This window comes from Mirounga angustirostris, unplaced genomic scaffold (assembly GCF_029215605.1).
Source record: "Mirounga angustirostris isolate CCGP_5_RB_7025 unplaced genomic scaffold, mMirAng1.0.hap1 SCAF_9, whole genome shotgun sequence".
Lineage (NCBI taxonomy): Eukaryota > Metazoa > Chordata > Mammalia > Carnivora > Phocidae > Mirounga > Mirounga angustirostris.
The window spans coordinates 107,741,034-108,894,466 of NW_026991717.1; the positions used below are offsets into that span (position 1 = coordinate 107,741,034).

Genomic DNA, 1,153,433 nt, shown 5'->3' on the forward strand with positions numbered 1-1,153,433 from the left:
CTTGCATTTTGCTGTGTTTGAAAAGGAAGTAGCATATTATAGCCAGAGCTGGAAGATTGTTTTGTGGCATTTTAACTTTGATGTGGATCAGAAGTCTTCACTGTCTGGTTGAACCAGTCCATAATTTTCATATGCAACTTTTCATATCAAAAAATGTATCATTTTTACCTCTACCCACAAACAGATGCTGTTTTAAACACACACACGCACACGTACACACACACACACACAATTAAATTTAAAACCAATATGAACCACAACATTTCTAACAGGGAAAATAAACTTTTGCTGCCCTCTCCTGCTAAAACAATGAAATACTAAAATACAAAGAGATTTATGAAGCTAAAGCGAAATTCTCAAACCAAAAGCAATGGATGTGTCATTCTCGTTATACCTCGATCAAAAATCAGACAACAACCAGAAAATGTATTGGTAATATTTATATTTGAAAGTTCCCCACTGATACATGAGGTCTGGATTACAACTTATTTACAGTAAGTGATTCCAAAAAAAAAAGCCAAGTCAGGGAAGGGAAGGAAGGAGGGGGTAGGGTGGGAGGGAGGGGAGAAGAAGGGAGGGGAAAAAAGGAGGGTGGGAAGGAGGCAGGGAAGAAAAGGAAACCTATATTCATAGACATCATCAAATGGGATGTTTATTTCCAAGAGCTACTACCGCTGCTGTCGTGCACAAGAAGCAGCACAAATTAACATTCCACTAGATCAAAATTTGCTCAACTTTCTCTCAAGATGCACAATCCTTTTAGATTTTCAAAATTAAATACCGAGAAATATAAAACGCATCGCCAATATGCCTACTACAAAAATCCTTTGTGGGTCATTCCTTAACTTCACTCAGAGAAGCAGCCGAGCCAGAATATAAAAATAAAAATATCGATGTGCAAATAAAACACCACTGATCATGTCTGGTGCCACCTTTTGCTACAGGTGACAACACTTTGTGATAAGGTTGGTTATAGCATCAAAAGAAGAGAATCTCTTCATTTCCTGGGCCAGCTCAGTGCACCTAATTAAAGGGGAAGAACAAAACGAGAGGAAAAAAAACAACAACACAAAAAACTCTTAACACTTAAAAATGCCAGTAACATCCATACATCTTCCCTTTCCCACCCCACCCCGATCCCCACAAAAAAATAAAAAAGCTTTTAAAGCTCTAAATATACTTTTTTTTTTCTTTCCATAGTGTGATTGAGCCTAGGGCTATACATTTAAGTATAGCAGGTGCAATTACAAGCAATTCCTGGCTCTGCACCCTGGACTGCCCCACGCATAGAAGGAGGTACAAAATAAATTAAACCCTTCCATTTAGGCAAGCAAGCCCAAGATGAAGGAGCAATAACCCTGCTTGTGAGTATCCAGCGGCATCGAGGGTATTATTTATTTCTTACTTTTTTTATTTTTCATTTTATTTTATAAAAAACAGATGTCAGGGAGAGCAAAATATAATAAAATTTAAAGAACAAAAACGAGACACTGATGGGAAACAACTGGGGACACTTGCACAATGAGAAAAGGAATGCATGCTTGATTCAAAGTATGAGATGGGTCAATTCACTCACATGGTTGTTCTGGGCCCACAACCCAGGCCCCAGCATCATTCTAAACCACAGGGTTTGGTTTAGTTTGGTTTGGTTCTTCCAAAGACACTCTTTATCCTACCCCTGAAACCAATATGGTAGGGATGAGGTTGGAGTGATCATCACTCACTAACTACAATATTTGCTATTTAAAAAATATATTTATATATAGTTCTGGAAATTAGGAAGCGAACAAAATATAACACGAAGATGCATTTGTCACAATGAACTCAAGTTGCAGCAACAGCAGAAATGGGGGAGAGGACAGAGAGAGAGAGAGAGAGAGGGCTGCTGTAAACGCAGCAAGTACAGCCTTAACTATGTCACATAGTGCAACAGTCAGATTACCTCAGTTACTCTGCGTCACCGGACACAACATGACAGATGTCACATTGTCACTTTCGGTTAAAAAAGGAAAGACAGTGTTTCTTCTCAGAAGTTGCCCTATACATTTTAGACATATATTTGCAATTGCTTCTGTAAATATGTCTAAAGTTTGGCTTTGTTCTTCTCAGTTTGGAATGATCAACATACAGAATTAACATCAAGGGTATCTGTGCAGTCCTCACCGTAACTCGGAGCGCAGGGAAAGGCGCAAAACGGGGTCCTCGTCTTTCTCATTTCAAATGACTGCATTTCATTTTAATGGGCAGAGATCGTTCATAAACCTGCGATTTTAATGTCTTCTATCTAAAAAGATGAATTGATGGCAAACGTAAGTTTATACTGTCCAAAACAAATGCAGTGCAGAGTCAAAGCTAACAGGCTCAAAGCAAAAGGGCTAAAGGAGATGATTTGTTACAAATTTATTTTTTGTCTTTAGTGTTTGAACTTGCACCTTTGCTCCAGCACTTTTAAAGTAAGTGGTTTCATTTTGGCAGCCTCCGCTGGCTTTACATTGAATCCCCATTAATGTTCTTGAAAAAAAAAAATCTCTTCATTCCATTAAACCATGTTGTGTTGGGTGTTGCATATGACTCTTTTACTGCTGTTTCTTTTTCAGAATTAACATAGCCAAGTTTTGTTTCTGTTTTACAAAGTTACTGAGATGACAATATCCAACTGTGACCTGATAATCCTGAAACACTTAGTAGGGGAGAAAGGTCAGCGGCTTTTTTTTTTCCTTTTTCTTGGAAACAATAAAACTGCATATTCTACTTTATATTTAAGTGGAAGGAAGAGAATATACAAGTCCATATTGATACTATATTTCTATTAAAAGCAACGACAGTTCATATGTTCATGTTTGCTACCATCACAATTCAGTACATGAACACAGAATCAGCTCTGTGCCATGAATATTGCTGGAGGGGATGGTTTAGGATTATCAACTCACTGCTGCCACATCCATAACAAGCAAAAGCATCCTGAAAATAAGTTCCAAAACACGTATCTTGCAGTACATAATAATGCAACCGCATCAAGTAAGTACATACTGGACACAAATTTCATCGGCATTTTATCTCCCGAAGATGTAAGATTCCTCTTTTAAATACAAAGCAGAGAGCCAATAAGATATACCTATAATACAGCCCTAAATTTTGTTTTGTTTTTCATTTTTTTCTTAAACAATTTGGTCACAATGCACCTTTGATATAAAAGCATTTTTAAACTTTATTATTAATACTCAGGACATTAGGGATTTCCAGATTCTTTTCAGTAGCATTTGTAGAACCACTTTTGGTAACAAATACAGTAGTTAGGAATATGCATCCAATTCAGAATGCATAGTAATGTTTATCCTGAATCCTTTCTGGCTAAAAACAGGGCTGGCGCTGTGATGAGATACAGAACGAGAATCTACAAAAAACACTGTAATATGTTTGTTTTTTCCCAGAGGTTACATCCTCTTTTGCTGGAATACTTTATAAATACATATTAAAAAGTAAGGCAACAACTCCAAACAGTCCAAGCTGTTTGCTCAACTCTCTTCCCAATTAGATTCGCAATCCTGGCGATCAATTTCATGGTTGTACTGTTTAGTGTTTGTCTTTCTTATTACAAAATGGTCCAAAAGGATGTTTTCTGACATTTCTCCAACATCTCTGGTATGTGTGTTCAATGATGTATGCAACTAATACTGGTCAGCTACTGAAGCCTCTGATGTCCCAGTGCCTGTTTTCAAAGGATTCAAGACATTGATTTGGATTCGCCATAAACTGATGGAGGAATCCAAAATTCCCTTCCCTACTATGTTTATCACCGCTTCTCTTTTACTCCTAATTTTAAAACTAAAGGAGTACCAGGGCTACCTGGTTACTGGAAAGATGTTCACTCCAGTCAGCAAAACTTTTATCAGGGGCCTGTACAATTCCTGGCCCCATTCCACATGGACATTCAACTCATGAAGATGTGCAAAAGGAAAAGATGTTAAGTTACAGTCAAGTTATCCAGAGGAGGATGTTATACAAACTTATAAGGAAATGACAGTCTTTTTTTTTTTTTCTTCCGTTACTATAAATACATTTAACAGCTTAGCAGAAAGACAAGCTAAATTTAAGATTGTTCACATTTGAAAATTGTTTCATACTCTCTGCTAAGGATAAATAAGGAACTCCTGATAACAGAATTTCAACACGGCCATTTCATCAACAGATCTTTGAAGACTGCTTTTTGCTTTTTAAAGAGGGTTAGAACAATGATTATGTTTGCAAAGTTCTGAGAAGTCCATCTACTGTCCAAACTTTGGATTGAAGTCCTTATTTTTTTTTTCCTTTACTTAGAGACAGGTATATACAGTGCTGTTGTAATAATGAAACAGATGTGGAATCTACTGCAAAGTTGCACAATACAGAAAACTGCTGCTCCATCTTCTACTACATAAATGTGTGACCCCACAGGTTAGTGACGCTGCTGTAATTATTTCTGTTAAGTTGGAATTATGCCGTCACGTCTAAGCCCCCTCTTTAATTCCAGATCCTCCAGTTTTTTCCACAGTTCTTCACGCTCTTTTTCTTTCTTTTTCTCACTGCGGGTAGAAAACGGAATATAAGGTAAACAACTAGGAAAGTCTGAAAAGACTATCTAACAATAACTGCCCCTTTGACATACTTCTCCCCCCATGCAGGTTTTACAAGTAGTCTTTGGAAAGTTTGGCATTAAGCTTGTGGGTGTTTTCTCTTTTCAGTTCTTCTCTTGTTTTTTTTTTCCCCCTTGATATGTACATGCACGGAAAAGTAGCATTAATGTACTAAGCAAGAGATGACAAGCCTATTTTAATATTTCACATTAATATTCCTTTATACTTAGCTTAATAATGAAAGTTAACTTCAAAACAAAAATGGGGATCATTTCCATGTATCGATTATCCTAAAGACCCAAAGATACATTAAGTGATTTTTACGTGGGCTCTAGTTAAAATTTAATTTTCCCTTTGCCTCCACAAATAGTTTCTCAAAAGGAAATGCTAGAGATTATACTAATGCAGACAAAGTAGTAGGTCAAGAAAATGTACTTCCCCTTTAGTATTATCTATTTCCCCTACACTAAGTATATTAAACTCTTTAGCAGAATCTTGTTCTTACTAGTATTAATAACCCACAAAATCTAAGTTATTAACTTATTTTATATCTATATATACAACCAAATTAAATGTGTTTTTTTGTGTGATTTCAGTTTTAATGATCTGGAAAGAACTTTGTTGACATGATTATGAATCAAATTTTTAATGTTCCAAGCCTTCAAAATTCGGCTCAGTATCAGGCTGACTAGTAATTTCCAGATTTTCAGATTTCGCTGTTTGGTAAATTTGACTATAAAACTGGGTGTCCAAAATGGGGTTAACAAATTTTATTTGTCAAGGACATTTTAGATCACCATATTTTTATAAGGATGTTAATTTTTTTTTTAATTAATTGGTTTTTTTTTTTTTTAAGATTTTATTTATTTATTTATTTGAGAGAGAATGAGAGGCAGAGAGCATGAGAGGGAGGAGCGTCAGAGGGAGAAGCAGACTCCCTGCCGAGCAGAGAGCCTGATGCGGGACTCGATCCCGGGACTTCAGGATCATGACCTGAGCCGAAGGCAGTCGCTTAACCAACTGAGCCACCCAGGTGCCCCAAGGATGTTAATTTTAACATCAACCAGGTATAGAAAGTATAAAATAGAGGAATATATGACTATACTGTAAATTAAGTCAATTCCCATTTATTAAAAATAATCCACTGCTGCCCCTAGCTTTCTCATACTGCGATGAACCAGTAAACAACAGACTCAGATAATATTTGTGAATCCATAAATTCAGGTAATTCCTGAAAATGGGGGTTCTGCCATCTCAGGCATGGGGAATATGGTCTTTATGCTACTTCACCCAGCAAGGATTTAACTTCAGTTACAATACAATGTTTACTCAGGGAAATGCACATAGGTTAAGTGAAACTTGTATTTAATTCCAATGCCTCATATTTTTTAATATCACCAATTTTTTAAAAAAATTATTCGATACCTATACCAACACAAATTAATTCATCCCTCCTCCCGAAAAATATCTCTAGAAATACCTAATTTTATATTCTCATTCCACTAGTCTTGAGAAAATATTTAATTATGCAATATATTAATTAATATTATCATGTCATAATTAATATTTTGGCAATTTAGGCCTTGTATACTGGAACTAGTTTCAGCTATCTCGAATACAATTGGCACAATACGAATTTTAAAGGGCATAACAATTTTTGAAATGGTTATCTACTGGGTAATTCTGACCCTGAAAAATTGTATTTACAGAGCAATAGGGACAAAATTAGATGATCCTCCAGTCATTATGAATTCCAGATTCTTAACTGTAAGCTGTCTGGTAAATTAATCATTTTTGGTTTCTCAGTAAAAGTATAGGAATAATATTAGGTCTAAATAAACGTTATCATAGAACACTGATAACCTTTTCATTTGGACGAAAAAGAAGGTGGTAAGCAAAGGCTTAGAAACTTTCTTCAACTAAAACACAGGTTAAACACATGTTAGGTTCATACTGCCCCAATCTGAAGTTTAAATTAAGTGCTGACATCATTAAAACACTCCTCATCTTGCTACTGAAGCATTTCGTTCACATCTCTGATCAAGAATTTTATGGCATTCAATACAATTTATTGAATTGTGGGGCTTTTCTTCCACATGAACTTTATGCTGAGTTATTATACATCTTTTATACTGACAACTTTGTCTTCAAAAATTCTAAATATTTCTGAAATAGTTACTACTGTCCCATTCTTTCCTCCTTTTCTCTCTCCCTATAGGTGGGAATTTTAAAGCTTTAACCACACTGTCATGGCTGTCATGCTAGGGATAGGGATACTGTCAATTCTCTTCCAATTTCAATTTCACATAGCACGAATGTTGGCATATGTATCTAACAGTGCTAGCTATTTATTCCACTCACCATTTTCAGATTTGTATAAAAATTTGATCTGCACTGAAACACTTCAATTTGGTGCCATCCAGAAGTGAACTCCTCCAGGTAGCTCTTCTCTAACAGCACCAAATAGATCTCTCTTTTCTCTTTTCCTAGTCCCACATCCAGGGAGAAGCCAATGTTTCCATCTATTCAGCACAATCTTCCATTACTCATTTGACAAAATACTACCCTTACTTTAAAAAAATCCTTCTCTCATTAAGAAAGTCCGCTCACGATAAGTCACTCTAATACACCAGATCTTTGGAATCAACTTTGCTGTGTCTATTCTTGGACCCCTTGGTCAATAGGTATCTTTTCCAAGAATTTGGTCTATTTAGCTTAAATGATAAATGATCAGAAAACAGTTTTACTACCTAAATTCAATAAATATTAATTAATTTAATTCAATTTGACTATTTTAGAAATAAGGTCTTCATTTCTCTTAATGGGATTCTACAGATTTTTATTTAATCCTGATTCACGTAGGATAACAATCATGGGTTTTCAGTTGCTATAAAAAGAAAGGACAACACACTCTATAATGGTATGCCACAGTATGAGAATGTGCCCTTTATTTCCTCTACTTAAATAACATTTTTAAAGACTTGAAGTTTAACACAAGGAGGGTTACAAATGTAATGATTTACAACAACTGTAAATACTTAAATTAAAAGTTCTTTAAATTACAAGTATGGCACAACATATCCCATAACTGATATTTACTCCAATATTATATAAAATATCCCAGCCTCTTCTGTCTATAGTTGCCATATTCCATAATTAAATTGCTCTTCAATATAACCACATCCTGGTAATTTCTATAAAAAATCACTGTGATAGTCCTTTACCCCACCACCAAATCTTCCCCTCATTGTTCTTTTTATCAGTAAAATTCAAGTAACCCATGCAAAATCAAGCAAAGCAAAGAAGCAAGGGAACCACAGATAGCTTTGTTCAGGAGGTTCAGCAAGGTCTTGGGTATGAACACTCGTACACATCCCCGGGATCTTCTAAAATGCATGGTTTTATAATACTGAAAGCTGACATTTGCTTCTGGATCCAAGCCAAACCAGAAGCCCAACTACTGACAAGCTCTCTAGACCTTCCTTAAGTTCACCAAGTATCTCAATCCCATGGTCTGAATATTTGTGTCCCGTCCCGCCCAAAAATCTTACGTTGAGATCCTCACCCTCATGGGTGAAGGGCTCAGTAGCTGCACCTTTGGGAGATGATTAGGTCATAAGGCTGGGGCCCTCAAGAATGGCATTAGTGACCGTAAGAGATCCTACAGAGATTCCCTGTCCTTTTCTATTGTGTGAGGACACAGTGAGAAGGTGACGGCTAGGAATCAGAAATAGGTTCCTTATCCAACCATGCTGGCGCCACGACCTTAGCTTTCCTGCCTCCAGAACTCAAGAGATATAAATTTCTGTCGGTTATAAGCTACCCATAGCTTGGTGGTATTTTGTTTTTAGCAGCCCAAATGGACCAAGACAACATCTTTTGGAAAGTTGGACATGTTGAACGAGAAATAACAAAGTTCAAAAATCATGTAAATGAAATCAAGAAAGACTTTACTAAGCCATAAGCGTTTATGTAAAAAGAGCTCAACTGGTTTTAACTACTTTTTGGTCTCAAACATTTTAAGATTTGTATAATACCAGACTTTTCACGTCCATGTTCTTTTCACTGTCCTTTAAATCCCAATGAACTTGTGTTCTAGAACAGTTAAGTAAGTTCGGGGCCAAAGAGCTCAACAAAAATGGTGCCTCATCTCTCCTGCTGCTGGAGTGAAGTACACAAGATCTGCCCAATTTCAGTTCAAATAAGTTCAGAATGGGAGTGAACCCAGATGGCAAACTACCCAACAGACCCCTTCAAGGGGTCTGAAATATGAGTTACATGCCAGGCCCTTAACCCTGAGGCAAAAGAGAAACATTATTGAAGGGAAGGAGGAAAGCAGCCTTTCTTAAAATGATACTTTGTTACCTAGTGGCATGCTATTAAAGACACAGCTAACGAGCATGCAAAAATGAACATATAAATAAATAAAACTGTGCTGCTTATGATTTCGGGTGCAATTAGGCAACTGCAGTAAAGAGCAAGGAAAGAACTCAACAGTTTTTATGCACAGCTGACAAAAAAGCTTTAAAAAGTTACCGCTGACGATCTGACTTGTATGTGGCTGTCAGCTCATCAAACATGGTGCTGTTCATTTCCATAAACGCCTTCAACACGTTGTACACCAGCGCCACGATAGCCCTGGAAGCGCAGAGACAAGAGAACGTGTTGGTTAGTCTTACGTGATGGGAGCTGCGTGGAGAGAGCGAGAGCACAACCTGTGTCTGGATGAGTTCTTTGTATTGCTGAATCTCCAGCCCTTCTTAGTTAAAACTAGAAAGGACCTACAGTTCATTTCCACATCAAGAGAGTTCCATTCTTTACTCTTCTGGGCAAGATATCTTTCTGAGGGGTTGGGAGGATTAGAAAAAGAAAAATCTAATTTTGCCCTTCTAATTATTGGTAACCAGCATAGACTTGCTGTGGGCACTCGTTAACTTCATTTAATAAAAAGACAAGTCTAGGGGCGCCTGGGTGGCTCAGATGGTTAAGCATCTGACTTCGGCTCAGGTCATGATCCCAGGGTCCTGGGATCGAGCCCCACATGGGGCTCCTGGCTCAGCGAGGAGCCTGCTTCTCCCTCTCCCTGCTCATGCTTTTTTTCTCTCTCTCTAGCTCTGTGTCTCAAATGAATAAATAAAATCTTTAAAAAAAAAAAAAAAAAAAGACAAGTATAAAAATAAAGCCACTTCACCCTAAAAAGGAGCACCTGTGCTAGGACTAACCTTAGAGACTTGAATTTGCACAGAATGTTTTATTTATTTATTTATTTATTTATTTATTGGGGGGGGGAGAGAGGTGGGGGGGGGGGGGCAAAGGGAGAGAATCTTAAGCAGGCTCTACGCCCAGCACGAAAACTGATGCTGGGCTCGATCTCACAACTCTGAGATCATGACCCGAGCCAAAGTCAAGAGTTGGATGCTTACCGGACTAAGCCACCCAGGCGCCCCCAGAATTTTATTTTTAAAGTGATAATATACATAATTCATCAAAATCAAAAGCTGTTCTCATGGAAACAAATAATATGTATATTATTTATATTCAAAGATATGATACCACACCCCTGTAAGTTGGGTAGTTTAATATGAGTTAAGTTTCTAGTTGTGATTTGTTTCAGTCCATTCACTCCTGCTAAGTCTCCTTGCTGACCCAACACATACTCTGGTAAGGTGACTGGCAAGCTACTGACGGCTGCTATTAGCTGTGGAACAGCTAAATGGCCAAAATGGCAGCACATCTTTATCAAGAGGAAGAATAAGCTCTTGACAATATGAGGACTGTGCCCATGACAGGCTTGGTATCTTCAGACTAGACTCTAAATAGCATTGCCCTTTGCAAAAATGTACATTACCACTGTTTTGCAACAGATCTGCTACCAATACTGCTGAAGAAGGCATTGGTAAGTTAGGCCACAGGTTAAACAAACCATGGGTTTAATGTTTCCAAAACATAAGTGTACTTGCTGTGTCGCTTCTGCCCTGTGCCCATTAAAAGGAAAACTTCAGCTCTCTTCTGCTGAAGTGAATGACCTTCTCATGTACAATGGGCAGGGATGGAGAAGGGCCACTTACAGCACATTGAGGCGTGACAGACACTCGCCAGAACCACTCTCTAGGTCCTCAAGAGACTACCGGCATGATGAGACTTCACTATTCCTCAGTTCTTTATTTTTACAAGTTTTAGTAACAAAATTTGGCAATTTGAAAAATGAGAAATGTGGTATTTTACAGCTGTATGCAAACTTCAAAATACATACTATGAATAGACTTAATTACATCTACTAATATCTAATACCACACTAAATTTTCTTTCTATTCCACAGAGAAACATGTTAAAGCCATTCAAATGCAGAATGCTTTAACTTTCATAGGACTAGATGTTAAACATCTCCTTTCAAGATTTTAAACTTGTTTTTTCCTAGAGAACATGAACAATGACTGAGTTGGTTTTTAAGAAATGGATCATGCTAAAATGCAAATCAATTCAAACACTTTCTGCTTTATGACTTCTTGGTGTTTCCTTATCTTTCACTGGTGAAGGTTCATGTGGGCTGTACTCTCCTTTTAAACCCCATCTTCCAGCATCCTCCCCAAAAGACCGGGTACTTTAGCCCTCCCAAAATCACAGGTTTCAGAATCTGACAGGTGATTTTTACATTTGGGGGCCTTTTAATGTGAAGAAGAGACCCACACTACCAAAGGGCCTCCCTCATCCCAACCACCTGCTGAATTCCTGTAGACTCAGTTTGAGCATCACCACCTCGTCAATATCCGTAAACCCCTCCTCTCGCTCCAGAGCATCCCCAAAATAGTTCTGCTACATTCACAGACAAATCAGGAACCCCTCAAGTAAGCGATATTTTAATATAACAGCATTTTAAAAAACACTGTTTTGTAAAATATCTGTTTATTTGTGAGTCTCCGTAATCCGGTCAGTAAATTTCTAAAAGACGGGCATTGTCATGTACCTGTCTTCACCAACAGGCACAGCATCCGACACATAGCAAGCATTCAAGACATTTTATTAAGCAAAAGAGAAGAAGGGAGGGAGGGAGGGAAGGAGAAGTGAGGGAGAGAAGAGGGGAGAGGGGAGAAACTGAAAACCTACGGATTCCAATGTTCTTTTGAAATCCTATAAAGACTGGAAAACATGATGGGAAGGATGACATTAGAGTTTTCTTCTATCAAACTCATGATGTATTCATTATTCCAATAATACAGTGCCCTTTCTGCCACCTTTGGAAAAAAAAAAATAAAATATTAAGAGAGAGAAAAAGATAAAACAAATTAAAATCTCTCCAAACAAAAATACTTTAAGACTATTTTTATATCATTCAATCAAATGTGAAATTAAATATTAATCACACTTTACATTTTTATGGATTTAAATTTCAGAAAGTTCCAAAGTGGTTCATCAATTTGGGGAAGGAAAAAAGTTTTCCTGCCTATTTCTTTATGTTTTCCTTTAATGCTGCCCATTTCATCAGATTCCACATTTTCCCCACCCAGCCCCCAAACTCCAAACACCTCTCTCAGATGCACACTGCTGTCCCTGTATCTTTAACCCTCTTCTGGCTCACTTCTTTCATCCCAAACACTTCAACCTAACCGGAGGGCCCAGCACACAGCTGGTATTCGGGCAACAGCTGCTGAGAAAAACCCAGCTGCTCATCTCTGCAGAACACTCCCATTTGCTGAGCACGTCCTCTGGCCAGCCGCTGGGCCTACTGCAGAGAGAATGTGCCGTCCTTACCGCCATCCGGGACTAGGTACCATTGGGTTCACTGGACAGATGAAGACACTGAGGCTCAGAGAGACTAATACCCTCACAAGGTCACATTGCTAGTAAATGGTGAAAGCTGGGACTCAAGTCTAGTGACCAGACTCTTTCCAAAGTTTATTTCCGGTCCCTCCCTTGTTGAACTGGGTAAGCTGGGAGGGAGTCACTCAGTTTCTGGACTTAGAGACACCGACTGTACACACACTTGCTTGCTATCTCTGATCCCTTTTTCTCTGACCACCGTGCTATCCAACTGACTCTATGAATTCAAAGGAAGGCCTCAAAAAAATAACCTAAACAATCTAAAAAGTAATCAAACCAAAAATCTCAAAAAAGCTAAAATATCTTAAAAGGGTAGTGTTTAGAAGGGAAAAAGAAAAAAGAGTGGCTTCTTTCATCCATCCAGATTAAGAAATTACATTCTAATTTAATAAATTAAACTTAAATTTAATAATTTAATTTAATGACATGGTACAAGATGTACCCACCAACAGACTCTGAGAAATTAAGCCTTTCCATATTACATTATTCAACTTGCTTCAAAAAAAAAAAAAAAATCCTGGGACTCATGAGGCACTAGACCCTGAGAGTACAAAGCAAACAATCATTATTGAATGTTTACTCTATTCAGGCACTGTGCTAAGTGTTTCACATATATATTACCTCATGTAATCCTCACAACCAACACACAGCATCTGTACCATTATTTCCATTTTGCAAATGAGGAAAATGAGGCCAGAGTAGGTAAGTCATTGCCTCGAGGCCCCATGATTAGAAAGTGGCAGACTCCAAAGTCACTGCTTTTAACTTCTCTACTCTGTTATCCCTTTGGAGCTTGTGTGCCTGTGGGGAAAGGGACATCTATGAGCCTATCTGAGGTAAACCGTGACAGATGGAGAAACAAAGCGCCGGAGGAAAGAGCGGCATGGACGATCTGGATGACCTGGGGGAGAGGAGGAGCTGCGGGAAGGTAACACATGAGGGCAGCACCGAAGCCGGCTTTGAAGGATGAAGCAAAGGAGGAAAAGGCACCCAGGCGGAGGGAATGACAGGAAAGGGGGACAGAGGTGCCCCCATGGGCCGGAAACCATGCAGCACGTGGTACGGCCGAGGCAGGTAGAGCCCAAAGAAAAAGAGGGACAAGCGGAGGAATGGGGGTGACGTTCTGAAACTTACAACGGAAAGGAGGAAGTTTTAAAGAGACCCCAGGAGGATGCTGGTAAAGGAGGAGAAATCTAGGATTTTCCTACATGCAATTAGGAGTCTAATGTTTACTTGCTACTTAACGCCAACAAGTATTTTAATCAATGTATCTGTTGCTATGCAAAATCACTTACAGAGAGTAAGTCAGTATCCAGCAAAGCCCCTTAAAGAGGAAAGGCGCTGCTTATGCAAAGTAAAAATGAGCATGTCTAACACTAGGAGAGAATCATTACTTTCCTGGGACCCACCATCCCCTTGCACATTGGCATGGTCTGTTTGGCGCCCTCTGAACCCGATGCCACACCGGGGGGGGCGGGGGGGCAAAGAGTGAAAGGTGTGTGGCTACACAGAGTGGCACTTGAAAAATGTTTGCTGGATGCACCAATGAACACTTAATAAATGAATAACGAAGAACCTCTTTACTGTCCTTTCTTTTGTTCTAAATTTTACTTCTGTCAAGTAATTTTAAATTCTCTTTTCTTTCTGCTATGGACTAAATTGTCCCCGCAAATTCCTATGTTGAAGTCCTAACCGACAGTGTGAGTGTATTTGGAGATAGGACTTTAAGGAGGTAAAATTAAGGTTAAATGAAGTCATAAGGGCGGGGTCCTAATCCAATAGGCCTGGTGGTCTCAAAAGGAGGAAGAGAGAGATCTCCTTTTCTTTCCTCACCCATACACCAAGGAAGGCCATGTGAGGACACAGGGAGAAGGCAGCCAGCCATCTGCAAGCCAGAGGGGGAGCTCTCACCAGAAGATGACCAGGCTGGCACTCTGGTCTCAGACTTCCAGCCTCCAGGATTGTGAGAAATAAATTTCTGTGGTTTAAGCCACATGGCCTGTGGTGTTTTGTTATAGAAGCCTGCTGTGATCTGAATGCTTGTGTCCCCACAAAATTCCTATGTTGAGATCCTAATCTCCAAAGATGATGGCATTAGGAGGGGGGCCTTTGGAAGGTACTGAAGTCATAAGCATGGAGCCCTCATGAATGGGATTAGTGCTTATAAAATAGGTTCCAAGGAGATCATTAGCCCTTCTGCCAAGTGAGGATACAAGAAACCCACAGCTCAGAAGAGAGGCCTCACTCAACTGTGCTGGCACCCTTATCTCAAACTTCCAGCCTCCAGAAACAAGAGAAATAAATTTCTGCTGTTTATAAGCCACCCAGTCTGTGGTATCTTGTTATAGCGGCCTGAATGGACAGCCGTAACTGACCAGACACTTTGTCTCCTTTCTGAGCTTCTGAGCATCATTTAAGCCTCCCTGGTGATCTTAAAAGAGATTTCTGAAAGAAGACAGAGAGAGAGAGATCCCTGCTCCCTGCTTTCCACAATGTCAAACCTCCTGATGAAAAGTGAAAAATAAGGTAGGCAATCCAGATGCTTGAGCACTCATGCCATGTATAATATGCAAAACACCTACATAGTATCCTGCAATTGTTCTGTGTTTATCTAGACATGTGCTGTATCATCTGCATGCAACGTAATGGTTCATAAAATGGTTTCCACTTTTTGTGGGGTGGGGGGGAGCTTTGTGGTACAATCTCTAGATTGTCAGAGGATCACTACCTTGACATAACTAACATGTCTTTAAGTCAAAAATTAAAACAACAGCAGCCAATGTCTCTAACTATTCAGGATAATGAGAGCTCAGGGAAAAAGTCCACTGCTGAGTCTACCACATTAGCGGTGGGATTCTGCACTACCAACTAGAATCTGAACAATCTCTCTGAGTCAACAGTCAGTATATGAAGAGTTAATCTTCAAGGTCTGTGATACGGACCTTTGGTGAGACAGCGAAAGGATATAAAACCTGACATGTTTTCGCTCCAGATCACCCCCTTCCCTCCTGTGTGGGTTCTGCAGCATGGCAGCAACAGCCCCAGTTGAGAAAAAGGTTGCCGGGTTCGCTTCCCTGTGATGCCCCGCAGTGGCCACAAGGAGGCAGAGTGGTGCCATGGGAAGGTGACCGGCTTTCACAAGAAGCGACACCTAATTGACTTCACTCCGTATGAACTTGGGGCCTGAAGCAAATCATTCTGAGTCTCAAGGTTTTCATCCAGAAAACAGCGGGGGCAGGGGTGAGCGGGGAGGGTAGAGCCTCATAGGATAACGTGAAGTTTACGAATAATGTACGTAAAGCATCTAGCACAGTATATATGTGTGTTCTTTTTGCCTCCTAAGCTTTATTTCGCATTCTCTTACACGCTGTAGGAACCCTACCAGTCCACCTCTTACTCGGCCATTTTATTTGAGACAAGTTATTTTACCATTTTGAACTTTAGTGTCCACATCTGTAAAAATCATAACACCCTCCTTGTAGAGTGATCACAAGAACTGAAGTTACGAGGCAGAAAGCACAATCAAAGCAGCTGTCATATTGCACGTGTTCAAGATAAAGGGGGTTATTATAAAAATTATTACTGAATGAAGAAATAGCAAATAAAAAACAACAGGTAGCTAGTGCCCATTACGTGTCTTTCAATAAAAATAAAATTTAACCAAATAACATATGTGGTACAGCCCACTCCAGCTCATCCTCTCTTTACTACCAACCTGAAAATGGGGGCTAGATACACACTTGGCAATTTGTTTAAACAAAGGTTCTTGAATTTTAACAAATTGTGAGGGTTCAATCACATCCAATATTTCTTCCAGCTCCCCAAGGAACATGACCTGTTAGTACATACAAAACACAAAATGTCAGGTACTTCATTTAAAAATCCAAATGAATGATGAGGATTAATGAGAGTTTATAATGTTTTAAGAAAACTTTACACATAAAACCAAACAGGAACAAATTAGGCATTGTCTTATGTTAGATGTTCATGTCACAGAGTTCAGCAGAGGGCACTTGTTAAGAGCAAATTCCCTATAGCTTTGAAAGTATGATTCTACTTACTTTGGAAAAAATCCTCTATGTGCTAAATCTATAACCCAGAACAAGGGGCACTTACACATTGCAGCAAGGCCCCTGGGAAACAGCAATGCCTCCGTGGGGCCTTCCTCTCGATTGCTATCAGCCTGGCATCTGCCCCCCTACTCTTATTTTTCAAACAGTGGAAGAGTACCCTCCTGCACGGATGGATAAAGGCTCACAGTGGCACACGCCGCTCTCTGCTAAATGTTTACAGCCCCTGCTGTGTTAGGTGCTCCTCTAGGATACACTAGTTAACAGAACACAGAGAGCCAGAGAGACACAAATGAGCAGGTTCACCCACACACAGGTACCACTTTAAACCCATGAGCACACACTGACCCAATCTGCACGTGCACACACGTGTGTATGTGTGCACAACTGCTCCCTATAAAGCACAACGAATCCCAGCCTCAGCACCATGTGTCTCAAGAACAGAGCTTTAATTTCTCTTTTTTTTTTTTTAAGATAGATTTATTTATTTTAGAGAGAGGGAGAGCGAGTGCTAGCGGGGGCGAGGGGGGGGGACGGACAGAGGGAGAGGGAGACAAGTAGACTCCCCACTGAGCAGAGAGCCCGACACAGCTGAGCCCAGGACCCTGCGATCACAACCTGAGCAGAAATCAAGAGTCGGACGCCTAACCGACTGAGCCATCCAGGTGCCCCAAAACTGAGCTTTTAGATCACTGCGTGGAGCCAAAGTAATAGCACAGTCAATTGTTTAAAATGCAATGGAAAGGGGCGCCTGGGTGGCTCAGTCGGTTACGCAGCTGCCTTTGGCTCAGGTCATGATCCCAGGGTCCTGGGATTGAGCCACACATCAGGCTCCTTGCTCAGCGGGGAGCCTACTTCTCCTCTGCCTGCCATTCCCCCTGCTTAGGCTTGCTCTCTGTCTCTCTCTCTCTCTGTTTCTCTCTCTCTCGTGTCAAATAAAATCTTTTTAAAAAATAAATAAATAAAAATAAAATACAATGGAAAACTGACAGAGAAATAAAAATCAGTTATGTATTTAGGCATAAAAAATAATTACCTTATAAAAAAAATTAACTATGCAATTAATATATGAAAAGTTACCATGTTTTCATATCTTGAGGTGCATCTGGGTAGCAATGTATAGCTTAATTTCATCAAACAGGTATTAAAAAAAATTAGATGACTTTCTGAAATTGTGTAAAGTAGGGTTTTGGAGAATTGAAAATGACATATTTCTGTTAAAAGTAATATATAATAGGCAGCAAACCCTTGCCATTTGTCAAGATACATCAAGAAGTTCTCCCAAAATTCTCCCCAAATGTCAAACTAACAGCGGACCTTTCTTGCTGGGCCATTTTCCACATGGTTTCTATAGAAGAGTGAGTGCAGATGTGGCCCCAGCCAGGTTCACCTCTAAGCTAAGAGACTTACTCCCTCACAACCTCACATGGCACATGCCTGCTTAGGTCTTGGCAAAAGTACAAATGATCATAGGTCAGAAATTTCCAGGGCCACTTGTGAACAGCTGAAACTAAAGGTCTGTAATATAGTTTAAAATCGTACATTGTAAGATCCCATCTCTATTATATTTTAAAGTGGAGTATTTGGGCAGGTTGCTCTAGCATCTATCTACAGCAACACCAAAGCCTCCATCCTGTGAAGGTGGTCTCTGATAAGGCTAAAAAGGTGATTCTGATAAAGCTAGACAGTGAGACACATGACCAGAGCCTGACTAGGGTTTCCCTGGGACTGAGCAGAGCGTGATGAAAAGTTCAGGGTTCAGAACCAGGGTGGAGGATTCTGGCCTAATCACTTATACTAGCATACTCAGGCTCTCGGTGCTTCAATTTGAAAACTAGTAAAATGTGAATATTTACAGTCCTGCTTTACAGATAAAATGAAAATTGGATGAAATAATGTATTTTTACACATACTAATTGGCTCAGAGCCTGACACTCTGCAGAGTATCTAGTAAGTTCTTAACACACCAACATTAAGCACTTACCTCTTTCTGACTACATGTTTTAGGCCAAAATTTCATTAACCCCCTAATAACCTAAAATGAAAAGGAGAAAAACAACGGCACTGAATTTTCCATATATACTCCATGAAAAGTAGTCTTTTTGAGGTTTTTTGAAATTACAGAAAAAAAAACTTACTGGTTCTGTGAGTGAAGGATCTTTCTCCAGAAACTGTACTATGCAATACGCCAGCTGGAGAAACAGAAAAATGAGCGACAAAATTGGAAATGCTATATACTCAAAAGGACTCAAAAGATGTATTAAAACTTCCTAAAAAGTTTCTGGACTCTGGTTTTAGTAACTTCATGTTCAATTCATTTTAAAAATAAAATATATATAAAGTGAAATAAAAAGCTACTTTTTCAAGCCAAAGATTGACACTAATAACACCCCAGGGGAATTTTTTTTAAAAGAATACTGAGACATGAAGTATCTGGCTAATGAAAAGCAGAAACATCACATTCAGTAGATTCTGAAAGTATCTGATCTACAGACAGTCTAAGCTACATCTCATGGGCTTCCTTTCTCTCTTTGCCAACCTCGACAGTACTGGGTTTTACTGCAGTTCCAGAAGAGTCCTAGACGAAACATAGGCAGCACTTAGTAAACACCCTGCTGATTGCCTAAAGTGGCCCACGCGAATGGAAGCAGTTTCATGAAGAGATAAAAGGTTGTACCTGCCCCAGCTGGAAGAGTGAGGAGTTTTACATCTGAGGCTAGTTCATCTAGGTAAGAATTCTTTTACATGCTCATGAAATGTGATAGCCTATTTCGAAAACCAGAGGCAAGATTTGTAAAAGGGCTCGTAAAGATTTTTGGGCAAGAAATCCACCCTTGCGGAACAACATTTTGATGGGTGTTCTAAATTAGAAACATATGGACTAATTTTTCCTCAAAACACAGAATTTCACATTTAAAGAGGAACATTGCTCAGAAAAATGTGTGACATTTTTATGCAAACTCAAAACATTCCCATTGGTTTGGAATACTAAAATTAAAATGCCACTACATCATTTATCTGTCCCCTAGTGACATGCTCACCACACAAGGCAGTGTTAGCACGGAAATCAGACCTGGGACAAGACACAGTATGCTTTTTAAAGTAGTGGAGGCTAAAAATAAAAAGATGTGAAAATACTGATTGTTGACTTGCGAGTATGTGCATTTGTGCATAGAAAGTGAGAAGGAAGATGAATGGATAAAGAAGATGTGGTACGTACACACACACACACACACACACACAATATGGAATATTATGCAACCATCAAAAAAAAAAAAAAAAAACAAACCAAAAACGAAATCTTGCCATTTGCAATGACATGGATGGAACTAGAGGGTACTACCCTAAGCGAAATAAGTCAATCAGAGAAAGACAAGTATCATATGATCTCACTGATATGAGGAATTTGAGAAACAAGACAGAGGATCATAGGGGAAGGGAGGAAAAAATGAAACAAGATGAAACCAGAGAGGGGGACAAACCATAAGAGACTCTTAATCTCAGGAAACAAACTGAGGGTTGCTGGAGTGGTGGGGGCGGGAGGGATAGGGTGGCTGGGTGATAGACACTGGGGAGGGTATGTGCTATGGTGAGAGCTGTGAATTGTGTAACACTGGTGAATCAGAGACCTATGGTTCTGAAACAAATAATACATTATATGTTAAAAAAAAAGAAGAAGAAGAAGAGAGTAGGAAGGGAAAGGAAAAATGAAGGGGGGGAATCGGAGGGGGAGATGAACCATGAGAGACTATTGACTCTGAGAAACAAACTAAGGGTTTTATTTATTTATTTTTTTAAAGATTTTATTTATTTATTTGAGAGAGAGAGCACATGAGAGGGGGGAGGGTTGGGAGGGTCAGAGGGAGAAGCAGACTCCCTGCCGAGCAGGGAGCCTGATGCGGGACTCGATCCAGGGACTCCAGGATCATGACCTGAGCCGAAGGCAGTCGCTTAACCAACTGAGCCACCCAGGCGCCCCAAACTAAGGGTTTTAGAGGGGAGGGAGGTGGGGGGATGGGTTAGCCCGGTGATGGGTATTAAGGTGGGCACGTATTGCATGGAGCATTGGGTGTTATACGCAAACAATGAATCATGGAACACTACATCAAAAACTAATGATGTAATGTATGGTGACTAACATAACATAATAAAATAAAATTAAAAAAAGAAAGTGAGAATGAAATAGTGAATTAACTAGAAGAGGGGGCAAAGAGCAACTGATAGACAAACACAAATGTGGATGAGATAAAATATTCCAGAATACTCCAAAATGATTACACATGTCCAAAGCTCTAAAACTGGAAAACCCACTACATTTGATTGTACACAACATGTTCAATATGTAATTTTGTGAACCAGGCAAGTCCTCAAAGTTCTCTGTAAAATGACTGAACAAATGCTCCTCCCACTTGAAAAATATTCCCATGATTCTCCTATGCACAGAAGAACAGAGCACACATTTAAATTCTCCTCGGGGAGCATTTTAAATGAGTTTTTTTAAATTAAGGAAATATCAATATCAAAGAAACACTGAGTTTGTAAACTTTTAATTTTGCTTCTAAAAGTAGTTACATAAAATTCTACCTGGGCATGGAAGAGTGATAAGCTCCTGACAGTGTGTAAAGGGATCAACACTTTCACCAGAAACTGTTTGTGTTCTGCCTTAAGAGGTAAAGCAAAGCCATTGATAATACTAGGAAAAAGAAAAAGAAACATGAATTAGCAGCATGATCACAACCAGCTAACCTGAGACAACCTGCTCCTGGAAAACCAAGTTAAATCTGAATCAGTTTACATTTGGTCCAAAACAACCCAAACCCCACCCAGTGACATTCAGGATTTCGGAGTTACTTCAAAGAGTATGTTTAAGTGGAAGGAAATTTCAGAAAATTTGCTTATGATATAACCTAGCACAGGCTCTTATGCTCTTTTCACCTAGCTGGATGATTCCCAAAAGCTTTTGTAATCAATAACTCTTTATTTTTCCTTCCCCCCAAAATCGCTTGCCCTCCTCACTTAGGACCCTTTCCATTTGCAGACACCATTCCTGAAATTTCTTCTCCAACCAAGAATACCACAGACATAGAGCCCCCACCTGGGAAAATCACAGAAAAAACCATGTGACTCCACTTTTTCTCCTTACATTAGGAGGAGACACTAAGTAATCACACTGTCCAGTCACATTAACCTCCCTTGTGTAAAAAAACCTACACAACAGCTGTCTCGTTCCAATTCATTCCACTTCTCCCGGCAGCAGCTGTTGAGGGACTACACCTGGGTACATGGTTCCTTTGAAAATGGCAATCTTTCCAATTCATTTTAACTTGTTTTCAAAAGATATGGCAAAGGACAGGTAGCCCAGAAACGAACAGAGAATAAGATGTGGAGTAATGGGCTTGACTGCAATTAGATGTATTGTCTTTGTAGCAATGAACAAACTGTTAGCTCTTTCAGTCATTCCAGTAGAATTAGCAATGCATAATTGTGGAACAAGGAAGAACAAGAAATCATGTCTTGTAAGTCAGTTGGGAAACATGCGAAAGCACAAATTAGAGTACCCAATGTACATACAGCAAGAGATCTAGGTCAGCATTTCCCTGTGCCATTTGAATCTAATTTTCAAAATGCTATTCACCTGAGATTAGCAATTAGCTAAAAATGTGCTTACCTTCCTAGTATTTCCAGCAGTTCAGCTACACCATTGAAGTGTTCTGTTTCATAAACAAACCTTTTTTAAAAAGAAAAGAAGTAAAGTCAGTACACGATATTCAAATATTTGAAGTTTATTTAACACTTCTATAAAACCACCACTTTTGCTTCTCCTTCTCCCCCCATCCTCCACTTACCTTAGAAAAATATTGTTAATCTGTTTTCTGATAAATGCTCTAAGACCAAGAAATTTGCCATAAATTCTGTGTAAGACTGTTTTTAAGTAGTCCCGTTCCCGAGGGTCTTCGCTGTCAAATAGCTCCAAAAGCTGTTGTAAATGAAAGACAGTGTAGCTGTCAAAAGTGGGTCCAGGAAACGATTTAGGAATTCTGCCACTCATCATTTAAAATCCCTCCCTCCTTTACTTCTTCAAAAATTTACTGAGTATCTGTTATGTGCCAGGCACAGTACTAGTCTTTGGAAACACAGTGATACATTAAGTCAGATAAGGGGCTTATATTCTAATGAAGAGATAGACACAGTAACAATAATCATAACAACAGAACACATATACAGCACTTAGTATGATCATCACTCAATTTTCTAAGCCATCTACTTGTACTAATCCTCCCTATGAGGTAGTTTTCGGTATTAAGTAGGCTCCACTCCAATTGAGGGGCTTGAACTCACAACCCTGAGACCAAGACCTGAGCCACCCAGGAGCCTCCCCACAATGAGGTAGTCTCATCCCCATTTTACAGATGAGGAAATCGGAGCACAGAGATGTTAGGCAATTTGCCAATGGTTTCACACTAATATATGGCAGAGCTGGGATTTGAACCCAAGCGATCGAAGGGCCCTAGAGTCTGTCATCTCAGCTGCCGCACTATTATAACATAAACTACCTACTGAGCTTATGTTCCAAATATACAGTTTTAAGAGGAAGGCTTCAGCTCTACTTGAGCATATAGGTAAATGAAACAACCTAAACCAAAACCAACATCTAAAAGTCCCCAGAGATACCGAAAATGTTCTCTTTGTAGAACTTGGTTCTTGTTACACAGGTGTGCTCACTTTGTAAATACTCATTGAGATGAACATTTACAATTTCTGTATGTATGCTATACATGAATAACATCTGTTAAGTTTCTACTCATTTGTAATCTAAAGTTAAAAACTGAATCCTGGTATCAACACATCAACGCAAAAACTTGCACATGAATGTTCACAGCAGCATGATTCATAATAGCCAAAAGTGGAAACAACCCTAATGCCCATCAAATAATGCATGGATGAGCAAAATGGGCTACAATGGACTATTATTTGGCTATAAAAGGAAGGAAGAATACTGATATATGCTACCACATGGATGAACCTCTCAAACATCATGCTAAGTGAAAGAAGCCAGACACAAAAGGCCAATTATTGTATGATTCCATTTATATGAAATATCTGGAATACACAAATCCATACAGACAGCAGAATGAAGAATGTCTGCTAAGGAATATGGAGTTTCTTTGGGGGATAATAAAAAGTATTCTGCGATTATATAGTAGTGATGGGTGCACAAGTTGGTGACTTGTACACTAAAAACCCTGAATTATAAACTTTAAAAGGGTGAATTTTATAGTATGTGAATTATATCTCAATAAGGTTTTATTTTTTTTTAAAGATTTTATTTATTTGAGAGAGAGAGAGCACAAGAGGGGGCAGGGTCAGAGGGAGAAGCAGACTCCCTGCTGAGCAGGGAGCCCAATGCAGGAACTCAATCCTGGGACTCCAGGATCATGACCTGAGTCGAAGGCAATCGCTTAACCAACCGAGCCACCCAGGCGCCCAAGGCTTTATTTTTTTTAAATGACAGTGGGCAGGTTCTTCTCTAGCTGAGGAACAAACTTGGGAGACTGGTTTGAATTTTACTGTGTTCCTCATACATTCATTATCATCACAATAAAGCAAGACTCATTGTTTATACTAAAGTTGACTTTATAGTAAAACATTTCAAGAACATACAGACAGTATACAAATGAACGCAGACTACCCTAATTACCAAAATAGCTATCAAGACATACATAAGCATGAATCAGGTGATTAAGACATGCAGTTGACAGCAGAAGAATAACTCAGTGGGCAGTAATCAAATAAATTATCTACTTTTGCTTGCTGCTTTTCTTTGAACAGAAGACAAAATTATAGACAAAGAACGGCCCTTCAAATAATGGCAGGAAGTACAAACTGAAGGAGAATCTTCAAAATTGGGCAGTGAGACAGATGTAATTTTTGGCTACACAATGTCATCCAACCATCCAAAAAATGAATACCTCAAATAAATATGTATGCCTATTAAGAGCCAGCCACTGGGCAAGGTGTCAGGGATACAATGATGAGCAAGACAGACACAATCAGCTTTCACAAAGCCTAGTCTAAATGAGGGATATAGGTAAATAAACAGCGTAAGTGGTTTAGGATGCTAAAGACATAGCAGACAAATCTACTCTATTTGGGAGAAGTAGAGTAATAAGAAAGGCATCTGGAGGAAGTGACATCCAGGCTGACCTATGAAGAAATCAGGAGGTTGAAGTGAAGGTCAACAGCACATACTTTCACCAGGAGCCTATCAGAATAGAAGATGATGTTAAAACACCTGCCATCTCTCTGCCCATTTAGCCACGCAATCAATCAACCAATCAATCAATCTCTGCATATGCCAGGAATTGTCCTTGTTGCTGTGCACACACATTCACTACTCAACAAAGCTTGGAGCCCAAAGGGAAAGCAATGAGCAAGTCAACTATACATTTCCACAGGAAACAATCTAAGAAAGAAAGGTATGTGGCCCTTATAAGTAAAAAAGGCCCCGAGGGCTCAGTATCTCTTATCTATCACACACACAAAATGACGTAAGATCTCTAACCTACTCATCCTATTCCTTGTTAATGGAAATAACTAACCTTTTAAGTTCTCTTTTTTAATTTGGGTCCTATTTTTAAGTGTTGTAAAAGGATTTAACGAGTAATTTGCAACCAACATAAGTAAGAGAAAGTTTGAGGGAGTATACTGTTAGCAAAACCTGAATCAACTACACTTAGGTATGTACTATTAATCTTAAGAGTTTAATGAAAATATAATAATTAAGCAAAAATTATTTAACTAATGTTTTCATTAGGCCCTCGAAAGACATGCATTACCAGGCATCTAACTTAAGTCATTTACAAAGCCACAAATATAAATATATTATGTCCTATGAGAAAGAAAAATTACAGTATATAAATTACTTTTCTGCTGCTCTACAGAACACATTTTTGATGATTTTATGGTGTAAAAGACAAAAGAAAAAGTATAATAATGCACAGGCCCCAAAAAGGGGGAGTAGGATGAGTTCTGATTTCCAAAACAAAATGTTTGTGCTTAGTCAAATTCACACTCCCCACAAAAAAGCAATGAGAAATATAATCCAGCATTTGTAAATGCCTAGAGGACTCTATTCCCTAGAATATAGCAGCAACTTGTCAGAGAAAAGAAGCTGGAGAGTTTCCAAGGTGATTACAGAGCAAAGACAGACCTGCCAACATGCTGACTCCTAACAGTTTACAAAACCAGCCTTCCTAAAGCTAACAAACAGGGATGACCCATGGAGTGATTTAGCCAAAGAACCCTCCTTTGAACCTCATAAAAAATCTACAGTGAAATGAGAAGGGCAAAATGAAAAAGGCAGTTAGGGTCTCCCAATCAGAGATGGGAGACTGAAATTTTTTCCTCCTGAGCCCTCTCTGAGATGAGAATAAAGAAATAAAAAAGGAAGAAACACACGGGGCAGAGAGGAGTAGAGAGCAAATGAGACAAATCTGCACATTTTTCAAAGATGGAAAGTGGATGGCAAGGGGTAACTATCTTAGGTTTCCTCTTTCTCCATTCTGCTAAGTGTTTTTCCATTCTGCCAGCAGGGATGGAAGCCAAACAAGAAGCAAGCCAGTTCACACCAGAGAACCCTTAAAAGGCTTAAGAATTGAAGACGCCAGATATATTTGATGGCAAGGGTGTGGGGAGCTAAAAACAGGAGGGCTGGTTGAAAGTTTGTCGAAAAAGTAACAAGACCTCCCAGATCCATGTCCCACACAGTGGACTGAAGATTTACAATCAAAGTCTGGAGAGCATAAACATGCAAGTCTCTAGTCTTCAAGACATGTACACAGTAAAGTGAAAAATTTATTGAAAATAAAAGGATTAAATAAAACTGCATGCTGAAGAATGAGACATTTGCTGGCACCCTTCCCGACTAAGCCCCCAAAATTCTGGATGAGGTAGGGAACAGGAAGGTCCTTTTTGAGGGACCTCAGCCTCAGCCTCTTGACAGCCTCAAGAGGAAACACCTATTGATACACTATTATTTGAGGGTTTCTCAATGAAAGAGCAAGGTCTTTGCTCAATGTACTAAGTGCCTCCCATTTGTGTGCATGCACATGTGAGCGCATGCGTACACACACACACATGCTCTAAGAAGGCTCTTAGATGGCCCTAAGAAGCCTCTCTGATGACTAACATGTAACTATGAAGCCAAGGATCACCAGACAACCTAACATAAAAGACAGAGACCAAAACAAACAATTACAAAGAACTCAGAGGAAATAGTCACAATGCAAGTAAAAAACAAACAAACAAAAAAACTGCAGAAAAGAACTTATCCTCAGAAATAAACAAATCGACTGGATCCCGGAAACAAAAGCAGAGCTGTTACAGATGAATATTCAGAAAATAAAAAAGAACTTTTGGAAACTCAAGATGTAACAGAAATAAAAATTTCAGAAGAACGGTAACATTAAAATGAAAAAATGTATACTGAAAGTATAACCAAAAGAAGATAGTGTATAGAAGAGGTTAACTAGAGGATCAATCCAGAAGGTCCAACACATTCCAAAAAGGCACAGAGAATAGGTACAGACACACAAAAACAAAGAAAATGAAATTATCTGAGAAAGAATTCAATGCAATTAAAAAAAAAAAAGACATGAATTTCAATATATATATAAGGGCCATTATGTTCTCTGCACAATGAATAAACAAAGACCTGAACCAAAGCACATCACTTTAGATTATCTGGACACTGGAGACAAAGAGTAGATCTCAAAAGCTTAGAGAGAAAATAGGTCACTATAAAGAATAAGGAGTTCAGCTGGTGTAGGCCTCCTCAATACTAACACTGGAAATAGAAAACAATCTAGAATTCCCTAAAACTTCTAAGGAGATATGGGTTCTTTTTTTTTTTTTTAATGTTTTATTGATTTATTTGACAGAGAAAGAGTGAGCACAAGCTGGGGGAGCAGAAGGCAGAGGGAGGGGGAGAAGCAGACTTCTCGAGGAGCAGGGAGCCCAATGTGGGGCTCGATCCCAGGACTCTGGGATCATGACCTGAGTCAAAGGCAGACACTTAATGACTGAGCCACCCAGGCGCCCCAGGAATATGGGTTCTAACCTGTAAATCTATACCTGGCCAAAATGTCAATCAAGTATGTGGGTAGAATAAAGACAAGTTCAGAGAACCAGGTCTTGAAAAATTTATATCCCATTCATACTTTCTTAGGAAGCATCCAGAGGACGTATTCTGCCAAAATGAAAGAAAGGGAGATAAGCCAGCAAATACATAGTGCAGAAGAGTGGCAAAGGGACGTCCCAGGACGACCACTGTGGATACAGCCTAAGGGAAGCCGCCAGTGCTGACTAGAGCAGGATGATGGGGCTCCAGCTCCATGAAGGAGGCCTCCAAGGAAAACAATGGAACTGAGATTGGCTGATGTGTGGGCCAGACTGAGAAGAGGTGTACAGTGCTCTCAGAGAAGAACTGAGGGGTGAGCTAGTAACCCATACATAGGAAAGCAAGCATGTGGAAAATAAGGCAATTATTCATTCCAGGGGTTTTTAAAAAAGCTCTACAAGAGAAGAAATGCAATTATGTGCTTCGGCTATGAACAACATGTACACGGTCCTACTAATGCAACACTACAATTTCATTTCATTAGATTTTGTGACAGAACTAAGTACATGGTTAAGATATAGAGGTAGGAGATAGAAAGGGAAGCATATAATGATTTACAGTAGGAAAAGATTTTAAAAATCAAGAAACAACAGAATAAGAATGTTCTTTGGCGATACGGAGACACATACAAGCAAACAGCTAAAAGACTTGAATGTGGTACCTCTAGGGAGTGAGACTCGGCTGGGGAAGGACTGAGGCAGGAGATTGCTATTTGTCTTTATAAACCGTATAAATATATTTGTATTTTTTAAAATAGACATTACTTTATCAATTAAAAACTTTTTTTTAAAAAGATTTATGTATTTATTTGAGAGAGAGAGAGAGAAAGCATGAACAGAAGGAGCAGAGAGACAGGGAGACAGAATCTCAAGCAGAGCCACACTGAGCATAGAGCCTGATGCAGGGATCAATCTTAACGACCCTGAGATCATGACCTGAATTGAAACCAAGAGTCGGGGGGCGCCTGGGTGGCTCAGTTGGTTAAGCAACTGCCTTCGGCTCATGATCCTGGGGTCCCTGGATCGAGTCCCGCATCGGGCTCCCTGCTCAGCAGGGAGTCTGCTTCTCCCTCTGACCCTCCCCCCTCTCATGCTCTCTCTCTCTCTCAAATAAATAAATAAAATAAAATAAAAAAAAGAAGCCAAGAGTCGGACGCTTAACTGACTGCACCACCCAGGCGCCCGAATTTAAACTATTTTTAAAAATTAAGAGCAAAAGGCTTGAAACAAAAAGCCCAACTGCCCTCTACTATGATAAAGAAGCAACTACCATGCCCCATTCCATGTAAAGAAAGATTTTAAAGAACATCAGAAACGCTTAAATAAACAATGAAATTGGTATTCTACGTGTTTTCATGTAAATGTTGTTTTCATTCAGACTAAAATCAGGTCTCCACATTTCTGGCTTTATTTTTAACTTTAGCTCTACTATCAGCTGAAAAATGATACCTTTCAAACACCTTTGCACACGGAGAAAACAGCCCAGAACCAAGTAGCAAGAGCCAACAGCAGCCTGACTCCAATATATCAGACCAACTCAAGAGGACCAACACATCAAACAAGCTGATCTAAGGGCAACACTGAGAAAGCACAGTGGGGACAAAAGATCAAAAGGTTACACATTATAAGCTTCTAGCAATTCTGACTTCAAGACTCTGGAAACTCAGTATAAAAATTTCAAAGGTGAAAGTCCTCCAAATATAAACAAATCTGCCAAGTCGCATGTTTTTATTTTCTTCCTAATTTCAGGCATTCTTCCCACAAACTAGAGAAGTCCATTCTTTCCTCCCTCAAGCTTTCATTTTGACTGATTCAACAAAAGCTGGCGATTTAAAATTTTAAGACAATCAATTTGGTCAGCATTTCAAGAAAGAGCGGTTATTCTACATAATGATGCACTTAGTGGGATGCAGGCAGGGACTAGCTACATAATTTGTGGGGCCCCATGCAAAATGAAAATGCAGTGCTCCTTGTTCAAACACTCTGAAGAATTTCAAGACAGCAACAGCAGAGCATGAAACCAAGAGCAGGGCCCTACTTGGCACAAGGCCCGTGTCACCGCCCAAGCTGCACACCCACAGAGCTGGCTCTGGATGCAGGAGCCACAGCGCTAAAGCCCTTTCCCAAGGTTGGTAAGTTACAGGTTGGACTGGATGGGATGAGGTGAAGAGGTGCTTTCTTAATTGGCAATGGCTAGCTGATAAAATTCCTGAACAATTAAGTTCTCTCAAGTTTTATTTGCTATAGACTCTGAGAGAGAAATGTAAACATTTTGACATATTCAAGGAACTCGTCTGGAAAAAAAGCTTTTGTATTAGAGCTGAGATTCAAGGTCTCATGAAATTTATTTCAGTTTAGAACTTAAAATTTTTTAACCAGTTGGTTTGTGTCATGTCCAGTTTGTCTTGAGTTTTTAAAACACAGTAATAAAAGGTCACTTTTAAGGACAGGGTAAACGATTTGCATAATTTGCATGATAATTATGGCACCTTTCAGCTAAATATAACTGCAAATGCGAAATACAAATTGCTAAATCGCAATCTCCAGCAGTACATATGTTTATGGGGACACTTGAATAGTATGTCTCTTAGCAACCACTGACTGCTTTTCAGATTTGCAGAGTGGTTGAAAGCAGTCTTTAGAAATATGCTACTAAACTCTTGCCACAATAATACACCCAATGAAATAATTCAAGGTTCGGCAACCCATCTTTGGGGGTGGGGGAGGTGGGGGCGGAGATCATAAAGAAATCATTTCCCAACTGTCCTAACACGGATGAAAATTATTTTTATTGGGAAGAGACACGTTCCATAAGCCTAAGCCAGCCTGCATACTCACGGCTATAGAAGACAGTTACTATGTCTAAAATCAACAACATTACCATAGACATGAGTGCACTATGTAATCAACTGACTATCCTTGATATATCTCTGATAGCTTTCTTGTGTAAAGACTTAGATTAAGTACATACGAAATGCTAAAGGTTATGTAAATCTAGATTTAACAAAAATTACAATGAAATCTAAGGAAGTCAGTCAGTTATATCATTCTTAAATGAAAAAATTGCGACTCTTCAAAGGTACAAGTCACAGAGAGTTTGTCTGCCCTGGTTCAAGTCAAAGAGAGTTTTGTCTGGCCCATACAAAAATCTGATTTCCAGGTTCTCTTGATCTCTCTAGGTTACCACTGTTTCCCATCACTCCCTGTCACACCGAGACTACTTCATTGCCTACCACTTGTCTGGCCTCTGTAAAGATTTGAACGTGCTGGGGCACCTGGGTGGCTCAGTCATTAAGCGTCTGCCTTTGGCTCAGGTCATGGTCCCGGGGTCCTGGGATCAAGCCCCGCATCAGGCTCCCTGCTCCACAGGAAGCCTGCTTCTCCCTCTCCCACTCCCCCTGCTTTGTGTTCCCTCTCTCGCTGTGTCTGTCAAATAAATAAATAAAATCTTAAAAAAAAAAAAAAAAAGATTTGAACGTGCTATCCCTGCTTGTCACCTATTAAAAGTATATGCTCCTGGCACTAATAAACATTCACTTGAAGAAATCAATGGTGAAATGAATCCAAGGACAGGAGAGACCACATTTAACATCTAAAAAGATCTCAATAGCCAGAGAGGAGCCATATAAGTAGAGTCCAAAGGGTTTCTTTGATTTTTAGAATATTAAAGTCAGATTTCAAAAAATTCCTAACATGCTGATTAAGATGCTGACAGACCAACACCATATGACTTCGTGGACTGAGGCAATTCCTAGAAAATATGACAAAAGAAGATTCTCAAAACAAGAACTGATCCTAATCAAAACAGCAGTGACAGCAGCAACATAACATTTACTGACCACTGACTCGTCAGGAATTGTTTTAAGTGCTTATGTATGTATTCACTTATTAAATCTCCACAACACCTTTCAACAAAAAAACGACTATACTGTGGATATTTTTTATCTACTTTCCAGATGAGGAAACTGAGGCAACGCAGTCCTATAACCTGCCCAAGGCCATGCACTAAAGAAATGCCAGAGTCTGAATTCAAACCAGTGTATATACACTTAACCACCAATCTGTACTGCTTCCTGATGAGGATGAAAATGAGTAGCATTGAAAAGGGCTCTTGAGGAAACATTGGCAGCTTCCCAATGAACTTCAGATTTTTTAAAAGAACTTCAGATTTTTTAAAAGGACATATGCAAGTGACGAAAGGAAGGAAACACAACCAATGTGAAGTATAAGTGAATGGTGCAGTCTTACAAAAACAGTCTCAGGAAGGCTAATGCACACAATCAGCTGAGGTTTATGAAAAATGCCAGGCAACAAAATGAGAACGTACTTGTAATCTAAATATTCTCACCATTCTTACCGATTATGACATATATGTTCATTATTTTTTAAATGTAAAAAATAGAGAAATATAAAAATTAGAAAATGATGATCATCACACGTAATCACATTCTACCAATTAACCACTTGGTGTATTGCCTTCCAAAATTTTTAGTGCATATACAAACACTCCTTTTCCCTAAAATAAGACTCAGATTCAAAAAAATCTTACTGTTCCAGAATGTGCATGTTTCACTTAAAAATAGATCATGTGTAGCTCTATCTCATTCTCTACAATCTGAATATTCCATTATACAAATGTCCATGGTTTATTCAACTAACCCCCTACTGAGGAACTTTTCAATTGTTTCCAATTTTCTAATAATTATTAACAATGATGCATTCAATATCCTTGTACATGTATCTTTGTGTAGTACCTGACTACTTCTCAAGGAATTGCTCAGTGGATAAAATACAAGTTGACAGAATTTAAGTTGATAGAACACTATCAGTTTTCCTCCTCAGAGGATTATACCAATCTAATATATACGTATGCACAATACACATCTCTATTTATCTATGTATAGGTACATTTTTTGTGGGGTTTTGGCTTACTAAGAACAGTGTTTTCCACCCAAGCCTCTGCTATGTTCCAGTCTCCCTCCTGTACCCCTGCCACACTGGTTTTTTTTAAGATTTTATTTATTTATTTAGAGAGCATGAGTAAGGGAAGGAGCAGAGGGAGACAGAGAGGCAGAGAGAGAATCTCAAGGGCTCAATCTCATGACCCTGAGATCATGACCTGAGCCAAAATCAAGAGTCGGATGCTTAACTGACTGAGCCACCCAGGCATTCCTATGCCACACTGTTTTCATTCATGTACCTTTATAGTTATATAAATTAAAACATTTGTTTTAATATCTAATAGGCAAAGGATATTACTTTTTCAAAAATATCTTTTATTTCATGAACTTTTGAAATTTTCAAATAAAAAAACTACTGAAATTTTTTTTAAGATTTTATTTATTTATTTGAGAGAGAGAAAGAGAGAGCATGAATGGGGGGAGGGAAAAGCAGACTCTCCTGTTAAGCAGGGAGCCCAACATGGGGTTCAATTCCAGGACCCTGGGATCGTGACCTGAGCTGAAGGCAGACACTTAACTGAGCCACTCAGGTGCGCCTAAACTACTGAAATTTTAATGAGAACTGCACCAAATGTATAAATTAACTTGAGATTCTATGACTATCCTTATGATGGCAAATTTCCCATCTACAAATATGTTATTTATTCAAGGCTTCTTTGCAAAATTTTCTTATAAGTTTCACAAAAACTTTTACATTTCATTTCAAAAGGTGGAGATTTTAAAATTAATAAGAATCAAGAAAAATAAGATATCCCACTAATGTGGGGAGATAATATAGTATGAGGAGTGTATAAAAAAAGGAATTAGTATTTAATGAGCAACTATTATAATCCATCCATGATACCAGCAGACATTTTTACAAGTCATGTCATTTTATCATCATAACAAGCCTACTTTGTTGTAACTTCTAAGAGAGGTCACCATTATGGCCATTGTACAGAAGAAAACACTGAGGCTCAGAATAGTAAAATATGTGCCCAAGTTTTCAAGTACTTATTTACAAGTGAAGGGAGGGAGCCTGTCTTTGTATCCATAGTGCCAACTCAATTAAGCAGATTTAACAACGGTCAGTTTGGTGGTACATCCTATTTTCCTGTTCCTCATGTTGCAAATGAGGAGACTCAAGCTTGGACAGCGAGTATATTAATTGGCTGAAAGCCACATTGCCAAGTAGGTGGAAAAGCCAGGGTTTTAATGCAGTTCCTTCTTACTCCACAGCACATATTCTTAGCTCCTATAATACATACTACTTAGAGTACACAGAGGAGTCAGGATGCAAATCCACAGCTTGTTAACTTTCTTTCCACTACATCATGTTGAAATAACTCAATTCTTATTTTGCTTTTGTCTTTACTGACAGGAGAAATGAGAGTCAGAATAGACTGTAACGAATACAGCTAGCTGCTATAGAAAATAAGGTTTAAATCTCATGGCTAGAATAAATTGTATCTAACTAAGTAAAAAAGTTTTAAGTTTGAGATCACCAAAATTCCTTTTGAGAATGCACAGAGAATAAAAAATCTGCTCAAAGAAAAAGAATGCAGTCAGTGTCATCCCGATTTGCAAGAGGGGAAGGAATGAGGATTCCCACGTCATAAGAAAACCAGGCTTAAATACAAAGCACACCAGGACTAGATGGCATCACGGGAGGCTGTGGGGAGAGAGACAAGCAGGGGGAAAGTGGGGGTGTAAATAATGAACGAGCTGACTACAGGGTACACAGATGAAGGGGCTGCCAGCTCAGGGACAGGTAAGGTGCAGCGGCAGGAGGAAAAGGAGGGTGGGGAGGGGCAGGACAGAATCTCAGCAACAATGCCTTAAGCTCCAAAAGGCCAAGCAGGTCCCAAGTTGGAAACAAATGTCCCAGGAAGGAAGCTCAGGAAAATTACCTAGGGGATTGAGACCCCACTCCTAGAAGGGGCTGGGATCTCAGGTAAGTCATCAGTAGACTAAAGGGTAGGAAAAGGGGCAGGAGACCAACTTTACAGGTTACCAACATGAATGAACAGGGTATTCTGGAAAATGGCAGCTAATCGGCACCCAGGGTTTATCCCCAACATGACAGGTAATGCTCTGGTTAGTCAAATGATTACATTCAAGTACCACCCAGTGGTGTTATTGGTTTTGCCAATACCCTGCCTATCCCTTTCCTGACTGATTCAGGAACTGCCGGGATCCCTGGTGTGAAGGTTAAGTTCATCAACAGACCCAGCAGAGGGAAGGTAAAAGATGCAAAGGTTGTAAAAATGAGGCAAGGGCTGAAAACATAAAGTATAAGTAGACGGACTCACTATGTAAACTTGGTTTCTTGTCTGGCGAAACTCGGAGACAGACGATCAATCACATGGATTGCAAGTACTTGGGGAAACATTACCAATAAATAACAGTAGCCCCCAGAAGTTCACTAATGTCCCAAGGCAGATGAACAGCATTTCTTTTTATGATAAAGTCCCAAGGCCCATAGATGAGGGGATGCTGTAAAGACAAAGTCCTGGCTTCTACCATAGCATCTGACAGAGTCTACACTCTCCTTATGAACAACAACAGCAAAATTTTTAACCATTTTTTTAAAAGACTTATTTATTTATTAGGGGCGGGGAGCAGAGGGAGAGGAAGAGAGAGTCCAAGCAGACTCTGCGCTGAGCACGGAGCCCAACGCAGGGCTCGATCTCACAACCCTGAGATCGCAACCTGAGCAGAAACCAAAGAGTCAGACGCTCAACTGACTGCGCCACCCAGGCACCCTGAACAAAATTTTAAAATGTAAGAAGGATGATGTTACTCTAGAGTAAATTTATAACAGGTTCAAGGATGGAATCCAAAGACTGCTGATTAATGAACCTGTTCTAAACGGAGGAAAGTTGCTAAAGACATGCCAAAGGCCTCGGTCACCAGTGCTGGCTATTCTAACAATTTTAACCAATGATCTGAGACGAAGCCAAGAGCTACTGGCACAGTTAAGAAAGTCACAGATGTGATAAAGACGGAAGGCACAGTGAATACAGTGGATGACCGCCTCAAGATCCAGAAAGACTTCAAAAGGCTGGAAAGAAATTATATTCTGCAGGAATATATGTCAAACCCTACACTCAGATTAAAAGGCAAACTGTACAATGAACAAAAACAAAAGAAAACACGGCTTTACAACGCCATGCACAAAGCTAAGTTAGAAATCAGTTAAAGACCACAGACTTAACACAAGTTAATAGTGCCACGGAGCAGCAAGAATAGTTAATGAGACTTCCCTTTTAAGAGATCCACACACACAAGGGAATGGGGAACCCAATTCTAGGCTGTGCTGGACCGACCAGGCTCAGGGCACTATGTTCAGACATAGACATCATTTTTAAAGACAAATGGACACATGTTGAAGACTTTCAAAACAGACAAATGAGACAGGATTGACAGAAGTAAGAACGCAGTCTAGAGCAGAGAATGCACACTGACAGCTGCTAAGCTAGATCCGGAAGGCAAATCGGGTTGGTTCATCAGAACATTTCACATAAAAATCTGGATTTGTTTCTCTTGAGGGGGAAAAAAGTCTAACAATAACTGAAAGAAGAGGGGCAGCCAAAGCACCATTTAATAGAAACCTGTCCACCTCCTAGTGTCTGACACCTGGTCACCAACTTGTCATAAATGAGCCTACAAGCATTTGAGCTGCTACTCCTGTTCCTAGGGAAAAAAGCCAAGAGGTAAACACAAGTGCTGTGTTCTAAGACCTAAAACGTTATGTCCGAGCTAGTTAATACTAAAGGACTTAGTCTGGGGAAATAAGGCCAAAGGCTACAAGGTATAAGGAGGTTCAACATAAAGAACTTTCTAACAAAATCAGAACAATCTGCCCAGGTATATGGTCCTTCTTCACTAAAAAAGAGTAAATGGGAGTCACTCCTTCTTGGGTCTCAAAGGAGACTAACTCACAGAACTAGAACAGACAACCCAAAACATCCCTTTCAAGTCTGGGTTTCTCTGATGTTTTAATCTTATGAGCTTTATTATCATCAGTACCCATCTACCACGAAGAACACAGTGAGTTGGGCCCTGCATGCTTTTCATGTAAAGAAAACGCTTCATCATAAGATCCCTGTTCTTATTGTTTCCATGTAAACTAAACATAGGCTTCACTATCTGATCCTCTTGGGTATTTTGATATACCATAAATATAAGGGAACCTTAGTATTTCATTAGTGTTGAGAAGTGAGGGCTATTCCTGCCTTGAAGTCATTCCAAGTTTATAGTGAGGGGAATCACAAAGAGGCATCATGACATAATGGACAGAAAATCAGAATAGGAAATGTGCTTGGGAAAACTTGACAAAGTTTCTAGACCTCAGTTTATTCACTTATAAAGTGGGCCTGAAATTTAGCCACATCTGTTTTAGATTATGGTACAAAGTAAATAATGCATGTAAAGATGCTCTGACAATTATACAGTGCTATATAAATGCAAGGACTTTCCAATACAAAACACAGACCTGTCACATGTTGCCTCTCTGTCTGAAATGCATTTTGCCTCCTTGGTATAAGAATCTGGATCAGTCGACCTATTTACCCAATGCTCCATGTATCCACCTATTTACCTACGTCTCTTTTTCCAAAGCCTCTTTTCTAAAACCTCACTTTTCCAAAGCCTCTCTACCTAATATATCCAAAATTCTAAATTTATTAATTGAATTAAGGAGGGGAAATGAGTCATCACAAAGGCTATCAACCTTTATCCAGGTAAGGTATAGGAGGATCAACTTCCCGCCAAAATAATGTTTTAAATTTGAAGTTCTGCTTACTGGCTCACTAGGAGATAGATATTTATTCTTTTTGACATGAGGTGTTCATTAATCACTTAGAAAGGAGCTACAATAGTCCACACACCAGTTGGCTCAAGTACCCACTTTTATAGATGAATGTCAACAATAAGAGCACGAAGATGTTACCTAAAAATTCAATGTCATGAACATTCCCAAGTCCCAGGTAAAAAGGAAGATGTGGTCTACAGTTACAAAATGTAAAATGGCAAATCAAGAAGAATACACACCCTGAGAAGTTCCAAACAGATAGGTGAGAGTTAATCACTTTAAAGGAATTTTAAGGTGTTAAGTAAGCAGTGCTGTTTCCTAGCTGTGAAAGCTCACCAGTATCTGATTTTGATTATTTGTTGAAGGTTATTCATGCTCTAGACCATGCTTTTTCAGTTTTAACAGATCTGTGCAATAGTTACTTAAGAATCCTTATGCAGATAGGAGTTTCCAAGCTACACAAAGATTCACACCAACTAGAGGTCCTATAAATGAAATTCCTTTATAATTAAATTTTAAGAAAGAAAACTGCAGGGATTTAGGCATTAGCATTCCTTGTTGTTTGAAATGAAATTAATTTCCAGTGATAAACTAAACAATAAAGAAATACCTATTACTTTTAATGGGCAATAATGGAAACTAACTTATATATGCAGTATTTGCTTAAAAGGTGATAAAACTGCCACTGAAAGATTTTTAAACAATCAAGAGAAAATAAGGTAAAGTGTTATCAACTGAATAACGAATGCATGCAACCATAAAACTTTGCTTACCTGTAATACAAATTTCTGATCTATGTATTTTTTGGCAATGCTGGGTTGGAATTCTTGGCTTTCCAAAAATCGTATGAAAAATTCATATACAAGCTGCAACAAACAGATTATAGTTAATTTCAAATTATAATTCACTTACCAAAACCATAAAAAGCCTATAACACTAAAACTGACAGGGCTTAGATAATTGAGTTTTAATATCAATTACAAGCTATGCTAGCCCTTCTTGTGGCTCATGGTTGCTATTACATTTTTTAACTTTTTAAATTAAAAATCTGAAAATAACAGCCAAACAAAGCAAATAAAAATCTCCCACAGCCTCACCATTTAGAGATAACCACTGCCAACAATTTAATGTATAAACCTCCTGATTTTTCTCTATATTTCTACAACATATCAATGAACTATAAATATATTTTTATATAGTTTTCAAACTGCTTTTACCATCTAAACAATATATTGTATACAATTTATATCAATAATATCTAAGCCATCATTCTTAGTAGCTACAAGTAAGTAGTCCATTATACATAATTTATAATGACTAATTCAATTAGTCATAATCAATTTAACCAATCTCCTATGCTTGGACATCTAAATAGTTTCTGAATTACTTCTCTATCAAATTATGCCACAATGTATATCATGTAATATACATCAGGGTGCATTTCCTCGATTATTTCATGAGGAAATATTTCTACAAGTGGAATTGTTAGAGCAAAACACATCCAAACATTTCAGGATTTTCAACACTCACTGCTAAATTTCCTTCCAGAAAACTTATGGCAATTTACACTCCTCTAAGCAATATATTATAGTTTAGCAGAATACTCTCATCTGCAAGGAATAAAAATATCCTCATCTGTAGTGTCAATCTCAAATAACTGTTCTGATAAACAGTAGAAGATCATTGTTTATGCTCTTTGCAAAATAAATCTATGTTAAAGTATACATTAGATCCTGGTAGAGTATACAACAGTATATAAAAAACAGAACTTTTAACAAGAGACAGACAGGCACCAGGTTGGAAGTCCAGCTCTGTCCCTTACTAACTGTGTAACCCTAGGCAAGTTCATTTCTCTAAAAGTCTGTTTCTGCAACTAAATAATGGGGATGATAATCCCTAAGATTAAATGTGATAATATATATAAAGCACTACGCATAGCAGACTAACACATATCACCATTATCACTATTGCCTAAAATAGCATTCTCAAACTTTTCAGTCTTGCGCCTTTACATTTAAAAATGGTTGAAGAGGGCGCCTGGGTGGCTCAGTTGGTTAAGCCACTGCCTTCGGCTCAGGTCATGATCCTGGAGTCCCAGGATCGAGTCCCGCATCGGGCTCCCTGTTCAGCAGGGAGTCTGCTTCTCCCTCTGACCCTCCCCCCTCTCATGCTCTCTCTATCCATTCTCTCTCTCAAATAAATAAATAAAATCTTTAAAAAAAAAAAAATAATAATAAAAAAAAATAAATAAAAATGGTTGAAGAGTCCAAAGCTTTTGCTTATATGATATATATATATATAAATACATATATATGTAAAGTCAGAAATACAAACAGAAAATTTAAAATACATATTTGTTATTTCATTTTAAAGCAATAGAATATATTACACATTAACAGAAGTTAATGTGGGAAATAACTTTATTTTCCAAAAAGAATTACTGAGAAGCATTATTTTTTTCTTTGTGAAAAATCTCTTTAATTGAATATTAGAAAACTGCTTCCGTATTCAACCAGTTGCGATACACTGTTTTGGTTGAAGTATATAAAGAATCAAGCCTCATGCAGATCTAATAGTATGAAAAAGGATGAGCATTTTCATAGCCTTTTCACATAATTGTGGAAATTCTTCTTTGATACTACACCAAAACTTGAGTTTCTTAAATTGGAGTTGCAACGCAGAATCTGAAGCCAAAATCAATGAATTTTTCATACTCTGTTATACTAAATTCCAGTTGTCTGTCTTGCACTTTGAATGGATTTTTACCTATGCACGGTTTCCTAACATCATTCACTGACCAATTGGAAAATACTGGTTCACCGAGTTATGCAGGTTTTTCAAATGCTCACAAGTTTTATTATACAGTATCAAAAGTCCTATTCCTTAATATCTCCAATTTTATCAAAAAGTCTAAGTTTTGATAAGCGATAAAGTTCAAGGTGACAGCAGAAAGATAAAAGTTTCCCAAAATTCTAATTCTAAATTTTGCTTGAATGCTCTAATTTTATCAGTGGCAACAACTGTTTTGTCTATTTTTAAGAAAACATCCACCAAATACCCAAGATGGAAGTACAGTTTGCCAGACATTCCTTCCAGTAAAAAGGGGATTTCTTGAAAAACCAGCTAGTTCAGCTTGTAGCTCAAACAATCACATAAATGGCTTTAGCACAAGACAAATCAGTATACTTCAGGATGCAGTCACTGGGCTTTGTGCATACTTCCGTTTCCCTCTTTGCCACGAAGAATATTTTTTTAAATGTGTACTCAAAGGTCAAGATTTAATAATATTTAATTTCATAATTTTTGCTGGTTTTCCAAGAACATTTTTATTTGAAATTGGCGCGCTTTTTTTTTTGTCAGCGCTTGGCAGTAAAACATATGCTCACAAAGCCAATTTGCCACAACCGCCTTGATCCGTGCTAAAGCAGCAGCAATTTCAACCACCAATGCTTTTACAACCATCCGTTCCAATGTCAACACAGTGAAACCAGCCAATAGCATAGTATTCTTATAAAACTGTTCTGATTTTGCAGGCCTGAAAATCAGGTCTCAGGGTCCCCCAAGGGTGTGTGTTACCACTAACCTAAATGCATCAAACAGTAACCTTACGACTTCAGACTGTAACTTAACACTTAGGTATTCACATTAGGAGTTTACTTCAAAGTAAAAAACCATTTTTCTCTTTGAAACTCGGAATTCAGAAAAACTTCTTGCCCAAGGATCTGAACATTGTCAAGCTGTAATTCTAGGCATGAAACATGACTGAGCCCCCAACACCCTCTAGAAGAATTGTTTTTTCAATACACTAATTTTTCAACTCTTTCTTTTACAAACAGAATGTCAGCCTTATTCAAACAACCCATAAAAGGGGGTTTAATTCCCACAAAGTGGAGAGATTCTCATCTTGCAGGCCTGACTTGTGAGCTGGCAGGGCTTTCTAGCAGGACTGGCAAAGTGCTCTCTTCCCTCTGGTCCCTTGAAAGCAGTTACAGTTTAAAACAGTTTGGTGGAAACACTTTAGACACATTTACTAATAAGTATAAATGTTCTCTACACTTACGAGACAGATTTTTTACCTCAGAATCAAAAATCTCCCTTGAATTTCTAAAGGGAAAGAAAGACTGAGGACTGAGAGAATAATTTACTTTTCAAGATCACATAAGTGAACTCTCCAAGGAACAGGAGTTAAAAAGACTTTAGCATTTCTGTTTTTCAGTCTCAAGTGTAAAGCACTAAAAACAATCCCGATTGTAAATGAAGTCCTGCAAAATCACATTCTACTGGAACTACAGACCCAAATACAGAAAATACACAAAGAATAACCATGGTAACTATGGAATACAGTTTGAAAGATACCAATACAGATAACAGAAAATATCAAGTAACACACATACAGTAGAACCTCTGATATATTTAAACTAAAAATTTGTGGATTTAATCTTTTTTCTATTTTTCTTAAAGATTTATGTATTTATTTGAGAGAGAGAATAAGGGGAGGGGCAGAGGGAGAGATAGAATCTCCAGCAGATTTCCTGCTGAGCAGGGAGCCCGAGACTCGGGGCTCAGGGCTCGATCTCATGACCCCAAGATGATGACCTGAGCAGAAATCAAGAGTCAGACTTAACCAACTGAGCCACCGAGGCACCCCAAACCTTTTTCTATTTTTAAATACCTCCAAAGATCCATGATTTGTTAGGAGTAGTTTTGTATGGCCACAAACTTAAATCAGACAAGAGGTGTGTAGAAACAGTCAATTGGCTAGGTTCATTGCCTAACCCATCACCCAATAACCATGTCTCAATGCAATTTTGTTGTTCTGTACTATTATCAGATATTGGTAATAAACACTGTGCTTCCTTATAAAAATGTGATCCAGAAAAAGAAGCACACTGTTAATGCTGGAGTTAATAAAAAGTGAAAAGGTGCTAGGTTTTGGTCAGAAAAATATTGTTGGCTCAATTAAAAAGTAAAATGTTAAATTTAGTAATAACTCACTACAACATGAATGACCTGTCATGAACAGCTAAGATTTCCTGAATGCTCAGTGAGTGCTCTTGTCAGTACTAAAACCACCTATCAGTGAAAATGGAAAGGTGACCAATTTGTAGAGTTAGAATACATAAGAGAAACACAGGAATCTTGAGTACAAAGACCTCCAGAAAGGAATAGTTGAAGGCAACAATGTGCCTACTGACTTGACCTTTATTACAAATGACGGTTAATTTATGAATTTTAAAAGTAGGTTTCCTTTACCTGATCCAGTCTAAGTCATATTTCCCCCTAAGCTAAAGCAGGGATCAGAGGATTATAGGCTTGAACAGGGTGTCAACACAGATAAAGCCAGACCGTTTTGGAATACAGTTTGCGGGACTTTACATCATAAGGGTAGAGGTCTCATCATCGCTCCTCATTGTCACTTTGGTTTTAGAGTTTCAGGTGAACTAACAGTTAATGCTCCTGTAGGAATGACACAGTGTAAGCTAGAGATTTTTGGTGACAGCATTTAGCTTCATAGCTTTAGAAATTAATTTGGTCTGTATTTTATAGAGTCATTAAGCTTAGGAAGGATTAACTGAAATACTCAATTCAACTTTACTATGCTTTAGAGGAAATTTCTATCTCTGGTGATCATGATTTAGAGCATTCAAAAAGTTCTTGCAAATGGCAAGAGTAGTCTACTGTCTCTGGGATGTAGAGAAGACAAGTTGAAGCTTTGAAGACAGCTTTCTTCCTGTCTTTTCCACCATAAGATGTGGGACCTTCCTGAGATTATCTTGTTTGTTTTGTTTTTTAAATTTCTTCCAGACTAGGGGCGCCTGGGTGGCTCAGTCGTTAAGTGTCTGCCTTCGGCTCGGGTCATGATCCCAGGTCCTGGGATCGAGCCCCGCATCGGGCTCCCCGCTCCGCAGGAAGCCTGCCTCTCCCTCTCCCACTCCCCCTGCTTGTGTTCCCTCTCTCACTGTGTCTCTCTCTGTCAAAAAAAATAAATCTTTAAAAAAAAAAAAATTTTTTTTTTCCTCCAGACTACACTGCACTTTATGAATTGGTGCCAAACATTAGGAATAAGGCATGACAAGAAGTCCACCTATTCAAAAGAATGATTTTTTTTATTTTAATTTTTGTCACAATCTGGGATACACCATGAAAAGCACAAATAATTTTCCAAATTTCTTAGACTGCAGATAGTATGTCTGACACCTTAAAAAAAAAAAAAAAAAATCAAGCAGCTAAAATAGGAAATCAGCCACAGCATTTTAACTAATTTACTCAATCTTGGCATTGGCAGCAGGAATACATATGTATAACACGCCTGGGTAAGAGCTGAGGAAACAGAGGCCCAGAAAGCTCTCTCTATAACTAGGGAAACAGCATACATGTGTATCCGTAGCAACCTTGAGTTGCCAAAGCAGGACAGGGAAAGTTGCAAATTGATGTCAGAAATTCTGAAGTGGGGAAAAAAGAAACTTGTAGACACCTTCTAGGCTTCGTCTCACTGAGGTACAGTTTTCTGCTCTTTCAAAAGTCAACAAGTAGTCGTGATGCAATGGCTTCTGCCTCTGCCTGAAAGTGTACAAGGTTTTAGTCCCTCTCTACCACCCCTTCCCTCCTGGCTGGTTGTCATCCAGCCTCTGAGGACATTCTAACTCAATGGAAAGATAGCTTGGGGGCGCATGCCATTCACATTTCCTTGTTCTGTTCCTTGGAGAAATGTTGGCCTGCAGCGCGAGCGGCCAGGAAGGGAAGATTGAAAATGACCAGTATGGGTAAGTAAAAAGAGTACAGATGGGCCTGGTGCTGGCAAAGGAGATACAGGGATGGCCCTGATCTGTCCCGGCATATGCGCATGACTGGAAAACATGGCCTTCCCAGTGCAAGAGAACAAAACTGGCTTTCATACAAACTTCCTATCGGCTGTTGCTCTTCCTTACAACACTATGAAATAACTCTTGCAATTTGTTTTTGCCCTTCCAGGCTGCAGAAACACATTTGTGGCTATCATGAAGACAGGCATTCAATCCCCAGGGTACCTGCTGATGAAAATGAGATATAAACTCTATGACCTAATCACATCCAACTAATATTAATATGAAAATAGTTCAGTTCCTGTTGGAGGCTCCAGCAGGCAGGATCACATAGAAGCTCTTATCAAAAAGCAAGAACTGCTGGCTGGACCCACAACCTGGGAGGAACCACACTAAAGCATTACACCACAACTTATTATTTTATTCTTTTGGCATCCTAATTACCAAGAGAAGAAACACAGAGAGCATTCTCTAGCTTTCCATTAATATACTCTAATTTGATTTCTGGGTGAATAAAGGCCTTCAAGGAATTCCCATGCTAATCGGCTAATGAGTTAATGGAGCTTTCTTTTATAACAAATGGTAGTTCAAAGTACCTGTAAGTGTGGCCAGGATGCCTCAAGGGTAGGTTCATCTTCTTCTGGATCAAATTCATTGCTGTCACTAGGAGGGAGAGTTCTGAATATATTGCAAGATACCTAAAAATAAACAAGCAGCAGAGTTAGCTGGAAGCACCTCCTGGGCAACCTTACACAAGGTTTGCAGCCAGCCAAAGGGAACCCAGATGACAGATGACAGGAATACCACCAAACTGGGACGGGGAGCTCTTTCTACATGCTTCAAGGCCAGGACCACCTCTAGGCAAAGTTGGAAAGTGGCAGAGCTGCACCTCCTGCCTCTTGAACAGTACTCCTTGTCCTTAGATGGCCATCCCCATGCCAGGTCCCTTTGATTTTAGACCTCCCATCAAAGCCTGCTCTACTTACCGGTCAAGCATGCGTCTAATTAACCAATTTACACTAAGATATAAATAACTGCTAATGGGCTTTATGTATTTCCCTTCTCAGGCTTATTCACAATTTGCAAATTTACAGTCAAACTAATGGTAAAATTTCAGACATTTACAAAAAGCAAATCAGAAAAGATATTGCTGAACCTAACACCCTTGAAATCATACCTAATCTGTTCTCAGTTGGTTTACAAACTACCAGGGTGCCTGGCTGGCTCAGTCAGAAGAGCATGCAACTCTTGATCTTGGGGTCATGAGTTCAAGCCACACATTGGGTATAGAGAGTACTTAAAAATAAATAAACTTTAAAAAAATAGTAATGATGCCCAGGATAAGATGTATCTGTGATACAAATCTCTATAAACTAATTAGGTATTTTTTTACCATATGCAATTTCCAGATTAAATGCTGGTTGCTCAAAGGATGGCCAGGAGTTGATTTAACCGTTGAAATTGGGCAATGAAGAGATGAGGATTAATTATTCTATTCTAATATTTTTGAATATATTCAAAGATTTCTGCAGAAAATGCTTATTTTTAAAATGTGGTTGCTATTATTCTCAGGGTTCCTTCTCAATTTCTATTCTGTTTCTCGTCCTATGTAGTCATCTATCCTCTCCCAGTGACCCAAATATGTCCTCAGATATGAAGAATAAAACGGGGGTCGGGGGGGGAGCAGGGGGTAAATTATAGAAGGCAAGAAGGGAAAAGAAAGGAGACTGAACCAGAAGCGTTTGCTGGACTTTCTACATAATGCAGAAAATACAAAGTATAATATGCTATTCTGAAAGAGGAAAGAAGAAAGGCTTTTGGGGTACCATATAATCTGTAGCAACCTTGAGTTGTTTATTCATTTAACACGTATTTATTAAATGCTCATTACATTCACACACTATTCCAGGCACTGGGAAAATAACAATGAACAAAGCAGAAAAAAAGTCCGTGCCCTCCAGGAGCTTATATTTTAGTTAAATTCACAAGTACCCTAATTTTCTCACTAAGGAAACTGAGCCCAGTTGTGTAAGCTATGAAAAGGAGAGATTCGATTTTATCTTATGTGTCACAGGAAGCCATTAGTTGATCTTAAACAGAAATGTGACAGGATTTTATTTTTGCTTTAAAAAAAAAATCATTCTGGTGGCTCTCTGTATTGAACAGACAGGGAGGGGACAAGTTAGAAGCCTATGGAGGTGGCAAGCAATGATGATGACTTGGACCGGGATAGTGGCAGAGGAGACAGAAGTAGATTGATTCAAAATCTACTCTGGAAGTATTATCTGCTGCTGGCCTGGATACACATGGGGTAAAGAAAAGGAAAGAATCAAGGATGAGTCACAGATGTAAGGCCATTTACCCTCGGAGATGGCTGGGATAGGGAAAGCTTTCTTTGTTTACTTGTTTGGGGGGGGGGGGATCCAGAGGTTGGAATGTGTTAAAGAAGCAATATCCAGGAGGTAATCAGACATATGAATCTGGACCTGAGAGCTGGACAGGTCAGGACTAGAGACATTTAAGGGCTCCTTGGCGTATAGATGATTTTAAAGCCATGAGATTAATGGATCACCTTGGAAAGGAGTAAAAAGGAAGAAAGGAAAGGACCCACAGGCATCTGACATTTAGAAATCAGACAGAAAAAGAACAAACAACACAAATGAAAAGAAGTAGAAGGTAGGAGAAGAAAAGAACTAGAGTTTGGGGTCTCAGGAGCTAAGAGGAACAGTATATTAAGAGGGACAAAGAGGTCAACAGCAGTAAATGCTACTCTGAGATTGACTAAGATGCATACAGAGCAGTATCTATTGGATTCTACAGCCCTATGAAGTGGATACTATCATGATCTCCAATTTACCACTGAGGAACTGGAAGCACGGGTGTTGTTAAGATCTGAGGTGACACTTAGTAACCAGCAGTTACAACTGAACCCATGCTGTCAGGCTCTACCACAGTGTTCCAGAAAAGTAGGTAGACTACTGCTTTTGCTCTACTTTAGCTCAGGTGACTGGAAAAAAAAAAAATCATTATATTAGAATACTTTTGCCATGACTAATGACAGCATGCACAGGTCTATTATGTTATTTTTGTCCCTTCCAATGATTATCAGAAATTCCGTTTACAAAGAAACTAGTGACTTTTCAGAAAACCATCAACCCATGACTTCTCTTCAACCAGCCAGCCACACTGTAATCAAAAGGGAAAAAGTCCTTTAGTTACTTGCTTTTGAAACTATACATATATTTCAAAACTGAGTTTTCATTCCAACTAAATCATTTGTATTTACCGTACTCTCTAACAATGTTCTTTCCTCTCCCAGGATGTAAAAGTAAACCATGAAAGTTAAAAAAGTGGGGCGGGGGTCCTGTATAGTAAGAAATCTGGATAAAAGGACATGGAAAGTTCTGCTCCCGGACACTCCTGGTCGTGTAAACCCTCTTACAGAGCTCACGGTATGCTGTAGCAAGTATTTGTTTACATATGTGCCTGTCTCTCCCTACTAATTAAGAATATGCAATGTCACATTCACATCTGTTTTCCTAGCACGTACAAGGCAACCAATAAATGCTCACAAAATAAAAATTTGGACACATTTACAAAACTGTGTATTTTGGTTTTGCTTTTTAAAAATTTCAAGTTGAAGTTTTCTGAGTGATTTAAATTAATCGAAGTTATTTAATTTAAGATGTTTAAGTCTGTACAGTGATCTAAACCTCTGATTTGGTCAAAGCTTCATCTCTCAATTATCACATCAAAAGAATGTCAAGTTGTGTAAATTATCCACACAGCAAGTAGTTCTAAAGGCATGCTCTTCTCACTCAGCCACACACTGCCATTTCTTCAGATGTGCCTTCCTTATAATGCTTTATTTAGCTTACTTCTAAATATTCATCCAGATGAGTAATGAGGAAGCACAGATCTATTGGGCTAGACAGACAATGAAGAGCTGACTCAATTGGTTAAATAGTTCTCTAGCAAATTTGGAAAGACTGTCAAAGCATATCAAGTGTCATGGAAATGGCCAAGCTTTTGAACCAGTCGGGAACATACTAGGTGCTTAATAAAAATGTCACGAATGAATGAATCATTGCTCCCATCCTTAAGAATCTATTCTAAAAAAAACTAATCCAAGACAAGTCTGAAAAAACTACTTAAAGCAGTCATTTGTAACATTGTCCAAAAAGTGTAAAATTGGAAATAACCTTTATGTCCAACATTTAAGAGGTACATCAACTTACTAGAATACTGTGCAGCATTAAAGATGATGGCTAGGGCACCTGGGTGGCTCAGTCGGTTAAGCGTCTGCCTTCAGCTCAGGTCATGATCCCAGGGTCCTGGGATCGAGCCCCACATCAGGCTCCCTGCTCAGCCAGGAGTCTGCTCCTCCCTCTACCCTCCCCTCCTGCTAGTGATCTCTCTCTCTCGCTCTCTCGTGCTGTCTCTCAAGTAAATAAATAAAATCTTAAAAAAAAAAAAAAGATGATGGCTATATGGAAGCACAAAGAAATGTTTACGAATAAAGATTTAGGAGGAAAGACAACAGAAGATGATACGACTATACCTATAAGGGATAGAAATGGATAGCTAAAGGGAAATTTTTAAAAGCTGTAGTGAAGCAAGAGGAATATGGATGATAAACTAGGTAGTTGCTGTTATCTCTTGGGGTGCAGAAAGTAAGTCCTAAACCTATAAAAAGCCTAAGTTAGAGACATACAGTATATAAGTTATGCCTTTTATTTCAATATGAAAATGGGCTCTTGAATTTGTTTAAGATTATTACTGTCAGGAGAGAGTTAAAAATCAGAGCTTCCTACAATGCCTAGAGCCTAGCTCATGAATGAATGGCTGAAAGATTCAATGAATGGACCAGTTTAACTAACCAGTTAAATCATGAATTTAAAATTGAGCTACCCATGGATGGGGGGGCAGGGGGGGCAGGGGGAGGCAGTCCTGCAAATCCCCTGACTTTTCTGCAACAATTTTGTCTGGTGAGTCCAATTTGGAAAAGATCCAGTTGCTTTGGTCAGATTTTCAAAAGATTTCCAAGATTTAAAAATGGCCTAAAAACCACATCCAAAATGGTAGATTTACTTCCATTAAATCTTTATCACTGGTAGCCACTTCTGATTTATAGTCCGGGTTTTATTTTTTTTAAGTCTTTATTTATTTATCTGTGAGAGAAAGAGAGAGAGGGAGCACAAGCAGGGGGGAGGGCAGAGGGAACAGGAGAGGCAGGCTCCCCACTGAGCAGGGAGCCCAACACAGGGTTCAATCCCAGGACCCTGGGATCACAACATGAGCTGAAGGCAGAAATTAACCGACTGAGCCACCCAGGCACCCCTACCGTCCAAGTTTTAAAGGGATTATTAAATAGGTAACTTTATTAAATTGGTAATAGCAGTTGTATGCTTACTTATGCAAATATACCGTGACTCCAAGGAGCCACCAGCATCAATCCCCACCACAGAGCAGTTCTGCAGAGTCTATGTGGCTAGATTTAAATGCACTGAGGTATTTCTAAAGTCACAAAAACTGCCTCTATAATATATTTAAATATATGAGGCTCTCGTCCTAAACCGTCTATTTTATTCATTCAGGAACAGATTATCCAAAATGAACAAAAGAAATTTTTTAAGTAAATTACAAGGGTTTATTTTTCAACTGTTTTATTTTAATCTACACTGGAATCAATGCAAAGAAAAAGAAGTTTAAGAAATAAGTGTCTTTGAGGTAGTCTGATTCATTTCATTCCAAAGGCATTATAATAAACACTGAATGTTGGAATCAAACTAAAGGTTTGAAGGCACTGGGGGGCTGGCCTCCAGAAAGTGGCTATAAGGACAGAAAGCAAGGCTGAGGGGATAGCAGGAACTGGTGTTAAAATCTAAATAACCCCTCCTCAAAGGTAGAAAACTTAGGATTAGGGATTCCACTGGGTTGCTTCTAGAATCAGATCATGTTAGAGACTCTCTCATCCAATTCCCTCCTCTTACAAATAAGAAAAGTCCAAAAAGCTTGTGAGTTTTTCAAGGTAACACAGCACCACGATATGCATGGAGGGTCCTCAGGGTCCTTTCTCTGACACACCACCTCGATGCCATCCATGAATACCATGCATGGACCTGACTATTTTCTCTCTCTTTCCTTCTCCTCTGATTCCCCTACATTTCTTTTCATCAGTTTTTTAACCCTCTCATTTTCTCATCTCTCCTTTCCCATCACCACCCTCCTACGTTACTGGCCTGCCAGTGGCCCTCAATGGCACCTGCGGACACTGTTTTCCTACCTCCGAGCATTCAGAGCTACGATGACCTTGCTCAGCATTAACAGAAAAATATAACCATCTCTTCATCCTCACTGTCTCGTCCAGACCTCCATCTTCAAACATCTTGATTACTGCCAAGTTTCCTCTCTGGTATTCCTATTCCCCACATCCCTTCTGTTCCACATCCCCCAAAAGACTTTGAGCCCCTCAAGAACTCCTTACTAATTTCTGAATGCCTAGCACCTTCATATACAAAAAGCAGAAATAACAAGGGTCGCCAGATAAAATACAGGACATCAATTAAATCTGAATTTCACATAAACAAATAATTTTTAGTTCAAGTATGTCCCACATCTTGCACGGGATATAGTTGAGACTAAAAAAAATAATTCGTTATTTATCAGAAATTCAAATTTAACTAGGTGCCCTGTATTTTTATTTGCTAAAACTGACAATTCTAACACTAATACTAAGAACCCCTTCTGGTTACAACTCAGTTGTGACGCGAACCGTAGCGCTGTCGCAGGCAAGGCCTGGAACCCAACAGCTACTTGAGTTGAGGGACTGGCTGCTCTTTTATTTTTCAGCTCTTTGGTTTACCTCTGATTACGGTGAACTATGGTGCAAAAAATAAATAAATAAATAAAAATCAAAGTCTTGGCCAAATGTGAAAGAGATGACTCTGCAGGATCCCAAGTACATGGCCCCATAAGTAAAGAGGAAGAAGTGTTTAGGCATACTTTAATCAGGTTTTGATTAAACAACTTACTATTTCCTGACTTATAATAATCAAAGTACAACTATTAATATATTTTTAAAAGATTTTGTTTATTTACTTGAGAGAGAGCGTGCAGGCGAGTGCACAAGCAGGGGGCAGGGCTGAGGGAGAGGGAGGAGAGAGAGGGACAAGCAAACTCCCCACTGAGTGGGAAGCCCGACCTGGGGTTCAATCCCAGGACCCTGAGATCATGACCTGAACCAAAGTCAGAAGCTTAACTGACTGAGTCACCCAGGCACTCCACAGCTATTAATATTTCTAAATAGTATATTTAAGTTACTGCAAGGAGAAAACCCCTCCCTTTCCCCAATCTCTTTATCTCCATAGAAACTACTAATTTTACACTATGATTTTTGTTGATATTTTACTGTTGCTTAAGGAAAATGACTAGCGCATTATAAAAGAACAGAATGTAGCTAGTGCTTTGTAACTACTCACTAAATATTTGCCAAGATTAACAATGAACGAAATAGAAGGTAAGAACAATATAATGAGTTACTAAAAATAACAACAACAACTAATGAATACTTTCAGTTCCTTTTAGTTATATATTTGTTAGCACTATTAATATGTAAGGCTTGGGTAAAAGCGGGCATATTATCTTCTCAGGAAACCACTTTTAATTACAGTATAAGAGCCTTAAATCATCTTCTCTGTGTCTTAAAATACTACTTTCTAGATGAGCAGGTATCATCTTTTCTTGGATAAAAGCATGAACTAGTTGACCTCATGAACATTTCTCCTTCTGTTATCTGTGACACTATAATTTCATAGTTATGCAAAACTGCAAATATACTAACTATAAATATAAAAATAACATCATAGCCATAAAATGAATTTTGAGATTACATCCACAAAGTAAATTTTCTAACAAAAAGGGACAATATGAATGATGTTAAATAGAGAACATCCAAGCAAATTTATAAGTGCCATTATTCCTCTAGCAATATTTGTACTAAGATCTCAAACAAGTAACAATTTCGATGATATCCCTCAGTTTTTTCATTGAGTTCATTCATTCATTTGTTCAACCTATAATCCATCATGTACTGAAAAGAAATAAAATTATTTAATCAAGCATTTAGAACCAGAGGGAGGACCCAGTAAATGCAATGTTGAAGCTACATCATCACACATTATTCTCACAGTATTTTGTGTCAGCCCCAAACAATGCATTTAAATAAATATGATAAAACGTATTAAGTAAGTCACTTTAAATCTCTAAATCAGACATTTGAGGAGACTATTTCTAAACATATCAGAATTTGTATTAAATGTTCAAATTCTAAGAATAAGAACTAAAATTCAAACAGAATTTGCCTAGATACCCTGCTATACTATTTATGTTTAGAACATAAAATTAATAAATAATAAATGTACATATAATGTCAAGTTACCTCTGGTAACACCAAGAATTCTTTTTTTTAAAGATTTTACTTATTTATTTGAGAGAGAGAATGAGAGAGAGAGAGCACATGAGAGGGGGGAGGGTCAGAGGGAGAAGCAGACCCCCTGCTGAGCAAGGAGCCCGATATGGGACTCGATCCCGGGACTCCAGGATCATGACCTGAGCCGAAGGCAGTTGCTTAACCAACTGAGCCACCCAGGCGCCCACACCAAGAATTCTTAATAGTCCCAGTGATAAAGAACTTTCAAACCTGACTCTTGGCCCCTTTTAAAGTAGTTATTAATAATTATTGATATATAAAATCAAGGAGAAAAATCCCAAAGCATTTGTAATTATGCTCAAGAAACTTAGAGCAGATATATCTCTTTTAAGCTGGGACTTTGATTAGGAAACAAATGGCAAATTTTTAAAACTTTCAATTAGCACTTAATTTACTTCACTGGCAATTTGTTCAATCAGTAATTTGTTTCTAAAGCCAAACCATGTCTTTTAATTACTATAATAAGTTTACTGTAGTTTTAACTTCAGACTAGATATAAAGTCTCTTTTTAAACCTCACCACCGATGTGAGTGAACAGAGCTGTTTAAAATTATCTGATCTTGTGAAACCATTAAAATCCCTTATTCTAATATAAAGACATGTTCTTAGCACTAAATCTAAAGAGGAGAATTTTAATTAAATCAGTATGACACCATCCTATATTATGAGCCACCCACTGCAGTCTATCTTTATTCTGTAACGTATTAAATATGTAACTGTCACTACTATGTAATGTTATCAATATCATTAAAAATTTCAGGCAAGAATTTCCAGAAGTTATTATTACAAACATGTTCACTTGAGTTAAACATAATGCCCGGAGCCAAAATAATATCAATGCTCTTGTTTGCCACAAGTAGAGGTCTCAGCAACACAAGGGGGACTAAGCCCCTGTGATACATAGGTGTGGTCAAACCACTCCACCAAGGGTATCCACATTCTTATCATAAAGCCACCTTTGTGGACAAAGCTCTACACTTCTGAGGAAACAGTCCGTGATCCAGAACCAAAGACAGTGTACGCTGTTTACATGTGACTAAGAAACATGCACTTGTGACAGATGTTAGGTTTGTTTTACAACATCCGGAAATCTAGAAGAGGATTTGAAAGATTTCTGAAGTCAATAATTTCAGCATTACTGTTACACATTCATGATCATACTTTTAATCTGTATTACCAGGGCTTTCTAGGACATAGCAACTATTCTGTGAAACCTGATTTCTGAAATGAGGCAGAGGGAACATCTTAAAATGATCAAAGCAGCTAAATAGTCAGTTGGAGAAAGAGAAAATCAAACAAAAAAGGAAGTTAAAAAACTCACAGTGCCCAACTAGAATTTTCAAATATGAAGCCGAATTCAAAAGACAAGATTAAAGTAATAGAAATCTTGGGCATGTACGAATTCACAAAGATGTCATTTTTATTTGTATTTCCTTTAGCAAGTATTTCTTTCAAAATCTACTAGGTATATATACCGTTCAGATTCATTTAGACTAACAAAATCTGTGTTCACTGTTATTGCTGCTGCTGCTATTGGTTTAGCTGATAATTGTTATCATCAACCATCTAATTGTATTTAACATGCACAGATTGTTTCTGAAAATAATTTGATTCCTTTAGATGTTCAGTTTCTAGAAGGATTAGAGCGCTGACAACTGTCTGGAGAAAGGAATCTGTCCATGAGAACTCAAGAACAGAGAAGCAATAGAATTTGAATACAGATCAAAGTAAATACAAGGGAGTTTTGAGGAATACACCAACATTTAGTTATAAGGAGAACAAAGGGAGAAAAATGTGTGAAAAGAAAGTACTCTGTCTTTTGTTCTACTCTCTTTGACCTGCCATGCCCATCAGATGAGAGAGAGATGCCACAAGGGCAGGAAAAGAGATGGGGGGTGGGGTGAAGATGCAAGGGAAAGAGGGAGACATCTGAGTTGAGTCGCCTCCATGTACATTTTATATAAAGTTCAAAATCATACAAAACTAATTAAAAGTATTAATGTCCGGATAGTGTCAGGAGAGAGAATTCAAACCAAGAAAATCTGTGCCCTTATCACAGTCGCATATGCAGGCATATTTAAAATGGGCGCTCTGGATGAGACAGGGGCACAGAGTCACTCAGTAGCGGGCTTGTCTGGGGTGAGACTGGCTGGCCTATTTCCTTCCCACCAACCCCCTAAGAATGCTCCTGTAATTGGTGCCTTTTGGTCTTTCTTTTGGGCTTGTCTGATTCTCCAAAGAATCATCCATCTCATGATTAGAGGCACAAGGGATCGGAGGGCTGAGTGGCAAGAGGGCTGAGGATCTTCCCAGTCAATGTGCTCCGCTACTTTCAGAAAGGTACCCACTGTTCTCGGCAGCGCCTAATGTCCATGTCCCGGAACCAGATTCCCTCCAGTGTAGCCTCTGCAGAGAGTCAACCTTCAGTCTTTAGCCGCCTGGTTTTGGGGGAGTGACGTGGGATCAGGAATTCTAGCGACTTCTTATAAAGACTTTCCACCAAGTCTCCTCCTTTTGTCTCCATGTGCCCTTACTTGTTTGAAAGGCACCTTTCTGAACCTTCCCGCAGTTAATGTGGTGTGAGTCGGTTACTCCAGACTTTCCCTGCGGCTGCTTATGGCTCAGCTTTTTCTCGTCTGCCAACATAGTGACCACCAGTTCATTTGCTTTCTAGTTTCCAAAATGCTGATTCTGAGATCTCCTCTCCATTTTGCTTTGTTCTTCTGGGTTTTATTTCTTTTCAGTAATTTCTGTCTGATTTCAGGAGGTAAAGGAAGTAAATATATGCATGGATTCAATTCCCCCTATTTACTCAAAAGTTAGCAATTATTTCCTATTAAATTACATCTTCCATTCTCCAGTAACTTCTACTAATTCAGGTAATTTAATTTTCTTATACGAACATGTCAATCCCTTTTAGTGGGAAAAAATCCAGTAGAACCGCAAGAAAACCAAATGGCAGCTCTCTAGCCTTAGCCAAGGTAAAGTGATACCATCACCAGTTTTCTTTCTCAGAATTAACACCAACCACATTAATAGGTCTTAGTGTGAAGCAAAAGAGAAAGGAAAGCACATTCTGGATCTTGAGATCATGAATACAGAAGTCAGGCGAATGCCTGAAAGTCGTCATTTCACCCAACGAACAACACAAATCGGTACCCCCAAAAAAAGTCAGCATTAGAACTCAAGGTAGCGCAAAACTGAATCCGTGGCACGAGGCTCTTCTCTCAATAATCACTGCTCTGTCCCCTCTCCTACTAGGACTTCGGTTTCCAGGGCACTAGGATGTCCTTAATTCCACTTTTTCCAGTTATATACAGAGCAGTTCTGACATCTCCCTCGATCTCAAATTCAATCTAGTCAAAACCAATCTCATCCTCATTGACCTCCACTTCCCTCTAGAATTCTCTTCTTACCTTCTTCATTCTAAGCCTTTAGAATTTTCTTTAACTCTTCCTCTCCTGTATCTGCTTTAAATCATTTTATTTATGCCTTCACAATGGCTATTCAGTGCTACTGTGGTGTTATTTTTTTGGAAGCAGCTTAAATGTCCCAAAACAGTTAAGTAGACAATCATATATCTCCATAATGGAATATTAGGTAGCCATTAGAATGTTTTTTAGATTTACTTAATTACATGAAACATGTTTACATCACAATGCCAAAGAAAAAAATTTTTAATTAAAATCATATAATCATATATGCTAAGTAATAAAAATAATATATATTATTTTTACATATATATGTGTGTGTGTGTGTATATATATACATAATAAGCTCAGTATGATACAATTTACATATATAGTAAGATTGGGGAAAAAAATGTTTAACAAGAAGAAAAAGGAAAGGAGCACAAGGAGATTTTCCTGAGTGATGGCAATCTTCTAAATCTGCAGTTATGGCTATATGAGTACAGAGAATTATTAAATTCAATGAACATTCACTGCCTAAGACCTGTTCTTAAAATCTGTGTTGCGTGTTAAGTATATCTGAATTTTTTTTTTTAATTTAAGGGAAGGCCTCATTTAAAAAACAGGCTAGACGGAAACGGGCTAAAATGTGAACAATGACTGCATTTAAATAATGAAACTATAGATAATTTTTTGTCCTCTGGTTTTAAATTTTCTTTGATGAGCACAGGAGAAAAATATAAGAGATGAGGAGTTCCTTTATATATTCTTCTCCATTTCCTCTTTCTTTGCCACCATCTGATTAGATTAGGACAACAGCCCTCTGCCATCAGCCATCCTGGGGTAAATCTGCCAGCCTTAAACCTCCTTAAGGGAGCTGACAGAAGGGTATGGACTTTCTAGGTGGGGCTGGAGAAAGAAAAGTAAGAATATCGTTTACATTTCATCTCCTGTTCAAAAACCTTAGCAGCTCCCTGTTGCTGTCTATAAGATTAAGTCTAACCTCCTCTACTTAGCTTGCCAAGACCTCTGTAATCTAGACTCATGCCCGCCTCTCCCCCTTATTACTCACAAATCCTAACCATGAATGCTCCACTCCCATTAGGCTTCTATTACAAGACTAAACTTTGCTCAAAATAAGAAGCAACTTTTTACCTGTTGAAGTGGTGACCATAACGTTAAATTAATTCTCTCTAGAGTCTGTTAGCCCCAAACAAAATCATCACAGAGAAATGGTATTTCACACACAGAGACAACTATATTACACTGTCTCCAAAATTGGAAATGTAGCAGTGAATCCAAAAGTGAAGATTGTTGTTATTAAATCTTAGAATCCAAAAATAGAGGTGTAAACACTGCAATAGTCATAGTGCTTACTGTGTATAAATACAGAGCAGGCCCTCGTACTGGCTGGTGTTTGCAGTCAAAGCACGCACACCCCACACGGAGGCTAGCCATGCAATACCAGGTTTTTGCCACATCTCAATGTATAGGGACTTTGGGTCTTCAATCCTAGAAAGGTACTAACTGCTAAATTAAGTGATTTCTGTAAGAACCAAAGTGCACAAGTTGATAAAACAGTAACAACATGGGGATTCTTTGAGGACACATATATTCTAACATCTGCTTTGAACACTTTATGGTTCAAAATTAGCTAACACTAAAGGAAAAATTAAACCTCTTAAATATTGAATTTAAAAAAGCACACAAAGCACTTGAGGCTTCTGATGCTCATTTCCGGCAATTGAGTATGTGTCCTTATTTGAAATCACTAAAAATAAACAGGAAACTGCCCAAACTGTCACTGTCCCTTATTCTGTATGTGTCTCTGTGACCCAGCATTAGGAAAACAAACCTTGGGCTAGCTGGTGAGTTATGAAAACAAAAATGCAACTGAACTAAAAATATGATCACAGATTAACATCTTCACCCATATAGCTTCATAACAAGTTGAGTCACACAGGCCACTCCAAGGGAGAGCAAGACAGACAACCCTCCCTCAAGGACCTCACGGAGGCATGCTGGCCTCATCTTAGAAGGGAGGCTGGTGATGGGTATTAAAGAGGGCACGTATTGAATGGAACACTGGGTGTTATACGCAAACAATGAATCATGGAACACTACATCAAAAACTAATGTAATGTATGGTGATTAACATAACATAATAATAAAAAAAAGAAGAAGAAGAAGGGAGGCTGGAATGCGGGTGTTAAGTGCCTCAGAAAGAAACCAAGAAAGGGCTTTAGGGATAGGAACTGCCCACTATCCCTGTTAGCTTCCATTTTAAATGTGGATTTAAAGAGCATTGCCAGGGCGCCTGGGTGGCTCAGTCGTTAAGCATCTGCCCTCGGCTCAGGTCATGATCCCAGGGTCCTGGGATGGAGCCCCACATCGGGCTCCCTACTCTGCGGGAAGCCTGCTTCTCCCTCTCTCACTCCCCCTGCTTGTGTTCCCTCTATCGCTATGTCTCTGTCAAATAAATAAATAAAATCTTTAAAAAAATAAAAATAAAGATCATTGCCTTCTGATTATTTACCCCTCAAGTAACTACTCTTACCTTCCTGAACAGGGCAAAACAGATTCCCCACTTTGTACCTGATGGCAGCAGAAATACAGACTCAATTTTCCAGCACCTTCTCTATTGTCTAAACTCAACACATTTTTCTAACTTTTCTAGAGAAGGCCAGAAGTCCCACAAAAGGAAGAGGCCTGCATTATTCCAGAAGTGTTCTACCCTATTCTCATAAAGCCCTTAACTTCTTCAGGAAGGGAAATTCCACAGTATTTCAAAGCAGCTCACTTAGCAGCTAACACTATCTGCCCAGCCCCCACTCCCTGTTTGTTACCTACATTTCTAAAGAGTCAAAGAAACATTATATTCTCCAATATAGCTTGCTTATCCATTTTATTGAAAGATAAACTTGCTCTCCAACTTACCAAATAGTTACAACCAGTCCTAGTTTTATTCCAGAACAACCTCTCCGCTATGTGTCACCCCTTGCCCTCCTGGCACTGCTTCTCCTTGCCCAGGACCTGCAGCTGCCTTGGGCTCTGGTCTTTCTAGTTTTCCCTTCATTGCTCAGCCAAGCCCCACCTTTCTCTATTCATCACTGTAACTGCATTTTAACTCTAGAAGTCCCTTATCTTATCCTCACTTTCCAGAGGCAACTTCCTCCGCAGAAGTCACTGGATAGCATATTTCTTCTTGTTTTCATCTACAAATCAAGTTTGGCTTTTCACATTGGTCAGAAGCCAACTACCTCCTGGAAATGACCTGCTCATTGTTTTCTTGCCAAATTCTTGCCTCAGGCATTACCGTCTCTGAGAATTCCACATCGAAAACACTCATTTCTCCGGCTTTTCCTGCTCATATGCATCACAGAGGTAAAACCAGCTTTCTCCTTAGAGAATCAAGTAATAAATCCCTCCCTCTCTCATTTCTGTCCTCGGTAGAGAGACCGCTGAATGAACTACATAAACTAACAGCAAGTGCTAGAATTAGCCAAGACCCACTTATATATATAAACCACAGGCAATATTACCCAATCATTTTATCATACATTTTTCTTAGAGTTTTTTCCAGAAGTATTCCTTACACCGCTAACCATATTCTCAGTTTTGAGGTTAAATTAAAAGGTAGGAGAAAAGAGAAACCAAAACTTGAATGCAGTACTGTAACTCATCCTGCAAAATTTTGCTGCCAGCTTCAGGGAAGAGGGAAAGAAAGAGGGGGAGCACTCTCCTTAGAGTGAGATGATAGTATTGGACACATCCGCGCTAGACAAGTCACAGCTGTCAAACAATTTTAAGTCTATTGAAAACTCTGAACAATCTGTAAAGCAGTTAAGCCAGAAGGACTACAGCTTGTAAATGAAGCAAATAGCAATCATGAGTAGTTCAGTTGCTTCCTGAGTAAAAACCCACTCCTTAGCACATTTAAATTAAAACTGAACACATTAAAATCCCTGTCAGATTCCTTGAGAGAGAGTGTGTCAGGAGAGAAATGGTAAATTATTAATATAGACCTGAATAGGCAGGTATATCAGGAAAATTTGTATTTTGGCGAATTAAGGGTGATATATATACCCATGTATATATAATTATACACATACAGGCACATGCAGATTTACAGGGTCCTCCAAAAAAATAAAAAAAAAGACTTGAAAATGAAATTTCCCACAGAGAATTAAAAGTTTAAGTCTACAGTCAGAGAAAAAATACGGGAAGTTACCTTAAAGAGACCAAAAAAAACCACAAAACAACCCACACCCAAAAAGCCTTTTAGGCTATCGAGCCTTCATTGTAACCAGAAAATGTGATACACCCATCTAAAGAAAAAGGTTAAGTCTAACAGGGGCGCTAAAGGTAGTGTCATGACTAACGACAGTGGTAATGACATCACAACAACCTTCTAAAGTCACAGTGGGGTAACAAGCTTAAAAAGGTAAAGACTCATCTAAGACCCCAGCTAAGTAAGTGGTAGGACTGGGCCCAGGTCTGTCCGTCTACACCACTCACCCAGGAAAGACAACAAAAAGGAGGCTGTACACATGTAAGTGCTTCCAAGGATTAGGGGCCATTATGGAGATGGAGGGATGTTCAAATCATCTAACTCCCTTGCTCCAAATTGAAGCTAAGCAAGCAACATAAGGATGCCTTGGCTGCTAGTAAAGCTTGCCTGCTTCTAATGGTGGGACAGAGAGAAGAGATATTGGGGTGGAGGGGCCCACACATGAACTAAGAAGATAGGATCATCTCAAGAACTATAGTTTGGGTGGAACAGAGGAGAGTTTTGAACTACCCGGCCCTCCTCCAGAGCTCCTCTTCACCACCACCACCCCCCAAACACCATTCATTCTCACATACCAGGAGGGAGTGGTAGAGCAGGACAAACAAGGTTAAGAAGCACTCTTACTTACTTCAAGAACAACACAAAGGCATAGTAGTGAAGCAGTGAGGGAAGAGAGTGAATGGGAAGCTGTTTCTTAAGGAAAAATGAACCTTTAATCCTGAAGCCTATTTGGTCTGGCCTTGTCAGAAGCAGCAAGATTCAGGGAAAAGCTAATCAAAAGCCTTACTACCTGTTTATTTAGAACTCAGTGAAAAGAACACAGTACAGAGGAAGGAGTCCAATCTTTGGGTTTTGGTCCTCATTCCTATTGTAAAGAATGATTCCAGGAAAGCATTAGGTATAGCAGTTAAGAGTATTGGCTCTGGAGCCAGACAGCCTGGATCAAATCAGCTCTGCCAGTTACCCTGGTGAGTAGCTTTAGGCAAGCTGCTTAACCTCTCTCTACTTCCTTTAAATCATCTAATAAAATAATATATCTGACACCACTATCTACCTCACAGGGTTGCTGTGAAGACCGAATTAATTCCTAAGTTGTAACTGCTGCAGATAATTATGATGTTAACCATGGAAGTTGTACAGGTGCTGGTGATCTTCTATTAGTCCACACCCAGGAAAGACAACAAAAAGGAGGCTGTACACATGTAAGTGCTTCCAAGGATTAGGGGCCATTATGGAGATGGAGGGATGTTCAAATCATCTAACTCCCTTGCTCCAAATTGAAGCTAAGCAAGCAACATAAGGATGCCTTGGCTCTAAGGATTAGGTATTTTACTACAAACTTTGTAAACTGTGAAACTATTATAACAACCTACCAAAACTGACACAAGATGAAACAGAAAATCTAGAGTCAGACACGTATTTAAGAAATTGAATTCACTACCAGAAGAAACCTTCCAACAGGGAAAACCACACGCCCAGATGGGTGAAATCATTCTAACAACTTCATTTTTCATCTTTAGTTACTGCCATAAATGGGAAGACCCTGCTTCTTTCCAATCTTACCTTATATTGTCCGAGAGAGCAGGATTTAGCAGAGCTGCATGTGTGGTAAAATCAAGCTTAAACCATTCTGGATCAGAAATGTCTTTGAATATTCCATCAAAAGCTATGGATCTTCAAAATACCACAAAAATACACAAAACACTCAAAATTCTGCAGTCAACACCAGAGAATCCACTAACCCTATAAAACCAATCTAAAGACACCCTAAGATGCTAAATGAATATTAGAAAGGGAGCATTAACCAAACAAGTACAGTACTATTAAGATTTACAGCCATTAAGGAAAGGACAAGTGCCTGCTGGTTTCTCTACCCCCTGAAAAATTACAAATAGTAACAATCTGCTCCTAACCTTGAGCAGGAAATTCTTCCTGATCTCATTCTAAAAATGTCTTTTGATCATCTTCATTATCATAACCTTAAATTCTAAGTACCAAGAATTCTTTACTTTCTAATTTAATTCTCATGTCCTATCTTTTAGACTTATCCTATCCTCAAAATTTACCAATAATTTCAGTTCCTAGATGCCTTTCCCAGGTATCACTCAACTCTCTTCCATTATTTATACTTTCAATAGTGTAAACAGCCCATCACCATATCACCCCCACCACCACCACCACATGGGTCAGATCGTATCTCCTTTGAGTCTGAAGAGTCACCTCAAAGGCAAATTCTGGCCAGGATGTATGGTTACATTCCTTATCAAATACCAAAAGATGAAAAATGGAAATTTCATATTCCCCCCTGGTAGTTATCATTCCCAAGGCTACTTTTAGATAGTTGTTATTTTATGAAAAGAAACTCTGTCCTTCAGGCAAGAAAGTATGTAGTGAAGTTAACAAAGCACTACGAAAAGTCTGTGTAGGCAGACTCTGAGGCCTTTAATTGCAACTTCATAATTTTCTACAAAACCATATTTTTCTATTAAGAGGTGAGCCAGGGCTGTGATTTCCGGTTAAGTCAAAGGATATATAAAAGATAAAAGACTTAAGATAACCAAATGACAGGGTGTAATTTGAGAGTAGGAAAAACAAAGCTAATGGTGGCCAAGAAACAATAATTAGGACTCAAGGAAAAACTTCAAGAGAAAAGAAGAAAAAACTGTCCAAAATATTTTATCTTAAAACTGTATTACCTTTGGAAAAATCACATACTCTACGAATTGAGGTATACAGGAATTTAACCACAGATTAGGAAGGGGGCAGACTTTGAAACCAGTAAGTCATAAGGACAAAATATGAGAATAGTAACATCAAACAGCCAGTGCAACAAGGTATACTTTCTGCAGGAGAGAAATAAGATTTTATTCTAATGAAGATTCCATCACCATACATGCAATCACTATCTACAGTTATCATCTCAACTTCCTTCTACTTCACGCTCTCCTCAACCCACTAGGTCCCACCTGCAGCGCCACACGAGAGCCCAATGATGCCCCCGTACCACCTGAAATTCCAGCATTGTTCTTTTTTCTCTCCTGCCCTCCCCCCATACTGATAATTACCAATCTTCATCTCCTGCTTTCCACATCCAGGTCTCCCATAACCTCCAAGTCCACACATCAGAAGTCAACTCCTCAGCTTCCTTCCACACCCTGCTCGCCCTCCTGCCGTACCTTTCTCAAACAACAGCACAACAGACCCGCTAAACCCACAACGCTATCCTAGGCCCCCCTCCTCTCTCTCGCACTCCAAACACCCACACGATGCCAAGTGACTTCAATTTTACCTGCTAAGTGAGTCTCAAATGCCATCCTTTCCTCTCCTTCTCTACTTCCACACACCTATGCTGGCTTTAGGCCCTCCACAACTTCTCTACAGCAACAGTTCCCCAATCGATTCCTCTCTACCTTCAATTTCAGCCCCCTCCAGTCTCTGGCTCGCTGCCATCACAACAGAAACCTCACCATGTCACTCAACTGCTTCAAACTTTTCAATGGTTATCCACTGTCTGTGAGGTTCTTTCAAGATCTGGCCCACATCTACAGCTTCCACTGCCACCATTCACCTCCTCCCACTTCCCAACACACACACACACACACACAACACACACACAATGCTATAACAACACAGCACTACTGTGTTTCTCTGAATATATTATGGGGTTTGGAAATTCCTTTGCATCATGGAATTCTCCTTTTCATTTTCAACACTATTTCAGCCACTTAGAAAACACGCATTCACCTTTTAACACCCTACGGAGGCTTTACTTGGTAAAAAGCCTTCCTTGACCATCTCTACTTACCTCTGACTAATCGCCCCTCTCTCTACTCCTTCCTTGCCTTGTACATACTTCTATTAATGCACATATGACATTTTTCTTATTATTTCTTCACGAGTATCCCTTCTACCTGATTTTGAGTTTGTTGACAGAGCGGGGCCCCTGCCTTTTTTTATCGTCAAAATTTAAAAGTGCAGTTCTAAGTCATTCAGTAAACTTTACCTGGAGTTCACTAAAATAATGTCTTCACCAATGAGATTTCATCTCATACTTGAACTATACCCAAAAGAGACATTTTTGAAAAGGAAGATGTGCAGATATAAACAGTATAAAATACAGAGAATTCGAGTTTGGGGCGGGGGGCAGGGGGAAAGCACAAGATTACTGGGAGAGCCAGAAATTCTAAAAAGTCTTTCAAATGGATGCATGGCAACAGAACCAAAAAGAAAACATTAGCATAATGTGGTAAAAATACTGCCTCAAGGACAGAAGCCTGACACTTGAGATGATACAAAGCAGAATGCGCCAAAGCCTAAAAGAACTACAAGCCCTGATTCTGGTTTTTCCATCAGATATGCCCTCATGAGAAATATATACCTAAGCAACTAGTATGGATGCAGAATCCATTCTAACTTTCTTAGACTGTACTGACCAAAAGAGCTGATAGTCTTCAGAGCTGGAAGGTGGAGGCGATTGCCGTCAACCCCCTCCATTTACAACAGGAGAAATTGGGGCTTGAGAGAAATTACTTGCCCAAGATCTCACCACCAGTCAAGTGGAAGATGAGAAATGAGGAGAGTGACTTTCACATTTTCTGTCTGGGGCTCTCCCCACTACCCCACACTACTCTTCCGCAGGTAAGTTAGGTGCTACATTGTTTTATCTTATTTACACATAAAGAGCTATTTTGCGGGGCGCCTGGGTGGCTCAGTCGGTTAAGCGACTGCCTTCGGCTCAGGTCATGATCCCAGGGCCCTGGGATCGAGTCCCACATCGGGCTCCCTGCTTGGCGGGGAGCCTGCTTCTCCTTCTCCCCCTCCCCCTGCTGGTGTTTCCTCTCTCGCTGTGTCTCTCTCTGTCAAATAAATAAATAAAATCTTAAAAAAAAAAAAAAAAAAGAGCTATTTTGCTTTCTTAATTCTAATAGCCTGGAGGTGGCATCCAGACTTTATTTAAATGCTAAAAATGGCTTCCACAACTCATAGATTACTTTTATCTGTCACTCTTTTCTTGCCCTAACAAGAAATGAACTCTCAAAGGATAGGTCCCATCAGGTTAAATCAAAGGCTTCTCCGAACAGTGCTGACACCAGAACATGTCATCACGAGTCCATGACCCATCCTAGTTTATAAAACCTAGCTATCATTTCACTGATATTTCACTAAAAGCACCACCATTTCCTTCACTAATCCTAGTGAAGCAGTTGCATTTTACAGTAACAAGGCAGACGAGGTGGGGACAGTGACATACGATCCACAGACAGGACCATCTTGGAACTGCAGAATTTGAGCACCACCAAGGCAATGGACTATACCACATCCAGTCGACAGCATCTTAAGTCCACAAACAGGAACTCTGGGTTCCACCAATGATTGTAAAATCAAGTACATAATTACAGAATTATCAAAACAGGAATAATAGTATTATTGACTGAATGCCTGCCATGTGTTACAGACTATTTTAAGAGCTTTATACACATCGTTACTGCCAATCCTCCCAAACAGCCCAAAAGGGCACGTGTGATACAAATGAGGAAAGTGGGCCGTGGCAGCACCAAATATACAAGGAGCCTAAGAGGTGGCAAAACGGAAGGGAGGAGAGGACACCAAGTGGGGCCCTGGTTCCAGCCCTTCTCCCAGAGCAGTAAGCGCCCTGCATGCTAGATTGTACGTGTATCTGACGTGGCGAGAACCTTGATGTACGAGCAAAGCATAACAAGTTTACTTAGGCAGAGTATTTACGGAGCGGGGTAGGAAGGACTATGGCCGCCGTTCCCCTGATCCCATGTACCTCTCAGCACCACACAAAAAGCGAGGGCCCCAAAGATGGAGGGCTCCGTCCAAAGTCATGGAGCAAGTTAAGTGTGGCCAGAGCTGGCACTTGAACCCAGGTCTGTGTGGCTGCAAACTCCTTTCTCTTTCTACTCTCCCCCGCTAGCTCCTGCTCTGTAAATGCCCCACATTACCTAAGAACCATGTAACAATAATAGCTACAATTTCACAAATCATGAGATATGAAAAATAAATTATACCTCTGAGAACCCTAAACTACCATCTGGAAAATAAATTTTCTAATGCCCTAGAATAGCATGTGTGCTACAGATTTAACACCTCCTAAGGTAGGCTCAAGTGTATTTTAAAACACACGTTCACACACAACTGACAAGAGACTTTAAAAAAAAAAAAATCTGGTAGGGGACTGGGAGAGGGTAGCAGAGAAGGGAAAACAGTCTCCTTTAAAAGACCAAAGCTGGGGGCGCCTGGGTGGCTCAGTTGGTTAGGCGACTGCCTTCGGCTCAGGTCATGATCCCAGGGTCCTGGGATCGAGTCCCACATCAGGCTCCCGGCTCAGTGGGGAGCCTGCTTCTCCCTCTGACCCTCTTCTCTCTCATGCTGTTTCTCTCTCGCTCGCTCTCTAATAAATAAATAAATAAAACCTTTAAAAAAATAAAAAATAAAAAAATAAAAGACCAAAGCTGGTTTAGATCCAAGCTAGTTTCATAAAAATTAAAAAAAAAATTTTATTACGCCAAATACTGGGTTTAAAAACTGAATATAATCCAATGACATTCAATATCTTAATCATAATTTGAGAGCCTGGAATGCTCACATTGAAGAGAGAATTCATTCACTCATTCAAAAAACTCCAGGTAGGCCTGTGCTAGGAGGTATTCCAGAAGCCACAAGATGAGTGGGACACAGCTCCTGCCTAGAAGTGCCTATAGTCTAATTAGAAAACATTGGACAAACACATGTGGAAAAATTTAAAAAGCAGCAAATGAACAAATTCCAAAAGGCCGGATTGCCAAGAAGTGGAAGAACTGAAGGAAGGAGAAACAACTCAGGGCTTTTTGGGCAGCAGTGGTAGCAAGTCTGGAAAGAAAGGGGAGAATCAGAACTAGAGGCGGGGGCCAGGTAACACACGAAGGTCTCTGAAACAGCAGGAAAAGAAAGGCTATTAAAAAAAAAAAAATCAGTAAACATACAGCTGTTCTCACACAAGGGCAAGCTGATATGTATATACATATAAGGATATTCATGGGATACTGGTTAAATAAATTATGCTGCCTCCAATAGTGAAATACTACGTGGCTGTAAAACTGAATAAGACACCTTGATGTGTATTGATATATATTATATATGGATAAGTAAAAAAAAAAAAAAAAAAGCAAGGTACAGGTAAGTGTGTATACTATGCCACCACTTTTTGTATTTATACTATATGCTCGTATATGCTTACGTATTCGTGGACTATCCATGGAATGATACAGAAGAAGCAAGTTATAAACAGTGGATACCTCTATTGGCTGAGAACCCAGGTAGATGAGAACCAACGGGCCTTGCTCTGCAGAAACTAGATGGACTAGAGTAAGCCCTAAATATCAGGTTAAGAAGTTTAGATAGCATGCAAACTCTAAAGCAGGGCTTCTCAACAACGGTACTAGTGACATTTAGGGCCAGATAATTCTTTTTGGGGGGCTGTCCTGTGCGGCATAAGAAGTTTAGCTGCAATCCAGCCTCTCTCCACGGGATGCTGGTAGCACGCCCCTTCCACCCCCGGTTGTGACTGCCAAAAACGTCTCTAGACATTGCCAAAGTGCCTTGGGAAACAAAATCACCCCTGGTTGAGAACCAGTGCTCAAGAGCTACAATGTTAAAGTTAATCTACAAAATATTCTGCTACGATATTCTTGCAAATTAACAACAAATGCAATATACATTCAGATATAGATCTGAGGAATACACTGGACGTTGTTTTGAAATGATCTTCATACATCAGTCATTGTTTCTCAAGTTATGATAATTCACATCCCTTCCCAAATCTGAACTATTCACTTTTAACCACATCTACTCCACCACAGATGTCTCTGTTCTGCATTTGTTGAATACAAATGCTACAAGTTGAACTGAAAAGCTAGACAGATTTTCAGCAATACAGAGAGAGTGGGCCAGATTCTCCAAAGGGCTTCCCAGTGGGGCACTGACCCTTCTGGATCTCTGCAGCACAATGTCACCAGTCAGCAGAAGAGCTCCTCCTCCCCCAAGAACACGTACTCTCTAGATCCAAGAGCTTCTGGGATGCCAAAGAAGGCAATCTTCCCATAAAACTCTATCAGAAAACCATATTTTGGCTCAGCTTTTCCAAACTAATATAATTACTGACCCAGTAAGAACATAGTTACTTCCATTATGCTAATAATGTTTCTCCTAACTCCTAATGACCACACAAAGTGCAAGACACTGTTCAAAAATAATGAAAGACATCACCCGATTTCAAGATTATAAAGACAATGATTAGTTTATAAAGCCAGGGCAGGCTTTAACTAGATTCTACAAATCACAATTTTATTAAGGTTAAAGCCATTTCTAATTTACCACAATGAACAGGGAGGGAGAAAAAAAAATCAAGACATCCAACAGGCTTGAATATTTTTCAAACACAGATCTACAACTCGTGTTGATTCTCCTGTGGCTTTTCTTTTCACAATGCCAGAAATCCAAGAATACCTGGCAATCTTGGCTTCATATTTTGAAGTCATTGATTCTTCCAGTACTGTTGTAGGTGAAAAGTTCTGGATCTCATTCTCCTGAAATCACACTCTTCAAATTCTAGTATTGTTCCGACTACTTTAGTTTAGCTCTCAGAAGGCTGGCTCTCATTTGTGGAGGTGACCTCCAGTGACCTGACTCTGCAATAAATACACCTGTGAGTCGCTATGGAAGGTGCTTAAAAGTGTCCGCGGCGAAAAAAAGAAACTCACCATTCTAACTACTTCAGGGTAAGTCTGCTCTGTCAAACAGCCTCTGCTTATTGTAATGTAGTCCACCAGTTCATTAAGAGTGGAGCGCTTGTATTCTTTCATTTTAAGATCAGATAGCGTGTCCATGAAGTCAAAAATGACACAGCACTGCTGAAGTTTCTTTAGGAACAGTTCAGGCTGCTCTGAGGATGGAACGTCTAAGAAAAAAAAAGGAAATGGTGTAAGTCTGTCATCAATTTCTAGGTAACAGGAATTCTCTGTGAAAGTTACTTCAAAAGCAAGCTCAAAAAAATAAGAATTCACATGACAACAGCGTTCTTTTTAACAATTACATGTGGGCAGGAGGGGATACCACAGCCGCTACTTCAGAGACCTTGTCTTTGAAAACTGCATGGTACCAACACAATGGACAGCATTTGCTCTTCCACAACCAAAGATTGACCAAAATCCCAAGGGCCATTAGACAGTTGAAGCACATTTTAACCAAAAACACCCCCATGTCGAAACCCCTGAGCCAAAAAACACTGAAAAAGGTCAAACTTCCCATTATAAGGTAAAGCCAGAAGTTGTCACCGTTGGCTTAAATTAGTTTTACTAAAAAATTTCAAAGCAGAAATGTCAGTAAATTCATTTTAATTTCATGCTGACATCCTTGGTATTTAAAGCAACTGTTGTATGTGTGTGTTTATATTTTTTGTTTTGTTTTGGCTTGACATCTATGAAGTTTCTTTGTCAAAGAAACTTGAAAAACCAACAAAATGAAGTAATATCAATTCTCTCAAAAAGAACACACCAGCAATGGGACAGTAAGCGCAAACTCTACTTAAATCGACGCTCTCTCTTCTGACCCATCTTATTCCCTTACAGTGGGAGAAAACCACTAGCATCTTCATTAATATGTTCTCAGAATAAACATCTGTTCTTTTCCCACAAACGGCGCATGAGACATTTGGTTTGGTGTCATTTCTAAAAACCAGATAAAAATTTTAGGTTAAAATCCCCCAGTTAGAATGAAAACCTGATCTACAGCCGGACTTGAGACACACCAAGCTGTGGAGGGCCCACTCAATTCCTGTTTTATTTTCACTACTTTACTCCCCACACTGGAACTTCTCTGCAAAGGCAATGAAATTATGACCAGGATAGGCTCTTGCCTTCAGCCAAGGTGATTAACTCATCAATCCTCAAAACACTCTTAGAGGTAAGCATTATACTATTATTCTCCATTTTTCCAAAAAGAAAATTAGAGGTAGTCCCTGAGGTCCCACAATGAATGAGTTTCGGAGCTGGGCACAGTGCCCAGGTCTCTAACCACATCTCCGCGTTCCCTTTGTACTACTCAAGAAGGACTTTAACAATGTTTGGCCGGTCACTTGCAACCACCCTCAGTTGCCAGCCTCCCAGTAAATGCTTTACAGCAGCCGTAAAGCGTGGGCCACCTAGTCTCCGGAGGTAAGTGCAACAATTAACAGCACCCACCTTACAACCAGCAGCAGCCCCAGCAGAAGGGAGTGAGAGCTAGGCTCCTATACAAGGGTCCACATGACTCCTCTCTACAGCCCTCTTCCCCTGCTCACATCCCACAACCCAAGCGCTAGCCCAGGGACCCAGGACCTCATAGATAATTCCCCCAAAACACTGCCTACTGACATCAACTTTAAGGTAAACCTAGATAAGAGGGGACAGGACACCTGAAAACATAGGATTTCTCTACCAGATACAAGGGAACAAGAAATAGTATTTTTGAAGGTATATAGAACATCACTGCTAAAAACAAGATGTAAATTCAGAAATTATTCTTAACCAGTATGTTTTCCCTCCCACCACCACCCCCATAGGTCCCCAAAAGCCTAATTAATGTATCTTAGAATAAAAGACTTTGAGATTTGAGTTAAGCTGTGAGATGTCTTAATCTATGCCCCTATACTTAATCACTTTCAAAAAAAAAATCTAGCTTTAGACTATAAGAACTAAATTTAGTCAGACCAAGCTTTCTCTTTAATTGGTACCTGCTTCAGGTGTTCAAAATAAATTAACTAATTTTAAAAAAATACTAAACGAGGCTGCTTATGAACATAGCTATATATCCTTAACCAATGACTAGTTACATGCATAGGACCATTATGGTTAATTATTGAAGTCTTGTAAGTTCTAAATCGTCTAGACCCCATACCTCAAAGCTGAATGGAAGTTCTGATGCTGCATAGGGAAAAACAATCTTATTCATGTAACATTAAGGTTAAAATCATTAGGAGAAATTGTAATTAATCCTCTTTTTGTTACAGTAACTTTAATAAAGCTTAAAAATAAGACCATCTAGGGGCGCCTGGGTGGCTCAGTTGTTAAGCGTCTGCCTTCGGCTCAGGTCATGATCCCAGGGTTCTGGGATCGAGCCCCGCATCGGGCTCCCTGCTCCGCGGGAAGCCTGCTTCTCCCTCTCCCACTCCCCCTGCTCGTGTTCCTGCTCTCGCTATCTCTCTCTCTGTCAAATAAATAAATAAAATCTTTAAAAAAAAAAAAAAAAAGACCATCTACATGGAGAACTGTATAACTCAGCACATATGAATTATGAAAGCATCTATAAATGATAGCCTTTTCTTCAAAAAGCAAACCATCATTTAAGTAGTGACATCAATGATTAATCTTTGTGGTCACTGCAATAATACTCAAGAGGTTCATCTATTTGGCTATTTTAAAAATTCAGGCAATTAACATTTAGTCTTTTGTTGCTGTTGTTGTTAGGCAGTTGAAATTTATTCTTTATCCAAATTGATGTAATGTCATAGGCAAATGTGAAGCTGGCTATCCATCGCCTAATGGAATAATGATAATAGCTTACATTTACTAAGCACTTTGGGTACATTTATTATGTACCATTCTAAGCATTTTCACATATTATATCATTTAATCCCACCAACAATTCTATGTAGTAGGTACTATTTCCAATTTAACAGATGAAAAAAATCAAGACAAAGAAATTCAGTGACTTGCCCAGAATCATACAGCTAACAAGCAGTGGAGACAGGATTCAAACCCAAGCAGACTGGCTCCAGAGCCAGGACTCGTCACCACTGTGCAACAATCAAACTCAACAAAAGGCAAGAGGAATATCACATTTCATAAAACAGGGTGTATGCAGAGATAAAAAGAGAAAGAACACAGAAAGAAATCAACCAATTAATCTCCAACATGCCCCATTCATAATGGATCAGGCTGAACCCCTTCTCTATCTCCGCTCTAGCCCATTCCCAAGATTAACACATACAGCAATAAGCTATTCTTTATCCTTTATCATAGACTAAATTCTTCTAAGATGATCGTCTCTTCTCTCCTTTAATTAAAGAACTGAAGTAATCAAGACAGACTGAAAGAAAAAGAGTGGGAAGTGTTCCTCAAAGAACCAATTCCATTACGGCAACAATTTAAGAAATTTTTTTTCATTCTCACTGAAGGAGAACCTAAATCAGTCTGCGCAAAGGGCTCTTCTTGTAATGTCTGGCTCTCGGATTGCCTCAAATAGCATGCTGCTCCCAAACTCCTTGCCTTCATCTCGCTAATCCCAGTGAGATATGTAAAGGGGTAATGTGAAAATGTACAACAGGCTAGGATCAGAGAAGAAACACTTGGAGTAGTCCAGAATGTTTCAATGATATAAGTTTAATGTCTATGGAACCAGTCCCAGGAGCAGATAATAAATATCTTTGTCAAGAAACATTTATAAAAAGTATCAGGCACTAGGCCATAAAGAAAATACCATAAATGATAAAAAGAAGAAATGAGGCAATACATTTTGAACATGAAGCACAAACACTAGATTTTAACAATCCAAAATGACCCACCTCCCAAATCCAAGCCACCTGAAAATCTAAACACTTCTAAAGTAACTTAGATTGGGGGGGAGGGGGGAAGATTAACAGACATTAAGAAATGAATGTAACTCAGAAAAATTAAAGGTCATCTCAGAATCCCAAAGCAGACCAGGCAGTGATGCTTGTGTCATCTCTCTTCCAATGGAAACCTCTGGTCTACGCAAGCCATCCCTAACCCCCGGAAGAAGAATTCCATAGAATCATGACCATAAATAATGAGGAATCAATAAGTGGTTATATAATACCATGAAGGTCATTAGCACAACAACCCATCCAATGTTAGTATTTGTTTAAAGGGGAGATAACTGAGCCAACTACCACAGCTTGTTTAAGATTCATACGGTCAGATTCTACTGCTCCGGAACTACTCTTAAAAATTAAGCTGATTTCCAGAATATGTTTCTCACCCAAGAAAATAATGTAGTAACCAGCTAAGTGGTCAATCCACTTGGCAGTTACATTTCTCACTGTACTGTCCCTCTTTTTCCTTTTAAGCATTAGGTATTTCCTCCCATATGCCTTTTCTTAATTTTTTTTTATTTTTTTTTTTTAAAGATTTGATTTATTTGAGAGAGAGAGGGAGAGAGCATGCGCAGAGGGAAAAGCAGACTCCCTGCTCAGCAGGGAGCACGATGTGGGACTTGATCCCAGGATCCTTGAGATTATGACCAGCTGAAGGCAGCCGCTTAACCTACTGAGCCACCCAGGCACCCCTTCCATATGCCTTTTCTATTACCATCTCCCAGCATCCTCTTATCAATTCTCATCAAAAAGCTGGGGAAAATGACTCACTTCCAAGGTGTTCATGCCAAATAATTTTAAAATTTACAAGTACAAGAAGGTGCGGGAACATGGATATAGAATTCAACAGGAGAGGGATGATGAAAGTTCAAATTAAGAGACAAAGATTCTCAGGGCACCTGGGAGGCTCAGTTGGTTAAGCATCTGACTCTTTATTTCAGCTCAGGTCATGATTCAGGGTTGTGATATCAAGCCCCACGTCAGGTTCCACACTAGGTAAGATTCTCTCTCTCCCTCTCCCCCAGCCCCTCTCTCTCTCCCTCAAAGAGAGAGAGAGAGAGAGAGAGATTCTCCTTGTGTCTCAAGAACAGGCAATAGGAGCTATATACATTTTAGCCACAGCCCAACCCCCCCCACACACACATTAATGCACACATGCACACACATACACCTCTCCTCACCCTTACTATGATTTCAAGGGCTGGTTGTTTATTAGATGTTTGTCTGTAATTGGCAAAAGCAGCTCATTCAACCCTAGTGAACAGCTTCCATCATTCCATCCCATCTAATGTTTGGGGCACAGGATCATGGATCCAATTATTGGCCCATCTTCCCTCGGGGCCTGACTCAGTCAGGACTTTGCAAAGCAAAAAGTAGCAAAGGTAGAAGAAATAAAACATAAGCTAGGTGTCCTTTGCGTCTGGTGCTCTAAGACTCCATTCAACTTAAGTCGTTGAAAATCAGAATATTAAATATTCTTGCAAATAGGCCAATCAAATAAAGAAGGCCCACATCATTATAACATTTATTAGCTATGTCATCACAGGAAAAAATGCAAATTGATTTAGAAAAAATTGATTTAGAAAAATTGATTTAGAAAAAATAAGGATGTAGGCTGGTAACTTCTCAACACACAGGCTGTTAAAATGAACGTGGAAATACAGTGAATAAACATTTATATAAAATGATGCTTGCACTGGAAGCTAAGCAGTAACATTATTTGAGCTCCTAATGAACAGTATTTATAACCAATTATTTCAATTCAAAAGATGTGAAATAAAATCCTACTAAATTAACAATGCTTTTCACCTGAAAATGTCCTAAGCTATTACTTGGCCCTTTTACGTGCATTTCTCCAACTCTCACAAAAAATAAAGGTACCAGCACAGATGGGAATATAAACATGGTCTTTGATCCCCCCCTCCCATCTCATCTCTTTAGAACTTTCCCTACGGTGTATAAATCCCCATCCATGTATGCTATCAGTCCCTTACACACAACCCTCTAAAACTTCAACAAGGTCAGTAAGACTCTTACTTGCATGAAGCACATGAACCTATATTTACAGAAAACGAGTTTCATAGTAGTAATGAGAGCTTAGCACTAACATATAAAGTTGACTTAGCCTTGAAGAACTGAGGCATGGCATATGCTGGTACAAGTGGTAAAATGGCTAACTGCCTGACCGTGTGGTTTGTCCAAATCCCCGCCACTGAGTTTACTTCTAAACACACATCTAAGAGGCATTCTTTCTGTAGCACATATTTCAGGAAAACTGAGCGGAATCCTATTTTTATTAGTGAACTATGCTTGAATTAGGAGGTTTTCGACACCCAAAAAATTACAAATACAAGCAGCAATATTTCATCAAAACAGGGAGACAAAACTATCAATCTTTCTAATGACAGCACCTGGGTGGCTCAGTCAGTGAAGGGTCTGCCTTCAGCTCAGGTCACGATCCCAGGGTCCTGGGATCAAGTCCGGCATCAGGCTCCCTGGGAGCCTGCTTCTCCCTCCCCCTCTGCCTTCTCTCTATCTCTCATGAATCAAGTAATAATACCAAGCTTCATGTCCTATGAACTAGACCTAAGTACAACATGTTGATTTCGCAAGTTATTTCAATGTAAATAAACAAATAAGAAACTACCCCAAAACTAACATGTTAAAAAAATAAGTCTGAAAGGGGCACGTGGGTGGTTCAGTTGTTAAGAGTCTGTCTTCAGCTCAGGTCATGATCCCAGGGTCCTGGGATCGAGCCCCGCATCGGGCTCCTTGCTCAGTGGGGAGGAGCCCCCTTCTCCCTCTCCCACTCCCCCTGCTTGTGTTCCCTCTCTCACTGTGTCTCTCTCTGTCAAATAAATGAAATGTTTAAAAATAAATAAACAAATAAATAAAGCAAGCATGAAAGACTTGACCATTCTAATTACTTCATTACTGTATTCAAAGCAGTGGATTAAAAAACCACTGCAGACAATAGTGGTGGTGGTACGCTGTTTCCACAACTACGTATTTTTTAAAAGCATCTCAAGTGATTTCAATGTGAGGCCACGCTTGAGAGCCACTGTTTTTAAAGTAATAACTATAAAATCCTTCTTTCATCTTCTCCACCTTTGAAATTCTTTCTCTTTTAGTTTATTTAAAACTAACCGTGAAAACTTCCCATTTCCACGCAAAGGAAGGTCCCTGGGCACATTTACAACAGTGAAAGCATCCTTCTTCGCCTGGGCTGGAAAGAAGTGAATGGACAGTGGGCTGCTTTTAGAACTCTTTCCAATCTATTAGGAAGATCAGAAAACACTTCGCTGATTATTAGTGTGCACTTTTTTCACAGGTTCAAAACATGTCTCAAAAAATGGCTACACATAAAATAGTATCCAAAAATATGAGACCAAGGTGTGAGTATTAAATAGTTTAAACAAACTGAAAGGCAGAAAAGGCCAGTGCTGATATTTCAAGGTAAAAGAATGACGACACTGACTACTGCAAAGCACCGTACTAATAAGCTCCTTACATACATCATCCCCTTTTAATCCGCAGAATACGTGATGAGGGGCCACTATTACTATCCCAGTTTTTCAGAAGAAAGGACTGGGGCCCAGAACAGCTAAGTCACTTGTCCAACATCACCCAGTACGAAGAGCTGCAGCTGGTATCCGAACCCAGGTAGTCTTATCCCAGAGCCGGCACCAGTACCAACAACGATGGATGACGGTGATGGTGATAAATCACAGCAACTAACAACCAGCACCACCACTGGAGCTATGGATAAACTATCACAGTTAGCTATCTGGTTAAGGAAAGTTGTAATCTAAATGCAAAGGAAAACATGACTGACTGTTCTATAAGCATTTACGTATTTTAAAACTTAAACAGTATAAAATCAGCCCTAAACTAGTGAACAATGGAGACGGTAACTTAAAGTCTTAGTAAATAACAATACATTAATTATTCTACCCAGCTTGGACAATCAACACCTGTATTTGTTAGTACTCTTTCGTGGATTTCTCCAGTTTTCCTTGCCCAAAAGCTGACAAATCCATGCTTTCCACTTTATAAGTAAAACCCAAAGGTCACCAGTTGCAAACTAGTGGCTGCAGCAGCAAAATTACAGGATTCAAGGCTTTCACGTGATTGTGACGCTATGTTCCAATCAGAAGAGAGAAAAACACACACGCATGCACACGTGTGCATACTGCACACACACACACAACTTCTAGTAAATACTTCTGTTTCTAACCCTTCATAAATATTAGCTATCCCTCATGTTTTATCTTCTAATGCCAAGCCAGTCAATGAAACTTGTCAGGACAAGACATAAAACACTAAAATTGATCAATTCCTAATTATAGGTGTAGATTACGTTCCTGCCACCAAACTCACCCACAGGGCAGAAGCCACCAAAGCCTCTGGTCGACAGAGTCAATCTCTCTATTATTAATTCATCACCTAAGGGCTTATTTCCAGAGATGGAACCAGGGCCTCTGAACACAAGAAATTCCTGAAGCTTACAGAGTACTCCAAGAATCCCACAGTGTTCTAAAGCATCTTGGTCAGCGAGTCCCTTTTTGAGGGTCTTACCTATCAGTGAAATTACAAAAAAAAACAGGTTGACTTTTTTTTCTACATAAAGTCATTCAAATAGTAAGTAGCCACCATTTATTTTCACTATAATTTCATTTTTTAAAAAAAAGGCTCTTTTGAATAAGAAGAGAAGAGAAAGGGCGATCTCAGAATAAAAGGCAATTCTTCCCAAAGAAGGAGGGAATGGCACATGCGCCCGCACACGCGCACACGCACGCACGCATCATCGTGTGCTCTTCCCCCCTTGACCTTCCTTCCTTCTATTTACTGTTCACTTTGCCCAGCACCAGGAACAACTTTTCCACAGGCCTGTATCTGGGAATTTGGGGCCGTATCGCTCCTTTGGTCCACCATTCGTCTAGCAGCATAGATAACTGAATTCTAGCTGTAATGATATACCAATTTCAACTGTGTTTAGATGACCATAAAAGCTGAGAAGATAATCATATACCTACAACAGTACAGGAGAGTCTCACTTTACAGCAGCCATGCAGTCCTTCGAAATTAGGTAACATAAAAATGTGCACAAACTTTACACATACCTCCAGTGAAGTACTTGCCACATAATATTGGGACTTTTTTAAACCAGTGAATCAAACACATGTTTTGTTCATCTTAATACCCAGCCCCAAGGAGAAGTTTCTAGAATATGTAAGTACACAACAGATACAGGTTCAGTCAATAAATTCTACATATTGCATCTTCTTTCTCCATGTTTCCAATTCTAAATTAGAACTTTATTTCTCTGGAAATAAAATTATACTGAAGAATAGAGGGAAAGGTTTAATAGTAATATTAAATTAAATTATTTCCTAATATTTTAATAATACCAAGTTATAAAGGGCAAATTAAAAAATAAGGATGGGCTAAGCAAAATAAGTCAGACAGTAAGACAGATATTATATTATTTCACTTATATGTGAAATCTAAAATAGCCAAACTCATAGAGACTAGAATGATGGCTACCAGGTTCTCAAGGGTGGGGGAAATGGAGAGATGTTGGTCAAACATCCAGTACAAACTTCCAGATATAAAATGAGTAAGTTTCAAGGATCTAATGTACAGCATGGTGATTGCAGTTAATAATACAGACTTGAAAGTTACTTAGAGAGTAGACCTTAAATGTTCTCACCACAAAAAAGAAATGGTAATTATGTGACCAAATGGAGGTGTTAGCATCATGTTATACATCTTATACAATGTTATATTGTCAGTTATATTTCAAAAAAGTGGAAGGAAGGAAGGAAGGGAGGAAGGAGGAAGGAGGAAGGAAAGGAAAAGGAAAAGGAAAGGAAAGGAAAGACAGACAAGGATGTTTTTCATGATAACAGTATTTATGAATTTAAAAGGAAAAGGCCAGCTTACCTGACAAAAAACCTAACTAAAAAATGCAGTTTCTTAGTTTCTTGAAGTATCACCTTCCCTTACTAATATCTAATAAAATAATGCCTTATTTTCTAATACTTAATTGAAAAAATCTAGTTGATTTCTTAAACAAAATGGTTTATATTCAAGGATGAGAGAAAAATACAACAGAGAAAAAGAGTCAAAATGAAGATGAATGTACATTAATGAAGTAGTATAATTTGGAATGCCCTCCAGAGCCAAAATAACCTGATGATTTTGCCAAGTGTACCATTAATAAGTGAAAAGTTGGAAGGTTTAGTGCAAATGGGCATAGGCTTTACACTCAGTCAGTCGGTCAGTCAGTCAGTCAGTCATTTGCCAAATATTCATTGAACTCCCACTGAGGGCCCAGCACTGCTGGAATACCACAACAAAGAGACAAAATCCCTTCCCTCACAGAGCCTTACATTCTAGCACAAGAAAACAAATAACTGCAACTAAAAATAATACATTATATGGTATACACTATGGGGGAAAATAGTATGCAGAGCAATAGTATGCTGGGGTTGGAGGGTAAGATTTTAGATAGAGTAGTCACCTGGAAGACAGCATTTGAGCAAACACATGAAGGACGTGAGGTAGTTAGCCAAGAGGGCCTCTGGGGGGAAAGTGGCCCAAGCACAGGGATAGTAAGTGCAAAGGTACTCTGAGGCAGGGAGTGTGCTGGTGAATCTGAGCATCAACAAAGGAGCAAACGTGGCTGGAGCCTGAGTGGAAAGTGGGGGAGATGGATCAAAAGCGTAAGGTATGAGCAGCTGTAGGAGATCATCTTGGGCCTTGTGAAACACATTGACTTTGGCCTTGACTCTGGTTCTGAACTGGAATCACACCTTTCCTGCTCTGAGCATTAGTCTCCTCATCTGTAAAATTGAGAAAATGTACTTCACAGGGTTGAGTGAGAATTCAGTGAAAAAGCCATTTGTAAGATGGAAAGTGCTTTTCACAAAGTTACCATTCATTTGACAAACATCCACCAAGTATCTATAACATACAGCATGGATTCAATTCCTTATTTTACAGCTCCCATTAAAACTATTTTCTGGTTTTGTTTTGTTTTTTTAAGATTTTATTATTTGTCAGAGAGAGAGAGAGAGAGAGAGAGCACCAGTAGGGGGAGTGGCAGACAGAGGGAGAAGCAGGTTCCCCAACCTGGGGCTTGATTTTGGCATAGCTTCAAAGTTATTTTAAAACTGGCTGTCTGTCTATCTATCTCTCTATTTATTTATAGAAGATGGGGAGGGGCAGAGGGAGAGGGACAGAGAGAATCCCAAGCAGGCTCCACGCCCAGCATGGAGCCAAAGGAAGGGCTCAATCCCAAAACCCTGGGATCACAACCCAAGCTGAAATCAAGAGTTGGACTCTCAACCAACTGAGCCACCCAGGCGCCCCTTTAAAACCATTTAAAAAATAAATTCTGAAGCATTTCTATAAATATTAAATTTTTGTTGAAATTTTATTCTAATAATATCAAACCTGAATTAAACAGAGGCCACCTACAGTATTTAAAACACTCACATACCATAATTTCTCTTCTCTTCTGCACTTGGCTTTTAAAACAGGGAGCAAGCCACAAAATCATAATCTAATAAAAAGGAATTAATAGGACAAAGTTCCAAGATGTGTTTGAGAGTCAAAACTGTTGAAGTCCAATTTTTAGCTGGGTTCAAAGGTATGAGCAACAAAAACCTTTAAAAAGACTATTTTTACTTATGTCGTGGTTATAAAGCAAAGAAGTAAATTAATGGATTACAAATTTTCAGCAAGCACTTACCTTTCATTTGATCCTCCACCCCAAAAAATAAAACCAATAAAAGATCACATTACTTTCAAGTATTTCAGTTAATTGAGGGTTTCCCCAGCCCCAGAGATTACTTCTACAAGGGATAAAAAATGGCCTATCTACTTTCCATTTGTTTTGAGGATTAACATTGATGTGAATCAGTTCAGGATGGGATGAACCTGCAGCTATTTTAACAGTATGATATAAGGTTTAAAAACAAATTAGATACATACATACATACATAGATACCATATTAACATCAATTAAGCCCACTGTTATTTCACAACTCACAGTTGACACCAAAGGTATCTTAAACTTCTTTTAAAAAAAGATTTAAAGTATAAAAAAGAGTCAATCCAATGTTGCAATGCCAGCTTAGAGATGCTATTTCTGAACCTCAGTTGGGAGTTTTAAGTATGAGACCTTAAGCTCCTGAGAGTGACAGGACTGAGTGAGTAGAGTGGTAGAATGGCCTCTAATCCCAAGACTGTACATTTATAATTAAAGTCATCATCTGAACAATAAAATCCAGTGATACCATGCAGTACATCCCACTTATTGTGGAATTCACATATGCTTCATACAAGGCATATTACTTAATATAAATTAAACATAAATGTGAAGCCCATATATAATATAATCGTTGAGGAAATCCAAAATTCACATTTGAAACATCATACTAAGAAAAATGAAATCCATTTTAAAACCTTATTTTTTAGTCTGTATGAAAATAGTGCTGTCAAGCATAGAACAATAGAGAGATAGAAACTTACAAATATGTATTTACGGATGTATATATACAGGTATGCATAATTGTGAGTGCATGACTCCAAAATTAAAACTTCAAGAACAGTAATACAAAGATTTTATAAAACACAAAGAATGTGTCTAGAAAGCTTAACACTTTCAGAGCAAAGAAGCATTTTAAAGCACTGAATGGGGGGCACCTGGGTGGGTCAGTCGGTTAAGCATCTGCCTTTAACTCAGGTCATGATCCCAGGGTCTGGGATTGAGCCTGGCACAGGGCTCTCTGCTCAGCGGGGAGCCTGGCTTCTCCCCTTCCCTCTGCCATTCACTCCCCCTGCATGTGCTGGCGAGTGCTTGCTCTCTTTCTCTGTCAAATAAATAAATAAAATATTCAAAAAAAAAAAAAAAAAAACACTGAATGGTAAGATAGGATACCAGTTTAAGCCAGGATATTTACAACTTCAGTCCCTTCTTTGCCACTGACATCCTGGCCACAAATGTTGTCAGCAAGGGTAGAAAAAGTCACTGAAACCTAAAGATATGCATGCTGAGGATGCAATTCTAAGCACAAGCCTGTTTTGTGAATCTTGATATAATTCAGCATTCTCCGCCCAATGTAGTACCCTAGGGCTTAGCTAAACATGCCATCAGGTAGTACAAACATCTTCTCTTCACCTGTACTATAATGACTTTCCCTTTCAGAAAACATATTCCGTAACTGTATCTTCCACTTAAGGAGCCAGGCCAAATATAAGAAATAGGATCTGGCACTATTAAGAGTAATAGTTAAAACTAAACTAAAACTAAGCTGGACAACTAAGTCCACTATTTCAAAAGTCTGCCAGTTGTTATTCCAGAGGAACATCTTAGAAACATTTACAAATTAAGTCAATTTCTTTTGGCACAATTGGGAACTTGAAAAAAAAAAAAAATGTAAACCCATTCTGCGTTCTTCCAGATGGCTGAGGTTGTTCTTTGGGCCACACACACCCACACTTTGCAGTTAGGGAGCCTAGGCTCTAATCACTCTCTACCGCGTAGCAGCTAGACAATCTGGGGTGTGTGTTGTGGCAGTTCAGACAATGGGCGACAAAATCAGACAGCCCGGATTCCAAGCCTGGCTTTGCCACTTCCTAGCTGGGAAGCCATAGGTGAGTGTCTGTGCCTCAGTTTCCTCATATATAAATAAGGGCATAACAATAGTACCTCATGGGGCTGACTTAAGGGTTATGTGAGTGAATAAAAATAAAAACACATAGAACAATGTCCAGAACACAGTAAGTGCTCAAACTTCAGCTGCTAATTACTGTTAAAAAGCACTGCTCGGCCTTGGTGTCCTTTGCAAAATGAGTCTAAGAATAGTAGCTCTGTCACAGTGATAGCTTGAGAACTTCATGAGAGAATACATAAAATTTTCACATAGTGCCTGGTACATGAAAAATGTTGAATAGGGGCGCCTGGGTGGCTCAGTCGTTAAGCGTCTGCCTTCGGCTCAGGTCATGATCCCGGGGTCTGGGGATCGAGCCCCGCATCGGGCTCCCTGCTTGGCGGGAAGCCTGCTTCTCCGTCTCCCACTCCCCCTGCTTGTGTTCCCTCTCTCGCTGTGTCTCTCTCTGTCAAATAAATAAATAAAATCTTTAAAAAAGAAAAGAAAAATGTTCAATAAATGTCAGCTTTTTAAAAAAACACTTATCAAATGAACAACATAAATTGCTGACACATATAGGACTTCTTCCCTTCTTTTGTGTGTATCCAGTTGTGCAATAGTATGGAGCTCAGCCTACTAATATCCAGTGAGATTATTATTACAAGTAAAATTGTAATCTGATTAGAGGAAAGGTAAAGAAACTGACTCAGTTTGATGTGTGAAATGATTCAGCTACCAGGCCAGGCATCAGCAAAGTGCCCAAATCCCGGAGGAGGAAGGGAGTTGGCATTTGGATGAATGAATGACGCACTAACAGAGCCTTTGGGACAGAAAAGCAAGAATTTATGAAGAATTCAACAATCTGGAGAAGCACTACTAACCAAGACGCACCCGGTTCTCAAACATCCTCAAAGCTCCCCTCAGATATAATTAGGTTTATGCAAAGTTTGCAAAGGAAAGAAAACAAGCAGTGTTTGACAGCTCTGTCCTTCCAATCTAAATTTTAATATTAGTATTCACAGATGTTAATACTTACAAATATTAGCTGAAAGTAATAATAGTAATTTACACTTAAAGAGTTCTTCATAATAACATATTCGTAACAAACCTTATTGACCTCCCACTAAAATAACATTAAGTACTGAACCACTTCAAAGTATTTTGTAAACCTTTTCTCTTTTCCACACACCCTGTTATTTAAAGATCTAAGGCATTAGCTAAAATTCTGCAAACTTTTTATAGCCCCCTACAAGGCTTCAGGCTGTCTGGAAAGAATATGATAGGTAGTTTCAACCTTCCCAGAACAAGTATTTGCTTAGAAACTACTATGTTTAACTTACTAATCAATCATCCATTCATTTATTCCACAAATATTTATGGAACACTTCTTGCATGCCAGGAACTAGTCTAGGCCTTAAATTTACATTTCTCAGCAAAATCAAATAAGGTTCTAGCCTTCATGGAGCTTACAGACCAAAAGTAAAGAAAACCTAATTAAATGGTCATATAAATAAATGCAAAACAGGTTGCACAAGAAGGAAAAGGTCCAAGGTACTATAATGCAGAGAATGAAAAAAAATGGTACTTATCCACAAAAAAATTTACAGTCTGGTGGGCAGTAAGATTAACATGAATAAATAAGAGCAAGAAAATGCTATTAAGTAAATTTCATGGACCAAGTTGAGAGGAAAGGAAAAAGCACTTGGCAAGGACCTACAATATTCCAGCTAGGGTCTTTCCATGTGTTCTCCCACTAAAGCCTTATAAAAATCTCACAAAGTAGGCATTAATATTCTCATTTTACAGATAAGAAAACTGAGGCTGTACGACATTCAGTTTTACTAGCAATGGTGTAGAAAGAGCTTCATTACATAGAACCAGAAAGTATGATAAATTTAATACCAGTAGAATAATTCTTTGACATTAATTTGGACAAATGTAGTGGCAGCAGAAATATGGACATCCCCCCCTCATCCTCTACCTCCCTTTTTACAGTCACCCTCTAGCCCCCCACCCCCACCTGCCACGGCACACAGTATTTCTACCACAATCACACCCTGTTCTCATGACCTTTCCACACCTACAAAAATCTGCCTTTGTCCTCTGAAACTATGGTGTTTGACTCCCCTGGCTGCTAAAGGGACAATGAGTTTACCCCTACAAAGAAACATATTTACATTATTGCAAAGACTTCAGAAGAACAATAACAAAACAGCTTCATCCAAAAGCCAAATTTCAACAATGGGAATTTCAGACACAAAACGGGCAAATTATTTAGAGCCCCTCAAGCCACAACTACTCTACTTTCACAGAATCGTAAGGCAACCTTTATCAACAGATATTAGGGGGAAAAAAATCTTGACAAAAAGAAAATATATCTTATTCTAAGTTTTAACAATTGCTTGCTTGTACCATTAGTGGACCCTGATATCACAAAGTTGACCAAGCAGTAGCTTCTGAGCCACTTCTTGCCATTCCCTGAAGTCCAAAGACTTGAGAATTCCCAAGTATCACATGCAAATTACAATGTCTCTTTGAAAAGGGCCAAGTGCAGCAAGCTCAGCAGAAACTGTTTTGAAAGACATTCATCTAGATCTCAGAAATGCTCATATTACATAAATCTGGAAAAACATGCACCAGGCTCTCTGTGGAAATGGAAAACACATACAAAAATGTGTATGTTTCAACCTTCTGATGAAATCAGATGCTTAATCTACAGATTGTTCAGAGATCCAGATGGACCACGAGACCCTTATTCATAGAACCCTCACTGGAGTCTTTTTCAGAATCTGTTGAAAACACCATGATCTCAGGGGCGCCTGGGTGGCTCAGTCGTTAAGCGTCTGCCTTCGGCTCAGGCCATGATCCCAGTGTCCTGGGATCGAGCCCCGCATCGGGCTCCCTGCTCAGCGGGAAGTCTGCTTCTCCCTCTCCCACTCCCCCTGCTTGTGTTCCCTCTCTCGCTTTGTCTCTCTCTGTCAAACAAATAAAATCTTTAAAAAAGAAAAACTGAATTTATAAAAAAAAAAAAAAAAGAAAACATAATGATCTCCTACACTCTGCCCTTCTAAGGATCTGCAACACCATAAACAACGTTAAAAGATATTTGTTAAGGGGCGCCTGGGTGGCTCAGTCATTAAGCATCTGCCTTTGGCTCAGGTCATGATCCTAGGGTCCTGGGATCAAGCCCCGCATCCGGCTCCCTGCTCAGGGGGAAGCCTGCTTCTCCCTCTCCCACTCCCCCTGCTTGTGTTCCCTCTCACGCTGTCTCTCTCTCTGTCAAATAATTAAATAAAATCTTAAAAAAAAAAAAAAAAAAAACTTGTTAATGAATGAATAAGCCAAAATAAACAAGGGTCACCAAGGACAGAGCAGTCATTAAAAAAAAAAAGATACACATTCTAAAGAGCCACTTCCTGTTTCACAATAAATAGTTCTTTCTGAAAATCGGGAATGAGTCATCTTTTCCCAGTCATATCATGTATACATAATAATAGTAAAAACTTAGTAAGCACATACTCTGAGACAGTCACTATTCTCAGCAATTTATGTGTATTAACTCATTTAATCCTCTCCACAATGCCATGAAGCGGATATTACTATCCTTATTTTACATGTAGTAAATTGAGTCCCAGAGGTATTTAGTGACTTTCACATAGCTAGAAAGGGGCCCTGCTGAGCTTCAGACCCAGGCAATCTGGAACCTGTACACTTTATCACTTCTGCTAAAGAGTAACATGAGTTTCCTTATCACTAAACCACTGTTATTTTTTCATTTAATGCCTACACCATACCCTAGGCAGGACCACCTGGAAGGGCTAATCTTCCTAGTAGATTCTTTAACACAAACAGAAGCAGACATGAGTTCAGTCATCTCCCTCCGCTTTGTATCAAGTAAAATGCAACTATCATGGGTTATACAGATTCTCTAGCTAGCTTGTTATTTCTGTTAATATTTAAAGGGACCATTTTTGGTGGTGGTAAGTCTCTCAAAAGATGATTTCCAGTCTTCTTTGGCCTTCCAACATTTTCCTTTGCACCTAAGCTGCCTTAAAGACTTCAACATTCTTTCTGTTCAGATTTAATTTAAGGAAGTGTAACGACACAGAGGTTTAGCTGTTTAATTGTTTTGGAACACCTAACATTTGTTGATCCCAGGTACGTTCTGATAACATGAATCAAATCGAGTGTTCAACCCGGTGTTATCACTGGCACAGCATAAGGTCAAGAAGACATGCGGTAGAGGTTGAACTGCTCCCAGATGGCAATGAGAATGAAGGGAAGCATGAATAGGACAACGGAGAAACACAGGATAGGTAAGAAGACATCTTAGGCTGGAAGAGCTTGGAGGTAAAGAGTGAGCACACTGCATGGTGAAATGTGAGAAGATACGTGTGACCAGGCAGAGGAGACAGTGGACTGGGAGGAACAGAGATGGGAGTGAAGAATGTGAGCAAACCTGGCTGTGAAGGACCTGAAAAAATGCAGGGTAATCTGGGTGTCGTGTACTGACACAGAGACATGTTGGGCTAGAGCAAACATTATAAATATGTGCTTTAGAGAGGTTCAGAGGGAGGCAAATTAGCCAAAATATTATCACCAAACTAAGCATGAGGAGTTACAAGGACCTATCCTAAGCTGATGGCAGTGGAAGAACAGAAGAAAAGGCAGTCTGAGATACATTTAAAAGATGAAAACAAAAGGATTTTTTGTCATATCAGATGTAATGAAAAGGAAAGACAGGACAATGTTTCCAGGTCTAGAGAATGATAATACCACTGGTAAAAATGGAATCATGAGACTGAGAAGTTAATTTATCAAGGAAGTTCATGCAGGTTAGTGTTGGGGACAATGCATTAACTCCCAGGCATCCAAGGGAAGAAAGATTCAAGATAGTTTTGGAAACATGGAGCTACCCTAGAGAATAGAGATTTTAGAGTTCTCCCATAAAGGTGAAAGTCAGAGGAACATATGAGCTCAATAACAGAGCAAATAGAGAACAATGAACAGAGGTTTAAAAATGGAACCACGGGGCAGCTAGAGACAAAATAAAGAAAACTTGACAGTGAGGGAGAAAGCTCAGTGTGGGATGGAACAGAGAACCGAGAAGATGAAGTGTCACCAAAAACAAGAAGTAAAGTTCCAAGTTTCTTCCAATGATAATTGTGTATGAGAGATACATAAGCGGAAAAACTTCTCTGGTAGCCTTAAAGAAATTCCCCTGATGCTAATCAAACAACCCAAACAGTTCTCAAAGGGGTCTAAGAGATACCGAATCAAATCAAAGACCTGGGGGACTGAGACAGGGCTAGTTGTGATTTGAATCTGGTGTGATTTTATTAAATTAAGAGAAAGAATAAGAGGAAAGGGAGATAAGATAAGGGGGGGGATCAAGTCCATTCAAGTTTTTAAAAACACAAAAGTTTTAACCCACATGCATTTGATTTTAATATTAAATTAAAATTAAATTAGCAATGTCAGGAAAATTGTGTGGAAAAAAAAGTCAAGATGAAGAGAATCAAAAGGCAAAGGTAAGGAGTTCGGATTTAATTCTAGCTACAGTGAAAAACCATCGCAATTTTAAAGCTTAAAGGAGAGACATAGCATACAATTTGTATTTTTTTTTTTAATTTTATTATGTTATGTTAGTCACCATACAATACATCATTGGTTTTTGATATGGTGATCCACAATCCTTTGTTTTCGTATAACACCCAGTGCTCCATGCATTACGTGCCCTCCTTAATAACCATCACTGGGCTAACCAATCCCCCCTTCCCGCTCCCCTCTAAAACCCTGTTTGTTTCTCAGAGTCCACAGTCTCTCATGGTTCATCTCTCCCTCCAATTGCCCCCCATTTTTCCCCTCCTTCTCCTAATGTCCTCCATGCTATTCCTTATGTTCCACAAATAAGTGAAACCATATGATAGTTGACTTTCTCTGCTTGACTTATTTCACTTAGCATACTCTCCTCCAGTCCCATCCATGTTGATGTAAAAGTTGGGTATTCATCCTTTTTGATGGCTGAGTAATATTCCATTGTATATATGGACCACATCTTCTTTATCCATTCATCTGTTGAAGGGCATCTCGGCTCTTTCCACAGTTTGGCTATTGAAGACATTGCTGCTATGAATATTGGGGTGCACATGGCCCTTTTTTTCACTACATCTGTGTCTTTGGGGTAAATACCCAGTAGTGCAATTGCTGGGTCATAGGGTAGCTCTATTTTTAAATTTTTGAGGCACCTCCACACTGTTTTCCAAAGTGGCTGTACCAACTTGCATTCCCACCAACAGTGTAAGAGGGTTCCCCTTTCTCCACAACCTCTCCAACATTTGTTGTTTCTTTCCCTGTCCATTTTTGCCATTCTAACTGGTATAAGGTGGTACCTCAATGTGGTTTTGATTTGGATTTCCCGGCTGGCTAATGATGATGAACAATCTGTATTTTTAAAAAGATCACTCTGCTCAGTATGAGTTAAATGAATGGAAAAGAGGCAAGAGAAGAAGTAGGGAAACCAGTTAGAGGACTCCTGTTAGAGAGTCATGATAATGACAAAGTGGACAAATTAGAGATAAATACTGGAGGCAGATGCAACAGTACTCGCTGACAGTAACTATTCTGAAGGGGGTATATGCAAGTGAATAGAAGGCAAGAAACAGAAAGGAATCAAATATGACTATCAGTTGTCTGGTTTGAACAGCTGGGTTATTAAGTAAAAGAAAGAAGAAATAGTGTGGTGAGAAAATCAAGGGTTCCACTGAGAATGTGTTAAAAGTTGGAGATGTTTGAAAAACATATACCTGAAGATGTCCAGTCAGCAACTGCATATACAGACCAAAATCTGAACTAGAGATAGAAACGAGCCAACAGTATATAAATGGTCTTCAAGCCAATGGAATAAACGAGATCACCTATGGTGAGAGTGCAGAAAGTGAAGCTCAAAGAGCCCTGAAAAAATCCAACACATACAAGCTGAGTAGAGGAGGAAGACCCAGCAAAGAGAATGAGAAGAAACAGACAGAGGTAGAAAGAAAACCTGAGTAGTGTCACAGAAGCCAAAGAAGAGCGTTATTTCCACAAAGAGAATATAGACAAGTATCAAATGCTGACAGACATGAGTCCATCAGATTTGGAGGTGACCCTGATAAGAGTAACTTCAGTAAAGCATTGATAAAGGCAGAATCCATAAAAACAAGGATTTATGGAATCTTATGATATGGCGCCACCATTAACACACCTCTTTTTCTTGTCTTCAGCTTCTACTACTGCCTTCAACTGCTCCATGCCAAGTTCAAATTTAAAGGTTCTGATTAGGGGGCGCCTGGGTGGCTCAGTCGTTAAGCGTCTGCCTTCGGCTCAGGTCATGATCCCAGGGTCCTGGGATCGAGCCCCAGATCAGGCTCCCTGCTCAGCGGGAAACCTGCTTCTCCCTCTCCCATTCCCCCTGCTTGTGTTCCCTCTCTTGCTGTGTCTCTCTCTGTCAAATAAATAAATAAAATATTTAAAAATAAATAAATAAAGGTTCTGATTGGTATACCAAGTCACCCTCATCTCTGGTGAGTAGAACCTCAGGGCTAGATTACTGCCTAGACCAAAGGCCTGCCTACTGATTAGATGATCTTGGGTCAAGTGCCCACTCAATCTAGTCATCTGAGACCAGAGCACAAGAGACCAGTCATCCATTAGAAGGCAGTCAGTGGATATAAGGGGGTATTCTAAGTCTTAGCCCATCTCTAAATACACTTCATTAAAATTTATAACACAGACCAATGAATACATTCACTGATAAAGGTCTAAGGATTAAGTTTATAAATTATAAGCAGTTAATTTTTTCTTAACTTGGGATAGGTATCCAGATGTTCAATCAAGATTATCACTGCTCTTTGTATCTACTAATAGCTTATAAAAACGATTCACATTCTTTGAACTTGGATACACTGATGACAGTGATCATTTTCAGAGAAAAAACTACCACAACAGCAAAGAAAAACTTTATGAGTATGGGGTCACAATATCTAATATATTTTTTTAATCATTAAAGAAAGAGGGCGCCTGGGTGGCTCAGTCGTTAAGCATCTGCCTTTGGCTCGGGTCATGATCCCAAGGTCCTGGGATCGAGCCTCCCACCGGGCTCCCTGCTCGGCAAGAAGCCTGCTTCTCCCTCTCCCACTGCCCCTGCTTATGTTCCCTCTCTCGCTGTCTCTCTCTGTCAAAAAAAATAAAATCTTCAAAAAAAAAAAAAAATCATTAAAGAAAGAAAAACACATACAAGTATTTTTAAAACTTTTATGATAAAATGTTATAAAATACAAGAAAACACACACAGTTTTGAATAGTATGTATTCATTCCCTATTAAAAAAAGAAAAACTGTTTCCATCCAAAACCATTCAGGCCCTATAATTTTATCCCACAGGAAAACCAAGCTAAAATGAAAAAAACATCCAAGAGGAAGTTTACAGTGGAAACTCTGACAAATGCTTGACCATAGTGTCAAGAACAGCACTGCTATCATATGCATATGTCTACACAGCTAGACACAAATACATACACTATTCATTTCAGTTAGTGGTCAAAAACACTGAGGATTAGGATTCTTAAAGCTTATACTTACCACTGATGAACCTAAACAAAAAATTAAAACCATAACATGAGTTGGAGGCAGAACACTCCACAAACAATGCCCTTACATTCGAAAGGAGAACTGATGCTAATTTACATTTGTAGAGTACTCAAAAGTTTTTCAAGGCATTCTCTAAAGTATTATTTTACTCGGGGCGCCTGGGTGGCTCAGTTGGTTAAGCGACTGCCTTCGGCTCAGGTCATGATCCTGGATTCCTGGGATCGAGTCCCACATCGGGCTCCCTGCTCAGCAGGGAATCTGCTTCTCCCTCTGAGCCTCTGACCCTCTTCCCTCTCGTGCTATCTCTCATTCTCTCTCACTCGAATAAATAAATAAAATCTTAAAAAAAAAAAAGTCTTTAAAAAAAAAAAATAAATAAAAAATAAAGTATTATTTTACTCAATAATCCTAACAAACCTCTGAGCAAGGCTCGCTAGGTTTGATACTCATTTGATACTCGCTAGGTTTGCAACTGATGCATGATTTCCTCAAAATCATACATATAGTAAGTAACAGGGACCACATTCAAATCCATGTCCTATAGACTACAAGAAGCCCACTGCTCCTTCCACTAACATTTATATTAACACAGCCTTTAATAAGGGCTTCAAATCCCTGCTGGAATTGGTTCAACTATCACATATCATATTTGGACTGCTAAAACAGACTCAACTACTCACTCAATATATTAAACATGCTATGATTATCAGTTCTAAGGCATCTGATGCCCTACTATACTGCTATATTACTAGAAAACCAATTTTGACAGTTCATTCATTATGTTACTGTATTTATTTTCCTTAATGAGTACACAGAACTTGTTATAAGGTTGCTAGTGGTCACTGTGTTTCCATCCTTTCTCAGAAATTCCACTGATGTCAAACCTGTTAACAATTAGCAGCCATAAAGCAATCCATAAGTTACTTATTCATGACATTCATAAATAAGATCATGTATTTAAGACTAACCTAACTGAATAAAAAGAAGCTTTATTATACCTGACCATTTTCCACTAATAGCTAAAAAGTAAAGAACAAGGTGAATGGATAGATCTAGACTGCAAAATATCAAACAGTTTTGACTTTACTACATACACCAAAAATGACTCCAATACAACTCCCTTTTAAAATGCTTATTTAGGGCACCTGGGTGGATCAGATGGTTAAGCGTCTGCCTTCGGCTCAGGTCACGATCCCAGGGTCCTGGGATCAAGTCCCACATCGGGCTCCCTGCTCCTTGGGAGCCTGCTTCTCCCTCTGCCTCTCTCTCTCTCTCTCTCTGTCTCTCATGAATAAATAAAATCTTTTTAAATAAATAAATAAATAAATAAATAAATAAATAAATAAATAAATAAATAAATAAATAAATAAAATGCTTATTTAGAGGCACCTGGCTGGCTCAGTTGGTAAAACATGCGACTCTTGATCTCAGGGTTGTGAGTTCAAGCCCCACATCTGGTGTAGAGATTACTTAAAAATAAAATCTTTTAGGGGCGCCTGGATGGTTTAGTCAGTTAAGCATCTGCCTCTGGCTCAGGTCCTGATCCCAGGGTCCTGGGATCGAGCCGCACATCATGTTCCCTGCTTGGTGGAGAACCTGCTTCTCTAGTTCCCTCTGCCTGCCGCTCCCCACCCCCCCCCATTTGTGCTTTCTCTCTCTCCCTGTCAAATAAATAAATAAAATCTTTTTAAAAATTTAAAAAATAAAATCTTTTAAAAATAAATGCATAAAATGTTTACTTACAAGCACCAAATCTTCTCCCCACTCCCCACGTAATTCAATGGGTTATTCTCAGAGTATCCTTTATGAAAGTCCAGAATATCTACTAAATATTTGGATCACAGCCATTGAATATGAGCACCAGTATCACTTCATAAAAAAGAAAATCATCACCATTAGAAATTAAGACAGCCTATAAGAATATTACTACTTCACATCTGTCTCAGCCAAACTCAATGCACCACCTAAAAGCAAATATGCAATGCAGTATTATTAAATAATATGAATAACTACCACTTACTGAGCACTCAATACATTCCAGGAACTGCAATCTGCTTCAATGGTAACAACAAAACACATAATGGCCACTAACGTTTACTGAGCCTGTACGGTGTGCCAGGCTGTGTTGTACGTGGTTTACAGAAGTTATGTCATAACACCACACTTCAGAAGTGAAGGAGCTAAGATACACAGAGACTAAGTATTCTGCCCAAAGTCACAGTGGCAGTTAGGGAGAAACCCAGTACTAGGCTTTCCTCACTGTTTGCGGGTGGAATGGGCTAATTTAAGTAAAGTGCTCCGAACAATGGCTGACACATGACAAACATGTCCATAAGTACTAGTAATTACTGACAGTATTATTCAATCTTCACAACAATCCAGTAAAATGAAAAGAGCGAAAACAGAATGAGGAAAGCAAAAGGGAACTGGGAAGAGAGCAGGAAATAGATTAACAGACAATACTTCCAAAAGAAAAGGAAAGCCAAAGCTTTCAGATAGAATGAGCAACTTAAATGATGTCTGCCCAAAGGTCTGTTTTATAGTCTTTGTGTTTATGTCTTTTTCTATCATTTTACTGATTTATGTTTAAAAAAAAAAATGGAGTGACAGGAAAAGGAGATGGGAAGGGAGAAGAATAAGGGAAGAGAGGGAAAGAGAAGTTAACACATTCTCTGTAAAAAATCAACTGCCAAATAAATGCAAATCCTCATTTTAAGGCAGGCCCTGCCAAAGAAAAATACAAATGCAGGACAGCCACAGGTTATGAGTCTCTCATCCATCCACTACTGGATCCTTCTGAAAAAGCACTTCATCAACACATACATTACAGTTAAAAACCTAAAAATCTATGTAAGAGAAACAATGAATTCCAATTAGTATTGCTCTTAAACAAAATAAGGGCAAACAAATCAATATGATTTAACTGTGGGATCCTTCAAATAGTCACTTTAGGCTCTTTTCCTCGTTCATATGTGAAAATAATAGCGACAAAAAAAAGACACAGCTCAGCTTCATTTAATACTTGGTCATCTGCTGAAACTACTAATAAGGAAACCAAAGAAGGGCAAACTGAATTGTTTTTTATGATGTAGATACCTAACCCTGTAGTGCTGACAGCACACTGAGACTACTGTTTTCAGTAGTTTGTTAAATATCAAATGAAAGCTTCTGGTCCTTGGCAACCTAATATCCAACACCCAATCTTTCTTTTTTTAAGAATGACAAAACTGAAACCCATAGAGGTTAAGTTCAACATGGAAGCAGAACAGTCCAGTGGAAAGTGAATGCATACTGGAATCAGACATACTGGAAGTAGAATCTTGGTTCCTTCACTGAACTAAATGTTGCCTCCGTCTCCCCACCAATGAGAGAATAACACCACTCTCCCAGCAAGCTATGGTGAGAAAACAATGTACAGGGGTGCCTAGGTGGCTTGGTCGGTTAAGCATCTGACTCTTGATCTCAGGGTCGTGAGTTCAAGCCTCATGGTGGGCCCACCACGGAGCCTTCTTAAAAAAACAAAACAAAAACAAAACAAAACAAAAACCCAGAATGTACAACACTTCGCAAGTAAAAGGCATTAGTAAGTGGCAGCTATTGGGATTACTGTTACCTTAATCTCCTTGTGGATGGCTCAATAGCTGACAGTTATCACTGTTACTATCATGAGAACAACCTTCTAGGGGGCAGGGACTGTATCTGCCTTAGTCAGTGAGTATAGGGCCTGGCACAGAGTAGCCTTGAAATGCAGGAGGCAGGGAAGAACAAAAGAAAGGTTATACAAGAAATCAGCGGAAGAACTGATACGCAACACAGTTCTCCAAAATTCCTTCTAGAAGGCACTTATGCCATACGTAGAGTAACAATATGTCCTATTCCACTGCTTTTTCAAACTCATTTAGGGAGCTGTAACACCATATTTTTTTAAAATGAAGTAGGACAGAATACAACATACTAGAAACAAGTACATCTAACATAGTAAGGGTAAGTTCTACTTCATTTAACTTTAAAACTGGATACATGTACACTCTTTTTTTAAAAGGTTTGTTTGGGGGCGCCTGGGTGGCTCAGTTGGTTAAGCGACTGCCTTCAGCTCAGGTCATGATCCTGGAGTCCCTGGATGGAGTCCCGCATCGGGCTCCCTGCTCAGCAGGGAGCCTGCTTCTCCCTCTGACCCTCCCCCCTCTCATGTGCTCTCTCTCTTTCATTCTGTCTCAAATAAATAGGTGAAATCTTTAAAAATAAATAAATAAATAAATAAATAAATAAATAAATAAAAGGTTTGTTTGAGAGAGCACGTGCATAGTGGGGCAGGGGGGGAGAGTCTTTTTTTTCTTTTTTTTCAGATTTATTTATTTGGGGGGGAGGGGCAGAGGGGCAGAGAGAATCCTGAAGCAGACTCCCCATGGAGCATGGAGCCTGACATGGAGCTGGATCCCAGGGCCCGAAGATCACAACCTGAGCTGAAATCAAGAGTCGGCCACTTAACTGAGTCACCCAGGTGCCCTGAGAGAGAGTTTTAAACCAACTCTGTACCATAGCACATACCCTCCCCATGTGCTATCGTGAGCACTGTGAATTGTGTAGACTGTTGAATCACAGACCTCTACCTCTGAAACAAATAATACATTATATGCTAAAAAAAAAAAAAAGAAGAAGAAGATAGTAGGAAGGAAGAAATGAAGGGGGGAATCGGAGGGGGAGACAAACCATGAGAGACTATGGACTCTGAGAAACAAACTGAGGGTTCTAGAGGGGAGGGGTGTGGGGTGATGGGTTAGCCTGGTGATGGGTATTAAAGAGGGCACGCTCTGCATGGAGCACTGGGTGTTATACGCAAACAATGAATCATGGAACACTACATCTAAAACTAATGATGTAATGTATGGGGATTAACATAACGTTAAAAAAAAAAAAAAAGACTCTGCACTCAGAGTGGAGCCCAATGTGAGGCTTGATCTCATGACCCTAAGATCATGACCTGAGCCAGTATCAAGAGTCGGATGCTTAACCAATTGTGCCACCCAGGTTCCCCACATGTACACTCTTGCATTAATGTGTGTGCGTGTACTGGGGTCAGGATGTAAAATGAATTATTTACTGCTACAGGTAGCACCAAAATCAGAAAAATACCATCCTAGATTATCCAGGACAATTCTACTTGTATGTGATCACGTTTTCTGGTAAACATGAAATGAAGTATATTAACTAAGTGGGATCTGAGATTTACACATATGTATATCAAAAATAGGAGCGCCTGGGTGGCTCAGTGGGTTAAGCATCTGCCTTCAGCTCAGATCATGATCCCAGGGTCCTGGGATGGAGCCCTATCTATGTTGGGCTCCCTGCTCAGTGGAGAATCTGTTTCTCCCTCTCTATCCCCCTCGCCACACCCCCTGCTTGTGTTCTCTCGTGTGCTCTCTCTCTAATAAATAATAAATAAAATCTTTAAAAAGAGAGAAAAGAAAAAAATATGTATATCAAAAATCATGGAAAAAAAAAAAATCTCTGCATCTATTGGTATGGTACCTATATGAAACCCATAGCTTGAAACATAGATCCAGAACTGCACCAAGAAAGTCATCCTACCAAACTCAGGTGAAAATAAAATCACATAGCTTAGTAGTTATAAACAAACCATAGCAGCTTTTTTCTCCCCATTCGAAACATAAAAATTACCATGAATTCAAGGTCATTTCCGAGCATCAGAATTCTTTCGTGAGTTACCACAAAATAATCGTTAAGATATATATGAGACTCTCTATAGTGAGGTTGAAATATCAGAGCAAATTGTACCCTGGACAAAGCTGTTCATTGAGCTCTCCAAAACGAAAGTGCAGAGGTTAGATCTATCTAACACAAAAGCCAGAGTTCTGTTGTAATTTATGGCATGTGATGACTAATTCGGCAAAAAGTACATTAAATGCTTAATATCCTCTGTTAAATTAAAAAAAATATAAAAGTAACACATGTAACTAGAGGGACAGGAAACTCTGGGTGACAACAGCCGAGGCAGCCAGGGCAGCACATTTTGAGACCGACTAGTCTAGGTTATATGGCACGCAATGAGAATCCATGAGAACCTGACCCTCCACTGACTTACTATGATAGCAGATTAAATCACTTAACTCCTCTAGCTCCCAATCTCCTTCTGCTAAAGAAAACATCAAGAACAGTATCTGTCTCCAGTCTGTTATTCCCATACTTCACAACAAAGACAAAAAACACACAGAGACACACTCTGAGCTCTTTAGAAGATTAATTTCTCTCTAGAGTCAACTTGTCAGGGACTATTCAGGTGACAGCTCCATCTGTCTGGCCTGAACATTCTCTTCTGTTCACTCAACACCTCACTAAATTAACTGACCAGTCTGTTTGCCCACACTTAAGAATCAAGAACTGAACAAACCAAAACTTAAGTCTTTGATACAGCAAAGGAAGAAGTGGCTGCATGTTAGCACCTGACACTGTACTGACAGCAAATGAAAATTCTTTTTGACAAATCTTAATTAAAAAAGATAGTGTTTGAGGATTAAATGCCTGAAAAAAAATTCTCCTTGAGCCATCAAGCTCTGTTCCACTTAGTGAAATGAAACTGCTGTGCAGGGGAAAATAATACACCCAATCAAATATTGTTAGGTTGAATCATATGAAACTGCCATTTTTACAGGTCACAGATGGTCAAATATTGGCAATTTCACTTGGTTCAACTTAAGAGGATGCCTTACTCTGCTAATAGCACTAAGACTAATGGTATCAGTAGCATCAAAGGACAGTGGTCTCAAACCAGAATACACACATGGGAACACTTTCTTTTTTTTTTTTCTTTTTTTTTTTTTTTGACAGAGAAAGACAGAGACAGAGCGAAAGAGGGAACACAAGCAGGGGGAGTGGGAGAGGGAGAAGCAGGCTTCCCGCCGAGCAGGGAGCCCGATGCGGGGCTCGATCCCAGGACCCCGGGATCATGACCTGAGCCGAAGGCAGACGCTTAACGACTGAGCCACCCAGGCGCCCCGGGAACACTTTCCACAAAGAATTTTTGCTTTGTCTTGTTTTACTTTTTGCTATGTAAATATTAAAATACACTCAAAAGTAGAAAGAACAGTATAATGAACCCCCATGTACCCATCACCCAGCTTCTGACATTCTCTAAATGTCAGTATCTACAATATCCTGAAATTAAATGCTGTATAATTATCTAAACATACAAGAAAAACTTCCCTGAATCAGTGCAAAAATTCATTACCTTACAAAGTTCTTTCAAGTTTATATGACCAAAAATGTTTGAAACTGTTGCCTTGGGGCATGTATGATGTTGGACCCTATATGGATGGTATTCTGAAAGCTTCAACTTTGGTGAAATATTTTCTTAGTTATTCAGTTGTTAAGAGTTGGCTTATCTAAGAAAGGGGAGCAATATAAATGGGCACAAAACACATCTAGCCAATTAGGACATCTTAATAAACAGAGTAAACCAACCTTTTACAAAAGAACAAATTTATTTGAACACATGCAAATCCTAAGAAGTATTTAATTAAATTTATTCTATATACCAAAGACACAGGCATACACCCCCTAGAAAGTCTAACAGAATAAACTGCTCATCAACAGTGTAATTTATCCAATGCCTGCTGTTGCCTGGGCCCTGACATACAAGTACACATTTCTTCAACAAATATTTCTCAGTATTTTCTATGTATCCGACACTGTTCTAGGCAGTGATGGTACAGAGGTGAACGAGAGAGACAAAGATCCCTGTCCTAGTGGAGTTTATGTTCCAGCATGGAGGCACAGTTAATATTATAAATAAGAACAATACAGTATGCTAAAAGGGGATAGGGAGCAACAGGAAAAAGAAAAAGCAAAGCAAGAAAAGAGAAATGGGGAGGGGCGGGAGATAGCCATTACCTGATTGTGACTTCAAGGTGGTAAGTACTACCTGAGATTTGATAAAGGCTGAGGAAGTGATGTCTGAGCCAATGGTTGAGAGAGCAAGAGAAGCTGGCCACAAGTGTAAGAGAACTAAGGGCTCTCTGTGTCCAGAGAACAGCACATGTGTGGGCATGGAGAGGAGCAAAGACCCAGAGCACTGGGAACAGGCTAGAACCTAGGTATGTGTGGGGGAGGAGGCAGCCAGGAGAGAGGCAGACATGGGTCAGATCAGAGGGTTTCCATTTTCTACGGGGGGTTGGGGGGAGCCAACGGAGCTTTCCACCACAGAGCTGTGAAACAGAAAGCTCACACAGGCAGCTCTGAAATAAACATATTTTATTTTTTGCAAAGGCAAGAAATAAGAGCAGAGCAGTGATGGGGAAAAGAGAAGGCAGGACAGACTCAAAAAGCTATCATGTGGCTGGAGGCAGAACGACTAAGAGCTCCACCAGATAGGGCTTGGGCTGCAAAGGAGATGATGGCGCCACACTCACTAAAATGGGGAAACTCAAAAAGAAGAGATCCTAGAGAGATTTGGGGCATGCGGAATTTGAAGTGCCTGTGAGAGCAACAAAGGAATAGCCAGAAATGCAGGTATGGATTGGAGAAACTTCTAGCCTGAAAATACAGACTGAAGAGTCTGAGAGGGAGAGTTGGGTCTCCTGGGTGGCTCAGTCCGTTAAGCGTCTGCCTTTGCTCAGGTCATGGTCCCAGGGTCCTGGGATCAAGCCCCGCATCAGGCTCCCTGCTCAGCGGAAAACCTGCTTCTCCCTCTCCCACTCCCCCTGCTTGTGCTCTCTCTCTCTCTGTCAAATAAATAAATCTTAAAAAAAAAAAAAAAAAAGTCTGAGAGAGATGGCAGAAGGCACCAGAATGGGTAAGATTTCTCCCCCCCCCCCCCCCACACACACATACGATGATATCAAGTATGAAGAAGAGCACTGGGATGCCTGGATGGCTTAGTCGGTTAACTGTCTGCTTTCAGGTCATGATCCCAGGGTCTGGGATCTCTCCCCCTCTCTCTGACAAATAAATAAAATCTTTAAAAAATAAAAAGGAGAGGAAAGGAGAGGAAAGAAGGAAGGAAGGAAGAAAGGCAGGCAGGCAGGCGGGCAGGCACTGAAGACTTCTAATCATTCCCCTTTTCAGAAAGAACTAGCCTGCATCAACACTACTATGAATATCTTTCATATGTCCCAAGCACGTACTGCACCAAATGCCCACAATTACCCAAAAGCAAAAAGCCCCTTTCTTAAGAGTTAGGCAATGACAAGAATGAGGCTATTACAGATAGTTTTCAGAGCCACGAGCAACAATGTTATAATTCAAACCAAAGAGAAGTTATTCAGAACCTACTCAAAAGATCTGGAAGGCCAGACACAATAAGGTTCTAAACCTTGGCCCAATATATTTGCTAAGTCCTTCACAGTTTTCTCAGGGTAGTAAAAGATACAAGAGAAGTTTAAAAACACTACCAGGGCACCACAAAGTTCAACTTTTACAACCTCATATTTCAATAATTCGCAATGGAAACATATAAACCAATAATTCCTTTTAAATTTGCAGAAGACCGAGGCAGCAAAGAAAAGCTGTTCACAGCCAAGTAAGCAAGTTTGCTCATCTCTCCTCACAGGGTGCACTTTTGACAATACTCGCAACATGAAGGAATAATGCTTCATTTTTAAAAAATAAATAACTTTTCAGCACTTTAAGAAAAGGGAAAAGAAAAACTTTCTCCTGAAGCAATTATTATACCCTAACTCAACAGTTCATTAAATAGCCTTTTCACCTGCTTTGTTTTTACAAAAGCAAATGTTCTATCCAAATGAAGTATCAATTCCTTTTGTAGATTTCGGGCCTGATATTGCTCTGATTCACAGGAGAGCTAGTACTGCTATGGTAGTCAAATAAAAACATACTGGCAACAAGATGAACTATGAAATATGTATGCCCTCTTCCATGTTTTTCCTACTTTTTTTTAAGGTAGGGAAAAAAAGACATAAAAATCTACAGGCATTTTCATTTTTAGTAAAATATAACTTGGAATTTGTTGCAGTCTAGTGGTTGTTTGTACATATACTGACAAACATTTGTGATGGAGAACCCCCCAAAGGCATTTCCTCTAAACCATGAGCCCTAATTATATTTAGTTGTAGCTCTGCCCTTCCCACTGCTTTTCACTTTTCTCCTCTCCTCCCCTCTATTTCCGTTTCATACACACATGTGCACGCACATGCGCACCCACACAATGATTCTTGCACCAGAAGCAATTTTTTTCCATGATGCTCCTAAGTGGAAACATTTGCACAAATGATAGGTTCTCTACAAATCCCAAAAGAAACACTCTTTTCCAGAGTAAGTTACACACACACATGCACTCATACAAAAAGATCTATTATGTCCATATGCCAATATTCTTACGTTGAGATGTATACTATCCTGCACGCTGCAGGTTCTCATCGTAAAGTCTTTACCAACACCATCACTTAGGTCCTATCAGAATATAAAACTGCGGGCGCCTGGGTGGCTCAGTTGGTTAAGCGACTGCCTTCGGCTCAGGTCATGATCCTGGAGTCCCTGGATCGAGTCCCGCATCAGGCTCCCTGCTCAGCGGGGAGTCTGCTTCTCCCTCTGACCCTCCCCCCTCTCATGTGCTTTCTCATTCTCTCTCTCTCAAATAAATAAAATCTTTAAGAAAAAAAAAAAAAAGAATATAAAACTGCAAAAAGCATGAGATCCACAGTACTGCACCATTTACCTCCCTGCCCATTTTCTTTCCTAGCCTATTTCTGCTTTCTTGCCTCCTCCTTCCCCACCATCTCATATAGACTCTAAGCCCCATCCAAACTGGTACCTGTGGTTCAGCTAAAAGATCTATGCAAAGGGCACCCTGGTGGCTCGGTTGGTTAAGCCTCAGGCTCTTGATTTCAGCTCAGGACATGATCTCGGGGTCATGAGATCAAGCCCCATATCAGGCTCTACACCCAGCTTTAGATTCTCTTGCCCTCTCTCCCTCTGCCCCTTCCCCTCCCCTGTGTGCACAGTCACTGGTGCTCTCTTTCTCTCTCCTTTCTCCCTCAAAACAAACAAATCTATGCAAACCTTCCCTCTCCGTGTTCTGGCCACTTCAAATGCCCCTTCCCCTTCCAGCCTCTATCTCCATCCATTCTTAGAGTTCCCTCTCAAATGGCAATTTTTCCATGAAGGCTTTCCTGGTGATTCTCTCAGCCTGGTATGTCTCCCTACCTGTGGGCTGCAAGGATCCCTTGCTTATACTTCACTCACTGCACTTAACTAGACTTCCTGACCCAATAATATCTGCCCTCTTGGAATTTTATTTAATTATATTTGTGTTCCTGCAGCACCTAAGAGACCAGCACCTAACATGAATAGAACTGAGGTGTCTCAAACCCACATTTCTCTAACAAATAATTTAAATAAATACAGCTGCCCATAAAGCACCACCTGTACTCAGGCCCTTTAACAAGCACAAGCACAGTTTTTACCTTAGAAAGAATCAGAGGAAGTTATTCGTCCAGAAAAGGAATACAAAACCAGTCTCCTAGTATTTTAACACATTGCCTGGGCTTCCATAATGCCACCAACTAAACAAATTACTTGAAAATGAAAACAAATATTAGCTCAAGTTGTTAAGATATTTTAAAACAACAGAAAAGTGGTATACTCCACTAGGAAATCAGATTGAAAAATTAAAAGAATTAAACAATTACAACAACTTATCCTTGCTCTCTTTTAAATTCCTCTGTTTGGTCCTTCTCCAGAGCCAACAGATGTTTTTCTTCTTCAGCTTAGTCATTTGGAGAAGAAAAGGAGCTTGAAAATTGTTCAAAAGCAGAAGGGAAGGACAGGAGTAAGTATGGAGAAATAGACAGGGTCCAGGCCAATGATGTGAGCATTCAGAAATCAATCTGATAGTTTTTGAAAAACATTTCAGAGACTATAATATAAACCTAGGAGGAGTATCTATGTTTTGAAGGTCTTCACAAATTTGTAATCTTTTCTACTTTACAGACTGGTCACTCTGCTTTCAAAATGACTTTAAACTCTGCAATAAATTCAACTGTATGCCCTCTATAAATTTACTACGTCAGAGAATCCTTCCTGTTTTTTTGTTTTGTTTTTTTTTTAAGATTTTATTTATTTATTTGACAGAGAGAGAGCGCAAGTAGGCAGAGCGGGAGGCGGAGGGAGAGGGAGAAGCAGGCTCCCCCCTGAGCAGAGAGCCTAATGCGGGGCTCAATCCCAGGACCCCGGCATCACCATCTGAGCCAAAAGCAGCCGCTTAACTGACTGAGCCACCAAAGAGCCCCCTTCCTGCTGTTTCTAACACTCAAGTTTAATTTCAGGGTTCTATACTCACAGTCATCTCAACACAATCACATTCTGTTCATTATTCTCTCAGATTTAGTCCAAACATCCCTTTCTCAGATTATTCTAAATACTGCTTTATTACAATACTCTCAACGTTTTAACTTCCTCTTATTTATCTTTCACGTCATCCCAACTATTTCCTATATACTCCCTCATATCTCCAAATATTAAATGGTGTTAAATGAGATACTGAACAGGAAACCACCTTTTAAATTGTACAGTACTATGTACAGATTCACTGTATTGCTATTATTCATTCTCATCTTTTTGCTTCATTCCTTTTTTCTATCCACATTTCAACCTCCACCCCTTCTTAGGACAACTTCTTCCAAATTCTTTAGAGCTAGGGGACACCGCTTGACACTCAGCAAGCAAAAGTCATTCAGTGTGTGATTTTAGAAGCTCCCAGACTTTCTGCAAGCTATATACTCCTTCTAAAAGCTTCTCCAAAAGTCTTATGTGGAAACTATCATGGAACTGTATTACCATATGACCAAAAGACCCAAAGAGCCTAATTAAGTATAATCTCTGGTTCTACAGATGAAGAAACAGGTACCCAGACTTGCCCAAATTCATAATGTTAACTGAATTGCCCAAAATCATACAGATGGTTAATGACAGACCAGGATTAGAATCCAGGTCTTTGTGTACTACTGGTGAGTTTGGCTTGTTGGTTTTGTGCTCTTTTCTTTTATTTTCCTTTAATTTTTGGGGGGGAGTTTATTTCCGATTACAAAAATAATAAAGGCTCACTGCAAGATATTTGTAGTAAGAAGTGAGTATAAAATATTGTTGATTCACTTTTGGTTTTTGTTGTTTTTCTTTTTTTTTTTTTTAAGAAATAGCAGTGTCTTTTTTTTTTTTTTAAGATTTTATTTTTAAGTGATCTCTATACCCAACATGGGACTCAAATTCACAACCCCAAGAGCAAGAGTCACATGCTCTATTAACTGAGCCAGCCAGGCGCACTTGTTGATTATTTTTAAAGTGTCACTGTCTCTCACATAACCTCACCCAATACAAACAAGTATTTGTCTCAAAACTCAGAGTTTACTGAAGTTTAAGTTTAAATCCCATTTAGTCCTCCTCAATTTGTAAAGTTTAATGAAGACCGAGCCCATTTTCTTTGTGGACTTATATAGCGCCACACTCAATGTTGGTCACCAAATACCAAAATTCTTAACTTCAATTATCAGCAAGAGTCCTGATGACACTTAGGTTTAGAATGTTTCCATCAGAATATACTACAATTTACGGCAAATAAAAGGCGTTTTCTTTTTCCTTGGATGATGCTTCTCTCAGCTACATGCCTGTTTTTAAAAAATACACATCACTGGAAACTTGGCATACGCACAGCCTCAAACACAATGAAGTTTGGGCCAATCTACACTGAAACAGGACATATTTTGATTTTAAACAAGAGTGGTGAGGTTACCAACTACAAAAGTTTTTTCTTAAATTATATGTGTTAGTATACGAACATCTTTGTCTGACTGTCCTGTAACTAGAAAGTAGTAAAAACTATTGCAGAATTGCAACAGACCAATTAAGACTGTGATATCCAGAGGGGTGAGGGAAATAGGGAGATGTTGGTCAAAGAGAACAAACTTTCAGCTATAAAATGAGTAAGCTCTGAAGACCTGATATAGAGTATGGTGACTATAGGTAAAAAATAATGTATTACAGGGGCACCTGGGTGGTGCAGTTGGTTGAACATCTGACTTTTGGTTTTGGCTCAGGTCATGATCTCAGGGTAATGAGATTGAGCCCCAGCACTGGGATCCGCGCTCAGTACAGAGTTTGCTTGAGTTTCTCTCTCCCTCTCCCTCTGCCCATCCCCACCCCGCTCACACTCTCTCAAATAAATAAATCTTTAAAAAAAAATGTATTACATACTTGAAATTTGCTGAGAAAGTACACCTCAAGTGTTCTCATCACACACACACACACACACACACACACACAAAATGGTAACAATGTAAGATGATGGCTAGCTACATTAGCTTCCTTGATCACAATGCATACATATATTAAAACATCATGTTGTAAACTTTAAATATACACAATTTTTACTTGTCAATCATACTTCAATAAAGCAGGAAAAAAAGACTGTGTGTCAATATGGTAGTGACTAGCACACATGTGACTACTGAGCACTTGAAATATGACTAGTCCTAATTGAGACTTGCTATAAATATAAAATACACTTAAGATTTCAAAGACTTAGTACAAAAAACAATATAAAATACTCATTTTTATATTGGTTACATACTGAAATTATATTTTAGATATACTGAGTTAAGGAAAACATTAAAATTAATTTCATCTGTTTCTTCTCACTTTTTTAAAAATCTGGCCACTGGAGAACTTTATTTAGAAAACTTTAAATTACAAATGTGGCTCACATTGTGGTTTGCATTATATTTTTTGGGATGAGCACTAAACTAAGACAACAAAAGAAGCAAAGAGGGCAACAAAAAGAAGGAAGACAACAAAAACAAAGGGGAAACTTCCTGTTCCCTCAGACCTGGAATAGCTCAGAACCATTCTACTCTGTGGTCAGAAAAGAAACCCAATCATTCTCTATTCTTCAAAAACCTGACTTACATCTTATTACCTCTGAACAAGAATTACAGATATATCTTAAATAAATAGCACACTGAAGTTTTACACCTTAATATACAATTCATATGCTTAGCCTAAACCTAAATTGTCAAGAAAAGAAAGAAGAATATACCTTATATTCCAATAGGAGAGCTTCCTTCTAATTCAAAATGAAACTTACTTCATGAGAATCTCCACCCCAAGCAGCTATTCCTTCCTGTTAAGGACCCAAAAATTCCTATCGGTATTTTTCTCTTACATGATAGTTGATGATACAAGAATTATGGCCAAATATAAAGGTGCCCTTTAGAAAGACTTCCACTAAACAAGCAGTATTCCCTGTCATTATGGCTCTCGAGGCCTCTTCGGAGATTTTTAAAGGGTTACAACAGGTTTAAATTAACCCCATGGAAAGAATCTGGCATTTTAAAAGGATCTGATGACTCAAAACATTCTTTTGGACTCTCCCAGCCTCTTCACTGGAAATGTACTCAGGACAGTCATACCAGTTAGTTCTCTTTTATGCTAGCCCAGGTCAAGTACAAACTTGAAACGTGGAATAAGGCAAATTACTTTAGGTTCTTCCTGTTCACCAGGTGTTTTGTTTTTATTTGTTGGGAGGTTTTTTTTGTTTCGTTGAGTGGGTGTTTGTTTTGGGAAAAAGGAGGTTAAGTGTTTGTTTTACTTCTCCATTTGAGTGCAAAGGTACTTACTAGCAAAATAATGATGGCACTTCTGGTCCAGAAATTACCAGAATCCTAACCATGTCTCAGAAGCTGAGTTTCTCTATCAGGCTTTCTTTGCCAGACTCTGCCTATCTCTACCTCTGAGCAAAATGTGAGAAAAGCCAGAAATTCTAACAACAAAGTCCCCCAAAGGTAACCAAGGGTAGCCATAGTCACCTGTCAACCACTCTAGGTAAGGAATGGATATACTAAAGATAAGCCTGGCATGTAGCTCCAAGAGATGAGGAAGAGTAAGTTTAAGTAAAGGAATCAGAAAGTTATAGGCTGAACACCCTAATTTTCTTTATATAGAGCTGGATTTCTCAACCTCAGCACTACTGATATTTCGGCCCAGAAAATTCTTTACTATGGGTGGATGTTCTGTGAATTAGAGGATCCTTAGCAGCATCCTTGGCCTCACTACCCACTAGATGCTAGTAGTAACACCGTCGCTTCCTGCCCCCCACTCCCACCCCCAGAGTTACTTCTGAGAACCAAAAAGGTTTCCAGACACTGCCAAGTGCCCCCTTGGAGGGGGCAAAAATGCTCCAGGTCGAGAATCAGAGCAAAAGCACCTGAAAAAAGTTGCAGCAGCAGCCAAGTCAAAGGCACTTTGTACCCAGGGTGGCAAGCTGTATTCAAGCAGTTGGCCTTGCACGCCTAGTAAGAATCACCAACTTTCTTTTTTTTTTTTTTAAGATTTTATTTATTTATTTGACAGCGAGAGACACAGCAAGAGAGGGAACACAAGCAGGGGGAGTAGGAGAGGGAGAAGCAGGCCACCCAGGCGGCCTCAGATAGTTATTTTTAAGAAATATAGTTTTAGGGGCACCTGGGTGGCTCAGTCGTTAAGCGTCTGTCTTTGGCTCAGCTCATGGTCCCAGGATCCTGGGATCGAGCCCTGCATCAGGCTCCTGGGATAGAGCCCCGCATCAGGCTCCCTGCTCCGCGGGAAGCCTGCTTCTCCCTCTCCCACTCCCCCTGCTTGTGTTCCTGCTCTATCTCTCTCTCTGTCAAATATGTAAATAAAATCTTAAAAAAAAAAGAGAGAGAAAGAAATATAGTTTTAAAGTAAAAATAAGATACCACTTTCTGACCTATATAATCAGCAAAAATTAACAGGACTGAGAACTTTCAGGGACTGCAAGAAAACCAGTATTCTCAGATAGCCTTGCTAGGAATGTAAATTGTTACTTGTAAAGCAATTTGGTAGCATCTACCAAACTTCTAATTTTTTACTCAGAATTCCACTTGTAGGACTCTACCCTACAGATATACTCACCTATGCACAAGGAGAGATATGTATTAAACAGTTCCCACAGCGCATTTGTAACAGCAACAAACTGGAAATACTTCAAATGTTATTAATAAAGAAATGGTTTTAAATAGTTACTGTACATTCCCACCTTGGAAGACTGTACAGTCATTAAGAAAGCAACAGTATACCAAAAAAAGTACGAAATAAATGCTCAGGGGCACCTGGGTGGCTCAGTCAGTTAAGCGTCTGCCTTGGGCTCCAGTCACGATCTCAAGGTCCTGGGATCGAGCCCCACATCGGGCTCCCTGCTGGGAGCCCGTTTCTCCCTCTCACTGTCCCTCTGTGCTCTCTCTCTCTCTCTCAAATAAATAAAATCTTTAAAAAAAGAAAAGAAAAAGAAAGAAATGCTCAAAGTGAGAGTATGGTCCCATTTTTGTAAAAAAAAAAAATGTATAACATGTAGATACAGACAAAGAAAAAAGTCTAAAGGACTATACATCGATTTATTTTCATTATTTTGACAAGTATGTGGGTTTTTTTTTTTAAAGCAATTAATATTTTTCAAGACCTGAATTTAAAATTAGACTTAGCCTATCTTCATTTCTCAAATTTAAGGCTTAAAAGCTTTCTTTTGTAAATGTCACTTCTATAAATCCAGGTTTGTAGATATTTCTATACCACACATTGGGATGTACTGGTGTTTACCACTTGTCCACCAACATTACACTGACACTGGTGAGCCTTCAAATGAGTCACATAAAAAGGCTTGATTCAATTCGCCAAAAAACTTCAAAGAAGTAGGAAACCTGACCCAGCTGGCTTCTGAAACCATAACCAATCGACCTCTAAGAACATACCCAGAAAGAAGTAGTTTAAATTAGTATGTTTATTTTTTTTTTTTAAGGTTTTATTTATTCATTTGAGAGAGAGAGAGTACAAAGGGGGATGGGGGACAGAGGGAGATGGAGCAGCAGACTTCCCACTGAGCTGGGAGCCCAACGTGGAGCTTGATCCCTGGACCTAGAGATCATGACCTGAGCCAAAGGCAGACACCCAACCATCTGAGCCACCCAGGCGCCCCAGTAGAATGTTTATTTTTAATAAATATTTAATATATGCTTATTATTTAATTTAGCAGAATCTGATCATATCCAGTCAAATTTAAATGATTTTAATTTTCCTTTTCAATTTATTGACCTAAATGATCAAAACTTATTGATGTGGCTTCTTCCCCCCTCCTACTTAAATCTTGCATGAATAACCAAAGAAGTCAAACAGCTGAAAGACTGACAGACCTGACAATTAATAAAAATTAAAATCAATTCTAGATTTGGAATAACTATTTTATCTGGGTGCACAGTGAAAAAAGCAAGTTTCCAAGAAATTTTTCTGGCTCTTAAATAAATGAGCAGACATACTTCAAAACAAAATGTCAGACACTCACCGTAATAGCTGTGGCCTTTAAACCACCCTAACACCCCTCCCCCTGCCCACAGCTCTAGCCTGTTGAACTGCTTTTAAACGGAACACTCTAAATTACTAAAAATAAACCATATCTATTTCCTCCTGCTTCAGTTTCCCCATTTTTCCATGACATTTTAACCGTTATACAGGCAGTTATCACAAATATACAATATCCATATGATACCATTTCTAAATATTTTATATAGGGAAGCATAAATGTGAATGTGATAGTATTTCCTCTCCCTTGAAGAAACTATACAACAAAAGAACCTTGAAGCTCTTTATTCAATTAGAACCCTGGATCTGAAGCCTGGCTCCATGGGATTTCATAAAACTTGGCTCCACATCAGAAAGCCACAATCCTTCACTTGACAAGCACCACCCCTGAATAACCCACACCCTGTGCCTTTCCAAACTGCCCAACTAATAGTATACAGAGTAAGGAACTGGGTATAAACACAAGAGCCTGCTCCAAGGTTACCCAGAAACCTAAAAGGTGACTCAATGGCCGCCGCAAGCTGTCACAGAACACTACTTCGTTCCTGGCCAGAAGTACTCGTGCTAGTGCCATTACCTGGTATCACACCTCTATTGTTCAGTATTTCTTTTGTCACAAATAGCAATAAAGCTCATCTTCTTCACAGGAGAAGATAATATATTAGGTGAACTTTTGGCAATAATGGAATTCAGTTTCTGTAGCTTAGGTCTTCTTTTTTTTTTTTTTTTTTTTACAGATTTTATTTATTTCTTTGACAGAGAGAGACACAGCGAGAGAGGGAACACAGGCAGGGGGAGTGGGAGAGGGAGAAGCAGGCTTCCCGCCGAGCAGGGAGCCTGATGCGGGGCTCGATCCCAGGACCCTGGGACCATGACCTGAGCCGAAGGCAGACACTTAACGACTGAGCCACCCAGGCGCCCCATCTTAGGTCTTATTTTAAGCATGGTGACAAGTTAGTGAACAAAACTAATCATCTTATCAGAAATAAAGTTAATGTCTTTTCCTTATAAAGTCAATCACTTAAGTTAGGAACAACCACCAAATCCTGAGGGGTTTTTTTTTGGGGGGGGGCTGTCTGACATTTTGCCTTGAGACCCAATGCCCTAAATTCATTAAATAGACAAATAATGTGGTTTTTATTAAGTGAAAAGGCAAAGGTTGCTTAAATTCCTTAGGTTTTAGTCAAAACAGAAAGTACTTAATATATCTAAACAAAAGTATAATATCAGGTAGCCCCCCTGACCATTTCACTACCTTCTTAACATGGTTGTAGAAAAGAGTATTTCTAGGCTTCATATATATGCACCTTTGGAAGGTTTTTTGTTTTTTTTTTGAAGATTTTATTTATTTGTTTGATAGAGAGAGACACAGCGAGAGAGGGAACACAAGCAAGAGGAGTGGGAGAGGGAGAAGCAGGCTTCCCGCTGAGCAGGGAGCCCACTGTGGGGCTCGATCCCAGGACCCTGGGATCATGACCTGAGCCGAAGGCAGACGCTTAACGACTGAGCCACCCAGGTGCCCCCTTTGGAAGGTTTTTAAGTGTTCTTGGATTACATGCTAGTTACTGTTATCACTGATATCATTAAAGAAAATACAATGACAAAAGATTTTTATTAATTTAGTAAATGCATTTAAATAAATCTGTGCCTTATTACATCTACATACATTTGAAAAACAATAGTATATTTATGCCAAGGTCTATTATTTATCTAGTCTGCAGCCTAGGGGTTCATATAGTTGACTAAGCACCTTACAGTAACTTCATATACCTCTCCAATTTTCAGAGCCCACAGCTGTAAACCACTGGCAAAGAATATGAAATATAAAACTGCCTCGTTAACACACAGAATAGCTCTTTAAAGTAAATATTTGGAATCTCAAGTGAAAATTTACTGTGTTTCAGATGCCAGTACGTTTTCCCCTATAAACTACAATACCAAATTTAAAATCGAAATTAGTCACAAAAATCATTTCTATATAAACATTCACTTCATAGTCAATTTTTAAGAAATGCAATTACTCATAAAAAGGCCTCAAGACCCACTGGAACACAGGACATGCCAGCTCCCACTGCCACCACAGAGGGAAGGCTGATTTTAGTCTTGAGCTCAGCCAGAGCATCTGTAACTCAAATCTTAGTAAGATTTTGAAGGCATCAAAGGTCAGAGCTGCCTTCATGAGATGAATACACATGACAGAAATGCAAAAATTCAAATAGTAAAATAGCCACCTCACTGTGAAACTAGAGGGGCCATGGCAGTAAAGAAAGAATAGGAAAAAGAGCAGCAAAAAGACAAATTTAGATTTTTCTCTTCCATATCCTTCCCTTACTAATGCACAGAGAATCAACTAATGTTTGGTAGCATCTTGTTTGTTGTTATGAAAAATAAACCAAACAGGGGCGCCTGGGTGACTCAGTTGCTTAAGCGACTGCCTTCAGCTCAGGTCATTATCCTGGAGTCCAGGGATCTCGTCCAGCATCGGGCTCCCTGCTCAGCAGGGAGTCTGCTTCTCCCTCTGACCCTCCCCCCTCTCATGTGCTCTCTCTCTCTCTCTCTCATTCTCTCTCTCTGAAATAAATAAAATCTTTTAAAAAAATTTTTTTTCACTCTGGAAAAGCCCCAAGAGACCATCTATCCGTTCTAGTCCCACTGTCTCATTTTACAGGTGAGGAGACCCAAAGAATCTGAGTGGCGTGCTGCAGGTCGTTCCACTGCCCGGGAGAAAGTCCAGGTCCTGAACTTCTGGGTCCCAGCCCAGCATCTCCAGCATCCTACCTGGTATTTCACAATGCCTCTCATATGTCCTCATCTAGATGCGATTCGCATTTCTGTTGAAAATTACTTTGACAGTCATAACTATTTTAAACAGAGATTTCTCCTGCTTCATTTTACTATCCTGCAGATCATTTAAATAGATCCTCAGAGTTTTCCCATCTATGGAGGTGGTGGTGGTGGTGGTGGATATATTTTGGGTACTATGAATTTTTCTTATAGGAATATAAGATCTTGGAAGTCTATGAGAAATAAATGTGTTTTTAAAAATCAGTTTCAAATGCAACTTTTCAAGACACAAACTTACTTTAACGAAAGTACAACTTGGTTTTCAAAAGCCAATGCCCTAGATTTACTTTTACTTTAAATCAGATGGGTGTATCATCTCTCATTCAAATATACACACCAAGGTGCCAAATGAGATGCACAAATACACTGCCAAATGCTGCAGTTTTTTTTTCACCAACTAAGTCTTTATGACAGGAAAAAGTTTATAATGACTAAAGTCTAAACTCAGATTTTAGGACACAATACTAAAACTGACCTAAATAATTTTTATATACTTACAAGGTTAGCTGTGAACAATGCAGAAACAATAAATACCAATATGGAAAACTACAACATGAATTAATTAAAAATATGAACTTAGCCTAATAACAACAGCTAAAATTTATAGAGTACTTACTGGGAAAAGACACAGCTTTAAGTGCTTTCTACATGATAATTTAATACTTAACCCCCCATGCAGATATTATTATCCCCCACTTTATGATCTAGGAAACTAAGAAAGACAAATTACATGACAAGTGCACCGTCAGAGAGCCAGGATTTAAACCCAGACGGTGGAGCTCCAGAGTCCACACAGAAAATACTAACAAGATACAAAGATGGTGGAAATTTTACATGGTGTCCAGAACAGGCAAATCCAGAGTCAGGAAGTAGATTAGTGGTTGCCTGAGGCCGGGGAAGGGGGGAAAGGGCAGAGAGAGAAATGGGCAGTGACTACTAATGAGTATGGGGTTTCTTTTCGAGGTGATAAAAATGCTTTAAGTTAGACTACAGTTATGGTTACACAAATCCGTGAGTATATACTAGAAATTAATGAATTATACACTTTTTTTTTAAGATTTTTTATTTATTTTTTTGACAGAGAGAGACACGGCGAGAGAGGGAACACAAGCAGGGGGAGTGCGAGAGGGAGAAGCAGGCTTCCCACCGAGCAGGGAGCCCGATGCGGGGCTTAATCGCAGGACCCTGGTATCATCACCCGAGCCGAAGGCAGATGCTCAATGACTGAGCCACCCAGGCGCCCTATGAATTATACACTTTAAATGGGTAAACTGCATGGTATATTAATTCTATCTCAATAAAGTTGTTTTTAAGAAAAAAAGACGGTGGTGAGATATATTCAAAACTGAACCATACTCAACAGAAAAAAAAAAATGGAGATGACAGTTATAGAGCTTGCTAGTATTAGGGGAAGCAGTTTGAATTTTCTATTTTTGCAACTTTAAATCTAAAATTAATTTTTTTTTAAGTTTCAGGTTTTTTTTAATGGACCCATCAACACAGCAAGAAGGAGAGGGCACCGGATTTAGAGGCAGGAAGTATTGGCCCTACCGCCCATAACTTCCCTTCTATAATTATGTAAATAATGAGGTTGATAATACTCATCCTCCTCCCTCCCTCACTTGCCAGGAGACCAAATGAAACATGATGCAATGAAAATGCTTCTAAAATCATCAAATCCCATCTACAGGAAGGATAAATGTTACCATGTTGAAATTTTATAAAATCAAAATTATCACAGAAGATTATCAGAAAATTATCCAAAGAAGGTACAGGAAAGCTCAAGAAATACAGTAACAGTAATAATAATAAACAGTTGATTCTTAGTGAGCACTCATGCCACAATGTTGGGAGCACTATTCATCTGTTAGGTCACTTAATTTTCATAACAAGCCTGTAAGATAAACACTATCATTATTTTTTTTTTTTAAAGATTTTATTTATTTGACAGAGAGACACAGCGAGAGAGAAAACACAAGCAGGGGGAGTGGGAGAGGGAGAAGCAGGCTTCCCGCCAAGCAGGGAGCCCGATGTGGGGCTCGATCCCAGGACCCTGGGATCACGACCTGAGCCGAAGGCAGATGCTTAACGACTGAGCCACCCAGGCGCACCTAAACACTATCATTATTAAGCCCCATTTGAGAGAAGCAGCTACTGAGGCACTTGCCCAAGGGCACACACTTAACAAGTGGCTGTCGCGGTATGAACTTAAGCACACTGGCCCCAGAGTCCATGATCTAATCCAGTAAGGACACTGCTCCTGAAATGAAAATGATTAACATTTTTTGAAAGCTATTCATTCACCACCATACATTCATTTGACTCATTTACCTGGACTCCTACACCCCACAAATAAGATATAGCTGGGACCCTCAGGGCATTTACCCTGTAGTGGGGAAACCAGGCACACACACCCCAAATGCCAAGTGCTCTAAGAATGTTGGGGACACTGTGAGAGTAGAGAGTGGGAGCTCCCATGAGGCCAGGAAGTCACAAGCCTCCTGCAGGTGGTATCTGAGCTACACCTTGTCAGATTGAGAGGAGTCCAAGAAGAAAAGGAGGAGGAAGAGAGCCAGGATAACAGAAGGAATGACCAATGGAGCAAGGACTAGAAGAGGGGAGATAAATCCAGGGCACAGATGGAAAAATGAATTTACTGAACAGCAGGAAGAACACTTCTTCCACTGAAATAAGATGGTAAACATTTGGATGCATAAAAGATGAGAGACAGGGCAGAAAGTTCAGGAAGTTCAGGTCAATTCATGTCTGATGGCTATCACAAAGGAGTATGTTCATGGTGGAGTGTGGAGAAGAAATGAGGAACGGAACAGGATAAGACTGGAGACTTAGGGAGAAAGTGGTTATCTCATTTATCCACCAAATTAATCTTTTGAGTTTGGGTTTATTCCCATTTTACAGATGAGCTAACTGTGACTCCAAGTGGTTAATTCTTGCTAAAGGTCACACACAGGTGGAAAACAGCAAATCTCAAAAGCTTGTTCTCTTCCACTACACTGTACTTCTTCTATGAACACAAGAAATCTTTTTATTGGTACTAGCCAACAGCAATTTGGATTCTTTCTACCTAGAAGTTGTAAAGGATGAGAAGGGGAATTGGAGAAACATACACATTGTGTCATAAATCATCATTCTTCAAAATACAGAGAAGCTGAACATGAATACTCTTCCTCCTCAAACTATAAGCAAATATATTCTGGCTCAGTTTTCACCACAAAAAAAAAAAAGTCAGTGGTTCCCCCAAATCAAATAGGCACATGGTTTACTGAAGCAGAAGCACATACTACCTAATGCTCTAGTAGCACTGCTTTGTATTCTTTATATTTCAGTCTTGTGGTTCAACAAGCACTGATCTGAGCAGGAAATGTACTACCAATCGGACAATTACTCAATTTCACTTGATAAAAAAGGCAAATCAATATAAATTACTCACAATGATAACTTGTCAAACTTCTACCAGGTTAGTTATAATACTCAGATAGGAAAGAACTAAGCCCTTCCAAAAAAATTCTTTGGACTACTTACAAATAAATTCAGAATTATTTTCAAAACTATGAACCCATACAAATATAGCTGTCACCACCACCACCCCTAAAAAAAAAAAAAAGCTTAAATAATACACACCAAAATGTTTGAAATGGTAATCATCCTTGGAGCTGAGAGTAGGTATGATTTTTCTATCTTTTCATAAATGTTCATCTATATTTTCTAAAATAATACATGCATGATTTTTGGAACTTTGAAAAAGTTTCCTTTTCTCTTTAGAAAAAGACCAAAAAAACACATTCAACTATTCACATATGAGAAATTTGTGGGGGGTTTTTTTTTTTGCAAGATTCATAAAAAACTTAACTCAAGGCTTCTACCTGGAATCTTTACATCAAAATCTCCTTTAGCAACTGTATATGCCATAAGACAACAGTCAATAGCACTTTAATTTCATTGGTTATTAAACATTACTTATAGGGCACCTGGGTGGCTCAGTCAGTTAAGCGTCTGCCTTCTGCTCAGGTCATGATCTCAGGGTCCTGGGATCAAGCCCCATGTCAGGTTCCCTGCTCAGCAGGGACTCTGCTTCTCCCTCTCCTTCTGCCCTTCCCCCTTGCTCATGTGTGCTCACTCTCTCTCTCTCTCTCTCTCTCTCAAATAAATAAATAATCTTTCTTAAAAAATTACTTATCACAAACTGAGTAAATTATAAAGTAAAGCACTGGTGGAAAAAGAACTCTAAAAATTAAAAAAAGAACATTCATTAAATTTAAGACTGTAGCTAATCTTAAATCATTTCTGTTAGTACAGTTCCTTTCTAAATAAAAGACAAAATAGTACCACCATATTTTTCTATTATATGAAATTGATACAAAAAAATTAGAAGAAATAAGTTGAATATAGTTACTGTGTGCTATGGAGAATATGAAAACCTAAGATTATTCCCATTTTGAGACATTTGAAATCTTATTGAGAGAAACGGACTATTTTTACACTAAAAGACAGAGGGTCAGCACATAATATTATGCAGTGTACAACCTGAAAAGCTGTGGATGGGAGCCCTGAAAGATATACTAAGTAAGGCAGGCAAATATCCAAGAATGGTGCAATGAGCAATACAGACCATAAATCAAGAATTACATACTCAATATTCACAAGAGCCAAATAAGGAAAGATTATGAGTAAAACCAGCTCAATGAAAATAGGGTAGCAGCACAAATGTGAAGATAAACAACAAATGACCCTTGTCCAGAATTACGGTAACAGGAACAAGTGAGACTTGCAAATTGTAAACTAACAAATGCTGCAGACCAGTAGTTATCATGGGAGTTAAAAATCCAGACTTCTATAAGTAGCTCCTGATGTCTAAATGTTGGCAATTTTTTAAATTTTGTTTATTGTATTTGTTATTATTATTATTATTATTATTATTATTTAGAGAGGGAGAGGCAGAGGAGGGGCAAAGGGAGACAGAATTTTTTTTAAGATATTATTTATTTGAGAGAGCGAGCGAGCGAGCATGAGCAGGGGGAAAGCAGGGGGAGAGGGAGAAGAAGGCTCCCCGCTGAGTGCAGAGCCCAACGGGGCTTGATCGCAGGACCCTGAGATCATGACCAGAGCCAAAGTCAGATACTTAACTGACTGAGGCACCCAGGTGCCCCGAGAGAATCTTAAGCAGGTTCCACCCTCAACATGGAGCCCACCCCAACGCTCAATCTCATGACCCTAAGATCATGACCTGAGCTGAAATCAACAGTCAGATGCTTAACCAACTGAGCCACCCAGGTGTCCCCAAATGTTGGCAAATTTTTTAGAACTACCATATATACAGAGGAGTTTGGAGGAAGGCACCATCAGGGTGGGCTAGACTAGAAAAGACAGCTTCTCAGGAAGCCCACCTCTTGAGCTGAGCTCTAAAGAGACAGGAGGGGTCATGCAACTCTTGATCTTGAGGTTGTGAGTTCAAGCCCCACACTGGGTGCAGAGATTACTTAAAATAAAATCTTTTTTTTTTTTTAAAGATTTTATTTATTTGATAGAGAGAGAGACAGAGACAGAGGGAACATAAGCAGGGGGAGTGGGAGAGGGAGAAGCAGGCTTCCCGCAGAGCAGGGAGCCCGATGTGGTGCTCCATCCCAGGACCCTGGGATCAGGACCTGAGCCGAAGGCAGACGCTTAACAACTGAGCCACCCAGGCGCCCCAAAATAAAATCTTAAAAAAAAAAAAAAAGAGGGGCGGCTGGGTGATTCAGTCAGTTAAGCGTCTGATTCTTGATTTCAGCTCAGGTCATGATCTCAAGGTCGTGAGATCAAGCCCTACATTGGGCTCTGCACTGGTTAAGATTCTTTCTCCCTCCCTCTCCTTTTGCCCCGCCCCGCTCTCGCCCACACGGTCTCTCAAAAAAAAGAGAGAGAGAGACGTGGGAGATGCAGTTCCATCTTGGGTCGTAATGATAGAGCGAAGGCACCAAGGCTGTTGAAGAACGTGCGGTATGAGGCGGCAGGCTGAGGGCAGGCCAGCTGGCCCATGTGGAGGAAGTGCTCAGCAAAGAGGTTAGAAAGGAACATTGTGAAGCTTCCAAATCACTGTCCAGTCTGTGGCCTGCAGCCCCCGAGCCATCTGGCCTGCAGGTCCCCAGACAAGATCTACTGATCAGAACCACCGGGGAGACCTGGAGAGAAGTGACAACGGAAACACCAAGTCCTCAGGTGATTCTTCAGCACACTGAAGTTTGAAAACAACTTTACCCCAGCAAGAAGGTGACATAATGAAAGCTACAAGGGCAAAAACCAGTACATTTAAGTCACATTTTAAATGTTGCAAGGAAGACAGTTGTTTCAAAAGATATTGTTTTAATACTCCCTACCACTCTCCTTCCCCCAAGTCATGTTAATGTTTTATGTATTTCAATGAGTTTCACATCTAAAAATCATAGTCTCACTCCTCTTAGGTAAAATGAAATTATGAGAATTGTATGAGGGCTCTGAAAGCCTTTATTAAAAAGGCTCAGAAGGCAGAATGTGAAGAAAACCACTTGGAAAAAACTATCAACTGAAACAAACAAACAAACAAAATTCTGCTTTACTAGAAAGGGCACAGCCCTGGGGCGCCTGGGTGGGCGCCTGGGTGGCTCAGTCGTTAAGCATCTGCCTTTGGCTCAGGTCTCCTGGGATCAAGCCCCGCATCGTGCTCCCTGCTCATGGGAAGCCTGCTTCTCCCCTTCCCTCTCCCCCTGCTTGTGTTCCCTCTCTTGCTGTGTCTCTCTCTGTCAAATAAATAAATAAAAAATCTTTAAAAAAAAAAAAAAGAAAGAAAGAAAGAAAGGGCACAGCCCTGGTTTCAAAAGCAAAGCAAAACAAAACAGAAAACCTCTTTGAAGTTCTGATTGAGCATGCGGTACCACAATCACATGCCAGTGTCCTGAGTCCAAAATTGGAAAATCGTTAAGTTCATTATTCAGAAATGAAGAGGGAGTATGAGAAGTTCTGAATGACTCTCCCAGCTACTTCCAAATGAAAAAAAATAAAATAAATCAGCCACACTACCACCTTCCTTGTGTAACCACTTGTGACACCTTACACACTATAGATTATAAACTTCAAAGTTCTGATTTCACCAAATAGGCCTCATGTTTTCTTGACAACAGAGGTTTTTCTTGGCAATCAAAAAAACCCTACCCAAGAAGTCAATCAAGTAATTCTTGAGAACTCTTTATGTGGCATATTAAGATGATCAGGGAGATGAGATATAAAAAACATAGCTGACAGTCTAATTGGGGACCGAAAACCGACACCCATGAATAGCAACGACCTTTAAAATGCATGAGCCTTGCCTGTCTTCTTCACATTTTAACCCCCAGGGCACAGCATAAAATATGTGTTCATTAAACACTTACATTAATGCCGGTGTAATCACCTTTGTCACTCCAGTATTCACAGGTTCCTAGTACAATGCTTGCCAAATGAATGAATGAAATGGTGCAGTACACACGAATATATCTCACAAGACTTCGGTTAAGAAAACAGAAATCACTGAGGACTAAAGTAATCAAGAAATATTTCATGGGAAAGACAAAGTCATGAACCATGAAATCTTAGAGCTGAAGGAAATCTTATAGCATCAGTAGGATCATGTAATCTGGTAACTCCCAAGGACACTTCCAAAGATGCCAAAAGCAGCTTTGCCCCTCTAAGGTTAAGAAAATAATTAAACTTGGTAGTAACTACTTTAAAATTGAGGAAATCCGCATGGACAGTGGGTATTACGAAACAGCAATAACCACCTGCTCACACACTCAACCCTTCACCATGTACTCTGCTCTCCCCACTCTGCCCCCACACTCAAAACATCAGGCAAGGGAGGTAGTGCTCACGGAGCCAGCCTATCCGGTCTCTGTCAGTTTGGACTACAAGCTGGAAAATGTATTTTTCTGAGGATTTAACTCCCCACATCCTTCTGCATATAATCTTATCTAAACTGATCCGTGAAAGTTGAGAACCAATCATCTAGACCAGATGCATCCCCTCTTTCACTTTAAAGCACTCCCCAAAGAAACTCATCCATTCACAGGCAACATTTACTGACGTCCTTATACTATCCTACCTTATACTATCCTACACACTTGACAGCAGCTCAGCTTGGAACATAATGGACATAGCACCTGCCTCCCCAGGTTATCACTGGGTGGGGGAAAAAGATATTACAAATAAATTACAAAACAGGGTAGGAGTGTTATAACAGGTATGAAAAAGTATACACTGTAGGAATCCCGAGAGAGGAAATGACAACTCTGTAATAAAAAGCCCAGCGAGGCTATCAAGAAAAGGTAGTGTTTCCTTCAATCACTTAACAAATATTTACTGAGCACTACTATCTGCCAGGCACTGCATGGACACAACAATGAACATGTGCCCTAGATTCTGAAAGACTAAGTGGGGAGCTTACTAAATAAAGAGGAGTGGGGGTGGGGAAGGCATTCTCAGACAAGAAAAAAGCACATGCAGCGCCATGAACTAAGAAAAGGGTATGGGGCGCCTGGGTGGCTCAGTCGTTAAGCGTCTGCCTTCGGCTCAGGTCATGATCCCAGGGTCCTGGGATCGAGTCCCCACATCCGGCTCCCTGCCCCGCGGGAAGCCTGCTTCTCCCTCTCCCACTCCCCCTGCTTGTGTTCCCTCTCTTGCTGTGTCTCTCTCTGTCAAATGAATAAATAAAATCTTTAAAAAAAAAAAAAAAGAAAGAAAAGAAAAGGGTATGGGAGATACTCAGCACGTCTAGAGTGGAGTCCAGAGAGGACATGCTACAGAAACAGAGCAGGCCAGCTTGTGGGAGAGCTTTAAATGCCAAACATAAGTGTTTAGATTTTATCAGTTATGGACGACAGGAAACCAATGAACATTTAGGAAAAGGGAAGCGATATAATCAGCTTGGGTTTTCTAGGAAAAGGTCACTTTTTTTTTTTTTTTTTTTTTTTTAAAGATTTTATTTATTTATTTGAGACCGAGAGAATGAGAGAGAGAGAGCACATGAGAAGGGGAGGGTCAGAGGGAGAAGCAGGCTCCCTGCCGAGCAGGGAGCCCGATGCGGGACTCGATCCAGGGACTCCAGGATCATGACCTGAGGCGAAGGCAGTCGCTTAACCAACTGAGCCACCCAGGCGCCCCAGGAAAAGGTCACTTTTGTAGAGGACAGATTGGTATAGGCAGGGCAAACAGTTACTTGCCTACTGTCAACCAGCTCTTTAGTGGCAAAATTGACCAAAACCCAGGGGCTCTGGTTCCTAGCCCAACTTTCTACAGAATAGCTAGGGATTAAAAAACAGTAATAAAAGCACAAGCAATAAAAGAAAAAAATAAATAAATGGGACTTCATCAAGATCAAAATGGTTCTGGTTCTAAGAACACCATCAAGAAAGTAAAAAGACAAAGCACTGAATGGGAGAAAATATTTACAAATCATATATCTGATAAGGGACTTGCACTCAGAATATAAAAAAGAATTCTTACAACTTGGTAACATAAAAACAAACCAAGAATGGGCAAATGATTTGAACAGACTTTTCTCCAAAGAATATACAGAAATGGCCAATACACACATGACAAGATGCTCAGCACCATGAGCCACAAGGGAAATGCAAATCATACCCAACAGGATGGCTATAATCAAAAAGACAAAAAAAATAACAAGTGTTGGCAAGGATGTAGAGAAACTGGATCCCTTCTATTGTTAGTAGGAATGCAAAGTGGTGTAGCCACTTGGGAAAAAAAAACAGCTAGGCAGTTCCTCAAAAAGTTAAACATACAGTTACTATATGGCCCAGCAATTCCACTCCTAAAGTATTACCCAAAAAAACTGAGAACATGTCCACACAAATACGAAGCAGCATTATTCATAATAGCCAAAAAGGAGAAACAACCTGAATGTTCATCAACTGATGAATGGATGAACAAAATGTGGTATGAAGCAATATTACTCCACCATGAAAAGGACATAGTCCTGGACACATGCTAAACCATTGATGAACCTGGAAAACAACACGCTAAGTGAAAGAAGTCAGTCACAAAGGGTTACTTATTATAGGATTCCACTTACATGAAATGTCCAGAATAGGCAAATCTGTACACAGAAAGTAGATCACTGTTGCCTAGGGCTAGGAATGACACGGGTGGAGGTAGAGAAAGAGAAATAACCAATAATGGGTAGAGTTTCTTTTAGGAGGAACAAACATGTTCTAAAATTAGACAGCAGTAATGGTTGCACAACCCTGTGAATGTACCGAACACTTTAAATGGGAGAATGGTATGCTATGTAAAACATATCTCAATGAAATTGTTTCAACAAAAAGCAGTAAGAAAGAAGTTGGGTATTTCAGGCCACAGGAAGAAAGAACATAAGATGGGGAAGCTGTGAGCACTAAAGGACTATTAATGGGCCTTTCGCAGACTCCCAAGATGCCTTGTGGAAAGAAAGGATTTGGGGTCGACAAGGCCTGGGAGAAGAGTAATGAGGGGCACCTTCTGCCCGCCTGCCAGCTGTGAGTAGGAAGCCCCTTCTAAAGCCCTTCAGTCCTGGCAGTCCAAATACCCCACATGCTAATTACCTTGCTCCTGGATTAATCAGAGGACAGAAGTGCAAGCACCTTCCAGAAGCCACAGGATAAACATGGACCCGTTAAGTTGACTAAAACACCCAATTTTTAGAATGAAAAGAAGCTAATAAATTATGAAATACAAAAACAAGCTTCAAAGAAATTGCAGGATTTCGGCAATTCTCTTATTCCTAGGGACACCTGAGTGGATAAATCTGAGCCTCATCTTAGGGATCTGTCAGACACCAACAAGGAAGAACCCTGTTCTTCCAGAGATTCGGTTGCATCATTCACCTTTGCAGAGGGAAGCCTGAAGGGCATCTAAGTGCCTCTGGAATCAAATGTAATTGCCAGACTGAAGCCTGCAAGCCCTCACTCCACCCTCCCACCTCTGTCCCTGTCCCCAACACACTCCTATACACACCAGTGTCCTCTTCCTGCTCCAGTAGCTCTCTGCCCTCACCACCAGGTGGGTGCTTTTCCCTCTTCACACACCTCACACTCTTCTCTTTGGGGCCACTATGTACACGTTAAAGGCCCAGCCCATTCCCCACTACCCACCCCAGCCACAGTCCTTCTGAATGCTATGGCAACCCCTTCCCTCTGCCTCTCACCCTTCCTCCTAGTCCTCTCGCAAACTGCATGCACTCAATACTTTCATAGGGGCCAAAACACCACACAAGACTGTGCCCTGGTGCAAATGCAAGCCCTTCCGGCACCATTCTTCCAGATTCTTAAGAAGGTATGCCTTCTCCTACATACTAGCTAACATTTCCTGAGCACGTACTACGTGCCTTTTCTAGTCCTAAGCCTCTGACATACATAACTTTATTCCTTACAACAAATCCAAGATACAGGCTCTATCAGCATCCCCCCCGCAACCTTTTTTTTTTTTTAATTAAGCTCCACACTCAACATGGGACTTGAACTCACAACCCTGAGATCAAGAGTCTCATGCTCCATGGACTGAGCCAGCCAGGCACCCTCAGCACCCCTATTTCTATCACAAAGGAAGCTGAGGTGTTAAATACTTATTTAAGATCAAAAGTAAGTGGCAAAAACTAGACTAAAACCCTAGCCTGTCTGCCTCCAAAGTGCAGGTTCTTAACCCTGGTCCTTCCCGTCCTATGAAGCCAGAGTCCAGAATGGTCCCACAATCCCTGCTGTCACTTATTAGCATTCTCTTTCCACTAAATTATTTGAAACCCCGTCGTTTTGTCTCCCAGCTTTCTAACTCAACCAGCACTGGGTCAACAAAAATGAACACATATCCACCCATTTTCTAGGATGGGAGAAGATGATAACCTGGACAGCCAGAGGATGGAAGCCGAGGCAGTGAAACCTCAGGTCTCAGCTCTTCTATGTTTCCATTTTAAACTTGAAGAAAGTGATTCTAATCAAGCACCAGTCTGCACCTGCACATTTTTAGGTCCTTACCAAATGGGAAAACGTAATATAAAAATCAGTAACATTTTCAAATCAAAGGTTTCAAGAAATTAATGATTCCTCACATTCTTTGGATTAGCCCTTGAATTCTGAGTCAAATAACCCTTATCTAGACTTTGCTGCTCAAAATTCTTAGCTTATTCTGTATGCCTGTTGTGAATTATAAATATTTCCATTACTGCTGCTTACATGGCTCATTATGTCCCAGTTATATATTAGTTTATCATGGGCACTATAATTTAAAAATCATATAATTGTCTTTATTTTTAAATATTCTGTGATTCAGAGGTTTCACTAAGCTAGACTGTCCTTCCTCCTACTCATTTCCATCCCATCTCATTATTCCAAATTAGAGGTTTGACTCTAGGTTACAAACATATACCTGCAAATGGTAAACTCCTGTAGACGAACAGAACTCAGATTCAAAGCCCGAGAAGCAGCTACAGGAAAACCATCTGAGAGACAAATCACACTTGAAGGACAGCAACTCTCTGCCTGGGTTAGTTAAAGCTCAGAGGAAATCTGGCCCAGTGGGGCCTGAGCAATTTGGTATACAGGTGTGAGTAAAAGAGGCTTGGGGAACTGAAGGAATTTCAAGAGCATATGAAGATAGTATTAGAACCACAACTACCTGAGCCTACATGCCTAGTCTGAAGGGTTTGCTGTGTGCCACCCTCTGCAAAAAACCTGCATATGTATATCTGTGCATTTACATGAACCATCAGCATATAATAGAATGACTATATTTCTAAATCCATGAAGATAGGTATTTATAAAGGAAAATGATCCCCAAATCATGAATTAAAACTGCCTTAAATTTTTTAAAGGGGACTAAGATGAACACTTCATTAATGATCATTATACCAGTCCAGCTGAGTTATCAGGCAAGGGGGAAAACAGGGTGCCTCTAGCCCAGGATTGATGGAACACAGGCCTCCCCAGCTCTGGAGAAGAGAAGAGCCACCACAAAGACCAGATGATAAATTTCACTTTACAGCCATTCCACGGCATTCCACAGAGGCTCAGGGAGCATAAACCCTAAACCAGGCCCTGTTGCAGGCACTGGGGTAACACTCAAAGTCGCTGCCTCTCATGGAAGGAACAGAAAATAAATGTCAGGCGGTAGGTAAGTGTCATGGAGTACAGTAAAGCAAGCCAGAAACTGGTAGGAAAGAATGTTCTTTTATGTAGGGATATCAGTGAGGGCCTTTCTGAGAAGGTGACTTACAAAAAGACCTAAAGGAAGTGAAGGAAGCAGCCACTGAGCACCTGGCTGAGGAAACCACAGATGCAGAGCCCTGAGGCAGTAGCGTGTTCTGTGTGTCTGACGAACGGCACGGAGGGAAGCGGAGCTGGGAGAGGATAAGTGAGGAGCGGGCTGAGTCGAGGGCAAAGAAAGGGCCGCATCAGGTAAAGCCTAGCAGCCCCAGGAGGGAATTCAAATTTTACTCTGAATGAAATGGGAAGCCAATGGAAGGTTTTGAACATGCTCTGACTTCTTTTGAAAAGTTTGCTCTGGTTGCTGCACAGAACACAGAGGGAGAGGGTGGAAGCCGGGCACCTATAAGGAGGCAAACACTGAGTGGCCTGGACTTCGAGGCAGCACAGGACGTAGGGAGAAGTAGTTGGAGGTCTAGATGTATTTCAGAATAGAGACAATATCCACTGAGCCAAGATCTGAAGTGCTCGGAATCTCTGTGGCAGGTTGCACAACTGGCCACAAATTCTTCCTTCTTTTTTTTTTTTTTTTTTTTAAGATTTTATTTATTTGACAGAGAGAGAGACAGCGCGAGAGGGAACACAAGCAGGGGGAGCGGGAGAGGGAGAAGCAGGCTTCCCGCGGAGCAGGGAGCCCGATGCGGGGCTCGATCCCAGGACCCTGGCATCATGACCTGAGCCGAAGGCAGACGCCTAACGACTGAGCCACCCAGGCGCCCCAAATTCTTCCCCTTCTCGTATCACAGCAGTACACTTTTGGAGCTCCACCCACCAAGAGATGGAGTCTTTCTCCACCCTTGGAAGTTCAGCGGGCTTGTAACTGGCTTTGGCCAATGGGATAACTGCAAACACAATGCAAGGAGAGAACTGAAAAGTACGGAAGCATTTGTGCTTGTCCTTTCTTACTGCTCTAGAGAGCCCCACAACCCACCACGTAAAGAAGTGCAGGCAACCGGCTGGATGCTGAGACTCACACAGCCCAGACACCCCCTGTAGCCACAACCAACCAACAGTCAGCCAACCACCAGGTATGTGAATGAGACCGTCAGCTGCCAGCTCACTGCAGGTGCATGAGTGAATCTAGCAGAGACCAGGACAATCACACAGCTGAACCCAGTCCAAACTGCCAAACCGCAGGATGATGAGCTAAATCAATGGCTGTTGTTTTAAGCCACCAAGTTTTGGAGTGGTTTGTTAAGCAGCAAAAGCCAATTCAGTATCTTTTTATCCCCCAAATCAAATGCAAGCCACTAAGCTCTCTTGGTTTCTCTTATGGCACTACCAAAAATAATTAATTAATTAATTAATTCTAAAGTAAATTGATGCAGAATGGGCATGATGTTGATGAGTTGACTGGAAAAGGAGAGGGCACAAGTCACAAATTACTGTGTAGCTCTAGCTCATTAAAGTGTGGTGTATGACAGCCAAGAAGCCGCGTTCTTTGTGCTGTAAAATCATCAAGATAAGTATCTCAGAAAACAGTGAGAATAAAAGATTTCACACCAACAGCATTTATCTTTTCAATGCCCCACACACCATTTCTGAAAATCACTGAGTATTTTACCCTCCTGCTGAACATCAAAAATAATGTTTTTCCAGGTTATCCAAATAGATTAGCAATTAAAGCTCTTTCCTTATAGAAAAGAAACCAGTAATATTAAAGAGATGACAAGCTGAACTTCTCTTGACTATTACAGACAAATGGGTAGATGGATGATGGGTGGATGGAAGATGGAAAGATAGGACAAACATACATACATCGAATAATACTTTGATTATTGATTACTTGAAATATAAGCATTTATGCTATATGAAAAGAATCCTGTGTATGTTTCCTCATGTTACAACTGATTACATAAAGGCTTAACCTAATGATCACCAACGGTCAATGGCTCATTTTATTTCTAGTAGCTTGCTTACTTTCATTAGTTTGAGAAACAGACACATGACTACCCTTCTGTTTTTTAATTAAATTTCTTTATTGTCAAGGTAGAAAGCGAAACCCTCTATTTCTGTTCCCCAAAGATAAACACTGTTAACAGTTCCTTTGCATTTCTCTCCAGAGTCTTTTAAAAGTCATATGTCTGACACTGCAACTTTTAAGACCAAAACATTTATAATTCTTTCAAGCCACCCCTATAAATCAAGTAAACTCCTACCTATATGTGTTTTCTATCAAAGCTTTCCAAACTCCATACAAGTATGATGAATGGATTGATTTCTGAAACACCCCATCTACCAACACCAAAAAGAATTCAACAGCAGTGAATAACTCCACTCTCCCTCAAAAAAAAAAAAAAAGAAAGAAAGAAAGGAACCTAAGTATTCAATGGGCTAGGGGAGGTGGATTACCTTTTTTAGAACTGAAACAGAAACTGTTTGGATGGTTAATGAGAGCACTCGTCAGAGTCTATGGGCCTATGTCATATCTGACATGCGGGAATGAGGCTTCGGGAAGAAAGAAAATTCCTGGAGACAGATCTTGATTGCCTTGATAGATCTTGATTTCTGAAGATATGCTCACCAAAGAAAGGCCTCCTAGGGTCAGATGCAGAATATACACTGCATATCCTATGCAGAATATACAATGCATATCCTTCAAGTACCAAGGACAAGGAAAGCTAGATAGAGTCATACTGAAAAATGCACAGCAAAAGGAGGAGCCCAGAAAATGAGGTGTCTAGTAAGAGAAAATCTTCCCAAATACTGTACAAAGATTTTAAAAAATATGAACCACTGAGTGTGCTTTTTGTGTTCCCCAAAAATTTACCAAACCACATCAAATCCTTGCACCTCTTAATTATACTACTACTCACTAATGAAGGGATAGAAACGTGGATAACCTAAAATTCACTTCTTCCTGAGTATGAAAAAAAGAAAGTACCAATTGTGGGGGGTGGGGGGGAGCAAACTTTCTGCAACAGCAAACAGAAACTTTTCCTTTTTAATTATGTTTGCTGAAGGCTAGAATTGAAATAATTTTTAGATTTCCTGAATACACATCAAACAAAAAAGTAAAGACAGACTGAGTGAAAGGTCCATCTAAGAAGAAAGAGAAACTACACAGAGGACCAGAGTAGTAACTTCTATAGCACTTATCTTTCATTAATCATGATGAGCCTCTGAGCTGACATAAATCCCTACAAGGCAAGGGGGGGCCAGAGCGAAAGGACTAGACTATCACACTCTCTCCTGCAGCTTACATTCCCTCCATGCAACACACCCCCCACCCCCCCACCGCCAAGGAGACTTACACAAAGTTAACGCTGATTTTCAAGTCCTGGGTTCCAGCCCAGTGAAAGGTTTTCCATGATGTACCTCGAGGAGAGCAGCCAAGTGCCAGGTTAGTGCCAGCAGCACTTCTTGTGACCCAGCAAGTCTCTGGTCTAAACCCGAGATGTGACAGGAAACCATGTTGCTTTTATCGTCAAGTCTGCACTAAAACTCACTTAGTGTTTGTACACTATTTCTGCTCTCCAAAGCTGATCAAATAAATACTACCCAATAAAGACCTCACTCAATTTTGCTATCTGAATAATCACCATATTCATTCAGTCATTCAATAAACACTCATTCCATGGCTCCTACACTCCAGACTCTGCCAGCTCTCAATCACTGCTGAAGAGACTGAGGATAAAACTAGAAACAAAAACTTAATGCCCAGAGCCTTTCAAAGTACTTGGAGACCTTTGATAATCATGGGCCTTTCAGAGACTGTACTCTGCCCAAAGCACCACCTTTTCAGCTAAGGAGTATAGGCCATAATCATAAACCTTTGCCTTTAAGGCTATGTTCAGTTTATTACACAAAATTCTCATTTAAAAAAATATATTCTTTAAAAGAATATTTAAGACACATATGAGAAAAGAGAAAGGAATGAGTAAGAAATAATATTATGAGTCAGCACTGCTTCATATACAGGAAGAGTTCCCTTTCTACCTGAAAGGATGGTTGCACTCAGCAGGTACCCACTGAGCAGCAAAGATGTGAGGGGGGCACTATCTTGGACAATGGAAATACAATTATGAATGGACATGGTCTCTGACTTCAAGGACAGAAATATTATAACTATCAATTTCCCATTGTCTGCCATGCTAGTACTGGTCTAGGCATTTCACATATATCATCTCGCAAACTAATCCTGCAAGGCAGACGATATTATCATCACTTTACAGATGAGCAAACTGAGCCTCTAAGAAATTGTCCAAAGTCACCCAGCTCGCAAGGAAAATTGACTGGAATTCTAAGACTGGCTGGCTGGCTGACAAACCTATCCTCTCTCCATAACTTTACCTTGCAACATCTTTGAATTGTAATCATCAGTCTCCCTAGCTTCCCTGCTACCTCTGTATTTCTGACCTGCCCACAGCTCTACATGGCCCTAAGCAGATCTACCTGCAAAACAACTAAGGGAGGGGAAAATACAGTAGTCTTCACCTATCCACGGTCTCCCTTTCTGCGGTTACACAGTCCACCCTGGCCCAGAAGCAGATGATCCTCCTTCTGACTTATCATCAGAATATCTACAGTAGCCTAACTCTAGGTCACAAGACCTACATCTTTCACCACACTTCATCTCATTACATAGGCATTTTATCATCTCATATCATCACAGCGAGGGGGAGTACAGAACAAAGATATTTTGAGAGACAGACCACAGTCACATAACTTTCGTTACAATATATTGCTGCAACTGTCACTGTGATTAATCTCTTACTGTGCCTAATTTATGAATTAAACTTTATCACAGGTACGCAGTGTAGGAAAAACCACAGTATATGGAGGGTTAGGTACTATCTGCATTTCAGGCAACCACTGAGGGTCTTGGAACATAACCCCCACAGATAAGGGAGCTAGTATACAGAAAGAAGAAGAAACAAATGTCAAAAAAAATTTTTTAAATGTTAAATAGATGGGAGGGGAGGAGCACCTGGGTGGTTCAGTTGGTTGAGCATCTGGCTCTTGGTTTCGGCTCAGGTTATGATCTCAGGGTCCTGGGATCAAGCCCCGCGACCCGCTCAGGAGGGAGTCTGCTAGAGATTCTCTCCCTCTACCCCTCCCCCCACTCATGCACCCTGAAGGGCCCTGCCTTGACTGAAGCTTTCACTGTTCAATCTTTGAGTCTTTATTTAAAATCTTTGGGATTAAAAAAAATAATAAAATAATAAAATCTTTAGTATAAAAAGTAAGAACTCAAGGTAGAACAGAAACATGAGCATCTACCAGCTCAAGAAGATATTTCGGAAGAAAGAATTCTGATTGACATTCCAATTCAACTACACTTAACCGAACTCTGACGAGCCAGTGGTTTCTTCGTACCTGGGCTGCCCCCGTTACATACCTACTTCAAATACATGTACAAGTTGCTTTTGTGAACATATTCACTCATGGCCATTTTATTTGAATTCAGCATGAAAGAAAAAAATGCACGAGGGCTGAATACATTTTCTTGTCTCGACAGAAACTGAAGACATGTCAAAGACAACACTCATTATCTTGAGATAAGTATGAAAAATGAGTGGCTTGGACACTGTGATAACCACAACTTTCCATGAGAGAAAAAGAGGAAAAAAAAAAAACTTTCTAGGTCTGAATAAAGACTAAATACAGGTTTCTGTGCTCATCAAAATTACATGTATACAATAAATTCATAATTTCAGTTCAAAAAAATAGTTTTAGGTAAAAAATTCACAAAGAAAAAATTTCTAACACATGAAATTCATATTGTAAGCCACCTGCACCAAAGATACTTTTGCAAACTCCTAGCAATCTCTTTACTTTTTTTCTTTTTTAAGATTTTTCAATGCTCCCACTTACTCAAAGATGTTAGGTTAATGGCTATGTCCTATCTGTCCAGGTAGCATCCACCAACCTCTTACCTAATTTTGGAACCACCAACAGTCCCTCCCGATGTTTCACAGTGACAAAATGTTCAGTGTCATCACACACATCTAACTCCCCAATCTCCCCAACGCACCACACACACACCAGCTGGGGAAGACAGGTGAACACAATGCTTTAACATCTGTCACAAAGCAACACAGCTCACACTTGCCTAGACTAGTCCTTGAGTTCAATAATGCACTGACTTTGACAGCTTCCAAATGTTACTTCACTCAAAAATTTCTTTCTAAATGCCTTCTAAAGTTCATTAGCAAATGTAATAGATAGTGATATGTTCTTTTACTTAAAAGATTTAGTTTATGGATAAGCTTAATGGATTTAAAAAACAAACACCCACTTGCCTAAACACAGTATACAAAAATAGATCATCTTTACAGGATCCAATTGAAATCCAAGTCATAAAATACAGATTAAGTAGTATTTATAAATAATAACAACAGCAACAGCAACGACAAAGACAGCTAACATTTACATAACACTTACATGATCTAGCTCCCGCTCTAAGCATTAGCTATATTAACTTGTTCAATCCTCAAAACCACCCTATGGAGAGGTTCTTGATCTCTCCTCTCCAAATGAGTCAAGGAAAACCTCATGACGATCTCACCAACAAAGAAGCAAATAACTGCTCAATTATCCTTGCATTTACGGAGAGAAAAGAGTATCAATCATGAACTATGACATCCTAATGTGAAGAAATTATTCTCTTAACAGACAGTACAATATTATAAACAGCCTTAGGCGCCTGGGTGGCTCAGTCATTAAGCATCTGCCCTCGGCTCAGGTCATGATCGCAGGGTCCTGGGATCGAGCCCCACATCGGGCTCCCTGATCAGCGGGAAGCCTGCTTCTCCCTCTCCCACTCCCCCTGCTTGTGTTCCCTCTCTCACTGTCTCTCTCTCTCTATCAAATAAATAAAATCTTAAAAAAAAAAAAATTATAAACAGCCTTGCTCAAAAACATGGGTGGGGGGATGTCTTCACCATATCTATATTAACACATGAAAGAAAAATAATATTCCATTAAGTAAAACTGTAAAGAAACATGATTTCACCAAGATTTTGTTAATATTAAACATAGATTTGCATTCACAAGAATGCACATTGTTTGACTAACCATGAAATGATTCTATAATCATTTTGAAATCCATTAACCATTGAGGTGTAAGAGTGATCTTTTAAGTACTATCAAAAACTCCAGACTCTATCATCCTTTTATTTATTTTGTTGGACTCTCCCACACGTCAGAGTCTGAGATAATCCTAGATGAAGCTTTCCTCCTCATGTAAACCATCACAAATCCAGTTCTGCTTCGAGCACTGGTTCTGAAAGCACACACTCCACTCAATTTTTACCACCCACAGACGTAGCACAGATAAAACGCTCAATAATTTAAGTCATAATAGCTTGGGAAAACTTAAAATTAGCAAGTGACAAGGAGGTGGATTCACTTTTTAACTTCATTCAATTTGCCAAATTTAAAATACTTTCAATTATTTATTTTTCCAATCTTCACAGAAACCATAACACCACCCATGTTAATCGCTTTGCCTAACTGTGGTTTTACTGTTGCCTGCATTCTCATTTAATGAACATCAACTGGTGCTGACAGTAATTCCGGGTCTAATCTTCTAAACTTTTATTCTCTCAGTGAAATAAATCTATTGTATTATGTCCCCCACTATTCCAAACAGCAGTTCATAAAACAGTGAATTAAAACACATGAAAACTTAAGCTCATGTACTTAATAATACAGTGCCATCTACAGAGCATATGGGTGGACCCACAGATGGATTTTACTTAGTTTTAAAGGGACATGGTATGTTTTTTACATTTTGTACATTTCATGTTTATAGCCTGAAAGTAAACTGGTAATGCTTTTTTAAGCAAGCAATGATTAAGTTGTTTTCAAAGAAACCTCAGTATTATAAAATGACAAGCACAATGTTACCATAACAAGAGACTGTTTTAAAATTCCAACTCCAAATATCTCAAAGTAATTATAACACTATTAAGAATCCTATAGAACAAAAACAATTTTAAACTTACACAAGAATATATAAACATGAGGGGAAAACATTATTCTCCATGACTCGGTAGGGGATTTATGGGTGATTTTTATATTCAGCGACCGTATATTTACAGATACATACAAATGCTCTTAGGATCAAGGACAAACTTCAACCCAGCCAGAATGATTTGGCTCCAACAACCTAAGTAGCCCCATCAATCTCTGACCTCCAGCTACAATGGCCTTTTGAGAAGAAGAACCACATCAACCTTCTTGTTTCGCTCACCACTGTGTTGCCAGGGCAGTGCCTGGTGCATCATACCGCTCAGCAGAAATCTGATGAGTGAATGAAGTGAACCACACAGCCCACAGAACAATTACAAAAATGAGACTATAAGGCTCTTGGAGGAGACTATTTAGCCAGGTCATATATAGACTCCTTTTAGAGCTGTTTCCTTCATACACACTTTGAAAAATATTTACACACAATTCATTTCATTGAAGCCTCATCATAATTCGAGAGTATGAGTACAGAGTCTGCCGCTCCTAAGCCTATTTCTAGAACATCCCACTGAACCAGAAAAGTCTAAATAAATTCCACCATTAGCTGAAATGCCTTTTACATGTTAAGATATAAATCTAAATACAACAAAATATAGTTCTATCCAACATCTTTAAGGAATAACTAAATCTAGGTAGTAAAGCACAAAGTCTCCTCAGCAGCCAAAGGTTATGTCAAAGCTACTTATGCCTGAAACCTTAGAGACAGATCTCCCGGTGGAGCCAGCCACATGTCAGATAAATTTTAGATCTACTGAGTTTCAGAACTTCAACTCAACTGTTTTTGATTAAAATGATGTCTTTTAAGTTTTCTTAAAGTGAAATGAATATTACTTCTAGATGACTGGTTACCATCAAGAATACTAGTTAGTTATAACAGTTGCAGATGGAGTTGAAGAGGAAAGACAGAAGGATGCATGAAAACAGCGCAGTACAGAGTACCGACACTTCCTTTTACTTTTAAGAAGTTCTTTGTTCAAATCTGCTTTCATTTTGACTTTGGCTCACAAATGAGGGCAAAACACCAGTCCTTTGGATGCATCACTATCTTTCTGAAAAATTAACTTAATGAAACAAAGTTGGCTTCTGACTCTCAAAAGGAACTTCCTTTTTACTACCAATGTCCTTGATTTCAAAATAGTCATTCAGAAAGAAAAGTGTTTTTTGCTAGGATTTCCAAACTGTTAATATAAGATAGGTAGCTCCTCAGGAGCCTGAACTCACTCTGAATTCCTTATAACAAACGGCAAAGGAGGTATCTCCTTCCATTTCCAGATATTGTCTTCTTGAGGCACTCCAGTAAAAGGCTAATTCCAAAGCCTCTATCTTCCTTATTAGAAGATAGTACTTTTCCTGAAATGCTACCAACTCCCAATTTTCTCCATGTTTTTTAATGTTTTAACATTTTACTTTGAACAGTGTTCCAGGCACTAGCGACCATGAATTAATTAAATTAAAATGTAACATCATCATAAGGTAAAAGTTCTTCATGATGCCTACATAAATGGATGAACTTTTGCCAGATCTCTTCCCTCACAAGATCTGAAACAAGATCTAGGTCCTCAGGAGCGACTCAAAGAAAGATCAGTGACAGACAGAAAGATAAGGGAAGGAATATTTATTACACAACCAACCATACATTAGGCAACCTACCTACATTATCTCACTCCTCACAACCACCTTGGGAATTGTGAGTCCCATTTGACGAAAGCAGAAATTAAAGCTCCAAATATGTTATATAACTAAGCTCAGTTCACAAAGCCAGATTATCACCTAGACCTGAGCCCACACTCTTTCCTACTTAAGCTAGTTCCCAAAGATACAAAGATGAATGGCAAAGAACACCACTGCCACATTGCTACCAGTTTACCAAACCCAAACCATTCCATGATTGACGTGACTTTATCATGACAGCGTGAGTCCCACAGGATCCAGGTGGCATCTTCCCCCTCACCCCCCCACAAACACACACACACACTTGCCATTATGAAGTACTGGCTACCCTTCCTGCCTGCCTCTTGGCAGCATGCCTGGCCTTTCTAAAGAGCCAACTCTGAGGCCTGCTGCTCTTCCATGATTCTTTCCATCACCACCCACCACCCACAGTGCTGCTACCGGCCTGGCTGCTAGTCCTCTTCTCTTCTCCACTCCTCTCCTCATCATCAGTCTCCTCACAATTTTCAAGGTTCTTGCAAGAGGTAGTAAAATGGTTTACTTGGTAAATCAACCTAGTACTGCATGAGCAAGATGGTGGTTAGCTCCAGTGCTCACCTATGTTCATACACATAAAGAGAGAAGGCACTGGCTTTAGAACCAGACAGGCCTGGGGTCCCCCATCCTGGCTCTCTCTGAAGGGATGAGCAAGTTACACAGCCTCCGTTAACAACAAACATCCCTTGTTCTTGGTTCTGTTGGGAAGCCTCAATGTGACACCATGTAGTACATCACCTGGTACACGGCGGAACCTACAGACGCTGTTTCTCTTCTCCTTTGTTGGATGCTAAACTATTTCTTTACCAGCGAAGATAACTTGAGTTTCTCCTCCTGGCTTCTTCCAGGTCCACAGCTTTTCCAGAATAAATGCTTTTTTACAGGTACATTCAAGTTTACCATTGGTAGTATTTACTCAGCTTAATTTTTCAAATGATACTGATCAAAAAGTTCCAAACAATCACACAGGAGTCATGTAATAACTTCTATCTTCAAACACCTTTAAAAATTCTGTTTGGGGGCACCCTCTCGGGTCCCCTCCCTCCTCAGGAGCTTTGTACTATCACTTTGCTATTACTCAATAAACCTTGCTTTGGTGCCCACAAAAAAAAAAAAAAATTCTGTTTGGTATCAAAAAGAACTGAAGGTCAGGAGAGACATGCAGAAGTTTTTTTGTCAAGAGATCTCCCTTCTACAGAAAGGGACTGTATGAGAAATTCTCTCCTCAAGTGAGGAAACCGATGCCCACCACCCAAAGCAGTAGCTCCTAGCCTTCAGGGAAACTCCTTTGAGAATCTCATGAAAGCTCTGAACCCTTTGTCCAGAAAAATGACAACCTCTGCCCAGAGACACAAAATACTGCCTGGAATTTCAAGAGAGTCAAGGGCCCTCTGAAACCCACCCAACAACAGCAAGGTAAGAGCTGTCAACAAAGAATCATCTATGATACTTCTTAAACTGGCAAAATCTTCAATTCAGATTTTGTTTCTTTAAGGTACAACAAATTTAAAAACCTGGACAAAAACCTCAAGAATGTAAAGAAAAGTTTTCTCATTGCATTCTTCACATCTCTCTGGCTTAAAACAAAATGCTACAAAATAAGGCTCTAAAGCTGAAGAGGTTCTCTCTCCCAAGAAAAATCTCAAAACAAAGATGTGCTCAGGGCCAGTGCATGTGTTTGGGGGGCTGGGTAAAGGAAAAGGAGGTACCAAAATTAAGTATTAGATCATCTATACATTTTGTATTTCAATATCATCTTTTTTAACTTTCTACATTTGTGTATTTTCTTAATGTGCATTGTATTTGTATAACAGCACATGTATACAATGTATAAACAAATATGTTATTTTTACTGATATGAGTAAGCAACGACAACAAAAGATTAGAGATCCTATCCTAGTAGATGACATCCAAAATAAGCTTATCAAACAATAATTCTACCTGGTAACCCTTCACGAATGGAATTTCCCTTGGAAATAATTACATTAGCCACTTTATGTTCTTATTCCTGAAATGAGAAGCCAGTCTGAAGCTGATGTTAACTAAATAGTAATGCAGAAACTGTTCTGTAAGAACTAGTTCTCCTTTTGGCTTTAAAAGTCTGATTCGCACAGGTCTACATGCTCCATATTTTTCTTCCTTAAATGGAAATAATCCATGTAAAGTATTAAGAGAATAGAAATCAACTGAAAAACACAGGTAAGCATTTTTCTATTATAGTTTTTCCTGCAATTATGACAATTAATATTCTTCAACCCCTACTATGTATCCAACACTGAGATAAATGTTTTATTTGCTTTATGGCACCTAATCTGACTATATGAGGTGGGTTCTAATACTCTCCCAATTGGGAGATAAAAGATAACATTGCTTAGAAGTCACACAGGTATGAATAGCCTCAAAATTCAAACATAGGGGTGTGCGACGCCAGGGCCTCCTTTCTTACCTCAGGGAGACCACCTGCCTCACTTAGATAACATATGTTATATGTATTAGGTATTTATTGTTACATATTGGGCAAAAATATAATAACAGAATAATATTATTACATTGTCCAATCAATATGTTCATCATGTTTAATTCTACTGTAACATAAAAATAAGATCCCATGTTTGTTTTCAGAAAATCTGCAAATACAAAGGGTAGAAAAGTAGTTTTAAGTAGTAAAAAAGGATGTTATGCCATCATTTGCAAACAAACCAAAGAACTACCTTACCCAGCCTTTTAGAAATATCTAGAAACTTTAATGTTCTGCAAGCACTACAAAATCTAATTAATATTAAGAGCTAACATTATTATAAAACAAGTTTTAAAGATGAGAAAATTTAACCATAAAACCCTGCTCTGAAAGCCCATTATAATATTCAGATATGCTATTCCCTCTTAAACTATGTAAAGAAAGAAAGTCTGGTGATTTGATTAGCCCACAATTCAGTCCTCAAACATCAGCAGAAAAAAGGTGTTCCACTGTATTTAACATCTGCTGCAAAACACCAAGTGATGAGTCCCCTAAGTAAAAGGAATCACTCTTAGTATGTCACACATAAAATCCACTCCATCCTCTCTCCATAAGATGCTTCTGTTCTTAACCTGAGACATTAGGAATTACCAAAGCATAAGGCCTCACTCAGGATTTTAAGTGAACACTCAGCAATTTGATCCTTTAAAAAGTCTTCATTAAATAAGTTTATAACTTTGTGTAAATTATAAATTAAAACTTGCATGGCCTGGATTTTGGGGAAAAAATTTTAGTACTTAGGAAGAAAAAATAAATGCCTATACTATTATTATTAATAATTTAGATGTCAACTAACAATGTTAATTAACTAACAAATATTTATTGAATGCCAACTATGTACTAGGCACTGATCTAAGCCTTAGACGTAGAGAAACAATATTTCTACACTGAAGATTATATTCTAAAGGGGCAGGAGAAAGAGACAACACACAAGTGAACTAACAAAGAGAAAATAATTTCAGATTATAAATACAATGCAAGAAACGGCAGACCGATAGGAACTTCAAAGAAGATTATTTTTAAAAGTCAGGAGAGACAGTTCCTAAGAAAGTCCCATGGTAAGATGAAACTTGAAGAATGACACTAAGTCAGGGGAAGAAAGTTCTAGGTAGAAAAGGATACCTCGCCTTATGAAAAGATTCATTTAACACCTCAATATTTTATGCCTGGGCTGAGTCATATCCTGGAGAGACCCACATTATGATGAATTCTGTTTATAGCTTACCATGTTTACTGTTAAGTGTCCAGTGCGTATGTATACACATACAGCTAACATGATACTCAGAAAATAAGAATACAATTCCCAATCTTTTGGTCTAACCCAAAAGCTCTTAACTATGGGGAAAGAGCAAGAATGGTAGGGCAAAATCTTCTAGAATCTGAGTTAAGCAGTAAACTCTGTTCTCCAAAAAAAATGCCCACTCACAGAAACTTTACATATAATTTTAGGAGGGTCTTAGAACCTGAAAGCCCATTCACAATGCCCATATCCTATCCCCAACCAGAAATCCACGAACCCAAGGTTCAGAACCAAGCAGTAATTATACTCAGATGAAATGGGATATGAACGCAAGTTGCTATCCTACTTTTAAATGATTAATAAATCGGTATGCTTATTCTCAGTATCTTTTGGCCCACATACAATTCTAATTCTGTATGGGAATTTTCTCTATACTATAAACTATTAGGATATATAAAGAAAAAATATTTCCCCCTAAAAGTAAATGAAAGACCTCCTCACTACAACTAAGTATATAATCTTTCACACATGAAAACAGTGCAACTCACATTTGGTTTTGTGCAAGATCTTGTAATTTCTTCCAAAAAAGAAAAATATTGCTACATTGTCACAAATGCTGCAAAGCTGAGTGTTAACACCTATTAACTTATAGATATTCTTCTAGTTCAGAAGGAAAACTTATGATTATTTCTTAAAACCACACACACACTCACATGCCAATTTAGTTGCCAAAAGAACATGCATCATTAATCTAAGGTACAACCTAGATCAATGGTTCTTAACCTTTTTTGATTCAAACACCAGTTTGAGAATCTGAAAAATACTATGTAATTCTCCCATTTAAAAAATGGATATACAGGGGCGCCTGGGTGGCTCAGTCGTTAAGCGTCTGCCTTCGGCTCAGGTCATGATCTCAGGGTCCTGGGATCGAGTCCCGCCTCGGGCTCCCTGCTCCGCGGGAGGCCTGCTTCTCCCTCTCCCACTCCCCCTGCTTGTGTTCCCTCTCTCGCTGTGTCTCTCTGTCAAATAAATAAATAAAATCTTTTAAAAAAAATAAATAAATAATGGATATACACACACAAAATGTGCATATAATTTCAGGCTGCAAAATGCATTTCAAATTCAATGAAGGGTTCAAGAATGTCTTTATCTTCTACAGAAAAATATCATGACTGGTTGCCTCTGGGAAGAGCAAGTAGGAGAACCAAGTCAGGAAGATTTTTCACTATACATCCTTTTGTATTTTTTGAGATCTGAACCATATAACTACACTATCTATTCAAAAATTAATAAATTAAAAAAGAATACACTAAAAAATGTAGCAGGATACCAACAAATTCGGTGAAGATATCCAAACAAAGGTGTTTAAAATAACTAGTCTACTAAATTCAATACATTTGCAAATGGTTTCTTCCATTTTTTTGGTTGAAAAAGATTCATCCCTACAAAACTATGGTCTTGTTTCAGTTTTTTGAGAAATTTCCAATTTCAATTTTTTGCTGAAAAAATATAAAAAGTGAAATAATAATCCCACATTATTCATATTTTAACTTCTAAAATCCCAGTTAAATAACAGTAGCTAGTATTTATTGAATATGGCACTGCCACATCTATTGACTATTATTATCATCCCCATTTGATAGTCAAGAAAACCAAGGCTCTCGGGAGTTAACATACTTGCCCCAGAGAACACAACTAGTGAGTAAGCCAGGAGTCTTGCAAGCAACAAGGCCCATGTGCTTTCCCCCATATGACACTGTACAGTACAAGGAAAATGGTAAACACTAAAATAAAGGACATTATTCATTAAGAAACTAATCCACCTTAGGGCACTAACCCATTATAAAAACTGGGAATTACTTCTGCATATTCCTTCTTTATACACTACACAAAGCAGATATGGATGAAAAAGAATGATCCCACCCACAAATTAGAAAAGCATCAACACTAGTTTTAAATTGGGATTTTTAAAATCCTCACAAACTGTCACCCTAAAAAATAAAAATGTAAACTGAATTACAAGCCTAGAGCTTAAAAAAAAAAAAAAAAAAAAAAAGGTTTTCATTAAAGAAGGAATTTATAGAAACACACTGTTACTGATCTAAAAGTTTTAACACCAAGGGGCAGAGTTTCTGCCTCAGAGTATCTCCAGTCATCACAGTTTTTGGAATGTTTAATACTGAATGTCCGAACTATTAGCAAAATGCCTCAAAAACATAATGAATTATGAGGCTAGAAATAATGACACACTCTCATTATAATCCCATCTTCAAAGAGGTGGTACTTTTCAAAAACACTTCACTCAAATCTAAACTCACATAAGCTTTTAAAGTCAAAGAAAGAAGGAAAACAGGGCATGGGAGGATGGGATGGGGAGAGAACTAATTACAGAACCTGGTAGTACTACTATGGCTACTACTACTTATTATTAAGCACTACTTACTACGATGACGATGATGATGAGGATAAATATGTGTGTGTCTATTCCCTAAGTGTTTAGTTTAACTGTCCTTATTGAGATAGATAACTGTCGGGGCTTGCTTTGTGTCATGCCATGTAGGCACAAGGAAAGCATCCAAGTCTTCACATAAAGCACGGACACCTTTACTAAATTTCCCTTGAGTAAAAGTCCTTCAAGCTCAAAAACTTTAGGACTCTCTGGAAACATTTTCAAAAGTATATAAAGATGGAGAAAATTCAAATGTCTCTATTTCTATTATAAGTAGCTGAGGACAAGCCAGCTATGTACACAGAACAATATGCTGGCACTGCTTTCTGTAGAAAGTAACATCGTTGATATAAATTTCAAAACCCCACCTATGAGAAAAGAGACAAAAAAGATGAAACTTTCCTTTCACTTTAAGTTCTGCAAGTGAAGAGACTTTTAAAATGCTAATGGCAGGGGGGCCTGGGTGGCTCAGGTGGTTGAGCATCTGCCTTCAGTCTGCCTTCAGTTTGGGTCCCAGGGTCCTGGGATCGAGACCCCCATTGGGCTCTCTGCTCAGCAGGGAGTCTGCTTCTCTCTCTCTCTCTCTCTCTCACTCTCCCTCTGTAGTCCCTCTCTCTCTCAAATAAAGTCTTTAAAATAAAAATAATAACAATAAATAAAATGCAAATGGCCGTATTACATTTAAGTCAGTCAAATATTATGATGCACACAACAAACATTCTGATAATACATACACACAAGTGATCATTAATGAATACCCAATGTTTCAATTTTCAAAAATTATATATTAAAAAGATGAGTTACAAAATTATACAATTTCCATTTTCAAACTCCCCTAAGATTAAAGATTTTAAGGACGTGAATTTTACTTTATTCTTTAATGCAACCCACAAAATTCAACTGCCATTTATATTATACTGCCAAATAAAATTAACTCAAACCTTGCAATTTGATCAAAGCAATACTACAGAAAATTACATCAATAACTATCCTTTGGCATGCACACGTTATTTATTCTGGTTTCTCCTAAGGAAATGTTAAAAAATAAAATAAAGGGCGCCTGGGTGGCTCAGTCGTTAAGTGTCTGCCTTCGGCTCAGGTCATGATCCCAGGGTCCTGGGATCGAGTCCCACATCGGGCTCCTGCTCGGCAAGAAGCCTGCTTCTCCCTCTCCCATTCCCCCTGCTTGTGTTACTGCTCTCGCTATCTCTCTCTCTGTCAAATAAATAAATAAAATCTAAAAAAAAAATAAAATAAAATAAAATAAAGAAATTCCTCCTATATTTTCTTTATATTCCATAAATTACTTCCTAAAGTTAGTGAGAAGACAACACACAAAATTCAATCCATTGTAAGAAAAACAAATGTCATTTAACAAACTTTTTATATTCTCTATAAAAATCAAGACCAAATAAACATTTCTGAAATCTACATCTGACTGTACTTTGTTATTCTATAGATAGGGAAATCTAATTTATGGAATGCTTTCCAGAATATTTTCCCAAAACATGCTTACTACACAAGAATCACTTTCATTCTGTCTGGAATTAAGCTGTGGATATATCTAGTACTACATGATCCTGTTACTCTCCAATTCTCCCACGCTGGCAAAATACACAAGTTCACAAAAATCATATTCCTGGAGAGCAGAGTTCTTGGAAATTTTTCATATTATCAGACTTCACTTAAAAAACGAGAAAAGGATATACAAATAGCCAGCAAGCACATGAAAAGATGCTCAACATCATTCATTAGTCATAAGGGAAATGCAAATCAAAACCACAATGAAATACCACTTCACACACATTATGATGGCTATTATCAAAAAAACAAAAAATAACAAGTGCTAGTGAGGATGTGGAGAAATTGGAACCCTTGTGCATTGATGGTAAGAATGTAAAATGGTACAGCTGCTGTGGAAAACAGTCGGGCAATTCCTCAAAAAATTAAATATATATGATCTAGCAATTGCACTTCTGGGCATGTACCCAAAAGAAGTGAAAGCAGGGGCTCAAAGAGATACTTGTACAGTCGTGTTCATAGCAGCATTCACAATGACCAAAAGGTGGAAATGACCCAAGTGTTCACTGACAGATGGACGAATAATATATGGTACATACACAAAGCAGAATATTATCCAGGCCTAAAAGGAAGGAATTCTAACACACGCTACAACATGGATGAACCCTGACATTATGCTAGGGAAATAATCCAGTCACAAAAAGACCTAGAGTAGTCAAATTCAACAAGACAGAAAGTAGAATGGTGGTTACTTACCAAGGGGTAAGGGAAGGGGAGAATGGAGAGTTAGGGTTTAATGGATACAGTTTCAGCTGGGGGAGATGAAGAAGTTCTGGAGATGGATGGTGGTGATGGATGCACAACAATGTAAATGTACTGAACGTCACACTTAATGCACACTTAAAAATAGTTAAAAAGGTCACCTTTCTGTTAGGTATATTTTACCATGATAAAAATAAAAATGAGATAAGGAACAACAAAATCTTAAAATAATACCAAATTCTTCTCACCCATGCCTCTTCACTACCCACAAAACCAATGAGTGGTCAGTTCAGCTCTAATTTAAATGTTTACCTGAGCCCCAAGAAATGAATATAACAATAATAAAGTTTAAAATTCTTTCTAAACCTAAAAAAGCTTTATTGGCTTCCTCAAAAAGTCCTTTGCCAGAAAAACATGCTAATAGCTATTACATGTCTAGTTTCGATTTAAAAAGTTACTGAAGAATCCATACGCCTTTCAACTTTGTATTTCAAGCATGATTAGCTTTATCCCTAGAGTTTTTTCTTCATTTTTCTCCTAAAGCCTCTAAAGACTTTTTCATTTCCACTAGCAAAACCTTTAGCTAAAATTTTCTCCCCCACAAACTCATAAGAGCTCATCTTTACTAACTAGTAGAAATATCATCTTTATAGTAATCAAATTCATTTAGTTTCCACCAATTTCAAGTATAAACCTCAGAAACTCATTTATGACTCTAACTCCCTAAAAAAAAAAAAGTTCAGGGACGGCTAAGTGGCTCAGTCGTTAAGCGTCTGCCTTCGGCTCAGGTCATGATCCCTGGGTCCTGGGATCGAGCCCCACATAAGGCTCCCTGCTCAGCGGGAAGCCTGCTTCTCCCTCTCCCACTACCCCCTGCTTGTGTTCCCTCTCTCACTATGTCTCTGTCAAATAACTAAATAAAATCTTTAAAAAAAGTTCACATGGGGAAAAATAGAAGCCTGAAATATCCTAGGCTAAATTTTGAGGATATTTTCTAGTCACACTCCAGTTTTTCTTATAATACCTTCTAATTTCACAAACTGTTACAGAAGTAAATGTTCATTAACGAATCAGGTTTTCTGATTTCCTCTGAGCTATGAAAGTGCACTTTTTTTTTCACATCCCCTTTCTCCTCACTCTTAAGTGTTCAGCAGATAAAAATCTACTTTCAAAGGCAGATTCTGATAGTTTCCATGCGATAAATGGTACATTTTGATGTATTTCAACCTGTCTGTTCATAAACATAAAGCAAACAAATGAAAATTAAAAGGAACAAGAAGTATCCACATAATACCCAAACAAAAGTTGAAAGGTCTAATTTAGAAAGAGCAAATCTCATAGGAAAAACTTGTCCTTAATTCATTCCAAAGGAAAGAGAAAAGTAGTATTAAGTATGATCATCATGTCTTCTACATATATTATGTGAAAACGCAATTTTTTCTTGATTTTTAAAAATGAATTCTTTCAAACATCATTTTCTATACGCAAGTTAATGGTACCATCTCCTCTCCTAGGTCTACTTCCTGTGACTAAAACTCTACAGTTTGTACCTGTTATCACATACGATGTATGTATCTAACTGTCAACAGAAGAAAAAATGAAAAACACAGACCTAGGCATCTTAAAACTTCTGTGGCATTCAGTTTGTCTCTTTATCAATGTGAAAGATGTCCCTGATAACAGGTTTCTTTTCATTTGTCCAGTTATTTATATTAAACTGAGTCCTTTATGAAGGAAAGTGAATATATCTGCCCACACAGCAGTAACTTCAACGTGTCTGAAACCTCCCATCCCTTCAATTTGCAACACAGAACTTTAACAAATATGAAATTCCATAAAAAGGAAATTATATATATAGATATGAAAAGATAACTGGAAAGGAATCTATCACCTGGTCACGAGCCTTACCTTTTAGCAGCGGCAGAGGTGTTAACTCAATAGGCTTGCCTTGAGACCTAAACTGTGAGGAACTTTGCGACCTCTTCTGTCTGGCTTTTCTGACGGACTTCCGAGAAAATCCGTCTACTTTATCCACTGATGGAGGAGTAGTTGGTGCTGAGGACATATCCCTACTGAAGAGAAAGAGGTATCATAAACATATTCCCAAGGTGGAAGCATACACGTGAATTACACAAATTCTAAAATTCCCATATACACTAGGCATGAAAATTGGGAGTATGTGATGAAGAGGGCAAATAAAATCAATTAAGAAAAATTGTATGTTCAATGGGGAAACATGAAAATTTGATGATAAACAGAAGGAATTTAAGTACCATATAAGCAATCTTGTAGTTCTAATGCATGGGGCTGCTCCCACTCTGATAAGCATTAAAGATGTTCACTGACACTTGAAGTCTTTTAAGCCATCTACTCATTTTCTAACTGCACAGCTCTTCTCCTCTTGAGATTCCTGAAGTAATTCTGGAGCTATTCTGCCACTGGAAAACTTCCATCAATACATTTTCCCAAGATATTTAATATTATAAATGGGCTCTGGAGTTAAAACCCTTATTGTACTTCAAGAATCTATACCAATGTATCACAGCAAGGTGAAATTTACAACTACTGAAACTATCTAGGCATGACTTAATGCAATGTGCTGTGTTAGCTATGATAAACTGTACCACACCACAAATGAGGACAGGTTAGATTACTTTAAACAGAACACATAAAAGGCATAATTAAAAGCATTTCAAAGAAGTCTTCTTTTTGAATGAAGCCATCTTAAGTTATTAAAGCTTAATAAACAAAATTATGATGAAATCGTGCACCAAAGTTGAAATGAAAACATAAATTCACACCCTACTTAGACAACCAAGTTGAGTTCCCTTTAAGTTCATCATAAGATATTAACTTTCATTCCAACAAACTGATAGAACAGTCCTGTTAGATTTCTTTTAACCCTCTCAAATTATTAAAATGAAGGCCAGTTCCTAAAAGTAACAAGACTTAAGCTCAATTTCATTCTCCAATTTAAACAGATGCCATCATTTCCATGGTACTGAGGCTCCATGCAAGATAAATGGCAGACTTGAATGAAAATAATGCATATGGGGGAAATACTGAAATGCAATTACTCACCTGTCATTCCAATACATAAGATTAAGTGTTTTTTAACCTCTAAGTTAAAAGGTAAGGGAGTTTCTTCCTGAACATGCAAGAATAAAAAGTTATCTGGATTATCCGGATTCCAACAAAGTAAATAAAAATAACAAAAATATAAACAAAAAAACAAACAAAACACTGGATCTTGAGGTTTGGAATTCTGAAGTCTTGTTTGATTCTCTTAAAAAAAAAAAAGTTTTCAGAAATCTACCTAATTTAGCCTTAAATAAAATGTGACAGATTCAAAATGAAATTGCAAACTATGAATGACTATGGAAGAAGTAAGATCAGTTAAAATTTTTCACAATGACTGCATCAGCAAGAAGCTCCACATCTCATTTGTATGTTGTGAATTTAGGGGCAGCTTTTCCAATGTGGTACGTGAATTATTTAGATTCCATTCAACCCTAACAACGCAAGATTTCGGTAAATCCTGCTCCTCCATCACTCTTTTTGTCTCTTCTTTATTCCTCATCTCCCATCTCTAAAGATGATTTGTTGCTAGCATTTTTTAAAAAATCATTTGCCCCTTCTGCCCGCGGCCCAGAATAAACGTCAAGGATCTCAACCCTAAAGCGCTGCAGAACTGAACTTGCAGTAGCAGTGGGTCCGTGTAAAGCCCGTGGAAACAGGTTTCGCCCTGGACCAGGACGCCCAAAGCTTTATCATCGTCTAAGCAGCGGGCACGGGGCATTTCCGAGGTTCAGGATAATCCAAATGGGGGTGCTGGGGTGGAGGAGAAAGACAAGGGAAGGGGTTGGTCTGCAGGGATGCTGACATTCTCCCTTTGCTCCCACCCTCCCCCCCCCCCAGCCCTGGAGAAGATAAGCTGTTAGCAGAATCCTTCTCACTACACCAATCCCCCCGGTTTCCCCCCGCCCCGCGTCAGTGGATAAAGGGGGACAAGAATATGCCTCCAATGCCGGAAGGTGGTGGGGGGGGAGGGAGGGGAGCAGAGTAAATGGGAGGCATCGTCAAAAGCATTTGCAGGTAAATCAGACAAGTGGGACGGGCGCTCCCTCTCCCACAGCCCACCCCTCCGCACCCCTAGCCTGCCCCGGCCAGGCCTTCCCGAGGCCGGTGTCCTGCAGGTTCCTGAGGAAGACGGGGAAGAGGAAGAGAAGCGGGCGAGCCGAGGAGCTGGAGGGACGAAGTTACCTTGAAGCTCCTGGGGAAGAATCCGAAGATGATCTGTGGTTTCGAAGGGCGGGAGACCGGCGTGAGGGCCGCAGCGGGGGCGGGTGGCAGGACCGGGACGTGCGGGGGGAGGTCCGGACAGCGGCAGGGAGCCCGGGGCGACGGCTGTCCGGCGCGGCGTCCCTCCGGTTCCGCGGCGGCGGCGCCTCTAGGCCTCACGGCCGTACCTGAACCTCAGCGCTCCGGCGGCGGCGACGGTGGCGGCAGCCTCACGATCCTCCCCCGCGGGCCCGTCCCATCAAATCGGCACCGACCCCGTTGCGGCTCCGCCGGTGGCTCCTCGCTCACATTCCCGACGGGCGGCGCCTCTGCTCGTTGCCCCGGACCCGGCGGCGGCGGCGGCGAAGACGTGGGGAGGGGGGGAAGGGAGGGAGGAAGACTGGATCCGCAGCGGCAGCAGGAGAAGGAAGGAGAAGGAGGAGGAGCCGCCGGAGCTGGAGCCGCCGCTGCCAGAGCGCCCTTTGGTACCCGCGGTGGGTCCCCGTCAATGCCCCTTTCTCTCTCCTATTGTCAATATCACCGGGCGGCTGAGTCCATGGCACACGCGCAACCGAACCTTCAGGCCAGCAGCGCCCGCCCCCGGCGCCCACTCACTGGAGGCTTCAAGCGGGAAGCGAGGCCTCATTGGCCCGCGTCCGCCTTCACTCCCATGCCAGCATGTTCGACTGAGAGCCGATCAGGGATTGGCGGCGGGGGGGCGGAGAAACAGGAGGGTGGGAAGAGACAAGGCCGAGGATTGGGCTGAGGCGAGAAGGACCCGGATGCAGCCGCGATCTCCGGCCGCGCTGCTGCAGCTTCCGCCAGACGGGTGGGTAAGGTGGAGTAGGGAAGCCCCGCAGCCGCTAGGCCTTTGAGGAGCTCCTGAAACCCGGGAGGTGCGACTGATGGATCAATGGGATGGGTGGGTTTCCACGCAATGCGGCTTCTCTGGGCGGCGGTCTTCAGCCAGAGGATTCCAAGGGCAAGGGTCGGCTAAGGGTGGGGGAGCCCCCTGGGCCTTGAATTCGCCCCCTTCCTCGGCTAGGCTGGCCCTTCTGGGCTGGAGGAGTCCCACTCAGGATCGGTGCGAGCGCTGAAATAAGCGCAGAAAGAAGATCTGCCGCCCGCGCCTGTACGCCACTGTGTAAATGGGCCCCTTGCAGCGCACTGTGAAACCCCAGCAGTCGCTCTCCCATGAGCCTTGTGGGTGACCTGGCACCGAAATCTGAACCTCTGGGCCTGGGCCAAGGGTTGGGTATCGCTTCGAATTCTGTCTCACCTCGTTTCCTTCTCCCTAAACCTTTCTTTTGAATATCAGCTCCCTGAAGCTCCTGCAAGCCTTGATAGAGGCCAGCCCGGTGTAGCTCATGCAGGTGGGAACGCTGTCCCTGTGCTCTGCAATCATTTATCCGGATCGACTGCATGGGTCCTCCCGCTGCACAGAGCGCAGGGAAACCCAGCTCCAGAGTGCGGGAGTTTGCGAGATTTTAATTGGCAGATTGGATCCGGAAGAGTTTATGGAGAAGATTTCACTCAACTCTAGCTAGATCAAGTAATAAAATATTTAGGGCGCCTGGGTGGCTCAGATGGTTGAGCGTCTGCCTTCGGCTCAGGTCATGATCCCAGGGTCCTGGGATTGAGTCCCGCATCGGGCTCCCTGCTAGGCAGGGAGCCTGCTTCTCTCCCTCTGCCTCTCTCTCTCTCTCTCTGACTTTCATAAATAAATAAAAAAAATAAAAAATAAAAAATAAAGTAATAAAATATTTAGAGATGTGTTTACCTCCTTGGTGAGCCCAAACCCAAACGGTGCAATTCCAGATAATGTTATTGGGACTCTCGTTCCATTTGAATGCACGCTAGGTACATCTTTTGGGGGGTGTGGGTTGGGGTGGACTTGGGGGAAGAAGAAAGAAATTCTTAATGCTAAAAACAAATGTCAGATCACCAGTTGTTAAAAACTTGGAAGACGAAAAAAAATTTTTTAACATTTATAATCCTTCAACCCAGTGATAACCCCTGTTAGCATTTTGATCTACTTCCCTCCAGTGTTTTTTTCCTTTAATTTTGTATGTTGTTCTGTAGCCTAGTTTTTACCCCTCAGCACTTTATCATGTTTTCTATACAGTTAATAAAACTACATACCATATGTACAAGTAACAACAAAAAAATACATTTCTTGTCTCTGTTAATAATCAGGTATTGCGAATTCTTATTCACACTCCCATAAATGGATTTTGAGTGGAAAAAAAAATTTTGTGCCATTAAAAGATTTTTTTAAAAGATCGGTTTTGAACAAATAGGAAACAGGAAAAGATGTCTTTCTTAGGCAGGAGCAGTTTCCCCCTACTGACTTCAGATGATTGGCCACTGTATAGATAGTGCCCATTTTTGCCCTGCAAAGTTCAGCACTAGGCCTTATAAAACTGGCTAGAATACCATTCTCCTTCCTACCTTCAAGAAACTACATTTTTGCATCTCGATTTCATATGCCAGTCTTCATGAAAAGCTCAGTGTCCCAGCCATGCAGAACTTTTTTGCTCAATCTGTGATTGAGGGAAATGCAGAATTAAAACCAAGGAAGATTTTAAAGCCAACTCCATTTCCCTTGGCAACAGTTGGACCGTCAAAGAGTAGTGCACGTTTGAAATGCTCACAGCTGTTGCTTAGAACATTTCACATTTTGCAGAGTGGGGATTTTGCTTGAAAATTATGGATCTCTATAAAGAATTCATTTCAAAACTCATTTTCTATAAAATGGCTGAGTAACTGAAATGAGCAGGTCTTTTAAAATGGGAACATCCTTGCCTATGTGAGAAATTGTTCCTTGGACAATATTTTCTAAAGGAGGTCCATGCAAGCCAGGGTTGTATATGTTCCAGGAATAGTACAAGGCAATCCATTTGGAATGCAGAAGAATAGACTATGAGGACATCTGCTTATGCTTAATTCTAATTGAAAAGTAGTCATTAAGATCAATTAGTATTTTATATACAGAATAAGTAGCCCTGCACTCAGCCCATAGAATCCTCTCTTGACCTAGAACAGCATAGGAGATGTCCTCAAGGAAAAGTGGAAGTACCCATTCCAGAGGTGGGCAGTGGCAATCCCACCCACTGAGTCCCGGTCAACAGGTAGTGACTTACTGCAATTTGCTAGGTTCAACTAAGTGGATTTACTGATGGTGTTACCTAGGCTTAATTAAACTAACCTGTAGAAAACAGACAAGCAACTTTACCAGGGTCCTTTGCAAAGAAACCACAGGAAAACAAACACCGCAGAACTAACAGTTCTAGTACTAGATCTTTGACAGCCACATTTCAAAGTTAAAATAACAATCTAATCTAACCAACTTTTCTAAAAAAATATGTCAAATTCATCAGGGAGATTATTTGAATGAGGATTTATATCCACTGTCATTAACAATGCCTTTCACCCTAAGCATATATTGTGACTGAGTTATAAATGAAAGCATATGTTTGTGCTTTATAAATAAATATACATATCTTTGGTTAAGAATTGCTTCCAAAAAATATATTGATAGGAATGAATGATCAAAAAAGTTTGGAGACTTGTTACTCTGGATAATACAAAAAGAAATACATTATAGTCATCTGGGAAGCCATTATCAAGTGACAAAACACTTCATTGCTATCAGATAAAAGCACTCACTTCCCAGATATCAAGGCTGAGCTTATCATGAATCCACTGGCGGGCTAGTCACATGATGAGACCAGAAGGCAGAGACTATCAAATGGTAGCTGACTGGTGAACTAAAGAAGGATCAGATAATAAGCAGAAACATCATCAAACCAATTATCAACCAGCAGAGGAGGAAAAGACCTATACTGATAAGACATCATCATAGAGGTGGACTAGCCCAGTGTGTGTGTATTGGGGAAGTGGGGTTTGGGCTGAGAGGGAAGAAAGGTGAAAAAGCCTGAGGCAAGAGCCGCTCTCTGGAAAAACAAGGAAATTACACAGCTGGTGTAGACAGAGGACTCTGCTGTTCTGTTTCTTTGAGCCACATTTATCTACAGTGGCAACACCCTCAGCAGTGACATTTTCTTGGGTCACAATTTAAGGATTTTTTTTTTTTTTTTTTTAGAGCGAGAGAGAGAGAGAGAGAGCATGAGCAGGAGGGGCAGAGGGAGAGGGAAAGAGAATTTCAAGCAGACTCCACAGTGCGCACAGACGCTGATGTGGGGCTCGATCCCACAACCCCAAGATCATGACCTAAGCTGAAACCAAGAGTCGGCACTTAACCAACTGCGCCACCCAGGCGCCCCACTTGGGTCACACTGTAAATAGTACAGTTGCCTTTTCAGATGCGCCTCTGGGTTATAGGTTATTTGTGGTTTTCCATGTGATTAATGTATATAATTATGGCTTGAGATTTAAAACATTTAGGTATTCCAGTTTCCTACCTAGCAGTGAGAGACCCTAGGTCACTGATGGATCAAGACAGGAAGAGGGGCCCTATGTCATTGATGGGGAAAGAGAAAGCCGGCTTCAGGTGCACTTTGCTTCGCACAGGATAAAACAAGATAATGACCCACAAGCAACAATTTTGCTTTTAAAATAGTTAAATTACACAATTAAATGAACCAAAGCTATAACTAATTATAAGCACGATGCTGATAACACAGACTCTGGAATCAGAAGTACCTGAGGTAGAATCCCAGCTCAGACAGTCAGGAGCTGGGGCAAATTATTACTGGTTGGGGCACCTGGGTGGCTCAGTCGGTTAAGCGGCTGCCTTCGGGTCAGGTCATGATCCCAGGCTCCTGGGATCGAGCCTCGCATCGGGCTCCCTGCTCAGCAGAACGCCTGCTTCTCCCTTTCCCTCTGCCTGCCACTCTGCCTACTTGTGCTATCTCTCTGTCAAATAAATAAATTTTAAAAAATCTTAAAAAAAAAAAATTATTCACTGGTCACAGCCTTGGTTTCCTTGCCTGTAAGTGGACAGACTAACACTTCCTAACTCATAGGGTGGTCATCAGATTTACATGAGGTTATACATTTACTACATGACACGTGTCTGCACATGTTCACTGCTCAACAAACACTAGTTATGACCAAATCATCCACTTCATTTGTATTTTGATAGTTTTTATCCATCTAGAAACTTCAAGAAACTTTTTTCCCTTGAAATTTCATTTTGGCATGCCCCATCGTGACAGGAAGAAAACAAGAAGCAAGGAAATGAGGCATGCCTTTCAATCCACTTCCATGCTAAATTACAGACTGTGTGTGAAAGCATTCATTAGCAATAACAAGAATTTGCATCTTACAATATCCATATACTTCTAAAAGTGAAAAAATGGTCATTTGACTTAACATCATTTCAGAGCTTTATCTTCATTTCTAATTGACATTCCTTTAAAAGAGACCCAAACTATTTTTGCTCTAAACTTAGCTATTTCTCTTCCTCTCTGTAACCTCCAGAACTGCACTAGGAACAAGGTCCTGATTTCTGTCCTAGCCCGGCCCTTAGTAATGGCCTAGACTTGATGTGGTAGGTATCTGCTTCCCGCCCACCCCTGCCTTTCCTTGGAGGACCACACCCCTTACTTCATGTGATCCTTGTGGATGGGTAACCGTGCTGCTAATCTCCTTCCTCCCTACAGAGAGATAGGGACAGGACCCAAGGAGATTAATTGGATCTTCCCCAAGATTTGCTCTGCGAACGCGGGGAGAGGGACACCTTTCTTCTTCTTGGAACAAAAACCACAGAAGGGATGTAAATTGGAGCTACATGTCACCAACTCTCTCCTCCTCCTCCACCTTGGAGGAATCCAATACTGTAGAGGTAACTTTGGCAATGCCAGGATTTAACAACACAGTTGGAACTGCTGGATTCGGTTCTGTTTGAAGGTAGTTTCAATTACATGAGCCAGTAAATTCCCTTTTTTGTTTAAGTGACTTTGGAGTTGAATTTCTATAACATGCCCAAAAGAACCCTGACTTATAATACACAGGCAAGTCACTTAACCTCACCAAGCCTCAGTTTACTCTTAGACCCTGGATCTGGGGTTTTCTAGAAGTTGTGCTAAATGAAATCTTTAGACAAAATCTGATCTTAAGCATGAAAGGCAACCATTTAAAGTGACCCTGCTGGGAATTCTTCCCTAATGTAATTCATCAAGTCTAACTTATTTGTTGGCTTTTAATTTTAAGACTCAAAGCAGATATTCTTAAGAATTATACTTTTAGGGACACCTGGGTGGCTCAGTTGGTTAAGCACCTGCCTTCAGCTCAGGTCGTGATCCCAAAGTCCTGGGATCTAGCCCCGCATTAGGCTCCTTGCTCAGCGGGGAGCCTGCTTCTCCCTCTGCCTGCCGCTTCCCCTGCTTGTGCTCTTTCTCTCTCTCTGACAAATAAATAAAATCTTAAAAAAAAAAAAAAAGAATTATACTTTTAGAATTAAGTGCCCCTAAAATGCACCTGCATGAGGAAAAACAGTGCAGTGATCTACCAAACAAGAAAATGAGCTTTATTCTTAGCAAATTGCTGCTTTTCAATAGGTTGTTTTTATTGTATCCATTAAAACACCAAGGCCAGGTTTCAGGAAATGCAGCCTATGGTTGAATGTTGCATCTAAGGTTCTCATCTCTCTATCATAGAGAGAGAACATTATTTTTAAGGTATCAATAGAGTAAAACCTATGAACATAGGGTAAATTACTGCTAAAATGTTCTAAAAGCTCAAGACAACCAAAAGAGGGTGAAAACTTAAATCTGAGCACACTGTTACAAAATAAACCAGTAAGGACCACATATACAATCTTGTATGGTACTGGCAATAATATCTACAAACGTGTATAGCAATTTAGTTCACTTTCATATGCGCTATTTAATTGGAACCTTAACTGTAGATACATAGTATTTCTTTTTAAGATTTATTTATTTATTTGATAGAGAGAGCGGGAGCGTGAGTGGGGAGAGGGGCAGAGGGAGAGAGAGAGAGAGAAAATCTCCAGCAGACTCCCCACTGAGCCACAAGCCCCATGCAGAGCTCAATCTCATGACCCTTAGATTGTGACCTGAGCTGAAATCAAGAGTCTGATGTTTAACCAACTGAGCCACCCAGGTGCCCCTGTAGATACATAGTATTTCTAATTTATAAATAAAAAACATGAGGATCAGAGAAGTTATCCAGTGTCACACAGCTAGTAACTAGTAGAACCACAATTTGAACCCAGTTCTTACAAGGGCCAGACCTCTTTTTTTTTTTTTTAAGATTTTATTTATTTATTTGAGAGAAAGAGAGAGAGAGAGCAAGCAAGAGCTGGGTGCAGGAAGGAGGGAAGGGAGAGGGAAAAACAGACTCCCTGCTGAGCAGGGAGCCTACCAGGGGGCTTGATCCCAGGACCCTGAGATCATGACCTGAGCCAAAGGCAGATGCTTAAATGACTGAGCCACCCAGGCGTCCGTGGGCCAGACTTCTTTACACTGTACCAAGTTGCCTCCGTCTTTAAATCTTTGTTTGCTAACAATATGTCCAAGTAATTGAATATAAAGCTACTATTTTCCCCATTTCATAGAAGGAGAGACTAATAAGATACAGAAGTTAAATGTCTTATACAAGGTCATAAAGAAAAGAAAGTAGAAACAGTGGGCCAAGTCTTCCGTCCTCATCAACACGGTCTCCCATTCATTGAACACTATGAGCCAGAAACTATGGCAGACATTTTGTACGTATTCTCCTCGCAATAAGCCATTGGTGTAGGAACTTTTGCCCCATTTTACAGATGCAAAAACCAAGACACAGAAAGTTTAGTTTCTTTTCCAACATTATACACCTAGTAAGTGGCAGAACCTAGGCAGGAGTTGAGACTAGAAGGCACTGAAATTCTAAACTATTTTACTGCCTATCTCACTGGAAATCTACACAATCAGGTTTGTGCTGTGTAGAATATATAGAAAACATGAAGGCGGGCGCCTGGGTGGCTCAGTTGGTTAAGCGACTGCCTTCGGCTCAGGTCATGATCCTGGAGTCCCGGGATCGAGTCCCGCATCGGGCTCCCCACTCAGTGGGGAGTCTGCTTCTCCCTCTGACCCTCCTCCCTCTCATGTTCTCTGTCTCTCTCTGTCTCTCTCGCAAATAAATAAAAATCTTAACAAAAAAAAACATGAAGGCTTTCCACTCATTTCCCTTGATATTTGTCTCTCTCCAAAATAACAAAGAACCCCCATTCTGTCTTGGTGAGAAACACATTTTGCTGGTAGAGTTAGGTTGCAGTATGGATCCAAGTCAACCTTCTTTTTCAAAAGAGTTTTTTTGTTTTTGTTTTTTTTTTAGAATTTAGGTTTAAAGAGCTTTGAAAACAAGGATAATGGTCATAGTCACCTCAAGTATTTGAAACTGTTTTGTTTGATGGTTCTTCTAAGTCAAGAAAGCTTATGGTCTCAGATTTGGGGAAGGTTAGTGACCCAGTTAACAAACCAGTTGGCAACTGGAACAAAGTACTTATGAAAAAGTATTTTTGAAAAACAAGCATTGGAAGAGATGCAGTCAAAGTATAAAATTCTAGCTGTCTTGACCTCTCGAGGAAAAAACTTTATAATTAACTAGAAGTCACTGGTTTCATAGGCTGACTGTGGCAAATGTTTCGCCTCAAGAGAAATCCTCATCACCATGGTCAGTACGTTTCAATAAGCCTTTCAAACACTTAATACAGGAGAACTTTCCTAACCAAATTTTCTTTATTTTATTTAGTCGTTCTCTCATGCATTCATTCCAAACATTTAAGTACCTACCTACCTTGTGCCCTGGGGCAATTGAACTCTGAGTAAGACATAAGTACTATCTCTCTGGTGTATTTATAAGATGTTATGATCAAGGGCTAATTGTTATGAAATCCCAGAGCCCAGTGAATCTTGTGACCAAGAGGGGAAAATGGAAAAAAACAAGCTGAACCTTGTGACACTCAGAACTCTCATTCACTCCTGGCTTGGCACACTGTTTGTGTTTGTTTGTTTAAAGTATTCTTTACTATGGGCCAGGAACTATCCAAAGTGAGTCATATAGATTATTTTCATTTAATTAATAAGTGCTCAACCAATGCAGGGCACCTGGGTGGCTCAGTCAGTTAAGTGGCTGTCTTCGGCTTGGGTCATGATCCCAGGGTCCTGGGATGGAGTCCCGCTTTGGGCTCCCTGCTCAGCGGGGAGTCTGCTTCTCCCTCTGCCCCTCCCCCCTTCTGTGCACACTCTCTCTCTCATTCTCTCTTATGTTCTCTTTCTCAAATAAATAAATAAAATCTTTAAAAAAAAAAAAAAAACAATGTTAAATTCTTCCTTCCATCCCTTCTCCTCTTCCCAGGACACCTCCAGAGTCAGAGTCTGAAATTAGGATATTCCTGCTCCTTCTCTAAGTGCTGGGATATTGAGAAACAGGGCAGAATCCACGGTTCTCTCTCTTGAGTCAGAGCAACAGGGGGCTTACCAGGGACTTACGGGAACCAGTGTAAGCAAACTAGGGGAATTCTTAGATTCTGGGCAGGGCTGCACTTTGCCTCAGTAAGCAGGGACTTGCAGCAGGCCAGGAAAACTCTGGGGTCTTTCTTGGCTTCTGTCTCTTGCTGTGATTGTTCTCCAATTTTTTGTCACACTACAAAGGGGCTTTCTCTGAGGGCCAGGCCATGTGGTACAAAATGGCAGATCAAGCCCTCACGTTTGCATTGTCTTGATTCCAGAGAACAGCCAGGAGTTCAGTTGGGATCCCCGGAAGGAGACCCTGGCCCAGCTTAGGTCAGGTACCTATGGTAGTCCAGTCGGCTGTGGTCAGGATATCAGTCATGTTGCACAAAATGAATGTTGGGAGCTCTCTGCTGTTATTGCCCCAAAATAACACACAGTGATTGTCTACTAACAACACCTTAATTTTTCAAACTAAATTTATAATGGTAGAATTAATGAACTAAGAATATGAACATTTCTTAAGTTTCTTTTTTTTTTTTTAAAGATTTTATTTATTTGAGAAAAGGACAGAGAGCACGTGCACACCAGCATGCAGGGTGGGGCAGAGGGAGAAAATCTCAGACTCTGCGCTAAACACAGAGCCCCACAGAGCCCCACACAGGGCTCGATCCCATGACCCAGAGATAATGACCTGAGTCGAAACCAAGAGTGGGACACTTAACCAACTAAGCCACCCACGTGCCCCAAACATTTTCAGGTTCTTTTTTTTTTCAATTTTTAAAAAATTTTTTATTAAAGATTTTATTTATTTATTTATCAGAGAGAGAGAGAGAGAGATCATGAGCAGGGGGGAGGGGTAGAGGGAGAAATAGACTCCCAGCTGAGCAGGGAGCCCAATGCGGGATTTGGTCCCAGGACTCTGGGATCACCACCTGAGCCAAAGGCAGACGCTTAACCAACTGAGCCACCCAAGTGCCCCTCATTTTTAAGTTCTTGATTGTTCTGCCACTTTGCCAACACAATTACTTCCTTTCTCATCCTGTCTAAATTTATAGGCCAAAAATTTGACTGATTATCACTTTCATCTTTTCAATCACAGAGCTAGAATAGTTAAAATATTTTCCACATATTTGATAGTCATTTGTATTTGTTTTTCTGCAAATTATCTATTGGTGTTCTTTGCTTCTATTGTAGTTTTAGTGCTTTTGTGATTTATTTAAATGCATTTTTTATATACTGATTTTACATAAAGAAGTATACCATAATTCCTTGGAGATTTCTTTCATTGCTAAGCAAAATTCTTAAAAAAGTCTTTCCCTTAAAAATTCCTCCTCCTGAAAAATCTTTCAAACAAAAATACTCCTAAGGTTCATCAAGGATATTTATTGCAGAATTTTAATAACAAAAAATAAGAACAACCTAAGTATGTATCAGTTGAGGGATAGTAAAATTATAGCAGATTCATGCCATGGAACATTATATAGCCATTAAATATGAGGGAGATGTGTATATATTTATATGGAGAGGGGCCTATTATATTAAGTGAAAAAAAGCAAGAATTACAGAATTATATGTAAAACGATACCCTATTTATATTAGGAAAAACATGATATATGAAATGTATAGATATCTAGAAAAGGTAAGTACCCAAAAAAAGTCTGGAAGGATATACCTGGAATTGTGAATGGTGAATTCCTTTGGTCATGGTTTGGAGTTAATGATTAAATTATATGTTTAGATATTGTTTTAATTCTTTAAAAAGATTTCTTTATTTATTTTTAGAGAGAGAGCACAAGTGGGAGGGGCAGAGGGAGAAGGAGAGAGAATCTCAAGCAGGCACCACACTCAGCATGGAGACCAATGGGGGGCTCAATCTCACAACCCTGAGATCATGACCTGAGCTGAAACCAAGAGTCAGACGCTTAAAGGACTGTACCACGCAGGTGCCCTTTGTTTTCATTTTTCATAAGGAATATATATTACCTTTAAACTTTATTTCACGGGGTGTCCAGGTGACTCAGTCCGTTAAGCATCTGACTTTGGCTCAGGTCATGATCCTGAGTGTGAGCCCTGTGTCAGGTTCCCTGCTCACTGGGGAGTCTGCTTACCTCTCCCTCTGCCCCTTCCCCCACATCCTCAAATAAATTAATTAATTAAATCTTTAAAAAAATCTAAAAAAAAAAACTTTATTTCACAAAAAACATCTTAGACCTACAAATCACCAGAATGAATAATATAACGTATAACCATTTACCTACCACACAGCTCTAGAAATAAATACCAGAACAGTGGAAGCCTCTTGTGTAACCTTTTCCATCATATCCCTTCTGTCTCAGAGGTTACCATGCCCCTAAATCGGGTGCTTTTTATTCCCATAATGTCACACTTTTACTAAATATGTACATATTCCTAAACAGCATATAATATTTTTTGCATATTTTAGGATTATAACAATTGGTATTATGTATATAATTGGTATTATATATATAATTGGTATGTTATCTTCTGTAAGTTATTTTTTCACTCAACATGATATGCTTTTTTTTTTTTAAGATTTTATTTATTTATTTGAGAGAGAGAGACATCACGAGCAGGGACGAGGGGCGAGGGAGAAGCAGACTCCCTGCTGAGCAGGGAGCCCAGTGCGGGGCTTGATCCCAGGACCCCAGGATCATGACTGGAGCCAAAAGCAGACACTTAACTGACTGAGTCAGCCAGGCACCCCATGATGTACTTTTAATTTAACCATGTTAATACAGATACTTTAGATCCTTCCCTTTCACTGCTACATAGTATTCGATTTACAAATGTTCTGGAGTTTGTTCCTATTGCTTTGTGGTGGTTGGTTTCCAGCATTTTACTATTTTGAACAGTGATGCTGTGAACATTCCTAGGCCCATCTCCATGTGTATGGTTTCTCAAGTTCATGTGTGTATCTAGCAGTAGAATCAGGTCGTAGGTTGTGTGCTTCTTCACCCTCAAAAGATAGGGACAAATTGCTTTCCTAAATGATTGTACCAATTTACAGTCCCAGCAGAAGCGTATCAGAGATTCTGTCGTTCTAAAAACTCCTTACCCACTCAGAGAGCAGATATTTATATATATTATCTTCTCATTTTTGTTTTGTCTCTTACAGTACACTCTTTAATTGAGCTTGAATTAATTTTGCTATAAGGTGTGAAATGGGAACCTAAATTGACTTTTTTTTAACAAATAACCAATATTCCCACCATTGTTCATTGACAAGGCAAGTCATTTTTCATTAAACTTTTAGATCTTTTTCTTACTTATTCTCCTCTGACGATTCATCGGATTGAATTTCAGTATCATTTTGGAGAGTATCCTAAATAACCTATTGAGATTTTATTGTAATTGCATTAGGCCCATGAATTATTTGGGTCTAAAACTGGCATTCACCAGCTCATACCTCTACTCTCAAACTGAAATAACTAAACTCCTCACCGCATAAAATCAAGTACCTTTAGCCTGCTTCTGAAGTCCCCTATTATTTGTACCTGTTCTCATCTTTCAGGCTCATCATTCCAGCAGGCCAGTGTCTTCCTCATCCACAAGCTTTCCTTATTTATTTTTTTCCTACAAACTTTGCTCATGAAGTTCCCTCCAATCAAGAATACCAACCCTGGGCACCTGGGTGGCTCAGATGGTTAAGCATCTGCCTTCGGCTCAGGTCATGATCCCAGAGTCCTGGGATCGAGTCCCACATCAGGCTCCCTGCTTGGAAGGGGGCCTGCTTCTTTCTCTCCCTCTGCTGCTCCCCCTGCTTGTGCTCTTTTGCTCTCCCTGTCAAATAAATAAATAAAATATTTAAAAAAAAATGCCAACCCTTTCTTCCATTCCCTTTGTTTTGTTTACTAAAACCTTTTCCTTCCTTCAAGGGCCAGCTGGGGTCCTAACTACTGTCAGGGTCCCAGTCAGCAGTTAGCCCACTATCTTGCATTGCTATTCAATCTTCTGATATGTCTGTATTTAATCTCTCTAATTCTATGATTGAGTTAACTAAAATAAGACAATGGGAGACAAGAGGAACTTGCCTGGAGAGAAGTCAGGAAGAACAGTTGCTGGTAAGAGAATCAGCAACCTTGTTAGGCATTCCACTTCTAACATCTATAACCTTGAAGTGGAGAAATAGCAGGACAAATGGAAGAGAGAAGGTGCTTCAACATCCCACCATGCCCTCATAGGACCAGAAAACAGTGGTGAAGCCAGATAATAGAGAAATCCAGCATCTGCACCATCAAAATGTCTTGCATTTGAATAGTGCTTTAGGGTTTGCTAATCTGCACACACATCATCTCATTTAACCCTTGCAAAACTTTGAAGTAGGTGACATATCTCCATTTTACGGGTGAGGACACTGAGGATTCGAGGTTAAAAATCACACAGCTAGAAAAAAAAAAAAAAATCACACAGCTAGGAATTGGTGGTGCCAGCTCTGCAAGTCCAACGTTCGAATGACCCCAATTCATCACTCAAACTCACCGTTGCTTCCATGTTAACTTCGAAATTTTTTAAATTTTATCTTTAATTGTGGCAAAAAAATCCCACATAATATGAAATTTCCCTCAACCATTTTTTTTTTAAGATTTTTTATTTAGGGCGCCTGGGTGGCTCAGTTGTTTAAGCGACTGCCTTCGGCTCAGGTCATGATCCCGGAGTCCCGGGATCGAGTCCCACGTCGGGCTCCCTGCTCGGCGGGGAGTCTGCTTCTCCCTCTGACCCTCCTCCCTCTCATGCTCTCTCTCAATAAATAAATAAAAATCTTAAAAAAAAAAGGTTTTTTATTTATTTATTTGACAGAAAGAGACACAGTAAGAGAGGGAACACAAGCAGGGGGAGAGGGAGAAGCAGACTTCCCGCTGGGTGGGGAGCCCCATGCAGGGCTCGATCCCAGGACTCTGGGATCATGACCTGAGCCGAAGGCAGACGCTTAATGACTGAGCCACCCAGGCGCCTCCCCCTCAACCGTTTTTAAGTGTACAGTTAATCATGTTAACTATATTGATATCACTCTATAATGGATCTCTAGAACTTTTTCACCTTTAAAACTGCAATTCTACAGCCATTGAACAACAGTTCTCCATTTCTCCCTTCCCCTAGCCCCTGGCCACCACCATGCTACTTTCTGTTTCCATGATTTGGATTGCTCTAGATACCTCATATAAGTGGAATCATATGGCATTTGTCCTTTTGTGACTGGCTTATTTCACTCAGGTTCATCCATATGGTAGCCTGTGTCAGAATTTCCTCTTTTTAAAGGCAGAATAATATTCCCTTATGTGTATATAACCACACTTTTCTTATCTGTTCATTTGTCAATGGACACTTGGGCTGCTTCTACCTCTCAGCAACTGTGCAATGTTGCAATGAACATGGATGTGCAAATATCTCTTTGAGATCCTGCTTTCAATTTTTTTTGCATATATACCCAGAATGGGATTGATGGATCATATGATAATTCTGCATTTAATTTTTTGAGGAACAGTGTTAACTTTTAAACAAATAGCCCCATTCTCATAGACTCTACTGAAATTTTGTTAAGAAGAGCATATCACCTTCCCTTTAATTAAATTGAAAATAGCAATCATGCTCTTATATAACCATTAAAATATGTTTAAACTTCTTACTTAAGATGCATGAATTACAACTTGGGCAACTGTAGATGCTTCCATTTCCTCCCAGTCTCAGTTAACACGTTCTTCTTCACTTTTATCACCACCCCTCACCCAGACCCCCTATATCAGGGGCACTAGATGAGAAGATTTATGATGGAAGGACCTATTTGTTTTGTTCAATTCTGCACCTCAAGTAACTGGCACAGTGGCTGGCATATAATAAGCATTCAAAAATTGATTAAATGAATTAATGAGTGGGGGCGCCAGGGTGGCTCAGTCAGTTAAGCGTCTGTCTCCGGCTGGGCTCATGGTCTCAGGGTCCTGGGATCAAGCCCCACATCAGGCTTCCTGCTCGTCTGGGAGCCTGCTTCTCCCTCTCCCCCTGCCCTTCCCACTTGTGCTCTTTCTCTCAAATAAATAAATAAAATCTTTTTTAAAAATCTCTGAAAAATAAATTAATAAAATTTAAAAAAATGAATTGTGAGTGCATGAATAAAAGACTATGTTGCTGGGTATTGTCAAAAAAGTGGAACTGATCCTCCAAAGTGGATGTTGTCATTGATAAGAGAGAATAGTTTAGCACTTCTTGTGCTAAAGCAAAGAAGGAAGTAGAACACATATGGCAAAGAAACATTCAATGACATGAATTTTACCAGAATGAGGATACCATCTCTAGGATAAATTCAGACTAAACCTCTGATGGTAACAAGGATCATACCAACCATGAGGATTTGGAGAGCTTGGGAAACCCTTGGAATTCTAAGAAGGTCCTGCTAGATCAATAGGACAGAGCTCTAGGTAGAAAAAGCCAAGAGAGGGTGCTAATAGAGCAAGACTCTATTTCTCTTCCCTTCTGCCACAGCATGGACCCTGGTTAGAGAGCATTGGCAGCAAAAACATTGTCACACCAAGTGGAAGATTTCCTGCTGGCCAACGTGCTGTGCGTTAGGCTGACTGATGCCCTCTAATGAGGACAGGGGTGTGGGATCAAATAGAGGATTAAACAAATCAAAGGCAGTTATTGTCTCATAAAAAAAGCAAGCTCTCCTGCTAAAGGCTGTTGTCCATAGATCTTTGGACTTGATATACAACCGTATGGAAGGAACTGGAGGAAATGGGATTACAGTGTATCAGCAAAACTTAAAACTAGACTTAACAAAAATTGCATGAATTTTTAAAGGATAGAGGCCCTAGAACAAATTGTTCAGTAGAAATTATGCTCTGCACATATCTGAAGAATGAATGAATTGTAGCTCTCTTCCATTCAAATGAGGAGATGGAATTCAAGAGAAAAGTATCTTCTAAAAGGCATGTCCCCCCAGAGAGATAAAAGACAAGGTTAGGTTGCTTGATGATTATGTGAAATCTTTTCCCATTCTCTTAGTCATGAATTTATTATTTTTTTAATGATTTTATTTATTTATTTATGAGAGAGCGAGCACAAGCTGGGCAGCGGCAGAAGGAGAGGGAAAAGCAGACTCCCCGCATAGCGGGGAGCCCGACATGGGGCTCAATCCCACAACCTTGGGATCATGACCTGAGCCATAGGCAGACTTTAACCGACTGAGCCACTCAGGCACCCCTCTTAGTCATGAATTTAAATTCACACTAGCAGATCAATATAGTAAATAGTGGGACCTTTTTTATATATTGCTTAATAGAGGAGACAGCATGGTTTAATGGAAAAATGCTAACCATAGGTCAAAAGACTTGAGTTCTGACACTAGTAGTGCTTTGACCACATTGACCTTTCAGAAAATTATCCGTTTTCATTGCCTACACTGCCAAAAGAATTACAAAGCTGATCATGTTACTCCCCAACGTAAAATTCTTCATGGGCACTCGTCACTTGTAGGCAATGTGTGGGAACACTTCTGCCTAGTAAATTCATTATCTCACTCCAACTTACCCAAATAGCTTAACTTCTATCATTTGCCCCTCAGTGTATGTCAAGCAGTACTGAATGATATGTAATTTCCTCAAGATAACCATACTCATTCATGCTTTCTCTGCTTAAACACTCTTCTCCCTTGTTTTATCTGGCTTCTACTCAACATGCCTAAGTGACAGCCTCTGAGTTTCCTCTTGCAACTTCTATGTGTCCACTGACCTTGTCTATACTGCCATAATGACAATCGTATTATAATTAGTAATTTGCATGCCTGCCTTCCCATTAGACTCTTCACCACCATAAAAGTGGTATCTTTTTATCATATAAATTCAAACGAAGTGTAGAAAGTAAAATGTCCTCTCAAAACCCACTCCCAAAAGCAGTTCTTGTTAACGCAGAGCAGGAACCGTAAGTTTCCTTTGAATTTTCAGAACATAGCAGTGCCTGGTACATAAGAGACCTCAATAAACAGAGCTAAACGGGGGCGCCTGGGTGGCTCAGTCGGTTGAGCATCCAACTCTTGGTTTTGGCTCAGGTCATGATCTGATGGGTCGTGGAATAGAGCCCTACTTCAGGCTCCATGGTCATTGGGGAGTCTGCCTGAAGATTCTCTCCCTCTGCCCCTCCCCCTGCACCCATGTACTCTGTCTATTTCTAAAATAAAATAAATCTTGGGGTGCCTGGGAGGCTCAGTTGGTTGGGCGTCCAACTCTTGGTTTTAGCTCAGGTCATGGTCTCATGACCCTGTGTTGGGGCTCCATGCTCTGTAGGGAGTCTGCTTAAGATTCTCTCTCCCTCTTCCTTTGCCCCTCTCCGCCTTGCTCTCGCTCTCTAAAATAGATAAATAAATCTTCAAAAAATAAATAGATCTTAAAAAAATAAATAAACAGAGCTGAATGAATGAATTCTATAAAATAAAGGTGGCGTAACTGGCTGTACCAGCCAGCAGGATGTTGTGGGGATGGAATCATGCACGATAATGACTATGAAAATTCTTTGAACACTGGAAAGCATCATGCAGGTACAAAATTGTGTGACAAGTGACTGATGACCCTGGACCTCATTTTATCTGGCTTCTTGGTTTCAATGATGTTGATGTTGATGATAAAAATATAATAATAATAGCTAACACTTACTGAGCACTTTTCATGTCTGAAGCACTGTCCTAAGTCCTTTGCCTGTATTAACTCATTGAATTATTATAAGAACCTAAAAGGTAAAGACTATTAATTTCCCCACTTTTTTTTCAGATGAGGAAGCCAAGGTACAGAAGGCTATGTAACTTCCCCTCTGAAACCACAGAGGTACTGAGTAATACAGTCAGGATTTAACCCAGAGAATCTCACATCTGGATCCACACTCAGCCCCATCACCTGGCTGCCTCCTGTATACAACCCTGAGGTCCTAACAGGAGCCAGTTGCTTCTCATTCTTACACTGCTTCTTGATCTAGTTTTAGAATCAGAAGTACCTTTACCTCTGTCATCCTTTGTTGCCTCACATATAAAATGGTTATATTAATGGCCCCTATCTCACAAAGTTATTTGTGAGGATTATCTCCAACTCTGCCTCAGGCAGTCAAGCCAGGAAGGGGATCAAACCTAGAACCCAAACCTAGACCCTGGAACCAGTGACTGATCACATTGCAACAGAGCAGCAGGAAAGGAAAACAAAAAGACCACACTGGTGCAGCGAACAGTAATCCCAGTCTAGGATGAGCTCAGCCTCTATTGACAAGTGTATTTGCGGGCAGATGTATGCTGAGAACCAGCACTCTAACTCGGCCCTTTTCAGTCAAAGACTTGGTGGCCAAGTAAGCAGGCTCCCATGAAGAGAAAGAGCATTCACAAGATGGGACCCTCACTTCTTTTTTTTTTTTCCCTGCTAGGCTTCTTTTTTTTTTTTTTTTTCTTTTTTGATTTGCAAGAGTTCTTTATATTTTCATATACATTTACAACAAAATCCAGAAGAATATGAAAGATATGACCCTTTTTTCATTATGTATGTTGCAAATATTTTGAATTGTATTTTTATTTATTTATTTATTTATTTATTTATTTATTTATTTATTTATTTATTTGACAGAGAGAGAGACACAGCGAGAGAGGGAACACAAGTAGGGGGAGTGGGAGAGGGAGAAGCAGGCTTCCTGGTGAGCAGGGAGCCCGATGTGGGACTCAATCCCAGGACCCTGGGATCATGACCTGAGCCGAAGGCAGACGCTTAACGGCTGAGCCCCCCAGGCGCCCCGGGACCCTTACTTCTTATTAATTCGGTTCTTTGGCTCTGATCAATACCAGTAATGGTTGATGGCTACCTATACCTGATAGGACAGAAATGGAAACGAAACTCTACAGCATGTCACACATGTAACAGCAGAGGTACATGTGTTAAGTACTGTGGAAGGAGGGATAAAACTGCACAGGCAGGTGCTTACAGATGGTGCTTGGATCTGGAAGAGCCTTCAAGGCTCGTAGAAAACTCAATCCAACTTTCAAAGGAATTGCCAGGCGGAGTGTTATAGCTCTATCCAGCCAAGCAATGGTACAGTCACACCAGGCTCGGGACCCTGTGGGAGTCATAGCTACTGAGGGTCTCCAGGGAAAGAGTACTTTGTTAAACCCTCTGTTGGGATCTCATTCAACTCTTGGGCCAAGCTCCATTATTTGTAAAGCCCCTAAGGAAATATGGAGCCTTTATTCTGTCCTAGAGAAGAGAAAGGAAAGCACAGATGGCAACTTCATACACAGTCTAGTTTAATCAAAGAGGAAGTTACTGGAACCAAAAAAAAAAAAAAAAAAGACTCAAATTAATGCAGCATTGCCCGTAGGCTAGGTACTAAAGACAGAAGGTAGAAAACTGACAAATCTGCTGTTAACTGAATAGCTAAATGAATAGCTAAAAACTAACTAGGAAGTTTTTCCAAGGCAGTCTTGCAAATGCTCTGAATGTCAGAGAAAAGAATGAGCCTTTAGAAGGAAGGGCTCCTGAATGCACACAACTGCAGGGTGAGTCAACAGGGGGGCCTTGAAGTGGCACTGAGGAACACTTCTTTAGCGTAATAATATTAACAACTTCGGCCATACCTAGTGATATTGAGTCTGGAAAACAGCGCAGAGAAACCTTGTCCTCAGAATTAAAACAGTGAGAAATCAAGGCATAATAGATGCAATGAGCCATCTGCAGAGGTAAATCACCCTAAGAAATGCTTCTTGAATGCGTTTGCAAAGAAACTTGGGAAGACCTGAGTCCAATGCTCGTGACTAAAATTAACCACGTATTTTATGCCTCTGCGCCTTTGCACATGTTCTTCCTTCTGCCCATTTTATTGTCTGTTGCTCTTTTCTCCCCTTTCTCCAGCCTATCGGGTAAACTATTTTTCTTTCAAAATACATTCCAGGCATCGTCTTCTCTTAACCTGTGCCTGAGAACAGAATGAATCGTTTCCTCCTCCCCACTACTTTTGCACTCTGTACATCTTCTTTTTATTATTAGTTGAGACTCTGTTTCCATTGGCACATTGCAGGCTCTTGGAGGGCGGAGACCAAATCTCCTTCTCCAGCATCATCCACTACAGTGCCCAGCCCAACAGACAGTGAGCTCAGCTGATCCACTGAGTGGACTAGAAGAGGGGAGGAAGGATATGTCTCCTCTAGAGGTGCATCAGGATCTTTGGGGTGAGGTTGGGAGGTATGGTGGTTTGCCAGATTGGCATATTGAATATTGTCATAGGCTTAGGGGCAGCATCAGAATCTACATGAACCATGAAATTTTTACGTTTATTGAAAGAGAACTCTAGAGGCCCCTGGCTGGCTCAGTCAGTGGAGTGGGTGGGTCTTGATCTCGGGGTTCTAAGTTTGAGCCCCACACCGAGTGCAGAGATTACTTAAAAATAAAATCTTTTTTTAAAACGGTAACTGTAGCCTTTTTTTTTTTGTTAATGAGAAAGAGCGGTTTAGTAGGGAGACAAATGTGTAAACAAAAATACCCAAGTTGCTATAAAAGTACACACAAGATTAAGAGCTAATATAAAGCAAAGGGAGGATTAACTCCCTAGATGGAGATCAAAAAAAGTTTCAAGGAGGAGGAAACGATTGAGCTGGGTCATAAGGACAAAATAGGAGTTTGTCAAACCAACCACCAGGCAGAGCTCTGAAACAACCTCACCAAAGCATGGAAATAGTATAACATTATATTACTTTGTGCTTACTCTACTCCCAGATGCTGTCCCCCCCTTTTTTTTAAAAGATTTTATTTCTTTATTTGAGAGAGAGAGAGAGCACAGTGGGGGGAGGGGCTGGGGGAAGCCAACTCCCCACTGAGCAGGGAGCCCCCACAGGGCTCAATCCCAGAACCTTGAGATCATGACCTAAGCCAAAGGCAGGTAACAGCAGAGGTACTGAGCCACCCAGGCACCCCAACTCCCAGACATTCTTCTAAGAGCTTTTACATGTATCAGCTCATGTAATATTGCCAACCATCTTAAAAAGTTTATATAATGCTACAATTTTAACAGAGACTTGAAATAACAGTAGCTAAGCAATAGAGCAGTTTCTTTCTCTACAAAACTTCAGGGTCCCAGACTCCTTTTAGCCAACTAGTCTAGAAGCTAGTCACAGCCTTTATCCTCACAGACCAAGATGTTGGGTAGCACTCCAGCCATCACATCCACATTCCAGACAGCTGGAGAAGGGGCACAGGGAACTCAACAGCTGTCATTTAAGAATGTCATTCTTATATCCCATTGCCCCAACATAGTCTTATAACCACAAACACTTGTAAAATATTCTGGGAAATAGTCTTTATTCTGCATATTACATCCCCACCTATGATTTGGAGTTTGATAACCATGGAAAGGGAGACCGGATAATGGGAGACAGGAGTTTTTGCGCCTACTCTTATCTCCAGTTTTCAGATGGAGACAACAGTGCAAAGTGGGGCTCCATTTTTCATGATGTTTTCAAGGATTTCAAGTAGGTTCTGTTTTTTTGTTTTTTTTGTGTGTGTGTGCGTGTGTTTTGCTTAAACATACACTGTAAAGTGGGAAGAATGAAGGATGATGGGGCTACAAAGTTAGATGATTTTAATTCTGACACTTTACATGATTAAGAAGATAATGGGCAGTGTAATGCACAAAAGCCAGGCAGCACTCAAGTGCAAAAGACATAATGTATGAGTAATCTCAAAGCTAGATGATTGAGTTGGTTTGTGGATCTGAGAGATGGATTAGTAAAATGGGTCAGTAATTGAATAGCAAATTGATTCAACATGACGTTGCTGACTGCAGTGGCAGAAAATTATATAAAGTTTGCCAAAAGGACAACAAATATCATCCGACACATTTTTCAATTTCTCCTTTTAAATGTGTTAAATGTCTCCTTCTCCTCTAAATAATCACCCAATAAAGGTAGAGTAGTTTGCACTTTAATGCATGTTGATGGAAAAAAGTAAAACAGTGCAGGTTAATTATTGCCTCACAAATATCTTACATTTATTTGATTCAATGTTCAAATGAGAAATATTTTTTTAAAGATTTTATTTATTTATTTGAGAGAGAGAATGAGATAGAGAGAGAGAGCATGAGAGGGGGGAGGGTCAGAGGGCGAAGCAGGCTCCCCGCTGAGCAGGGAGCCCGATGTGGGACTCGATCCCGGGACTCCAGGATCATGACCTGAGCTGAAGGCAGTCACTTAACCAACTGAGCCACCCAGGTGCCCCAAATGAGAAATATTTTGAAGAAATCATACACATGACTGAAGTCAAGTAGTACCTATAGGAGACACCATTGGCCACCTTCCCAGCAACTACTCATGAACCCCAACCTCCTTTTTGTATCCTTCCCTGGACCCATGTGCTTCAGAAGAGTGTATGTTATCCCCAGCCCCACAGGCAGCGAATTACGATTGGGCCAATCAGTGGTGATTGCATTTCTCCTGCTAGCGACTATTTTAGGCATCTGGGCACATAAAGAAATTCCGGCCAATAACACTTGCTGTGAGGCTTCTCAGAAAGTGCATGTTTGTGTGTATGTGTGTGATCATTAATAAAAAGGATCACAGACGAAGAAACACTCTCTTTTCCATTGGACATAGTTGAGTGTGGATGTGATCATTTACTGATTATAGTCATCTTGTGAACTTGAGGCTGACAAGATGAAGATTGGCAGAGCAGAAGAATGGAAAGAATTTACATTCTTGCTAACAATCAGTCTTGGAAATGCTCCACTTCTGAACTTATGTGAGGTAATAGGTTCCTTATATGGTTCATTTGAATTGAGCTGTTATTTGCAGCCAGAAGTATCCTGATATTCTACCATAAGGTATGTTTATAATAAAGATCAAAGAACAAAAGCAGCAGTCCCCCATCCGATCTCTCCAGCCTACCTCTTCTCTAGAGGGAATCCCTTTCAACTTGTTTAGTTTTTGGCAAGCAATGTACTTACACGCTTCTAATGTGCTTACAGTGCTATTGTCTTGATTTATCCACAGAAAGACTGTTGACTTTCTACTATGGGAGAGGAAAACCAAACATTTGCATACCTTTTACACTTCTATTCCCTGCTCCCAATAGTTTACAACTTTCGATTAAATCAATATTGTGCTTACATCATTATGACTACATAAATATTATTCACCAGTGAAGGGTTAGTGTACTGATTGTATTTCTTTTCTTATACATTTTTTTTACCCCCACTCTTGTTCATATACATGGCTTTCTGAGTGCATGTTATTAGTTCTTAAACTCTCCAACAGATGTGTAATATCCTTTGGAAGTGATTTTTTCTTTCCCATTAAAATCTCTTTTCTACTCTTTCTCTCTTCCCTTTCTAATTTTGTAGTTCTAAAAGGTATAGAGTGATTGTTTAAGAGTTCATTTCTCTGATTACTAAGGAGTTTGGCCACCTTTAAGTCCTTCCAAAATTTGCCTTTTCATAGTCTTTTTTCTTTATTTAAATTCAATTAGCCAACACGTTGTACATCATTAGTTTCAGATGTAATTTCAACAATTCATCAGTTGCATATTGCCTTTTCATAGTCTTTGCTCATTTTTCCATTGGCATTGTTTTCCATTATGGATTTGCAGGTCCTTCTACAGTCTAATTTAACCAATTGTTGATTTAAAATATATTTTCTCGCACTCTGTTTTTTGACTATAGATTTTTGGGGACCAGAAATACTTAATTTTGATATAAAATTTCTTTTTTCTTTATACTTCATGCATTTGAAGTTTGTTTGTTTGTTTGTTTGTTTATTTATTTGACAGAGAGAGATACAGCGAGAGAGGGAACACAAGCAGGGGGAGTGGGAGAGGGAGAAGCAGGCTTCCCATGGAGCAGGGAGCCCAATGCGGGGCTCGATCCCGGAACCCTGGGATCATGACCTGAGCCGAAGACAGACGCTTAATGGCTAAGCCATCCAGGTGCCCCCATACTTTTGGAGTTTAAGAAGTCATTTCCACTTGTAGGTCACAGATATTTTCCCATACTTCCTTGTATTAAATTTATAGTTTTCATCTTTTATCATTTAAGTCTACCATTTAAGGAATCTAGTTTCTTTTTTTAAAAAAAGATTTTATTTAGGGCGCCTGGGTGGCTCAGTTGGTTAAGCGACTGCCTTCAGCTCAGGTCATGATCCTGGAGTCCTGGGAACGAGTCCCACATTGGGCTCCCTGCTCAGCGGGGGGGTCCGCTTCTCCCTCTGATCCTCTTCCCTCTCGTGCTCTCTGTCTCATTCTCTCCCTCTCAAATAAATAAATAAAATCTTTATTTGAGAGAGAGAGAAAGAGAGAGAGAGAACACAAGCAGGGGGAGCGGCAGAGGGAGAAGTAGGCTCCCCCCACAGCAGGGGGAGCCCGATGCGGACCTTGATCCCAGGACCCTGGGATCATGACCCAAGCCGAAGGCAGACACTTAACCAACTGAGCCACCCAGGTGCCCCACAACTTCTGTCTTTATCGGAATTTTAAAGTTTCTCCAAATAGTTCTTGAGTATTCTTCTTAATTCCTTGATACTTTTTAAATTTCCTGCTATCGTAAAATGACATACTTGAGATTTTCGTAGGCTGACCTTGTTCTGGCAGCTTTGCTGAATCTCTTATTAGCTGAAAGAGCTGAAAAGGTAAGGCTAGGTATATATCTAGGTATGTATCATTTGCATATTGGGTTTTCTAGGTATATATCATTTGCAAAGGAGTTTTTCCCCCTCTCTTCCAATCCTTACATGTTATCATACTTTTTCTTTCCTTATAGTATTGGCCAGAATTCATACTATTGTGATAAGCTTCCTCATTGAATCTTGGTCTTAAAAGGAATGTATTTAATCTAACACTTCTCCAAAAAGAATAATGTCTACTCGAGATTTTGATATATTAACTTTAACCAAGTTAAAAAATTATTTTATCGTTAGCATGTTTGTATTTTTCATAAATAGGTGTGAAACCCTACTGTTTTTATCAATTAAGATAATCATGATTTTTTTTCTGTTTTGTCCATTACTGTGATAGATTTTTTTTTTTAAGATTTTATTTATTTATTTGACAGAGAGAGAGATAGCGAGAGCAGGAACACAAGCAGGGGGAGTGGGAGAGGGAGAACTAGGCTCCCTATTGAGCAGGGAGCCTGATGCAGGGCTCGATCCCAGGACCCTGGGATCATGACCTGAGCCGAAGGCAGACGCTTAACGACTGAGCCACCCAGGTGCCCAATAGATTTCTTTTTTAAAGATTTTACTTATTTATTTGAAAGAGAGCACAAGAGCACAAGTGGGGGGAGGGGGAGAAGAGGGAGAAGCAGGCTCCCGGATGAGCAGGGAGCCTGAGGCAGGACTCCATCCCAGGACCCCTGAGATCATGACCGGAGCTGAAGGCAGATGCTTAACCCACTGAGCGACCCAGGCGCCCCTGTGATAGATTTTCTTTTTTTCTTAAAAAAAAATTTTTTTATTATGTTCAGTTAGCCACTGTATAGTAGTACATCATTAGTTTTTGATGTAGTGTTCAACGATTCATCAGTTACACATAACACCCATTGCTCACCACATGTGCCCTCTTTAATACCCATCACCCTGCTATCTCTTCCCCCATTCTGTGATAGATTTTCTGATGTTGCATCATCCTGAGATAAACCTTTGTTGGTCATATTTTTTAAAAATACACCATTGGATTTGGTTAGCTATTTTTAACAGTGAATATATATTCATAAACAAATGGACTTCACTTTTTTCTTCATTTTCATCTGGTTTTGGAATTAAGGTTATATTAAACTTAAATTCCATTTTGTCAAGGAGTGCCTGAGTGGCTCAGTTGGTTAAGCAACTGCCTTTGGCTTGGGTCATGATCCCAGGGTCCTGGGATTGAGCTCCAGGTCAGGCTCCCTGCTCAGCAGAGAGTCTGCTTCTCCCTCTGCCCCTGACCCCACTTGTGCTCTCTCTCTCAAATAAATAAATAAAATCTTAAGAAAAAAAAACCAATTCCACCCTGGTTTTTTGGTTCATATTTGTCTGGTATATATATTTTTTGGTAATAACTTCATTTGGGTGAAATTCATATGCAATTCATTCATTTAAAGTGTACAATACAAAAGAAATAAAGTGTACAATACAATGGTTTTTTTTTTTTTAAGATTTATTTGACAGAGAGGGACACAGTGAGAGAGGAAACACAAGCAGGGGGAGTGGGAGAGGGAGAAGCAGGCTTCCTGCAGAGCAGGGAGCCTGATGCGGGGCTCGACCTGAGCCGAAGGCAGACGCTTAATGACTGAGCCACCCAGGCGCCCCACAGTGGTTTTTATTATATTCAGAGTTGCGCAACTATAATCACCAACAGTTTGCATCACACCCTCCCCCCCCAAACAGACACCAGCCCTCCCATTTTCCTCCCACCTCCCAGCCCTAGGTAACCACAATTATATGTTCTTTTGTTGTTTTTCTTCTTCTTTATAGACTTGACTATTCTGGACTTTTGATGTACATGGGATCATCCAATTTGGTCTTTTGTGGCTATTTTTATTTAGCATGTTTTCAAGATTCATCTGAGTTGTAGCATGTATTAGCATTTCTTTTCTTTTTATGGCTGAATAATATTCTATTTATGGATATACCATAATTTACCCCTCCATCAATTGATGGTCATTTGGATTATTTCCACCTTTGGCTATTATGAATGATGCTATTATGAACACTCATGTACAAGTTCTTATGTGGACTTATGCTTTCAATTCTCTTCAGCATATACCTAATTTGGAACGGCTGGATCAAACAGCAACTATGAAGGAATGGCCAGACTGTAGCTATACTATTTTACATTCCTAACAGCAGAGCAGTGTATGAAACTTTCAATTTCTCCATAAGCTCACCAACATTTTTTTGATTATAGCCATCCCAGTGGGTGTGAAGTGGTATCTCATTGTGGTTTTGGTTTGCATTTTCCCGATGACTGATAATGTTAAGCATCTTTTTGTGTGTGTTCACTAACCATTTCTGTATCTTCTTTGGAGAAATGTCTATTCAGATCCTTGATCATTTCAAAAATTGCTTTCTCTTATTATTGAGTGGTAACATTTTAAAAATATGTTTTGAATGCAAGTTCTTATCTATTATTTGCAAATATTTTCTCCCATTCTGTGGGTTGGTAATACCTTTCCTCATCCTTTACTTTTTTTTAACCTAGGTCTTTAAGTGAATTTACTTATTTTTAATTTTTTTGTTTTAAGATTTTATTTATTTGTCAGAGAGAGAGAAAGAGCGAGCAAGCACAAGCAGGGGGAGCGGCAGGCAGAGGGAGAAGCAGGCTCCCCACTGAGCAGGGAGCCCAATGTGGGACTTGATCCCAGGATCCTGGGATCATGACCCAAGCCGAAGGCAGATGCTTAACCAACTGAGCCATCCAGGCATCCCTATTTTTAATCTTTTAAAAACTTGTCTTTTTAAATGATTTTTAATAGGAGGGTCTCTTTTAATTGGTGGGTTTAAGGCACTTATTCTATTTTCCACATGGTCAGATGCATTGGGAAACCTGTCAAGTTCACTTTTCTCCCTGGACATCTCCCTCCTGATAGCTCATGTCCTCTTGTTCCAACCTGGATTGAATACTGTGGGCCTGCTGCAAAGCTGTTAGCCTGCCACTGTGCTGGGTTGGTGCCCTGATTCCTGGTATCTCTTGTCTTCCTTGATTTACTCCTTTATTCTTTGTAGAGTACATCCTCCAGTATCCTTTTTCAAAAGCTGCATAGAAAGTAAAGTTTTAAACCTCACATGTGAGGGCAATTTGACCTATAGAATTAAAGGTTGAAAAGCAATTATCTCCTAAAATCCAAATTTTTAAATTCCTCAGTGGCCAATGAGTGTGGTTAGCAATGGATATTCTGTTAGGGAAATAAATTTGGTTCCTGAGTTTCAGAGAGCAAGGAAAAAACGTTCACTGAGCAAGGGATGTCTCAAAAAATTTATTGCCATCTATTTGCTTCGTGAGTTTGAAGAGCTTAAGTTCAGATAGCAGGAAATTGTCCTCAGAAGTTGGAACTTTGATTCACCATTTTGTGTCATCCAGATTTACTAATGAAGAGTCTAATTCACATGTTATCCTTGTACCTAAGTGATTGCTTCCCCCCCGCCTTCCTTTGGAAATTTTTAAAATTTTCTCTTTGTTCTTGGAGTTCTGACACTTCAGAGTACTATGCCTTGGTGTGGGTCTTTTTCATTTATTATACTTGACACTGTTGGGCCTTTCAATCTGAAGACTGGAGTTCTGGGGATAGCCTCTAATGGTATTTCATTACAACTCCAAACTACATTTTTTCTCACATTGTAAAAACTGATAATCTGATATTAGACCCCTATATTTATCTTCTGTGGCTTTAATTTTTTCTCTCACTCTCTCTCTTTGAGGTCTACTTTCAAAGGTATTTTCTCACCTGCATCTTCCAACTCTATTAATTACTTTTGGGGGGGGCAGGAGGAGGGAGAGAGAAGGGCAGAAAGGGCAGAGGGAGAGGGAGAGAAAGAACGCTCAGCAGGGAGCCCGACACAGGGCTTGATCTCACAACCCTGAGATCATGCCCTAGCCGAAATCAAGAGTCTGACACCCAACTTACCGAGCCACCTAGGTGCCCTCTATTAATTACTTTTAAAGGTTTTTTTTTTTTTTATGTATTCATTCGAGACACAGAGATACAGAGAGAGAGAGAGAATATGAGCAGGGGGAGAAGCAGAGGGAGGGGGAGAAGCAGGCCCCCCGCTGAGCAGGGAGCCCGATGCGGTACTCGATCCCAGGACCCTGGGATCATGACCTGAGCCAAAGGCAGACACTTAACCATCTAAGCCACCCAGGCACCCCCATTAATTACTTTTAAATTTTAAATATTTTTGAAAGTTTTACTGTTTTGGTAACTGTCTCATTTCCTGTTGTTTTATAAATGCAATGTCTCCAAGTCTTTTTATACAGCTTTTCTACTTACATAGTCAGCATTATCTCATATCCTAAGTATCTTAAAAACATGGTTTTTCATTTTTACATAGTGCTCCATCAAAAGATCAAAATGTACCAAAGATTTTAAGCAGCATGAGACATTATCAAATCTGTTTTCTACGTTCAGCCTAGAAATAGTGGGAAGAATGAATTGGAGCAGATTAGAGCCAGGGTCTGTAATCTAGGAGAGAAATGATGAAAATCTTATCTAAGGCACTAGTGGGGGGGGTAAAGGCAAAGAAACAGCAGACAGATTCTGGGAGGTGGAGTGGCACAGGACTTGGTGATCACTAAATAGGAGAAAAGAAAAAAATCCAGAATTAACCTCAAGTTCATGATTTGAACAACAGCAAGAACAGGTGAATCTTTTCAAATAAGAATTACGTATTTTGAGGGGCACTTGGGTGGCTCAGTTGGTTAAGCCTCTAACTGGAGTTTAGCTCAGGTCATGATCTCAGGGTCATGAGATCAAGCCCCGCCTCGGGCTCCCCGCTCAGTATTAAGTCTGCTAGAGATTCTCTCCTTCTCCCTCTGCCCCTCCTGCTCATGCTCTCTCTCTCTAAAATAAATAAATAAATATTAAAAAAAAAAGAGAATTCTTTATTTTGAGTATGTTTAACAGTGACTTAACTATTATTCCCTCTCAAGTGAGTGAAGCTAGATCATACCTATGTGTAAGTTGCATTGTGCTATAGAATACTATTTCCCCCTAGTGCTATGGTCTCAGAGATAAGTCATTAACATTTAAAGAGAAATGTAAAAGGTTCTAAAGTAATGTTTGTATTTTTCATGACAATATTTTTAGTTCAAAAGATAAAAATGTTTTACAGTATCTTTATATATTCTTATCTATAAGAAGATATTTTTATTTGTAATTAAACATAAGAAAACATACCAAACCTTTAGAGTGACCAACTTTTTTAAAAAAGATTTTATTTATTTATTTGAGAGAAAGAGAGAGAGAGCACATGCAGGAGTTGGGGAGGTGCAGGAGAGGGACAAGCAGACTCTGCTCTGAGCATGGAGCATTGTGGAGCTCAGTCTCACAACCCTGAGATCACAACTTTGAGACAAAATCGAGAGTCAGATGCTTAACCGACTGAGCCACCAGGCACCCCGAGTGACCAACTTTTTAATTAAGATTCTCTGGAGGGGTGCCTGGGTGGCTCAGTCGTTAAGTGTCTGCCTTTGGCTCAGGTCATGATCCCAGAGTCCTGGGATCGAGCCCCACGTCGGGCTCCCTGCTCCGCGGGAAGCCTGCTTCTCCCTCTCTCACTCCCTATGTTTCTGTTCCCTCTCTCACTGTGTCTCTCTCTGTGAAATAAATAAATAAAATCTTTAAAAAAAAAAAAGATTCTTTGGAAAAATATTTAACAGTAAGGATGAAAAAACCGGCAGTAAACAAAAATTCAAGTTTAAAATTATGGTGTTCTTTCTCCAGCAGCACCTCCTGCATGGCCCCCACTCCCCAGGGGCACCTAAGTTTAAAATTATAGATGAAACACCATGAAAGAAAATTTTATCATAAAATAGTAGAATATTTTGAAATAAAAAGTCATTCTGCTATTATAAATACTTCTGTTTTTGTATATTCCCTTTGAATCTCAAGATCCCTTTGAATTTGCAAGATAATTTCCTTTTCATCAATGAAATATTTGCTTATTTTTAACTGTTTAAAAATATAGATGCAAATAGGGGTACCTGGGTGGCACAGTCCGTTAAACATCTGGCTCTTGATCTCAGCTCAAGGTATGGTCTCAGGGTTGTGAGTTCAAGTCCCGCACATTGGGCTCCATGCTGAGAGCGTGGACGCTACTTAAAAAAAAAAAAATCTATCCAGGCAGATAGATGCAAATATATACTAAATATATTTTTCTTAAATAGATGCAAATCATTTTATTTCTAAAAAACTTTAGTTCTATTTAGAATCATTAGAATATTTACATTTAAATACTCCAACATAATCTATGTGTATTAAGCAAGTGGGAGCTCCTACAGAAAACAGTCTGATTTGATTTTATAAATAATGAAGATGATTTAAAATGTAAAAAAAACCTGAATTTAAAAAACATAGCTCAAACCACCTGATTTTTTAAAGTCACACCAGCCATCTACTTCTAAAAAGTCCTTATCAAAGCTATTTCTTTAAACCCAACATTTACTAACTCAACAGATGGGTTTTAAAAATGAGGAATGTAATTTTACTTTCAACTCACTGATTATATACTCAACTGGCAGCTTTAAAAAAAATAATTTTAGAATACATGAAGACCTGAATTAAACCATTTTCAACATTTTTCCAGGATTGTTTGCTAACTGGCTTGTTTTTACATATGAGCTTTAAACATATCTATCACAGGTAGTACACAAAAATAACTACTTGAAACTATAAAACCCCTCAAGTAAACTCCCAACATAACATCACTGCTTTTTCCTTCTCTTGTAAGAATCATTACTGTGAACTCGAACTCGCTGGGACACAGAGGATGCTATTTTCATGCTGTCTTTCTTTGTAAATGTCTTCCCTATTGCTCCAGGTTTCCAAAGTAACAACTGTGCATCTTCTCCTCCGGTTAGCATAGAATCATCCTGCATATTCCAAGAGAAAGAACGGACTGTAGCAGCATGCCCTCCATGAAGGCTGGTCACATGGATCAATCCTGATATACTGCAGCTCATCAAGTGAATAATTCCTGTGTTTGTTCCTCCAACAACAAACAATTTGTCCATTTTTTCATGATATAGGCCACCAATTAAATAGTCCAAAATACCTTCTTTCAGATTAACTACTTCTCTGACATCCTGGATGTTCAAACATGTAATTGGTTCATCAGTATCCAGATGATTAAGATCCCACCAACAAAATCCTTCATCATGTGTCATGCAGTAAATCTGTTTATAATCCTTCCCAGACCAACCAACACAGCTTACTGATGAAACGGAGTTGCAGGTTGTAACCAGTGCATCTTCTTCATTATCAACACTAATATCAAATACATTTACCAGGCCATCAGTTGAACCCGAGACTACCATGTTGGGATTGTTGGGATGGAAGCACACTTGAGTGACATCATCACTATGAGTCTCTGAATATGCTCCAAGTGGGTCTTTGGTAGTAGACAAATCCTGAGAATTAATTCTTGCATCCCAAAATACCAACAATGCATCATCATCCACTTTTTCGGTACCAGCACAAATGACATGATCATTACAGTTGATATCAAAACTAATAAAAATATTGGAAGGGTAACCCTTGAACAGCTGGACAGGTTTTTCACTGGCTAATCGAGCATCCCAACACTTTACAGTGCCATCGGTGCATGATGAATATACACTGTCACAAGAATTTGCAAATTTAACTCCATTAAGAAGTCCAGGATATCCACTAAATTCTCGTAGTATGTATAGCCTTTCTTTATCATATATTCTGATTGATCCATTAGAACATAAAACAGCAACCAAGTTTTCTTTTTCTGCTTGTACAGCTTTTGATGTATCTATACCAAGCAAATAAGTAGGCTCTTTAGTTTCTGAGGAACGTTTAACAATGTTCAGATTAGCAAACTGTTCCTCAATCTTCTCCATGTCAGGAGTAGCATCCAAGCGTAGTAAAATCTGTAATAAAAATACAAAAATTAAAATTAAACACAAAGCTTCTCCAAAGCTGTAGTTAAATCAAGAACATTTTCCTGAGGACTGGCACAAAACAATAGAAATAAAATCTATTCTAATATTTTAATCTTTCCCTGCCATGTAACTAAAACTTAGTCACTTCCTTCTAATTCAATCACTCTTGAATACTGAATCTACCGTATATACCTTATGCCAGTAAGAGAATTTTAAAACATGTACATATACTGCTCAGTAGTTCCTTTTAGCTTACACCCAATTATTGGTCCTACTCACAGTTCTCAGCGTTAGCCAGTATCTCTACTTTGGAATCATCTTCTCCCGGCCCCAGCTGCCTGATGCAACTTTTAGAATTTAAACGTAGATGTGAATGCAGAAAAATCGTCCCCCAAAGATGTCAATGCCTTAATCCTTGGAACCTGTGAATGTTAGGTTACATGGCAAAGAAGAACTGAGGTAGCTTATCAGTTGATCTTTAAAAAAAATTTTTTTTATTATTGAAGTATAGTTGACACACAATGTTACATTAATTTCAGGTGTACAACACAGTGATTCCACAAGTCTATGTTATATTATGCTCACCACAAGTGTAGCTACCATCTGTCACCATACAGTGCTATTTCAATACCACTGACTATATTCCCTATGCTGGACTTTTTACCTCCATCATTTATTTATTCCATAACTGGAAGCCTGTATTTCCCACTCCCCTCCATCATTTTGCCCATCTCCCAGATCCCTCCTCTCCCACAGCCATCAGTTTGTTCTGTGTATTTATGTCTGTATCTGCTTTTTGTTTTGTTTTTTAAATGCCACATATAAGGTAAATCAAATGGTATTTGTTTTTCTCTGTCTGACCTATTTCACTTAGCACAATACCCTCTAGGTCCATCCATGTTGTCATGAATGGCAAGATCTTTCTTTTTTTTTTATAGCTGAGTAATATTCCTGTGTGTGTGTCTTTTTTTTTTTTTTTTAAGATTTTATATATTTGACAGAGAGAGACACAGTGAGAGAGGGAACACAAGCAGGGGGAGTGGGAGAGGGAGAAGCAGGCTCCCCACTGAGCAGAGAGCCCGATGTGGGGCTCGATCCCAGGACCCTGGATCATGACCTGAGCCGAAGGCAGACGCTTAACGACTGAGCCACCCAGGCGCCCCTTTATCCATTTATTTATCAGTGGACACTTGCTTCTACATCTTGGCTATTGTAAATAATGCCATAATAAATATAGGGGTGCATATTATCTTTCTGAATGAAGTGTTTTCATTTTCTTTGGGTAAATACCCAGGAGTAGAATTACTGGATCATATGGTATTTCTATTTTTAAAGGAACCTCCATACTATTTTCTACAATGGTTGTACCAATTTACATTCTCAACAATGGTGCATGAGGGTTCCTTTTTCTCCATAGCCTCACCAACACTTGTTATTTCTTGTCTTTTTGACTCTAGCCATTCTGACAGATGTAAGGTAGTATCTCATTGTGGTTTTGATTTGTACTTCCCTGATGATGAGCGATGTTGAGCACCTTTTCCTGTTATCTGTTTGCCATCTGTATGTCTTCTTTGTAAAACTGCCTATTCAGGTCCTCTGCCCATTTTAATTGGATTATTTGGGGTTTGTGTTGAGTTGTGCTTATCAGTTGATCTTAAAATAGGGAGATTATTCTGGATTATCTGGGTGGGTCCAATGTAATCACCATTGTTCTTAAAAGTAGGAGGAGGCAGAACACGATGAGAGTCAGAGAGAGATGTTACTATGGAAGAAAGGCACAGAAAAATACAATGTTGGTTTGGGGGAAGAGGGTCAATAAGTGGGTGGCCTGTAGGAACTGGAAAAGGCAAAGAATCGTTCCCATTTAGATCCTCCAGTTGGAAATGCCAGCGCTGCTAATACTTTGATTTTCACCCACTAAGACCTATTTTGGACTTCTGACCCCTCAAAATTATAATAAATTTGTGTTGTTTCAAGCCATCAAGTTTGTAGTAATCTGTTACAGCAACAATCGAAAACCAATACACAGGGGTTCCCAATATGAAATTCTGGAGAGGTGCTTCTCAGGCAGCAGTAACTTGTAAATGGGGAGCTGGAATGTGACCCTAGGCATTCTAGCTTCAAGGACTGTGTGCTCTTTACTACCACGCTAGATTGCCTCCTTTTTTTTTTTCTTCCTTTTAAAATATTTTATTTTGGGGGCACCTGGGTGGCTCAGTTGGTTAAGCATCTGTCTTCAACTCAGGTCATGATCCTCTGCTCTGCAGGGAGCCTGCTTCTCCCTCTCCTTCTGCCTGCCGCTCCCCCTGCTTATGCTCTCTCTGTCAAATAAATAAAATCTTAAAAAATACGTATTTTATTTTTAAGTAATCTCTATACCCCATGTGGGGCTCAAACTTAGAAGATTGCTTTTTTTTTTTTTTTTTTTTAAGATTTTATTTATTTACTTGACAGAGAGAGACACAGCAAGAGAGGGAACACAAGCAGGGGAAGTGGGAGAGGGAGAAGCAGGCTTCCTGCTGAGCAGGGAGCCCGATGCGGGGCTCGATCCCAGGACCTGGGACCATGACCTGAGCCGAAGGCAGACGCTTAACGACTGAGCCACCCAGGCGCCCTAGAAGATTGCTTCTTAATGGTAAGTTGTATGTAGAACAAGTTCAAGGCCAGAAAAATACGCATGCCTAGTGACTTTATCACAAATTTTTCTATCTTGCTTTTACCAATGAATAGTCTAGCCTATGTCACAAATTCACATTTTCATTCTTAGGATGAAATGCTTTTTTTGTTGTTTCTTTAATGACAGCTTTTTAAGCATCCGTCTTTTCATCTTTTTTTTTTTTTTAAGATTTTATTTATTTATTTGACAGAGAGAGAAAGCACGAGCAGGGGGAGTGGGAGAGGGAGAAGCAGGCTCCCTGCCGAGGAGGGAGCCTGATGCGGGACTCGATCCCAGGACCCTGGGATCATGACCTGAGCCGAAGGCAGACGCTTAACCATCTGAGCCACCCAGGTGCCCTCCATCTTTAAAAGAAGAAATGAGTACAATTCAAGAGCTGTTAGAAGAATCAACTGAGATAATGTGTTCAGCACAAGGCCTGGCATATAAAATGCATATTCAACAGATGTAATGTAAAAATTATCAGTATTACCACTACCAATACCACTAACACCAAACTGGGGCGGGGGGGGATTTGGATCTATCAAAGTGGCTTCAGATAGCACAATTAAATCAATGGGCAAAAATATTAAAAAATTGGATTTGAGTTCAAAACAGAGGAAGTATCCTCTTCAGTTTATAATTCTGAATATTTAAAAATCTGTACGTTGAAAGAATAGTACAATGAACACCCAAACACAACTTTTCACTTCCTGGGTTCACCAACTATTATTTCATTTGCTTTCTCTCTCTCTAAACATACATATACACAATTTTTTGACGAACTATTTGAAAGTTAACTGCAGAAAAAATATCACTTCATTCTTAAATACTTTGGCATAGAGCACCTTGCAATCTTTTGTTTTCATGACACTGAATTTTTGAAAAGTCCAGTCTAGTTGTCTCATAAATTGCCCCACATTCTGGATTTTTCTAATGTTTCCTCATGATTAGGTTCCAGTTAAACATTTCTGGCAGGGATACTGTGTAGGTAATGCTGGGTACTTACTGTATCACATCAAGGAAACACGTAATACCAAGTCTGATCACTGAGTTAAGGCAGTAACGGACAGATCTCTCCATTTTAAAGGTACGTTCCTTCCTTTATAGTTAGTAAGTAATCATGGAGTGATACATTGAAACTGTATGAATATCTTATCCTCTAACAACTTTTCACCCCAAAATTTTAGCATCCATGGAGTATCTCTTGCCTGAATCAAAATTACATTGGGATTTGCCAGTCATTTTCTAATTCTATCATTCTTCCTACCTTATCTGGCATTCTTCTATAAAGAAAAGCTTCTTTCTTTCTCTCTGAGTTTCACTAAGAAATTACGATTTTTAGAGACATATATTATAATCCATTACTTCATGGTCCTTACTGGTGCTTACACTGTCCCCAACTTGGCCACTGAGAAACCCTTAAGCCAGCTTCTGTGTCCTTTTAATATGACACCAGTAGTCTGTAAGTCCTACATGGAAAAAATAAACTGTGTAAGAATAAGAGAAGTCTGAAAGTGGTGAGCTTCCTTCAACGTGAGTATTCAGGGAGTAAATGACCATTTACCAATTATGTTGTGGTAGCGTAACTCAACAGCATAGGCTAAAATGTCCTTCTTTCCTTGAACATGTTTCCTTGAATATGTTATGCTTGTGTCTGCCTCAGGTCTGTAGCAAGAGCTGTCTGGAATACTTTCTCTTCATTTTTTCTGTAAGTAAAAATTGCTTCTACCAATGAATATTCTAGCCTACCTCAGAAATTCACATTTTCATTCTTAGGGTGAAATGCTTTTTTTTGTTGTTGCTTTAATGATAGCTTTTTAAGCATCTGTCTTTTCATCTTTAAAAGAAAAAATGAGTATCAACTCAAGAGTTGATAGAAGGATCAACTGAAATGTGTTCAGCATGCCTGGCAAATAAAATACATATTCAACAGATGTTATATAAAAATTATCAGGGGCACCTGGGTGGCTCAGATGGTTAAGCGTCTGCCTTCAGCTCGGGTCATGATCCCAGGGTCCTGGGATCGAGTCCCGCATCGGGCTCCCTGCTCTGCGGGGAGCCTGCTTCTCCCTCTGCTTCTTTCTCTCTCTCTCTGTCTCTCATGAATAAATACATAAAATCTTAAAAAAAAATTATCAGTATTACCACTACCAATACCACTAACACCACCTTGGGGAGGGGGCGGGTTTGGATCTAGGTACTGTTATTCAGACCTCAGTGTCACCTCCCTAGAAAGATCCTCCCTAATCGACCAATCTAAAAGAGTCCCTGTCACTTCCTATCGTATTGCTTGTTTTATTAATTTAAAAATTAAAAATGCCTCAGTATAAAATATTTCAAATATACAATGTTTAGAAAAAAGTATAAGACACCCAAATATAGACACTCAGATACTCAGACCTAACAGATGTTAACATTTTACTACTTCTTTGTTTTTTATTTAAGGAAATATTGCAGATACAACTCCTATGAATTTATAAAATGGCATTGTATTTGTATGTATCTTCTTTGCATTTGCTCTTTTCACTCAATATTTTTGAAAAACCCTATTTTACTGTTGAACTTCTTATTCTTTCTTGCTTATCTATTATCAATAAATAGTTGTTGAATAAATGAATGAATAATTGATTCAATTTTCTTGCATTAAGAGCTGAAGAGTTCTAGGAGAAACAATAAACCTAAAAGGATATTGCATGTGTTATGTGTTTGCAGGGGGAGCTCTGCTCACGGAAATTAGTAAAATAATGGCATTCTTTAAGAGTACTTTAAATAATGCTCAAAAAGGAACTACAGAGAAAGATTTTATATTGTAAAGAAAAATATTACTTAACATGATTTTTTACCACAAGCTATTCAAATTATTCCTAAAGTGTGTATTTACTTAAGGGTGTACGTCCTGGGGCACCTGGGTGGTTCAGTCGTTAAGCGTCTGCCTTCGGCTCAGTTCATGATCCCGGGGTCCTGGGATCGAGCCCCACATCGGGCTCCCTGCTCGGCGGGAAGCCTGCTTCTTCCTCTCCCACTCCCCCTGCTTGTGTTCCCTCTCTCGCTGTGTCTCTCTGTGTCAAATAAATAAGTAAAATCTTAAAAAAAAAAAAGAGCGTACTTCCTATACACTCCAAGGAAGAAACCCTTTTAAAATTCCAGATAAAAACAACTGTCCGTTCTTGAAATATTCAAAGAGTTAATATGAAGTTATAAAATAATTTTTCCTACTGCTTCATTTTGATTTTTGCATATGAAAGATCAGGTTGATGAGAATTTTAAACAATCAAGTTTAACGTGGCTTTTAAGTTAATAGTAATTTGTAGGACTATGACCATGCTCTCTAGCAGGATAATAGTACTGCACTCCTTCCCTCCACTACATTGCCTGGAAAGTCTGTTTCACATTGGAACAGTATCCTGTATGGCTTTAATTCAAAGGATTCCAGGGGTTGATGGGTCAGGTAGGGTGGGCCCCAGACTGAATGCTACAGCAATCTTAACACTTCAAGACTGTAGAGATGGGGGCGCCTGAGTGGCTCAGTCAGCTAAGCATCTGCCTTCAGCTCAGGTCATGATCCCAGGACCCCGGGATTGAGTCTCACTCACATTGGGCTCCTCGCTCAGCGGAGAGTCTGCTTCTCCCTCTGCCTGCTGCTCCCCCTGCTTGTGCTTGCTTGCTCTCTCTCTGGCAAATAAATAAACAAAATCTTAAAAAAAAAAAGACTAGAGATGGTAACAACCACAGTGGTTGTCCACCTGATACACTGTTCAAATGCAATATAGTTCTTCAAGAAAGAAAGAAAGAACTAAAGAATGGATGAGTGGGTGGATGGATGAAAGGAAGGAAGGAAGGAAAGAAAGAAAGAGAGAAACAAAAAGGAAGAAAGATATTAGAGATAAGGTAGGCATATCTCACAAAAACCTCAAGCTATAGAGCTTATACAGTACACAGATACAGTGAAGTAATTTAATCTCTTATGGGGAAACATGAAAACCTCTAGCTTATGTCTTACCACATTAATATGCAAGTGAGTCAGACTTGAAATATAACCTTCTGAGGCTATGTAGTTAATTCTTAATTTTACATGCTAATGAATCATTCCGAGATGATAAATACTTTTTCTTCTATGCACAGCCTTTATCTGAGTTTTCTTTGCATGATCCACTTCCTGTCCCAAAGAGAAGCCTTGGCTCTTTTTGTTCCACACTACACTCTCACAGGGTAACTTCATTCACATTCATGTTTTCAAGGGCCGCCTATATGCCAATGATCTTATCCATTTACAGATCTGTATTTCCGTCTACTGGCCATTTCTCTTTGAATGTGTCTCATTACACCCCAAAATAAAAGTGGTTATTTATGCTTCCCTCCTCCCCCACCAAGTCTTCCCTTTAAAAACAAAAACAAGGTATATTTCACAATTTTCTCCATTTTGGCTAATGGTATTAGCACCATGACAGCCCTCTGATCTACCTGGCTAAGCCAGAACCTCTGGGATATCTAATTCTCCCTCATCCAATCAGTTTCCAAATCTTACTTTTGGGTTGTGGGATGCTTAGGGAAGAATTCAGTTAAATCTATTTCTGTCGATCAAAACAATATTGACAACTTCATATGATTCAACCTAACAAAAACATATGAAGAGAACAAATAAGATTAACCATAATTTCTATCTTTTCTCTATTTGTTCCTGTTAGATGCATAAAAGGAAGCTTAGTTAGCATTCTAGATCTCAACAGGCTAGTGAGAGCTGACGATTGTGGAGTGAGCCTTTCTTATGTAAACATACAAACATACAGATACACAAATGAAAAGGGGTACAAAAAGAGGGGGACAGAAAAGAGTACTATAGAATATGCAAGAGAAAAGAAATGAAAATAAGCCAAAAGGGAACAGCAGTGAAAAGAGAAGGGAATGTACAAAAGAGGGGGGCAGTTACTGCCACTACCTCTGGAGTCCTGCATGGGTGAGACTGCACTTCGTACGTTGCCCACACAGACATGAGATGAGAAATCCAGATAATGGAAGTTTAGTAAAGGCTAAAGCTATGATAATTTGTGTGGTTAAAAAGAATTTTTCTTCATTTAAAAAAGATTGTGGGGCGCCTGGATGGCTCAGTCGCTAAGCATCTGCCTCGGCTCAGGTCATGATCCCAGGGTCCTGGGAACAAGCCCCCCATCGGGCTCCCTGCTCCACAAGGAAGCCTGCTTCTCCCTGTCCCACTCCCCCTGCTTGCGTTCCCTCTCTCGCTGGGTCTCTCTCTGTCAAATAAATAAATAAAATCTTTAAAAATCAATCAATCAATAAAATCTTTTAAAAAAATAAAATAAAATAAAGAAGATTGCTTGTTAGAGTTCACTAGTCATCAGTATGGGCCTAGGTGTTCTGAGAACAGCGGTAGAACAATTACTAATATTGAAGAGGAAAAATCTGTGTCCTAAGATGGCCAACCGAGCCAGGAAGAAAGTCCCAGTCCCTGCCCCGGGACTCTTCCGGGTTCTTCTCCCTGCTCCACTCACCAAAAGTACCAAGTATGCGGAAGTAGAAATGTATAAATTACCCTCCTTTGCTTGTGCTCGGGGCTCAGACCTTTGGAGATCATTCTCCTCTGAGCCCGCTGGTGTTAAACAAACCTCCTATCCTCGAAGATCTCAGAGTGCTGCTTGGTTCTTCTCTCGGGGCATCCAATCCAGGTTCCGTAACAATATCTCATCTTGATCCACTTAGTAAAGATCAGCTAACAGAAGAACCCCAGAACTGCTGTTGTGGTTCTTACTGGGATACAGGATTCTCACTTCTGAATATAATGCGGAGGGTGGAAGATATTTTGAAAGACAACCCAAAACAAACGTCTTAGGATAAGCTTTAAGGGGGTGAGAATATTAAATTCCTGATGAACTGCCATCTTTGAATACATTAGATGGGAAGTGCTGATTAATCTCTTACCTGAATAATTGTCCTTAGATAATTAGGAGTTGTTTACTTAATAACAAAATCCCTAAACATAGGTATGAATTCCTTGTCGCTTTTGCCTTCATAAGATTTAAGTTCTTTTATCAGTTGAAAGGCTATTTCATTTTATTTCCTATTAAAATATACCCAAGGGGTGCCTGGGTGGCTCAGTCGTTAGGCGTCTGCCTTCGGCTCAGGTCATGATCCCGGGGTCCTGGGATAGAACCGTACACTGGGCTCCCTGCTCAGCGGGAGGCCTGCTTCTCCCTCTCCCACTCCCCCTGCTTGTGTTCCCTCTCTCACTGTGTCTCTCTCTGTCAAATGAATAAATAAAATCTTAAAAAAAAAAAGTTAAAAAAATATATATATATACCCAGTAAAATGTTCTTTCTGTATATAAAGTACATCCCAAACATATCTAGCTGCAACTAGATATTGCTCTGATTCTGAACTCGTTAAGTTTAACTATGAACTCTGAAGGACAGACCAGCTTAAATATCTCCATAACAGAAGAGGAAGTAGCTTTTTTCCCCATTTAAACAAGAAACAAAAGAAGAAAATAACATACATTTTACACCCATTTAGAAACTATTGATTACAAAAGGCACTATACTAAAAGTCTTCTGCATATTATTTTGCATGAAATCAGAAATCGCAGTATCCTTAGAAAAAGATGTATTTCTATCTTTCGGGTATGAATGCTTATCATGCCTGAAAGATCTGACAGCATAAGCATCATACACTACTATATTTTACTACTAAAAAGTGACAATTGTATGTGAAGTATATGTTCTATTTATCAGACTTGAGTCAGAAAAAGCTAATTCCCCACAGCTGAAACTTAATGTTGCCCACTTATTGTAAGGAATTAGCTATGATGAATGTGGAATGCAGAGGTCCAGCAAATAAATGTGCCAAATGTAGGGAAAAGTTTAATGGGAAAAGGCATTCAGGAATGGGTGTGAATAACTTCACAATCTACACTTGTAATTTAACTACAACAATGCTATACCCACATTAATCAAATTGGGCTAGGATACCTGAGCCTCACAGAGAAGAAAATAATCATAACTGGAGTTCAACAGATGCTAGCCTGTGGGGTAGCAACTTATATCTAGTTTCTTTTTTTATCATAATCATTTAACCATATAAGACAGGTATTTTTATCCCCCTTTTATGGCAGAAATTGAAGCTCAGAGGGACTAACTGGTCAATGTTCTCACAGTTACTAAGGGGAGGAAAAGGGGGGACTGTGGTTGCTTCAAAACCTGTGACCCTGTGTTCACTCTAATACTATGCTATTGCTCTTCTATGTAAGTCCTGAAGCATAACGTCAACTATAATTAAGGAATACGCCTATTAGCCTTTGAGAGGGGGAATTACATGTTAACCCTACATACAAGCAGAGGAGAAAGAAAGAGTACAGGATGATTGAAAAAAACACATACTGGCCTAGGAAAAGGTTACGGTAAGCAAACATCACTGACTCTTTGGTTTTTTTTGTCTCTCTTTTCTCTTTTAAAACTTTTTGTTATGGAATTTATATGGGGTAGAGAATAGTAAAAGAAACCACCATGCACCAATCAGCCAGCATGAACAACTACATTCCTCAAGTTATTATTAGGGTGAGAGGGATCAGTCATACACGTATCATCTGAAGAGCAATTAAGGAGCTCTCGTGGACAGTAGGATGGAACCCCCCAACTCCTCCCCCTCCCTCCTTGTGGCATCGACATGGTTTCAAGACTTGACCCTAGCTCTAGGAGCAGATCTCGATTAGCTAAACCAATCACAGTAATTCCATTCTTTTAAACCAGTAATTGGTGCAGAAACCTTATATTCTTGCCAATCCATGCATGCATTCTCCTCCTAACTACAATTTGTTCAGATGTGGAACACTAATTCTAAAGTGGACCCAATCCAACTGATGGAAAGAACTTCTATTCCACGTTAATGAGAGTCCACATTTTCTATTTAAGTCAGTTTGCAGCAGAGTTTTTGTTAATGCAGCCAGAGCCACTCTAACTAATTAAAGATAATCAAATAAAGTTTTGGGTATATCACCAAATACTCACTTTATGTAAGAGTCTCCTATAAGGAAAGATTTAGGGAACATACTTTAAAAAGTCAAATTTCATTCATACTGAACCGAGGAATTTAATCTTTCATTCCCTTTAGAACATCTATCCTCTCCCCCTCCCCACCTTCTACGTTTTTTCTGTTCAAAAATAAAAGGGAAAAAATAAGATACACAAAGGAATTCCCAGAAGACTATAAAAATCGATGCTCAATAATAATGGCAGTATCCCTGATTCTAAGGATATCAACAAAATAAAAGCACAAAGCACTGAAATGATACAATATTTAAAAACTTAATGTTAAACTCCATCTGATAAGTGTTTTATTTATCTATGTATTTATTTATGTATTTATTTATTATTTATTTTCTTAAAGCGGGCTCCACGCCCAGTGAGGAGCCCAATGTGGGTCTTGAATGTACAACCCTGAGATGAAGACCTGATCTGAGGGTGCCTGGGTGGCTCAGATGGTTAAGTGTCTGCCTTCGGCTCAGGTCATGATCCCAGGCTCCTGGGATCGAGTCCCGCATCGGCCTCCCTGCTCCTTGGGAGCCTGCTTCTCCCTTTGCCTCTCTCTCTCTGTGTCTCTCATGAATAAATAAATAAAATCTTAAAAAAAAAAAAAAAAAAAAGACCTGATCTGAAATCAAGAGTCAGACACTTAAGTAACTGAGCCACCCAGGTGCTCCTGGACATTTTAAAAATACATTTATATTTTTTAATATCTAAAATAGTCATATGGTTCAAAATTCGAAAGGTTCCAAAACTCATGTTTTGGAACCTTTTTGTCCTCAAGCCCCTTTCTTCTCCCAGGAGGCAACAAATGTTACCAGTTTCTTCTGAATACTTTCAGAGATTGTCAATTTGAACATAATGCAGTGGGGTGGCTGGGTGGCTCAGTAAGTTAAGCGTCTGACTCTTGACTTCGGCTCAGTCATGAGATCGAGCCCTGTATCATGCTCTGCACTCAGCCGGGAGTCTGCTTGAGATTCTTTCCCTCTTCCTCTGCCCCTCCTCCCATTCTCCCTCTCTCTCAAATAAATAAATTGTTAAAAAGGAAAAGAAAAGAATGCAGTGAAGTATTTTCAGCTTATCAAAAAATTGACCGTGTGGTGCAACAGAAAAAGCAATAGGTTTAAGAATCAAACTAGCGAAGTCATCACTGTACAAATTACCTAAACTCTCTAAGCCTCAGTTTCCATCTTTAATGCAGGGATAAAGGGGTGCCTGGCTGGCTCCACTGAACAGCATGAGGCTCTTGATCTCAGGGTTGTGAGTTTGAGCCCCATGTTGGGTGTAGAGTTTATATAAATGAACTAATAAATTAATTAAAAAAATAAAGTAGGGAGGCGCCTGGGTGGCTCAGTTGGTTAAGCGACTGCCTTCGGCTCAGGTCCTGATCCTGGAGTCCCGGGATCGAGTCCCGCATCGGGCTCCCTGCTCGGCAGGGAGCCTGCTTCTCCCTCTGACCCTCCCCCGTCTCATGCTCTCTCTATCTCATTCTCTCTCTCAAATAAATAAATAAAATCTTTAAAAATAAATAAATAAATAAATAAATAAATAAAATAAAGTAGGGATAAAAATGGACAGTCAATATTGAGTGCCTATTACGGCCAAGTATGATGCTAAATTCTAAAGATTCAGATGAAAAACCTATTTGCTGTCTTCAAGAAGTTAGGAGATAGAACAGTAAACAATTATAATATAGGGTGATAAGTACAAGGACAGAGGTAATCACAGGATACAGGAATACAGAGAAGTATACAGAGGACACAATTCTTGGCATTAAGAAAGTAAGCAACAAATGTTATTTCCTTTCTTCTAATTAATTTTCATGTGATTTACATTCATTTAATTTCATTTCACATTCACATTTAAAAATTTATAATTCTTACAGCTTTTAAAACAGGCAAGCAGTCTCAGTTACTTTTATATTAAAACTTTTTAAAAAATGAATCAATAGGGGTGCCTGGGTGGCTCAGTTGTTAAGCGTCTGCCTTCGGCTCAGGTCATGATCCCAGGGTCCTGGGATCAAGCCCCGCATCGGGTTCCCTGCTCCGTGGGAAGCCTGCTTCTCCCTCTCCCACTCCCCCTGCTTGTGTTCCCTTTCTTGCTGTGTCTCTCTCTGTCAAATAAATAAATAAAATTAAAAAAAAAATACGTAAAATATCATGAATACAAGTATCAAACAAATAATTCTCAATTCTCAATAAACTATATCAAATTGAATCAGTGCTTTTTAAGATTTTTTCATTTTATAATGAAAAATACACTTCTAAAGAGCAAATAAACTTCAACATGTTTTAGAAGACGATAGAGTTTCACTACTGTATAAGCTTCAGTGAACTTCTCTAAGATTCTTATCTTTTAGTTAGGTAATCAGAAAAGCTTAGGCTCTAACCTATTTAAAATACCCTTTGAGGGGCGCCTGGGTGGCTCAGTCGTTAAGCGTCTGCCTTCGGCTCAGGTCATGGTCCCAGAGTCCTGGGATCAAGCCCCGCATCGGGCTCCTTGCTCAGCAGGGAGCCTGCTTCTCTCTCTCCCACTCCCCCTGCTTGTGTTCTCTCTCTCTCTGTCAAATAAATAAAATCTTAAAAAAAAAAAAAAATACGCTTTGAGCTCCTTGGACAAATGAGTGATTCTAGGTCTGGGGCAGGGAAAATAGAGATGAGCCAAGAGCATCAAATAGTGCCAGAAAGTAAAGTAATACTTAAAAAAAAAATAATAGTAAGATACAACAGCCAAAGAACAAAATAAAGACCCATAAATCCATACTGATAAAAATAAATGTCTATATAATTAAATAAATGAGGAAAGAATTCTAAATAATTTAAGCAGATAGACCCCCTTCAGGAGGTAGAGCTTAATTCTCTTCCCCTCCAGTACTGACTGGACTTAATTACCTGCTTCAAAAAATAGAGTATGGAAAGAGTAAAAGATAATAACTTCAAACAGAGAAACCTTAACCAATGGATGGAGGTTAACATCATCAGCAATAAGTAGTGTTGATGTCACTTGCCCCCTAGGGTGACATGAGAAAGATACTTCACTTCTGTGGTATTCTTTCCCCAAATCCATCATCCCAGTGTAATCAAGAGAAAATATCAGACAAATCCACATTCAGGAACATCCTACAAATACCTGGTTAGTACTCTTCAAAAGTTTCAAGGTCATGAAAAATAAGCAAAGTCTGAGAGACTATCACAGGTTGGAGGAGATAAGGAGGCTTGATGACTAAATGCAACGTGGTATCTTGACTGGACTGACCAGAAAAAGGATGTTAGTGGAAAAGCTGGTGAAATCCAAATAAACCTTATAGTTCAGTTAACTGTATTGTACCTGTGTTAATTTCTTAGTTTTGGTAAATGTATCATTGTTACATTAACATTGGGGAAGCTGGGTGAAGGGTATACAGAAACTGTAGTGTCTTTGCAACTTTTCTACAAACCTAATATTATTCAAAAAAGCACTTTTTAAAAATGTGCTTGATACATAGCATGGATGTTTAGAGGTTCTAGGTAGGAAAGGATTTCAGCGACATACACACTAGTAATGTTCCTATGCTGAAAAGCTCTTATGTCAATCTCAATTCTAGACCTGAGATGACTCAGGCAGGCTAATCATGAATGCCACCACCGAGCCATGCCCTAACACCTCTCTATTTTCATATAAAAATATAAAAAAAAGAAAATATACTAATACCCCCAAATTTGGAAAGACGCCAACTGAGGAGGAAGGTAGGCAACCTCAGAAAAACTCAGAAATAAACACCCTTACTAACGCAGGAGCTCAGCAAAGAAAGCTGCTAGGGCTTACTATATTTCTAAGGTCTCCATGCTAATTTGGGAAATGAGAAGCAGCCCACAGGAGTGAGATATACTTGGGATTTGGGACAGAAGATTTTATGGGATCTCAGAAGAAAAAAAACAGAGACCAGGTCCACCGTCAAGATTTGCCTCAGTCTCAGTGAGTAGTTTTTTTGCAAGTAGAAGTGAATCATGTCATGTTTGGGTCAGGTGATGAAGAGGTGGTGTGTCTTCACCTTCTTTTCACTCATCTGCTGGCTGGACGCAGAGGAGTTCCAAGCCCTACAGGACGCCTGAGCCAGAAAATGAAAGGAGTCTGAGTCCCCGGTCACCACATGAAAGGCTATCTGCTCACCAGAAAAACCTACATCTGACTGTAACAAGCAGTTGTGTAGACATCTGAAACATGTCGTTTAAAAAACTGCAAAACAAAACCCCAACCTCTTAGTATCATTCATCTTTTCTTTAGGTAAAATTCAAAGGGAATGAATACCTTATACTAAAGAAACACCGGAATTTCAGCAATTACTTTCATTTTTAAATCCAAGTTAAACTAAACGTAATACTATTTAGAGAAAATGTGTAATATACCATCCCACTTTGATAAAATTATTCCTATGCATCTTTCTACTCACTCTATCTGTATGTATGAACAGAAAGGTCTCCAGAATAATGTTCATAAAATGTATTTCAAATATCTGAGCGTGTGTGTGTGTGTGTGTGTAAGGGATGTGTTGCTTTCCTAGTACTTTCCTATGTTACTAAAATTTTTAACAATGATAATAACCCCGTAACTCCATAAGTACAATTATGTTCACTACCCTGATGAGAAAAGCACAGTTAATATACAGTAAAACTGGTTTCTGAATTCAAGTATTCTTGTTCCAGGGACCACATTAAACTGTCTTTGTAAGTACGTCACATTTATTTATTTATTTAGCAACTTCTATGTCCAATGTGGGGCTCCAAGATTAAGAGCTGCATATTCGGGGCACCTGGGTGGCTCAGATGGTTAAGCGTCTGCCTTCGGCTCGGGTCATGATCCCGGGGTCCTGGGATTGAGCCCCGCGTCGGGCTCCTGGCTCACTGGGGAGCCTGCTTCTCCCTCTGCCTCTCTCCCTGCTCATGCTCTCTCTCTAAAAAAAAAAAAAAAAAAAAAAAGAGCTGCATATTCTACTGAGCCAGCCAGGCACCCCAAGTACATATATATTTTTTTAAAAAAATAAGGGTAGCCTATGTTACCTGTATAATAAGCATATATCATACTTATTTTTAAAAAGGGGGTGGGCAGTAGAGCACCTGGAAGGAGCAGCTACTAATGTCTAATGTCATGGGCTAGTGGCAAACATGGAAAATCTAATGGTAGCCACAAAATCTCTATGCTGGATATTAAAGACACTTATTATTTATCAAGCATATCCAGTATCAGCTTATCTGAAGCAAAACTGCACAAGTAAAAATTAGGAATCTGGTTATTAATGTTTATTTCAGGAAACTTGGGAACAGTCACTCCTCTTCATTATCAGTATGTCTCAGAAAAACAGTACCTTGGGGTAAAAAGTATGGTTTAACTTCAGCAGAACACCTCTCAGAAAACGTTTATATCAGAAATTTAGGGAAATTTGTGTGTATAGTTTAACACAGAATTGGCTTTGAAACAATTTGCCAAAGAGCCATTTGTTTTAAACTGGGAAGAAGTGCTGAATATTTAGTGGAAGGTATGCTAAACTGACATTTGCTACAACTTCAATGTCATTTTAAATATCATATTCATTAATGACTGAGACTTAATGTCTTTGTAAATTAATCCTGCTTAGTGAGTCTGAATATGCTATTCTTATTCACACGAATGTTCAAGATACTGGTTGCAGCAACATACGGCATCTCATACACTAAAATTCTTAGGGAAAACACAGTTTTTAAGTGCAGGAATCTGTTACCAAGGAAAAGGGGGGAGGGGTAGGAGGGAATGACACACACACTTTCTCATGCAGTATGAGATACAACATTCAAGTATCAGGTTCCAGATATAACATTCAAGTATCTTTTTAAAAACAAAGACATTTTCCTCAATAACATCCTGAGATGTCAAGTTTCTCAAGTAAATCTTCTACCCAAAAGTCACCCTTTGAAGTAAATCTATGAATGCCCTACTTCTTTCAACAAGAACAATCAACTGTGTTTGCCTTTCCAGAACAACCAGCTGGTTAACCAAATAGAGAGAGAAACAAAACTTCCCCAGTCACCAGATGTCTTAATTTGGAACAGTTAGTAACAATGTGGAGTAATCCAGAATTTTGAGTTGGTACTATATGTTTACTACTTCTTTTTCTAATTCTGAATAGACGCTTTTAAAAATTAAGCAAATGGGTTCTCTTTGATAACTGCAAAAAAAGGTGGGGGGATAAAAAGAACCACTGCCTATAGCCCTAACAGATCGATGTTAACATCAAAGAACAAGCCACTTGAATATTATGTGTTATAGTTAGAAATTGATCTATCAGCATTAAATCTAAAGTCCTAAAGAATTACCCTATTCAATAATCGAAAAACAATTCTTGAAGGACTGACATGACAGGCCTAGAATACACTGGATTCAGCAAAGAACATAAGCAAAGTCCCTGCCTTCCTGGGGGGCAGTGGGGTGACAGACAGCCATAGAGACAAATAACTAATTATAATAATGAAAATAGTCAAAGTGTTATGAAAAATAATACTGGTTAAGGCAAGAAAAATGAGGCAGGAAAGTCCTTTTGGATTCAGTCATTAAAGGAAAGCCTCTCCCATGAGGTGACATTTCAGCTGAGACCAGAAGGAAATGAGGGAGCAAGGTATTGCACTGTGTGGGCTAAGAGCCTCCTGGGCAGAGAGAAACAGCAAGTGGTCCACAGCAGCTGAAGCTGAGTCAGAGAAGGAAAATGGTGTAGGAAATAAGGTTAAAGAGGTAGCCGGAGATAAATTAATAAATCTTAAAAAAACCTGAAAAACAAAAAATATGATCTCGGTCACAGTGGGGAGTCGGCTCGGGGATTCTCTCTCTCTCTGCCCCTCCCCCCACTCACTCACACTTATGTGTGTGCACATGTGTGCACACACGCTCTTTCTCTCAAAATAAATAAATCTAAAAAAAAAAAAAAAGAGGTAGCTGGAGCCGGATAAGAGCTTTGCAGGGCCATGGTCAGAACTTGAGATTTTATTCTCAAGTGAGAAGAAGGCTGGTTGAGAGCAGATGAGAGATGTTTGTCCAGGGATTGCTCAGGCTGCTGCCTGGACAACAGACCTTAGGGCCAGAATGGAAGTAGTGCAAAGGTTTGTGCAAAATTCTGGGCAAGTGATATAAAAGTGGAGAGAAGTGGCTGGATACAGGCCACAATCAGGAAAGAGAAATAAGAAGAATTTCCTGATTAGACAAGTGGGGTATGAAGAGAGGTGACAAAGATAGATGAGGCTTCAATTTCTGGCCTGAGTAACAAAGCCAATGCTGGCATGTTACTCTTAGAGTAATTACAAACTTTTAAGAAAATTACAAGAGGATTAATTAGATAATTAGACAAGTATCCAATTGTTTAAATAGTCTTTACTGATCAACTGTGGGATATTAATAGACTGGAACGCTACACGGCAATAAAAAAACCATATACTATCGGTACATGCAACGATATGGAAGAATCTCAGAACTGTTTAGTGACAGAAGCCTGACACAGAATATTATTATGATTTCATTTACACAAAATTTAAGAACAGGCAAAACAAGTCTATAATGGTTGAAATCAGAATACTGGTTATCTTTTGAGGGGGATATGGATTGGGAATGAGAACAAGAGAATTTTGTGGGTGGTGATTATGCAGATATATGCATTTGAAAAACAAACAAACCATCATGGAGGAGAATGACCCCTGGCCTCCAGCATGATTCTCACATTGAGTGAACAGCATCAACAGTTGGAGGGGGAAGAAGAGAGTGTCGAGAAATCCCTTATTTAGCATAGGTAAGCAGGGCTGCTAAAAGTTGAGAGCCGTGGAGCAACAACTTTGAGGAAAACCCTTCAGCATACCAGGCCCAACACTAAGCACAGGATATTAACAGCCCACAGGCAAAGAATTTCAAGTCTGTAGTGTACTGATGGTAACCATAGCAACAACAAAACCTAAACCAGCTCACCTACAGATTACACTATTCAATCCCTAACGCTAACAATCTGACAGAAGCAGAGAGGTGTCCATTTCCAGGAATAAATGCTATTTACCTTGGTGTTTACTACTGTTCTACATATGATACCCAGAATTCAATTAGAAAAAAAAGAGAGACACACACACAAACACAAGCAAGAAAAAAAACAACAAACTGTCAAGAAATAAGGCAATGAACAGAAAAGATGTAGAAATCACCCATTTTAAATGGACTTTAAAATGACTATAAATTGGGGCACCTGGGTGGCTCAGTCATTAAGCGTCTACCTTCAGCTCAGGTCATGATCCCAGGGTCCTGGGATCGAGCCCCACATCGGGCTCCCTGCTCCGTGGGGAGCCTGCTTCTCCCTCTCCCACTCCCCCTGCTTGTGTTCCCTCTCTCACTGTGTCTCTCTCTGTCAAATAAATAAATAAAAATCTTTAAAGAGTAAAAAAAATGACTATAAATTGACTATTAAAAACAAAACAAACAAAAAAACCAATAAATGTTGGCAAGAATGTGAAGAAACTGGAACCTTTATACAATACTTGCGAGAATGTGAAATGTAGCAGCCTCTGTGAAAAACAGCTTGGCAGTTTTTCATAAAGTTAAACATATTTTCATGCAAACATTTGTATAGGAATGTTCATAGTAACATAGTCATAACAGTAAAAGAGTGTAAACAACCCAAATGTTCATCAATGGATGAATGGATAAACAATATATGGTATATCCATGCAATGGAACACTATTCTGCCATAAAACAGGAATGAAGTACTGTTAAATGCTACAACATGGATAAACCTTGAAAACATTATGCTAAGTGAGAGAAGTCACACACAAAAGACCACATATTGTATGACTCCATTTATATGAAATGTCTAGAAGAGGCAAACCTGTAGATCAAAAGATTAATGGTTGCCAGGGGCTGAGGGAAGGAGGAAACTGGAAGTGACTGCTAATCAGAAAAACTAAGTCAGTGGACGAAGAGTGACGTTTTTAAAGCATTCAAAGGAAAGGAAAACTTGTCAATACAAAGCTCTGTACCCAGAAAAAAAAAAACCTTTCAAAAAAGAGGGTAAAAGAAAAATAATTAGACAAAAGCTGAGAAGACTCACTGCCAGTAGAGTGTAAAACAAGAAATGTCAAAGTTATTCAGCCACAGTAGTACTAGAAATCTAGATTGACATGAAAAAATAAAGAGAACTAAAAATGGTAAACATGAGGGTAGATTTAAGACTTTTTCTTTCTTTCTTTTTTTTTTTTAAAGATTTTATTTATTTATTTGTGAGAGAGAATGAGAGACAGAAAGCACGAGAGGGAGGAGGGTCAGAGGGAGAAGCAGACTCCCCGCTGAGCAGGGAGACCGATGGGGGACTCGATCCCGGGACTCTGGGATCATGACCTGAGCCGAAGGCAGTCGCTTAACCGACTGAGCCACCCAGACACCCAAGACTTTTTCTTTCTTTTAAAAATTTTCTTTTTTTTTTTTTTTTAAAGATTTTATTTATTTATTTATTGGAGAGCGAGCGAGAGAGAAACAGCATGAGAGAGGAGAGGGTCAGAGGGAGAAGCAGGCTCCCCGCCGAGCAGGGAGCCCGATGCGGGACTCAATCCCGGGACTCCAAGATCATGACCTGAGCCGAAGGCAGTCGCTTAACCGACTGAGCCACCCAGGCGCCCACTTTTAAAAATTTTCTTGAGGTGCTTGGGTGCTCAGTTGGTTAAGTGTCTGACTCTTATTTCTGCTCAGGTCGTGATCTCAGGGTTGTGAGACTGAGCCCTGCATTGGGCTCACTCAGCGCAGAGTCTGCTTGAGATTCTCTCTCCCTTTCTTTCTGCCCCTCCCCCCACTCATGCACACACTTGCTCTCTCTCTAAGTAAATAATCTTTTAAAATTTTCTTAAAAAGCAATTGACTTTCTAAAGCAAAAAAATAGTAACAACATATTAGAGTGTTATTAAAAGTCAAATATTTGACAGCACTAGTAAGAGGAAGGGAGGGAAGAAATGGAAACATATGCAGCAAGGTTCTTACAACATAATTAGGTATATTATTTTAAGGTAGACTTTACACAAGCTAAAGAAGTATACTGTAAACCCTAGAGCAACAACTAAAGGACAAAAGTGGTAAAATTAACAAACCAATAGCAGAGATAAAATGTAGTCATAAAAACAATCCAAAAGAAGGCAAGACAGAAGAAAAAAGGGACAAAGAAAAAAGGAACAAAGAACTGAAGAAAATAGAAAATCTAGAAACAACTAGCAATATGGTAGATTTAAATCCAACCATATCAACAATTACATTAAATATAAATGATCTGAACATCTCAATTGAAAGGCAGAGATTCTCAGGTTTGTGGAGGGGAGAGGAGAGGCAAGATCCAACTATATGTTGTCTAAAAGAAACCTATTTTAGCCAAACTATGGAAAGAGCCCAATGTCCACTGACAGATGAATGGATAAAGTAGATGTGGTATATATACAAAGGAATACCTCAGCCATCAGAAAAATTGAAATTTTGCCATTTGCAATGACATGGATGGAACTAGAAAGTATGCTAAGCCAAATGAGTCAATCAGAGAAAGACAATTATCATATGATCTCACTCATATGTGGAATTTAAGAAGCAAAACAGAGCATCATAGGAGAAGAGAGGAAAAAATAAAACAAGATGAAAGCAGAGAGGAAGACAAACCATAAGAGACTCTTAGGCATAGGAAACAAACTGAGGGTTGCTGGAGGGGAGGGGATGGGGGATGGGGCAACTGGGTGATGGACATTAAGGAGGGCACGTGATATAATGAGCACTGGGTATTATATAAGACTGATGAATCACTGACCTCTACCTCTGAGACCAATAATACATTATATGTTAATTAATTGAATTTAAATTAAAAAATAATAAATAAAAGAAATAAAAGAAACCTATTTTAAATAGGTTTAAACCTTATATTTTAAATATAAAGTAGGTTAAAAGTAAATGGACAGAAAAGGATATACCATACAAACACTATTAAAAGGAAAGCTGCAGTATCTTATTAATACCAGACCAAGGAGGGGGCACCTGGGTGGCTCAGTTATTAAGGTGTCCTCATGATCCCAGGATCCTGGGATCAAGCCCCGCATCAGGCTCCCTGCTCAGTGGGAGGCCTGCTACTCCCTCTCCCACTCTCCCTGCGTGTGTTCCCTCTCGTGTTCTCTCTGTCAAATAAATAAAAATCTTAAAAAAAAAAAAAACAACCAACCAGACAAAGGAGAAGTCAGAACAAGAAATTCTCTCAAAATTGACCATAGACCTAAATGTGAGAGCAAGAATTACAAAATTCTTAGAAAAAAAACAAGGAACCTGTGACTCTAAGTTAGGAGGAGATTTCTTAGAATACAAAAAGCGTGTACCAGGGGTGCCTGGCTGGTTCAATCAGAAGAGCATGGGACTCTTGATCTCAGGGTCATGAGTTCAAGCTCCAAATGGGTGTAGAGATACTAAAATAAATAAAAACTTAAACAAACAAACAAACAAAAACCATGTACCAGAAAAGAAAAATTTGAGTTAAAATTTAAAACTTCTGCTTTTTGAACAAGAGTGATACGAGGGACAGTTCATATGAGAATTTCCTAGGTTAGATATAGCTTGCTGAAAGGTGTGAAGTGTGGTGTGAATGTGTGAGTTGCCATGACAGGCTGGGTTACAAAGATGGTCAAAGAGGGTCACATCACTAGCTCCTTTGTAGGCTTACCAAAGCAGCAGTAGCAGGTATAGCTGTAAGGTGGGGAGGGGAGGGGGGGAGGGCGGGGTATCTTCAGGCCACTGGATCTAATTTTTGGCTGTAGTAACTTAGAGATCAGTGATAGCCCCCGTGCTTTTGGGTAAGTACTCTGAGGGCATTCCCTTCCCTCCTACAAAAAGGAAAAAGGGTAGCTGAGGGCAGAGGATTTATTAAGCTTTCCCTCAAGGTCTTAAAGACCAAAATATCTTGGTTATCCCAAACAATGGGGTATCAGTCTCTTCACATGCATTGCTTCATTTAACCCTACCAATAACCCTAAAAGATAGTCTTTATATTATTGCTTTTTGGATTAGGAAACAGAGGCTTATAGAAATAGGTATTGCATGGTAGTTAAGAGAATGGATATATGCTCAGGTTCAAATCCTGGTGTCACTAGCTATGTCTTTCAGCTTCCTATTCTTCAAACAGGGATAACAGTTGCAACATCAGAGGGTTGTTATAAGGCGTAACTTAATTACTACATGTTAAATGCTCAGAATGATGCCTGGTACAAAAGAAGAACAGCAAGTGCCTGTACAGAGAATTTCAAAGAAATGCAATGGTGTCAAATGATAAACCTGCAGAATAAACTATTAGATATAAATTCTACTATCTATCTATTTACACATACACAAACACACATAAAGTGAATATGTATATATACATATCTATGTATACGCACATACCCATGCTGTTAATCATGATAACTGAGATTTAAGTGAAAACGTATACACGTATGGGCGCACACACACAAGGTGGGGGGGAGGGGAGGCAGACTAGATACATCTAAGGTAAATTCACAGTATGAAATATTCCTCAAAAAAGTCACCAAATGGAAAGATCCTTTAACATATTAATAATTCTTTAAATTTCTGCTGTTAACCAGTGTTATCCCAATATCTTGCAATCATGTCAACATATCTCACACAATCAGGCAATATTTTATAAATATTTTTAAATCGATAGTTAAAGATACTTTCCTTTACATTCTGAAGTAGATTCACTATCTAATACTCCAAACTGGGTGAATGCCCAAAAGGGATCTGCTGAAATAGAAATCAAAATAATGGCAAAACCCTTGAACATAAATATTTATAGCTTTATACTTGTGTAAAGATACAGTAGGACAGATGAGTTCTCTTAACTACTATGCACCAATATCGTGGGAAGATCAGAATCTAGTTAAATTCTAAATTCATTTCCTCTCTTCTGAACACAGTGAAAGATCCTGATATCAGAGAAACAACCAACAAAAGGCATAATTCTTGAACCATCTTGCAAAAGCCGGATATTAAGCGAGAAAAAAATTTCACACTTATAGATCTCACATGAAGGATAAAAAGGATTGGAAATAATGTACTACCGATTTTAAGTTTACCACACACCTAAAAATGTTTAGCTTAGACTTAAGCTACCAAACTCTTTCAATTCTTGCCTTCCTTGCCCTTGGAATTAACTACAACTGCCATCTAGCAAGAGGTCCAAAAATTAGAGAATGGAAAAAAAATCATTCAGGACTTAACTAGGAAGTCTAAACAGACAGACGCTTTAACTGATTAGTAATGATTGAAATTTCTGCTGTTAATCATGATAACTGAGATTGAATTTTTCTTACTTGTTCTTTCCTCTCTACCCCATGCAACATAAATTATCACCTCTATGTGAACTCCTAGATTTTACCCTCAATCTTGATCTCGCTTCAAAATTCCAACCCCGTATTTCTTTTTTTTTTTTTTTTTAAAGATTTTATTTATTTGACAGAGAGAGAGACAGCGAGAGAGGGAACACAAGCAGGGGGAGTGGGAGAAGGAGAAGCAGGCTTCCCGCCGAGCAGGGAGCCCGATGCGGGGCTTGATCCCAGGACCCTGGGATCATGACCTGAGCCGAGGACAGATGCTTAACGACTGAGCCACGCAGGCGCCCCACAACCCCGTATTTCCAATGTCTGCCTAGACCTCTACCCCTGAGTGTGCTGCCAAAACTTCAAAAATACCCAAAGTATAACTCGAATACCTGTATTCTTCATCTCTGTTAACTATACAATCTTCTCAGTCATCTAGGCTCAACAGTTCAGAATCATCTTTGATTAAAGAAAGTCAAAGGACAAGAGGCAACTAGCTAATAAAGCCTACCTTGAAAATTGCCCTACACATTTATCTCAACACTGTCTGCCCCATTATCCTCCTCCAGCTGTCCATTACCTCTCATCTGCAACTGCAATGGTTTCCTGTACGGCCCTGACACAGAACAGGACAGGAAATACTTGATTTAACATCTAATTCCTGGAAAAAGATGGGAAGAACAGGACAAATTCTTACTTCATATAAAAAAGTTTTGTTCTTAGAAATCAATTTCATGGGGGCGCCTGGGTGGCTCAGTTGGTTGGGCGACTGCCTTCGGCTCAGGTCATGATCCTGGAGTCCCGGGATCGAGCCCCACATCAGGCTCCCTGCTGAGCGGGGAGTCACCTTCTCCCTCTGACCGTCCCCCATCTCATGCTCTCTCTCTCTATCTCATTCTCTCCCTCAAATAAATAAATAAAATCTTAAAAAAAAAAAAAAAAGAAATCAATTTCATGTTGTAGGAGCGCCTGGGTGGCTCAGTCGTTAAGGGTCTGCCTTTGGCTCAGGTCATGATCCCAGAGTCCTGGGATAGAGCCCCATGTTGGTGCTCAGCGGGGAGCCTGCGTTTCCCTCTCCCACTCCCCCTGCTTGTGTTTCCTCTCTCTCTGTGTCTCTCTCTGTCCAATAAATAAATAAAATCTTAAAAAAAAATCAATTTCATATTGTAAAAAGTACTGACATTCAGCATGACATGAAGTGGAAAAAGCAAATATGTGATTTCACAAACATTTCTTAAGGACATAAAACTAAATACTTAATTTTTATAAAGCATCATACACATTCTCTTATTGTTTTTGCATGGGCTGCAGTTGTTTGAACATGTAAATCACAGACTATATTTTATAGCAACCCCTGAATTAGCAATATTTTAATGGGTAAAATATTTTCCCCATAATAAAACTGCAAAAAAGATTACTAATCTCTCCAAGAATCCTACATTGTCTTCTTGAGTTATCTAGATACTACCCATGCTTCAAGATCTAGCTCAAACTCTACCAGTACTATAAAATTTTTCTTAACCCAGCCTAAACCAAGTTTCTACTTACTCTGAATGCCAAAATATTCTGTTATTTATATAGCAGTAATCATATACTAAACATATTGAAGAGCTAATTTTTCTCTAGTTATATTTTACATATTCACATATTTATATTTGTTTCTCTCTACTATAGAGTATAAATTTCTTAAAGACAAGAACCATGTTTTCCAATTTTCTAATATCAATCCTCTACCAGCCTGAGGCTAATAACTCGATAACCTACCTCACAAAATCCTACTTCCTGGAGAGGAGTATAAAAACAAACACCCACAAAACACACTCCATAGAGGAAGACAAAGAGGCAAAGATAAGGAACTACACAAAATGTAAAACAATGACAAAGATAGGAAACACACACACATACAAATCAAGCCATAGAGTCAGCCATCCCTTTTCTGGAGAAAGCAAAGAAATAAAGAAAAAGAAATCAGAAATAAATCAAGCAGTATCAATATTGATATCCATGACATCCATAACATAAACACAGCTTTGAGGTCAATTCACTTCAAACTCTGTAGTCACAGAAAACACCATGGAGGCAGAACTGAGGAAGCTAAGGAAAGGGTTGGGATTTGGGAGCATCACTTTATTACCATCTTACACAGTACCCTATAGGCAGAAAGCATTCAATAAACACCTGCTGGTGTGAACATGATTTAATAGATAGTCCTACATACCCAAATTCCAGAATTAAACAATTTGTTCAAAATGCTATTCCTTCACAAAATACATTATAGGATCAAATTACCTCAAATTTCCAGAATAATGCAGTAAATACTATGTGCTTTACTTACACAATATAAACATGGTTTTGATGCCAAAAAAGGATACATCCACATTTTAATCATTCAAGAGCTTCAAAAATAACCCAATGATTCATAAACTGTATTCTTCCTATTTTTAGAATGGCTCAGGGGATTTGTGTGATTCTCAAACTCCTTTCTCAATTCCTAAGAAAAAGTTCAATTTGATTTTACAATCTCAGGGGGAAAAAAGGGGGCAATTTGGAGGGAATAAAGTAGCTTCATAAAAATAATTCAGTGCCATGTTAAATACAAATTAATAAAAGGCTAATGGAGTCACAAATGAAAAAAAACTAACCTTTATGAAAAATTTAGCTTCAATATCTATTCTTTCTTCCTTTCTTGAAAAATAGATGCCTGTCATGCATGCTAACAACTTAAAAGTCCAAGTAATACAGGGCTGCAGAATTCAGGAAGAAAGAGAAAGACTCTGAGAGAATGACAACCAAGATGAAAATACTCTGACAAGCAGCCAAAAACTGCAAACACAATGGGAAATAAAGGAACATGTCTTCGGGGTGGACTTGGTCAGTATGAGTAAGCTGAAGAGGGGTTATGGGAAAAGATCTGCACTAGAAGTAAGGGGGTGGATTTTTTTTCACATGACCTTCAGTAAATCATTGAATCTGATCTGAATCTTGGTTTTCTCATATTTCCATTTGTTCTACTTACTGGATCTTTTGTATCCATCAATGATATTAAGAGTAACTAAGATATATTGAACTTTTGCTGTATGCAAGGTACTGTTCTAAATGCTTTAGGTGCATTATATCTCATTTAGTCCTCTGGTTGGCCCTATAAAGTACCTTACTTACCTGGTTCTATAATTAGGAAAGCGAGGCTTACAAAAGGCAGGTGATTTGCCAAAGATCACTTGGCTCACAAGTGCATAGCGGGGACTGGAACAGAAATCTGATTTTATTTATTTATTTATTTATTTATTTATTTATTTAATTTTAAAGATTTTATTTATTTGACAGAGAGAGACATAGAGGGAACACAAGCAGGGGGAGTGGGAGAGGGAGAAGCAGGCTCCCCGCTGAGCCCTGACATGGGGCTCCATCCCAGGACCCGGGGATCATGACCTGAGCGGAAGGCAGACCCTTAACTACTGAGCACCCAGGCACCCCAGAAATCTGATTTTAGAGCCCACACTCTTAAATGCTTTCTTATACTGACCCTCAAGTGATATAAAAGACGTATTTTACAAAGCACTTTTAAATGGCTTTTAAATTCAAATGTAAAGTTGTTAATTCTCATCTGCACTAAATGAAATGAATCAATAACATTCATACAACCAAGCAACATACAGTTAAAATATTTAAAGCATATACATGTGGAAAGTCTCAATACCAGCAAAGATTTAAGATCAAAACAGTATCAAATGATGTGAAGTCCAGCATAACTTTTAGTTGCCTGGACATGCAAATTTCCAAGTATTTACAAGGTTAAAAAAAGATTTAAAATAGTACCAGCTATAAGATACAGCACATTTTAAATATAAGCCACTACCTAGAGCTTTTTCTCTTCTGGCTGTTATTCCACATTCATACTTGATGAATAATATTGAATAAAACCAGAGAAAGAAACTTATTTTTTTTTAAGATTTACTTATTTTAGAGTAAGAGAGAGCACGTGCAAGAGCAAGCATGAGCAGGGGAGAGGGAATCTCAAGCAGACTGCAGTGAGCACAGAGCTCAGAGGCAGGGCTTGATCTCCTGGGGCTCAATCTCAAGACCCTGACTCTGAAGCTTAACCAACTACACCACCCAGGCGCCTCGGAGAAAGGAATTTATTTAATAGTGTTTGTCAGGCACTGTTTTAAGCACTTCACAAATATTTACTCATTTAATTCTTATAACAGCCTATGAAGTACTTATAATTATCCTATGTCTTAGATGGGACAACTGAAGCACAGAATGGTGACATGTAAGCAGCCCAAGATCACAGAGCTGGTAATTGCAGCCCATACTCAATTCAGGTAGTTTGGTTTAAAAATCTGTGCTCTTGGGCGCCTGGGTGGCTCAGTTGGTTAAGCGACTGCCTTCGGCTCAGGTCATGATCCTGGAGTCCCAGGATCGAGTCCCGCATCGGGCTCCCTGCTCAGCAGGGAGCCTGCTTCTGCCTCTGACCCTCCCCCCTCTCATGTGCTCTCTCTCTCTCATTCTCTCTGTCTCTCATGAATAAATAAATAAAATCTTTAAAAAAAAAAAAAAATCTGTGCTCTTGGGGCACCTGGGTGGCTCAGTCGTTAGGAGTCTGCCTTCGGCTCAGGTCATGATCCCAGGGTCCTGGGATTGAGCCCCGTATCGGGCTCCCTGCTCGGCGGGAAGCCTGCTTCTCCTTCTCCCACTCCCCCTGCTTGTGTGCCCCCTCTTGCTGTCTCTGTCAAATAAATAAATAAGAAGAAGAAGAAGAAGAATAAAAATCTGTGCTCTTAAGCACTAGCTCTGCTACAATTCAAGGAATGGTGAAACACTTCTTTTTTTGTTAAGATTTTATTTATTTATTTATTTATTTATTTATTTATTTATTTATTTATTTGTCAGAGAGAGAGAGAGAGCAAGCATAAGCAGAGGGAGCAGCAGGCACAGGGAGACGCAGGCTCCCCGATGAGCAGGGAGCCCCATGTGGGACTCGATCTCAAGACCCTGGGATCATGACCTGAGCCAAAGGCAGACACTTAGCCAACTGAGCCACCTGGGGATCCCATGAAATTCTTTTTTAAAAAGCCAATAAAAAGTAATAATGATTACAATGAATGCCCGCAAAGAGAACAGAGCCATCATTTATCTCAGTATAAATACTAACACTAAGGAACATGTAAAAGAAATATTTTAACTGACATGATAAACAAAGTAATCTACATTATCAGGAAAAGTTTTAATGATAATGGCACACTAAGCTTATTAATCTCTGGAAGACGTTTCTTTTAATTTTCCTATGAAACTATATTGTTAGCAAAGCGATGACATTTGGAGATTAATATTAATTAACATTAAAAGACTTGCTAGAGGGGCGCCTGGGTGGCTCAGTCATTAAGTGTCTGCCTTCAGCTCAGGTCATGGTCCCAGAGTCCTGGGATGGAGCCCCACATCAGGCTCCTTGCTCGGCGGGGAGCCTGCTTCTCCCTCTCCCACTCCCCTGCTTGTGTTCCCTCTCTCGCTGTCTCTCTCCCTCTCTCTGTCAAATAAATAAAAAAATCTTAAAAAAAAAAAAAAAAAAAAGACTTGCTAGACAGGATTTTTATCATTTTTTGGTCTAGCCACCTTATGAAGAGGCAAAAAACTGTGGTAGAGCTTTAAAAAAAAAAAAAAGAACACCTGAACTAGTAGAATTTACAACAGAATTAATGCTAAATTTGAACCCTTTAAAAATACGACAGAGAGGGGCACCTGGGTGGCTCAGTCAGTTAAGCGTCTGATTTCAGCTCAGGTCGTGATCCGAGGGTCCTACGATTGAGCCCCTTTTTTGAGCCCCGTGGAGTCTGCTTTTCCTTCTCCCTCTGCCCCTCCCCCCTCTCATTCTCTCTAACAAATCAATAATATCTTAAAAAAAGGTAAATGACCTTAATAAAAGAATCACATTTTGCAAAGGACTACAGTATTTGTCATTTCATCGGGATTCTCACAACTTTGAGAGTTAAGTTGGACAAGTAGTAGTATTATTTTACAAATAAGAAAGCTAAAGCTCAGAAAAGTTAAACATTTTGTATGGTCTAGATATAAAGATCTTCTGACTCCAAGTGCTTCTATCACATCGTGCTGTCAACAATTTTACGCTTTATACTTTTCAAGTTGTTTCATAACAATTAATGCTTAGCCAAGAAAATTTGGAAAATAATGAACATATAACGAAGGTTATGATCCTTAAAATGTTAAAGGGTTTTGTTAAAAATCTTCTTGTATGATGTACAATTTATCTAGATGAAATGAATAGTTAACTCAGCCAAAATGAACCTGCAATCCAAGAAAAAAAATCTATATTAAAATTAAGTGAATCCATACACTTATCATGATGAGGACTAAGTAATGTATAACAGATTGTTGTATCACTACATTGTACATATGAAACTAATATAACTGTATGTTAACTATACTGGAATTCAAATTAAAATCTTAATTAAAAAAACTAAGTAAATCCAATTTTAAATATTTAAATGTGAAATAATGTTACCCTACAACAGTACTATTTTTCACGAGTTAAAAACAAAAATCACGGGGTGCCTGGGTGGCTCAGTCAGTTGAGTGTCTGCCTTCAGCTGGGTCATCTCAGGGTCCTGGGCTCCCTGCTCAGTGAGGAGTCTGCTTCTCCCTCTGCCCTTCCCCCTGTTCCTGCTCTCACTCTCTCAAATAAATGAATACAATCTTTTTTTTTTTTAAGGTTTTATTTATTTATTTGACAGAGATACAGTGAGAGAGGGAACACAAGCAGGGGGAGTGGGAGAGGGAGAAGCAGGCTTCCCACGGAGCAGGGAGCCCGATACGGGGCTCAATCCCAGGACCCTAGGATCATGACCTGAGCTGAAGGCAGACGCTTAACGACTGAGCCACCCAGGCGCTCCTAAATGAATACAGTCTTAAAAGAAAAAAAAATCACTTCTAACTACCATTTATCTCAATCACTTAAGTTTATTCTAAACCCAATAAGGCAACTTATAAGATCAAATGATTCTGCTTGATGATTGGGAAACCTAAGGAATTTTTTAGTCATTGAGAAATGCTAGCTTCCCAGAGATGATCAGTTTCAAAGACAGTTTTTTTGTTGTTTTTGTTTAAGTAGGCTCTACACCCAGTGTGGAGCCCAATGCAGGGCTTGAACTCACAACCCTGAGATCAAGATCTAAGCTGAGATCAAGAGTCAGATGCTTAACTGACTGAGCCACCCAGGTCCCCTCAAAGATAGTTTTTTTAAATGTACATTCCTCTATATATTTATTTCACCTAGATTTAATTATTACCAAAACAAGGAACAGTGAGGGCTGGTGAAACAAACATTTAACAAATGAAATTACTGGGGCGCCTGGGTGGCTCAGTTGGTTAAGCGACTGCCTTCGGCTCAGGTCATGATCCTGGAGTCCCGGGATCGAGTCCCGCATCGGGCTCCCTGCTCGTCAGGGAGTCTGCTTCTCCCTCTGGCCCTCCCCACTCTCATGTGCTCCCTCTCTCTCATTCTCTCTGTCTCAAATAAATAAATAAAATCTTTGAAAAAAAAAATTTAAAAAACAAATGAAATTACTTAGGCTTGGATTACTGGCAGAATTTTTTAAAAACTCAGTTACATAATTAGTCATCAGGAAAATGCCCAGTAAACAGTACTTTGCACTTCGTAGCCTATAAACTGCATACTATACCCTCACATCCCTAAGTCAGGTGGCAGACTGTCCACACTGGACTTGCAGAGATGACCTAAAACTAGTTTTGCAACCTATTAGCTTGACATCCATTTTGAGGAAATAAAAACACCAAAGTGAAGCAGCTAAAAAAAGAATTTCTTTGGAAGAAGTTATTTGTGAAAAAATACTGTGACATTTTTTCTTTGTTCCCATTTTACCAAGCATGAGTAGCTCAAACTCAGACCTTGATCTGGTCCCCTGTAGACTATGAATATAGGATCTACGCCTGGCAAAGTCTAAGAGACTGTGACTGGCTACCTGCTCAAAGAGAACAAAGAAAAATGGCTGCATTACACTGTTATTGGCCTGTACATCCAGACTTTGTCAGGGCCAAGGATGTGAAGCTTTTTCCTGTGGACCTGATGATGGCATTGGTGTGGAGCCAGCTTAAAAAGGACTTTATCCAAGAAGGCTGTCTAGAGGCATTTAGATGCCATGGAGAGTTCACAGGGTGAAGAAACTAAAGGCTGGAGATTAAGGGCTGAGAACAAATCTTAAGCAGCTGGCTAAGTGTTGCCCATCGTGGCAGAGACTAACTCATCAGCAGATCAGCAGTGAGGTACACAACTAGACATTTGTTAGATATGGCTTTGTGTCAGAGAAAGCAACATGAGAAAAAGTAATGTAGGTCACTTCCAGGCCTGGCCCATATAAATGTCCCACATGTACTTCTTCTAACTCCATACACAAAGCACAGAGATCTCTATTGAATAGTTCTTACATAGTGAATGCCTATTCAGAGCTGGGCTCTTTTTCATAATCTTATTCCAGCATACCCATATCAAATGGTAACAAACCCAACTCATCAGATCCTGTCTCCTAATTATGATTTCCAGATAGACACGAGAGCAACAGTTGGGTTATTTTCTTCTGAAGATATGACAAAAACCTGGTCATCAGAGCTACTGTCTTGCTGGGAGAACTGGAGAGTATTAATGATGAGGGACTGTCAGTTCAGTTCTCCATGAAGTCTAGTCACATTCTAGCCTCAGGAGAAATGGGACCCAAAGTCTTTATCTGGTTGCTTAAATGGCTTCCTCATAATGAATCACTATCATCTGCGGTCATATTTCTTAAAATGGGGGACACAACTATGACTATAGTAAATTGGCTTTTATAAGCCACGTACAGTTTAAATCCCTAAAACAGCAATGTTTTATGATGTGGCAAATAATTCATAAGAGTATCAAACATAGGCATATTATGAAGTTCAATACAAAAGTCACATGAATTTTTACGGTACATTAGAATTCAAAGAAATGTTACTCTTCTAAGGTGTTAATGCACATCCAATTAGACTAAGCTGCACTGGAGTAGGATCTCTTTACCCTCTTTATACCCTTTGTAGTAAGCTAAAAGATGGCCCCCACAGATAACCAAATCCTAATTCCTATGAATATTTTCTTACATGACAAAGGGGTTTTGTAATTAAGATCTTGAGATGGCGAGATTATTTTAGATTATCTAGGTGGGACCTAAACGTAAGCACAAGTGCCCACAAAGAGAAAGGCAGAGGAAGATTCTACTACAGAAAACAGTGTGATGATGGAAGCAGAGATAGCAGTGACATGCTTGGAAAATGAAGGTACCACAAGCCAAGGAACATATGCAGCCACCAGAAGCTGAAAGGGGTAAGGAAATGAATCTTCTCTCAGAGCCTCCAGAAGGAACCAGAACTCAGAAGTTATTTAAGTTGAGCTACTTTTGCTTTAGGCTATCTACATCAGTTCAAAGTAATACAAACCATCTGAACAACACTTCTGCGTTTACAGGGAACACCGTCCTGAACCCTGGATGAATAGATAAGGGGGCCATATAGGCTTAAGACTATTTTGGAGCTTCCAGACTGGTGAACAAGTGAAGATTGCGGAGTAGTGTGCCTACAGAGGGCCTGGAAGCTTGCACCCTTTCTGCATGCTCGCTCTATGCATCTCCTCCATCTTGCTGCTGAGTCATATACTTTATCATATCCTTTAATAAGCTGATAAATGCCTGCAAGTCAATCAAGATGCACTGGTGGAAGCTCTTCAGGCAGGGGTTATTAAAGCTGCAGCGCTGGAAGTGATGCAACCAGAGCCCCTGCCCAGAGATCCTTGCCTACACCTCGCACTGGAAGTGCTACTCATCCAGCCGGAGAACAGATGACAGAAAATTTGGTTGAAAGCATCCTGGCTTCTCTCAATGGCCTTCCCATTCCTAATGAAATGCTACTTAAATGATTCATGTAGGCTGAAAATTCAGGGGGATGAAAACATAGTTTAATGGGGGAAAAAAATTTTGAAAAGAAAACGGGTAGTTCACGTGTGGTACTAGGCTGCATATGACCACTGTTTTACGTACATAAAATATATAAAACTACATATATAAAATTATCTATCCATGCTATTTAACGCTCGTCTGGCCTCACAGGAAAGAATTTGAAAAGCGAACACATATAGGTAGCTATCATCAGTTATTTATATATAATTTATGTATTATATCCATTCTGTCATTTGATCCTTACAACTCCAGGAAGTAGTCACGTAGTCATGTCTGGTATCGATTTCAATTCTGCAGTTGAGGAAGCTGCGGCTCAGAGGGTGACTTGCCCAAAGGTTAGGAAATGGCTCCTAGTCTAAGGTCTTCTACTAGATGATTTTACATCGATAATATCAATTCACTTATAAGTATGTTGTATTAACTTCTAAAATAACTTCAAGTTTGGAAAGAAAACAGAAGCAGCATTTTACAATTTAATAGCGCATTTTAATTTTACGTCTTTGGAAACCACTGTTTATCAAGAGACAAGCTGAAGACAACATGTGGACGAGTTACTCAGCAGTCTGTTTCTTCCCATGAAAATGAGAACAGTAAGAGTACCTACCCTTTAGATTGCTGTGTGGATTATATAACACACGTCAAGGGCTTAACATAGCTGGTTTCACAGTTTGTATCATACATTACAGGACGTCTCTTCCCAAATGAAAATGTGCTTTCTGACTTCGAAAATTTACAAACTCGGGAGATAAGAAAAATGAGAGTTGCAGGAGAAAAACAAAAACAGGTCCTGGGTACCCTTCCTTGAACAGTAGGCGAAGGGTACTTCGCTTCTACAGAAACGTGAGACAGAGGAGGCAATGGGGCCGGCGACAGCGACACCAACACCCAACCCGCGGAAGACCCGCGGGGCAGGGACAGCGCGGATGTGGTGCAGGGGCTCCCACCCCGGCACCAGAAGCCCCAACACGTGGCTCCCACCTCCCAGCCCCTCCCACTTCCCTCAGAGGTCCTCGTGCCAGAGAATCAGCGACTACGGCCTTCTCGACTCAACCCGCACTGTCGCCGTCCGTGGAGAGAACTGCCCATTCCGCGGACTAGCCCAACCCGACCCTATGAAATATACCTCAACTGCAAGCCCACAACGCGCGCGGGAAGAAACGCGAGCTCAGCCTCGGTGCGCAGCTGACGACCGGAAATCCACCCCCTACCTCTCTGATAGGGTAAACGAGCAAAGGAAAATGCAGAGCATTGGTCAGCCGCAGAGAGGCGGGGAAAGGGAAAGATGAGGGGTGGGGAGGGGCGACGAATTGCCAAGAGCCAGCCTCCCTGCGGATTGGACGAAAGCAGGACGTTTGCGCGTGCGTAGGCCCAGTTTCCGTAAAGCGCCGCACGGGACCTCCCCTTTTACGGTTCGTTAAAGGAAGTTTCAACGACTCATTGGTTGTGACGAAGGTTGTGTCTCCTGGCTGCGTGGCCAATAAATGACAAGAATAAAGTGGGTTCCGCCTCTTCCTCGGGCGACTGAGTCCTTCCGTTGACGTCGGGCAACGTGAGTTCCTTTCTGCTTTTAGACGCTGTAACTTCCACTGGGCCAAATTCGAGTAGAGAATTCTTATGGTGACGAGGAGACTTCTACTGCGAATAAGAAATACTTAATAGGGCCCTGAAATACCCACATACTCTCAGAACTTCTAAGAATGACTTCAGTGTTGGAACGCAAAGAAACCTGTCCTTCATGCCCTTTTTTTGTGTGTGGCTGTGTCATTGGCTGAAATAGCTATCAATTTGAGAGTAGCTCCGCCCGCGCCCTTGGGAACTCTGGGGTTTGTAGTATCAGACGCTCAAGCCCTGTAGCTTTAAATGTGGTTGTTGCTACTGAGTTCTAACTTATCATCACCCGCTGACGTTTACTGTGGTTTTGATGTGTTCCGTTGAGCTTTTTATCTTTTCACTGATCAGCACCGTTAAAGCCGAAGGACACTTAGGGAAACTGAAAAGACTTCATGTGTGTTTGTAAAAATAAATAGTGTTTCATACATTTTACAGCTTGTGCTTGGGCGCGCTGTGCTAGATGTTCGTAAATACGGTACTAAGATTCTTGGTTTGTAAAATTTTTGCTGTTACCACAAAACGGTCTTTGATTTTCAGATTAGTGTACATTGGAAAATATCTGAAAAGTACTCTAAATTTGGCAGTTATATACACTATTTTGGCGTAGGTAGCAGCTGCTTACATAAATCAAGTGTTGATATGACAAGAAGCAGAACTGGCTGCTGTCTTGACAGAATAGTGCTGTAGTTAAAATGTCAAGCGTGACCAATCTCAGCTTACACGCACTGTGTATTACTCAAGGCTGTATTATGAAGTCCATTTTCAGCCTGTATGGAAACATTATGTTCAAGTAAGGCCGGGTTTCCCTACCTTTATTGAATCAAGAACTTTCACTGCCCTGAGCCCATATGGTAATATTTCATCACTTTTGTGTTTGGCAAAGGTAGAAATTTTCCCTGAGTGGTCTTTTCCCTCTCGACAATTTTTTCCCTATTTAGTATGTAATACAAACTGTTCCATTTGTGTAAAAAAAAAAAAACATGATTTCTGATATATAATAGTTCTACATTCTGGATTTAAAATTAAGTACATTTTGTAGGATTAAAGCCAAGCAAAAACTGCTTTTATGACTGATGCTTGGAATTACTGCATTTTAAAAAAATAAAATTTTTATAATTTTTGTGTCTTCTTTCTAAATGACAAGAGAAGGTGTCAGGTTGTAAATGAAACATGGAAGATATGATTTCTTTTTATTCTCAGTAAATGAAGAGCCATACTAAGTGTAATCACCACTATTTCTCCTTTTCATATTCTATATGATGTACTAAGTGAAATCTATGAATACAAAAGTCACCCTGAGGCAAAAATTCAGAACTATCAGTGTTTTTAAGATTTTATTTATTTGTCAGAGAGAGAGCACAGAAGCAGGGGGAGCGGCAGGGAGAGGGTGAGGCAGACTCCCTGCTGAGCAAGGAGCCTGATGTGGGACTTGATCCTAGGATTTGGGGATCACCACTTGAACTGAAGGCAGATGCTTAACTGACTTAGCCACCCAGGCGTCCCCAGAATTATACGTTTTAATGCTTCCCATTAGCATTTTAATGCTCTTTTTCCTTTTGCCTCCTAATTTAAGTCAGTGGTCCACATTTGGGATATAAATTAAATTCATTTAACCAAGAATAAAAAAACATTAAAAACTGCAGCTGTCAAGACTGCTACTGTAGTTGGCAGTGTTTAGCAGAGTCAACTGAGTGAATCATGAGCACGTTTGGCTAATCTGTAATAACTGTCCTAAGTGCTTACTCTTTTGGAAGCTCCTAAAGTGTTCCACTTAAAGAGAAAAGGCTTAGTTATTTATTCAGAATTTAAAATAGAAATTAAGACAGATACCATTACTGCCTTTTAAGATGTGAACGCTGGAATCATTTTTGTATCGTGTCTGTTGAGAAATAGGTTAAAGAACAACCTCAAAGTGAGATAAATGCAAGAAGAGTCTTGAGATGCAGGAAGAGAATATTACAACTTCTATTTGTATTTACTTTTTAATCTCAACATTTTTCTTTCTATTTTTGTGTTTTAAAAAATTATGCACATGATAGAACAGTATAAATTTCTTGAAATCTAGCTATCTAATTTGGAGTGAATGGTAAAAAAAATTTGTGATCAAAATAGTCTGGGGGGTGTTAAAGAAAAATTATTCATGATACTTACTAAAGACAGTGAGACAGACTTTATTCATGGGGAGCTACTGTGGTGGGGTTTTATAATAGGGGAGAGAGATTGAACTCAACTCTGAATACACAAGTGGGAATTTATAGCCAATGGGAAGGGTGTGAGGGTCAGTGGATGGAAAATTACTAAGAGGAAACAGGGTAAGGGGGATTATTGCTAGATTGAGTCAGCAGTATTCTTACTGAAAACAGACTAGGGTAATCAGACATCACCTGGGGGATAGTGTAGGATGAGGAACCCAATCAGATAGGGTCAAACTGTTAGCATTCTTACTAGAACTGAACACCACAAGGGGAGGACATGGGAGCCCAAGGTCAGGCCTACTCAAAAAGAGAACAAGTATATATGTAGACCTCCAGAGACACTCTCCTATATACACACAGAAAAATTTGTATTTGCTATTAAAATACAAAGTCCAAATTGCACATAATACTTAGAAATACTCCTGTTCAGTCACTGTATCACGGCTCAACCAGAGAAATAGAACGAGTAGGAAATTATATTAAATTTTTTGCAAGGACTTGACATGCACAGTTTTGGGGGCTGGCTGGGAGCAAGTCTGAAATCTGTAGAGCAGGCTGTCAGGAAAAGCAAACTGGAACTCTCAGGCATGAGCTGAAGTTGTAGTCCACAGGCACCGGTGGAATTTCTTCTGGAAAACCTCAGTTCCGCTCTTAAGGCCTTTCAGCCAATTGAATCAGGCCCACCCAGATTACCCAGGATAATCTTTATTTAAAGTCTACTGATTATGAATGTTAATTACATCTACAAAATGCCTTTACAGCAACACATAGATGAAGAACTTCAAGTTTGAGAGTGGAGGTGGGGGTTTGGTGGTCAGGCCTGGAAGTCATTCCAGAGAACCACGTTTGACATAGTGTCTTGTATTTGTGGGAGTGGATTAGTACAAGCATACAGAATGTATAAACCAATCCCATTTTCAACTCTCCAGTAAAATACATCTAAAGGGAACAGCCTTACTTCAAACTTCATTCCAGCCTGCTTCTTTATCTCCCAGCCTCATCTGGCTGGCTAGTCCTTGAGACCTTGGCCTAAGAGCCTACATTTGAAGCCTCTGGCTTCATTCCTAAGCACCATATTCCTTTGTCCAACTCTTGAATCCCAGGGCCCATTGAAGGTTTCCCAGTAATACAGAAGACCTACGCCCAGGCAAGCATGCTTTTAATATGTAATGGGTACTTCTGGCAAGCTACCAGCTCTGGCACTTTCGAAAGTGTCAACAAGATGCCACTGAAGCCAGAGGGTGGGTGGTGAGGACATCCTGTGACAGGTGCCAGCTGGTTCATACCAGGCCCCATGACAAACTTTTTTTCAGTGGCGGCATTTTACCTCAGTTTTAAGATGGACTTTATTATTACTCCTTTCAGTTTAGACTGACGAAAGTTGTCGAAGAGGCAGGGCCAGTACTTTAACAGATAATTATGTTCATCAAAAACAGCACCTACTGCCAAAAACCCTCTTGACAGAGCTGCTTAAAGTGAATTGACTGGTTTGAGCTGTATGTTCTCTTCCTGCCACTTTGAAGTTAAAAAGAATGAACAAATAGTAAAATAGCACACTAAGTGGGGTTAAGAGGAGGAGAGAAAAAGGCCAGAGTGTTTGACAAACTAGTCTTTGGGTCTTTTATTTCATTAAGAATTAGGATTATAGTTTATTTTACACAGAGAAGTATGGTTAGGACTGAAACAGCTTGGGGTCTTAATAATTGCTATGGGAAAATTCACTTTTTTCTTGAATAAGATATGAAAATGCCTATTTGCCCATACATGTGAGGTGATTCAGAGCTTCTGGCAAGATTCGCTCTAAAAGGACATAGCTGAAAAAGTTAGTTATTGAATTGCTAAGGTGAATGCCACTACACATTTACATCCTCTCTTTTCCTCCTCTTTGCATCCAATTGATACTAATTTTACTCTTCAGGTTACTTTTAAAAACCGTTCAGTTTGGGAAAGTTTCATCATACACAAAAGTAGAAAAAATGGTATCACAAACCCTCAGGTATATGACCTTATCACCCAACTTTAACTGATGGCTAAACTTACTTATATCTATGCTTGCACCCACGTTCCTGTCACATTTCCTATCCCAGACATCATTTCATTTGTAAGTATCTCTTTGTATCTCTAAATGATATGGATTTTTTTCTCCAAACATAACCTCAATAGGCAGATATTTTAATAAGGACTGTTACTCAGGAGTAGGTGTGTGAGTTTGAGCAAGTTATTTAATCTCTCTAAGCCTCAAATTACTCATCAGGTGACACTAACTCCCTTTCAGGGGTTTCCTGAAGATTAGCATAACCTAAAAACACCCAGCACAGTGATTGCCACATTGTAGGCATTCAGGAATTGTTCATTCAAGTTCTGACCTTTGGTAGCCTTTACCACTTACTCTGAGAAGCTATAGGAAAGAAAACAAGAAAAGATGTTTGCTGAGCCTTTTAACTGTTGAAAATGATCCTAGAAAAAAAATTTTTTTTTAATTATAACACTAGGGATGTACAACAGCTAGAAAGTGGAATCAAAGAAGTTTAAACGAGGTAGATCAAAGTTATGGGCAAAGTAGAGCCCAATAAATGTGAACTTACGTGAAATACAGACTATTTGATTAATCTTAGGATTTTTTTCATGTGATCTCCAACTGATGTATGTGACGATATAATACAAAACTATTTGAGCTATAAAAGAAATATGAAAGAAAACGTTCTGCTTTCTTTTGTAGGGTTTCTGGAACTTTTAGCCCCTCATAAGTCAAATAGCAATGGTGTTCTTATTATCTTCATCTTTTTGGACTTACTTATTGGATATAGCTATTTACTCTCTCTCCTATTCTAGAAAAGTATTTAGTAGAAGGTTGGATTTAATTTTCTAAGCATTAAATTAAATACATTTCCTTGCCAGATAATACAATATCCTAAGTTGAGTCAAACATTATAAAGATAGATCTGATCATGATTGCCAGCATCTTAATATCTAAGCAATAATAATATAACATTGCAACAAAGTTGCATTTTCTTTCATTTTAAAAATATGTGGTAATGATAAAGAAGATAAAATAGTCACAGTGAGAGTGGGCAGCTTGAATGAGTTTGTAATTAGATGATTACAGATGATTGCCCTCAGGCTAATGAAGTGAAATGTTAGAAAAGGAACATTAAGTAGATTAAGTCTCAGTCATGAATATATTAATGTAATTAGCATTTTCTCACCTTCAAATTAAAATTTTGAAAATCAATACTTGATAGTTGTTGGTTTTTACTACAAAGTGACTACTTTTTTTTTATTCTTATGTTAATCCCCATACATTACATCATTAGTTTTAGATGTAGTGTTCCATGATTCATTGTTTGTGCATAACACCCAGTGCTCCATGCAGAATGTGCCCTCCTCAATACCCACCACCAGGCTAACCCATCCTCCCACCTCCATCCCCTCTAGAACCCTCAGTTTGTTTTTCAGAGTCCATCATCTCTCATGGTTCGTCTACCCCTCCGATTTCCCCCGCTTCATTCTTCCCCTCCTGCTACCTTCTTCTTCTTCTTTTTTTTCCTTAACATATATTGCATTATTTGTTTCAGAGGTACAGATCTGAGATTCAACAGTCTTGCACAATTCACAGCGCTTACCAGAGCACATACCCTCCCCAGTGTCTATCACCCAGTCACCCCATCCCTCCCACCCCACCCCCCATTCCAGCAACCCTCAGTTTGTTTCCTGCGATTAAGAATTCCTCATATCAGTGAGGTCATATGATACATGTCTTTCTCTGTTTGACTTATTTCGCTCAACATAATACCCGCCAGTTCCATCCACGTCGTTGCAAATGGCAAGATCTCATTCCTTTTGATGGCTGCATAATATTCCATTGTATATATATACCACATCTTCTTTATCGAGTCATCTGTCGATGGACATCTTGGCTCTTTCCACAGTTTGGCTATTGTGGACATTGCTGCTATAAACATCGGGGTGTACGTACCCCTTCAGATCCCTACATTTGTATCTTTGGGGTAAATACCCAGTAGTGCAATTGCTGGATCATATGGTAGCTCTATTTTCAACTTTTTGAGGAACCTCCATACTGTTTTCCAGAGTGGCTGCACCAGCTTGCATTCCCACCAACAGTGTAGGAGGGTTCCCCTTTCTCCGCATCCCCGCCAACATCTGTCGTTTCCTGACTTGTTAATTTTAGCCATTCTGACTGGTGTGAGGTGGTATCTCATTGAGGTTTTGATTTGGATTTCCCTGATGCCGAGCGATATTGAGCACTTTTTCATGTGTCTGTTGGCCATTTGGATGTCTTCTTTGGAAAAATGTCTGTTCATGTCTTCTGCCTATTTCTTGATTGGCTTCTTTGTTCTTTGGGTGTTGAGTTTGATGAGTTCTTTATAGATTTTGGATACTAGCCCTTTATCTGATATGTCATTTGCAAATATCTTCTCCCATTCTGTCGGTTGTCTTTTGGTTTTGTTGACTGTTTCCTTTGCTTTGCAAAAGCTTTTTATCTTGATAAAGTCCCAATAGTTCATTTTTGCCCTTGCTTCCCTTGCCTTTGGCGATGTTTCTAGGAAGAAGTTGCTTCGGCTGAGGTCAAAGAGGTTGCTGCCTGTGTTCTCCTTTAGGATTTTGATGGATTCCTGTCTCTCATTGAGGTCTTTCAACCATTTGGAGTCTATTTTTGTGTGTGGTGTAAGGAAATGGTTCAGTTTCATTCTTCTGCATGTGGCTATCCAATTTTCCCAACACCATTTGTTGAAGAGACTGTCTTTGTTCCATTGGACATTCTTTACTGCTTTGTCAAAGATGAGTTGACCATAGAGTTGAGGGTCCATTTCTGGGCTCTCTATTCTGTTCCATTAATCTATGTGTCTGTTTTTGTGCCAAAGTGACTACTTTTTTTAAAGTGACAATTTCTGATAATCATTTCCCACTGAAACTTGTAGCATATGATAATTTTTCCCATAAATTTTCCACATTAAAAAAAACTACATTTCAAAAAACTTTTTTGACTACTACTTGGAGCAGCTTGATCAGTGAAAAGAAAACTGTTTCTTTCAAAAAACAAAATCATAATTATGCTAAGCAAAAGAAGTCAGAGAAAGACAAATGTCATATGATTTCATTCATATGTGGAATTTAACAGAACAAACAAGTGAAGGGTTTAGAGAGAGAGGTAACCCAAGAAACAGACTCTTTTTTTTTTTTTTGAAGATTTTATTTATTTATTTGACAGAGAGAGACACAGCGAGAGAGGGAACACAAACAAGGGGAGAAGGAGAGGGAGAAGCAGGCTTCCTGGTGAGCAGGGAGCCCGACGCGGGGCTCGATCCTAGGACCGTAGGATCATGACCTGAGCCGAAGGCAGACGCTTAACGACTGAGCCACCAGAGAACAAACTGATGGTTACCAGAGGAGATGTGGGTGGGGGATGGGGGAAATAGGGGATGGAGATTAAGGAATGAACTTGTGAGGAGCACGGGATGTTGCATGGAAGTGTTGAATCACTAAATTCTGCACCTGAAACTAATATTACACTGTATGTTACCTAACTGGAATTTAAATACAAACTTTAAAAAAAGAAAAATAACTAAAAAAAAAAGGAAAAAAATAAAAATCATAAATACCAAGTATAAGTGGGATAAATTATAACCTTTGTGACCCACCCCTGGGAGAAAGCTCTGGGCAGAAGAAAACAAATCTCCCTCTTTTCCGTATAGATGCCTTGCCTGCCTATTTGATCAGCTAAAATAAGGAAAAGCAAGGATTTCAAAGTTTTACTATGTCTTGGGGCGCCTGGGTGGCTCAGTCGTTAAGCATCTGCCTTTGGCTCAGGTCATGATCCCAGGGTCCTGGGATCGAGCCCCGCATCGGGCTCCCTGCTTGGGGGGAGGCCTGTTTCTCCCTCTCCCACTCCCCCTGCTTGTGTTCCGGCTCTCACTATCTCTCTCTGTCAAATAAATAAATAAAATCTTAAAAAAAAAAAAGTTTTACTATGTCTTTGAGTAGATAGATGGCAGACTTAGAGGTAGATGACTCATTTCTGTGTAAATGGGCACCACTGTGGTCATTTCTTATGCACAAGGAGGCCTCTGGGCATGATTAGGAAACTGGAAGTTAAGAAATGAGGAATGGAAACCACTCTGCAAAAATAATATAAATAACTACATCTGTTATGGCTAGGAACTTACATAAAATATGTTTTATTTAGAAAATGTTTCTCCTTAATATGAAACGATTCATTCATTGAACAAATATCATTGCTCACATACTATATGTATGGTATATTTTAGGTCCTGAAGATAAAATATTTTAAAATGTTCCTGCCTTCATACAGCTTACTTTCTAGTTGGCAGACAAATATCTATAATTTATATTAAAAAGTATATAACATAATTTCAGCTAATTATATGTACTATGCAGGGTGGAATATTTAAATATTTAACACTGGTATGGCCAGCTTGTGATATTTGGTATGGTTTCACATCTCCTTGTATTCCCTTGTGTTTTCTCTCTTCCTTCCCTGCCTTACTTCCCTTTCCTGCTCACTCCAACTTCCTTGACATTGAACTTCCCGATAAAGTGTTAGTTTATAAGCTTCCCCTCCCCACTCCCACCCACTCCAAGTTTGAACATGGGCCAGCTTTTGCCTTGTTGTGGCTGGTGTTAGCCTTTTGTTGCTGGATCATGGGAAGGTCTAGGAGATGCTAGGATAGCAAAAGCAGGGGATGCATCAGGATCTGGGGCAGTAGCTACTTACTTTCCAGCACAGAAGTAGAATATTTTAATATTATAGCAATTGATGTAGCCATGCTAATATATATCCACTGAAAATCAGCCATGGTCTTTGAAGAAAAATAGAGCAGGCTAAGAGGATAGAGTGATAGAATAATGCTGTATTAACTCTATCCTTTCTGAGTATAGTGTCCTTGGGAGTTGTCTGTGTATGTGCACATACACACACACACACACACACACACGTGGATATTTTATGTCTGTTGGATGACCAGAGAGCAAGGGAGGTATCTCTTTACCCCCACACTGATGGAGAGATTCAGTGGGACAGGAACTAGGAATGCCAAAGCCAGCCTTCCACTCGTCTTATGAAGCCTCCTTTGTGTTGTTCTGGACTGAATAATTCATATTTTAGGATATTTGTTACAATGCGTTATTGTTTCCTATAGATCGAACTGGTGGAATAGGGAGAGAGAGAGAGAGACAAATCCTAGTGCAAGACAAAAACCTTGTATGGGGATTTGTTTTCTGTGTGTATTTAAAGGGGAGCAGAGGTTGCTAGAAGGAGATTCTAGGAAGCTCAAGAGTGCCCTTCTTTCTGAGGTTGATATCTACCTATGCACTTAATCACATGTCCTCTGAGGCCTTGAATAAATTGTATTCACTTTAGTTTCAACCTTTTCCTCAGTTCTGCCTTTTCCTTCTTCCTACAAATGTGTAAATCTCTTCCGTTCTATATAAAACAGTTTTCCTGTGACTGACTACCCACTGATTTACTCCATTTTGTTTTTTTATTTTTATTTATTTATAGATTTCATTTATGAAAAACAAGACCATTAACTCTGAAGAATCCCTCAGAGACTCAGTACTTAATAGGTACCAAATCCACAAGATGGCATTAGACCTAACACCAAAAGTCTGTCATTGGAATCCCTGTTCCCTTTTCCCGTCCCATTGATCCTCACCTCTAAAAATGAACAGACAGCCAAAGATTCCAGACATTGGAGGAAAACCTCCAACAAAAACCAAACAGGACCTGGAGAAAACAGGGTCAATGTAGGAAAAGCTTTAAGATAATGTTTCTTTTTTTTTTTCTTAAAGATTGATTAGAGGGGCACCTGGGTGGCTCAGTCAGTTAAGCAGCTGCCATCAGCTAAGGGCATGATCCTGGAGTCTGGGGATTGAGCCCCGCATCGGGCTCCCTGCTCAGTGGGGACTCTGCTTCTCCCTCTCCCTCTGCTTCTGCCTGCCGCTCCCCCAGCTTGTGTTCTCTCTGTCAAATAAATAAATAAAATCTTAAAAAAAAAAGATTGATTAGAGAAAGAGAGAGCATGAGCCTGCAAGCGTGAGCAGCGGGGAGGGGCAAAGGGAGAGGGAGAATTCTTAGAGCAGACTCCTGCTGAGCATGGCTCCATCTTACTACCCTGAGATGACCTGAGCCAGATCAAGAGTCGGTCTCTCGGGGCGCCTGGGTGGCTCAGTTGGTTAAGCGACTGCCTTCGGCTCAGGTTATGATCCCAGAGTCCTGGGATCTAGTCCCACATCAGGCTCCCGGCTCAGCGGGGAGCCTGCTTCTTCCTCTGACCCTCTCCCCTCTCACGCTGTTTCTCTCTCGCTCGCTCTCTAATAAATAAATAAAATCTTTAAAAAAAATAAAAAAGAGTCGGTCTCTCAACCGACTGAGCCACCCAGGTACCTAAAATAATAATCTATTATAAAGAGTTTGCATCCATAAAAGAATAACAGATGATGTTACATGTGAGTATATGTAATTATATATAACATCTGATTACACATATCAGTTACAAGAAAGAGTTTGATATACATTATACATAGATACGCACTGTATATGTGTGTAAAACATATGTACAATATATAGGTCTGTATTAGTTATATATATTATATATATATATAAAGTATGTTATTAGTTAATAAGAAGGAGCTCTTGGAAATGAAAAAATTCTCACAGAAAATAGAATAAAGGGGTGCCTGGGTGGCTCAGTCGGTTAAGTATGTACCTTCAGCTCAGGTCATGGTCCTAGAGTCCCAGGATCGAGTCCTGCATCGGGCAAACCAAGAAACAGACTCTTAACTACAGAGAACAAACTGATGGTTACCAGATGGGAGGTGGGTGGGGGGATTGGTGAAACAGGTGATGGGGATTAAGGAGTGCACTTGTGATGTATGGAAGCGATGAATCACTATATTGTACACCTGAAACTAATATAACACTATGTTAACTATACTGGAATTAAAATTAAAAACTTAATAGAAATTTTTTCTTCTCTTTTCCATTTCTTTACTTTTTATTCTTTCTTTGTTTTTTAAGATACATTTATTTATTTGAGAGAGAGAATGAGTGAGAGAGCAGCGGGGGGACGGGTAGACGGAGAGGGAAAAGCAGACTCCCCACTGAGCAGGGAGCCCGATGCGGGGCTCGATCCCCGGACTCCAGGACCATGACCTGAGCTGAAGGTACATGCTTAACCGACTGAGCCACCCAGGCACCCCTTTATTCTACTTTCTGTGAGAATTTTTTCATTTCCAAGAGCTCCTTCTTGTTAACTAATAACATACTTTATATATATATAATATATACCTAACATATACCTATATATTGTATATGTTTTACACACATAATATGTATAATGCATATCTATATATAATGTATATCAAACTCTTTCTTGTAACTGTTATGTGTAATTAGATATTATATATAATTACAAAAGGTACGTTATTGTAAAATGTCAGTATCCTAGGCCTACAGAGAAGATCTAAAGAGCATCTGCAATAATGAGGGGGCTAGACCTTGGCAGAATGAAGTCCTCCACCATGGTGGGAAGTCAGTATCTAAAATTAATTTAATTTTTTTTTTTTTAGATTTTTAAAATTTATTTATTTGACAGAGAGAGACACAGCAAGAGAGAGAACACAAGCAGGGGGAGTGGGAGAGGGAGAAGCAGGCTTCCCGCCGACCAGGGAGCCCGATGCGGGGCTCGATCCCAGGACCCTGAGATCATGACCTGAGCAGAAGGCAGACGCCCAACAACTGAGCCACCCAGGCGCCCCTCTAAAAGTAACCCTCAGGGGCACCTGGGTGGCTCTGTCGGTTAAGTGTCTGCCTTCCACTCAGGTCATGATCCTGGAATCACGGGATCAAGCCCCACATCGGGCTCCCTGCTCAGTGGAGAGCCTGCTTCTCCCTCTGCCCCTCAGCCCACTCGTGCTCTCTCTCTGTCTCGCACTCTCTCTCGCTCTCAAATAAATAAAAAATCTTAAAAAAAAAATAACCCTTAAGAGCATTGTTTAAAAATATGGCTGTAAATTTGGGTAAACAGCTAACAGTTTAGGATAGTTGCCTGGTAAATAGGACTGGGAGTAGAGCGCAGAACTACTGTTAGAATTGTGAGCCTTTTACTGTTATGTTTTTTTAAAACTAGAGACTTTTTTTAAGTAAGCCCTATGCCCAATACAAGGCTTTGAACTTATGACCCTGAGATCAAGAGTCGCATGCTGGGGCACCTGGGTGACTCAATTGGTTAAATGTCTGCCTTCAGCTCAGGTCATGATCTCAGGGTCCTGGGATCGAGCCCCACATCAGGCTCCCTGCTCTCCCTCTGTTGCTCCCCTGCTTGTGCTCACTTGCTCGCTTTCTCTCTCTGTCAAATAAATAAATAAAATCTTAAAAAAAAAAAAAAAGAGTCCCATGCTCTACTGACTGAGCCAGCCAGGTGCCCCTTAAACTATAGACTTTCATTGCTTTGGAAAATAATAAGTAGTATTAATAAATACCTTTCTAGCTTCCTTGTTCCCTTTTGCCTGCAAATAAGCCTTACATCTCCACAGCCCGCTCTCTAAAATCAGGACGCCTCCTGCCTTCTGATCGCATTTATCAGCCCTCTCTCCCGAGCCTCAGAACATCGATTGAGCACCTAGAAAGGTGAATAAGACACCTTCCCCATCCTCACTGAATGGTCTGATAAAAAATAAGCACTTCCATGCATTTGATGATTAAATAAAAGTATGGACAGTGGTTTATTCTGTGGGAATCCAAAAGAAAGAGCAACATTTTGCCCGAGTTTGTCTCTTACTCACAGCTCCATACCCTTGATAATGGTGATTTGTGTGTTTGGATTTTTGTGTGGCCATACAAAAGGACAACATGAAACTTTCTCTTACTGGTCCTATCCTCTCCTTCCTCCCAGAAACAAAGGCTTTTCTTTCTTGCTCACCAATCACTTTGTCCATTGTGCTCTGATTCTTTTTTACTCAGCAAGCATTACAAGATAATTAAGAACTCCAGCTGTGGAGTGGAGAAGACTCGGCACTTGTAGATACGTGACAGGGCTGGCCACATATCTGCTTAGTGTCCAGTTGCTTCATTTCTTAGATGGAAAGTAAGACCACTGATAGAATATCGTTGTTTTGAGTATTATGTGAGATAATTCATTTTAAGTGCTTGGAACACAGGTGTTTATTATGGTCATGTCAGTGTCCCCTATTGGATACATTCCTGAGCTGGACAAGGATTGTGTTTGATTCAACTTTTTATCACTGATGTCTAGTTCAGAGCTTGACAGCTGCTGGGCACCTGTTTGCTATGATGATATAGGAAGAAAGAAGAGCAGATCTAATGGAGACTGTGGGACCTGAACTGCTGTTAAAGGATGGATAACATCTAGTCAGGTGATGGGAGTGGCCAGTGCAGAAAGTCCATCATTGGGAAAGAGTATGTGGGAGCCAGTGAGGAGATCAGCTTGCTTACAGAGAGGGTGTGAGTTGGGTTAGTGGGAGATAAGGTTGGTACGTGGGATAAAGTTGTGAGCATGAGGGGCAGAGGTATTTAGACCTGAGATGATAAACAGGGACTCAGTAGGCTCTTAAGCAAGAATAATGCAACAATGCCAATACTTAAGAAAGGTTAGTGTGTGAGTCCATGGGAATGCAAGACTCCCTCCCACACTCTCCAAACCTGATGAGTCACCACGGTTGGTATGGAGCTAAGTGAAAAGCAAGCATCTGAGTTTTAGCAGTGAAAGAAAAATCAGAGATGAGTCAGTTGCTACCTATAAGGAGCAGTGGAGTCAAGCAAAGATAAATTTTTTTTTTTTTAAGATTTTATTTATTTATTTATTTGACAAAGAGAGACACAGCGAGAGAGGGAATGCAAGCAGGGGGAGTGGGAGAGGGAGAAGCAGGCTTCCCGCTGAGCAGGGAGCCCAACGCGGGGCTCAATCCCAGGACCCTGGGATCACGACCCGAGCCGAAGGCAGACGCTTGAGACTGAGCCACCCAGGCGCCCCTCAAGCAAAGATAAATTTGAAAAGGAGAGCAGATTTAGAAGAAAACTGGGAGAGCAACATTCATTTTTTGAATTCAGCAAATACTTATTGAGCTTTTATTACATGCAGAGCATTGCTGAGTACTGTTATAAATACAGAGTCCCGTCTCTTTGAGTGGAGGCGGTAATATAGGTACACAGATCTCCATGTACAGGAAGGAACGTGCTAATGCCAGGAGAGAAAGAGAGAAGTGAATAAAGAGAGTATTTTATTTATTTATTTATTTATTTATTTACTTACTTACTTACTTACTTGAGAAAGAGTATGAGCGGGGGAGGGGGGAGCTGGGGCGGGTAGAGGGAGAAGCAGGCTCCCTGCTGAGCTGGGAGCCTGATGTGAGGCTTGACCCCAGGACTCTGGGATCATGACCCGAGCAGAAAGGCAGATGCTTAACTGACTGAGCCACTGGGGTGCCCCAAGACAAGAGCATTTTAGACCAGTAATTCTCAAACTTTTTTGTTTTCAGGACCCCTCTACACTCTTAAAAATTATTCAGGACCCCAAAGAGCTTTTGTTTATATGTCTGTCGATAGTTACATATTTGAAATTAAAATAAAAATTTTAAATATTTACCTATTTTTTAGTAACAATATTAAACCCCTTAACGTGTTAACATAAGTAACATTTTATGAAAAATATATTTAAAAATAAGTAGTAAGAGTGTTGCTCTGTTTTACATATTTGCAAGTCTCCTTAATGTCATATAGAAGACACCTGGATTCTAATAGATGCCTCTGCCATTCATTCAATTGTGATATGTTCTTTGGATTGAGTATTTGAAGAAAATCTGGCTTCATACAGATATGGAATAGGAAAAGGGAGGAATTCTCAGACTCTTTGAATGGGTCTTGGAGATCCTCAGGGGTCCTCAGTCCATATTTTCAGAATCCTTTTTCTAGATGGTAATGTTATTTAACCTTCCAGTTAGGATCCATTTTTAGGTGACTGCCCCCATTCCCAACACTAGTGAGGGCTAACAGAAAGGGAGTGGAACTTGTTGGATATTTTTAAAAATAATATACCTCCCCACAAAAGATACACGTGAAAAGAAAGTTGCCCTTCAACCCCTATCCCTCAACAACCCAGATTCCCATGCAGAAGGCAACCAACATATCAATTTTCTGTCATGTCAGCATGTGACATACAATGGCCAGTTAACAATATACCTTAGAGATTTGTTCTTATATGCATACAAAACATACATTATTTTATAATTCTGCTTATGTGGATATGGCATAATTGTTTAATTTTATTTTATTACACTGCTGTAAATGCCCTTGCTCATGCATCTTTATGCACATACACAAGTATATCTTTTCCATAAATTATTAGAAACAGAATTGTTGGATCGAAGAGATGTGCATTTTACATTTTGACAGCTGCTGCCGAACTTGACCACCATAAAATATTTCTCCTCTATCTTATACATCCCAGTGTATTATGAAATTATTTTAGCTTTGTCATCCAATAAGTGAAAAAGTGCTGGGGCGCCTGGGTGGCTCAGTTGCTTAAGCATCTGCCTTCAGCTCAGGTCATCATCCCTGGGTCCTGGGATCAAGTCCCATATCAGGCTCCTTGCTCAGTGGGGAGTCTGCTCCTCCCTCTCTCTCTCAAATAAATAAAATCTTTAAAAAAAATAATTATTTTTAGGGGCTCCTGGGTGGCTCAGTCGTTAAGCGTCTGCCTTCGGCTCAGGTCATGATCCCAGGATCCTGGGATCGAGCTCTGCATCAGGCGCCCTGCTTGGCGGGAAGCCTGCTTCTCCCTCTCCCACTCCCCCTGCTTGTGTTCCCTCTCTCTCTGTGTCTCTCTCTGTCAAATAAATAAATAAAATCTTTAAAAATATATAATTATTTTTTAAAAAGTGAAAAAGTGCTATTGCATTATAGTTTTGATTGCATTTCTACTAGGTGTTTTTCATTTCAATGAGTTAGCTATTTCTTATTTTTCTACTAGAACATTGGTTTTACTGATTTGTAGAAACTTTATATAGGAAGGCAGTGCTGGAAATGGAGGATTCTGGCAAGCCTGAAGATACATTGTAGAAGACAGGCAAATATGGGGCAGGGTGTCCATATAAGGAATACACTGAAAGGGCAGGTGGAAGGATGTAGAAGACCAGCCTTTTCTATTTGATATGTTTTATAGGCCTGTGCTTCATGGGTATTGCTGACTGGTGTAGTGATCTCCAAGCTGGAGTTTGCAGGGCAACTCACTGAAGTTCAGGAATAAGATATTAGAGGGCACCTGGGTGGCTCAGTTGGTTAAGCGACTGCCTTCGGCTCAGGTCATGATCCCAGAGTCCCGGGATCAAGTCCCGCATCGGGCTCCCTGCTCAGCGGCGAGTCTGCTTCTCCCTCTGACCTCTCATGCTCTCTGTCTCTCATTCTCTCTCTCTCAAATAAATAAAAAAATCTTTAAAAAAAAAGGAATAAGATATTAGAACTTATATTTAAATTTATTTTTTACCTGCAAACAGGAAATTAATTTTACTAATATTTAATATATGGAATGCCACTTGCATCTTAGTCTGAAGGTCAGATGGTCACATAAGGTGGTGGGTATCCAGGAACAAGAGCAAGAATTCAGGTGTCACTCTTCTGTCTTTGTTCCTTTTTAGCACATTGCGATGCATTGTACAGTGGTAAAGAAAAAGATTTACCAATTATAATATCTAGTGTTAACTACACTAACCTCACAAAAAGGGGTACTGGTGCCTTGCCAAGATCCTCTTTCCTGGTCATTGCACCCATTCCCCATACGCTGTTGATTCTTGGCTGCTAACAGCTCACAGCTGTACCCTTCTGCGTGGAAGAATTGCCCTGATACGAAGGGGGCTACCTAGTCAGAGAGGTTAGACACTCCCACCCCAGGCAACCTGTAGCTGATGACTGAATGTAAGGCTTGCCTCCTTTCCTCAAGGTGAGATGTTTTCCTGGCAATTTCCATACTCCAGAGCTCCTTGTGGAATCAGACTGAGGATCAGCTTCATCTGGCACCCACATCTTTGGCTAGTCCTTTCTCCTACCCTGTTCTGTTTTCCTCACTGCCTTACAGGTTTCTTCTTAACATCACTCTCTCAAAAAAAAAAGTCACTGGAATCCTCATCTCAGACTCTGAGATCACTGTTACCTGAAATAATCATATCTGCGTGCTTTCTCTCACTCTCTCTCTCTCAAGTAAATAAAATCTTTAAAAATAATTCATTAAAAAAAATAAAAGGAAAAAGCAACAACAAAATAGCACAACTAGATTTTTCTTCTAGTATGGTCTCTTCTTAGCCAAAATATGTGATAAAAATGGCAGTTTAGTGGGACCTAACAAGAAGTCAGCTAAAAGAATTAGCAAATATAAAGAAGACTCTTTGAAATATGGATTTCAATCCACTTTTCTAGCAAGTGAATCTTGCCTTAGTGGCTAGAATGCTTTGAGATGTTAGCTAATAAATAAAACACTGTTACCAAGATATTTAAAAATCTATCCATCCAGAATATGACGCTAAATCTCAGCAATCTTTTCAGTGATGTTTAAAATTATGTGACATGTGGGGTGCCTGGGTGGCTCAGTTGGTTAAGCATCCGACTCTTGATTAAAGGCTCTTGATGTCACGATCATGAGTTCAAGCCCCACTTTGGGCTCCATGTGGGGCATGGAGCCTATTTAAAAAATAAAATAAAAAAACAAAATTGTGTGACATGCAACACTTTATACAATTTCACAATAAATTAAGTAATAAATGTTTAGACTTCTAAGATTTCTTTTGAGTTTTCTTAACAATGAAAGACAGAACAAAAATAGCAACATTAAAAATAAACCAATTTACCACAACATTTACACATTATTCCTTCCTACCACAGTTAAAATCACTAAAATAGGGGCGCCTGGGTGGCTCACTCGTTTAACGTCTGCCTTCGGCTCAGGTCATGATCCCAGGGTTGGGGGATGGAGCCCCACATCGGGCTTCCTGCTCAGCGGGAAGCCTGCTTCTCCCTCTCCCACTCCCCCTGCTTGTGTTCCTGCTCTCGCTGTGTCTCTTTCTGTCAAATAAATAAATAAAATCTTAAAAAAAAATAAAATTGCTAAAATAATTTAAAGAATTTCTAAAAAGAGAAAACTAACACTCATTCTTTTAGGTAACATACACTAAAAAGAATATGCATAGAAGATATGATGGAAAATTGAAGAAATGAGCGTTAGAACAAATTATGCAGTGTGGAAGGTTCCTGTTAATTTGGATGAAAGTAAAAGTGTTTCTAATGTGTCTCAGCTTATGCTATTTGTTAAATTCAGAGTCAATAGTGAAATACAGGAAGAACTCTTTCTTAAGCCAGTAAAAGAAAGATAGCCCAGAGAGATTATGTTTTTAATAATAAATGACTTCTTTAATAAAAATTTTTCATGGGAAAACAAAACTGATTTTTTTAAAAGATTTTATTTAGGGCGCCTGGGTGGCTCAGGTGGTTAAGCGTCTGCCTTCGGCTCAGGTCATAATCCCGAGGTCCTGGGATCGAGTCCTGCATCAGGTTCCCTGCTCTGTGGGAAGCCTGCTTCTCCCTCTCCTCCCCACTTGTGCTCTCTCTCTGTCTCTCTCTCTCAAATAAATAAAATCTAAAAAGAATTTTTAAAAAAGATTTTATTTATTTGAGAAAGAGAGAGAGAGCACTAATGGAGGGGGAAGGAGAAGAGGGAGAAGCAGACTCTCTGCTGAGCTGGGAGCCCAACTCAGGGCTTGATCCCAGTACCCTGGGATCATGACCTGAGCTGAAGGCAGATGCTTAACTGACTGAGCCACCCAGGGGCCTCCAAAACTGATTTTTTTTAGTGGGGCAACTGACTTCACTAGAATAAATGAATTTTCTGGAATATGGTTACAATGCTAATAACACATGTGAAATTAAATCACTGGATGTATCATTAACAAGATATAATAACAAGAAAGTTGGAGCCAGACCGTACAAACTTCTATAGGATATCATCAATCTAGTTATTTTAATAAAACAAGACTTTAAAATTTTAGTGTAACCCTTTATAATACTTTTTAATTATGTAGAATGAGTATAAAAATTTTTCATACGAAAGAGGGAGAGGTTCACTGATTTTTCTGTGGCAAATACTTAATAGAGTTGCCAAAGTGAAGAGAAATTACACGTTTTCTTTGTACCAAAAGGAAAGGGTTTTAAATTTCCTGTGTTTCTTGTGCTGACAAGTGGCTTTCTGTAAAATGCAATGTTGGCAAATATTTTGGGGAACAGAAAAAAGGAGCACTTGATATGACTATTTCAGGTAACAGTGATCTTTTAACAATGAATGGAAAAGTAATTTATCAAAAACTGTATAATTTGAAAATACATGCTTGGAAATGTTTCTGTTGTGTATTTTTATTGCTGAAAATGACAGTTTTCACCTATAAAAACTCAACTATACTGAAATTTAGAAATGATTGTCAAACTTGTTTGAAAATTTTTTTTTTTTTTTTAAGATTTTATTTATTTATTCATGAGAGAGAGAGAGAGAGAGGCAGAGGGAGAAGCAGGCTCCCAAGGAGCAGGGAGCCCGATGTAGGACTCGATCCCAGGACGCTGGGATCTTGACCTGAGCCGAAGACAGACGCTTAACCATCTGAGCCACCCAGGCATCCCCTTTTGTTTTTTTTTAAGATTTTATTTATTTATTTGACAGAGAGAGACACAGCAAGAGAGGGAACACAAGCAGGGGGAGTGGGACAGGGAGAAGCAGGCTTCCCGCAGAGCAGCGAGCCCGATGCGGGGCTCGATCCCAGGACCCTGGGACTATGTCCTGAGCCAAAGGCAGACGCTTAACAACTGAGCCACCCAGGTGCCCCGAAAATTTTCTAAATTAAGAATTACAGTAGATTTTTAATCTATTTGTTACATATAAAACTGCAACATCTTCTGGTTCATGTTAGGGAAGATGGATATTTCTAGTAGAATTTCACAAAATCCCCATAGTTAGGATATAGGATAGAATAAATGAGTATCCTTATTTTGTACTAATTCCCTTTGAATCTTACTACCTTTCTGAGGTATGTTTTCATCTATAATAACATTAAAACCATGGGGCTCCTGGGTGCCTCAGTCATTAAGTGTCTGCCTTCAGCTCAGGTCATGATCCCAGGGTCCTGGGATCAAGCCCACATCGGGCTCCCTGCTCTGCAGGAAGCCTGCTTCTCCCTCTCCCACTCCCCCTGCTTGTGTTCCCTCTCTCGCTGGGCTTCTCTCTGTCAAATAAATAATAAAATCTTTAAAAATACCCAAACATTAAAACCAAGAAGTAAAATAGATTGAATGTAGAATTACACTCACAAGTGTCTTCATATCCAAGATGTTAAACCAAGATTTTAAAAAATAATGAAATTATCATTATTAATATTTTTGGTGAGAGCAAAATATTTGAGAAACAATAAGTAAAAATTATTTTAAAGATCTCATTCTTTAAAAATCCTTATTCTGTGTGTATTTTATAATATGAAGAACATTGCTATAGTACATATAATTTATTAATTAAAGATTGGGAATGGACACTTAAACATTTTTTATGATGAATGTACAGTCCAGAGAGCTTGGTGAATAGTAAGTACTGCACTGACAGAATACTTTTTATTCTTTAATCAAACTCTTCAAGCTGATAGAATTAAGTTGGTTTTTTTTTTTAAAGATTTTATTTATTTATTTGACAGAGAGACACAGCGAGAGAGGGAACACAAGTAGGGGGAGTGGGAGAGGGAGAAGCACGCTTCCCGCTGAGCAGAGAGCCCGATGTGGGGCTCCATCCCAGGACCCTGGGATCCTGACCTGAGCCGAAGGCAGACGCTTAACGACTGAGCCACCCAGGCGCCCCTAGAATTAAGTATTTTAATTGCATTCTAAGATAGGTGAAAATTCAAGATGTAAGAATGAAAATATAATTTTCAAGTTTTTTCCTGGCCAAACAATCTGAAATGATACATGGAGTAATTATGTGTGGAACTCAAACATCCTTTCTGTAATGGGAGAGTTATTTAATATATTTTTTTAAGATTTATTTATTTGAGAGAGTGAGAGAGCACATGCATGCAAGTGGGGAGAGGCAGGGGGAGAAGGAGAGAGAATCCTCAAGCAGACTCCTTGCTGATGCAGGGCTCAATCCCAGGACCCTGAGATCACAACCTGAGCCGAAATCAAGGGTTGGACTCTTAACTGACTGAGCCACCCAGGCAGTGCTGTAGTGGGAGAGTTATATCAGCAGAGCAAACGTATTGCCTGCTGCATGGTGGATTGGTGGATTGGGATCTGCCTTCCTTGTTGATTATAGAGATCCAAAAGAAATAGGCCACATATGAGCTGTGGCCTTTCACACATTAATTCTACTCAATACAGAAAGGTGATTAAATAGATGTGATAGTCTCACCATTTCACCAAATAGATAGATCACTCTTGCATTCACAGGGGTGGAGAGAAGATAGCAGCATATCCCCTAAAACTTCCCAAAGAATGGAAGCTTTCACAGACATTTCTTTCTTACCTTATTGGCTGGGGAAAAATGTATAGGAAGGAAAGAATGAGTTCCCTCAGAAACAGTCAAAATTCTAAAGGCAGCTGATTACAAATTTAATACTCAAAGATCAATAGCTTTCCCATAAATAGAAAAGACCCAGTTAGAACATAAAATGAATGAAAGATCCCATACACTATTTAAAAGATTATATACTCAGGGACAAACCTAAGAAATGTGCCAGGCCTGTGTGAAGCCAGCTGGAGGATATTGAAGATGATTTGAGTATATTTTCCAGAGTCAGTTCAGTTGTCATTCAGGGGGACTGCCCAGATCCCCTGGATTATATCAAATCACTTCATGTAAGTCCATCATGGACCCATGTATCTATTTATCCCTTAAAGCTTGGCAATTTATGTTTATATGTGCAATTATTTGCTTAATCTTTATTTCACCTTCTGGATTTCATAATATCTGTAAAAACAGATATATTACTTTAGTTACATTTACATCTCCAGTGCCTAGTATAGTTCCTGGTGTAATAGGCACTCAATAAATGTTTCTTGAGTGAGTGATAAATGAATGATCAACATGAAAAGACATATATTGTGCTTGGTTAGAAAGCAGTTGTAAAAATATTATTCTATGTAAATCACACATTAATAAGAATCAGAATATTGGCAGCATTATTTTTTGGAACCTGACAAAGTGTTATTAGAATTCATCTAGATTCTAGAGATAAGTGGTGGTGATAGTTGCACAACAATGTGAGTGTGCAACAAAACTGTGCACTTAAAAATGGTTAAAATGGTACATTTTATGTATATTTTGCCATAATAAAAAAATTCAGGCTGGCCAATAAAATCCATCTAGAAATATGAGGATAGATGGAAAAAACCTTTCTTTTTTATTTATTTATTTACTTTTAAAGATTTATTTAGAGAGAGGGAGTGTGCATGAGCAGGATGAGGAGCAGAGAGAGAGGGAGAGAGAGAATCTCAAGCAGGCTCCTCGCCCAGCATGGAGCCCGAGGTGGGGCTCTATCTCATGACACTGAGTTCATGACCTGAGCTGTAACTTAGAGTCAGACACTCAACTGACTGAGCCACCCAGGCGCCCTGGAAAAAAACTTTTTTTTTTTTAAAGATTTTATTTATTTATTTATTTGAGAGCGAGAGAGAGAGAAACAGCACGAGAGGGGAGGCGCCCGGAAAAAAACTTTTTAAAGAAGAACATTAGTAGAGGATTGATTAGTCTTCCTAGAAATTAAAACTTATTGTAGGGGCGCCTGGGTGGCTCAGTCAGTTAAGCGTCTGCCTTCGGCTCAGGTCATGATCGCGGGGTCCTGGGATCAAGCCCCGCATCAGGCTCCCTGCTCTGCGGGAAGCCTGCTTCTCCCTCTCCCTTTGCCTGCTGCTCTGCCTGCTTGTCCTCTCTCTCTCTATCTCTCTGTCAAATAAATAAATAAATAATCTTAAAAAAAACACAACCTTATTGTAAAGGTGCAGTACTTGAAACACTTGCAACCAGATAAACAAATCAATGAAGCTGAGTAAAGGCTCCAGAAAAAGACTAATATTTATATGGGAATTTAGTACATGATAAAGATAACATCTTAGAATGAGCACAAAGGTTATTCAACATTAGTTTTGGGAAAATAGGACAGCTAAGAAAGAAAAAGATTGAATTTGAATTATCTCATTTCTTTAGAAAAATTATGAACTTTGAATAGGTGATTCACATTCATGGTAAAACAAAAAAAGAAAAAACCTTGAAGCAGTACAGAAGTGTATACATTAAAGAGTGAATTACCCTCCCATTCTATCTCCCCATTTCTCTTCCCAAAGCTGATCCGACAACTGGTTTCTTGGGTATCTTTCCAGAGATACCATATGCCATATATGTATATATTATCTACTTTTGGTAAGCATATGGGAGCATACTTTTCTTCCCTTTGATTTTTTTTTTTTAACTTGGAAATAGGTTGTAGTTAATTCCACATTTGTTTTTAGTTACATAAAATAGTCCTTTGGAATAATGTATATATATTCATTCTGTATAAATGACAGAAAGGGTTAATATGCAAAGAGCTCTCACAAACCAGTAAGACAAAAGCCTAAAGAAAAACTGACAAAGATGTGAATATATAACACGGGAAAAAATAAACATTTGGAAAAATGTTTAACTTTATAAATAAGTAAATGCAAAATAAATAAAAATAATTTTAAGAATGAAACATTTTTCACTCAGTGAAATTTGGAAAAGTTCAATAATATCCAGCCAGTATTGATGATGAATAGGGAAGCAGGTACTGTCATATACCATTAGTGGTGCTATAAATTAATAATACCTGTCTGGAAGGCAGTTTGACAACATCTGTCAATACAAAGAAATCCACAAAGGTTTACTGATCAGTTCCACTTTGTATTAATGTATAAAAATGTATACATAGGGATGGTCACTATATCACTATTTTTTAAAAACCTAGCAATATGTACAAATGGAATACTAGTTAAATTATGCTACAAGAATACAATAATAGGTATTAAAATTAAGTAGATCCTTCCTCATACACATTTTTAAATGAAGAAAACCATACAGAACCATATATATAGCTCATTTTTAAATTGCAAAAGGATATATATGCTAGTGTATACATTTTATTTTTTTAAAGATTTTTATTTATTTGAGAGAGAATGCAGGCAAGCAGCGGGGAGGGGCAGAGGGAGAGGGACAAGTAGACTCCTCACTGAGTGCAAGAGCCTGACACAGGGCTGGATCCCAGGACCCTGAGATCAAGACCTGAGCTGAAATCAAGAGTCAGCCTGCTTAACTGACTGAGCCACCCAGGCGCTCTTAGTGAATACATTTTAAAAAGTCCAGGGGCGCCTGGGTGGCTCAGTGGGTTAAGCGGGCTGACTCTTGATTTCAGCTCAGGTCTTGATCTCAAGGTTGTGAGATCGAGCCCCACATCAGGGCTAGGGTCAGGGCTAGGCGCTGAGCACAGAGCTTGTTTAAGATTCTTCCTCTCAAAAAAAAAAAGATTCTCCCTCCCCCTCTGGCCCTCCTCCTCTTGCACTTCCTCAAGAGCGTGCTCTCTAGAAGGAAAAAAAAAATTAATAAAAATAATAATTAAAAAAATAAAAATAAAGTCTACAGAAGGATTGGTCAACAGTGGTTATCTCTGAGCAGTGAGATTATTTCAGAGGGGCAGAATTATTTTTCCTTTTATATCTCAGTTATGTTTTAATTTTTTATGTAACTATGAGCAAGTTTTATTCATTCATGCTCTGAAATGACTGCATAAAATGGCTACATTAAAATGTTCTGTACCCAATCAGAAATCTTTGCTGCAACCCCCTTTTAGAAAAAGCAGCTTCTATGCTCTGAGAACAGTGTCCCCCTACACGGACTGCAGTAGCCCACAGAAACTTGCTGTTCCAGATATTTACTGTGAGGGGAGATTAGACTCCATGGTTAAAGGAAAGTTAAAGTGTAATTACCAAATACTGGAAATATTTATTTGTATATTTAAGAAGACTTTCATCGAAAAGAGCTCTTTTTTAACACTCAACTGATTTTTAAAAAACTAAATGGTTCATCTCAAGGCATTCTGGTTAATTTTATTTAACTGACATTTAGCTATAAATCAATACACTTTAAAGTACAGATAATATAAAAATGTGCAAATTACTGCTGATTAGTTTAGGACTTCTCTATCAAGAATAGTGAAAGTAAGTTGTTAATGTTACTTCCTGACTTTGTAAACCTCCAATATATTGTTTTGAATAGCTGCAAAGGAATAGAGAAGTTCTTTCTCTGGAAACAAAACAACTACTGTTTTACTCTTATGTGGTTACACATATTACTAGATTTTCAAAATATCACTAATTTTGATTCTAGTGAGAACACACTCTTCATAAGAAAAAAAAATTCAGACTACTCTCCTAGAAACACCTTAAACAGAAATAGAACAAAATCTTTTTAAATGCCAACCTGTATCAGAATTTGTATTGAACACATATTTGAAACTTTATATTGAGAACCTTGAAAGAGGTAGCATATGTAGGTTAAGGTTTCACCAATATTACTAATGATATATTTGCTAGGTATATAATGTTGGAAATTCCCATCACTGCATTAGTCATGCTCTTTTTTGAACATGGTAGGGAAGATCCGTGTAAGTCTGGCAATGATTAATTTCCAATCTGGTAATACATAGTAGTCTTTTATAGTTTGAACTGATTAATTAATTATTAACAATTGGGAAATCTTCATCCTCTTTTTTTTTTTTTTAAAGATTTTATTTATTTATTTGACAGAGAGAGAGAGAGAACACAAGTAGGGGGAGTGGGAGAGGGAGAAGCAGGCTTCCCACTCAGCAGAGAGCCCGACGTGGGGCTTGATCCCAGGACTCTGGGATCATGACCTGAGCTGAAGGCAGATGCTTAACGACTGAGCCACCCAGGCGCCCTGAAATCTTCATCCTCTTGTTACTGACTTGTTTTAGACCTGGAAAAGTGTTCCCTACCTCTGCTCAGTCCTTAATTAGATGAGATTTTTTAATGGAGTCTTAAGCTCCAGTAGCATAAGAGAGATACACATTTCTTTCCAACTATTTTATAGTTTTATAATTATTAGGGTACTGATTTGTGGCATTTTTTTTCCCCCTGCAATAGAAATGTCCTTAAAGTGAAGTATTTTATTTTAATTTATTTTATTTTTGTGTGTGTGAAGTTTTTTTTTTTTTTAAAGATTGTATTTATTTGAGAGAGAGCAAAAGCAAGAGAGATCACAGAGGGAGAAGCAGACTCACCACTGAGTGGAGAGCCGGATGGGGGGCTCAATCCCAGGACCCCAAGATCATGACCTGAGCCGAAGGCAGACACTCAACCAACAGAGCCACCCAGGCACCCCTAAAGTGACGTATTTCAAGTTCAGGACTTTCTGCTTGCATAGCAGAAAATAAAATGCTGATTTGAAATATCTGGATAAATTTAGGCAGAAGTCAAAACTTTCAGTTTGTTCAGTTTACTCTAGAAAAAACTGAAGTTATTAAATATATGTTATTGAATGCATTAGAAGTAGGTTTATATGAACTTTGTAAACATTCTTCCTTTCTCTTTTCTTTTAAATCTAACTATGATTTATAAGGATTATTATTTTTGAGGCAGGAGAAACTATTGTTTTATATTTATGGTATTTCAGTAAAATACTGTCAATTTAGGGCACCTGGGTGGCTCAGTCGGTAGAAGCGCCTGCCTTTGGCTCGGGTCATGACCTGTGGTCCTGAGTTAGAGCCCCGCATCAGGCTCCCTGCTCAGCAGGGGAGTCTGCTTTTTCCTCTGCCCCTCCTCCAGCTTATGCTGTCTTTCTCTGTCTCTGTCTCTCTCGCTCTCGAATAAATAAAATCTTTAAAAAAATACTGTCAATTTAAATGTTGATCAATGAAGGTTATTTGAAACAGTAGTTTATGCTCTTGTATGATTATTAGTAAACATTAGTGATACATGATTTTCGTTGTACTAATTGAAATGAATTGATGTACTAATTGAAATGAAATGAATTGTTACTGATTTGTTTTCAGTTCAGAAAGAGAGTTCAGAAAGTTCAGAAAGAGAAACAAAGACGTCGCTCTTTTTTTTTTTTTAAAGATTTTATTCACTTATTTTTCAGCGAGAGAGAGAGCACAAGCAGGGGTAGTGGCAGGCAGAGGGAGAAGCAGGCTCCCCGCTGAGCAAGGAGTCCGATGTGGGACTGGATCCTGGGCCCTGGGATCATGACCCGAGCCAAAGGCAGATGCCCAACTGACTGAGCCACCCAGTGTCCAAAGATGTCACTCTTAAGGTTGTTATAAACAAGGCTTTGAAAATGATGGTGCAGGTATCTATTAAACCCATAGTGTAATTTTTATTATAAATCTTGATCACTAATGGGCATTTTCTTTTTTTTTTTTTTAAAGATTTTTAAAATTTATTTCAGAGAGAGAGTGCACGAGTGGGGAGAGGGACAGAGGAAGGCACCCCTTTCCGTGTTTTTTTTTTTTAATAGAAAATTGAAAATGCCTGTTAATGGGGCACATGGGTGGCTCAGTCGGTTGAGTATCCAACTCTTGGTTTAAGCTCAGGTCATGATCTCAGGGTTGTGAGATTGAGCCCTGAGTCCAGCTCTGCCCTAGGCATGGAGCCTGTTTGGGATTCTCTCTCTGCAACCCCCTTCTCTTTCTTTCTCTCTCTCTCTCTGAAACAGAACAAAACACTGAAAAATAATGTTCTTCACCAGTTTTACAAATATGAATCACACAATTATTGATCTAAATGGTGGGGTTCTTTCTTAGACCTTCTTTCTTGGCATACATAGGGTTTGCAGATCATCCCCCAAAGAAAGATGAGGTAATCTGCATAAGACACTTTGCTTTCCCCTAGCAAACAGCCTCCTCTGAAATAATCCTTTTCTTTTGCTAATCACTTTCTTGCCCCCCCCCCCCCATCTTGGTCTATAAACTCCTTGGAGTGCCTCTCTGCTTGCTAGATGGAGTGCTGCCCAATTCATGAATTGTTTAATAAAGCCAATTACATCTTCAAACTTACCTGGTTGAATCTTGTCTTTTTTTTTTTTTAAGATTTTATTTATTCACTTGACAGAGAGAGACACAGCAAGAGAGGGAACACAAGCAGGGGGAGTGGGAGAGGGAGAAGCAGGATCCCCACAGAGCAGGTAGTCTGATGCGGGGCTCCATCCCAGGACCCCGGGATCATGACCTGAGCCGAAGGCAGTCGCTTAACCGACTGAGCCACCCAGGCGCCCTGAATCTTGTTATTTATCAACTCCTATTGACAGAATTTATTTTTTTTTAAGATTTTATTTATTTGATAGAGAGAGAGAGAGGGAGGGAGAGAGAAAGAGAAAGCACGAGCAGGGGGAGTGGCAGGGGGAGTGGCAGGGGGAGAAGTAGACTCCCTGCTGGGCAGGGAGCCTGATGAGGGCTCCATCCCAGGATCTTGAGATAATGATCTGAGCTGAAGGCAGAGGCTTAACCAACTGAACCACCCAGGCGCCCCCAACAACAGAATTTAAATAATTCTTCACATAGCCCTTCAGCAAAATACTTAGCTGACTGGTGTTTGTCTTTGAGATGAAACATATGTTGTGAAGATTGCTCCAGAAGCAATTATATCTATTTCCATGGCTTTAGCTTTCACTGGATCAAATATGGCCTGGAGCCCACTACTAGACATTCATTTAAATGAGACAATTACTTTTATTTTTAAAAACCATTTTGGGATGCCTGGGTGGAAAGAGGAAGGACCACAAGAAATTATTGCCCATGAAGAACAATATTAGCAGATCTGTTGTCTTTTAATTCTTGCTATTATTTTTCTTAAAATTGATCATATATTTTTTTCAGTATAGCAAATTTTTAAATATAAAAATTAATGCAAATACAATAAACATCCACTTAAAATGATAATTGCAAAATGTTCAGCATAGCACTTTTTAACATTCTAGTATAAGTTGCTGAAGATATATACAGGCAGGGAGCCAAGAGAGATGATTAAGACCATGAGATGATGAAAGATAAAACTTGAGATTATTTGCAGAGGTAATTTTAAAAGTCTCATTCTATCTTCTTACAATCCCATGGTGATTTTTGTGATATGAGAGAATCTGAAATCTAACTAGATTGGGACAGAGAATACATTCTTGATGTAAGAATGTAAGACTTTCTCTTTGGATCTGAGCCATTACCAAAAAAAAAAAAACAAAACAAAAACTTGTTTTATGTTTAAAAATTATTTTGTGTATTAATGGTCCTGGGTGGCTCAGTTGGTTAAGTGTTGGATTCTTGACCTCAGCTCAGGTCTTGATCTCAGGGTTCTGAGTTCAAGCCTGGTTGGGCTCTATACTGGGCATGGAGCCTACTTTATTTTTATTTATTTATTTATTTTTTTTAAAGATTTTATTTATTTATTTGCGAGAGAGAGAATGAGAGACAGAGAGCACGAGAGGGAGGAGGGTCAGAGGGAGAAGCAGACTCCCCACTGAGCAGGGAGCCTGATGCGGGACTCGATCCCAGGACTCCAGGATCATGACCTGAGCTGAAGGCAGTCGCTTAACCGACTGAGCCACCCAGGCGCCCAATGGAGCCTACTTAAAAAAAAATAAATAAAATACATAAAAATTATTTTGTGTATGAGAGCTTTTTAAATTTCTGTGAGAAAAGGAAACAAATGATGTTGGGGAAGAAGACAGGATCTTGTCTTTTTTTTTTTAAGATTTTATTTATTTGACAGAGAGAAAGCCAGCCAGAGAGGGAACACAAGCAGGAGGAGTGGGAGAGGGAGAAGCAGGCTTCCCGCTGAGCAGGGAGCCTGATGCGGGGCTCGATCCCAGGACCCTGGGATCATGACCTGAGCCCAAGGCAGATGCTTAACAACTGAGCCACCCAGGCGCCCCGTCAGGATCTTGTCTTATTTACTAATTTCTGGTTGGCTCCCTGCCTATATGTAGCCACACCCAATTACAAAAAGACACAAGAATGGACCCCTGGGTAGCTCAGTCGGTTAAGCTGACTCTTGATTTTGGCCCAGGTCATGATCTCAGGGTCATGAGATCGAGCCCGGCCTCCCCCCTGTTCACATGTGTGTGTGTGTTCTTTCTCTCTCGAAAATAAAGAAAAATTTTTAAAAGACACAAGAATCTTCAGAGTAGCATTGTTATAGCAAAAAATTAGCAATCTGAAAGTCCATTAATAGTGTGATGGTTGAATAAACTGTGGTAGAATTATGTAATTATACCATGCAGCACTTTAAAATAAGGCAGATCGATTCAGTCATTCATAAACAAATATGTGTTGAGTCCCTACTAAATCTAGGGCTGGGAATAACGCATAAAGTATGATAGATATGGTCTCTGCCCTCACAGAGCTTCCATGCTAGTGGGGAAAGAATATAAAAAGCAAACAAATAAACAAGGTAATTTCAGTGCTATGAACAAAATACAAGTTAATGTGATAAAGAAAAACATACAGGAGATGGGGGCATCATTAGATAAGATGACCAGGCAGAGCTTCATTTAGAAGATGCTATTTAATTGAATGAAGAGGGGAAACCATCCATATGAAGAGGCAGGGGGTAGTATTCCAGGCCAAGGAGATGGCAGTGGCAAAGTCTGTGATGTTTGAGTTAGATAAATAAGCCGTTGTGACTGGAATGGAGTTTGAGTCAAAGAGGTAGGTAGGGCCAGATTATGTAGGACCTTGATGACATTCTGAAGGTATTGGGATTTAATTTCAATTACAGATCTTCCTTAACACAGGTTTATGTTCTGGTAAACCCACTGTTAAGCTGAAAATATCAAAGTCAAAAATGCATTTAATACACTACCCACTGAACATAGTTTAGCATAGCCTACCTTAGAACACATTAGTCTCCAGCTGGGCAAAATCATCCTCAGAACACATTAGTCTCCAGTTGGGCAAAATCATCCAACACAAAGCTTATTTTATAGTAGGGGACCTGGGTGGCTCAGTCGTTAAGTGTCTGCCTTCGGCTCAGGTCATGATCCCAGGGTCCTGGGATCGAGCCCTGCATTGGGCTCCCTGCTCAGTGGGGAGTCTGCTTCTCCCTCACCCTTTGTCTCTCACCGCCGCTTGTGCTCTCTCACTCTGTTCTCTCTCTCAAATAAAATCTTTAAAATAAGAAATATTTATAAATTGATACTATGCTCTACAACAAAATGTTTTATGTTACAAGGGTCTTATTTTCAAAAATGCAACATGAATCTTCAAGGTTCATACCAAGTTTATGCTTGTAATAAGGTAATTTTACATGCCTTATCCAGCATATCCTTCTTTTTGTTTTAGTTCTGATGAGATTCCTGAAGATTTTCTTTTTTCTCTCTTTTTCATCTACACATCCATCCCCATAGCTAGCAACAGTTTTTCAATGAATTATAGAATTACTGAGGTCTTTGGTGTCTACCCTGTCTCTCCCTCTTTTATTTTTTAACAAAGAACTATCTGTTTAGGGTGATTACAATTCAGAACTATTTGGAGAGTAGGTTGAATTAGGTAATACTTCGAAGTCACTTTAAACCTTGCCATTCAAGGGTGCCTGAGTGGTTCAGTCGATTAGTCTGCCTTCGGCTCAGGTCATGGTCCTGGGGTCCTAGGATCGAGTCCCACATCAGGCTCCCTGCTCCACTGGGAGCCTGCTTCTCCCTCTGCCTCTCTCTCTCTCATAAATAAATAAATAAAATATTAAAAAAACAAAACAAAAAACAACCTTGCCATTCAAACCAATGTTATGACCCTTGTAAAGCAATTAACTCATTGTCTCTTTTTGGAGAAACTTAAAACTTTCTTAAAGGGGTGTATGCAAACTTTTTGTGGACAGGACAAGATATGCTCCCTCAACTCTATTTCTTTAATGGAAATGGATTAAAATTTGTGGTTTGTTTCTTTAAATTTTAGTAGCCTAGTAAAAACAATAGAAATATTCCCTTTGTTTTTACTCAGTCTAATATAGTTTATTAAATTTTAATGTTGAAAGGGATCTTAAAGAATATCAAGTCTAACCTCTTCATTTTATATGTGAGGAAACTGTGTCTCATAGAAGACAGAGCTAGTGCCTAAAGGTAAAGCAAATTAGAGCTAAGTCCAAAATAAAGTCAAAACAAAACTTCTGGTCTTCTAATTTCATCTGTAACATACTGGCTTGAATATGTTTCTTTTATTCCACAAACCTATTTTGTCACTGTGTTTTAGAGAGAACAGACACAGAATGGGAACATGAAAGTCAATACCAGTTTGGCATTAGCATCTTCACGCAGAATGGAATTCCTACACAAAAATTTTCACAAGAATGGACAAGAGTTCTGTAAAGTGTCAAGGTCAGGATTTGAGAAAAACCGCTCCTTGCAAGCCCAAAATCTGAAGTGAGATTTATGAGATATTAACATATCATGACATGGAATGCATTAAAGCCCCCCCCCAAAACAGAAGTCTATAATCTTTCCTTTCTGCTTATAAAACCATCTCATGGAACAGTCAGCCATGTTTCTTTGGAATGAGAATTTCAGATGAATGATGTATATGGAATGCCTATATTTACAGATCTGTAATAGCTAGTAACATGTTTGAGGGCTAACTGTAAGGTAAATATGGTCATTATGTCTTTTTAAAATAAGTCACAAATACCCTTAATGAGGAAGTCAGGAGCCTTCTTGAACAATAATGTTGAATCAGGAAAATTAGGTGGTTATGGATATATTGCGGATTACTTCATACATGGGGAACATATTTTGGTGTCTGTGATTCTACTAGCAAACACCCTTTCTATACTCACCTCACAATCTTCATGTCTCAAGCAGTTGGGGTTAGTCATATATGTGATAGGTTCTGACCTCAATCCATAGACGAAACGTTACAGTCTCAGTATGGTGGGATATGAAATAAGTTGAAGAACACCAACACTATTCTCAGAGTATGGCTGGAAATCCCAGAGTGAGTCCCCTGGGAGGCAGTTCTCACTGAAGAACCCACCAAGTCTCCTTGTAGCTGGTCTGCAGCCTCTTCCTTATCCTCATGACCCATTTCCTCATGGTCTGTTAGCAGGTTTCTGGGTATAACATTAGTTTGTTTTATATCCCTCTAGTTAGGGTTTGGAAGGCAAGGAGCGTATAACTTTGTATTCAAAGTTCTCAACTCACTGGGGGCTTCCTCCTCTCGATAACTGCAACTATAGTGTTCATGATCACATGTTACCCAAATTCAAGGGCCTTGGGCTTCTTCATATTAAATCCAAGGTTAATATATGAAATTGCCTTGTTTTTCTTCTTAATAATTAGTAAACAAAACTTAAAGCAAAACATGTAAGTCTTTTTATCAGAGATTTTTTAAAAAAACAAGAAACAAATATCTATCAAAAATAGTTTTGATTACCTTCAAGTTGGGTGTAATTTTATCCCCAAGCTAAGTGAGTAATAAATAGTGCAGCTCTTCTACTGGTAAAGAAAGGCAACACTTCATTATTTATACTCCTTGTTTATTAAACATTTTAACAAACTTTTCAGCTTTATATCCTACTGTTCCCTTCCAGTTACCTTGATGCTCCACACAGACTGCAATGCAATTGTTTGCTAAACATGTCTAACACCTTCCCATCTCTGTGCTTTGGTTCATCCCATTTCTTCTACCAAAAATGTATCTTCTGCCCCACCACACTGCTCTTAGCCCATCAGAATTTTATTTCACTTAGGACTGTTCAACAGGGGTGCCTGGGTGGCTCAGTTGGTTAAGTGTCTGCCTTAGGCTCAGGTCATGATCCCAGGACATCAGGCTCCATGCTCAGCGCAGAGCCTGCTTCTCCCTCTCCCTATGCCCGCCACTCACCCTGCTTGTGCTCTCTCTCTTGTCCAAATAGATGGATAGAATCTTTAAAAAAAAAAAACAACAAAAACTGTTCAACAGTGTATCATAAAGTTATAGTCTGCCTGAATGTAATTAAGAAGACTGTGCATAATTACAGGCATACCTCATTTTATTACTTCTCACAGATACTGTGGGTTTTTTACAAATTGAAGGTTTGTGGCAACCCTTTGTCAAGCGACTCAATCAGTGCCATTTTTCCAGCAGCATTTGTTCACTTTGTGTCTATGTGTCACATTTTGGTAATTCTTGCGGTATTTCGAACTTTTTCATTATGATGATGATGATGATCAATGATTAGGACTCGCTGAAAGCTCAGATGATGGTTAGCATTTTTTTTTTTAAAGATTTTATTTATTTATTTGACAGAGAGAGACACAGCGAGAGAGGGAACACAAGCAGGGGGAGTGAGAGAGGGAGAAGCAGGCCTCCCGCCGAGCAGGGAGCCAGATGCGGAACTCGATCCCAGGACCCTGGGATCATGACCTGAGCCGAAGGCAGACGCCTAACAACTGAGCCACCCAGGCGCCCGATGGTTAGCATTTTTTAGCCATAAAGTATTTTTAAATTAAGATATGTACATTGTTTCCTTAGATGTAATGCTATTGGACACTTAATAGACTACAGTATAGTGTAAACATAACTTTTATATGCACTGGGAAACCAAAAAATTGATTTGACTCACCTTATTATGAAATTCACTTAATCACAGTGGTCTGTAACCAAACCTGCAATATGTCTGAAGTATGCCTGTGTCTGCTAATAATATAGATTTTGTGAATTTGATAAAAAGTTGCCATGTATGAGCTCTAAGATCCCATATAGTCTAAAATATTTTATAATTCTGTAATTCCCCTTAACATATATAACAGTGGGAAAATGTAGACTATTTTTAGTAAAGGTAGAAAAATATTTCAGATGTAAATACTGGATTTAGGTTTATAATTAATTAATGATACTTATAAATTAACTTATATGTTAATTTTTAAAAATTTACAACTTGTGTCCATAAATAATTTAAATAAGATTTTGGGAATATGTTGCCAAGAGAAATATGTTTTAAATGTTTATCTTGTAACGCTATTTGAAACATTTTGCAGAGTAGAAAATGTTGAGGAGGGAGTATTCAGTTTTTTTTATGTTTACTATTTCAAGATTGTTATCACAGTATTTCAATCAGAAATGAGCAAAAGTAACACTATCCATTAAAATGAGTTTGGTGAGGGGCGCCTGGGTGGCTCAGTCGGTTAAGCGTCTACCTTCAGCTCAGGTCATGATCCCAGGGTCCTGGGATTGAGCCCCATATTGGCCTCCCTGCTCAGAGGGGAGCCTGCTTCTCCCTCTACCCTTGCTCAGGCTCTCTCCTGCTCTCTCTCAAATAAATAAAATCTTAAAAAAAATAAAATAGAGTTTGGTGAATTTTATCCCTAAATCAACCCAGATAAAAAGGTGGGGGAGGGGAAAAGACCCTTTAAATATTAGGGGAATTAGAATCCATTTTATTGCCAACCAGTCCCCAACCGAGTCCCATAAATATGGGCCTGGAGACTTTTGGAATCTAGGAGAACCTTTTAACTGTGCTAAGTAAAAATTGACATTTAAGCCTTGAATATATTTCATCTATATTGGAATTAAAAATATCATTTTAGTTATAAAAATCAGATTGTGAAGTAGTTGATTATGTGAAAAATTAAAGATCAACCGTACAAAGTAATATTCTCAAGAATAATACATTTATATAGCTTATTACTAGAAACTAAAGTTATATCTTCATATATACAGAATATTCTCTTTCAGATTTGTTTTTTTTTTTTTTTTTTAAAGATTTTACTTATTTATTTGATAGAGACAGTGAGAGAGGGAACACAGCAGGGGGAGTGGGAGAGCAGGAAGCCCGATGCAGGGCTCGATCCTAGGACCCTGGGATCATGACCTGAGCCGAAGGCAGACGCTTAACAACTGAGCCACCCAGGTACCCCATCAGATTTGCTTTTAAAGAAAACAAAAATAGATAAAATAATAAAAATAAATAATAAATTTGGATACAAATCACATTTTATTTACGGGGCATTGTAGTAATTTCAGGCAAAACATTTCAAGAATCTAAATTATCCTTTAAATATTTGCATGAAAAGTGACAAAATTCCTATCAGATAAGTTGGAAGCATTTATTTACAACCTAAACTTTTAAAAACAGCTAAAACGGGTAAAAGGCTATTATATAATTTTTAACTTTTTTAGATCATTGATCCTCTTTGAGGATCTGATGGAAGTTGTAGAATTTTTCCCCCCAGAAAAATGCACATACTGAAGCCTGTCTATGGACTGAGTATTTATTCAACATATATTAATTGAATGCCTCTTGTGTCCCAGGGACCCAGAAGTAAACAGAAGCACAAACTACTTTTGCTCATGGAGTTTCCATCATAGAGATGAAGACAAAAAATTTGCAAAGTCAATAATCCATGAGATAATTACAGGTTATGATATGTGCCATAATGGATTTCATTTAAGAGAACCCCTAATATAGGACAAGGGATAAACCTCAAATCTGAAGAGGTAATAATACTGTGATAATTTTTTTTTAAAGAATCCATTTTATATCTCAAAAGAATATGTCATGTAATAAAGAAAACTTGAAAAATATGTATGAAATCAAACAAACACTACAAACAGCATAATAGGTGAGTGTATGAACTTTTAAAACCTGAGATAATGGACTTTGTGACATAGTTGAATGCTGTTGCAGATGGCAGGGTATAATCTGTTGGTATAGCTCATACAGCAATTTTACAGTTCATTCAGCTTTCAGAAAAGCAGGGGTAACCTCCTCAAGTGCAAACATATTCTGTCATATCCTATTGCTTGCAGTGCTAGGGGCTGGGCTTTTTAAACTTATCCATGGAAAATGCACCAAGACTAAAGATGATGAAAGGAAAAGGACAAAATTAGGAAATACCAGCTAGTTGAGGTTAACAAGTTAGTGTTTATTTCTGTAAACATTTTTATTTAAAAAAATGTTTCTTCTATTTTTCTTTGAGTTTTCCCTCCTGTGTGTCTCACAAGGAGGTCATGCTTTGTTTATAAAGATCTGTAGTGACTTGGTGGGCTAAAAATGAAGAGTTTTCTAAAATGTCCTTTACAGTTAGCATGTTAAAACTTATTTTTATTGTGCTACTTACAGCTTATGTAACCACTATTAAAATTCAAATGTAAAGAGATTTCTTTTTAACTTATGTATACTACAGAAGAAACTGGAAGAACATGACCAGAATTTGACAAAATATCCTGCCATGGTACGATCCACTATGTCCGATTACAGTACTCTTCTCAAACTACTGCTTGTTTCCTTTCTCAAAAAATCTCCTTAGCAAACAATAAAAACTCCCTTCAGAAAAACTAATTCAGCTATAAAGTTGAATTTTATTTTTCTTAAAGATTTATTTAGAGAGAAGGCACATGCAAGTGGGGGGAGGGGCAGAGGGAGAGAAGCAGACTCCCCAACTTGGGCTTCATCTCAGGACCCTGAGATCATGACCCTAGCCGGAACCAAGAGTCAGACGCTTAATGGACTGACCCACCCAGGTGCCCCTAAAGTTGAATTTTAAAAATTGGTTCTTACTCATGTCCAGATTAAACAGGTTTTAAATCTAGAGAAGACATTCTTTGTTAATAAAAATGAAATTGCTATGCCAATAAAAAATCTTTGCTGTATAAAATTGTGTTATCATATACTCAAAATAAAAACATTCTAGAATTTACTCATTCCATAAGGGAATGTTTTATGAAAATTTTCTTTTAAATTATATTTGTATCACTGAATTTTTATGTTGTCTTTGAAAGAAACATTTAATAAAGATTATATATAAAGAAAGCTAGTAAATAAAAATAATTATGTAAATCTACTGTAGTAGCATTGCTTTATCGTAGGTCTTAAAATGAGTTTCTGGCATGGGCGCCTGGGTGGCTCAGTTGGTTAAGCGACTGCCTTCGGCTCAGGTCATGATCCTGGAGTCCCAGGATCGAGTCCTGCGTCAGGCTCCCTGCTCGGCAGGGAGTCTGCTTCTCCCTCCGACCCTCCCCCCTCTCATGTGCTTGCTCTCTCTCATTCTCTCTCTCTCAAATAAATAAAATCTTTAAAAAAAAAAGTTTCTGGCAGACCTAGTTTTGCAATTCATGGCATTTTATCTTTTTTTTTTTTAATTAGGCTCCACCCCCAACGTGGGGCTTGAACTCACAACCCTGAGATTAAGAGTGCTCTACCTACTGAGCCAGCCAGGCGCCCCATCATGGCATTTTAAAATTACAAAATGAAATGTCCATATATTTATATAGCTTGAAAAAAATACTTATTTCTAATAGTATGTTTAATTCCTGAAACAATGAATTAGCAGTCAACTACCTATAATACTATTGGCCACAGTTTGCTGAAATGTATTTTATTCGTAAGTTTTTTTTAAAAAAAATATTTTATGTATTTATTTTAGAGAGCGAGCGAGCATGAGCAAGGGGAGGGAGCAGGAGAGGGACAGAATCTCAAGCAAACTCCCTGCTGAGCATGAGCCTAATGGTGGGGCTGGATCTCATGACCCTGAGATGATGACCTGAGCCAACACTAAAAGTCGGATGCTTAACTGTCTGAGCCATCCAGGCGCCCCTATTCATAAGTTTCTTAAAGAAATATTATGAAACTTTTCACTAATAAAAGTACAGTGTCGGAATGATCATAATTGAAGCTCAAAGTCAGCTGGAACCCTAAAGAATTTCTTCAGTGTCTTCTATTACTGAAAACCCAGCACTCTGATTTTGAATAAAATGCTTCAGAGGAAAAGCCTGCTAGCATGAAAATCCTAGGCATATTTTATATATCTCTATCGGATAATACAGAGACAAATGCATAGAAGGCAAACAAAACACCCTTCAATTCTGAATTTGGCTTTTATTTTAAAATACACTTAGCATGGAACTATTATAGGACAGAAAGTAATAAACCACAAAGAAATGGAATATTTTCAAATACCTTTTAAGCTAGATATAAAAATTAATAAGATAGCATAGACCCAAATTATGGGAAATAGTCCCTAGAATTCAATTCATTAAACACATTTTGAGAGAAAAGTTCTTTGCACATTTTCCAACGTACCGATATATTCCTAAGTGCCTTGGTTTCCTACTAATAGGTAAAGGTTCCAAATTTAGTTGCTTTATTTAAAATTATCAGATTCAATGTTGGTAAAAATTACCATGTCCCTAAATTCTCAGTCAGAATTATAAAAATATGAGCTTAAATAGTTATGCTGTCCAAAATAGAAACATCTTAAGTGATAATTCTGGATAATCAGACAGATATTGCACTAAAGTCAGTAATTCCATACCTGATGCTCATTTATATGGAAAGTTAATTCTCTTCTTTATGAAAAACTTACTACAAATAAATTTAATGTTAACCTAACTACAATTACACTTCAAAATATAAAGGCACAGACAGAAATAAAGAATAGTTTAATATAATACCCAAATTTTCCACTGTGAAAATAATAAAAATTGAAAAAATAATAGGATCTGAAATACTGATACTTTTAGATTTTATAATTTACCTTAAGTAGCTAATAAATGGGTATTAAAAGTTAACACTGCTAAATCCAATCCTTTCCAAATAATTTAGAAAAACGGTTTGTTTACAAATGAAGCATGTGCATTGTCCCATCTATAAATTTCAATTACATTTCCATTCATTGGAAATATCTACCTGCCGTATAAACAATCAAGACAATGTACAAAAAATATATCTTGTTCCTATAACTTACAATGCACAGAAAAATACCTACAAAAATGGAAATATTTATCCATTCAGCTTCCCAATAAATTAGTGAGAAAGTTTAGCCCATTCCACATTTCTTTCCAAACAAAGGCTAAAGAATTGAGGGTGGCTTATTTCTAGCCCTGTTAGTTTGACATGTATTTTAAAAATATTTGCCTGATTATATGTAACTTAAAGTTAGCATCTTATTTTTATATCACAGTATACATGGCATTTCTTAATTCAACAACAGAAAGGCACAATTAGCAAGCAATAAAATTCAGTACCTGAATTATTAAACTGATGTCCAGAACAACTGCAAATAAAGTACATTCAACACAGTGTAAAGAACTTAAAAAAAAAAAAAAGGAATAAAAAAACTAATTTTTCTGAAAATTTGGTCCATTAAAAATGCCTCCCATGTTCAACATCATGGGTAACATGAAAGGTGATGGCAGTGTAAAAGAGGCAGTAAATCATTATGTGGTGGCATATGAATTCTGGCCTAGTAATTATGCAATTCAATTAGGAAATGGCTCCCATAGTAAATAAATGTTAAATATATCTGTTAATAACAATGTGCCTGTATTAAGTCCAGATATACAGGTACACTGTTTGCATATTATTATTGATTTTATAATACAGCCCCATAGTTTAAAATAACTTAGGTATATTATTTCATATATAACATATATTAGATACATAATTGTATATTATGTATCTTAATATATATTATATATAACTCCAATTCATAACAGCATAAAACTCTCCAAACATTACATGAACGTTCTAAATGGATACTTATCATTTTCTCCCTGTTAAAATAGCTCAGCTCACCTAAAACAATATCTGGATGTGCAATGATAAAATGCACTGACTCTTATGACTTTACTTAAATAATTATTTAAGTTAAATTCCTGCAAAAGCCTAACTCTGATTTGGCTTTTAACTAGAATATATTTTTAGATATTGGTAACTGATACCCTCCTTTCTTACAAATAGGATTTCTCCATCAAGAGATACCAATAAAGAAAAATATGTAAGGAATCAAAAATGTGATAGAGAAACCAACCATTCCATAGGTAATATACCGATAAGGAAGTTCAACTTCCATGTGTTGTCTTGCTTTTCGAACATCATCACATGGTATATTGAAGATTTTACAGGCTAAAGGTATGGTAATCTTTTTCATTATATCTCTGACTATTAGTACAAATACCATCCCGATGAGGATCCGCAATATGGCTTTTCCACACAGAGTCACAGTAATGGGGGGCCTAGCTAATGGTAGAATATCCAGAGAAGGATCTAATATTAGACCCAGATTATAGGTAACATGAGATCCACATGCAATTCCAGCACCACTTCCTAGAATCTCAGCTGTGTCTCCTCGGGATGTACTCCAGGTGTCAAGAGTGAAAGAAAAGATCCCCAAGGCTAAGTGAAGCCCGATGATGATTAATGGAGCATATTTGTGAGTTTGATTGAAGTTGTCAATCAGGTCCACAAATGGATAGAAGATAGCTAAGATTAAAATGGTATATAGGAATCCAGCAATAATATCCTGGGAAAAGAGAAGAGTAGAGTTGTTTAGTATAATACTGTTTTTGACATTTAAAAATGTGTATTTCACATTTTAAATGTTAAATATAAATTTTTAAAATGTCACATTTTCAAAGTAAACTTTACTGACCATATAAGTAATAAAACTTTTAGTGATAGTAAAAAGATCAATTTGACAATAATAATGAAAGTATTGTTTTCATAATTCTACCTTTTTATAAATTAACTACATATATACTATATAAAAATTTATATTTAAATCCCCCACAATAAACTATGCCTAAATTGTGTAGTTTTGATTTCTGGAGGAAAAAAAAGACTAACAGCTGACCCTTAAACAACGTGAGGATAAGGGGTACCAACCCCCAACACAGTGGAAAATTCACATAAATTCACAGTGGAAAATTCACTTTGACTCCCCAAACCTTAACTGATAGCCTACTGTTGACCCAAAGCCTTAACCAATAGCTGTGTGATTATACAGTTTATCCATTTTCCCACTGATGGTCATTTAAGTGGTTTACAGATTTTGGATTAGTTTATTGGTTATGGTTGAGCTTTTTTTTTTTTTTAAAGATTTTATTTATTTATTTGAGAGAGAGCACATGAGAGTGGCGAGGGTCAGAGGGAGAAGCAGACTCCCTGCCGAGCAGGGAGCCCAATGTGGGACTCGATCCCGGGACTCCAGGATCATGACCTGAGCCGAAGGCAGTCGCTTAACCAACTGAGCCACCCAGGAGCCCCATATGGTTGAGCTCTTGAGCTCGAGTGCTTTCTTAATTGGTATCTATTCTTAAGCCAACCAGGGATACTATAAACAGTGCTACTATGTTCTTGGTTTCAGTGTTGCCTGGTATGGGTCTGCAAGTTTCCTAGGAACAGAAGGGCAGAGTCATAGGATAAATGCATGTTCAATTTTATAAGACAATAAAAAAATTTCCAAAATGTTTATAAAAATTTACATCCCATCAATTGTTGGCATTTCTTGATGTTTAACTTAGATTTTCCTGACTAGTAAGTATCTTTTCATAAGTTTATGGGTTATTCCTTTTCTGTGTAATGTATGTTTGTGTCTTTTTGCAGCTGTTCTTTTAGATTTTCTCTTTTCTTGCTGATTTACATGATTTTTTTCAGATGGTCTTATAAATCCTTTATATAAAATCTTTTATCAATAATATGTTCTGTAAACATCTTTTTTGGATTTTGTGGCCTGCCTTTTCATTTTCTTTATGGCATCTTTTGATGAACAGAAGTTCTAAATTTTAATGTCGTATTTATCATTATTTCTTTTTTAAGAAAGCCTTCCCTGCCACAAGATCCATAAAGGTATGTTATTCAAAAGTTTTGAAGTTTTGAAGTTTGCCTTTTACACTTAAGACTGAAGTATACTCCCAAATTCCTGCCATTGTACTCACTGTGCAGCAGTTCTATAAAAACTTTATCATGGATCAGCAAAGTCAACTGCACAATGCACTGTTCTAAACAATATAAAATTCTAAATCGGAATACTATGAAATATAAGAATAGCTAAAGATAGAGACAATTACTAAAGAGAGTAAGAACTGCATATGCAGCTAAAAATTTTGAGGAAATTATCCTCTTTAACACCACCTTCCTAGGAAGCTTAGCACGTTGTAAACACTCAAATATTTACTGGATGAATGAATACATGAATCCTTTACAGGAATTTATCTATTCTAACAAAATCTACTAAATCATTTGAAAGTGAAATTCTTTACTCTTTTTTTCAACAATTACAACTATCATTAGGAAAGCATTTTTAAAATTTATTTCTATATAGAATAAGTTTTCGTGGATATTTTCCGATTCTAAAATATGAAAGGAGATTATTTAAAAGTAATTGTGTTCTCTTTATGTAAGTGCTTTGATAGTAGGTGAAAGAAAGATATAATCACTTAGCAAAATGTTTATGAAAGTATGAACTAAGACAATAAGTTATCACTTGTGTATTCAAACTCCTTAGAAGGACATATAGAGCATTTCACATCTGGCTTCTCTCTAGCCTAATGCTTCAGTGGAGCATGTGACTCTTGATCTCAGGGTTTTGAGTTCGAGTCCCATGTTGGGTACAGAGATTACTTAAAAATAAAAAAACCTTAAAAGAAAAAATAACGCTTCAATGCCAGATCCCATAATGAATTTATAGGCTATTTTCTGTCATCTTGGAATTACCTTTCCTTCTATATTTTAGGCAAACCATTACATCATATCCTTTGAGATTCTGCTCAGGCATCTATCTCCTCCATAAACTTTCTCTTCCTACTCCATAATAAGGAATTTCCTCCTCTTTACCTCCATGGCATCTCCTACAAACCTGCTACAACAGTTACCACATTTCTTTGCTTTCTATTTTTACCAGAAAACCAAAGGTTCACAACTCCTGTGCCCTTTAAAAATCGCTCAGGAACTTTACAAATATTGATGCCTGGGCCAATCCTCAGAGATTTTGATTGAATTGAAGTGGGAGTAGGGCATCAATTTTTTTTTTTTTAAAAGTTCCCCAGTGATTCCATTTTGCAGCTGCAGTTGAGAATCACTACATTACATATTACATATTTAGTGATTTCTCAAAGGCCAAAGACTTTATCTTATTTATACATATATACCCAATGGCTGGCACACAGTAAGCAGGCAATATTTAGTTAGTTAAACTGAGACAGAGTAATTCTTTAGACTCATATTGATTATATGATCTTGCTTAATAAGAACTCTGTAAGAGAAATAGATGAAACTTCTTTCAACTTATTTCAAAAAATAGATGAAACTAATTTTTTTTTAACTTAGGCTAAAGACATTTTCAGGGAATAATATTTTCTGTACTGAAAATACTGTTGTAATACTTTATTTTTAGTGTCATATTTGATCCTCACAAACACCCTGATATGGCTCACCAATCTTATTTTGCTCTCTTGTCCCCAGAATATTAAAAGTGTCTTTTGTCCCCTTTCAAGGAATCCAAATTCGATAAAAATTTATGGTTACCTTAATTACCAGTTTTTAAATAAAGAAAACTGGACTAGTGTCATAGAGCTAGGTATTTAATCTCATAAATTGAAGGTGCTCAATACATTTGTTGAAAAAAAGAATATTCTCAGCATTAGGAATTAAATATTGTAGTGAAAATCTAAATTTTCAACATGTTTTTTGAACATGAGGTCTTCCATGAAAATTCACTGATAAAACTAAAAGTTACTTAAGAATTCTTATTAATTGAATTTTACTGCAGTTACTCAGAGATTCCAGAAGTGCCCCAAATTCTGACCATGCTTTTGGATATGGAGCTGTCAAACTATGTGACTGTCAAACCTCTATTCTTCATATTTCAAATCACTAATTGCCAAATAATTACACTTTATGAGGTCATGTTCCTTTGGTTGCTATCTTACTCTTTCTTCCCTACCTTATAATCAAAGGCACAGGTCTTATGAAATAACTACAGGATTTTGGCTACCAGGATAAAAGCTGCTGCTTTATTTCTTATTAAATTTCATGACTGATTCAAAATTTTCAGAATATGCTAATGTGGAAGTGTTCTGAGCCTTGTAATTCTCACACAGAATGTGTACCAAGTTAGAAGTTTTAAATAAATGACAATGAGTTTTTTACATAAAACCATATATAATATGTAAGGTTAAGTGAAAGGAAGGGTTAATAGCTCTGAAGTTAGCTAATTTTTTTTAAATTATAGATTTTTCAGACCGTAGATAGGAGTACATGTTCATTCCTATAAAATATTTTTACAGTACCTTTAAAAATGAAAAAAATCAATTAAATGACAGACTTTTTTACATTTGATCACTTTTTTCTATTATTACTTATTTAAGCTCACAACCCCAAGATCAAGATTCACACACTCCTCTGACTGAACCAGCTAGGCGCCCCTAAATCTGATCACTTTTAAGAATTCTTGGGGCGCCTGGGTGGTTCAGTCATTAGACGTCTGCCTTCGGCTCAGGTCGTGATCCCAGGGTCCTGGGATTGAGCCCCCGCATCGGGCTCTCTGCTCGGCGAGAAGCCTGCTTCTCCCTCTCCCACTCCCCCTGCTTGTGTTCCCTCTCTCGCTGTGTCTCTCTCTGTCAAATAAATAAATAAAATCTTTAAAAAAAAATTCTTCAAAATAATTCATAAAAATTATAATTCTAGAAGTATATTTCAGTATAACACAAAATATCCAATATTTGTTGTCCTCTACTTTTTTTGTAGAGCTCCAGGAATATTAAACTTAGATTGTTACAAGACTCTACAAATCTACCTCCTTTTCAGATTGAGTTATTAATTATTTATGATATTACCCTAAGTAGTTAAAGGCAAACTGAACTGGGCGCCTGGGTGGCTCAGTTGGTTAAGCGTCTGCCTTCGGCTCAGGTCATGATCCTGGGGTCCTGGGATCGAGTCCTGCATCGGGCTCCCTGCTCGGCAGGGAGTCTGCTTCTCCCTCTGACCCTCCTCCCTTCTCATGCTCTCTGTCTCTCATTCTCTCTCTCTCAAATAAATAAATAAAATCTTTAAAAAAAAAAAAAGGCAAACTGAACTTCCATGCAACAGAACCAGAAGGAAGGAACAACTGAATTCAGGACATAAACATGATGGCTATCATTGTGATATCAATTTAATGTATAACATTAAAATGTATACTAAGTGGTTTTAAGCATTATAGCACAAAGTATGCAATAAAGAAAAAATGTTTTATACATCAACTAGCAAATGATAAGAAGCAATGTATTATTGATTAGGAAAAACTGTGGTCATAACACAGGGCATAATTTACATGTTTGCAAGTTACCCATGATTTTACTTTTAAAAGGAAAACTAAAAAATAAAAGGAAAACAAAAATTTGTAATACTACACATAATAAAATTCAGTAGCTAGTCTGAATAAAACTGATGAAACATTCTATGGAACAAGAAGGTTTCTGAATAAAGGACTCAGGTTATCAGATGCATGATCTGAAAAATAATACATCAATATTGTTTTTACATCAGCTGATTCAAAAATAGACATCCAGTATGTAAAAACTGAACTGCACTTGATCTTAGCCAAAAGGCCGAGAAGCGATGTAAAAACTGAACTCAGCTTGAATATTTGACCAATCCACTAAACATCTGTTTTTTAAAGAACACATCTTTTAGATTATATATTCAATATAATCAGATTCCTATTACTCTTTTTATTATGATAATGAACCTAGGGGTAATATAATCTAGTATCTTTTCCTTCAAGAAATATCAGGGATCCATTTTTTATCATTCAAAGATGCATAACCATTCGGTAGTTTTTTAGGAATAGTATTACTAACTTTTGGGATTGGAAGGAAATAACTAACAAGGCACAGAGCTGGATAACATTTTCTCTTGACAAATATTAGATCTGACCTAAAAATATGATACTTGGTTTCATTATAAAATTAGTAGAGATTAGTCAGAATTATATGTAAATTCACAATTTGTATTAATACAAATAATTATAAAAAGTTGAACACGAATAATGTGCTTATTAAAATAGTATTTGCAACTTCTGGAAATTTACTACTGAAGGGGCAGCTTCTGAAGGTAAGCAATCTAAGTAAAAATAGAAACCCAGTATTTCTACAGCTATGAAACAAGTTAAGTATATATTTTTATGAGTAGAAAATTCTAAAAGGACAAGAAAAATTTGTAACCAGTTATAAATTTTTGGATTCCATGAGTTAGTTCATATTTACTTTTTTTCTGATCCTTTATCTACAAAATACATAATACATTCAAAGAATGTACCAAGAGACACCACACTAGATGCAAGGGAGAGAAACATAGTTACTTTTCTTATGTTGCTTATTGTCTAGTGGGGGTGACAGAAAAAAAAAAAAAGCAATTGCAGTTCAGCATAAGTGCTGTGCCAGAATTATGCTCAAGATGCTCTGGGAGAAAGGTCACCTAACCAGTCTAGAGAAAGGAAAGATGGGGAATGTTCTAAGGCTTTTAGGAGATAAGAATGTTTTTGTGACTCTTAAAGAATGGATAAGATAGTTAGCTAGACAAAGAAAGAGAAAAGGGTATTCCAAGCAGAAGTTACAGCATTCCTAAAGCTATGGAGATAAGAAAACACCATTCACATTTGAGTAAACGTAAGTCATTCAGTATAGCATCATATTTGTGTTTTGAAAGTAAACTACAACAGGAGACTAAACACTGTAGGGAGTGCTGTCAGACTGGAAGTAGGGCTACTAATGAAGCTATTACAGTAATCAGGTGAAGAGATGATGCAAGCTAGAATTAAAGAAATGCCAATGGGAAGAGGAGGAAGGGAGGTGAGGAGGCGTGCCTGAAGAGTACAGGGTACCTATGCTGCTGTTTAAACTGAACAGCATTCTCAAAATAGAGTAACTGATGTAAGCACAAAAATACCGTTGGGAAAAAGAAGAAAATTAGAATTTAATAGGTCAATATAAGTGATTTAAGTTCATGTAGTTTCTAGTCACCGGGTGTTCACTGATGAGAGCTCTCCCTGATTTCTGTATTGTTGGTTTTTACTCGGTGGTAGAAGAGGCAGAGAAGAGAATGAGAAGGAAAATCAAACTGAGACTGGAAGGAGGGAGAAACCTTATCCTGAGCATAATATTTGGTTATTTGTGATTGCTGGGAACTGTTTCCACAAAATACATGATTACTAAGTTAAATGTTCACAAAACATCATGTTAATATACATATATATTAATATATATATATTATACACACACATATTTGTATTTTTGCAAAACAAAGAAGATTTACAATAATATTTTCTCAGGTTTCCTGTAAGTTTGACAATGATTAAAAACTATAAAATTGCCTGTCAATTTCAGAAAAAAATAAAGCACTATGAACACAATGTTTTCCTTACCAGAATGGAGTGCATTCCCATGTAAATTCTACTTAGGCAAACTAGAGAACACCAGCAGGGAATAAGAATCAATCCATATATAAGAGGATACTAAAGGAGAAAAAAAGTAAAATTAGTTAAATAAATTAGGTTTAATTTAAACAAGGAAATAAAAAACAAATTACTATACCATAAAACTCCACAAAAACAAGAACTGTGTTTTTACTCCCCATTGTATTCCTAGCACCTAAACCTAAGCATGGCACATAGCAGACATTCAAGAAATACTTTTGCAGGGGTGCCTGGGTGACTCGGTTAAATGTCTGACTTTTGATTTCGGCTCAAGTCACAATCTCAGGGTTGTGAGATCGAGCCCTGCTTAAGATTCTCTCTCTTCCTCTCCCCCTTCTCCTCGCCCCTTCCCCCGCCCCCGTTTGTGCTCACTCTCTCCCTCAAAAAAACAAAACTAAACTAAACAAAAACTTTTGCATGACTGAACAAATGAATGAAATCTGGGGTTTCTACACTTTTCATTGTGAGAACTGGCTCATTTTCGTTTCTATAGTAAAGACTTAGTCACTGGCATGCTGCAGAAGAAAAACAGGACATATTTTTCATGGAGCTCCAAAATGAAATACCTCTGGGATAGTGCTTGAATCTGATCCATGTAAGTGTCCTTGCTTCCCTGGGGAGGAAGACTGAGCATTATCTCCCTCTCAGTTCCATCAGTGACTGCTATTTGTAGTTTCTGTTGGTACTGCCCCATCTTGTATTCAATATTCATCACCCTGTAATTGGTTTTCCACTTCTGCCCCTCCACTAAAATTTCAAATGGTAACCTTTTTGAGAATAATTGTGGAGGGATACTGGGATCAGAAAGTCATAAAAAGGGAGAAAACATAAAATGTAGACAACTCTTGGTATCAAAGGCACTAATGTTAAGACTTGGCTTTGAATCTCCTTATATTAGAAGGAAAGTGGAAATGATGGACGGACACAGTGGCAAATTTGTAAAGGAAGAAGGAAGGGGACACAGTTGAGGCAGTTTATGCCCTATAACTTCAAATTTCTCCGTGAAATTGAAGCCAAGGTGGTTCAACTCAATAAGAATCAACGTGGTTCAGTAAGAAGTAGGGTTGAAAGAAGGGATTTAGTAAGGCTGCAAGAAGAGTGGTAAAGATTTAGTACATAGTTGTTTTGATTTGACTTCTCCACTATATTTGACATAGCCACCACTTTCTTGAGTCTAAATACCCTTGATTTCTACAGTATCACATTCTGCTTCCTCTTTCACCATCTATTTTTTTTTTCTGTGTTTCCCACACAAGAGCTTATCTTCCTCTTCTTGTTCCTTAAACACTGACATCAATAAATAAAGATTCTGCCCTTAGCAGTTCTTGGTAGTCTCAGCTTTTCTTATTTTGTAACTACTACTTTGCATGCTGAAGACCTATCCATTTCCTTGTGTTAAGAACTATATGGCCAAGGCCTGCACCTGCACCTTCTACTGCACGTATGTCTCTATGGAGTTAATTAAACCCGCTATACTTCAAACCAGTGTCATCATCCTACCACCCAAACTTGTTCCTCCTCTCATATTCCCTATTTCATTTGGAAACCTCATAATCCACATAATAATCTAAATGAGAAACATGAATTATCCTTGATTCCTTCCTTATCCCTCATATTCAACCAATAATCACGTCTGGCTTATTTCAACTTCTAAATATTTCCTGATTCTATCATCTCTTTTCCATTCTCCTTAAACTGTCCTTATTCAGATCCTCATAGTTTCTTTTCTAGGCTCTACCTATTTCTCCAGCCATTCTTCCACATGCATGAGGAACTTGGTTAATGGGGCAGACAGACATATAACTATATAATGAGGTAAGTGCTATGAGAGTACACTAAAAATTCTGAGGGATTCTAAGGGATGGGCACTTAACTTAAAGATGTTAACAAAGTCACCCAGATTAAGTAAGATCCAAGTTGTCCTGAGAGATGAGTAGGATTTAATCTTTAGAAAAAAGAAGTACAGGGCAAAAAAGATAAAAGGCATTGTAGGGGCACCTGGGTGGCTCAGATGGTTAAGCGTCTGCCTTCGGCTCAGGTCATGAACCCAGGGTCCTAGGATCAAGCCCCGCATTGGGCTCCCTGCTAGGCGGGGAGCCTGCTTCTCCCTCTGCCTCTCTCTCTCTCTGTGACTCTCATGAATAAATAAAATAAAAAAAAAAACATTTAAAAGGCATTGTAAACAGCAGGAACACCATGAACAAAAGGCTTGTGGGCAAGAAATTGGTTTTCTAGGAGAATAAGCTTACACTCTAGCTGGGGGAAGGCACTAAATAGTGAAGATAAAATATTGCAAATTATATGATATTTAAAGATATATAAATTATGTAAGATGTGTTAAGTACTGTGTTCAAGTGTGTTAAGTACTATGGAGAAATACAAAGAGAACAGGTGTGGAAACAGTAATGTTCATCAAATATTCCTTATGCTCCTCTACATTTTCAGGTTCACTTGCAGTTGGTTGGGACTATGTGACTAGTTTAGCCAATGAGCTGGGGAAAAGGACTTATGCCTCTTTCAGTCTTTCTATGATCTCTCTCTTCCTTATAGATGCAACCCTGGAAGCCACATGCTGATATGTATCACAAGATAGGCAAAGTTCCATCAGCCTGGGTCCCTAAAGTCCAGATGGTTTCACTGGTGAATTTTACCAAACATTTTTTAAAATTTTAATATCAACCTTAGGGAACACTTCCTAACTCATTCATGAGGCCATTATTACCCTGCTATCAAAACCAGACAAAAACATCACAAGAAATACTACAGACCAATATCCCTTGTAAATACAGGTGCAAAAATCTTCTACAAAATATTAGCAAACCAAATCCAACAGCTCATTAAAAGTATTATACACCATGATGTATGGTGTGGGATTTATCCCCGAAATGCAAGGGTGGTTCCACAAAGAAAAATCAATGTAATACATCACACTAATAGAATTAAGAAAAAAATACCCATGATCATCTGTCATAATAAAAGCACTCAAAAAACTAGGAAAGAAGGGAATTTCTTCAACATGATAAAGGGCATTTATGAACTACCTAAAGATAACATACTTAATGGTGACAGACTAAAAGGTTTCTCTTCAAGATGAGAAAGACATCTACCTCTCACTGCTGCTGTCTAACACTGTATTATAAGTTCTAGGCAGAACAGTTAGGCTAGAAAAAGAAATAAAAGACATCTAAATTGGAAAGGACAAAGTAAAACTATCTCTACTTACAGATAACATGATTGTAAAAAAAAAAAAGAAAGAAAAAAGAAAAAGAAAATCACAAAAGAATCCACAAAAAACCACTAGAGTTAATAAATGAATTCAGCAAAGTTGCAGGGTACAAGATCAACACACACAAATCAGTTCTGTTTCTGTATACCAGCACTGAACAATCTGAAAAGGAATTTAAGAAAATTCGATTTACGACAGCATCCAAAAGGATAAAATACCTAGTAATAAATTTAACCCAGTAAGTAAAAGACTGGTACACTGAAAGCTATAAAACATTAATGGAAGAAGTAACAGACCTTATCTTTGACATGGGATATATTTATGCATTAGGATATAGTAGATATTATCATATTCTCTATATGTAATATACGTATATATGTAATATATGTACATATGTAAAAATACTAGTATTTATTTTAATTATTGTCTCTTTCCTCAAGAACGTAAGTTCCAGGGCGCCTGGGTGGCTCAGTCGTTAAGCGTCTGCCTTTGGCTCAGGTCATGATCCCAGGGTGCTGGGATCGAGTCCCACATCGGGCTCCCTGCTCGGCAAGAAGCCTGCTTCTCCCTCTCCCATTCCCCCTGCTTGTGTTCCTGCTCTCGCTATCTCTCTCTCTGTCAAATAAATAAATAAAATCTTAAAAAAAAAAAAAAGTCATCACTGGATGTGGAATTATAATAAATGCTTTAAAAAAAAAAAAAGAATGTAAGTTCCATGGGGGCAGAAACTTGAATCTGTTTTGCTCACTGCTGTATTATCAGTGACTACAACAGTGTCTACATATAGTAGGCAGTCAATAAATACTTGCTAAACGAAGTAAACATAAGCCTTCAGCCTCGGAAGGATATCAGTCTTACCTTATCAAATTCATGATAACCTTGGGGTCAAAGGCCTGGCCTCAAACCTGGGCCACCTTAACCTTTAGTTCTAAGAGCATCTCTGGAATCCATCACAATAAATTGCAATCTGAAAATCCTTTTGAGTAAATTTAGGGAATTTCCAATGCTTGTTTTATTTTATTTATTTATTTATTCATTTATTTTTTACTCAAAGTCTACTGATTTATTTTTTTTAACAAGTGTAAGATCTTTATTTTATTAACATGTAATGTATTATTTGTTTCAGGGGTACAGGTCTGTGATTCATCAGTCTTACACAATTCACAGCGCTCATCATAGTACTTCCCATCCCCAGTGTCCATCACCCATCCCTCCCACCCCCCTCCACTCCAGCAATCCTCAGTTTGTTTCCTGAGATTAAGAGTCTCTTATGGTTTGTCTCCCTCTCTGGTTTCCTCTTGTTTCATTTTCCCCCTCCCTTCCCCTATGATCCTGTGTCTTGTTTCTCAAATTCCTCATATCAGTGAGATCATATACATGTCTTTCTCTGATTGACTTATTTCTAGTTCCATCCACGTCGTTGCAAATGGCAAGATTTTATTTTATTTTTTTTGATGGCTGTCCAATGTTTGTTTTAGAATAAACATTGTTAGGTAAGGATTCTGTAGCTTAAGCTTTTAAAACTATACACTTTCTAAAAGTAACCAAATTGTATAGAAATAAAAATCATTTCCTATAATAGCACCTTATGAACTATATTTTGTATACTAAAAGCAAAACAAAGCAAAAAACTTAATCATAATAGCATGTTTTCCTTCATAGTACTTTCCACACCGGTAGGCTAGTGTGGTGTATAATAATACATGGGTTCAAAAAGGTAAAACAAAAACAAAAACTGACCCATATGCAGTCATTTAATGTACATATTAAGATAAATATGTGAACTAAAACATTTTCAGCTCAATCTATCCTTTTGACCTATTCATATATGGTGTCAACTTACTGTTTCTTTCAAACCCTGAAGTTACAAAGTATCAATTTAGCAACAGAATTCATCAAGTAAAAATTAATTATAATTTTAAGTATATTTTTTATTAAAAACCACAATAAGGAAAGTATTGTTTTTTGTTTTTGTTTTGTTTTTATTTGACAGAGAGAGATGCAGCGAGAGAGGGAACACAAGCAGGGGGAGTGGGAGAGGAAGAAACAGGCTTCCCGCCGAGCAGGGAGCCCAACGCCCAAGGACCCTGGGATCACGACCTGAGCCGAAGGCAGACGCTTAACGACTGAGTCACCCAGGCGCCCAGGAAAGTATTGTTTAGGGGCGCCTGGGTGGTTCAGTTGTTAAGCGTCTGCCTTCGGCTCAGGTCGTGATCCCAGGGAAGTCGGGCTCCCTGTTCTGCTCAGTGGGGAGTCTGCTTCTCCCTCTCCCATGCCCCATGCCTGTGTTCCCTCCCTCCCTGTCAAATAAATAAATAAAATCTTAAAAAAAAAAAAAAAAAAAAGGAAAGTACTGTTTATTACCATCCTATTTGATGTAGACTTAGGTTAACAAACTAGGATCTCTTTCCCAATTTCTGTTACAGGGAAGGGATTTGTGAAAAAGAAAGAGAAGGACTACATGTTTTAGCTTGTATCATTTTACAGCTGTGGGCAGGCAGACCACAGCTTTCCAGATAGTTAAGATGAACAAGAAATTCCTGATTCTCTCTGTGGAAACCAGAGTAGAAACAAGAGAAGCTTAATAAATTCAGTTTTCCAGGCAGTTACCAATTCATTCATTCATTCATTCCAATTCTAATGTGGATGTGGAATTATAATAAATTTTTATCTAATTGTCTCTTGGATAATGTAGCCCTATCTGCTACAAGGCCCCAGAGAATTTCTCCAGTGTCTAATACGGATTCTGTGGAGATTTGTTTTTTAAAAAATTCCTATTCAAATCTCTAGGGTTGGGAGCAAATTTAGCACTGGGGAGGAGGGGCAATTTAAGTACAGTAATTTTCAAAATGCAAAAGGCATTGTAATAGAAAACTCAGATTGTCTTCTCCACACTGGCAAATTTAGCAATTCTGTAAGAGCCCTAGTTTCTATTTTTTAAAAAGTCATCTTCCTCTTTTCCTCTGCAGTAACAATCTAACCAACCTTTCTCTCACTTCTGATACACACATATTTGCAATTGTTCTGTCCTCCACTTGATTGTAACTCTCTACTAATTCCTACCCACCCCAATCCTTTACTTGACAAATAAACTGGCTGGATTTTTTAAAGCCAAAATTCATTTCTAGGAAGATGTTAGAAGAAATAAATGTGGATTTTTTCTTTATTTAAGTGTTAATAGATTAAATAATTTTACTTCACATACAATTTACTGTGTACCAGGCACTGTTTTAAGAGCTTTATAAATATTCATTTAATCATCAGAACAACCCTATGGGGTAGATTTCTAATTTAAATGAAACTGAGTCAAAGAGAGGTCCAAGATTAAACAGGTATTAAGTTATGGAGCTGAGATTCAAACATTGAAAGTCTAATTTCCCAAATCTAAGCTCTTAACCACTATACTAAGCTGTCCTTCATGTATAGTGTGTTGTTTAATTCCCTGTATCCCTAGGATCAAGCAGATTATCTCTCAGATATTTTTTATTTAGGTTTTTCTTAGAATGGAGGCTAGGTACAAACTTAATTAGAGGTAGAAGGGAACTTAAAGATATTAATTCCACTCTCCTCTCTTTAGAGATGAAGAAACAGACCCAGTGATGCTAAATAACACTTAGTCATCCAGTGGCCTATTCTGATGCCTTTTCCAATTTACCATGCTTGTTACTTTATACTTTTATCACTATACAAATAGGTAATAATTTTAAGTTTGGTAGGGGTTCCTAGTTTTTATTTTCTTTTTCTTAGAGAATGTTGAGCTTTACTTGCTGAATTTATGTTATTTCCTCTAATAAGAAAGTTTTTACTTAAATCTTTAGGTCTTATCAAAAAAACTGAAAGAAAAATTTACAAGTCCTTCACATTATTTTCAAATTAGAAAAAATTTACCAAACGGAAAACAGATCACATGACCTTCTTGATGCTTTTAATTTCGTACCACGATCTAATCTTTTCATTACACAGCCTATTACAGGAACACTTATTTAAACATTCCCTTCAGTTATTCTACCAAATGGTTTTATTCTTACTGATATGCTTTCCTTATTAACTCTTTATCACACAAAATCAGAATTAGTTTTTATTTTTATTATTTATTTATTTTAAAGATTTTATTTATTTGACAGAGAGAGATAGCGAGAGCAGAAGACAAGCAGGGGGAGTGGGAGAGGGAGAAGCAGGCTTCCGGCAGAGCAGGGAGCCTGATGTGGGGCTCGATCCCAGGACCCTAGGATCGTGACCTGAGCCGAAGGCAGACGCTTAATGACTGAGCCACTCAGGCGCCCCAGAATTAGTTTTTATATTGTGTCATTTGTCATTCACATTGAGTCAATAAAATGACTTGCAATTAAAGCAATGACAAAAACTGTCTTCAGTAGAATTTAAAATTTTCATAGTAATTTAAATATGGCAGGCACCAGAAAAAAGGCAGGCACCAGAAAAAAATATTTTGAATTCAAGAAAGGGATAGTGTATATGTAAACAACAGATGACAAGGATACCACATTAATGATATATCTGCCTTGTTCTCTCATACACTGCTAATGGAATAAAAATTGATGCAACCTTTCTGGAAAGCATTTGTCCATACATAAAAGGGCTCTAAGTGTTCATATACGCTGACACAGTGATCTCTCTCCTAAAATTCTATACCAAAGACACAGAAATGTGGGACAAGGATTCATATATAAAAATGTTTATCGTGAAATTATATATACAACAATGAACAAATCAATATTGATTATAATGTAGTAGTTTAAAATAATGGTTTTATTGGCCGTAGCCATTTACTATATGCATTTATTGGGACTCTAAAAAATGTAAATAATAGGAACTGAATTATGTAGAGAAAAAGAAATGTATTATAAGGATACAGACTATCTCACTGAGCCCTAAGGCAAAGGGAAGCTAAGCTTCAAGAAGAAACTGGAACTATAAACTAGACAGTCACAGGACCCTCTCTTTTTCTTACATATCCACTTCATCTTTTTCTGTGTGGCAGCTTTTCTGCTTTTTAGTCCACATGGTAAATGGAGGTTTTTCAATTTATTCTTCAGTGAGGAAACCTGCCCAAACTCAGTACCTGTTCTCAATTTCTGATGGACAAGATTGCATAGACAAAATATTTGCCTTAAAGGTGAGGGACTCTTCGAGGGTTGTGAGCTAGGTTGACTCCCCTGCTTCTTCAGATGTGGGACAATGGGCTAATTTCATAATTTCTTTGAATCAGTTTCCTCATCTATAAATGGAGATAACAGTATCTGTAGTAAGGGCAATATTATAATATAAAAACTATTTTGCAAGAATATGAATGTGTTTCATTCATTAAGAATGTTTTCTACCTTGTCTGAGGAAAGCCGTATCCTCCAGAGCAACTGGGAAGGCCCAGGCTTTGGGTGAATGCACTCACCTCTGCCTCTACACTTCTTCCAGCCTCCAACCTCCAGGTCCTGGGCCGGAGCTGTGGCCTCCAGCCCAGCCATCCCTCCTGCAGACCAGCTGTCCCCACAGCCCACGTCCTGCTGTCCTGCCCATTTCTCCTGCCTAATGGAGTTTTGTGCAATTTGGGAGTTTTTCCATAAACTGACCCTTCTATTAGTAGAGCCTTTAGGAGATTTTTGTTAGAAACTAGGACCTTCCTTCAGCTCTGAACAGCTTTTTTCCTCAATTCCAATCCAAAGATTTATGTACCTTTCTAGTTGACTGAAATTTGTGGGTGGCTTCCTCCCCTTTGCTATTCTACATTCTTAGTCCTATGCTAGCTTTATGTCTCAGAAATGGTGAGATGTACATCAGTCCAATAAAATACAAAAAAAAAAGAATGTTTTCTAGAGGGGTGCCTGGGTGGTTCAGTTGGCTAAGTATCCAACTCCTGATTTCGGCTCAGGTCATGCTCTTGGGGTCGTGGGATCAAGTCCCACATGGGGCTCTCCACTCAGCAGGGAATCTGCTTCTCTCCCTCTCCCCCCACCCCGCCTCTCTCCCCTGCTCGCACGCTTTCTATCTCTCAAATAAATAAATCTAAAAAAAAAAAAAATGTTTTCTAGGAATTTTTACTGATAGAGAAAAAATATTATAGTTCTCCAGAGAAACAAAACCAGTAAGATGTATATATACACATATATGGAGAAAGATTCATTGCAAGGAATTGCCTCTATTATTGGATTTATTTTAAGGATCATGGAGGCTACAAATACAAAATCTGCAGGGTAGGCCAGTGGACTGGAGAGCCAGGAAAGAGTTGATGTAGCTCAAGTCCAAAGACAGTAGGTGAGCAGGATCCCCTCTTCCTGGGGGGAAAAGAGTCTTTTTTTCTCTTTCAATTGATTGGATAAAGCCCCACCAATTAAGATAATCTCAAAGATACATACTGATTGAAATGTTAATAACCACCTAAAAAGGTTTTTTTTTTTTTTTTAAGATTTTTAAAAATTTGTCAGAGGGCGCTCGCACACAAGCAGGGGAAGCACACAAGCAGGGGAAGCGGCAGGTAGCGGGAGAAGCAGGCTCCCCTCTGAGCAAGGAGCCTGATGCGGGGCTCAATCCCAGAACCCTGGGATCATGACCTAAGCTGAAGACAGATGCTTAACTGACTGAGCCCACCCAGGCATCCCTAAAAAATATCTTCACAGAAACAAATATGATAGTGGTTGCCCAAAAATCTGGGTATCGTGGCCTAGCCAAGTGACATATAAAATTAACTATCACACATTATATTAAATAAAAAAATAAACACCATATACAATATGGTTGCAATTATTTTCAAATTGTAAGGAAATACCAAAAATTAACATTAGGTTTTTTCTATTTTTATTTTACAAGTCTTCTATAAAACTCAGTACTTCTCTTGTTTGTCCTTTTAGCAGCATTTAACAATATTAATTAGGGGTGCCTGGGTGGTTCGGCAGGATAAGCGGCTGACTTTGGCTCAAGTCATGATCACAGGGTCTTGAGATCAAGCCCTGAGTCAGGCTCCCCACTCAGCAGGGAGTCTGCTTGTCCCTCTTCCTCTGCTCCTAACTCCCAATTCATGCTCTCTCTCAAATAACTAAATAAAATCTTCAAAACAAGCAAACAAAAAAAAACAATATTAACTACAAGCCTTTTCTAGAAACACTCTTTTACTTGTAGCCTCCCTTTATATTCTTTTTATGATACTGTCCAATTTACACTCCTCTTTTCTGCAAACATCCCTGCTAGCCCCAGCAGTGTGGCCCAGGAGACATGTTAATACTGTATGACCCTGCTCTTTTGACTACAGCTATTGGATCAGGCATGGACACTTGGCCCTAGAGCAGCAAATCCACTGGCTGGACTGAGCTGATTACATTCTTTTTCCTAATCATAATTTGAATGAAAGTCAGTCAGTCTCTGTTGTATGTTTGAAATTGAAATAATGTAGAAGTAGGGGTAAGGCTGACATACGCATGCCAAAGCAGAAGAAGAAGGAAACAAATGAGAGACCATGCAACCCCAAGAAACAAAGATGGATGGCACTGCCTTTAGTTCTGATAGCATTCCAGAGGCCTGGCTCCATTCCCTCAGGAAGCCTGGCAGCACTTTCTTGATTTTGACTTCCATAAGAAGATACTCATTCTAGTCCTGAAATAAATTTCCTTTTTTTTTTCTTAAGCTAGTACAAATGGGTTACTAGAACCCCTACACACACACACACACACAGAGTCCTAGTTAGACAATCCCTAAGATATCTTCTTACCTCTCAAACTGCTACTTGTCAGATTCTGTTTCAGGTTCTTTTTACCCTATCCATTCCTTAAATGTTAATGTCTTTGAAGGTTTTTTCCTTAGACCTTCTGTTATTCTCACTATATGTACTCTACAAGGGCAGTACCATCCATTCTCATCATTCATTCTGCACATATATGTTGATGATACTAAACCTGTCTAGGTCTCTTTCTCTTTTTTTTTAATTTAAAGTCAATTAACTAACATACAGTACATCATTAGTTTCAGGTGTAGTGTTCAGTAATTCATCAGTTGCATGTAACACCCAGTGCTCATCACATCATGTGCCCTCCTTAATGGCCATCATGCAATTACCCCATCCTTCCACCCACATCCCCTCCAGCAACCCTCAGTTTGTTTCCTAGAGTTAAGAGTCTCTCATGGTTTTTCTCCTTCACTGATGACTTCCCATTCCATTTTCCCTCTCTTCCCCTATGATCCTCTGCATTGTTTCTTATATTCCACGTATGAGTGAAATCATATAATTGTCTTTCTTTGATTGACTTATTTCGCCCAGCATAAAACCCTCCAGTTCCATCCACGTCAATATAAATAGTAAGTATTCATCCTTTCTGATGGCTGAGAAATACTCCCATTTGTGTGTGTGTGTGTGTGTATACACACATCTTCTTTATCCATCTGTCCAAGTTACATCTGTCGATGGACATCTTGGCTCTTTCCACAGTTTGGCTATTGTGAACATTGCTGCTATAAACAGTGGGGTACAGGTGCCCATTTGGATCAATACATTTGTATCTTTGGGGTAAACATGTCTAGGTCTCTTCCACGTGTAGAACTGCTTCCCAGATAGTTCTGTCTTACAGACACCTCAAATTCAATATACCTAAAACAGAATTCTGCTCCATACTCCTGCTCCTTTCCGCAAATCTCACCTGCTTTCCATATTTTATGTTCCTACAAATCAAACTACTGTTTCTTATCTTTCCAAATAGGAAATCTGGGAATAATCCTTTACTCCTGTTTTTCTTCCTTACTGCCATTTGCAATTAATCACCATGTCTTGTCAATTCTACTTCTAAATATCTCTCAAATGTATCCATTTCTTTCTACTCCCACTGACACTATCTAGGTCAGGGGCCAGCAGAGTTGTTTTTATAAAGAGCCAAACAGTAACTATTTTGGGCTTTGTGGATTATACAGTCAGTGTCGGTTACTCAGCTCTGCTGCTGTAGCGCAAGAGCACCACACACAATATAGATATAAATGAACAGACATGGCTGTGTTTCAATAAAGTTTTATCAAGAGCCACTAAAATTATTAATTTCATATAATTCACACATGTCACAAAATATTCTTGTGGCTTTTTTCAATTGTATTTAAATTATATTTAAAATGTAAAAAAACCAGAGCGCCTTGGTGGCTCAGTCGTTAAGCATCTGCCTTTGGCTCAGGTCATGATCTCAGGGTCCTGGGATCGAGCCCCGCATGGGGCTCTCTGCTCAGCGGGAGGCCTGCTTCTCCCTCTCCCTCTCCCCCTGCTTGTGTTCCCTCTCTCACTGTGCCTCTCTCTGTCAAATAAATAAATCAAATCTTTAAAAGTAAATAAAATCAGGCAGCTGGCCGCTGTTTGTAGTCTCTTGATCTAGGTCTCCCATCTTCTCTCCCTTGAACTGGTGGAGTAACATCGTACTTGGTCTGATTTCCCTGCCTCCAGTCTTACTGCTCTCTAGTCCATTTTCCATACTATAGACACAGTCTTCCTAAAACAATCTAATCTCCCCGAGCAAACAGTCCATATTTTGGGGGTTTTACCCTATCTGTAGGGCTTATGTTATTGGCTAGTACTTACTAGAAATGAAATGATTGTATTTGTGGAATTTAATGTCATTACCTTTATTAAAGCTTTTTAGTCAAAAAGAAAAAAATGTATACTTGCAACAGAAGAAATAAACTTGTCATAGTTCTCAGTTGATATGATTTTTTCTATAAAGAACAAATGAGATTATACATATAAGTTATTAAGTTAATGGAGAGTTGAAAAAAGTTGTTGCATATATGATCAATGCATAAAAATCAAGCATGTTTCTATCTTCCAGCCACAAAAAGTTACAATATTTGATTTTTAACAAGATATCATTTATAACAATGACAAAAAATATAAGGTAACTACAAATAAATCTAACAGAAGATATACTTGATTTATATGGAGAATGAAATACATTTAAGAAAACCTAAATAAATAAGACTTACCATATTCCCAGATAACATCAGTATTGTAAGGCTATCAATTCTCTCCACATTAATTTATAAATTCATTGTAGTTTCAATAAAAGTCCAGAGTTTTTTATAGAAATTAAAGAGTTCATTCTAAAATGTATATTGAAAGCAAATACTCAAAAATAGCCAAGACAATCTTTTTTTTTTAAGATTTTATTTATTTATTTGAGAGAGTGAGAATGAGAGAGAGAGAGAGAGAGAGCACATGAGAGGGGGAAGGGTCAGAGGGAGAAGCAGACTCCCCGCTGAGCAGGGAGCCCGATGCCGGACTCATCCTGAGACTCCAGGATCATGACGTGAGCCGAAAGCAGTCGCTCAACCAACTGAGCCACCCAGGTGCCCCTAGCCAGGACAATCTTGAAGAACATGGTAGAGAACTTTTGTAAATAATACTTATTCTAAAGCAATTAAAGCATGACAATGATATTGATAAAGAGACACATAAAGAGACCAGTGAAACACAATGGAGAACCTCAGAATCACACCCATACACATATGGAAACTTGATATATAACCTAAGTGGCATTACAGATAAGTGGAGAAAGGATGAACTATTCAAAAATGGAATTAGGTCAATTAATTATCAGTGTGAAAAAAATTACATCAGATCCATATCTCACAATATATTCAAAACCAACTAAAGTTAGATCAAAGATTTAAACATGAAAGTACTATTTTATCTTTCCAATAAAAAAATAGCAAAAGGATTTTGCTTTTAGAACTAGAAAAACACCCCTGAAACAAATAATACATTATATGTTAATAAAAAAATTTTAGGGGCGCCTGGGTGGCTCAGTTGGTTAAGCGACTGCCTTCGGCTCAGGTCATGATCCTGGAGTCCCGGGATCGAGTCCCACATCGGGCTCCCTGCTCGGCAGGGAGTCTGCTTCTCCCTCTGACCCTCCTCCCTCTCATGCTCTCTCTCGTTCTCTCTCTCTCAAATAAATAAATAAAATCTTTAAAAAAAAAAATTTTTAAAAAAAGAACTAGAAAAACAAAATCTAAAGTACATACAGAAAACTATAAACAAGTGAAAACAGCAAGAATAAGTAAAATATATATTATAAAGCTACAATAAATATAATAGTATGGAACTTGCACACAAATATCAGATGTATCAATTCTAAGTAAAAATATGAATATAGACCCAAGTATATACCTATATTTAATATATGATAAAAGAGACAGTTCAAGTCAGTAGGGGAAAATGGACTATTCAATAAATGGTACTACGGGGGAATATCAAGTTAGATTCCTTCCTCAAAGCAAAAGATGGTTAAAAGACTTAAGCATAAAAAAACAACCACAGAAGTACTATAAGAAACCATGGTAGAAGGCTATTCTAAATATTATACAAAACCATGAAACAAAAGATACCTAAAAAGAAAATAATTCTCCTTGGAAAAAAAAGTAGGAAGAGAAGTAATAATTTAGGAAAGCATATTTCTAAATCACACATGGACAAAAGGCAAATTTGACCACAATATAAAGGGCTTCAAAAACCAGTAAGTAACCCAAGAGAAACAAAAACGTATGTCCATGCAAAAACCTATACAAAACTATCCACAGCAACATTATTCCAAATAACCAAAAAGTAAAACCAAATGTCTTTCAACAGATGAAAGGATAAATAAAATGTTATATATGCATCTGATGGAACAGTACTTGGCAATAAAAAGGAATGAAAGGAATGAAGTACTGATACATGCTATAATATGGATGAATCTTAAAATATGCTAAGTGAAAGAAGCCAGCAACAGACTACATATTGTATGCTTCCATTTATATGAAATGTCCGGAGTAGGCAAATCTATAGAGACATAAAGTGGATTAGTGATTGTCTAGGGTTGCCTAGGAATTGGGGGCGGAGGGGGGAATAGGGTGTGACTACTATGGGTATGGGGTTCCTGTGGGTGGTGATGAAAATATTCTAAAATTGATTGTGGTGATGGCTGCATAACTATGAATACATCAAAAGCCACCGAACTGCATATTTTAAATGGGTGAATTGTATATGAATTACATCCCAATAAGTTTTTTAATATAAAAAACAAAAAACAGTAAGTAGAGGTGAGAGGATTTCTGTCCACAAAGGATTAACTGTTATAATAACAGCTGTTCCACTATAAACAGCCAGAAAACTAGACAAATTATATAAAACAACCATTTTCATATACTGGAAAACAAGCAGCACAGAACTGTAATTCAGGAGAAAAGGGAAACAAATGAGATGAGCCTTATGATTGCCCCAACTTGCTGCTGGAGGCAGTTTACAGGCTGTAGCATGGGAGGAGGAACCAAAACAAAGTCTAGCAGTCTCACTGAACTAAGGGGAAAAAGAGCGGAATTCGCAGAGGCCAAAGTAGCCATTAATTTGCAGGACAGAACACTAGAGAGAGGAATCCACACAGAGAATGAGCCCCAAAGATCTGTAGGGGGTCTCTGCAAATTGTTTGCCGAGTACTAATATGTGCATGCATGGGGTGGAAGTCCACCAGGCTGGGGAAAATAGTAGGCTAAACAATTCCCAAAGTTCACATAGGCCCGGAACTGCTTTCCCACTAGGCAGAGTACTAAGGGAATTGGGCAGTCTTTATAAGGTTATTACCTGGAGAGCCTGGCTGACTTATTCCGTATATCATGCAGACCTTAGCAGTGAAGCCAAATTAGCTCTAGACTACGGTTATTCTGGACCCTCTCTAGCAAGCTTAAACTGACAAGTAATTTAACTGTAACCATGATCAAGTCTGACACTATTTAAAGGAATAAACAAAATCTAGAACTATAAAAATTACAAAGCAAAGAAGCTGGAGAATATGATCCATAAGCAGGAAAAATATTAGAATCACACAAAGATGACAAAGATGATGGAATTAATGGATAAGAACCTTAAAACAGCTATTAAAATCTTATACTAAAGAATGTAAAAGAAAATAGGAACATAATGAGTGAAGAAATGGAAGATTTTTTTTTTTTAAGATTTTATTTATTTATTTGACAGAGAGAGACATGGCGAGAGAGCGAATACAAGCAGGGGGAGTGGGAGAGGGAGAAGCAGGCTTCCTGTGGAGCAGGGAGCCCGATGCGGGGCTCAATCCCAGGACCCTGGGATCATGACCTGAGCCGAAGAAGCCACCCAGGTGCCCCTGGAAGATTTAAAAAACACCCAATTAGAGCTTCTAGATATAAAATATACAGTATCTGAAACTATATCCCATCCTACTTGAGTTTACCAGAAAATCAGACACTGAAGATCAGTGAACTTGAAGTCAAAGCAATAGAAACGGTCCAAAATGAAGCACGGAGAACAAAAACACTGCAATCATCATCATCGTCATTGCATCAGTGATCTGTGAGTGGCAGTGTTAAACAATTTAACATACATGAAATTGAAGTTCCAAAACAGGAGGAGATGGTAGAAGAGGGGAGAAAAAAAATTTCTAGAAATGCTGGAACATTATACAAAAATAATAATAATAATGTATTATGTATTGTGAGTTTTATAACATATGTAGATATAAAATGTATGACAACAATAATAGAAAGGAGGGGAGAGGGAAAAATGGAAGTATACTCTTGTAAGGTTCTTATGCTATACTTGAAGTGGTATAACATTATTTGAAGGTACAGCAACAGTTTTAAAAAAAAGAAAACCCCAAAAAGAATAGTTAAAAAAGAAAAATCAGTAAGTAAAATGCCAGCAAACTAATAGAAAAAAAATATGAGAAAGGTTTGAATAGGCAGTACTGGAATAGTCAACTTACTAAATAAATTATGCTACATTAATATATTGGAGCAGGGGCGCCTGGGTGGCTCAGTCAGTTAAGCATCCAACTCTTGATTTCGGCTTAGGTTATGATCCCAGGGTTCTGGGATCAATCCCTGTGTTGGGCTCCTCGCTCAGCAGCAAGTCTGCTTGAGATTCTCTCTCCCTCTGCCCCTCCCCCTGCTCTCACTCTCTCTAAAATAAATAAGGGGCACCTGGGTGGCTCAGTTGGTTAAGCGTCTGCCTTCGGCTCAGGTCATCATCCCAGGGTCCTGGGATTGAGCCCTGCATCGGACTCCCTGCTCAGCCTGCTTGAGCCTGCTTCTCCCTCTCCCACTCCCCCTGCTTGTGCTCTCTCTCTCTCTCTGTCAAATAAATAAGTACAATCTTTAAATAAATAAATACATTCATACATACATACATAAATCCTAAAAAAATATATATGTATATTGGAGCATAATGTAAATGTGAAAAAATTACATAGCTCTATATAATATGGAAAGTGCTAATATGGAAAGGCAATATAATATAGTAGCATAATGTAATTTTGCAGCCAAACTGGGTTTGAATCCAGGCTCTATTATGTACTTGCAGAGTCATTTGGAGCAAATTACTTAAGTTCCCACCAGCTCAGTTTCTTCTGCAAACCAGTGATAATACTCATAGGATTTTATGGGGATCAAAAGAATTGTCATGTAAAGCATTTAAAACAACTATTAAGCACAAAGTTAGTATTCATTAACTGTTGGGTAAAAGAAAAGGAAAATCTTTCCACAATATATATCTAAATGAGAAAAGGAGGGTCCAGAACAGTATAGTATATTACCATTTTATGAAAAATAAACTATATAGATGTATGTCTACAACAGCAAAGACTCTCTAGAAGGCTAAACAAGAAACTTATAACAATGAATCCTCTGGAATAGAGATTCTAGTAGCTGTGGAACAGAAAAAGAAAAGAAATGCACTCTCTTCTTCATATTTTCATGTAAATATTAAATTTTCTATGAAGTATTCCCCATTCAAACAAATAAATGTAATTAATTTTAAATCAAGAATTAATAATAAGCACTTATAAAATCAGGAAAATGTGCATTTCCAAACACAAGTATGACACTAGGTAAAAAGAAATCAAAGAGCAAACCAATTTGATTTTTTAATAAACTGTTTCTTCCCAGAATTACTAGTGATCAGTTTCCACTGGCTCTTGCAGCCTTTTCTAATCTTTGTCATTTGTGACCCACTTTTGTAGCTCTTCTTGTCTTCCTTTTATCTTTTCATGATCTCAGATATCTTTATTATCTATAATAGACTATATTTTAATAAAATATCTTATGTGCTTTTCTTTTCCAAAGCTCTTATGTTTATGGCATTTTTTATTTATATTAGGAAGACAGAGGGAAAGGAAGGCTGAGAAAATCAGCACTGATTTCAGTCAACAACTTAATATATGTTTAAAACACAAATATTTGTGGATATTGCATATGTATATACGTACACATTATTTTCTCAAGGCATATAAAAACTGTTTCTGTAGTTTAAGACAATCCTATCTATTTCAAAAATATTTGTTATCGCAAAGATTCTTTAAAAATCACATAGCGTGATTTGAAGAGTTTTCTGCATAAGCTCTGGAGTCTGTAAGATTTAAATTTGCCCTCTGAGACTTACCTAGAGCTATGTTACTTTGTCAAGTTACTTAACCTACCTCTCTTAGTTTCCTGATCTATAAACTTGTATTAATAGTAGAACCAAACATTGGGATGTTTTGGGGCACCTGGGTGGCTCAGTCGTTAAGCCTTCCCAGGGTCCTGGGATCAAGCCCCACATCGGGCTCCCTGCTCAGCAGGAAGCCTGCTTCTCCCTCTCCCACTCCCCCTGCTTGTGTTCCCCCTTTCACAGTCTCTCTCTGTCAATAAATAAATAAAATTTTAAAGATCTTACCTCTCTTATAAAAAAAAACAAACAACACACTGGGATGTTTTAAGAGTAGACTAAATCAGGTAATAGACCTTTCAAAAAATGTCTGACTTCTACTAAGACCTTCATAAATGTTAATAATGTTAATAATAGAATTACTATTATTATTATTAAAATTAGTGAGAGGATATAGACTAGTTGAGAATGGGTTTGGCTATAAAGTGTGTGATGACAATTTTTTTTAATGAAATTAATCTAAAACTTTCTTAATGTTATTAAATCAGGTATATAATTAGAACTTATTATATGCCATAATATTTAAAAATTAAGAATTTTTATTTTTTGAAATAACATGAAAAAATAAATACAAAAGGAGTGCTTTATTTTTAATTTTCGATTATTCTTCAAAGGACAATGTTCTTAATACCTGCTCCCTATTTCTTATTTTTTCCCAATTCAGGCTACAAAAGATTCCAACAAATAATATGAGAGCAATAATTATTATCCTGGCTAATGGATCAAGTTAATACCTGGAGAAATGCCATAGGTTTTCTATCTTGCATCACCATGAAAAAAAATTCTCCTAGTATCAAATAACCGCTTGGCGTCATACTGTTCTGATCTCTCTTTTGATATTATAACATACCTTAAAAAGATTCAAAGACTGGAATTGCAAAAAAGGTGAGACAACAATGTTGGAGAAATATAAAATATATTTTAAGGATCAAGAATTATTTTTACTGGAAGGGTTTAAGAAAGTACATTTTTTTTCCTCAAAAATCTTTGGGAAACTTCAGTAAAATGCACTACACCCTCACTTAGCTAGCTAATGGATCAGAATCTCTGAAAGTAACGTGCAGAAACCCACACTTTAAACAAGCCCCAAGTAATGTTTTTTGTCTATGGTCATTTTAAGAACAAATGAGGACTAATGAAACAGAAGGGGTTAATTAAAAAGGCTCTGTGTAGGAGGTGAATCTTGAGCAGATTTCAAGTAGGAACATTAAGTGGCAGGGAGGAGTTCAGTAGTTAACTCCACACCAAAGGGATGGTATGTGAGATAACTCTGCTTGCAGAGCTGTTTCAGCATCCTAGGCATACAGAAGTAACCACACTTGGCCTGAATAAGCTGTAGGGGCCCAGCAGATGGACAGGACTGTCAACCAAAACTACTATTAGAAAAACACCAGGCGGGCGCCTGGGTGGCTCAGTTGGTTAAGCGACTGCCTTCGGCTCAGGTCATGATCCTGGAGTCCCTGGATCGAGTCCCGCATCGGGCTCCCTGCTCGGCAGGGAGCCTGCTTCTGCCTCTGACCCTCCCTTCTCTCATGTGCTCTCTCTCTCTCATTCTCTCTGTCTCAAATAAATAAATAAATAAAATCTTAAAAAAAAAAAAAAAAGGAAAAGAAAAGAAAACCACCAGGCTTTCATTGTCTAATTCTTATCCCAAGTTTCTAATATATTTTTTTAAGATTTTATTTGAGAGAGAATGAACACAAGCATGGGGAGGGGCAGAGGGAGAAACAGACTCCCCAGTGACCAGGGAGCCCCATGCGGGACTTGATCCCAGGACCCTGGGATCATGACCTCAACCAAAGGCAGACGCTTAAACCAACTGAGCCACCCAGGCGCCCCTCCAATATTTTTTTTCATTACCCATTCTGGAAATATAAGCTTCCAAAGTACAACAATACAAACACAGAGAACAGGACCAAAACAACTTAAGCAAAGGAAGGTACTTTTGTTTTCAGTTCATAACAAGGACTTTTAAAAAGTAAAAAGGTAAAAAAGTCATTTCGGTTTTTATACTAGATTATTACAAACATTTATAAACAGGACTTCCATACAAGGGAGGCTTTCTTCTATAACAGCTAACCAAAAGATTAAACAATTATTCAAATTTAGAAGTTTACTCAAATTTAGAGTAAAAATATGTAAACTAAGAAATTTAAACTAATTTTACAAGATTAATTCTAATAGGTCAGTTTCCACTCTGTAAAATGATAGTTTGAGAGTAGGTGATTTCTAAAGTCCTGTCTAGTTCAATTTCTAAAATTGAATGATCTACAAATTCCTCAGACTTTGGATTAAATATATTAGATTGTTCAAAAACTATAATGTAAATAAATAAAAAAAACACTATAATGTAAGCTTATCCTGATAATTCAAATAACCCTGAAATGTTAGAATACTAATATCTACAATCCATAAATAATCAGCAGTACTGTTTTCAGACTTCCTGTTAGCATGTGTTCTGAATAAATGATGAGCAAAAAATAACTTTTCTCTTACTTGGACTTCTAATATTAACAGCATGCAACACAGGAGTTGTAAAAGGCCCTACAGTAATAGAATCCTGAAAGTCTCATGAAAATAAGAGAAACATCATTAGCTAACTAGTAAATATCATGCCAAACATAACTCAATGACAATCTTAAATTTGAAATATTTAGACTAAATAAAATTTGGGATCTTTATCTATCCTTCAAAAAAGGCAGTACTACTTTACAATCGGAATAGCCTCTATATCTCCTTTGGCTAAATAGGAAGGAAAAAAAAACTGTCCATGGTACTCTTCTCTCATAATTCTGTCATTCTTACCCTGCACATTACATATTTTCCATGTTACTGTAAGAGAGATGCACTGCACAGAAGTGCCCATGGGGACAAGATTTTATCTATACTGGAATTAAATCTGGAATGAGTAAGCTTATCATAATGGAGTTTTACACAGAATTGAGTATTTCTCAATGTAAGATGATTTTGTGCTCTAACAGAAAAAAAAATCGAGTAAGTCTAATTCTTTAGATTCTCCATAATTACTAACTTTATTCTTAAATTAAGGGACTGGTCTGCAGGAGGAACAAAGCTCCTTACAATTTAAAAGATAAAACAAGACAGCAGTCTAAGAATAAATTTTGCTTCCATAGAAAAGAATTAGTTTTCAAACCCAAGGAACATTTATGGACGATGAAAAAGTGAGAAATGGGAGGCCAAAAGAAGTAGGCAAAATATAAAATGTTTACCATTAAAAACTCATCCCTGATTGTCAGGCTGGCCCTGCTGTCATACATGTCAATTTTACAAACCCACTAGTCTGACAAAGAACCCTAATTTTAAGAAAAACTTTAAAAGTATTTAAAGCTAATGCAACAGTAATGCTGTAGTAGCTCAACAACTGATACTACAGATCAGTGATTCAGAAGATAAATTTTGCGTCTATCAGCAAATTAGCAACCACACCCCTTAAAAAAAGAACTCAGGCTGTGTTCCATTAACTTCCATAAATAGCGGCTTTCGTTTAAAATTCATTACTTCATTGCCTAGAATGACCATGTTTGTTTTGGAATTACACTACGGTTTTATAAACACTGTCTCGGAGTAAAGCTAAAAAGACTACCCAAGCCTGAAACAGAATTAGTTTGGGGGAAGGCACCGGATATTATGGTGAAAGTGGGTCTTAGTTACCTAACGATTAAGTATAAGAACATTATAATTAATTACGATTATATTCTGTGCATCACAAGAATTAAAACTGTTTAAAAACTTAACCAAAGCCCAATGACAATGTTACTCCACGAATAGCGTTTCCTTTGGGTTTAGAATATAGTTTGACAGCTAAGTCTCTAGGTTTCCCCCGATCACTTAATTTTTTTAAACCTAGGAAGGGCCTGTTCGCGGGGGGCTGTGAAAACCCGTGGAAAGAGAGGTTTGGAAGGGGAAACGGCCAAGTTAAAGTAACTGAGCGGAGTGAAGAGAAGTCCGGGTTCTCCGCCGGAGAACTCCCCCAGGCACAGCAGGCGAGGAGAGGGAAACTTACCTGCCAGCGGCCATAGGTGAGGAGGACCATGGAGATGGGGATGGCGGTGCCGGACATGGCATGGGTGGAGGGCATGCTGTACTCAGAGTTGTAGAAAACCTCCAACTTGACCACGGGCGGCGAGGCGGGCCGCGGCCAGCGGATGATGTCTTTGGTGCACTGGCCCAGGTACATGACCAGCACCCAGATGACCACGAGCCTCCGGCCCACCAGGGGGTCCAGGTTCCAGATCCAGAAGGGGAAGAACAGGATGTAAAAGAGTTCGTTGCCCAGTTCCGTGCCGAAGCAGAACAGGTAGTAGAGCGGCCAGTTGCTCACGTGGGCCAGCTCGCCCTCCTCGCCCGTCAGCGAGTTGCGGCGCAGGGCCCCCACGCGCCGCGGCGAGGCCGGGCCCAGCTCGGTCGCCAGCCCGTTCCGCACGCCGTTGGGGGCGCCGCCGCCGCCGCGCTTGGCGGGACACTGATTGCGGTCGCTTCCGGGCGGCTGGGGGCCTGCGGACGCCCCTGGCTGCTGCTCTCGGCGCCGGGCGTCTCCCGCGAGGGGCGCCTCCGCCTTCTCATCCCCCCTCGGATCGGTGGCGGGCGCGGCGGAGCGGCGCGGAAGCGCTTCCACCCCGCACAGCCGCTGGAAACGGGCCACTTTCTGCGGCTCCTGCAGCCAGCCAGCCAGCTGGGCCAGGCGCTGCCTCAGCGACATGATAACGGACCCGGGCGGCCCGTGGATGGGAGGACGTCGGCGGCGGAAGGACGGGCCGGCCCCCAGCGCAGCCTCGAACCGTCCCCCGCGCCTGGCCAGCGGCAGCGGCGCCCAGCTGGACCGGTCGGCTCTGCCGAGTGACGGCGCCACAGGCCGCAGCGGCCCCCGCGCGCCCCTCCCAGGCCGCGCGCGCTCCACCACAGCCCGCGGCCTCCACGCGCCGGCGCGCGCAGCGCCCCGCCCCGCACTGCCGTTCGGGGAGAGGCCGGGCTGCGCGGGGCCGCCCCGAGAGCATCCGCAGGCGCCTGGGTGCGGAGGCTCGGCCGGGCGGCTGCCTGGAGGTTCGCCGTCACCTCCACCAGGCGTCGCGGCGCTGGGCCGGCGGGCGGACGTTGCCCGCCCCCCTTCTGCAGCTTCAGCCCTCGTTTCCCTCCGGCTGTGGTGCCGGCTTCCCTCTGAAGAGCGTTGACTCGGAAAGGCCACGATCCTGGTGCCGGCGTCCGCAATGCGAGTAGCCAAGCACCCGGACATCCTGCTGGCACAGAATCAAATGTTTAATGGTGAATGAAGGCGAAATAACCACCATGGTTCGGAAACGTTCCATTCAAGTAATCACAAGTAATTACAGAGCTGTCTCTGACGGTTGATGTCCTGAAAGCCACGTGCCAACTGACCAGTGGTGGTAAGGCTAGATGTAGGTCCCGGGACAATACTGTGCCGTTGATCAAATAAGAGATCACAGTTATTCTTGACTTAAATGTAGAATTTCCTTTTAATAAATTCTAATAGCTGGGTGGGGTTGCACAGAAGAAATGTAATTGGTGGCTGTGATTTAGAGGCTTAACTTCCATGTCTCACAAGTTACAAACTTGACTTCTAGAAAATATATTTTTTATTAGAAGGTCTCTGAACTCTAATTCCAGGAAGTTACTTCAGGTAAGGTGGATATCTATAATTAAAGAATTTGAACCTCTTCCAAGAAACAGGCTGGAAATTTCCCCTCCTGTGTCATTAGAAATATTCCCTTCATTTCCCACGGAGTTAGTCTCTTCCTCCCACTCCACTTGCTAGGCTGTAGCCATAGAAAGTTGAATAAATTATCATCCCTATCTTGAAGTTGCTCACAGTATAAAGAGACTGAGATAGGTCTACCTCTCAAGTACAGAGCCGATGAGAAATGCTAAAATGGAGACATCAACAACATGCCCTGGAAAGGACAAGAAACAAGTTGACTAGGGACAGCAAGAAAGGTAAAAAGCGATCCTCTTGAGCTGGCATCCTTATTAAAGAACAAGATAAGAATAGATGGAGAAACTTAGGAAAAGAGAAAATGGATAAAGATGGGATAGGAATGTGCAAAGATGTATTTGGTAAACAATTAATAGCTCATAGAATACGGAGTAGGAAGAGTAAGTGATTGGAATGGGGTTAGAAAGTGGGGATAGGACCAGACTGTAAAGACCTTGAATGCCTAGCTGGAGATTTTATTTTGCAGTCAGCGGGGAGCCACGGAAGGTTTTTAACCTAGAGAGTGACATCAGAACTGTGCTTTAGAAAGATAACTGAGAAAGAAATCAAAGATAAATTGCCAGAGGTCAGAGACCAAAGGCCAGGCAAATAATTAGAAGATGACTGCACTCACTAGTCAGGTGAGAGAGAATGAGAGCCTGAACTAGGACTGTGGTTCTGGGAATTGAAAGGAAGAGCATAGATTTGAACAGGATTTTGGAACTAGGAAAAAGTTAAAGCATTTCATTTGAATTCATAGGTCTGCAGGCAAATAATAGTCCATCCTTGGTTGGAACACGTTGTGTCTAATATTGAGGCATTTATAATCTATGAGGGAGACAAAACCTGAGAAAACATGTAAGTATATTCAAAGATGTAAAGCCAGGCATACCAAACAGCTCAAGGAAGTGAGACACAAGCAATCACTACATGGAGTAAACAGAGAGGCGGCATTGGGTGATCTATGAGCAATTTATACATGTTCTTTTGTCAAAATAATTTGTTTATAAAGGAATTATTCAGATTCATCCAAGGAATTTTCCAATTCTGGGGACTCATTAGCCTAGAGATAGCAGAGAAAGAAGAAAATATATAAAACAAAGTAGAGGTGATATTTATATTTTACGGCTAAACTATGACTTCTTCAATAATGGCATATTTTGTCAGAATGCAATATTCTCTTTAAAGGTAATAGAAAGATGAAATGGGAATTTGGCCTCTACTGCACTGAAGAGGAAAAGAATGTAAGTTGACAAAACTTGAAAGGGCTGACACTGTCCTGCTGGTGCTGGAAATCTGTTAATGATAAGGACAAGGTCAAAAGCACCAAAGTACCATGATGAAAAGAGTAGTTCTGGTAGGTTCTATTTACACTTACTCTATACTTTTCATCTTGAAACATAATAGGAATTTAAGCATTTTTATAATGAAGTATAAACATTTTTTTAAAAAGAAAACATTGCAGGGAGGAGGTGGGGAAAAAAGAAAAGAAAAGGGAAGGGAAGAAGAAAAAAGAAAAGAAAAGAAAAACATTGCTACCAAGTAAGGATATGACTAACTGGGTGTGATAGTCAAATGTTGATATAATTGCATAATTAACATGTTAAATAAATTTTGTTAGATCCTTCTCTGTACTTCAGTTTAACTTTATGTAATATTAAAACCTTTTTGAGGGGTGCCTGGGTGGCTCAGTCATTAAGCTGCTGCCTTCGGCTCAGGTCATGATCCCAGGGTCCTGGGATCGAGCCCCACATGGGGCTCTCCGCTCAGCGGGGAGCCTGCTTCTCCCTCTCCCACTTCCTCTGCTTGTGTTCCCTCTCTCGCGCTCTCTCTAAGAAATAAATAAAATCTTTTTAAAAAAATAAAAATAAAAAAAACCTTTTTGAGATACATGAACTATAAACCCAAAGTATTGCTGTCATTTCTAAATGGACCTTTCCTAAAAGTAGTAGGGAAACACAATATACACTCTTAACTTTGGTCATTTTACCTTCCACAGCTAGTTTTAGTTTTTTATCATACTGGGTTGAGATAAATCATTGATTCAATTACTTTTACAAAGAAATCCTAAGAATTTTACCTTAGAAATACATCTTCTGGGGCGCCTGGGTGGCTCAGTCTGGTGTCTCAGTTAGGTGTCTGCCTTCAGCTCCGGTCATGATCCCAGGGTCCTGGGATCAAGCCCCGCAGCATTGGGCTCCCTGCTCGGCAGGAAGCCTGCTTCTCCCTCTCCCACTCCCTCTGCTTGTGTTCCCTCTCTCGCTGTTTCTCTCTCTCTGTCAAATAAATAAATAAAATCTTAAAAAAAAAAAAAAAAAAAGAAATACATCTTCTGTCCCTGACCTGGGTAGAATGGTGCCTGGTTGGTGGTGCTTGTCTCATATAAGCCAAAAACCTGCACTTGTTGCCAAGTCTTCCATATTACTAGATGTGAAACCTTGGGACGATGAGACAGATATGGCAAAACTAGAGGAGTGCGTCCGAAGCATTCAGGTAGACGGCTTGGTCTGGGGCTCTTCTAAACTAGTTCCAGTGGGATATGGAATTTAAAAACTTCAAATACAATGTGTAGTGGAAGATGATAAAGTTGGAACAGATATGCTGGAGGAGCGGATCACTGCTTTTGAGGACTATGTGCAGTCCATGGGCGTGGCTGCTTTTAATAAGATCTAAAATCTACATCATAGATCATTGCCCTTAAATAAAAGCTTAAAAGACAAAAAAAAATACATCTTCTAAGTAATATATAATTAAAACTATGTTACACATATTGTATATTTGAAAGTTGCTAAGATAATAGATCTTAAAACTCCTCATCATAAGAAAAAAATTTGTAACTATGTGAGGTGATGGATGTTAACTAAAATTGTGGTATTCATTTTGTAATGCATATATCAAATAATTATACTATACACTTTAATACAGACTTCTATGTCAATTATATCTCAATGAAACTGGGAAGAAAAAAACTATACTACTAAATAAGAAAATGATAATATTCATTTTAAACTGATTACTTATTATCAATTTATTTTCTCTTGCCTGGAACACAACTTAATTTCTTATTCGTTAAACTACAAAATTTATATATTGCAAACTATTTACCCTAAAATATTACTATTAACTGTAGTAGAATATTTTTGACATCTAAGTGTCAGTACATAGCACATTATGGGCATTAATAAATGGTGAATATGAATTTGTTATTTTTGAAATATTAAACCTATGTTTATTAAATTCTTTGCATATACACCTAGTGATTTTATCCTGCATCTTGGATTAGTTTTATATTTCTAAAAAATAGGATTTCCTCTGAATTATCAAAAAGATGCTTATCATAGTACAGATATAAGTAAAATGTGATAAATATACATAAAATTTTATAATTAACAGATAATGAGTTTTCTATGCTTTATGTTTTCTGTATCCCAACATTTCAATCACTTTCTCCCAGAGTAAGATTCTAAGGAAAACAAAAAACCCTACAGAAAATGATCTGAGGGGCACCTAGGTGGCTTAGTCAGTCAAGCATCTGCCTTCAGCTTGAGTCATGATCTCAGGGTCCTGGGATCAAGTCCCGCATTGGGCTACCTGCTCAGAAGGGAGGGAGTCTGCTTCTCCCTCTGCCTCGCCATCCCCCCACCCCCGCTCATGCTCATGCCCTCTTTCACTCTCAAATAAAATAAAATCTTAAAAAAAAGAAAAGAATCTGAGAATATTCTAGGCAACAAAATACATGGCCTCTCACCCATGTTGGCTGAGATAACCATGGAATTCTTTCCTTACCATATGGACCATTATACTTAGTTTTCTTTTACCCCAAATTTGTAGTACTTTTTTTAAAAATCTTTTTTTTCTTCCTAAGATTTTATGCCTTTGTTTGTTAACATCTCTTTCTGGTTCCAATTTCCTTCTTAAAAATCTGATTCATGGCTTTTTATTTTTTTCCACAGAAGTGAATGGAAATACAGGTGTGTACCCAACTCTGAAGATTTATTTTTAATTCAAGACTTGAAATCTCCAGCCACATCTGCCCATTGACCACTCCAGACATTTTGGTATGTTGATCTGCCCCTAATATTTCTATGTTTGTAATATACTAAATTCTCCATTAATCAGCATGGTTCATTTAATTTTCTAAAGAACATTAATTGGTTTTATGAACTTTAGCTCTTGGTGAAAATATTTATAAAATGTGTTTGCTATACTTTCTTTTTTCCCCTTTTTTCTTTTTTTATTGAGGTGTAATTGACAACATTATGTTAGATTCAGGTGTACAACTTAGTAATTCAACATTTGGATATATTGCAAAATAATCACCACAATAAGTCTCATGACCATCTGTTACCATACAAAGTTAACACAATGTTATTGATTATATTACCCATACTGTACATTATATCCCCATGACTTACTTATTTTAGAACTAGAAGTTGGTACTTCTTGATCCCCTTCACCCATATCTCCACCCAGCAATCCTCTTACCCTCTGGCAACCACCAATCTGTTTTCTGTATCTATGAGTCTGGACTTTGTTTTGTTTTGTTTGTTTTGTTTTTTAGGTTTCACATATAAGAGAAATCATGTGGTATTTGTCTTTCTCTGTCTGACTTATTTCACTTAGCAGAATACCCTCCAGGTCCATCCATGTTGTGGCAAATGGCAAAATTTCATTCTTTTTAATAGCTGGGTAGTATTCCATCATGTATATACCATATCTTCTTTATCCATTCATCCATCAGTGGACACTTAGGTTGTTTCCATATCTTGGCTATAGTGAGTAATGCTGCAACAAATATTTCTTTTCAAATTAGTGTTTTCTTTTTCTTCAGATAGAATACCCAGCAGTAAAATTGCTTCATCACATGGTAGCTCTATTTTTAATTTTTTTAGGAATCTCCATACAGTTTTCCATAGTGACAGCACCAATTTACAGTCCACAAGAGTTTCTTTTCCTCTCCATCCTCACCTAACCTTGTTATTTCTTGTCTTTTTGATAATAGCTATTCTGACACGTGTGTGGTGATAGTTCATTATGGTTTTGATTTGCATTTACCTGATGATTCGTAATTTTGAGCATCTTCTCATGTGCCTATTAACCTTTTGTATGTCTTTTTTGGAAAAATGTCGATTCGGATCTTCTGCCCATTTTAAAATTGGGTGGTTTTTTTGTTGTTGAGTTGTATGAATTTTTTATGTTTTGGATATTAGCCCCTCATCAGGTATATGATTTGCAAATATCTTCTCCCATTCGGTAGGGTGACTTTTCCCTTTGCTGCTGGTTTCCTTTGCTGCGTGGAAGCTTTTCATTTCGATGTAGTCCCACTTGTTTATTTTTGCTTTTGTAGCCCTTGCCTTTGGAGTCAGATCCAAAAAAAACCATCACTAATACCGATGTCAAGGACACTACTGCCTGTTTTATTCTGGGAGTTTTATGGTTTCAGGTCTTGCATTCAAGTCTTTAATTCATTTTGAGTTAATTTTTATAAGTGGTGCAAGATAATGATCCAGTTTCATTATTTTGCATGTAGCTGTCCAGTTTGCGCAACATTTACTAGAGAGACTATCCTTTCTCCGTTGTATATTCTTGCCTCCCCAGTCATAAATTAATTGGCCATATATGTGGGGGTTTACTTCTGAACTCTCTTTCCTGATTCACTGATCCATGTGTCTGCTTTTATGCCAATACCATACTATTTTTATTGCTATAGCTTTGTAGTATTGTTTGAAACCAAGCAGTGTGATACCTCTGGCTTTGTTCTTCTTTTACAAGATTGTTTTGGCTATTCAGGGTCTTTTGTGTTTCCATATAAAATTTAGGATTATTTGTCCTGGTCCAACTGCCACTGGAATTTTGATAAGATTTGCATTGAATCTGAAGATTGTTTTGGGGAGTATGGACATTTTAACAATATTTATACTTCCAATCCATGTGCATGGAATATCTTTCCATTTATTTGTATCTTCTTGAATTTCTTTTGTCAGTGTCTTATATTTTTCAGTGTACAGGTCTTTCACATCCTTGCTTAAATTTTTCCCTAGGTATTTTATTCTTTCTAGTGCAATTGTAAATGGGATTGTTTTCTTGATTTCTCTTTCTGATAGTACATTATCAATATATAGAAATGCAACAGATTTTTGTACATTAATTTTGTATCCTACAACTTTACTAAATTCATTAATTATTTCTAACAGTTTTTTGGTGGTGTCTTTAGGATTTCCTGTATTTCTGTATTATGTCATCTGCATACAGTGACAGTTTTACTTCTTCCTTTCCATTTTGTATGTCTTTATTTCTTTTTCTTGCCTAGTTGCTGTGGCAAGGACTGCAAATACCATGTTGAAGAAAAGTGGGGAGAGAGGCACCTGACCAACTCAGTCAGAAGAGCATGTGACTCTTGCTCTCGGGATTGTGAGTTTAAGCCATATTGGGTATAGAGATTACAAAAAATAAATACATAAACTTAAAAAAACAAGTGGGGAGAGTGGGCATTCTTGTTTTATTTCTGATCTTAAAGGAAAAAGCCTTCAGCTTTTAGCTTTTTACCATTAAGTGTAATATTAGCTGTGCATTTATCATATATGGTCTTTATGTATGTTGAGGTACATTCCCTCTATACCGTCTTTGTTGAGAGTATTTAATCATAAATGAAGGTTGACTTTTGTTAAATGTTTTTTCTGAATTTATTGTGATGATGATTATATGATTTTAATCTTTCATTTTTTAAATGTGGTTTATCACATTGATCAATATGAGGCTGTTGAACCATTCTTGGATCTCTGGAATAAATACCATTTGATCATGGTGTATGATCTTTTGAATATATGGTTGAATTTGATTTGCTAACATTTGTTGAGGATTTTTGCAACTATGTTTATCAGGGATATCAGCCTGTAATTTTCTTTCTTTTTTTTTTTTTTTAAGATTTTATTTTTAAGTAATCTCTGCACCCAATGTGGGGCTCGAACTTAACAACCCTGAGATCAAGAGTCACGTGCTTTGCTGACTGAGCCATCCAGGCACCCACCGGCCTATAATTTTCTTTTTTGTGTGGTGTCTGTCTGGTTTTGGTATCAGGATAATCCTGGCCTCATAAAGTGAGTTTGGAAGTGTTCCTTCCTCTTCAAGTTTTTGGAAGAGTTTGAGAAGGATAGGTATTAAATCTTCTTTGAATGGTAGAATTCACCAGTGAAGCAATCTGGTCTTGGGCTTTTATTTGTTGGGAAGTTTTTGATTAGTGATTCAAACTCCTTACTAGTAATCAATCTATTCAGATTTTCTATCTCTTCATGATTCAGTCTTGGAAGATTGTAAGTTTCCAGAAATGTAGTCATTTCTTCTAAGTTGTCCATTTTTTGTCGTATCATTGCTCATGGTAGCCTCTTATGACCCTTATCAGTTGTAACTTTTCCCCTTTCATTTCTGACTTTATTTATTTGGGTCCTCCTTTTTCTTGGTGAGTCTAGCTTAAGGTTTGTCAGTTTTATATATCTTTTCAAAGAATTAGCTCTTAGTTTCATGTATCCTTCCTTTTACTTTTTTTTAAATTCTTTTTTTTTTTTTTTTTTGAAGATTTTATTTATTAGGGCACCTGGGTGGCTCAGTCAGTTAAGCGTCTGCCTTCAGCTCAGGTCATGATCCCAGGGTGCTGGGATGGAGCCCCATGTTGGGCTCCCTGCTAGGTGGGGAGTCTGCTTCTCCCTCTCCCGCTGCCCCTGCCCCTGGCTCTTGTTCTCTCGTGCTTGCTCTCTCTCTCAAATAAATAAATAAAATCTTTAAAAAAAAAGATTTTATTTATTTATTTGAGAGAGAGACAGAGAGAGCAGGAGTGGGGGGAGGAGCAGAAGGAAAGGGAGAGGGACAAGCAGACTCCCTGCTCAGCAGGGAGCGTGATGTGGGGCTCCATCCTAGGACCCTGAGATCATGACCTGAGCCCCCCAGGCACCCCAGTTGTCTCCTTCCTCCTAATTCTGGGCTTTGCTTTTTCTTTTTTTAGTTCCCTTTTAGGTGTAAAGTTAAAATGTTTATTTGAGATTTTTCTTATTTCTTAAGGTAGGTCTATATTGCTATGAACTTCCCTCTTAAAACCACTTTTGAAGCATCCCATAGATTATGGTATGTCATATGTCTGTTTTCATTTGTCTCTGGGTATTTTTTTTATTTCTCCTTTGATTTCTTGTTTGACCCAGTAGTTGTTCAGGAACGTGTTGTTTAATCACCACATAGCTGTAGTTTTTTTTAGCTCTTTTCTTGTAATTGAATTCTAGTTTCATATCATTGTGGTTGGGAGAGATACTTGATATGATTTCTGTCTTCTTGAATTTATTGAGATTTGTTTTGTGGCCTAACATGTGGTCTCTTTTGGAGAATATTCCATGTGCACTTGAGAAGAATGTGTATTCTGCTGCTTATGGATGGAATGTTTTGTATATGTCTGTTAGTCCATCTGGTCTCATTTGTCATTTAAAGTTGATGTTTTCTTTTTTTTTTTAAGATTTTATTTATTTGACAGAGAGAAAGACAGCCAGAGAGGGAACACAAGCATGGGGAGTGGGAGAGGGAGAAGCAGACTTCCCACAAAGCAGGGAGCCTGATGTGGGGCTCGATCCGAGGACCCTGGGATCATGACCTGAGCCGAAGGCAGCCGCTTAATGACTGAGCCACCCAAGCGCCCCTAAAGTTGATGTTTTCTTATTAATTTTCTGTCTGAATAATTTATCCATTGTTGTAAGTGGAGTGTGAAGGTCCCCTACTGTTATTATATTGCTGTCAGTTTCTCCCTTTAGATCTGTTAATATTTACTTTATATATTTTGGTGCTCCTATGTTGGGTACATATGTATTTATAAATGTTATATTTTCTTGCTGGATTGACCCCTTTATCATTAGATAGTGCCCATCTTTGTCTTTTATTACAGTATTTGTTTTAAAGTCTATTTTGTCTGGGGATGCCTGGCTGGCTGTCAGTGGTACATGCAACTCTTGATCTCAGGGTCGTGAGGTCAAGCCCAATGTCAGGCGTGGAGCCTACTTAAAAAAAAAAAAATTAAAATAAAAAAAAAGTCTATTTTGTCTGATACAAGTATAGTTACACCAGTTTCTTTTTGTTTACATTAGCATGGAATATCTTTTTCCATCCCTTCACTTTTAGTCTGTGTTTATTTTTACTTCTGAAGTGAATCTCTTCTAAGCAATATATAGATGTGTCATGTTTTTTTAATTCATTCAGCCATCCATTCATTTTGAGTAGAGAAGTTAGTCCATTTACACTTAAAGTAATTATTGAAAGGTATGTATTTATTGCCATTTGTTAATTTTTTTTCTGGCTGTTTTTATAGTTCCTCTCAGTTCCTTTGTCTCTTTCTTTTTTTTTTTTTAAGATTATATTTATTTATTTGAGAGAGAGAGAATGAGAGACAGCACGAGAGGGAAGAGGGTCAGAGGGAGAAGCAGACCCCCCGCTGAACAGGGAGCCCGATGTGGGACTCGATCCCGGGAATCCAGGATCATGACCTGAGCCGAAGGCAGTCGCTTAACCAACTGAGCCACCCAGGCGCCCCCCTTTGTCTCTTTCTTACTTCCCTTGTGGTTTGATAACTTTCTTCAGTGTTATATTTAGATTATTTTCTCATTTTCTTTTGTGTATTTTCTTTTTTTTTTTTTCTTTATTTATTTGACAGAGAGAGAGACAGCAAGAGAGGAAACACAAGCAGAGGGAGTGGGAGAGGGAGAAGCAGGCTTCCCGCCGAACAGGGAGCTTGACATGGGGCTCGATCCCAGGACCCCAGGACCATGATCTGAGCCGAAGGCAGATGCTTAACGACTGAGCCACCCAGGTGCCCCTCTTTTGTGTATTTTCTAGAAGTTTTTTGCTTTCTATTTACTGTGAGGTTCATATATATCATCTTATGTATATAATAGTCTATGTTAAGTTGATAGCAACTTAAATATGAACACATTCTAAAACTCTACATTTTTATTCCCCTGTAACATTTTGGTTTTGATGTCACATTTTACATTTTTTAATTTAATGTATCCTTTAACTATGTAGTTTAATTTTACTCTTTGCTTTTAACCTCCACAGTAGATTTATACGTGGTTAATCCACTACTTTTGTATATATTTGCCTTTTCCAATGAGATTTTTACTTTTATATGTTGTCTTGTATTAATTAGTGCTACTTCTTTTCAGATTAAAGAAGTCTCCTTAACATTTCTTATAAGCCTGGTTTAGTAGTGATGAACTCCTTTAGCTTTCGCTTCTCTGGAAAACTCTTTTATCTCACCTTCCTTTCTGAATGATAACCTTCTTGGATAGAGTATTCTTGTTTGGAAGTTTTTTCCTGACTTTGAATATGTCATGTTTCTTCCTTCTGGCCTGCAATGTTTCTGCTGAGAAATCTACTGATAGCTCTGTGGGGTTTCACATGTATGTAACGATTTGTTTTTCTCTTGCTGCTTTTAAGAGTCTCTCTTCAGGGGCGCCTGGGTGGCTCAGTTGTGGGCATCTGCCTCTGGCTCAGGTCATGGTCCCAGGGTCCTGGGATCGAGCCCCACATCAGGTTCCCTGTTCTGCGGGAAGCCTGCTTCTCCCTCTCCCACTCCCTCTGCTTGTGTTCTCTCTCTGTGTGTCTTTCTCTGTCAAATAAATAAAATCTTTAGAAAAAAAAAGTCTCTATCTTTAATTTTTGTCATTTTAATTATGTTTTGTTGGATCTCTTTGGGTTCATCTTATTTGGAACTCTCTGGGCTTCCTGAACTTGGATGTTTCCTTTCGTAAGAAGTTTTTTTGTTTTTTTGTTTTTTTAAAGATTTATTTATTTATTTGACAGAGAGAGAGAAACAGCATGAGAGGGGATAGGGTCAGAGGGAGAAGCAGGCTCCCTGCTGAGCCGGGAGCCTGATGTGGGACTCGATCCCAGGACTCCGGGATCATGACCTGGGCCGAAGGCAGTCGCTTAACCAACTGAGCCACCCAGGCGCCCTCATAAGAAGTTTTAAGAGAAGTTTTCAGTCATTATTTCTTCAAATAAGTTTTCTGCACCTTTCTCTCTTCTCTTTCTGGGACCCCTATAATGTAAATGTTATTTCACGTGAGTTTCTTACGTTATCTGCATTGTTTCTTCCTTTTTTTTTTCCCTTTTTGCAGGTATGTCTGGGTGGATTCCATTGCCTTGTCTTGCAGCTTACTGATTCATTCTGCTTCATCCAGTTTGCTGTTGAACCCCTCTATTGAAGTATATTTTTAGTTCAGTCATTGTATTCTTCAGCTCTGCAACTTCTCTTGGTACTTTGTAAATATTTTCTATCTCCCTTTGTTGAAGCTCTCACTATGTTCATTCTTCTCCCAAGTTCATTGAGTATCTTTATGGTCATTACTTTGAATTCCTTATAGGCTACTTATCTTTGTATCATTAAGGTCTTTTTCTGAGGTTTTGTGTTGTTCTTTCATTTGCAACATACTTTTTCATTTTGCTCAACTCTCTGTTTCTATGTATTAGGCAAAACAGCTACTTCTCTCAGTCTTGAAGGAGTGGCCTGGGGTTGGTGATGAATATTCTAGTTCAACTTTGCCCTCATTCTTGGTTGTCTCTGGAACCTTTGTGATTGTCTAAACTGCCTAGTTTATTCTTCATATGTCCTGTTGTTGAGGGTATGCCAAGACTTGTCAGTGTTCCAAGGGGAAGAATCTCATTTTGCACCTAGTTTCGGGCTGATCAGAAGCCAGGCCTTCAGGTAGCAGCTTTTTTATTTCCCTGAAGATTTTATTTTTAAGTAATCTCTGTATCTACTATAGGGCCCAAACTCACAACCCCAAGATCAAGAGTCACATGTTCTACCAGCAGAACCAGCCAGGTGCCCTGGTAGCAGCTTTGAAAATATGCAAATATATATAGTCCTGTGGGGCTGCAATCATAATCCCTGCTGGCCTCAAGACCAGGAGATCTGGAGGTATCCCCTGGGTGACAGTTGCAAAACTTGGGGCTCCAAACTAGTGTATAAGCTTCCTTCTGGGAGGTCTTGTTGAGCTGTAGTGAGGCCAAGGGAGTGTGGAGGATGGTGTCTCCCTGCTTACATTCCCTGGGTGTGCCTACTTAGCCTCTAGATGTTTGGGAAACCTAAAATCTGTCCCTCAGGCTGCAGCTCCAGACTAAATAAATAGGCCTTTTTTCACAAGACTAGGGTTGTGTTTCAGTCTGCTGTTTATTTATTAATTTTTATTTTAGAGAGAGAGACAGGGTGCAAGCAAGGGGAAGGACAAAGAGGGGGTGGAGAGGATCTCAGACTGCCCTGAGTGTAGAACCTGATGCAGGGCTCCATATTATGACCCAAGATCATGACCCCAAGATCATGCACTGAACTAAAACCAAGAGTCAGTCACTCAGCTGACTGAGCCAACCAGATACTTCCAGTCTTTTGTCTATGCAGTGCCCTGGGGGTGGTGGCTGGCCAAGAACTGTCTTTCTAATTGTTACATTCCTGTGGAGCTCAGGAATGCCAGCCCCTTTGGCCACCAGGGTCAGGTGATCAGGGGGTCCCCACTAGCACCCATAGCTTTGGGTGGGCAGCCAGAGAATATAAAGGGTGGGGGCATACTCACAGGCATTGGAAAGGCAGCAGGAAAATGTCTTGACTGCACACAGCTGCAGGCTTCAGGAATACACTGGGAGAGTACTTTGTGTGCTTGCACCAGCTTTAGCCTGGGAGCAGGACAATGTCACAACCGTTCGTGTTTGCCTGGCCTGGCCAGGGAGCATGGCAGTGCTGCAGCCACCTGCACGCTCCAGCCTCAGCAAGGCAGTAGGATAGTGCTACCACTGCTCACTCCCACCTGTCTTAGCAAGGCAGCAGCAGAGTGCCACACTGGAGCTTGCCCACCCGTGCTGCAGGATAGGTGGAAAGTGCAAAAGTGGCGTCTGCCAGCACCTCCATCTCTGGGGAGGATCTCAGGGGTTCCCCGCCCCTCAAGCAGATGCTCTTACGTGAGCACATGAGTCTCCTTCACATACAGACTGGGCACTCTTCTAACTGCTGTTTTTGCCCTGGGTCCTCTGGCAAGTGAGACTGCATGTGGGCCGTTTAAAAAGATAATGTCAGTTTCCTCTAACACTTTGGGTCCCTTGGACCTTCCCAGTTAGTTTTCTAAGCCAGATGCTCTGGGGGCTCATCTTCTTGGTGCAGATCCAGAGGTTGAGGTGCCTAATGGAGAATATGAACCCCTCACTCCTCTGGGAGAAGCACCGGGTGGGTAAGATCCCTCCCTACTGTGTGTCACCGAGCTGGGAATGAGTTTTTTGGTAAGACTGTCTCTACCTCTCCTACCTGCCTCGGTGTTGTCTTTTTATCCTTTTTTGGGGGGAGAAGCAGTTCATTTAATTTTCAGATCTTTTTCAGAGAGAAATGATCCATATGTAGCTGTATATTTGGTGACTTGGAGAGTGGAGGTGAGTTCAGGATCTTCCTATGCTGTCATCTTGCCACACTTGGTATATTTTCAAATGTAGGTTTTTGAAAGTACAGTAGAATGAACAACCTACCCTTTTGGGGAGGCATTTTTTTCATTGTGGCCAAAAATACATAATATAGAGGCACCTGGGTGGCTCAGTCAGTTGAGTGTCTGCTTTCGGCTTCAGGTCATGGTCCCAGGGTCCTGGGATTGAGCCCCACATCGGGCTCCCTGCTCAGCGGGAGGCCTGCTTCTCCCTCTCCCACTCCCCCTGCTTGTGTCCCCTCTCTCACTGTGTCTCTCTCTGTCAAATAAATAAATAAAATCTTTAAAAAAAATACAGAATATAAAATTTGCCATCTTAACCTTTAAAAAAAATATTTTTTGTATGCGGGTATTCAAGGACTTTGAAGATTTTTAAGATTAAGATTGGAAATGGACTCACAGAATTATATTGCTGGAAAGGGTTTAGAAGTCATTTTATTAATGTCCTCATTTTATGAGAGTCATGCAGTTTATTAATCTCGTAAATTAAGCACCAGCTTATTAAGCACCAACGTCAGACACATCTCCTGCTTTCGATATGCACACATTCAAATAGCCACTGAGAGTGCCATCAAGAGCTCTTATCTCTTGTAGGCTCCCAGATTGGATGACTGGGGATTGTCTTGAATTTTCCTCCTCTGATTCTGTCACCAATTCCTCTTTTTTCCTATTGCCACAACTCTAAGCCAAGTTCAGTTGACAAGGAAGGAGCATTCTGGGAAATGGTTGAGGATTTGTTTATGTTATAAAGTGCAGTTTCAGGGTCACTGAATCTATACAAGAAACCTATAAGGGCTGCTTCAGCTCTAACAAATTCTGTTTACCTTTTAGATCCACAATACTCCGTTACTCCTTTAGCAATCCAGTGTGATTTTCAGTGGGAACAAGGATGCAGCCTCCACTCCAGTCAGGCTTATCTTTTATTCATAGACCACCTAAGTTACTAACTCAAAACTTCCTTCCCTTACCTGAAATGCTGGTTTTCTTTCCTTCCACCTAGCTATATAATGCCGGTAATCAAGGTCCATGTCTTTCAGAAAGTACCCAAGAAAATGAATGCCTGAGTTAAATCTTGCTAGAACTCAGTGGAATTGATTCCTCTGGTGACCACGGGTTCACCACCTTCAGCTGGGCCAAGGGAGTAGTAGGTTCCCGGAGACTTTTTTACTTGAGTCCAGGAAAGGATTGGAGTCCTCTCTCTTCAATGGCTGCAGCTTTAACTTCTAAAATCAGAAACATAATAACCATATTTCTTCCTTTAACAGAAGCTAGTTAGCAGCAGAGAGAGAGTGAAACTGCCACACAGATAGCAACAGAAACAAAAGATTTTGAAGACTCCTAACAAGGTTCAAGCCAGCTCTTTTCAGTTGTTTCTAAGGGCTACCTCTGCAGTCTTACCTTTGTGATCCTGGACTGTTCAATCCTTCCGTGGATTTCATGAACCAATAAATTCCCCTTTCTATTTAAGTGTGTTTGAGGTGGGTTTCTGTTATTTTCAGATAAAATACAATCACACAGGTGGTTGAGGCAGAATTAGAACCAGAAGCCAGATCTGGTTGCTGATCTTTAACTTTGCCCACAAACAGTGCTGTTGTCCCTATGCTGAGCTTCTAATTCTTTTTTTTTTTTTAATCTCTGCTAATGTACTGCGAAGAGCAGAGTGGGCGCTAAGTAAGAGTTGATGGGTTACTATGAGGATGTGCAGTTCACTGCTATAGAGAACACACGACCTGGAGCTAAGTTTAGGGCTTAGATCTGCCCCTGACTTCCTCTGTGGCCTTAGACAAATAAATCACTCATAATCTCAGAGGCGTAAATCCTCCTTGCAAAATGGTAGGGATAGCAGTCCTGTCCGCCTTATAGGATTATGGAAAGGCTAAAATGACATTATATAGGTAAGAAAATTTTAAACTATAAAGTAAATTAACAACCACAAACATATAATTGTATTAGTTATAGAAAATTGGACTGAGGGTGTGCTGAGGACAAAATATACCTTGGAACTTTTATTTAAAGAACTAAATCTGATCTCTTACTATCATCTTAACATCATCATTCGACTATCCGTCATGTTCTCCAAGTCAGCGTGTTCAGACAGAACACATTGTCTTTGTCACACCTCTCCCAGCATTCGCCACCCCCTTGAATCTGTTGTCCACACTACTTTCACAACTGTTTGATCACAGTTCTGCCCTGCTTAAAATCCTCTGGTTTTGCCCCATTGCCTTTAGGATAAAATTCAAATTTTACTTTGGCATTCACGATGAACTAAATTTAGGTTGTCCAGGATAGGATAGACGAGGAAAAACAGGTGATTGAGGTCTAATTTCCTCAGAACTTTCGTTTCACAGAGTCTGGTCCTCATCCTACCTGGCTTTTTGTTTTCTTTTCCCTCCCACAGTGATGTTTGCAAGCTGAGGGGCCTTTGATGGGCAGAGTGAGGGAAACCAGGTGTTATTCAGGGGGTCTTCATCATCCTGCCCCTGCCTGCCTCTCCTACCACTGCCCAGATACCCTCACTCCACACTCACTTATTCTTAAAGGAAGCTCCCTGAATATTCCGAGCTCCTGCATACCTCTGTGTGTTACTCCATATTATTCCTTTCTGTCTTGAACTCACTTCCTTCCATTTCTCACCTGACTGAGTCCTTCAAGACCATGACTTAGTTGCAGACAGGAACAATACCCTTGATTTCTATATCCCTAGCACCTAAGTGTTTACTGAATAACTGCATGAATAAACATAAGTGAATGAGGTTTGGGAATGCATTCCTACAGAACTCCCCTAGAAAGGTATTGAAATTTAAAGAGATTGTTAAAATGTATATAAACTTGATAACTTGGCTTTGGCTCATTCTCAGCACATCTGTGGGTTATAAGAGATCACTTCCTTGTCTGTTCCTTATACAAATCTTTGAGAGCTGATGATCCTTAGAGAGGTTACAAGTTTTGGTCAAACCAGTGTGTCCACTAGCTACTTGGTAATACATTCTTTGGAATTACTTGACTTAAATGATCACTGAGAGGCATCAAGGAAGTGAAGCTTTTCCTTTTTGGAGAGCCAATTTTGATAATAAAGGTAACAGTAATTGGATCTTTTTACACAACATGTACTATTTGATGTGCCTTTTGGCTAAGATCAAGTGTGATGTGTTTTACAGATAGTAACTAATTTAATCTTCTCAACAGCCCTGTAAAGTAGATCTTTCTATCTTCATACTATACATGAAAAATTGGGGCACAGAAACATGGAATATGCTCAAGGTCACAGAGCTAGTAAGTAGTAGAGCCTACCAGATGTCGGAAACCAGAACCCACACTCTGAACACGTATGCTATCTTACCTCCTAAGAACTCTTAAAACTGTCAGCCAGTCTTTGTTATTCTCTATATTCTGCCTTATGGTAAACAACATTCAACTGACTTCTAATCCTCAACTTCTCACATTATATTTAGTTGATCATTAGATATAATAAACATATGTTACAGAAAATGTCACATGGAGCCACAAAGGAAATAGAATAATTTTCCATTCATTTTAATTAAAAGAACAAATATCGGGGCACCTGGGTGGCTCAGTAAGTTAAGTGTCTGACTCTTGGTTTTGGCTCAGGTCATGATCCTGTGGTTGTAAGATTGAGCCTGCATCAGGCTCTACGCTCAGCATGGAGTCTGCTTCAGATTCTCTGTTTCCTTCCTTCTCTCTCTCTCTCTCAAATAAATAAATAAAAATTTTTAAAAAGAAAAGGAAAGGAAAGGAAAGAACAAATATTGAGTGCTTTCCAAGTGTGAGGCATTAGACTAAGGGCCAGAGAAGATACACAAAGGAATAAGACACTGTCTTGACCTCAAAGAATTTATAATCTAGAAGGACAGATTTAAAAATGTATACAACTTGCTGTAATAAAAAACTATTTTTTTTTAAAGATTTTATTTATTTTTCAATAGAGAGAGAGAGACAGCGAGAGAGGGAACACAAGCAGGGGGAGTGGGAGAGGGAGAAGCAGGCTTCCCGCAGAGCAGGGAGCCTGATGCAGGGCTCGATCCAGGGACTCCAGGATCATGACCCGAGCCGAAAGCAGTCGCTTAACCAACTGAGCCACCCAGGCGCCCCAATAAAAAACTATTTTTAAGGCTTTAACAAAGGTACAGACACAGTGTTAGGGGAATAATAATAGGGGAATAATAATAATGGAAGAGATTAATTCCCAGACAGGGAAGGAATAGCATTGAATAGAAATTCAGGGAGGGGGGATTTGGGAAGGAAAACATCTGAGGTACAGAAAAAGTAAATGGGCAAACACAACGAGACTGGAGAAAGAAGGCAGGTTTTAGAAAGGGTTAGAAGGTTTAGAAGGGTTCCTGGGAGGAAGAGATAAGATTAGACCTCATTGTGGAAAGACATAAATGCTACACTCAGGAATTTGGACTTTATTCTTAGGCAACAGAGAGCAAAAAAACAACAAAAAGAATGCGAAAGAATGCGGAGATTGGAGGAATACTCTTTAGGAAGATGAACTTACCGGCAATGGTGAAAAAGTAAGTAAAATTGGAGGCTGAGGAGATCAGTTCATAATGGGCAAGGATGAGGTTAATAAGAGCTTGAACAAGAGCAGTGGCAATGTGAAGAAAGGAGATGGCAGGTGTGAGATACTCAGAAAATATCTGTCTAGGGTGAAGTAATGGGAAATCAGTTCAAGAAATGTCATATTCAAAGATAGAGTGTGTCAAATGAGAAACAAATCTGAAAGAATTATCCAGTGGAGGGTGGGACCACTGTAGTAAGAACCCTGTGACCATAAGGCTTGCAATCATCTCAAAAAGTTGGGCAAAAAGGCTTTTTCTCTTATAGAGAGAAGTGAACAAAGGTAGAAAGAACCAGGTGTGGGGACAGGAGATAAAAGGGTGGTGACAGAACAGTAGATGAGAGAATGTTTTACCCCAAGTCCAATCTCTTTCCAGGGAAGGGCAGTATGCTGACTCAGGCACAGGATGGGTCAAAGTTCAGGGACCTGAGGGAAGGAAAGAAGTTTAATGAAAGTTTAGTTAATATCATTTTGTTCCTGTTGATCAGTAAGGACAACACTAGTTTAGCTAGTCACTTATGAGACAAAGAATGGGAATTTGGAGGGTCTGTCAGAGGTAAACAAGGCAAGCATCTTACCTAAGGCCTATGTAATTTTTGTTTAATGACAGATAATCCAGCTGCCCCTCATTGTAGTTTTTAACTTTTCTATTTCCTCACATCCCTTATTCTAGATAGATTCCTGTCTTTTGGTCACTGAAAGAAAATTTATTTGAATAATGAAAGATTCTAAAATAACTCAATACCTCACTTGAAGAAAAACTGGTTTAGAGAGTAAAATGAATTTGTCAAGGCAGTTTAATTTAGAGCTGGTATTTAAAATCGGCAGTTACGAAGTACATGATACATCGAGAGACAGCTTGTCTATAAAACACATAGGCAACTGTAACTGAAATTCTAGAAAGTGACAGCCCGAGGAACCCTATGTTAGATTCCCTTATCATTGTTGCACTGTGTCTCACGGCATTTTTATGAAAAAAGAAAAAAGTGAAGAAAGGCATATAATGAAAATAAAGGAAACAAGAAAATTATAAATATTTTATTGCCACACTAAAGAATGAATAATGTTCTTAATGGGAGCTGTGCACAGGTATATTACCTGTGTAATAAACTTTTTGTATTGAATTGATTAGATAAGTGCTTTAAATTTGAGAAATACTGCTCCAAGTCTATATTACATCATGTTAATACATTTTTTCCCAGCAATTTTAAACAGATACATAGCTAAAGATGCCGGGTATTACTGCAATGGTCTTATCATCCTAAGTCTATTATTAAAATAGTTTTTTAAAAAAATAAATAATAAATTAATTAAATAAAATAGTTTTAGAAGACATTCCTATTGCCATTAACAAAAGAACCTTGGCAAGTGAAGACTTCCTTTTACCTATACCCCTTTTGTTAAATACATCCACAGTCTAGTGAGAATCATGACTTTTAAAGATTTTCCTTTAGTATTTCACATTCATTGAACATTATACATTGAAAACTTTTGGATATTTTTCTTTTAAGATTTTATTTAAATTGTAGTTAGTTAACATATAATGTAGTATTGGCCAGGGGTAGAATTTAGTGATTCATCACTTGCATAGAGCAACCCAGTGCTCATCACAAGTGCCCTCTTTAATGCCCATCACTCACTTACACCATTCCCCCACCGACCTCCCCTCCAACAACCCTCCAGCAACCCTCAGTTTGTTCCCTATTGTTAAGAGTCTCTTATGGTTTGCTTTTGGATATTACTAGAATATCTAAACATTAAAAGTGTTGGAGATTGTAAAGGATAAAAATTTTAGTCCTGTCTCTGATCAGCAAAATTTGGTCCTAGTGGATTGAAAACACTTTTTTAAAGGTATGCTTCACCAAAGAACCTAATATTTTGGTGTAGGACTCTATCATCATGCATATTAAAAATCAGTGGACTGAGATATTAACTGAATCCCATACCTATTCAAATATTTATCCATTAAATGCTTGTTATTCTCATCTCATTTTGCTGGAAGCCGAAAGATTAATCCACTTCAGCAGTCTCTTGTCAAGTATTTGTTTTCAGTAATTTAGGGCAGATGACCAAAGAAAGAAATACATGGCTTAAAGAAGGATTAGAGTGGTGGAAATAGTTGTTTCATGTTTCAAAGAATGCTTTTAATCTCTTTTATTTTTTTATAGTTTAAGCTGATTATTTTGTTTGACATGTTTTTTCAGTGACTGCTCTTGGTAGCACCTCTTTGTTTGGGATATCTGCTTTTATTTTCTTTCACTGACTTTCACTGGCTTTACTTCCTTTGTAACTCCAGCCTTTCCTCGACTTGCAGCCAAACCTGTCTTTTGATGTATTCTTTCTGTTTTTCACAAAACTAATGTGGTGTTTTATTTTTTTTAATAGAAATTCTAGCCAAAAGCTTGAGGGTACTGGTAGAAGAAATATAGTTGCAGTGACTCCATGGTTACATTCATTGTGTATTCAGACCTCCTGGAAAGAGGTTCCTTTGGTAGATGCCTCTGGGTTAATAGATCTTAAAGAGTCTCCTCTGCGTGTGTGCGTGTGTGTGTTTGTGTGTGTGTGTCTATGTCTATATATATATACCATATACAAATATATATATCATAGAAACAGAAATATAGATGAAAAGTAAGACCTTCACACAACAAAAGCACACACATCTAATTAATGCCATGCTAGTATAGAATATCATGTCTATCTGACTAGCATGTTAAAAGCTTTTCACATAAAACTATCTAGGATGGATTTACTAGAAATGTCATCAGCACAATTTTTCCTATACATCAGTTTCTTCATTTCAATGTTTATGAGGGCATATATGTCAAAATATGTTGCTTTGCAGTCTTCAAAATTTATATTTATGAATCATATATTCAAATATTTTTATAATTTATGAACTTAATCATAAGAATAGATAAATCTCCTGCGTTTTTCATGATTTCATCTATGTAAAAAGAGTGGATTAAAAAAAGATTAAAAGAGAGGTGCCTAGGTGGCTCAGTAGTTAAGCATCCCACTCTTTTTTTGAGAGAGAGAGAGAGAGCATGAGCAGGTGAGGGGCAGAGGGAAAAGCAGGCTCTCTGCTGAGCAGGGAGCCCGACACGGGGCTTGATCCCAGAACTCCGGGATCATGACCCGAGCCGAAGGCAGACGCTTAACCGACTGAGCCACACAGGCACCACAAGCATCCCACTCTTGATTTCAGCTGAGGTCATGATCTCAGGGTTGAGGGTCGTGAATCAAGCCCCAGAGTCAGGCCCCACCCTGGGCGTGGAGCCTGCTTAAGATTCTCTCTCTTCCTCTCCCTCTACCCCTATTCCCCAGCACTTACTCTCTCTAAAAAAAAAAAAAATTTTTTTAAATACATAAAATAACATTGGATGTCTTGGAGAATTTTTCCTTCATTTTATTTTCATGTCATTTAAAAATGCTCTATAATTATCTTCACAATTTGCAAAAATTAAGTAACACATTAATTTAATATTTTTATAGAACTCTATGGTGATTTTTTTTTTTTAAGTAGGCTCCACACCCAATGTGGGGCTTGAACTCATGACACCAAGATCAAGAGTCCCATGCTCCACCGACTGAGCCAGCCAGGTATCACTGGTGATTTTTAGTATATATGATGATTATGGTAAAGTTTTCCAGTCCAAATGCAATAATTTAACATTTTATATCTAGCTCTGCATTTCAGTTTATTCCTTTTAAAAAAGAATGTCCCACAGGGTGCCTGGGTGGCTCAGTTGGTTAAGCAACTGCCTTCAGCTCAGGTCATGATCCTGGAGTCCCGGGATCGAGTCCCGCATCGGGCTTCCTGCTCAGCGGGGAGTCTGCTTCTCCCTCTAACCCTCCCCCTCTCATGCTCTCTCTGTGCCTCATTCTTTCTCTCTCAAATAAATAAATAAAATCTTTAAAAAAAAAAAAAAGAATGTCCCACAGCATTCTCACAATATGATCAAAATGCACTGAATCAGAGTGAACCAACTTTAAAATACTCTCCAAACATTTTTTCCATAATATTTATTTCTAAATTATATAAGTGTATTGCAATGGTAACATATAATGTATATTATGTAGTACACAGACATTTTAAAGCATGAAGTAAAAATAGAAATAGACATGTTATAGTTTCTCCTGATATCCCTGTGGGTGGTTTTGTGTAGTCCTGAAGGACACAAGCAGACTTTGGAGACCATTACATTAGAAAACTAAAAAGTCAAATAACTTAGGGTTTTACATTTATTTATGTTCTGTATTCCTTTCCATTATTTAAAAAAAATAGATTTGAAAGTAAATAGAAAATAACTAAATTGTTGCATGCCTTTGGTGGTAGATTTTACATTCATTTTTTGAAGATTATGTTTACTATTCAGATTCGAAATTTGGTATTTGCTGCTTAAAATTATGTTTCATAGAATTGTTGAGGAGGAAGAAAGTTTCCTCTATTCCAGACTCTTCTAGCTGAAATAAGGATTACATTTACATGAGATCAATTAACTGGAGAAAATCAAATTTAGTGTCCTACCTGCAATGAATCCACATGGACATGAAATTTCAAAGACAGGCAACATGAGGTTTATATGACATCCTGAGCTAAGGAGAGGGGTAGGGATGTAGGGATACAAAGGCGGGGGAAGACCATTAGCAGAAAGGTGAGAGATGTTTAGTAAACAAAGGTTGCTCTGTTATGCAAATAAGTTTGTGAGGTAAAAAGAAATATCTGTTAATAACTCTCTTCCTAGTACAGGCTCTCCTTTCCAATGTAAATTTAGGCAGTTCAGGAGGAGGTAAAGAGCTGTTCCTGGATCTGCTGGGTTTTGATTGCTTTTAACTCAAGATAATCTTCATGGCAAAGTGGCCCACCTTGGAGCTGCCTGCCCTTGGCCCCTACAGTTCCCTCCTTTGGAACTGTCCACATGAAAAGTTGAGTTGATAAGTTGTTCCCTCTTGTTGAACCAGTCTCTTAGTCCTGAGAGTAGGTCAACTCAGTTAAACTCATTTCAGGAGGCAGTGATGCAGGTGTGTTCTCAAAGTTAGGCCAATAGTTCAAGTAATCAGGTATTAAATAGGAGGCATTTCTATGGAAACAAAAACAGTGGTTAATGACTGGATCAAATTACAAACCAGTTTCTGAGTTCTTAGGCCAGCCAGTTAAGATTTTTAGATGTCAGGCTAGAAGCATCTTCAGATGGAGTGAGAATAGCCAGTGGTAATCTGACAGATTTTCCGGATTTGCAGTTCAAATGTCTCTGGTAATTTTTTTGAGTGACCCACAGGGTAACAGGCAAAAAGATTGTCTTTAAGTATTAGTTATTGTTGGGGCCCCTGGGTGGCTCAGTCGTTAAGCATCTCCCTTCGGCTCAGGTCATGATCCCAGGGTCCTGGGATCGAGTCCCTACATCAGGTTCCCTGCTCCACGGGAAGCCTGCTTCTCCGTCTCCCACTCCCCCTGCTTGTGTTCCCTCTCTCGCTGTGTCTCTCTCTGTCAAATAAATAAAATCTTTAAAAAACAAATAAATAAACATTAGTTATTTATCTGACATTTATGTCAAGTCACTCATATTTAGTTTGCAGGGCTTTAGGATTTTTCCTAAATAAATCCAGGGCAATTTTAGTTCTCACATGATTCCAAGTCAGAAAGGTGGGAGAAAAATTTAAAATGTTAGTTTGGAGAGTTATAGCCAGGCATTGAAGGAAACTAGAAGAAATCAGTTTCTAGTACCATTTAAAATGACAGTATTAGAATCTAATAATCTACACAGGTATATTTTTTCTCTAAATACTCACCCTCATTCTACCAAAGATAGCCATGTTACCACTAATCTGTTTGCAAAATAAGTCTAGTTTCAAAAAAATTGGGCATGATTATTTACATGAATACAGCAAGAATAACAGTTGACCATATAGGCTCTTTAAAACCTGCTTTCCTGGAGCTTTTCATAAGAAATCTCCAGACTGAACTTTTAACAGCCTCTCAAGGCCAGAAGCCAAGCCAAATACTTGCCATAGACTTCACCTGCAATACCTATAGATCTGGATTCATTTCTCTCCTCTTGAGGTCTCCAAAATACCCTGCACCTGCCAGGAAGTGATCTTTACTCACCTGCTTGGGTTCCTAGAAACTCTGTAAGCAGGGTAACAAACTGATATTTCCAAGGGGCTTTATTGGTTCTATAAAGTCAACCATAGTTCCTTAAAACAATTTTGGTCATATCTAAGTCTATGCATGTCTCTCAAATATAACATTCCAATCAAAGCCTTGGTATTATGACCAATGTTTCCAATTGTGTCCTGTTACAAAGAAAACAGATTCTTATTGAACCTATGCAAATAAATATATTACCATGAGAATTTAAGAATACTGAAAGTTTCTGAATTCTTGAGAGACCAGGTAGGGAGAAAAAGATAAATGTTTCAATTTGTTCACAAAGGTATATTTTATCAAATTGCTGCTTTAAGTCAGTTAGCTTAAGATAAAACATTTCCTCAATTCTGGAAAAACAAAACATTATCAAAAGTCAGCTTAAGTTGTGGTCTTACACACACTGCTGTCATTCCTCTGGATTTAGTGAAATGCTGTATGCAGGTGGACCCCCAGAAGTACAAGGGCATATTTAATGGATTCTCAGTTACACTTAAAGAGGATGGTGTTCATGGTCTGGCTAAAGGATGGGCTCCGACTTTCATTGGCTACTCTATGCAGGGGCTCTGCAAGTTTGGCTTTTATGAAGTCTTCAAAGTCTTGTATAGCAACATGCTTGGGGAGGAGAATGCCTATCTCTGGTGCACATCACTATATTTGGCTGCTTCTGCCAGTGCTGAATTCTTTGCTGACATTGCCCTGGCTCCTATGGAGGCTGCTAGGGTTCAAATTCAAACCCAACCAGGTTATGCCAACACTTTGAGGGATGCAGCTCCCAAAATGTATAAGGAAGAAGGCTTAAAAGCATTCTACAAGGGAGTTGCCCCTCTCTGGATGAGAGAGATACCATACACCATGATGAAATTTGCCTGCTTTGAACGTACTGTTGAAGCGTTGTACAAGTTTGTGGTTCCTAAGCCCTGAAGTGAATGTTCAAAGGCAGAGCAACTGGTTGTAACATTCGTGGCAGGTTACATAGCTGGAGTCTTCTGTGCAATTGTTTCTCACCCTGCTGATTCCGTGGTATCTGTGTTGAATAAGGAGAAAGGTAGCAGTGCTTCTCAAGTTCTTCAGAGACTTGGATTTAAAGGTGTATGGAAGGGACTCTTTGCCCGTATCATCATGATTGGCACTCTGACTGCACTACAGTGGTTCATCTATGACTCTGTGAAGGTCTACTTCAGGCTCCCTCACCCTCCTCCACCTGAAATGCCAGAGTTTCTGAAGAAGAAGCTTGGGTTAACTCAGTAGAATGATCAAAGCAAATGTGGACTGAATCTGCTTGTTGATCAGTGTTGAGAAAAGTGCAAGAGGAACTTGGGCAAGGGGACCCTCTGGAAAATTTGACAGTGTAGGAAATTGTCTATTCCTCGTATAATTACTGTAGTCTCTTGCCTAAGGAGAGGGTTTCAAACCCACTGTTGAAATAAGCCCAACTATTCATGAAAAAAAAAAAAAAAAAGGTCATACAAATTATAATTATCCTCCTCAGTCCATTCAGTCCCATGATATTAATTCTTGTTCTACATGAATCCACTTTTTTTTTAACTAGTTCCAAAAACTCTTACCTAGTTCAGTATTATGATCTTAAGGTTATCATAAGCCTGTACTCAGAGTTCTTTCCATGAGTCTCACTAAAAATGAAAGTTGCAGGAAGTTTTTGTAAAAGCAAACTGTTAAAGGATTTCTTTTCCTTCAGTGCCCACAGTTCTTGGTCACATGGCTTCGAAGAATGAAGAGGCAGACCAGACGAAGAGTGGTGGGTGGCAAAGCAAATTTGACTGAGTGGTAGTAAACTTTATTGAGCAATAGTACAAAACTCAGGAAGAGGGAGGGGACCGGAGAGGGTTGCTGCCAGAGTTCCTAAGTCTAGAGGTTTTTATGGGCTTGTTGGCGGGCTGTTTTAATCTGATTAACTCTCATGTCCCTGTCACCCAATCAGGTTTTTGCCACCTACCTATCACATGGGAAAGGGTGGAGGGCTCCTTCCAGGGTGGTGTAAAATCCTTTTAAGGGTGGTTTCCTCTTAGGGCAAGGGCCCCTTGTCCCTGCCTGCTTTTCTTTCAACTATCTTTCATTATAACTGTCTGTAAATGATAAAAAACTTAAAAATGGCCACGAGTAAAGATCTTATTGGAGTTCATTATAATGCAATTAATAAGGAAATTTGGTTATTTCTGTGACACACAACACTTTTCATACAATCTCTAGAACACTTATTTTAGTAACATATCTACACAAATATAATTTAAGAGGATTTAGTATCACTTATTTGGCCATGCTTCCTATGTAATTTAATGTACCAAATAAGTATAATTAGTTTAATTTCTCACCAAATCTTTGAAATATTCAGGGGACCCTCTGGAAAATTTCAATTAGATTATAGTCAAAAGACTTCATTTTAGAATTTGGCTTTGGGAAGTATGTCAAAAAATACCAAAAGGTTTGAACATTTGATTAAATAGAACCACAAATCATTACGAAACAGTAGTTAATTATCCATTTAACCAAAATGGCAATAAAAGATTTCAAAGGCAAATACAGATAGCTATGAGCAAAATTTAGCTCTCTTAATATTAAGACTCAGTTTTCTTGAGTAATCAAAGACCTGATAAACATAAGAAATTATTCTGGCAGGGGTGCCTGGGTGGCTCAGTCGTTGAGCGTCTGCCTTCGGCTCAGGTCATGATCCCGGGGTCCTGGGATCAAGCCCCGCATCGGGCTCCCTGCTCCGCGTGGAGGCCTGCTTTTCCCTCTCCCACTCCCCCTGCTTGTGTCCCCTCTCTCTCTGTGTCTCTCTCTGTCAAATAAATAAATAAAATCTTAAAAACATTAAAAAAAAATTATTCTGGCAAAACAGAGTCCTTGTTTTCTGGGCAGATAACTTTAAAGAGGTAAAGAAAAACTTTTGTTTATAATTCCTTATTAAGAGCAAATCAATAGTTAAAGAAAACTTGGTCCTTTTACCAAAGAGAAAACAAAATTTTAATTTTTCACCAGTGTACTTTTGATATTAAAACTGGGATGCCTATGTGGCTCAGTTGGTTAAGCATCTGCCTTCAGCTCAGGTCACGATCCCAGGGTCCTGGGATGGAGTCCCACATCGGGCTCAGCTCCTTGCTCAGCGGGGAGCCTGCTTCTCCCTCTCCCTCTGCCTCTCCCCCTGCTTGTGCTCGCTCTCTCTCTCTCTCCAACAAATAAATAAATAAAAATCTTAAAAAAAACCTCATTTACTTAAATTTATCCTAATCTTAGCCAGTACTGACCACACATTCTTTCTGATTTCTTTTCCATAAACCTACAACTCTCTTTTTTACATTCAGATTTTGTCCGAAGTTTTCCCTCTTTGAATAACCAGGCTCACTTTAGGACGAATTTTCTTTTTTCTCAACAAAAATGTATTTCTATTTCTTAAACCTTTTCTTACCAAACACACATATCTTACTTTCCTTGCATGCAGAGTTGTTTCCCTTATTATTTCCAGTAGTCTTAATTACATTTATTAGAATTCTGAACTCCTGGAAATCTTAATTTCTAGTGAAAACTAAGTAGTAAGCAATTGTGAACTGTTACAGGAGAGTTCTTTAGATTGGCAAATTTGTAAATACATTTTATAATTTCTAGAAATGTACTTTTCATAGTACCATCTTTCAATAAAGCACAAAACATGTTTACTAACACACCCAAATTTGTCTTTAGTTTCCCAGTAATAAGACAAAAGTAGATAAAATAACAAAACATTAAGTACTAATACATCTTATTTGGAAATGATCTAGACGTTCAATGAATTTAACTTAACTCATCATTTAACTTAGCAAGATGTTAAAGTTTCAAGTTACCAGGGCACCTGGGTGGTCCAGTCAGTTAAGTGTCCAACTCTTGATTTTGGCTTGGGTCATGATCTCAGGGTCATGGGATTGAGCCTGACATCGGGCTCCAAGCTCAATGCAGAGTCTGCTTGAGGTTCTCTTTCCTCTCACTCTGCCCCTCCTGTTCATGTTTTCTCTCTCTCTCTCTCTCAAATAAATAAATAGATCTTTAAATAAAAAAGTTTCAAGTTACCAAAGATTTTAGAAGCTATTTAAAAGGCTGCCTACAAACTTTTTTTTACCTTATTTTCGTCTATTTAACTACTTGTTCTTAACAATTATGGTTAGTCCACTCACAACACATCATGAGGCATTAGACAGAGTCAACCATAATCCTTAGGTTTTGTTTTGTTTTGTTTGGACAAACTTTGCAACAGAAATAATGTCACCAGCTGGACCCCAAGACCTGACCTTTACTGCCCACCTACTTGTGCTCAGCAACCTGTTCCACATATTTCCTTAAGCTCTCCTTTCCAGTGTGTCTCTTAACTCAGGCAAAAGATCTGAGAGGCATAGCATCCCATGATGGAAACCAGAACTACCCCTCAAACAAAAAAAACTGCCTAGACAAAGATCCCCAGCTGGCCCAGACTACCCAGACCTGTTTGAACTTAGTCCCTAACTCGCGCCTGCACAGATGGACCATGGAGTGACATCTAGAATGACCGACAACTATTTATTTATGTGAGAGAGAGAGAGCATGAGAAGGGAGAGGGTCAGAGGGAGAAGCAGACTCCCTGCTGAGCAGGGAGCCCGATGTGGACTCGATCCTGGGACTCCAGGATCATGACCTGAGCTGAAGGCAGACGCTTAACCAACTGAGCCACCCAGGCGCCCCTAGAGGCACGTTTTCTTAAGGAGCATGCGTGACCTTATGCCCCCTTCTACAGATGATAAGTCTCCCCTATCTAAATATTCATCCTAACCCCAAGTAAAAGGAACTTATCCACCCTTGCATAGGGAGTCACGGCTTTGGAAGTCATTCCCCATGATCTTATTTGCTGCAAATAAAATTTCCTTTGTGGCACAATTGCACCTGGTATAGTTTTCATCTGATTCACCGAGGAGCAAACCCATGTTCAGTTATTAAAAATGAACTTAGGGGCGCCTGGGTGGCTCAGTTGATTAAGCATCTGCCTTCAGCTCAGGGCATGATCTCTCAGGGTCCTGGGATCGAGCCCCGCTTCAGGTTCCCTACTCAGCGGGAAGCCTGCTTCTCCCACTCTCCCTGCTTGTGTTCCCTCTCTCGCTGTCTCTCTCTCTGTCAAATAAATAAATAAAATCTTTAAAAAAACAAAAAAACCATTAATTTTAGCAATACCGGAGGTAGAGAAAATATCTCATGTTTACAATATATATAGACACACAAATAGACACATGCAAACAAAAGTCTTATAGCTTTTGTTTCTTACTAATATTTGTAGAGAGGACATTATAGGCCCAATTTCCAAATATCTCCCTCCTTTTTTTTTCCCCCAGATGAAAAACTTTCCCTAAAGTTTGTATTTCAAAGAGTGGCTCTTAGGTCCTAGAGAAGATGAGGGTAGAAAATATACATTATAAAAGCATAGAGAATATATACAAGTTTTCTCCAAGGTGGACTTTTTAGGACATACTGGCCTCTTATCAGAGGTGCTAGAGCTTTGGCAGAAAAAGCCCTTTTAGCAGTTTGTATTTTATAAAGGTCTTCCCTAGCCTCCTCTTTTTTTTCCTTCAGGCTCAGGGGGTTGTGGGCTTTATTTATATTTCAAAGACATGATAAGATCTGTAATTTCGAGGGACAAAGAAAGAATGCAAAAACATTTTTCTTTCCTAGAGTTTCAGGGTAATTGCTATTTAAAATTTACCTTCCTTTTCTTAAGTACAGGAGAATTTTGTTCCATTATCCTGGTCTTTTATAATATCTACAAACATTGTGAGAGGAATAGGTGAGGTTTGGGGATCGGTAAACATACATAGGCTTTGACTTGTTTCTAGAGTTGTATTTCTGGTTTTGTAGAGACTTGTAAGACAAAGACAGATGTTCCTAATTCTCCAAAGAACTGGATGACAGCCTGAATATCAAGGGACTGGCCTGCCTTTTAAGCTAAGTTTGCTTCTTTATATGAGGGAGATTTTTTTTTTTTAAGATTTATTTATTATTTTGAGGGAGTGAGAGAGAAAGAGATCACAAGTGGGAGGGGCAGAAGAAGGAGAAAGAATCCCAAGCAGACTCCCCGCTGAACGTGGAGCCTAACACTGGGCTCACCTCATGACCCGGAGATCATGACCTGAGCAGAGCTGAAACCAAGAGTCAGCTGCTTAACCAACTGTGCCACTCAGGCACCTCTATCAGGGAGATTTTTAACTAAGATGGGAATCAAAAGATTTATACCTATGTAAAGTCTGTGTTGGGGAGCAAGAATTCCTGTTGCCTCAAAATTTATTCTAGCTGGGCTAAAAATCAGATTAACAGAAGAAAATAATTTTTTAAAAGATTTTATTTATTTATTTATTTATTTATTTGAGAGAGAGAATGAGAGAGAGAGCATGAGAGAGGGGAGGGTCAGAGGAAGAAGCAGACTCCCTGCTGAGCGGGAAGCCTGATGCGGGACTCAATCCTGGGACTCCAGGATCATGACCTGAGCCCAAGGCAGTTGCTTAACCAACCGAGCCACCCAGGCGCCCTGGAAGAAAATAAAATTTAATAGGCATAGGTACGGGGAATCCACATGGACATGGAAATTCCAAAGACAGGCAAAATGAGGTATGTATGTCATTCTGAAGTAAGGAGAAAAGGGGTAAGGATCTGGGATTTCAGAGGAAAGGAATGCACTTCACAGGGCGATAAGAAGAGCAGATGCTTGGTAATTAGAAGTTTGCCCTGCATACAGATGGTCACTTGGATAAAATTTATCTCTGTTAATAATCCTTATTCTGTGAAACACCCTCCCAATTTTGATTTTTCTGTGTGTGTTTTTATTATTTATTTATTTATTTATTTGAGAGAGAGAGACAGAGAAAGAGAGCATGAGCAGGGGGAGGGGCAGATGGAGAAGCAGGCTCCCTGATGAGCCAGGACCCTGAGATCATGATCTGAGCTGAAGACAGACGCTTAACCGACTGAGCCACCCAGGTGCCCCAATTTTTCTGTGTGGTTAAGGAGAGATATATGATCCCACAGGGTCTCAAGTGCCTTTGGCTCAAAATAATCCACATGCCAAAGTGACACATACTGAGGGGTCCTGTCCCAAACCCCTTCATCTGTATAAAACATTTTAACAAAAGCCTTCTTTCTGGTTACACAATTCAAACTTGGCTTCTATTAGCCCCTGAACATTGGCCTTCCACTGATAATTTGTAAGAGGGCCTGAGAGAAATTTTGGTCATCTGTTTCCTCTGTGAAGGGGAGATTGTGAATAGTCAAATAATCTTTCTAATTTCTCTTTATATTTGGTAGGATCTTCTGAAAGTAGAGGTAAAGGGGCTTTATTGCTTAAAAAATTTGCTGCTGTCCAGGGGATGCAAATTCTTTTATGGTGGAGGGTCTGTGATACACCTGCATAGAAATGCCTGAGGCTGGCACAGCTGGATTACAAAGCCCTGGGAGGTAGGAGCAAACGAGACTCACTGCCAGTCCTGGGGGCTTTAAATTCATTTCCTGGCTTTCAGCGTTTACATGAGCAACCCGTATACTTTGAACCTAGAGATTGGCCGGAGTGCTCACTGTAAATCCTGTAGGAAAGGGGGGACAGTTAAAAAAGGCAGATGAAACTGGATTTTGTTTTTTTTAAGATTTTATTTATTTATTTGACAGAGAGAGACACAGCGAGAGAGGGAACACAAGCAGGGGAGTGGGGGAGGGAGAAGCAGGCTTCCTGCTGAGCAAGGAGCCCGATGCGGGACTCGATCCCAGGACCCTGGGATCATGACCTGAGCCGAAGGCAGACACTTAACAACTGAGCCACCCAGGTGCCCGAAACTGGATTTTAAGAAGGGGAATTTACGTTGGATATGAACATTTATTTTTGTCTTAAGTCTAATTTCTATTCTTTTATCTTTTCAAGGGAGTCCCCAAAGCAGGTCATTATACTGAGAAAATTGAGAGCTATCTGTACAGAATATATGTGTTTCTAAAATATGACCAATTTAAAGGATCCATCATCTGGCCATTGACAAGTAGGATCTCTTAATAGTAATTCAAACCAAATAGCCTTTTAATGGCTTAACCACAGATGCAAGAGGCATCCAGACAGGGGGCACAGAAGATGTAGACCTCATGAGTCAAAAGTTTACTACCAAAATTAGTCTAAGGAAGCAAAAGCCTTTGTTGCTCAAGTGGGAAGGATGGGGAGGTGAAAACAGTGTCTCCTGTCTCCCACGGAAACGTGAGTTGCCTCCAGTCGGTCACAGATCTGCTCATCTGTGATGCTGGGCAGGGGCTACTGCAACCAAATTAACGTGAGTTTGCTCCTGGGTGAATTACAGGTGGAGACTGCACCAGATGGAGTTGTCACACAAAAGAGACTTTATTTGCAGCAAATAACTTCCAAAGCTGTGACTCCCTGAGCTAGAGCGAATGGGTTCTTTTTATTTAGGGTTTAGGATGAATATTCAGAGAGGGCAGCTTCATCATGGCATTTAAAGGGGACATAAAGTTGTGCAGGCTTATACCTGCATCCAGGGTTATGTTTATGAAGCTTATGTTCCTCCTAGGGCAGAGGCTTTAACATTACAAGGAATCAGAGGGAACTGTCTCAGGTAAGGAATGCAGGGTCTTGCTTACCTTTGATATAGCACTGGGAGTTTTCAAACTGATTTATTGTCTCTGATATGGTTAGGTTATTTCCTGGCCAGGTAGAGACTGTTCTTTTTTTTTTTTTTTTTTTTTTTTGAGAGAATGAATGGGAGGGGTAGAGAGAGAGAGAGGGAGAGAGAATCTCAAGCTGACTCCTTGGTGAGCTCTATCTCAGGACCCTGAGATCAAGACCTGAGCTGAAGTCAGACGCCTGCAGCCTACTGAGCCCCCCCAGACACCCGGAGACCGTTTTTTGCATTCCCTTTGTTCCTTTAAAATCCTTATCTATTGAGATGTTTGTACTTCTTTGTAATTCTGACACCGTCTGGGCAGTTATACAAGCAGTATGCTGAAGCAAGTAGAGCTCAAGGGCATATATGGATCACCGAAAATAGCTGGAGGCCTAAAATGACTGCTCTTATGTCACCATAGTTATGTTTCATCTTTCTTTTTATAGGGATCCCTAACTCCGCTTACACTACTGGGATGGGACTTTCCAGCGCTAAGAAGCAACAAAGGTTGAGACAATGGAGGAACTTCCCAGCTGGGACGTCTCATGACAAATGCAGTGGGAGCTGGCACGTCCAGATTCTTGGAACCCTAGTCTATTTGACTGGCCTGCAAAGTGCACCCTGGTAAGTGTACCCTTTGGATGGTGGAGACCAAAGAGAATACTATCACTGGTCACAAAGCCAGGCTCTTAGGACTGGTAGAACAAGATGAAAGAAAAATCTCATCCACTTTTTCTTAGAGGCACATTAACAGCTTTAACTAAGCCTTGGAGCTCTTGGAGCCAAACTAATATGTAGGAGGGATGTACTGTGGGGGTTGGTATTGCGTGATGTTTTATAATGTTGCATGGAAATTTTCTTGAGGTTGGCAGGTGACCTGGTGTCAATCTAATCCATTCCATGACTAACTTATCCTAACACAGGAGTCCTCAAGTTAGGTGGTAAGTATTCTAATAGCCTTTTTTTTCTTTTTTCTTCTCTGTCTAACAGCTTTTAAGTGCTTGACCCATGCCTACTAGTTTTGTGGCTTGGACTTCTGGACTTCAAAGATGTCCCTTAGCAACAGCCTTTACCTCATGTTCACATTAACCTACAGCAAGGTTTATATGACAAATGACATAAAAGACAAAGAAAAACAAAGACCATCTCAAGAGGAAATGGATCCGTATTCCACTAAATTTACCAAGAGTTATTAAGCCTGAGGAACTAGTTCCACAAGTATTTTCTCCTGCTAATCTAAATTTAGATAAAAAAGGACACTCATTACTCTTGCTCCATCAGACAGACTCCACAGATAGGGATCTCACGAGACCGACAGGGTAAAAAATCTTACCTTCAGCCGGCTGTATGTCAGATTTCCCAAGGATCTCTTAGCTGCTGCTGTGTCCAACAAGTCAAAGTATCCTGCTAAATAGGCCAGCTATTGAGGAGGAAGAAATTTTCTTCTATCCAGGGTTTTTCCAGCTGGACTAAGAATTAAATTTACATGAGACCAACAGATCAACAGGAGAAAATCAAATTTAGTTTCATCCCTATGGGGAATCCACACAGACATGAAATTCCAAAGATAGTCAGGCAACGGGAAGCTCATTGATTGACATCCTGAGCTGAGGAGATAGGGGTTTAGGGATACAAAGGGGAGAAAGACCATTAGCATGAAGGTGAGAAGAGATTTTGGTAAACAAAGGTTGCGCTGTTATACAAATATGTTTCTTAGGTAAAGCAGAATCTCTGTTAGTAACTCTTCCTGGCGCAGGCTCTCCTTTCCAATGCAAATTTAGGCAGTTGAAGGGAGATAAAGAGCTTTTCCTGAATCTGCGGGGCTTTGACTGCTTTTAAGTCAGAATAATCTTCACGTCAAAGTGTCCCACCTTGGGTCCTTGGCCCCTTCAGAATTTTATAGGAAACGCTGGGAGTATAAATGGCACAATCAGGCATTGCCCAAACTAGAAGATGTGGGCTGAGCAAAGAGAGCCTGCACCTAAGACTCACTTTAATGCATAATCTTGAGAGCTGTCACTGTGCAAAAACCAGCACTACTAGCTTAAAGTAGAAGAGGTTTTGGCTGCTTCTTTAAGCCGTCAAGGCCACTCTTCATCAGGGATAAGTACATAGCTCAAGGAATTTCAGCAGGAGGTCAAAAGATATTTCCAATATAAATAGTCTCCATATTTTTGCAAGAATACCCATTAAGAGGATGGGAAATTTAATATTGAGCCATCTATGGGGGAAAAATATCTTGTCTCTGAAGAAGAGGAACTTCGTTCACTGATGCAAGAAAATATTAAGGAGTAAGGCTTATCAACTGTTAAATATATATTATAATAAACCAATCAATGTTAGGTCAATATCCTACAAAGAAAGGATCAGGGAAGTAATGAACTGAAAAAAACATCATTTTTGTTTGTTTTTTGGTTTGCAAGCGTTTAGTCCAGATTTGTAGTGTAAACAAGTGGAGTAGATTATCTCCAACTCTAAGTTAAATGAATAATCAGCCACACCTTTACTTTTAGAGTTTTATTTTTATTTTTTCTTAAAAGATTTTATTTTTAAGTAACCTCTATACCCAATGTGGGGCTCAAAGAGTCACATGCTCTGCTGACTGAGCCAGCTAGGTGCCCCCACTTTTAGAGTTTTAATCAAAATTATTTAAGAGAAGCAAAATTAGCTGATGTAACTTTCATCTGTCTGCCGATTGGATGTACAAATAAGAACATGAACTAAGTGACCTGACACCCACGTTTGTTCATCATTCTTTTATGTCAGCCAGCTGGTTATATTAGCATAAATAGTTCCTTTTTAAAGATTTTTTGGGGGAAGCTATCAACAACATTTTGTGGACAATTCAGGAAACTAGAATGGACTACATTGTTAAATTTCTTGGGCATAAATATGGTATTGTGGTTATGCAGGGGAATACACGCTAAACTATTTAGTAGTGAAATGTCACGATGCCTCCAAGTTACTTTTGAATGGTTCAGAGAGAGAAAAAAGCAAACTGGTACAATGCTACCAAGTGGTGAATACAGGCAAAGATTATATATAGATTTATCAAATGCTATCATATCCCTTTTTCCGTAGATTTAAAATAAAATGTTGAAGGAAAATGATGTAAACAAAAAGTTTTTGAAGCTTACAAAAGGGTTTTTCCCCTTTAAGTCTTAAGTAAAGAAGCAATATGCATAGCTTTAGAGGCTATATAAAACCTATTTTATTTTATTATTTTTTTAAAGATTTTATTTATTTATTTGACATATAGAGAGAGAACAAGCAGGGGGAGTGACAAGCAGAGGCAGAGGGAGAAGCAGGCTTCTGCTGAGCAAGGAGCCCGATGCGGGGCTCAATCCCAGGACCCTGAGATCATGACCTGAGCTGAAGGCAGACACTTAACCAACTGAGCCACCCAGGGGCGCCCCTAAAACCTATTTTAACTCCTGAATCATATTTTAATTTGACTGAAATACAGTTTTATGACCAAATGCTAAACTTTTGTCTTCCCAAGGAATTTTAAAAGGAAGGCAATATAGGTAACTCAGAATGAATTTGCAAAATGGGATTCTCTGCCATCAGACCAGGATAATAAAAATAGGAGGGGTAGCTGTTGTAGGTAGAAAATATGATTAAATCTGGGCATGTGTTGTCACAGTTAAAACTGTCACAGTTAAAACTGATTAAAATCAGTTTTAATTAATGGATTTAATTAATGGATGTCATTAATCCAATCTGGTCAACAGATTGGATTAATGACATCTACCTGAAGCCTTAGAGGACTATTTATGAAGAGTTCCACTGTGTTTGTATCAGTGAGGGTCTAGGCAGAAAAATAGAAACCAGTGTTTCAAAGAGAGAATTTAAGACAGGGAATTGGTTACACAGGTGATTGACCAGCTGAGGCTGAGCCCCCCCACCCCACTCCCCCCCCCCACTCCCTCCCCCCCCCCAGTAGTGCAACTCAGAGTTGGTGCAACTCTGAGTTAGCTCAGCAAGAGGCGGCTCCCTTTAGGCTAGTGCCTAGGGGACTTGGAGAAGAAATGGTGCCATCAGAGCTGGAAGCGGGGGCTGCCAGTTAAGAGCTGGAGCCAGGGCAGGGGTGAGCACTGCCAGAGAGGGAGGGAGAAACCTCTGCCTGTCCCCTTCCTCCTCTCCTCCAACCTTTCACCAGTGCTTCTCAATGACCAAACCTAGCGGGGAGTTATAGGGTGAACTCGGGAAAAGTAATCTCTTGTGATAAAGAGCAGAGGAGGGAAAAGGCAAGGAATGGACCTGAGAGCAAGCAGCTAGAGAAAATGCATACATACTATTATATCTTCTTGCTCTTTTCTAAAAATTCTCATATTCACAGTCCTACGTGAATATACTTTTAAAAAACAAAAGAAGAGATAAGAAATTCTAGTTAATAACAGTTGAGTTGATTTAAGACTAATGAGAAAACAATAACATCTTAAAAATTTGGGGGTTCCTGGCTGGCTCCATCTGTAGAACATGTGACTCTTAATCTTAGGGTCCTGAGTTCAAGCCCCACGTTGGGTGTAGAGATTACTTAAAAATAAAGTATGGGGGGTGAGGGGCAGAGGGAGAGGGAAGGATCCCAGCATGGGGCTCAATCTCACCACCCTGAAATCATGACCTAAGCCAAAATCAAGAGTCAGACGCCTTACCAACTGAGCCACCCAGGAGCCCCTTAAAAAAAAAAAAAAAAGTCTTAAAAAAAAAGACTAATGAGAAAAGATTTGAAAAATAATATATTCTAACTATATCTGGACTTATTCAGGATTATTATAAAATATCAAATTTTGGGGCACCTGGGTGGCTCAGTCATTAAGCGTCTGCCTTCGGCTCAGGTCATGATCCCAGGGTCCTGGGATCGAGCCCCCCCATCAAGCTCCCTGCTCAGCAGGAAGCCTGCCTCTCCTCCCACTCCCTCTGCTTGTGTTCCCTCTCTCTCTGTGTCTCTCTCTGTCAAATAAATAAATAAAATCTTTAAAAAATATATCAAATTTGCCTCTTCAGTAAATAGTCAATTTTTAAAAAAATAATTGTGTCTGCTATTAGTATTACCTAACTAATGTGTGAACAAAAGTCTCTGAAGAGTGGAATTGTTTTCCAGGAGGATTTAGTCTTACATTTTGAATACCTAGCTACCTAAAGGTAGAACATCATCCCTGTGATACTGAAACAGCTGGAGTAACCTGGCAGTATCTTTGTTCCTGTGTGTTTAAGTATCATCCTGTATTCAGTTATCAATGGTAGGGAGTTCTACAATATGACAATATTACAGAAGCACAGATTTAGCAGTCGTAAAAACAACAACAACAGAAAAAAACCTACATTAAACTCCATTAATTATTTTCTTCTAGGCAGACCGTTTTCTAGAAAGGGAAGAAATTCTGAGATAATATTTCTTAGTCTGTAGACTACTACAGGGGAGAAAAGAGGAAAAAAAAACAAACACAAAACCCTTGCATTTCACCTATCCTACTTCCCTCTGTAAAGAAAATTTCTCTGGGGAGAGAGACAAAAATGTCTCTTCACTTTATTTTTTTTTTTTTAAGATTTTATTTATTTATTTGACACATAGAGAGAGAGTGAGCACAAGTAGGCAGAGCGGCAGGCAGAGGGAGAGGGAGAGGCAGGCTCTCCACTGAGCAGGGAGCCTGACACGGGACTCGATCTCAGGACCCTGGGATCATGACCTGAGCCGAAGGCAGACACTTTACTGAGCCACCCAGGTGCTCCTCTTGACTTTTCTATGTCTCTTATTTTATGATACTAGAAACAACTGAATGGTGTTGGAATTGAAGGTTGGTGGTAGGATGGAGGGGGAGGTGAGTGAAATGGGAGAGAGAACAAGATCTAATTGGTTTAGTTGATGAGTCCATATTTAGAAAGTCATTATAAAGGGCAATCTAAATTAAAGATCATAAAAAGGCAGAGGTGTTTTATTCAGCTTGTACAATCAAAAAAAAATTTAAGCTATTTGACATTAAAAATTGAGAATTTCATATAAAACTCTAAATTCTAGCTTCTCTTATAAATTAGGGTGCTCTGGCCACACTCAGCCCTCATTCCTGCATGGCAGACTTGCTGGAGCATGTTCTTTCCAGTTCTCGGTGTCCCAGCTTTACCTGGTTCCGTCATGTGTGCCGCTTCCCTGGCCCTTATAGGCAGCAATCCTCTTTTCTTTCTTCTTTTCATTCTAGACTGGATAAGGATTTGCACTAGCTATCACCTCCTTTCATATTGAATCAGCTTCTGCAACCCTTAAGGGTCCACTTGGGGGGCACCTGGGTGGCTCAGTTGGTTGAAGAGCTGACTTCGGCTCAGGTCATGATCTCAGGGTTCCTGGGATAGATAGAGCTTGGCATTTATGCTCAGTGGGGAGTCTGCTTCTCTCTCTCCCTCTGCCCCTCCCCACCCCATGATCTCTCTTTCTCCATCTCTCTCTCAAATAAATAAAAAAAAAAAAACTCTTAAAAAAAAAAAAGAGTCCACTTGGTAAGTGAAATCAGTGAAACCCCAACTCAGAAATTCTAGCAAATACTCCCATGATACATCATTTCAAATTCTTTGTAAAAGGAGGTGATGCAGACTGGCTGGGACTGAGGATCCGGGGTGGGGAGGGGGGTCCCATAGGCCAGCCAAGAGGGTTCCTGGCTTCCCACAGGATGGAAATCAAACACAGCCAAAAAGGAAGTGAGAGCAGAGTTTATTGAAGACAGAGTATAGATACAGACAGAGCATGGAAGACTAGGAAAGGAAAGTGAACCTCATTCTTAGCTTGGGACCTGGGGTTTTTACTGAGGACAGTGTTCTGGTGCTCTTCTCAGTAATCCAGGAACAAAGATGAGTATTTAGGTGTTCTCCAGAAGTCACTTATGCCCTGGAGCCAAGAGTCTTTTTTTTTTTCTTTTTTAAAGATTTTATTTATTTATTTGAGACAGAGAGAATGAGAGAGACAGAGAGCACATGAGAGGGGGGAGGGTTAGAGGAAGAAGCAGGCTCCCTGCCGAGCAGGGAGCCCAATGCAGGACTCGATCCCGGGACTCCAGGATCATGACCTGAGCCGAAGGCAGTTGCTTAACCAACTGAGCCACCCAGGCTCCCTGAGTCTTGATGAGTCAGTAGTCTTGGAAAATGTTCATGACGACCCTGCCTGGTCACTCCTCGGATGTTATCTATTCTGTTAGAAGACTCTAAAGTTAAAGTCGTTAAATCCTTGATCTTTACAAGGAGGGCATGCATTCTCTGTTTTGTAAGGCATGTGTAAGGGAAGCAAGGGTAGCAAGAACGGAAGCAGCAAAAGGAGCGAATAAAGCAGTTTTTCATGGGGTCCCTTTAGTTTCCCTGTTTCAGGGAAGGTGATTGTGTGATTACATGTACAAACACATTTTTGCCCACAACTAAAAGACTTTGCATTGACTTGAAATAAGACTGTAAAACCGAAACAATTAAAAAAAAACTAGAATAAAAGTCAAACATCCAGTAATAAATGTTAACTAGCAAAGGTTAAGTCCTCTTGTTGATAGCTTCCTTTAAGTCTTTCCCTTTTTTAAGGTTTTATTTATTTATTTATTTGAGAGAGCCAGCACAAGCAGGGGGAGGGACAGAGGGAGAGGGAGAAGCAGACTCCCCACTGAGCAAGGAGCCTGACGTGGGACTTGATCCCCGGACCCCGGGGATCATGACCAAGCCGAAGGCAGATGCTTAACTGACTGAGTCACCCAGATGCCCAGTCTTTCCCTTTTGTAGTATGTACCCAGTGTCAGAACAGAATTCCTGTCCCCTTCAAGGTCCTTCTAGCTAGACTAAGAATTGACATGAAACAGATTAACAGGAGAAGAAAAAATTTAATTTTGTATGTAATTTTGACTCCACGCAGACATGAAAATTTCAAAGACAGAGAGGCAAATGAGGTATATATGTCATTCTGAACTAAGGAGAAGTGGGTAGGGGCCTGGGACTTCAAAGGGAAGGAATGCAAGTTGCAGGAAGATGAAAAAGAGTAAATGTTTGGTAAACAAATGTTTGCTGGGCCACTCAGAAACAATGGGACATAGAGGACTTGGATCAAACAGGCCTTGCTAGGTCCCTCCCTATCTACCATCCCTAGTTCATAGTATAATATATAGCTATCTATGATAATAGCTCTCTTCCTGGAGCCGGTCCTCTATCTAAATTCTTTTTAGGCAGTTGGGGAAGTAAAGAAGGACTTTCCTGAATCTGCTGGGTTTTAATTGCTTTTTTTTTTTTTTTAAGATTTTATTTATTTATTTGACAGAGAGAGACACAGCGAGAGAGGGAACACAAGCAGGGGGATTGCGAGAGGGAGAAGCAGGCTTCCCGCTGAGCAGAGAGCCCGATGTGGGGCTCGATCCCAGGACCCTGGGACGATGACCTGAGCCGAAGGCGGATGCTTAACAACTGAGCCACCTAGGCACCCTTTTAATTGCTTTTTAACTCAAAATAATCTTCATGCCAAAGTGGCCAGTCTTGGGGTGATCTGCCCTTGGCCCCTACACTAATTTCAACTTGTTTGATGCCTTGCACTCCTGCTGGACTATAAGCTCTTGATGGCAAGGTTTCTGTCAGTTTCTTATATAGCCGTATTCCAAAGCAGATAGCAAAGAGGTTCATTGCTTCAATAAATAGATGAAAATATATGAAGAAAATTTTTGCTCAATTGCTGCTAAAGTAAAGCTATAGTAATCACACATAAAATTATTTTTCGGGGATGCTTGGGTGGCTCAGTCAGTTGAGCATCTGACTCTTGATTTCGGCTCAGGTCATGATCTCAGGGTCATCAGATGGAGCCCTGTATTGGGCTCTGTGCTGTGCTCTCTGCTGGGCATGGAGCCTGCTTAAGATTCTCTCCCTCCCTCTCCCTGCCCCCATACACACATGTGCACGCTCTCCCGCTCTCTCTCTCAAGAAAAAAATATTTTTCAGATTCCTAGCACCAGGACAAAGAGAGAAGCAGCCAAGAGACTTGGCTTGTGGCCTAACCATATCCTACGATTAGCCTCTGTTCCAAAAAGCAGTGTGGAAAAAACAAGCAAACAAACACTCTAGCTAAGAAGGTCACTCTGGATTCCTCGCTGTTAGTGCCTTGAGGAGCAGGGTACAGGGTACATATCAGTGGTCTGGGTTTCAGGACAGGACTTTGGTCTCTTGGAGGAACACAGTCACAGAGAAACTGATTTTCAAATGGGAACCTAGTTGATAAAGAACAAAACACAGGGGCGCCTGGGTGGCTCAGTTAAACGGCTGCTTTTGGCTCAGGTCATGATCCTGGCGTCCTGGGTTCGAGCCCCACATAGGGCTCCCTGCTCAGGCAGAAGCCTGCTTCTCCTGCTCCCTCTGACCCTCCCTCCTGCTTGTGCTCTTGCTGGCTCACGTGCTTACGCTCTCTCTCTCGCTTGCTCTCAAAATGGATAAATAAAAAAAAAATCTAAAAAAAAAAAAAGAACAAAACACTGAATATTGTTTGCAATGGTTTAGAAGGTGGCAGAATCCCATAACTAGTCCTGGCCAACAAGACAAACTTAATTTGTAGGAAGAGACCAGAGCTAACACACTACTCACTTTCAGAACTGATCCCAGAGTCTAGGGAAGGGTCAAGACTGCAGTGGCTGGGGAACACTTGGGTAGAGAATCAGGAGGGCCATTAAAAAATTCTAAATGTAATATCCAACAAGTTATTTAATCTCATGATGTGCCTTATTGTGCCATGGTGATATGGGAAAATAAAATAAAAATAGTGAAATATTAGAGGGAAAGATGAGAAATACTGCAAAAATGCTTGAGATCTTCATGTAAGTTATAGTGAAAAATACTCATAAACTGCTCAGTAAAGCTAGACTCTCTTAGCCTATGTATGCTTGACTGCTAACACTGTACTATTCATGGATTCCTTTGAGCTCCCCCTGGCGGCACACTAGCCCTATTGACTACTGAGTATTTCAAGACTCCTGTAAATTAAAAAAGAAAAAGAAAACAAAAAAGGAAATAGAAAAAAACAAAAAACAAACAAAAAAACCTCTTATAGATTCATTTAGTTTAGCTTTCGTTAAAAATGTTTTTTTAGGGGGCGCCTGGGTGGCTCAGTTGGTTGAGTGTCTGCCTTCGGCTTGGGTCATGACCCCAGGGACCTGGGATCGAGCCCCATATCAGGCTCCCTGCTCAGCGGGAACTCTGCTTGTCCCTCACCCTCTTGCCCCTTCTCCTGTTCATGTTCTCTCTCTGGCTCACTCTCTCTCAAATAAATAAATAAATAAAATCATTTAAAAATAGATTTTTAGGGGACATCTGGCTGGCTCAGTTGGTAGAGCATGCAACTCTTGATCTTGGGGTTGTGAGTTGAGCCCCATCTTGGGTGTAGAGATTACCTAAAAATAAAATCTTTTTTTTTTTTAAGAGATTTTATTTATTCATTTGACAGAGAGGGAGAGGGGGAGAGAGAGAGAGAGCACAAGCAAGGGGAGCTGCAGGCAGAGAGAGAAGGAGAAGGGGGCAGGGAGCCCCTCGTGGGGCTCAATCCCAGGGTCCTGGGTTCATGACCTGAGCCAAAGGCAGACACTTAACTGACTGAGCAACCCAGGTGCCCCAAAATAAAATCTTTTTTTTTTTTAATAGTTTTTTAGTTGACCAGTCTTAAATATTCAAATAAGTGAAAAAATGAATTTTCCAGAAAACAGATGCCAGAAACAGACCCATGGATAAATGGAAACCTGGTATAAGACAGAGGTGGCCTGGAAGATAAAAAAAAGGAAGTACAAACCAACTAGAAAATGAGCAAATTATATGATCAGTTATTTCACAGTAGAGGGAGCATGTATGGCCAATAAACATATGGAAAGATTATTAACCTCATTAGTGAACAGAGAAATACAAACTAAAACCAGTGATATACCATTTCATACCTACCAGGTTGGCAAAAACTTAAAAATCAGTCAATTTTTGATGTTGGTGAGGAAGTGGAGCCACAGAGTCCTCATAGACTCTTGTGGGACTGTAAATTTGATGACGACTTTGGATAACAATTTAGTATTGCCTCATAAGTTGAAAATCATTGCTGAAAGAAAGGAAGAAAAGAAAGAAGAAGGAAAGAAAGAGAAAGAAAGAAAAAGAAAGAAAGCAAGAAAGAAAGAAAAAGAAAGAGAAAGAAAGAAGAAAGCAAGAAAGAAAGCAAGCAAGCAAGAAAGCAAGCAAGCAAGCAAGAAAGAAAGCAAGCAAGAAAGAAAGCAAGCAAGCAAGCAAGAAAGCAAGCAAGCAAGCAAGAAAGCAAGCAAGCAAGCAAGAAAGCAAGCAAGCAAGCAAACAAGAAAGCAAGCAAGCAAGAAAGAAAGCAAGAAAGAAAGCAAGCAAGAAAGAAAGCAAGCAAGAAAGAAAGCAAGCAAGAAAGCAAGCAAGCAAGCATGAAAGAAAGAAGAAAAAGAAAATATTATTTCTAGTGTTCCGGCATTCCATTCCTACGTATTTACCCCAAAGAAACATTTTTTTTTAAGATTTTATTTTTAAGTAATCTCTACACCCAACATGGGGCTTGAACTCACAACCCCAAGATCAAGGGTCACATGCCCTACCAACTGAACCAGCCAGGTGACCTCGAGAACCATTTTTATATACACTAGTAGGCATGTGCAGGAGTTTCTTAGTTGCACTGTTCATGATAGCAAAAAACTGGAAACATCATTAAAGGATAAAACTGTGGTGTACTCAAATAATGAAATACTATACAGCAGAATGAAAAGGGTGAACTACAGCTATAGGCATGAATATGGATGAGAATCTCAAAAATGCTGAGTGGGGAAAAAAGCTATCACAGAAAAATACTTAGAATATGATTCCATTATATAAGATCAAGGACAGGAAAAACTAAAAAAATATAGGAATATATACGTTGGTAGCAAATACGTATTTAGAAAGTGAAAAATCTGGTGTTTCTTCTTCTTTTTTTTTTTTTTAAGATTTTATTTATTTATTTGTCAGGGGGAGAGAGAGAGAGAGAGAGGCAGGCAGAGGGAGATGCAGGCTCCCTGCTGAGCAAGGAGCCTGATATAGGACTCGATCCCAGCACTCTGGGATCATGACCTGAGCTTAAGGCAGACTCTTAACCGACTGAGCCACCCAGGCTTCCCTGGTGTTTATTATTCTTTAAACTATATATGTTTATTGTATTTTACCCTTTCATTTCTGATACATTTCACAGTAATAAAGTAAAATAGAAAGTATTCATTTAATTCTATATTCTATGAGAGTAGGGATTGCCCCCTTCTTTCTGGTCTCCATTTCACATCATTAGAGACTAGTCTTCCTGTATGGCTTACATAACAACCAGATCCCTGCAGCAAGGCTTCCTATTCACCAGAGTATGAAGTGTGATAGCTTGGATAATAGATGATTCAAGGTTCTCCCAGGTGTGATCCCAGCTGACCTTTCCCATCTTGTTTTCTACCACAGCATTTACTGCAGCCACATGGATCCACTCATGGATCCGATACCAAAACATACTGAGTTTTCTCACTTCTTGGTCTTTGCTTCTGACATTCTTACTACATGTTAGTTTTAAGTCTAAAAACTGTACTTTTTATAACCATGAACCTCCCTACCAGCATATTTTTTTTGCATTTTTAAAATAAGCTATTTTTAATATTTTGTAAAGAGCAAGATTGTCATGTCTAAAGCAACAAACTTCAGTTTTCACTGAGAAATGCAGACACCATTGTGTTTGCTTGTGATTATCTGTGATTATCCTTCTGATGGAAAAATCTCTTGTTTGAGCTGAACACATCTTGTTTTTGCAATATGATTATAGAATTAGAGATTCTGACCCCTCAAAGGACTCTCACAACTACGATGAAATTATTAATGCTTTGTATTTGTACGATATGCTATAAGTAACATAGTGATTCAGTTGATTATCAAGTATCAACTAGAAAACGTCTCCCTCATTTTACAGTTTAGGAAACTGAGGGAAAGAGAGAGGCTTTAATCAATAAAATAGCATGATTTAGTAGGTGGGTTTAAGTTATTGCATTAGTAGTAGAAATAAAAATAGCAACAATAATAATGTCCTGAACATGAAAGACTATCAGGTCCTGAATTTTCCCTGTTACCTGAACAACTTTACTTATGGAAAAGTTTTACAAAATAAAGATGAATTTTTTTTCAACAAATATTGGCTGACCACCTGCCAAAATGCAAGGCAACATGTTAGGTACTGACAGAATCACAAAGATTAATATGACTTGTCCAGTGCCTCCAAAAAGCTTACAAAGTAGGAGGGGGAATCTCTACCAGTATTTGTGATCAGATGCCAGTTTTTGTGTATGGGCTAAAGATTAGACCTTGCTCAGTTAGCACACTAAAAAGAACACCTAGTACTTTTCCTTAATCATTAAAAGCCTTCAGAATGTATTCAGTAAATTAGTAAGCATACCAAGGAGGAGAGAACATTCTGACATATATCAGTGTATTGTTTTTCATTCAAATAGCATCTTAGTTCACTGGAGGCTTTACATGAATGTTTATTACAATATTATTTCTCTTGATTAAGATGATAGCATGTGATTAATGAGTTTCATATAACAATTAAAATAAAAATTTTCCACCTTTCTGATAAACAGGAATGTCCAGATGTTAACAACTTTGAAACTTAAAACAAATCAGAAAAATGATTGCATAAACCCTTAGGCAATGACAATCTTTTGCAAATGTGTCTGATTGTAGGAGGTTAGCACAGTTACAGCTCTAAACTATTATGAAGGTCTTGGTTCAACCTACAGCTGTATACATGCCTTTAAACTTAAGTATAAGTAACATTTTATTTATTTATTTGTTTATTTATTTATTTGACACAGAGACAGCGAGAGAGGGAACACAAGCAGGGGGAGTGGGAGAGGGAGAAGCAGGCTTCCCGCCAAGCAGGGAGCCCGATGCGGGGCTCCATCCCAGGACCCTGGGATCATGACCTGAGCCGAAGGCAGATGCTTAACGACTGAGCCACCCAGGTACCCCAAGTATAAGTAACATTTGCTGTGAACAGTACACATTTCTCAGAATTTCTCAGTCTTTTCTTTGTCTTTTAGTTTGATGACTATTATGAAAATGTCATACAGTACAGACTAGCAATATTGATAGCAAAATAACTAGTAATAAAGAGAGTTTTGCATTATGGATCCTTGGATGAACTCAAATAGAAAGGAATCAGAGGAGTATTTTGTTGATAAATGATTCTACCTGCTATTAACTAGGCAGCACTTTGAAGGAGATCACTTAGGAATAGGAATTTCAATGTAAAAGATTATTTTTACACACATATACCAATATTCTATAGTTGAACAAACTAAAATATATTTGGTTATTGCATTTCAGAGACTATTAGAGATTATCTAATACTTTTTTCAACAGTAGCACCCTTTAAACAAAATCATACACAATAGCCCAACATATAAAACTAATAAAATTGAGCTGTTCTAGAAGGGAGTGGAGAATTCTTCTTTATCTAATAAATGGAGAAAATAAGTAAGATACATCATGAGGCTTTTGAAGGAAAGGATGATTCACAGCTGAAAGAATTTGCACTTGACTGCTTTGACAGAGTACTTTGTCAGAACAGAGGACAGTCTTGCAATTCAGAATAAGGATCATGAGAAACTATATTTCCTATTACATTCCCAGAAAGTAAATTATTACTAACAGAGATATGTCTGGTTAATTATCTTCAAACTACAATACTCACACAACCTCAAATTTGAAAGACTCAAAGAAAATAATTATAATTTTTTAAAAAGATCTTATTTATTTATTTGAGAGAGCAAAAGCAAGAGAGATCACAGAGGGAGATGGAGAAACAGACTTGCTGCTAAGCAGAGAGCCCGATGTAGGGCTCGATCCCAGGACCCTGAGATCATGACCTGAGCCAAAGGCAGACACTTAACCGACTGAGCCACCCAGGCACCCCTAAAAGTAATTATAATTTTTAATCATATTACTGTTTTAGTAATGGCGGAGTAGTTCACATTGGACCAATGCTCCCACAGATAACAATTTTCAACCTTAGATAAAGTATAATTATACTTACTTGAAGGCACTGGAGAGTGAGTGACCAAAGCTACCAGAAACTAGAGAGAAGTTGACCCTTAAAAGAAAGGAAAGTCACTGGAATATATCTGCAATTTTTATGGCTTTTCTCCTAAGAGTGCTCCCCAGTCCATGCAGAGTGGAACAACTAGAATTCAAGCAAAAAGCTAGTCTTTGACAATGTCAAAATGACTGGACAGTGAAGGGGAAAACCCTGGAAAGGAGATAACCACATAGGAAGAGTAGTGAATTCTGCATATAGATTCAGCCCAAATCTTTGACTTCTGTTCTGCACATTCATGAGGGAGACTCCAAGCAGCATGGCTAAAAGAAACAGGCTAAAAGGAGATCGAAGCGGAGATTACTGTTGCTGCTGACCATAGAGGAGACAGAGTTCGGAATTTGAGTACAGTTAATTTATCCAATACTCAACAGTTTCCAGAGTACCGTGTAGCCTCCATATTTGGCAAAAATATTTTTCAAAATTTGAAGGCATAATAAAGACATTTTCAGACAGAGGCTGAGAAAATACATCACCAGCACACTTGAAGGAATATAAGATAGTGTGGATCTTTGCAAAAGGATAAAGAATTCCAGAAAAGGTAAATTTGTAGGTATATGTAAAAGACTTTTTTCTCATTTTATTTTTTAAAGATTTTTTAAAGATTTTATTTATTTATTTGACAGAGAGAGCAGGCAGAGCAGCAGGCAGAGGGAGAGGGAGAAGCAGATACCCTGCTGAAGAGAGAGCCCAATGTGGGGCTTGATCCCAGGATCCTGGGATCATGACCTGAGCAGAAGGCAGACATTTAACTGACTGAGCCACACAGGCACCCCTCATTTTATTTAATTTTTAAAACCAATTTATTATTTAAATAAAAGATAAAAATAAAAATGTAGAGTTTATAATATACGTAGAAGTAAAAAGTATAACAATAATGCATAAAGATAGGAAAGGAGAAGTGTAAGTGTACCTTTGTAAGGTTATTACATTATATGTGAAGGGGTATAATATTATTTGAAGGTAGATTGGGATAAATTAAAAATGCCAAACTCAGAGCATCCACTAAAAATAGAACAGGTATAGCTAATAATCCAATAGAAAAAATAAAATGGAATGTTAAAAGTAACCCAAAAGAAGATAGGAACAGAAGAAATAAAAGAACAAAGAAGAGATTAGACAAACAGAAAAGAAATATCAGAATGATAGACTTAAACCCAACCATATCAGTTATTCCATTAAATATAAATGGACTAAACATGCCAATTAAAAGGCAAAGATTGTTTAGACCCACTGCATGCTATCTATTAGAAACTCACTTAAAATGAAATGCAGGGGTGCCTGGGTGGCTCAGTCAGTTAAGCGTCTGCCTTTAGCTCAGGTCATGATCCCAGGGTCCTGGGATTGAGCCCTGCGTCGGGCTCTCTGCTCAGTGGGAAGCCTGCTTCTCCCTTTCCCACTCCCCCTGCTTGTGTTCCCTCTCTCGCTGTGTCTCTCTCTGTCAAATAAATAAATAAAATCTTAAAAATTAAAAAAAAAAGAAATGCAGAGGTTAATTTTTTTTTTTTAAGTAGGTGGAGCTCAACACAGGGCTTGAACTCATGACCCTGAGATCAAGACCTGAGCTGAGATCAAGAGTTGGACACTTAACTGACTGAGCCACCCAAGTGCCCCTAGGTTAAATTTTTTTTTAATGGAAAAAATTATGCCATGAAAATGTGAATTGTTAAAAAACTGGATTAACCATTAATATAAAGTAGACTTCAAGATGAGGAATATTACCAGAGACATTTCATAATGATAGATGAGTCAACTCTTCAGAAAGACATAAATAATACTAAATGTATATACACCTAATAACAAAACTTTAAAATACTTGAAGGAGGGGCACCTGAGTGCTTCAGTTGTTTAAGCATCTGGCTCTTGATTTTGGCTCAGGTCATGATCTCAGGGTTGTGAGATCGAGCCCTGTATGGGGCTCTGTGGCTGGGCATGGAGCCTGCTTAAGATTCTCTCTCTCTGGCCCTTTGTCCCTCCCCTACATCTCTCCCTCTCTAGAAGAAAAAAAAAAACTTGAAGGAAAAGCTGGAAAAAAAAAAAAAAGGAAAAGCTGACATTACAGAAAATAGAAACAGATAAATGTACAATTACAGTTTGCAATTAAGCATGTCTTTCTCCATAATTTATAGGACAAGTGGAGAGAACATTGGTAAGGATATAAATGACTTGAACAACATTATCAATCAACCAAATTGCAGTAATTGACATTTATAGAACACAACACTCAAAAATGGCAGCATACACGTATTTTCAAGTTAAACCATATACTGGGCCAAAAAACAAGTTTCCATAAATTTTGAAGTGTTGAAATGATATTTAGCATAGGCTGGTTACCCATAACAGAATTAGATTAGAAATCATTATAAAACTATCTGGAAAACTCTTAAATATTTGGAAATTAAACAACAAACTTATAAATAACTCTTGGGTCCAAGAAGAAATTATAAGAGAAATTGGAAAATAGTTTGAACTAAATGATATCAAAAGCATAACACATGAAAAATTGTAGGGAGACCTAAAGCAGTGTTTAGAGAGAATTTTATAGCTTTAAATATTCATATTAGAAAAGAAGAATGTTCTAAAACAATGACCTAAATGGTGCCTCAGTGGCTCAGTTGGTTAAGCATCTGCCTTTGGCTCAGGTCATGATCCCAGGGTCCTGGGATCCAGCCCCGCTTTGGGCTCCCTGCACCATGGAGAGCCTGCTCCTCCCTCTACCTCTGTGTCTCTCTCTCTGTCTCTCATGAATAAATAAATAAAATCTTATAAATAAAATAAAACAACGACCCAATATTGAATCAAGAAAAGCTGAAGGAAAGAGTAAAGTTAATAAAAATTAAGTAGAAGAAAGGAAATAATAAAGAGAAGAGCAGATATAAGTGAAAAAAAAAGACCAATAATAAAAAATATAACAATGTCAGGGCACCTGGGTTGCTCAGTCATTAAGCGTCTGCCTTTGGCTCAGGTCATAATCCCAGGGTCCTGGGATTGAGCCCTGCATCGGGCTCCCTGCTCCGCGGGAAGCCTGCTTCTCCCTCTCCCACTCCCCCTGCTTGTGTTCTTTTTGTCAAATAAATAAATAAAATCTTAAATAGATCTTAAAATAAATAAAACCATTATATATATATGTATATAACAATGTCAAAAGTTGGTTATTTGAAAAGATCAGCAGGGTTGCCTGGCTGGCTCAGTTAGAGGAGCATGTGACTGTTGATGTCTGGGTCATGAACTGGAGCCCCATGTTGTGTGTAGAAATTGCTTAAATACATAAAACTTAGAAAAGACCAACAAAACCAATAGCGCCTAGGTAGATGGATCAAGAAATAAGAGAGAGAACACAGGTTTATCAATATCAAGAATGACAGGGGAGTTATCAGTATAGATCCTATAGACATTGATAGGATAACAAGGGGATATTATAAACAACTTTTATCATTTTTAAAATTTGATAATTTAGAGGAAATTCCCTGTAAATACAACACAACTTAACAAAACTAGTCCAATATGAAAGGAAACAGAGTGGTCCTGTATCTGTTAAAGAAATTTAATTTGTTATTTAAAATTATCAAAGAAAACTCCAGACACAATGGTCTCACTGATGATATCTACCAACATACATTAAGGAAGAAATAACCGAATCTTAGATGAATTCTTACAAAAAATCAGATAAGAAGGAATACTTCCCAACTCTTTTTTATGAGCCAGCAGTACCCTAGTACCAAACCTGCAAAAGACAGCACCAAAAATAAAAAAGAAGGGGCACCTGGGTGGCTCAGTCAGTTGAGTGCCCGACTCTTGGTTTCGCTGGGATTGTGATCTCAGGGTTATGGAACTGAGCCCTGCTCAATGCTCAACGGGGAGTCTACTTGAGATTCTCTCTCTCCCTCTTCCTCTGCCCCTCCCCCCTGCTCTCTCTCTCTAAAAAATAAATAAATCTTTAAAAAAATAAAATAAAAAGGAAAAAGAAAAAAGAAGGAAAGGAGGGAAGAATGTAAGGAAGGAAGAAAGGAAAAATTACCCACCAATATTTTTTATAAACGTAGAAGAAAAAAAACCTTTACAAAATGTTAGCAAATTAAATTCAGCAGTATATAGAAAGGACAATACAATGTGATCAAATAGTCCTTATCTCAAGGATGTAAGGTTGAATTGACATTTAAAAGTTCTTCAGTGTAATTCACCACTCTAACAGAATAAAGAATAAAAACCACATGACCATTCTAACAGAAGCAGAAAGCATTTGTCTCCACTTGCCTGTAATCTCAAAAATATTACACTGAGTGAAAGAAGCCAGAACCAAAATAGTACATAATGTATGATTCATTTACATGTGGTTCTAGAACAGGCAAAACTAATCTATGGTAAAAAAATCAGTACAGAAGTTGCTCTTGGATGGTATTGGGATAGGGATTCACTGGAAAGAAGCATGAGAGAAATTTTTAGGATCATGGAAATACTCTTAGGGGTGGGTTAAATTGGTTTATACAGTTGTCAAATAATACTCAAGATTCATGTATTTCACTGTATGTAAATTTTACCTAAAAACCAAAAAAATAATTAGGTAAAAAATCATCTTCACTTGCTAGGTTTGCTTTTCACAGTAGCGTGGGTTAACAATCCTAAAAGTGCATCTCTATGCAAATAAATATTTTGAGGATAATGGAACCAGTTTTCTCACTGTTGAAGAAGGAAATTACAAATATGGCAAGGGGGAGGGAGCATATATATGTACATAAACATAAATATATATACATATTTTTTCTAGCTTTTTCTGTTGAGGGGGCCTAGAAACAATGACACATCAATAGCAGTAAGCAAATCTAGCACCCAGAATTGGTTCCTTTATTTTTCCCTTAAGATAGGGAAAGAGCAAAATGAGCATACCAATATTTTGTGCCAGAGAATAGAGAAGTGCTCAGAGAATGATTAGAGTGTGTCAAAGGTACAAAGGATCTAACCTAAAGTTTTTCTCACTACCTAAATTTAGCTTTTTACATTTACAATTTGAGCATGCAAGTAAATGATAGAAATGGAGTATAATCCATTGAATAAAACAAGATTCCAAGAGTCCATGATGATATGAAGGAATTAATTGATTAATTAATTAAGAAAAAGGGAAGCTTTCGGGGCGCCTGGGTGGCTCAGTTGGTTAAGCGACTGCCTTCGGCTCAGGTCATGATCCTGGAGTCCCTGGATTGAGTCCCGCATTGGGCTCCCTGCTCTGCAGGGAGTCTGTTTCTCCCTCTGACCCTCCCCCCTCTCATGTGCTCTCTCTCATTCTCTCAAATAAATAAATAAAATCTTTTTTTAAAAAAAGGGAAGCTTTCATTTACAATAGAATGGTAACTAAAAGTGTAGAAGAAATGCTGAAGTGGGACATCAGTAAGTGGATGTTTGAACCAGTAGTTGAAAATATGACGGTATGTTCACATAGTATCCAAATACTTTCCCACAAATTACTTAATATTTGCATAGAGAAGAATATTAACTTTACAATGAGATAATGTCTTGGCCACTACTTTCACTTAGTGAGTAAAGTTAGCATTAGCAATATTGGGACAATCTGACATCATGTGTTAATTGATATGATGCTCTCTGAAGGATATAGCATCACTTTTGTGTCATTCTTGCCAAAAATGCATAACCTGAATTTCATTATGATGAAACAGCAGACATTCAGGTTGAATGACATTCTACAAAATATCTGGTCTATATTCTCAACACTGAGGAACTGTTCTAGATTAAAAGAGACCAAAGAATCATCACAACTAAATACAGCATGGTATCCTGGGTTAGACTGTGGACAAGGAAAAAGAAATAGCTATGAAGAACATTAATTTGGACAATATGGACCTCAGATTAGATCATAGTATAATATCAATGTTAAACTTCTTTTTTTTAAGATTTAGTTTATTTAGTTAGAGAGAGAGCAGGAGAAGGGGCAGAGAGATAGGGAGAGAGAGAGTCTCAGGCAGACTCCACACTCAGTGCAGAGCTGGCCCAGGGCTTGATTCCACGACCACAACCCTGAGATCATGACCTGAGCTGAAATTAAGAGTCGGAGGCCCAAATGACCCAGGGGCCCCCATGTTAAACTTTCTGATGTAGGTCATGTACTGGTTATGTAAGAGAATGTCCTTGTTCTTAGAAAATACACACAAAAGGGGCCCCTGGGTGGCTCAGTCCATTGAGTGGCAGACTCAGTTTGGGCTCAGGTCCTGATCTCAGGGTCCTGGGATTGAGCCCTGCATTGGGCTGTGGGCTTGTTGGGGAGTCTGAGGATTTTGTCTCCCTCTCCCATTGCCCCTCCCCCCCTCACGCTCATTCTGTCTCTGTAAGGTAAATAAATAAACCTTTCAAAAAGAAAATACACACAAAAGTGTTTAGGGGGTAAAGGGCACAGTTGACTTCTAATCTGGTAACAATTTTAAATGGTTCAGAAAGAAAATATATACATATATATGCGTGCATGTATATGTACAAACAAATCAATGAATTAAATATTGTCAGAGAATGATAAGTGGTGCAAAATTTAAACAGTTTGTGAGTCTGCTGGGTATATGGGAGTTCCTTATGCTATTCTTGCAAGTGTTTTGTAAATTTGTAATTATATCAAAATTTAAAGTTATTCATACTACCAGCATGCATATGTATAAGTGTATCAGCCTGCATGTGCGTGTGTATGGGTATCTGCTAAATTCAGTGGCAGGTTGCTATTCTTTAAGTGTAGGAAAAACAGGAGCTCTTAGTGTTAAGTTTGAAATGGTGATGCATATTCTTTTTTTTTTTAAGATTTTATTTTATTTATTTATTTGACAGAGAGACAGTGAGAGAAAGAGCACAAGCAGAGGGAGTGGGAGAGGGAGAAGCAGGCCTCCCATGGAGTAGGGAGCCCGATGCGGAGCTCGATTCCAGGACCCTGGGCTCATGACCTGAGCCGAAGGCAGATGCTTAACGACTGAGCCACCCAGGCACCCCTGGTGATGTGTATTCTTAAGGAACACAAACCCTCTATGTTGATAGTCCCACCATTCTCTCTTCTTTGAGTGTTTTGTTGTTGTTTTGGAAATACTGAGAAGTTGGGAAAAGATACCCCACTTTATTTCCACCCTTAATCAAAACTAGTATGCCTCATGTTCAGGATCTACTTAGGATTAAGTCTGCCTGGCAGTATGAATATTTACAATCATGACTTCAAACCTGTACATGAAGCAATTCTATCTCTGTTGAACTGCTTCTAGGGATGGATTACTTGAAGGATTTAGTATAATCCAAAAAAACTCAATGTGTATCTAGTATGAAAAATCTGTTCATAAAATTCTACAAGAATGAACAGGTGGAAATGTTTTATAAACCCAAAAAAATAGGAAACTTTAGTAAAGTTATTTGTTTTTATCAACAGTATACATGCATTTTGTTTAAAGAGTCAAATAATTCATCAAGTTTTATTAAGAAAAATAGCAGTGCCTTGGCCTCCTTCTACCCATTATGCACTTTTCAGAGGCAACTATTTTCATCTCTTACAAAGGCTATTTATTTTGATGTTTACTGCCATGTCTCTAAATAACATGCTTAATTGTTATTTCTCAATTTTTTGGTTTTATAAACTATTTATTAGTTTCTTACTGTGGAAGATGGGGACCTAACTTTCTTTGTTCTCCCTTTACCCACCACACAGGCATTCACCCTTCCCTTCCTTCCATCCTCCCTTATCCCCCATCCTCCAAAAATTGTTCTATCAGAATTTTGGTTACATTGATTTTTTTTTTTTTTAAGATTTTACTTATTTATTTGAGAGAGAAAGAGAGAGCACAGGAACAGAGGGGAGAGGCAGAGGGAGACAGAGAAGCAGACTCCCTGCTGAGCAGGGAGCCTGACTCGGGGTTCAAGGACCCCTGGGATCATGACCTGAGCTGAAGGCAGATGCTTAACAAACTGAGCCACCCAGGTCCCCTGATTACATTAATCTTAAGGGTTTACATAATTATGACTACACAAATACTAGCCAAGGCAAGTAGTATACCATTACCATCTTCTTTTCCTGAACACATCTTTATTTTTTCCCAGAGTTAATAATTGTCATGTTTTTTCATTGGTTTAGTTTCTATTTACTTTTTTTTTTAACTATTATTTTTTTTTTAAGATTTTATTTATTTATTTGAGAGAGAGAATGAGAGAGAGAGAGCACATGAGAGGGGGGAGGGTCAGAGGGAGAAGCAGATTCCCTGCTGAGCAGGGAGCCCGATGTGGGACTCGATCCAGGGACTCCAGGATCATGACCTGAGCCGAAGGCAGTCGCTTAACCAACTGAGCCACCTAGGCGCCCTTAGTTTCTGTTTACTTATCACTAATTCAGCCCCAAACTCTTTGACAATGGTCTGAATCTCAAGAGGCTCCAATGCATCAAATATTTGGCTTTATCTTCCAAAAAAGTCTGGCATGGCACCTGTGATCTACTCCAATCTGAACTGGTTTGCTGTTAGGTCTGGTGAAAACTGTCATCCTGGAGTCTCCATTTACTATCATCCTGGTGACTTCTTTCACCCCTTGCCTATTGTAGACCTGTTTCCTGTGCTGTAAGTCATTTTCATTTTTGCTTATACTTTTGTTTTAGAGGAGCACATTCTCTAGTAACTTCCTATGAGAAGAAGCAAAGAAGTTTTGTTTCACTTTGTTTTTTTAAGTCTTTGCATGTGTGAAAATATCCTTAGTCCCCCAGTGTCCTTGATTTGTAAGGAGTAGGACCCTCACCAAAGATAGTAAGATTGACAGAGAAAGACATGTGTCATATGACCTCACTGATAGGAGGAATTCTTAATCTCAGGAAACAAACTGATGGTTGCTGGAGTTGGGGGGGTGGGGTGGGAGGGATGGGCTGGCTGAGTGATAGACATTGGGGAGGGTATGTGCTATGGTGAGCGCTGTGAATTGTGCAAGACTGTTGAATCACAGATCTGTACCTCTGAAACAAATAATACAATATATGTTAAGAAAAAAAAAAAAAGATAGCAGGAGGGGAAGAATGAAGGGGGGGAATTTGGAGGGGGAGACGAACCATGAGAGGCGATGGACTCTGAAAAACAAACTGAGGGTTCTAGAGGGGAGGGGGTGGGAGGATGGGTTAGCCTGGTGGTGGGTATTAAAGAGGGCACATTCTGCATGGAGCACTGGGTGTTATGCACAAACAATGAATCATGGAACACTACATCAAAAACTAATGATGTAATGTATGGTGATTAACATAACAATAAAAAATTTTTTAAAAAGTAAGATTGAGCATGAATAAGTGAACATAGAGGTGAAAACCCTTTGAGAGAGTCAACGTCTGGAGGGTCAGAAATGGGTTCCAGAGGTCTGCCCAAGTACACTTATCTGAACTGAGGTGTTGAAACAAGAAGAAACTGAGGTGGCTTTACTTGGCAGTTTTGCATTTCTACCTGACTTCCACCCTCTATCTGCAGAATGAGAGATCAAGCAGAAGTTACAGAAAACAAGGATGCTGTATTTTTTTTTTTTTAAAGATTTTATTTATTTATTCATGAGAGACAGAGACAGAGAGAGAGAGGCAGAGGGAGAAGCAGGCTCCCAAGGAGCAGGAAGCCCGATGCGGGACTCGATCCCAGGACCCTGAGATCATGACCCGAGCCGAAGGCAGACGCTTAACCATCTGAGCCACCCAGGCGCCCAAGGATGCTGTATTTTTGTATATTTGAGTTTGTGATGTATTCCAAGTTGACTCCTCTGTACATTTCTGATTTCTTTCACCCTTTTCTCCCCCACAATGAGTGTCTTTTGCTTTTATCATCAGAAAAACCAGTATGGGTGTTTCTATTTCATGGTGAATTTTTGTGGAAAACTAAAGGAAATGTTGCAGAGGAAATGTTCCAAGGTATACAGTAAAGTTTCTAATCAACGGGTGATGGGAGAGAGCGGTATCAGAGGTGTTTTGATAAATGGAAGGTCAGTAGGGGGATCCTGCATTCTATTGAACATGATATAACACTTTGTAGAGGGGTCTGGCCTTGTGCAGAAAGAATTACCACAATGTTTCAAAGAGTAACACAGGGATATAATGACTTTATTTTGCCAGTCATTTTCCTCCACATGGAAACTTCATTCTCACTGTGCCCTCTTCAGACTCTCCTGTCTAGAGATAGGTTACAGAGCAGGAACTATTTCATAGCCATCCCTGATTCTGACGTCTCACGGTTGTAGCTCCTGAGAAGATATATACCTAACTTTGGTGAGCTTTGTTCTCCTTAACACTTCTTTTTTTTTTTCCTGGATCCTATAATTGCTAATAAAAAGCCTACTGATGAGAAGTCCATGTCAGTCTGATTTTTATTCTTTTTTCAGTAATCTGTTTCCATACTCCTGCCCTCCTTACCTCTCATTCTCAAGAGTTTTTAAAATTTTCTCATTATCTTTGATTTCTACAGTTTAACTTCTGTGTGACTTAGTGTTGATCTGCATGTATTTATCCTAATTAAGATTCATTGGAATTTTCCATTCTTAGGATTCATGTCTAAGAAATTTCTGCACATCATCTTTCTGAATATTGCTTCTCTCCTATTCTCCACTTTCTCCTCCTGAAGTTTTTACTAGACACATATTGGAGCTTCTCATTCTATTTTTCATATTTCTCAAGTTCTCTTTTGTAGATTTTTTTCCTGTGTACCACCTTCTGGATTTTTTTTTTCATATCTCTTGTTTCTTCTCTATTCTTTTTCATAATGTATTTTGCCCCCTTAGACTTTTAACTATTTCCTTTGAAAAGATAATAACTAGACTTTCATTTTGCCTGGTCATCTTGGTGTCTGGCTGGTGATTCTTTCTCATAGATATTGTTTTCTTTCTAATTTTTGACTGTGAATTCATCCTCAGAGTTATTTATTGTGTGAATTTTATGTGTTCTGGATTATGAAGATATCCTTATCAGGTCATTTCTGATTTGGTTCTGCTAGGGCCCTATGGATTTTACTGGTTCTATGTACATTTTTTAATTTGGGGATTTTTAATTTGTCACCTTGAAGACAACATGAATTTTTACCACAACCACTCCCTGCAGAGGCTCTGGGTTCCAATTTCTCTTGGTGGCTCCTTTTCTATGCATGGCCCACCCTGTTAGTGTGTGTCCATGTGTGTGTCTACACACACCAATGGGTGGAGTTTTTCTTCTCCCTGTTTTGAAGGCAGAGCAGTTTGTCCTGCTGCCAGCTTTATGCAGTGACATCATTTACAGTCCTCTCTGCATAGTCTTTGTCTGTGGTGGCAGTCTCAACTCCTGTTTCTTCAAGGGCTTTTAGACCCTAGCTTATATTCAGCTCTGATCTTTAAGGGCCATTTGCCTTCAGCTCATGATCACTATTCTAATTTGCAGCTTCTCTTCATTTATTGGCATATGGGAATTTCTGGGTGGAATTTGTAGAGAGAAGAGCCAGGAAAATTATCTTTAGCTGGTAAATAAGTGGGTTTGAAGATTTTTAAAAAATAACCAATCTTGTTTTATTGCACTTCCGGTGTATACTTGTTATACTATTTAAGGTTTAATTTCAGATAGCTAATGGTCTATTAATTTGTAAGATTTCTATAGGTTTGCATAGGTTTTGTTGTTGTTGTTGTTGTTAAACTTATTTGCTTACTGGTTTCACAGAACCAGGAGCAAACTTCCAGGTTGCAAGTGTGGGTACTCTGGTGAAACATGGCTTAGGGGAAAGGATAGGGCTGTAATATCATGCAGATGATTCACATGCTGGCTTTAGCTGTTACTGCTCTCTGACGTTGGATAATTTACTTCCTCTCTCAAGTCATCACTTTCTCTGTTAGCAAAATAGGTATAATAATATTCAGCTAATATAAGAGGATTGAAAGTGGTCATGACAGACAATAGTAATTGAGTATTTATGATGTACTAACCACTGTGCTGCAAGCTTTGCTGGATTATCTCTTTTAACGTTTTTGAAATTTTTAGTCCAGTGCCTGACAAATGTCCAATAAATGTAGCTATTAGTCTCATGTAAGTTACCTCCCCCAAGCCAGGCTCTGACCCACATATGACACCCTTCACCCTACATCACCCCTACCGTTACTCAACAAGCTTCCGCTTGAACACAGAGTAGTCAGGATTCTAGCTTTGGAGTCAGACTCCGTGGATTCAAATTTTCCACTTTCTAGCTGTCTGGCATTGGGCAAATAAATTGAGTTCCTTATCTGTGAAACAAGGATAATGATAGTTTCTTCTAGAGTAATTCTAAGGATAAAATAAGTTAATTCTTGTAAAGCACAGTAGTGCCTGGGACATTGTAAACCCTCAGGAGGTTATTGCCATTATTTTTGTTATTACTAGAAATTTGTTATCTCCTTGAATAGCGTATTTTATTTCTGGGGTGTTCTAATGTTAAAAACTCAATTTGAACTGAAATCTGCCTCTCTGCCATGTCTACCAATTGGTCTTATTTTTGCCATCTGGAGTAGTACAGTTAAAATCTGATTCTCCTTTCCTAAGATGGCACTTTATTTATTTATTTATTTATTTTTTAAGATTTTATTTATTTATTTGACACACACAGAGAGAGCACAAGTAGGCAGAGCAGCAAGCAGAGGGAGAGGGAGAAGCAGGCTCTCCGCTGAGCAGGGAGCCTGACACGGGGCTCGATCCCAGGACCCTGGGATCATGACCTGAGCCAAAGGCAGTCGCTTAACCAACTGAGCCACCCAGGCGCCCCTAAGATGGTACTTTAAACATCTTTTTTGTTGTTGTTCTCCAGAATAAACACCAACTTTCTTCAAGTATTTTCCACAGACATGGATTTGAGTCCTTTCACCATTCTACAGACCTTCTTTTTTTTTTTTTTAAGATTTTATTTATTTATTCATGACAGAGAGAGAGAGAGAGGCAGAGGGAGAAGCAGGCTCCCAAGGAGCAGGGAGCCCGATGCGGGACTCGATCCCGGGACCCTGGGATCATGACCCGAGCCGAAGGCAGACGCCCAACCATCTGAGCCACCCAGGCGCCCATTCTACAGACCTTCTAAGAGCACAACTCAGTTTGAGAATCCTACAGTGGGAACACCACCATCCAGGCATTGTCTGAGGAGTTTGGGGTACTATCACACTTCCTTCTTAGGAATATTGCATATTTGGTTAAACTATTATAAATTTAGACTTTCTATTATATAAAGTCAAACTCATTCATAACTGGCACAATGTTCATGTGTGTTAAATTTTATTTTATTTTATTTTATTTTATTTTTTTATAGATTTTATTTATTTATTTGAGAGAGAGAATGAGAGAGAGAGAGCACATGAGAGGGGGGAGGGTCAGAGGGAAAAGCAGACTCCCTGCTGAGGAGGGAGCCCGATGCGGGACTCGATCCTGGGTCTCCAGGATCATGACCTGAGCCGAAGGCAGTCATTTAACCAACTGAGCCACCCAGGCGCCCCATGTGTGTTAAATTTTACTTCTCTTATTTTGCCTTATTATTTTAGCCTTCTTAATCTGTTTGGATCCCTAGACTGCCAACCAGTATATTAGCATTCCTTCTAGTTGCATGTCATTTTCAAGTTTGATGGGTAGACTGTCAATATCATTCATTCAGAGAGAGAATATCTTGGGGATGCCTGTCTGGCTCAGTCGGTAGATCCTGCAACACTTGATCTCAGGGTCATGAGTTCAAGCCCTACATTGGGCATGGAGCCTACTTAAACAAACAAACAAAAAACAGAGAGAGAATATCTTGGATATTTACCTTCAAGATATATCAGTTCAATTGGCACTTTTGGGTAGTGTTACTATCAGTTACTTACTATTTCCTGCCTGTTTAAATTTTATTCAAAATTACCCCTGGGGTGGGGGTTTTGAGGATCTTCAAATAGTTTCATATGAAATAAACCTATTAAAACAAAAGTAAATTTATGCCTTATTAATTGAAAATTAAGCACATTATTAATTAAAATTATTAGTATTTTTTGAGAGTGACTGTTCTGGTGACAAGAAAGCTAATGAGCATTGAAAAGGGAAAAAAATAATCTACTCTAGAAGCTAGGGTAAGGGTTAGTAACAATACACTGATAGCCACAAATTTCATTTGAACTCTTAGTTTAAAACTCTGACTTCTCCACTTTTTACTCAAACTATAAAAAAGGAAAGCATGCTTACCTTGGCTTTTTCTTTTTCTTCATATATAATATGAAGGAGCTAATCAACCAGTAAATGAGATTAAGGCAGGAAGAAGGAAGGAGACAGAGATACCATGTTATCTAATTATATGCAAACTCAGTAGATGACTTCTGAATAATTGAACATTGCCTTGCATAACTTTACACACAGTGAGTCCCCAGCAGTTGGAGTTTATCACTTTGGAGCTTTACAAGCTAAAGATAGAATGTATATAGGCTAAAGGGTCTGACTCCTGACCCCATGTAAGGATTCACAGAAGTACATTGGGAAATCAAGAAAAACACACTGGAAGGATCCTGAGAGAGCTCTGATTTGTCCAATGGTTCCTCTCTGAAATTGACCCCCTAATTTCTGTTAGAGTGCTCTAACTGAAATGCACATGTGACCAGGTCTCTGTATACTTTAAGATAAATTGTGCCCCACCAATCCCCTTTCCCATTGATTTAGTATGGTATACAAGGCCTTCCATGATCTGGCCCTTGTTACTTCACCTCTCATTTCCCTATTGCATTCTATGCTACTAAACAGGCTCTTTCTTGATTCATGCCTTTGTGCATGTGTATCCCTTTCCTGGAAGACAGCATTTCTTTTCATTTTTTTACTTTCTATCTCCTTAAAATATTTGGGACCTTTGAGATTATCAATCTCAATCTGTCCCGTCATTATAAGAGGAGGGAGAAAATGGAAGTATATCAGAGCAAGTTTGCTATATATATATATATATTTTTTTTTTTTTAAGATTTTTATTTATTTATTTGACAGAGAGAGAGACAGCGAGAGAGGGAACACAAGCAGGGGGAGTTGGAGAGGGAGAAGCAGGCTCCCCGCAGAGCAAGGAGCCTGATGTGGGACTCGATCCCAGGACCCTGGGATCATGACCTGAGCTGAAGGCAGTCGCTTAACTGACTGAGCCACCCAGGCACCCGCAAGTTTGCTATATTTACCAGAATTGGTCAGTATAAACCTGAAGTAAATTATGATAAAGGTACATACCATAATTCCTAGAGGAACCAGTAAGAAGACAGCTCAAAAAATAGCTTAAAAGTGAACAAAGGAATTAAAATGGTATACCAAGGAATGTTTGTTTAATGCATATAAAACAATAAAGTTGGAACAGAGGAACAACAATGACATGAGACATAAAGAGAACATATTAAAAGTTAGTTAATTAAAAAAAGAAAACAAATAGAAAAATGGTAGGCATAAATCTAACCACAAAAGTAATTATATTAAATCTAAATGGATTAAGCACTCCAATTAAAAGGCAGAGATATAAGTAAATAGGATCCAACTATATGCTGTCTATAAGAGACACGCTTTCATAGATACAAATAGATACAAATAGGTTGAAAGTAAAATGATGCAAAAAGTAACTGTAAGAGGGCGCCTGGGTGGCTCAGTCGTTAAGCGTCTGCCTTCGGCTCAGGTCATGATCCCAGGGTCCTGGGATCAAGCCCCACATCGGGCTCCCTGCTCGGCGGGAAGCCTGCTTCTCCCTCTCCCACTCCCCCTGCTTGTGTTCCTTCTCTCACTGTGTCTCTCTCTGTCAAATAAATAAATAAATAAAATCTTAAAAAAAAAAAAAGTAACTGTAAGAGAGATAGAATAGTTATAATATCAGATGAAATAGACTTTAAGACCAAACAAATTGTTACTATGGAGAAAAGGGACATTATAATGATAACATGATCAGTCCATCAGGAAGATAAACAATTAAAAACATATATACATCTAAGAATAGACCTTCAAATATATGAAGCAAAACCTGAGAGAATTGAGGGGAGAAATATAATTCAACAATAATAACTGGAGATTCTAATGTACTACTCTCAAAAACTAAAATAATAACTAGACAGAAAATCAGAAGTTATAGAAGTCTTAAACACTGTTAACCAAATTGACCTATGTGAAACCTAAAGATTTCCACCAAACTAAAGTAAAATATACAGTCTTTTTAAGCATATGGGGAGTATTCTTTAAGCTACCATATACAAGGCTATAAAATAAGTCTCAGTATATTTGTAAGGATTGAAATCATACAAAGTATGTTCTCTGAGCCCAACAAAATTAAATTAGAAATCAATAATGGAAGGACATTTGGAAAATCCCAACAATATTTGAAAATTAAATGTTTCTAAATAACCCGTAGGTAAAAAAAAAAAAATCACTAGAGACATTAGAATGTATTTCGAACTGAATTAAAAGGCAAACAACACATCACAATTTATGAGATGCACCTAAAGCTCAGGAAAATTTATACACCTCTATGTCTCTATTAGAAAATAAGAACAATCTCAAAATCAATAACCCAAATTTCTTCCTTAAAAAATCTAGAAATACAAGAGTAAATCAAGCTAAAAAAAAAAAAAAAAGAGTAAATCAAACTCAAACCAAGCAGAAGGAAGGAAATAATAAAGATTAGAGAAGAAATAAATGAGAAAGAAAACAAACAACAACAATAAAGAGACAGTCAATAAAACTAAAATTTGATTCTTTTAAATCTTTTTTTTTTTTAAAGATTTTATTTATTTATTTGAGAGAGAGAGAATGAGAGACAGAGAGCATGAGAGGGAGGAGGGTCAGAGGGAGAAGCAGACTCCCTGCCGAGCAGGGAGCCCGATGCGGGACTCGATCCCGGGACTCGAGGATCATGACCTGAGCCGAAGGCAGTCGCTTAACCAACTGAGCCACCCAGGCGCCCTAAAATTTGATTCTTTTAGAAAATCAACAAAATTGACAAACTTTTAGCTAGACTGACCAAGAAAAAATAGAGATGATACAGATTACTAAAACCAGTAGAGAAAGATGGAACATAACCACTCACACTACAGGGATAAAAGGATCATACACAAATATGATGGAAAGCATTATGGTAACAAATTAGATAACCTAGGTGAAATGTACAAATTCCTAGAAAGACACAACTACCAAAACTGACTCAAGAAGAGACAGAAAGGGGTGCCTGGGTGGCTCAGCTGGTTAAGTGTCTGCCTTCAGCTCAGGTCGTAATCTCAGGGTCCTGAATCCAGCTCCCTGCTCAGCAGGGAGTCTGCTTCTCCCTCTCTATCTGTCCCTCCCCCCTGCTCGTGCACATGCCCCCTCTCTCTCAAATAAATAGTAAAAAATAAAATATTTATTTATTTATTTTTAATAAAAAAATTTTTTTAAAAGAAGAGACAGAAAATCTGAATAGATCTGTAACAGGTAAAGAGATTGAATTAGTAAAAACAAAAAACAAAAAATAGAAACAAAAACAAAAAAACCACAACCTCCCACAAAGAAAAACCTGTCCAAATGCTTTCACTGGGAAATTCTATTAAACATGTTTTTTTAAGTTGTTTTTTTTTTAAGTAGTCTCTACCTGATGTGGGACTCGAACTCACGACCCTGAGATCAAGAGTCACAGGCTCTTCTGACTGAGCTAGCTAGGTGCCCCTCTATCAAACATTTAAAGAAGAATTAATACCAATCCTTCACAAACTCTTCTAAAAAATGGAAGGGGGTGGGGGGGTGGATATTTCCCTTTCATTCTGAGTCTGGCATAACCTTGATACCAGAGTCAGATAAAGACATAACAAGTACAGTACAGACCAATATCTGTCATGAAGGTAGACAAAAAAATTCACAACCAAATATTAGCAAACCAAATCTAGCACCATGGCCAACTGAGTTTATCCCAGGAATGTAAGGTTGGTTTAACATCCAAAAACCAATCAATGTAACACATCATACTAATAGAATAAAGGGGGAAATTGTGATTATTTCAGTAAACATAGCAAAGGCATTTGGCAAAATCCAGAATCCACTATGAATTTTTAAAAACCAACAAAAACATACTCTCAACTAACTAAAAAAAAGAGAATGATCTGATAACAAGAGTCTACAAAAAACCTACACCTAACATACCTAATGGTGAAAGGTTGATTATGTTCCCCAGTAAGATAGGGAATAAGACAAGGATATCTTTTCTCACCACTTCTGTTCAAGATTTAACTGGAGATTCTAGTCACTGCAATCAGGCAACAACAACAAAAAATAAATAAATAAATGTCAGTCGGATTGGAAGTGAAGAAATAAACTGTCTTTATTTGTAAATGATATAACCTTATACATAGAAAACCTTAACAAATCCACAAAAAGCATTATTAGAACTAATAATGAATCTATTATGGTTATAGGATATAAGATCAATATACAAAAATCAAATGTATTTCTACATATTAACAATGAACATCTAAAAGTGAATGATGCCATATACTAGGACTTCAAAAAGAATAAAAATATTTAGGAAAAATTAACAAAAGAAATGCAAGTCTTGTACACTAAACACTACAGAATGTTTCAGAGAAAAATTAAAGATCTAAATAAATGGAGAAATATCCCATATTGACTCTAGCAATCACTAAAAAGAGGCCAAACAACTCAATTAAAAAATGAATAGAAGAGTAGATATTTCACTAAAGGATTTATACAAATGACTAATACACTCACGAAAAGGTGTTCAACATCATGAACCATTAGGGAAATGTAAATTAAAACCACAGCGAGATACTACTACATGCTAACTAGAATGGCTATGAAAAAGACAGCCCGTACCAAGTGTTAGTGAGGTTGTGGAGAAAGGGGAATCCACACATTGCTGGTGGAATGTAAAATGGTGCAGCCCCTTTGGAAGACAGTTTGGCAGTTACTTAAAAAATTAAACAGATTTACCGTATGATCCAATAATTCTACTCCTAGTGATTGCCAAAGAGAACAGAAGGCATCTGTCCACACAAAGACTAGCATGTGAATGTTCATAGTGGCGTCGTCATTCAGAATAGCCAACAAGTGGAAACAAATCAAACGTTGATCAGCAGGTGAATGGGTAAATACAATGTTCATATCCATACAATGGAATCCTATTCAGCAGTTAAAAGGAACTAGCTACTAATATATACAACAGAGAGACTATATATTGTATGATTCCATTTACATGAAATGGTTAGAAAAGGCAACTTTATAGAGACAATAAGCAGATCTGTGATTGTTTAGGGCTGGGGATGGCAGTGGGGATTCACTATAAATGGACACAAGGGAACTTTTTAGGGTGATGGAAATATCCTAGAACTGAATTGTGTTTGTTGCACTGGTCAGTACATTTACTAAAAATCATTAAATTGTACTGTTAAAATAGGTGAATTTTATGTTATGTGAATTACACCTCAATAAAGTGTTTAAAAATAAAGAAATTCAATAACTTGTCACTTTTTAACATATTAATAGAAACCATTCCAACGATAAGGATGATACTGAGCCTTTGTTCGGTGCCAGTCACTGCTCTAAGCACTCTACTCAATCCTCACAACAGCCTCTTATTTCGTAGACAGAAATTGATACTATAATCCCATTTGCAAATGAGGAAACTGATGCCCAGAGGAGTTAAGTATCTTGTTCAAGTTTGTGCAGCAGATAAATAGGTGAGCCAGGGTTCATATCTAAGCAATTGGTCTAGTAAACATGCTCTCACCTCTCTGCTAATATAAATCAAATTTTATGATATTTTTAAAGATCTAATGAAGCAGCATCATTGCAAATTTCTCCTCTTGAAGTTGTAAAAATATACAGTATACCAAATTTGATAGTACAAAGCAGGGGAGGAAATGTGTTATTTTTCCGTTTTAGGATAATAGTAAAAGTGCTTCATCAGTGACCTAGACACTAATGAAGAATGGCTTCCATTTTCTTTTCCTTCCACTTTTATGGCAGGAGGCAATATATATCCTGAAGAGATAATGGACTTTAGAATTGAAATCACTGAGATTTGCTCTCTGAATCTGCTACTTAAGTTATGTAACTTGTTTGGAGCCTCATTTTTCTTATCTATAAAGATAGATTTAATAATGCCTACACCAGGATTGTGTGTAGGAGACACGATATGAGTTAATGTATATAAAATCTTAGCATCATGCCTTGCTTCTGTAGACACTGAACAAGTGGGAGCTTTCTTTAGTCATCAGGCTCGGGTCTCCCCTTATACATTAGAACCAATCATGTCTTCTAGCCCAGGGCAGGGCAGTTCTCTTAAGACTTCTTAGCCAGATTAAACCTGAAATTTAGAGTTTATCCATGGCTTTATTTAGTTGGCTACTTGGTTATATGTGATCTAGCTTAGTATATTAAAATATAGGATGGGGCGCCTGGGTGGCTCAGTTGGTTAAGCGACTGCCTTCGGCTCAGGTCATGATCCTGGAGTCCCTGGATCGAGTCCCGCATCGGGCTCCCTGCTCGGCAGGGCGTCTGCTTCTCCCTCTGACCCTCCCCCCTCTCATGTGCTCTCTCTCATTCTCTCTCTCTCAAATAAATAAATAAAATCTTAAAAAAAAAAAGCTGTAAAAAAATATATATATAGGATGAAGAAGCTCCTCTTCTGCAGGCACACATCTTACCTAGAAATCTGACTTTAATAATCTTCTCCCATGCTGGACGCTAACCAGACTCCAACCCTGGTCTCTAAGAGATATTATTTCTCTGTTATCTCCTAGTACCTTTAAGGGGTAGATCAGAGCCTCCCTTAAGTGTGGCTATCATCAGAACACCTCCTCAGAGTTCTGATGGAGGGAAGAAAGGTGGCTAGGAACAGATCTTGTTCTCATGCTAAGTTTTGTGGATGCCTAGGATTACCTAATATCTATGGGGCCCAAGGCCCTACTCACACAAATCACGGAGAGCCATTTTAGAGTAAGTGTGGGAAACTTCCTCTATCAGTGGCCACTGACATGTATTTATACATATTAAGAAAACATGTACTGAGGGACAGATTTTTGGAAGCATATTTTTTCTTTATGACAGAAATAGAAAATGTTTATCTACTTGGTAAATTATTGAAGCATTTTGTCCACTAGATGTCGGTATTGCGCTTGAAAAATAAACATGGTCTCGTGCTTTTATAACATAACATGTTATAAAATGAAAGTTAAATTTTTTAACGTTGGAATGGCATTTTTCTTTCTTTTTCTCTAACAGAAGAAGATCCCACCAGATGACCCAGACTGATCTTATTTCAAGATAATTTCCTTTAAAGAGAAATCAGGAAGGAATTTGTTATACACAATTTAGATCTGGAAGCATCCAAAGCCTGCTGAGGAATGACAGTTTCCAGTATAGAAAGTAACTTTAACATTTTCTGTTAGTTTGTTCATTCTGGGGGAAGAGTTCTTTCAACTTGTCCTTTAACTCTTCATGACCTGTGTCCTGTTTCCAACCAGGACCAACTTTCTTCTGAGGTTGGGAATTGGAACACCTTTCCAATATTCTTTCCTGCTTCCACATCCCAGCCCCTTCTGTGAGCCAAGTCCTCAAAACACATAGTATAATCCTGTTTCAATTGTAAAATTATAACCTAAGCATTTCTTTATTCATGGAATTAAAAGATAAGTCAGAATTTTTCTTTGTTTTCCTTTCCCCATTGTATTTACAAATGAAATGGAACCTACCAGCATATTGTTTTTTGAGCCCTCGAATATTTCTCTATCCCTGCAGTTATATTGAAATAGAACAGATGGAAGCACAGTAGGATCTGTCACATATGCTACACAGAGAGTCAAAAGGCTATCAGTGCTTTCCAAAACAAGCAAGAGAAAGAAAGAAAGGGGGGCAGAGGGTGCAGAGAACAGTGGCTATTCTTGATATATGTTAACTGGTACCACGTGGCTCATTAAACTGTTTTGAGAAGGAAGTTAAGCCCTGGAAAAGCCACTCTCTCCATAAATGCTACTTTTTTCTTTTTCTTTTTTAAGTAGGCTCCATACCCAGCATGGAGCCCAACGCAGGGCTTGAACTCATGGCCCTGAGATCAAGACTTGAGCTGAGATCGAGACCTAAGCTGAGATCAAGAGTTGGATGCTTAGCCAACTGAGCCACTCAGGGGATCCAAGTGCTAAATTTTCTAAGCACTATTTTATTTTGTTTTTTTTTTTTTTTTTAGATTTTATTTATTTATTTGAGAGAGAGAATGAGAGACAGAGAGCATGAGAGGGAGGAGGGTGAGAGGGAGAAGCAGACTCCCCGCTGAGCAGGGAGCCTGATGTGGGACTCGATCCCAGGACTCCAGGATCATGACCTGAGCTGAAGGCAGTCGCTTAACCAACTGAGCCACCCAGGCGCCCTCTAAGCACTATTTTAGTTGTATCTCACAAATTTTGTTATATTTTTATTATATTTAATTCAGAATACTAAAAAAGTTTCCACTGTGTTTTCTTCTTTCATCTGTGAAGTTTTTGGACATACTGTCCTCAATTTCCAAAAATTTGGGGATTTAAAACTTACCGTTCTGGGGCGCCTGGCTGACTCAGTCAGTAGAGCATGCAACTCTTGATCTCAGGGTCATAAATTCAAGCCCCACATTGGGCGTAAAGTTTACTTAAAATTTTTTTTTTAAGATTTTATTTATTTATTTGAGAGGGAGAGCACAGAGGGAGAGGGAGAAGGAGAAGCAGACTCCCCACTGAGCAGAGAGCCCAACGTGGGGCTCAGTCCCAGGACCCTGAGATCATGACCTAAGCCAAAGGCAGATGTTTAACTGACTTAGCCAGCCAGGTGCTCCCCGCTCCCCCCATTTTTTTTTTTTTAAGATTTTATTCATTCACTTGACAGAGAGAGAGATAGTGAGAGAGGGAACACAAGCAGGGGGAGTGGGAGAGGGAGAAGCAGGCTTCCTGCTGAGCAGGGAGCCCGATGTGGGGCTCAATCCCAGGACCCTGGGATCATGACCTGAGCCGAAGGCAGACACTTAATGACTGAGCCACCCAGGTGCCCCTATTTTTTTTTTAATTGTCTTTCTGTTCTTGATTTTCAGTTTAATTTCATTGTGGTTAGAGAAAATATTCGGGATGATGAAATCAATCCTTTATAATTTATGAAGACTTGCTTTATGGCCCTGCATATAGTCTATTATGGTAAGTGTTCTATGTATCCTTGAGAAAAATATATATTCTGCAGTAGTCAGAGGATGGTGTCTACACAGGCTGAATAGCTCAAGCTGATAAATTATGTTGTACATATCTTCTATACACTAATTTTTTGTCTGCTTGTTTTATTTGTTACTGAGAGATAGGGGTTGAAATCTCTATCTTTGTGGACTTATCTATATCTCTTTATAGTTCTGTCAATTTTTGCTTTGTATATTTTTTTGAAGCTATGTTAGATAATGTGCCTAAAGAGGCATCTAGCTGTTCAGTTGGAAGAGCATGCTACTCTTAATCTCAGGGTCATGAGTTTTTGTCCACGTGGGGTGTAGAGATTACTTCCATTAAAAAGAAAACTTAAAAAACATAATAATGTGGGGTGACTGCGTGGCTCAGTACTAAAATAAAAAAAGGTTACAAGTCCCGATGTTTATAGCAGCGATGTCCACAATAGCCAAACTGTGGAAAGAGCCAAGATGTCCATCGACAGATGAATGGATAAAGAAGATGTGGTATATATATACAATGGAGTATTATGTAGCCATCAAAAGGAATGAGATCTTGCCATTTGCAATGACGTGGATGGAACGGGAGGGTATTATGCTGAGTGAAATAAGTCAAACAGAGAAAAACATGTATCATATGATCTCACTGATACGAGGAATTCTTAATCGCAGGAAACAAACTGAGGGTTGCTAGAGTGGGGGGTGGGGTGGGAGGGATGGGGTGACTGGGTGATAGACACTGGGGAGGGTATGTGCTCTGGTAAGCGCTGTGAATTGTGCAAGACTGTTGAATCTCAGATCTGTACCTCTGAAACAAATAATGCAATATATGTTAAGGAAAAAAAAAGAAGAAGAAGAAGAAGAAGAAGAAGGTAGCAGGAGGGGAAGAATGAAGCGGGGGAAATCGGAGGGGTAGACGAACCATGAGAGATGATGGACTCTGAAAAACAAACTGAGGGTTCTAGAGGGGATGGGGGTGGGAGGATGGGTTAGCCTGGTGGTGGGTATTGAGGAGGGCACATTCTGCATGGAGCACTGGGTGTTATGCACAAACAATGAATCATGGAACACTACATCTAAAACTAATGATGTAATGTAGGGGATTAACATAAGAATAAAAAAAAAGGTTACAAGCCAATTATTTAAGTCTCCATATCAATGACCTATTTTAAAAAATAGCAAATTAAACTGAAAAAGATAGAAGGAAAGAAATAACTTAAGAGCAGAAATTAATGAATTGGAAGATAGGAATGCACTTGAAAAAAAATTAAAGCCAGGGGGCGCCTGGGTGGCTCAGTTGGTTAAGCGGCTCAGGTCATGATCCTGGAGTCCCTGTATCAAGTCCCGCATCGAGCTCCCTGCTCGGCAGGGAGTCTGCTTCTCCCTCTGACCCTCCCCCTCTCTCATGTGCTCTCTCTCATTCTCTCTCAAATAAATAAATAAAATCTTAAAAAAAAAAAAATTAAAGCCAAAAGTTTGTTCTTTGGAAAAATTAATAAAACTGATAAATCCCAGTAAAGCCAGTAACAAAAAGAAAAGCAAAAATTATCAATGACTGAAATAAAATTGGATATTTCTATAAATCTTATAGATATTGAAAGGACAATAAAATATGAATAACTGCATGTCAATAAAAGGTGACAGTTTAGATCAAAAGCACAAACTATTTGGTTAAAAACCTACTAAAACTGACACATAAACAAATTAAAAAGATGGATAGTCTTGGACGCCTGAGTGGCACAGTTGGTTGAGCGTGGGACTCTTGGTTTCAGCTCAGGTCATGATCTAAGGGTCGTGAGATTGAGCCCCAGGTCGGGCTCCATGCTGAGCTCAGAGTCTGCTTGGGATTCTCTCTCCCTCTCCCTCTGCCCTTCCCACTTGTGCTCTCTCTTTCTCTCTCTAAAACAAATAAATAAATCTTAAAAAAAAAAAAAGATGGATAGTGTTAGATACATAACAAAAACTAAAAGTTCAAATTGTAACACCTTCCCACCATGTGTGGACAGAGACAAGAAATATGAACAAGTCAAAGTAAGAGAGGTCTGACAACAGGCATGAGATTTAGGTCTTTAGGACTTTGGACTTACCCTTACTTGTAAGAACAGAGCAGAATAACTCAAGTCCTGGGAGAATAGAGCAAAGACATGTTAGTAGCTAAGATGTCACTTGAACTATTAGCGTTTCTTAAATTCCTCATAACAAAGGACAAAAGTGGTTCCTGGTCCTGGTGTGGGGCTGTTTTCCAGTGGGAGTGAATTAGCTCCAGCCATGTGATGAAGTTAAAACAAAGTGGGAAGAATCCACACTTGATGGTGTGCTTAGGTAGTGTTCAGGTCTACAAACAGATTTTTCTGTTTCTTATTTAACAATCTCAGCAGGCATGCACTGAAGTCTAAGAACTTTATGCATCTCAATGAACGTACCCTCGAATGTGTCCCTCACACAGGCAGGATCCTTGTGAAAGGTTCTTTTACCCCATATAAACTCTTGCTTTTGAGCAGCAATCTTGTTTCTACACCATAAACCATTTTGCTTAGGTGGTCTGACTACTTCTGGTGATCATTTCTTTCCCATCCTGTTCTTTGTGCCCCTGGATTGACAGTTCCTGACTACCTTTGTTTCCTTGGCGAAAACTTAGACTTTGGTTCCTCATTGTTCCCATGTCCATAAGATATAGGTCATCATCCCGACCCTTCTCTTTCCATCTTCATCTTCTCACAAGACCCTAACCCAGGCCAAATCTCCAGGCCTATTTTTGGCCCAAGAAGGGATTTTGAACATTTTGATTCTGCTTCACTCTGCCTTTTTTTTTTTTTAAAGAATTATTTATTTATTTTTTGGGGGGAGGAGTGGCAGAGGGAGAGAATCTTCCAAGCTGACTCCCCACTGAGCAAGGAGCCCCATGTGGAGCTCGATCTCACGACCCTGAGATCATGACCTGAGCCAAAACCAAGAGTGGGACACTTAACCAACTAAGCCACCCAGGCACCCCATGCTTCGCTCTGCCTTTTAAAAAGAGTTTCTGGAGTGCCTGGGTGGTTCAGTTGGTTAAGTGTCTGCCTTCAGCTTAGGTCATGATCTCAGGGTCCTGGGATCAAGTCTCACATCCGGCTCCCAGCTCAGTGGGGAGTCTGCTTCTCCCTCTGCCCCTCGCCTCTGCTCATGCTCGCTCAAATAAATAAATAAATAAATAATCTTTAAGAAAAGAAAAGAGTTTCTGTGTCTTGCTAGGTTCTCTCTATTGTTCTTTCAAATCCTGCTCTATAATGGAGAAATTATTTTCTAGTGTTTGTTTTTCTCCTAAAACTCTTGAATAGCAGATTATGTAATAAATAGAGCACTAGTAGCCTGGGTTCTCTTTCTGTCTCTCTTTCTTTCATAGGCATGTGTATGACCCCAGCTCCTTGGGTCTTGGTTTTATGATCTGTTACTTAGAAAGAATAATTTCTAATGCACCAGCTGTTAAGTTTCACATTGTGTGTTTTCTGCTCCCTGAAGGCAGCTGTCTGGCTGAGGTGCTTTTCGGGTAACTACAGAAAGTAGTTGAGCAGAGAGGCTAAGAACATGGAGCGCCGCACCGCCTAGTACAGTAGCCACTATGCAAACGGGGATACTGAGCACTTAGAATGAAGCATGACTGAGTGCTTAAACTGAAGTACAATTGAAGTACAAATTGAGATATCTTCTAAATTACAATCAGTGTAGTAAACCAATGCAATTAACCATATTAACAGACCAAAAAGGAAAAACCGTATGATAACCTCTCAATATATGTAAAAAAATTTAATAAAATCCAACATCCATTTCAGATTAAAAATAAGCTCTTAGCAAATTAGGTATAAAAGTTTTCTCAACCCGATAAAGAGCAGCTGCATAAAACATACAGCAATATACTTACTGGTATAAGAATGAATGTTTTTTCCTTAAGTTCCAAAACAAGGTAAGGATAGCTACTCTCACCAATCTTTTCAATCTTGTACTGAGAGTTCTAGCCAGTGCCTTAAGGCAAGAAAAGAAATAAAAGAACATTCAATTTGTAAAAGAAATGATGAAAACTGTCTTTAGACTCAGACAACATTATTATCCAAATAGAAAATCCTTTGGGGGGCTCCTGGGGGGCTCAGTTGTTTGAGTGTTGACTCTTGGTTTCAGCTCAGGTCATGATCTCAGGGTCCTGGGATTGGCCGTGTCAGGCTCCCCACTCAGTATGGAGTCTGCTTGAGGATCTCTCTCCCTTTCCCTCTGCCCCTCTCTCTAAAATAAATAAATACATCTTTAAAAATAATAATAAAATCCTTTGGGATTAAAAAAAAAAGCCAGAACTAAAAAGTAGGTTTAGCAAGGCACCAGGTTGCAAGATCATTATATGGAAATCAATTGTACCAAGACTGATGTCAAGGAGCTTACTGCCTATGTCTTCTTCTAGGAGTTTATGTTTTTAAGTCTTAAAATTCAAGAATTTAATCCATTTTGAGTTAATTTTGTGTATGGTGTAAGATAGTGGTCCAGTTTCATTCTTATGCCTATGACGGTCTACTTTTCCCAATACCATTTGTTGAAGAGACTTTCCTTTCCCCATTGTATATTCTTGGCTCTCTTGTCATAAATTAATGAACCATGTATATGTGGGTTTATTTCTGGGCTCTTGACTCTGTTCCATTGATCTATATGTCTATTTTCATGCCAATACCATACTGTTTTGATTACTGTAGCTTTGTAATACAGTTTGGAATTAGTAAGTGTAATGCTTCCAGCTTTGTTCTTCTTTCTCAAGATTGCTTTGGCTATTCAGAATATTTTGCAGTTCCACGTGAATTTTAAGATTGTTTTATTTCTGTGAAAAATGCCATTGGGATTTTGATAAAGATTACATTGAATCTGTAGATTGCTTTGGGTAGTATGGAGTTTTGTTTTTTTTTTTTTTTTAGTATGGACATTTTTAACAATATCAGTTTTTCTAATCAATGTGCATGGAATATCTTTTCATTTATTTGTGTCTTCTTGAATTTCTCTCATCAATGTCTTACAGTTTTCAGTGTACACATCTTTCACCTTTTCACCTCCTTGGTTAAATTTATTCCTAGGTATTTTATTCTTTTTGATGCAATTGTAAATGGGATTATTTTCTTAATTTCTCTGATAAATCTCCTTGTCTTTTAATCTGGCTTCCACAATTTAAAACTTGGCATATAACCAAAATACAATTAAATGAAAGGTCAACAATAAAATATAGCCCCACCCCCAACACCCTGTATAAATATGGAAATCTCAAAATGCACTTATGTAGAAGCATTTCCAGAATGGCAGAATAAGAATCTATGAAAATCTGCTCATCCATAAAAACAAGAGAACACTGATAAAAATTGTCAAAATCAACTTATTCAGAACTCTGGAAATTAACAAAAGGTTGGCAATATTCCAGAATCATTTATTCAAGAAAAGCAGTTGAATATCAGTAAGAACCGCAAGCTTTGTGGCTTTTAGCTTACTCTATTCCCATCCCCCTCACCCCATTTCCCATGTAGACTTAAAAATCAGCAGACTCACAACTATGATAGTTGTAAAAACCAGAAGCCTAGCAGTCACTGGTGGGAAAGGGCAGAATGGATCTGAAACTCCCCACTTGTTCCATCCCCAGAGAATTGTCAATATATGACCTATCTTAAGCTCCTTGTAAAATTTCATTCCCAAGGGTCGACTTTATTTGACCTGACTCAGAGCTCACTTTGTGTCAATAGCCTTATCCTTAGGACATTTGTCAGAAAGAAGTAGTGGCAATTGTTTAACAGTGAAGATGCATGAGGCAGTGATACGAGTTGGAGCTAATAAGAGGCTGACTAAAAAATATTAAAAGGAAAAAATGTGGCATGAGATGTCCATGTGGGGCTTTGCAAAGCTCCAAAATATTCCTGGGAACCTAGAAAGACATGTGCTTGTGCAGTGCTCTTCCTATGCTCAGCAGAGACCTGAGAAGACCCTAGCTCCTCACCTCTGACTGACCTTGGGGCTCTGCACAAGCAAGAAGTGAAGGTGAAAGCACAATTGTAAATTGTCTGCTGGAGCATTCAAAACATACTCCAACACAACACAGAGCAGTGCTTAAAAGGAAAATGTGTTATTGTAAACACCTATATTAAAAAGGAAAAAAGATGGGGGCGCCTGGGTGGCTCAGTGAGTTAAGTATCTAACTCTTGGTCTCAGCTCAGGTCTTGATCTCAGGGTTATGAGTTCAGGCCCTGCATTGGGCTCCACACTGGGCATAGAGCCTACTTAAAAAAAAGGAAAGAAAGAAAGAAAGAGGAAGGAAGGAGGGAAGGAAGGAAGGAAGGAAGGAAGGAAGGAAGGAAGGAAGGAAGGAAGGAAGGAAGAAGAAAAGAAAGAAAGAAAAGAAAGAAAGAAAGAAAGAAAGAAAGAAAGAAAGAAAGAAAGAAAGAAAGAAAGAAAAAGAAAAAAGGAGGATGTTAAATCAATAAGCTATCTTTCCACTATAGGAAAGTTTAGCAAACTAAATTTAAAGCAAACATAATAAAGGAAACAAAAAAATTAGAGTGGAAATAAATGAAAAAGAGAATAAAAAATATATATAATCCAATGAAACCAAAAATTGGTTTCTTGAAAAGATGAACAAAATTGACAAACTCCTAGGTAGCTTGACAAAGCAAAAAACAAGTCTCAAATTACTAAAATCAGGAATGAAAGAGGGGACTAGTGACCCTACAGATTAAAGGATTATAAGGGAATAGTATGCCAACAAATTGGATAATTTACATGAAATAGACAAGTTCCTAGTAGGACAAAACTAATAAAAGAAGAAGAAAATTTAAATAGACATACCTATTGGAGAGATCATATTAATAATAAAAAAATCTTCCCATAAAAAGAAGTCCAGGCCCAGATGGCTTCAATGCTGAATTCTACCAAACCTTTAAAGAAGAATTACCACCTATCTTTCTTTTTTTTTTTTTAAAGATTTTATTTATTTATTTGACAGAGAGACACAGTGAGAGAGGGAACACAAGCAGAGGGAGTGGGAGAGGGAGAAGCAGGCTTCCCACGGAGCAGGGAGCCCGATGCGGGGCTTGATCCCAGGACCCTGGGATCATGACCTGAGCCGAAGGCAGACGCTTAACGACTGAGGTGCCCCTACCACCTATCTTTCACAAAGTCTTCCAAAAAATAGAAGAGGAGGGAACACTTCCTAATTCATGTTATGAGGCTAGTATTACTCTGATATCAAGACCAGACAAAGATATCACAAGGAAAGAAAACTACAGGCCAACATCTCTTATTAATATAGATGTAAAAATTCTCAAGAAAATACTAACAAGTCAAACCCAGCAACATGGTAAAGGATTATTTATACACCATGCCCAAATGGGATTTATCCCAGGAAGGCAAGGTTGGTCTAGCATAGAAAAGTCACCAATGTAATAAAACATTAACACAACAAAAGATAAAAACGACATGATCATCTCAATAGATATAAAAGATAAGCTCTCAGAAAATTAAGAAAAGAAAGAAACGTTTTTAACCTGACGACATTCGATGAAGAAAAGTATAACTAACAATACACTTAATGGTGAAAAACTAAATGCTTTCCCTCTAAGATCAGGAACAAGACATGGATGTCTATTCTCATTACATCTATCCAACATTGCACTAGAGTTTTTATCCAGTGCAATAAGAGCAAAAAAAAAAAAAAAAAAAAAGCATTAAGATTGGACAGGAAGAAGTTAAAATGTCTTTAATGTAGATGACATGATCTTTTATGTAGAAGATCTTATTGTATCTACAAAAAATACTGAAAGTAATAAATGTGTTTAGCAAGGTTGTAGGATATGCAATCAATATACAAAAATCAATTGTATTTCTATATGCTGCCAGTAAAAACTCAGAAATTACAGTTTGAAAATACCATGCACAATGGCATCAAAAAGCATAACATACTTAGGAATAAATAAAAGAAGTGCAAGTCTTACACAATGAAACTACAACACATCATTGAAAGAAAGAAGACCTAAACAATGGAAACACATCCCATTATCATGGTTGGAATACTTAATGTTGTTCAGATAGGAATATTCCTTAAATTGATCTACAGGTTAGATGCAATCCTTATAAAAATCTCAGCTGCTTGGGCGCCTGGGTGGCTCAGATGGTTAAGCATCTGCCTTCGGCTCAGGTCATGATCCCAGGGTCCTGGGATCGAGTCCCACATCGGGCTCCCTGCTCCTTGGGAGCCGGCTTCTCCCTCTGCCTCTCTCTCTCTCTCTGTCTCTCATGAATAAATAAATAAAATCTTTAAAAAAAAAAAATCTCAGCTGCCATTTTTTGCATAATTAGGCAAGCTGATCCAAAAACTCATGTGGAAATGCAAGAGACCCAGAATAACCAAAACAATCTTGAAAAAGAATAACAAATTTGGAGGACTCACACTTCCCAATATCAAAACTTACCAAAGCTCCAGTACTCAAAATAGGATGTTGCTGGCATAAGGATAGACATATAGATCGATGAAATAGCATTGAGAATCCAGAAATAAATCCTCACATTTATGGTCAGTTGGTCTTTGGCAAGGGTGCTAAGAAAATTGAATAGAAAAATAATAGTTTTTTAATGAATGGTGCTGCGAATAACTGGATAAAGACATGTAAAAGAATGAAGTTGAACTCCTACCTTCCACAAAAATGAAGCTGAATCTCACACCATTTATAAAAATTAACCAAAAAAGGAACATCAAGTTAAATGTAAGAGCTAAAACCGTACACAAACTTTTAGAAGAAAACCTAGATGAGTATCTTTGTGACCTTGAGTGAGGTAATGTTTTCTTAAATATGATGCCAGAAGTACAAACTATAAAAGAAAAAAATAGATCATTGAATTTCATCAAAATTAAAACTTTTTGAGCTTTGAAGAACTCCATCAAGGAAGTAAAAAGACAACCCACGGAATGGGAGAAAATATTTGCAAGTTATATATCTGATAAACATCTAGTATCCAGAATTTATGAAGAACTCTTAACAACAAAAGACAACTCAATTAAGAAATGTACAAAATATTTTAATAATTATGACTCCAAAAAAAAAAAGGCAAAGGCAACAAGCACATGGAAAATGCTTAACATCACTAGTCATGAGAGAAATACAAATCAAAACCACAGTGAGATACTGCTTCACACTAGGATGGCTATAATCAAAAAGATAATAAGTATTGGCTAGAGGGGAGCCTGGGTGGCTCAGTCGGTTGAATGTCCGACTCTTGGTTTCAGCTCAGGTCATGATCTCAGGGTAGTGAGATCAAGCCCCACATCGGGCTCCCTATTCAGCGGGGAGTCTGCTCAGGGTTCCCTCTCTCCCTCTGCCCCTGCCCCTCCTCCAAAAATAAATAAATATTTTAAAAATTAAGTATTGGTTAGGATATGTACAAGTTAAAACACCTACACATTGCTAGTGGGAATATTAAATGGGACAGCCACTTTGAAAAACAGTTTGGCAGTCCCTCAATTGTTAAATACCGAGTTACCATATGATTCACCACTCCTAGAGAAAGAAATACATATGTTCACACAAAAACTTACATACAAATGTTCATAGCAGCCTTATTTGTAATAACCAAAAGGTGGGAAAAAGCAAATGCCTTTCAACTATTGAAAGTGGTATATCTATATGGAATATTATTTGGTTATAGAAAGAATGAAGTGTGGTACCTGCTATAAAATAGATGAACCTTAAAAACATACTTAAGAGAGGGGCGCCTGGGTGGCTCAGTCGTTAAGCGTCTGCCTTTGGCTCAGGTCATGATCCCAGGGTCCTGGGATCGAGCCCCACATCAGGCTCCCTGCTCTGCGGGAAGCCTGCTTCTCCCTCTCCCACTCCCCCTGCTTGTGTTCCCTCTCTCGCTGTGTCTCTCTCTGTCAAAATAAATAAATAAAAAATCTTTAAAAAAAAAAAAAAAACACTTAAGAGAAAGAAGCCAGTCACAAAGGACCACATATTTACATTCGAGTTATGTGTAATCATACATTTATGTATGATTCCAATTATATGAAAGTAGATTAGTGATTGCCTAGGGCAGAGGGTGGTGGTGGTTGTGGGGTTGTGGCATGACCTCAGGGGTTGTGAGGTTTCTTTCTGGAGTAATCAAAATATCCTAAAGTGGCTTGTGGTGATGGATGCAAAACTGTGAATATTCTAGAAGACTTTGAATTGCACACTTTAAAAAAAAATGGTTATCAGGACATTTTAACTTTTTCCCACACTTCCTCATTATTTTTCCCCATTTCTCTGGGAAATTGGAATCATTTCTTATATTCATGTTATTTTTACCTTTACATTATGTATCTTTTAAGACTTGTTAAAAACATTTTACTTGTTTTGTAGTTATGCACATTATTATTATATAATTTTATGATTAAATTGGTTTTTTTTAGTGTATGTGCTGCCGAAGCGAGCACATGATTAAATTGGTTTTTAATTCTCACCATCAATCCTTCAATTTAGTGATCTTTCTCCACTTTTAGATCTCTATTTCAATCCTCTTAGAAGATTTTTTTCAGGAAGGGTTATCGGTAGTAAGAATTTTCAGACCCCTTGCATATTAGAGCCTGTCTGTTGTCTTCACGTATGAAGTGACATCTTGACTAAGTATAGAAGTCTTGGGACTCAGTTTCTAAGTACAAGGGCATTATTTTGTTGCTTTCTAGTATGCGGTGTCATAGAAGAAAAAGTCTGAGCATGGTTGATTCTTTTTGTTGTTATTGACATTTGCTCTTGATTTTTGTTTAAGCCTCTATGCTTGTATGATTATTATGCTTTTTTTCTTTTAAAGTTCAAGATTTTTCTCCAGCATATGTCTAAGTAGTGGTCTATGTTCATTAACTGTTTTCTTTAAACACATACTTCCCACTGACTCCTGGAAATAGAAGATGTTAGAATATAATACTCACTTTTTTCTAAGAATTGTGGTGATTATCAAAGTCATCAAAATAATATACATTATTTAAAAAAACTAATTAGGGGGTGCCTGGGTGGCTCAGTCGTTAAGCATCCGCCTTCGGCTCGGGTCATGATCCCAGGGTCCTGGGATCGAGCCCCGCATCAGGCTTCCTGCTCCCGCGGGAAGCCTGCTTCTCCCTCTCCCACTCCCCCTGCTTGTGTTCCGTCTCTCGCTGTGTCCCTATCTGTCAAATAAATAAATAAAATCTTTAAAAAAAAAAAACTAATTAGAAGGGGCATCTGGGTGGGTCAGTCAGTTAAACATCTGACTTTTGATTTCAGCTCAAGTCGTGATCTCAGGGTCCTGGGATTGAGCCCTGAGTCGGGCTCCCCACTCAGCAGGGAGTCTGCTTGTCTCCCTCTCCCTCTGGCCCTCTGCCTGCTCATGCATGGTCTCTCTCTCTCTAAAATAATAAATAAAAAATAAATAAAAATAACTAATTAGAAAATAGATGCTTTTGAAAATTTTAATATTCAAGAAACCACATCTTTATGGGACCTGTGTTCATATTTTTATTATTATTAATTTATTATATATGATTATCATTACTTTGATTTGTAATAGCCTGTCAATGGCAAAGAAATTTGTAGATAAATGTTCAAAATAAATATAACAGGGGCATCTGAGTGGCTCAGTGGTTAAGCATCTGCCTTCAGTTAAGGCTGTGACCCCAGGGTTGAGCCCCAGGTCATGTCCGCTCCCTGCTCAGCAGGGAGCCTGCTTATCCCTCTCCCTCTGCTCCCCCGCTCCCCCGCACCTCCCCCTGCTCCTGTGTGTGCATGCGCACTCTCTCTCTCTCTCAAATAAATAAATAAAATAAAATAAAATAAAACAAAATAAATATAATGGCTTAAAAAATACAAAGCTAACAATATGATTTTCATATTAATCCCCCCTAATACATTGCTCTAAGCTCTTGAGATAAATTTCTTGGCTATCAGGCAAGAGAAAGAAACAGCAGAAATAAGAGGGAGGGAGGAAAGATGGGAGGAAAGAATCCAGAAAGAGAGATACAGAGACAGAGACAGAAAACATAAAAATTAGTGGATGAACGAAAAAAGACAAATGGCTAGAGATTCAGAGGAACAGAGACGTGCACATACACACCAAGGAAGAGGAGGAGGAAGCTCTTTAGTTACAAAGGACTCAGTGTAGGAGAAAAATACAATGGAGGTAGACTCACAAAGAAGAACAAGAAAAAAATAAGCAAGAAGGGGAAAAAAGAAAAAGACCAGAGAAAGATGATCAGTAATTTTTCAAGTATTGGTGCAAAAAATTTATTCTGTTTCACAGTATCAGCCAGTGAAATTCAAAACATATAATTGCTCATTATCAAAACTACTTGAAATTTTAATTAAACTGCTAGCCAATATTCTAACGTTGTGATTTTCTCTAATCCTGGTGAAGTTGTCTTCTGAATTTGAAAATCATAATTTGCCAAGGGAAAATTACTCTTTTAGGTGCAGCTAAGGAGTCCAGAACACAATTATCATGAGGGACTGGGTGTGACATTTGGTGGATTCTCCATTTCTGTTTTAGTGTTTACCTATTGTCATAGAAGAGAAATGACCAGAAAAAAGCTATAGTTGTTAATAAGCTAGAGCTTAGCAACTTAAAATACACCAAAGCAGGAAAATTTTATTGGTAAATAACAATGCATGTGTTGTGTCTATTTGGACTTCTATTTAAGCAAAGGAGAAGGGGCTACTCAGGAGAAATAAAGGGAATAAAGCCTATTGCTGTTGGAATTCAAGGTGTCTAAAATAAAAAGAATTCTGTATGGCGCTGTAGAGATAACACTTTAATGGTAATTCATCCCCCCCAACTGAGGCAGAAGAAAAAATAAGACAAAAAATAAGCTCAGTATTTTCACATGTAGATTTTAAATATTAAAAGCATCAACAGTTATGAAGTTCTAAGATACGACATGGCCTGAAATCCTGACGAGTGGTCAAATGTTCTATTTCTTTCAGGTAAACGTGAACAAATAAGTTCAGGCAACGTAGACAGTTTAGATTTTATTTATTTATTTGTTTGTTTGTTTATTTATTTATTTACCAGAGAGAAAGAGCACGAGCAGGGGGAGCGTCAGGCAGAGGGAGAGGGAGAAGCAGACTCCCCACTGAGCAGGGAGCCCGACGTGGGGCTCGATCCCAGGACTCTGAGATCATGACCTGAGTGGAAAGCATCTGAGCCACTCAAGCGCCCCCAAAGTAGACAGTTTAAAAACAAAGGGTAAATGAAGTTTTATGAGTTCATTTGGTTTGTAGAAATTCAACTATGTAGTTATGTGTTATTTTCCTGTATGCATATTATTCTCCAGCAAATAGTCATTTTTTAATCAGATCATGTTATGTACTATTATTTTATTAATACTAAAATATTTATTAAATATCCACGTGTATGTTCTCCTCTACCAATGCCAAAGGAGGTAAAACACATAGATATAGCCCCAGTCTTGTACTTTTTTTTTCACAATTAGATAACGTATGTGAAGAGAGACATAAAACAGACCAACAGACACTTGGTGTGCTGACCACTGATTGACATGAGTGCTACATATCTTTGTATACGATAACACCACAGCTAAGTAGTAGCACCTTTTCTTTAATATCATCTGTTTATACTTCGTCTTTGAGTAATTGTCCATGGATCATTTAGAAGTAGTATCTGTTCAGGGGCGCCTGGCTGGCTCAGTCAGTGGGGCCTGTGACTCTTGATCTTGGGGTTGTAAGTTCAAGACCCATGTTGGGTGTAGAGATTACTTGAAAATAAAATCTTAAAAAAAAAAAAAAAGAAGAAGTAGTATGTGTTGAGAATGCCAATTATCTTTCCAAAGCTCATCAAATTAATAACTCATTATTGATGGCATACAATGTGCTCTGTCCCCTTTCTTATTCCTTTAACCCAATGTTTCTAAAACTTCAGTCTTTCGCTTACTATCTTCACAATTTTTGCAATATCATCATACCAACCGTGCTATTATTTTAAAAATAATTTTAACTCATATTCCTTTCATTGTAATACCTACTTTAACCTAGTCCTAAACATTGATATCTAGAGAGTTGCAGATTTGTTTTTTTAAAAAGGTGTGTCTAGGTATCCTCAACTAAAATAATCACGTGAGCCCCCAGAGATATGCTAACCATACTTGAATAACCACACTGTTAAGTCAGCTTTGCTATCACCTAGCAAGAATGATAAATGTACCAACATAGAATCCTGCCCTGCAGAACATAAGCTGCTCTATCTTCTATCTCAAAAGGTAGTCTTATTTTTTGTAATCTAAGTAGACACATTCCAAGATACACATAGCAAAGAATATGTAAAGAAATCTGAGCTTCTTAATTTAACTATTTCACAGATCAAAATATCTCTTAAAAATTCATCTGTGTTTTTCTTTAAAGTTCTTCAGATTGATTTAGTAATTATTGATATTTACTCTGATAATAATGACACAAATATATTGCTGTCTCTTAATTTTCAACATGCAGAACAGTGTAAATCAAACAGCATTCGTGGAGTTTAAATAATAAGGAAAGAATTGGATCTGAAGAATAAATGAGGCTCTCTTTGCTCATTTGTTCAAGAAGTGTCTACTGAATGCATATTATGTGCCTGCCCTTTTTCTAGGTGCTAAAGATGCATCAATAAAAAAACTTAAAAATTGATAAAACCACTGTAATCATGCATACATAAGAATTACTGTAGTACAAAATTTTATGGAAAAGTTTTAAGATACACATTTGTCTTTGATATACTCCCACCACTGTTTTTTAGTATCTCATCCCTTAATTTTGAAAATCTCCAAATTCTTTATTAATATTTTAATTCATATTTATAATTATTAAAAATATTCTCAGCAAGACTATGGACTCTGAGAAACAAACTGAGGGTTCTAGAGGGGCAGGGGTGGGGGGATGGGTTAGCCTGGTGATGGGTATTAAAGAGGGCATGTTCTGCATGGAGCACCGGGTGTTATACGCAAACAATGAATCATGGACTACTACATCAAAAACTAATGATGTAATGTATGGTGATTAACATAACATAATAAAAAAATATATTCTCAGCATTTGTGTATAATAAAATATTTCTAACCTATAGAAAAGTGCAGACAATAATATAAAACTTTATTCTTCCATTTGTTCAGACTAAAAACATTGGGGTCACTGATTCCTTTCACTTACTATGCTTCATAATTACTGCAATATCATTGTACCAACTATGTATTATTTGAAAACATACTTTAAAATTGATTCATTTTCCTTTCATTCTAATACCTACTTGATTCCTCACCTTTACTAACATCTCTAAAATTATGTTGAATGTGCCTTCAAATTATATCCGGAATCTACAACTTCTCATCATCCCACTGCTGCCATCTTGGTCCAAGACACCATCATCTGTTGCCTGAATTATTACAATAGCCTCAGAGTGGATCTGCCAACTTCTGCCCTTGCCCTCCTCCTCATGCATAGTGTAGCCTCAACACAGCACCCAGAAGAACCTGTTAAAATGTAAGGCAGATAATATTCTTCCTCTGCTCAAATCACAACCATGAATTATCATCTCATATAGAATAAAAGCCAGAGCTCTTAATATTCTATTTCTACAAGTTGTCTTTTTGTAGGTAGTTATTTCATTTTCACTGTTAGATGATATCCTCTAGTAAGAAAATAACTCATATTATTAATCTACTCTTTTATCTATGGACATTTGGGGGCCTTTCATTTGCTTTGCTATTATAAATAATGCTGACATAAGAAATGCTAAAGGAAAGGGGCGCCTGGGTGGCTCAGTCAGTTAAGTGTCTGCCTTCTGCGCAGGTCATGATCCCAGTGTCCTCTCTGCTCAGTGGGGAGTCTGCTTCTCCATCTCCCTCTACCCCTCCCCCTTGGCTGTACGCTCTCTCTCTCAAAGAAATAAAATCTTTTTAAAAAAATTAAGGCTATATTTATTCAGTTTCCTAGCAATTACATTCTTAGGTATTTACCCAAGAGAAATGGAAATGTATGCTTATAATCTGACTTGTACAGAATATTTATGCAGATTTATCTATAATAACCCCAAATAGAAACAATCCAGTGGCCATCAGTGAGTGTGATATACAATAGAAGATTAATTAACAACAAAAATGAACAAACTGCTGTTAAGGCAAAAAACGGATGAATCTGTAGGGGCAAGAGCAGGCTGCCCTAAGATAGGCAACTTTGGCATGGAAATTATCTTGACTTAAAAGCAAAACCCAGTTGTTTTCAGAAAACAACCTCCTCGGACGCTGAGAGGCAGGTTCCGAGGCTGCAGCACCTGGCCGGGTCTGGGTGACAGTGGCCCGCAGCTCCCGCGCGGTTGTCCAGGACAAACCAGAAACATGGGAAAACCAATGGAAATGTTTTAAAGTACTTCTCTTTAATCACTTTTGTATCCAGCTTCCTTTGATCTGTGGAACTTATTATTTTACAGAGTATTTTAATATACCTTATGATTGGGAAAGAATGCCAAGATGGTATCTGCTCTTGGCAAGATGCTTTGGCTGCGCAGTGATTGAGGATACCCGGCACTATTTCCCGCATAGGCTCTTCCATCACGAAAGAATATATAAATATATTCATAAAGTTCATCATGAGTTTCAGCCTCCATTTGGAATGGAAGCTGAATATGAACATCCCTTGGAAACTCTGATTCTTGGAACTGGATTTTTCATTGGAATCATGCTCTTATGTGATCACGTCATTCTCCTTTGGGCATGGGTGACTATTCGTTTGATAGAAACTATTGATGTCCATAGTGGTTATGACATTCCTCTCAACCCTTTAAATCTGATCCCTTTCTGTGCTGGTTCTCGGCATCATGATTTCCACCACATGAACTTCATCAGAAACTATGCTTCAACATTTACATGGTGGGATAGAATTTTTGGAACAGACTCTCAATTTATTGCCTACAAGGAAAAGATGAAGAAGATTGAGAAAAAGACTGAATAAATATCTAAACCTTCCTGAATACACACACTTTCCTGAATTGAAGCGAGTAGCTAACGTTGCTTCTGCGGAGCAGAAATAAACAAGTGTCTTGGCTGTTAAGTGATACAAAGAACATTAACAACCTTTAATTATCTTCCTAGTGGGAACTTTTTCTACCTTACCTAAAAGTTCTGTATGTGTAGAAATAAGTATATATTTAAGTACGATTTTCATGAGGAAGTTGTAAAGGCCTTGTTGCTAACCTTACAGAAGGGTTTTAAGTAATGGAAAAAGTATTACTTTCTGTCTTTCCCCCCAGTGATACCATAGGCTTGAAGTTGAAATTGGTCTTTAAAATCTTTTAAATATATAGTGGCCATTTCAGAAACTCTTAGTAGGGTGCTGGCCTCATATTGAACTTTAAACATTTTTTAGAATTTGCCTAAACATCAAAGTATCATGGGTTGAACCATATCAATTGACAGTGGGTGAGGCTGCCGAATCAGGAATAGCCAGTACCAAGAACTTTACTCTTGTCCTGAGCTGACCGGTTTGGGGTGAGTCTCTTTCTTTGAGAAGTCTTTTAGGATTGCACTGTACTACTGATATCTATAAATTAAGGCATTTCTGAATGGTTGTAAGTGGAATTTTTAGTCCAAAGGTTTTCGGGTTACTTGAATTTTTTTAAAAATTGAGCTTTATTTCTGCTATTTACCCTTTCCTTTTTGTATTTCAAGTTTTCATTATACTTAAAACTATCTTGAAACGTGAACTGACTTGCTGTATTTGCACTTTGAACTATTGAAATAAATGTGATTTTTTTTTTGTCTGGAAAAAAAAAAAAAGAAAGAAAGAAAACAACCTCCCCCCTCAACTACCTGCCTGTGCCAGGAAGAGAACTATTAACAGAGATTCCTCTTTACCTAAGAAACTTATCTGCAGAACAGGGCAACCTTTATTTTCCAAACATCTCTCACCTTCCTGCTAATGGTCTTCCTTTCCTTTGTATACCCAGACCTCTACCCCTCTCCTTAGCTCAGATAAACTTCATGTTGCCTGACTGTGGAATTCCATGTCTATGTGGATTCCCTATACCTTTAAAGGTAAATTTGATTTTCTGTGTGGATTCTGTATACCTATGAAGGTAGATTTTATTTTCTTCCTATACCTATGAAGGTAAATTTTATTTTCTCCTGTTAATCTGTTTCATGTCAATTTGACTCTCTTAGTCCATCTAGAAGGACCTTGAGGAGTAACAGAAATTTATTTTCCCCCAACAAATCTCAAAAACATTCTTTTCAGGGAAAGAAGCCAACACAAAAAAATGTATACTATATAATTTCATTTATATAAATTCTAGAACAAATAAAACCAGTCTATGCTGATAGAACTCGGAACAATGGTTGCCTGGAGGAAGGAATTGACTACAAAGAGGTACAGGGGAATTTTCTGGAGTTATGTAAATGTTCTATATTTTGATTGTGGAAATGGTAGCACATGTATATATGTTCATTAAAACTCATTGAACTGGGGCACCTGGGTGTCTCAGTCAGTTAAGCATCCAACTCGTGATTTTGGCTCAGGTCCTGATCTCATGGGTCTTGGGATTGAGTCCCACGTTCAGCTCTGCACTCAGTGGGGAGTCTGCTTGAGGTTCTCTCTCTGCTCCTCCCCCATCTCACTCTCTCTCTCAAATATATAAATCTTAAAAAAAACCTCATCGAACTGCACACTTAAAATCTGTGCATTTTATTCTAAACATTACTCCTCAATAAAGTTTATTTTAAAAATAATACTACTAGAAACATATAGGAGTCATTTTTTAAAAAAGATTTTATTTATTTATTTGAGAGCGTGAGAGAAAGAGAGACTGAGCACAGGGAGAGGGAGAGGAAGAGGGATGAGCACACTCCCTGCTGAGTGTGGAGCCCGACAGGGGGCTGGATCCCAGGACCCTGAGATCATGACCTGAGCTGAAATCAAGCTTGGGACACTTAACTGACTGAGCCACCCAGGTGCCCTGGTACATACACAGTTTTGTCCATATCACATATGCGTACATTTTGTGCCGGCTCCAGATACGCACGGTATACCCAGACATGGAACTCTTCTGTCTTAGAGTTTGCAGATGTTTGTTTTACAAGATAACGTGAGACTGATCTTCAGAACAATTTTACCAACTGGCACTAGCAGTGTGTAAGAGTTCCTGTTGATCTACATCTTCATTAGCACTTGGTATTTTCTGACTTCTTAATTTTTCCAATAGGTAGTGGGTAAGAATGTTACCTCACTATGGTCTTATTTTAAATTTTAAATTTTGATTAGTAATATGGTGGAATATTTTTTCCCACTTATTGACGATTTGTGTTTTCTCTAAAGTTACAGTTCAAGTATTCTATTTGTCTACTATTTCTCATTGACTTTGTAGAAGTTCTACATGTTGTTAACCTTTATTTATTTATTTATTGAGAGAAAGCGAGTGCACATGTGAGTGGGGGCAATTGGGGGGGAGAGGGGAAGAGAGAATCCCAAGCTGGCTCCATGCCCAGTGTGGAGCCTGATGAGGGGCTTGCCCTCATGCCCCTGAGATCATGCCCTGAGCCAAAATCAAGAGGCAGATGCTTAAAGCAACTGAGCCACCCAGGTACCCCCATGTTGTTAACCTTAAAAATAAAACTTCCAGTTATTTTTTTTTACCAAAAGATGAGTTTTTTCAGCAGTAGCAAAGAATTGTGATCTGAGACAAGCTAGCTATGGCAAAGTGCATAGCCAAGCCCAACAAACAAAGGAGAGGTAAGCTCTTTTATAGAGGAAAGGGAGAAGTTGGGAAGGCTGTTATAAACAAAAAGTCCATTAACATTAATTGGGAATGGGAAGTATAGTAGTTTTTCATTGGCTGAGTTCTGACAGTCTCTCATGAGCTGGGCTGTTGCTAGGGAAGGAAGATAAGCCTTTCTAACTCCTGCGGGGATAATAAAGTAGTATCCACCTGCAAAGTCCCTCTCTTCCTTTGGGTCTGAAATTGACGAGTGGTAGGGCATGAGAGCTCCCCCTACAGAACCTTCTGACTCCATTTTAGTAGTTTCCCCTTAATGTTCACAATATATTCTGGATTCTTGATCTTTGTCCGTTATATGTGCCAAAAATATCTCCTTTCTGTGATTTGTCTTTTCAGCCCTCCCTTTTCTAATCTTTATTTTTTATTATTTTTTTCCAGTTTTATTGAAAACTAATTGACATACATTACTGTATAAGTTTAAGGTGTATAACATGATGGTTTGGTTTATATATATCGTGAAATGATTACTGCAATATGTTTAGGTAACATCCATGTTCTCATGTAGATACAATAAAAAGAAAAGAAAAAATGAGAAAAGTGTTCTTCTTGTGATGAAAACTCATTTTTCACTCCTTTAGTATAAGTGTATTTTAATGAACAGTTCTTAATTTTAATGTGGGTTTTTTTTTAATGGTTAATGCTTGTTGTGCCTTCTTTAAGAAATCATTTTATATCCAGATATTATAAAGATAATTTCTATTTTCTTTTTTTTTTATAAATTTTATTTATTTATTTGACAGAGAGAGAGAGACAGCAAGAGAGGGAACACAAGCAGGGGGAGTGGGAGGGGGGGAAGCAGGCTTCCCACTGAGCGGGGAGCCTGATGCGGGACTCGATCCCAGGACCCTGGGATCATGACCTGAGCTGAAGGCAGACGCTTAACGACTGAGCCACCCAGGCGCCCAATAATTTCTATTTTCTTCTGAAAGTTTAAAAATTTTTGGTTTTCACATCAAATCTTTAATCCAGTTATCTTAGTGTGTATAAGGCCAAGTTGTTATAGAAAGAAGAACCCAAAATAGAGGGCTTAAATAATATAGACATTTTTATTTTTCAAGTAACAGCTCCAAAGTAAGCGTTTTAGCCTGGAGACTGGTTTTGCTTTATGTGATCATTCAGAGACCCCAATCTTGATGATGTCTCTGCCAAGGGTAGTTTGCTGATTGCCATTACATGAACAAGATACATCCTTCCACTTATTTAGGTCTCCTGGAATTAATAACTGTAGAAAGAAGACAGTAGGGAACAAAATGGAAGAGATAGCATGAATAGGATCTAGGGACCTGGAGGAGGGGCTCCCACAGGCTGTGCTCAGTTCTCTGCGACCACTGCCTACCTATGATCTTTGTTAGGCACCATGGAACTGGTTCTCGGATGCCCCACAGCTAGGGCTCTGAGGTTTAGAGGAGCATTCTGAGATTGGTGTTGGAACTTCTAGGAGGAAGGTGCCAAGTGGTTGAAGCTGTGAGTGCCAAACAGCAGCAGAAGGCTGGAGGTATAGCTGCCCTCATGCTGCTGGAGGGATCTGATTGGAACCGGAAACAGGAAGCAGGAGCTTCTTCGCCCCTTCTCCTGCCTTCCTATCTCCATCTCCCACTGACAAAACCTAAGAGAAACCTCCTGGCAGTGGGACAAATAATGCTGCAGTGGAAAACCTTGTGCATGTTTTGTTTTGTTTTTGTGGAACTTCTTCCTCCAGGCAAATTCTTAGTGGGATTATATGTAGCTTTTACGAGATATTGCCAACTTTTTCTCTATATGGGATTGGACCAGCAACATATAAAAACAATATCCTTCATACATATCAAACAATAAAAGACTTAATGTAAAACTAAACCCTGTTTACAAAAGCAACAAAAAATAAAATACTTAAGGGTAGACTTAACAAGAAACAAACTTTTCAGCAACAATATACAAGAGTGTTTTTCCACAGAGACACATGAACAGAGTACATTGTCAGACTTTTGAATCTTTGCCAAACTAATAGGTACTAAATAATTTGGATTTCTCTTATGAAGTTGGACATTATTTCGTATGTTTGAGATCCATTTATATATCTTTCCCTGTAAATTTTCTGTTCATGTGTTTTGACCATTTTTTTCTATTGGATTTTGGTGATTCTACTCATTTTTATTTTTATTTATTTATTTATTTATTTAAATTTTTAAAAAAGATTTTATTTATTTATTTGAGACAGAGAGAATGAGATACAGAGAGCATGAGAGGGAAGAGGGTCAGAGGGAGAAGCAGACTCCCTGCCGAGCAGGGAGCCCTATACGGGACTCGATCCCAGGACTCCAGGATCATGACCTGAGCCGAAGGCAGTCGCTTAACCAACTGAGCCACCCAGGCGCCCTCTACTCATTTTTAAACATACATTATGGTAATTAGCCCTTTACTTGTCATATAAATAGCAATATTTCCTCCCAGTTTGTCATTGTTTTCTGACTTTGCCAATCAACTTGACTTCAGAAAACAAAACAAAATCACATTAGTACCATTATGCATCTCCTTACATATAGATGTTAATTTTGAGGAAAATTGACATCTTTTTTATTTCCTTTATCCAAGACCAAGGAATCCTTTTCATTTGTTCAAGGCTTTGAAAAAATGAGTTTTTAAAAGATTTTTCTCATATAATATGTTTGTATGTTTCTTCTTCCCCTGACCCCCTGGAAACCACTGATCATTTTACTGTCCCCATAGTTTTGCCTTTTTTAGGATGTCATATTGTTGGAGTCATATAGTATGTAGCCTTTTCAGATTAGCTTCTTTCACTTAGTAACATGCATTTAAGTTTCCTCTGTGTCTGGGTGGCTCAGCTGGTTAAGCCACTGACACTTGATCTCAGTTCAGGTCTTGATCTCAGGGTTGTGAGTTCAAGCCCCATGTTGGGCTCCATGATGCTGGGCATGGAGGCTACTTAAAAAAAGAATTTCCTCCGGGTGCCTGGTGGCTCAGTTGTTAAGCTTCTGCCTTCGGCTCAGTTCGTGATCCCAAAATACACCTAAAAGGGGCGCCTGGGTGGCTCAGTCATTAAGCGTCTGCCTTCGGCTCAGGTCATGATCCCAGGGTCCTGGGATCGAGCCCCGCATCGGGCTCAGCGGGAAGCCTGCTTCTCCCTCTCCCACTCCCCAGGCTTGTGTTCTCTCTCTCCCTCGTATCTCACTGTCAAATAAATAAATAAAATCTTAAAAAAAAAAAAAAGAATTTCCTCTGTGTCTTTTCATGGCTTGATAGCTCATTTCTTTTTAGCACTGAATAATATTACATTGTCTGGATGTACCACAATTTATTTATCTATTCATCTACTGAAGGATATCTTAGTTGCTTCCAAGTTGGCAATTACAAATAAAACAGCTATAAACATCCATGTGTGTCTATGTATGGATAGACGTTTTCAGCTCATTTGAGTAAATACTAAGGAGTAGGATTGCATAATTTTTAAAAATATGCTTTGGGATTCTGCTGCTAATATTTGACTTAGAATTTTTTATATCCATATCCATAAGTGAGAGTTGAACAATATTTGTCATATTTTGATATTGATGTTATACTGGCTTTAAAAAACCAATTTGGAATGCCTTTTTCTTTTAAAATGCTCTGAAACAATGTATGTATCATCTAGGTATCAGATCTTTAGGGATTTAGAATTTCTTTGTGAAACCATCTGAGCCTGGTACTTTTTCGTGTGGATAGTTATTGGATATCCTTCTTTATTTCTTCTAATAAAATTGGTTTGTCCAGGCTTTCTATATTTAGTGGGATTAATTTTGGCATATTGTAGTCTAATACTATGAAAATAATTACATAATACCATGTCACTTTCTGTTTTAATGACTATCTCTCTTATTGTTTCTTATTTTGAAAGTTTATGCTTTCTTTCTGGATTAGGTTTATTAGTGGTCTGTCATTAAAATCTTTTTTTTTTTCAAATAGTCAGTAGGTTGATTTATTTATTAGTCTATTGGTTCTCTGTATTCAACCGCATTGATTTCTGTTTTTAATCTTTATTTTCTTCCTCCTACTTTTCTTTGGTATAGCTTTTTTTTTTTTAACAATATTTTTAAAAAAGATTTTATTCATTTATTTGTCAGGGAGAGAGAGAAAGAGCACAAGCAGGGGGAGCTGCAGGCAGAGGGAGAAGCAGGCTCCCCCCCTGAGCAAGGAGCCCAAAACAGGACTTGATCCCAGGACCCCGGAATTACAACCTGAGCCAAAGGCAGATGCTTAACTGACTGAGCCACGCCGGTGTCCTTGGTATAGCTTTTTGAGTTAGAAATAGAATTCACTTATAATTATTCTTTTGTTTTCATTATATAAATATTTGAAGGCTGCAAATTTTCCCCTAATCACTGATTTGTTTTTTTATAGATTCTGATGTATATTGTTTCTATTATATATTTTTTTGTTTTTAGAAATTATGAAATTCAATTTGTATACTAGTTTTTATTTCATCCAATACTTCTTTAATAGTACACTTCAAAATTTTTAGGTGGAAAAGATTGCTTGTTTTCTGATTTTGTTATCAATTTTTAGTATTATTATATGTTTATTACTATTATTGTTTAATTAAAATACTATTTGCATTATTTCTAGTTCTGTTTTGGAGAAGTGACACAGTACAAAGTCAATTTTCATGACCAAGTCCATATGTGTTTGGGAGGAAAGAATACTCCCTATTTTTGAGGTGTAAATTTGAATATATCCATGAGACCTACTTTATTATGTTGTTAGATTTTTTTATATCTCTAATTTGATCCATTAGACCTTCATTGGCTTGAACGAGATGCTGATGTCTCTTATTTTTATTGTATTTTATTGTAAACTGAGCAGTATGATTAATTCAATGTTTTGCATTTGAGAGTAAGACAAACAAGATATACAACAGGATTCCTCTAAATGATACATTTATTTCTGCTAAAAACTTCTCTAGGTTCTAATCCAGGGGCTGCCAATACTAGTTTTATGTCATTAGGCAAATATTTTATTCTTAGGCTTGTCTGTCTTCTTTGTAAAATGAGGTGAGTTATGGGATATATTTTTTATTTTATTTTTATTTTTTATTTTATTTTATTTTTTTTTAAGATTTTATTTATTTATTTGAGCGAGAGAGAATGAGAGACAGAGAGCATGAGAAGGAGGAAGGTCAGAGGGAGAAGCAGACTCCCTGCTGAGCAGGGAGCCCGATGCGGGACTCGATCCCGGGACTCCAGGATCATGACCTGAGCCGAAGGCAGTTGCTTAACCAACTGAGCCACCCAGGCGCCCTGGGATATATTTTTTAATCCAATACTATATCAATACAATAAAAGCGCTTTTGAAATAATACCTGTTGTTACTGACTGAAATTATTGCAATAACAGCGATTATTTGTTAAGTGCTTCCTGCCTGCCAGGCTCCATGCATAGCACTTTACATATATGTTTTCACTGAATTGAGGCATATTTGTTTTAGTTTTTCATCAAACCCTAGAATGTTGCCTCTCTGACTGAATTGGCAGACACCTGATTGATTGGCTCAGTATTTTAAGGAGACCATCCACTGCATAAATTGACAGCGGACACTGCATGTTGTCGGACCCAACTTTTTACTTGAATCAGGACAATGGTCAGAGAAATCACACTGGACAAGGGAGCAATTAGGCAACATTTATTTCTGTCAGTTTCCAGGTTTGGCAGGAAACAAGACCAGAATGAGATAAGGAGCTCAGACCTTTACAGGGTGTGATTGGAATCTTGGACAAAGAGGAACAGAGCTGTTTTCCTGGCCAGCTATTTTCATCCCCGGCTCATACCAGTGCTCCCAATGTTAAAAAATATTGTGGCGAAAGACTGTTCCTTGAGATCAGCCAACTTAGCATCCTCACAAGGAATGGTTAGCTCTAAGCCAATCTCCTTTTGTCTTTAGTAGTAACGCTGTTGATAAAATAGAAGCAAGTAGTAAGATGGTTTCACCCTGCCTCAGATTAATTAACATAATTCCTGCCCCTTCAGCTCAAGATACTTTGTGTTGTTCTTTTTTATTTTTTTATTTTTATTTTTTAAAGATTTTATTTATTTATTTGAGACAGAGAGAATGAGAGACGGCATGAGAGGGAGGAGGGTCAGAGGGAGAAGCAGACTCCCTGCAGAGCAGGGAGCCTGATGCGGGACTCGATCCAGGGACTCCATGATCATGACCTGAGCCGAAGGCAGTCGCTTAACCAACTGAGCCACCCAGGCGCCCTACTTTGTGTTGTTCTTAAACTCACTTACCCATTTGGTCAATCATATAACATTAATATCTTCTATCACCATCAAGGTTGATAAATATATACTAGTGTCAATGCTTCTTCCTTCTGTGCCCCTGGTAGAGACTCAGTTACTCTTCAATTTGTATCCTTTCTTGCCAAACTTCTCAACACGACACCCAAGTAACAAGACTAGGACTTGCTCCCACTATGAAATCCATTGCCATTCTTATTTAGGCACTCTGGATGCAAAGACAAGGAACTGGGCAGCCCAGTGTGGTACACAGGAATGTAAACAACATCTCTAGTTCAGAGAAATCCGTGCTGCGACAGAGAGGAGCTGCTGCCTAACTTTAAGAGTGGTGAATTTAATTCCTTTAATGGCGTGAGGATGTCCAACTCGCTTGAATGCCTCAGACTATGCTATTTGCCCTGCTCAGTACAACGTGCCGGTACGTATTGAATGTTGCTTTGGTAGTTCTCACCATATGCCACAGCATGCTTGTGTACCAAGTCATAGATGTGTTTTCAGTTGGATCAGTTTGCAAAACTTCTGTTTAACACAACTGGAACTGGTAAAGTCTCTCAGGTGGGCTGTTGAGCCGAATGGGAGCTTCTGCTATAAATACAGATGCTGGATGTAAATAATAGCTAAGAGGCATCACATGACATCATATACTCTGTGATTGTACTATCTCTGTTTTTTGGTGCATGGGAGAATGTGGGCAGGGCTGGGTTCATGGCAACTCTGACTCTGCAAGTCAGAGATGTAAGCATATGAACCTTCCGTTCACATGCTCAGTGTTGTGTTTCAAAAGAACTGGGTGTGTCTCTGTTTGGCTTGGCATCACATTTTATTTTCATTTCAAAGTATGGAGGATCTGTTTCAGTGCTCCCATCATTAGTCTAATTTGCTGATTTAAAAGTAGATTTTACTTTTATATCCAAACAGGCATGGCTAGGAGACACCATAGATCATTAAAAGACTCTAACTGGGGACATCTGCAAACATTTTGAGACACTTTATTCTGGACTCTCTTAAGTGCACTAGATATAATATGGAACAATAGTCCTTTCACTTTGAGGACTTGTAACATAGATGCCTAGAAGGGAACAATAAGAAATGATTCATAATATTTTCTCCAGAGACTGTTGCCATGATGATTTTGCAGCATTTACTCTAAAGGAAGCAACCAGTGTAAAATGGAAATGAATAGCATGAATAGAACAGGGAAAGAAAATAACAGACAATGCTTTGTAGACAGCTCCATAAACCCTAGAGTCCAGACTTTCCTGAAATTGGCTCTTTGTATGTATTGTACCCGGCAAAATGGTTCTATGAAAAGACACCGTAGGACCAGAAGGTCCTTCATGCTTTATACACCTTTGTTGTGACCCATGCCATTAATAATAAATAATGCAAACCTGGGTAGTCTAAGAAGAGAAGTGATACTATCAGAATGATTATCTTGGATTACAAGGAATGGCACAAGGATTGGCACTGTGCCAATTGAGTTTTTGTTGTTGTTTTGTTGAGTTGAGCTATTGACCATCAATAAAATGTGCATGTCAAATAACTGAATCATCTGGTACTCACAGAAGTACAAGTTTTTGAAATAATTGTCCCAAACTGTGGGTAAAATTTACAATGAATTTTTTTTCATCAATATGTGTTAACTGAATGCATTATTAAAAGTCTAATGTCTGCTACTTACCATTTGGTTTGGATCATAACCACCAAGTTTAACTAAGTAATGCAGACAAGATTCTGTAGCCATACAATATATATGAACTCGGATTTATAAGCAGTTTAATTTGATTGCAATACAAACACAATAAATATTTTATTTTATTTTATTTTTTTAAGATTTTATTTATTTATTTGAGACAGAGAGAATGAGAGAGAGAGAGCACATGAGAGGGGGGAGGGTCAGAGGCAGAAGCAGGCTCCCTGCCGAGCAGGGAGCCCGATGTGGGACTCGATCCAGGGACTCCAGGATCATGACCTGAGCCGAAGGCAGTCGCTTAACCAACTGAGCCACCCAGGCGCCCACACAATAAATATTTTAAAATCACTTATTTATGTAAGAGTGAGTTCATACAATACCTTTCATTCAGGACTTCCAGTGCCTTAGTAATGCTGCCATAGCTGTACAGGAGGTAAGTGGGAGTCAACTGACATCATCCTGAGTCCAGGGGCATTGAGTAATTTGTTGGTATATCTAAATGGCACCTGCAGGATGGATTCCCAAGGATCCAGCTTCCAGTGAGTTTCAGATCTGGAAGATGCATACGGTGTCATAAGACTGAGGCCGTTCTTGTGCAGGCGGAGGGAAGGACCCAGTATTCTGCATTTTAACAAGGGCCTCGCCTTCCCTCCAGGTAATCCTGAAGTCTGGACCACGCTATTAAGAAATACTGACCAAGATCTTAAAGGCCATCTAATCCCAAATCCTCATTTTACAAAGGGTCCACAAAGGTTAGATGACTTGAGCAAGGTTTGGTAGCTAATTTGCACATCCGTCTCTCTTACTCCCATCTCCAAAACCCAGGAGTCCAGGAAGGTTAGAGAAGTTCCTTGATGAAATCGGGCAGAAAAGCTTTTTTGAGGGAGTTTGTGACATTCTTCCTACCCCCGGGCGTTAACCTGCTTGGAGTTAGCATCTCCCTCGGACCATCTCTGACGTCCCAAAACACGGAAAGAAAGTTGCCAGACCAGGGCGGCCGCGGGCCCTGCGGGGGGAGGCGGGCGGCTCCGCCTCCGGCGCTCGCGGGCGGGCTCGACACTGGCCGCGGAGCGGCGAGCGCGGGACTCAGAGGCAGGCGGCGGGCGGGGAAGGCGCGGGGCGTGGTTTGCAGCTTTCCGAGCGCCAAGGAGCGGAGCGCGCTCTGCTGCGTCCCGAGCCTTCGGCTGGACCGAAAAAGCGAGCGGGAGAACGAGCAAAGGGCGCGATCGTGGGAGCAAGGCAAGTGGGGCGCCGACCTGGGCCAGCCCCAGCCCGCGCCCTCGCCCCTTGCCGGGCCAGCAGCGGGTGAGGGCGGTCGCGGGCCCCCAGCGCCCCGGTGCGCCCCGGAGAGAGCGGGCTGAGGCGGGGAGGGAGAGCGGGAGGGAGGGAGGAGAAGGGGCGGGGGCGAGGGAGGGAAAGGTCCCCGAGCCCGGGACGGGGGTGGTGGGGTGGGGGCGGTAGGCGCGAGAACCGACCCGATGCCGGGGTCCGAGCCCGGTTACCGGAAACTTTGCCCGGGTGGGGCGAGCGGGGTGCGTGGAGGGCGCCGCAAACTTGTCAGCGGGCGGGGCGCTCCGGGGATTGGAGCGAGCGCCAGCGGGTGGCGTTTGTCTCTCCGGCTTCTTTGTGTCACCTCCGGGCCCCAGCCCGCCGGTCCTCCCGGCTCAGAAAGGGGCTGCGCGGGGGGCTCGGCCCTGATCCCCGTGCCGCCCCCGTCGGGCCCAGGCCCCAGCACTCGGGATCCGCTGATTGTTTTCGTTCCTCGCGTCACGCCTGGGCGGGAAAGATTTTGAACCCCGCGTGAGCTGGAACGCGGGGAGCCGCGGCGCAGAGATGGCCAAATCGTGGGCGGCGCGACGCTCGCCCCGCGTCCCCGGGAACCCGCGGGCCCGGGCGCACGGGGGCTGGACAGGGCGCGGGGGCCCGGGGGCCCCAGCGCTCGAGGAACGGCGGCGGGCGCGGCAGCCAAGCGCCCCCGCGCCGGGGGCCTCTCGGACGGCTCGGATTATAATTCCATTTTGATTGCTTGGAGTCTTTGTTGTCTGAAATTGCCTTGAGGGTCTGACGGTAGCACCTTCTCCTCCTTAGGTTATTTTTTTCTGTTAAAAAAAAGCGGGGGTGGGGGACTTGCGTGTAATCAGTGCTGCTCGAAACAACGTGAGCCATCTTATTAGATGGAGCTTGAGGAGTCCTGTGTAACACTTGCCTTTGTGGACGCTTGTTATTTCCGAAAGTTATTATTTCCCCGTCCCCTAGTGGAAGGGAGCGTCTGAGCTGGATGCCAGCAGGCTCGATTGTGTACAAGCACCAGCAAGTCGGAGCCCAGCCGAGGGTGTTTCTTTGTAGCCGCTCAACACTTGGGCATCGCTTGTTTTCTTTTTTAAAGTTTGTTTGATTTCAAGCAACTTTCATCTGCTTTTTTTGAAAGTTTTCCTAGCTCCGAAGCCCTCCTTGAAGTTATTATGTGGTCGCTCAGATGGGTTCGGCTACTTTTAGGGTTCGGGGTTACAATGAACATCTGAACCATACCTGGCCCTTCACCCCTTGGGTCCCTGCCATTGAGACCTTGTAAATATCGCCAGGAGAGCGTGTTCACCTTTTATGAGATGGAATATTTGGCGTGTTTTTGTACTTTAATGCGTGACTCCTTTTTTAGTTTTCTTTCTGGAAAACTGTTGGGACTTTCAAGGGCTTTTCCCGAGATAATTACTAAACGGCCTTAGCCCGCCATTACGCCCCCTACCCCCAATGCACCACGAGGGAGAAGGGAGCAGGTGTAATCCTCATTAAGTTTTTTTGTGTGAAGACTCTGGAGATGTCAAAATAAGTAAAAAGTGGAAATTCTTAGTTCTTTGTTCACATGTTTGAGTCAACTGAACTTTATTTGAATTCCACAAAAATAAAAATCAAACCAGTTTGGTCAGCTTAGCCTCGTACGTTAAGATTGCTTTAAAAAAAATCATGTGAATAAGTTTACCCAATTAGAAACCTTACAAGCATTTCAGTGCATTAGTGCTAGTTTGTTTGCAGGGTATTGCAGTATGTTTAGAGAACTGAATCACAATGGGGTTATTCTAGGTAGTGCCCTCAGTACCTTAATAGAGTTGAGAGTAAAGCTCAAAAATGGAATCAGCCATGTCTTAATAAGTAAGGGTAAGAGTGGAAAGCAGTTGAGTAATTTGTCATGACTCATATGTTTTTAATATAGGTTTTTAATAATTTCACAAAATTATTGATTCATTTACTCAAATAAGCTCTTACCGTATGTCAGCCACTGTGCTGAAATCTGGGGTTCCAAATAATAATAGTTACCATTTATGGAGTGCTTATTTTGTACCAGTAAGTGCTTTGCATAGATTACCACATTTATCTAATAAATATTTATTGAGTGCCTACAATGTATTGTGCTAGGTGCTGGGGTTCTAACAGTGCACGCGACTGCTGTGGTTCCTGCCGGTAGTGGGGGAGAGCTGGGGAAGATCCACAGAACATGAAAAACATTAGCAAACTAGTTGCAGATTTGAAAATGTCAATCAGATCACACACTTCCCTGTTTAAAATCCTTCAGGGGCTTCCCATCTCCGTCTGAGTGAAAGGCAGACCTGACTGGCCCCCAGAGTTTACCCCATCTGGTCCTCCTCATTCCCCAGTCCTTCACCTTTTTGATCTTATCTGCTGCTCTGCTTCTTGCTCATACTTCTACAGCCAAACTAGTTTCCTTGCTGTTTGAGATGCCTTTGGACTTGCTGTTTCCTCTGCTTGGAATGCCCCCTGTGCAGCCCCCGTATCTTTCTGGTTCCCTCCCTGACCCCCTTCACTTCCTTACTCAATATTGTGTTCTCAGTGAGCCTTGGCAAAACCCCAGATTTAAAAATCACAACCCCTCTTGTAACTCCCATTCCCTTGTTCACGATTTATTGTTTTTCTCCATGGCACTTTTTTTTTTTTTTAAAGATTTTATTTGTCAGAGAGAGCGCACAAGCAGGGGGAGCGGCAGGCAGAGGGAGAGGGAGAAGCAGGCTCCCCACTGAGCAGGGAGCCCGATGCGGGACTCGATCCCAGGACCCTGGGATCATGACCTGAGCCGAGGTCTCCATGGCCTTTATGACCACATAACTAACACTCATTTGTTAATGGTCTGTCTTCCGCCGCTAGATTGCACTCCGTCAGTACTCTTGAAGTCACTGTGATATCCTCAGAACCTGGAACAGTGCCTGACGTGCAGTGGGTCCTTAAGAACTATTTGTTGAGTGGATGTTGAGTAGAAAGAAGGAGACACCAGGGGGCTGAAACAGAGACCAGTGGCTCCTGTGTTCATAGTGAGAAGGCAAAGGGGCTGGCCGTGTTGTTGGGGCAGGAGGTTGCGGGGTGGAGAGAGGCATGGCAGAAGATCAGCAGGGGAAACGGCACTGAGTCAGGAGAGAGCTTGGCAGTGTGTGGCTTTACCGGACCTGGGAGAGGGTGGTTGTCCCTGAGCACTGTGAGCCGGAGAGGAAGAACTAAGTGAAGATGGAATGGTCATCAGGTGGAATATCAAGCAGGGCCTTCCTTGTAGGCCAAGGTTTAGATAAATTCACATTGAATCCCCAGATATACCCTATTAGCCCCATTGTATGGTTTATAAAACTGGGCATCAGGTAATTTTCTGAGGCTACCTGGTAGGTGAATGGCAGAGCCTAGGCTAGGAAGCCAGGCTCTCTGGCTTCCAAACACTTATATTTGACCACTGTGCCAACATCAAAAGAGAGTCCCCATCCTGATGGACGAGCCATTGCAATATACACGTGGCAATTTTGGAAAAGATGTATCCTTCCGGGCTGTGGGAGGGGGAAGACCTAGTTCTGCCCGGGAGTGGAACAGGCCAAATTGAAAAAAATGAAATCATTTTCCCTTTTTTTATTATTAGGAAATATTTCACATTGGCTACATCTTAATTAAGAAACAATGTTAAAGTTCAATGCAACAGCCTATGCTTCAGGGCTTCACTGTGTGTTCACTTTTTATTCCTGCTTGCTTTCACATCTACCAACGACCCATGTCAGATGCCTCCTCTCCTACTTGTACCAAATGAAAGATTACGTCTGGAATAGTGTGAAATCACCTATGTTTAAAGCCTGTAATTCTTCACTGAATTGCACAGGTTATGTTCTTTTCTGATTGTTATCGTGAACTGTCTACACTTGGTGTGTTAGTGTGGTAATTCTTACATTGGCTCTGTTGAGTGTAATTGACACACGGAAAGCCGCACATATTTAGAGTGTAAAATTTGGTAGGTTTTTTTACTTACATAAAGACCTGTGAAACCATCTCTCCCTTTGGCCCCTCCTTACACCCTGCATCCTCTTTCCCTAGACAACCGAAGATAGCTCTCTGACCCTATGGATTAGTTTGTAGTTTTAGAATTTTATAGAAGTGGAATCATAATGTCTTTTTTGTCTGGCTTCTTTCACTTAGCATAATTATTTGGAGATTCCTCCATGTTGTGTAAATCAGTGATTCATCCCTTTTTGTTGCTGAATGGTATTCCATTGTATGGATATACCCCAGTTCATCCATCCATTCACCCATTGATTGACATCTGGCTTTTTTCCAGTTTTTGGCTATTAAAAATAAAGCTCCTGTGAACATTACGTACAGGCTTTGTGTAGACATCTGCTTTCATTCCCCCTGGGTAAATATTTAGGAGTGGAATGGCTGGATCGTGTGGTAGATACATGTTTTGAAGGGGTTGTACTGTTTTACATTCTGAAAGTTGTGTATGAGGGTTCCATTTGCTGTGCATACTTGTCAGCACTTAGTATGGTCAGGCTTTCCATAGATATTCTACTAGAGGTGCAGTGGTATCTCATTGTGTTTTTAATTTGCATTTCTCTGATGACTAATGATATGCTTATTTATATATATCTTCTTTTTTTTAATTTTTTTAATTTTTTATTTTTTTAAAGATTTTATTTATTTATTTGAAGAGAGAATGAGATAGAGAGAGAGCGCAAGAGGGGGTAGGGTTAGAGGGAGAAGCAGACTCCCCGCTGAGCAGGGAGCCCGATGCGGGACTTGATCCCGGGACTCCAGGATCATGACCTGAGCCGAAGGCAGTCGCTTAACCAGCTGAGCCACCCAGGCGCCCCATATATCTTCTTTATTGACGTTTCTGTTTATATTTTTTGCCCATTTTTTATTGGGTTCATTGCTTCCTTATTATTGAGTTTTGAGAATTCTTTATATTTTCTAGATGCAAGTTCTTTATCAGATACATGATTTGCAATATTTACTTTGTCTATTCCTCATCTTATAGTCTCTTAACAGTATCTTAGAAGATCAGAAGTCTTCAATTTTAATGAAGTCCAATTTATCAATTTATTCTTTGATGAATTGTACTTTTGATGTTGTACCTTAAGAAATATTTGTCTGACTCAAGGTGACAAAGATATTTTTCTAAGAGTTATTTATAACTCTTTATGTATTTTAGTTACTTATAAACGCTTGGGAAAACTATAAAAGAATGTAAAACTATAAAGTTTTCATTTTACATTTAGGTCAGTCTATTTTGAGTTAATATTTGTTTACAGAGCCAAGTATGGGTTGAAGTTTACCTTACTGCTAATGGGAGTATTTGGCAATTTGTAGAGACAGATAATGTATGGAGATGATGTCTTATGTGTGTTGGGGGGAGGATGGGTGGCATTTGCTTTTGGCATCTAGAGGGTCAAAGCCAGGGATGCTGCTCAGGATACAATGAACAAGAGCGATCCTCTCAACAAAGAATCATTCAGACAAAGTGTCCGTAGTGCCAGGCGTGAGAAGCCTGAGGCTAGAGGTTTATCAATTTTATTGACCTTCCCAGTGAGCCACCTGTTTTGTTTTATTGATATTTTCTTTTGTTTTTCTATTTTCTATTTAACTGACTTTTCACTCTGATCCTTATTGTTTTTCTTATTCTAGTTTCCTTTTTTTTTTTCTTCAAAGATTTTATTTTATTTGAGAGAGAGAGAGCATGAGCTGAAGAGGGGCAGAGGGAGAAGTAGACTCTCCACTGAGCGGGGAACTCACCTGGGGGTTCGATCCCAGGACCCTGAGATCATGACCTGAGCTGAAGGCAGACGCTTAACTGACTGAGGCACCCAGGCGCCCCATTATTCTAGTTTCTTTAAGTAGTTCATTTTGTGACCGTATTTCTTTTCCTACATAGATGTTTAGTCCGTAAATTTCCTCCCAGGCACTGCTTTAGTCACATCTCACAAATTTTGATATTGTGTAAAGCCATTTTTATTCAGTTCAAAACTAAAAAACATTTTCTTTGATATATTCTCTGACCCTGAGTTACCCATATTACTTGGTTTCCAAATATTTGTGGATTTTCTAGAGAGATTTCTGTTATTGATTTCTAGTTCAATTCCATTGTCAAAGAGCATACTTTGTATGGCTCAAATCCTTTTACATTTATCAAGAGTTATTTTATAGCCCAGAATATAATTTCTTTTTTTAAATTAATAGTTAATTAATTTTTTAAAAGATTTTATTTATTTATTTGAGAGAGTGAGAGAGAGCGTGAGAGGGGAGAGGGTCAGAGGGAGAAGTTGGCTCCCCGCTGAGCAGGGAGCCTAATGGGGGACTCGATCCTGGGACTCTGGGATCATGACCTGAGCCGAAGGCAGATGCTTAACCAACTGAGCCACCCAGGAGCCCATAATTTCTTTTGGCAAATGTTTTATGTGCGCTTGAAGAGAATGTGTTTGAATTTTAATTACACCATATTAAAGAAACATAATATCAACATGACTTATCTCTGTTCATGTTAACCTTGATCACCTGGCTGAGATGTCAGGTTTCTCTACTGTAAAGTTACTCTTTTTCTCCCCCTTCTGTACTAAACTTTTTGGTAAGGAAGTCACTACGTGCAGCTCACACTTAGAATGCAGAGTTATGCTTCACCTCCTTGAAGGGTGTTACTTTTTTATTCAATGTGATGATCTCTGTCTTTTATTTATTTATTTATTTTTAAAGATTTTATTTATTTTGAGAGAGAGGAGGAGAGAGAGAGCACGAGCAGGGGGGAGGAGCAGAGGCAGAGGGAGAAGCAGACAAGCAGATTCCCTGCTGAGCAGGGAGCTGATGAGGGACTCCATCCCAGGACCCTGGGATCATGACCCAAGCTGAAGGCAGACGCTTAACCTACTGGGCCACTCAGGTGCCCTGATCTCTATCTTTTAATTGCATTGTTTAGACCATTTGTATTTAAAGTAATCATTAATATGGTTAGATTTAAATCTGTAACCTTGCTATTTGTTTTCTGCTCTTCTCATCTGTTGTTTGTTTCTTTTTTACTCTTTTTTGGTCTATTTTGGATTTATTGAGTTATTTTTCATCATTCTACTTTATATCCTTGGTTCGACTTATTAGCTATCATTCTTTTTTTTTTTAGGTTTTATTTGTCAGAGAGAGAGGGAGAGCACAAGCAGGGGGAGCGGCAGGCAGAGGGAGAAGCAGGCTCCCCGCTGAGCAAGGAGCCCGATGCGGGACTTGATCCTAGGACCCTGGGATCATGACCTGAGCCGAAGGCAGACTCTTAACCGACTGAGCCACCCAGGTGTCCCATTAGCTATCATTCTTTATTTTGTTATTTAGGTGGCTGCTTTAGGGTTTGTAGTATACACCTTTAACTTATCACAGTTTACCTTCAAGTGTTATGATCCCACTTCATATACAGTATGAACACCTTGTTTGTAATAGTATAGTTCCATTACTCTCCTTATGACTTTTTTGTTATTGTCATATAGTTTTTTGTCTTTTAAAGACCCCATGCTACATTATTATTTTTGTTTGAATAATCAGTTATTTATTTATTTATTTATTTTTAAAGACCTATTTATTTATTTATTTTGGAGAGAGAGTGGGGGAGGGGCAACGGGAGAGGGAGAGAATTTTTTTTAAAGATTTTATTTATTTATTTATTTGGCAGAGAGACACAGTGAGTGAGAGAGAGAACACAAGCAGGGGGAGTGGGAGAGGGAGAAGCAGGCTTCCCGCCGAGCAGGGAGCCCGATGCGGGGCTCGATCCCAGGACGTGACCTGAGCCGAAGGCAGACGCTTAACCAACTGAGCCACCCAGGCGCCCAAGTTCCTTTTTATTTTTTATTTTACTTTATTTTTTTTTCGAGAAAGAGAGAACACACGTGTGTGAGTGGGGGAGGGGCAGAAGGCGAGGGGGAGAGAGAGAGAAACTTAAGCAGGTTCCACACCTGGCATGGAGCCCCACGCGGGGGTTTATCTCATGACCCTGAGATCATGACCTGAGCCGAAATCAAGAGTTGGACACTTACCCCACTGAGCACCCAGGTGCTCCTGAACGGTCAGTTATTTTTATTACTATTATTTTTTAAAAATTTTTTTTTAAGTTTTTTTTTATTTATTTGACAGAGAGAGACACAGTGAGAGAGGGAACACAAGCAGGGGGAGTGGGAGAGGGAGAAGCAGGCTTCCCGCGGAGCAGGGAGCCTGATGCGGGACTCGATCCCAGGACCCTGGGATCATGACCTGAGCCAAAGGCAGAGGCTTAACGACTGAGCCACCCAGGTGCCCCCAGTTATTTTTTAAAGGGATCTAAATAATAAGAAAAAAACCTTATATGTACCCATATAGTCACACAGGTTATATTTTTTATTGTACTGTTAGTAAGTGAAAATAAAGAAATCATACATATTGAGGTTATTGGATGCATATATATATGTATATATAAGCACATATACATTCTAACTTCTACTGTTAGAATAAACTTTAAAGAAGTAGTGAAATTCAGAAATCAGAGCATAGTTCATTTTCTTAAACTCTGTTGAATTGCCCTTGAGCAGATCATTACTATAGCGGAAAGGTGTTTCAGGATCGTGTAGAGTATTACAGCATTCAGAACACCTGGACTCGGAGAACTCTCTACACGGACACTGCTGAGTGTGCTGTGCTTCTTCTCTTTCCTCCGGGCAGCGTTAGGAGGAGGAAGGTGCATGGAAAGAAGGACTCAGTCCACCTGTGCTGATATTTTCCAGACCTTGAGAAACTTTGAAACATGAGTTTGGAAGCATTTTTTTTTCTTTTGATGGTGTGTGAGATGAAAAGTACTTGTTATAGCTCCTCAGGTCAAGGTAACACATTAAAAAATATATATTTATTTATTTATTAAAGATTTTATTTATTTATTAGAGAGAGTGGGAGGAGGAGCAAAGGGAGAGGGACAAGCAGACTCCATGCCAAGCATGGGGGACGTGGGGCTCGATCCCAAGACTCTGAGATCATGACCTGAGCTGAAATCGAGAGTTGGTCGCTCCACTGACTGAGCCACCCATCTGCCCTGGGAAAGTAACAGATTTGATAACAGTGAGCCTCAAGCTTCCGCTTGTCAGAGTCCATATTGGATTGAAAACTCCAGTCTGAGATGCAGTTCTTGGATCTCTCTAGAATTTGCCATCTACTTGTTGCTCTGGTTCTAGCTGACTTTTACTCTCCCTTTGGGTACTGCCAGTGTTTGCCGTTTGTCATCAGTGAGTAGCTCCTCTCCATCCGGTTCTATAAATGCACCCCTATTCTAAATATTAATACACTGATAAATACTCAACTATAAAGGAGTGGGAAAGATCAATTCATTCAATGAGTTGGGGCGCCTGGGAGGCTCAGTCATTAAGCGTCTGCCTTCGGCTCAGATCATGATCCCGGGGTCCTGGGATCAAGCCCCGCGTCGGGCCCCCTGCTCCACGGGAAGCCTGCTTCTCCCTCTCCTTGTTGCTCCCCCTGCTTGTGTTCCCTCTCTCGCTGTGTCTCTCTCTGTCAAATAAATAAAATCTTAAAAAAAAAAATTCATTCAACCAGTTAATTTATTTTGTAAATATTTATTGAGTCCGCGCTCTGGAACCTTGATGAAAATGTATGCCCCTTGCTCTTAGCAAGGCAGTTGTCCAGTAGGAGAAAGGCCCATGAGCAGAGGAGCATGCAGTCCCGCGGGGTGACTGGCAATCACTACAGTGGAGCCACCAACGGAGCAATGGGAGTAAGCTTGGAACAGCGCTTCTCTAAGTGTATTCTAGGCACCAGCAACATCAAACCTACTGAATCAGAAAGCTTGAGGCTAGAGCCCAGCAATCTGTGTTTAACAAGCCTTCCAAATATTTATGATGCGCGTTCAAGTTTGTGAACCACTGGCCGAGAGGATTAGATGATCTCTGAGATTTTTTTCCCAGCTCCAAAATTCTATGAGTATGATTTAGAAATGCGGTATTTACTCCATTGTACTTTTTTTTGCTTACTCTATAAAATTGTATGAAAAGCATCATCTTAGTTCCAGTATGTGTTTTTATTATTCAGTTTCCCCTCTTGTACCTCGTATACATTATGAACTACAGTACTGATGTCACTGATTCCTTATCATATATCTTATTACTCATTTCAGCTATTACTATTTTTTTTTTTTTTTAAGATTTCATTGCATCCTTAGAGATGACAGCCTGCAAAGAACAACACTGTACAGCACAATACCAGTCCAGGAAATGAAATACTTCCTTATTGAAGTTGCTAATTGATAATGAAGGATTTTCTTCCACATCATCTAGATTGAGAGCCGTATTGAAGTGCTTTGGGTACACGAGGTTGTATGTGTGTTTCCCAGCGGGCATCGTCACTTTCATATAATGTTCGCTAATGTACGTTTCAAACTTGCTAAGGTCAAGCCAAGTCTCGTGGTCCCGTAGCCAGGGATGTCTAAGAGATTTATCACCCCGTTGTACTTAAAGAGCAGTGTTGGCACTAATGAAATGTCATGTAAAACATTAATTGTTATGTGGGTAAAACAGAAACTCAAAATGACAAAGTTATGCCTTACACTGAGTAGTAGTAAATTATCATGAAAAATTTCACATAATCAAAAGCAGAGATAATACTGAAATGAACTCCTGTGTCAACATTACTCAGTATCGGTAATTATCAGATCCTGCCACTGTGGCTTGACCTATACCCTCACCTGTCCCCCCCTATGCTGGATTATTTTGAAGTAAATTCCACACATCATATTATTTCATCCATAAATAATTAGATTTTAAATTATTTCAGCTATTAAGAGGCTAGAGATGAATATGAAACTGAATCACAAATAGACGTTTCATGGTTACACATTAAATAATAGATAAAGTTTATCTGGAATTCATTTACACAAAAGATAGTAAAACAAAATAGTGTAGAGACGTGTACATATATTCCTATTAAAATTCACTGAAAATAAATACTGGTTACAACAGTGAATACACTCTGTCAGATATTTCATAAACCTTCATCATCATGATAGCAATATATACATTATGCTTATAGATAATTTTCCGGAAGAATGAGAAAGAATATACACCCATGTGCTGCCAAAATTGAAATATTGTGCTTGACAGGGAGCCTTTAATTTGAAAGGCAGGTTTTTGGGAAGGGAGGTTTTATAAGAAGGTTTTGTAGAGGGGCGCATATCTCACTCTGTCAAATAAATAAAATCTTCAAAAAAAATAAAATATTTTTAAAAAAAGGTTTTGTAGACTTCTAGGCACATTTTTAGTATATTTAAATTAAAAATTCTTATTACTCATTTCAGCAATTACTAATTTTTTTTTTTAAGATTTTATTTATTTGACAGAGATAGAGACAGAGAGAAAGGGAACACAAGCAGGGGGAGTGGGAGAGGGAGAAGCAGGCTTCTCGCTGAGTAGGGAGCCCGATGCGGGGCTTGATCCCAAGACCCTTAGATCATGACCTGAGCCGAAGGCAGACGCTTAACAAATGAGCCATCCAGGCGCCCCAATTATGTTACTTTATTTGAAAAGAAAGGGTATTTAGCATTTATGGATGAACAATACATCTTTAAAAAAATGCATCCATTTTAGTCCAGGTGCTACACACACTCTTTTCATCAAGGTTAGAGTTAACGTTAACTATTTTGTTAGAGCTCAGGCTGTGAGATACTTCATGTTTAGTGGGGGGGTGGTGATGCAGACTTAATCTACACAGACCACCTGTTTTCTCCTACTCTGGCTTTGGAGTACAAGTTGGGGTACTCTGAGGAATAGATGATCGTATGATGGCTGAGATCTTCAGGTTTGGCTGCTTTTGTGTGATATATTAATTAATGGGTCATACCATAAATTTAGCTAATTTTCATTTACAAAAGATTTAAGTACTCAGAAGTCATCTTTATCTTAAGCATAAACTGAAACAAAATAAAGACCATTTCCCGTGCCCCCAAAACAAATAATAAAGAAAAAAAACCCCACAACTCAAATGAATCTAAGCTATTAGTACTATGGTAGGTTACACAGCCAGCGTATGATGGGATCATTTGGTAGAATAATGCATGCTAGAGCTTTTAGTTCAAAATTTTGAGCAAGTGGGGCAATCCTGTCGATACCCCTCTCACTCTTGAGAGCATTTTCTGTATCTTCACTTAATAAACTTCTATCGCTTTACTCGCAAAAAAATATATATTTTTTTTTGAGCAAGTGATTCAGAAAGAAAAAAATAAAAAAGGAACGCCTACTATAAATTCAGTTTTTAAAACTGTTAAAGGTGTGTTTTATTATCTGCATTTGATGTTGACAAGGAGAATGGGTCACAAGTGTTCTCTTGAATATCCTTTATAGTCACTCATTTGATGACACTGAGTAAGAACTTTTCCTGTTAATAAATCTTTGTTTAAAAGAAAGTCTGTGCCTTTGTAGTCCTTGTACTTTCTTTCATTATAGGAAGCTTCAACTTAGTTGCATAATAATTAATTTTATAGCTAGTGTTTAGTCCAGAACTGGTTATGATTCTTCTAGGCCAGATGAAAAGAAACTCCAGAATGTTTATAACAGGTTGATGACTTGGTGATGAGACTGTTGGTGATGGTTTCTGAGACTAGGAAAGTAAGCTTGCCCCTTTTGTGAGTCATCATGTCATCTCCCAGTTGGCTCTGTGTTTTCTTTTTTTTTTTTTTAAAGATTTTATTTATTTATTTGACAGAGAGAGAGCACAAGTAGGCAGAGTGGTAGACAGAGGGAGAAGGAGAAGCAGGCTCCCCGCTCAGCAGGGAGCCCGATGCGGGGCTTGATCCCAGGGACCATGACCCGAGCCGAAGGCAGACGCTCAACGACTGAGCCACCCAGGCGCCCCGGCTCTGTGTTTTCTTAATAACTGTTGCCGATTTCAGATTTGAGCAGGGCAGATATGTTTTGGAATGATCCAACATATCCTTTCAGGTTATATATGCCTGTTAAACCTTATAAACTTACTGTTAATATGTTCCACAAAGAAGGGAAGATTTAATTGTCTTCCTGTCCCTGCCTTCCAAATTATTATTATTTTTTTCTGATTTGCTTTTCAGGGGTTTGGGGGTGGGGGTAGGAACAGAGAAAAATAAGTGAATCTGGGAGACTGTGGGCCTGCTTGTGTATGACACTGGATGGGAGCAGAACCAAAATGGCCTCCATGTGCTGTTAAGATAAATCATAATTTAGTGAAGTCCTGATCTTGGGTAATACTCCCATGTGTGTAAAGTACTAAAGGAACGAGTGAATTTTGGAAATGTCTGTGCTATAACGGAATGGTTAAGAGCATAGCTTCTGAAGTCAGACTGACTTTAGTTCAGATCCTGGCTTTGTCATATAATAGCTGCATCACTTTGGACAAATGATAGAACCTCTCTGAGTAGAGTTTCCTCATCTGTAACATGGAGGCCAATATATGCTTTACTTTAAAGGAGTGTAATGAATATTACTGAGATAATACACATAGTGGACAGTACAGTATTCATTGTTGGATACTGCAGAACACATTGTAATAAATGCTAGTTGTTACATTCAGTTCAAGGGTGCAGTGAACTAGGGGCTAAGTGACAGGTGTTGAGGTGGCAATAAGAAGTGATCAGATATGGCCCCTGTTCTTCAGGAACTGGGGAAGATAGCCTTGTAAACTAATTATTCTATTATGATCCAGAATGAAAGAAATGCCACCTGAAGTGCAGGCAAAGTGCTGTGGGTGCATAACGTCAGTGGTAGTTAATGTCTGCTTTGGGGAATTAGGGCTAGATTTGTAGCACATTGACATTAAATTTGGGCATATAGCCAGGTCTAGAATGTAGAGTAGGGCTTTCGTGGGTGGAGAAGGTGGAAAAGTAGATTGCAGGCTGAAGAATAGCACAAACTAAAGCAGAGCTCATGGCAAGATGTGGTGGGAGAGGTCTGGATAGATGTTTCATGGTTAGATCTTGGGGACTTTGAACACGTAATGGACCATATTCTTGTCAGTGGGCAACCAAGCTTGGTGTGAGCTCTGTTTCATGATAATGTTCTGAAAGATGTATTGGAGAGGCAGGGAGTCCTCCGTAAGGTGTTTTCAGAAATCCAGGTGAGTGATGAAGAAATTCAGAAGACAGTCAGAAAGTATGAAAAGGAGATGGAAGAGAGAAAATTCTAAATTAGGTGCCAAAGAGAATGTTGGTGCCATTACTTGAGAGAGAAAGACCACAGGAGGGGGAAGTGTGGGAGAGAACGGACGGTCTTGGTGGTAGGGTGGGCCTAGTGGGCTAATCTTTTGAGCCCAAAGATTAGTGGACATCTAGCTGGCAGTTGGCAATTTAGTTCTGCCAGAAAGAAGCCAACATTTATTGTGCATCTACCATGTCTCAGATTTTATGCTAAGCATCTTCAAAAATCATTATTGGAAGCAGATGGTATTTTTATCGATGAAGAAAGAGCTCAGAAGAGGCCTGGTATTATTTCAACATTTACCTTCATTCCAAAGCACTTCTCCCTTTTATCTTTCTCTTTAGGCTCTTTGTCTCAAGAGGCCAACAAGGGCTGGGAAGAATGAGCGTGTGATTTCTACATTCAGGCTCCCATTACGTATTTTTTACCTTGAAGAGAGAATAACCCCTCTACCCGGGAGATTTCCCTTTGTTACCTGAAGAATGTTGAGGGGGTTCCATTTCCAATCTTCTTTCTCAAATTCTAATATTCCTTTCCTTTTAGAGCTGCTTGAAGGTTGAAGTCCCTTAGGATTTTTTTTCCTCTTGCTTCTGATGAAATGGACACATTTGGGTAGGAAAGGGTGAACACTTTTTTTTTTTTTAAGATTTTATTTATTTACTTGAGAGAGAAGCGGGGGAGGGAGAGAGCACGAATGGGGGGAGAGGGAGAGGGAAAAGCAGGCTCCCATCAACAGGGAGCCCAATGTGGGGCTCCATCCAAGGACCTGGGGATTGCAACCTGAGCCAAAGGCAGACTCTTAACGACTGAGCCACCCTGGCGCCCCAAAGGGTGAACAGTTTTAGTTGAGTTGGAGAGGGGCAGAGAGAATGATGGTCTTTTCCTTAATGGTATCCCCTTCATTAGGTGATGAAATGCATAATCCTGATGTCAGGCTCGTGGATGCAGATTAAAAATTAAGTCTGGCAAGACTGAGCATTTGTTTAAAAATTTTTGTGTTCTTACAAAACTGCAACAACACACATATTAAAAAGCAAAAACCCTGCCTCATATTATTTTCACTTTCCATTCCTGCAGTCCCTGTCCCTACAGATCATCACTGTGGACAGTTGTATGCTTATACCATTTGAATGTTTCCGAACATTTGGAACCCTGGCAATAATTAAGCAGAGTAGCTAGAATTTGTGCTTTTCCCTTTTCACCTAGATACTTGGTATCAGGGTTTATCATTGAGGCTTCATAGATATGGGTTCTATATTTATACTGTGTTCTGAAAGCCATATAAACATCAAATTTAACTTAAGTTAAAAGCTATTGGATCATGAGAGACGATGGACTCTGAAAAACAAACAGGGTTCTAGAGGGGAGGGGGGTGGGAGGATGGGTTAGCCTGGTGGTGGGTATTGAGGAGGGCACATTCTGCATGGAGCACTGGGTGTTGTGCACAAACAATGAATCATGGAACACTTCATCTAAAACTAATGTTGTAATGTAAGGGGATTAACATAAGAATAAAAAAATTAAAAAAAAAAAAGCTATTGGATCATCTTTCAAATCAGTGACGTACCTATGATTAGAATTTAGAGACCTTGAGCTTATTTGTTGCTAAACCGGTTCTGTTAATTTATTACATAAGTTTGCCAGCTAGCTGCAACAGTGGGCAAAAAACACGTTTCATCTTATTTATTTTAAAGAGGAGAAAGGGCAGAAAGAGCTGAAAATTTAAACTCACAAGGTCCATTTTAGTTTGGTCACTATAGTAATCTGTTAATCACTTCCTATGTTGACTGCTCAGATAATATGTGCTCTGGCAAATTTCTCTAACAGAACCACAGAATATGTGAGTAGCTTAGCTCTTCGTTGCCCATTAGGAACTTTCTTTTAAGGACACAGAGTTTGGAGCCTGCATATTTGTGTTCAAGCAAGTCTTGCCAGTGACATGCTGAATGATCCTGGGCAAGTTATTTTACTTCTCTGTTTTCCTAAATGGGGTAGTGTTTATCTTACGGACTCGTGAGGACTAACGAGATGGCACGTATAAAATATCTGGCACAGGGACGCCTGGGTGGCTCAGTCCGTTAAGTGTCTGCCTTCGGCTCAAGTCATGATCCCGGGGTCCTGGGATCGAGCCCCGTCTTGAGCTCCCTGCTTAGCTGGGGGTCTGCTTCTCCCCCTCCTTCCCACTTGTGCTCTCTCTCACTATCTCTGTTTCTCTCAAATAAATATTAAAAAAAATATATCTGGCACAAATGAAGTACTAAATAATTTTTTTTAAATATTTTATTTATTTATTTGACAGAGAGAAAGAGAGAGAGCACAAGCAGGGGAAGTGGCAGGCAGAGGGAGAAGCAGGCTCCCTGCTGAGCAAGGTGCCAGATGTGGGACACGATCTCAGGACCCTAAGATCATGATCTGAGCCGAAGGCAGCCGCTTAACTGACTGAGCCACCCAGGCGCCCCTAAATCTTAACTCTTCTTAGTACTTTTGTCATTCTTACCAAAAGGAGAATCTGCGATTTTGGCCCCCGATGTAAGAAGAATTTGCTTGTTCTTACTTTCAAGTTATAACAAAGGAGAAGTCACTGCTACCTCACTTTTCTAGCACTGTAGATTGTCAGAAGGAATGTGCAAATAGTGAGATATGCTCTTTAAACAGATACAAATCTCACTACGTCTCTTAGTTGGTCAGCTTCCTAACTAAATTAAGTTGGAGGAACTTCAACCAAAGGATTACACAGAGATTTTGTTTTGTCCTAGTGGTCTTACTTCTCAAGATCCTTTGGTAGTTCTAGTTTTGGTCCACTCAAGAAAATACTGTGGAATGATAAGACATTTTTGGGGGCAGTGTTCTAATTGTTCACTGATGAGGAGGAAACAACTTAGGTAGTGTTTCTTTTTGAGGATATTTTATGTCCTATGTGTTTTAGGGGCGGGGGATAGGTCAGGTATATTTTCATGGGGAAGGCCTTTATTTTTTTATTAAGATTTATTTATTTATTTAAGAGAGAGAGAGAGAGCGCACACAGGTTGCGGGGGGAGCTCAAGCAGCTTCCCCTCCCCCCCATTGAGTGTGGAGCCTGACCCTGAGATTATGACCTGAGCCAAAATCAAGAGTTAGATGCTTAAGTGACTGAGCCACCCAGGCGTCCCATGGGAAGGCTTTGAGAGAATGAAAAAATATTTCTTAGAAATCTCAAAACTGTAGCCTGAAATTCTATGAAAAGAAAATTAAAGAATTTTGTAATCCCAGTTATGGAGGTAAGGGGTCAGAAGGATTATGTTTTAGGAAATTTATTTTCATAAGGAAGTACATACTTTCTAAATATTTTTTTTTTAAAGATTTTATTTATTTATTCGAGACAGAGAGAATGAGAGACAGAGAGCATGAGAGGGAGGAGGGTCAGAGGGAGAAGCAGACTCCCTGACGAGCAGGGAGCCTGATGTGGGACTCGATCCCGGGACTCCAGGATCATGACCTGAGCCGAAGGCAGTCGCTTAACCAACTGAGCCACCCAGGCGCCCTACTTTCTAAATATTTTAACAAATTAAGAGATATACTAAAGAAAAAGTGATCTCAGAACTAGACAGAATTATTTTTAAAAGCTGGACAAATTTCTAATAGGGTCACTGCACATGTTATAAGTAACAAGGAAGATAATTTAGTATACACAGAAGTGCATTCTGTTCTTTTCCTGAGATGATGTGACCTCAAATCAGATCTTAAAATTGTGCCCACAGAATTGGCAAATATGTATCCTTGGGGAAAACTCAAACAAATAAGTTTGGTTGTTTCTCTTCAGGGGAGAAACTTCTGTCCTGTTTAGAAATGAAAAGGAAACTAGTTTGCAAGCTCTCTAGCAAGTCACAAGGGAAGCCTGAAAGGAAGGGTTTCACAGTATAAAGTTCTGCTATTTCAGAAATCAAATCTGTTTTTCAGAAACACCCTCTGTTTCCATAGTTGCTTGATTCAGCAACTTTTTAACAAATGAATACCTGTTAGAGCTGCACGGCTGGCTGGCTGGCCCCCTAGAAAAAACAGCTTCTAAATCACATAGCAGTTAATTTTCAGCTGTTTTTTTTTTTCCTTGTCTACTTTTCCACTAACCAGTCAGAATGCTAAGACTTACTGGTTGGGTAAGACTGGGTGTCAGGTAGTTAGAACTCCCTATTTATCAGTGCAATTGCACAGTAATGAATGGTTTTTTGGGAGTAAAGAGTTAAAGAGAAACACAAACTCAAAAAGAACAGAAAGGAGCTGTATTTGGGGGGAGATTTTGAATTTTTAAAAAAGATTTTATTTATTTGAGAGAGAGAGTGAGAGAGAGCGGGTCAGAGGGAGAAGCAGACTCCCCACTGAGCAGGGAGCCCGATGTAGGACTCGATCCCGGGACTCCAGGATCATGACCTGAGTTGAAGGCAGTCGCTTAACCAACTGAGCCACCCAGGTGCCTGAGATTTTGAATTTTTAAAAAAATTCCATTAGGCTGGGCGCCTGGGTGGCTCAATTGGTTAAGCAACTGCCTTTGGCTCAGGTCATGATCCTGGAGTCCTGGGATCGAGTCCCGCATCGGGCTCCCTACATCAGGCTCCTTGCTCGGCAGGGAGTCTCCTTCTCCCTCTGACCCTTCCCCCTCTCATGCTCTCTCTCTCTCTCAAATAAATAAATAAAATCTTAAAAAAAAAATTCCGTTAGGACAATTTCCTTAAAATTCTAGCATGCAAGTTATAATCTAAAGTGGTTAGAAGAAATGCAATTTTTTTTTTAAGTCATAGCACTTTCTTTTTTTCTTTTTTTTTTTTTAAAGATTTTATTTATTTATTTGACAGAGAGAGACACAGCGAGAGAGGGAACACAAGCAGAGGGAGTAGAAGAGGGAGAAGCAGGCTTCCCCGAGGAGCAGGGAGCCTGATGTGGGGCTCGATCCCAGGACCCTGGGATCATGACCTGAGCCGAAGGCAGACGCTTAACGACTGAGCCACCCAGGCGCCCCAGTCATAGCACTTTCTTAAGCAAAATTTTATGTACCACAATCTGGGATCTGTTTATTAAAATCTTCAGTGTTTTACCGAGTGATCTAAGAATTTGCTAGTTTATTTGCTTTGTCGCTGTGCAAGTCTTGGTAAATTATTAAATATAGTTGGATTGTAGGGACGAAAGGGGAACTCTTTTCTCTAAGACGAGTCTTGAGGGTGTGTGAAATAATGGTCTGTCATAGGAGAGATAAAAAATTGAGTCAAAACATCACTTCTAAGATACCAATTATGAATTCTAATCCTGGGTTTACTCTTGAGTTGTATGCTCTAGAGTAACTCATTAACATTAGTGGTCTCAGTTTCCTCCACCTTAGGAGTACTGTGATTATGTAAAATAACCGATCAGCACAACTACATATAAAGAATGTTTTATCTTGGATCAGTTATACTACCCCCTTTTTACTGATCACCATTGCTTTGCTTTCCTAAACCTAGCCAGCCAGCTCTTGGAGGTCTCCATTAATCAGAAAGGACAGCGGAGAAGAGAGAGGGTGGTAGGATTAAAAACCATTCCTGGGGCACTTTAAAATGTTTATGTGCTCTCCATAAGGAGTCACTGAGTCTTGTCTCATGTATGATTTATAACGCTTGGACAGGGGCCATAGTGGGGGGCTGTTTTATTAGAATCCAGAGAGAGGCCCACAGCCATTATGTTGAATTCAGGTAAGAATTTTAGAACTGACTGATGCCTCAATCCTCTTATTTCACAGAAGAGGAACCAAGATTCAGGGGCAGCAAGGTCCCACAGGTAATGGATAGAACAAGGAATAAAATGGCTATCTCCAGATTCCCGGCTTAAAGCTCTTGCCAACCTCTGTATGTGTATATATATTTAAATTGTTATGTATTACTTAAGATCTATGAGATGGTATAAATCATCAGACAGTAAGTACTCGTGTGCTTTAGCATCTTACTTAAGAAACAAAATATTGCTAACGTGGTTGTGACCCCTACCCTCCTCACAGGTGTAGCTGCCATCCTGAATTTGGGTATTTATCACCCTTATGCATTTCTTTATAATTTTGCTGCATATGAATGTTAACGGTGATTTTCAAAGTATTTAACAACTGATAGTGTATGGGCACGGCCACTCATAATGGATGCTGGTCCTAAACCACAGATCGGCCATGTCAAGGTGTATCATGGACTCCTAAGCACCTTTTTTTTTTTTTTTTTAATGTCAGCTGTAATTCCAACATGGGGCTTGAACTCAGGACCTCCAAGATCAAGAGTCACATGTTCTACTGACCGAGCCAGCCAGGCGCCCCTCCTTAGCCATATTTTTATTTATTTTATTTTTTTTAAAGATTTTATTTATTTATATGTCAGAGAGACAGAACACAAGCAGGGGGAGAGGCAGGCAGAGGGAGAAGCAGGCTCCCCGCCGAGCAAGGAGCCCGATGTGGGACTCGTTCCCAGGACCCTGGGATCATGACCTGAGCCGAAGGCAGCCGCTTAACCGACTGAGCCACCCAGGCGTCCCCTTAGCCATATTTTTAAAGATTGCGTGTAGTTGGCATCATCTGTATGCATTCTTCTGCAAGTTGCTTTTTTCTCTCTCAACTTTATATTTGTGAGCTACGTCCATATCGATATGTATAACTCTGATTTATTCATTTTCATTGTTTAATAGTCAGTTATATGAGTATGTCACAGTGTATTTATACATTCACTTATTTTTGGATATCTAGTTTTTTTAAGTCCTCTTCTAGGACCCACCATTCCTATCATTTGCTTAATTTCCTGTTAGGTTGTTTGTCTTCTCCTTATTGATTTGTGAGTATGTTATTTTTATATTTTTGGAAAGTATTTTTTAATAAATAACATTAACATCTCTACTTTAGGTGCATAAAACCTATCAAAGCTTTGCCTTTCCAATATTATCGGAGCTATATACAGCTATTCACGTTTGAAGAGGATCTTTCAATATCCCCTTATTAGATTGATGTCAAGTATACCCATGGAATTGTCTGAGTGTTAATATGTCTGTGATTGTAGATATGGACATATTCCTTTATATAAAATGGATTTGGCATAGTCTTAACATTCTTGATTATGAAGATAGATTTTATTTTCCCATATTTACATGGTCATGCAGGTGAAGTTGTTGACCTTATTATACTCTCAAATGTGGGAGGAAAGCCTTAACAGGAAATTATAAAATTCTCATTTTTTGCCTTTACTAAATAAAGCAGGATAATGGATGGCACCCTTGCTTCCTTAGTGAACCACAGATGGGCCACAGAATATAAAGGAAACTATAAAGTCAGTAGGGGGGTTAAGGCCACAGCTTAGGAAATTCTTTCCAGAACTTTATCTATTTAAACTATCTGGGTTGTTCATGGTTTTTGTTCTCTCCCTCTTTTGTCCCGCAGTGAGTGGTGACTTGACTTGACAGGGGTACATGCTAGGCTATCTGTTCTTTTGTCGACTACATGTATCTGCTTTCTAGAAGGTTATTGTTTTCAAGGATCTTAATTAAACACTTGGATTAGGACAGTTAAACCTTTCGCTGGCTGGGGAAGTATAATCTTCCTATTCATTCTGCTTTCCTGGCTTATTGGCTTCCTTCCCTTCCTTGTTTCTTTTTACTTACAAAGCACTTGAGTCTGTTAGATAGCCATCCTTCAGAGCACCCAACATTTTGTTCATCTCAGTTTTTTAAATCTACTTCTTGTTGTACAAAAGGACATAAACATGTGAAAGTACTTTTAGTACTAGAGGTTGCCTTCTGGAGAATCACGTTTGGCCCCCCTCCCCGCCTTATTAGTAGAAAGCTCCAGCAGCCCCACCCCCCACCTCTCTACCACCTCACTCCCACCCTCCCCGCTCTGTAGGCCTCTTTTGTTGTTGGGAGCTAACAAAGTACTGTAATTTGCTGGATATTGTGGACAGCGGACAGGCCAAGGGATTCCTGGAAGAATTTCTGTAACCTGCCTGAGCTCTCTTCTCTTAAAAATTGCTGGTTAACTATCTCTTCTGTTTGGGGAATAGCCGGAACTTTAAAGTTAGGAATGTTGTTCAAAACAAAGATGTTTATTTTTAGAGACAGAAAATATTTTGAGCCCATTTGCCATAACTGCTTTTTTAAGAAACAAAAACCATGGACTTGAAGTGGGTAATCCCAAAGTGAAAACAAAAATCTTGCTGAAAGAATTAGCAATATATATATATAAACATTTTGAAAACAAACTGCATTTTAATTTTAGCTTTCTGTATTTGCTTTGTCAAAATTAAGAAAATTTTGCTTAATTACCACAGTTGTTCTGAAATGTTCCTTTTCCTTGCATGTCTTGTCCCATGAAATTGATGTCCTGATATAGAAGATAAAAAATGTCAAAGGAGAAAAGTATTTAAAGAAATTTTGTTGTTAGTGCAAAGGGCATGGTGTTAAAACTAGTGGACAGGCAGAGTTCTTGGCAATGGTGTCATCCCGATTAATTTTTATCTTCACGATCACATGAGTAATCAAGCCTTTGATTTGTAAAGAATCGTGATTCTTTAGTTTTCACTTGATTAGTCCTAGTTTGCAGGAACAGTGTAGCGTGCAATATAGATAAAAATCAAAGACGGGGGACGCCTGGGTGGCTCAGTCGGTTAAGCGTCTGCCTTCGGCTCAGGTCATGATCCCAGGGTCCTGGGATCGAGTCCCGCATCGGGCTCCCTGCTCTGCAGGGAGCCTGCTTCTCCCTCTGCCTCTGTCTCTCTCTCTGTCTCTCACGAATAAATAAATAAAATCTTTAAAAAAAAAAAAATCAAAGATGGGGTTAGTAGCACAGACCTTCCCACAGGATCTTTGTGAGCAGAACCCCAAACCCTTTACAGATACAAAGATCTATTTAAAGGTTCACAGTAACAATGATAACATTTTAGGGCTGTCTTCCAACCCTATCACTTCCTTCTTCTAGTGGGAAGTTGAGCTGGGGACAGAGGAGGTACCCTAGTGTTCCTGGACCAGCACACTCAAGCTGTCGCCTGCTTTTGTGGAATCACAGACCTCTGTGGGACATTGCACAAAGGGATTGGTGAAGTGAAAGTACTTTGATTGATTTAGACTAACAGAACAGGAAAAAAAAATTGAGTGAGGTAAGAAATACTCATCAATAGCAGCCAGAACATGGGGGAGAAAAACCCCCTCACACCTTAAGCAATAACAAATACAACTTCCAAAATATTAACGTTTACAGTAAATAGTTTTTTCTGTTTTTTTGGCATGAATCTTTAAGCAGGTGTATTTGAGGACTAACAGTGTGTCCCCAAGGTGATGCTTGGCTGCTGAGGTAGAAGAGCTGGCTGATAGCCTCTTCAGGGTTCCGGAGTTCCCAGACTGTGCCAGAAACCTCAGGATGAAAGAGGGTTTCTGGCCAAAGTGCCTTTTGCAAGGGCACTGTATCTTAGCAGATCTCTCTGTTTGACTTTGCTCTGCCCTAGGGAGGTCTGTGGACCGAGATCATCCCAATGATTCTGGTTCGGACTACAATGGACCTGGGGGTCCTGTATTTTTCCTAACCTGATCCCAATAATTTACTATGGGTTGGCCTTAGAAATCTAAAACATCTCACTTTGGGGAGAGTCCTTTTTTCCTTTCCTCCAAGAAGATTTTATAAGGGTTCACACAGGGGCCTGGACTTTGCCAGTTCTCCCAGTGTGGATACCTTTAGGGTAGACCTCAAGCCCCTAAGGACTTGAAATAGATCAAGGCCTGTCTTCATTCAAATCTCTGGGGTGCTTCCAGCAGTCTTGAGGTGCTAGAAGCCTCTCAGAGGCCTGCAGACCCTGATGGGAACCTGGGGAAGAGATTTCCCAGAGTTCTTGTGCTGTAGGTGCTCAAGAGGATCTAGCAGTCCTTGCTTGTATACAGATTTTAGGGCTTCAGAAAAATACGCCTCAGTGTCAGTTCAACTACAACAAATTCTTTGCTTGGTTCCTAATCAGTGTATGCTGGGACTCTGCTTTATGAAGTTACAGGTGTGCGTTTGGTGGCTATGGATTGAGTTGGTCGCTTAAAGCTTATGTGATATTGCGATGGTGGATACCATTATATTTGAATTGTTTCTTATTTTCTTTCTCTCTTTAAAGATTTTATTTATTTACTTATTTATTTGAGAGAGAAAGAGCACTTGTGTGAATGGGGGAAGGGACAGAGGGAGAGAGAGAATCTCACGCAGACTCTGCGTTGAATGTAGAGCCCATCTCAGGGATCGATCTCAAGACCCTGAGATCGTGACCTGAGCCGAAACCAAGAGGCAGACGCTTAACTAACTGAGCCACCTAGGCACCTGCCCCATCTTTCTTATTTTCAAAAACCAACAGAATACGTTCCTTTTGACTGCTTTGGTCATCTTTTATGGTCAGAGAAACTAAGATAATATAATGACTTGTTCAAGGCCCCCCAGTGAGTGAGGGGGAGGATAAAAGGGGTCAGAACTGCTGTCCCTGGATGCCCAGTCTGTTGCTTGTCCAACAAACCTGTTATTGAGGATTAACATCCACTCAGAGCTGGAAAAAGACCAACTGAGACCTAAATCAGTTCTGATCATTGGTCTCTAAGGATGAAAGGATGTGGGATACATTAATTTGCTGGACAATTGATTGTCCCTTGGGATAAGAGAAAAATAAAAACAAAATTGTCAGTCACCAAAAATGGCAGTGAATTATGTCTGGGTTTGGAAAACGTCCAGTCCTATAAATAGATTATGGGAAACCCACAGGGAGAGAAAAGAGGTGCATCATGACGGTTTCCATATGTAAAAATAGCAGGCCCAGGCCACTTGAAGAAAATGCTGGGAAGTCTATAACTTAAACTGTAGTCAAAATAGGAACTATAATTCTTGACCAAAACTTCACTTTTTAAGTTTATTACCACTCACTGCCAAGAATTGGTAAGCTTAGAAACAATAGGTCAAAAGTTTAGTGGGAGGATTTTGGGGAAGGAATTGTATCAACAGGAGGTCTCTGAGAGTTTCCAGTTTTCCTGCTGAGAAGGTGTTGATTTGGTTGCCTACATTCACATTTTGCCTTCATAGAGACTAAGGAAACCAGGGAAGTAGAAAGAAGAACCGTTTTAATTCTAATATTTTATTTATTTATTTATTTATTTATTTATTTATTTATTTATTTATTTATTTATTTATTTATTTAAAGATCTTATTTATTTGACAGAAACACAGCAAGAGAGGGGACACAAGCAGAGGGAGTGGGAGAGGGAGAGGCAAGCTTCCCGCCGAGCAGGGAGCCCGATGCGGGGCTCGATCCCAGGAGCCTGGGATCGTGACCTGAGCTGAAGGCAGATGCTTAACGACTGAGCCACCCAGGCGCCCCTTAATTCTAATATTTTAATATTGTGATTGAAATAGCGCTACAGAATGCTTTGGAAGATTTACCCTGGTGCTAATGGTCACAGCTCTGATTTTCTGGGCTGATCGTGGTATTGTTAGGAGCCAGTATGTAGAGCTGAATATTTACCAGTGGTGTTTGGGATCAAAGAGGCATATTTCATTTTTCATAATGAACGTATCCATGTTTTCCTGTGTGTTTATCGCTTTGTTTGCTTAATCTCTGTGTCTACCTCTTTTCTTCCCCGATGTTTCTCATGTCATTTTATGACTGTCTTAAGGTGTGGCTTTCTGCGTTTTCCAGCCCGGGCCATTTGACTTGGCACACGTGGTCTTCTCTGGATGGTGAGTGGGTGGGTGAAGATGAACTGGCACATGTGGGAACTTGAAGGTGACTCTGCCCCGTGGGGCCGGCATGTCTAGATCTCTTGGTCTGCACCTGATAAATCCATACCACCCAATGAGGCCTGTCGTCCCGGTTAACAGACCTGCTGTGGGGGGCAACACACACCCTTATCTCCTGAGGCGGGGAAGTGGGGGGCAAGTTGGTTAATACAGCTTATATTTGGGGCCACTGAGAAATCGAGATGATTTGCTGACACCCATTCTTTAAAGTATCGAACAAGAACATTCAGGCATAACCAACCCTTCCCTGTCCCAAGCAGTTAAATAATGCAGTTTGCTTCATTTGCTCAGTACATGTTGCTGGTTCTTTTAACAGTGTAAAGCACCCCAAATCCTTGAGGAATCTTCTTTTACATAGGGACAGAAGGAATTAATGGATTTGTGAAGGTAATAATATGCAGATCATAATTGAACCCTTGATTTGGGGATAATAACCTATAATAAAGGCCTTTGTCTATAGTCAAGGGTAGGAGGGCCGCAGCATAAGGCCTGGAGGGTTCTGTTACATCCGGAGTAATAGAAGGCCCTGACCTTCTATTCTATGAAGGCTCAGACTGGGGAGTTTGCGAGCCTTCCAGGAAAATGACCTTGTCTTCCATCAGGGGAAGGAATGCATGTAAGAGAAGTCTATTCCGAATCTGGAAAATGCTAGGGAATTTAAAGAGTCCTACTGCCTCACCAACCAAGAAGACTGTAATGAGAAAAACTGAGGTAGGGCTAATTTGTCTCAATAAAGAAGCTATCAAGAAGCCTCTCATCATGCACGTTTTATCAGCAGATCAACTTCAGAATCGTGTCCTGGTTGCAAATACGTCTTCTCTATCAGGCAGGGAAAGGAGCCCCAGCACCCCGAAAAATGAACTTCTGGTTGAGGCCACCTGCCGCCGATTTAGCCCCAGTAAAGGCTGAGCTGTGAGTAGAGGGAGGAGACAGGCAGGTCTAGGCAGAAAATCCCCGTGAGGGGCCATCAGAGCCCACAAAGGATCTCCACCCCGGCAATTAGTTACCATAAATAGTCTGTTGGTTTTCATTTCTTTCAAGAAAGCCTCTCCAGGGAGCTGGTGTATCCTAGAAAGGAAGCTGGGAAGGTGGAAAAGATAATTTGACGTAGACTGTTAATTGTGTGCAGGGAGAAAGGGGAGAGTGGTCAGATAGAGCAGCACTCAGAAAGGAAGGGGCTTCCAGGGCCGGAGACAAAGGAGGAACATGAAAGATACTCAGATAAATAAACAACAGAAGATACAAATCCTTCAGTGTTTTCCCTTTAGCATGCCACAGATTACATATTTTTTTTTTTTAAGATTTTATTTATTTATTTGAGACAGAGAGAATGAGAGAGAGAGAGCACATGAGAGGGAGGAGGGTCAGAGGGAGACGCAGACTCCTGCTGAGCAGGGAGCCCGATGCGGGACTCGATCCCGGAACTCCAGGATCATGACCTGAGCCGAAGGCAGTCGCCTAACCAACTGAGCCACCCAGGCGCCCAGATTACATATTTTTATGAATACTGCAAAATTAAATTCTTCAATAAGTCTGAAAAAAGCAAGGAGAATTCAAACTAGCAAAGGTTATTGTGGGGATTGTGTGATGGACCTCACCGGGACACTGAAAGGACTTAGATTTATTATTTTTATTTTTATTAACCACAAATCACATTCTTAAGGGAATATTTTCTTGTTATTTCTTATTTTATAGATAACCTTCTACATTTTATGTACGTTATTTTAAATTGGTTGAAGGGATGTGGCAAATGTTGACTTTAAGTGTTTTTTTTTTTTTTAAGGTTTTATTTATTTATTTGACACAGAGAGAGACAGCGAGAGAGGGAACACAAGCAGGGGGAGTGGGAGAGGGAGAAGCAGGCCTCCCGCCAAGCAGGAAGCCCGACGCGGGGCTCGATCCCAGGACCCTGGGATCATGACCTGAGCCGAAGGCAGACGCTTAACGACTGAGCCACCCAGGCCCCCCGACTTTAAGTGGTTTTAAAAAAATGATGTGAGTTACATATATTTCATTTAGAAGGTGAAGGAGCAATAATACTTAAAAGATTTTTTTAAAGGAATTTTTATTTTTAAATAATCTCTCCACCCAACGTGGGGCTCGAACTCACAACCCCAAGATCAAGAGTTGCGCACTGTACCGACTGAGCCAGCCAGGAGCCCTGCTTAAAGATTTTGAATGAGAATTTTCTAAGAGGCATCCCCCTCTAACACAACAATTTTTATTTTTGCACTTTACCTTTTTGCTCATACATTTGTATGGTTACATGCCTATAAAGTATTTGTATTCTCTTTATCTTACTTAGTATTTTCTTATTTAATATTTTGCGTAGAATAATGATTGCTTTTGTTTTGATTAGAAACATATTTTTTTCACATTGATGTACCAAATTTTGCAAAGCATTCCAATGTTCTGAGGATCTATATATCTATGTGTATCTATATTTACATATCCTTTTGTTTTTAACAAATTACTTCTTAAGATAAATTCCCAGGAGTGGGATTACTGAGGCAAATTGCATGAACATTTTTATGATTCAGGCTATATGTCACCAAATTGATTTCCAAAATGGTAATTGTCTATATAGTGGAGAAGTATATCAATTTCTTTGTCCACTAGGTGAACTTTTTTGCATGTGTTTGTTTAGTCTTTGCATTTCCTCTTACGTGAACTGTCTGTTCATATGTGTCAGAACTTGGTTTGTTTTTTAGAGGAAACTTTATGTCTTCCAATGACATTTGAAGCTGTTCACATGATTGTTTCTTGTCTTGGGTTACTTTGTGGGATATTGCTACTGAAGCATTTGATCCAGGCGCCTAGGTGGCTCAGTAGGTTAAGTGACTGCCTTCAGCTCAGGTCATGATCCCGGAGTCCCGGGATCAAGTCCCGCATCGGGCTCCCTGCTCGGTGGGGAGTCTGCTTCTGCCTCTGACCCTCCCTCCTCTCATGTGCTCTCTCTCTCTCTCAAATAAATAAATAAAATCTAAAAAACAAAACAAAACATTTGATCCTTGTCATCAGAGATACAACACAGATTACTTTCTCTAAAGGAATGGGAAAAGTCCAGGTTAATTCCTCTCGATGAATTTAACCTATCTCGGAGCGTGTTGCTGCATTTTGTGCGAAATGTCCAGTGGTTAAGGTACTGCGTGTTCACACCACTTCGGGAAACACAAAGTTCTCATGGCCTTAAGTGCTGTGGCCTTGCAGAAGCCATCAGAACAAAAGGCACAATTACTGATGTTCGTCACTGGAAACTACCGTGCTTCTGACTGACCAGCTTGACGAACCGCTGTTGGATTGTCGAGACTATTAGCTGCATGTGAATTTCATTCCTCTTTAAAATAACATTGGAGAGGAAGAGTATATAATTCAAGCATTTGATCGAAGGGAAATAATAAAGCCTGTAATCCTGTTGCAGTTTACAGTTTCTTGATCATGTTTGTGCTATGTTTCTCTTGAGCCTTTTAGCAAGCTCTGTGAGGCAGGTAGAGCTGCAAGTCCCTGTGTCACAGCAGAGGAAGGAAGCTCTGGGAGTGGCAGGGGCTTGGTCACGGTCATGGTCATGGCATGGGGACGTGGCAGAGCCAGGAGGAGAAGCAGTTAGTTCTTCGTGCATCCTGAAAAATGTCAACTTGAATAATGTACTCCTTGGGGTGAATTCAGTGAGGAGCTTCATACAGTTCCATACATGGTTTTCATTAGAGATAACGGCAGTAAAATTTGTACTAATAATGGTGAGTTTAAGTCACCAAAGAAAACCTAAATCATATTCCAGATATTGTATGTAGTGGGTCAAGGAATTTCCATCACGACTGATTAAAAGCAAATGTTGATGTTATTAAGAGTGAATTATATAATTACTTGAAGTGTTTACTTATCCTGACCGTCTCATTTGGGGATTATATGAAATAGAGGTTGAGAATGTGGATTCAGGAGTGAGGCAGCTGGGGCTCTGAGACCCAGCCCCCAGGCTGAGACACCTGGAGAAGGAGCCCTCGTTATCTACAAACTGGTGGTGTAAGTATCTGTGTCAGAGATGTTTGATGAGGTTGAGGTCACTGCTTCTCCCTCTGACCCTCCCTCCCTCCTCTCATGCTCAACGCTCCTCAATGCTTAGTGCATAGTAAGCACTCTATTTTGTCATGAATTAGGTGTTGTTTATTGGTAAATATGCTTCATTTTTCTTTATTCTTTCATATTTAAAACTTTAGTATCAAGCAGGCACTTAGAGTGAAGAACTCTAATTTTTATTACAGCATGAACATTACAAATAGGAAACAATTGGTTTCTTAACACAATCCTGATTCATTATAACTTCTTTTATAGAGCCTTCTAGTTATTATTTTTTTTTAACAGAATTGTATGCAGTGAGGAAATGTATTTTTGGACAGACACACTTTGTATTGACTGTGGGTTGATATTTATTGTGATCTTGTCCTTTCAGCCATGTTTAGTGTTATGAGTCAAGCCTCAGGAATTATCTACATTCCATGAATTCCATTTGTACATGAATCTTTGAGAGCAGTTTTTGGCCTTTGATATTTGAAATGAGCTTTGCTTTTGTGGATATTTTATTACATTTTATAATAATGATCTGGGCATGGCCAAATTCAGTTTCAATAAACACAGAAAAGGGCAGAATTTATTTGAACATGTATGATATAGGAGAGATTATAATCCATTTTAGATTATTCAAGGATCAGTTACATAGTTTTTGTAGATATTTGTATTCTTCTTGTTCTTCAAATCTGTTGCCTTTGTCTATTTAATAGACACTTGTCCTTTCTAGGGAATGAGATGGGAAAGACATGTTTTCATTGTTGGGCCCTTTTACTCTTAGATGTGTCAAACATTAGCCTTAGTATACTGTTGTTCTAGGATATATATAGCATTTACCAATCTGGCTGAAACTTTCACGAATATAATTTTGTCTAGAGTGGGTCTTCTTGGGTATAGTTCTGTACCTTTAACTGTCTCAGCTTTCTGCTGTAATTGAGGAATAAATTGACCAATATAGTGTCATATTCTATTTAATGGAGAGTAACTAGACCCTGCATACTTAGATTGCTGGGTATTTTTAGAGACTTAAATTACGAATATTATGAATATATTGAACACAGCTGAAGTTTTCTTTGAGGTTCATAATTTTTTGGTACACTGCAAAATTTCAGAGTCCTTTTATATTATTGTAAGTACAAACTTCATTGTACTTAGATACAAAGTAGTGTCAGTTAATAAAGGCTGGAAATGCAAAAAAAAAAAAAAGAAAGAAAAAAAATTTATATTAGATACTATCATTCTTTCCCTGTAGAGGTAGGGAATTTGGGAAAAGTTGTCCTAGACCAGAGCTTGATGTTTTCTGTCATAAAATATAAATGTAGCACTGTTTCTATTGCTTTTTTTTTTTTTTTATGTTATGTTAGTCACCATACATCTGTTGCTTAAAATACAGAAGCTAGTGAATTGTTTTGAAATGAAAAATATGCATTGTGGCATCGGGAAGAGAATTTTGTGAAGGGGCCCTCGGGTAGTGGTGGACGGCCCAGTGGAGAGCTGAGGGCCCAGGAGATGGAAAACAGGTGCACAGGTCAAAGTTGAGAGGAGAGACACAGCCAAGGTGGCAGGACGAGAGGGGCGGTGCGAGCATCTTCCCGCTCCTAGACCATATCCGACAAGGGCAAACAGACCTTGTCACAGACCACAGTGAAGGCAAAATCTCTAGGATTGGAGGGCGGCGGGGGGCGGGGGGGATCGGCAGCCTTGTGGGGGCAGAGGAGAAGTGACTCTAGGCACAGTGTGAGATAGGAGGTACCTGGTGAGAATGCTCCGTGATTCTGTCCATCCCTCCCTGCGTTGACTCCCCGCAAATGTGTTTAGTACCTACTCTGCATCAGGCTTGGTGTTTGGTGCTGTGGCTACAAAGAAGAAAGTGGTTCTCTCAAGGAACTTAAGGTCTACCTGGGATCTCAGACATGCAGGCCTGACAGTTGTGATACTTGTACTGAGTTGAAGTAGAGGGTGGGGGGGGTGGGGAGCCCAAAGGCAGGTGGCCTCCCTCTGCCTGGGCTCAGGCAGGAGAAGCAGCATGTGCAAAGACAGAACAGGGAGAGAGAACATGGGCCATTAGAGAGAGCTTCATTTGCCGTGTGTGTAGCCTTGGGCCTCTGCCAACAGTGTTAAGGGATGGGTTGAAGAAGTGAGCAAGTGCCAGATCTTGAAGAACTTTGAACACTGTGCAGTTGTGGGGGAGCCTTTGAAGTGTTTTAAGCAGGGAAGTAAAATAACTAGACAGATGATTTTAAGAGCACGTTGTAGTAGACACTGATGGGCCGTCCAACTCTTTCTTTAATGGAGAACTCACCCAGCCTCTGGGCCTTGCCTCTGCAGCAGTGAACCCCCTCACTTGGGGTTATGCCCCTTCCCAGGGGAGGTATGGGCATGGGGCTTTCACATCCAGCGACTGATGAGGTGGGACTGTGAAGGCCATCTAGGCCCAGCTGACGACAACTCAGAAGGGCCATTTAGCCCACAGAGCTCACCGTGGGGTCGGGGGAGGCCGTCCGGCAGCCTCAGCTTCTTCCTCTGCCCAACCCTGCTTCCTTCTCTGCTCTAGCCACCTGGGCCTTTCTGAGTTCTGATCTCAGTGAGGCTCAGGCTCTATTTCGAGTTCCCCTTGTTGTGCTAGGGTCTGCACATTGTCTCCAGGGAGGAAACACTGCCCATCATAAGGCTCCTCTTGTTTCCTTTCTCAGAAGGATGACACTCTTGCATTGCCTGTTGCAGTCTCTAAATAACTGTTTCCTAGATTTAAAACAATTTTCTAGTAGAAAGTTAAGTCTGGACCCTGTAAACTCTCATGGCCGTCAGTGAAGTCATCCGTTCTATTTGGAAGATGTTGAACTGTGAGCCGCTGAAGTAGAGCTGTTCAGTAGGCAGTTAGCTCTGTGTTTATTTGAGGTATTCAGCTTACATTTAGAGAACACTCAATTGAAGCTGAGGGATGATGTTCTGAGAATCAGGAAGTTGAATGGATGCTGATTTTCTTCTTTTTTTTTTTTTTTAAAGATTTTATTTATTCATTTGAGACACAGAGATACACAGAGAGAGAGAGCATGAGCAGGGAGAGAGGCAGAGGGAGAGGGAGAAGCAGGCTCCCCGCCGAGCCAGGAGCCCGATGTAGGGCTTGATGCCAGGACCCTGGGATCATGACCTGAGCCGAAGGCAGACGCTTAACCATCTGAGCCACCCAGGTGCCCCTGATTTTCTTAATTGTACCTGCCCCTCCCCCTCCCTGTGCCAACATGGGATTCTGTCGCTTTATAGTTAGGTGACTGGGCCTTATAACCACCTGTGTTGTACTAGCACCAACAGATAATGGTGCCATTTCACAGGATCAAAGTAGGCATGGACTGGGGCACCTGGGTGGCTCAGTTGGTTGGGCTTCTGCCTTCCAAATGCACTGCTGGGTGGGCTCACTACCTACAAAAGCATGCGTACTGGCAGACACATAAACTTTATCACCTCTCTTTAATGTCCTCGGCCAAGGGATGGGACTCTGACTAATGCACCAAAATGAATATGTGTGCTTGGGTAATTGAGAGTTGATGGTACCTTTGTTTTCTTTTTAGCTGTATGATCTTCAGATAAGTAATGATTTTTTTGTTAAGAATAATTGACTATGGGGCACCTGGGTGGCTCTGTTAAGCGGCTGCCTTTGGCTTAGGTCATGATCCCAGGGTCCTGGGATCGAGCCCCGCGTCTGACTCCCTGCTCAGCAGGGAGCTTGCTTCTCCCTCTACCTCTGCTGCTCCCCCTGCTTGTGCTCTCTCTCTGTGTGTCAAATAAATAAATAAAATCTAAAAAAAAAAAAAAAGAAAAAGAATAATCGACTATAATTCCTATGATGCAGGGTGGAATGCATGCTTTATTGTCCACTTGTTTATTATATGGAATGTTCTTCCTTTTTTTCTTTTCAAATCATAGACTTCGATTTCCAGAGGTAGGTAGAATAGAGGTAATTTCAAGATTATTAGGTGCAAAATCAATTATTAAGTGCAAACTTTGTTTACCTACTGGATGTATATCAATTCTGTATCTCATAAATTGATATCTAAATTGTTTGATAGAGTATTTTGTACTGGGGCACCTGGCTGGCTCAGTAGGTAGAGCATGTGACTCTTGATCTCTGGGTTGTGAGTTCGAGACCCAATCTTAAAAAAACATTTTGTACTTATTGGGGCAGTAGTCTTACTAATTTTGTTTTTAAATGGCATGGACTGGGGCACCTGGGTTGCTCAGTTGGTTAGGCTTCTGCCTTTGGCTCAGGTCATGATCCTGGGGTCTTGGGATGGGAGCCTAGGGAGGAGTCTACTACTCCCTCTGCCCCTCCCCTGCTTGTGCTCTCTCTTGTGTTGGCGCTCTCCTCTCTCTCTCCCAAATAAATAAATAAAATCTTTTAAAAAATGGCATGGGCTGTTCTCTATTAAAGAAATTATAAAGAAAACCCTAACAGCATGGAAATGATAATCATTTTGAGAAAAAAAATGAAAATAATTTTTAATAATAAAAGAATTTATCCTCTGTTTTCATACTGTCAGAGAATGTCATATAATGAGAATGTAAGTGAGTCTTTGCACTTTTCTATTAGAAAGGCAGATTTGAACTGATCAGACCCTCTCTACTCTCTGTGGGTCCATGGGATAGTGGTCAGCTTGCGGCCATAGAAGAGAACACAATGACTGTCCTTCAGGAGGATTCAGAGTCTCAGCACACCCCTCCCCCCAGCGTCCCTACCCCTGACCGCCCCCGGCCTCATTGGCCTTGCCAGCCAGACTGGAGATTGATCACCACCCGGAATAACTCAGTAACTCAACTGGAAGGCTATATATAACTTCTAGAGCAGCAAGGAACTGGTTTTTCTACATTCCTGGTGTTTGAAATAATGCTTGAGATGTGGTAAGATGCTTGAGTTTGGTACTTCTGGGGACTGTGAATCCTGCTTTTTGTAACATCGCAAAATCACAGATTTATCTAGCTGGAAGGGCTCTTAGAGAATGTCTAGCTCCACCCTTATGTTATAGGTGAGAAGAGTAGGGTTCAGATATGTCAAATGCATCCTCTACGCTTGGGCCAGAACGAGGACTGGAACTCAGGTCTGCTAAACCACTAGGCCAGGAGTAATTCTGTGACATGGCATTGCTTCCTCACAAGACCATGATGTGGCTCTGGTGTCCCGGGCCTGCGTGGGAAGCTCTGTCCTTCACCTGGTAGCCAGCCCCCCAGCTGGTGTATGCCAGTCCTTGCCTCTCTTACCCTGGGCAGGGATGTTGAGGCCAGACTTGGTTATATTCTGGCTCACATGAGCCTGGGTCCTTATTACTGCTGACCATTCACCGTTCCTGCCCTACTGGACATTAGTCTCATGATATGAGTCATGTAATTATTTGATTTAATCTGCACAGAACAGAGTGGGGACACAGTGGTAACAATAGCCAGGAATCAAGGAAGGTGAGGGAATAGGTTTCCCTCTAGTCTCAGGGTCCAGATTCTTAAGGATCGATTATCTTGCTAACCACCTAGCATAGTGCCTGAAACATGCAATCTGTACATTAATACTTTTTGGGTAATTTATTGACCAATAATAAATGAACAGAGGCTAAACAATAACAGAACTTTTTTTTTTTTTTTTTTTTGAGAAGTTGAGGAGACTTAACTTTGCTGTTCTTTTCCGGTTAAAGTTTTTTTTTTTATTTTATTTTTTAAGATTTTATTTATTTAATTGACAGAGAGACAGCGGGAGAGGGAACACAAGCAGGGGGGTGGGAGAGGGAGAAGCAGGCTTCCCGCTGAGCAGGGAGCCCAATGTGGGGCTCGATCCCAGGACCCCGGGATCATGACCTGAGCGGGAGGCAGACGCTTAACGACTGAGCCACCCAGGCGCCCCTTCCAGTTCAAGTTTTTATATAGCATCAAGATACAGTGTAGGCATTATAACAACGTTTATGGAGACTAATAACATGGAAATGCTAATGCCTAATATTTAGCAGAATTAAACAAATTTGTGATATAATTAACAACTTTGTGAAAGCAAAATAATAAAACCTATGCTGGAGATAAGGATAGTCTAAAACTTTATGGATAGATTTTATTCATTTTTGTTTTGTTTTGTTTTCTGTCTTACTAAAAAATCACTTTAATAAACACATAGTACTTATATAGTACAAAAAATCCTCTTAAAAGTAAATAAAATGTATAGTCCATGCTGTAGAAAATAAATGTGTACTGTGGTTTGCCTTTTTATCCTTATGGTATACAAAATTTAGATTTAAAGGATTTTTTTTTTCACCATCTAAAAGTACAGATCCATTTCTTAACCCTTGTCTCTGTTGTGGTGGACTGGAGGGATAAACTTAGTTTTGTACTTACTTGTGCTTTATAATGTGAACAGATTCACTTGTCCTGGGCAGCCTTCTCCTCCACCAGTCTACATTTGCCAGGTCCTTACCTGCTTTAGCAGGGAAATCTTAAGGGTAGGGTGCTAGACATTGGTCCTTTTCTGTTTAAGCCTGTTTTGACAAGCCTTGCTTTTTTTGGATTCCCCAAGGGAGTTAAATCCTGCTGGTGTTTATGCTCCTCAAACATGCTCTTCCTGTCTCTGGAAAATCTTTCACACTTACTCATCTTTGCATCCCCAGTGCCTGACAGGTAGTGAGCACTCAACCGGTCTTTGTTAAATGAATGAACGAATCGATCCCATCTGGAACCCTCAACTTTCCATGACTCTGCGCCATGTTTTGGTAATACTTACCTTAAGCCTGAGTGCGAGAAGAAAATTGGACCTGGGGAGCGCCTGGGTGGCTTAGTTGGTTAAGTGACTGCCTTCGGCTCGGGTCATAATCCTGGGGTCCTGGGATCGAGTCCTGCATCAGGTTCCCCCTGCTCTGTGGGGAGCCTGCTTCTCCCTCTGCCTTTGCCTGCCACTCCCCCTGCTTGTGCTCTCTCTCTCTCTGTCAAATAATAAAATCTTTAAAAAAAAAAAAAAAAGAAAATTAGACCTGCAAGCTTCTAAGTTAAATAAAAAACTTGGCAACCATGTACATGTGATTGAGGGCTCTAGTGGGACTTGGCCATCATAAGACAAATCGGACCGTTATCTGAGGAAGGTGGATTTTGTTGATTTCCTGTGTAAGTGAACACAGTTAAAGAGAAAGAATGGGTACCTGGCCAAGCAGCAGCTGCTGCATTTGGTGATAAAGGCGTGTGTGACTTGGGTTGGTTGCAGTAGTGCATGGGCCAAAAGGAAAAATCCAATCACTCCGCCTTTGCCCATTTGTAATAGTAAATTAAGTTCTGTGAAAGCAACTTTGCAGCTGCCACTAAAATTGACAAATATTTTTCTAAAGAAATAGTACATTTCAGAAACAAACTCCTCATTTTAACAGCCAACATATTTTTGGCTGTTATGTTTGCTGGCAAATGTTTCAAATTTAGAAATATTTCTTCTAAATATCTTGGAAAGACTAGTGTTTGGAATTTTATTTTTTTATTATTTTTATTATTTTTAATAAAGATTTTATTTATTTATTTGACAGAGAGAGACACAGCGAGAGAAGGAACGCAAGCAGGGGGAGTGGGAGAGGGAGAAGCAGGCTTCCTGCAGAGCAGGGAGCCCGAGGTGGGGCTCGATCCCAGGACCCTAGGATCATGACCTGAGCCGAAGGCAGACGCTTAATGACTGAGCCACCCAGGAGCCCTGTGTTTGGAATTTTATTTATTTATTTATTTTAAAGATTTTATTTATTTGACAGAGAGAGACACAGCGAGAGAGGGAACACAAGCAGGGGGAGTGGGAGAGGGAGAAGCAGCCTTCCCGCTGAGCAGGGAGCCCGATGTGGGGCTCGATCCCAGGATCCTGGGATCATGACCTGAGCCGAAGGCAGATGCTTAACGACTGAGCCACCCAGGCGCCCCTGTATTTGGAATTTTAAAGACAGCCCATCACTGGGAAAATGCTACCCAACAGAAACGTGTAAAAATGCACGTACGGTTACGTTACTTGAACCACTAGACAAAAATGCTTGTATGGTCCCAGTGAGGTCCTGCACATCTTTTCCCAAACATTTCCAGCATTTCTGTTCTGAGAATTTTACCACATCCATGCAGCCAATTGACTGCAGTTGAGCAGGACTAGTTGAGCTTTGTAAACTTAACAGAATTCCTCTGGTCCCTCAACTCTCTTATTTCCCCAGAAGAGTTCGGGACTTAATTTCCTCTGAAACCTTGAAAATCCAAGAAAAAAAATCATGACCAGTAGAAATAGGCATTTGACCTTAAAATACATCCAAGAAGACATTTGAGGGCGATTCAGTTTTCTATGGCTAAGAATTCTGGCCATTTGGTGAGAAAAAAAAAATCTTGTCAAAAATGAAAGGAAAGAGAGCACATTCAAGTGGAAATATTGAAGGAGGAAGTTGGAACTAAAAAAAAAAAAATCCTGTGACTTGGGAAGACCTGAATTTCAAAATTATTTTTATTTTTATTTAAGTGTGTATAAAACAATTCTTGTAAAGTGTATTTTCTGAGTTTTCGTTTGCCTGCTTATTTGTTCATTTAGTTTTTTAATTTTTTCATTCCTTACTTTATTCATGAAGGATTTCAGATGACCACAACAAATATGTGTAAGATAAGGTGTGATATGTCAATAAAAAGTAAAAACAAAAAAACAAGACAAAGTCCAGGGAAAAACAAACATAGGAGGACCTACATAATTACTACAGTTTGACCTCATAGTGAGCTCTGTGTTTTTGGACACCAAGTGAAAAGGGAACATGAATTATATGGCTCTTATTTTCAGGAAAGAAAACAACAGCAAAAATAATACAAAACAGCCAAAACCCAACTTGTTCTTCTGAGGAAGCGGAGTATTCCTTAGTACCAAATTCTTTTCTTGGGGTGCCTGGGTGGCTCAGTCGGTTAAGCATCTGCCTTCGGCTCAGGTCATGATCCTGGGGTCCTGGGATCGAGCCCCGCATCGGGCTCCCTGCTCAGTGGAGAGTCTTCTTCTCCCTCTGCCACTCCCCCTGCCTGTGTTCCTTCTCTTGCTGTTTCTCTCTCTCTCTCTCTGTCAGATAAATAGGTAAAATCTTTATTAAAAAAATAAATTCTTTTTTTAATAAAGATTTTATTTATTTATTTGAGCGAGAGAGAGAAAGAACCAGTGGGGTGGAGCAGAGGGAGAGGGAGGAGCAGACTCCCTGCTGAGCGGGGAGCCTGACGTGGGACTTGAACCCAGGACTCCCGGGATCAAGATGTGAGCAGAAGGCAGACGTTAAATGGACGGAGCCACCCAGGTGCCCCTATTTCTTAGTACTAAATCCTAAGTGGGGCTGAGAGTTAACAGCTTCCCCAACTACATCGCTCCAGTTTGTTCCTTCATTTGTTCACTCTTTTAATCTTTCCTCAGACATTTATTATGTGCCCACCATATGCCACACACAGCATTAGATGATAGAGGTAAACAGTAAACAAGACATAGTCCCTTCCTCAGGCTCACTGTCTAGAATCTGCAGAAGACGGAGGGTTGAGGGAACCGCTCCAAGGGACAGGTGGGCTCCACAGTGGATCTTCAAAGGGAAGGGTTTGTCCAGTTAGCTGGCATTTCAAGTTGCCGTTCAGGGCCCACAGCCTCTAAATCGATGCCAGGATGCTTGCAGTATACTCCAACATGAGATGCCAGGAGGGGGCTAACAAGAACGAAACGATGGGAGGCCAGCAGGGCTGAGGTTATTCCTGGAGTGGGGACCAGAGAGAAGTGATGTGTTAGTTACACAGCTACTTCTTTGGGGAAGAAGGCCAATTCACCTGAAGCCAATTTACCGAATGGGAAATGAACCCAGTAATTGTTTCTTTTCACTAGGAAGGTTTAAGCAATTCTTGTAAGATACGATGGTCTTAACAGCTTTTTGAGGATGTGTGTGGTGTTTAGGGTGGCCTCTTTTCAAAGTGTGCTGGCATTTTATGCAAGATTCAATCTGTGTTTGCTTTGCTGTAATGGGAGGGGGCTGGGGCAGAGAGATCGGAACACCCTGGACTGCTGATATAGAAGAGAGAGGAGATTGAGGGGCAGGGAATGGGGATCTAGGGGAGAGGCAGAGTAAGAATATATTCATGAGGAGTACAGTCATTAAAAATATATATTCTTGGGGCGCCTGGGTGGCTCAGATGGTTAAGCGTCTGCCTTCGGCTCAGGTCATGATCCCAGAGTCCTGGGATCAAGTCCCACATCGGGCTCCTGACTCAGCGGGGAGTCTGCTTCTTCCTCTCCCTCTGCCTCTCCCACTGCTCATGCGCTCTCTCTCTCTCTCTCTCTCTCTGTATCTCTGTGTCTCAAATGAATAAATAAAATCTTTAAAATATATATATATATATATATATTCTTGAGGGCCAAGAATTCTCGGGAAAATATTTTTCTTGTGAATAATAATAATCCAATTTATTTTTATTTTTTTAAATATTTATTTATTTGACAGAGACACAGCGAGAGAGGGAACACAAGCAGGGGGAGTGGGAGAGGGAGAAGCAGGCTTCCTGCTGAGCAGGGAGCCCAATGCAGGGCTCGATCCCAGGACCCTGGGATCATGACCCGAGCCGAAGGTAGACGCTTAATGACTGAGCCACCCAGGCGCCCCAATAATAAGCCAATTTATTATGCCCCTCAGTACCTTCTTTCTCTCTCTCTATTTCACACCCCACCCGAGGCATTGTGAATCCATTGCTTCTAGCCAAGACTCTCCATCAATTCGGAGTCTCTAGGGCGCTGAGACTACATATGAACTTCCTAGAGCTTAGAACTGGAATACGGATGTCTTCAAGTGACTTGGCATTGAGAAATATTTAAGTTTAATTTTCATTTAGTAAATTTCATTTACTGAAAGCACATACAATTTCATTTTTCCACAATGAATTTTCCTTTTTCACAATAAAGAACAATTTGCATTTACATCTCATTTTGTGGTTTTCAACATGCTCTATCTTGTCCTTACAGAAAGTCTGAGTTCATTTAACTCGCTTATTCATACCGTCTCGTGTCCCAGAGAAAGTTGGAAGTCATCTGTAGAAAAACATAGAGTTAAACAGAATAAAAAAAAAATAGAGAAGGACCTTGCAGCGAAGGGGAAAAAGTGTAGTTGAATAAAGCCAGTGGGAAAGCAACTTGTTTCCATAAAGTCATTTGTAATTGCTAAAGCTGGGCTATGCCAGCCAAAAGAGGGAAACTTTGTTCATAAAAATAACATGGTCATTAGATGAAAAGTATAATGCTCCGGATCACAGTTTTTCTTGGTCCAGAGACCTGAGAGAATGTTCCACAGCGTGTTCTTGTAAAAGGAACACCGTGTGTCTTAACGCCCGGTACCCCTGAAATACGGTGGAAAAAGTGGCATGGTACGTTTCTCTCGCCCAGTCCCTCTAATATCCAGGTCCCTCTAATATCTGGCTCGGTAGGGCTTATGGGATTATACCAGAATACATTTTAATAGAAGCAGTTCTCTGAGGGGCTACAACAATGCAGTTCAAGTTCAGAGTTCCCCACGGCTGGACGGGATCCAAAGACAACATTCAGGAATGGGTGGGCTCTTGGTCTTTCAGGCATTCCTCTGTGACTGTTGTTTCTTGGAATCCACTGTTTTAAAATGTGCAGCCGAGAACTCAGGGTAGAGTCTTTGGCAAGAACCTGAGAGGCTCTGAGTTGGCTCAGACAAAATCATTATCCTCATTTCACAGATGAAGAAACGGGACCTGGGAGAAGTTAATGATTATCCAAGGCCGTGTGGTCCGTGGCAGAGCTGGGACTAAAGCCACATTCTTCTGACTCTGAATCTAGGGCTCTTTCAAGCATTTCATCTCTCTTCTCTAGCTTAAGTGGAATTCTATTAGAATTTTGAAATGGTAAGAACGAGTATTTTAAACATCCACAATGCACTCCCTACTTAGATGTTCAATTTTTGGGTAAAAGGAGACATTGACTGTGGAGCTGAAGTCCCACCGCCCATTCTTTTGCCCTCACTCTGCAGTTGGTGGGTGTCATTCCCGACCCTGTATCTGTTCTTTTACCATACATATGTGTGTGTGTGTGTGTGTAAAATTTATATAAAGTACATAAATGACTTCATAGTATATGAGTCCTTCTGCACTTGCCCCCCGCACCCCCCTGCCCCATTATAGTTTTGATATATAACCATGCTGATACTGGTTGGTCATTCATTTTAGCTGTGGCATCGTCCTCCTTGCATGAATCAACCACAGTTTATCCATTCTCCTACTGATGGGATTCAGTTATTTCCACTTTTTTCTATTATAAGTGGTTCCGCCATGAACATTCTTGAATATGTCTGTGTCTTTGTGCAATATTTTTTTAAAAAATTGTATTTTCGGGCGCCTGGGTGGCTCAGTTGGTTGGGCGGCTGCCTTCGGCTCAGGTGATGATCCTGGAGTTCCTGGATCGAGTCCCGCATCGGGCTCCCTGCTCGGCGGGGAGTCTGCTTCTCCCTCTGACCCTCCCGACCCTCCCCCCTCTCATGCTCTCTCTCTCTCTCAGTCTCTCTCTCAAATAAATAAATAAAATCTTAAAAAAAAAATTGTATTTTCAGGTAATCTCTCCACCCAATGTGGAGATCAAACTCACAGCCCCAAGGTCAAGAGTCACATGCTCCACCGACTGAGCCAGCCAGGTGCCCCTCTGTGCAATTTTAGAGCATTTTTTAGTTCAGAAATTGAAGTCACCAACAGTTGCCGCAGTCAGATGCTGAGTCCTCCTGGGAGAACCTTGCATCCACCCAAAATGCCGTTTGGGTCCATTTGCAGCCAACGCTGTTCTGGCCTCAGTGCACCTGCCCTGGCCTCCAGCTCGTTGTATGTCTCTAGTCAGTTTGTTCAGGTTCTCGACTGTGGCCTGTTCCAAGCACCATTTATTTCTCAAGGACCCTACCCCACCCTCACTCCCCCCCTGCTCCCAAGAGATGACCTCACTTCTTATTTTCCTGAGAAAAATGAGGTCATCTGATGAGAGCTTCCTAAGTCCCTCTCTCCCAAACTCCTCAGCTTTCCACCTTTAGAAGGATGCGAACAAGTCATTATAAACCATAAATTCTTTATGGAACAAATGGAGGTATAATTTTTTTTCTTAAAGCTTCTCAGACCTAAAATTGGAATTTTGTCTTACCAAGAGCTGCACCATCTTCAAAATTACTAATTCACATACCTTCTGGCCACAGCCTCCAGCAATTCTAGCTTAATGGTCACTGTCATGGTTCTTCAGGTTCACAGAGACTTCAGTCTGGGTGCTTCTTCACTCTCTCCATTCACCCCTTCCTGTCTGCACGGCCTCTCTTTCCATTTCCTGCTCCTGTCAGCTCCCACCCTAGACCTGTCCGTCAGAGCCCTGCTTATTTCTGCACGGATCTGCCTGGCTGTCATGTGGGAACTTTCCTTTTTCTCCTGTGTTTGAGATCTAGTGTCTGTTTGTCTCAGTTTTAGTTGACTTTTCTCTTTTGTTGGAATACTTTCTTTCCTCTTTCTTGTTTTACTTTCTTATTTTGTTGGAGTAAGTCTGCCAGTAGCTTTCTAAGAGCGAGTGCCTAGGACATGAATTTTTTGGAGGCTTGCATGTCAGGAAAGGACTTTTTTATGTCCTAACACTTGATTAATACTTCAGCTGGATATAGATTACAGGTTGAAAATCATCTTCTGATTTTTTAAAATTGTGGTAAAATAATACCTATGACATGAAATTTACCACTTTAATCATTTTTAAGTGTACAGTTCAGGGGTATTAAGTACATTCCCATTGTTGTGTAACCATCCCCACCATCCATCTCCAGATCTCTTTTTTCTTGCAAAACTGAAATTCTATACACATTAAGTAATTAAAAATTAATTGAAAGTTAATTAAAACAATGAACTCCCCATTCCCCCTCCCACAGCCCCTGGCAACCACCGTTGTACTTTCTGTGTCTGTCAATTTGACTGTTGTCAGAACCTCATGTAAGTGGAATCATGCAGTATTTGTCTTTTTGTGACAGGCTTATTTCACTGAGCATCATGTTCTTCCGTGGCAGCCATGTTGTAGCATATGTCAGAATCTCCTTCTTTCTTAAGGTTGAATAATATTCCAACGTATGTACATGCCACATTTTGTTTATCTATTCATCCATGGATGCACACTTGGGTTGCTTTAACCTTTGGCTACTGTGAATAATGCTGGCTATGAATATGGGTCTATATATATCTCTTTGAAACTCTGCTTTCAATTTTTTTGTGGATATACCCAAAAGTGGAATTGCTGGATCATATGCTAATTTTATTTTTAGTTTTTTTTTTAAGGAACCTCCACACTGTTTTCCATAGTGGCTGCACCATTTTACATTCCCACCAACAGTACACAAGGGTTCCAGTTTCTCCACATCCTTCACAGTACTTGCTATATTCTGGATTTGTTTGTTTGTTTGTTTGTTTTGGATAGTAGTCATCCTAATGGGTTTGAGGTGGTATCTCATTGTGGTTTTGATTTGCATTTCCCTTTTGATTAATGATGTTGACCTCAAGTCCTTTGCCCATTTTTAGTTGGGTTATTTTTTTGTTGTTGAGTTATGGGAGTTCTTTATATATTCTGGATATTAATTTCTTATCAGGTATATGATTTGCAAATATTTTCTCCCATTCCATGGGTTGCCTTTTTACTCTGTTGGTAGTATCCTTTGATGCACAGAAGTTTTTATTTTTTATTTGTTTATTTTTAAAGATTTATTTATTTATTTGAGAGAGAGAGAGAGGCATGGGGCAGAGGGAGAGAGTGAATCTCAAGCAGATTCCCTGCTGAGTGTGGAGCCTGACTCGGGGCTCGATCTCATGACCCTGAGATCATGACCTGAGCTGAAATCAAGAGTCAGACACTTAATCCACTGAGCCTCCCAGGTGTCCTGATGAACAGAAGTTTTTAATCTTAATGTAGTCCAATTTATTTTTTCTTGCCTTTGCTTTTGGGATCATATCAAAGAAATCATTTCCAAATCCATTGTCATGAAGCTTTTGCTCTGTGTTTTCTTCTGAGAGTTTTATATCTTTAGCTTTTGTTTAGGTTTTCTCAGAACTTTTAATATTTCCTCTCTGTCTTCTATTGTCCAATGTAGTTATACAAAAGTCTGATGTTGTTCTGATTCTTGTTTCTTGGTGTGTGGTCTATTTTTTTTTTTTAATCTCTGGGAGATTCTTTATCCCAGCTCTTATGAAATTTTGCAATAACGTGCTTTGCTGAGAGTCCTTTAAAAAATATTTTTGGGGACACTTATTATGCTCTTATCAGATAGAAATACTTGTCTTTCAGTTCTGGAAAATTTTCTTGTATTACTTGTTTGATTCTTTCCTTCTCTGTGTTCTCAGGGATGTTAGACCCACTGGGTTGGTCCTTTAAGCTTTATATTTCTTTTTTATTATTCTCTTTTTTGTTTATGGGAGATGTCTTATTTTATGTTCTAACCCTTTCATTGATCTTTTAAAATAGAACATAAAAAAGTTTTTTTCCATAATACCCTGTTCCAGTCTTACTGCCTTGCCCAGCTCCATTTTCTTTGTCCTGACTTGGTGTTCTTGGCTTAGCTTCCCATGGGGTAGAAGCATTTACTTTGCGGGGGGAAAAAGGTATATGCCCAAGTTACCTGAATTCAAAATAGAACAGGAATCTGTCCCTTGAAACTGAAGCCATAATTTCTGATGTACATTTGAAATTTCAAAACTGAACTCCTGTATTGTCTCCAAACCTGTCCCACCTTTATCGTTCTCTGCCTCGATTCATGGCTTCTCCATCCTTCCTGATGCCTAAGCTAAAAATTTCGGTGATTTTTTTTTTATTCTTCTCTTTCTCGCACACATGACATCAAATCCATCAGAACATCTTGTTGGTGCCATCTTCAAAATCTATTTAGAATCTGACCACTAATCACTACTACTCTGGCAGCTCTGGTCCCAGCTAGCGGCATCTAGATTTCTGTCACTGCGTTTTTCTCCTAGTGTTTTATTATGAACAGTCTCAAACATACAACAAAGTTGCAAGTATTTTACACAAATACTTATTCTCAACACCTAGATTCCACCCTTAACGTTTTACCACCTTTGCCTTATCGTTTATTATCATCCACCCATCCCTCCGCCCATCCATTCTGTAATAACCTTTTAACTTCATTCCTAGTCCCATGTTTTGTTCCTAACGTATCAATCCAGGTGATAATTTTGAAACGTAAGTCAAATCGTGTCTCCCCCCTGCTCAAAACCCTCATACAGCTGCCCATTTCACTACTACTGACTCTATAGTTTTTATGATTCCCAAAAGGGAAGATTGCCTTGGTAACTTAATTCTGGTGGAATTGTGAATTCATACTGAGCTTCTGTGCATTTGCATCACTGAGGGTGAAATTGACTTTTGTCTTTGGAGGAAATAAAACGAACTATACTGCTGTTCAGGAGGGCCATAATTAAAATCTTCAACCATTTGTTCCTGCCAAGGTAGTTTTCTTGCATTCTGCTCTTCATTTCATCATGTGTGTGGGTGTAGATGTTTGTAAACAAGACTAAGTCTGAGCTCATAAGGGCTTTCTAAAATTAATTCTGTCTAATAGAATATGACTTTTACTTGAGTATTTTTTTAAAATGGAAATAGAAGTATATTGAATATACTGCAAGGGAGTAGCAGGTAGGACAGCAAAGGAAAGACTCTTCTGCTGCTTGGGTATTATTAAAAATCCAATGAGTAAAGAAAAAGCTAGTGAAATGTGTTAGCAGCATGCAAAACAAAAACTTTAAAATATATCTCTTGTTATATGTACATTGTCATGTGAAGGTATAAAATGGAAGAAATGGTGATTCTGTTTGTAACTGATATTGTGAAGCCTTTTATGAGTTTTATTTTTTTTTAAGATTTTATTTTTATTTATTTGACAGAGAGAGACACACAGTGAGAGAGGGAACACAAGCAGAGGCAGAGGGAGAGGGAGAAGCAGGCTTCCCGCTGAGCAGGGAGCCCGATGTGGGACTCTATCCCAGGATCCTGGGATTATGACCTGAGCCGAAGGCAGATGCTTAATGACTGAGCCACCCAGGCACCCCCTTTTATGAGTTTTAAAATGAAGTTCATTTTATAGGGTCCTTTTTTTTAAAAAAAAGTCAATTATGATCAATTTCAGTTCTTATTTTTCCCTTAAGTTTTCTTTTCTTTCTTACATTTGCCTCTAGGTTCCTCTTTTTGTGTTTGTTTTGACCTCTTTTATCCTTGGAGGCTTTCCCTCGATGTCTGGTAATTTTTGACTGTCTGCTCATATTTAAGAGTGAGGAATGAAAAAGCCAATTAATGGGATTTCACAGTTGGGTGATGTGGCAGGGAACTGACCTTTCCATTTAAGAACACCAAATATCAGTATCTGGAGGTCTTTTCTAGGGGGAAGGGATAGATCCTGATCCAGAACAGGATCCTCTGAAATCCCATCTGTGGGTATAGCTAGGGATCTGGAGAATAGATCTGGCTGCAGGTGCTTTTGGAGGAGGAGGATGGGTAAAGGTTGGGGATCCTACTGTTGCTGTGGAGACATGTCTAAAATCTTGCTATCAGCCCTGATCTCCAGGATACTGGTTTTTTTGTTTGTTTGTTTTTGTTTTTAGACCTAAGTCTCATCCTCATCTTCTGCTATATCTCTTGCCACCATGATCCACTCCTCTTAGGGATTCTTCAAAGATAGGGATGGGGAAGCTGGAGTTAATAGGAAAGCCAGGAGTCTTTGGTAGCAATTTAGGGACAAAATATAATGAGGTCACGGGTAGAGGTGATGACTAAAGGAATGAAGAGATATATGTGGAAAAGAAGTAACCCAAACCATTGTCCGTACTTATAACTTGAAACCATATCCAGGGCTTTGGGGAGATTGGGTAACAAAGGCAGGAAGCTTTCGCTGGGGGAATTATGATCTTTAGAAACTTTCACTGTGTGGTAGAAGGGCAGAATTTCAAGGTTAGAATGTACTGATGGAAAGGAAAAATAATTACTTCCTGCGTGCAGGCTTTCTAGATCTGTGCTAATTTAACATATCAGCGTTCCTAGTTTGAGAAGTTTTCATCCTTAAGTTTTTCTTTTTTTTCCTTTTCATTTTAGTATTGTGAGGCGGTTTTAATTTTTACTGCTGATTAAGAAATGGGAGAATCCTGATAAATTCCTTTCAGAGATCATAGTAAATACCATTTATATACTGTCGTGCATCTACCGCAGTAAGCACTCAGTAAATGTTAGTTGTTACTGTGGTTTTTATGTTTTATATGCTTTTTTATTGAATTCCAACAGCCATCCTATAAGATACACACTATCATTCCCATTCTGCAGCAGTGGACCCTGTAGTTCAGAGCAGCTGGGACTTGGTCAAGGCCAACACAAAGCTCTTTTAGGGAAGTGGCTACATTCAGCCAGAATGTTGTCAGGGTTGGAGCGGGTGGGTTAGCGGCACAGTTGCTATTGGCTGGTGAGTGACACGCTTTGTTGTGAGCTAACAAGCACAGCAGTATCATATCCAGAGAACTGCTACACACTTGTTTTCCAAAAGTGTAGTGAATAGTTAGAATTGATTTTTCCTGCATTTTGTGGTGGTCATTAGAAAAATAAAGTGCCTGAAAAGAGATAGCAGCATGGAGCTTAAAAATGACCGGGTCTGATTTTTCCGAAGACATCCAGGGGGCAACAGACACATGAAGAGATGCTCAATGGCAATGGGCAATGCAAATCAAAACCACAATGACATATCATCTCACACCTGTCAGAATGGCTAGAATAAAAAAGACAAGAAGTAACAAGTGTTGGTGAAGATGTGGAGAAAAAGGAACCCTCACGTACTGTTGGTGGGAATGTAGACTGGTGCAGCCACTGTGGAAAACAGTATGGAGGTTCCTCACAACATTGAAAATAGAATCAACATATGATTCAGTAATTCCACTACTAGGTATTTACCCAAAGAAGATGAAAACACTAATTCAAAAAAATACATGCACCCCTGTTTATTGTAGTATTATTTACAATAGCCAAGATACGGAAGCTACCCAAATGTGCATCAGTAGATGAATGGATAAAGATGTGGGGTAGATATACAATGGAATGTTGCCATTTGAGACAACATGGATGGACCTAGTGGGTACTATGCTAGGTGAAATAAGTCAGAGAAAGACAAATACCATATGATTTCACTTTCATGTAGAATCATGTAGAATCTAAACAAACAAAAAGCAGAAATAGACCCATAATACAGAAAACAAGCTGATAGGGGCGCCTGGGTGGCTCAGTCGTTAAGCGTCTGCCTTCGACTTGGGTCATGGTCCCAGGGTCCTGGGATCGAGCCCCGCATTGGGCTCCCTGCTCAGTGGGAAGCCTGCTTCTCCCTCTCCCACTCCCCCCGCTTGTGTCCCCTCTCTCGCTGTCTCTCTCTGTCTGTCAAATAAATAAATAAAATCTTTAAAAAAAAAAAAAAAAGAAAAGAAAACAAACTGATGGTTGCCTGAAGGGAGAGATGTCGGGGGTGGACAAAATGGGTAAAGGGCAGCGAGAGATACAGGCTTCTGGTTATGGAAAGAATAAGTCACAGCGAGAAAAGGTACAGCAGAGAGAGTATCATCAACGGTGTTATAATAGGTTGTGTAGTGACATGGTAGCTACGCCTGTGGTGAGCACATAATGTGTAGACTTGTGGAATCGCTGTGTTGTCCAGCGGAAACTAATGTAACATTGCGTGTCAATTGTACTTCAATTAAAAAAAATCACTTGGTCTGCGAATTTGTAGCAATAGCTTCTGGTTCGGGGTGATGAGAGGACAGGTTACAGAACTAGGAAAAGTTGATGGAAAAAGATGAAGAAACTGCATATGTGCCACCAACTTTCTTCTGTGAGCTTGTAAGCAGATCAAAGCTGGTAACTGTCAGTTGCTAGGAATAGCGCTATAACTCAACCGACAAAGGGACATCCTTTGGAATTGCTAGGTAGATCATAAATAATGCGGTGCCAATGAAGACTAGGAAAAAATGATGGGAAAAAATGATGACCTTTAAATCACCCCATTAAAGAATTACCTGTGTGCCTACTTCGTCCTGTCATGCTATACCTTCTGATCAGCCTCTGAAGATGAGATAGAAGTCTCTTTCCTCCTGCTGATAGAGTTTTCCAGGGCTCAAAAATAAGAGACCTGTTGAGCTATGAAAAAGACTTTTAGGAATCTTTTCTAGAAATTTCTGACAAAGCAAGAAAAGTTTTCTAATATTTAATTTGTGTCAAGAGAGTATTTTCCTCATTATGAAGATATAGATATACAGGTTCCATAGCAAATAAATTGGAGAACTGACCCTGAACTAAATAATACCTTATTCCCCATTTTCTTGTCCTTTCATTAAAATAAAAACAAACATGTTTCTCTTATTGTAGCAGAAATATGCATTCACCATTTGAAATTTTAAAAATGCAGATAAGCAAAAGGAAGGAAATAAAAAGCATCCATAATTCTGTTCATGAGCTATAATCTCTATTCAAATTTTATTTTTGAGTTGAAAAAATTCTAATCGTAATAATCCAAAGTAAATGCCAACCTTTCTTTCTTTCTTTCTTTCTTTCTTTCTTTCTTTCTTTCTTTCTTTCTTTCTTTCTCTTTCTTTCTTTCAAGATTTTATTTATTTATTTGAGACAGAGTGTGGGCACACAAGCAGGGAGAGGGAGAAGCAGACTCCCTGCTGAGTGACATGGGGCTCCATCCCAGGACCCTGGGATCATGACCTGAGCCGAAGGCAGAATTTTAACGGACTGAGCCACCCAGGAGCCCCTCAACATTTCTTTAAAAAATGGAAATTCTCTAGTGTTTGAGGTTTTAGAGACACCAGAAGAATATTAAGATTTATTGCCTAAGCAAACCACAGTCATTTCAAAATAGCTATGCCATTTATAAAAGTGTGCCTATTGATTTATATGAATTTTAAAAACACAATTCCACACCATTCCACTTGATTTTAGAATCTTTAATGCCACGACATTAATTCTTTACCCAGTCTTTGGTTATGTGCCTGAAGATGGTCCATTATTTTCGTTCTAATCCCTGGATTTTTCATGTAATTTTGTGTAACTTTTATTTGAAAAGGAAATGTCAAGCTATGAGGAGCCCCTGGGAAGGGCTCTTCTGTGCTGATTCTGTCTGCACTGGGAAGAATGCTATCTGCCCTGGGAAGTTGGAACACAGATGAGATGGCCTTGGGCAGTTTGGTTGCTAGACCTTGGTGACTCTGTGAGCCCGGGACACACGGTTGTTCCTCTTTCTGCCTTCCTTTTCCACACCCTTTCTAGCTTCTCAATTCAGACCCCAAGAAATCTCTCAAAGCTTTTTTTCTACTTTGTTCCAGTTTTTCATGGGCCCTATTTAGCAAGTAAATTCCTCTCTGGAGATGTTGACTATTTCTCACCCAAACCAGTTGTGTTGGAAATATCATCATAAATTGTCTCCTGTCAGGGCCTTATGACTTTTGCAGCATGTTCTGAGAAATAATGGTAGTAAGACCATAGTTGGGTTGATAATCTAACACTTCCAACTGATTCAGTCTTTAAAGTTTAGTTTTACTTTTTTTAAAAAGACTTTATTTATTTATTTGTCTTGAGAGAGAGAGAGAGCACAAGCATGGGGAGCGGCAGGCGGAGGGAGAAGCTGACTCACTGCTGAGCAAGGAGCCCAACGCAGGAATCAATCCCAGGACCCTGGGGTCATGACCTGAGCCGAAGGCAGACGCTTAACAGACTGAGCCACCCCGGCGCCCCAGTTTAGTTTTACTTTTGATGGACATATTTTATTTTATTTTATTTTATTTATTTATTTTTTAAAGATTTTATTTATTTATTTGAGACAGAGAGAATGAGAGAGAGAGAGCACATGAGAGGGGGGAGGGTCAGAGGGAGAAGCAGGCTCCCCGCGGAGCAGGGAGCCCGATGCGGGACTCGATCCCGGGACTCCAGGATCATGACCTGAGCCGAAGGCAGTCGCTTAACCAACTGAGCCACTCAGGCGCCCTTGATGGACATATTTTAGAAGCTCTAAGAAATTCTTCAGTAAATAAAAAATTATATTTTATTGACTTGCTTGCTAATAAATTTTCCCTATTAAAAACAGAAACCTCTTGGGTAAATACAGTTAACCCTTGAACATCGTGGGGGTGAGAGGCGCTGATCCCCCTCCCCTCACCACACACACAGTTGAAAATCCATATATAACTTTGGCTCTCCCCAGACTTAACAACTATTAGCCTACTGTTGAAGCCTTACTGGTAACAGTCAATTAACACATATTTTGTATGTTGTATGTATTACATACTATATTCTTATAATCAAGTGAGCTAGAGAAAAGGAAATGTTAAGAAAACCATAAAGAAGAGAAAATGTATTTTTAGCACTGTAAAATATCTTTGTACAAGTGGACCTGTGCAGTTCAAACCCATGTTCAGGGGTCAACTGTGGTTATTTTAAGGTCTATACTTCTTTTCACTAATACGTTCTTTTTCTTCAACTTTAATTTACGATGTTGTGAATCTCACCTACCAGTTTAGCACAGAAACAGTTGATTCTCTGGTTAGCAATTTGTTCTCTATTGTTCTGTTTTTATTTTAAAGTCTTCCCTCTCCATTTAATACCTTATATTTGATGAATAGTGAATGGCAATGAGTGATGTCTCAGAGACATTCTCATTAAATTCCAGGTATCATTTGAATAATGCTAATGGGATCATTTGGAGTGAAATGCTGCTTTATAATAAGTCCTCTCCTGACAGTCACATCTCTCTCCAGCTTCAAGTGTGGGGTGTGCCTTCTCCTTTGCTTCCACAGCACCTTCTACATACATTTATTAGAGGATTTCACTCAGTATTGTGTTCATTTGTCATTCTCAGAAAATTGAATTCCTTGGGGCACCTGGGTGGCTCGGTTGGGCGACTGAGTCTTGATTTCAGCTCGGGTCATGATCTCAGGGTTGTGGGGATGAGCCCCATATTGGGCTTTGTGCCGAGCATGGAGCCTGTTTAAGATTCTCTCTCGCTCTGCCCGCCCCCCCCCGCCCCGCCCTGTTTGCATGTGCATTCTCTCTATCTCTAAAAAAAAAAAGAAAAAAAAAGATTGAATTCCTTGAGAGCAGGAGCTAGCCTGTTTAAACACTTGAACAAATGAATGACAAAAAGAGTAAATAAAATATGGCAGTTTTAGCCAGCTCTAGGAGGTACCAGCATGTATTGTTTAAGAGCATAGACTCTGAAGCTCAAACTACCTGGATTCAAATCTTTGTTTCATCATTTATTAGCTGTGTGTCCATAGACAACTGTATGTGACATTTTGTTTTGGTTTTTCAAATATGGGGATAATTAGAGTACCCAACTCTTACAGTTGTTATGAAGATTGAATGAGGTTGTATATGCAAAATGCTCAGAACAGTGCCTATGTATAGTAAGTGCTATATAAGTATTTGCTACCATTGCTGTTATCTCCCCTTTAAAAATATAGTCCTGGCATGGAATAGTGGATGCCCTTAGGAAATTCATTCAGGAATTCAGTTTTTTTTTTTTAAGATTTTATTTATTTATTCATGAGAGACAGAGAGAGAGAAGCAGAGGGAGAAGCAGGCTCCCAAGGAGCAGGGAGCCTGATGTGGGACTCGATCCCAGGACCCTGAGATCATGACCTGAGCCGAAGGCAGACGCTTAACGATCTGAGCCACCCAGGCGCCCCAGGAATTCAGTTTTTCTCCTGTCATCATGAAGAAGTGTTTTGTCTTCACTTTGGGTTCAGGAGCCCTTGGGTATGGGAAGGGGTAGTAGAGGTCCTCAATACATCAAAAGCTGAGAACATTTGTAGCTTTATCAATCATCCAGCTGCACAGGCTCACTTGAACAGCATTTTCATTTTGGTTAGAAGCATTATCAACTCAGTATGGTAACACTGTTAAATCAGGCAGGCTCTGATTCAGCTTAATTCCAAGGATAAGACAAAGTAATTATTAATTAACAAACAGTTTATTTGGTAGGTAAAATCTTTAACAACAGTGATCCATGGGAGAGATAACAAAGGAGTTTTGGATGATAAACAGAGTGGGGAAGACGGAATTGAAAGGTTTTGTTTTGTTTTGTTTTGTTGTTTTTTTGCAACTTCTAAGATTTTATTAACATGAGTTTTTAAAAACAAGCATCCATACCAGTGTGGGGGTGAGGATGGGAGAAGAGGAGAGAGCAGGACAGGGCAGGGGAAGGAATTCTCCTCATTGGCATTACAGCTCCAGGTTCATCCCATCCTAGATTTCATAGTTCCCCCAGAGACATGTTGTCTTTAAAAATCGTGTACCACTTCTTCAGGATGATCTTCTTCCAATGGGTGCCATTTTGGGCTGCAATCAGCTTCTTAAGGTCCTCCATTTTCCCATCAATGTTGCACTTGATGGGGACCTCACTCCATAGCTGGTCGTTACAAACAACCTCGATCAGGAAATGCCTGGAACCCCGCCAACGTCACAACCTCTTCACTCAAGGCCCGAAAGATTTTTGAAGTCTGGCTCTAGCATTAACTGTTGGATGATTTTTATTCTTTGCATAAAATGGTCTGTTGGATATGATTGATTGTATCTGTTGGGCTCAGGTTTATTTTTAGTTGTCTCCCTTCCAATACCTTATTATAAAGAATTTCTAATATACAGGAAAGGCAAAGGCTTTTACAGTGAATACCCATAATATTCTGAAGACACAGATTCTACCACTAATGTTTTGCTCTACTTGCTTGATCGGGTATCTGTACATTTATCCATTCTTCTATTCATTCCCTAATACATTTTATATTTTTATATACTTGGTTAGGCTTATTTTGATAAAGTCATCATCTGTGGGAAAAGTCAAGTTTTTCAGCCCTCAGCATGCTAAGAGTGGCAAACACATACATGAAGCAATAGAGTTGCACAGCAAGAATTAACTCTTACTGGAAGCATTCTTTAAGAGTCAAAGTGGGGGTTGGGGCGCCTGGGTGGCTCAGTTGGTTGGGCGACTGCCTTCAGCTCAGGTCATGATCCCAGGGTCCTGGGATCGAGCCCCGCATCGGGCTCCCTGTTTGGCGGGAAGCCTGCTTCTCCCTCTCCCACTCCCCCTGCTTGTGTTCCCTCTCTCGCTGTGTCTCTCTCTGTCAAATAAATAAATAAAATCTTAAAAAAAAAAAAAAGTCAAAGTGGGGGTTGAGAGAGAAATGTGTGGAAAAGTAAGTGCTTGGGAAAATAATTCAACATAATAGACAACCTCATCCAAACATTCTTTTTGATATACTTTTTTTTAGTTTCACTTTGCAAGCTCTGCAAGCTCAGTTATTGTTTCCAGTGAATGGCAACATTTATGGAGCAGAAAGGAACTAAGTTAAATAAAAAGTTATAAAGAAAATCCTTGCAGGTTGAAGTGAACAATAAAATGCACAAAAAGGCCTAAGATGTCAGTTTGTGTCAACTTTCCTTCCTCTAAAAGCAAGTTATGGGTTCTCATTGGGTAGCTTTCCTTTTCCCCACCAGAGTAGAATCCACAGTGCTAGCTCGTTGGGAGTCCTTCCAGCAACGTGGATAGGTCACAGGGCAAAATCTTGATTATGATTCAAAAAAGAAGGCGTAGTCACTTTGTTCCTCAGGAACTACGGAAACACTCACTAGAAAACTGCTTCTGTTGAAGGGCGGTTTTCATTTGTTGTTGCTCTCTGGCAATGCATGTTTACTAGAAATGCAGACTTGCAGAGTCACTAATGAGCATTTATCCCTTTTACTTATAGTTCACTTCTTTAACTGAGATGGATATGATATAATCTCCGTTGAGTCAAAGGATGGCATCAAGTCCTGTGCCTCCCACCGAGGATGAACAGGTTTCCTTGGGCATCGATGATCGCCATATTTCACTGCAAGGTAACTGAGATTGGGTGGGGGTAACACCCATAGTAACTGTGGGAACCTTACCCTCATCTTTCCATCTGCTGCTTTCTGTCTCTCTTTTTGGTTTTCCAATTGTAGAACCTTTCAGTATATGTAAATGTCTTTATTGCTACCTCAGCTCTCTAAGAAAGTAAGAAATACCTGGAAGGAATTTGGTATCACAGTTTCTCACTCTGAGTGTATGTATTTTATTTGTAGTGAAGACAGTTGACCATGGTTTGCTTGGAATTGTTTGCACTTATTTTGCATCTTTTTGCTTAGCCTCTTTTAAATGTACATCCTTATTTTGCACAAAAAGAAAAGAATAGTAGTATGATCATAAGTGAATGACCTTTCAATCCTGTGAATCCTGTGTGCATTTATGCAGACTCAGCACTGTCTGTATTTATTTTATTTTTTTTTTAGTGCTTCTTGTGGCGTTTAACAATATTTGTTTTGTACTTTGAAAATTCATTAGATTTTTCACCTTTATTGATAAAGCCAATTTTGAAGTTGAGTAAAGTTAGCTAGTATAGAAGAAATAAGGCCATGGTGAGCCTTTGAAAATATTTATGAGACTGTATTTTAAAGTAATCTTTAAGATTATGTACAGTTTTTGTTATTTATTTATTTGAGAGAGAGAGAAAAAGAGAGCAGGGGAGGAGCAGAGGAAGAAGGACAAGCAGACCTCATGCTGAGTGCAGAGCCTGACATGGGGCTCAATCCCAGGACGCTGAGATCATGACCTGGGCTGAAATTAAGAGTTGAATGCTTAACTGACTAAGCCACCCAGGTGCCCCAAGATTATGTACAGTTTTATACAACATTTTAGAATGGGGGCGCCTGGGTGGCTCAGTCGTTAAGCAGCTGCCTTTAGCTCAGGTCATGGTCCCAGGGTCCTGGGATCGAGCCCCACATCGGGCTCCCTGCTCCGCGGGAAGCCTGCTTCTCCCTCTCCCACCCCGCCTCCTCCCCGCTTGTATACCCTCTCTCGCTGTCTCTCTCTTTCTGTCAAATAAATAAATAAAATTAAAAAAAAAAAACCAAAATATTTTAGAATGTTACTTAGAAGCCATAGATTTTGAGTCATTTATTTTTATTTATTTTTCACTTTATTTTTTATTGAGGTGTAATTGACACACAACATCTTTATTAGTTTCAGGTATACAACGTAATGATTTAATATTTGTATATACTGTGAAATGATCGCCACAGTAAGTCCGGTTAATATCCATTACCATGCATAATTATAGATTTTGTTTTCTTATGATGAGAACTTTTTAGATAAGCAATTTTCAAATACACTATACAGTGTTACTAACTACAGTTTCCATGCTGTCCATTCCTTGTATTTGTGTCATCCATGACAAAGATCCCAAAATGACTTTCTTTTCTGATACTTTCTTTTGAATTAAAAGTATGTTTTGGATGGTTAGCTTCTTGACTTTGGGGTCAAGAGCTATTGCAATAGGCTACACCTACATGTATCGGGCTTTTAAAAATAAATATCATGTAATTTGTATAGACTAAGAAACATGTAATATGTTGAAGTGTAGTACTTGAGGTAAGAATTTTAAAAATTTTCAGTAAGTATATTTTTTAGAGTGTCATATAATATCCATAAGTAACTGGAATTAAATTTTCACTTAACTGGGTGGGGAGATGGGTAAACTAGGCGAAGGGGATTATGGAGGGCACTTGTGATGAGCACTGGGTGATGCACGGAAGTGCTGAGTCTCTGTATTGTACACCTGAAACTAAGACAACACTGTATGTTAACTCTACTGGAACTTAAAATAAAATAAAATTACATTAAAATCTTTTCATTTAACTGTGGGAAAAAGAAGCCCTGATGTTCTTGTTTTTCTCTGAAGTTTTGGTTGCATGTGAGTAATAACTCACATGACCTAAAACATATCAGGAAGAGGTGCATCAATAAATAGTAAGGTAAAGCTAATCTCTATTGCTGGCTCTGGCACTTACTAGTTCTTTGAACTTGGGCAAAAGACTCTCTGTTTTGAGTCACAGTTTCCTCATATTTCAAATATGGGTGGTAATGCCTATGTTGTACCTATGTTTTGAAGATGAACAATAATAATAATGCGTAGTGCATGCAAAGGGCCTAGGTCAGTACCTGACACAGAGCAGGAGTTTAATAAATGCATTGTAACTTCTTTTTATATATTTACAGTCAAAATCTTTGTCTCAAAAGGTTTCTTGTCTAGGAGCACACAGCTAGAGTAGAAACTGCTTAGTGTATAGAAAAAAAATTGTCAACCAGAGTCTGGTTTTACTGCTTTTTTGTTTTGACAATTCTGTTCAGTGGTTTCCTATCACATGTGGGATAGTCTAGACTTCTTGGTGTGGTTCACAGGGTGGTGCTCCTTTTTCTCTGTCCTCATCTCCCACCTCACGCCCATTATCACCCTGTGGTCTAGCTGTAGAGCTGCTCAAGGGCCCATAGTCCCCCTGCCTGTGTGCTTTGGTTCGGGCTATCCCCCTGCAGTCTCCCCTGTGTCCTCCTCCCCCTGGAAGAAGTCCAGCTTGCCTATCCCTCATCCATCCCTTACCCATCCCAAAGTCAGCCAGACTCAGCCTCCTCCTGAGCCCTGCTCTCTCTTTGGCTGAGATTCACACTCCCGTCTGTCCTCCCAAAGTCCTTATTTTAGCACTTACAGTATTATAAGTTTATATTGTAGTATTATGGTATTATAATTATAGTTATATTTCATAATGTTCTCTTCCCCACTGCAGTGCACTCCAAGACTTTTATGTCACAGGCTCTAGCTTACATAGCACTCTTAAGCACATGATCTCATTCAATCCTCAGATAGATGTTTTTATCTTGGAGGTACGGAGAATGAAGCCATGGCTCAGGAAGATGGAATCAATTTCCCAGGGTCACACAGCTAGTGATAAGCAGAGCTGGGGTTTGACCTGGAGGATAGTTTTCTTTCCACTGCACCATCCCCCTCACATGTCAACACATAGAGACACATTTGAAGAACAATTTGAAAAAGGAATTTCCCTAACACTCTCTTTGGAAATTCTACTTAAATCTTAATCCATGGGATGGATGGGCATCTTCAAGTAACATTAATGATCTCAGGTTTGTAAGTAGCTTAAAACAATTAGCAGGTTACTGAGAAATGAGTGGTTTCTTATATATAGCATGTTTGAATTATACTAGGTTAGTACAATCTGCTTTCCAGGAAGAGATGAATATGGACTGCATGGCAATGGGAACGTGATGTACATGCACTGCCGATGTGAATGATTTTTCTTTATGACCCATTTAGGGGAACATGGTGCTGGACGCATCACTCTGTGGGGGGAGGGGTAGAAAGCCAATACTCTAATGTGGTCAGATTTACACCAGGTGAGTGCTGCTCACATTAGCCAGGTACACTCAGGGATGTCAAACATGACTATAGAATGATGGCTTAACTGTGAAATGAATAGACTTCTCAAGGTTAAGTTCTATATTATTATTAGCAGATTTATAATTCTTTCAGCCTGAGTTGAAGAAAGAAGGAAAGAAAGAAAGGAAGAAAGAGTGAGGAAGGAAGGGAGGGAGGGAGGGAGGGAAGAAGGAACTTATATATATTTCTGAAGGTAACTTTGGTTTCATACCAGGATTATTAGCTATTTGGACAAAAAATTGAGAGGTGATATTATGTAACTTAGCTACTCCTGAATGGCAGGCTGTTGGCAATAGTCTTAAAAGCATTTGGCTTTGTACGCTATGTTATCAGACCTGTATTTCACAAAATTCACATGTGCTTAATGATCCTTGGAGTAATATGAGAAAAGAGATTTTATGTAATATGAGAGGCTCAGGGTCACCGCTAGTAAGGAAGTTTTTTCCTTCTAATTTCAGAACATTTTTTTTAGAGACAGAGCCCTATTTAACTTATAACGCCTACCTTATTTTAGCCAAACATATCTAAGATAAGACAATTATGCCATACCCTGACTTGGAATAATATAGTCAAGAAAAAGTTAGGACGTCTACATTGAAATGTAGTGAGTCATCGTTGATATGCTATGAAAACAGATTTCCATGTTTGCAGGACTTACAATGAATCAGGCCCAGGAAATCAGGCAGTGCTTTGCTGAGATTCATAGAGCAGGACAACAAACAAGCAATTTCATGTATCTTTTTGTTCATCTTTTGTGTGATCTTTGAGAAAATGTCCTTATGAAGGGGATAAAGGGATTTTTGAAGGCCCTTATTGTAGGGAGATATTTATGTTCTCAGTCTAGTAAGGAGCATAGCGTTGAAATGATTGGATTGTTGGAAAAGGAAAGAAATGGCATTGGTGAATTTGAGCAGCTTAATGTAAAAATGGAATTTATCTTAGTTTAGTGCATTTTGTACTACTACAGATGGTCCACATTTTATTTTTTTTATTTATTTATTTTTTTAAAGATTTTATTTATTTATTTGACAGAGAGAGAGATAGCGAGAGAGGGAACACAAGCAGGGGGAGTGGGTGAGGGAGAAGCAGGCCTCCCGCGGAGCAGGGAGCCCGATGTGGGACTCGATCCCAGGACCCTGGGATCATGACCTGAGCCGAAGGCAGACGCTTAACGACTGAGCCACCCAGGCGCCCAGATGGTCCACATTTTAAATAAAATGATATATGAAAGTTCAGGCTATGAAAATAATAAACATAATTTTATTATGTTTAATAATTTAAAAATTATTTGCCTTACCAAAGAGTCCATTATAGAATTTCTTTAAATCTTTCCATTGGCTTTGTTATCTGGCAAAATAACAGGTGCTTTCTTTCCTTTTTATCCTAAGAAAATAGTAAAGACATGTTTTGTATGAAATACCTGTGCCGAGCAAAGGTGTGTTGAGGGAACAATTCTTCAGAGTATTGGATATGATTGTGGAAGCAGTAACGGGTAAAGTTGGATGAGTATCACAGAATTTTCAAGTTGGAAGGGACTTTCTTTGCCATTCAATTTAATTTGAGACCAAACTAGGAATTTCTTCAGTAATATTTCTGCGACTAAGATCCCTGAGGGAGCTGAATTCAAATTCAAGAAGTTTGGGGATTTTTGCCTTTAGGCAGTGGGTAGCTTCTGGGTCGTGAGAGTGAGAATATGGTTGGAGGTTAGGAGGTCAGTCTGGCTTTGGGGGTATAAGGAGACTTGAAGTGGGCCAGAGAGTGCAGTTGGAGAAACCAGTTGGAAAGGTTTGCAAACATCTGGGTGTTGGGTAACATTTGCCTGGATTAGAGGTAAGCGGTGAATCTGAAAGTAGGGACAAATGTGAAAACTGTCAGGGTGGAGGACTCAGCGGGGTTCTGAAACTACTGAATAGGGATCCTAGTAGAGAGGCTCCGAGGTCTAGAAGCTGAGCTGCTTGGGGTGATAACAATACAGCTCTCAACGTCCACGTTATTAACTCTTTCTGTTTAGTGTTTCTCACTAAGTATTTAGTAGCATCAAATAGGAAGGCCATGGGATATTATTTTCTGTCGATGTGCTTAAGGTAAATTGTTGTAGCTAAAATACACCGCTTACAAGGAAACTCTTGAGAACTTCACGTCATGCAAAGAGTGAAAGCACGACACAGGTAGAGGACCCATTTAAGAGTCAAATGAGTAATGAGTGAAGTTGCGGACTAGGCTGACTCACCCTGTGCAATTGTAAACAGCAGCGACGGCATTCTTGAACTGTTTTGGACACTTTTTTTTAAAATTTTTATTTGACAGAGAGACACAGTGAGAGAGGGAACACAAGCAGGGGGAGTGGGAGAGGGAGAAGCAGGGTTCCCCCTGAGCAGGGAGCCCGATGTGGGGCTCGATCCCAAAACCTAGGATCATGACCTGAGCCGAAGGCAGACCCTTAACGGCTGAGCCACCCAGGCGCCCCAGACACTGTCTTTATATATTTCAGATTTCAGTTATTTCTTTAGAACGTGTGAATAGAGTACTTTGTTGGCCACAAAAGGGTATGATAAATTTATGTAACAAGAGCAAAGTGCTTTTAGCAATGAGGTAGGCCAGTGCTTTAGAAAAATAGCATTTGAGGGCGCCTGGGTGGCTCAGTCATTAAGCGTCTGCCTTCGGCTCGGGTCATGATCCTGGAGTCCTGGGATTGAGTCCCGCATCGGGCTCCCTGCTCTGTGGGGAGCCCGCTTCTCCTTCTCCTCCCCACTTGTGCTCTCTATCTCACTATCTCTGTCTCTCTCAAATAAATAAAATGTAAAAAAAAAAATTAAAAAAAAAAAGAAAAATAGCATTTGAATATAGAACGTTATCATTAATTAGACAAAGAACTAGGGAGGAGTGTGTATCAATTACGTTTGCCACCGCATGAGGAGTTAACTTTCATGCAATCCTGCCAAAATGCTGATGGATGGTTAACCGTCCGCGGGAAACTGTATAAAATCACCTTCAGCCCAGTTCCTGTGTCATTTCAAACAATGCTCATATGTTTGATTTAGTGTTATCGTCCAGATGATATATTTTAAAAGATTAAAAAACCCTCTGTGCCTTCTGGATAGACATTACTTGGTAGGGCTTGATAGTGAAACACGGGTCCCTTAGGTTATTACTCCATTGAAATTTATTCATTATTTACTGAGTATCCATCTAAAGGAGGCTTTCAATTTATGTGATATTTTTAGACATTATTCATGTTCAGTGGGCTAGATAATAAACATAATAATGTGATGTAATGTTTAATTTTATTCAGTTGCTCAGTAAACACTGAGCGCCGACCACGTGTGGTAGGCTTGTTGTTAAGGGGACAAAAATGTGAATAGATTGAGCACCTTCGAGAAGCATGTGGTGGCAGCTGGGCTTCCGCTTGTTGATATCATGTGAAAGTAGGAAAATGAGCTGGGATGCAGGTTTAATCATTCTTTTAAAAAATTTTTTTTAAAGATTTTATTTGTTTATTTGACAGAGACAGCGAGAGAGGGAACACACGCAGGGGGAGTGGGAGAGGGAGAAGCAGGCTTCCCACTGAGCAAGGAGCCTGATGCGGGGCTTGATCCCAGGACCCCGGGATCATGACCTGAGCCAAAGGCAGACGCTTACCTACTGAGCTACCCAGGCACCCCAGATTTAATCATTCGTATGTAACAAGGTCCTTCTTGCTCCTAATTTTGGATCCAACATAAAATTTAACCAAAATATGACTGAATATGCTGTCTGGAGTATCTTTTCACATTTCAGGTGTAGGGAGGTGAAGAATGAATGTGTTTTCTATATAATATCATCGCAAGGTGAGTTATCTATCCCTCTCACTGTAAAAATCAAACATTTTCTTAAGAACTTCCCTGGAGTTAGTTGTCTTCTTGCTGAACCTCTTATGATTATTTTTTTATCCTAGAGTTTCTGCTCATCCTTGGACATCGCTTGCTTTAATAAGCCCTCTGAGTTCCTCCAAGTGTGTATGAGGTGCCCTGTGTAGGATACTCCTGCATCTTTATTGCCAGTGACGTTTCTGACATATTTTAGGCTTTTGGTAAACAACTGTGTAATGAATAAATGAGTGGTCATTTCCAATATAAAAAAAATATAAAACACCCTGAATTAGAAGAAGGGTTCAGTGTTCAGGAAAACCAGTGAGAGAGGATGGAAACATGGATCTCTTTAGACATGAGGCAGTGAGGTGTGTTTATGGTGTTTGCAGGCTCAGTGGTGGTTAACTATTGTGTTTCTGAAATTCTGTTTACTTTATGGCGGTGAGTGAATGAAACCATGTAAAATCTGAGAAAGAGGAATGGGATTAATAAAAGGCTTCTGGGTAGAATTTCTACCCTTTTACAGCCAGATCCCCAGTGTGGAATTTTGATGGAAATGATGAATGAAGAGTAAGGTAAGAACATGTACTATTAGGCAGTATTTCTGCTTCCCTGATCAGTTCATACTGCTTAGTTATTAGGAATGAAAGCAAATCATCTCTGGGGTCTTTTTTAGGGATTAGGTGATTGTTATACCCAGAGAAAATAATCAAATCATGGTTCTTCCCCGACTATCAGTGCTGTACTGTCCCAACACAAAAGCTTCCAGAAAGTTCCTGATATCATAGTAGCTGATGATGTCCTTTGCTGTGTTTTCTTGGAAGATTACTTGCCTTGATATTGTAAAGCTTTATAATCTTAAAATGTTCCAATTAGGCGAAGAATAAGATAGCTCTGCAAGCAGTAGTATTTGCACTGTATAGTCTCTTTAAGAGAGAAAATAAATTTTTTTTCTTAGGTTGTATATATATACAGTTTTGGCTTCTGGGAACTTTGGTTTTGTTTTTGCCAAGAGTGTGGGGATAAGCTTACTTTATTCTGGGTCAGTTACATTTTGAAAACTAGGGCAAGATAAATCCAGGGTCATTTAGAGTCCTGTTAAAGTAGGTTAACAAAGATCTCATTCATTCCTTATAGAAATCAGAATCCTTTTTAATTAGCCCCATGGGAGATACAAGAGTTTTTCTAAGCTTTTGTGTATGTGTGTGTTTCAGGAGGGAGTAGAATTATTCAGAGCTTGAAGTAGTATATTAGGAAAAATAAAATTTGAAATAATTTCTCCTTGAAAATGGGAAAGTAAGAAGTCAATATAAGATATTAATTTATAACCATTTGATGGGGTTAGTGTGTGATTTTACACTCTAAAAATTAGAGGTTATTCTAAATGTGTGTCTTCAAGAGATTACCTCCCCCATCTGATTTCAGCATTGATGATTACAATTTTCTCTGATGGCTGTGTTTTTCTAAAACATTCAGGGGAATTTTGATAAAAGGTAACTGCATCTGTTGTTCTCAATATATGTATGAGAACTGAAGGTTACTACCACCAGGTATTTTTAGAATCATTTAAAAATAGTACATAAAAGGATAGGAATGATTTATCAGAGAAATGAAATGTTCGAAGTTCTAAATGTGTATTTTTTTGGAGGAGAAACGTGCGATTCTGGGTCAATGATCTCTCCTAGTCATTGACAGTCTGTGCGGTGATGCATGTTGAATGAGCATAGAGAGAAAATGGCGGAAGAATGGCCCACACGCTTGCTCTCTGCCCCCAGGCTGGAGCAGCACTCACTGGTCATGCCTTGGTCTTTTCCGTCTTTGTTGCTCAGGATCTACCAATTGCATCAGCAGCTAAATGTTTTAAGATGAAAGGCACCTAGCTCAAATCAGAACACAAACAGCCTTTATCAAATTTGAATAACATTTAAGATCTTTCCAAAACATAGTCATTGTTGGCCCTGTCTTCAGTTAAGCAGGATTATTAATAGTGAGGACTAGTTCTGCTGTGTGTCTGTCTGCCTCAGTCTGAATGCTTACATGGAGAACTTCTAGCATGGTTTGATGTCTTCAAAACAAAATGTTTCAAAAGTATACGTGGATCCACACTTAGCAATTCGTCTCACAGTTATGGTTTTTCTGAGTACAGGTGACCCTGTTCATTGATACTTGCATGCAGTGTGTGTTTCCTGAGACCCTACACTGTATCAGGCACTATTTTGGATTAAGAGAATACTGAGGTGAACAACTCCAACAAGCTTCATATGCCCACGGTGCTTGTATTTCAGTTATTAGCGAGACAAAGAATAAATAATGAAGAAAAATATCAGCCCATGAAAAGTGCTATGGAGAGGATTAAAAATGGGTTTATGTGATGATTTCCTGCTTTCTTTAGATCAGGTGGTCAGTGAAGGTCTTTGAGGAGGAGACATTTAAGGAATGATTATAACACAAAGGAGCTGCCAAGCAAAGAACAAGGGAAGAGCATTTCAGGCTGAGGCAGCACTAAAGGAAAAGCCCAAAGGTAGAAACAAGCTTGGTGAATTCAGGGAGCCTGGCGTGGCTGGAATGTGGTGGGCAGGAGATGGTACTGGACAGCAAGGCAAGGCAGAGCTGGATCAGGCAGGGGTTCATCAGCGCTAAGGGAAGGTGCGTGAGGACGGTTTTAGTTAGGGGAGTAACATGATCTGATTTACATTTTCCAAAATATCACTCTGGCTGCTGGATGGAGAGGGGATTATCTGAGAGGTGGGAGGGGAAGCAGCAAAGCCCTTTGGGATGCTTTTGTTGTCCAGGTGAACTATCAGAGTAGGTTGGATAATAGTAGGGTGATAGGAATGGGATAAAGAATCATAGTTTTGTTTTTTTTTTAAAGGATACTTGTGAGGGGCGCCTGGGTGGCTCAGTTGGTTAAGTGACTGCCTTTGGCTCAGGTCATGATCCTGGAGTCCCTCGATCGAGTCCCGCATCGGGCTCCCTGCTCAGCACGGAGTCTGCTTCTCCCTCTGACCCTCCTCCCTCTCATGCTCTCTGTCTCTCATTCTCTCTCTTGCAAATAAATACAATCTAAAAAAAAAAAAAAAAAAGGATACTTGTGAATGTTGGGATGTATGGAGTGAGTAGTAAGAGAGATCAAGGATAACTTCTAAATTTTGCTTTGAGCAGTTGAGTAGTTGGTTATGTAATTTATTGCAATGAGGAAGACTGATCGACAAGTTTTGGGGAGATCAAGAGGTTTTTTTTGCCATGACAGATATGAGATGCTCATTTGATACCCAAATGTACATGTCAAGTAGACAGTTAGATGTGAGGATCCAGAGTTCTAGGGAGGGGTATAGATTTGGGAGCCATCAGTATGTGGCTGGTATATTTGCAATTAAAACCATGGCCTGGAAGAGAACACCCTTGGAGTGTGTAGCTAGAGCAGATCTTTTGGATCTTTCAGTGTTTTTTTTTTTTTTTTAAGATTTTATTTATGTATTTGCTAGAGAGAGAGCACAAGCAGGGGAGGAGTAGGTAGAGGGAGAAACAGGCTTCCCGCTGAGCAAGGAGCCCGATGTGGGACTCGATCCCAGGACTCTGGGATCATGATCTGAGCCGAAGGCAGATGTTTAACCAACTAAGCCACCCAGGCATCCCGGATCTTTCAGTGTTTAGAGGTAAAGCGGAAGAGGAAGAAAAGCAAGGGACACCGAGAAGGAGTAGCTAAGGCCAAAGAAGGCAGACTAGGTCAGTGTAATGGCATGGAAACTTCTAGATGAAGATATTTCCAGAAGGGGGGAGGGGTGCCTGGTGGCTCAGTAGGTTAAGTGTCTGCCTTTGGCTGAGGTCATGATCTCAGGGTCCTGGGATCGAGCCCTATGTCAGGCTCCTTTCTCACTGGGGAGTCTGCTTGTCCCTCTCCCTCTGCCCCTCTCCCCGCTCTTGCTCTCTCACTATCTCTCAAATAAATAAATAAAATCTTAAAAAAAAAAAAAAAGAGAAGGGGGTAATGTCAACTGTATTGAAGAGAAATGGCCAGTGGATTGGACTCATAGAGTTAGTTGGTGGCTTTAACAGGGTTAGTCACGCCTCAGGTGGTGGAGACAGAGCCTGATTGGAGTGGGTGGAGGAGAGACTAGAGGTGAGGAAGTAGAAACAATGACTTAATCAACACCTTGAAGAAATTTTGCTGCGAAGGGTAGCGGAGATAGCGTCCTTGTTGAAGCAAGACATAGGAATTTTTTAAGGTAAGAGATACTACTCCATTATTTGTTTTTCTAAGTATAGGTTAATTTATCCTTAGATCCCAGTTCATTTATTTGTTCTTTCATTATTTGACAAGTGCTATTGAACGCCTATGGTGTACAAGACACTGTACTGAATACATGGGATGACACATAGAATGTGCTGTCCTACAATGTACCTTCTGAGTACAGGGAGACAGCAAGTGCATAGACTAATACAGGATGATATGGGTGTACTGCAGGAGAGAGAAGACATGGTACTCTGGGAGTACAGAGTAGGGGCACCCACCAGTCTTGGGGGTCAGGGAAGGCTTCCCGTAAGGAAGTGATTTCTAAGTTTAGACCTAAAGTATGTTAGCACATGAACAGGATAGAGATGAGGAGAGCACTCCAGGCAGTGGTGGCAGCATGGCACATTCAAGGAAATGGATGCTCAGTGAGACCGAGGATTACAGTTTGAAGGAAAATGTAAGAGATGAGCCTGTAAAAGGTCATGGGAATATATAGGGGTTTGAGTTGTTTCCGAAGACCAAGGAGAAGTGATAGAAGGATTGTGAGTGGAGACATATTCAGAACTGGTTTTAGAAATCACCAGGCTGCAGTGTGGGGTGTGGTCTTATGGGAGTGAATGTGGAGACAGAATGACCTGTTGAAGTCTGTTATGGCGGTTCAGCTGAGAGCTAATGGTGTCCTGATATAGGAGGTGCTTGTGAGGATGGAGAGAGATAGGTATCAAGAGATATCTAATCGGTACAATTTTCAGGGTTTTAAATTCTTAAATTTTATTTTTAGTTTTAGTGAAGTAATCATTAGGCCTTTTTGATTGGGTATGGGAGAGGGAGGTGAGGGAAATATTAAAGATGATTCATGTTTATTCTTGGGCAGAAGAGTGGATGATGGAACCATTCACTGAAAAAAAAAAAATGCAGGAGAACACCATTAGTGGGCGAGGGAGTTGGTTAGAGATGACGAACTCCCTTCTGGCAATGTTGAGTTTGAAGTGTCTATGGAATAACTAAGTGGGGATATCCACGAAGCTCAAGAGAAGCAGATACCTGGGCTGATGAGAAAGATTTGGAAGTCATTAGTATATAAATAGTAATTTGTTCCTATGGAGTAGATGAAACTAGAAAAAGAGAACATTACAGAGATAGAAAAGGAAAACAAGCTTATAACAGAGTCTGGGAAGGGGCGTCACTAGAAGTAGGAAGAAAACCAGGTGAGTGTGATATTATGGAAACCAAAGAAGGAGAATGTTTCAAGAAGGAGAGAGTAGTAAACAGCATCAGAAGTTTCAAGAGATCCAGTATGTTCTGAGAAGTACCCACGGGGTTAAGCAGTGGTAGCCTTGCTGAGAATTAGATGGAGTGGTTGGGATCAAAGCTAGTTTTCTTTTAATGAGTTTAGAAGTGAGTGGTAGGTAAGGATGTGAATGAAGACAGCCAGTGTAGACAATACTTTCAAGAAATTTGGGTTTAATGTAGGGGAGAGAGATAGGGTGGTAAGCTGGAGGGGCCATGGATCCAATATTTCAGCTGAGTTTTAATTATGACGAAAAGAACGTGGATTTTGGTATCAGACACATCTGGATTTGAATCTCCTCTACTGGATGTGAGATCTAGAGCATAGTATATAGGACACAGGGCACTTTCAATAAGTGTTTATTGAATGAGTGATTAAAAATCCTTCATCTTCTGGGAGCTACAGTTTTCTCATTCGCAAAATGCCTACCCGACCTCTTCATTGGACGGCTTTAATGAAATGATGTCATTATTCCTTACCCTGAATTCCTACTTACTCCTAGACACAAGTTGGTTCAGCAAGCCTTCTGAGCCCCTTTAAGTGTGTCTTAGGATACCCATATATTATCATAGATTTATATTGTTACATTATATGAATATCTCAGAGTTTATGATTTCCTCACTATTTTTGCTAAGCCTTTCCTGTTCCCTTGTGTTGTCTCAAGAATAAGTCACACATGTAAATCAGTCCAGTTACAGAGATGTTTCTCAAAGTGAGCTGTGTGATTCCCTTGAATCAGAGACTCTGGGAGTTGGGACCTAGAACTCTGAACTCAAACAATGACCCTGAGTAGTTTGCTGGCATTCAAAAGTGTAAGAATCCTAGATTTGTAATCACAGCACAGATCACTTCAGTGTGGTCTGGTTCTTTTGTGCTCAGAAGTCAGGGCTCAGGCTCACACATGATTTTCAAAAGAAAAGCACTCAGTTTTATATAGTAGATGAAAGGTAGTAAGGAGTAACAAATATGTGTTGAAAGAAATGGAGTCATTTCTTTGATTTATTCATTCCACAAATATTTATCTAGCAACTCAGATGAGTCAGAAGAGGGTGAGAAAGAGGAGAGCAAATAGCACCCCAAATTCTAGGCATTTTATCTGTATTGTGGGCTCATTTGCATGTGCTAGAAATACAAGGTGTTCTTACGTAGAGAGCCAGGAGCTATGTTTCAGGGAGGCTGGAAACAAAAGCTTCAGTGTGAGAATCTCAGGTGTTGCACAGGGTGTGGTTCGCTCATGTGGCGACACGAAGAGGCTGGATTGCGCACGCTGAGGCCCAAAGTAGAAATCTTTGTTGTATGTCACATATTTCCCCAATAAATTCAGTATTTAAACCTCTACATTGGGCGGGGCGCCTGGGTGGTTCAGTCAGTTAAGCGGCTGCCCTTGGCTCAGGTCATGATCCCAGGGTCCTGGGATCGAGCCCCGCATCGGGCTCCCTGCTCAGCGGAGAGTCTGCTTCTCCCTCCCCCTCTGCCTGCCACTCGGTCTACTTGTGCTTTCTCTCTATCTCTCTGCCAAGTAAATAAATAAAATCTTAAAAAAAAAAAAAATCTTTAAATCTCTACATTGGGGAAATATAGCCACGAAACCCCACTCCCTTCTCCTGCAGCCATTTAACTATTCATTCAACAAACATTTTCTGAATTCCTACCACATGTGGTAGATGCTGCAGGCAAAATGAGAAGCAAAATCAGACCCAGGCTCTCATGGAGCCAGTAGGCTAATAAGAAGGCACATGTTAATCAAATAATCTCACAGATAATTCTCTCATATTTTTTGGGAACAGCTTTATTGAGATAAACCATCAAAGTGGAAGGGGGAAGAAGGTTAGATCTACTGGTTGAAGCGGGGAATGGATTGAAGGGAGCAGAGCAGATCTGGCTGGCCATGGGAGGAACAGGCCGTGGCTGATGGCAGATGGGGCAGGAGAGCAAGGGGAGCCTAGTGGTATAGGAAGAAGAGGATACCAAAGCTACACGGGAGCAAATTTGGCCTGATTTGTGGTAGGCTGTACTTGGGGGTGATGAAGGATGGTGGTGTTAAATCTCTGAGGTGGAAACTCTGGTGAGGACAGGTGAGGGGAGAGGGAGGGAAGGAGGGAGGGTGTGATTTTAGTCCTGGAATGCTGAGTCTGATGGGGGGGTGCTGTTTTTTCTGTAGTGCCAGCACAGATTCTCCAGGGGAGAATATTGACATAAAAGAGTGTTGAGGGGGCACCTGGGTGGCTCAGTGGGTTAAGCATCTGACTCCTGTTTTCAGCTCAGGTCATAATCTCATGGGTGGAGGGATTGGAGCCCTGTGTTGGGCTCCGCGCTCAGTGGGGAGTCTGCCTGAGATTCTGCCCCTCCCTCCATTCTCTCTCTCTCTCTCTCAAATAAATCTTAAAAAAAAAAGTGTTCAGATTGAGATATGGTTGCATGCTGTGCTTACGAGTTTTGTTAGGAGTTACCTTCTAAACTCAGCTTTTCTCATTCAATAAGCGAGATCTCAGTCTTGGTACTATTTATTTTTCGTTCTTGCTGGCTTGTTTGTTTGCTTATGGTTGGTTGCAAGGAAATGTGTAGTAAATTGTCCCCCTGCTTTTCTTGTTAGTTAACAGTTTCCCCTTTTGTAGTTCAGTGACACACCTTTTCCTGTTTATTCTTCAAATATTTTAGGCTTTTCTTATTTTGATTGTGCATGCCTGTGTGCTTTTATTCCCTTACTTTGTTTCTTCATTTATTTCTGTTTATTATCATCTCCATGAGAAACAATAGAAGAGGTGGCCTTATTATTTTTAGTTCCCTTTCTGTTCGGTAACAGCTGATTAAGATTCTTTGAGACAGCTGTTGGGACACATGGCTAAAACATGTTGCATTATTTTTCGAATTTAGTTATCCTTACCATTTCTTTCTTTTTTTTTTTAAGATTTTTTTAATTTATTTGACAGAGAGAGACACAGCGAGAGAGGGAACACAAGCAGGGGGAGTGGGAGAGGGAGAAGCAGGCTTCCCGCTGAGCAGGGAGCCCGAGGCGGGACTTGATCCCAGGATTCTGGGATCATGACCTGAGCCAAAGGTAGACGCTTAACAACTGAGCCACCCAGGAGCCCTATCCTTACCATTTCTGTCCCAGTGGACAGTGAGTTGGCAGTGTTGTTTTAAGGAATGGCAACAAGGTCTCACTATAGTACCTGCCCTTTTGTTCAAGGCAGTTTATTCACCAAAGAAAAAATCGTCCAGGGGTTAGGATAAGACATAGGCCTAGTAACTGTTGTCAGTAAATTCTTCTCCATACAGTAAGACAGTTTGATCCTCCATACTCTTAATACTAAGTCTTTCAGTCAGCAAATATTTATTGAGTACTTCTTATCTACAGGGTACTGTGCTAAGGGGAAGCAAAACCACAAAAGCATAAATGTTTAAGGTTCATACATTGAGTAGGAGAGAAACCACACGCCCTTACGTGACTATAGTATATGAGCAGCAAATGATAATTATCATAAGATAGAAGTAGGCTGTTGGGCCATACATACAGCTATCCTTTAATAAAAATACAAATAGAGGGGCGCCTGGCTGGCTCAGTCGATAGAGCACGTGACTCTTTATCTCAGGGTTGTAAGTTCGAGCCCCACGTTGGGCGTAGAAATTACTTAAAATCTTTAAAAAAAAATACAGATAAAATAGGAGTCAACATACTGTTTTACAACTTACTTTTTTTCAATTAAGAATATATCCATATCAGCACATAAGAACACAAATGTTCTTTTTATTGGCCAGATATTTTCTTCTTACTTTCTGGTAATTTGGAAGGGTTATGATCTCCTTTTAAAATATTTCTTTTGGCTTAGCAGATGCTTTTTAACTTTAGTATAACTAAATCTTGAATTATCAACTTAAAAAATGAAGCTATGATGTATATTCATTTAATTTACATATACATACATTCATTCCACAAATATTGGCTGAGTGCCTCCTACTTGTGAGATAGTATTCTGAAAGCTAGTGACCCAGTGACCAACCCAAACAAATCCTTGCCCTTTTAGAATTTATGTTCTTTATATTTAATCTGTCTAGAAGGATGCACAGGAAACTGTTAATTAATGTTGTCTCTGGGAAAGGAAAATGGGAGGTTTGAGGGAAGTGAGGTTAACTTTTCATTTTGAGTACTGCTTGGAAAAATGTTTTATGAGTATTGTATATCACTTTCTAATAACAATAAGAAAAAAAAATCCAATAAAGTATTGTGGGAGACTAGAACCAGAAGAGATTATATCTATTTCTCTTTAGGAAGGGGGGCATTTGAATGGAGTATGTCTTATTTTAACAGGTGTCTGTTGAATGTCCACCATGTACATCGTGCTGGATGCTGGGATTTTTATAAATCCAGAGGGAGATGTGGAGGATTGGCCATTCCAGAGGATACATAGCATGGCAATGCAGAAAAAAGTGAAAACTTTTTTTTGAGTGAAACTTAACTGGGGAACTGTAGATTTCCAGTTTGCTAGAAAAGTAGGATATGAGTAGGGAAGTCATGGGAGATGAGTCAGGGAAATTAGATTGGAGCCAAACTATGAATGACCTAGAATGTTAGGCTAAGAATTTAGAATTTATTCGCTAAGGAATTAAGGAATGATCAAAAGATTTTAATGAGCAGAGTGACAGATCAAAAGAATGAATCTGGAGCCAAGTGCAGTAAAACTGTTAACAATAACCCAATAAGAGAAAGAGAAGGAGAAATTCCTGGATAGAAGGAGATTGCAAAGCGTCCTCAGTGAACTCAGGCAGGAGAGGACATTCTTGGATAAGCCACATTGTAATAACGCATTGCTCTGTGTTTGAGTGAAAACGTAAACTGGGGATTCTCATGTCTGAGGTAACCGCTTTTGAACTCCTACTCTGGGGGAGGACTGCTGGAGTCAAAATTTTAATTAATTAATTAATTAATTTTGGGGGAGTCAACATTTTAGATGAACTCTGGTGTGGCTGGGTCTTGCTCCTCCCTAGTAGTAGCCACAGTAGTTTTCCTGGGAACCTTATAGTGAATTTAAAATCCATACTTCTTAACTGAGCTTAACTCAGTTTGTTTTCATTTAAAGGTGCCTTCCAGCTAAGGGTATGTGATGCCAGCTCACAAAGGGCAGATTGAATAAGAACAAACTCGGGGATTAAATGTATTTTTATGGTAATGACATCTAGAGAAAACCTTCGCCTGCTCTGTCTTGCTTCTCAAATTCAGTCAGATATTTTCCAAGAATGATAGTCACGGATATCTACACGGGCCTGAATAAAATTCACTGGCTACATTTTTCTACATTATCCATATTTCTTATTTGCCTTAAAAATCAGGATAGAGACTTTTTCATTCTCCATTCCTTGGCGTTTTACAGAGAAATCCATCATTAGAATAGATTTTATTATTCTTTTTAATTCTTTTGCTTTTTTTATCCCTAACAGGTGCTGATTCTATTCTCTCTATGTGCCATTTTGAGAAGCGTTTTATTATTTTACTAGAAACTTACCCCAGAAATTACAAAATAAAATCTGGCAGTTAAAAAAAAAAAAAAATCTCACCCACTCAAATTAAGTTGCTTTAAAGCAGTTGGTTCTCAATTATTTTTTTCCCAATGGGTCAGCCTTTGAAAAGAACAAATGGTTACTTATCCTGCCATAGGGTGAGCTATTTGGCTCTGGTTCCTGTTGAATTAATACCGCTTTTCAGGGATAAGACACTATGAAAATGTGAGAAAAGTGTGTCAAGGGATAAATAAAATGGCACATACTAAACCATTTAATTCAGCTGTTGCAAAGGTGTTTAATTGTACTTGGGACATCTTTGTTTGCCGTTCAGCAAAGGGTCCTTGTTGCATTTGAAGGGTTCTGATTTCCAGGATGACGAGTTGTTCTCTAAATGCGGACAATGAGTTCGTTAAAAGCCGTGAAGTTTCTTTTCTAATTCCTTTTCTGAAGATTTCATTTGGGCTTTGTTTCCTTTGCTAAACTGGAGAGCACCGATGGGGATTTGTTCTGGCTGCTTCTCTTTTTGTTTTCCCCCTGGTTTCTATTAGATTTTATCAAATTAGGACAAGAATAACTTAGGGTTTTCGTTGGAAAAATTTTGATCGTTTTCAGTTTAAGTTTATGTCCATGTCGGGATATATGTCAGTCCAACCTCGGATTAGATTAGGTGCACCCAGTTTGAACAATCCAGTTAGAGTCCTGGTTTCCCTGCCTGTTTTCTCAGCCTAGGAAAGTTCATTCCTGTTTGCTCAATACCAAGACCCTTTTTGTCTAACATCGCACGAAAATGAAATGATCCCTCATATTATCTGGAAATAGTTTGGAATGACTGGGGTTTCCAGGTGGATGCGGAATACTGAAACTCCTCTGGGGCACACAAAGCTCTTTCTGTACTCAGTTTACCCTTTCCAAGATGATTTTACCCACCTTCCACAGATGTCCGTCCCCCTTCCTTCTCCCGCCATGTAACTCTCCTAAAGTAAGGGCAGACTCTTCTCTCCTGGACCTAGCAGTATTCCTGATTGGTTTCTTTTTCACACTTTATCACCTAGAAAGAAAAATCTCTCTTGGTCCCTTAAGGATAGGAAGAGTCATCTTTGTTTTGTTTGTTCGTTTGTTTTGGATTTCTGCTTTATTGTTACAATAATGGATAGGTCCCTCCCTGCTTTTATCCATGGCCTTGATTAATGTACATTGTGTGCTGGTAACTTGATCCTGGGATCATAAAACTGTTCTCTAGTTTTTTTTCTATTGAGCAAAATTAACCTTCAGTACAATTTTTGTTTAAATGTTTAAATACATGTTTAAAAATATTGTTGAAACATCTACTGACACTAGGAGAAAAAGCAGTGAAAATGTATCTCAAAGATTCTAGAAGATGTCGTAACATTTTGAACTATAGGACAGAATTGTGGTTCTTTGTAATTCTTTTGTTTATATAAAACAAATAACTTTCAAAAGCCTACAGTATCTGGTTGGCTTGCCAGAACTCAATTCAGTTCAGCTAACAATTATTGAGGACCCTGTACTGTGTAAATCACTGGGCTATAACTAATTTAAGCTGGTAATACAGAAAAATGAAGTGGATTTAAAAAGATAAGAAAAAAATCCAATGAGGCTAAGTGCATCTTTAATCTCTAATCAGCCAGGATTGTAAACACCCCAAAATACATTTACTCAGATTCTCTTCAGTTCCTCAACCTGAACTCCCATCAGATTAAAAATTTTTTAAGAACTCCAATTAGATCTCATGCCAACAATACCAGTCTATTATAACTGTGGTAGCTAGAGATTAATAAAGGAGAGTGGAAGGGGTCAAAGAAAATGTATTAGAAGATAGATCAGACAATTAAAAAAAAAAGAATATAAACACATAAAGGTAGATTTGGCCATCTTGGTATAGTAAATAAAACATCACTAATAATAATCAGTGAAATTATCACTTATTAATTTTAATTATAATTTAGTTTTATTATTAATTTCAATCAATTTAATATTATTAATGAAACTATTATTATTCTGGCAAATGTTTCTTTAGAGTCTATTCTGGGCCAGGTTCCTCTAGGCACTTGGAATAGATCATAGACAAAACAGCTTTGTCTGTGTGGGGCTTATATTCTGTTGGGAGAAGAGCAAGACATTAAATAATAAACATACAACATATATAACTTACGTAGGATGTTAGAAGGTGGTAAGTGCTGTAGGAAAAAATAAGAGCAAACAAAGGGAAGCAGGAGTGGAGGTGTTACAGCTTTAAATAGGGTGGGAATTAGGCTTGTGGGGATATCTGTAATAAGAGCATTCCTGGGAGAAAGGACAGTTAGGGCAAAGCCCTAAAGTGGGACTGTTTCTAGGGAGTTTGGGAAAAACAGGGAGGCCAGAGTGGCAGGAGTGGAATGAGCCAGGGGGATGAGCAAAGGGCATGGGTGTCAGCCTTGCAGCCATTTTAAGGAGTGAGGTGAGGAGCCCTTGAAAGATTGTGAGCAGAGGAGTGTCCTGGCCTGAGGTAACATTTGAGCAACATCACTCTGGCTGTTGCTTGAGAAGAGTATTTTGAGGGCAAGACTGGAAGGAGGGAGACCTGTTAGGGATCTAGGGCAGTAATCCAGGTGAGGGGTGGTGAGAAGTGGTAATATCCTGAATATATTCTGAAGGGGGACTGAAGAGTATTTCCCAAGGCACTGCATATGATGTGTAGGGGAAAGAGAGAAGCCAGCTTATGAGGCAGGAGAAAAACCAAGAGTGTACGGTCCAGAAAGGTGAAGGCTGAGAATCGACCATTGGTTCTAGTCGAAGGGGGCGGGGGTCATTGATGACCTGGATTCAGGGTGACTTCAATGAGGGAGCAGCTGGAAAAGGATGGGAGGAGGAAGGATATCAGTGAGGGCGAAGGACAGCACAAAGCTGGCAGAATCAATGGCTGGAGTTGCCAATGGACAGCAAGGATTGTTGGAGTGGGGGCGCTCGAGGGAAGGAACTGAACAGCTAGGGGTTGTCATTCAGAGATGCACAAAATCAAGACTGTGAGAAGCTGCAGTTATCAGTAATGATAAGATGTGGGGTATGACCATGACAGTCAGTGATTGAAGCAGAGCAGAAGACAAGTTTATTGGAGAAGAAGAATAAAACGGAGGGACCAGGAGCTTGGGCGCTTCATCAGTATGTATGTTGAAATTGCCAAGAATTAGGAGTTGTATTGGAGAGAGGACAGTGGGTAAGGAACTAAATCTTTGAGAAATGATGAGGAATGGACAGAGGCCCGTAGATGACTCTTTAACAGTGGGCACGGTCTGATGACATGAGAGTCAAAGCTGGAGCGCTTCGGGGACAAAGAGAGTGGAGAATGATCTGGAAGTAGCAGCAAGGAGCAAGGCCCCCATGGTCCAAGGGGCTTACGTAAGAGAACGCAGAGCCAGCACTCAAGCGGGCCAGTTTTCAGTCAGAGCAGAGAGGCGACCGTGCCAGAGAGGGTTTGGATACGGGATTTTGCGGATGGTGTACTACGGGTTCATCATCCGTGGAAAGGTTTTAAGGAGAGGTGGGAGATGAGAAAAACAGAGACATGTGCAGAATCTTACTTAAATCAGAGCGAGAGAATGGAGGGGAACCCGAGAGCCCGGGGCGTGTGTGTGCGCGTGTGGGCTTGGATGAGACCTGGTGACCTCGAGGTAGATGGTGGTGACAAGACTGTGAGCGTTGGGCCCAGGGAGGGGTGGGGTGTCTGTCCTTACCTGGGGGGGCCAGCCAGGTGAGGACATCCGGGGAAGTGGAAACTCAGTCCCGGTGTGCAGAGTTGACATGGCTGCTGAAGCCTATGGGGTCGAAGGCCAGTGGGGAGCGTGGTGTTGCTGTAGGGCCTGCTCCTGCGCTCCGAGGAAGGGAAGACATACCTAGAGTGTTCAGATCTTCCCCTTGTCTCCTTTCCTGTTAGCAAGAGTAAAAGTGGGCACTTCTCAAGTGAATCATTTCCAGTCTCTGGAGGCCAGGGCTTACTACCTTATTCCATGAGGAAAAGCTGTTACCCCGCCACTTGGTAACAGAGGCAGGATTCGAGCCCAGGATCAGACCTCCAGCTCTAATTGCAGCTCACTTACCGTGAGCTCAGTGGCAACATAGCCTCCAGGGTAAATACTGTGTCAAGACTGAACTGCCCACAATTTTGTGAGCCTTTTTAAATGTCTTCAGCTGTTCTGGGGTTTGTCTTTAAATCCGTATGGCTTTCGCTTGGACTGAGAGCGCTTTTGGGTGGGGAGGTCTTCTCTCTCCTCACAGTTCCTCAGGCTGCACAGTCAAGGTCACGTGGGGACTTTTAGTGCTTTTTGTCTGTAAACGCTATTAAAAATCATTGTCTCTTCTCAGCTAACCTGCAGCGATAAAAAATATCTTGTATCAACATGCTATTTCCAAAGCACTCCTTGAACAAACATCTGAAATCTAGACCAAGTCCTAGAAAGCTGGAAAAGTTGTGGAATATGCGCACATCCCCCGAGGTTTAGACCTTTGAAGCTTTGACATATTTAAAAGGTTTCTGAGGCTTCTCATTTTGTAACTGCTGTTGTCCTTTTTCAATAGCTCAACAGGAAGACACTCAGAAGAAAACCTTCACCTGCTGGATCAACTCACAGCTGGCAAAGGTGAGGAAAAAAAGAGCAGATAAAGCTACAAATATATTTAAGTTACTCCTCCTTCCATCGCTTTGGGTCCCCCAAATGGCAAGGTTGAAAGAATGTGCTGAAGTCACCTTGATCTTGTTTAGATGTGTTCGTTATTCTCTCCCAACACAAAAGAGACACTTTTGTTAAGGATATGGGAGACAGTGCTATAAAAATATTTAAAGCAACAACAGCTTTTTTTAAAATCAAATATAATAATGATAATAAAAAATAATAATGATTCATATGTATGGAGTGTTACATGTTAAAAACACTGTCCTAAGCTCTTTTAAATGGCGTCAGTTTGCGTCACATTTACGAGACCTTATAACATCCCCATCAGATAGTGTTATTCCTGTTTAAAAAACAAGGAAACTAAGGTACAAAGAAGTTATGTGACTTGCCCAAGGTCACACTACTTGTAAGTGATAGTGCTGGGATACAAATCCAGGCAGTCTGGATCCAGAGGCCTTGATCTTAATCACTGTGCCATCCTGTCTCTCAGTGACGCCAAGTGCCTGGAATAACCCAGATACAAAACGAGTGAGCCTCTCCTACCCGGTTACCCATCCCTGCCCAGTGCAATTCCAGGAAGGGTAAATTCATAAACAGATCACTCCAGAAATGTAATCTACTCCCCAAATAGGTCACTACTGGCTGATTTTGAATGCCTTTAATGCCGCCTCCATGCACGGGTTTTCAGCTCTCCCCGAAAGCTACAGGAGTGTTGTGTTACTGGAAATTTTTTTTTTTTAAAGATTTTATTTTTTATTTATTTATTTGAGAGAGAGAGAATGAGAGACAGAGAGCACGAGAGGAAAAAGGGCAGAGGGAGAAGCAGACCCCCTGCTCAGCAGGGAGCCCGATGCGGGACTCGATCCAGGGACTCCAGGATCATGACCTGAGCCGAAGGCAGTCGCTTAACCGACTGAGCCACCCAGGTGCCCACTAAAGATTTTATTTATTTGACAGAGAGAGAATGAGATAGAGAGAGCACATGAGAGGGGGGAGGGTCAGAGGGAGAAGCAGACCCCCCGCCGAGCAGGGAGCCCAATGCAGGACTTGATCCTGGGACTCCAGGATCATGACCTGAGCCAAAGGCAGTCGCTTAACCGACTGAGCCACCCAGGCGCCCTGTGTTACTGGAAATCTGCCACGAGATAAATTAGGTTCACTACTTCTCTTACCATGCTTTGATATAGAATGTTTTGTGTTCTCTATCATTCCGCTAACTAAAAAATCACTACCGAGTTTTAGCTTTTGTGAAGCCACAAAGCCCATTTATGGGATTCTTAAATGTATTATGTTTTTGGGCCAACGTTTGAATGAGTATTTTTCTTGTGACCTTTTGAAGCGCACTCCTCCCTCGGTTGTCTCAGACCTGTTTGCAGACATTAAAAAGGGGCATGTTCTCTTGGACCTGTTGGAGGTACTCTCAGGACAACAGTTGGTAAGCTTTTTAAATGACATTAGAAAACCTTTTGTTGATCTACAAGTTGTTTTTTTTTTTTACAAGGTTCTAAGTAATATATTTTGCTTGAATTTCATAGCCTCGAGACAAAGGATCGAATACCTTCCAGTGTAGAATCAACATAGAGCATGCCCTGACATTCCTAAAAAACCGATCAGTGAGTATGAATCTCATCTGAAGATTCACAGGAGAAATGAACGCTATGAAATGTGTTCTCCTTTTAACCCGCATTTCTTCTTTTCCAGATCAAGCTAATAAATATTCATGTTACTGATATTATAGATGGAAACCCATCCATTATTCTTGGCCTAATTTGGACAATTATACTGCACTTTCATGTAAGTAGTTTGATGATGTGGAAGTTATTTCTGTTCTGAACACTGCAGTATGAAATAAGTGTAACGCAATAAGATTCAGTCCTGAGTTTCTTCCAGAAACAGGACACTCTGGAAATCTTGACAGGTAGACCTTTGGCCATTTATGTTATTTTGCGGTTGAAAATTGAATGCTGAATTATAATATCTTAAATTATCCATGATATCAGCACCCGTCTGAATAGAACCTGCCATGATAAAATTTTGCTTATTATTGTTTACTTACTCTGGCAGAAGATAGTAGAAAGCTTCTGGAGTAAATTTTTGAAAACTAACCCACTAAACTTTGTAGAATCTCCCAGTTTTGAGGACCCTTGTTCAATCTAATAATCCCACAAAGTCCTGTCCCAAGAATGACGCATAGATTAATTTCATTCCACAAATATATTTGAACACCTGCTATCGCTAGCTTTTTTGCTAGGACACCAAGAAAACAGCAAAGACAGTTATAGCCCTGACTTCATGGTACTTGTGACTCATAAATATCTTCTTCGAGATTCTGAGTTAGTGCAGGTTTTCTGCAACTACCTAAAAAAGTTGCATGTTCTATATTTCCATAATTACTTTGAAAATAATTTGAAAAATTATGTGGGAAACAAATGCTTATTTTATAAAAACTAGAAAATAACATAACTAATTTGTATAAAATTTAAAACATGTAAAATAAGACTATATATGATTTCTGGATAGCTATATTTGGAGTTATAGTAGAATAATAACACATGAGGATAATGAAAACCAAAATTTTTTTTTAAGATTTTTTAAAAAAATTTTTATTTATTTGAGAGAGAGGGAGAGCATGAGCAGGGGAGAGGCAGAGGGAGAGAGAAAGGGAGAAACAGACTCTCAGCTGAGCAGGGAGCTCGATGTGGGGCTTGATCCCAGGACCCTGGGATCATGACCTGAGCTGAAGGCAGACGCGTAATGGACTGAGCCACCCAGGCGCCCTGAAAACCAAATTTTTTTGATGGCTAGTCCTTTTTATGTCCTGTAAAGAAATCTTTCCCTTTGTCAACATCATGGAGATACTCTCTTACGCTATTTTCTTGAATAGTTCTGTCCAAAAGGGCTTTCTGCAATGATGGAAATGTTCTGTGGCTGCACGGTTCAAGACATAGCCATTAGTCGCTTGTGGCCATTGAACACTTGAAATGTGGCTAGTATGACCGAGGAACTAAATTTTAAATTTTATTTAATTAATTTAAATTAAATAGCCACATGTGGCCAGTGACTATTATACTGGACAGCACAATTCTAAAAACTTAATTTTTTCACATTTTACATTTAGATCTACAATCTTTCGAGAATGGATTTTTTTGAGTATGTTACGTTAAAGCAATCAAGATTGTTTTTTTCCGTATGGCTACCCGGTTGACCCAATGCCACGTATTGAAAAGACCATCATTTTCCTAGTGTATTGTAGTGTCAGTAAATAAAAAAATCAAGTAACCATATATGTGTGGCTCCATCGTCACATTGTCATTTCTGTTCCATTATTTATCCTTGGAACCAGTACTATACTATATCAATTTCTATAGCTATATAGAAAGTCTCCATATCTGATAGTGTCCAACTTGTTCTTTAGGATTATCTTGTTTATTCTTTGCTCTTTGCATTCTCATATAGTTTTTTTAATTGAGATGTAATTGACATATACCACTGTGTAAGTTTAAGGTATACAACATGTTGATTTGATATTCATATAAATTTTATAGATAACTTGTTAATTTGCATGCATGCAATCTGTTGGAATTTTAACGAGGATTGCATTGAGTGTATAATTTGGAAAAAGTTGACATCTTTAAAATATTGCATTGTTTAATCCATGAATACAATATTTTTGTTATTGCTCTGTTCAAAATATTTTATTTTCACTATGATTTCTTATTTGACCTCTGGGTTCTATAACATTCTATTGCTTAATACCCAGACATTTGGGGATTTTGTTATATCTTTGTTACTGATTCCTAGCTTAATTTAAGTGTGGTCAGAGAATATCATCTGAATGATTTTAGTTCTTCAAAATGCTGAAGGTTGCTTTATGACTCAGCATCGTCAATTTTGGTAACAATTTTATGTGGATTTGAAAAGAATGTTGATTCTGCCATTTTAGGTACAATGGGGTATGCCAATCAGATCAAGTTTGTTAATTGTGTTGATCACATCTACTATTACTGGTTGTCTGGTAGATCTGTTAATTATTACGAAGTGTACTTTTCTCAATAATACTTGCTACTGTGTTTGTAGATTGATCTTTTAAAGTTTCCCATAGGTATTATCTTACTGCCTTCCAAAAAGTCTGAACCAACTTGTGTGCTTACCTGCAAAATGTAAAAATCCACTTTTTCATACTCTTACTAGAGGATACCATCACTTGATGTTAACTTTAAAATTTTTTTGCCTGTGTTATAAATGAAGAAACTGTCCTCTTGCTGTATACGTTTAGCTTTCATAAATGACGAATGAGGTTATTTTCCACATACTTAAAGGCATTTTTTTTTCTTTCTTGGGACTTAGCTCTCATGTATTTGACTATTTTTTCTGTATGTATATTTGTTTCTTAATGGTTTATAATCAAGGATGCATTTTAATTGACCCAGTCTCTTGGAAGATACTCTAGCCTAGCATCTCAAGTGAGTTCAATTCAATTTTGAGTGACAGGTGTTGAGTAGCTGCGAATTGCTCTGTAAGCACTTTAGGGGGTTGAATAGACGCTTGCCCTCAAGGTGGAACACATTGCCTGAATTAGGGCAAGGAGTGGCCCAAGTCCACTGAAAGAGAGCCTAAGTGTAGCCTGAATGACAAATGCTGTTATTTAAGGATTTGTCTAGTGCTTATTTCACTATGAGTAACCTTTCACTGTTATCGGATACTTTTTAGGTCTTGTTTTGGCTGAAGGTTTTGCCTCAATGTCGCTAACTTATGATTTGTATGTGTTGACTATGATTATGTCTCCCTTAGATTGAGGAGCTTGCCCGGTCTCTTTCTTGCAATTACAATCAGCCTTCCCTGGACAGCGTGAGTGTGGCTGACTCGTCTCCTACCTCAAGTCCTCCAGCTAAGAAATGCTCCAGAGCCCAAGAAAGATGGCAGATGTCTGCAAAGAAGGCTCTTCTCTTGTGGGCTCAGGAGCAGTGTGCCCCGTAAGTTGTTTGCTATGACTACAGGGGGACACACAGGGCAGCCTGACCCACCAACACAGCGTTATTGACTCCCGGTCTGAAAATCAGGCCGACTGGGTGGAACACCCACCTGAACACTTTTGTCTCCCCCAAAGGCAAATGCTCACCAACCTCCTTAGGTGGACTGTTATTGTGTAGAAATAGAGTAGTCTTTAAATATCTTTTCTTTAGGCATAATTCCCCTATGCCTCTGGGAGGTGGATTTAAATCCCAAACATTTTACCACAGTAGGAACTCTTTAAAAGTCAGGACTACATCTTTATTGACCGTGTGTCCCCAGAACCTAGCCTAATGTGAGTTCATGGCAGATGCCCATAAATGTGTATTGAATGAATGAATGAACAAATGAAGGAATAATAATCAACACACAAAATTATCTCTTGGAGCTGTATATGACTACATTAAAAGATCACAGTCCCCATTGTTTAGAAATCTGTAGCTCAATTAGGGAACAGAAGCCAGAAAAATAGGAGTTTTTTTAAAGAGTGGGGATGATGAAAGGAAGGTAGTGCTCAGAAATTCTGTTTTACAAGGAAAAGGGTTTTTTTGTGTGCTAGGGAGGCATTTACTCTTTAATTTTACCCACGTGCTGGGATGGGATTCAGGAAAAATAAGGAGTTAGGATGCAGAAGAACTTACCATGAGATGAGCTGTGGAGTTCAAAAGGCATTCCTTGTCACATCGTAGCATTGTCTGGATAAATAGAGGCATAAATATGTTGCTAAGACCTCTCAAATGGCGGGCTTCTGAGTAACTTCTTCCCAATGAGAGGCTAGGACGCTAATTTCTGCCTTCAGCCTTACCTTTCTTTAGTTATCATTCACCCTTTGCATTTTGCAAGGGACAAAAAAATATGCATATCTTATGAGGTTTTAGGTATATCAAATGAACTTTTTCTTGAATCTTAGAGAGACCATTTTACTTTAGTTTTCTAAATTTTTTAATCCAAAATACAGCATGCGTGAAAAGCATTATCATATCATATTCAGACTTGTTTCATTTATCCATAAATAAGTTTCAAACCATTTCAAAGTTCAAATATTTTAGCAGTTGATCTTTTCTCTGTGTCTTTCCTTGCTTTTCAACTGTGAGCTATGCTAAACTTACCAAGATGTAGTAAATCATTCTTAAGTAATTCATCAGGAGGTTATCCTCGTTTTGGCCATCACTGGTGGTATTATTAAGTAACTTTTATTTCCATATTCTGTAATTCTCTGGAACTCAACTGAGTTCTAGACTATAATAAGACCAAGGTGGAAGAAATATGTTGTATTTTCTTATTTTTGAAGGAGATGAATTGGGCCCCTGTTTGTAACTTCTAAATGAGGTTAGATCCTGCCGATCACTCTGGAGCCCTAACTTTACACCGTTTCTCACACCTGGCAGCAGGTGCTTGTGGGATTGGCGTCCACTCCTCAGTGCAGAGCTGACCTTGCAGCCTGGTGCTTTACTGAGGGCGGAGGCTGCTGGTCAGCACTTGGCTCTTCTGATCCCCACTCTCCCCTGACCTTGGCCCCAACCCTCAGCCCTTTAGCTAGTTTTGCTTAATATCTAAACACACAAGCTGAAGCTGGAATCCTGGGTTTGAGTCCTGGCTCCCAGCACTTTCTAACTGGTGACTTCAGATACTTCATCTCTTTGTGTTTGAGCTCCCTCACTCATAAAAATGTGGACAGTACTAACACTTCATAGGCTTATTATGTGTATTGTAAGAATTTTTTTTAAAGATATTTAGAACACTTTCTAGACACAGTATGGACCTCGTATTTGTTAAACAAGACAAAATTCGCTGAATACTAGTTTATCATAGTCATAGTTTAGGCATTTTTCCCCAAGGGATTCAGGAAAAGCCCATGTTGTCTGAAGCTGTTTCTCCAGGAGTTTTTATCATTTGATTCATACCTCAAATTAGTCCACTGAATTTCCTTGTGTTTTTTTATGAGATATTAAAGGACACTATAGTTGTTCTGGAATGTTTCCCACATTTTGTATGCATCTGTACTCTTATAGTATAGGACACTGACTTGTCAAATACAGAGGAGTGATTGATGGAGGGGTTTGAAATATATATATTAAGCACCATTATATGCTAGACACCGGTTGGGGATGAGTCTACCGTGATAGACAAGAAAGACAAGGCCCTTGCTCTCCAGAGGCTTGTGCCCATAGCAGATGGACCGATATGATAACTACAGTTGGCAATAAGGTCAGGAAGGACTTATGATGATTGAGAATGTCAAGGGTGGGAGGGTGGCCTTTATCTGAGGTGGTTGTGGAGTGCCTTTCTGAGGAGGAGCCCTTTGAGCTGAGGCCTGAAGGAGAAGGCTTCGGGTGTATGAAGATATAGGAGAAAGAGCATCCACAAAGAAGGATTACAAAGAGCATCCTCTTCTTGAGGAAGAGGAAGGAAGCCAGGGTTGCAGCAAGATTGTAAGAGGGGAGATGCACAGGTGGGAGCGGTAAGCAGGGGCCAGATCGTGCTAGGCCTTGAGTGAGGAGTGTTATTCTGACAAGCTGTGACAGGGGTGGGGTTTTTTTTTCATAATTTTTTTTATTGTAGTAAAAGATACATATCATAAAATGTACCATTTTAACCATTTTTAAGTGTATAGTTGGGTGGCATTAAGTACGTTGTTATGTAACTATCACCACCATCCGTCTCCAGAACTGTTTTCATCTGGTGAAACTCAAACTCCCCCCCTCCATTCTCCCTCTCCCCCCAGCCCCTGATAGCCAGGGGTCTACTTTCTTGGTCTGTGAAATCGCTGCTGCAGGTACCTTAAATGAGTGACATCATGTAGGATTTGCCTCTTTGTGACTGACTTCTTTCACTCCGCATAACATCTTCGGGGTTCATCCATGTTGTAAGATGTGTCAGAATGTCCTTCCTATTTAGGGCTGAATAATATTCCGTTGCATGTATGTATAACCCACATTTTGTTTATCTGTTCATCTGCGATGACTGGTTTTAAGCAGAGGAGTGGCAAGGTCTATCTCTCCAGTGAGCTGCCAGCCATTGATGTGCCACAGTCTATCATTTGATTTGCTATAACGAGAAAGAAAATTGTTTCCTCTGGAGAAAGGAACGTAACTCCATGTAGGGGTCTAAAGTCAGTCTTGAGCCAACAGACTGTTGAATGGAGAGCATTAAACTTGTCACATGGAGGGCTTTTAAAGACACAGACCTCTGATCTACCTGTGGAGTTTGATGCAGTATGTTTGCAGTTGGGCCTGACTGAGAATTTGTATTTCTAGCCCTTGCAGCCCAGGTGATGTTGCTGCTGCTGGTCCCGGGGCCATACTTTGAGAACCAGTGTTCTGTGGTATTAAACTTGGCATTTTACTTTCATCTGACTACCAGATTAAAATAAAATATTTTCCTAGAATGATTTATTTGATTCACTGAAATTGGTTTTAATTACTATTGAATGTAGTGGATGTGCTTTGATAAATTCTTTTAAATAGTATTTATCATGTTTTTGTCCTATTGTGATAGGTGTGAGTCCGTCAATGTGACGGATTTTAAGTCAAGCTGGAGAAATGGGATGGCTTTTTTGGCTGTCATTCATGCCTTGCGACCAGACCTAATTGACATGAGGAGTGTGAAGCAAAGATCCAACAAAGACAATCTGAAAGAGGCCTTCAGAATTGCAGAACGAGAATTTAAAATCCCCAAATTGCTAGAACCAGAAGGTAAAGAAACTTCTTTCTTTTCAAAACAATGTCCAGTGGGAAGTTGGTTTGAAAATGGTATCTATATATAAATGAACAAAACGGCATTATGTTTTAGTCCTAAGGGGTTAAACCTAAACTCTATTAAATTTCATGAAATTAGGAATTCCTACCTATTTGTTAACCTCCGTAATGACATGACAGCTGAAAGCAAAGAGTGCTGTTATTGGGAATAATTTGAGTCTTTGTCTTAATTTTCTTTCATTGTGTTCTATATTGTGTTCCCTTGATTCTGTTATTCTGTTCCAAAATCTCTCAAGTAAATCCATTGAGTGAACAAATTTCTCCTCTCCACTCCCTCCCCCTCAGTAAAGCTGACCTCCCATGGGGATAGAAACTGCCTTTTCTGTTTCTCCCTCTGTGGCAGGCTCCGCTTTGCCATGATTATGCTCAATACATTGTGTTGGATTGTGAACAACGACAGCAAAATCCTAAGTACTGGTTACATTCGAAGAGATAATTATGTGAACTTCATAAAATTAAGATTAAAGTGATTTACTTCTTTGGTATATGTGCTGCCAAGGCGAGCACATGATTGACTTCTTTGGAAAAGCACTTTACTTTGGGTTGGATTGTTTCTACCGAAGCTTGTTAAAAATCCTAGTAAGGTCATAAAAGAGGTATGTAGGATTAGTGAAGATTATAATGAACTAACAGATTAAGAGATACGAATTCTAGTCTCAGATCTATAACCAGGGGTGTGTAGGTAAATGTGTGACCGGCTCTACAAAACAACGTATGTGTGTGCACGAGTATGTGTGTATATACATATACAGGTCTGTTATTACAAATAGTACTAATATAAAGCACATACAGCACATAGTTTCAATAATAATAACATATATGTTACACTTTATTATAAATTCCATATAACCCCAAAATACTTTTGTTGATTTTCACCAAACTCCTATACCCATCTGCCCCCAACTTATGGTTGCAGCTGCTGGACATGTATAGTTCTGACATGAATGTTAGTGGATAATTTCCTTTAGGATCATGAGTAAGTACAACAGCAAAGAAGTCTGTCACAACTTCATTTGTTCTTCAACAACGTGAATGAGTTTTTTGCTGAGTCAGTCCTGGAAGAATATTTCCTCAATTTTTTTGCACTGTGTGCAATTTAACAGCTCTAAACAGGACATACTTTTGGGGTGCCTGGGTGGATCAGTCGGTTAAGCGTCTGCCTTCGGCTCAGGTCCTGGGATCGAGCCCCGCATCGGGCTCCCTGTTTGGCGGGAAGCCTGCTTCTCCCTCTCCCACTCCCCCTGTTTGTGTTCCCTCTATCGCTGTGTCTCTCTCTGTCAAATAAATAAATAAAAAATCTTAAAAAAAAAAATAAACAAGAACTACTTTTAAGTTTAACTTGCATTATTAACATTTTCTCCATCCCTTTCTTCATAATCAACAAAACAAGAAATCAAGCCCGCATTTGCTGATTTGTGTGTGTTTGTGAGGTTTCAACATTACCACCACGGCTGATTCCAGTGAGAAGTCACTGAATGCAGAGTAGGAAAAGATGTGCAACCCTAACACACCATTAGGTATTATTTTTTCTATCATACAAGTACAATAGAGGTAAATAACCTCAAGAGCATAGGTAATAGTAAAATGTAGTTAAAATAGTAGGGAAGTGGTGAGTTTTAAGTATCTATTACCTTTATATATATATATATATTTTTTTAGGATTTTATTTATTTGAGAGAGAGACAGAGATAGTGACAGAGATAGCAAGAGATAGCATGAGCGAGAGGGGAGGAGAGGGAGAAGCAGGCTCCCCGCTGAGCCCCGACATGGGGCTCCATCCTAGGACCCCGGGATCATTAACTGAGCTGAAGGCAGACGCTTAACCATCTGAGCCACCCAGGCGCCTCTAATATATTTTTTTGATTGTGTGTTTATACAATTTAATTTTTAATGCTGGCTATGTTTAACAACCAGCTTATAAAAGTGCTGAAAATCCAATAATCAGCTCTCTCAAGCTGAGCCATTTGGCTCCAACATACCACTAAGTGATTGTGGCTTTGTCACTTAACTTTTTGGTTGTATACGGCTTTATTGTGATGTCATTCACATACCATACAATTTACCCATTTAAGTGTACAATTCAATAGTTTTTTAGTATATTGGTGAAATTTTGCAACAATCATCATTATCAATTTTAGAACCTTTGCATCATTCCAAAAATAAACCCCATCCCATTAGCAATCCATCCCTATCTCTCCCCACCTCTTCCAGCCTCTAAGACACACACACACACACACACACACGCATGCATGCACGCACACACGCACCCAGCCCTGGCAACCACTAATTCTTTCTCTTTCTATAGATTTACCAAGTCTGGACATTTCACATAAACGTAGTCTTTTGTGACTGTCTTCTTTACCTTAGCATAATCTTTTCAAAGCTTATCTCTGTGGCAGCGTCTATCAGGACTTCATTCCTTTTGTTTTTAATAGGCCTTATGTTTTAGAACAGTTTTAGGTTTACAGAAAAATTGGAAAGAAGATCTAGTAAGTTCCCATGAAGTTTTCCCTATTGTTGACATATTAGTACAATACATTTGTTATCATTAATGAACCAAAATTGATATATTTTTATACTTTATTCACGTTTCTTTAGTTTTCCCCTGATGCTCTTTTTCTTTTTAGGATTCCATCCAGAATTCTACCTTACATTGAGTTTTCACATCTTTTTTGACTGCTGTTGACTGTGACAGTTTCTTAGAGCTTTTTGTTTTGATGACCTGACAGTTTTGAGGATTACTGGTCGTGTATATTGTAGAGTACCCCTTTCCTGGATTTGTGTTATGTCTTTTCTCTTATTAGATTAGGGTTATGGGTTCTTTGGAGGAAGACCACAGAGTTGTAAAGTGCCATTCTTATCACATCGTATCAGGGGAACATGCTGTCAACATTATATCACTGGTGATGTTAACTTGATCACCTGGCTTTGTCAGGTTTCTCCCTTGTGAAGCTAGTTTTTGTTTCCCTCTTCCTGTGTTCTCTTTGGAGGGAAGTCACTGTGCATAGCCCGAAAATAGGAGGGTTATGCTCACTCTCCTCGAGGGCAGGTTATCTACGTAAATTGTTTACACTTCTTTTGCAGGAGTTATGTCTGTTCTCTCCCGCATTTATTCATTTATCCAACCATTGATTTATATCAGTATGGGTTTATGGACATTTTGTTTTATACTTTGGGTTGTAATCTAATATTACTTTGTTTTATTTCTCAAATTAAAAAAGATTTTTTCAGCTCAAAGTTTTTTAGCCCCTGGGAGCTCTTTCAGCTAGCTCCTGTGCTTCTTTGACATAGCCCCATCCATGTGGTGTTTCCTTGTTGTTTTTGAGCATATCCTTATTTTCTGGCACTACAGGATGCCCCAGGCTCACCTTGTACATTTCCTACCCCAGGCCTGCGATCAGCCCTCTCTCCAAGGAGCGCTGGTTGGAGAATGGCATTAGAGGCTAAGATCTGGGAGCTAACTGTGCTCATTGCTTTGATTCTTAGCCTTCTTGGGCCTCAGTTGAATTAGGGGATATTTCTACGTAAGAGTTAGCCTAATGATTCCAAATTTTTATATATTAAGTTTGTCATTATGTTAGTTTCAGGTGGCTTATTATTAATTCTTCTTGTTAACTTTCCTCTCCTTGTTTTTCCTTCCTTCCCATTTCTTCCTTTCTTTGTCTTTTCTCTTTCCTTTTTGGCTTTTCATTATCTTTTTTTCTTTTCTTTGTTTTTCCTCATGTTTTGTTCTATCCCCTTTTCTGATTACTGGGTTTCTTTCTTTTCTTTTCTTTTTTTTTTTTTTTTAGTACTTTTCTCCTACTGTGATTCTCTAAATCTTTATTAGTATAAAGTATTTTCTCTGGTTCAGTATGTGAAAATAACTAGGCAAATAATGTAATAGACAGTATAAAAAGGCAAATTTCCACTGTATAAATGATTGCCGATAATTCATTTTAAATGGCTTAAATAATAGCTTAAAATGTTAAGTACATCATGATTATTTATGCAAACCAAATTCTTTTGTCATATTTGAATAAGATAATTATCTTTTGACAATTTTATTAAAACATTTAATCACAATGCATAGCTGTATATACAATAAAGTTTTCATTTTTATTTTTTTTAAGATTTTATTTATTTATTTGACAGAATGAGACATGGCGAGAGAGGGAACACAAGCAGGGGGAGTGGGAGAGGGAGAAGCAGACTTCCTGCTGAGCAGGGAGCCCGATGTGGGGCTCGATCCCAGGACCCTGGGATCATGAACTGAGCCGAAGGCAGACACTTAATGACTGAGCCACCCAGGCGCCTCTACAACAAAGTTTTTAAAAAGAAACATCTAGTTAAGTCAGTCTAATTATTTTATGTATCTCTTGATTTACTTTTTTAAAAAAGATTTTATTTGTGAGAGAGAGAGAGAGAAAGAGAGCTCAAGCAGGGGGAGCAGGCAGAGGGAGGAGCAGGCAGAAGGAGAACCAGGCTTCCTGCTGAGCAAGGAGCCCCATGCGGGACTCAATCCAGGATCCTGGGATCGTGACCTGGGCCCAAGGCAGATGCATAGCCAACTGAGCCAGCCAGGCGTCCCATACTTTTACTTTTCTACTTATACTTTTTTTTCGGTTAAAGAATAACTCAGTTCTTAGGGATGCTTCCTTTATTGAAACTCCACCCCTACCTTTTTATTGATACCTTTTGTATGTTTACTGTCTCGACTTTTATTATTTGGATATAGATTAGATTCATGTTCTTCCTCAGCCTACTTAGAACAGTCATTGGGCCCAGTAAACACATTTGCTAAAGCATGCATAATGTGTTATATTCGTTTGTTGTTTGTTTTTCTCCTAACAGTAAGCTCCTTGAGGGGCAGATAATGTGTTAAGGTATCTAGCATCTACTCAAGTGTCTAGCATCCCCTTGTTGAATGAATAAAGTGATGAAACATACAGCTCCTAAGGGCAAGAACTCGGCCTTACCTATCTTGCTTGTGATCTGCATTTGTTGACTCTCTATAAATATTTGATGAATTTATTTTAACTAAATTAATAAATAAACACAGAAGATTTCCTTTTCTTTTCTTTTTTTTTTTTATTCATGAGAGGCAGAGGGAGAAGCAGGCTCCCAAGGATCAGGGAGCCCGATGCGGGACTCGATCCCAGGACCCTGAGATCATGACCTGAGCCGAAGGCAGATGCTTAACCATCTGAGCCACCCAGGCGCCCAGAAGATTTCCTTTTCAGTATCTTCCTGGTTGTTTTGGCAACATACTAAAAGACATCCCAAAATTATGTGTTCATTTTGTCTGTAGTGTATTGATCGCTTCTTTGTGATTTTGTGATCTACCTAATTTAATATAAGTCTGGAGAAGTTCTGCACTTAAGGAATTTATAATATTTTTACTTTGTTTAATTCAGCATTTTCCAAATTTATTTCACCATGGACTTCGTTAATGCACCACAAGGATTGACCCACAGAAGGCTCTCAGTAAATATATTTGTTCCACGAATGAACAAATAAAATCTTGCGGATGTCTTGAGTAAGTCTGCCATACAACGTATGCTTTTGTCTGTCAGAAAGAGAGAGAACATAAGCAGGGAGAGTGACAGGCAGAGGGGAAGGGAGAGAGAGAAGCAGGATCCCCATTGAGCAGGGAGCCCGATGTGGGGCTCGATCCCAGGACCCCGGGATCATGACCTGAGCCGAAGGTAGATGCTTAACCGACTGAGCCGCCCAGGCGCCCCAACATATGCTTTTGGAAATGCTTCACTGAACACTTGCTGGGACCGGTGTGACAGGAATGGAGTCCAGTTGCTCTGTGTTCCTACACTTTCCTCTCCTGGAGGAGTTTCCGTATCGTGTCTCTGGAAGGAGGAAGGCTGTATTGTCCCCTTTCCACCCTCCCTACTGAGGGCCTTACACGGACAACATGTAAGGTGGAAACTGAGGCTGTGCGTGTGCTACCAGCAGGATTCCACTCAGCTCTGTTTGCCTGTGGATCTAAGCTCTGAGCCACCGCGCGGACTTGGAGAAAGGGCCGCCGACCAAAGATTGCGCGGCCGGTTAACTACTTTGGTTCATTTCAAGGCTGTCTTACGGCAGAGGCGGTTCTTGTGTAGTCGTTACAGTAAATCGCATCTATAGCTGATTGACAGTGTGGCACCTCTTGCAGATGTGGACGTTGTGAATCCTGACGAAAAGTCAATCATGACCTATGTGGCGCAATTTCTGCAGTATTCGAAGGATGCAGCGGAGACTGGAGATAAAGCTCAGGTATGTCCTTATGAGTATGACTCAAGAGCATTTTTGTTGTACCCTACTAGTGGCTTAATTTTTAAAACTGAGGTACAAGGGCGCCTGGGTGGCTCAGTCGGTTGAGCGACTGTCTTCGGCTCAGGTCGTGATCCTGGAGTCCCGGGATCGAGTCCTGCATCGGGCTCCCTGCTCGGCGTGGAGCCTGCTTCTCCCTCTGACCCTCCCCCCTCTCATGTGCTCTCTCTCTCTCATTCTCTCTCTCAAATAAGTAAGTAAAATCTTTCAAAAAAAAAAAATTCAGTTCCTGGGTGGCTCAGTCGGTTAAGCGACTGCCTTCAGCTCAGGTCATGATCCTGGAGTCCCGGGATCGAGTCCCGCATCGGGCTCCCTGCTCAGCGGGGAGTCTGCTTCTCCCTCTGACCCTCCCCCTCTCATGCTCTCTCTCTCTCTCTCTCATTCTGTCTCAAATAAATAAATAAAATCTTAAAAAAAAAAAAACAAAACTGAGGTACAATTTGCATATAGAGCTTCAAACTGCAGTTCTGTGAGTTTTGACAAATGCATACACCCATGTAAGCCATGCCCCAGTCATGATGTAACACATTTCTGTTACCCAGAATGTTCCACTGTGCCTCTCTCCTGTCTGTACCCCCCACCCTGGGCAACCGGTATTCTAACTGCTTTCACTGTAGATTAGTTTTGCCTGTTCTTCAAAATTTTTAAGTTAAAAGTGGTAATTAATTAAACTTTGCTGAATTATCTAAAATAACTTTTACATAGGCACTCTGTAAGACAAATTAAGTTTAGCAGGCTTTTGAAAAATCCTAGAGCTATCTAATTTTTGTCTATTTTAATTTTAACAGCTTTTTTTGAGATATAATTCACATGCCATGAAATTAAACCATTTAAAGTTCACAGTTCAGTGGTTTTTGGTATATTTACATAGTTGTGCAATCATCACCACCATCTAATTTTAGCATATTTCCATTTTACCTGTTCTTTGACTACATGTAACTGGGATTGTATAATCTATAAAAAATGGAAGCAGTGTGTTCTACTCTTCATCGTTGTTTGTTGTGGTCCGCTTGAATCACTATCAGATTGCAATTTCATTATTCAGTTTTTTCCTTTGACTCTCAGGTACACAAAATATTGTGGGTGCAAATTTCATAAAAATCAGTGAGATGCAAATAAACACATATTCTGCTGCTGTGGAGATAAATGAGTGCTGTGAATTTAGTAAAGTGTTTTTGAATATTATTTTAATATGTATTTAAACTACTTCCTCAGACATGTTTACATGCAGTCATATTGTCGCATTTTATGTGCCAAATTTAGGCCTATGTTTTTCCAACTGTTACGTTTGAGGCACCACGCCAGATCTGTTGCTGACTCTGGAACAGAGACTCAAGCTGGGACGCAAGCGTATAATTCAGTTCACTTATTTCTGACCTGCTGGGGAGCTACTCTTTTCTAATTAATTTTCTTATTAAAAAATAAAATGAAAAATTCAACTGTCCATGAAATCAGATGCAAAAATATATAGAAAACACTCCTGTTTAACAGAAAGAGAAGAGTAAATGAAGGTTAAAGGAGAATGGAAATAAGATGTAACATCTTTGGCTTTATCCTCTGGCAGTAAATTTTGCTTTCAAATGTAAGCAAGCAAGAATCTAAGAAAAAATAGTTGTTGCTCACATCCACAGGATAGCCGAACCAAAACGTTTAGTAGCGTTATTTTCAGGGTCTTTAAAATGCTCAAGATATTTTTGATGTCAGTGTATTTGGGTGTGAATAGCTCTTGAATTAACCCATATTTAGAGGTATTAGAAAGCAGTATTCTGAAATGCCTAATATAAATGAGTAATTTAGAATAATGTTCTCTAAAATTGAGGAATAATAGAAATGGATAAGCAAAAAAAAAAAAAAATAGGGGCTTGCTTGCCTTGTCTCTTTAGCACATTATGTTCAGGTGCTAGTTTCAATCCATTTTAAAATTTAAGGTGTTATGTGCACAAGCAAAATTCCTTTTTGGCACCATGAGTCATTGGTGTGTAACGATTGCATTATTTCACTGATGTTTGAAGTTGTTAATTTTATTGTTAAAAAAAAATCTCCAAGTCTATTTAGGGTAGAGTTTTAAATGTGCATGTGTTTGTGTGAATTTTAGGGAACGATGAAAGATGCTGTGGTCTGGTTAACTCTACAAGAGAAAAAACTACAGGAAGTCCTAAAGGATTCAGAAAACGAGACCTACTCTAAGAAGTATGAAGTAAGTATGACTTTAAACAGCAATTTATTTGTAACTCACTGTTAGGGAAGAGTAGGATGCTTTTGGAAAAAACATCTTTCAGGGTAATTATTTAAACGCTAAACAAATGCCAGGTTTTAGCCTTGAGTTCTAGGACAGTGCTTCTCACATTTCTGATGTGCGTGTGAATTACCTGGGCAGTCTCGTTAAAGTGCAGATTCTAATTCAGTAGTTCTGGGTGGGGCCTGAGACTCTGCATGTCCAGCAAGCTGCCGGGTGGTGCTGATGCCTGGTCCTCCGGGTACTTTGAATAGTAAGCTTTTAGAACGGGGCGTGGCAAACTGGTCTGTGGACCCCATCATCAGTTTTGTGCATCGGGTGTTACTGGAAGAGAGCCATGCCCACTAAAGTATTGTTCATGGCTGCTTGGGCCAGAGTTAAGTAGTGGCAATAGCCACCATACAGCCCTCAAACCTAGGACATTTACTATCTCGCCAGTTACAGCCAGAGTTTTCCAGTCCCCAGTCTAGAGCAGAAAGAATATTGAATGAAAAAAAGATCAGGAAATCAGAAATGAAGCCAACCCCGAATTATAACAAGATAGGGCCCCAATCAAGGTGTCCTTCGAGGAAAATTGACATGTGTTATTGTCCCCGCGTTTGAACATTTGCTTTGTACCAGGCGCCTTGCCAGCCAGCATTTTACCTGTCATAGCATCTTATGGAGAATGGTATTGCTATTCTAGCCTTACAGATGAAGACAAGACTTAGAGGCACGAAGCGACTTGTCTGAGGTCACGTAGCTACTGAGAGGTAGAGCTGGGATTTGAGTGAAGTCTGGCTTTGAAGCCCTAGCTCTCTTTATGTCCTGGGGCTTCTCCAGGTTAGGCAGTTGCTTCTTGTACTGTCTTGAAAGAGACTTAACAGGAGCCAAGGTGGGGGCTCTTCAGCCCCGTTTCTCAGAACCCACTTTCTCTGCAACTCTGCTCCACACTAGTCCTCCGTCCTGAATAAAGCAGACACCCTCTCATGTGCCTGCACAGCACTTAACACCTCCAAGCTCTGTTTCCCTGTCTGAGGGAGTTGGACGAATCCAGCCTTCCCAACCGTACCATGCGGTGGATTGTGCGACTTGCTGGCAATAGCATCCTTTTTGGTTTAGAGGCGTCAGGGAAGAAAGGGGATGGGACAGTCTCATCTTACTTTCATCTGAACTGCATCAGCTTTTGTGCTTCTTCCATCTCTGTTCTGGCCCAATATGGGTTTTTTTAAAAGATTTTATTTATTTATTTGAGAGAGAGAGTGCGCTAGCACAAGCAAGGGGAGGGGCAGAAGCAGAGGGAGCGGGACAAGCAGACTCCCCACTGACTGTGGAGCCCAACTTGGGGCTTGATCCCAGAGCCTGGGGATTATGACCTGAGCTGAAGGCAGATGCTTAACCGACTGAGCCACCCAGGTGCCGTTGGCCTGATGTTTTTTACTGACAAGATGCTAAGCGTCCACTGGAAGTGCTTTGCTCGCACATACGTCCTTGATTTAGTAATGGACCACAGATTCAGGTTTCTAAAACGGCCTTATGAAGTTATTAATGATCAGAAAGAATTACAATAATTATCCCCCGGTTTGCTTGTAAAACTTAATCTTTAAAAAAAAAATTATTTATTTATTTATTTTTAAAAGTAAACTACTCCAAACATGGGGCTCGAACTCATGACCCCAAGATCAAGAGTTGCGTGCTGTCCCAGCTGAGCCAGCCAGGTGTCCCAACTCATAAAATATAACTGAAAATGCTGTCAGTTTTTATGAATAATGTTTGAAATAATATTTATGGAATTGATGACTCTTCAACACTGATATTTCACACAAATCCAAACCAAGGAAAGCTTTATTTATTAAATTTTTGAGGGCAGGGATGAAGTATTTTCTAAGGTCTATATAAAATGACTTGGGAAGAACTGGTTCAGGTGCAGTTAATCACACGTTTACATGGGATCGCTGCTACCATATAGTTCTTACTTATACTCATTCTTATTTTGTCATGAATCCATATTTGGGGAGGACAAACAAACTCACATTTTCCATGCGGCATCATGAGTTGTCCTGTCGAGCTGGGTGACCTGGGCACTCTCTTCCAGTAGAAATCCAACAGTACTGACCCGAGACACAAGCTGTGACCTGTTGTTACTGTGATGGCACTCAGATGATCAGGGTGCACTGATGAAAGATACCAGAGCAGTGAGAGGATCCGGAAGTCAGGGAATTTTACCTTTATCTAAGTAAAAATTAAATGTAACCTACACCTATAGACCTTTACATAGCGGATTACATTTCAGAAACTGATCTGAAATTTCTGTCTTGAAAATATTTTTCTGATTGTAGAGTCTGCTGTCCTTTTTGGAGTCATTCAATGAAGAAAAAAAGCCCTTTTTGGACATCCTGCCAATAAAAAGGAATCTGGATGAGCTGAATCAAGATCAGTTACAGTTGAGAGAAGCCTGGGATGGCCTCACCTACCAGGTTACTGTGTTATATTGATTGAAAGAACATTTTCACGAGGCAGCTTTGTTTGTTGGATGATTACTTTAGACTTCCATGAGGAATTCTGTAAAAGAGTAGATGCTACATTAGAAATTTGGGAGAGTGTTCTTTTATTTTCTCCGTGGCATCATTTGGGTAGTGATTGATATTTAATAGGAATTTACAGCATTCTACTTAGAGAAACTGCTTATCCAAAGTTTTTATATTTGCCATCAGTGATTGGTTTGCCACAGTAGATTATCCATATTCTGACTGACCTGCAGCCTCATCTCTATGATGGACCAGGGTCATGTGTCACTATTAATAGATGCTTGAAGGGGGTTAGGGACAAGCCTAGAGAGAATGTGTGAAGATGAATGTGTATGTGTGTCTGAATATATCTATATGATTTCAGTTGTTTGCAGTTTATTGAGATTTGTGTTATGACCCACGATGTAGTGCATGTTTTTTTTTTTTTTAAGATTTTATTTATTTATTGGAGAGAGACAGAGATAGTGAGAGAGAGCAGGAGCAGGGAGAAGGAGAAGGAGGCTCCCTGCTGAGCAGAGCCCAACGTGGGGCTCGATCCCAGGACCCTGGGATCATGACCTGAGCCAAAGGCAGACGCTTAACCAACTGAGCCACCCAGGCGCCCTGGATGTAGTGCATGTTGATGTACATACCATTTGCCCTTGAAAAGAATGTGTATTCTGTAGTTATTTGATACAGCATTATTTCTTTCTTTCTTTCTTTTTTTAAGATTTTTATTTATTTATTTGAGAGAGAATGAAAGGGAATGAGCAGGGAGAGCGGCAGAGGGAGAGGGAGAAGCAGACTCCCCTGCCGAGCAGGGAGCCTGAGTGGGGCTCTATCCCAGGTCGCCGGGATCACAGGATCATGACCTAAGCTGAAGGCAGCTAGATGCCCAACCTACTGAGCCACCCAGGTGCCCTTGATATAGCATTCAACAGATATCAGTTAAGATAAAGATGGTTGCTGGTGTCAGATTATCTATGTCTTGATTGACATTTTGCTTAGTTTTATCAGTTGCCGAGAGAGGGCTATTAAAATCTATAGAATCGTTCCTTCGATGCTGTCGGATTTTGCTTCATGTATTTTAAAACTTTGTTATTAGTTGTGCACACATGATTGTTATCATGACACTGATGAATGACACTTTTATTACTATGAAATATTCTTGTTTATTTCTCGTAATACTGGTTTTTTTGATGTCTACTTAATCTGATATCAATATGATCATTCCAGTCTTATGCTGACTGTGTGATACATCTTTTTCCTTTGTTTACTTTCATTTGAGTCTTTATATTTAAAGTGCATCTCTTATGGGCGGCATATGTTGGATCTTGCTTTCTTATCCATTATGATGATCTCTACCTTTTAGTTGGAGAGCTTAGTCAGTTAATATTCAATGGAATATTAATATGGTTCAATTTAGGGCACCTGGGTGGCTCAGATAGTTAAGCGTCTGCCTTCAGCTCAGGTCATGATCCCAGGGTCCTGGGATCGAGTCCCACATCGGGCTCCCTGCTCCTTGGGAGCCTGCTTCTCCCTCTGCCTCTCTCTCTCTGTCTCTCATGAATAAATAAATACAATCTTTAAAAAAAAAAATATGGTTCAATTTAGGTATACCATTTTACTCTTTTTTTCTGTTTATTCCCTCTGTTTTTTGTATCTCTATTCTTTTCCTGCCGTGCTTTCGATTATGTTAATATTTTTAGAATTTCATTTTAATTTATCTATTGGCTTTTTGCTCTACTGCTTTCTATTGGATTTCTAGTGAGATTACAGTATACATTTAAAAATTATTACAGTCTGCAGGGCGCCTGAATGGCTCAGTCGGTCTCAGCTCAGGTCATGATCTCAGGGTCCTGGGGTCGAGCCCCACATCGGACTCCCTGCAGAGCAGGGAGTCTGCTTCTCTCTCTCCCTCTCTGCCCCCTCTATCTCTCTTAAATAAATAAATAAAATCTTTTTTTTTTATTTTTTTTTAAAGATTTTATTTATTTATTTGACAGAGAGAGACACAGTGAGAGAGGGAACACAAGCAGGGGGAGCGGGAGAGGGAGAAGCAGGCTTCCCACTGAGCAGGGAGCCCGACGTGGGGCTCGATCCCAGGACCCTGGGATCATGACCTGAGCCGAAGGCAGACACTTAACTGACTGAGCCACCCAGGCGCCCCTAAATAAAATCTTAAAAAAAATTTTTTTACAGTCTACTTATACAACTTTTAAGTTATCGTAATTTTTATGTAGAAATCTTGCAATAGTTTCATTTATTTGTCATTCTTTATGCTATAGTTTCTTTATATATAAATACATATATATGCCACAAACATATGTTTTAAAGTCCCCAAGACCATGTTATAAATTTTTGCTAAAAATAGCCATACATTTTAAAGAAATTAAGAGAAAAAAAGTCTCTTATATTTATCTAGATATTTATCATTTCCAGTGGTCTTCATTCCTTTCTAGAGGTTTGAGTTTCCATCTGAACTCATTTCCCTTCAGCCTGAAAAAACTTTTTTTTAACTTATCTTGTAATGCAGGTCTGGCGGAAAAAATTCTCTTAATTTTCTTTGGTTTCTGAATGTCTTTATTTTGCCTATATTCTTTTTTTTTAAGGTTTATTTACTTATTTTAGAGAGAGAGAGAGAGAGAGAGAGCACATGCAGGGAGAGGGGCAGAGGGAGATGGAGAGAAAGAATCTCAAGCAGACTCCTTGCTGAATGTGGAGCTGGATGTGGGTCTTGATCTCATGATCCTGAGGTCATGACCTGAGCCAAAATCAAGAGTTGGATGCTTAACCTACTGAGCCACCCAGGCGCCCCGCCTTCATTCTTTTTTTTAAAAATATCTTTATTGATGTATAATTTACACACCATACAATTCATTCATTTTAAATGGATAAGTTAAATGATTTTTGGTGAATTTACAGAGTTGCAACAGAGATTTTATGGTCTACAAGTCAAAAATACTCTTTGGCCCTGGAAAAATTTGTCGATCCCTGCTCAAGCCTCTTGGCTGTCAGGAGTGCTAGCCTGTTCTCAGAATAGATGTTTCACATCAGTTATGAAGGGTGTTAAATAGTCTGGTAGCTTAAAAGAGTCACCCTCTCTGAGTACCTAATTTGGGAGAACTGGCATAGCTCCAGAAACCTTCCCATCAAGTGTCAGGGCTCATTGCATCCCCAGCTCATGTTCTTATCACAGCTTTGAAACTGACCCTTGCAAAGGGCAGGAGCTTTCAGTTACAAGTGCTCAACAAAATGGAAGGAGAGGAAGAAGATACTGTCTGTAGAGTTCACGATGTTCCAGGACACAAAGACCTGGCCTAATTTTACTGAATATGATTTGGCAAAAGTACCCACAATAATGAGAAAATCCATTAAAAAAAACTATTTTGCAAGAGTAAGTGCCACAAATTGATCATAGCTTGAAAATCCATTCCTTAGTTGGATATAATACAGCTTGTTGTCTTGGTGTGGCAAAGGAGACATTAATTTTAAAGTCATCAGGTGTGTAAAAGTCAATACCATCCAGGCAATTTCTGATTCAGTTGTTTGAGCACACAGTTACCTCAGAGCATCACAGTAAATGGTTTCATTTTAAGCCAGCTATGCAAAATAGCAATATTCTGTTATTTTGACCTGACAAGATCAGGGCAGACCAGATACAAATTTTCATCCAAAATTACAAAAGTAATTTCCAAAACTAAGAAAGTATGGAGCCAGTTTTTTGCTATGGTAAGTGAGAAAGAAGAGAAATAAAAGGTAAATATCATCTTGTATCTTTCCCCTTCTGACCTTTACAAAGGGTACAGCTCCCAGGCAGAAAGCACAAGTTCCGTTCCATCCAAAATGTATGCAGCTTTCTTTCAGTTGTGAAAAGATCATCAGTTGAATTAGAGCTATTGTTCTTAGACTCTCTTTAACTCAGTCATGTATCAACTTTCTGACTTCTTTTATTTTGGCAAATGCACAAATAACTTGGTTATAATGAAAAAACATATTAAAAATTCATAATGGGGTGCCTGGGTGGTCAGTTGGTTAAACATCTGCCTTCGGCTCGGGTCATGTTCCCAGGGTCCTGGGATTGAGCCCCACATCAGGCTCCCTGCTAAGTGGGAGGCCTGCTTCTCCCTCTCCTTCTGCTGTTCCTTCTACTTGTGCTCTCTCTCTCTGTCAAATAAAAAAAAATGTTTAAAAAAAATTCATAATAAAAATATTTTTTTCATTCTTTTCCAGCTGGAGGCTTAATTGCATATACTTAATGATTTAAAATTGTAGAGTTGCCTTTTGCCATATGTTGTTTGAGAAGATAAACTTGCAAGCAACTAAAGCAAAACAAAGTACTACATGATATTCCTTACATGTGGAATCTTTAAAAAAAAAGTCAAACTTCTAGAAATAGCGAGTAGAAAACTGGTTGTCAGGGCTGGGGGGTAGGGAATAGAAGTTGGTAAAAGGGTACAAACTTCTAGCTGTAAGTTGAGTAAGGTCACATGATGGCTATTCTTGATTAACACTGCATTAAAGCATTAAAATTTGCTAAGAGAGTTGAATTTAAATGTTCTCACCAAAAAAAAAAAAAAAAAGATGTGAAGTGATTGGATGTGTTAATTAACTAGATAGTGGGAATCCTTCCACAGAGTATATGTGTATCAAATCACCATGATCTACACTTTAAATATCTTACAGTTTTGTCAGTTATACCTCAATAAACCTAAAAAAAAGAGTAAAACAATATGAAAACTATATTTAATGCTTCTAGTTTATGAATAGTTCCATTTGACCTCCTTAAAGGAGCTAGCTTTTTCCTCATTTAATATCTTTATACTTGGGTATTTGCTCATATGTTTCTTTTTGATATTTTCCTTGCATATGGTGGCACTCAATAAATGTTTTTCAGTCAATTAGTGATGAATCAGATAACCCCATTCTTTTAAAAATGTAATTTTGCTTTTTCTTTCCTCTATTTAAAATCAATTTAACTTTAAGAATAGTGGTAATTCATCTAGTAGAACTATAATGGAAAGAGAAATACAGATTTAAAACTCATACTTTCTTTTTCTTTTTTTTAAAACTCATACTTTCATTTGAGGAAGTCATTTGAGTGAAACACCTTTTAATTTGTGCTTGATCTTCATGGGGGTGGGTGTCTTTGGAATGAGAATGCCGTAAAAACCATAATAGAGCTGTGTGAGTTCAGATCAAAAACTACACTCTTTTAAAAAATTTTTATTTAAATTCAATTAACATATAATGTATTATTGGTTTCAGAAGTAGAGATTAGTGATTCATCAGTTGCATATAACACCCAGTGCTCATCACATCACGTGCCCCTTTTAATGTCCATCACCCAGTTACCCCATCCCCCCACCCCCCTCCAGTCCAGCAACCCCCAGTTTGTTTCCTATGAGTAAGAGTCTCTTATGGTTTATCTCCCTCTCTGGTTTCATTTTATTTTTTTCCTCTCTGAGTGGTGTGAAGTGATATCTCATTGTAGTCTTGATTTGTATTTCCCTGATGTTGAGCATCTTTTCATGTGTCTGTTAACCATCTTGATGTCTTCTTCAGAAAAATGTCTATTCATGTCTTCTGCCCATTTTTTTAACTGGATTATTGTTTTTTTGTGGTGTTGTTTGATAAATTCTTTATATATTTTGGATACTAACCCTTTATCAGATATGTCATTTGCAAATATCTTCTCACATTCCGAAGGTTACCTCTTAGTTTTGTTGATTGTTTCCTTTGCTGTACAGAAGCTTTTTACCTTAAGTCCCATTAGTTCATTTTTCCTTTTGTTTCCCTTGCCTCAGGAATTTAGGAAACAAAATAGGTGAACATGGGTGGGGGGGCGGGGGGGGGATGCAGAGAAGAGAGAGAAACAGACCTGGAAAGAGACTCTTACCAATAGAGAACAAACAGGGTTGCTGGAGGGGAGGTGGGCGGGGGGATGGGTTAGATGGGTGATGGGGATTAAGGAGGGCACTTGTTGTGATGAGCACTGGGTGTTGTATGTTAAGTGATGAATCACTGAAATCTACACCTGAAGCTGATATTACACTGAATATTAACAAAGTGGAATTTAAATAAAAATTTGAAAGACAAAAAATAATTAAAAATTAAAAAAAAAAGAATTCCAGGCATCATTGTGTAATCAGTGTTCTTCCAGGGTCTTCCCTGGGCCCTCTCTGTCTGGCTCTGTTATATTGCTGACCACAGTTAACTGTAACCATGTACTTTGCTTCCCCCACTAAGGGATTCAGGCAAGACCTCTGGGTGTTTTTTTTTTTATATTTATCTGATTGACCCTCAGATGTACAGGCTTGTGTTAAACTTACTTTTCTGTTCATGGCACATGGGTCTGGACAAGGCCCTAATCTAACTTTTATTCACTTTAATTTGTGTTTCTTTCTTTCTATACCCATGCCCTCCTTCCATTTCCCTTTCTCCTTAGCCCACTATTGTGATGTGCTTAAGGTGTATCTTTTTGTTTTGTTTTGTCTTGCAAAATACATATTAATATTTATGTGTTCATGTATTTTTAAATTGGGTAAATTGATGTTATATGTTATTCTGCCTCTTAAATTTTTGAGCCCATGTATTTAAAAAGCCCCACTGTTCCCATGTGTGCACATCTAATTTGTGTCTAAGTGCTGTACTCTACTCTGTGGTGTGCATGCCCCTTCTCCATTCCAGAAGCTTTTTATGGCTCTATCAGCTATTAGCACAGCAGGTTATTAATAAATGTTTGCAGAATGAATCAATCAATCAATGTGGGAGTGAGTTCTGATGGTGCTTAGTGGGGAAAAAATCCAGGTAGAAGGGACAGCAAGAGTGAACACCTTGGGAATGCAGTAAGTGTTTGGGGAAATAAGTAGTTGATGTTTGTGTGACTCCTGTGCGTGGGGGAAGTGGTGGGAAGGCTGAGGAAGCAAGAGGTTCATTTATTTATTTGAGAGAGAGAGAGAGCACGCTTGAGTGGGGGGTGGGGAGAGGGGCAGAGGAAGAGGGAGAGAGAATCCCAAGCAGACTCTGCACTGAGTGTGGAACCCATTGCGTCTCACGACCCTGAGACAACCTGAGCCAAAACCAAGAGTCAGTTGCTCAACCGACTGAGCCACCCAGGTGCCCCTGAAGAAGTAAACTTTAGAAGAGTGTCTACTGAAGCACAGATTTTTGTTTTTTTCAGATTAATGTGTGGAAAACAGAGCTGAATCATGCCTTGCCCTCACCACTGCATCAAATCGAAGCCAGGCTCCAAGAGATAGAGGAGCTTATAGATGAAGACCTGCCAACTTCCCAGGATTATGGTGAAGCCATGGCTCTAATACAAGAAAAAATGACTCTAATCAAGGTTGGAAAGTAAAAAAGAAACATGGAAAAAATTTATGCTTTAGGGGCTGTTTTTTTTTTTTTTTTTTTTAAAGATTTTATTTCTTTATTTGAGAGAGAGAATGAGATAGAGCATGAGAGGGGGGAGGGTCAGAGGGAGAAGCAGACGCCCTGCTGAGCAGGGAGCCCGATGCGGGACTCGATCCAGGGACTCCAGGATCATGACCTGAGCCGAAGGCAGTCGCTCAACCAACTGAGCCACCCAGGCGCCCTTAGGGGCTGTTCTTGAGGAAGACTTTGTCCTAGGGAGAAGGGAAGGAAATATAATGGGTATTTGAGTTTGGTTTAGAACAATTCCCTTGGGGATTTTTGGGAGCCAGAGATACCTTCGCTTTCTTCATGGGCATTGTGCTAGTTCAAGCTGGAAACAATAAGGTAGAGTCTAGTAAGTTCTAAAGCAATTGTAAAACCTGACAAAAAGGAGGGAGGAGACTGGTTTAAAATATGAGAGATTGGGTTCTCACTACAGTGGCGTGAAGGAATTTGATATGTGACATTTATAGCATGTGAACATACAAGGGAATGGAAAATCCGAAAACAAAAGATTTTGATAATGCTTTTACCAAAGAAACTAGGGTCTGCCTCTCTGTAAAATGTTCCAGTTTAAAGCACTTCCGATGAAAATACTCATTTGCAAAGTTTTAGTTAAAAAAAAAAGTAAGGGCTTTATGATTTTTTTTGGAAAATGATGCAGTGCATGCCCAGAGCAAATGAGATTAACAAAACCCCAGTTACAGTGTTTGGCAAGAAGTCTGGTTCATGTCATGCTAAATTTCTTTTCAGAATCTGATGGATAAATTTGATTGTCATTTGAATACTCTTCTGGCATTCGAAAGTAGAGATGAACAACATTTACCACTGGTACCACCTAGGAAATTGGAGGAAATGAAAGGACGGTTTGTAACACCCGCACTTCTCAACTGCTCGTACCATTCATGTTTGAGCACTAACACGAAGCCATGGGGACCAGAAAATTAGAGACTTTTAGATCATTTCTGACAAGTACTTTTGAAATCTTGATGAATAGTACCTTCACATTTTACATAATAGTAATAGTATATCATGCTAACCATACTTGCTCTCTTATTGGATGGTAGGATATGGTGGTGGGCAAAATTCTGGACGTGGAGTCAGAAAATGAGCTCCATATCTGAGTTTTGATAAAGTTAATATCTTTCTGAGCGTATTTGTAAATATTTGTAAATACAAGATAATGATAATCACCCTTTTCATGTCTCACAAGGATCCTGGGTGAAATGGGAGGAGGTATCTGAAAGCACTTTGTAAACTCCAAAATACTATAAATAGAGAGATTATTTAATTGATGGTTGTCCACATCATCTCCTCTTTTCTCATCATTCATAAGTAACTTACTAGAATGATAATAAGAGGGTGTTAGCCTTAATAATGAAAGCTGTCTTAGATATAAATGTTGAAATTATGGTTGCATTCAGTTACACAAAAGTTTACAAATTTAGTAAAATATTTTGGAGATTAACATTTAGTGTAGGATTTTTTTCAATAGGGGAATCATTTCTTCAGAAAATGTTCTGTTAGATGTTTTCATCTCAGAAATAGTTGTTTTATATTTAGCCACAGTGTTTGTTTTACTTTGTGTGTTTTGTTTTGTTTTGTTTTGTTTTAAAGAAGATTTGGGGCATCTGACTGGCCTAGTTGGTAGAGCATGTGACTCCTGATTTCAGGGTCATGTTCAAGCTCTACATTGGGCGCAGTGTAGCTTACTTAAAAAAAAAAGATTTGAGGATACATCTGAGTTCCATGTATTTAAAATAAAAAGCCAAAGACCCAATATTTTTAGAAATGCCAAATAGATTATCTCGCATTCGGTCAATAATATTAAGTTAAACTCTAAAACCTGCAATATTTTCCAGAATCAACAACATTTCGGGGAAAAAATTCATTCCACGTCTAGAATTTCATTACTATAAGTGCTCAGTTCTTGGTTTGCTGGATGAAGTGAAATTAAAGTTGGATGTTTGGAACATCAAATATGGGAACAAAGAATCTGTGGAATTGTTGCTGGAAGACTGGCATGTAAGCTGTTTTATTTTGTATCTTAGACAAGTATTTTCAATGTCTGGGAGCTGGGTATGCATTTTTTCCTTGGCACAATTTCCCTTCACCTTTTCAGGTTTTGAGATGGGTTTTCTTGGTAATTTTCATTAGCTTAAAACTGCCTGGAGAACAGAATTGCAGGTAGTCAAATAACAGACAGTGGGAGGAGGAAGGAAGAGAAAACAGCATTATTCACCTCACCAGGGGAGAGTCAGTTAGCCAGGCTAATTAACATAATAGTTAGAAAATGTTTCAACGTTACTTCCATTAACAATTCCAACTTTCACTTTTTAAATATTTTTTCCCACTCAGATTCATGGTTTCATTCAAAAATTAATTTTTTTCTCAGAACATTTTATCTTAGCCTTTCAAGTTGTAAGAGTGGGAAAGAGTACATTTTGTCTTGAGGCTTTTTATGGAGAGGGGGTTTAGCTCTTGCAATTTGTAGGAAAAAAATGTTGCAATGATTTAAATATAAACGCGTTCATTTGTAAATTAAAAGCATCCTAGAAATGTCATTTCTACAGTTAGGATTTATCATTTTTTCTGTTTCCCTCTTTTTGGAATGAGAGACCAAAAAGAAAAATCCGAGACTGTAAGTTTCGGTGCAAAAATTGAAAAACACGATGAAGAGAGATTTATTTACAGTGAATGATTTAAACACTGTACATTCCTGAATAGGAAGCATCATTATAAATTTGACTAGGTTTTGAGTATCTTTCTTTCTTTTGCTTTCTTTGATTTTTCATTTTTCCATTTAAGTAATCATAGCATTGGTGCTTAATAAGTATACAATAAATAGAGGAGTTTTTAATTAACTCTAATTTTCCGTAACAGAATTTGCTTGCATAGGACACATAATTTGACTAGTGGTAGTTTCTCAAATGTTTTTGTGTGATGGATGGTATCTATTTATAACATATTCTAGTATGTCTAATAAAAGTTATTCAGTATTAGTAAAAATGTGCAAAATAAGAGAAACTGATATGAATTATGCAATATTAATAAATATATGAAATAGATTTTGGGGTGTCTGGGTGGCTCAGTCATTAAGCGTCTGCCTTTGGCTCAGGTCATGATCCCAGGGTCCTGGGATTGAGCCCCGCATCGGGCTCCCTGTTTGGCGGGAAGCCTGCTTCTCCCTCTCCCGCTCCCCCTGCTTGTGTTCCCTCTCTCACTGTGTCTCTCTCTGTCAAATAAATAAATAAAATCTTTAAAAAAAAATTTATGTCTCTATTTGGATATCTTGGCACATTTGTAATAGTAAAAAACTGTCAACATATTTTTTTTCCTTCCCCCCACCAGAAATTTATTGAAGAAAAAGAGTTCCTAGCTCAACTTGAAACTTCCTTTCAGAGATGTGAAGAAATCCATAAGAATTTAGGTAAAGCTGTACAGTTACTTTTTGATGGAATGACCATTACTTAAAAATAGCATTTTATCTGTTTCACTTACTTTATACCTTAATGTTTTAGGAATTGGTTTTACATATGTGTTTTCTTTGGAAAATCCTTGTGTTCACTTTTAATATTGTCAGAGTATGTATTTATTTCACCACTGTCAATTAATATGCAAATATTTTTCTTACCAGTATGATTTTATTAATAATAAACTGTTTTCTGAGATTACCTCTTATTTTGTTAACATTATAGCTGGAGAATATCAGGATATTAGTAAAGAATATACCACGGTGGAATATAATATTTGTACGTATAGAAAAAATATATATAATGTGAAATCCACTCTACAGAAAGTTCTGACATGTTGGGCTACTTATGTGGAAAACCTTCGCTTACTCAAGGCTTGTTTTGAGGAGACAAAGAAGGAACAGATTAAAGAGGTATTTTCAGTCTAATGGTACCTCCTCAATTTTACTTTCTTTTTTTTTTTTCATTTTGTTTGGAGATCCTCATTTTCAATCCAAAAATTAGAGGCCAGAGAACAGTAAGTATGACTCTTGGAAAAATTCTTCAAGGTATTGGAAAGAGTTTAGTTTCTTTCTAATATAATTGCCAAAAGGAAGTTTTCTCCTCATTATAGGTATTACACACACACACACACACACACACAGTGTAGCTTTTGAAAGATATATTGTTAAGTTCTTTGGAAAGAAAATAAAGGCCTTGGAGCATTTGATAGCTTATAGATACATTTAAAATAAACTGATATTTTTAAAAGTTTTATTTTTCCATTTGGATGAATACCTTTCAGCTCTAAAATTTCCCTGCATTTCTATAGGAAGAAAATGCAGAATACCTTAAACTTATGTGGAAAGGTATGGAAGAAATTTCAATGTAATTCAATATTGTTTTCATTTGCTAGTCATGTAATAATCTGTTTTATGATTATTCTCTGAGGTAGTTTTTCTTTCTTTCGTTTTCCTCTGTTGCAAATGGATATAGACAGCCTCTCAGATTAAACATTTTCCAAATAGAAACTAAAGTTACTCAGCTGAAAATGGGCTGTTTATATGAAAGTAAAATTTGTGGTAGGTGTAGGAATGCAAAAAGAATATTTGAAAGGTTAGTGAGTCATTCTTCCTGTCACCTGTAGTGATTCTAGAAATCCAAATCTTTGGATTTCAACACTTCTGTGTTTAAAGATCTTTTTTTTTTTTAAGTTTTTATTTAAATTCTAGTTGGTTAACATACTGTGTAATATTAACTTCAGTTGTATAATATAGTGATTTAATACTTTCATACAGCATCCAGTGCTCATCAGGACAAGCACACTCCTTAATCTCCATCGCCTGTTTCACCCATCCCCCGCCCACCTCCCCTCTGGTAGCCATCAGTTTGTTAAGAGTCTGTTTTTTGGTTTCTCTCTCTCTCTCTGTCCCTTAGCTCATTTGTTTCTTAAATACCACATATGAGTGAAGTTATATAGTATTTGTCTTTCTCTGACTGACTTAATTTGATTAGCATAATACTCTCTACCTCTATCCATTAAAGATCTTTTATGAAAATTCACATAACTGAGAAAAATAACACATTAAGCCTTGCAATTCCCAAACTCTGTGCTAAGGTGCCCTGAACTGCCAAAGAGGACTTTCAAGATAATTTAAATTTTGAGGGAGACACAGCAACATCAGTCTGTTGGATACCATGCAGCAAATAACTACCAAGTGGTTTGGACCCGCCTACGTAGAAAATAAGACCTATAAGATGAATCTTCTGACCTAGGGAATCTATGAAAAAATTACTGAGACATTTAGGGCACTGTGAACTGATAAATACTTGAGAACCTTTGCTCCGAGTTCATTAACCACTTAGAAAGATAGAACATCAGATGCTTCCTAAAAGTTCAGGACCAGGAGTGATGACAGACAGCTGGTGCCTGCCAATTAGTGATTAGGAATGAAGAGCTGGTCCAACAGGGAAGGGAAGGCTCAGAGTCTCTGCAAGAACTTCACACTCACTTTTGCTTAGAATCAACCTTAGTAAAGATCTATTATGGATAATGGAAAGGCAAGTGTTATGTCATTAAACTATGTTGCTTCTATGTTGTGTAGGTTCCCTTTGAGACACTATCCCAGTGGAATGTAGAACATACAACTTTAAATGAAGTGGGGAATTTCTTAATTCAAGTCAGTAATGATGAAGTTGGATCATCTATTTCTAAAGAACTGAGAAGGCTGAATAAAAGATGGAGAAAACTTGTTACAAAAACTCAGCTTGTAAGTTTTTTTTGTTTTATTTTTGTTTTTGGTAACAGCTTCATCGAGATATAACTCCCATCCATACAGTTCACTCATTTAAAGGGTGTAACTCAGCGATGTTTAGTATATTCAGAGTTGTGCGGCCACCATGGTCATGAATTTTAGAACATTTTTGTCACCTCCTAAAGAAACTCTGTACCCATTAGCAGTCACTCCCCACTTTCTCCCAGCCTCCCCAGCAGCCACTAATCTACTTTATGTCTTGTAGATTTGCCTATTCTGGATATTTCATACAGATGGGATCATATAACATCTGGTCTTGTGTTTCTTGACTTTTTTTAACTTAGCATGTTTTCAGGGTTCGTCTGTGTTGTAGCATGTATCAGTACTCCATTTCTTTTTATGGCAAATAATAGTCTATTGTATGGATACCCAACATCTTATTTATTCATTGATCAGTTGATGCACATTGGCTTCTTCCCACCTTTTTGACTATTATGAATAATGTTGCTTTGAACATTTATGTACAAGTTTTTGTGTGGACATGTAATGTATAGCTTTCTAGTTGAAATTCATTTACTATTATAGAACAACATTAAGCGTTTCTGCCTACCGATTTCAAGTTCCTTGAGAACATATGCTGAGCTTTATATAGCTTTATAGTTAGGATACATAGTGCCTTATAAAAGCAGACCTTTAATAAACAATTTTTGAACTTAAATGATTAAATTAGTCTGTTTCTTGTTCTTAATAATTGGAGACTGAAGTGTTTTTTGGGAGATGCTTATACTTTATAACATTGTTATTAAGTGATAAATCCCAGAATATATCGAATATATTATGTTCAATTATTGTTGGTAATAATATATCTTCACATAAAAAATATGGGCTTTAAATTTCATGACATTTTTTATAGGAGATGAATCTGCCACTTATAAAAAAACAGGATCAACCCAATTTTGACAATTATGAAAATACTCAGCTATCTAAAGAAGAAAAACCAACTGTTGATTTTTTGACAGATATGTCAATAGAACTTCCTGAAAATCATAATCAGAATATAAAGGTAAAATAGTCATATTTTATGTATTTCATTTGTATATAGAAATAATTTGGCTATTTAAAAAAAATTTTTTTAAGTAGGCTCCACGCCTAGTATGGAGCCCAACTCAGAGCTTGTCCTCATGACCCTGCAATCAAGACCTGTGCTGAAATCAAGAGTCGGATGCTTAACTGACTGAGCCACCCAGGTGCCCCAACTCAGCTATTTTTCTTTTGATAAAACCATATTGTTGAAACAATGGTAAATGTGATTATTGGATAACATTTAAAGTATGGTCATTTTCCACTAGAACGCTCAAGTGGATCCCTTCATGAAGGAGCTTTCAGTGTTCAAGTCTGTGTCTCTCACTCACTGAGGACTTCCACAGACATGCAGAAGCAGCCGTGACTTCTGAGCTGTGGAAATGGAGTTGATATTTTCTTCAGATGACTTTTGATTGTGTTCAGAGATTGTCTAGCTTTGGTCTAGCCCCTGGCCTGTGTCTTGCTTCCTTTCTGTACAATGGGGGACAATATAATTTTTATTTCTTGTTTTGTTGGATAATTTGGAGAATGACTTTAGATTATAGACAAGACTGTGGAAAAGGAACAAAAAAAATCATACACATGTAAGATATAATACCTGTGATTTGGGAAATGTGCCTCCTTCCAAATAATAATGGATCCAATGTCACTTAAAGTAACTTTTCACTGGCTTTGGCCAGTGGCTATGATGGAGTGCCAATGTTTCCCACCATCAGGAGACCTGATCAGAGAAAATCTTGAAAGATCTGAAATTGTGCAATATGCTTTTAGAGTATAAGAATGCAGAATACTATATTCCTCTAATACATTTAAGATACGGTCTGATTAGCAACAACTTTAAGAATGTATCTGTCGTGTAAGGTGTAAAGCTGTAGCATAACAACCTATAGGATACTGAGACATGTTTAATGGGAAAAGGCTTAATTGTGTTGAAACTGGATTCTGAGTCTCTTCTTGGTGATGTTTCACAACTGCTATTGCTCAGAGTTGTATTTAGTTAAATTGTATATGAGTCTTAGAAAGGTCTATAGAGTCATTATCCTAATTTTCTAAACTTTAATCTTTTTATCTGTAAAGTGGAGATGATAGTAACTAAATGATAGGAATGATATTATCATTAAGAAAATATATGTGAACATGGAGCGCCTGGGTGGCTCAGCTGGTTAAGCATCTGCCTTCGGCTCAGGTCATGACCTCAGGGTCCTGGGATCGAGCCCCGCATCGGGCTCCCTGCTCAGTGGGGAGTCTGCTTCTCCCTCTGCCCCTCTCCATGCTTGTGATCTCTCTCTCTCTCTCTCTCTCTCTCGCTCTTGCTCTCTCTCTCAAATAAGTAAATAAGATCTTAAAAAAAAGAAAATATATGTGAACAATTTTTTTACTTTTTAAAGTGATAAATATCAAAAGTGCTATTATCATTGTCTGAAAACTAGGTTTTAAGTTACTAAAATATGTTGAATTAGCCATCTTCAGGAAAAAAAGAGATAACTTTTTTTTAACTGAAAATTATTTTATAATGTAAATGTTGCCATCTTCTTAGCGATAATTTTGAATGTTGTAGGCCGGGGAAGAACATGAAAAAGAAAATGAATTCATAGGGCAACTTAAAGTGGCTGAAGATGTTGAAAAACTCATTGGACAAGTGGAAATCTGGGAGGCAGAAACTGAATCTCTTTTGGAGTTTCTGAGACATCAGGAGGGTGTAGATGCCTCAGTGGAAGAACACTTGCAGGTATGAGTGTAAAAGTATTATAGATTTCATGGTTGTGGACTTATGTATTAAGATAAATACAAGATTTTAAAGTAAATAGTAATGTGGTGTGCCTGGGTGACTCAGTTGGTTGAGCGTCTGACTCTTGATTTCGGCTCCCGTAGTGATCTCTATCTCGTGGGATGGAGTCCTTCATTGGGCTCTGCGCTCAGTGGAGAATCTCCTTGAGATTCTTTCTCCCTCTCCCTCTGCCCACCCCCCCACCCACACTCACTCTCTCTATTTCTAAATAAATAAATAAAATCTTTAAAAAATGTAAATAGTAATAGGACTATTGTTTGAATTTTCTTTGTTCAGACTTTTAAAAATTGTATGGATTGTCATCCCTGGATCATTTGCTGAGATTTTGCTTGAAGACAGAGGATAGATTAGGAGACCACTAATAATAGCTATGACTTTCAATTCTTGAACTAATTTTCCTAGCTACAGAATGGAAATTAAAATATTCTCTTGTTTCCAAGGGCAATGAGGAGATGAGTAAGGATATGTTAGATAGGTCAGTGCAGTGTGAGTATAAGAGATTATACGATCTATGCTTTGAAAGCTCACCCACGTCGCTTCTCGGCCTTTCAGCTAAGGTCAAGTGTGAAAGCTCACCCACTGATTAAGCCACTTTCCCTTCCTTCCTTGATGCGGGGAGGGTGACGGATGTTGTTAAAACCTTTCTGTCTTTATTCTCTGGCAGTTTGGCTCATTGAAAAGCAATGAGGCAAGAGTGTGTTTTAATTCATTCAGTTTTCCTGGGAAAGAAGTTACAGTCGAGGTTTTTACTGAGTTCCAGCTCAGCTATAAAACTTATGGAGCATGTCATAAATTACAACAAGGTGGAAAGTTCCTGGAATAAAGGAATATTTATGTAATTCTTTTAAATCCACATTTCTGAAAGGTGTATATATAGCATTTTGTGTTTTCATGGTTTATAAGAATGGTATTTTTTATTGCTTTGAAAGTATTATATAAACATAACTGTGCCATCTGTCAGTGCTTTTATTTATTCTTATTTTTATTTTAATATTTATTTATTTGCTATATCTGGAATTTATTTTAGTGAAAGAAATGAGTGAGGAATGAGAAATTCAATATTTTAAAGCCCCTTACAAACAATGAAAATACAAACATACTAGAATATACTTACATTTACAAGGAATTAAGTACATCTTTATTAGAGCAAGATATATGGTGAAGTAAGAAATGCAAATTACTGAGCAGTACAGGTTATGTGATTTTTTAAAACGGTTTTTAAACAGTTGCTTTTTTAAAAATTTAAATTCTAGTTAGTTGGCATACAGTTCAATATTGATTTCAGAAGTAGAGTTCAGTGGTTCATCATTTACATACAATAGCCAGTGCTCATCATAACAAGTGCACTCCTTAATACCCATCACCTACCTAGCCCATCCCCCACCCACCTCCCTCATCAACCCTGTTTGTTCTCTATAGTTAAGTCTCTTATAATTTGTTTCCCTCTCTTTTTGCCCCCTCCCAAATGTTCATCCATTTTGTGTCTTAAATTCCACATATGAATGAAATCATGTGGTACTTCTCTTTCCCTGATTGACTTATTTTACTTAGCCTAATATACTGTAGCTCCATCCATGTTGTTGCAAATGGCAAGATTTCATTCTTTGATGGCTGAGAAGATGGAGTGTATATACCCCATCTTCTTTATCCATTCATCAGTCGGTGGGCATTTGGATTCTTTCCACAGTTTGGCTATTGTGGACATTGCTGCTTTAAACATTGGGCTGCATGTACCCCTTCGAATGTATATTTTTGTATCCTTTGGGTAAATACCTAGTAGTATAATTGGTGGATCATAGGGTAGTTCTATTTTTGGCTTTTTGAGGAACTTCCAGACTGTTTTCCAGAGTGGTTGCACCAGTTTGCATTCCCACCAACAGTGTAAGAGGGTTCCCCTTTCTCCACATCCTTACCGACACCTGTTGTCTCTTGTGTTAATTTTAGCAATTCTGACAGTTGTGAGGTGGTATTTCATCATAGTTTTTATTTGTATTTCCCTGATGATGAGTGACATTGAGCATAAAACGGTTGCTTTTTTTATACTTCATGCTTTTATATCCATAGAAAAATGTGTGTTAGGATATACAGATAACTAATTCTGTGTTGATCCTGAATTATGCCCCACTCTTAGCACATTTCCTGTTGCCTAGTAGATGCAAACCAAGTATTTTTAAAATGAATGTGTGAATGATTGACTTAAATGACAACTAAGCGAGGAAAGGGGAAGAAGAGCTTTTTCTTTACATTCTATACCTTCCCATTCCTGAGTTTTTTTATGTGAGATTTTGTTACTTTTATAATTAAAAAGAGAAAAAAATTGAAATTATAAATGAATGTGCTCAGTGTAGAACATTTAAATAATGCACAAAAGTATAAAGAAGAAAATAAAAATCATCATGATTCCACTGCTCTAAGATAAATAAAATCAGCATTTACTTAGTTGATATTAAACAATGTAATTTCTATATTATCATACTCATACCACCTTTGAATTGTAATTCATTTTTTTTTGCTGATTTGATAACTAAGAAGCAGTACCTTGTTATTATTTTAATTTGTACTTATTTAATTACATGTAAGTTTGAGCTATCTTTTATGTATTAACCGTTTGTTTCTGTGAATTATCTGTTCATGTGTTTTCTGAATTTTGGGGGGGTCTTAGTACTTCTCTTACTGAATGTCTAAGTCTTTGAGTCATGACACATTTTCATTTGTGTGGCAAATATTTTCACCAAGTTGTTGACTTTTAAGTTGTTTATTTTATTTTACATAGAAATTAAAAAAATTTTTTTTTAAAGATTTTATTTATTTGACAAAGAGAGAGATAGCGAGAGCAGGAACACAAGCAGGGGGAATGGGAGAGGGAGAAGCAAGCTTCCCACTGAGCAGGGAGCCCAATGCGGGGCTCGATCCCAGCACCCTGGGATCATGACCTGAGCTGAAGGCAGACGCTTAACGGCTGAGCCACCCAGGCGCCCCTATTTTACACAGAAAATTTTTATGTTTTTGTTCCTACTCTTACCCCTAAAAAGGTCACTTCACATCCAGAGAGAGTGTATCAGTTTTCATGGATAATTTCTTCTGTTTTGTAGTTTCCTATTTTATATGTAACTTTCTGATCCATCTGAGATTTATTTTTAGTATGTTGTAGAAAGCATGGTTTTGAAAAGATTTTTTTTCCAATAGTCAGTTTCTCCAGTAACATTTATTGAATTTCCTTCCAACTGATTTGACTTAGAACAACTTCATTTTAAGGTTTATTACTATTCTCTCAACTTATTTTCTGTCTATTGGCATTGTATTACTACTAGGCTTTAGTTTATTGATGTGCCTACTCTATAATGAATAATCTATAAAAGACTTTGTTTCTCAGAATCTGTACTCATAAAGTTTCAAAATGAAGTTTTAAAATAACATTTTTAGAGTACGGATTTACCTCATTTTGGATGAATAGTTAACTTTTTATGATGTCATGATGAGATTAAGGCTAATGTTTAACATATAATCAGAATATTTATTGTGGTCTCACTTTGTTTTAATAGCATCTTATTGCCAAAGGCTCTATGTATGAAGAGCTTGTGTCCAGAACTGAAGATACCTTACAAATGGATATACAAAATATTTCAAGCCAGGAGTCCCTTCAACATGTTCTCACAGTTGGGCTTCAGGCAAAGATTCAAGAAACCAAAGAGAAAGTTCAGGTCTCTCGTTTACTATTTCCTATTTAGTGAATGTAGTCTTTAAAAGTGAGTGGTCAGTGGCAGGATGGGGAAGAGAGGGAGGGGTTGCCCTGGAGGTTGGGAATGTTTTCTAAAATATTACTTTTGCATTTTACATATATATGTTTTAAATAATTTAGAACGTATTAGAAAATATCAATATAGTAAATAGGATATTCTATCCAGTGGGAAAATTAGACTTACTACTCAAAGAATGTATTTATTAATTTATAACCCACTAAACAGGTGGGCCAGGCATTGAGAATTTTTTGTTTTTGCAGATCAATATGGTAAAATTAGTTGCAGTGTTAAAAAACTCAGCTGATGCTTCACCAAACCTGGATGTCAGGCTGAAGGTGGAAGAATCACAGAAGGAACTTGACTCGTACATGACAAGGGCTGAGCAATTACTTGGACAAAGAGAGAGCCGGAGTGAACTAATTTCAAAATACAAGGTGGGACTCTTTCAACCATTAAATGTAGGCTATTTATTATTGGCTACCTATCTCATTTGAAATCAAGATATTTTCATCGCTGTAATTACACACAAAGTTATTGTAACTTGGAAAAAATCCCCAGTTTTATACGTTGTTCCCAGAAACGATTAAAAATAGACATTAACATGAAGAATTTTTTCAATTTAAATTTTATCATAGACTTGCTGAGTGGACTCAGTGGTAGAGTGTCAGGAGCACAGCTGATTCTATGATATTGAGCATGAATTTAATTTCTCTTGCTTTTTAAATCAGTGAAAAGGGCATAATAATTCCAGCTACCAAATTTGTTGTGAGACTTTAACTGAAAATAAGGCAAATAAAGGCACTTGGAATAGGTAAACTTGTCGGAATGTAAAATAACACTTTTATTATTAAAATGCTTTGATAAAAGTTCCATGTGGACCTAATGCTTACTATGGTTAAAGATCCAGTGGTGTTGCTCTGTATGGAGAGAGTTTCAAGTTGCTTTTTCCTGGCTTGATAGGCGACTGAAGATGTGTGCAAACCAGAGAGTCATTATTAATTAACATGTCGGAGGTGCTTGGGGGGATAAGGTCTCTACCACTGGACACACTGGAGAGGTTGAGTGATATGTGTCCTTTTGTTCATTCATTTATTCAACATTTCACACACTTGCTGAACATTTAAAATGCGTTAGGCATCTTTTTTAGGAGAAGGAGCCTCTTTACTGTCATTGTGGCCTCCTTCACTTTTCTGGGCCTCAGTCCTCATTTGGCTTTCTGGATTGTGAACCAGACCGGGCCCTGTTATCAGCCATCTCAACACTGCTTTTCCCATGACCTCAGAACCCTCCCTACCTGGTCTGTGCTGTTTGCATGTTGCTGGTCACCACCTTTAACCAGTTCCCTCTGTGGTTTTTTTTGCCACTTTCATTCCCAGGTTGCTGAGAGTGCTAAACTGGGACCTTAAAGAGTCAATGGTTCTCAGTGGTTCTCATAAATAATCACTAGGCTGGACGTCAGGATGCTGATATGGTCAGCTCAGGAGAGACAGAAGGCAGAGGAAACATGGAGGCTCCAGGCCCCTTCTCTACCAGAGAGGGAAGTTACAGGTGTCAGTCTGACACCATTTTCCTCTTCCTGACCATCTGCCTTTTGGAATCTGAGGCAGGGGATTCCCTGCGCCCCCCCCCCCTCCACCCCCTTTTATCTCTGGCGTTTAGTAAAGTAGGTCTATTTTCACAACAGAAGCAAGATCCCTGCCCTGTAGGTCCTGCCCTGAGACCCCTGGGACTCCAGGGACACACGAGTAATAGCCTCTTGCCAGCATATAGGGTTAGTGTCTCCCTAGGTCGTAAATCTAGCAGTCCTCACAGAGGCCGTGGAGGAGGGCCCTGGGGCTCAGCACTGCAGTAGGCCCGTAACAAATGTCATGAGGGCATGAACGAATTCCCACCCAGCTTAATTGCCTTATTCCCTAGAATTACTTTTGTCCTCTGTCTCCTATAGTTTTCTGCCTCTTTCACAAGCCCCAAATTCTTCTTTGTTCTGTCATTTGCTAATTAAACTAGGTTTCTGCCAGTAACTGCCAGGTAAATACTCCATACGAGCAGGTAGGTGTGAGAGAAGGAGCAGACACGTCTCTGCCCTGTTGATGCTCCCTCTGTGGGGCGGGACTGGGTTGGCCCTGGGCAAAACTTGGAAGTTGACAATGTTGAGTTGTTGCTGCATAAAAATGCTTACGCACAAGATGAAATACTTGCCTATTAACCCTACTATAAATTGTGTCTTATTGCAACACAAATACATGCTAGCATATTCTTCAGATGGCATTGCTAATGAAGTATGGTCCTCCGCTCGCTAGTACTTAAGAATGTTACAGGAAACAGTACCAGTGGCTCATTACCCTGCACGATAATCCTTTTAATTATTTATCAGAGGGGTAACAAAAATCATTTTGAATATCCTAAGGAAGTCCTTATGTGGTTCTCAAATGTCTGACTACATTTGAATAATAAATATCTTGCAACTCTTTTCAAAATAATTCAAGAGATGCAAAAAGGATGTCAACCTCACTTTACAAAAAGTCTCCCGTAGATCTTCATATGGTCTTCCAAAAGCCTCTTCCTAATTGTGCCTGTTAAAGACCTACCAAAATTGGCAGTAGAATGAGGCTTTCATGTTCTCACTTGCATTTTCTTTTTTAGGAAGCACTAATAATTCTTAATTCTAAAAGTCTGGTCAAGTATCTGAAAGCTGTTGAAGAACTGAAAAATAATGTAACCGAGGATGTGAAGCTGTCTTTGGAAGAAAAGAGTAGCGATGTCTGTGCCAAGTGGGAGGTAAGAACATGCACACGTGTCTGGGGTTCTGCTTACAGAGCTGACTCCGGGCCTGTCTGTGGTCAGTCACTGTGGGCAGTCCCCCTGTGTGCTTCGTATCTCAGCAAGGCTGATCCTGCCGTTCCCAGGGCCCAACTGGCTTCTGTGTTCAGCCAGTGACAACACGGTTTAGAGATTCGAGGGTGATTGGAGGGAGAGAAGGGAGTGTCCAAGTCCCTCTCTTGGGCAGTGTCTCTGGCGGCTGTGTCTCCCCCTGGTTGCGGGTTCCAGGGTTCCAGCTTCTGATGTCCCTTCTGTCTGGGCTCCTCTGAAGCCTCCAGGCCAGGGGTAGAAGCAGCCTTACGGCTGGGCTCATCTTCAGATCGCCTTCCGGTCCCTTCTCTGGCTTCTCTGCTCTTTCATCTCTTGCCTGATCAGTTCCCTGCATTTAATTCACTCTGAGTTAAATACTTAGTGTTTCCTGGGGCCCTAGTTGGATCCTGACTGAGACAACGCATCAATCCATACACACACATACCGAGTTTCCTAGCGAAATAGGCATGGGCATTGGTGGCAGACAGACCTAGATTCAGCAACTATGACCCTGGGTAAGTTGTTTAACTTCTAGGAACTTCACTGATAAAATGGGGATAACCCCAACCACTTGGCAGGATTATTGCTAGGATTTATCTAACACAGAGATTGTGTTCAAGGAAGAGTGATTAGTATTCAGTGTGTGTGTCTGTGTGTGTCTAGAGAGAGAGAAAAAATAAGGTAATATAATTGAATGTCTACTGTTGAAGGGGCTCTTAAAACACATTTTAAAATAAACTTGCAAATTTTAGAACAACTTTAGATTCGCAGAATTGTTACAAAGATAGTGCAGAGAGTTCCAGTATAGACCATGGCCAGTTTCTCCTACTCTTACCACCTTACATTAATATGCCTCCTTTGTCACAGTTAACGCACTCATATTGATTCCTTATGTACTTCAGTTTATACTTTATTCCTATTTCCACAATGTTTCCCTTCTGTCATTTTTTTCCTCCTTCAGAATCCCATCCTGGAGACACGGTACAGTTCCATGCTATTTCTTCATAGGCTCAGCTATGCGTTTTGTGTATGTGTCCTCTCAGTCTGCAGCTGGCTTTCTGTTTTCTTAACGGTGTCTTTCACAGCTAACACACAGTTTTAGTTGTTAGAAAGAAAAAGAAGATACATTTCTGGGTCTGGTATATTTTAAAACGTCCTCCCCAAAGACACAAGGACGAACCAGAATGCCATTTAAACTCCCTTCCTCTCCTTTGTTACTACAAATATTTTTGTTGGTTTCTGATGAAAATCTTTTCAATATATACTTTTCCCATAGTTACTATGTGCCTCTGTGGGTTTCTTTTCTTTCTTTCTTTCTTTCTTTCTTTCTTTCTTTTTGCAGTTTCTTCATCATGAGATGTCTTTGTATATTCAACAACTGAAAATAGACATTGAAAAAGAGAAACTCAGTGACAATATTTCAAAACTCGAAAAACAAATAAATAAAGAAAAGAAACTAATTCGCAGAGGGAGGACCAAGGGTCTCATCAAGGAACATGAGGTAAACCACCTGTTGCCATTTAAGTGCTGTCATTATTTTGGAGTTTATCCTACATTGTTGAAGGATGTTGTTGTGTGTGTCCTTAGCCTCGGATTAAACCTGTTCTGAAAATTACTTCAGTCCTCCCGTCAGTGCCCTGGGAACTGTCCCTTATGGGGTTCCAGCTCTAACTACAACGTGTGCTGCTTGTTGTTTAGAAGTGAGAAGAATTCAGCATCGAGTTAATATTTTTTGCTATGTCTCAGTGGCCCCTGTCCTTGAGACTCTGGTTATAAATGTGTCACCTGTTGCTAAAGTACCCACAGTTGATTTTAAGGGGACATGGTGTCCTTAGAACTTTTGCTTTTGGAAAAGATAGCAAATTGGGGGCAAGTCTCATGACCTCTCTCTGGCCCCCATCCTATATGATTTTCTCTATTTATTTGACAGTACTGACCCCTCTTCTTTCCTTTAAGTTTTCTACTGCTGTGGCTCTCCCAGTATCAATCTCTCTTGCTTTTTCTTATTTTATTATTTTTGGGGGGAGGTGGGGAGCTTCTTTTTAGTGTCTTCACAAATTTCTCTCTCTTCGAGTAGTCTCTACACCCAGTGTAGGGCTCAAACTCACAACCCCGAGATCAAGAGTCGCATGCTCTACCAACTGAGCCAGCCAGGTGCCCCACAGATTTCTCTGTTTTCATTGTGTTATCTTAATGTTTTATTGAGAGTCTCCATTTTTGGGTGGTTTCGTGCCTGCTCTAGGGATTTTATGCCCTCTGTGTTTTGTTTTGTTTTTTAAGATTTTATTTATTTATTTGAGAGGGAGAGTGTGTGCGCACGAGTGGTGGGGAGGGGCAGAGGGAGAGGGAGCAGCAGACTCCCCGCCGAACAGGGAACCCAATCAGGGGACTCCATCCCAGGACCCTGAGATCCTGACCTGAGCCAAAGGCAGATGCTTAACCGACTAAGCCACACAGGTGCCCCCTTCTGCGGTTTTAGTGATAAAACCCTGTCTGTAATGATAGTGCCTAAATCCCTATCTGCAGCCGAGTCCTTTCCTCTGTGCTCCAGGTTCTGAGTAGTAGATATCACCAGTGTTCTTCAGAGACCTGTCGTTCAGGATGTCCAAAACCAGCCAATAATATCTCCTCTCACACTTTGCTTCCTCTTGTGTGTCTTGGTCACGAAGGGCAGTGTCGCCTGCGAACTCCCCTCCTCCCCGTCCCCTTTCTTTCCCACTCAGCCGTGATGGAGTAGGGTGCCAGGCCCCCTCGGTTACTCTTCAGAACACATGCTTCTTTTCCTTCCTATCCACCAGTGTTGCCATTGCCCTCCACCCGGGTTATTCTCCCCATGTGATGATGGCTACATCATCTTCCAGACCCATCACCGGAGAGACTGCTGTTCGTTGAGAACAGCTGGAGCCTTTTTCCTCTTGGCTCTTCCTTCTGGTAGGAGGACCTCTCTCTGCTTTTACTTGGAGGACTCATCCTTGTTCTTTCCGCATCTCCCTCAGATGGTTCCCGCGTGTGAGGTAGATTTTCTCTGACTCCTTACGGCAGACAGTCGCTCTCATAACACTTGTCACGCTAGGTGCACATTGTGTGGGTGACGACTGTAGGGGAGGAAAAGGGTTTCTTCGTTCCTTGGGGGTCCTTGAGAATGGAACTGCCAAAGACAGATGAACAGGAGAAAAGCATACAGATTTTATTGAATTGTTACATGCACATGGGAGCCTTCACAAGAGAATGAAGACCCAAAGAAGTAACCAGAGAAGGAATATTTTATACCTTTTAGACAAAGAGACCACACATTTGCAAAGAATTGACAAGACAAAGATAAAGGTTAGTTTAACAAGGTTTGTTTGCAGATTCCTCTGGTACTGTCTTTGGGCTGATGAGAGAGTCTGTCTCTAATAAAAAGAAACTTTTATTGCCGGCTGTTAGGCAGAAAGCGGGGAGCTTTCCTGTGTTTACTGCTTCTTAATTGCCTTTAGCTCAAAATAATTTTCACATCAAAAAGGCATATTTTGGGGCCCGTCTGGCTGGCTCAATTTATAGAGCATACGACTCTTGATCTTGAAGTCATGAGTTTGTGCCCCATGTTGGGCAGAGAGATCACTTAAAAACAAAGAGGCAAATTTTGGGGGAACATATTCTGGTTTCATTCACTGCCTTACTGGACTGTGGTGAATCCCTTTCGGGCTGACTTCCTCATCTTTGTTTCTCGAGTGCCCATGACCACACCAGACACACAGTGGATGGCCTATGAAAGAATGTGGCGTTGAAGTCACACACATCTGTTAGTTTCTAATCCTTATGGACTAATCATGTAAACTCATTTGAACCACATTTCCTGCTTTATTTCCTCAATCAGGCCTGCTTTTCTGAGAAAGGCAGTCTGTACCAGCTGGATCACCACATGGATGTCTTGCGGGAGCTGTGTGAAGAGCTGACTTCCCAGAAGAATCAACAAGAAGTGAGGAGAGTACTCAAAGATTATGAACAAAAGATAGAAAGACTTCGGAAATGTGCTTCCGAGATTCGTATGACACTGCAAACCACGATGGGAGGAACGTCGAAAAGCAAGTTAGTGCTTCTGAAGACTAAATACACATCAGGGGAAAACAAGATGAAGCTCCTTGTGAAATCAAATGACAAGGAGTGTTCCTTCTTCTCTTTTAGGCGTGATTTTTCTTCCTCTATTTTAATATGCAATTTTGATTCCTCCCTAGGGAGACCATGAACACATCTGAGAACGGAGGAAGGAATGCCCACAGTGAGGTGCCATCTGCAAAATCACATGATCAGCCATCAACTGAAAAGGTGTTAAATGTAGATAATGTATTTTAGAAGCAAACCCAATGAAAAAGGCCAAGTGTACAGTAATCCACTTCTCATTAATTGTTGGTTTTAATTATCTAATTATTTTCATCAGCTGAGAATTCCCGTTTAAATAATGCAAGGAAGATTCCTTTTCCAAGAATTACAACACAGCAAACCAAAGCTGTAGTGAGCGTCACTTTATCTTCCTCTGAGGATGCAAACAGGTCTTTCAGAAGGAGACCATTTGCAGCCATTATGAATACACGTTGTCTGTGGACATTCCTATTGAGAGTACAAGAGGTGGAGTTTAATCTGGACAGATGCCTCAGCTTCACTGAGCTGAACTAGTTCATTTACCGTTTGTCTTTTTCTCAGTATAATGTCCTTTACTTTCCTTGGGGATTGAATTTTCTGAATTCTTGAATTTTCAGTAAGTGGGCATGGGCTAGATGTCACAGCCCAGACTGCCAGTCAGAAGCTGTGGGGAAGGACGAGGTGTATTTGACTTCAGAGGTCTGCTTCTGCGTGCTAGGCTTCTGTCCGCTTTCGACTACGGCTCTGTAGCCACAGGCGGAGACCGTATTTAGGGGTTGGGAGAATACACCATTTCTGTGCTGACATACCAATTAGAAGGTGAGACTCAGTGTCATAAATATCCTCTGTCCTCCGGGAAGACCTTTCTCAGAGCTGAGAAGCTCTGTTGGATTATCTCCTGGTTTGGGGTATAAAGAATTAGTGACATACGTTTGTATTACAAAGTGCTTATCTTTTCCAGATACTTAAGTATATTGAAATATATTATGCTTGTGTATATATATTCCAGTTGTATATTCCATTTGTATATGTATATCTCTGTTAAGTATATTGAAGATATTATGTTTGCTATTTTGCATATTTACATAGGCAATGGGATCGATTAAGAATTTTAGCCTGAAATTCAAGTTAAAGCCTCAACAGGAAGAAAGCTCTATGGAGAAGTATGAAAAGGATCACAGTGCAGCCCTCAGTAGTTTACAAGAGAGGTAACCCCTTTACATAACTGGAAAATCCACCAAAAATCTTTCATTAGTGCAAACATGTTATATTTTAATACATGTTTATAATCCATTAGTCATAATTTTTTGCACATGGTCCAGTGACTTAAGCAGAAATTCCCTGAGATTTCCTCATGTATAATTGACAGTAATTTAAAAAGTGTTTTGTCTTATTGTTAAAATTAAGTAACATTGCATTTAATTTTTTTCCAGGTATGATACGCACAGAGAAAATCTTGAGCTGTACTTGGAAAACAACAAATTCAGAATTATTTCTGATTTCTCCAGTGACGAGGAAAGGAGTAGTGCTTGTCTGCAGGATAAACTGACAGATCTACAGGTAAGTACGGAAAATATTATTAGAGAAGTTTTATCTTTTATTAGAAAATAATACCACCATGAGTATAGAATTCACTATTTTTGTTGAGGTCACATATGCTAGATGTTTCCAAAGAATTCTCTTTGTTGGATTGCATTTCTGACATCATTCTATTTCAGAGTGTGATATGCAGTCAGTATTAAGTCCAGGAAAGACTGTTTCAGGGTCCTAATTTATTGCTCAGGCTCTAATTTGGTCCTCAAGATACTGTGGCTTGCAGAGGTTTGGATCATGTTTAGGATGGGAATGAGGCCTTCAAAGGAATTGTTCAAAACAACGTGTTTGAAGGCAGTTTCAGCCAGTAGTCCCACTGTGTTGCTCTCAGATTAACAATACATGAAAAACCAGTGGCTCTGAATATCTGTTTCAGTCATCATCATCTTGGCCAAATTGTCACATTGTCTATCTAATGCTGGGGCAGTAAGGAAGGGGCGGGCAGTGGAGGGATATTTCACTGTGAGTGATGGATAATCTTGCAGAGAGCGATTTGGCTCAGGAGCTACAGAAAAAACTGTCTAGTGTTGGGCACACCAATTGTAAGCCCTACAAATGAAGATCTTCCTTATTTTATTTATTTATTTATTTTAAAGATCTTCCTTATTTTGAAGACAGTCTGTGCAGTGCAGAGCATTAGAATGATCCCTCACAGAAAACCCAGCAGGTGGAGGAAAGGGCCATGGGAGAGCCTACAGTCCCCTCCCGTATTTTATAGTTCTCTTCCCTTTATGATGCCAGTTCCTGAGTCACACTCTACCATCTGGCTCCTCTCTATTTTCCATCTGAGTAAGCAGAATTAATATGTTAAACTCTCTGTTGTTCAAGTGATGGATTTAGCACATTTTCATCACAATTAAGAAACTATCTTGAGACCTTACTCCAGTAACTGAATAATGAGTTAGTTATAAAAGCTATAATAATCTATGGGGAACGTGAAGAACAAATTATAAGGATCAGCACTCAGTAAATTCTGTAGCAGTGCCTTTAAAAAAAAAACAAAAACCACCACCAACAAGATAGGGAGCTAGAATAGTATTGAATTTTTGGGTGTTTAATTATAAATCATAATTTCATTCACTTCTTATTTGATAGAAACAGTTTTGGTTCACTCTAGTTTTATTTTTAGTTTAGGGAGAAACAAAGATTTATTATCTAGAGGAACTAGGATATCTGTTCTTACATTACATGTACCTTTCTGAATTATATTCTGTACACCTACTTATGGGAAGGGAGTTTGGATTCCTTTGTTGGAAGGACTCCCTTGACTTCATTGAATGGGACTTCTGAGAACACAGTTAAGATCATTGTTACCTGAAGGATACTTCACTTGTAGATGGCTAGAAAATATTTTTAAAATTTATTTAAAATTAAATTTAATTAGATATAAAAATAATTTTAATGTGTTTTCATATAAAACTCTGTTAATAGTTGGCAAATGCCTCATTTTTTTAAGAACAGAATAATTGTGCCTGTTAACCCACTAGTTGATAGATTACTTTATATGGTTCACCTAGGTCTTAAAAAATGAAACTGATGCTTGCTGGAAAGAGTTTGAAATCACCTCACTGAAGTTAGAAGAACTTGACAGTGATGTAAACAAGCCTTTTATAAGTAACACGAGAGACAGATTAAAGGAAAAAGAAAGAGACTTTCAGATGACTCTTAATACCAGGTATAATTCTGAGATCTATTAACCATGAATTTACCGAATTTACTGAATTTTTAATGCTGTTTTAAGCTAGGCTAGTACGATACTAAGTATGCTATTGTATTTAGTTGTCACAACCCGGGTGAGAGAGGCTACCATGACTGCCATTTGACTGACGAGGAAACTGATACTCAGGGCATTTAAACAACATAACCAAGCCACTGCACTGGCCAGAGACTTAGGTGGAACTTAAGTGTTGAGTTCCAAAGGCCATGCTCTGCTTCCCCCTCACTTGGTCATTCCCTCTCCCAACCTCTCTGGCCTCGGGCATGAATTTGGCCATGTCACTTAACTTCTTTGGGCCTTAATTTTCCCCATTTCTAAAGCAAGAGTGCTGTTATTATCCCCTACACATAGGATGTGTTTCCCCAGGACACATCCCCATTTTACATAGGAGGAAACGGGGGCTCAGAGTCCATATGTTATTTGTCCAAGGTCACACATTTCAATTTATTATTAGTAGAGCCTATTTCTTTGAATTCTATTATGTTTTCCCTAATAAAATAATTTCTAATGACATTTCTTTGTCCTTAAAGGCAAACTTAAATTACATTCAATATTTTGTATTTCAAAGGTAGGGAGGGGCACTTGGGTGGTTCACTTGGTTGAGCATCTGACTCTTGGTTTCGGCTCAGGTCATGATCTCATGGATCGTGGGACCAAGCCCCTTGTTGAGCTCCACACTCAGTAGGGAGTCTGCTTGAAGGATTGTCTTCCTCTGTCCCTCCCCCCAACTCACTTTCTCTCTTTCTCTCTCTAAAATAAATAAAGAAATCTTTTAAAAAAGTTTATAAAAAAAGGTAGGGTAAGGCTTAGTATATTTTACAATTTTCCACTCAGTGTGGTATGTATTAAGCTATTAAGAAAATTGGATATAGCCAACAACTTATTCTTTGGCATTTTGGATTGCTGGGTTTGGTTTTTGAGGGTTTTTTGTTGTTGTTGTTTTTATTTTGCTGGGTCTGGGTTTTAATGTGATGATCTGTACATATCATTGTATGTATTCTTATTGGGTAATTTTTTTCTGTTCTTAGTTAAATCATGGCATTAATATGTTTTGTAGAATATCTTTATGTTGTCTTTTTCCATTATATCTGGTTTATTTTTCACCCAGAATGGAATCTTTGGAGATGGCGCTGAAGATTGTGTTCCCTGTGGAGAAGGAATCACTTCTACTCTGTGGCTCGGACCTGCTCCTCCATGAAGTAGCCATTCACGAATTTCATGTCATTGATGCTGATGGCATTTATCAAAACCTGAGGGTAAATATAACTTCTCCCAGGGTACTCATAGAATAATTCAGTTCTTCAGAGATTTTTAATTATATATCAATAGTATATAGTTCGACTATAAGCAATGGCAGAAAAGTCTTCAATAATTTAGACTTATTTATTTCTCAACTCTCAGTTCCTTGCAAATTTGAAAGGAGGTACTGTGGGGTAAATAATGAGGTATTTTCTTTGAATTCAAAACGAAGGTTTGCTTATGAATATCTTCTCCAATGGCTAAAATCCTAAATATTGTCCTAGACTCACATGCAGATTCTACAGTTTACTTATTCCAAGTCTCATTTAAAAAAAAAAATTTAATTTAAATTTAATGTAGTTAACGTATACTATATTATTAGTCTCAGATAGAATTTAGTAATTCATCAGTTGCATATAACACCCAGTGCTCATTACATCACGTGCCCTCCTTAATGCCCATTACCCAGTTACCCCATGCCCCCACCCCCAGGTCTCATTTTAAATAAAAAAAAAATTTAAGTTTTATTTTTCAGATTATAAACAGATGTCACAACAGTTTAATCTCTATTTTCACTGAAGCAGTAGATTTATATACTTGTTTTCCTTGGGGGATTGAAACATCAGGAAGGTTATCAGATAATGAAACAGCTGGGCCATCTAATGATTTGTAATTAACATGTTTCCTTCTGTTGAAACGGTCAGCCTTGGCAAACCTGAGAAGCAATTTTCTAGATGCCACCTAGTCATCGTAAGTGTAGGTTCATTTCTGATGTGCAGCCTTTCTTTTCTTCTGCCTCAGTTTTTTTTTTTTTCAGCATTTCTTCCTTTATTTTAGAATATCCAAGATTCCATAGCCAAACAGATTGAAATATGTAACAACCTGGAACGGTCGGGTGACTTTGCATTAAAGGAATTACACCCACTTGATCTACATGCAATGCAGAATATTATGCTAAAACACAGAACACAACTTGAAGAAGTGAACCACAAGGTCCAGAGGAGTAAAGATGCCCTCAAAGCTCTGGAGGAGTTTCTGGCTTCTCTGAGAACAGCTGAACTCTCTTTTGAGCTTGTTACAGACCTTTCAGCCTCAGATACACAGGTAGTACGAGAAAACACTGTGATGCTAGAAAATAAAGAAAGAGAAATTAGCCTGATGAAGGACCAGGCCAGACATCTGGATAAACGTTTGAAGATGCTCGGCATAAGCTTCAAAGATGATGGCCAGGGTGACGACACCTGCAACAAACTCCTTGTTGCTTTGTCCAGAAAGTTACTTGGGACACGTGGCTGTGGTGTGCAGGAAGAGTTCATGGAAGAAAACAAATTACTAGAGACTTGTATTTTCAAAAATAATGAACTCCTGAAAAACATTCAAGATGTGTACAATCAAATCAGTAAAATCAGTCTTAAGGATCCCACTGTTCCAGCTGTGAAACTACGGTGAGTCTCATTTCCGCCCATGTCCCGATGCAGGATAATGCTTTTCCGTGTTTTCAGTATCTATTAGGTGAGAGAATACTTCCTATGCCTTTCAACTTCTGTTCCATCCTGCTCTGCTCAGCATTCAGCATTCTTTTCTGTAGACTTTTCAAACAAGCTTCGTTTCTATGGTTAGTGTGCCTTCACAAAATGCTCTATAATTTTTTTCTCATTGAAGTGTGTGTTTCATGGACACAGGAAGAGTGAAATAAGATGTGTGTAAAGTACTTGAGTTCCTTCAAAGTCCCTTTTAGTGACTTTGTTACTTACTACGGGGTTATCGTGATGGGGGAAGACCTAAAATACTCCACACGTTGGATAATAAAGAAAGAAGTGGTAGAAGATATGCATGCCATGCCCTGTCCCTACTTCTTCCTGAAGTATTTGGTTTTCTTCTCTCCTCCCAGCAGGATTGGGAGGGGGACTGAGTGGGAAGGCATAGGATTGAATTTGAGAGGTCAGCTAAGGTTAGTCCTGATTTTGGAGAATGAGCAGAATTGCAGTAAACTGAGGCGGGCAGCCTTCTGTATGAGTGCTGTTATTTTAATGCTGGTGTTCAGAGCCAGCCTCCAGGTCCTGCAAGTGACAATGTTAGCAAGTTACTTTTGGGGCCTCCCCTCCCCTGTCTATATCATTCCCACGTTCCGTCTCCTCTGCCCACCGAGTCCCTCAGGCTCAATGCTCTCTTGAGGCTCTTGAGCTGACCAAGCTCTTCCCTCTGAAATTGCCCTGTGCTCTCATCTCAATGAGACTTTCATTCCCACAGTGCCCACTTCTTAGTGAGGTGTCGAACTAATTACTAATTTCATTATTTATTGTTAATAAATTTTTATTATATATTTATAAATAATAAGTAATGAATAAATTAATGTTAATTTACACATGAAAATCTATACATTGATAAACAATAAATTGCTTTAATTTTTAATTTAGTTGTTAATACAACAAATACGTGTTGCGTGCTAGGTACTATTTTAGGTACTGGGGATATAGCAGTTAACAAAATAGACAAAAACTCTTGGCCATGATAGAGCTTTTTTTCTAGTGAGAGGAGTAAGATATTCAATGTTTGATGGTGATAGAAGCTATGAAGAAAAATTAAGCAAGGAAGGAGGAGGGGGTTGTAATTCCAAAAGGGTCATCAAGGACAGTTTTACTGAGAAAGTAAATCTTTGAGTCAGAGGGGATGAGAGAACTAGCCCGGTGACTACCAGGAGGAAGAGCTTTCCGGGCTGAGGGAGCGGAAGGTACAAAGGCCAGAGGTGGGAATGGGCCACATGTCTGAGGAGAGGCAAGGAGGTGAGAAGGGCAGCGGCGAGGGGAAGAGGTATGAAAGGGGAATCAGAAAGGGAACAGGTGGGATGGGGCTCAGGTAGGGACCTGTGGGCCATGTGATAACTTTGGCTTTTTCTTTGAGTACAGTGGGAAGTCATTGGAGGGTTCTGGGCAGATGGAAATGATTTGGTTTTCAATGTAACAGGCTCTCTCTAGCTGATGTGTTGAGAACAGAGTGTAGGAGTCAAGGGAAGATACAGAAAGTCTAGCTTCATCTGTGGTAAGGCATGGTGGTGGTATGGACCAGTGGTGAGGTGGCAGAAAGGACTAAAATTCTGAATATATTTTGAAGACAGAGTCCACAAGATTTGTTGACACACTGTACCTAGGTTATAAAAGAAAGATTGGAGTCAAGAATGATTCTAGGCTTTGACCTGAGCAACTAGAAGAACGGAGTTACCGTCAACTGAGATGAGAAAGAGTGAAGTTTGTCAGGTATTGAATGAAAGATCAAGTGTGCTCGGTTTTAGAAATGACAGTTCAAAATACTTATTTGACATTCAAGTAAGGATATCAACAAAACTCTTAGCAGTAGATGGAGTCAGGAGAGAGGACTGAGCTAGAGGTATGCATTCGAGAGTCATCAGCGTCTAGGATGCTATTTAAAGTCATGAGATGGATGACATTGCCAGTGGAGTGAGTTCAGATAGGCCACAGAAGAAGGCTGAGCTGCATGCTCCAGGCACTCCATGTTAGAGATTAGGGAGATGAGGAGGAACCAGGCAAAGGTACCGAGAAGGAGTGGCCAGTATAGGAGGAGGAAAATCAAGAGTCCTGGGGTCAAGTGAGGAGGCCTTTCAAATCTTAATCTGGCTTTCTCTCCTCTCATCTCTGCTTCTGTTGTCACTCTGACCCTGCCGCTGACCAGTGAAGGGAGCAAAGATTGAGAAAGGAACATGGGTTTAGCAACATGGAGGTTACTGGAGATCTTGATGAGCGGTTTTGGAGGAGCGGTAGGGAGTGAAAGCCTTATGGGAGTGGATTCCAGAGAGAAGTGGAAGAGGGAGGGTAGAGGCAGTGAGTATGTGATAAAAGCAATTTAGACCTAGGTGAATGGAGTTAATCCTTCCAGGATTAGTTTGCAGGTTAAAGCTCTTAGGTCAAATGTTTGTTTTGTTTTTAATTTTATTTATTTGACAGAGAGAGACAGCAAGAGAGGGAACACAAGCAGGGGGGTGTGAGAGGGAGAAGCAGGCTTCCCGCTGAGCAGGGAGCCCGATGCGGGGCTCGATCCCAGGACCCTGGGATCATGTCCTGAGCCGAAGGCAGACGCTTAACGACTGAGCCACCCAGGCGCCCCATGACTCTTTTTTTTTTTTTGATGGGGAAGAGGTTTTTGTATAGAATGTAGAAATTCAAGATTTACTTGCTTGTTCCTTTCTCCTTGGCCTCCTCCACTCTTCCTTAGGAGCTTGCAGGGCATGATCATCCATCTCTTTTTCTCTCTATCCTATGCTCTCTTTCCCGTTCACACACACACACTCTTTCTCTTTTCTCTCACATACATATCTACTCCCTTTACAAGTGTGTTCACCACAGAAAAATTCTACTGCTTGTGGTTTTATATATTTATTATGTCTAATATACCAAATTAGTATTCTGGAGATGCAAAGAGCCTCATGAACTCTGTAATAGGACTGTGTAATTTTGATATAATAATTTGAGGGCAAATTAAAGTTAGCGTGCTCCCCCAAATTACCTATACTTGTGTTGAATCATATTGGCTAATAACTGGCTATCAAACTTTTCTCTTTCATTATCAAGGAAAAAATCACTAATGAGACTGGATAAGGATCTAGATGAATATGAAGAAGAGAAGAAATGCTTGCAAGAGATGGTTAATTCTCTTCCACAATTCAAAGATGGCAGAGAAAAATCACTGAATCAACAGTTCCAAAATACAGTACTTTTGTGGGAGAGTACAAAAGCTTCAGTCACTGAATGGTAAGGAGAAAAATCCCTCCCAAATCTGAGAAGTTGTTTGTAGCACAGTTAACTTTTTGAGATATGTTGAAAACACATTTACATGGATCTAAAGAGGGGCAAACGTGAGAGTTTCATACTGGAAGCTCAAGGGGCCAATGTCTGGGCAAGATCTGGAATCCTAGATTATAGCCCAATGAATTTAAGAGGTTATTTAAGAGGGATAACAAATACACAGTGTGTTTATGATTATTATTACCCCACCTGTGTTAGTTTCTGTTGCTGTTCTGTAACTAATTACCGGAAGTTTGGTGGCTGAAAAACAATACAAATTTATCTTACAGTCTGGAGGTTGGAAATTCTGAAACGAAGCTGCCTTCCTTTCTCAGAGGCTCTAGGACAGAATCCATTTCCTTGTCTTCTAGAGGCCTCCTACCACTTTCCTTGGTGTGTGTCCCCTTCCTCCATCTTTAAAGCCAGCCGTGTGGCATCTTCAAATCTTAATCTGGCTTTCTATCCTCTCATCTCTGCTTCTGTTGTCACTCTGACCCTCCTGTCTCCCTCTTATAAGGACCCTTGTGATGATACTGCACCCACACAGATAATTCATGGTAATGTCCCTATTTTAAGACCCTTAACTTAATCATACCAGCAGAGTACTTTTTGCCATGTAAGGGAACATATTCACAGAATCCAGGGATAGGATGTGGACATCTTTGGGGTTGGGGGCATTATTCTACCACATCACCCTATTTGAATGGCAAACATTGCTTGTCAGTTACCACCATCTTTTCTGCAGAGCCTGGGCAGGCTCAGAAGTTTTCTTAATTATGTGATAGCCATTACCTACCAGTCCTAGTTGGCAGTTCTGCTGAATATTCTCCATCCATGCCTTCTTTCCCTTACTCTCTGCCTCGACAGAGAAGTGGTCAGGAAGGCTGATCCCTAACAGACTGTACCAGCCAGGCCAATGGGCCCAGTTGGAATAAGAAGTGGGAGGTACTAGTAGGAGATTTGAGGACAAGCAGAGAGAGAGGTCAGGATGGTCTTAACCCCTTTCCTTTCCAGCAGGTGGTTCTGGCATCTCCTACTGGCACCCTCCTGTCTGGTGGAAAGGGGACTTTCTCCCTTTCCCCTGAGGCTGAGTGGTATATCTGTTTTTGCTCTGGTTAGTTCTTCAGCTCCCTGGAAGTTTCCCTTAACTCTGCTCACCTCAGTGGTCCTTTTACACAGAACTCTGTCTGGGTGCACCTCCTGTGTTTTACTGGAAGCTGAGTGTACAGTAGTCAAGATCAAGCCTGTCTGTGGTATTCGATCTAGTCTACCTTAGATTTTATAGAGGAAAGAAACTGAGGTCTAAAGAGGCTAAAGTAACTTATCTAAGTTCATATGACTGATTAGTGCCCAGCCATAAGTAGGTATCCTTACTGCCAAATTATCTGTATTACTTTACTTTTTTTCTTTTTTTAAGATTTTATTTATTTATTTGACAGAGAGAGACACAGCGAGAGAGAGAACACAAGCAGGGGGAGTGGGAGAGGGAGAAGCAGGCTTCCTGCAGAGCAGGGAGCCTGATGCGACGTCGGGCTCGATCCCAGGACCTGGGATCATGACCTGAGCCAAAGGCAGATGCTCAACGACTGAGCCCACCCAAGCGCCCCTTACTTTACTTTTTAAAGAGGGCTAAATCTAGAATGAGTTAAATAGACATAAACCGACTGTGACTTGCTGAATTAGTATCGAAACAATCTCTAAGAATAGTGCTAGGGAGGTACTGTTTTCCAAGATGGTTTTTGGTTAATGATGAAATTGAGATGCTGATTTCTTAAGATTATGAATCCTGTGTTTCTTTCTAGAGCTTACATCTGGTGTTTTTTTTTTTAATTGATCTGGTGAAAATCATAATCCAGTGAGTATTTATACCATCCATTTGCCAGATAACTGTATGTGCCGTCATTCTTAGGTTACATTGGTAAAACAATATGCTAAACTATGTCAAGAGGAAAAATCCTTCTCTAAAATGTTAGTCATTATTATAGGATACTTACAAAGAGAGAGAATGGTTTTGTTATTTTTAGAGACTTACCTGTTTTACTTTTTTTTTTTTTCCATAGCCTTGACCAATGTGAAAGAGTTTTGGAGCTCTTAAGACAATATCAGAATTTTAAAAGTGTCTTGACTGCTTTGATTCAAAAAGAAGAGAATGTCATCTCCCTTCAGGCTTCCTACATGGGAAAAGAGAATCTGAAGAAAAGGATAGCAGAGGTGAGTCCAGATTCCAAAGGAAACTCTACACAATGGCCTTGATAATAAAGAGGATATTATAAATAGAGTCATTTTTGAAACTTGGCTTAAAAGAACAGTGACCCTGTTGTATCAGATATCTAAGACCTTACTGAATTTATTACTAGGGCTTGGAATAATTCAGTCCCCAAGTTGATGCTGGGTTGCTTGTGTTTGGTTTTTGATACCGGTGGTGTGGTTTTGTTGGAGTCTGGGTTCACCCCTGCTACTACCTCTCTATAGTTTTGAGTCTTTGCACTGACCTTCTACCGAAAAGGAACCTGAGACTTCATTTTAGGCTCGAGAGAATGAAGGTAGTAGGAAAACCCCTCCATTATTCGCAGGCAAAGGAATAATTACATTTTTATTTATTCGTTTTCGGTAAAGATGTGTGAGTTTACATCCATGATGCTCCATCTGTATTCATAGCCTTACCAATCACAACATATTCTAAGAAGAGTAACACTTCTGGACACTAGGTGTCATTATTTTCTACGATTTTAGGTGGTTATCAACCAAAGTGGCAGAAGAATGGAATAGTTGAGGAATACTACTACTACACTATATTACTATACACCAGAAAGTTGCTTTTGCTACTGGTTTTATGAGTCCTATGCTAGGGTGCTGTTAAAGGGTCAAAAGCATGTGTGAAATATAATCTACTTGATACACCTGATTGTTAGAAAGCAATTTCATTGAACTTACCAGTTGCTGAGAGAGAGAGAGAATCAACCAGATTCTTATAACTTAGTCTTTATCTAGAACTCTTACTCCTGAAGCTGAAGTGACATTCAGGGTGCGGACACATGGCCAGAGCTATAGATGAGGTGTAGCCTCTGTCTGAGACCTACTTTCTCAGACTCAGTCTCTTGGAACTGACCAATTACAAAGAACCCTGTTTGGACACCAGTTGTACAATATGTGACTGTCTAACTGGTTTCCTATGAGATTTATTATTTTTTTAAGATTTTATTTATTTATTTGGGGGGGGGAGAGCATGAGTGGGTGGGAGAGACATAGTTCACCCTCGTGAGTAATCAAAGGAAACTAGAACTACTCAAAAATACCTTTGTTTGCCTTTTGATAGTCAGCGAGATGTGTACTCTTATGTTGCTGGTTAAAGAGTAGATTGATGCTACCCTTTTGGAAAATACTTCGACAATATTATTCAAGATCCTTGAAGATCTGTCTACCATTTGACCAAATATTTCATTTCTAGGAATCTAGCCTAAGGATATATTAAGTATGGAAAATTCTTAATACCAAAGACATTAATGGCAACACTTTAAAAATTTACTAATCTCCTTCTTTTTTCATGGGCCAAACTCTGCCCCTCCACTCCAATAAATGATTTGTCCCAGAAGCTGGAAAATCCTGAAGCCAGAAAAATTGCTTTTATTTGCAAATAAGATGATCATGTGGCCTTGAGGTTTTAATAACACTGCTACTACTACTAAAAATGGTGATGATGATGATAATGATATAGCTTCTACCATGGATGGCTTGGCCATTATGTGCCACATTCTTCACACATTATTGTATCATTTCATTCCCACATAAGCCTATAACCCTACAAGGTAAGTAGTATTAGCCCTGTTATACTGGTGGGAAAACCAAGGTTTAGAGGTGTTTGTTTTCTTTTTTTCTTTACACAATTTTAGAAGTAACTGTAGGAATTTTAATGTTATTAGAATGGTGTCATGAATAAAGAACAAAGAAATTCCGCACCCCTGCCCTGTCAGTTTTCCTGATTTGCTGTGGGACTGTCAAAGGAGATACAGACTCAAAAAATAAGACCATAGGTATTGCTCTTTTATAATCTGCACAAGTGCCCAATACCCCAGCAAGTTCTCTGGGAAAAAAAAATAGTTCAAGCATGTGGGCCAGCCTAAATACTTACAAGACCTTTATCTCCTCCAGTTCTAAATCCAAATCTTGGAATCTTATCACAGAGTAGCTCAGATATTAATACAATGACCTGGGTTCTTCACCTGATGTGAAGACAGGTTCATAATGCTAGTCCCAAGGATCTTTTTTTTTTTTTGAAGATTTTATTTATTTATTCATGAGAGACAGAGAGAGAGAGAGAGAGAGAGTAGCAGGCTCCCAAGGAGCAGGGAGCCTGATGTGGGACTCGATCCCAGGACCCTGGGATCACGACCTGAGCCGAAGGCAGACGCTTAACCATCTGAGCCACCCAGGCGCCCCGCTAGTCCCAAGGATCTTACTGTTGAACAATAAGGAAGCAACACAGAGGAAAAAAAAAAAAGAAAGAAAGAACCATATCCATGTATTGAATTTTTCAGGCATGCTGATCTTGCTTACCAGTAATGTCCAATTTATTTATGTCCTGGAATTTGTAAAAAAGGTAAAAAGTGACTATAGAGCTTAAGTAACTTCCCCAGGATTATATGGCTAATAAATGGCCTAATTGTGACTTAATCCCAGGTCTATGTGACTACAAAGTCATGTTTCAATCATCATAACATTGCATTCTCTGTAAACATTTGAAATGTATTTGGCAGAAGTAAAAATTGGTTAACTTTGCTTTGTTCCCGTTTCTCAAATGTAAAGGTTTGCTCACCAAGATATTTTAAAAATTAACAAAATAACTAATTGCCTTTAAGAAATGTGTAAGAGGGGGATGCCAGGGTCGCTCAGTCAGTTAAGCATCTGCCTTCAGCTCAGGTCATGATCCCTGGGTCCTGGGATCGAGTCCCGCATCAGGCTCCTTGCTTAGCGGGGAGCCTGCTTCTCCCTCTGCCTGCCGCTCCCCCTGCTTGTGCTCACTCTCTCTCTCTGACAAATAAATAAAATCTTTTTTTAAAAGAGAAAAATGTATAAGGGCCCAGGCGTTTCTTATTATGTTGAGAATCTTATATCTAATATGGTATCTAGCATATGAGCATTTTATATATTTGCTGAAATAATATATTATTTTGTATGGAAGCTATACAAGTTCTAGTACACTAATATTTCTTTTCTCAGATGCTTTTTTAACTGTCTGAAAAAAAGCACATTTTAATACTGATGGTTAACATAACTTTCAGTTAATTTTGTGATGAATTAGATACTGTCTTCAGAAACAATCCATTTCTGTAGTATGTATTTGTAGCGTGAGACTTTACACCAGTGGCTGAAACATGATATACCACTGAGAACTTTTGTCTTCCAAACCGTAGAAACCCGGATGTTTATCTAGAATATGGGACCAGATTTCCACTCCCTTTAATGAAAGACAGAAGTGCAAAAGTAAGACTAAAGGCTAGAATGTCAGGGGACTATTCAAGTTTGGGAAAAGGCAGAGTGAGTCTATTTTTCCTTTATTCTACCCTTTCCATTTATTGTGGAACAAAACCCACAGTTCCTGTCAATGGTGATAGTACCTTCTCTTGCTCTTTCTTTTTTCTTCTCTCAGTGGTGGTTTCTGTCAGTGTAACAACAAAGTTCTTTTAATTTTTTTTTTCCATTTGATTGAACAAAATTTATTATGCCCAGTGCGAAGAGTCCTGTGCCAGGAGAGAAAACATCGATGTTTGCATTTCATCTTTTCAGATGTATCAGTCAGTCATTAGTCAGGAGACAGAAACCTCCCCAGTAATTTTTTCTCATTTTAAAATTTTTATTCAATTATTGTTTCAGTTAAACTTTTATTTTGAGATAATTGTAGATTCACATGCAGTTGTTAAGAAATTCTATAGAGAGATCCTGTGTACCCTTTACTGTAAGTTTCCCCAGTGTTAAATCTTATAAAAGTACATAGTACATGGGGCGCCTGGGTGGCTCAGTTGGTTAAGCGACTGCCTTCGGCTCAGGTCATGATCCTGGAGTCCCAGGATCGAGTCCCGCATCGAGCTCCCTGCTCGGCAGGGAGTCTGCTTCTCCCTCTGACCCTCCTCCCTCTCATGCTCTCTGTCTCTCATTCTCTCTCTCTCAAATAAATAAATAAAATCTTTAAAAAAAAAAAGTACATAGTACAGTATTGCACTCAGGCTACTGACGTTGATACAGTCAAGATAAAGAACATTTCCATCACCACAAGGACCCCTCGTATTGTCATTTTAGAACCCTCCGGTTTCCCTCCTGTGTGTACATACAGTATGTAACCTTTGGGGATTGGCTGTTTTCACTCAGCATAATTCTCTGGAGATTCATTCAGGTTCTTGCGTGTGTTGATAGTTTGTTCCTTTTTCTTGCTGTGTAGTATCCCATGGTATGGTTGTAACCACAGTTTGTTTAATTATTCACCACTGAAGGACGTCTAGGTTGTTTATAATTTTTGGCTATTATGAGTAAAGCTGCTATAAACCTCCGTGTAGGGGTCTTTATGTGAATAGAAGTTTTTATTTCTCAGGGTTAACTGCCCAGGAGTACAGTTGCTGGCTTGTATGTTAATTGTGTATTTAGTTTTTAAAGAAACTGCCTAGCTATTCCCATCAGTAATGTGGAGTGATCCAGTTTCTCTGCATCATTGCCAGCATTAGATATTGTCTCCATTTTTTTTAAGCCATTCTCATAGGTATGTAGTGGTATCACATTATGGTTTAATTTGCATTTTCCTAATTTGCTAATGGTATTGATAATCTTTCCTTGTGGTTGTTTGCCATCTGTATGTCATCTTTGGTGAACTCTCTCTTCATATCTTTTTCTATGTTATTTGGCCCTAGGGAGTGATTATTTTCTAAAAGTTTTCTGTCATGCTAGATTGTCCCATTTTTGGTTCTCTGGCTGAAGAGAGCAAGCTTCCCTTAGGACTTTTTTTTTTTTTCCCTGTGCTTCTTCAGCACACGCTCTGGGATATCTGAGGGAAAAAAGAAAATGCAGGGAACTTACCACCAAGTTGGTGCTCAAGAGATGATGCCCCCAGTTGTTCAAGAAGTATATGATATCCAGGGTTTTTAGTTGTACTTAATGGGAAGAATGGGGAAAATTATATCTACTCTGTATTTCCAGAAATTTCCTCGGGTGTATATATTTTTTTAGATATTTGCTTATGAGAAATCTATTTTCAAATTTTATACAATTGTTTAAAATGCTCAGGTAAGACTGGTAAGCTGAGTGAAACATGAAGGTTACATTTAGTCAGCTCTCAAATTTTATTTTGTAGTTTAAGATCATTGGCCTTTTGATAAAGTAGTGTTTCACCTTCCATGTTAGAAGTAATGTGGAGTTAGAATCATGGAAGATTAAAATTGAAGCCATATTAAAGATGTATTAGAGGGCGCCTGGGTGGCTCAGTCGTTAAGCGTCTGCCTTCGGCTCAGGTCATGATCCCAGGGTCCTGGGATCAAGTCCCACATCGGGCTCCTTGCTCGGCAGGAAGCCTTCTTCTCCCTCTCCCTCTCCCACTCCCCCTGCTTGTGTTCCTGCTCTCGCTCTCTCTCTCTCTGTCAAATAAATAAATAAAAATCTTTAAAAAAAAAAATTTTAAGATGTATTAGAGTTCTGTCTGTTTTATTCAGATGAGCATATAGGTTCTTCAACACTCCAAAGATGATTCCTGTTAGAGGAATCTAGGATCTGCCATTTTTTATACTATTGAATGAAGGTGCTTTTTTTGGGTAGACTGTTATTTCACATGGACAAGAAACATGGTTTTAGATGATTATGATTATTTCATCATGCAGAATGGGAAGAAATTTGGGTGTAGCATTATTGTTAAATGAGATGGTTAGGATTCTAAAAACTTTTTATTGAGAAAGTGTGAAAATAACAGCTTGCTTTACAAAAGTATAATGTACAAAGGAAATACTCTGTTATGAATAGCCAATAATAGAATTTTGGTTCTTACCAGTTTTTCTATGTAAATATATCAAAAACATGTTACCTATGTTTTTTACAGATTGAAATTGTCAAAGAAGAATTTAGTGAACATTTGGAAGTTGTAGACAAGATTAACCAGATCTGCAGAAATCTACAATTTCATCTAAATAAAATGAGAATTTTTGAAGAGCCTCCTTTTGAAAAAGAAGCTAATATTATTGTGGATAGATGGCTTGATGTGAGTGACAATTTAATTCACTAAAAATTTTATTTTGTAGCCAATCGATCTTTTCTGTTGTATCTTTAATATTTTTATCTAATTATAAAATTCAAAAGTGTTTATTGTAAAATGTTCAAATAATATAAAATTTATGACTTAGGAATTAATTTCACCCCCAGAGTTGGACGCTACTAACAAATGGGTCTATCATCTTTGAGATATAAAACTTATACTCAACTTATTTAAAATTAATTAATACAGAAACCATTCGAGATATTCATGTTCAACTATATATTTATATATTACAGTTTTGGTTGAGTAATAATTGTATTTTTATGAATTACAGAGTAAGAACTTGTCCGTGTAATATTTTCTTCTGTGTTTTAAAAGCACCTTTAATTTATGGTTTAGAAATTAGGAAGACTATTGCTTTGAGTTGCCTATAAGTGGCAGCAAAGTTTTTTTTGTGGAAGGAAGAACTACGTGATATGTTAAAGCGCATTTTTTGTTGATAAGTAAAGCAAATTATTTAAAAGCAAAGGTAAACTAAACTTTTATTTTAAAATAGAGTCTGTCTGAAACAATGGTTTTTATACTTTTTACCACTAAATGTGTTCTTTCTATTTTTTAATTATGGTAGATAAATGAGAAGACAGAAGACTACTATGAAAATCTTGGTCGAGCTCTAGCTTTATGGGACAAACTTTTTAACTTAAAAAATGTCATTGATGAGTGGACTGAAAAGGTCCTTCGAAAAATGGAATTACATCAACTGGCTGAAGAAGAAAGAGAAAAACTGAAGGTAATTTGTAACCGAGATAAAATGTATGCTTTTTGTACACAGCTGATGTTTGGTATGGAGCTTGCTTTCTTGAAGCAGAGTAGAGAAATCACAAAGAAATGTCTTATTTCTTTCATTATCCCTTGAGTGGGACCTTTCTGTTGTTTCCTTTGTGGTATCTAGGACGGTGTTAGCAGGTATTACTAATCTGGGGTTGACAGACACCCACGTGGTTCATGGATAAAGTGACCTCATGTGGGAAAAATTGCATCTTTATTTTTATGAATGTCTAACCAAAATGTAGTATTGGTTCCAATTATGAATATAGTCAACAAACATAGTTGGATGAACGTTCTGTGTGACTTTGTTATCAAGAAAATCACAGATATTTTTGAATCATTATCCAGATGTAACTGTTAACCTTTTATCACTACTTTGAAATTACGGTATTTAGTAGTGTCACTTCTAGTTCTTATTATTTAAGGTATTAATATAGAAACATATATATTACTATAGCAATAATTACTTTTAATATTTTGATAACTGTAACTCAATATAATTGTTTTCCTTTATAATCCTACATAATTTATCTCACATTTTGTTTTTAAAATACTGTTATGCAAAGGGTCCACAGGATTCACCAGACTATCAGAGGCATTTATGGTATAAAAAATGTTAATAACTCCTAGAAGAAGCCCCATCAAAATGCATAATTGTTCCCAGGTGGTCAATATTGGTCCCAGGGGTTGGCAGACATTTTCTTAAGAGGTCAAATGGTAAATATTTTAAGCTTGTAGATCATTTGGTCACTGTCACAACTGCTTAATGCTGATGTTGTAGCTTGAAAGCTTTCATAGACAATACATAAATGCTTGGAAGTAACTGGGTTCCAATAAAACTTTGTTTATAAAAATAGACTGCCAGCCCTTAGACTATTAGCCCCTGATCTACATCACGATTATGGGTAACCTTCATAATTTGAATTAAGCAGTCTGTCCTTACAAAAGATTAGAAAAAAATACCAGGGCAAGTATGAAAATCTTATTAGAGCTTCAAAAAAGGCTAGTTTTTAAAACCTTAATCTCTGGTTTTGCCATTTGGAAAGATTTTAAGTTATCTCTTTTAACCCTAGGAAGAGTTCTTTCTAATAGCTTATTTATGTTTTATTCACTTGGATCGCATGAAATCTCAATCTTTGTTGGTCAGAAAACAGTCAAATATTAGCAATTATATCTGGTTCGGTGTAATAGAAAAGTATGTCTGTGTGCATGAAGGCTTTGTAGTATGCCAGGTCTAATGCTTCATTTGTTCTCTAATGTTTGTTATTTTATCCACTTTTAAATTCACATATCCATTTTTATACATTTGAAAAAGGTTTTCAAAAATGTGTAGAGATTTATGAGTTTCCTTTGTATATGGTGATAGAAATTATGATTTTCGAGTGTAAATGAGTAAGTCCCTTAAAAATGCCTTGATATGCAGGTTGTTTAAAAATTTGAAGTTAGGGGTGCCTGCGTGGCTCAATCGCTAAGCGTCTGCCTTCCGCTCGGGTCACGGTCCTGGGGTCCTGGGGTCCTGGGATCGAGCCCCACATCGGGCTCCCTGCTCGAGGGAGGCCTGCTTCTCCCTCTCCCACTCCCCCTGCTTGTGTTCCCTCTCTCGCCGTGTCTCTCCCTGTCAAATAAATGAAATCTTTAAGAAAAAAAAAAATTTGAAGTTAAAGATTGTAAACTGCCAGCCTGTGGGCCAGATTCTGCCAACAGTGTGTGCGCGCGCGCGCATGCGCAGATGGCACAGTTTGCACCGATCTATGAAATGCAATGCAGGCGCTATATTCTGTGTAGCACAAGCCTGACCCCCTCTGTCGTCTTCTAGTTAGAAGGCTTCACTCAGTTGTAACATTTGCCTGACTCATGAAGTCACTTGGGTTTATAACTCCTAGGACTCCTTCAAAAAAACAGGTGATTTGGGGGAAATTCAAAGGCCCTCTCAGTTTCTGTATATAATAATAGTAATCATGGGTGCCAGAAAATAAAGTATAAAGTAAAAAGATATTTTCCATTAACATTATTTGTTATAGGAAGAGTTACAAGCCCATGAACAAAAATCTTCAGAGTTTTCTAAAAGAGTGGCTAAAATCCAATGTCTCCTTCAAAGCAGTGAAATACCCCTTGAACTGCAGGTAAGAGCATTTTTATTTGACAGTTGCAATTAAAGCACTCTAAAGTAATGTTCAGAGGTGCCTGGGTGGTGCAGCCGAATAAGCATCCCACTCTTGGTTTCAGCTAAGGCCCTGATCTCAGGGTCATGGGATTGAGCCCCACATTGGACTTGCACTCAGTGCACAGTCGGCTTGGGTTTCTCTCTCCCTCTCCGTCTGCCCCTCCCCCCTGCGCTCTCTCCCTCTCTCTCTCTCAAATAAACAAACAAATCTTTAAAAAAATAATGTTCATAAACCAGAATTCTAAATCTTAAAACTAAAATAAAGTTAGGATCATTATTTAGTTCACCTTTATTCAGTTCCTACATTAAATCCAACTAAATTTTTAATAGTTGGCATAGTTCATTATATTTGTTTAGAATAAATACTATTTTTGTATTATTTTATTCTCATTTCACTTATTTGCAGGACTCCTGTATAGAGGTGTAAAGTAACAAGGGTTTCCTCTTGAGTGTCTTTTGGCCATAGGAAGGAGAATATGGCTCAAGTGATTCTGTGTTTATTAATTGGTAGATGCAGAAGCAGGGAGATTGCCCCAAGTGTGGTTTTCTATTGTGTGAAGAGATTTCTTACAATTTTATTTAGATCAGAGTGCACAGTGGCTGAATATGATGTCCAGAGTCAGACTTTCTGGGTGGGGTCCTGGCTCTGCCACCTACTAGCTTTGTGATCTTGGGCAAGTTACTTAACATTCTAAAGCCTGTATTTTGTACATAAAGTGCTTACCACAAAGCTGTGCATATAATGCAGGTTTAATTTTTTTCTATATATTTTAATATATTTTCAAATGAATGTCATGAGATGACACCGCAATTGATACGCTAGATAAAACCTGTTTCGGGAGGAAGGATTCAAAATTAGTCTTTTGGAAAAAAAAGTCCGAATGTCAATCTCAGTTTTTCATATTACTCTTTTTTAAACAGTTGGAATTGTATCAGTGATGCAGAACAATGAAGAATTAATTTCGCATTGAAAGGAAGCAGTCTCAATTCATTCTCTAGCAATGCAGTTGTCTTAAAATAGTTAAATAGTTAAATAAAGTCATATGTTTCATGATTTCAGGTCATGGAGTCCTCCATTTTAAACAAGATAGAAAATGTAAAAACGCATTTAATGGGAGAACCCAACCTCTCTGCTCTCAGTGGCAGCACGGCTGAGCTAAGGGAAGATCTTGACCAAGCCAAGACCCAGATTGGAATGACCGAGTCCCTCTTAAAAGCCCTGTCTCCTTCCGACAGCTTAGAGATCTTTACTAAACTAGAGGTATGTCCCAGCTGTTTCTCTTCTGGGGTTCAGATTTATTTTCACCCTTATTTCTGATAAATTTGACCTCTTGAGGTTAATAAAAATAGTTACTAAAAAATGAAAGTTGGGGCAAAAACTCAGAAAGACAATTTGTCATATAGTTAGCAGTTTCACCTTTGAATTGCTTTGGGGGGAGTAATTATTTGATATTAAAATTGCATTGTGTTATATATTTACTGGCTAAGGTAAAGCGAGTCCACCCAACAGAAAATCATTTAGATTTTTACAAAAACAAAGGAGATCTATTATGCTTTGTGTAAGTTGAGCTCATTTTGAGACTTAATTGTTGTTTGTTTGTTTATGTATTTAGGAGATACAGCAGCAAATCCTACAGCAAAAGCACAGTATGATGTTACTTGAGAATCAAATAGGTTGTCTGACTCCGGAGCTCTCTGAATTAAAAAAGCAATATGAAAGTGTCAGTGATTTATTTAATACCAAAAAAAGTGTTTTGCAAGATCACTTTTCTAAGTTATTGAATGGTGAGTGCAATGTTTCTCTTAACTGTTTCTGGGAATCTTGAAGTCTGAATAAGTCTTGTGAACATGAAGGCTTATCTAAGCTTTACTTACAAATGGTTGCAGAGATTCTAGTTAAGGAAAGGGATTTATTTAGTTAGGATTTATTCAGATAACTCTTTTGGGGGGAAGCACCCACTGATCTATGCTTATTGTAAATAACATCTATTTCTTTCAAGTCCCAAATCTTTATTTCATGAAAGAAGGTCACCAGCATTTTCACATCTGACCTGCTCACCATAGTGAGTGAATCCGGGGACATGTCTGTGAGCAGGCTGCCCCTGCAAGTGTCTTTGGGTGTCCTGTGTGCTTGGAAAGGAGGTTTGGCATAGAAAATATACCACAATTTGGGGCACCTGTGGGCTCAGTTGGTTAAACATCCGACTTTTGATCTCAGCTCAGGTCTTGCTCTCAGGGTCATGAGTTCAAGCCCCGCATTGGGTTCCATGCTGGGCGTGGAGCCTACTTAAAAAAAAAAAAGAAAGAAAAAGAAAATATACCACAATTACTCTCTAGAATCTGTTAGCCTCAGAGTTGGGTTTCAACTTATTACCACTTTATACAATGACCTGTAGCCATGTCATGCAAAGCAAATTTCAAAGTCTCTTACTTGAACAAGGTGTCTGAAGTCTCTCTTGAATGAATACAGCTTCCTTTGTTTTTTCCTGCAGATCAGTGCAAGAACTTTAATGACTGGTTTGGCAACATTAAAATGAACCTTAAAGAGTGTTTTGAATCATCAGAAACAAAAAAGAGTGTGGAACAAAAGCTACAAAAACTTTCTGTAAGATATGTATATATATGTATATAAATTTTAATCAAAATTTATGAAAACAAAAATACTAGAGACAGAGAACTGTATTTAAATAGATAAAATCATTACTTTGGGGGTGCCTGGGTGGTTCAGTTAGTTAAGCCTTCTGATACTTGATTTTGGATCGGGTCATGATCTCAGGGTTGTGGGATCAAGCCCCGCCTTGGGCTCCGTGATGAGTGTGGAGCCTGCTTAGGATTCTGTCTCTCCCTCTCCCCTTCTCCCCACTCAAGCTCTCTCTCTCAAAATAATTAATTTGTTAATTAATTACTTTGACTTACTAGTTTCTCTACAGAGATAATGTTTCTAAATAACCAACTTTCCCCCAAATATTTTGAAACTCCATATTTATTGGGCAAGGGTGCGAGTCACTTAAACAAGTTCTACTTTCACACCTATTGTAAGATCCTTTTAACTTAGTGTTTACTGGTAAATCCAGTCAAACTAAAATTATATTTGATAAGAAATACGTCTTTACCTAGTGTGGATTTTGAAATCCCTTTACTTTCTTGAGAGATCTCTTAACTTTTTATTATTTTTTTCTGAATAATATTTCTTTAAAAAATCTCAGTTGAACTTTAATACAAGCTGGTTGAACTATGGTGGAGGGAAGCCTGAAATAAAAGGTAATGTGCATGGGGGCATTTAAAATGCATATGGCATCCTTAAATCTTGGTCACTTTAGGTTAGATTATCTAGCACTTTAGGGTTGATGATAAGTCATACTTTCAAGCTTATGAGTGGCACTAAATGTTCTTTGATTCCTTGCTTTGATGCTACTGTTGTTTATTGATAGAATTGCCTCTCTTCTCTTTTTTAGTTTAAGCCCCAACTTTTTTTATTTTTTGCCTTTAACTTTACCCATTGCATGGGTCTTAGCAATTGATGCTCAAACCTTGACCCACAAACATTGAAATAAAATTCTGATTTGGACAAAGTTAAATAGAGAATTGTCTGTTTAGGTTTACCTGTTGATTACCAGAAGGGAGCAAGTATTTAGAAGTTGAGGAAAGAAAAATGCAACTTTCCCAGTCTTATTCCTACTGACGTTCATGGTGGCCCTGCATTAGTTTGCTTGATGCCATTTCCAGTAAGTCAGATGTACACACACATTCTACAACTAATACAAATCATCTTCCGATCATTTGCCATGGACGTTAGCCGTATCTCCATAGCTCCTTTTTTTATATTAGATGTGAAAAAGATGGCGTGTCTGTGTACCGGCTTGGAAAGCGTCATGGGGGTTGTAGAGACCACACTTCGACTTTGCCAGGAGAACATCACTGACTTTCTGTCTTTCTTAAGGATTTCTTGACTCTTGAAGGAAGAGGCAGTAAAATACAGCAGATGGGAACTGTATTGAATCATGTGAAGAAGCATCTGCCCAAAGCACATGTTAAGGAGCTTAATAGTTGGATTATAAATCAAGAAATTGAATTAGAAAGAATGGAGTCCATTTGCCAGGCACGAGCAAAGGAGCTTGGTGGCCAGTTGAAGCGGCTCCTGAGGTGGGAAATAAAGGCAATATCTAAGTAACATGTTTTCTAATGGTACCTTTATATGTTTTGTGCCTCAGTACAGCTCACGTTGGGATATACAATACACACAAATTTCAAAATAAAATACATCTTTTCAAATCTAAGTTTGTCTCTAGGAAGATAGAAGTTAAGAGAATTCTTCAAATGATCTAATATAGTGATAGTTCAGGGGAGAATCCAAAAATGTTTTGTTTGTTTCCTGCTCTTGATGATACATTTGTGTAGCTCATTGCTTTATAGAATCCCACTCTAATGCAGGCTATTACTGTTCAGATTTTAATGTTACAAATTATATTTTCCCTAAAGAATAACAAAAAAGGGTAGTAAAAACCTGGTTAGCTTACAAAAGTCATGCCAACCCTCTCTTCATAGACACACTTTTTGCTTACTTTATATTTTAACATATGTAATGTTCTTTTAGACTCCAGGATGACCACAGAAATCTGAGCGAGTGGTTGACTAGTCAAGAAGAGAAATGGAAAGAAATGGAAAAGTCAGGAGAGAAAATTGAGCTATTTTGCGAAGCTGTAGCTAGAAAGAGGTAGAGCTGATCTTGTATGAATATATTTTCTGCTGACACGGTTTCTTACGTGGTGTTGTGACTGCTATAAACTTTCAGTGATGTTTGCAATTTACAGGGAACAGTTTGAATCTCTGGCCCAGTTGAACAGGTCTTTGAAGGAATATGGGCTTACTGAAGAAGAAGAAATAATAATGGAATCGACACATTTGACTGATAGATTCCAAACATTTTTGAGACAATTATGTGAAATTGATGAAGAGGATAAGTTACCTCCTACAGAAGACCAGCACTTTAATGTTCTTGCGCATGATATAATTCACTGGATAGCAGGGATTAAAGAGTCCCTTATGGTTTTGAATTCATCTGAAGGCAAAATGCCACTTGAGGAAAGAATCCAAAAAATAAAGGTATAACTATGAAAACTAAATTTCAAAGGTCAGGGTGAACTCTAATTTTTAAAAGATTTAGAGGAAAACTGCAAAGATTTGTTTCTTAATGGAAAATAGGATTACTGTGGAATGGCTGAAGGCATTCAGATAACTGAGCTTAAAAGACAGAATGGCTGTGATGGATCTAAAATTATTTCCAAGCAGACAGAAGAGAGAAGGTATATCCTCTCTTTGTAAGAGCAGTGCCTGCGGAGCTGTGGCAGTGGGAGTTTGCTAGGATGTAAAAAGAATATATATCAGTACAGAGAGGCATCAGCATAGTCACGGGCAGGGCTGGAGAGGAACGCTTCTTCACAGCGAATATGTGTGGTTCATAAAGGTTATTAGGTGCTGAGGGGGTGGCAGAGGGCAAGGAAGTCTCAAGCTCCTCCCGGCCCCCTTTTAATCTAAGGGGATAGACATTGTTAGTTAAAAATGCAGGGGACAGACGCTCATGTGCTTAAAAGGAACCTGGAAGGATTGAAATTACGTTAATCAAAGCATTGTTACAGGAAGAAATGGTTCTGCATAGTGAGCTGTAAGTGTTGGTGAGGTTTACTGAAGTAATTGGGATTATATGTGAAAGGTTTTCCAGGGGAGATGAATCTGGAGTGGCGTTTCCAATTAGGGAGGAACTTGATTGTTTAGAGCAAAGGAGGGAAAGAGAAGAACAGGGAATGGGAATTATGTTGTCGCTGAGGGACAAGAGTTGACAAAGGGCAATGCATTTTCCTCTGGGAAGCCCTAAGTCTCATCTTGAGTGTATAAAAATGTTGTGTTCGGTTGTTACCCTAACTCTCTATCAATAAATAATGGAGTGGTTAGGAAGAAGGATTTTCCAGGGTCTTTTGGGCATCCGTCTTATTTGAAGGCAGTTGAAAATCAGGAGGGGAGCAGGAATACAATGAGATCAACCTGAAAAATATTTGTTGAGAACCAGTTCTGTATCATGTGAAGGAGATAGCATTGTCTTTGGGGCATATATAAAAATGAAAAGGTAATTTTGAAATCTCAGCAGTTAGAATCTAAATATAGTGTATATAAATCAAAAGATATCATACGTACTTTCCCTAAGTAATGCAAATGAGATTCTAAGATCTTTTTTATTTAATTCAGGAAATCATTTTACTAAAGCCTGAAGGGGACGCTAAAATACAGACCATCATGAGTCAGGCTGAGGGCAGCAAGGCTCCGTTGGCTCCAAAGACCCTTACTGATATCAAGAACCAGTGGGACAACACAGTCCATTTAGCCAACACATATCTAAGGTAAAGGGCAATGCCATCACTTATTCATGGCTTTTCATCGCACCGTGAAGCCATAACAAGTATGTTTTGTCTGCCTCCTGGATTTGGATATAATATCTCTTGGAGAGAAAGTCAGTAATGTCAGGGGCATCCACAATGTCAGAGGCAGAAATGAAGATGAATAGTTCTCTGGATCAGATAGAAAATACCCTGTCATAACTGTGGTAGTGTTCACTTTAGCTGGTTCATCAACCCATGGAGTTCTTGGTAACAAATTAGCATTGTCTATCATTCCACCTTCACCACTCTGCTTCTTACCAAAACCCCCTACCCCCAGACAATTTCAGTGTCTTTATGGTATTACTGTAGAATAATTATGCTTTTAAATATATATTCTAAGAGATTCTTAAATGTGTAAACGTAAATGTTGCCTGAATTCAGTGGACATAAGTCTGGTGAAAATTTTTAATTAATATCACATCTTAAATGATACATTTACTATTTAGTGGAAATATGAATTTTGTATTTTTTCTAGGAAGACAGATCAAAACTAAATTTAAGTTATAGAAAGTATAAACTAGTTAGTTGGCCAATATACTGAATGATTATTTATTTTACCTATATGAGAAAGAAGAATATAAGATAATTGTATTTAAGCATAATAAAAACTGTAATGGTTTGGAATCTAAATTATTAAGTGTTTATTCTCAGGTCAAATTATGTGAAAAAAATATTTTTTTTTAAGTAAAACTACAAATAATTTCTATCTTGATTTCTGAGCTAAACTTAGTGCTATTTAGAATGTCATTAATGCCAAAAGAGTCTTTGGGAATAATTTATGTTAGTGTTATTTTAATGCTTTTTATTATAATGTATATTGTACTATAATATGCAAAAAGCATTCCAATTTGCTAAGAGTCATTTCCTTTCTAACATATTTGTTCAACTTAGCCATCAAGAAAAGCTTCTACTAGAAGGAGAGAAGTATTTGCAAAGTAAGGAGGATCTGAGATTAATGCTCACAGAACTAAAAAAGAAACAGGAAGTGGGCTTTGCTCTGCAACATGGTTTGCAGGAGAAGAAAGCTCAGTTAAAAATTTATAAGAAATTCCTCCAGAAAGCACAAGATTTGACATCCTTGCTAAAAGAGTTAAAATCTCAAGGAAGTTACCTCTTAGAGTGCACTAAAAATCCCAACTTCAGTGAAAAGCCTTGGCTGGAAATAAAGCATCTACACGAAAGTCTTCTCCAACAGCTACAGGTGAAATGGTCAAAATAAAATTTCAAATGATTGTCATAACTATGTCATATTTGTATATGGAACCATTTTTTGTTCTTTTGGTAAATCAAAAACTTTTAACATTTAATTTGTCATTTTTAGATACAAATACTAACTCCTCGATGCATCAGTTTTGCTAGAGGAATCCAGTGCCTATTGTTTGATGATGATGTTATTTTTTTCTCATCCAAGTTCTCCTTTTCAGGGGTTGAAAGGGTTACGATTTTTTTTTTTTTAAAGATTTTATTTATTTATTTGAGACAGAGAATGAGATAGAGCATGAGAGGGTCAGAGGGAGAAGCAGACTCCCTGCCGAGCAGGGAGCCCGATGTGGGACTCGATCCAGGGACTCCAGGATCATGACCTGAGCCGAAGGCAGTCGCTTAACCAACTGAGCCACCCAGGCGCCCAGGGTTACAATTTTTTTAAAAAGATTTATTTATTTATTTGAGAGAGAGAGAGAGAGCGCGCACAAACCTTCACAGGGGGCCGGGGGAGGGGCAGAGGGATAGAATCTCAAGCAGACTCCACAATGAGCAGGGACCCTGATGCTGGGCTCCATCTCATGACCCTGAGATCATGAGCTGAGCCAAAACCAAGAGTTGGACACTTGGTTAACCGACTGAGCCACCCATGCTCCCCTAGGATTTTTTAATGTATCTCTCTGAAAGTGATGGTGTCAAAGTGATCCATGCATCTACCTATCCATACATTTGTCCATCATCTATCCATTGTAATGGTTTACAGTTGACCCTTAAACAAAGTGTGGGGCTAGGGGTGCTGAGGTCCCCCCCAGTTGAAAATTTGTGTATAACTTTTGACTTTGGGAAAATTTAACTGCTATTAGCCTACTGGTGACCAGGAAGCCTTACAAATAATATAAACAGTCAATTAACACATATTTTTATGTTATATGTATTATACATTGTATTCTTACAATAAAATAAGCTAGAGGAAAGAAAATGTTAAGAAAATTGTAAGAGGAGGGACTCCTGGGTGGCTCAGTCGGTTAAGTGTCTGCCTTTGGCTCGGGTCATGATCCCTGGGTCCTGCAATCGAGTCCCACATCGTGCTCCTTGCTCAGCGGGGAGCCTGCTTCTCTCTCTCTCTCATAAATAAATAAAATCTTAAAAAAAATCATAAGAGGAAATGCATTTACAGTACTGCACTATAAAAGATCTGTGCATAATTGGATCCAGATAGTTCAAACCCCTGCTGTTCAAGGATCAGCTGTACATTCATTATTCTGTATAAACCTCATCAGTTTCTCTCTCTTGAATGATCTGCAGTAAAAGAGTTAAGAGATAAATGTCAGCTTGCCACGAGGGAGTGTATTCTCATAAGAGAATTGTCTATAATTTGCATCCTGGAAGTTAGATTCAATGTAAGGATCATGTGGATAAGAAATCCTGTTTATACAGACTGCAGGAGATGTGCAGAGATAAAGAGATACCCACTGGACTCTAAGTTGTTGAGTTTAATAATTACTACTTTTCTGATCAGGTGTGGCCGCCTTATTTTCTTATTTCAGGAAGAGAACTTGAAGGTGGGTTCGCTCTTTAGTTAGGATTACTTTTTCCTAATACACAGTGTTGGAATTTAATTCTTAGGAAAGGAATCTGAAGTTACGCTGATCTCATATAGTCTCATTTCCAACTGTGGGTATTTGGTTTTACTGAGAAGGATAATTAAGGGAGCTGCTTCATTATAGATGTTTGTGATTTGATTATATAATTTGAAGCATTTATGTTTTGTAAACCTCTTGAGAAATAAATTGTCCTCAGGAATGAAATGAAGGCAAAGAAGCATGGAGGGAAACAAATGTGATTTCAATAAGCCATTTTCAGGGGGGAGGAGGAGATTTTACATTGAAATATCTCAACTACTGAAAACTTCACTTAAGAACTCTGGACACTTTATGGCCCTATTCCTATTTCAAGAGGAAACCTCATGAAACAAGTGTTATGAACAATTTAATTATTTTCTGAGTGAGAAAATTCAGAGACATAGTTGGTGAATTGTCAATGGTTTTATTTTTAGGATTCCGTGCAAAAATTGGAAGGTCATGTTCAAGAACACCACTCATACCAGCTTTGTGTCATAGACCTGAATGCCGCATTGGACGATATCTCCAAGGAATTTGCCAGTTTTTCTGATAAGCCTGTGGATCAAATAGCAGTTGAGGAAAAACTGCAGAAACTGCAGGTATTAAACAGTGTCCAGACATCATGGACATTAAAACAGAATCAATATTGGGGCGCCTGGGTGGCTCAGTCGTTAAGCGTCTGCCTTCGGCTCAGGTCATGATCCCAGGGTCCTGGGATTGAGCCCTGCATCGGACTCCCTGCTGGGCTGGAATCCTGCTTCTCCCTCTCCCACTCCCCCTGCTTGTGTTCCCTCTCTCGCTGTGTCTCTCTGTCAAAGAAAGAAATAAAATCTTAAAAAAAAAAAAAAAAACCAAACAGAATCAATATTAATTACAATGAACAAATCAGTGTCTTTGATCAGAAATCCAGTTACTCTTCAGGTAACTAAGATAATTAAGATTCTGACTAGTCATGGAAAATGGGAATGTTCTTTTTTAGTGACCACATCCATTTATAATTTGAACATTTCCGTGCACTCCAGACCCTCAGAGACCATTCTACCCATGACCAGTCTGTACCTCCTGGAGATCTTTGATTCAAAGATCGAAGTGATTCCAGGAGATACTGGGAAGTCAAAGAATGTACCTGATACCACAGGACCAGGGGGAAATGCTTCAGTTTTGCATTCTTTATCGGGGTAGACGGGAATTGTATAATTTTTACCTTACTGCTTTTCGTACTCATGGTCTAAATTAGAGCTCTCTCCAGATGTAGGGCTTCCAAAATCCTCTCCCTCACTCCAACAGCACCTAGCCTCTTGCAGTGAGGATCACAGCTCTTGATCCACATCCTCAAAACACATCCCTTGGATTCTCACTCTTTGCTTAGCCAACAGTAAGCAGGCCTGGGAGGTGTCTTCTAGAAGAGAACAAAGTAAAGCATTTTCTCATCTACTTCCTTGGCAGCTCCTTAATTGGAGATTTCATGGGGTGAGACTCAGAACAGCACTGCTGGCCTGAGTGTGGGAATTCTTCATCTCTTTCTCTTTTTTTTAAGTTTTTAAATTTATTTAAGTAATCTCTACACCCCATGCGGGGCTCGAATGCCCACACGCATGCTCTTCCGACAGAGCAGGCCAGATGCCCCCTCATCTCTTTCTTTTAGGGACCTGGGAATCAAGCAAGCCCTCTCATCCATGGCCTGACATTGTGAGAGGCTACCTCCCTTTTTAACAGCAATCATTTGACAGATGTTGAGGGCTCATCATGTCCAAGGCACTGTTTGGGTGCCATGGATGACTAAGAAAAGTGTTAGGTAGGAGGCCAGCTCAGGCTTCTCCAGAAAAATTAACATAGAACCTCTGTTATAGGTAGAAGGAATCTCAGAGGCCATCAAGTTCAGATCCCTCATTTTATATGTGATAAGCTGGGTTCTGGAGAGAAAAGGGACTTACAAGATCACCTGGGTGAAATGACAGGATAGGGGCTACGGCTCAGGTCTTCTGACCCCACTAGACATCTCTACTTGGATGTCGTACGCTTACTTGTTGTTCAGCGTGTCCAGAAAATAACTCATCAACTTCCTTTTCTCCATCTCCCAGCTCCACACCAGTAGGCCTGCTTTTTCTTCTGGGTTCTCTGGCTCTGAATATTTCTACCATCTCTCCGGACTTTAAGTCAGAAACCTGTTATATCCATCCTTTCCCAGACTCCTCAATCTAGTCAGACACTAAGTACTGTCTCTTTCATGTCTGGAATATCTCTACAATTTGTTCCTTCCCCAAGACCCTCCATTATTGCCTCTTCAGAGCAGGCGCTCCCCTCACACACCCCTGCATTGACTTCCGAATGGGCTGTCTGCCTGTACTTGCCACCCTCTCCGTGACGACGTCCCTGTGGCTGCACCCGGGTCGTTCTAAAATGCAGTCTGGAACTCCCTTCTTCCAGCTTAATATGTGTCAGTGACCTGTGCAGATTTGTTAGCATAGATCTTTTCACATTCTATTACAATTGTCTGTTTACTTCTGTGTCTCTCTCACTAGACTATGGGAACCTGGCTCCACTGTGTTTTCTTCATCTATGTAACTTTGAAACCTGTTGTAGTAGGGGCGCCTGGCTGGCTCACTTGGTGGCGCATGTGACTCTTGATCTCGGGGTTGTGAGTTTGAGCCCCACATTGGGTATGGAAATTACTTAGAAAATTTTTAAAAATTAAAAAAAAAAAACCTATCATAATATTTGCTGCTAGTTGAATGAATAAATGAATACTGTGTAGTCTATTAGGATGATGACTGATAAATACTCTATAGTTCACCTCCTAACTTTAAGGCTTATTCTGTTTCAACAGTAACATCAGTAGCTACTCTAGTACCTCAAATTCCTTTTGAGTCTTGAGTTCTCAAATCAGCCTGATTTGTTCATACATTATGTAAATATTGATTGAATTCTTGCTATATTTCAGATATTGCATTAGATAGATTGATTTAAGCTTTACTCTGAATTGTAAATATTAATACTAGATTCATGTGGGTATATTCTAAATGATTCTTTTATTTTCAATGCTTTGCACAAAGTAGGCACTTACTATTTAGTATTTTGATTGTGTAAAAAGGCTGTATCTTGAACAAAATACATACTTAACAAGTATGTGTTGCTTGCCTCCTACGTCCCAGGAACTGTGTTGTGAGAATTTTCTTTGCTGTTTCTTATAAATTTCTAGTGTCTTATAAAATCTATTGGAGATTTTGATCTGGGATGGCACATTAGTTTAAATTTTGCCCAAAGTTTCTTCTTTGTGATATGAATTGGTAAATTTTTTATACTTTCCACTAGTGGAGCAGAATACTCTGTGATTTACAAAAGTCAATTAACTATTGTGAATTGAACGGAGGTACTTTTTGTGACAATCTTTTCTCCACTTACAGGAACTAGAGAATAGACTCCATTTACAAGATGGCACATTAGAGAAGATTTTAGCTTTAGCAAAATCCATCAAGCAAAATACATCTTCAGTGGGACAGAAGATTATTAAAGATGATATAAAATCACTTAAGTGTAAACAAAAGGATTTGGAAAACAGACTTGAATCTGCTAAGCAGGAGACAGAAAATTATCTCAATAGCATTCTCAAATCAAAACGCTCAAAAGAACAGAAAGAAAAGTTTACTCTGCCAGGCAGAGAGAAGGAGGTCACTTCTGATGTGCAGGAGTCCACTCAGGACTCAGCTGCACTGGAAAAGTTTGCGGAAGACCGGGAAATAAACAAGGTAAGTGCTTGTGATTGCGTCTCTAAGACATCGCATCTGAGAATGAAGAGGTGTTGGTCTCTGAAAAGAGGGTGGTGAATCAAGCCTTCTGATTTCATAATTAAACCCTCAATGTGCTGGCTTTTTATGATGCCCACTTGTAAAAAGAGGCCTTAGAAAACTAAACTGTCCAAGATTTAAGTGGTGAAATATGACTGTTTAGTCTGTTAAAATGTCAGTCATCAGTTTAGGTTGATTATTCTCTCTGATATGTAATCAGATACAGTTTCTTGGGTCAAGAGCACAAAGGCAAATTAGAAAAGGCAAAAGAAAAGAAAGTGTGTTCTACCCATTTTCTGAGAAAAAAAATCCCAAGAGTCCTATTTTTTTTTTTTTTTGGCCGATTTTATAATGAAATCAGAGACTGTTTGAAAGGATAGGTTCCTTTCTTTTTCTTCTCATGTTAACCCTGTACTGCAAATGCATTTTTAAATGTTGTCAGATCATTTGGTGTGAGAACATCAGCATTCAGGCTCCAAATTTTCCCTGGGGTGAAGAAAGAAGAATGTTGTTTTGTTTTCATTCTGACCAACCAGATGGGTACATTTTCTTATGGCTCTTAAAGTTCTTTTTCACAGGTTAGAGATGGAAATGGAAAAGGCACAAAGAACTATCCAGTAAACCGCATTTGAAAGGGTCTTTTTCTTTTTTTTTTTTTTTTAAAGATTTTATTTATTTATTTCAGAGAGAGAGAATGAGAGAGAGCACATGAGAGGGGGGAGGGGCAGAGGGAGAAGCAGACTCCCTGCCGAGCAGGGAGCCTGACGTGGGACTCGATCCCGGGACTCCAGGATCATGACCTGAGCCGAAGGCAGTCACTTAACCAACTGAGCCACCCAGGCGCCCGAAAGGGTCTTTTTCTTTTATTTTTTATTTTTTATTTTTTTTTAAAGATTTTATTTATTTATTTGACAGAGAAAGACACAGCAAGAGAGGGAATACAAACGGGGAGTGGGAGAGGGAGAAGCAGACTCCCTGCCGAGCAGGGAGCCCGATGCGGGACTCGATCCTGGGACTCCAGGATCATGACCTGAGCCGAAGGCAGTCGCTTAACCAACGGAGCCACCCAGGCGCCCAGGGTCTTTTTCTTAGGCAGCCTCTCACATTCCAGGGTCCAGTGGGACAATAGCAAAGGCTAGACCATTCAGGGGTGAGTTCTCATCAGCTTTTTATGGAGTACGTGATCAACAGCAATGAAAAGAACGTGCATTTCTGTTGTCTTCTTAAAACAGAATGCATGGGGGTGCCTGGGTGACTCAATCAGTTAAGCATCTAACTTTGGCTCAGGTCAGGGCCTCTGGGTCCTGGGATCGATCCCAGTGTTGGGCTCCCCCGCTCAGCAGGGAGTCTGCTTCTCCCTTTCTCTCTGCCCGTCCCCCTGCTCGTGCTCTCTTTTTTTCTCTCCCTCTCTCTCTCTCTCTCAAATAAATAAGTAAAATCTTAAAAAACAAAACAGAAATGCGTAGAAGATTATAGGAACCAGGTAGCGTTCTCTAGAAATGTGTAAAACCAGGTTAAGTGCCAATGGAGCATCTGTCTGGCCATGAGGAGACTTATAAATCCCACAAGCAGTGTTAGATATAGCTAAGGAAAATGTCTTAAAGAATGAAGGGCCCATGCATGTGACTCCTGAGCTGTCTGTATAAAAGAAACTTAACAGTATTAAACAGCAGTAGATAAGTAAAAAAAGAAAAAAATACCTGAGTGCTTTCTATCCTAATACATGACGTTGCTAAAGGGAGTTGCTTAATAACTTTTAAAATTAGCTTCCCAGACCCATTTTGGCTCTGAGCCCCCAAAATTCAATAGAGTATATTGAAAACTAAATAAAGATCATAACCCAATAAGAGTTTTTATAATTTATTAAGCTTTTACTTGATCTTGAATGATGATTTATTTATAATTTATGATACTTCATTAAAATAATTTTTTCCGTTGAATCATGTAAGACAAATATATTGTGATACAATTTTTATTTAATTTGTGATGCCTTCTGTAATCGTCAGAAGACTCATGTGTTTGTGAAGGAGGAGATAAGCTGCTTTATAGCTAAAAAAATGATAGAGGTCCTTAAGTCTTCAAATAATTTTTACAGGTCTGGGGTAGGGGCAGGTGGTTTAAATCTCTAGCAGTATTTTATTATGACTTTTTACTCTTTTGTGACATGATCTTTTTTTTTTCTTTCTGCATCTGTGCTTTTATTTTCTCTACTCTAAGTACTAGCTGTATTTACTTTTTTCTATTTAATATTATACTATGTAAGACCAAGAACAATTTGAACGTTGAACAGCTAGTAAAAGTGATCCAAACATGCATCGACTAGACACGATTAAGACGCAAGTGTAAAGACTTCAGCAGGAGGTTCTAGTAACATTAAAGCACAATTTACTGAACCATACATCTGGTTATAGTCTGAAGAGTGACAGTGAAAATAAGCACTTAATTCATTAAGAATATTTATTGAGCCTTAATTCATTAAGAATATTTATTGAGCCTTAATTCATTAAGAATATTTACTGAGCCTGGGTGGCTCAGTCGTTAAGCGTCTGCCTCCGGCTCAGGTCATGATCCCAGGGTCCTGGGATCGAGCCCCACATCCGGCTCCCTGCTCAGCGGGAAGCCTGCTTCTCCCTCTCCCGCTCCCCCTGCTTGTATTCCCTTTCTCGCTGTCTCTCTATCTGTCAAATAAATAAATAAAATATTTAAAATACATATATATATTTATTGAGGCCTCTTTTGTGCTTGTCATTCTGCTAGAATATGGGCATCTATTATCATGGTTTAAAATCTAACATTATGGGCACTTGGGTGGCTCAGTCGGTTAAGCGTCTGCCTTTGGCTGAAGTCATGATCCCAGGGTCCTGGCATGGAGTCCCAAGTCAGGCTCCCTGCTCAGCGGGGAGTCTGCTTCTCCTTGCCCCTCCCCCCTGCTTGTGCACTCCCTTGCTCGCTTGCTTTCTCTCTCAAATAAATAAATAAAATCTTTAAAAAAAATTTAAAAATCTAACACTAATTAAATATCTAATTAATGGGCATTTCACATGCCTTGTTTGACTCTAGAGGGGCTTTTATCAGATTATTTAAAATCACCTCCAGAAGAATTTTTAGGAAGTTTTTATTTTCTTCTACTTTTTTCTTTAGTAAATTTCATTTGATCTTAGAGTTTTGTTGAAGGTATGATTGCACTTTTCAAAAACTGCCATTATAGCATGTATATATTTCAATCCATTGCCAGGAATTTCATTTTAGATTAAATTTAGGCGATAACTTAGATCTGGACCTTTGGCTGACTTTTTCTTTAATAACAAAATATTAAGGCAAACCTGGAGGCAAAAGAAATTACAGCATGTAGACTGAAGGATATAGGTGCTTATGATCCAATATCATACTAGATATTTTTATAGAAGTGAATTTCTAAGAGTTTTTAAACATGAAAAGGCAGAACTGCCTTCCACCTCCCCTTCCTATATGGGTGAAGTGATGTAACAAATTAGGATATAGTAAAAAGTGAAGACTGACTAAGCTTTTCAGATTTGAGGTGTCCGTAAAGGGAAATGATAAAGAGGAAAAGAAGGAAAGTAATACATTCGTAGTTTGTTGTTATTCTAAAAACTCATAAAGCAACATTACAAATTAACTGGTATTAAAGACTCTTTCTTGCCCCCTCCTTCCCCAATGTCAATCCTACATGATGTAATTGCTCCTAAAAAAACTTTTTGTCTATAATTACTTCTTTGAATTCCTTGTCATTAGGTATAATTGTTAGTAGGTCTGAGTTGTTTTTTGTTCTTTTCAAAAATTTCTGAGCATTTATCATTTCAATATTTAAGAAGGCATTCATAAAGAAATTCTGTAAAATAGATGGTCACAGATACAGGCAAAACATGTAAAGTGTCCAGCTGTGGGTGAGTGACCAGAAACACAGTGGAGTCAGTACTAGAATGAGAAGGAAAACCACTTACTGGATAAAGAGCTTTCAGTCCTGGGGTAAATGATGTCTATTTTTGGTGGTGTTTATCCTGATAATTGAGTAAAAAAATTTTTGTTAATAGAACACATAGTTGGACCACATGCCAACTCTGTCTTGGAAGTGTACTACTTTGCTCTTTTTGACCTGTATACAAATCTTGCTTCTTACTCTAGAGGTATTTTTCATAATCCAAGATTTATTCCTTTACAAGATAAATGACTTACATAGTGTACATGGTGTTGACATCTGTGAGCGGCATATATTTGAGAACATGTTCCCAAGTCCTGAAATCTTATAGGCTGAGGGACCTTAGAAACTTTCTAGGCTAACCTTTGTGTTTCAGGTGAGGGAACTGAAGTCAGAGATGTTAATTGGCCAAGTTTATACTCCAGTAGCACTGGGACTAGAACTCGCATACTCTACCCAGCCTGATGCTTGGTGGCTTACCCCCATCATTTTCTTGAATGTGTTATGTGGGTTGTTAATTGAGGCCTAATATGCTAATGTACTGTCTGACCTCAGTGGACCCCTTATTGAGTTCTTGGGCCTATTTTGAACCTTCTCTACTCTCAGAAAACCCAGCCAAAGCCTGGTGCTAGCATTCCTAGCAGATGTCTGGCCAATAAGAGTTAGATTGGCAGATTCCCAGTTTCTTTCTACTCTACTTTATAACCCACAGATGATTCATCTTAACAAGCAAAAACTAAGTAAAATTCTTTTATTTTTTGTCTAATATGAATTCATCTGCACATCCATTCAGTAAAATTTTATTGAGCAGTCAATGAGGGTTCAATGGTGAGCCAAGATAGACACGGTCTCTATTTTCATTGAGCTAGTCTAGAGGAGGAGGCATACATTAATCAACTAATGAACTAATGAGAGCCTGATTACAGGAACTACATGAAGGAACGCATTTCCAGGATAGTCTGTAATAAAGGAGTCTGACCTGAACTGTAGTCAGAGAGAGCTTCTCTAAGGAAACAACATTTGAATGGAGACCTGAAGGGTGGGTTGGAGTTAACAGAGCTCAGGGCTGGATGTTGGGAGGATTTTTGACAGAGGAAGCAGAATTTCTTCTTGTGGTGGGAGAGAGCATGAGGAGTTAGAAAGGGTGAAAGAGGGGGTGGAGGACAGAGAAGAGTGACAGAGTGGAGGCCTGAGAGGTAGGCGAGGCTAGCTGAGTCACAAGTGCCTTACAGGTCATGTTAACATTGTAGACGTTACGCTAATACAAAGAGGCAGCCGCTGAGACTGTGTTGATCTGCCTTTCGGTTTGACGATGTATGTTTATCTTTGAATTGTTTTTCACTGCTTCATACTGGAATGCTTTAGAGAAGACAGAAATATATCTGCTAGGCTTGTATGATACTGTCTTACTGTTGGCAGGTTACAGGTGATAGATTTAGGCTTCTCCCTGTCCCAGAATTATTATAGCCATGGGGTCACTGTTCCTGAATGGGGGAAAGGGGATAGTGAAGCTGGTGCCAAGCTTCCTTCTGTTGGCTATGCTTATTTGTTTGCTAAGCCAGATACAGTGCTCCATTATGTAAAGCCCATTGTTTTAAATGTCGATGTAGAAGGTTTACTTTGTGAATTAAGGCGCATATAGATGAAAATATCATGGCCCTGGGGATGCCTGGGTGGCTCAGTCATTAAGCGTCTGCCTTCAGCTCAGATCATGATCCCATGGTCCTGGGATAGAACCCTACATCGGGCTCCCTGCTCTGCAGAAAGCCTGCTGCTCCCTCTTCCACTCCCCCTGCTTGTGTTCCTTCTCTTGCTGTGTCTCTCTCTGTCAAATAAATAAAATCTTAAAAAAAATCATGGCCCTGCCCTTCAAGAGAGTTGATGATATTCTTTCTTTCACTTCCTATTTCTTTTTCCAAATAGGCCAAACTCTAAGGAAAGATATGTGGTTGAAAACAGTTAGCATTTCTTTAAAAATTCAACATAGCTGGCGATATATAACTCAGCCAGTCTTTTGATAGAATGGTCATTTTCCACTTTAAATTTATTAACTTAAAAAAAAATGCTCAGAGGCTCAATATGTATACTTATTACACTGTTTAAAAGTTATACTTTCGGGGGTGGGTGGGTGGCTCAGTTGGCTAAGTGGCTGTCTTTGGCTCAGGTCCTGATCCCAGGGTCCTGGGATTGAACCCTGCATCAGGTTCCCTGCTCAGTGGGGAACATGCTTCTCCGTCTGCCTCTGCCCCTCCCCCCCACTCATGTTTTCTCTCTCTCTCTCTCTCTCAAATAAAAAGGTAGTCTTTTTTTAAAAGTTATACTTTCGTATAAGTTTATGCTAATTAAAAAAAAAAACTTTTTAAAGAGAAATTCCAGGTGTAGTGGGGAAGGGAAAGAATCAGATGTTCAGGGGCTTAGAGGTCATAAGGACTCATGAGAGGCCATGTATTGGAGTGGATACTCCATGATAGACACAGGCCCTTGGAAAGCTTGTACCCTGGGAGAAAGGTAGACCAGAAAAATCTCTAACCCAGAGAAAGGACTAGGACTAAAGGTGGAAGAAAAGGTCTCCCATGAAATCTAAATTAAACCTATATCTCAAACAAGTTTAGAGTACAAATCTATACTACTTGCATTGTGTAGTAGCTCAAATCAAGAAACGAACCTTAAAATCAGTCTCTATAGGTATAGAGACTCATCTCTCTATATACTTACCAACATATCTCCTTGGGATACTTGGAAGAAGCAAGCACAGATCCACCCAAAGGGGTCACTTCTATCAATTAGGCCAAAGGAATTCCCACAGTAAAATAAAAAAAAGTCTGATACTGAGTTAGTGTCAGTCAATCAATCAATCAATCAATGATGAACACAAAGGAACAGTCCATCATAGGGAAGAGGCCTCATTACTACAAATGAGAGGAACTACTACATTAAGGAAGTGAGATAATGCAACAGTCTGGAATATATTATACAATAATAGGCTTAAAATGATTAGTGATATAAAAGATGGATTGGAAATCATAAGGACAGAATAAAATACTTTGAGAAAAAAAGGTAAGATTTGAGAAAGAACCATATGGAATTTCAATAAATAAAAAAATTAGTCATTGAAATTAAGATTGCTCTGGCCAGGTTAAGCAGCAAACTTGACCCAGGCTGAAGAAAATTCGTTATCTAAAATCTATGACTGAGGGCACCTGGGTGGCTCAGTCGTTAAGCGTCTGCCTTCGGCTCAGGTCATGATCCCAGGGTCCTGGGATCGAGCCCCGCATCGGGCTCCCTGCTCCGCGGGAAGCCTGCCTCTCCCTCTCCCACTCCCCCTGCTTGTGTTCCCTCTCTCGCTGTGTCTCTCTCTGTCAAATAAATAAATAAAATCTTAAAAAAATATATATATATATATGACTGAGAAAATTACCCATAATCCAACAGAGCTGGAAAGAGATGGAAAATAGGAAGGAAAGTTTAAGAGACCCAGAAGATGTACTGAGATGCTCTAACATAAGCCTGATAGGAGTTCTAGGAGGAAAGAATAGAGAGAATGGAGGAAAAGCAAGCCTGGGAATTTTCCAGAATTGAGGGAAAATATAAATCCTCAGTTTCAGAAAGTACAGAGATCCTTGAATAGGCTACACAATAAATCGCTAAAGCCAAAAAGAAGTATCTCAAAGGCAACCAGACTAAAAGTAATTATGTTGACAACAGATTTCTCAACACTGAAAGGCCGTGTAATAGCATCTGCACAGGGCTGGGAGAAAGACAGTTCCTAACCTGCACTTTGATACCCAGTCGAACTTTCATTCTGGAGTGAGGCAAAACACATTTTTCTGACAAAGACTGAATTTATCTATCACAAAACTTACACAGAAGCATATTACAGAAGAACTTAAATGTAAAGAATAAAATGTTAAAATCTTTGCAAGAAAACATAAAGAATATATTTATGATCTCAGAGTATAGAAAACTTTCTTAAACAGGCCCTGAAAACAGAATCCAAAACAGGAAATGGTTTTTTTTTAAAGATTTTATTTATTTATTTGACAGAGAGAGAGATAGCTAGAGCAGGAACACAAGCAGGGGGAGTAGGAGAGGGAGAAGCCTGCTTCCTGCCGAGCAGGGAGCCCGATGTGGGACTCGATCCCGGGACCCCAGGATCATGACCTGAGCCGAAGGCAGACGCTTAACGACTGAGCCACCCAGGCGCCCACAAAACAGGAAATGTTTGATACATTTGACTGTATTAAAACATTAAACTCTTATTCAACAAAAGACATCACATAGGGCGCCTGGGTGGCTCAGTTGGTTAAGCGACTGCCTTCGGCTCAGGTCATGATCCTGGAGTCCTGGGATCGAGTTCCGCATCGGGCTCCCTGCTCGGCAGGGAGTCTGCTTCTCCCTCTGACCCTCCTCCCTCTCATGCTCTCTGTCTCTCATTCTCTCTCTCTCAAATAAATAAATTAAATTAAATAAAAAAAAAAAAAGACATCACATATAAAGTTTAAAGACAATCTACTGGAAGATAATAATTGCAATGAATAAAACTGTTAGGAGATTAGTATCCAGAGTATGAAAATAAACAACAAAAATCACAAATCAACTCAGTAAAAAATAGATAACAGATATGCAAAAGTAACTCATAGAAGGTAAGACTCATATGGCCAATGAGCATGAGAGTAGCTCAGTCTTTTTTTTTAAGTGTAATTGACATACAATATCCTTAGAGTTTCAAGTATACATTATTGTGATTTGATATTTTTATACAGTATGAAATGATTCCCAGGATAAGTCTAGTTACCATCTGTCACCATACAAAGTTGTTACAATATTATTGACTATATTCTATATGCTGTACATTACATCCCCATGACTTATTTATTTAATTTATTTTATTATTTTTAAAGATTTTATTTATTTATTTGACAGAGAGAGAAACGGTGAGAAAGGGAACACAAGCAGGGGGAGGGGCAGAGGGAGAAGCAGACTCCTCACTGAGTAAGGAGCCCAATGCGGGACTCGATCCCAGGACCCTGGGATCATGACCTGAGCCGAAGGAAGACGCTTAATGACTGAGCCACCCAGTCGCCCGACTTATTTATTTTATAACTAGAAATTAGTACCTCTAATCTCCTTTACCTCTTTCACCTAACCCCCAAGCCCTCCTGACTCCAGTAACCAACAGTATCTATGAGTCTCTTTCTCTTTGTTGTTGTTGTTTGTTGTTGTTTCTTTTTAAGATTTTATCTGTCCACTTGAGAGAGACAGAGTGAGAGAGAGAGCATGAGCAAGGGGGAGGGAGGGAGCAGAGGGAAAGGGAGAAGCAGACTCCCTGCTGAGCAGGGAACCCTTCACGGGGCTCGATCCAGTACCCTGAGATCATGACCCAACCCAAAGGTAGACACTTAACTGACACTTAACCCAGGTGTCCCTGGGTTTTTTTATTTTTCCCTTTTATTTTATTTTTTTTTTTAATTAAGTAAGCTCTGTGCCCAGCGTGGGGCTTGAACACTTAACCCCAAATCAAAAGTTGCATGCTCTACCAACAGAGCCACCCAGGTAGTCCTCTGTTTTGTTTTTTTAGATTTCACATATAAATGAAATCATACAGTCTTTGTCTTTATCTGTCTGACTTATTTCACTTTGTATAATACCCTCAAAGTCCATCCATGTTGTTGCAAATGGCGAGATTTTATTCTTTTTTATGACTGAGCAATATTCCATTGCATATATATACTACACTTTCTTTATCCATATATCTATTGAGGGACACTTAGGTGGATTCCATATCTTGGCTGTTGTAAATAATGCTGTAATGAGCATAGGGAGACATATATCTCTTCAAATTGGTGTCTTTGTTTTCTTTGGATAAAGACCCAGAAGTGGAATTGATGGATTGTATGGTATTTTTACTTTTATTTTTTTGAGGAAACTTCATGTTTTCCATAGTGGCTGAACCAATTTACATTCCTATCAATAGTATATGAGGGTTCCCTTTTCTCCACATTATCACCAACACTTGTTAATTTTTGCCTTTTTAATAATAGTCAATCTGACAGGTGTAAGGTGATACCTCATTGTGTTTTTTAAAATTCAGTTTTATTTAAACTCAATTAATTAACATATAGTGTATTATTAGTTTCAGGGGTAGAATTCAGTGATTCATCAGTTGTATATAACACCCAGGCTCATCACATCATGTGCCCTCCTTAATGCCCATCACCCAGTTACCTCTTCCCCCCACCCATTTCCCCTCCAGCAACCCTCAGTTTGTTCCCTAGAGTTAAGAGTCTCTTATGGTTTGTCTCCCTCTCTGATTTCATCTTATTTTATTTTTCCCTCCCTTCCCCTATAATCCTCTGTTTTGCTTCTTAAATTCCACATGAGTGAAACCATATGATAATCGTCTTTCTCTGACTTAATTCGCTTAGCGTAATGCCTTCTCGTTCATCCACGTCATTGCAAAGATTTCATTTTTTTTGATGGCTAAGTAATATCATTGTGATTTTGATTTGCATTTCCCTGATGATTAGTGATGGTGAATATCTTTCATGTGCCTGTTGGCCATCTGTGTCTTCTTTGGAAAAAAATGTGTATTCAAGTCCTCTGCCCATTTTTTAATCAGTTTTTTTTTTTAAATAAATTGTGTAAGTTCCTTGTGTATTTTGGCTGTTAACCTGTTATCAGGTATGTGACTTGCAAATATCTTTTCCCACTCAGTTGGTTGCCTTTTTGTCTTGTTGATGGTTTCATTTGCTGTGCAAAAGCTTTTTAGTTTGATGTAGTCCCATTTGTTTTAGTTTTTGTTGCCTTTGCCTGAGGAGACTGGCCCAAAAAAATATTGCTAAGACCTATGTCAAAGAGCTTACTGCTCATGTTTTCTTCTAGGAGAGTAGCTCAGTCTTTGTAGCAGCCAGAGAAATCCATTAAAACAATAATGATACCAATTTCACATCGATTATATTGGCAGAAATTAAGTCTTTTAGCACCAAGTATCAGAGAGGATTAGGGAAAATATGAATTCTTTTACCATGCCGGTGGGAGTAAAAACTGTAATTCAGTTTGGAGAACAAATCGACAACTATCTATTGATAATCAAAAGGAATAATTTTAGTTCTAGAAAATATCCCAAAGAAACTCACACAAATGTGCAAAAGGGCCTATACAAGGGTGTTGGACCAATATCTCTAATAAGAAAAACTGGAAACAATATTATGTTCACAGTAGCCTGACAGATCAATAAGTCATGTTCATGCAGACAGGAGAACAGTATACAAAGCTAAAATGACCGTACCATATTTATATCTGTCACCATGAATAAACCCCAAAACCTACTGCTGAGTGGAAAAAAAAAACCCAACAAATTATAAAATGATAATACATGATTCCAGTTTTATAAGAATTAAAATACATAAAACAATACTGTATGAATACTAATATATGTAGTAAAAGTATAAAAATGCATGTGTGGGGCGCCTGGCTGACTCAGTCGGAAGAGCGTGTGCCTCTTGATCTCGGGGACATGAGTTTGAGCCCCATGTTGGGAGTAGAGATTATTTAAGTGAATAAATATAATTTTTTAAATGTATGTATATATTTTAGAATAGTGGTTATTTCTGAGGAGGAAGAGATGAAAGAGGGATGAATGTTGAATTTTAAATTATATTTATGATATGGAAAATTACGTCACTTATATCTGTATCATTAATATTCTTTTATTATTTCATTTATAGTATATATTAATATTATAAATAAAATAATATATACTATAATACTATTATTATAAGTATAATGTTATAAATAAATGCTAATTATTTATAATATTTCATTAATACTTTAATATCATTAATAACTAGGTTATATTTTGTTCTTCTAACTATGTTTGAAATATCATATATTTAAAATAAAATCGTTCAAGTGAGACTGCAAAATCAAAATAAAATACAGTCAAGGGTGATGGGCAAAGGATGACTGGCTACAAAAGAATCTTTCCAGGAGCCAATCAGGACCTTGAGTCTGTGTTCCAACCTCTCTGGCATGAGCAAGAGAATGTTACCTTTTAAATTTGAAATGTTCGTTTGAGGGACTCTGTTGGATTTTCTGCCAAGGTAGAAACATGGCTTTTGGAGCTGGTAAACAAGTGGTGTTTTGGGGTGATTTCAGGTTTTTCAGAATGCTCTCTCTGACTACGAAAGGCAGATTACAAGTGGCAAATTGTTGCTAGTCCTCAAGTCACTGGTTTATGGGGTAAGATAGACCTAGGGCTCTGAATTCTTAGTAGATGATTGATAGTAAGTCAAGTCTTCCTAGGGTCTAATATCTCAGCCTTTACCTCAGGCACTCTTCTTCTGCAGGTGGATTTGGGGGGTACTGTAAGGAACAATAACCATCTAGTGGGAGGCTGACATCCACCCCCTGTGATTGTGACTCCTCGCAAGGAACACCCATAGGCCGATGGAGCCTGTGGTGTGGCCCCTCTCTTTTCCTCTCACAGCCTTCCTGGATCCTTCCTCCTGAGATGCTGTCTTCCCTGTAGATTTTAAACTATAGTTTTGCATGAATAAGTTGTTGGGAATGGAGGAAATGTATAAGATCATTTTAATCATGTGTAGCCTTTTAAAGAAGTGACTTGTGCTAAGTGCCAACTGTATCAAAACCCATAACACTGCTCAGCTGAATTTTCTTATCAGTTAATTTTGGTGAAGCTCCAGACATATACATGTCCGTACATCTGTTTTATTTAATCTTTTAACTTTAGGGTAGTTTTACATTGATGGAAAAGTTGCAGAGATAGTACAGGAAGTTTTCATGTATCTCTTACCCAGTTTCCCTATTGTTAACATTCTGCATTGGTATCCAGGTAGTATTTTTACAGCAACAGTTTCTACCTTATTGGGGGAGGTGGACACATCTTATTCACAGACTTGATACAGACCTTACTGACATGAAAGTATATGACAAAATCAAATGGTATTTCATTTATAAAGTAACCGGAAAATAAAAACTAATACTTTAGGGGCACCTGGGTGGCTCAGTCGTAAAGCGTCTGCCTTCGGCTCAGGTCATGATCCCGGGGTCCTGGGATCGAGCCCCACATCGGGCTCCTTGCTCAGCGGGAAGCCTGCTTCTCCCTCTCCCACTCCCCCTACTTGTGTTCCCTCTCTCGCTGTCTCTCTCTCTGTCAAAAAATAAATAAAAATCTTTAAAAAAAAAACAAAACTAATACTTTAGCAAAATAATGGGAATCTTTTAAAATTATGGACGTGGCACCTGGTACATGTTCGTGCTCAACAAATATTTGTCCAAAGAATGAATCAATGAATGCAGATGCATCTCTATGTACCCTATGAGAAAGTCAAGTTCTTGTAGCTTTCAGAAAAGATCGTATTACTACATTTATAACCTGCCTTACCCAGCTTGGAGTTCTTCCTATGAATTGGTGTAAGGCATAATTCATTCTTAATACCATGAAATCCTGGTGTTTCTGCCATCTGTCCACTTACTATTTTAAACTACCAATAGGTAACGTTGAATGCCTGTTATTTGCTCTGCCCTCTGCATCACAGTGAATACTAAGCATAAACTTCGGAACTTTTGTTTTTCCATATCTGTTTTCTTTCTTAAGACTAGATTATGCCTCACAATATAATCAGAGATCCTATACTATCTTGCCAAAAAAGGGATTTTTTTGGTGAGATACCAATAAAAGCAATTAAATATTGTATGGAAAAATCATCTTTGATAGTGCCCAAAGATACTTTTGGAAAGTCTTTAAGTAAATAGAAGGAACTGGAGTGTTTTCACCAAGAGAAAGAAAAATTATTTATTTGTAAGGTAGACTATTCAGCAATTAATCTTTTTATGTTTTCAGAATTCAGCTGTGGAAGTGGTTTTGTCAAAACAACTTTCTCTGGATGTTCAAGAAAGCATGAAAAACACTGAAGATGAGCATAAAGTCAATGAGCTGCAAAATCAACCTTTAGAATTAGATGTTATGTTAAGAAATGAACAATTAAAAGAGATAGAGGTATGGAAACAAGAAAAACACTGACAACATGATTGCATCATTTATCCAGTGCAATACAATATATTTTAATTACCAGAAACTTGCTTGCACAGAATGAAAAGTCTTATTTAACCTTTGCCTGATGATCAGTTTGGTAACTATATAATTATGTACTAATCAGTAAGTTGTATAAATCTTTCCATTTAAAAAGTGGAAGAGTTTAATGAACATTAGTCTTTTTCATGAAGTTCCTAAAAACTTACTTATTCAGTAACAAAATTTGGAAATTCTGACTTATCATTCCTCTTCTTAGTCAGATGTATTCTTCAGATTCTGACAAATTTACTTTTCCTAATTATCAACATTATGGGGTACTCCTTTGTTTTTACAGCTGTGCTTACATAGCTATGTTTGTATATTTATGTATTTATATAGCTATATAATCTAAAAGTCCAATACATGGCCATGTTTTTAAAAAAATGACCCCTACAATTCTAGCTGAGTTTACATAACTGTAAACATATATTTAAAACAGAAAAGAGGGGTGATATATGTGAATAATAAAAATAAGATAAAGGATATATATAAATGGAGTGTATATAAATCTAGAACAACCTAAAAAAATAAGATAAATCTGGGGCGCCTGGGTGGCTCAGTTGGTTAAGCGACTGCCTTCGGCTCAGGTCATGATCTGGGAGTCCCGGGATCAAGTCCCACATCAGGCTCCCTGCTCAGCAGGCGGTCTGCTTCTCCCTCTGACCCTCTTCCCTCTCGTGCTCTCTGTCTCTCATTCTCTCTCTCAAATAAATAAATAAAATCTTAAAAAAAAAAAAAGATAAATCTTCCTTTAGACATTGCAGAACTTTTTAACACAATAGGGAGATCGAATTGCTATTAAATGCTAGACCCATTGTGAGTTTCAGTCTAGATTTTAACATGATTCTAGTGGGAAAAAAGCTTTAAAATGTCAGCACCTTAGTTTCTCTCTGTGCAAATGAAATATTTAAAGCCTATTTTTGGGATAGAACGTGTTATTGGAAAGAAAAAAATTAATGAGTAAATGAGTGAGTATATATTTACTGATTTCCTTGACTTGTTTTTAGGAATTATATGCCCAGTTGGAAGCAAAGAAAACAGCCATTGAACCACTAGAACAGACAGAGTATCTCAATAAAGCAGAAACAAGTGCCTTGGTTCTTCACAATACAGGACATTCTGTGCACCACTTGGACAATCTGCTTCAGGCGCTTATTACTTTGAAGAAAAATAAAGAAAGCCAATATTATCTCCTTAACGATTTTCAGGAACACCTTGCTTCAGTTGAATCCTCAGTGAAAGCCTTGTTGACAGAGAAGGAAAGTCTAAAAGTGTAAGTATAAGAATTTAGGACGTGCGGGGCGCCTGGGTGGCTCAGTTGGTTGAGCACCTGGCTCTTGGTTTTAGCTCAGGTCATGATCTCAGGGTCCTGGGATCCAGTCCGCATCAGGCTTTGCACTCAGCAGGGGATCTGCGTCTGCTTCAGGATTTCTTTCCCTCTGTCCCCTGCTTCACCTCTCCCACCCCCCCAACCCCGCTCTCTCTCTCTAAAATAAATAAATAAATCTTAAAAAAAAAAAAATTTAGGACTTGCATTCTTTTTATTCAGGCATAGGCTGCACTACCATAGACAGGCCCCGAGTTTTAAGAATTTATACTATGAGGGGCGCCTGGGTGGCTCAGATGGTTAAGCGTCTGCCTTCGGCTCAGGTCATGATCCCAGGGTCCTGGGATCGAGTCCCACATTGGGCTCCCTGCTCCTTGGGAGCCTGCTTTTCTCTCTCTCTCTCTCTCATGAATAAATAAATAAAATCTTAAAAAAAAAAAAATTTATACTCTGAAAGGATATTATGATTTTAATACTACAGTATGAAATTAATTCCATACGGAGGCCATTGAAGAAAATTGTCAGTTTCATGCAATAAATTTTATATTATTTGTACTGATTTTTACAATTAAATTATGTTCATTTTACAAATAATTTATTAAACAATTCACACTAAATTCTGCCAAGTAGATTTAGATTCTATGGAATTCAGCACTCTTTTTGTCAAGAGTTTATCCTAAACTGTGGGGGTGGAAAGAAATATTCTATGTATACAGTTGGTTAGTACCCGCATAATTGGTTTAAATAGTTTGGAACATACTGAATATATATCTATCCTAATGATTTCTTTTTACATATATATTCTCCTTTTGGCTTTGAAAATAATAGCAAATGGTTGCAGATATAGCCTCATTGTGTAAACACTTTGATTTTATAGCTTTGCCTTGATGGGGTTTACTTTCAGTGATCTCCCTTTGAGGAAACAATTTTATACTCAAAAGATTATCCGGCTGATTATACCCTCTCAGTCATAATTGTTGGTAAGATGATAACGACGTGGTTGGATGTTGTGGTGATTTCTTAGTCCTCGACTCAGCTTCGTGCAAATCCTTTACAGTTCAGAGTCCTTTTACAGACACTGTTCCCTTTCACTCTTCACTCCTTCCCTGTGGTTCCACATTTTTATGAAACATATTTTATAGGTGAGCTTTCTACACTGTCATATACCAATTGAGAGCCACACTAAACAAGATTCTGATTCTTAAGGACAGAGGGCTCTTAGAGACAATCTTCTCTTCTGTGAATTCAAAGAAGAATTCATCTCTTCTAATGACCTCTCACCTCATGTTGATATATAATAAATATTAACAAGCTCCATCTGTTTTTCTCTTTCTAGGGGACCACTGGATAGTGCAACCTATCTGGACAAAATTAAAACATTCCTGGCATCAGTCGAAAAAGAGAAAGGTTCTTTAAGCAAGATGAAAATCGAATGGGAAAATGTATCAAACTGTCTGACTGACATGGATAAGAAGTTGCTCGAAAGCCAGATCAAGCAACTTGCACATAGTTGGGAACAAGTGAAACGACTGGCTCAAAAGAAGTATTCTCAGCAAGCAGCAGAACATGAGGCATTTACACTTCTCTTGAGCAAGATCCAAGACCTGGACATGGTTCTGCAGCAGCAGCAGCAGCGTCTACAGTTAGGGCTGAACTCTCCAGAAGAACAGGAGGGAAGTGCAAGCACAGTGGCCTTGGCCACTGAGCTCCGGACCATCAAGCACCGATTTTCCATTTTAAAGGGGCAAGCAGAATTTCAGATGAAGAGGATCTGGGGAGAAAAAGAAAAGAATACTTTGGAAGATGCAATGGAGAACTTGCAGAAGCAGTTAGAAGCCTTGGAGCCATTAAACGTCCAGGTGGAAAATCAAATCCAGAAGGGCGAAGTAAGGAACAAGATGAGAGAGATTATCCTGTGGGTCAAGAATCTGCTAGGTGAACTCACTCCCGCCATTTCCCTTCTCCCAGATGACATTCTTTCACAGATCAGAAAATGCAAGGTGACCCACGATGGCATCCTGGGTAAGCAGCAGGCCGTGGAGTCATTGGTTGAAGAGGTCAAAAATGATATTCCTAACCTTTCAGCAGAGGAGAGCCATGATTTAAATCACCTCCTACAGGACTTCCAGAATCAATACCAAATGCTAATTTTAAAATCGACTGAAAGATCACAGCGATTAGAATTTAAATTGGAAGAAAGAAACAGATTTATTGCAGTCATAGAGAAGGTGCAACTTTCACTTCAAGAAAACGAAGCACTGATAATTCCCAAGATGAGAACAGCCTCCACAGAAACTGAACTGGAACAGGAGCAGGTCACATTGACAAGTTCTCAGAAGGAATTGCAAGAAGCACAGAATGTAATCGCAGCCCATTTTCAGGAACAAACAAACCTCTGTAAGGATCTGAGTGTGTTTGAAAGGTTATTTCTGGATGACCAACTGAAAAATCTTAAGACTAGAGCCAATAGAATGCAAAGATTTATTCAAAATAAATGTAATGAAGTAGAACACAAGATACATTTTTACAGAGAATTCCGTGAAAAAGCATCCGTGCTTCAGAAGGAGGTTGACCATTTACAGCACAGCAAACTGCTACTAAATCAAGAAATGAATGAAGATGTTAAAGAGGAACTCTACAGTCTTAAAGACCGAATCACTGGTATTCAGTCTAGTATCCTACAGGTACTGAAACTCAAAGAAGTGTTTGACTCTATAGGACTAAACTGGGATTGTTCCCAGCTCGATCAATTACAAGCCCTAGTATTTGAAAAAGAAAAGGAACTTGAGGAAAAAATTAAGCAGTTGGACACATTTGTGGCAGAACATAGCAAATACCAAGCGTCACTAAGTAAACTGAGGGCTATGGATTTGCAAATTAAGAAAAGGGCTGAAGCAGTATTAGGAATGCCCCATACGTCACCAGAAAGCATTTTGCTTAGTGCTCAAATTTTGAAGCGGAGAATTGAGAAAGCTATGGGCTTGTGTCAAGAGATAATAGAGAAATTAAATGAAAGTAAGGCCTTCGATGACTCATTCAAAGAGAAAGAAATACTCCAAATAAAGCTGTATGCGGAAGAAAATGACAAGTTACACAAGATCCTCCAAAATGGAGTATTAAAATCCCAACCGAAAGAAATGGATGAAAAGAATTTTCAGGACAAACTGGAAAATTCCTTACATGTTTTGAATCAGGTAAAGTCTCAGGTAGAGCAGCCTTTACTTATAAATTTGGACATTGAACATATTCAAAATGAAAAGGAGAATTGCGAAGCATTCCAAGAGCAAGTTCAGGTGGAAATGGATAGCATGAAAGCAGTGACCCTTATTGAGAAGCAAAGAGAGGTGAATTCTCCTGATGCTTGTGATGTGGAGACAAAATTGCGGGACATTGAAGATCTTCACGTGCAGCTTAATACAAGCATTGATTTGCGCACGGTAAGTTTTTTTCTTAATTAGGCAGTTAATGCATTTCTTTTATTTCATGATCTTAGGTTTTACTCTATTTAGTATGTGTGCTTCTTGAGAAGTTATAGGTTCTACATGAACATTCCCCGTAGAATAGCCATTTTAAAAACTTGCTGTGGGCCAACTTATGATCCTAACTCATTCTATATCTAACTACAGTCAGTGCCTTATAGATGGGAAAGAGGAGTGTGACAGCTTTAGTTTTATACCCCTTGTAGCCTCTGTTGAGCTCATACAAAATTTGGTTTTTGTTTGTTTTTTTATTTATTTTATTTTTTTTTATAAATATATATTTTTAAGATTTTATTTATTTATTTGAAAGAGAGAGCACATGAGAGGGGGGAGGGTCAGAGGGAGAAGCAGACTCCTTGCTGAGCAGGGAGCCCGATGCGGGACTCGATCCAGGGACTCCAGGATCATGACCTGAGCCGAAGGCAGTCGCTTAACCAACTGAGCCACCCAGGCGCCCTTGTTTGTTTTTTTAGAAATAGTGAGGCATAATAGAAGAAATAGGGTGTAGTGAAAAGAACATACAATAATAGCTCCACATCTCTTTAGGACTTTCAGTGTCTAGGTCCTGTGCTGAATACTTTGTTTTTAATCCTCACAGCAACTCTGTGAGGTGGGTGCTATATATAAGCCCCATTTTAAAATAAGGAAATTTAAGTTCAGGAACATCAACCATTTTCTTAGCTCTTACAGCAGTAACAGAATCAGGATTTGCATCAAGATCTGTCTGATTTTAGAGCAGGGGTCATTAAATGAAGGCTCATGGGCCAAATCTGCCCACAGTGCCTGATTTTGTAAATAAAGTTTTATTGGATGATGGCCATGCTTACTTTTTTTTTTTTTTTAAAGATTTTATTTATGTATTTGAGAGAGAGAGAATGAGAGACAGAGAGCATGAGAAGGAGGAAGGTCAGAGAGAGAGAGAATGAGAGACAGAGAGCATGAGAAGGAGGAAGGTCAGAGGGAGAAGCAGACTCCCTGCCGAGCAGGGAGCCTGATGCGGGACTCGATCCTGGGACTCCAGGATCATGACCTGAGCTGAAGGCAGTTGCTTAACCAACTGAGCCACCCAGGCGCCCGGCCATGCTTATTTCTTTAGAGAATGTCTACAGCTGCTTTCCTGCTACACCAGCAGGTTTGAGTAGTTGTGATTGCCCAGATGGAATGCAAAGCCTAAAATACTTAGTCTGCCCCTTTACAGGAAAAGTTTGTTGACCTCTGTTATAGAATGACTCCAACATACTCCCTCCTTTTCCACAATAATAGGATAGACAGCTTAGGCATTATTGGAACGTATGTACCTAATATAATGCCTTTCACTGTGTTTTCAGAATTGTTGCATTTATAGGAGGGGGGAAATTAACTCCCTTCTTTAATTCCAAGAATTATTAGATAATATTTTTGAAATATTTTAATAGGTTTAAGTGCTCTAAATGTAAAGTCATATTATGAATCCTAATATTCTTAAAATTGGTACTTAACCAGTTTTTTATATTGGTACTTAAAAAATGTTGAGTAAATTCAGTACTTCTCTACTTGATTTTAGTATCGTTTCCAGAAACAATGACAAAAATCTCCAAAATAATAAGATTAGAGCTGGACTGGAAGAGACCTTTGAAGTTATTTATTTCAGCTATTTGTTATTTCAGTAAGAAGACTAAGGTCTGGAGACATTGGGTAATGTGCTCAAAACTAAAGTTAGCGGCAGAGCCATTTCTTTAAAAACACAAGATGTGGGGTACCTGGGTGGCCTTGTCGGTTAAGTGTTTGACTCTTGATCTTAGCTCAGTTCTTAAGCTCAGGGTCATGAGTTTGAGTCCCATGTTGGGTGTAGAGATTACTTAAAATAAATGAATAAAGTTTAAAAAAAATAAAAACAAAAACACAAGAAATCTGTTTTTTGTGTGTGTTTTCTTTTAATTCCCCCCTCCCAACAAATATTTGTTAAAGTTATATACATTAAATATATTCCGTTGTTTTATTTAATTCATAGTGTAATATAAGAGTTCTAGAACAGGAATATATGTCATCAGACATGATTCATGAGATGTATTTTTGAATTTAGAGTAGATTTCTTAGCAAATCTGGAAACAATTTTTCTTTATGCAAACAACAATTTATTTGCCTTTAAATACTAGTGTAATACTGTCAAACTAAAAGTAGGAGTTGCTAGCCCTTATAAGACCCAGACATATTATGAATGTACTACAAAAATTCAAGAATGATAAAAGTCCCCAAAGTTTGACAGCTTTGTCACAACATTTAATCTCCTATTCACCAGGATGTTTTGAATGATGCTTATGAAAGTATGACACGCTATAATGAGGCAGTCATAAGGGCAATGGGGATCTTTACTACCCGTGAAGCCATTGTTGCGTCCCATAAAGTAGACCTTGATAACCCAGAAGAACCACTGGAGATGCCTGGCTGGAAACAAGAGGAATTGCAATCCACGATAGAAGACATCCAGGACCTCACTGAGAAACTGGGGACTATATGCAGCCCTGAAGCCAAACAACAACTCCAGTGTACTATACAGGAATTAGTTTCTAAGGATTCAGCCATGAGGGAGGCAGCCAAAGTAAAAGAAAGTGAACTAGAAAGGTAGGTACTTCTTTCTAAAGGTAATGCTTTAAGAACAAAATTAAGATCTATTTTTCTTTAAAATTAACATGTACACATTAGAAATAATTTGGAAAATATGGAAAAATGTAAAAATCATCTGCAGAAAACCATAGCAAATATTTATTTATTTTACTTTATTTAATATTGAGTACATACAACAGAATGTTTATAAAAGTCTGCATATGATATAAAGAATAATGATAAAACAAACAGCTTTGTACCCAAAAGTTCAAAGGTAAACATCATGACTTTTGAATTCTTGTGTGTGGTCCTTTCCTTTTCTCAGAATTAACAATTATGTCCAATTTTTTATTTACCATTTTCTTCTTTTTAAAATTTTTACTATGTGTTTGTGCCCCATTTTCATGTATGTGTATTCTGTCACTTCATTTTTTCAATTTCATCATTGTGATGCTGAAGTTTATTCATGTACTTGTCTATAGCAAAATTTGGTCACCCAGCTATTGATAGACATTTGGGTTTTTCTAGTCTGCATTTACAAACAGTGCCAACAGGAACATTTTTAAATTCAAGAGCTTCCCTGGAATATATACCAAGGATTGTGATTATTGGGTCAAAAGGTATGCACAGCTTACATTTTAAATTCCAAATGATTTTACTTATTTCTACTCAGACTAGTGTTCCAAGAATATTCTATGTTCCAACTGTTTCATATCCTCACCAATACCCGATGTTGGGAGATTTAAGTTTCTTTTTTAAAGATTTTATTTATTTGAGAGAGAGCACAAGTGACAAGCAGATCCCCTGCTGAGCATGGAGCCTGACACGAGGCTCCATCCCAAGACCCCGAGATCATGACCTGAGCTGAAGTCAGATGCTTAACCAACTGAGCCACCCAGGTGCCCCAAGGGAGTTTTAATTTTTGCCAGTCTGATGGATGAGAAGTGATATTTCATTGTGGTTCTAATCTCCATCTCTATTATTATTACTTTATTATTATTAACATGTATGAGCATCTCTATTATTATTACATCTTATTGCTTCTCTATTATTATTACTACATTATTATTTTTTTTTTAAAGATTTTATTTATTTATTTGAGAGAGAGAATGAGAGAAAGCACATGAGAGGGGGGAGGGTCAGAGGGAGAAGCAGACTCCCTGCTGAGCAGGGAGCCCGATGCGGGACTCGATCCAGGGACTCCAGGATCATGACCTGAGCCGAAGGCAGTCGCTTAACCAACTGAGCCACCCAGGCGCCCTATTACTTCATTATTATTAAGATATATGAGCCTCTTTTTTTGAGTATTTCTTGGTCTTTCATATTTCATCTTCTGAAAAACTGCCTGCTCAAACCATTGCCCAATTTTTATTGGATTGCTCATCTTTTCTTTTTTGACTTGTAGAGATTTATGCTATATTTTGGAAGCTTGTCTTTTGTTATATATGTTACATATATCTTTACAGAAAGGGTTTCCTATTAAATACCTATCCTGGTTTGAGGCTTTATCCTTTGGCCCCCAGCATTCCAGGGAAGGGCTAATAAAACTGAAACTCAGCAAATGCCCTCAAAGTGAAAAACTGTCCTTAGGGCTCAGCTTATTTCTCTCTATTTCAACTTTCATATAGTTTGGGGTCTCTGAATACTCCTTAATTCCTTTCCAGTTTATTATTTTATTTGAATAATTTTTTAAAAATATACTTGATACTCAATTTTTAATTGTTTAGGGATTTAGACTGTATCAATTTTATACATATAATTTTATTCATAGTGTTTTTTAATATAGCACATTATGCTCTATGAAAATAGGCTGCTGCTTTTCCTTTATAATAACATGTGCTCTTTTCCTTATTGTAACAAAACTTCATAAAAGTAATTGCATTTGCTATAAAATATTTTACAAAATGGACTGTTGTAATATACTTAACTGTATTTTTTGTTACATATAGTATATTCACATTTTTGCCATTTTAATTACTAGTTTAATAAGTAAAAAGATTTTACTATGTAAAAGGTTTTATCGGGTTTAGGATAAATTCCTACTTTGAGGATTAATTCCTTAAGATAAATTGTGGAAGTTGAATTAATGGTTCAAATGATATGAGCATTTTTAAGACTAAGTGGTTTTCTATAAGAATTATACTTCAAAATTTCAATGAAGAATTTATACTTCATTAGCAGTGTTAAAGAACGCAATTTTACAGTTTAGGCATTTTTTAAAAGATTTTTAAATTTTATCTGAGAGAGAGAGAGAGCACAAGCAGGGAGAAGGACAGAGGGAGAAGGAGAAGCAGACTCCCCACTGAGCAGGGGCCCACACAGGGCTCAATCTCAAGACCCTGGGATCTTGACTTGAGCCAATGGCAGATGCTTAACCAACTAAGCCACACAGGCGCCCCTACAGTTTAGGTGTTTTGAGAACAGTCTTATCTGCCTGTTAAGTTTGCATTAAAAGTCTCATACAGGTCCCTGGGAGGAGGAGACAGTCAATAAAAATTTGGTGAAAAACACTGAATAGCACAAAGAGAATGACATACTGTTAAGTGTTCAGAGTTCATTCTGGGAAGTCCAGAATTTATTGTATTAAATAAAATTTAATAACTTTTTCCCCCTAACTGTGCTTCATAGGTGTCTTGAGAATTACAAATGCTACAGAAAAACTAAAGAGAAAATTTGCACTAACCTAAGCCAAATGGAGGCAGTTCTTGGGCAGTCCGTGTTTCCCTTGCCAGCATCTTACAAAGAAGCTTTAGAGCGCCTGGAACAGAGCAAGGTATTTGCACATCTCTAGTAAGACTGTATGCAGAAAATTGACAGAAAGAGCAGGTGGCTACAGCAGGGAATGTGACTCTGTTGTGATCCACAGAAATCTTCAGCCTGAGTGGTACACTCAAGAAAACACCCCAAACCAAACACCAAGGGGAAACATGAAACAGTGATTCCAAGAGAGTTCATCAGTCGGATTCACGAGACTGTAGCAAACCTACTGGTGTAGCAAACTCTTCTTAGTGATCACTCTTTTTCTTTTCTTTTTTTTTTTTAAGATTGATTGATTAATTGATTGATTTGAGAGAGAGAGAGTGTGTGTGAAAGCATGTGTGAGCGAGGGGGAGGGGAGGCAGAGGGAGAGGAAGAGACTCTCAAGCAGACTCCCACTAAGTGGGGAGCCTACGGCGGGGGTTGATCTTAAAATCCTGATATCAAGACTTAAGCAGAAATCAAGAGTGAGACGCTCAACCGACTGAGCCACTCAGGCGCCCCAGTGATCACTCTTTCTAAAGCTTTACCTTTCATGTTATTTTGTTGGATGTTGCTGGATCAATGACAGAATTTAATGCAACTATCATAAGTCTAAACTCTGGCTACTTATTCTTTTTTTTTTTTTTTAAGATTTTATTTATTTATTCATGAGAGACAGAGAGAGAGAGAGAGGAAGAGGGAGAAGCAGGCTCCCAAGGAGCAGGGAGCCCGATGCGGGACTCGATCCCAGGACGCTGGGGTCATGACCTGAGCCGAAGGCAGATGCTTAACCATCTGAGCCACCCAGGCGCCCTGGCTACTTCTTATTCTTACTATTTAATTTTTGTATTTGCTTATTTTCATCTGTTAGAATCTATGGTATTATGTTAGGATTTTAATGAAAACATTCTAAATTATCTATGCTTAACATCTGTCTCCAAACAAACAAAAACAAAAACCCTAAGTAATGCGTTGGTGTTGATAAGTATAGTGCAAATTAACAACCTAGTGAAATAATGAGACTTATATTAAAATAACAATGAACTTTTAGGATGTTTACCTTTCAAAACACTTTCTTACTTGGAAGAATTGGTCTATGGGTCATTTTTGTCACCATAGTTCCAAATTCATGGGCAGCACAATAATACATAGGTAATTCTAATCTGTCTCAAATTGACTTCCAAAAGGACTAAAAAATAGACCATGTAATACTTATGGATGATTTAAAATCATCAATTGTTCAAGATCTTAAGAAGTTTATAAGTCTCCGAAAAATTAATAGACATTGTATTCCTCCTATTCCTTTTCTTTCCTAAGGTTTTGGGGTCAAATCTCCTATCAACCAAGGAAGAGTTCATGAAACTACGTCAGGTCCTCAGACACCTGAGACCCGTGTGCACAGGCACCGATGACATGTGTTTGCTCAGAACCACGGCAGCTCTGTGGGACAAATGGTTGAGTTTGCTGGAGGCTGCTAAAGAGTGGGAGATATGGTGTGAAGAACTGAAGTGGGAGTGGAAATTTGTCAGTGAAGAAGTAAGTGCTTCGTTTTCAACAATCAATCCAGTTTCCTGGCAAATGTCATTTACATTGTTTTGTTACTTTCATTTTGTTCTTACATAAAACAAGTCCTCAACTGGTACCGTTTCTTTATATCATATATACGTAACACATAAATGTTATAGAGGTCAGGTCCAAGTAAAATAATCCCCAAGAAATGATTCAAATTCTTCCTTAATATAAGTGCTGTTTTTTTGGTATCAGGTAGTACTTATAAGTAAGTACTTGCTCATTTGGGCTTTAAAATCTTTATTGTGTATCTAAGTTAATCCCTCTTAAAATGACTGTCTCTACATAACACTAAAGGTTAGAATTAAGTAATATAATAATAACCAGCCAATTTTGAAGTTAACTACAATGGTTAACTATGGAAATTAACTCCAATTAATTGTTAACTGTGGACTTAAAAATATGTATGTTGCTCTTTCTGAAAACTCTTAAAGAAAACCTCCATAATATATATCAATTACAGATGTTAATTTAAGCATGATTCTTGATTTAAGCCATCACATATATTTAGAAAGAAAATTTAAAATAGTATAGTTATCTTAGGGTATCTTTCCAAAGGATCAGGTATAAATGAAGTACAAATCAGAACATTAAATGAAAACCCTTCTCTCTTGTTCATGCCAAAATTGCTGCTAAATTTACTTACGAGAGAAATACAATGAATCAATACTTGATTGGGGGTAGGTCACACTTTGGGATGTAAATGTTTAGCACTAGCATACTTTTCTGCTTAAAACTTGGTATTCTTACTTTTTGCCCCATTGCATCCAAGAGAGCGAGATGGGTCACCAACATCTCTACTGGAGCCATTGGAGAAAACTTGGCCGGGGTTCTCATTCTTGCCATGTCTGCTCAAACCAGCATGGTCTGATCTGGAAACGATGGCCTCAGTATGTGCCTCCAGTGTTTCCATCAGTACTGGGAGGATACAGGTTTCATTAAGTTGGATTAAGTGAACTTCCTTGAATGGGTCATCTAAGATACCTCCCTTACTGCAGATACCCAAGATACCTACCTTAATGCTACATAGAATACATAAAATAAAATATTTGTACATAAAATGAAAATACTTCACTTAAGAAAAGCAACTTGATATTCTTGAAAATGAATATTATTTTGGTTGTGCTAGTAGGGTTTGATTAGTAAATAGACTCTTGAATGTTAAAACTTGAAGAAACTTTGTAAGTTACTGCTGTTGGCCCCCTTCTTTCCTATTCGTGTTGTAACAGTTTATTATTGGGTTCCTGCAGTAGGCCGTGTGCTCCTAAGAAGGCAGTTCACACATGGTGCCACCAAGTCCTTGCATTGCTGTCAGGAGTTAAATATTATTACCATTTTATTGATGGGGATACTGAGGCACTGAGAGATTTCTGTTGGCACAAGACCTCCCAGCTAGTGATTGAGCTGGGACTGTGGACTGGGGCCACATCTGTTTTGCTCACTGCTGTAACTTTAGAATCTGACTGGGGCCTTGTGCTTAGTGGGCAGTTAGTGAATATTTCTTGAGAAACAGCTCTTCTCGAAACCCAGGTCTAGGCTAATTCTAAGCTTTTGTTCTCTCTATTTTACTACATTGTCTTTCTATTTGCAATTATACCTGATTAATTCAGACCCCATTCATTTAGAACTTTGTAATTATTCATAGAAGTATTTGACAATATCTGGTGACTGTTTTTCAAAGAGTAGCACAAACAAAATATGTGCTTGTGTAATAACAATAACAACTGTAACACTTAGTGGGCGGGAATGGAGCGTGTGTTGGGCAGAATTCTAAGCACTTTATATGTATTATCTATCATTTATTCTCACAAGAGTTCTATGAGCTGGATATTTTTATTTTATCCTCATTTTGTAGATGAGGAAAGTGAGACACAGGGAGATTGAGTAACTTGCCCAAATGCCCGAGTGGTAGAAGAGTCAAACTTATGCTCTGGTGTTTTTAAGGATGAAACTATCAACTTAAATGATATTTACACACACCGAATTGATGTAGGATTTTAAAATAGCTTGTATCCATTTACTAAAAATGATACCATCTAAACACCTGTACATGCAAGATCCTGTTAGCATGGTTGGTGCTTTGTGACAAAATGAATTTCTTTTTTTAAGATGTGGATAATAATATAATAATCCAGTATCTTTGTGGGATAAAGGTTTTGTATAAGTAGATTTTCAGAAACTTAAATGTTGTGTTTAAATTTGTAACTTAAAATACCAATTGAAATTTTGATTTGCCTTTTTCCGCCCCCCCCCCCGCCAAAATTTTACCTTCCTGTTTTCTTAAACAGTATCTGCTTGATTTAATTATTCATCTCTGGTTATTCAGTCATCATTTTTGTTTCAGTGATCATATGGGCTGGAATAAAGTCATGCTTTCAAAGATAATTGGAGGTATAAGGCGGGCTTCTTCCCCATGTACCAAAGTCCAAAAGACTTTTATTAGTTCCTGATTCTGCTGGTTATGGGTTTTTCAGTCTCCTTCACTCTGTTTACTTATGGTGCAACTATGGCTCCTTCTCCCTTTCTAGACTCTATAATTGACTGTGAACCTAAAAGTTTTATAACCATATTACTAGAATTCTGTGTCCAAGGGAAATCATTCAGGGGCTTCAGAGCTTCTTTTAGATGGAAGAGTGAATGCATAATTTTTGTAGCAACTATTTTACTGATTTGGGAGCTGTCTTCATCCTTTTTAGCATAAAGTTTGTTGAGTTTTGATGAACACAGTCACATGATCACCAATGAATCTAAATGAAGATTTAGAACATTTTCATCACCCCAGAAAGTTCTCTTGTGTAATCAGCCCCTTCTATCACCTCCAGCCCCTGACAACCATTAATCTGGCTTGCCATTTCCAGAATATCATATAAATGGCCTGGAGTAGTTTGTGCCTTTTGAGTCTGGCATCTTTTCACTAAGCATTATGCATGAGATGCATACATATTGCTGTTTGTATTAGTAGTTCATTTCTCTTAATTCCTGAGTAATACTGGACTGGGTTTGATTATCTGTCACAAGTTGAAGTATTATCTGGCTTTTGAGTAAAATTGTCCTAATAAAAATTATTCCCCCCTCCTTCCTTGTGTGCCCCTCCTTAATCACTTACCAACTTCCATCAGACAGCAGAGGCTGAAATGGGGCTCGTAGGCAGGTGGTTTATTTTGGAAAGTGATCTCAGGGAACAGGGGTGGAGGATGAGGAGAACTGGAATGAGAAAGGCCAGAACCTTTTGTTGCTTTACTCTTCTTGCATCGTGGTTGCTGTGGTGGCTCTTTTATGGTTATCACTGGCATGGAAGCACCAAGAGATGCTCCATTAAGTTCTGGGTTACGGACATACTTCTTTCAACTCTGATGTCTGTTAGAAACCCTACATGTACAATTATAATTATCTCTGACAATACAGCAGTTCCTTTCTTTGCTTGCTGGTTCTCTGGCAGGGAGGTTGCAAAACAACCCGGTGGAACCCTCTTATCTCATTCCCTGGTGGAAATGTAGCTGCCTGCCTAAGAACTAGCACTTCTAATCCAACTGAATTTAGGTTTGAGGTGGTTGAAAGCATACATTCTGTAACTAGGTCTTTTCGAGAGGGGCCATCTATACATATATCCATGTATTCTAGTGACCGGGGACTCAGTTGGATCATATGGCCCAAGTGGGAGGACAGCTTATATCATTGCGTGACCTGCTGCAGACCTCCCTCAACATTGGCAGCATTCTGATAAATGGGTCTGAGCGATATTCTCAAGGATAGCATATACTGCCTCCAAAATCCCAATGGACACATCCAGTGCTGGGCCTCTTTCTTAAAGGTAGAGGTACAGGATTGAACGACTTGATCTTTATGTTATGGAATTCTGGCATGCCCTAGACCACTGAGCTCCTGGAAACTTAATTTATGCTGGAATTCCTAAATTTTCATAGGCTTTATTTTTTACCCTTTGGCATCCAGGTTTTCATTTATCATTTCAATTAGCGTTGAATAAATGTAGTTGCCTGGTGTGATATTCTGTAATGTCAAGATTGCCAGATGCCTGACTCAGTTTGAACATTAGAGCAGGAGAATTGACAGGGTTAGGGCAGAATGTGGTAAATGTATGATGCAGCTAAGGTGAGGGCTGCAGTGTTTGAGGAGGTGCATTAGAGGGATCTGATTTTCTGTGTCTTCGTTCTGGGGTCAAGGATGATAGAACTCCATTTTGCTGATATGCGATGTTATGTATTTCTGGGTTCTGCACATCGCCATGTTGACAAATACATGATTAGTTAGGACTGCTTTCCTCTGGGTGTAGGTGTTAGGGTAACAAGGAAGTACTGGACTTACTTGTTTGAGCATAGAGGAATAGGATGTGAAAGAAAAGACCCCTGTAGAAAAATTACCCAGCAGTTAACCTTTTATATAGTAGTTGCAGTTTGGTGGAGCTCATTCTAACTGGCTTATAGATATCTCAAGAGAAATAACTGCTTTCTGCAACTGAAATCTGAAGGAGAGAGAAATTATTTATGAAAATATTCAACAGTGTTTCCTTCAGCTCACGACAGCAGTACTTCATTTTAATCTCATATCTGCATGATCAATGGCTGCGAACTCTGGGATTCCAATAGTGCAGGAGTAATATTCCCAGTTAGAGGAAGACAGATACACTTTGAGGGAGGATATGGCATTAGGAACCCTTTGAACAGCCAGTATACAAAAATTATGATGGCCAAGGTATATTTCAGCTCCTTAAATGGTCCGAGTACATTTTAGTTATTTCAGTTCTCTTTTTTTTGTTTGTTGAATTAGATTGAACGGGAAGCAATTATTTTAGATAATCTTCAAGAGGATCTCCCTGAAATTTCAAAAACAAAAGAGGCGGCCGCTACAGAAGAGCTTTGTGAGCTGCAAGACTCTTTATGCCATTACCAAGAAAATGTGGAGAAGCAGCAGCTGTTACTGACCTTACTTCTTCAGCGCATGAGAAGTATCCAGAATGCTCCCCAAAGCTTAGAGGCTATAAAGACGATTCCAGCATTTCAAGAGATTATATCGATGCAGGAACGATGCAACAAGTAAGACTTACGAAAAACTGTTTGGGAAACGTGCCTGACAATTCAGGCTTAAAATTTAGAAAATACTGGATTTTGAAAATATAAAAATATAGCATAATGACAAATGATATGATAGATTTGGGTTAACGCAGAAAAGTATAAAAAGGGTTGGAATGGTACATACCCTGTGGAAGACAGTATGGAGGTTCCTCACAAGATTAAAAATAGAAATACCATATGCTCCAAGAATCCCACTATTGGGTATTTGCCCAGGGAAAATGAAAACGTTACCTCGAAAGATACGTGCACCCCTATGTTTATTGCAGTATTATTTACAATAGCCAAGACATGGAAGCAACCAAAGTGTCCATCAATAGACAAAAGGATAAGGAAAATATGGTATATGTACCCAATGAAATACTACACAGCCATAGAAAAGGATAAGATCATGCCACTTGAGACCAACATGAATGGACCTAGAGGGTATTATACTAAGTGAAATAAGTCAATCTGAGAAAGACAAATACCATATGACTTCACTCATAAACTGGATCTCAAAAAAAAAAAGAATAAACAAACAATAAACAAAGCAGAACTGGAGGGGAGGGAGGGAGGTGGATGGGCAAAATGGGTGAAGGGGAGTGGGAGATATAGGCCTTTAGTTACGGACTAAGTCGGAATAAAAAGCAGATCATAAGGAATATAGTCAATTTAATAGCGATGTAATGGGACAGATAGTGGCTATGCTTGTGGTGATTATAGAATAATGTATAAACCTGTCCAATCACTACATTGTACACCAGAAACAAATGTAGCGTTGTGTGTCAACTATACTCAAGAAAAGTGGGGGGGGGTGGAAAAGATTAATAACAATAAAAACAAGCATATGTTCTCCATCCTGGTATCATTGAGGATGAATATCCTTTGAGTTTTTTTCTTAATGTTTGCTGTTTTTCTATTCTAGTAATATATATTCACTATAGGAAGTTTAGGGAATGTGGAAAATTATAAAGATTAATATAAACCCCCCTTTAATTTTACCATTCAACAATAATCACTGCCAATCACTCATCTTTTTTCCTATGATTGTATTTTTTTTTTAAGATTTTATTTATTTAATCGACAGAGAGAGATAGTGAGAGAGGTAACACAAGCAGGGGGAGTGGGAGAGGGAGAAGCAGGCTTCCCGCTGAGCAGGGAGCCCGATGCGGGGCTTGATCCCAGGACCCTGGGATCATGACCCGAGCCGAAGGCAGTCACTTAACCAACTGAGCCACCCAGGCGCCCCCCATGATTGTATTTTTAAACAAATTATGATCATAATACTATACTGTTTTGTTGTCTGCTAAATGATTTATCAGCATATCATGTTACCTATGCCATTAAATGTTCCTTAAAACATAACTATGTAATATTTCACATGTGAATATGCCATAATTTATTTAACCAAAGCCCTAATATAGAACTTTTAAATTATACATAATTTTTTTTTTACTTTTGTAAAAACACTATAGTGAATATTCTTATGCTAGAATCTCTGTCTGCGTCTATGATTAATTCTTCAAGAAAGACGCCAAGAAGTAGAATGATTGGGTCAAAGGATATAATGTATTTACGGCTAGATATACTTACCAAATAACTCTCAGGAAAGATTGTACCCTCTTAAACTTCTCCACTAATAAGGTGGCTACATCCACAGCAAATGGGGTCGGTTGAGATAAAAAGGCGAATGGGGTCATCTATCCCCAAAAGCCCACCCGTGACTCCATTCTCACCTCTAGGTCATATTCAGTTGAACTTGAGGATCACATGGAGAAAGTAGGATGGAGAGAGCAATTGGAATGTAAAGTGTGAAAAGCGGATTTTTTTTATTCTTATGTTAATCCTCATACATTACATCATTAGTTTTAGATGTAGTGTTCCATGATTCATTGTTTGTGCATAACACCCTGTGCTCCATGCAGAATGTGCCCTCCTCAATACCCACCACCAGGCTAACCCATCCTCCCACCCCCCTCCCCTCTAGAACCCTCAGTTTGTTTTTCAGAGTCCATCGTCTCTCATGGTTCGTCTACCCCTCCGATTTCCCCCCCTTCATTCTTCCCCTCCTGCTACCTTCTTCTTCTTGAAAAGAGGATATTTTGAGATGAAAGTTTAGAGAGGTTTTTGATTGAGTGATAGAATTTGGTATATGTTTGTGTATGTAGTAAATAAATCATTGAAAACTGGTACTTTTTGCTCAGGAAAAAATATCTTCTTTTGTGAATTATGCAGACATTGTGTTAATTGTTGAACTAAAACTATCTCACAAGAGAGCAGGATAGAGACACTATTTTGATGTTGTATGTTAGGCTTTTTCAGAAAGCTCAAGAAAATAAGGAATTGTTGGAGAATGAAATCCAAGAAAGACATTCTTTCACAAAAGAAATAATTACTTTGAAGAATTTATTTCAACAGACTGCAACTTCTTTTCAAAATATGGAATTACAAGACCACCCAGAAAAGGCAGAACAGTTTGAGGTAAGTGAGGAATGAAGTGAGGAACCAGTGAATGTGGCCGACACAGGTCTGCAGTCTTGAATCCAAAGTCCTTGGGGCAGAGGTAACTTTGTGACTGGAGTGGAGGGAGGGAGTGGTCCAGGAGAGAGGAAAGCACATGCAAAGGCCCTGTGGCATGGTATGGGCCAAGCCATAAGAGATCACTGTGGCTAGAGTGCAGAGAATAAAGTTGAGAGCAGGGAGGTAGGCCAGGCTGGACCCAGCAGTCCTTTTTCAGTGGCTTTTCAGGTGTGTTTGGTGAACAGGGGCCCCAGAGCATTATTGAGTAGGGTGTTAAGACTACTGACTTTAGTAGGATGTATGATTTATCTCTGATAGGGGTGCAACTGTTTTTACTCCCAACACTTCTGGCACCAAATGTGTGGGGGTTTTCCCCCAAGTCTCTCGAAGCCAACTAGGTGTCCTACAATTCAGTTCAACAGTAACACTAACTAGCAGGAGTTAGCACAGACCACACAGATTAAGGGCTCACTCCCGCAAGACCACCCTCATTTCAGAAGCCAGTCACAAGTCCTGGGCCTCCTATAATTCTGACTGACTCGCTATCGATCAGGGGTTCCCATGACCCCCTCCTCAGGTTTAATAATTTACTAGAACAGCTTATAGAAGTCAGGAAAGCACTTTACTATTACTGGTAAAGGATACAACTGGGAATCAGCCAATAAAAGAGATGCATGGAGCAAGGTAAGTGGGTAGTCCAGGCCCTCTCTGGGTGTACCACTCTCCCAGCACCAACTCCAGATTCTCCATACCTCACTGATCAGGGGTTTTTATGGTAGTTCCATTATGGAGGCATGATTGGTTAAATCATTGGCCGTTGATAATTAACTCAACTTCAGTGCTTCGCCCCACCCTAGAGGTTGGGAATTGGGGCTGAAAGTTCCAACCCTCTAATCACATGATTGGTTCCTCTGGCAACCAGGCCCCATCCTGAATCTCTCTAGAGGCGCCCCAAGAGTCATTCATTAGCATAAACTCAGGTGTGGTTGAAAAGGGCTTGTTATAACAAAAGACACTCCTCTTACTCCTATCCAGGAAATTCCAAGGGTCTTAGAAGCTGTTCAGGAGCCAGGGATGACAACCAAATATATCTCTTAAATCTCACTATCACAAGGACTGTGCACATCCTCCTGTGTTATTTGGGACCTCATTTTTTAAGAATGATTCCCGCCCAATGGTAACAAGCAAAATCGGCAATTGGAAGTTTACTCCCGAGTCACGCGCTGTTGTTAATCAGAGCTCAGTGTTGATAGAGGGAACTTACTCTCCCTCACCATGGGGAAGTTATCTGTGTGTAGCTCTGAATGAAGACCTATACTCTGACTAGGTCTAGATAAAACAGGATGGCACTGTACTTCAAACTCCACCTTTGTCTGAATGGCATTGTTCTCTAACTTTCCATCTCTAGATTTGTTTTCGCTGAGGGTTAAGAAAAAGAAAACAGTGGCACATCATGGAGTCATTCAAATTGTAATCATTCTTCAGTGCGGTGACTCAACCCATTAACACGAATAAGGCTACTGAACAGCTACTGTAAAAACAAAACAAACCCCAAAAAACCACAGTAAAGTCAAGAAGTATTTTTCCACTTGATCTTTGGGAAACTTTCCCAAACAAATGAGTTTCTCCTTTATAATTAGTGCAGGAGAACGTAGATCAGATTTTGTTTCTAGGCCACAGCCAATAGACTATTGGTTCAGGTTTCTTTTATCTCCTGAAACCCACATTCTTTGCAGGGAACTGGAACCCTCCCTTTTGAAAGAAGTCGGCTCTGCTGGGCTGTCTAATTACATGAAAGCAGACACTTGCGCTTCGAGCCTAGGGCTTTTAGTGGCCTTGAATCATTGTGATGATAATGTAGGAAGAAGCAGAAATGGCAACAAGTTAATAACAACAACAACAAAACTTCTTTGAAACTTTTTTGCTACTTGGAGCTTTTTAGATCAAGACTGCAACGGAGATAGTTAAATCCTAGAGGTGCTTTAGAAGCAGGAGATGTTGTAATGTCTTTTGAGGACAATGGTTTGACACTATGAAGAGGTATCAAGTTTAATTCTTACACACTAGGAAGCATCATCTGACCAAACTGAGTATCTCTCGGGCCTTAATCGGCTTGTATCAGTAGTGAGGCTTTGTCATGCAAAGTGTGCTCATTTAAATCATAAGGATGTGCTGGAAAGCTGCTTTCACTTTTAGAGTTAAACTTTTTCCCCTTTCTGTGCCTATTTGAAACTCTCTTGATGATTTTAGGAGCTTCAAAGCATTTTTAAGAAAGGGAAGCTAACTTTTGAGAATATTATGGAAAAACTACGAATCAAGTATTCTGAAATGTACACCCTAGTCCCTGCAGAGATTGACTCCCAGGTGGAAGAATGCAGAAAAGCTTTAGAAGACATAGATGAGAAGGTAATAATCCTTTGTATTAGTGTTATTATTTATGAGTTGAATGGGTATAAAGAAAAGATCATGTAATGTCACATTTTCATTTGCCCTGATTTCAGCTATGACTGTTTTTAGAGTTTAGATAAGTGATAATTTTGTGTATTGAATATGGAGATAAAATTGCTCTAAATAAGTGACAAATAACAGAATTAGATAATGTATTTATTTTTAGTTGTCAAGATGCTTAGCTTTTCTTTTCTTGCATTTAAAAGCAGAATTATAGATTAGCTTTTACTTGGCTTTTTTTTTTTAACTGGAGAATCACTTTAAAATATTGGACATGAATAATACTTTGCTTTAAAACTTACTGCCTGTGAATGTTTTGAAATTGCAACCAAGGACAGTAAGAATATAAATTTCACAACTCACTAGGAATAGCATTTAACACACACTATCTTTTTGATGGTGGCAACACAGTTCTCACAGAACATACCTGAGCAAATCTTTTTCCCCAAATGGATGAATCTGAAGATTGGAAGAAAGAGTGGGAAATGTTTCATAGTACTGGAGACCCAGGAGTTTAGCAAGACAAATTTATTTGATTATAGAAAGGCAGCTTACATCCAACGGAACAAAATTCTCTTTGGTCCAGAAGGACTTTTGTATTGCTTTCAGGGATCATTTCTATAGTTTGTATTGCTTTTTGAAATCTGGGGTACCTCTAACTTAATACAATAGATTTTAAATGCAAACAAACATACAAAAAATTGTATTTCAAACTCAGTTAACTTCTTTGACAGATTTCTCAGGAAAATCTGACCCATGAAAAAACATGTAGGCTCCTAATATATATTTCTAAGAAATTTCGTTGATTTAACACACAAAAACTGTTATGAGGTGCTTTCTCAAGAATCATGCACTATTGATTTTAAGACAATACTAAAGGTTTTGAGAGCAGGTAAGTTTGTTTCCATGAATACTTCATGTGAAAATCGCTAACAAAGGGAATAATCAAAATCAATTTTAAATGTAGGGGTTGAAAGTTTCAGTGGTAACTTGTATGTTTGTAACAAATAGCAACTGATTTTTATTGTTAGATGTATCTGGAGGATCCAGGCAGACTCAGAACCATTTGGTGTAATTCGGAGGGCTGCTTACTTTTCCTAAATCATGGTCTCTCCTAATGTACCTAAATTATATGCTTTTCTGCCAAGGGAATAACTGCCCCAAGGATCAGAAAACTTCACTTTGTAGTAATTTGTTACATAGCAATAAAAAGCTGTTACAGCAATTTAAAAACTAACATAGGATTAATTTTTTTTCCTAAAAATCTCGACTGCGTTATGGTCTGTGGAATAAAAACATTTTATAAAAGTATCAACATCCTGAAATGTGAAAAAGAGCCTGGGATTCCAGAGTCTGGTGACTCAGGGCTTTTCAGGACAAGTTCAACTGCTGCCTTGATTCGTGACCTTAAGCGAGTGTTTAGTTTCTGCATCTGTGTACTATCTGCACTGAAAGGTTTTAGTCTTTTTTTTTTTTTAATTTATTTATTCATAAGAGAGAGAGAGAGGCAGAGGGAGAAGCAGGCTCCCCGCTGAGCAGGGAGCCCGATGCGGGACTCGATCCCAGGATCCTGGGATCATGACCTGAGCCGAAGGCAGCCGCTTAACCATCTGAGCCACCCAGGCGCCCCTGAAAGGTTTTAGTCTTAATGGTTATACAGATATAGTCGTTTTTAAAAGGGTTACAGGATTATACACAAGCATAAAGTATTATTTGGTTATTTAGTAGCTGCTGGGAGAAAGCCTTATCAACATAGCCTTAAAAAAAAAAAAAAAACCAAGAACAAGAACTAATCAGGTATTTGAAAAATGACATAGTCAACATTCATCTGTTATCATTCCTAGCCCAAGTTATTTTCTTAAAAAATCATTCAGATAAAAAAATTACACTGTTTAGCAGCTAGATTTCTGATTGCTGTGAAAACATAATACTAGAAACATTCACACAGAGAAAAACTAAGCTTTGTGCATCCTCAAGGAAGAGCGAGTTTTAGGTTATTTCACCCAAATGAATATTACGGTGGGGATTAGATTTTTTTAAGTCAGCTTGAGAATAAGTTAGGTTTTATTGAAAACAGTGCTGTGCAGGGGTCTTTCTCATAAAATGAGAGACTGTATAATGAACGCTTATCCCCCTTGAATTTTTTCATATCATTTGCTCCATTGGGGTATGTCTCAGACAGTACACTCATAGTTTGAGTGTACTCCGCACAGATCTGTAGTACATACTGTGGATTACATTCAACAAATTTTTGTTTGTTGATTTTATTTTCCTTTTTTTTTAGATTGGATTTAAAAGGTCAGGTCAGCACAGGCACCATTTCCTAGTCTGCTAATCTACTCTCTCATTAACGTATTAGCTAGTAGGGTTTGGGATGTTCCCCCTAGCCTATAAATAAAATTGCCTAACAGTGTGACTATCCATTTTGCCACCTGAACCTGTGGCTAGAGTATTGAAGACGTCTGTGAGCCAAATATGTCTTTCTTTCATTGTAACAGATTAGTAATGAAGTTTTGAAAAGTTCACCCTCATATACAATGAGTAGGAAAATAGAGGAAATTAACAATGGGCTTCACAATGTTGAAAAGATGCTGCAGCAGAAAAGCAAAAATATTGAGAAAGCTCAAGAAATTCAAAAGGTAACACCCTCCTTTAATTTCCCTCTGCATTTGGTGTTCCTCCTGTTCCTCAGTCCTCAGGGTGTGCTCTATGGGATGAATCCAAAGCACAGAGATCCTAATCCAGATCCACAGGGTCCCCCTAACTGAGTGTCCCCTGCAGAAGCTTGGTGGAGGAAGTTGCATTTAAGAACTGTTCTCAGGTTGAATCTCAGATCTGTACCTCTGAAACAAATAATGCAATATATGTTAAAAAAAAAAAAGAAGAAGGTAGCGGGAGGGGAAGAATGAAGCGGGGGAAATCGGAGGGGTAGACGAACCATGAGAGACGATGGACTCTGAAAAACAAACAGGGTTCTAGAGGGGAGGGGGGTGGGAGGATGGGTTAGCCTGGTGGTGGGTATTGAGGAGGGCACATTCTGCATGGAGCACTGGGTGTTAGGCACAAACAATGAATCATGGAACACTTCATCTAAAACTAATGATGTAATGTATGGGGATTAACATAAGAATTAAAAAAAAAAAAGAACTGTTCTCAGTTGTTGGTTTTTTTTGGGGGGAGGAGGAGCAGAGGGAGAGGGTGGGGGAGACTCCCAAGCAGGCTCCATGCCCAACACAGAACCTCACAACCCTGAGATCATGACCTGAGCCGAAACCAAGTGTCGGACACTTAACTGACTGAGCCATCCAGGCTCCCCAAGAACTGTTCTCAGTTTTTCCATGGTGGGAATATGCCTGAACCCCTGAGAGCCTGCAGTTGTGAACTAGCCTTTTCACAAGTAAAGGAGAGTAATGACCTTATCCTGGGAAGACTGATATAAAAAAATATTATATATAAATATCAAATATAAAAAACAAAGCTAACATGTTTCTATGTTTGAGCATTTCTTGGAGTCTTTGTTTTCTAAGATGGATTAACATGGGGAATATAATACAGAACATTTCTGAAACGTATTTGATTAAAAAATATATTTCAATAGGATTTGAATAGAATTAACAGCTTTTCTTTAGACTACAAGGAGAAACAGGAAAATAGAAATTCCAAATTTATTTTCCTTGTAAAATATCTTAGGAAATCAAGTGTTAGGTAAAACTGTATATAAGCATGATTTTCTACCATTAACTCCCTAGTAAACTTAAGCATGTGGAAAGCATTCTTACTCTAATCTAAATTTTAAGGAAGTATTTTATATGAATGGAGACTTTTAAAAATAGGTTAGAATATGCCTCACCATTGGACGAAATCTTGATTCTTTTTTTTTTTTTTTAAGATTTTATTTATTGGGCGCCTGGGTGGCTCAGTTGGTTAAGCAACTGCCTTCGGCTCAGGTCATGATCCTGGAGTCCCGGGATCGAGTCCCGCATCGGGCTCCCTGCTCGGCGGGGAGTCTGCTTCTCCCTCTGACCCTCCTCCCTCTCATGCTCTCTGTCTCTCATTCTCTGTGTCTCAAAAAAATAAATAAAATCTTTAAAAAAAAAAAAGATTTTATTTATTTGACAGAGAGAGACAGTGAGAGAAGGAACACAAGCAGGGGGAGTAGGAGAGGGGAGAAGCAGGCGTCCCACAGAGCAGGGAGCCCAATGCGGGGCTTGATCCCAGGACCCTGGGATCGTGACCTGAGCTGAAGGCAGACGCTTAACAACTGAGCCACCCAGGCATCCCTTGATTCTTAATAAGTAGAGGAACCTAAAGTACATTTTTCCTATTTCTAAAAATTTGGTTCTTAAGCAAATATTAAATAAGAATTAAATATTTTACCTTTGAGGGCGCCTGAGTGGCTCAGTTGGTTAAGCGACTGCCTTTGGCTCAGGTCATGATCCTGGAGTCCCGGGATCGAGTCCCGCATCGGGCTCCCTGCTCAGCAGGAGTCTGCGTCTCCCTCTGACCCTCCTCCCTCTCATGCTCTCTGTCTCTCATTCTCTCTGTCTCAAATAAATAAAATCTTAAAAAAAAAAAAAAAATTGTACCTTTGAGAGTTTCTCTGACCACGCAAGTCCAGGTTTGAATCCAATCTACTGGATTCTTGAAGCCAAAAGCAGTCACTAAATTTTTTCCCACTGCATTAATCCTAAGTCAAAACTTTTTGTTAGTTTTATTTTTATACTTTTTTTTTTTTTTAAAGTAGGCTCCATGCCCAATGTGGAGCCCAATGCAGGCTTGAACTCAAGACCCTGAGATCAAGACCTGAGCTAAAACCAACTGAGCCACCCACACACCCCTATTTTTACACTTAATGAAATTGTTTTCTAGATTAAATACACACACATATATATATGGTCTAAAAAGTTTCAGGTATAACATAATGTTACCTCATCACTCTTGAAAGAGTAGGGTTATATTGACCTTGTTTGGTGTCATTTGTCTCTGGAAATGTCCAGGTCTCTCTGCACTCTTGCAGCTAATTCTGTACCTGAAACGAATACAGTTAGACTAAGAGACCTCAGAAAAGGTGTTTTTCAGTTTAGGTCACAAGTGGTTTCTGGGCATAAGTGAAATAGCGTGCCTGTGATGTTTTAGTAGCATTCACAAGTGCAAATACGGTGCAAAAGCTAGGAATTAACACGAGTCAGGGCCTCTGCATTCAAAGTGACTATGATTTCCTTCTCCAGAAAATGTGGGACGAGCTAGACCTCTGGCATTCCAAGCTAAATGAGCTGGATTCTGAAGTGCAGGACATTGTTGAACAGGATCCAGGACAGGCTCAAGAATGGATGGATAACTTGATGATTCCTTTCCAGCAGTATCAGCAAGTCTCACAGAGAGCGGAATCTAGAACCTCACAGTTAAATAAGGTATGAGAGTAACACGTGATAACTACCCTTAGCTTGCGGTACTGAGAAGGCTTTGAAACAAAATGAAAGTAGATATTCAGAGACAGCCAGTTTCTCTTCAATTGCCAGTTTAAGGTACTGAAGCTAGAGCCACACGACAGGTTCAGGTGGGCACCGGGAGGATAGATTTAACAGCTGACACCAGCAGGAAGTCTGCCTGGACAGGCGGAAGCAAGTGTCCAGAAGAAGCCAGACTGCTGCAAGAGTCCAGCTGAGCATTGGGCTTCCCAGTAGGTCATGGGCATTTCCGACAGGCAATCTCAAGAATCCCTGAGGGGAGCCAGCCACAAGAAAGAATGTCATTCAGGAACAAGACACTGTCTCCCACCTTTCCAAGTAGGGGTCGTGGTGGGTGAGTTGTACATGTGATCTAGCAAGAACGAGGCAGGAGCCTAGGCCCAGACGAACTGGGATATTAGAGGAAAAGGCCCCGTATGGGAGGACAAAACTCAAATCCAGTTTTGAGAATGAAGCATAAAATGGGAACCAGACGAGTTGCAAGGCTACCTGAGAACTGTTACTGAGACCCAGAGCATTAGGGTAGAACTTCTTAAGTCCTTTCCATGTATGGTCAGGATTATTTGTCTTAAAAGTTAGAAAGGTCAAAACCTGGAGGGTGTGGGCGAGTCCCCCCAGGCACGGCCTGATTAGCAGTAACAAATTCTTCATTCAAGACTCCTTTGACTCAAGGAGAAGGTGTCCGACTCTTTGCTACGGCCTCTCTTTCACAGGCTACAATTAAGATGGAGGAATATCACGACCTTTTGAGGAGTACTGAGGCTTGGATAGAAAATACTGGCCGTTTGCTGGCCAATCCTGCTGACTATGATTCTTCAAAGGCGCTGAGTCAGCACGCCAGCACCCTTCAGGTGAGTGTTCTTTCTGCGTTCCCTGAGGGTCCTAAAATCTACATAATGGTTCGTGGTCTAGCTGACTATCATGGTGCTTTTTTCCCCTTCTTTCCCGAAAAACAACCTTATCTTCAACCATGCCAGATGGTAGAAGGAAGCTTGGAAGAGTGGCAGGCTCTAGACAGAAATTTTGGAGACAGGATCTAGTTCTTTCTGTCCTGACTCTTTGGGTAATTTACTGTTTTCCTCTGTGGGCCTCAGTTTCCCCTATCTGTGAAGAAAGAATGTTGCAGTGATTGGTGTTGATGGTTTTGGTCAACAGAATTCTAAGATGGCTCCCAATATTGCTGTCCGCTGATGTACACAACTGTGTAACCCCGTCCTGCTAAGTGCAGGCAGGGATAGGAGAGTATGTGATGAATTAGCCACTCTATTAATTAGGTTACAGTATATGGCTAAGGTAATGGGTTAGTCACTCCCTTGAATAAATGATTAATCATGGCTATATGATTATAGACTCCCTGAAAGCACACTGGAGAGTTCTCCAGCTGGCTTGATGAAGTGAGCTGCGATATTAGGGGAGGGCCATGGGGCTAGGACCCTCGGGCAGCCTTTAGAAGCCGAGAGTGACCCCCACCCCCAACCCCCCAGTCAGTAGCCAGCAGGAAAAGTGAGATCTCAGCCCTACAACTGAATTCTCCCAACAACCTAAGTGAACTTGGAAGAGAAACCTGTGCTCCAGATGGCACCTTGATCTCAGCCTGTGATAGCCTTTGATAGCCAAGGACCCTCCTAAGCTATGCCTGTACTCAAGTCATGGAAACTAGGAGATCATACATTTGTTTTATTTTAAGCCACGAAGTTTGTGGCAATTAGTTACACAGCATTAGAAAACTAATCCATAGTTCCTTCCAGTTACAGCATGCTGTGATTCCAAACATTCTGTCATTTTGGTGCCCGATGGCTCCATGCTAGCTTACAAAGACCAAACAAATGAGGGTATTTTCTTACCTGGTGCCATGACTAAAAGAGATCTTGCAGATGCCAAGTATTGGCTTAAGTTTTACTGTGAAGGCGTATTTCCTTCTCTCATATTATTCAACCACAAGAAAGAATCTCTTAGGAAAAGGTTTATTCTATCACAATTTTTAGAATAATCAGACCTCAACGTTGATCCAGCTCCTTTTTATATCTTTAGACTAGCACAATATATTCCCAAGAGAACAGCTGACTTCATACCTCCCTGATGTTTGAGATTTGTTGGCCCCTTTTGCCCTGTGATTGCCTTGTGGTAACTGTTACAAAGATGCCGTCTTTCAGCCACTTGTTTCTTTCTTCCCCTTGCCTGTAATTTCTGCCCCCACCTCTCGGGCTGGCTTTCCATGTCCCCATAGCATGTCCTCTTTTATTTTAAGTTGCCTGTATTTTTTACCATTTTCAAGGAGTTTGCAAAGACAGAAAAGAGGAATTAATACTCTTTTCCTTAGATGCCTGTTCTGAGTTAAAAAAATTTTTTTGTCAAGAGTGAACTCAAGAGGTGCCTGGGTGGCTCAGTTGGTTAAGTGTCTGCCCTTTAGCTCAGGTCATGTTATCAGGGTCCTAGGATCGAGCCCCGCATTGGGCTTCTCTGCTCAGCGGGGAGCCTGGTTCTCCCTCTCCCTCTGCCGCTCCCCCTGCTCATGCTCTCTTGCTCTCTGTCAAATAAATAAATGGAATCTTTAAAAAAAGAGTGAACTCAGGCAAAAGCATCTAGACTTTTGCTACCTTCTACTGACACAAATGTAATGTGTAGAAGTATCTCTTAAACTGTTCAGAACATCCTAATTTGCTGGCCTTGGTTTATGAACTAGAACTTAGTGGAACTCTAGTTTATGAGCTAGAGGAAGTAAGCACAAAGGGAGGTTGATTTACCTCAGAAAGCATCCTCATAAATCCTTCAATGGGAAATAAGTCTCAAACAACTAGTTATGTGAAATTCCCATTTTTTTCCTATTTTGAAAATAGTTGTCCTATTTTTAAGATATCCTTTTCTATTTTTCTAGCATTACCAGGCATTGATTTTTTTTTTTTAAAGATTTTATTTATTTATTTGAGAGAGAGAATGAGAGAGAGAGTGAACATGAGAGGTGAGAGGGTCAGAGGGAGAAGCAGACTCCCTGCCGAGCAGGGAGCCCGATGCGGGACTCGATCCAGGGACTCCAGGATCATGACCTGAGCCGAAGGCAGTCGCTTAACCAACTGAGCCACCCAGGCGCCCCTGATTTTTTTTTTAAAGATTTTGTTTATTTATTTATTTGACAGAGAGAAAGAGAGAGAGCACAAGTAGGCAGAGCAGCAGGGAGAGGGAGAGGGAGAAGCAGGCTCCCCGCCGAGCAGGGAGCCCGATGTGGGGCTTGATCCCAGGACCCTGGGATCATGACTTGAGCCAAAGGAGATGCTTAACCAACTGAGCCACCCAGGCATCCCAAGATTTCTGTTTTAGTTGCACTATAACCTTCTACCTGGATTGTATTTGTTAATATAGGTTTTTATAACCCAAAGATGATTCTAGAAAGACGGCTGTTTTAATTAAGAATCGTTGAAACATAAATTGTCATTGTAAAAATAGAAAAACAACTTTTTTAATAAATTTCATCAAGGTATAATTTACATATAGTAAAATACATCATATATATGTGTATATATATGTACATACATATATAGATAAATATATATATTTTAAAGTAAACTCTATACCCAATGTGGGGCTTGAACTTATGACCCCAAGATTAAGAGTTGCATGCGCTACCACCTAAGCCCACCAGGTGCGCCAAAATACACCTATTTTAAGTGTGCGACTAGATGAATTTTGATGAGGGTATACAATTGTGTAACCACCACCACCATCAATATAAAGGACATCTCCATCACCCCAAAAAGTTTCCTCTGTCTCCTGCAGTCAGTCCCCTTTCACCGATCTTTAGCCCTATGAATCACTCACTCACTGTTTTCTATTAATATAGCTTGGCCTTTTCCACAATGTCCTATAAATAGAATCATACAATATGTATCTTTTATACCTGACTTCTTTTACTTGGCATAATGTTTTCAAGATTCATCCAGGTTGTTAATGTTTATAGATAGTTCATTGTTTTGCTTGGTGAGTAGTGTCCCATTTATGGAAATATGCAATATGTTAATCCCTTCACCAGTTAACGGACATTTGGCTTGTTTCAAGTTTGGGGCTGTGCTAGGTTAGAAGCTTAAGACAATAGACATTGATTACCTCCGTTTCTGTGGGTCAGGAATTCAGGCATGGCTTAGCTGAGTGCCTCTGGCTCAAGGTCTCATAAGAATGCAGTCAAGCCTCAGTTTGGGTGAGGGAAAAGACAGGATGCACTTCCAAGGTCATTCACTTGGCTATTAGCAGGCCTCAGAAGATGTACTTCCATGTACAGACATGTGGCCCTCTGCCACAAGGCTGCCTCATGGCATGGTAGTTGACTTTCCTCACTATGAACAATCTAAAAGAGGGAGCCCCCAGGACAAAAACAGTCTTTTTATAACCTAATCTTGGAAGTGACATCTCAGTAAGTAAATCAGTAAAGCCAATAGTAAATAAGCAAGTAAATCAGTAAGCCCAGCCTACCTTCAAAGGAGCTGATTATAAGGGCATGGATATCAGGAGGTGGGGATTAGGAGGGTCCATTTAGGAGCTCCCCATCACAGGCTACTGTGAGCAAAGCTGCTGTGAACGTTCATATACAGATCTTTGTGTGGATGTATGTCTTCATGTCATATCATTTGGTAAATACCTAGGAGTGTGATTGCTGGCTTTTATATAAGTATTTAACTGAATAAGAAACTGTCAAATTGTTTTCCAAAATGGCTGGACTATTTTCAGCCCCCTGACCATGTGAGTTCTAATTGCTCCATGTTCTCATCTTCACTTGATGGTATCTGTCTTTTAAATTTTAGCCATTCTAGTGATATGTGGTGGTATCTCATGGGATGGTTTAAATGGCCTTTCTTTATGAGTAACTACTTATTTATTTGAATGTAATTTACTTATGTGTTTGTCATTTGTATACTTCCTTTGTGATATGTCTTGAATTTTTTAATTGGGCTGTTTGTCTTTCTATTATTGAATTGTAAATGTTATTTATAAAATATTCTAAAAACCAACCCTTTATCAGATATATGATTTACAAATACTCTCCTGGTCTGTGGCTTGCCTTTTCATTCTCACTCTTGTCTTTCAGAGAGCAAATGTTAGGTATTTGATGGAGTCCAATTTATCAATATTTTTCTTTTATGGCTTAGCCTTTTGTGTTGTATCTAAGGAGTCTTTACCTAACCCAGGGTCACAAGGGTCTCCTCCTGTCTTTTCTTCTAGAAATTTTATAGTTTTAACTCTTAGATCAATTTCAAGTTTGTTTTTGAATATGGTATGAAGGTTCATTTTTTTCTATGGGTTCCGAGTGTTCCAGCACCATTTGTTGAAAAGACTCACCACTGAATTACTTTGGTGCCTTATTTAAAATCAACTGCCTTGGGGTGCCTGGGTGGCTCAGTCCCTAAGCGTCTGCCTTTGGCTTGGGTCATGATCCCAGGGTCCTGGGATTGAGCCTCACATCGGGCTCCTTGCTCGGTGGGGAACCTGCTTCTCCCTCTCCCACTTTCCCTGCTTGTGTTCCTTCTCTTGCTGTGTCTTTCTCTGTCAAATAAATAAATAAAATCTTAAAAACATAAAAAAATAAAAAAATCAACTACCTTGTTGAAAATCAATGTGGGTCTAATTCTAGGCTTTCTCTTCTGTTCTCCTGATCTGTGTGTCCTTTCACTGATGTGACACAGTCTGGATTACTATAGCTTTATAGTAAGTCTTGAAACCAGGTCCCATGAATTCTACAACTAGTCCTTTTTCAAATTTGTTTTGGCTAATCTGGGTCTTTTGCGGTTCCATATGCGGTTTCGGAATCAGTTTGTCAATAGACACAGGCCTATTGGAATTTTGAGTGGATTGCATTAAATGTGTTGATCAATTTGGCAAGAATTGACATCTTAACCATATTGACTATTCCAGTCCAGGAACATGATGTATCTTTTTATTTTGGTCTTTTTTAATTTCTCTCGGCAGTGTTTCATAATCTTCAGTGTACAGGTCTTACACATAAATTGTTGAATTTATCCCTAAGTATTTTGTTTATAATGCTATTATAAATAGTATTATTGGTAAAAAAGCATTGGTTTTAAGGTTTGTTTTCCATCAAGTTTTCTTCTTCTAGTATCTTGAATAAGGACAATATAAATTCTGAATAACCTTATTAGTTTTAGAGACTTATGACTAGAATTCTAATTGAATTAAGCAGATGTTCTTTCTCATACCGTATTATGTTTTATGGAATTACCTGAAGACTACATGAGCAGGTTGAACATTTCCAGTTGGTGGCTGAGATATTTTGAAATGTTAAGTTTGAAAGTTAATACATTCTAATTGTTAAAAGAAAAAGAAAGAAATTATAAGGACGAATGTCTAAGAAATTATAAAAATGGAGGTTTTTCACTTTCATTTGGTTTTATCAGGTAGAGTCCCTTTGGTGCCAAGTTATTCGGGTCAGCTCGAGCCGTAGGGATGTCTCAGGGCGATCAGTAGCATCCTGTGGGATGTCCTGCCAGGACAGTGGCACCAGGACTGACAAGCCACAGGATTGCCACTTCATTTCCCATCCCCACTTCATTTACCTATTTCTCTCAAATTCATGTTCCCAAAAGTACAAGTCCAGTCAATGAGAGAGAGCCTGAATGGCTTTCTTGGCCCTAATTTCAAATTACAGAGGGATGGACTACAGGTCAGGTGTTCCTGGTTCTGTCACCGTTGGCTGGAGGAGCAGGGTTACATGGTATAAAATAGCTGCTGGAGTTGCTCTAAAGCCACCCAGTGTTGTTGGGGCACCTGGGTGGCTCAGTCAGTTAAGCATCTGCCTCCGGCTCTGGTCATGATCCCAGGGTCCTGGGATTGAGCCCCGCTTTGGGCTCCCTGCTTAGTGGGGAGTCTGCATCTTCCTCTCCCTCTGCTGCTCCCCCGCTTGTACTTTCTCTCGCTCTCCTGCTCTCTGTCAAATAAATAAATACAATCTTTATTAAAATAAAAAAAATGATATGAGTAGAACTTTGAAATACTGAGACAACTTTAAAATTTCTCTGATTTACATTTTTTTTTAAAGTATGAAGAATGTGTTATTTTTTTTTTAAGATTTTATTTATATATTTGAGAGAGAGAATGAGCAGGGCAGAGGGAGAGGGAGAACCAGGCTCCCTGCTGAGTAGGGAGCCTGATGCAGGACTCCATCCCAGGACCCTGGGACTGACCTGAGCCGAAGGCAGATGCTTAACTGACTGAGCCACCCAGGCGCCCTTGATTTACACTTTTTTTACTAAGGTATAATTGACATACATTATATGAGTTTCAGGTATACAATGTAACGATTTGATATTTGCACGTATTGTGAAATCATCACAGTACATCACGATACATAATTACAAAATTTTCTCTGATTTAAATTTTAATCAACTTGTTTCAGTATCTTGATGTTCTCTCTTTTTTTCCCTTGTTTTCCACTGTGTAGATGGCTTTGGAAGATTCAGAACAGAAACACAGTCTTTTGCATTCAATTTTCTCGGATCTAGAAGACTTGTCAATAATTTTTGAAACCGATGATTTAGCACAGTCCGTACAAGAGTTAAGTTGTCAAGTAGCAACTTTACAACAAAAAATCGTGGAAAGCCTTCCACAGATTCAGCGGGTGGCTGATGTGAGTTGGCACTCTAAAGATGTGATTTCTTATTTTTAATTTATATTTCATTTAGTAAATTAGAGTTATACTGCTAATCAACTCCTAATTATATGAAGACATTGGTCTGGTATGTTTTTCATTTATGTTATTTCTTTTTTTTTTTTTAAGATTTTATTTATTTTAGAGAGGGTGAGCGAGTAGGGGGAGGGGCAGAGAGAGAGAGAGTGGCAGAGAATCTCAAGCACACTCTGTGCTGAGCAAGGAGCCTGGCACAGGGCTCGATCTCACAACTCTGACATCATGACCTGAGCCGAAACCAAGAATTAGATGCTTAACCGACTGAGTCACACAGGTGCCCCTATGTTCTTATTTCTTGAATTATATTTTACTTTCATTTGCAACCCATGGTACATATCCCCATTCTCAGTCCAGAAATGGTCTATTTTTTTTTTTTTTAAGATTTTATTTATTTATTTATTTATTTATTTAAGATTTCATTTATTTGACAGAGAGACAGCGAGAGAGGGAACACAAGCAGGGGGAGTGGGAGAGGAAGAAGCAGGCCTCCCGCAGAGCAGGGAGCCCGATGTGGGGCCTGATCCCAGGACCCCGAGATCATGACCTGAGCCGAAGGCAGATGCTTAACAACTGAGGCACCCAGGCGCCCCTAAGATTTTATTTATTTATTTAAGAGAGAGAAAGAGCACACGAGAGGGGGGAGGGTCAGAGGGAGAAGCAGACTCCCTGCCGAGCAGGGAGCCCGATGTGGGACTCGATCCAGGAACTCCAGGATCATGACCTGAGCCGAAGGCAGTTGCTTAACCAACTGAGCCACCCAGGCGCCCCAGAAATACCTATTTAAAGGAAAGAATCCTGATCAAAGAAACTCACTGTTTTCTCTTTGTCAGAGAGGTGATATTATTGATACAAAAGCACAGATTAGCAAAGAGGGAGTTAAACAGATAACCTCCCAAGTCTATTCACCAATAGCGAATATTTACTGTGGGGCTGCTGTATGGCAGCCACAGGATTTTTAAATAATTTTATTTATTTTAGTTTGAAACGTGTGAGGCATTTATTTAAGGATGAAGTCACATAGCAAAGGCAGGTACAATTAGTCTTAATTATTTACTTTTTGTTTCTCAGTTACATTCCCTACGTCACACTTAGTGTGTCTTATATCTTTTTCAATATAAGCGCAAAAAAATAATTCCAATATAATTTAACTTTTCTTCATAACTTGGAGATATCACTACAAAGTTGCTATACTCATTGTTTCATTTGCTTATAAAGTTACGTTTATCTGATATTAAATGGCTCCAAACTGCTTGAGTTTGAAACCCTCAGTCTATTTCTATGTAGTTTTTCCTATCCCCTTCATTATTAGCTGTACCTTTGGGTCACTACAGTGTCTCTCTGCATTGAGCTCTTTTTTTCTTTTTTTTTAAGATTTTATTTATTCATTTGAGAGAGAGAGAGAGAGCATAAGCCAGGGATAGAGGCAGAGGGAGAAGCAGACTCCCCACTGAGCAGGGAGCCTGATGTGGGACTCGATCCTGGACCCTGGGACCATGACCTGAGCCAAAGGCAACTGCTTAACTGACTGAGCCACCCAGGTGCCCCTCTGCACTGAGCTCTTTTTTTTTTTTTTAAGATTTTATTTATGGGGCGCCTGGGTGGCTCAGTTGGTTAAGCGACTGCCTTCGGCTCAGGTCATGATCCTGGAGTCCCGGGATCAAGTCCCGCATCGGGCTCTCTGCTCGGCAGGGAGTCTGCTTCTCCCTCTGACCCTCCCCCCTCTCATGTACTTGCTCTCTCTCATTCTCTCTGTCTCAAATAAATAAAATCTTTAAAGATTTTTTTTTTTAATTTATTTATTTGAGAGAGAGAATGAGATAGAGAGAGCATGAGAGGGGGAGGGTCAGAGGGAGAAGCAGACTCCCTGCCGAGCAGAGAGCCCGATGCGGGACTTGATCCCGGGACTCCAGGATCATGACCTGAGCTGAAGGCAGTCGCTTAACCAACTGAGCCACCCAGGCGCCCCTGCACTGAGCTCTTAAGTAAAGGTCTGAAGGCCTTCTTACAGTGCAGGTGGACTTCAGTATGAAGGGTTTGTAGCCTGTATTCATCCATTTATGGTTTTACAGCACATATTCTTCCACACGTGGGATCTGTAGCCCGTGTGTAGGTTTATAGCACACAATGCAGCATTTTCACTGTAAGGTTCTTGGCTAAGTCCTAGAGGTTGACATTGATCGGAGAATAACCATTGGACAGGTGATCTATTGTTTATAAATTAATCTGAGGATGTTATAAAGTAATTTAGTGACTCTGCATGACAATAGTTCATTGGGGTATTGGCAAGAAAATCCTGTCAATTTTTCCAGCTTCTTTTGTGTTTGTTTTCCAAGGGTGACTTTATCATTTTACATAAAGTGATAGAATTTTTTAAAATGTTAGACCCACTTGTATTTCAGTGTTTAAACACATTCCAAAGATAAATCTAAAGAGTTCGTAGATATTGAGAATTTACTTAAAAATTGATTCAGGGGTGCCTGGTTGGCTCAGTTGGGACAGTATCCAACTCTTGATCTTGAGGTCATGAGTTTGAGCCCCATGTTAGATATAGAAATTACTAAAAATACAAATAAACTTTAAAAAATTGATTCAGATGCATAATACTTTTGATCTCATAGTGTGAATAATTGAAAATTGGCCTTATGAAAAGTTTTAACTCAACAAGGTATAAGCAATGCTTTATAGTGTGGTATGCTATTAATAGAATGACCTTTTTATTGAAAGCAATCAGGGTGCCTGGCTGGCTCAGTCAGTTGGGCATCTGCCTTCGGCTCAGGTCATGGTCCTAGAGTCCCAGGATCAAGTCCCATGTCAGGCTCCCTGCTCAGTGGGGAGTCTGCTTCTCCCTCTGCCCTTCACCCTGCTTGTGCTCTCTCTTGCTCACTCTCTCTCTCTCAAATAAATAAATAAAATAAAATAAAGCAGTCAACATCTATGTACACTCTGTTAGTTTTTTTTTATTCCAGTATAGTTAACATATAGTGTTATGTTAGTTTCAGGTGATTCAACAATTCTGTACGTTACTCGGTGCTCATCACAATAAGTGTACTCTTAAACCCCTTCACCTATTTCACCCAGCCCCCACCCACCTTCCTTCTGGTAACCATCAGTTTGTTCTCTATAGTTAAGAGTCTGGTTTTTGGTTTGTTTCTTTTTTTCTCTATTCATTTGTTTTGTTTCCTAAATTCCACATATGAGTGAAATCATATGGTATTTGTCTTTCTCTAACTGACTTATTTCACTTAGCATTATACTCTCTAGCTCCACCCATCTTGTTGTAAATGACAAGATTTCATTCTTTTTTATGGCTAAGTAATATCCCATTATATATATATACCCCACATCTTCTTTGTCCACTCATCTATCGATGGACACTTAGGTTGCTTCCATAATTTGTCTATTGTAAATAATGCTGCAATAAACATAGGGGTGCTGTATCTCTTCAAATTAGTGTTTTTGTATTCTTTACCACTAGTGGAATTACTGGATCACATGGTAATTCCATTTTTAACTTTTTGAGGATCCTCCAGACTGTTTTCCACAGTGGCTGCACCAGTTTGCATTCCCACCAACAGCACACATTTCCTTTCTCTCCACATGCTTGCCAACACTTGTTTCTTGTGTTTTTCACTTTAGCCATTTTGACAGATGTGAGGTGATACCTCATTGTGGTTTTGATTTGCATTTCCCTGATGATGAGTGATGTTGAGCATCTTTTCATGTGTCTGTTGGCCATCTGTATGTCTTCTTTGGTGAAATGTCTGTTCACGTCTTCTTCCCATTTTTAATTGGATTATTTGGATTTTTTGGTGTTGAACTGTATAAGTTCTTTATATATTTTGGGTACTAATCCTTTATTGGATATGTCATTTGCACATATTTTCTCCCATTCCATAGGATGCCTTTTAGTTTTGTTGATTGTTTCTTTTGCTGTGCAGAAGCTTTTTATCTTGATGTAGACCCAGTGGTTTATTTTTGCTTTTGTTTCCCTTGCCTCAGGAGACATATCTAGAGAGATGTTATGGCCAATGTCAAAGAAGTCACTACCTTGTTCTCCTCTAGGATTTTTATGGTTTCATATTTCACATTTAGGTCTTTAATCCATTTTGAGTTTATTTTTGTGTATATTATAAGGATGTGGTCCAGTTTCATTCTTTTGCATGTAGCTGTGCAGTTTTCCCAACACCATTTGTTGAAGATAGACTTGGTTAATTTTTAAGAAGTGTAAGTGGCATTTTTTATTAAATAGAATAGAATACATAGCAATAAGTTGTGTTTTATGGATTATTAACAGACAGTATATACTGCATGAGAGTTTTTGTTTCTGAAATTCTAGGATGTGGTTGCTATTGAAACTGAAGTAAAATCAATAGAGAAAAAAGTTTCAAAAATCAGAGCTATCCTCTTATCAAAAGAAATATTTGATTTTTCACCGGAAGAACATCTTAAGCATGGGGAGGTAAGGAAGCATGGATCATTATTAAAAACATTTTCTTATAATACTTATTATGTTTACTTTTAAATATGTAATAATATGATGCGATAAAAAGTACTTAGTCTTGCTAGAATAATAGCAAAATAAAGTTGGGAAATAGATAGGAATGACAATAAATATCATGTTTTAGATCATACAGTACTATGTGTAAAAAGATAATTTTCCTATAGGTTTTTTTTTGTTTTGTTTTGCTTTTTCTTCTGAAAACTTCAGAGTTTGGGAGTTTTGCCTTCATGTCAATTCCCAGTGCTTAATAGTTCAAGAGCTTGAGCCTCTAGGTCAAGAGAACTGCGTTCTAGACCCAACTGCACTGCTTACGGGCTATGTGACTGAGCAATTTAGTTAACATTTCTTGGATTCTCTTTTATCTGCACATTGGTATTGTAGTGATTGTACTGGACAATTACGGTGTATACAGAGCCCCTAGCACGGGATCTGGGACATATTAAACAGCATACAGACTTGATTCCCTGTCAGCCGAGCGGTTAGGAGCCCGTGCTTTGGAATCAGGCAGGCCTGGACTCTACTCCCAGTTCTGCCTTTTACAGTCTGACCTCCTCTAGGTCTTCTAACTTCTGTGCACCCAATTTCCATACTGTGACATGGAAGTTCTGATACCTACCTCCCAGGATTATATAAATCCAGAGCTTGATGGAGCAGGTGTCATTCAAGCAAAATATAATTATATTTTTGGGACTTCGGAAATTTGGCAGGACCGTTCAAGAAGCATTTTTTGAGAGCTTCCTGTGGGAAGCCCCATGCTAGGCGCAGAGGCTCGGAACGTCAGAGGTAGTATTTGCCCTTGGACAGCTCACTGCCTGGTGACACAAAGCAAAGCACTAGTTCTGCAAAGAGCGGAGGGGAGCGAAGAGAGGGAAGGCAGGGGTGGTCCAAACGCAGAACCTAGCGCTGATGGGTTACTCTTGCCTCAGGCCTTCTTTCCTGAGACCTTTAGCCTCACAAGTGATCTGAGAGTTCTTTTCAGTCTAAGCCAAGGAAATGCTTTAAAAATCAAAACTATAGATTAAAGACTAAATCATACAGTATTTTAACTTTGAACAGACTCAGCAGTGGCCATTTCTTTTCATTTATGTACCATGCTTATCTGATACAATTAAGGTCATACTTGAAAACATCCGTCCCATGAAGAAAGCCATTGCTGAACTCGTGTCTTACCAAGTGGAACTGCGGTGGCCCCAGACAGGAATGAAACCTCTACCTGTGTTTCAACGGACAAATCAGCTTTTACAAGACATAAAGCTGTTGGAAAATGTGACTCAGGAACAAAATGAATTATTAAAGGTGAGCAGTTTATGATGATGACAGCCAACTTACAGGCTGAAAATGTTTGGCAAAAGCTGGTTTTGTTTTCGGTTTTAATGGTTGGGTCAGTGAGAGTCCTATGACTGTTAGATGCTGCCCTTGTTGATTCCTCTTGGTCTCTTCCAGTATTATTATCCAAGAGGTGACATTTGGTAAAAGAGAGTATCTTATTGCTCAAATTCTCAGTTCTTACTCTTGTTCGGTCGAAAGCACTAAAGCATAGTTATGATCTGTTTGATTCTATCCTATGATTATTGATGAACTCCGCGAGTAAATGCTATGGGGAGAGATTCGAACCTGAGCGGTACAATCTCCTGAGACCCTTACAGTAACCAGCACCATAATAATCTCTCTATACATTTCAGTCACTTTCCTATTAATCATCTCATTTTACTCTCCAACATGTGGTACAGATAGAGTTGGCACCTTGCAAACTTATTTTTACATAAAAGGAGACAAGAGTCAGAAGATTAGATGACTTGCTGAAAGACCACTGAGCTAACTTGTGTCCAGATTAATTTATGTGCAAATAAGACAAGAATTTGAGTTTCTAGACTCCTGGTATCATTCATTCTCCATATCAGGGTCTCTTTCTTCTAACTGATAGCATCTTTCATCCTCTCCACAGAGGGTTTTTTTTTTTTTAATTCTTATGTTTTGATTGATCTCCAGGCCCAGGTCAGGAATCATTATTAGATAGAAATTACATTTTTCTTTGGTTTGCATTCCTAGATTAACAGCCACTTTCACAAGAACAGAAAGTTGCTGAAAGAGCCTTAAATTCCACAGACTATTCAACTCCATTGGTAGGTCCCACTCCATCCTCCCACCACCCACTGGTTTTTCCTTATTAGATTAAGTTGGGGTGGGAGAAAGGTTATTTTTTTTCCCCTCCTTCCCAACCACCACCTGATTGTAGGGGAGAAAGCTGCTCATTGTCCCTCTTAAATTTCATTCCCATTTAGCTGGCTACTTTGTGTTCTCCTAAGATTTGAAGATATTGTAACCTCTGGTTTGAGTCTTAGCTCATAGAATCTCTCTATCCTGGCTACTGATCAGCAGATGTCATTTCCTAACAACCACAGGGAGAAAAATGATCAGGTACTCTGTGTACTACTTTTTATTATGATAAAGAGAAGAAAACAGAGATACAAATTTGATCTATTCTTTTTAATCTTTTTGTGTGTGTGTATGTGCTTTATTGGTTTCCTGGTCAGGAAAAGAAAATAACAGTTGTAACTATGCTTTAAAGTGGCTTCTTCACAGGATGAGAAGGGGGAAATAGAAGAAGAAATTATCTTTTGTGCCGTTAGGTCTCAAACTGTGCTGCTTAAATCTTCCATGTTATTATGTAAGTGGAAATCAGATGTCATCTCATATATTTCAAAATTAAGTAAGCCAGTGGTAATGAAAATCATTAGAATATGGTACATTTCTTTTCATTTCTATTTTGGATATTGTAAGTGCCCTCATTGTGGAAAACAAGACAAATTACTTTGGGGAGGGCAGTGGGTAATAGAATGTAGCTCATTATCGAGGGTTGGGGAACCGGTGTGTGCAGTGAACCTAGTTACTTATTTCCAGCCCACAGCTAAAATTATGATTAAATATTAAAGAAAATACAAGGAAGAATTCTATGTTGGCCAGAAACTTTGAAGTTTTAAAAGGCATTTTGCTTCATTGTGTAGCATACTTTATCTTTTTTTATATATATATATACTTTCTTTATCTTTCTATCATACTTTGATCATACAGCTTAGTCCACAAATAGGTTTGAGCTTCACTACTTCCTTAACACTAGATTCAATGTGTTTTCTGGTTAATTTTGCCTTTTCCTCCTGCCAACTCAGACTGCTCTTGAACCCTCAGCCTCTTACTCATAAAATGTACATCACTGATCCCAAGGGCTACCGGATGAGGATGTGGCTGGAATGGGAAGACTTCTCATCTGTCAGATCACATGCCCTTTCTGCTCTGAATCAGTGATGTCACCTTTCTGTGTGGAAAGCATCACATCGAGCATGCATTAAAAGAGCATGTACAACATACCAGTAGTTTCATAAAACTTGGCAACTTCATGTTCACATGCCATCAAATGCTTCCCAGAATAAGCCCACTAGACTTACGAGCAAAGGCATGTCGTCTTATGCTTGTACTCCAAGCGCTGCCCGAGGTGTCCTGGCATCTAGTAGAGCAGGAAAGTCAGGTGCCAGCTCTATGAACATTTCTCTCTGTATTTAGGCTTCCATTTTCTACTGCAACCTATGTGGGTGTGTATTTGTTGTAATTGATTGAAACTTGTGGTGGGGACAGATGTTGGAAGTAATCCATGAATCTAGTCCTTAGATTATGACAGATTCTTCTTTGGGGGGGGGCTCTTTTATAGATCGTCATAAAACAGACCGATGAATGCAATGAAGACATAGAAAATCTGAAGCAGATCTTAAATGATTACTCAGCTGAGTTCTCCCATGAACGTCTGTCACCAGACCAAGCTGCCAACCTGGCACAAGTACAGGTATGTCTCTTTAATTGATTTGCCCTGTAGTTCATTCAGCAGTCGCTTACTAAGCCATTGGTGTCTAGAAGCCTCTGGGATGGTACAGTGTGTTTCCTCCCCTCTTCCAACTGAAGGTATATGATGTGTATGTTCACTTCCCATTCCGATTTCATAAAAGAGGTGCATTTGGGTCTGAATTTGCTCTGCCACCGAAGAAGCTGATGTCACACAGGATATTTGGACAACCTGATTTTCCACCTCGCTTTCTGAGATAGGGGCCAGGCAGGGTGGGCGGGCTGGGTTTTACAGCTAAATACCCTGAACCCTCTTGTAATGAAGAGTTTCATACACTAAGTAGTATTTCCATGTGCCATACTTAGCAATATCCTGTGGACCCAGTTACAGTGGTGTGCATATTAACCCTCTACTGCTAGGATTTTTTGTTTTTTTTTTTTTTTTTAATTTAGTCTTTGTTTTTGAATTAGTATTTCTTCTTTTTTTTTTTTTTTAAAGATTTTATTTATTTATTTGACAGAGAGAGACACAGCGAGAGAGGGAACACAAGCAGGGGGAGTGGGAGAGGGAGAAGCAGGCTCCCCGCCGAGCAGGGAGCCTGATGCGGGGCTCGATCCCAGGACCCTGGGATCATGACCTGAGCTGAAGGCAGACGCTTAACGACTGAGCCACCCAGGCGCCCCTCGAATTAGTATTTCTATAACAAAAAAACTTGATTGTGTGCCAAGCATTGTAAAGAGCTGCATTTATCCCACTATGAAGCTGATTTGGGCAGGTGAATGCTATGGTATTCAAAACCGGGTTATGACACTTGCTAGCTGTGAGGTCTAAAGCAAATTACTTACAGAGAGGGGTCTAAGGGGACACACCTATTAGGTGGTGGACTCAGTAAGGCAGACTCAACATTAAAGACTCAGTATTGCAAATCTGTTAAATTTCCCATCACATTAAAAAATATGAGGACCCCAAAGAGCTTTGGTTTATATGAATCATATCTATTGATATAGAAAGAAACGAAAACTCAAACATGTAAAAATAATTTAGTTTATTTTAAAATAACAATGATAAACCCGTTACATATTGATAGAAATAACATATTTTTATGGAAGAAGTTACAATTTCCAAAAGCAAATGTAGTGAGAGGAGTGACCTTGTTTTACATTCTTGCAAATCTCTTAAATGTCTGGCTTGGTAGAAGACAACTAGATTCTCACCTGCTTCTGCATTCCATCTGTTGAGGTATGTAGTTGTGTTTGAAGTATATAAAAACAACCCAACCTCTCAACAAGATGTACTTGGAAAAGAAAGGAATATTTTAATAACCTTTTTGAAAAATTGTCGACATTCTTTGAAACTAAACTCCAACAAGTAGAAGTTACTCACAGGTTTGTTGTTAAATGGAATCCAAATCCATGTCAATGAACTTTCATGCTCTTGCATTAAGACCCGTTGGCCTACTTGTACTTTGAATGGATCTTCTAACTGTGCATGGTTTTATGATGTCATCCTTGATCGTTTGGAAAATTTTGTTTTGCCAGTCACACAGATCCTCCAAATATGTCAACATTTCAGTAGTTGATATTAAAAAATTCACACTTGCCGGGTGGGAGGATGGGTTAGCCTGGTGGTGGGTATTGAGGAGGGCACATTCTGCATGGAGCACTGGGTGTTATGCACGAACAATGAATCATGGAACACTTCATCTAAAACTAATGATGTAATGTATGGGGATTAACATAAGAATTAAAAAAATCTTAAAAAATTCACACTTGCTAATATTAACATTTATCTTTTCAGAAAAATCTGTTAGTATTTCTATATTTGTCTAGCTTAGCAGCTGTATTTTTCTAAGTGAAAATAGCATTTTATGAAAAAAATGGGTAGTTCAGCTCAAAACTTAAATAACCACACAGAGCTTTTCCTCCATCATCATACTTTGGGACACGGCAGAAGCGCTTTATGTGTACTTTCCACCTTGTCACACAGAATATTAAAAGTGCATGTTCTTTATCAAGAATATTCTTTTAAAAAAAAAAGCATATTCTTAAGCCAAACTGGCTTTTTTTTTTTTTTTACAGTTGAGCACATGATAGTGAAGAATCTGGTAACTAATATAGTTGATGTCCCTGCCTTGATTCATATGAAGTGCAAGTAGTTTTACCCACCATTGCTTTGCATCATCCTATAGTGAAAAATGGCAGCAGAGTAAAAAGGGCAGATAACATTTTAGTATTATTATGAAAACGATCTTGACCTCACCGAATGGGAACCCCCAGGGGTTCTGTAGATGCCACTTTGAGAACTACTGTGCCTCTATAAGGTTGGTGTGCAAACTGCTGTTTTTCTTAGGGTTATTCTAATGGCTGGCCTATTAGGTCTGTCGGGAGGCATTTTAACTCTGAAGTTTAGTGTTTATTGAAAATGGACACCCAGCATTGCCAACTCCTATTTACTTTAGTTCTCACTTCCCAAAGCAATTACAGGAAGTTTCACTTCAGACAGAATAGGGTTATTGGTGTCAGAATGTGTGCAGGGCTCTGGAGGTGGGTATCAGGGAGTCTGGGTCTGTGCTCCGTCACTGGCTACCTGCAGCCCTGGAAAATTCCTCCCTGGACCTTAGAACTCTCACTTACATGCGGAGACATGGTAGGCTTTTCTGTAAGAAAGGGAATGATTCTGTGAATGTCTGTAGGATGCACGGATTGATGGATGGAAGAAAGAAGGAAGGAACGAACAAACAAATGAACAGGGGTTTGAGGAATATATTAGAAATAAAAATGCCAGTACGGGAAGGTTTGCTGATAAGGAGCGGGTTGTCTTCTGATGCAGCACTCACTGCAGGGCTCAGACAGAGGTGGAATGATGCCTTTCACGGGGGTTAAGAGAGGAGGATGTTCTATTAGACACCTGCTAAGTCCTCCAAATCTAGGATTCTTTAATTCTATATTTGTCTTAGACGGACAGTGGGCAAGGGCCCTTCTGCCACATAGAAGACATTTTATTCCCACCCACCAATCATACACATTTTTAAAGTAATGTTATAAAACTTGGAATCATGTGTCCATCATTCCCCTGGTAAGTTACACTTCACGCTCCCTCTATTTGCTTGTTTATTCCCATTTTGTAGGAAATTTTGTGAGAAAAAGTAAATGAATTCAGTAATAGTAAAGACGGCTTCAGAAGCCATCATGGAAGTGTGAGATTTCTCACCTTGTTTTTTCTGAGTGGTTCCTGAATGTTAGTCTGCTTACAAATGTCCTGGGAAACTTCCCGGGCCCTGACCCTGTGTATTCTGGCCATCAGTCCTGACGGGCTGGGAGCCACCTCCTGGTGGTGGCTCCCAGCCCTGGCTGCACACCACAGTCCCCCACAGAGCTTGTGACAAATCTCTGAGCCTTAGCTTGACCCCCAGAGAATTGATGGATCAAGTGTCCGGTGAAGCTAAGTCATCCCGTAAGGGGAGCTTATAAACCCTCACCAGGTCATTTGGAACTGCAGCCAGGATCAGGAGGACCTCTACCGTCCCAGACATTCACTCCTGGATCTGCACATCAGATACCGTAGAACACTCATCACCCCTTATACCAAATGATGCAAGCTCCTGGGGGCAGGTAGAGGCCTCAGAGGGCTCACAGCAATGCAAACACTCTTTCTGCACAGGGAGACATCGAAGGTATGGAAAAGCAGATTCTGAGTTTGAACCAGAAGAAAGAGAACCTGCTGGTGGACCTGAAGGCTGCCATCCTAACCCTTCACCAGCATTTACAGCAAGACCAGCAAGCATTAGAACAAGAAATGCCACCAACCGGAGCGTCAGAAGAGGAGAGAGTAGCTGAGAGGGATTCTGAGTGGAAGGTGGGTAGGACTTCAGGCTGATGTTGGTCCCACTCCCCACAGGAGTACTGAATTGGTGTTATTTGTCACCTGAAAAGCCTGTGGCATCTAGGTTGATGGCCTATAGGAATTTTAAAAGTGGAGCCATCTGCCTGAGATTGTTCACTAGGGAATATAAATCCTTGGGGTGTGTCTGTCCTGAACTCAACCTGGAATTCTCATGCCCAAGTTCCTTGAGGGGTGTGTGGAATTCCACGGGCAGGAGGGTGGGAGCCACGCCTGCAGGATCTTTGTGGTAACCGGTCAGCCCAGTGCAAAGTCAGAAATGGACCCGGCCCCACTCTAAGCCCACTCAGTGTCCACACCTGTGGATCCCATTTTGAACTGTTGGAGGAGGGGCCACAGGGAGCAGTGCGGGTAAAAGGGATGTAAGATTTGACGGAGTCATGATATTTGGCAGGATGAGCTGCAAGTTATTGGACCCAGATGCTGCGTGGGTGGGTGGGCTGCTCGAATGAAATGAGTAAACAATTAGCTACATCAAGGCGCAGCCGGGCCAGGATCCCGGGGATGTTGGACAGCAAACTGGCCACAAGCGTTTGTGCTGTGCCTTTCAGATGAACAAAACCAGTGCCATGTCTTTCCTGCCGGCGCTCACGGAAGAGGCGGAGGAGAGCTCCCTGAAGAGTGAAGTAAGGAACATGATTTTCTCATTACATTGCGTGAGAACTGAAATCTCTAAAAGAAGTTCAGTTCAACGGGAAGCTCTTAAAATGAATAGAAACACAAGGATTTTAAAATTTAATGCCGATGTTTTATAAGGGTGATTGAAGCCGTTCTCCTACATTATTAACGTTAAGTGCATCTAAATTGACTTCAAGCCCAAGTGGGAGAGATGTAATTCAGACGCACTTGTTAGCCTAAGGGAGAAGGTGAAGTTCTTGGTTGGATCCTGACTTCTGAGTACCTTCTCTGAAGTTTGGAGAGTATGTTGTTTGGTTGGCATTCCTAGTGTGCTTTGTGGAACTTTATTTTTCCAGATTTGAATTTGTTTCCAGATTTGTTAGTCTGAAACAGCATTGCCAATATAGAGAGTTGTGTTAGCAACTAATACCACTCATCCTTACGACTTCATTAGAACAGACTGAAGGAGACATGGACAGTTGCCTTTCCTGGTATCAATTTCCATTTTGTACTTTAAAAACAAAAGTTATGATGGGTCCTGTGCCAAAAGGAAGAAAATTGCAGCAGTTTGTCGTCTTTATGTCTCATATGTAACCACTACACACTTTCTCTTCTCATTTTATGGATTGTTCAGTAGCTCTACCATCACACAGAACCACCTGCTTTTCTATAGACTGGGACAGCATGGAACTGAGTGGTAGGACAAGGGAGATCACAGGCTCACTCTGTGCTCAGACCACCAGACAACTTCGTAATCTGAGTATGCCCCTTCACGGCAGAAGGAGTAGCGAGAGCAGAGGAACTGGGGCCGAGAATAGAATGACCGGCCGTCTGCTTCTAATTTAAGGCCTATATTTGTCTCTGAGCTGATATGTTTATAATACCAACTGTTTGTCTTTGGCAACAGCAAAAACACATGTTCATCAGGCCGTTATTTAAAGATAGCATTTAAGTTTACCTTTACCAAAGCAGATTAAATTCCTAAAGCACCATTTTAAAGATCCTTTTTGAGCGATGTGAGCTGACTTCCAACTTTTCAGAATATCTTTTAGGCTTCAGGAAGAGCAACGACATTTAGACTCCTATGATTTGCTTAGCCGAAGAAAGAGGTGAAAAATAGAAGGGGTGAGGGATTAAGGGCTGCAGTTTTACACTGCCTGGTAAACCGAGTTTTACAAGAGAGATGAGTAGGATGCTTTTAGGATGGGAGGAAATTACTTCTTTGCTAATCAATTGATTACTGTGTTAGAATGGAGATAAGAAAGCAGAGCCATCTTCTGGGTCTTGGTCTTTACTCTGGAAGCATGATAGGGACATGGAGGAAGATAGAGCATCCTCATCTTCTGGAACCATCATCCAGGTAATACTGAACATAATACCTTCGGTGGTTGGGGGCTTGCAGGGACAGTAAAGGAAGTAAGTCCAAAGAATTTCTTGTTTGAAAGACTGCTTAGGGAAGGTACCTGCTGGGGTTGAATTTTTTTAAGCTTCTCACCATTACCTCTGCACAAATTCAAAAACAGCCAAGTACGGGCTTATTATTTGCAGTTCTATTGTGTACTCAGTGATAATAGGAGAGTATTTTCTGAGAACTCCATATGTGAGAATTCAGACTAACAAAACAGGTAACTCAAAGGAGCCCCTCTTTAAAAGTTCACCATAATGTTTCAAAGCATTTAACACACCTCTCTTTTGGGAGTAGTTGGGGGAGGAGTCTCCCCATAATCCTCTTTGAACAAGGTAGTGTATAATGTGTATTAATGTCTTTTTTGCTCTTTATGACCTTCCAAATCTTCTCCAACCTCTCAAACCAGAGGGCAAATGCCCTCACCTTAGAAAATCATTATAAGCTAATGTGAAAACAATGTTTTCCCCATGTTCCTGAAACATCCCAGCATCATTATGATCCATCTGCCTTGCGCTCCTGTCTCCAGGGCTGATCCCTCCCCCCAGCCCCTAGGCCAGTCCTTTTGTTAAACCTTGGCACTGGGCTCTGCCTCTTGACGGGTTCTTGCCCTTTCTGAGACATAGTCAGTCTCCCCATCTCCAGCAAGTCTTCTCCCTCGTGGTCCCGCCCTTCCAAACAAACTGAGCATCCCAAAGCCCAGACTGTCTTCAGAAACTGCCTTGCATCCCTGGGATGCCCCTCCCTTCCAGCCCGCCTGTAGACCACCTGCTCATCCGCCAGGGCCCTCTCATCTTCCACCTCCTCCAAGAAGCCTCCACTTTCTCTTCAGTCTGGTAGCATTTTGAACCTCAGTTAGGACTTACCACATTTTTATGCACACACGGACACAGTTCAGTGAGTGGCAAGAACTTTATCTTTTACGGATGTATGTCCTGTACTGGGCTCAGCAAGGGACTCTAATGCATTGACTTTCTCTATCCTGCTTCCCGGGGTCAATTACTCTGCTTCCTCTCGTTTGTGGCTAGAAGTCTTTACTTGGAGCTCCTCACCGTTGGCCCCTTTTGTAATCAGATTTTTGCCCCTGACTATGTTTAATCTGCCATTGACATCAAGAACATCAGTTTAGTGTCTTTTTATGAGTCCTAATCCTTATTGATCTTTCCAGCATTAGACACTATCAGCATCTCTTCCTTCCTGAAATGCAGGGATACTTTGGCTTTCTTAATTCTGCACTTTCTTGTCTCATACCTGCAGCCCCTCCTCTATCACCTGTCGCCCTACCCACATAATGGTGGACATTTGCCCAGTATTCTGTCCTCTTCCTTCTCTCATTTCCCTCGGCAGTTTTATCTCCTCCTGTAGGTTTGGTCGTCCCCCTGTGCCAGTGATCCCCACATCAAGCCTCTTGTCTTGACTTTTCCTTTAAGTCTGTTTTACATTTCTACCTTGCTGATAGATTTCTCTTTTTGAATGTGTTTTCTTCATCTCAAACTCATTTTACCACCTTCCTTCAAAATTGGTTCTTCTAATTTCTCAATGTCTGTTTATGGCACCACTATGTTCTCAGAGTCTAAGACAGACTTCAGAGTCATCTTAGGTACCTCACTTCTCTTGGCTTCCATGTCCAATCAGTGGCCAAGTGATGTCCATTCATCCTTCTTCTCCTCCCATGATTTTGCCGTCATCCTGTTCCAGGCAGTTGTGACTTCTGCCCTGGGCTTTTGGAGTATGCTGCTAATTGAGTTCAGAGCCTCCAGTTATTTTTCCGAGTACGTCTTATACAATAGTAACTGATGACTTTTCCTAAACCCATTACCGCTAAGCTGAAATCTTTAATGGATTCTGATTATCTGCTGAGTAAAATACAGTCTTCTTAGCCTTTCCAGACTCTTCATGATCCTGACCTCCCTTTCCAGTTTTGTCTAAGCTTTACTTTTAGTTCTTGATTCATAGCAGTTCTTGGTTTCAGTATAAGAAGCTGAAAAGTAATATTTTGGTAGTTACTGCTAAATGCTTTATATATGTCATCTTGTTTAGTAATCACATGCATGAGTGGGAAAGGTTACATTCCTACCTCAGAGGCACAGAGAATCCCAGTGAACTTGTCCAAGATTATGCAGCTTGTAAGTAGAACAATCAAGATTGGTCAATTATACTTTTCCCACCACATGATGTTAATTATTTGTGTATATATCATTTTCCCATTGTTTAACCTTGGTTAACCTAATAAGTGGGAGTGCTGAATCAAAGTATACATCCATTTAAAGTGTGACACAATTATCAAAGTAGAAAGTTTGCCCTCTAGAAAGACTGTATCAATTTTATTCCTTCCAGGAATGCATGGAAATGCTGCTTTCTTGACCCCAAACTGACGTGAGATATTTTCAGTTTTAGCCAGACTTATCCAGTGGTTCAAATTACATTTATGTTCTAAGAATGAATATCTCTGTGTTTATTGGCTTTTGTATTCTTGTTTTTGTTTTTTATTTATTTTTAATTTTTTAAGATTTTATTTATTTGAGAGAAAGAATGAGTGAGTGAGAGAGAGAGAGCACATGAGCAGGGGGAAAGGGAGAAGCAGGCTCCCCACTGAGCAGGGAACCCGATGCGGGGCTCAATCCCAGGACCTTGGGATCATGACCTGAGCCAAAGGCAGACGCTTAACCAACTGAGCCACCCAGGTGCCCCTGTACTCTTATTTTTAAAGATGTATTTATTTATTCGAGAGAGAAAGAGAGCGCGTGTGCACACGTGCACAGGAAGGAGGGGCAGAGGGAGAGAGAGTCTGAAGCAGACTCCCTGCTGAATGAGGAGCACGATGTGGGGCTTGATCTTATGACCCTGAGATCACGACATGAGCAGAAACCAAGAGTTGAAACCAAGAGTCGGACACTTAACCGATTCTGCCACCCAGGTGCTCCTACTTTTGTATTCTTTTATGAATTGCTTGCTCATGCCGTTTGACTTTCTTCTCTATCTAGGGTTTGATATTTTCCTTACTGACTTTTAAGGATATATATTAAGGATATTAACACATTGTAAGCTATTATCTCAGTCTGTTATTTCATTTTTAACTTAGGTTATGATGCTTTTAAGGTAAACATTATTATTTTTTATGTTGCTAATACTAGCATTCTTTCCCTTTACTGCATGCTTTAAAAGTCCTTCCCCACTCTTAGATTGGAAAAAGATTCACTTTTTTTTTTAAGACTTTTTATGGTATAACTTTTACATTTATTTTTTATTATTTTTTTTAATCTTTTTTTTTAAATATTTTATTTATTCATTTGAGACACAGAGATACAGAGAGAGAGCATGAGCAGGGAAGAGGCAGAGGGAGAGGGAGAAGCAGGCTCCCCGCTGAGCCAGGAGCCCGATGTGGGGCTTGATCCCAGGACCCTGGGATCATGACCTGAGCTGAAGGCAGATGCTTAACCATCTGAGCCACCCAGGCATCCCTAACTTTTACATTTAAATAGATAAAGGGGCATCTGGGTGCTTAGTGAGTTGGTCGTCCAGCTCTTGATTTTGGCTCAGATCATGATCTCAGGGTTGTGAGATAGAGCCCTGTGTTCGACTCCACTCTGGATGTGGAGCCTGCTTAAGATTCTCTCTCTCCCTCTCTCCCCTCCACCCCCCATCCTGCTCACACTATCTCTAAAAATTAATTAATTAATAAACAAATATTAGATACGATTAGAATCCATTATTAGGAGTAAGACAAGGATTTGGTTATATTTTCTCATGAAATGCCTCAGTAGTTCCCAAATTTCATAAGTTAATCTTTCCCCCTATTATTTGAAAGGTGGCCTTTATCATATAACTTCATTTAATTTTAGTTCCCCTATTAATCCACTTAAATAGAGAATTCTGTAGATTTCCTTGTATGTTCCTCATTAACTAGAGAGCTTTGGAAAATTTAAGTCTTTCAAATAAAGACAAACCTGGGGAAGCTGATTTTTTTCCTAACAAACCAACTTTTCCCTAAATGCACCTGACTCTTCTGGACATTTCTGCAACCAGGTGATATGTAAAATGAGCCGGTGCAGGAAGAGTAACTTACATGGGAGCGAGGGCAGGAAGTTTTCTGGACCTCTGGTTCTTTTCTTTACAGGAGGCAGCTGAGAAAATAAGCACATGTGATAATCCTATGGCACAAATTCTTGCACCAGACTCACTGAGTCCCAACCAAACAGAGGAGGTAAGTCCCTGTCGGTAACAAACAAACTGCTCAGGTACCTGGACGAGCATCCAGAGCTGAGAAGCTTTCTGTGTTTGGAATACTTTGCATATTGAGCCAAGAGTTCTTTGTGAACTTTAACATCTTCATATGTGCTGTCAGCCTGGAAAACTGGAAGATTTGCCATCAGATGTTGATCTAGAAAGTAAGCATGGTGCGGAGCAAGGAAGGATTTATCGCTTGCTCACTATTTGTCAGCGTGAACTAGCCTTTCCACCAGCAACTACTTCTTTCTTCTGTAACAAGTGTGGTGTGTGGGGGGAGACTTGCAGATGTTTGTAGAACTGACTGTAAAATGTTAAGGAGTAAATTTAAAGGGTTGGTATTTTGGCATGAAATACAGCCACCACCGGAAAATTAGCTTGCATTTTAACTGAATCCTGTTACTTAGATCAGTGGTGTGTTGATGCAGAAACCAAGCAGTGTGACATTCACTAAGTGAGAGCCGAACTTGGATACTAGAGATTGGAGAAGTCATGTGAAGAATGTGGACTTGTAGATCCCAAGGCATAATGAAATCAGAGACTGAATCCTGGTTCCACTTACTAGTTGGGTGACCATAGGTGGTTTGAATAACCTATCTATGCCTCAGTTTCCCCATCTGTACACTGGGAATAATAAGGGCTTGTGATGGGAAATAATGAGAGGGTGTGTGTATCACTTAGCATGATGGCCTGGCCCCAGAGCCCAATAAAGGGTTGGGTATTATTAATTTACAGTTACATGGTGGAAACGACATAATTCTCTTTAACAAGAAATACTTGTGGTAATACTTTTTAGACCCCTGACATGCACAATCATAAAACACTCGCTTAAATCATTGCTGCTTTTAGAATTTGGGGCTATCGTTTAGAAAAGATATTTAGCAGGGGTGTGATTGTGGAAAAAACTGTGGACTCTGAATTAAAAGATTGCAGAGCTGTGTGACCTCAGGCAAGTAACTTACATGTGGGCCGGAGCTTCTCAGAAGCAAAGTGGTGAAATGGGAGGTGGGGGAATTGCTTAAGCGTTAAATGAACTTGGATTTCTTTGACTATAAAAAGAGGTGGGTGAACTGGTTACTGGCAGGTTTCCCAGGCCACCTTTAGCAATTGCAGTTTCTATGGTTGCAAATATTCTTTTTTTTCCCTCCGTTCACCTTTGGATTCTCTTCAGTTTCAAATAACTAGCAAGTAAAGCCCAGATTAGTTATCCAGCTTCCTTGTTTTCTCATTAATTCAGTGAATTAGTGAAAAAGGAAAGACATTCAATATTGCCATTAAAAAATGTGTTGTGTGGTCTATGATAGGTGCTCGAATAATGTTTTTGAATAAAGAAAGAAGGTCGTCGGTAAATCAGTTATCACAGACTAATTAGTTAATATTAACGATTGTTATCTCAGGTGACAAAAAAGAGGATCCCCACATCTTTGCCGCCAAGAGATAGCAGTATCTGAAAACTAGAAAAGAATTAATCGGATGACTAGCAGTTGGTGTCTGGCAGTAATATCACACAACTGGTTCTTTTTTAAGAAATCAGGATTAAAAAAGAAAATTGAAACCAGGTGACTCCCAAGTATAGACCCAACTGTGCAGAGAAACTCAAGGCAAGGGAAGACGTCCTTAAGAAGATGATTCTTGAAAAAAATATTGACGAAGGCAAGGGAGAAATAGTGTTTTGTCAGTAAAGAACACACCTCTGTGAAGTTAATAGATGGTCAAGGGGGAACAGGTGCAACTCAGACACTTCTGCGAACGCAGCTTTCCTGATACCCACCACGTGTGTGGAAAATGGGTATTTTCACACCCTGCATGTTGTTGTTACCACTTGCCTATTTTGTTTACTTTTGTTGTACTAGAAGTTCTGTGTTTAAACAAAATTCTGTAGTCATTGGGAATTTTCCTGCATTTGAGTTGAGTTAGGGTATACATTTGTGAACAATTTTGTTTTGGTTGCTAATGTGTAGTTAGCAAAGCCTTATATAGAAAACATCGTATTTCATCATACTCATAATCAATAAAATATTTATTGAGATCAATAATTTTTTAGAGAAATACACAAATTCCTTAACCAACTGAGCCACCCAGGCGCCCAGAAATACACAAATTCCTAAAGGAATCTCTCTAGAAGGGTTGATGTGATCTTTCTATGTTTTGGAAAAGGATGTGGGAAGCAAATATATATGTGTATCAAATCTTTTACTTCCAAATTGAAATTATCTAATATATATTTTTAAAAGATTCATTTATTTATTTGTCAGAGAGAGAGAGAGCACGCACAAACGGGGGGAGTGTCAGGCAGAGGGAGAAGCAGACTCCCCGCGGAGCAGGGAGCCTGACGTGGGGCTTGATCCCAAGACCCTGGGATCATGACCTGAGCCGAAGGCAGATGCTTAACCAACTGAGCCACCCAGGCATCCCTGAAAACATCTAATATATTATTAATAGAATACTTGATTTGGTACCTGGAAGAAATTTTTCTTTTTCTTTTGGATCAATAAGCAACCCAGGTGTTGCAATAAGAACACATCTTACATCATTCTTTCTTTATACTATAGTATAAGCACCTAGTCCTTAATAATATTTGAGTATCTAGACAGTGAAAAGCAGTTTCAGGGACTCTCTCTGAAGAACAGGAGAAAAATTTCCAGATTACCCCACTGAAGTTCGTTACTTGACTCACATTACTTTTAATAGGGAGAAATTTAGATGAGTAATAGCATTGTATGTTGGGGCGGGGGAAGCGAAAATATTTTAAAATCTACTTGTTAAGTGTGTGGCACATTTCCTTGTATCCCAGCCGGGGTGTAAAGAGCCTTTTTTTTCTGTTTGATCAGAGCTCACCGCAATGTAAGCATTGCTTAATCATGTGTCACACACATTCAAACAACGGCCAATTCGCTGCGGAGTTTCCGACGCACACACCCACACGCACACCCTCTCTCGCACACTCACCTGTCTCCTGGGGCCCGCTCGCTGTTTAATGAACCGCGAGCCCGTTTGCGTCCTCCGTGCCCGGGAACACCACCTGTGTACATGGGGCTCGGCTGCTCGGAAACCTGGAGCCCCAGGTCACGTGATCGTTGCTATGAGTGTGGAGGTGCATTTTTCTTTTCTTTCTTACTTTTTCTGCCCTTATTTGTTTGTTTTCTAAGTGGGGGAAATGCTGGGAGTTCACGGGCTTTTGCAAGCTCAAATGTGCACACTTGGGATTCCGTGACTTTTCACTGCTGGATTATCTTTGGGTTTATCTTAGGGTGCCACACGTCCGCTCAAGGCTGCCGCTCTGGGCTTTTCTGATGAGCAAGGAGCGTTTGAGGCCACGGTGGAGCAATCTAGGCCCAAGCCTGCGGAAGTCCTCCATGCCTGCAAGACCCAGGTGGCCGAGCTGGAGCTGTGGCTGCACCAAGCCCACGTGGCGTTTGAGCCGGAAACATTAAATGCAGACATGCAGCAGTTGGTGGAACGGCAGCTGGTGGGGTGCCAGGTAAGGCCGAGGGCTTGGAGTTCAGGGCTGGCCTCTGCACCAACCCCCTTCCAAGACTGGGCAAAGTTCTCTTAGAGCAACAGCGTGTTTCTTCCTGTTAACGCTGACCCCTGTGTTTGTCTTGGCCTCAGGTTTTTGTTCTCAGGGGAATTCTTTGAGGAGATTTGTGGAAGCAGAGTATTTGGAGAGACGGGAGCGGGTAAGAGCTCGGAATGTAGAGTCCAGATCCAGCTCCGTCACATTAACCGTGAACTTGGGGACGTTAACTTTCCACCTCGTATTCCTCACGTGGTCGGTTATCCCCTAGAACTTTGTCAGGGTTGAATGAGATAAGGTACAAGAACCAGGGTCGGGTGTAGCAAGTACATAAGAAGTGCTCAGTAAATGCTGTTATTTGTGTTCATAATAAGTTCCTTAGAACTTCCATTCTTCTGAAATGAAGCCGAATATCCGGATTTGCAAGATCGCAGATATAGCATAAATGGGCTTTGCTGCCATTTTACTGTGAATGCTCCTACTCTTGCTGAGGGGGGTGGGGACAGGAATATAAACTTCCTTGCCGTTAGTTGTAACATTTGCTGGCTCGGCCCAAAGGTTGGGATCTCTGTGTCCCTCCAGGGAGAAGCTAGAATGACGACATCACCGCAGCATAATGAAGTGTCACAATACCTGAGGCGCCTTCCCCAAGGATGGTTAGATCAGCCTTGGTCCGATGTCTCGGCCTGATTGGCTCTTTTGTCTGCCGTAGCGGACACCAGGAATGAGGACACCCTCTCAGAGCACCCCCATATCACCCGGCCACAGGGAGCTCCTCCCACGATAGCCCGTTATGGGGTTGGGGGTAGCCCATCCTTGGTCATCCCCTTTCTCCACTTGGGCCCACAGTCTTACAGTATCCAGTGCCTGCCTCATGGGGTACCCAGGTGGACAGGCTGACCTCCTTCCCCAGGAAGCTCCCCACCTCTGACCCCCAAAAGTCAGCTCTTGATAGGGCAGGTTCGCTTTAATACTGGCACTATTCGTGGTCCGGCTGACGAGGCCCAGGCAAGTCTGGAAAAAACGGTACTACGGCACAGAGCCACATTGTACTAAATTGAACCTGAGGTGTTCGAGATGTTGAGTCCCAGGATAGATTTGCCAATTGATTGCCTTGCTGATTTCGTTGGGCACCACCAGAATCCCGTTCTCATGCCCCTTGTAGCGCGGTCACGGATTTGGGGGCTGTCAAGGGAAAGACACAACCACAAGGTGGCAGTAGAACACAGCCAGCTTTCTTCGGGCAACATTTTGGCGGGAGTTCAAGGCCTGGGGAAATCCCTCTGTACAGGTGCCCTTCCAGACACTGTGGCGGGAAATGGCGGTGGGACCACGACCTCGAAGCGGGGGAGGAAGGCAAAGGAACTCCCAGGGGAGCAGGGAATCCAGAGGGGCTTGTGTGTCTAGGTGATGTCAGAGAGCTCCAAAGGGCAACAGAGGCTTGGGTCTTTTAGAGCCGCAGAGTTGTGTCTTAATGATAGGGGGCAGATGTGGGGTCCCACTCTGAGTTTGGTGCCAGTAGGATTAGAGCTGATGGCTCTGGCCTGCTGTGAAAAAATAAGCAACCTAGGGACCAATGTACCGGGGCCATCTTTGGCTCATTTATAGAACACCATGGCACATACAACTTAATATTGAAATATATAAAAAGCCTCCCAGGAGCCTGTAAAAAAACATGAAGTTCCCAGTGGGAAAATGTCCAAAGGACAGGAGCGAACAGATCAGTCCAGAAAAAATTATATTGGGTCATTTAATATTTGAGAAGAAATGTTCAGCCTTGATTGTTAAGAACATGTGAATCGAAACAGCTGTTGTTTTGTTCTCATGTTATATTGGCAAAAATTGTATCATCCTGGAAAACTCTGGATGTACTGTTCTGATTGCCTCAGTGTTTTGGGAGGTCAGCTGTCAGCATATAAAATGTCCATCTTATTTGACCTAATAACACCATTACTTTAAATGTGCCCTCCGAAAATAACCCAGAAAGGAGAAAAATGTTTTTGGCAGTGTTAATTGCAAACGTGAAGAACTGGAGCCAGCTTAAAGGCTTAACCAGTAAGGAAGTTACATGAGTCGTGGAATATCAACTTGCAGCTAGGAAAGTGGGAATCATGAAGCATATGTCTGTAGACACATGAAAAAGTATACATAAAATAGCTAAATGGAAAAAAGGAGCACAAAATTACAGTACATCTTGAGACCACTCTAAAACCTATGATTACATATTGTTCAAGCTTAGAAGAGTCTGTAGAGGATACAAGAAGTTTGCTTGGATAGAGGACTTGTAAGAATATATTCTTTGAAAATCTGTGTGTGTTTGTTTTTAAAGATTTTATTTATTTGACAGAGAGCACAAGCAGGGGGAGCGGCAGGCAGAGGGAGAGGGGGAAGCAGATTCCCCGCTGAGCAGGGAGCCCGATGCAGGGACTCCATCCCAGGACCCTGGGATCATGACCTGAGCCGAAGGCAGATGCTTAACCGAATGAGCCACCCAGGCGCCCCTGTTTTTGTTTTTTGAGATTTTTTTTTATTTCAAAGTAATCTCTACACCCACTGTGGGGCTTGAACTCATAACCCCAAGATCAAGAGTCTCATGCTCTGCCCACTGAGCCAGCCAGGCACCCCTGAAAATGTGTTTTAAGGATAATTTTTCCTTCGACACAACAAGTTTTAGCATACAGGATCCCAGTGCTGGAATGGGAATCAGAAACCCGCCGTTGCGTTGTGTGCTCGGCCAGTTGGCATGACCGTTTGGGCTTCAGAGCCCCAGAGGAGGGCAGACTTGATCTGTTGGGGAAGAATACAATGACAGTGACTTACAGGGAAACTTACTTCAGCTAGCTGATTTATTTTTAGATCCGTGTGTAAGTTGGCCGGTTGTATCAATGACTAAGTGTTTTAGATTCCAAATTATTTCTTCTGTCATCTTCTGATATTTTGGAAGTTTATATGGACTTGAAAAAGAGAAGGAAAAGATCAAGGGAAAGAACCTTCCAAGAGTTCCGTGAAATTCTTTTTCTATTATGACGCGACACTCGGATTGCAACAGGAAAAAGTTAGGAAAGTTCGCGGGGGGAGGGGTAGAATAATGATAGTCGGCATAGACTGTGTGTCAAGCACTGGCTAAAGTGCGTGGACTTTAACTCTTAACTCCTCAGAGTAACCCTAGGAGGTAAGTTCTGTTATTACCCCCATTTTACACATGACTGAAGGCACATTCATGTAAAACATAAGGTGCTCAAGTTTACCCAGCTAAGTGGGATCTGAACTCAGTCTATTTCCAGTGTCTGTGTTTGTTTTTGTTTTAAGTTTGTTTGTTTATTTGTTTAAGTAATCTCTACATCCAACATGGGATTCGAACTCACTACCCTAAGATCAAGAGTCGCATGCTCTTCTGACTGAGCCAGCCAGGCACCCCAGTGTCTATGTTCTTAACCACTTTGCTATGCTGGATACATTCAGCTGTCTTTTCTAAAGTGATTATAGAGCCACTTAGATTATTTTGGAGAGTGACGTCTGCAAGTTGGGGTTGGTTTGGTTGTACCCCTGTCCAAAAGCTCAGGAATTACATGGAAATTGTTGTTTTCCCAAGATCCCTTCTAATCTGTGTTTCTGAGACTTGTTACATATACTAGGTAGACAGAGTGAATCTAACTCATTTTAGAGTATAATGCTTGTTCAAGACCAAAACCATGAATACTTAAATGATTTTGTTTCCTAGGCCATGCTAACAGAGATCGAGCACAAAGTTGCCTCTCTGCTGGAGAGCTGCACAGATCGAGGGCCGGGAGACAGTGGGGCCACTCAGCAGGAGGCTGAAGCTCTTTCCGTGAAATTAAAGACCGTCAAGTGCAATTTGGAAAAAGTCCAGATCATGCTTCAGGAGAAATACAGTGAAGACCAGGTAAAACACAGCCACATGTAGACGGGTGTGGGTAGATAATATGGGAGAGCTACCAGGAAGAAATCTGGCCGAGGTGGTGAAACAGCTACAGAAAAATTACACTAAGTAAGAAAGAATGAAGCCTCTTAAAGCTATAAGGGATGGTCGTATTGATTCTTGGTACTGATTCCATTTTACCTTGAAGTTTTCCTACCTAGGCTGCTGTTGGTGACAGCGTAGGTTTGGTTTGGATTGGTTTGATCGGATTGATCGTTCTTGCTAGTAATGAGGTGGTGTGAGCCTCTTCATAGAAGAAAGATAAGTTTTAAAGGAAGTTTGTGACTCCAATTGACTGGAAAACGAAGCTCTTATAAAGATTAAAATTTGACATCAGGAATATAAAACCTGTTTCCGGGGTCCTTTTTGTTATTCATTTACAAATACATATACTGATCAAAGTGTCATACAGTTATAGTTTTCTTGTGACTTTTGAAAGAGTTCTGTATTTATAAACGCAAATATGCATCTGTGGGTAGGGTCTTCCTATATAAGATTTGCATCTGTACTTAGGAGATGGTGGTTCCTACTCAGAGGACTTACATTCACAGAAATAGGATTGACTGCAGAAATAGGATTGACTGCAGATACACAGGCTCTACACTTCCCTTTCATCCTCATGTGGTTCTCTCCTTTTAAAAAATATTCTGGACATAAGGGAAATTTGAATGCCTAAGCATAAAACTGCATCTCTTTTTTGTTTTTTTGTTTTTTTTACTTTGTTCTTAAAACAGAAAAGCAGTACATTTCCTGGCTTTTAGTAATTCATTGGATGAATTACATTGAGGAAGTAAGATGACCACATCATCAAATATAATGGTTTTTTGCAGTAGTTTTGAAATAAGTACATGGAATCATAGTATATAATTGCAGTAAATTTCAAAATACAGTCACTTTATATAAAACTTTTCCATCATATAGTCTCATTATTAGAACTGAAATAAAGTGGGTCATTTTTTTAAAATAGTGTGCCATCATAAAATTTTTTGCAGCATTCTGCCACTCTAAAGAAACCTGCAGAGCATCAAAATGATCTCCAACCAGATAACCTTTCTACATTTGAATCTATTGTAACTGAAAGGCCACAGTTCAGCAGACAAAAAGATTTCCAGCAGCAACAGGTAATTGCAGCCCCTAACAGATATAAGGATAAGAATAAAGCTTTCTGCATGGAATCTCTTTGAACTAAGTACCAAACTGCCATTGGGGTGTTTTCTTACGTGACTGGATGGAAAGTGTGATATACGGTTGTTCCTACATGTTGAGCATGTGCTGTAGGAGCTGTTTGCTTTCATCTTCTGCAGGTGGGGATGCTCTAACTTTGCTACTTTATTAACTTGCACCTTATTTCAAACTAAGCAGATTTCTTCAGGGTGAGCTTACCTCTGTAACTGTAATACCTCTTTCCCTACTATTTCAAAATGTGTTGGCATATTTTGGGGGATTTTCCATGTGTGTAATATATATTGTGATATATACTTGGTCCTTGTGTGAATGTTTTAAGTAGGTTTTTGAGAAATAAAAGTTAATGAGAACAAGCAAGCAAGAAAGGGAAATAGTAAATAATAAATTAGGAAGCGGTTCAAAATGAGATCTCAACAGAAAAACCATTGGGCATTAATTGAAAACTTTGGACTGTTTGAATCTCACTCAATTATAGGTTCTGGAGTTAAAACCAATGGAACAGAAAGATTTCATCAAATTCATCGAGTTTAATGCCAAGAAAATGGGGCCCCAGCATTGCCAACCTGATAAAGATACAACTCAGAAATCATCTGAAAGGTAAAACATTTTTGGAGTTGGACATTCAGCAAGTTGTATGGTTGGGAGAATTAAGGGCATTTCTTTTTAAATCACTTGTAAAACATTGTCTGAATGTAATAAAATTTCTGTATGTTGATGATTCTTTTCACCTTTTATTTTCCTTTAACAGCATTAGGGCATCAAGTCCCGAAAATGATGCTCTAGACTCTGTCTTGCCAACTCAGGGCCAAAGTGGGGATAAGTGGCAATATTTACATCACGAACTTTCATCAAAACTCGGGCTTCCGCTACCTGAGCAGGTGCAGCCTCAGGTCAGTGCATGCCTGCGCATGGTGTAAATAATAAATAAACATGTTTATCTTTGAAAATGCAACAGACGTTCATTAAATACACATCTATGTTCTGCATTATGTAGTAGTTTATTTTCAGAAAGCAAAGATGCCCAGTGCATTTTTTCATTTGACTCACCCCTTTTTGCCCTCCTGGAAATCTGCAGTAAAGGCCACTCCTTCGTGCTTCTGTGGCACCCTGAGCTTCCCTAATTATAGCTCTTACCATACTGTGTGTCTGTTTATTTGTCTGTGTTCCCCATGGGGTGGTATGGGAAGAAAGACTGTGTTTGCCTGGTTCACATTTGAGTGCCTGGCACAGTACCTGAAACATTTTCAAGTCTCAGTTTTGATATGTTGAGTAAATAAAGGAATGAATAATATATGTTTAAAAAAACACTTTAAAAACAATACAGTGCTATATTACTGTCATTCATTCATCAAGAGCTAATTTGGAATCTGCAGTGCCAGATTCCAGCCCCTCTTCCAGTGGTACCTGTGTTCCATCAACATGCTCTCTTACTGCCATTGTAGGTTTTATTCATACTGCCCCAGCTACCGCTGGATTTCTCTCTAACCAGGGAGCCCGTGAGCAGAATAACACTGTGGCTCACAGCAGTCAAGCTTTTGCCTTCAGCTTTGCACTCAAGCAGTAGAACTTACCACCTTTTTCACAGGTCTCCAGTCTGGTGGGAACTTTTCAGCTCTGTTCTGACGAGAACCTTCTTTGACCTATTAATGTTGAATTAAACTCATTGGTAGGGCTTCAGTCTTGGTTTCTCCTTGTCTTACACACTGTAACATGTATATTGTTTGTTTTCCAACAGTAGAACAGCCTCAGGAGTTCTCTTCCCCAAGCAGAGTCAGATACCACCTCACCCTGGGGCTTTGTATTTATTCGTTTTCCAGTTTGAAAAAGGAATGAATTCTGAACCTTTCTCTCTGCTAAAGTCACAGCACATTTTTAATACTTATTTCATTTTTCAGTGATAAATCAAGATGCAAATCTGTCCCTGGAGGTGACTGTGTTCTATTCTAAGAGTTGGCCATATACCGGGGGCCTACCAGTAAATGGGAAAAGAAACCGCTAACCTCTTAACATGAAGGGTATTGCTACTAAATTGAAATATTACTGATTTTACTCTGTTTTTCAAGTGATGGTTTCTTTTCCCTCATTTTGATATTAAATGGACCCTTAAGTATCTCAGTAAGCCTTCTCATGACCTTTCGAAGCTGTCCACAATATTTAAGATTTAACTATTTTGTCTGACAAGTGACAAGATAGAAACCCTGACGTGAAGGTAACACGTGAAGGCAGTTTTGCGGTTTTCCATTAACATCACCAGGATCTCGAATGGTAATAAGGCTTCCCATTTTCATACAGGTTGCCACAAATATGAGTGTTCTGCCCAGTGTGAGTGTGTATAACTTTAAATGCCCAACAACTGAAGAACTGAAAACATACACCACACAGCTGGAAGACCTGCGTCAAGAAGCCAGTAATCTGCAGACCCAGGTAGCAATGTCACGTTACATATTCTCCTCACTGCAGTATCAAAGAAGAAGGGAAATGGGATGCTGTGAATTAGTCATAATTGTCTTTATTGAATAAAGAATAGAATACATAATGGAATGGGTCCTGCAATTGCAAAGAGAATCTATCTCTTTTGCCAACTCACATTTGGTTAGTGGCTGCCTAGAGCATCGTGTACAAAGGCTTCTGAACCCACATCCAGGATTGGCAGCAGCAAGGAGCGTTGTTTTGTTTTGTTGTTTAAATATTTATTTATTTATTTTAGAGATAGAGAAAGAGAGCGGGGCTGGGGGTGGAGGAACAGAGGGAGAGGGACAAGCAGACTCCGTGCTGAGTACAGAGCCCAACGGGGGGCTCAATCCCAGGACCCTGAGATCATGACCTGAGGTGAAACCAAGTGGACGCTTAACCAACTACAGCACCCAGGCACCCCAACAAGGATCATTGTTGATTAGTATTGTCTGAAGGGGTGTTCTATGATTGGAAGGGTGAGGAAGGAGGGGAGTATTGACAAGATTTCCAACCTTGACTAGATTTAATGTTGAAATGGTATGCTACATAGTGTTAGGTGTCCACCAGAGAAGATGGTAGGAAACAGAGCTCAGATTGGGCTGATTACAGTTTTGGCTTGCTTCTAAATTACTTGTAACTGGTCAAGAATTCAGGGTGATCATGGGTAAAGAAAAAGGGGTTGTTCTAGCAGCTTATGCTAAAACCTAAGGAGATCTGTGGCTCCTGAACTCACCAGGGCACAGTGGCTCAACCCTAGGCCCCTCCCCCCTTGGAGTTGTACATCTAAGGGGGCCTTAATTCTCACAGTCAGCCCATAAATGACACTTCTAACTGCCCCCTGCTCCACAGCCCATCCCGATCCTTTTTTATTGAGCTATAACTGACACATAACACTCTTATTAGTTTCAGATGTATACCAAAGTGATTTGATATTTATATTTATTGTGAAATGATTACCACAATAAGTCCAACATCCATCACCACATAGAGTTACAAAAATTTTTTTCTTGTGATAAGAACTTTTAAGATCGACTCTCTTAACAACTTTCAGATATACAATACAGTATTATTATCTATAGTCACCATGCTGTGCCTGCCATTCCTATCTTTAAAATATTGTACCTCTTTCCAATCAACCCCTTCAAATGTCTTGACTTCTTTTCCTTCTCCAAGCCATACTTGATTTCATTAACCTACTTTCTCCTACATTAAAATGTGGGAGGGGCACCTGGGTGGCTCAGATGGTTGAGCGTCTGCCTTCGGCTCAGGTCATGATCCCGGCGTCCTGGGATCGAGTCCCGCATCGGGCTCCCTGCTCCTTGGGAGCCTGCTTCTCCCTCTGCCTCTCTCTCTCTCTCTCTCATGAATAAATAAAAAAAATAAAATGTGGGAGGCAGGGAGCAGTGGAAAGAGGGACAGTATGCTTTACTTGGGACCACACTTCCACCTGGATGGCCCCTTAAGGAAATCCTTCATCTGGTGATTTACCTTTTAATTCCATTTCAATAGTACTACCTAACATTGAGTTTCTTATAAACTTGTTTTGCTCAGAGTTAACATCTTAATTTTATTTATTCACTCTTCTACCTAGTTCGCAGAGTGTTCAAAACAACCAATTATAAAACAGTATAACATAACTTGTAAACTTTAACAGAAATCGGGGAAAATTCAGGCTTAGGAAGGCAAGGAATCCTAATGATTTTTCTTTTTTCTTTTTTTCCTCTTGATTCAGGAAAACATGACAGAAGAAACATACATAAATATGGATAAAAAGTTATTTGAGCTATTTCTGACCCTCAGTCAGTGCCTTGGCAGGGTGGAGGAGATGCTGCAGACACCTGGGCTCTTCAGAGAGGATGTCTGTGCTCAGCAGGTGCACTACGAGGTGGGGAATTTCCAGCAAGCCCATGTGTTGGCTGTTGCTGCAGGCAGCCCACTATTTAAGCCCGAGCTGAAGCCTCTTAAGGTCAGACTCCATTCACTGTGTCTTCCTCCCTCTCCTCTCTGCAGACACTGGCTCTTGAATTGAAAAAACTTTACTTAGCTATGAGTGACAAGAAGAACGACCTTGTGAAAGCCGTGACTTGGCCCGGGAGGAACACCAGCTTGTTTCTTCAATGTTTTGACAACCTCCAAGTCTACCTGAAGCTCACCCAGGCCTCAGCCGCCTCTAAAAGCAAGTCCCTGAAAGCTGGCCTGGACTATAACCGCAGTTATCAGGTACAGAGCTAGGCACTCGGCGTTCTTTGGCATTGTTTTAGGTTAACTCCCATTAATTCCATTATTCTTGGCAGCATTCGTGAATAGAGATTGCCGAGCAAAGTGGTAAGATGTTCTCTCTGTGAAGGTTTCTAGGTTAGTTCTGCTGCACATGGCTGAAGACCATTTGAAAGCGAGGTCCTTCCCAAAGCTATGGTTTGAATTTGTTAGATCGAGCTAACACGCTGTTTCTTTCCTCTGTTCCATTTAGCGGTCAATGAGCGTCATAGGGGAGGATTTCTGGTAACAGGGAGCCATTAAAGTTTTTGAGCAAAGAAAGGACAGTCTGTGTGTTTCAGGTAGATTCATCTGGCCGTTGTCTATTGTGGATTGAAGGAGAGACTTGAGGCAGGCAGACGATTTTAGTAGCTTCCTAACTAGAGAAAAGGAAATGAAACACAACACCGCTTATGGAGGAGTCTCGCCCATAAAACCAAACCTCAATCTGATCAAGCTTCTGGAATCCAAGTAAAACAGACCCAAGGGAAGAAGATCATGTTGAGTAGCACTGTGGGCGGGCAGTCAGCCCAATCCAGATGGTGGGAAGCTGTGTAGAATAAAAGACTTAGTTTTTCCACCATCCCACCCAAAATCCCAGGAACAAAAAAGAGAGATGCTTGGGGAGCCTGCCGCTATTAGTCCATTGCAACCTATTGGACCTCATTTAGATTCCAATTCAAACAAACCAAAAAGAAAAATTATAGGCAATTAGAGAAATGTGAACCCGTTCTGACAGTTAATAGTACTAAGGAATTATTGTTGATCTGTAGTATTTTTATTTTTTTTTATTTATTTTTTTTTAAGATTTTATTTATTTATTTGAGAGAGAGAGAATGAGAGAGAGCAAGCACATGAGAGCGGGGAGGGTCAGAGGGAGAAGCAGACTCCCCACTGAGCAGGGAGCCCGATGCGGGACTCGATCCAGGGACTCCAGGATCATGACCTGAGCCGAAGGCAGTCGCTTAACCAACTGAGCCACCCAGGCGCCCCTGTAGTATTTTTAAAGGGAAGAATCTTTATCTTTTAAAGATACATACTGAAACTTACACTGATGAAATAAAATACTTGTGATTTGTTTCAAAATAATCTGAGGGGCGGGAGATCAGATACAGTCAAGAAAGCTCAGGGGAGGGCACAGAGCAGAGACGACCCGCCACAGTCAGTAATTGTTAAAGCCAGGTGATGGTGACACAGGGAGTCCTCTATTTTGGTATATGTTTGAAACTTCCGGTAGCACAAATATTAAAGGACAAGTAACTTTTAAGAAAAGGTATTGAAGGCCTACATGAGATTCTCACTGTTTTCCTGAATTTATCTTCTTAATGCAGAATGAAATAAAGCGACTGTATGATCAACTTATCAAGAACAAAACATCTTTACAACAGTCTCTGAATGAAATTAGTGGCCAGAGTATTGATGAACAGCTTCAGGTAACCAAGTCAAAATAGTTAAACTGATCTAACCTGGGACCAAAAAGTTTTGTGCGATAGCTATCTTCTGAACCACTTCCCTTTGTGAGCAGTGGCAAGGCTTAAGCAAATAGATAAAAATGAAAACTATTTATGTTGACCTTTAAAAATAACTCGTAAGTCGTTCTTTATGAAGAGTAAATTAAACCACCACAAGACCATCGTTCCCTATCACCTGGGCAAAAATGTAAGTTTGTGCTGTGTCAGTGCGGGCTTTGGGAAAGAAGACTGTCCTTCTCTTGGGAGGGGTGGTGATTCGTCCAGCTTCTCAGGGTCCGTTAGTTGTAAATCAGAATTCGACGTATAAATGCTCTTCCGCCCACAGCAGTTTCACCTCATTCATATACCCAGCAACTATTCATTGAGCACCTACTATGTTAGACACTGCTCTAGGTGTTGGACTTGCGCTTAGCCTAAGGAAGTAAGACAAGTGCAAAGAGGTAAATATGTATATAAATATTCAAGGATGAACCTAGTAGCACTGCTTGAATCAAAAACCCTCAAGTAGCCCAAAAGCCATTAAGAGCAGACTGTTAAAAAGCAATGGGTGGCCTTAAGATGGCATACTGTGTGTCCCATTAAAAGGAGTCAGATGTTTTTACTGATGAGTCTTAAGAGCAGCTGAGAAGCTGCTAGGTGAGGATGCAGACGGCAGAGTGGAAGGACATGTGCGCTCAGCGAGTGTAAGGGTGTGCACGGATACCTCTATGGGTGAGCTCCGAACAGGTTGGGACCAGACTGTCAGCTGTGGCTCTTTGGCAGAAGCTGGAGGTGAGGGAGGAGCAATGGGACTTTCAGGTTTCCCTAAATTTTTTTCTGTACTGTGTAATTCTTTTAAAATGAATATATGTACCTCTCTGACTTATTAAAGGATTTTACTTTTTTGTGTCATCTCTCACTTTAGAAAGCAGATGCATATATAATGGAGCTGCAGAACTCTGAGAGCCGAGTGGCAAAACTAAGAGACGAAGGGGAGAGGCTTCATTTACCTTATGTTTTATTGCAAGAGGTTTACAAATTAGAGGTATGTCTGAGCAGAAAACATTCAATCAGTGAATTACTGTGATTATAAGGAGTAAGACTTTCTTCCTCCATGAAGGGAGTTTAGATTCATTCTCCATTTGGATTCCTTTCATGATTGGATAAAGATGCTTTTTCTTTTCAGGATGTACTTGACGGTATGTGGGGAATCCTGAGAGCCAGGTACACCAAACTCAGCAGCCCTTTCATCACGGAGAGCCAGCAAGATGCCTTGTTGAGAGGCATCGTGGAACTAGTGGATATCGGGAAGGAAAAGCTTGCTCATGACCACTTACAACAAACCAAGAGTAAAGTTGCCTTACAGGCCCAAATACAAAATCACAAGGTAAGACACATGGGTCAGATTACCAGTCTTTCTGACTTAAACAGACAGCATCCGCTTTCTTCCTTGGTGAAATATACATTGCTCATTCATTCATTCGTTCATTGTTTTAACAAACATCTATTAGAGGGCTCCCACTATACCAGGAACCCTGCTAACCTCTAAGAATGTGATTGTGAGTGAAAACAGCACAGTTGCTTACATTCATGGAGCTTTCGGTTGAAAGAGAAGACATATTTATGAAGGAGCCCTTCAAACAAATTTAAAATTAAAATTGAGATACACGCCTTCAGAGCATTTAAGAGGGGAAGCTGAGTTCAGGAGATTAGTGAAGGCTTTCCTGAGAACGTCAACCAAAAGAAATATATATACCTCAGTACATAAATATATACCTAGTGTAATGCTACAATAAATCTTTTAGTTTTCCATTCATTTTATTAAACAAAAACCTCATGATCACCAACTAAAGACCTGTAGTAATTTAAGTGCTGATGTAAAAAAATGTGTAAGACAGTTCCTGCCTAAAGCAGCAGAAGTCTAAGCTTGTGACAAGTAGATCTTAATCTAAGAAATTCAGAGGTAAATATTGTATAAAGAATGGAGGGGGAAAAGAGAAAGTAATATAATGAATATCTACAGTGTGTCGGGACCTATGCTGGATGCTATTCTAAACCTTCACTGTATAGGGAAGGGATTCACATAAGAAGTTCCTCCAAACAATTAGAAGGGGCAGCTGACTATACATGGAGGACAACCATGTGAAGGAAAGCCTTCCTGTGTAAAGGTTCTTAAGTGTTAATCTGGGAGCTTTTACATCCCAGGATCCAGTAGACCATGTCAACAAATTCCCTTTCTTTGTCCATTTTATTGAGTAGAAAATCAAGCCGGAGTGTAGGAGCCTCTGGCTGTCCATGTGTGGGCTTCTCGGGCTCACACATCTATCCATCCATTTTATTGTCTTGAAATAAATCAGTGACGGATCTACCTTTCTGTAAAGTTTCTTAAAACTCAGAGTAACCGATTTCGGAAGGTCTCACTGGAAATTGAAATTGACTAATGTTTGCCCTTTTACATGGACTGTTTTGTGGAAAATGTTACTTAGGATGATTTTTTCTTTATGATTTGTTAAAATGTCATTAGTGTTAAAGACTAAGGGGTACGCAGTCAGTTTTCTTTTTCTTCTCTCGTATGTTCGACTCCACATGGCTGTCATGGGATTTGGGACTAAAAAGCAAATATAACTGTATAAAAGTTGGAAGTAACTTGGTTTGCAAGCTCTCACAGTATAGAAATAAGTAAATATTAAAACCTTGTCCATTTTACAGCTTTTTTTTCAGAAGCTTGTTGCTGACATGCTGTTGATCCAAACATACTCCAACAAAATGCTTCCTTCTTTATGGCAAAAGAAAGAGACATTTTGGGCAGAACAAATAAAAGAAGTTAAATTACTGGAGGAAAAGTCACACCAATGTGGAATAAAACTACAGAGTTTGCTACAGGTATTTATTTGGGTTACGTAAACTTTGTATGTAAGCCTGGACTTCCAGAATTTTGACGTCTGCCTCCCGGTATCCAGAAGCGTCTATTTATCATTAAGCAGTAGTTAAATGGGAATTAACACTGAGGAGTGTGGAGGCCTGTTCTAGCTCTGACTGCTACTCTCTGAGTGAAATATTCACTGAGATTTCTCATACGTAAATTAGGGAATGACATAGCATCTTTCCACCTTCTAGGTTTGTGTGCAAATAAACAAAATTGAGAGCACTTTAAGATCCCGAATGAGGTCATTTGCATGAAACAGTCAGTGGTTCAGAAACAGTACTTCCCGAAGAGGACAGGCTGAAGTGGACTCCTGATAGTCTCATCTCAGTTCAAAGAAGAAAATTAAGTTTGCATAAAGTTCTTTCTCAGTTTTAAGGTTTTCACCTTTAACTTCTTAAACGCAGTGGATGTTAGCTCTTAAAGGAAATAACCAAAAAGCAAGGAAATATCCAGCTTTATAATGTGATCGTTATTTTATGCTAATGAAATGAATTTTCTGGTTAGCTTGTCAAATTGGTATTTATAGCAATATTTCATGGTATTAAAAAAAAAAAGATCCTCTGAGCCCAAAGAGTGCCCCTGATAGCCAGGTGACCCACTACTTCAGTAGATAAGAGAATTAATAAGGGGGTTATTTTTCCAACACATACTATTTAGTGTCTATAAGTCAGCTCTGTAGTGTGCTGAGATCCTAGTAGTGGGCTTCCATAGACATGGCGAGAACTAGGACAAGGCAAGACTCAGGCTAAGAAAATAGTATTCCCCTGATGAAGTGTAAGCCCACATTCCTCCAACAGCACAGTTATGCTCTTAGCGGCACAATCAGGTGATGGTCAGAGGGCTGGGGTTAGAGCAGGGAGGGCAGATGCAACCTAACAGGAGCCTCTATTGAGAAAGGCTTTAAAAGTTAGCCCCTTCCTTTCCAAGTAAGAGAATGGCTCTCTTCCAGCTCTGAAGTCTCCACAGAGGTGTGTATGCTGAGAAGATCCCTTTAACTTAATCTTATTAGTCCCTGCTCAATTTGATGAGACAAGCATAAAACATGCCAACCGGATTTTTCAAAACCCTCTCCACAAAGATGATGGAGTGGTTTTTTTCTATTAGATGCTGAGCTCTTAACAAGGGTGGGTTATATCTCTCAGAAACCTCTGGAATCTGTGTTTTAATTTTGTATGGTCTCAGAGTTCATTTTTATTTTTATGATTAATTTTGTCATTGTCTGAAACTAGTCTAGCAAAGGGCTCCCACTGATGTTATGTTCTTGATTCTCTAGAAATGGGAAGAATTTGATGAAAACTATACATCCCTTGAAAAGGATCTGGAAATTCTGGTGTCTACATTGCCCTCTGTGAGTTTGGTGGAAGAGACAGAAGAAAGATTAATGGAAAGGATTTCATTTTACCAGGTGATTTGCTCCTGTTGAATCTATCAGAGGCACGGTCCATTGCACTTTGTGTTTTCCTTTGCTTTGACTAAATTGCTCACCTTTGAAGGTGAATGATTTGAATTGAAGTTCATCACACCACTCACTATTAGACATACTTGGGGAAACTGCAGATTTGATTTTGGGGCTGCTCTGCGTAGCCACAGGTCTGGCTTGGGGTGGAGGTCCTGGGTTTGAGTCCTGGCTCTTATCAGTCACTGTGTCACCTTTTTGTCTCTAAGTCTCTTTATCTATAGTTTCTTTATCTGTAGAATGTAGGTAATCAGGCTAGTTCTCCCTGTCTCAGGAGGTGGATATCAGTGGGCATGGAAATGAGTTAAGGTACAGAAAGAACTTTGTAAAACGTGGGCCACTAAACCTATATTTGGTTTTCCTACTTCAGTGAAGCCCTGTTTGGACATAGCCTGTGCAAGGGGCAATCATCTGTTATCTGCCACCAACATTATAAAAAGACTTCAAACAAAATTTTTCTTGTGCAGCATTTAGTAGTAGTATCATCAAAGTCTCTGTGCCTCCAATTTTGATGCCATAGAAAAGAGAGCACCTTAAAATGGCTTTCGAGTGGCACTGAGATCATGACCAACAAGATAAAAATGAGTTTTAAGTCTTAACAGAAAACTTACAACACTTGGTTCTGACTTTTGAATATATGTCGTCAGCATCTGAGCTGTGCGGCTGGAGGTGGTTATCAGATGTCAGTTTCAAAACTTCAAAAGCAGGTGTGTTGCCTGAATAGACTCTGGGATGGAAAATGCATGAAACACTTGGCAGGACCCCGCCATTCTTCAGAAGCATTTCAGCTCCTAGAAGGAACATTTCCAGAGGTAATGACGCTCTAGTCATGCTGTCTAGATGCCTGGAAAGGTACAATTGATCTCTTTGCTCCCTTATTATATTGAGCATAACTAAGATAAATCTGAATCCTCTGGGGGCAGGAAGCTGCTGCTTACTTCTTTGTTAGCCTCGGGATGCAGATGTACCCTCTGAACAGCTAAGAGAATGCAGTGGAAAATAGCATTTTAAACCTCATTGTGTTAAGGAATTGTTCATATTTGCCCACCTCATAGAAGCCTGATGATTTCCCCAGAAGATCATGTCCCTTAAAGTGCAACCTGTGATTCTGTTAAATTTGAACTATTTTTTTTTTTAAATGAAATCATTGTTCTAAGACTTTTTTATATAAGTTTTTAATATAAGTTTGCGGACTTAAAAGGCAGATGACTTGTAAAGCCCATCTAACTTACAGATTTCTTTAGGTCATTCTCAGTCCTCTGCGTCATGGAGAGATTTGCATCTGTTTTGATCGGCGGACATCTGTAGGCCATGGAACATAGTGTCTGTGTGGCCTCTGGAGTTGAACAAACCTTGTTCAGTGCTGGCTCTGCACCTTATGGGCTGAGTGGCCATTGCATTCTGACCCCTGTGTATAAAATGGCATAATTAAAACTTCTCAGAGATATAATAGGGACACCCGGGTGGCTCAGTCGGTTAAGCGTCTGCCTTTGGCTCAGGTCACAATCCCTGGGTCCTGGGATCCAGCCTCACATCTGGCTCCTTGCTTAGCAGGGAGCCTGCTTCTCCCTCTGCCTGTCGCTCCCCCTACTTGTGCTCTCTCTCTCTCTCTGTCTCTGTCAAATAAATAAATAAAATCTTAAAAACAAAAACAACTTCTCAGAGATACTCTAAAGATGAAGTCTCTTGCACTGAAGGCTTAGAAAATTAGAACTCTTTTTAAAAAAATTTTTTAAGATTTTATTTTAAGTAATCTGTACACCCAACATGGGGCTCGACCTCATGACCCCGAGATCGAGTCGCATGCTCTTCTGACAGCCAGCCAGGAGTCCAGGACCTTTTTTTTTTAAACAAATGTGGGAGGTTTTATTTACGCCTACAGGATCAAGTGGGAAAAGAGAGTTATAGGTAGGAGTGGTGGAAAAGACATTACAAGTAGAATTCTTTAGTAATTTTAAAAGTCTTAAGTTAATTGGAAAATAGGAAAAGTAATATTTTGATCAGAATTTATTTTTTAAGCTGAAATTTAAATAACTGTCAGGATAAGTGTCATTAGCTGAACCCAGTGGTGGAAGGTAATTGCTTTTAGACAGAGTTCTCTTCTGGGGGTCATTGTATTGCAGTTTTAAAGATTTTCTTTTCATGAAGTTGGATTAGTGATGTACTGTTTTAATTTACACTTATAAAGTCCTCTTCCTTTCTCCCTATTGAATCCTTCCATTTAGAAGACTATAGGGACCTAAGGGATGATGAAGAAATGTTTTCTTATCCCCTTCAAACCTAGTTGCAATGTAAAGTGCTTACTGGGGCCGGGGAGGAGCACAGTATTTCTGTGGCTGACTGAGGGGTTGGTGGGGACTGCCAAGGGAGAGTGTCGAAGAGAGGAAGCTCTTCTAAGGGAAGCATGTCTGCCCAATTCCAGCCCGATGTGCCACGTGAGAATGCAGACCCAGGTTGCTCCATCTCCCAGTTTTCTCAGAGTCCCAGGAAATCCTGATTTCTATGTGAAATTTCCTGATTTTCAAAATAGTCTTCAGGTCACACAAAACTTGTCCACAAGCTGAATGTGCCCTGTAGACTGCTAGCTTGTTTTTTGCTTTTAGGTGGATGAATTTTAACTATTCAGTCTAAAGCTGTAAATTTTTGTTTTCTGTTTCTATGTATAAGTCTATAGAACAGAAAGAAATGTGCCGTAGAAATTGCATTAGTCGGACACTCTCATCATGAAAGATGATCAATAAAACATGAATCATGTTTCTTCGGCCACACTGCAAGAGTCTTGAGGGTTAGGAGAGTGTTAAACTTCCTTCAGTAGCCTCTACTGTAGGTTTTTAATGAAGTATTTGTGAATAGATTGGCTTCATTTTTAAATAATTAATTCTGTGACTTTACCTTTTTTTAGCAAATAAAAAGGAACATTGATGAAAAGCATGCCCGGCTTTACCAAACTCTGAATGAAGGCAAGCAGCTGGTGGCATCTGTGAGCTGTCCTGAACTAGAGGGCCAGATTGCAAAGCTAGAAGAGCAGTGGTTGGCCCTAAACAAGAAGATCGACCATGAACTACACAGACTGCAAACACTTCTCAAGCATCTGCTCAGGTATGTTTTCTTAGGGATGGATTGCACTCAAATTTCCACATGAAAGACCTCAGAGGGATCCTGTGGTCAACCGCATTTTACATGCGGTCTCCCTGTTGTAAGGTTTTTCGTCAACAATTAAAGCTCTTGGGTCCCTCTTCTGGGCTAAGTGGGACCTAAGTTCTCTGAGGTTGGTTTGCTAGACTGAGGGTAATATGTAATCAGCTCTATGAAAACTAGGAATTATGTTCTAAAGTTATGCACGTTGCCTTTACGCCATGATGTCGCTCTTTCCTATTCTCCTCCCAAAGTTGTTAAATTAAAAAATACTAATTTTAGCTAACAGAATAGTTTGAAAAAGTCTTCAGAGTTCCTCAGAGAATTTTGTTTAGTGGACCTAATCCTGAACCCCTTGAGGAAGAGAGAGAACATAGAACATTTGAATCTCCTCATCCCCGCCTCATAGGGAACTATCTTAACCTAGTTAAGAGTTTAAAGTTTAAAAGTTACAAGAGGAGTAGCATTTTCCTTGGATATTTTCCTTCACCTCCAATAAATATGTTGGTATCAAGCCAACAACAGTTTATTGTTATACAACTTATACAAATGCTCGTTGTATTTTTACTATAAACATATCTGTCAAGAACATTTAGTGAATAAAAATAATTGCTGTCCTTACCCATGGGTTTATTTATTTATTTTTATTTTATTTTTTATTGTTATGTTAATCACCATACATTACATCATTAGTTTCTGATGTAGTGTTCCATGATTCATTGTTTGCGTATAACACCCAGTTCTCCATGCAGAACGTGCCCTCTTTAATACCCATCACCAGGCTAACCCATCCTCCCACCCCCCTCCCCTCTAGAACCCTCAGTTTGTTTTCTCAGAGTCCATAGTCTCTCATGGTTCGTCTTTACCCATGGGTTTATTTTTGCATAGCTGTAATAAGAAAATGTTTTAGACCTTAAAAATACCCATTTTGTTCTAGATTCTTCATAAGAGAGTTATAGAAGACGCTAGGAGCATCAGTTTTGGGGCATGGGATAACAAAAGGGTATCCTCACTTTCTGAATAATAAAATAAGAAGAAAATATGCCAATGATGCATATCCTCCAGAGAGTAATTTCTAACTTACTTTCTCTCTCACTGTGCTTCTGTTAGTTATACCAGAGATTCGGATCAGTTAACCAAGTGGTTGGAATCTTCTCAGCAAACTCTGAATTACTGGAAAGAACAGTCCCTCAATGTGTCTCAGGACTTGGATACAGTCAGAAGCAACATAAACAACTTTTTTGTAAGTTGTAATAGAATATGCTCAGATAATTATTGTTGGAAATAAATATCAGGGGGACATGACCAGGGTTGATAGTGATAGTCTCCCTAATCATTTGTGGATAAGGGATAAGACTTGGGCTAATGGCATTCGTCAAACTTAGAGCTATTTATTTATACTGGTCATTTATATATTTAAAATAATGATACAGTAGATTTTTAATTGACCCTACAAAATGTATATAAATTTAAAACTTCCTCTGACACGGGGCATGCTTTATAAATGCAGGAAATAATTCCCTGCTTCCCCCTAAAAAACACATGGTTTTAAACTGTCATATGCAGAACTGATATTTCTGTGAAAAGGTTGTTCTATGGTTTTGAGATTTTTCTTAAAGTATTACTTTTGTAATATAAATTTATTCCTTTCCTGTATTTTTTCTCTCTTCTCCAATTTCATATTTTATAGCAATGATCACTCACCTTGGTATGAAAACGTAAATATTTTAAAATATACTTGAAAACACCTATAAAGACAAAGGAAAGATTTCAAATATTTTAGTTAAAAATTATTTGCATTTAGTTCATTTCATGTGAACTTTGTTTGCTGTTTCTTTTAAAGTTGAAGTGATTTGGGGGCGGGGCGCCTGGGTGGCTCGGTTAAGCGTCTGCCTTCGGCTCAGGTCATGATCCCAGGGTCCTGGGATCGAGTCCCGCATCGGGCTCCCTGCTCAGCAGGAAGCCTGCTTCTCCCTCTCCCACTCCCCCTGCTTGTGTTCCCTCTCTCGCTGTGTCTCTCTCTGTCAAATAAATAAATAAAATCTTAAAATTTTTTTTAAAAAGTTGAAGTGATTTGTCTATTCTGTAAAAATATTAATTAAGCCACTCAAGGGACAGGAATTCCATCTCTTTTGTTCCTCGTCCTCTATCTGATGCCTGGAACAGTGCCTGACATTTAGTAGGAAGAAGCTATGCGTGCACACATGCCCTTATGAACATACACACACACACACACACACGTATAGATACACATGCAAACATTTGTGATGTGAATCGAGTTCAGTGATTTAGCTTCGGACTCTAACCAGTTATTCTGACTCTGTTATTCTTCGCTGTTTTCAAATTCTTAACATTTCTCAATGTTCCAACTTTTTAGGAGTTTTCAAAGGAGCTTGACGACAAGTCGTCCCTGAAGGCTGCGGTCGTAAGCACGGGGAACCAGCTCCTCCACCTGAAAGAAGCCGATGCGGCCACGCTGAGAGCCGCTTTAGCGCAGTTTGAACAGAAATGGACCATGCTCATAACTCAACTTCCAGATGTTCAAGAAAAACTTCACCAGGTAGGTGTTTCAAGACGCAGCATTCGGATGAGCATTCACTTGTTAGCTCACAACTCCTTTAAAATTATCTCTCTGACTCAATAATTTTCATTGACACTGCCTATTCTTAGCGCTGGCACCACTGAATATAGGTCTTAATTACTGGCCTCTCCTCCAGTGGGATCTTTCTTAACAGAGAAATCAGGCTTAATTACTTTATTTCCCAATTTATCTGCATCGCTGTGTTACTTTATGTGAAGGTCATTGTCATTGTTTTGGGGTCACTTATTCTAAGCCTGAATGCTGGGTTTGTTTTTGTGAGTCACCTGCATAATTATGGAGCGAGACCTTTTTATCAAACCAGATATCATCTTTCGTGGATGCCCTTGATTCATTTTGTCAGCGGCAGGTAATTAAATGGAAATCATTTTGTCCTTGCAGCTTCAGATGGAGAAATTGCCATCTCGTAAAGCAATCACGGAAATGATTAGCTGGATGAACAATGTGGAACACCAAACTGCAGATGAAGACTCTGAGCGTTCACTGAGTTCTGCATCTCAAGTGAAAAATCTTCTTCAGAAGTACAAGGTAATTAAACAAAAAGAGCCAGAAGCCTTGTCATTAAATAAGAAGGCAAGTCAGTCAAAAGGGAAATACGGAACAAAGAGACACATAGGATGTGATTTAGAAAAACTCATTCTAGGGGCGAGGAATGAGATGTTGGGTGATTCTAGGCAGATGTTAGCATACTTCTTCCGCCTGGTTTCCTGTGGTAGCTCCCATCACCACAGGACAGAATCCAAGCTTTTAACTGGCTCTGACCCCTCTTTACCTCTCCAGCCTCCTCTTTTTTTCATTACCTGCTAAGACCCTAGACTCTGCCAGAAGCAAATGAACCAGCTGTGTCTGGTGCTCTCCCCGCTCATGCTTTGGTGCATGCTGCTTCAGGCTGGAATTCTCGTGCCCCACTTCGAGCTATAGAAATGCTCTCCATCATCTTTCAAGAGTCTGCTCAAGTATCGCCTGATTTGGAAATCTACTCCTGACTCTCCCTACCAGATGAGTTTACTTTCTGGGATTAGGTGTCTCCATGGTGCTATAATTATTTGCTTACTTGTCTGTCTCCCCGCCTTGACTTGGCTTCTTGAGAGAGAAGCTACCTTCACCTCCCTGAAATAGCACACCTAGCCCAATACCTGGCGTCCAGTAGATAGCATGTAAATGTTCTTTGCGTAAGAAAATGCGCAAGGAAAATTTGATGTCCTTCTACAAATAGATATGAAGGTGGCCTTCTCCGTGATGTTTGATTTCATGTAGATTTAACAAACATCGAACAAGCCACACACAAGCACTTACTGTGTGTCAGGCAAGTCCACCACTAGGAACACAGGAGATAAATGAAGACTCTGGTCACTGCTTTCAAAGACCTCACAGGCTGATAGATCCAGCCTCTGGTAGACGGAGGATGCATACCTTGGTCACAAAGCATGATGTTAACAAGGATTTTTTAATATGCTAGCACATCCTCACTTCAGTGAGTAGTAGAATCTTTGGAGCGTCCACATATATGTATTTTTATAGGCTCTAGGAACCTAGCACATGCCACATGGTTTTCTCCCTGATACCTCCAGAGAAGTGTTAGAACTTTCCAGGATAAGCCCAACAGGTATCAGGCTCCACAGAAACATGCTTGGCCCCGGGGTGTTTTTAGCATTGCTGAAGAACTTAAAGTCCTCCAAACCTGGAGAGTAGATTGTCCCCAGAAGAACAGAGCAGCGACCTAAACTGGCAAAATTCCTTAATGTCCTGGGTTTTCTTGGGGAGTCTTAACTGGAGACATCCCATCCTCTCGTTTCCACGAGCCTGTAGGGTGGCTCTGAATTCCAGTGGAACTCTCAGGAAGCCACTCGCAGGAACCCGTTGTCAGTCCCTACGTCTTGATTTTGGTTCAGATGATGCAGCCACCATACACGATGCCACCTTTGACTTTTCAGTCCGTTTGAAAATGGCGAGTCTCTGTTCCTAGGCATGTGGAATTCTACAAGAGACTCTCCACTCAAAGACATTCGGTGGGATTGGAGGGGAGGATAGAACATAACTCCAGACGGATGCCCCTTGATTAATGAATGCGAGTTTAGCGCTCCCTGGAGTGCACCAGAGGGGGAATCCGGTTCAACCTACTTCAGTTCAGGTTTTGGTTGTTTAATTTTGTTTGTTTTAGGAGTTCAGAATGGAAATGGACTACAAACAATGGATCGTTGACTTTGTCAACCAGTCATTACTTCAGTTAAGCACCTGTGATGTAGAAAGTAAGCGCTATGAGAGGACAGAGTTTGCAGAGCACCTGGGAGAGATGAACCGCCAATGGCAGCGGGTACATGGAACGCTAAATAGAAAGGTGTGCTCATGGGTCACAGTTTGTGTGATTTGACCTTTGCAAAATACCACTTTCTGAAAAATTTTAAGAAAGATATTCATATGGTTAACTTACAGTGAAGCCTGATAATCCTCTTCATGATAGCCCTTTTATGAAGCCTGTGTTCTGGCATTCTCCATTGGTGCCTGTAAGAGCGTATGAAGAAGTTCTTATTTCTTTGAGACTTCTTAGTGGGAAATTGAGTTAGGCAAGTGAAGAGGAGAAATTTTATTTAAGAAGATGTCAAAGATTATGTGAGACTACTAAATGGTCAGAGATTTTGACATTTTCTGTGAAAGTAAATGTTCAAAAGTGGCAAAGCTATTACAGCTTTGAAAAGATTATGAAAAGGAAGAAAAATGTATGTGGCCTTTTGGTAGATTTTCGTTCCATGACACTGAAAATATTAAGAAAACTCATTCTTGGAGAAATATGCAGTATTTATATATAATTGATAGTAACAATTGGTTGATTTCTTTATGTGTAGAGAATGCATACAAACGGATTTATACAATTAAGATTCAAGTGCATGAGTGGACAAAGAAAATGGACAGACAGTTCACAAAAGAGAAAATTTATAATTAGCAAATCAATATGGAAAGATTACAACTTAATTATCAGGCATTCAAAGTAAACATGTAACATTATACATTTATTAAATTAGAAAAATTTAGTAAGATAAAGATAAAAGCCTGAAGCTATCCCATTCATATGCAGATAATGGCTTACATACCCTTTTGGAAAGCATTTAGAAAACTTCAAGAACTAGAGTAATAATCATCTTATTTCTTAACCTAGCCATGCCACCTCTTACACATTTATCTTAAGTAGATAGCCCTTCAGAAAAGGAAAAAATTCACACACAAAGTGTTCAACATTATTTATACTGGTGAAAAATGTAAAATGCCTTAATTTCCAACTATAAAGGAATTATTAATCAAATTATACTGTGTCCATTTAATAAAATATTGGGCAGCCTTTTAAATTAATATAAGGCATATGTCATAACCAACCAAGCAAGTGCCTATGACATTGGAAAAGGAACATAAAACTTTATACATACTGTGATTGTAACCTAATAAAAATTGTGAGCATAGAAATGAGAAGAATCACAGATATTAAAAATAGTCATTATTTTATTAAACTGATTATTTGTGATATTTTTGATATTGACTTAATTTTTAAGCCCTCTAGTGAAGAGTGTCTAGGGAAAGAAAGTTTTCTTAAGTTTTAAGTATATCAATAGATAGTGCAATGAAAAAAATTGAATGTTAGCAACATGATTTTATTTTGTATAGGTATTATGGAACTCCAAAACAGCCAGCTTGCTTAGGTTAGCTTTCATTTCAAATGCTAAATGGGATTTTAATTCTATTTCCTAATTTATGAATCTTTATTCCAAAAGTAATTGGGAAATCTAATGCTAAATATGAGTAATCTGAGAAGAAACAAAATTATTTTATTAAAATTAACTGTCATGACATTTACATTTTAAAGCATGTGGTTTAAAATAAATTTTTATTATTTATAACTTACAGATACAACATTTAGAACAACTTTTGGAAAGTATCACTGAGAATGAAAACAAAATACAGATTTTGAACAACTGGATGGAGGCGCAAGAGGAGAGACTGAAAACTTTACAAAAACCTGCAAGTGTGATCTCGGTGCAGAAGATGCTCCTGGACTGTCAGGTGAGAAGGCCCACGGCACCTGTCCACGCGGCATGGCCAGGCTGGTTATGTGGCCATGTTGTTTAGTTGCTGCTTCTGCCCCAAGGACTAGGGTAAGCGTCTGTACTTTCTGAGGGTCTCCTCCAAATCCCCAGGTACTTCCTTTGTTATGTAAAATAATCCTCCATGGGTTTTACAAAATTGCAAAATGCTATTTTTTTTATGACAAGCAGAAGGTATTTTCAGTTATTGTTGCTCCTAAGCCCTGAATGTTACTCCTGAAAGAGAACGTTCAAAGGGCATTTTGATTTGATGTTTTCCAATTTGTGTGTGTATGTGTGTTTTTTTATTAACTTAATATTTACAAAATTACTCCAAGGTTTCCATTATTTTTAGTGTTTCATTCTGTTTCTTCAGAGGAAAATGGTTTTCTTTTACCTACTGTGTAATGTGTTCTGAAAGGATCACTGTCCCTGGGAACCACTGTCTAAATTACATTTGAGCTTCATGCTCTTGGCTGTGCCCTTGGTTTTGCTCAGTTGTCATTTGCCAGGTCACATAGTCTCCGAGATGCCCTCCCCCGAGTGTAGGGTAGTCTTCCTTGAGTACTGCCGGATTGTGTCCCTCCCTACTGAAAACACTCCGGCTGTCCCTGTTGCTATAGCTGGCATGGACTATGATGCCTCTGTACCGACTGCATGAGGGCAAGACACGACTCCCCGTTGGGGCTGGAAGGTCAGCTCACACCCCAGTTGTACGGAGAAGGTTCTAGAAGAATACTGGGCATGCTATGGGAGCAGCAACGCTCATTAGGAGAGATCTTTGCAAGTGGTCCTGTCCTGTTTCTAGCCATTTCCATTTAGAATTCCTTCAGCCACCTTGGGTTCAGCATAACTTCGGACTGGAAGCCGACACTCCACAGGTCCGTGCTGCACCATCCTCCCCTGGCCACCCTGGTTTCACTTGAGTTCTAAACTATCCATGGCATGGGGTGTCCTCACTGTTTTCCAGATGAGAAAATGGAGGCTTGGTGGTTTGATGACTTAATGTCCAGTCAGACAGCCAATCCCAGGCAGACATGGAACAGGGACTCGAGCTGCTGGACTCTATCTACTATACCACGATGATAAGGACTTAGTACCTAGCCTCTTCCAAAATCTAGATCCATGTAGTAATTGAAACTATTGCAAAAATTGAATTGAATGTATTGTGATTAAAATGTCTTTAGGTGTGATGTTATTTACTTATGTACCCTAATGGCGTTTTTACTCGAAAAGGGCAGTCTCCTGTCTCTTACACCTCATTGTTCTGTAATATTGTGCATATGAGAACTTTTCCCTCTTGCCCTTTCAGGATATAGAAAATCAACTTGCAATTAAATCCAAAGCCCTGGATGAGTTGAGACAAAGTTACCTGACTTCAGAGAGTGGGACAATGCCACTGTTAGAAGACACAGCATCCAGAATTGATGGGTTATTTCGAAAAAGGAGCAGTGTTACCAACCAGGTATTAGAACTAAGTATACCATTTCTCTTCATATATTCTTTCATCTTTTATTGTTGTTGTTTAATCACAGAAACTCACGCCATGCTAAAAACTGAGGAGTTGCTCAGAGAAATACTAGAGAAAAGCATTTCAAATCTCCCCCTTTTTTTTTGCACTGGATAATTAGAGGTAGAGCCATCAATTCTAACACCATTGGCAGGCTAGAAATCCATCTGGTTATCTTTGTTTTGTCTAATGTACTCACAGACAAAAATGTCTCCACCCCCAACCCAGCAGAGCATCTGGCACTGTTTCCTGGCCGGATACATAGGAGCAGCTAAGAAAAAGCACATCCAGGGAAGTGCCTCAGGGAGGCAGTGATCTTGTCTCCTGTAGCCTCTGTTAAGCTTCTAGCTTAAGCATGGTCAGCATATGAGGAACTCCAGAGGCAGGGAGAAGCATAGCATGTGGTGAGGAGAAAGTAAAGAGGAAGAATGTAGATGTCTGATCACTTTATGAAAGACGTGTGTTTTTTTTGTTTTTGTTTTTTAATTTATTTGAGAGAGAGAGAGTGGCAAGAGAGAGCACAAGCAGGGGGAGGGGCAGAGGGAAAGGGAGGAGCAGACTCCCTGCTGAGCAGGGAGCCCGATGTGGGACTTGATCCCAGGACCCTGGGATCGTGACCTGAGCCGAAGGCGGACGCTTAACTGACTGGGCCACCCAGTCACCCTGAAAGATATGTTAAAGTCTGCATCTTCCCCTTCTAGGAGTAGAGCACCAAAAGAGCAAAGACCGGCATCTCTAGATGTTACAACTTGATGGTTCCCCACAAATGGAGAAAAAAGCTATAAATGTTAGCCAATTATAGAGGTGTGTCCATATTTACCAGAGGTCCTTATTGTGGATTTATTTGTTGTCTACTAAAATCTACTTTTGACCATTTGTTCTAAGAGGGAATTGGAATAACGTTTTATGAATGAAACTCATAGGTGACCCTCAGCCTCCTTACTCCCCCAGAACTCAGGAAAATAGAGATGAGCTTAACATATCTTGTGTGAGTCATTTGTTAAACATATCTTCTGTGAGGTACTAGGCTCACTGCCAATAGTACAAAGATAAACAAGAAAATAAATGGGTCCTACCCTCAAAGAGCTCCTAGGCTACTAGAAGATACGTACTTGAACAGATAATCACAACACAGTGAATTATAATAAAAATGTTGGGGTAAAAAAGATTGAGATAATGCAAGTAAAAAAACATGCAGATGGTACTACCATAGAAGGTAGACATACGGATAAATGGAATAGAGTTAAGAGTCTAGAAATAAACCCTCACATTATAGTCAACTAATTTTTAGACCAGGATGCCAAGATAATTCCGGGGTGGGGGGATGGTCTTTTCAAAAAATGGCACTAGAATTGCTGTACATCCACATTCAAAAGAATGAGGTTAGACCTATACCTTCACACCATATATAAAAATTAAGTGGATCAAAGATATAAGCGCTAAAACTACAAAACTCTTAGAAAAAACCTAGGCCTCAATCTCCATGACTGGATTAGGCAATAGTTTCTTAGATATGATACCAATAGCACAAGCAACGAAAGAAAAAATAAACTGGACTTCATCAGTGCTAAACACTTTTGTGTTCCAAAGGACACCATCAACAAAGTGAAATGACAAACCACAAAATACAAAAATATTTGCTTATTTAGGGGCTTGCATCTACAATATAGAAAGGACAGATAACCCAAGGGAAAACATGAGCAAGTGATCTGAATAACTATTTCTGTAAAGAAGATATAAATGGCCAATATTGTACATGAAAGGATGCTCAATATTATTAATCAAGGAAATACAAATCAAAGCCACAATGAAATACTACTTCACACCCCCCTCAACGTGGTAATAATAAGGCAGACAGTAACAAATGTTAGCAAGGGTATGGAGACATTGAAACTCCCATCCACTGCTCGTGAATGCAGAATGGAGTAACTGCGTTGGAGAACAGTGTGGCAGGTCCTAGAGTTAATGTATGACTCAGCAACTTTACTCCCAAGGATCTCCCCAAGAGAAATGAGAACATATGTCCACACCAAAAACTTGTACATGAATGTTCATAGCAGGATGATTCATAATAGCCAAAAAGTAGAAACGATCCAAGTGTCCCTCGACTTATGAATGGATAAATAAGTGGTATATCCATGCAATGGGATATTATTCAGCCATAAAAAGGAATGAAGTACTCATATTTGCTACAACATTGATGGCCTTAGAAACATCATGCTAAGTGAAAGGAAGCAGTCGCCAAAGACCATATATTGTAGGATTCCATTTATATGAAATGTCCAGAATAGACAAATTCTCTAAAGCCAAAGATAGATCATGGCTGGGGAAGGGTTGGGGAAGAACGAGGAGTGACTGCCAGTGGGTACAGGGTTTCTTTTTGGGGTGATACAAATGTTCTAAAACTGATTATGGTGATTGCGTACTTTTAAATAAGTGAATTGTATGAAATGTGAGTTATATCTCAATAATGCTATTTTTAAAATTTTTTTTTATTTTTTAAAGTAGATCTCTGTACCTAACATGGGGCTTGAACTCGTGACCCCTGAAGTCAGAGTCACGTGCTCTACTGATGGAGCCAGCCAAGTGCCCCAAAGTTATTTTTTTAATGCAGAAAATATAAAACCTAGACCATCCATAGATAAGTACTCCAAAGTCAGTAGAGCCTCATCTTTAAGAGCAAGGGCTTTGATTCTCTGTCTAAATAAAAATCCTGGCAGCCCCACTTTCTATCTGTGTCCCAGAGCAGGTACTTCACCTCTCTATGCCTCAGTTTTCTGGTCTGTAAAATAGGGATGATAGTACTTCTGACTTTCTAGCAATGCCTGTATGGCAGTCAGTGCTGCCCTACTGGCTGATTCTACTTCGAACATTCTGAAAATGTTCCTCCTTGTTTCTGGTGTAGTGAATTTTGCTTCATGCCTTCTTATCCTTTCCCTCAAACCACATGTGCCATTTCTTTTTTTTTTTAAAGATTTTATTTATTTATTTGAGAGAGAGAGACAGAGAAACAGCATGAGAGAGGAGAGGGTCAGAGGGAGAAGCAGGCTCCCCGCCGAGCCGGGAGCCCGATGTGGGACTCGATCCCAGGACTCCGGGATCATGACCTGAGCCGAAGGCAGTTGCTTAACCAGCTGAGCCACCCAGGTGCCCCACATGTGCCATTTCTTATCCATGAAGCTGTAATAGTCTAAGGGTTGCCCTTCAGAGCACCAGTAGTTGTACCAACCTTGTATGTGGAAGCCATGAAGGCCTTTTGTGGCCTGGACCATGGCGGTGCCTTGTGTAGTCATGTGCCTGTAGGTACCCTTCTATCTGAAACCTCCCTGCCACCCAGACAAGTCCCAGCTCCTGTCTATAAGGAGTTCCCTTCATACCGCCTTTGTTTCCTTACTATCTTTTATTCTTTCTTAATGATGGATTCTTTTCCTGAGCCATTGAGCACTTATAAACACATTCAGCCTACATAGTTGCCAATGTGAGACTGACATTTTAGCATCCCAGGTTGTTTTTTTATCTGTATTGTTTGGGGCAAGGTTTGAGGAAATCTACCTGTCAACACTGATGTGCGTCCTCCGTGTGGATGTTAAGCAGAGAACAGAGGGCCTGAATGTAGATTAGATGTGTGGTTACATCTAATCATCACAAATAAACCTGTCCAGGTGGGCCAACATAGTGATCACACTCCATTTCTATTCAGATCCTTATTTTAAATTGAGATACCACCCTTTGAGTATATAATACAGTGGTTTTTAGTATATTCACAGAGATACACAACCATTACTAGTAATTCCAGGACATTTTTGTCAACTCAAAAAGAAACCCCCGTTATTCCTCATTCCTCCCTTCCCTCAGTCCCTGGAAACACTGATCCACTTTCCATCTCTATGTATATGCCTATTCTGGATATTTCCTACACATGGAATCATACAACATGTGGTCTTCTCTGTCTGTGTTTCACTTAGCATGTTTTCAACATCAATATTAAAGTCTGTATCAGAACTTTATGGATGAATAACATTCCATTGTATGGATATGGCACACTTAGTTTATCCATTGATGGACATTTGTGGGTTGTTTTCACTTTTAGGCTATCATGAATCATGCTGCTATGAACGTTTGTGTACAGGCTTTTGTATGAACATATGCTTCCATTTCTCTTGGGTATATACCTAAGAGTGGAATTAGTGGGTCATATGGTAACTCTGTACTTAACTTTTTGAGGAACTGTCAAACATTTTTCTACAGAGGCTGCACCATTTTATGTTTCCACCGGCAATGTATGAGGGTTCCAATTTTTCCACACACTCGCCAACACTGGTTATTATCCATCTTTGATTATAGACATCTTAGTGGATGTGAAATGACCTCTCATTGTGGTTTTGATTTATACTTCTCTAATGACTGTGGATGTTCTTTAGAGAGACATCTGTTCAGTTCTTCGCCCAATTTAATTCTTTGGTTATTTGTCTTTTTATTGTTGAGCTATAAATGTTCTTTATGCAACATATAAAAATATATATACTTAGATATTCTCAGTTGTATCTGAGATCATTTACATGCTTCAGCCTCTCACAGTTATCAAACATACTAATGGATAAAATATGCCCACCATTGCCTTTCCTCCTAGTTTGTATTTGCCTATTGTTTTGACTGAGCACGTGCCTCTCCAATTTATGCTGACTCAAGTGCCAGGTAACAGAGGTAACATTTTACACTAACAATGCTTTACAGTTTTCAGAACATTTTCACAGACACTATGTTGTTTATGTTTTTATTTATTGTATCTGTTTTGTGAGTAGGGGAACTGACTCAAGGGTTAAATAACTTGCCCAAGATCAGAAAGCTCACAGGTTGTCACCGAAATGTGTGCTCACAGATTCTGATTCCCCACCCATTGTTCTTTCTCTGGGCTGTCTCCTACTGGGCTGAACTCTGTCCATGCCAATCCTTTTGGCCTCAGGGATCTGTTCCATTCACCTGTTCTAAAACTTAGTCCTCGCCAATATCTTTCGTTCATTGACCTACCCCTTCTCACCTCAGTTAATCACTGACACTCCCTCAGTGCTCTCAAACTGAAATGCCTAAATTAGATCCCATGGTAGAATCCTTAGAAGGGAACAAAATGATGGGAGAGCCTCTTCTTAATGATTTTCTATATATGTTTCCCCTTCTCATATAGGTCAATGAGCTCAAGACCTCCATGCAGTCTGTTTTACAGGAGTGGAAGGTTTATGATAAACTGTATGAGGAAGTGACGATGATGACAATCCGATTCTGGTACTGCATGGAGCACAGCAAGCCTGTGGTTTTGTCATTAGAAGCCTTAAGATGCCAGGTGCAGAACCTGCAGGTAAATTAACCAGATCTTGGCATAGTGCGTCTGCTGTTGGCAGAAAATCTCCAGTGGAATCAAGCACAGAAATGGACACAATTGCCTTGGTGCTGTCCACAGAGAAGCACAAAACAGTATTTTAAATAACCTGCCCTCTTCTCTCAGTCTCTTCAAGACGAAGCCGAGAACAGTGAAGGAAGTTGGGAAAAACTGCAGGAGGTGATTGGAAAACTCAAAGATCGCTGCCCCTCGGTTGCTGAGATAATTGAAGAGAAATGCCAAGATACGCACGCCAGGTGTGCTTTAAGATACCGTTTGTTTATTTATTTGACAGAGAGAGACAGCGAGAGAGGGAACACAAGCAGGGGGAGTGGCGGAGGAAGAAGCAGGCTTCCCGCAGAGCAGGGAGCCGGATGCGGGGCTCGATCCCAGGATCCTGGGATCGTGACCTGAGCCAAAGGCAGATGCTTAACGAGTGAGCCACCCAGATGCACCAAGATACTGTTTGAATAACAGAGCAGATATCTTTATCTCAATGATATGTGGTCAGTGACGTGACAGAGGCTTTGTAAAGTCTTCATAGTCGTCGGGTAATAACTGGATTAGTGCTATTTTGGTTTCTTCTACTTTGAAGCCTCTGGTTTATGTAAGATTTGATTTTGGGAAGGCCACTTCTTGCCTTGTAGCCAGGGTAGCCACACTGCCCAGTGCGAGCCTCAGGGACACCAAAATCCCAGGCTGAGACAGGCTTCACAGGGTAGTCAGATGGACAGTCTGTTTCACTGGAAACATAAGATGGAAGAAAGGAGATGTTATTATTCCTCTTGGGGAGGCGATTTGTGAGGTTGGAAAGAACTCTTTGATGAACTGCTTATGGTAGGAAGCTCCTTCTAAGGAGTGTGGCCCTAGTTAATTGCAAGGCTTTTATTTTGCTGAGTATCAGGACATGAAATGCGGCCTAAAGATAATTTGCTCCAGTGATGAAGACATGTAAGCTACCCTCCGTGCCCTTCTCTACCCTTCCTCCATGCAGATTCAGCATCTCGGTAAATCCACTTTGAACAAGTGTTGAACAAGGGACACCAAATTTATGTACCCTGCAGTGGCACCCTCAGCTCATGATCCAGTCCTTACTGGGAGAAGGGAAGGAGGGAGAGTAAGGAGGCACATAGACATGTATCCAATGCCACTTCTGGTATCGGGACCACCCTCAAAACATGGCAGTGCAGTTTGCTATTAAAGGGATTCATTTGTTGCGACAGCACATACACATTCTATTGTTGGCACAAGAATACATCAGAAGGCTTGTTGGAAAAGGTTGGAGAAAATAGCACCAAAATGTTAAGGGTTGTTAGCTATACATTACTGTCAGGTGGTTTTGTTACCTTCTTCTTTATAGATAAGTAGGCAAGTAGGTAGGTAGGAAGGTAGGTAGATAAGCTAGACGCAGATGTAGGGATAGATAGATTTAAACATACACGTTTTGTGGGGTTTTGTTTTTATTTTATAATGAGTGTATGTTGTATTTATAATTGGGAAAAAATATCGTTAAGAAAAAACACTATTCTGGGATGCCTGGGTGGCTAAGTTGGTTAAGTGCCTGACCTCTGCTTAGGTCATGATCCTGGGGTCTTGGGATCGAGCCCCGCGTCGGGCTCCCTGCTCAGCAGGGAATCTGCATCTCCATCTGCCTCTGCTGCGCCCCCTGCTTGTGCTCTCTCTCTCACAAATAAATAAAATAAAATCTTAAAAAAGAAAAAACACTGTTCCGATAAGATTTTTAAAATGCATAAAAATAAAGCGATTGTGCCATTTTTCACCTTTTCCATCTATTTAGCAGGGTTAAGGATATTATGAAATAAACATTTGCATGTGCTTCAGGTGAAAATGTAAATACTATAATGCTTCCAGAAAGCTAGTTTGACCATATATATACCCATAACCTTAAAAATGTTTACATATTTTTATTCCTTGACCAAAGTAATTCTCTCAGAAATCTAGTTTAAGACCAATGTTTTGAAATGCAGAAAAAGGCCTTTTGAACAAGTTGTATTTGAGCATTAGATTTGAAAGCAAAAATTGAAAATTACTTCAGTATCCACACTAAACTCGAATTTAGTAATTAAACAAAAACCAGGCCATTTAAAGACTATTATGTACAGCCATTTCAAATTAGACTTACTTATTTTTTATTAATAACATGGGGAAATCTTTAAGTCATATGGGAAAGATACTACAGTCTGTATGTGGAATAAAAACGATTTCTGTTATTCCCGCTGTTATATAAGGAACATGTTGCTTTTGTAATTAGAAAATAAATTTGGGGCGCCTGGGTGCCTCAGTCGGTTAAGCGTCTGCCTTCGGCTCAGGTCATGATCCCAGGGTCCTGGGATCGAGCCCCGAATCAGGCTCCCTGCTCAGTGGGGAGCCTGCTTCTCCTTCTGCCTGCCGCTCCCCCTGCTTATGCTCTCCTCTCCCTCTTTCTCTCTCTCTCTCATTCTCTCTGACAAATAAAATATTAAATAAAAAAAATAAATTTGGCATAAGCACAATTTAAATAAGGCCTATTTAATGACCCCCCCTCTCTAAACCAGGATCCCCTCCCATGTGGAGAAGGTTTCATCAGGCATGCAGTTCAACACATTCTCTATCTTTGCCTAACAGACATTCGAAATACAATAGATCTTGGGATGCCTGGGTGGCTCAGTTTGTTAAGCATCAGCCTTCAGCTCTGGTCATGATCCCAGGGTCCTGGGATCGAGCCCTGCATCAGGCTCCCTGCTCCGCAGGAAGCCTGCTTCTCCCTCTCTCCCTGCCTGTTTTCCCTCTCTCGCTGTGTGTCTCTCTCTCTGTCAAATAAATAAAAATTAAAAAATCTTTAAAAAAAAAAAATACAATAGATCTTGCCAATCACAAATTTGGTAGTTTTTGTTGAGAATTATAAAGTCAATGAAATATCCTAACTTGGACTTCTGTTTATATAATGGTGATGCATTAATAAACAACCCACCTGCTCTTGACTTACTCGTAGAATGTGTGCATTGTGCTTTTGCTGCACTGGGACGGAGGGTCTGAGGGTCCTGTTGTTCATGTTGTTCTGACAGGTGGGCCCAGGTAAACCAAGACCTTGTGGACCAGTTACAGAAGGCGCAGAGTCTGCTTCAGCTCTGGAAGGCCTGTAACGGTGCTCACGCTGAAGCTGCAACGAGGCTGGAGCAGCAGGAAGCGAAGTACCAACAGCTTGAAAACATCAACATGTCTGGAAACAACCTGGCCGAGATCCTGACCCCAGCCCTGCAGGATGTGAAGGTGGTTGCAAAGCCCATTGGGAAAACCAAGGCCAAGAGAGCCCAACAGACAGGGCCATGACCCGGGGACTAGACAGACCACAGGGACAAATAAGTGGGTCAGGACAGATTCATGAGCAGCCCGTGTAGGACACAAATAAGCCTGGAATGTGCAGGGTTGGGAGAGCCAGGTGGCAGCTCAGAAGTGAGGTCTAGGCAGCAGGTAGCTGGGTCAAAAGCACCTGACAGCACCTTGTTCCAAGTTTCCCCTTTCATTCTAGCAGAGAAATCTCAAAAACCTCATTCAAGGTCTCAGATGAAGGCAAAAGTATCTCAAATGAGTGTGATCATCTATACTCATCTACACACTCTCACTTTAGAAATAATCATGGACTCGTGCCACATTAATATGGCTTTTCTGTGGGTGTAATTATTTTTGGACAATATTTAAGAGTTGTATAATTTTATCCTATTATAGCAATGAGTGCCCAGAAAGTGAATACTCTCTAGTTTTAAACTGGGTGACCAGATGCATTGTGTATCTTCTGATACTATAGGTCAAATCAAAAAGTATTAATCAATTTAGTTAGACAATCCAACAAATATGATCTGTATTTCGGATTAACTTCTACCTGATCTGTTGTTTAAACAAATTTCACATATACCATATTTATAGAGTAGCCCTAAAATCAGCTTGATTAGTGAGATTCTGCAGTCTATGCAAATGAGTCCATTTATGTCATAAAATCTCAGACACAGGGCAGAGTTGCATTGATTCATAAAATAGCCTTAAGGTGGATCCCTGAAGTGTTCAGTGATTAGAAATGTGAAACAGAGGAATCTACCCGGGTGGTCTCCAGTTTCTGTACACTAGAAGGCCCAAGCTCTGTTGATTGGTTGTCCGTTTTAGCTCTGAACTGACATATTTCTGAAGATCACCAGTGATGTGCATCATATAATGAAAGCTTAGCTTTTTCAGCTCTTTAAAATAAATAATAACAAAAAGCCACACCCACAATTTTAGAGCAGAAATTCTCCTAGATATTTTTTTTTTTAAGATTTTATTTATTTATTTGAGACAGAGAGAATGAGAGACAGAGAGCATGAGAGGGAGGAGGGTCAGAGGGAGAAGCAGACTCCCCGCCGAGCAGGGAGCCCGATGTGGGACTCGATCCCGGGACTCCAGGATCATGACCTGAGCCGAAGGCAGTCGCTTAACCAACTGAGCCACCCAGGCGCCCCATCTCCTAAATATTGATAGAGTGGCAGGGATGGGAATTTTTGTTATAGGAGGAGGAAATGTTTTCTGATCACTGTTTCTTCTCCAGGAGCTGCAGCATGATGTGCAGAAGACAAAAGAAGCCTTTCTCCAGAATTCCACTCTCCTGGATCGACTTCCGCAACTCCCAGAGTCCAGCACCCACATGCCCCGCTCTACACAACTGCACTCCCTTCAGAGGGCTTCTTACTTGGAAACGATGCTCCTTGTGAAGGCTAATGAATTTGAGGTTCATCTCATTTTTCCATTCAAGTTGTATTCTCAAACATTTGCAGGCAACCCTCAATTCCTTATATCCTATGAAGTAATAGTTATTCGTGCTTTATGGACTGCTCCTCAGGGAAACTACAGAATAAAGATCTCCCAGACATAAAGATGAACTCACACGACTGTTCAATCACATGGGCAATGGGCAGATCTTAGGCAAACATCTGTTCTTCATTGAACATGTTAGTTTATGAAATGAGCTATTAGATTCCTTACACTGTTCAGATCTCATAGTTATTTGATCTCCAAATGGGGTACTCGAGTCATAGAAGTAACTGCTTAAAGTTAACCATCTGTTTTACTCTCTGTTCACATTTTGAAAAACCTTTAGTGCATGAGCTGTTAAAAAGCACAGAAGGCCATAGAACTCCAATATTACCTCTCAATATCAACAAGAAGAAAACATTTAACTAGCAAGACTGAGGGAGCAGAGTACTCACTGTCCCTCCTCGATATGCCCCCTCAAGCAGGTGATCCAGTTATCCCTGAAGGCTCAGTGCTTTGCCAGAGGCACAGAGTAAAAACAAGGAGTCTTTCTCAATATTTATCTCTGAATAGTCAAGATAATAATGAGCTGCTGGGGATTGAAAACACCTTGAGCTTTTATCAGCTTCCAAGACTATGCTTAATTCTGTTATATATGCACATGAAAATGATTTCTAATGAAAATTTCTCTTGTTCTAGTTTGTTCTGTCACAGTTCAAGGATTTTGGGGACCGTTTGGAATCCTTAAAAGGTCTCATTATGCGTGAAGAAGAGAATTTGGATAAACTCTGTCATCAAGAAAAAGAGGAGAACCCTGACTTATTCCTGGTATTGCCAATTTTTGTGTTTCCTTAGGGCTTAGGCTCACCATAGGATAAAAAATAGGCTAATGACTGTCGAGTTATAGAATCTGTATCTTCACTTGAGCACAGTCATTTATATGCTATTCATTCTTGGCCTTATCCTAAGGCCTAGAAAAGTATGACAACACAGAGATCTATTTTAGTAATATGCCACAGTAAATTTAGCAGACTTAAAATTTTTTGACATCTTTACTAATTAGCTTCGGTGAACTAGAATAATCTAGGAATTGGCCTTTGTGATTAATTGAATTTTTCTGGTTAGCTGAAGATCAAAAGTAAAATATCCTATTAAATGAATTCTATATTCTTTCTTTATTAAATTAGTAAGTTTAGAATAAGTAACATAAATTAAAGAATTCTGGATCCTACAAATGTCTAAGGACGGATATTCATAACCTAGATCAAGAGTCAGCTAACTAGGCACACTGTCCAAATCTTGTCCTCCACCTGTTTGTATAAAGTGTTATTGGCACACAGTCATGTCCTTCCATTTATTAATTGTCTGTGGGAGTTTTCATGTGCAGGGGCAGAGCTGAATAGTTATAACAGAGATCATATGGCCCATAAAAGCTGCAATATTTATGATCTAGCCCTTTACAGAAAAAATTTGCTGACCCTAACCTAGATTACTACGGCAGAGTTCTGTAGTGATAACATGGATATTGTGAAGGATGTTTGCTTAACATCGTTGACCTAGATGCTGTCCCTGGAATATTTTAAAAATAACGTTTTGCTGAGTTTGCTTTCTTGTGATTTCATGTTCTATCAAAATATGGATGTTTAAGTACCATGCTTTACTAGGGTTATTTTAAGGACTAAACTTTCATTGGATTTGTAGGTAAACTGCATGATCTGTTGAAGGTCAAGTTATTGGCAGAATACATGGGAGGTCCTAAATGGGCCCTTTAAAAAAAAAAACTCATCTCCATCTTCCTTAAAAACAAAATCTGACATCATTTTCTATTTCCTGGGCTGTTCAGGTGCTGACCACGTGTGCACTTGTTGTTCTAGAAAAGCCACAGGATTGGGAGATCAGGGTTCAGGTCCAGCTCTAATACTAACTGGCTATTCGACTGTGGGCTAGTCATTTACCTATTTAGCTCCCAGTTTTCCCTCGTGTTTCAGATAAGGATGGTCTGCAGGATCTCTGAGGCCTTTTCATCATCTAGATAGCTTACTGACCTCCAGAAACCTGAAACTTAATTTTTTTTAATAGAACCATGTGTTGGCACTGACGGCCCAATCACCTGATGTTGAGCATTTGAATGAAGTAAGCCTCAAGCTCCCACTTAGTGACATAGCCATAAAGACGTTACAAAATATGAACCGGCAGTGGATTCGGGCCACGGCAACAGCCCTGGAACGCTGCAGGTCAGAGCATCCCATCCCTACCATTCTGTTTCAGTGAAGCTAAAATGAGCAGCTTGAGCTCAGGAGTGTCATTGTTTTGTGACTCTTTTTTGTTCGTTTATAAACCTTTGTAGTGAGCTTCAGGGAATTGGCTTGAATGAAAAGTTTCTTTATTGCTGTGAAAAATGGGTTCAGTTTTTGGAGAAGATAGAAGAGATGCTCAAGGTGAATCTTGCCGACAGCCTCCCAGCTCTCCTGGAACAGCAGAAAACATATGAGGTAATCTTTGCTTTCTGCTACTTTGTACCTCACCCCGGGACAGGAGTCGGGGAAAGATACTCATTGTATTTTATTTTAAATCTATCAATCCCTAGATACCGAATATAGGTCTTTAGGCAGATTCATTTGTCAATTGATTGTAAAGTTCTCACACATTTCATAAATTTCAACATTTTGTTTTAGTGCTGTCCTTTGTTAATGAGAGAACTCCTAGATTTTCTGCAGTAGGTGGAAACTTCTAGCACAACTTAGCTTCCATAGAATGCATACATACCAAGAGCAGGCTAAAATACTGCAACTTCATCTTTGCATTTTCACTGAATAATTCCCTAAAATACTGAAGTACCTGGTATAATTATAACTGTAGCATTAATTATTGGACAGAGGAATTTCCCCACACGTGTGCTGATGGACATTTGGAAATACTCTTGGTGGTTATAGACAGATACTGCATTTTGAAAGTATCCATGATTAGGTCACTGTAATTTTTAATGTAACTGATTTAAGTCTGTGTTGTTACATTAATGTTCTCCAATGAAAATGAAGTTCGTTGGGTGCCTGGGTGGCTCATTTGGTTAAGCGACTGCCTTCGGCTCAGGTCATGATCCTGGAGTCCCGGGATCGAGTCCCGCATCGGGCTCCCTGCTCGGCAGGGAGTCTGCTTCTCCCTCTGACCCTCCTCCCTCTCATGCTCTCTGTCGCTCATTCTCTCTGTCTCAAATAAATAAATAAATCTTAAAAAAAAAAAGAAAAAGAAAAGAAAATGAAGTTCATTGAACCAAAACACCCTGAATGGTCTTGATTAAATTACCAAACCTCTTTACATCTTAGTTTCCTTGTCTTTAAATGAGTATGATAATAGGACTTACATCTGAAGGTTGACGAATAAGCGAGACATGCGTGTTTTACACAGTGCCTAACAAGTAGTAAATGCCCAATAAATGGGCATTAGGTAGTTATTATTAGGCCTGTTTGCTTCTGAGATTATATCCACAGGTGACGTTGATGTGATGGTTAAGCATTTTTTGCAAAGAAGCTCTAATAATTTGAAAATTAATCCTCTCACATGTCCCATCTAGGACCTTCGATTTTAATAGGAAATGTAAGTTCCGTGTTCGTAAAAAGAAATCTAGCTGATATCTTCTATTTTAACTCCTATACAGATGTTAGAAGCTGAAGTTTCTATAAACCAGACAATTGCTGATTCTTATGTCAGCCAGTGCTTACAACTCTTGGACACAACAGAAATAGAGGAGAGGTAAGCTGTCCCTGGGGCTCATGATGGTTGTGTGTGTGGAGGGGAACCCAGTGGGAGCTGGCCTCCCACCACGTGGATCTTGACCACTTCAGTGACCTGCAGCCTTGTCAGTTGATAGGCCATCATGGGGTCAGTCTCCTGACTGTTTGTTAGGCCACTTGCTCTGTGGCCACAGAAAGGTCAGTCACACTTTTGTGTACAGTAGTGGGGGTGACATTAGCAGATAGTAGACGGGTGCTTTGCAAGTACCCACTCACCAAGTATAGTTAATGAAGTCTTTACCCCAAAGGATTCTTCTGTAGTGTTTTCCTCTCTCTACCTTCAGCCTCATGACATTTTGCTATTTAAAAAATAATTCTTAAGGGGTGCCCGGGGGCTCAGTCGGTTAATTGGCTCGGGTCATGATCCCAGGGTCCTGGGGTCGAGCCCCGGGTCGGGCTCCCTGCTCAGTTCTCTCTCTGCCCCGCCCCCTGCTCATGTTCTCTCTCTCTCAAATAAATAAATACAATCTTAAAAAAAAAAACAATAATAGGGGTGCCTGGGTGGCTCAGTTGTTTAAGCGTTTGCCTTCGGCTCAGGTCATGATCCCAGGGTACTGGGATCGAGACCCGCATCGGGCTCCCTGCTCGGCGGGAAGCCTGCTTCTCCCTCTCCCACTCCCCCTGCTTGTGTTCCCTCTCTCGCTGTGTCTCTCTCTCTGTCAAATAAATAAATAAAATCTTTAAAAAATCATAATAATTCTTAAGGTGCTGCTCTTCCCAGTGGTAGCTGTGTCACCTAGTTGTAAGAGAAGGGATTTCTCTGTGCTACATACATGGTGTTGGTATCACTGGGCTGCGCCAGTCAGGCTGAGCAGAGCCCCTTCCACCAGCCTGGTGACAAGAGCTGAACCTGCTCAGACAGCCGGTGCACGTGGTGGGCAGAGCCCTCAGGCGGCCTGGCCTCTTCAGTGCTTCTGTAGGTGTCCTGAAGACAGCTCCGGCTTTTCCTCCCCATCGGCGCCCATAGACCTCTGAATTTTCTTTGAGCATAACTAAGGAATATAAGGTGCATTTCTTCCTAGCTATGAAGTTACAAATTCAGGCTAGGTCCTTGTTCCAGGACAATAAACTAGTTTTGATTTGATCGGTGCAGTAAAGCATGAGTTTTCCTATAATAAATAAAAGGCCTTATTTGTCATGTGGTGGGTGTTATTTATCCAGAAAGGAACTAGGTGAGTAGTTGCGGAAAGCATGTTCTTTATCACTGAAATTTTGTCAAGTACAACCTTCAAGTAATTGATGACGTTACGCAGTACCTGTTCATCGTTTCCCATTGGTCCAAAATTCTGTTTTCCATATAGCATTTGGCGTAACGTAGGTTAAAACAGCTTAAATTTGGGGGCACCTGGGTGGCTCAGTCGTTAAGCGTCTGCCTTCGGCTCAGGTCATGATCCTGGGGTCCTGGGATCGAGCCCCGCGTGGGGCTCCCTGCTTGTGTTCGCTCTCTCGCTGTGTCTCTGTCAAATAAATAAATAAAATCTTAAAAAAAAAAAAAAAAAGCTTAAATTTGTTTAAGGGATGCAACTGTGCAGGCAAAATACCAAGTCTTGTGCAAATACCTCCTGCTAAACGCCTTTTGCTGCCCCTGCCTACGTTTCCCAACACATTTAAATTGAATGGTACTCCAATTTTATGAAGGTTTTTCTCCCCCATGTAAATTGTGCCCATAAACGGCAAATGTGAGTTTCTATTATGCGTAGGCAGTGATTTTTTTTCTACATGTTGATGTCGGGATTCTCTAACCATTTGTTTTTCCCAAGACCGGAATTTATTTCAAAGTCCACAAAACTGAAGGACCAGTGGCAGAGCGCCACCCAGCGCCTCCGGCAGAGGAAGAGTGACATCGATGGGCTGGTGGGACACTGGCGGTACTTCACCACCTCCGCGGAGGACTTGCTCCGCTTCCTCACGGACGCCTCCCACCTGCTGTCTGCAGTGAAGAGCCAGGACTGCTATAGCCTCCACCAAACCAGGGGGCTGATCCGTGAGCTGAAGGTAGTCTGTGCACCGTAGTGGTGTGAGGACTTACAGGGTCGTTGCTGTTCGGAAGATGTTCATTTTCCTCAGGTCTTATGTTGTGGTTCACGTGTACTCTCTGCACGTGGGAAGACCAGCTGGGTCCCCATGACCCTCTCCAGCCTTGTCCCCAGCCTGGTGGTGTCGGAAACCCAGTTTTATCTATTCATCCCGAAACAGTGAGGCTCTCTTGGGCTGTGGGAGTAGGGATGGAGTGGAGATGGGTGGGTAGAATGGGGGAAGTTTGGGGTGACAGATTTCACACCACCCAAGCTTTTAAGGTACTGACTGGTGAATCACTTGACCACCAGAGTCGTAATTTATAAGGAGACTCCTGCTTACTCTGGAAGGGCAAATTCATGTAAGCAACAAAGTTCTTTTTTTCTTTTATCTTTTTTATTTTATTTTAATTCCAATGTAGTTAACATATGGTGTTTTATTGGTTTCAGGTGTACAGTATAGTGATTCAACAACTCCATGCATTAGTCAGTGCTCATCAAGATAAGTTTGCTCTTACGCAACGAAGTTTTCAATCAGAGTTGTTTGCATGTTGGTTTAAAGTAATTAGTTGGCAATCTCCAAAACATGTTCCATTTAGCTTTCGAACCACTCTTCACTGTAGAGACACAGCTAAATGAAATACCACCCTTTTGAAATCCTGTGCTCTCCACATTCATTTATCTGGTCATCAGGTATCAGTTGGGTACCTGCTCTGTGCCAGTCAGTGTGGACAAAGAGCCAGGCTGTCAGGCAGGCACTCAAATCAGTAAACAAACAAGGAAATGCGAATTCGTCTGATTGGTCGGGGAAATCAGACAAATCCATAAATAAAAAAATAATCAGATTGCAATAAGGCGTATGTACATAATTAAAACAGAACCAGTAATGGAGGGGCTGGGTGGCTACTTTTGATTGGGTGATCTCTAGGAACATGACATTTAAACTGGAACCTGAATGATGAGAAGGAGCCAGCCATGCAAAAATCTGGGAAAAGAGCCTTTCAGACAAAAGGAATGTCTTACCTAAAGTCCCCAAGATGGGAACAAGCTTCACAAAGCAGAGGAACAGAAAGAAGGCTAGTATAAATGGAGTATGGCCAGGGAGGCAGCAGCATGGTAGAGAGTGACTTTGAGAGGCAGGCGGGAGGAGCACTTTGAAGTGTGGTAGCCAGGTTATAGTCTTGCTGTAATAGGAAGCTTTTGAAGAGTTTCAGTTGGAAGAGGGGGCAGCATGATACCTTTTGTATTTTTTGAAGATCGTCTGGCTGTCTGAGAGATTATGATAGATTGTAGAGGGGCCAGAATAGAGGCAGGAATCCCAGGGCATTACGTATTTCTTCCTTGGTAACAACAATCATTGATCATTATCTCTCACAGTTCTGGGGGTTGACAAGGCTCAGTTAGGTGGTTCTTGCTTATGGTCTCTCAGGAAGATTCAGTCAGATGGTGGTGGGAGCTGGACTCATCTGAAGGCTCACTCACTTTCATGTCTAGCACTTAAGCCGGAAATACTCAGATAGCATCATTCTCCTGTGGTCTCCCCACATGGAGGCTTCTGGTAGCTAGACTTTTTATATGGCAGCTCACTGGCTTCAAAGGTACATGTCCCAAGAAAGAGATCCAGGGAGAAGCTGTATTGCCTTCTAGACCTAGCCTCAGAAGTCACAGAAATCACTTCTGCTATCCTTTGTTAATCAAGGCCATCATACGTGCTCACACAGGATCAACAGAAGGGGACAGAGGCACCACTGCTTGATGGGAGTGGCAAGGTTCTAGAAGAGCATGCCGGACTGGGAATATTGTTGTGGGCGTTTTGTGAAAAATACAGTCTGCCATAACCAGTTAGGAGGCCATTTCTATAGTCTTGGATAATTGTTACGATGGATAAGAAAAGGATGATCATAGTAAATATAAAAAAGGTTATGTTTGTAATAGAATTTACTAGGCTTGCTAATGGTTTAGATGTGGCTGATAAATAAGAATCTAAATCAAGATGGCTTTAGGGTTTTGGCTTGAGCATTTTGGTGAACAGTGTGCTGTTGACCAAGTCGGGGAAGAGTGGAAGAAAAGCAGATCTTTTGAGAAGCTTAAAATGCATAATAGATGTCTATTTATTTGGCTATGTCAAGCAATTCCATATGCTGGAAAGACAAGTGTGGAATGCCCATATATTCAATGAGTTGCAGTTTCTCTTATTTGTATCTGTTCCCAAGAGTACAGTCTGCTTTTCTCCTTTGATTGGGTTATATCAGGTATTCTCAGATACCTTTGTGAATCAGTGCTCTGTTGATGGTTTTTTTAGTATCCATTTCCATTTTGGAAAATGCCTACATATATGTCTCCCTTGAGAAATTTGAAGATGAAGGAAATCATACCTAGAATAGGAAAAAACTAATTTTTTTTCCCTCCTGAAACCAAATGCTTTTGGAAGTAGGAGTCAGCTTAAAAGCTTTTAACTTCATTTTTGTAGTGTAAATAGGTAGTTTTAGTCCCTTTAAAATAGAGCCAGCATGATATTCAAATGGACTGTTTTAAAGCTGTCCCTTTAATGCATATATTAATGCTTATGTTTAAGTGCCCATAATAAGTTCAAGTGGATATTTTTTATATTTTACCTTTTTTATTTGTTCTCTCCTTCTTTTATAACTGTTTAGCATAGTGTGCACATTCTGTTCTTGTGGGTTAGGAATAATCTGACTCTTATACAGTGGTAATGGGTATTTGCTCTTAATTTCCGGTCTAATACTCCAGTTACTTTCTCAATACTTTTAATCCATTTATCTTGTAGGCTCTTATTCATTGAAGTATATTTTTTATTTCTCTATGCTTCTGATCATTACACTAAGAATGTTATCTCTTAACAACTATTGGAAATTATCTTAAGAACGCATTATTTGGTGTAGTGTGTAGTAGTGCAAAACATTAGCCTTGGGGGGGGGGGGGGTGTGTGTGTGTGTGTGTCTGTATGTGCATGTGCACGCATTCTAATCTCATTTGCCTAATTTTATCTAACATTTATTAGTACGAAAAACTCTGAAGGGAATGTTCACATGCATACAATCACATTTTGATCGTATCAGAGGCTTAAGGAAATCACTTTTTTTTTTTCTTTTTAGAGTAAAGAAATTCATTTTCAGAGACGGCAAACTACCTTTGAACTAACCTTAGAAGCTGGGGAGAAGTTACTGAACACAGCTAACCTGGAAACTAAAGAGTTGATTGACAAGAAAATCAGTCAACTTCGGGACAACTGGAAGGACACAGAGCTCCACGTAGGAGAGCTGATTAAACAGTTGCAGAACAATGTAGAGGTAAACTCACCATTTACTCTTCAGGATATTCAGATGCAGTACGTGGAGTTTTTGTTTGCTGGGCAAAATGGGCATGATTTTAGGAAATCACAGTATTGTTAAGTTTTCCAAGGGACCTTGAATCCTAATCCATGAATCATGCCAGTTACTTAATGTAAAATCATAATAGAGCATTGAAAAACCTCGATGTTAAGGATATAAATACTTGAGGTTCTATTTTATATCCACTTTTACGAAATAGGAAGCCTAGTTGTGTTCCATGGCAGTTCTGTATACAAAGCTAATGTTCCACATGTGGTCTGTCCTTGCGCATAGTATATGAAAATAAACACAGTGATACTTCTTCTGTGATCAGAGAATGTGCCTTTCCACATAAGGACATGTAAGAATTTCCCAGATAGTTTATGATTATATTTTCAAGAACCAAAATGTTTTATTCTGTGCCATTGTTGGGAAAAGAATTATTTTGTTATCCTAAAATATACCGAGATGTTCTTAAGGACTCTGAGCTGCTTTGAACCTAAGGCCCTACACAGCTATGCTCTCTGTGTAATTTTGTGGTTTTTATTGTTTTTCTTTTATTTTCTTCTCTACACATTATTTAAAGTGGCCTCCGCTTAATTTTTGTTTCTCTGAGCATACCTACTCCTTATGGCCCACTTTCCTTCCTGATCTGTTGTACGTGTACCAAATCCAGATAACCAAGCTTCTCAGAGATAGTTTTGGTTTTTGTTTTTTTGTCTCTTTTGAGTAAAGAATAAGTATGTGCTGAGTTAGGGGCTGAACATCTCTCCTATGAGTAAAGTATCTGAATTTTATTCGGTATATGGGCTATGTGAAAATCATTAACTAGCAAGTATTTGTCGAGCATTTTGCCCTGGTTGTAAAACATGGTGGTAAAGGTAGCTAATGGTTTGGAGGGAGAAATAAGGACTCAGTTTTGTTCCTCTCTCCACTTTCCTCTTGGTTGTGTTGCAGAGAGTTGATGTTGCTAGACAAGTGACTTCCCCTTCTGTGAATTCTGTGTTACTGTAGAATAGGGCCAACCCAGGCGTGTTTAGGTATAAGCTGTACTGAGGAATAAGATAGTGTTTGACTTCATGTTTGTCTACTTTTAGTAACCTCAGGACTAGAAATTTATCCCAATGAATCCATTATAAATATTCTGAACTTGGAAATGCAGGCAACTGTTTTCTCCATAATAGAAGGTTAAAGGAAGAGAGATGGTGTGAAAGAATGGCATTGCGGGGGTGGGGGCGGGGGCTGGACTGCATCCTCAGATCGACCCTTGACTGGTCTGCTTCTGACCGCATGTCCTTGGCCAGTTTTCTCTGAGCCTCAGTTTTCACATTTTAAAATGTGAAGCCCTGTGTGTCTCCTAAGATTATTATAATTACAGTGAGATAATGAAGTTGAGAAGGCTTTGGTAAACTGTAAAGTGCTCTAAGCAGAAGGTGGCAATCTCAGTGGTGAGAAATGTCGAGTGAAGTTTCACTGTGAAAGGGTCCCTGAAGCCAGGCTACTTCAAGAAAGAGAGAGCAGAGGGATGACATGAGACAAGAAGACAAGAAGAGTGGTTGAGTGCTTTTGCTTTATGCTGGTATTATAGTGTGTGCCCAAGACTGTCAATGTTAAAAATTAATCCTTAATAGTAGCCTTTTAAATGTGAACTCCCCCCCCACCCCAAAACGTGAACTTTCCAAAAACTGAAATAGGAATAAGATTAGATAGATTGATGATATAGGGAAGGAAGAAGAAATATTTCGAAGCAAAAGCCAGTCAACTCAATAGTTGAGCCACACATAAAGCTGCGCCAGAGATATTCTGCTTTTAGACCAGGCTGCTCAAGACAAGGAAGTGGGTGTCTGTGTGATTTACAAAAACACATTTATTGGAATGGATTAAATGAGTTATTCTGTTTCTACAATTCATTCTTAATGACTGAGCCACCCAGGCGCCCCTACAATTCATTCTTAAAAAGCAAAGTGCTTACCAATTTTAATACTGTTTTCAAATAGACCTGGGACCAGTGTGAAAAGAAAATCAAGGAGTTGAAAAGCAGGCTGCAAGTTTTAAAGACACAAAGTAGAGATCCTCTTCCAGAACTTCATGAGGACCTCCACAGAGAAAAAGAGCTGATTAAGGTATTGAAAGCTGGGGAGGGGGTTCAAGATAATCACTTACTGCTTTTGAGAGAAGTTGAAGTGTTTGTTTGCTTTTCTATTCTGTGTTGAAACTGTGTTTCCATGTTCAGTCAGAAAACATTTCGCCTATCTTCTGTCAAAAAAACCATCCTGGTCTCCAAAGCAGTTGGAATGGATGCTCTTGGAGATGCATGTGTGAATATGAGAAAGACTTGCAGAAGTTCTTCTTAGGAATTGGGGGAGGGGAGTTCTCCTCCAGGTCCTCTTTCTGTTTCTCTCCTCTATAATATAACATGTGCCCTTTGAGATTACACTGAAACCTGTTCCCTTAACGAATGACCTTGTGTTTGAAAAGAGAGTAAAGTATTACTATAGAATTCATTTTTTAGAAGCCAAGCGGTTGGACTTTTTGCTCAAATATAACATTTTTATAAAACCTTCCAAACTATATTCTGCCTAGTTGATACAACACTGGCAATTATTCCTGGGTATTTTAGGCCTTTGCTGAAGATTTTTGCAGAAGAATGAATAGGAGTTTGGACCGGTAAAATTCCCAGGTCAGGAACAACTCACTTCTCTTCCCTATCTGCAGGTTTGATGTTTAAAAAACACCCAGAGTCAGATGGAATGATCTTTTATCTTGATCAGGAATCAAACTGAAAAAATTAGGAAGAAATGAGTATTCTCATCCTTCAAGCTGTGCTGGAAATTAGCGTGCTTCAGTCTGCATCTTTTTTCTTCATTGTAAAAATATTCCAACATGGAAAAAATTTCCAACATAACAAATAATATGACAAACTGCCATGAAACCATCACCCAGCTGAAAAAATAAAACATTTCAAATACAGTTGACATGCCCTGCATAATCCCCAATGTACTTCCCCTCCCCAGAGGGTCCCACAACCCTGAATGAAGTGTTTTATCATTCACGTGCACTACTTTATAGTTTTCCTACATGCGCGTGTAGCTCTCAATGAAATATAGAAGTATTACTTTTGTTTTTCAACCTTATATAAGCAGTGCCATTACTCCATACTAAAGTCATACGGATACATTCCTACATTTTCTTTTTTTTTTTTTTTTAAAGATTTTATTTATTTGAGAGCGAGAATGAGAGAGAGAGAGCGCATGAGAGGGGGGAGGGTCAGAGGGCGAAGCAGGCTCCCCGCTGAGCAGGGAGCCCGATGCGGGACTCGATCCAGGGACTCCAGGATCATGACCTGAGCCGAAGGCAGTCGCTTAACCAACTGAGCCACCCAGGCGCCCCATTCCTACATTTTCAAGTTTTGTTTTTTACATTTATATCCTTATTCATTTAAGAATTGATTTTTGCATATGTTTTGAGGTAAAGATCCAATTTTTAATTTACTCATAATGGAAAATCACATGGATGACCATCGTCCTGGTGCCCATTCTCCAGTGTCAAATATCAAGTTGCCATATATGTGGGATTTTTTTCTTGGGGCTCTATTCTGTTGATTTGCTTACCTCAGCCTTTATATCAAATTATCTTGATTACTGTGCTTTTTTTAAAATAACAAATCCTCATTTCAGGCGTGATGTGTACGCCTACTTTGTTCTCCCACATGCGTATGGATGTCCTTGGGTCTTCGATCTTCCACAACATTTAGAAGCAGTTTGTCAAACTAGGAAAAGTCCTGATAAGAGTTTTAGTGGAATAGTATCAAATTTATAGATACATTGGGGAAAATGAACATCTTTTTGATACTGAATACTCCTGTTCCTGCAGATGGCATGTTTCTCTCCTTTTAGTCTTGTTCAATAATGATATATAATTTTCTTTATGTAGTACTATACATCTTTTGTTAGATTTCTTTCTTGGCATGTTATTTTTGACACTTGAAAATACTTTTTCTAATTATATTTTCTATTTATCACTGGTGCCTAGAAATAATAACTTTTGGTTAATATTATATTCAATCATCTTGCTAAAATCTTTTGTTAATTCCAATAATTTGCATAATCTTTTAGGTGTCTATGTAGACAGTCACCATCTGTGAAAAATCACTCTTCTTTTGTTTCTTCCTTTCTTTCTATATATTTTTTTCCTGTTCTTTCTATACTGGTCAGTACCTCCAGAACATTTTTTAGTATAATTGATAGGTGGCTCCTTCATGTCATTCCTGATTTTAAAGAGAATAATTCTGACATTTTACCACTAAATACGGTATTTGCTGATGATGGCTTTATTAGGTTAAGAAAATTCCTACCTATCCCTAATTTTCAACATTTTTATGATCTCTACATCTTTAGTAGATCTAGATGTCAGGGACAGTGGAGAAAATTTGTAATCATACTCTCAGTTGACACAGAGTTTCCTTCCATAAAGTCTAGAAACCAGTGCAGAATGTGAACTGTAAACTCCTAAGAAGGCATAGTATTTCCCAAGTGTCACACTCTTCAGCTTCCAGTGGGATCTTTTCAGCTTCTACAGCCTCAGTGTTCTATCTCTCAGTGGAAAAATCAGGAAGAGAGACCAAGAGCATTGAGTTCACTGATCCCATGACCATATTCCAAAAAGAACTCAAGTAACCCGAATCCTGTCTAGGAGAGTGTTTATCACCCCTGAGTCACTTGGGAGAGATACACCAACCATTTGACCATCTGAGCTTTACTCTCCTCCTCAGAAGATGACATTCTCATTACATCTAAGTTGACATATAGACTAGCACTTCATTACATACTAGCTTTTCACTGTTACCAAAATTGGTCTAGTGGACATCTGTGTTTATAAGACTTGTCAAATGACTGAGCTTGGGGGACAGTTTTATTTTTAAAATAATTTTTCAATTAGTAATATTGTCACATGGTTCAAAATTCAGAAGGTGCAAGAGGCATACATGAAAATTCTTTCTCCCATTGGTTCCTCTCCACAAAAGCAGTCAGTGTTACCAATTTGTTTTTGTGTGGTTTTTTTTTAATCTAATTGTTTTATTCCAAGCCAGCAATTTTTCTAGCATCCTTCAGAGAAGGGTCTTTTCTTTCACCACTGATTTATGAGTCCTTCTTTAGCATGTATTAAATTCTAATTCAGGCAGTCAACAAATTTTTTTTTAAAGATTTATTTATTTTAGGGGGTGGGGGAGGGGTAGAGGGAGAGGTTCTTAAGCAAACCCAGCGCCGAGGGTGGAGCCCAATGTGGGGCTTGATCCCCAGACCCTGAGATCATGACCTGAGCTGAAACCAAGAGCCAGTTGCTCAACCGACTGAGCCACCCTGGGGCCCCAGTGTTACCCATTTGTTGTATATTCTTCCAAAGATAGTCTATGCATATACAGGCCAATATTTATATAGCTACACATTCATTTTTTCGTCCTGTTTTTACCCAAATGGTAAGGTGAAAAATGGGACTTGACAACCCCCCTGGTAACTGAGGGCACAGGTGGAGGTTTTAATGCCGCCATGCTGTGTCCGAGTCCAGTCAAGGACTGTGCAGCTTCACTTCATGTGGTCAAACAACTGATGAGTCCGAGAAAGCTCCTCTGAGGAACTACCTTTGTGTCTGAGATCTGAAAGTGTAAGTAGGAATTAACTAAATATATTTGTGGACGCATCAGGGTGAAATAAAGAAATACAAATTTAGGGCGCCTGGGTGGCTCAGTCGTTAAACGTCTGCCTTTGGCTCAGGTCATGATCCCAGGGTCCTGGGATCGAGTCCCACATCGGGCTCCCTGCTCGGCGGGAAGCCTGCTTCTCCCTCTCCCACTCCCCCTGCTTGTGTTCCTGCTCTCACTCTCTCTCTGTCAAATAAATAAATAAAATCTTTTAAAAAAAAATACAAATTTAAATAATAACTAATCATTATATATATTAAAGTTGTCTAAACATAGATATATATCCATACATATATATATGGATATATATATATATAAAACTCCAGAAAGTATGTGGAGATGATCATACCTCTTAAAATGTAATTTGGCAATATTTATTAAGAATTATAAAAATGTCCATATTCGGGACGCCTGGGTGGCCCAGGCAGTTAAATGTCTGCCTTTGGCTCAGGTCATGTGGGATCAAGTCCCACATCAGGCTCCTTGCTCAGTGGGGAGCCTGCTTCTCCCTCTGCCTGCCGCTCCCCCTGCTTGTGCTTGCTCACTCTGTCTGTCTCTCTCTGTCTGACAAATAAATAAAATCTTAAAAAAAAAAGTCCATATTCAAAAGTTCTACACCTGTTAATTATCCTTTCAGTCATAGGAAGAAACCAAGTATCCAAACCAAATCAATTTAAACCTGGCTATGGAAAACAGAAACAGGCCTCCCTACTGTGCAGGCAACTGAGCCTACACTGGTGAGCAGGGCCTTGGACAGGCTGAGCTTCCTGCCACCAGACTGGGGAATGCTGCATGAAGCTCCGTGGTCTTGGGGGTCTCTCGTTTTAAGTCAGTGAGTAGCACCCTTCCACCTGTGAGTCGTCCCCTTTATATTCTGTAGCCGGTGAAAGTGTTCCACACAGAATCTGCTCTCATCCACTCTACTAGAATCATGAGGGTAAAACTAGGTAACAAGAGTATAAAGTGGGGGACGCCTGGGTGGCTCAGTCGGTTAAGCAGCTGCCTTCGGCTCAGGTCACGATCCCAGAGTCCTGGGATCAAGTCCCACATCAGGCTCCTTCCTCAGCGGGGAGCCTGCTGCTCCCCCGGCTTGTGCTCTGTCTCTCTCTCTGACAAATAAATAAAATCCTTAAAATTAAAAAAAAAAAAGTATAAAGTAATGATTTTTCTTCTGATAAAGGTATCTCTGAATCTCCATGCAACCTTGAAAGAGAATTTTCTGGGCCATTTTACTGAATGTAAATTTTTGTCCGCAAATTATGTGATCATGCCAGTGTCGCTTTTAGAACTCTGAAAATCAGTCAGAATTAACATACTTTTATTGTTGCCACCCCGAAGAGTCTTCTTTCTGTTGCAATAGGCAGGTATGAACAGAGATCCTTAAAACATGCTGGAGAATGAAGAATTTTGAGCACAATAAGAATCTGGAAGACTCTTGAGTACTCGTTCCAGCACTTTCCTGTTGTGAAAGCAATTTTCTCAAGTCCTAGAAATCAAAAAGTTTAAATCTGACACATTTTAAATAACAGTGGTTTCCATGACCAGAGAGATTTTCTGCTAACCAAGTTCTGTCAGTTATTAGGGAAGAATTTATTTTTTTCTTCCATTATACTCATTCTTTTTGAAACTTAACCAAAATAATCCCCTTTAGACAGAAGCTGTTGTTACGATTGTCACGGTAGCAACAATGCATTTCTTAGGGGGTTTTTTTGTTTGTTTTTTTTTAAGATGGAAAATCACACTTTATACAACATTTCTGTAATGTAGTTTCAGAATTAAAAGTGGGGGGGGGCGGTGCCTCGGTGGCTCAGTCGTTAAGCATCTGCCTTTGGCTCGGGTCATGGTCCCAGGGTCCTGGGATCGAGCCCCGCATCAGGCTCCCTGCTGGGGGGGGGGGGGAAGCCTGCTTCTCCCTCTCCCACTCCCCCTGCTTGTGTTCCCTCTCTCGCTGTCTCTCTGTCAAATAAATAAATAAAATCTTTAAAAAAGTGTGTGAGATTGTTGCTAGACTCCAAAAATAACTTCTTCTCAATATAGGTAAAGACCTACATGTTTTTAAAACAGAACTAATTATATAAAAATGTGAACTACCTGAGGAAATGAAAATAAAGGTGGAAAAGTTTTGAGAAAAAGGTGGTGAAGAAAGAGCAGCCGCTGCCTTGGGCTGTTTCTCGTTCAGAACATCCCGCCCCCTCCCCCGCTCCCCTTCCCCCACCCCTCCCCCAGAGTCCAATCAAAAGATTAGCCTACAGGTTTGGAAACAGAAGCAGTGTGAGTTGGAGTGATTCCCCCCCCCCCACCTTGTGTTTAAATGCAGGAACTAGAGAAGTCTTTGGGCAACTGGACTCAGAACTTGAAAGAACTTCACACTATGAAGACCAACTTAACCCAGCACATTCTTGTAGAGGACGTGATGGTTTTGGAAGAGCAAACAGAGCATTTGCACAGACAATGGGAGGATCTCTGCTTAAGAGTAAGTCAGTTAACTGCAGGGCACCGCTGTTCTGGAGTTTATTGAAATGTCTCCGAAGGCCAGACAAAGTAGAAAGGGGCTTAATTTCATTGAACCGGGGGCCCTTTGCAGTTGGAGCCTGGCCCGCTGCTGTCCCTTTAGAAGGCAGCACCATGGGGGTAACAGATTTGACCCTTTGTTTTTCCAGGGCTCAGTGCTGGTACTTTGTACACTTTTAATAAGCTTTTTAAAAACTCACCTTAGATAGGGGCGGGGGGGTGGGGAGGGATTGCGGATTACCAGCAGCTGTGAGCACTCAGCTCTCTCTGTTGTGTAGGTGGTAAGTTCCCATCGGGATATCAGAATCAGGACTTCAGCAAAGAGGTCTTGTCTGGCCTTAGGGCAGTATCTCTCTGGGCCCAACAAACAGCAGGCGTCCTTATTAGTGCCCCGCACAGGGGTGTTTTATCTGAGAACCCTGTTCTCGTGCAATCCGATGTTTCTTTCAAGTAGTTGGCTTTTTTCAAAACTCTAAAAGAAAGGATCAACAGCTCCACTTAGCATCTCAGTGGATCCCTTCTACTTATTAAAAATGAGATCGTGGTTATAGTCCGATACAGTACAGTACATGTTTGTGACAGGAGGGAACCAAAGGGTTCAAATAGATCTTTGTTTCAAGAACATAGAATTCTAAGAAAAATGAATTCCTTAATCTCACTTTTGTGAATTAAGAGATCTATTTAAAAGTTGACATTTTTTTAATGCTTTTGGGTGCATTTTAATAAAGTAAAATCATTTTTCCTTCTTGGTTTTAGTATTTAATATTAATGAACTGTAATTTTAAATGTTCTATTAGAATTTTTAATCATATTTTATGTAAAAAAAATAGGATACGTGAAAAGTATCCTAGAAGGAAGGCAGAAGCAGAGACTGGGGCCCAGATGTTTCTAATTGTTACCATTAGGAAACCAATCAGAATGACGCTGTGCAAAATGCCAGGATTTTCAAAAGCTAAGATAAATAGATGCCCTGAGGAATGGAAACACAAAACTTGTTTTTTTAGGGATAGTTCTGAACACATTTGGCTGGGTGGATGTATAAGCCTTTGGTATTTTTGCCTTACTCTGAAAAGATCACTTTGTTTCCTTGTCCAGAGCAGGAAAGCCTCCCGGAGTTGCACCTTAGTTTCCCCATCTGTAAAGTAGGGGGTTAAAACTTTTATCAAAACTCTTTTAACTCTAAGATTTTAGAGATTTTTAAGAGCTGAGAATAATTTTGTCCATTTAGAAAGGCTGATTTGCATTCTTTAAATTTATATTTAAGTTGTAAATTTGAACCTTTTAAGGAGGGAAGAGCCTTTGTGGAAGCCAGCTTAGGGGTTGCTGATGTATAATGGAGTATTGGGTATTTGGGGTCAGCCTGCTTACTACAGACTAGTATTTGGTTCCATTTACATAGTTTCCATCTAAAGCCATAGTGCTTAATGGGAGGATAGATTAAATGAGTGCTATGCATTTGTTTATTTTACTTTGCTTTATTTTTGAAATCTACCACTAAAATATTGAAATAACTTCAGTTTTGTAGTCCATTTGCATTACACATGTTAGATTTATGTTGTGACCTAGATTACAGTTTTTAAGTTAAATAGGCAGGACATTGGTCTTAAATAGGAATAAGGACTTGATCATGTTTAAACAGGTAAAAAGATTTGGGTCATAAAACTGTAAATGAGCATGTAGCAAGCCATCAGTAAATGTATGTTGAAAGAACAAGGATCAGAAGAAATTTGGGTGATGTTTAATGTATTTAACCTTCCCTGTTTCTAATTTTTAATATAACCTGGTAATAATAGATATGCATTGGATAAAACAATTCTTTTGGTCAGTTACACTTCAGACACAATCTTTATTTTGTTGCTTTTTATGGCACTTATCAAAGGTGTAACTATTGATGTTGAACCCTAGGTATTAGGTAAACAGTGATTTAAGTCTGTAGGGTTACTGATGAAAATGAATGAAATTCCTAGTCTTTTTAATAGGGGGGGAAGGAAAAGGAAATGTTTTCCTACCTGCCTATATTCAGCTGCCAAACGCATTTTCATTTCCAGGTGGCTATACGCAAACAGGAGATTGAAGACAGACTCAATTCATGGATTGTGTTCAATGAAAAAAATAAAGAGTTGTGCGCATGGCTGGTGCAGATGGAAAACAAAGTTCTACAGACAGCAGATATTAGTATTGAAGAAATGATTGAGAAGTTACAGAAGGTAAGCAGGAGTACCCCGATGATTGCACTTATGACTACCACGGAATTCCCTGCTCTTACTTACAGGCTCAAAGTGGCATAATGTTATAGATCCATTTCTATAACATTGCAGAAATATGAAGAGCCTTTCTCACTATCTTTATTCCTTCTTAGAGAAAAGCTGGTAAGTGAGGATTCCAGAGAGATGGGAAGTGTGGGACCATTCCGGGGGGGGCACTGTGCTTGCTGTGCTTTCTCTCGGGAAGTCTGGCCAGAGCAGGGGCTCTCGTCAGCTTAAGCATCAGGTCACACCCCCAGCGACTTACGGCTTCTGGTGGCTACTATGAAGGAGCTCTCCTCGCCAAAGGGGAGGGGCCGGCGGCAACTGGGTTTATAAATCTGAAATGGCCACCAGGTGCATAGGGAAGGGCAGAAAGAGCATTGTCGGGGCGCCTGGGTGGATCAGTCGATTGAGCATCTGTCTTTGGCTCAGAGAGCATGATCCCAGTGTTCTGGGATTGGGCCCTGCGTTGGGCTCCCTGCTTGGCAGGGGAGTCCGCTTCTCCCTCTCCCTCTCCCCCTGCTCATGTGCTCTCTCTCGCTTGCTCCCTCTCTCTCAAATAAATAAATAAAATCTTGGGGGGGGGGAATTCTTGGTGCAGTCATCCAAAATGGCACTTAGTGATGATATAGGTTAATTTAGTTATACTCTGTTGTCCTCGGTGACCCAGTAGGTTAGATTAGAACAAATCTGGGAGGGGAAACCAAGGCTACTGAATTAAGAAAGTAACTACTGGGGGCACCTGGGTAGCATTTGACTCTTGATCTCAGCTCAGCTCTTGATCTCAGGGCATGGAGCCTACTTAAAAAAAAAAAAAGTGCTGCCTTACACATTACACATGTGCCAAGTGGGCGTTGTTTGACTCGTTAGCTCCTCACTGACGAGTTGCATTAACAGGTGTGAAGTTTTTGTTTTTTTTACATTTCAAGAGGCAGCTGTATGCTTGTGACTGGCGAAGAAATGAGTTTTCAGTAGTAACTGAGGCTTTGTATTTTGGTACCTTTGCCAGGACTGCATAGAAGAAATAAACTTGTTCAGTGAAAACAAGTTACAGTTAAAGCAGATGGGTGACCAGTTGATGGAGGCCAGCAACAAGACAAGAGCAGCTGAGATCGAGGACAAGCTCCACAGAGTCAGCGACCACTGGCAGCACCTCTTTGACGTCATTGGATCGAGGTGAGACGTGGCCTACGAGTTACTCTTATTCCCCGGGTACAGTGGTTACTTCACAGATCTAGAAACTGAGCTCAGTCGTGCTTGAAGGCAATCCAGCAGTTTTATAAGCTTAGAAAGGCGAAATTTGGTAAATGAGTGGAAATTCTTATTTCAACATTTTAGGAAGATTATAGTATATCACGCTTTAGTATTTTTTTCTTCAGCTTAAAATTTTGCATGAAGCTAGGTTTAAATGAGAGTTGGAAATTTAACTAGAGAAGAGATCCTTGAGGAGGGACTATTTAGAGATTTTAACTCTGCTTTAGGATTTGCATGTCCCCCAGATGAAATCCTGCCTGCCTATTCCTGCTTGTATGTGCCAATGTAAGTAGGTCAGGACACATTGGCAGGGGCCTGATTTCTAGATGCTGGTCTGCAGGTCCCCCACTGCCCTGCCCCCACTGCAGGGGTTTGGCACACTCGAGGCAGGGGTCCTCCACAAGTGTGTGCTCAGCATGCCAGGCCCCACTGGGCATCTGGTCCTAAGATGTGGGCTTAAGACACGTGTCTGTGGCCACAAATCAAAGCTAAATTCTCTAGGGCAACCTTATCAGAAATAAGACTGGTAATTTTATCTCCGCTCACAAATTAATGAAGGTGATGCCCCCCCCCAAAGCTTTTAAGGGCCTTTTGTCTTCACATTCTCTCTCCAAAGACAGACCCCCAACCAAAGTGTTTTTCACGTGCAACCTGACATAGGAAAAAATGGTCACTCAGCTCTGGGACTACCCATGCAGCTTTGTGTTTATACCAGCTGAGTGAGTCTTTCCCATAACAGTGTGTTTAGGTGTTTTGAACACACATATAAAGCAGAATATACAGGAGAACCTGTAAGGAGAATGAAGAATTAGGGAGTAATGAAAATAAGATACTCTTAATAATTTGGCATTTATTTCCTTGACCTCATTGTTACTGTAAACTATAAGTGAACCTAGTTCAATCAGCAAGGGCGCCAGCTTAAGTGCTATGAGAATTTACAGACAGGAAGTAAGATGAGTCAATTACATTAATGGGAGCAGCTGTAAAGCCAAGTGGTTTGAGAGCTCAGAGCTTGTCTTCCTGGAGTAGGGGTGGGGATTAGGAAGAGCCTTACAGAAGAGGGGTGTTAACCAGATGGTCCTGAGTGAGAGGTTGGGATCCTTGAACATTACTGGTGGCAGAGACAGACGTTTGTTGTGAGCAAAAAGGTACAGAGATGGGGCGCCTGGGTGGCTCAGTTGGTTGAGTGTCTGCCTTCAGCTCAGGTCATGATCCCAGGGTCCTGGGATCCGACCCTTGCCCCTCCGCCTGCTCATGCTCTCATGTTCTCTCTTAAATAAATAAGTAAAATCTTTTTTAAAAAAGGTACAGAGATAGAGCAGCATGGAAGTCTTTCAGGAAATGACAAGAAGCTCCATTGGTTCAAATATAGGAGATGAAGCTAGAGAGGTAGGTTTAAGCTAAAGCTTAAAAGACCTTCAATCTCAACTGAAGACTTGGCCTCTTAAATAAAGTCTGAGTCATTCATGGTTCTTTAGCAGGTGAAGGCCTGCTGAAGACAAATATTAGGGTGATTTGGCTGGCAGCGTAGGCTGGGCTGAATTCGACTTCTCTTTGTGCCAGTTGAAAAAAAAAATCTATATAAATCCATGGCAGTAACCCAAATAAGGATTAAGAGCGCAGGTTTTGAGCATGTCCTGACTTCTCACTTACTTACGGTAGAAACTTGAGTAGTATCTAACCTTTCTAAGCCTCAGTTTCCAAATCTGCAAAAAGTGTCTAACAGCGCTGCTTACGTCAGAGGCTGCTGTGAGGCTGGCTGGCGCATGTCTCGCGTGTGGCCCAGGACCAGCGTGTGGAAGCCAGCATTTACTGAGTGGCTATTATCACTGTTTTTCCCTAGTAAGACTCAAAGACAAAGTTCCATGTTTGTTAAATGGGAGAGGATTTCCTCAGTTGTTTCTAATACTGAGCGGTCTTTCCTCCATGAGACCAGTGTCTTGAACTATCTTATTTCCAGTGCTTAGAACAGTGCCTCGGATATCTGTTGAAATGAACATTCCAGTGCATAAGAATGTGATCATTTCTGTTGGGTAAATTGTGTCTAGTATGTCTTTGTTGACATTGTCTTTACGTCCTAAATCGTCTTGGGCACCTGGCACTGATCGAGGGTGTGATGATATCAGACGTGTTTATGGATCATTCAGGAACAGGGTCTAGATTATGCTTCCTGAAGACTAGAGTGACAGCCTATTTTTAATCATTCATGCTTTGGTTCTATAACTTTGGAGTTTAATAGGCTCTTTCCTTTCCTCCCTTCTCTCTGGCTGCCTGTCTTCAGCCAATTCCTTGGTGGGAAAGAGATAAAACAGCAAGTGAAATTTCATTAGTCTTCTTGGAAGGAGCAATTAGCAAAGTAAGGAGTTGAAATAATAGCAAATGTATTGGCTACCAGCTGTATTCTTGACTGTGTGCTTAAAAAGTATGAACTTAATCTTCTTTGTAATTCTGAAAGGTAGATACCATTATCCCATTTTATAGATACGGAAACTGAGACACTGAAGATAAGTAACTTGCCCATAGTTACATAGCCAGCATGTGAGGCCACCAGGATTTCAACCCATAGTTGTGTTGCTTCCCTGCTACCCCAGACTCTTCTGGTTTGTAATGAGGAGAGCAAATGAGAGTCTAATCCCTTCAAAACTGAAGGACTGGGAACAGAGTAACTTATCTTAAAGCAAAGCCCAGGTGAGTCAGATGGCTGAGAGCCTAAGAAACTCCGAGTTGAGTTTCCCCTTCGGGTGAATTTGTGGATTGAGGCAGCAAGCTGGGACCTGCCATAAATCAGCCTCATGTAGAATTAGCTCCTTGTCTCATCCCTGACACTTGATTTCCTGCTGGGCCCTACACAAAGGCATCATCACTGGGGAAGGGGGTTAGGGGCCCAGGCTGCAGAATTTAGATTTGAGCAGTGCCAAGCAGAACCTATAGTCCTGCAGGATGCACAGGCTGTTAACCCATAGAATTCTGGACACCATTTAACCTTTTCTCTCTTGCTCCCAGTATTCTGCTGCTTCACTCCTATAGCAGGGGCAACATTTCATAAGTAAGATTTGGAGGGAGACCCTACATAAGTACCCAACCTCATGACTTCAGGATTTTAACTACAAACATTTAGAATGGTGTTTAAAAGTCTATGATCTCAGTAAGTCAGGTTTAATTCACTGGAAAAAAAAATTTTTTTTAAGGCCTGTTGTTTTGGGTATGTTCTCAGCAAAATAGAGGTAAATTTCAAAAGACTTGATAAAACCATTTCAAGTAGTAGGCTTCCTTATGGGATGGATAGGGGAGGAAATTGGTGGTGTTTTGGAAGTTAGGTTCCTTGTATAAATCCTTTCATTCTTGCAACAATCCTGCAAGGTCCGTATCCTCTATTTTACCGAGAGGCACAGTGCGGGTCAGAGAGGGTAAATAACTGACCCCAGGGCAGAGGCGATTCTGCACAGGGTGGGGATGAAACCAGGGTCTGTCTGTCATGCCGCACCATGCATCAAAAGAGCACTGGGCTCCTTTGAGACCTGGCCTTTTAGAGGTAGTTTATTAGAATTTTTCTAAAATGTAATCTCCGTGTGGAATTTGTTGCCTACTCCAGAGCAGTGGTTCTCCAACTTCAACATGTATCAGAATCCCTCGAGGGCTCAGGAAAACCTGGGTTGCCGGACCCCACCCTCAGAGCTTCTGATTCTGTAGGTCTGGGTGGGGCCAAGAATGAGCATTTCTCACAAGTGCCCAGGTACTGCCAGCGGTGCTGGTCAGGGGAACAGGGAGTAGAGCGAGCAGCAGGGCCAGGTGACACGGTGCTACACCAAAAGTCAGAGCCCCTGGGCCTGCCCCCTACTATGAACAAGCCTTGTGACCTCTGTGAGCCCCGATCTCCTGGTTGGTAAACTATGCACCAGAGCCTGGCAGGAAAAGCAACAGGACAGCCATGGGGCTGCCCGTCCACATCCACTGTTAGCCTCTGGCGCAGTTCAGCGTGGTTACGTGGCAATAGAGGAGGAGAAAGCAAGCTCAGACCCAAGCCACTGCTCTTTCTCTCCTGGTAGAGTGTTCTTCAGCTTGTATAAAATCGTTAAAGCAGAGAACCTGAGGGCTACATCTCCTGAAATAACCACCTAATCAAAGAAGGGAGCAGGGGAGCCTAAGTCAGTCTTAATGCTGATTCCTCACATAAGGTTACACAGGCCCTGGTGTAGACCTCAGAATTCACAGAACTGGCTCTCCCATCAGAATTTGCTGCAGGAGCTTTTGGCAATCCTTGTGGGCCCTGGAGCAGCTTCTTACACTTGTAACATCTAAACTCTTTTTTTTTTTTAAGATTTTATTTATTTATTTGACAGGGAGAGACAGACTGCGAGAGCGGGAACACAAGCAGGAGGAGTGGGAGAGGGAGAAGCAGGCTTCCCGCCGAGCAGGGAGCCCGATGCGGGGCTCGATCCCAGGACCCTGGGACCATGACCTGAGCCGAAGGCAGACGCCCAACGACTGAGCCACCCAGGCGCCCCTATAACATCTAAACTCTTATAAAACATGCTATTCATGGGCACCTGGGTGGCTCAGTTGGTTAAGTGGCTGCCTTCGGCTCAGGTCATGATCTCAGGGTCCTGGGATTGAGCCCCACATCGGGCTCCCTGCCCGGCAGGGAGCCCGCTTCTCCATTCCACCGCCTGCCACTCTCCCTGCTTGTGCGCGCGCTCTCTCTCTCTGTCAAGTAAATAAATAAAATAATTTTTTTAAAAAACATGCTATTCATTTAATCAAGGCCATTTGTTTTTTTGAGGGGGTTATTTGTTTTTTTGGAGGGTTTTTTTGTTTGTTTTTAAGATTTTATTTATTTTTAGAGAGTGTATGAGTTGGGGGAGGAACAGAGGGAGAGGGATAAGCAGACTCTGCATTGAGTGCAGAGACCGACTCAGGGCTGGATCCCACAACCCTGAGATCATGACCTGAGCCAAAACCGAGAGTTGGACGCCCAACCAACTGGGCCTTCCAGGCCCCCAGAAAGGCCATTTGAAACACTATATATTTTTTGGTGAATGGTGTGATTATTCTAGAACTCAATCTGATTTGATGACAAGAAAATTATGTACTAACTATGCTTATTTGACATACTAAATGAAGATTTAACTTTTTTTTTAATTGTACTATTAAGGGCACCAGGCTTGGCTCATTAGGTAGAGCATGCAACTCTTGATTTCGGGGTTGTAAGTTCAAGCCCCACATTGGGTGCAGAGATTCCTTAAAATCCTTTAAGGGGTGCCTGGGTGGTTTAGTCGCTTGAGCAGCTGACTCTTGATTTTGGCTCAGGTCATGATCTCAGGGTTGTGGGATCAAGCCCCACGTTGCCGGGCTCTGCGTTCAACGTGGAGTCTGCTGGTCCTTCTCCCTTTGCTCCTTTCCCTGCTCATGTTTGTGTGCTCTCTCTCTCAACTAAATAAAATCTTTGGCATTTTTGGTCTTTTCCTCCTCTGAGGAGGTGGCATAGCTGACATGTGGATCCAGAGTCTATAACGGGGGCATTTCTTTCCGAGACCATGAGCTCAAGTGTGGAAGGGGCCCCAAACTGAGCTGAGCGGGGATCGAAAGATTCATAGTTGCCGTGAACCCAAATTCCTTGAGTCCTCTGAGTGCAAGCCTATGGCTCAGAAGAGCCCCACGGTCAATGGCAATAACCTGCCCTACGGAGACCTGGCCTCCGAGGTGACCAGGCGCAGAGTCCCCATGGCCACCAGAGAAGAGAGATTTACCAAGAAAACTGATGAAGGCAGGGAGATGCTCTCCACTCTGGATTTGGAGCAAGTCCCTGCTAGCGTGGCCGGCCCTGCAGAACCCCCTGCCCCTCCTCCTTCACCTGTGGAGGACTACAGAGTCTAAGGGGGCTTTTACAGCACTCCGGCGAAGTTGGGGGTGTCTTTGAAGACTGTCTTGGAACATCTTTGTTCTTTCTTTCCTATTTTTCTTCTCTCATGATCACTGCTGAGTGGTGTTTATGCCTCGCTAATGCACTTAGAGCAGTCTTTGGTTTTTCAAGTCAAGTCTCTGAAATACGTCCACATTTGATCTTTAATTTGTGTCATTCTATAGAACATAGGCAATTGTATTTGAATTAAAAAAAAAGAGGCTTCAAAAAAAAAAAAAAAACAGAGAAGCACAAGTAGGCAGAGCGGCAGGCAGAGGGAGAGGGAGAAGCAGGCTCTCCACTGATCAGGGAGCCCGACATGGTGCCTGATCCCAGGACCCCAGGATCATGACCCGAAGGCAGCCGCTTAACCGAGTGAGCCACCCAGGCACCCCTAAAAAAAAGTCTTTTTAAAAAATTTGTTTAAAATTATTAAAGCTATTAGCTATTCCTTCCTCATGTTTTCTTAGATAATATCTTTGAAAACGGACCCAGCTTAATGTGAATGCAGGAGAGACCACTAAAGAAGTTTTCAGAACTACCAGCATGTGCGATCCTCTGTTTTGGAGGCAGCTAGGCTACCTGTTAGTGGGAACACTTTTGGCACAGGATGTTGGATGAGGGACAAAAGATGCCAAGTTGACTTGCTTCAGCCAACACAGACCAAACCTCTGAGAAAAGGGTCCTGCCCCCATGCCTCCCCAGTATCCTGCCCTCAGTGGGACTCATGCCAGAAGAAGACTCAATCTGACACGTCTCACCTGTGTCTACTTTGATTTCAGAAACTCCCTGTGTAGACTAGATAGTTGAACTCCCTAAAAATCCATCTGCTTTTGTTTCTCAGGACCCCTTCCCCATTTCGTTATTCAAAGCCTTTGCTTCGTCCTATGTAGCAGGAGCCCTGTGGCCACAAGTCAGTCTATGTCTTTGGTAAGTCACTCTGGCTGGTTGTGGAGCCTCTTCAGAGACATGGGGCCAAGGGGAGTGGAGGCTCTTTTTAAAGACTCCTTCTAGCAGTATGTGTGAATGATCTGGTCAGAGCTGTCCATGCCTAAAACAGATGGGACAGCTAAGTGGAAAGACATACCCCAGAATGTTTACAGCGGGTATCTTTTGGTGTTGGCATCATCGACGATTGTAATTTTCTTTTTGCTTATCTGTATTTTCTGATGTTCATTACAGAAAAAGGAACATGGTTTTGTTTTGGTTTTTTCCTTAAAAAAATGTCATCAATGTTTTTACCTTTCGCCTTCATTTCTCTTGATGGTAGAGACGTGGCACCATTAGGTCAATGTTTGAAGGAGGGACTTATTCAGACATCTCCCATATGATTCTGTGTAGACTAGATAGTTGTCTTACTGCCAGAAGGATCAAGTCCATGAAAAGAAACTTTTTAACCAAGCATAATTTTCACATTTCACCTACCAATGTGAAAAGCCCACCTATTGTATAATAGTAGCAATTAAACTGTTGTCATTTAAGCTCAGCAGTTATTACCATGGCAACTCTGTGTTGGGATTGTTTTTCTATCCTTTACAGAATGGGCAGGGAGATGTGTGCCTTTTTAAATTGATAAAGTTTTTCATTGCTCTCTTTTTATCTGTATTTTCTCAAGGTTAATTTGGGAGACCAAACAATGCTGCTAGTCATAGACTTGACTTCCTGTGGCCTGATCCAGTAGGACTGGAAGGATTTAGAGATTTTAGCACGGGAAGAGCCAGATGTGGGATCGGCCTCCCCACTTCCATTTTCCTTCCGATCAGCCTGCTCATTGCACCTCTGGAGCATGGGGCCGCTGCTCCTGGACCCTGCAGAAATGCTTTTCTGAGGGTTGGGGAGTTTCCTCGAGGAGACTGCAGCCCCACCAGTGCATTTGGGGGGCAGGCGGCATCCAGCAGCATCAGCAGGTCCAGTGTACTAGGCTTTGGGGCCCATATTTAGCAGGACTCAGGGACAGCTTAAGCGTGTGGGCACAAGTTAGATGTTGCATTTGGAGAGAGCTGTTTCCAAATCTGCACTCCCTAATTTCACTGGTCCAGAACGTGCTCTCTCTCTTTCAAGGTGAGGATGTAATAATTATTAAATGTTGGGCTTTAGGGACCCATGAGAAATGATTGATATTGTCGAGTCTTAAAATAAGGCTGAGTGTGAGCCTAAAAGGGACTGGACACAAACCAAGGGTGCTCTGGTAAACAGCCACTTGGCCTCCCTTAGAGAAACCAAGGTTAGGGAAATGGAGAAATTTTCAGAGACCTTATGGTAAACCTGGGAGGAGTTAACAAGGAAAATTGCAAAAATTCTTCCCCTGCCATGTCTTGAACGCCATTAGGACTATAAGATAGAATTTTTTGCAAAAAGCAGAGGAATGGACTCAGTGAACTCTCTGCCTTACCTAAACCAGGGTGCACAGGGCGAAAAAGGCAGGGCAGAAACCCCAGGGACCCCCCCCCAACCCCACCCCCAGAAATTTCTTCAGGAAGACCTGAGGAAGGCATTCCTGTTGGACTCAGGGGCTTCCAATTTTGCCATTTTTTTCAAACCTGAAACAGAAATTTGATTTGAAGAGGACAGAAATCGTCTTTTCTGTGCCCCAAATCTAAATGTTTCTTCCCTCCGTTTACAGCACTTCATAAATAACCCATAACCAAGATAACACTGTGACTTTCTTCCCAGCATTGCAATTCTGTAGCGTCAGAACAAAGACTGTGTGTGAGTGTGTGTGTGTGTGTGTGTGTGTGTGTGTGTACGTGTGCGCGCGCGGGCGCGCGCTCGAGAGAGAGGAAGGAGTGGAGATATTTGTTTATTGGAAGGGAGAAAACGGAGATTAAAACATGCAGTGAGCGGAGAGGCCGGTCGGTCCCTTCGCACGGGCGCTGCTTTGTGGCCGAGCCTGCGGGAGGGCGGCCGCTGGGGAGGATGCTGAGCCGGGGGATGGAGCCGCCCGCCGCCGCCGGGGGAGGGGCCGCCTGGGCCCAGGAGGTGGAGGTGGAGGTGCAGCCGGGAACTTGGAGCTTCCGCTAACCAGGAGGAATGGTTTTTTCTCATCAACAGTAAGTGCCATTTCAGCCATCAGCTCAGCATATGGCCGAGGGGCGGCTGCGGCGTCTGTGTGTCTCGCTCTCACTCCCTCGTGTTGGTTACAATAGGAGTGACTGACGAGATGGTGGCTGTGTGTGCTCAGCCATCAGGGGGATGGTTGCTCTCCCGGTGTCCGCTCGCCTGTGGTGTCTGCAGCCAGCCTTTGACAAGCCGGGGAGAGGGGTGATGATGCTGCGTGGAAAATGGAAGTCCTCTGGCGACATAAATGCTTCAAAGAGGCGATTAGCTCAGATGTCTTGTAATGTCCATGCCCCCCACATCAGGGCTTCAAGATCTTGGAGCAATTGATTATCTTACTATAAAGCTGTTGAGTCATTTAAAAAGATGCAGTTGTACAGAATCTGTACGGTGTTTTTAGCAACTTCAGCTGCCCCACGGGTTTGCGTATCTGTTTGTTTCAGCATAAATTCAGATACTTCCACCATCTCTCTTGTCCTTAGTATTTTTTTGTTACGCTGTCCACACTGGCATGGGATTTTTTAAAATTTATGATGATCTAAGGTCTTCGTAGTTTAACCGTAGACCCTTTAGCATGTAGAGAATAGGAGTGAAATGTAAATTATTCTGTAGAAATGAATTTGATATTAAAAGTCGCCATCACACATTGTAAGACTTAGGTCTGATACGTAGAGTGATTTTTTTTTTTAAATTTTTATTTATTCATGAGAGACAGAGAGAGAGAGAGAGGCAGAGGGAGAAGCAGGCTCCCAAGGAGCAGGGAGCCCGATGTGGGACTTGATCCCAGGACCCTGGGATCGTGACCTGAGCCGAAGGCAGACGCTTAACCATCTGAGCCACCCAGGTGCCCCGTAGAGTGATATTAACAGGACTTGATTTTGTTTGTTTTGGAGGGAGAGCGGGGTTCATAAGTATTCTATTCTGATCTATCGTTATTAAAATAAAACTTTATTCACCTTGGTTATTTTCTGCATTTCTACCCATAATCCCTGCAAAAGATCTTCTAATTTGTAGCTACTCTTAGCAAAAATTCTTCTTTTGTTTGGTTTCATATAAAAATGCTTTAGTTCTGTCCAGGTCTTCCACTAGTCCACACAGGTGAAAAACTTCCCTGTTGCACCTAAAAATGTTGTTTTTCCAATCCTCAGAATTAGAATTCAACTCAGGAAATGACACTTATTTTTTCCTGGAGAACTATGACTTACTGAAATATATGTGTGAGCAATGTTATTGAGTGCACTGGGGTAAAAAAATGGGCAAGTGCGGAGATAGGGAGCTCCGTAAACGAACGGTCTCCGGGGTTGATGTAATGCGGTATTGTGGTTGCTTCCCTGTACCAGCAGGCTGGATTCTGAAGGGCTTTCCTTGTGTCCCAACATTAACTCGAGACTTAGATTTTTCCAAGAGCAATATTAACGAGGCCTACCATGGAGGTCGGTTGCCTGGGTTGGCAAATGACACATCCTTCCTGGCCTGCGAAAGGTGATAGATTACAGTATCTGTACGGAAGAGAACGGTACAGTCTCCACCATACAGCTGATGGTTCCTAGAGCAAGTTGTAACATAATTATCCGAAAAAAACGTTTTAAATCCCCATGCAGTTTTGGATATGATGCCTTCTGTCAGAGATTGGGACCTAGAAGTAGGTTAGATCCTGATTAGATGAATCTTTTGTAGCTTTTTGGCAACCTCTTCTTTTCTTTTCCTCCTACCTTCCCTCCCTCTTTAGTGTGCCCTAAGAGTATGTGTGATTTGTGTGCTTGTTTTTCAGTATTTCACCTGCCCTGGAGGGAACCAAGGAATAGCAGCATGTAGGGCTTGTAAAGTGGCAGTACTTTGTTTGGTGGCAAACGGCTTGGAGGTGCTCTGACCTTTACCTCTTTCTTTTAATATATAACACAGCCATGTCTTTTATGAAAACAAATTTGAGGGTATGAGTGAACCTCATTTATTCTTTCAAAAGGTATTTATTGAACACCTCCTATATTGTATTATAGTGTTGAAATTCAGTCTAAATTAGATCATGAGCTCTGTGGGAATAAGACCGATACTTCAGTTATCTCTTGAATCCTTGGGACTCCGCACAGGATCCAAGATAAAGCACATGGTTAAATGCTTATCGAAAAGAATTATGGATGGGCAAATGTGGGGCCCCAAAGGATAGCACTTGGTGGACGAGCTTCTGTGCCCACCAGTGTATCCCAGAAGCATGAGACTGGACTTCTGATCATGGTCCCTAACAGCAACAAGAACCATCCTGTGCCTGATATTAGCTAATGTGTGTGCAGATTTATACGAGTTGCTGTGAGGAAAGGGCTTATGAACAGCAGCTCTGGACCAGAGTGCCAAGGTTGGAATCCTGCCTCTGCCGTTTAATGATCAGTGACTGGGGCAGGTTATTTGATCCTTGTGCCACAGTTACCTCACCTATCGAATGGGGATGCCAGCAGTACTGATCTCATAAGCATTGCTGGGAGGATTTAATGCGTTGCTAACAAATAAAACACCACGGGCCTGGCGCAGGTAGATGTCAGCAAGTTCTTTAGTTGTTCCATGTAGTCCTAAAGTTTGTGAATTAGAAAGCATACCCAGTGTAGACGCTTAAAAAGAATGGAATAGCAATAGAAAATACAATATTCTATTCCCATACTCCATTGGCTTGTCTTAAGCACTCCATTTCAAACACCACTGGCCTGGAGTATCATAGTCCTGGGGAAGCCAAGTAAATTCCCCCCTCTCCCGCTTATTGCACACCTCATCCTGGGATGACCAGGATTCACGATCACTGCATCTCTGTGTTTGCACCCAGGTTCTTTTGTCTCTTGTTAGCTCCTGTCATTTAAAGTTACATTTCTGCCCCTTTCTTTTTAAAATAAAGAGTCTGGGATACTTAGGATGGAGTAGGGTCAGGTGCCCAGTAGAGGAGGAGGCAGGAGAGCTGTTCAGGGGCCACCGGGCCCTAGCCCCTCACCCCACCTCTCGGAAGCTCTTAGGGCTGGGCTGCTTCTCCAGCCAGAGCCTTCCCGAAGGGCAGCGCCTTGCACGCTGCATGTAAGACTCCTTGTCCCATAGGGCCTGGGGTTCCCAGCTCCTCTGGCATTGTCTGGAGTGTCCTTTCTGGTCCCTCCAGGCAGTCAGGGTGACAAGATACTGGGGTGAGGAGGATGTACCGCTAAAGCCTCTAAAGTCACAGGAACGAAGGCAGGATCTAGGTTACAGCTGCATCCAGGCCTGGCCCCAGATTCTGTTACTTCCTTTTTAATAAATCATCTTGTGGCTTTGAAGGGAACTCCTTGTGGTGTTTGCAGTAAGACTGTAATTTGGAAAAACTTACCGCCATGAAAATCATCTCGATCATGGGTTTTGGGCATTGATCTCTGTCAGGCACTATGCCAAATACATTTCATATGTTAATATCTCATTCAACCTTCTCAGCCACCCAGGGAGGGAAGGGATAACTAGTGTTGACACAGTTTTTCAGATGAGCTTAAACAGAGCCACGATTTGAACCCAGGCCCTGCCCACAAAGTCTGTGCTCTTTACCACCAGATTCCACAGCCTCCGCCCAGGTCTGCCCCACCTCATGGCAGAGTGGGGAATAAATATTTATGAAAGGACTTTGTAAGGTCCCGTGCCTTATAAATGAGCTGTTATTATAGCATCATAGAATCCCAGTTGGCAGTAATAAGAGCTAGTATTATACTGAGTGCTTACTCTCCACCAAAGACTTTACACACATCCTTTTGTTTCAGTCTCATGACTACCTGCAAAGTGGATAATTTTGCAGATAACAAGGAAACTGGGAATCAGGAAAGTTAGGCTCCTTGCAGGGGTGCACAGCTCATGGATGGTACAATGGGACTTAGAGCCAGGTCTGTTCACTTCCAGAACTCTGGCCTTAACTTCACCCAGATATTACCCCACCTCCCTGAAGCTTGAGGGACCTCAGAAGCCTACTAGAGATGAGGGTGCTGAAGTAAAAGGATTTTCCCTAAATCCTAAAACTAGCTGGTAATAGAGCTGGAGCTAAAAGTCCCCGGGGTTGACTTGTTGATGGTAGGAGGCAAAAAATAAAAAATAAGTAAAAATTAAAACACACACAGATCTGTGGTCTACTTAAATAATAGCATGTCGTGGAAGTGGTCATACACATTCATTCTGCAACAAATGTCTGTCAGTACCTCTTGCCCACCAGGCAGAGTGGGGGTGCTGTGCACGCAGAGGCAGCAAGCCCCGTGCAGCCTGGCTAGCGCGGATGCTGTCGTGACGGGTGCACGGTGCATGAGGAATGCAGACACAACACAGGGCAGGAGGTCCCGGGTGCTGCAGCAGCACGTGGGCCAGGGGCCCCCAGTGTCTTTGGTGAGCAGTGGTGGACACTCCAGGAGAAGGGAAGGGGGGGCACTGAATGCTTGATGACCTGAAAAAGGGTGTTTAAACTGGTATGTTGAGGTAGGGTGAGGACCATGGAAGCATTTGAGTGTCAGTGGATCAGACTTACCATCTAGAATGTGCCTTTTGGTCACAGAACCACAACTGGGTAGGGGCCGGGGGGGCAGGTGGGTGGTTGGGAGCTGTTCACAGGCAGTCCAGGAAGAGATGATGGTAACAGGCAATGCGGCGCACTCTGGTGAGTTGGAGCCAGTGCCTCAGTTTCTCTTTCTAGTGCTGCAGGATGGAGTTCTGACAGCACCTTGTTACATGAGTACTGATAGGTAGGAACTTTGCATTGTAGCTATTGTTCCAAATCTCTGGGATTCACTAAGCGTCCCACAGATCAGGGTGCCTAGGTGGCTCAGTCGTTTAGGCGTCCAACTCTTGGTTTCCACTCAGGTTATGATCTCATGGGTCGGGAGATCGAGCCCTGTGTTGGGCTCCATGCTCAGCAGGGAGTCTGCTTGAAGATTCTCTCCCTCTGCCCCACCCCACACTAGCATTCTCACTCTCTTTCTCTTCTCTCTCAAATAATTAATTTTTTTTTAAAAACCCCATAGATCACCAGAACAAGCCCTCACTCACTTTAGGACTTCCATGAAGGCAGTTTATAGAAGTTTTGTTTTTTTTTCCAAGATCTACATAAAGATTATTTTCCTAGCAGCTGTGTCATTTCCCCCTGACAGTACGTTGATGTGCCAGTGAGCTCACCAAGCGTACTGACGCAACGTGTGTTAGTTCAGATCTGCTCCACACTGTGTAAGAGGCAGATGATTTAGGACTGCACTTGCAGATTATCTTTGCCCTGTTCCTCACCACACTCCCTGCTCCCCTTTTGGCTAATACAGCTGTCCCCTAATGGGCTTGGTGTGTGTAAGGCTCCCTCAACCCCTTAGACTGGACAGGGTGGGCTTTAGCTCATGTTCTGTGCTTGCTCAAGAAGAGGGTCCCATGAGAAGCATCATAGGCCAGATACCACCAAATGAGCCAAGCAGGTAGTATCTTTAAACCATCAGGGAAAATCCCTGTCTGCTGCAATCTCGGGTATACCCAAGAAAGAAACTGGATAGAAATCAAGTGTGGTTATTTTATTTTTATTATTTTTAAAGATTTTATTTATTTATTTTAGAGCGCATGCATGCATGCGGGGTAAGGGACAAAGGCAGAGAATTTTTTTTTTCCTTAAGATTTTATTTATTTGACCGAGAGAGACACAGCGAGAGAGGGAATACAAGCAGGCGGAGTGGGAGAGGGAGAAGCAGGCTTCCCACCGAGCAGGGAGCCCAATGTGGGGCTTGATCCCAGGAGCCTGGGATCATGACCTGAGCCGAAGGCAGACGCTTAATGACTGAGCGACCCAGGAGGCCAAAGGCAGAGAATCTTAAGCAGACTCCACAGTGAGCGTGGAGCCTGACAAGGGGCTCAATCCCACAACCAAGACCTTGACCTGAGCTGAAACCAAGAGTTGGACACCCAACCGACTGAGCCACCCAGGCACCCCAAGTGTGGTTATTTTAACCTCAAGAGAGTGAAATGGCATCTCCTCTTTGCTCTGGAGCCCTAGAAAGATATACTAGGTCTCAGGGCATCCCACTTTGAGAATGATAGGACTTCATATTTGTGTGGGTAGATTAACTCTTAGCCTATCTGAAAATCAACCAGACCAGCAATTTTGGTTTTTTTGTTTGTTTTTTTTTTTAAGATTTTATTTATTTATTTGACAGAGACAGCGAGAGAGGGAACACAAGCAGGGGGAGTGGGAGAGGGAGAAGCAGGCTTCCCGCTGAGCAGGGAGCCCGATGCGGGGCTCAATCCTAGGACCCCGGGATCATGACCTGAGCTGAAGGCAGACGCTTAACCGACTGAGCCACCCAGGCGCTCCTAGACCAGCAATTTTGTTAAGTGTCACATATTCTGTGAAAACTCTGTGATGTGAGAGCTGTTCCCTCTCTATATATAAAATCAATAACTAACATAAGTTGTTTTTTACGCCGTAACACCTTTGTTGGCACATTCTTGTCACCACTAAATGTTGGGCTTTGGCTTTTTTTACCTCTTTTTTTCCTGCAAATATATTTAGGGTGAAGAAGCTGAAGGAGACCTTTGCTTTTATTCAGCAGTTAGACAAAAACATGAGCAACCTTCGTACCTGGTTGGCTCGAATCGAGTCAGAGCTTTCTAAGCCTGTTGTCTATGACGTCTGTGATGATCAAGAGATCCAGAAGAGGCTCGCCGAGCAGCAGGTGAGGACAGAAGGCTTTTGTAAGAGTATCGGTGTCTGTGATATCTGCCAACTCCAACCTTCCCCATATTAGCTGTGTCTTTTAGCATGTTCACATTTCATACTATTGGTTCGTTTTTTTCCAGAGAAAACTGACCACCTGTCCACGTTCTTGTACGTGTGAGACCCTCTCTTGGCGTGCCTGTCTTCTGCCCCATTCACACGTGTCTTTGTGAAATGCTTTGAATAATGTCTGAGATGTAGGTCTTAGTCTCAGTGGTAAATAAGGTGTTTTGCTTACGTATTTTTAAACTTGGATCTTTGTTTTAGAAGGCAATGAATTGAAAGAAAAATAAATTTTCTAACCCAGGAAAGTTTTCATGGGACAGTAGATCATCTGATAGAGCTTCCAACAAAAACAAAGGGGGGGCTGTAAAAAGGAACATGCTTAGGCCAGTAGCATAGGAAACCCCTCTTGCAGTGCTCTGTGCATTTCTCCCATCGGTTATGCACCCTCTGAGCCGACCCTGGAAGCTCCACAGCATGAAACCACTGAGTCCCACCAGTGTTACCATCACACTAATCTGGTGGGCGCTCAGTGATGTCACAGACTTAGCAAATCCACTTTCCTGCCCTCCCATCAGCTCACATTCACAGGTTCATTCTCATATGCAGTACCTGGAGCTTATCTTTATTTTTAAAATTAAGTTCATAGTAGCCTTTTGGTAGCTTTCCTTCACCTTCACGGTTTTTTCTTAGACCCAGGAGCAGATTCCACTTTGACTATATAAGCAGTACGGTTGTCATGACGTTCTCAGATGCGTTATCTGTTTTCTTCACGTTATCTCCGAAGCCTTGGTGTTTGCTGTCTGTCAACACACAGGAAGATTCACCCACATGTAACAGCTGCTCTTAGAGAAAGAATTGGGGGCTGACCCTTTCTCACAGATTCAAGGGCAGAAGGTGATGATGAATTAATGACAAATTCCCTTGAGTTCAAGTCGATCCTTTTAATGGCAATGAGTGACATCCCCTGCTACCATAAAATAGAGCCAAGTATTTGATATTCCTCTTGACTTAGATCTTTATTCAGTCTATTGCTATTACTGTTTGTAAACGATGCCTATTCTCTGACTTTCAAATTGGTATGATTTAGCAATGCTAAATGCTAAAGTAAAAATACTGGTATTGGCACTTAGCCGCAGAAATTTAAGTATGCCCTTTCTGTTGAGGTCATCACAATTCTGTCTTTGTTTTGTGGAAAAATGAATACTGATGTAAGTACCATGTTAATGGACATTGCAGAGATTTTAATGCCCTTCTCGGTGAAGTCAAAGCCACTGGACATTATCAGCTTTATTTGCAAGTTTGATTCACTAAGAAGAATTTCTTGAATAGTCTCTTTACAGACAGGCCTTAAAAATAACAACTTACCCTGAGTGGTGAGTTTTTTCAGGTAAATAGTACAGAAACTGAGTATATTTTTCCTCTTAAAGACTGGCTAAATTTGGCAGGGGCCAGTAACGTGTATTAACGTTTTACAAATCTAAGGTGTGCCAGAACATCATTAAATTGCAGGGCATGTATTCCCCAAAGGCTTCAGTTTGGTGGTGATGCCATCCTCCTGGCCTTGTTTGGCCCTGTTTTGAAATGGTCCATAATTTCACCTCTGGTTGATTTGAAGCTTCCCTCTTCATAGAACTTAGAATCACTATCCTGGAATTCTTTTTTTTTTTTTTTAAGATTTTATTTATTTATTCATGAGAGACAGAGAGAGAGAGAGAGAGGCAGAGGGAGAAGCAGGCTCCCAAGGAGCAGAGAGCCCGATGCGGGACTCGATCCCAGGACCCTGGGATCATGACCTGAGCCGAAGGCAGACGCTTAACCATCTGAGCCACCCAGGCGCCTTCACTATCCTGGAATTCTTACCTCCTAGTAATCCACAGCAATTTAAGGAGTTGGTGTTCAGGACTACCATTACTGGTAAAGAAGTTAGATGTACGAGTTTTCTATGATTGCGTTAACAGATTACCGCAAATTTGGCAACTTCACCCAAATTTATTGTCTTACTGGAGTTCTGGAGGTCAGAAATCTGACCCCAGACTAAGATGAAGGTGTCAGGAGGGCTGCATTTCCTTCTGGCAGCCCTATTGGAGAATCTGTTTCTTCACCCTTTCTAGCTTCTGGAGGCTGCCCACATTGCTTGGCTCATGGCCCCTTCTTCCATCTGCAGAGCCAGCAACATTGCATCTGTCTGTGCTTTTCTGTCATGGCCCCTTCTCCCTCTGACTCTTCTGCCTCCCTCTGCCACTTTTAAGGACCCTTGGGATCACGCTGAGCCCACCTGAATAATCCAGGATGTTAAGATCAGCTGATAGGCTACATGCCAACAGAGAATTAAGGTTGCCAAACATATTCACAGGTTCTGGGGACAAGGATATGAACATCTTTGGGTGGCCAATATTCTGCCTACCACAGATGTCCTGAGGAAACTTTCAGTATTTTTGTTTAAAAAAAAATTTTTTTTAATACCCAGACCAGACCTTAAAGCCTCCATCAAAACCACAAAAAAACAGAAATGTGTCACACACAAAAATTATGCATGAGCCATTAAAAAACAAAAAACAAAAAGACACCTTACTTGTGTTTCTATCACTAAGTTTCATGATTATTTACAGAAATAAGACTTAAAAACTTGGGATCACCTAGTAGTGCCTTCTGCAAAATCCCTCAGGCCCCAAAAGTGATTAGGAGCTGTGCTTCCCAGATCCTCATCTGTAATGTTCTTGGTTGCACCCCAGGGAAGAAGTCAAACTTAATCCTAACACCCTAGTCAAAATTAATCCGAGTCCTTTTTGTTTCTCTTATGTAGAACTCCTTGGGTAATAAGGGTTATATTGTTATTTTTGTGAAATCTATCATCTTCAAAATGCAAAAAGGAAGTGGTAGCAACCTTTGTAACACTTTTAAACCATGAACCACTTGCATTAAGACTTCCTGTTCTTTCTCTCCTGTTTTCTTTGGCTTCCTGGTTCCCTGTGGGTGCCATATGGTGACGTTGGGAGAGAATGCTGTTAGTTACCCCCCATTCTGTAATTACAGATAACCCCCTTCCCAGCAGGTGTGCTCAGCTTCATGCCAACCTCCTCATAAACCACTCTGCTCCCCAGGTGATTTTTCTGCCCACCCACCCCCTCCCCCTCAGCCCAGCTTGGCTTTCTTCTTTTCCCCCTTTATCTTGTTTTTTCTAGCTCCTTTTGTATTCTCCTCCTTCCTGGTTGCATTCTCCACCTCACCCTCTAGCTGTGGATCCTCCTCCTCCTCACTTGCCCCCCACCCCACCCCCAATGCCTACTCTTCCCAGTTTCAGAGCTCTTTGTCACCTACTCAGGAACAGAAACACAAAACACACGAGAGTCCAGGAGCCTGTTTCCAGAACCATGGCAAAAGTCTTTAATGTTTTTTTATGTTTCTTAAGTCCCATTCTTCAAATTGTACTTGAACAGTTCTTGAAATTTAATTATTGTGCATATTCCTGCCTCAGTGGGAACTAGTAGTGAGATTGTTTTCATAAAATGTCACTCATTTAGCACTTAAATGGTTTGCATTTTTAAATGTGGGTCACTACTTTGTATTTTACAAAGTAATCATCAGTACATGCTACAAAATCAGTGGGTCATTCTGCAGTGTTTGAAAAGTTTGTTTTGGAAATTTTGAAAATTTTTGCAATTTTTTTAACCAAAATGTTGATGGTCTTTTATAAACTATCATAGAGCTCATTTCTTGCTCCCATTTGCCCTGTGTATTAATCAGTACTCAATAGCCATTTTGTTCAATATAAGCTGAACAAATAAGGTAGAGAAACTGCAATGAGTCTATTAAAATATGCAGCATTCACATTTATCCATAGACTAGACTTTTTCAGTACTTTTCAACCAGATCCTACCCAGCCCTACCAGGTGAGGTCAGGGATGGGTACCATTTTTCAGTTAAAATTGTCACTATTACTCATTTAGCACCAATGTTAGGATTCCTTATTTATTATTTTAATAAAGTCAAGAGACATTTATCAATGCCAGTAAATTTTAGGAAGGCTCATGATAATTCTGTGAGCCAACAAGAATTCTTAAAGCTTGAATTCTGTTTAAACCTAGTAATTTCAAATCTGGTGCTTGCATGGACCCCAGGAGGACTTCCACCATTTGTCCTGGAGTGCAGAGCTTAAAAAACATCACCCTGTTCATGTCTCTTCACAGGACACATAGGGTGACAAACTAAAAAACACATTTTTTAAGTTTATTTATTTTTTAGTAATTTTTAGTAAACTTGAGCTCATGGCCCGGAGACCAAGAGTCACATGCTCCTCCAACCCAGCCAACCAGGCACCCCTAGAAAACACATTTTCTTACCATAACTTTGTGCTTTTTTTTTTTAATCTTAAAAAAAAAAAGAAAATATTAGTATTATCTGATAACAGTAATTTCCAAAATTATTAAATATTGAGGTGACCCGGCATGAGCTTTATGTTGCCTTTCTGTAGAACGTGGCAGGCAGTTTATAAAATAATCTCTCCTGTAAACTGAATTTTGTTGAATCCAGGGAGCTTTAGTTAACAGTGGCGTATTTAGCTTTGTCTTTATTTATTCATGATGTAATTTGGATACTAAGATTAGTGGCATGCTCTGTTGTAACCTATCACAGAATTTAGATATCTGGAGAAGCCTAATTCCAGAATGCAAAACAAACAGGCTCCTCGTCTCTCCCTCCTCCAGCCCTCCCATGGTGTGCAGAAGAAATATTCTCCGGGTGATACCTGAAAATGCTGTGTTTATTGTTTTTTTAAGATTTTATTTATTTGACAGAGAGAGACACAGCGAGAGAGGGAACACAAGCAGGTGGAGTGGGAGAGGGAGAAGCAGGCTTCCCGCTGAGCAGGGAGCCCGATGCGGGGCTGGATCCCAGGACTCTGGGATTATGACCTGAGTCAAAGGCAGACACTTAACGACTGAGCCACCCAGGCGCCCCAAACCTACAGCACCCGGTATTCCCAGCGGGCTCCCATCCAAGTACTAACCAGGCCCAACCCTGCTTAGCTTCCAGGATCAAACGAGATCGGGTTCGTTCAGGGTGGTATGGCCGTAGACGCTGTGTCTATTGTTAAACAAGTTTTTCATTTTTCCCCATAACTGTGCATTGTCGTCTCGTGAATGCTCCTTTTCCTGAATCTGGGAGCAGCACTGTCACCGTCACAGGACAAGACTCCAGAGAGACACTGCCCCCTCCGTTGGACCCCATATGTTGGGGAAGTGGGGTCTCCGAAACTCTTCCCTGGGGCCTATGGAGCCCGAGGATGGGCATGATTTGGGGTGTGTGTGAAGATGGCACCAAGGTCTCAGTAGATTTAAGAATTCTGGGACCCATAAAAGGTTAAGAGTTCTGCTCAAGTTTTAGGTCCTGCTGAAGAGACTCCCAAGGAAGACTTCCCCGGGGCCATGTCTCAATGGGGGCCCTTGCATTTAGGTGCTATGGGGTGGATCCCGTGCCTCCCCAGAGTCAGCGGGGGAGTGGGCTCTCAGGAGAGGCACTCCTGCTTTCCCACCCCCTCTCATCAGTTCAACAAGTAAATCCCAGGTGTTGTCAGTGTTCAGGCTCTGTGCTACCGCACAAGGGTTGCTCAGATGAGAGAGACACAGTCCTTGTTGCTGATCGAGAGGTGGACATGCACCTGGGCCGGAAGAAGGGTGGGGGGGAGTGGAGATCCTCTGATGCCAATCATACCACCACCACCACCACCACCACCTCCTCAAGGTGCTCCTTACTCTGTTCCAACCGTAGGACCTGCAGCGAGACATCGAACAACACAGTGCAGGGGTGGAGTCTGTCTTTAACATCTGTGACGTCCTCCTGCATGACTCCGATGCTTGCGCCAACGAGACGGAGTGTGACTCTCTCCAGCAGACCACCAGAAGCTTGGACAGACGCTGGAGGAACATCTGCGCCATGTCAATGGAACGGCGAATGAAGTAAGAACCGAGCTGCCCCTGAACGTTTGAAACGTGGTCAGCTGAACTCCGTGCACCCTTCTCGTCTCAATAGCAGTAGCTGTGTTCTGTTCGCTTCACTTCCGAGGCGACTGGCAGAGAAGGCTCAGTAGGTGTGCCATGCTCATGCAATGAGTTATTCAAGAAAAATATGATCGGGGTTACGGCTTTCCCCAGCAACCCTGTGTCTCGAGGTGTAACCATGGCTGGCCCTGGCTACGAAACAGCGGAGGGAAGCCCTGTCTCCTGCTGGTTAACCTCTGTGAGGCAGGAGCTTTGAGGGGCAGTCCCAGGAGGACGGTGTCCTGACCAAGAAGGGGATGTGTCTGGTTATTTCCTAGAAGAAGGATATCAGGGTCTCTCCCCCAAAATGGTGCCCGTGCCAGGGGTGTTGGGAATGGGACCAGGCAAGGGAGGAAAAAAGAAAGCTCACGGCTGAAACGGATGGCTTATATTGAGATGCTCTCCTCCTGTCAGAATTGAGGAGACGTGGCGCCTGTGGCAGAAATTTCTAGATGACTACTCCCGCTTTGAGGACTGGCTCAAGTCCGCCGAGAGGACAGCAGCCTACCCGAATTCCTCAGAGGTGTTGTACACAAATGCCAAAGAAGAGCTGAAGAGGTTTGAGGTAAAGCCCAAAGCCCCCTCCAGCCCGGTGCTCCTGATAAGCAAGCCTCTCGGTGGCTGGCTTTCCCCACCCGCGGCCAGGGCCGCCCAGTCCACAGCCCGCCGGCAGCTGCTAAGACGGCTTTGCCAGACGAGACCGATCCGTGCCAAGCAGCATGCAGTGAACTTGAGAGCCTGTTCTTTAGCATCAGTGCAGGGGGAAGGGGGCTCTCTCTGGCCATTTCAGCCTGGGGATTAAGTTCGAGAGCAGGGCGGCCGGGGCCGGGGGCGTGCCGGCCTTGGCCCTGACGCGCCCGTCTGTGCGCCGCAGGCCTTCCAGCGGCAGATCCACGAGCGGCTCACGCAGCTGGAGCTCATCAACAAGCAGTACCGACGGCTGGCCCGGGAGAACCGCACCGACACGGCCAGCAGGCTGAAGCAGATGGTGCACGAGGGCAACCAGCGCTGGGACAACCTCCAGAAGCGGGTCACGGCCATCCTGCGGAGACTCAGAGTAACCTTCTCTACGTCCCCCGCCTTGTTTGTAGGCCGTCAGGGAGAAGTGATGGGCGGTATCAGGCTTGTAGCAAAGCAGTGGGTAGATTTCAGTTCAGGCCTCGGGTATCTTAACATTCTTCCAACCGGCCTTCCCTGGGGTTTAAGCCAAAGCTGCCAGTATTCCTGTCTTTGGTTAAGAGGTTATTTACCTAAGAATAGGCTTCCGAGACAGGGCCCATTGATGTGATTTGTGGTACCAAGCACATCTTTTTCCAACCTCCATAAGCCCTAGAGGTTTGCACGTTGGCTCACAGACGGCCCGTGGGGTCTGGGCCGCTTCCATCACCAGGTCAGGCCCAGGGGCCTCTAGGCCCGGAAAGAGGCTCGCCTTGCCCTTCTGCCCGTTTTTGTGTGTTCCACTGGTTCTTGCACTATGAGAGATGTAGACAAAGCCCCCTCTGATTACCCCCCCCTCCTGTTACCCCCCCGCCCCGTTGCACTCAGACTCGAGTGCATTGTGGAGCTTGGGGACAGCGATTACCCCCGAATTTCAGAGCACATTGACCTAACTGCAAAGGCTGGGGTTGATTTTTGAATGTAGACGTTCACGTAAGATTTGCGTAATGCAGGAGACACGGTATGTGAACCTTTGTGAGTCTAGGTGTAAACTGACAGGACATGTATGGTTTGTGGCTGCAGGAAGTAATTTTAATCCCTGCTTCTGTTCTCAGGGCTCTTGAAGTTATTCTAAGATGAGGAGAATCTGGGTTTTGTTTTTTTTTTTTTTTTAAACCCCTCAGGAAGAAATGGGTTAGCTTTTCAGACAATCCCCGTGCATTAATTTATCTCCTGCTGATTTGACTGTGACCAGTGTAAACCTTTATTTGGTACTGAATGCTATGTTTGAGAATCCGCTGCCCATTTATGAGGTAGTAACCCAAGAGGCTTCCTTAATTGAAGGCGATAAATCTGGGTCTTCTTTCTCTGAGGGAACACGTTCAGGATTACTGAAATGGAGCATTAGACCAGGCTTAACCCTGAGATCAGTACTTTTCCATCTTGAAGCTACTATTTCAAGCCAATAGCTTCCACAGAAGGCTTTCAAGGTAAAGGCAGGCAAGGTGCCTGGACGTTGAGGGGGTTCCTCAAAGGGCAAGTTGGGGAAAATAACTGACTTAGGGAATTATAGAATTTCAAATGCTAAAAGGACCTTCAGCATCATAGTCAACATTCCCACACCCTAATTTGCCAGGGAAGACAGGAAGACTTAGAGAAGTTGGGGGGCTTGTTATCACACAGCCAGGACCAGAGCCCAGGCTCCTGACCCCACACTGGCCCCCCTGATGCCCCGTGGACCTCTGGGGGTACCCTTTCCTCTTGGCCAAAAACAGCCTGTCTACCTGGATTCTCTTGTACCCTCAAAACAAATGAGATATTTCCCCCCCTTTCACAGCATTTCACCAACCAAAGGGAGGAATTCGAGGGGACCAGGGAGAGCATTCTGGTGTGGCTCACAGAGATGGACCTGCAGCTGACCAACGTGGAGCACTTCTCGGAGAGTGACGCTGACGACAAGATGCGCCAACTGAACGTAAGGCCTGCTTTGTCGGCCCCTCTCAGAAGAATGCACCTTTGCAGGGGAGAGCTGGCCAAGGACAAATGTCACCTGATACCCTGAGAGCAGATTCCAGCACTGAAAGCAGCCAGGCTGCACCCACCTGTGTCCTGCAGGGTTATCATGAGCAAGGATACTATACCTTACAGTCAAGGGGCCATTGGAACAAAACTTGTTATTCTTTGTCATTTATAATCATCCACGGGGAGAATGCTTTTTAGGTTCCAAACAGAACTTCATAAGGTGCTCTTCACCCAACTTTCGAGTCTGAGTGCAACGGGGCGGGGGGGGTAACAGGAGGAGCATCTGTATCAAGAGTGGGGCCAAGAACAGATCTCATGTCCGCTCTCCCAGATATCTGTATTTTACTTTAATTTCACTATGATTCCCTCCTTGGCTTTTTTTTTTTTTTTAAGGTTTTATTTATTTATTTAACAGAGAGATAGTGTAAGTAGGCAGAGTGGCAGGCAGAGGGAGAGGGAGAAGCAGGCCCTCCACTGAGCAGGGAACCCAATGTGGGGCTCGATCCCAGCACCCTGGGATCATGACCTGAGCCGAAGGCAGACGCTTAACTGACTGAGCCACCCAGGCGCCCCTCCCTCCTTGGCTTTTAAAAACAATTGAAAAATAGAAATGTGTCTTCCCTAATATAATGGCACCAATGAGATGATTATTGTGTCAGCAGAAGCAAATGCCTGTGGGTGGTTTATTCTGGGAAATTTTCTGTTTCCACGAAGCGTCAACAAGACAAGCTTTCTCCCTCACACCCAATAGCGGTAAATGTCCATCCCTGCCAAACTTTTAGAATTATTTTAATTGGAAAAGTCCGTATCCAGAAGGGAGAGGGTGGGAAAAAATCACGTACAGTCATTTTACATTATTCGATCTTTATTGTCACCTTGTTAAAAATCAACAGAGCTCGAGTCCTGGGTGCAGGGACAAGGCATTCAGTGACATGGGGATGCTTTCTCTACAGCCCGGTTAAAAGAAGCAGACGCTGGGTCCTCAGGGAAACTTTCCTTCTTTGAAGTCCTTTTTTTCTCCTATCCTGAGTAGGGTTTCCAGCAGGAAATTACACTAAACACCAACAAGATCGATCAGCTCATTGTCTTTGGGGAGCAGCTGATTCAGAAGAGCGAGCCGCTGGATGCCGTGCTGATCGAGGACGAGCTAGAGGAGATGCACCGGTATTGCCAGGAAGTCTTCGGCCGGGTCTCCCGCTTCCACCGCAGGCTCACCTCCCATGCCCCGGTAAGGGCAGTGCCACCCTCGCTCGGGCGGCCTCCGTGCCACTCGCGCTTGACCTTTGACCCAATTTTTAAAGAACTGGGACACCTATGGAACGGTCAGTTGTGATGTATTTTATGGTAAAAGGGGAGGGAACCTATTAGTTTTATCTCGGCTGTTAGCACTATGGAGTCACACTTCCTTGGAGGCTCCCATTACCCCATGGAAGGAATGGCGCTTCTGAAAGTTCTTGCTCTTCTGACCTGCTTTCCACGTGTTCCTCAGGACAGGGCTTGCCCAATGGGTCCGGATCCCGAGGATACAGCGATACGTGTTCTGGTTTTGCTTAGAGTAGTAACTTGGGAATGTGTTGGCCTGTTCCTTTTAGTGTCTGGGAACTTTTAGTAGTTGCGCCTTTCTGGTGCTTTGTTCTCACCTTTGAAGTGACAAAAACACGCGTTTTCCAAAGCAACTGTGAAGTTTCCCTTGACAGAGGGACCTTTTGGGAAGTTTGGGTAGCGTTCAGGCCATGATTCCATGTTCATTGCCTTCGTGCGCCAGGAGCTTTCATGATGACCATGTTGACCGACACGCCTGGCCGCTTCTTCCTTCTCTGTGTCCCCAGCTGGCTTACTTGATAGTTATTTCTTCATCAGACCTAGCCTTAAAAATTACGGTACAATTCCCTCATTTCTAAACATAGCAGTTTTTAGTCCTTTTTCTTAGACCGAGGCACTACAATATAGGGAGAATAAGGTTCTATATCCTGAACAATAAGATTGAGGATAAGAAAGAACCCCTTTAATGGCCTTTAAATTTTTTTTTAACTTAAATGTTCTGATTGTTGGAGTAAACCTGCCACTAACCACCAATGAAACTTTGGCCACCATTTCTTATTTTCTAGCTAAAGCTGTTTGAATTAGATCACTAAATTTCAGATTTTTCCGAGGAAAACTACAGGTTCTGAGGCCCACACTGGAGTGTCTAAATTAGAATAATCACAAACAAATCCCTGGGAACCCAATTCTTTTTTGAAAGCCGCCGCAGAAATGCCGGTGGTGGCCATTCCCAGGCGCTGCTAGACAGACAGGCCCCCGGCCTCCTCACACCGCAACAGCCTGTAATCTGGTTCATTCTGAAAACCGGACATCCCCGCTTTAGGGCTTGGAAGAAGAAAAAGAGGCCTCGGAGAATGAAACGGACATGGAGGACCCCAGAGAGATCCAGGCCGACTCCTGGCGTAAAAGGAGAGAGAGCGAGGAGCCCTCGTGTCCTCAGTCCCTCTGTCATCTGGTGCCCCCGGCGCCGGGGCCCGAGCGGTCTGGCTGCGAGACCCCTGTCAGCGTGGACTCCATCCCTCTGGAGTGGGATCACACAGGGGACGTGGGGGGCTCCTCCTCTCACGAAGATGACGAGGAAGGCCCATACTACAGTGCACTGTCAGGTAACGGCCCCAGTCTCCAAAGCCCTTGACATCGACCCGCGTGGTTATGTTTTTTAGCACCTTAGCAACACAGCCAACTCTGGATGGCCCAGAGTCCAGCTCGTGGCTGACCCAGACCTCTGTGGCTTCTTGTGTTGTGTCCTGCCCACTTTGACTTACCTGAGAGTGGCTCACTCCTATCACAGGCGGAATGAAAGGGAAAAAGAGATGAAATTCACCTTGGGACATGAAGGCTATTCCCGGATGGCTCCGGCTGCTCGGGAGGCTCATCAGTGAACTTTTCCGTTGAGTTTTTCAGAGTATCGGTAGATCGTCTCCATTCTTTCTGTGGACTTCCCCACTCCCACTACTGCTTCAAACAGTAAAGAGTTGGCTGGAAGAAAACTCTTTTTGGTTTTTTAAAAGCTTTTTAGGAGAACAGATAAAGGGTAGTTACTTTTCTGCTCCCAGCTGACAATGTTTCTACTGTTGTAATACTTGGGCATTCATCTACAGACGCCTGCAGTGAGGAAAATGACATTATTCTTTTTCAGATGTAGAAATCCCTGAAAATCCTGAGGCATATCTTAAAATGACCACAAAAACTTTGAAAGCGTCTTCTGGTAGGCCCCTGCCCATGCATGTGTCTCAACATGGCAGCGTCCTGTGGCGCACACTGCATCCTAAACCTCGCTCCCATGTCCTGTCTGACCTCTGCCTTCTGTGGACACCATGCGCCTTGGTCCTTGTGTCATGGTGTATTTGCATTGCTGTACTCCCCATACCTGCGCGCTCCTTACAAAACCCCACCCACGCAAGAGCAGTCTCCACACCATCCCTCCCCTCCCCCCGAGGCCTGTGCAGAAGGGAATTTTTCATGGTGCCTTTTAGAGTTTTTATTCCTCCCCTCCCCTCCATCTAACTGAAGTTCTTTGGCATAGGCCAAGCTTTCTTCATGGTGGCTTGGTTTGGAACTACTTCCTTCCTTCCTTATGCTGTTTCCTGGGAAGAGGATGGGTGGGTGGGGGTAAAGGTACTGTTGCGCTTGCCAGAGGAAAAGAAACCTTCCTTTCTTGACTTGCAGCTCTAACCTTTGTACCCTGCCCCGTCCGCCTGTGCAGTGGTGGGGTAGAGCCGTGAGCGGCCCTTTGGTCCCCACGTCCATCCCGATGTTCACTCTCCCCCACTTCCAAGAGGCCTTCAGTCCTCTTGGCCACCAGCCCCGGCCTTGTTGCCAGTGTCCCCACCACTAGATGCCCCAGCTCCGAAATGCCACTCGTCGTGCAAAAAAAATCATACGTTTGTTGTGCTCCATTGTGAACCCATCTAGTGAAGGCACAGTGCTGCTCAGTTGCATGATTCTCATTTCATTCCCTTCTGGGACATACTGACATTTTGCAAACATGCATGCTTTGCAAGGAAAGCTGCAGAACTCATATTATACTATAACCTGATGCCATGTTACCCATGACCTTTTTTGTGTAACTAAATATGAATCCTTTGGCTGGAGAGAACGGACTGGCACTTGCTCTGTTTTTTGTTTTTGTTTTTGTTTTTTCAGGTAAATCCATTCCTGAGGACCACTCGTGGCATGTTCCTGACAGCCCTTCCCGCCCCAAGCTTCGCTACAAACAGATGGGAGGAGATGGCAATGTACAAACCATCCCCTCAGATTCCAGCAACCCTTGTAAACCAGCCTATGTAAGTCTTGAGTGCACTGAGAATATAACCCAAGTGCATGAGTAATAATCGAGATTTTTGAGAGAGAGAGGGATATTGGTGTATGCTGCACATGCTTGCTTTCCAGGCGTATTTTGAGCTGGTGACATTTCCCGTGGTGACAGTATCTCTGCTGAGCTGCCTATACGCCATTAGAACCCTGGCCAGACAGACTGGAGTTACAGACTGGTTTCTGGCCCAGACCATTCTTTGTGTATATTGACATGACGGGGTGGTGATTATTACTGTTGAGCCAGTCATCCATGCAAGTAGTGGGGAAGCAAAGCGCCAGTTTTCCCGAGCTGCTCCCTGAACTCCCAAACTGTGTTCTATTTACCTTTCGACTACACAGCCTATTCAGGACACTGTGACTTCATATTCAGGAAGATTTGACTGTGTGCTGTGGTAGGCATGGGTTTGACTCCTAACTCTACCAATAAACTGCTCTGGGGCCATAGCCCTTTGCCTTGCCTCTGTAAGCCTTCCTCAGCTGAGGATAAAGCTACTTTATGTAGTTGTTAGGACTGATTTGTAGGAAGGTGTAAAGAAGGCCCTGACACGTGGCCACGGTTACCGTTACTACCTATTGCTACCACATATGGTTTGCTGTTGTTGTTTATCACAGTGACTGTTCCTTCTTCACTGTGTTTTCCTCAGGCAGCATGAGTCCTTGGCATGCTCTGTCGAAGCAGCTGTCGGGGGCAGCCAGCCCAGGATTTAATGTTGGCTCCAGATCATCCCTGGTACAGAGAATTAGTGACAAGCGAGTTGAAATTACAATGTCTGGGTGCGCTTTTATTAGTCAACTTTTAGACAGACCAGCGCAGTGTGAGCATCACTGGATTGGTCCTCAAAGTGCCCTCTGTCTAAGAGTGAATATTGCTAGATAAATGGAGAAGATTCTGCCTGTATGCGTCAGACTCAAATCCTTTGACAGCGGGCTTTCATGCCCGATTCAGCCACGCCTCCTCATGCTTAGCAAGCAGTTGTCAGTTTTCATCTGTCCCTTTGGATGCACAATAAGACCCGACAGTCTGGGGGAGAGGGACCCCAGCACCTCACCTTTGCTTTGTAGGCAGGGCCACCTGGTTTGGCCTCTCCCAGTGAATAAGCTTGTGTTCTCACCTGGCCAGTTTCAAAAGTTCCACCCTTTTTTGTGTGTCTGAAACCAGGCCTGTCACCAGAAATGAAGGGTTTTTTGGTTGTTTTGTTTTGTTTTGTTTTGCATTCCACACAAGTAGGCCGTATGGACACAAACCAAAGAAAGCGTGGCTTTTCTAAAAAGGACACATTTATTTTTGGAAAGGCCTGAGATAATAATAGCCCAATGAGGTCTGTGCTAACAGAAGAGTCAGTACGTGCAGTGAAAAATAAATGCTTGGTAATGAATGGCCCCTGGAGGCAGATTTGTGCTCTGTGTTTCCAACTCCTGGTGATAATCTGCCAGCCAGCTCTACAGAGTGAGTGACTAGGAGGGAGGACTGAATTTTGCAAAACACTGTGCAAATGTGCAAGTGAGCACACAGTAACAGCCCGGCTGACCAACAGTGATTTTTAACTTGTTCTGCATGGTTCATTTGAAAAGTGTTAGGAAGCCCCAAATTAGGCCATTTTATTTCCAACCCTGACATCTCACCTGCTTCCCCACCATCCCGGCCTTTACCAAGCCCTTATTTCTGTCGTTAGCGCTGCTTGCTTATAAATGCACCCAGTACGCTAAAGAATCTCCGTATTAATAGCAAGTTACCCTTCGAAGGAAAGAGGTCCCATATCTTCATTTCTATGAACTGAGATACTCTTCACACAGCCTTTGAAGTTTTACAAATGGTAACGTAAAAATCGGCTCATTCTAGGGAAAGCTGCTGTTATCCCCGGACACTGATGGTGGTAAAGAAAGCTCCAGAATCTTGAATGGCAGCTCACGGCAGGAAGACGAAGGCCTGGCCGCTCTCAGCGGGCAGCAATCAGGTACAGTTAAATTAGGCCGTTGTCAGGACAGGTGAAGTCTGTACTTTGGGTTAGCTGAGCATTTACTTTAAGTCATTGCTCAACAACATTAATTAAGAATTGAACAATTAGGGGCACCTGGGCGGCTCAGGTAAGCGTCCGACTCTTGGTTTCAGCTCAGATCATGATCTCCGGGTCGTGAGATGGAGCCCCGTGTGGGACTCTGCATTGGGCGAAGAGCCTGCTTCACGTTCTCTCTCTCCCTCAGCCCTTCCTCCCCTTCAGAAAAAACAAAAAAACAAAAAAACAGAAAACCATAATCGCCCAAACAGCTAAGCTTAGCCTACGGCAGCCAGTGTTATCTTAGAACCAGCTGACTTGTGGGGCGCCTGGCTGGCTCAGTTGGTAAAGCATGCAATTCTTGATCTTGGGGTTGTAAGTTCGAATCCCACGTTGGGTGTAGAGATTACTTTAAAATAAAAAAAGTTTTTTAAAAAAGCAGAAACAGAATCAGCTAACTTGTATTTATGAACAAACTCCTAAGCTGTTTACTTTCAAAACTATTCTTTAAATATTGACAGAATGAGCTTCATAGGATGAAGTGCATGTTTTAATGATGTCACTTGTATGTAAAGATCAGACATGACGATGATGACCAGAGTTGTCAGGTGTCTCCTTGTGAGACAGGTTCGGTGATTAGAAAAGTAATGACTCAACTAACCCAAAAACCAAATAGCATTGACTTGATCATTCATGGACCAAAAAAGAAAGTGCCCTAAAAACAGCATAAACTAAAATGCTGAACTTGGGCCCACGGTGCACGTTGGCAACACCGTTGGGTCTCCTACCCCACTGCCCACCTCATTCCAGCCTTTGCGGGCAGGTCATGGCACAGGCCTTGAACCAGAGCGAGCGAAGCAGGCTATTCCACACTCCAGGGGAAGTGGGGACTCCTGCACCTGAGCCTCCAGCCAGGTTCATCCCCTACAGGTGTTCTCACCCTGACCCTGGACTAGTCGGAGGCAGAGAAACCTGTGGGTGCTACTGCTTTTCATGGGCGACATTTTATTCCAGGTGCCTTTGACAGATGGGAGCTGATTCAAGCCCAGGAACTTCACAATCAACTCAGAATAAAACAAAACTTGCAACAGCTGAACTCTGAGATCAGCGACATCACCACTTGGCTGAAAGAAACGGAAGCAGAGCTAGAAACGTTAAAGACAGCAGAGCCGCCCTCTGATATCCGGGAAATGGAGCTCCGAGTGAGGCGGCTCAAGGTGAGGGGGAGGCCTGGAGGGAAGAGGGATTCAGAAGGTGCACGCGGACGCATGCTCCACAGGATCAGCAGGTCCCATCTGTCAGGGGTGTGGGTGGCAAGCTGCAGACATGTATGGTAGCAGTCAGTCTGTCCCATCACTGGCAAGGACATGGAGGTAGATTTCTGTTTTCAGAAGAGCATCTGCACATGATCCCAAAGCCCCAGTCAGCACTGGGGAGGTGCGGCTCAGATCCCCTGTGCTGGAAAGATCTGACCTCAAAGACCCGGCTAGACTCTTTAAATTTTTTTTTTTCTTAAGATTTTATTTATTTGCGAGAGAGACAGTGAGAGACAGAGAGCATGAGAGGGAGGAGGGTCAGAGGCGGAAGCAGACTCCCTGCTGAGCAGGGAGCCCGATGCGGGACTCGATCCCGGGACTCCAGGATCATGACCTGAGCCGAAGGCAGTCGCTTAACCAACTGAGCCACCCAGGCACCCCTCGGCTAGACTCTTACGGAGGTGCTAGCGGCCACTGCCAGGCAGCTAAAAACACTCTTCCACACTGTGCTGTCCAGGCTGGTGGTAGAGCGTCGAGGATGGGGAGGAGGACCAGCTCACCTACTGATGAATTCTGTGGCCTGATGTGGTTACTCTGTTACACAGAATTTGTCACCCACATAGCCATCACCGCACCAGAACTAGCCAGGGAGCAGGGGAGAGGGGCTGCTTGAGTGAGCCCTGCACTTCGGGGGTGCCCTGAGCATGAGCCTGAGCTCCTAAGATGACCCAGGGCAGCGGTTTGGGGTACCCAGGCGGTCTTCACATTGGTACTCTTCATTTCCTTTGTGCATTACTCTATCTGGGATTACTGTTCATCCTAAGGGATAACACTCCTGTGATACCTCGGGGCCCATGCGGGTTAACTGTGTATATTTTATCTGGAACACTTTCAGTCTGGTCCAGAAATAAGCCAACCAGGGCTCAGGGGGGTCTATTCATGGCTCTGGTTGAGCCAGCCAGCCAGGAGACAGACTCTGCTGCCAGCCTGGCCAGCCAAGGCCCCTGACCTTGCAAGGCAGCTCCTCACTTGATGCTGCCCAGCCAGTTACAAGCAAGGTCGCACTTGTTTCTGTGGCCACAGCTCAGAGAAGCGTTTGGCAGATCCGTGCCCGCTGAGGTTCAAATGAACCCCACATCACTATTTTCAGAATGCCTAACGCAATCTTTTTCCTCTGCGGTAGGAGATCTTAAAAGCCTTTGACACCTACCAGGCTTTGGTAGTCTCCGTGAACATGAGCAGCAAGGAATTTCTGCAGACGGAGAGCGCAGAGTCCAGCGAGCTCCAGGGTAGAGTCGGCCAGCTGGGGCTGCGCTGGGACGCGGCCCAGGGCGCAGTGGAGAGCTGGAGAGAGGGCTTACGGCGGTCCCTCCTGCAGTGCCAGGTACGCCGGCACCAGGGCCCGGTCCGGGGCGCAGCCAGGGCCCACGTGGGTGGGAGAAGCCGGTATTTTTATCGTCGGGCTGCTTTGGCACAAATACGGCTTGTGTGAGGGAAATGTGCTTTACCATTTGCTTCCAAAAGGCCCAGCTGCTGTCCAGAGACCTGCTGCTGGCCCTGGGTCTCCTGTTCTGTCACCCTGGCCCACTCCTAGCATAAGGGTTCCAGCGAGCATTCCAGTAGGTCGGAAATGCCACCCCGCCCTGCCCCATCTCTGTCCTTTGGCCAGGAGGACCTTATAGCAGACTGATTAAGAGACCTGGCCCAGCGCAAGGAGCGGTTTAACCCAACTCTAGAGCTTTAGTAGCTGTGTGACTTCGGGCAAATCACTGTGCCTGCTAGACCTTTGTTTTGTTTCCCTCATCTGAAAAATGGGAGTAATTCTAGTCTTTACCTCATGAGCTGCTTTTGAGGACTAAATTCATATAATCTTAGCCCAGCACTTGACAGGTGGTAAATGCTCATCCCGTGTTAGCTCTGACCCCATCTTCGGGAACACAAGCCCACCAGCAAGCTCCCATGCAGCCCTGTCCCTGGGCCACAGCCTGCCCTGTTGGGGTGTCTCCCTTTCCACTGAATCCCGCAGATTTGTCATAATTTGTGTGGTCTTTCTACGTAATAGCGGGGGCAGGAGCATTCTGAAGCCCTGCCTTTCTGCTAGCACTTCCACTTGACAAAATTCATCGTGCCTCCTGGGACTGTGCCAGCCGTGCCCTCTTTCCTGCTTTCCCTTCGCCTTGTTTTGGGGCCCTGGCATTTCATTTAAATCTGGCCCTTATATTTGCTGGACAAAGACAAGAGAAGCAAATACTGAGTAGGCCTAAGCCAGCAAGCTGCTTCTCAGCACACCTTCCTTTACAGAAAAGGCAATGCTATGATGTGTGTATGTGTTTTTTTTTAAAGGACTTCCACCAGTTGAGTCAAGATCTGTTACTGTGGTTAGCGAGTGCTGAGAGCCGGAGGCAGAAGGCTCAGGTCCCGGACCCAGAGGCAGACCCCCAGGTTCTCCTGGAATGTCAGGAAGAGCTGATGGTAAGTTTCTTCCTAAGGGGTTCTGCGCTGCCCCTGCCCTCTGTCAGGTGCATACTCAGGTAGCCTCACCTCGTGTTTCTGGGAACGATGCGGGTGTGGCATCTCACGTTCAGGTTGTATCTACTGAGCATCCCCTTGTAGTTGTTTAGCAAGATGACCTGCAGGGAGGAAGAGCCATGGCCAAAAGCAGGAAGTCTTTTAAGACTGTCGGGAATTGGGGACCTAGGTGTTTAGCAATATCCTGAGACCCTTAAAGCCATTTGATTGGAAGTGTTTTCTCCTTTTGGAATAGGACTCATGGGGGGGCGGGGGGGAATATGCTCAATTACTCCACAGACACAATGAGCTGTAGGAGTTTTCTAAATCCACTATAGCAAAGTCTTTATTTCTTGGAGGGTAGTGGTGTTTTTCTATATTTATTTCACTAACTAACCAGGTGACATTCTTACCCATAAATTTGTATGTGGTTCAGTTATAAATAAATTTAAAGTACTGGTCATTATTTTAAAAACCTTCTTATACACTAAAATCTTTGCAAAGCCCCACTCTCAAGAGCAGCGCTCCCCAACAAACTTTCTGCAGTGAAGGAAATGCTCCATATCTGTGCTGCCCCGTATGATAACTATGGGCCGGGTGGCTGTTGAGCATGGCAAAGTGGCTCTTGTGACAAACTGAATTTTTAGTTTTAAATTAAATAGCCCCATGTTGGGGCGCCTGGGTGGCTCAGTCATTAAGGGTCTGCCTTCAGCTCAGGTCATGATCTCAGGGTCCTGGGATCGAGCCCCGCATCTGGCTCCCTGCTCCGCGGGAAGGCTGCTTCTCCCTCTCCCACTCCCCCTGCTTGTGTTCCCTCTCTCGCTGTGTCTCTCTATGTCAAATGAATAAAATCTTTAAAAAAAATAAATAGCCCCATGTTGTCTAATGCCTACCCTATCAGACAGCAAGCAAGGTAATCGACAATTCAGGCTGATTTCACAGACGTGTGCCTTTATTTCTTAAGCTACTGTTTCCCAACTTACCCAGTTTGGATTTTTCCTTGACTTCCTCCTGCGGTGGACAAAGATCTAGTCTTTCCCTCACTTCTAACTCTTCCATCCAATTGTCCTCAGAATGAGAAGGAATGGAAAACAGGCAGGGTATAACCTACCTGCTGCCTAAATGAGATGCTGGGCTTCAGGACACACACACAGGCACATAGAAGCAGTAGAAGGTTCTGGAGGCAACCCCCATCCCTGAGCTTTCCTGGCACTAAGAAAGCCACTTCTGGCCACACGAAGCAGCTAGTTCTCACACTTTTTTTTATTTTTAGCAACTGGAAAAAGAGCTCACGGAACGTCAACCTCAAGTAAACACCTTACAAGAGATTTCAGACAGTCTCCTTGTTAAGGGGCACAGAGAAGACTATATTGAGGCTGAAGAGAAGGTACATGTTATTGAGAAGAAACTCAAACAGTTACTTGAGCAAGTGTCCCAAGACTTAATATCCTTGCAGGGACGCCAGGTGAGTCAACTTGTGGCTTCTAAATCGAAAGATGTCTTATTAGAGACGAATAGGAAGGCAGCGTGGCAGCCTTGCTGGGGGCGGGGGGAGGGGGCAGGACGCAAGCACTTCGTTGAGCAGAGTCTCAAGTCCTGCCCCTTCCTAGCTGTGCGGCCTTAAAAAGTTACACAGGCTCTTTGACGCCGTTGTGTCGTTTGCAAGGGGAAGACAGCACTGTAGCGCCTACGTGTTCACGTGGCTGGCGTGTGAAAAACCGGCCTAATTCCTCTGTCATTTCTGACTTGCCTTCATGCCGAACAGACTTGAGCGTCCTCTTTACTGCCCTGGTTGCCGTCTTCTGACCACTCTCTCCTTTTTCTACTTTCTTTAAAACGTGATCCAGCTCCCAACAAACCCAACCCGTAGCTTCCAGCCAACTTCCAGCAGGCCTGCCCCGTCCATGCTGGAGTTACATTTCGGCTCTAGCATGTTGATGGCCACGTGATCACATCTGCACATCTGGGGCTCACGGCCCACTGATCCTGTCCGGCTCGCTGCAGCTAGACTCTGTCTCCCCTAGTGCATGCTGTGCGTGTTAATGGCAGGGTTGGCCTGGCCTTGCCTGCCGCATGCCTTTTTGTCTGGAAGAGTCCCTGTTAAGGTGGGGAGTGAGAAGAATAGAAGAGCTCCCCTCTTCCGGAAAGATTTGAGCTGGGGGAAGGGGTGAGTGGAGCAGTGAGGAATCTGCACGAAGCATGTTTTTGTGCTCTTGAGACCTTCTGTTTCCCTGAACTGAACCTTTGGGGTGTGGATTTCAGAACCCAGACCCATCTCTGCCCAGCTTGGACGAGGTGGACGCCGGAGCCCAGCCGCCAGCAGCATCCGTGCCAGCTCCGCAAGCAAAGGTGAGAGCCCCTTTGTGCCCTGAGCACTGTGCTGGTGATTTTTCCAAGTTACCCAGGGGACAGGAACTGGAGCCTCCCACGGCCCCAGCCCCCAGCCCCCAATTCACGACAGCACAGATCCGCTTCCACCTGCTGGCCAGGGGAGAGGCTGATGCCAAAGATTAAAGAAAACTGACCCAACAGAAAGGCTGTCGTATCAGCTGCTCGTCACCGGAACTGGAGTAGGTTGTGAAAGAGGGGAGCCCTTACAGTATCGTTAAAGGGACTCCCCGATTTCTCCATTAACAACCGATCAACAAACGGGAACGTGAAACGGCCAGTATTGCTGGCCTCATGGAGTATAATCTCACACGCATTACTCTGGGCTCCAACCTTGGCGGGAAGATGACCTAAGGGAGGTGTATAATTTAAGAAGGAAGGATGTTTTATCCTGGCCCAGACTCCCAGTCTTCAGTTACTAAACTGCATTCTTTTGTACCCAGCAGTTCGGGGCAGACAGAACAACAGCAGACAAGAAAAAGCTGGACAGCAGGTAAGGGGGCCCTGCAGTCACCACAGCGAGTCCCCTGTTGCCCACACGCACCTCAGCAGTCTTGCCCATCCCGTGCTCTAGGTCTTTGTACAAAACCCACTTTACTTGCTTTCTTTGGTCTGGAAAGGGCTGGGTTGCTCTCCCAGGACCGAACCTTTGTCGTGGGCCCCGCCGTAATCTCGGCTCCTTGGGTTGGGGGGGGGGTCTCACTTGACACAAGCGGGGGGGGGGGCCCCCAGCACCTTGCGCTCAGCTCTCCACCCCGTCTGTTGGCAGCTCCCGGCCGCGGCGCTCGTTCGTGTCGCGGGTGGTCAGGGCCGCGCTGCCCCTGCAGGTGCTCCTGCTGCTACTGTTGCTGCTGGCCTGCTTGCTGCCCTCGTCCGAAGAGGACTATCGCTGCACTCAGGCCAACAACTTCGCCAGGTCCTTCTACCCCATGCTGAGGTACACCAACGGGCCCCCTCCCACCTAGAGGCCCCGCCCGGCCTGCGGCACCGCACCACCAGCCCGCTCCCGCGGGTGCCCGCCTCGGGGCCCCAGACCGGTCGGTGAGTGACCCTGAGCGTTGGCCTGGCCCAGGGACCTGCTGCCGACGACGCCACCTGCTGCAGACCCCTGCAGCTCCAGACTCGGCCAGAGAGGGCGCTCTCTCTCAGCACCCTGGGCCCCGCTTCCAAAGGCTGTTCCTCCCTGGGGGGCAGGGAGCCTGGGCCGTTTGGCAAAGCCCGTTGATTGGTCTCGGGGTCTCGGAAACTGCCGTTTCCTGAAGAGCCGAGCACTCTGTGAATTCTGATTTATTTGTAAGACACTCTTCAGATGTAGCTAACGTGCTCACTGAACAGCGGCGTTCATCACATGTTACGGAAACAAGCAGATTCCATCTTAGAAATGGTTCAGACACTCACATGCACCCTTAGCTGATTGACTGAAACAATCATATTTAAAATGTTTAGAATTAATTTTACTCCAATCAGCTAGCAATCTTGAGCTGCAGGTTATAAACCAAAATGTTCTGTTCTGTACTTAGGTCTGCTCTTTTATATTGCTTTAAATTTTTAAAGAAATTATATTGCATGGATGTGGTTATTTGTGCATATTTTTTAACAATGCCGAATCTGTATGAATGTAAACTTCGATTTTTTTAAAAAAACATCCGATTTTAGCTTGAGCTTTTGACTAATGTACAGTAAATGCCAAACTACTTGATAGGGAGGTTTTTGTAAGTTAATTTTATAAGACTTTTCACCTTTAAAGTCCTGCTTCAGGTATTGTTTAGCTGTTTGGCCATGGGGGTTTGTTACAGAAACTTGAAGCTATTTGTGGTATGTACAACTCAAATATTTCTCATTAAAACAAAAATACCCATACTCGTGTTGTACTGGATTATATTACAAATTAAATGTCATACATAATCTACCACAGAACAGTACCACTATTTCCCACTAAAACAAAGAGTGTGATTAGAAGTCACTGAACCAGTTCCTGAGTTAACTGCTCCTAACCTGCATCTTTTTGTTGTTGATTTTACTTATTTATTTGACAGAGAAGAGAGCACAAGAAGGCAGAGAGGCAGATAGAAGCAGACTCCCCGCGGAGCAGGGAGCCCGATGCGGGACTCGATCCCAGGACCCTGGGATCATGACCTGAGCCGAAGGCAGACGCTTAATGACTGAGCCACCCAGGCGCCCCTAACCTGCATCTCTTGACACTTGGGAGACACCACTGTCCTAACCACCACCTCAGTGCTCCCTCTCTTGCTCTGCCAAGCACAAACCTTAGGGGAAGCCAGGGAGGCTTGGCAGTAGATGAAGACCAGACTCCCAGTGCCAGCGGCCCCTTCTGTAGGTCAGACAGCCCCAGGACGTGTGCAGTTCATAAGCAGCTTGATGTAATGGTACCAGTGGAAGGGAATCCGTCTTCATTTTACCAAATTGATGAAAGTGATTGATAGGGAGAAAAATGGTACTTTGCAGTTTAAAAAAAGTCTTCTGATGCTTTAAAATAATTCATTTCTTCTCATGGATTAACAAAAATCCCAGAGCCACATTTAAGTGAAAAATGTCACCCCAACTGTTTCTCTAAGCCACTGAGTTGGTTAGAGGGTTCTTGCCCCAGTTCTGCCAGAGGCAAAAGGCAGAATCCCTACCTCCTCCTCTTCGGACTGACGGTTCTGGAAACCTTCAACTCTGGGGCAAGTCAAAGTTGCAGTGACAAGGAAAATGTCTGCATTTCAAAGCCTAACTGCGCACATCTATTCTCAGGATAAAGGTCTTTGAGTCTTAAGGGTAGGATCCAGAAGCCTGGAGTATATACTTATCCCCAGCAAGCCTTTCTTCACTCAAAGCTCAGTGTATTCCCAGACACTTGTTATGAGATAATGTTTTACACCTTTAAGAGGTTTTGCATCTTCTATTTCTCACACGCGAGGGAAATTTTCAAACAACTCCTGACATTCAGATCACTTCATTATGAATGAATGACTTTTCTCCCCATCCCTAGTGGGGTTTCATACTGACTTAGATGAGGTAATTACAGAAAATCTACTCATATAATTGACGTACTGCATACCAGGACTTTGACATGTGTGGGCTGCGTTTTACTTGAACACACAGTGCCTGTGGTCATCAGTCCACAAGCATGAGATTAGCTGACCAAAGATTAAATTGCTACTGCTCAAAAACTCTGGGGCACCTGCGTGGCTCAGTCAGTTAAGCGTCCAACTCTTGATTTTGGCTCAGGTCATGATCCCAGGGTCATGGGATCAAGCCCATGTCAGGCTCCACACTGAGTGCAGAGCCTGCTTGTGATTCTCCCTCCCTCTGCCCCTCCCCCTGCTCACACACGCTCTCAAATAAAATCTTAAATAAAAAAAAAAGGTTTGACAGCTTAAGACCGAGATTCCTAACCCTCCTAACCCTCTTGAATTATAGGCAAGCATTTGTGTTTATGTACCTTTTTCCAGGAAGAGTGTTCATGGTTTTCATCAAATTCTTAAAAGGGTGCTGCATACCTAAAATAGAATAGAATTCAGAATATAATGGGAACACTGACTACTTAGCCTAGTTATTGCAAGTTCTTATATTCCCAACAAATACATTTTTTAAACCACAGTTATGAAAAACACTTTATTTCGCTTACGTCACATTAAACTTCTCTCCACAACAGTTCCATAAATATTAAGAGGACACAGCAGAGGAAAAGCAGTACCTGGAGGGATGGAAAGCAGACCTCAAAACCTGCTTTCGCACAACAGCAAACATTCATTTGTAAAGACCCAAATGCACAAGCCTGCTTAGTGGTACAAAGCATTCACCTGAAAAAACAAGGTAGAGCGGCCAGCAGGCTCTGAGGTACACAGGACCACTGAATCATCACTTACAGAACCACGAGCCGTGGCAGTGAGACACCCAACACAGAAGCACAAACATAGCAGCGAAGATTGCAGTTAGCAGGAGCTGCTGTGGGCTAGAGTTAGCCAACCGTTGCCCTTCCCATAAAGGAAACCCCCCAGCACCTAACACCCACTGGCCTCACAAGTGAATATGATCCTTGGAACTCAAAAAAAAAAAAAAAAAAGGATCCTTGACTCCAAAACAACAGAAGGGTTAGAAGATCACATATCACAGACAATGCACATCTTCGAGCTGCCACTGGAGCCGAAATTCCAGCAACTTTGAGAGCTATAAAGAATCAAGGGCATGTGTTTCACACTATTGTATACCAGACTCCACAGGGAACCATCTACCTAAAAGGTGTGAGCATTTTACACGGGGAAGTTTCCAAGGAACGTACTCCACTTCCACACATTTGGGAAAAGCAACAGCAGATAGAAGACGACCAGGGTGCCACTCCCTAGCTTATGAGCCCAGGATGGGAGGACAGGAACGATCTCACTGTTTTTTCCGCCTGTTCTATAACATTTCATGCAGACCCCCATCTCAGCTGAAAAGATAGGCTCTACACGGTCAGCAGAAGGCAACCGTAACTTGAATGTCTGTTAGGCACGGAGACTCAGCTCCAGCAGCAGACTCAGGGAGGCAAGTCCTACAGCAGCCAGGCGGCAGAAGACCTAACTTCCTGTCCGACTTTGGCCAGAAGTAGTTTTATGACCTTGAGCAGGTCAGTTTCCCCCTCTGGGCTTTAATTTACACATGTATACGAGATGAGACTGAACTTCTGCGTCAGGTTTACAAGCTGTCACTGAATCTACAGTGTTGTGGAAATTGGGGGGGACCCCACTTAAGCCAGAAAGGCCGTGCATGTCAGATTGCAATTGATGCGTGTATTCTGTGGTCAAAAAACATCTTTTTAGGGGCACCTGGGTGACTCAGTTGGTTAAGCATCTGCCTTCAGCTCAGGTCATGATCCCAGGGTCCTGGGATTAAGCCCCACAACGGGCTCCCTGCTCACTGAGGGGCCTGCTTCTTCCTCTCCCTCTGCCTGCAGTTCCCCCTACTCATGCTCTGTCCAATAAATAAATAAAATCTTTTAAAAAATAGTATCTTTTTAGTGTCGTGTTAAACTAAGCTGCATGATCACCTTCAGCACTGGAACTTAAGCCTCTGCTCGGCTCTGTCACTCGCTTCCCTGTGGGACCCTGGGCTAGTTTGCTTATACTCTCTAGTTTCCACAACCAGAAAATTAAGATCGCAGTAATTATTATTAAATGTGAAAGTATGAGGCCTTGAGAACTGTGTCTGGCACACGGTAAGTGTTCCACAGATATTATTTTTAGGTGCTAAATGATGTATTTTTATCATTTCCCTCACATAGTCTTTATTATGTTTTCTAAAAGGTTTCTAGCAGCTTAAAGAAATGTGTCAAATCTTATTTAATTAAAAAAAAAGTTTTGTTTCAAAATAGACTTCGACGCTGAAGGTTCACCTTGGATTTGAAAAGCTGTCTGAATGTGCAAGCTCCTTAGCAGATTTAAATAACCACCAGGAAAATTCTAGAATTGCTTCAACCTAGCTTATATATATGAATATATAAGTAGCTCTGCCAAGAATTGGTAACTGATTTATTTTTACTGAAATCTAGAATAATTGCCCTGCTAGCCGAGTTGGCAGGTGAAATAATGCAGGTAGAGACTATCTCACTGCAGAGCTTGTGTTAATTTTTGCCTTGTTTTGTTTTTAATACAGTTAAGACCCTCCAGATTTAAGTTCCCACCTCAATTTTTTAAGAAAAATCTCTTCAAAATTATTTTAGGGTCAAATCCTCTGTAGTTGGTCCCAGAGGACAGTGTGCAAGGGACAGGCCTGAGGCCACACAGAGGGGCTGGGGGGAGGGGAGAGGGTGCAGTTAGAACACCCCAGGCTCGCCCACACCGGTCCTCTTCAGGGATTGCCAACACCCTCCCAAGAATCCGAGTGCATACTCTGTTCTAATGTTCTCTGTGTTAAGAATATTCCGTGTTAATTATTTCATTAAGATGTGTCCACACGATCCCATATGAGACACTCATGTTTTTGGAATTAAGCCCAAATCTCATTTATCTCCCACAAATAAGTTTCTCACATTAAACAATAACTTGCAGATCAAAATGGAGGAAAGGAATCTTGCCACACGAGTCTGAAGCAAAGCTAAAGCTCACTTTTCCATAATACATAAAATGTAGTTGGGTGGGGTCCCCCCCCACTCAAACTATTTCCTGTTTATAGTTGGTAGGTCCTATTTCCCTTTTTAAGATTTTATTTTTATTTATTTATTTGAGAGAGAGAGAGAATGAGAGACAGAGAGCATGAGAGGGAGGAGGGTCAGAGGGAGAAGCAGACTCCCTGCCGGGCAGGGAGCCTGATGCGGGACTCGATCCTGGGACTCCAGGATCATGACCTGAGCTGAAGGCAGTCGCTTAACCAACTGAGCCACCCAGGCGCCCGAGAAACAATCTTTAAAATGGATATTGAGGGTTTACGAAAAACATATAAAAACAGCAGACTGGGGCGCCTGGGTGGCTCAGTCGTTAAGCGTCTGCCTTCGGCTCAGGTCATGATCCCAGGGTCCTGGGATCGAGCCCCTTATTGGGCTCCCTGCTTGGCGGGAGGCCTGCTTCTCCCTCTCCCACTCCCCCTGCTTGTGTTCCCTCTCTCGCTGTCTCTCTCTGTGTCAAATAAATGAATAAAATCTTAAAAAAAAAACCAGCAGACTGACTACACATTGGTGTCAGCTTTAGAGGACACGTTTGGAACAGATGGGCCCAGAGATTCAAAACACTCCCATCTGCGAGGGGGAAAGGGCCCTAGAATATTCAAAACAAAAGGAAGAACACCTTGTAGCTACAGACCAACCATGTTATCTCAACTGCCCACTCGGCCCAGACCCCAGTTCTAAGAGACAGCCTTGCCCCAAGGAGGTGCCCCGGGGCTGGACTAACCTCTATCCCGCCCCCCGGCCCCCAGCATACCCCTATGGCAGTCTGAGCCAAGAAGAAATGTATTACAGCCCCCTCGTGGGGTAAGTCCAAATGCAGGAAAGCAAGCAGCCTCAAGAAGCATGCAGGAATAACTAGGAAACGAGCACTGGGCCCTGGAAGAGTTCACAAGCTCACAATCCAGGCAAGCACGAGATTTGGCACAGAAAGCTGCTTCGACACCTGAGACCACTCTGGTTTCTACCTCGGACATCAAAATCTAACCTAAAATACTGCCAGTCACTACATTCTACTGTAGCAATGGCTTAGACTTCATTCTGGTTTTGTTTTTTACTCCGGTAGTCTCCTTTCTAAGTACAGTGAAGAGGATTTCATCAGCAAATAATTGGTCAAGACTGCCTCCTTTGCCTCCCACTTCCTGTTCTCCAGCCTTGTATCTTCTGTTTGGGGCGGGGGGACGGGCTCTAGACTGGCCAGAAAGAAAGGAAATTGACCTTCTGGATGTTCCCTGGTTCCTGTAAAATACAACTCCTGTGTTCTGCACCGAATCTCACCTAGGCCGCCACACTGAGCCACTAGGAATGATTTCTGACCACCTCAGAATACAGACAACGTGTGCTCTCCAGGTCTGTGTCTGAGTGTTTCCGAAATGGCTCCGCTCAACCTTCAGTAAAACTGCACCAATATCAAAATTAAGAATTATTCAAGGACTCCCTAGCAGAAACCATCCAATTTAATCTTCCTGATGACTTAGTAAATACCGAACGTGCTAGCCAAAGTAAACCCATTTTCTAAAAGAGAATGAGTTTAATCTATCACAAGGTAATTTTTTAAATCATCATCACAAAAATCAGACATGATTGTTTAACTGCTCACTGCCAAGGTATAGATGTAACTCATTTAATGCATTCACTATATTCCTGAAGATTTCAATTTTTTAAAAGTGAGTTAAAATTGTAATTCCAGAGGTGCTTTATCATCTTGTCCTATTTATGTTCCACTTGGAATAGGAACAAATATTCTTCTACGAAGTTTCTATTTCACCCAGCTCGCCATATAAATGTTCTGATAAGAAAATAGTTTAAAAGAGCCCGAGGGTGTAAAAGAATTCTTTCTTGCTATAAATAACTATCTCTAAATCTTTTTTTTTTTTTAAGTAGGGTTCACAAACCAGGTCTTGCTCAGGTGATATGCTCACCAAGTCTACACAGTCTGGCCCTGAACCTGACACACAGGTGTGTCAGTAGCCCTTCATCTTTCCATGGAACAGCATGCCTTGCACATACAGCCCGACGTATCCCTGTCCGTGGATGGCTGATGTGGCGGTTGGTTCCCTGGCTGCCCCAGGGAAGCAACGTGGCTGTGACCCAAACCCACAGGAGAAACCCGTTCCTGCAAACGCTGGGCCTTTCTCCAGCACACACTGGGCTGGGCTCTGTGGGACAAGAGAGTTTTAAGGAAGGGGCAGAGAGATTTAAATCCCCACAATCCTCCATAAAAGTGATCACAAACATAAATGCACCCCCAAATAATCAGCAGGCTCTATGAATGCAAATCAAGAGGAATGAACCTCTATGGAGATGGCAGCAAGGTCTGGGGGAAGGGCATGGCTCACCTCCCAGCCTGACCCCTGGCTCCCCAGATCACAATCCCTCTGGCCTTCAACAGTAAGAGCGATACATGACCTCAGTCCTCACAGGCCTGTGAGGTAGGTGTGTGAAACTAGTTCGTTCGTTGTCATGGTTTTCCATCCTACCATCAAGTGGCCCTGAAGAGAGCAAACGGAGGTCTATCTGAGGGCAGGTTACGTTACACAATAAAGGTTAGTCCACTTCCTATAAGGGCCCCATCCTCTTCCCTCTCTACTTTACAAACCTTCCACTGCAGATTTCCACCATTCATTCCCAAACCTTTAACATGTTTTCCAGAGGGGTGGAAGGGAGATGGAAAGTAAGAAAGGGACCACACTGAGATCTTATGAGGCCGAGTGAAAGGTAAAGTCCACATTCGAACATGCCCCCTGGTAACAAGGAACACTGCAGCTTTCTCACCCTGACTCCTGGCAAGTGGGGAGGTCGGGCGAAGGACGGTACTCGACTGGGCCTGCCATAACCAAATGAGGGACCACACACGAGCAAGACAGTGAAGCCTGCCCACTCCCGGATGGAGCTCACGGTTTGCACTGGAGTTCACACTTCAGCCTCTGACCTCCTCTGTGGCCTCTTCGCCTTGGACTGGGCATCACTGAGACAGGGGCTTCTGGGAGCCCTCCCTGTGCTTACTCTCCTCTGCTGGGCTGCACTCGGCCCCGGTGAGCGAGGACTTGTACCCGCGAAGCGTGTGTGCATTCAGCATCTCCAGCAGCAGGTCGTAGACTGGGACCACGTTCTTGCATTTCATGTTAAGCAGGTGTTCCATGCCCTTGTTACTATGGGGACAAAAAGATGCCGAGAGTCCTTCCTGGGAGGCAGCCATGGGAACCCTAAAATCTTCTCCAACTCTCCCCAATAAAGCCAGTCTACCATCCACCCCCTGGCCTTGCCCCAGACATTTCTTCTAGGGTTCTTGCGTCTGGCTCCTTCGGTCATCTACACTTAAGGGCAAGCAAGCACCTTAGTGTCCCATCACCCACCCACAGTGGCCCGACAGCACCTGGCAGAGTGCAGTTAATTCTCATTGTGCACGGTAGTTGTGTTCTACAAAGTCGCTGCCAACACTGAATTAGCAAATACGTTGCTTCTGGGGGAAAAGCAGGGTTAGGTTCCCGAGAGGCTCTGGTCACATTTTCATCATCCAGTTAATACATAACCTTCGTGTACCTGTGTTTTTGTTTAAAGACACCTTATTTAACATAAATTGTTGCTTCATTAACATTTAACTCACAGCCAATGTTAGCGCAGCTCACGCATGAACAAAGCTAACCCGACACGCATATTTTCTCCATAAGGCACATCACAGCCTGCTTGCTCTTAGGAACACTGACAGCACTTTATTCAGCACTATGCTTGGGGGCCATTTATAGACAGCTAACTCGCCAACAAAAAGCACAAAAATGCAAAACATGGCACTAACTAGACCACACAAAGGACATTTCTTTATGGTATGAGAGCCGAAACAAGAACACAAGTGTCCCCTTGCTTGACCTCAGTTGGGAATGTTAAGTGTGGCAACTCAAATTTTTTGCCACCCTGAGCCTGTCCTTGAAGGACCACAGAAATGCCACTAAGTATGGATCCAGGGGGTACAAATAAGTTTTTATAAGTAGTCAAATTTGTGGGGCACCTGGTGGCTCAGTCGGTTAAGTGTCTGCCTTCGGCTCAGGTCATGATCTCAGGTTCCTGGGATCGAGCCCCACATCAGGCTCCCTGCTCAGCGGGGAGTCTGCTTCTCCCTCTCCCTCTGCCACTCCCCCTGCTTGTGCTCTCTCTCTGCCAAGTAAATAAATAAAAATCTTAAAAAAAAAAAAAAGGTAGTCAAATTTGGAAATACAGACTCTGTGACTAATGAGAGTGGACTGAATCTGTTCTGCAAATGGTTGTGTGTCAATAATCATTCAGGAGGAAACAAGGCAGAGGCTATTTTCGTTTCCTCCTCCTTGTTATAATTCCTGAGGTGAATACTGTCCCCCACAGCCTCCAGACTTTCCTCCTCCTTGGGTAGCAAATACTTTCCATCCTCACTCCCCTCTGCCAACCCCAGGGCAGGGCCACCCTCATCCTGGGAGCCATCAAGCACCGAGCATCTCTATCCCAGCACAGAGCTGTCGTGCTACACCCAGCCCCCTTCATCAGCGCACACGACTGACGGTCCCTGAATACACTACTCACAGCCCTGCCTGCCAAAACCTGTGGGCCTCCCCGGTTCTCTCAGGTCTCAGTCCTAACGTCCTGATGCTACCGCAAGAAAGGACCCACTCCTGGGGCAGGCTTTGTGTACGTCCCCAGATCACTAGCCTCAGGAGTTGATCTAGAGAAGCTGAGTTTAGCCTCCTCAAGAAAATGACCTCAGAGTGGTTGGCGGGGCAAGGAGGGGTGGCCATTCACATGAGGGGAGAAACGGCCCCTTTTAGAATTCCATAAACAAGCCCAAACCCCAGCAACTAAAAATCAGATGAGGAATGCCATAAAAATCCTATACGATGGCACATGACATCCATTCAGTGCCCACTATGCTGATCTTCGGCCACAGGTGCATGCACTGATGAAGAACCCCCCCCACACACCCCGTTCCCTTTCAGGGTTTATTCTCCTTTAGAGGTAAAAATTCTACCTTATCACTCTCAAACTGGCAAACGCTTTCCCCAAAGCACTTCGGCCTTCGCAGGGCACGTGCACCCCGCACGCCCCCCCCCACATCCAGCGGAGCGGCCCCCCCCAGGGATTGTACCTGGCGTGTCTGACGTGAGAAAGGAGCATCAGGAGGTTAGCCAGGCGCACGGGCTGCTGCTGGGAGGGAATCCCGCTCTCGGCGATCACCCAGACCAGAGCGTCGGTCACTGCGTTCAGCAAGTGGGTCAGCTTCCGGCTGCTCTCAGCCTCCGGGGTTGCCGCAGCTAACGGGTACATACCTGGACAAAGAACAACAGCCACGGGTCACCGCTCGGAGGAAAGGAAATGGAAGTCAGGTGCCCAGCCGGTAAGCATGGCTCTGTTCTCCAGGAGGGGGGCCAAATGGGTCTGGGCTGTTCTGACATCTGCATGTGTGGCGAAATCCCCGGCCCGTGATGTCCTTCCCTCAAGGGCCAGCCCCGTCGCCAAGCCTGGCTGAACGCGGGCCTGCGAACTGGTCTCTCAGAACACCGCCCGGCCCACAGCTGAGGCCTGTCCTAGCAGTAAAACTATCCAGTGGCCTGAGGCCATTACCTGCTGTTTCTCAGCTGCGGCCAACAAACACCCATACAGAGATGGTCAGAAAGTGCGATCAGTTCTACCCTCAGCCGCCAGGAGGGCCCCTCATCTAAGGGGAGTTTAACAAGCATAAACTGAGGACCACTGCCATGCAGCCTGCCCGGGGCCCCCCCTCGTGTGTGCCACGTGCAGACAGCCAGACTGGACCCGCAGCCAGGCCCGGGCCACCACACCTCTGGTGGCACCTTGCTGGGGCAGTAAGACCACCTCTAGCTCTCTGCCCCCAGACCAGTTTCCTAGCTCTTCCAGCCCAGCTCCTCATTGAGCAAAGCTTGCAGGCACATGTCTCCCGAGGTTCCCAAAACCGCTGTAGGAGGGAGACTGCTTCCCTTATCCTGCCCGGCCCTGCTCTGTGTTTAATTCCCCGGACTCTAGGATCAGAGATACTGTAGCCTCCCAATATTTGTAAATGAACAGCTCCAGTAGATCTTCTTGCTCCCACCCCCCACCACCAACCCAAATTCCTTCAATGCTGGAAGCAGGGAAATAATCAGCTTCTCTACTAGGCTTTCCGTTTCAAAGTAAGTATAAAGGGCAACTCTGTGAAATCCTCAGGGGGGCTGCTGGCTGTGGGCTATAATGATCACGAGGACCGACACACCGTCATCCACATCCACTGCCCATCTGGGCAACTTTTGTTCTCTATTTTTATTGGCATTTGCAGTTGAGTTAAGTCAGTTCAGTACAGTTCAGTTGAGGCAAGGGACATCCTGAAGCACAATTATGCAAGTGTCATGTTTCACCACATCCCTGGGGGCATGTCCCTCCACAATGTCTGATGACGCAGACTTAAAAATAGTCCGCTTCTTACAAGAGCCCACAACTGCTTCTCTAACTCACCTGCTCACCTCGTTCTCCACAGTGACTCTTCCTGGCCACCACCCAACATCCTCAAACTCCCACCGAACCCCACAGCAGGTAACCTGTTCTCCCACTGCAGGGGAAATAACACCACCGTTGGCCCCGTGTACCACCCCCCACCTGCCGTGGCCAAAATGCAGACCTGCTCACGTGGCTCCCTTCCCAGCTCTTGGGCCCGAGTCCAAACCATCTGGTGCAGCTCTCAAGGGTACCAGGCCTCCCTCTGCTCTTTTCATCCTCATTTCCCACCACACCTCACCTTGAACCTTACTTTCAACTCCAGAGCACGTGACGCGTACAACACGCTGAGCTTTCTACTCAAGAACTCTCTCTCCCCCTCCTCCTCCTCCTCTCCACCCTCCCTTCTCTTATCTACATCCACTCCTCCTTTAGATCCCAGCCTGGTTGTGAACTTCCTTCTGGAAGCTTCCCTGACCTCCCTACCATCCTACCTTAAGTCTATTTTGGGTTCTCTGGAGCTCTAATGGTGCCCAGTGCACCCCCAAGCAGAGGGCACCATGTTGTCCCACATCCTGGATTCCCTTGTACACACCCCATGGCCACCCTCCCACTCCTCAGAGACACTGGACAGAAGCACTTTGAGAGCACAGACCCTGTCCATTATATCCTCATTACCTAGTCCAATGACTAGCATGGAGTAAATACCCACAAATGCAAGAATTAGGCTAAATTTACACAGGTTCAGATTTTTGCACTGTTTTAGCCCATCACACCATCATAATGGAAATGATGAATATGCACGTTTCAGTCTGTTCTGCTACATGATGTGTGCTCCATGGATTTCTACTGTCATATGTTTTTGGATTCCAAAAGGAGTTAAAACTGTGTACTGGAACTTGTGTCAGTCCAAAGTGATAAAGTGAAAATATAAAAATAAATCCTCAGCTAGTATACAAATGTGCATAGCAACATTACTCAGGATAGCCTAAAAGTGGAAACAAACCAAGTGTCCATTAACTAAGAAGTGGATAGAAAAATACGGTATACAGCAGAATATTACTCAGCCATAAAAAAGAACAAAATACTGATTCATACTACAACATGGATGAACCTTGAAAACCTGACGCTAAGTGAAAGAAGCCAGTTGCAAAGAACCACATTTTGTATGATTCCATTTACTGGACCTGTCCAGAATAGGCAAATCTATACAGACAGGAAGGAGATTAGTGGCTGCCCAAGAGTAAGGGGGAGACAGAAATTAGGTAATGATGGCTAATGAGTACAAGTTTTCTTCTGGGGTGACAAAAATGTTCTAAAATTGGTTGTGATAATGGGTGCATAAGTCTATGAATACACTAAAATCCACTGAATTGTATACTTTAAATGGGTAAATGGTATACTATGTGAATTCCTCTTCATAAAGGAGTAGTCATTGCCAAGGGCAAGCCCTGGGTCTTCTACAGGCTGTGGGGGCAGCCAGCTCTATGCAGGACCATCACTGTCAATCACTAACAAGGAGTTTGGGGACAGGAGTCACTGAAGTTTTGGAAGGGCTGCATCAATTTTAAATATGGGAAATGCTTTTACATGCAAAGAGATTAACCTATATAAAACCATCCCGGGAAGGAACTGGGCTGAAAAATACCCATTTTGCTGCCTCTTTGGTCATCAGTGCCATGCCTGTACTTTGGGCATTCACACACCCTCGGGCTCACCAAACACGTATTTACAGAGTAATTGCTAAGTATCAGGCTCTGGCAGAAGCAGGAGCCAGGACACAAAGCCCCTGCCTTTAGGATGCTCACTGCCCAGACACACAGGAAACAAAAAATCAATCTCCTCTACCCGCCAAAAGTAAAAACATTAGTGAGGATTCATTCCAGAACAAAAATTAAATTACTTTTCATGAAACTAAAGAAATACAACATAAAAGGCAAGATCTTGGCACCATGCCCCCACACATACCAAAGAAAGTAAAATAAAAACAAAGACATAATCTCCTCTCCTCTTTATCACCTGGGAACAGCTGTGTGTCCCTGTCACTAACCCACCTGATGACATTCTGAGCAGCACATGGTGGGGGTGGGGGAAAAGCCCCCAAGATCTGCCACATCCTATGTTCAAAGGATGAAGATACACTGAAGGGAAATAAATCAGAAAATCTAAAGTGTTTAATAAAAACCCCAGAATACTAACCAAAGGAGAAATGCCTGGCTTTTAGGAGGCATATGTTGTGTTTGTTTATTTGCTTTAAGGAAAGGAACCTCTAGCTGTGAGCCATCCCTTTATCACCATCTCCTACCCCAGCACCGTAAGAACAGGCTGGTGTCTGGGAAGCACCCATGATATGAAACCAGCAGGCCCATGTTCACAATGCTCTGCCCCCATGTTCTCGATCAACAGAAAAGCACCTGTCTTGCCTCTTCAGCATCCTTCTCTGTGTCCTTTTGTGCCTCTGCCTTCCACCCACCCTCTTCACAGGAACTCTCCCCAAAACTCAGAGTGAACCACGGCTTGAATTGACATGTCGATCATCTTAATGTCAAAGAGGATTGCCTGGTTCTAAACCTCCATTTCTTTCATGGAACAGAAAGTTTGATCCTTTTTAAGCCTTAAAATTGTTTAAACAGACCTATTCCTAATTTTAAGTATTTTTAAAGACTATCTACAGATTGATCCCACTCCATATCCTAGATTCAGTACCCTTTAATTCTATCCAACCCAAGACTTACTCAGTTTTTTCAGATTTCTGGGTGACAAGATGGCTGGTCCCACTACTCTTAATTTGGATATGTTGTATCAACTACAACACTTGTACAATACCTCTGAGTTCTGAAACACTTTAGCAAGCACTGTAAGAGGTTGTCAAATGCAATGTTTTCTGTGATCTCTGAGTTTTAGGAGCCTCATCAAAGGCTGAGTATAATAATGTAATTCCAAGAACCCCCCCACATCCTATACATGCGTGGTGGAAGAGGATATGCTGAGAGAGAAATTTAACTGGGGATGTCCTTTCCCTATCTCTCCCCACAGCAAGGACGATGCTTTTCTGCTACTCAAGTCTAGCAAGGGGACCAGACCCGATTGACTGTTCCAGTATATATCCCTATTCGAGACCAAAAGCATGTTACCTAGTTCACTTTCACATTTTTATCATTTAGAAGTCACCAGCACACACCTGAAGCTAAATAAATATTTACTGAATTGAAATTGGATAATAGGGGCACCTGGGTGGCTCAGTCGTTAAGCGTCTGCCTTCGGCTCCGGTCATGATCCCAGGGTCCTGGGATCGAGCCCCGCATCGGGGCTCCTGCTTGGCGGGAAGCCTGCTTCTCCCTCTCCCACTCCCCCTGCTTGTGTTCCCTCTCTTGCTGTGTCTCTCTCTGTCAAATAAATAAATAAAATCTTTAAAAAAAAAAAAAGAAAGAAAAAAGAAATTGGATAATAAAGTTAATATTCGTTCCATATCATACACACTATTAGAAGAGATAAATAACCCAGAAGTATGCAGCTATTTAAAATGTAACTACCGGGGCACCTGCCTTCAGCTCAGGTCATGATCCTGGAGTCTTAGGATCTAGCCCCACATTGGGCTCCTTGCTCAGTGGGGAGTCTGCTTCTCCCTCTGCCCCTCCCCCTGCTCATGCACTCTCTCTCCCTCTCTCAAATAAATAAAATCTTTTTTAAATAAAAAAAATAAAACGTAACTACCTACATCTGAAACTAATATTACTATTTTATGTCAACTGTACCTCAATAAAAAAATATCCCATTAAAAATGGGTGATTTCAACAGATATTTCCCCAAAGAAGATATACAGATCACAAACAAGAATATGAAAAAAATGCACATCATTAGTCATTATGAAAATACCAATAAACCACAATAATATACCATCACACACCTGTTAGCTTGACTGAGGATCCTGCATCCTGGGAAGCTCCTCAGTCCCAGGCAAATCTAAATGGTTGGTCACTCTAAATTACATTTATATAAAATTTTATAAAATGCAAACTAATCTATAGTCACAAATTCTACTGGAGATTGCACAGGATTGGACAGGGGGAGGAAGTGAAGAAGGTGGAAATTATGAAGAGGCACAAGGAAACTTTTGAGTGTGACAGATGCGTTCACTATCTTGATTGTGGTGATGCTTTCAGGGGCATATATATATATATAAATGTCCAAAGGCACAAAATTGTATGCTTTAAACAGGTACAATTTACTGTATATTAATTATGCCTCCTAGTTCTGTAAAAAACACTATCTTAGCTGTAAAAAAAATTGTTTATGTATATAAATATATATATTTATATTTATTATTAATACCTATATAAAAGTTTATACATACATACATACATACACATACACATACATATAACTACTAACAAACCCTGAGCTGGCCACCTAGCATGCTGATACCATGCAGACCTAACTGATGCCATAATTCCAACTTGAGCTCATCGCTTACGCAGGAAAACAGGAGGCCAACCTACTGAGGAGACTGTCTCCAGACAGCCCAATGCTTACCTAGCACAGCAAGAGAAGCTACCAGCTGAAGTAGCAGCTCTCAGAGACTCTGCTCTCTCAATACGGGAGAGAACATCCACAGCCTTTTGACTTTAAGAAACCTCCTCCATATTTCTTCTCGTGACCCTCAGCCCCAAGGCCTCCACCCTGTGCTGGATATGGTCCCTGCTGGACAGTATGTCCTTTCCACTCAGGCTGCAATCTTTGCTCTCTTCATCCTTCTTTTTCTGTTTTGTTTTCATTATACTGTTTGCAGATTTGTTGAGGCATAACGGACATACAATAACCTACACATATTTAATGTGTACGATTTGATTAGCTTTGATATGTATTTGTGTATACACATACACACACGCACGCACACTTATACCAGTAAAACCATAAGTGCAATCAAGATAATGAACACATTCATCACCCCTGAAAGTTCCCTCATGTCCCTTAGTAATCTATGCCTCCGTCTCTCCCAACCGCCATCCTATCCCCTGGCAACTACAGATCTGTTGCTACTATAGTTCCCTATTTCCAAAATTTTATACAAATGAGGTCTTATAGTATGTATGCTTTTTTGTCTTCTTTTATTCAGCACCATTAAGATTCATAATGTTACATGTATCTATCGGTAGTTCAGTGCTTTTTATTGCTGAGCAGTATCTGCTCTGTGGGTATATCACAGTTTGCTTATCCTCTCACCTGTTGCTGGTCATTTGGTTTGTTACCATTTGGGGGCTATTACAAATAGAGTTGCTATGAACATCTGTGTACAGGTTTTTGTATGAACATATGCCTTCATCTCTCTTCAGTAAATACCAAGAAGTGGAACGAATGAGTCTCCTGGCAGGTTTACACTTAACATTTAAGAAAATGCTAATTAGTTTTTAAAGTACCGCCCAAAAAAGGAATACCAATTTATATCTCCCCCAACCCAGTAGTGTATGAGAGTTCCCATTACTCCACATTCTCCCAAACCCTTGATATGATCAGTCTTTCTAATTTTAGCTAATCTATTGGGTATGGTTTCTCATTGTGGTTTCTCACTGTGTTTTACTTTGGATTTCTCTGATGAATAATTTTAGCAGCATTTCATGTAATTATTTGCCATCACTATATCTTCTTTGATGATATATCCATTTGAATAATCATTTGCCTATTTTAGTTCAAGCACCATTTAGTGAAAAGATCATTCTTTCCCCACTACCTTGACACTTCGTTAAAATTGCTTGTTGTATAGGTCTATTTCTGGACTCTATCCTGTTCCAGCGATCTATCTTTATGTCAATACATGTTGTTTTGATTATTATGGCTTTAGAATCAATCTTGAAGTCCAGTAGTATAAGTCCTCCAACTTAGTTCTTTTTCAAAGTTGTTTTGGCTATTCTAGGTTCATTATATTTCCCTATGAATTCAAGAATCTGTTTGTCAATTTCTTCCCAAAAAAGCCTGAGATTTTTACTGGGATCAAATTGAATCTAAAGATCATTTTGAGGGAGGACTGAGATCTTACCAATACTGAATCTTCTAGCTCATTAACATCTCTCTCCATTTATTTAGAATTTAATTTCTCTCAGAAATGTTTTGAATTTTCAGTCTCACACCTTTTGTCAAATTTATCCCTAGTTTTATAATTCTAATGCTATTATAAATAGTATTGATATTAATTTCAATTATCATTTGTTCATTGCCACCATGTAGTAATACAATTGACTTTTATATATTGTCCTTTTATCCTACAACCTTACTAAACTCATTTTTTGTAGATGCCTTGGGATTATCTACATCAATTAGCATGTTTTCAAATAGAGTTTTACTTCCACCTTTCCAATCTGGATGCCTGTTATCTCTTGTCTTGCCTATTGCATGGGGTAGAATTTCTAGTAAAATGTTGAAAAGAATTAGTGAGAATGAACATATACTTGCCTTGTTCCTGATTATGATTAAGTATAATATTAGCTGTAATCAGGTTGAGAGAGTTTCCCTGTATTCATAGTTTGTTTAGAGTTTTAGCAGGAATGGGTATAAGATTTTGTCAAATGCTTTCTCAGCATCTGTTGATATGGTAAATTATTTTGATTGATTTTCAAATGTTAAAGAAACCTTATATTCCTGGGGAAATTCCACTTGTTCATAATATCTTTTTGGATTACATTTGCTAAAATTTTTTGAGAGATGCAAAAATTCTTACAAAATTATACAAAATTTAGCATCTATGTGCATGAGAGATACTGGTCTGTTGTCTTCTCCTTTCAATATATTGGTCTGGGTTTGCTATCAGAGTAATGCTGGCTTCATAGAATGAATTGGAAAGTATTTTCTGCTCTTCAATTTTCTGCAAAAGTATGTGTAAATTTCATGGAGGTTAAATAACATGTTACCTAAGCAATGAACAAGTCAACCATGAAATCAAAGAAATCAAATATTACATGGGTACAAATGAAAATGAAAACACAATGATCTAAAATCTTTGGGATTCAGCAAAAGCAGTTCTAAAATGAAAGTTTATAGCAAAATAGGTGTACCTCAAGAAACAAGAAAAATCTCAAAGAAACAACCTAACCTTACACCTAAAGGAGCTAGAAAAAGAACAACAAAGAAAATGCCAAATTAGCAGAAGGAAGGAAATAATAAAGATTAGAGCAGAATTAAATGATACCGAAACTAAAAACAAAAGAAAACAATAGATCAAATCAGTGAAACCAGCAGCTGGTTCTCTGAAAAAAAAAAAAAAAATCAGTAAAACTGATAAAACTCTAGTCAGACTCATCAAAAAGGAGAGAGGACTCAAATAACCAAAATCACAAATGAAAGAGAAGAAATAACAACTGACATCACAGAAACACAATTATAAGAGAATATTATGAAAAGTTATATGCCAACAAATCAGACAACCTAGAAGAAATGAATAAATTCCTAGAAACATATAATCTACCAAAACTGAAGCAAGAAGAAATATAAAATTTGAACAGACTGATTACCAGCAATGAAATTAAATCAGTAATCCAAAAACTCCCAACAAACAAAAGTCCAGGACCAGAAAGCTTCACAGGCAAATTCTATCAAACATTTTTAAAAGATTTAATACCTATTCTTCTCAAACTATTCCAAGAAAATAGAAGAGGAAGGAAAACTTCCAAATTCATTCTATAAGCATTACCCTGATACCCAAACCAGATAAAGACTTCACAAAAAAAGAGAACTACGGGTGAATATCTCAGATGAACATAAATGTAAAAATCCCCAACAAAATGCAAAAATCCTCATCAAAATACTAGCAAACTGAATCCAACAATACATTAAAAAAAATCATTTGCCATGATCAAGGAGATTTATTCCTAGGATACAAAGTGGTTCAATATTCACAAAACAATCAACATGATGCATCACATCAATAAGAGAAAGGATAAAAACCAAATGATTGGGGTGCCTGGGTGGCTCAGTTGTTAAGCGTCTGCCTTCGACTCAGGTCATGATCCCAGAGTCCTGGGATCGAGCCCCGCATCGGGCTCCCTGCTCCTCCCTCTCCCATTCTCCCTGCTTGTGTTCCCTCTCTCGCTGTGTCTCTCTCTGTCAAATAAATAAATAAAATCTTTAAAAAGAAAAAACAAAACAGAAAACCATATGATCATTTCAGTAGATGCAGAAAAAGCACTGGACAAAGTACAACATCATTCACAAAAAAACCCTCAACAAAGTAGGTTTAGAGGGAACATATCACAACATAATAAGGGCCTTATATGAAAAACCCACAGCTAACATCATCCTTAATGGAGGAAATCTGAGAGATTTTCCCATAAGGTCAGAACATGACAAGGATGTCCATTCTCACCACTTTTATTCAACATAGTACTGGAAGTCCTAGCCACAGCAATCAGACAAGAAAAAGTAATAAAAGGCATCCAAATTGGTAAGGAAGGAATAAAACTTTCACTACTTGCAAATGACATGATGCTATATACAGAAAACCCTAAAGATGCCACCAAAAATCTACTAGAATTGATCAATGAATTCAGTAAAGTCACAGGATGCAAAATTAATGTACAGAAATCTGTTGTATTTCTATACACCAATAATGAAGCAGAAGGAGAAATTAAGAGGACAATCCCATTTATAATTGTACCACAAATAATAAAATATCTAGGAATAAATTTAGTCAGAGAGGTGAAAGACCTGGACTTTGAAAACTATAAAACACTGATGAAAGAAATTGAAGACAACACAAAGAAATTCCATGGAAAGACATTCCATGTTCATGGATTGGAAGAATTGTTAAAAAGTCTATACTACCCAGGGGTGCCTGGGTGGTTCAGTCAGGTGGGCAACCGACTCTTAATTTCGGCTTGGGTCATGATTTCAGGGTAGTAGGATCGAGCCCTGTGTAAGGCTCTGTACTCAGCAGGGAATCTGCTTGAGATTCTCTCTCTCCCACTGCCCCTCCACCCGCATGCATGTTCTCTCCCTCTCTCTCTCAAATAAATAAATCTTTTTTAAAAAAGTCTATACTGCCCAAAGCAATCTACAGATTTAATGCAATCCCTATCAACATATCAACAGCATTTTTCACAAAAGTAGAACAAACAATCCACAAAAGATCCCAAATAGTCAAAGCAATCTTGAAAAAGAAAAACAAAACTGGGAGTATCACAATTCTAGACTTTAAGTTATATTATGAAACTGTAGTAATCAAAACAGTATAGTACTGGCATAAAAACAGACACACAGATCACTGGAACAGAAAACCTAGAAATAAACCCACAATTATACAGCCAATTAATCTTTGACAAAGGCGGAATAAGTATTCAATGGGAAAAAGTCTCTTCAACAAATAGTTCTGGGAGAACTGGACAATGACACACAAAAGAATGAAACTGGACCACTTCCTTATACCATACACAAAAATAAACTCAAAATGGGTTAAAGAACTAAATGTGAAACATGAAACCATAAAAATCCTAGAAGAGAGCACAGGCAGTAATTTCTCTGACATTGGCTGTAGCAACATCTGTCTAAATATGTCTCCTGAGGCAATGGAAACAAAAGCAAAAAAAAACTATTGGGACTACATCAAAATAAAAACCTTTTGCACAGCAAAGGAAACAATCAACAAAACTAAAAGGCAACCTACTGAGTGGGGAAGATATTTACAAATGACATATCTGACAAAGGTTTAATACCCAAAATGTATAAAGAACTTACACAACTCAACACACAAAAAAACAAATCATCTAATTTAAAAATAGGCAGAAGACATGAGCAGACATTTTTCCAAGGAAGATAGATATATAGACACATGAAAAGATGCTCATCATCATTAATCATCAGGGAAATGCAAATCAAAACTATAATGAGTTATCACCTCACACCTGTCAGAATGGCTAAAATCAACAACATAAGAAACAGTAAGTGTTGGCAAGGATGTGGAGAAAAAGGAACCCTCTTGCACTGCTGGTGGCAATGCAAACTGGGCAACCACTGTAGACTGCAGTATGGAGGTTCCTCAAAAGTTTAAAAATAGAACTACCCTACAGTCTGGTAATTACACTACTGAATATTTACCCAAAGAATACAAAAACACTAATTCAAAGGGATATGAGCACCTCTATGTTTATTGCAGCATTATTTACAAATAACCAAATTATGGAAGCAGTCCACATATCCACTGAAAGATGAATGGATAAAGAAGGTGTGGTATACATATACAATGGAATATTACTCAGCCATAAAAAAGAATGAAAGCTTGCCATTTCAACCAACATAGATGGAGCTAGAAAGTATAATGCTAAGCGAAGTAAGTCAGAAAGACGAATACCATATGATTTCATTTATATGTGGAAGTTAACATAACAAATGAACAAAGGAAAAAGAGAAACCAAGAAACAGACTTTTTTTTTTAATAAAGATTTTATTTATTTATTTGAGACAGAGAGAATGAGAGAGAGAGAGCACATGAGAGGGGGGAGGGTCAGAGGCAGAAGCAGGCTCCCTGCCGAGCAGGGAGCCCGATGCGGGACTCGATCCAGGGACTCCAGGATCATGACCTGAGCCGAAGGCAGTCGCTTAACCAACTGAGCCACCCAGGCACCCAAGAAACAGACTCTTAACTATAGACACCTGATGGCCACCAGAGGGGAGGTGGGTGAGGGAATGGGAGAAATAGGTGATGGGGAATTAAGGAGTGCACTTGTCCTGATGAGCACTGAGTAATGTATAGAAGTGTTGAATCACTATACTGTGCACCTGAAACTAATATAACACTGTATGTAACTATACTAGAATTAAAATTTAAAAATAAAACTAATAAACTTAAGAAAAGTAAAAAAAATGGTTATTTATTCCTTAAATGTTTGGTAGCATTCTCCCAGAAAAACCATCTGGGCCTGGAGTTTTCTTTGTGGGAAGATTTTTAACTGCAAATTCAATTTCTTTAATAAATATATGGCTATACAGGATTTTTAAATTTCTTCCTGAGTGAGCTTCAGTAATTTAGTCTTTTAAGGAATTTTTCCATTTCATCTAAGTATTCAAATGTATTGGCATAGTTGTTCATGGTATGACCTCCTTATTCCTTTTAATATCTTCAGAATAGTAAGGTAACCTGATATTAATAATGTGTGTCTTCCTTTATTCTGACTAGTTTACCTGGAGGCTTATCAGTTTTATTTTTCTCAAAAAAATCAGCTTTTGGTTTCCTTGATTTCTATTGTTCCCCATTTTTCTGTTCCATTGATTTCCACCCTAATCTTTATCATTTCTTTTCTTCTGCTTACTTGGGGTTTCATTTGCTCGTCTTTTCCTAGTTTTCTTAAGGTTGGAAGCTAAAGTCATTAATTTGAGACCTTACTTTTATTCTAATATGGGCCTCGAGGGCTATAAATTTCCTGCAAACTTTTGCTTTAGCTGCAACCCACAAGGATATTTTACTGTCCCTCTTCCACCTTATAAGACAGATATAAACCTCATGGAGACAGAATTTTCATATTTTGAATTTCAGTTTGTGCATGTTTCATATTTTCCAGGTCTCCCCTAAATCAGCTCATGCTTTCCTCTACCTCTTAGACTTATGGAAAGTAGTTAGAGTAAGTATCGTTACTATTGTTTTAATGTTCTTATATACTAGTTCTATCATCTGTATCATTTGGGGGTCTTTTCTAATTTATTGGTTTTTCTCCTCATTATAGGTCATGTTTTCTGCTTCTCCACATGCTTGCTAACTTTTGATTGGTTATAAGACATTGCAAGTTTTACCTGGTTGGGTACTGGATATTCTTGTATTCTTTTTTTTTTTTTTTTTAAAGATTTTATTATTTATTTGAGAGAGAGAGTGAGAGAGAGAGAGAAGCACAAGAGGGGGGAGCGGGAGAGGGAGAAGCAGACTCCCTGCCGAGCAGGAGCCCGATGTGGGACTCAATCCAGGGACTCCAGGATCATGACCTGAGCCGAAGGCAGTCACTTAACCAACTGAGCCACCCAGGCACCCTCTTGTATTCTTTTAAATATTCTTGAACTTTGTTCTGTGATGCAGTTAAGTTACTTGACAGTGAGTTTGATCCTTCAGGCTTGCTTTTAAGTTACGTTCGATAGGACCAGAGCAGCCTTTAGTCTAGGGCTAAGTTTACCTCACTACCAACACAATTACTTTCTGGGCACTACACCCAGTGTCCAGTATATTACAAGGTTTTTCCTCTGGCTGTGAGAACATGAACTATTCCTGGCCCCGTGTGAATGCTAGGGATTATTCTGCCTGCTCCTTTCTGATGGCTCTTTTGCCGTCCTTGGTTAAGTATCTTTATAAGCATGAGATTAATGCTCAGCTGAAGACTTGAAGGGCATCTGCTACAGATCCGCAAAGCCTCTGCGTCCAGCTCTTCCGTCACCAGTAGTCTCCTCCCCTGCAAATCCCAGCTGCGTTGGCCTCCCCAAATTCACAGCTCTGTCTTCCCAGTGCAGAGAGACCACCGGTGTCTATTTGGCTTACCTCTCCCTATGGAACCTGGAAGTTGGTTCTACGTAGTAAACTGGATGATCAAAGGGTTCATTTTGTGTCCCTTCTCTTGGGGCTGTCCTGTGTGGTTTGTTGTCCAATGTCCAATGTCTATTTTGTACATTCTCTAGTTTTTCTTTTTTTCTTTAAGGTGGGAAAGTAGATTCTGTCCCTATTTTTAATGTAATGCTATAAATAATCCAGAACAACAACAACAAATGCCCACATCTTCAAATGTCTAAAACCTAGCACAGAAAAGACCCCTCTCTCCTGACAGGGGAAATTTTCCAATAGAAACAGAATCCCATTTTCCTAAACCCATTTGACAACTGTTTTGACTACCAAGTGAGAAAGGAACTTTGTTAAAAGAAGATTTCCTAAATGGAGATTTACTGTAAACAAATTCTACTCAATTTACCACCACAAGTGGTAATTACCTCACATGCCTGACTCACCCTCTGTAATTCTCTTACTACGGGCAGTTCTGTCAGATGCTGCAGGAGGAACGCCGTAGCCTTAGTCTCTCCCATTTGCACAGATGATGCTTCTAGTTTTCACAACACAATATGATGTCTCGGAGGCTAAACTGACGGTAAGGAGCCTTGCCAAACAGAAGGCTTTATACTGCAAGTGTTGTAACAAGAAGCAAATGGCTTTCCAAGGAGCACTTAGCTGTACAGAAAAGAGTTCCAAATTATTTCTGAAAGTAAGAGAAGCCCATAATCCAGCATTTGATGATCCTCCGAGGCCAAGGTGGAAATGCACTTTTCAAGCAAATCCCCCTTTAAGAGAGGCAGAAATGGCAGCACACATGTGAAGTAAGGTCTGTAGGTGGGTTCAAAGAGACCAGGAAAAGTTGATTTTCTTCCATGATCACTTTCAAATATCTCAGTGGGACATCACTTTAATCACTGAAGTAAGCTCGGCCCTTGTATTATGTTGTAAAAGGTGAATGGGAACAAATATCAAGAAGGTGCCAGAAGTCCCAGAGCATTTAGGAATCTTCTTGGCTTTCCCTACAATTTTCATTTGCTCAACAATTGACCATTTCTATTCACAAATTGTTTTCCTGAGCTGGGGTCGAGAGTGCATGGGGTCTAAGGAAAATGTCCTGCCAGGCAGGGAGGGCCAGATTAAAACCCAACTGGGCAGTACCCAAAGGTTGTCTACAGGGTCTCTGTACCTCTCATGACCTTCAGATGCCTTCTTCGTTCCACCCTCCCCCCTCCGTCAAGACTTACCCCAGACCCAGCCATCTATCTCCATGCTCTATACCAGGGCTACTCAAAGTGTGGTATGTACCAGTCCACAGAGATAAGTAGGGATTGAGCGTAGACACTGGGAAACTCTTACAGCAATTGACAGAGTAATTTTAAATCAATTTAATGTAATAACAAAAAACTAGCACTTGTATTTTGCACTTTTACTTCATTTTTTCTAGTAATTTATTTTTATTATATTTTATAAAAGTAACTGTCTATAATAATTTGGAAATTAAAAAAGAGAGACCTGATCCTTCACCACAAATAGCTTGAGAAGCACTGTTTCCCTTTCCCCTTCATCAAATCTAGTGCCAATGTCCAAGAGTACATGGGGGTGTTAGACACACAGAAAAGTATAGGCTACAGAAGGAGAGGTCAACTGGTCCCAAAATGTGGCCACAGGATCTGCACTGAGTTTTAGCCTCAGGAACTGCTGCTCTGTCTGATTTAAAATAAAGTAGCATGATACGATCCCACAGATTCCTATTGTTTCTAACATGAAAGTTCTAAGGTTGGATAAAATCTACGTAGTAAAGCCCCATACGATGCCCAAATGAAGTTAGCTGTAAGTCATCAGTTGAGGATTAAAACTTGCATATACATATCATTTCAAAAGAAATCAACCAACAAGGGTAAATAGCTAAGCAAAGCAATTAACACTGGGGATAGCAGCTGGACCAAATACCAGGTAGACAGTAAACTGAACAGTGTGAACGCTACATAGAAACTTAGAAATGTGTACAAAATAGCACCATTGTATTTATTGCAGCAATGTTTATAATGTCAAAAAAAAAAAAAAAAAAACCAACCCTGTGGTTAAGTAAAGGTCCATCAATAAGGAAATGGTTGAACAATTTAGACAATGTCCTCACTCAAAAGATTGAGTTAGATCTCTCCTAGTTGACCTGGAGGTATTTCACAGCATTTTGAAAAGTAAAAAAGGAAGACACAGAGAAGTATTTGTATATTATGTATCCCAGTTTTTAAATGGGGGAGGAGGAGAAAGCTTATCTTTGTGGATATTGAAGGTGAGGTATTATTTTATAAGATTATTAGATAGAAGAAGGTATGAAGTCTATCCTCCGGCAAGATTAGCTACTTGGTGTTGGGGTGGAAGGTTCAAGCAAGTAATGAGATCAAAGCAAGCCTCTTTCAAAGTCTTTATAATTTCTAACATAAGCTGCTAGACCGTTTATGTAAAATGACACATACAAGCCTGCGTGTGCCTGGGTATCTCTCTCTATAAGTATGTGTGTGTGCATATATCTACCTACCTACCTACCTACCTACCCGTGTCTATCTACCTGTCTACCTACCTGTATCTATCAAGAGCTGTCTGTCTGTCCATCTATCTACAGAGAGCTGTTAAAGATTGGTCACCAAAGTTATGGTGGTCATCTTGCCCAGGCACAGGGGAGGATCCTGGTGACTTTTTTCTCCCTTATATGTTTCTCTCTTGTTTGGATGTTTACAACAACCAGGTATTACTTATATATAAGAAAAGAGCAGCAACGCTACAACACTCACTTGTATCGTCGACGTCTCCCTCATTTCCCACCTCCAAGCCCTGTGTTTCGTTCGGGTCCGGCCCTTCCTCCCTGGTCCTGCGCATTTCAGTCCAGGCTCTCACTGTCCCGGGCCCCTGCCTCTGTCTCTCCCCTCTCCAGCCAATCCTCCACATGGACGCCAGAGTGACCTTGATGGAACACCTATCTGTCCATGACGCTCCCCCGCCTGCACCTCTTCTAGGCTGCTCGGTGCCCTGAGGGGTGGTTCTCGGCCCAGGTGTGCAGTGTAATCTCTGGCATGGCACGGCCCTCCTCGACCATGCACACCTCCCTCTGCTCTTCTCCCGCACCGTCTGCATAATGTATGCCCATCCCTGAAGACGCGCTCCAACACCGTTTCCTTCTGCAACCACTCCAGCGTCTCTGCTGCTTTCCCACAGTCCTCTGTACATAGTCTATTAGACCACTGATCATTCTTTTCAATGATTTGTCCCTCTTCCTCCCTACACTATGAACTACTGGAAGGCAGGACTGTATCTTCAATGTCTTTACCAAATGAATAAATGAAATCAATGAATGAATGAGTCTGAAAAAGCAAAGCAGTAAATATAAATGCACGTCAACCATGCCTGTATAAACGATGAACAAAGGCTGCAAAGTAAGTATTCTAAAGTTCATTTTTTTTCTTTTCCAGCAAAGTGGCTTGAGCCGCTTTTTAAATTACTTCCAGAAATTCAGTCAGTGAATAATTTATTTTCAAGTTACCAAAAGTTAACTGCACTTTAAATCCCTATAAAATGAAACAGAAGTCAGAAAGAAAGCCATTTCCCCTTCTTAAGTAAAATAAGTTCAGTGCTGTTCTTCATTCTATGCCAGTTCTAGAAACAGCAACTCTCCCCCATAAAACACAGCCCAGCTGTGTGGCTACTTACTGGAGTTGAGGAGGACCATGGCCTTGACACAGAGATACTCTTTGTGTTGGAGTTTTAACTCACGGAACCTTGAAGTTGTTGCCAAGAGCATGTCGAAGATTTCCAGAATTCCTTCTACGCATTTCCCCTCATCCCTACAAAAGTTCATTTGGAAATTTAAGAAACATGCAGCACTAGGCAACCATCAAAAGTAATAAGGAATATTTTCTTGTTAATCTCAAATTTCATCTTGTACATCTTTTAACAAAATGGTAATGAAAGCACCTCCAGTGACACAAAATTATTAGGATTATCTTCATATAAAGAGGACAGGGAACTTTCCCTAAATTCCAAAAGCAAACATTTGAATAAATACTATTTAGGCAAAAATGTGCATTGGAAATACACTTCCCTTCTACCTGCTCACCAAATGTTTTCTTTAACAGAATACCATTTCTGTTGATTATTTTCGATCTAAACCATTTCAGCCAACCAGCCAGAGTTATGACACATATTGCTAAAATGAGACATTCCATGTTCCCATCAGAAGACTCTGAAGTGCTAATGAGGAAGACTGAATGTTTACCGAAGCAAATGCCCTAAGAAGAAACAACCTTCACATCTATGGCTTAACTCACTCCCCGGTGGTCATTTAGAAACTGGTGAGGCAACTAAGAGACATTTAACATAACTTGAAAAAAAGCTAGTCTGGGGGCGCCTGGGTGGCTCAGTCATTAAGATTCCGCCTTCGGCTCAGGTCATGATCCCAGGGTCCTGGGATTGAGCCCCGCATCCGGCTCCCTGCTCGGCGGGAAGCCTGCTTCTCCCTCTCCCGCTCCCCCTGCTTGTATTCCCTCTCTCTCGCTGTGTCTCTCTCTGTCAGATAAATAAATAAAATCTTTAAAAAAAGAAAAAAAGCTAGTCTGATACACCAAGAAATCACAATTAGAGGAGACGGATTAGAACGAGGAAAGGAAGGTAGAAAGGGAGACATGAACATTTTTGACTTGCCAAAGATTATTTTTAAGCAAAAGTTTTAGACAAACTTTGAACCATATAATCAAAATTCTTTTGAACACTCACAGAAATGAATTTTTATGCATACTTTTGAAGGAAATTACTTGAACTGTATTTAGAAAATACCAGCTTCAATTCACTCCAGCCAGACACACATTATTCTGCCTCACTGCTCCCCCAAAAAACTTCTATTGTCATCAGTCGTAGTCCTTGGAAGCCCTTGACAAGCAGTTGGATGATTTTGCCTTGAAACTCATTTGCGTCTCAACACCTGCAGTGCAGGATGAAGGAGAGCCTGGCAGCAGTGGGCGTCTGCCAGTTTCATCTTTAGTCTCCCCCGCAGCCCCTGAAGGGGACCTGAGATCTTTAGAGAACTGGCTGCTCCACTCCTTCCTTCCCCCAGCCCCAAGCCAGGACATTTCTAGTGATGGTGGCGGCTGGGGAAAGGGTCTCTGTGGAACCCAGCGGACACCAGTGGGAACCACGATGCTGGTGCACCCTTTCCCACCGGGTTCTCTGTGAGGGCAGCAGCTTGCCAGGACCCTGTGTCCCATAGCATTCAACGCCCCCATCTCAGACTCACCTACACAAAGCTACCAGCAAGAAAATTGTGAGTTCCAAACAAAACTGGTAACTTCTGCAACCACCTGAGGCTTTCTGAAAATGCACAGGTTAAGTGATAAAACACCAATGCCCCCTGGAAGTCACTCACAGAGAAAGGCTACCTTGGAAAATCAGAGCCCTGGGCGAGGGGTGCCGAAACCCATAGGAAACCGCCAACCTTCCTCAAGTCCTGTCCTCCCCACCTCCTCTGCTCCGGGCTGTCCCAGGCAGCCTGTGGCAAGTGCCCAGTGAGGACAACGTATGCTGTGCACATAGCAGATGCACAAGAAATACCTGTGCACCAAATGCCCCCCATGCCGCATAATCAAATCACTGTGCTTGGGGACAATTAATTACTGAAAATTGTCATTGTTGGGCTTGAGGACATCTGACACCGAGAAAAGCTGGTTCTAAAATATCTTGGGGTCGGGGGGGCACCTGGCTGACTCAATCCGTAGAGCATGCGACTTGATCTCAGGGCTGTAAGTTTGAGCCCCACAGTGGGTATAGAGATCACTTAAAAATAAAATCTTAAAAAAAAAAAAAAATAAAGTATCTCTGGGGACAAAAATCAAAAGCCCACCAAGTCCTGCATTGATTGTTTAATAGTTTGGCTCTTTACTTTTCTGTGAGACTCAGTCAGAGGTGGGGTCATGAACATGTAGGTGCACATGTACACACATGCACGCACACGCACGCACACGCACGCACACACCCTGCTCCCCAAATAGTATAAGAGGATTCATCTGAAATCAACCCTATTTTGCAGAGGTTGCCACTTGTACCAAAAAACACATCCCTGCGTATTGAAATTAGTAGCATTTCCTCCTTGAAATGCATGCCATTTTAAATGTAAATTCATATTTCAAAAATGGAGGGAGAGTTTATATTCTAGAGCATCCTAAGCCCTGAGAAATGCTCTAACTCACAATAATCAGAACATGCGTACCTCATGGAAAAAGTGAATCTCTAAACTAATTCTAAAGAACGAAGTCTGATTGCTTTTACCAGAGGTGTGATAGCCAACCACTTCATTCAAGGGTTGGCATGGTTAGAATATTTTTACTCACTTCAAAGGCTAGAGAAACCAAATATATTTTTTTAGGAAAGAAATGAAAAATATAGGAAATAAGGTACAATACCTCATAAATGACACCCTAATAAAGTTCTGCCTGAAAAGAGTTTAAATAACACATTAATGAGATCTATTACACTTATTTCATAACTACGGAATGAAACTGAATTAGGAGTAAGAAATTAGGATAAGATTAAAAGATTTTAATTAAAGAGAGAGGACACATGATTTCAATGTTAAAATATCGAAACAATCTATAATCAAACCAACCCACTCCCAGAAGCTTAACTTTTGCGCGGCATTTGTCCATAAACTAGGGCTAAGCAAAAATAAAATTAGTTAAGTACATGTGGAATGTCTTATTATGTGATAACCACTCCTTTATAAAAGGAAAAGCTTCTGTTTGATACCAAGGACAAAATGTTGAATGAGTGGACACCGCTTTGGGTGCCCTATTTTGTGCCTACATACATACGCGCTAGGGGCACACACGTGGGCGTATGTAGACCACAGTTCACTTCCGGTGGGGAGGGGGACACTAGGGTGCGGGGGCTCCAGGCTTAACACGCGGAGAGGACTTAAATATTAAACTGATGTGGAAATTACCTACATACAAAAAGGGATATTTTAAAGTGAAAATTCTTTGGGAATCTTGAAATTCAATGCACAAATAGCTAACGTGAAAGCAAACTCAGTACATTCACAATACGATTCCAGGGAATTCCATAAACGTCCACAATGGGGTCCACACCCGGATCCAAACTCCCTCTGACTTTTTAATATGTAACATTAGACAGTTTCCTATTGATGCCAAGGACATCAATGTCTTAGCGTATATGATTTTTTTTTTAAAGATTTTATTTATTTATTTGACAGAGAGAGACACAGCGAGAGAGGGAACACAAGCAGGGGGAGTGGGAGAGGGAGAAGCAGGCTTCCCGCGGAGCAGGGAGCCCGATGCGGGGCTCGATCCCAGGACCCTGGGATCATGACCTGAGCCGAAGGCAGACGCTTAACGACTGAGCCACCCAGGCGCCCCGCATATATGATTTTTTTAAGCGAGCAGAAGCCCAGATTCTGTGGTAGATCTCCACATGAATTTGTAACTCTAGTGATTACTGAGAGAACCACCTTGTTTAGCAATAAGCTGAGGTAACCGGGTTTTCCTCTCATCCTGAACTGGTTCAAGTCTTCTCGCCACAGAAGCCTCAACAAGAATGAGGGACAACAGCAATTACTGTCTCAGGCTGTACAGCTGAGCTCATTTGGTTGTATTCACCAGCTTGTCCTGTCACACCACCACTGGAAGGAACTCTCATAGGACAATCTGCCAAAAGACAGCGATTTTCAAACACTGTGCAAATTATTTATTCATGTTGCAGAAAAATCTCCTAGTACTTCTTTATGATGTGTAATCTCTGACTTTCTGAATAAAGAACATTTAGAGCATTTTTGAATAGACAACCCCTCCAGAAACACGCGTTTACATAAAACAGTACTCATCATGCATGAAGGAACTGAATTATCTTAGACTTGAAATTCTAGACATCACAAAGTTTATGTGTTGGCAATACTAGAGATTGCGACAAAAAATAACCATGATAGGTGCTATCAAAAATGCCAGCTCAATGTGAAGGCATTTACAGTTCCAGAGACTCCTCTCCTATACTCAGATATACTAGATTTGTATGCAGTACAACACGATACTTTCAAATATTTATAAAAAGTAATGTGAGGGGAGCCTGGGTGGCTCAGTCAGTGAAGCATCCAACTCTTGATTTTGGCTCAGGTCGTGATCTCAGAATCATGGGATCAGGCCTCATGTCAGGCTCCACACTCAGCATGGAGTCTCCTGGTCCCACTCCCTCTGCTCCTCCCCCTGCTCTCTCTCTCTCTCAAATAAATAAACAAACAAATAAAATCTTTAAAAAGTACTGTGAGTCTATTAAAATAATTTGTAAGAAAAATTACTTTTTTTTTCTTCTATTACTTAACCAAAAGGTAGGCCTAAAATTTGTCCAGGATGTGTGTCCATTTACAGTAACTTACATTTACAGGAATTAAAGAACCCAAACAAAGGGGAGAGTTAATTCTACTAAAAACCAGTCACTGAACATAAACATTAAATGTGACATCAATTTAGAAATCAACACAAAAAGTAAAATAACTTAATCCCAGTGTCTGCAAATGTAATGACTAATCAAGGGATGAAACTTCTTCCTAGCACTAACTTCTAGGAGAATTACATGTGTATATTTATGTGTGTGTGGCTTCATTTGAACACCAAGTGGAACAGCATGTCCTGTTATACAGGTAACTACTGTTATATTTAAGAACACGGACTTCACAGCCAGCCCCAGCATCCAGCTCCAGCATTTACTGCTCTGTAACTGCCAGCAAATTACCTAACCCTCCCCCCATTTCCACATTTGAAGAATAGGGATAATAATGGCGCTTACTCATTAAGGGCTGTTAAGAAAATGAAATGAGTTAACACATCAAGTGCATAAGATGGTGCCTAGCATATAGGCAATAGCTTGGCTATTTTGATTGCTACTGAAGGGTCTGGACTTCCAGAACCTTCTTCCATGGTTCAACACCTGGGCTTGCTCCTGCCACAGCCCAAGCTCCAGCTCTTGCCAAAGGCTCTGTTCTCCACCAAAATACCTCTGTTACTTAGAACAGTGCTCTTTGTCAATGTTGTCATCCAGGACAACAGGCAGAATGGGTGCTAAAATCTTGGGGGTATCACTTTTTATCTGTGTAATATGTGCACAGGGGTCTTCTGATGATCCAAAGAAGTAATACCAAGGGTTGGGCGCAGATGCTCTCCATCCGTATAATGGCATCCTTCTACTCTGTGCACAGAGTCCAATGTGACTGAACATTCTACTTTAGAACTGTTTCAAAATAAGGAACATGGAAATCAATTTCCATCGAGATTTTCAACCTGCTCAAATATGTAACAAGAAAGTGTTCTATTTTTTGTACTAAAATTTTGAGTGTTGTATATTCTAGCTCTTCCTCCATGAAGAGTTCACCTGAATCGATTAAAAATGGGTTCCTTTTGGGGCGCCTGGGTGGCTCAGATGGTTAAGCATCTGTCTTCAGCTCGGGTCATGGTCCTGGGGTCCTGGGATCGAGCCCCACGTCCTGCTCCTGGCTCGGCGGGGAGCCTGCTTCTCCCTCTGCCTCTGCCTCTTCCCCTGCTCATGCTCTCTATCTCTGTGTCTCAAATGAATAGGTAAAATCTTAAAAAAAAAAAAAAAAAAAAAAAATAGGTTCCTTTTCTGTGCCATCTTTAAAAGGAAACAAAATGAAATCGAGTGATGGCTTTGGTACTATCCTTCCCCAATTTCCATTACCTTTCATTTGGTTTTAATAACCATTCTTTCCACTGCTATTGTCAACAATGCTATAGAGTATATGCAGTTAGAGTCAAAGCGCGTTAAAAGAAACTTAGCAGATTTGTAAGAATTCTATCACCTTTCTAGACAGAGATAGACATGGTCCCTATAAAGTGGAAACCAAACAGCAGGGCAATTTAAAATTATAAACTGAAAATGGAATTTTTAATGCAGAAAAATCTAAGTTGACTTGTACAGTTAGTAGCCACATATTCTGCAAGATATAGGCCCTGCTATGGCTTGGCCTGTAAATGCTGCCCCACCACAGGTCAGAATGAGTCACAGGACACTGAATCCTAGGACCCATGCTCTCCTTCTCCAGCTCTTGACCTGGGGTAGGAGCTCATGACATTATCATCCTCTTAATTGCCCTTTTAGGTGTGAGATTTTAATTGTGGCACCCAGGACTCAAACAGGTCAGAGAAGAAACACGATGTATTTTTTTCTCACCTGTCCAGAACGAGGTCTGGAGCAAAGATGAGCTTGCCCGGGTGGTCAATGGAGCGCCACATCAGCCCCACCATCAGCACCTCCATCCAGCAGCTCTCCAAGAGGCGCACTTGGTCGTAGAGACTGAGCTCCACAAAGCCTAGGGAAAGCAAGAGGCCGTGAGACATATCCACTCTGCTCCTCAACTCCCTGTTTCTGTGAAAACAGAAGAGCAAGTTCTAACAAGCTATGAAAACACAAGCAATATAGGGAAACACTCAATATTTTAAAAATGTGGTTAAATGCTGACCTAAGGAAGGAAATTTTGAACTCAGAGTACGTAACTCACAATGTCCAGCCTTGGATGCCTTCTAGAGATGACCATATTCCTTTTAAGGTTTGTAAAGGACTATTAACTTGGGCTTACAGCTCCCCAGACAAATGCTAGGGAAGAACAGAAAGCTAGAACAGATCATTTTCAGTCATATTTTAAAAATTCCTCTGCACTGCTGAGAAAGATAATAGTCGGCTGCCAGCCAGAGGCTGCCTGTCTGGCCCAGTTCACAAGAGGGGCTGGGAGGGGTGGAGGGATGGGATGGGGGAGCTGGGAGTCCGGGACATGCAGAGAGAACAGCACCAGCCCCCTGCAGAAAGTCAAGGCTTCAAATGAAAGATATCTCCGATTGCTTAAAATTTCAGTGTTAGAATCATTCTTCTGATTAGGAGCACTGTCTCTAGGCTCTTCTATCCTGAAAAGCAAATGTAACAATCGAAGCAGGTCCCAATAGCCTGATAACCTAACAGCATGGATTGGTCCAAATATCAGAAAGAAACAGGTAATCTCTAGGGAGGTGAGCACTTTAAAAGCAAAGCAGAGATCACTGGTGCTTCCTCCACAAACCATGATAAAAAGAGAAGGCAGTGTAATATAAAAACTAACCAAACACATAGCCCAGGAGTGCAGTGGACTCCAGTTACGATCCCGGCTCAGCCCCATCCTAGCTAGTTACTCAGTCTCCTTTTAAGTCGATTATCTTACAGAAAAAATGGGAGTAACAAGGCCTACCCTCTGACAAGGCCCTGCAGGCAGCCTCTCTCAGCATCCTCATTTTACAGATGAGGAGACCATGGCACAGGAAGCACATGAGTGTGAGCAATATAACGCCGACAGGCACAAAGGAGAACTGAATGGAGGGAGTCACAAATGAAAGATGGCTCAGTCCTTCTCCAAAGTCACACCCTGTCCTAACACTGTATGCGTTCCAATCTCCCTTGCAGTTACAGACAATAAGCCTGCCCATAGGAGATTAGGCTTCTTATATTTGCAGCTATCCAACAAGGTCAAGGCTAGGTGATATTTTACTTTTTCTTTTTTTAATTTTGGAAAATGACTACCTGCCGAGAGAGGAAAGAAAATCACACCTTTAGACGATGCCTAAATTTTCTGAAAATTTGTTTAAAACACCAGGCTTAACGAAGGACTAATGCAGCTCAAGAATTCAGTTTTGTTATGGCACAAAGAAGCTGCATGGCCTTCAATGATCATTAATTTCACCACCACTCTCCACATGGCGTCCTGAACACCAGTGTTTGGCATACATGCAGCGCAACAGCTAGAGGAAGATGCCTCAGTATTGTCTCCTATGAAAAGAGCAGAGAAAATAACATGATTCTGGCTAAGGTGAAGATCTAGACTATCAAAACAAAACTAGAAACCAGAAGATCCGCAGGAAGCTCAGAGGGAATGGGCCCAAGCCAATGAATGACCCAAGAAATACTATTACACCAGGCCTGGAGTCCCACAGCTCCTCACCCCCAACTCCTCCTCACCCAGCTTCTCAGCAGTTTCCAGGCTTTATACTTCGTCTAAAGCGGTTGCAGCCTCCAGGCCATGGGAACTGTCCCTAGGGGTTTAGAACCTGGAGAGAGACCTCATTCTTAGATGACCGTAAATATGCACATGAAGGAACCCTTTCAGGAGGTTGGGCTGCTTGCCATTCTGTGTTAGAATTCTAGATTCACTGTCACAGAAACACCGATTCAAATGATAACGAGGTGGTAATTTTAGCACAATGCAGTATTTCAGGTATATATTACAAACTGGCCTGACCCTAGAATTTCTTGCCCAAATGGTCACTTTTGGCCCACTTCTAGAGTCTGGGTGGGTTTTTTTCTTGGGTCTACCCTCTCAGACCACATCTCAGCATGAGAGGTGTCCAACAGGCTCGTGTGCATAGAAGATGTGGCCACAGAGGATAGGGTGTGGACAAGGCCCTGTGGGATGGTTCTGGGGTGGGAAAAGAAGAGAGGTAGCCATGGAAGGAGTCTCACCAAATACCATTCTTCTTGCATTCGCGTGTCCAGTAGAGAACTCAGAAGAGTCCAAGAACTCTAAATTGAAGCCAGACCTTCTAAGACATGCTAAAGGCATGTATGTCAAGATAGTAAGAAAGAACATATCTCATTTAAAGATTATAAATCAAGCTGTCAAATTGTTACACAACCAGACATCATCTGTGGACCTCCATTTTGTACTCTTGCCCTATAAATGTTAGGGGCAGGCCTTTCTACCATAAATGAAAAGCTAAGATCCAGAAAGCTCTACCTGGAATTTTCTTGGCCCAGCCAATCATGTGCACCAGCTCCTTGTCGGCCAGCTTGGTCAAGGACATCATCATGGAGGCCTCGGTGAAGGGCGTGCTGGGGCGGCTCACGAGCACGTGGGGCGGCTCCGCCTCCAGTAGCGTGAGCACCAGCTGCTCCGGGCTCAGGGCGCTCAGCAGCAGCTCCTTCACTCGGGTCACGGGTCCACCATTTTTCGTGGCTTTGCTCAGGCAGTGCAGCTGCTCATCTGAACTTTTCTGCCTTCGCATAACACGGTACCCACACCTTTCTCTCCGGGAGCCTAAACCAGAGAGATGATAACACAGTACTTACCCGTGGCTTCCCCAACCCAGCGTTCAAGTTCCCTGAGCCTCCAGGGCAAGTGTGAGGTAATGACCTGAGTCTATCCTCACAGCGTATCTGCCAACAGAAGCCCAACTTATTTCCTGGAACCTGTGGGGCCAGTACCAAAGATTATTACATTTGCGTCTATTTTAACAAAATCAAAATATGACTTTTTAGGGACAGTAGCCCAAATGACCTTAGGACTCCATTTCAAGATTACCTATGGATACTAAATCTATTTTCTTTTAAAGAGTGCTGACATACCTCGGTTTCCAAACCACAGAATTAGGAATTTTCTTCAGACAAAACATGGGGAAAAGTTAGGAACCGAACATTGATATTTACAAATAGTTATCAAATAATATACTCTTAAAATATATTCTTAAAATGTTCATGTGCATGTATGTGTGTTTACACAGACATATGTATTCTTTTTACATATTTGTACAAATAAATACATTTCAAGCAATAATTTTCTTAAAAATCTGAAAAATATAGAAGAGTACAAATTTTGGCATAAATTCAGTTTTTTTTTAAATTATTTATTTATTTATTTATTTATTTGACAGAGAGAGACACAGCGAGAGAGGGAACACAAGCAGGGGGAGAGGGAGAGGGAGAAGCAGGCTCCCTGCTGAACAGAGAGCCCGATGTGGGGCTCGATCCCAGGTCCCTGAGATCATAACCTAAGCCGAAGGCAGATGCCTAACGACTGAGCCACCCAGGCGCCCCAAATTCTTTCAGTTTTAATGCTTTTTACTTTTCCATATTTCATATGCAAAATTTGGATCACAGTATATATACACTATTTTTAACTTTTTTATTTTTATTAAAAATGTATCATCATACAATTTAAAAAGCTATGCAGTATTCTGTTTTATGAAGATAGCATCACTTTATCTAGTGTCCCCTGTCAATGGAAATCTAGGGTAGTCCTAATTTCTTTGCTAGTATTCATAGTACAGTGAAAATGCATCTTTGTACACACATCTAATTCATTCCCTAAAATAAACTCAAGAAGTCAAGTTGCTGAACCAAGGCATATACACACTTAAAATTTTGATACATATTAACAGGTAACCCTCTAAAACTATTTTAAAATTTATAATACAAACAATACTTTAAGGGGCTTCTTATTTTCTCATAACACCATTGGGCAATAAAAGTCATTTCTAATCTTTGCTAATCTGACAAGTGACTAAACAATCTCATTTTACTTTGTATTCTTTTAATTAGTAGCAAGGTTGACTAATATAATTGCCATACTTTGTATTTCTTTTACTTGTATATCGCCTGTTTATTTCTTTTGCCCTTTTCCTGCCTAATAACCTATGAGGTTTATCTAGTAACTATAGATAACTTTTATTATGTGCCGTATTTGTCTTATTATATATCTTTTAACTTTACTCATGGTATCTATTGTCCTAAGAAAGTTTAGTACACAGTCAAACCTGTCTTTTGTTTCACATCAAGATTATACAAATATTTTCTTGTATCTTCTTTAAGCACTTTTGTGGTTCAAATCTATTTGGAATTTTACGTGTGTTTGTATCATGTCATATGAATATTTCATGTTATGTTCTTCAAATAGATGAATAATTTTCCCAGTAGCATTTATTGCACAAGCTTTTCCCACTGATTTTTATACAATGCCTTGTCATTTAATAAATATATATAAAAGTATCTTCTTGGGGCACCTGGGTGGCTCAGTCGTTAAGCATCTGCCTTGGGCTCAGGTCAGGATCCCAGGGTCCTGGGATCGAGCCCCACATCGGGCTCCCTGCTCAGCGGGAGGCCTGCTTCTCCCTCTCCCACTTCCCCTGCTTGTGTTCCCTCTCTCGCTTTGTCTCTCTCTGTCAAATAAATAAATAAAATATTTTTTTAAAAAAAAGTATCTTCTTCTGGGGGCACCTGGGTGGCTCAGTCAGTTAAGTGTCCAACTCTTGATCTCAGCTCAGGTCTTGATCTCAGGGTGGTGAGTTCAAGCTCTGTGTTGAAAAAGTATCTTCTTCTGGATTTTCTCTTCTGTTTCATATATATATATATATATATATATATATATATATATATATACACGTGTGTGTATGTGTGTGTGTATATGTATATGGAGTGTGTGTGTATACACTTTTTTTTTTTTTAACTCCTGTGCTGGTATCAATATGTTTTAGTTACTGTAGGTTTATGGGTCAGAAACACAATGGGATAATGTCTTTAAGATGGTGTGGTGAGGGAGAAACCTTTAATTTAGAATTATATTCCCAGCTGAACTATCATTCAAGAGGAGGATAAATTAAAGACATTTGAGTTAAGCAAAGATTAAAAAGATATATCACTCACAGCCCTTTTGAAATAACTACTGTGTTATTTGGAATGAAGAAAAATGAACCCAAGAGAAGCAATGAAATTCAATATGCAATGGCAAGAAAATAAATTGGTAAACATGAGAGGAAACCTAATAAACACAGAATGAATAAAATAATAATTAATTTTTGGAGGTACAGAAATAAAGTAAAACCAAATACTGGATAATAACAAGATGAGAGGTGAATAATTTTGGCTGGAACTTTCGAAGAATCTTTATTTGGAAAGAGAAATATCTATTAGAGAGAGTGGCATGAATTCTCAAATTAATCAAGAATGCATGCTAAAATAGAACTGTCACTAAAAGAATTGAAACAGAATGTATGACTTCCAAACTAGCAGAAGAGGTAAAATAAAACAAGAAAATGGGATCAATTCCAAAAAGGAAAAAAAGAAAATATATGATGAAATTGTTAAAATCCTAAAATAAGATGACAGAAATGAATTCAGATATCAGTGATCACAATAAACATAAATAGACTAAATTTATCAAGAGCAACTCGGAGATCACATTTTTTTAGCTAGACATTGACTAGTTGTAAGGGATACATCTAACACATAGAAAACTGAAAATAAAGGGATAGAAAAAGATTGCAGGCAAAAATTAACCAAATAAATCAGTTACGCTATCAATATCAGACAATATAAACTTTAAAGGGCATAAATCATTATTAAGACCTCATCAGATTATAAAAGGAAGATAAATAATTCTAAACCCATAAACATCAAAACAACAAAACAAGAAAACACAGCCTACAAACATAACAGCAAAAAGTGACTAAAAGAAAAAGATAAATTGACAAATACATTATTATAATGCATTTTTTTAAAGATTTTATTTATTTATTTGATAGAGACATAGCGAGAGAGGGAACACAAGCAGGTGGAGTGGGAGTGGGAGAAACAGGCTTCCTGCTGAGCAGGGAGCCTGATGTGGGACTCGATCCCAGGACCCTGGGATCATGACCTGAGCCGAAGGCAGATGCTTAACCGACTGAGACACCCAGGCGCCGCTATAATGCATATTTTAATGTATCTTTCTCAGCAACTGACAGAGCAAACCATTGGGGGAAAAGGCAGAATACAGAACATTGGAATTGTACAATTCACAAGTTTGAGCTATAAAAACTCATGGAATTTGCAAAAATTATCACATACTAGTTTATGAATAAAATTTTAACAAAAATTGGTATCATATAGATCATATTCTTTGATCACAAAAAATAACAAAAATATATAACTTCCAAGCCCTTATAAAGTTTAGCACAAAAATATTTCTAAAGATCCCTTGGTTAAAGACAAAAATACAAAATGAAAATTAAGAAAGACATTAGTCAGGATGTCATTAACATGGGTACAACTTTTGTATGCATCCCCCCCCCAAAAAAACCTAAAAGTTATATCTGCAAAATGCCTAGTTTCTATAGTCCCACCATTATGTTTGTTCACTAAATTCAGTTGTCCACATTTAAAAAAAGAAATATTAGTTAGGAGGTCTGATTACACTTAAATTACTTGCTCCCAAGAAAATTTATCTGAATTTCTTATCCTTGGCTTATCAAAGTAGAAGGAAGGGCTCTATCTATCTAGAGATAATTGAATCAAACTGTTTACTAAAAGAACTAAAAGCCTAAAATATAATTCACTTTATTAGTAATCAGAGAGCTATAGGTATTATTTAAGATCAGTTATACCCCCAGGGTCAAATGGAACAAAATGTTTGGTTTAAGAAAGCACCTTTCTGATCACACATCTCCTTTTTGTAGAGTATACAAGGAAAAAGAGTTTCCAAAACAGGTTTACATACAAAGAGAGAGGTTTTGAATCCATGCACTCAAACTTATTTGACCAACTTTCACTTACAAAGCCCTATATACTGGGCCCTGTACTGAGTCCTAGGGATTCTAAGATCAGCAACATAAAGCCCTTGGCAGGGAACTCACTGGTTTCTACCAAGGACATTTCTAGTGTCATGGCTTTCCCACTGTAATCTCTGCAGTCACCGGGTGTGCCTCTGAGCAAGCCTGATGAGGAACTCTACCAAACAGGAGCGTTCCCTATTAGAAAGTGGTAAATCGCCCCGAGAAAAGAGGATGATGATAAATGGTGATGACAATGACAACAATGAGAGCTAACACCTACTGGGGAAGCCTCTACATGTCAGACACTGTGTATTGTATTTACATTATCTCATTCTGAAAACTGCCGTAGAGGACAGGTGCTCTTATCATCTCCGTGATACAGAGGATTGAAAACAGGCTCAAGGGCGCTCAAATAACCTGCCCAGGGTAGCAAAGCTAGAAAATGGTGAAGGCTGCATATAAACTCAAGCAGTCTGAATCCACAGCTGGTGCTTTTACTACTTTATACCACCTCCCTATCAAGTCCCTTTCATGTGTATATACAGCAGATGAATCAAGAGATGGCATCTGAAAGATGTGGATTTATTCTCCCAACACAGAGAAACAGACCAAACATGTGGCTATTCCGATTGTTTTCCTGGCTATGTTTCAGCATATCCTTATAATGAAGACTTACCCTCAAGTTAGCCTGAGTGGTTATCTTCCCACCATTTAAACCCCCATATTAATATTTCCATAGAAAAGACAAGATTGGTGCAGAAGAAAAAGGTGATAACAGAAGAGACGTGATTTCTTTTTTTTTTTTTTTTTTAAGATTTTGTTTATTTATTTGACAGAGAGAGACACAGCGAGAGAGGGACACAAGCAAGGGGAGTGGGAGAGGGAGAAGCAGGCTCCCGGCTGAGCAGGGAGCCCGATGCGGGACTCGATCTCAAGACCCTGGAACCATGACCTGAGCCAAAGGCAGATGCTTAACGACTGAGCCACCCAGGTGCCCCAAGAGACATAATTTCTAAAGCGGGGAGTGAAATGGTGTAGGAGGATCCAGGATGCAGATAGGTTCCTAATCTTCCAAGACTGGAGAGAAGGAAGACGATGGATGGAGGGTTTATTGAGAGGGCAGACAATGAGAGTGCTGGGAAAGGAGGGAGGCATCATTAAGAAAATTCACTCCTGGGGTGCCTGGGTGGCTCAGTCCTTAAGGGTCTGCCTTCAGCTCAGGTCATGATCCCAGGGTCCTGGGATGGAGCCTCTCATCGGGCTCCCTGCTCGGCGGGAAGCCTGCTTCTCCCTCTCCCACTTCCCCTGCTTGTGTTCCCTCTCTCGCTGTCTCTCTCTGTGTCAAATAAATAAGTAAAAATCATAAAAAAAAAAAAAAAAGAAAATTCACTCCTAATTGTCCTTCTCTTGATCAGTAAAGGGCTAAATACCCAAATGTTTGCATATCAACCCATCTCATTCCTTTTGCAATCTCCAAAGATAATAAAAAATTTTTTTCGGGGCGCCTGGGTGGCTCAGTCGTTGAGCGTCTGCCTTCGGCTCGGGTCATGATCCCAGGGTCCTGGGATCAAGCCCCGCATTGGGCTCCCTGCTCCGCGGGGAGCCTGCTTCTCCCTCTCCCACTCCCCCTGCTTGTGTTCCCTCTCTCGCTGTCTTTCTCTCTCTCTCAAATAAATAAAATCTTTAAAATATATATATATTTTTTTTCTTAGACAGCCCTACCCAATTTCTTTTTGGCCAAATTCAATGACCATTTCTCTTGTTCTCTTTTCCATGAAATATTTTTTTCCAGTTTTATTGAGAAATAATTGCCATATATCACTGTGTAAGTTTAAGGTATAGAGCATAATGGTTTGGCTTACATATACTGTGAAGTGATTACTACAGTAAGTTCAGTTAGCATCCATCATCTCACATAGATAAATAAAGAGAGAAAGGAAAGAAAGAAATTTTTTCTTTCAGAACCCTTAGGATTTACTCTTAATAACTTTCATACATATATAGCAGTGTTAATTACAGTCATCATGCTGTACATTACATTGCTAGTATTTATTTATCTTGTAACTGGAAGTTTGTACCCTTGACCACTTTTCCCCAATTCCCTTCCCCCCCACACCCTGCCTCTGGTAACCACAAATCTGTTATCTTTTTCTAGGACTTTGGGCTTTTTGTTTTGTTTTTTTATTTTTTTATTTTTTATTTTATTTTTTTTTTTAAAGATTTTATTTATTTATTTGAGACAGAGAGAATGAGAGAGAGAGCACATGAGAGGGGGGAGGGTCAGAGGGAGAAGCAGACCCCCTGCTGAGCAGGGAGCCCGATGCGGGACTCGATCCCGGGACTCCAGGATCATGACCTGAGCCGAAGGCAGTAGCTTAACCAACTGAGCCACCCAGGCGCCCCTGTTTTTGTTTTTTTAGATTCCACATGTAAGTGAGATCATACAGTATGTGTCTTTCTCTGACTTACTTCACTTAGCATAATACCCTCAAGGTCCATCCATGTTGTCATAGATGAAAGGATTTCTTTGTGTGTGTTTTTTAATGGCTGGATAACGTTCCATTTTTACACACACACACACACACACCAAATTCTTTATCCATTTACCTGTCAATGGACACTTAGGTTGTTCCCATGCCTTGGCTATTATAAATAATGCTGCTAGGAACATGGGGGCGCAGATATCTTTCTGAGTGAGTGTCATGAAAGATTTTTTTAACTACATCTCTGTACTCTGCCTGGGCAAGACTGTACTGCATTAAAACTCCTCATAATTTATATGAACTTTTCAAAGAGGGGGAGAGAAAGGAAGGAAAACGAAAATTTAGTACCAAACACTGTGCTAGGTCTTTTTTTTTTTTTTAAGATTTTATTTATTTATTTGAGAGAGAGAGAGCATGAGAGGGGGGAGGGTCAGAGGGAGAAGCAGACTCCCTGCCGAGCAGGGAGCCCGATGTGGGACTCGATCCCGGGACTCCAGGATCATGACCTGAGCCGAAGGCAGTCGCTTAACCAACTGAGCCACCCAGGCGCCCCTGTGCTAGGTCTTTACGTCTTTTTTTCACATGCATTCCTCACAAAACTCCATGAAACAGATATCTTCTTTTCAGAGATAAGAAAACCGAGCGTCAGGGGTGCCTGGGTGGCTCAGTCATTAAGTGTCTGCCTTCGGCTCAGGTCATGATCCCGGGGTCCTGGGATCGAGCCCCACATCGGGCTCCTTGCTCAGCCAGGAGCCTGCTTCTCCCTCTCCCAATCCCCCTGCTTGTGTTCCCTCTCTAGCTGTCTCTCTGTGTCAAAAAAAAAAAAAAAAAAGTATAAAAAATAAATAAAAAAGAAAACCAAGGGCCAGAAAGGTTAAGTTTGAGCATAGTCACAGTTCAAGAAGTAATGAGACAAAAAATGAGCTTCAGTCTTTGGAAGTCCTGGCCTCTTGTTCTTCCCGCCACATACACCGCCCCCTGCAGGCGGATTATGCAGGTGCTCCTGCCCTGGTCCCAAACCACCAGGGCTATGGCTAGCCGTCCAACAGAAAGTAGGACAATAAGAGCATTCTTATCCTAAGACTAAATTGTAAATCACTTTTTAAAAAATACACTCACCTTAAAATATTAACTTAAAACATGAAACATTGATTTGCAATCTTTTGTCAAAGGGCTAAGGCTTTCTCCTTCAGTACCTCCACCAATTAAATCACAAGTAACTTGTCTACATAGGCCACGTCCGTGATACACTGTCTCTGAATTTTCAATTCCACCTTCCTTAAAACAGAGCAAGAGCTTAGGCACTCATAAAGCAATCCAAATTCAGATTTTTTCTAGGGTTTATGACCCCTCCCCCCCAATCTCACTCATATCTAATTCCATAGCTACTAGTCCTTTACAGTTAATGCAAGCACTACACCCAACATGGGGCTTAACTCACAACCCCGAGATGAAGACTCGACTGAGCCAGCCAGGTGCCCCTCCTGTACAGTTTTATCCAAAGCTTTCACAGAAATGATTGTCTTTTCCTACTCATATTTCATATGCTTGCATAAATTCTAATTAAATTATATAATTTGACAGTTACAATGAGTGGAAACAGGTTTTGGAAGAAACCCACTGGTTACTGATAAAGGTATAACTGAAGGCGGGGGAGCAGAAATGCTCGAATGTTTTAGAGAATTACCAGTACACACTGGTCATGGGTATTGGCAGGGTATTTTACAAAGAAAACAGAAAACATCAGTGATTCTAGAGGACTTCTGCTATACTACAATATAGCTGGATGAGATGTCTTATCTATTATATACATTTTTTAAAAAGGACAGAGAGGGGCGCCTGGGTGGCTCAGTCGTTAAGCGTCTGCCTTGGCTCAGGTCATGATCCCAGGGTCCTGGGATCGAGCCCCGCTTGGCGGGAAGCCTGCTTCTCTCTCTCCACTCCCCCTGCTTGTGTTCCCTCTCTCGCTGTGGGTCTCTCTCTGTCAAATAAATAAATAAAATCTTTAAAAAAAAAAAAAAAAAGGACAGAGAATGTTCAAAAGGCAGAGCTCCTAAGAGACTGTCAGGGAGAAAAGAGACTCTTGTTTTAAATTTTTCAAATAGTTACAAAGAGATAAATTACAACTAACCACAGGCAAAATATTGACTAGCAGAGTAACGGGAAAAGTACAGGCAGAGCTAATGTGAGTGCGCATAAACCAGCAAGTGTGTACAAACGAATGAATCAAGTTAGCCAGGTGGAGAGAGCAGGATGTAGGCATTCTTGTCAGCTGTTACTCTAATGTGCCCATTTTTCTTTGTTTTTCATGGATGTATGCACCTATGTGTGGATACACACACACGTATGATATGAAGACATACCCTCGTAACGCAGAATCTATGTTCTATGTGCTTTCCATAGTTCTATCATGTTTCTGACTCCTCTACAGATCTTCTCTAGAAAGCTAATAGAGGATAGGCACAAGTCTTTCCCATAGCTATCCAAGTAACCCACCAGACACTCTACTTTCTTGTCACAGCTTTCCCTGTGAACATTTACCAGAACTTCCTCCTTAGACCTCTCAAGGCCTCAGGCTGATGGTCATCCAACCCAGTTGCGTACTTCAGTGGCCAGAGTTCTCAAATTCATGCAGCAGCCCATTGTGTTGTCAGACTACTTGAATCGTAGAAAGATCTTCCCTATATTGGGCCAAGATGTGCCTCCCATAACCCGTTCCTGTTTACCTCCGCTCTGTCCTCCGCAGCTACAGGGAATAAGTCAGTGCCCCCTCCAGTGGGACAGAATACACATACTTGAAGATAATGACCAAGTCCTAAATCTCCTCTCACGCAGGCTACCTGTCCCCAGTCCCTCCGCCTGTCCTGACAGAGCTGTCAGCGTGGCCCACACATGATGAAAGGGGAAGCGAAAACTCACCACACTTGACCATCCCCACTTCATAGCACTTCCGAAGTCGGCAGGCCTGGCAGCTTTTGCGTCGATTCTTATCTATCGTACACTGATTTGTAGCTGGGCAAATGTAATCATTATGTCCTACAGCAGAGGGGAAAAAAAAAAGGCAGGCTATTGTTACAATATTTTGATTAAATATCTTCCCAGTCAACAACACTGATAATGCTACTCAGCTGAGAGGTAGGCGACATCCTCTTAATGACAGGTACGGGTACAAAGGCCAAAGTTCGGTCTCATGAGTGCCTTGTTGGTGAGTCAAGAGAACCTAGGAATATTTCCGTATCTTACTCTTTGACTAATAGGCTATTCTCCACCTGTTCTTCGAATTCTCAAGAGATACATTAGAAATATTCTCCTGTGGACATGGAAAGTGAGACAGTCGCCTGAAACTGGTGCTGTAAATCACAGAATCTCCTCAAGAACAGGACTTGTGCCTCAGGTCGCCAAATTCAACCGCTTATATCCTTTCATGTATATCCCTCTTGGGAACTGAACATGATATTTTTATGGGAATTCATAGTCAAATAAGAGAATGAAACTAATCAATAAGAGGACCAAGAAATGAGCAACCTGAAGAACCAAAAGAACTGCCACTTGAGGCTGGTGGTGATTATTGTTCTCAATTCCCCACTGCCTCCCTCAGCCCTGTGACCTCGAAGTGCACTCGAGCGGGCAGAGTGTGCTTGCCCACCGACTGATGTTGAGGTTGGCCATGAAACTTGTTTTAGCCAGTGGTACGTTAGTAGATGGAATACTCCAACAGTCTGGCTTGGCCTCTTGAGCTCCCAAGAGGAAAAAAAAAAAAATGCCTCAGGTAGTCGCTGGCCCAAGGAGAATGTGGAAACACATGGCGCAGACCGGAACTCAACCCAGAGCTCAGAGCCGAGCCTTGAGAAGTAGAGCCACCCTCCCTGACCACCGGACCAAAAAACATGGTTCCACGATTGGACCAAAATCAAGTTTTATAATTCTCTCCCACTTTAGGTAGATTCCAGTAACACTTGTTCAACCAAACACAAATTCAGTTGTTTGTGACTTTGCCACCATTCCCTGAGCTGGCCTGGGGTGGCAGCAAAGGTGTAGACTGCACAGTTCTAGAAACAGGAGGACAGCTTTCCCCAGAGATGCAAAAACCATTGCCCCGACATGGGGCTCAACCTCACAAACCTGAGATCGTGACCTGAACTGAAATCAAGAGTCAGATGCCAGCCACGTACAGGAAACCTGGAATGCCAATATTTCTGACATACCTACTGATTTCCAGATCCTTTATCATTTCATGTAATCCTATAACTTCCCTATGAAGAGCTAGGATTCCCATTTTTCCAAAGAAAACAAGTTAGCTCAGTTCAATAATCTCCTTAAGGTCATGGTTTTAGTTTTCCATGCTGCATAACAAATTTCTACAAACTTATAAGCTTAAAACCAAACGAATTTATTATCTCGTTTCCATGAGTCAAGAATCCAGGCACAGGGACGCCTGGGTGGCTCAGTTAAGCGTCTGCCTTCGGCTCAGGTCACGATCCCTGGGCCCTGGGATCAAGTCCCGCATCAGGGTCCTTGCTCAGCAGTCTGCTTCTCCCTCTTCCTCTACAGCTCCCCCTGCTTGTGCACTCTCTGACAAATAAATAAAATCTTATATTAAAAAAAAAAAAAAAATCCAGGCACAGCTTACTCTACTCAGTGTTTCAAAAGGCTGCAATCAAGGTGTTGGCTGGGCTGTGGTTTCATCGGAAGCTCAGGGTCTTCTTCCAAGCTCATACAAGAGGTTTGTAGAATCAGCTCCTTGCAGCTGTCGGACCAAGGTTCCCATTTTCTTGCTGGCCATCAGCCGGGCACTGCTGTCTACTCGTAGAGGAACCAGTTCCCCACCCAAAAGCAGTTCGCAGCATGATGCTTGCTTTCTTCCAGGCCAGGAGGGGCATTTCTCTGACTTCTAGTCTGTCTTCACTCCGCTAGGATGGAGTCTTACAAAAGTATAGCATAATCATAAGACTCCCCCAATACCACTTGCCATATAAGATAACCCAACTGCTGAAGCAACTCTCATATTTACAGGTTCCACACACACTCAAGAGTAGGGTGTAAAATATGAGGAATTCTTAATCTCAGGAAACAAACTGAGGGTTGCTAGAGTGGTGGGGGGTGGGAGGGATGGGGTGCCTGGGTAATAGACATTGGGGAGGGTATGTGCTATGGTGAGCACTGCGAACTGTGTAAGACTGTTGAATCACAGATCTGTACCTCTGAAACAAATAATACATGTTAAAAAAAAAAAAAAGAAGATAGCAGGAGGGGAAGAATGAAGGGGAGGAAATCGGAGGGGGAGACAAACCATGAGAAACTATGGACTCTGAAAAACAAACTGAGGGTTCTGGGCGGGGGGGGGGAGGGGTTAGCCCAATGATGGGTATTAAGGAGGGCACATTCTGCATGGAGCACTGGGTGTTATACGCAAACAATGAATCATGGAACACATCAAAAATTAATGATGTAATGTATGGTGATTAACATAATAAAATAAATTAAAAAAATAAAAGAGTAGGAGGTAATATAAGGTATAACTTTTTTTTTAAAAAGAATAGATAATTATCGTTACTGCTTTTATCCTCACTTATAATATTCAAAACTATATTTTAAAAGCCAAGACATATTTCCAATCAGAAACTTTCGATTGTCCTGTAGAACATAATGCTTTATGGCTAGAAGGTAAATGTAACCCCACAGTACTTTCCATTGCAATAGCAATCTTTTAAAGACCTTCTAAAAATTCAAAGGACAATATATGAATGTCATCCTTTTGGGTTTTATAAAGAGGTTTATAACAGTAAGGGACAAGAAGTTCATTTTTTTTCTCTTCTCAGTTTATTTTAAAAGGTCATTTTACTTAAAAAAATCAGAAAGCACAGTCATATGAACACACTAAATAAAAAATAGCCTAGAAAATGTCTTATGCAAGAAGGTCAGGGTAATTGAATTCACTTCTGACAAAAAAGAAAAAAGTCCTCCTCAAACTACACGAACTACCTTACATATTAAAATGGTTTTCTTGGAGTACCAGGGTGGCTCAATCAGTTAAGCATCTGACTCTTGATTTCAGTTCAGGTCACGATCTCAGGTTTGTGAGATTGAGCCCCATGTCGGGCTCTGTGCTCAGTGCGGAGTCTGCTTGGGGATTCTCTCTCTCCCTCTTTCTCTGCCCCCTCCCCCTAAAAAAAATTAATAAAATGGTTTTCTTGTCCCATGCAACAGTTGAGAAGCACACTATTCCATACTAATAGAACTCAGAAAAGTTCAAAGCAAAATTAAAAGCAAAATATGTACCTAATTCTTTAACATATAAAGCTTTACAGGAAAATGTGCTTTTTATAATCTAAAACATAGCAGATTATCTCTGTACTCTCTACAAATTGAGTCTGTCTGAACACCTGTTGTCATTTATATCCAACCACATGGTGGGGAGAGATAGCTCTGGACTTGGGATCAGAAGATCTGAGTTTCAGCTCAGTTCAGCCTCCCGGTCTTGGTCACTTCAAAAATAGAACAAGGTTTATTACCCGCACCCTCCCTGGCACGCTTCTTCCTCAACAGCAGTCAACGACCTTGCATCTTATTCCCTCAGGACATCCTTCATGACTTCAAGGCCAAATAAGTCCCAAGTAACGGAATATGTGCCTCCAAGGTAAGAATCTTCTACATAGGGACGCCTGGGTGGCTCAGTTGGTTAAGCGTCTGACTTTGGCTCGGGTCATGATCCCAGGGTCCTGGGATCGAGTCCCGCATCGGGCTCCCTGCTCAGTGGGGAGCCTGCTTCTCCCTCTGCCTGCCGCTCCCCCTGCTTGTGCTCTGTCAAATAAAATCCTAAAAAAAAAAGAATCTTCTACGTAACCTACCAACTGTCAGAGCTTCCCATTTAAAGCTCAGCCTCTAAAGCCGTAAAAAGCAAAGCGTTAAAGATCCGTGAGTAGCACTCAAATAGATTTTAACTCTCAAAGGACAATGATAAAACGTTATTATGATTACCAGTATGAAAGTAAATAGAATAGTATTACTGCTATATATGGAAATAAAATGAATAGCCCAAAAGAATGAAATTTACAGAAATACCCCGGAGAAATGTACCTGGTATATATATTAATTTTTTTTTAAAGATTTTATTTATTTATTTGACAGAGAGAGACACAGTAAGAGAGGGAACACAAGCAGGGGGAGTGGGAGAGGGAGAAGCAGGCTTCCCGAGGAGAAGGGAGCCCGATGCGGGACTCGATCCCAGGACCCTGGGACCACGACCTGAGCCGAAGGCAGACGCTTAACGACTGGGCCACCCAGGTGCCCCAGATATATATATTCTTAAAAAACTAACAAAACTGTATAAGAGATAGGAAATGCCTAAATAACTGGAGACATAACGTGTTCTTGATGAGAAGACTATTACAAAGATTCCTTCCAAAATAATTCTTAGGTTTAACAAAATCTCCACTTTTTTTTAACATTAAGGATAGGAGGCCACTTAATAAAATTACTCTAATGTTCCTATGAATAAACAAAAGAAAATAGCCAGGATGCTTTTAAAATAGGAGGTATATATATTGGTGTGTATTAAAATGTGTTACAAAATAATAATAGTAAAAGTAAAAAATAAAACTAAAATAGTTAAAATAATGTGGTACTTATAAGAATGAAGAACTAGGTCAACAGAACAGAATAAAACAGTATATATAAGTATTTAATATATTATAGAAAAAAAGGTTAATGAACACATGAAAAGATGCTCAAAAAGATCAGTAATCAGGGAAACTCAAATTAAAACAACAACGAGACACAATTATATACCCAATAGAATATCTAAAATTAAAAAGGCTGACGGGACGCCTGGGTGGCTCAGTTGGTTAAGCGACTGCCTTCAGCTCAGGTCATGATCCTGGAGTCCCTGGATCGAGTCCCGCATCGGGCTCCCTGCTCAGCAGGGAGCCTACTTCTGCCTCTGACCCTCCCCCCTCTCATGTGCTCTCTCTCTCTCATTCTCTCTGTCTCAAATAAATAAATTAAAAAAAATCTTTAAAAAAAAAAAAAAAGGCTGACGATATCAAGGATTTTTACAAGGATGGAGAGCAACTGGAAGTCTCATATGTTATTGTTGAGAATACAACATGGTTCAACTACTTTGGAAACAGTTTGCTGGTTTCTTATAAAATTAAACATATGCCTATCCTACAACCAGCAATTTTACTCCTAGGCATTTCCCCAAGAGAAACGAAAATATAGGTCTACAGAGAGGGATATGCATGAACACTCATAGAAGTTTTATTCAAAATAGCACAAAGCTGGAAACACTCCAAATGAATAAACTATGGTACATCTATATATTGGAATAATATCCAGTGACAAAAAGAAATGAACCACTGGTACAAACAACAACATGGATAAATCTTAAAAGCATCATAATAAGTGAAAGAGGCAACACACAGATGGTTACATACTTTATGATTCAATTCTATGATATTCTAGCAAAAGGCAAAACTATAGGGAAAGAAAATAGATCAACGGCTACCAGGCCTTGGGAGGTTGGGGGGAAATTGGCTGCAATGGGCCTGCAGGAACTTTTTGGGCTGATGGTAATAGTCCAGATCTTAATTATGGTGGTAGTTAAATGGCTACATGCATTTTCAAAATTCATAAAACTATACAATCAAAATAGAGGAATTTTACTATATGTAAATTATATCTCAAATTCAACTAAAAAAATAAGCTCCCCTATTTTAAAAAAAGTCAATGAAAATGAATAGATTTAATAAAACAATGTGGAGAAAATTGACTAAGATAAAAACATTTAATTTTTTCCTTTTTAGTTTTATTTTACTGAAGTGTAATTAACATACAATGTTATATTAGCTTCGGGTGTATAACTTTTTTTTTTTTTTTTAACCAGAAGATGGGTTTATTTGGGAATAAAAGAGAATTACAATCCAGGACAAACAAGCTGTGGTAAAACCATAAGCAAATCTGGGAAACAAAAGCTCAGGTGTATAACATGTTGATTCAACAATTGTATACATTACTCAGTGCACACCATGTAAGTGTAGTCCTCATCTGTCACCCTACGATGTTTTTACAATACCATTGATTATATTCCATATGCTGTACTTTTTATCTCTGTGACTTATTTATTTTATAACTGAAGTTTGTATCCCTTAATCCCCTTTATTTCACCCATTCCCCCACCACACACCCTTCTGGTAACCACTGGTTTGTTCTCTGTATTTGAAAGTCTGTTTGGGGGGGGAGGGGTTGTGTTTTGCTCATTTGCTTTATTTTTAGATCCTATATGTAAGTGAAATCATATGGTATTGGGATGCCTGGGTGGCTCAGTCGGTTAAGCATCTGCCTTCAGCTCAGGTCATGATCCCAGGGTCTTGGGATCGAGTCCCGCATCAGGGTCCTTGCTCAGCGGGGAGCCTGCTTCTCCCTATGCCTCCTGCTCTCCCTGCTGGTGCTCACACTCTCTCTTGCTGACAAATAAATAAAATCTTAAAAAAAAAAAAAAAAGTGGGGGGGGGGGCGCCTGGGTGGCTCAGTTGGTTAAGCGACTGCCTTCGGCTCAGGTCATGATCCTGGAGTACCGGGATCGAGTCCCGCATCGGGCTCCTTGCTCAGCAGGGGGTCTGCTTCTCCCTCTGCCCTCTTCCCTCTCGTGCTCTCTGTCTCTCATTCTCTCTCTCAAATAAATAAATAAAATCTTTAAAAAAAAAAAAAGAAATCACATGGTATTTGTCTTTCTAGGTCTTAGTTCACTTAGCATTATACCTTCTAAGTCCATCCATGTTGCTGCAAATGGCAAGATCTCATCCTTTTTATGGCTGAGTAATATTTCATTGTATATGTAACTTCTTTATCCATTCATCTATTGATGGACACCCAGACTGTTACCATATCTTGGCTATTGTAAATAATGCTGCAATAAACACAGCAGTGCACATCTCTTTTTGAATGAGTGTTTTTGTTCTCTCTGGATAAATATCCAGGAGTGGAATTATTAGATCATATGACAATCCTATTTTTAATGTTTTGAGGAACCTCCATACTGTTTTCCACAGCGGCTGCACCAATTTACATTCCCACCAATAGTACATGAGAGTTCCCTTTCTCCACATCCTCACCAACACTTGTTGTTTCTTGTGGGTTTTATTTTAGCCATTCTGACTGGTGTGAGGTGATATCTCACTGTGGTTTTGATTTGCATTTCCCTGATGATTAGTGATATTGAGCATCTTTTTACATGTCTGTTGACCATCTGTATGTCTTCTTTGGAAAAATGTCTATTCAGGTCCTCTGCCCATTTTCCAACTGGATTACTATTAATTTTTGGTGTTGAGTTGTAGAAGTTCTTTATAGATTTTGGATACTAACCCCTTAATGGATATATCATTGCAAATACCTTCTCCCATTCAGCAGATTGACTTTTTGTTTTGTTGATGGTTTCCTTCACTGGGCAAAAGCTTATTATTTGGGTGTAGTCCCAACAGTTCATTTTTGCTTTTGTTTCCCTTGCCTCAGGAGACATACCTAGAAAAATGTTGCGAAGGCTGATGTCAGAGATATTACCGCCTACGCTTTCTTCTAGGAGTTTTATGGTTTTATGTCTCACATTTTAGGTCTTTAATCCATTTTGAGTTTATTTTTGTATATGGTATAAGAAAATGGTCTAGTTTCTGGGGCGCCTGAGTGGCTCAGTTGTTAAGCGTCTGCCTTCGGCTCAGGTCATGATCCCAGGGTCCTGGGATCGAGTCCCACATCGGGCTCCCTGCTCTGCGGGAAGCCTGCTTCTCCCTCTCCCACTCCCTCTGCTTGTGTTCCCTCTTTCGCTGTGTCTCTGTCAAATAAATAAATAAAATCTTTAAAAAAAAAAAAGGTCTAGTTTCATCCTTTTGCAGGTAGCTGCCCAGTTTTCCCAGCACCATTTATTGAGGAAGCTGTTTTTCCCCATTATACATTCTTGCCACTTTTGTTGATGATTCATTGACCATATAATCATGGTTTATTTCTGGGCTCTCTATTCTGTTCCATCAGTCTATGCGTCTGTTTTTGTGCCAGTACCATACTGTTTTGATTACTATAGCTAGGTAGTATATCTTGAAATCTGGGATTGTGGTACCTCCAGCTTTGGTCTTTCTCAAGATTGCTTTCGTTAGGGCGCCTGGGTGGCTCAGTTGGTTGGGCGACTGCCTTCGGCTCAGGTCATGATCCTGGAGTCCCGGGATCGAGTCCTGCATCGGGCTCCCTGCTCTGCAGGGAGTCTGCTCCTCCCTCTGACCCTCCCCCCTCTCATGTGCTCTCTCTCTCATTCTCTCTCTCTCAAATAAATAAATAAAATCTTTAAAAAAAAAAAAACAAAGATTGCTTTCGTTACTCAGGGTCTTTCATACCAATTTCAGTATTATTTGTTCTAGCTCTGTGAAAGATGCTGTTGGTATTTTGATAGGGAATCCAATGAATCCATAGATTACTTTGGGTAGTATGGACACTATCAGTATTTGTTCTTTCAATCCATGAGCATGGGATATCTTTCCATTTGCTTATGTCATCTTCAATTTCTTTCATCAGTGTATTATAGTTTTCAGAGTACAAGTCTTTCATCTCCTTGGTTAAGTTTATTCCTTGGTATTTTATTATTTTTTGGTGCAATTGTAAATGGGATGGTTTTCTTCATTTCTTTCTGCTACTTCATTATTAGTGTATAGAAATGCACCAGATTTCTGTAATTTTGTATCCTGCAACTTTACTTAATTCACTTATCTACTGGTTTTTGGTGGAGTTTTTAGGGTTTTCTACATATAATATCATGTCATCCACAAATAGTGAAAGTTTTACTTTTTCCTTACAAAATTGGATGCCTTTTATTTGTTGTTTTGTGTGATTGCTGTGGCTAGAACTTCCAGCACTATGTTGAATAAAAGTGGTGAGAGTGGACATCCTTGTCTTGTTCCTGATCTTAAAGGAAAAGCTCTCAGTTTTTCACCATTGAGTACGATGTTAGCTTTGGGTTTTTCATATATGGCTTTTATTATGTTGAGATATCCTCTGTCTAAACCTCCTTTGTTGAGAGTTTTTATTATGAATAATGATAATATGATAAATACATTTCATTCTTACTTCATTCAATATACAGAAAGAATTGGGTGGCCATTTTCAGTTACTGCAATGTATTTTATATCAGAGGATGCCAAAAATATGAAGAGTTAATTGCTTACATAGTAAGCAATTGTAAAAGCACTCACTCTTTCCCTTCTGCACACTTAGAATATGACCTTTCTTTCCCCTTTCCCAATAGTTTCTTGGCTCACGCAGTAGGAAGGAATGACATGCAGAAAGCAGAGGAAACTCCCTTGTCATTGTAATCAGCCATAGTCTAAGAGTTCAAAGATATTTTAGGTAGAGATTTTTTCCCAACAGCAAATAAAAAGGATCCTTTTCAAAGGATATAGTTAGTTGTATTGGGTCAAGATTTCCTTAAGGAATAAAATTCTGGAATCTCAACAAGATAGAAAATTGTCATCATGTCAAGAGTTCAGTTCTAAATTTTAGAAATCTGAATTGTTCATGCTATATGATAGCAGGGAAGTAGGCCTGGCCTTATAATTTACTACTACAATTATCATAAGAAAAATATTAAAGCACTAAATATGTTAAATACAGAATGAAAAGTTTTGTGTATAAATTATAAATAAGCAAATAATACAACTTACGTTTTGATAATATTTGATGACATAGGCCTCCTTTATCTGTGATGGGTTTTTTTTTTCAATAAAATTAAGTTTGGAAATGGCAGAGGGCCCTGATCCACCCAACTATGAAGATTTTAGAGAATGTGGGTTTAAATATTAGAAAATACAAAGAAGAAGGAAAAGATGTTGATATCTCAATACAGAAGAGTTAAAACTAGAATATCTTAAATTTGCATGATGTTTATAAATGACTGAATATTTTCACATAGCCAACTTCATTTTTTATTTTTATTTTTTTAAAGATTTATTTACCTATTTATTTAGAGAGAGAGTGTATGGAAGTTGGAGGAGGGGCAGAGGGAGAGGCAGAAAGAGAATCTCAAGCAGACTCCCCACTGAGCATGAAGCCTGACACAGGGCTCAAACCCATGACCCTGAGATCATGACCTGAGCCAAAATCAAGAGTCTGACACTAAGCCAACTGGGCCACCCAGGTGCCCCCATTTCATCTTTAGAACAATTCTGTATCTCCATTTCACTGAAGAGGAAACAGGCTAGGAGGTAAAGTCATAGAGCTACTAAGTGGAAGATCCAGGAAAAATAGGTGGTCCTCTAAACAGGGTGAATTTCAGGGGATCTGCAGGAAGGTAACTCTTAACTACTAACATTCTACCCTTCACCACCGTCTAGATTCTATCAGGAGCCATCCCACCATCATGATTCTTACGCATGCCAAATATTAAACATAAGTCAAAGGAAGAAACAATCTTTGTAATTCCTAACGAGCACATTTTTTCCAAGCTTTATCTTCACAAGGGTTGTAACTAGGGACTTCTGAGGAAGATGGCAGAATAGGAAGATCTTAAGCTCACCTCATCCCATGGATACAACTAGATAACACCCCATCAGTGTAAATAATCCAGAAAATGACCCAAAGACTTGCAGAACAGACTCTCCACAGATAAATGTAGAGAAGAGGCCACACTGAAGAGGATAGGAAGGATGAAAAGGTAGTTGGGAGCTGCCTATGCAGACAGACCTATGGGACTGTCCACGGGAGGGAGGGACCTGCAGGCTTGGAGAGGGAAGAGGAATAGACTATCACACCAAGTACCCCACGTATGGGGAACTCACACAGTTAAGATGAATTCCCATAACATTTGGCTTTGAAAACCAGAGGGGGGTAATTTTAGGAGTTCTTACAATGAACAGGGCTGATCAGGTGGAACTCTAAAAATCAGCAGGCTTGGCTCTGAGAGAGCTAGGAAGGCAAGAAGAAACAGAGTCTCTGCCCTTAAAGAGATAGCACAACAAACAGCCCTATGGGGATACAGCATAGAAGCAGCAGTTTGAAAAATGCCCGGGGTGTATGGGAGGGAGATTTGTTTACTAATCTCAGAGTATGTGTTGGAGGGACAGGGATCGCTGGCAGACTTCTCCAGGAACAAAGGAGCTGGTGTGTGCCCTCTCCCTGCCCCGCACCCCATAGGTCTGTTTAGCTCCCTGATCTAACTCAACTCAAGCCCAAGGCGGCCCCAGATTTGCCCATTAACAATGCAGCAACCAAATCCTGCCCACAACAGGCAAAGAGAGCCATTGCAGACAACTGGCCTAAGGCAAAAGCAGCTCAGCCACCATAGTAGGGTGCATACAACACACATAAGGTGACACCCCTGAAGTGCCAGGTCTGGTGAACAGGGGACACTGCACTGCAGGGCACTAGAGAACCTCTTCTTCATAAGGCCACTACTTACAAGATCAGGAGACATAGACATAGAAACAGACACAGAGGGCGCCTGGGTGGCTCAATTGGTTAAGTGACTGCCTTCGGCTCACATGATCGCGGAGTCCTGGGATCGAGTCCCACATTGGGCTCCCGGTTCAGCGGGGAGCCTGCTTCTCCCTCTGACCCTCTCCCCTCTTATGATGTTTCTCTCTCTCTCTCAAATAAATAAATAAATAAAATCTTAAAAAAAAAGAAAGAAAGAAACAGACACAGAGAGCTAGACAAAATGAGGAGTCAGAGGAACATGTTCCAAATGAAAGAACAGAACAAAATCATAGCAAGAGACCTAAATGAAACAGATAAGAAATTCTCTATCAGGCATGTTACTTATTTATTTTTAAAGATTTTATTTATTTACCTGAGTGAGAGAGAGAGAGAGCACAAGAGGGTCAGAGGGCGAAGCAGTCTCCCCACTGAGCAGAGAGCCCAATGCAGGGCTCAATCCCAGGACTCCAGGATCACGATCTAGGCTGAAGGCAGATACTTAATGCACTGAGCCACCCAAGTGCCCCACCTGATAGAGAATTTACAGTAATGGTCATAAAGATACTCACTGGACTGGAGAAAAGAGTGGAGGACCTCAGTGAAACTCCTAACAAAGAAATAGAAAACATAAAAAAGAACCAATCAGAGATGAACAACTCAATAACTAAAGGTAAAAATGCACTCAATGGAATAAATAGTACACTAGAAGAAACAGAAGAACAGATCAGCCACCTGGAGGACAGAGTAATGGAGAGCAATCAAGCTGAACAGGAGAGAGGGGGAAAAAAAATAAAAAATGAAAACAGACTTAGGGAACTAAGTAACACCATCAAGCATAACATTTGCATTATAGAGGTCCCAGAAGGAGAAGAGAGGGAAAATGGGGCAGAAAATGTGTTTGAAGAGATAATAGCTGAAAACTTCCTGTATGTGGGGAAAGAAATAGAAATGCAGATCCAGGAGGCACAGAGAGCCCTCAACAAAATCAACCCAAGGAGGTCCACACCAAGACACATAATAATTAAAATGGCAAAAAGTAATGATAGAATTTTAAAAGCAGCAATAGAAAAGAGTTACATACAAGGGAACCCCCATAAAGCTGTCAACTGATCTTCCAGCAGAAACTTTGCAGGCCAGAAGAGAGTGGCATAATACACTCCAAGTGCTGAAAGAAAAATACCTACAGCCAAGAATACTCTATCCAGCAAGGCTAGCATTCAGAATAGAAAGATAAAGAGTTTCCCACACAAACAAAAGTTACAGGAATTTATGACCACTAAACCAGCCCTACAAGAAATGTTAAAGGGGACCCTCTGAATGGAAAGACCATAAGCAGGAATAAGAAAAGTAGTAAGCACAAAAGTAAAATTAAATGTATCTATAAAAATCAGCCAAGGGATTCATAAAATAAAAGGATGTAAAGTATGACACGATATATTTAAAATACAGCAGTGGAGAGGAGTAGGGAGAGAAGTAAAGAATGGGTTCAAATTTAAGAGACCATCAACTTAATGTAAATTACTATATGCATAATATGTTATATACAAACCTAATGGTAACCACAAATCAAAAACCAGTAAGAGATATACGAGAGTTGTAACTAGGTGTCTTTTCCCAAGAAGATGGTGATGGGTGATGGTGGAAAGAGATCCATCCAAGTTCTGGGGCTCTGGAGTAGAGATCCACAATTAAAGATAAGGTGCTCCACACTTGAAACAATCCATTCCACCATCCACCCCATCCCCAAACACACATGATCCTCTAAACTGCTCATCAAGTACTTTGTGTACCAAACAGGCCAATGGTGAAATTTCTGCCAGGTCATCTGCAAAATTATTTGAAAGCAAAAGTGGAAAATTAAAGAAGCAACTAACAATACTCTTGTACCTTGAATGCTTCTTTTAAAAAAGGCCTTACATCCTTCACACGACCAGACTCCATAGTGATATCCAGATGCGTAATCGCTGCAGACCGCACAGAAGTGAGCATCCCTCTTTGAACTTGGACTAGTAACAGGGCTGGCACAACTGCTCCCACTAACTTTCCTTTTCAGTGTCTCTCTGGGGGCAAAGAAAACATTCATTGTAAGACAGCATTAAGAGAAAAGATGGACTTTCTAGAAAAAAAAAATAGCATGAATACTGCGTAATTTACCTCTTTGCCCTCCAGGGCTCATGATAAATATATTCCAAGAAATCTGATCAAGCACAACCTTTGTTGCTGATATCAGATCTATGAAGAGTCACACTATTGGGAATGGCTGATGTTTGAAAGTGGTTCTGCAAGTCTATGCCCATCCATGCAGCACTGATGAGCACTAGTAACTACAGATGGTCAGTTGTAGCCATCAGGTTGCACATCTCTGAGTGTAATAAGTGACCAGAGTAAGTCTTATCCGCAGGTCTGGACCACAAGCAAGGTGTACAGTAGTCTTCCGTAGTTGCTATAATTCATCAACACTGTATGGATGGGCCTAAATTTACCTAACCATTTTCAAGTATTAGTCATTCCCAAGTGTTGCTAAATAGCCCTTCAGAGTTCCCATTTAAATGGGGAACAAAATCTTTCATTCTGCAATGTAAGATGAAGGTCTAGAATGAAAATAACTTTAAGAGGAGTTACAAATGGACTTTAAGTTATACTGAAGTGAATACGATACTCTGGTTTAGAGAGAGAGAGAAAGAGCAGAGAAGAGTAGGGAAGGGTAGAGAGGAGTAGGGAAGGGTAGAGAAGGGCAGGGAAGGGCAGAGAGAAGAAAAAGAGGAGAAGAGAAGGGAAGAAAGTGGACACACGCCTCCTTAGAGAAGGTTTTGATGGAAGCAGGTGCTCAGTGCTGGGGAGAGGGGCAACAGCTCCCATAGAGGAAGGGACAGCCCATGAAGGCAGCACTGGCCGACACAAAAGCACATGTGGCTAGTTCCTAATTTTGCTAGGCCATGTTTCTTTTGGAAAGGAAATGTTAGAGTATGATTGGTTTTAAATGAAGATAATTATACTATGGGTAATATTAGCAGAACTCTGATTAGAGCTCATGCTCAGAAACAAAGGGTCTTCCCTTGAAGGCTGAGTGAAAAACAGTACTGTAAAAAAGTTATATACAATGTTTATATTCTCTTTTACCAACAAAGTTTTTAAAAAAGAAAAATAAAATTACTGTGTAATATGGCTTTCTCAACGTGTTACGACAGCATTTGAAAGTAACAAATTTCAATATCCAATACACAATGACTTAATACTTTGGCGGTTCTAGAAATTTATCTCCTCCTCATCTTTCTCCCTACACAACCTCTTCCCTCCATAGCTATAATTATCATTAAACACATTACAAATTAAATGGAAATAACCATCACGTTACCTTGCTTTTGAAGAGTACAAATACTCTTTTGAGCTTCAAGAAATTTCAACTAAAGTCTACAATTAAGTTTCCCATCAATCTTTATCAAATGTTATTTTAGTTCACTGCTAAAGAGCTTATACCAATTACTGTCTGTCTTTTCAGGCTTTCTATGTCCAGTGTATTTCATGTAAGTAGTAATACTGCCACAGTTGCTTTTATCCTGGACACAATGTGTCATGAATGCTAAATTGTGATTTCACTACAAGAAGGATCTAACTTGAAAGTAAAAATTTCTTTTTCAAACCCACGTCACTTCATCAAGAGAAAAGTGATTTAATTTCAATATTTAATGTCCAAAAAGAACAGTCATGATAGTGAATTCTCCCCACAACCCAGACCTAATAGCTTACTTTTTAGCGAGGATTAAAATATCAGAATAGATATTCTAGAATTCAGAATATTGTATGTGTTAGGTGCTCTAAGTAATCTATGTGATGAATAAAGACCTCGAATAATGCGTATCTTTCTTCTCACTAAATCATAGTGATTTGAATAATGCCCCTGAAGTACAATTCAGAATGACAACTGAATTTACCTGTTTACAGGTAAGGTGGGTTCTAGTGATCTTGCTTCACACCAAGGACTCTTTTGAGGTTCTGCATACAGAAGTGACGACTGGCAATGGATGGCTAAGGGAGAGAGGTGTCCAGGAGTTGGCCACAACACATTTGGGCTTGTGGTCTGTCGACCAGGCCCACCTTCTGAGTTACTGGCACTGCTGGGAATACCGTAATTCATCACAGCGGGGCTATAGAAGGTCATGGCGGAATATTCATGGTGGCTCTCTACATAGGAGGAAGGTATATATATGGGGCCGTGCTCCACAGGTAGGATAGATTGACTGCAGTTGTAGGAAGCCGGAGAGTTAAGGCTAGATGGTGAGTTTTTGATATCCATGTCTTGAACAGGTAACAGCTGAGGAAACTCTTTGTGAGAAGAGGCACAAAGGGACATTATAATGTTCTCAAAGACTCATGGGCAGGTATGATGGCTGTAGAGAAAAACAAAAAGACATTTCTAAGTTAGAGCTACAGACCTAACTATTCAAAATGTCCAAACATATTTATTACTTACACACACACACACACAGCTTAGAAACACATCCTGAAAGACAGACTCAAAAATATTAACCTCAGGGAGTGTGAATGGGAGGCATGGAACTCTCATTTGCTACTTTATTCACTTCTTTATTGCTTTTGTTGTTGTTAGCTACAAGAATTTTTTTTTTAACCACAAGAATTTATTATACTTTTAAAAATTAAAAAATGCAGGATGATCTTAAAATGCCAAGGCTTTTTTTCTTCCGGAACTAGGTAAGTTTATTTTAAAGTTCTTATGGAAAAGTAAACAAGAATAACCAAGAAAACCTTGGAAGAGTAGGTCAGTGAGCAGGGACAGCATTAACAGATATTCAAATACACGACGAGTCACCAGTAATAAAACACAAGGAACAGACAGGCCAACGTGTCACTTGTCAATGTATTGCTTCTCAGCTTTCAACGCACCCTTCAATATACAGCCTATGGTAAACTAGCTGGCTTTGCTGTACCTGGTTAAAGTGAGCACAATGCTAAGAGTTCTCGGTAGGGGGCGCTGCAGGGACACCAAAGGAGAAAGAGGCAGCTGTAATTTCTGGCGCCCGCAGAGGTCCGCAGTGTGGGGGGTGGAGCCAGTGGAGTCTGGCCCTGCCACGGGTCCAGAACGGGGTCCGTCTGCAACCTTGCAGCGTCGGTGCGGGGATAACCTTTCCACGGCCACCTGTCCGAACTGGGGCCCGGCGAGTCACAAAGAAGTCGTTCCTTGTACAAACTCCTCACCTCACGCTACCTGCACACTGTGAAGGCCTTCTGTCCCCCCACCTTCCCCCACCCCGCAGGCACCTGGACTCCCAGGGCACAACCATGCCCCCAGTTGCTGATCGCCTGGTCCCCCGCTGCACCCCGGAAGCAGTCCTGTTGCCTGCCAAACAACCCTAGAGCGGCTCTGGCCTGGCTCAACCAGCAAAATCTCCGCTAGTCAGTGGCCCATCCACCTTTCCCAGGGAGGTCTGAGCCCCTTCCAAATTAGTCCTTCCTTGGATGCTCTCCCCCTCAGCCCTAGTTTACTTATAGATTATACTTAATCTCTTATGATAGTTTTTTTTTTTTAAGATGTTATTTATTTATTTGAGAGAGAGAGAGGGAGAAAGCGCGAGCAGGGGGAGGAGGAGAAGCAGGCTCCCCACTGAGCAGGGAGCGGGATGCGGGACTTGAGCCAAAGGCAGATGCTTAATGCTTAACCGACTGAGCCACCCAGGCGCCCCCATGGTTATTCTTTATATTAAAACTCCCCTGTTGAACCGACTGTGTAGTTTCTATCTCCTGATTGGACCCTGACGGCTACATAACAGAATAGAAAATCCCAAAATAGAAAATTCAAGAACTCAAAAGTTTTTTGAAATTTGGCATATGATAAAGGTGATATCTCAAATCAGAGAGAAAACACTGGACAGTAGAATGGCCACTGGAAAAAGAACCTATGCCAGAATAAACTCCAAAGGGTTCAGAGATCCAAATGTTAAAAGAGAAACGGAAGGAGAAAGGAGAGGGAGGGAAAAGGGGGAGGAGGTTGAGGGAGAGAGCGGGGACTGCACAAGTTCTAGAAGCAAGTGCAAATAAACTTCTTTATAACATGGGTGTGGGAAAAACCTTCTTAACTATAACTTAAAATCCACATGCAATAAATTCAGAACAGAAAAGGAAATCTTTGCACATCATAAAAACACCATAAGCAAAGTCAAAAAAGACTAATGACAAATTGGGGGGAAAAAATACTCCCAACTTCTATTAGCCCTTTGTTTCTCATTGTCCTAGTATTTAGAACTCTTAAAATGAAAAAAGATTAAAAAATTCTTTAGATAGGGACACCTGGGTGGCTCAGTCGGTTAGGTGTCTGCCTTCGGCTCAGGTCATGACCCCAGGGTGCTGGGATTGAGTCCCACATCGGGCTCCTTGCTCGGTGGGCAGCCTGCTTCTCCCTCTGCCTGCCACTCCCCGCCCCCCCCCCCCCCACCGGCTTGTGCTCTCTCTCTCTCCCTGACAAATGAATAAAATAAAATCTTTTTAAAAATCTTTAAATTCTTTAAATAGGCAAAAGACATAGAACACAGAAAAAGGAAGGCAAATGGCTCTTAAAACACAAAGATGATCAACCTCATTCACAAAAATTAAAACTACACCAAGATACCATTTTCTCGCGTTTGGCAAAAATTCAAATGTTTGACAAGAGACGTCCTTTGTGAGGCTGTGGAAAAACAGACTTTCTCTGACGTTGTTGGTGGGAGTACAAAATGGCACAATGCATATCTGGCATTATATAGAGATTTTATATGTGTTACCTTTGGACTATGAGTCCATAGTGAGAAAGAAAGGAAAGAAGGAAGGAAGAGAGAAAAGAAAAGAAGAGAGGAAAGAAAGGAGAAAAAGAAAAAGAATCATTGGCTCCCATTGCAAGTGACTGTTACATCAGTTCCTCACTCTGAAAATCAGTAATTAAGGGAAAAGAATTAAGTCTGTATCCTGCCTTTTTGAGAGGTTCCGTAGTTTATGCCATGGTTGAGGGCAAACTTCTTTACAAAAGAATGCCATCCAATAAATAGTTCAGAAAAAAAAATACTTGGATGGATAAACTGGATAGTTAGAAAAAGTAAAAATGTTAACAATTACTGAACCTAGATGTGGACATAACGGACACTCATTATACCAATCTTTCAACTCTTCTGCAAGTTTAAAATTTTTCATAAGAAGCTCTGGAGGAAAGACACAAAATACAAGAAATTACAAATGTAAACCTTTAAAAAAAAAAGTTAGAATAACTGGATAATATAATCTGGAAAAGGGAAGAATGCCCATTAATGACTAGACTGGTTGAGAAAGATCATTAAGAAGCTTGCCTTGAGAAGTTCTCCATCTTTGATATTTTCAGCTCCAGCTGTCACCTACTTCTACATGTAGGCAATTTGGCTCTCTAAATGCTCCTGATTACTTTCTCCTGACATTTTCATTTAAATGCTCATTTCAATTTGTCCTCAAAACAATATACCTATGGTGATTTTAAAATATGTCCACAGATTTTTCAACATTCCTCCCTTCAAAAGGTGGAGTCTAACCTCCCCTTGCGTATGTGCTAGATTTATGACTCATTTTTAAGGAATAAATTATGGCAGAAGGGATGGTATATGGCTTCCATGACTAGGTCATAAAAGGCACTGCAGTCTCTTCCTGGCTTGCTCCCTTGGGTCACTCACTCCAGGGGAAATGAGCTGACACATTGTGAGGACTCAAGCAGCCTTATGGAGGCCTCCTGCCAATAGCCAGTAAGGAACTACAGCCTCCAGCCAACAGCTCTGTGAGTGAGATATTGTGGAAACGGATCCTCCAGCCCCAGTCAAGCCTTCAGATGACTGCAGCCCTGGACAACATCTTGACTGCAACCCCATGAGAGGAGCTAAGCTGGAACCTTCCAGCTAAGCTACTCCTGGATTCCTGACCTTCAGAAAATGTGTGTGAGATATTATGTTTGTTATTTAAGCTGCTCAATTCTATGATGATTTGCTACACAGCAGTAGATAATACAAATCCAAGGTAAAATTAATCATTTTCCTCCTCAAAACCAATCCTAATTTTCTATTTGTTAATGACAAAGTGCAATACACTTAGCTTTGACTTCTCTGCTGCATCCAATTACCTTAAATCACTAGGGTACACTTTTTTTTTTCTCCATAGTGCGTTTTCCTTGTGGTCTGTCTTTTGCCACCATCTGAGCAAGCTCTCATTACTTCTTATCTGTGCATTTGTAATAGGCCCCTTACCACTCCTTGTCTCTGGTGAGCTCCTTCTCCGGGTCCATAGAGCTGCCAGACTAACATTTTTTTTGAAAGATTTACTTATTTGAGAGAGAGAGAGAGACACATGGCACGCACATGAGGTGGGGGTGGGGGGTTGCAGAGGGAGAGAGAAGCCCAAGCAGACTCCACACTGAGCATAGAGTCTGACGCAGAGCCCAACACGGGGCTTGAGCCCATGATCCCAAGATCACGACCTGAGCTGAAAGCAAGAGACAGAAGCTTTAACAACTGCACCACCCAGGTGCCCCCAGACTAACATTCTTAAAAGCCAGCTCTGATCACCCCTCTCCGTCCCACCAGCCTGTGTAAGTCACACTCTTCTAACATCCAGGCATTCCACTCTTCTGCCCCAACCCATCATCCCACTTTTTTTTTTTTGAGACAGAGAGAATGAGAGAGAGAGAGCACATGAGAGGGGGCAGGGTCAGAGGGAGAAGCAGGTTCCTTGCTGAGCAGGGAGCCCGATGCAGGACTCGATCCAGGGACTCCAGGATCATGACCTGAGCCGAAGGCAGTCGCTTAACCAACTGAGCCACCCAGGCGCCCCCCATCATCCCACTCTAATCTGCTATTTTCCTACAGAAGACCTGCCATGTCCATAGGAATATACAAAGTGCATCGTGAAGTGATTGGTGTCTTATGCCTTAGCATCCCTATAATTACTTACAAACTTAATCCTTACTAGAATAGAATTCCACTGAATATTCTTGTAAAAGGATAGAAGGATGATTAGATTTTAAGCTCCTTGAAGGCACACACTATTTTTACTCATCTTCTACTACAACTCAGTAATTATTTGTTATAATGAAAGAATATGAGGAAATGTGTTTATAAGATTTCACCCAATCAAGGGTGTTAGTCAAAGATGGGAGCACCTTCAGTAGGTATGGTACTATGCGGAGACAGGAGATCTAAAGGAGTCCCAAGACATGCACTCTGCCTTCAGAGAGCTACTGTGCCAGGTAAAGGAGGCAGGACATACCAGGTAAAATGCTAAGGAACTAATACAGACATCCTACCACTTATAATCAACACTGATTGACCATGAAGGACAGGAGCAGGAATGGTAGCTGGAGAAGAACACAGCATCAAAAAAGTGTTTATATATCATTCATATATATACATGTATAATATATAGATGCATTATATGTATAATACACATATTATATATATATTACACTTGTATATATACTTTATATACAGTACATATATATCAATATGAATTTATTAATGACAGAATTTCACATTTCCGTTACTTAAACCTTTTTTTTTTAGATTTTTATTTATTTATTTATTTATTTGAGAGAGAGAGCACATGAGAGGGGGGAGCGTCAGAGGGAGAAGCAGACTCCCTGCCGAGCAGGGAGCCCGATGCGGAACTCGATCCCGGGACTCCAGGATCATGACCTGAGCCGAAGGCAGTCGCTTAACCAACTGAGCCACCCAGGCGCCCCACATTTCCATTACTTAGATTCCCAATCAACATATACAATCCCTGATTCTTAATAGAAAATATGCAGGATAAAGCATATATAATGTTAACTATTGTCAAAACTAGCAGTTTCCAAACTTTTTTTTAAGTTGTGGTAAATTACACATCAAGCTTACAATGTTAACCATTTCTTTTTTTTTTTTTTGCCAGCTTTTTTTTTTTTTTTTTTTAAGATTTTATTTATTTATTTGAGAGAGAGAGAATGAGAGAGAGCACATGAGAGGGGGGAGGGTCAGAGGGAGAAGCAGACTCCCTGCCGAGCAGGGAGCCCGATGCGGGACTCGATCCCGGGACTCCAGGATCATGACCTGAGCCGAAGGCAGTCGCTTAACCAACTGAGCCACCCAGGCGCCCCTGATGTTAACCATTTCTAAAATTACAGTTCAGTAGTGTTAAATACATTCATACCATTGTGCAATTGACCTCCAGAACTCCTTCCATTTTGCAAAACTAAGACTCCCCACCTGTTAAACAACAGCTCCCCAACCCCCCCTCCCCCAGCCCTTGGCAACCCACCATTCTACTTTCGGTCTCTTATGGATTTGACTACTCAGTACTGCAGAGAAGCGGAATCATGCAGTATCTGTCCTTCTGTTTTTGGCTTATTTCACTTAGCACAATGTCCTCAAGGTTCATCCGTATTGTCTCATGTGTCAGAATTTCCTTCCTTTTTAAGGCTGAATGATATTCCATTGTTTTTATGCACCACATTTTGTTAATCAAGAAAGGGTTTTAAACAGAAATGCTTGAAAACATTTACAGATCTGTGGAATGACCTAGGTTGGAGCAAGTGGTTAAATATAGAAGAAACACAGGTGTTGGTAATTAGGTCACTGGTAACCTTGAAATGGCAACTCCAAGCCCGTCAGTATTGTGAGGAGGCATCTATCCCTCACTCTGTCCTGAAAACACCTCTCCTATTTCAATCCACCTACACATAGGCTTGCTCACTGTGCTTATGTTTTTGATATTGTCCTTTAGTGACTGTATTTTAGTGCATTGTTTTTGCTATATGATCTGAGCATATCTTATGTGGCCAGATATTTAATCAAAAGACATTTCAAGTACTTTAACAATACAACTGAAACAGTACACAGCGTAACAATTGAGAGGAAAATACTCAAGGTAACATGCTTAACAAATTTTATTTATGTATAGTAAAATATAAGCTAGAGATAATACATTTTGTATTTCTTGATCTTAAAAAAAAAAAGTATAAGAAAACAAGATGGCCTACCCAATTTAATAAATAAAAGTATATCCAAAAGTTAGTGTGGTCACTGTGATGAGAATACACATTATATTCAGGAAATTATGAAGCAGGAAAGCAGTGAATTTAAGAGTAACAGTTTGAACAAGACTTCAGGTTAATACCCAAAAATAAGTCGAATGGTTTAAACAAAAAAAAATCTCTGAACATTTGGTCCGTCAAGTTTTTACTGAATTTTATGTTGTCTCAACTTTACATTGCCCCAAAGAAATATATGTAGCATTTAACATTAGTAATTCAGCAAAGCCAACACCAACCGATCACAAAACCACTGCTATCCTTTACTTTCAGTAGGCCTCTTAAAAACAGAAAGCATCTACTGATATAAAGTGATGAATAGCAACATGGAAATTCATGAACTTGAAATAACATTTCCTATTATCCAGGTAGAAAGTGAACACACAATTTAAAATGAACATGACATCTCTCTCAGGAGCAGAGAATCAATCCCATTACTCATTTTCACCTACAACTGAAATGTTCATTCTCAGCCCAGAAATGCTGAAATGACCTGTCAGACACACACCGCCAAATGGCAAAGCCAGGATTTGTCCAGGCAATCAATCAGGTGCCACAGTGACTTTGCTTAGGAAAACAGATTTCACATATATACCCCAATCAATTTCTCTAGAATTTCTACACATCCCTAGCACAATAATAATTCATGAGAGAGAACTGGTGGCTGGACAATGATTAAAAGCTTGTGTTGCCTTTTGGTTGGAGATCTTTCAGATGTATCCAGATTCACGTGACAACCATTTGTCAGTGGAACCTTGGATTATTAGTAACTTGGTAGCCAACGCAAACGGTTTTTCTTCTGAAGCAAAGACACAACAAGGGGTGAGGAACTTAAATCATGGCAGGAGAACCCAGAGACAAGCAAACAAGAAGCATAAGTCTTCTCCGGAGGTCTAAGAAATTGAATAAACAACCTGTGGTGGTTATGTGAGTAGTCTGATCTAAACCAGGGAGATAAAACGGTTGAAGGAAAGAATCCCCCAAAATCAAATTTCTTCAACATGTAGGACAGGATTTTCCCAACACATTCCTTTGAACAAGCAAGCACTGACTCAGTGAGCACAATATCTGGTGTCAAAGGGAAAAATAGTCTCTAAACAGCTTAATTGCTGGGCCTGGCAGGCAGGGAATTTCATCTGGCCAACAAAAGAACATGTACCCGGACATCCTGATTCTAAGAATTAAACATTTCTTTGCAAGTCAATTTTCTTTAACTAGTCATGATAGCCTAGGATAGTTGGCCCATATTCTTCGTGATGAACAGCCCTTGTCTTCTGTCCAAAAACTTCTCTGGCCCACTCCTCCAGCATAACACACAACACTGTTGGTGAGCCCTTGCAGGTCACGTCTGTGTTCAGCAGGAAAGCTTTCTGTACACATGGGATTATACATCATGTTCTAACATACTGGGAACACATTATGGAACTTAAACAGAAAAAAAGGTTTTAAAATCCCAAATACTGACAGCGATTCCTTGGGAGAAGAAAAAGGCGGGCTCTAGAAATGGTAGGAAGACACTCCCGGAAGAGTAGAAGGATTTTCTCAAAGTACCGATCAAATCTAGTTAAACAAGATGAAGGCAGTCACACCAGGCCTGCTATTACATATACTCTCTGTCCAGTGGACAGAGAAGTACACAGGGTCCTAGTCCTGGCTCTGCCTGAAAACCAGGGGATCTCACACAAATCACATCAACTCCCTGAGCTTCCATGGCTTCTTCAGTAGAAATGCGGACCTAATACGGGCTGCATGTTTTCACAGCACCCGGAGGATAAAGTGAAATGATGTACATGAAAGCATCCTGTGAGGTATTATTATACATCCAGAAAGATGAAGTCCATCCATTAGCATGCCACGGGATACGCCTGTTGTGTTGGGCAGAACTTCCAGACAAGTAAAATGCCCTGATGACCACCCTGAAGATTGTTGCCTCCTCATTGTACTTTCTTAACTTCTGCTTAACCATTCATGACACGGGTCCAAATAGCTGGGCTGCTGGTATGGAGCCCCAAACGGCCCGTTCTCCTTGCGCGGTGTTCTCAAGCCTGTCCATCACACTTCCCCAAGCATTCAGTTCCAACACCCCTCATTTGTGTGCCCCACACAAGTCATAAAAGAACACTTACAATGCAGAACACTACAAGGAATTTCATGGAAAAGTTAAAACATCTTTAAGTGTCAAACATCCTTGTGTCGGTGGCTGTCTACCAATTATCGGCCTTAAATTTTCTACAGCAAAACACAGCTCTTGATCAACTTAATATTCATTAGAAAGAAAAAAAAACCCCAAATCACCACAGAACTGACCATTGATAATTGATTCACACGCAACTCTTAAGAACATGTACAGGTATCTTCCAAAATGAGAAAAATCTAATTCCCCTTGGAGTCCAATGGACCTTATCGAGCTGGACAGGAAATAGAACTTTGCAGCTTGACGGGGAAGAGGCCAGAGCCTCAGCCTCAGGGTCATCAACACTAAGGCGCAGGAGAGAGAGAGAGCCCATCAGTCTGCTCTCTTCAGCAAGTCTCTGCCTCTTCCCAATTCCAACCGCTCTTAGGAAATGAACAATTTTCAAATATCCATTTGGGCCAGGGTGGAGAGAGTTATGCGTGAAGAGGTTTAAGACATAACCAATGCAGAAGTTAAACTGAATGCATTCATCTCTTCCAGCCCTGGGTTTGACATTTGAACACAAACATTTAACCACAAAACATCGCAGTTCTGCTTTGAGGAAACCTATACAAGTCCGGTAATCGGTCTTTCCAGTGACCCTCACTCTCCTTCCCTCTGTCAAGTACACCCATACACAGATTCTCGGCTAAAAGCCCTTAATTATGAAGCTGTAACAGCTCCAGCCAGGACTGCCAACCACCCAGTTTGCTGGGGCTTCCCCAGCAGGCCACTCTGCCTCTCCTAGTTCCTGCCACGGGAGTTCTCCGAAAGGTAAGCTGTGTATATAAAATACAGGCTCTTGTTTTCATAGCACAAAGGAGAAAGGAAAAGGACATCATCTGACAGATCTTCATTAGGAGTGCTTAACAATAACAGGCTCCTAACTGTCCACTGAATTATGTATTAAACAGTAAAGAATATTAGCTTACAACAGATTTTGCATCTGTGTCCTGCAAGAAAATCTAGATTTCAAAGCATGAGCACAGAAATGAAAAAACTCTGACATCAACACATAAATTGGGCACAGACCTCAACTCCTAAAAGTATTTTAAGTCATCATCACTCTATATTAGATTTTCAATGTCTCCAGATTGTCATTTTCTTTTTTTTAAAGATTTTATTTATTTATTTGACAGAGAGATTGAGAGCACAAGTAGGCAGAGCTGCAGGCAGAGGGAGAGGGAGAAGTAGACGCCCCGCTGAGCAGGGAGCCCGACATGGGGCTCGATCCCAGGACCCTGGGATCAGGACCTGAGCCTAAGACAGACGCTTAACCAACCGAGCCACCCAAGCACCCCGAGATTGTCATTTTCAATCACTCTTTTGGCTTCTCACTATTTAATAATATGTAATTTCAGGTAACTTTCTTAATCTCAAGTACAGTAAAAGTATAATAAATCATAAATAATTTAAATGCCCAGATTATAAAAATACAATATATTCTATTATTACATAAATAACCAATGTTTTTTAAATAACCCTGTATTCAGTTTGGGATAACTAATGATGCACACCATAACCAAAGGCTTATCCCACAGTGGAATCTAAATGTGCTAAGAATGAAATCCATTAGCCCAATGGGAACTTAACACTTAGTCCCATTCACAAAATAGCTTCTCTTTGCCTCAATTTATTCCAAAGTATATAGGATTAAAACAAAAATACCACAACCTGACTCATCCCAACAAAAAGCGGGGGGGGGGGGGGGGGGAGGGGGGAGGGGAGGACTGAGATTCTCTTTTTCGAAAAGCAAAGGAAGATAATTATTCCTAGGTAAAAACACACTGAAGAGCAGAATGGTAAAATCCGTGAACAGCTCAGTGATTTCCAGGGGTTGGGGATGGGTGGAGAGGGTTGACTACAAAAGCACAAAGGAGACTTTTGGGAGTGAGGGCAAGGTTCTAGGTCTTGAGTGCAGAAGTGATTATATAAATGTTGCAACTGTCAGAATTCATAGAGGGTACCCCTAAAAAGGCTAGGTTTTACTGTATGTAAATTATACTGCCATGCAGGATCTAGTTACAATGTAGCTGTAAAGTGCTGCCTTGTCTTTGCCCCCTGCTCAAAATAAAGCTGTTACCTTTCTAGCCCTGTCCGCCATGGTGCTTAGCAGCCAGGGATGCATGGTCTCAGACATGTTTACCAAGTAAAACACTGACTCGAGGGGCGCCTGGGTGGCTTAGTCATTAAGCGTCTGCCTTCGGCTCAGGTCATGATCCCAGGGTCCTGGGATGGAGCCCTGCATCAGGCTCCCTGCTCAGCGGGGAGTCTACTTCTCCCTCTCCCACTCCCCCTGCTTGTGTTCCCTCTCTCGCTGTGTCTCTCTCTGTCAGATAAATAAATAAAATCTTAAAAAAAAAAAAAAATTATACTGCCAGGAGCCTACCTTTTTAAAAAGGCTATTATATCTAAATCCATGTGCTAGGCTCTGAATTATGATGTCTAACACTCAAGTATACAGTTCTCAAGTGTTCTAGATGTAATTACTAAAAAACTTACCAGTAATTGATTCAAGTTCAGCCTTCAGTATTTTATATAATTATTACATATTTATAAGTATTATGTAAAATGGCTCAAAACATGAACTAAAATTATCACAAGATGTATTTTGCATCATTACCTGAATATATATTTATAGAAAACTGCAGTGTTTTACTCCTAAGAATGGATATATCAATATCTATTAAATGTTAATGCTTTTAAGGGTTGAATTTACTACTAAATTTTACCTCTTCCCTATCATTAATAAATTGAGGAATATAAAAGGTCATTAGATTCATTTGAGTCCCTCAGAACCACTATGATATGTATTCCAAATGAGTGTTTTTAATTGATTTCAGAGACTTTCAAGTCTTAAGTGTTACAGGAGACTGGCTGCTTTTGAAATAAGAATGTTTCAGTAATGCCACTGGCAAAAAAAAAAAAGCTTGGATGTAAAATGGATCCTAAGATTATGCTTTAACACCTATTGATGAACAGACCCTTACATTTTCCCTCTTCTTGAATATATGCAGAAATATAGATTTTTCTGCAGAAAAAAAGGCAAAGAATAAGTGTCACAGTTGCAGCACGTGTCCTTTTTACAATACTCACAGCACAAACCTTTCTTTTCACATGTTCATTTAAGTAACAAACGTCTTCTCCCACAAAGGACAATAACCACTCTGAGTTCAGAAACTTAAAAATTCCCAATGGAATGCCCATGTAAACACTAAAAATCTAACAAAATAAGGCAAAATCTTTCCTCCAAAGTGTTGCGTGCTACACCAAAGGACAAAGTTGCTTTTTAAAAAAAACTAGTAAAATTGAGTCAAGCTGGTTTTCCTAAAAAGAAAAAAAAATCCACTCAAATCCAAAGTTTTGTTTTTTACAAAAATAATATCCCCTTCACTTAATTTTATGCTTCCAATTTGAATGAGACACAAATGGTAACACAAGGGGGTAGGAGAGCAGCCCCTGGGTTCCTCTTCGGCAAATAAAACAGACTGCATCTCAATCTTGCTCAGTTCGCCCAGGACAGAAGCAAACCTGTTTTTGATATCACTGAGGAATGCCAGTTAATCCATGTAAAACCCTGGTCACCTGCTTGATCCACGGACACCCTCCCAGGCCCGCAAAACTCAAGCATAAAGTCCTTGTGCAACTTTCCCACTGTCATCATTTCACCTTCTGTCGAGAAAGCCATAGAAAAACATCCAGAGTTTTTTCTTTCAAAAGGACACGTATCAGTCCGGAGTTTACAGGCACAGACTAATTAAATTAACCTGCCAGCGTCTGGAAGGAAAATACTTAAAAGCATGAAATTCCGGCTTCCTGTAGTTTTCAAGACTTAGGGCGGAGGCCGGGTAAGGGGGCAGGGGTCTTTTATTGTTCTCGATATCACTGGTTTCCCACCCTAGGGTTTCAAAGAGAAAAGCAGACAAATCACACCTTGAGCCCAGGGGCACTTACCGTACAGGTGAACCCCGGCCTGGCGGTCTCTAAAAGGCGGACACGTGCTTTTCCCGGAGCAGTTGCTCCGGGCCCCTGGCTCGCGGCCCCCAGCTGCGGAGAGTGAGCCCACCTCGCGCAGCCCACAGCTCGGGGGCCAGCCTTCAGCCGCAGCGCGGGGTGGTCCCTCTCCCGCCCGCTCTCCCGCCTCTCCACCCACTGCAAGTTTCCACACCGGTTCTCGCAGCCTCGGCGCTCCAGGCTGCCTAGCTGCAGGGGCGCGAACTGGCTTTCAACAGGTCCTGCAGCCAGACACACTGCAAAGACCGCCAACGGCTTAACGAGGAGACTCTCCTCCCTTTTAAAGACCCGGGCGGGGGCGGGGGGGGGGCGGCCGACTCCAAGAGCCCACGTGACCACCGAGCCTGCTGCACGGAAACCTCGGGAGGACGCGGACTCCCCTGCCTCGCCATCCACACTCACCTGGGCGAGGGGAGAAGCCCCGGGGAAAGGGCGCGTCACAGGCACCCTCAGGGGGAGCAAAGCACACAGGGCGCCCTTGCAGCCGTCTTGAATTGAGGAGGTCTGGGGCGGGGCCTGAGAATGTGCATTTCAAACCAGGTTCAGGGCGAAGCTGAAACTGATGCTGCCCGGCTGGGGACCACACTCCGAGGATCCCGTCCCTAGACTCTGACCCACGTGAGTCTGACAGGGGCTGGATGCTGCGGTGTCGTTGAAATACAGAAATCTGACTCTTAGAATCCAGTGGTGGAACTGGAGAGGCTTTGGATTTTCCCAATCCCGGGTAGCGAGCGCGGGTTCGTGCCCCTGGAGGGAGCGGCCGTGGCAGGAGGTGGTGGGTGCGGGTTCTCCGCGGCCGGCTCGGAAGGCCTTTCGCGTTAGAGCAAAGATCGCAGGCACCTCCTCAAACTCACCTACCGCAAAGAAGCACCTGGGGGGCGGAAATCGGCCTCCGCGGCGGCTGCGCCCTTCTTCCCGCAGCAGCGCCTCCGTGGAGCTCTGCGCAGGCCAGCGTCCCCTGGTGGCAGCCCCAGGTCCCCAGGTCTGCGGAGTCCCCAGGTTCTCCTCACCCACCCTGTGGCAGCCCACTGTGTGAGGACTAGGGACCTTAGGATAGTCATTAAGATGCACCCGGCTTTGGGGCAGCCACTGGTGGCGAAAATCGAAGGGCAAGTTCCAGATGTCCCATAGGCCATTCTGGGACCCCAGTGCCACATTTGTGTCTAATTAATCATCACACTATCCGTACACACGGCATGAGGGACATGGTTCTTGATCCGGTTGTGCCTCCGGATCTCTGATAAAAGAGGACCAGAGGGCACTTGGAGGGAAACTTACAACGCCAGCCTCAAGCGTTGGGCTTTAGCCAGAAATGGCCTGGATCGACTCTAGTGTGCTCTGGGTTTGTAAGAGTGAGGTCCACAGGGAGCGAAGGCAGGCTCCAAACATGGAGAGCCACTCCCTTTATAAAGGGTGGCTCGGAAAAATCTCTACTCCGCCACCCCCTTCCATTTTCATCCAAGCAAGGACTCCTGGATCCTCTCAAGTTGTAATTCTCTCCGATCCTTGAGGTAGAGAAGTTAGTTTGAACAGGAGGGTGTGGAACTGACCAGATTCATCTGTGTAGGACTCTAGACGACAAGATACTTCTCTTTGCCCATCTCAGCTTTCCTTGTCCCCTCTCCTGGTGTCCCTGCGTGTACCCAGTACCCATATGCTCCTTCCTCCTTTGCACGGAAGAAATTTTTAAGTAATGGTTTTAAAAAATCAGTTCCATTTGGAAGTACTTACTTGTTAACAAGATACATCTGGAAAGGAAATTATTGTGAAGGAACCAGTCTTGGGCCACTAGGCAGACAAAGATAATGTGAGGGTGAACAAAGCTGACGCCTATCAAGTGCCAACATTGTGCCAGAGAGGGTGCTAAGTGCTTGCACCACATCTCGTTTAATCCACGCGGGAGCTTTGTGAACTAGGTACTATTGACCCCCTTCTCAGAGGAGGAAACTAAGGCCCGCACAGCTACCTAAAACCACACATGGGGAGGGGCCATGGCAGCAATGCTTTCGTAGACAGCTACCACTGATTAGGCATTTAGCCATGCCCTACTTTGCTGCAGGTTATCTCATTTTCAATACAATAGACCTAGGAGGGAAATTCTGTTCTTAAGTATCCCCATTTTACAGTTGAGAAAATGGCCAGTCCGTGGCTGAGAAAGACTAGAGCCCAGGTGGGAGCCCAAGACTCTGTTCTCTTCCATACCATGACTACAGTCAATCAGAAATGAAGATGGCTTGAATGTCAGGACACTAGATGTCCTGCAGACGGGCCCTGCCTCAAAGCCTCCCACCACCTGAGAGATAAGCGTCTGCTCACCCCAGACCTAGAGCTCTGTGTTTGCTGTGACGCTTCCTTTAGAAGGCAGTCCACTCATGGGAACAGCATGTTCTCTTTTTAAAGACCCTCAAACACCCACAGAAGTGGTTTGTTACACAAGGAAACCTCATTGCCAGAAATATTAAGCAAAGAGAATGAATGGGAGTGAGTACATTTCCTTCTGACTCATCCTGGGGATTGAGAAAAATAATGGTACCTTAGGGATGGAAGCTTTGCGGGGTTTAATGCAATGCGTAGGGAGAGTAATATTCCCAAACTAAGAAGGGATTCTTGAGACAGTTAATACCGATGACTATACTGAAAAGCACCCTGAAATCTAGGGTTAAGCACCATGCCTCTGGGACACCTGGGTGGCTCAGTCGGTTAAGTGTCTGCCTTCAGCTCAGGTCGTGATCCCAGAGTCCTGGGATGGAGTCATGCATCGGGCTCCCTGCTCAGCGGGGAGTCTGCTTCTCCCTCTGCCTCTGTCCCTCCCCCTGCTTGTGCTCTCTCGTTCTCTCTTTGTGTCAAAATAAATAAATAAATAAAAAATCTTTAAAAAAAAAGGACCATGCCTCTGTTAGAAGATCCCCGTCTCATTTCCGCCTCACTCATGACCTCCCTAAGGAAGCACCTACATAGTATGACATTGAAAGGCCTTCCTCTTCCCAAAATATTTTATAACAGGGACTAAAGTCCTCACCATGCAATCATCCTTTGGGATTAAAGCATTGGATTGTTAACATCCGATCATGTTCTATATGATGGGTAATATTAATTTACTAGCATTTATGATTATACTAATGAGATGAGCTTATGAGCTAAATGTCACCTGGGAAAGAAAGCAAAGGAGGCTGGCACAGGACAGGTACATTTTTGCTGTAGGAGGAAAGAAAGCCTCTCCATCCGGGTGCTCCTTATCTTTTCACCTTGCCCCTTTTCCGTCTGGTGAAGTCTTACCCAGCCCAAAGCCGAGAGCCTAAGTGAAGAGCGAGCCTGCCAAGCGGAATGTGCACACTGCCTCCCCCACAGCACTCAACCCGGTCCACACTGCCTGCGCTGTGATCGTACAGCACACATCTTGTATCTCTGGCTTCCCCCACGGTAGCATCATACCCACGGCTCCCACCTCGTTCAACCCGGATGCTCAACAAACACCTGCTGAAGACTTCAACTTGGAAAGATCAGAGGGAAAGGAGAGAGATGTTCGATGGTAAAGATCCCATTAAGAGGCAAAACAAACAAAAAGTTGTTGAAGGCAAGAAAGCAAAAGCCGATGTGGAGGGGAGGATTCCTACAAATCGTGGCACGCTGCAGGGTGATGACTTTGGATTGTCGCTCTTTCTCCTCTGAGCCTGAGGCCGACTGGGAGGATGTAAATCCTGGGATGTTCTTACCCGCTCCAGAGGATAATCTGATCAGGCTCTTTCTTCATGATGTGTGAGAATAAATTGGTCTATTTTAAGAGGATCTGGGAGATGTAACCTTAAACTTAAGGAATTACTAAGAGAGAAGGGAAAGCCTTGTTGCACCTGCAATAGCACCTTTATTTGGAGGGGAGGAATTAGAAAGGTGGGATTACTAACGCGGTATGTCAGGTTATTTCCGCTGCTCATGAATCAGGGTTTGTAAACTAAAATTTGATATTTGAAAATTGGATTTGGGTAGATAGAGCTTCTTAGGATCATGTTTTCTGTAGAAATAAAAACGAACATAACATTTATGTACCTTTCCAACCCAGGTACTACGGGAGGCAGGCTTGCCCAAGGTTCGCTCATTTTTATTTTATTTATCCTCAGAACTTCCCTTTGGCTGTCCCTGCTGTACAGATAGGGAAACAGAGCCTTAGAGAAATGACGTTTCTTTTGCAAGGTCACCCATGTGCATGTGGCAAAGTTTTCTGCCTACCTGTGAATCCCTTGCTTTCTCCTCTGTTATAACTGTGATTTTGTTCTTACTTGTTGTGTAAACTGAAGCATATTTGTCCTGTAGAGCCTGGATATTGCTGAATGAAATCTTGCCAAGTTCTTGTCTAGGCATGACCATCTGTGTGCGTATTTATATAACTGTATTCTTTACTGACAGGGGTTTGACTGGAGCCCTTGGTAAGGCTGCCAAGGACATAAGCAGCAAGGTAGCCCTAACCTGGTATCTAAGTGTCCAGACCACAGGACAAGGTTACTCTGACCTGCAGTTGAAATGAACCACTTGGGCAGCTAACACGTATAGCCAACTCCTTATAACTCACCCTCATCTGTCTCCGTCTTGGTCTTTGACATTTGCAAACAAACAGGTAAAATAAGTTTTTGTCGTATCTACTGCTCCTTGAAGGTATTTAAATTCCACACAAATCTCTTGCATAAATTTATTTCTAATTTCTATCCATTTGAAATCAAACAACATGAAGAATATATGTTCCTATCCTGAGCCCCAGCTGTCATTGAAGCAATTCTCTCTTGAGCTAGCAAAGAAACTTGCCCCTGGAGGTCGCTGGCAGGAATGTGAACACCCCGTTGAGAACGAAAATGTTAAAGAACTGTTAGAAATGGATGCAAATTGTAATATGCAATTTCACAAATGACTCCAATGCAATTCTGGAAGTGCAGCTTCTCTACCTCTTTTGGCATAGAATAAAATAATATTAATAACAGGTCAGACAGTGTAATCGTCCCAGATAGGAGGTCAAAAAAAAAAAAAAAATAGGGTATATAGACAGAAATGGCTCAAGAGGCCATAGATTCTAATAAGACCGTCTGCTTCCATAGAGTTTAGAATTTAAAAAAATTGAAGTTTTTTTCTACTTCTCGTAAATGTATTTGACATTTTCAAGTTCTTTGTTCATATCATGGAAAGTTACTAGAAATGTCTATAATAATATTGTCAAATAATACTCTATATGTCTATAATAATATTGTCAAATAATACTCTATTAATGCACATCGCATTAATGGCTTTTGTAAAAATGTAGACCCCATCCTTTGTGTACAGAGAGTGTTCACATATGTCATTGCTTGATCTGATGAGTCCAACCAGAGAGAGGAATGGTCTTCTCCATGATTGTCTCCCCTTTCCCTGGGAATTACAACCAGGAAATAAACTTCTCCAAGCAGTTTATGTATTTTCTGAGGGGTCGCCAATGTTGTCCAGTGTACTAGGATCCCTGCGGTCTCCCCTTTTTTCTCTTCATTTAACATCTCTACATTTTTTTTTCCTGTCTATCCAGGCAGTTTGCTCACTAATCTGTTCTTCCTGGTTCTAACCATGTTCAAGCCAGATGCTTCCTCGGCCTGCTCCCATCCACCGTACTCTCCCATCCACCAGCCACAACTTACTAAGAGACCTGCTATCCTAGGGTGACATTGGCTTTTACAATTAACACAGCACACACATGGCCATGTCATGCCAACTCTATGACAGTAATTTTATACCCATTTTGCTGGTAAGGAAACTTCAGTGAGTTCGCTAGATTTACACTTACAGGAACCCTAGTCACCTGACTCATTTCGTAGATCCCTATCTGCCTCCCTGAGGGAAATTCATTTCCTGCGTCCCTAGCACTGGGCGGGCTGCTAGGGCTACTAGCCTCGGGCTTTTGTCACCTGACTCCACCCCTCCCCGCCCCCCCTTCCCACTTTATCTCAATACAAAACACCATTCAAGGGAGAAAATCATTGACAATTTTTTTTTTTTTTTTTGAGAGAGTGTGTGTGCGCAGTCGGGGGAGGGCAGGGGGAGAAGGAGAGAATCTTAAGCAGGCTCCACATTCAGTGCAAGCCCAACTCAGGGCTCAATCTCATGACCCTGAAATCATGACCTGAGCCGAAATCAAGAGTCAGACACTTAACTGACTGAGCCACCTGGCCCCCTCATTGACAACTTCTTTAGTTATTTTTACTTTAAAGTTAATTCTGATGCTCAACATTTATTCTTTCATAAAACACTCTTCTTTGGGACTGCTTCTTGCCCTCCTGCATTTATCTCTTTGTGAGAATGCCCTCTTAATGCTGAAAAACAGTAATGCCCAAAGTGCTTACCTAAGACACAGGAGAACATGAAGGTATTTGTTCTAGATGAGAAGGAGGAGATAACATTCATTCAGCAACTGCTTGTAAACACTTTATCTGCTCTATTTCATGTAATCCTCAAAACAATCTCACAAGGGAGGCACTATTTATGTTCCCACCTAGCAAATGAGAAGACTGAGGCTCAGAAAGTTTAATTTGCCCGATATCACCCAGCAAGAAGAGCAGAGGGTTCCCACCAGATCTGTTTCACAGCAACACCCGGTCTGATCTCCTGAAGGCTTTATATTCTAGTGGAGGGGAGGAGACCAATGCCCAAGAAACAACCTGCAGTGCCTGTTACAAATGATCAGAGACAAATGAATGGGGGAGATGGGGAGGTTTGTGGACATTAAGAGGATTCCCCGCATGTTTGGGTTCCTCTTTGAGAGAAATTAACCCCCAGAGCTTGTTTCCTGAGCTGACTGAATTTCAGACATGGAAGGTGCTGATCTCCCAGGGGGGCTCCTCTGAATTCTGCAGGTGCCCAGGCCCAGCCTTGTGTCCTCCCCTCAGCATCCCTCATTCTTCCACTCTGGCTACTGGAAGCTGCTTGGGGCACAGGACGGAGAACACACAGGCAGCAGAGCAGGATGGGAGCCCAGCCACTTAGCAGTTGTATGCCCCTGAACCCTTTTCTGGCCTCTTCAATCTTCGGTAAAATAAGAAGAACACAAGAATGCACTGCATGAGATGGTGGTGAGGATGAGCAGTAACCTGCCTGACACCTGGCAGATTCTCAATACCGGATGGCCTTAAAAACTACAGCAGTCCTTGGAACAAAGGGCTTCACGAGTATGGGGAAGACTTGGCCGAGGAGGAGGCAAGAGCAGGTGTGGTGGTTAGAGAGGTTTGGGCTCCCAGGGTGGGGGAGGTAGTACAGAATTAAATGTCCTGTCAGGAGCTAGTCACAGACTTCTGCATACATCTCTTCAGGCAGGCCCAGTTGTGAAGTGAGTCGAAGAAGACCCACTGACATATAACCCAATGTAAGGCTGCTTTAAAGCAGAGTTTTTCCACATTCCTGGATCATGAGTCGCCTGAGTCACTTGTTTAAAATATGGATTCCCAGGACCCCTTCCCCAGCAGGCTCGGAACCAGGAGCTCTGGGACAGGTCCTGGAAATGCACATTTTCCACAACCCACTGGGTGGATTTTATGATCAGGGAAGTTGGGAAAACATTGCTTTAAAATGTTCAAACTGGGGGCGCCTGGGTGGCTCAGATGGTTAAGCGTCTGCCTTTGGCTCAGGTCATGATCCCAGAGTCCTGGGATCAAGCCCCACGTTGGGCTCCTGGCTCAGTGGGGAGCCTGCTTCTCCCTCTCCCTCTGCCTCTCTCCCAGCTCATGCTCTGTCTCTCTCTTTATCTCTGTGTCTCAAATGAATAAATAAAATCTTTAAAAAAATAAAATAAATAAATAATAAAAACAATAAAATGTTCAAGCTGCTTAGATGTCCACTATATAATGGGATCTCTGTAATGGGTGATTTATCATCCCCATTTTCTAGGAAAGGTAACTAAGACCCAACAAAGCTCAGCAGTGTGCCAAAACCTGTTCACACTGGCTCAGGAGAGATAAATACTCAGGAGAGATAAATACTCAAGGAATTTGCAATTCAATTGTTAAACCAATCACAGCTTGAAATCTGTCCTGGTAAGTATGGATTTCTCTGGGCCAGACAGGAGCTTAAGGGTGCTGCTGTTTCCTTCAGAGCACAGGACGTTGATTGATGTGAACCCTTCTCAGCTATTCTCGGGGTTTGGGTTCATCGCTCACTCTGAATACTGTATTGTCTTTTTCTTTAGGGAATCCGTAAGTACTACACGCAGACAGGACTTCTTTTTTTTAATTTTTTTTTTTAAGATTTTATTTATTTATTTGAGACAGAGAGAATGAGAGAGAGCATGAGAGGGAGGAGGGTCAGAGGGAGAAGCAGACTCCCTGCCGGGCAGGGAGCCCAATGCGGGACTCGATTCCAGGACTCCAGGATCATGACCTGAGCCGAAGGCAGTCGCTTAACCGACTGAGCCACCCAGGCGCCCCAGGACTTCTTTTTTTAAAGAACTGGTTTACTAGCACAACACCTAGCAAAAGTAATTAGTCTTGTTGGTAGTAACTGAGCGAAGTTCACCTGTGTCCTTATTGCTGGTCCAGGTGCTTGGGTCCAGACATTTTCTCCTCCTGCAATTAACATCCTTTATCATCCCTAGCACCTCCCATCCTAGATAGGTTTATTAAGGGCTCAAATTCTACAAAGGACCACCTGCTATGGAGTTGGTTCAGATTTTCCAGTTAGAGGCTTTGAGCATTGGCTTTATACAACAAGGTCATGTCTCCCTCTAATGGATGGTAAAGAATAAGACAAGTATTTGTTGTTGAATCAGAAGGCTGTGTATAATTTATCTCAATAGTGTGATATGTGTAACACGTGTTGAAACAATATATAGTAACTTATTCAGCTAACTTCCAAGAGCAGCACAAAAATGTCCTTTTGTTTTTATTCACTCGATATTTCATTCATTATTTATCATTTACTTAACTATGTGTCAGATGTTGAGGTATAAAGCTATGAATGACACCATGCAAAGGCAAAGAATGAGAAAACTCATATGAAAGATTGCCAAGATATATAAAGGGAAAAAACCATAGTATAGGATGGTATGAATAATGTCATTTGTTTAGAGGCACCTGGGTGACTCAGTGGACTAAGCATCCAACTCTTGACTTCGGCTCAGGTCATGATCTCAGGGTCCTGGGATCAAGCCCCATGTCATGCTCCATGCTCAGTGAGGAGTCTGCTTGAGCATTCTCTCTGCTTCTCCCCCTGCACACTCTCTCTCTCTGAAATAAATAAATCTTTAAAAAAGTAAAATATAAAAAAATATATCATTTGTTCAAAAGGAAGGAGAAAGAATACACACACCAACTCACATAAAATATATCCAGAAATATACACAAAAAAACTATTAACACCAATTGGTTTCCTCCTAGAAGGAAAAGAAGAACATCTGGAAAATAGAGGTAAGAGAAAGTCTTCATTGTATTCCTTTTATCTATTTTTAGTTGTGAACCACGTGAAGGTATTTCCTAATCAAAAATAAACATTGGAAATTAGCAAAGCAGAAATGAATGAGGCAGGTCCTGTGTTCAGTTACTTGGGAGGATATTCACACACACATACAATAAACGTGTATAGAAGCATGCACAATGTGCTAGCAAGCGCAGGAAGAGGCACTTAGCTCTGATTGGATGGGGAGAAGACGTGGAAGCAGGAAAGCTCATTAGAGGCCAAGTCAAGGAGGACCTTCTCTGCCAAGCTAAAGAGCTCTCACATTCTGTAGGCAACAAGCCATTCAAAGACTTTAACCTGAAAGTAACAAGTAGATTCACCTTTTAAAGGATCATCCCAGGGGCGCCTGGGTTGGCTCAGTCAGTTAAGCTTCCATCTCTTGGTTTTGGCTCAGGTCGTGATCTTACAGGTCTTGAGATCAAGCTCAGTGGGGAGTCTGAGGATTCTGTCCCTCTGCCCCTCCCCCCACTTGCACGTGCTCTCTCTCTCTAAAATAAATAAATAAATCTTTTTAAAAATAATAATAAAATAAAGGATCATCCCAGTGGCAATGTTGGGGCAAGACTGCAGGAAGTCTAGACTAGACAAAGGTAGAGCCAGACCCCTTTTTAGTAACTTTCCTGCTTCAAAGACCTGTTTTGCAGGGTCGGAATGCCTCAGCGTAAGAACAGAAATAGGCCTGGCTGAGTCTAGGTTAAAGACAATTTATGGGATCTATTCAGATTACTTGTTCTTGGTCTGCAGAGGACAGTACATTATCCAATAACTGTAATTTACTTACAGTACGCCAGGCACACTAGCAAGTACTTACTGAATGACACCTCACTAGTCCTTGCAATAATCCTATAAACTAGGTCCAAGCATACAGCTAAATTTTACAGATGAGAAGACTGAGATTCATGTAGGTTAATAGCCTGCTCAAGGTCAAATAGCTCAAACATATCAGATGGATTTGAGCCCATCTGTCTCATTCCACAGCTCATGTTTTCAAGTATCAGCATACACAGGGTCCCCTCTGAGCTGTTCAACCAAATCCTCACTCTCTCTCACTGCCAGACCTGACTTCTAAAATATTCCCCTTCCGAACCCTCTTGCACTGTTGGTGGGAATGCGAACTGGTGCAGCCACTCTGGAGAAGAGTATGGAGATTCTTCAAAAAAGTTACAAATAGAATTACCCTACAATCCAGCAATTGCACTACTATGTATTTACTCAGAGGATACAAAAAGACAGATTTGAAGGGGTACATGCACCCCGATACTATTTATAGCATTATCAACAATAGCCAAACTATGGAAAGAGCCCAAATGTCCACTGACAGGTGAATGGATCAAGTAGATGTGGTATAGGGATACCTGGGTGGCTCAGTTGGTTAAGCGGCTGCCTTTGGGGCAGGTCATGATCCCAGCGTCCTGGGATGGAGCCCCACATCGGGCTGCCTGCTCAACGGGGAGTCTGCTTCTCCCTCCCCCTGCTCTTGTGCTCTCACTTGCTTTCTCCCTCTCAAATAAATAAATAGAATCTTAAAAAGAAGAAGAAGGAGGAGGGGGAGGATGAAGAGGAGGGTGGGGAGGGGGAAGAGGAGGAGGAGGAGGAAAAGAAGCAGAAGAAGAAGAAGTAGTAATTGTAGCAGTAATAGTATATATACAATGGAATATTACTCAGCCATAAAAAGAATGAGATCTTGCCATTTGCAACAACATGGATGCACCTAGAGTGTGTTATGCTAAGTGAGATAAGTCAGCCAGAGAAAGACAAATATCATATGATTTCATTCATATGCAGAATTTAAGAAACGAAACAGATGAACATAGGGGAAGGGAAAGGAAAGTAAAATAAGATGAAAACAGGGAGGCAAAGCATAAGAGACTCAATGATAGGGACCAAACTGAGGACTGATGGAGGGAGGTCGGGGGGGTGGGCTAGATGGGTGATGAGTACTAAGGAGGGCACTCGTGATGAGCACTGGGTGTTGTATGTAAGTGACAAATCGCTGAATTCTAGTCTTGCAACCAATATTGCACTGAATGTTAACTAATTAGAATTTAAATAAAATTTTAAAATGAATGAAAAAAAGAAAGAAAGAAAGAAAGAAAGAAAGAAGAAAGAAAGAAAGAAAGAAAGAAAGAAAGAAAGAAAGAAAGAAAGAAAGAAAGAAAGAAAGAAAGAAAGGAAGAAAGAAAGAAAGTTCCTCTTCCTTCCAGCAGCCCTAGGCAAAATGGCAGAAAGAGCAGTTAGACTTTCTCCTTCTCATTGCTTCTCCCAACTGCATCCTGCATCCCCTCATCTCCTTCCCACTTCCTCTCATCTCCATTTAATCTCGCCCCATTTCCTTCCCACCTCCCTTCATCTCCATCTCATCTCTCCTCATCTCCTTCCCATTTCTTCTCTTCTCCTCACCTCCCTTCATCTCTTTTCCACCTCCCTTCTTCTCCTTCCCACCTCCCCTCATCTCCTTCCCACCTCCCCTCATCTCTTCCACCTCTCATTTCCTTCCCACCTTCCCTCTCCCCTCATCTCCTTCCCATTTCCTCTCTTCTCCTCTGTACCTCCCTTCATCTCCTTCCTACCTCCCCTCATCTCCTTCCCACCTCCCCTCATCTCCTTCCCACCTTCCCTCATCTCCTTCCACCTCCCCTCATCTCTTCCACTTCCCCTCATCTCCTTTCCACGTCCCCTCATCTCTGTCTCAGCTTCCCTGTGCTTTGTGGTTCTTCTGCCCTGTTGAACTGGAGATGCAGGTCTTCTCTGCTCCTTTCCCAAAATAAAATCTCCTGAAATACAGGACACTAAGACAGAGAAGGATTGAGATCTTAAAGTTCTAAGGGTAGCATTTCAGGCATCCTCCAGCACTGAGGACTGAGTGGGGCTAGGAAGGCAGCCAGTCTTTTTGCAGGTTGTTGAGTAAAGTATGGTCTTCACGGATGCCTTTTCTGTCACATGAGGGTCTCCTCACCAGTTTTGATTCTCTACTGGAAAGGGAAAGTGTGTAAACTGATCTCCAGGAGATTCTTTTCACCCTGTGCCCAGTTTTCCACAACAAAAACAAGAGAGATGAAAGGAAGGAAAAGAAATTAGCCAGGGAGGGCTCATACTCAGGTGACCTTCCACAGCAGACTACCAGAGCAGGACCTGAGAGAGTCCCTCCTTCAGGTCCTAACATTTTGGGGGCCTCAGGGAAGGGTACAAATGAAGGCTTACATGTTATACATTTAAATTTTGAAACACAATAAATAAGCCAATAAATTGTTAAACAAAATGTATTTATTGTACAAATATATTTTGCAAATATACCTTTGAAATGACTCAAATGGAAAAGTGTATATAAAGCTATGGTTTGCTAGGACTGGAAGTTGGCAAAATATCAAAGATGACTGAATTTAATCATTATCATGCATGTTTGGCTTTTGTTGATAAGACAACACTGTTTGGATGAATAATAACATTTGAATGAGTACTAACATGAAAACATACATAATTCACAATTACATCCTAAAAGTTATTGTTTTAGTCCATTTAGAGTGCTGCAACAAAATACCACAGACTGGGGTGGGCTTATAAACAACAGAAATTTATTCTCACAGTTCTGGAAGCTGGGAATCCAAAACCAAGGTGCCAGCATGGTTAGGTTCTGGTGAACCTCTTCTGGATTGCAAACTGCCTACTTCCTGCGTGGAATACAGGAGGGATCTCGCTGAGGTCTTTATTATAAGGGCACTAACCCCATGAGGCTCCACCCTCATGACCTAATCCCAAAGACCCCCAAATGCCCCACCTCCTAATACCATCACCTTGGGCATTAGGTTTCAATATATGAATTTTGAGGACACACAAATAATGAGACCATAACAGTTATATCTCTTGCCTTTGTTTCAGAAATTCACCAATTATTTTTTTAATTGAACTTTTATATAATTTATGTTCTATTATCTAAAGAATAAAAAATAAAATGTAATTGTTTTTCAAATTGTAATTCCAAAGTAACAAAGTTTGAATATATATTTACCCCAAAGAGTAATTTATAGTATTAAAATGGAAAAATTTTAAAATTACATGGGGCACCTGGGTGGTTCAGTTGGTTAAGCGTCTACCTTCAGCGCAGGTCATGATCTCAGGGTCCTGGGATCAAGCCCCGCATGAGGCTCCCTGCTCAGTGGGAAGCCTGCTTCTCCCTCTCCCTCTGCCTGCCGATCTGCCTACTTGTGCTCTCTCTCTCTGTCAAATAAATAAATAAAATCTTAAAAAAAAAAAAAAAGCATGCATGTTATGTCTAGACCTACCTGTATACAAATTTAAGAGTTACTCTGAAGGGTTTAATAGTGCAGAATATACCTCAGCTGTTAGCTACAGTGGTACAAATACTGTGCTAATTCCTGAATAGCTCTGGAACCATGAAACAGAACATGAAGAGAAGCAAGAAAATGGGACTACAGGAAAATGATACTTAATTAAGCAAGAAACTACTGCATTTTGGCTCCCTGAGGAGAATTAGCTGGACTAACTAGTCTTTTCTTCTTACCCAAGTGCTTCTGTTTAACTCGGTCCTGCCTTCAAAGTAATGTTCATCCCTGCCACCAGCAACAATGCAAAACTTCACAGCATTCCGACACAGATTTTATTTCAAGGACATGGGGCATAGAAAAAGACAAATAAAGGCCATTCTATTCCTAATTTGTTTAGAATTTCTACCAGGATGGACATTGGATTTTGTCAAATGCTTTTTTGTGTCAACTGTGATCTGAACGTTTGTGTTCCCCCTTCATAATTCATATGTTGAAATCTTAACACCCACGGGGCACCTGGGTGGCTCAATCGGTTAAGCATCTGCCTTCGGCTCAGGTAGTGATACCAGGGTCCTGGGATGGAGCCCAGAGTCAGGCTCCCAGCTCAGCAGGGAGTGTACTTCTCCTTCTCCCTCTGCCCCCTTCCCCTGCTCGTGTTGTTTGCTCACTCACTCTCTCTCAAATAAATACAATCTTAAAAAAAAAAAGAAAAAGAAAAAGAAATCGTAAACCCCAAAAGTTATGGTATTAGTAGGTGGGGCTGGTGGGAGGTGGTCAGTCATGAGGGGGGAATCCTCATGAACAGGATCAGTGCCCTTATGAAAGAGGCTGCAGAGATATTCCTCGCCCCCTCTACCGTAGGAGGACACAGGGAGAAGGTACAGCTATGAATCAGGAAGTTGGTTCTCACCAGACAACACACCAAATCTACCAGCATTTGAGCTTGGACTTCATCGCTTCTTGGCCTTTTGGCTAAGATCAAGTGTTGAGCTTGGACTTCTAAGCTCCAGAACTGTGAGAAATAAACTTCTGTTGTTTATAAGCCACCCAGCCTGTAGTATTTTGTTACAGTAGCCAGAAAGGACTAAAACAGCATCTCCTGAGATCATCATTTGGTTCTTATCTCTTATTTGTTAGTATGGTGAATATTTTTTTAATCTTTATTTAAATTTTAGTTAAAATACAGTACAATATTGGTTTCAGGAGTTTATTGATTGTTTTTATAAGTGAACTCTTACATTCCTAGGATAAAACCCAGTTGGTCATAACGTATTATCCTTTTTATATACTGTTAGATTTTTTTTTAAGATTATTTATTTGAGAGAGAGAGTGGGGGCAGGAGGGGCAGAGGGGGAGGGAGAGAGAAACCCAAGCAGACTCCATGCTGAGCAGGGAGCCCTACATGGGGCTCAATCTCACAACCCTGAGATTCCAACCTGAGCCGAAACTCTGAGTTGGATGCTCAACCCACTGTGCCACCCAAGTGCCCCTACATACCGTTAGATTTGATTTGCTAAACTTGGCAATTGATCTGTGGCTTTCTTTTCTTGGAATATCTTTGTCAGGTTTTGATATCAAGGTAATGCTCTCATCCTAGAATGAGTTGCTGTTTGTTTTCTATTTGCCCCATGAATTCTTTGGGAGTTTTTCCTTTTCTTCTGTGTTCTTTGGGATTTTTAATTTTATGTCATAAACCCCATGCTATGTTTTGTTTGTTTAAAAGGCCAGTTATCTTTTGAAGAGATTTAAATTAAAAAATCATGGATATTTACCCATGTAGTTAGCATTTCTGGTGTAGATATGGTTTCCAGCATAGATATAGATTTCCATCTGATATCATTTTCCTTCTGCCTGAAAAACTTACATTTCAAAGAAATGAGGGATGTCTGGCTGGCTCAGTTGATAGAGCATGTGACTCTTGATCTCAGGGTTCTGAATTCAAGCTCCATGTTGGGTGTAGAGATTACTTAAAAATAAAATCTTTTTAAAAAATTACCATTTAAAAGAAAAAAGACCAAAGAAATGAACTGTTTAGCCACAAAAAAGGTATGGAAGAACCTTAAATGTGTATTTCTAAGTGAAAGAAACCAGTCTGAAAAGTCTACATACTATGTGCTTACAACCATACAACATTCTGGAAAAGGCAAAACTCTGGAGACGGTATAAAGATCAGTGGTTGTCAGGGGTTCAGGGAGAAGAGAGGGAGCACAGAGCATTTTTAGGGCAGTGAAACCATTCTGTGTAATATTGTAATCGGGGATACATGAATGTGCATTTGTCAAAATCCATAGAACAGTACAACACGGAGGGAAAACCCTAACTATGGACATTAATAAAAAATGTGTCAATATAGGTTTATAATATTGAGTGTACCACACTGACACAAAATGTTAGTAATAGGAGAAACTGTGGGGCTGGGGAGGAGATATAAGGTAACTCTACTTCCTGTGCAATTTTCCTATAAACTTAAAACTACTCTGAAAATTAAAGTCTATTTTTAAAAACCATTTGTATTTTTTTATAGTGCAGATCTGCTAGGGATTAATTCTTTTAACTTTTGTATGTCTGGAACATACTTGTTTTACCTTTGTTTTTGAAAGATATTTGTACTTTGTAATATTTGTAATTTTTACGTTGACAATTTTTTGTTGTTGTTATTTTGAGGATGTTGTACAACTATCTTCTCAATTTTGTATTTTGATGAGAAATCTGCTATCATTCTTATCTCTATTTCTCCAGGCATAACATTTTTTTTTTTTTTAGCTTCTCCTTTCTCTTCATCACTGTGTATCAACTAGGGTTCAAGCAGAGAATCAGAACCAAAAAGAGATTTGTTGCAAGGAATTGGCTTATGTGATCATGGGGGCTGGCTAGGCAAGCCTGAAATCCACAAGACCAGTAATCAGGAAGAGCACTGCAACTCTCAGGCATAGGTTTCTTCTTCTGGGCATAAGCTACATCTGACCTCTACCTGGGGAAGACAATGGGGGCTGTGGACCACTTCTCTCTCTGACCAGTTTATTTCATTTACTTCCAGCTCCTTTCTGGGATTTCAGATCCTTCTGGCCTTATGGTACATAGATATACTATGGTATATCTCCTAGAATCTGCAAGTCTACCTCCATTCCCAGTATATTTTGTGGAGATAGAGATGGAAACAGGCAACATTAAGAAACGTACATGGAGGGGCGCCTGGGTGGCTCAGTCGTTAAGCGTCTGCCTTCGGCTCAGGTCATGATCCCAGGGTCCTGGGATCGAGCCCCGTATCGGGCTCCCTGCTCGGCGGGAAGCCTGCTTCTCCCTCTCCCACTCCCCCTGCTTGTGTTCCTGCTCTCGCTATCTCTCTCTCTCTGTCAAATAAATAAATAAAATCTTTAAAAAAAAAAAAAAAAGAAAGAAAAGAAACATACATGGATGTTCAGCTATTTCTGGTATATCATGGTCCAGTATTTGTTTCAGAACCTTGAATAGAAATTTGAATGGATCTAGGGTGCTTGACATTGCCATCCTGAAAGACACTGATGAGAGAATTAATCAGGTTATTTCATGGAATTCCTGGGCTGAGAGATATCTTGGCTAGATTGTCCCTGGGGCCTATACTTGACTACCATAAAGCTGCCATGGGCTCAGTTTCACCTAAAACCAGAATATTATGTTAAATTATGGACCTCTTCCTTATACCTCCCGCCCCCCCCAACCTGTAACTCCCTTTGCTATATTTTGAGGAGAAAATTCAATTTAGATGCCTCCCTCTACATGATTCTCCCCTTTCACTTTTTTTTTTTTTTTTAAGATTCATTTGTCAGAGAGAGAGAGAGGGAGAGAGAGACAGAGAGCAAGCACAAGCAGGGGGAGTGGGAGAGGGAGAAGCAGGCTCCCCGAGTAGCAAGGAGCCCGATGCGGGGCTCGATCCCAGGACCCTGGGATCATGACCTGAGCTGAAGGCAGATGCTTAACGACTGAGCCACCCAGGCGCCCCTAAAGATTTTATTTTTTTAATGTTCGTGGGGCTCGAACCTACAACCCCAAGATCAAGAGTCGCGCGCTCCACTGACTGAGCCAGCCAGGCACCTCGTTCTCCCTTTCTAACCTTAGAAAGCTCACCCAAAGCAACAGCATGATTCCGCAGAATCCCAGTTCTCCAACCTGATGGCCCATGCATTGTGGAAGCACTTAGGGATGCAGTCCGAGCAGGCTGGCTCGGTGCCTGGGCTCCTTAACCATCACCCTCTGTGACTCCATCTCTATCACCTCTCCCTCTCACCATTTGGAAACAAGAGCAACTGCACCCTTAGAAGCCTGCTTTTGATAGTCTTTCAGCATTCACTTTTTTCCTCCTGAGTAGAAAGTCCTAATAATTTTCCAAAGCTACAAAACAATTTTGACTTTATCTTTTTTTATCATCCTTAATGACTAGTACATAATACCTAATAAAAGGGAATCAGACAAGTTAGGAGCATAAGTTTTATTAAAAAGAGACTTCCGTTCAATCCCTTTCTACCTCTTACTCATATTTCATATTGCACAAGTCGTTTAAAATTCCTGAGCTTCAGTTTCCTTACTTGTAAAAAAAAATGGTGGCAATAATACCTAGGCATTTTGTGAGAATTAAATGAGATAATATACCTAAAGCATTTGGCACAGTGCCTCATATACAGTATTCAGTAAATGGTAGCTATTATTGTCAAATTCTTTTTTCTTTCACCACAATGAGTAAAAGTAGAATAATCTGGCATTTCTTTTTTTTTTTTTTTTTAAGATTTTATTTATTTATTTGACAGAGAGAGTCACAGCGAGAGAGGGAACACAAGCAGGGGGAGTAGCAGAGGGAGAAGCAGGCTCCCCACCGAGCAGGGAGCCCGACGCGGGGCTCAATCCCAGGACCCCGGGATCACGACCCGAGCCGAAGGCAGACGCCCAACGACTGAGCCACCCAGGCGCCCCTAATCTGGCATTTCTAAACTCCCTACAGAATGCAAAAATTAACTAATACTCATCACTGCTTAAAAGAGTATGTTATCTAAGTGGAAGATGTTACATAAGCCAAGGGTGCTGTGATATAATACTATTTTAACAGGACCCTTTCAGTTATAAGTAATAAAAAATCTTGACTCAAGGGGCCTACACAGAAGGACATGTAACACCAACAAGTCTGGGTGTAGAGCAGCTCCAAATTTCATTTCAAATTCAGAAGCTCAATATTGTCATTAAGTCTGTCCTTTCCATCTTCTACTCTGCTGTCCGTGGTGTGACCCACTTCCTTCTAGAGTCTGGACAGCTAGAGTAGTTCAAGGGTCACATTCAGCCACAATGTGCAGAGGAAAAGAGGATTACCTCCTTCCTGGTCTCTTTTGGAAAGCAAGGAAAACCTTCCCAGAAGTTCCTCCAACATATTTCTCATGTCTCCTTGGCCAAACTGGTTGATAGTCACACCTCTAGACCAATCACTGGCTAAGGGAAAGGGCCTTATCTAGCTTGTAGTTACCAGGATTTATCTCTTCTCTAAGCAAAGGACTGCAAAGAAAGAGCGGAACCCAACCCCGATGTTTATAGCAGCGATGTCCACAATAGCCAAACTGTGGAAAGAGCCAAGATGTCCATCGACAGATGAATGGATAAAGAAGAGGTGGTATATATATACAATGGAATATTATGCAGCCATCAAAAGGAATGAGATCTTGCCATTTGCAGCGGCGTGGATGGAACTGGAGGGTATTATGTTGAGTGAAATAAGTCAAACAGAGAAAGACATGTATCATATGATCTCACTGATATGAGGAATTCTTAATCGCAGGAAACAAACTGAGTGTTGTTGGAGTGGGGGGTGGGGTGGGAGGGATGGGGTGACTGGGTGATGGACACTGGGGAGGGTGTGTGCTCTGGTAAGCGCTGTGAATTGTGCAAGACTGTTGAATCTCAGATCTGTACCTCTGAAACAAATAATGCAATATATGTTAAGGAAAAAAAAAAAGAAGAAGAAGAAGAGGGTAGCGGGAGGGGAAGAATGAAGCGGGGGAAATCGGAGGGGTAGACGAACCATGAGAGACAATGGACTCTGAAAAACAAACTGAGGGTTCTAGAGGGGAGGGGGTGGGAGGATGGGTTAGCCTGGTGATGGGTATTGAGGAGGGCACATTCTGCATGGAGCACTGGGTGTTATGCACAAACAATGAATCATGGAACACTACATCTAGAACTAATGATGTAATGTATGGGGATTAACATAAGAATAAAATAAAAAATAAATAAAATAAAATAGAAAGAGCGGAACCCAAACAAACATGGAACTATCGCAGCAAAAAAAAAAAAAAAAGAGGGAAATGGCTGTAGGTAAGGAACCAAATGTACCTGTTACACTTAGGATGCCAGTTCCTTGAGATCTACTTAGGGTTGCTTCAAATTCCTGTATTTGAATGCAGTATAATAAAGGATGGAGAAAGCTCGGTAGGTTTGTGTCCAGCCAAGACCTGTTATGGAGGACACCTGGCTGGCTCAGTTGCAAGAGCATGTGACTCTCGATCTTGGGGTTATGAGTTTGAACCACACGTTGGGTGTAGAGAGATTACTAAAAAATAAATTTTTTTTTAAAGATTATATTTATTTGAGAGAGAGAGAGTGTGCGTGGCGTGTGCACTTGAGCAGCGGGAGGTGCAGAAGTAGAGGGAGAGAGAGAATCTCAAGCAGACTCTGCACTGAGCACACGGTTCCCGCAGAGGGGGCTCAATCCCAGGACCCTGAGATCACGACCTGAGTGAAAATCAAGAGTCGGAGCCTTAACCAACTGAGCCACCCAGGTGCCCTTAAAAAAATAAACTTTAAAAACAAAAAGCGGGCGCCTGGGTGGCTCAGTTGGTTAAGCAACTGCCTTCGGCTCAGGTCATGATCCTGGAGTCCCGGGATCGAGTCCCACATCAGGCTCCCTGCTCGGTGGGGGGTCTGCTTCTCCCTCTGACCCTCCCCCCTCTCCTGTACTTTCTCTCATTCTCGCTCTCTCAAATAAATAAATCTTTAAAAATAAATAAATTAATTAAATTAAATTAAAAAATAAAAACAAAAAGCAGGGCACCTGGGTGGCTCAGTTGGTTAAGCAACTGCCTTTGGCTCAGGTCATGATCCCAGAGTCCCAGCATCGAGTCCCACATTGGGCTCCTGGCTCAGCGGGGAGCCTGCTTCTCCCTCTGACCCTCTCCCCTCTCATGCTGTTTCTCTGTCTCTCTCTCTTTCTCTCAAATAAATAAATGAATAAAATATTTTAAAAAAATAAAAATAAAAAAAATAAAAACAAAAAGCACTGTAACAGAAAACCCACTGTAACCCTAAAACAACAATAAAACATCAGGAAGGTGTTCCAAGATGAAAATTAGCACCATGTGTATTGCAATAGTATATAATGTACAATGATTTCATATACAATTATAAACATGTTTTCTAAAGGGAAGATTATATAAGAGTGTAGTTTGCCTTTTTTAAGAGATCCTGGGGATCTTCCATTTGCTTTAGCGGCTAAACCAAAGCAGTATTACATCTTTCCACCTTGCCTTTATCCTTAAAAGTTCTTATTAGACGCAACAAAAATGGCATATTGATTTCAAAATCTCATTTACAGTGCGTTCAAAATACTTAACAATTCAATCTGTCTGACCTACTCCTACATCCATGTTCCTGGTCATTCTGTCAATTACCTAATACACACTTCCCTGCAAAATGAAGCCATTTTTTTTTATTAGATTTTTGTTCACAGTTCTCCAAAATCATTTCAACTTGCAGCTGTGCTTAGGAGATTGGAGGATACTAAAATTACAGAGAAAAGATATTGACTTAGGGATTGATTTTTAAATAATTGTGAAGCTCTACTGGCTTAGAGGGTGTTGAGGGATATGAAAGAAAATCATATGAAAATGCGTTAAGAGGAGAACTTAACATTACTTTATAAAACTCTAACTTAAATTGATATTTGGGCCTCTTGACATTTCAAAACTTAATGTGTGATTCCCAGTAAAATCCCAGAATGATTTTGCTTCACATTTTAAAAGCCTACCTTTCTTCCCTAGCTTTCCACCCTCTGCTCACCATGGCATGACGATCCAGTCAATGACTAACATGGGCGACGTCAAGAGGTCTCACATCTGTGCTGTGAAACACATACTAATCCTTGGTGCAGGGCAATGCATTGTTTACCCTATAAAGCTATGTGGACAACGGAGGGAAATTTGTTAACAACATTAGAACATGGAATTTTTCTTAGGCAGAATAGCCATACATTTTCCATGGGAAAAGTGTGTGCGTGTGTGTGACGGGGCCACTCCCTCTGCCTAAATTGAAAGGATTTTAAAATGTAAACTCACAATCTCAGACCATTTATTTCCGATTACTGGGCCAATCAATTTAACTATGAGAAATGGATTTGACGTTCTTGTCAGTAAGAGTTGAAGGCATAATTTAATCATTAAAGTTATTCGGATGTACATTTATACTCCCTACTGGCAATGTTTCTCTTCTACTTATTCATTTGTCCATGAAATCAAATACAGGTTTGAAACATCTATAATTACCCCAAAACACATCAGGCTGTAAACTGCCTTTGAAGAATTAAACTACCATATTTTATTTGTCAAATAAACTTTTATGTACAAATATCTACTCGCAAATGAAATTAGGGTAAATCTGTGGCTATAATAGAAGTAGTCTGATCTAAACAAAAGTCCAGGGCCAGATGGCTTCCCAGGGGAATTCTACCAAACATTTAAAGAAGAATTAATACCTATTCTTCTGAAACTGTTCCAAAAAATAGAAATGGAAGGAAAACTTTGATCCCCAAACCAGACAAAGACCCCATCAAAAAGGAGAATTATAGACCAGTATCCTTGATGAACATGGATGCAAAAATTCTCACCAAAATACTAGCCAATAGGATCCAACAGTACATTAAAAGGATTATTCACCACGACCAAGTGGGATTTATCCCTGGGCTGCAAGGTTGGTTCAACATCCACAAATCAATCAGTGTGATACAATACATTAATAAAAAAAAGAACAAGAACCATATGATCCTCTCAATAGATGCAGAAAAAGCATTTGACAAAGTACAGCATCCTTTCTTGATCAAAACTCTTCAGAGTATAGGGATAGAGGGTACATACCTCAATATCATAGAAGTCATCTATGAAAAACCCACAGCAAATATCATTCTCAATGGGGAAAAATTGAGAGCTTTCCCCCTAAGGTCAGGAACACGGCAGGGATGTCCACTATCACCACTGCTATTCAACATAGTATTAGAAGTCCTAGCTTCAGCAATCAGACAACAAAAAGAAATAAAAGGCATCCAAATCGGCAAAGAAGAAGTCAAACTCTCACTCTTTGCAGATAATATGATACTTTATGTGGAAAACCCAAAAGATTCCACCCCAAAACTGCTAGAACTCATACAGGAATTCAGTAAAGTGGCAGGATATAAAATCAATGCACAGAAATCAGTGGCATTCCTATACACCAACAAGAAGACAGAAAAAAGAGAAATTAAGGAGTCGATCCCATTTACAATTGCACCCAAAACCATAAGATACCTAGGAATAAATCTAACCAAAGAGGCAAAGAATCTGTACTCAGAAAACTATAATACTCATGAAAGAAATTGAGGAAGACACAAAGAAATGGAAAAACAGACTATGGTTTTTGTAGTCTTCCAATCCATGCTCATGGATTGGAAGAACAAATATTGTGAAGATGTCAATGCTACTTAGAGCAATCTACACATTCAAGGCAATCCCCATCAAAATACCATCCACTTTTTTCAAAGAAATGGAACAAATCATCCTAAAATTTGTATGGACCCAGAAAAGGCCCCGAATAGCCAGAGGAATGTTGAAAAAGCAAAGCAAAGCTGGCGGCATCACAATTCCAGACTTTAAGCTCTATTACAAAGCTGTCATCATCAAGACAGTATGGTACTGACACAAAAACAGACACATAGATCAATGGAACAGAATAGAGAGCCCCGAAATGGACCCTCAACTCTATGGTCAACTCATCTTCGACAAAGCAGGAAAGAATGTCCAGTGGAAAAAAGACAGTCTCTTCAACAAATGGTGTTGGGAAAACTGGACAGCCACATGCAGAAGAATGAAACTGGACCATTTCCTTACACCACACACAAAAATAGACTCCAAATGGTTGAAAGACCTAAATGTGAGACAGGAGTCCATCAAAATTCTAAAGGAGAACACAGGCAGCAACCTCTTCGACCTCAGCCGCAGCAACTTCTTCCTAAAAACATCGCCAAAGGCAAGGGAAGCAAGGGCAAAAATGAACTATTGGGACTTCATCAAGATAAAAAGCTTTTGCACAGCAAAAGAAACAGTCAACAAAACCAAAAGACAACCGACAGAATGGGAGAAGATATTTGCAAATGACATAACAGATAAAGGGCTAGTATCCAAAATCTATAAAGAACTTATCAAACTCAACACCCAAAGAACAAAGAATCCAATCAAGAAATGGGCAGAAGACATGGACAGACATTTTTCCAAAGAAGACATCCAAATGGCCAACAGACACATGAAAAAGTGCTCAACATCACTCGGTATCAGGGAAATCCAAATCAAAACCTCAATGAGATACCACCTCACACCAGTCAGAATGGCTAAAATTAACAAGTCAGGAAATGACAGATGTTGGCGGGGATGTGCAGAAGGGGGAACCCTCCTACACTGTTGGTGGGAATGCAAACTGGTGCAGCCACTCTGGAAAACAGTATGGAGGTTCCTCAAAAAGTTGAAAATAGAGCTACCATACAATCCAGCAATTGCACTACTGGGTATTTACCCCAATGATACAAATGTACGGATCCTAAGGGGTACGTGCACCCTGATGTTTATAGCAGCAATGTCCACAATAGCCAAACTGTGGAAAGAGCCAAGATGTCCATCAACAGATGAATGGATAAAGAAGATGTGGTGTGTGTATATATATATATATATATATATATATATATATATATATACACACAATGGAATATTATGCAGCCATCAAAAGTAATGAAATCTTGCCATTTGCAACGACGTGGATGGAACTGGAGGGTGTTATGCTGAGCGAAATAAGTCAACCAGAGAAAGACATGTATCATATGACCTCACTGATATGAGGAATTCTTAATCTCAGGAAACAAACTGAGGGTTGCTGGAGTGGTGGGGGGTGGGAGGGATGGGGCGGCTGGTTGATAGACTTTGGGGAGGGTATGTGCTATGGTGAGTGCTGTGAATTGTGTAAGACTGTTGAATCGCAGATCTGTACCTCTGAAGCAAATAATACATTATATGTTAAAAAAAAAAAAGAAGAAGAAGAAGATAGCAGGAGGGGAAGAATGAAGTGGGGGAGATCGGAGTGGGAGATGAACCATGAGAGTGATGGACTCTGAAAAACAAACTGAGGGTTCTAGAGGGGAGGGGGGTGGGAGGATGGGTTAGCCTGGTGATGGGTATTAAAGAGGGCACGTTCTGCATGGAGCACTGGGTGTTATATGCAAACAATGAATCATGGAACACTACATCAAAAACTAATGATGTAATGTATGGTGATTAACATAGCATAATAATAAAAAAATTAAAAAAAGAAGTAGTCTGTTCTAAGTCGAAACTTAAAATATTTACGTATATTCAGAGGTTGTATTCACCAAGCATCTCAGGCCACTGTAATTAAGATTTGCCAAACCGACAACAATGATCTTATAGTAATAGGAACATTTTATCTTGTCAACAACAAAAAAAATGATTTGGCCACAATACCTTAGCAAGACATAAGCCACACACTTACATCAAAAACTGAAGATGGGTACTTGCACTTTGGCAACATAGAGTAGATATACTTTTCCCTATTCCTCCTGCTACTTCAATACAACTAAAAACACTGGACACTATATATAAAACAAACATGGGACGCCTGGGTGGCTCAGTCGGTTAAATGTCTGCCTTCGGCTCGGGTCATGATCCCAGGGTCCTGGGATCGAGTCCTACATCGGGCTCCTTGCTCAGCAGGGAGACTGCTTCTCCCTCTGCCTGCCTCTCTCCCTGCTTGTGCTTTCTCTCTGACAAATAAATAAATAAAATATTTAAAAAACAAAACATAAGACGGACTCTGAAAGGTGGAGAGAAGAAAGCAGACCAGCCAGGGACCTGAGCAACAATATGGTGGTTAGTTGCCTGGGTTTTCTTTGATGCCCCCAAATATCCCAGACTTGGAACAGAAATGCAACATCTAAAAAAACATTAAGGGATTATTATTGTCTCAGTTCATTTGAGTTGCTTTACAAAATACCACAGACTGGGTACCAACATAAATTTATTTCTTACATTTGTAGAGGCTAGGAAATCCTGGCTGGGTCCTCACATGGTGGAAGGGGGCAATGGATCTCTCTAGAGCCTCTTTTATCAGGGTACTAACCTCATTCATGAGGCAGAGGGAGAGGGAGAAGCAGACTCCCCACTTAGCAGGGAGCCCGACGTGGGGCTTGATCCCAGGACCCCAGGATCGTGACCTGAGCCGAAGGCAGATGCTTTACTGACTGAGCCACCCAGGCGTCCCTGTGCTCGTCATTCTTATCAACACAGTGCTGAAGGATTTAGCCAGTGCAGTAAGGCAAGAAAAGGAAATAAAATGAACACAGATTGGCAAGGAAGACATAAAACTTTGTGCCCCAAAAATTTCCAAAGAGAGAAAATGTGCATATTTAAAATGGCTTTAAAAATGAGGATTCATTCATTCAGCAACAAACAAATTCACCACAGTACAGGTTTGATCATTCATTCATTCATTCCACAAATTTATTTCAATATTTTAAGCATATTTATTGAATGTCTGCTAAATTTCAAACATCATTCTAGCTGTAAGGATTCAGCAGTGAACAAAACAGATAAAATCTCTGTCCTTATGGAATTTCTATTTAGCAGAGGGTAAGGATGGAACAGAAAATAAATGAAATCAATAAATAACATAATATACATTTGACAGAGAGATAAGTACTATGGAGAAAAATAAAACAGGGAAGGGGGAGAATGAGTACAGGGAGAGTGAGGGAGGTGCTGCAATTTCAAAGAGAGTGGTCAGAAAAGGCCTCACCAAGAAAGTGACATTTGAGCAAATACTTGAAAGAGCTGATGACAGTGAGCCATGCAGGTGTCTGGAAGGAGTGCCAGAGGAAGGGGGAACGGCAAACGCAAAGGCCTTAGGTGGAAGTGTGAGTGGTGTCTTTGAGGAACTGTATGACCAGACTGAGAGAGAGAGAAAGCAATTGGAGATGAGGTCCCAGGAAATAGGAACCCTAGTATGTAAGACCCTGTAGGCCACTCTGAGGCCACTGTAAGGGCTTCGGGTAAAATTTCCACAGGACTGAGAACAATCTAGATAGAAGGAAAGGCAAGAACAAAGATGGAGAAGCAGGGGTGAGGGAGAACTTTCCAGGAACACAAGAACTCTTTCCAGGATCACAGATAATCTAGAGGAATAAGGGAGATAAATAAGGGTGGGAAACATAATCAGAAAGGCCTGGATATACCACTGAAGCATTGGAACTTAATTTGTGAGGCAATGGGGGGCCATTAGAAGCATGAGTGAAAACACTGAAGCTGTATTTTACAACAATTAGAATGTTAGAAAAATAGAGTCTGGCAGCTAGTAAATGCAGAATACTATAATTTTAAACATTTAAACATTTATTTTTAAAAAGATTTTATTTGGGCGCCTGGGTGGCTCAGTTGGTTAAGCGACTGCCTTCGGCTCAGGTCATGATCCTGGAGTCCCTGGATCAAGTCCCGCATCGGGCTCCCTGCTCGGCAGGGAGTCTGCTTCTCCCTCTGACCCTCCCCCGTCTCATGTGATCTCTCTCATTCTCTCTCTCTCAAATAAATAAATAAAATCTTTAAAAAAATAAAAAAAATTTTAAAAAGATTTTATTTATTTATTTGAGAGAGAGAGAGAGAGAGAGAATGAGCAAAAGAAAAGCAGACTCCCCCCTGAGCAGCGAGCCCAATGCGGGACTCCATCCCAGGACCCTGAGATCATGACCTGAGCTGAAGGTGGACGCTTAACCAACTGAGCCACCCTGGCACCCCAACAAATACTACAATTTTAAAAATCAGTATTTTGCCTCTTCTCATGAAATAAGGAATTCAGATAAGGATCATCAATGAATGAGGAAGCCATAAAGTGGAAAGTTGATGGGAAACTGGATAAGCTCACAGTAAGTTAACAGTGGTTATAAAGTGAAAGTGTACATGACAAAAGTCAGGAGGCAGACTAGGGGAAGGGAACTAAAGGACAAGTCAAGGACAACAAGACCCTCATTTCACTACCCGAAAGATCAAGAGATATCAGAGATAGTTGAGAGAAGAAGAAAAAGTGTCAGTATATTAATTTAAGTCACAACAATAACTAATAGAGGAACTAAGAATAATATAACTTTATTGGGAAGATGGGGGAAAGGAGATGAAGGACTAGTGTGAGTTACCTAGATCTTCTGCCATAGCTGGAAGTCAAGGGATAATTTCTAAAGTTGATTTCAAAAAGGGAAAAGTTCTTTCTTGTGGTAGATTGCCAGTATATAGAGGTAATGATGGAGTTAGGAAATCCCCATTTCACAACCATCATAATAAAATTTGATTCAGGCAAGAATCATCTATGGATGCATGGGGTATGGGCCAAGTTTGATAAGAAACAGAATATTTACTCAGCATCAAAGTTTCTCTTCATAATATACTTTTTTAAATGCTTTTATTTATTTATTTTAAGTAATCTCTATCCCCAACATGGAGCTTGAACTCATGACCCCAAGATCAAGAGTCGCATGCTCTTCTGACTGAGCCCCCCAGGCACCCCAACAATATACTCATTAATTGCAAAAGGAAAAACAATAACTATACACTGGAGGCATATAAGAACACCTTAAGCAAGTGATTGAAGTAAGGGGCAAACAGGGGCACCTGGTTGGTTCAGTTGCTCAGTCAGAAGAGCATGTGACTCTTGATCTTGAGGTTGTTAAATTCAAGCCCCATGTTGTGTCTGGAGTCTACAATTGATTAATCAATCAATAAGGCAAACAGATATCATGTGCCTCTGGATATGATAACCTGGGAAGGACAAAACATCATTCATGTTGTATTCCACTCAAAAAATTTATAACCCGAGGGGCGCCTGGGTGGTTTAGTCATTAGGCATCTGCCTTCAGCTCAGGTCATGACCCCAGGGTCCTGGGATGGAGTCCAGAGTCGGGCTCCCTGCTCAGTGGGAAGCCTGCTTTTCCCTCTCTCACTCCCCCTGCTTGTGTTCCCTCTCTCACTGTGTCTCTGTCAAATAAATAAATAAAATCTAAAAAAAAAAAAAAAAAATTTATAATCTGTATCTAATCATGAGGAAACAATATCAGACAAACCCAAATGAGAGACATTCTAAAAAACAACTGGCCTTTATTTTTCAGAAGTTTTAGTATCTTCATATTTTTTTTAAAGGTTTTATTTATTTATTTGAGAGAGAGAGAGAGCACAAGCAGGGGGAGAGGGAGAAACAGAATGAGAAGCAGACTCCTCACTGAGCAGGGAGCTTGACATGGGGCTTGATCTCAGGACCCTGAGATCATGACCTGAGCCGAAGTCAGACGCTTAACCAACTGAGCCACCCAGGCACCCCAGAAGTTTTAGTATCTTTAAAGACAAACGAAAGGCTGAGAAATTATTATAGATGGAAACTAAATGGAATTCGTGATGCTGGACTGGATATGAGAAACAAAATAATGCTATAGAAAACATTACTGGAACAACTGACAAAATTGTAATATAGAATATGGAGTCAACATAAAACTTATTGAATCAATCTAGTCCTGACAAGATGAAATAAGCACATGCTGCCCTATTCCTCCTGTTAATTATGAAACAAACAAATATACCTGGACAAAATCCATAAAGCAACTGACAGAAGACCAAAAGCTGAACTAAAGACAAACTGGCTAGCGACTTCGGGCATTGAATTCCCTGGGATTTTGTTTGCCTCCAGTATATCCAGGCCTGGGCACAGGAGAGGTCCCCAATCCAAAAACACCAATGGGCACAACCAAAAGGCTCCAAGAAAAAGCTCGCTTTCTCTAGCCACCAGACCAGGCAAGAAAGCTTCCCAGAACAGAGCGTCCTGACCAAACCTACCCTGCTCAAGGCAAACATCTCAAAAAGTCTACTCTTCTCTCACTCCCCTTTTGCTTCCACTGTCTCCCACTCTTGCCAGACCCTGCTGGATTCCCTAGCACTTCATTAAAACCTGGGCTCCATTGCATCCCTCGATAAGCACTGTTCTACTTCTGGGTCAACCAAGCTGAATTTGGGGAGGATCTTTGGGCAAAAACTCCATCATTTAAAGGGTCTGGGCCCTCTTTTCTGTTACCTTTATCCCATAGGGCAATCAAAGGTCTCTTTGTCTAGACTAAGCAAATGCCCTCAGAGCAAAGTAGCTTAAAAATGGCTTTCCCTTAGAATGCCTGCTCAGATTTTCCCTTCATTTTGAATCTATTCCTTACTCCTGTCAACTCTTAGATAATATAGTAAAAGTTTCTTCTTCAAAGTATCAATCTTCTGTTATTTAGGTCTTTTATTATTTAGATCTTTTCAACAAAAGAGTTTGTGGTAGGGTGTCTGGGTGCCTTAGTCAGTTAGGTGTCTGACCCTTGATCTCAACTCAGGTCTTGGTCTCAAGGTCCTGAGTTCAAGCCCCACCTTGAGCCCTGCGTTGAGCCCCACATGTTGGTCCTGAGATCAGGAGTCGAACGCTTAGCTGACTGAGCCATCCAGGCACCCCTTAACTAAATATGTGCTTGGTTCTCCCAGAAAAGGAAGGCCTAGGCAACCCATCAGCAGTTCCCTGTTCAACACAAGTTACCTGACCTGATTCTGAACCATCACTTTGCTCCATACGAGGAAAGTAACCTTGCAATAACCAATCTGCTCTTACCTTGTGTGACTTCCCTGTGACTGCTTCCTTGTGCCTGTAAGTCCTTCATTTTGTACAACTCCTTGGTGAACTTTTCTGCTAGACTGGATGCTGCCCAATTCATGAATTGGTGAATAAAAACCTACTAGATCAGTAAATTATGGAATTTTTTCTTTTAACAGGAAGGAGAGGTTTTACAATGTGAGAGAGATAGTGAGAAAAAAAAGGAAGGTGTTATTGTGAATTATGAATATTGGACTTCTTTGTTGCTTGTTTGGAATTACTTTCAACTACTTTTGATTCGTAATTATTCCTTTATAACACACAAATTGGATCAGGCAGAGCTTTACATACAGATTACACAAACCAGCTAGTAGAGTTAATTGAAGGTATTTGAATTACATTTCCACTACTTCCTTGACAATATCGCTCCCCACCCCTCCAACCCCAGGCTTCTATAAAACCTACTCTTCTTATGGAATTCTTACCAACTGACCAATCTCCAACTCTTATTCATTCAATGAAGATTTAGGAACCTTGTTCACATTCCTCTTTGATGTGGGAAAGACGTTATTAGGGTTCGAAGCTGATGGCCAAGAAAGAATTCTTGAGACGTCTTTGGTGCAAAAAGGTGATTTTATTAAAGCACGGGGACAGGACCGGTGGGCAGAAAGAGCTGCTGCACAAGGGCTGTGAGGGATGGCTGATTATATACTATGGGATTGGGGGAGGTAAGGAAAAGGGAGGTTTCAAGAGAACTTTCATATGCTAAGGAGGACCTACAAGATACCGAGGCCTTGCCACTGTCAAGTTAAGGTTGTTTCTCCCCTCTAGCAAGGCATTAACATTAAGATAGTTAGGAGATTCCGGGAAGAATGTCACACCACTGTCCCACCCAGGAGTGGGGGGGTGGGGGAGGTTGTAGGGTGTCAGCTTTTGCTTTGTCTTCAGCCAGCCTTCTGCTCCCTCATCACTCTTCTACATCAAATTCATGCCATAATCCTAGATTTCAACAGCCACAGTAGATGGCCCATCCAACACTTTAGCTTTGTGATTAGTATGCCTATTTAATTCCAGTGATCTTCCCCTAAATTCATGTGTTGTTGAAGCCAGTTCATTCCAGCTCCTGAGAGCTGATGTGTTCCTATCTCTTTCTAGTTCCCCACTCAATAACATGTTGGTAACTTGAAATCAGCCGTGGTGACAGTATTTACACAACAAAAATCAACAAATGCTGCAAATCAGGAACTTTATTTATTTTTGAGGACCATTTCCCAGCAATGACTGTCTCTATCCCACTTCAACCTCTCACACACAGATCCAGAAACAACCTGGGGTTTGGTCATCAGCAGGCATTGCTCCACACCAGAAACAGAAAACCCCAATAGTTCATTCTCTAACCACCACCTCAACTCTCAGCTCTCACAGCCCTATTGCCCTCTACCTTCTCTTCAGTATCACACAGAACTTCAGGCCCTACTTGCATATTTTCTCCATAAATCACAAAGGTAGAAAGGATTCCAGTGGACCATGCTGTACTGTTTCCTGTGATCCTCTATTAAGAAGAGGACCAACAAACTACTCAACATTTATCAATTAGCTCCTGGAGTAACACAAGGTAATAAAAATCCTATTTCTTCAAAAGTCAATCAAAACATGTTCTTACCTTCATCACGCAATGTTCATGGTAACTTCTTTTTTCTTTTTTAATTAAGTAAGCTGCATGCTAGTGTGGGGCTTGAACTCACAACCGGGAGATCAATAGTCACATTCTCTACAGCTGGCCAAGGGAGGGGGGGGGGAGGAGAAGGGGGGGGGAGGGGGAGGAGGAGGGGGAGGGGGAGGAGAAGAAGAAAAGAAGGAGGAGGAGAAGAAGGAGAAGGAGAAAAGAAAAAAACAACCCTGTTTTTGTTTGTTTGTTTATCAAAAAGGTAAATCAAACAACCAGGCAACATCATGCAGGATGTTTTGAGTCAACATTTCTGGCAGGACATTATATCCAACTACATGTCCTTATAATCTAAAAATATGTGTGGTTGCAGGGATAAGTGAAGGAAGGTGTATTGGTTTCCTATCACTGCTGTAACAAATTACCACAAACTCAGTGGCTTAAAACAATATAAATTTATTATCTTACAGCTATGTAGGTTAGAAGTCCTACACAAGTCTACCAAACTAAGGTCAAGGTGTCAACAGAGATGCATTCCTTTCTGAGGTTCTAGGGGAGAGTTTATTTCCTTGCCTTTTCCAGCTTCTACAGGCTGCAATGGTATCTTCTTCTCTTTTCATACTCATACAGGGGGCGAATCTGTTCACATCTGCCAACAGATCTAGAATGGTTTCTTTTCACTCTGCCTGTTCTCTTTCAGATGTACCCTATATCAATAGACTAAAAGAATTCAAATAACTTTCAAATGTCACTTAAAATAATAAAAAGAAATACATCATACATAAAGAGAGGGAGAGAGACAGACAGACAATGGATTTCTAATGAAAATAGTTGTTCGGTCATACAAATATCCCCATGAGGAATCTTTTCAGAAACCATCCTTTCAAGAGAACATTTGGGTAGAAGTGTCTGCTTAAATACTACGATAATATTGTGATGGTCAGGACATTGCACATGGACTAAAGTACTTCTACCACAACAATCCCCAAAGGGGATTCATTAATTGGATTTGAGGAAGGAGAATGGAATTGAAAATAACTATATTGCAATTAAAAAAATGACATACGTAGGGCACCTGGGTGGCTCAGTTGGTTAAGCGACTGCCTTCAGCTCAGGTCATGATCCTGGAGTCCCAGGATTGAGTCCCACATCGGGCTCCCTGCTCAGCAGGGAGTCTGCTTCTCCCTCTGACCCTCCTCCCTTTTGTGCTCTCTCTCTCAAATAAATAAATAAAATCTTTAAAAAAAAAAAAATGACATACGTAAAAACTTGCTTTGTCATCATATATATAAATAGCTTAGATACACAGCTAATTATGTTCCCATGTTGCTTTGAATACCAAAGGGAATGGTAAGGAATGGTAATATCTCCTTATTCTAAAGCTAGTTTACAGTTTCAGTCCTATTTCCATGTTTTCTGTCCTCTTTTGTCTTAGAAGCACAGCCACCAGGATTGATGAACTTGAAGTCAAATCAAAATAAATAACCCAATTGAAGCACAGACAGAAAAAAAATAATTTTTAAAAAATTGCATTCAAGACATGTGGCACACTCAAAAGATCTAACATATCTGTAACTAGAGTGTCAGAATAAAAAAAGAGAAACAATAGGATTGAAGAAATGATGACTAAAAAATTGTCAAACCTGATGACAGACATCAATCCACAGATTCAATCAACTCTGAAAATCTTCGGCACTATAAAGATAAGTAAAACCATACCAAGGCACATTACAGTCAAATTGTTTACAGTTAAAGACAGAGAAAAACTTATAAGCAACCATGGGGCAGGGGGCGGGGGAGACACATTACCTTCAAAGATGCAACAACAAGGGGCACCTGTGTGGCTCAGCCAGTTAAGCCACCAACTCTTGATTTTGGGCTCAGGTTGTGGGATAGAGAGCTGCATCAGGCTTCACGCTCAGCATGGCATCTGCTTGAGATTCTCTCCTTCTGCCCCTGCCCCTTCCCCCACTCACACACACACACACTCTCTCAAAATAAATAAATAAAATCTTCTAAAAAAAAAGATGCAACAACAAGACTGAGGGCTGACTTTTTTAAAAATTTTTTTATATATTTTAGAGAGAGACAGAGAGAGCATGCAGGGGAGAGGCAGAGGGGGAAGAGAATCTCAAGCAGACTCTATGTGGAGTGTGGAGCCTGACTAGGGGCTGGACATGGGGCTGGACTTGGGGCTTAATGTGGGGCTTGATCCCAGGATCCTGAGATCACAACCTGAGCTGAAACCAAGAATCAGATGCTTAACTAACTGCTCCACCCAGGCACCCCCTGAGGACTGACTTTTAACATAAACTAAAGCAGTCAGAAAATAACAGAATAACATCTTTAATGTACTGTGGGAAAACCTATTATCCTAGGGTTCTACACCCAGTGAAAAATACCATTTGGGGCACCTGGGTGGCACAGCTGGTTAAGTGTCCAACTCTTGGTTTTGTCTCGGGTCCTGATCTCAGGGTCGTGAGACTGAGCTCCATGTTGGGCTCTGCGCTCAGCATGAAGTCTGCTTAAGACTCTCTCTCCCTCTGCCCCTACCTCCTGCTCTCTCTCTCTCAAATAAATAAATTAATTAAAAAAAAAAAGAAAATACCATTCAAAAATTAAGATTAAATAAGGAAGTTCTCGGGGAAAAAAAAAAACTGAAGTGATCCACTGCTATAAGAACTGTGCTATAAGAAATACTAAATGAAATTCTTCAGGCTGATGGAAAATTAGCCCATTCAGAAACATACAATGGTAGGAAGGAATAAAGAGCACCAGAATCGGTAAATGTGTAGAGAAACAGAAATCAGTACTGGCAGTTAATAATGACAATAATAATAACATCTTGTGAGATTTATTAAATTTGTAAAACTACATGATAATAATAGTATTGTGGGTGTAGGGTAGTTTAAAGTGAAAAAATAAACTTCTTAAAAGGAGCAGAAATTGTAAAAGTATTAATTTAAAGTAAGTTATCATAAGTCAAGTACATCTCTAGGTCTAGGGTAATCACTAAAGATAACAAAAGTATATTATTAAAATACAAAAAGAAAAATACAACAATAAAATAAAAATACTCAATTCAAAGTAAGTGATAAAGGAAAAATTAAGAAACTGTATTAGTTAGTGTTCTCCAGAGAAACAGAATGAATAGGATGTGTGTATATATGTAGGAAAAGATATTATTTTTAAAAATTGGTTCTATGCAATTATAGAGCCTGGCAAACCAGCAGGCTGGAGACCCATGGAAAAGCCAATGTTACAATTCAAGTCTCAAGGCCATCTGCTAGCAGAATTTGCTTTCACACAGGGGAGGTCAGTTTTTGTTCTGAATAGGCCTTCAGCTGAGTGAATGAGGCCCACCCACATTATGGAGAGCAATGCTTTACTCAAAGTCCACCACTTTAAATGTTAATTTCATCCCAAAACACCCTCACAGAAACATCTAAAATAATATCTGACCAAATATCTGGGCATTGTGGCTCAACCAAGTTGGCCCATAAAATTAACCATCATAGGGGGACGCCTGGGTGGCTCAGTCAGTTAAGCGTCTGCCTTCAGCTCAGGTCATGATCCCAGGGTGCTGGGATCGAGTCCTGCATCGGGCTCCCTGCTCCGCGGGGAGCCTGCTTCTCCTTCTGCCTCTCTCTCTCTCTCTCATGAATAAATAAATAAAATCTTAAAAAAAAAAAATTAACCATCATAGGAACAAAGAACAGATGGGGAAAATAGACAATAAACAGCAATATGGTAGACTTAGATCCAACATTATCAGAATTTAAACATCAATAGCCTAAACATTCGAATTTAAAAGCAAAGATTATAAGATTGAATTTAAAAACACAAAGCTCAACTATATGCTATTTATAACAGATATGCTTTAAATATAACAAAACAGAATGGTTGAATAAAAAAGGGGGGAGATTGTCATGCAAACACCAACTGAAAGAAATGTGGCTTAGCTATGTTAATAACAGACAAAGTAGACCATGAGATAAGAAGTATTACGTGAAATAAAGGATTAGATTTCATAATGATAAAAAGGGGCAATTAACAGAAAAATTAAAATCTTAAATTTGTGTGCCAATTGTTTCACAATTAAAAAGTGTTGACAGAATACATAGAAAAATCCATAATCATAAGTGCAGATTTTAACACACTTTTCTCAGTAACTTACAGGACAAGCAGGAAGTCCTAAGCCTAAAAATCTCAGTCAACCTAGCCCTTACTGCCAAGGAGGGGACAGCTGAAGGAGCTGGAAACCTGACATGGGCTAAGAAGAATCCTTTTTACAGAGTCTTCTCCAGAGTCCACCCCACAGGACCTGCGTCCAGTCCTTCTCTCCCTCTTCCAACACTGGTGGAATGATGAAATTTTAAGAAAAAAAATGGCGTTGCTACATAGCTACTAATTTCTGGCAAATAGGGTATGGGTGGAAGTGTTATTTGGCAGCTTCCAGGACTCTTCCTTAAGAGATAGGACTAAGATAGGCACTTTGTCTCTTCTTTGTCCTTAATTCTGCTGCCTTGGGTCCATCTTGGACCATGAAGTCCTAACAGAAAAGCAGCCAAATTCTCTATCACCATAGAGAGCTGTAACTGGCCCTTGACAAGCCTACTCAAGATTTTAATGTAGCAGAAAAATAAATTTCTATCTCTATTAAGCTGTCTTTTTAATTTTAGCCACTTTAATTAATGAATCTCATTGTGGTTTTGATTTGCATTTCCCTAATGGCTAATGATGTTGAGCAACTTTTCATGTGTTTATTTGCTGTTTGTGTAACTTCTTAGGTGAGATGTCAATTCAAATCTTTTGTCCACTTTTTAATTGGGTTGTTTGTTTCCATGCTATTAAGTTCTGAGAATTCTTCACAAGTTCTATATACCAGTCCTTTACCGGATGTGATTTACGAATATTTTTTCTCAATCTGTGGCTTGTCTTTTCAGGCTCTCAACATTGTCTTTCAAAGAAAAGATGGGGGTCCCTGGATGGCTCAGTCAGTTAAGCATCTGCCTTCAGCTCAGGTCATGATCCCAGGGTCCTGGGATTGAGCCCATATTGGCCTCCCTGCTCAGCGGGAAGCCTGCTTCTCCCTCTACCCCTCCCCCCTGCTTGTGATCTCTCTCTTGCTCTCTCAAATAAATAAATAAAATCTTTTTTTAAATGTTTTTAATTTGATAAAGTTCAATTTATCAAATTTTTTCTCTTAAGGGTCATGCTTTTGATATCATATCTAAGGAGTCTTTAACTCAAGGTCAAAAAATTTTTCTCCTATATTTTCCTCTAGAAGTTTTATAGTTTTAGTTCTTAGATTTAGGTTTATAATTCATTTTTAGTTCCTTTTTGCATAGGGTACAAGATACAGATCAAAGTGCACTCTTTTAGGCAGATGGACCAAATTGTTCCGGATCATTTGTTGAAAACACTACTCTTTCTCCACGGAATTGCCCTTCTATCTTTACAAAACAAACAAACAAAAACAAAAACAAAATTAAAAAAACAGATATTCATGTGTGTCTGGATCTTTCAGGACTTTCTATTCCATTCCATTGATCTTTTTATTTATTTCTATGCCAATATCCACTGTGTTAGTTATTATACCTTTATTTTTTCATGAACCATAAAATTTTATTAAGATATTGAAAACATTCTTTTTACTTAGTAAATGATTTTTACATAATATCAATAGGCATTTATAAAGATGTCCATGACTTTTATTTATTTTATTTTTTTAAAAGATTTTATTTATTTATTTGAGACAGAGAGAATGAAAGACAGAGAGCATGAGAGGGAGGAGGGTCAGAGGGAGAAGCAGACTCCCTGCCAAGCAGGGAGCCCAATGCGGGACTCGATCCCGGTACTCCAGGATCATGACCTGAGCCGAAGGCAGTCGCTTAACCAACTGAGCCACCCAGGCGCCCCTGTCCATAACTTTTATATAACATTCAACACACAGTGAAACTAGCAAATCTAATATTCAACCACATAATTTCTTCCTTTACATGATACATACAATGAATACAATGTCAGTTAAAATTTCTGCCTGAGCATATGTTTCTCTTAATCCCCTTTGTGCCTCCTGGAGATGGGGCAAAATGAGCTGGACAGACTTGGAACTTTGTTCAATGCATAGTTACTGTAGCTTTAAATAAACATTGAAATCGTGTACTGTTAATCCTTCATCTTTGCTACTCTTTCTCAAAGATGTTTTGGCTAGTCTAGGTCCTTTGCATTTGTATATAAATTTTACAATCAGCTTGTTATTTATAGAGATTATGTTAGTACTCTTTTCCCAAACAACTTTATAAAAATAAAATGAAAGTTATTTGGCATCTTGTAGTAAAAATGGGAAAACAGTAGTGTAACTCAATTATTCTACTGCGATTTTAGGTTAGTATGTAATTCTTACTCCTAATTTTTACACGTTCATAGGAATTATCAAAACTTCACATTAGAAGAATATATTATGGCTTGATCTACACAGAAAGTTAAAATCCACAAATTTTTACCATGTCAAGTACAAGAGAAAACCCCAAATCCAATGTAAATCCTAGGAGACTTGATGTCTCCAAAATGAATGTTTGCACTGAGTGGCAGAATGTTTGTACATCGAAGAAGCTAAAAAAGGAGGGGGGGAGGGGGAGAAGAAGAAGCAGAAGAAGCAGAAGCAGCAGCAACTGTCACTAGGTGAACACCTCATAAAAGTCCAAAAAGAAGAGCATGGGGACTTTAAAAATGATCCAGTAAGACTTGCAGCTCTTTACTTTCTTGATTAATAAGACGAAAACACAATGTGAATTTCATCAAGTACTAGAAAAGCATTAAGAATATGAACCCACCAAAAGCAGACTCCAGCAAATGGGAAAATCGTATTTTGGGTAATTCTGTGAAATTCTTAAAATAGGTCAAATTTTTTTCTTCTATAATACTTACCCCTTCAGGGAAGAAGCATAAATAAGAATCCCATTGTCTATTCCTAAGGCAGATTATGTACCTCAAAAATTCCAGGGAAATGCTTTTACAGAAGTGAAAGAATGTCCCAATTACGTATTGGTCCTAACAGAATCAATAGGAGAAAGCTCAAAGGTCATCTAGAAGTTTTCAAACCAGCCTTCATATTAGAATCTCAAAGAGAACTTTAAAAAATACACATGACTGGGCCCTACCCTGAGTTCTGATTTCTCTTAGCTGATCTAGGGGTGGGGACTAGCATATATATTTTAGAAGCTGGCCGGGTAATTCTAATGTGAAGACAAAGTTGAGAAGGACTGTCCAACTATTTTCTTTTATATATGATAAAACTAAGGCAAAGAAAATTGATTTTCTCAGGAATGAAGCTAATGATTATTAGCAAGAGAAAACAAGAGAATGTAACATTTACAAAGAATTGGCTATTTATTGCTGCTTATGATATTACGCCCAAAACATAATGACTTAAAACAACAAACATGTATTACCTAACAGGATTTTGAGAATGCTTTACTTGAGTGATCCTGTTCAGTATCTCCTGTGACATTGTTGTCAAGCTGTCACCTGGAGATACAATCATCTGAAGGCTTAACTGGGGCTGAACAAAACTGCAGAAGACCTAACATTCCTTACTGGCTATTAGGAGCAGGCCTCAGTTTCTTGCCACATAGGACTTTCCAAAGCGCTGCTTGCTATGTCCTCATGAAAGGTGTTCACCTAGTGACAGTTGCTGCTGCTTCTGCTTCTTCTTTACCCAAATGAATGATCCAAGAGAGGGAGCAAGGAGGAAGTCATGATGCCTTCATGATCTATTGACATCCCTCCACTTCTGCCATATTCTACTCATTAAAAGCTAGTCACTAAATCCAGCCCACACTCAAGAGCAGGGAAATTTGCCACCACCCTTTGAAGGAAACAGTAGGAAAGAATTTGTGGTCGGGGGCGCCTGGGTGGCTCAGTAAGTTGAGCATCCAACTCTTGGTTTCAGCTCAGGTCATGATCTCATGGGTTGTGGGACTGGCCCACATGGGCTCCCCACTCAGTGGGGAGTCTGCTTCAAGACTAACTTAGCTTAACTGTAGTTTAAACAGTAAACATTTATTTCTCACAGTTCCAGAGGCTGGGAAGTCCATCATCAAGGTGGCAGTTGATTCAGTTCCTGGTGAACACCTGCTTCATGGCTTGCAGTGTCCTCACATGGCAGAGAGAAGAGAGCTCAGGTCTCTCTTCCTCTTCTTAAGAACACTAATCCCATCATAGGGGTCCCACCCTTGAGACCCCATCGAAACCTAATTACTTCCCAACAGTCCCACTTCCAAATACATTGAAGGTTAGGGTTTCAATATTTGAATGGGGGGGGGGCAAATTTCACATCTATATGCTAATATCTTTCCTTTATTTATTTTTTTTAATATTTCATTTCTTTTTTGACAGAGAGAGACAGCTAGAGAGGGAACACAAGCAGGGGGAGTGGGAGAGGGAGAAGCAGGCTTCCCACTGAGCAGGGAGCCTGATGTGGGGCTCGATCCTAGGACCCTGGGATCATGACCTGAGCCCAAGGCAGACGCTTAATGACTGAGCCACCCAGATGCACCTCTTTCCTTTAAAACTATACCCATTTTGATGAAAATTTGTTTTTTTTCCCCAATTGTCAACAATGCTGTGATAAACACCTTTATATATAAAAAGAAAACATATCTTCGTGTACATGTATAAACATTTCTGTAGGATAAGCTCCTACAAGTGAAATTACTTGGCAAATTTTAGATAACATCAGACCACACTTCAGAAAGGTTGCAAAAATGTCCACCTTCTCAAAAAGGAGGAAACACTGTTTCTGTAGTAACTGCCAGTATAAACATTTGTATCAAAAGACTATGTACAGTTGACCAGTGAAGGGGGTCAGGGGCAAAACTCCCTGCACAGTTGAAAATCCACATATAACTTTTTTATAACTTCTGACTCCCCAAAACCTTGACTGCTAATAGCCTACCTGGACCAGAAGCCTTACTGATAACATAAACAGTTGATTAAACATGTTCTGTATATGTATTATATACTGTATTCTTACAATAAAGTAAGCTAGAGAAAATATTATTAAGGAAATCACAAGGAAGAAAAAATACATTTACAGTGCTATACTGTATTTATTTTTTAAAAAATCCATGTGTGGGCAACCCTCTCAGGGCCCCTCCTTCTTCGGGAGCTTTATACTATCGCTCAATACACTTTGCTTTGCTGCCCACCAAATAATAATAATAATAATAATAATAATAATAATAATAATAATAAATAATCCACATGCACCCAAGCAGTTCAAACCCATGTTATTTAGCTGTATTTCTATTCTCTTACAGATGGGCCATTCTCAATCTTAACTTTACCTATCAATCTAACTTTTCACATTGTCGATTACCTCTTCTTCCACAAAGCACTTTCTTCACTTTTCTTCCAAGGCTATATGCTCTCCTGCTTTCCCTCAAAACACACTGGACTCCCCCTTGTCAATCTTTCCTCCTGGTTCCTTCTCATGGAACCAGGGAATGGTCAAATAACTTGCAATCTCATGGATTTAAATACCTACCTCCAGCTGGATGTCTAAGAGGCATCTAAAAACATCTAAAGCTACATTCATAATCTCAACCCAAAAACCTGGTCCTTCCACATGTTACCTTATTTCAACTCAGTAAATTGCAACTCCATCTTTCCAGTTGCTCAAACCAAATCCTTTCTCTCTTAGGTCCCAACTTCCTCTTCTTTCAGATTTCTGCTTAAAACAGATCCTGCCTCCCACCATCATTCCCTATACTTTTAGTTTGCCTTTTTAAAAAAATGCCATGTCTCAATATCTAAAATTAGTGTTTCTTTAATTGATCATCGTGTCCTCTACCAGAATATTAATTGAGGGTAGGAATTTAGCTGGTTCGCTACAGTATCTCTAGCATCTAGAGCAGTTTTATGTTGTTGTTGGCACACTGATCACTCTATTTGCTCAATAAACGAATGAGTTGCAGGTCATACATAAATATAATTGAAGATCAGGCTGATGAAGTGGCAAAGGCAATAAACTTAGAGATAAAGCATGTAGGACAGAGGTTTAGCCTAGGCACAGCTATGATGCTTTAGGCAATTTATCCTTCAAAATCGATTTCCTCATCTGTAAAATAGTGTTTATCTCATATTCCTCAGAAAATGAGACCATTGATACAGTGTCTCTTTGGATTGCAATACACAAGTTTCACCACCTGCAACATCTAGGAAAAAATATGCTTCAGTTCTTCTCTTAATTTCATCTACTAATGTATAACAATTTGAGTGTACATCTTCAGTCTCTCATGTTACACTGTATCTTTAAATGTCCACTTGTGCAAACTTTGAGAATAGTAAAGGCAATTACCAGGGAAAAAAAATCACCAAAGAGTCTCTAATTCCATTATGGTGATGGTTGTACAACTATGCTAACAATCATTAATTGTACACTTAAAACAGGTGAACTTTATGCTATGTAAACTACATCCCAATAAAAACTCCCAAATAAAGAACGAAGTTCAGTAAGTAAGCTCTGCTATCAATCAGATCATCTTAAGAAATGGTTTATGAAAGAAACACCAATAGCTGGTCGAGTCCAAAGTGACCTGAACAACCCATCGTCAGAACGGTAATGGGATAACTAAGCTGAGGGCTGTAAGAACGAAGCCAGGTTCCTCCAGGAAAGAAAGCATCATACTCCGAAGCCTGCAGTGTCAGTCCTCACAGGCATCGCACCTGCCTCCCTCCTCCTGCCCTGCTCCCCAAGCAAAAGCCCCATCTCACTATGCAGAGTGGACGCCTGCGGGAGGGAGTGTCCGCCCTCGCTGGTCCCTCAGCGTCTAGTTTACATAAGGCCCGCGTCCTCTCCAACCCCAGATCTGCGCGGGGAGCTGACAAAATCTAGGCTAGCTGGGCTGACGACCCTCCCCGCACTGACCGACCCCGAGATCGCCCGGGCACTTGCAGCCGCCGGCGCCCCAGCTCAGAAAGGCCTACAACACCTCGCCGGCTCCGACTCTGGCCGAGCAGGCGTCACCCGAGATTTTAAAACGGTGACGGGCGCCACCTGGGCCCTCCAACTCGGGGCTGTGGGCGCCACCCAGAGCACGCCCGCGCGGAACTCCCGCCACAACTCTCCCGGGGAAGCCCAGCGCGCGGCGCCAGCGTCCGGCCGAGTCCAGGAGCCGCGCCCCGCTCGCTCGCGCGCGCGCGCAACTGTCCTCCCGCGACACCGCCCCTCGCTGGGCTGGACTCGCGAGGCCCGACCTCCCCCCCCCCCGGCTAGTTTCCCGCCCCGCACGGAGGCGCGATCTGAAACGGGTGTTCCGCCAGCCAATGACTTCTGCCAGCGAGTCACCTCCAAGGTCCCCCGTGTCTTTTTCGCCCCCTTCCGCCTTCAGCGATGCCCGTCGACCGCTCCAATTGCGAGCCTCTTCCGTCTCCGCCCCGCAGAGCCGCCCGAGCGCGGCTAGTTGCACGGGGCGCAGGCGCAGTAGCGCGGACTCGCTGAGCGGTCGCGGAGGCCGGGACTGGGCTGTGGTGCGCGGCCGGGGATCGCACCTGCAGTTTGGCGGCGTCCATTGAGGAATCTCGAATGGGAATCCTGCCCAGGCACGTGGTCTTCGTATAAGCAGCCGCTCTCGTGGCTGCGGTGTGTTGGGCCGCAGGCGGGCCTTCAGAGTAGGCTGTACACGTCCTAATGGTTCCTCTTTTGCAGAAGAGGACACCGCAGATAGGCTAGGAGGGAGGAAATTGTCTCAGCCTTTCACGCCCGAAAATGGCACCTTGCCTTCGAGGGAACGGTCCCCAGACAGAAAGTGCCTGGCTGTGCCTGCCGGCTCCTGTCCTGGGGCAACAAGCTCCATTAATCTGACCTGAAAAATGTTTCTGCTAGGGCAGTTGGAGCTGCCTGAAACCCGAGTCACAAGTCAGAAGTGCAGACCACATTTCCTAATTTTGAGGTTTATTTTAAAATTTGAGGTTGGTTAACAACACATGTGCAACAAGAATTAAGTTCTCCTTACAGGCCACTAGTTACTGCATGCCACGTGGAGCCCCATAAATTTACCATTTCTCTTCAAACTCATGCTGTCCCCTATTTGCCATATCCCCAGTGTTAGACCTGGAGTCACTTTCTAGTTTGGCCCCTAAGAAAATTCCTCATTCCAGTTGACCTCTCCCTGTCCCACAAGCGAAGGAGATCTGATTACTTAACTAGTGGATCTGGTTGCCATAGTTAACTCTACTTTTGGTCATTTGGACAGTTAACAATTTGGGGCAATTATGAACAATGCTGCCATGAATAATTTTAGAAGTATCTTTTTGTAGAATATATATACACATTTCTCTTTTTTATGGTTTATTTTAAAGATTTATGTTAGAGCATGAGCGGGGGGGAGGGGGGTAGAGACAGAGGGAGAGAAGCAGACTCTTACTGAGTGCAGAGCCCAACACGGGGTTCAGTCCCATTCCCCTGAAATCATGACCTGCGCCGAAATCAAGAGTCAGAGGCTTAACAGACTGAGCCACCCAGGTGCCTCATATATACACATTTCTATTAGGTAGGAATATAGGTGTATTCAATTTGGGTAGATGTGAGCTATGGTCAGCAGAATAATGGCTCCCCAAAAAGGTCTATGTCCTGATCCCTGGAACCTGTATTTTAGGCTACATGGCAAAAGGGAATTAAGGTTGCTGATCAGCTGACTTTAAAATAATTATTCTGGACTGTTCATTTTAGAAATAGTCTGTTAACTATAAATATAAATATTCCAACTAAGAACACAAGTTCTAATTAATATCCTGCTTAAAATACAGTTAATAATATAATTAGATATATGTTATAAGTAACAATCTAGACTAGACCATAAATAAATGTATAGAACAAGATAATGACCAAGAAGAGTTAAATGCCAAATATTAAAGGAGAGAATTTTTCAAGTGAAAAATTCCCAATGCATTTTATTCATAATGTAGCCAATTCAAGATGCTGGAGGAGATGTCTATATCTTCTGTGTTCTTGTTGGCAGCAATGAAGACAGAGCTTTTTTATTTATTATCCTGTCCAGTCTCACAATCAGATGCAATCTTTGATTTGTTAGATGCTTCATAATCTTGTATAATAAGCCTTAGGTGATTGATGATTTCCTTGTCAGCTGTTCTCATGTTAAATCCCAACATCTTCATAATAATTTCTCGAAAGTCAGAAAGCTACAAAGAACCACCAAAAACATAAGATATATCATTAGTGGGTGCCTGGGTGGCTCAGTCAGTTAAAGGCTGCCTTTGGCTCAGGTCATGACCTCAGGGTCCTGGGATCGAGTCCCACATTGGGCTCCCTGCTCAGCGGGGAGTCTGCTTGTCCCTCTCTCTCTGCCCCTCCCCCTGCTCGTATGTGTGCTTTCTCTCGCTCTCGAATAAATAAAATCTTTAAAAAAAAAAAAAGATATATCATTAGTTTTGGTCACCTACTTATTGTGTACAATGAGATTCGTATCAGAAATGTGGTCTTATTAAACATTTCTTTATGAAATGTAATATTCTACATTCAAATTATATTTTTAAGCTAGAAATATGGTCTCTTCTCTTACAAGAACTCTTTATTTAAAAATGTCCTTTTCAGGGTGCCTGGGTGGCTCAGTCGTTAAACTCCTGCCTTCAGCTCAGGTCATGATCCCAGGGTCCTGGGATCGAGCCCCGCATTGGGCTCCCTGCTCGATGGGAAGCCTGCTTCTCCATCTCCCACTCTCCCTGCTTGTGTTCCCTCTCTAGCTGTCTCTCTCTGTCAAATAAATAAAGTCTTTAAAAAAAAAAGCTTTTAAATATATATATTTAAAAATAATAAAAATGTCCTTTTCATTTTAAGATTTTATTTTTACACTTTATAGACTAAACCTAATTTTACTGCTGCTTGTTTTTCATCCCTAAGGAAATTCTTTTTTGGACTTTGGATTTGCTGTATGGTAATAGTAGTCCCCTAAACATCTCTCCACTCCTCCTCCCAAAACCATAGTGATCTTCTAAGGAAAGCAGTTATAACCACCCACAAATCATATCTAAAGCATAAGTAGAGAATATCACAGAATTCAGTTTGCGTATAAGTGGGGAAATAAATATCCTAAACCAGCAGAGGCCGCTCCTGAGCCCACACTGGAGGATGCAGTTGGTTTCCAGTGGTGTCCCAGAAACAGGACAATATATAAATGGGGAAATACTGAGAAGTCTACAACCTGGTGGGTCAGAAAACTGGCAAGTGGGAAGGAAAAGAAAAGGGCTTAGAAGCACATGAGATCAAAAATGGCAGTCTTTTTTTTTTTTTTAAGATTTTATTTATTTATTTTTAGAGAGAGAGCTCGTGCCCACAAGTAAGCGGAAAGGAGCAGAGACGGAGGGAGAGGGAGAGAGAATTTGAAGCAGACTCCAAGCCCAGCACAGAGCCCGACGCGGGGCTCCACCCCATGACCACGAGATCATGACCTGAGCTGAAACCAAGAGTCCGATGCTTAACCAACTGAGCCACCCAGGCACTCCCAAAAATGGCAGTTCTGAAGGACAAGGTTTCTGAGGGGAGAGGGAGATACTTGGAAGGGTGAGATGTTCCTTGGAGGTTTGGAGATGAAGGAAAAGAAAAAAGCTAAACAGTGGAAAATAGGGTACTTCTATAAACAAGAGTACTGCAGAACCGGGTATCATATAACCTCCCACCGCAACAGAAAAGGCTTGATGTAAGACTAGAAACTGCACTCACTGTGCCAACACAAGAGGGTAGTATTGAGTTAAGAAACCAAGTAAGTAAACCCTGCCCTGTAACTACCCTAAAGTAGAAACACCTGAAATTGAGAGGGCAGGGCAATTAAAAGGATTTTATTTTATTTTTATAGATTTTATTTATTTAATAGAGAGAGAGGAAGGAGCAGGAGGAAGGAGAGGGAGAAGCAGACTCCCCACTGAACAGGGAGCCCACACAGGGCTCATTCTCAGGACTTGATCCCAGGACTTTGGGATCATGACTGGAGCCGAAGGCAGACATCCAACCAACCGAGCCACCTAGGCACCCCAATTAAAAGGATTTTAAAGTGTATAGATAAATGGCAAGTAATATCCCTCCAAATTTCTTTAAGAAGAAAAGAGCATCATCCAAACTAGTCAGGAGATGAAAATACTCCCCCCCTCAAAAAAAAAAAAAAAAAAAAACCAAAACACTGCCACGGAGCAAAAGAAACATGTTTGACACAATACCTGATATGGATTACATTTCAGGGGTGCCTGGGTGGCTCAGTTGGTTAAGTGTCTGACTCTTGATTTCTGGCTCAGGTCATGGGGTCGTGGGATTGAGCCCCTCCATGGGCTCTTTGCTCAGCATGGAGTCTGCTTGTCCCTCTCCCTCTGCTCCTACCCCACTCACATGTGTGCACTCTCTCTCACTCACAACTAAATAAGTAAATAAAATCTTTTAAAATTGTTTTCAAACAAGGATTTGCAGACATGGGGGGGGGCAGGAATAGCTCTATTTTGAATCAGAAATGTAGTAATTCAGAATACAAATGGACCAAAAAATGACATCCAATATGCCTTATAGATAAGGAAGATGTGGTGGTTGAACTCAGGCAAGAATAAGACAAAGTCATCTCAGAAGCAAAGAGTCAACTACAGAGTACCCAAAGGAGAAGAGATCTGACTGAAAATATAGTAAGGATATTGGGAAGAATAAAAACAAGAATATAAATATGCAGAAGTTTAAAAAGAGAAAAAAACAAAAATAATATCATGATTTTATGTTTCAAGAATCTTTTAAGGTAATTGATAAAAGTTACATATACCTTAAGCTACCAGTAATAGAGATGTGGCATATAATTCCACAGTAGCCCCAAATTATCAGTTAGCCTTTTAAAAATTCTCTTGAGAGGCACCTGGATGGCCCAGTCCTTTAAAGCGTCTGACTCTTGGTTTCAGCTCAGGTCGTGATCTCAGGATTGTGAGGTTGAGCCCCGAATCGGGCTCCAAGCTCAGTGCAGAGTCTGCTTGAGGTTCTGTCTCCCTCTCCCTCTGCCTCTGTCCTGCCCCTCGTTCTCTCTCTTTCTAAAATAAATAAATCTTTTTTTAAAAAATTCTCTTACAACACCTGCTTTATAAATGTAGTGAAAATCTAGGCAAATTTAGAAGCACTACCCTCTTTTCCTAGGAACTGACTCAGCCCCAGACACATGGTTTCTCCTGAACTTCCATTCTCGGACATCTTTTTCCTCTTGTCATTGGTTAATCAGAGGATGCGTATGCAAACCTAAGTGAAGATAATCATATATGCTGCCCCTTGCTACTGTGGATTCACCAGGAATAGGCATTTGACCTAAGCTGAGCTTTCTTAGACCTTTTCCTGGGACTCTCTCTCCTGTCACAGATTCTCTAAACATAAAGCAAGCTGACAAACACAGATGATTAGAAAAGTTTTAGAAGGCTCCAGGCACTGATCCTGTGGTCCAAGTGCAGCTCTTGCCCCCTCAGAGGTCTGGTTGTTTAACTCACCTTTGATTCCATAAGCCAACAAACTCCTTTTTGTCTGGCTTAGATAAGAGTCTAAGTTGAGATGGGTGTTGATCACTTTAACTCAAAGACTGTTGACATAATAATGAACAAAACAAACCTCGTGTTTTTGTCCTGGAACTTTATCGTTTGCTGTGCAGAACTCAGGAGTGACAGTGTCTAACAGCTGATGGACCTTCTCTTTGTCCCCTCTTGCCTCTTCCTTGGCAGAGTCCAATGTAGTTTTCAAGTTGTCTGTTTTCATAACTGCCTTCCCTTTCATTGCTTCAACTTGTGTTAAAGATTGCCTGAGCTTTTCAATTGTTTTGTTCTGTGAGGGTATAAGGTTGGGGGAAAGGGAGATGACTAATTAGATCTCTTCTAAATAAAAGACAAGATGCATGATATAACCCATGCTTCTTTTCCTTCTTCTTCTTTTTTTTTTTTTAAGATCTGATATACGGAAAAGAAAGAAAATTCCACAATTTATTAATTAAGAGGACATTTCTCAACCATCATACTCAATAACAGTCACTGAGCACTTTTATAAACTAGGCACTTAGGATTTAAAGAGGTTTAATGAGTATTCATGTCCTCAAAAGTGTTAACAGCCTCTGCTAACCAAATTCAGAAATAGAGAAAATAACTGGCTTTGAAGCAAGATAAATATTGCTGATAAAATGGCAAAAAAAAAAGAATTGATCCATTAGTATTTAGTGCACCTTTGGTTTAAGGCATAAAACATATTTTGAAATACTACAAGTGAAGCTTGATATGGAAAAGATCCAAAGAGGAGCCTCCAAAAACGAATAAAAGTTTAACTATTTACTATTTACTTTCTTATTGAAAGACCAAAATAAGATGAAAAGAACAAGGACTCTAGAATCCTAGCATTTAGAATACCAGTTACCTTTGAGAAGTAGGAAAGAGAATAGGCTTGGTGTGGTTGATATTACTCTGGTTTTTTTAGATAAGTGGTAGATGTCCATGCATCTAATTTTATTATCCTATATGCTTTAATATTATATATACTCATGTGTGCATATAAAACAATTTTACTGGTTTTTTTTAATTCAATAAGAAACATGCAGCTAAAATAATAACAGACCAAAGCTGAAGAGAATTTTTGAAAGCCTCACTTCCTTTACTTACCTTAAGGACATTTACTCTTGTAAGTTGAATTTTCATACTTTTATTTGACAATTTCAAATCACTGAGCTGTTTCTGAAGTTTCTGAATTTTCTCCTCTAGTCTCTGAGTTGTAGCAATCTGTAAATTTTGCTGAATATTCAATACCGTTTGTTTCCCATTGTCTTTCTCTAGCTGTCTGGACATCTTGCCATGCTCGTCTGTCCACGAATTCTTAGTCCCAGAGTTTTCCTTTGCAGAAATCAACAGTATTGAAATAAAGAAGTTGTACTTTAAGGTGGTGTTCCACACTAGCATACCAGATCTACTCTAGGCTAATAAACTGCAGACAGTAATACTTGCATACGTAAAATATTTTTTCACCATAGATATGCATTTTTAAGGGCACCTTGGTGTTTCAGTCGGTTAAGCATCTGCCTTCGGCTCAGATTATGATCCCAGGGTCCTGGGATGGAGCCCTGCATCGGGCTCCCTGCTCAGCAGGAAGCCGCTTCTCCCTCTCCCTTTGCCACTCCCCCTGCTTGTGCTCTCTCTCATTCACTCTCTCTCAAATAAATAAATAAAATCTTTTTTTAAAAAAGATATGCATTATTAAAATAATCTGGAAAATAAATATGACAATAAAATTGATGGCTCAGTGCTAACAATTTTATAAATACCAGATGGTAACATAGATTATATCAACTTTTCTAGCAATGTATTATAAGGAAATAAATATTTAAACATTCATACACAAAGATATTCTTTACATTATTTATAACATGAAAAAATAGAAACAATGCAAATGTCAAAAAAAGAATAACTAGGGAAGCCTGGGTGGCTCAGTCGTTAAGCATCTGCCTTCGGCTCGGGTCATGATCCCAGGGTCCTGGGATCGAGTCCCACATCGGGCTCCTTGCTCAGTGAGGAGCCTGCTTCTCCCTCTCCCTCTGCTGCTCCCCCTGCTTGTGCTCTCTCTCTCTGACAAATAAATAAATAAAAAGCTTTAAAAAAAAGAATAATTAAATAAAATACATATTATTGTTATTTTTTTAAAGATTTTATTTATTTATTTGACAGAGAGAGACACAGCAAGAGAGGGAATACAAGCAGGGGGAGTGGGAGAGGGAGAAGCAGGCCTCCTGCTGAGCAAGGAGCCCAATGTAGGACTCGATCCCAGGACCTTGGGATTATGACCTGAGCCGAAGGCAGACGCTTAATGACTGAGCCACCCAGGCATCCCCTCTGGTGTGATTCTAAAATAATAAGACTAACGTTTCACTTTCAGGGTTCTAGTGGTCAGTTAGTGTATTTATTAATAGAAATAAATATAGATTATATTGAGATATCTGGACTTAAATAACTTTAAGAAAAAAATTACCAATCACTAATATTATAAATATTTAAACTACAGATATCTGAAATAGCAGGAAAAAAGTATGTTAATAATCTTATTTTAAATACATATTGTGAAATATTGATATTCAAAAAGAATATTTTTAATTTGTCAAGAATTATATTACAAAGCTAACTGAGTAAATTGTAAACTGTATGTACAAATTGCCACTTTGACAGGTACACAGTTTACACCGAATATACTCACGTAGTGTTATCATTAACCTACTTTATTTCTGTCCTCTGTTGTTCCTTTAAATGTATTCTGTTGGGGGGCACCTGGGTGGCTCAGTCACTTAAGTGTCAGCCTTCGGCTCAGGCCATGATCCCAGGGTCCTGGGATGGAGCCCCACATTGGGCTCCTCAGCAGGGAGTCTGCTTCTCCCTCTGCTCTCCCCCCCTCCCTGCCCTGGCCCTGCTCTTTCACTCGCTCTCTTTCAAATAAATAAGTAAAAAAAAAATTTTTTTAAGATTTTATTTATTTGACAGAGAGAGACACAGCGAGAGAGGGAACACAAGCAGGGGGAGTGGGAGAGGGAGAAGCAGGCTCTCCGCTGAACAGGGAGCCTGATGTGGGGCTCGATCCCAGGACCCTGGGATCATGACCTGAGCCGAAGGCAGACGCTTAACGACTGAGCCACCCAGGCGCCCCATAAGTAAAATATTTTTTAAAAATGTATTCTGTTAGACTAATTCTTCATCTGCCACTAAATGAAATTTAGGACAAGGCCTTATTTTCTCTGATCACTTTCAGTTTTGTGTAAACATTTTAACTTTACCTTTACTCACAGTTGTAGGTACTCAGGAGAGACGACATTAACTGATCAAGAAATTATAAAGTAAAACAACCAAGTAGAAATATTAGATATGACAAATGAAGAGTTGAAATGAACAACGTAATGGATGAGATAAAAAGATGGATAAAATCTCGATTTGAGGATCAAATTGAGTGAGTTGAAAGATCAGATTGAAAACTCTCCAAGGGGTGCCTGGGTAACTCAGTCGTTAGGCATCTGCCTTCAGCTCAAGTCATGATCCCAGGCTTCTGGGATGGAGCCCCACACCACGTCGGGCTCCCTGCTCCACAAGGAAGCCTGCTTCTCCCTGTCCCACTCCCCCTGCTTGTGTTCCCTCTCTCGCTGTGTCGCTATCAAATAAATAAATAAAATCTTAAAAAGAAAAGAAAACTCTTCAGGAAGGCAGGATAAAAGGACAATAGGATATAAACTATTAAAAAAAAAAAAAAAGCAGGGGCACCTGGCTGGCTCAGTCAGCAGAACATGTGACTCTTGATCTTGGGGTTGTAGGTTTGAGCCCCATGTTGGGTGTAGAGATTACTTAAAAAAATCTTTTAAAAAATTTAAGAATTAAAATAAAATGAAAATTTAAAAAAGCCAAGTGTAGGGCACCTGGGTGGCTCAGTTGGTTAAGCGACTGCCTTCGGCTCAGGTCATGATCCTGGAGTCCCAGGATCGAGTCCCACATCGGGCTCCCTGCTCGGCAGGGAGTCTGCTTCTCCCTCTGACCCTCCTCCCTCTCATACTCTCTGTCTCTCAAATAAAAAAAAGAAAAAAAAAAAAGCCAAGTGTATTAGGGTTCTCCAGAGAGACAATACCAGTCAAAGGTGTGTGTGTGTGTATGTGTGTGTGGGTGGGTATAGTTGTGTGTGTGTGTATAGTTGTGTGTGTGTGTGTGTGTGTGTACAGTTGACCCTTGAACAACACAGGTTGGAATTGTGTGGGTCCACTTTTACACAGATTTCTTCTTCAGTAAATATATTGGGAAAACTTGTAAAGATTTGCAAGAATTTGAAAAAACCCATAGATGAACCACATAGACTAGAGATATCAGAAAAATTTTTAAAAAGTTAGGTATGTCATAAATACATAAAATATATATAGAAACTAGTCTATTTTATCATTTGCTATCATAAAATATCACAAAGCTATTATAAAAAGTTAAAATTTATCAAAAATTACACAAATACCACAGATCATACATGATACCATTCTCATTCAAGAGAAATATAAACAAACATGAAAATGCAATGTTAAATCAATAACTGCATAAAATTAACTGCACTACATACTGTACTACCATAATAATTTTGTAGCTATCTCCTGTTGCTATTGCAGTGAGTTCAAGTGTTGGGAGTATCTGTGACACTGATCATGCGTGAGCAGTTGGTCTCTCCAGTAAATTCCATATTGTGGTAAAAACTGATTTCTTGCAGTTCTTGCATATTTTTTCATTATGTCTAATGTAATATATAAACCTTAAGTAACACCATGGGACTCTACGAAGTATCAAATATGTCGGTCAAGTTTAGTGGTTATCTAAAAATAATTAGAACCAAGTAAAAGAAAACAGTATATTCAAACAATGCAAAAATTAAAAATTTAGAGAATACCAACACAATTGGGGACTGAGGTCAACAACCAAAGGGACATGGTATTCCTATAAATATAAGTAAAAGAGAGTATGGTTCTTAATTAAAGAACACCAACATAAGAATAAAAATAGAACATATAACTTTAAAACCAGGGGAAAAAAATGATCTCTTAATAGAAACCAGGAAAATAGACCCCCCCAACAAAAGGAAAGTAAAATATATGGAAATTATGAAATAAGTTGGGACAGTCACATACTAATATAATAATAATTGCAATAAAGATAAATATGTTAAATTCACCAATTGGATACCCTCCAATTTGATTTTTAAAAAATATAACCATATACTGTCTTTAATCACAAAGATGGAGAAAGGCAAAAAATAAAAGGATAAAAAGATATATCAGGCACACATGAACAAAAAGAACATTGTATAATTAGTAACCATAATTTCTGAAAATGGAGAATTTAAGGCAATATTTTATAAAGCACAAAAAAGAGAATGTATATAGTACTTAAAAGAACAAGAGAGCAAATATCATCATAAGTGCACCTGCTCCAGTAATCTATAAAGCATAAGATGACAGAACTGCAAAGATACATGGATGAACAAAAAATTATCCTTAGAGAATTAGGATACCTTTTCCAGAATCAAGGATATAAAAATCATCAGAGATACTCATTATTTGAACCATACAAACAATATGCTTGAGCATTAGCTATATATGGAACTTTATACCCAACAGAGAACACATTCTTATAAGCACACATGGAACAGTTACCAAAATCAACGAAGTATTAAGCTGTGTAAGAAGTCTCAGTAAATTCTCAAGGATCATATATTGCCAGCGTGTTGTAATAAAATACAAATTTTTTTAAATCCCATACATCTGGAAACTTAAAAACATATTACTATATTTAAAATGAAAAATAAGGAAAATACTGGTCAAATGTTGTTCAAGGTCAACCACTAAACTTGACCAATATTTTGTCAATATTTGTGAAACAAAGCTAAAGTACCTCTTGACAGAAAAATTTATGATTTAAATTATGATTTAAATAAGTACATTTATCAGGATATGTGAAAGGTTAAACATAAACCAGTTGCTCTTGTTCTTTCTCTTCTTATTCTTCCTTTCCTTTCTTTTCCTCTCTGGACAACTCAGTCCTAAAGCCATTAAGTGGGCAGAACAAGGTAGGCTCCAGAATGATGAGAGAAATGCTGTGACCCAAGCAGGTTGACAAAAGTGGGCACAGAGGAGGGCTGCCCTGCAGAGGGACTCAGAGTCTGACTGGGGTGAGAGGAGAGCCCACATGGAGAGGTGACCTGTCATGCCTGGACAGGGTGAGGAAGACATGCACACAGTTTTGGAAATTAACAAGTATAGACTGGAACCCAAATAGGAAAATGAGTAAAGGAAATAAACAGGCAAGGACTAAAAAGCCTAAAGACAAAATCATAAAGGAAGTGCTCCAACTCATTAATACTTAGAGAAATGCAAATTAAATTAGCAATCACTTTTATACCCAATGAAATGGAAAAAATTAGGAAGTTGGTTAATGCCAAGAAATTACAAAAATGTGAAGATTCAAGATCCCTCATGTATCTCTGGTGCGACTATTGTTCTGTGAGAGCTGACTGACTGGCAGTACTTAATCAGATTAAGTGTACATATACCCAATGAGCCACCAACTCCAATCTTGAGCAAACACCCCTAAGAAATTCTCCCACAGGTCTATAGGGGGACTTGTACAAGGATGCTGGTAGCAGTGTTTGTTGTGGCAGGACAGAGGTAACCAGGGTATTTATCTCTGAGGAGTGGACGGGCAGAGCATGGCAGATATGCACTCTGTAGAACCCCATGCAATAGACAGAAGCAATGAACTAGATGAACACATAGCAACACTAAGTGGATCTTAAAAATATAATGCTAAGGGGCACCTGGGTGGCTCAGTCATTAAGCGTCTGCCTTCAGCTCAGGTCGTGATCCCAGGGTCCTGGGATCGAGCCCCACATCAGGCTCCTGCTCGGCGGGAAGCCTGCTTCTCCCTCTCCCACTCCCCCTGCTTGTGTTCCCTCTCTCGCTGTGTCTCTCTCTGTCAAATAAATAAAATCTTTAAAAAAAAAATACAATGCTAAGTAATAGAATCAGGTTTGCCACAGTACCATTTATGCAAATTAAAATATGTGTATAAAATTATATTTAAAAGAACATATACAATTGACCCTTGAACAACATGGGTTTGAACTGTGCAAGTCCACTTATACGCAGATTTTTTTTGAGACATATGGTACAGTACTGTCGATGTATTTTATGATTTTTCTTAACATTTTCTTTTCTCTAGCTTACTTTATTGTAAGAATATAGTACATACAAATATGGAATACAAAATATGTGTTAATTGACTGTGTTATCAGTAAGGCTTCTGGTCAACAGTAGGCTATTAGTAGTTAAATGTTGGGGGAGTCAAAAATTATACATGGGGATTTTTGACTGCATGGGGAGGGTGTCAGTGACCCTAAACCCCACATTGTTCAAGGGTCAACTGTATAAACAAAAAGATATACCTTAAACTCATTAGGTTGATCTCCTTTGTTTTTGTTTTAAGTAGGATCCACACTGTGGGGGGCTTGAACTCTCGACCCTGAGATCAAGACCTGAGCTGAGATCAAGAGTTGGATGCTTAACCGACTGAGCCACCCAGGCACCCCGGATTGATTTCCTTTGGAAGAGGGAATGGGAAAATGGACTTAAATGGAATAAATAATAATAAATAAGAGAAAGCCCTTCCATGGCCCAAGATAATGTGTTATGAACCATAGAGTTTGATTAACTCAATCTTCTGTATCTGAGGTCCAAATTGTGAGGAGTAGAGAGGCAAAGGAATCCAAGAAACCAACATTTAAAAAAAAGCGGGGGGGTGTCCAACCTTACTAGTTAGTAATCAGGTAAATGTTAAAACAATACTATTTTTTTTAACATTTTTTTATTATGTTATGTTAATCACCATACATTACATCATTAGTTTTTGAAAAACAGTACTATTTTAACCCAACTCTCTCTCTCTGTCTCTAAAAGAATGACATCTCCAATGCTGGCTAGGCTACGAAGAAGAAAGAGGTACTCCTATATTTCTATTTGGAAAGTGAATTCCTTCTGCCTTTTGGAAGTAGTATTTTGGCAGTAGCTATTAAAATTTAAAATACTCATAAACTGTGATCCTACAATTTCACATTTAGAACTCAATCCCACAGGGGGAGAAAGCACCAATGTGGAAAGATAGATATATAAGTCTATTTATTGCTCCATTATTTGCAGTGGTATAAAAGGTGGAAATATTTTGATAGTCCACCAATTGGGAACTGATCAAATAAATAAGTTATATACACTCTGTGGACCACTATGCAGCTGTTAAAGGAATGAGTTAAATCTGTATCTTTTAACCTAAGAAAAAAACCATGAGGTACTTAACTTTTTACTATGTTAAGAAGAGTATTTGACTAGCATAGTCCCAGTTTTATAAAAATACCACCACCCGTATATGTGTACTTGTATATTTCCATAAGCATGGCAATAGTTGTAGAAGATATATACACTACTGGTTACTGAGGTGAAATAGGCAGAAAGAAAGTTGGGGAAAATTATTCTTTCTTCAAACCTTTTAACCTGATTTCAAGAGTTGTAGAAAGCATGTGTTACCTGAATATTCTTAAAATTTAATATAGTGTTTTAAAATGTTTGCAGGGAAATGAATAATCATTGATTACATATTCAGGAATAGAGGTAGATGCTGGATTTATACTTAGACTCTGTGGAGAACATAGTTAATACCACTTCACTAAGCACTGGAAGTTTTCTAAACTCAGTGCTCCATGCATATAGGATGAATGAGTGTAATGAAAGACTAAGTGAGCGAGTGGTGAATGAATGAGTGAGATTACACTTTGAGCCACAGCAATTACAGAAATAGTATAACATAGATATGATGTGACAAGCAATTCTATTAAGAAATAATGAAATAGAATTTTTTTAAAATCTCCTGAAAACAAATTATATTGTACCCTTCCTGTTTCCGTCCCATTCTTAGAATTGACACTTTCATGTCTTCCTTACAGATGCAGAGAAGTGGAGAGTAGAGAAGATACTGGCCTAATAGTAATTACCGAGGAATAGCATCACTGGCCCCTTCCTAATACTTCTCAGATCTAGCTGACACAGTGCCTGATGTTCTACCTGTACAGTTATTCCTTTGAGCTCCTTTCCTTCTAATCTGCTTTTTAAAGTACATTAAGAAATACACTATGGGGGCACCTGAATGGCTCAGTCTTTAAGCGGCTGCCTTCGGCTCAGGTCATGATCCCAGGGTCCTGGGATCGAGTCCCACATCGGGCTCCCTGCTCAGCGGGAAGCCTGCTTCTCCCTCTCCCACTCCCCCTGCTTGTGTTCCTGCTCTCGCTGTCTCTGTCAAATAAATAAATAAAATCTTAAAAAAAAAAAAAAAGAAATACACTATGCCCTCCAATGAATATGGAATATGTGTGTATTAGAGAAATGAGAGATATGGAATGAGGAGAGGCTTTTTGATAAAAGCAGAAGGTTTAAAGGTTTGTAGCAAATTTTCCTCTTATCCAACAAAGTATAAATAGTATTAACAGCTTTAAACATTAGATAATATAATAAAATATGATCATTTTCATTGTCAAAGAAATGCCTTATGCAGGAAATTCTTACTTTATTCCTGTCCAAGTCTAAACTCTCTTGAATGAAGTCATTTACAGCAATTTTTCCTTCCAGACGTTTCAAGGCTCTTTTTTGTTCCCTACACCTGTCTTGCATCTGGGACGATTCTCTAGCGGCTTCTTCAGAGTGACGTGGCAGCTGCTGTAGGCGCTGAGTGAGCGTCAGAATTTCCTGCTGCAGGCCTTCAGTCCTCTGTGGGGAGGAAGGATAGCTAAACCTCCTGAGGGCCCATGATCTCTACTTCATTTCAAAGCTATGTGCAAGTTCTACCAATACCGACAAGGTAGTAATGTTATATTACTACCCAGGTGAGCTGGGAAGACTTAAGATTTGACACGTATCAGCCGGTTTTAGAAGAAGAAATGGAAAGGTTTGATATACAAAATGAGACATTTCAGTTAGTACTGAGAAATAAAATTGTATAATGAACTTTAAGCAAAAAGTGAAAGAAAAAATCGGAACTCTACAATGAACAGACTGCAGCAGATTTTATGAACACATTGAACCTAAGCAATACCTATCTTCGTTTGCATTTTAAGGTGAAGAGGCATGAAATTTTACTCAACTGATTTGGACATGACAAGGAGATATAGCCATTGAAACTTGCTGGTTCAATCTTTTCATAGAGTCGGCCAATAAATTCAAACAAAGAACTGATCTGACAATGTATTTACTGCACTGGCTGACCTGACCAGGATTTAGGCATGATGGACACATTATCTTCACCGTACCACTATTTCTAAGCCAGGATTCACTGAGCTTACACTGAACTGTACTAAGCATTTATCATGTATTAATTCATTTAATCCTTACCACTCTGATAGGAGCTATCCCCTTCCAGACCCCACCCCCACCCCATCCCACCAAATTTTACCAATGAAACTGAGGCCCAGAGAGGATAAGTAATCTACCCAAGAGCACACAGCTGGTAATGGCTGAGCTGGGATTCATACCTGGGTTCTCTGCTCTTAATAAATACACTACACTACCTCTGCTGTAATAATGGACATCCTCTTCCCTTTTATCACTGTAGTAGTAAAAATAAAATCAAAGTTAAAATTCAGAGCCACAGAATTTACTAAATCGGCTAATATCAAAATTGACATGTTAAAAGAAACAAGTTTGAAAGAATGACTTGTCGTCAATACACCTACAAACTTCCAAGATCTCTCTTTTGCACCAATTTCCTGAATCCTCTCTTTCACAGCTTGCTTGGTGGCTGGTATGGGGACAACATTGTTGCTCAGAAGAGTAGCCAACTGACTGAGGAATTTCTGATAGTGGGATCGTGCAGTTTTGGTTTCCCAGCCGAATGAATGTGGAGGTCTGTCCAATTCATATTTCTGTTTTTCCTCATGGGTTGAATCTTCTTGACACTTATTCCAAATTTTCTGCCCATCTTTTGGTCCTTCAGAGTGAAAAATGTGTCTTTCAAAGTTCTTGGTCAGGATAGCTTTACCTTTATCCTAAATATGCCAACACACATGTTAAACTTCCCATTTGGAATTTAATATGGAGACATTTACTTCCTTTTTTGAAATATAAATATAGTCATAATACAAAACTTTAGGAGCAAGGTCCTCAAAAGAAATAAAGAGTTATGGAGTCATAAGAGAGACAAGGGCATACTCAACAGAGCAAACTAGAACATCAAGAGGTATTAAAATGATCATATGGAGAAACTGGTTTGAGAACATAGGAAATTTAGCTTGGAGAAGCAGCTAACCAAACAGCCTCAGTTTATGAAGTTACACTCTTTACAGAAAATTTTGAGCTAATAAATGTAGAAAGAATGACAGAAATTTTAAAATCAGCATTTTGCATCTAATAAAATAACTGATTCAGGCAAGGATCACCAATGAATGTTAAGACAATTAAGTGACAATTTGGGGGGAAAATGGATATTTCCATAAAGACTTCATTATGGTTATAGAACATGACTTAGTAGTAACAATTTTGATGATGTAAAAGTATAAATGAAAGAAGTCCCATTTCTTTCCCCCAACTTTTCCCCTGTGCTCCTGTAATCATCCTGCTTCCATCGTATAGCCTGAGGGTGGGCGGGGAGGATGATGCTTGTATTTCTTTCCCAATCTCTCACAGGAACATTTTACCTTTATAAATTCTAGCCTTCTTTCCACCTTCTTGACACCTTCAACTCTAGAAGCTGAGTAAATAGGTTCTGTTTCTGGGCTTTTTGTCATGTGAAACTGAGAAATAGAAAGAGGGCTAGAATTGTTGAAGTAATGATGGGTTTGCATCACTAAAAGGCTAGAAGAGGCAGAATAAAAGGGCAATGGGAGAAAAGGTCAGAGTTGCATGGATGCTGGTTTGGGAGAGTTTTTCAAGAATGTGACAGATTAGTGAGAGAAGTGAAAAAAATGGTAAGTGTTATTGTGAATTACTTAAGAGGGGCAATTAAAAATTGGAATTACTTTAAACTGCTTTGAAGGTAGTTCCTGAATTTTTTTAAATGGAAACCCTCTGGGGTGCCTGGGTGGTTCAGTTGTTAAGTGTCTGCCTTTGGCTCAGGTCATGATCCCCGCATAGGGCTCCCTACTCCGGGAGCCTGCTTCTCCCTCTCCCACTCCCCCTGCTTGTGTTCCCTCTCTAGCTGTCTCTCTCTCTCTATGTCAAATAAATAAATAAATCTTTCCAAAAAAATTTAAAAAATAAATGGAAACCTTCACATTAATTGGATTATAATGGACCTTGTCTTACATTCAGATTATATAATAAACTGTTAAAGTCTAGGGATTTCAAAATAAACTTTCACCACTTCCTTGACAACAGAATGGCTCCCATCCTCCTCCAACATTCTTCTATAAAACCTCTACTCATCCTGTGAATTGCTATCTACTAGGGACCAGGCTCATCTCTTCTTTCTAAACCCAACTGATGCCATAAATCTAGATTTCAAGGTCCAATATAGATGATCCACCAATTTAGCTTTGTGATTCCTGTGCCTTGGTTTCAATGACTTTCACTTACACCTCTCTTCAAACCTTACATTCAGAGCCCAAAACCCAGATGTTGTCAGCAGCAGGAAGTAACCCATACCAGAAATGTAAAACCCAACACTTCATTCTCTAACTACCACTTCTCCAGTTCTCTTTCAGCTTGGTTCCCTCTAACGATTCTGCAGTATCAGAGACCTTAGATCTGCCTTGTGACTTCTCTCTGTCCTTCAGAAAGGCTTTCAGTCAACCACACTGCACTGCTTCCTCTGATCCTCCATAAGAAGGAGACCAACTACTCAACATTTGCCAATTATCTCTTAGAGTAACACAAGGTAATAAAATTCCTGTTTCTTTAAAAGTCAATCAAAATTGGGGCGCCTGGGTGGCTCAGTCGTTAAGCGCCTGCCTTCGGCTCAGGTCATGATCTCAGGGTCCTGGGATCGAGCCCCGCATCGGGCTCCCTGCTCCGCGGGAAGCCTGCTTTTCCCTCTCCCACTCCCCCTGCTTGTGTTCCCTCTCTCGCTGTGTCTCTCTCTGTCAAATAAATAAATAAATAAAGTCTTAAAAAAAAAAGTCAATCAAAATTTATTCTCACCTTCATATTCATATAAGGGGTGAATCCATCAGTACCTGCTAACTTTTTCTCCAAAAGGCCTGCTTTTCGTTCCGCCTTTTCTCTTTCAAACAGATGTACTCTGTATAAGATATCAGTAGGTAACAACATCATGAAACCAACTCAATTTTCAAATTTCAATTAAAAATAATTAAAAGAAATAATCCCCACTTAAAATGTATTAAATATGTGTATCAAGTAGAAATGTACTTTCTATGAAAAGAGCTGTGCAGTTACCCATCTATTTCTAGGGAGAGACTAGAAATGACAGAGAAACGGAGAGAAAAACAATCCCGTGCTAAGTCCTCTGGTAGTTCCCCTGGGGAAGGTCAATTTTTAAACCATCCTTTTCAAGGGGAAATTTGAGCATGAATATTTGCCTGCCACTATTGGTAACACTGTAATGATTAGGAGGTTCCACAGGGATACAAGTACTCCTATTTTAATAACACCTGATGGACTCTTCCACTGGGATTTGATGAGAGGAAAAGGAATTAGAATAATGATGCAGCAATAGAGAATAGCTTATGTAAAAGCTTGTTTTAGTATCAAATATACAAATAGCTAATTATTTGCTTTTTGGAGTTTTTTGTTGTTTTGTTTTTGTTTTTGTTTTAAGATTTTATTTATTTATTTGACAGAGAGAAACACAGTGAGAGAGGGAACACAAGCAGAAGGAGTGGGAGAGGGAGAAGCAGGCTTCCTTCAGAGCAGGGAGCCCGATGCAGGGCTTGATCCCAGGACCCTGGGATCATGACCTGAGCCAAAGGCAGACGCTTAACAACGGAGCCACCCAGGTGCCCCTGGTTTATGTTTTGATTATTAATGGCTAGGTTTGGCAATATTTTCTATACTGTACCCATAGTTAGGTTAAAGTTTCAATCTATCTTCTATGTTTTTTTTTTCTCATCTAAAAATTATAGCTTACAGAATTAATGAATTTGGGTCAGTTCAAAAGAAATTATTTGTATTATCCAAACAGAAAATTTTACCTTAAAAGGTTATATTAGAGACATGCAGGACACACTCAAAAGATCTAACACACCTATAACTATAACCCTAGAGTGAGAGTAGAGATACAATGGGATAAAAACAATATTTGAAAAAATAATTCCCAAGATTCCAAACATGATGAAAGATGTAATTGATAGATTCCATAAATTCTATAAATCCTCAGCAAGATAGATATAAAGAAAGCCACAACACGACACATCATAGTCAAATTGCTACCAATAAAGAGCACACATTATTCCCTTCAAAGGTACAACAATAAGACTGACTAACTTTTCAACAGAAACTATAGAAGTCAGAAGATAATTGGATGACATCTTAGAATGTGATAAGAAAAAATACTGGCAACCCAGAATCCTATACTCAGAAAAAAAAAAAAAAAGCCATTGAAAAAATGAAAACGAAAATAATATAGTTTCAGAAGAAAAAAAATGGAAAAACTATCAGAGGAAATGCATTATAGGAAACACTAGAGGGCATTCCAGTCCAAGATGGTGACATGGGAAGACCCTGGGCTCACCTTCTCCATGGAGGCACCAGGCCTACATCTATTTGTACAGCAATTCAGCCTGAGGGGGAGTTGAGGGCTGACTGAGCAGCTTTTGCACAACAGAGGATGGGGAGACCCCATGGAGAGGCAGGAGAGACAGAGATACCTTGACTGATACCTCTGCAAGCTCTGGGTCACTGGCCCACGCCAGCCCCAGATGCCCTGGGGCTTGGAGGGATAGCTGGAGTTGGAAAAGCAACTGGAATGTGGAGGAACTAGCCCTGAAACCCTGCCCAGGGTGAGGGAGCTACTGGAACTCTCTCTGGGTCAGAGAGGCTGGTAGGTGGCACAGTTTGTGCTCCCTCTCCACCTTGGTGATGAAGATGGGAGCAGGGTTCCATATGCTGTGGTTGACCTGCTGCCTCAGTGAGCACTGGGAGCCTGGCCCACACCAGCCTCAGATGCCCTGGGGCATGGAGGAACAACCAAGGTTTCAAAGAGCAGCTAGGGTGTAAAGGAGCTAGGTCTAGAAACTTGCTGGGCAATGAGGGAACAGGTGGAGCTCTCTCTGGGTAGAGGGGCTGGGGAGCACCAGGGTTTACATTCTTCTTTCACCTTAATGGTGCAGATAGGGCAGGGTCCAGGCACTATGGCCAGCCTGTCACACCAGCAAACCCCATGCCCCTGGCCCACACCAGCCCCAGATACCCTGGGGCACAGAAAAGCCACAGTTTAAAAGAGGAACTAAATAGAAAAGAGCCAGCCCTAGAACTCTGAAAAACACCAGGGGGAGCTGCTAGAACTCTCCATTTTGAAGGGGCTGGTGAGCACCACGGTTACATTCCCCATCCACCTTGAGAGTGTGGATGAGGACCACACTAGTGAACAAGGTCCAGGCACCATAGCCAACCTACCACCTCAGTGAGCCCCAGGCCCCTAGCCCACACCAACCCCAGCTTTCACACAAAAGCAGCCCTAGTGTGGCACACACTGGACACCTCTGGTTCAGCAATCACTAGAGCTCCAGCCATCATACCAAGGTGATACAGGCACAAAGCACCTGGAAAATTCAGCTCCAGACAGCTTACTAGGGTACCCCCAATGCAGAGCACTCTGGGACCTCCTAGCTAATGCCTGCTTTGGCTCAGCTGCCTTGCCACAGTACCCCCTGCATGGAACACCCTGGGAACTCCCAACCCATGCTCGCCTCAGCTCCAGCTGCCTTGCCAGAACACCTTCTGCATGGGGACTCTGGGACCCCAAGCCCACACCCCACCTCAGCTCTAGCCACCCCACCACGGAGCCTCCTATACAGAGCATCCTGGGACAACCTGGCCCATGCCAACCTCCATTCTAATCACCCCAAGAGGGCACCCTTGCACTGAATACCCCAGGACATCCCAGCTTTCACCCACTTCTGCTTCAGCTGTCCTCCCAGGGTAGCCCTGTGCAGCACCCCAGAATTCCCTGGCCCATGCCCCACCTTGGCTCTAGCTGCCCTGCCAGGGCACCCTCTGCACAGATACCCAAGATGTCCGGTTTGTACCCACTTCAGTTTCAGCTATCCTGCCAGGGGGTCTTCTGCACAGAGAACCCAGGAATCACCCCAGCCTGTGCCCACTTAAGGTTTAGCTGTCCCGCCAGGGCAATCTGCGTGAAGAGCCCCAGGACCCACTGGTTTGCACTCGATTCGACTTCAGCTGTCCTGCTGTTGCACTGTCTGCACAGAGTCCTGGGACCACCCAGGTCCACACTCACTTGAGCTCCAGCCATCCCAGCAGGGTAGCCACAGCACAGAGGGCACTGGGAATGCCAGCCCATGCCAGACAGAGCTCCAGCCAGCCAGCTAAAGTCACCAGGCACATAGTATACAGGAGATGACATTACACAAGACCATTCCTTCAAGTTTAGGAGAAGTAGTTGTACTGCCTAATTCATAGAAACAGACAGTCCAGCAAAATGGGGAGACAGAGGGATATCCTCTGAATGAGCAAACAAGACAAAACCCCAGAAAAAGAACTAAATGAAATGGAGATAAGCAATATGCCTGATAGAGAGTTTAAAGTAATGATTATAAAGATGCTCACCAGATTGGAAAGAAGAGTAGACTCAGTGACAACTTCAACAAAGAGATAGAAAATATAGAAGAGAACCTATTGGAATTGAAGAATACAATAACTGAAATGAAAAATACATTAGAGGGAATCAACAGTAGATTAGAGGATGCAGAAGAATGTATCAGCAATCTTGAAGACAAGGTAATGGAAAGAACCCTAGCTGAACAGCAAAAAGAAAAAAGAATTTCTTAAAAAAGAGGATAGGTAAGGGATCTCTTGGACAACATCAGGCAAACAAACATTTGCATTATAGGGGTTCCAGAAGGAAAAGTGAGAAAGGGAAAGAAAAGTTATTTGAAGAAATAACAGCTGAGGGGTGCCTGGGTGGCTCAGTTGGTTGAGCATCTGCCTTCAGCTCAGGTCATGATCCCAGGGTCCTGGGATCGAGCCCCGCATCAGGCTCTCTGCTTAGCGGGGAGCCTGCTTCTCCCTCTCCCTCTGCAGCTCCCCCTGCTTATGCTCGCTCACACACTCTCTGTCAAATAAATAAATAAAATCTAAAAAAAAAAAAAAAAGGAATAACAGCTGAAAATTCCCTAACCTGGGGAAGGAAACAGACCTCCAAGTTCAGGAGAGCTCCAAACAAAATGAACTCAAGGAGGTCCAAATCACCAACACATAATAATTAAATGTCAAAGGTTAATGATAAAGAGAGAATTTTAAAAGCAGCAAGAAAGAAGCAACTAGTTACATACAAGGAAAACCCCATGAGGCTCTCAGCTGATTTTTCAGCAGAAACTTTACAAGCCAGAAAGGTGTGGCAAAGAGCTAAAAGGAAAAAAACCTACAACCCAAAGTAGTCTACCTGGCAACGTTATCATTCAGAATTGCAGGAGAGATAAAGAGTTTCCCAGACAAACAAGAGTTAAAGGAGTTCTTCACCACCAAATGAGACTTACAAGAAATGTTAAGTGAAAAAGAAAGGCCATAATTAGAAGTAACAAAAATATAATAAAAAGATATAAAATATATGACAGCATATATACATAAGACATGGAGGAGAGAGTAAAAAAAAAAGTTCTTTTAGAATGTGTTCAAACTTGGGGTGCCCAGGTGGCTCAGTCGTTAAGCATCTGCCTTCAGCTCAGGTCATGATCCTGGGATCCTAGGATCGAGCCCTGCGTCGGGCTCCCTGCTCTGTGGGAGGCCTGTTTCTCCTTCTCCCACTCCCCCTGCTTGTGTTCCCTCTCACTCTGTCTCTCTCTCTGTCAAATAAATAAATAAAATCTTAAAAAAAAGAATGTGTTCAAACTTAAATCAACTTACTATAAACTGCTATATATTTAGGGTCCTATATATGAACCTCAAAGTAACCACAAACCCAAAACCTATGATATATACATAAAAAATAGAGAGAAAGTATTCAGGCATAACACTACAGAAAGTCATGAGTCACAAGGAAAGGGGATGTGAGGAGAAGATAGAATAACTACAAAAATAACCAGAAAACAATTAACAAAATGAAAATAAATACATACCTATCAATAATTACTTTTTTTTTTTTAAGATTTTATTTATTTGACAGAGAGAGACACAGCGAGAGGGGGAACACAAGCAGGGAGAGTGGGAGGGGGAGAAGCAGGCTTCCCGTGGAGCAGGCAGCCCGATGCGGGGCTTGATCCCAGGACCCTGGGATCACGACCTGAGCCGAAGGCAGATGCTTAACAACTGAGCCACCCAGGCGCCCTTCAGTAATTACTTTAAATGAAAATGTTCTAAATGCTCCAATCAAAAGACAAAGTGTGGCAGAATGGATTAAAAAAAAAAAAAGCAAGAGCCATCTATGTACAGCTATAAGAGACTCACTTCAGACCTAAAGACTCATATAGACTGAAAGTGAAAGAATGGAGAAAGATATACCATGCAAATAGAAATGAAAAAAAACCCGAAAAGCCAGGATAGCAAAACTTATAACAGACAAAACGGACTTTAAAACAAAGCCTATAAAAAGAGACAAAGAAGGGCATTACATAATGACAAACAGGTCAATTCAACAGAAGTATATAACAACTGTAAATATCTATGCAACCAAAATTGGAACATTTAAATACATAAAGCAAATATTAACAGACATAAAGGGAGAAACTGACAGTAATATAATAATAGTAGGGGACTTTAACACCCCAGTAACATCAGTGGATAGATCATCCAAGCAGAAAATCAGTAAGGAAACAGTGTCACTGAATGATATATTAGATCAGATGGACTTAACGATATATAGAGAACATTCCATCCAAAACAATGGAATACACGTTCTTTTTCAGGTTCCCATGGAACATTCTCCAGGATAGATCACATGCTTTGAAACAAGTCTCAATAAATTTAAGAAGACTGAAACCATATTATGCATCTTTTCTGACCACAATAGTGTGAAACGTTCCATGCTCATAGATTGGAAGAGCAAATATTGTTAAAATGTCTAAGCTACCTAGAGCAATCTATACATTCAATGTAATCCCTATCAAAATACCATCAACTTTTTTCACAGAGTTGAAACAAATAATCCTAAAATTTTATGGAACCAGAAAAGAACCTAAATAGCCAGAGGAATATTGAAAAAGAAAACCAAAGCTGGTGGCATCACAATTCCAGACTTCAAGCTCTATTACAAAGTTGTAATCATCAAGACAGTATGGTACTGACACAAAAACAGACACATAGATCAATGAAACAGAATAGAGAACCCAGAAATGGCCCCTCAACTCTGTGGTCAACTAATCTTCAACAAAGCAGGGAAGAATATCCAATGGAAAAAAGACAGTCTCTTCAACAAATTGTGTTGGGAAAATTGGACAGCCACATGCAGAAGAATGAAACTGGGCCATTTCCTTACACCATACACAAAAATAGACTCAAAATGGATGAAAAACATAAATGTGAGACAGGAGTCCATCAAAATCCTAGAGAACACAGGCAGCAACCTCTTCGACCTCAGCCGCAGCAATTTCTTGCTAGACACTTCTCCAAAGGCAAGGGAAACAAAGGCAAAAAAGAACTAGTGGGACTTCATCAAGATAAAAAGCTTTTGCACAGGAAAAGGAAACAGTCAACAAAAACAAAAGACAACCGACAGAATGGGAGAAGATATTTGCAGATGACATATGAGATAAAGGGCTAGTTTCTAAAATCTATAAGGAACTTATCAAACCCAACAACCCAAAGAACAAATAATCCAATCAAGAAATGGGCAGAAGACATAAACAAACATTTCTCCAAAGAAGACATCCAAATGGCCAACAGACACATGAAAAAATGCTCAACATCGCTCAGCATCAGGGAAATACAAATCAAAACCACAATGAGATACCACCTCACACCAGTCAGAATGGCTAAAATTAACAAGTCAGGAAACAACACATGTTGGCAAGGATGCAGAGAAAGGGAAACCCCCTTACACAGTTGGTGGGAATGCAAGCTGGTGCAGCCACTCTGGAAAACAGTCTGGAGGTTCCCCAAAAAGGTGAAAATAGAGCTACCCTACAACCCAGCAATTGGACTACTAGGTATTTACCCCAAAGACACAAAGGTAGTGATCCAAAGGGGCACCTGCACCCCAGGGTTTATAGCAGCAATGTCCACAATAGCCAAACTATGGAAAGAGCCCAGATGTCCATCAGCAGATGAATGGATAAAGAAGATGTGGTGTATATATACAATGGAGTACTACTCAGCCATCAAAAAAAATGGAATCTTGCCATTTTCAATGACGTGGTTGGCACTAGAGGGCATTATGTGAAGCGAAATAAGTCAATCAGAGAAAGACAATTATCATATGATCTCACTCATGTGGAATTTAAGACACAAAACAAAGGATCATAGGGGAAGAGAGGAAAAAATAAAACAAGATGAAATCAGAGAGGGAGATAAACCATTAGAGACTCTTAATCATAGGAAACAAACTGAGGGTTGCTGGAGGTGAGGGGGGCTAGGGGGATAGGATAACTGGGTGATGGACATCAAGGAAGGCACATGATGTAATGAGCACTGGGTATTATATAAGACTGATAAATCATTGACCTCTACCTCTGAAACTAATAATATATTATATGTTAATTAATTGAATTTAAACTAAAAATCAAAAAATTAATAATAAATTTAAATAAATTTTAAAAATAAAATAAAATTAGGTAAAGGATTTTAATAAATATTTCTACTAAGAAGATATACAAATGGCCAATAAGCACATGAAAAAATGTTCAACTCTTTAATCATATGGAAATACAAATTAAAATCACAATGAGATGCGACTTCATATCCACTAGAATGGCTATCATAAAGAAGATGAACAGTAACAAGTGTTGGTGAGGTTGTAGAGCAATTGGAATCCTCATACATTGCTGGTGGGAATGTAAAATGGTGCAGCTGCGTTGGAAAATAGTCCGGAAGTTCTCAAAAGTAAACACAGAGTTACTTCATGGCCCAGCAATTCTACTTCCAAGGCATATACTTAAGAGAAATGAAGCATACAGTCATATAAAAGCTCATACAAGAATGATCACAGCAGCATTATTCATAAAGCCCCTCCAAAAAAGAGAAACAACCCAAAGTCCATGAACTGATGAATGGATAAGAAAACTGTGGTATATTCATATAACAGAGTATTATTCAGCCATAAAAAGGAGTGGAGTATATGGATTCATGGTTCAACATGGATTAATCTTAAAAATATTGTGCTAAGTGAAATAAGTGACACAGAAGCCATCTATTGTATGATTGCATTCATGTGAAATGTCCAGAAAAGTCAAGTCCAGAGATAAAGAATGTAGATTAGTGGTTGTCAGGGACTAGAGAGAATGGTATGGGGAGTAATTGCTAATAGACTTGGGGATTCTTTGGAGGGTGATGAAATGTTCTGGAATTGAATAGCGTCAATGATTGCACAACCTTGTAAATATACTAAAAACTACTGAATTTTATACTTTAAAAATTTTTTTTTATTAACATATAATGTATTATTTGTCTCAGGGGTACAGGTTTGTGATTCATCAGTCTTACACAATTCACAGCACTCACCATAGCACATGCCCTCCCCAATGAATTGTATACTTTAAAGAGGTGAATTTTTTCTTTTCTTTTTTAATGAAGTACAAGTGATCCAAAGGGTGAATTTTTTTTTTAAAGATTTTAATTTTTCTTTTTTTTTTTAAGATTTATTTATTTATTTGAGACAGAGAGAATGAGAGACAGAGAGCATGAGAGGGAGGAGGGTCAGAGGGAGAAGCAGACTCCCTGCCGAGCAGGGAGCCCGACGCGGGACTCGATCCAGGGACTCCAGGATCATGACCTGAGCCGAAGGCAGTCGCTTAACCAACTGAGCCACCCAGGCGCCCCTAAAGGGTGAATTTTAATGGTATGTGAATTCTATCTCAATAAAAATGTCTTTTTAAACATAGTAATTCTGAGTCAGGTATTACAGGAAATCCTACTAAGTTTAAATTCTGTGATCAATCAGGAATGTGAAGTTTATATACTGTTTTCAAGCTATGACAAATGACATGTTTGAAAACAAACTAGAAAATTTCCTACCTTAGACGGTTTTCTAGTTCTATAATTCTTTCAGTTAGATCCCAGTTGCCTCTTTCAAGATTCTGAATATTGGTGTTTTTCAAAGATTTAATTCTGGTTAGAGAAGCAATAAGTTCCTCTAGATCCTTGATATCATCTTTCAGGGACATTATCTGGAAAGACTGTTGCACATTATTTTCTTTGTAACTTTCTAGCTCATTCTTCATTTCTTGCAATGAAGTTTCTTTTATGAGGAGCTTGTTTTGAAGATTTCTTAGCTAATGAGAAAGGGAAAATCATAATTTTGGTTTTAGAAAATTCATGACTTTAAATCACTATGGGTATTTAAGTTATACATTATTTTTTAAAAAGACTTATTCATTTATTTGAGAGATAGTGAGCGAGCAGTGGTTGGGGCAAAGGGAGAAGGAGGGAGAGAATCCTTAAGCAGACTCCTGAGTGCAGAGCCCACTCGGGGCTCTATCCCAGGTCCCTGAGAGATCATGACCTGAGCCGAGATCAAGAGTCAGTCACTCAATTGACTAAGCCACCCAGGTGCCCTAACTATACATTATTATACAATAAAATGAAGACTCTCAAATCTCCTAACAGTATATTCCAATGTTACATATATTTTAAAAATTATTTCAAGGGGTGCCTGGCTGGCTCAGTTGGAAGAGCTTGCAACTCTTGATCTCAGAGTTGTGAGTTTGAACCCCATGTTGATTGTAGAGATTACTTAAATAAATACATAAACTTATAAAAAAATAAAATAAAAACTGAAGCAGTATAATTTTAAAAATCCATCAAAATGACACATAGGGTTTAGAATAAGTTTTTATTCTCATCAACATTAAAGTTGTTTAAATCTTGTTATAAGAGTAAATTATACCAATAATGAATTGTATAATTCCTAGCAGAAAAGAAATACTTAATGCTTTGGCCATAGATGCTTGCTTTATGATGGTTGTGAAGAGGAATGTGTTCAGAGGCCTCTCTCATAAAGAGATGCCTATGTTTATACCACTTGTTTCCTGGAACATAAGAGAGCCACAAGCTGCTAACTGAAAAAGACCAGGGACGCCTGTGTGGTCAGTCAGTTAAGTGTCTGCCTTTGGCTCAGGTCATGATTCCAGGGTCCTGGGATAGAGCCCAGTGTCAGGCTCCCTCCTTGGTGGGAAGCCTGCTTCTCCCTCTCCCTCTGCCATTCCCCCTACCCCCGTCCCCTGTCCCCCCCCCTCCCCCCGCCGCCACTGCTTATGCTCTCTGGCTCTTTTTATCTCCCTGTCAAATAAATAAATCTTTCTAAAAAAAAGTCTCTGTTCTTCTATCTGATAAGTGAAGAAAGCTCACTAGATAAAGAAAACTGAGGTACTGCTAACATTCAGGGGTCAATTAACTTTTAATGTAACCTATTTTGTTCAAATTTCTTAATAGACTGATAAACATGTAAAAGAGGAGGAAAGGGGGCAAATTTGATTTGACATTATAAAAATCATTAGCTTTATGAACAGAAAAGGGTCAGGAATATTTAGTTATTGACAAAAAAAAAAAAAAAAAGACCTCAATGTGAGACAGGAATCCATCAAAATCTTAGAGGAGAACATAGGCAGTAATCTCTTTGACATCGACCACAGCAACTTCTTTCAAATCACGTCTCCAAAGGCAAGGGAAACAAAAGTGAAAATGAACTTCTGGAACTTCATCAAGATAAAAAGCTTCCGCATAGCAAAGGAAACAGTCAACAAAACAAAGAGGCAACCCACAGAATGGGAGAAGATATTTGCAAATGACACTACAGATAAAGGGCTGATATCCATGATCTATAAAGAACTTCTCAAACTCAACACCCAAAAAACAAATAATCAAGTCAAAAAATGGGCAGAAGACATGACATTTCTCCAAAGAAGACATACAAATGGCTAACAGACACATGAAAAAATGTTCATCATCATTAACCATCAGGGAAATTCAAATCAAAACAACATTGAGATACCACTTTACACCAGTTAGAATGGCAAAAATTGACAAGGCAAGAAACAACAAATGTTGGAGAGGTTGTGGACAAAGGGGAACCCTCTTACACTGTTGGTGGGAATGCAAGTTGATACAGCCACTTTGGAAAACAGTGTGGAAGTTCCTCAAAAAGTTAAAAATAGAGGTACCCTATGACCCAGCAATTGCACTACTGGGCATTTACCCCAAAGATACAGACGTAGTGAAAAGAAGGTCCACATGCACCCCAATGTTCATAGCAGCAATGTCCACAATAGCCAAACCGGGGGAAGAGCCGAGATGCCCTTCAACAGACGAATGGATAAAGAAGATGTGGTCCATATATACAATGGAATATTACTCAGCCATCAGAAAGGATGAATACCCAACTTCTGCATCAACATGGATGGAACTGGAGGAGATTACGCTAAGTGAAATAAGTCAATTATCATATGGTTTTACTTATTTGTGGAACATAAGGAATAGCATGGAGGACATTAGGAGAAGGAAGGGAAAAATGAAGGGGGGTGGAATTAGAAGGGGAGATGAACCATGAGAGACTATGGACTGCAGGAAACAAACTGAGGGTTTTAGAGGGGAAGGGGCTGGGGGGGATGGGTTAGGCTGGTGATGGGTATTAAGGAGGGCATGTATTGCATGGAGCACCGGGTGTTATACACAAACAATGAATCATGGAACACTACATCAAAAACTAATGATGCACTGTATGGTGACTAGCATAACATAATAAAAAAAAAAAAGGAAAAAAATTGCATTAATGACAAATGCTATAATTCCTAATAGTACAGCAGTGGGAAGACAAGGCATTTTAAACTAAATTTTTAGTCCAGTGTGTATAAAATGTGTTCTAATTCTAAAAAATTCTGTGAAATTAAAACAATGTTCTCAAAACATACCTTTATGTATTTTTTTATTATATCACCACTAAAAGCACACACTTCAATGAGGCCATGGAGTTTATAGAGAAAGAAAGTATGGAAGAACAGAAAGACCTCAAAATTTGGAGGAACAAGACAAACTGTGGCCATAGGCAAGTCAGTTAAATTTTCTTACCCACCTCACATTGTGTTTGTAAGGAATAAAAATAACATATATCAAGGGCCTAACATAGTGTCTGTCACATACAAAAATATAATAGACTAAATTGAAAACATACAACTAAATTGCAGGTACACACTAAATTGAAGTCTGTGCTCTCTTAGAACTTGAAATTATGGGGCGCCTGGGTGGCTCAGTTGGTTAAGCAACTGCCTTCAGCTCAGGTCATGATCCTGGAGTCCCTGCATTGAGTCCCGCATCCGGCTCCCTGCTTGGCGGGGAGTCTGCTTCTCTCTCTGACCCTCCCCCTCTCATGCTCTCTCTATCTCATTCTCTCTCTCAAATAAATAAATAAAATCTTTAAAAGAAAAAAAAAAGAAGAACTTGAAATTATGTCATACAAAAGGCACTCCACAAACTTCCCTAATTAGCTGCAGAAATGACTGACATATCTGAAATGGAGAAGATGTGGTAGAGGGCACAGAAAAGATCATGAAGATGAAGTGAAAGATTTGAGCTCAAGCTAAAGCCCATTTCTCTTCTTCATTGCCCAGCCACACTGACAGTAAGAATCCTCTGTGCTCATTCTTCATCCACTATAATTCCATTTTTATATCATTCCATTTCTCATCCCTTATTCTCCACCATGGAAACTCTTCTCTCAAAAGTCACAAGTGGTCCCTTATCAGATTCAATAATTTCTTTTCAGTTGTCACCAGATTCCACATGTCACTGAAGCATTTGACACCACTGACCATGCTCTTTTCTGGATATGGTCATTGGTACTTGGTATCCATTCCCACCCCTATGATGTCTTCTTATTCTGCAGAACTAGAAATAAAACTTTGTTTCCAGAGTCCTTGTGGGGGCCGGGATTCTCTAGGCCAATGGTTCTCAAACTTCAGCAATGCATCAGAATCACCTAGAGGGCTCATTAAAAAACAGATTGCTAGGCCTACATCCAGAGTTCCTAGTTTGGCATGGGGTCTGAGAATTTGTATTTCTACCAAGTTCCCAGGTGACATTCATGTTGCTGGTCTGGGGAACTACACTTTGAGAGCCATGCTAGGTGTACATTGAGCTGCACCAAAGAGATGTACTCCCACAAAATTTAGAATAGAGAGGAGGCCATTTTCCCACCACTAATTCTGCTGGTAAGCAAGGTCAAGGAGGGAGCCAGAGAAAAACATTGCATTACTTAGCTAACAGCTTCGTGGAGGCTGAGAAGCAGCTGTGCCTGTGCAGGAAAGGCTCAGTGGGGGGTGTGTGGCTCAGTCAGACACCTTAGCCTGAGTGGGTTAAGGCGTCTGACTCCCTCTAGGGTCGTGGCTGGGGTCATGATCTCAGGGTCCTTGGGGCTGGCCTGCTTCATGCTCCCGGCTCAGTGGGGAGTCTGCTTCCATTCTGCCCCTCTCCCGTTCATCTTCTCTCTCTCTCGCAAATGAATAAATAAAATCTTTTAAAAAATAAAAATAAATAAATAAAATAAAGGCTCAGCGGCAGTTGCAGCAACTTCCTGACCTTAGGATCTCATCCACAGTGTGTGTCCTTGAACTCATTCATCCAGTTCTGGCCTCAGCTCCCACACCCAGAACTTCCAATCACTCTGTATACATAATTCTCTTCATTAAATCATTTTCGGTTTGAAATACTTAAGGTGGTTTCTGCTTTCTGCAGTGAATCCATGACTGATTCTTGGCATTCATGAAACTCCTTTTTTTCTCCCTACCTGATTGGTGGTTCTTTTTCTCTTGCATGGAGGCATTCCTTGTGCTGATATTAAGGAACTGTGCTAAACTGGATGTAACAAATTCTATATGGGGGGGGTTCTTTAAATGACCACAGAAGATGTAAATGAATGCATGGGTTTTTTAAATGCATCTTATATTTTATAAAGCTTCCCAGGGTGAAGAGTCTGGAATTGAATGAACACTTCATGGCCAGCCCCACAGTCTCTAGTTGCACTGACTTCATCATTTAGACTGCTTTTTAATTCCATTTTTGGCACAGACCAATCTTCTTTTTAAAATACTAGTCCATTTCCCCCAAAATATGCATTATTAAAAGCTGCTCTATAGTCTTGACCCTTAAGCAATTCTCAAGGATACTACAGCCTTCCTACCATAGAGGAACATGGCTTGTAATATGAAGTTGGGTTTTTAGGACATTCTGACAAAATTCTGAATAGGAATCAGTTTTGCAGTCTGAAGTAGTGAGGAAAGGAATTATGAAAAATAATTACAGTATCATTAAACTAAAATTTCTTAGAATAAAATACAACCACTAGTGAAATAATAAATTTAACAAATTCTCCCTAGAGAAAAGGAGTGGTAAGTTAAGAGAATTATTCACCATTACTGGTTGATAATGAAATGGTTTGGTTTAAATTTTTCTAACTTGTGCTAAATAAACTCTGGGGTCAGATTCTCACCCCTTCTTACTTTTCATACAAGTAAAACTTTTTACTCCTATGTTAGCTATTACAAAGGAGCTATTCTTTTGTAGCTTTTTTTTTTTTTTTTAACTAGGCCCCATGCTCAATATGGGTCTCGAATTCATGACCCTGGGGTTAAGAGCTGCATATTCTTACTGACTAAGCCAGCCATGGGCCCCTGTGGCCTTTTTTGAGCACGTCCACTCCTTTCTCCAGGTGTTCATTTGTCAGTTTCTACTTGTTAACCAAAATATTATTTGCTTCATCCCTATGTTTATGTATTGCAGATCAGAGCCTGTTTTAAGACCAATTTATTTAATCATAAATGTATTTACTTAAAATAATGGGCTAAGTATTCTATGAAAAATCCATTTAGAAAAGACCTTTTAATAATAAGATCAAATGTTTTAAAAATGGAAAGTTCAAAATTCATTTATATTTTTGTAAAAACATGTTAATTAGATCAGAGTCATTTTTGATTAACCCTTTTTTAAATCCTCCCCTCTAGTTACTAGGTCTGTTCATTTTACCTCTAATATGTCTCTCATATCTATCCCTCTCTTCCCATGCCTGCTACTTTGCTGCCTTGTCTTGTTTTAGGGCCCCATTGTTCATCTCATGCACTGTTACAAGACCTCCTACTTGGTCTTCCTGCTTCCCATCTAGCACCTCTCTAAGCCATTCTTTATTTGACCAACAAGCCTTCAGTATCTTCTATGTTCCAGGCATGTGCCCAGAGAAAATTAAGAACTCTCAAAAATTTCCCAGCTCATCAGGGAGACCAATTATAAAACAAATAATTAGAATATACCTTAACAGGTATAATAATAGTGGTATGAACAGAATGTTCTAAGGACACAAGCAAAGAATATCTCTTCTATCCTTAGTTGTCACTTCAGATCATATAATATCACTCTTCTTTTAAAGGTCATGATAACTCTATGTTTAGCTTTTTGAGTGTAAAATATTTTTGAAATGACAACACTTTAGAATGAAGGAAAGATTAGTGGTTACCAAGGGTTGAGGGTAGGAAGGAAGTGGGTGTGGATATAAAACGGCAACAGGAAAGATCTTTCTGGTGTTCAAACTGTTCAGTATCTTGACTGATTATTTAGAACCTTATACACATAAACACACAAATGAATACAAGTAAAACAGGGGAAATCTGAATAAGATTGGTGGACTGGTAGACCGTGTTGCATTAATGTCAATATTCAGGTTGTTACATTATATTATATTTTACAAAGTTGGCTACAGGATAAACTCAGCAAAGTGTATAAAGGATCTCTCTGTATTATTCCTTAAAACTGCATGTGCTTCTTCAATTATCTTAATAAAAATTGCAAGTAAAATTAATAATAATTGGTTTTGATATATTTTTCTTTAGCAGCAAAATTGGCATTGCCAATTTTCCATTCACCCCCTCCAAGGCTGCATCTAACCAGGTTTCTACTATTTGCCTTATTACTACACTAAGGAAAGAAAAAACATCTTATCTGCATAAACACAGTCATATTGCCCTCACAAATAAAAAATCTCCATGAAAAATCCAGCTAAAAATACTGGCAAAACACTTTACATTTATTTTAAGTTTAACACACCAGGCCTTATTACACATATTATCAGTAACATTTTTTTACCAGTTGTTTAACTCCTATTTATTCCTACAGCAGCTTATCCAGCACTACACCAACTGTTCAACTGTTGTGCCTAGACAACACAATCACCAACTGAACGCTTTAATATTTATCACGTCCATATCTGACTTTTCTTAAATAGAGCCCCTCTTGCACCTGTTTCTCCATTATTGGGCAGAAACACATGATAATTATTTTTGTATGTCTCACAAAGAAATAAAGTTGATTATAACAAAAAAGTTTAAATTCATGCAGTGAATAGAAAAACTGCCTTATCAAGACAATTGTGTTCCTGTGGGATTAAATAATAGGTTATTGGAAAAGAGAAAGATGACTCATGCTGAGGTATTCTGTTGAAATCACTAGATTCTTTTATTAATATATATACCATCTAAAACGAAGTCAAAATGAGACCTTGTAGAGCCTTTCATATACTGCTTTGATAAATAGATTAAAAATATTTATAGTTACCAAATGATTTATGTACATGTAGAGATTTGCTTTTAAAAAGTACTTTGAGGGGGGCACCTGGGTGGCTCAGTCGTTGAGTGTCTGCCTTCGGCTCAGGTCATGATCCCAGGGTCCTGGGATCGAGCCCCACATTGGGCTCCCTGCTCCGCGGGAAGCCTGCTTCTCCCTCTCCCACTCCCCCTGCTTGTGTTGCCTCTCTTGCTGTCTCTCTCTCTGTCAAATGGATAAATAAAAAAAAAAAATCTTAAAAAAAAAAAAAAAGTACTTTGAGGGTGCATGGGTGGCTCAGTGGGTTAAGCATCTGCCTTTGGCTCAGGTCATGGTCTCCGGGTCCTGGGATCAGGCCTAACATCGGGCTCCCTGCTGAGCAGGGAGTCTGCTCCTCCCTCTCCCTCGGCCTCTCCCCCCCGCTCATGCTCTCTCTCTCTCAAATAAAGAAATAAAATATTCAAAATAAATAAATAAATAAATAAATAAAATAAAAAGTACTTAGAAATTCTTAAAAATAACTTACATATTTTCTTTTGACAAGGTTTAAAACTTGTGATTTTTTTTGACGATTTGGTTTAAAAGGCTTCTTTATGAATTAAGCATAAACATAAACCTTGATCTAATCCAAATCTGAGTGATCAAAAATCCCAAATTTAGTAAGTATTAATAGGAAGTTATATTGTGGACAAGAAGAGTGATGCTACCCATACTAAAACTGCTACAGTTTTCAGGTATTGGCATTACATTTTTCTGGGGAAAAAAAAAAAAAGACAAATTAAGAAATCTTTTCAGTGTTATAAAATGGATTGTGTTTATATAAACTCCATTTAAATTTAAGCTCATTCACCTCTATGCTAAAGGAGGGAAAATATTAGAATAAATAAAATTGAAAGAAATAGGTTTTTATCTACATATCTATAGATATAGATACATATTTTCTATTTTGAGAGAGAAAGTGCATGCAAGTTGGGGGGAGGGGCAAAGGGAGAGGGAAAGAGGGAATCTTAAGTTGGCTCCATGCCGACTGTGGAGCCTGACTTGGGGCTCCATCTCATGACCCTGAGATCATGACCTGAGCCAAAATCAGAAGTCAGATGCTTAAACAACTGAGCCAGCCAGGTATCCCTCTTTATCTGTATATTTAAATAAAGTCTGGAGTCAGGCTATTGAGAGATGAGAAAGCAGAAAAGAGGACCCGAGGAATAAGGCCACTGTTGTGGGCTTAGTTTTGTCCTCCCAAAATTCTTATGTTGAAGTACTAACCCTCAGTGACTCAGAATGTGACTATATTTGAGGACAAGGACTTTAATTTAATTATTTATTTGTCAGAGAGAGAGAGAGCACAAGCAGGAGGAATGGTAGGCAGAGGGAGAAGCAGGCTCCCCCTGAGCAAGAAGTCCAATGCGGAACTCGATCCCAGGACTCTGGGATCATGACCTGAGCTGAAGGCAGAGGCTTAACCGACTGAGGCACCCAGGCATCCTAGGGACTTTTTTTTTTAAATTTATTTATTTGAGAGAGAGAGCGAACATACATGAGTTGGGGGGGAGGTGCAGAGGGAGACAGAGAAGTCTCAAGCAGACTCCTCGCTGAGCACAGAGCCCGAGATCATGACCTGAGCAGAAATCAAGAGTCGGCTGCTTAACTGACTGAGCCATCCAGGTGCCCTGAGGACAGGGTCTTTAAAGGGGTAATTAAGTTAAAATGAAATCTTTAGGGTGAGCCATTAGCCTATGTGACTGATGTTCTTATAAGAAGAAGAAATTTGGACACAGTTACAGAGGAAAGACTATGTAAAGACACGGAGAAGAGATGGCTATAAACCAAGAAAAGAGGTTTCAGAAGCAACAAACCTTCTCACCACACACACACACACACACACACAGTCATTAGGTGAGGCGATGAAAGCATTAATTAACCTTATTGTGGTCATTATTTAGCAAAATATATGTATATCAAAACATCACATTGTACATCTCAAACTTACATAATGTTATATGGCAATTATATGGCAATAAATCTAGGAGGAAGAGGAGAAGGAAGAGAAGCAGCAGGCAGAGGGAGAGGGAGAAGCAGGTTCCCTGCTAAGCAGGGAGCCTGATGCGGGGCTCGATCCCAGGACCCCAGGATCATGACCTGAGCTGAAGGCAGATACTTAACCAACTGAGCCACCCAGGCACCCTGTTTCATCAAGTATTATATAAAGTGGGTATTTTACATTTGATGCTATGTTTTAAATAGGAACACAACCTTTCCATTAAAAAATGCTTAAAACATATAGTTGATTTTTTTTTAAAGATTTTATTTATTTATTTGATGGAGACAGAGATAGTGAGAGCAGGAGCACAAGCAGCGGGAGTGGGAGAGGGAGAGCAGGTTTCCCGCCGAGCAGGGAGCCTGATATGGGACTTGATCCCAGGATCCTGGGATCACGACCTGAGCCGAAGGGCAGCCGCTTAACCGACTGAGCCACCCAGGCATCCCTAATTGATTATTTTTACGTAAATTTTGAGCATAGCAGTTCCTAAACGCTATTTTAACACTATAGCATTTAGCAGTCAACTAAAAAGCACTTAACTAAGTATGATCTTCAAAAGGATTTATCTGGCAAAAGACAGATTTGGGTCTAAATTAGTGCTCCTCAGTGATAAGACAGTTCAATATTGAGAGAAGAGCAAAACTGAGTTAAGATAATACTTTGAGCCCTTTATCAGAATGTTTCTCTCCCTACTTTTACAGAGGATATAATTTCCCTTGGCATTTTATTTTCAGATAATCCATATACCTCTGCTAAAAGGTTCTTGTTTTTCACCAACAAACCAGTAAGGTCAGGATGGACTGGGTCAGCTGCCCTTTTGTTGTACATCATTGGGTTCTTGGTGGGAACCACAACAGGTGGATCAAAACAAGCCTACAAAGAGAAATTACAAATTAATTAACTAAACATGTACCCTATTGATCAAAACCAACAATGTTCTAACCCACACAAGCTCAAATAAGTAGCTTTAAACAGACTACAACTTTAAAATGTTTATTTTGAGGTGCTATGGTAACCAATGCAATGGGTCTCAGGAAAATAACAAATAACATGTTGACCTAAAAGACCACTTTACATTTTTTTAAAAATTGCTACCTGATAATTTATAACACCTTAAATAAAGTACATCTAAATAAATATAATTTCTAAGAGTATAGGAAACAAGAAAACACATACAAGATATCTGGGGAAATTTTAACTCACATCCAATAAAACCTTTATAGAAACTTGAAATATTAGAAGGCCATTGATGAAAGATATGCCACTATTTGTTTTATTTTTGGTTACAAATCACTTCCTATGCATTACATTATTATACAAATTAATTTTTTTAAATCTGATTTCAGTAAATCAACAACAATTTTGTGTTTCTTCCACACCTATATTGAGGGTAAAGATTAGGGCATATTTACCTGTAATACAATATCTCCTCCTATTGTCAAAAGGGTGTGCAAAGTGTAATTGTAATTTGTATAACTTTTGTTAAGAACAAAGTTTATGGGCGCCTGGGTGGTTCAGTCCTTAAGTGTCTGCCTTCGGCTCAGGTCATGATCCCAGGGTCCTGGGATCGAGCCCCGCATCAGACTCCCTGCTCTGCGGGAAGCCTGCTTCTCTCTCTCCCACTCCCCCTGATTGTGTTCCCTCTTTCACTGTGTGTCTCTCTGTCAAATAAATAAATAAAATCTTAAAAAAAAAAAAAGGAACAAATTTTATATGATTCAAATAAAACCAAGAAAAATGTATTAACATAAATCTCTAAAAAGTGTATAAATGTATCACATGGTACTTAATGTACTAAAGGAACAAAATGTATTTTTCTAAAGTTATCAGGTTTTAGAATTTTACGCTTACCTAAACTAGGAAATAGAACTGCACAAGAGAATACAAAATAACTATGTTTAACTATTTAAAGAAATAAAAGAGGGGTGCCTGGCTGGTTCAGTAGGTGGAGAGTGCAACTCCTGATCTTGACATTGTGAGTTCAAGCCTCAGGTTGGGTGTAGAGATTACTTAAAAATAAAATCTTTGGGGTGCCTGGGTGGCTCAGTCAGTTAAGCGTCCAACTCTTGATTTCTGCTCAGGTCATGATCTCAGAGTCATGAGATTGAGCCCTGTGGGCTCTGTGCTGAGTGTGGAACCTACATAAGATTCTTTTTCTCCCTCTCTTTCTGCCCCTCATTCCCTCTGCTTGCACACTCTCTCTCTCTAAAAAAATAAAATAAAATAATATTAATATGAAATAAAAATAAATTTTTAAAAATCTTTAATAAAAAATAAAAAGAGAATTTTGAAAATATAATAAACCACAAGACCACAAAGAATAAACATGTTGGAAAAAACAACTAAATAAGATTTCTAGAAATGAAAAGTATAATAATTTTAATTCAAAAATTGAATGGCGGGGTGCCTGGGTGGCTCAGTGGTTAAGCGACTGCCTTCAGCTCAGGTCATGATCCCAGAACTCCGGGATCAAGTCCCACATCAGGCTCCCTGCTCAGCAGGGAGTCTGCTTCCCCCTCTGACCCTTTCACTCTCTCTCTCTCTCTCTCAGATAAATAAATAAATAAATCTTTAAAAAAAATTTGAATAGGCACATTAAAAAGCAGATTAGACCTACCTGAAGAAGGAGTGAATTTATATGAAGGAATTATCAAGAGGACAGCATATAGGAAAAAATAAGTGGTAAATGTAAAAGAGAGTTCAAAGACACAGAGAACAACATGAGGTGGTCTATCATATGTCTATTTGGAATCCAAGAAATTTATAACTTGGAGAATGGGAAGAGGCAATATTTAAAGACATAATGCCTGAGAATTTTACAGAATTGTTGAAAGATATCAATAAAGTGGTCAAGCAAATCCCAAGAAGAGTAAATAAAAAGAATTCCTTACCTAAACACTCATAATGAAATTGCAGAATGTCAAAGAAATATCTAAAAAGCAGATAATAGAAAGGACAGATAATTACAAAGAAATGGATGTTGGACTGGGGAGTGACTTCTCAAAAACACAGAAGTTAGAAAACAGCAAAATGATAGCTGTAATGCACTAAGAAAAATATATCATCTTTCACTGATTCTGAGACACAAGTTTTCACATCTCTGCAACTGGGATGCATCTTTTTTTTTTTTTTTTTAAGATTTATTTATTATTTGAGAGAGAAAGAGGGAGAGGGGAGAGTAGCAGAGGGAGAGAGAGAATCCCAAGCAGACTCCTGCTAAGCATGGAGCCCAACACAGGGCTCAGTCTCATGACCCTGAGATCATGACCTGAGCCAAAATCACAAGTCAGATGCTTAACCACCTGAGCTACCCAGGTGCCCCTAACTGGGGTGCATCTTAAAGTTGGTATCATTTCATATTGTGGATAAGTTAGCTGGCAAAATTTTTAAATTTTGTAATAGTGCATAAAATAGTAGTGTTTCTTCAAATCAAGGATATATTATAACTGGCATTTAGAATTTTATACTGAATGAAATTGTTTTAATATGGGGTAGCATAAAGACATTTTGGCAAACAAAAACTGAATTTACCAATATGCCCTCATTTAAGAAAATTCTAGAGGATAGATTTCACATAGAAAATTAACTCATAAAGTCTGAAATACCAGCAAGAATAGTGGACAAAAGGGGTGCCTGGGTGGCTCAGTCGTTAAGCATCTGCCTTCAGCTCAGGTCATGATCCCGGGGTCCTGGGATCGAGCCCTACATCGGTCTCCTTGCTCAGTGGGAAGCCTGCTTCTCCCTCTCCCACTCCCTCTGCTTGTGTCCCCTCTCTCGCTGTGTCTCTCTGTGTCAAATAAATAAAATCTTAAAAAAAAAATAGTGCACAAAAATAATAGTAAATATATGGGTATATTTAAATAAGCATTAATTTAAAAAATCTGATTTATGGGGTTGAAAATAAAGAATAGAACCAATACAGGACAAAAAAATGCATATACATGAGAGGAGAGAAATAGTCTAAAGCACTATAAAATGTTCAGATTTTTCAGGAGTAACATAAGAATTTCAGTTAACTGTTAATTATACATGTTAAAATAGCTAATATAAGTACTAAAACAGGGGTCATATAGCATATAACTTCTAAACTAGTAGAAAAGGAAAAAATGGAATAAAAAATCAATACAAACAATAAAACAAAAATATAATCAGTTTTTGACATGATAAGAGGAAGGAAAGGGAACAGAAAAATAATGGGACAATAGAATATGCATAATGTAATGATAGAGACATATCCAACTAGTCAGTAATATCAATAAATGTAAATGGACTAAACTTTCCAGTTAAAAGCAAAGATTATCAACATTATTTGAAAAAGCAAAAAACTGAAAACTCACATGTCAAATAAGAGTTTAATAGATAAATAACTTGTGGTATATTCATACAATAAAATACTACACAATTATGAAAATTATTAATAACTAGATACATCAACACAAATCTCACAAAGCAAAAGAAGTAACAAAAGAATAAAAGCAGTATAATCCTATTCAAACAACCTTTCAAAATGGATAAAAATAATTTTAATTAGGCATACATATATGGGTGATTAAACTAGGAAGAAAAACAAGGAATGATTAACACAAAATTCAAAATATCCACTATTCTGGGGCATGTGGGTGGCTCAGTCAGTTAAGTGTCCAACTCTTGATCTCAGCTCAGGTTTTGATCTCATGATCGTGAGTTCAAGCCCCGCATTGGGCTCCAGGTCCAGTGTGGAGCCTACTTAAAAAAATTTTTAAATTAAAACAAAAATAAAATATCTACTATTTTGAATTTTAGGTGGCAGCAAAGGGATTCAGTTAAGAAGGGGCACACAGGAAGTGTCTCAGGTACTGGCAATGTTCTATGAAACTAGGAAGCAGATTCATAGGTATTTTTCTTATTATCTAATCTGTGTGTATACATTTTTTTTAAAAGATTTTATTTATTTATTTGACAGAGAGAGAGACAGTGAGAGAGGGAACACAAGCAGGGGGAGTGGGAGAGAGAAGTAGGCTTCCCGCTGAGCAGGGAGCCCAATGTGGGGCTCGATCCCAGGACCCTGGGATCATGACCTGAGCCGAAGGCAGATGCTTAATGACTGAGCCACCCAGGCACCCCGTATGTATACATTTTAAAATTTTCTAAGTATGACATATTTTAAAAAATAAATTCATACACAAAAGTAGATACTTTTGAAAGATGCATATATATTCAAAGACATATATCAAACATATTAGACTGAGAGGAGATAGAAATGGAGATGGGGGAAAAAAAAGGAAGGGCAACCTTGCACAGAAAGATGATAATGTACAATGAACTAACATGACTAACTTGACAGCATATCTGAGATCTAACACAAGAGTACATTGATTAAAATGTGCTAGATGTCTTATTTAGTACATTGCAGTATCACATTTTTTTAAATAATTGTATTTAATATTTTTTTATTCCCTCTTAATACTTCAATGCATATTTAGCTTTCAGCATTATTTAAGAAAGGCATGTACAGAAAATATTCATTTTTTTGCAATATCATTAAGATTTAAAACACCAATAATAAAAATAAAAATAATAACTATGATATCCAATAGGCTTTTAATTTATAAAAATAAGAAATAGTCACCCTGTAATTTATTTTTTGTAGACAGCTCTTTCAAATACAGCTTGAAAATTTTTTTATTTCATATTTAGAAGACATGGACAAGGAGGCATGCTGTATAAGAATACTCACTGCAGCTTGTTTATATAAGAAAAAATAAAATGTGTAACAATTGTGATATATTAATTTGTAATGAAATTCTATGCAGCAGTTAATATGCACATACTAAACTTATGTGAATCAAAAAGAACAACTTTCAAAAACGTAAGATTGAATGCAAATAGCATAGCAGAAAGTTATGTCTAGAATATCATTTATGTAATTTTTTAAATGCCCAAAACAGAAGTATCCACATATATGTAAGAACATAGTTATATACTTAGTTCAGAATAGTTATCTCTGAAAAGGAAAAAAAAAAAGGGTCCAAGATGGTCAAATAACACTTCATAGAGCCTTGTAATAGCAGCTACCTCAACACCTCCATCTCTCCCCACCTCAGACCCTGGGTGTACTCACCCCCTTCAGTCTACTAACCAAGATGCCTAATGCTCAACAGCAGGGACTCCCGGGCCTGCCCCAGTGTTAGGAATGGCAAAGATTTTTACTGGTTAATGTCTGATCCTACTTGTTAAAATTTTTAAATCATCCATCCCAAAAACTGGGGATGGGATCAAAAGTTACAAAACAATCTTCAACTGTTATCAGTGAAGTTTTCTCTCTCTCCTTTTTCAAGATTTTATTTTTAAGTAATTTCTATACCCAGCATGGGGCTGGAACTCAAGACCCTGAGATCAAGAGCCACATGCTCTACCCATTGAGCCAGCCAGGTGCTCTGGAAGTTTTCTCTCTTTTAAAAAAGTGAAGCAAATTTGGGGGGAAATGTCAAATTTAAACCTGTGAGGTGGGTATGTGTGAATATACACATATATACACGTAACATTTATCTATTCATCTGTCGACTTACTTACTTTTACTGTAAAACATTTCCTCTCCCAGCAAAGAAACTAGGCTTGTCATCCTCATTTAAAGCCAATAGAGGGAGGAGGAAATAAACTATTCTAACCCCCATCTTCATCCCAAGCTCAGGCTTCACCCGCTAGGAGCTTTACGGTAAAGACTGGGTGGATCTTTCTCGTGGTCTTAAAAATATTAATGGAAAGGACATCAGTTGATCCAAGAGGATATTTAATTTTCAGGAAGATTCTCATTAGGGTCTAACCCTAATAAAACAAGGCTGTGAACCAAGGGGGTAATTTGGTGCACTAGAAGGTAATGGGACTCAGACTACTTAGTTCTACCCCCACATCACTGTAGCCTCTCTCATGTTATTTCCTAATTTAGAAAATTATGGGGTTGGATCAAATTAACTTAGAGGCCCTTTAGAGTTTACTTTTATATTGTTTTGGGATTGTTGGGCCTCAGTGAAATGTCAGAACCACCAAAAAGGCAAAATATAAATAAAATCCACTTTGAGGTTCCATTAGATTTAGATGCTTCACTGCTCCTTATTCTATTTTTTTAAAAAGATTGATTGATTGATTGATTGATTGATTGATTGATTTAAGAGAGAGAGAGAAAGGGAGAGAGCATGCATAGTGTGAGAGGGGGATAGGGACAGAGGGAGAGGAAGAGAGAATCCTCAAGCAGACTCCCTGCTGAGCACGGAGCGCAATGCAGGGCTCAATCTCACGTCCCTGAGATCATGACCTGAGCCAAAACCAAGAGTCAGCTGCTTAATTGACTGAGTCACCCAGGCGCCCCTGCTCTTTATTTTAGAGTCAAGCCAGAATCAAAAGAAATGAAAGATCATTTAACCTCATGTCTTGGGTCATTCACTAGCAAAAACATGAAAGGGTGCTAGCATAGGCAAATGGGCAAACAGAACCAGACTTTCCTTTCTTCTAGCTCTCAATTGTGCAGGAGTTGTTTTACCTCTACCTTCTAAGAATGGGGCAAAAAATAAATGCCAGTGTACAACTCACCACTGGGCTATTTTTCTGAGATGTGTGAACTGATAGATGCTTGACTTTTGATGACTTAGCCTCATGGAGCCCTTTGCTTTGGCCGGTAGCAAGCCTTCCTTGATCTGAGTGGTTTAAAAATTGGAGAGGGCCTGACATGCTGGAGATAAAAGACGCATGATACAGATCTAGTAATGGTGATCCAAGGTGCTTCCAAGGAGAGCCTGCATAGAGCAGTCAGGAATTGATGCTGAGGTATGCCCAGCAACAATAGCAATGTCTTCAGGAAGGTTCCACTTCAGATCCTCACAGTTTAGCCAGACTTCAGAAGGAGCTGCCTGCTGAACCTGTTGCTTGGAGACAAGGCAGATCCAGTTTCTAAAGATAGTATCAAACCACTGTTTAAATTGTAACTGGTTGAAACAGCCTGCTAATGTACATATATGCACTCATATCATACTTAAATGCTACTTATTAATCATATTTATGCATACCTTACTTGCAAATATCCTTCATTTTCAATTTCTCTATCAGGAAACCTAACTATATCCCTTGAGATTCAGCCAAAAGATAAAAAGTTTAACATGAGTTAATAATGTAGCATCTGATAGCTCATAGTAGTCTTTCTGCCCCAGAGGAATGTAAAATGTAACTTTATATTATAATTTTTTTTAAAGATTTTATTTATTTATTTGAGAGAGAGAATGAGATAGAGAGAGAGCATGAGAGGGGGGAGGGTCAGAAGGAGAAGCAGACTCCCTGCTGAGCAGGGAGCCCGATGCGGGACTCTATCCAGGGACTCCAGGATCATGACCTGAGCCGAAGGCAGTCGCTTAACCAACTGAGCCACCCAGGCGCCCCTATATTATAATTTTTATAAATTCAGTTTCCCAAGAACTTCAGTATTGCCTTAAATCCATATTTCCTACCCAGTTCAATTTCATATATTATCTTTCTTTTCTAAAGTTAAAGAAAAAGAAGAAAGCTATCTTCCATGTGTTTATTAGGTAATAAAAACAAAAACAAAAAAAAATGGAGATTTCTTTTTTAAGATCAGGGGATGTATGGGAGAGGGGGAGGAGAAAGCAGATTTAGAAATTGTGGGCTAGGGGGGCTGCATGTAAGTAGGGTGTGTGTTTCCTTTGCTGGTTGGTATCTTCCAGAAAATTGAACTTTCCCAGAATACAGGAATTTTCATAGAGAAAAGAAAATCAAGATGGTATGATTTGAATAACATGGAACAAAAAGCATGAAGGCCTGATTTTATTCACTAACCCTGAAATCCATTTTGAAATTCCTGTATTATTTCATTTTACTGATATTAAAGGCAATTATTAAAGAACAAATATTTCTGGGGTGCCTGGCTGGCTCAGTCAGTAGCATGTGACTCTTGATCTCGGGGTTGTGGGTTTGAGCCCCACACTGGGTGTAGAGATTACTTAAAAATAAAATCTTTAGGGGTGCCTGGGTGGCTCAGTCTTTAAGCGTCTGCCTTCGGCTCAGGTCATGATCCCAGGGTCCTGGGATCAAGCCCCTCATCAGGCTCCCTGCTCCACGGGAAGCCTGCTTCTCCCTCTCCCACTCCCCCTGTTTGTGTTCCCTCTCTTGCTGTGTTTCCCTCTGTCAAATAAATAAATAAAATCTTAAAAAAAATAAAATCTTTAAAAATAAATAAATAGAATGCAAATATCTCTAATGAGACTTTAGTCTTTTCCTCATTTTCATTATTTAATACCTAAAAATCATTACTGCATTTATTCCTTTTCTAAGAACCAAAGAGGAGAATCAAAAAACAACTTACGTTTTGGTGAATGAAAAGGGACAATAAACTGCTCTTCAGTCCTGGAATGAGAATGATAATGGAGACAAAGTACTTCTTAAGAATTTTATTCTTTGCTTTTAATTCCTTACCATTTTATGAATCTTATGCTCTATTAAAAACAAAGTTACTTAATGAGTTTCACTCATATTGCCTAAAAAACAGGCTACTATGTGGGCCAAACTATACCTCTAGAAGCACTAACTTATAAATCCTTCAATATCAGCTCAAACACCACCTCATTCCCTGATTCCAGCAAGGTGAGGGTAATCTCCCTCTTTAACTCTTGTAGTGTATGATCTATAGTTCAACTGTCATCTCATTCAATATTGTATTATGTAAAAATCTTATCTTTCCTACTACATTAAAGGTACCTGAGAGCAGGATCTATTTCTTTTTTTTTTATTATTTTTTTAAACTAACATATAATGTATTATTTGTTTCAGGGGTACAGATATGTGATTCAACAGTCTTACACAATTCACAGCGCTCACCATGGTACTTACTCTCCCCAATGTCCATCACCCAGCCACCCCATCCCTCCCACCCAAGCAGGATCTATTTCTGGTTTATTTCTATCATCCCATAATGAGCACAAAAAATACACATTAAACAACTAAAGAACCCAACAGGAAAAGAAATTCCTTAATACAAAGTTAACTTATATGGATAATAGTACTGTTTTCCCAAATTAACCTTGTTTAATAAAAATGTATTAGGAGACTAAAGTAAATAAAATACAGCAATATGACATAATTGTTCTGTGGTGGTAGGTTTGTACATGACTATTCTATTTTTTCTATGTGCTCATAAGATTTATCAATACCTCAAATTAGAAAGATATAGTATGCTATACTTCACTATGCTTCAGAAAGTGAAAACCATGAATTTTTACCATATCAGGCACAAGAGAAAATTCCAAATCAAAGTTCACTTCCCAGAAGAAACCTGAATTGTCCAATCTGAGTGGCTGCCTTGCACAATTTGCAATAGAATGTTTGCACATCAAAGACGCTGTTTCTAGGTAAACGCATCACAGAGGTCCAAGGAAGGGAAAAGTCCTCCTTGGAGTGATGCAGTGAGGTCTATGGTTATTTCCCTAATTAATGAAGTGAAAACATAAAGTGGTTTTCATCCACATTAGTAAACTGAAGAACTCTTAAGAAAGTGATCCCACTGAAAGTAAACCTTCCAGTAAATCTTCCCTTTGTGAAATTCTTGAAATAGGTTAAATTTTTGTCTCCAATACCTACACCTCTTCAAGGGAGAAGTACTTTGAGAGGTGAAAGTGATTGAGTCAATCTGCTATTCCTAAAGCAAAAGATGATTTGTCTGAAACGCTGATATTCTAATTCTTGGGAAATAACTTTTACTCTAGACAAAGTGTGCCCCTATTATGTATTCTTGACACCAGATGCTTATGATTATACTTCAAATATCATCTAATCTAGTGGTTCTCAACTCTGCCTGAACATTAGAGTCTCAAAGAAAACTTAAATAAATATTGATACCCTGATCCCACCACAAGTTCTGACTTGAAATTGGTCTACATTGGAGGCTACGCATAATCTTTTCTCTTAAAAGCTACACAAGTAATTTTAATGTGACTTTAGGGTTGAGAATGACTGTTCCACTATCTTCATTTATAAATGGTAAGAATGAGGCAGCGAGAAGTGACATTCATTGGAATGAGAGTAATAGCTAATAACTAAACTAAGAAAATAATCTTTTTTCCCCCTAAAAAGATTCTAAAAATTACATCCCCAAGCAGCAGGAATATAAGTATGAACACGACAGGAAATGTATTACAAAACTTACATTCTGGTGGAAAAAGCGAACAAGTATATTTAAAAAATCATTTTACAAAGTAATAGGTGTTGTGAATAAAATAGGCTAATATGACAGTTATAAGGTAAATAAGCAGGCAACTTTTGATAATATAGTCAAAGAAGGCCTGTTTTATATGTATTAACAAAAATTAACTCATATTATACATTTTATTGGATAACCTGCTTTCATCACTTAACAATGTGTGAAAGCTATCCTATACATCTATACACATCTATTACCTGTCTATTGCTCCTTTAACAACTATATCCATCCTGATGGAGATTTTTTTTACTATTGAAATCAACACTGTGAGGAACACTTTGATACATATATCTTTGTATTTATGTGTAAATATTACTCTAGGATAAATTCCTAAAAGTGCAATTACATGGTCAAAGAAAGCATATATTTGGGGTACCTGGGTGGCTCAGTTGGTTAAGTGTCTGTCTCTTGATCTCAGCTTAGGTCTTGATCTCAGGATCGTGAGTTCAATCCCCACACTGGGCTCCATGCTGGGCACGGAGCCTACTTAAAAAAAGGAAAAAGAAAAAAGAATACATTTACCTTTCTGATAGATATTATCAAATTACCCTTAAAAAGTTTATAAAAAATGGAACTTCTGCAAAAAGGATATATATTTTTTCAAGCAAATGCCAATAAGATCATTTGAATAAAAATATTTTGCCTTTCTATTCTCTGTGAAATGATCGATTCTCAATCTTTACTTGATTTGACCAATCCGCAATATATTTGAATTACCGCTTTCCCATAGAACACTTTCTTGACCTGTCTTTTAAAACTGTCTGCCTTTGTGGTTTTCCTCATAACACACTGGACTCTGCTTTTCAATCTGCCCTCCTGGTTCCTCCTCATCTCCTTGAAAAAAACACTGAAGTGCCCTAGGGAATCAGTCCCTGGTCCTCTCTGTACCTACACCCATCCCCTTCATGGACTCTTACCTAATCTCATGGACTTAAATATCTATTTCCATTTGGATGTCTAAGAGGCATCTGAAAACATCTAAAACTGGATTAAAACTCAAAACCTGCTCCTGCCACAGTGTTATCTTATTTCAACTCAATAAATGACAACTCCACTTTTGCAGTTGCTCAAGCCAAATCCTTTCTTTCATTCTCTTACACCCCAACTTCCTCTTTTCATTCATTCACTTGAGCATTTCTGCTCAAGTCAGATTCCCCAGAGAAGCCTTTCTTACCAAATTTCTAAAACAGTACTCTCCTGCCTCTTACCACCATTACCCATCCTCTTAGCTTGCCTATTTTTAAAAAATGACATGTCTCAATATCTAAAATTATAAATTTCTTTAATTGATCACTGTTTTGCTTACCAGAATATTAGCCGCGGGCAGGAACTTTGTTGGTTCGCTATAGTCTCTCTAGCACCTTGAGCAGTACTTTTTGTTGTTAGCACAGTAGCCACTCAGTAACTATTTGCTCAAGGAATGAATGAATTATGTAGGTCATACAAAGATATTATTATTATTGAAAACCAGGCTGTTGGGGCACCTGGATGGCTCAGTCGTTGAACGTCTGCCAGGGTGCTGGGATGGAGCCCTGCATCCAGCTCCCAGCTCAGCGGGAAGCCTGCTTCTCCCTCTCCCACTACCCCCGCTTGTGTTCCCTTTCTCGCTCTCTCTCTGTCAAATAAATAAAAATAAATAAATTAATTAATTAATTAATTAAAATAAGAAAAGAAAACCAGGCTGTTGAGCTGGCAAAGGCAATATATTTAGAGACGAAGGAAGGTTTGGGGCCTATTCCAGGCACAGCTATACAGCTTGGGCGAGTTACCCTTCAGTCTATTTCTCCATCTGTAAATTGGTGTTTTGCCATCTTCCTCAGCAAACAAGACACCTGAAATAGTCAATATCTATTTGGTACTATAAGCCACAGAAGTTTTATTACCTACCAGGAATTTACCAGGAACATTTGATTCAATTTTCCTCTTAATTTTACTTGTTCTGGTCAAACACAATACAGTGGCATGTGTTCAGAGGCCCTCATATTAAGTTATTATATTACATCACTATATTAAGTATTAAGTTGTGCTTTTTTTCTAATTTTTTAAAAATTTAAATTCAATTAATTAACATATAATGTATTATTGGTTTCAGAGGTAGAGGTCAATGATTCATCAGTCTTATATAATACCCAGTGCTCATTACATCACGTGCCCTCCTTAATGTCCATCACCTAGTTACTCCATCCCTCCACCCCCCTCCCCTCCAGCAACCCTCAGTTTGTTTCCTGATTAAGAGTCTCTAATGGTTTGTCTGACCTCTCTGATTTCATCTCGTTTTATTTTTTCCTCCCTTCCCCTAAGATTCTCTATTTTCTATTTCTGTTTTGTGTCTTAAATTCCACATATGAGTGAGATCACGATAATTGTCTTTCTCTGATTGACTTATTTTGCTCAGCATAATACATTCTAGTTCCATGTCATTGAAAATGGCAAGATTTCATTTTTGATGGCTGAGTAGTATTCCATTGTATATATACACCACATCTCCTTTATTCATTCATCAGTCAATGGACGTCTGGGCTCTTTCCATAGTTTGGCTATCATGGACATTGCTGCTATAAACATTGGGGTGCAGGTGCCCCTTCGGATCATTACATTTGTATCTTTGGGGTAAATACCTAGTAGTCCAATTGCTGGGTCATAGGGTAGCTCTGTTTTCTTTTTTTTAAATTTTATTTATTTATTTGACAGAGAGAGAGCACAAGTAGGCAGAGCAGCAGGCAGAGGGAGAGGGAGAAGCAGACTCACCGCCAAGCAGGGAGCCTGATGTGGAACTCAATCCCAGGACCCTGGGATCATGACCTGAGTCGAAGGCAGCTGCTTAACTGACTGAGGCACCCAGGCGCCCCTACGGTAGCTCTATTCTCACCTTTTTGAGGAACTTCCATACTGTTTTCCAGAGTGGTTGCACCAGCTTGCATTCCCACCAACCGTGTAAGGGGGTTTCCCTTTCTCCGCATCCTTGCCAACATTTGTTGTTTCCTGACTTGTTAATGTTAGCCATTCTGACTGGTGTGAGGTGGTATCTCATTGTGGTTTTGATTTGGATTTCCCTGATGCTGAGCGATGTTGAGCATTTTTTCATGTGTCTGTTGGCCATTTGGATGTCTTCTTTGGAGAAATGTCTATTCATGTCTTCTGCCCATTTCTTGATTGGATTATTTATTCTTTGGGTGTTGGGTTTGGTAAATTCTTTACAGATTTTAGAACTAGCCCTTTATCTCATATGTCATCTGCAAATATCTTCTTCCATTCTGTTGGTTGTCTTTTGGTTTTGTTGACTGTTTCCTTTGCTATGCAAAAGCTTTTATTCTGATGAAGTCCCAATAGTTCATTTTTGCCTTTGTTTCCCTTGCCTTTGGAGAAATGTCTAGCAATAAGTTGCTGTGGCCAAGATCATAGAGGTTGCTGCCTGCGTTCTCCTCAAAGATTTTGATGGACTCCTGTCTCACGCTTATGTTTTTCATCCATTTTGAGTCTATTTTTGTGTATGGTGTAAGGAAATAGCCCAGTCTTTTTTTTTTTTTTTAAAGATTTTATTTATTTATTTGACAGAGAGAGACACAGCAAGAGAGCGAAGCAGGGGGAGTGGGAGAGGGAGAAACAGGCTTCCCATGGAGCAGGGAGCCTGATGAGGGGCTTGATCCCAGGACTCTGGGATCATGACCTGAGCCGAAGACAGACACTTAATGACTGAGCCACCCAGGAGCCCCAGGAAATGGCTGTCCAATTTTCCCAACACCATTTGTTGAAGAGACTGTCTTTTTTCCATTGGATATTCTTTCCTGTTTTATTGAAGATTAGTTGACTAAGCTGTGTTTCTAATGTGTCCACTTGTGCAAATTACCAGAAAAAAATTCATCAAAAATTCTTTAATTCTACTATGGTGGTGGTTGTACAAGTATGTAAATATACTAAAAATCATTCAGTTGTATACTTAAAGTAGGCGAATTTCATGGCATATAAATTATACCTCAATAAAACTGTTAATAAAGCAAAAAAGAGATTCTCTAATTCCATACATGAGGCTACTGTAAAATATCCTCAGAATTTAGAAATAAGGCAAAAGCACCTATCAGAAGTCCCCCTGCCCTCCCGCCCCAAAGAAAAAGGGCAAAAGATGAGCTCTGCCATTAGTGAAACATGCTACCCTAAAACATGGTTTATAAAAGAAACTCAGATGTTTGGTCAAATCCAAAGTGACCTGAATAAAATCGCTATCTCAAAGAGATACCTGCACGCTCATGATCATTACAGAATTATTTACAGTAACCAATATATGGAAACAACCTGTACCCGTGGGAGGAAGAATGGATAGAATGTGATACACAATCCTACCCACCCACGTGGCCACAAGATTATTCAACTATGAAAAAGGAAATCCTGCCTTTTAGGATAACGTGGACCTTGAGGGCGGCCGCGAAGTGAAGTAAGAGAAAGATAAATACTGTAAGATACCTATATGTGCTGAAAAAGCCCACTTCATAGAATAGAATGGTGGTTGCCACTGGGGGTAGGGATGTTGGTTAAAGGGTATAAACTTCCAGGTATAAGATAAAGAAGTTCTGGGGATCTAATGTTCAGCATGGTGACTAACTATAACTAACAATAGTTAAGAGAATAGATCTTAAATGTTACCGCCACACACGAAGCTACTGTAATTATGTGAGAGAATGGGGATGTTAACGAACCTTATTGTAATTATTTCATAATAATGTGTACCAAATCATCACATTGTATATCTTAAACTTACATACCTTATGTTAATTCTCTCTCAATAATACCGGGAAAGAAAATAAACAAAGTGCCCTGTACAACATAACTTCAGAGCTATACTGGGATGACTGTAGCCTGAACACAGTAAGAACGCAGCTTGTTTCCTGGAGCAGAGCGGACAAACGCCCCATCTCAGTATGCAGGGTGGACGCCTGCGGGGGCCGGGGGCGCAGTGTCTGCTTGGCTGGTGGCTCGGGGTTAGTTTACATAAGGCCCGCGTCCTCTCCAACCCCAGATCTGCGCGGGGAGCTGACAAAATCTAGGCTAGCTGGGCTGACGACCCTCCCCGCACTGACCGACCCCGAGATCGCCCGGGCACTTGCAGCCGCCGGCGCCCCAGCTCAGAAAGGCCTACAACACCTCGCCGGCTCCGACTCTGGCCGAGCAGGCGTCACCCGAGATTTTAAAACGGTGACGGGCGCCACCTGGGCCCTCCGACTCAGAGTAGGGGTGGGAGCCCACACCAGTCTGAGAGCGCGCGGGGGCGGCTAGTTAGAACGCCAGGAGAGAAGCCGCCTCAGGTTTCAACTCTGCGGGCCAGCCCTGAGCCCAACCTCGTCCTGCGCGCGGGAGCCTGCCCAGAACTCTCCCAGGGAAGCCGCGCCCTCATTCCCCGGGGCGACACTTTTCCCAAAGCCCAAGCGATCCCAGGAGACACGCCTCCCTCCCGCGCGCGCGAAACAGTTCTCCCGCGAGATCGCCCCTCCGGCTCCGCCCGCCGCTCCGCCCACGAAGGGCTGGGATCGAAACCCGACCCGTCTTCAGCGAGTTCCCCGCCCTACACGAAGGCGCTGTCTGAAACGGCTTCTTCCACCAGCCAATCATTTCCGCCAGCCACTCATCACCGAGTTCCTCCATCTTTCCGCGGCAACCGACGTCCAAATCGCCGCTCTTCGCTACATTAAGGCCTTCCGTCCTCCGGCTGCGCACGCACATCGACGGGGACGGGGGTGGGAGGGGCGCAGGCGCAGAAGCGAGATCTCCGGGGTGGGGGGGGAAGTAGTCCCTAAACACGTGGGTTGGGCTGTCCCGCGCGCTGTTGGAGCTAGTGGATCCTCAGTTTTGGTGGTGTCCATCGTGGGCAGCGGACTAATAAAGGCCATGGCACCGGCGGAAATCCTGAACGGGAAGGTGATCTCCGCGTAAGCACCTGTCATTGTTGTTAGAGCATGTTGGGCTGCAGGCGAGGGTTCTGAACGTAGTGTGCAGGTCCCTACGTTCCCATTTTTTTTGCTGGAGGGACACATGTAGCGCAAGAGTAAGGCCAGCCGCGTGGGGAGGGAGGACATAGTATTGAACCCGTCACACCTGAAGATCGGTTCCCTGCAAAGAATGGGGCCTTGGGCACAGTCCGCGAGTTTCTAGAAGGGCTGCCTGGTGCCTGGGCCCGCTGGCTATTGTGTTTTGGACCAGCACTCTTAACCGGCCCGACTGTGCTCCCCAAAATGCAGCTACTGACGGCTTTCTGCTAGAAGAGTGTGGCTGGGACTCTCTGAAGCTCCGTAGTCAGAACTCATTAATGCAGTTTACCCCTCAACCTGTAATTCAGAGGTGAGGAGAAAAGAATGAGGTGAAAAAGCTTGACAAGGTCATAAGGCTGATTAGTGATGGAGGGATTCCTTGTAGCCATGGCTTTCCCCACTACACTTGAGTCATCATTTGCTGAGGTGGAACGTAATAAATTTCCTTTTCTTTCAGTTTCATGCCTAAAAATCTTGTCTCCCTTCAGGCCCTAGAGTTACTTTCAGATTTGGCTCTTGAGTCCTGCGACTGTTCCCTATTGCATTTGACTTCTGTTTGTTCTACCTCTACAGGAAATCTAAATGCTTAACTAGTGGACACGATTGCCAAACTTACTCCCAGGAAGTGCACCCTGCTGCTTTTTGTCCGGGAGGTGACTAGTGGAAAAATACCAGAGTAGAAGAGGGAAGGATTTATCTTGTGTAACTCTCCTGAGGTTGATCTTGGGACCGTTGACCTCACCAGTTACTTAGTAATTGGCAATAGTAATTGTCCTGTGAACTTGCCAACTCTGTGAGTAAAGGTTTTTGAGTGTGTTAGGGAGTTGTTGTTGGTGAAACCCACCTGGGGCAAAATGATTTTCCTGGAAGGTAAAGATGGTGGACAAAGAAGGTGAAATGTACAGTAAATGGTAGTGAATCTATCACGTTGGTAAAGAAGAACTCCAGACATTTAGACTAGAAATCACAATACTTATATCTGAGTGCTTTTCACCTTGTGCTGTGCTAAACTGCATTGTTTCTGCTTGACTTTGCTTTTTGTTTGCTTATAGTCAAACCTGCTCCCTTTACCAGTGGCTTTTTCTGATAAAGTCTTCCTTTTAGGGGCGCCTGGGTGGCTCAGTCGGTTAATCATCTGCCTTCGGCTCAGGTCATGGTCCCAGGGTCCTGGGATTGAGCCCCACATCCAGCTCCTTGTTTGGCGGGAAGCCTCCTTCTCCCTCTCCCACTCCCCCTGCTTGTGTTCCCTTTTTGCTGTGTCTCTCTCTGTCAAATAAATAAAATCTGAAAAACGAACAAATAAACAAAAATCTTCCTTTTAAAAAGACTGTTTGAGGGGTGCCTGGGTGGGTCAGTCGTGTAAGCATCTGCCTTTGGCTCAGGTCATGATCCCAGGGTCCTGGGATCGAGCCCCACATCGGGCTCCCTGCGCAGCGGGAGGCTTGTTTCTCCCTCTCCCACTCCCCCTGCTTGTGTTCCCTCTCTCATTGTCTCTGTCTCTGTCAAATAAATCTTTAAAAAAATAAAAAGACTGAAGAGTTAATTTAGGCTTGCTTTCTTGCAGGCCACTGAGAATAGGTGCTCAAGGGATATGGTTTTGTTGAGTGAGAGCAAGTTAAATATGTTTGTTTGCTCCATAAAGGCAAATATATGCATTGTCTTGTTTATGTCTACATCCCAAACACCTAGAAACCTTTCACTCCTTAGTAGTTGTGTGGCTTTAAGCAATTTAGTTAACCTGTCTATACGAAAACTTCCTCAGATGTAAAATAAAAATAATATCTAGGCCATTGAGTTGTTAGGAGAATTGAATGAATTTTTAGCTGAAGAGCATTTAGAATTGTTCCTGGCACATAATAAGTGTTCAATACATGTTAGCTGTGTTAATGATTAGAAATGAGTTAATGGATACATGGATGATTGATCCTTTTTTTTTTTTTTAAGATTTTATTTATTTATTTGACAGAGAGAGACACAGTGACAGAGGGAACACAATAAGCAGGGGGAGTGGGAGAGGGAGAAGCAGGCTTCCTGCAGAGCAGGGACCCCGATGTGGGACTCGATCCCAGGACCCTGGGACCATGACCTGAGCTGAAGGCAGTCGCTTAACCAACTGAGCCACCCAGGCGCCCTGATTGATCCTTTTTGACAGTGATAGCTGCCTTGAGGTCAATTTCAGTGGTTCTCAACATGAACTCACATTAAGGTGGCATTAAAGTCACTCAGGGAGCTTTTTGTTTTTATTTATTTTTTATTTAAATATGAAGACATAAGTGAGTGTGCCTATCACAAGTATGCAACTCAATGAATTTTTTGCAACTGAACTTACCTGAGTAACCCAGATCAGGAAGTGACATTGGCACCCCAGAAGCCCTCCTTCCTATACCCTCCAGTCACCACCCCCACAAAGGTAATCATTATCCTGACTTCTAATACTGTAGATTAATAATGCCTGTCTTTGAACTTTATATAAATAGCATTGTACAGTATAAAGACTTCTGTGTCTGGCTTCTTTCATTCAATTAACATTGTGTTTCTGAGATTATTTCATATTGCATGTAGTTGTAGTTCATTTATTCTTATTGCTGTATTGTATTCTACTATATGAATTTGCCACTATTTACTCATCCGTAGACATTTAGTTTCTAGTTTTTGGTGGTATGAGTTGTAACTGCTATGAGCATTCTTTTTCTTTCTTTTTTTTTTTTTTTAAGATTTTATTTATATGAGAGAAAGTGCGAGCAGGGGGAAGGGCAGAGGGAGAGGGAGAAGCAGACTGCCCTCTGAGCTGAGAGCCCATCATGGGACTTGATCCCAGGACCCCAAAATCACCACCTGAGCTGAAGTCAGATGCTTAATTGACTAAGCCACCCAGGTGTCCCATGAGCATTCTTTTACATGTCTTTTGGTGGGACATATACACATTTCTGGTGGTTACATATCTAAGAGTAGAACTGTAGAGTAGTAGGACAAAAATGTATGATCGGTTTTAGTAGAAATTGCCAGTCTTTCCAAGAGTTTTGCCAATTTAGTCTCATAGGGTACTTGTGAAAAATATCAGTGCTTGGGTGCCCACACCAGACTGTTTTAATTGGAATTGCTAGCAATAAGCCACTGCATTCAAATATTCCCTAAATCTTTTAAAAGCTCATTTCTGTGATTCTAATGCATCCTGAAAGTTGAGAACCACTTATTTAAAACCTTAGATGTAAATCTAGTTCTCATCATTGAAGTATGGTAGTGATTTGGTTATAAGGGTTGAAAGCATTTTCTGGGAAAGACTGTTCCAGGTACTAGAAGGGCACCAGCCTGCTCAGAGTTGACTTGGCTTACCTTTTAAAGCGATCAGTTAGTTCCTACTAACACAATTTTATTTTTTTATTTTTTTTAAAGATTTTATTTATTTAATTGACAGAGAGAGACAGTGAGAGAGGGAACACAAGCAGGCGGAGTGGGAGAGGGAGAAGCAGGCTCCCTGCTAAGCAGAGAGCCCGATGCGGGGCTTGATCCCAGGACCCTGGGATCATGAGCTGAGCCGAAGGCAGACGCTTAACGACTGGGCCACCTAGGCGCCCCGTTACTAACACAATTTTAGACTAAGATCTCTTTGTACTTACAGAAGATCTTTCTTTCATGTGTTAATAAAATGGCTCAGAGACTGCTGTACCGTGGCACCTTGACCTTCATGGAGAGCTTGACTCCAGGATCTGGTACTAGTCACAGTTCCTCAGAGAGAGGGAGCTTTGGAAGGGGGGACAACCTTCTTGGCTCATGGGGTCATGCAGTACCCCCAGCAACTTGTGCTGAGGCTGCAACAGGCTTCTGATTCTTGGGCTATGGCTCTGGGGGAATCTGAACAAGAAGGTACTTCTTACAGGGCGCCTGGGTGGCTCAGTTGGTTAAGCGGCTGCCTTCGGCTCAGGTCATGATCCTGGAGTCCCGGGATCGAGTCCCGCATCAGGCTCCCTGCTCAGCGGGGAGTCTGCTTCTCCCTCTGACCCTCCTCCCTCTCGTGCTCTCTGTCTCTCATTCTCTCTTGCAAATAAATAAAATCTTAAAAAAAAAAAAAAAAAAAGAAGGTACTTCTTACAGCTTGAGTAGGTTGGACTCCATGTGCAGGTCTGGGCAGGGTGTCCCCACCTGTCCTCTTTTACTAGGTCAGGGACACTCTTGAGGGGAAAGGTAAATGAACTTCTTACATGGCAACCAGGGATCCTGGAGTCCAGGGAAGGGGTCCCCTATTCTCCAAGTTTGCAGGTCAGCTTTCTTGGTTGCCCGCAACTGTTGGTCCTCCCTAGGGATCACTTTGCAAGCCTTCAAGGGCCCTGGGCAGTCTCTTCCCTGATACAGTGTTTGAACTGTAAAATTTCTTACTTGGAGGGAGAAAGAGTGGGACAGGTCATGAGTTCCACAGTCAGAATTTCTCCAAAACCCAGTTCACTCAGTCCATCCCATCCTGCAGCTCAAAGTGATGTGATTTGGCCAAAGGTCACTAGGCTGGTTAATGGCAGAGGTTCAGCTGGGACGAAGTCTTTGCCCAGTACATGGTGTTTTTCACTCTGTCAGGCACTTACTACTTTGCTAAAAGGAATTTTGTAAACTAATCTTTTCTTTGCAACAGTCTTCCTTTCACTGCCATGCTTCCCACTCTGCTGAGAAAGACCATCCTTGAGTTTGGTCTACTTTTATTCTTCTTCCTTTGTACCTTCCTTGGAGCTAGGACTAGACAGAGTTCATCGTTCCAGATTCCATCTCTGCCTGTTCTACCCTGTGGGAAATCTAGTTGCCCAATTATCTCCCTTTGGAAGGAACACCCCCATTTCTCCCTTAAGGGGAATTCTAAGACTGTATCCTGAGTTTGACAGTTGGGAGAGATCTGAGGTTTAGAGGCAAGTGTGTGTCATTTTGGGTATTTATTCACTTTTTCAACAAATACCTGTGTGTCTTCTGTATGCAAGCACTTTTCAGAGCCTAGAGACTATGGCAGTGAACAAAGTAGCCCAAAAGCCTACTACTTCTGGAGTTTGCGTCCTCTTAGGTAGACAGAGACAATAAAATAGGTACAAAAATGTGAAATGGTGAAACGTGCCAAAGGGAAAACCAGAGTAAGGAAGAGGAACAGAAATTTCTGAAGCATGGGGGGATTGTAATTTTATTTTATTTATTTATTTATTTATTTTTTTCATTCCCTACTTTTTTTTTTTTTTAAAGATTTTATTTATTTATTTGAGACAGAGAGAATGAGAGACAGAGAGCATGAGGGGGAGGAGGGTCAGAGGGAGAAGCAGACTCCCCGCCGAGCAGGGAGCCTGATGCGGGACTTGATCCCGGGACTCCAGCATCATGACCTGAGCCGAAGACAGTCGCCCAACCAACTGAGCCACCCAGGCGCCCGGGGATTGTAATTTTAAATATGGGAATTAAGCTCATACTTATCGGAAAAGTGACTTTAAGGCAAATATTTGAAGGTGGTGGCGCTGGAGGCCTACCAGTGTTATGGGGAAGGGAGTTCCTGACTAAAAACACAGCCTGTCCATGACCTCACTGGTTATTAAATGACTGCCTTGGGGTCAACAGTGATGGCCCCAGAGAAGCCGACTGAGCAGAGTTGCTGAGTGAAGTACACTGTCATTGGTGGTGAGAGCCCACCCTGGCTTAACAGAGGTGTCCTCCTAAGAGATTCATAGGGGCTGCGCCTGGGTGACTCAGTCAGTTGGGCATCTGCCTTGGGCTCAGGTCATGATCCCAGGGTCCTGGGATAGAGCCCCGCATCAGGCTGCCTGCTCCGAGGGGAGTCTGCTTCTCCCTCTCCCTCTGCCATTTCCCCTATTTGTGCTTGTGCTCACGCTCACTCTCTCTCTCTGTCAAATAAATAAATAAAATATTTTTTAAAAAGATTATTCAAAGGAGTGGAAATTAGATGGAAGAACCACCCTGGTCTGGTTTTTAGGCTAGAAATTACAGTTCTTCACTATGTGTTCTTTTCAGAGTGGGGCCTACTGAATCTTGTGTGATTTGTTTGCCCTTCCCTTCTCTTTGTTTGCTATACTGGAGTCCTCCATTGGTGGCATTTTTCTTGGTCAAGTCTTCTTTCTGGAAAGACTGGTTGTGAAGAGACAGGGGTTTGCTGCTTGTCAGGTCAGTGAGAGAAGGTGCTCTTAGTTTTTGTAGATTGAGCAGAGCAGGTTGGATAAGTCTGTAAGGTTCCTGCGGGCAGTATCCCCAGAGCTAGATACAACACTGCCCTCTCTGGGGATCCCTGGGTAACTTAGTTTACCTCTTAGCGCCTTAGTTTCCTCATCTGTATGTTGGAGTAGTAATGGCCCCTAATTCATAAGGTTGTTGAAATTAAGTGAGTCATTACTTGTAAAGCATGTAGAGCATTCCGTGGCACATAGTAAGTTTTAATGAATTGGTCCTTAGGAAGTACCTGTTGAGTAAACAAGTCGTGTTTGTATTTATTCAGGCTGTATTTTTGGCAGCTGGCTTACAACCTTGAACCTTAAAATTAGAATTTATCCTACTGGTCATAGATAAAAATGGAACCATGAGCTATACATTTAGCTCCAGGGCCAGAACTCTTTCTGGAAACAGAATTTGCTCATCACAGGGAAGGGCTCCTAAATGTTGATAAGCTTTTTATTTTGTCCTGTAGATAAAATACCCGTAGACCCTTCTGTGCTTAAAAAAAAATTTGCCTATAATGAGATCCAAAGTGCAAGCCTTTCACAAGTTATCTGGAACCTTGAATGCCCAAGCTGGCTTGAGTCTGGGAGCCTTGTAGGGGAGCAGGTGGGACCTTGTGCGAGGTTGTAAATAGCCAGGCTCTGGAGTATAGTTACCCCTGGCAGAGTCTGGAGCTGGCAGCTGACTTCTATGATCAGAGCACCAGTGAAGGTCCTGACTGAGGACGTGGCCAGGAGTAAATGTCCTCATCCATCAGGAAGGTTGGCGTCAGGCAGCTTGGGATTTGGACAGTGGGGCTTTGAGTAGGGGCGTGTGTTGTCCCCAGTGTATCTCCATTTGCATGAAGAATCCTCAGGAATGGGGCGCCTGGGTGGCTCAGTCGTTAAGCGTCTGCCTTCGGCTCAGATCATGATCCCAGGGTCCTGGGATCGAGCCCCACATCGGGCTCCCTGCTCCGTGGGAAGCCTGCTTCTCCCTCTCCCGCTCCCCCTGCTTGTGTTCCCTCTCTCACTGTGTCTCTCTCTGTCAAATAAATGAATAAAATCTTTATTAAAAAAAAAAAATCTTGGGCGCCTGGGTGGCTCAGTTGGTTGAGCGACTGCCTTCGGCTCAGGTCATGATCCTGGAGTCCCAGGATCGAGTCCCGCATCGGGCTCCCTGCTCGGCGGGGAGTCTGCTTCTCCCTCTGACCCTCCCCCCTCTCATGCTCTCTCTCTCATTCTCTCTGTCTCAAATAAATAAAATCTAAAAAAAAAAAAAAAATCTTCTGGAAGAAGGATTATCAGCCTGGCCTAACATGGAGGAGGGTCCCTGGAGCAGAGGGTTAAAGGCCCCCTCCCCTTTCATTGACCCTGGTAGGGGCTGGGCAGGGTCGAGATGAAGGCTTTGTGTGGCCAGGGCAAGTCAGTCAGCCTCACTTTCCTGTTCCATACTGTGGGGGGTGGCGATAGCCATGTTTATATCCTGGCGTTGTGGAGAGGATTCAAAGCACACAGGGAACATGCCTGTGTGCTACTGTAGTCGTGAACGATTCTCTGACATCTGATCCACAGTGCAGAAAGCCCCAAGCACCCCTGCGCCGTGCAGTTTGCTCCCCCTGCTACTTTCCCATAAGGTGTCTCCTGGCACCCTATAAATCCATGAGTTTGAAGGAGTGAGTGGCTAACAGGGCCACAGGCAGGATCCCTCAGCCACCTGGGCCACCTCGCCAGAAGGACTAACGTGACCAGGAGTTAGAAGGCTGGTGGCAGGGACTCTATAGTGCCTTCTCCTGCCTTGCCAAGGGCTTGTCGCTTGCTTGCTAAAAGGAATTGCAAGCTTGTATCCACTGGATTTGGCTCTTCCTGTTAGGAGATGAATGGACTAAGTAATCTGTTTGGAAGGTTTCCAAACTGCTTCTCTTCAGAAAGTCATTTTCAAGGTTGTAGATAAGGCAAACCTTCTTGCTTTGTAGCTAAGCTTTTTTTCTTTGCCCCCTTGATGAAAAGCTCTTCCCCTGGAGCCTGGGTAGGAGAGGTACAGCTTTGAGTTGCTGGTGCTTGAGGAGTATGAGGAAATAAGGGAGTGTTTCTGTAAAAGGTTTTGCCAGAGCCTGTAAGAAATTTATCTTCACTGACTTAACATGATAAACGGTCTTTCATTTTGGTACCCAACTACTAATCCCTGTTTATTTTAGTAAGCAGCCTTTTAGACCTAAGCCCTTTTTACCCAAGGTTTTCCTTTAGCCTTCTCTAAAAGCAGAAAGCTCAGGTGAGGCTTTTCTCAGATAAGAGCTCTTAGCCTGCTCTTCCCCTCCAAGTGGAGGCCCCCAGTCTGCCACCTTCTTTCCACATTCCCCTTGGATGATGATCCAGAGGACTGCTTGGGACTTGGGGCCATCATCAGCTCTGATGGCCAGATCTGTGGTTAATAGTGAGACTAATTCTGGGTGTTCGGCTCTCACTTACAGATCCTCATACTTGGGGCTATCATCCTGTGATGTCTCATAACTTGCTACCAACTAATGCTTACAAAATGGTGGCCTAGAGGCCAAATATAGTTATATGTTTTGTTGGGCTTACAGTTATTTTTAAAAATTAGATTACTTCCCAACACATTTATGTGTGTAATTATACTCCCAAATCTGGATGCCTGACTTTTTTAAAGGAGATGGAAGCTTAGCAATGCTGTACTCTCTACTCTTAATGTCACCAATTTGTTGGATCGGAGTAGAAGCTGCCCTCTCTCCCATATGAGGGGAGATGGAGGTGGGACTGCATTGTTCAGGAATCCTACCACACCTGGTTGTATTCACCTGAACTCTGACTCTATTCACCTGAACTCATTCACCTCTGAACTCTCAAAAAGGTCTCTTTGTGACCTTTCTCTAATGCACTTTTTTTTTAAATTTTTTTATTTTTTAAAGATTTTATTTATTCATTTGACAGAGACACAGCGAGAGCGGGAACACAGCAGGGGGAGTGGGAGAGGGAGAAGCAGGCTTCCCGCTGAGCAGGGAGCCCGGCGTGGGGCTCGATCCCAGGACCCTGGGATCATGACCTGAGCCGAAGGCAGACGCTTAACGACTGAGCCACCCAGGCGCCCCTCTCTAATGCACTTTTAATCCACTTTTAGATTCCTACCTTTTATGAAACTTTTCTTGATCGGTTCAACCTAGTTTCCCAGCTCCATTTGTTCCTTCTAGATCAGTGGTTCTCAAATGGGGCCAGTTTTGTCCTTTTCTCCACCCCAGGGCGCATTTGGATGTGTTAGGAGACATTTTTGGTTGTCGTATGGGGAGTGGCTGTGTGTTAGTGGCATCAAGAGGTAGGAGCCAGGGATGCTCCTACTAAACATCCTACAATGTACAGAAGAGACCCCCCCGCCCCCCAACAAAGCATATCTGGCCCAAATGTCAGCAGTGCTAGACTGATAAACCCTGATCTAGAAACTTAAGGTAAGTGGTTATTTTAGGATTGTGTATATGGATGACCTGTACACTCACTGGGAATTAGCAGATTCATTAGAAATTTATACCATTTAGCCATATTCATGTCATAAATACCAGGCAATTTACCTTGCTTAGGTCTTTGAGAGTTTGAGAGAATTGGGTGCAAGAATTTTACATTATAAATTTTTATTGGAGCATAAAATAGATTTACATTAAGCTTTCAAATATATATTTGAGGTACCTGTCAAGTTTAGTATATATTTACATTAATTATAATTCTTATTTTATTTTATTTATTTATTTATTTTAAAGATTTTATTTATTTATTTGTGAGAGAGAGAATGAGAGAGAGCACATGGGGGGGGGGAGGGTCAGAGGGAGAAGCAGACCCCCTGCTGAGCAGGGAGCCCGATGCGGGACTCGATCCAGGGACTCCAGGATCATGACCTGAGCCGAAGGCATTCGCTTAACCAACTGAGCCACCCAGGCGCCCTATAATTCTTATTTTAAATATTCTTCAACATAATGAAGGAAAGTGATGATTGACTGTTGTGTATACTGATATAATGTAGCTGTTAGTATTACGTCACGTAGCAGTGAAAACAATCAGTTTTTGAAAGAAGGTAATTTAGTCTTTAAATATGACTTAACTAGGAATTTGAAATATATGTATTTCTTGGAACACTAGGTGGCCTCATAATCACAATGGATTTTACAAGGAACTACGTGGTTTTTAAAAAAAATCTGAAGTATTTTTTAGCAGTATAAAAGTTGTTACAGACAAATGAAATAAAACAACAAATGAACAACATGAAAATAAAGCAAATAAAACATTTGTGTTGTACCACACTGTTAAAATCTTACAACAATAATCTATTTCTTGGGGGAAGAAGCAAAAGAAATGTGTGTCCTTTAGGAAAGCCCTACATACTGAAGATGAATGTCCTTCCTTTTTCTCTGATCAGTTACTAAAGGCTTATTCTGTGTATCTTTTTTTTTTTTTTCCCTTAAAGATTTTATTTATTTATTTGACAGAGAGAGACACAGCGAGAGAGGGAACACAAGCAGGGGGAATGGGAGAGGGAGAAGCAGGCTTCCCGCGGAGCAGGGAGCCCGATGCGGGGCTCGATTCCAGGACCCCGGGATCATGACCTGAGCCGAAGGCAGACGCTTAACGACTGAGCCACCCAGGCGCCCCTATTCTGTGTATCTTTGAGAATCATTTGAGAATTACTCTAAGCTTGTGCTACATTTCAGTGTTAACTGAGGCAGCTTTATTTTCAGCATGTAGATTTCTTAGTCAATTGGTTAAATACCCTCTACTGCTTCCTTTTTCCACCTACAGCTCTGTTGATTCAAGTACCTGTTGGGTTATTTTAGCAGTGCTTTTTTTTTCTCAGTCATAAAATGTCCCAAATTTGAAAATGAGCCGTCATGTTAAAGAATGAGTTGTAATTTGTAGTGGACTTTTCAGGAATAATTGTATAAGATTTTGGGCAAAAGAGATCTGGGTGACTATTTAAGGGTATTAGGACTCTTTGGGGGTAATGTGATTCTATAGGGATGTGCACCTTCAACTTTTATTGATTAGGCTCTTCTACAACTGTATGTGACAGAAGTTGACTTGGAGAAAACCAATAGTAATGCACATGACTCTTGTCTGTAGAGATTTGAACACATTTTGACAGGTTGAAATAGAAATGATTTCTACCTTGATTTTCGCCTGTTAGGAAAAAAAAAAGATAACCCCAAACATTGCATTTTATTGGCCAATAGCAGTGCTTCTCAACCTTGGATGCCATTAACATTTGGGCTAGATCACCGTTTGCTCTCTTGTGCATTGTAGGATATTTAGTTGCGTCTCTGGCCTCTACCCACTAGATGCCAGTAGCGACTTAGTTAAAACTGCATCTGTGTCTGTATCTAATTGGCCATGATTATTTTACTGGTATCAGTCTAACAGGACCAGAGACTGTAATGGTTTATTGCTACTTTGTCTCACCACATTCACTGGCACTCTAGTACAGATTTCTCCTACATTGAGATTGAGATAGATCTTCCCTTAGGTTTTAGAGAATGTTGATGCAGGATGGTAAGACTCTGGCATTCAGAGGTCTGCTATTCAGGGATCAAGGGAGTCTTTCCAAGTGCCTATTTCTGCCTCACTTTGCCCCAGAATCTTTACCAGGATAGTGTGACTCATGGGCCATGGCTAGAAATCAAGACATCTGCAACTCAAGGAAGTTTCTACTGATTTAGGGGGTTTCAGTGATTCAGAAATTGTTCTAGCATTTTAACTACTGGAAATAAGGAACTATAAAAACTGAAGAGTTTTCTACCATTTAACTCATCACAGCTGTCTGACCCTAGAAGAAAGGTCGATGAGGGAAGGAGTGTTAACTTTTCTCTCGGTGTATGTCTTTCATAGTTTCTTAGCTTCAGGCATGCTTGACACTTGGCTTTTGTTATTCCACTTTTCATTTGAGTTCTTCAGTTAGTAGCCATCCCAGAAAACCAAGGCAGGGAAAAATTTTTAAGGGACCATGGAGACCTAATTCAACTGTCTTGATTTTTTTTCCTTGCTAGAGCAGAAAACTTTCTGCCTGTTACTTTAGTGTTCTGATTCTTGTTGATTGTGGTTTCTGTACATTTTTAAATGTTTCATTGCTATTCTGATCATGTCTCATAAAGAGGCCTATGTGTTAGCTTTTAAACAAATCTTTCTAGTTGGAAGAATATCCCTGCTAATGCAACTTCAAAAACAATCTTGCTTCTTAGAAAAAGTTTAAGGGAGTCAGTGTAACTGATCTCAACCTATGATCTTTTTTAGAAAAAAATTTGCATACTTAGACCCATTTAAATTATAGCACAGAAAACCCAGAACATTTGGGGGCACCTGGGCGGCTTAGTTGGTTAAGCATCCGACTCTTGGTTTCGGCTCAAGTCATGATCTCAGGGGTTGGGGATTGAGCCCCACACACAGTCTGCTTGAGATTCTCCCTCTCCCCATCCCCTTGCTAGCTTGCTCGCTCGCTCTCTCTCAAATGAATAAATAAATCTTAAAGAAAACACAGAACATTTTGTTCTTTGCTCTTAACCTACTGGGCTGAAATATTTTCCACCTATACCCCCTTGTAGTACTGGCTTCTCACAGCTTGCTACCTGCTGGGTAAAAGTATTATTTTTAGTTGTCCCGAGACTCACTTTTTCAGGTCTTGGATGGTCATTATTCTAGAAACCTTATAAGATTTGGTAAATAAATTCACAGTATCAGTATGAAATCTGCTCTATGCCTTAAAATATTTGTGGTCAAATATTTGGAAATAAAGGTCATCAGTCCTTCCAACTCTATTTTACAACCCCCCAAACCTCAGAGTCATCTGTAGCCCTGGCATTTTCTCTGTGCTTCATGTTAATACATCTAGAATCTAACCACTTCTTGCCAGCATACCATAGATACAGTAGTCCAAGCCACCATCACCTCTGGCCTGGATTTTTGCACTTTGAATAACTTCTTGCTTGTGTCCCTGATTCTTACCTTTCTCCCTATAGTCTGTTCCCAATTCAGCAGCCAGGAGTAATCCTTTAGAAATGCTAAGGTCCTATCACATCAGCCATGTTTCAAGTCTTCTCATGGCTTCCCATCACATACACAGTAAAAGACAGGCTACCTCGGTCTACCTGATCTAGTTACTGCTTCTCCTGGGACCTCATTTACCTGCTCAGGGCCTTTGCACTTGCTGTTTTTTTCAGCCAGTTGGCTCTCAGAAAGCCACAGGACTGCTCAGAGCCCATTTCTATATCTTTGGGAAGAGGAAAGCCTCTCCTCCCTCGGTTACCAACATTATTGAGAATCTCAGATACAGGTTTCCCCCACGATTCGAAAGTACAACGTTCCTATGAAACCTTTCACAAGCCAAAGTGGCACAGAGCGAAGAAGCAGTTACCATTAATTTATATGGAAAATTTTTTGAGCCTTCCCAGACCCAAAAAATAACCTTGCTTGGGCTTTTCTAATACCTTAGGACGCCTCTCGCTAATAGATGCACAAAATAGTGCCTCTGTAAGGCCTTGCTGCAAAACAAACACTGAATGCTATTTTTGTTTTTTTTCCTTTTTTCATAAAAGGGAAAATCCTCTGGATTCCTTTCGGTTAGTGAGAACAGGTACTAACGGTTAGTGAGAACAGGTACTAACGTAGGTCTTTCTGAAAAGCGAAGTAGAGAAACCTGAACTGCTGGATTTTTACCATGGCTGTATCGAGCCGTTTTTGCTGTTGTTCCTGGTTATTGTCTTAGATTGTGCCTAGAGATGCTTCCCCCCCCCCCCCAGCAAATTTTGCGTGGGTTGGGAGCATTAAAGGAGAACCAGTAGGAACCTGTGTCTAGGCCTTTGCAATTTGAATAACTTCTTGCCTGTGTCCCTGATTCTCACCTTTCCCCCTATAGTCTGTTCCCAATGCAGCAGCCAGGAGTAGCCCAGCACTCCATCCAGTCAAGCAGGGGAAGCAGCCGAGACTGGAACTGCTGGGGCATTTCAGTGGCAGGCCAGGGAAGACATGGTGGCTCCAGTATTTCCTGTTCTCTTGTGTCAGAGCAGTGCTGTGGCCTCTGTTCAGGTCATATCCCAGTGAAACAAAATCAACAGTCTGTTCATTCTTTTGAACTGTACTGTTGTATAGGATAATTGATAACAATTGATTTTTAAAAATAAGGTCACTAGCTAGAAATACAGCTTTGAACTCTTAAGTATGACTTCTTGTATCATTCAACATTCTTACCATTGATGAGGCTAATCCAAATAATCTATTTCTTGTAACACCTGTGCCTATTTATGTCAGTGGATTGTAAAGTGTGGAGAACTGGATCAGGGAGTAACCACATTAGAAAGAGGGAAGAGATGTTTGCTAATGTCTGTAGTAGTGGTTAAGATGAAGAAAGGCAAATGACAAAAATGGTCCTTCACCAGAGACAGATCCTGTTCAAGTTCATGACTGTATCATAACTGGGCAAAGTGGGACTATTTTGAATATTTACTTAGGGATGTAATTTAATTTACTTGATGTCCTGTTGTATTGTTGAGAAGTTTCATGTTGTTTCATGAGAGGTTATACTTTTTTTTTTTAAGGTTTTATTATTTATTTGACAGAGAGAGACTGTGAGAGAGGGAACACAAGCAGGGGGAGCGGGAGCAGGAGAGGGAGAAGTAGGCTTCCCGCCGAGCAGGGAGCCCGATGCAGGACTCGATCCCAGGACCCTGGGAGCACGACCTGAGCCGAAGGCAGACTCTTAATGACTGAGCCACCCAGGCGCCCTGAGAGGTTATACTTTTGACCTTGTGTTAAATTTTTTTGTAAGGAAAATTCTTTTGTGAATTAGAATATAATTTATAAATTCATACTGACTTTGGAGTGGGATTCATTGATTATCATTCAGCCTTATGTGGATACCCTGTGATCATCTTACCAGGGAAGGTTGAGTGGGTTTGAGCTCTAGTTCTTTACTGCAAAATTTTTTCATATAGCATCTGGGGAGAGGAAATGCTGAAAAAGATGAGGATTAGCAGCCTTCTAGAAGTGCTGGTTCAAGTTTTCATTTGTTCACTGTGTGATTTTGAATGCCAACAACTAAAATGTTTTCTTTTTTTTTTTAATTTAAATTCAGTTAATTAACATATAATGTATTATTTGTTTCAGGGGTACAGGTCTGTGATTCATCAGTCTTATATAACACCCAGAGCTCATTACACCACATACCCTCCCCAATGTCCATCACCCAGCCACCCCATCTCCCCACCCCCCTCCACTCCAGCAACCCTCAGTTTATTTCCTAAGATTTAGAGTCTCTTATGGTTTGTCTCCCTCTCTGGTTTCATCTTATTTTTTCCTCTCTTCCCCTGTGATCCTCTGCCTTATTTCTTAAATTCCACATATCAGTGAGATATGATAATTGTCTTTCTCTGATAACTAAAATGTTTTAAAATAACTGTCCCCATACCTCATGGCCCAGTCAGTGTCATTAGGAGTTAGAAAGGATCCATGTCTACTTGAGTCCTGGAGAATGGATGGGAAATTCATGGTACATACTATATCAGATAATGCGTATTCAGTGAAGATGTTTTGAATTTAAAAGAGAAATACAGGGGCGCCTGGGTGGCTCAGTTGGTTGAGCGACTGCTTTCGGCTCAGGTCATGATCCTGGAGTCCCTGGATCGAGTCCCGCATTGGGCTCCCTGCTCGGCAGGGAACCTGCTTCTCCCTCTGACCCTCCCCCCTCTCATGTGCTCTCTCTCTCTCATTCTCTCTGTCTCAAATAAATAAATACAATCTTTAAAAAATAAAATAAAATAAAAGAGAAATACATGTAATAATCCACATGCCTTATTTGTGCTTGAAACATTCGATGTTAATTCCAATCTTTTCTTTTCCTCTAGGCAAATCAGGGAGACACTGAAGAACCAAGTCACTCAGATGAAGGAGCAATTTCCTGGTTTTACACCAGGCCTGGCAATTTTACAGGTATTGTGATCGTGTTATTTCCACTAGTATCTTCCTCTCCAAACCTCTCAGTAGCACTTAAGACACCAAGCACTTCACATCTCTCCTTTTGTTTTGTTTTGTTTTCCATGAAACCTCCTTTCATGTTCTCTCTGCAGGCCACCCCTCTTCAGCTCAACTTGTAGATGTTGGTGTGTCCTGGCCCTCAGCTATTCTCTGTGGGTACCTTTTCCCTAGTCCAATGTCTCTTGACCTTTGGGTTTTAGGACTGCTTAACCCTTTTCAAAATTTAAGACCTTAAAGAGCTTTTGTTTATATGGATTTACCATTGATATTTACTGTATTAGAAGTTAAAAGAAGTTTTTAAATATTTATACATTTAAAAATGCCAGTAGTAAGTTTATTATATGTTAGCGTAAGTAACATTCTTATGAAAAAAAAATAACTTTTAAAAAACAAAATGCAGTGAGAAGAGGGACATTATTTTACATTTTTGCAAAAACGCTATACTATCTGGCTTAATAGAAGACGGCTGGATTCCTGTCTGCTGCCGCCTTGAGCCTTTTGCTACACGTTGGCTTGAGTGAAATATATGAAGAAAATCTGGTCTCCTGTAAATGTATAGTTGTAAAAGGGAAGGCTGTTTTTAGTCGTCTTCCCAGATAAGTGTGGCTGTTTTTCTTTGTTATTACAACAGGACTTTGTAAGTTTTACAGGTTAGTTGCAGTGTGGAATTTAAAAGTGTTTGTCAGTGAACTTTCCTGCTTGGTTACATCAAAATCCATTGTATTATGTTGCAGCTTGAATGGATATTTACCCATGCTTGGTTTGTTTTGTCCTTCATTTCTCATTTGGAAAATAATGGCTCACTGAATTATGCAGATCTTTCAAATGTTAACACATTTCATTATGCAATATAAGAAAATCACAAGCGTTAATATTGCCAACAAACTCCTCAGGAAAAGTTTGTAATTATTGAGAAGTTTATCAAGCTCACAGGAGTGGATAAGAAAGTTCTGATTTTCACTTGAAAGCTCAGATTTTGCCACTGGCAACAAATACTGTTAGCCGTTTTCCTTGAAATAGCAGGCTCACTTTGTCCAATTTTGAGAAAATATTTGCCAAATATTCAAGCGTGAATAATCATTGTTTGTCAGTTTTTTCAAGTAAAGATAGTGTTCCATTTAAAAAATGCGGCAGTTCTGCTTGCAAGGCCAAAAAGCACAGGCTTTTCCTGGTGACAACCACCTCTGTGTGGGATGGAAGTGCTTTACAAATGCTTCCCAGTTCTCGACACAGGGTATTAAGACGACATGGACGCAAGGGCTCAGGTCTCATAAAATGAAACGGTTTTACTGCTTCGTCAAGAGCACTTCTTTTTTTTTTTTTTAAGATTTTATTTATTTATTTGAGAGAGAACAAGAGCGAGCGAGCGAGCACACACAGAGGCAGAGGGAGAAGCAGACTCCCTGCTGAGCAGGGAGTCCCACGCGGGACCCGCTGAGCCACCCAGGCGCCCCCATCAAGAGCACTTCTAAGTGAAATTGGCATCTGTTTTTTTTTTCTTTTTTTTAGAGAATGAGAGAGAGAGCATGAGAGCGGGGAGGGTCAGAGGGAGAAGCAGACTCCCCGCCGAGCAGGGAGCCCGATGCGGGACTCGATCCCGGAACTCCGGGATCATGACCCGAGCCAAAGGCAGTCGCTTAACCGACTGAGCCACCCAGGCGCCCTTGGCATCTGTTTTTATGGAGGGTGTGTGGCGTGACTAGTATCGTTTGGTGCCACTGCCTTGATTTGTGCTAAGTCGCCGGCAGTCTTACCCACCATTACCTGTGCAGCATTAATACAGATGTCATCCTGCAGTGAAAAAGGCAGATGACATCAGAGTATCATGATAAAATAGTCTGGCACTCGCAGAGCTTCTGAAAGGGTCTTGGGGTTCCCCCAAGAGTGTGTGAACCGTGTTTTGGAAACCATTGCCCCAACTCTGGTAATTTAACCTGGCTCTCAATACCAGCTCTAGGTCAGTAGCTTCTAAACCTGGGTTTCTTTGGAATTCTAGACTCTTGGTTTCTAGGACATCTCTCATTTCCCTTCCTTTTCTAATCTCCTTTGCTTACTGTTCCTCATTTTCCTGATACCTAAAGCATTTGAATGCCCCAGGGCCCAGCCATGAAGCCTCTTTTCCACCTGTTCTTTCCCTAAGTGAGCTCACCCAGTTCTCCCAGCTGCCTGGGAGATTTAGGCCCCTCTCCAGGGTTTCTTCCTGAGCTCCTGATTCATCTCGTAGGAGGCATTCAACAAAGGGTTTGTTGTATGGACAGACGGACAGATGCACATTTGAAGGGTTGATTTAGATGACAGGAGACTGATAACTTTCATTTGAAATGCCCTTCAGAGATGCCTGCTTCCTCAATTCACATTTCTGTGTGTGTGTGTGCCTCCATGTGTTATCATTTAATCCCTTGCTAAGTTTCTGTACTGTGTTCATCAAGAACTTCAGAGTGAATAGTTCTTAAATATTTCCCCCATTGCTGTTCATTATCTAAGAGGCCTTAGCTGAGAAGAAAAGCACAGAAGGCCTGTGGTTCTGCCTGGTGTGTTCTCTGCTGTGGTGGGGTTTTTTCCTTTTTTTGCAAATTAATGGGAATCAAAGGTATATGTTGTGGGTGTTCACTTGGTACATCTGGGAGACCAGTTATTTCTTGGTTTATTCTTGTAAATCGTTTGTTGTAGAAAGAGTAAATGTGAGTAGAGTAAAAGAGTAAAAGGCAAGAACTTTATTTCTGTAAACCTTTCAGAAGGTTTCAGAAAGGATCCAAAATAATTTCAATTTTAGCAATATTGCGATTTTTTTTCCTGTTTTTAAGATTGACTTCCAAACTTGTATTTTAAATTTATTGATTGCAAGTGTTTTCGTGACATAAACACTGTTCTGCAGCTTGTCTCCTGTGTCCTTGCCAATAAAACAGGGGTAGAATATTTTAATCTTGCGCTTTAGCACCAGATTCAACATCTTTCCACAATGCAAGGCCTACACGTTATGTTGGAATCACATCCTTGCTGCCTCAGACCTCTTGTTTATCCCCCCCTGGTGACTGACACCACTTCCCACACACTCAGCCAGAAACCCAAGCTCTTCTCTTTAGGATTTCTGTCCCTCAGTCCCTTAAGACCCCTTAGTGAATACCATGCTATTGACTGTGCCTCTCATAAGCTCTTGGAATGTGTTCCCTCCTTTCAGTTTCTACTGCTCCCACCCTCTGGGGCCACTACAGTCACCTGCTTACAGGTTTTAGGCTTCTGACCTGGGCACTTCCAGTCTGTCTTTCTTTTTTTTTTTTTTAGGGATTTATACTTCTTTTTTTTTTTTTTTATTCTTATGTTAATCCCCATACATTACATCATTAGTTTTAGATGAAGTGTTCCATGATTCATTGTTTGTGCATAACACACATGCAGAATGTGCCCTCCTCAATACCCACCACCAGGCTAACCCATCCTCCCACTCCCCTCCCCTCTAGAACCCTCAGTTTGTTTTTCAGAGTCCATCGTCTCTCATGGTTCGTCTACCCCTCCGATTTCCCCCGCTTCATTCTTCCCCTCCTGCTACCTTCTTCTTCTTTTTTTTTTTTCTTAACATATATTGCATTATTTGTTTCAGAGGTACAGATCTGAGATTCAACAGTCTTGCACAGGGGCACCTGGGTGGCTCAGTTGGTTAAGCGACTGCCTTCGGCTCAGGTCATGATCCTGGAGTCCCAGGATCGAGTCCCACATCAGGCTCCCTGCTCAGCGGGGGGTCTGCTTCTCCCTCTGACCCGCTTTCCTCTCGTGCTCTCTGTCTCTCATTCTCTCTTTTAAATAAATAAATAAAATCTTTAAAAAAAAAAAAAAAAGTCTTGGACAATTCACAGTGCTTACCAGAGCACATACCCTCCCCAGTGTCTATCACCCAGTCACCCCATCCCTCCCACCCCACCCCCCACTCCAACAACCCTCAGTTTGTTTCCTGCAATTAAGAATTCCTCATATCAGTGAGATCATATGATACATGTCTTTCTCTGTTTGTCCAGTCTGTCTTTCTAGCTACAACTGCAGGACTGGTCATAATCCATCCAACCACACCCATGCCATCCTTTATAGAAGGAATGACAGTATGTACAGGATCTCTCCCTCCCCCTCTGCCCCTCTCCCTCTCCCTGCTCACACTGGCTCGCTCTCTTTCTCTTAAAATAAAATAAATAAAATCTTTAAAAAAAAGCCAAAAAACAGGGATTGGTTAATTGTGGCCCATATCCAAATGCTGTCCAGGTTGGAAAGGGTAAAAATGAAGCAGAAGAATATATGATAGATTATGTGGCCTCCAAAAGCTAAAATATATATTGTCCTACCCTGTACAAATAGTTTGCAGACTCTTGGTGTTAAAAAAAAAAAAAAAAAGTCTTGAGGCACCTGGGTGGCTCAGTTGGTTAAGCGTCCAACTCTTGATTTTGGTTCATGACCTCAGGGCCACGGGATGGAGCCCCGCATTGGGCTCTGCCCTGAGCGTGGAGCCTGCATTAAGATTCTTTCTCCCTCTCTCTCCCCACCTCTAAAAAGTAAAAGTCCCTAACTTGTTCAGGGATAGGACTTTTTTAGAATAATGTAATTCATCTTTTTCAAGGAAGAAGTTAGCATTACTGATAAAATGTTTCAGTGATTTTCTTGATAAACTGATAGGATTAAGATTTGTTCTCAGAAACCAGTCTTCCACCTACTCACTTGACTGTCAGTCAAGAATCTACTGTTCTCAACTAAACATTCTTTCTGCATCTAGTCTCTAGTCTATCAATGATTGTATAACCATTTTCCCCTACAAAATGTCCATACTGGGGCACCTGGGTGGCTCAGTCGGTTAAGCATCTGCCTTGGGCTCAGGTCATGATCTCCGGGTCCTGGGATCGAGCCCTGCGTCAGGTTCTCTGCTCAGCGGGAAGCCTGCTTCTCCCTCTTCCTCTGTGGTCTCTGTCTCCCTCTCTCTCTCAAGTAAATAAATTTTAAAAACTAAAAAAAAAAATTAAAAAAATAAAATGTCCATACTGAGAGTCTTTGGATTGGCTTTTAAGAGGTCTTTTCCTTTGCATTAGGATTATAATAAAACTTTGATGTATGCTTATAACTAAAACTATTACACTTTCTTTTTAAAACCAGTCGCAGTTTTGGAGTTTATGGTTTGTTTGGGTTTTTTTTAAGATTTTAGTTTTTTTTTTTTTTAAAGATTTATTTATTTATTTTGAGAGAGCGAGAATGAGAGAGAGAGAGAGAGTACATGAGTGGGGGAGGGTCAGAGGGAGAAGCAGGCTCCTCGCTGAGCAGGGAGCCCGATGCTGGACTCGATCCCGGAACTCCGGGATCATGACCTGAGCCGAAGGCAGTCGCTTAACCGACTGAGCCACCCAGGCGCCCCAAGATTTTAGTTTTAAGTAATCTCTACACGCTATGTGGGGCTCAAATTTACAACCTGTAGATCAAGAGTCGCACACCCCACCAGCTGAGCCAGCCAGGCGCCCCTGGTTTTGGAGTTTTAGAAAAATTCTTTCGGAAACATGCAGACAATAGAAGAAAGAAAGAAGAAACAGAAGAAAGAAAACAGTTACCTATAAAAGAACCACAACAAAAGACTTGAGACTTCTCTTCTGTCACACTAGATGCCGAAGATAGCATCTCTGAAGGAAAATGTCGTGACTCCAGATTCAGCCAAGTGAATCCTGTCAAGGGCAAAAACAGCAGAAAAAGTATTTTCAGATACACGTAGATTCAGAAAGATGCCCACATACCTTTTCTGGGAAAGTGACTTAAAGTTGCATTTCAGCTACCTGGGGGGATGTAGGAAGATAAACTATAAAACAGAGAAGTTGTGGTTTAAAAAGGACTGGCCGTGAGCAGTCGAACCATTTAATCTCAGAGTTAAGTTGAAATAACTCATTGTAGTTATAAATCTTAATGAAAATGTGAAGAACAGTACTGTTGTATTTGTTTTTGTTTTGTTTTTTTTTTAAGGTTTTTTTTTTAATTTATTTATATTTGAGAGCAAGAGCACATGAGAGGGGGGAGGGTCAGAGGGAGAAGCAGGCTCCCCGCCGAGCAGGGAGCCCGATGCGGGACTCGATTCCGGGACTCCAGGATCATGACCTGAGCCGAAGGCAGTCGCTTAACCAACTGAGCCACCCAGGCGCCCAGTACTGTTGTGTTTGGAACCACCTCCTTTCCTCCTCAGATCTAAGAATCCCAGAGTGTCTCACATGTGATAACTGAATCCAGGAGGGCTGGGTGGTAGTGACAAGGAGCACACAGAGGAAATGACCGAGGAACAAATATGAGAGTCTCCGAAATTCTAGCAATTCCCCACAGGAAGGAGCTAATGCACGGAGGTGCAGGTAGCCCATAAAAAATCAAATTCCCTTGAAAGGCTTCCTCTGATTCTTGAAATTCAGACGAGCACAAGCGAAACTGAGAACTATCTGTATAAAGGACAGCTGAAGCTAAGCGTAAGGCAGGGTTCTGGGACCCTCAAGAGAGCTTCCAGGGACAGCAGAAACGTGACAGGGACTGGAAATACTCTGTTCCTAAGGCCAGCTTCTTTCTCTGTGGTTGTCCTGTTGAAAGGAGTCCGGCGTCGGTTGTCTGTGGTATCAGCGGGCCTACTGTTTTTCCCCTCTGCAGTTCCACGAGAAACCAAACTTCCGTCGATCACGGGAACGTGGAAAATATCTGTAAAATAACATTTTACAGATAGATGATTACAAGTGAAAACTTACAAATATATGTTCATGATGAAAGACACTGAGGGAACATAGTGAGATGCAGCATGGTGGTTCAGAGGACTTGCCTGTGCGCCATGCCTTCCTCTCTCTCCTGAGGGCAGCACATAGCCCTTTGCCTTGCACAGGGGTCTCTTCCGTGTAAGCTAGGATTAGTTCCACCCCAGCTGGTTTCTCCTCTCTGTATAGCTGGGCAAGAGAACTTTCCACTGCCCCTGGGGGTGGGAGAGAGGGTGCAGAATATACCCTCTGGGTGTTCCTGGCTCCCACAGCCATGGTGTTTTTCTTGCCCGATGACAGTTCAGCCCTCCGTGCTCTGTTCTGTTATGTCGGCTCAAAGGCAGACAAATTCCGCATGTTTCAGGCAGGCCTGTGGCACCTTCGCTCAGTTTCCAAGGCAGATGCATATGTCCCCTACTTTTTTTTTTCTTGTGGCTTTTTCAGTGGGAATCGGGTGGGGGAGGGATTGGTAACACCACCTGTGTTCACATCTCTATTCTGCCCCAACATTCTCCTATTCTCCTATAAAGGTCTCTGCAACAAGAGTCTCATGATTAAACATTCCTTTTATCAAAACTAAATTTTTAGAAGCTTTTCTGTACACTTTGCCTTTCTTTGATCATCTGATTTACATGTATTTATTATTCTAGGTTGGCGACAGAGATGATTCTAATCTTTATATAAATGTGAAGCTGAAGGCTGCTGAAGAGGTAAAACCCGGAACAGCTGCGCCATCACCCCCATTCCCCCCCCACCCAGCTCTTGTCGGTGACCCCTTGTCCTTTACACCCCTCCCTGTAAAAACTGTCACTGGCCACCACAGACTTGAGTTTCTCAATTTTGCAAGTCAGAAATGCAGGACTTAAGCTGCAGTCTCTGGTTTGCACTTGAATGTTTTCTAATCAGTGATCCACAGACTTCCCGAAGAGCAGGGAGAGTGGACATGAAATTGCTAGAGTGCAGTGGTGACAGTGAACAAGGATGAATGGGTCAAAGTGAGAGACTCATTCTTCATAACATACGAGGCTGAAATGGTGACTAAGGCCACCTGATTTGATTTAGTAATCTTGGTTAAAAGAAATGGGCCCATGTCTCATGTGCTCTTGCCATTGACCTGTTTTAAATGTTCATTTTTGCAGATTGGGATCAAAGCCACGCACATTAAGTTACCAAGAACTGCCACAGAATCTGAGGTGAGCTGTGATAGATTGGTTGTTAAGAGGACAGCTAAAGTGCGTTCCTGTCTGGCTTTTGGGTTAGTGGAATCTTAGGGATTGGTACATTCACCATGGGAAGGACCTTGAGGAAATTCTTTCTTCACAGACTCTGCCTCTGGAAAATCTTTGCAAACACCCACAGAGTAAATGGTGCCATCCTAGGGTATGGCCGCCTCGTACTCAGCGCGTGATCTCAGCATCAAGTGCTTCAAATCCCCTGCAGTGTTCATTAAAAACTGATCCTGGGCCTGTAGCTATTTGCCTTTAAAAAACAAATATGGAGGGCGCCTGGGTGGCTCAGTCGGTTGAGCGACTGCCTTCGGCTCAGGTCATGATCCCAGGGTCCTGGGATCGAGCCCCGCATCGGGCTCCCTGCTCGGCGGGAAGCCTTCTTCTCCCTCTGCCTCTCTCTCTCTCTGTCTCTCATGAATAAATAAAAAAAAAAAAAAAAAAAAAAAGATTTGGGGCGCCTGGGTGGCTCAGTTGGTTAAGCGACTGCCTTCAGCTCAGGTCATGATCCCAGGGTCCTGGGATCGAGCCCCGCATCGGGCTCCCTGCTCCTTGGGAGCCTGCTTCTCCCTCTGCCTCTCTCTCTCTCTGTCTCTCATGAATAAATAAATAAAAATCTTAAAAAAAAAAAATTAAAAAAAAATAAAATAAAATTCTGATTTTTAAGATCATAGCTATTACCTGATTTTTTTTAACACATGGAAAGCAGTCACTCAAAAAACACTCTTAAGAGGGGCGCCTGGGTGGCTCAGTTGGTTAAGCGACTGCCTTCGGCTCGGGTCATGATCCCAGGGTCCTGGGATCGAGCCCCACATCGGGCTCCCTGCTCGGCGGGAAGCCTGCTTCTCCCTCTGCCTCTCTCTCTCTCTGTCTCTCATGAATAAATAAATAAAATTAAAAAAAAAAAAAAAGATTTGGGGCGCCTGGGTGGCTCAGTTGGTTAAGCGACTGCCTTCGGCTCAGGTCATGATCCCAGGGTCCTGGGATCGAGCCCCGCATCGGGCTCCCTGCTCGGCGGGAAGCCTGCTTCTCCCTCTGCCTCTCTCTCTCTCTGTCTCTCATGAATAAATAAATAAAATTAAAAAAAAAAAAAAGATTTGGGGCGCCTGGGTGGCTCAGTTGGTTAAGCGACTGCCTTCGGCTCAGGTCATGATCCCAGGGTCCTGGGATCGAGCCCCGCATCGGGCTCCCTGCTCGGCGGGAAGCCTGCTTCTCCCTCTGCCTCTCTCTCTCTCTGTCTCTCATGAATAAATAAATAAAATTAAAAAAAAAAAAAAGATTTGGGGCGCCTGGGTGGCTCAGTTGGTTAAGCGACTGCCTTCGGCTCAGGTCATGATCCCAGGGTCCTGGGATCGAGCCCCGCATCGGGCTCCCTGCTCGGCGGGAAGCCTGCTTCTCCCTCTGCCTCTCTCTCTCTCTGTCTCTCATGAATAAATAAATAAAATTTAAAAAAAAAAAAAAAGATTTGGGGCGCCTGGGTGGCTCAGTTGGTTAAGCGACTGCCTTCGGCTCAGGTCATGATCCCAGGGTCCTGGGATCGAGCCCCGCATCAGGCTCCCTGCTCCTTGGGAGCCTGCTTCTCCCTCTGCCTCTCTCTCTCTCTCTGTCTCTCATGAATAAATAAATAAAAATCTTAAAAAAAAAAAAATTAAAAAAAAATAAAATAAAATTCTGATTTTTAAGATCATAGCTATTACCTGATTTTTTTAACACATGGAAAGCAGTCACTCAAAAAACACTCTTAAGAGGGGCGCCTGGGTGGCTCAGTTGGTTAAGCGACTGCCTTCGGCTCAGGTCATGATCCTGGAGTCCCGGGATTGAGTCCCGCATCGGGCTCCCTGCTCTGCGGGGAGCCTGCTTCTCCCTCTCCCACTCCCCTTGCTTGTGTTCCCTCTCTCGCTGTGTCTCTCTCTGTCAAATAAATAAAATCTTTAAAAAAAAAAAAACAAAAAACAAATATGGAGTCGGGGAAAAAAAAAAAAACCCCAAATATGTATTCCATTTCTATGATGTTCAAGAATAGGCCAAACAAATCATCAGTGATTAAAGTCAGAACTGTGGTTTCCCGAGGGTGGAGGGAGTAACCGGGAAGGAACAGGCGAGGAAAAGAACTTTCTGAGGTCATGCAGATGTCCTACATCTGCGCCGTCCAGTGGGGTAGCTACTAGCCCCCTGCGGCCATTCAATTAAAAGGAAATGCAATGTAGAACTCGGTTCCTTGGTTGTGCTCGCCACGTTTCAAGTATTCATTCACCACTACTGTATGGCAAAGTGCGCACGATAGAACATTCCTGTCATCCCGGAAATCTTGACTCGCGTGAGTAACATGGGTATTACTGTTGAAGTTCTTATTAGCTCTTTGATGAATTTCTTACCAGACACTGAAGATGACATTTGGTGTCAGAGCTGCTCTCGGGTTCAAGGGGAGGTACATTCTAAGAGGACTACAGTTAAACTCCCGGGGGAAGATAGAGCGACTGAAAAGTGTTTTCCCCGTCTTTTTGGTTTCTGTGTATTCTTCAAATTGTGTGCGGTGTTACCTTTAGGTGTTAAAGTACGTTACATCATTGAATGAAGACCTCACCGTACATGGTTTCATAGTACAGCTGCCTTTAGATGCAGAGAACCCCATTAACACTGACGCAGTGGTCAATGCGATCATACCCGGAAAGGATGTGGATGGGTGAGTGTGCCTGGGCTCTCTGTGTCACGTTGCGTGATTCTGACTGTATTTCTGTTTTGGGAACAAACCATATGTGCTTCTAAAGATTACGGTAAAGACATCTAATTACTTCATTTCCCCCTTCATTGCTCTCATTGTTTTAGGTTAACTAGCATCAATGCTGGAAAACTTGCAAGAGGTGACCTAAATGACTGTTTCATCCCTTGTACGCCTAAAGGATGCTTGGCACTCATCAAAGAGACAGGTGAAAACAAGGGGATGAAAACAAAGCACCATTTCTTGAGCCTGGTTTAGACACGTGGAGGCAAAGAGGAGGTACCCTGTGGGCCCTAAATAAAGGGACTTGATTGGCACAAGGACCTGTCAACTGGGAGCTTTACCTAAATTCTCAATTTTCCCAACAGCTCTAGGAACTAGGTACTATTATTGCTCAACAGCTTGAGAAAACAGTCTCAGAGAGATGCAGAACTTGTCCAAGAAGTAGCAGAGGCAAGATTTGAACTCAGGGTTACTTGAGTTCAAAGAAATTTATTTTTTTATGAAAAAGTAACTTACCAAATAATAAGGATTCAGATAAAGGGAAAAGTCCCAACCCCCAAAATGGGCCCTGAGACTCCATAATAGTTTGAGGACTCGACAGATGGCTGGAAACAGATCTCTTGAACAGTTGGCCATGCTACCCCATTACCTAGTCAACATCTTGGTATTTTAATTTCATCATGAACATTTTTTTGCAGAGGTTATTTTTTACAAGGAAATGTGTCCTATTTAAAGGAAGTGGATCAGAAGTTTTAAGTGGAAAGTGTTGGCCAGTGTAAATGAAAGTTTTCTGTGGTTGGAAGAAAAGGTCTAGTTATAAGCCTCGGGACAGTTATTACCATTTAGTCCTATAACTAAATTTATGCTCTAGCATATTTAGCAAATTACAACTTGATAGGAGCAAATCCCCTGAGCCACAGCAGCTCTAGGCTTCCACTTATTAATAGTGAAGCTATTTGCCCTAACGTAGCTTCAGGTCCTTTGCTGAATCCTAAAAAGTATAGAGTAAGGTACCTTTTAAATACTTCACACTTGGAGGGCTTGACTTCTAGATGTTCATCATACTAACATTATATAAAAGCTTAGCTTTTTTGAATAAGATGTTATACAAGAAGCACAATTTGAACACAGTCTGCCTTGGGGCGCCTGGGTGGCTCAGTCGGCTGAGCATCCAACTCTTGGTTTCTGCTAGGCTCATAATCTCAGGGTCATGGGATCAAGCCCCGTGTCAGGCTCCATGCTCAGTGTGGGGTCTCCTTGGGATTTTCTCCCTCTCCCTCTGCCCCTACCCCTGCTCGTGGTCTCTCTCTCACATGAATAAATAAACCTTAAAAAAAATTTGAAATAAACACAACCCGCCTTAAGCAAGAGTTCAGTTCAGCAGGACTGGGTATAGGGGCTCAGGCGGAGTCATCAGGATCTTATCCCTGCTTGCTTCTGTGTGGTGGCTCCTTCTTCAGCTCTCCTTGGTGGCCCAGAGCAGATCTCATCGGTCGGGGCGGAAATGTGGGTGAGCACCCAAACCATCTCTGTTGAGTAGAGTATGTCAGTCCTAGATTGGACATTGTGATAGTACCAGAAGAAGGGATGCTGAGTAGACAAAAAGAAATCTTACAGCTACATTTAAAGTTCCCCTTTATCACTGCCCTGCAAATAACCCTATGGCTCAGGCCCTGTGCCAAAAGAGAAATGCAGATGAGGAACTGCATAAATGAACTTAACAGAGCTAGAAAGACTTACTGAGACTCCTCTAATGTCCTTTGCTTTCCTCCAGCCCAGCACAGGCACGCTATTTGTTATAACTACTTTTCCCACGTAAGTAAATCTACTGTCTTCGTCCATATGGCCGTTTAGCCGTATGTCAGGGTTTCTTTTTTCTTTGAGTGTAGGTTTTCTTCCCACTCTCCTATGACTCAATGAATGGATCTTGGCTTAGGCTGCTCCCAAAAGCCCACAGCAAGAAGGACACAGTACAAGTCCCAACTTGTAACTGAAATCCTAGAGTTGAGAGTATTATTGCCAAGGAAGGAATGTTTTTTTTTTTTTTTTAAAGATTTTATTTATTTATTTGAGAGAGAGAATGAGAGAGAACAACACATGAGAGGGGGGAGGGTCAGAGGGAGAAGCAGACTCCCCGCCGAGCAGGGAGCCCAATGTGGGACTCGATCCAGGGACTCCAGGATCATGACCTGAGCCGAAGGCAGTCGCTTAACCAACTGAGCCACCCAGGCGCCCAAGGAAGGAATGTTTTTAGGAAGATTTCTGGTTGATGCTAAGAACCCGTTTTTGTGCACTTGTTCTGAATTTTACCATTTCGGTGGCATGTGAAGAGGGCGGCTTCTCCCAATACTCTCAACTCACCCTGGCTCTTCTTTCAGGGGTGCAGATCGCTGGAAGGCACGCGGTCGTGGTCGGGCGCAGTAAGATAGTCGGTGCCCCCATGCATGACTTGCTTCTGTGGAACCATGCCACAGTGACCACCTGCCACTCCAAGACTGCCAATCTAGGCGAGGAGGTAAGGGGTCCAGAGTGCAATGGGAGAGGGGTGTGTGTGTGTGTGTGTGTGCGCGCGCGTGTGCCCACGTGTGCGGTAGGTCTTCCCACATAGTGGGAACAGCTAACATTTAAGTGCCAGACACTGCCATGTACTTTACCTCATTCGATATTTCACACTGAACGCCTCTTGCCATCTCTTGTTTCTTGTCTATCTTACATGATAAAGAAACCAATTTCGGTTACAAAACTTGCCCAAGTCCTGTAGCTCTTGTTCTGATCGTATTCTCTCCGTAGCGGCCTGCCTTGTGGGAGATAGGGACTAGCGATACAGAAACTGGGATGGAGCCCCGCAGCCAGATCGCGGATGTGTAATACAGTGGTGGCCTCAGAGGTCAGGTGCTTCAGAGGGGGCATGTGGACAGCAGTCCCGTGACATCTGTCACATCTTGTTCTTGACCCTGCCTCAGATTCCTGGGCCCACGTACCTATCCGTGTTGATGGCGCACCTTCTCTTTAATGCTCCCCAAGCAGTGTTCTGCGGGAAGTGCTAGTCCCCACAGTCCCTAGGAGAGGGGGCAGGCTCCCAGCGTGATAATTCAGAGCCGGGCCTATGGTTCCAAGCGCATGCCCATCCCCGCCCCGCGTGCTTTCATCACATTCCCCGCTCAGGAAGATGGCTCGGACCCGGAGCGTTTTGGCCTGTGCAGGAACAAGCAGAGCACAGGCAGGGCTGTCAGGGTCGGTGTGCGGCCCCGCTCAGAATAGCTGATGGCAAGGAGCAGTTTCATACAAAGCTTACTCTCTTCCACTTCTAGGTTTCTTTCTTTTTTTAATGTTCTACCGTGTCATTTCTGAAGTCAAAACCCTCTTTCCCTAGGTAAATAAAGGTGACATCCTGGTGGTTGCGACTGGTCAGCCGGAAATGGTGAAAGGGGAGTGGATCAAACCCGGGGCAATAGTCATCGACTGCGGGATCAATTATATCCCAGGTGAGCGCTGCTGGAGAACGAAGGTCGTTTCTGGAGGTTGGGGGGGGGGGGCAGAGAATGGTGTCTGGGTCATTAAGGGAAGCCTATGTGAGAACCCCTTGTCCCCTTTCTGGTGGGAAGAGCTAAGGCTCAGATCAGAGCAGGTGTCTTGCCCGTGGTGTAGACAGTTAGTAGACGGCATCGTGACCAGCGGAACAGCAGAGCCCAGGATTTTAGCCACTGTACTGGGCCTTTCCCGGAATGACTTTGTCCAAGGAGGGGGTGGGAGAGGCAGATCTCTCACTCTCCCTTCATGTACAGATCAGCCTTTGTTTTTAACAAAGAAGGGCTGGATTTAAAATACAGTGTCATCTTTACGGACTGCTGTGTAATTCCAGGAGAGGGCCTCACCTCGCCAGGAGTCTTCTAGGTGGGCTTTACAACGAAGACTTTGGACCCAGCCTCTCCTAGGCAGTAGGGAGCAAGCCAGCCCATTATCCTTCCCTCCCAGTCAGTCCCTATATCGGATCGGTTTTTTGTTTTTGTTTTTAATTATTTATTTATTTGACACAGAGAGAGACAGCTAGAAAGGGAACACAAGCAGGGGGAGCGGGAGAGGCAGAAGCAGGCTCCTGGTTGAGCAGGGAGCCCGATGCGGGACTCGATCCCAGGACCCTGGGATCATGACCTGAGCCGAAGGCAGATGCTTAACGACTGAGCCACCCAGGAGCCCCGGATCGGTTTTTAAATATCATAAAGTTTTTCCTTTCTTCTGTTGCCGGTGTTCCCTGGGAGCACTACCCTCTCAGGTGGATGCATGGCTGTGAGCTGCTTACTGGTCTCCCACCGCCTGCTGACTCCCACTCACAGCCATCTGCATGTTCTTGCTGTGTTCGTGGGTCTTGATGTGGAGCGTCGTCCTCCCACGTTACTTGTCAAATGGCTTAGCCCCACACAAGTTTCAGCCGCCTCTGGGCCTTTGTTCTCACACCACTTGGTGAATCCCTGTCTTGAACGGTTGTAAAGTGGACCCCGTGCCCTTCTCTTCACATGCCTTGTTTGTCCTCTGCAGCATTTACACCTGAGTCCTCAGTGCAATAGGATGTTCCTTCATCGTGAAGTTCTCAAACATAAAATTTCACGGGGTGATACAGTGAAATTTTACCTCGCAGATTTGAGAAAAGAACAGTCTTTAATTAGATCACCGTTTCTGTGCATTGGACACCACTGCAGGCCTTGGGCTACATGGTCAGATGAAGCTCGACTTTGATCTTCCTTCCCACCTTCTCTCTGCCCAGGATGCCCATTCTTCTTTCTAAACTTGGTCTGATTTCACTTCAGTAAGGGAGAATCTCCTTCTCTCCCGCCTCGCCCTCCTGGAGAACTGGGTGTCTCTTTCATTGTGTGTGGCGTCCTGCACTGTCCTCCCTGTGGGGCGTGGTCTCTGCACTAGCCTGTCTGGCTTCCTGCCTTGTAACTGCCGGCACTCAGCACCTGTTGAATTGTCAAAGGACTTAGAGCGAGAAGATTGTTTTTTCTCCCTTCCCGTCTCAGATTCAGAGCATAGACACTAAGCTGCCAGGGACATTAGTCACTGTCAAGCCTTCACCAGTTTTAACCTCCCTCCCACTCTCTCTACCATGCTTTTAAGACAGTAGCTCATAATTGATCACTCATTTTCTTGTAATTATCTAATGGGTGATAAAAGAAATTGCTCTCCTACAATTCCTCACTTTGAGTACTTGTGATATAACATTCAGGCTCATTCTGTTTAAAACCTTACATCTCCTGTATCATATTTCTGCTTTTGGCTTTTTTTTTTTTTTGGACTAGATTTGAGAGATGGAAGAAAAATGCCTGGGTGGGAATCTTGAATCTTACAAATAGGTATAAAACGTTCACTTAAACATGAAACTCACCATCCTGTTCACATTTATTCTTTACCTAGATGGTGAAATATGAAAAGACCAAATCAATATCTGGTCAGCTGTATTTTTATTGATCTGAGGTATATAGGTAAATAACTTTCGATAAGGCTGGATTTTATTGTCTCTTCCAATTATCTTTATTTATTTATTTATTTATTAAAGATTTTATTTATTTATTTGACACAGAGAGAGAGATTGCGAGAGCAGGAACACAAGCAGGGGGAGTGGGAGAGGGAGAAGCAGGCCTCCCGCCGAGCAGGGAGCCCGATGTGGGACTTGATCCCAGGACCTTGGGATCATGACCTGAGCCAAAGGCAGACGCTTAACGACTGAGCCACCCAGGCGCCCTATCTTTATTTATTTTTAAAGATTTTATTTATTTATTTGATAGAGAGAGAGCACAAATAGGCAGAACAGTAGACAGGAGAGGGAGAAGCAGACTCCCCGCTGAGCAGGGAGCCTGATGTGGAGCGGCTTGATCCCAGGACCCTGGGATCATGACCTGAGCCGAAGGCAGACACTTAATCGACTGAGCCACCCAGGTGCCCCTCCAATTATCTTTAGTAAGCCAAGCAGGAAGAACACTTTCACGTGTTTCTCAGGCCAGTACTCCTGCTCTGCACTTGAATCTTAAAAGTATTCCTTCCCACCCCCCCCCAAAAAAAAGTACATACCTTAATTCATTCTAAATTTGGCAAAGGACTTAGGATGTTATCCCTGAAGGGACCATGCAAATGATTTAAATAATCAAAATATCATTCGGGATGTGGTCCAGTTATGGAACATGATGCCTTGAAAGCGAACACTTGCAAAGAACAGTTTTTGGTTCTTCCAGGGCACCCACTGGTCTGTAACTCAGTGCTTGGACTTTATACCTGTAATTCCCAATGAAAGAGGAATTCTAGGGCTGGGGTAGATAAACCAAAATGTTTATTGGTTACTGAAGCCACACACTTAGATTGAGAAGTGGTCACTTTTTCTATTGACCACATCATACTTTCCATGAAACACTGGACATGTACCAGAGGGCACTCAAGTCAACCAGGATAGTGTTTGCTGAAGGAGCAGAACTGAGCTCCTCTCATGCGGCAGTTAGTTGTGCAGTAACTGATATGTCTCCTGTATGTGGAGAAACTAAAATCACTACCATGAATAAAGAGAGGTGCAGCGTATTTTAAGCTAATGTCTGTGTTAGACTCTTGAGACCTGCACAAAGGACAGACCCTTAACCATAGCTCCTTGGCGTTTTGAAATGACTCCAGGATTCTGAGAGGAAATGTCCGGCTATAGCTTGCTACTTTATCACCTAGAAACCTGACACTACCCCTAAGGAGCTGTATTCACCAGCTCCTTATAGTACATATAGAAAACATCTTCTGTATCTAGGATGGGAAGAGAAACCTTTATGTTTAGAGAATGCTTTTTCAATTTCATGAATGTGCACGATCTCTCGCTTGATTCTCTGCAAGCTTGTGAAATAGTGTCAGTCCTTCTTGTCATCTTTGGACTTCCGATCAGTAAGGAGCCCACAGGGGCTGAGGACTGGCAGTTAGTAGAAGAGCTGATCCTAGAACTTCGGTCTCTCAAGTCTGACTCTTTGGCTACACCCTAAAGTTGGCTCTCTGGTTGTGGTGATCCGCTCAAAGAGAAGTGGTGAAATGGCTAAGATCCTCCCAGATCCTGCCTTGGGAGCCTTAGAGCTGCAGGGCTGGGCCTGTCCCCCAGCCCCTCCCGCAAGTGCACTGAAGCCAAGTGTAGGATGTACTTTGTGTGAGTGAGCAGTGATGCATCACTGGGTTTTGTTCTCTTGAATAGCTATTCTTTGCTGGTAAGATTTGTAGTTGTTCTTGTATCCTTTTAAGGGAAGTGTAATTATATTCTTTGCCTTTTGCATACATTTAAGTAGCTGCTTGTCTCTGGAATTGGATGTTGGATTGTTCCTCCAGCTCACACATGGAGCTTACAAAATGCTGACAGTTGCTGTAGAAACGGTATCTGGCAGCTGTGACATAGTCGGAGCTTTGTGCTCCCAAAAAATTCCTTTGTAGGCTTTGGCAAATTAACATTTTAAAAGGCACTCATTATATACTGGGTAGTTGGTTTTAAGAATAAAAAACACTTGGTATTTTATTTGCCACTTAGTGCAAAAGGATTCTCCTGGTTCTGAAAACCCCTTAAGCATCTTGTGAGTTTTTGCAGGTAAAATAAGTTCCTACCTCGACAATAACAAATACCTGTCATCTTATTGCTTTGAAGTAAAATAAGTGCTTGAGCCCTGATGGGACTCTGAACTCTACTTAGTTTTTGGCACAAGCTATGATAATTGATCACTTAACTTGGAAATGAACACCAGAATTACGATTCTGAGACCTTTTTTTGATTTTTTCCCCCCCTTGACCAGATGATACAAAACCAAATGGGAAAAAAGTGGTGGGTGATGTGGCCTATGATGAGGCCAAAGAGAGGGCAGGCTTCATCACTCCTGTTCCTGGTGGTGTGGGGCCCATGACGGTGGCAATGCTAATGCAGGTGCGTGTGAGTAAGTTTCTCTACTGGAGGTTAACTGGATTTAGCATGGCGATCACTTCGCAATATATATAGATACTGAATCATTGTGTTGTATACCTGAAACTAACGTTATAGGTCAATTAGACCTCCATAAAAAAGTTTCTGTAATAATTGTAAAAAGCTGATGGGATTCAAGTTACTGCTTTTTTCCCCAAGTAGAAACTTACTCAGAAGTAAGGATGTGAATCTGTTGGAGAAAAAGAAGGGACAGTTAGAACAGAGATAGAGAATCAGTCATACTAATAGGGGAAGGTAAGGATGGAACAATTCGAATTTACTTTGGAGTAGAAGAACCTCAGAAAAAGCAAAGTGCAAACACACAACTTTGCTAGGTGTGCTTTGTCTTGCTTGCCCTTTTTAATACAAACATCAGCTGCAGGGGAGTGAGGCAGGCAGCCCAGGGCTCTGTAGCTGCTTGTAGATTCTTGCTTAGGATTGAAGCATGTTTATAGGTGGATCATAAAGCTGTTCATTTTGTGGATAAAGTGGAGTGACCTGGGACTTGGAATTGAGGTGGAGGTTAAAATAATCACTTCTTCTAATAGAAGTTCCATTTGTGACATTTCGTTTAGAGCACAGTAGAGAGTGCAAAGCGTTTCTTGGAGAAATTTAAGCCAGGAAAGTGGATGATTCAGTATAACAACCTTAACCTCCAGGTTCCTGTTCCAAGGTAAAAATAAAATTTTGCTGGTTTAAAACTTTGTGGATTATCTGTATTTAGCTGATGGATGCTATGGCAACTATGTGCATGCCCCTCTCCAGAAGCACCATCCGGGGTCAGGGAGGGTCGTTCCTAGGATGGGGTTAATTAAATTCAGTGAGTTAAAGATTGATACATGTTTTCTGTATTTTTTTTTTCTGTATTTCTTTTAAGTGACATTGATATATCACGATCTTGCAAGCCAAAGCCCATTGGCAGCCTGGCTCAGGAGATTGGTCTGCTGTCTGAGGAGGTAGAATTGTATGGTGAGACAAAAGCCAAGGTTCTGCTGTCTGCACTGGAACGCCTGAAGCACCAACCTAACGGGAAATACGTGGTGGTGACCGGGTAGGCTGGTTCTTCCTTTGCTAATCGAACCTTCATCCTGATTGCCATTACCAAAGGTTGCATTTGCTCTCACCATATATATGTGAAGGTTCCTTTCATTTGGTTTTAGCTTTCTCACATGTGTTTAGTCTCATTTGATTCTTAGAGCATGCCTGTGAGGTAATTCAGAGTAGATTACAACCCTTCGGAGAGGAGAACATTTGTCAAGGTTATCCATCTAGTAGGTGAAAGAGTTGCGTTTTAAAAGCTGATCTTTTTTTTTTTAACCCCAAATTCATTAATTCAGTAGATATATTGAGCATTCATTTTTATTGCTTGGCTGAGGTACATACAAAAGCTAGTTTTTGAGATTAAATTGAGATAGTAAAATTATAGCAATGCTTCTCTTCAAGGTAAAGTGTATTTTCTGCTCACAGTGAGAAGAGCTCAAGTACAGCAATCTTTTTAAAAATGGACCATTTTTCGGAAACTTCAACTAAGGCTCTTGGGAAAGATTCTTTTCAAGTCTTTGTTACCATTCAGATTAAGAGTCATTCTCTAGGATGTTAGGTCTGACTTAGTGATTTGCATAAATTTAACTCATATGAATCTAATGTCCCTCTTCGGCTTTCATCTTGAAGGATCACTCCAACGCCCCTGGGAGAAGGGAAGAGCACGACCACCATTGGGCTGGTGCAGGCCCTTGGTGCCCATCTTTCTCAGAACGTCTTTGCGTGTGTGCGACAGCCTTCTCAGGGCCCCACCTTTGGAATAAAAGGTATTAACAGGACTAGAATTTGGGTGGCCAGAGGGCACTGCTTCTCCTTCAGTCCTCCCGAGTCCACTTGACCCATGAGTGCCTGTGGGGCCTTCACCTCATTTAGACACCAGGAATAGCCTCTTGGCAACCCCCCATCATGTGCTTTCATCAGATCATCCCAGCTCTTGCCGTCAGTATTTGACACTGCACAGGGGTTCCCGGGGGGAGGGGGGGCGGGTACTGTATAGCTAGGGATGCTTTTATGTGACTAATAGTCAACTGTCACAGTAACAATAGAGGTAATCATAGCTACTGCTCATCATGCTGACTTTCTTGAGACAAAGACAAACGCTACAGATGTTTTACCCTTTGGGGAATGAGAAAAGCCTACCCTTATTGAGTATATGCTTTGTGCTGTGTTTTGTGCTAAGCAGTTCATGCACTTCATATTATCTTCTGATATGAGATAGTTACTGGTATCACCATTTTCCCAGTAGCAGCAACTGGGACTTGTAACTTAGTCAAAGGCACTTATTAAGAGCCATGTCGATTTCAAGAGCTTTCCCAGGACCACCAGCACAGTGTTTCTGCTGATTGCATGAAGACTTGACATCACTAATCATTCTTCACTTTTAGTTTTTGATAACTGAGGTACTGCCGGTATGCTCTTTTAATTAAAATTATTATTATTTTTTTAAAGATTTTATTTATTTATTTGAGAGAGAGAGAGAGAGAGAGCATGAGGGGGGGAGGGTCAGAGGGAGAAGCAGACTCCCTGCCGAGCAGGGAGCCTGATGTGGGACTCGATCCCGGGACTCCAGGATCATGACCTAAGCCGAAGGCAGTCGCTTAACCAACTGAGCCACCCAGGCGCCCTAATTAAAATTGTTTTTATTAGTTATAAGTTCTTACAGTTAGCTTTCTCATTTGCTTGGTGCGAGTATCACATGTTCTGTTTGTTCCAGTGATTACTGGACAGGGTACACCTTTGCCCTTCTTCTGCCTGTATTAATATATTTTGTACATGTACTGACTTAGCTCTGCTTTTGAGCTTGTCTTAACAACCCTCTTTCACTTCAGAATGAACCTTTCCCTTGTTCTGTTTATTGAACCCAGCGTTCTGCTTTTCCTCTTATGAACTGCCCCATTTTTATTGCGTGGTCTCTGCCTCACAAAAAACCCCACAAAATCTAAACCTCAAACTGACATTTATCTCACTGATAACCTCATAACCAGAACATTTTTGTCTGGTCTTCTGTTAATAATCCAAATAGTTCAGCAAAAGCTAGCAGTGAAGCTGCTTTCTAACATATGTCTCCTATTTAGGAAGAATTGCAGTCTCTGTGTTTGTGTTTGGCGTGTATATTTTAAACATTCCTTTTTTAAAATGCCAGAGTAGCGTTTATGAGAGTAGGAAATTGAACAGGGTTGTCTTTATGTAACTGTAGGCTGGGTCTTTTAACAAATGTTAGGAATCATGGGGAACCTGTCTCTAAAGATAATGAGTAGATATGTATGTGTTCACGGTTTTGTCATTTAGACCCAGATTTCAACTGAGACTATTCTGCGTGAACAGGGTCAAGTGCTTTAGCCTGGTAAAAGAAAACTAAAAAACACTGGATCAAAGCTGTCCAAATGGTTGAAAGAAGTAAATAGATAATAAGCATAGCAGTGACAGAAACCAATCTGCTTTGCTTTGCTTTGCTTTGATTTGATTTGTGGTGAAAGCACACTGAACGTGAGTCCTCACCCTTGACCTGTCCTGTAGGTGGCGCTGCAGGAGGTGGCTACTCACAGGTCATTCCCATGGAAGAGGTAAAGTGTCTGCAATTTGATTTGAATTGGACCCTTTATTATATATAGCTTTTCCTTTTTTTTCTATTAATATTCTTTTTTTAAATTTTATTTTATTATGTTAATCACCATACATTACATCATTAGTTTTTGTTGTAGTGTTCCATGATTCATCGTTTGTGTATAACACCCAGTGCTCCATTCAATACGTGCCCTCTTTAATACCCAGCACCAGGCTGACGCATCCCCCCACCCCCTTCCCCTCTTCCATAGATTAACCTTTTTCTGTAGACCTCTTAGTGGACAGATGATTGGTTTCTCATCAGAAGTAACACTTAAGGGGAAAACATCTTAATATGCAGACTTGTGAGACAGCTTAGTTTTTTTGACATGACAAGGACTCCAAGGTCTGGCTTTCAGTGGGAATAAAAGCTTTAAGTGAGAGATCCAATGAAGCATGAGAGTGGGAAGAACCAACACAAAGTGAATTCAGGGTGGTAACTACAGAAATGGGAACAGTGTGCAGGCACATAGGCGTAGGCTTGCTCTCATCTACTTCTCCTCGGTCACAGTTGAAAGGACATGAGTATGTCCTCAGTAGTCCAAGGTTGCTGTTGATGCTGGTAGTGTGGCGTTTATGGTTACGGGACGTGTCCCTTAACTTCCAATTTCTCCTGAGGAGGGAGAGTCTATAATTTATGTTTTCAAGAGCTATTTGTATTGGGTGTTTGTTCGCTAACTGTACTGCTGTTGGTTTTCCGTTAGCTTTTTTTTTTTTAAAGATTTTTATTTTATTTATTTATTTGAGAGAGAGAGAGAGCACACGAGAGGGGGGAGGGTCAGAGGGAGAAGCAGGCTCCCCGCCGAGCAGGGAGCCCGATGCGGGACTCGATCCCGGGACTCCGGGATCATGACCTGAGCCGAAGGCAGTCGCTCAACCGACTGAGCCACCCAGGCGCCCTTCCGTTAGCTTTAATGTAGGGATTGATTGGGTTGCGATACACTGATGGTTGGAAAGATGCAGGGAAGTTGAAAGCCTGACGTGGCCTCTGCTCTGTTATAGTTTAATCTCCACCTCACCGGCGACATCCATGCCATCACTGCAGCAAATAACCTTGTCGCCGCGGCCATTGATGCCCGGATGTTCCATGAACTGACGCAGACAGACAAGGTAGGCTGCTGAGGCCCCAGGGACACTTTTGAAAGGGTTAAAGCACCCAAATTAATGTTGGCCCCTCGGGTGCTGATGTTGCGGGTAGCGAGGCAGTTCCTCTCATTTAAAAGCCCTTTTCCTCCCTTTTCTTTAAGGCTCTCTTCAGTCGTTTGGTACCATCAGTAAATGGAGTGAGAAAGTTCTCCGATATCCAAATCCGAAGGTTACAGGTAAAATTTTCCCTTCTTCATTTTTGATATTGTATGAAATTGGGTGATTGGTAAAGAGATAAGGAAATGAAAATCTCCTTAGAGTAACCTATTTTGGATCAAGTTACATCCATAACCATGGTCTTAAGGTCATGATACACCTAGCAAAGATTGGTGGTAGAGGTTCTCACTCATCAATAAATTTTAAGTGGTTAGTCCTGGAATAAGGAGAGCACCAACAACCTGCCCTCAGTTAGGATGAAGACTGATATGTCCTTTATAGCATGGATAGGAGTCAGGATGCCAGCATCCTGGAGTTTGAATACCTGCTCTTCCTGGCACTGGGATCTTAAGCAAGAGCGGTTACTTCTATATTTTATTTGAATTTCCATTACAAATATATAGTCATCAAACATACACTGTACCATATGACCCAGAAATCCTACTCCTAGGTCCAAGAAAAATGTGAACTTGTGTTCATACAAAAACATGAATCTTCTTATTTATTTATTTTTTAAAGATTTTATTTTTGCAAGGTGGAGCGTGTGAGCAAGTGCATGAGCAGGAGAGGGGCTGAGAGAGAAGCAGACTCCCTGCTGAGTAGGGAGCCTGATGTGGGGACTCCATCCCACAACCCTAGGATCCTGACCTGAGCCGAAGGCAGACGCTTAACCGCCTGAGCCACCCAGGTGCCTCAGCAGGCAACTTCTAATCTTAACTTTGATGATGGAACTTCCTGTCAGATGTGGGGAGGTGCTGGACTAAATCTGTCTGATCCTTTAAAAAGCTCTAGGGTGTGAAATCAAGGGACTTGCCCGAGACTACAGTACCCCACACCAAGTTGGAACTAGAACCTTTCCTGGTCCCCGAGCATCCTCTGTGCTCTCGCAGTCTGGTGCCGTGTGCTCAGTCAGAGTGGGCTGTCAATGGCGGACTCAGCCTAGTGACTGAAAGTTTTGCTGACTCTGTAAATAACATCATGTACTAGGCTGGTGAGACCAGTTTGATGAGCCCGTGAGGGCCAGCTCTGAAAACACATCTGAGGTTTTAAAACAAAGTCCTCACAGTATAAAAAAGGAACTGTGGGAAGAACAGGATTTGCTGGAGCCCACTCAGATCTACCACACTTTAGAAAAAAAGGAGAATACATTATATAGGCACTTTCCATTTCAGGATGTGAGCTGCATATACACTATAAGTAAATAAAATTTCCAAGTTCTTCAGGAAGAAGAGACAAACCTCTTTTGTGCCTTTTGGAACAGTCAGAAGGCAGTGAAAATGCAGTCTATATAAAAAGCACGGAAAAGTGATTTACATTGATTTTTGATGATTGATACTTATTTTTGCCTTTCCTCCTATTTCATTTGAATTGGGCTTCTCAGTTGTCTGATTAAAAAAGCTTTGCACTTTGCTTTTTCCTTTCAATATGTTTGGGTTTGGTGAATTAGGTACAACACTTGTGGGTCATTATGCTTATTTAGGGCTAGGTTTAGGGAAGTACCTCTGGTGCTCAGTTACATAGGAGTAAACATGTTAGTAATACCTTTGTATGTGTGTGAGGAGGAAATAAAGCTTCATCCTAAGGGATTATAGTTTTCCCTCCTGAATATAACACAGTTTATATTTCCTAGAAGGCACCCCATCTGGAGATAGAGAATATATTTTTAAAATATTTAACATGCTTGGGACACTTGGGTGGCTCATTCGGTTAAGTATCCGAATCTTGGTTTCGGCTCCGGTCTTGATCTCAGGGTTGCGAGATCGAGCCCTGCATCAGGCTCTGTGCTCAGTGCGGAGTCCGCTTGGGTTTCTCTCTCTCCCTTGCCCTCTGCCCCTCCCGCCCCCCGCCTCAAATAAATAAAAAATCTTTTAAAAAATTATCATGCTTTTATTTGTTTTGTCTTAATTCAATTTTCCTGCCTCTTCAGAGACTAGGCATTGAAAAAACCGACCCTACCACACTGACTGACGACGAGATAAACAGATTTGCAAGATTGGACATTGATCCAGAAACCATAACTTGGCAAAGAGGTACCTGTGCAGTATGGATGCCTGATTTGCTTCCTTTGGGCTGCACACCTCACACCGCCCATGTGGGTTATTAAAATACGGGGTCCAGAAGCTTATGTGTTGGTGTTCTCACGGTTAAGGCATGACCAAGGTAGTGACTTACGTGTTTTTTTGGTCACCTCCATCAGTCTCTCTCCTTATTAGCTGTAATCAAACCTCCTTTCGTCGGGTTCGTTGGACATTTTGCTGGCTTTTTTCAGTGTTGATTGGAGTGAGGGTGGTTTCGAGGAGGTTCATGCCTACACCAGAAATAGCATTTTGCAAGTTTCATTTTATGCAAAAAGTTCCGGTGTCATGAAGTAGAGAAATTATGTTTTATCACTTCTTGAATCATGTTGCTCTTTTCTCTCAGAACTCTTGTATGGTATAAAGTGACTTGCTTTTTCTTGTTGCTCTCTAGCTTGCCTGCTCATTTTTACTTCATTTTATTAAACTCCTGTAACAAAATAGGTAGCCTTCAAGGTTTAAACAGTTGGCGGTTTAGCGAGTGAGTTGCCTGGCTTCACTGCCGTGTGATGCTTCTCTGGGTACAATTGGCATGGCTTAGAATTTTCTTTGGTACCAGCAGTGTGTCTGTCTATGCCACGTCACTGCTGAGAAGGAATTTTTGTCCAGTCATGCGGAATGCAGCTAAGGGCAAATTTATTGAGCATTTCAATGATTTTCATTGGCTCAGTAACGTTTGCTAGCTAATGGTGTTTTAAAGATGACTCCCTTAATATTGAAAACCACATTGATATTTCTCTTCCTTTTGCTTCAGTAGCTTTAGACAGATGGTATATTTTATGAGGAATAAGCTAAAGATCCATTTTGAAAATTTAGTATCTTGTTCACTTTTCCTTTGCTTTATGTCTAATTTATGCTTTCTAGGAAAGTAGAAGGAGACAAGGGAAAAAATGGGATCATACCTTTTTTTTTTTTAAAGATTTTATTTATTTAATTGACAGAGAGACAGCAAGAGAGGAAACACAAGCAGGGGGAGTGGGAGAGGGAGAAGCAGGCTTCCCGCAGAGCAGGGAGCCTGATGTGTGGAGCTCGATGCCAGGACGCTGAGATCATGCCCTGAGCTGAAGGCAGACGCTTAACGACTGAGCCACCCAGGCGCCCTGGATCATACCTATTGACTGGCTATTTTATAGAGAGAAATTAAGTACAAAGAACTTGACCTAGTTTTTTAAAAAAAGAATAGGGTCCAACAGCACATTACATCCTTCACTTATCAAGTGGGGTGTGTGTGTGTGTGTGTGTGCACACACACACATGCTCACACTGTGCAAGACACTGCTTTGGGGGTTTAAATTATTGCAGTCTTTATGGAAAATAATTTCCCATGTTACCAAGTGCCTTAAAAATGCCTCTCCCGTTTGACCCATTTAGAGTGTGAACTGGTTTGTTGTTGTTCGTTTTGTGTTTTATGCTTATTTGGCATGTCGTACAAAAAACAAAATTGGGAATGCACTAAAATGTTAACAGTAATTAGTCCTGAAAGGTGAAATTAAGATTAGTTAGTTGGTTGATATTTGCCGTGTTTTCCAAGGGTATACAATTGGATAGATACTCTGTCATCGAAATGGAAATTATTTCTTCTAAGTGTGCCGAAGGAAAGAGCAAATCTATTACCTAGCATGCTTCAGAAAGCATTTGCCTTGCCCTGCCTTTATGGCTCTTTTGTCTCTCAGGATGGTGTAAGGTCAGTGAGTCATCCCACAGAACAATAACCTCAGCCTTTTAAAAAACTGGCCTGCTCTGTTTTTCTTTTCACGTGCAGTGGGCTTTAAAATAGATGCCAGATGTCTCCTTGATGGTTTGAATTCTGTAGACAGAATAAAACCAAGCCACCCCACATTTCTTAAAAATATCCTTCTTTAGGGGCCCCTGGCTGGCTCAGGTCAGTAGAGCATGCGACTTTTGATCATGGGTCGTGTGTCATGAGTTTGAGCTCCACGTTGGGGGGTAGAGATTACTTAAAAATAAAATCTTTTTTTAAAGTAAAAAATAAAATAAAAGTAAGTAAACATATCCTTCTTTAAAAATAATTCCTGTTCATTTGTGGCATGTGAGCATCATTTCTTAACTTGCACCCATATTCTAGCTTCGCCATCAGCTTTGAAATCAAATGTTAATAGTCATTAAGTTGGACTTGTTTTAAGACTGCTGGTTTAACTTTATAGTCCTTTTACTAAAAATTGTTCTGTACCTTCTCTTTCTACTACAGTATTGGATACCAATGATAGATTCCTGAGGAAGATCACCATCGGACAGGCTCCAACGGAGAAAGGGCACACACGGACGGTAGCTATTTGTTCTAAGTGAATTATTCCTGTGAGGCAGATCTTGCTGCTTCTGTCCTCCTCCATCCTCTCCCGTACGATTAATACTGCCAGGTGCCACTCTGCCTTCTCCCTTTTAAAATGGAAGTGAGTAGGTGTGTGGCATTGAGCACTCCTGACAGCTTTTGCAATAAATCCCATGTGCCACCTGTGTGTTTTTCCCCCAGCATTTTTTCCTGGAGGTGGTGAGCCCCTGGTGAATATCCTTGCACATAAATGGATCAAAACTGCCTCTTTTTTGTGTGTGGCCGTTCACAATATGTCTCTTGGTTGTAAGAGCTTCTGTGTTGTTTCCTTGTGTGTTAGGGAAACCATCACCACATGATTACAAGCTTCCTTCGGCAGAGACTGTTGGTCCTGCTAGAACATTTATTTTTAAAAATTGGCGACTCAAGGTCCTGGAATCATTGATGACAAATTTTTGCTATTGGAGAATTATTTTCATTAAGTTCTTTGTGTACCGTTGTGCCATTCTGTCCTTTGAGGCTATTTGTGTAAGCCTCGGATGCAAACAAGGATTGCTTTTGCAACTCAGGCTTCTGGTTTAATGCAGTGTTGCCTGTCGTGTCTTTTCCCGGCCAACAGGCCCAGTTTGATATCTCTGTGGCCAGTGAAATCATGGCTGTGCTGGCTCTCACCAGTTCGCTAGAAGACATGAGAGAGAGACTGAGCAGAATGGTGGTGGCATCCAGCAAGAAAGGGGAGCCCATCAGTACCGAAGATCTGGTGGGTACCTGGGTGTTCAGAGGGTGCTCTGCGGGGACCCAGAGGCTTGGTGATGCCTCTGGGTCTATCGCCTTAGGGTATCCCAGCGGTTACTGATAAATTCTCTGTGATTTTGCTACTTACAAGAGAATTATGAAGTTTCCAAAAAGTACCTCATAGCAAGTAACAGGTGGTATGCTCCAGTAATAGACCACAGGTTTCAGATGGTTTGAGCAACATCTTCATCCTGTGAGTATTTCTAAAAGTGGGTGTATGACCTCAGTTTGCAGAGAATGTCAACTGTCCCAGTGAGGTCCTTAGCTGCTGAGGTTGGAGTCACACCCTGGCTTCTCCCCACAACAGGCCTCCCTCTTACCATGAGGCTTATTGACCACCATCTCCACATTAATAACCACATTGGGAACAACTTATTAGCCGGTTTGTCTGATGGCCCTCCTAGGCTAGTTCTCCACTTCAGGATTATTTCCGAACTGTCTGTGTGGTAAAATGAGGTTTAGAATGAAATCATCTTACAGATTAATCTTTTGAAAGCCTGTTTATGTTGACATACACCAAAATGTTTGGCCTGTGATTAGCAGTCTGTCAGCTAAATTCAGAAAAGGGAGAAAATACTAATTTCCTGTTTTTACAGTCAATATGTGTAAGACAGGAAATAGTTTTAAATTTTTACACCCAAACCAGAAACTTAGAAACTCACCAGAATTGAATATAGGTGGGATCCATAGCCTTTTCTTACTTTGTTACCAATTTATTCAACTATGGTTGGATGGCTTAAAAGAGGGACCTGATATTTAAGAGTGTGTATTGAACTCCTGGGTACTTTTTCAGTTTCAGCTTTGGAAAACACACACTGAATTTGGTTTTCAGTCATTTCTGCCCAGACATCAAAGTTACAAATAATTCATTTCTCTAAGAGCTAGCATTTCTGTGCTATAAACTGGCTTCAGATGGATTCCCTCATCAGTCAACAGCAGTGCTTGATTGAGATGCTTGTTTCCGGAGTTACATGTTTTTCCACAAATTGCATGTGAATGTCCTTTTCATTGTGTGTGTTCTTCCTGCTTGAAATAAGAGACAACTTCATAGTATATCCAGAAAAAAATAAGTAAATGGATGGTTAGTTCAGGTGAAAGTACCAACTGGTGCACAATCACTAAAAAGGGAAGATCTAAGAATGTTGAGTTTTGGTTCAAAAGACTGGGGGTTTTTGCTGCTAGGAAACAAGGTGTCATGCCTTTGTCTTGTAGGGGGTGAGTGGTGCATTGACAGTGCTTATGAAGGATGCAATCAAGCCCAATCTCATGCAGACATTAGAGGTGAGCCGAGCGACTCCTGCCTTCCCGAATCGGTCTTCCGTGTCAGAGCAGAGTGGTTATAAAGCACACTTCTCCTGGGGAGTCAGAGTTCTCTACCTGCTCATCTCTTTCCTCCCATTCTTTCTCACTGTTGTGATTGGGATGTTGCTGAAATATAAAAGGGGTGGCGTTGTATTTCTCTGCTGGGAAGTCTTTGTCTTTTGGATTCCCAAAGACATGATCCCATTTGTGGTAGCTTTGCCCATGCCATCTTGATTTCCACAGGGCACTCCAGTATTTGTTCATGCTGGACCATTTGCCAACATTGCACATGGGAATTCCTCTATCATTGCAGACCGGATTGCCCTCAAGCTTGTTGGCCCTGAGGGGTTTGTGGGTGAGTATTTTTGCAAAATCTGTGAGTAAACTGGTGTTTTTCTTTTAACATCAAGGGAGTTGGGATGGCCTTTTTACAGTTGCTTTTCTCCTCACTTACAGTGACTGAAGCAGGATTTGGAGCGGACATTGGAATGGAAAAGTTTTTTAACATCAAATGCCGGTATTCTGGTCTCCGCCCTCACGTCGTGGTGCTTGTGGCCACAGTCAGGGCTCTTAAGATGCACGGAGGCGGCCCCACGGTGAGGATCAGGAGTTCAAAGAATCTGGTTCTCAGCAGTGTGCTGAAGGCTAAAAGGAAGTTGGGGTGACTTGTCCCTCTTTCTTCATTAAGCTGCTCTTATCCTCATGATTAATAGGGTGCTGAGAGCAAGAGATGTTTCCACAGCTCTCATGCCGGCCACCTTATCACTTGTGGAAATTGGCTTCATGGCCGGTCTTTCTGAGGGAACCTCTAAACCAAAGACGTGTGCTTGGCTAGACGCACAGAAAACTCCTTTATGTTCAGACTGTTCTTTTTAAGTAAGTCCCATTTTCCCTCTAAATAGTGACATGGGCAGCCAGCCAACCAAACCATTTAGCTGAGACAGAGGTCAGCCCCTTCTTGAAAGGCACATGCTGGGTGAGACTAACCCAGCCCGGGAGGGAGGAAAAGGAGAAAGGTAGATATGCCCTGGACTGCCTCCGAATAACAGAGAGAAACTAGGTCAGGACTAGTTTATCTTCAACTCCAACCTGAACTTTGTGTTTTCCTGAATTTCTACTGGTTAGAAATTGCACTTTTATCCTATTATTGTAATACCTTTTCTTCAGCGCCTGCACATGAAGACATGGTGATAGTTTTCAGAAATTATTTGAAGAAGTATTAGATTCCTAGCCTTATTAAATTCCAGAAGCCAGTCTTGCAACATGAGAAATAAGACCTCCTTCACTTAAAATCAGTATTTCTTAGTGTAGCGATCAGGGTTTTCCTAACATAGCAGTTCTCAAGCATTTTAGTCTCAGAACTTTTTTTTTTAAGATTTTATTTATTTATTTGACAGAGAGAGACATAGCGAGAGAGGGAACACAAGCAGGGGGAGTGGGAGAGAGAGAGAAGCAGGCTTCCTGCTGAGCAGGGAGCCCGACCCAGGCCTCGATCCGAGGACCCTGGGAACATGACCTGAGCTGAAGGCAAATGCTTAACGACTGAGCCACCCAGGTGCCCCTAGTTTCAGAACTTCTTTACACTCTCAAAATTATTGAGGACCTGCAAGAACTTTTGTCTCAGTGGGTTATAGCTATGATATTTACTGTATTAGGAACTGAAGCTGAGTTACATAGCAACAAAAATTACATATATTTCTATATGTATTTTAAGATTTTTTATTTATTTGAGAGAGCGAGAGCACGAACCGGGGAAGAGCAGAGGGAGAGAGACAAGCAGACTCCCCACTGAGCATAGAGCCGGACACAGGGCTCGATCCCAGGACCCTGAAATAGTGACCCAAGCCGAAGTCAGACATTCAACTGACTGAGCCACCCAGATGCCCCCCAAATTATATATATATATGTATATATATACATATATATACATATATATATATTTTTTTTTTTTAATGAAAAGTTGTTAAATTTTCCCAAACAAAATGTGAGCATTGTACATTGTTCAGATCTCTTCAGGATCTAGCCTAGTTGAAGACCACTGGACTCTCACCTTCTGCATGTGATCACGTCACATGTTCTTTGCAAAAGTCCATTGTACACTCCATGAGAGAATGAGAGTGGAAAGAACCATGATACCTTAGAATTATTGTGGAAGTAGTCTTGATCTCATGGACCCCATGAAAGGATGAGGTCCCCAGACCGCACTATGAGAACCACTGCCATAACCCAGCCCCAGCATACCTCTCCAGTCTAGCCCAGGAGTGCAGGATGGACTCCCCTTTTTTCCCCAATTATAACCAACATGTTTTCCCCTTGCACCATTGTACCTTCTTTCCTCCTGATCTCAGGGTCTGAAAAATAATGCCAGACACTTAACCTGGGCAGCCCTGAGAGGAGAGCATCCCACACAGAGCTCTGTCCGGGAGGCAGCCCTGCTCTCTCGCTCCCTCTTAGAGCTGCATGTAAGGCCCAGAACATGGCGGCTCAGGTCCCTGCTCCCTGCCCCGCCTTTCCGGGGCCCCTTTTGGAGTCGGGGCACTATCGTCCCCGAGGAATGGGAGCACACCAAGCTGAGAAGCTGAAGGCTTTAAGGCACTCTGCACTGCTCACAGTGGAGTCTCTGGAATTGGCACCTTCACCTCAATGCTCATCCGTGTGGGTACGGCAGGGCCAAGCCACCAGGAGCCTCCAGAACAGTGAGCTCACTGCTGTGTATTCTGACACCTTAAATATACTCTGATGGAGGGAGAAAATTCTGTGTTGGGTCCCTCTTGTTTGCATCGCTCGTGCTCCCTTGTTCAGCTCCATGAAGGCGTGGGCTGGCTCCACGGGGCAGCTCAGGAACCCGTTGTCACAGGGTTTGTCACAGGGCTCGTCACAGACTCCGTTGGTGGACATTTCAGGGTGGCATTTGCAGGGCTGACCGCTGCCTTTTTCCCAACACGCACCTTGGCTTCCACCCCCACTGCTGTGTGCTTTGCTCATTGAGGTTCATGCCCCTGCCTAGAACACATCCCTTTCCCCACCGCCTTCACATACCTGTCCTCACCTCCTTCGTTCAGGCCACAGACGTCTCCCACTCTGTTCAAAGCAGTCGTTTTTGTTGTATGCAGTAGGTTGGTCAGATACCCTAAATCCTTTGGGCAGGAAACAACCGTATCCTGCTATGAACCACCCCTCCCCCGCTGGGATGCAGCTTCTGGCCTTTTGCACTTGGCAAGGCATCCTTTTAAGGTAAAATTGGATTGTAAGTAGAAAATGCCTCTGACTTTGCTTCCTTTCCTTCCAGGTTACTGCTGGACTGCCTCTCCCCAAGGCTTACATAGAGGAGGTAACTTCAGTCATTTCTAATCGCTTGTCCTAGAGGGCACCCCACCCTGAATCACCATTTCTCAACCCAGTCCGTGTGGACATGAGTGGGCGTGTGGCTGCTGGGGGCAAGGGCGCCAACAGACCTGCAGTGTGCTGAAAAATTGCAGTGGATAAAGTTGGGAAGAAGTGCTTCATGAAACAGCCGCTCCACAGAGGCTGCCATGAAGCCGCTGCCCCAGACCAGTGGTTGGTCCTAGTCGGGGGACATTTGGCAATGTCTAGAGACATTTGTGATTGTTTCGACTTCAGGTAGAGAGAGCTCCTGGTGCCGAGTAAAGGCCAGGGATGCTGCTAAACACCCCACAGCCCACAGGGTGGCCCCCATGACAGACTCATTTGGCCCCAAATGTCAGGAGTGCTGAGGTTAAGAAACCGTGCCCTAGACTAATGACGTTTCTTTCCATTGTCGTCCCTGCATTGGCTGCTTCATTACGAAATGCCAATTGAGTGTGAAGTAAATAGGGACTTTTTTTTTTTTGAAATGTCTTCTGTAGATTTAAATCCATGTTAAAGGGCCAGTATATAGTCAGGATCCTGTTATTTTGCTAGGTAAGGTTTCCCTGATCTGATTTGGTAGATAGCAATCAAGGAGGAGCTCAAAGAAGAACCGGGAGCTTGAATCGTTTCATATTTAGATCATTTCCTCTCAAACATCGCTAGAGCCTGTTTGGCGTGGTTATGTGAGAGACAGACCCTCGCATGAGATGGTGAGGTCAGCTGCCGCCACTGTTCATTCCGTTTTTTGGCCTTTTTGGGGAGACTTTTAAATTGTCGGGCAATATAGTGCCACTGTTCAAGCCCTAAATGAAGTATTTCAGAAGCAGCTAGAAAAGAATTGTTGGTGCCTTGAGTCTGCCTGTCTTCTGAGTTATGATTTGCCTTTTATGGTCATTTGTCTGATTCACACGTAGGAGGGGAATTCACAGTTCTGGCCCTCCTGCCACCCCACAGCCTTTCCTGTGTCTAATTAGAGTTACTGCCCCTGACTGGCCCAGCTGGTGTCTTCATTTAAGAAATTCTCCTTTTTAAAAACTGTTCTCAATCAGTCTTACATATTAATTGGGTTTCATGTGATTAGAGGTAAAGAATTAGCAGGGCTCTTTAGAATATCAATTAAATCCTAATTTTAGTTTTCAACCATTAAGGTTTCGGAAAAAGGCGTAAGTCGTGTTTATAATCTCAGTTGTTTTCTATCCTTATCTTATTACCCCGTTTTTCTGCTGTTTTATTGAATCCACAGACCAAGGGCTGTTAACTGCTGGGGTTTGCTCATGATCCAGTGTATTTATTTTTATATAAGACTATTATATTTTTATCTTAAAAAGATTTAATGTATTTTTAAGCTTATAATAGTAACATCCTTTTTGTAAAAAAAAAGTTAGACAATGTAAGGATATAATACATGATTTGAGTCCCCTGAACAGTTTGGTAGATATTTTTCAACATTTAAAATATTTCCTGAATATATACATGTTTTTTTGTATTTGTCCAAAAATGGAATTAAGCTGTCCATAGTTTTGCAACTTTGGTACACTTTGGCAGTACATCTTTGATAGGTTCCATGTTAATACAGATTATTTCACTTTTCGTAACGCCTGTATGATACGAATTTATTGAGTGTATATGTCATAATTCACTGGCCCCATCCCCCATTGAAGGAGGTTTGTGTTTGCAGTTTTCCAAGGCTGTGAGCAACGCTGCCATTAACATTTAACATATTTGAAGGTATGTTTCCTTCATTACTTCCCTTTAAATGTCTCAGTATTTGGTTCTTAAACATGGCATTTCTCTTGTTTTCTTTGTCCCCACTGAAGGCTCACGGTCGAGTTCCTTAGAACCTTTGAAAGCACCCCTGATCACTGCATATTTTCCGACAGCACTTTGGCAGCTGTGTCATGCCCACCAGGCACTGTGCTAGGCGCGGTCTTCGGGCGGAAGGGTCCGAGCGCCGCTGAGTAGAGGCAGTTTATACCCTTGTACCATATGAGTACATAAAATCTCCCGAACACAAGGTTGTCGGTATAATTTACTTAAGAGCAGCTAATCCCCTGCAGACAGCAAATATGCCATTAAGATGTGATGTGATGACAGCAGCCATACCAGCCCTCATGCCTTCAGTTCAGCCGGGAAGCTAGCCTGGCCCCTCTGCGGCGCGGCTGGGGCGCGGCAGGCTGGGTCAGGGTCAGGGTCAGGGTCAGGGCCCTGCGGCGCTCCCTCACCTTGGCGGGAGGGACGCATGTGCAGACCTGCCGTGGGCCGGTGCTGACAGTGGGGAACACGTTCCCTTTTAAGAAGAACCTGCTGCTGACCTCGTGGACCCTTCCCTGTTGTTCTGACAGAACCTGGAGCTGGTTGAAAAAGGCTTCAGTAACTTAAGGAAACAAATTGAAAATGCCAGAATGTTTGGAGTCCCAGTGGTAGTGGCCGTGAACGCATTCAAGTAAGTACGAAGAGTAGGAGGCGGGGCAGGGGGCGGGGGGAGGACTGTGAAAAAGGGCCAGAAACCATCTCCCGGAGCTAACTGTGTAGCACTGCGGTTAGCTTTATTTTGTTCTTCGGTTACCGGTACTGGTTATTAAGCCTCTGCTGTGGCGAGAGCCTGCGGGGCGACAGGCACCACAGATGCCTCCGCAAACCCGTCCCTTCTCCCGCCGAGGGCCCAGGGTCAGATGTGGCTCCCAAGGGCCCCCTTCGCCACTGGAGGACACACAGACCTGAAGTAAAATATTCTTTTTTGCTCTCTAGAGGCCTTTTATGCTGACAGGAGGTCATAGCCCTACAGAGTTCCCTTATTTCCATAGGTCTAGTGCGATGGTATCCTGACAAAGAGTCGAACATGTTGAGCCAGAAATGTTCATGAAAGAGAACTTGTATAGGTTGTTTAGGTATTGCAGTGCTGGTTTGGGGCTTGTTATAATGGCCAAACCATAGCAGAATGGGAGACAAAAGTTTTTTAAAAGCTAGTATTTATTGATTCCTGTGATGTGCCTGGAATGGTTCAAGTATTTCGCATGTACTGGTCATCTAAGCCTCATGACGTCCCCGGGAAGTAAGTGCTACGGTTATTCCCGTTTTACTACGTGGAAACCAAAGCACATAAGGATTCAATAACTGGCCAAGGGTCACCCAGATAGTAAGTTGTGGAACCAGGAGTCAAACCCAGTCAGTATTATTGGATTTGTCTCCATTCATCAGTGACTAATTCTCTAGAGTTCTCATGGCCAACACAAGACAGAGTGTCCTCTGCGAACATCCTCATTGCTTTAACACGAATCGCTGCCTTTCCAGGACAGATTCGGAGGCCGAGCTGGACCTCATCAGCCGCCTTGCCAAAGATCATGGGGCTTTTGATGCAGTGAAATGCACACACTGGGCAGAAGGGGGCAAGGGCGCCTTAGCCCTGGCTCAGGCCGTCCAGAGAGCAGCTCAAGCACCCAGCAGCTTCCAGCTCCTTTATGACCTCAAGGTGAGTTCTTCTCTGTATGGAAAAAAAACAAAACACAATGAGGTTTCTGTGTGGCTACCTCTCTTTAGAACCTGTATTTAGCATCTTCAGCCCCGTGGGTTGGATTCCCACGTAGGTGAGTTACACCACCACAGCCAGGGCTGTCAACCCCAGACAGCTGTCTTACCAGCACACGTTGCTACTTACAGAGTGGCGGGTCCCCACAAGAACGCTCTGGGAGGTTGGCTCCCGGCCTCACTTTTGAAAAGACTCACAGTACATTGCCTTTGCCGGCAGGAGAAAGGGTTAAATGTAGGACCAGGAGTGTAAATCACCACAGCCTTGAATCGGAGGCACCAGCCTTGTTGTGGCAGATTGGCAAGGGGCTAGCTACACCAAGCTCAGAAAAGTTTTCTGACCACTTCCCCGTGACAGGGGAAAGCCTCATGCTCCTCAGCTCACTCACTGGTTTGGGGCTCCTTCAAGTTCAGAGAAGCTCTCGGGTGCAAAGCCAGAGCACCCTGGCAGGGCTTAGCATTCTTGCCATCACTGGGTAACTCTAAGAAGCACTGCTTATTCTGGGCTCTCGGAAAGTGAGTTTGGAGAGAGGTGGTTCTTACCGTAGGGTTGTATTTTGTTTTCAGTTCTCTGCGCATGCATTTCAGGATGTTGTTGGGCATTAAATAAATACGCCCACAACAACTGGAAACTTCATTAGGAACATGGGACGGGTGTGGTATATAATTGTGCTTATATTTTCCAGACTGATTCGTGGCTTGGTTTCTAAAAGATAAGCATAGACTTTCAAAATCAGCCATAAAAAGGTAGAAGGAGGAAACCCCAGTATTCTTGAATTAACGTTCTCTTGTTTCTGTTTGCCCTTTGCAGGTAAAATACACTGACATTTCGTTAACGTTGTCCTATTGACGGTGACATTTTCTTATCGAGCTTTAGTTTTAGACTGGTTTGAATATCTCTTCAACGAATCATATTTTTAGGAAATGCCATAAACACAAATCTGCCCCCAAATGCAATGAAAGCATTTATAGGTGCTCTCTCTAAGCCCTGCCCATGGTGCCTGTGTTAGGAACCCCAGTCCTAGAAGGCCAGCAGGAGGCCCCAAGGAAGTGGCATCATGAGGACTTGATCTCTCATTTCTACTTGGAACTTTGCTCCGTTCCAACAAACAGGAGGCTGCCACTTTTTGTCTTGTTTAGCATCTGTTGGTCTTCAGTCACCCCTCAACGGAAATACTTTCGCTTCAGAAGTTCTGAACGTGCCTTGGCATTTCTGAAGCTCCAGAGATAAGATGCACATGAAAGCAATCTCTGTCGCATTTTTATAAAACCATAGCTGAATAGACACTTTATTTTTGTCCATTATCCAAAGCTTCTTCATAAATTATCACTGTTTAGCTCAGAAGGGATCTTCATCTTTATAGATTGTTGCTCCTTTCAGAAAACAACATTCTCCCCATATGTCCTCTTGGCCTTAGTTGCTGGGGAGCTTAGAGGCAGATGTGTTGCCTAATTTCAGTACTTTGCTCATCCAAATAGCTTTCCTTCCCATTTCCCTTAGGCAGTCTCTCCTTATGCTGTTTGCTCTGCATCCTAGCGCCCCCTCAGAGCAGCACATGGGGTGGAGACTCTCACTGGGCGGGACACCCCTGGCCTCCGTGCGCTGTTTGCTTTTGTAGCCTTCCGCAGCACTCCCAATGCTTGGTGATCACGGAAGTCACTGGGTTGGGTTTTTTTTATTATGTAGATGGTTTATTTTTTATGACTATTTCTAAGCAACAGCAAACCGCAATCAATATGTTGTGTTAAAAATAACATCTGCCTCTCCTATACAAACGGAGGTTATTGGATGGATATTGGTTGTCTTCATCAGTAGTATCCCAGGTCTGGTTTGACATCATTCTGATCTCCAGCATTGGAACATTTCTTTGTATTTATGAGGAAATAATTCTTGGGTGGTCAGTAGTATTGTTGATGATGTACCTAAGGACGTCCTAAATATGCACGCATGTGTGCGTATACACACACACACACACACACACACAATAACTTTACCTCTATGGGACAATTTCTACTTACAAAATCTGGAGCTTGGTATTTTTTTTTATTATGTTATATTAATCACCATACATTACATCATTAGTTTTTGATGTAGTGTTCCATGATTCATTGTTTGCAGAAAACACCCAGTGCTCCATGCAATACGTACCCTCCTTAATACCCATCACCAGGCTAACCTATCCCCCCACCCCCCTCTCCTCCAGAACCCTCAGTTTGTTTCTCAGAGTCCGTAGTCTCTCATGGTTTGTTTCCCCCTCCAGTTCCCCCCCCTTCATTTTTCCCTTCCTACTATCTTTTCTTTTTTTTTGTATTATATGTTTCAGAGGTACAGGTCTGTGATTCAACAGTCTTACACAATTCACAGCACTCACCATAGCACATACTCTCCCCAATGTGTATCACCCAGCCACCCCATCCCTCCCACCCCCCACCACTCCAGCAACCCTCAGTTTGTTTCCTGAGATTAAGAATTCCTCATATTGGGACACCTGGGTGGCTCAGTCGGTTAAGTGTCTGCCTACAGCTCAGGTCATGATCCCAGGGTCCTGGGATCGAGTCCCGCATTGGGCTCCATGCTCAGTAGTGAGCCTGCTTCTCCCTCTGCTGTGCTCTCTCTCTCTCTCTGACAAATGAATAAATAAAAAATCTTTAAAAAAAAAAAAATTCCTCATATCAGTGAGATCATATGATACATGTCTTTCTCTGATTGACTTATTTCGCTCAGCATAATACCCTCCAGGTCCATCCACGTCATTGCAAATGGCAAGATTTCATTCCTTTTGATGGCTGCATACTCCATTGTATATATATACCACATCTTCTTTATCCATTCATCTGTCGATGGACATCTTGGCTCTTTCCATAGTTTGGCTATTGTGGACATTGCTGATATAAACATCGGGGTGCACATACCCCTTTGTATCACTACATTTGTATTTCTGGGGTAGATACCCAGTAGTGCAATTACTGGGTCGTAGGGTAGCTCTATTTTCAACTTTTTAAGGTACCTCCATACTGTTTTCCAGAGTGGTTGCACCAGCTTGCATTCCCTCCAACAGTGTAGGAGGGTTCCCCTTTCTCTACATCCCCGCCAACATCTGTCATTTCCTAATTTGTTAATTTTAGCCATTCTGACTGGTGTGAGGTGGTATCTCATTGAGGTTTTGATTTGGATTTCCCTGATACCAGGCGATGTTGAACACTTTTTCATGTGTCTGTTGGCCATTTGGATGTCTTCTTTGGAAAAATGTCTGTCCATGTCTTCTGCCCATTTCTTGATTGGATTCTTTGTTCTTTGGGTGTTGAGTTTGATAAGTTCTTTATAGATTTTGGATACTAGCCCTTTATCTGATATGTCATTTGCAAATATCTTCTCCCATTCTGTCGGTTGTCTTTTGGTTTTGTTGACTGTTTCTTTTGCTGTGCAAAAGCTTTTTATCTTGATGAAGTCCCAATAGTGCATTTTTGCCCTTGCTTCCCTTGCCTTTGGTGATGTTTATAGGAAGAAGTTGCTGCGGCTGAGGTCAAAGAGATTGCTGCCTGTGTTCTCCTTTAGGATTTTGATGGACTCCTTTCTCACATTTAGGTCTTTCAACCATTTTGAGTCTATTTTTGTGTGTGGTGTAAGGAAATGGTCCAGTTTCATTCTCCTGCATGTGGCTGTCCAATTTTCCCAACACCATTTGTTGAAGAGACTGTCTTTTTTCCATTGGACATTCTTTCCTGCTTTGTCAAAGATGAGTTGACCATAGAGTTGAGGGTCCATTTCTGGACTCTCTATTCTGTTCCATTGATCTATGTGTCTGTTTTTGTGCCAGTACCATACTGTCTTGATGATGACAGCTTTGTAATAGAGCTTGAAGTCTGGAATTGTGATGCCGTCATCTTTGCTTTTCTTTTTCAACATTCCTCTGGCTATTCGGGGTCTTTTCTGGTTCCATACAAATTTTAGGATTATTTGTTCCATTTCTTTAAAAGAAGTTGATGGTATTTTGATAGGGATTGCATTAAATGTGTAGATTGCTCTAGGTAGCATTGACATCTTCACAATATTTGTTTTTCAAATCCATGAGCATGGAACGTTTTTCCATTTCTTTGTGTCTTCCTCAATTTTTTCTGAGTACAGATTCTTTGCCCCTTTGGTTGGATTTATTCCTAGGTATCTTATGGTTTTGGGTGCAATTGTAAATGGGATCGACTCCTTAATTTCTCTTTTTTCTGTCTTGTTGTTGGTGTATAGGAATGCCACTGATTTCTGTGCATTGATTTTATATCCTGCCACTTTACTGAATTCCTGTATGAGTTCTAGCAGTTTTGGGATGGAGTCTTTTGGGTTTTCCACATAAAGTATCATATTATCTGCAAAGAGTGAGAGTTTGACTTCCTCTTTGCCGATTCAGATGCTTTTTATTTCTTTTTGTTGTCTGATTGCTGTGGCTGGGACTTCTAATACTATGTTGAATAGCAGTGGTGATAGTGGACATCCCTGCCACATTCCTGACCTTAGGGGGAAAGCTCTCGGTTTTTCCCCGTTGAGAATGATATGCACTGTGGGTTTTTCATAGATGGCTTTTATGATATTGAGGTATGTACCCTCTATGCCTAGACTCTGAAGAGTTTTGATCAAGAAAGGATGCTGTACTTTGTCAAATGCTTTTTCTGCATCTATTGAGAGGATCATATGGTTCTTGTTCTTTCTTTTATTAATGTATTGTATCACACTGATTGATTTGTGGATGTTGAACCAGCCTTGCAGCCCAGGGATAAATCCCACTTGGTCGTGGTGAATAATCCTTTTAATGTACTGTTGGATCCTATTGGCTAGTATTTTGGTGAGAATTTTTGCATCCATGTTCATCAAGGATACTGGTCTGTAATTCTCCTTTTTGATGGGGTCTTTGTCTGGTTTGGGGATCAAGGTAATGGTGGCCTCATAAAATGAGTTTGGAAGTTTTCCTTCCATTTCTATTTTTTGGAACAGTTTCAGAAGAATAGGTATTAATTCTTCTTGAAATGTTTGGTAGAATTCCCCTGGGAAGCCATCTGGCCCTGGGCTCTTGTTTGTTGGGATATTTTTGATTACTGCTTCAGTTTCCTTAGTGGTTATAGGTCTGTTCAGGTTTTCTATTTCTTCCTGGTTCAGTTTTGGTAGTTTATACATCTCTGGGAATGTATCTGTTTCTTCCAGATTATCTAATTTGCTGGCATATAGTTGCTCATAATATGTTCTTATAATTGTTTGTGTTTCTTTGGTGTTGGTTGTGATCTCTCCTCTTTCATTCATGATTTTATTTATTTGGGTCATTTCTCTTTTCTTTTTGATAAGTCTGGCCAGGGGTTTATCCATCGTATTAATTCTTTCAAAGAACTAGCTCCTAGTTTTGTTGATCTGTTCTACTGTTCTTTTAGTTTCTATTTCATTGATTTCTGCTCTGATCTTTATTATTTCTCTTCTCCTGCTGGGTTTAGGTATTATTTGCTGTTCTTTCTCTAGCTCCTTTAGGTGTAGGGTTAGGTTGTGTATTTGAGACCTTTTTTGTTTCTTGAGAAAGGCTTGTATTGCTATATACTTGCCTCTTAGGACTGCCTTTGCTGCATCCCAAAGATTTTAACAGTTGTGTTTTCATTTTCATTTGTTTCCATGAATTTTTTTAATTCTTCTTTAATTTCCTGGTTGACCCATTCATTCTTTAGTAAGATGCTCTTTAGCCTCCATGTATTTGAGTTCTTTCCGACTTTCCTCTTGTGATTGAGTTTCAAAGCATTGTGTCCGAAAATATGCAGGGAATGATCCCAGTCTTTTGGTACCAGTTGAGACCTGATTTGTGACCTAGGATGCGATCTATTCTGGAGAATGTTCCATGGGCACTAGAGAAGAATGTGTATTCTGTTGCTTTGGGATGGAATGTTCTGAATATATCTGTGAAGTCCGTTTGGTCCAGAGTGTCATTTAAAGTCTTTATTTCCTTGCTGATCTTTTGCTTAGATGAACTATCCATTTCAGTGAGGGGGGGTGTTAAAGTCCCCTACTATTATTGTATTGTTGTCGATGTGTTTCTTTGCTTTTGTTATTAATTGGCTTATATAATTGGCTGCTCCCATGTTAGGGGCATAGATATTTATAATTGTTAGATCTTCTGGTTGGATAGACCCTTTAAGTATGATATAGTGTCCTTCCTCATCTCTTACTATAGTCTTTGTTTTAAAATCTAATTTGTCTAATATAAGGATTGCCACCCCAGCTTTCTTTGGTGTCCATTAGCATGGTAAATGGTTTTCCACCCTCTCACTTTCAATCTGGAGGTGTCCTTGGGTCTAAAATAAGTCTCTTGCAGACAGCATATCGATGGGTCTTATTTTTTTAATCCAATCTGATAGCCTGTGTTTTGATTGGGGCATTTAGCCCATTTACATTCAGGGTAACTATTGAAAGATATGAATTTAGTGCCATTGTATTGCCTGTAAGGTGACTGTTACTGTATATTGTCTCTGTTCCTTTCTGGTCTATGTTATTTTTAGGCTCTCTCTTTGCTTAGAGGAACCCTTTCAGTATTTCTTGTAGGGCTGGTTTTGTGTTTGCAAATTCCTTTAGTTTTTGTGTGTCCTGGAAGCTTTTTATCTCTCCTTTTATTTTCAATGACAGTCTAGCTGGATATAGTATTTTTGGTTGCATATTTTTCTCATTTAGTACTCTGAATATATCATACCAGTCCTTTCTGGCCTGCCAGGTCTCTGTGGATAGGTCTGTTGCCAATCTAATGTTTCTACCATTGTAGGTTTACAGATCTCTTCTCCTGAGCTGCTTCCAGGATTTTCTCTTTGTCTCTGAGACTTGTAAGTTTTACTATTAGATGTCGGGGGTATTTTTATTGATTTTGAGGGGGGTTCTCTGTGCCTCCTGGATTTTGATGCCTGTTTTCTTCTCAAAATTAGGGAAGTTCTCTGCTATAATTTGCTCCAATATACCTTCTGCCCCTCTCTCTCTTTCTTCTTCTTCTGGGATCCCAATTATTCTAATATTGTTTCGTCTTATGGTATCACTTATCTCTTGAATTCTGTCCTCGTGATCCAGTAGTTGTTTCTTTTTCTCAGCTTCTTTATTTTCCATCATTTGGTCTTCTATATCACTGATTCTCTCTTCTGCCTCATTTATCCTAGCAGTTAGAACCTCCATTTTTTATTGCACCTCATTAATAGCCTTTTTGATTTCGACTTGGTTAGATTTTAGTTCTTTTATTTCTCCAGAAAGGGTTTGGTTTCTCTAATATCTTCCATGCTTTTTTCAAGCCCAGCTAGTATCTTTATAATCATCATTCTGAACTCTAGTTCCGAGATCTTACTAATGTCCGTATTGATTAGGTCCCTGGCAGTTGGTACTGCCTCTTGTTCTTTTTTTGAGGGAATTTTTTCCGTGTTGTCATTTTGTCCAGAGGAGAATAGATGAATGAGAGAACAAAATGCTAACAGCGTAACAACGACCCCAGAAAAATATACAGTAAACCAATCATTAGAGACTGAAACCGGGGGGAAAGAAAGGGAAAGAAAGAAAAAAGAAAAAGATAATAAAGAAAAAAGAACATGATCAAATATGATCAGGCTGGTGAATAGATCAGTGCTATACACTAAATTTTGGGCGTATTTTGGTCTGTTAGAAGAAACTGCCTCCCAAAATTTTACAGAAAGAAAAACGTATATATGTACAAAAATAGGGGTAAATACGATGAAGGGATGGAATATGACTGTAAAGATGAAAATTATAAAAGATTTTATAAAAGGAATTGATAAGTTGGTTGAAAAAAGAAAGAAGAGAAATTAAAAAAAAAAGGGGGGGGAAATGTGATCAGGCAGAAGACTAGAACAAAGCCATACACTAGAGATTTAGGGTATATTATGGTCTATTAGAAGAAACTGTATCCCAAAATTTTAAAGAGAGAACAACTTATATATATATGCCAAAAATAAGGTTAACTACAATGAAGGGATAGAATATGACTCTAAAAATGAAAAATAAAAAAGATTTTTAAAAAAGGGATTGATAAGATGTTGGTTGAAAAAGGAAAAAAGGAAAATTTAAAAAAAAAAAGAAAATTAAAAAAATTAACTTTGAAAGACTAAAGAATCATGGGAAAAAAGCCATGAATTCTATGTGCAGTATTCCCCTAGCGCTGGAGTTCTGCCGTTCTCATTGATCAGTAAACTTGGTCTTGGTTTGCTGTTCTTGCTGATCTTCTGGGGGAGGGGCCTGTTGCCGTGGTTCCCAAGTGTCTTTGCCGGAGGCGGAATTGCCCCACCCTTGCCCGGTGCGGGCTAAGTAATCTGCTCGGGTTTGCTCTCGGGAGCTTTTGTTCCCTGCAAGCTTTCCGTACAGCTTTGGAGGATGGGAATGAAAATGGGGGCCTCCCAATCTCCGCCCCGGAGGAGCCGAGAACTCGGGGCCCCACTCCTCAGTGCGCCCTCAGAGTAAAGCAGTCAGTCACTCCCGTCTCCCTCTCCTCTGGCCGCACTCCGTGCTCACCCAGCCTGTGACCGAGCACTTCTATCTCTGGCACATGACCCCGTGTGGAGTCTCCAAACCTAGCAGATCCCTGCGGTGCGCTCCCACACCGCTCCTCCCAGGGGAGGAACGTGAGTCTCCCTGGATCTGCCGCTTGTTGGGTCCCTGCTGGAAGAGCGGTGGCCCAACTGTGCCGTGGGTCACGGTTTATGGCAACCGTGAGCTGAGAGCCCACTCTTTGGCTCCTTCACTTCAGCCTGCTTCCCTGCTCCCATACCTGGGAGCTCTGCCTCACTCAGGCACCTCCGGTCTTTCTGTGACCCCAACGGACCTGAGACCACACTGCCCCGGCGAGGGTTCCACCCCCCGCTTAGCCACTGGAGCAACGTCCCTCAGCGGAGCCAACTTCTAAAAGTTCCGATTTTGTGCTCCGCGGCTCTATCACTTGCCAGAACCGGCTGACAAAGGCCCCCTCCCCTGCCGTCTATCCTCCCAAATACCGCCTCGGATTCACTTCTCCGCACATCCTACCTTCCAGAAAGTGGTCGCTTTTCTGTTCAGAGAGTTGCTGCTATTCTTTTCTTTGATCTCCTGTTGAGTTCGTAGGTGTTCAGAACGGTTTGATCCCTATCCAGCTGAATTCCTGGGACCAGACGAAATTTAGGTCTCCTACTCCTCCACCATCTTGCTCCTCCCCCTGGAGCTTGGTATTAAAAGAAAATGTTTCTAATCCAAATATACCTCAAACTAGCTGCATATCTATTTGTGTATGTAGGGACGCCTGGGTGGCTCAGTCAGTTAAGCGTCTGCCTTCGGCTTGGGTCATGATCCCAGGGTCCTGGGATTGAGCCCCAGCCTGCTTCTCCTCTCCCTCTGCCTGCTGCTTCCCCTGCTTGTGTGAGCGCTCTTTCTCTCTCTGACAAATAAAATCTTTAAAAATGCGTGTGTGTGTGTGTGTGTGTGTGTGTAAAAGCATCTTCTCACCCTCTTGGGAACTCTGACCTGGAACGTGGCCCTGTCCCAGTTCAGCATCATCATGTGCACCCAGTCATGGATCCCCCTTCTCTCTGCTGTCTATTAGCTCCCGATTGAGGATAAAATCAGGATCATTGCGCAGAAGATCTATGGGGCTGATGACATTGAACTGCTTCCTGAAGCTCAACACAAAGTTGAAGTCTACACAAAACAGGTAGATATTCGGTTGTTCTGTCACTTCTTTACAGAGCAGCCTGGGAGCAGAGCCCCCGAGTTCTCCTAGCCCTGCTGGGTGCCCACTGCCTCGCTTTTCTGGGTGTTAGCCCTCTCCCCTCTGAATACTGCGTTTGGATGAGGTGGTCCAGGCCTTTATCTGCCCAGGGGTGGTATATGAATGTGTGGAAAAGCCAAGAAAAATAGGGAGTGTCTTCCTCAAATATTAAGAGCCTGCCTTCAGTTGTGTTCTCACGTCTGCTCCAAGCTACCATTTTTAATTGGTTATGTAGATGAAAATACAATACTCACTTTTGGAATATGGCTGTGGGTCCTTGCTGCTCTCACCCAACAGAGATTTTTTTTTTTTTGGATCTCTAATAACTGAGCTCGGGGTCAGTGAGGTCCAGGTGGGTATAAAGGGAATTGGATATTTTAAATAAATGGAAGAATCGGTATCATCACAGTGCCCAGGTGCACTTGGTTGCACTGTCAGCTTTTCACTGGTCCTGCTTCTTCCCTTTTCTCCTCAGGGCTTTGGGCACCTGCCCATCTGCATGGCCAAGACACACTTGTCCTTGTCTCATAACCCAGAGCAGAAGGGTGTGCCCACAGGCTTTGTCCTGCCCATCCGTGACATCCGTGCCAGTGTTGGGGCCGGTTTTCTGTACCCCTTGGTAGGCACGGTAAGTGAGTGCTACAGGCGGAGAGCGGGCTGGTTCATCGGGGCTTCGCGTCTGAGATGGGCCACCAAAGCTGCCGGGCAAGCGCTGCCAGAGCGGAGCTCCTCACTGAGCAGCAAGCTGGCGTCAGGCCCGTTAGGACTGGTCCTCTGGCTGTGGACCATCTGGGTGTCGGTTCAAGGATGAAGCCATGACTGCTTGTCACAAATAATAGTTCTGCTTCCCAGGGGCAGTATGACCTTGACTGAATCTGGGACAGGCCTCATTGATCATCTGCGATAGTGCTAACGGATAATCATAGCTGACATTCACTGGGCGCCTTTCGCAGATGAACTCAGTCCTGCCAGGCGTCCTTTGAAGTAGGGACAGAGGCTCTCCCTGTCCCGGGTCTTCTTGACAGGCCTGGAGCTTAGGCCTGAAACTCATTGGGAATTCATTGTTTCTGAATAAAGAAAATGCCCTTAAAATGCAAGTGAACCCTGTAGATGTGAAAAGTGAGGTCGCCTATTTCCACTTCAAGATGCATTCATTATCAGATGCTTCTTTATCTTAGGAATCGTATGCATATGGAGAGAGGAGCTGACCATCCAGGTTAACAGCTGCCCTGTGCCTGGCTTACCCCCTTTGATACCCCCTTTGATCTGCCCGGTGTCCTACACCTGCAGCTTGTCCTTACCTGCAGTACAAGACTGACCTATCAAACAGCCAATTCACGATGAAAAAGAAGCCAGTAGATCTCCTAATGGAGCTACATCCCTCTTTCAGGATTTTAAGAAAGTGGTAGGAAGCGGCATTATAGAGTCAAAAGTATGTAACGTGAAAGCCACATACAGTTTTCGCTGCTGGTTCTGGCCTTGGGCAAGTTATTAACCATCTGTGCCCTGCTCCCCTCAGCTCTCAGCGTGGGGCAATATCATCATGGAACAACAACGGTCAGACAAGTGCCAGTGTTTACGGCAGAGGGGACGGGGGGAATCCTCTTTGGGAAGGAGTAAAAATACGAAAATCTGAATCACTGTTTTGGGAGCCATCTTTAGGGTTTTCTACACCATGCACATCTGTGTCTGTATCAGTGGGCACACGCTCAGTATCTTCAATGTCATCTTCAGGCTTCTCTGCTAGGTCTCAGGAACAATCCCTTCCTTTTCCCCCTTCTTGTTCCCACACCCAGCAGTTGCTTACAGAGTTCACGAATAGAGGCTAATATCAGATCCCTGTAGAATGTTCTGGTAAGTTATAGTTAAGTTGTAGAAGTTGAGCTTAAATTCTCCTGTCTGGATCTGATTGGGAACTTGTATTTATTCGTTTTACAAGACACTGTTACAGGTGAAAGTGTACTGAGCTTTTACTTACAAGCCTTATGGATCTGCAGCTAAGTAGATATTTGTCAAAGCCCAGTGTTGAGAAAAGAAGTAAGTACAAATGTAATCTATGGCATTACAAGCTCAGTTTTAGAAGGCCAAACTGGACCAGTCAGAATAGTGGTTATAAAGCTATCTAGACTTTGTACAGAAATGTCTTGGCGCAAGTTAAAGGACGCTAATTTCTAATGTGTTCCTGAAGCAAAATAATACAGGCATTGATGCAAGACTTGTTAAAACAAAATTAAAAAGCAGACAAACCTTGTACCTCCTTTTGGTCTCGTGAGAGGGGAGGAGGTGACTCAGCCTCTCCAGCCCCTCCCCTAGACCATGAAGGTGGAAGGACCTCCTGCTACTTCTTGTTTCAACTTGTCAGTGTGGAGGACGGTAGTGAAGCCTGGCATTTGGCGTGCTGAAGGACGTGAGGGTTTCTCTTTGGGGTCATAACAGGATCAGTGACTTGGTTTTCAGTGTGTAACAAGAAGAGTACCAATTTATTTAAAACTATGAAATAATATTCTGTTTTGTGCCTCGGGCTTCTTATCTGAAGGGAAGGTGGAAACAAAGATCACTTTATTTTTCATGCTATTTCACATCTCCTAGATGAGCACGATGCCTGGACTCCCCACACGGCCCTGTTTCTATGATATTGATTTGGACCCTGAAACTGAACAGGTTAATGGGTTGTTCTAAAACAGGTGAGTTGTTACTGGTAAGAGTTTTGCTTTTTTCCTTTGAGGTATATTTATGAATTATGGGATTCCAGCAGAAGCTCTGAAAATGCAAATTCGAATGCTTTCAAAACTTTCTTTCCAAACATCATTGAGGGGAGAGTTGGCAGTAACCAATGCAAGAAATATTCCAATTTTGGAAGAAGAGCATGGCTTGTCACAGAGCAGCGTAGGGGAGAAAGCCGCCGTCTAGTGAACTCTGGAGGGACTGCCACGGAGGCTGGGCTAAGGGTCTGTGTACTTTGAGTAGATAGCAGGCAGGAGTTGAGTAAATGTCCCTGAAAATAGAAAAGAAAAGGAAGCAGGACCAGTCCGGGAATACTTGGGATCTTAAGGGAAACATCCCCAAGTACTCATCACAATGAACAAGCCTTCCCTAGACACATCCAGTTGAAATTTCAAAAACATTAAAAATGTAATTGTAAAAAGTCTTCTCCAGAAAAGAAAAAAATGGCTTGTCTATGAGAAAACGGGAATTAGAGTGAACACCTGTCTTCTTATCAGAGTAAGGGGCTTTTCGACAATGGAGGAACCCCCTCGAGCTGACTTTGCACCTGCACTTACACCCACCAGATCTATCCAAAGGCTTTCAGACATGTGCAGGTTTACCACCCCATCTCGCTTCCTTCCTAGGAAGGTATTTAGCAGTGTCCTCCGGCAAGATGGGGAATCAACCAAGAAAAAGGAAGACATGGTTTTCAGGAAACCGAATCCTGATCTGGGCAGTCACGAAGGAGAATCCTGACAGCTGCAAGGGACCTAGAGTTACAAGTCTAGGAGGGAGGAATTGAGAACCGCTAGAAAAGACAAGGGTATCAGAGGGCAATAATGCAAAACTGAAGCTCTCACATTGTTTACCAAAGTAAAGGTCCAGGTGGAAGCAAACTAGTCCTCTTCTGAGCAACCAGAGGATGGCTGCTTACAGAAGTAACTGCTTACAGAGAAGAGACGGTGTGCTTGCTGCCCGGGAACACCGTTCTTCCTTCAGGAGGGCTTCTGTGACGCTGGGAGTGTCCCTCTGGCTCAGGCCTGGCCTGGCCTCGGACAGTCTTCACGTTGCCAGGATGCAAGTGCCGCGTGTTGTTTTCAGGCCCTCGGGCCAGCCCGACAGAGGTGGTCGTGGAAAGGCTGGAAATGTCAGGGGCTTTGGCAGCACCAGAGGGGAGAGCTGCGGCGGGGCAAGGGAGAGGCGAGGTTTCAACTCTTCGAGGAACATTTACTTCTCGTTTCTTTTTCCTTCTAGATTGCCCCTCTTCAAGAATCTGCTCCAAATATTGGGCCCGTGTCCATTCAGGCTGACTGTTGGTTAGGAAGTGTGGGGAAGTCAAGAGAAGTCAGCCCCTGCCCTGAAGATCTTAGGCAATCAAGAGCAGGCGTTTCCCCAGTAGCCTTCCTTTGGCAAGTCTTAATTCCCACCATCATGTATAAATTAACATAAATCATGCGCAAGTCTGCTTACTTTACTGAAGTTCCACAGAATAAAGGAAATGGATTTTGCGAGCTGGATGTTTAAACATGAATTCTAGCATTCACAGACGGTGCTGCAGTATGTCTACCCTCCTGTGGGAGCCCATTTTGCCGGCAGAGCCCAGGGCCGGAGACGCAAGTTGCGAGATGTCCTTTATGACACTGTCGTGTTTAAAGGGGTAAATGGTGCATGCTTGCAGATTTCTGGGAGGACACATGAGCAGGAGACCTCCGGATAGGGTTGAGGGGGAAGTAGGGTATAGAGAATGTGCCTTTTTATCATACACCTTTCTATATTATTCCTTTTTTTTTTTTTTTTTTTTAACCTGAGAAAGGATTGCTCATACAGGTTTTTGCCCTGAACTTCCCTGGGATTTCCATTTCTGTCACATCTTTAGCACCATTCATTTTTAAGTTCTCAGGAAAGATGGTCATAAAGCACCGACTATAGGCGAACCCTATCTGCTATGTTGGTTCAGCAGATATTTATGGAGCTGTGCCTGGGCTCCGCTCCTCCCTCCGGAATGTTTTTTTTCCCCTGAAATGTTTTCCCTTTTCTCCTTGTTCTTTAGCTTCTGTCTCAGTTCCCCCTTGTCTTCCTGCACTGGATCCTTCCAGAAGATGTTGCGTCCCCACTGATGCCAGTGTAAACCCTGCTGGCATTGGCAGAGCAGTATTTTCGCTGGTGGCCTTGGTTTCATTATCTTTAAGTCCCTAGGTTCACATCAGTGTTGTAGCACAGTTCTGCCATCCAGAGAAGTGATGGCGGTGCTTTGGGGGCATATTGCCAAGGAGTCATGCGCGCAGAGCCCCAGCTTCACCATGCTTTGTATGGCGCCCGGCACATTGTACACAATGATGTCGGTTCCTGTTCCAAAGCATCATGCGGGTCCCGTCTGCTCAGAGTTCACTGTTTTTGATGATTTTTTTTAAATGTCCTGTAAGACCTCATCTGGAATGGGACTTGCTGGGAATTCATTCTGTAAATAAGGGAAGAAAGCAGTCTATTTTCAGACATAATGACTTAAAGATCATCTTAAAGGATTGAGGCTTCCTCATATCCCCAAAAGCCATGTGGGTTTACATCCTTAAGATTGATAGGAATATTGGGCACCTTGGTGGCTCAGTTGTTAAGCATCTGCCTTCGGCTCAGGTCATGATCCCGGGGTCCTTGGGATCAAGCCCCGCATCGGGCTCCCTGCTCAGCAGGAAGCCTGCTTCTCCCTCTCCCACTCCCCCTGCTTGTGTTCCTTCTCTCGCTGTCTCTGTCTCTATCAAAAAATAAATAAAATCTTTAAGAAAAAAAAAGATTGATAGGAATAGTGAACACAATTGGTGGGAGAGGGTGAGTGGAGTTTTATAAGCCAAAGATGATAAAGCCCTAATAAGGAATGCAAATTGTTTTTACCAGATATTGCTTGGAATGAATGGACTATCGCTAATGCAAGAATTTTCTTAAGTAGGAGTAAAATATGTCTTCAGTAAAAATTCAAATGGTGTAAGTTCCTTTTTTCCACCTGGCAGTATATCTTGACGATCTTACTACGTGAGCAGTTTGAGATTCACCTTGTTTGTTATCGCTGTGTAGTATTTAAATAGTCCTCTGTCGATGGACACTTACCATTGTTTCATGGGTTTTGCTATTACAAATGAGAGAGCACAGAATATTCTCTTATGTATCAATGCAATTTGTGTAGAAGCATCTGTTGGATAAATTGTTAGCAGTGGAATTGCTCAAAAGTGACCTTTAGCTTCAAAATGAGAGCTGGCCTTTGGCTAGAAACGTGTAGAGAGAAATTATAGAAGAACGAATTTGTAAATTAGGTTTATATCTCCATTTTTCAGAAAGGCAAACTTCAAAATTGCACTGCTGTTGCCTACCAGATGAACCTGTTAAAGTCCTCTGACTCTAAAGCCTTCTCTCTTTGCCAGCATTCAGTATATCAGAGCTGTTCCTAGAAGCCAGCCCCTGCCAGGCAACACAGAAGTGGACTTCCTGTTTGTGACAGGCAGAAAGCTGTGCCCGTTTCACTTCCCTCCAGAAGGAAGGGATGATAAAAGGTGGCAGAAGCAGAGGGAAGAAATAAAGAGGTTAAGAACGCTGCTGAGCAATTATTGATAGCATGGGTTTTGTGGAATTGATTCTTCAGTGTGTGATTAAGAAGTGTGATAAAGAGGGGAACCTGGCTGGCTGAGTTGGTGGAGCATGTGACTCTTGGTCTCAGGGTCAGGAGTTCGAGCCCCACGTTGGGGGTAGAGATTACTTAAAAAAATAAAACTGATAAAAAGAGACAGCATGAAGGATTAAAAAAAAAAATTGGCAGGCCAGTTGAAGACGTGAATTCAAGACCTACAGAAGCATTAGTGCTTGGGGTACATATTAGTATGTGTTGCCAGACAAGATCCAGTGCTTTACCTTGGGGCTAGGAGCCCTTCCAGATATTGTTCTTAATCCTTCTCTGGGCCACTAATGCTTCCCCATCCCATATTTGTTTTTTGTTTTTTGTTGTTTTTTTTTTTAAGATTTTATTTATTTGAGAGAGCATGAAAGGGGAGAGGGTCAGAGGGAGAAGCAGACTCCCTATTGAGCAGGGAGCCCGATGTGGGACTCGATCCCGGGACTCCAGGATCATGACCTGAGCTGAAGGCAGTCACCTAACCAACTGAGCCACCCAGGCGCCCTCCCATCCCATATTTGTAATGTTACTGATAAAACAGATTGGACCCAGGGCACCTGGGTGGCTCAGTCGGTTAAGCGACTGCCTTCAGCTCAGGTCATGATCCTGGAGTCCTGGGATCAAGTCCCGCATCGGGCTCCCTGCTCAATAGGGAGTCTGCTTCTCCCTCTGACCCTCCCCCCTCTCATGCTCTCTATCTCATTCTCTCTCTCAAATAAATAAATAAAATCTTAAAAAAAAAAAACACACAACAGATTGGACCCTCTATTCTGCGCTTCAGAGACTTGCCATGCACCAAAGATGTATGTATACTCCTAATTCAGAAGAGGCAGCATTTGTGTGCCGTCAGGCAAAGCAGATTACAACAGAACTACTGTTTGTGTTCACTGGTACGACCCTGATGGTGCCTAGAAACAGATGAGAATACCAGAAAACAAGCCACAGGTTCATTTAATGGTGCACCAGGGAAGGGGATGGAAGGCTTATTCCCAGAAGGTTTCTAAAATGTAAGAATTATTCCTAAGGAGTTATAAATCTTTTTTGGTAGCTATAGGCCCAGGCCATGGGTGGATGGGGACCAAGATGGAGAAATGCTATGATCAGTTGAGATTAGATAAATATGAGTTCAGACAAATATGCAAGCTATTCTACTGGCACACTGTGTCTGGTGATATTAACAAGATAAGCTGTAGGTAGAATAATTTCTCATCAGATTGGAGAAATATATTTATAGCCTGCTTCTCATTATATAATCAACAGCTACTAATGGAGTAGCAGACAGTGATATGGGTAATAGCTTACTGTCACTTTAGTGAGTTCAGGGATGACAGGTTTCTTTCATGCATGAAGTACTGGATACATTTCTTAAAACTCAGATGTGGCATCAGATTCTAGTCATCCTAAAGAAAAATCACAGTGCAGTATTTCATTTATAGTACTATATTCTTTGTGAGTGTGTGTGTGTGTGTGTGTGTGTATGGTGGAGGTTGGGGATGAGTTTTTTGAAATACACCTTTAAAAAAATCTTCCCTTCAAATACAAAATCAATTTACCTCTTACCGCCCTTCAGTTCCCTTTCATTAGTACCCCCCCCCCCTTTTTTTAAGAAAAGTGGAATAAGATCTACAAGTCATTTAGGGGGCCTTTATTGTTTTAACCTATCCCTTGTCTCACTTCCACCTCCTTCTAATAAGACAGCTGTTCTACCCTGTCTTCATCTGGATAAGCTCATCTTTTTTTTTTTAAAGATTTTATTTATTTATTTGACAGAGACACAGTGAGAGAGGGAACACAAGAAGGGGGAGTGAGAGAGGGAGAAGCAGGGTTCCCGCAGAGCACAGAGCCCGACCTGAAGCGGGGCTGGATCCTAGGCCCTGGGATCATGACCTGAGCAGAAGGCAGACACTTAATGACTGAGCCACCCAGGCACCCCAAGCTCATCTTATTTTTGCTTGAAATTGTTGCAAACACCTAGATCTAGTAGATTTGGGAAAAGTTGGGTCTCAGCGAGTAATAGCATCTCAATTAGTAATGAGTGGCATGGATTTCTTTTGGCTTGTTTAAAGTTCAAAAGTGTCAGTAAGCAGGGTTAGCAGCCCATCTGGGGATATAAATACATTTTCACAGACTGGTGTTTGCTGACTGCACAAAGATAGACTGAATTCTTAATTACAACTAAGGCAGATGCTTAGGAATTTTCCTGTTTTATAGCTCTTGTCTCTAATTTTACCTGTAAATTTAAGACCCTGACAACTTAGATTCAGCTTTGCTATTGTGTCCTAATGGTTCTTTCTTAAGTCTCAGTGAGAGCTACAGAATCTTACAAAGGTAAAATATATTCCTGGAAAAACATCCAAAAGCAGATAACTGAGATTGACTTCCCTAAAGATCATGATCCTATCAAAGAAAGGAGGTAAGTACAACTGCTTTTCAGTAATTCTTTACTCCACCTTAAGAGGGTCTTCATCTGGATGGTACACCTGGGAGGGCCCAGGAGGAGCCAGCCCTCGGAGGACCTCACAGCTGGAACTCCCAGCAATGCCTCTGTAGGTAATGTTAAAATCCGTAGCATGTCACCTAAGCTCTCACAGGAACACCTTTCATTGGTTAATGAAACCAGTGCGTTATGTGTACAAATAAAATAAACGCTTGCGGTGCTTTTCACTAAGGCTAGCAACTTGTTTAGATAAAGACCCAGAAAATGTATGAAAATATGCAACCTAGCCATCCAGTCAGGCTGGAGGGTAGATGTTGCCTGTGCCCTTTGCTCTGATTGGGACTGGAATTGTGAGGGAAGCCATCTCCCGTTCCCCAGCCCCGCTTAACTGAGAGGGACAAGATTAAGCAGCCATTGGAAATACATAAGGTGTAAAGGATGGGGCTGGGTTCCTGTGCCCTTCTGACCTCCTCCGCACGCATATCGGATCACCTCTACCTGCCGCCTAGACTAGGGAGACAAGGGTCTGCGGTCTTGGGCCTCTCGAGAGTATTTAGCAATGAACCATAACACCACCATTACACCCAAAGTCACTCCTAGGAAAGTTTTTTTTTTCTGTTTCAATTCATATATGTAATTTTCCCCCCCAAACAAGCTTTCACTCTGCAGTTTTTAACCCGACTTTTTAAATGTAATATCCGCCGTGTCTTTAAATACTCGGTGTGTGTGTGGGGGGGGGTGCTTAAATGGAAGTGCCCCTCATTTAAAACCAAACGTTGCTACTTTGCGTCTCAGAAAATGCGGGGCTCACTCCCCCGCCCCCACCCCATCTGCCGCCGCGGGGGCCAGGTGCGCTCCCACGCCGCGGGGCAGGCCGCTCGCAGGCGGAGCCCCCGCGCCCGCGCCCCCGCCGCCCGCCCCGCCCCCTGGCCCCGCCCCGCGCCCTGGCCCCGCCCTCCAGGCGCGCATTGCCGCCGCGGGCTGTCGCTCCCCGCGCTCTGGGGAGGGGGCGCCGCGAGCTGCGGTCCCACGGCAGAGGGCTGCTCGCTGCCTGGGCGCCCGGCCCCGCGAGCGGCCCCCCCGACCTCGGCAGCAGGGTCGCCGGGAACCCCGGCGCCGTCGGTAAGTGAAGGAGGGCGAGGGGGTGGCGGGGACCGGGGTCGGGGCCAGTGTCAGGTCCGCTGGCCGCCTGCGCGGCGGGGTGGGCGGAAGGTCCCCGCTGGACACCCGCAGTCCCGGCCGGGGTAAGAACGGGGAGGGGTCGTTGGTCCGCCGGAGCCTCCAGCCAGCGCGATCCTCGTCAGCTGTGCCCGCCCACCCTCAGCTCATCCTGGCCGCATGGGTTGCGGGTACCGCTCTTCCGTCCTTACCCTTATTTGAGGGAACTGTGATTTCGGGTTCCGGGCCACCATAATTGTGCCGATAGCCTGAAGCTGGGCTCTCTGTTCCCCGCCCCCGGCACTTCCCTTTTTGAGGACTTGGTCCTGCGCTCCGGCTCCGGCCGCGGGGCGCATCCAGTCGCAACGAGCCGCCTTCCTCCGGGCGGCGGGTCGGGGGTCCGCACCGGCCCTGAGAGAGAGTCACAGCTTTCCCCCCAAGGGCTTGCGCTTGGCCTCCGGCTTCTCTGCTCAAGGGGAAAAGTGGCGTTAGACTTGCGATTCTGTCAGGAAATGACAACGGGGACTTGAAGATTACCGCGGCGATAAAAGTACCCTGCAGGTTAAGGAGAATCGTTTGCACACTAACATTCTGCAAAGTCTGAACGTCTCCAGATTGCATTTTCCCCATTTCAGTTAGGCTTTTAGTTGGGTATTTGTTTGATTTCTACTGTAATATACATTCAAGTGAGCTTCACGGGCAGTTGTCTTTGGGCAATCCAGGTTAACTTCAAATCGTACCATCTTAAACATGATCAAATTTCAATACTTCTGTTGTACATCCTCTGGTTGGTAAAAACTCTCAGGTGCTGAGATCTCCAAGACGTGAGAGGACTTAAAGAGAGCTGTAGTCAGCTGTGGTTCTAGGGCTTATGGAAGCATTGCGTGAGGAGGGACACTGCACAATGTTTATATTTTAGTTCCATCGCTGTTCTAGGATGACTTTGTCTTTCTGTCAGAGACATAGAGTATGTAACTCCCAACCTAAGGGAATATTTACTTAGATCATAAACTGATTTCCTGAGTTCCAGTTCCTTTTGTGGTTCATAGACTCAAGAGCTACCCAAATAAACCATCAGTGCTGAAGGATTTACAGAAAAACAGTACAAGGAAAGAGTTCCCTTGCTTATTTTAGGACATCCATCAACAAAAATTAATACAGCTGTTGTCAGATCATCACCTCACATCTGTGTTCATTGGTGCTGCCATACTATTCTGTGGATTAATTTTATGTTTATATATAACTAATCAGTTTGCCAATTGCATAGCCTATCAATTATATTTGGCTTTCAAATTAGTTCCAGAACCAAGAAAACAAAATATAAAGAATTTCAAAAGCTTGGGGCGCCTGGGTGGCTCAGTCATTGGGTGTCTGCCTTTGGCTTGGGTCATGATCCCAGGGTCCTGGGATTGAGCCCCACATCGGGCTTCCTGCTCCGCGGGAAGCCTGCTTCTCCCTCTCCCACTCCCCCTGCTTGTGTTCCCTCTCTCACTGTGTCTCTCTCTGTCAAATAAATAAAATCTTTAGAAAAAATTTTTTAAAAAGCTTGATTTTAAAATAGCAAGAATTCAGTCTAGTCTTGGTTCAATTATGAATTGATGGGCTGACTTATGGTTAAATAAAACCATTAAAAGTTTTTTGACTAGTGAATCTAGCACAGATTAGTATCTCCAAACAATTCATCTTTCGGATAAAACTCTAATGCCCACCTTCCGAGCATGGGCTTCAGAAACAGGCAATCTGGTTGAATCTGATCTCTGTTACCTACTAGCTGTGTAATCTCGGGCAGATTGTTCAACTTCCTATGCCTCAGTTTCTTCCTCTGTAGATAGTGATACCACCACCTACTCATTTTGTAATGTGGGGAAGATTAGAGATGTATGTAAAAGGGCTTAGCGTATCCTAAAGCACAGAGTTGCTCAATAAATGTCAGCTATTATTATCATTCACTCTTACTGACCTTCGACTATGTGCTCATGATGGAAAACATTTGAACAGTAGATACTTAGGGGGAAAAATGTCAAAATTATATAACTAAATTTAAGAGGGGAGAATGACAGTGATGTTAAATTTCCCAAGAGTGTGTATGAAAAGTAGCACCTCTCCGATGGAACATACATTTTTAGAACAGAAACCTTATGGTATAATGGAAAGAACATTGGAGAGTCAGAGTCTTCAGTTCTAACTCTGGCTATGACCTTATCTAATGGTATGGCTTTCGGCACTCCAACTACCCACTCTGGAGCTCATTTTCTTCATCTGGCTGGACTTGAATGATCTCTAAAATCCTTTGCAGCTGCAGAATTCTTTATTGCATGTAATAAAAATCATCCTAGCTTTCTTATCACTTTGCCCTTCATTGTTTTGTTATTGTCATCTGTTAACTTGGATTTGAGTCATAAACATCCATAAAGATAGCACAACGAAAGAATTGATATCAGATCTGCAAATAATCCAAGTTGAAGTTTTAACAAAGAGAACAGAGCAGAATAGATTCACATTGTAATCTTTTGGTACTTTTTATTCTCCAGTCATTTCAGAAGATTATTAGATGGGAAACGTGCCTGGTAGAATCATATACATTCAACTGAAATATTTCTATAGGAAACGATAGGCTGATGGTGAAATAAAATACCACTCTTTTTTCTCTCATCAGGTTGATCCTTAAATAAAACAAAAATCTATCCAGTAAAGGGCTTTCATGAAGAAATTAAAGAGAGAAATTACAAGTAAGAGAGAAACCAAGAATTATACACCAGAGAAACCACCTAAAACAACTGTATGGAGTAAGACAAAAGGAGTGAATACATCTGGAAGAAATATTACTTAGTATATTTTTGCCCACCTTTTTGTCCTAAAGGCTGCTAAGGAAGAGAGAATATAGTTTTCTAGAGGAAGAACGAGTGTGATATAAAAATGGAAACCACGGTTTCCGAAATTCAAGTTGAAAGCAAGGATGAGAAGAGACCCACAGAAGTTAGTCCTCAAGATGAGAGGCAGGAGGAAAGAGCATCGATGCTTTGCTTCAAGAGAAGAAAGAAAGCAAGCAAAGCAATGAAGCCCAAAGCTAGCTCTGAAGCTGCTGGTACAGCAAGAAAGTGTCCCCCAGAAGCAGGAGCTTCTGAGCAGCCACGGCCCCCAGGGGGGGCCTGGGCCTCAATCAAACGTCTTGTAACACGCAGGAAAAGGTCAGAATCTTCAAAGCAGCAAAAGCCCTTTGAGGCCAAAGTGCAACCTGAAATCAGTGCTGAGGATGCTGATCTTTCTAAGAAAAAGGCAAAATCCGGACTTAAGATTCCCTGCATAAAATTCTCAAAAGGAGAGAAACGAAGTAATCATTCCAAAATTATAGAAGACTCAGACTGCAGCATCAGAGTCCAGGGAGAGGCTGAACATTTGGATACAAAAGCTCCAGCCCAATCAGATGACCAGGCAATAAAGACCAAGTTGCCCCAGGATATAAGTAAAGATGTCTCACGGAAAGTGGGTGATGAGGTCTGTGAACCAAATGTGAGCAACAACACAGCTACAGCTGGAGAAAAAGTGATTTCAGTAGAACTTGGGTTAGGTATGGGGCATTCTGCCATTCACCCAGGTACACTAATCCTTGAAAGAGATACTGAAATGACTGAGGAAAAACAAAGTGTCCAATCCCAGCAAGCAAGCCCACTTGAAACTTCAGAAACAGAACATCAGCCACCAGTGGTTTCTGATGTTCCTCCCTCACCTGCCATCCCAGATCAGCAAATTGTGGAAGAAGCCAGAAGCAATATCCTAGCAAGTGGACCAAATTGGGAAGAGCATGAAAGTAGAGAGATTGTAGCTGAAGAGAGTGAGCAGAAAGATACTGAATTGAGCCAGGAATCAGAGCTGAGAGAAAATGAGGTCACTGCAGAGAAACCCAAACCAGAAGAAAGCAAAAGAATGGAGCCAATTGCTATTATTATTACAGACACTGAAATCAGTGAATTTGATGTTAAGAAATCTAAAAATGTCCCTAAGCAATTCTTAATTTCAATTGAAAATGAGCAAGTAGGGGTTTTTGCTAATGATAGTGGTTTTGAGGGTAGAACTTCAGAACAATACGAAACACTCTTAATAGAAACAGCTTCTTCTCTTGTCAAGAATGCTATCCAATTGTCTATAGAACAGCTGGTTAATGAAATGGCCTCTGATGATAATAAAATGAACAATCTTCTACAGTGACTTAATTTCCAGATCATGGAAGGAAAAAAAAAAAAAGCTTCATGTTAAATTATTTTGCATAATTGTGGCATTTCTTATTCAGTTACAAATGAGAGGTTTATCATCCATGGAATTTATAGGTACAGTTCCAGCCCAGAAGTGCTAAAAATTTAGTTTATAAAACTCTCCTACCATTGAAATGCAGTCATTTCTGGATTTTGGAGGAAGGTAGTGCAGATCGCAATGCAAGTGACATACAGGGAATTGCTAAAATGACATGTGGAAGTTGGGGTGCTTGGGGGGAGGAAGCTGTATTTATTGAGCACTTATGGTATGCCAGAAACTCTTTAATATTCTCTGATGTCACAAAGCCTGGTTTCCTTTTGATAGTTCAATCCTGTGTATAGGTTAACATCACGTTCGATTTTCAAAAAAAATTTTTTACAGTGCACTTTTTTGTTTAAAATGGTGACTAAGGTGAGCTGTTTTTGTGAATGTGTGATTTACAGTTGTTACACTCATAGGCAGTAGTCTTACTTCAAAAAAAAAATATTGCCTTTTCCTAATTTCAGCAGAATGTGTATATTTGAATTAAACATGAATGTTTTTCTCGTCTTGCTTAAATATCGTACAAAAGCCATTCACAATTTATTTCAAATAGGCAAATAATTACCAAGTGCAAGGGTGTGGAAATAGGCAATGCATTTTCCCTGTCCATCTTTTTTCTGCCTCAAACAGACCTGTCTAAACCCATTTCTGCATGGGGGCATCTGCTGAAAAGTGAGAAACAAAACCCAAAAAACTAAACAACAGCAACAGCAAAAACAAGAAGAGTGAAATACTGTGTTGCATCCAGGAGAAGGCAAACTGCCCAAGTAACAAATAATCACAGAAAACGTAGGACTCATCTTGCAGGATTGTGCCTCTGGAGACCACTTTCCTCCACCTCCCCCCAAAGAGGGAATTCACAGCCAGCCTGGCAGTAAAAGTCCCAGGAAATCGTAATAACTTACTGAACATATTACTCACTTTTGATCAAGAATGAGCCAAGTTCATGGTTGAATAGAAAGTGAAAAGTTATTGCTAAAGCACATTGTATTTTAAATGTCTGTATTCTCATTGTGCCTGTGTCAAGAGGCACTAGTAACAAACACTTTACATGGATTTTGAAAATTAACTTTTTCATCAGTATGTTCAATCCAGCTAATCCCTTACCAAAAAAAAAAAAAAAAAAAGAACTCAATGTAACGAGAAGGGCTTATCTGCATTTTATCTGGTTATTTAAATCGTCAATCTCATCAATAATTGCCACATTTTTTGAAAAAGTAATTCCATTTCAATCTTTCCTTGTGTGAAATGGCCATAATACTGCAACACACATCCCTACCTCACAGGTAAAGGTCCAAATTGTATAGTCCCCACTGACTAAACTGAGGGACAGCGTTACTCTGACAGTAGATTAAGTATAAAGAGCTTTCCACTCGAGTTGCAAAGTATTTGTTAAAGAGGATTTGTACATTCTTGGAGAAAAGAGTGTACTTTAGATGAGTGTAAATGATCTGGTGACTTCTTGCATTATTTATGGCTTACGTATAGAAAGGATGTGCTAATTTGTCCTATAGAACCTTCTTTGTTTCTTGCTGTGAGTACATCTTGAGACCTCTGGCAGAAAAACCTAATCTGACATTGGAACTGAACCAAATAATGGATATTATTAGCAAGATTCTTTGCTGAAGTGCAAAATTATTCCCCCAGACTTTCTTACCTTCATGCCTGTAATCTTGAGAGGAGAAACCCACAAAAATCCTTCAATTTAGCAACACAAAAGTGGATTTTCAAAACATATGACCCAAGAAATGAATTTCTTTTAGTTGTACAATTTTTAAACATTAAAAAAAGACTGCTAAGTCATTCTCCCTAAAAATACTCTTTTTAATTCACTATATGTGGTGCTAATGGACTTGGATGGCTACCAGCCAATATCATATCATATTTAGAAGTAAACAATTTTTAAAAATCTGATCAAAGTTGGTGCATTTTACAGTGTTTTAAGGAATCCTGTCTTCATTTATTGCAAGAATAGCTCAAGCCAATATATACTTGCATTGCTAGGTTTTTTAGTAATCTCTAATGAATGAACACAAAGTATAACACCTACAAGTGATTGAAAATATTTTGGAAGGCTTAGGCATATTTGGGAGTTTTAAAAACAGTATGAGGTAAATATGTGTAACTAATTATTTTTGTTAAGAGAATAACACTTCTCTAGTCCTGGGTTTCTACTTTTTTTTTTTTCCCTACTATGGTTTGATATATATTTTTGGTTAGAATTATTATAATTGATTGTTTTTGTGATAAGATGTGTACTCTACCTGCATCCATTCTTAAGTGGTTCCTCCTTAATCTTTTCTATTGAGAATATCTGGTGAATTAAATAAATAGGGTTCCAGTCTGAAAAATGAATCCAGAAATTAATTGGTCTCAATCTGAGTATACCTGCCACATGGCCAAATCCTATTAAAATGAATTCTAAGATGATCCAAATTGTTTTGTTATAGAAATAAGCAGGGATCAGATAACTTGGAAGACTCTTATAAAATATGTTTCATTTCAATAGTATTTATTTTAAGCAATTGGACCTTATATGCAAGACATTAAATGTATATAAATAGGTCCCTATTCAGTTCATACCTACATTTGACGTGATTAAAATGATCATTTAGAAGACAATTTAATAATAGCACATTTTCATTTACATTTGCTGTGATAAATGCTGCTTTTAATGAACATTTTATTAATTAGCTGGGATTCAGTTTCCCTTTGAACTCAGAATTTTACAAGGTGGGTTGGTTTATTGGATACTTGTTAATTTTTTCAGCATATTATCTTCTCCCTTTTAAGAGTCAAGTATTATTCACTTTGCTTTACAACCCAGTGAATATGAAAACCCTCTTCTATTTTATGTAGCACTATTCACTTAACATTTTCTCAAAGTACTTTATAGGATATAAAAATAGTACTGGGTGACATTTAAGTAAAGATAGCAGAAAACAAAAGAACTTTCAAACAGAAATTATGTTCCCTGACACCACCTCCACCTGAAAGAATAATAAGCATGTGGCACAAATGGGATTCTTCAGAAAAGCTGTCTGCATAATTTTCTTTCAAGGTAATGCATTTGACAGCACGAGGTTTGTGACGATCTTAATTGGTCTACTATTTAGTGGAATCTAAGAAACTCTGATTTATTTCTGAGAGAGAATCTTATTTCACCAGTGTCTGTGAAAAGCCATACTGCTAAAGGTCAAGTTAGAGATGTGGGTCATGGGAGGGCACCAGCCAAATCTGGCTTCTGCATGCAATCCAGAGTTAACTTCATCAATGTGCTCTGCTGACTGGGGATTGGACAGACTTTACAGTGACAAGTTGCCTTATTTTTTATGGTTAAAGAGTTAATTTGCAGGGGGTGGGGGGGTAGAGCAGAATTTTTTAAATAATTGTTAGGCTTTAGAAAGATCCTTTTAATGTTAACTTTATTCAGATATGTGAAGTCTTCTAATTTCATCTGATACTCAGTACATCAGGGGTTGACTTTTCTGCCTGCCGTTTCTACGTTTTTTAAAAGTCCTTGTTTATGGTTTCAGGTTCTTTAGGTTCAAATTCCTGTGATGTTTTATTGTGTAACATAAAGTTTCTTATTATACAGAATTCAAAATTTCAGTCAATAGTACATTTTGTGGTACATTTTTGAAAAAAAAGTTCTTGTAATCCTTATTTAGTTACAAAAATTAAACAGAAGGAAGCTACATAAAATTTAGATGTCCTGATTAAATTCAGTTTGGTTCAACATGTGTTGGGTATAACATATGCCCAACGCTGTAAAGGAGACAGGCTCCCAGCCCTCCAAAAGCTCAAGCTAGGGAACAGCAACCAGAGGAACTGGGACAGGGATTAAGGCAAAGAGCCACAGGCAAGGAACATCATGAGTGCCATAGACAAGAGAATAAAGAGAACGTGGTTAATTTGTCCAGTGTGGGGAGGTGGTCATCTAAATACAGGGACAGTTTGAAAGCATTCCATTTCTAAATATTTAAACAGTTATATTCATTATGATTTGTGAACAGGTGCAGAAAAAAAGCCTGCATAATGTTACATATTTATAGTAGTTCTTTGTCTGTAAAAATGTTAAGTGGATGAGCTATTATGAAAGTAAAAATTCCATATTGTAATTTCTCGTTAAAATCAGTACTATAGGACTGTGGATCAGATGCTAATATTTAAGAAATACTCTGTAGAAAAAGGTTTCAACCTGAATTAATATATGTATGACTCTTAATATAGAATAAATGTTATAGTGGCTCATGTTTATTTTATTTACATCTCTTAAGAGAAAAGTAGTATATTATGTTTATTTCCTAAAAGTATAAAGATCACACTGATGGAACTGTTGAGTTAGCACTACCAAGAGTTGTGCTCTGCTGATTGGGAGGTGGACAGACTTTACAATGACAAGCCTAAAAGAGCCCACCTCCAGCAGAGAGAAACACAAACACCTTGAACGGGAACTCAATTTCAGTGAACTCTCTATCCATCTAAAGGGCATATCTGACTTTGATGCCATCTGTAAATTTGACAAAAGTGTACTTGTTTCATCATCTCTTGCTATATTCATTAGTTGCCTTTTCTACATTATATTAACCTATGAATTGTTAATAATCTTCATGGCTTTCCAAATAAGCAATCTTGGTATGAAATGCTTCAATTATTCAGATGTTGCCTGCTAAAGCTGGGTGTTTCAAAAGCTAGGTTTATGAAGACACTGATCTTATTCCCCTAACATTAACAACACTGTTTTTCCTAAAGCACAGAGCAATGGTAATAACTGGACTCTATGAAAGAATGTACTTTCCAAATCTCGGGACCAATTTCAAGTTGTTAGTGTCTGGGGCACTTGTCTGGCTCAGTCAGTAGAGCATGCGGCTTTTGATCTCAGGCTTGTGAGTTTGTGCCCCACGTTGGGCGTGGAGATGACTTAAAAAAGAAAATAAACCGGATAGTGTCCTAAGACTAAAATTTGTTCCAAAGCAAACTGTTTTACTAATGTACAAACCCTGTACATAAGCTCATTTAATATTTCACATCTTGCAGAGTTTTAAAATTCTTATTAAATCACATCTTTCTAATAGATAGCACTACCTTTTGCAAAACCTGTCCTCACAGACAATTCTGCTAATCCTTTAGACCCACCATTACTGCTGAGGTCTCGAGTCCCTGACCCGCTGGTGAGTGCCTACTTCGTTTTTTCTCCAAAAGCTTAAGAACACCAGGGGTTGAGTTTCTGAGCTTAGGAAAGAGTGAGCGCGGACAGTCCCCAACTTACAGTGTTCAACCAATGATTTTTGATTTTAGGATCGTGTGAAGCAATATGCACTCAGTAGAAACTGTACTTGGAATTTGGGGTTTTGAGCTTTCCCAGACTCCCACTGTGCGGCACGATACCGTGTCCTGTGCCGAAGCAGTGGCAGCCGCGACAGCTCACGCAACCACGGGTCACCAGGGCAAGAATCGACATACTTACACCTGCTCCGGACGCACACAACCCTCTGTTCTTCACTTTCAGTACGGCAGTCAATAAGTTACATGAAATGTTCAATACCTTAATATAAAATAGGCTTTGTGTTAGACGACTTTGCCCAGAATAGGCTAATGTAAGTGTTCTGAGCTATACTTAAAGTAGATAGGCTAAGCTATGATGTTCAGTGGATTAAGTGTCTTCAGTGCATTTTCAACTTACGATATTTTCAATATGCAATGGGTTTATTAGGACATGACCCCATCACAAATGGAGGGAGATTATGTGTGTTTGTACGTGGCAGGCAACACTACACATCCGCAGAAAATCCTCCGCGAAGCTGGACCCAGGTGCCATGAGCAATTAAGGGAAACCTAGGTAAGGGGAGGATGGTGTGCTGGCCCCAGTGTAGAAAAATCCCAAACTAAAAATGGTCTGTCGATTCCAACTCATCGTAGCAGTGTTCAGTTTCTCCACATTAGCAAGATAAGATGCACTTTTCCTATGACTTATTTTGTGGCTAAATTAAAATAGGACTTTCAGCCTTGATTTTTATTACAGTGCAATTATGGGGTAGAGATTCAGCCTTTCACAGCTATCCTGTGGCCATAAAACCCAGACCTTCCACTCCGGCACTCCTGGAGATGGGGAGCCCAGGGTGACACAAAAGCAGATGCAATGATTTGTATACTTGTCCTCGAAGCTTTTATTCCCAAATCCTTACTGTGACATGTATACCTTCGGAGCACAGGAAGGTCTAGTCAGTATGGCTACAAGTGGGGTCTCTGGACCACGTCTGTGATGAGTCACAACGAATGCAGCTGCCGGCATGCACACTCACATCAATCACACATGCTTGTACATAAATCACAGTGCAGAGGTTCCATGTAGAGCAGCTGTTTGTGACCTAAAAACTTGAATATTGCCTCTCTTTAAAGGCATCATCCAAAACCGGAGTACTTCCATCCTCCTGATTGGAACTAGTTAGAGGGGCGCCTGGGTGGCTCAGGGGGTTAAGCATCTGCCTTCGGCTCAGGCCATGATCCCAGGGTCCTGGGATGATCGAGCCCTGCGTGGGGCTCCCGGCTCAGCAGAAAGTCTGCTTCTCCCTCTGCCCCTGTTTGTGTTCTCTCTCTCAAATAAATCAAACCTTTAAAAAAAAGAACTAGTTAGAACTGTCCTTGTACTCTGGGTAAGGCTGAGATGTACAGAATGCCAAAACAATTGGTCACCATTCAAGTGAAAAAAGTCAAGCTAACTTGGGTGCCTGGGGGGCTCAGTTGGTTAAGCGACTGCCTTCAGCTCAGGTCATGATCCTGGAGTCCCGGGATCGAGTCCCACATCGGGCTCCCTGCTCAGCGGGGAGTCTGCTTCTCCCTCTGACCCTCCCCCTCTCATGCTCTCTCTGTGCCTCATTCTTTCTCTCTCAAATAAATAAATAAAATCTTAAAAAAAAAAAAAGTCAAGCTAACTTTCTGATCTTTTATCCAGGTGTGCCACAGACAACCTTATCATCAACTTCACTGATTTCAGAGTGAACTTACTTAGATTTATCTTTTTAGTTTTATGGGTTTCTCCTGTACCCTTAATGTCTGGCTGATGTGTTCTGACCTGTGGAGGTTTAATAGTGAATGATAATCATTATGGTTCATTAAACTCTAAGACTTTTTTATATCTAGGTGATCTTAACCTTTTTTAAAAATTAAGGTATAATTTATATACGGTAAAATCCACCCTTTCCTGTCCACAGTTCTACAGATTTTGACAAACACATATAGTTGTGTCACCTAGGGAGTTTTTTCTTATTCTGATTTCATTATTCTCTATACCATCCGTGTATTTTAATTTCTTAATTGCATCAGTGAAAACTGCTACTTGTGCAGAAATTTAAAATAAGGGCTTCTTAAATTCAACGTTTAAACCAGGAAGAAAAAACAAGGCTGCCACGCACAGCTGTGCAAACTGGACACCCCAACTGCCGAAGTCTTCATGCGGGGAGTGGCGCCCCCTAGTGTTGATTGTGCATAATCTGCATGGCCATCCGTGGCGGCTCTGAATATAGCCACCAGTTTGAGAGAGATGCAAAACTGTGGTGGTGTTAACAGTGAAACAGGAGATGTTTAAAATAAAAAAAGGAGGCTTCCACTTATATGCCTTTCCTCCCACACTTTAAAAGATTGTGATGGAAAGAGAAGACAGGAACCACTGAGCTTAGAGCACCAGACTTTGCACATATGTGAAAGAAGGGCAGTTGCAAAATGAGAACTGGTCTGGTAAAAACAAAAAACAAAAAGACTTGGAGACTCTGCTGAAATCTCTAGTCTGCATTTTTTAATGTTTATTTTTTAAAAAGATGTATTTATTTATTATTATTTTTTTTTTACTTTTTAAAGATTTTATTTATTTATTTGACAGAGATTGAACAAGCAGGTGGAGGGGCAGAGGGAGAAGGAGAAGCAGGCTCCATGCTGAGCCTCATGCAGGGCTCGATCCCAGGACCCTGGGATCATGACCTGAGCCGAAGGCAGATGCTTAACGACTGAGCCACCCAGGCGCCCCCAAAAAGATGTATTTATTTGAGAGAGAGAGACACACACACGCGTGCACACAGGGTGGGGGTGGGGCAAAGGGAGAGGGAGACAGAATCCCAAGGAGACTCCCCGCTAAACGGGGAGCCCAATGTGGAGCTTGAGCTCGATCTCAGGACCCTGAGATCATGACCTGAGCCAAACCCAAGAGTTGGACATTTAACCAACTGAGTCACCCAGGCGCCCCTCTGGTCTGCATTTTAAAACCTTTTCTCTCACCTTTGCAAATATTATATCCTTCTTCTAAAGAACCACTATAGGTTCTTTAGATATTCTTCCCTACAAGGCACTTAGAACAAATGCCAGTTGCCAAAATACCCTTTTTTTTTTTTTTAATATTTTATTTATTTGACAGAGAGACACAGTGAAGAGGGAACACAAGCAGGGGGAGTGGGAGAGGGAGAAGCAGGCTTCCCTCCGAGCAGGGAGCCCGATGTGGGGCTCGGTCCCAGGACCCCGGGATCATGACCTGAGCCAAAGCAGACGCTTAACGACTGAGCCACCCAGGCGCCCCCCAAAGCCCCTTTTCTAATTAGATATTTCCCTACATATGGTTTGAACTAAGTCCCATACGGCTCCCACTACAGAAAAATGTGGCAAAACTAAATTCACAAGACCTCATTCTGCCAGGGCCTATTTGGTCCACACAAATCTAACATGGACCATCCAGAAATTCAAACCAGACAAGGAGTAACAACTACAGCTGATGAGGGCCTCCTTCTCAGACTTCCTTCCCACACAAGTCTCTCTCCCAGTCCCCAGGAGAGCAAGGACCAATTCAGTTGTGCAGACAACTTTTCCCAGAGTACTACTATTCCTTCAGATTTCTGGCATGAAAGGACACCATAGTTTTCTAATAGTTTAGGGGAAGGTATTTTATTTCTGTTATTTTGATACAATATCACCAAGTTGTTTCAATGAAAAAAGTTACAACGTTGTATAAACAATGGATGATAATTTATGTGAGAGGAGATGGGCTTATTCTCCACATTGGCTACTCAGCTATAAAATGAATTTAAGAGAAGCATTTAGTGATTAGGTACAAAGTTCTAGGGTATTAATAATAATAATATTGCAAGCAGCGGGGCGCCTGGGTGGCTCAGTTGGTTAAGCGGCTGCCTTTGGCTCAGGTCATGATCCCAGGATCCTGAGATGGAGCCCCTGCTCAGCGGGGAGTCTGCTTCTCCCTCTCCCTCTGTGCCCCCGCCCCCACTGGTGGGCATGCTCTCTTTCTCTCGCTCTCTCTCTAACAAATAAAATTAAAAAAAAAAAGAGGGATGTCAAAACACAGAGGTACCCAACACACTATGGAATTCTAAGAAAAATCTTGTCATGACTAAATAAAACAAGATCCAGGAGTAGCTAAGTACTAAATAAATAGTGAATTAAACAGTGATGCCAAATTTGAGCATATGTAAAATAGATTTTTAAAAGATACATTGGTGCCACCTTTTGGCCAGATTAAAAATTTACATGAATTATAACCTACGATCACATTTTAATTTCACAAGAAGATCTTGTTAGAGACACAGTTGTTAAATTCAAACATTATGTGAATAGATTTAAAACTTCCTTGCCGCTTAATACAGCTGATTTTTAATCCTATTTTTTATTTTTTAAGAGCTGGGATAGAAGATAATACAAATAGAGTTTAATTCTGAACTAACCCATCTCATACTCTGTATGTACTCCTTTAGCCCTTGACAACCATCACAAAACTTATTTTAAGCTTTTGGACCAGGATTAGTCAACTTTAGCACTACCGATGTTTTGGGCTGGGTAATTCTTTCTTGTGGGCAGGGAAGGTGGGGGGGACGGTCTCCTGCACTGTGAGATGTTTAGCAGCATCCCTGACCTCTACCCGCTAGATGCCAGGAGCAACATTCCCCCCCACCCCCGCCAGTTGTGACAACTGAAAACATCTGTGTTACAAAATGTCCCTATGGTGAGAGGGATCACCCTGTGTACGGTTAAGTGTCACCTGGCCACGGGTGCTCAGATATTTGGATAAACATTCTGGGTGTGACTGTGAAGGTGTTTTTGGATGAGATAAACATTTGTTTGAATCAGTAGACTGAGTAAAGCAGATTGCCCTCCCTAAAGTGAGTGGCCCTCATCCAATCAGTGGAAGGCCTGAATAGAACAAAAAGGCTGACCCTCTGAGAGCAAAGGGAACTTTTCGTGCCCTTTTGAGTCTTGAGCCTACTGGCTTTTGGACTGGAATTACACCATCAGCTCTCTTGGGTCTCCAGCTTGCCAGCTGTAGATCTTGGGACATCTCAGCCTCCATGTTTGTGTGAGCCAATTCCCTATAATCAATCAACCTCTCTGTGCACATACACACTGTTGGTGGCTTCTCTGGAGAACACTGACTAACATATGCTGGTTGAGAACCACTGTTGTTGATTACATTACAAGAGAAAATACAGTAAATAGGGAAGAAGAAAGCAAAGCAGGGAACTACTTGGCAGTGGCTAGATGTTACCTTTCTTTCCAGAGATGGCAGTTGGAAGACACCTGAGTAGGAAGCCAATTTTCTATTCACACAGATTACGGTTGATAAGAACGGGGCTCAGTGATGCATTTTTGCCTCACACGTCCAAGATGTTGCCTGGCACAGAGAAGTACTGACCCCGGTGCTAGGAGGACAACATCGGGCAGACCCTGCTGTAAAATGAGAACACAGTCTATAAGCTGGACTAAAAAAAGGTTTTGTTTATAATCAAGTCACATTAATTTATTTGCCATGATAAAATACATGAAATGCACTGTTTTCATTCCAAACAGAGGATACCAAACTTTCTAAAATAATGTTTCTGAAGCAAACTCAAAGTCCATAAGGTGGAAGAGCTCAGCCATACAGTGCACTGCTCACCAGTCTCCGGATTCGCCATGTGTTACTTGTACGTGGAAGATTTCTTCACTGGGCCTTTTTTATTGCACACATTTTTGAAATCCAAGTTTCTCTGAAACGAGTTTAAGTTGATATCTGATCTAGTCTGACTAAATGACTTTATTTGGCACAAAACAGAAGAGTTGATGGCAGTTCATGTCCAATGCGTTGGAGCAGAATCTACTAAGTAATCGAATGTAGCACAGATGCACACTGACGCACAACAGATTCTTCCAGGTCTTGAAGACAGAAATCAGTCTGTGATTCCTTGTATTTAAGACATCCAGACTTGGGACTGTATAATCCTACCAGTTTTCAAAGAGTCCAACCATACAAACATGGCAATACAGCAGAGAACAATCAGTTCTAGATTTCACTCGTAGAAATTTAAAAATTATAATAAAATACCACAGAGCTACATTTAGTTTAAAACATACAGACACAAATTACATTATAGAAACTCTTCATGTGGCTTATTTTACCTCAAAAACTACTAAAAAAATTACACTTATCAAGGATCTGGGTTACAAAGTAAGAATTTGCCTGTGCAGATAAACATTAATGGAATTGTACCATCTTCCAGACTCTCTTTTTCCATGATTAATATGTATTTCCTTCCGTTTAAAGTGAGACTTTTCCCGGGGTGCCTGGGTGGCTCAGTCGTTGAGTGTTTGCCTTCGGCTCAGGTCATGGTCCCAGGGTTCTGGGATCGAGCCCCGCATCGGGCTCCCTGCTCAGCGGGAAGCCTGCTTCTCCCTCTCCCACTCCCCCTGCTTGTGTTCCCTCCCTCGCTCTGTCTCTGTCAAATAAATAAAATCTTTTAAAAAAATAAATAAAGTGAGGCCTTTCCATTATGAATTCCTTCCAATAATGAATCACTATGCTATTAACCCCACTCTATTTCTTGTCCCTATTTACTTTTTAGATGATCTACATCAAAGAAATGAAAACGATATTTTCTCCATTGCTTTTGTTCCTTTTCCCATATGTAAACAATATGTTTGGGGGAACTTTCCAGGAGGCTGAAACTGGCAAGGTTTTATTCCCTGTAATACCAAAGAACTAATATCCTTCTTCCTAAAGGCTAAAGAGAAGTACGGGTGGTTAAACTACAGTAGAAAAGGAATTCCAGCAACATTACTGTCTAAACAATATGTTTAGAATATTTCTAAAAAATAAGAATTGTGTCAATTAATTACTGAGTATTAAATAATATATGACTGCTTCTAAGACATTCTAGAGTTTACAGGTTGGAATCCTGAAGTTAATAGGTTTAGCTATAGAACACATATAGTTTTCTTTATATGGTTGGTTTTTATTGAGAATACTAAGAGAGGGGCACCTGGGTGGCTCAGTCGTTAAGCGTCTGCCTTCGGCTCAGGTCATGATCCCAGAGTCCTGGGATCGAGCCCCACATCGGGCTCTCTGCTCGGCAGGAGGCCTGCTTCTCCCCCTCCCACTCCCCCTGCTTATGTTCCCTCTCTCGCTGTGTCTCTTTTTGTCAAATAGATAAATAATAAAATCTTAAAAAAAAAATACTAAAGAGAACTTAACACAATTTTTTTGTTGTTAGAGAAGGGGGTAGAGGGGCAGGGGGAGAGGGAGAGAGAATCTTAAGCAGGCTCCACTCCCAGCATGGAGCCCAACGTGGGGCTCGATCTCAGGACCTTGATATCATAACCTGAGCTGAAATCAAGAGACGCCCACCTAACCGAGCCACCCAGGTGCCCCAAACTTAACAAAATTTTAATACAAATCCTCACAACACCCCTCTGAGGTAGGTATTACTAATATCCACTTTACAAATGGGAAATCAGAAAAGCAGAGCATGAAATAATAATCTCAAGATACATAAATCAAGAAATTTTGGTTTTCGGGGCGCCTGGGTGGCTCAGATGGTTAAGCGTCTGCCTTTGGCTCAGGTCATGATCTCAGGGTCCTGGAATGGAGCCCCACATCCGGCTCCCTGCTCAGCAGGAAGCCTGCTTCTCCCTCTCCCTCTACTGCTCCCCCTGCTTGTACTCTCTCGCTCTGTCGAATAAATAAATAAAATCTTTAAGAAAAAAAAAATAGCTTTATTAAAGAAATTTTGGTTTTCTTATAAGGCAGACTTCACTTTATGAGTTCCAGAGTTGTGACAATATGCTAATGGTGACAAATACTGAAACAAGTCTGTTTTTCTCCAGAAAAGAACTATATGTAGGATCTGGAAAGAAGGGAAAATTCTAAGCTGATCCAAGAAGAAAATGTCTGTTTAGTATTTGCCTAATACATTGATTAAGGTGCATATAGCATTTCCCGTTTGAAGAGCTTGGTAACCATTATGCAAACTGTATTATATGGTTAAGATTTTGGCTCCATTTTGCAGATGACATGGTCAAAACTAAAGGGTTTAGCTGGAAGAAACTTTTTTTATCCAAAACAGATTTTCTTAGTAAGGAATCATGTCTTAAAAAAATACACTCAGGGCACAGCATTCATTAATCATATAACAGTTATTTTATTTTATTTTATTTTTAAGATTTTATTTATTTGTTTGACAGAGAGAGATAGCAAGAGCAGGAACAAAAGAGGGGCCGTGGGAGAGGGAGAGGCAGGCTCTCCGCGGAGCAGGGAGCCCGATGCGGGGCTTGATCCCAGGACTCTGGGATCATGACCTGAGCCAAAGGCAGATGCTTAACGACTGAGCCACCCAGGCACCAGGCCTGTTATTTTAAAAATATGTCTGTCGAATGAATGAAAAAAATTAAAGTGGGGTCAGTCCCCACACCACTATTCACTGGCTCTCTAGAACCCACCTCTTGGGACTTTTTTTTCTATAAAATGGAGTTAATATTTTTCCACTTCCTAAAACAGAGAATACTATGAAGACTAAGGAAAGGGGTGCCTGGGTGGCTCAGTCGGTTAAGTGTCTGCCTTGGGCTCAGGTCATGATCCCAGGGTGCTGGGATTGAACTCCACATCGGGCTCCCTGCTCAGCGTGGAGTCTGCTAGTCCCTCACCCACTGACCCTCCCTCCACTCGTGTTCCCTCTCTCTCTCAAAGATATAAAATCTTAAAAAAAAAAAAAGACTAAAGAAAGAAAATTTGCTTTGAACTTCTAATATCAAAAGGAACTATATGAATGATAATAAAAATACAGTTAACCATTACATTCTTAACACCCAACAAATGGAGGTATATTTCAGCTTTAAATTAATGTTGTCTGCCATGGCTAATCAGCCACAGCAAACTCTTAACAATTTCTTCAGACTCTGCCCTGAAGTGCTGCACTACCCCTCAACTCATATGCACCCTCAATCCACCCTTTAGCTACACATTTCCCGTGTCAAGGACTAACGACTGGGGAGGAAGGAAAGAACAGAGAAGAAAGAAATCAGAAAAAATTGTTATCCTAATGAGAAAAATAAAATTTTACTTGAAGAAGGCTAGGGAATATATCCTGAATAGCCTAAAATACGAAATCAATGTTAATATTTGTGTTCATCCTATGAGATGAAATCTTTGAGGGTAGTGTAAATTTGAAAAATTGCTTAAATGACTTAAGACTAGATGAAGTTCTGACCCCAAAGAGCAACACATTTGTTTTTAACCACTCCCAATATAATTGATCCTATATCAATAGCTAGATTTCTTTCTCAACACATTTCAATCTTGACCCCAGGAAGCTTTAGTCATTTGTCTGAGACGGAAACTCAACGGCCTTAGACAATGCCCAGTGGTTTCTTCATTCAGCCTTCAAGAAAAACTTATCATTTCATAATTCACCTAACCTCACTGTTTACCCACAGAAAACCTTTTGTGCCCTCAGAATGAGCTAGAGGCTCCCTTCTGACTGAACCCTGACACTGTCAGGAGGTGTCCTCAGAAGGACGCCGTCATAAAGGAGCTCAGAGTTTCTGTATACACGTAATTTCTAAGCCTCACAAACCAGATCTACTAACATGTCTGTGAGGCTCTGAACCGGGCAGCATACAAAAAAGATGGTGCTGTTTCAAAGCCTCTCTCTTTTGTTATTCTGGACTATCTAATCTTTGAAATGTAAACATTTCAGAAACAATTTAGGTCCATCCTTTGTGATGAAGTTTCACCAGCTCTCCCCCAGCTACAGAAAGAAGGAGAATCTATCGTTTAGTTCATCAGTTTTAATTTTTCTGATGTTATAGCTTTGTAAGTTTCACTGCTATAAAACGGAGCTAAGTTTATTCACAAAGGGAGAGTTATCATGGATTTTAGACATACTTCAAGGACATTGACTGTATCTACTCTGCTAGTTATGGATCAGAAAAAAATGAAAACTGTGTCACTGAAGAATTACTTTTTCAAGTGACACTTAGAAAATCAACATCAGCTTGGGCAGCCTAGAAAATCCTCTGACACTGAGAGTAGAAAGATAATTTATATTTTATCATTTTCTTTAAAAACTGATGTAAACCTCTGGTCATAAAAAAATCTCAAACTGTTCTTATGGTCTTTAAGAAAATGCTCTAGGTGAAGGTAACAACACTGGGTGTTGGTCAGTGTAGATCTATCTGAATCTGTCTCTATGTTTGTCTGTATATATGAATCTTCCTATTTCTCTCCGTAGGATTTTAATGTCTGAATCTTCTCCCTTTCTCTCTTTTCACTAGAATATTTTTTATTAAAAATGAGGTATGCTCAATATCAAAAAATAAAAGCCAGGTAAGATGTTGCAGAGCTAATAAGTAAAAAGTGATTTTAAGGTGCGCCTGGGTGGCTCAGTCGTTAGACGTCTGCCTTCGGCTCGGGTCATGATCCCGGGGTCCTGGGATGGAGCCCCACATCGGGCTCCCTGCTCAGTGGGAAGCCTGCTTCTCCCTCTCCCACTCCCCCTGCTTGTGTTCCCTCTCTTGTTATCTCTCTCTCTGTCAAAAAAAAAAAAAAAATCTAAAAAAAAAGTGATTTTAAAACTACTTATGATTATAGCTACGCCTTAAAGCAAAATTTGTATAGATTATAACATATAGTTATGCATTAGAATAACTTTAACTTCCTATATGGCAGAAAATATTTTTAAATAGTCTTCATAGTGGCGTATTCATGTGAAAAATTAGCCAAAAGTGATAGTCTACAATGTTCTTTAAAAAATATTTCATTTACTTCATTTTCAATTTGGTTTTACTGATTCACTACAACTTAGAAATTCTATAAATATTTAAAGTTCCATGGTTCCTACATTGATTTCTGATTTCTAAATTGTGATTTACGAATGTTCATAGCTCTACTTGAAGGCTACATTTTAATAGCCATATGTATATCTTACAATAAGAAGACCTCATATATACAACCTTAAAACTGTGAATCAATGGTAAAGAAAAAAAGTTAATAGAAGTGGAGGAGGAAAATAATTCATGAATAAAAATGCATGTGAATTTTCTTTTTCCAAATGGGTATAAACATCATGAAGGAGAAACTGCTACTCCACAAGGATAGTGTCTGCATTTTCTTGCGTGAGCTCTGACTCTAAGGCACAAGGTGAATCTAACTGCTCTTGTGACGAGCGAGAACTTTTCAGGGGGACATCAGACCAACTGTCACAATATGGCTGAAATCTCTGGGCTAACGCATTGCCAAACCTTTGGCATCGGTTATATCTGTAAGATTTACCTTTGTGTGTATACATGTGTTCTAGCAACTGGCTTTTTCGGAGAAATTTATGACCACAGATGGAACAGCTGATTTTTCTTTTCCTTGAGAAAGAAAAATTACAGTTTAATTCTACTGGCTCTGTGTCTTTGGAGATCAAAGCCACTTGACTGATCTGCAGAGGCTCTGTGGCACCCTGGTTTGAGTGGTCACGCTGCTGCTCATTCTCCGTGACAATGAAGGAGCTGAGCCTGCGGCATTCAAGGGCCTCACTGTTTTCATTAAGTGGATGCACTTCACCAAGGTCATTGCTTTCCAGAATGGAAGCAGGGACACCAAATGGGAGGGATCCAGACACATGGGTATGGAGATGTTGCCGTAGGTTACTACGGGAATCAAAACGTTCCCCACAGTAATGGCACAAGTGTGTTTTGATGCTGCTTTCGGTGAAAGTGGGGCCTGTCACCTCAGATGAGGGTGAGGGGTGGCTCTGGGAGAGCGCAGACTCTGGGTCATATGTCTCCTGCTTGATGGACACTGGGGGCTCCTGGCGCCCCTCCAAGGCCTGGGCGGCAGGACGGGCCCTCTGCTGTTCTGCAGTGCCGTCATCCAGCCCGATAGCCAGAGAGAGCTGCAACTGGCGGTGGTCACCCTGGACAGCAGCTCTGTTGCCACTGTTACTGGAAGGAGCGTCCTTGACCTCCAGCCCGGGCTTGACAGCTGTCTTTTGGGTCGTTGAGATCTGAATGCCATACAAATTTGAGGACTGCACAGTCTCTGGTGAGAACGCTTGATTCATTTCAGTCGCAATGTGAGAAAGGTAGTCGGCGTGAAGAAATCGAATCCCTTCCTCCAAACGACTGTGATCCACAATCTGTTTTGGCCCTTTCCCCGTGTACATAATGTGCAACAAATAGCTGAATATGTCAGGCTGGATGTCAGTTGGTTGTATTTTTATGCATTCACTGTTAAAAACAAACAAACAAAAAAAACAGACCCACACAAGATAAAATGACCAGTTGGCCTTTTGGTTAGCACTATACAGTCTTAGGCTAATGCAATTTCTTCCTAAGAAGTTCAGACTCAGCGATCTGCCTTGATGAACTACATCAACAGAAAATTAAACATTCACAGTACACCAGCTTTATGGCCCAGCAACAAGTCTTCACGTATTCAACCTACTGCCGAAAGCTGGGAAACACACACAGATATTCTGATTAGTTGAACAATTAGTGACTCCTAAGTGGTAGGCACTATACTAGGTGCCAGGGAGGAAAAACATAATGAATGAAACAGATACCTCCCGCTTAAGGAACTTAACAGTCTTTTGAATACATAACCAAAAGAACTGAAAACACGGACCCAAAAGACGCCTGTACGCCAGTGTTCATCACAGCATTACTCACATTAGCCCAAAGGTGGAAACAACCCAAGTGTCCATCAACAGATGAATGGATAAGCGAAGTGTGGCATATACATACAGTGGCATATTATTCAGCCAAAGAAAGGAATGAAGTTCTGAATGATGTTACAACATGGGTGAACCTGGAAAACGTTTGGTAAGTGAAATAAGCCAGACTCAAAAGGACAAATTTTGTATGGTGCCACTTATAATAGGCAAATTCATGGAGGCAGAAAGTAGATTAGAGTTTACCAGGAGCTTGGGGTCAGGTGGGGGAGATGGGGAGTTATTGCTTAATGGGTACAGAGTTGATGTTTAGGGTGACGCAAAATTTTGGAAATGGTAAGTGGTGATGGTTGCACAACACTGTGAATGTACCTAACGCCAGTGAATTGTATGATTAAAATGGTCAAAATGGCAAATTTTATGTTGTATACATTTTACCAAAATAAAAAATATTTAAAATTTTAAAAGGATCTATTAAAATTGGTAATATTTAGAATTTAAATTATACTAATCTTATTTTGGCTTCCAAACTATAGTAATATATCTACTCTTCAAATCACAAATGAATATAGGTATAACTTTGAAAAACTTTAAAAATAACCGCAAGCTCAATTTTTAAATATGAATCTACAATTCAGATAATAGAAATAACAGCATAACAAGAAATCAGCAAACGCCCTGCAAAATTAGGATAAAGAGAACGTGAGGGAAGTGTTGGATGTCAGGGAACAATGGCTCCAGTCAATGGACTTACCTTCCCTGAAGCAAACGTTCCTGTCTGCTTCAGAATGCACAGGGTATCAGATGCTGGCAATCCATTTCTTTAATTCCCTTATCTCAGGATTCCCTCTTGGGTTTCAATCTTAGCTCTCACCCACCCACTTCCAGGGTCTGTGGCAGGGGTTTTTTATATCAGCACAGAGCTGTTAACTGAGGATTTTTAGTTGCTCAACAGAGATACCACGTAGCAGGCCTGACACCTTTGTATCTCTTGGATTTAGTTTAGCATGGTGCCTGGCTCACAACAGGCGCTTTGGGAGCTGAACCAACTCATAGCTTTTAGACGAGACTGATGTGAAGGCACTGTTCCTAATCTAGTTTCTACATTGACACCACCCATTACATGTCCCCCACTCCAACCTCCTCCCCACTTTGTGTCATGCATTCCAACCATTCTGGTCTATTCTGTTTCCTGAATGTACTAGCCCGGTTCATATCTGCCTATGTTTTCATGCAATTTTCCCTCTGCCTGCAATGTGCTTTCTTGCATTCCTTTACAATATCCAAAAAACTCCTCCTGATCCTTCAAGATCCAGGGCTTCTGTAAAGCCTATTCCAACCTCCTCAAAATAGGGCTGCTGACACTCCACTCTACCTTGTACAACACTTCTGTTATAGACATATCACATTAGTTATTGATAACAGTAGCTGACAGGGTAAAGCTCTGTTCTAAGCATTTTAATATTATTAATCCATTTAATCTTCTCAACACCATGGGGTGAGTATACATACTATGCCAGTGTTTTACAGAGAAGGAAACTGAGGCACAGACAGATCAATTACACCGCAATTTTTTTCTTTACATGTGTTCTCTATTAAACTATGAACTAACTAACTCCTTGAGGATAGGGAGCATTACTAGCCTGTTACTGGGGTCTAATACAGTGCTTACATGTAAGTACCCAACAAATATTTAAATGAATGAACAGGTAAATGAAAATGTGTGATTGAGGCTAGACTACTAAGTATTTCATGTAAGGTCATTTAAAAAAAAACAAGAGAATTCTATCTCTTTCAACCTAGGGTGGATTAAAACTATTCTTTAAGAGCTCAGAATCTGAAAACGACTTTCCTGCCCACTCCCTACATACCCATCATGTTGGGATAATCCACATTCAAAAAATCAAAACACTTTTTGAAAAAAAGTATTTGAAACAAATGTCTTCTGAACTGTAATATGGAATATAAGGTGTGTAGAATTATGACATTATACTCTTGTTATGAAAGTGTTATAGAATAGATATCAACAATTCAGTGAGTCAGAACATAGATCGTTAAAAGCACAGATCTGCATTTGAGGATAACTTACTAGCTGTATAATCCTGGATGGGCCAGTTACTTGACTCAGTCTCAGTTTCCTTTTCTCTAAAATAGTATGGATAATAGTAGAATGTACATTAGGCAAATACTTATGGGCTAAGCCTTCAGTAACTTTTAGCTATTATTGTTTTCATTTTTACCTTCCACCATGGATCCTACACACTGAGATGAATTACTGGATGTGTGTAAAAAAAAAAAAAAAAAAAAAAAAAAAAAATATATATATATATATATATATATATATATATATACTTCTTAAGGTGACCCCATAACAAAGAATCCCCCAAATGATGTTATAATAAGGCTTAGCTATATCACAACATTAAAAACTCTTCTGATTTACAAAAGCACATCCTTACCTTGTTTGGTGAATAAATATCATCTTGAAATAGTTAGAAAAAGCAGCAAGCACTGCTCTGTGGGCTTTGAAGTAAACATCTCCAATGGCAACTGTGCAATCACACAGAAAACCAAATTCTCGCTGCATGTTCAGCTGCTGCAGAAGGACAAGGCTATGGCTAGCTGTGTCCATTGTGGCTCTGAGAAAAAGGACAATTTTTTTTTTTTTTTTTACAAAATTAGCTACAGTTCACACAAACCTACAGAGTACAAGGAGGCCTAAATTTAAACGAGATTACTTAATAGTTTTTAATACTGTTAATTTCACCCCAAACCTAGCTAACATTAAATCCACTCATTAAAACTGCAAAATATGGTCTTTTTTCATCTAAGAAGGTAGCTTGGTATGAGTAACACAGAAGCAAAAGGAAGGCTGTCTTTTTTTATCTATGTGACCGTGCTTCTAGTCATACTGACCCCTTCCTCAGAGCTACAGGAGTTAAGTTATGTGAAAAGCACCTTGTAATGGAAACTGCTATTCAAGTGTTAGCTAGAACTGTCCATATCACTGTCCTGGCTGGGCTAGAGCTGTCAGTGCTCCGTAGGGAGCCCTGTGAGCTCAGGGGACACTGGCCCTCTAACTATCATACGGTACGTTTGGGAAACATGATCAGTCACAGTATGTGCAGGAGCCCTTAAAATAGATACCAAGCCACATCCCATGATTTACATGGGGCCCAGGAACCCAATGGAAAGAGCCTAAACCCTGATATTAACTGGATTCAGACACATACAAGCATGGAGGCTCCTGAAGGAACAATACAGAATGGGACCACTGGTCTTGGAAAAACCATGCACGAGGAAAAACATGCATAAGAATTATGGCAGAGAAGTCTAGTGTGAGCAGCAAGGGATTCAAAAGTGCCAGAGTTCCAGGCAGATTGGAGGCTCTGCTTCATCCCGACTGTGTAGACAGACCCAGTGCCTTAAGAAGAAGGCAGCTGTCGTATAAAGGGCATCACTGGCCAGCTGGGAGAACCTTCTCTAAAAGAGCAGTTTCTGAAGAAGAGAATGAAGTTTCCTCACTAGCCAGAGACCAAAGTCTAAGGAAGTCAGTGATGAGAGTGTGGAGTTAGCTGTCCGGAGACTGGCCACAGCTTGGGCAGCAGACAGCTGAGTGATCAATAATATAATAAAACTAGCCAACATTTACAGTGCTTCCTGTGTGTCAGGCACTTTTCACTCATTTAGCTCTCAATATGACTATACAAGAAAGGGAATATTCAGTGCATGTACAGATGAAGAAACTGAATCAGTACAAAGAGTTAATTTACTCAAGTCACACTGCTAATAAGTGGCAGAGCAGGGGATGGCAAACCTGGTCACTGGGCTCCAGAACCCAAATGTCCTCCCTTTCCACCTCCCAGAGAGAACATGACCCACAAACTGGAGATGCCTAGGGAATGGTCAGGTTATACATCAAGATATCTCGGGAAGCCTCAAGAATGTTTGGAAAGGGAAACTAGGTAAAAACCCAGATTTCCTGCTGCTTAATTTGCTTACACAAATCTGATACAGAAACAAATACTTATTAATGGATAAAATCTAGGCAATAACTGGTAAACAAAAAAGGTAATTATTACTGATACAAAGTTAAATCTATTTTTATTAAAATTACATATTTAATGTACTGATATGAAATAATCTCTAAGATATATTAAGTGAAAAAAAGCAAAGCACGAAATTGTACAGAGAAGACTACTATTTATGCAAAAGGGGATGGAGTGGTTATTTTAAAGGTAGGGGAGAAATTTATACAGAAATATATTCTTGTTTATGTACACATCTCTGGAAAGATTCAAAGAAATGAGTGAAATCTTTGCTTCTGGGAGGGAAACAAAGGAGCAGGGTGGGGGAATTGTACTGTTTAAACTTAAATTCTTTTTTTTTTTTTTCTTGAGAGAGAGAACGGCCTTAAGCGAGCTGGGGGTGGGGAGCAGAGGGAGAGGGAGAGGATCTTAAGCAGACTCTGTGCTGAGCGTGGAGCCTGCTGTGGGGTTCCATCTCAGGACCCTGAGATCATAACCTGAGTTGAAATCGAGTCGGACACTTAACCAACTGAGCCACCCAGGCACCCTGAACTTAAATCTTTTTATTGAAGTTTAACATCATAAGTACATTCCAACATGTATTCCTTTTCCCCTCATTTTTAAAAATTATGAAGGGGGTGCCTGGGTGGCTCAGTCGTTGAGTGTCTGCCTTCGGCTCGGGTCATGATCCCAGGGCCCTGGGATCGAGCTCCGCATCGGGCTCCCTGCTCCTCCGGAAGGCTGCTTCTCCTTCTCCCACTCCCCCTGCTTGTGTTCCCTCTCTCGCTGTGCCTGTCAAATAAATAAATTAAATATTAAAAAAAATTATGAAGTATTTCAGATAGACAAATAGGTACAGAGATCAATGTGACAAACATGCGGCCAGCCAGCCACCCCTGAGCACATAAGGTAAACATTACAAATGTGGTAGAGACCCCCTACTATCTCTCCCTCATTCTAACTACCCATTACCTTGCCTCCAAAGGTAATCATCACCCAGACTTTGGTGTTTATGACTGTCTTGTAACATCATCATGTTCCTACTGCATCTGTATGTATCCCTTCAGAAGGTATGGTATTATTTTGCATGTTTTAAAATTTTATATAAATAATATTGTATTTTAAGAATCCTGCAACTTGCTTTTAATTCTATTCATACATTACTTTTAAAAATTATACTTACTCAAACATTAAGTTTCTCCCAAACCTCCCCCAATTAAAAAATAAATAAAAACAAAACTCTTACTCCTTACCATCTCATTTTAAAAGCCTTTAAGCAGTAATGAAATAAGAGGGAACAAAATAACAGAACCTACAGAGACCTGAATGTAAACCAAACTCCAAATTGTGAGTATTGTTCCAAAAGCCATTTAACTAAAAGTCACTATTTATTGTATTTGCCGCATTACCCGGATTCTAAAACACCACCGATTTATTAGAGAGAGATTTAAAAACCAAAATAAAACTGTATGCTGGAGATTTCACCATGTGAAAAACACGTGTCTTAGATTCAATGAAATGGTTCAAACTGAAGTAGTTTAAACTAGCTTGACACATTGTTAAAAAAAAAAAAAAAAAACCTCAGATCATAAACATTTTCACCAGATCTATCTACATACATATATATATACACACACAGACATATATATATAGTGCAGTAGTATAATGAACTACTGAACCACATGGAAATGAGAAAGGGCACACTAAAAAGCCACATATACAAAACTCTTGTGGTTAATGGTCTATGAGTAACAGTTAAATTCTTCGCTTACTGAACATTTTTTGAAGAGAAACTTAATAAAGAAAAAATTATTTGAAGGCATGCATTATACAAGGCCTAGGGACAGAAGAAAAATACTTACATGCTGCAACCAAGAAGACTGCAGGCTAACATGAACCCCAATGTTTATAGCAGCGATGTCCACAATTGCCAAAACATGGAAAGAGCCCAGATGTCCACCAACAGATAAATGGATAAGAAGATATGGTATATATACAATGGAATACTACTCAGCTATTGAAAGAATGGAATCTTGCCATTTGCAAGGATGTGGTTGGAGCTAGAGGGTATTATGCTAAGTGAAATAAGTCAGTCAGAGAAAGACAAATACCATATGATCTCACTCATATGTGGAATTTAAGAAACAAAACAGATGGACATAGGGGAAGGGAAGGAAAAATAAAATAAGAGGAAAATGGAGAGGGAGGCAAACCATAAGAAATTCTTAACTATGGGGAACAAACTGAGGGTTGCTGGAGGAGGGGATGGGGTAACAGTGTGATGGGCATTAAGGAGGGCACTTGAAGTAATGAGCACTGGGTGTTATATGCAACTGATGACACACTGAATTCTGCCTCTGAAACTAATAATATAGTACATGTTAATTAAATTGTATTTAAATTTAAAAATTTTTAAAAGAAGACTGCAGGCTAATAGGGGAGAGAAAACATAAAACATGGTAATTATGATATGAAGTAAAAGTGGCAAATGTCATAAGGAGCATTTCAGAGAACATGTTATGAAGGGGAGATCAATATCAGGCAACCCAATGAAAAATAAGCCATTTGAACTGGATTTAGATGAACAGGCATAAGGTAAACATAGCATTCCAGGCAGGAAAAAATAGAGTGAATAAAATTACAGGGAGGAGTGTGAATATATAGGTAACTGAAGAACTCAGTTTGGCATAGAAAAACCAAAAGTAAGTGGGTAATAAGAGATGTGGGCAGCTCACACAGGGTACCGAATGTAAAACTGAAAGGTACTCCACTTGTGTTTGAAATGAATGATGTTAAGATGTTTTTGCAGGAGGGAGAACAGCATAGTAGTTAAAGCTTGGACTCTGGAATTAGACAGCTTGGATTAAAATTCCAATTCTGTCATTTAGCTGTGTGATCTTGAGAAGATGCTTAACTCTCTGGTCCTTGGTTTTACTTGTAAAATATGGATAATTACAGTATCTACCTCACAGGTTGTTACATAGATTTAATAAGATAATGCACATAAGCACATAGAAATAGTGAGGCCAGGGCGCCTGGGTGGCTCAGTTGGTTGGGCGACTGCCTTCGGCTCGGGTCATGATCCTGGAGTCCCGGGATCGAGTCCCACATCAGGCTCCCTGCTCGGCGGGGAGTCTGCTTCTCCCTCTGACCCTCCTCCCTCTCATTCTGTCTCAAATTAAAAAAAAAAAGAAAAGAAAAAAAGAAATAGTGAGGCCACAGTAAGTGTTCAGTAAATACCAATTACCATCATCATGATCATCATGATCATCATGATCAGGCCTTTGAGTCAAGATTGCTCTAGTAGCAATACATAAAAAAGATTAGCAAGGGAAAGGTATGGAAAAATAAAGACCAGCAAGAAGTCCACTGCAATATCCAAGTAATGGCAGTGGGAATGAAGGAATACAAGAGATACACCAGACATAGAACTGACATGACTTGGCAGCCAGACTGGATGTGGTCAGCCACAGGGAAGATAAAGTCAAAGGCAAGTCTCAGAATTCCAGCTTGGATAACTGGAAGAATTCATTCATCCCTTCAGGTCATATTTGCAGAGTAACTGTCATGTGTTAGGTATCAATATAAAGGCAGGGTCCCAGAATGCCAGAGAAGAGGCATAGAAACTGGCTTCATAAAAGAGAAGTTTCATTTTGGACACAGTGAGTTCAAGGTGTTCACTCCAGGACATCTGAGTAGAAATGTTCAGTGATCAATGGAGACATTATGTAGGATTGGGACTCTATAGAGATCAGGGCTAGACAGGGAGAGGAGGTCCTCTGTAATTACACAGCTGAAGCCACCAGGAGTGGATGGGACTATTGAGTAAAATAGGAGGGGAAAAAAAGCTAAGAATGAATCCCCAAACAACACAAAAAAGACACAACAAGAAGAGGAGTAATAAGAAAACATATCAACATTGAGTGGGGGAAAAGGGGGGTGGGTGAAGGAAAGGCAAGAACCTGGGTGGGGAGTGCTCCACCAATGGTGGAAAGTACTGCAGAGAAACATGGGGATGAGGCCTATTACAAACACCCCAAGTGTGGTGACTAAGAGATTTCTAGCGACCTCTGACAATAGTCTGTGAAAGTAGCCAGAGCAAAATCTCTTCACTGCAAGGGAATGTTAGACAGCAAAGGCCATAAAGGGTAGGTACAGATAGGATAAGACATTGATGATGGGCACCTTCAGCTCAGAGAAGACTTTCAGGCTGAAGAGGGGTGGAATCTCCAGAAGCCAGAAGGAACACAAGCAAAAGTCTAAGTGTAGCAGTCAGCCATGGAGAAGAGAGGGATTTCTTTCTGACAGTGGCAAGGAGATGGCTGAGGTGAGGAGAGAATCTCAGAGTACTCTGTAGATGGCTTCCATTCACACACTATGAAGGCAGTCCATATGCAGAGGGAAGAGCTGAGTTTAGATCTTGAAGGAAACCTAGAGGGGCACCTGGGTGGCTCAGTCCGTTAAGCGTCTGCCTTCGGCTAGGGTCATGATCCCAGGGTCCTGGGATGGAGCCCCGCATCGGGCTCCCTGCTCGGCAGGAAGCCTGCTTCTCCCTCTCCCACTCCCCCTGCTTGTGTTCCCTCTCTCGCTGTCTCTGTCAAATATATAAATAAAATCTTAAAAAAAAAAAAAAAAGAAAGAAACCTAGAGTAACAATCCCTGATGCTAATATATAGTGATGAAGTTTATATAGAACTTTCACATAAAATAATTTTTCTGTTTCAGGGGTGCCTGAGTGGCTCAGTCAGTTGAGGGTCTGGCTCTTGGTTTCCGCTCAGATTGTGATCTCAGGGTCATGGGATCAAGCCCCATGTTGGGCTCCATACTCCGCGCAGAGTCTGCTTGGGATTCTCTCTCTAAAATAGGTAAATGAAATCTTAAAAAATAAAAAAAAGCATAAAAAGATTTTAAAAATTTGTTTCAGATGAAATACTTTCTATTAAGCTACAAGTTCACGGACTGTCATTTTTGTTAAACTCAGTGAATTTTTAATTTCAGGTATTATATTTCCAGGTCTAAAATTTTCATCTCATTCCTTTTTAGTTTCTATTTCTCTGTTGAGATTTCCTATTTGTTGACACATTACCACTTTATTTTGCTTTACATTCTTGAGCATAGTTATAATAGCTGCTTTAAGTCTTCTCTGCCAAGCCCAAACTCTGGGTCATTTTGGAGTCAATCTCCATTAATTAGGGTGATAGTTTCCTGTTTCATTTTGGACAATATCCTAGACATTGTGATTACTGTGGTAAAGACTCTAGATTCTGTAATATTCTTTCAAAAAGTACTGATGTTTTTGCTTTGTTGTTACAATTAACTTGGCTGGACTTAAACTCCAAATTCTGCCTCCCTCTTGGTTCAGTTTTTTTAGTTGTTGGTGTGCTGTATAGAGGTTTGACATATGTGTAAGTTTAGGGGGTTGACAAGAGATTCAAGCTGAATTATACACAATATTTGGGGTCCCCAGAATCCTTTCTAGGATTTTCCTTTTCTTTCCAGCTATGTGGTCACTCTGCACTCTGTCCTCTTTTCTTCAAGCAAGTAAGATTACAGGTTATTAACCTAAGTTTGGCCGGCTCCTCCTGTCACCAATTGGAGCCTTCTCTCAGGATAAAAGCCATAAAAATGGAAACTCATCCACTTCTGTTCCCTTCTACCAAGTATAGACTTCATTCCAGTTTCTGCCTGATTTCTGTCACTTTTAAATGCCATCTGATAGCTTCTAAAGCTTTTTTTCAAGTTACAGATTTGACCCTTGAACCACATCAGTTTGAACTGCATGGGCCCACTTATATGCAGATTTTTTTGGATAAACACAGTACAGTACTGTACATGTATTTTCTCTTCCTTATGATTTTTTCTTTTTTTTTTTTTAAATAAGCTCTAGGCCCAACATGGGGCTTGAACTCACAACCCAGAGATCAAGAGTTGCACACTCTACAGAGCCAGCCAGGTGCCCCTTACGATTTTCTTAATAACATTTTCTTTTCTTTTCTCTAGCTTATTGTAAGAATACAGTATATAATACATGTAACATACAAAATATGTTAATTGACTGTTTATGCTATCAGTAAGGCTTGCAGTCAATAGTAGGCTATTATTAGTTAAGCGTGGGAGGCTGGGGGGGCAGGTGTTAAGTTAAATGCAGATATTTGACTGTGCAGGGAGGTTGATGCCCCTAATTCCCACGCTGTTTAAGGGTCAATGTAGTTTCTAGTTCAGAATTGTCCCAAGAGGAACTACTCAGCCATTATTACCCTTTATCAGTTCTAAAAAATTCTGGCCTCGGGGCGCCTGGGTGGCTCAGTCATTAAGCATCTGCCTTCGGCTCGGGTCATGGTCCCAGGGTCCTGGGATCGAGCCCCACCATCGGGCTCCCTGCTCAGCGGGAGGCCTGCTTCTCCCTCTCCCACTCCCCCTGCTTGTGTTCCCTCTCTCGGTGTGTTTCTCTCCGCCAAATAAATAAATAAAATCTTAAAAAAAAAAAAAAAGTTCTGGCCTCAAGATCCACTTACACTCTTAAGAGGAGCATTAGGGACTACAAAGAGCTGTTGCTTATGTGGGTTGTATTTATCAATATTTACCATATAAAAAATTAAAAGTGAGGGGGCGCCTGGGTGGCTCAGTTGGTTGAGCGACTGCCTTCGGCTCAGGTCATGGTCCTGGAGTTCCGGGATCGAGTCCCACGTCAGGCTCCCTGCTCAGCAGGGAGTCTGCCTCTCTCTCTGACCCTCCCCCCCTCTCATGCTCTCTCTCATTCTCTCTCTCAAATAAATAAATAAAATCTTAAAAAAAAAAATTAACAGTGAGACATTTAAAATTTTTAATTCATTTAAAATAACAATAAACCCATTATATATTAACATAAATTTTTTTTCTAAAAAATAACTACATATATTTTGTAAGTGGGAAGGGTAGCATCGTTTTATATTTTACAGTATTCTTTAATACCTGACTTTAAAAAGTACAGCTGGGTTCTTTGCTTCTGTGCTCAATGTGTTGCCACAAGCTGTTTTGATTCAAGTAGATTAAGAGATCTTGCCCTTGCAAAAGCAAGATCCTTGTAGATCCTGAAAAGGTTTCAGGAACCTCTGGGGGGTCCCTGAGCCATACCATACTTTGAGAATCTCTGCCCCGTGCTATCTTTTTTTAATCCTATGAGGTAACAGAGCAGGTACAATACTAGTTCCATTTTATGGTTGAGGAACCATAGGCTTAGAGAAGGTGGGGGAGGTACCCAAAGTCAGACGACTAGCCATTAAATGGTGCTGGTAGTACTTCAAGTCTGACTTTTAACTCATCCCCTTTCTTCAAAACCCCCATCTGAAACTTTTAACATACATACTAATGGCACATTTTGCAAATATATTGAATTGAATAAAGGGAAAATTTTTCCAAGTTTATAAAATGAAACGAATTCAGAAATGCTTAAAAGAAAAAAACACCACAACTTAGATACATAATAGGTTCACTCAAACTTCTTTGTATAGTAATAGACCTTTGACATTTTAAGGCAACACAACCAGATTTTATCTGTCAATAGAGCCAATCCAACACAAAGTTATTAAAAACATTTTCTAATACAGCCTACTTTGTAAACTTATTAGCTAGGTTTTTCATATAGCCTTTGCTCATCCTTTCTTTTACCATCAATATTAGTTTATCTAGTATGTGGAATAGCTAAAGCTTCCTATGCATACAGAAAGATCTTAGAAGTTTTATTTAAGAATTTTGGGTGGAGGGGCACATGGGTGGCTCAGTTGGTTAAGCATCTGCCCTCGGCTCAGGTCATGATCCTGGGGTCCTGGGATGGAGCCCCACCTCTGGCTCCCTGCTCAGTGGGGAGCCTGCTTCTCCCTCTCCCTCCTGCTCGTGCTCTCTCTCTTGCTCTAATAAATAAATAACATCTTAAAAAAGGAAAGAAAAGAATTTTGGGTGGAAATTTTAAGATGTGAGAGAAGTTGCAAAAAAATAATTTATCATTTTATTACATTTACAAATACGAGAGCCCAAATGAAAGAGTGCTTCATCTTAAGATGCTGTATCTATTATCAAAGTGGTATTTATACTGTAATAATAGAATTAGTATTGATATTTGAGAGACTACAAAACCTTGTTTACTAACTAAATTGTAGTAACTCTGGATTAGCTCAAACTAAGTAGCCTAGAACAGTTTTATACCAGTATCCATTTTTGTTTAATTCAAAGTTAACTTGAAATTTAACATCTTTTGATTTTTACTTATTTAAAAAAATCTTTTGTATTAGTTAGACTGGACTCTCAGATCTATGGTAGCCAGATGATATCCTGGAATATACAGCTTTTCATTCTCTCGGGCTGTAGAATCTTTAATAAAAACGGGACAAAAGGAGTAGGACATCTGTTCCTGTAGAAAATAAACAGTCTTAGATATTTTCTCTGTGGTTCCTACCACTGTGACTTTATTATTAAATTATCATAAGACAAGGAGACAGAAAAGTTGGCAGAGGAATATGTACAGCTTTTTTGAAATACTTACTCATGGCTATAAATACAAAGGTAAAAGCAGAAATATTCAAAGTGCCACGTGATAACAGACTTTATACAATGATTTTAACTTTTTAATGGTACTTTCACATGATGATTATGGAGGGATAACATTTTATAACCTAGAGAAAGAATGTTCGCAGAGATCATTTTATCATGAAATAGTAGCTCTTACCACTGTACTGTGAAACTTTCAATGTAGAGTTGTAGTGATGCCTGCGTCCTACTCTAGACCAAGCCAAACAGAATTGCTGAGAGTGAGTCTCAGATCCTTTTTTAAAAAGCTCTTGTTCTAATATGATGCCTCAGTCAAGAACCACTGTGTTAGAAGGGAGCCAAGGAAACCGAAGAGAATATTTCACACTGTAAAATTACAGAGAAAAAGAAGCAATTTTACAAGAAGTGCTCAAAATGTGGGAATTATACCAATTACATTAAATGAACAAAAATCAACTATTATAATTCTAATTGTAACTTTAAACAAAAAAATTAACCAGATTCTAAGAAACAAAAGTGCTCTCAAACTAGTAAATTGGACACTGGGGGCAGAGGAGGAACATACTATTTTCAGACTTCTTCTAAAAAAGTATTTAGGAAAAAGAGGTATTTACTCTCATACACCATTATGCCTATTTTCATAACATCTGAAGATGATATGGAAATCGCAAATCTGAAAATATTGAGATAAATGTGCAGTAATTCTAGACATCTGCTTACAATAATCACTGAAAATATTAGAGAAGAGGGTAAGAAGTAGACGTGGTAGATGACACAGGAAGAGCAGTTATGCTCTAGAAACCTTTAACGGAACAGGGAAACGTTAGTTTGGGGCCTGCCTGTTGCCAGACACAGCCAGCCTACTGTATCTCTAACCATCTAACCAACATGTGGGATGCCTGATAAAGCCACAGCACCAGGCAAACAAGAGTGCTAACACGGTAAGTGCAAACTGCTAGTGAACCTTAAAAAAATCAGAACCCTGTGAAGGAAAATAAACAATTCTTCTTAGTCCACTAAAAAAAAAAAAAAAAAAAGACTGCATTTCTGAAAGAAAAAAATAAGGTACTCAAAGGACAGTAGGAAGCTGGATAACGACAATGCTAGTATAGACCTAGAATACAGTACAAACAAGAATAATTATAATTTCTGAATATAGGTGAACCAATACTTCCTTTGCCACAGAATGCTCCACAAACACGTTATCCAGATGGGTTAATGAAGCCCTTTGCTTAAAGTGCCTAGAGTTTTTCACAAGGAACAAAATGTCATGGTATGATTGATATGTATAGGGAAGAAATGATTTAGAAAAATTTCAAAAATAACTAACAATAATATAAACACTTTTTCTTCAGTTAAGATTAAAAAAAAGAAAAGAAAAAAATTCCCGCAAGCAAAGGGAAAGCAGATGTGTGAATAAATTCAATTACTAATCCTGAAACTGATGTTTATTTCAAATACTTTCCTCTTCCTCTACTCTCCCTAAGCAAGTTCAAGCAGCAATATCTTTCCTATCCTAGAGGGAATAATTCTGTTCTAGTTAAAATAGCTACTGTTATAATGAGTAAATACTACACGCAAGGCCTTGTGCTAAGTGCTCTATGTACATTCGTTTAGTCCTCACCTTGACTATGTGCTATTTTTTTTTTTTAAGATTTATTTATTTATTTCTTTGACAGAGAGAGACACAGCAAGAGAGGGAACACAAGCAGGGGGAGTGGGAGAGGGAGAAGCAGGCTCCCCGCGGAGCAGGGAGCCCGATACAGGACTCGATCCCAGGATCCTGGGATCATGACCTGAGCTGAAGGCAGTCGCTTAACCAACTGAGCCACCCAGGCGCCCGACTATGTGCTATTTTTATTTCTATTCTACAGATGAGGAAAAACGTGGGCTTAGAACACACAGCTAGCAGACAGTATAAAGTGGGGATCAAAAGCTAGGTCCGACTCCATAACCTGGGCTGTTACTATAAATTGGAGTAGTATTTTTCTTAGCATTCTTCTCTCGAAAGATTGAAGTTCACATGCAATTGGAATAAATAAGCAGAAAGGGGGCACAGGAAGTGGTGTACAAATACTTTATAATTTATCAAGATAAGAGCACCTGCACTCCTTTTTTAAGACAAGAAGAAAACCCTGCAAAAATATAAAACCCCCAACTCTGTTCTGGCCCTATTATTACAAAAAAGGACAAGTTTTTCTTTAACAAGATGGTCAAGCACCACCTACGGGCCACAGTAAATAAATCACTTTGGTTCAGTGGTGGGGAGGGCATTATGCAACACTTCCCAGCACTGCCCTGCCAGGATATTTTACGGCCAAGACTCTTGGGCCCCTCCTCCCCAGCTAGACAGCCTGGCTCCTGCGCATTCCCCTCAGGAGATAGGGTGGAAGCACACAGCTCCATTTTCTAAGGCAAAGAGGGCAGCTGAAAGTCCTGCTCAGCCTCTCTGGGCAACCACAGGCGCCAATAAATCAGCCACAGGCGATTCTCTCATCCCTTTCCTGGCTTGAAGTGGTAGCAAGATACAATGCAAAAGATCACTGACTGGACTTGGGAGATAAGTGATCTAGCCTTGAATTCTACGGCAAGTGACAGCATCACAGAAGTCAGGTAAATCTCTGGCTGTTGTTTGTTAACATAGAAACAGTACTACTTCCTTTTTTGTCAAGTACTCAAAATTCATCTATGAAAGTGGCTAGCCACTGCAGGTGCTCAATAAACAGCCAACAACCCCAGCAGAATAAGACATTAAGGGAAGGGTTGGGCAAAAAGGTATATATAGCAAGTCATCTGAGGCCCCTCCCTGCTTTGTTGCTGACCATCCCTTTGATGTTCCACTCTTTCCTGATAACCTTCCAGCCATCAGAACGAATCTATTCCGAGTGCTATCCCAGGATCCTGCTCCCTATTAAGAAACTGATTTCTGATACTGGATAGTTAGTTTACCCTTAATCAAAACACATCTAGGTTCCTAAAGACAACTTTGATGCCTTAACCTAAGGAAGCAACCAGTGCGGCAAATGTTGGTTATTCTTACAGAGAATAGGGCTGAATTTTGGAGGAGTCAGGCTTTGAGCCCCAAAAGACATCATAGGCAGTCTCTTCCACCTAAAGATAATGCCAACCCCATTCCTTAAAATACCTGAGCCATCACACAACAGCCAAGCCTTGTTTCTCAATAATCTGAGTCAAGCCAAGTATAATCACCTCTGGCAGACCGTCTCTACAGTGAGTGGGTTAAACTGGCACTGCTCTCCTGGTGTGGTGGAGACCCCAATAACCAAGGCCTGGAGCCCTGGAGTCCAGTTACTCAAAAAGTGTAGGGCTTCGATCAAGCTACACGTTCGTTAGGCCGGGTGTCTTCATCTGTAAAACAGAGGGATGAACTAGATTTCCTGTAAGGCCCCTTTCAGCTTTAAAGTCTGTCATCCTAAAGTGTACTTTACACACTTGACAAAATCCTGTGAGAATCAACAGTTTTGCCAAAAAACTTGAGTCTCAAGAGAATGAGTGCCAAATGTAATTTCCTGGGGGGAAATGGGCGTTACTTTATGAAACATGTTAGCTGCTGTCAAATTCCAAGTACAGCGCTAGGTGCTGCCTAAGTAGCTTGATTTCTCAAAATAACAAGTGATAGGGAAGCAGTTAACGATCGGGCAAACTTTAAAAAGAAAAACTGGATTTACTCAGAATGAGATTAATATAATCTGAAAAAAGGAAGAAATGAATTATGGAGGGGGAGGAACTTCCTGCCCCAGAAACGGGGTAATCACAAACGGGGGTGGGGAAGGGAGAGGACAGTGGCCGCAGCGTCTCTCAATTTGCACCAGGAGACCCGCCCACTTGCGAGAAGGGTTCGCGCGGCCGCCCGGGGAACGCCGCGGGCCCGTCGGGGGTTCCCGCGCGGGGTCAGGCCCCGGCAGCCGCCTTCTGCGGGCGGCGAAAGGCGGCTCTGGGCATCCTCGGCCCAGTGCTCACTCGCGGGTGCCATTTTCCTCCAGTGCCCTGATTGACATGTCAAACGGACCAAAACACCCCTCTCCCCATCTACTTGCATCTGTCCCGCGACCGGCGCAGCTGCAGGCCGCCGCCCCGGGCGGCTCGCGGCGGGAGGGACTGAGCCCGGAGCAGCCCACAGGGGCCGGGCCGCGTCGCTTACCCAGACGCCGCCGCGGCGGCCAGCCGGCTCCTCCGTGCGGGAGGGGCGGCTCCCGCGCCGCGCACGTCACGCGGCGGCGCCGGTCACGCACCCTGCGGCCCGCTCTCGCGCGGCTTCCCGCGCCGGCCGCCCCGCGATGGGCCCACGTGACCGCGCGCCTGGTAGCCGGGGAGCGAGGGGCGCGGGGGCTGAAGTGTGCGTGCGTGCGTGCGTACGTGCGCGCCCGCCCGCCTACTCAAGTGGCCAGGCGGGGTTCGGCCCGCGCTCGGGGTACCTCCGCCACGGTCTTCAGTCGTGACTCTTGTAGGCGGAAGCGTGGAGACGAGCCTGAGCGTCACAGGCTTCCCACACACAACCGCGTGACCCGGGGACTTTCCCCAGGGTGTGCAAAAGCACAGCACTGCCTCACCTCGGGGGTGGGGGTGGGGGAAGGATGCGCCCGCGTGTTCGCGGGGAGAGGGGTGGGGGCGCTGGGCCAAGGAGGCTGAGCCGCTGGAGCCTGGGAGGGGAGGCGGGCTGGGTGGGGTGGGGCATGGCGGGGGAAGTGACTCAAGGCCAGAGGCGGACAGGCCCATGGCAGGCAGAGTGGGGGGGAGCGCGGGGAATGGGCGACCCCGGACCGACTGGCGGCGCACGGGACAGGGCGAGGGTGCCGGTGCCCCCAGAACGCGGGGGACGAACCGAGAGGGAAGGCCTAGCTGCTGAGCCCTCCGGGGCAGGGGTCTGACATCTGGACGGAGTGGGAAAACAGCATCCTGCCCTTGGGGAGTCGGGAGGAGCCCAGTCCCATCCAGCTGTGCAAACAGGAGGAGGAGGAGGTCCCAAGCCTACCCTTGGGAGAGGGGCGAGAGGGGTGGTAAAGCCGCCGCCGCGCCGGCCCCCGCGGTGCGGGTTGCGCCAGCCTCCCCGGAGCCCGACGCAGAAACTTGTTGCAAACAAACAGGCGACCGCGGGTGCCCCTAGCAGCCAGCGGCGGAGTGGGTGGGCGGGCGAGAGGGAGGGGAAGGCTGGCGGACGCCGCAGCGAACTGGTGGGCAGACCCGGAGTCGCCGCGTAAGCGGGGCCGGCTCAGTGCGGTGCGGCAGGCGCGGCTGTGCGGCAGCGGAAGTCCTTTGTTGCAGCACAGTCCCTGGCAGAGCCAGAGCCTCTCCGCGCAGCCCAGCCCGAACACCGCGCGCCGCCGCCACTGCAGCTCGCGGCCCCTTCGCCTCCGCCCGCCTTTCCCGTGGGTGATTTGCCTTAAACTCCCTAAAACCTCCGCAGCCCCGGTTCCTGCTGCGGCCGGTGAGTATCTGCCAGTTGTGGGGCTATTTGCGCAACTTTGGCCCGGGCGGGAGGACGCGGGCCGCGGGCCTGGCGGAGTGCGGGGCCGGAGCGGTGCCGACCTGTGCGGGGATCCAGAGCGCGGAGGACGCGCCGCGAGGAGCCGGCGACGGGCGGCTGCCGGGCCGCCTGCTCGATCCCGCCGTTCGCCGGCGCGCCTGGTCCGGGACGTGCGGCCTCCCTAGGTCGGAGGCGAAGCCCCCGTGGAGACTAGTTCCCAAATTAGTTACCTTCTTTTACCTTTCTTTCTCAGTCTTTATTTTTTTGGGGGGGGGGGGAGGGGAGGTGTAGACGGGAGGCGGGAGGACTCGGTTGATTGACGTGCCTAGAGCCCGCTTCTCTCAACTTACAGCTGCGGCTCCTCGGCGGGTGGGAGGGGAAGTGTCCCGGAGCCCGAGGCCGCAGACTTGGGCGCGCTCCGAGGGAGGAGGCGTAAGAGCCGTGCAAATTCTTGCCACGCTCTTTTTCACCCCCTCTTGCCGGCACACATGCTTTTTGTTCAGTAAAAAGTAGTGGGTCTCGGGTTTGGGAATTTTCGGTGGAAAAGATGTTTCCTGGGAAGAACGTGCTTTCGAGTCCAATGGTGGGCGTTTGCTAGAAGTTCTGTTAGTGTTCGGCAAATGTGTTGGGTGTAGATCGGGAGTCGTTACCACTAAAATATGTAGGCTTGGGTCTGAGCTCAGCCACCCTCCCAGTCTTAGGTAAACTAAGCAACGAACGCGTCTGGAAGATCTGAAAGGTTGACATGACCTTTTCCAAATTGGGAGCGTCGGGGAGAGGTCCATGAAAGTCCTTGATGTTTTCTGGGGACAGGTATTTGTATGTGTGTAATAATAACGACTCCAGTCGAGCTTAAACGTGGTAGGTACGCGCAGATTCTCCACTGGCCTGAGTGTATTTCCATACGGTATGTCTCACAGTCTCAGGGCAGGAAAACTTAACAGGAACGATTTTCTCAAACCCAAGGAGTGGTTCCAGCCTTTTTGAGGCGACTTAGAATCAGTTTCATGATTTGAAGTTCAAGGCACTTTGGAGCAGAAATGGTGAAGGATGCAGTTCTCATGTTAACCTCAAAGCAATCACTATCTTCTCCTTTGAAACGAAGAAATTCGATTCTATGAAATTTTGTCAGTGCAAATGGATATGATGGGGAGAATTGGGATACAAAAAAATGAAGCTTGAATGATGGCTGGCCATCACAACCTCAAAACTTTTGATTCACTTGCTGGCTTTCTAATAAAGTCTCAATAACTGAATGGCTTTGGGAGCTAGTTGGGGGCTTCCTCATCTTAGAGAAAATTGGAACGTAGTGGACATGAAACTATTTTCAAAGATCAATAAAGACAGTCTGCAGTAGAGTCTTTAATTAACATCTTACATTCATTTTAAGAGATTTCTCCATTACGACCAAATTTTCAGTGTAGAATAACTCAGGTTGAGTGACCTTTCCTGAAGCCTTTCTATTCTTCCCATTCCAATGGGATGCCCTACTTTGGGGGAGTAGTGGGGGAGCCCTGGTGCATCATTGTCAGAAAAAAAGAAACCATATTTAACCAGGACTTTAGCAGGGCATGAGCACAGTCTCAGCCACTTGCTCTTGACCTTGTGTTTTGATTTCACATTAACAGTGCTAAATTTTTGTACTGTTTCTTTATTCTCTTTTGCCAGGCTCTGGAGAAGATAAGTTCATAGAGCTTTTTAAGAGTGTCTCTGTGTTCCTTGGAGCACCATTTCCTATCCTAATGTGCAGGAGAAAAGAAGTGCCTGCTTTCAGGCCTCTCCTCCTCTAGCCAGGAAAGTGCTAAGCCTTTGCTATTAACCTCTGGCCCAAAGGGGAAATAACCATTTGGGATATAAAGGCAGAAAAGTTTCCGTAGATTTTTATTTTTAAGCTGTAATCTGTTGTCTTCCAAAAAAAATTGAGTTGTATTTGAAAAACACCTGCTTGAGAGGTCACTTCGGTCTCTATAGGATGTTTTCTCTTGATATTTTTTTTCTTGTGCTAGTATATTTTACCCTGAAATATTGACATTGTTATTCTTATATGCTTTTATGCGAACCAAATTAAAAGTGATTCATGTATATTCTTTTTTTTCTCAAAATGGAAATACTTATAAAACCCATGCTCTATGTAAAAATTCAACCTATACTAGAGTACATAAAATATAAAAATGAAAATCATTCTGATTGCCACTTCCCAGAGATAACTGTTAGTAGTCCATACCTTGTTTAAAACAAGAAGAGGCAACATTTGATCATAACTGTGCTGTTGTATATGCCTCACCCTGCCTAAGGATGGTGTGTGATGATTCATGGCCTTATGTTCTCTATTCCCTATTCAGGTTGGTGAGAATTGACTAGGTGGAGAAAAGGAATGTTTTGCATTGGACTGGTTTAAAATTCTATGATCAAGTAACAGACGTGAGCGTTTAAATATAACAGGATTGCTATTTTAAGTTTGTCCTATGAAGTATTTACCTCGGGGGTCTAGTTCTCACACTTTTTCGGGCTAACGATGATGTCCAGCCTCTGATGGGTTGATTTATACTGGCCAAACTGATTTAAAAAACCCAGAAGCTTCATATTTGTAGAGAGTTTCATAATTCCATAGTTGGGAGGCAAGGAGTGGCTATATTTGCCATGAAGATATCCCTGTGCTGATATTCCTGTGCTGATATGGGTGTGAAGGCTTCCCCTTGATCAGTATCTAGAGGTAGCAGCATGCCAAATGTCAAAGAAAGAGAATTCGAATGAAGAAGGGAATTAATGACTGTGCAGTTTTTAGATGTGGCATGGGAGGAGACAGCACATATTTCAGATAGATTTCTAACTATACTTACATTGTGGCTTGTATGGTAACTACAAGAGATCTTAGTCAAAGTACAGAATCATTTATTACTTAGCCTGGCAAGTAAGAAGAATGAGTGTGAAGTGGTTGATGATATTCTGAAAACAAAGCCCCAAAATAGTACATAGAAGTTTAATCACAGCATTATTTGATGTTCGGGACATGAGTTTTTTTACACTACTCTTGCATTGAGTTTAAAATCGTTTTCCAAATAATATTGGAAAATTAAAGAATTAAATCACCAACCAGATTTTTCATTTGTTATCTTTGTGAGGTACACATAATCCTTTTTTCAAGATAACTAAAGAGTTCCATCTCCACTTTACATCTTACAGTATTAGGGAAAGGCTTGTTCTGATAGGCGGTGGGAGTCAGCAGATGGAAGAGGAGATGGGGCGGGGGCAGGGCATTCCGCATGCAGTATGGGGCTGTGTGAGAGTGGGTGACTGGGAGGCTCAGGACGTTCCAAAGCAGCATTTCAGTTAATAGTCATTGCCAGGAAGAGTGTTGTCTGGCTTATAAAAGCTGAAACTCAGGGTTCTGAATCAAGACTCCAGAGTTCGAGTCCCATCTTCTACTTAGAAGATGAGCACTTCAGTATCAACCACTAAACTTATTCACAAAATGAGGATAATGAAAATACCTGTCTCAGGGTTGTTGTGAGAATCAGTTGTTTAATGTATGGGAAATTGCTTTGTAAATTTTTGACCACTATGTAAAAGTTGCCATGATTGAAATAATGCAAAAAATTGAGTGCCTGGCAGGCTCATTCGGTGGAGCATGTGACTCTTGATCTCAGGGTCATGACTTTGAGCCCCTTGGTAGGTTGTAGAGATTACAAGGAAGGAAGGAAGGAATTGATAAGCAAAATAAAACACCTATTTCAACATTTATTCTTTCAAAATTGATCAAATATCAACTAAATGCCAAGCAGTTGTTAAAGGTTCTGGGGGATACAGTGATGACTAAGACAATGCCTTGATCTCAAGGAGCTTCCAGCAAAGCAAGGGAGCCACATAATTATAATCCCTGCCAAGAGTGTGGTGATAGACACAACACTCAGTTTGGATGATACATTTTTTTGTCATCATATAGTTGTAGGTGGGGTCTGTTTTGGAAGCACAGAAGAGGGGCATCTGCATTATCCTGGGATCAGGAAAAAAAAAAAAAAAAAAACTTTCCAAAGAGAGTGAGCTGGACATCGAAAAGGTTCTAAGCAAAGGGAATAGCATAGCATATATGAAAGCATGAAGGCTTTTGCTGTGGTAGGTCCTGGGTATGAAGGGGAATCTTAAAATAGATTGAAGGCTTAAAAAATGAAGTTAAGCTTCTTAGAATGAACACACTTTTTTATGATACTCTTTTTATTGGATTCAGTTTGTTGACTTTTAATTAGATAAGAGTGAAATTTCCAGGGTTTTGGTTGGAATTAAATAAGAAAAAGGTGGCTGTGATTGGAAAAATTGGAGACAATACAAATTAAAAAGATGTGTGTATCTGCTGAGGGAAGGAGCCTGGGTAGCACTTCCCATTGTCTTAGAGCTGCCTCACCAGCTGCTCCTTCAGGAGCATTGACTGAATACTTACTATATTGCACAGAAACAAGCTAACAGCCTTGCCTTCAGTTGGTCATAATCTGGTGGGGAGACCTATGGACAGACACATAGATAACTGTGGTAGCCAATTTTTATTTAGCATTTACTCCTTGACAGCTACTGCCTGTGATAACTCTAAACACTAGGAAGGATTATCATCCCCATTCTCAGTTGAGAGAATTGAGGCACAAATTGCTTATGCAACCTGCTCAAGGTCACACACCTAATACGTGGCAAAGCCAGAATTTGAACCCAGGCAATCTGGTTAGTCTGTGCTTTAACACCTACCTTATGTTACTGTTCTGATGATTAAAATATAGCGTAATAAGTGCAAAATAAAGAGATGATAAAGAGTAATATCAAAACCTAAAATAGTGGGAGAGGGAGGTATTACAGAAGGTTTTCTGGAGGAGGTGATAAACCGATTCTTAGATATGTGGGAGGTTCAGGCAGAAGAACCAATCGGGAATGAATAAAAATAGAGGTAAGAAATACATTAAGTATTTCTTGGGGTGGGGCAGAGTGGAGAGGGCAAGCAGTTTTATGCTACTTGAACATGAAGTTTGAAGCAAGAAGTAGCCAAACATAAGACTAGATGGGTGGACACTGTTGGCTTTGTATGCTTTGCTAAGGAGTTTGTACTTTAGCCTGAGGATATGTGAAGAGAACCATAGAAGGGTTTAAGCAGAATGATATGGTCTGCTTTTTGTTCTTTATTAATTGTTTGAGGGTGAAGGATAGATTTGAGGAATGAGTTAAGGAGCCTGTTGTAATAACGCAGGAGTGATGTTGAGTCCTCAGGAGGGCAGGGAAGGTAGGCATGGAATAGTGGGGCAGTTTTGAGAAATACTAGGAAATTGGTGAGACTTAATAGTTAACTATTAAGGGAGGGAGAAGTCCCAGGTGACTGCCAAGTAGCCTGGGTGATTGGTGCATGGCACTGCCTGCAGAGACAGAGAATAAAGGGGGAGGAGCAGATTTAGGTGGGTCCCGAAGTCACAGAGGCACTTTGGAATAGATGTAAGTTCCACAAAATGAACCCTAAGAATACCGAGAATACCAATGCCACGTGCAAAAAAAGTGACTTCCTGGTAAAGCTGCTTTTTGCTGAGAGAAGCCTACTGTTCACATGGTGCTCTCTAGTGGTCAGAAGATGCCATGTTGCCTCTTTAAGATGAACAGATCAAAATTTAGAGACTGCCTGGATTAAATACTTTTCTACTTCTTTTTTTCTTTAAGATTTATTTATTTATTTGACAGTGTGTCGAGCATGAGTGGGGGAAGGGGCAGAGGGAGAGAATTCTGAAGTGGAATCATGAGCATGGAGCCTGATGCAGGGCCCAATCCCAGGAGGACCCTGAGATCATGAGCTGAGTGAAACCAAGAGTCCGATGCTTAACCATTTGAGCCACCCTGGTGCTCCTTGCTTCTCCTTCTGGAGGGAGAGAGAAATATTCCAGAAGCCACTATGTTCACTTTGCTTTCTATGTGGATAAATTTATTTCCTAGACCTAGCTGCTTACCTATAGTAACAACTCACTTATTCAGAAGTTATTTGGTTGGCAACCTCAGCTACCCAGTCCCCTGGCCAGAAACAAGATTTAAAGCAAATTAAAACAGCATGAAAGCAATTAAAACAGATGAAACAAAGTGCAGGAATTAAAATCTTATCTTACAGATCACTTCCCTAGGTCCTCTCAGAAAAATTATGTAAATTCAGCTTCAGTGAGTTTTTGTCTATTTCATAACCCATAACAGATTGAAATGGTGGGCAGCGGGGGATCAGCACCCTTTTTAGAAGTGATAGCTGTTGGCTTGACAAGCAAGGAGGCAGAAAAATACTAACCAGCCAACAAACCACAAACTCCCAAAGCACAACAGTCTCAGGCCATTTTGTGTAGGTGCAAACAACCCTTGCCAATTTGAATAGCTCCTGTATTTCGGTAAAACATGATGCAGAGGAGAAAGCAGACAACCAGTTGGTTCTGTACTCAGGGACCAGGATTGAAGAGCCAAGGGCCTTTAGTCAGCCACTAAAACTGGAAGTGACCTTGAGCATGTCTCTGAACCTCTTAGGGCCTCTGTTTTCTCATCTATAAAGCATCGGGTTGAACTTGATCACTTTGTAAAATTCTGTGAACTATGTTCGCAATGATGACATTAATACTTAAGGAAAATTGTATTATGCTTGACTAAAAAGGCAAGAAGAAATTGTTGTCTCTAATTGATATGAGAACTCTGAGGATTATGATTATCCTTATATTATAGATGAGAAAAACGGGTTTAAAGAGGTAAAGATGTTTTCTCATAGCTAAATAAGTGGTAGAGTTGGTATCCAAATCTGTTGGTGCCTGCTTCCTGAGCTCTTTTTAATACTTCCATTTGAACAAGCATGCATTGAGTGCCAACTATGTGGTCAGTGTGTACTAGGCACAAGGGTAACAAAGGCCATTAAGTCTCATCCTTGCCCTTGACCTTTGGAGGTCAATGAGGTAGGCATTGCTGTATGATACCTCTTTTAGTACAAATGATAAAAGTCATGCTATAGCACTGTTAGGACTGATGTAAAGCTACATTAGGGTTTTAAAAGATTTTAGGGTGTGAGCATAGAACCGACTCACCATTTATAGCATTGTTTCTATGGGAATATGTGTTTCAAGTTTCAAATAACTAACTTAAAAATAAAGTTTTGGAACATAACCCAATTATAATTTCAGAACTCCCTGTGCTAAGTACTGTATTTACAGTCTAATAACCAGCCAGAATGCCTGTTCTAAAAAGTGAAAAAATTTTAACCTTGATTGTGTCTGTCATTTAAGTGCCTTGAAGTAAAAGTTTTTAGGAGCATCTACAAAACTGGTTCTTCCTGGAAATTTCAAGAAGAAAACCTAAAGAACTTAATTAAGTTTAGACATTGGACCGTATACTCTGGAAAATCGTATTCTAGGAAATAATTTCGCCAGAGTGACCTTATTTTTATAGGTGACAAAATCACTGAGGCCATGATCTCAGGCTCAAGAGTCCTATTGCTTGTGTTCTAATCCCACCAAGTCCTCTGTGGCCTCACAGAAGTTATATAACATTGTGTACAAATACACGTTATATATACACACACACACACACACATATATATGTATGCATATGCACCCCTCCACACACACACACCTGCTTAGACTAGAGCCTGACCGTTGATAGTAAGGCTTAACAAATATTGGCTATTCCCATTATTGTTGTATTACAGTTGTCATTTACTCTACCTCCATATACCAGTTCGGTAAAGCATATCTGCTTTCCCTCCCATTACATTTTCATGCTTTTGCTTATGCTGCTGTGCACCCCTCTCCCAGTTCTTTACCTACACGCTTATGCAGATACCTGAAATGCCTTTCCCCTTGCCTTCTATTTTTCTCTATGCTACTTATTCATTAAGGTTTCACTCAAGTCCTACATCCTTCCTAAAGCTCACTGTTCTAGTACAATCATGCTTTTTCCCCCCTCTAACTCTTGCTGAACTTTATTCAGTATAATTTAATACCTAATTATTCTCAGATTGTTTCTTGGTTCAAAATTTAATCCTCGTATGTAATTGGCTCTATGTTTACCATCCTTCTCCACCCTCTACTTCAATGCTTTATGCAGTGTTAGGAACGTGTAGGTATTCAACACATTCTGATACTCTGATTTATTAACATAAGAGAATCCTTTCATTTCACTTGGGGCCTTTTTTTTTTTTAATGTTATGTTAGTCACCATACAGTACATCATTAGTTTTTGATGTAGTGTTCCATGATTCATTGTTTGCGTATAACACCCAGTGCTCCATGTAACACGTGCCCTCCTTAATACCCATCATCTCGGGCCCTTTAAAAGGATTGTCTATAACCTTCAAATTAAATCCATATACCTATATCCAATCATATAAGGCACAGAAATAGGTATGAGAAAATGAATGTATATACCTAAATGATCTTTCAGATCCAAAGGTAATTGTTAGTAGTGCAGAGATTGGGGCACTGAATCAAGAGTCTAATGCTAGGCTCTGCTGCAGATTCTCACTGAGGCTATGCAAATTGTCCCCAGGAGAGCCTCCTTGGTCTTTGGCAAACATTAAAAAAAGGAGATTATTTGCTTTACAGAAGGAGTCACTCCAAAATTGTAACTAAGTTATTTCTTCATTCAGTTCATATGCTCATTTATAGGCCCTTCAGTTATCATTTGACTAAGGCAGAGGCAAAAGAAACTTTCAGCAAAGCTGTTTTTTCCAATTTAAGAGATTTATGGTGATGAAGGAAACGTATTTCTGATACTGTGTCAGTGAGAAATTTACTGAAATAGCTTACACGGTATAACTTAGGGAACACGTCTACTGAATAAGACTGGATGCACCTCTACAGATAAAACAGCATTGTAGGTAGAGTTCAGATGTGGGTAGGCGCTTATGGAAGAGCACCCGGCCAGTAAACCCTGTATTAAGGACTCCTGCCCAGTCTTTGCTGAGTGTTCTTTGCAGAAGGGCACATTACATAATCCCAGGTGGTTCGTGCCCACCTGGGTGGTCAGGAGTCTGTCCTGTAATCCTAGTACCTACTTTACCACAGTTAACTATCCCCTTGATACACTGTTTAACAGTCTTAGATCTTTGCCCTTCTATGAAATAAGAATGTTGGACCAGATTAGATCTCTCTGAACTAAAAAATCTGTGGGTATCTAAATTAATATGCTGAATGCACTTGGCGGCTGTTTTTGAATGAGATGAAACTGTCAAACTAAAAATTTTAAAAATCAGTGTAAAATGTTTGGCATCACCTAACTCCTTTCTCTTCCGGGAGAACTGCATGCATACAGATATCCTTCTGGCCTTAGAACCCTTGGCTTCGGATCACATTGGAAGTCCTACTCCTGCAGTCCTTGACTTCTAGCTGTAATAAACTTGTTTCACCAATGATACAGCTAGTAACACAAAAGCAATCACAGATTTCAGTTACAAAGAGAAGAACAGCTAAACCCTCACGCGCTGTTGGTGGGGATGCAACCTGGTGCAGCCACTGTGGGAAACAGCATGGAGGTTCCTCAAAAAGTTAAAAATAGAACTACCCTATGACCCCTCAATTGCACTTTTGGGTGTTTACTCAAAGAATACAAAAAGACTAATTCTTTTTTTTTTTAAGATTTTATTTATTTGAGAGAGAGAATGCATGAGCGGGGTAGGGTCAGAGGGAGAAGCAGGCTTCCCACTGAGCAGGGAGCCCGATGCGGGACTTGATCCCGGGACTCCAGGATCATGACCTGAGCTGCAGGCAGTTGCTTAACCACCTGAGCCACCCAGGCACCCCAAAAACACTAATTCAAAGGGAAATATGCACCCCTGTGATTAGAGCAGCATTACTTAGGATAACCAAGATATGGAAGCAGCCCAAGTGTCCATTAGTTGATAAATGGATAAAGAGGATGTGGTATATATACACAATGGAATATTATTCAACCATAAAAAAAATGAATTTTTGCCATTTGCAATGACATGGATGGCGCTAGAGAGTATAATGCTAAGCGAAATAAATCAGAGAAAGACAAATAACAGATGATTTTATTCATATGTGGAATTTAAGATACAAAACAAATGAGCAAAGGGGAAAAAAAGAGAGGCAAACCAAGAAACAGACTCTCAACTCTAGAGAACAAACTGATGGTTCCCAGAGGGGAGGTGGGGGGGGGCATGGGTGAAATAGGTGATGGGGATCAAGGAGCGCACTTGTGATGAGCACCAGGTGTTGTATGCAGGTGTTGAATCACACCTGAAACTAGTATAACACTTGTATGTTAACTTTACTGGAATTAAAATAAAAAGAAGAACAGCTAAAATAGAAGCAATCCTTTTATTTAAAACGTTTGCAAGCTTTACTATAAGATAAAGTTAAGGTTCTTTTGGTAGGATTATTAAGGATATCAAAAAATTGAAAGGAGAAAACTGCTTTTGGAATTTGAGTGAAATTGTTTTTAATTAAGTGAATGAATTTTTTAAATTTTAATGCAAAAATTATTCCCAAGAGATAAGCTCTAAAAGTCTCACAGGAATTTAGATCCCTCACCCCTGGTTCCATGCCCTTCTGTTTTCTGGGGGTTTGTTTTGTTTTGTTTTGTGTTATTAGTTGGCCTTCTCCAGGCTTTTCTGAGTGAGGTGTAACAAGAACAAAGTTGTTGGCACTACTATGTGTAGGACTGCTATGAACAGTTACCCTACCTTTGAAAGTCCATTTTACTGGAACGTGGATGTTTGCGTAATGAGGTCAGCCTAGAAGCTGTAGCGTTAGCATGAATTTTGTTCAGCCTCAAGCTCTGAGGGGAAGGTAGGGATGTAGAGAGACATCTGAAGACAGTGGGATTCACACCCACGCTTTTCTGACCCAGAGCCCTTCTTCGTTCTCTCCACCAGAGCATGGTGCCTTCTTCCACAGCGGAGGTACTTTACTGAATACATGTTGACTGAAGTCACTGATGTAGAAAAAGTCAGGATTCTCCTCAGTGATGGCTCCTCGAGATCACAGAATACTGGTGCTATTGTCGATCCCTGGCACTTTATGTATAGCGTCTGGCATCCAGAGCACTCCGTGCATATTTGTTGCATTAACAGATGTGCATTAAAATGCCGTTGATGCTCCTGTTTTTGTGTTTTGCTTAGGTTAACACAGAATTTATTTTTACTGCCGTAATTGAATTGTGGCTACAGCCGTAGCAGTGCCTGTCACATTGGTGGTGTATGTCGTTGCACCAGGTTTGGTGGCTGGCCATAAAACTGCTTTCCATTAGATTAGAAGAGTTCTTAGAACTTTTAAGCTCTTTATGTCATTATTTTAAGCACAGGAGATTTAAAACCTGAAAGTCCTTGCAGATTAACTGCTGGCTTTCTTCTACTGGACTCCTGCTTAGAAGGAAATTTTAAGGTTATCTAGTCAAACTTAGCTCCTGATGCTTGGATAAGCAACTGCCAGTCTTACTTCCATTAATTATCACATGTCAAGAACTGTATGTTTTACACATTGCTTCTACAAATCCTCATGTTTGATGTGTTATTTGACATATTATTATCCCCACTTTGACAGTTCAGGAAACTTGGGGTCAGTGAAGATAAATAAGGTGGCAAAGCCAGATTGGAACTCAGGTCTTTCAGATCCAAAGCCTGTGTTCTTTTCCTTGTATTATACTGTCCTCAGTGACATTTCATCCCTCTTCCATACAGGGCATCCATTGTCCTCCAAAAGAGTTTGTTTCATTTTTTAACAACTCTTATTACTAAAAATTTTTTTTGAGATAACATCTATCCTTCTGCCTCTTTCTCTTTATTACCCATTAAAGTTCTCTCTGAATCCCACAGAATGACTATAGACCTAGAAATTTCATCTTATATAAAATGGGTTTAGGGTCAGCATTTGTGTGTGTGTTTTTCTTTTTTTTTTTTTTTCACCCTTTAAGGTTTTGTTGTTTGGATTCGTTTTATATACTTTTTAAAGGCCACGTGATAGTGAATTTTAGGTAGTGGATTTACCTTGGTAAAGGTGGATTTACCTTGGTTCACTTACAACTCCCTTATTACCAGGCATTTCAATTTATAAATAACATTGATGAGTATCTTTGTGCATATATTGCTTTTTGTATTTAGGTACATACTGAGCATTCTTCCTCATTGGGTACAGACATCTGATTTACAGAAGGTTGAAAAGGTTGAAAGATTGTATCTATTTGACATGCTTCACCTGGCTTACAAAAATGGTACAGTGGTTGCAATTTTAAGAAGGCAGTAGGTCTCTGGGCGCCTGGGTGGCTCATTTGGTTAAGCGACTGCCTTCGGCTCAGGTCATGATCCTGGAGTCCCAGGATCAAGTCCCGCATCGGCCTCCCTGCTCGGCAGGGAGCCTGCTTCTCCCTCTGACCCTCCCCCCTCTCATGTGCTCTCTCTCATTCTCTCTCTCAAATAAATAAATAAAATCTTTAAAAAAAAAAAGAAGGCAGTAGGTCTCATTATAGGCCACCTTCCTTTCTAGAGGCACATCCCTGGCTGTGCAACTCTCTGTCATTAGGCAGGAAGAACAGGAAGAAGGAGGTAGGATAGGTCTTCAGGTAGTGGGGAAAAGGGGTATGTAATCCACATGTGATCTGTGATGAGCAGATAAAAAGCAAGTGGAAATAAGCTGTAGATACCTCTTAATTACCACTGCAGGGATTCAAGGATTTGGGGACTGAAGAGTGAACATTTTATTTCTCTGAACAGCTTGTTAAATGTTCTTTTTATGCTCAGATTGTGTAGGAACTTGTTTTAGGTAGAAGATAGATTCTGAAGTTTTATGTATACAGATTAAAAATTGAGGTTAAAATTGGATCTTATTTTAGTTTTATAATATAACGGATAGGGCTTCTAATGCTTTTAATGTTTTCCTCTCCCTCTTTACCCAAAGTCAACTCACTACATTAATATTATTTATAATGTCTACCATATGTTCAGTGAAGAAAACTAGTTGCAGAAAGGTATATATAGAATGATACCATTTAGGGGGTGCCTGGCTGGCTCAATTGGTTAAGCATCTGCCTTCAGCTCAGGTCATGATCCCAGAGTCCTGTGATCAAGCCCTGCGTCGGGTCAGGCTCCCTCTCTGCGGGGAGCCTCCTTCTCCCTCTGCCTGTAGCTCCCCCAGCTTGTGCTCTCTCTCTGTCAAATAAATGAATAAAATCTTTAAAAAAAAAAAAAAGGATGATACCATTTAGGTTAAGAAAAAACAGACACACACACCGCAAGAGCAAAAACTATGTACTTGGGCACATCATAGGTACTCAATATCCTTTGACTCTGTATGGATACATATAAACAGATCTGAAGATACACAATCCAGAGTGTTTGGAGATGTTACCTCTGCGAAGAGGTATGTGACCTAAGGTGTGTTTTTATTCTATTTACTTACATATTTTAATTTCTTGCACATGTTACTTTGTATACTTTTTTTAACAATTAAAAAATGAAGAAAAATTTACCATTTAAGGATAGACACCTCCTTCCCTAATGGATCCACTGCCTTGTTATACCCTAAAGTGTGCATGCCCAGCGATATAAGACATATTCTGACTCTACAGAATGACTGCTTCCCTAATAATCAAGAAAAAAGGCATTGATCAAACCTATTTGCTTGTGGCCATTTCCATATAATCTAATAAGCATTTTAAATAGAATTTTTTCTATGGAAATTTTCAAACATACAAAAATAGAATTATACCTATCTCCCAGCCTCAGTAGTTATCAACATATGGCCAATCTTGTATCATCTATTGCCCCCACACCCACCTCACTGGATTATTTTCTAGTGTATTTTAATCTTTTTTTTTTTAAGATTTTATTTATTTATTTGACAGAGACACAGTGAGAGAAGGAACACAAGCAGGGGGAGTGGGAGAGGGAGAAGCAGGCTTCCCGCCGAGCAGGGAGCCCAACGTGGGGCTCGATCCCAGGACCCCGGGATCATGACCTGAGCCGAAGGCAGATAGATGCTCAATGACTGAGCCACCCAGGAGCCCCTCTAGTGTATTTTAGATTATATCATTTCATCTATAAATGTCAGTATGTATATATAAAAGATAGGGACTCTTTTTAACGCAACCAAAATACACTCATCACACTTAAAAAATGAGCAATAGTTCCTTAATATCAATTTTGTGAGAAGTTTTTAATACTCTGTAATTTAGTTATGTACTTTCAGTCTAAGTTGCTCTTTTATTTACTTTCACTGTTTGTATCCTTCAGGTACTTTTAAACTTTTTCCTTTCACATTTAGCATACATTTTCCCCCATAGAGGTGTGATGAAACCAAAATGATGGTTTTTGCTTCGGATACCTTAGCTTGTGTTTTCTTAAAATCAAAATGAGAAACTTGAATAAATGGCTGTGTTATCTTCATCTTCACATCTGAAAAATGATTCAGGTGTATATTACTGAGTTTTGCTACATTAGAATGGAGAGCCATTTATACCTTTATTGTGATAGCAAAATCACGCACGTCCCAGTGTCTGATCAAAGTGATTCTTCTTTTCAAGTGCTTTTCTAAAGATATCTTGTCTGACTTTAATGCTTTTGTTTCACATAGGTCTGTAAATAACAGAAGATGGCAAAGCCCAGCCACAGCAGCTACGTCCTCCAGCAGCTGAACAACCAGAGGGAGTGGGGTTTTCTCTGTGACTGTTGCATTGCCATCGACGACATTTACTTTCAAGCGCACAAAGCCGTTCTGGCTGCCTGTAGCTCCTACTTTAGAATGTTTTTCATGAACCACCAGCACAGCACCGCACAGCTGAATCTCAGCAACATGAAAATCAGTGCCGAGTGTTTTGATCTCATTTTGCAGTTTATGTACTTAGGAAAGATTATGACTGCACCCTCCAGTTTTGAGCAGTTTAAAGTGGCGATGAACTACCTGCAGCTGTACAACGTTCCCGACTGCTTAGAAGACATTCAGGATGCAGACTGTTCTAGTTCAAAATGTTCATCTTCTGCTTCCAGCAAACAGAACAGCAAAATGATATTTGGGGTAAGAATGTATGAAGACACAGTGGCTAGAAATGGCAGTGAAGCCAACAGGTGGTGTGCAGAGCCAAGTTCAACAGTAAATACACCACACAATAGAGAGCCTGATGAAGAGTCTTTACAGTTAGGCAATTTTCCCGAACCACTATTTGATGTATGTAAAAAAAGTTCTGTGTCCAAATTATCAGCTCCAAAAGAACGCGTGTCACGGCGCTTTGGACGGAGTTTTACCTGTGATAGTTGTGGATTTGGCTTTAGCTGTGAAAAATTGTTAGATGAGCATGTACTAACCTGTACTAACAGACATTCGTACCAAAACACAAGATCCTATCACAGAATAGTGGATATTAGAGATGGAAAAGATGGTACTATCAAAGCCGAATTTGGTGAAAAGGAATCTTCTAAAGCGTTTTCCACACAGACAGACAAATACAGAGGAGACACCAGCCAGGCTGCTGATGATTCGACTTCAACCACCGGAAGCCGAAAAAGTAGCACAGTGGAGTCTGAACTAGCCAACGAGGAAAAAAGCAGAGCTGCTGAGAGGAAAAGAATCATTATCAAGATGGAGCCGGAAGATATTCCCACAGATGAACTGAAAGACTTTAACATTATTAAAGTGACTGATAAAGACTGTAATGAGTCCACTGACAATGACGAATTAGAAGATGAACCTGAAGAGCCATTTTATAGATACTATGTTGAAGAAGATATCGGTATTAAGAAAAGTGGTAGGAAAACTCTAAAACCTCGAATGTCGATAAATGCTGATGAAAGGGGTGGTTTAGAAAATATAAGGCCCCCTAACAATAGCAGTCCAGTACAGGAGGATCCCGAAAATGCATCCTGTGAGCTCTGCGGACTCACAATAACGGAGGAGGACCTGTCCTCTCATTACTTAGCCAAACACATCGAAAATATCTGTGCATGTGGGAAATGTGGACAGATCCTCGTTAAGGGGAGGCAGCTTCAGGAACATGCTCAAAGATGTGGGGAACCCCAGGATCTGACAATGAACGGGTTAGGAAATACGGAGGAGAAGATGGACATGGAAGAGAATCCTGACGAGCAGTCAGAAATAAGAGATATGTTTGTGGAAATGTTGGATGATTTTAGGGACAATCATTTCCAGATAAACAGTATCCAAAAAAAGCAGTTATTTAAACATTCTGCCTGTCCTTTTCGATGTCCTAATTGTGGCCAGCGTTTTGAAACTGAAAATCTAGTGGTTGAACATATGTCTAGCTGCCTAGACCAGGATGTGTTTAAGAGTGCCATCATGGAAGAAAATGAAAGAGATCACAGACGAAAGCATTTTTGTAATCTCTGTGGAAAAGGATTTTATCAGCGGTGTCACTTAAGAGAACACTATACTGTTCATACTAAGGAAAAACAGTTTGTTTGTCAGACATGTGGAAAGCAGTTTTTAAGAGAACGTCAGTTGCGACTGCACAATGATATGCACAAAGGCATGGCCAGGTATGTCTGTTCCATTTGTGATCAAGGAAACTTCAGAAAACATGACCATGTACGGCATATGATTTCTCATTTATCTGCTGGTGAGACTATATGCCAGGTCTGCTTTCAGATATTCCCAAATAATGAACAGTTGGAACAGCACATGGATGTTCATCTGTATACATGTGGAATATGTGGAGCAAAGTTTAATTTGAGGAAAGATATGAGATCACATTATAATGCCAAGCATTTGAAAAGAACATAAGTGATCTTCTACTGTACTAATGTTTAGTTGATAGCAGACAAAACACCAAAGCAAAGGATATGAGCTATTTAGAAATTGATCTTATAAGATGAATTGTTGGGAAAAAATTTCAAGGCCCTTTTACCTTTAATATTTTTGTTTAGGATCTTAAGTATCTACATTTTAGGTGTTATTAAATGTTTATCATTTTTGTTATTTCTTAATAGAATTCTTTGATTTTAGTTTGTTTTAGCTATGATTAAAATTACTTTTCAATGTAGACTACAAGTGGTTGTTACCTCTTCAATGACTATTAAACTTTAGTTTTTTTAATCATAAGGTGATGACTTTACTATTTCTATGTGGTTTTTTGTTTTTTTTTTTAAGGTTATCCTGTGAAATTTTAAATCCAACGTCATTGGCCATTCATGTTTATTTAAAAAACTTTTTTTAAGTAATTAGTTCTTTGAAACTATCGCATCTACTTTTAGCTTATTTTTTTTTTGTAAGTTGAACAGTGATTTAGCCACTGTTTATTCCCCCTTCTTATCAATGAAATTCATATTCTTAAATTGACATGCTTATTAGGCAGGTTAGGTGCATTGACTCTAAACTTGGAAGGTTGACATGGGCTCAAACTTGGCCTAAAAACATTGATGGACCTAAGGAAATTCCTATAAATGAATATTTCCTATAATTGATAAAATATTATCATTTAATAATCACATTTAAAACTTATATTAAGTGTAAAACCCAATGACTTTACCTCACTTGAGAAATTAGTGGGGACAAGTCATTTTGTTTTGTGATATGAAATTTAACTATGATAGTTAATTAAAAAGACATATCTTGTATTCATTTAAAATAATTTAAGATATTCTGATTTCTAAAGTGTGTTAGTTTATCAATTATTTTTGTTTATAAATAGACTTTAATAGCTCTCTAGGAATATGACATCTAAAGGAAAATGATTTTTCACCTTTAAAATTACATACTTTTGGAACTTTGAGTTTTGAGAAAGCTGCCATGTATATTGATAAATCAAATAAAATAAAGAAATCAATTACAAATCTGGTTGTTCTATAAAAGTAGAGTGTGGAAAAAAATGTCTTGTGTTTTATACTAAGATTTGGAGGAAATGTGTTGTGGCAAATTGCAGTTTTATCACCATGCTTTTACTTCTTCTTTTTTTTTTTCTGTAAAGGACTACAAAATTTGAGCACTATAAAATAATCACAGAGCATATAAGTGGAAATAGTGTATCACTTTTTCAAGTAGTATTGTTAGGTGTTGCTGACACAGGGTCTATATGAATTACATGTGAATTAATAAAACACTGGCAAAACTGACCCCACCAATAAACACATCTATTGAATAGAATGCCTTTTAATGTGAATTACTTGCATTGTAATACCCTTCTCATAATGCAAGGGATTTAAATAACATCCCTATTTAAAGTATAATTTTGTAATTATGAACAGTAACTTCACAACATTGCTCTTTTTGTTTACATTGGATTTTTAAGATACGCAAGTCATATTTTTCTATACAATTTGCATAAAAGAATACATTGCCAAGAGAATTGAGAGACATATTGACTAACAGATCTAGTTGAAAGAGAATAGAGCACAGTGTGAGCTCAGAGATTTGTGGGGATACACTGTGGTGTTAAGAAAAAATAGGAATAGTACAGGAGGCGTGTGGTATGAGAAAATAATGGGAAATGGAGATGGGGGAAATGCACTAAAAGATGAATGAGAAGTAAGGAGTTTTTTTAAAAAGCCACATAGCAGGGGCGCCTTGGTGGCTCAGTCGTTAAGCGTCTGCCTTCAGCTCAGGTCATGATCCCAGGGTCCTGGGATCGAGCCCCACGTCGGGCTCCCTGCTTGGCGGGAAGCCTGCTTCTCCCTCTCCCACTCGCCTTGCTTGTGTTCCCTCTCTCGCTGTGTCTCTCTCTGTCAAATAAATTAATTAAATATCTTAAAAAAAAAAAGCCACATAGCAGAAAAAGCAGGAAAAGTGATTCATCTTAGCCTTGGACACAGTAGTTTATCAAGGAATTCAATCTGAAATGACCTTAAATGAAATATGGTGTATACATTACTGATAGGAACCTGCTAAAAGTTCTGTAACAAACCCAGAGACCATCAGAGGCTTGTCTAAAGAGAGAAGATAAACTCACTCCAAATTTCTAAACTATTTATATAGTATCTTAGGTAGACATAATTTTTAGGGGGATCACTTTTTTCCATGACCCTCATGAAAATCTATTGCAATGGCTTCCCACCATTAAAGAATAGGGTTCTTTCTAAATACTACCATGCTGTAAAAAGGGTTATATGTTCATTAGGAAAAGGGGGGAGGGATAATTTAGTGTTCTGACAGTACTAACAGTCAACAATTAGCAAGCAAATATATAAACATTGAACATGATCTAACTTTACATAACTGAGACGTTTATGGTTTCACAAAGCACCACCTCACCATGCTGTCGTCTCCCAGTTTCATATTACACAGGACACCTTGTGTCGTGTTTTGGAACTAGCTATAGGGCAGCACAGGCTTCTGTAAGTGTCATGTACAGGTTTTCCTTATGAAGGCAGAGAGTACATTTAAAGGGTTCTTGCCTCTTAAGGGGAATGAAAAATGTCTGACACCGCTCTCCAACCCAGTTTCCTCCGACTTTCTTCCTCTGCTGGGGTTACAGAGCTGTACCTCCTTGCTATTGCTTCTTGCCCTCCATGCTGGGAAGGCAATGAATCAACATTGTGGAAGCTGCCTTCTCAATTTATGTAATTAGGCTCCAAATCCAAAAAATGAAAGGAAAATCTAGACAGATCGATGAGGAAGCTTATGTCTTACAGAATCTTGCTTAAAGGGCCTGTTAGTTCTCCAGCAAGAAATCCTGGAGAAATGGAGTCAGAGCCTAAACAAGCTTGTCACTAGTTAGAGTGCAACTCAGAGGTTTATAATTCTTTAGTAACAGGACTAAAAATCTCAGATTAATAAAGCACAACAGGGCGGCAGTGGAGTAGGACTCAGAAATTTGTCTTAATCTCTCCTATATTTTTAAAGTAAAAATATTCAGAGAAATGACTCATGCATAAAATGATACACGGCTAATGTTTAACGTATGAAGTTTGAATATGGACAAAACTTAGAAGAAAGTACGTAAGTATCCCAGGGGCTAGTTATAAAACTAAAAGAATTAAAATAAGGGCGCCTGGGTGGCTCAGATGGTTAAGTGTCTGCCTTCGGCTCAGGTCATGATCTCAGGGTCCTGGGATCGAGTCCTGCATCGGGTTCCCTGCTCAGTGCAGAGCCTGCTTCTCCCTTTCCCTCTGCCACTCCCTCTGCTTGTGCTCTTCTGTCTATCTCTCTGTCAAATAAATAAATAAAATCTTTAAAAAAAATAAAATAAAATAAATAAAAGAATTAAAATAAGGAGAGACTTGGCTAGGGCAGTCAGAGCATCAGTTAAAAGGAAAAACAATAGACTGAAATGAAAAATCATATTTAAGTACCGTAGTTGAGAACAAAAATGTAAAAGTTGAATTAAAAACATTTGGAATTGTCTAGGTGAGAGCAGAGATTTAAGTAATTTGATAGGTTAAAATAATATTGATACATTAAAATAATTACAGCTATAAAATGCCTAATAAAACAGTTGCTGTGAACATGCCAAGGATGTGCCTAAATACTAGAGATGATATACCAACTTTTATATTCTAAAAAACTGGGAAGAGAGACTGGTGGTGGTTGGCAGCTTTCTCCCTGGTTAAACAATACTTGTTCCTCTACACCCCTAGTTAAGGAACTTACATATTTAATAGATGCCTGGAAAATCCCCTCAAAGAACCAACTTAACAGTTAAAACTTGCCATCGTTAACAAAAAGGTAAACTAGTATCAATCATAAGAAAAAACCTGAATGTGTATGTACACATTGAAAATAAAGGAATTTGGTGTATTTCTTAATTTTTAATGGGTTTTATGAGTTAAAAATTTTTTTTTTCGCCATTAATCTACTTGATCAGTTCCTCATCTTTCCTCACCAGCCCCACCTCCTCTGTAACAAATGCTTCTAGAATGGTGATAAATGCCAGTGTTGTGCAGGCACCCTAACCTTAACAACACCTAGGATTCCAGGGTGCCAAAAAGCTCTGTGAGGACATAGCCTTGGGAAAGGCCCCCCCCATCTCCTTAATACTTGAGGTGTAGTGCACAGGGTGACAGGGTGCATGCCAGTGAACTGAAGCAAGTAGGGTTCTTTGGGGTGTTAAGAGCCTGAAGCTGCTGCCAGATTTGGACGCCTGTGATACGTCCATCCTAGAGCTCTCACTGAGTAAGCCTGGCATCCGTTTAGGTAGTGTTCTTTAGGCTCTGCTAAGTGCTTTACAATACACAATGTTAATTAAATCTCACAGCTGTATGAGGTAAGTATTATTCTAATTTTCCAGATGGGGCACTGAGGTTGAGAGAGACTGGAGTATTTTTCCCAAGATCACACACAAATTAAACACTAGAGCTGGAGTTTGAGCCTAGACCTCTTTGATTTCCGTGTGCCTGTACTTAAGCACTAAGCCACATACCTCACCTCCCAAGAGGTACAAAGAAGGGCCTTTTCAGCCTAGGAACACAGGTTATCAAGCTCCTATGAAACTCTGTGCTCCATGTTCATCATCTGTGGTCTGCTGTGCCTGGTAAGGTAGTGGGTACCTAATGAACATGGTGGATAATGTGAAAATATATCAGTTGGAAACAAAACTATCTATTTGAATGGGTCACTCAGAATGATGTTTTAGAAATAAATACTAAATATTGACATGGTTTAATTTTCCTTTATTTAAACTTAAACCTTTAGTGGTATTATCAGCCATTTTGGAGGGCCCATTGTTAAGTGCCCCCAAAAAAACCTTAGTTTGAATTCAACTTCTATATTTCTACCTCTGTGACTTTTTTCCCTTCTTGTTTTCCCTATTCCTGACCTTTATGTTTTAATCTCCAGCCAATCACCATTTTATTGATTATGAGACTGATGAGTTCAATCATTCAAATCATTTGAAAATATTCCCAAGAAAAACCAGGACCCCAGAATAACCAGTTTCCTCTCTTTGTCTTAATAGATGAAGAAATTGTCATTTCTTTGGGTAAAAAAAACAAAACAAAATCCCTAACTGCCATATTGTGATTGATTAAAGTTTATAATCTAAGTTTGTCTAAAAACAAAGGTTATTATTCTAGCTATTTATAACTCAATACCAAAAATATTTAGTGTTAACTTATAAAGACAGTCTTACTCAAAAGAAATGAAAGATAATTACAGGAAACAGCTGTTTATGCACCTTAACTTAGCAGCAAACATGAACATTTAATGCTTTAAGTGAAACAATCCCCCTCCCAATCTAATCTGATTTTAACTTTATGCATCTATTGCCTGATTTCTAAAACCTATGCAATAGGTTTTACTACTGCTATATTAAATTTACTACTTTACTACTTTAATGGTCTACTACTTTTAATGGTCTTTCTACCATCTGCCAAATGTTATTTTTTAAGTGAAAACAGAAAAATAAGGTAATGAAGACTCCACAGATGATGTCTATATAATCACTTAGGTGGCCCACTTTCATTGCCTCTGTCAAACTCAAGGACATATTACTTGGTAACATATGGGTAGAGTCTCCTACTAAAACCAGATGAAATTTAGCTACTTACAAATTTATCTGCTGACAAAAGGCAAAGATGCAAGGATTCAAAATGCAAGGACTTTTGTGTCTGAGTATTAGTAAATATGAATATTAACTAAATGACAATAGCAGCTGTGAACTCATGCTAATTTTGAACTAATTTACTTGTTTATATTCATATGCTTAGTTGACTTTAGCATTAAGAAGCTTAAGTCCTATTTATTTCCTTTTATTTAGGAGAACCAAATCATTGAGGTCCATTGGTAGTGACAGAATTGTTCATCCTTCCTATAAAAATCTACCACAGATCACTAGGGGGCAGAAGCCATTATAATTTCTCATTATCTTACTCATTTGCAGAAAAGATGGTGTGAAGATTACAATCCAGTACTTGGCTCCGAATTGAATGTATCAATATACTAATCACCATTTCAATAAGAAGGCACAGGAAACTCTAGGGCCAGGGGGATGACAAATATGTAAAAGACATTTCATTTCAGAATTAGGAATATTAACAATTTTATGTGAGAAAATTTGCATAACCCTCTGTACTTACCTATTTGAGAAAGGAATACAGTCAGGTAGACAGCCTATGAAGCCCCCAATTAAGCTTTATTTTGAAAGTTACTATGTTGTTTTTAGGATACTTAAACCAATTGCTTATACCAGTCAGAATCAGCCGAGCTCATTTTTAGATGACAGAAATATAATTCTGTCCAGATTATGAAAGTCATCTTTTCTTTCAAATACTTATGCATTCCCTGATGTGGGACAAAATATTTTAAAACACAATCACTTTGTTAAAAAAAAAAACTAGGGCAATGCGTTGTTGCAAAAAATGTAATTCTACCCAGAATCACTGGGGCAGTTTAGGAGAGTTATGAACTTAGGAACTGGAAGGAAAACTCCTCGGTGTGTGTATGTGTGTACTTCATTTTCATTTGCAGAGTGTACAACATTTAATATTTGAAGAAAACAATGTTAGCTCGATGGGTGAAGGCACTCAGTAAAAAGAACATGAACTTTTAAATTTGTTGGATCTATCTTTCAACCAGAGATTTACCATTAACAAGTTGAAATACATTGAGGGGCACCTGGCTGATTCAGTTGGTAGAGCATGTGGTGCTTGATCTTGGGCTCATGAGTTCAAGCCCCACCTTGGGTGTAGAGATTATTTACATAAGTAAACTTAAAAAAAAAGTTAAAGTACATTGTATGTAAAACTATTTGATTTGAAGGAAGACACTTCCTAACTGCTTCCTTCCTCCCTACTTTCCTCTACCTGGCTGACCTCCTATCTTTTCATATGGCATGTGTCCTACCCATTCTAGCTTAAATCATGCAAGAAAACAGAAAGTGCCCTTAAAGCTGAAGAATTATATTAGTAATAGGAATACCTTGTATTTGAAGGGTACGATGAGTTACATTAAGGAAGAAATTAAATAAATTTAAGTCCCAGGAACTATGCTTTCATTCCCATTCTTTGTTGTAGTAATGCTGTGCTGGCCTGGTGCCAAAAGCCATGAAATTCTGACCTAAGAATTATGTTGTATCTTGTAAAGCAGTCAACTTGTAATACTATTTTTCTTGAGAGTTTTGTCTTTTTCTGTGTGGCAGTGGTGAAATAGGGCCTTCTAAACCTCTGGAGAAGTGAGATCTGAATTTGGAGAGGACATGGGGAAGAATCAATCTTCAACAGATAATCTTTAAGTCCAGACCCAGGAATATCAGATCTGAAGTGACACCATCTTTTCTGTCTTCCTGACAAACCTCATCAATCCCAAAAGTTCCAGTTTCAAGGATCCAAGAAAACTCAGTAAAGATCACTTTGGAATCACTTTGCTGTGACAAAATTGATTCATAGTGACTCTCCTAGTATTTGTGGAAAATCTGCTCAAGAAAAGTAACTAAAATATTCATATGACATCAGTGGTTAAAGCTACACTAAGATGAAACTCTATATGCTAATTATCTTCCATGGTCCCTTCTAAAATAAAAGGGCTTACTAGGCTACTATAAATATATTATAAAAAGATAATAACATATCTGTGTAACACATATAATCCTAAACTTAAAATAATCTGAATCACAGTTTATATATTATGAAATGTAGTTAGACAATTAAAAAAATTATACCCCAAAATCTGTAGAGTATAAATAAAAAGATGTGGGTACAGAGAAAAAAAATGTGAGACCAATATTTTAACAAGATAATGTAGTTATTACTCATTGTAATGTAACATTTGCCCTTCCTCTTTTTCACTGTATATATCAGTCACAAACTTGATTATTAATATTAATGAAGTTCCCTTTTAAGACTGTTAACTTGAAGGAAAAACAGAAGTGGTTATTACTTCAATAGTGGTAGATTTTCATAAATCACAGACAACAAAAAGAATGTATCTTAAGACACATTATTTTCTTCTGAACTTAGCAATATAATCTAATAATGTAGAATGAGTTTCTGTTAAATATTTATTCTTGGTGTTAATGTATAATACCGTTATTTCTCAGCTTTCAAATTTCAAGATAAAACTCAACTGAGTATTGAGTGAAACAATGATTTCTGTGTTTTTAAAAACCTTTCCTTAGGAAATGAAATGTTTGATGAGATTTTAACCTGGCTTCAAATAATTTGTTTTATAAATATATGCTCATAAACACATTTCTTAACCATATGACTCTTATAGCCATATTATTTCCTTATTGTGAATATACTTGTAGTTTTACTTTTGGTTAACTGTCTATCCAATTCATTATTATTATTATTTTGTTTCTTATGCAGTATCATGTTATATATTTTCAGAAATGCTTATTTTGTTTTTATATCTATTTCTTCAAATGTTTAAATAAGGAGTTACACAAAGAAATCTAACTTAGAGTATACATAATAGTATATGCAGACGTAAAGTCATTTAAAATCTCTAGCTATAAAGTGGGATGATAACTTAAATATTCATTCTACTAATCAGACTAACAAAAAATTAGATAAAGTTAGTTAGAATGTGATAGTGGGTATAGGGGCCTGAAGGGAGAAGAGAAATCCACTAAAGACTTCAAATTCATATGAGTTCAACTGCTTCAAGAGAAGTAAGTTTAGAAAAGTGTTAGATTATAAAAAACAAAAACAAAATAAAAAACTATAGCTAATCTCTTGGGAACCATATAAAACGGCAGACTTCTAACAAGTAGGAAACAGACAAGATAAAAGATTACTGATAATTAAAGGTACCAGATCAATATAGCAGAGATTCAACAAATAATTTTTGACTGACTGGTAGAAGTAGATTCAGAAGAGGAATATGAATTGAATTTTGACTGTACTAAACTACAAATGTAATGAATTACAATAATTATACGTGATATAAATGCATTCTATAATGTGATTATTTTCTGTATATCAGTATAAAATGGAGTTACTGAGTTATATGGGAAATTTGTTACATTTTTTCAATGCATTGCTTTTACCTAATAAAATTTCCTCCTCTATGTTCAGAAGTCAAACTGTCTCTATATTACTTTTATTTATACTGTATTTTTTTCAACCTGGCTCTTTTATAAAATTATTTGTCTGAAAAGTTAATATCAACTCCTTCCATTCTCTAATACAAAAACAATAAAATATCTGATACAGCTAATTTTGGTGTTCCTGAGCAGCTTAAGAAGTATACAAAACAGGGGTACCTGGGTGGCTCAGCTAGTTAAGCATTCCACTCTTGATCTCAGCTCAGGTTTTGATTTCAGGGTTTTGAGTTCAAGTCCCATGTTGGGCTCCACACTGTGGTATGGAGCCTACTTAAAAATAAGAAAAAAAAATTTTTTTTTTTTACGTGCACAAAACAAATTAACTAAAATTCCTATTGCTAAATCCTGGTTTCTTCTATATGGAATGATTGAAAAAGTACTCTCTCATGGCAAACATAGATGGCAACAAATTAATTAGGTTTCCTCATAATATGAAAAGAAATAATTATTTATAAAAAATCCACTGACATAGTATTTCAGAGGGTTAATTTTCAAAATAACAATTTACTCAGAGAAATAACTTCCTTCTCAATATAATTCATTTTGTTTATTTTCAGGTTAAGAGTTTAATAAGTTGCCCCCCTCCAAAGTGATCAGCAAAGAGTATTCTCTTCATTTCAGTCCAGTCCCCAAAGATGATTGAGATAATTGCACAGAATTTAGTAAGTATTAACAATTACAACAATATTGGGTCAGACTATTCCATAAGAGTCTATCCTCGAAGTTAATGCTGTACAGAACTGAAGTAGGCACCATTAGTGTTATTTTCACAGATTCACTTCTCTTCTGGAAAAGCCTCTCTTCTAGGTTCAGGTCTTAGCCTTCCATACCAGGAAGTGTCCCACTGCAAGGCCACTGTTTGAAAATTTGAAAGCTGAGAAATAACGGTATTATACATTAACACCAAGAATAAATATTTAACAGAAACTCATTCTACATTATTAGATTATATTGCTAAGTTACAGTTTCACTGTAACTTTTAAAGACTGAGTTTTTCAAGACTAAAAGAAACAATGGTGAAATTTTTCCTATAGTGACAGGTGACTGGAGAAATATTTTGGAACAAATATAAGATGGCAGTATTTATAGAGATCTTAAATAACTACTTCAAATCCAGTTTGCTCATAGGCCCTCAAATTATAGGCTGCTACTTACTTCTCTTCAGGCCAACATTACTTCCTCAAAACAATCCACAACCTTTTCTGTTGTTGTTGTTGTTTTTTAAAGATTTTATTTATTCATTTGAGACACAGAGATACAGAGAGAGAGAGAGAAAGCATGAGCAGGGAGAGAGGCAGAGGGAGAGGGAGAGGCAGGCTCCTCGCTGAGCCAGGAGCCCGATGTGGGGCTCAATCCCAGAACCCTGGGATCATGACCTGAGCCGAAGGCAGACGCTTAACCATCTGAGCCACCCAGGCACCCCTGTTGTTTTGTTTTTAATCCACATCCTTTATAAAGAATGTGTCCAGGTAGGAATTGAGAGGATTGATTCCAGAAAATCCATAAATTTTTTCCCTGGTAATTCTGGAAAAACTTATTCTTAGTCTCTTTAGGGTAGGCCTGATTACCCAGGCACATACTTTTAGACCTCATCTTACTCATCTTTGTATCTCTAGTACAAGTATTTTCAGATGTGAGTTTGTTTCAACTTTTAGTCTCTGAAGTATTATTTAATACAGAAATATAAGAGATAGGCAGAGAATTTTCACCTTATACAGGAAAAAAATGAAATTATTAGTTCCAGTTGTTTGGTTAAATAATGTGCTTCAGACCACTTTTAATAAACATTGAGCTTATTAATCACTACTGTGTTTCAGGTACTTTTCTGGGTGCTGGGGATTAGAGGGTTTGACATATGTTAAAGCTCTTGTTTCTTCCAGACTGCGTAGAACTTTAGTCTTTGGATTTTTTTTTTTTTTTAAGATTTTATTTATTTATTTGACAGAGAGAGACAGCGAGAGAGGGAACACAAGCAGGGGGAGTGGGAGAGGGAGAAGCAGGCTTCCCGCCGAGCAGGGAGCCCGATGCGGGGCTTGATCCCAGGACCCTGGGATCATGACCTGAGCCGAAGGCAGATGCTTAATGACTGAGCCACCCAGGCACCCCTAGTCTTTGGATTTTAAAAATATTTTGAAACACCCTACTATTTATAATCTGCCAAAGAGATTTCCCTTGTTGAAAGTCAGTAGTAATTTCTATGTAAATATTAGATTAGCAAACTTTGTTTCAATTGTATGTTAATAGTCAAGCGTTAAAAATCATTGTAAAAGTACAAGAAAATTTAGAAAAATTACTGATAATCCTACCATCTAGAGATAATCAATTTTGACCCAGTTTTTGGATCCACTTTTAATATATGGAAGATTATCCTACATATAAAATAAGATACAAAAGTCTTATATCTTATTTTCCCACTTAATTATACCAGGAACTTTTCCTATGTCATTAAAAATTCGTGTACACAATGTTATGGCTACATAATAATTCATCATAGGAATGTATTATACTTTATGTTATCATTTTCTTATTGCCAGATATTTAAGCCATTTCCCTTTTATTATTGTTGTTATTATAAATAATATACCTGTATGTTCTATTATTTCCTTAGGATGAATCCCGCAAAGAGTAACAGTAAGTGGAGGGTATAATCATATTTAAGGTAAAGAAAAAGTATCATCACATTGCCCTCCAGAAAGACTGTACTAATTTATATTCCCACCAGTAGCATTTACCTATTTTGCTACACCATTGCTGGCATTGATGAATATTATTTGATCATAAATTCACTAATTTGATCATTTTTAATGGGCTATGTTTTAAATGAATTACGAGTCACAATCATCAAAAAGAACAAATTTTTAAAAAATATAAATAAGAAACAATATAAAAATTCCAAGAATGGTCAGTATATGACAGTGTTCTAGGGCTGCAGATGTTTATTTCATATAAAATTAAAATGCAAACACTGTCTTTTTGGGAAAAACTAAGATGCCATTTAAAGTATAAAACATATAGGGGCACCTGGCTGGTTCAGTAGATACAGCATGTGACTCTTGATCTCATGATCCTGAGTTCAAGCCCCATGTCGGGGGTAGAGTTTACTTTTAAATAAAGTATGAAACATCAATTTACTAGGTAAAAAGAGCAGATATATATGTAATGAAATATATATAATGAAATATATATAATGAAAATGCAGATAAAATTGCTATTGTGATTTCAGAAAGCAATGTTAAAGATGAATGTGGTGGTTAGACTGCAAGATTTATTTGTAATAACTATGCATTTAGTACATAGTTATTACACAAACCTCTCCCTTCTGAAGCTGTAATTTTTTATTTTTTTAAAGATTTTTTATTTATTTATTTGAGAGAGAGAGAGAGAGAGAGCACACGAGAGGGGGAGGGCCAGAGGGAGAAGCAGACTCCCCGCTGAGCAGGGAGCCCAATGCGGGACTCGATCCCGGGACTCCAGGATCATGACCTGAGCCGAAGGCAGTCGCTTAACCAACTGAGCCACCCAGGCGCCCTGAAGCTGTAATTTTAGTGTTTGTAAGAACTAGCATGTTTGCTTTTATGCAATCTTGCTTTGCTTGAAGTAATGCATGAGGGCTGTCTGAATACAGGAGATCTGATGAGTTTGTTTCTCACTGTTTTTCTGCTTTCACAGTTGTAGCTGAGACCCTGTCTCTAAATTACACTGTATCATCAGTTCTACAAAGAATTTGTATTGCTCTCCAGCCTGCTAATCCCTTTTCCTTTTTTAACTATATAAAAAGCAAAAATTTCCAAGAATAAAATCAAGAGATCTGTACTCACAATTTAAGACAACTTTAATAGGAACTTCTTGGTTTTATCTTTGTTTCCCTCATATTTTCTTTAAAAGGTTTCCTAGTCCAAATTTTTTTAACTTCTTTTTTTTTTAAGTCCTCCCCCCCACCCCTACCCCAGGCTCCTGAGTGGCTCAGATGGTTAAGTGTCTGCCTTCGGCTTGGGTCATGATCCCAGGCTCCTGGGAAGGAGCCCCAGCATTGGGCTCCCTGCTCTGGGCGGGAGCCTGCTTCTCCCTCTCCCTTTACTGCTCCTCCTGCTTGTGCTCTCTCGCGCTCTCTGTCAAATAAATAAATAAAATCTTAAAAAAATAAAGATTTTATTTATTTATTTGAGAGAGGGAGAGCATGGGGGGGGAGGGGCAGAGGGAAAGGGAGAGGGAGAAGCAGGCTTCCCAATGAGCCGGGAGCCAGGACCCAGGACCCAGGATCATGACCTGAGCCGAGGGCAGGCGCTTTACCGACTGAGCTACTCAGTGCCCCATCTTTAGCTTCTTTCATAGAAAAAGAGATGGGAATCGTGGTTAAAGCCAATACTATTTAACCAATGAGATTAACAAATTAATAGCAAATGTGTTTTTAAAAATTAGAAATGACAGACACAACTAGATAAAAGAAACTTAAATTATTCATTGATTTTACAGGATTCTTTCAACATTACTTCTTGGACACAGCTTGTGTGTTTCTTAGACAAAAACTTTTCTCCAGCACTGTCTCACACAAGTCTGACATGGGCCTTACATTATTATTAGCCTCCTTCACAAGATGGTTCCCCCCTCCCATAGCCTCAGGAAAAAATCATGACACCTAAAGCTCTCAGTCGTATCCTGTCCACCTGAAGTGTCCCTCTCCTCGTTGAGACACTAATCTGTACAGAACTGGTATTTGCCTCAGCACACACTGTTCTTACCCTTGCTCACGCTACAGTCCGCAGAAAGAATGCCTTTCCTCCCCTCTTCCCTGGACACTTCAGCGCCTGGCTCACGTGTGCCCTCGCTCCCAGGAAGCCTTCACCCCTGTCTGGATGTTCCCCTTCTTTGTGTCCCCACAGCACTTCTCTCAAATTACCTTTATCTTTTTTTTTTTTTTAAGATTTTATTTATTTATTTGACAGAGAGAGACACAGTGAGAGAGGGAACACAAGCAGGGGGAGTGGGAGAGAGAGACGCAGGCTCCCCGCTGAGCAGGGAGCCCGATGTGGGACTCGATCCCAGGACCCTGGGATCATGACCTGAGCCAAAGGCAGACACTTAGCGACTGAGCCACCCAGGCACCCATTTCAAATTACCTTTATCTTTTTATTAGAGTCTTAACCTCATAAAAACTGACCATTTTTTACGCTCACATAATAGGTACCTGTTAAAAGCTCGTTGAGTGAATGTCTCCAGCTTTCCCCCATAATGTGAAGTGTTATCGCTGTTTTTGTCACAGCAATTTTGTTGTCTTCCTGCAGGAGTCCAAATATAGGGGTTTGCTTCGACCTCCTCTCAGCTGGTGCCAGACAGGACTTCCAGACCTATTCTCATCGTCTTCTTAAACATACTAGGATGAGTTACGCTCCTTTTCATCTACCTACTCTGAGGGTTTCTGTCTTTAACGTAACTTCAGCATAGTTAAAGAAAACAATCTCTTCACTTGAGCTTAGTCATAAAACATGACTCGGTCATAAACACGAGCGCGTGAGCGCATGCTGGGGATGAGAGAATCGGGCCGGGCGTGAGCCTGGGTTATTTCACGGTGCTTCAACGAGCAGGTTTTGATTAATTTCTAGATTTTCCCGTGAAGAACTCAAAACGGGGAATAAAGCACTTGAAACGGAAAATAAGGAAAGCAGTGGAGAGAACAGGGAGACGAAATCGGGAAGCTTAAAATGGCATGACAAGCAGGGAAAATGGAGAGCGAGGTGGAGAAAGTTTAAACCCTGGGACGACGACTCGCAGTCGCTTCCCGGTCTCCACAGTTTTGCAGGCCGTCCGCGCGGCGCAGAAAAACCGCCGGCCTCTCTGGGCGCTCCCCCGGGCTCCTGTGGTCCCCACCCCACCAGGCGGTTTTTATCGAGCGCTCACACCCACAGAGACGCTGCAAAGCACGCGAAGTAAAATTCCAGGAGGCCGACGTCCCGTCCTAGGAACTTCAAAGTCACTTCTTTTTTGTCCCCGCCCGCGGTGGGGGGGGGGGAGCCGCCCTCACGCCCAGGCCACGCCAAATCCCAGTCCCTTCCGTTTGAAGGGTGCGGACGGAAGAAAAAAAGCTGGCTCTGGCCCTATTTCCTCGGCGCAGCCAACTCTGAAGGAACCGGCCCGCCCCTGCGTGCTAGGTTAGTTGGGACACTTGGCTTTGAACTGCATTTAAGGTCTTAGGAACTGAGCGAACCGCTCAGGTGGTTCCCCTCTCCGAGCTCCCCTCCCGCGTCTCCTCCCTGCACCACGCCCCAGCCTTCCCTTCCCCACCCACTTGGGAGTCCGCGCTGCTCATTGGTTGCGTGTCCTGCCAATCCAGGAGACGTTGCCGAATCCCGCCTTATGAGAAGCAAAGATCCTGCTAAAGCGTTTACACCTGGCGGGAGGGGCGCGAGCCTAACGCCGCTGAGCTGCAAGAGGAGCGCGAGGTTGGGCGGTCGGAGGCAGCCGGGGAGACTTGGGGGGACCCTCATTTGCATAACGTCCGCCCCGCGCGTCTGAGCACGGGCCGGGGTCCCGCCCCTCACCCAACTAGAAATCTGTTGGGCTACGGGCGGGTCACTCCGACCCAGGCAAGCCTGTGGCGGGCGGTCCTGGGAGCGGATTGGCTCCGGGAGTTTCCAGAAGGCGGCAGGGAGGCGGCTATAAGAGCCGGGAGCCGCGCAGGGGGAGCGGGAGCTCTTGTTTGCGCTCGCGGTGTCTGGTACGAGGCGACCGTTAGTTGACGCCGCAGATTTTCGGTCCTAGGTCCCAAGGCCTAACGTCGCTTGCCTTATCTTTAAGTCAGGATGTCTGCCCGCGGCCCGGCTATCGGCATCGACCTGGGCACCACCTACTCGTGCGTGGGGGTCTTCCAACATGGCAAGGTGGAGATAATCGCCAACGACCAGGGCAACCGCACCACCCCCAGCTACGTGGCCTTCACCGACACCGAGCGCCTCATCGGCGACGCCGCCAAGAACCAGGTGGCCATGAACCCCACCAACACCATCTTCGATGCCAAGAGGCTGATCGGACGGAAGTTCGAGGACGCCACAGTGCAGTCGGACATGAAACACTGGCCGTTCCGGGTGGTGAGCGAGGGAGGGAAGCCCAAGGTGCAGGTGGAGTACAAGGGAGAGATCAAGACCTTCTTCCCAGAGGAGATCTCCTCCATGGTCCTCACTAAGATGAAGGAGATCGCCGAAGCCTACCTGGGGGGCAAGGTGCAGAGCGCGGTCATCACGGTCCCGGCCTATTTCAATGACTCACAGCGCCAGGCCACCAAGGACGCGGGCACCATCACGGGCCTCAACGTGCTGCGCATCATCAACGAACCCACCGCGGCGGCCATTGCCTACGGCCTGGACAAGAAGGGCTGCGCCGGCGGCGAGAAGAATGTGCTCATCTTTGACCTGGGCGGCGGCACCTTCGACGTGTCCATCCTGACCATCGAGGACGGCATCTTTGAGGTGAAGTCCACGGCCGGGGACACCCACCTGGGCGGCGAGGACTTCGACAACCGCATGGTGAGCCACTTGGCGGAGGAGTTCAAGCGCAAGCACAAGAAGGACATTGGGCCCAACAAGCGCGCAGTGCGGCGACTGCGCACCGCCTGCGAACGAGCCAAGCGCACCTTGAGCTCGTCTACGCAGGCGAGCATCGAGATCGACTCGCTGTACGAGGGCGTAGACTTCTACACGTCCATCACCCGCGCCCGCTTCGAGGAGCTCAACGCTGACCTATTCCGCGGAACCCTGGAGCCGGTGGAGAAGGCGCTGCGTGACGCCAAGCTGGACAAGGGCCAGATCCAGGAGATCGTGCTGGTGGGCGGCTCCACCCGCATCCCCAAGATCCAGAAGCTGTTGCAGGATTTCTTCAATGGCAAGGAGCTGAACAAGAGCATCAACCCCGACGAGGCGGTGGCCTACGGAGCCGCGGTGCAGGCGGCCATCCTCATCGGGGACAAGTCAGAGAACGTGCAGGATCTGCTGCTGCTCGACGTGACCCCGTTGTCGCTGGGCATTGAGACGGCTGGCGGCGTCATGACCCCACTCATCAAGAGGAATACCACGATCCCTACCAAGCAGACGCAGACCTTCACCACCTACTCAGACAACCAGAGCAGCGTGCTGGTGCAGGTGTACGAGGGCGAACGGGCCATGACCAAGGACAATAACCTGCTGGGCAAGTTCGACCTGACCGGGATTCCCCCGGCGCCCCGCGGGGTCCCCCAGATCGAGGTCACCTTCGACATCGACGCCAATGGCATCCTCAACGTCACCGCCGCCGACAAGAGCACCGGTAAAGAAAACAAAATCACCATTACCAACGACAAGGGTCGTCTGAGCAAGGACGACATTGACCGGATGGTGCAGGAGGCAGAGCGGTACAAGTCGGAAGATGAGGCCAATCGCGACCGCGTCGCCGCCAAAAACGCGGTGGAGTCCTATACCTACAACATCAAGCAGACGGTGGAAGACGAGAAACTGAGGGGCAAGATTAGCGAGCAGGACAAAAGCAAGATCCTCGACAAGTGTCAGGAGGTGATCAACTGGCTCGACCGAAACCAAATGGCAGAGAAAGATGAGTATGAACACAAGCAGAAAGAGCTCGAAAGAGTGTGCAACCCCATCATCAGCAAACTCTACCAAGGCGGCCCTGGCGGCGGCGGCAGTTCTGGAGCCTCCGGGGGACCGACCATCGAGGAAGTGGACTAAGCTTGCACTCGAGTCAGCGTAAACCTCTTTTCCTTTCTCTCTCTCTCTTTTTCTTTTGTTTGTGTTTCTTTGAAATGCCTTTGTGCCAAGTATGAGATTTGTTGGAAGTCTTTCCCTGGGTGTATGCATAGGAAAGGAAGGGTGCAACATGCAACAACTTAGTTCAATTATAAAAGGTTAGTTCTGAAGTTTGATTTTTAAAACCATTATTTGAGGTTTCTCTTTAATGCGTTTTGGGTGTTTGCTGAATTGAGTATTTTTGAGTAGCTTAGTTTGTGCATGGAGGTTTGTTTGAGATGGGAAACCTGAAGTTTGCACACAAGTTCTGTGGAAGCTTGGAGACAATAAAATATATAGAAGCTTGAATTGTTTATTTTTATGTACTACTTTAAGACTAAAATGAACATTGCAGTAATGTTAAGGACAGGCACTTTTTTTTGCAAACAGATGCATAAATACAGATTTAAAGTAAAGCTGAAATTGATCTCAAAATCACCGTCTTGGGAGTTTTCAATTTTCCCTTCTCATAGTTTTACCCATGTTGGTCTTTAAGATATTAGTATGAGGTGAAATGTACCTAACTCAGTCTTGTCTAATTCTCAGATGAGATTCCTGCTTTGAATTGCCAACAACTTTTCAAGGGAGAAGATCTGGGTAAACTTGCCCCCTCCTTTCAATAAACCAGACAGGTTTGCCAGAGTACCCAAACTCCTAACACTTGGTTTAAGTGTTCAAGTGAAAATCCACCTGAATATTTCAGCAAGATGCAAGCTATATTCTGGGGTTAAGTATAAAATGATTCTTTCTCTAAACTGGGGCGGGAGTTGTCCTCTGATAATAGCCTGACACAGTATGAAACAAATTGCTTTTTGGGGCATGCGGGTGCCTGAAACAAGAGCCAGCAGGGCAAACTTTAAAGCCACTTAATATTAAGAGTCCAGTTTAGTCAAACTTGTTTTAACTTTAATTTTCTAGTGAAACATCTTAACTTCTGAGCTTATCCAAATTCCATTAAGGATAGGTTTTCAACAGTTAACAATTACTTGGGAGATGGAGATAATTTTTTTTCTGATTTGAGAATCATGCTTTTGCAATACTTGCCTTAAATCACTAGAATAGATTTTCTTTTTTTTCTTTTTACTTTTTTAATATTTGTTTTAAAAGTGATTTATTTTAGGGGGGAGGGGCAAATGGAGAGGCGAGGCAAACCCAAGAAGACTGTGCTAAGCAGAGCCCGTTGTGGGATTCGATCTCATCACCCTGAGATCAGACATGAACTGAAACCAAGGGTCAGCCACTTAACCAACTGCGCCAGACAGGCGCACCAGTTTCCTTTTCTAAAAGACAAAACTGCAAGATAGTCCTGTATTTTGTAATATACAACTTGTCCATTTTCCTGTGTATCTGATTTGAAATTGTTACAGATAAGAATATTGCAACCCTGAACCATGAGAGACTATGGACTCTGAGAAACAAACAGGGTTTTAGAGGGGAGGGGGGGGGGGGGATGGGTTAGACTGGTGATGGGTATTAAGGAGGGCACGTACTGCATGGAGCACTGGGTGTTATACGAAAACAATGGATCGTGGATCACCACATCAAAAACCAATGAGGTATTGTATGGTGACTAACATAACATAATAAAATTAAAAAAAAAAAAAAAGAATATTGCAACCCTTTGGGATCCACTGTCCTGGGCTTAAGCTTTAAAATCCACACCCTTAGGAGAAGGGGGTTCATATTTGTATTTTTTAGTGGAATGACATCTCTACTTTGTTCTGATTTATTCTCTTTAAGGGGAACTTAGGAGAAATTGAGTAAAGCTGATTGGAAAATGGCAGTTAGCCTGTTTTTACCACAGATAGACATTTCAATATCTCTTTTCAATGTAGCTTTACTTCATGTTCATAAGATAACAGTGCATTATAGATGCTATATTTTTAGTAGTGGACCCTTCTTTATCATGCAGAGAGATTAATTTTTGAAATAATACAAAAACTAGAGAACAAATTAGCCTAAAAATATTGAGCTTTGTAATGACCCTCTCACACAAGGGCTGACTCTTACATAAGTTTTTTATTTTTTAAGCAGAGTCATTTGGGTGGGTGGGAGTGAGAGAAAATGGCAGTTTTGAAATTGTTTCAAAACTTAAAAAAGTTTTAAGGTAACTGCTTTTTACACTCTGAAAAGCTGATGATAACTTTTTTCATTGCTTGTGCCACTTTGGTGGAAAGTTTTCAGCAAGGAGGCATTAAGGGTGTTTGACTACAGATAGCATCACATAAATACTTGACAAACTACCTTAGTATTAACAGAATCTGGTGAATACTAGCTTTAAAGTGATGTCTAACATGAATTTTTACCATGACAATGCTCATTCTAGTGACCTTTTATTAGTCCTTTATTTGTTGAAAGCGTTTATCCCTTGCTCTAACTTCAAAATGTAATGGAATCTTTCTGCAAGTGCAATTTGGTATTAGTATGATTCATTTTAGACCTTTGTTTAGAAGAGATTAGTTTCTAAAGTATCAGAAAAATGACCAGTGGTAGTCTCTTTGACTATCCTATGGCCTGGTCTTGGGTAACTTGCTATAACACGAATATCAATTTATGTAGATACTTCATTTTCTGTTATTCTGAAAAGTAATTTGTAAAACTCCTAGCCTTCTTGAGTGTTTTTAATTTAATTTTGTCTTCTCAAATTTATCTAGATCTGAATATTGTGAAGATAATGCCACCAAAGTAGCCATTCAGTGTTTCCAGGGTCAGTTGAAACTGGTAATCGGATAACTCCTAGGAACTCCTTAGCAGATGTTAGATCAGACATAGTCAAATGACAGTGGAAAAAGTACTTGATATTAGGATGAGGGTAAATTACAGTTTAAGGAATAATTAGCATCACTTGAACTTGAAAGTAGTGTTACACTAGGGACTAGTGGTCTGGACTAAAGCTAATGCAATACATATAGAATGCTAAGGGATTAAAAAGAACACTTCTCAGAATGGGCACTTAAATACTTACCTGAATGTCTAATATAGTTGTCCCTGTTTTGAGGCAATAAATCCTAAACACCTGTCAAAATAAGACCTAACAAAGTTTTTCATAGTATTTGAGATGCATGAAATTTCAAAACAAGCTTACTCTAAATTTTTTATGGTATTAGTTTGATGTGTATAGTGGTAATTCATTTAACATTTGTTCATGAGGAGATATTAATGCTGTTCACATCTTTAAACTTAGCATGAACAAAGGTTATTTAATGTGTCATCTGTACAATATGTCAAGGAGACTTAACGAGAATTTCTTTATCCTGTGCATTGAATGTAGTTTATAGAAGTTGTGCTGTGAGGCATGTTCCTCTTGCTTTTGAACACTGGAATTGAAGTTTTAAAGAATCTCAAATCCATACATCACAAGACAATTGCTAAGGCAATATATATGTTTAGGTTAAGGAACAACAGGCATATTTAATTGCTTCTGTATAATGTCTAAATAGAAATGAGTTTTGAAGGATTATCCTTAAGCATTACAATTAGATACAGAAAAATTGATACATTCCTTAAAAATTATAGATCTTTAGAGATAGCTCTTGGAATACTTAAGGGTATATGCAGTCCTGAAATTTAATAGGGTGATACTTAGTGTTGAAATGTCTTTACCTTAGAACAAATCAAGAAGCCATAGGGTCTTTCCTCTTTCAGTATAAGTTAGATGGAGAGTAGATGAATGGAGTTGATAATTCAAATACTGGCATTGCCATTTTCTTACATGTTAGTTTTTAAAGGTAGAATTATAATACTTTGAAAATCTGTTATGACTTTTTCATCGTATAAGCATACATTATATTCAGTTAATGTCTTGGGCCTAAAATCTGAGACCAGCAATTTAGTTTTGTTAATATGCTCTTAGTTATATGAACTTAAGAAGTTTCTCTTACTTAGGCAAAAAAAAAAAAAATCTCACACAGGACACTTGAAGTTGTTAAATATTTAGATAGTACCTTTATCCCTACTTTATAACATCATGAATTGTTTTTTAAAGGGAAAATTATATTTCCATTTTAGATTATGAGATTCTGATATCACTAAAAAAATCTAACTGGTAAAAAAAAATCTAACCTAAGAAATGAATAGTTCACTTTTTTAAAGATTTTTTTTTTTTTAATTTATTTACTTGACAGAGAGGGCACAAGCAGGGGGCGCGGCAGGGAGAGGGAGAGGGAGAAGCAGACTCCCTGCTGAGCAGGGAGCCTGATGTGGACTCGATCCCAGGACCCTGGATCATGACCCGAGCTGGAGGCAGACGCCCAACTGACTGAGCCACCCAGGTGCCCCAACAGTATTGGTCACTTTTTAAATAAATAATGATTTAGAGCCATAAAAACAATCTTTTATTCCCTTTTTTGTTAGGGTCTGGTAATACAGAAGTATAAGATGGCCCCTTCAGAGTTATCCCAAGTTCTCCTATAAATATTATGTCCCTCTAGCACAGGTGAAATAACTTGTCATGTAACTTTTATGTAGATCATTGTTTTCAGGTCTCACCTCTTATTTTTTACCTTAGTTTTGTACATTAGACAGCCTGAAGTTAAACTATGGTGAAGTATAAAAGATCTTTGGTTTTCTATTAGCATTTCTTCACTCACTGGGATAAACTGAAGAAGTTGACTGAAGTGTGGTCTTCCTGACATTGGTGGTGAGGTGAACGGATTCTATCTGGAGTCCTTGGTCTTTCTCAGGCCTTTGTGGAGCGTTAGCTCATAATTTCTCCCTGTCCTCCCCACCCCAAGTTATATACATTGTTAGGTGAAAAACTCTTGGTGACTGAAATATTCTTAACTCCTATTTCAAGTGAGTAATCTCATATAATGAGCCAGTCCTGAGGCCACGGCCTCAAAGCCCCACTGCCAGTGTATAGGTGGGTTTCCATATTATCTGAACAGCAGTGGACTGAGTGGAACATGAATCCAGCTGATTAGTTTTATACTAATTATGTGTTACCCAGTAGTGAGACTGGGGGTGGGGGTGGGGGCGGGGCAGTAAGGGGAAGCAGTGGGATGCCAATTGTCATATGTTTAAAATTGATGGGAATATAAATAGTTACTATCTACTGAGCATCTCTTAACCTAATTAAACTGTGGGGATAAAACAAGCAGAATATATTAGGCATTCTCAATTGTTATCTAGCATTGCTGACATCAGTGTTGGAAGGAAAAATATCAACAAAAGTCAGTTGCAAGAAGGAATTCGAAGACAGGATTTAAAAAGTGAAAAGCATAAATGTAAAAATACTATTGAATACTCACACAAAACAAGTTTCTTTGCTTTAAGCAACACTAATTTTGAGTAGGGTGGTGCTTTACACACATTACTCCTTTAAAAACCTCATAACGCCTGACTTCGGTATCTTCAGGAGGATCAGAGTTGTCTTGCCCTGGGTAGCACATCTACTTATGCAGCAGAACCAAGTTACAAAAACCTTATTTCCACGCATCCTCCCCTAAACCTCCACCAACCCCGCCGCCCCCATCGACCTAATCCCGACCTGGATTTGAAATTAATTTAGTGCTATTAAATTTTGGGACAAAGGGATCTTCCCTATGGAATTGAATCTTGTTACTCCAATTAAGAACAAAAAACAGCTAAGTGGTTTACTTCACGGTTGGAAGGCCATGAAGAATTGACTGGTACAGAACTAACCCCCGGGCAGCTTTACTCTGCGTACGCCTGTAAGCCACCAGAGGTAGCCAGAAAGTGGACGGAGCCCCGCGGGAACGGGAACCGGCCGAGGCGTGCCACGCCCGGGCTGGGCAGCGCCGCCGTTCGCCAGCCCGCGGCGGAAGCAGGGTCTCCGCCCCCCCGCCCCCCGCGGCGGCTCTCGGGCCGCGGGTGCCCGCGCTGGCGGGCAGCTGCCTGGGCGACCATGTTTGGCGGGCTGCGAGGGAACAGGCATCCGGTACCGGAGTTTTATTCCCGGAGAAGGCGGTGGGACGGGCAGGCCGCCTCCCTGCCGGAGGTAAGTGCAGCCTTGGTCGCCCCCACCCCCGAGGCCGCAGCAGGCCTGCCCTGCCGCCGCCTCTCTGACCCCGCGGCTCCCGGGGCGGCTCCCCCTGCCGCGGCCCTGCCCTCGGCCCCGGGCGAGCGGCTCTCCGAGAGACGTGGCCCTATTTGCCTACGGAACCAAGACGAGAGAGGTGTACTCGGCCAAAGGTCAGAATTGAATTCTGGCTTCCTACCCAGATATTTAGATGTTTATGAAAGTTCCTCCTCAGCATCTCTAATTTGGTTGGCTGCAAAATAAATAGCCCTCCTGCGCAGAAAGCCGTCCTGCTCCGGGCGCGATCCCCGGGAAGGAGAGGCTGTGGCTTGGTAGCTACCACTACTGAAACGGTATGCTTGTCCTTTGCCTCCTTCCCCCGAAGGGCGGGGTCGGTGTTAGAGCACGCTCCCTGTTTTGAATGTCTTATCTCCCCTCCTCCGCCGAGGCTCCCCTGGGCGTCAGTTTACTGTGGTCTGAGTCCCAATTCGTAAATTGCTCTGATGAGCCTCGGGATAGTAGTGCAGACTAAGTGAAATGTCCTTCCTTCCCTTCCTTTTCTTCCTCCCCCTCTTCCTCCCTCTCTTCCTTCTTTTCTACTGAAACTACACCTGAACACAAAAATGATAAAATCCTGGCTTCAATTAAAACAAAACAAAACAAAACCCCACAACACAACATTTGAAGATTCTACATCTTTACTGAATAAAGAGCAACAAGTGGCAATTGTTAAAAGTTCATTGTGAGATGTGTATTGTAAATTGAATTTTTAATATTTGCTGCAATCATTTCATTTTACAGCAGTTGGGACTGCGATTGGGGATGTGGTACTGGAAAGATGAAACCAGAACTCTTGAATTCAGAAGGTAAATTTTATTAAAACTTTATTTTAGCTTTTATAAAAATTACATGAGCTTGGGGTAAGAAAAAAAAAAATCAAGCGACATACAAGAGTATAGCGAGCAAAATAAATATCTGCTGAAATCCCACCATCTAGAGAAAACCATTTTGGTGAGCGGCCTTCCAGATACCACTTTCTGATAACATTTATCAGCTGCTTCCTATGTAGCAGACACTGTGCTAATCAGTTTGCCAGCCCTTTGAAAAAGCTGCGTGTTCATCCACTTACAGATGAAGAAACTAAACTCAAAGGGTTAAGCAATTTAAAGAAAACTAAGTGACTTAGCCAAATAACACAGCTCACAGGTGACTAAGATGATTGAAATCTAGGTCTTTTTGGCTCAGAGTCCATATATTTTTTTTAAGACTTTATTTGAGAGAGAGCACGGAGCAGCGGGAAGGGGCAGAAGGAGAGGGAGAAGCAGACTCTGTGCTGAGCAGGGAGCCGAATGCGGGGCTTGATCCCAGGACCCTGACCCTGGGATCATGACATGAGTCGAAGGCAAATGCTTAACGGCCGGAGCCACCCAGGTGCCCCCAGAGTCCATATTCTTAACTACTTTATAAAATTGCCTCTTTGAGTTTCAGAAATACAGTTTTACATTAATGAGACCGTATTATACTTGCTGCATAATAGACAGTCAGTTCTCCAGGGTAAAATTACTAAATTAGAAAAAAACGATTTTAATCTCCATTGAGAAAATACTGACTCTATTAAAAGTGCATAACTTGGGTCACCTGGGTGGCTCAGTTGGTTGAGAGGGGTTGGTGTTAGAGCACGTTTCCCTGTTTTGAGGCTCAGGTCATGATCCCAGGGTCCTGGGATCAAGCGCCGCATCGAGCCCTGCATCGGGCCCCCTGCTCCTCAGAGAGCCTGCTTCTCCCTCTCCTCCCCGCTTGTGCTCTCTGTTGCTATCTCTGTCTCTCTCAAATAAATAAATAAAATCTCAAAAAAATTAATAAAAAGTGCATAACTAAACAAACAGTACTAGGCGCTATCTGCTGTGTACCTATTATGTGCCAGACATTTTCATGTTTTCTGATTCTTAAACAGCCATGGAAAGTGAGAATTAATACCTCCATTTTCTTTTATTTATTTTTTTTAAGATTTTTTTTTTTTAATTTATTCATTTGAGACACAGAGATACAGAGAGAGAGAGAGAATGAGCAGGGGGAGAGGCAGAGGGAGAGGGAGAAGCAGGCTCTCTGCTGAGCAGGGAGCCCGATGCAGGACTCAAGCCCAGGACCCTGGGATCATGACCTGAGCCGAAGGCAGACACTTAACCATCTGAGCCACCCAGGCGCCCATTTTATAGATGAAGAAACAAGGCTCAGGGAGATAAAGCAACTGACCCAAAGTCATACAGTCAGTAAGTAGCAAAACTGACATTTTGAACCAGGGTTTGTCTGTTGCCAAAGCCCTTCCCACCATGTACACTGTCTCCCTCCTTTAGACTGTAAGCCCCTCAGTGGCAGGAGCTGTCTTACTCATGTTTGTGTCCCTAGGATATGTCTACAGAACTTCACAGAGTATACCCTCACCAGGTGTTTATTGAATATTTCAGTAAACCAACTAGATTCAAGTAGAGGAAGGCCAGAGGCAGGGGACCAGTTAAAAAGCTAGTTGTGGGAGGAACACAGATGGCTGTAGGGGTACAGAACCGTGAGTCGGCTTGAAGTCTTGTAGTAGGAGGAACAGAGAAGGGTGCAGGACTGTGAAATACTTCAGAGTTGGAACTGACAGGATTTTGGGTAGAATTGATAAGATGTGAAGGGAGAGGGAGAAGAGAGGCTCACGCTGATTCCCAGTGTCGGGCTTGGGTGATTGCGTAGCTGGGACTGCCCTTCACTTATATACAGAATAACAGACAAAACCGGTGATGTGCTTGAGGTTACTGTGACATACTCACAATGGTCTCTTGGGCCGTTGGATAAATGGGCCTGGAGATCAGGAAAGGCTAAGCAAATGTACTTTATAGTTACATTATAAATATAATGATATTTGATGTCCAACAGTTTAAAGGCTAAGCATTATTTTAGAGTCAAAATCAAAAGTTTACATTTCATAGAATATTTGTTTCAATATTTCTGAGTTGTTTGTCATTTCCAAAGTGGTGATTGATTTCAGTTTTTTGTTTGTAGATGTGTCGCAGAAAATTCTGTCGTGTAGCTCCTGAAATATCACACTCAGTGAGTGTGAGATCGACAGTGAGAAAGAAAGAGCTTTGGGATTAGACAGCCAAGATAAACACAGGAGTCAAAGTACAAGTTAAATGCATGTTAAAATACCAGAAAATATGGATATAAATTTTAAGTGCCAACATTTTCATTTTTCAGTCTTCATGTATATTTAAAGGCCATCTCAATCCTCTCTCTCTCTCTCTCTCTTTTTGAGAGAGAGAGAAAGAAAGCAGGCATGTGTGGGGGTGGGCAGAGAGGGAGAGAATCTCAAGCAGTCTCCATGTCCAGCACAGAGCCGAGCAGGGCTCGATCTCACAACGCTGAGATCATGACCTGAGCTGAAATGAAGAGTTGGATGCTTAACCAACTGAGCCACCCAGGTGCCTCTCAATCCTCTCTTCCTATGGTGAAAGTTGGACCATACTTTTTACTTACTGACCTTTGTAAATGAAATTAATTTGCAGTATATTTCAAACTAATTTTCAGTGCTAATTTAATGGTAACCCACCCAAGTGTCACTGTTTCCTGTATGCGCCTACTAATAAATTCACAGATTATCAATTTCACACTGACTTTCTTACTCATAAAATAATTCATATTCATAAACTAGTTTCTTTTGGTTTATTACCAAATTATTCTTTAAAAATGGCTTGATTGATTTCCACTAATTTTGGAGAATATATGTGTGATGGTATGATTTAAAAGGTAGATTATATGACATAATGTTGAAAGGCCAGACACAAAAATGTAAATCTATAATTCCATTTATATAAAAGTTTAAAATAACAGGCAAAAAAAGAACTGTGATGATAGAGGTCAGAATAGTGGTTACCTTTGGGACATTATCAACTGACAGGGGGTGGGGAAATGTATAAGAGAACCTTCCAAGGTGCTGGAAGTGGACTATATATCGATCTGGGTGGTGGTTACATGGGTATATACATAGTAAAAAATTCATCAAGCTGTCCACTTAAGATTTATGTACTTTACTACATGTTAAATTATACCACAATTTTTTTTAAGGTTTTATTTATTTATTGACAGAGACACAGCGAGAGAGGGAACACAAGCAGGGGGAGTGGGAGAGGGAGAAGGAGGCTTCCCGCCGAGCAGGGAGCCGGATGTGGGGCTCGATCCCAGGACCCTGGGATCATGACCTGAGCTGAAGGCAGATGCCTAACAGTTGAACCACCCAGGCGCCCCTATACCACAGTTTTAAAAAGCAAAAAACCAAACCAAACCAAAACAACACACGAAGTCCAGACTGTGGAGTACACGAAATGGGAGCAGTTAGGAGAGAGAGGGAAAAGAATGCCATGAGGAGTAGATGGGTGACCGCTCTTTTGTGGTGGAGCTGCTCTGTTTCAGCAACTCAGCATGGCAGATCTCAGCGTATCAGGATTCCCTTGGGACTCCAGCTGCTAAGGACAATCCTAAGGAAGAGGAAAGCAGACCTTTGTATGTTTTAGGCCAGAGTTAGTGTTTGGATTTGATGGAAGTGCAGATACTGATTCGCTTTTAGAGTCTAAGCATATCCCATCACAAATTAAAATGTGAGAGGACTCATGAGCCGGAACATGCTCTTTTTTTTTCCTGAAACTTTGTTTCAGAGACTTATGTCACCCCAGTTGCTGGTGATGGTACAGGGCAGAGGCAGGGGAGGCTAAGAGGAGTCGGTGGTAGGGGTGGGAGCAGTGGAGGCAGAGGGAAGGCCTGTTCAGTCACTGCACTCAGACCTGGTTCTGTTTAGTATGCTCCATCAACCTTGACTGAGCATGTATAGGATGGGATTGCATCTATGCTCTAGAAAGCCCCTCCCACAGTAGCGTGGAGGGGAAGGTTAGAACTAGGGGCGCCTGGGTGGCTCAGGTCATGATCTCAGGGTCCTGGGGGGATGGGGCTCCCTGCTCAGCAGGCAGTCTGCATCTCCCTCTTCCTCTCTCTCTGTGCACGCTGGCTCTCTCAAATTTTTTTAATGATCTAAAAACAAACAAACAAACAAAAAACAAAAGAACTAGGGAGACACAATCAGGCAGCGATCCAAGGGGGAAGGGGACTAGGACCCGGATGAAGACTGGCAGGAGAACAGAGTCAAAGACCCGCAGTAGAGGTACTGGGAGGTAACTCTGGCCCTGCTGAAGGAGGGAGTAGTTGGTGAGACTGGCTGCGAGAGAGGGCAGGAAGCACGAATGTCCCAGTCACTGTGTGGACGATGATATTGCCCCTTGAGATAAGGAGGGAGGGAGGGCCAGTAAGTTTGTGGAGGGGGTGAAAGGTTACAAGTTGCTTTTGTAGATGTGCAGAATTTGAGGTAGCTGCCCGTGAGACTCGCAGGTCAGTAGGCAGGATTTTGGCCCTCCTGAGAGAGGCCTGAGTAGAATGAGAGTATGGAGTGAAATGACAGAGGCCAGAACCCTAGGAAATACGTACTTTTAAAAATTATGAAAAAAAAATTTTAAAGTCATTTTTTTTTATTTTAATTTTTAAAAAGATTTTATTTATTTGTCAGAGAGAGAAAGAGTACAAGCAGGGGGGAGCAGCAGGCAGAGCAGGCAGAGGGAGAAGCAGCCTGCCCACTGAGCAGGACCCTGGGGTCATGACCTGAGCCAAAGGCAGACGCTTAACAGACTGAGCCACCCAGGTGCCCCTAAAAGTCATATTATTTAAACAATCAGAAAATACCAGTAAGCAAAAACAAAAAAAGAACTTTGCAGTGCCACCCAGCAAAGTAAGAGTTAACGTATTAACATCTTATTATATAGCCTTCTAAATCTTCTATATGTGTACTTTTAACTTACTACATTCTGCATTTCCGTTATCTTTTTTTTTTTAATATGTTCAGTTAGCCACTGTATTATTATCTTTTTTGTTATGGCAAAGTTGTACATATGTACTGAAAACAAGTACATAAATGTACAAAGTTGAAAGTGAAGATTCCACCGTTGTTCTACCCCCAAAGACCAACAGTGCACCAATGTTAAGGGTTACCACCTTATTTGTATTTGTCTTCAACATACTGGTTCCATTTATTTTATATCCGGTGACTGAAAATTCCAATATCTAAAACCCTTGCTTGCAGGTCTGATTTTTTGCTAGTTTTTTTCTTATAGCATTATTAAAGTTTTATAAATAATTGTAAACATTTAGAACTTTTTATACTGGAATATTTCCAGCATATACAAAAGTAGAAGGATGATATAATGAATGAACTCCCAACATTCTCACAACATAGCATCAACAGTCACCAAATTAAGGTCAACTTCATATCATCCACACCCCATCTCCTCCACCCCTTGATTATTTTTTTTTTTAAAGATTTTATTTATTTATTTGAGAGAGAGAGAATGAGAGAGAGAGAGAGCACATGAGAGGGGGAAGGGTCAGAGGGAGAAGCAGACTCCCTGCTGAGCAGGGAGCCCAATATGGGACTCAATCCAGGGACTCCAGGATCATGACCTGAGCCGAAGGCAGTCGCTTAACCAACTGAGCCACCCAGGCGCCCACCCCTTGATTATTTTTAAGCAAATCCCAGACATCATATCATTTCATCCATAAATATCTCAGTATGTATCTCAAAAAAATAAAGCACTGTCTTAAAAAAAAACTTACTATTTATGCAGTTACAATATAAATGGTAATTTCTTTATATCATCATATATTCAATTTGTATTCAGGGGTCTGCTATCATGCAGTGTTTTATAAGTTTCTTCCAATCAGGATCCAGATAATTTCCATACATTGTAATTGGTTTGATATGTCTCTTAATCAAGTGTACATGTCTTAAAGTTTTATTTTCACGTGGCTCCCAGTAATAGTGGACAGGCAAAGAAAGAGGAGCTAGTGAAAGAGAAAGAATAGTTAGAAGGGTCAGAGAAAAAGCGCTGGGACCCATAGGCCTTTGAAAGCAAGAGGATGGAGTAGGGAATGTCAGCAATGTCAGATGCTAAAGAGAATTTAAGGTGAGGCAAATACTAAAAACAAGCCTTTAAATTTAAGGATTCAAGTTAGGATTGCTGGGGGGGGCGGGGGGGGGCCCTAGGTTGAAGCAGTTTCAGGAGGCCAGTAAGGTGGAAATCAGATAACAGTAGTTTGAAGAGAATATCTGAGATAAATTTCAAGAACCTAGCAAAAATAGAGTACTCTTATTGGTGACTTTATCTGTGAAGAAAGAAAGAGATAGTAGGCTTTTGGGGATCGAGTGCTAAGGGAAGGGGATTTTTGTTGGTTTTGTTTTCAAGGTAGGAAAATCTCAAGTTTGTTTTGGGGAAAAAAAGAAATGCAACAGAAGAGAAGGAGTGGGGAATGGGGTCAAGAGCACAGAAAAGATAGCAGCGCCTTCCCACTGAGTACGGTGGAAGGGAGGTGACACAGACAGGAGGACTGGGACAGTTTGAAGGGGTGGTTGGGTATCTATGCTGCCCTTCTTACTGAAAATAAACCAGACCCTTCCAGGCTCCTGTTAGAAGGGGAATCTCTTGGTAGCAGTGCTATGACCCTAACTCTTTCCCCTGAGATTGCTGCTCTCCTTAGGGCCCATTCATTAGTTACAATCACCACTGCCACCACTGGGCTAGGGCCAGGGCTGAGGAAAACTGCATTCAGCCAAGTACTTTGACCCAGTCCCCAAATAGGGCCATTTTCTGAAACCCAGGGGAGGTGGGGGCAGGGAAGGCTTCCCAGGGGAGGTGATATCTAAGCCAAGACCTGAAGAGGAGTAAGGGATTGGCAAGGCAAAGGGAGATTTGGTTGGGGAGGAAGAGAGTGCATTCCAGGCAGAAGGCCCAGCATGTGCAAAGGCCCAGTCCTGAGAGGGCCCAGGGCATATTTGAGACTGCAGGTAGTTCAGGAAGCTGGATATAGGGTTCCAGACAGGTGTGAGTAGAAGATTTAAACCAGGGTAAGATCATGAAAGGTCTTGCATGCAATGTTGAGGAATCTGAACCTCACAGGGGAGCCACTAGGAGGGTTGTTTTTTTTTTTTAATTTTTAAAACTTTTTAATATATTTTTTAAAGATTTACTTTTGAGAGTGTGTGTGTGAGCAGGGGGAGGGGCAGAAGGAGAGGGAGACAGAGAATCTTAAGCAGACTCCCCGGGAGCAGGAGATCAGTTAAGAAGTAGTTGCAAGGCACCTGGGTGGCTCAGAGGGTTGAGCATCTGCCTTCGGCTCGGGTCATGATCCCGGGGTCCTGGGATCAAGTCCCGAATTGGGCTCCCTGCTTCTTGGGGAGCCTGCTTCTCCCTCTGTCTCTGTCTCTCATGAATAAATAAATAAAAATCTTAAAAAAAAAAAAAAAGCAGTTGCAGACATTCTGTTGACAGATGATGGTGGCTAAAATTAGGGAGGTGGCAATGGGAAGAGAGGGAAGTAGACAAATTCGAGATGTATTTAAGGATTAAGTGGTTAGTGGGCTGCAAGGGCCACAGGTGATGGAGAAACCAAGGATGACACCATTTTGCGGCTTGGCCACCTGGTGGGTGGTGGTGCCCATTTGCTGAGATGGGGGAGTAGTAGGGAGTACAAGTTAAAGGGGAATGAGTTCAGCTCATACTGAGTTTGAGATGTCTGTAGGATGCCCAAGCGAAGGTGTCCAGTAGGCAGATGTATCATTTTATAAGTCTGCAGAAAGAGCTGAACCTTCACTATAAAATTGTCAGTTATCGATGTTAGTGGAGTAGATGAGATTACTCAGAGGAAGTGAGAAGAGGAACGAGATGGAACCCTGAGAAAGGCTCTCATTTAGGAAACATGTCCAGGAAAAGGAAAAGGAGCTTTAAAAGGAGACTAAAGAAAGAACAGCCAGCAGTGGGGAAGAAAATTTGAAGTGTTATGAATCCAAATAATTTGCTTTTGCATAGTAGCAGCTTGATCTCAGGGACATTCGGTTTTTAACCCGTCAATTTCAAACCCTGGGAATCCCTTCTGGAGTTTTAGTCTTCTTTCACATGGGGTAGGCCACCTTTTTACACCCACTAGCACAGACTTCTAGGTATTCTTGAGTTCAGAGAAGATGATCCCTTTCCTCTTCCCAGCCTTTCAGGTCTTCACCTCTTTCCTGAATGAGTGACAATGGAAATCTTACCCTTCAGAGAAGACCTAGCTAGCTCCCTATGTCACAGGCAGATCTTGCCTTATATTTGCAGATTATACCCTGAGAGGGATAATTGTATCAGAATATAAGATACCCATAACCTCCACACAAGAAATGGACACACACTAATGGGCAGGAAAGGATGGTCATTCTTTCTTTTCTTTTTTTTTTTAATGTTTTATTTATTTATTTGACAGAGAGAGACACAGCAAGAGAGGGAACACAAGCAGGGGGAGTGGGGGAGTGGGGGAGGGAGAAGCAGGCTTCCCGCGGAGCAGGGAGCCCGATGCCCTCTATCCCAGGACCCTGGGAGCAGGACCTGCCCCCTATCCCAGGACCCTGGGAGCAGGACCTGCCCCGAAGGCAGACTCTTAACAACTGAGCCACCCAGGCCCTCCGGTCATTATTTCTTTTTTTTTTAAAGATTTTATTTATTTATTTGACAGAGAGAGACATAGCGAGAGAGGGAACACAGCAGGGGGAGTGGGAGAGGGAGAAGCAGGCTTCCCCGCGGAACAGGGAGCCCGATGTGGGGCTCGATCCCAGGGTCCTGGGATCAGGACCGAGCCGAAGGCAGACGCTTAACAACTGAGCCACCCAGGCGCCCCATCCGGTCATTATTTCTTAATAGGCAGTTAAGGAAGAGACTTTGAAGGGGGGCCTGAAAGTTCAAAGACCTAGGGTTCAAATCCTACGTCTCTCACTGACTAGGTGGTTATATTTGTCAAGTTACTTAGCTTCGCTGATGATCAGTTCCCTCATCTATAAAATGGAATAATAATGCTTTGTGAGGCGTAAATGAGGGTGTTGCATAATTCACCAGCATGCATGCCCATTTCTTATTTGTTAAAGAGGGAATACCTTTCTTCACAGGCCACCTCTGGGTTGGCCCATGAGGCAGGCTTCCTTCTAACAGTGTCAGCTGTCCTACTCTTTCTTGTTTCAAGAGCCCCTCCTCACAGCTGGGAGAGAGTCAGCAGCCCGCCTGAGTCTTTGCCAAGGTCATTGACTCCCCTGAGGATATACAGCTGAGGAAACTCAACCTCCAGGAGCTCCAAACTCCTCTTGTCTTTCCTCGGGGCCTGAGAGAAGACTCTAATAACCACTGAGGAGCTCTAACTTGTGTGAAAGCCAAGGGTGGTCCAGCCCTCTGCATTTTAGGGATGGGTCCTAGGGGAAAATATGATTCTTTTCCTCATTTATTTCAGGGCAAAGGGAAACGACATGATTATGTTGTAATACTGGGAATGTAACAAAATGTGGTCTGAGAAAGGCCCAGATTCTAAAGGGGTTGCCAGGTGGAGGGGGAAATGGAGACTGCAGGAGGGCACGGAACTAGCTCAGACTGCGGTTTGGGAGCCAATCAGAGGTACGATTCTAGCTTTCAGTTATTACTGAAATAGCTTTCAGTTATTACTAGTGATGCTTTGTAGTGATTTCAAATGCACTGTGAGCATAGTCCGCCTGTAGAGCTACAGCAGGGCACTCACAGGGAGAAATCCTCCTCACCAGGCAAGCTAGAGAATGACTTGACTCAAGGGAACAGCCGCTCAGAATAGCGGGAAGTAGAGAAGGCATGTCTGAAGGTCAGAGAATAAGGACTAGAAGCTTAGCAGTAAATGTCAGACTATTGGCTAAAGACAGGCACTTAGTGTCTTATTTTAAGGCTCTCTCATCTCATCATCTCAGGCAAATAGGGCAAGACACTTTGAATGATAGGGATAGGACTGAGAAGAGGATAGGAGACAGCAATTTCATTTGGCAGTCACTAAGATTGGGTGTATCTATCTTCTCTTGTCTTCTAGAGAAAGAGAAAAGAAATCCTGGGAGAGCTGGTGACCTGTGACTTCCTTAGCCTGGGGTAGGAAAGTTAACAGCCAGTGGCTCGTAAGTGGCCAAAACAGTGTGATGATCCGAGGAGAAATGGGAAAACAATTTTGTGTTCTTTTTTAGGATGGTTATATGAAGGAATCTGCACAAGGCATCTAGCAAGGAGAAATGGCTTCAGAGAGCCATTAGAAAATGTCTGGGGGGCCCCTGGAGGGCTTAGTCGGTTAAGCATCTGACTCTTGATCTCAGCTCCGGTCTTGGTCTAAGGGTCGTGAGTTTGAGCCCTGCGTTGGGCTCCATGCTGGGCGTAGAGCCTACTTTAAAAAAAAAAAAAAAATCTGGATGTTTGGGAGATTTGATTATTTTGTTAAAGGCTGTCCAAATGGTCTGTCAATATAACATATCAACCATATAGTGTTTTCTTTCTATGTGTCTCTATCAACTTTTTCTTAGTGATGCAGGAAATAAATCAATATATTCTTATTATTAAAAAGAAACACCTCAAAATGGAAGTACACAGATTGGAAGATAGACCTCTTTATCACCATTTCACCTCTCTGCCCCATCTGATCCCCCGTCTCTCTTTGGCAGTAGCCGTCATCAACATTTGGTATTCTTCCATTTCTTTTTTTTTCCCACCCACCCCCTCAGTATTTGAGCATACTCTCCCCACTAAATACCCAATCCTTGGAGGCATCAGAAAGAATGAAAAGCTTAGAAATCATCCACTGACCAACGTGGTGCCAATGACCTTAAAAAAAAAAAAGAGTTGAAAAATGCAAAGGATCATTTCCTTGCAGTGACATGATGTACATGCTTTTAGGAGCTAACTTATTCTACAACCTGAATACTGCTAGGAGGTTGGCAAAAACTAGAGGAAGAAAGAACCAAACTGATTAACTTTATTATTCCCATGGGAAAGTATTTCTCTAAAATGATTACTTTGTGGGTAGCATCAATCAAAGAAAATTTTCAAAGGAAGTTGTTTCAAAACTGTTGTGTCAAAAAAAAAAACCTGTTAAAATACACAAAACTATTGTGCTGGCAAGGAGATGAAGAGAGTAGACATGATTGATATCCGTCTTTAGAAAGTGAGTAAAGTCTGGGGGAATGTGCTTCTATTACTACACCTGCACTTAAGCTTAGCAGAGAGACATCAAACTGTGGGCAGAAATTAAGCTTCTGGGTCTTGTTACCACTGTGGCATTGTTTCAGACAGAAAAAGTGAAAATCATAATCCACGGTGGGTTTCGAAACCAATGTATTTGGTAGACATCCCAGTTTTCCCAGAAAATGTACTCTCTGTAAAGGCAGGAACCACATTCTGCTGGTCTTCAAAATGTTTTTCTTGGCTTTTCTGTTAAGCATTTGCTGATATTCCCGAGAGGTTGTGCGTGGACTCGAACAGACACCATTTTCTTTTCCTGTCAGAGCGATGTGTGACAATGTGTATGGCCTCAATATCTGTGTGTTTGTTGCTTAGTCATGGTCCCTTCTTAGCCCCATTACTGCTTAGTAAATGTTTGTATGACCTTAGGATTTAAGAAACCCTGAGTTAAAGAAAGGGTCCTGAAACCTTCCGTGAGATAGTCAAGAGTTCAGCGCAGCGACAACGAAGATGGCAGCTCAGGAGGCAGGACTGCCTGGTGGGTACGCGCATGGCTCTGCATTGAGAGATCCTGGACCCCAATCCTGGCTCCGACACAGGCTCAGTGATCTTGGTCACGTTACTTATCTCTTTCTAAGCTTCGGTTTTTCCGTGTGTAAAAATGGCCATACTAGTAATATTTTCCTCGTAGAGGCACTGTGATTGAACAAGATTGTGCCTAAAAGCACTTGGTGCATAACAAGCGCTCAGTAAATAAAAACATCTCTCCAGACCTCTCATGAGCTTTCTGTTTCTTGTGAAGCTACTATGACATTTTCAGATGGAAATGTTTTGTGTATGGTGGTGTTCTGGAGACCGCGGATATGTAGAGGCTGAACGTAAAGCCTGAAACGTTCATCTCTTTCTAGATGGTTGTTCCATATGTAAATAATGTGACTCGAGTACCTTGGTACCTCAGATTCCCCTCAGGCACCACTCATAACATCTGCAAGTCCTAAGATGCCATGAGCTACTGTCCTGATAGGATCAGTCTTCCCCCCCTCCCCGGGGAGAGGTTAGGGTCCTAATTTTCTCCTTTCTATTACAGTTTTACACCTGCAATAGAACTGAAGGAGAAAGGAAAGAAAGGCAAAGCAATACACTTTGCTGAAACTGACGGTCCCGCTTCAGACAGGTACCTTCACTTCCCAACTGTGGCAGTGCTGCTGACCGCTCTCAGCAGAACGGCTCAAGTTGTCACAAATTCTTTTTTTTTTAAGATTTTATTTATTTATTTGACAGAGAGAGACACAGCAAGAGAGGGAACACAAGCAAGGGGAGTGGGAGAGGGAGAAGCAGGCTTCCCGCGGAGCAGGGAGCCCGATGCGGGGCTCGATCCCAGGACCCTGGGATCATGACCTGAGCCGAAGGCAGACGCTTAACGACTGAGCCACCCAGGCACCCCCACAAATTCTAGAAAATATCATTTCCATTATCTGAGGTTGATATGCAGATACCTTTTAAGGAAAGAACATGCACTGTTTCTCAATTATGGGAGGTGTTACAATAGTCCCTGCAGATGTATCCCTGTGATAATTTGGCTCATAGCAAATTTGCAATGTTTTATACTTTTTTAAAAAATCTGAAAATGGTAGCTACACCATGAATGGATTATCTAAATAGATGATTAATTGGTGATTTAAATGATCTGTTTTGGATGGAATTGGTATTTACGTTTTATATCAGGCTTTTCTCCTACCCCTAGCCTGGTAAATATAATGTTTAATAAAATGCATTCCAGAATTCTCCTCCATTAAACAAAACCCTTTTTTGGGTTTTGACACTCATGCTCTCCTTACTTTATAGTAAAAGTCTCATGTACCTCAGGATCAGTTAAATACAACTGAAACCTTTCAAACCACCACTAGAGACTGTTCTATTCTAAAATAGGTTGACAGATAAAAAGTTTGCTTCAAGAGGCGATAAGTCACCTAAAGCCTTAGAGAAGCGAGGTCAGCAGGGCAACGTGACACTACATGATGCTAAATGTGAGTAACTGTTTCATCATCTTCACATATCCTATCTGGAGTGAATCTCTGACACAGCCCTTTGTCCCTCTCTCAATTGTCCATCTTCTCTCCTTTCAGTTGTTGCTTTGTTTTTGCTACAAGATACCGAGATGCAGCGGATCTGTTCTTTTACAACATTTATGAGGTATGTAATGCTCATGAGACATTTTAGACCTTTTATCCTTAATGTGAAGCAATTTTAACTGACAAATGATGACAAATCTGGTTTTTGGAGAAAGGACATGGGACTGGCTTTATGCAAGCCATCCCCTCAGGACTCAGTCCCCAAGACTGAGACCAAAGACAGGAAGCCAGAAGTCACAGGAGCCGAAAAGAAAGTCCCAGGGCAAGAAGTATGGAGAGCACGTTGTCAAAGTCCCATAAAGACTGCATTATATTTGCATAATGGTTAGAGGGTAGCCTCACTCACTGAAGATCAGTTTTCTCCATGTTTGGAGCCCCCACAAGTACTAGGTGTATGACTCTGGGTGAGCTTCTTGACCTTTCTAAGCCTGTTTCCTCACATACAAAGTCGGAAGTAATTGTGTCTCGGTCTGGCTGAGGGTCGGTGTTCAGTGAGAACTGGGTACCCAAGATTGGCAGCCCTCCCACATTCCCTCAGCATTCAGCGAAGGCTGCTTGTGGCAAGCACCTGAAGCTTTAGTCCACAGCAGGGGCACACTCAGCCTGACCATAGGGCAAGCTGGGAGCACTGTCAGTGTCCCAGAAGCAGCCTTCAGCCAGAGTTGTGCTAGGTGGAGAGTTGGTACAAAGATATCCCAGCGTCCTTCTGTCAGGATAACTCAGAAGTTTTCTGCACTGTCTCCCAGAGCCCCCCACAGGACTGAACTGCATTTATCCACAGGGATAATGAACTTGTTAACACCCGCTGTGTGGGCTTTCTTCCCCTTCCTGTCTTGCTTCCCCAACCCGCTACTCAAGTTTCCTGTGAGCACTTCCTAAGTAAACTACTGACTCTCACATCTTTGTCTCAGAGTCTGTTTCTGAGAGAACCCAGCCCAGGACAGGTAGTTACTAACGTTGTGAAAAAAAAATCTGCAATGCTCATCTTCATCCGGTTGTCAAGGTATAGTTGAAGAAAGAATGCCAGTAAGAATTTGCATTTGCTAGAAAGGAAGCAGCAAAAATCTTGTAAGAATACTTAGATAGAAGACTTTCTAAGAAGGCTCCTAGTTTTAAAAGAAATGAGATGGGATTGTGAATCAATGCAACCTTTTCCGAGAGCAAAACTGTGAAACTTTAATATGCTGTACACCATGCCCTAGCAATTTCACTCCTAGGAAGTTACTCAGAGACGTGGCCACAAGGATAATTACTGCAGCAATGTCAATAGTATTTTTAAAAGAACTACATATCCATCAATAGAGGACTAGTTAAATAAAATACGAGCTATAGAAAACTTTATCCAGCTTTTAAAAGAATGAGGAAAATTGATACATAGTATCATGCAAAGAGGTCCATGCTAAGCAGTTAAGTGAAAAAAGCAAGTTGCAAAGACTTGTATATATATAGCATTATCTTCTTTGTTACCAAAGAAAATTTTAAGGCATATATTCATGCATATGTATGTGCGTTGGTGGGGGAGGACCTTATATGTAATTGTCTATGCTTTGAAAAGTTTAGGAAGGATTCATTCCACTCTTAGCAGTGGCTGTCGCTTGGAAGTAGGATGGTAGCAAAGAAGTGAGAGGACTTTTTACTTTACACATTTGTGTACATTTTTTAAACAGTGGAAAATATTATTTGTATAATGAGAACTTCTTAAAAATTAAAACTAATTGATAAACAAAACTGTAATTTAGTATGTGACCCCCTAAAAAGTTTGGTTACAAAAGTCAGATTTCTTACATCTTCAATAGTATAGTAGATAGAATTTTAAATGGTAAATTAGTTGTGTGATAGGCATGATAACGTGTATTTCTACTTATTTTTATGTCATGTGCCCACATATTCTTATAAAAAGTTTTATGTTTGAAATATGTTTATACTATATGTTAACTCACTAGAATTTAAATAAAAATTTGAAGAAAAAATAAATATATTAGCATTCATTTCTTTCTTCTTCTTTTTTTTTTTTTAATTCTTCCCTTAGGAATAAAAATCTTGACAATTTCCTCATGGCATTGTTGTACTATTTATCTCATTACTTGGAAAAAAACTCACTGGAAAAGAAACCCCAAAGCTATATGGTGTAAGTAGAATTTTGTAGTGCACTTTAAAGTTTTATTATTGCCAGTATGAAAACTAAGGTAAAGAGATGATGGAAATTTTTAAATTTTTGGAGTATACGAAAACAAACATTTTACATGGGAGGAGTTCATCAGTTTTTAAAGCTCACTGAATAATTCAAATGGTTTTTCTAGCAACAAAATATTCCAGATAATATAGACCAGCACTGCCCAATAGAAATATAATGAGAGCCACATATGTAACTTAAAATTTTTCAGTAGCTATATTTAAAAAAATGTAAAAGAAAAGTGAAATTAATTTTAATAATGTGTTTTAATGCAATGACTCAAAAATGTTACTGCAACATGTAGTCAGTATTAGAAAGTTACTGATGACATACTTTACTTTTTTTTTTGTAGTAAGTCTTTGAAATCTGATATCTATATTACACTTAACAATATACCTCAATTCATACTAACCACTCAGTAGCCACCTGTGGCTTCATGGTTACCATATTGGACAGTGCAGATACAGATATTGGTTCTATGCTTTTTATGCTTATGAAATTCTTGCTAGGGCTTTTGTAAGCATCTAATGAAAAAAATGAAGAATTAAAATTAATAGATATGACCAAAATGATATTCCATATCACAGAAGAAAATAAGATTTCTTAGGCTACATAGGAAGAATTTAACTGCCTTAGGCAGAGGTGGCTCAGAGCTGTACAGGGCAAGAATCTGGGAACTCAGAGTCCAGAGCAGAACAATGCCTCTCAGGCTTGGTGACCTTTGGCAAGCCATGGAACTTTCCAAGTGCCCAGGCTGCCCTCCCCGGTACGTGTGGAACCGATCCAATGATTCAGCTGTTAGAAATGCTGTCAGAGTCATCAATTTGTTGCTTTGGAATGTTTTTAAAATGCAGAATCCTTGTGTACAACCAAGCAGTTTGAAAAACATTTTATGGATAGATAAACGTATCTGGACAGCAGTTTCGTAAAGCACTGGATAAATAGTTCAGACGTTGCTACTCCAGTGAAGCCATCACGGTATACCGCATCTGTGTACGTCGGCGCTGCGTTCACGGCAGGGCAGCCTGAGATCCTGAAGTGCCTCCGTGCTGGCAAGCACAAGGGCTCAGCCAGCTGGAGGCTCTGAAGGTTTGAGGAGTCTAATCATCCCCCAGAAAGAACTGATTAGACTTTGGTGGCAGCACATGAGCTTGTATTTTATGTGGTGTTTTCTAATTCTGAGGGTTACTGCTAATCTAGCAGAGACATTTGTTTCATTTCTTAATTTAGAGGAATAGATAACAGAGAAAAAGGTTTCTTAGTTGTTTTTGAAATACACTAACACCTATTAGAGCACAGTGGTATAAGGTGGACTTTCTTAGAAGGAAATCAGTTACGGAATGACAGAAAAATCCAAGTCTTAAAATGATTGGTTCTATGGTGTGATTTTTTTTTTAAAGATTTTATTTATTTATTTGACAGAGAGAGAGACAGCAAGAGAGGGAATACAAGCAGGGGGAGTTGGAGAGGGAGAAGCAGGCCTCCTGCTGAGCAAGGAGCCCAATGTAGGACTCGATCCCAGGACCTTGGGATTATGACCTGAGCCGAAGGCAGATGCTTAATGGCTGAGCCACCCAGGCGTCCCCTCTGGTGTGATTCTAAAATAATAAGACTAACGTTTCACTTTCAGGGTTCCAGTGGTCAATTAGTGTACTTATTAATAGAAATAAATATAGGTTATATTGAGATATCTGGACTTAAATAACTTTAAGAAAAAAATTGATTTCAGTCAAACTAGTGAGGTAGAACAGGGATAATAGTAGTATCTACTTTACAGAGTTATCATCCAGATTAGATGAGATAATCCATATTATCTTAATGCAGAGGTTGCCGCTTCGGAGGAAAGCCTACAACTTGTGAGAGGAGAGCTGGAAGGGGTACAGAGGTACACGGTGGTGGTTTTAGATGATTAAAAGCCCTAATTCCGGAAGAAGAAGCCTTATCCCGATTTTACAGAAGAAGAAGCTAAGGCTCAGAGAGGTTAAGGAGCTGACCAGAGACTTGTCTAGTTAGTGGTGGAGCTGAGATGGGAGCCCAGATCCATCTAACTCCCCAGCCTCGCAGCCTCTGTGCAGCGTGTTCGCCACCTGGTCCCTGTCAGCTGAGCCCTCTTATACAGAGTTTATCCATTTGTAATTAGGATTTGTAGCTTCTGTACAAAGGCAAAAGTATGCAGTTTTTAAAACATAAGTATTTTTCAAGTTATTACATCTTCACAATTATAATTTTTAATGGTGGTGTAACTTTCCGTCAGGCTAATGTGTGTTAATGGACTAATTGACTTACCTATTAAGAGGCAGTATAGTATGTACTGTGCTTAAGGGTGTGGACTTTGGTGCTGGAATAAATCCTATAGGGACTCAAACGTTAAGTTAATAAATGTCAAGTCCTTAAACAGTATTTGGCTGTATTACTACAGCCTGCATTACTACTCCTTTTTCCCCTCCATTTTATATATTTTTGGGAGTTGCCAGTTTTCCTGATAGACAAGTAGGTAATAACTGAATATTATTGAATATCTTCATGCATTAGATTTCCCCCTTAATTTTGGATAATTTATTTTAAGAAGGATAAATTTCCAGGAGAGATTATTGGACCCAAGTTTATGGTCAGTTGTATGGCACTTGAAATTATTATCAAGTTTTCCCCAAAGGATTATACTTGTTTTAAATGCCAGGCTCTACGCAGACCTACTGAATCAAGATCTTGGAGAGGGGGTGGCACTAGGAATCTGCACTTTTAGCAAGTATCCCAGGCAATTCTTAACATATATTTAAACTTAGGAGCCAGTGGCCTAAAAGTTTCAAGGCATTTTTTCCTTGTTTTGTTTTCAACAGCAGAAGAGACGTATTGACTACTGGCAGCTCTGGCAACACAGGGATGAGGAATAAGAGAGGGTGGAGGTTGCTGAAGGAAACAGGGAGACAGGCATAGTGATGGGGTTTGGGGTGCAGATGGATGCAGATATTTGGGTTATATGAAATTTGGGCTTTTAAAGTTGGAACTCACTTTATCTATTCCAGAAACTTATTTTATTCCAGTGACTCACAAGCCTTCTCACTGCATGTGGTAATAACATTTTGTGCTTTGAAATATCTCTATTATCCTTAAGCCCCCTCCTCCACAGCATATCCTCGTGTGGTCAGTCTAGTGGTTAACATCAGAAGGGGCAGTAATTTGTCCCTGTTGTTTAAAGTGCATTTCATGGGGTTTAAATCTTTCTGAAAATTAAAAGGCAGATAAAAAGCCAATGACACTTCACTTTTTTTTTTTTTAAAGATTTATTTATTTATTTATTTGAGACAGAGAGAATGAGAGACAGAGAGCATGAGAGGGAGGAGGGTCAGAGGGAGAAGCAGACTCCCTGCCGAGCAGGGAGCCCGATGCGGGACTCGATCCCAGGACTCCAGGATCATGACATGAGCCGAAGGCAGTCACTTAACCAACTGAGCCACCCAGGCACCTGACACTTCACTTTTCAATAGCAGTCACTGGAATGTATTGTTAGCAATATTGTTTCCTACTATACTGTACTGCAAAAACTCTAAAATTTGGCTCCAGACACGCTGTAACCTATGAACAGGTTGTCTTTTGGAAAGTTCATTTGCAATTTATTCGGAACTGGGGCAGTGTTTTCGCCAGGAAGCAAGGTTATTATAATTGATGCCAAAGTTCCCAGAGGAGTGGTCCACACATGCTTCCTCAGCAAACACAGAACTGGGAGTAGGGAAGCACTGAGGAGGTCGAACATTGAGCCTTCAAACTTAGTAGTAACATCAGGAACCCAGGGGAAGCTGAAGGGAGAGGGTCTCCATGGCTCTTTTAATAAAACAGCAGGGAAATGGGCTGCTAGCTGCCTCAGAAACCAGTGTAGGTAATTTGTCAGTTGAGCTGTCCTATATAAATTAGGACAGCCTATATGTAAAATTAAGGACACATACTACAAAGAATCTATAAAAAAGTGAAAATTCACCGTAAACTCAAGATGCTGATTACAATGATAACTATCAAAGGGCTTGGAGGCCCTCCCTTTGCCATAGCTCAAATTGAATAAAAGAAAGATAAGTGAGATGTGTTGACTCACTCGTATTTCTTTCAAAATAGTTTACACTTCTGACTTTTTGCTAATTAGTATTGGCATTTGCCCAAATGAACCCAAATGATCATTTTCTTTTCAGGGGCCTTGTAGAGAAGAAAGAGATGGAATTGGTTATAAGTAAGTTAGAAGCGGCGCAGAAATACTTGGCCCAGAAGTACTGCATCCTCGTCCTGGGCTTGGCCATGCCTGATAAGCATCACATGTGCTGCGGAAAGTAAGTGCACACTTCACAGTTTCATGAGATCTTCACTTGTTTATGTATTCATATCCAGAAGACCCTTAAATTTGACTTTTGGTGCCCTTGTGAAAGTTTCCATTTTGGTTGTAGAGAATAATTGGGCTCAGGTGAGACTCTGCCCCAAACACATGTGGTGTCTTGTTTGAGAAAGCCGAGTATGGGAAGAATCTCAGAATCTACACTGCTTAAGTTTAAAAGACTTTCCCCTCAGGATATACTGGCTCAGTGGAATCTTGCTCTCAACCGGGAAGGCTTCCTGCTTCCAGGGCCAGGGCCCCACGGCTGCCTAGGGCAGGAGGCCTGGTGATGGGCCAGTGTCAAAGGGGGCGTTGGGTGTGTCCCCTGCCCTTCTGCTGCTCATTGTGCAGCAACAAGAGCTGTGGGTACAAGCTAGTAAGGTGGGGGTGAAAAGATGACGTTTGTGTGGAGATAATCCTTGCCCTAGAATGATAGTTTATATATTACTGTAATTAAGTTTTAAGTGTCTTGTGGGGCACCTGGCTGGCTCAGTCAGTACAGCATGCACCTCTTGATCTCTGGGTTGTGAGTTTGAGCCCCACATTGGGTGTAGAGATTACTTTAAAATCTTTAAAAAAAATAATGTGTCGTATCACAGGAGGGTTTGGAGACATTGAGGGAAAGCTCTGATCCTTAAATCACGCCCCCCCCCCCAATCTCCTTCTCAGAGTGGTTTTACAACAGGCTCAAGAGCCACACCAAAGCTGTGGCCAGAGCTCTTATTTTTAACTTCATAGAAAAAGAACAGAATTCATGGTTTCTCTCCACATTCCCCACATTTTCAAAATACAGATATTTCCATATGCTCTGTTTATGTTCTACATTTTCTGTGTACCTTATTCTGTTATTATGCTTACAGAATCTCATCTACCACTTTTTTTTTTTAAGATTTTATTTATTTATTTGAGACAGAGAGAATGAGAGAGAGCATGAGAGGGAGGAGGGTCAGAGGGAGAAGCAGGCTCCCTGCCGAGCAGGGAGCCCGATGCGGGACTCGATCCCGGGACTCCAGGATCATGACCTGAGCCGAAGGCAGTTGCTTAACCAACTGAGCCACCCAGGCGCCCTCATCTACCACTTTGAATAGCAACTATAGTTATTCTACTATGTGATATACCAGTTTGCCTCACCATTCCTTCTGTGCACGCTTATGTGATTTCAGGTTTTCTGCTTTATGCTATTTCTGCATTATATCATTATTGAAATTACTTTTGTCTATTTGAGCTATTTACTTATGGCTAATTACCCAGAATGTATTTACCTAGAAGGCATCAGCAGTTCCCTAGCTCTTGTTACATATTGCCAGATTGTTCTCCAGAGAGGCTAGAACATTTTGTATCACCATCAGCGATAAGCATACCTAGCTCTATTAGTTAAATATTTTTGATAGCTTAAAGTTGTAAAAAAAAAAAAAAAAAAAAAGCTTAAAGCTATTTCATTTGACTTTCAATATCTTTCATGACTGTGGGGGTCTGTGCTCTTTTTCTGTATAAAATAATTTATTGCCTGTTATATTAATATTATTATTAAAATTAATTACTGCCTCATCTAGTTTTAACCATTTATCAACCAGAAAGTGGGTATTTGTATAATTTATGTTTCATATAGCAAGGCTTGGCTATTTGTTTTTCTAGTTTGTTGCTTTCCTTTGATGTTTATGTTTTTACACATTATGAAAGTGTTAAAAATCTTTATTTGAACACTTCTACCTTGTTTCTGATGCTATTCAGTAGTCATATAAGTTCATCATCAGCTTCACAGTTTCCTATTCAGTCACTTTAAAATTACTTTTTCTCAGGGGTGCCTCGGTGGCTCAGTCATTTAAGTGTCCTGACCTTGATTTCGGCTCAGGTCATGATCTCAGGGTCATGAGATCGAGCTCCAAGTCGGGCTCCATGCTGGGCATGGAGCCTGCTTGGGATTCTCTCTCCCTCTCTCTCTGCCCTTGCCCCCCCTTAAAAAAATTACTTTTTCTCAACTTAACATTACTCTAATTTCTTCTGTCTTCTAAGTGTCACTTCAAATTGAGAAAGCTAGAATTTGAGGTTTGTATTAGTCAGCTTGGGCTGCCATAACAAACTACCACAGACTGAATGGCTTAAACAGCAGAATTTATTTTCTCATAGTTCTGAAGCCTAGAAGTCTAAGATCAAGAGGCCGGCATTGTGAGTTTTGGTGAGGGCCCTCTTCCTGGCTTGCAGACAGCTGCCTTCTCACTGGGTCCCTCCATGATGGAAAGAGAAAGTCCTAGTCTCTCTCTTTCTGTTCTTTAAAGGACCCTAATTCCATCATGGGGGCTCCACACTCATGACCTCATCTGAACCTAATTACCCCCACCTGCAAATGTTTTATCATCATAGTGGTTGTTAAGGCTTCAACATATGAATTTGGGATGGGACTAGGGGGACACAAACATTCGGTCCACAACAAGGTTAAAAAAAAACCTACTCTAGGGCCCCTGGGTGGCTCTGTCGGGTCATGATCCTGGGGTCCTGGGATCGAGTCCAGTTTTGAGTTCCCCGCTCAATGGGGAGCCTGCTTCTCCCTCTCCATTTTCCCCTCCCCACTGCTCATGCTCTCTCTCTCTCTCTCACACTCTCTCTCTCAAATAAATAAATAAAATCTTTATTTAAAAAAAAACTACTCTAAGAAAAACAAACACAAAACAAAAATACCTACTCTTAAAAAATAATTATATTGGCAATATTTAATGTTTAATTTTTTTTTTTAAGATTTTATTTATTTATTGACAGAGACACAGCGAGAGAAGGAACACAAGCAGGGGGAGTGGGAGAGGGAGAAGCAGGCTCCTTGCTGAGCAGGGAGCCCGATGTGGGGCTTGATCCCAGGACCCTGGGACCATGACCTGAGCCGAAGGCAGATGCTTAACGACTGAGCCACCCAGGTGCCCCTAATGTTTAATTTTTAAAGATTTTTATTTTTATTTTTTATTATTTTTTAAAGATTTTATTTATTTATTTGAGAGAGAGAGAATGAGAGAGAGTGAGTACATGAGAGGGGGAGGGTCAGAGGGAGAAGCAGACTCCCTGCCGAGCAGGGAGCCCGATGCGGGACTCGATCCAGGGACTCCAGGATCATGACCTGAGCCGAAGGCAGTCGCTTAACCAACTGAGCCACCCAGGCGCCCAAGATTTTTATTTTTAAGTAATCTCTACACCCAGCGTGGGGCTGGAACTCACAACCCTGAGACCAAGAGTTGCATGCTCTACTGACTGAGCCAGCCAGGCGCTCCTTAATGGTTAATCTTTAAAAGCACATGTACAGGGGTGCCTGGCGTGTGGCCCCACTGGTTAAGCTTCGGACTCTTGATTTTGGCTCAGGTCATGATCTCAGGGTTTGTGGGATTTAGTGCCTCAGGCTCAGCGGGGAGTCTGCTTGAGATTCTCTCCCTCTCCCTCTGTGCCTCCCTTCCACTCATGCGTGCGCACTCTCTCTCTCTCCCTCTCTCAAATAAATAAATCTTTAAAAACATTAAAAATAAAAGCACATGTGCGGTGCAGACTAATTTTGAGATTTAAAAAACCCAAGCTATGAATAATTATATCATAATTAGAGATTTTATTATATCTTTTAGTTCTCTGGATATAGAACCTACACTCACATTATTATACTTTTAGCAGTACATTTTTATTACAATGTAATTTTTATACAAACTTTTAAAGAACTCATTATGTTTGAAAGATGAGGATTGCCTCAGTTTAGTACTGGCTCATCTGGAGGTGCTGGTCTTTTTGTCATTATATGCAGCATCACCTGCTTTTCTCTGCCTATTGGATAGCAGTTTGGAACAAAGAATCAGTTTAGAGCTCACCACCCACCACTCACATAACAAATTCCATACGGGTCATAGAACCGAACAAAGGATATCAAAGAAAACAGATTACAGCATGTTTTTTGCCAATAAAAGTTGTTAATTGGCCATGGGCGTTGATTATGTCCTAGAATGGAGTTTATATTGTTCTTTTGGCTATTTTTATCTAGAAGGTGAGGACAGTTTTTTTGCCAGTTAGGAGTGATTACCTGATTTTAATATATCGTTCTGTCACTTCCAATGTGAATAAGCTAATATTCCCATGAGAACATTCTCGTGTATTTTCTGACTTTTCTCATATATACACACTTAATATTGGATTAGGACTGCCTTACGCTATTTGTCTCTGGAGTTAAATTAGAGATTTCAGAAGAACCAGCAATTTGGGGGCTGTTAATTTAGTGCTTTCATGTTTCTTGAAAAGTAGGAGGACATGCTTTTCTATTCTAAATACATCTGTAAAATCCTGATATCGCAAAAGCTTTGGCACGATTTTGATGAACGTGTTCAGTAAAAGATCTCTGTGTTTTCCAGGGTAGATAAGAAAACCTCTTCATGGCACATGCTATAGAATTAGATCTGTTCTTCGGTTATGGCCAATTCGGGCTCCACCCCTGCCTCTATCCTAGGATTTCTACCCTCCTCCTTTGCTCTCAGTGCAAGTTGTCACCTGATGGGTGACCAGAGAGGCTGGCATAGGGATGAGCATACAGAGAAAGGGGTCTCTTTTGAAGCTCAGTTTTATAAATCATCCTTAAGCCCCATTCCCCATCCCCACCCTTCTAGTCATGGTCAGTAAGGCCTCTTTCCCCTCCCCCAAACACATTCCTTTGATACTCTGTTCCTTTGTGCAGAGTAGGCCTTGACCTTCATTTAAACCTGATTTCCATCCAAAGCAGCAGGGGGTAAGTGGGAGCAAACTTTTTTTCTTTCTTTCTTTTTTTTTTTTTTTTTAAAGATTTTATTTATTTATTTGACAGACAGCGAGAGCAGGAACACAAGCAGGGGGAGTGGGAGAGGGAGAAGCAGGCCTCCCGCCGAGCAGGGAGCCCGATGTGGGACTCGATCCCAGGACCCTGGGATCATGACCTGAGCCAAAGGCAGTCGCTTAACCAACTGAGCCACCCAGGCGCCCACAAACTTTTTTTCTCTAGGGCCTCAGGACCCCTTGGGCCTGGCTTTTTTTTTTTCCAGGAATGACTAAAAATATGATATACTTTCCTCATTTTGGTTTAGAGGTAAGAGTCTAATGTAGCAAGAAGGAATAACAAAGCGTCATAACAGGGCCACCTGGGTGGCTCAGACAGTTAAGCGTCTGCCTTCAGCTCAGGTCGTGATCCCTGGGTGCTGGAATCGAGCCCCGCATCGGGCTCCCTGCTCTGCGGGAAGCCTGCTTCTCCCTCTCCCTCTGGCTGCTGCTTCCCCTGCTTGTACACTCTCTCTGTCAAAAATAAATAAAATCTAAAAAAAAAAAAAAGAAAGCATCATAATAGGTCACTGAACATCTCTGGGTTTGCCACCAGGCTGGCTTTCCCCCCTTTTCTTTGGAGTTTGCCCTCACAGGTGAAATGTGCAGCATTTTCGCTGACTAGCATGGTAGCCACTTGCTACATGTGGCTAGTGAGCACTTGGAATGCAGCTGGTCCATATTTAAATATACCCTATACAAACAAGTTTACAAATGAACAAAATATCTCATTAATCATTCTAAAATGTTGATTATGTATTAAAATGATAATATTTCAGGGTTTGGATACAATAAGTATATTATTAAAATTAATTTCACCTGTTTCTTTTACTGTGGCCACCAGAAATGTTAAAATTACACTTGTGGCTCACATTATATTTCCATTGGATTTTGCTATTATAAAGTCTATTTGAATTTGGAGTGTTTAAATTTGTTATTGATGCTCAGTAGATCTTTAAATTTATAGTCCGTTTATAATTATTATGTACTTAATATAAAAATTATAAAGTAAAATTAAAAAGAAGAAAAATGACCCAAAATTCACCGAGAGAGGAATTTGCAGATTTAAAGTAGGAGGTTCCCAAATGTGCTCATTCTCTGCCTCCATTTCCTTGACTCATTTCAGGTTCATATGCAGAGCTAAATCAGAATGGTAAGAAGAAACCCACCACCTTCTGTACTTGATTTCTGTGGGGTAGGCTCCATCAGTTTGCTTTGAGCTTTAAGGGAGAAAGAAGTCTCAGTTTTATGGCAACTTGAGGGGAAGGGGAAGAGGTTCATGGTACCTTCTCTTCTAACGTTTAAAAAGAGAAGAGAGGCACCTGGCTGGCTCAGGTGGAAGAGCATGTGACTCTTGATCTCGGGGTCATGAGTTGAAGCCCCATGTTAGGTGTAGAGATTACTTAAATAAAATAAAACTTAAAAAAAAAAAAAGAGGGACGCCTGGGTGGCTCAGTCAGTTTAGCGTCCGACTCTTGATTTCAGCTCAGGTTATGATCTCAGGGACATGAGACAGAGCCCCACAAGGGGTTCTGCACTGGGCGTGGAGCCTGCTTAATATTCTCTCTTTCCCTCTCCCCACCCCTCCTCATGCCCACTTTGGAGTGTGCACATGCACTCTCTCTCTCAAAAAAAAGAAGAGAGAGATAAGAGAAAAGAGGAGGGGCGTCTGGGTGGTCAGTGGGTTGAGCATCTGCCTTCCCGTCAGGTCGTGGTCTCCGTGTCCTGGGATCCAGCCCCACATGGGCTTCCTGCTCAGCAGGGTGTCTGCTTCTCTCTCTCTCTCCTTTTGTCCCTCCCCACCACTCATTCTCTCTCTCTCTCAAATAAATAAATAAAATCTTAAAAAGAAAAGAGGAGAGGAGAAAATGTGTGTTTCCTGCGCACCCTATCATTTCAAAACCTTGCTAAGATGGTGCTGGTTTGAGTTGTATAAACCTCTGGTTTGAGTTGTATAACCTTAAGTGCTGGTCTAAATCTTCTCCCAGAAGGCAGGCTGACTTGGTATTCCAAATACCGAGTTTGGTTGGTTTTTGCTTCAGCTTGGCAGGTCTGCGTGGTGTCTAGTGTCAGCTGATAGAGGCCATGGAAGAGGGCAAATGCCACATAAGTGCTCTGGTCGGGTGGAGGCTGCAGGTGGCACAGAAGGACACAGAGGCTTGTCCTGAAAGCTTCTGCTGGGCCTGTAGTTTAATGTTTTCCATCTGCAAACTAATCTAAAGGAAGAGCTTGTTTCCCTAGCATTCTGGTTGCAGGGACAGATGTGGGGTCTGACAGGCCCAAGTTTTAGTACAGACTCTGTCCCTAATTACATGTCTTTGAACTTCAGTCTCCTCAGCTGTAAAGTGGGAATAATGATGCTAACTATATCATAGAGATCACTAAATACGGTCATGTAAAGGGCTTAGCATACTTGGCACGGGATCTGTACTTAGTAAATGTGCACTGTAATGATTGCCTTACTTCCTTGTTGAAGACTTGCACACGAGGAAACCAGTGTATGAATGAAGAGGCTGCAGGAAGGGAGGGATCTGCCCCAGTAAAAGCTGAATCAGTGCTTCCGTGTTCCCCCCAAAGGGAGGGCTAATTTGGGCCTACACAGATCATGCAGTCCCTGAGGGGTTTGCGTCATCTACCCCAGACCACTGGAGTTCAGGATGGTTCTTGAAAGCCTGATAACAAGGGCCAATCCTGGGAGTCTGTTACTCAGAGGAAGTCCCAAGCAAAACCAGAAGCACATCCAGGATCAGCCTTGGAGTGCCTGGGTCTAGCCTTGGCCCGCTTGAGTGATCAGGTGATTGCAGGTGCACAGCCCTCTCTATCAGTTCTCAAGTGCTCTGCAGGCCATGGCTGCTCTCCTAAGGCCAGGAATCAGAACTAGAATGACCTGTGTTGGGGAGGGGGACCAAGTTCAGTAAGTGTGCCCATGCCTGTACAGTATCCTTAACACTGAATTTGTGTTGCAAGGACTCCTGAGCAGATGACTGCCTTTGAGAGACAAGGCTCAGTGTATGTAACACATCTAGAAGGAAGAGCACACTGCTGACTCCAGTGAACTGCAGCTTTTATTTAAAGATTTTTTTTTAATCTTTCTAAGATTTTTAAGATGTTTATTCTTTGTCTTTTTCTCCATTGTAGACTTCCCCTTAATTTCCTGTTTCCCTACCTGTTAACATGCCATGTTACCTCTTTACCACCTTTCCACTCTCCTTCCTCCTCAACCCTCACATCACCAAAAACATTCATAAGAATACAGTTCCTGCTGGCTTGTGTATCCTGAATTTATATTGATTAACTTTTGACCAAACACTCTAGTAGGGGTTTTGATCTGGATAACCTGAGAAGTTGAAGAAAAAGATATCAGGGCTCATCAATGCCTTTTGACAGCATTTACGTAGCTAAATAGCCTTCGGGCCACAGGTAATGATCCTGCCAAGAGGCCTTTGAAGATAGGGGCTTGCCTAGATCACTGAAAGATTGAACTTCCCTCTCAATCTATAGTTGTGATTTGTTATGTTGCAGGGAGAAAATATCAGATACACAGAAAGACTGGAAATTCTTTGAGGTGAGTCTTTGGGGCTTTTCTCTTTCGTATGAAACATGAAGTACACCAATAACCAATAGCCATTTGTCAGGCACTTATTTTTAGTGAATATCTTTTCTTAAAAGGATGCTAACAAGCTGTATGCTATACCTTAAATTTTTGGTCTTATTTTCCTCCTGCAAAGGTGAGTACGTGTGTAATTTTCCACAGCTTTTCAGGAATGTGGAGAAATGGGGTCATCTGGGTTTGTGTCTGATTAGCAGCGTTATATAGACAGGTGGGAGTTTTTACTGTCATAGCCGTGGTCATGATTCTTGTCTGTTTTCCGTTGTAGTCCTTTTATACTTTCTGTACATATGTAGCTTGGATTGTCTTCCGACGTCAACACTTCACAGAGATTGAGGAAGAAATAGGGAGGCTCTTTCGTACCAATATGTTCAACATTCCTCGGAGGAAGCGCGAGGATGAAGAATCAGGAGGGGAAAAGAAACGCATGACTTTTGTACAATTTAGGTATGATCTTTTGACTTTCCAAAGCTCAGGGACATTTCTAGAAAACAGGATGATGTAACCTAAATGTCACCCCTCCCCACCCCAGGAGAATGATGGCAGAACGCCCAGCGATTAAAAAAGCCATCAACATGCGCTCTCCAGTCATGTCTACTCTGCTGCCATCTCTCAGAGAAAAAGCTCAGAATGTCTTTGAGAAAAAGAATCATCAAGGAGGCATCAGACTCCCAGCCCCGATGCAAGAGCACATGGACAGTCTGGGCTCTGTGCCCATGCCCACGTAAGTGGCCCAAGGAGAGAGAAAAGAGAGCCTCGGGTCATGTCCTAGGTTGGGCCAGGAGGGGCAGGGGCTCAGACACCGTGCCTTGTCCAGAAAGTTGAACAAAGATGAAAGCCGCCTTCTTACCCACCCTCCTCCACTCCACCTGTTTCCTTTCCCAAGCAGCTCTTGGTATACCTGGCTAGACTAGAAAACATTGCTAGAAAGTTATGCTGGACTTCAAATAGCTCTACTTTGGAGGAGGGAGTAACCAACTTTATAAGGCTGAAGTTTCTCCATCTGGGAAATGTGGGAAGGCCAGTTACAAAATCTTACTGGGGGCTGAGTTTTTGGACCCACACTTAAGACCACAGTGGGGGTTCATGGAAACAGGGAAAACTTAAAAGAAAAAAAAATATATATATATAGGGGTGTGTGTGTGTGTGTATGTGTGTAGCTTTGGTGTATACACACACACATGCAAGCACAGCCACAACCATACACCTTATTCTTTGGCCTCACTGCTTCAGCTCTACCAATAATCCTTTTCACAGAGTTGGCATCTTGGGGGAGCCTCGATGTCTCTTCAACCCCCATACCCTTCTGCCCCTTGAACCAGAAGAAAACACGAAACCGGATGGGAGACATTCTTCCCTGATAGAAAGAAATAACATGAAGATCCAGGATACACTGAACTTAGTCATGAGAACACTGTCCTCTCAAACAACATTCTCTAAATAATCGGGTACATTCCATTTCTGTAATTAAGTCCCTGTATTTGAAGTAAACTACTTTGACTTAATCACTTTATATAGGACTAATATTTATTATTATTAAACTTTTTAAGTTCAAATTATTATGTTAAAAGTTCAACAGTAGACAATTAAAGAATCCCAGAAAGCTTTTGAAAAACTCATTTTCCTGTATTTACTAGTTTGCTGTGTTATTTATTTACTTCCTTGGCTTCTCTGTGACTATTTAGGGTAAGATATTAGGACATTTAGCCAGTGTTCAATGGACTAGTGAAAAAACATCCTGTGTAATTGTTCCTAAGTTCATTTTTACTATATGAGAGAGTATGTTTGGGACTTTTGAAAACTAAATTTTATAAAAAGGGAAATTAAAATGTTTTTAAAATGAAATATTTTTCTATGGCTATATTATTATTATTGGCATTGAGATATAAGGTATATCTGATTCATTTAAAAGCCTTTTAGCATATATGTTTCATTCATTCTTTCATTTACCCATTCAACGACAAACATGTATTAAGCCTCTGATCCATCCAAATCCGTGCGCTGGGTTATGTAGGGAAAAGGGTTCATCAGGACAGAGACCATATCCTCAGATGTGGGTAGTAGAGAAGATAAACAAAATACACACCTGCTCACAAGACAATATTGAATGTGTTAGAGGCCATAAAAGAGGTAAAAACCAAGGCCCCTAAGAGGACAGAGCAGAAGAGCAATCACTTCTAGGGGGACCAGGAGCGTTTGGACTTGAATTTGGCTTTGGGGGGATCAGTTGGCACTAAAGGGGGACTTCCAGTCAGAGGAAGAATGTGTGCAAAGGCCCAGAGATGGAAAAATATGCCCTGTGACCGAGGAAAGGCAAGAGCATGATGCCTGCGAAGGGAGCAGTCGAGGAGCAGGCTGGAAAGGACAGCTGAATTTCCAGCTATGGAGTGAGTTGGATGTTACTTGGCAGGAGGTGATGATTAAGAATCACTAAGGAGAGGCGCCTGGATGGCTCAGTTGGTTAAGCAGCTATCTACGGTTCAGGTCATGATCCTGGGGTCCTGGGGTCAAATCCCATGTAGGGCTCCCTGCTCTGCAGGGGGTCTGCTTCTCTCTCTGTCTGCTGCTCCCCCTGCTCGTGTTCTCTCTGTCTGTCTCTCTCTCAAATAAGTAAATACAATCTTAAAAAAAAAAAAAAAAAAAAAAAAAACTGCAAAGTTTTTATCAAAATCATGTACTATGAGCTAACCTTTGTTGGACTTTTAATTTATGTAGAGAATTTGGTTATAATGTACTCTGTCATAACAAATTTCTATCTAAAATATGTTGACATGGTTTTATTTTTTGTTTTTGTTTTTATTTTTTGATATTTTAAAATAAAGCCTGAGAATTAAGAGACTTTTATAACTATCTTTACTAGGGCACTGGGCTTTTCTCTACCTCCTTTCTGAATGGCGAGGCTTTGGGATACTTCATTTACTAATTCCTTCATTTGTTTATTCATTTTTTCATTCTATAATTAGTATATCCCCACTGTGTGCTGGGCACCAAGTTTGGTGCTAGGAATTCAGTGTAGAAAAAATACAGCCAACTCTGACTTGGAACTGACAAGTCTTAGGGAGTAACAGATGGGAAGCAAATACCATGATAATGAACTAATTGCAGTAGTGATGAATGCATAAGAGAAGGAGAGAATGCCAAGAGTGTGGAACCAGAGACTTGCTGGGGTGTGCAGGATGGGCAGGGGGAAGAGAGTTCACCCCTGAGGAAGTGAAATTTAAATCTGAGACTTGAGGGGCGCCTGGCTGGCTCAGTCGGTGTAGCCTGCGACTCTTGATCTCAGGGTTGTGAGTTCAAGCCCCACGTTGGTTGTAGTGATTACTTTAAAAAATAAAATCTTAAAATAAAATCTTAAAAAAAATAAAATAAAATCTTAAAAAAGAATAACCAACTGAGCCTGGGTGGCTCAGTTGGTTAAGCATCCAACTTGATTTCGGCTCAGGTCTTGATCTCAGGGTTGTGAGTTCAATCTCTGCATCCATGCCCAGCATGGAGCCTACTTAAAAAATAATAAGTAAGTAAATAAATAAATCTGAGACTTGAAGACACATGGGATTAGAGTGGTAGAAAGTGAGGAGGGGAATGCTCCTAACCGTATTAATCTACTGCTGTGAAACAAATTACCCCAAAACAGTAACATTTATTATCTCACAGTTTCTGTGGGTCAGGCATTGGCATGCAGCTTAGCTTGAATCTTCTGACTCCTGTCTCTCATAAAGGTTTCAACCAATGTGTCAACCAGGGCTGAAGTCATCTGAAGGCTCAACTGGGGTTTGATATGCTTTCAAAATGACTCAGGTGGTTGTTGGCAGGATTAAATTCCTCATAGACTATTGGACTGAGGCTGCAGCCCCTCAGAAGCTATTGGCCCAAAGTCTCCTTCTGTTCCCTGCTATACGAGTCTGTGCCTCAGTAGCTTACAATAAATCAGTAGGCTTCGTCAGAGTGAACAAGTAAGAAGGGAAGAGAAAGTGTGCAAGATAGAAGTTAGTAATTTACCTACTATTGGAACTGCCATTCCATCAGTTTGCTGTATTCTGTTCTTTAGAAGCAAGTCACAAGGTTCAGCCTACTCTCAATGGGAGGAGACCATACAGGGTCATGAATACCAAGAGGTGAGGATCACTGGGGGCCATGTTAGAAGTCAGCCTGCCACAATGGCTATGAAAATCTTGAGGCTGGAAGCAAAGCCTTTTCAAGTTGTTGCGATAAGGCTTTTGTGGGTATAGAGAGAAAGGATAGAAGGATGACATGTGGCAAGAGAATAGGCAAGAGCCTATCATGGAAGGTTCTGTAAGTGTATTAAGGATACACTTAAGATCAATGGGGTTGTTACAATGTGATTACGCAGTTTGTGGCTTGCACAAGGGCACCAGTCAAGGGGATGGATGGGGGCTGAAATCCAAATACACATCTTTACTTGGCTCTAGATCTTTCCAGAGAGAGTCCCTTTAGTAATTTACAAAGCAACAAACTTAAATGGGTACCCTTTGATGTTTTTTAAGCAGGTGCATTGTTAAAGCTTACCAAAGAATTTTTTTGTTTTTTGTTTTTTTAAATATTTGGCAATTAAGTGAATGAAAAGGCAAGCTCCCAACTGGGAGAAAATACCTGCAAAACTCATATCTGATAGAGGACTTTAATGCAAAATATACATGAACTCTTAAAAATCAACAATAAGAAAACAATCCAATGAAAAAATGGGCAAAAATCTTACATAAGGGGCGCCTGGGTGGCTCAGTTGTTAAGCGTCTGCCTTTGGCTCAGGTCATGATCCCAATGTCCTGAGATCGAGCCCCATGCGGGGCTCCCTGCTCAGTGGGAAGCCTGCTTCTCCCTCTCTCACTCCCCTTGCTTGTGTTCCCTCTCTTGCTGTGTCTCTCTCTGTCAAATAAGTAAATTTTATTTACTTAATAAATAGCACAAGCAGGCAGAGCGGCAGGCAGAGGGAGAGGGGGAAGCAGGCTTCCTGCGGAGCAGGGAGCCCGATGCAGGGCTTGATCCCAGGACTCTGGGATTATGACCTGAGCCGAAGGCAGACGCTTAACCGACTGAGTCATCCAGGTGCCCCAAGTAAATAAAATCTTAAAAAACAAACAAAACAAAACAAAACTTACATAAGAAGACACCTTACCAAAGAAAATATACACATGGCAAATAAGCATATGAAGAGATGTTCACAATTATTAGGGAAGGCAAATTTAGAAAGTTATGAGATAACACTACACACCTATTAACATGGCTAAAATCCAAAGAACTGACAATACCAAATGCTGGTTAGGTTGCAGAGCAAAGGAACTCTTATTCACTGCTGGCGGGGGGTGGGGAATAAAAATGATGCAGCCACCTTAGACTATGATTCAGAAATTTCTTTCTCTATGTTTCTTGCTTTTAAGTTTCTTTTTTTTTTTTTTAAGATTTTTTATTTATTTATCTGAGAGAGAGAATGGGAGACAGAGAGCATGAGAGGGGGAGGATCAGAGGGAGAAGCAGACTCCCCGCTGAGCAGGGAGTCCGATGCGGGACGCGATCCCAGGACTCTAGGATCATGACCTGAGTCGAAGGCAGTTGCTTAACCAACTGAGCCACCCAGGCGCCCCACTTTTAAGTTTCTTAAGATTCATATGAAAATGTAAGAGATCCAGATAAGCAAAACAATCTTGCAAAAGAACAAAGCTGGAAGACTAACACATTCTGATTTCAAAATTTAACTCAAAAGGGATCATAGACCTAAATGTAAGAGCTAAAACTAGGAAAGTCTTAGAAGAAAATGCTGAAGTAAATCTTGATGGTCTTGGGTTAGGTATTGGTTTCTTAAATATGAATGACACCAAAAACATAAGCAAGAAAAGGAAAGATTGATAAATTGGATTTCATCAAAATTAATAACTTTTGTACTTCAAAGGACACTATCAAGGAAATGAGGGTGATGGTTGTTCAACTCTGAATATACTAAAAATAATTAAATTTTACACTTTAATGGTGAATTGTATGGCATGTTTATGTCTCAATAAAGTTGTTATAATTGAAAACAATCCACAGAATGGGAGAAAATATTTGCACATCATATATGTGATAAAGGTCTGGTATTCAGAATATATAATGAATTCTTACAACTCCACAATAAAAAATAAATACTCCAATTTTTATTTTATTAAGTTTTTATTTTAATCACCTGGTGCTTATCATGAGACAAGCACTCCTGAATCCCTATCACCTATTTCACCCACCCCCCACCCACCTCCCCTCCGGTAACCATCAGTTTGTTCTCTAGAGTTAAGAGTTTTTCTTGATTTGTCTCTTTCCCCCTTTTTTTTCCCCTTTACTCATTTGTTTCTTAAATTGCACATGTGAAATCATATGGTATTTATCTTGCTCTGACTTAGCATTATACTGTCTAGATCCATCCATGTCATTGCAAATGGCAAGATTTCATTCTTTTTTATGGCTGAATAATATTCCATTGTATATATATATACCACATTTTTATCCATTCGTCAGTCGATGGGCATGGGCTGCTTCCATATCTTGGCTCTTGTAAATAATGCTATAAACATGGGGAAGCATGTGTCCCTTTCAATTAGTGTTTTTATATTCCTTGAGTAAATACCCAGTAGTGTGATTGCTGGATCTTAGGGTAGTTCTATTTTTAAGTTTCTGAGGAACCTCTATATTTTTTGAGCCACCCACAGTGGCTGCACTGTTTGCATCCCCACCATCATTATAAGAGGGTTCCTTTTTCTCCACATCCTTGCCAACACCTGTTGTTTCTTGTGTTGATTTTAGCCATTCTGACAGGTGTGAGGTGATAGCTCATCGTAGTTTTGATTTGTATTTCCCTGATGCTAAGTCATGATGAGCATCCTTTCATGTGTCTGTTGGCCATCTGTATGTCTTCATTGGAGAAATGTCTGTTCGTGTCTTCTGCCTATTTTTAAATTGGATTATCTGGTTTTTGGGTATTAAGTTATATAACTTCTTTATATATTTTGAATACTAATGCTTTGTTGGATATGTCATTTGCAAATATCTTCTCCCATTCCATAAGTTGCCTTTTAGTTTTGTTGATTATTTCCTTCACTGTGCAGATTTTTATTTTGATGTAGTCCCAATAGTTCATTTATGCTTTTGTTTCCCTTGCCTCAGAAGACATATCTAGAAAAAAGTTGCTATGGCCAATGTCAGAGAAATTACTCCCTATGTTCTCTTCTAAGATTTTTATGGTTTCAGGTCTCATATTTAGGTCTTTAATCTATTTTGAACTGATTTTTGTGTATGGTGTAAGAAAGTGATCTAGCTTCATTTTTTTGCATGTTGCTGTCCAGTTTTCCCAACACCATTTATTGAAGAGACTGTCTTTTTCTCATTGGATATTGGATATTGGATATTTCATTCCTCCTTTGTCAAAGATTAATTGACCATATAATTGTGGGTTTATTTCTGGATTTTCTATTTTGTTCTATTGATCTATGTGTCCATTTTTGTGCCAGTACCATGCTGTTTTGATCACTACAGCTTTGTAATATAACTGCAAATCTAGAATTGTGAAGCCTCCAGCTTGCTTTTCTTTTCCAGGATTACTTTGGCTCTTTGGTGTCTTTTGTGGTTCCATACAAATTTTAGGTTTGTTCTAGCTCTGTGAAAAATGCTGTTGGTATTTTGATAGAGATTGCATTAAATGTGTAGATTGCTTTGGGTAGTACATACATTTTAACAATATTTGTTCCTCTGATCCATGAGCATGGAATGTCTTTCTATTTCTTGGTCTCTTCAATTTCTTTCATGAATTTTTTTTTAAGATTTTATTTACTGACAGAGAAAGAGTGAGCACAAGCAGGGGGAGCAGCAGGGAGAGGCAGAGGGAGAAGCAGGCTCCTCAAAGAGCATGGAGCCCGATGTAGGGCTCCATCCCAGGACCCTGGGATCATGACCTGAGCCAAAGGCAGACGCTTAACCAACTGAGCCACCCAGATGCCCCCATGAATGTTTTATAGTTTTCAGAGTACAGGTCATTCACTTCTTTAGTTAGGTTTATTCCTAGGTATCTTATTATTTTTGGTGCTATTGTAAATGGGATTGTTTTCTGAATTTCTCCTTAAGTTGCTCCATTATTGGTGTATAGAAATGCAACAGATTCTTGTAGATTAATTTTGTATCCTGCAACTTTACTGAATTCATTTATCAGTTCTAGCAGTTTTTTGGTGGAGTCTTCTGGGTTTTCTGCATATGGTATCATGTCATCTGCAAATAGTGAAAGTTTTACTTCTCCTTGCTGATTTGGATACCTTTTACTTCTTTTTGTTGTCTGACTACTGTGGCTAGGGCTTCCAGTACTATGTTGAATGAAAGTGGTGAAAGTGGACTTCTTGTCCTGTTCCTGACCTTAGGGAAAAGGCTCTCAGTTTTTCCCCATTGAGGATGATGTTAACTGCAGGTTTTCATACATGGCCTTTATTATATTGAAGTATGTTCCCTCTAAAATCTACTTTGTTGAAGGTTTTTATCATGAATGGATGTTCTACTTTGTCAAATGCCCTTTCTGCATCTATTGAAATGATGCAGAAAGAATAGAATAAAGGATATTCTTCTTTTTTTTTTTAAGATTTTATTTATTTATTTGACAGAGACACAGCGAGAGAGGGAACACAAGCAGGGGGAGTGGGAGAGGGAGAAGCAGGCTTCCTGCTGAGCAGGGAGCCCAATGCGGGGCTTGATTCCAGGACTCTGGGATCATGACCTGAGCCAAAGGCAGACACTTAAGTGACTGAGCCACCCAGGTGCCCCAAGAATATTCTTTATAAATAAAATAAAATAAGAACTTTCTCTATTATTCATGTGATATATCACATTGATTGATTTTTGAATATTGAATATTGAACCACCTTTGCAACCCAGGAATAACTATCACTTGATTATGGTGAATACCTTTTTAAATGTATTGTTGGATTTGGTTTGCTAGTGTTTTGTTGGGGATTTATGTGTCTACATTCATCAGGGATATTGGCCTGAAATTCTTTTTTTTGTGTGTGTGTGGTATCTTTATCTGATTTTGGTATCAGGGTAATGCTGGCCTCATAGAATGAATTTGGAAGTTTTCCTTCCTTTTCTTTTTCTTTTTCTTTTTTTTTTTTTTGAATAGTTTGAAAAGAATAGGCTTTAACTCTTCTTTAAATGTTTGGTAGAATTTGCCTATGAAGCCATCTGGTCCTGGACTTTTGTTTGTGGGAGTTTTCAGTTACTGGTTTAGTTTCTTTGCTGGTAATCAGTCTGTTCAAATTTTCTATTTCTTCCTGTTTCAGTTTTGGTAGGTTATATGTTTCTAGGGATTTACCCATTTCTTCTAGATTGTCCAATTTGTTGGCATATAGTTTTTCATATTATTGTCTTATAACTGTTTATATTTCTGTGGTGTTGGTTGTTATTTCTTATTTGTGATTTTATTTGAGTTCTTTCTCCTTTTTTCTTCATAAGTCTGGATAGAGTTTTATCAATTTTATTGATGTTTTCAAAGCACGAGCTCCTGGTTTCATTGATTTGTTTTATTGTTTTTTTTTTAATTTCTATATCATTTATTTCTGCCCTAATCTTTATTATTTCCTTCTTTCTTCTGGTTTTAAGTTTTGTTTGTTGTTCTTTTTCTAGCTCCTTTAGGTGTAAGGTTAGGTTGTTTATTTGAGCTTTTTCTTGTTTCTTGAGGTAGGCCTGTCTGGCTATAAAACATCCCTCTTAGATCTGCTTTTGCCACATCCCAAAGGTTTTGAACCATTGTGTTTTCATTTTCATTTGTTTTCATGTAGCTTTTAATTTCTTCTTTTATTTCCTGTTTTACTTATTCATTGTTGAGTAGCATGTTATTTAACCTCTATGTATTTGTGGTCTTTCCAGATTTTTTCTTGTGGTTGACTTCTAGTTTCATAGTGATGCATGTCAGAAAAGATGCATGGTATGACCACAGTCTTTTTGAATTGTTGAGGCTTTTTTTTTTTTTTTTAACATTTTGTTTATTTATTTGACAAAAAGAACCCATCCTTTACTCCTCTCCTCCCCATGTTTTAGGTATATGATACCATATTTTACATCTTTTTGTTTTGTGAGTTCCTTGACTGATTTTTTTTACAGAAATATTCATTTTTACTGCTTTTGTGTTTCCTACCTTCGTACTGTCATTTTTGGTCTTTCCTTTCCACTCAGAGTCCCCTTTAATATTTCTTTGAACTGCTTTAGTTTTTGTTTGGAAAACTATTTATTGCTCCTTCTATTCTGAGTGATAGCCTTGCTGGACAGAGTACTCTTGGCTGCTGGTTTTTCCCATTCATCACTTTGAATATATCATACTGCCTTTCGGGCTTGGAAAGTTTCTGCTGAAAAATGTGCTCATAGCCTGATGGGGTTTCCTTTGTATTTAACTGTCTTCTATCTTGCTGCTTTTAACATTCTTTCTTTATCAGTGTATTTTATCATTTTAATTACAATATGTCTTGGTGTGGATCTTCTTTTGTTGATTTTCTTGGGAGTTCTCTGTGCTTCCTGGATCCGGATATCTGTTTCCTTCCCCAGATTTGGGAAGTTTTCAGCTATTATTTCTTCAGATAAATTCTCTGCCCTCTTTTCTTTCTCTTCTTTTTCTGGGACTCCTATAAATGAATATTATTACATTTGATGGAGTCACTGGGTTCCCTAAGTCTATTTTTGTTTTGCATAATTCTTTTTCCTGTCTTTTGTTCAGCTTGATTACTTTCCATTACTCTGTCTATGTCATTAATTCATTCCTCTGCCTCTTTCAGCCTGCTGTTCATTCTATCAAGCATGTTTGATCAAATTTTTAAATGGGCAAAGAATTTGAACAGATATTATTCCAAGGAAGATATAAAATTGGCCATACGCACATGAAAAAATGCTCAACATCATTAGTCAATACAGAAATGCAAATCAAAACCACAATGAAATACCACTGCATACCCACTAGGATGGCCATGAACAAAAGACAGACAAGAACAAGGGTTGATGTGGATGCGGAGTAATCAGAACCTTCACAACATTGTTGGTGGGAATGTAAAATGATGTAGCCACTTTGGAAAAAAGTTTGTCAGTTCCTCAAAAAGTTAAGTATAGAATTACCCTATGACCTAGCAATTCCACTTTTAGACATATACCCAGGAGAACTGAAAACATATGTTTACACAAACACTTGTACACAAATGTTCATAGAAACATTATTCATAATAGATAAAAAATGGCACAACCCAGGGTGCCTGGGTGGCTCAGTCAGTTAAGCATCTGCCTTCAGTTCAGGTTATGATCTCAGGGTCCTGGGATCAAGCCCCGCATTGGGGCTTCTGCTGAGCAGGGAGCCTACTTCTCCCTCTCCCGCTTCTCCTGCTTGTGCTTGCTCTCTCTTGGTCAAATAAATAAATAAATAAATAAATAAATAAAATCTTAAAAAAAATGGAACAACCCAAATGTCCAACAATTGATGAATGGATAAACAAAATGTATATCCATACAATGGAATATTATGCAGCCTTAAAAAAAGAATGAAGCACTAATTCATTGCTACAATGTGAATAAAGCTTAAAAACATTGTGCTAAATGAAAGAAGTCAGACACAAAGGCCACATGTTCTATGATTCCAATTGTATGAAATGTCCAGAATAGAGAAACCCATAAAGACAAGTTAGCTTAGTGGTTGCCAGAGGCTGAGAGGAAGAGGGAATGGGGTGTGACTGCTAACAGGTACAGAATTTGCTTTTGGGGTGATAAAAAATGTGCAGTAGATAGTGCTAATGGTTACACGTTGTGAATATACTATCATTGAATTGTACATTTTAAGAGTGGATTTTATAATAAGTGAATTATATTTCTTTTTTTTTTTTTTTAAAGATTTTATTTATTTATTTGAGAGAGAGAATGAGACAGAGAGCATGAGAGGGGGGAGGGTCGGAGGGAGAAGCAGACTCCCTGCTCAGCAGGGAGCCCGATGCGGGACTCGATCCCGGGGCTCCAGGATCATGACCTGAGCCGAAGGCAGTCGCTTAACCAACTGAGCCACCCAGGCGCCCATTGAATTATATTTCAATTAAAAAAAAAAGGAAATTCCGAGAAACTGCCATATGACTAAATGTAATGTAGTATCCTGGAAAGGATCCTGAAATAGAAAAAGGACATTAGGAAGAAATTAAGGAAATCTTAATAAAGTGTGGATTGTGGTTAATAGTAATGTACCAGTATTGGCTCATTGTGGCAAATGTACCATACTAATGTAAGATGTTGATAATAGGGGAAGTTGGGTGTAAGGTATACAGGAATTCTCTCTATTATCTTCGCAGTTTTCTTTATATTTAAAATTGTCCTAAAATAAAAAGTTGATTAAAAAAAATGTTCAGCGGATACTTATGTAGTAATGTAGTAATCTGATATGTGGATGTAGAGACAGACAACACGTAGTCCATTATGCAAGTTGCTCTCTGGGCATAAGGGAAGGCTAAGACAAATACAGGTTTAAAAAGGAGACTAGATGTCAGAAATCAAGAAAAACAATGCCGGGACTCCTGGGTGGCTCAGTTGGTTAGGTGTCTGCCTTCAGCTCAGGTCACGATCTCGGGTGGTAGGATAGAACTATGTGTTGGGCTCCCAGCTCAGCAGGGGGTCTGCTTCTCCCACTGCTCCTCCCCCTGCTTGTGCTCTCTCTCTCAGATAAATAAATAAAAGATCTTAAAAAAAAAAAGTAAAACAATGCAATGGGGCTTAAGGGAGAGAGCCTATTAGGTTGAGGGAGTGAGAGGTGGGCACGGAGATGGTTCTTGAAGATGGGAGGGGTCTGGATAGGCAGAGATTGAGTGGAACATACCAGGGAATGCTTCTAGGGCATCTCACAGGGTTCAGACCTGGAAACTGGGGGGCCACGAGGCCTCGTGCAGTTGAGCTGGACCATGGGGCTGGTTTGAGAATAGTGAGGACTTCTCCTTTAGACCGGAAAGAAGGGGTCTTATTGCTTAACCTTCTGCTGGTGACTGCAGAGCTCTTTTCTCTTCAGTCTTTGTTTTAAGGCTGCCTGCTCCAGGGTCCTAGAGCATCTGAACCATCACTGTTGAAGGATTCAGCCTGCCCTGCCCTGTCATCCTATTTCACATTTGGTCTATGGCATTCTGATCTCCCAGCTAATTTTTATACCAAGAAAGAAAAATAAACTTGACTCCTCCAGGCCCATTCTCATTTACCCCTCCCGCCTCTGAACAAGTTTCAGGTTGCAGAAAGCAAGCGGTTTCAGGGAACTGAGCACACAGCGTGAACTGGCCGCTGTTGTATTTGTAGCTGGTCTCCAGAGCAGTTTGTGCCTGGCAACAGGCTCCTACAGTTGTTCTCTGTCTCTGAGTTTGGGCACATGCTGGTGGCTCTCTCTCTGGGAGTGATGCCTGAGGCAGTCTAGGCGAGCCGTGCCCAGGGACTTGGTGTCCGAGACTACTTCCTTTGCACCTTGGCCTCCCTCCTCCTTCTTGTACTGAATGATTTGTTCTCATCTCCTTTAATTCTCCTGCCTCTAACCCAGCTGCCCAAGCAGAGCCGAAGGAGAATGCCCTGGGGTGGAGGACCTCAGCCCTCACTCTACAAAGTTAGGCCACACTGAAACCTGACACAGAGTGGCTACCCAAGCCTAGGACCTTTGCAGGGTCACCTCTCCTGCCCTCACTGGCCAGTGTCAGAACATAGGAGCTATTTAGAATCAAAGTTTTAAGTCTATTTGTGGATGCCCCGTATCAACCCATACTTCTTAGAAATACTTATTTTAAAATTTAAATTCAATTAGCCAACCTACAATACATCATTAATTGGAGATGTAGAGTTCAGTAATTCATCATTTGCATATACCACCCAGTGCTCATCACATCATGTGCCCTCCCCAATGCCCATCCCCCAATTATTCCGTCCACCCACCCACCTCCCCTCCAGCAACCCACAGTTTGTTTCCTTTGGTTAAGAGTCTCTCATGGTTTTTCTCCCTCTCTGATTTCTTTCCATTCTGTTTTCCCTCCCTTCCCCTATGATCCTCTGCACTGTTTCTTATATTCCACATGAGTGAAACCATATGATAATTGTCTTTCTCTGATTGACTTATTTTGCTCAGCATAATACCTTCCAGTTCCATCCACATCGATGTAAATGGTAAGTATTCACCCTTTCTGATGGCTGAGTAATATCCCATTGTGTGTGTATGCCACATCTTCTTTATCCATTCATCTGTCAATGGACATCTCAGCTCTTTCCATAGTTTGGCTATTGTGGACATTGCTGCTATAAACATTGGGGTGCAGGTGCCCCTTCATATCATTACATTTGTATCTTTGGGGTAAATATCCAGTAGTGCAATTGCTGGGTCGTAGGGTAGCTCTATTTTTAACTTCCTGAGGAAGCCCCATACTGTTTTCCAGAGTGGCTGCACCAGCTTGCATTCCCACCAACAGTGTAAGAGGGTTCCCCTTCTCTGCATCCTCACCAACATTTGTTGTTTCCTGACTTGTTAATTTTAGCCATTCTGACTAGTGTAAGGTGGTATCTCATTGTGGTTTTGATTTCTATTTCCCTGATGCCGAGTGATGTGGAACATTTTTTCATGTGTCTGTTGGCCATTTGTATGTATTCTTTGGAAAAATGTCTGTTCATGTCTTCTACCCATTTATTGACTGGAGTATTTGTTTTTTTGGGTGTTGAGTTTGATAAGTTCTTTATAGACTTTGGATACTAGCCCTTTATCTGATACATCATTTGCAAACATCTTCTCCCATTCCATAGGTTGCCTTTTAGTTTTGTTGACTGTTTTCCTTGCTGTTCAAAAGCCTGGGCTGCAAGAGTGGTTCAACGTTCACAAATTAATCAATGTGATACATTGCATTAATAAAATAAAGAACAAGAACCATATGATCCTCTCAATTGATGCAGAAAAAACATTTGACAAAATACAGCATCCTTTCTTGATTAAAACTCTCCACGGTGTAGGGATAGAGGGAACATACCTCAATATCATAAAAGCCATCTATGAAAAGCCCAGAGTGAATATCATTCTCAATGGGGAAAAACAGAGCTTTTCCCCTAAGGTCAGGAACACAACAGGGATATCCACTCTCACCAATGTTATTCGACATAGTACTAGAAGTCCTAGCCTCAACAATCAGACAACAAAAAGAAGTGAAAGGCATTCAAATTGGCAAAGAAGAAGTCAAAGTCTCACTCTTTTCAGATACCATGATATTTTGTGTGGAAAACCCAAAAGACTCCACCCCAAAATTGCTAGAACTCATACAGGAATTCAGCAACGTGGCAGGATATAAAATCAATGCACAGAAATTAGTTGCATTTCTATATACTAGCAGTGAGAAAGAAGAAAGAGAAATTAAGGAATTGATCCCATTTACAATTGCACCAAAAACCATAAGATACCTAGGAGTAAACCTAACCAAAGACGTAAAGGATCTGTACTCTAAAAACTACGGAACACCTATGAAAGAAATTGAGGAGGACACAAAGAAATGGAAAAATATTCTATGCTCATGGATTGGAAGAATAAATATTGTTAAACTGTCTACGCTACCCAGGGCAATCTACACATTCAATGCAATCCCTATCAAAATACCATTGACATTTTTCACAGAGCTGGAACAAATCATCCTAAAATTTGTATGGAACCAGAAAAGACCCCAAATAGCCAGAGGAATGTTGAAAAAGAAAACCAAAGCTGGTGGCATCACAATGCCCGACTTCGAGCTCTATTACAAAGCTGTAATCATCAAGACAGAATGGTACTGGCACAAAACCAGACACATAGATCAATGGAACAGCATAGAGAGCCCAGAAATGGACCCACAACTGTATACTCAACTGATCTTTGACAAAGCAGGAGAGAATATCCAATGGAAAAAAGACAGTCTCTTCAACAAACGATGTTGGGAAAACTGGACAGCCACATGCAGAAGAAAGAACCTGGATCATTTTCTTAGACTATACACAAAGATAAACTCAAAATGGATAAAAGACCTAAATGTCAGATGGGAATCCATCAAAATCCTAGAGGAGAACACAGGCAACAGCTTCTGTGACCTCAGCGGCAGCAACTTTTTGCTAGACACATCTCCAAAGGCAAGGGAAACAAAAGCAAAATTGAACTATTGGGACTTGATCAAGATAGAAATAATTTTTTTTAAAGATTTTATTTATTTGACAGAGAGAGAGAGACAGAGGCAGGGAACACAAGCAGGGGGAGTGGGAGAGGGAGAAGTGGGCTTCCCGCTGAGCAGGGAGCCCAATGTGGGGCTCGATCCCAGGACCCTGGGATCATGACCTGAGCCGAAGGCAGACGCTTAATGACTGAACCACCCAGGCACCCCAAAATAGAAATACTTTTTAATGACATCGTCCCTCCTCCCCCTAATTTACACAAGTAAACTTTGGCATAAAAAGCGACCCTTAGAAAACACAAAGAAACACAAAAACCTTAGAAAAGCACAAAGAGAGAAAAATAACTTATCATTGTTAGTGTTTTGTGAATCCCCTTCTAGTCATTTGTGTGCAGATACATACAAACAAAAACTGGGTCATGGAGTGAGCTGTAGTCTGCACCCTCCCTCTGTTCTATGTAATGCATGGTGAACATTCTCCTATGGTCGCCAATACTCATCTAAAATACGATTTTGATTGCCCTGTAGTATTCTATGGTATGAATATGTCACAGTGTCCTTGCCCAATCCCCTACTTTATTTTACACACACATTGTCACTCAAACGGATGGCTATTTTCTTAGGATAAAGCCCTGCAAATGGTATTGCTGTATCAAAGAGCACACTCATCCTCAAAACCTTATTATGGCCAAATCTTTTCCCGGAAGGCTAGCTCTGGAGCGCATTACCTCCAGCTGCGTATGAGACTGCTCACTTTCGCACCTGGGCATCATCACTTCTTTGAATCATTGCAAATTCTACGGTAGTGAAAAATAGAATTGTATGTTCATTCTAATTTATACTTCCAACTAACAGGAGGGATGAATATCTCTTCACATAGGTCATTTGTACTTCTCCTTTTCTGATTTCTCACAGAAATAGTATAATGTATGGACTGTTTTGTTTCCTGGAGTAAATGCATTACCCAACCCAAGGAACTATATTATGACGTCACAGATAATAAAAGTAAGAGCACCTCGTCATAAATTCTGGATAAAGGCAAATGGTCTCTGGGTGTTTGTTCTTAATTGATAAAATTCATTTGTGCATATTTTAGCTCAGAATCTCAAAACACTTTCCAGATCCCAGTTAAACTTGTTAAAAGACTTTTGAGGTACTTGTTACAGGAGCTTTATCTGCCTCAGCAACTCCTGATCCACCAACCTCATCTCCAGCTTGGTAGTGATGCGAGAAAAACAATCTGAACTCAAGTACCTGGTTGTTAACCTAGTCATATATTTTGCTTATTTTTCTATTAACAAACTCTATATTTACCTTTCTTTTATTGATTTGTCATTCTTTGAAGAAATTGCAAATGTTCCTCTGAGGAAAACAGGTTACAGAAAAGCTGATTATAACAAGATACCATGTGTATAAAACACACATATTCTTGTAGAAGGTCTGGAATGAAATAACTAAATTATTAACAGTTCTGCCTGGGGGCGCCTGTGGTTCTCATTTGGTTAAGCATCTGCCTTCAGCTCAGGTCATGATCTTGGGGTCCTGGGATTGAGCCCGGCATTGGGCTCCCTGCTCAGTGGGGAGTCTGCTTCTCCCCCTTCCTCTGCCCCTCCTCCCTGCTCCTGCTAGCTCTCTCAAAAATAAATAAATAAATAAATAAATAAATAAATAAATAAATAAAATCTTTTTAAAAAACCCCACAATTCTGCCTGAGAAGTAGGATTTTGAATGATATTTTTCTTTTTTTTTTAATTTTTTTTAAAGATTTTATTTATTTGACAGAGAGAGAGACAGTGAAAGCAGGAACACAAGCAGGGGGAGTGGGAGAGGGAGAAGCAGGCTTCCTGCCAAGCAGGGAGCCCGATGCGGGGCTCGATCCCAGGACCCTGGGATCATGACCTGAGCCGAAGGCAGACGCTTAACGACTGAGCCACCCAGGCGCCCCTGAATGATATTTCTTTAAACATTTTTGCTTACATGTACTTTCTAATTTTTTTTTTGCAATAGATTGAAAAAATAGTGTCCCCAATTTCTTGCATCATGGTGACATTAGCACCCACCCCCATCTGGCAGCATACAGGGACCTCAATGTCTATGACCAAAAGACATGAGTAGATAATTAGCCACAAAAGGAGAAACACAATGGCCAATATGAAGAGGTATTTATTCTCACGACTAATTAGAACATACGATTCTATTTTCACCTATAGGATTGGCAAAGCTTCCAAGAAATGACCATGTCTAATGTTGGCAAGTGGGTGGAGAAGTAGGCATTCTCATATGCCGATGGGGAAATACACTCTGGTGTGAGTTCTGGAAGTCAATTCGGCAGTAACATATCACTTTTTGAACATATTTTTGTATCCGTGTATTCATTTACGGCTGATTCAACTATCTGGCTTCATCACGTCAATCTGTGATGGTGTTGTCCATTATTGATTTAAGACTTACTGAGGGGTGGAACTATATCATTTCATCCAACCCTCTGACCAAATAGATGCTTCAAAAGTGCTTTGGAGGGTGATTATGGTGATAGAATAAATAATTTATCATGCTGAATTTACAAGCAGTCATCAGTCATTGACTGAAAGCCTACTCAGTGCTCTGTGCCTTGCTCAGTGCCTTGCTAGAAGAATAAGGTGAGGTTGCTGTTCTGAAAGCTGACCTAGAGTCAGGACAAAGCTCAGTAACAGAATGGGGAATCATGCATGTAAGCTCAATTGTGAAGTGGAAACTTAAGGGCTCAGCAGTCAGCCAACTCATAATCATCCACGCAGAAGTAGTGCGTGAGGGCCCGGGTAGGAGGAGCTCACGTCTCATTTCCCCTGCTCACACCACCCCCCTCCCGCACCCATGCTCTGATGAACGCTTACCACTTGGCACAGCTGGTGCATCCGAGTGGGACTGGTCTCCCTGCAGGTATGAGCTCTTTCAAAGTGCACTCCAGGGCAACCCAGACTGTTGACGAGGGAAAATGTCTCTGTGTAGAAATAGTCCAGGTGACCACTGTAGAAGGAATGACAGAGTTAGAAACTGACCTTCTTATAAAACCTTAATGGAATAGTGGGTCTAGGAATTGATTGCCGGGGGCAGCTAATCAGAAGGGACATCTGGTCATTAAATGCCCACAATGGAGGGGCACCCCGGTGGCTCAGTTGGTTGAGCGACTGCCTTCAGCTCAGGTCATGATCCCAGGGTCCTGGGATCGAGTTCCGCATCGGGCTCCCCCTGCTCTGTGGGGAGCCTACTTCTCCCTCTGCCTGCCACTCCTCCTGCTTGTGCGCGTGCTCTCTCTCTCTGTCAAATAAATAAATAAATAAATAAATAAATAAATAAATAAATAAATAAATAAATAATCTTTAAAATAAATAAATACATAGAGGCCCCCAATGGAAATATGAAACGCCACCTATGAAGTGTTCCTGCCAAAAAAACCCACCCCCAAGATAAAAACCAAAACTCAAAGCAGATCGGGCCTCTAATCTAACATTTGATTTATGGGAAGTCAGAAGAGGAACAGGTTAAATGATACTACAAGAATTCAATCAGAAAAATTCAAAATGGGGGGAACTCTTCAGAAAAACTTACCTTGTTCTTCAACAAGTAACAAGGGGGAAGATGAGAGGGAAGAGGGAACTTTAGGTTAGAAAAGAAACTTAAGGGGCACCTGGGTGGCTCAGTCGCTTAAGTGTCTGTCTTCGGCTCAGGACATGATCCCGGGGTCCTGGGATCAAGCCCCGCATCGGGCTCCCTGCTCTGTGGGGGGCCTGCTTCTCCCTCTCCCACTCCCCCTGCTCGTGTTCTCTCTCTCACTGTGTCTCTCTCTGTCAAATAAATAAATAAAATCTTAAAAAAAAAAGCCATATCAGTCAAACACAGTACATGGCCCTTGCCTGGATCCTGATTCAAACAAACCAGTTATTTTAATATATACATATATTAATATATATTTAATATACTATAATAAATACATTAATATAATATATTATAAATATATTTAACTTATATAAATATATATTTTAATATAATATATATGATATAATCAGGGACATTTACTACTAAGGAGGATATTTGATATTAGGAATTTTTGGTAAATTGAGCAGGCATAATAACGTTACTGTGGTTTTGTAAGCCCTCCCCCACCTCACCACCCCGCTTTTTAGGCACAAACTTCAATATTTACAGAAGGAAAAAGCCAAAAAGGCTGGCGATGGAAAGGGAGATGAGAAAACATGAGTAGGTAGCAGCGCTCCTAAACCCCCGGATGTGATCGCAGGCTGACTGAGGTCCCGTCCACTTCCCCAGCCTTTCCCTTTGCAACGAGCGCAGACTAAAGCAGGCGGTGAGAAGGTTAAACAGACAAAACATACCCTCAAGAAAAAGAAAACAGTAACAGGATGCAGTAAAGCCATCAAGCGCAGACAACTGGAATCCACTTCAGCCTGAGCCAGCGGCCCAGTCAGGCCTCACGTGGAGGCGCCGCGGGCTCAGAGCCATTTCCTGCTTCGGGGACTGTGTTCTTTTGTGTGGCTTCTTGGAGCCCACTGACTGCATAACCATGCCGGTGTCTACCCCAACACTGCTGCTTAACTGGGGAGTAATTATCTCCTTCTCCACACGCGCCCTATTCCCTTCACACACATCCCTTATCATGCCACGATAATCACACACTGATGCAGATGTAAAAGGCACCAATGGAGCATTTGCTTGAGGACTCAGGAGTCTTGTGTCATTGCACAGAAAGGATAAAGTGAGGAGGAGCCCTGACTATCATCACAGGACTCACACTGGAACATGTACCCGTTAAAGAACAATTGGCGGATTTTTAGAGCTAGCATTTTTTTCTACTAGTTCTTATCGCAAACCAGGAAGAGTGGTAGTTATAGATGCTGGCTTTTCAAGTCAGGACCCTGAGATAGAGAGCTGTTGTTACCAGTCTAGGACTGGTAACTTTATCTTATGAAATCATTCGTTTATTGATTCACAAACCAACACTTACTGTGTACCTGCTGTGTTAGCTTCTGGGGATACTCCTATTACAAGGCAGACATGGTCTGTGCCCTTCCACATGGCTGGAGCTTCTTCTGGCAGAGGGTGGAATGAGAGGGAGTTAGCAGGGACCAGATGGTTTGTGCTTCGTAGGTTGTAGCATGACGTTTGGATTTTGTCTGATTGGATGGGAATCTAATGGAAGATTTTAGGCAAAGGAGTGACGTGATCCAATTTATGTTTGAAAAGATTGCTCTGGCTACTGTGTGGAAGATGGGCTGGGGTTGGGGGTGGGAGGATGGAGAATGGAGGCTGGAGGTCAGTTAGAAGTTATAGAGGTGGCCCAGGACAGGGAAGGTGGTGAGTCGGACTAGGGATGGTATTCTGGATAAGGTAGAGTCGGCAGGATTTGCTGATGGATTGGCTGTTGGGGATGAGAAAAGAGAAAGCAAGGAAACCTCTAAACTTTTTGCCGTGAGCAATTGGATGTTTGGTATTTCCATAGGGGGGAGTGGATGAAGAACAGGTTGAGGGAGAAATGTTCAATTGCTATTTTGGACTGTTAAGTTTGAGATGTCAATCTGTCATCCCTTTGGAGATGAGTTGGCCTTTGGATAGAGAGATCTGGAGTTCTGGGGACAGATTTGGGAGTAAATGGCTCTGGGACTGGTTAAGATGACCTAAGTAGAGTGAAACTAGAGAAAATAAAGGACGAGCTGTAGGGCGCTCTACATGTAAGATGGGACAGAGGAGGAGCAAACAAAATGTGGCAAATCCCTTATGTGCTCCGACAGCTCAACTCAACTTCAGAATGTGCCACGAGCCAGTGAGGTAAGAAGAAAAACATGAGGGGGAGAAGTCATGGCAGACGAGAAAAAAAGTCTGCCATGAAATAGGGAGTGGGCAGCTGGGTAGAAATGCTGCAGAGAGAACCCCTAAGACACCCATGGAGAGGTGACTATCAGATTTGGGAACATTGAGGTCAACTGTGCAGGCTCCAAGTGTGGAGCCCCCTTGATGAAGGCCGGGTAGAAAAAGGCTGGTGAGAAAGTGGAGACCAAGCCTCTGGCCAATGCATGGTTTGCCATGAAGGGAAAGAAAGAAATGGCGCGGTAGCTAGGTGAAGATGTAGGGTCAAGGCAGGAAGTGCGGTTTTCGTATTGGGTTGTTTGGGTTTGGGGCTTTAGCGGTAAGAGATAACAGAACCATTCTGTATGCTGACACAGCTGATCTCATAGAGGGAGGAACACTGACGATTCAGGAGGGAGAGGGATACTTGTAGGAGCTGAGAACTGAGGGACAGGAAGCACAGGGAAGAGGCATCTGTCATCGCAGAAGGGAAAGCAGAGGGTAGGATATTCTTTCTCCAAGTTCTTCCGAGTCTCCCAGATGCCCAGAAGCCCCTTGTATGTGCAACACTTGAGCAAGGCCCAATCTCTGAATTGTCAGTAGAAGAAACCAGAGAGCAAAAATTCTCAGCCCAGAGGAGTGCATAGCTAGTGATGGACTTTCTTTCTTTCTTTTTTTTTTTTTAAAGATTTTATTTATTTATTTGAGAGAGAGAGAACGAGAGGGAGCACATGAGAGGGGGGAGGGTCAGAGGGAGAAGCAGGCTCCCTGCCGAGCAGGGAGCCCGACGCGGGACTCGATCCCGAGACTCCAGGATCATGACCTGAGCCGAAGGCAGTCGCTTAACCGACTGAGCCACCCAGGCGCCACTAGTGATGGACTTTCTGACACCCACACAGGCGAGCTGGACTGTCAAGAGTGTCTTTTTGGTTTCCCTGAAGCCACACTTTTTTGGGTGATCATCTACTCCATTTAGGTACGAGACCAGCCACGAAAGTTGTATCATTTTTTCCCCATAGGATCCCTTAACCAAGTCATGGGTCCTCGAGCATTAAAAGTAACAGCACCTGAGCCCTGAGCCAGCCCCTCCTCTGTAGCTTTTATTTTGTGCCCTGCGGTTGTATTTTAAGAGTAAGTTTGGGGCGCCTGGGTGGTGCAGTCTGTTAAGTGTCCCACTCTTGGTCTCAGCTCAGGTTGTGATCTCAGGGTCATGAGAGGGAGCCCCGTGTGGGGCTCCACACTCAGTGCAGAGTCTGCTTGAGATTCTCTCTCCCCCTGCCCCTCGCACCTTGTGCTCTCTCTCTCTAAAACAAACAAATAAATCTTAAAAAAAAAAAAAAAAAAAAAAAAAGCTAAGTTCATTGCTCTTTTAGAATTTACTCCCAGGGGCACCCGAGCGGCTCAGTCGGTTAAGCGTCTGCCTTTGGCTCAGGTCATGATCCTGTTGTCCCAGGATCAAGCCCTGCATCAGGGCTGGCTCTGCTCTCAGCGGGGAGCCTGCTTCTCCTTCTCCCTCTGCCCCTCCCCTGCTCATGCTCTCCCTCTCTCTCTCTCTCTCTCTCTCTCTCTCAAATAAATAAAAGAATTGATTCCCAGGGGAAAGACTGTCTCTCCTAAAAATTTACTGTGATTACTTTCATGAGAAAACAAGAATATTTGTCCTATCATGATTTCCTCTTTTTCTTTTGCTGCAAGAAATCACAGAAATAAATGTAATGCTTAATCATGAGAACTCAGAGTTTTGGTTTCTCAGGTTATATTTTCTATTTTTACATCTTTGTGTTGGCTGTACCTTTTCTTTTGTTTCTTTTTTAATTTTTTTTTTTTTACTTTGAAATAATGACAGATTCACATGTAGTTGTAAGAAATTATACAGAGGCATGCTGTGAACTCTTTAACCTGGTTTCTCCCAATGGTATCATCTTGCAAAATTATAGTACAGTTTCACAACCAGGATATTGATATTGACCCAGTCAAGATACAGGACATGCCATTGCTCCAAGAATGCCTCATGTTGCCCTTTTATAGCCACATACTTGTCTCCTGTCCCCACCCTATTCTTAACCTCTGGTAACCACTAATCTGGTCTCCGTTTCTATAATTTTATCATTTCAAGAATGTTATATAAAGGGATGCCTGGGTGGCTCAGTTGGTTGAGTGTCTGCCTTCAGCTCAGGTCACGATCCCAGGGTCCTGGGATCGAATCCCACATCGGGTTCCTTGTTCAGCGGGGAGCCTGCATCTCCCTCTGCCTGCCTCTCTCACTCTCTCTCTGACAAATAAATAAATAAAATCTTTTTTAAAATAGAATGTTATATACATTATGTAACTTTTTGGCCTTTTTCACTCAACACGATTTTCTGGAAATTCATCCAAGTTGCTGTATGTATTAATAATTTATTCCTTTTTATCGATGAGTAGTATTCTGTGATGTGGGTGTAACTGTTTATTTTTTATTTTTTTAAATTTTATTTATTTATTTTAGAGCTAGAGATAGAGAGAGAGCAGGTAGGAACAGAGGGAGAGGGACAAGCAGACTCTGCTAAGCACAGAGCCTAACATGGGCCTCGATCCCACGACCCTAAGATCGCGACCTGAGCCGAAATCAAGAGTTGGACAATTAACCGACTGAGCCACCCAGGCACTCCACACAGTTTGTTTAATTCATCCTTTGAAGGACATCTGGGTCATTTCCAGTTTGGAGGCTATTACTAATAAAGCTGCTACAAACATTCATGTACAGATTTTTGTGTGAACATATGTTTTCATTTCTCTGAGCTTATATCTTTTATAGTGAATTGTAGTAGATCTTTTCTGTGAATGAATAGTATATAATCATCAATAAACAAAGACCATCTACTTTCTTCTTTGTCTCATGATTGTTATTAGCATGCTATTACCCTTCATCTTCACAGCCTCCCAGTCTCTGAATCCTCTTGTGGCCTGGAAAAAAGCAGATGAAACTTGGAAGAGTTACATAATTTGTTTGTGGGTCAAGTGGAGCCTGAATTCTGGTATATGTTCTCAACTCCTGGCTTTTATATGAAAACCCTGCAATTATTGGGATGCCTGGATGGCTCAGTCAGTTAAGCAGCTGCCTTTGGCTCAGGTCATGATCAGGGGACCCTGGGATCAAGCCCCACTTCAGGCTCCCTGCTCAGCGGGGAGTCTGCTTCTCCCTCTCCCTCCCCTTGCCCCCACTCCTGCTCTGTCTCTCTCCCCCTCCTCTGCTCACTCTCTCTCTCAAATAAATACATAAATAAAATCTTTAAAAAGAAAAAAGAAAACCACTGCAATTCTTAAGGTGTAGTTTATTTTTGCTTTTCTTTCCAGGATCCTGGACTATAGCAACCATGTTGGTTTCAAGTTGCTTGCTTAGGAAAGGCTCAGAGATGTGGTTGGGCATTATTTCATGTGTGTAAGCAATCAAAACAAAAGTCCTAACAGAAATGGAAGTACAGTTGACCCCTACACCTACTTCAATCTGGACATAACATTTGAAATTAAGATAATCACTTCATGAAACCATGGTTCATACAAATCTCTGCTAGAAAGAATACTCAATTCAGAGAAAGAGACAGAATGAATCCACCATGAAACCTAAGCCATACATTTTTGTGGAAGCCACATCTGACAAACATCAATGGAGGAATAGAGGATGGGAAAACATGTGCACCTGTTCATTTTCAGGGATCTAAAGTGACACACACGACCACAATGCTATGAAACTTGAAGCAACCACAAGAAAAAATTTGGAAAGACCACAAATACATGGTAATTAAAGAGCATCCTACAAAAGAATGAATGGGTTAACCAGGAAATTAAAGAAGAAATTTAAAAAATACTTGGAAACAAATGAAAATGAAAACATAACTGTTCAAAACCTTTGGGATGCAGCAAAGATGGTCCTAAGAGGGAAATATATAGCAATACAAGTTTTTTCTCAAGAAACAAGAATAGTCTCAAATACACCTTTACATCGAAAGGAGCAAGAAAAGGAACAGCAAATAAAGCCGAGGGCCAGCAGAAAAAGGGAAATAATAAAGATTAGAGCAGAAATAAATGATATAGAAACAGAGAAACAAAAAAACCCCAGTAGAACAGATCAACAAAACTAAGAGCTGGTTCTTTGAAAGAATTAATAAAATTGATAAACCCCTAACCAGACTTATCAAAGAGAGAGAGAGAGAGAAAGGACCCAAATAATTAAAATCACGAATAAGAGGAAAGATCATAACCACCACCACGGAAATACAAACAATTATAAGAGAATATTATGAAAAGTTATATGCCAACAAACTGGGCAATCTGGAAGAAATGGTCAAATTCCTATACAAACTACCGAAACTGAAACAGGAAGAAAGAAAATTTGAACAGACCCATAACCAGCAAAGAAACTGAATCAGTAATTAAAATCTCCCAACAAACAAAAGTCCAGGGCCAGATGGCTTCACAGGTGAATTCTACCAGATATTTAAAGAAGAGTTAATACCTATTCTCAAACTGTTCCAAAAAATAGAAATGGAAGGAGAACTTCCAAACTCATTCTACAAGGCCAGCATTACCTTGATTCCAAAACCAAAGACCCCACTAAAAAAGGAGAATTACAGGTCAATATCCCTGATGAATATGGATGAAAAGAATTCTCAAGAAGATACTAGCAGATCGAACCCAACAGTACATTAAAAGAATTATTCTCCACAATCAAATGAGATTTATTCCTGGGCTGCAGGGGTGGTTCAGTATTTGCAAATCAATTAGTGTGACACATCACATTAATAAAAGAAACGATAAGAACCATATGATCCTCTTAATAGATGTATAAAAAGGATTTGACAAAATACGGCACCTATTCTTGATAAAAAACCCTCAACAAAGTAGGTATAGATGGAACATACCTCAACATCATAAAGGCCATATATGAAAGACTCACAGCTAATATCATCTTCAATGGAGAAAAACTGAGAGCTTTTCCTTTATGGTTAAGAACAAGACAGAAATATCCACTCTCACCGTTACTATTTAACATAGTATTAGAAGTCTTAGCCTCAGTAATCAGACAACAAAAAGAAATAAAAGGCATCCAAATCAGCAAGGAAGAAGTCAAACTTTCACAACTTGCAGACAGCATGATACTCTATGTAGAAAACCCAAAGATCCCACCAAAAAATTGCTTGAACTAATACATGAATTCAGCAAAGTCGCAGGATATAAAATCAGTGTACAGAAATCTGTTGCATTTCTACATACCAATAATGAAGCCCCCACAGGAAAAAAAAATCAAGGAATTGATCCCATTTACAACTGCATAAAAAACCATTAAGATACCTAGGTATAAACCTAACCAAAGAGGTCAAAGGTCTGTACTCTGAAAACTGTAGAACACATATGAAAAAAATTGAAGAGGACGCAAAGAAATGGAAAAACATGCCATGCTCACGGATTGGAAGAACAAACATTGTGAAAATGTCGGTACTACCCAAAGCAATCTACACATTTAATGCAATCCCAATCCCTATCAAAATACCACCAGCATTTTTCACAGAGCTAGAACAAACAATCCTAGAATTTGTATGGAACCACAAAAGTCCCTGATAGCTAAAGTAATCCTGGAAAAGAAAAAGCAAAGCTGGAGGCATCACGATTCTGGGCTTCCAGTTGTATTACAAAGCTGTAGTGATTAGGACAGTATGGTACTGGCACAAAAACAGATACATAGATCAATGGAACAGAATAGAGAACCCAGAAATGGACCCTCAATTCTATGCTCAACTAATCTTTGACAAAGCAGGAAAGAATATTCAATGGAAAAAGACAGTCTCTTCAACAAATGGTGTTGGGTAAACTGGACAGCAACATGCAGAAGAATGAAACTGGGCCACTTCCTTACACCATACACAAAAATAAATTCAAAATGGGTGAGAGACCTAAATGTGAGACAGGAATCCATCAGAATCCTAGAAGAGAACACAGGCAGAAACCTCTTTGGCCTCAGCCATAGCAACTTCTTACTAGACAAAACGAAGTCAACCACAAGAAAAAAGGGAAGGCAAGGAAAACAAAAGCGAAAATGAACTGTTGGGACTTCATCAAGATAAAAAGCTTCTGCACAGCAAAGGAAACAACCAACAAAACTAAAAGGCAACCTACGGAATGGGAGAAGATATTTGCAAATGACGTATCTGATAAAGGGTTAGTATGCAAAACCTATAAAGAACTTATCAAACTCAACACCCCAAAAACAAATAATCCAGTCAAGAAATAGGCAGAAGACATGAATAGACATTTTTCCAAAGAAGACATGCAGATGGCTAACAGACATATGAAAATATGCTCAACATCACTCATCATCAGAGAAATACAAGTCAAAAGCACAATGATATATCACCTCACACCTGTCAGAATGGCTAAACTTAACAGGAAATAACAGATGTTGGTGACGATGCAGAGAAAAGGGAACCCTCTTACACTGTTGGTGGGAATGCAAACTGGTGCAGCCACTCTGGAGAACAGTCTGGAGGTTCCTTAAAAAGTTAAAAATAGAACTACCCTACAATCCAGCAATTGCATTGCTAGGTATTTCCCCAAAGGATATAAAAATACAGACTTGAAGGGGTACATGCACCCTGATGTCTATAGCAGCATTAGCAGCAATAGCCATGTGCCCCTTTGAATCTAAATAATCACAAGATGATGTACCAAGTGCAAACCAAAGTTTGCAAGTGGCAGTGGTGACAGCAACAGCCTCCAGTGAGGAGGGGTGGCAGCAGTTGGGGGCACCCTGGACTGGTTCAGCAGTATGACCTTGCCTGTGGATGTGGCTCGTTGTCTACTCCCCCCATTATTCTTGTCTATTTTCCAAGCTTTCCTGATAATTCTACCCAGTAGGCTCCCAGGAAATTATCTGCTTAAATCAACCAGTGTTGAGGGATAGGCCACTCATCTTAGATTCTTAGGAAAACTTCCAGAATTGTTTTATGTATGTAAATGCAGGACGAAGCCTTACCTGGTGTAAACATGTTGAAATACTTCCATGTCAGTTGGTAAACAAGACACGGCCTCTACCCCCATGGGACCCCAGACTTGCTGATCCGTCCTCTCATACCCTGTCCCCTATAATCATCTTAAGGGGTTACACGAGGCACAGGTACTCTGGTGGCATTCTTTCTGATTGACAGGTGCCACTGGTGAAGCCCCTAACTGTATACAGTATACACATATAAGTGGATGTATATAAATATATATGCATGACAAGCTCATCTCAATGGGAACTTACTGCACATTCTGTGTGACTAATGTGAGATCTTTCCATATCAGCACATGTAGTTTTACCCCCTTTTTCAAATGGCTGTTTCATGTTCCATTGCATGGATTTTTGCTTGTTTGTTTTTAAGATTTTATTTATTTATTTGACAGAGAGAGACACAGCGAGAGAGGGAACACAAGCAGGGGGAGTCGGAGAGGGAGAAGCAGGCTTCCCGCGGAGCAGGGAGCCCGATGCAGGGCTCGATCCCAGGACCCTGGGATCATGACCCGAGCCGAAGGCAGATGCCCAACGACTGAGCCACCCAGGCACTCCTGGATTTTTTTTTTTTAAGATTTTTAAAAATTTATTTGACAGAGAGAGACAAAGCAAGAGAAGGAACACAAGCAGGGGGAGTGGGAGAGGGAGAAACAGGCTTCCCGCCAAGCAGGAGCCTGATGCGGGGCTCGATCCCAGGACCCTGGGATCATGACCTGAGGTGAAGGCAGACACTTAATGACTGAACCACCCAGGTGCCCCCCATTGCATGGATTTAATAAATTATATAATCAATTTGGGGAGGTTTCAGAAGATAGAGATACCCTGCCCCCATTTTTTAACACCAGCTTCAAGATGAAGATTCAGGGGGCGCCTGGGTGGCTCAGTTGTTGAGCGTCTGCCTTCAGCTCGGGTCATGATTCCGGGGTCCTGGGATCGAGCCCTGCATCGGGCTCCCCTGCTCCACAGGAAGCCTGCTTCTCCCTCTCCCACTCCCCCTGCTTGTGTTCCCTCTCTCGCTGTGTCTCTCTCTGTCAAATAAATAAAATCTTTAAAAAAAAAAAAAAAAGATGAAGATTCAGGAACTCTAGGGAGGAGTTGACCCTATGAATTTTCCAGACTTTCCAGGTGGTTCTGATTATCAGCCAGGTCTGGGATTCTTTGGCAGAGGCAACGCATCACTTCACCCTACAAATATGAAAACACACAAAAAGCCAGGAAACTTCCTTTTTTAAAAAAAAATCTGTCTTCGGGGTGCCTGGGTGGCTCAGTCGTTAAGCGTCTGCCTTTGGCTCAGGTCATGATCTCAGAGTCCTGGAATCGAGCCCCGCATCGGGCTCCCTGCTCGGTGGGAAGCCTGCTTCTCCCTCTCCCACTCCCCCTGCTGGTGTTCCCTCTCTCTCTGTCAAATAAATAAATAAAATCTTTAAAAAAAAAAGTCTTCTTCTTTCTAGGACACAAGATACAAAATAAGCAATGTAAAAACATGTGTTTAAAAACTTCCAATACTTCAGTTCATAGTTGCCCTGGCTTACTACCAGATTGTAAATTTGCTCTGTTTAGCAATAACTAAAAGGAATGCCAGTCTAGAAACAAGATGAGGGGCAGAGCCCTCTCAGTAAGTTCCAGATATCTAGGCCAAGCTTTTACTTCCAAAGAACATTGCAATCCCTCCTGTATTTAGAATAAATTCAACTTTGATTGTCCTCCAGGAACTGAGCAGTGGCCAAACATCACTATTTCTTCAGATTTGGAAATGAGTTTTGATTGTTTCTTCATAAGTCGGCATAATGCTTGGATAATCAACTGCAGTTATTGGAAAAGATTAAATGTGAACTCAGTTCACCCCTCCCAGACTATCTGGAAACCAGAAAAGTATATTTATGGGAAAAGAGGTTTATATAAATACTTTCTTCAAGTGATCTACATGATAGAGTTGAGAATAAGTATCTTGCTCTTGTTGGATGATACCAAATTAGGTGGAGTTGCCAACATCCCAACAGCAAGAACTAAATTCACTATGACCCTTTTAGATTGGCCTTGACAAATTTTTTTAAAAAAATGATCCACACCACAAATACAAGATGAGAAATGGCTTGTAGCCCTATAGTAAAAAAAAAAAAAAAATGTTAACAAAGTTTTCAAAGTCAACAACTGCGTCACGACTACAAAATTAGTCAGCAAAGAAGGAAACTATTTGGGAAAACAAAAGAACACGATGCTGGAATGTTAATGAGGAAAAGATAAGCAAAACTCCTGAATACTTTCCCACATATGGTCTTGGTTGGGCCTTAGCTAGAGAACACTCTTATCCAGTTAGGGCCTTCATAATTTGGGAAGAATTATCTAAAAGAAATCAAGTGTGCCCTGAAAAATATGAAGACTAACATGGCGGGGATGGGGGAATCTCTGCGAGAAATTTTAAACTAAATGGAATTATTTAAACGTGTTAGAAAGAAAACTCAGACACAGCTTAAAAACTCTCTTCCAATATTCATGGTGTGATTATAAAGAGAGTGTTAAATATTTTTTTCTCTCTCCCACAGAGGACACAACTGGAAGTCAAGAGGTAAATATGTAATAATTCAGATGAAGCCAGATCTATAAGGGTGAGTTTGCTCTAAGTGGATTAGTATACTGATGAGTAGTAGTGTACAGAGCGTGGACTCTGGAGCCAGACTGCCCGGGTTCAGATCCCGCTCCACCACTCACTCCCTGTGAGGCCTTGGGTAGGTTACTTTCCCTCAAGCTGCTTCAGTTTTCCATATGAGAAATGGGGAGGCCAATAGTGTCTGCCTCATAACGTTGGGGAGGAGAGTCTGAGATGAGGTATGCAAAGCCCCGAGAAGAGTGTGATTATTGGCTGATGACTAAGGATGGTAAAACTTCTAGAACAGACTCCAGGAGGTGATTCCTGAGTCTATTTCTAGGCATTTAAAAGACTATCTCAAACTAATGAGTAAATCTGTAGTGCTAACTCGAGTCAACTCTGTGAAGAACACATGGTGTCTCCAATAAGCATCTCACACAATATTTTAGTCATAATTTCAAAATTGCCTCATTCTCTTACATTCTTATAACACGAAAGTATAAATCTTGTGTACCCAGCTGTGTCTACCTTGCACAAAATATACATATTCAATTAAGATTGCAAGCCTGGACCCACTCATGAGAATATTTGCTCCTTAGCCTTTTGATATTGCAGAGAAATTATTGAATAATCTTCATAACAAATCATGAAATATATTCCTGCCTGAATTTTGTGTCAATGAGCTGGTTTAAAGCAATTTAAATAAATTCCATTTAGTTCAACTAACCATTATTGAGGACCTGTGCTAGGCCCTTTGAAAGACTAGTAACCCTTGTCCCCTACCTTTAGAGACTGCATGGTCTACCGAGAAAAGGAAGAAACAAAAATAGTTCATTATATTTTTTTTAAAGATTTTTAAAATTTATTCATTTGAGACAGAGAGAGAGAGAGAGCACAAGCAGGGGGGGAGGGGCAGAGGGAGAAGCAGACTCCCTGCCAAGTGGGGAGCCCGACTCAATCCCAGGACCCCAAGATCATGACTTGAGCCGATGGCAGACACTTAACTGAGTCAGCCAGGTGCCCCCCCAAAGTAATTCATTTTAATATTGTGTGATAGAGAGGCGCCTGGGTGGCTCAGTCATTAAGCATCTGCCTTCAGCTCAGGTCATGATCCAGGGTCCTGGGATTGAGCCCCACATCGGGCTCCCTGCTCAGTGGGAAGCCTGCTTCTCCCTCTCCCACTCCCTCTGCTTGTGTTCCCTCTCTCGCTGTGTCTCTCTCTGTCAAATAAATAAATAAAATCTTAAAAAAAATATTGTGTGATAGATGGCACATTTCAGGTGCCAACTGCCATGGAAGCACAGGGCCTGACTGCTGACTGTGGCCTGGGAATCACCAAAGGCTCACGGAAGCCCAGACACTGAGGTAAACTTTGAAGAAAGTGGGGAGGTAAGAGCATTTCTCGAGGTGAAGCTGAGAGGAGATCTAGGAGTGGCAGCTTCTGTCAGGTCCAGGGACTGGCACTCAGTATGTGGAGTGAGGTGTGTGGTGGTGTGGGGAAAAGGAGACATGCTGAGAGGACAGGAGCTGTTGACTCTAGGGGCTGACGGCATTGAGTGACAATTCCTAGCTCTGCTAGAGCCTTAGCCCACCTTGGTGTCCATCCGTGATCAATCGTGGGAGTGGACGAGGTGGCTTCTCCCAGTTCCTCTCCTGCCCTCTGTGTTGGGAAGAAACTCTTGTAGGACTCCATCTTCCGAGTAGAGAAAAAAAAAAAATCCACATTTCATCACTGTAGTCTTAGGGAAGTAATGCATCTCTTTATATATCAGGAAGAGTTGAACAAGCACGGATTTAGAGTCAGGTTCTAGGCTTGGGTTCAAATCCCAGCTCTGAGGGGCCTGGCTGGCTCAGTGAGTAGAGCATGTGACTACTGATCTCAGGGTTGTGAGTTTGAGCCACATAGAGATTGGGTATAGAGATTACTTAAAAATAAAATACCTTAAAAAAAAATCCCAGCTCTGCCACCTAGCTGCATTACTCTGGGTTAGCTGTTCATTGGCACTCAAGATTTTTAGACAAGGGTTTAATATGTTCAGCTCAGAGGACCCTGATAAGGATGAAATGAGGGGTTGCATTTAAAGCAGCCAACTTAAAGCAGATGCTCCATAGATATTTGAGTGGTTTTTGTTATTGTTACCATTATTATTTTGCCTAAGTGATGTTGGCATAGAGCTATGACATTCCCAAATGATCGTGAACATGAAACAGTCTTAGGGGCCACAAGAACTCAGAGGCCATGGGTTGAAGCTGCATCTCCTCCTTGCAGTAAGATTTGAATAGCACCACTGCAAACTCAGAGTAGGAATCCTGTGTGTGTATGTGTGTCTATCTATTTATCTATCTATCTATCTATCTGTCTATCTATCTATCTATCTATCTATCTATCTATCTATCTATCTATCTAACTTTTTAAACTATTCTTACACATTTGGACCAAAACCGTTTTCTAAAAAGTAAATGCCAGAGCAAGACACCTTATCCGTGATAAATGGAGTAGAAGGAACTCTTTCCTCCAACCCTGTTTCTAAGGATTCTGGTAATATCTGCCCAAATCACAGAAGTATGTTAGAAGGAGGCACTCACTCAGTTTCTTTCTATGTTCCAAATTGGTGCAAGTATAGAACACTCTACTAGTAATGTGGGAATATTCAAGAGGCCCCCCGCCATGTCGTTATGAAGCTTCCCAAAACAGCAACAATAAGGAGGAACAGTAAGAAGAGAGAGCAAGGAGGGTGGTGGCAGAGAACACAGGTGTCCCTGCAGATCCAGGCCGAGAGTAGGCTAGGGGACCTCTTTTAATGTTCCTTCAGGCAGCAGGGTTGTTTTCTCACTGATGTTTTCCTAAATAAACAGAAGCCAGTCCTGTTATAAATCAGTCCCTCCTGGGGTTACAAGGAGGGCAGCCTGGGAGCCACTGACCAGGCCAGTCCCCTCCCAGCAGGCTCAGGATCCTGAGGAGACAAAGCTGCATATATGCTCCTGAGTCCCAGCTCGTCTCTGGACGTGGCCGATGGCCCCAGCACCACTAACAGGAAGTCTTTATATTCAGGGCTGGGCAGGGAAGAGGCAGCTGGACAAGGGGTGTTCAGTGCTGTGCTATGGTACAAGGTCAAGGCTTTTTTCAAAGCAAATGACAGATCATCCTTTGTCCATCCATAGCTAAGTGACACCCGAGGCCCCAGGAGGAATAGTTGGTGCTCATCATGAGACACCAGGCCCTCATCACGTGTTTGTGTCAGACTCTAAAATGAGAGGCGATGAACCGGCCCTGCGGTGCTGCCCCTGACCTCTGGCCAAATGACTCTGCTTTCACCCTGTTCTCTTCTTTGGTGTCTGGTTTCACAGATGCCAAATAAAAACCTCATTGGTTCAGCATTTGGGATCACTGGAGCTGAACAAACGGGAGTTTTCCTTTGCAATACCCTTAGTGAAGGGTTTGATTAAATGAACAAGGTAAAAAGTAGAGAAAAGGGGGATTTAACCCAATTACAATAATAAATGTATTAAAAAGACTTTCAGTAGGGTTGATGTGTTAACCCTTGGTGGCAGATGGGTTTCATATTTTGGTGCATCTCCATTTGGTTGGCACAACGTTATATCTGAGTTTATTTAAGACAAGGCTGTGGTTGGGGCGCCTGGGTGGTGCGGTTGGTTAAGCGTCTGACTCTTGGTTTCAGCTCAGGTCGTGATCTCAGGGTTGTGAGATCGAGCCCCACATTGGGCTCAGTGCTCAGCAGGGAATCTACTTAAGATTCTCTCTCTCCTGGGCGCCTGGGTGGCTCAGTTGGTTAAGCGACTGCCTTCAGCTCAGATCATGATCCCAGGGTCCTAGGATCGAGCCCCACATCGGGCTCCCTGCTCCGCGGGAAGCCTGCTTCTCCCTCTCCCACTCCCCCTCTTGTGTTCCCTCTCTTGCTGTGTCTCTCTCTGTCAAATAAATAAATAAAATCTTTAAAAAAAAAAAAAAAGATTCTCTCTCTCCTTATCCCTCTGTCCCTCCCCCTCCACTGCACCCACATGCTCGCTCTCTCTCTAAAATAAATGAAAATAAATCTTAAGGGATGCCTGGGTTGCTCAGTGTGTTGAGTGTGTTGAGTGGCTCCCTTTGGCTCAGGTCATGATCCCAGGGTCGTGGGATGGAGTCCTGCATCGGGCTCCTTGCTCAGCGGGGAGCCTGCTTCTCGCTCTGCCTCTGCCTGCCACTCCCCTTGCTTGTGCATTCTCTCTCTCTCTGACAAATAAATAAATAAAATCTTTAAAAAAATTAAAAAATCATAAATATTAAGGAAAAACAAAAACAGTGCTGTGGTTGATTAGCAATGCCTGCTCTGGGCTCATGAAGGATGATCGGAAGTGGTAGTAAATAGCCCAGGTATTTACTTCCTTGCTAGTGTTCAAACCTCTTTTAGAAAAAGAGCTGTCTGAAGAAGACAAACAAATAAAATGAAAGAAAGTAACATTGAATATGTGTTATGTTCCTGACCTAAGCTAGATACTGTAATTATTTTCTCATTTCATTCTCATTGTACTCTGAAAAGTAGTAATGATTTTACAAATGGGGAAGTGGAGGGGCGCCTGGCTGGCTCAGTCAGAAGAGCATTGTGACTCTTGATCTCAGGGTCATGAGTTCGAGCCCCACATTGGGTAGAGATTACTTAAATAAGTAAAACTTTAAAACAACAAATGGGGAAGTTGAATCTTATAGATATTGAGATGACAAAGGTCACACAGCCAGTTAGTGGCCGAGCCAGCTTACAACTGAAGGTTTGGTTGACTCCAAAGTCCACACTCTTTCAGTTAAAGTAAAAAGAACCTCTAGTTAACAACACATTAAAAGAATCAATACACTGAAAGGTTTCAGTGTGTATGGGAACACTTTCACATTTTTTTAAAAAGACTTTTTGTTTATCTATTTTAGAGAGAAAGAGAGAACATGGCGGGGAGGGGCAGAGGGAGAGTAAGAGAGAATCTCAAGCAGACTTCCTACTGAGTGCGGAGTCTCTCTCGGGGCTCAATCCCACGACCAACCGTGCGATCATGATCTGAGCCCAAATAAAAAGTTGGCCACTTAACTGACTGAGCTGCCCAGGTACCCTTGTATGGGAACACTTTCAATTTAAAAAGTTTAAGTGGAGGGGGTAACTGGTTGGCTCAGTCAGTAGCACGCAACTCTTGATCTTGGGGTCGTGAGTTTGAGCCCCATGTTGGGAGTAGAGTTTCCTTAAAACAATAAATAAATAAATAAAAAGTTTAAGTGGAGGTAAAATGGAATAATTAAAAAAAAATACCAAATGAATTCAAAGAAGACAGGAAAAGAGAAAAAAGAAGCAAAGAAAAGATGTGATAAACGGAAAACAGCTAGTAACAAAGTAGATTTAAATTCAACATGTGGTTAACTACATTAAATGTAAATAGTCTGAACCACCCCTAAATAAAAAGGAGAGATAATCGAATTGAACTAAAAGGCTAGACCCAGCTATATGTTGCCTGTAAGAAACACACTTGAAATATAAAGACACAAATAAAAGTAGAAAGATGAAGAAGGATATGTCATGCTAATCAAAAGAATGCTGGAATGGACTTTGAAAACAAGGAATATTACCAGCAATAAAGAAGTTCATTACCTAATGATAAAAGAACAATTTTATCAAGAAGATATAACAATTCTAAATATGTATGTACCCAATAACAGAGCTTCAAAATATCTGAGATAAAAACTGATAGAAATGGAAGAAGAAATGGAGAAATTCATAATTATAGTTGGAGATTTCAACACTCTTCTCTTAGTAACAAGATAGAGCAAGTAGATAAAGCAGAGGGTGGAACACTGATAGAAAAGACCTGAACAGCACTATTAACCAACTTGACCTAATTGACATTTATAGGACATTCCACCTGACAGTAGATACCCAATCTTTTCAAGTACACACAAACTGTGCCCCACTATAACCCAGACCATAAAAACAAACTTTAGCAAATTTAAAAGAATTGAAATCAAAGTATGTTTTCTAACTACAATGGAATTAAACCAGAAGCCAATAAAAGAAAGATATCTGGAAAATCCCTTATTATTTAGAAATGAAACAACACACTTTTAAATATCCCATGGGTCAAAGAAGAGATCACAAGGGAAATTAGAAAATATTTTGAATTGAATGAGTCTAAAGTGCTGATGACATTTTATTAATTCCACCTGGTCTGAATTAGTGTGGTTTGCTTGCAGGTTTTAAGGCAATGTGCCATTGGGACAATTTTATTAAAATACAGGAGCAAGGACACTGGGCTCTCATCAGTCTCTAAAATGAAAAGCAGGGGCCCCTGGGTGGCTCCGTTGTTAAGTGTCTGCCTTTGGCTCGGGTCATGATCCCACGGTCCTGGGATTGAGCCCCACATCGGGCTCCCTGCTCAGTGGGAAGCCTGCTTCTCCCTCTCCCACTCCCCCTGCTTGTGTTCCCTCTCTCGCTGTGTCTCTCTCTGTCATGTAAAAAAATAAAATCTTAAAAAAAAAAAAAAGAAAAGCAGTTGGGTAATGTCTATAAAATGCCTTCCCCTCTTCCCGTATTCCTGGCTCTGCCCTGGTTTCAGATCACAAGTGAACACACCCCCAGTGGAATTTGACTCCAGACACCATACTAATGTTGTTTCTTTCTGGGGGAGCATCTTGCCCATGATACAATCACTGTGCAGTGAACTGAGAGGCAGGACTCTCCTCAATAAGCAGGAGTCAGCTGTCCGACTGGCTCTGGGTTTAAACACCTTTAAATAACAGCACCAAGCATGTGTCCTGCCCTGCTGCGACCTTCTGAAGAGAACCAGAGGCCCGTGTGAAGTTCATTCCTTCGTCAGAGGAGCTGATGAACAGGGGCTTAGACACCAAGAAAAACCAACTGAGGGATGGGGATGTATAGACTGCATGTCACTCATAGTGATCATAACATGTATGTGCTATTTACTCTGTCCCAGGCATTATCTCTGAAAGCCTTACAACAACCCCGTGAGGCACGTCCATGCTGCAGAGGGGAGACTGAGGCACAGTAAGTTAATAAATTCTTTTTTTAATTTTTTTTATTTTTTAAGATTTATTTATTTATTTATTTGACAGAGAGAGACACAGCGAGAGAAGGAACACAAGCAGGGGGAGTGGGAGAGGGAGAAGCAGGCTTCCCGCCGAGCAGGGAGCCCGATGCGGGGCTCGATCCCAGGATTCTGGGATCATGACCTGAGCCGAAGGCAGATGCTTAACGACTGAGCCCCCCAGGCGCCCAAGTTAATAAATTCTTAAGGTCCCACAACCAGTAAGTGGTAGAGCTGGGATTCCATCCAGGCTGTTTGCTCTAGTCGCTGAGTAGCTCTAGAGACTTCATACAGAAGTATACAGTCTCAGTCCCGACGAGGAGCCCTGAGGGAGCCTTTTAATCAAATGGGGAGAAGGATGCTGGCATGTCGGTGCTAGTACAGAGGAACCAGCAAGGACCCAGAGAGGTCAGATAACTTAGCCATGGTTGTTAGGCCCTTGATGGCAGATCTCGAGCTAGGACTCAACCCTTCTGATCCCCAGGCCAATGCCCTTTGCTCTACACAGTGCTGTCTCCCAGGGCGCCCCACGAGAGTCACTCATGTTTCGTGCATTCTGGCATATATACTTTCCAAAGCACCAGTGTGACCCGCTGTCGATGCAGACGTGAATATAATGAACAGAGCTGACGTAGTATTACGGGGCACCGTTCTGAGAGCTGCTTGGTGTCGGGGAGAGGGAAAGGACTGGGAATTACTGGGCTCTGTGGGTCCAGATAATATGAATCAGGTCAGAGAGGCTCAGGTCACAATTTTGAGCTGTGTCACCTCTCTGAGCCTCTATTTCCTTGTCCACAAAATTGGGGTAACAATACTAACAACCTCGTGGAGTCACTGTTTGGGCTAACGCCCACCCAGCACCCAATCCAGTGTCTGGCAAGGCAACTTCGGCACACATTTTCTAAGTGTTGCTTCTTGAGTCTGCTTAGGAATTGCTTGAGTGTGCATGCCTGTAACTATGACCTCTGGATGAAAAAAAGTTGTTTTTCTCTTCCTTTCTTTACCGTCTTGAGAGTGGTGATTTCTACCTGTGTGTCTTCCTCAGGTGCTCACCAGCCTGGGACTTTGAGACATTTGCCTGTCAGGACCTGTCCTGGCAGTCCAGCTCTGAGCCTCTCTTTGCTTTTAACACACACCACCCAGCTTTTAAGAAGTTCCTCCCTGGATCCAGAGAGGGTGTGTCTAGCAACGCGTTCTTTCCAAAGCCCAAAAATGGGAGAATTCTATGAGAATGCTTTGTGGAATACATATATTTGGCAGAGGGGGAGGAGGGTGGTTGAAAGAAAGAGCCTATTGTTTTGCTTCCTAGTTTTGTACATTCAGCCTCTTCTGGGAGAGTTAGGGCTCCATTTGAGATTTTTAATTTTAATTTTTTTTTATTTAAAGATTTTTATTTATTTATTTTGGAGAGAGAGAGAGTGCACATGAGGGGGAGAGGCAGAGAGAAGGGAGAGAGAATCTCAGGCAGACTCTGCACTGAGTGCGGAGTCCTACACAGGGCTCGATCCCACAACCCTGAGATAGTGACCTGAGCGGAAATCAAAAGTCGGATGCTCAACTGACTGAGCCACCCAGGCACCTCTCCATTTAAGATTTTTAGAGATAGCATCTCTAGAGTCTGCCCTGAGATCGGTAGGGGGTTATTTTCAAGGCTTAGACCCCTTCCATTGGAAGCATCAAAGCTGCCCATTGGACAGACTGAAATGGTAGAATCTCTTCTCCTTGCCAAAATGCCAGAAATGAATTCTTGCTAAATGTATCAAGAGTCCTAAATAGAGGCACCTGGGTGACTCAGTCGTTGAGTGTTTGCCTTTGGCTCAGGTCATGGTCCCAGGGTCCTGGGATTGAGCCCCGCGTCGGGCTCCCTGCTCCGCGGGGGGCCTGCTTCTCCCTCTCCCACACCCCCTGCTTGTGTTCCCTCTCTGTGTCTCTCTCTCTGTCAAATAAATAAATAAAATCTTAAAAAAAAGAGAGTCCTAAATCACTTTTTTCTCCACTATGACTCTTTTTAATTTTTTTAAATGAAGATCACTTTTTAAAATTTGACCTTATTTTGAGATGTGGTTTAGCCATCTCAAAGTGGTAAAATTATAGACGATTTTGTTCTTTTTGCTTATTTGTACTTTTCTAATTTTCCTACCATAAGAAAGAATTATTTAAGTAATTTATCCTAAGGAAATAACCACTTATTCTGACAAAGATGTCAGCATTATTTATGGAGAACACTACAACCTAAATGTTCACCAATAAGGAGCTACTTACTTGAAGTATGATTCACCTATACAATGATATATGATACATCCACTGAGTGACATTAACAAAGAATATTTAATATCATGGGTAACACTCACAATAGAATGTTAAATTTAAAAATAGTATATGTGATGACACACTCAATCCAATGGCTAAAATTAAAAAGACTGACCATACCAAGTGTTCATGAGTGTGTGGAGGAACTGGGACAATCATACACTACTGTGGGACTATAAGACAGTACCAATATTTTGAAAAACACTTTGACTTTATAAAATGTATAAATTTAATGTATAAATTTAAAATTTAAAAAGAAACATAAATTTTGGGGCACCTGGGTGGCTCAGTCAGTTAAGCATCTGCCTTTGGCTCAGGTCATGCATGATCCCAGGGTACCCGGGATGGAGCCCAGCGTCAGGCTTCCTGCTCAGCGGGGAGTCTGCTTCTCCCTCTCCGTCTGCCCCTCTCCCCACCCCCCAACATGTGCTCTTTCTCCCATGCATGCTCTCTTTCAAATAAATATATAAAATCTTTTTAAAACATTTAAACATACACCTACCTTATGATTCAGTAACTTTACTCCTACATATTTATTTACTCAAGAGAAATGAAGACATGTCCACACAAAGACCTATACATAGAAGCTCTACTCACGGTAGCCCCAAACTGCAAACAATCCAAATATCTATCAGCAGGTGAATGAGTAAACTGTGCTGTACCCATATGATGGAATACTACTCCATAATCAAGAAGAATGAACTACTTATACCTGCAACAATGTGGACGAACCTCCAAAACACTAGGCTGAGTGAGGAAGGCAACATAAAAGAACATATAGGTATGATTTCATTTATATGAACACTAGAAGAACAAATCTAATCCACAGTGACAGATAGCTGATTGGTGGTCTCCTGGAGCTGGGGATTGAAAGCACTGACTGAGAAAGGACACGGAGAACTTTTTGAGATAATGGAAATATTTTTTAAAAGATTTTATTTATTTGACAGAGAGAGAGAACACAAGCAGGGGGAGCGGCAGGCAGAGGGAGAGGGAGAATCAGGCTTCCCGCTGAGCAGGGAGCCAAAGGTAGAGACTTAACTGACAAAGCCACCGGGAGCCCCAGGTAATGGAAATATTTTGTATCTTGATTGTGGTAGTGGTTCTAGGAGTGTGTGAAGAAATAGTCTTTGTCAATATTTACAATATGACTAAATAAAAGATATTCTATCTGTGTGTGTGTGTGTGTGTATACACCAGATATAACACCATAGGATCTTAATTTTAAAAATAAAAAGGGGCAGAGAAAGAATACTGGAAGCATATTTATAGAAAGATAGTGGTGGCTAACTCTTATTTGTGCAGTTACAAAAGATTTAAAAGATTATTTTAATAATTTTCTGGGTTTTGGGGCACCTGGGTGGCTCAGTCGTTAAGCGTCTGCCTTCGGCTCAGGTCACGATCCCAGGGTCCTGGGATCGAGCCCCACAGTGGGCTCCCTGCTCCGCGGGAAGCCTGCTTCTCCCTCTCCCACTCCCCCTGCTTGTGTTCCCTCTCTCGCTGTGTCTCTCTGTCAAATAAATAAATAAAATCTTTAAAAAAATAATAATTTTCTGGGTTTTTCCTAGATTTTGTCCTATGAACAAATATTAATATAAGTGTTAGCAAATACAACCTAAAAATAATTCTTGAAATTATTATTTAAATTAATTGTTTAATTTTTTTGCATCTTTAAAGATATTCAATCAATTATATCTCAGTACAGCTGGGGAAAAAAAATTCAAAGACTTTTTGGTGACACGTGCCTGTAGAGAACTAAAGAAGAGACAGCAGGCGTGTTGTTCTTCAGCTCACTAGGTATCTTTACCAAGTCAGTGAGCTGCATGTCAGCCATGGCATGTGAGAAAGTAACTCCTATAATGCTGAGTAACACATCTCAGTAGGGGTGCCTCCTAAAAATCTAGAGGGCTTACGTGGGGTAAGCAGATTTTGCACAAACGTCCTATGAGATTATTGAGCACTCGCTACGGGCAAGGCTTTATTCCACAATCTTCATGGAGGTGGAGTGAATGAGAATTCTGGATTGGTCCTTTGGAGACCCTGACTTCAAAGGGGCTCTGTGGATGGTCGTCACCCCAGGGCTGTGCCACCCAGTCTCAGGGGCATAAGGGAACAGATATCCTGGAGTGTTACTCCATGGAGTGCAAACCCTGGGAAGGACTCCTTTTGGAGGGACACTCCCAAAGCTGTCATTGCTGTCATCCCCATTGGCCATTTCCCTCCTTTGAGCCCCTCTCCCGTCCAAAATTGTGGGAACCACAATTTCATCCTCTTGGGTACCTCCCACTTCCATCGCTCCTATATGTGAAGGTACCCAATGAAGACTTTTACCAGATTAGATCATTTTTATTAGTTAGTTTGGTGGGGTGAAGGGAAAGGAGCCATGTCCCCTAAGAGAGGGTGCTAATGCCAGGGCTGAGGGAGAGTGTGGGGACCATGACCCTAAACTTCTCACAGGGTCAGAAGTCCCTAGATGCTTCCATGCAGTTCTTGGGAAAGATGATGAAGTTGGTCTGTTTGCTGGCTCAGGTCAGAGAAGGTGCTTCCTTGCCCTTCTCCTGCCTTCGGTACCTCTTCATCCCGGAGATCCATGTTCTCCCAGCCTGGTTCGGCCACCAGCATGTGCTCCATGCCTTAGCTTCTGTGCACGAGGAACTAGCCGTCCTGGCTGAAACCTGGCCCACCTTGCTCAAACAATCTTCACAGTAGCTCACTCTGTGTTTCTAGACCACGCTCTTTGGCCTTACTCTAACTTCACCACACTGAGAAAAGAGCTGAGAAAACTTGGCATCACGGTGCCTTGCAGACTTGCCACCCACCACAGGAAGTGGATGTGGCACTGGGAAAGCAGGCTGGCCCTGCCCACAACACGTAATTACTGGGTTTCATATTTGCATGGTCCCAGCCACTGCCAGGTCTCTTGTACTTGTAGGAGCCAGGACATCATCCCCCACCGTTTCTTCCAAAACAAACCCAACGAGCCTTTATTCTCTGTGCTGATTTCCTTTGATGAGGTTTTCCAGGGCCTGATGGATGACTCTGTTCCCTCACCTTGGCCTCTAATTACTGCCCACACTTGCTTCCATCTGTTGTGGTTTCTGAGCTGGGAATGGAAGTGTACTTGGATGTTTTATCATCGCTTTGGAACACAGGCCTAGAAAAGCACAGCGTTCCCTGTAATTTCCACTCCTTTGGATTTCTAGTCAGCCTCGGTTTTTGCTGAAACAGCACATGAGGCAAAGAATAGACAAGGTACGGGCACCTCCCCAAAGTGCCAGCTACCTCGCTGTCTTATCAAGAGGGAAATCAAATGATAGAGCCAGTTTCCCTCTTGAATCTGCCATCAGTCAGCAAGGAGGTACGCACCGACACACACCGTCAGGAAGTCAGAGGGCAAAGGAGGTTCCCAGAGGTAGAGGCATGCCCTCTGCCCCCAAGGAGTTCGCCATGGAGACTGCACTCAAGCGTGCCCTCCAGGCAGACCCAGGTGGCCAAAATGAGCAGGTCCAGTTCTCGACCCAGGAGGAGACACAGTGGCAAGATGTGATCGGATGTGTTGCATATAGAGCGACAGCTGTCCGCACTCCGAGCCACTGAAGGTCACTGCGGCCTGCACGGTTCCGGGAAGGTGACTTAGAAGAGGCTACTTAAACTCAATCTTCAAAATCAAGGAAGAGTTATTTGGGTGGAGAGGGAGAGAAGAAAATAAAGGTGCTCCACACTGCATAAAAGGGTGAGCCCAGCACTTCCAGACACCTGTGGTGACCCCGTCCTTTACTTTGACCTCCTTCCAGACTTTCTCCTTCAACTGGTTTAACAGAATAAGAGTCCTCTGAGGCCGCAGGCCCACCCCTAAATGAAGAGATGATCTGAACCCTTGAAGATGAAGAAGCCTCTAAATTCCAGCAATCTCCACGTCCACCCAAGTAACCCAACGCATGCATATGTAGTCACTGAAGTAAAACTAGCTAATTACAGAAGCTGCAGGGGTGTGTGGGAGAGGGTGTTAGACTGAGGGGGACACCACTGGGTGCCCAGGTCGGTGGAAGGTGAGACGGTGCGGGAGACCGAGAAAGGGCTGTTGAAGAACGCTGAAGGTCAGTGCCAAGACTGTCGCATTGTGTACGGAGGTCAGACGGTCAAACAGCTGTGTTTGTCCCATAGGGTGGAGAGAGGGGCAACTGGAAGGAAAGAATCAGGGTTGATTTGACCCATCCTCTGGACTCTGCATTGAGCCTTCATAACCTAACAAGATCTCCTTTGAGGTAAGAGACTGTACCTTCCCTCCCCCTTCCACAGCTATAAGGGATTTTGAGGTCGAAAACCTGTGCACGGAAGGAAAATACCAGGAAGGACACATGTGGTGAGCTCTGTGACCTTGGGTCCCTGGTCAGTCTCAGAGCGTCTGAAGTATGTCCCCGCGAGTGACCTCCGGTCAGACCTCTGGACCCGGAGCCAGCTGTGGCCTCGGAGCCTGGCTTCCCCAGCCTGCACTCCTGGCAGCACTCTCTCCTTGATCCCCGTGCCAAGAGCAGCCCGGGCAAGATAGCCGCATCCTGGACCTGCCCAAGCCCTTCAGTACGGGGGGGTGGGCAGCAGCCCCTCAGCAAGTGGGACCAAGAGCCCAGAGGGGTACGTCAGGCGGCTTCCAGGCCTGAGACGGGGCCCTGGGGCTGTTAACCAGCCTGGGAGCTGGCCCGATGTTGGTTTGAGTGTGGGAGTAATTTTTTTTATTGATATCCGTGTGTGTACTCATCAGGGTTGGGACTCTAAGAGGGCATGTCTGTCCTGTTCACCACAAGGTGCCTAGCAAGAGGCATCATAAGGGCACTGCTGGGAGGGGGTCCCCACGAAGCATCTGTCCACGGAAAGAGAACATAAGCGCCCCGAGGGCAGGAGGCTCTGCTGTTCTGTTTATTGCTGTATCCTCCGTGCTTGCCTGCCCTATAATAGACACTAAACACATACTTGTTTGTTGAATTCATTAAGTATCTAAAAATCACCAGCTCTAGGCTGGAAGCCTTTTTTTGAAGTCTGTCGTTTGGGGAAAGCTGGGGTAGAAATTTTGCAGAGCTTGAATTCAAGATCCATCCACCCGTTTATTGAACATCTATTGTTATGTCCCGCACAGGGATAGATGTTTGAGGTACAGAACTGAATCAGGTATGATCTCTGTCTTCAGGAGCTCTCAGGAGATCTGAAACAAATTAATGGAAAAAAAAAGTGCTGCTGGGATTAGGTGGGATCAGAGAGGAAGTCGGCAGAAGTGGATTGAAGCATGGGTCCTGGCCTCCGAGAGATTGTTTCAGAAGTTCCTCTCAGCCTAGATTTCCTGACCTGTAACGGGGTGGGGGGGGGATCACAATCATTTCTGTTTACTATAGGGGTTGTTGCGAGAATTCAGTGAGCTACTCGGGACGTGGGGCGTGGCACTCAGGGCGCAGGGGCTCCTGAGGAAGAGCTGCGTGTGTCCCGCAGGGAGCAGGTGCTCACAAAGGGCTTCTCAGAGGAGGGACCCAAGCAGGGTCTTCGGGGATGTGGGCATGTTGGCCAGGTGGGCTCAGAAGAGGGTGGGTGAGGTGGCATGATGGTAAGGCTGGGACACAGCCCGTCTAGCCCAGCAGATGACGAGGCCCCAGGAAGCCACGGAGGGGGTGCTTAATGCAGGAATTGCCCTGACCTTCGCCCCCCAACCCTCAACACACAACATGCAGCAACCGGAAGGCTCTGCTCTTTTCCAGGGAATTTCTGTGGTGTCATCTATGCATTTAGGGCCTTCTGAGGCATGATCGCCCCGATGTGCTTCAGCTACATCCCCAAGCACACAGAAGATATCCACACAGTTCAGTTGGGGGTGACCACTTGTGAATTGACAGTCTACGTGAAGGAGGTACCCCCTAACGCCGCCCTGGTGCCGGGCTCTGTTCTAAGCACTCTACCTCTACTAACTCATTTAACCTTCACAACAACAAGCCAGTGAGGTAGGGCTATTATTTGCCCCATTTTTTAATTGGGAAAACAGGGGCACAGAGAGGTTAAGTAATTTGCCTGAGGCCACACAGCTGGGAACCGGTGGAGGTTGGCTTCAAACCCAGGCAGTCTGGTCCAGAGTTGGAGCTCTTAGCCACCACTCTATGTTACAAACATAAGAAGGGGTAGAGAATCACAATCTTTACTGTTTGAATAGCTGTAAAAACCAGTTGAATTTCTTTGTTAGAGACCTAGTTACAGCTAAACCTTTTCAGTTCTAGGGTCCTGGAGACTGAAAATCTGAGGACTGGATACTCTTCCCAGAAAAACACATGGTTGCAAAAGTAATTCGGGGGTGGGGGGTTGTGGGTCTCCTGAAGCCTATCCAAGCACCCTTGACAGGCCTGTGAACTTGGGATTCATGGGTCCAAGATTTCCTATTTGGCCTGGAGATAGGGGCGGGGGGTTGCTGCAGAGACCAAGCAGGAGGCGGACTCAGGCGTCCACACCTGCTTGCCACCCAGCATGGTACTCCGGAGATGAAAGCATTCGTTTCAAACTCTGCATCATCTGGAGCTATTTCTTTACATATTTCTGCAAGAAAAGAAGGCTTTATTTGGAATGATTGGCCAACATATTATAAATCAAGAGACATTAGACACAGACTTAAAGGAGCTACAGATTTACAAAGCCTAGGAACTAGAAAAATAAACTATTTCCAGTGTTCCCATAGCAAGGCATGTAAACTCAACTACGGGGAAAAGAACAAATGAAATCAACTCACTTTTCAAGAGGTTACAAATCTAGCTAATATAACGCACAGCTGTTTTCTTCTTTAAAAACTGAATCAAGGAAATGCATGAACGAGATTAAGAAGTAAAAAAAAATCAGAAAATCCGGAGACGAGAAGCAGCAGCTGTGACTTCTCCCCACCTTGAGTCCCGCACCCTAAAGGTAACTAATTTATTGGTTCTGTTTTTACTGCTTCTAGGAGCTACCCCTTCTCTCTAAAAAACTATGTTTGACTTCTGCTGTTCTGCTGTGATAGCAAAGATTTAGATTATGTCCCACCTCTAGGACACCTACCTCCAATTTATTTATAGGTAAACAACGCTTTCCCGCCCTGTTGCCTTGGTTAACATTGTAACTTTGAAAAGTATAGACTTAAAGCTCTTTCTCTTGCTCACTCAACTTTTGACAATCTGTTTTCCTGCTTTACAGATGAGGAAATGGGAGGCTTAGAAAGATCATCGCTTGCCCAAGGCCACACACAGTTGGTAAGTGGATCTGGCGACAAGCCCCGCTCAGCCCCCAAGCCCGGCTGGGACTGCTGTGGTCCCAGAAACACTGTGCCTGGCACCTTTCATGGAAGTGGGATCACCTGCTATTTTTATACCTGTTACTCTGTAAAGAGAGCTGTCTTGCCAAGGATTCAGCTCTGCTAGCTAGTAAAAACCCAGTGCCGGCCAGTGGAGGGGGAGTGTTTGCAGAGTGGATGGCAGGGTTCTGTGGCCCGGTCCTGGAGGTCGGGGCCCCTCTGTGCTCCCTCATTCTCTTGCTGCAGGGAAGCAGGACGAGAAGCGCGGTATTTTACCCCTATAGGGATGGTTAGGGAGAAGCCAGCTCAGAGGTTCCCTGTCCAGCACTGTGGATAGTCAATAGTGGCAAAAGAGAGCAAAGGTATTGAGGTGAGTAGCTACTTGTTTGGTGTCCATCCCAAGTCTGGGAACATGTGGAGGGTCTCATTGGGTATCTCCCTCCTCCGTGGAGCTGTGGAAGGCTGGATTTGTTTTCATTGCTCCTTGATGGTTTAAATCCCAAATCAGACCAGAGCACACCTGATGATAGTTGTTTCTCAAGCATTTTTTTCGTTCGCCTACTACTTTATCAGAACAAAGGGCCCATGTCAGCATCTCTGCAAGAGCATGCTGGTAAAAACCTAGCAGCTGGCTCTCTTGGGTGGGGGCGGTGGTGCTAATGTGTAGCATTTGCCCGTTGCCATGATGTAAGTCCTCCCACCACTGTCGAGTTCAAGCTCCCAGCATGACTTCACTGAACAAGGACTTGGCAAGAGATGCCCAGCAGCAGCTCATGATAAAGTATTTCCACCACACAGAGGCAATAGATATGAATCACCTCGGAAGCACAGATAACAGTAAACTAGAGTGACATAATTAGGAAATGATGATTTTTGAGTACAGGTGTATCTTGGAGAGACACTGAAATAGAGTATCGCAAGATAGTGAGTCAAATGAATTTTTTGGTTTTCCAGTGCATGTAAAAGTCATGTTTACACTATGCTGTAGTCTATTAAGTGTTCAACAGCATTGTGTGTAAAAAAACAAAACAAAACAAAAACCCAAGGTACGTATCTTCATTTAAAAAAGACTATTGCGGGTGCCTGGGTGGCTCAGTTAGTTAAGCGACTGCCTTCGGCTCAGGTCATGATCCTGGAGTCACTGGATCGAGTCCCGCATCGGGCTCACTGCTCGGTAGGGAGTCTGCTTCTCCCTCTGATCCTCCTCCCTCTCATGCTCTCTGTCTCTCATTCTCTCTCTCTCTCAAATAAATAAATAAAATCTTTAAAAAAAAAAAGACTTTATTGCTAAAAAATGCTAATCTCATCTGAGCTTCCAGTGAGTCCTACTGATCACAGGCCACCATAACAAAGATAATAATAATGAAAAAGTTTGAAATATTGCAAGAATTACTAAACTGTGACACAGAGGTATGAAGTAAGCAAATGCTGCTGGAAAACGGTGCTGATAGACTTGCTCGATGCAGGCTTTGCCACCAACCTGCAACTTGTAAAAAACGTAATGTATCAGCGAAGCTCAATCAAATGAGGCATGCCTATATTTATTACTTTTTGAAAAATATACAATTTAGTTCACTATAAGTTTTTGTAACTTAGTTTTTAATAATGACTATATTTAACAACTGGCTCCTAAAATTCCTGAAAATCCAACAGCCAGCTTGGTGAGTTTGCACCAAAGCTCCAGCATGCCCCTGCTCCCGGACAACTTGGGAAGCTGCTAACTGGGCCCAAGCAGGGAGTGAGGAGGCCGGGATCTAGTATAAGACTATACTATCCTGTAAGTGGCCAGCCTGGAAACCACAAAATACCCAGGAGGCTGGGCTCTGGCGGCACCAAGATGCCTGCAAGACCGGGTGGTGCTGGGCTGCTGTCTTACTCAGTACACTCAGATGTGCAGAAAAGGGCAACGTTCTTTGAGACCATTCTTATCTTCCTCTATGGCCTCTGTTTCCTCTGGGGGGGGGGGGCAGAGATTTCCATTTGTCTATGAAAGGGAATTCAAGAGACTTCATTTTTTTTTTTTAAGATTCCATTTATTTATTTGACAGAGAGAGAGACAGCGAGAGAGGGAACACAAGCAGGGGGGAGTGGGAGAGGGAGAAGCAGGATTCCCACTGAGCAGGGAGCCCGATGCGGGGCTTGATCCCAGGACGCTGGGATCATGACCTGAGCCGAAGGCAGACGCTTAACGACTGAGCCACCCAGGCACCCCTTCATTTTCTTTTAGTTTAGAATAATCTCTCCAAGCTCTCTCTTTTTTCTTTTTCTAAAGATTTATTTCTTTATTTGAGAGAGAGAGAGAATGGGGGGGGGCAGAAGGAGAGGGAGAGAGAGTTCCAAGCACACTCTGCGGGCTGAGCGCAGAGCCCGATGTAGGGGTGGGTCTCATGACCCTGAGATCATGACCTGAGCTGAAACCAAGAGTCAGACGCTCAACCGACTGAGCCACCCAGGCGCCCCCTGTCTCAGCCCTTCTTTTTTTTTTTTTTTTTTAAAGATTTTATTTATTTATTTGGGAGAGAGAATGAGAGAGAGCACATGAGAGGGGGGAGGGCCAGAGGGAGAAGCAGACTCCCCACCGAGCAGGGAGCCCGATGCGGGACTCGATCCCGGGACTCCAGGATCATGACCTGAGCTGAAGGCAGTCGCTTAACCAACTGAGCCACCCAGGCGCCCTCAGCCCTTCTTGAATACAGATCTAGTCTTTCAAAATTTCTCCCCAGGTACCTTGCGCCTTTAGCAAAGATGGCGTATTAATTTGCTAGCACTGCTGTAACAAAGTACTACAGCCTGAGTGGCTGAAACAACAGAAATTGATTGTCTCACAGTTCTGGAGGCTGGAAGTCCAAGGTCAAGGTGCAGGTAGAGTTAGTTCTGTCTCCCAATTTCCCATTTTATATAAGGATACGAGTCATGGACTAGGGGCTCATCCTATTCAGTATGACCTCATCTTAACTAATTATATTTGCAGCAATCCAATTTCCAATTAAGGCCACATTCTGAGGTACTAGGGGTGTGATACTGTGATTTATACTAAGAAGTATATATTTGGCCTTTGTCCTGTTTCTGGCACAGAGCTCCTAGAACTCTGGGAATTTCCCAAGTGATGAGAGCAATAAAGGTGTCCTCTGTTGTGTTAATGAGGTCAACTTTCGGACCACACCTAAGGATGGGGGCTGTTTGCCTATGGAGCCAACCATGTGATGAGAGGGTTGGAACTTTCAGTCTGCCCACTCCCCACCCCCACCTCTGGTGAGGGGAGAGGGGCTGGAGGCTGAGTCAGTTGCTAATGGCCAATGACTTAATTCATGGTGCCTTTGTAACAAAGCCTCCATAAAACCCCAAAAGGATGAGGTTCAGAGAGCTTTCAGGCTGGTGAGACTCAAGGACAGTGGCACGCTCAGAAAGGGCACGGAAACTCTGTGCTCTTTGCTCATACCTCACCCTTTGCATGTTTTCCGTAAATAAAACGTTTCCCTGAGTTCTGTGAGCTGCTCTAGCAAATTAATCGAATCCAAAGAGGGGGTCGTTGGACCCTCCAATCAGAAGCACAGGTGATGAGCTGGGCCTGCAATTGGCATTGAAGTATGGGAGGGAGGGCAGTCTTGTAGGACTGCGCCCTTAACCTGTGGAACCTGATGCTACCTCTGGCTAGATAATGTCAGAATTGTGTTACATTGTAGGACACCCAGCTGGTGTCGGAGAATTGTTTGGTGTGTGTGTGTGAAAAACCCTCTCCCCCCATTGGGTGAAGAAATCCTAATTGTAATTTTGTTCCTGTTTATTTTTAAATTTTCTTTTTGTTTCACTGGAAAGGAAAGATAACAGCTCAGTTTTAAATGTTAAAAGTACACAGGTTGCTTTGTTACAATAAAACTAAATGTGTATACACACACACTTAAAGAAATCTTATTAAAGGGTTAGGAATTCAACATATAAATTTGGCAGAAGACACAATTCAACCCATAACAAATGGTATTTGGCTGTAGGAGCATCTGAGTGGGAACACGTGCCCTCATGAGGGTGGCGGGTCTGGGAGATCTCCTCCATGTCCTTCTTGGTCTTCACTGTAGAGCGGCTGGTTTGATCTGGTTTTTGAATCTCCAGTGCCAGCCAAATGCTCACTCAGGTAAAGCTGGTCTCACCTGGCTCTCTTGGCTCCTTCATCAATAGTCCTTCTGGTCATTTGGTTCTTACATTTGGTGGCCTCTCATTATCCCTCAACTTTCTGTAATCTACTGGTTCCAAGCACTTACTCAAGCCCCTTGGGAGACTGGGACTCTTGACTGCTGTTGCACTCCCATGGGAGAGTTCAGGGCTCTGTGAGATCCCCATGCAGCCCGCCTATCTCTTCAGCATCTTCAGCCCAGGCGGCCCATGCTGGATGTGGACCTTCCCTAAGGTGCCTGAGGAAAGAAGGAATAGTCCCACTGCTCTGGGAGTCTCCGGGACTGACCCAACAGGGTTTCAAGCCCAAGTGGGGAATGGGACATGCCTCCCCCAACATACATACAATTTGCTTCTCCTCCTCTTCTTTCCCCCACTTTCCCACACTGGAGGTGCCATCTACTTTTGCCCTAGATGAGTGGATATTTAAGTTATCTCTCCCTATGGCTTATAGTAAAAGTCAACATATAGAACTCTAAGCAGTACTTTTTTGGAATATGTACATATTTGATATATATGTATATCAAATATATGCTTAGAATTTTATATATTTAATACTATACTAACGTATTATGTGCTTTATAAAACATAACCCCAAATGGGCATTTTAAAAGGATAAGATAAAAATGAAAATAGAAGTGCTAATGTTTTTTTCCTGTACCCAGTGTGTTGTCTTGGCACACCCCACTTTGGAGGCTGCCGTTCACTACTGTTGTCTTACAAGGGATTAAAAAAAAAAAAAAAAAAAAGAATTTGGCAGCCAAAGCTGAGCAATGACCTGGTTGTTCTCTTTGGCATCTCCCTTTCCCTGAAGCATGGAAACCTGTTGATTAAATGGGTGGAGAACCACAGAGCACCATGATTTAATCGGACAGAAAACACACCAGTTTAATATATATTCAAAAGTATCATCCCCATTACATGGGAACCATGCCATGGGCTGGCCCTGATCACCGGGGCCTGAGAGCAAAACAAGCTGCCTCTGTGGGGTACACAACATGCCCTTTGTCATCACTGGAAGGCGGATGGGTTAATGCTTGTTGTCCCCTACGTTCTCTGGAGCTACGGGATAGCTAGGGTGTCCACCAGCATGAGAAGCATGTGAGCACCCAACCTGTGTGTGTATTTTTCATGGGGGTGGGAGTCACCAGGACGTGGATGTGGAGCACGGCAAGGAATGCTAAATTCTGTGTGCTGGGAATTTAAAAGGACATAGAATCGGAATCAGGGCTTAGCTGTGATGACTGTGTGTCCCAGAGGCTAACCAGATCTCCCTTTCGAATAGTGTACTGCATTGTGTAGAAGTCGCTAAGAATGAATACCAGTCCTGATCTAGCAAGAGAAATAGAAAATCCTTCTCACTATGGCATCTAAGAACCCAGGGGGTCAGGGGAATGTTTACAGGTTTCCCTTGCTATCTGAAAGTAGGCTGTTCTTTTGAAAACATTTTGTAAGCAGAAATGGCCTAGAGTGAGGAAGGAATAACCATGAATTTATATGGCAAAAGTTCCGAGTGTTCCCAGACCCAAAAAATCACCTCTCCTAAGCTTTTCTGATACGTTAGGACCCATCTTGCTAACGGATGCACAAATTAAATCTAGATAAAGTCCAGATGCTCACATAGAGCTGTGGTGGATCCTGAGCATGATGGGGCCTCTCGCTGCAAAACAAATGCTGAACGTCATTTTTGCTTTTTGCTTTTTGTCGTAAAAGCAAAAATCATCTTCAGATTTCTTTCAGTTAGCAAAAACAGATACTAATGTCAGTCTAAAAGTGAAGTAGCAGGGGCACCTGGGTGGCTTAGTCGTTAAGCGTCTGCCTTCGGCTCAGGTCATGATCCCAGGGTCCTGGGATCGAGCCCCGCATCGGGCTCCCTGCTCTGTGGGAAGCCTGCTTCTCCCTCCCCCACTCCCCCTGCTTGTGTCCCCTCTCTCACTGTGTCTCTCTGTCAAATAAATAAATACAAATCTTAAAAAAAATTAAAAAAATAAAAGTGAAGTAGCAGAACACGGATTTTCAAGAGCAGGACATACCTGTATGAGAATTCTTTTTCATTTTAATAAAGACGTATGACAAATATTATAGGGACTTCTGGAGATTTCCAGCAGCTGGTCACCTCTACATGATTTGTGATGTTAGTTTACTCTGGCATAACTGTGGTCAAGGAGAAAGGGCAGGAAATTCTGGAATCTGGGCTTGCATTCTGGTTTGAATCCTGGCTAGTGGTTATAAGTTTGGGCAACCTGGGCAAGTGACCTTTGTGAAGCCTCAGTTTCCTGTTGATAAAATGGCCCAATACTAAACAAAATGATGTATACAAAGTGTCTGTTGCACCACATGGCACACAGCGGGCATTTAATGATCCTGATCAAAGTTAGCTGATAATAGGTAAAAGCTAGACTTATTAAAAGTTCCCCCCCAAAAAATTTCCTAGCACCCCCTGCCTGCCTCAGGCCTGTCCCTCCAACCAAAACGCTGAGGTGTTAAAAGTGGCCCGTTTTAAAAAATGAAATTTCTAGAAATGTTTAGCTTTTTTCCTTTCTTTTTTTCAAATATGTATATTTTTAATTTTAAGTATAAGCTAACTCCCAACGTGGGGCTGGAACTCATGACCCGGAGATCAAGAGTTGCATGCCCTACCAACTGAGCCAGCCAGGCGCCCCAATGTCTAGCTTTCTAATTAACTTTTATATTAATACGGTTTGTACATGTAAAACTGTTTTACATTATCATTAGGAAAATCACCAGAGAGTTTCTTTTTTTAATTAATTAATTGATTAATTAATTTGTTTGAGAGAAAGACAGAGGCAGAGGCAGAGGGAGAAGCCGACTACCCGCTGAGCGATGGGGGGCGCCACCCCCCCTCCCCCACCCCCACCCCCCCACCACCACGTTTACATTTTCCGTAGGAAGCTCCGGAAAACCTGACCGTTCTCAAAATCAAAAGAAGTATATTTTCAATACTGCGACTCCAGGCTGTGTGACAGAGGGTAGAGGAAATACGGAACGAAGGCTGCGGGCGGGAGAGGAGGTGTTTCTCACCCGTGAACTTGGAGGAGCTGCCGGCCGGCCCGGCAGCACAAACCTGGCAAAACCTCCGTCGGCCCCGAGGCCACCGCCGGGGGTGACTCCTGTGGGCACCAGGGTTTCCCGCAGACCGTCTCCCTCACGGCGGCCCCTCGGGGGGCGGCGGAGCCGGTCGTTCCCGAAGGGGGGCAGCACACTGGAGACGGGGTGGTGGGTCGGGCGGGTGAAGGCGAGGATTGGAAAGAATTGGGAACAGCCCCACGGGTGTTCCTGGAAAGACCGATCCCCGGGGAGCCTCACAGTGAGGGCCTTGGGCAGCCAAGGGCAGCTGGTGACGTGAGAACGGAAGACAGGCTCTCTTATTTCCACCATTTTCACAAAAGCCTACCCTGCTTATTTTTACTACAATGTTTCAGACATAAACTGTAAAAAAAAAAAAAAAAAAAAAAAGAAGCATGACACAGGCAGGCAGGTGGAGGGGTCTTTCGGGCCCCCACAAATTTGTCTTCGGTCCCTCTCCAGGTTCTGAGCGCAGACCCGGTGGCCTCCGCCGGCGCGGAGAACACTGCCCCCTGCTGGGCCTTTTGAGAATGTCAGCGGACCCTGTCCATCAACGCTCGTCCCAAACTTCCCCAGTGTCCTGGCCGGTCCTCCCGAAGAACAGAACAAAACAAACGCCCCCCAACACGCATGCGCACCAGGAATTCCGACCACAAGGTGTCCAGAACTACAGTCGACACGCTGGAGGAGAAAGGCTACAGGGATTGTTTTTTTCTTGGGCCCTTGGAGGCCACTTTGTCTTCAGCACTACTATCCGCTGTTTCTGGCCTTTCGATTTTAAGCCACCGATTGAGGCTCAGATGTGATTTCACAGCACAGGGGGAAAAACACCTTAGACATTTACTGACGCAAAACAGAACAAAACATGGAAAGGCTGAGGGAAAAGCGGAGGGGCAGGGGTGGGTGTGGAGCAGGGGCTGTGAGAGGGCTGACAACTTCTCTCAGGAAACTCTTAGCCAAACATCTGCTAAGGTGCGAGAGCGCGTGTGCGAGAAGAGCGGAGGAGGGGAGACAGGGGAAGGCGAGAGAAAGTGGGAATCAAGTTCCGTGGAGCTGGGAAATGACCTCTGGAACCGTTCTTCCTTCCGCAAATGCTTTCTCGGTGCTAGATGTGGGGTGGAGCTGGAAGCAGAGCCCAGATGCTACTCCTCTGGAAGGGCAACTCAGGGCCTGCTCCTTGGAGGCTCAAAGCCTTGCAGGGTTGAACCCGAGCCCCAGACCTGGATAGGCTTCATCCAACATCCCCCTGGCGTTTGTGACAATGGGCAGCACCCCGTTCATATTCAAGTTTCTCCTTTGTTCACAGCAGTGCAGTCTGTTTAAACATGGAGTGGAAATGGGTACGTGTTTCCAGCTACTGTTTAGGGGGAGATGTCGTGTTTCGGAGCATCCCAGTTTCAGAGTCCTTTAACCAGAACATTGTCAGATGTGTCCTCAAGAACGAATGAAATTATGTTCTGTGTAAAATATAAAACAAGAGCATATCTTATCACCACAAAAGCAGTTAACTGTGTCTTATACTCATTGTGGACAGACTAAAGGCCCCCTTCACATCCAACCAATAAGGTCTCAGCCATGCCCAGCTCCAGCCAGCAGAGTTCAGTGACTGAATCGTGGGCTTAGCCACTGCCATTTTATAAGCAAGTCAGATTAATTGAGAAAGCAAATCATTTGTGTCTGCTAACAGAAATTAAACAAAACATGAGATTACAACATTATGAGAGTGAAAATATTGAATCAGGTCATTTGAAGATAAAGCAACTTGCTGATGTGTGACTTCAGCCTTGGGTAGTTATAATAAAAATGAGGGGTGGGGTGGGTCATATTGTCTGCAAGTTCATTAGGAGGTATGTGGTGTGTGCTTTATTTCTATGCCAGTCTAAAACCAAAGAAACAGGGGTGCCTGGGTGGCTCAGTCAATTGAGCGTCTGCCTTCGGCTCAGGTCATGATCCCAGATCCCTGGGGTTGAGCCCTTGTCGGCTCCCTGCCGAGTGGGAACCTTGCTTCTCCCTCTCCCTCTGCCTCTCCCCTCTGCTTGTTCTCTCTCTCAAATAAATAAATAAAATCTTAAAAAAAAAACACAACAATAACAACCATAGAAACATAAACATAGTTTGGATGATCTTTATGTCCACTGTGGAGCAGGATTCCACCATGCAATTTCAAGGTGACATTTTGCATGTGCTTTATGATCACCTTGGGGCCAAGTGATTATCCAAAGTAATAGAGTGTGACTATTAATGCAGCTTTTTTCCAACTAGAGCATTCTGAACGACTCCTCAAGTTATATTAGCTAAATACTGTCTTAAGATGGAGAACTTTAGAGTTCCTTGCACCATAGTGAAGTGACAGGGTAAGTCCATGAATGTTAAAATCTCAGTGTAGTGTATGGAAGAACCCTCTGCATTCCCTAAAACTTCTTTCTTTTTCATCCCGGACACTTCTTTGCCCTTTGATGTGGCCATATTGACTGAGTTCTGACCAATAAACTGTAAGTGAGAGAGGCCAAAATAGGTAAGAAATGGGTCAATATCACTGAAGAGTCAGTATACAAAAGTCACTTGTGTTTCTTTATACTAGCAACAAACAATTTGAAAGTGAAATTTCAAAAAAGCAGTTCCATTATCAATAATACCAAAAAAAAAAAAAAATCACCTGAGAAGAAATGTAACAAAAGATGTGCAACACCTGTGTACAGAAAACTACAAAACATTACCAAAAGAAATTAAAGAAGGGAGAATAAAAAAAAAAAGAGTTATATACCACGTTCATGGATTGGAAAAATTTTGTGCAGCTGTTAACTCTCCCCAATGTTATCTGTAGATCCAATTCAATTCCAAGCAAGATCCCTACAGACTTAAATGTGTGCATGTAAAAACGAACAAGCAAATTCTGAAATGTCAAGTGCCACAACAGCAAAGACAATCTTGAGTAAGGACAAAGTTAGAGGATGCAAATTACTGATTTTTAAGCTACCCTAATCAAAACTATGCAGTATCAGTGGAAGGATAGAAAATTGACCAAAATAATAAAATAAAGTCCCCAAATTGACCCCCACATATATAATCACTTGATCTGCAACAAAGGTACATTGCAATACAGCAGGGAAAGGATGGTCTTTTCAGTAAATGTTGCTGATTCAAGGGATATTCAAATGGGAAAACCTTGACTCCTACATCATACAAAACACAAAAGTAAATTACAGCTAAATTATGGGCCTAAATGTGAAAGGTAAAACAAAAAAGCTTCCAAAAGATAACAAAGGGAACATAGAAGAATATCTTCATGACCTTAGGATAGGCAAAGATTTCTTTAACTGGACACAAAAATACTACCCCTAAAAGAAAAGATGAATACTCCATATCTCGTTAAAATTTAAAACTTTTGTTTATTAAAAAAAACATAAGAGAGCAAAACTGCAAGCCACAATTCATAAAGTAACAAAAAATTCATATCCTGAATAAGAAAAAGACAGATTACCTAAAAGAAAAGTAGGCCAAAGACTTGAATGGAAAATTCTCAAAAAAGAAGATTGAAGTGGCCAATGAGCCTTTTAAAGGGTGCTCAAAGGGGCACCTGGGTGGCTCAGTCATTAAGTGTCTGCCTTCAGCTCAAGTCATGATCCCAGGGTCCTGGGATCAAGCACGGCATCAGGCTCCCTGCTCAGTGGGAAGCCTGCTTCTCCCTCTCCCACTCCCCCTGCTTGTGTTCCCTCTCTTGCTGTGTCTCTCTCTGTCAAATAAATAAATAAAATCCTTAAAAAGAAATGCTCAAATTACATTAGTCATTAGAAAAATGCACATTGAGGGGTGCCTGGGTGGCTCAGTCGTTAAGCGTCTGCCTTCGGCTCAGGTCATGATCCCAGGGCCCTGGGATTGAGCCCCACATCGGGCTCCCTGCTCCGCGGGAAGCCTGCTTCTCCCTCTCCCACTCCCCCTGCTTGTGTTCCCTCTCTCACTGTGTCTCTGTCTGTCAAGTACATAAGTAAAATCTTAAAAAAAAAAAAAAAAAAGAAAGAAAAATGCACATTAAAACCACAGTGAGAAAATCAACCAACGAACCAGTCAATCAATCCATGAGGAGATACCACAGCACTCACACCAGAATGGCTAAATGAGAAAGATGACAATACCAAATGTTTGCAGGGATATGGAGCCACTGGGTGTCTCATGCAATGCTGGCAGACATGTACCTTTGCATAACCACTTTGGAAAAGTATTTGGCAACATCCACTGAAGTTTTACCTATGCATGCTCTCCGACCCAGCATTTCTACCACTAGGTACATTCCCAACAGAAATGTATAGATATGTGCACCTAAAGGTACATTCGTAATAGTTTTGTTGATAATAGTCCCAAACTGAAAACAGTGCAAATGCCCATCAGCAGTAGAGTGGATAAATTGTGGTGTAATCACGTAATAGAGTATATTACACAGCAACAAAAGAGAATGAACTATTGTTTCAAGGCATAATATGGAGGAATTTCACAGACATGCTGTTGTACAGTAGGAGTGGGTGTACCTTGCCTATGCTCTCTTTCCTCATCTGCCAACTAAATAACAAGGACTCCAAGGACCTCAAAGGGGGTGGGGCTGCAAAATAGAGCTTAGGGAGCCCTGAATGATCATGCGAATGCTTAGCTGGCCAGGATTACCCACTTAGTATTGTGACATGAGTGAAAATAACGTTTTGTGTTAAGTCACTGAGAATTTGGGGTTAATCTGTTTCAGCAGCCAGCATTACTTATCCTCGGTGGTACATAGTGCAATTTGGAATTAAATGGTAACAGGCGATACCACCAGAATGTGCTGGAGAAGCTCATAAGATAGAGAGGTCACCAGGAGCTGGGGTTGTCAGGAATGACCTCTGCCCCCTCACAAATGGAGGGCAGGGATTGGCTAAGTCCAGGGAGAAATCCTTCCAGTAGGGGCAGCGGCTTGGGGGCTGATGCTGACAGAGGGTGGAGGGAGAACATCCCGATCCTGCCGGCGGAAGTTGGTTAGAGGCAGCTTTTGCAGGTGTCTTTGTCATCCACTGAAGGATCTTGGAAGAGAAGGGTCAACAGCTATTCTTTCCTCGGTGGATCTGCGGCCCACAGTTTGAAATGACATAGTCAGTCTACACATTCAGGGCAGTTCCAAGTGAGATGTATGTAATGCCTTTTCTCTGACAACACGCTCCATTGTCTTCTGTCTGTTTCATAGTCATCTACTTTTAAGAGAATTTATGGAACCTGATGAATAGCTTAGCATTTCTTTCTTTGAACTCCCAGATGTTCCGACCAGATTCCAACTTCCAGTCAGTGTTCCCAGCCCTTCACCAGAGCTGTTGGGTAATGTTCTAATCCTCCCTGGGACATTCCTATTTCCTGCTGAGAAATAAGAAAACAACAATGCCTCCCAAAGGCTGGTAGGCCTCAGCCCTGAGGCCTGGAATCTCCATTTTAGGAAAAGTGTTTCCAAGGGTATAAAGCTCTGAAAGGAAATGGGCCTGTGAGCCTCCTGGGAAAGAATATGAGAACCCATCATAAGGATTTCGCTGCATTCCTCAGCAGTACGGGGCTGCCTGAAGTTCATTTCGATTAAAAAATATATCAAAGTGAAAGTGGGTGTGTGAGTGGGTGTGTGAAACAGATCTGAGAAACAGACAAGCAAAAGTAAAGGAAGTGAGGGAGGTAAGGACAGAAGTCAAAGGCAAATAGTTTTCTTTCTTTGCAAAAAGACCTCTTCAGTGCCTTCGTTTTTTTTTTTTTATTATGGAGATATTCAAACATACACAAAAATAGAGAAATAGTGTAATGAATCACTATGTTCCTGTCATCTGACTTCAACAATATCAACATTTCGTTGGTCTTTTTCACCTTTCTGCTCTTCTCTGTTTTTTTTTTTTTTTTTTTTTTGCACTTCAGCTGGAATTGGCAAACCATGACCCCATGAGCCAAATCTGACTTGTCTCCTGTTTTTGAAAATAAAGTTTCATTGGACCACAGCCTACCTATTCATGCGTGCAATATCTATACCTGTTTTCCCATCACAGCAAGGCTGAGTAGTTATGACTGAGATCATGTGGCCTAGGAAGCCTAAAATATTGCTATCTAACCTTTTACAGAAAAAATTTGCCAACCCCCACACTAGAGTATTATAAAGCAAATACGAGACATCATATCATCTATAAATGCTTCAATATGAATATCTAAAAATAAGAGCTTTACTAAAGCCATATTAATAATAGAATTATTGTACCTAAAAAACCTAAAAACTCAATTTCATCTAATACCTGATTTATGTTGAAAATTCCTTCATTATCTTGAAAATGTGTTTTCACAGTTGGCTTTTTCAAATCATGATCTAAATAAGGTTCACATGTTGCACTTGGTTAATATGTCTCTTAAGTATCTCTTAACCCATTTTCATTTCTCCTTTACCACCCCTCATCCCATCTTCTTTTAATGACATTTATTTGTTGAAGAAACCAGATCATTTGTTCTTTGGAATCCTCACATCCTGGATGTGGCTGGTTGCATCCTCGCGGTATCAGTGAATAGGATCAGACTGCATTTATGTGTTTGTGTCTGGGTTATGTGAGGTGACATGGGGAACTTCCCATTGCCTTTGTACGGGTGGTATGCAGAGAGATGTGGAATGAGAATTCAGGCTAATCGGATCTGGTTCTACCCCTCTGGGATGTAGAGGAGAGTGTCAATTATAGTTACATTTAGGGCTCTTGTAACATAAGCCAGACCCAAGAAGAAATCAAATATTCCTTAATTCAACTATGTTGAAGCTTATGTTGCAAAAGTGATGAGAATAAAATCATCTTAACATGAGGAACATCAATAGAGTAATAAAAGTAAGAAGCACAATGCTATCTAGAGCAATAGACCATTTATAAAAATTTAAAGTACAAAACAAATTAAAACAACCCTATGTGCTTGACAAGGACCCAGGCCTCTTCTAGGACTCACAGCGAGCCCTAGAGTGGGTGCCTATGGGAAAGAGGCAGGACTGGGAGAGACCATTGATGAGGAAGAAGAGAGAGCAAGAGCAAGTGAGGAATGGGTAGTGTACTGACCCTTGATGGTGGGTTGCCCTGAACTGCAGAGAATGATTAATTCAACTCTGCACCAAACAAATAAACCAACCCCAAGGGATTCTTTTTCTCATAGGAGATTAGATGGTATGGTTGCCAAGAAAAGCCAATGCTCATTTTGGAGTGACTTGCCAGGTTTTTTTTGTTTTTTTTGAAAAGTGGTGAGTGATCTGTCATGCCTCTGGCTGGTGAGGAGACTGAACTGAAGTGGGATCCCCCACTGTGGGGCCACCCTGTCCCTCTAGGGTCATAATGGCTCAGCAGATGGCAAGGTCCCAGAAGAGAGCTTCTGCAATGGCAGGGTGAAGCCCTGGACCAGGGGACACAGAAAAGGCAGCTGCCTGTGAAGAGGGGAATTTGGAGTACAGAGAAAGAAGTTTAGAGAAAGGAACCCCACAGGACAACCTTCTTTTGAAGGCCTAGGTCTCTGGTATGGGTTGAATTATGTCCCTTCCCCCAAAAAAGAGATACATGGAGACCTAACCCCCAGGACCTCTGAATATGACCTTATTTGGAGATAGGGACTTTACAAAGGTAATCAAGTTAATACCCCACCCAATCATTAGTAGAGCCCTGACCCAATATGATTGGTATCCTTATAAAATGGAGAGATTTGAGACATGAAGACAAGGAGAACATGAGGTGATATTGGAGTTATGCTGTGAGAGGCCAAGCATCTAGAACAGAGGCCTGGAACAAATCCTTCCCTGGAGGTTTCAAGGGAGCACGGCCCTGCTGACACCCTGATTTTGGACTTCTAGCCTCCAGAACTGGGACACAATACATTTCTATTGTTCTAAGCCCCCCAGTTTGTGGTACTTTTGTTATCACAGCTCTAGGAAATTAATACAGCAACACTTTTCCTTTGTGTTGTTTGAGGGCATGACAGCGTTGTATAATTAGAACCTTTGCCCATCCCATGGTTTCCTGCTCTTTGACAAATCACCTGACCCATCCACAGAGGACCGATGCACCTCCTTGGCAGTCTAAGGAAGATCGGCAAGGCAGTTTGTGAGCAGAGAACACTGTCAGGCACTTTGCCAGGACACTGGTGAAATGCTACATCCAATGAGGATGGGTCAGTTTCTAGACCAATCATCAAGGGCTATTGGCAGTGGCAAGAAGGACCCATGGGGCTGTCAGCAGAAGAGATTCCTCTGGTCACAAAAAGAGCAATTGTCTGATTACTCACCTCAAAGTTACACGGGATCATGAGGTAGGAAGGAGGGAGGCTGCCATACTTGCATTATGTAAAGGTCTAACACCTGGACCCCTGAGTGTCTTGCCCTAAAATTCTCACAGCTGGACTCAAAGCTGGAGAATAAGCAGGAGGTTATAAATCTATGCATTTTTAAAGATTTGGTTATGTGGGAATGACTTTTGGCAAGTATAGGCAGACATCAGGATGGCAGGGAAAGGCAACTCAAAGGGCAACATTCAGGGAAGTTTGGAAAGAATACGATAAAGGGGGTGCAAAAGTCATGACCTCTCACCCTTGAACTAGAGTCTGAGGAAGGAGCACATGGAATGAGTCAAAGAAAGTGGTATAGATGGACCCCACTCTGGAGACAGCAAGCTCCTCAGTTAGGGACCATGACCTTGAATGGCTGGGATCACTGGGTCCAATGCTGGAGGTCACACTCGGATGCCTAGGCAGGTCTAGAAACTGAAGAACAGTGGGAAGTTGTTGTTTTAATCTGCCACCATCCCTTCCCCTCCCTCCCTACTGCTTTGAGGGTGAGAGCATGCCTCCTTCCTTTGGGGAGCTCCGGGTAATCCTGGTGGGACTGTCTAGCACAGTCCCCTGCCTTCCCCTGTCTATAGCCCAAGAGGTGGGCATGAGACCCAAGCCCAGCCAATCAGAGCCATTCCCTGGGAGTTATGTCTTCTAAAGCAGGAAATTCTTTTCTTCCCTAGTGTTGCCAAACTGGCATGATGTGAGCCTAGAGCTGCCTGCAGCCATGTTGAGCCTGACCCAGCAACAAATGCTGGGGTGCCACAGGGTACTAAAAATCCTGATAACAGGGGTGCCTGGGTGGCTCAGTTGGTTAAGCATCTGCCTTTGGCTCAGTTCATGACCCCGGGGTCCTGGGATCAAGACTCGCATCAGGCTCCCTGCTCCGCGGGAAGCCTGCTTCTCCCTCTCCCACTCCCCCTGCTTGTGTTCCTGCTCTCTCTCTCTCTCTGTCAAATAAATAAATAAAATCTTTAAAAAAAAATCCTGATAACAACATACAGGTCACTCAGTGGAAGTCTCAACATATGGACACAGGTCTGAAACCTAAGGAGAGAGAGGGCTGTGAGTAAAAACAAATTATTTCCATAAACTCTCAATAAAACCGTAGGGTAAGGACACTGCATTGGAGAGGAGAGAAGCATCTTTCAGCCACACCATCACAGAGTAGCTCCTCACTTTGGTCCAGTGAATTGCTCAGAAGCAATACCCGGAAGGTCGCGGCAATGCCTGATGGGAGACTTTGGTGCTTGGCCAGGGGCACTGACCCCTGGTGGCAGTATGGCGCCGGCAGGAAACAGTGGTATCTCAGAACCCATCAGCGATGCCCGTGAGAGACAGGAAAACCGCACCCAGGTAGATTCATAAACACACAGGAGACATATGCCTCTTCTCCCAATTCATAGGCATACTTGTCACTTTCCTAAGGAAGTAGGGGGAATGGTTAATTTACAGAAGATCTCAGGTCCAGGTCTTGCTTCAGCAGAAGAGGTGAGAGAGGTGAGATCCAAGTATTACTCTTGCTGTGTCCTCTTTTGTGTTTATGGGTTGAGGTGGCCGGGAACCTCAGGTAGCTTTGGGTACCTCAGTAAAGATGAGCCACCTCATAGCCAGTGTTTAGCTGCACAATAATTTACCCCAAAACCTAGAGATTTAAAAATAACAGTGACTGTTTATTATCTCACACAGGTCAGGTATTTTGGAGTGGCTCAGTTGAGTGGTTCTGGCTTGGGGATCTCTCGCGAGGTTGCAGCAAGCTGTTGACCAGGGCTGTAGGATCCAATTCTAAGCAGGCTCACTCATGTGGTTGGCAGAGTATCTTGGCTGTTGGAGGGGGGCCTTGGTTCTCCCACATGGACTTGACCTTGAGGATCCTCACAACATGGCAGGTGACTTCCCTGAGAGCAAGTGATCCATCCAATAGGATGAGGTAGAAGCTGCAGTGTCTTTTAGGATATAGCCTCAGATGTTCCACTCTTTCCTTTCTGCAGTATCCTATTGTTACACAGTTTTTGTCCCTATTCAGTGTGGGAGGGGACCACACAAGGGCATGAATTCCAGCAGGCAAGACTCACTGAGCCTTCTTGGAAGCTGGCTACTACAGCCAGTCTCAGCACGGAACTATATTCAAAAGAAGCACCAGGTTCACATCCAAAAGCCCTGGAATCTTTAGTGAAGTCTCTAGACAAGGCTAGGTAGAAGGAATTACACTGCAGAGTGCCCAGCAGAAGTTCTAAAGTTCCTCATCATGTGTCTGTGTCCCCAAAGTCACACTCATCACAGCAGCTACTCTCCAAAATCTCCCTTCTTCCAACTTACTCAAATCTGTATTTCTCTCCTGTCCACCCCCACACCACTTCAGTTACGTCAATCAAGCCAACCTCTCTCAATTCTCAGCTCTCCCCTCTACCTTGAAGCTCAGGAACCAAGAAGGCAGTCATAGACACTCTTGAGTGGGGCATAGAAGGTGGAGGAAGAGGGAAGGCTGGGGAGAATGACATGTCAACATTTTGAGTCTATATCACATTTATGTCCTAAGTGCCCTAGTATAGTGCCTACAACATGGTAGGTGCTTGATAAATATTGGTGAATTAATGGATGGTGGCATTTAGCAAATTCTAAATGAAAATGTTGGTATTCAGTGGTAATATTATAGCAACAAGTTTCCATATAGAACACAGGGTGATATGGTACTATCTTGTTTAAAAATGTTCATGATAGGGGTGCCTGGCTGGCTCAGTCGGTAGAGCATGCAACTCTTGATCTTGGGGTTGTAAGTTTGAGCCCCATGTTGGGTATAGAGATTACTTAAAAATAAAATCTTTAAAAAAATGTTCATGATAAGAACATGTGATGTTGCTTTTCCATGTGTGTATTTTCTGTGTTCTCCTCTGAATAACCCTCTGGAAAGCAGGATCTATGTTTTATTCATCATTATGTCCCCAAAGCCTGGTGATGCCTGGCTTGTGTAGGCAAGAGTTTTGTCGATAATTTATTAAAGTGCCAGACACTTCTCCAAGGCCAATATACATATATATATTAACTCACTTACTTCTTACAGTGACCTCATAAGGTAGGTTATATTACTATCATCCCCCGTTTTCAGATGAGAAAACGAGGCACAAGGAGATGAGGCAGCTTGTAGGATGGCACAAAACAAGAGCTAGGATTTGGAGCAGGGCGATCTTGTGCTAGAGTCCGCGACCAACCTCTCTGCCACATCTACAGGGTTTGAGGAATTGCATTGAAGTTGACTGAGGAGATCTGTTAGACCTCTTCTAGGGGAAGCCTGTAAATTTATATAAGACACATCTAGAAAAATACTGAGGAAGTCCTGAAACCACCAGTGTGCTTTAAGGTGACTCATGGCGGGAAGAGAGGAAGTTGCAATGCTTCTGAGGGCATTGTTTTCGTGAAAGATGAAATATGTCCAAAAAAGTCAATAAACACACAAAGGATTTTTTTAGGGCAGTGAAAGTATGAGATCTGTGTGATATTCCAATGACGGATATATGTCATTCTAAACCCATAGAGTGGACAGCACCGGGAGTGAGCCCTAATGTAAACTATGGGCTTTGGGTGACTATGATGTGTCAGTGTAGGTTGGTCACTTGTAACAAGTGTGTCACTCTGGCGGGGGATGTTGATAATGGGGGAGGCTCTGCATGAGTGTGTGCGTGGGGGAGGGGTAACTGGAAATCTCTATACTTCCTGTTAATTTCGCTCTGAACCTAAAGCTGTTCTAAAAGAAAAAGGTTTTTTTTTTTTTGGTTTTGAACCTTTAATGAGAAAAAGAAATATATCGAGCTCAAGAACACTGTGTTTCGTGTGTCGCTGGGTCCAGGTTTGGGGATACACGACAGACCTAGCAAACAGGATATACATCAACAAAAACATTCCTGGTTACAGACTGAAAAACTAGCACCTGGCACGATTAAGTCTTGGTTTCCTCATCACTCAGCAGCATGTTGGGGATCCCGCGACTAATGGGGAACAGACGTCCAGACTCTGGGCACTGCAAGGTGCCCTCCAGCACATCCACCTCCAGCAGCACGTGGTGCATCTGCCTCAGGAATTTCTCATCATGCTCATACCCTTCAATCGGCCCTTTGGGCACCTCGACCAGATGCGACTTGGGTATCACACGAAGTCAGTGTTGAACTCCACCAGGTTGATGCGGACCTCGGTGGCCTGGAGGAGCAGAGGGAAGCCACGCCACCCCCCCCCCCCGCACATGCGAGCTCAGCAGGTTGTGCGTGAGCAGCTTCATGTCGCCACAAAGCAGTTCATGTTAGCATCGAAATGGAAGCCCAGATGGAGCAGGATCCTTAGGGTCTGTCCAGTTTCACCCCCGTCCCCCGGCCGCCCACCATCACCCAGAGCTCGGTGAATGTTTGGCTGATGCGAGGTCCATCACGAGGTATAGCTCTGGTCATCACAAAGCTCTGGCGTGTTGGATTCGTGTCTGCTCTCATCTGGATATTAGTGTTTGAGTGAAATTTTTAAAAAATCACCATGGAAACCAGGAAGTAACACTCTTATTGAGGAACCAGCTAATGGAAAGTTTTATAAAATAAGTAACACAGCTTATGCTTCAGCAATGGGATTTGTGGCGTCTCTCCCAGGGTACACGGTTAATGTCCACCTTATTTAGGACCACATCATAGTCATTTTAGCCTTCAGAATTTTGAAACTACATAATTTCTGGAGAAGTTTAAAAAGAACGAGAACATCATAATTTCCCAAATAAGTGAAGAATTTGCAGAGCTGAAGCAAAGGAAAGCAGGGTCATGGAAATGAGAGGCAGCAGGGAGGGTTCTTGGCTGGCATCTGGACATAGGGCTTTGAATTTCAGTTCTGCTATTTGCACACTTTGCCTTTTCCCCGGGGGCTCTTAACCACTCTGCATCTTTCCTCATCTGGGTGTTGAGAGGGTTGCCCTCGATGGTCCTTAAAGGACCCACCCAGGCCTAGGTCTGAATTCAGGAGAAATGCGGTGTGGTTCAGGTTATGGTGCCAATTTCCACCCGGTTCGTGTGCACAGTGAAGCCCCTGTGAAGTGTGCTGCTTGGAGAGGCCACTCTGCCAACGTGGCACAGCCGGGTCATCTGCCAAGGAAGCAGCCTTCTGAATGTGGCAGCACATCCCAGGAGGGGAGAAGACATGAGCGTGTGTCTGAGGGGCAGATCCGCCCTGCCCAAGCACTAACCAGTCCCCCCGCCCCCGCCCTTTTTTTTTTTTAAGATTTTTATTTATTTATTTGAGAGAGAGAGCACAAGCACTGGGCTGAGCAGGGAGCCCGGTGCGGGACTGGATCCCAGGACCCTGGGATCGTGACCTGAGCCCAAGGCAGACGCTTAACTGACCGAGCCACCCAGGTGTTCCAAACCAGTCTTCCCTTTGCCCCAGTTCTTTGAACTCTTTCTCCCTCTTTATTATGTGTGTTTTTCTAAACATCTCAAATCCTTTTATGGAACAGAGTAAGGGTATAAGCATATTCATTAAAAAAAACCCTCAAAAGTGAGTTGCTTCAAACTACCATAGAACTATCCTATGACCCAGCAACGCCATTTCGGGGGCTGTATCCCAAAGAACTGAAAGCAGAGACGCAAACAGATAACCTGCACACCCATGTTCACAGCGGTTTTATTCACAGTAGCCAAAAGGGGCAAACAACCCAAATGATGTCCATCAACAGACGAATGGATAAACAAGGTATGTATAATGGAATAGTATTCAGCCACAAAACAAGAATGAAATTTTGATAGATGCTGAAACTTGGATAGGCCTTGAAAATATGATGTCAGAAAATAAGCCCGACATGGAAGAATAAATAGTGTCTGATTCCACGTATGTGAGGTACCGAGGAGAGGCCAGTTCACAGGGACAGAAAGTAGAAGAGAGGTTTCTGGGGGCTGATGGGGCAGGCGAAGGGGGAGTTATTGTTCAGTAGGAACAGAGTTTCTGTTGGAGATGATGAAGACATTTTGGGTACAGATAGTGATGCTGGCTACCCAGCCCTGGGGGTGGATTTAGTGCCACTGACTGTACATTCATAAGTGGCTGAAAGGATAAATATTGTGTTATGTATATATTACCACCACAACTTTATTTTTTTACTTTTTTTTTTTTTAAGTAGGCTCCACACCCAACATGGGGCTCAAACTCATGACCCTGAGGTCAAGAGTGACGTGCTCTACTGACTGAGTCAGGCAGGCTCCCCAACAAAAACATTTTGGGGGGGCCCCTGGGTGGCTCATTCGGTTGAGTGTCTGACTCTTGATTTCAGCTCAGGTCATGATTTCAGCGTCCTGGGATTGAGCCCCACGGGGGCTCGGTACTCAGCGGGGAGTCTGCTTGTCCCTCTCCCTGTGCTCCTCCCCCCAGCTCGGGCTTGCTCACATGTGCTTTCTCTCTCTCTCTCTCAAGTCAATCAATCAATCTTCTGCAAAAAAGCAAAGCTTTTTTTTTTTTTTTAAAGATTTTATTTATTTGAGAGAGAGAGTGAGAGACAGCACAAGAGGGAAGAGGGTCAGAGGGAGAAGCAGACCCCCTGCTGAGCAGGGAGCCCGATGCGGGACTCGATCCCGGGACTCCAGGATCATGACCTGAGCCGAAGGCAGTCGCTTAACCAACTGAGCCACCCAGGCGCCCAAAGCAAAGTTTTTTTAAAGAGTGAGTTGCTTTTTGTGCTTCTGTTAAAAACTTTATTTTTTGTGTATAAATGGGCTCTCCATAAAGGGAGACAGTGAAAAGAGGTAGCTGCTTAATAATGAAATCCGACTGGAAATCATAGCGACCAAAACGTGAGCACTAGAGTTTGTGTGGGTTTGGGAAGATGTGAGGAGGACATGGATTTTTAGGAAGAGGCAGAGAAAGTCAGAAAGGCAAAGAGAAAGCCAAAGACCTAGTGCCAGGAGCAACTTTTCACTCAGCAGGTCTCCAGACTCCTCAGATCATACAACACGCGGTTTGCTCCTGACTCAGCAGCTGCGGCTGAGTAAGACTCTGTCTCTCATCCTTCCCCCTGAGAAGTTTGGTCAGTATTCTTCCAGAGTGTTTCTGCTCCTGTCATCCATGATAGGTTTTCAGATAGGCACATTTCTTTCCCAGATAACAGACTCTGAAGAGAACTGGGAGTGACTTCGCGTCTCTGCTTAGTACTACTGTGGCTTACATTGCCTCTGTGACTTGATTTCCCCAATACCTAGGTCACACTCACTATTACCTTGGAATAGCAGTGACTCCTTCAATGTGCCCAGGGCGTGACAGCAATGCGTGACAGCTTACAGAACACTCTGGTAGGCTGTGCCCCCCCGATGTCAGCTCTGTGGGGGCTCTTGTGTCCTCTGCTGAATTCCCAGCCTGGGAACCGTGGTGCTACACAGTCGGCCCACAGTCGGGACTGCCCGAGTGCATGACGAGGGGTGTCTAGTTAGTCCTCGGGGCAACGCTGTGAGGTGCTTTTCCTCCTCATTTCACAGATGAGAAACCTGAGTCTCAGCAAGACTGAGGAATTTCCCCAAAGATCTGGGATTATCAACACAGGTTATTTGGTTACAAGTCTACGGACTAAGAGATAACCTCAAAATAAGCTTACTTTTTATTTCTTGTCCATTGTTTTGTTTCAGTTCAAGTGGGTTTTATTTAAGATGTGGAGGTCATAAGTTTTATATTCTGAGGCTTAGTTTATACGGGTTTTTTTTTTTTTAATTTTATTTATTTATTTGAGAGGGAGAATGAGATAGAGAGAGAGAGCATGAGAGGGAGGAGGGTCAGAGAGAGAAGCAGACTCCCTGCCGAGCAGGGAGCCCGATGCAGGACTCGATCCCGGGACTCCAGGATCATGACCTGAGCCGAAGGCAGTCGCTTAACCGACTGAGCCACCCAGGCCCCCTATACGGGTTTTAAGCTTACTTTTTAAACACGCATGCAGTCACATGAAACAAATACTTTGAGCCTTTGTGCTGATGCTGCTGTGTCCTGTTTTTCCTCTCCTTCTGCTCATTTTCTCTTGCCTCGTGTTTTCCTTCCCTTTCCTGAGGCAGCTTCGTGTTTTCCTTCCCTGGCGTCCAGCTCTCTGGTCTTCCAGTTGTTTGAGAATACCCCTGTGGTGTCTTTCCCTCCTCCCCAAATGGCTGGGGAAGAACTCCCTCCTACCACTCCGGTTCCCTCCCTAGGACGAGTCCAGACAAATACAATCTGTTCTGTCCTAACACCTTCCAGCGATATTGTTGTTCCCCTTCTAGACCGGATCTGGCCTCTGCCCAGCTGGCTGCCCCTCAAAATGGGATTTGTTGAGCTGGGCGGTGGGGCGGGGTGGGGGGGCATGGGAATTCTAGGCTCTTACAGTGTTTTTTCTTAGTATATGACTCCAAGTCCTTGGTTAAAAGTCCCTCTGTGTTTATCAGGAATGGGGCAAATGGATGTCGTGTGCCTCCTAATACAATAACCTGAAAAGAACACAGCACCGTTCTTGTGGTATTTCTGCCCCAAATGTATAAACCACGAGGAAGCATCAGACAAACTCAAATTGGGGGGCGTGACATAGTGTAACCGGCCTGTGCTCTTCACAACTGTCAAGGTCGTGAAAGATGAGGCATGTCTGAAGAACTGTTCTAGATTGGAATAGACTAAAGGGACATGACAACTGAATGCAACTGGGATCCCAGTTTGGATGCTGGACCTGTAAGTGGCGTCATTAGGACAACCAGCGAAATCTGACTGGGAGCTGTGGATCGCACGGTATTATTGAGTCAGTGTCAATTTCCTGATTGTCATGGTTGTCCAGTGGTCACGGAGGAGCTTGTCTTGTACCTGGGGAGTACACACTCAGGGGTTAAGGGGGGGCCAGGATAACAGCACAGTGGGTCAGAGCGCAGGCTTTGAAATGCAGAGTATCTGACTCGCGTTGCAGGCCAAGTCTGTGTCCTCATCTGTAAAGTGGAGCAAATACTGTACCTACTTGAGAGGATATTTTAAGAATGTGATAAGACCATGTTTGTAAAGAGTTGAGCCTGGTGCCGGGCACACGGCAGGCGCTGCATAAACTCTGGCTATCTTTATTGCCCGCACGCTTTTCAAGGGGATGAAGAACTTCTATTGTGCTCAACACGGGCTTGCCAGCTTCGCGGCTGGGACCCTCCCGGGCTCCCTTCTGCTGCTCTGCTTTGAGAACATGTCACCGTCATCATGGGCATTGTTGTTTTTGGGACCAGCCACTGTCAGAATGATTTTCTTTGGCCTGGATTCAGATTCCCAAGTTAAGCGTTGCCGTGTGAAGGAAAGCTCAGGCGCGGAACCCTTGCTTCCCAGTCTGGGCTTCCTGTTCTTGCGGCGCGGCTGGGGCTAGCTTCTAGCTCTTCCTGAACAGCCTGAGGCTTGATTGAATTTCCTCTGGGCCTCCAGGGGGCATGACTCTGGACCCAGAGGTGATTCATCTAAATGCCCTGGTTTTCGGAGGATCAGGAAAGCAGCTAGTCAACTCCTGGTCAGCAGCTTCTTCCTCAAAGCTGGCCTTCGGTTTCCCTGGAATGTGGGCAGGCCCTGACTGGAGGTGCATGTGGGAGGCCAGACCCCTGAGGATCTGGGTGGGAACTCACTGAGACAGGAAGTAGCATCTTTCCAGGCCAGATGTTAGAGGGTGTGGTTTGGGCCTTACTCTGCCTTATCACCTAAAGCACCTGGTCAGGAAGTCACCAAGGGCAGGTGTGTCCCTAGACTAGGTAGGGTGTGCTCAATTTTCATAGGTTTGATCGCAAAGTCCTTATTACCATTTTAATCTTCACTCTTTAGGGACCCTATCTTCTCTTTCTTTCTTTCTTTCTTTCTTTCTTTCTTTCTTTCTTTCTTTCTAGAGAGAGAGCGGGGAGGGGCAGAGGGAAAGGGAGAGAGAGAATCTTAAGCATGCACCACACTAGTGCGGAGCCCAAGCTGGGGCTCTATCTCACGACCCTGAGATCATGACGTGAGTTGAAATCAAGAGTCGGACGATTGAGCCACCCAGGCACCCCCAGGGACCTTATCTTTCAAGTATCAAATCATTTAGATAAAAAAAGTTTTGAACTAAGTCTTGAAGAGAAATTCTTTAATCATTTATTATCTCAAGATTTCTATTGGTTAGTAATTCAGACCAAACATAGTGAGGATAGCTATTTCTGCCCTGGGATGTCTGGGGCTTCAGATTACAGTTGTTGATGAAGGCTGGGGGCTGGCGTCTCTCACAGGCTCCTTTACTCACTCACTGGTTATTGAGGCTGGTTACCAGCTAGGTGCCTGTTGGCAGGAACATCCACACATGGCTTCTCCATGTTGCCTGGGCTTCCTCACAACATAGTGGCTTTTTTTCCAAGGCAAGTACTCAAAGGAAGGAGAGAGCAAGGTGAAGGTTGTATCACCTTTTATGACCTAGTGTATTAGTGTTCTTAAGAAAAACAGAACCAGTATATATATGTGTGTGTGTATATATATATATATATATATATATATATACACACACACCCAAATCTGTAATTCCAAAATGCAAGTTCGAAATCTGCAAAGTGAGCCAGCAGGCTGGAGACTCAAAGAGCCATTGCTGCAGTTCAAGTCTGAAGGCCACTGGCTACAGAATTCCCCCTTTCAGTCTTTTGTTCTATTTGAGTCTTCAAGTGATTGGGTGAGGCTCACCTACATTATGGAGAGCAATCTCCTTTACTCAAAGTCTACAGTCTTAAATGTTAATCTGATCCAAAAACACTTTCACAAAAACATCAAGAATAATGCTTGACCAGATATCTGGGCACGGTGGTTCAGCCAAGTTGACACACAAAATTAACCATCACACCTAGTTTCAGACATCACACAGCATTACTTCTACCACATTCTATTGGTCAAGGCAGTTACAAAGGTCCACCCAGTGCAAGGGGAAGGAACATTGCAGTCCACCCCCTCACCTGCCGTGCCCCACCCACCCCGCTCCAAGCTCAGTGGAGGAATATCAGTGTCATGTTGTAAGGAAAGCACATGGAATGGGGTATATATTGGTGTGGCATCTTTGGAAAATACAAATGTCACAAACTCTAACTCTAATATAAGGGAAAAGGACACCAACTTAAAATATTACTTTCAAAAATGTAAATTCTTGGGTGTGGCTGCACTAGAAGTTACATCAGAGGAGTCAGACGTCCTGCACCCACACACACCACCACTAAAGATGCAGACTACCCCAGGTGTGTTGTCTGGGAAGGTCAAAAAACACTAGTAGAGTTGCTGTAGGTAGTGTGATTTTCCAAAATGCTGAATACCGTAAAATTCGACACAAAAGGAAATGCAATTTCCCCTCTGTTTCCGTGGTAATTGCATTCCTGGGACAGGGTCGGTAGTTAAACTGGGCATATAAAAGTAGGTAAAAAATACATTGTGTTCACGTGTAAAATGGAGTTAGGTTTCAAGGCTCAAAGCACTGTAATCAGATTGTTTTGCCTATAGAAATGTCTCATGGAACATTCTAACATCGTGTGGGCTATAGGATGATTCCTGCAGAACTCTCCAGCACATTGCCGGAGGACTTCCTGATTTCTCCCTAGTAAAAGCCAGTAGTGCCCCTCCCAGCATGGAGATAACCAAAAAAAGCCTCCACAAAATTCTAAAATACCTCCTGGAGAATAGTAGCTCCCCTATTGGGAACCAGTGCTGTGAAGGAAGGGAACAGAGAAGTTCCAAAGCTTCCTATGGAGACAACAAGGAGAAAGTCTGGGCAGTACAGAAATGAAATAACCAGTGTTAAAACAGAGGATGGAAGGCAAAAGCCCCATGCCACATGTGAGGGGTGGGACCACTGTGTGTGTGTGTGTGTGTGTGTGTGTGTTGCAGGGGGTTGTCCACCCATCCCAGAGAGCCCCAGTGGAGGTCCCACCCTGCTCCTTTAGGGATCCAGCACCAGCCAGCATCAGGAAAGAGTCCTTTCTCATGTGTCCACTGTCATTGGTATCGAGGGCCCCTATGTTTGTAGGGCATTGTCCACACTGAGGGTGAAGCATGGGAACAAGAAGCTGAAGGGCTATCCAGTGTTCTCTTTCAGATCGCTGTGCCCCAGTAGTCGGGCCTCTGTTTGTTTAGGGATGAAAGAAAAATCTTATGTCTTACTGGGACTATCTGATAAAAACTAGAAACTTCGAAGTGGCCTCATTTTTGTTGTTGTTGTTTTTGTTTTAATGAGGCTTCATTCAGGAACCTCTTTGTCAGACCTAACATATTCTTTAAATTCCTGCCCCTGGGCCTTTGCACCCATCATCTGCCCTGTTGGAACGCCATCTCCCCTGCTGGAAGCCTGTGTGCTGCCTATCCCACTACCTTCGTGAAGCCTGGGGCTCCCAGCCTAGCCCAAGGGGAATGCTCTTCCTCCCTGCATGACTGTGTTTCCTTTAGCTCCAGCACTCCTTGGACTCACCTGTGCCGTGTGCATCCCATCTCAGTCTCTTCTCTCTCACCGCACACTTTCTTAAGCATAGTGACTGATGCAGACGCTTGTGTTTTTTTGTATCTTCCCACAGCACTGAGCCCAGGACCTCGGTCAAAGTACAATTTTTTTTTTTAAGGATTTGTTTATTTATTTGAGAGGGAGAGAGCACAAGTGGGGAGAGGAGCAGAGGGAGAGGGAGAAGCAGACTCCCCACTGAGCAGGGAGCCCGACGCGGGGGCTCGATCCCAGGACCCTGAGATTATGACCTGAGCCGAAGGCAGATGCTCAACTGACTGAGCCACCCAGGAGCCCCCAAAGTACAAATATTTTGGATTAATTCAACAGGAATAAAACTTTGTAAATTATGCCTCTTGAAACATGGCGACTTTAACCTCCTGAGGTCAAATCAAACTTTGACATCACTGGGAATTCATTGCTGACATTTTCAGGGCTTCCCTTCTTCTTGTGAGAGGCTGAACAATTAACTGCTCCTTTAAAAAGTAGGGCATTGAGGGCGCCTGGGTGGCTCAGCAGGGCATTGATTTTGTTTAAGTGAATGTTGGGAATAGTTGCCAGGAAGGGGATGCTGCTGAGGGCTGAGTCGGGAAGGCAGAGGGCAGGTGAAGAAGGTGGTCCCTCCTCCTTGGCCTTAAGCCGTGGCCCTGAATCCCTCTTGAGGAGGAGGAGGAGGAAGCCAGCGTGAGGGTTTCTTCAACCTCTTGAAGGGAGACGTCAAGAATTATCATCCTCAAACTTTGTAACCTGTTCCCTGCTTACATTTTCAAGTCTAAATATCCCCGTAAATCATTTCCAATGCTACCGGAGCACCTATGCGGAATTTCTCTGCCCCCAGATGGTGAGAACTTTCAGGAACCTGCTGAATTACAAGAACTTCATTTTTGTTTTTTGAGAGGTGGTTTTGTTTTGTTTTGTTTTTGGTATCACAGATTTGATGTTTCAAGAGTGTCTGTATTCGGGGCGCCTGGGTGGCTCAGTCGTTAAGCGTCTGTCTTCAGCTCAGGTTATGATCCCAGGGTCCTGGGATCGAGCCCCGCATCGGGCTCCCTGCTCAGCGGGGAGCCTGCTTCTCCCTCTCCCATCCCCCTGCTTGTGTTCCCTCTCTCACTGTGTCTCTCTCTGTCAAATAAATAAATAAAATCTTAAAAAAAAAAAAAAGAGTGTATTCTTGTCCTGTGACCTCGTTCAATCCTCAGGTGTGCTAAAAAAAAATCCATTTTTCAAAGAAGAAGAAGAAGAAGAAGGTAGCGGGAGGGGAAGAATGAAGCGGGGGAAATCGGAGGGGTAGACGAACCATGAGAGACGATGGACTCTGAAAAACAAACTGAGGGTTCTAGAGGGGAGGGGGGTGGGAGGATGGGTTAGCCTGGTGGTGGGTATTGAGGAGGGCACATTCTGCATGGAGCACTGGGTGTTATGCACAAACAATGAATCATGGAACACTTCATCTAAAACTAATGATGTAATGTATGGGGATTAACATAAGAATAAAAAAAATTAAAAAAAATCCATTTTTCAATTATCTGTTTAATGCCGCCTTCTCTTGCTGGACTGTATGCTCCATGGGGGCAGGTAGCTGGGTCTGTTCACTGTGGGGCTGTTGGTTCCTAGCCCAGCAGCATGGCAGGGCTCAGTTAACACATACTGAGTGGGGAAAATAGTCGGGCAGTTCCTCCAACAGTTAAATATACAGTTGCCATATGACCCAGCAATTCCACTCCTAGGTATATACCCAAGAGAATTGAAAACACCTGTCCACACAGACGCTTGTACGTGAATGTTCATAACAACATTCATAACAGCCAAAAAATTGACACAACCCAAACGTCCATCAACTCAGGCATGGATGAATAAAAGGTGGTGTATCCATCCAATGGGATGTGTTTCAGCAATTAGAAGGAATGACGTACCGATACACTGTTAAACACTGCAACGTGAGTGTAACACGGAGCCTCGCAAACAGGGTGCTAAGTGAGAGAAGCCAGACACAAGAGACTGCGTAGAGGATGATTTCACTTTATGAAATGTCCAGAATAGGTAAATCATAAAGACACCAAGTAGATCAGTGGTTGCTGGGGGCTGGGGGAGGAGGTAAGGGAGAGTGACTTACGAGGTTTCTTGTCATGACGGGAATGCTCTGGAATCAGAGAGTGATGATGGTTGTATAACATAGGAAATATACAAAAAACATCGACTTGTGAACTTCAAAGCGGTGAATTTTATGTTATGTGAATTATATCTCAATTTTTAAAAATACTGCCTTAAAAAACATTTATATGTATGTTTATTGAGTGAACAGTTCAGCCCTGAGAAAGATGCAAACTCAGGGCTCTCCGGTTCACCTCTAGGCCTTTCTGGATTTTCCTGCTATGTGTGAGAAAAGTGGGCTCCGACAGTTAGGCTGTTGGCACTCTGCATGAGAAAAGGGTGTGGCTGTGATTCATCCGAGATTGTGTGTTGGCTGCAGGCACTCTTGCTGGATATGGTCCATCACTGACATTTTTATCAACTTCTAGAGAGGAAGTTTGGAGAGGGAGGCTTTCACCCTATTTCCTTGAAACTCATTTCTGAGACATGTCAGATTAACAAAAAATCCTAGATCCCGAGCCCAAGTACATCATCTCAATCATACAGGGGCAGGGACAGGTGGCCAATACTCGAGTTAGAATTTTGATGTATTTTACTGTAGGCTTTGGAAGTTTACATAAGAGGTAAAAAAGTTGGTGTTATCTGGGGCCATGCTTTAGAGCTGTCATGAATCCAGAAAAATGAGCAATGCCTGTAGTTCAAACCCGGGTGGAATGGGTGTAGACAGCGGGACAGACACTCCCTGCGTGAATATACTTAGGGGCCCCCGTCAGTTTGGCTGAACAAGAGGCATTTTTAGGGTTTGTCCTTGCAGCTGTATCTCCTCTGAATGAGAAGGGAGGACTGACCCTTCACCAGGTTCTCCCTTCTTGTCCAGAAAGCACAGAGATCCCGAGAAAAACCAATTTGGAAAAGGGAGAAACCATTTTTTTGCAGTACAGACACAGTTACAACTAGGGCTGAACCAATTCTTTGCTCTCATCACCGGGCCCTGGCCAGGGCCTCTTGGAGCTCAAGACTGACCACAGTTACGTGCATTTTTTTGTTTTTTGAGTTATTTATTTATTTATTTGAGAGAGAGAGAAGGAGAAAGAGAGAAAATGAGCAGGGGGAGGGGCAGCGGGAGAGGGAGAAGCAGGTCCCCTGCTGAGTAGGGAGCCCGATGTAGGGACTCGATCCCAGGACCCTGGGATCATGACCTGAGCCAAAGGCAGACACTTAACGACTGAGCCACCCAGGCGCCCCGGGAGAGAGAGAATCTTAAGCAGACTCCCCACTGAGCCAGGAGCCCAATGCGGAGCTTGATCTCACAACCCTGAGATCATGACCTGAGCCAAAATCAAGAGTCAGATGCTAATCAACTGGGCCGTCCAGGTGTCCCCACATGCATTTTTTAAAACTCCTAGCATAGGGGGCCCTAGCTGGCTCAGTCAATCGAACATGTGACTCTTGATCTCAGGGTCATGAGTTCAAGCCCCACATTGGGTGTAGAGCTTACTTTAAAAATAAATAAATAAAAAATAAAACTCTAGTATATGAAAATGTGAAAAAATGCACCTATCCCCCCAGAAATATTACTGAGAACTGTGGTATATTTAAAATGTTGACCTTTGACAGATTAATGCTTTTACCACAGAAAATTAAAGGTAATATGCTTTTGCAAGATAATTCCAGGACATATTTTATTTTATTTTATTTATTTATTTTTTTTGCAGTATTTTTTTTTTAAGATTTTATTTATTTATTTGAGAGAGAGAATGAGAGAGAGCACATGAGAGGGGGGAGGGTCAGAGGGAGAAGCAGACTCCCTGCCGAGCAGGGAGCCCGATGCGGGACTCGATCCCGGGATTCCAGGATCATGACCTGAGCCGAAGGCAGTCGCTTAACCAACTGAGCCACCCAGGCACCCCCAGGACATATTTTAAATATATTACATGAAATGCTCTATAGACAGTGATGGAACACAGGTTTAGAGCTCCACCCTGAATGTCACCTTCTTCCAATCCTGTCATTTGGGACCCTTTGTCAATCGTGAGGCCAGAGCCCCTCTATCCCCCGAGTCAGCCTCACAGGCCCCCAGTGGCTGCTGTCCACTTGGGTTGGAGCGTGATGGTGCAGGCTCAGAAGCTGTGTTTTGGACTAAGGCCAGTTCTTATTAAGACCTTTCTCTTCAGTCAATAAGCAATTTGCTCTTTAGATCTTAGTGGTCTTCCCGGCCAATCCCATATGCTTGTTTGCTGCTACTTTGCAGTGCCTGGGTGTCTTTGTGGATTTTATTTTTGTTTCATTTTAGTCAAAAGCAGTAGCATATTATAGGGGCAAGGGCAATAATTATTTGCTATTCAACTGCAAACAACGCAAGTGGGAAGCAGGGC

General features: G+C 40.6%; 12 protein-coding genes, 2 long non-coding RNA genes, 2 other non-coding genes and 5 pseudogenes across 53 annotated transcripts; 12 read left to right on the top strand and 9 right to left on the bottom strand.

The window, feature by feature from the left end:
* Positions 1-425: 425 nt before the first annotated feature.
* Positions 426-148,949, bottom strand: PPP2R5E (protein phosphatase 2 regulatory subunit B'epsilon). Of its 5 annotated transcripts, none has more exons than XM_064571152.1 (15): positions 148,281-148,949; positions 145,926-146,086; positions 69,193-69,389; positions 44,835-44,936; positions 38,209-38,301; positions 22,348-22,478; positions 22,170-22,229; positions 21,086-21,194; positions 18,640-18,693; positions 18,486-18,536; positions 16,147-16,266; positions 11,718-11,845; positions 9,150-9,251; positions 6,975-7,135; positions 426-4,562 (listed from the first exon to the last, which is right to left on the bottom strand). In XM_064571152.1, exons 2-14 carry the CDS (start codon positions 146,080-146,082, stop codon positions 7,018-7,020), a joined length of 1,422 nt encoding a protein of 473 aa, XP_064427222.1. In that variant the 5' UTR covers positions 146,083-146,086; positions 148,281-148,949; the 3' UTR covers positions 426-4,562; positions 6,975-7,017. The 5 variants fall into 5 exon arrangements, with proteins under 5 accessions (XP_064427222.1, XP_064427220.1, XP_054369721.1 ...); XM_064571150.1 differs by having other exon boundaries at positions 145,926-146,089; positions 148,281-148,945; XM_054513746.2 differs by lacking the exon at positions 6,975-7,135 and having other exon boundaries at positions 9,165-9,251; positions 145,926-146,089; positions 148,281-148,935.
* Positions 148,950-175,430: 26,481 nt separating this feature from the next.
* LOC123861678 (sphingosine-1-phosphate phosphatase 1) lies at positions 175,431-289,083 on the bottom strand. 6 transcript variants are annotated; one of them, XM_064571155.1, is made up of 3 exons: positions 216,499-217,410; positions 196,811-196,951; positions 175,431-181,320 (listed from the first exon to the last, which is right to left on the bottom strand). In XM_064571155.1, exon 3 carries the CDS (start codon positions 181,288-181,290, stop codon positions 180,127-180,129), a length of 1,164 nt encoding a protein of 387 aa, XP_064427225.1. In that variant the 5' UTR covers positions 181,291-181,320; positions 196,811-196,951; positions 216,499-217,410; the 3' UTR covers positions 175,431-180,126. The 6 variants fall into 6 exon arrangements, with proteins under 6 accessions (XP_064427225.1, XP_045756964.1, XP_045756960.1 ...); XM_045901008.3 differs by lacking the exon at positions 196,811-196,951 and adding an exon at positions 215,980-216,112; XM_045901005.3 differs by lacking the exons at positions 175,431-181,320; positions 196,811-196,951; positions 216,499-217,410 and adding exons at positions 256,093-258,537; positions 265,417-265,506; positions 288,181-289,050.
* LOC123862787 (U2 spliceosomal RNA) lies at positions 263,462-263,614 on the bottom strand (annotated as a pseudogene).
* Positions 289,084-289,277: 194 nt separating the features above from the next.
* LOC123861680 (uncharacterized) lies at positions 289,278-385,308 on the top strand. 2 transcript variants are annotated; one of them, XR_010405214.1, is made up of 8 exons: positions 289,278-289,558; positions 291,073-291,241; positions 293,838-293,942; positions 299,564-299,719; positions 323,211-323,388; positions 359,091-359,234; positions 360,922-361,021; positions 384,933-385,308. It is a non-coding gene; the product is annotated as an uncharacterized LOC123861680 (long non-coding RNA). The 2 variants fall into 2 exon arrangements; XR_010405213.1 differs by lacking the exons at positions 360,922-361,021; positions 384,933-385,308 and adding an exon at positions 296,195-296,295 and having other exon boundaries at positions 359,091-360,139.
* On the top strand, positions 307,949-315,424 carry LOC123862195 (solute carrier family 25 member 3-like). Its single transcript, XM_045901800.3, is given in 2 exon segments — positions 307,949-308,018; positions 314,439-315,424. Coding segments are annotated over 2 exon segments (990 nt in total). The 3' UTR covers positions 315,359-315,424.
* On the top strand, positions 377,316-381,312 carry LOC123862451 (methylsterol monooxygenase 1-like). Its single transcript, XM_045901992.3, has one exon. It carries the CDS (start codon positions 377,529-377,531, stop codon positions 378,015-378,017), a length of 489 nt encoding a protein of 162 aa, XP_045757948.1. The 5' UTR covers positions 377,316-377,528; the 3' UTR covers positions 378,018-381,312.
* A 4,571-nt stretch (positions 385,309-389,879) lies between the features above and the next one.
* SYNE2 (spectrin repeat containing nuclear envelope protein 2) lies at positions 389,880-716,779 on the top strand. 10 transcript variants are annotated; one of them, XM_045901009.3, is made up of 116 exons: positions 389,880-390,033; positions 445,915-446,044; positions 468,917-468,978; positions 470,351-470,446; positions 470,547-470,624; positions 470,713-470,805; positions 473,803-473,984; positions 477,520-477,716; positions 483,931-484,031; positions 486,184-486,285; positions 488,643-488,780; positions 495,994-496,158; positions 496,980-497,092; positions 498,089-498,251; positions 499,578-499,656; positions 499,925-500,112; positions 501,784-501,948; positions 502,847-502,996; positions 504,575-504,745; positions 508,348-508,506; positions 508,806-508,979; positions 511,189-511,323; positions 512,738-512,896; positions 515,252-515,463; positions 515,610-515,700; positions 516,604-516,722; positions 516,948-517,074; positions 518,625-518,782; positions 519,933-520,080; positions 520,901-521,508; positions 524,647-524,826; positions 526,920-527,070; positions 532,931-533,089; positions 533,712-533,873; positions 535,933-536,034; positions 537,136-537,336; positions 537,689-537,860; positions 538,568-538,680; positions 540,016-540,218; positions 540,670-540,789; positions 540,887-541,178; positions 542,316-542,467; positions 543,398-543,707; positions 545,766-545,930; positions 548,736-549,077; positions 562,919-563,074; positions 564,157-564,422; positions 565,813-567,913; positions 570,234-570,556; positions 573,167-573,311; positions 574,595-574,813; positions 579,632-579,897; positions 582,228-582,396; positions 584,686-584,841; positions 587,382-587,522; positions 590,112-590,294; positions 591,065-591,202; positions 597,793-597,978; positions 602,375-602,497; positions 603,653-603,835; positions 606,243-606,374; positions 610,032-610,226; positions 610,823-610,897; positions 612,139-612,249; positions 616,412-616,498; positions 619,772-620,002; positions 623,760-623,942; positions 624,971-625,099; positions 625,639-625,760; positions 625,912-626,053; positions 627,456-627,587; positions 629,350-629,502; positions 629,628-629,837; positions 631,205-631,306; positions 632,250-632,369; positions 632,511-632,711; positions 634,034-634,207; positions 635,524-635,655; positions 638,609-638,805; positions 639,952-640,084; positions 641,219-641,401; positions 641,822-641,968; positions 643,602-643,778; positions 645,335-645,490; positions 646,823-646,975; positions 652,203-652,373; positions 652,521-652,651; positions 655,460-655,664; positions 656,971-657,150; positions 657,873-658,001; positions 659,253-659,407; positions 659,521-659,665; positions 660,829-660,923; positions 662,725-662,959; positions 666,096-666,290; positions 668,309-668,434; positions 674,327-674,482; positions 676,569-676,727; positions 677,776-677,942; positions 693,491-693,653; positions 699,467-699,654; positions 700,150-700,300; positions 700,610-700,792; positions 702,230-702,367; positions 703,448-703,642; positions 704,780-705,062; positions 705,596-705,664; positions 706,603-706,742; positions 708,614-708,728; positions 709,782-709,984; positions 711,207-711,407; positions 712,367-712,495; positions 713,805-713,996; positions 714,794-714,880; positions 715,363-715,412; positions 715,689-716,779. In XM_045901009.3, exons 2-116 carry the CDS (start codon positions 445,966-445,968, stop codon positions 715,882-715,884), a joined length of 20,700 nt encoding a protein of 6,899 aa, XP_045756965.2. In that variant the 5' UTR covers positions 389,880-390,033; positions 445,915-445,965; the 3' UTR covers positions 715,885-716,779. The 10 variants fall into 10 exon arrangements, with proteins under 10 accessions (XP_045756965.2, XP_045756967.2, XP_064427227.1 ...); XM_045901011.3 differs by having other exon boundaries at positions 715,366-715,412; XM_064571157.1 differs by lacking the exon at positions 705,596-705,664.
* LOC123862197 (ubiquitin-like protein 5) lies at positions 444,392-444,922 on the bottom strand (annotated as a pseudogene).
* On the top strand, positions 574,835-578,277 carry LOC123861684 (small ribosomal subunit protein uS14-like; annotated as a pseudogene).
* LOC123862530 (5S ribosomal RNA) lies at positions 698,658-698,775 on the bottom strand (annotated as a pseudogene).
* ESR2 (estrogen receptor 2) lies at positions 708,072-791,818 on the bottom strand. Of its 8 annotated transcripts, XM_045901021.2 has the most exons (11): positions 791,521-791,818; positions 778,264-778,719; positions 776,219-776,391; positions 762,803-762,919; positions 752,834-753,133; positions 750,250-750,388; positions 743,719-743,852; positions 726,172-726,352; positions 724,068-724,213; positions 723,401-723,553; positions 716,533-718,422 (listed from the first exon to the last, which is right to left on the bottom strand). In XM_045901021.2, exons 2-10 carry the CDS (start codon positions 778,680-778,682, stop codon positions 723,447-723,449), a joined length of 1,716 nt encoding a protein of 571 aa, XP_045756977.1. In that variant the 5' UTR covers positions 778,683-778,719; positions 791,521-791,818; the 3' UTR covers positions 716,533-718,422; positions 723,401-723,446. The 8 variants fall into 8 exon arrangements, 6 of the variants coding, with proteins under 6 accessions (XP_064427230.1, XP_045756977.1, XP_045756979.1 ...); XM_064571160.1 differs by lacking the exons at positions 723,401-723,553; positions 724,068-724,213 and adding an exon at positions 708,072-708,986 and having other exon boundaries at positions 718,365-718,422; XR_008508141.1 differs by lacking the exon at positions 723,401-723,553 and having other exon boundaries at positions 723,837-724,213.
* On the top strand, positions 789,576-789,706 carry LOC123862611 (small nucleolar RNA SNORA63). The gene has a single exon (XR_006795304.1). It is a non-coding gene; the product is annotated as a small nucleolar RNA SNORA63 (small nucleolar RNA).
* A 97,617-nt stretch (positions 791,819-889,435) lies between the features above and the next one.
* On the top strand, positions 889,436-956,769 carry MTHFD1 (methylenetetrahydrofolate dehydrogenase, cyclohydrolase and formyltetrahydrofolate synthetase 1). 2 transcript variants are annotated; one of them, XM_064571161.1, is made up of 28 exons: positions 889,436-889,593; positions 905,741-905,825; positions 913,258-913,317; positions 913,747-913,800; positions 916,380-916,516; positions 916,660-916,760; positions 918,934-919,070; positions 919,929-920,040; positions 924,349-924,476; positions 925,088-925,185; positions 925,390-925,563; positions 926,184-926,320; positions 928,071-928,117; positions 929,160-929,267; positions 929,405-929,479; positions 931,387-931,489; positions 933,744-933,820; positions 934,444-934,584; positions 935,832-935,900; positions 936,165-936,276; positions 936,378-936,517; positions 939,211-939,252; positions 941,633-941,733; positions 942,582-942,759; positions 952,391-952,498; positions 953,031-953,183; positions 955,145-955,239; positions 956,516-956,769. In XM_064571161.1, the coding sequence occupies exons 1-27, from the start codon at positions 889,553-889,555 to the stop codon at positions 955,232-955,234; spliced, it is 2,808 nt and encodes a 935-aa protein (XP_064427231.1). In that variant the 5' UTR covers positions 889,436-889,552; the 3' UTR covers positions 955,235-955,239; positions 956,516-956,769. The 2 variants fall into 2 exon arrangements, with proteins under 2 accessions (XP_064427231.1, XP_064427232.1); XM_064571162.1 differs by lacking the exon at positions 955,145-955,239.
* A 2,860-nt stretch (positions 956,770-959,629) lies between these two features.
* AKAP5 (A-kinase anchoring protein 5) lies at positions 959,630-967,990 on the top strand. Its single transcript, XM_045901030.3, has 2 exons — positions 959,630-962,475; positions 965,168-967,990. Exon 2 carries the CDS (start codon positions 965,428-965,430, stop codon positions 966,715-966,717), a length of 1,290 nt encoding a protein of 429 aa, XP_045756986.1. The 5' UTR covers positions 959,630-962,475; positions 965,168-965,427; the 3' UTR covers positions 966,718-967,990.
* Positions 967,991-977,566: 9,576 nt separating this feature from the next.
* ZBTB25 (zinc finger and BTB domain containing 25) lies at positions 977,567-1,001,881 on the bottom strand. Of its 6 annotated transcripts, none has more exons than XM_064571166.1 (4): positions 1,001,478-1,001,881; positions 1,000,526-1,000,684; positions 987,224-997,681; positions 977,567-984,321 (listed from the first exon to the last, which is right to left on the bottom strand). In XM_064571166.1, exons 3-4 carry the CDS (start codon positions 987,394-987,396, stop codon positions 983,187-983,189), a joined length of 1,308 nt encoding a protein of 435 aa, XP_064427236.1. In that variant the 5' UTR covers positions 987,397-997,681; positions 1,000,526-1,000,684; positions 1,001,478-1,001,881; the 3' UTR covers positions 977,567-983,186. The 6 variants fall into 6 exon arrangements, with proteins under 6 accessions (XP_064427236.1, XP_045756984.1, XP_064427238.1 ...); XM_045901028.2 differs by lacking the exon at positions 1,001,478-1,001,881 and having other exon boundaries at positions 987,224-987,403; positions 997,494-997,681; positions 1,000,526-1,001,467; XM_064571168.1 differs by lacking the exon at positions 1,000,526-1,000,684.
* Positions 1,001,882-1,002,042: 161 nt separating this feature from the next.
* ZBTB1 (zinc finger and BTB domain containing 1) lies at positions 1,002,043-1,034,300 on the top strand. Of its 3 annotated transcripts, none has more exons than XM_064571163.1 (3): positions 1,002,043-1,002,761; positions 1,017,365-1,019,280; positions 1,034,000-1,034,300. In XM_064571163.1, the coding sequence occupies exons 2-3, from the start codon at positions 1,017,383-1,017,385 to the stop codon at positions 1,034,157-1,034,159; spliced, it is 2,058 nt and encodes a 685-aa protein (XP_064427233.1). In that variant the 5' UTR covers positions 1,002,043-1,002,761; positions 1,017,365-1,017,382; the 3' UTR covers positions 1,034,160-1,034,300. The 3 variants fall into 3 exon arrangements, with proteins under 3 accessions (XP_064427233.1, XP_045756982.1, XP_045756980.1); XM_045901026.3 differs by lacking the exon at positions 1,034,000-1,034,300 and adding an exon at positions 1,026,810-1,028,633 and having other exon boundaries at positions 1,002,045-1,002,761; XM_045901024.3 differs by lacking the exon at positions 1,034,000-1,034,300 and having other exon boundaries at positions 1,002,045-1,002,761; positions 1,017,365-1,020,573.
* Positions 1,029,305-1,029,373, bottom strand: LOC123862782 (small nucleolar RNA SNORD2). The gene has a single exon (XR_006795450.1). It is a non-coding gene; the product is annotated as a small nucleolar RNA SNORD2 (small nucleolar RNA).
* A 546-nt stretch (positions 1,034,301-1,034,846) lies between the features above and the next one.
* On the top strand, positions 1,034,847-1,037,917 carry HSPA2 (heat shock protein family A (Hsp70) member 2). 2 transcript variants are annotated; one of them, XM_045901032.2, is made up of 2 exons: positions 1,034,847-1,034,863; positions 1,035,510-1,037,917. In XM_045901032.2, the coding sequence occupies exon 2, from the start codon at positions 1,035,515-1,035,517 to the stop codon at positions 1,037,423-1,037,425; it is 1,911 nt and encodes a 636-aa protein (XP_045756988.1). In that variant the 5' UTR covers positions 1,034,847-1,034,863; positions 1,035,510-1,035,514; the 3' UTR covers positions 1,037,426-1,037,917. The 2 variants fall into 2 exon arrangements, with proteins under 2 accessions (XP_045756988.1, XP_064427234.1); XM_064571164.1 differs by lacking the exon at positions 1,034,847-1,034,863 and adding an exon at positions 1,035,137-1,035,154.
* Positions 1,037,918-1,043,061: 5,144 nt separating this feature from the next.
* Positions 1,043,062-1,075,477, top strand: PPP1R36 (protein phosphatase 1 regulatory subunit 36). The gene is made up of 12 exons (XM_064571169.1): positions 1,043,062-1,043,441; positions 1,044,264-1,044,328; positions 1,056,660-1,056,746; positions 1,057,502-1,057,599; positions 1,057,699-1,057,765; positions 1,059,734-1,059,832; positions 1,064,056-1,064,190; positions 1,070,158-1,070,184; positions 1,072,554-1,072,596; positions 1,072,910-1,073,088; positions 1,073,174-1,073,365; positions 1,073,899-1,075,477. The coding sequence occupies exons 1-12, from the start codon at positions 1,043,349-1,043,351 to the stop codon at positions 1,074,083-1,074,085; spliced, it is 1,272 nt and encodes a 423-aa protein (XP_064427239.1). The 5' UTR covers positions 1,043,062-1,043,348; the 3' UTR covers positions 1,074,086-1,075,477.
* A 23,357-nt stretch (positions 1,075,478-1,098,834) lies between these two features.
* Positions 1,098,835-1,134,240, top strand: LOC123862453 (uncharacterized). Of its 3 annotated transcripts, XR_010405215.1 has the most exons (9): positions 1,098,835-1,100,837; positions 1,104,213-1,104,275; positions 1,111,223-1,111,293; positions 1,114,190-1,114,424; positions 1,117,438-1,117,569; positions 1,117,808-1,117,908; positions 1,120,466-1,120,567; positions 1,120,835-1,120,890; positions 1,128,648-1,134,240. It is a non-coding gene; the product is annotated as an uncharacterized LOC123862453 (long non-coding RNA). The 3 variants fall into 3 exon arrangements; XR_006795225.3 differs by lacking the exons at positions 1,114,190-1,114,424; positions 1,117,438-1,117,569; XR_010405216.1 differs by lacking the exons at positions 1,114,190-1,114,424; positions 1,117,438-1,117,569 and having other exon boundaries at positions 1,104,213-1,104,235.
* A 6,026-nt stretch (positions 1,134,241-1,140,266) lies between these two features.
* Positions 1,140,267-1,140,780, bottom strand: LOC123862454 (multifunctional methyltransferase subunit TRM112-like protein; annotated as a pseudogene).
* Positions 1,140,781-1,153,433: the final 12,653 nt, after the last annotated feature.

Excerpts from the sequence above, each read along its gene's own strand:
- AKAP5 (XM_045901030.3), top strand. The coding sequence starts at position 965,428 with ATGGAAACCACGGTTTCCGAAATTCAAGTTGAAAGCAAGGATGAGAAG.
- MTHFD1 (XM_064571162.1), top strand. The coding sequence starts at position 889,553 with ATGGCACCGGCGGAAATCCTGAACGGGAAGGTGATCTCCGC. Across the intron at positions 916,517-916,659 it reads CCCGGAAAGGATGTGGATGG|GTTAACTAGCATCAATGCTG; the intron begins GTGAGTGTGCCT and ends TCATTGTTTTAG. Across the intron at positions 936,518-939,210 it reads TGCACGGAGGCGGCCCCACG|GTTACTGCTGGACTGCCTCT; the intron begins GTGAGGATCAGG and ends CTTTCCTTCCAG.
- ZBTB1 (XM_045901024.3), top strand. The coding sequence starts at position 1,017,383 with ATGGCAAAGCCCAGCCACAGCAGCTACGTCCTCCAGCAGCTGAACAAC.
- ZBTB25 (XM_064571168.1), bottom strand. The coding sequence starts at position 987,396 with ATGGACACAGCTAGCCATAGCCTTGTCCTTCTGCAGCAGCTGAACATG. Across the intron at positions 984,322-987,223 it reads ATATTTATTCACCAAACAAG|TGAATGCATAAAAATACAAC; the intron begins GTAAGGATGTGC and ends TGTTTTTAACAG.
- LOC123862451 (XM_045901992.3), top strand. The coding sequence starts at position 377,529 with ATGCCAAGATGGTATCTGCTCTTGGCAAGATGCTTTGGCTGCGCAGTG.
- LOC123861678 (XM_045901004.3), bottom strand. The coding sequence starts at position 288,876 with ATGTCGCTGAGGCAGCGCCTGGCCCAGCTGGCTGGCTGGCTGCAGGAG. Across the intron at positions 181,321-288,180 it reads TCACCTATGGCCGCTGGCAG|ATTTTACTACGCTTGGATGC; the intron begins GTAAGTTTCCCT and ends TTTTTATTACAG.
- SYNE2 (XM_045901009.3), top strand. The coding sequence starts at position 445,966 with ATGGCATCAAGTCCTGTGCCTCCCACCGAGGATGAACAGGTTTCCTTG. Across the intron at positions 536,035-537,135 it reads AAATACCCCTTGAACTGCAG|GTCATGGAGTCCTCCATTTT; the intron begins GTAAGAGCATTT and ends TCATGATTTCAG. Across the intron at positions 652,374-652,520 it reads GCCAGGTGCAGAACCTGCAG|TCTCTTCAAGACGAAGCCGA; the intron begins GTAAATTAACCA and ends CTCTTCTCTCAG.
- ESR2 (XM_045901021.2), bottom strand. The coding sequence starts at position 778,682 with ATGTCCCTTTGTGCCTCTTCTCACAAAGAGTTTCCTCAGCTGTTACCT. Across the intron at positions 750,389-752,833 it reads CTGGGCCAAGAAAATTCCAG|GCTTTGTGGAGCTCAGTCTC; the intron begins GTAGAGCTTTCT and ends TGCTTTCCCTAG. Across the intron at positions 724,214-726,171 it reads TCTCACGTCAGACACGCCAG|TAACAAGGGCATGGAACACC; the intron begins GTACAATCCCTG and ends TTGTCCCCATAG.
- PPP1R36 (XM_064571169.1), top strand. The coding sequence starts at position 1,043,349 with ATGTTTGGCGGGCTGCGAGGGAACAGGCATCCGGTACCGGAGTTTTAT. Across the intron at positions 1,043,442-1,044,263 it reads AGGCCGCCTCCCTGCCGGAG|CAGTTGGGACTGCGATTGGG; the intron begins GTAAGTGCAGCC and ends TTCATTTTACAG. Across the intron at positions 1,044,329-1,056,659 it reads AGAACTCTTGAATTCAGAAG|TTTTACACCTGCAATAGAAC; the intron begins GTAAATTTTATT and ends TTTCTATTACAG.
- HSPA2 (XM_045901032.2), top strand. The coding sequence starts at position 1,035,515 with ATGTCTGCCCGCGGCCCGGCTATCGGCATCGACCTGGGCACCACCTAC.
- PPP2R5E (XM_064571152.1), bottom strand. The coding sequence starts at position 146,082 with ATGTCCTCAGCACCAACTACTCCTCCATCAGTGGATAAAGTAGACGGA. Across the intron at positions 18,537-18,639 it reads ATCCTTCACTCACAGAACCA|GTTATTAGGGGGTTAATGAA; the intron begins GTAAGTTTTTTT and ends TTTTCATTTTAG. Across the intron at positions 16,267-18,485 it reads AAACATGTAGTCAGAAAGAG|GTCATGTTCCTTGGGGAGCT; the intron begins GTAAGTGCTTAA and ends ATGTACTAACAG.